Source organism: Falco punctatus (genome assembly GCF_963210335.1).
Source record: "Falco punctatus genome assembly, chromosome: 14".
In the NCBI taxonomy this organism is placed as follows: domain Eukaryota; kingdom Metazoa; phylum Chordata; class Aves; order Falconiformes; family Falconidae; genus Falco; species Falco punctatus.
Window position 1 is genome coordinate 11,290,104 of NC_137594.1, and position 1,029,704 is coordinate 12,319,807.

General features: G+C 41.1%; 12 protein-coding genes and 3 long non-coding RNA genes across 47 annotated transcripts; 7 read left to right on the forward strand and 8 right to left on the reverse strand.

Annotated features, from left to right (window-relative positions):
• Window positions 1–2,846: 2,846 nt before the first annotated feature.
• GPI (glucose-6-phosphate isomerase) lies at window positions 2,847–27,869 on the reverse strand. The gene is made up of 18 exons (XM_080365006.1): window positions 27,663–27,869; window positions 22,463–22,553; window positions 21,565–21,633; window positions 16,445–16,564; window positions 14,969–15,052; window positions 14,731–14,877; window positions 12,915–12,986; window positions 11,841–11,885; window positions 10,960–11,013; window positions 9,964–10,024; window positions 8,245–8,288; window positions 7,870–8,022; window positions 7,397–7,526; window positions 6,940–7,016; window positions 5,548–5,676; window positions 4,920–4,995; window positions 4,773–4,839; window positions 2,847–3,289 (listed from the first exon to the last, which is right to left on the reverse strand). The coding sequence occupies exons 1-18, from the start codon at window positions 27,779–27,781 to the stop codon at window positions 3,166–3,168; spliced, it is 1,662 nt and encodes a 553-aa protein (XP_080221132.1). The 5' UTR covers window positions 27,782–27,869; the 3' UTR covers window positions 2,847–3,165.
• A 21,261-nt stretch (window positions 27,870–49,130) lies between these two features.
• Window positions 49,131–112,457, forward strand: GARRE1 (granule associated Rac and RHOG effector 1). Of its 3 annotated transcripts, XM_080364989.1 has the most exons (15): window positions 49,180–49,230; window positions 50,695–50,789; window positions 80,079–81,425; window positions 90,739–90,945; window positions 93,397–93,537; window positions 93,828–93,923; window positions 94,059–94,220; window positions 95,185–95,343; window positions 99,861–99,958; window positions 101,438–101,563; window positions 102,062–103,053; window positions 105,583–105,748; window positions 106,652–106,786; window positions 109,102–109,177; window positions 109,748–112,457. In XM_080364989.1, exons 3-15 carry the CDS (start codon window positions 80,931–80,933, stop codon window positions 110,066–110,068), a joined length of 3,174 nt encoding a protein of 1,057 aa, XP_080221115.1. In that variant the 5' UTR covers window positions 49,180–49,230; window positions 50,695–50,789; window positions 80,079–80,930; the 3' UTR covers window positions 110,069–112,457. The 3 variants fall into 3 exon arrangements, with proteins under 3 accessions (XP_080221114.1, XP_080221115.1, XP_080221116.1); XM_080364988.1 differs by lacking the exon at window positions 50,695–50,789 and having other exon boundaries at window positions 49,131–49,230; XM_080364990.1 differs by lacking the exons at window positions 49,180–49,230; window positions 50,695–50,789 and adding an exon at window positions 50,005–50,144.
• A 367-nt stretch (window positions 112,458–112,824) lies between these two features.
• Window positions 112,825–114,361, reverse strand: SS18L2 (SS18 like 2). 2 transcript variants are annotated; one of them, XR_013923678.1, is made up of 4 exons: window positions 114,230–114,361; window positions 114,012–114,088; window positions 113,476–113,660; window positions 112,825–113,374 (listed from the first exon to the last, which is right to left on the reverse strand). XR_013923678.1 is itself a non-coding variant. In XM_080365037.1 (3 exons), the coding sequence occupies exons 1-3, from the start codon at window positions 114,296–114,298 to the stop codon at window positions 113,573–113,575; spliced, it is 234 nt and encodes a 77-aa protein (XP_080221163.1). In that variant the 5' UTR covers window positions 114,299–114,361; the 3' UTR covers window positions 112,825–113,572. The 2 variants fall into 2 exon arrangements, 1 of the variants encoding a protein (XP_080221163.1); XM_080365037.1 differs by having other exon boundaries at window positions 112,825–113,660.
• Window positions 114,362–114,835: 474 nt separating this feature from the next.
• Window positions 114,836–134,469, reverse strand: LSM14A (LSM14A mRNA processing body assembly factor). Of its 3 annotated transcripts, none has more exons than XM_080365015.1 (10): window positions 134,118–134,469; window positions 126,145–126,308; window positions 124,745–124,877; window positions 123,594–123,713; window positions 121,634–121,810; window positions 121,267–121,329; window positions 120,403–120,582; window positions 118,722–118,893; window positions 117,617–117,845; window positions 114,836–116,186 (listed from the first exon to the last, which is right to left on the reverse strand). In XM_080365015.1, the coding sequence occupies exons 1-10, from the start codon at window positions 134,236–134,238 to the stop codon at window positions 116,163–116,165; spliced, it is 1,383 nt and encodes a 460-aa protein (XP_080221141.1). In that variant the 5' UTR covers window positions 134,239–134,469; the 3' UTR covers window positions 114,836–116,162. The 3 variants fall into 3 exon arrangements, with proteins under 3 accessions (XP_080221141.1, XP_080221140.1, XP_080221142.1); XM_080365014.1 differs by having other exon boundaries at window positions 123,594–123,716; window positions 134,118–134,468; XM_080365016.1 differs by lacking the exon at window positions 121,267–121,329 and having other exon boundaries at window positions 123,594–123,716.
• Window positions 134,470–134,663: 194 nt separating this feature from the next.
• On the forward strand, window positions 134,664–287,077 carry LOC308053578 (transcription initiation factor TFIID subunit 4-like). Of its 6 annotated transcripts, none has more exons than XM_080364993.1 (15): window positions 134,664–141,249; window positions 145,011–145,183; window positions 158,675–158,812; window positions 160,469–160,696; window positions 161,599–161,721; window positions 163,384–163,473; window positions 165,340–165,597; window positions 174,213–174,318; window positions 178,536–178,650; window positions 185,873–186,042; window positions 204,421–204,551; window positions 206,486–206,611; window positions 216,617–216,673; window positions 241,211–241,333; window positions 284,499–287,077. In XM_080364993.1, exons 1-15 carry the CDS (start codon window positions 140,130–140,132, stop codon window positions 284,664–284,666), a joined length of 3,126 nt encoding a protein of 1,041 aa, XP_080221119.1. In that variant the 5' UTR covers window positions 134,664–140,129; the 3' UTR covers window positions 284,667–287,077. The 6 variants fall into 6 exon arrangements, 5 of the variants coding, with proteins under 5 accessions (XP_080221119.1, XP_080221120.1, XP_080221121.1 ...); XM_080364994.1 differs by having other exon boundaries at window positions 174,216–174,318; XM_080364995.1 differs by lacking the exons at window positions 241,211–241,333; window positions 284,499–287,077 and adding an exon at window positions 228,388–232,704.
• LOC308053600 lies at window positions 248,776–284,503 on the reverse strand. Its single transcript, XR_013923688.1, has 2 exons — window positions 279,609–284,503; window positions 248,776–278,304 (listed from the first exon to the last, which is right to left on the reverse strand). It is a non-coding gene; the product is annotated as an uncharacterized lncRNA (long non-coding RNA).
• Window positions 286,343–508,323, reverse strand: KCTD15 (potassium channel tetramerization domain containing 15). 4 transcript variants are annotated; one of them, XM_080365034.1, is made up of 6 exons: window positions 501,253–508,323; window positions 332,126–334,036; window positions 326,121–326,296; window positions 303,800–303,944; window positions 295,656–295,961; window positions 286,343–289,995 (listed from the first exon to the last, which is right to left on the reverse strand). In XM_080365034.1, exons 3-6 carry the CDS (start codon window positions 326,282–326,284, stop codon window positions 289,840–289,842), a joined length of 771 nt encoding a protein of 256 aa, XP_080221160.1. In that variant the 5' UTR covers window positions 326,285–326,296; window positions 332,126–334,036; window positions 501,253–508,323; the 3' UTR covers window positions 286,343–289,839. The 4 variants fall into 4 exon arrangements, with proteins under 4 accessions (XP_080221160.1, XP_080221159.1, XP_080221162.1 ...); XM_080365033.1 differs by lacking the exons at window positions 332,126–334,036; window positions 501,253–508,323 and adding an exon at window positions 331,626–332,119; XM_080365036.1 differs by lacking the exons at window positions 332,126–334,036; window positions 501,253–508,323 and adding an exon at window positions 315,594–315,820 and having other exon boundaries at window positions 326,121–326,254.
• On the forward strand, window positions 349,568–533,655 carry LOC308053602. The gene is made up of 3 exons (XR_013923690.1): window positions 349,568–362,697; window positions 364,126–364,184; window positions 508,267–533,655. It is a non-coding gene; the product is annotated as an uncharacterized lncRNA (long non-coding RNA).
• On the reverse strand, window positions 363,715–508,335 carry CHST8 (carbohydrate sulfotransferase 8; the record flags this gene model as incomplete). Of its 2 annotated transcripts, none has more annotated exons than XM_080365024.1 (3): window positions 363,715–366,744; window positions 369,172–369,209; window positions 508,227–508,335. In XM_080365024.1, 3 exons carry the CDS (start codon window positions 508,333–508,335, stop codon window positions 365,599–365,601), a joined length of 1,293 nt encoding a protein of 430 aa, XP_080221150.1. In that variant the 3' UTR covers window positions 363,715–365,598. The 2 variants fall into 2 exon arrangements, with proteins under 2 accessions (XP_080221150.1, XP_080221151.1); XM_080365025.1 differs by lacking the exon at window positions 508,227–508,335 and adding an exon at window positions 380,873–384,617.
• Window positions 533,656–607,053: 73,398 nt separating the features above from the next.
• Window positions 607,054–748,689, forward strand: PEPD (peptidase D). Its single transcript, XM_080365007.1, has 15 exons — window positions 607,054–607,153; window positions 612,328–612,511; window positions 613,801–613,928; window positions 629,870–629,933; window positions 631,976–632,023; window positions 633,693–633,754; window positions 640,391–640,435; window positions 647,289–647,364; window positions 648,789–648,835; window positions 686,246–686,314; window positions 693,054–693,131; window positions 710,218–710,366; window positions 728,230–728,414; window positions 739,587–739,778; window positions 748,008–748,689. The coding sequence occupies exons 1-15, from the start codon at window positions 607,110–607,112 to the stop codon at window positions 748,155–748,157; spliced, it is 1,521 nt and encodes a 506-aa protein (XP_080221133.1). The 5' UTR covers window positions 607,054–607,109; the 3' UTR covers window positions 748,158–748,689.
• Window positions 748,690–752,283: 3,594 nt separating this feature from the next.
• CEBPG (CCAAT enhancer binding protein gamma) lies at window positions 752,284–760,273 on the reverse strand (the record flags this gene model as incomplete). 3 transcript variants are annotated; one of them, XM_080365031.1, is made up of 3 exons in its annotated part: window positions 752,284–754,423; window positions 755,705–755,771; window positions 759,386–759,504. In XM_080365031.1, one exon carries the CDS (start codon window positions 754,311–754,313, stop codon window positions 753,861–753,863), a length of 453 nt encoding a protein of 150 aa, XP_080221157.1. In that variant the 3' UTR covers window positions 752,284–753,860. The 3 variants fall into 3 exon arrangements, with proteins under 3 accessions (XP_080221157.1, XP_080221156.1, XP_080221155.1); XM_080365029.1 differs by having other exon boundaries at window positions 754,312–754,423; window positions 759,386–760,273; XM_080365030.1 differs by lacking the exon at window positions 755,705–755,771 and having other exon boundaries at window positions 759,386–759,535.
• On the forward strand, window positions 760,209–927,275 carry LOC308053598 (uncharacterized protein; the record flags this gene model as incomplete). Of its 12 annotated transcripts, none has more annotated exons than XR_013923682.1 (7): window positions 780,727–782,824; window positions 785,113–785,243; window positions 796,353–802,696; window positions 803,817–807,285; window positions 808,122–808,271; window positions 808,381–808,575; window positions 810,552–842,781. XR_013923682.1 is itself a non-coding variant. In XM_080365043.1 (6 exons), 4 exons carry the CDS (start codon window positions 761,226–761,228, stop codon window positions 796,411–796,413), a joined length of 372 nt encoding a protein of 123 aa, XP_080221169.1. In that variant the 3' UTR covers window positions 796,414–802,696; window positions 803,817–804,458. The 12 variants fall into 12 exon arrangements, 4 of the variants coding, with proteins under 4 accessions (XP_080221169.1, XP_080221167.1, XP_080221166.1 ...); XR_013923683.1 differs by having other exon boundaries at window positions 803,817–804,083; window positions 804,488–808,271; XR_013923684.1 differs by having other exon boundaries at window positions 803,817–804,083; window positions 806,132–808,271.
• On the forward strand, window positions 777,383–779,409 carry CEBPA (CCAAT enhancer binding protein alpha). The gene has a single exon (XM_080365028.1). The coding sequence runs from the start codon at window positions 777,576–777,578 to the stop codon at window positions 778,551–778,553; it is 978 nt and encodes a 325-aa protein (XP_080221154.1). The 5' UTR covers window positions 777,383–777,575; the 3' UTR covers window positions 778,554–779,409.
• Window positions 808,414–966,685, reverse strand: LOC308053601. Its single transcript, XR_013923689.1, has 2 exons — window positions 963,135–966,685; window positions 808,414–820,795 (listed from the first exon to the last, which is right to left on the reverse strand). It is a non-coding gene; the product is annotated as an uncharacterized lncRNA (long non-coding RNA).
• A 9,549-nt stretch (window positions 966,686–976,234) lies between these two features.
• Window positions 976,235–1,018,976, forward strand: SLC7A10 (solute carrier family 7 member 10). Of its 6 annotated transcripts, none has more exons than XM_080365010.1 (12): window positions 976,706–976,811; window positions 990,049–990,127; window positions 1,001,874–1,002,078; window positions 1,008,811–1,008,962; window positions 1,009,713–1,009,838; window positions 1,010,837–1,010,990; window positions 1,012,674–1,012,797; window positions 1,012,893–1,012,996; window positions 1,014,089–1,014,185; window positions 1,017,187–1,017,336; window positions 1,017,699–1,017,876; window positions 1,018,741–1,018,976. In XM_080365010.1, the coding sequence occupies exons 2-12, from the start codon at window positions 990,067–990,069 to the stop codon at window positions 1,018,863–1,018,865; spliced, it is 1,476 nt and encodes a 491-aa protein (XP_080221136.1). In that variant the 5' UTR covers window positions 976,706–976,811; window positions 990,049–990,066; the 3' UTR covers window positions 1,018,866–1,018,976. The 6 variants fall into 6 exon arrangements, with proteins under 6 accessions (XP_080221137.1, XP_080221138.1, XP_080221136.1 ...); XM_080365008.1 differs by having other exon boundaries at window positions 976,713–976,811; window positions 981,895–990,127; XM_080365009.1 differs by having other exon boundaries at window positions 976,763–976,811; window positions 984,725–990,127.
• The last annotated feature ends 10,728 nt before the right edge of the window (window positions 1,018,977–1,029,704 follow it).

Genomic DNA, 1,029,704 nt, shown 5'->3' on the forward strand with positions numbered 1-1,029,704 from the left:
CTTCACCACAATCATAGCTCTGAGAGACAGTCTTTTTAGATCAATTATAATGCAAACATATTCCTTCTTTAATCTCATACCCATGAAGTCTATATTAAATACACATCCAATGGGAATGCAACAAGAATTTAACAGAATATGCTTTAAAAATATTAAAATTTTCCCTTGAATATAGTAATTACTTTCTCAAGAACTCTTAAAATATACAATTATATGAACTTTTACTTTGAAAAATTATGATTATATAGTCAAATCAGCATTGCAAGTGTAAAGATGGTAACTACTTACATTGACTGAAGCATCCCCACACTATTTCCTCAGAGGCCTTCAAAAGAAATGTATGCCTTGTGGCTAACACACTGGGCTGAGGATCATGGATCTTGCTCCAGCTCGTGGGTTTGATGGGTGCTTACTTTAGGGATGTTACTTTTTGTTCTCTCTTGTAGCGCAACAGTTCTTTTATCAGGGAGCTCAGCCATGCCCAGTACGCTTTCCCAATTAGAACTGGCTAGGTTGGACTTTCTTGTCACTAGAGCACTATTTGTGTTTCGTTCACGGGAATCAGCTAGTTTATTATACAGAAGGATCTAAACAGAGTCACTGGACCTCATGTACCAGAAACCGAATCAAAAACTTCCTGTATTTTTTACTCAACGGGATGCATGTCATGGCTGAGGATAAGCACAGCAGTACAGGGTCACTGCCCACCCCCAACACAACTCTAAGCGCATACCCAGGGAAGATCGAGGCCTGGGCAGGCAGGTCATTATTTTCTTGGCTTTTAGCCTCCAACTGAAAGTGACATCCTGAACCATACATGGTTTTTACACTACCTCATCTTCAGAATGTAGCCACAGTTGGTTCCTTTGCACATTATTTGTGAGCTCTACCACCGTGCCCTCTTCAACCACTGCAGGGGGCAGAAAAGTAATGTCCTTTTAAAGCTTCTTGACCACTTTTAACCTGTGTTTGACTATGGCCACGAGCCATTACGCTACTGAGCATCCCTGTAAACTCTGAGGTAATAAACCCGGCAGCCAGGCTGATGAAGCAGCAGGCTGCTTGGAGGTAGTGCTTCACTTACCCCTGCGATCCCACCATCGGTTCGCAGATAAGGCACACACAGGAGGGCCAGTCCCGGGAGCTCTCACAGGTACAAGAGCCGGCTGGGGCGAGGTCGAGCCCGTGAGGGGGCTCAGCGCCGAGGGCACCTCAGCCGGAGCTGGCAGCCGGCCGCTCCCTCACGGGCAGGCTGAGGCGCGGGCGGGGGGGAAGGGGCACGCGCTGAGAGCGCGGGCGGGCTGAGGGGGGGAATACGCGCCCCGCGCTTTTGCCGCCAGGGGGCGCCGCCGGGGCGGCACGAGCGCGCGGAGCCCGCCGGGCGCTGCTGGCGGCCATCAGGGAAAGGGGCGCTCGGGCTCATTAGCGTCCTCGGGAGGCCAACCGGCTTTGCAGAGCGACGATGAAGCGTTTCCAAAAACGAACATTTATTAGTTTTTTTTCTAAGCGGCAGTGCCACTGCGGGAGTGCTGTTCCCGCACGCACAAACAGCGCGCGGGGGTGGGGGTCGCTGTCCTGCCCTGTGGGGTGAGTTGCAGGGTGGCACCGCCTGTTACGCTATCATCAGGTGTGTTACATTTCACATCAGGGAACACCCTGAAAGAAAAAAACGAGGTTAGAAAATAACTGTAGAGTTACAAGACAGACATCTTCCTTTCTTCTCCAAGAGAGGTTCCCAGGGTCTAGTGTCCAGGAGAGGAACAGACCAAAGGTGAAACCAGAGCCCTGAGACAAAGCACCCGGCTTCACCACAGGCCTCAACACCACATCCCACCTCACCTCCACCGAACATGGACGAAGCTGTGCTTTAGCATGTGCTTTTACACAGGTGGATGAAAAGTTTAAAGACCCCATATGAAAATCTGCCTTTCTCCAGTGGGTTATCTTTGTGACCATTGTTTCATGTGGGAAAATTGCTTTATAAAGCTGATCAAAACCAAAGCGTCTAAGCCTAACTACTCAAATCCATGCAGCCAGATTTTCAAGCAGTATCAAGCTGTTAGTGTGCCGCTTTAGCAAGACCAAGCTTTTGATCCTGCCGATGCATATGTACAGCAAAGACATATGCATTAAGAGGTACAAGGTCAGACTTTGTAGCCACAGTAGCATTTGTCATGAAGAGGTCAGGGTATGAGAACCACAATCAACATCTTATTTCTCCTTTCAATGCTTGTGTCTTACCTTTATTAAAGGTGTTACAGAACAAACGCCATAGCATGCCAGTCTGCTAGCAAAGAGGGGTTAACAGTGGCAGAGAGCGAGAAAAGGATATAAGCAACTTGTTTACAAATAGTTTGCTGGGTTGTTTTTTTGTTGTTGGAACACTGATGCTGATTTAAACATGAGAGAAAGCACCTCTGGAAGACACCAAAAATACATTTCTTCTGCAAGCAATCCCAAGCTTTTGCTTTACAAATGCTTGAAAACTGTTCGGAACATTAAGATACTACCATCACTCCAGGAGCTTTCTTCCTTTTTTTGATAGCTGTCCACATAGGGTTTCCACAGCTTACAGAGACATCAGGAGGTATTTTACCAAACACTAGTAAGTTTTCCTTTTCACAGTAGCATTTGAAAAAATTCTGTATCTTGCTCAAATGCATCAAATTATTCAACCTGAACAATCTACAGCTAAAGACTTGATTCTTTGAACACATTCTAGTTTGTAGCTTACAGCAGAACCAGTCCAAAACAACATGTTAGTTCTTGGCTTCAGAGAACCTCAGATAGACAGTGAGGCAAGTGTTACTAGGTCTGCATTTTAAGAGATACAAAGTGAAGAAGTATTACTCATCCATCATACCTTTTATTTTCTAGTATCAATACATGATCACTTTTAAGGAAGTTGAGGGATAAGAACTGAGGAACATACCAGCTGCACTTCACAGATTAACAGCCACAAAAATAAAAAGCAACTATACAGCCTCTGGGTTTCACAAACCTAGTTTTCGTTTGTAACACTTGACGCAACAAGGTTAACTGCAACAAGTGAAGAAGCTACATCTGTAAAGTGCTATTTTTGTTAGAAGTGGCTAAAAAAGCACAACTACAACAGGTCTGGGTGTTCTGTGGTTAGGATTGTCGATGTCCTCCAAATCTTTTATTTCAGGCTCTGTGTTTTTTGATGAAATTGATGAGCCCATTTGTTGAGCTATCATGAGATGTCACTGGAGCATCTGACTCCAGTTCAGGCTCAATTTTCTTGGCAAGCTGCTTTCCAAGTTCAACTCTGTATTTAAAAAGTCAGAAGAAAGAAAAACATTAGTGCTAACAACTTACAGTATTTACTATTAGCTATTGACATTAAAAATAGGTGCCAGTTAACTTGGCAGCAAACACTATGATGAATGCTTTTCCCTTCAGAAATCACTGACAAAGTCAGTTATTATTCAGCTGGAGTTCTCACAGCTGCTTAGCCAAACAAACAGCTCTTAAATTACAGGACATCTAAAGAGAGGAAGTTTTGTTTTAAAAGTTAAGCAGAGTCATTTCCCTTTCTGTAGTCATTTGTGTTATGCAGAATGCATTCAGCTTGCTACTGTTCACTGTTGAACACGACATCCACTCAGAACACTGATTTGTAGCACCAAAACAGTAAACAACAGCCGAGCTGCAGGCCTGGTAGCCTTCCCCAACACTACAACACACTATGCAGGAGTTACAGCACACAGGGCAAGAACCTAGGATAATTCAACAGCTACAAGAAACTAGGTTGTTTCTACAGCATCCCCACATTCCCTAGTTTTAGATGCCATTCTAAATTCTAATGTGTTGCAGTAAAAGCTGTACTTATTTCTACCCCACCCCGACTTCAAAATTGGTAAGATGCATCAGCTTTTATCAGCCAGCTTCCATTTTCAATTTCTACCACAGTATTTTAGTTAAAGCACTTTCTCTGGTAGCATAGCTCCAAGAAAATCTTCACAAGGAATTATCCTTCAGCCTTTAAAAGAGCTTAGTGTAAACTGCTGTTCTAGGCCTGTAAAGCAAACTTGCTCTTCAAAATAACCCCTCACAGCTCAGGCAGGTTTCACCTGAAAAATCTTACTCATTTCCCAATTTTTGTCCTGGATAAGCCCTCATACAGCATGTTGTACAGTTAGTATTATTACAGATTAAAAAGAACCTGATTAGCTCCTTATTAAGTCTTCCATTTTTAAAAGTGATAAAGTGAAAAACTCATAAAGCTGCTGTTCTCCACATGGAGCTCTACCATGAACCTTGGTCACAGGTGCAGCCTGCATCAGACCTACGGCTCCTATATATAAACACATCTGCCAAGAATGTTCTTGTACAGGGAAATTAAGTGGTCAGTCTTTTGCTTCACAGATGCCATACAAACTGCCTAGTAAACATTTCTAGAGAGAAAATTTTCCCTTCTGTAAGGGAAATTATTTTCCCTTTCTAATTCTTAGAACGTGTTCAGCCTGCTTGACTATTTTTTTCAGTATTACTGCCTCTTTTCTGCATTCATAGTATTTTTTTAGTCTAATTAAACAAAGGTCCTTAGCTGAAGTTCTATCTACGAAGTCATTATGCATGGCTGAACAAGGATACATGGTGACTCACCCCCACAAAATCTGTTTTCATTTAAAACTATCCTATAATAATTTGCTCTAAGTTTAACACTTATTTTTTTTCTCTCTAAGTCATGACAGATTAAGCAATACCACAGTCAGCAAGTATGCAAGAAATTGATCAAGACTACTTACCCCCACTGGTCGTAACTGTTAATGTCCCAAACAATTCCTTGAACAAATATCTTGTGCTCATACATGGCTGTAATCAGAAAAGAAGATTTATCAGAAAGTATAAATAAAAGAAAGTCTCATTCACAGATGAGAGATCCATTTACTTACCAATGATGGCTCCCAGAGTAAAGGGGTTGAGTTTTGTAAACACAATGGAACTGGTTGGTCGATTTCCCTCAAAGACCTTTCAAAACAAGAGTTACGGTGTTATCTAATATGTTGTAAAACTTACATGAGAAACTTGCGGTTTGTATGTTCCTTGCAGCCCATACTGGACTATATCTACTAGCAACAAATACAAAATGCTGAAAGCTTTAAAGGCTAACAGCTTCAACCAGAAAATTGTATCCATTTTCATGGTTTATTATGAATACAATGGCAAAATGTTATCTCCAAGCACCATTACTGGCTACTATGGGCTAGAGAAAGTAACCAACAAGTCAGTATCCCAGGGGCAGTGATGAGGTAGCTCATCTTGCCTGAAATGCCTCAAAAAGGCTTCCAGCTCAGCAGCCTTTCAGCAAGAGTGCCATTCACAGACAGCACCATGAGACTGGACAAAGCAGAACCTGTATCTTAATCTTCGCAGCTATCGCGACAGTAGCTCTTCACAGCCACCGGAGGGCACTGCCCCATGAGCAAACTCCGTCCAGCAGCGCAGCAACACGACGCCTCCCTCCCCACCACAGCGTCCAACTAAACCGGGAAACGCTGTCGAGTGCCAGAGCCCGGTTACCTTATGGGGAAGGAGCTTCTCCAGGGCATCTCCACTCAGTCCTGCCGCTTGAAGTTCCTTACGAGCTTCATCAGCGGTCTTTCCTTTCATCAAGGCCTCAGTCTGAGCAAGGAAGTTGGCCAAAAGGATCTGGCAAGTAGAAATGTATGTATCAAACCAAGTACTGCTTCCAGCTGGAACAGCAATACCCAGTGCTTGAACGGAGACTGAGACCTAGGCTAAAGTTACTACATTCGTTTTTAAACACTACGGCAGTAATATGTGCAGTAGTTTCAGCTGCATAATGCCTGCTATCGCTTTTTACCTCAGAGTGCCAGGAGACTTGATTACTGTTTTAACAGTGCTGGTATCCCAAGACAACCAGGACTGTTTTTGCAGAATCCTGCCCTGCTGAAACTGACAGCAAGCCCCCCAACAAGAACAAAGAAGCCAGGATTTCACACACCCTTTTATCCAGTACAGTCTAAACTTCTATTCCACGCCACACCATATGCATGGAAAGCCAGGCACAGCGTTAATCAATGTAACAAACTAAGACATACTTACTCTTACTTGCAAATTCATACCCATTACACTGAAGTCATCTCTTACTGTATCTACAGTAGAATGAAACCTTTTCTTCCCTTCTTTTGCAAAGTCATGTCCTAAACTTTCACCTGTACTTAGCGTTACTTGACAAAAAGTTATTATTACACAATTCAAATAGCACTTGTAATCTGAAATAATGACAAGATTGAAATTTAGTGAGGAAACATGTTTTGGGGGTCTCTTCGGGTTTTTTTGTGGGTTTATTTTTTTGTTTTTAAGTATGCAGTAACAGTAGACCTGGACATGTTTCCACCTACGGAACTTAAAAAATGGTTAGACAGTTCACTGAAAATCCTTAGTTGGATAATCCAATTAAACTAGAAAAAATGGACAAATAAAAAAATATCTATGAGTGGAAGGCTATCACGCTAGCCACACTAGTATACATACTCACTTGTCCTAGAGCTTAAGACTCACAACAGCATCTCTGAGGAAGTTTTCATCAACTCTGAGAATTTGTTCCTTCCTACTCTGCAAGAACTACACTCCTAACAATTTCTACAAGGAATTTTCTCACCAATACTTAATTGTTCAACACTTTGCAACCTCAGTAAGCCAACAGGCCACACCACTGACCTGCCTCACGAACTGTGCCATTTCTTCATGAACAAAAATACCACTGTATCACATATATTAAACGTAACATGTAATTGTAACTTAGATATTCTCAAATCTATTGTGAATGTTGACAGCCCATGTGTACAGTTTCAAAGGGACATACAAAAAACCTCACATGCTGCAATACTGAAGAAGCTTCAATGCCTTCAGCCACAAGAAAATATGGGTGCACTGACAATTTATTACCTTGTGATGCAAGCCATTTCTGACTGGATGCTGGGTCTGGACTGGGATCAGGAAGTCACAGGGAATCATGCGAGTTCCTGTAAGAAAAGCCACGTTAATAACCCTGCAACAGGAAAGTCTTAGAAAAAAACTTCAATTCTCACCCCATTTTCAGAATTACTGGAAGACACAGCCACTTCAAAAATATTTTTAAAAAGCTTTTTTTTTTTTTATAAACAGCACGGGAAAGTGACAATACAGCTCAGTAGTTTCAGCTTTAGCTGACCTTCCTTGTTGTACAGTTAAAACCTGCATCTTGTTATCTTCCGAAGTCACTAATTAAGAGCACCATAGCAATGTGATGCTGCGTCAGATAAGAGCCCAACCTCTAAACCAGTATCAATTCTGAAGACTCTTGCAGCTTTACAGCCATTCAAAATTCAACTCCAAAACAAGGTATTGAGTAGTTTCAGTCTACCTTGATGAATAAGCTGGTAAAAAGCATGCTGCCCATTGGTGCCAGGCTCTCCCCACACAATAGGGCCAGTACTGTAGTCCACACGAGAACCTTTCTTGGTAATGTATTTGCCATTAGACTCCATATCACCCTAAAAGGGAAGGGCAATATTAGCTTTCTTGCAGAACCACACAGTATTAGTACAAGTTTCCATACAGACTTCAACTACAATGAGTTATAGCAATTTTGTAATTTCGTAAGACATACAGCTGCTTCATTTACAGACATCAAGATAACAGATGTTTGAGGGCAAAATGTTGCGAAATTATCTGAGCAGATAAGTTCGTATCTATCTTGGCACCAGTCTCTAAGTCCTTGATAACATGAATTTAAGCGATTGCAATTTTAACCTAGAAACATACATTCAGTTTCTAGAACTAGGACAGAAGCATATCTACATAATTCCTTCATGAAACCTTTACTCTGAGTCTTACCTGCTGGAAGTAAGCAGCGAAGCGGTGCATGTATTGGTCATAGGGCAGAAGGGCATGGGTTTCACATCCATAGCAGTTTATATACCAGATGCCCAGCATGGCCAACAGAACAGGCACATTCTTCTCCAGTGGGGCAGTGTGGAAGTGTTTATCCTATGTGACACATATGTTGTTACACTTTTGATGAAGCAATTGTCACCCCTCCCAACACTAAAACTGTTTTTATTGTTGTTTTGATCCAGGGAGACCTTCCCAAGCACAGTCATTTTGGAAGCACCGAGAGGGCACGGGGAGCTAAACTTTAGAAACCTGCCGCCAGTTATCATACTAAAACACTTAAGAGGAACAAATCTGAAATAGGGATCCCACACTCACCATCCAGTGGGCTCCTGCAAGCAGGCTCTCAAAGTTGTCAAAACCTAACAATGGAAAAAAGTCAGTTCATATTTACTATCACAACTCAAATTTGATTTTTCTTGCAGAGGCAATCTTAAAACGGTTGGGATTTCTGGTATGCAGCAAGGCTCCCAACTACTAATCAAGTTTAAAGCTGCACTTTGACTTCTCCTGAAATTTGCGTGCCATAAGCCAGATGTATTTAGTTACGATTAAAGCCTGGACTTCAGAGCAAGTTCAACTTAATGAAACATACTTCAAAAACCTTTGCCTAAAATCCCCATGCAGGCAAAATGAGCAACTAGAAGGCGAAGAGGCATTAAAACCAGGCTCTCTATTAAAGGCTACATAGTTTTCAGCAAGTTTGAACACTTAGTGACTTCACAGACACAGTAGGAGAGACATCCCCCAGAATAACAGGGCAAGGGTAGTACAGTAAGCATTTCTATGCTGGTCTGGCGAAACAACTGTAATAAGGTCTTCTCAAAGAAGACGGTTCCCCCCTCCCTTCCTTGTTCTCTTAATTCACCCCATTTTTCTCTGCTCTATAATTAAGGTATTTAAATCACCATTTCTTTTCACTAATGAGTATTTTATCTAACTCCATCCTTTCCTGCAAAACCAGAAATCCTGATTGTTATACGGAAAGAATGGAGGTGAAGTGTTTGACAAAGCAGCAGCTCTACCTATGGTCAGAAGCCAACTTTGGGAGATGATGGATGTAAAAGCAAGAAGCGCAGATATGGCATGTCAGCAGGCAGCACCAAATCTGTCTGACAGCAGAGATGAACAGTTTATTGCAGACAAAACACTAAGCGCCTGAAGTTTATTTTACTGTTCGCACTGGTATTTCTACATATGAAAACTCCTACTCATAATTCTAAAACCATCAAAACCAATGTTTCCTCTAACCTCAGTCTAAGAGAATTCTAGCTTTAATTTATTAAAATGACATTATGGTTTCAGACTTGAAATATCTGAAAGTAGTGATGAGGGAAGCAAGACTCCTGAACAGCCAGCTCAACAAGAAATAGCAGTTCTTCGAGCTCTTTCACATTAACTGTGTACTCTCCACCTGCATCAAAAATGCCAATGCTACCATAACAGTATAAAAGGTAGATGGGGATCAATTCTGAGGGTCTACATTTGTGCCACAATCGACTGAAGATAGAAGCAGCATTCCTGTATCATCAGGCCCTCTAGCCTAGAAGCACAGGTACTGGGGACAAAAGGAAGTAATGAGAGGAGACTGTTAACAATGCTAAACTGAGCTCAAATGCAGAACTGGAGACATAGGATTTTTAATGGTTAGTGTGTAAATACCTGCAGAAACTGAATACACTACTTTTAAGTAGCTTAGGAACATCAGTTGCAAGGTGTGATTTTCACTGACATGGCTTTAAGTGATCAGGCACTTTTGGCTATGCAAGTGAGAGAAACTAAGAGATGCAGTTTTACTATTCGTACCTAAGTACAGGTAATTTCCAAAACTGCATTTACAGTACTGAAAACTCTCAACATTTCTGATGCATTATAGGTTGTTTTTTAGCACAAACATCCAATCACTCAGAGTAGGTGGGTAAAAGAGTATCTGCCCCAAATCTGATCCATAACTCATTATTGTTAATGCATTCCACAGTTATATTCCTGAAGCAAACAGACTAGTTCTTGGCATTGTTACATCACAGGAACACTTACCAATATGCAGGGCAATGGAGAGACCAATGGCAGACCACAGAGAGTAGCGGCCACCAACCCACTGAAAGCAAAAGATTAATTTATACATTAGAAGTAACCACAGGGTTTTTAAACTCAAACTACTAGGAAATAGCAGCATATGTTTAGACTATTTTCAGCAAAATAGATATTGTTTCTGGAAATAATTCACAACACATTACATGGCATGGTCAAGGGAACCTGCACCTTACAGTAGACCCCTAACAAATCCTTAAGTATGCAATTATTTGAGACTTGAAATTTACCCTGCTAGTCCAAAAATTTGTAACATCTGTTGAAGCAGATTCTTTGATGATTCCAGTTCCCTTCCAAACACTAAGTTTGCAGCTTGTATTAACTGCTTGCCTAGTATCACTCCTCTATAGATAAAGCCTGCTGCAATGAGATTATGGAACTACCTAGGGAAAGGTAATGCTCTAGATAATTTCTAAACAGCAGCTTTATAAACTAGTTTGTCAGGCACATAGTCAATGAGGCAAACCAAGCTGTTTCTAGTTAAGTATAAGGGCAGTATACTTAAAATACATATCTGCTACAAAAATACCAAATTAGGCTCCTGGTTCTGATGTTTGACCTTTACAGGCCTAAATTATATACAGTGGACCCCAACCGTCAAATGTCACAGCTTATAATAACTACTTACACGAGGAATAAGCTAAGACTTCTATCTCCTGTTACCCAACAGCTGATTAGACAGCCAGGAATATAGAAGGCTCCTCTTCAGACCTTTGACTGCACCATTTTAATGGAATGGTCAAGAGACGTAACAGTTTTGCTTATCTGACATGTTCTGAATTTGCCTGGAATTACAAGTTTCCAGATGTTTCAGTACATAGAACACAACGAGTATAATTTAGGTGTTTTGGCAGTTTCCCAAGATCTAGTTAGCATTTTCTGAAGCAAGTTAGATTATCCTAACAGTTAACATCTACCACACAACATTAAACATTTACTTACATCCCAAAACTCAAACATGTTCTCTGGGTCAATTCCAAAGTCTTTAACTTTAGGCTAGAATAATAAAAAAAGCATGTAAGAACATCATAAGTAAAACTAACATTCTTAAAAAGCTTTAGGTCTAGAAAATCGAACACACAAGTTGGATACCTATAAAATGCACAATTCCCCAACTACATCCTCTATTTAAAAAATATACAGCATTCACCAGAAGAAGATAACATTAATTTCCACCTATCACTACGCAGCAGTCTCAGATAAAATCAATGACATACATTATTTTCTGATCAAAGTGGTAATATAGTTAGGAGTTGGACTGACATTCCATCTACATTTAGCAGAACCATAACATAAAAAAGGAACTTCACATCACAGTACCCAACAGCCTCTCAGCCACTGCAGTCTTTTTCTAATTGCTATCGGTCCTTCTACTTCATACTTTGCATGAACCACCGCATCAGGGAACATTATACTCATATGCTACAGATTATTCACACAAACTACTTGCATCACTTCAGCACTTACTTCAGAGGTCTAGGAAAATACTATTTATTTACATAACTGCATTCACACACAGTTCAATTAATTACAGGTAACACTCACTAATAACAGGACAGTCATTTCAAGTATGAGACCTGATAGCAGGTTTCAAACTCTAGCAGAAAAAGCAAAAAACTATAATGAAGGTCGTCAAATCCTGATACTGTTCATTACTCTAAAAGTGTTAGTTATTTTCAGTAGAAAAAAAATGCTTCCTTTCAAGAGGAAGAATAACTATTGGTATTCAAGTAACTGTCTTAAAAGATAGGCTTCCTTAATGGATTGTAAAATGAACACCTTAAAGATACACAGAAAAGATAAAATAGATTTGTTATACTTACACCATTGGTAGACAAGGCAACAAAATGCTTGGCCACAGCTGAAGGCTTAATAAAAATAAACACTGTTAGATCTAGAATGCTAATTATTTTTATTTCTTGTCATAAAGATGATCTGCTACCATTCACATTTAAACACTGTTGACTATCAGTTATTTTCACATTATCAACTTGAAATCACCTTATTCACATTCAGTGTGGGATTTGGCAGCATGCCTGTCTGAAGATAACATTCTGAGAATATTATCAGAATACATGAAACCCACTGGAAGCAGTCACTACTTAGAGTGGCACACGACTTCCATAAGAGTATGTTATCAGTTTGGAACATTACTACCACCAGTTTGGAGTAGGTAGAGTTTGTTGTACATATGCTACCCTTCCAGCTAGTTAGAAGATAAAGACAATTGGATTTACTGATAAATCTCCAGCTCTAAATATAGAGTTTGGTCTTTCAGTAAGTGTTCTGGTGAACAAAGTTGAGTTGTCTGCACCAGTAGGGTTAACAGGGTATTTCAAAGCCCAGCTTCCCAACCAAGTACAGCTACTCTGACTGGAACAGGTTCAAGACCACCTTAATTACCTGAGTAGGCAGTATCTGCTTTTTTCTTATAAAGGTTAGAGATAGAATGAGACAAATACAAGGTTTCTATTCATAGCACTGCCCTCTGACATAGAAATGTTAGTTATTCAATCATAGCTTCATTTTTAATGTATTTGCCAAGAATTGGAAGGTAATGCCACATATAACATGTTCCTGGATTTCTGTATCAGTGGTTCCACTAATTACCCAGTTCTAAGGCAAATGCTACGCTCTATTACTTAACAGGTAGTATTTCAGGGAACAACGTGTGACAATCATTTATAATCAAAAACTAGTGGTTTTGTCACTTTGATCAGATTTAACAGCCTGTCACTATCCATGAAATGAGATATATATACAGCATTCACTGAGCTATACCGCTTGAATTTGGGCAGCTATTCACTCTGCTCCAAAGTGCACAGAACAACCAGGGAGAAGCTGCACAATGAAAAGCTGTTGCATTCTGTTATGTAACCTAAACATGTTAGACTTACATCATTAGCGGCATGTAAGAACCACTCTTTGGCTGTTTCTGCATTCGTGATAGTTTCTTGGGTGGTGAAAGTCTGCACATCAGAAAATAAGGAAGTATGTGAAACACGATTTAAAACTGACACAAGTTCAGGCTGCTAAAACATCATTTGTTCCAGATAATCAGAGCAGAGTGAGTCTAGATGTTCGTAATAGACAATTGCTGCCAGATTTCAGCTAAAAAGCAGGTTTATCAATCCACTAAAGACTAGTGTTTCTAGATTTACCTAAATAAGCACATTATCTGGAATTGGAATAATTATTCCCCATTTCCTGCCTTCCCTCCCCCAAACTGTTATGCAAAACCTTGAGACCAAAATTTTCCACTTTACTCTTCCACTAAACATGAAGTTTTACCATCCAACTAAAAACAAACTAATTGGGCATCAAAACAACATAACCTAGTTGATTGTCCTCTTGTTCTTCCATTCCTACGTTTTCATGTAGGAACACTCATTTCTAAGACTCTTGCCATAATTTTGTTCTGCTGATTAGAGCAGAACATTTTCCTGCTTCATGAAGTGTGCACAGAAGTTCAGTCATGCAGTTTTGCAAAGATCTACAACCATTCTGATTTATTCAACCATCAAAATTTAGCTTTAAGGGTGAACATTAGATTCAACCTACTCTCATCCACCTCCAGAAATATTTCATTATGAAACACAAGCCTGTTATGGAAAACAAAAAAATGCCATTCATCCTCTTCCAAATATATCCAATTATCTAACTACTATCTGGCAAACAGAAATTGAAGTGTTACTCTTTCAATTTGGCAGTCTTCTAAGCCTTTGAACCGTGATCCCTGAACTCAATTATTCTAAGTGACCATTAGTATTACTTGTGAAGTTTCCTTATTACTCCATAAGTTGTTGCTCGGCTGCAGTATTGCCAAGATGAGATAATGAGCGTCACTGTCGAGCATGGCCAGCATTACACACATGTTCATTTGTTGCAGATAGTCTTCAACAGCAAAAAGGTTCCACTGTGCTTTACAAATGAAAGCAACCCAAGTTACATAACTATGAAGTTTGTCTTTACCAGTTGTTTCTGCCATGACAGAAGCATTCCTCAAAAGGAAGATGGCAGCTAACAGTTACGTTTACAGAGTAAGTTATTACCAAGGCAAGACCTTAAAAGGCAGCTATTAAGTCCATATTCAGAAATAAGTGTCATCTTACTAACTAGCAGCAGACTAACTACCTTTTCCTAAGTAAAGCAGCTTAAGTACATACTTATATATTAGTATATCCTTTATGCCCAAGGAACTCAGCATTTAAGTTATTTAGGTGAAGGTATTTTGTTACTACCCTAAAACGGAATGAAGGTTCCCACTACATGCAATTCATTAATGCAAAAAATACAACAACGTACTTAAGATAAAGGACCAAAAGTAACCTTAAAGAAATGAGACAAGATCTTGAATTTCAAATAAGTAACTACATCGGATCCTACATTGCACCCACAGAGAAGTACAGTAAAATCAACTTGTGAATAAAGCTTAAACTTTTACTGACTGAGAAATACATGCTAGACAACATGAAATTGCTCATGTGCCTCACTTGTTTAGGTTAAGCCATTTTCAGCACTTGACTTCTGGATCCGTAAGTATTTCAGTGGCAACACAAGCTTCTACTTCAAGTTTAGGGTGAATCACAGCAGGCCTGTTTAGAGCAGTCCACACTAGAAGTCCCTCATCTAGACCTTCTTGTGGACAAATCTCTACTTGGAATCTTTTACAGTCAGAGAAAAATCACACCCCAGTGCTTGTATTAGACAAACCTTTGATGCAATGATGAACAGCGTAGTGTCTGCTTTAAGCTCAGCCAGGGTTTTGGCTATATGAGTACCATCAATGTTGGATACAAACCAAACACGAGGGCCTCCCTTAGAATATGGTTTCAGGGCTTCAGTTACCATCAGAGGGCCCTGGATAGAAGCAACAATAAGATTTTATCTTCACTGCAAGCACATACACACACAAAGAGATGTGGAAAATGTATAGAAGTCAGGAGCTTACCAAGTCAGAGCCACCAATCCCAATATTGACCACATCAGTGATCGCCTTTCCAGTGTACCCTTTCCATTCACCACTGCGGACTCTCTGTGGCAAAAGAAAATTGCAATGACTATTTTATACTTACACTGAAGTTAGTGATTCTAACAGTAGAAATAGTTTGTGTTTTCAGGCACTGATGTAGAAAGCATCCAAAGACAACTTTCAAGCTTCTAGACTTTAAAGACTGCACTCAGAGCTAACTTCTTAGCTATACCTTTGGTTATGTCAAAGATGACACTTCACTAAGTACTAGAAATCTAACGCACATATTTAAAACACGCTGCAAGATCAAGCTCTCCTTCCACGCGGACAGCATTTACAGCAGTATTGGCAAAGGCAAGAGAAATTAAGCTAAAAGGAAAACAACTTGTGCATTAAAAACATGCTCTGATGATTGAAACCATCTAGCAATAAAGAAGGAGGCACCAGTGAAAGTCTGATTTTGCATTACCACCAAAATTTTAATCAGCTAAAAACTCTACAGCGGGAAAAAGACTGTTGTGTTTCTGTGGTCATTCAATTCTTACATTATCTGAAGAAACAACCAAGTTTGGACCAGTTAGTGTCAGTTATTGTGATTTTGTTGGCATTTATCCATTAGGAACCAGACATAACCTGGGCCCATTTTGTACGAGTTAAAAAGTATGAGGTGGCAGCAATACCAGCCACTACCACCTGGATGAGACTCACAATAGCAGCCAAGTAGGTCCAGTTCCTCATAGTCATATTTAAAATGCACCAGAACTATTCAGTGAGTTTTTACCCATTAGTTTTATCACACATAAATTTGACTTCATTAGTGCTCTATGAAGTTCATCAGAGCATTTCCTCAACTGATCTCACAGACGCCTACATTATCAAGATACACAGAATAAAAAAGCAATTAATGATATTTGAAGATAACAGTTCACTGCTGTACTTAACTAAGGAACAGAAAACTTTCATGCTGCCGAAGTTGCAAGCCAAATCATAAAGGTATCTGACCTAAAATAGTCTTAAAGAACTTCTCGTTTAGGTAAAGCATAATCAAATTGCAAGTGAGCTGGGAGCTTCTACCTCTCTCCTGGTTTTACACAAATTTTAAGAGGCAGTTTCTACCTGATACAGTTAAGTAGTTGAAAAAGTAGCAAGAAATAAGGCAGTATTTGAATGGTACTTAAGTGATTTGCGAGACTTTTGAAGTAAATGCAAGATTACTACTAAAAGAGCAAGACCTAGAGAACCCATTAAAGAAAAACCCAACTGGTAACAGAAAGAAGTGATCATACTAGAAACAGCTCCAACTCCCTGCTTGAGCCAGAATTATTATAAACCTCAAAAAAGGGCACAGTAATTCATGTGAACCAGCCTACAATCAATGTTTCACAATACACATGTAAGAACCTGGCTGGGTATAGAACAAACATATGAAAAATAAGCTATGGTGGTAGTTTATACCTGGCAGAAGTGTTTCATTTTGTCCAACACTTTGTTTACTTCTGGAACAACATCCTTCCCATCCACAAGTATTGGCACATTGGAACGATTTCTCAGAGCAATATGAAGCACAGCTCGGTTCTGAAACAATAAGGGAGAAAACCTGATGAAGCCATTTCCAAACTATACCCAGGGGCCTCAGGTGCCTCATCCAGCAGATAGTACAACCTTCGAGACTTAAAAATCCTTTAGAGTAACTGTAATTGGTAGGGCACTAGTTTATATACACACATTCATCACCAGCTATCTACATCACCCTCTCATTTCACATCATCAGTGCAGAGAGTTTACAAAAGCATATAATATGCAAAGTAAATAAATAGTTTCTCTGTTTACTTGGATAAGAAAGCTCAAAATCCCTTGGAAAGATTGAGGTTCAAAATTCAGCAATATTCAGTACTCTGAACTTGGCATGCTTCAGGTATACAAGGATGAAGTTGTTTCCTATTAAAGACAATACTGAGAATCAATTATAACAAGAAGCCAAGGTTATTTTCTCTTGACATTTTTTCCATTATCCTGAGCAGTCCATTGCCTATAGGAATATGAGACAAATACATAATTTCTCTAAACATTTGACAAAAAAGGAATATAATAGCCACATGATTTTAGCCACTGCCCACAATTAAATGTTCCCTGAATACTTGCATGCCAGAAATGTAGGTGCTAGCTGTGTTACGAGAAAAAAAAACCCAAGCTGTTAGCATGCAACATAATGTATTGATTCTCCACACTTCTACACAAGTCAAAGCACTGAGATCTGGCCTATGATTTGCCTGTTCAGGAGCTTAACAGCTTTAAGCTAGAATGAAGGAGTTAAGCCAATACTAATGAACAAATTAAAAAATTAGTCTGCTCCACCTCACTGTGCCTCACTATAGAGAGAGGCACTGTGAACAAAGACAACACAGACAATGTGAACTGCCAAGTTATGATTTAAATACCAAATGCCAATTCAATAATCATCGAGTCTGTGGTTACTGACTTGGAATACAAAAAAGCTCTTGCAGTTGCTAATTATCGAAGTGTACCCACTTAAATAATAGACACAATTTTTTTGCAACACCCAGCCACAGAATGGTATTATTTGGTACATACTGCTCACTACCAGGCTTGAAGGAAGTTAAATCTTTATCAAGAGAAGCAGTCATATTTGACCTGATTTCTACTGTAAAACAGAATTATCTTCTAAATATCAGGTGGGCTATGAAGACTGTCCACATGAGTGGTCAGATATGCACTACGTTGTAATGCACTGTCTTTGTGCCATAGCAAACTGCAAGTTTGAACTCATATGGGACAAACACCTGGCAATAACACACTTGAGTGCACTATGAAGAATTTCCACATAAGCACACACCATACAGCCAATGCCTGCAGAACCAAATACAGACAAATCTTAAGTATTAAGACAAATAGCTAAAAAATGTTCTAAATCAGAACAAGAGTAGCTGACAAGTCAGTTCTTGCCATTAAGCAGCTCCCTTCTGTCTTACTGCTTTAGGTTTATTTAGTCATGCTGTTTGACAGCATCCTGTTTAAGGTCTCATGACCATTTCACATTGTCCACATGCTCATACTTCAGAGCCAAACCAACTTGATCTGATATTCTATACAAGCAGGAAAAATTAAACACAAGAAATCTAATTCCAAGTCAACTTCCGACTGTAAACAAGGAAAAGCTGATAACGAAAAACATGTTCCTAAAGTCATCATGCAGCTAACTGCTACACCAAGTTGCCACATGAGGACAGTAGCAAGATAGAGAGCTAGCAGCAGAAGCTAAAGACATCACAGTTTAATATTGTGTTTAAGTGCTTTCTGGGAAAACTTCATCCTTCTGAGAAGGCTTCAGCTGCTGTATTTGCTCTCACGTAGACAACAAAGTGTAACTCCATAATACATGGTCTGAGATGGGCTAACCCTGTATAACTTGTGTTACAAGAGCCTAGTGAGAGGCAACACCAGACATAACAACATTCAAGTAGACTTAAGACTTAGGACCCTCTTTTCTCACTTCCTTCTTTCACTAACTAGAATTAACTCTATGAATTGAAGGCATTAATATAGAAGGAAGGTGAACTGTTTCTCCAGTGAAGCTGTACCTGTTTTTACCTGTGCATTCTTACAGATATAACATTCACAAACAATACAATGTCCAAATACTAGAGTTAGTTTAAGCAAACAGCTTGTGCAACAGTTAAGTCAGTCAATAACGAAGTCAAACGAAATACTGATTTCTGTGAATTTAACCCAAACATACTAAACAGCCTTTAAGGCAGACTAGTAAATCACATTTCACTGTCAAGTTCAGTTTTAAACCTATCTTTTAATTTCAGGAAAAAGGTACAATTCGTTTCCTGTATGTTTTAGTGAAGATTTAACCATGAAAGTTAACATTTGAACATAAAACATTTTTAAATATGGTGGGGTAATTTGCATAACTGGAGCGCTGCAGTGGGTGGCTACCAACCCTTCAGAAGGGGCAGGCAAGGAGGGTGCGGCAGTGGGGTAGCCCTGTATGTCGGGGAGTGATTTGGTTGTCGAGAGCTGAATGATGGTGGTGATGGGGTTGAGTGTTTACGGGCATCAGGGGGAGGGCCGGCAAGGCAGGTATCCTGGTGGGAGTCTGTTGTAGACCACCCAGCCAGGATGATGACACAGATGAAACATACTACAAGCAGCTGGCAGAAGTCTCAACATCACTAGCCCTTGCTCTCCTGGGGGACTTCAACCTACCAGATGTCTGTGGAAACATAATACAGGACAGAGGACACAGTCCAGGAGGTTCCTGGAGCGTGTGGGAGGTAACTGCCTGGCACAGCTGGTCACTGAGCCAGCCAGGGGAGATGCCCCGCTGGACCGGCTGCTTGTGAACAGGGAAGGTCTTGTGGGTGATGTAGTGGTCAGAGGCCATCTTGGGCACGGTGATCATGAAATGACAAGATTTTCTGATTCTCGGGGAAGTAAGGAAGGGAAGTCAGCAGAACCGCTACCTTGGCCCTCCGGAGGACAGACTTTGGCCTGTCCAGGAGCCCGGCTGACAGAGTCCCTTGGGAGGCAGCCCTGAAGGGCCAAGGGCTCCAGGCAGGCTGGACATCCTTCCAGAGGGAAGCCTTAAAGGCGCAGGAGCCGGCCGGCCCCATGTGCCCAAAGTCGAGCCGGTGGGGAAGGTCGGCCTGGCTGAACAGAGCTTTGGCTGGGACTTGGTGGGGGAAGAAGGAGAGTTTTGTGACCTTTGGCAGAAAGAGCAGGCAGCTCTGGAGGACTACAGCGATGTGGTGAGGTTAGGCAGGGCGAAGATTAGAAAGGCAAAAGCCCAGCTAGAACTTAATCTGGCCACTGCCATAAAAGATAACAAAAATTTTTTTTACAAATACATCAGCAACAAAGGTAGGGCCAAGAGGAATCTGCATCCTTCATTGGATGCAGCAGGGAACATTGCCACGGAGGATGAGGAAAAGGCTGAGGTACTTAATGCCTTCTTGGCCTCAGTCTTGAATAGTAAGATCAGTTGTTCCCTGGGTACCCAGCCCCCTGAGCTGGAGGATAGGGACGGGGAGCACAATGAAGTCCCCACAGTCCAGGAGGACACGGCCAGTGACCTGCTGCTCCATTTAGACACGCACAAGTCCATGGGGACGGATGGGATCCACCCGAGGGCACCGAGGGAGCTGGCGGAGGAGCTCGCCAAGCCTCTCTCCATCATTTATCAGCAGCCCTGGCTACCCAGGGGGGGCCCAGCTGACTGGACGTCAGCCCACGTGATGCCCATCTCACAAGAAGGGCAGGAAGAAGGATCTGGGGAACTACAGGCCTGTCAGCGTGACCTCGGTGCCGGGGAAGGTTACCCTGGGGGTGCTGGTTGATGGCCAGCTCAGCATGTGTGTGCCCAGGTGACCAAGAAGGCCAATAGCAGCCTGGCTTGTAGCCAAAACAGGGTGGCCAGCAGGACAAGGGAAGCAACTGTCCTCCTGTACTCAGCACTGGTGAGGCTGCACCTTGAGTACTGTGTTCAGTTTTGGGACCCTCACTCCAAGAGGGACACTGAGGGGCTGGAGTGTGTCCAGAGACTGGCAACGAGGCTGGTGAGGGGTCTGGAGCACAAGTCTGATGAGGAGCGTCTGAGGGAACTGGGGGTGTTTAGCCTGGAGAAAAGGAGACTCGGGGGGGACCTTATTGGTCTCTACAATTGCCTGAAAGGATGTTGTAAGCAGTCAGGGGTGGGTCTCTTCTCCCAGGTAACTAGCAACAGGACAAGAGCAAACAGACTCAAGCTGCACCAGGGAAGGTTTAGACTAGGCATTAGGAAAAGTTTCTTCACAGAAAGGGTGGTCAAGCATTGGAACAGGCTGCCCAGAGAGCTGATGGAATTGTCACCCCTGGAGGCATTTAAAAAAAATACATAGATGTGGTGCTTAAGAACATTGTTTAGTGATGGACTTGGCAGTCCCAGGTTAATGGTTGGACTTGCTGATCTCAAAGGTCTTTTCCAACCTAAATGATTCCATGATAATTACAACCTTCAGATCTACAAGAAGGAAGATACTCACCCTCTTACTGAAATAGGCAGCCAATTTCCCAAGATTGTTTATACTATCTGCTGTTAAACATACCCGAAGATAAGTAGTATCAATAACCCAAAGCAGGAAGTCTTACACAACCCTCACTACAACTTTGCAGGCAGTTTACTGAAGTTTACAAACACTGACATTAGGCAAAAGCATGTAACAGATACCTAGAATGCAATACTCTGCTCCATGCCCTTTGCAAGATCTGACTTGTTTTACACTCTATAAAAAACTAAAGAGAAAACAAGGAAAAATGTACCACCAAAATCCCTAAAAAAATAAAGATGTGTGTTGAAGGGAGGATTGAATAGCTTTATTCAAACACATTTTCTTCTTTGTCCGAGCTGTAAAAACTTCTCATGTAAGTAGTGCAGCAAAAATTACAACCACCCAGCATTTTAAACCAGCAATCAGAGTAAGCTTTTTCAAGATTCCTTACACAGATGCATGAATATCTGTAACACACAGGCACAACTGAGGGGACAGAACCATGGACAGAAATAGCCTTACCTCGGTGAAGTTTATCTTCTCTCCACTGAACATGCGCTCTCTGGCACTTTCCACACCCCTTGACTTAGCCTGAGAAATACAAAAATAGATACCTCTTAAAAATAGTAGGAAGTCAACATGTACTACAAAGGTCCAGCTACAATAAAGAGTGTGAACATTTACCACATAAGACAGTGAAATAAAGATCACATTAAGAGACTCACTAGATTTTAGCTTAAAAATCAGTTCTCTAATTTTAAGAACAAGTGTTTTTATGCAGGCTATTTATTTCCTTAAGAGATTACACAGTAACATGCTGAATTACCAAGATGCAATGAATCCATCTTACTCAGTTTCATCTTGTCATACTGCTACAGGACTCAATGATTCTTTGTACCAGCTTGGAATTTTTAATTTTTTTTTGAAACCAAAGCATAGCAAAAGTAATGTTGCTATGGCTGGTTTTGCAGAGAAGTCTGTCTTACCTGGTCTAAGCCTTTGGCTGAACCAGTAGTTAAGGAAGAGTTGTAAATATGGACACCAGGATAAACTAAAGTTAGTGACAAACTACTTAAAATGCACCCAACCGCAAATGCATCTTAAAACTAAGGCTGCATGACATATGAAGTATTGTTTCAATTGCAGGTACAGAAGACTCTTACAACTTCATATGTTATAACAGTTCAAGTTACAAATTCATCTGTCTTATTTTACTGCAGACTTCAGTAAACAGCACCATTTGCCAGCTGGTCTGTTACACATAATCCTTTCAGTGAGCACAAGAGACAGATCTGTGCATTGGAGAATGGCCTTGCACCTTTTAACTCTGATGGCCTCTCAAATTCAGAGCTATATGTATATAAGCAGTGCTAGAATATTAAAAATTTTGGTTTATTAATTCAACATTTTAAAGAGTTACCAGTTCCATCAGCATTTTCATCACTTCTTCTGTAATAAGGTTCTTTGAGTAATCCAGTAAGATATCCCCATGATCAGTATTCAGAGTCAAGCTGTCAAAACAAACAGGTGGTTTAATTACACATTCCTGAAGAGCGACTGTTTTAAGACAGTGATAACTCCTCTACACATTACAAGACGATTGGGATCCTAATTATACAAAGTTAGTAAAGATGACCTGAGGGACTGATTTGCCCCCCAAGTTTCACAGAATGACCTACTAGCGCATTATTTTAATTGAAGACCACAGTTTTCAACAAGCGAAGTTACCGTGTCGACTGTCTGCTTGTTGAAGTCCAAATATAACAAAGTCTATTTAATGCATAGTTGGAACAATCACATTCTGTTTTCAGAGCCACTAGTATTCTCTAGCAATAATTTGTTTTTTCCCCAATATATCATAGGAAAAAGCTTACATTCTTTTGCTGCTAAAAGTTAACTGTCTTCCTACAGGTCCTTTCAACAAATATAGTCATTCTTTTATTTATATGGAGACTTGAACAAACCTGATCTGTAAGTCCATGTAACTCCACATACGGAAACATTCTGTAAAATACTATGCAGAATTAAACCCCATTTGTGCATAGCAGTCTCACTGTCCTACTTGACTCCAGTGGAAGTCTCCAAATCAGTCAGCTAATCATAATCTGAAAGCTATAGCCTAACACTTGAAAACAGAAGCACCTTTTTGTTTACACCCGAAATGAAACACAGAAATGACAGTCTGATAAGAATAGAGTGAGCCCATTCGTATTTACTAGCCTTGTATCCATGCACAAAGTTCTACAGGCCCTCTAGTCCTTTACAGCACACTTTTCTACTCATTTCTTCTTTGCACTCATTTACAGCCAAACATACACAGAACACAAAGTTCTGTAAGTAATTCAGTAGGCCTTCTAAAAAGGCACAGAAGGCCTTTTATACCTTACTCTCAGTTTTGCTCCGCAGACACAAGCCACAGGAAATTGCATGCATCTAAATTCTCAATGTTTCCACATTCTTCATCATCTCCCCTGCTTGTTCTTTCCCAAGATTTGAGCACAAAAATACGCAGTTATTTTAGTGACCACACATGCCAGAGAATTCACAGGGACAAACCATGGCATAATTGCTATTCCAAACAGATAAAATATGACAGAGCAGGCAAGATTCTGTGAAAGAAGAATGGGGCTGAACTTGGAATAACAGCAATAATCAGCAAGGCCTAGACATTTGGGTGGTTTCATTAACTTGATTAGTGGTGGACTGGACAGTAATAGGTTAATGATCGACTCCATCTTAAAGGCCTTTTCCAATCTAACAATTCATGACTCTGTGTCCTTTCTCTGGTCTTAAAACACAAGACACTAAATAAGGAAGGAAGGAGTCTTCAAGTAGAGTCTCAGAAGAGTGTTTCTTGTACAGACAAGGCAGTGGCAAATCAGGAAAAACAGTATCAATACTGATAATCACCCTTCTCTTCAGTGGGCTGCAAACAGTAATCCTGAAACCCTGACCATCCAGCACAAGGACAGCTGGAATACAGCTAGCTAAGGGAAGGAGGACTGTTACCTTCCACCTGCCAGATTTGCTATTTATTGAAAAAATAAAGAAGAAAAGTAAGAACAAGTCCACCAAGTCTTTCATTTTCACGTGATGCAATTTTTTTAACAGACACGTCTCAGATTTGAACATATTTTACTAATGATATAGCAAAGTCATTAGTATACTAATACCTCCTCAGTTTAGAGAGGTAGAAGTCTTAAAATTCTCATCTACAGTTTAACATAGAACAACAGTCTTCCCCATTGTTCTACGCCATGAAGTCTTTACAATCTTTTCTTTGTTTACTTGACATATGCCTTACTTCTACAATTCATTGTTATTTTACATTTACAAATTAAAAAAAAAAAAATCAATCTCACTAGACCTAGAAGACAGAGTATCCCATGAAATTCTGGCTGGATTCAAATCACTACTTGTTTGAACAAACTGCAGGAAAGTGGCATCCCAAGACAGGCAAAAAATAAATAATAACAAAAAAAAGCAAGCAATGGCTACCAGATCTTAACTTCACACACACAAGGTGTAATACGCAGTATGCAATGCAATCTCATTTTAAACCCTTACACCAAGAAATCCACCTTTTATTTAAGCAGAAGCCCAAACCCCTGCAGCTCAGCAGCTTGCTGCTACACCACCCATTCTGCAATGCAGTAGTTAACAGTAGCACTACCCAGGTGGAACAAGAGCCTGGTCACGTAAGCCACATCCACATTTAAGTGATGCAGCCCTTAATCAGAAGATCACCTGTAGCACCTCAGAATGATTTTATCTCCCAACTAAACACAACCTAGAAAAGCTGTATACAACCCCTAAAAGTATTATTACGTATTGATTCCCTGGTGGTATGTTTTCCATCTAGATTTGAGGCTCTTTCCAATCCTTCATAATGGACAAGCCAACTAGGAGTATAATACTAGTGCTTCTTATCTTGCACTAGTTATTTGCATCAAGAATACTTTAATCAGCATCCAGTGTCCATTATCTGCTGAATTTTGTGATGGCTGCACCTTATCAGTTCTACTCCTTTCAAATCTATTAAGAGCTCTTCTAGTGAACAACCCACTTTGTCAAGACCCACTGTACCTACACTTGGGTACCAAAGAAAGCCGAAGGTATACCTTACAGGTTTAACTACACTCCCAGTCAAGAAATCAGGATATACAAATCCTGAGGGAGGGGGACGACACACACACACAAAAGTAAGAAAGTGTCTTTTATCTGCATTCTGCAGGACACAATCAGCAAGTGTAAGGTTCTTATAATAAAATTAAATAGATGCTTCTGCTGAGAGATAAAATATTCATATTTCAGTCTGACATTTCCCCAGAACGAGTACCAGGAAACACTTTTACATGGGTATAAGTTTCTCTTTTCCTTCTAAAGGAAGGGAGGTAGTCAATGATTTCCACGATAATACCTAGCAGACCTAACTGAAATTTATTCACAAAGATTCATTTCACATGAGGAGAGGTGTGCATTCAAACTAAGTCAGGTCCTTGTGGCAAAACCTCCAGACTGCTTAAGCTTTCAGCAGATGTTACCCACCATCATCCTGCTGATCTGACTCAAAGTGGCAATCAGTGAGAAGGATACAAGCAGATCTGTCGAACTAACCCAGCCTCTTAGTTCAGCAATTGTGTTTTGCTATGAGAAGGTTCTCCTGATAATCTAGAATGTGTTGGTTCATCGGGACACAGGGCTGAAATCATGAAAAGGGGCATGAGATCGATTAAGTAAACTATAAACACTTCAACTGTTTCCTATCCTTGGGGACTGCACGAAAGGACATTAAGTTGGGCAGCTATTTGAAACTAGCAGCTTTGGTAAAGGATGTTTCACAAGAGATCTGATGAACACATTCTGGGAGACACACTGACTACTTTCAGCATGGAGAAAACATCCTAGACACGAGTGTGTGGGCCTGAAACAACAATTGTCAAATATTGTCTCCTTTGTGAGCTGTACACAGTGACAGCACAACACTCAAAGTTTAAGTATATTACACATTCTCAAAAGCAATTAAATACAGAGTATTTCAGATTAAGAGAGTGTATTTTATGGTTAGATTAGCTTGGAGAATATTAAAGTGACAGCCAATGAGATTAAGATGCAGAGCTATCCCCAATAAGAGTACCTGCTTAAGCCGTTCAGGAAGGAACTTACGCGAGACCTGTTGATTACACCTTCTCATTCATTTAGCTAGCTTGCTTCAGCTTTCCTTTATTCCAAGGATGTTAGCAAATTCAGTCTCTTGGAATACACCAGAGATAAGGAAAATGTGCAAACAGAACTATATCTATTAGCTAAGAGCTAGTACATTTATATAACGTAATACTAATAAATCCCTTTAACAGTATAAAAAGTCCCTTCAGAAGATCCAGATGTATTCAATACTCCAAACATTTAGCACACCTTTTTCATCAATGTAAATGAGATTTTTAACTCCAGTATACTGGTACGCAGGACTTTGTATGCGGTGTTTAATTACAATTTAAGAACCATCTAACTTACTCCAAAGGCAAGAATAAAGTCACTTCACCTAGGGTGCTAATGAAAAGCCTGATACACGCAACAAGTCTTATCTCAACACTCGATAACACAAGCTCGCTGTATGACCCAGCCTCACTTTAAAACTCAATTCAGAGCTGTGTTACATGCTATTAAGACTTTTCAGATCGTATAGTCCAACAGCGTAACCACAAACGACTTCCCAGCACAGCCTCCGGTGTACGGAGGACGAGCCGCTGGGCGTTACCACCCTGCCACCACTTCTTTCTTCCTCCTCTAGCAAAACCGTGGTGCAATGGGCTTTCTGTAAGGCGGCCAGCAAGAGGCCAGTGCGGGCCGGGCCTCCCCGCCGCCCCCCTTCCCCGTTGCAGGGCAGGGGTAGGCACGGCCGCGCTGCTGACAGGTAGGGGCAGGCGGGGGGGATGGATGGCTCCTCGCGATTTTATCGCGGAGCTTATCATGACTAAGCACGCGGGTGCGAGCGGCTGAGGAGCGAAGGACCCACAATGCCGCTGTGCGAGCCGCGGCCCGGCGCTGTGCTTCCCGGCACGTACCCTGCTGCAAGGATGAGTCAAGGACAAGCGCGCACGGCCGCCCTCCTCGGGGGATGCCGAGGAGCGCCCCCCCCGGCCCGGCCCTGGCCCTCCGCGCTCCCGGCGGGACGCTCCGGGCCCCGGGCGCATGTGCCCGGCCTGCCAGCTGCCTCCGGCCGGCCGGCGCAGCTCCAGCCGCTCTCCCCGGGCCCGGCCCCCCCCCGCACGCCGGCGGGGGCGGCGGCGAGCAGAGCAGCCGCGTGTGTGCGCGGTGCGGCGTCTCCGCCCGCCCGCCGGGCCCAGCGCCCCCCCCGGGGCCACAGGGAGGGGAGCGGGGGGAGGGCGCAGGGCTCAGCCGGGCGGGCGCATCCCTCCCGCCCGCGGCCAGGCCGCGGCTCCCCGGCGGCGCCCACCTGAGGGAGCGGGCAGCCAGGCCCCGGGCCCCGTGTGTCGGGAAGCGCCCGTGTGTCGGCAGCCCGAGGGCCCGTCGGGCCGCCGCGGTGGCCGGGGAGGGCGGGGGCGGCCGCTGCCCCGCTCAGCCGCGGGGGAGGGCGGGTGGGGGCCGCCCAGCCTCACCTGAACTTCTGGAAGCGATCCTTGTCGGCCTCGAAAAGCTGCCGCAGGACGAGCTTGGAGGCGTTCGCCTTATGCCATTCCAGCAGCTTCTTGAAATGGGGGTCGCCGGAGAGCGCCATGTTAGCGGCCAGGGAGGGCTGACGCGGTCACAGCCGGCGCACACAGACGAGCACAGCGGGCAGAGCACTTGCCGCCGCCTCCGCTTTTATAGCGGCGAGCTCGGCCTCCTGCCGCCGGCTCCGCCCCGCCCCGGCCCCCTCCGCTTCACGGGCGGGGGGATTCCCCCGTTGCCGCGCCAGCGGGGCGGGAGGCGCCGTGACCCCGCTCGTGCGAGGGGGCAGGTGGCGGGGCCGCGGGCCTGGCCGCCCGGCCGCTGGGGTCCGCAGGTAGCAGCCCCTGTGGAGGGAACGCCGTGCTGCCGGTTGTGGATCCCGTGCTGAGGGACGAGCGGTTTCACTGCCAGCGGGCACCTGTGCGGGGCGGCGGGAGCTGGCTCGTCAGCCGCCGTGCTTGCCCCCCCGCCCGCGGGCAGCCGCCGCGGTTGTGTCCAGGTCGCTGCTCGCGCAGCTACGTAGGAAGTTTGACCAGGTTAAAAACGATGTCTCTTCTCGGGGGTTATGTTTACCCCGGCTCGGCCCCGCGGCCTGGCCCAGCGCAGCCCCGCGGAGGGGTGCCACGGGCCGGGGCAGCGCCGTGAGGGAAGTGCCAGGCCTCGGGGCGGGTGCACCCCGGCCTGGCATCAGCGCCGCCCTGACACCTGTGCCAGACCCCTGGCCCGCTCCCGCTGGCCGCCTCCATTGCCCGCTGCGGCAGATGGCCCCTGCGCCACACGTCAGCTGCTCTGGCTTGTGCGCCCCGAGCCCCGGCTCCCCCGGCCGTTACATAAGGAGCTCAGGCCCGGGCCGGTGGCGGGAGGCCTGTGCCGCCGGGGCCGCCCGCGGGCCCGGGCACGCTGGCTCCGAAGGCAAGCCGGGGCAGGCGGGTGAGCAGCTGCACTGTTCTTCGGCACATAAAGCAGAATGTTGCTTAACAACAGGCGTGTAAAGCAGTATGTCAAATTCCAGAGACTGCACTCAGTGGCTTAGGTGAATAAACCCCAGCCAAGTCATGTTTTAAGCACCTAAGCCCCTTTATGGATCCGGGCCTAAATCAGAGTCACAGAGGAAGAACTTGATTCACTAATATCACAGCCCAAGTCTTAAGCAGCAGAATCAGCATCTTTTCCTTGCTGTGAAACATAAAGCATTCCTAATTGATCCTTAATTACATTAGCAAATGTGCACCTCTAATATAGTGATAATAGACCATCTAAAAAAGGTTCCTCCTTACTTGCCTGTTTCTAAGGTTTGCTTTTTCAGACTTAAAATAAATTTAATAGGCAAAAACCTTTTTCTTCACCAAAATAAATATTGATTACTTGATAGATTTTTTTAAAGTTTCTGGAGGACACTCATCCCCGCTAGTCATAGGTATGGGCAATATCTCCAAGCCAAAGCTGCTTCTCTCACAGTGCCTGGATCTACCTGACCATCCATCGCTGCTGCGGTTCCCTGCATACCTGCAGGTAAGGGAGGAAAATGAAATGGCAGGTAACAACTGGACTATGGATTGATTCCACAAAGAAGCATGCAAGTGCTTAGCAAGTCTTTAAGAAGCCACTTAGGTCATCTTGCACACTGCCATGTAAACTTTACACATTTTCCTTCCTTTTCAAGGCCTTTAGGATAAAGCCCTCAATAATCCTAGGCTCCTGTTCACAGTCACACTATAACCCAGGATGTAAAGTTCTCTGGCTTAATAAACATTTCATATTAGTCACACGGAGAGAACAAATATCCTTTTTTAAAACGTTAACCTTACTGATAGCATTTGATAGCGATGAAATGCTCCTGACCCAACTGCCTGGTGTTTCTCAAATCAAGGCAAACAGGATTTCATTAAAGTGGTCTCACCACATCCCTACCAAATCCAGGGATCCCCTACATACATTCTTCCCGAGTTTCTCTCCTGCTATCCACAGTAATTGTTCTCAGAGCACTTTCACTTCTTTTCACCAATTAGCTTCAAGTCAAAGCGTCTGCCACGTACAAACTTAGATTCACTTATCTTGCAGGTCCTTCCAGCTATCCTGTTGTTTTCTTAAATGGTGATGATGTCTCAATTTTGCTTCTAATTTTCTGCTCTTATTATTTCAAAATCAGCGATTCCCCTGTCCTGCCTTTGTCCTGCCCACTGTAAAACTTGGGTGGTATCTGAGGTGTTACTCTCTTCACATTCAGGATTTCACTCTTGTTACATGACCTATGAAAATGTCTTTTGAGGATTCCTTTCTTAAATCCTCATTCATTACTATAGTTCTCTTTTCTGCCACCTCAGTTCTCCACTTTCTTTCCAAACTACTGAACCACATCTAGCTCTGTAGCTTTTTACTGCTCTGGTCACTTTGCAATTGTGAATCTTGTAATTACTCCTTTTCATATGAAATTTGAATCTCATGTCCTTATGCAGGACAACTGCCCAATTGTGCCTCAGTCCAAGTTTCAACACAGCTCTCTTCAATTCTGTTTCCCCTTCCTTGTCTTTTTTTATCATAGTTCTTGCACTATTTTGCATTGTCTCCAAATCCTCCAGATCTGAAACCTTGAAGATCTTCAAGTTTATCGGACCCAGAATCAAAGTCAGCAGGATTTTGTTGGCATCACATCCCAAATCTACAATTCTTCTCATACTTAATTGTATTTGTGCAAGAATGTATAGGCTCAGGTAATCAATAAAGTACTCAGTAAAGTATTAATTCTAGTTTACAGTACAGACAAACTGTGACTGTAACATCGCTGCCTTGCTACCAGTTCCACTTTCTAAAACACTGATTTTGTTACCTGTAACTAATGTGCTTGCTGTTCATATAATGTAAATTCCATTTACTTTCTTGTGTAACATTTAGTCTAAGATTCTGAGATGTTTCTCACATTTCATTAACCTTAAAGTTTATAAATTATCTGCCATTCATATTTTCTGTTCTTAGACCTCCTCCTCTGGTGGCACTTTCTCACTTCCTGTCTTTGTTCCCTAGGATACATACAGGGAATACACACCTTGGAGATTTCTAAAGTTCAAACTAGAACTACAGTTCAGGCTATGCAAATTTTATGACATATGAGAAAGACAGCCTGGCCAACATCCTAATTCTGATTTTTAAAGACCACAGGATAAAGTTTGTAGCTGTTCCAGGAGCTGCTTGTCTCTCCATAAGCTGTGTGACAGCTGACCACTACAGGGGACAGTAAGGCCTTGTCTACATTGAAAAGACCAATTGATTTCATTGCAGAGTGTAGAAGGAGGATTTTGACCTGGGAGGTTCAGCAGTTGAGACAGCTGTTTCTTTGACAGCTGATAGCTGTCATACCAATTTCCCTCAAGATTAATTTTAAGGCAGCTCTAATGTAAATGGAAGCGATAACATAGAGTCAAGGCAAAACCTTAAACTAATGGAAGACAGGTAGTGTGCACATAGTGGTGCTTCAGGTCTTGCAAAATAACCAGCTGAAACACATTCCCATTCCAAAAAGGCCAAAGGCTATCATAGCAAGGGATGACACTCTTTGGGGCTGAGAAAGGGCATTTTAGTAAAGGATATTCTGTAACTGATGGAGATCAATTTTGTGACCGATAGGGTACAATGGTGGATTTACCATTTTACAAATGCCAGCCTCTATTAACAACAGCTGCACAATGACCTACTTATAAAAAAGACAAGTGAAAATTCCATTTTGGAAGACAGCTGCATAGAAATTAATATTTCCAAATGAATGTGGAGAGCCTAAATACTACTGCCTCAGGCACTTATGCCAGAAAGGTTAAGTGGCACATTTAATAGATAATCTCTTATGATTAATTTATCAGAAAGAACCAAGTGGCTAATTTCCCCTAATTGAAATTTTCTGGCATGATAAAAAATTTTCATATATAATTCCACTTCCATTTAAATCCATTGTACTAACTTATTATATGAAAGCAAGCAAAACTACAGTCTTGAATCCTACTTTCATTTTCCACTAATGAAACAAAATACTTGAGTGGCTGCAGAGAAAGTAGTGGAATAGATTCTTCTGGAGACTGATAATAAGAAATGGGGTTAGACTTTCAAATCTAGTCCCAGGTTTCAAGTACAATAAAGGAGTCACATTTGCAGAGTGCTTAACATCCATCTGCATTTGGTTGCAGCAGTGAGAGAAACCCAAATGCACACTAACTTCAGTGAATTGGGTGGAATAGGGCTCACACAAATCAGCAAATAAATGTACTTTTTACAAGACTGGAGCAGGCTTCAGGGAAAAAGCACATAGCAATCTGTCAGGACTGACTGTATCAGTGCACTAATTCTGCAATATCTGAGCTGTCTATACCTGTATTTTAAAGTATTTCTAATAAATATAAGTGCTCTAAATTTTTAAGAAAGGAGTGGCTTCTTATTCAGACTGTGGTAGTCAGATACAAACTCTTCTTCAGGTCTGGCACAGAAAGAGCAAACTTTATGCTAAGGATAGACAGGAAGAAATTGCTTTGAATTTAACTTTGCTAAGTGAATCACTTCAGAATTTGAGGGAATGAAAGTGTACCTGGCATCTGCAACAGCGGAGGAAACTTGCAAGGGGAGAAGCAATACAGGTCATAAACAGAACAGAAAACAGCAGTTACCTGTTTCCTTTGGGCCATGAGGTAGTATGTGCATACAGTGTATTGTAAAATCAATGTCTCCATTATATCCATGGTTTTTCTGCCCTGCCATTTTTGTTCCTGGGCTTGTCTTTTCAGAATACTTTCTAAGTCTTTCTTGATGGTCAATTGCAGCATTCCCATGTGGTGATTACTTTGTTTAAGGCTCCCACCACTACTGGGAGTTTTGTCTCCCGCTTGCCTGTTGGAATTAGTTTCTGTATGTAGTAATTGTTTGATTGTAGTAATTGTATGGCTCATATAGACCTCATAAGGATTTTTGGTTCATTAATAACAAAAAATTTTGGAATGTGCATATTTAGGAAACATGGATATGGGTCTTGTGCAGAAGTATCAGATCTTGAATCCACTGTACAGATGCTTGGCACTCCTGAAAATTGCTGCAGAGCATCTCAGCTTGGCAGTGTTGAAAAAGTGAACCTCTACATGATTCTCTGAGGGTTTCCTAATAAGTCGCTGAAACTGGAACTCCACACGCCTGATTCCAGGTCTCGCGCCATATTTTTTGTAGTAAAAAGTATTGCCGTTGATTAGATTCATGATATGCAAACACTTCTTGGCTAGAAAGTAGAACTGTGTTTTTAATATGCTTTTTATCTGTCACAGGTTTTACAGGTTTTAAAACTCACACAGAGGAATTTTGCCGATTCCATTCCCTTCCCTTTCTCCCTCGGATGGGGGGGGGGGGATTCTTAAATATTCTTGCTATAGACTTGCCTGGTCTTCGCAGACTTTGCTCTGGGTAGTAGCTTCAGATGTGGAAGAGGGTCTGAACAATCTGGGCCAGAGCTGGGAGCCATAGGCCCCCTGTCTTGTCCAGTCAGTTCCCCAGCAATGCAGCAGTACAGGGCAAATGCCCTGCCAAGGAAACTCAGCCTTTTAGAAGCAGAAAACAGTAATAATATACAGCAAGTCGGTGTGGTGGTTCATCATCCAAGGCCTTGTAGCAGTTCTGCAGCTTTGCTAAGCAGTTACCAACAGATGGCAATACTGCACTGAGTATTCGGTATCTGTATGCGGTTCTACAGTCTTCCCCCTGTCCTTCACAAGGAATTGCAAAATGGTTACTACCTTGTTTTAAACTCCTTCCATAATGATGTCACATAAACGTAATCGTTCTGGAAAAAAATTATGAACAGAAATTGTTTTGATGATTACGCATAGGGGCAGTGCTTTTGAACGCTATCGGTGGTGGCCTGTCTCTTCACCCATTGAAGGTAAAGGGAAATTCTGTAGTTTCACCGGGGGGGCGGTCTGTTAATAATCTACATTTTTGAAAGATGTCACCCTTAAAATACTAGAGATTTGTCCAAAGCACCAAATTCTTTTTTATATAGATGTAAACCTCAAGTTTCAAATGTTTGAAATTATATTTTTTTAAATACGGCATCTTTCTCCTATTAAGAAATAATTGTGTGGGCCAAAACCCCCATAACACAGGCATCCGAAGAATATAAATTGTACTATGATCGGGAAAAAAAATTCCAGTTATGCCAGAGGTGAAATTATATTTTTTTAAATATGGCATCTTTCTCCTATTAAGAAATAATTGTGTGGGCCAAAACCCCCATAACACAGGCAACCGAAGAATATAAATTGTACTATGATAGGGAAGAAGAATTCCAATTATGCCAGAGGCATGGTCCATAATAGAGATATTTTCTGTAAGTTTCTTACTATTACAGATAGCTTTTCATCTATAGAAAAGGGAGCCAGAGTATAAATGAGCATTAAGACACCATATTTTAATTACTTGGCATTCTAAAATGGATAATGGCAATAAGAGTTTAAAACACAAGTAGGAAATGGGCTAACTTTCTCAGAGAAACAAAAATTGTCAAACTAGAGCTTTTTATATTACAATTAGCAATTTTACTAAGTAAAATAATAGTTCTCTATGATTTCATGTATTAATTACTGATCTGGAAAGAAAGCAAAGATCTGAAAAGGGAGCAGCAAAATCTGTAGGTGACAGGTTAAAGAGGACTAGAAAGAATTTCAAAAGAAAGACCCAATTAGATAGCATCATATGGGCAGACTGATAGCACGCAGAACTTAGTTTTGATAACTACAAAGTATTGTGCCATGGAAGGAAAGAAGAGATTCTGACCATTCTGAAAAAGTTCATCAGCTTAGAAAACAGACTGAGGTCATGTTTAGCTGTGGTCAAAGGAAGCAAACAAAATGTTGGGATGCATAAGAACAGTGATAATAAGATGAAGAATGTTAGAGAAATCAATATTGGTATCTTCATCTGGAAGGAAATGTAATGGTACAGGCTGCAAAGATCTCAAGAAAGGAAACTACAGGTGAAATTAAAAGAAGGATGAGAAGAATAACCTGGGCCAGGGAAAAGGCCAATGGAAGGATGTTTTGGTTTTACCCTTTAAATGAATCAGGCCTGAAAGGCCTGTGAATAAAAAAACCCCATAAACCCATAAAAATTACAGAATATTACAGAAAAGGTAGACTTTGAATTTCAGTTCTTGCTGTCCTGTAACAGGAAAACAAGAGGAATGTTGTGAAATGCAAAAATAACAATAATAATACAAGCATATCTAGTGGAAGGTGTCCCTGCCCATGGCAGGGGGGGGCTTGAACTAGATGATCTTTAAGGTCCCTTCCAACCTAAATCATTCTGTGGTTCTATGATTCTATGTAATTATATTACAGAACTTACTGTTAAGGGAAATCCTCAAGACCAACAATTTCACAAGATTCAAAAAGAGATTCAGCAGTTAAATTGTTACCAGTAATACTCAAAAGTAGTGATTTTGGAGAAAAAAATGTGGGAAGTATATGAAAGCTTCATGCTTCATGTTTTTAACTTTCAAAACAGATTTAAGATTAAGTTGAAATCTAATATGTACAACAGATTATTCCTTGCCTATGGGTCTTCTACACCTTCCTCCAAATCTTCTGCTGATGGCTTCTGTTGGAAACAAGACATTAGGCTAAATGTATATAGTTGAACTATTCCTATACCCACACTGTGCAAAAATCCTATTGTGAATCTTATTCCGTGGTGATCATATTCTTTAACTATACTGAAATCACAAATAGATTTTAGCAAGCCTGTGCAGAGATGCATTTCAATAGACCTAACAGTGGCTTCCTAATTTGCACATCATTTACCCTAGTTATAGCAGGCATCTTTTTTTTTTTTTTGGGGGGTGGGGGGTGGGGGGTGGGGGGAGGTGCAGGGATAAGAAAAAAAAATTAGTGATGCAAACTTTTACCTTCCTGCAGAACAGCCAACAGTGTCTCTGTTCCTTCCTTGAATCTGCAACTGCTTCAAACCCTTAAGAACACTGCTTGGCTTCTTAGCTGTCATATTTGGCCTCCCAAGTGTCCAACATAAAGCTTCAGGCCGCATTAACATCCTGCTTTGGGTATGACTGAAGTTGTTTGTAGTCTCTCCCAAAATTGTTCCAGCTCATTTTGGGCTAACTTGATGGAAGATCCATGGAGATCACTACTGCATAAGCAGCTCACATCTCTGTAAATACCTGATAGGGAATACACATGGAAGAGAACCGCAGTCTCATCTTTTCTGAAGAATCTAGTATTTCTGTGCTTCACTTATCAGCCCACAAAATGACTGTAATGCTAACACTTCACATGAATGGTAACTAGTTAATTAACATTTCTTAAAGTCCTGAAACCTCAGATTAATAGTGCTCTGGAGTATAAAGACATAATATTATTTCATTGAGCATTTGTCATTTAAAAAGCTCTATGCCTAAAGCTTTAATCAAACTGCATAAGATGAGAGCAATTTCTTTTTTTGTCACATTTGGGTCTCTTGTCTCCACTAAGATGCATGTGTAGTTAAACTGTGCATTTCTTTTGAGAGGTGCACAGGTACTACTGTTTATATGATCATGGAAGCCAAACTAAACAGCAGAATCCTACACTTGAGAGAGGTGTATAGTTGTTTTAACAGTTATTTGTAGAAGATATGTTTCCAGAATTTACAAATTGCGACACTATATCACTTATATCGGCACAGAAAAAATCTCTCCTGTTCAGTTAACTATTGTTTTGCTAAAGCTACCAAGTCACCATGTCTCTAAAAGGCTTTGTTTCTAACAAAGACTGCTATTTTTTGTTATATGAAACAATTACTGGCTACCAGATTTAAATCTGTTTTGGTAGCATAGGAACACTTTCTTCTTGGGTACAGTTCCTATATACGCAATGGATTTTAACAAGGCAGGAAATAAGTTTAAAATTTACCATTATGTTATATCAACTACTACAGAAGGCAAGGGTATTCTTTTGAATAATGAACAAAGAACTATGAATTTTCAGTAATGTTCACTAATACAGAAATCAGAGCTTTTAATGGTGGTCAAGAACACTTACTTGAATAGTACAAAATAACTTCATATATATATATGTCTCACCTGAGGCTAAAATTTCCTGGTCAATTGCCAATTGTGCCACAGATGTTAATATAGGAACGCAACTGAAAATGTTAAGACACCATTGACTTCAATGGCAATAAAATCAGGCCCCATGCAATAGTTGTTTTCAGGCTGCAGATGACAGTATGGAGCATCAGATTGCTTCCTTGGACTCCAGTTTAGTGTCCATGCGAAGATCTTCCTCTTTTCCAGAAGACCTCTGGCAAAAAACCATCATACACAGCAGAAGACTGTTATTCAAGCCACACCATCTGGCTTAGTATATAGCATCAAGAACAGTACCACATGTACAGAGCAAGCAGCAGTGATCTCTGAGGCTGAGGGCATGGTGGGGCTGCTCCTGTCAAAAGCAGCTGAGATTTCTGTGTGGTCAGGAAGACTGTATGATGATGGCTTGCAATTATCCAGGTTCCAGTGGGTACACAAAACCAGCTCTGAGCCCACGCATTCATTTTGTGTATTCTGGGAAGCCAACTGTATGCAGAAAGCTTTTTTTGCCTTTTTTTTTGTAATCAATACTGACAGGTAAATTCCTTCTCAAATATTTTTAGGCATTACATATAAATGTCACCCAGTCTCTTGCAATTAAGCATTTCTTTCCCTTTACAAGCAGAGAAACTGAAATTAGATTTTCACTCTGAATGGTGACTGGAAGAACAGCAATGATGCCTCCTCTGATTTTTATATTACATATACAATTTCAGTAATGACCTATTTATTTACTAGTTGTCAGCCTGGTCCATTTAATATTAAAAGTTTCTATTCCTAACTTCACTATGAAAATGCATAGAAATGCAGGAAGCACAATTAATAATTCTGCTAATGATGCAATGGCCAGGAAGCTCACCCTTTCATAACTGCTAATAAGACAAACTGGCAGGAAAAACACTTATCTAAAAAGAAAGCAAACAGGTTTCTTTTTCAGGTAAAAGGATAACAAAGTTGTTAAATTATGTCTGCTTTTTGACACAGTCACATCAAAAGCACTTGCCAAGTTCACAGAGGAAACTGTTGCACAAGCCTGGTTTGCAGGTCTGTGATCCAGCCATCATTGTCTCTTGTTTTTGTAAGATGAGCCAATCAGGTAATATAAGGTTCCGCTGAAAAAATGGAAAATTAATTTTGATGGTAGTGGAATTCTGTCAGTTACCATAACTATTACTTTTTCAGGTAATTATTGTATTTATTATTAATTATATTAGCATTAATTAAATATTATTATCTTAATTACATGTAATTATTATAGAAATATTGCCTATCATACTTATTTTGCATATATACTATAGAGAGGAAAGGTCTTAAAGCATACTATTTAGAGAAAATGCTATGTACTTACAGATTAAAAGTACTTTTCACAGTGGAAATGGTTTAATACAGACATTTAAGTTACTTTGGTTTCTAGAAAAATAAATTTTTTGCAGTCATAGGCTCTGATCTACTCCTGTTAAGTTTTACACAAAGATTGCTGCTCATCTTAAAAGCAGCGGAATCAAGCTCTCGGAATATATTCTTTAAAATATGCTTACTACTTTAAATGTTCATCATTGCTGCAGTGAATAGCATACACGTCTGAGGATTAGGAATTTGCAGTATCAAATAGGAGGTGACTTTAACTGTTTTGGTCATGTGCATATTAATTCAAAGCCCTAGCAAATTCCCTACGTACAATTTTTCAGTTGTAAGTCAAGTCCCCAGTGGGAAGCAAAGACAGCTTTAAAGTACCATTCACATGTAATTCTTGGCAGCTGACCCACTAAAGCAGAGTTTTGAGACTTGTACTTCGCACTGCTATCATTTCTGCAACTAGTTTCCTTCCTCCCCTCTCAGTGGGGCTCCTGCTGGGAATGTAACACACACCACTGGAGTAAGCAGTGATGTGCCAGTCTGCATCTGCTACAAAGATGCCTAAAAATAAAACTCAATTGGACAATGCCATTTGGTGTACAGCAGCACATCATCCAGTAATGTAAACCAGGCTGTCAGCAAAGAGAAAGGATTGTTCAGCTACATGCCAAACAGATCTTGGGGTGTTAAAAAAAACCAAAACCAATCCCTTGATATTAATTTATAAACTTAATCTCTCAAGATTTATTATCACTGCAGTTTAATGAATTTGCATCAGTGAAAGCAATATGAGAATATCTCATCAAAATTTACTATTAATATTTTAAGGAATCAGCCCATCTTGCAGCCTATTTCAGTTCAAGGAAGTTCTCTGGTAATGTAGACTTTGTTTTAGAAGGTGTCTACCCTTCGGGTTGACATTTTTTCCCGTGCGTATCAGATGAGCCTGATTCTTTTGCCAGTATCTTTAGAATCCAGTTCTGTAGACTGAATCTTCTAAAAAAGATCTACATGTGAATGTTGTTCTTTCTACAGGTTCTGTTTAAAATACCTGCCTGTATTTTTTTGCTTATGTGTATTATCAGGATCCTTGCATTTAAAAGGGTATGATCATACAGAGGGCACAAATGACTACAATGCAAATAATTGCAGGCTCTTAAATTACAGATACAACTTTGTACCTCATCCTTCATGCTACCATATGGTTTTGCAGGGAGAGAACTCTCTAGATCTTTGCATTTTTGAGGTTTTCAGATTCCTGTTGAATTTTATTTGGAGGATATTTACAAATATTACTCTTAACTCATAAATTGCTGACCTTGAAACAAATGCCCACGTTTATTTTTTGTAAAATGGCAGTGCAATTAGACACAGAATGGAAACATATTATTGGCAGGTCCTGGGCCTTCAGTAAGATCTATGTGTAAATGGATGTCACTGCAAGATCAGCACCATGATTTTTAAAATCATTAAGTAAAAACATGACCCAAAGCTATCAGGCTATAAATATCTTTTGTTACTGCTACTATCGTTATAGCTGGAAACCCCCAAATTATATGTATGCTGTTGTACAACTGGAGAAATTAGCTTTACAAAGATTTCTGTTTATGTATTTTCAGAAAAATGATTACACACTCTTAAAAACATGGTATACAACCACTACAGATTGGACTTCATTCTTATTATGTCCTGTGCTGGTTTGCCAATTCTACAGGCACAAAAACCATGACAGAGAGTGTCCCAAAGTATTATGAGTCTGGTTTTCTCTGGAAACCACCACTCCTAGAATTGTGAGACAAAGCAAAACATGAAGCTGCATGGAACTTGCAATCAGAAAGCCAAAATTAGCAACCCTAGAGAGTGTCAGTATGTTATTTTATCCATATGAAGAGAAAAATGCAACTCCTGTCAGGGACAAATGTGTCTAATCCCCAAATCCTAATTTTCTGAAACCATCACTGGGGTCACCCTGTGTACATAGTATAGAGTTTGTTAGCTGGCACAGGGGTCAAGCTCACATGCTTGTGGACAATTATTCCAGGAAATAGCAAATCATGTTACCTAAATAACTCTCCAGATTATTTGTTCTCTAAAAACAATATTGAGCAGATTGGGGGATAGATGTGTGTTGTACATTTTAATTTAAGAGCACAATAATAGAAGTTTTTTCACTACTTTTATGATTATTATCTGATATCTCTATGACAGGACATAATTGTCTCCAGATTTGTACAGAACAAAAAATATTTAATCTGCATTGTGTCCCCAACTTAGAATGCTATTTATAAGCCTTGATGCTACTGCAGTTTATTTACCGTCTTCTATTTGTCATTTTTGGTATAGCGAGAAACAAAGGTAAATATGACAAATCAACTCTGTGTATTTTTATCATATCAATCTTTGTAAAAACAGGTAATTCATTTATTCCTCACAATATCTGTTTTAACAATTAAAGTTAAGACAAATATGTGTGTGTACCTGTGCATGTACATATGCATTTCTTGGCATGTTTTAAGGTTGTCTTTGAGCTAGATATGAACTGATTACACCTAGAATTAGTTAAATATGAAAAATGATGGGTTTATCATTCTATATTACTTTTATTTCATATTAAGGCACAATGTATTTACGTTACTTAAAGGAAGCTAAGCATAAGCTACTTTATTGTGATAAATTTGCAATAGGTTCCATTACTAATTAGGTTTTTTATTTCCTATATAACTATGCATTTCAATCTCTTTTCTTCTCCTTTTTCTTTTATGCTAAACTGAGCATGTCAACTACATCACCATGTCTGAAATATTCTCCCATTAAAAAGGAAAAGGAGTATACTCTCTGTCCTACTGTTTATTGCTTCCTCATCTTCCAACTCTTGGAGTTACAAAGATCCTTGACATATATATATATATATATATATATACAGCATGTTGATGTTCAGTGCCACTAGCAAAGCTTTACTTTGAAAGATCTATATCGTATCATTTCCTCACTCTTAACTCTCGAGGTTCCAAAAGAAAACTAATACATGCAAAATCAAAGAACAGAAAACAACTGATATATAGAATTTGTGTGGCCTACAGACTGCATTACTTACTCCATTATCTTTTAGTAACTGTTGGCTTGACGTTGTGTGCCTAAAAGGATCTATGTGGGTTATAGTATCTTGATTCATCAGTGTGAAATAAAAGCAGTAACGCACCTGTAGGTACTGTTTATCTGACTCTTTGAATTATTTAGCAGTGCACACACAAACCGTGAAAATCTTTCTTCCCCTCAAACCTCAGTAGACAGTTGCTACCACAGGGCTGTTGTCTCATGGTCCCTCACGCTGACAGATATGACAACTCACACGAGTTGCACACTTGCACACTACGTATGTGCAATTCTTTGTGGGACTGTTTTGTTTCCTGCCTCTCACACCAGCGAGAACTGTGATTTGATAGTCTGATACAGACTAGGTAGCTTTTTATTCTTCCTTTTACGATAATGCAATTGATTAGATGTCATGCAAAAGAGCTGGGAACCACAACTATCAATGTCAACAAAGCTATACACAATTTATATTAATGACATATGAATCAGGACCTTTGGAGCCAAACAACAGTAAAGAGGTTCGCATGTGCCTCTTGAAACAAGGAGGATATAGAAATTGAGACAGGGGATGCAGAAAGCACCTTTAATGGGCTCGCTCAGACATAAAGGGCATCTATCTGCCTTAGATGCCCTAGCATATTTGGAAGACGGTGAAGGATCTAAAATTAGAGAAATAACTTCTGGTAGCCCTTAAACTCCAAGCAAATGAATACCAAGGAATTTCTGGGCTGTGAAAAATACAACAGTAAAGTGAACCATAAACACTGTGAAACCTGCTCCTGCATCCTTGGCATGTGTCCAGCTGTGCAGGATATTTGCACCTAATAACACAGCCAGTTGTATACCATTTTGGCTGAGGAAGTTTAAAAAGTAAGCAAACAAAGAAAGAATCACCAGGCACTGCACCATCAGCTTTAGTGATGAGGAGAGTGAGCTGCTCAAACCTGATGTCAGATTTTATCATGGAGAACCAGCCCCAGGTGGTGGACCACAATGCAAGCAAACCAAATACACTCTGGGCAGCAGTTACAAAGGAAGTATGAAAGCACTAGAAGCTGACTAAACAAATCAAGAACCTGAGACCAACCACTGAGGTCAGCTATGCTGGCTTTCCTGTTGGAGCCAGAGGAAAATGGTACTCAGCCAATCAAGCATTGCTAGCTGCACTGGTCCTTTGGAAAAACAGATGAGACTGGGCTGCCAAGTTTTAGTAGATACGTCCCACTCTTCTCTGTCAACATCCTGAATATCTTCTAAAGCACAGGACAGACAAGTGGCCAAATCTCCATCGTGGCCAAAGTCTAGTTCATAAACATCTCACGTTTCATGATGTCACCAGGAGACCTGGACTGGTTTGGATAGGACACCCAAAACAGGCTCTATATTGAGAGTTTTAGCAAGAGTCATTTACGAAGGAAGCTTTGTCAGTCTCATATTTTGTTGTTCCTGAGAAACGCCTTCCTGTAAGTGGATTACTTAAATCCCAATCCCAGTCGAGACCTTTGAATATTTCTGTAATTAATCAAGAAACTCTAGAGAAACAACTAGTTCATTCATGTGTCATGCCTGCATCAGATCGCAGCTTTATCTATTACACTTCTCCCTATGTTCCTAAGCAATTTATCAAAGTTTAAACCACGAGATATCGGCTTACATGTTTCTCTTATCCTTCTGTTCAACCTACTTTCATAATTCCATGTTCTCCATTACAAAATTACTTCTTATTTGGCAGTTTTCCACAATGCAAAATAATCTGTGTAGGCAAAAGGTAGTAACAGTACCACTAAGGCAGTTGAAATTAAGTCGCCTTTGTTACAGTGCCCTAATAGAAACTAAGGCAATGCAATAGCATTTGGTCCCCTGTGCAGTCCCACTCCAACAATCCTGTGTTGCAGGAACTATCATGTGGACATTTCATAAAACTACTGTTTCAGCTTCTTTCTAGACCGCTTCAAATATATATATATATTTATAAACATAGGTAAATTTTTGTATGTATATATATAAACATAGGTTAAAATAATTATCTAAAATTCACCATTCATATGGTAACATGTTTAGAATAGACTATTAAAAGAAGAATTATATGTCCACTGTAAGACACTTACTAAAAAAGTCAAATTCCGTTATCTGAAACAACATAACACCTTAATGCAACCAGTCGTACAAGTCAAAAAACCAAAACATAATTTGTCAGGTAGCCTCTAATTTCAAACATTTAGTAGAAGTATACCTGCTTATAAATGTTCCAGAATTAATTCTAGATTTTATTTCACTTCTTGAATAGTATTTAGACTTGATTATATTAGAAGCCCTAAATATCTTATTAATAAGTTAGGTTAATTACAGAACTACATTTTACTCTTAGTCACAACCTTAAAATGGACTATAATTAAATGCCATATTTATTTCTGAGTAAAAAAAAAAAATAAAAAATCAGTCTAGTTCTCATTCACACATTTACAGCACATCTGTTTCATAAAAATCTTCTAAGATCTAGTATTACAAAATGTCAACAACAATTCTTTGTCTCTCAAATATTCTCTCAACACCTCCATATTTGCTGCATACTTTGAACTGTTCTAAGCCAACTGCTCATGGCTGAATAATAACGAATTCATAATAATTTGCAACTCATCAGAATAAATGTTTTAAATATAAGAACTTCTCCCGTATTTGGATGGCCATGCAAACTATTTTACCACAGCTGGCTGAGTACATTTTTGTGGTTTTGCAAGCCGATTCCTTTTTGTCAAAGTTTTCAAGAAAACAAGCAAAATGAGATCCCAGACATCTGAATCACCAGACATTTAAAAAAAAATTATACATATGTTGAAGTAGTTGACTTCCTAAAGCAAAAATATGGAATGCCAATGACCATTTTGTGCATGCAATTGGGAGTACTCCATTCCTGTGCCCATCTAGCTGGTCGCAACAGGCAAAGAATTTATTTCAGTCTAGTCCTCCATTTCAGCACAACTGGAAGACATTTTTTTAAGCAGGACAGCAATTTAAAAACAAACACATCTTCTTCATCTCTGGACTAGGGACGCTGACCTTAGAAATATCTGAAATTTTTCCACTGTCTGTAAACAAAACTGGACTGCAGGCAGTCATGATCATATGTCACTCTTACAAAACATTCTAACTTGTTGGCTAATTTTTTGAAAGGTTATTTGCTGTCAATCAAGTGACCATTTCTGCTTATAATAATGGTGATGACATCAGACATGTAGAAGAGAAGATTAATATGGGGAGTCTAAATATATAAACTAGAAGGTCATGGGACACATCCAGCGTTAATTGAAGTCAATGGTCTCCATTCACTTCGATCAAAACTGGACTGATCCATGTAGGATTACGAGATTTATAAATAAATAAATTTAAATATTTTTTCCCCCTATAGCCACTATCATTGGCTTGCAGCCTAGGATTTTTTAAGGTGACCTGGATCTTTGATCTGTCTGACAAGAAAAAGTGATTGTCCCTATTTTTATTTTTAGGTGGCCATATATAGCCATGTTCACTCTTTCCAAAATGAGACTTGCCCTGTGGAGGTAACGGGCAAGAATTTTTCCAAACTGCAGGCTGGGGGCTCTAACCACACATTTATTTTGCCATTTGGTACTGTTTACCAAGAAACTGGGCAAAAGCCCAATTCTCATTTTAAGCCTCAGGTTGGACACAACCTGATTTACTGAGAGGTATAAAGCATAGGTCAGCAGTTTTCCTGTCAGGCAGCAAATAACTAAATTTCACTTGTCTGAAATAGAATTTTAGTTGTGCTAGGCTGCAGGACAAAAGGACTGTTCTCATCCTGACAGCTGGAATGGATGATTTGTGAAATGTATTTTTAGAAATCTTATTTGCCTATGTGTATGCCTGCATTGTCAAACATTCAGACAGCAAGAGCAAGTTAGGCTACAAGCCACGAGGACTGTGACATACTGTACAAACTGTATAACATATCTAGATCTAAACCTGCATTTTCATTCTTACCCTCCCACTGCAAATACACGGTCCAAATTTAATGCAACACCACTGCTGTTCCTCCTCTACTTCAACATATTATCACTACAATATTCACAGAAATTAGTAACCACAAAGGGAAAATCACTCCTGATACAATAGGACATTAGTGATCAAGTCTGTGTTCCAAAATCACCCTGGTTTTACCTGCATTTCCTTTTCCTAAACCTATCTCTACCTGATCAACAGAAACAACAACATCCTGTAAATTAGCTTTTTCCTTTAACAAGACAATGCACTCTCAAGGGATTTTATTACTAACATTCATCCTCCTAATCTTACCCCACACCTTGCTGATACGCACATCCTTATTAACATTTGCACAGGACTATTGTGCCAGTGCTGCTTTTTTCCCCGAGCTAATGATTTCTTCCTCTTACAGCCCACAACATCAAGTTGCACTCATAATAAATTTCAAAGCTGGTTCCTCTCTCTCTAAACAACATTGTTAAATATTTTGTTTAAACAGTGCACTGGTTTCCTTCCCTTCCTATTCAATGGAGGTCTTGGAAAGCACTTTTCACATAGAATCATAGAAACATTTAAGTTGAAAAGACCATTATGATCATTGACTCCAACCATAAAAGCATGCTGATCTCTAATTGCGAAGGACTAACTCCATGACATTTGAGGCCTCCTTATGTCTGAAGATTTACAAACCACTGGTCCAAGCCCACTCCTGCTACTTCTGAACAAATAACTCAAAGCAAAAGGTTTTTTTATTCCATCTTATACCTAAATAGATGATTCAGGAAGCATTTGAGTTAAGTTTAGCAGTGATTGCATTTTTATGCTGCCCGGTCCCCAATTCTTATTTGGAACCACTGGCAAGTAAGGTTTGCTATAGGTACCATTTACCACACATATGTAATATCAATAGAAAAATCATAAATATAACTGAATACATCTATTCTATGCTGATTTACATATGATTTTTCAGAATAGTTAATTACACTACCATCTTTCGAAGTATTTAGAATTCACAAAATAAAAACAGATATTCAGTAGAAATACATCACTGTAAGCATTCAGGAAAGTAATCTTACTGTACAATGTCAGAATCGATTTCTACACTACATATCTTCTAGTCCTTAAGAGTTTCCTCTTTATTATTCATTGGCTATTATGCACTTCTGCCGAATTGAACGTTTTCATACCCTGTTCATATTAAGAAGTGTGAACTCCCTATTTATTTCTCAGTCTGTCTTAAATTCCCACCATCTGGTTAAGACATATTAGCTTTAAGGCCAGGATTCTTACCAGTCCTCTGTGCCTTTATGCTCTTAATCTATAAACTTAATCTATAATAAATTTCAAATGAAGTGTCTGATCTTCAGAGACAGTTATGTGTTAAAAAAATATGCTTATTATGTGTAACTCAACCATCAGTGTTGACAGAACCAAATTCTGCACAGATCCACTGAATGCAATTAAATCACTAGGATAACAAAATATGGCGCAGATCTGGGCACCACCTGACAGTGTGAAGGAACATGGTCAATGCATTGTATCGAACTGTAAGACCAGGTCTGTAGAAAATAAAATCTGCCTGTGAATACAGCATGCTTTAGTCAGCATGGCTTCTGTAGTTTTGGGATCTGTTTTGGTAAAACTGCACGTTGGTAAAACACATAGCACTATTAGAAAAAGTTCTGGTGGATGGCCATCAGCTAGTGCAATATAATTTGCCAGCTTTTCATCAGAGCGGGAGATTGTTATGATGTAGCACCACATCATGCTCTTCTATGACCCAGAACTGCAAGGTATGTGGCTTTGAGAGCAGAGTGGTTTCCAGAGAGCAGAACAGTTTGCAGGTGAAAAAGGTCAACAGCTCACGAGGGATTCTAGATTTCTTTTTGGACAGGCCTGGGCTGCACATGCAACAAGACTCAAGTGTGAGTGGTAATGTTTGCCTTAGCAACTCCTGAATGGATTGCTTCTTCCTAAAACAGTCCTCAGCACTGCTCTGCGCTGGCTAAGAAACACAACCTCAGCACAAGAGCAACACTTGAGCTCCTGGAGGGCTGCTGGCAGCTGAAAAGCTCCAGAATCACCACCCTGCTTCCCAAAGATAGGAAGTACCAGTATCCTTAGAAATACATGTCTGTTTGTGCGTGTTAATATCTCTCTCTCTTCATTCATTAAAAATCCCCCAAACAACACAAAAACAAAAAAACAGAGGCATTTTGTGGGCTTTTTTGGATTACTTTTGAGGTGTAACCTCAGATTCTGGCCTGGGAGGAAGGAAAATCCATCCCACTATTTTAATTTCTCATTCCTCTCCTCTTCAGCTCCTTCTGACTTCCTTTACACTCAGTCTTTCCACTTCATACCTATACTTCCTTCCAATCAAAAACTTGAAAACTCATTAGTCTTTTTAATCTTTTTTAAAAATCAGCATTTCATTTAACATTTAGTTAAAAACAACAACAACGGTACCTTCTCCAGCCCTTAACTGCACTCTTCCAGTACAAAGAATACTCCAACACTCCTCTTTCTTGAAGGAGCCAAAATATGACAGCCTTCTGTTCCCTGGTGTTTTTCCAAGTATTTCCCAGGTATCTCTTAATTTGAGAACTAAATTTACTAGGAAGAGACATACTTAGTAAACATGCAAGAATCAGAAAAGTTCGGAGGAAATGCACTGATGAGAAGCCCTGTCTGCCAGCAACCATCTGTTATGGAGAAGGAAACAAAGCCACAGATTGCTCCTAGGCAGCTCCCCGCAGACGCTACTTGAGGACTATTTCTAGCTTGTGGCTAGAAGGTGTCCAATAAATTGACAATTTCACTTCTTCCCACAGAGTTTTCTGATTAGCAGCACTGAAACTGGTGGAAATTACTGTTATTTTCACTTTATTAGTATCATATCCAAGTGTGTGGGTTTGGGTTTTTTTCTCGGGGCAGGGGGAATTACAGCCAGATGATTGGATGCCTAGCCCTGTAGACAAAATTTTGCTTACATATATTCCAACAACTTTCAACTACTCTCCTAGTATTACACTTTACCTTGGTTTTTTGCCAGACATTTCTGCACATTATTAAATGCTTCTTCCATTTAAAATGTAAGATTCTAAATAAGCCTTGGAAATAAAATATAATCACCTTCTACTAAGAAAGACAGGATTTACAGAAGACTATTTCTGTGGAAACAGGATTTGAAAATACAATGTATTGCACAGCAAACTTTTCTCTACAAAACACGCATGAAGCCTGAGAAATAATAACCAACCCATTTAAACTCGCACAGCAAAGCCATCGTAGACCAGGCCTCTTTCCGAACAATTCCCAAAGCCAGCAGCACCATGACAATAAGGGATCAATTTGAGATAATTTTTATGCCGTTTACCTAATTCCCAAATAAATCCATTTAACAGCAGTGTTGACTTCTGCAGTTTCTCCAGTAGCAATCCTGAGCGGGAGAGGCACACAGTGCCTGGCAGGTGCCACGGGGACCTCCATCACACACCGCTCTGCCGCGGAAGGACACCGCACCTGACCGCAACACAACGTGATGCGAAACCTCATGATTTCGAGCACTTATAACATACTGGCCCATTGATTTTTTTTGCCTTCTCCCCTCTCCTTCTGCATGGCCCTCCCTCACCCCCGCTCCCCTCGCAGCCGGGGCCCGTCCCGGGCGGGCCCTGTCATCCCCTCGCCGGGACAAGCCCGCCGCCCCCCTCCTCACCTCACCTCACCCCGCCATAACCCCCGCCCCGGGGCACCCCCGGTGCCGCGCGGCCCGCCGCCCCCTGCCCTTCCCTCAGCCCTCCGCCGGCGGCCGCCCGCTCTCTCCCGCCTTCCCCTTCCCGCTGTCACTCGCGGCTCCGCCCGCCCCCTGGCCCGGCCCCTCCCCGGCGCCCGCGGAGCAGCCGCCGTTTCCGGAGTACACAGAGCGGGGCTGGCCGCGCGGCGGGGGCTGTCGCGGGCAGGTGAGTGAGCGCCGCCGCCGAGCCCCCGCTCCCGCCGGCCTCCTCCCGGCCCACGGCGCGGGCTGTCCCCGGCGGCTGCCCGCGGGCGGCTCGGCGGCAGCCCCGCAGCCCGGCCGGCGGGGCCCTGGCGGTGCGAGGCAGGCACCGGGCTGGCATGGACGGCGTTACCGCCGCTCCTCCCTCCCCGGGCGCCGAGGCGGGGGGGCGGACGGGGCGCGAGGGAGGGCAGCTCGGCGTCCGGCGGCCGCGCGGGGGAAGCCCCCTGGGCCGCGGCGGGGGGCGCTGGCAGGGGCCGGGGTTGGGAGGAGCCCCGGGCGGGGGGAAGGCGGCGGCGGTGCCCCGGGGCGCGGCCCGGGGGTTGTCGCCGCGCTCCCTCGGCGGGGCCGGGCCGCCCCTGTGGCGGCGGGGCAGCCTCGGCACGGCGCGGGCGCGCAGCCCGGGGCGGTGGCGAGGCTGCGGCCGCCCCTTCCCGCTGCCGTGACCCGTGTGCGGGCAGCCCGGGGAGCGCGGCGGGGGCTGGGACTGCGCCTGCGGGAATTCCTGCGCACCTTCCTGCTAAATAGTGAGCCAGGGCCGCCCGGGGCGCCAGCCTGCCCCGGCCCGGCAGCGAGACCCCGCCGCGGGGGCCTCGCCTCAGGGCGGGGCGGCCCGGCCGGGCGCCGCCAGCCCCCGGTGTCGGGCGGTCCCGCTGGCCGTGCGGGCCTGCCGGGCGGTGCCGGTGGGACCTGCCCCTCGGGAGGGCTGTAGCGTCGGCCTCAGGAGAGCGCACCTCGCCGCCGCGCCTGCCCCGGGCTTCCTTCGCGCCCCCGGCCCGCAGGCCTGCGGGCGGGAGCGCCTCGGGCTGGGCGGCCGCTGCGGTGAGCTGTGCTGGTGCGGATCCTTCACCTGGTGCTGGCTGGAAGTGCTGGTTGTTGGTACCGAGCGTTTTACTACATTGTTGTGCATATAGTAACCGTAAGCGGGAGGGGATAACTCGTTTTGGGCTGTAGCTTAAAACTTTACTAATATATCTCTGCTTCTCCTTGCTTGAGGGGGTTTTACGCTCTGGGTGGAAAGGGTATGGTGCAGGTATATATTTGTCAGGTGGATGTTGGCTTAGAAATTTGAAGGAAGTTGAGAGACCTTGTTTGTTTGTTTTACATGAGATCGTAAACCTTGTTGCAGGTATAAATCAGCCATGATGATGATTATTATTGGTTTTATAGAGGAACAGATGTCTCCGTGTCTTGCAGGGTGGCACACACTGGCTGTGTGTAGCCGCCATGAGCTGCGTGGCCTCTCAGAGTCCGCGGCTCCGGAGGCAAAAGGTGGAGGCTGGGCTCCCAAAATGGCACCTCGTTTTGTAACAGCCCCTGTGGCTGTTAGTCAGTCTCAAATCTGGAGCTTGGGGGAGAGGTTGCTGTGGATTTTAAGGCTGCTGTTGCGCTATGTTGTTGTATTTTCTCGGCCCTTGCTGTCTTGCAGAGGGGTGGTGGTGCTCTTGAAGAGCTCTTGTCTTCCATGGGCAACAGGGCAGCTGAAGCTCCTACAGTACACTCCGCTTCCCTCACCTTTCTGAGGTACGTGATACGTGTTGTGTAGCTCCCAGCCATATGAAGGTTTTGGTATGCAGCTCACAGGATCAGGAGCGTTGGCCAGTCCTGGTATGTGCACAGGTGCTCTTTGTGTATCATGGGTATCAGTGTGATTTTGCATTTGGCTGGAGTCTTCTACCGGGCAGCATTTCTACAGTAGATAAGCTGGACCCTTCTTCTGTGCTGTTTTTCCAAGTTGAAGACTTGTATAGGTTTCATTTTCTTGTTTTATTTTCGGTTCCGTACTTATCCTCCTAAAAAAGGAGGAGGACTTTCTAAGTACTTAATCGGTGGTTGTGAAGAAGGTGTATTTCAGGCCAACATATGCATTTCTGGTGCTTCATGGAACCTTTGGGGTGTGAGGAGCCGGGCTGGAAGCGGCATGGAACTTCTGCTTCCTATGCATCTTGCGGTGCTGCTTCCTAGGTCAGCGTAAGGCATAGATCCTTTGTTGGCGTTTTCTCATTCTAAATCAGGAGTTATTCAGGGGTGTTAGGAAACTACAAATAATGCATACAGGGAATATTTTTCTAGTGGAAGGTCTTTTCTGAGAGTGAAATTTGATCAGCAGGTAAGTAATCCTTCATACAAAGTAATATGAAAATATCTGCTACAGATGTTTAAAGCGAAGTCTAGGTTTCTTCCACTTCTTAGGCAGCAACTTGTATTTGATCACTTGAATCTTTTTCCACTTGAACCTTATTTTTCTGTGCGGTATTTTTCCCTGCTGTCTCCAATCTGAGAGCTTTTTTCCCCTACTTCTTCCCATTATTTATTATTTTTCAGTACCTCTTCTTCCCCAGCATACAAATGATAGCCAGTTTTTTCTTTGCAGCAAATCAGCTGTATTTTTGCTGTCTTAAAAGTTTTAAGTAAGCTTTCCTTTATACCCTGAATTGACTGTAGTTTTAAGTGCTGCCACTTGCCTCTCGTTGCTCAAACCAGGATTGTGTCAAGAGAAATTGTGCTGCTGCTTTTGTTTATATACTAGTACTGTAATAGGAAAAGACTTGTTCTTGGTACAATGAATGCTGGTACACCAGAAATCCTGCTAATGATAGTGATTAATGGGTGCTGCTCAAAATAGCTATCACTGCTGATATGACTAATTGTGCCGTATGAAAAGAGCTCCTTTATTTCCAGTAATTTCAAGGTGTTTCTACAGTTTGAGAGACATGCCTGATCTGTGCAGACAGATAATGCACAGTGAAATGCAGAACTTGCAGTGAAGTATGGCAATTCTTTAAGAGCTTGCTGCTGCACTGCAAAGCCACTTGGGGCTGCAAATGAAGAGTATCATCTTGTGGTTACTGTAGGTAGGTAGAATATTATTACTGGAGTTGGATGTTAGCCAGAGCAACACCCTGCATGTTGCAAACAATGCCAGGGTATTGTTAGTAACTATAGAAGGGGTTTTGTATCATACATGAAAGATGACATTTCCAGCAGCATGGGTAACCTCATCACAAAACATTGTGCTGGGGCTGGCTCAGAGGGCAACTGGCCCTGCTAGGTTTGGCAAAATCTGCATTATAATCGCACTGGTCCTCCTAGAGCTTGGTGATATGTCTGGATTAGTATTTCTTAACCTTTGTTGGCCTTTGGGTAACAACAATTTATTAGTAATGTGCCGTGAGCAATCTTGTGCTCTCCAGGCAGTATCGTATTCCAGGTTCTGTTTAGATTTTGTATGTTTGGTGTTTGAAAGAAGCGCTGGAAGCTTGTATGGGGACTGCAGATCTAAACCATAGAAGGTGCTGTTTCTTGATATCTGTGAAATCTGAAGTTCTGCCTGGTAGGATGAAAAAAATATTTTGGAAGTTAAGTAGAATTTGTTAAAGATGGACTCCAAACTCACTAAGAAAAAGCTACTAGTAGTTGTGTTTCGTTGTGCCTCTGGCTTTGTGTGGGTTTCTCTCTTCTGCTGTTTGTGTACCTCAAGATATTTTTATGGCAGGAGGCGTTTAGACGTTCACTCCTTCTGCCTCCAAAGAAACTGTTAGGGTGGGTGTGTGGGGAGTTGGAGGCATTTGTTTCATGAATACTGCTTTGCAGGTTAATTGCTGATTTGGTCTGATATGATCCCAGTCTTCCAGTGTTCTGTGAATAAACTGTTTTGGTCCAGTCCTTGAATTCTGCCAAAAAGAGTAATTAAAAAAAAAAAGAAATAATTTTTTCCTATAAAACTTCAAAAATATGATATTGGTGTTAATGAGGTGTGTTTCACTTTGAAGTGCTCTAATGTAGACAAGACATTATTTTGAGAACTGTCGTCTTGAATTCTGTTTTACTCTGCTGTAATTAATGAAGATTAATGCATTGATTATTTAAGATAAATTTCGGGGGATTTATCTGTGTGGTTCTACTAAGGCCATAAACTTGGCATAAGGCAAACCGTCTTCTAGGGACCTGGGTTGCAGCATCCTTAAAGTACAAGGAAAAGAGGGGTGGGTGTGTGGGAAATAGCAGAATAGAGGGTCTGGAAATGCTGGTTAAACTTAGAAGAATGAAAGAAAAGGGCTGAAGAGGGGAATGCGAAGTACTCCAGTGTGGCTGGGGGAATCCTGAGGTGTCTGTTAGCGCAGAGCAGAATGGATATTATTTGAGGTGGGAGTAACTGGGGCTTTGTGAGGCTTTCAGGCATCTTCAAGAGCCTTTATAGCAAGTCAGGCATTTTTCCAGCTGTGGTATTGCATACCATCGGTGGTACATTGGTTTCAGTCTACTGATAACGTATGGCAGTTTATCAGGGCAGGCACCTATTACAACTCTTCATTAAAACAGTCCAGGTTTCAAGTGGGATGTACTAGGGCTTTGCTTTGAAGAACTGTTGCATGAAGGAAGTACTCTCCCTTCTAAGGAAAGCCCTCACAGGAGAACATGGTAGCACTAGTAGATAGAATTGTTGCTGTATTAGCTAAAAAGCAAAACATAAATTTACAAAGTTTTTGCTGTAAAGTAGCTGTCCATGTTAAAATCATTTTTTACCTTGTGTGTTTTTACTGTTAGACTCACAGCAGAGAAAATAATTTCTGACAAAACATACAACACCTTCCTAAATAGTGACAAATTCCTGCCTATGTTTTTAGTAAAATTTTCTCCTTGAAATGACTAATGCATAATTTGTTATAGGCTAGTTAGATTTTCATTGTCCTGCAACATAGCTCTACTCCTTTGTGGTCTTTTGTTTCTTACTTTTCTAAGTGTTTTCTGCTTTTTCAAGTGGTTAGGGTTTTCTGGTCGGTGTGATTCTCTGTTTTGTTTTATCTGGTCACGTTTCAGTGGGGTACTTGTCAGATACTAATGTTTTGTGGTAAGCATTCTGTCCAATAGCATTGCAAAAGACGGATTATTTGGGAAATTTCAACAGGAGGATCTCTCCATCACCTTGTCAGCCTCCCCTTCTCAGGTTTAGGTGTTCTGTTTTTGTTCTTTACTCACACTACGTGTGTGTTGGTTAGAAAGTTATAACACGTCAACTGGTTGTTTAGTAACAGTGTTTTAGGCGTGATCAGTTGTGCACTCAAAGTTGACATTTAAGTGGTACTGTCCAGTTATGGAAAACTCCTTACAGGCTCTGTGCAGTGTACTGTGCAATCTGGGAACCGAACAAAACTCCTCAACTTAAAGTTTCTGAACATAAGGGAAAGTTTATTTCCCTTGGTAGAAATAATATTTAACTTTGATTCTTTAGAGTTTTTTTCTAACATGCTGTGTTTTGGGAACTGTAAAGCAATGTATGGAATGTTTTGTAGAGGAGAAAGTAGGAGAAGACTAGGAAGGAAGGACTGTGATGGACCTTTTGTCCAGTTGTTCTCAGGCATCCCTAGTGTGATTCATTTGTGTGAGAGTTAGCTAGCCACGAAATGTATCATTAATCCTCTCAGTAACTGAGTGTTTTTATTTTCCCAAGTAGATTGCCTCACTGTGATAACTTGGTATGTTTGTGAGTTTCTGGATGGTGTTGGGAATTCCTCTGGATTTACTGGGGTAAAACTAGATACTTTGAAGCATGTCCACATGATCTGTCTGATACTAGGATATTCAGAGCAATGTTTTTAGGTTGTGGGGTTTTTTTAATGACAGTTGAACTTATGGTCTTCTGTACAGGTTACAGAACTTGGCTGATTGTGTCTTAGAAGAGCAGTTTGAGTCCAAGCATGAGAGCTTCCTCAGAGAAAGATAAAGCACCTGAATGTCTACAGCTCACATTCCAGAAGAATCTGGAGATCTTTTAAGTGTTGCTTCCTAGGAGTCTGAAGTACCAAGTAATATTTTAAAAAGTTCCGTAAAAATACTGGAAGCTGGCAATCTCATCCTGAAGAAGCTAGACACTCTTTTTACGTGGCCTAGCATATGACAGAAATGCTGAAAACCAGTGAAAGCTGTAGTGACTAGGAAGGACAGACACAGAAACACTCTTCTTGTTGAAAGAATTTTTTTGTGTCTGCATTCTCACAGCTTGGGTAAAAGACTGAGTATCACAGGGGAAAGATCACTTCGGGTAAATGTAATTCTATGTCAGACTCCAGAAGATTTGAGGAACATAATCTTTCTGTTGAGTATTTCAAAATTTTTCTCAGAATGCTATTTGCAAGTCCTGCACCAGATGGTATTATGTAGAAGGAGGAAGAGGCTACCTAAAAATTTCATTCTTCCAGATCCGTATGTTCTTCTGCATGCATCTTGCAGTGTAAATTCAATGTAGAATGAGTTAGTCATCTCCAAATGCTCAGAAGAAACCACATTTGTCAAATGAAAGTAAAAATGAATGCAGGTTTTCATCATTTAAGGAACCTATGTTTAGTAAAAGATGGATAGATCTTGAGAACAGGAGATTTTTTTTGGCAGAAGGGAAGAATAGCTGTATGCCTGCTGTTGAGTGGTCTGCAGTTCTTTATCTAAGCAGGAATTGAAAGTCAGGTGATGTAGAATAGTGTTAAAATAAAACTGCAAATGCGTTGTTAGGAATCCAACTTCATTAGTATATGTTTCATAGCTCCAGAATAAACTTTATGTAGCCTCTTAGCAAAGACATAGTTAGGTATTTGTGGTTTTTTGGCTGAGCAACATAGTTCACAAATATTTAAATAATAAGGTAATAAGTTATACCCTGTTTACTACATGAGATGAACATTTACAAGCAGATGATGTAGTCAAGAACTTTAATATGGTGCTGAAAAATAGGTCTACTGCTAAATATGCATGTATCATTTAGAAAAGATAAAACCTTTCTTTTATTAAATAAAAAGCAAAAGAGAATGGGAAAAAAAGTGTAAGATTTGGTAGTGATTGGAATTTTGTTTTACTGAGTTTTATTCTGAGTAGTGCAAATGAAATAGTCGAGACTGCCAGGTTGCTGCTGTTGTCGGCAGGAAAGCAGAGGTTTGAGTGGATACTTGTACATTCTTCACTGTATGGAGAGCCAAGTGGGTGTACTTTAACTCAGTGGAGTACAAATAAATTGTCTAACAGTGTAGATACAACACTACCAAAACCTTACCCTTGCTTGTATCACAACTTGTGTAACTTGCGCTTCTGTTGTAGCTATTTTTGAAAAGAGGTTGCTGAAATTTGTGTATAGAAGAGCAGGATAGGTTAACGAAAAATTAAATTTCCTAAATTAATGCAAGTGTAAGTGGACTTTAATTCTGTGGCTTATTTTTCTTAGACTTCCATGCTGATTGAAACTGTATGGGGCGTGTAAGGAAATGCCAATTATTAGAAAAAAACCCTGAGTAAAAAGGAGCATCTATACTGTTACGGGGAATATTCTTGGTTCTGTATTAAAATGTTGGAAGAGCCCTTACTCAGAGCTTCCAGTCTTTCTGTCTGTCTTGTGTTGCTTTTGGGAAGAGAATGAAAATGTTTTCTCTCAAGCAATCCTATTAGATCTCATAATAAACTTCTTTGTTTAAAGATTGCAATGATTTCCAGGGCAACAGATTGTGATGTCGAATTCAGCCCTTTGACCTCATTTCAGGTCCAAAGAAGAGTGAGTATTTTAAAGTTTTAAACAAGTTATTTTGTAATAGCAAACTTCATATAAAATTTGGCCATGAATTTAATGTGAGTTTGTTCACAAGTTGACCTTAGCAAAGGTATTATGCAGATCCAAGTTATCCCTAATTTAAATGTGAGCTTTCATACACTATTTGGTCTTAACACTGAAAAAGTAATTTGGGTTGTGGGACAGCATATTAGTTTGGCAGTGTTTGGTCAAGTGTACTTACTGCTTTGTCTGTGTCGAAGAGTGGTACCTCTGACCTGTGCTATTTTGAAATTAATCTGTTGCTTGGGTTTGTGGTTAAAAAAAGATCCTGGGCTGGTTGAGTGAAATCTATTGCTCTGCAGATGTTGCTGGATATGAAATCTGTTGAAAACCACTAATGATACATTTTTTGTTTTTATATAGGAATGTTACATTTTTGTGGTGATGGATTGGTATGATAGAGTAAATCTGTAGTTGACACACAAGATTTAGGGAAATGTTTTTTGGGAGAAGTGCATTTTCTTCCTTTGAAGACACAGCAGGAAAGGAGTTTTTTTCTTTCCCTTTTTTTTTTCCATTATAGTTTCTAGAACAGTTGAGTTTTAGAAGGCTTGACTAGGATTGTCTGATACAGTTGGACAAATGAACTAGACCATGATTTGCCTCTTAATTATGTTTCCCCTGGACATGTATTAAAAGATTCTAGCTCCTCTCTCACTCTGCCTTCTCTTACCATATCACGGTGACCGTGCTGGCTGCAGAGCTCCCTTTCAAATCATAGATGCTGTCTTTCAAGCATCAGGAGGTGTTTGTCACTGAATCCCTAGCGCTATTTAATTTGTTGCTGGGCGGAGAGTTACTACTCTAAAACCTTCCGTGGTGTCTTTGATTCTGGACACTTTTCTGAGGAGTGTGCTTGAATCAGACATGTTGTTGGACTGAATACTGGGTTTGTGAATTGCTGTGGCTACAGGTACCAGAGTTCATGATTGAATATCTCCTCTGGCTTTAGAGATACAATATATTAAGTTTAATTTTTTCTTAAAGAGCTGCACAGAGCTTGTTGCTTGTTCGATACATTGCCACCTAGGGGTTTTGTGACAATTTAGTGTGTCTTTAAACTAAAACTTCAAGTCAATTTCTGAGGAAATATGTATAGATTAGCATGTTGCTGTTGGTCTCTTCAGAATTGCCTGCTTTTACCCTCTTATTCATTGTTCTGTGTTTAAACGCGTGCTTCTCCATCCTTTGAACTTTGGGAGGTATTCATGGAAGATGTCTGCCTAGCCTGCTTTCTCTTGTGTTTCAACACCTTTTGCTATGTGTTTGTTCCACTTGAAAGGCGTTCCTGATCCTCAACTTTGTACGTTGTGATAGATGAAGACTACTGCTAAAATGACTGACAAAACTTGCCATGATGCTAAGTTGTGGTTTGTTTGTGCTTTTTTCCTGAGACATTCACTTTTTTTGGCTTTTTCAGCTTCACAGTACAGCCAGTAGATGCTTTTCTCTGTCTGATACAGCATGTTGTTACTGATATTTTAAGTTGCATCCTGAAATAGGAGAAAATTATGTATTTCAGTCAGTGACTTTCTGCTAAAAGTTGTCTGTATTTTATTCTGAAATTGTTTTAACACTGATGAGGCTGTTTCTTTCAAAAAATTCTTGTGGTTTCAGGGAAATAATATATTGTCTTCCTTGCATATGCTATTTGATATATTCTGTTCCGGAGTGCAAGTTGCTCATCTCTGCTGTGTTGGGTTGTTTTTTACTGCACATTAAATCGTACATCAAGAAAAACAAGGGTAAGTATAGTTTATGAAATGTTCTACACTACATAATTAATACACTACATAGTTTTAACTTAAGGTTCTGTAAGTGATACAGTCCTCATAATTACAAGCATAGATAGGAAGGTATGCTGTATTATGATCCCATTGTTCAGTGTGTTGAGGAATAAATTATAATATGAATGCAAGGCATCTTGCATGCTATGTCTATGCTAAATATTTTTCTTTAAAATGAATCCTGATGTGAGCAAACTGAAGCTGGTGTAATTTGGAACAGTAGACTTGGGGCAAATATTGTGCAACTAGGTATGTGTGAATACTGATTATGGTGCTTGGTATCATGTGAAAAACATGACTGTGCCTCAAAGCGCTGTTGACTTTGAACTTCTTATCCCTTATTTAGCTGTCTCTAAAGGTTTGTATTGTGAGGGTGTTTGGTTTTTTTCTTCTTTTTACATCACACCATTGACTGAAAGACCTGTAATTCATTGGCTTTCACTTCCCATGCACTGTCACAGGCAGATAGCATTTTTGCCAAAAGACAGTGTTGTGGGGGACAGTATTCCATCTGAAATAGTCCAAACCTGGTGATCCCAGAAGACCCACTTAATATATTCTAAAAAAAGCAGGGAATAGTAATTGCAGCTATAGAATATCCCTCAGAGAGGGGAAGCATTTGACAAGTTGACTTACATACCAGTACAGGTCCTCAAATGCAAGATTTGTCTTAGAACAACAGTTGTGTATTCCAGCATAGATAAGACCACCTGTATCTTTTTGGTAAGAGCCAGCATTTTCATAAGTAATACTTTGAAAATGATGCTTTGTAGTTGATGTGAAGGGTTGCATTGTTTTTTGTTTTCACTGGTGAATTTTTTTTTTCTAAAACTGCTGCTTGTGTTTTTCCATATGGAAAGTATTGCCTCTGCTTGGGCTGGTGGTAAGCTGTAGGTTGTGTGGCAGGTACTTGTGGCTTACTCACTCACACTGGAATGACTTTCCTGCTTTCTTCTTTTCTTGTTTGTTTTCTCTGTTCAAAGATTTTGGTTTCTTTGTACATAACCTTCATATTGGAAGACTAGTAAGAAGCATAGCAAAGCAACTACTCATGGTCATGAACTCGATGAGTAATCATTGAGACTAAGTGTAATCTTCTGGAAATAACAAATAGTTAGGTAAAGACTTTTCATTCACTTATGAATAACAAAATTAAATTGGTATAAATGAGGATGAGGGGTATTTTTTTACAGCATTGACGTGTGGTAAAAACTTAGATGCCACAAGATTTTTTTCATTGGTGTTTTTTCATGAGTAGGTATGTTCTAGGGACTTACTCGTATAGATTGCTTAATATAACATCAAAATTGTTTTTATTAGTAGTAAGTGCCACTTCTGCGCAATAAAAATCCACTGTTTTGTCCAAAATCTGGACAAAGAAATGTCTGCATAAATTTGAAACATAGATTCCATTTAGAGGCAAAGAAATGCCAGCATAATCACCTGAAAAATATGAAAAGCAGCCTGTGGAATAATTATTATTCAATCTGGAATAGAAACATTAGCTATAAGAGGAGATAAGACTCCATTTTACAAGTGGCTACGCTGTTTAAAATGATTTGCTGATATCCATACAGCAACTCAAAAGGCAGCAGGATGCCTTACTAATAGTATTTGAGAGCCCTAAAATATAGTTTAATCTCAATTTTTAATATCATTAGATTGATACACTGTTAAGAAAACCATCAGTTTCATTGTCAAGCCCACAATCATTGAATTTTCTTATGCTGCTGAATCTCTCCTTTTCTCCCTGTGATGATTTTTGTTCCTACTGTTAATGCTTTTTTGCTGCTTTACACTTTAATTCACATTTAAAACTTTCCTGTTTGTGTGTATTACACAGTGAGGATTGGAATGTTACTGAAAGATGGGGAGAGAAATCTGCCATGCTGAAAATGTGAAAGATTTCCTGTTGTTCTAAACTCAGTTTGGTATGAGTGTTAGTGTCTGCGCAGCTGAAGCAGCACTTAAACTCTCCTGCAGCACAGAAATACGCAAGTGGTAGTTGAGGATAAAAAAATCCCTTGGTGTATCAAATAATACTCCGATTGTGGTTAGTCCCAGTTCTGACTTTAGAACACATTGTTCCTAATAAAATAATATGCGAAAAATGATGTGGTCTGCTGCAGCTGCATAACGTTACTGGACACTTTGAAGGAAGGTGATTATTTTATTTCTAGAATGGAAATGTTGAGAAAATGACTCATTGAAATTCACTCCCTTAATAAAGGAGATCATATGTTGTGTAATATGCATGTAACAGGTAGTTGTTAGGTGTATGGAGGAAATATCTATTTTGTTACTTGTAGATTAAAAAAAAATACATAAATACCTTAGTCTAAGGATGCTTGTCTAATACTGTGGTTTTTAAGCTTGCTGGAGTGAATCTAAAAGTAGGAACAAGAAATTGAGAATAGAACTGATGTTGAATTGAAAGCAAGACAGTAAGATATATTTTCAGTGTTCAAAATCTGCAGGTACCTACAGACTTGATATTATCATAGCTCTTTTGAAAAGAAGATGCAGAAAATAAATGTAGCATGCCTGTGTTTATTTGTTGTAGTGTTCCCTGAGAGATTTCTACAGATATATATTGTAGGCCTATGCAGAATATAGAAGTTGTAATTGCCTAATGGAGTAACTGTAGAAGTAGAGCAAGAGCCTCATGGAGCCTTGGAAAGAAGGAGTATTGTTAGTAGTAGGAACACCATTTTCTAGGCTTTTTCCATGTAATGCTTTGGAGAATAGGAATGGATGCAAAACCTTCCTGCAAAAGCATGTTAGCTGTTTTGTTTGATTGTGCAGTAGTGATTTGCACTTTCTGCTGCCATCAGTAATTCAGGAGCAGAATACACACAAGTTCAGGTTTTTGTCAGAGCTTGCCTAATGGGGAAAACATGAGGAAGAAGATGTATTGTCAGTAAATGGAGAACATAGTAAAGAACTGTAGTGGAAGTTTGAGCCTTGGGGTCTAGGAGCAGGGTTTTTTCCCAACAGTTAAAATTGTTCTGTGGCGATCTCTTAGTGAGTGGTTTATCTTAGAAGCAGATGTAAGATGAATTTTTTGCCTAAGTAATAATTTTGCTTACCTCTCCTAGAGACATGTGTGGAAGGAGTTGTTTCCATAGTATTGATTATGGAGTAGTAGTAGTGGATGTCTTGTCCAAAATCAGGCTGAGCCACAGTGTGAGTTCCACTGGGGCTGGAAGAACTTGAAAGGAGTGAATATATGGGAATGTCTTGGATGAGATTTGTGTCCAAGTAGAAGACCTCTGGCTGTGGTTCTTGAGAGGTGTTGATTACAGCAGCGTCTGGCTTCTTGGGGGAAGGTGGGTTTCATTGCAGGCTGCCCTGGCAGGGAAGCCACATGTGTGCTGGATGAGATGTGTTGTGGAAATTTGTTGCAGCTAGCAGACAGAAGGCACATGTTGTCTATTTTGGCCACTAATTTTATCTTAAATATAATGTTTACTAGATCATGTTAATATACTTAATATTTAAAATTGAATTGTTAAATTTAATTTTAAATTAATCTAGTAATTGCATTGTTAAATACCAAACAGAACAATTAACCATTATGATGATTAGTGTTCATTTCTTTGTACTCCAGTACTGACAATAGTAGTAACAGTATTGCTGTTAGCACTCTGATGACTTCACCTGGTGATGCTGGTGGGCTGTAGGTGAAAATAATTATTTTTCAGAAATCCTCAGATTTCCTTTCAGAAACTTTAAAAAAATTGCTACATTTTCAGTGAGCTTAATTTTTTTTCCCAGGTGCTCATTGAGAAATTTGAATGTTTCATATGATCTGTTGTATGTTAAAAGGGTGGTTTTGACTTGGTAGAATGTTTATTGCATACTTTATACAAAATTAAGGCACAAATTACCATGCATTTTCAGCCTGCATCAGTGATTGTACTGCAGGAGCCCTTTCCCTATGAAGTAAGGATTTTAAAATGGTGTCAAGTGTGGATTTGCTTTGCTACATACTTGGTTTTCAGTCTATATGACTAATGATGAATATTCTTACATAACAAACCACCTATACTGTGTTCTCAATTAAAGATGGGAGTGGAAACAGTTCTGGAAAAGTAAAGACCTTAATACTGTCCTCAGTGAGGACTTTAGAATTGCTGCTGTAACATTCATACTAAAGGCAGAAACTGTGGGGAAAACATCTTTGGAATTGTATTTACATCAACAAGCAATATTATAGTAGCTATTTATGTATTTTATGGATGCAGCAGTAATAAAATGCTTAATGGATTTAATAAATTGAAATGGTTGGTTTGTTGGACAGTGGTGGTGTGATACTTTTTCCGTTTGAATAACAATATCCTTTTGAAAACATATTTGTGAATATTTTCCTAGTGCTATGATGAATTTTTGTGGCTGTCATTCACTGACATGAGAATCTCAGTGAGGTTTCTTGAGATGTTTGTAGCCCTCATTTAGGGGTGGGGTGGAGAAGTTTTCAAATGTTGACCCTTAAGACTCAATGAAGTTACTATTCAAAATATCTTGTTATAGCATCCTTTTTTTGCTGAGGAAAAGGCAGTCCTGATTTGCAGTTATCATTTATGTTGACGGTGTAATTTTATTTATTTTTTTAAGTAAGGAAAAAGTATTATTACGCCCCCAGTAGCAGCCTAGGCATGTATCATGTTGGGCTACACCTGATTGCACTGCACCTGTTACTGTGCTAACTTTAGCTTCATAGTATAAATTGGTCTGATACCTATATTGATAACTCTGGGCTTTACAATGTCTGTTTATTGTTTTCCAGTCCGTTTCAAAATCCAGCTCTGTTACCTTAAGTTCTCACACTTGTTTTTCTCTAATCTGATTTATGCTCACTTACCTGCTTTTATTCTTAATTGCTAGAGGCTGTCCTCCCACTCACACTATTCAATTTCTGTAGAACTACCAATAAATTCAAATGATGGCCTGCTGAGCATGGGGAGAAAGCTGAAGGAGTGGGAGAAAGTAGAACAGACTAACAGTATCTACTAGAACTGCCTGCGTATACCAATGCCAAACAAGTTGTATTTATTTTAAAAAGCTGTATTTATTGTAAAACATGTTGATAATATATATACACACACATATATATATATATATAAAAAAACTTAACAAAACATGTGACACTGTCTTAGCTCAAGGATTATTCTCCCTTTCCTAACTTAGTTTGTGTGGTCAATTTGTCCCATAACAGATTATGTCTAAAACATAATTCAGAAAGTGATTTTGTGAAGTACTAGGGGCAATTTCTTTGGTATTGACCTCCTAGACTGACTAATTTTCTGATTAATCAACCGAAAGTTGTATCAATATAGTTGGCCTTATTTTGAAAGGCTAGCTGCTGACTTGGTATAAGCATTACAGTAAATATTTCAGGGATGTGGATGTATTAGAATTGGCCTGTTTAACTTTCACTGTGTGTAAGTGAAGATACGCACTAATGCACAGTGACTAAATCAGTTCTTCTCTGCAGGGTAAGCACACAGCCGGCTGAACAGTGGCAGGCGTTCCCTCCACGCTCTGTGGGGATGTGTTTTCTGGGACTGAAATAGCTTGTTTTGGGGTAGGCAGAAGAGTGTTGGCATGTGGCTGATGAAAATGCAGACGTGTACGTGTAACTGTGCAGCTCTGAGAGGGCATGGCTGTGTCAGACTGGGACGCGTCCTGGAAACTTCTTGTTTTTCAGCACTTTGGAGACAGAAAAATATTTTTTCGTTCTTCAGGGAGCTGTTCTGTATCAAAGTGCTTTTGTGGGAGAATTTGTGCATGGAGGAACATTTTGCCTTAGCAGCTGTACAAATTTGGTATAATTGATAAAAATATGCAAGAGGGTTATGGATAGTGCTAGTAATTAAAAGTATGAATTTTGACCACTGCCACTGTGGCCTAGATGGACATCTGATTCAGTAGACGACAGTTGTTTTGTGTAAGAAATGTTACAGAATTGATGACAAACAAATGTTGTTGCAAAAACCCAAAGAAGTTTAAGCAAAACCCTTCTCGTCTGATACCACCTATTTATGAGAAGACTTCCCTTTGAAATAAACCCCTGTAATATGTAAGACTTTAGCTTAATGTCCACAGATACTGTCCAAGTATCAGTAATTGCTGGAAGTTAATGCTTTGCTTTGCAAACTGCCCTGAAGTGCAGATCTGTTGTATTTTAAGGTCTTTATGTAAACCTTCTAACAAATAAAGTTGTTTCATTGCAATGCAATACTGGCAGTAGTATTGAAAACCTCTTTTTCAGGGGAGGTTTTTAAACCTATATTACCTAAATACTGTATGTTTCTAATGCTCTTAAAAGTAATGTAAAATTGTCCTAAACAAGAACCATATGGTTATAAATTCTGACGTACTCTGTGGGCTATCCTGACTATAGGAAGCGGAGTCTGCAGCATGGAGGATATTTAATTTAAAAAATTAGGATAAGGGTCGTGAATTGTATGCTAGAAATAGAAAATAAGATTAGAGGTTATGTTTCAGGCATGGAGCTGTCTCTTGGGGGGGGGGGGGGGGGGGGGGGGGAACAGAACAAGGTTACTTCAAGGTTTGGAGCCTGGTTGGGGGATGGGGAGAAGGAAGGAAATCCAACAGTGGCTAAAAATGGTGCCGGGGGTGGGGGGTTGTAGTAATACATTAAGTCGAAATTGCCAGGCGTTGCCTTGATGCTTATTGTTGTGTATTGTGGCCTTCTCCTGGTGCCAGATTAGTCATGGGCAGTGCTTGGTACTAGTGGGACAGTCCTGGCTGTCAGCATGCTCTCTGCACAGACAGTCCTGATGGCAAAAAGGTCGCGTGTTCTAAATCTAATACTTAAGAAATATATTTGAAAGGGGTCAGGCCAGATCTGTAATAGATGCATCAGCTGGTATTGAAATGTTGCATAAATGTATTTGGCATCTTTGCAGTGTCTTATGGCTGGCAGAACTTTATTGTGTCGCAATTTCTGCAGCAGAAAGCCCTTTCTCAACATGTTACTGGGAGGGAGTGTCAGCATGGCTTAAATCACCTAAACATCATTTAATGTAAGCCTAGTCTTTCATGTTGATAATAATTTTTAAAGTATACTTGACACATCAGAAGATACCACCTAAAATTTTAAATGTTTCTTTCCAGTCTTCATTAGTGAACAAAATTCAGCTCTGTTAATGAATATTGAGAGATACTGTTGCATGTACTTAATTGCTTATGAAGTTAGGATCTTCCACTGATTCATGTGTGTGGTATCTTGGACTGTTGGTACTAGGTGCTTGGGGGGGAACACATGTGAGTTTTCAGAAAGATCTAATAATAAAAGTTTAAACTTACGGTTTATGTATGGATTTTGATTTCTACTGAATATATCAATCACATCATGTTAATTTTATGGATTAGAACATTACATCTGTTTCACCTTCAAGATTTATTATACTAACATAAATATCCCACTGTATCCTCTGCTAGGCAAAAAAAATTCTTGCACAACTTAATGCAGAAATTTTGGCACATAGTCTGGTGACAGATCATGCCCATGATGGAAGGCTTAGTTGTTTATATAAAACTATCAGTACTTATACTTTCAGGACATGGTAAGGTGATCTGACTTCAGTTTATATGTTAATTTTCAATTAACAATTGATAATTTTGTTGGGGAGTATTTGGCGAGTTCTCCGGGGAACAATTTATAACCTAAAACCAATGTATTTTTTTAAAGGAAAAACCACATTACATCAATCAAATCACATCAGTATTAATTCGAACATCAATTTGACTGTTGTATGCCTTTGCGTGCTGTATACTTAATGTAGCAACTTAAAGCCGGAAGCTAGAAAAGCTATGCGTGCCGCTGAGACATGCCAGCAGAATTCCATGTATGCATTTGTTAGTAAGTAGCTCTTGTGTGAAGTTATTTATATTCCTTGGTAGTGTCTACACTAGATAGAAAAAATGAGATTTATTTTCCAGATGTGTAGATTTATTGGTATTGAAAGACTATTGAACTTCATTTTTAAGTATTAACTCTGTTTTTAAAGAAGCAGGAAAAGAATAGTCTTAAAATATTAAAGTGTTTGCTTTTCTTAATAAAAGGAAAATAACTTTAATCAAGCTAGTCTTCCTAGGAAGAACATGCGAAACCCAAGTAACTAATTTATTTGAAAACCAGAAATTTCTTGCAGCTGTGTCAGTGTAAGGAGTGGATGGAGGAGACCTAGGATTGCTCTTGCATTCCTCAGCCTTCAGTCTGCCCCTTTTGGATTTTAAGTTGACCTGTGAACTATTTTGGCGTTTACATTGTGTGGATAAAAGACAACAAATTATCCTGTGGACTGAAATAGAAAGCAGGATTACTGAAGCAGCTAATAGAAAGCACTAGATACTGGCGTCTCAAAGATGTAAGTTGTTTGTGTTGTGCTGAAAGTGGGGTGATATTTGCTCTATTACAGGGGCTTGTTGAAGAAAAGCAAAAGGAGAATCCTTTTGACTTCAGTGCTTAGCTTGTGTTTGAACCAGTTAATGGCATTTGCAGAATACTGAGGAACTTGAGCAAGGATATTTTTTTTAAGTTGTCTGCTGTGCAAAGCAGGCAGAACAACTAGATAAGTGCTAAGCTTTGGGTGTTCTTGAAGGGGAAAATGTTATAGTTGGCAAGATTTGGCTATATTTTTCCCTTTTCATTTGTATTAGAGATTTATAAACTGGAATGGTGCTACATTTGATCTTATAGCTAGTCATGTTTTGACCCCAACTATGCAGGATGAGTTAGTGGTGGTTTTAAAATATCACCTCTATTTAATTAATAAATTCTGGTCTTGACGAGGAGGGGAATGCTGTGCCCAAGTCGCAAAACCAGCTTTTTTGCTTAGAAAACATGAGGAAAAGTTACGAAGTATGCGTGCTACTGTTTCTACCTTTTTAATCTTTATGATCTCAAATTACTTGTCACCACTGTTCCTTCATCAGCTACAGAAATTAGTTCTACATAATCTAATACATCAAAACCCATAGATTTGTTAGAAATAGAGCATTTGGACAGTTCCACAGCTTTCCTGTTACAAAGACCTAGTTAAAGAATGATTTTTAGAATTAAGGTTAAAACTATTCAACTACTACTATTTGTGAAATTGCTGTTTACAGTAGTAGTATACAATGCATTTGGAGTATTATGTACACACTAGTCGTTGGTTTTGTTATAGGAAGGAGACAGTTATTCACACTGGGTTGCTCTGGTTTATTCATATCCTGTGACAGTGAATCAGATATTGCTGTCTGTATATAGTCTGAATTGCCAGCCAAATTTGAGCCCAAATATGGTAAACATAATTATGTTCATTTGCTGTAAAAATACATTCTCCTTAGTTTAACATTTTCATGATTACAGTTTTCTGATAATTCCATAATTTTCAACATGAGAGGGATATGAAAGGCCTAATCATCATGTCCCTCTCTTCAGTATAGAATATAGTTTGTTTTCCTGGGCAAAACTCCAGCTGTTCAGTGATGAATCTACTGCTACTCGAATACAGTAAGCCCATAAACCATTTGGAAAGTCTGTTCTGGGGAGTTGTGGTACAGAGACATGAATCTCTGTATTAGCTAGACGACAAAAAAGCTCGTGGCTGCAACTGTCATGAGACAGTAAGCGTATGTGCTGATGTCAGTTTTTCTGATATGTACTCCTGTTCCCTATTTTTAGAAATGAAATTAATATAATTTCAGAATACTTGGTACTTTTCAAGTAGGAGACTTCCAATGAATGAGTTGGGGAGAAGGCAAACATTAAGATACATAAAGCTTCTGCTGTGTACTGAAGAGAATAAACATTAGTAAGTATTGGATTAGGTATTAATTTACGTCACAAAGAAATAGTATGGCAATATACTTACTAGATGTGAATAGTTTACAAGTGGAAATACATGCTAACAGTAGCCTCTTCATTTACATGAGTGGGTTAGGATTAGTGTATTTAATGCAACTAAACCACATTTGCAGGGCTTTTTCTTTTTTTTTTCTTGTTAGCGTAGACAAGTTTTGAGTGAATGCTGTAGATGTATGCTCTGGCAAGTGTTGAGAATTCAGAAGAAGCATAGTAATTTGGGAAAGGAAAGATTGTTGGTGTTGAGTTACTGCAAATGTTTTGAAAGCTTTCATCATCCCTGCTGCAAACCGGCAATAAAGAAAAAAAAAATTCACATAAAGGCTTTACTGGATTTTCTGTACATAATCTGTCTTATGTTTCTAGTGCTCAAAACTTCCTTCTTCACAGAAGAGCTTTAAATGTGTAGATGATCTGTAATTTTCACCGCCTTGAAATACTACTGTCTAACACTACTAAAATAATTAAAATGTGTACTGAAGTTACTCTGAGTTTGGCTTTTCTTTTTCAAGTTGCATAGCATCACAGTTAAAACAGTCTAGAAATCTGGTTTAGGGATATTTATTTCAGTGGGAAAATTCAAATGTGTATATGCTAATAGTGTGAGTACTGTGGCATTTATGAAATGTAGTATCTATGTTTGCAAGAGCAGCAAAATGGCTGGAAGCCTTGTCTAAAAGTTAACAGCTGATTTATTGATGAGAAAATGCTTCTGTTTCCAGAGCAGTTGTAAACACTATGTCATTGTGATTGTACTGATTTCAGTGATCACTAAGTTGGAGTGACTAAGAAGGTATAAGTGGCCATGCTGATTCAGACTTCAAAATTGATCCAACTCAACCTCCATGGGATAAAGAAGGGTATAAACAGATACCTAGGAAAAGGCAAGAACAGGGTGAATTTGTGGGCTACGCTCATTTAAAACTGTCTTCAGCATTTTGCTACGTATAGGATTTCCTGAGCCTGTGGTTAGTCTATTTAGTAAGCCAAATGAGCCCCGCTGGAAGAAAGAGCGATAAGGAGACCAGAACTGCATGCTAAATTTGAAGTGTGGGTAAACCATGGATTTATGCAGTGGCATAATTATGTTGCTGGCTTTCCCAACGCTGCTGCTCGCTTCCAGATTTCATTGCTAATAATTTGTCACATCAGATTGACTCTTCTGACTGTGCCGTTCAGTATCAGGCTACATTTTAGCAAAAACAGTCAGTTGTAACACTAGATGATCTTCCTAAGCGGTAATGATCAGGCTAGAGCCCATCATTTTATATGTGAGACTACGTTGTTTTTCCATGTGTGAGTTGATAAATTTATCCGTAATGAATCTAGTCTCTTCTTTTAGCCCCTCAGTCCTGTACAGTTATGCCATTCTGTGTATGTGTGCGTGCGTGTATATATATATGTATACACACACACATATATAACTGCCGGTAGTATGACATGCCCAAATGCTTTGTACTGGTTTTGTGTGGAGGGCTGTGTTCGCGGGGGCACAGGGTGGCTTCTGTGGGAAGGTGCCAGCAGCTTCCCCCGTGCCCGATGGAGCCGATGCCAGCCGGCTCCCAGACGGACCCGCTGCTGGCCAAGGCCGAGCCCGGCAGCGACGCTGGCAGCGCCTCTGGGATAACGGGTTTCAAAAGGGGGAAAGTTCCTGCGCAAGAGCAGCTGCAGGGGGAGAGGGGAGGGAGCCCGTGGGAGAGCAACAGCCCTGCAGCCCCCCAGGCCAGGGCAGGAGGGGGCCGGGGGGGCTCCAGGCGCCGGAGCCCGTGGGGAAGCCCCCGGCAAGGCAGGCTGTGCCCCCAGCCCCGGGGGGTAACGGGGAGCAGACCCCCACCCGCAGCCCCTGGGACCCCAGGCCGGGGCCGGGGATGCCCGGAGGACGCTGTGACCCGTGGGCAGCTGGGCTGGAGCAGCTCCTGGTGGGACCTGTGGCCCCATGGAGGAGCCCAGGCTGGGGCAGGGCTGCGGGCAGTGCTGGGGACCGCGCTGGAGCCCACGCTGGAGCCGGCTGGGCCTGGGGGCTGCACCCCTAGGAGCGACCCAGGCCAGGGCAGGGTGTGAAGAACCACAGCTCATGGGAAGGACTCAGATTGCAAAAGTTTGTGCAGGACTGTCCCCCGTGGGAGGGACCCTGTAGATAAAACTAATTTCCCTGAGCTGAGTCAGTTTTGCCTGTGATGGTAATTACCAAATGATCTCTCAGTCTTTATTTTGACCCATGAAGCTTTCATGACACTTTCTCTCCCCTGTCTGGTTTAGGAGGGGGAGTGATAGAGTGACTTTGGGCACCTGGTGTCCAGCCAGGGTCAGCCCACCACAATGTTGTAGTATTTGACTTGGGTTCTTATTCTTGCTTGTCTTTTCGATTCTTGTTTAAGGCATGATGTGTTTGGGGCAATAAAAATTTCCTCAGAAACACCTAACTTTTGGAATATGGTGTATTGAAGGTAACATTTATAGAATGTATTTCAGTTATTTCTCTTAAGTATTTTGCCAAAGGGTGGGAGTTATTCCCATTTTGCTAGGTGCAGAAGCTTTTTATGCAGTATTTGGGTTCATGGACAAATAATTTTAAGCCAGTGGGAATAAAGCTCTGCATAGAGGCTTCTGATTCTTGATCTACACTGACTCAGCAGTAACTAAGCTCTTCAAGGCGATTTCCTAAACCTCTAAAAAATTTTGGTAGAAATTTTTAGCATGCATTTTAAAATGTGTATTAAAGATCTCTCTTCCTGGTGAATGATACTGAGAAATACATACAGCATTTGCTTCTGCTGGAGAGCTGTAATTCATGATTTAACAAGGAGATTTAACTCTCACTTGAGTATGCGAGAGATGCCACTGACTTTACTGGAACTAATCATATTGTTAAGTCCATTGCTGAAGTGAGCCGAAAGGTTCAAGATGTTCGCTATGAGATTATAGGATTGTAGTATTTTTATTTTGTTTGGTGGTTGTTGTCATACTGTGTTCCCCCTTGCCCTGTGAAAGCTGGTCTTACACAGAAGCATGGGAAATGTAGTTACTACAGAACTGAGAAACACTTTTTTAATGCTTGTTTTTTCTGTGAAGTTTTAACAAGGAAATACCATCCTAGACGCCGTGCTTACTGTATTTAGAAGTGAAGCTGTAAGTGTGAAAAATAATTGAACATAGGTGGCTTCCACTGTAGTTTAGGAGACTTCAAGTGCTGCATGTATGATGAGCTGAGTGGGTTTGCAAGGAAGACTTGGGAGGAGGGTGGGTGAGTGGGAATTATCTCAAATGTCTGTAACTGGACCGTGAGGCACATGCCTGACCAAGTAATATTCCTGTTCCACGTATGCTTTAATTAAATATATCTCTAGTTCAGCCTTCTCTTCCTGCCTTCCCTTCAGCAGGAAGTGAAGTCTGTGACTGAGAAAGGTTATTTATAGGAGTAGATGTTAACTTATTGTCAAGACTTTTCTAAAAATTGTCAGCTCTTCATTCCTGTCTTGAAAACATGGCCTTTAGTTCTTCACTCCGTTTTAAAGAAAAGTGTATTTTTTGCGATGGTTGGCTGCAAGTGCCTGGCTTTCAGTGTGTTCAGGCATCTTTTCCCAAGCAGTCCTGCAGGTAGTGCCCAGAATTAAAGAATTCTGTAGGCAACTTTTTCTGGGAGGCAGAGCTGTGCCTGTTCTACAGAAAGCTTGTGCTGTTCACGCTCGCCCTTGTTGTGTTCCTGTGAGCCTTTTCTTCATCTTAGCGCATTTTACAGCTCTGGGGAGAGAGCAGGAGAGAGTATGCTTGTGGCTGATGTTAAGTGCACCCTTTTGGGAGATGAGAGGTGGAATCTTGAGTCTCCTCTGGCTGACAATCACATTGCATGGGAATTTCTCATGCTGCGTGCAAATGCTTTGTTAGGCTACTGAACCAAAAGAAAATAGACGTTATTTTCTTTTCCTTTTTATCTGCACCCACAGTTCTCTGTCAGAAGGGAGCTGGTCCTGCTTTCAAAATAGATAACATAAGCACCTATTGCCAAGGGAGGATTGAAACAGTGATCCTGATCTGACACGGACATCTATTTTTGACGTTCAGGGAGGCACCCGTGTCTGAAAGGTCTGGTTTAACACATTCCTTTCACCGATGTTTCCTTTTGCTGTTATATCTTATTGCTGAGACTTGAGTTTGTGCTATTTGGTGTATTACGTGTTTTAGTTCAAACAAAAGGTAAGACGTGTCCTGACACACTGTAGGCTCTGCCCTGGAAAAATCCAGCTCAGTGGACTGACAACTCTAAATCTGATTCAGAGATACCTACCTTCCATGTGTGTTTCATAGGGAGTGTAAGCTATGGATTCTTTTCTGGAGGGTTAAGGGTTGGAAGCGAGGTGGTGTAGTGCTGACCAGGCAAGACTCTTAGCCCTTACGTAGCTCCAGAAATACAGCGTTCTTCAGCCTTTTCCAGTTCTCTCAGTTTCCGAGTGGTTTTCACAACAGAGTTGGTGGTGGTTTATTTTTGGGGAGGGCAGGGCATGGGGGTATTTTTGTCTTTGCTTGTCATTTAGGGCATCTAGCATAGCTGTGCCTCTAGAGGATTTTTTTTAGTCTAAGTGCAAAAGAAACAAAGGAGTTAATAGGTTTGTTTCAAGGAGGGTCATTTTGAAGGGAAGAAAACTCTAGACAGAGACATAATAAATTAGTTCAGAGACTGTCTGTGAGTATTAGATAAGTATTTCATCGGTGAAATCGGTCTTTGAGTTAATAAAACCAACTTGCTGAAGCCTTCGATTTAGGTTTAAAAAATCTCCATGTTTCTGTTTGTAATTGCTTCACTGGTAAATGAGATCAGTTTCTGTATTAATAAGTTGTTCTGTTTAGGTTTGCATACATTGAAATAGGACGATCAGGTTAAACTAACTACACAGTCCCCGTAGAGTATATCCTGTGAGCTATGGTCCCCAACTGGTGGGAGGGAAGGCACTGAACTGGTTTTAACACTGTGGCTGTTGACAACCATCTAATGCTGGAGTAAGTGGCCAGGAGAGCAGCTGGAGTGGTGAGTTGGTATTAGGAAGGGAAGACCCTTGAAGGTGGGTGTTTCCAACTGGAGCTTCATGGGATTGCTAACGGTTGGCTTGCTTATTTTTTGTTTTGGTTTGGTTTTTTCCTCCAACTGCTCTGGGCAAGCAGCCAAAAAGGAATCCCAATAAGCAATTCATGAGCTAACAAGAAGTAAAATGATGTTGGTATAATAGGCTATTTCTCTCTCTCCTCCTCTTTTTCCCCTTGTCATCCTCTAATAGGAGATTTTTACAACTTCAATGACAAAAAAACCAAGCAACCAAAAAATCATAGAGGGGGTGCCTGGGTCTTCTCGTGGCTGCAGCCCACCCTTTTAGAAAGGCTATCGGTCTTGAAAAGCGAGGTTGCCTTTCCTTTCTGGCTCTGTAGCCCAAGTCCGGGCCCCTGACCAAAAGCAATTGGGGTTTGGTGACGTGTGTTGCCTGACAATAGGCTGAGCTACCAGGACGCGTGTCCTTTCCCTGCTGGTGCTCGCGGGCTGCTGGGGATTTCATCGTGTGCCTGCATCCTGACAGCTGCGTGGAGTGAGGCCTGAGAAACTGTCAGCCTCGTTTGCCCTGCTGCTGAAGATAATGATACTTGTCAACCCCTATAAAAGCATTTGCATGCTTTAAGTATTTATGATGTGTTGGTAAGAAATTACAGGTGCAAAATAGTTGGTGTCAGAGATTAATGCATATTTTCTGCCAGTCAGCATTACTTGGAGATGGCTTTTCTTGTTGACTGAAAAGTTTTAACTTTCAAAACAGAGTTTCAGCTCTTGTATTACTCTGAAAAGTTTTATGTCCAAGACAGCATTTAAAATTTGAAAGAAATTTTTAAAGCCCCACCCCCGTTCTATGCATTTCCTCTTTATGGATGGCCTGAGTATATTACACAGTTGTCATTCTTATGGCAATTTTAATATTAATAGGTATGATGTATTAATTGAGAGTAATGGAGATGATGTAGTTGAAATCAGAATTTAATTTCTCATGTTATGAGACTTGTGACTGAAATTCTAATATTCTTTATATAGAATCTCTGGTATGTGGTTTCCAATTTCTTGTATTTTTGAATGGGTATGTTTTGTAAATGCTGAACACACTGTATAGCTGTAGGTGTAATCCATTTTTAGTTTGGGATAGTGTAAAATGAATCAACTCAAGAGTTAAAAATCTGTAGGATGCTATATTGATGTCTGTCTTAAAATCCTGCTCCAAAAGTACTTGGGACCGCTTGACTGTTTTGCTTAACCTGTTTGTTTAGGAGGATTCAGAAAAGTTTATTTGGAGGAAAGATTTTCCACCATCTGTTTTAGCTCACTGATGTTCTTACCTACAGTTAGTAGCCTGTCTAAAAGGAGAAGCCAGAACTAACCCCTTACACTGAACACAGCCTGTGGCTCTACCCTCTGGATGAGGGTCTGGTATGGTTCATTTGTGTCTTGGGCGTGCTGGTATGGTCTGCTTTACAAGGCCCCTATCCGGGACTGAATTTCAATTTTTCATGTTTAAGTACTGTGCCTGTGCTTTCATGTAGGCTACTGGTTTGAAGCCTTTTCATAGTTGGGACTCTCAGTGCTCCCTTCTCCAGAATCCCTTGCTGTTGTCTCTTCTGTCCTTGCTGTCACCTCCCTGCCTTCGCCCTCTCCAGTGTGCGCTGGGGGGGAGCAGAGCAGTGGAGCCCATCTTGCGATGTGCTGTGTGCTTGGCTTTGGGTCAGGGCTGGGTGTTGCTCTCTGCTGGGGGTCTCAGCCTGAGGCTGCTGCGTACCCTTGGTCAGGATGTTTGGAGGTGTGTTGTGAGGTGCTCATACACAAATTGACGTTCCTTGGGCCTTGGCAGGTGACGCTTTTCGTTCTGAGCCAGCCAGTGGAAGACTGGTGTTCAGGAAATAGGGTGTGGGCTTCCCCTACAGTTCTGCTCCCGGTTTGCTACTCGAGTGTTGAAGACCATTTGGGATATTTGAATTCTTTTCTAAGGTATCCCCATTTGGATGTTGGGTGGCCTGGCCAGCTGATGAATCTGATGTACACATCAGTGACAGCAGAACTTGAAGGTGGAATGATGCCTTCCATAGCGGAGTAACTTGTGGATTTGCACGGGCTTTGTGTGACTAAACGCGAGAGGGAATTGGTGTGTTCTGGACAGGAGGCCCTTGGCTCTAGCAGCTGGCTGGCCTTTTGGCCTTGCTGTAGGCTTTGTTTGTTCAGGCTTTTCCCTGGTAAGCAATCTCGCTGTTCTGGGTTGTTTCTTTTGGAGCTACTTTTTTTTGGAACAATAATTGAATTAGTTGCTTTCATATTTCATTGTTTCACATGAATGGTGCTTGTTCATCCTGAGATTTGGAATCTGTCTCATAAAACTAAACCGGATGTGCAATATCTGGAAGTGTTACTTTCAGAAAGTTTAGCTCAAGTATTTTGGGTTATCTTACTTGTATATGTTACATTGCACATTCACTGAAAGGACAGTAGAATTCATAAAGAACATCTTTGCAATCAGTTTTTAAAACTGAGATCGGAATTTTTTTAAAGCCTGAAAAAAAGTTTTTTTTTTTTTAAATCAGAAAGTTTTTAACCACTATGGCCCGCAAAGCATTCATGTGGATGGTAAATGAAGTTGTCTGAAAGGAAGTTGATAGTATGGGTAATTGTGTAACTAAACCAACTAGTGAAAGACTTGTACGTTTTACTTACTACTTCCTCTGCTCAATTTCCTGTGTTGATTCAGGGAAAAAGTTGCCGCCGTTTCTAGGAGGGCCATCCCAAACTGGATGGATGGGGGATTAGACTGCTTGTTGCTGGCCCAGAACAGAAACTGGGAGGTGCCAGATTCTGTTTGTTGAAAGTCTTCCCTGTTAATTTGTCTCTTACAGTCAGTGAATATGGAGGAAATACTTTTAAGTTTCTAGGAAGTATCTAAGCAAAAAATTGGGGATGTTGCGTTTAGAAAAAGAATAGTGAACTTGATTTGCATAAGCAGTCATTTTCATGCAATTTCTGTTTCCTCTATGCCATTTTTAGAGCAGCTCGTTTAGATATCTGCTTGATTCTCTGTGGAAGTTCAAATAGTTCAAACTAGTAGCAGTTCCTTAACTATAAACATGTATAAACGCATAAACAACGTGGTGAGCTTTTTCAGTAGTGTTTTACAGCTTTCAGCAGCATAGTGTTCAGTATGGAGCTTGGTTTTTATATTATATATTAGTTCTATTTATAATGTCTAATAGTATAGGAAGAACACTGTTTTGGTCTTGATTACATAAAGGAAGGAATGCAGTTTATTTATGGCGTGCTGACATTTTTTATATTTTCTACATTTGATTTCTGTGAATATTTTTGTTTTCTGCGAAGTAAAGTACAAGCTTAACATTTATATTTTTTGATTGATAGCATGCTGTTCTTGTATCACTAGAATGAGCCACTTTGGTTTATTTGGGTTTTTTTCCTGCTATTATGGCAAGATTTAGATTTGGTATAAAGTTCAGATAGTTACAATATGGAGCCACCAGTTTAGTCCATGCACCAAGAGCAGTGGGGGAACCATAGCACTGGGGAAGGGAGAGGAGAGTGTGGGAATGTTCTCCACTTCAGTTTTTCGGGAAAAGATGGAAAAGGAAGAATGTTTATTTTGTACGTAGCATGTTGGAGATCTCATTAGAGAAAGTGTAAGATACGTAGCATTTACCTGCATGCCTAGTGTTGAGAAGTGTTGAAAACTGTAGCTTTCCTCCCTCTAAATAAATACCTCTTTAGATGCTGAAGATATAAGCTCTTTAAGCTTTTGTGCTGATTTTATTACAAGGGAATGTTGAAGTTGTCAAGTAATCGTAAGTTGCATGTTGAATAAGTACATGCAGCTTTGACTATGAAATTGTCTAGAAGTAAACCACAATGATTTCTCATGTTTGTTTATAATCTGTAGAAGATATGAAAACACCTTTCCCCCTCCCCCTCCCCCATTGCATTTATGTTCTTTTAGGAGGTAGCAGTTTTATACATTGGCTAAATATCAGGCAGTTTCAGATGGTGAGTTCAGTGTCTTAACTTGATCCTGAAAGTGTAATAATAATCAGTGTGTAATCAGAACCACCAAATTGTAGTGCATCTCTAATTTGCTTATCCAACTCAGTATTGTATAGCTTGAAACCCCCTTCTTAGCTTTTTCTGCTTTTGGTGTTAATTAACATTTAGATGTTTCATAAGCATTTCTTAAGTTCCTCTGCAATGTGAAATTCATGTCTACTTAGGGAAAATAATCACCAATTTACTTATACAACGCATATAAATTAACCAACTCTTTTGTTCCATCTACATTTTTATGCAATCAGGAAAACCAATTTGATCATGCTTTCCACTGTAAGGCATCATAGCTTGTTAAAGCAAGACAAAACCATTTTCAGTTATATGTATAATATCAAGACCTCCCAGAAAATTCAATTTTTAATGGGTTTATTGCATTTTCATGCATTCAGTGTGAATATTGAGAGAAGTATAAAGTAGTTAGGAAAGAAAGAAATCGACTTAGAGTATTTTAAGGGGTACTGAAATGTGTATGGAAATTTCTGTTGTGTTTTATCTTTTTATCATGTTTTAAAAAGTTGGAATACCTAAGAATATTTGCGCTAGATCTCAGAAGCAGAACCCCCTGCAGCAATGGCTTCCTGAACAACTTGTGTGTTGTTTTAGTGGGTGTGAACTATCTGGTTCTATATATTGTTTTGTCCTGCTATGTCTTGCCTTTTTTTTTTATCTGTGAGGTTTTTGTATCATACATATGTGTCAAAACACATTGTGTGAATGAGTTGATATCCTGTTTGTTCAGACAGGTGGGAATAAGAAATTTTGACTGAAGATTAAATCTGTATTCCCCAACCATTTTGACAATATTAATACAGGTTTCATATCTCAAATCTAACAGCTAAAGGAACACTGTGTTGTTGAATTAAAGGGCTCCTTCCTGTTACATCTGGATTAGTCTTTCAAGTGCTTAGGGAAGAAAATCCTATTATGAATTATTGTTTGATATTAGCCTTGTACATTGCAATTGCTGCAGTAAAAAAAAAGAATGGCCTTATTTGATGAGATCAAGTTATGTGTCTGTGTAGGAGAGGGAGAGAGCAGCCTAAAGTGTGACTAATAGCTAGGACTAGATAAACTGAATGAACAAATTTTCTCCACATTGTGCTTTCCTTCTGATAATGTCCTGACATTGTTAATCGGTGTCTTCTGCAGTCTCAAGAAATAGAACATTTCTGTCTCAAAGCAGGGAACGCTGTAGAAAGTTACCTGTTCAGGACATTAGTGTGGGGTTGCTCACCCTAACCCCCCTGGTGGGGTAAGAGGTAATTAGGTCAATGCAGTCCTAACTCTGGCACAGAAGACAGGAAGATGATTGAGGTGGGATTAATTGGCAAGCTGTAAATTCATAGTGCATTAAAAAAATAAAAATATTGTCACGCACAGGTGTGTATAAATATATGTGTGTGTTTATATAAAATCTGTCTGTAAAGATAGGTAAATGAGTACCTAGGATAACTGACCATTGTATGGATATATGACTCCAACTTGCAAACATGATCACGAGATGCAAAGCCCTTTGCAGTTAAGAGCTGTGTTTGGGTAAGGGTAAGGGCTTAAAAATCTTCATGCCCTTTTCCAGATTCATAGAATCATTTAGGTTGGAAAAGACCTTTGAAACTCCAGTTTCTCCAGCCTGGCCATCAACGTGTCCTGCTGCAAACTGACCCTTTCTCACTGCTCACACTCTGTTCACCTTCCTACAAAGGCCTTCAAGAAAGCACTCTTGGCTCTCCAGTTGCACCAGTTTGCTAGCAGGACCAGGGCAGTGCTAGAAGCTGTATTTCCTCCTTACTTTCATGTCTGGTGAGAGCGTTATTTAGGCCAATCTGTTAGGCAGTTCTGCCTCATATAATTTCTTGTGTGTGAATAGATGCTGTCTGTCATCTGCAATGGGATGTGTATGCTGTATTTTTCAGCTAAACTCAGTTAGGATATAGACAGTTTTGTCTGCCATTGTACTGAAAAAAAGCTCGAGGACCTGTATCATTGATTTAGTAAATTATTAAAATGAATGGGTTTCTCAGATTTCTGCTATAAATTATAGTGTGTGAAAAAAGGTTTCATTGACTTAATTCTTAAATTATTTTAAAAGGATGAGGTTAGAAAATGGGATTAACTCCCCCTGAGCTCTGCATTAATAGCCTTCTGCTGTTGTTAACTGTGTAAGGGTTGCACTGGGGATTAACTACACTCTTTAAGTTTGACAGGCTAGAACAGGAGAAATAATAGGAAAATATTCAGCAGCGTTGCGTTTAGCAACAGGATGACACCAGCTTGTAACTGCCTTTTAAAATGCCAGTGCAACTCTCCCTTCCTTTCGATCTCGTGCGTTGTTGACAACATAGGCCTAGAAAGTATAACAGGACACTGCAGGAGTTAAAATCTTAAACCTTCTCAATGTTCCATAACATTTTAAACTTTTTTTTTTTCCCCTTCACAGGAAATGACCTAGAGGCCTTACAAATACATTTGTGCATTTTTGTTCTGAGTCTACAATTGAGGGCAAATGCAGTCTGGAAGCACCACTTCTTAATGTTACAACGGAAACAACTACCTCAACAAACAAGGAAAGGGGAAGAAGGCTTGCAATAATAAACACTCTAATTTTTAATAGCTTATATTTGCAAAGTCTTCTGTAAACAGAGTCCAGATTTCCCCCCCACCCCCCCCTCCCCTCCCCGTATTAAGAAGAGACACTACAAGTGAACTAATTTGGCAGACTGGATCTGTCAAGACATTTGAAGATACTTGATCTGCTGACGTAAGGATTTGCTTTTTCAAGAAAGGAGCCTCTGCACTGCTTTTACAATCGCTGTTGATCGGTGGTTTGCTCCACTTTTCCTGGTATTACTAATGGGAAAATTGTTTTAAGATATTGCTTCTAAAACTATTATTTGCATTGAAAAAAATAACTTTTGTAGACGTCACAGCAAGTGACAATAATATGCTCATGAAGAAATCGTAGACGATAACTTCTCTGCTCCAGTGTTGCTTTTCTGTGTGCAGAGTGGAATACCAAACGAGACAGAGCATTATTAAGATACTTCGGCTTGCTTTTTGAGTACAGTTTATAACTGCAGCAGGGCTGCACTGAACACTGAAATACGAAGTCAGCAAATCTGCTGCCTTTCTCACTGCTGATACAGATTATACAGACGCTTGCCTTTTTGAAATGCCTTTTGTGAAACCTATGTACACAGTACTCCACTGTTACTGTACATAACTATATATTTGAAGGAGGAGTTTGACAAGTGATTGTTAATTCAAGGAATCTTTGGACAAGCACTCACTTATGTATTGCTGTAGTGCACAAGAAAGCAAAATGGACTATAAGCGGCGCTTTTTGCTTGGCGGGTCCAAGCAGAAAGTGCAGCAACACCAGCAGTATCAAATGCCTGAGCTAGGCAGGACCCTGAGCGCACCGCTGGCATGTACAACCCCAGCATCCCCTTTGGTCTCCTCAGCTGCTGCGGGCAGTTGTAACCACCCTGTGTCCCATACTACTCCGATCGCAGACATCCAGCAGGGAATCTCCAAATACCTGGATGCACTCAATGTGTTTTGCCGTACAAGCACTTTCCTTACAGACCTTTTCAGCAGTGTATTTAGGAACTCACACTATTCTAAGGCAGCTATGCAACTGAAAGACGTGCAGGAACATGTCATGGAAGCAGCGAGTCGACTCACAGCAGCAATAAAACCAGAAATAGCAAAAATGCTGATGGAACTGAGTGCAGGAGCTGCAAACTTTAAAGATCAAAAAGAGTTCAGCCTACAAGACATTGAGGTAAGTTACCTTGAGGGGGATACTGTATTGCATGTGAATTTGTATAGTCCCTTAATTTGACTTCTCTTCAAAACTGCTTCTACACCAGGAGTTCTCTCTGCCTTGCTTTGTATTTGTGGGCAATGCTGGCAAAAAGAGAAACTCTTGATTTCTTATGTTTTCTTGTTGGAAAGTAGGAAGTCATTTGCCATGCCTGGCTTCCAGCTTCATTGAGTTAGATATTTAGTAGGTATTTCTGTTTACGAACTTGTACTCTATTTAAAGGTGAGTTACAATTAAGTTGTACTATGTATGTAATTCTAAATGGTGATCTATTTGGTTTAAACTTACAACTTTGTAATCCAACAACCTCTATCTTCTTTGGGGAAACTCTGCTTAGTTGGAAAATAACTGTGATGGTTTGACCTTGGCTGGATGCCAGGTGCCCACTGAAGCTGCTCTGATCACTGCCGCCCTCACCCAGACAGAGGAGAGAAAATAGAACAAAAAGCTTGTGGGTTGAGGTAAGGGCAGGGAGATCACTCACCAAATACTGGCACGGGCAATATGGACTCAACTCAGGGAGATTAGTTCAATTTACTACCATTCAAATCAGGAAAAAAATCCACCTTCCCCCCACCCCTGCCTTTTTCCTGTGCTTAACTTCACTCCTGATTTTTCTACCTTCTCCACCTGAGAGGCGCAGGGGGACAGGAATGGGGGCTACGGTCAGTTTACCACATGCTGTTTCTGCCGCTCCTTCCTCCTCACACTCTGCCCCTGCCCCAGCGTGGGTCCCTCCTGCGGGAGAGAGTCCTCCATGAATTTCTGAACTTGAGTCCTTCCCATGGGCTGTGGTTCTTCATGAGCTGCCCCTGCCTGGGTCCCTTCCACAGGGTCACAAGTCCTGCCAGCAAACCTGCTCCAGCCCGGCTGCCCACGGGTCACAGCCTCCTCCGGGCATCCCTGGCCCCGGCCTGGGGTCCCAGGGGCTGCGGGTGAGGGTCTGCTCCCCGTTACCCCCCGGGGCTGGGGGCACAGCCTGCCTTGCCGGGGGCTTCCCCACGGGCTCCGGCGCCTGGAGCCCCCCCGGCCCCCTCCTGCCCTGGCCTGGGGGGCTGCAGGGCTGTTGCTCTCCCACGGGCTCCCTCCCCTCTCCCCCTGCAGCTGCTCTTGCGCAGGAACTTTCCCCCTTTTGAAACCCGTTATCCCAGAGGCGCTGCCAGCGTCGCTGCCGGGCTCGGCCTTGGCCAGCAGCGGGTCCGTCTGGGAGCCGGCTGGCATCGGCTCCATCGGGCACGGGGGAAGCTGCTGGCACCCTCCCACAGAAGCCACCCTGTGCCCCCGCGAGCACAGCCCTCCACACAAACCCACTACAACAGCAATAATGCAAAACAACAAAAAAACCTAACCAAACCAACCAACACCACCTCCAAATCAACTAAATAAACAATTTCCTGGTTTGTTAGCTAATGATGTCTAATGATACTGAGCTGTCATATTCTAAATTAACCTATGCTTGCCTTAATATTATCCATTCTGAGAGGAAACCTGTGCACTTGGGAGTGGCACATTGTCATCAGTGTTAGTGTAAAACTTCATGTTAATTGACTAATAATCAGAATTTATGTAAAATTAGTGTTATCACTCTTCAAAGCATCTTTGTGGTTTCAGGCTGTTGTGATTAAAAGGAAAATACCATGCTAGCTTGGGAGATTTGTGCTGTAAAATTTTGTCATGACTTTGCTCTAATTTCCACGTGCTGGCAGCAAGTGCATAGCAGTCAGAATTCAGACGTGTTGAAGCTGAGAATCCCCAACTCCCATCTTGCCTGGCTCGGTATTTCTGGGTATTTCTCCTGTTGTAAATGTCTTAATTAGGTAACAGGCAGTGTTAAGTGATAGTCATATGTGAATCCCTGGTGTTTTAAGTAATTTCTCATGTTTTGACATAATTCTTTACACAATCCTTGCAAACTTATTCCTACAGAATTCCATCCTGTGTGTAAAACTTATTTTTGAGTTCTCTTATTTTTGATTTAGGTTTCAGGTAACTTTAAGGATGAAACACACACATGCTTATCAAGCATTATCTGCTTTCTGTAACCACACAGCTTAGAAAGAAAGCAGTTAAGTAGAATGCTATTTGTAGTACATAATTGTAATGAGAAATATGACTGAGAGTTTTCAGTGTTGTATACTTAATATAGAATGAAGTAAGGTTGGCTATATATTTATTATAAATGTCTTCTGTCAACTAGTATTTTTGAAAACAATCTAATAACATCACAATGTTTAGCTAAGGCTGTGGGGGAAAAAATGGTTTTGTAATTTAAGAATCACGAATTTATGCGATTAAAGACCTTGATTATACCTGTGCCAAAAGACTAATTTAAAAAGAACAAAAACATACAAAGCACTGCGTGTCTTCAAGGGTTCTTTGGTGGACTTTGAAACCTAGTCAAGCAATTCTAGATGGTAATTCATACCCGGCCCCACATAGTATGGGGAGAGTGCTTCTGCAGTGGTGAGTGGATTTCTTGAGCAAAAGCAACGCACTGTTTGCGTAAGTTGGCCGTGTGTCCTACCAGCTTAAAGCAAAGGTAGAGAAACTGGCTTTGGTCCCTGCTTGACCAGTATAGACTTAACCCTTGTTCCTGAGCTCCATGTGCAACTGCAGTGTTCTCTTCAGCAGGCAGCTCTATGGTAGGAACAAATGTAAAGAGAATGCAGGTGAAACAGCTGGATTGTTTGGTTTTCTTTATAGGCATATCTTGTGGAAATTGACTACTTGTCATTGTACTTTTCTTATATTTTTCCCTAATTAAAACTGCATCTTGCACATGGCTTTAAAAAGTAAATACACCAGATTTATGGGATCTTTTTACGTAATGTGGCAGGTATTGCATTTTGCTTCTGCTTAAGAATGAGCAAAAAATTAAGGATTTGACACTGACGCGCATGGTTGTGTTAGACGTCAGTGGGGAGCGTGGTTTAAATGACTTAAGTATATGGGCAAGCTAGCTGGGGGATTGTGCCCAGGAAACTGTTATCAGTTGCTCATTGTTGAAACGGACCTTGGCAGAGTTCGGTACAGAGAATATATTTGTTTGTAGGTGACTTGAAAGTACGTGATATAAGTAGGATGGAAGACCTGCTGATATAAAAATAATCTGAATTGAACAAATGAGTTTTCCAGTTGGGATTGAATTCAGAGGGGAAAATGGAATGTTACAATATTTCAATAGAAGTTTTCAGCCTCCCAAGTGGCAGCAATTGTGGAACAGTTCTTGGGCTTGTGGTAGATGTATATTGAGTAGGAGTCAGTGTTGTGCAGTTGCACATAATAAATCAGTGTTGTTGCTGTTGTGCAGAGAGGCAGTTGTCGTGTATTTAACGTGACTGTAACCTGCAAGAACCATGAATTAAGCATTCAACTCTTCACTGGTTATTATGGCCTTAATTACAACAGTGCACCCATGCACCACTGCTGTTGCTCTTAAGACAAATAGTGAACAACTGGAGAGACACCAGAGGTCAGTAGCAAGAGTAATCAGGTATGCAGGAAATAAGACTTCAGAGGACAAATTGAGAAGACTGACTCTACGGAAAAGAAGACCAAGAAGGAAAATCAGAATTGTCCAGGTATGTAAGAAGCTGTTGGAAGACATGGCAATGTTCTGTTTTTCGTGTCCATGCAAGGTGGAGCAAGAAGTAATGAACTTAAAATTTCAGAAAGGAAGATTCATATTAGATGCTGTGGAAATACTTTGTAATGTTAGTGAAGTGCTGACACAGACTGCTACAAAGGGTAGGGAGCCTCCATCATGCAGAACTTACAGAACAGGTTAAACCTGCATCTAGCAAAACTGACCCAGGTGAGATTACTCCTTGCTTGGGACAGGAGGATGACCTTTTGATACCCTCTCCTACTCTGCATTCCTGTGATTTGAAGACCAGGCTGTTTATTTTGAAACTTTAGTTAGTGTGGTTTGGGGTCGTGTCGTGTCCCCCTGTCCCCCCTCAGTCTATAGAAAATTTAACATTTAGTAAAACTACCAGCAGGATTAAAAAATTCCTAATGGAATCAGAAAAATATGAAGGGCTTGCCTGATTTCATCAGTTAGCTGACCAGGGAAACAAGGGGAAAAGAGTGTGAGAGACAGTGTAGTTGTTTCCTTGGAAAATATAAGGGGGGGAAAATATAGTAATATTTGAAGTTGCTTTTGCAGCTTCTCTAGTAGATGACTGAAAGAACTTTAAAACTCTGAGAAAGAATTGAGAGATGGTCGAATGTTTGAGAGGCAGCTCAGGAATATCCTATGAATAGGTACTCCAGAGCCTCTTATTTGAGGGATGAGCCTGGTATTAGGGAAGCAGTGGGAGGTGAGCTGTAATTCAAGGTGGGGTAAGAGGACGGAATCCCAAATTCGTGAGAAGGACATGAGAATGAGGCTTTTTTCTATGCACGAGCCCAGCTAAGGAAAACGTACTTTTCCTAAGACTTCCTCAGCAAAGGCTGTATGTTTTGAGGAAGAATGAGAAATTTAAGCAGAGCAGGTGGCTTTAGAAATTTAGCAGAGAGCTATAGCTTTTCTGTGGTGCCACACATTTTTCTCTATTGTGATGGGTGCTTAGCCCACAGGGAAGGCAGTATTGAGAAAGCATCAATACTTTCAATCAAGAACAATCAAGTTCTGATGAACATACGCAACATGCATGAAAAATGTTGTGCAACCCAAACTGGACTGTGACAGCAGTGGATGAGGCTTTTAATATTTTCTTTTTAGCCGAACAAAGCTTGCTAGTTCACAGTTGATGTCTGCCAGGATGTATAAGAAGGTTGATCAAAGTGTTGGTGACAGATGGAGTGTCCCAAGGTTTCTTAATTTCAGAAATGCAAATACTGATTTTTATTTTCTGCCTTTTCTTTTCCCCTTGTAAAAACCTTTGAATTCTCAGGTGTTACGTGCCTGTATGGGTGAGTAACAGCTTGGAAATCAGGGGGAACAAGAGTTTTTTATGTTAAATTTTCCAGATCTGTTGTTAAAGTTTTGTGAGCTGGAAGAATGCAGTAAAACTATACTTCTGTTAGTAAAACCATGAAAGGATATCCTCTGTGTTTGTGTGTGTGTGTGAAATTAAAAGTGGAAAAAAGTTTGTATATTTTCTCATTTTCTGTCAAGCTTTGCAGCAGCCTCGTTACTGCAAAATACAAATAGTGAATCTTGGTTTAGTTACACAGAACTGGTGTATTGTCTTTAAAGTGGGAGTAGTGACAAAGATGTATGTGTTGCCTTCCTAAACAAAAGGGAAGCATGAATGGGCACAGGATATTAACTTGGATGCCTCATTTTTTATTAAATGGAGATATTTTTTTGCTTTTATGTGTATAAAATAACTGAAGATTTTTGAACAAGAAGCTTGTGGAACAAAAATGTCTGAGTAAATATAAAATGTGGCCTTTCCTTAGCAAACATGGTAAAGCCCAATTTAAATATTTTTTCTAATTTTTCTTTCCTGTGATTTGTGGGGATTGGCTTGAGACTTTTCTGAGTTGAAGAACTGTTAGTAGCAAAAAGCTGCTTCAAATCAGTCGAAAATGCTACAGCTTGCTGGAATGCCATTGTGCTCTTCTCTTAGTCTATAATCTCATGGTCTGCTCTCAGATCTACTAGCATTGTCTTTAAAAATGTTTTGTATTATGTTTTAATAGCTGCTTTTTCATTTTTAAAATGCTTAACACTTAAATGCTTTTTTGCTAAATTATAGTTCCCATTTTAGTAGCTGTCAATATCAGATTATCGCTGCTGGGCTTTTAGGTTGACTGTTAGCCGAAACGAGTCTGTTAGGTTGCCCATGTCTCACAATACTGTAGAAGTAAAGGTGTGACTTTGCTGGCATCTGGTTTATCTTGTAGATAACTCTTTTTCCAGTAAGCAGGATGCTGTCTTCCCTTGGTGGTATTCTGGTCGTGAGATCACTCTTCTGAATTGCAGGGCATTGCTAAACAGTACAAATGAATAAAATTCTGCCCACTTTCAGTAATATGTGGGAAAGAATGTTATCTCAAAATCTGATACACCAGTTTAAGTCATACCTCATTGTTAACTTCATTATATTGCTATTTTAATCTGGTCTCTTCAGTGGGTAGACAGGTTGTGTACAGGGCTTATCGTTACCAAAGCCATTAAGAACTCTGTTAAGGGAAAAGGGGGAAACCACTGAATAAGTGTGTCGTGGTGCTTTGCTTTGTTTAGGAAAATAGACCGAAAAAAAAAGAGAAGAAAAAAAAAAGAGAGAATTTTAATACCTAAAATGCTACTTGGAACAGCAGGTCAGCATTTGTATCATTGGAAGACTGAAACTGGTTATTTCCTGACTTTAGTAGTAGTGTTCTGTTTTAAACAATCTGTTGAATAAGATTTGCTTGCCAGGGAATTGGCATGGCATCACTGTTTAGCAATGAAATCTGGAAATTTTGTGTGTGCCCTTTGTCCAGAAAAATATTCCAAAGCTGATCGTGTGCCTCTATTAGGAGGATAATATGGGACAGAGTAATGTAATGCTGCATCTTCCCCCTGACACTCCTGTTTGTATGCAACTAGTTTGATTAAACTCACCATCTGTTTCAGAGGCAAGGAGGTCTCAAGAGACCGCCCCAAAAAGTCCCATTGCTTCCAACTGCCTAAACAGGAAGACAGATTCCTTTAGGTAAGGTTATTTGGCTGCTGAGCTAGATAGCTGTCCAACCTGGTAATGGGTTAGGAAAGTCAAGGTGCTAGAGATGTATTTCTTGGGACAAAAAGTTTGCAAGCTGAAGACCTCATTGTATATGCAATCTAAATGATTCTAAGAAATGCTTTAAGAAAACACCACCACTACCAAGAAAAACTTACTAGTTGAGACTTGTGATGATTCCAGTTCATCTTTGATTACTACATAGTCTCTAGGTTTTAGCTCTTAGTATGGTCTAAACCAGGAGAGTCAAACACTTTTGCATGGGAAGGTAGGAAGAAAAAAGCTCAGAAAAGAGATGGTGGTGTCTTTAACTGTGAGAGGAAAACACACATCCATATGCTAATATTGTTCTGCAGATTTTGCAGCAGAGGTTCAGTATATTGCTTTACACACTTCAATAATTGCTGGCCAACCCTGGCTCTATATGTTAAACTAGTGGCGGTCGTATTTCTTTCCCACAGTTAAGACAAGAGTTTGAGCTCTTTGGAAGTGAACTTTAAAGCAAAGGGAGTTTGGCATCTGCAGTGAGTGTTTAACAGTGCAAAAATCCTCTACCACTTGGATTTTATTTAAGCAGCTAAAACCATCCTTACCCATTTCTGAGGAAGACTGAAATAGATTATTTTTCAAACAAAATAGACGTTCAGTAAAGCAGATGTTACTATTTATCTTTACTGTTTAACATTGTAAATTATACTAGGAATGTTGTGTGCTGCCACTTAAAACCTAAATCATTTGTTTATTTTGAGCACTATTCCCAGGCAGGGGAAACTTCAACCTCTGTACCTTAAATATTCTTTGAAACTTAATCGGCTTGAAATTCCTAATGAGTCCTAGTTTCTTACTCCCCTGAGAACTGTATTCTTCATACAAAGAAATATTCAGATCACCAGTTGCCATTTCCTGCAGTTATTTTATAAATCTTTCTAATCTTGTAGCCAGGAAAGTTGGAGTGTTACTCATTTTATCATTTGCTGACTTCTTTTTTAATAAGGCAAACTCCACTTTCAGAGGTCAGCTGAACTACCAAAAATGTTTAATTTTATGCCTTGTACAAAGAAGGGAAGTGATTGAACCAGAATGGAATGTCAAAAGGAGTCTGGATGCAATGGAAAAAAGCATTGCCACCACTGGTTCTTCTGAAGTAGATAGTTAATGCATATAACTGTTTGTGATACTATAGTCTTGCCAGTTAGATCACTGTGTCTGAATATTTTTATTCCAGAAGAATGTAGTTGAAAATAAGCCAGATGATTTATTTGCTCCAAGGCATGATGGCTTTGTACATTATCTGTGTATCTTATGAATTATTCCTAAAATGGAATTCAAGTTGAGTCTCTTTTAATAAATCAAAGTCAAATATACTTTTTAAACCCCTTTGTGTGACGAACTCCATAAAAGAAACAAAATGCTTTGAATATCTTTTAAATATTTTCTACAGTAATTCAGAAAATACTTGCTTCTTTGCTACGTTCTAGTTACGCTTTGTTGTAGCTTTTGTCTGCGTAGGAGAGCCTGACCCTGAAGGTAGACGGAGCACTCCTGTTTGTGCTGCTGTGCTCTCCAGGTTGTCCTTCTGGGTGGTTGCACTCCTGTCTGTTCTTCCACATGTGGTGGCTGCGCCTAAATCTGGAGTTTGCGTGACCTGTTTTGTTTTGCTTGTAGTAAGTGAGGCATATGTCTGTCTGTGGTCATGGTTCTCATTCTCATTCGCACTGCTGTGAGAGACGGAGGTGTATGGGGGATGCAAACATGCAGGGGACAGAGGTCCAGGACGTGGAGCCCAGCTCTGCCTGGCAGAGGTAGGCACCCTCTCCCCAGCTCGATGCTGGTGCTGCCCTCGGCCCAGTGAGTATGGGGAGGGACCAGCAGCCCTTTGCTTCCCTGCCTTCCCTCAGGCTTTCCGAGTGAGTATTACATGACCCATTTCAGTGAAATATTCTGAAGAGATTTGTGCCAGCGTTAGCAGTTCCTGTCAGACAATGCAAGTGACAGGGCTGCAACTTTGTGCATGCATTCTGCAGTCACTATTATATTCTAAAAATGGCACTGTGTTGCCGCTGTGTTATATGGCAAAATGTTTTTCATGCTTATTACCAGTTACTGCTCTGCTTGGAAGATAGACCGCTGGATTGAACTCTTCAGATTTTATGATAATATTTTAAAATTACTCAGATTTGTTTGTTTGGGGATTTTTAACATAAATTCAGCTAGGTCTACGTGCAAGTGGGTTTTGCTGTTTACTTTGTCCTTGTGAGAATGTGCTACTCCCATTTTTGTTTCATGTACTTAATATTGCTGAGTAACTTAACAAGGTTTTCATTCTTCAAATAATTGTAACTGGAGTGCAGAAGTAAAAATTACTTGGGATCAGTCTGATCTCCCCTTAATTCATAGAAACCAATGCTCACTCGCTGTTCACCTTCTATGTAAATTCTTAAATATCATGTGTTACTTAAGATCTGAAGCATTATTTTAATTACAAAAGATCTCTGTTTAACTTTGTTCACTGTTTGAGGTAAGAAACTAAAAGGAAGAAGGGAAACTTCCATGAAATCTATTTGCTTGAAACTGGTGTGTTTCTTCTCCCACAGGTACTTGGGCGATGTTTCTTGACGGTGATGCAGGTCCATTTCCAGTTCCTGTCACAAGCTTTGCAGAAAGTCCAGCCAGTGGCACACTCTTGCTTTGCTGAAGCTGTAGCTCAGGAGAGAAAGAATGTTAGTGGGGCTGGAGCCTCAAATTTAAGCCCCACAAATGAGCTAGAAGATGCAATAAGATCATGGAGAGGAGCAGCAGAGGTATGGAGGTCTTGCTGCAGTGACATTCTATTTAGTGAAAAGGCAGTTACATTTAGTGAAACCTAAATTCAGGCTGAATGCCTTAATAAAGGAAGAAAATCTCTGATTTTAAAGACATGTAGCATCTGAAGGGGGGGAACATGGTGAAGTTAGTTTTGGATGCTAAAACTTGTTTTACCTATATGGTGATTATACTATCTTTGCCCTGTGTAAAGTTTTCTTTGTGATATGGTTGTACATAAGGAGTGTGCAAACAAGTGGAAACAGCTTTTTGTCATTAGTAATAAATTAACAGTGTTCAAATGTGGTTTGGCAGAGAGAGGGCATTTAAAAAAAACGCCATACAAAAAGTCTTTGCACAAACAGAGCAAAATCTTGATGAAAAATAATTTAGATAATACCCATTTCTCTTAAATTTTGAGCATGGATTCTATTTTAGACTTTAAAATCTTTATGGTAACTTGTAATGCTTGTCTTCATGCTGTTAAACTTGATGTTGCTTGATCCATCAGTTGTTGGAATGTTAAATGTATTACTTGAATGTACCGCTCTCTGGACTTGTATTTTCACAAACACTAGCCATCTGTAGAATCCTTACTTTTCATGCTGAAAAAAAGTACTTGACAAAGAAAATTAGTTTTAAGAGCTTTTTTGCTTTCCCTTGCACTATTGAAGCCTGCAGACTGATAGATCAAAATGGATTCAGACACTGAGTGCACAGTTTCCTTAAATTCAGGTAACTTGGAGCATGTGCTTTTGAAGTCTTAATTTGGCAGCCCACACAGGTGCATTAATCATCTTGACTGGAAATCTTGTCAAGGTTTCCTTTTGTCAGCTAACATCTGTGAGGTATATGAAAGCAAACAAGTTTCCTTTAGACTATGAATGCAGAGGAATTATTTGTAACTTTTACTGCAGCGTAAATTTATTTCACTGGATACATTAAAGATTTGGGAGTGCTGTAGGTTTATTACAGACAATCCTAACAGGTCTAATTCTGGTATAGCTTTACTCCTTTTGCATTAAAATAGTTAATTTTATGTTTAATATATTTAGTCCCTTAAAACTATTACAATTCCTAGAAATGCCCTGCAATTGCTGTCAATTTTGTTTAAAATGTCGTTAAAATTAAACTTAGGTTTGCAGAATCTGGGACCTTAACTTTGTCTTTTACCTTCTTAACAGCCTACTTCAGCTGTTTCTGTTAATAAAACCTGTATTTTGAAATAGAGTTCAGTACAAGTATTACAGTAATCAAATCCCTTTTTAAATGTACATGGGGAGAACAGAAAAATATAGATTCTCCCTGCTTCTGGAATGACACTAGAAGAGCCTTCTCAATTTTTATGATTGACTAAAGTAACTAATCTGAAGGCTACGTGTGGGGTTTTAGGATAGCATAAGAAAAATCTGTGCTCTATAAATCGTTTATGTGCGTTCTGTCTCTGATAGACTAATATACAAGTCATTTTGATACAAGGGAGATTTGAAATACTGAGATCTTTCAAAAGTTTAACTTTGCAGAGTGAAAGTCAATCCATTATATTTCCATATAAAATCAGCCCCTTTGGCAGGAGAAGGCATTGCTCTTTCGGAGTAAAATTTAAGATGATCCTTTGTCAGTACCTCAAAACTATTTTTTCTTTTTAAGATACTCGGAAAATGCAGTAATTTTGTATGTGTTGATGAGGCGAGCAGTGTGTCTGACCATTGGCTGTAGTACCAAAAATCCCCAGTTTGGACATGCTGCTTTAAGCAGGACACCTTCCTAGACTAAAAAATAAGCCATATCTGAGGCCTTCGGTGCAGCTGAGAGTATATTTCTGTTTGGTTTACCCTGCTCAGTAGTGTAGTATTTTACAGTTAAAACTAGATACTTGGCTTTTTGTATTTCTTATTTTTCAAAATCATAATACGTAAAGCTATTCTCTTCCTGTGCTAAGATGATCTTCATCTTGTGTGGCTCTTCTTAAATTGCACCACAGTAATCACCCTCGATTTTATAAAATTTAGCTTCTCACGTACACAGGAGTGTTTGTACACATGATTAAATGTATCTTCTGTTTCCGTGGCAAGTAATACCCTCTGTGTGGAAGTTACAAGTCCCTCCTCTGGTAACCTCAGTCATCATGTGGCCTGTGTAACAGGATCCTTAGTCCTTAGAGGGACCTGAAATAGTAACAGCAAACAATGTCGAATTAAGTTGCTAGCCAACACCTGTGCACCGTACAAATTATGTGAGATTTGCACTTTCAGAGTAGCAGTGGAGGTTTAAGTTATAATAAATAACCTCCTCCAGATACTTTCTACCAGGTACTGCTTCTCATATCCTTTATAATGTTTTAAACTCTGTGGGTTCTTGGTTTTTTTTGCTCTTTTTTAAAATTTAATTAAGCTTGACCCAGTTTAATGTTGAACCTCTTTACCCTGGATTTTTATTTTGCATTGCAGGCCACATCTCGACTGCGAGAAAGAGGCTGTGATGGATGTTTGGCAGGAATTGAAGTTCAGCAACTTTTCTGCTCACAGAGTGTGGCAATCCCTGAACATCAGCTCAAAGAGCTAAACATGAAAATTGACAGTGCTTTGCAGGTGGTTTTTAAAGTCTGCTGCTTTCATGTGCATGTAGTACAGTCAGTGGGCCGAGGAATGAAATAGGGAAGGAGTATGTTGCTGCAGAAATATGTACCACAGGCAGCCATGAGGTATTTGAGAATTACAGTATTAGAATCTTATATAATAAATGTGTGTATGCCATAGAAGGGAGTAGGGTACATCCATGTAACAATTCTTATATATATATATATATCCAGACACAGTGACTGCGTGCTTGCTTACTTGCTGACATGCCTGTGCTGTCTCAACTTTTTGTTTAACGTCAGGCTTACAAAGTGGCTTTGGAGAGTTTAGGCCATTGTGAATATGCAATGAAAGCTGGCTTCCACTTGAACCCAAAAGCTATTGAAGCAAGTCTTCAGGTAGGATCTGCTAAACCTGTTCTCTCTTTCATCCCTTCTCACCTTGAAAATGACTATTGAAAAAAAAAATAAACACTGGACTTACATTAGGATTTTCTCATGTCTTTCTACTTGGTCTGTTCTTTTGTATTTCAGGGCTGTTGCAGTGAAGCTGAAGCCCAGCAAACAGGAAGGAGACAGACTCCACCTCAGCCAATTCAGTGTGAACTGCCCACTGTACCTGTTCAGATAGGATCACATTTTCTGAAAGGAATATCCTTTAATGAGTCTGCAGCAGAAAACCTGAAGCTGAAAACGGTAATAACCCTGAATCTGACCACAGGAGTGAAGGGGTGGGGTGGGGGGAGGAAAAAAAGAAAACAATAGTAGAACTCCTTAAAAATTCAAAAAAACTGCTGTAGAAGTTCAGTGCCAAACTTGATTTAAAAGTGCCTATTTTTAGCCTGACGTCCTGTGGAAACAAGATACTGATAACGCTGTAGGTCTGTGCCTGCTTCTGATAACATTTTAACCACCTGGGCAAATAATAGTCCATTCTGAGAGAAGCACAGAAGTCTAGAAGGTGATGAAGCTTCTGTGAACTGTGAAAATAGATGGGTTTAGGTATCAAGAAGTGCAGAGAGGAGTGAGCCCTTACAGATGCCCTAGCCAGGCACCTCAGAGCTTTTATATTCTTAGGTGTCAAAATAAGCTTGGCCCAGCCTAGTGCCAAGGGATGTACTTGAAAAAATATTCTGTAACACAGCACCTTTTAATGTCTTCTTACAAACTTTAATCAATTTTTTAAAAATAATTTAAAATCATGGAGAAGTTAATTGTGTTTCCAGTATAAAGGAATGGAAAAGATGTCCGTTCATAAGTAATTTGGGCAATTTTAATCAGCACTTTTACACTTTTTTTATTTTTTTTTTAAGATAAGCCCAGTTCCTTGCTCTTGAAAGAGTTGAAACAATCCACAGCTCAAAATGCTGCTGTTTGGTTGTCTTTGCAGTGCTTTTTGTAGTTTTGATTAAACCGTTTTGCAAGGATATAAGCAAAAAATACTGTTTGTGATTTTGGAGGAATGTTGTGTTCTAAAGAGCAGAGATATCTTCCATATTTTTGTTCTGCAGTTGAGCGCTTCTAGTTATACAAGACTGTTCAGAGGTAACAGACTATAGTTGGTTGAAAAATGTGTAGAACAATGATAAATACAAATGGAAGCCTCGGTGTTAACATTTTTGAATTGCGTGTTTAGTATGATGAATTTTTTTTTTTTCAGCACACAATGCTGCAATTGATTAAGGAAGCTGGATGCCATAATGGACTTACACCGCGGGATGACTCTCCTGTTACTGAAGTACTAAATCAGGTTTGCCCTTCCACGTGGCGAGGAGCCTGCAAAACTGCTGTACAATTGTTATTTGGCCAAGCTGGACTGGTAAGTCACTGTGAATAGACTTCGCAAAAAAAAGAGCTACTGAAACACCCTGAAGAGAAACTAGATATTTTTAAAGAGCTTGGGAATTAATTTCCAGTTTCTTACTTTGTCTTTCTCCACTTGTAACACTGTAGCCAATATGATTTATGAGCAAAATGTGTCCTTGTAGAATGCAAGGTCATACATGATATCTGTAGTTGATGGGAACAGAATATACTGTGTACTTTGTAGCCTCTGTTACTAGAGAGAACATAGAACTTGTAGTTCATACTGAAATAGAAAGGTTTCAAATCTAAAGATGATAGTGTTAAAAAGAAACACCCCTTCGTCTCCTCCTCTCAGATAAGCTTTAAAAACTGCCATTTTTTTCATTTCTTCTCTGCTTTGCATGGAAGGTGAGTTTCCCGCCCCAACATAAACCAGGAAGTCCCCTGCACCAACTAATGCTACCTGACATCTCCAACAGAGGACAGCGCCTTAAACACCTTGATATAGACACGTGTTCTTTTAGAAACAAATCCCATGAATTTTACAGTATCTAAAGAGTTGCTAAAAATATATGCTTGGAACCTATGCTGAAAAGAAAATGCATTTGTGCTCCCCTAACGTATTACTGCAATCTCTTCATTTGATAAAGTGGTCATTCATGACACTGGTTTTTTTGGACTACTGTGAATTTTCATTTGACTGGACAAACAAAATGGGGGCAAGAATGCAACAGGATAGGAGGGAAATGCATGTACAAAGGTACATTGTTGCCTATGATAATTTTTCAAGTATTCTTTGAATAATCTTTAACCTACAATGAGCTAAATGCTTCTTGCTAATTCATATACTCTTTCTTTGTTCAAGGTGGTGGCAGGCCATCAGGACTTTGTGACTAATTGTAATTTCTGATGAAAGAATCCATATTGCTACATACTTTGTAAATACTGCATTTTTCAAACAAATCACACAGCTGACTAAGTGACTTTGACCTTCTGTCCTAGTTCATGAAACCATGTGGGTTTTAGTATCGCTAGTAGGTTCTCCAGTAATGGTGACTGATAAATTGTAAATGATAAATTTGTCAGATATTTCTGCTTTGTTATTCCTTTGATACTAGATAGATATCAGATATCAGACATTAGATATTTCCTTAATATTAAATATCTACTAGAAGTGGGTTCACATCACACTAGAATTCAACTGACTTTTCATGTAAAGAAGACCTAAAATCTAAGGGACGGACCTTCCGTATCGTAACGGCAGTACATCTGCAGTCCACCCCTACTTCACTGTGGTAGATGGATTTAAGGATAGGAGACGGTGGTGCACTAACCGTTATGTACACTAACTATTATGTATAAGGAAGTTTTGCAAGGAGGCATAAGAAGGTGGTATCTTTGCAGGGGGAGAAAGAGCTGCGGAATAGTAGGATTGATCAAATTTCTACTGAGGTGTTTTCGAGAATTGTGTATTACATTATTAATAAATACAAGAAGAACTAGAAAAAAGGATATGATTAAGTGGGATTGTCTTCATTTGCTGTAGATCGTGGTAGGATGTTGGGAGTCAGCAGCAAGGTACAGGAAATGAGGCCAAGAAACAAACTGATTTTCAGCAGCCCTATGGGACTGTGCTGTAACTCAGGAGGAGTTCTTGGCTCCTGAGTGTCTAGGTGAGGAATGCCCTGGAGGATGCTGCACCTCCCACCATTTCCTTTCCAAGGGGTTTCAGTGTTGTGCACACCCGAGTCCTGCCCTGATGAGATTCGTTCAGGGAATGGCCTGAGGCACATTCGGACTCGGGAGCCTGGAAATTTGCTGGTGTCCCCCAGTCTAGACATAACTAGTTAGACCTGCTGGTAATTAAAGTGCTGATATTATTCAGGTTTATCATAACATTTGGCGAGTTGTCAGCATAATTTACACATTCGCACAAATGACAGTGCTGATACAAGGAATACTAGATGTGTTGAATCATGAATGTCTCCATAGATTTTTGCATGAACCTCAGGTTCTGAAAGTAGCAGGTTTCTGTCTTCAAAGACAAAGTAATGAGCTAAACACATGACAAAATACTTGCAAGCCTTCTATCCTTCATTAATTCTCACTTTGATTTGTTACAGTTTGGAAGGGTGTGAGGGTTGAGGTTTTTCTTTGTAAGCTATGTGCCATAATTCTTTACAAGATTCAATTATGCTTGTATGTAGTCTCATGCAACGACAAGAAATTGCAGTTTGCTGCTTAAAAGCATTCTTTGGGTGGAAGTGAGAGAGGAAACACCTGTAAAACAAGAACAATAGCTGTCTGATGCACAGGAAGCTATCCTCTAAGCACCCGCCAGGCGGGGAGGGAGAACATGTTTATTTTTTGTAGAACTTGGGTAAATGAATCATGGGACAATATTACATAGTCTTTGGATTACTACTTTTAGAAACTAAGCTGTCTGCATTAGTTCAGAATTGTGTGTCATTTAAATGCCAGATTTTGAAAAAGAACATTACTTGACAGTCTCACCATCTTCAGCCTGTCTTGCCATGTGCCTTTTAAGAAGAAACTTGCTAAGAGTGGAAAGCACAATGAGATATGACTTAGTTTGCTTGGTTATTTTAGGCTTCAGGTTTTTTAACATAAATAATTTTTTAAAGTGCAGTTTTTTACCTTAGCATGTATATTAAGAATTGTATATTTCAGATTTGGGTCAGCTGAAGAAATCTCAGTGTTTGAATTAAGTAATGTGTGTTAAAATAGTTGAATTCAGAGGATGAGTGGAAATTAAGCTTTGAATTGGCCTCATGCAGAGTCATGAGAAGAAGGTTTAACTGAGTCTCTAGCCATCCTTTTTTGTGCTAGTAGATCCCAATGTACATTGCAGAAGCACTGAATTTCCTAGTAATGTTTAAATCCCAGATGTCATAACTCTGACCAAATGTTGAGAAATGTAAAACCCTTTTTTAAAGGGAGAAAAGGAAGGTATGGGGAGAGAGGGCAGGGTTGGGATAGGACACAGCACCCACAACAAAGCCCAGACAATGAGCACTACGGTCCACCGCTACCACAAGCTGATGTAGGTCTGCACAAATCAGAATTTTAGTTCTAATTTACAGGTCCGAGATGCAGGCAGTATTTTTTGTGGGAGCTGAAAACAATGACTTCTAATTTCATTTCTTCTTATCCCAATTATATAAATGTAATATAGCTGAACTGCAGATTACCAAATTACATAAGATTAAAATGATACAACTACAAGGAAAAAAAGTAATGGAATTGCCCTGTTATGAAATGAGAGGTATTTTCGTGAGTGGATAATAGCATGGAGTTTTGTCACTGTGCTTAGACATGTTTTACAGGTTTGAATAAACTCTAGCAAATGCTTAGAGTCAATGGGAGAAAAAGTAAGGTCTTATGCTCAAGTACCTAAAAGGTGGGCAATAATTGTGTTCAGGTGTCACTGGGTGTTTTTTTAAAGCAAGATAAAGAAGGGACTCTCAGCATTATTCATATTTCACTTTTCTTCATAACTAGTAGCAGACAACCAGTCAGAAGTAGAACCAGTGTAGTATGACTGCAAAAAACCCAGGGATATCCCTTGAGGCTTATTTATACTGGAGGACTTTTTGCCATTTCAAGGATAAATGGTACAGCTAATCTGCTAGTCACTGAAGCAAGAACTGCTGACTGCTGCCAAAAAGCTGCTGGTTCAGCATGACCAAAATAGGAAATTATGGAAATGATCAAAAAGGCCAACCCATGCAGGCTGGACAACAACAGAAAGCACAAACCAAATATGGCACTTAATATCACTGGTATTAATGTTTAAATGAAGCTGAAGTGAATCCATTCCTCCTCGATTCCATAAAAAGAAAGGTTCATGACAGAAGGCTGGTTTTCAAGATTTTCATGATGTCTTACAGGAGGCTCAGAATTCAACAAATTGAACAGTCACTTTTCTTCTCTTTATGTAATAGGGAATTAGTAATAGTACAGTTCCATTGGGTAGAACGGAGAAAGGTTGGTGTGGGATTTTATAACCTTAAAAGGGGAGCGGGGGTGTTAAGACTTTTGAGCTGTGTGACGGGTTTCAGACTAAATACTACTTATCTATATAATACCATGCACTGCAGTTAAATTATTTTAAATATTTTGCTAAATAGATGTTTGGGAGCTATTAAAGTAGTAATAGTGCCACACCTCTCACAGAGGTAGGGGCTGTTACATGAAGCCATTGGTAACTACCAGCTGTTAGGTAAAGGAGTTGGTAACTACGTAGTGATACATAACTACAGTACGCAATTGAGAAGAATTAAGTCCTTGAAATACAGACTGCTTTATCAAACTGATTTTCTCTTTAGATGTTAAAACAGAAATCAACTTACAATGATTTTGTGACTTGATTTGGTTTTATCTGGTTATTTTTTTGTACCTGTAGTGTGGCAGGACGTTGAGACTATTGCATCTTAATGACAGGAGTGATAAAATAACTAGAAGTAATTCTTAAAATTATTTCCCTTTTATTTTAATTTTATTTGCTAGGTGGTTGTGGACACAGCACAGATTGAAAATAAAGAAGCCTATGCTCCTCAGATAAGTTTAGAAGGATCCAGAATTGTGGTGCAAGTTCCATCAACTTGGTAAATAAAAATACCGTATTGCAGATTATACTAATGGCTATGACTGAAATATAGGGAAAGATATTGCGGTACCTATGGAAGAGAGAATGCTATATAATTATGGCACGTCTCCCTAAGCTCCTTTCTCTGGAACTGTTTGGATACCACCATTCCTTACAGACCACGGCTGTACTTTAGCTGTCTCTGTACTAGTGCTGCCTCTGTTGGAGGCAATAGAAGAGTGGTGGCGTGGGGGGCACTAAGACATACTTTCAAAGAAAAAGTAAAAGCTTGATGATGAAAGAGAAGGAAAAAAATCCTACAGTATTCCTGGTATGCTCCTCCCCAGCAGGTCCTCACATCTGTTGCCCCAGGAAGGCCAGGAATTAGGTGAGATTAATGCGAGAGCTTTAGCTCTGTCTTCACTGAGCTGTTCTTTAAGCGCTGTCGTGAACCGCAGAACTCTGGTCCAAAAGACACTATGCCTGCCGGCTTACTTGGCTGCCTAGTAAACAATGGTAGGATTGACCTGCAGTTTAGGTGAGGATTTCTTCCCTTTTGAAACAACGATTTGGAACTAGAACACTTCATTCTCTCTGACTTGGTGTTAAGAATTTCAGTACAACGCCGTTCATTCATCCGAAGCCTTAGTGAGGTAGCCTGTTACAGGTGGTACCAGCGAGGTGTCCAGAAGGACGACAAGTCAATTGATCGTGTGGTTACCGAAATAACGTCTTGAATTCTTCTATAAACTGTCGCTCCTCCCTTCTCTTTATGTGAATTGCTCTGTTAGGAAAGACCGGCAGTCGCGCAGAGCTCTGCGCCAGGCTTGGTGCGCTCTGGGAGAGCTCCGCCTGCTGACATGCGGTGAGAGAGCCTCTGGGCTCGGCTCGGGGGCTCCTGAAGTCCTCCGCCAATGTCCTAACGCTGAGATTGAAGTTATTCTGGTTCCACCTCAGACTTAGTCCTAATTCTGTGCCGTTAATGAGGAAAATTCAGTAGTCTGTCCTGCATCTTCACAGCTCGGTAAAATTTTCCTGTTTGGAAAAAAAAACACCAAACAACCCTGTTGGATATGCTGAATGATTTCCCACGTGGAATCTGTCAGGCTGAGGGTTCTCAGCGCTGGACTCCGGGCTGCAGCCGTGCGCTGGTGTTCTGTCAGGCTTGTTGAGTTGCCATTTAGCAGAAATGGGCTTTGTGTATTTGTTCTTTCTTACCTCTGTGCCTGCTCAGCTAAAGAGCTAATCATTAATCATGATTTGAAAATAAATTATATAACTCTTAAGTTTATCGTTAGATTAGTCGTATATTCAACAGTAGAAAAACAGGCTGCAGGCAGTCTTTAGGAACCCTCAGGCATTCATACATTATGCTGCCTTTACTAGTTGCAGCTCTGTAAGAGTAGTAGTAATGCATTAATTGGCCTGTTGTTATCGGACTAGTATGGTGAAATTGTTTAATTAAAAAAAAATAATAATCTTAACTTAATGATTACAGGTGTCTGAAAGAAGATCCAGCAACAATGTCTTTGCTACAGAGGAGTCTGGATCCAGAGAAGACTTTGGGGCTAGTAGATGTGCTCTACACTGCTGTGTTTGACGTACACAGGTGGAAGGAAGGAAGGTACATCTCCTCTTGAGCCTCATGCTCTACTTTCCTACTTAAAACGAAGAAATCATTGTTGAAAGATCTGTACTGAGGAATTTGATAGTGCCATTTGCCAGAAGGAAAAACAGTAGACAAACTGAGAGTAAGAAATTGGAAATCTACATAGGTACCTTGTGGGTACATAGAGAGATACAGCACTCTTAATACCAAACCAGCAGCTTATCCAAGTGTACAAAAGTGTTTGTTTTGCTTTTACTAAAATAATTGATTTATATTAAATTAGTCTCTGTTTAGGTCTTGAGGTAAAATTAAAATTTCTTAAGGGATGGAAAGTTGCTAATGCTATTGCAAATAGCAGTAATAATTTGCATTGTTACCATAAGAAGTGGCTGATGAACTTGGTGATCTTTGCTTTTGTTTCTTTCAGTAGCTATTACTCTGATGCATTTTCCTCCAAAGTGCAAACTCAGTTGTGTATTAGGTAGTTTGATAGACATGTTTTTGTTGATGCAGGGAGCAAGCTTTGCCTTGTATTCAGATCCAGTTGCAGCGTGAAATCTCAGACTTTGGGAATCCAGTTGACGTGCCATCCGGAAATGGAAGCAAATCTTCAGGTGGTCTGCAAAAGACGTTCTCAAAACTGACTTCACGGTTTACAAAAAAAACTTCCTGCACCAGTGCAAGTAATACTGGAAGTTATTCAATCCCCAACACACCTTCCAAAAATGTCTTCATAAGTTCCAACTCGGAGGAGAAAGCTAAAATGCCCGCTAACATAGATGCACGGTTACAAAGCATTTTGAACATTGGTAATTTTCCTAGGACTGCAGATCCGCTGCAGTCAATGCAGAGCACAAATAATCAGCTAGTGAATGGGTTTCTAATTGAAAGACGGGACAACTTTTTCAAACTGGATGATGGCAAGGATGACAAAGGTATGAATTTACCAACTGACCAAGAAATGCAGGATGTTATAGATTTCTTGTCTGGCTTTAACATGGGCAAATCCCAGCAGACTTCTCCAATGGTGAAAAGAAGGAACTCTGTTGCATCCTCTGCAGCAACAGAACAAAAATCAGGAGCAGTACAACAGCAACCGCAATCTGTCTCTCATACACCACTGCATCCTTCTCAGCAAGGCTTGTCACAGCAACAACAGTCACAAAAGCAGCAGCAGCAGCAGATGCAGTATTACCAACACTTGCTTCAACCTATTGGACCACAGCAACGTGTACCTGCCAAATGGCTGACTAATTCTTCACAGCAGCCAGCTCAGGCTGTTGGAGCTGGATTGTCTCATATAAACCAGTGGAACAATCCTGGGTTTTCAGATTTAAGCTCTGATTTGTACAGCTTGGGTCTTGTGAGCAGCTATATGGACAATGTGGTGTCAGAGATGTTAGGACAGAAACCACAAGGACCTAGAAACAACACTTGGCCAAATCGTGACCAAACTGATGGAGTGTTTGGGATGTTGGGAGAAATCCTGCCTTTTGACCCTGCAGGTGTGTGTCTTTTCCTTTCTTACACTTTTTTTAAGGGTCCTTTTACAAAGAATACTGTTAAATATTGCTAGCAGTAACTGTCACTTCCAAGTGCTAGCGTGCTTACAAAGGCAAACATACTTATATGTATGCCTGCCTTCTTTTTCAACAGAAGGTGTACTAAAGTACAAGTAACTTCTGTTAAGTAAGAATCGGAACGAATTCCTTGTTTCTTGTCCCAGATGGTAGTAGTTCAGACCTTCTCTGTATGGACCACATCAAAATACTGAAGCAGATATTTACAGATGATGTATCTCCTATCGTTAATTTGTATAACTGTTTAAAACCAAACTCCTGAACGTACATATTCCATATCTTTCCCGAATAATCCCTCCAGCTCTTCCCCAGTCTTGCTGTCTGGAGATACAGCCAGATCGCCTCTTCCCCATGTCTCCCTGCATTTCCTCTCCATTACGGTGCAATTCCATGGGATTCATACTGGTTCCTATTCTACAGCTGTTAGTGAAGTGAAAAGCTTGGACGCTGAAAGATTAGGGACTAAAGAGCAAGTGCCACGTGGTTTGCCAGATGTATTTGAACCACCAATAAATTGTGAATGTAGAGGGATTATTGTCAAAGATGAAGTGAGCTAAAATTTTATAGCCATAAGCAAATAGCTAAAGATGATGAAATTGACTGTAGAGCCTAAAAGGAGATTAATGAATTCTTCTGATGATAGTACTAAAAACAACTGAAAAATCTATCATCTCATAAATATAATTTCTGTTGGCCTGGGATGTGGCTACAGAAACCTTTGTAGTACGCATTTATGAAAGCTGCCTGGAGAGAGGCAGCACTAGAACTAACAGGAAAACCTTTTATCAAACCATGAATATGTTTCCTGTGCTCATTTGCATGTGTGTGTTAGGACTGTGTAAGCGTCTCAGAAATCAGTTCGTTTTACTCATAGTTTTGATAGTTATTTTGTCAACTTGGTTGATAAATTACTGGAGTTCGTAAGGCAAAATTGGGCATCGTAGTTATCAAAAGCTTCTTAATAATTCTAAGTCTGAATTAGCTTCATCTTATTTAAACTTACCGATGGTATGTACTTAATAATTATCACAGCCTTTTACGGAAGGGTAAAATTATTTTCACTGAGCACCAAGTTACATGTATGTGTAGGGGGGAAAAAAAGAATGCATTGTTACAAGAGACTGCCATTTTCAGCATTGTGAATCCATTATATTTCTATAGTTTTTTCCTTTTGATCTACATAAGGCTACTTGTTTTGTTCCATTTGATATGGTTAATATTAAGGACTTTGAAAGCAATACTCTGAAAAGGTAGCTTAAGTTGATGCATGGCACTCTGTGGATTAAGATACATGTTTCTAGTTGAAGTGGTAAGTAAACAGTTTTTTCCACAAGTCTGGGGTTTAAAAAACCCAAATGAAACAAAAATCCCTTCCAATCAAATAGATTTTTCCATTGAAAAGATGACTTCCCTTGATATAACTTGCCAGGGTGAGCTGTGATACAGGAATTTTCAATTTGATCTCTAGTTGTAGTACAGAAAGCTTTAAACCACAAAACTTTCATTTCCAGACTGTACATTCATCATTTGAAACAAATGGCATTACTTTTTTGATAAATATTTTTAGAGCCTGAAAATGTCTCTTTTTCAGATGCAAATCCGCTAATTAAGACTTTAAAAAATCGAGGGCTTTTCATGTCAAAGGCTTAACTAGTTACCAAAAATGTATTTTGCAGTACTTTTATCATCTGTAAAAAGCTGATGAAGGAATGTAAAACGTTTTTGGATTAAGGCTTTTGCTGTGTCTGCTCAAGATGGTGCTTATCACTTATCAGGTCACTTACCAGATGCTTGGGAGACGTAAAGCACTTTAAAAATGGAAGGATTTTTATTTTTAAGAATTACTGCTTTTTTCTCTTAAATATCAAACTTATTTGGAAGTACCTTGCAGGTCAGGATCAGAATGTTTTTGAAATTGTCTAGTCTTTGTAAAGTGTAGGTGGCTTCTGGGTTGTATGTTCTAACATGATCAATCTGAGATTCTGATTTCTCAAAGCAAGCAGGATCACAGCCTAGCTGGAAATCCTGTTGCAATCTGGAATCAACTATAACAATTATGTTCTTTTTCTACGAGCTTGGATAAATGTTCAGGCTTTAATTCTGTCAGTGTCCACTGATGGGACATCGGACCTTTCAGTGTATAGACATGATCATAGTGACAAATACTATTTCCCTGACAGAATGCAAGGGGCAGGTGTACTTCCATGTGAGAATTACTATTCACCACACGTGGATGGTGCGTATCTACCTCTAAAAACATTTCCCATTCAGTGCTACTCAGTATTCTTCACTGCTCCATGAAAAGCTATCAACTGCTGTATGGCATTTATTATCAGTGAGGGAATTATTTTCTGTTGTTGGGGTATAGTCAAGCCCAAAGGATTAAATGAGGGGGATAATTGCAGTAGAAATAGCTGAATGTCAGCAACTGACTTCTTGGTTTCTTTTATTCAGTTGGCTCCGATCCAGAATTTGCCCGCTATGTTGCTGGGGTCAACCAGGCTATGCAACAAAAAAGGCAAGCACAGCACGTCCGTCGTCCAAGCAACACACGTAGCAACTGGCCTCTTCCTGATGATCCTCATAAAACCTGGCCTTTTCCTGAGTATTTCACAGAAGGGTAAGAGTCTGGGCAGGCTACATATTTTTATTGTGTTTATGAGCCCATTTTACACTCAAACTTGGCAGAATGTGGGAATACTGAGGGCGGTTGTTTTGGTTTTTTTTCCCCAATTGCCGCTGCATCTGTAGAAGCTGCCCTTCGTTACATCAAGAGTGAGAAATCTGAGCCCTCCCTGCTTTGCTGATACTGAAGCACTGCCGTTTGTTTGATGTCTTCTTTAGGGTGGCATATATACAGACTTTGACTCGAACAGAGAAAATAAGGAATTTATAGCAGATTCATTCAGAACGGTTTTCTTTCGGTATTTTGAAAACCTTTAAGACCTAGTTTTGATGAAAAGTGATGCTGTCAAAGTTGCAGCGCCTAACTCTGAATTCAGCTTTCCAGATTTTAGGCACTTAAAATGTTGGTGGTACTGTAAGGCAGGTACCTTACAGCAAGCATGTTAGTAGTTCTTAATCTCTTCCAAATCGTAACTATTTATTACAAGAGAAGTTTTTCAAGACCCTTGGTCCATTTGTCCATAATAGCTGTGACTCTCAAGCTAGCTCAAAACCAGTAGGACAAGTACATGTTCCAGCTCAGTTTTGCAAAGAGTCAAGTGCTTAGTGATTCCAAACCCAGCTATCACTTGTTATTCCTTCCTGACCAAGGGAAACGCTTTTAATTTGTATAATTATTTTAGTAAAATACATAAAGTGACTGTAACAGACACGGCAGTTGATGTGATCGCTCAGAAGTAAGCAAAAGTAGTTGTATTACTGGTACATTTTACAAAGTATTGAAATTTTTCTGCTCTGAGGTATCACCTGTAACAAAGATTCAGCGTGCCTAGCTAGGGCATACGGTCTGGACCAGGTGCTGTAAATACAAGGACTAATACAACGTTTTGTCTTGCAGTGATGTGACAAATAGCTGGTCTGGTACTCAAGGAGACTCTGCCAGCTCAAGTGATGAGACCTCCTCAGCTAATGGAGACAGTTTGTTCTCCATGTTCTCAGGGCCAGACCTTGTTGCTGCTGTAAAGCAGCGAAGGTGAGCAAAACAGAAATACATACCGCTTTGTACGATCCTTCTTTTTTTGATAATTTCATCTCAGTAGCCACACAAAGGAAATTCCTGCTGATAAGGTGAAGTTATACAAATGTCAGTTTGCATACTACACTGGATGATATGGATCACCCTATAGTATATCTTCAATGCTAAAGGTTCCCAGATTGAGTTATGTTAGTAGCTGTCTCCTTATACAAACTAGCACCTGTGCACGTAGCCAGTTGTTAGCTGATATTGAGCATCTCTAGAAAAGATCTCGCCCTTTTCCTCTTTCACAAGAAACTATTTTGGATGCCACTTCTTTCTAAACTACTGAGGCATCGGGGATGGTTTTTGAATTGGGTTTCTAAAACTTTGTGCTTCAGTGCAGCTTTGTCATGCCCCAAACATTGTGCATTTTGATGCTGGCAAGTTCCTATTTCCTGGTTTGTATTGCAACTTTGTGGCACTCAAGAAGTACAGCTGATATTGTTGTGTAGACTGTTGTCTTGCCTCGCCTGCCACCGCTGTTTCAGTAGTTGTAAATACATGCCTGTTTAGTCCTTTATTTCTGACTGTGAAGAGGAGGTTTAATTGCATTCAAGTATAAATTTTGTGACTTAAAAAATAACTCAGGATTTTCAACTGTGAACAATCCAGTTAAAAGTAGTATTATGAATTGTGACAGTTGCTTTCTGCTTTTCTAAAGGGCTGGAAGCCGGGTATCTTTGGAACCTCCATGATTCCATAGCAGAGGGTAGTTAAGACCATAATAAAAGGCACAAAAGGAAGCACGAATACCAACTCAATTCCAGTCTGGAATAATTTTCTCAAACTATTTTTCAGAGCCTTTTCTAAAAAAAATGAGCTAGTTCTGTAGCCAAATATTTTATTTTTGGTTAGGTCACAGAATAATTTGGGAGTTGATACATATAGATAAAAGATTGTCTGTCTGCTTTTTGGTGACAGAGGAAAGGCAGTGGGTGTACTGCCAGTTTCCTGCAGATCATACCCAGATCGCTGTCTTCATATGCACTGCCAGAGAGGAAGTATACTGGTGTTGAAAATACTGGGACTAAGGCAAGCAGGTTGAAAAGAATCAACGAAAAGAGCTGTTTTCCAGATCTTTACACTTACCAAGATTTTACATAGAGGGGACAGGGACTGAGCTTCAATAAATGCTAAATTGAAATTAATTGAAGAGATTCACCCAATAAGCAGTCACAGAAGAAGTAGTAGTTGTGTGTACAATAAACATCTAATGGGTGAATTAATCTGCCAAGCCACCAGATACCTAGAGGTCGATCATGGAGCAATTAACAAAGCAAGAACAAAAGCCTGTGCTTTATGTAGTGCTCTGAAGAGCAGAATGAAGTTTCCAAAGAGCGTGCTTCATTAAACAAAAACTTAAGCTGAAGTAACAGTACCTACTGCCTTATGTTACTTTCAAGAAAAAAAACATTCTACAGGCGAGGGCCTGACAAAATACCATAGTTAAAAAAAATATACAGTAAGAGAAGGCGCAAGGGTTGAGTGTTCTAAACTGACCTGCAAAGGACTGCTCACCTGTGGAGGCCTGATGATTGGAACATGGTGATATTTATTATTTTTTAAAGGATGAAAGGATAAAAGCTTCTGCTTTAATCTAAACCCATCCACCTCAAATCCCTTCCCCATTAAAAAACAAAACAAAAACACAAAAACCAACCAAACAAAATCAAGGACAAAACCTTCCAGAATGCACATGTGGTCAAGGAATTCTATTTGATACTAGGTATTATGTCACAAATTTAAACCAAAGGTGTAACATTTTTCCTCGGTGAAGTCACTGTGCTTCAGCAGATGTTTTACTTGCTCAACTGTTTCTGTGTCTTGTCTGTAAAGTTGTATCAGAAAAGGTACTTTAAAAAAAAAACAACAAAAAGGAGAGCAGATAATGGGAGAAAAAAGGCAATTTCTGGCAGATTTATTCCAAGTGGGCAAAAGACTAGCCCTTCTTCCTTTTGCCTCTATAAACAAGTGCATGTTGCTGAAGCTGTTGCTCAAAGAACTGCTGCACTGTCAAGCCTCTCAGAGTATTCAGCAGTGGATTTCTTTCTACATTGCTGCTTTTGCCTGTATTGAGCCAAACCACATGAAGCAAGACGAGACGTCAGTACACATTCTAGGCTGTCAAGTATGACAGACTGAAACTATGGAATGGTATATGCCAGCGGCAGATTGATGTGGGTGACTCATTTTAACAACAAAAAAGTAAATTTCACTCTTTTTTTTTTTTCTTTTTTTTTTTTTTTTTTTGGGGGGGTGTGTGTGTGCAGAAAACACAGTAGTGGTGAACAGGAACCTAGTATGCTGCCATCACCACCTCTTCCTGCAGCAGATGACCGTAATCAGGTAAGCTGAAAATGGCTTTGCTGAGTCATTTTTCCTGTGTGCATGTCGGGGTGGTTTACCAGCACAGCATCTGTATCTCCAGGTTGCTTACAGCAGCTAAAACACAAACTGTTTGCACTCAAGTAGTACTGGATGCTTTTATCAGTTTCCAATTTTAAATATTAAAATTAGAACTCACATTTTTCCCTTGTAGCAGAAATTACTGCAAAACCAAAGATTTCAAGTTAAGCTAAGAGGCAACACAGTCAATTTGAATTGTTTGTGCAGAGAAAGCGAAAGCTTCACCAGATTTATTACCTGTCTTGCTAGAAATTTTGACTTGGAGCAGGGCTACTGTATGTCAAGCAAATGTGCTGAAGTAGATAAAAAGGTTTTTCAGTAGGCAGATATTTTAAGAATTGAGAGTGCCATACACAGGCATCAGTTCTGCTTTCAAACGTAATAAATCTTTGAAAATGTGCTAAGGTGATGCATTAAGTATAATCTCAAAAAAATAAATGTTTTGCTATTAAAAAAAAAATAAAAATGCCCCCCCCCTAAGAAAAAAACAAACTAATTTTGTTTTCTCAGGATAATAAAACCAAAACCTGGCCTCCGAAGGCACCCTGGCAGCACACGTCCTCTGTCACAAACACGCTACCCAGTCAGAGTACGTCTCTGTATCCCATGAGCAGCCCGGTCAGCCAGTGGAGCGACACGATGCAGATCCTCCAGTCACCCATGTGGGCAGCAGCCAACGACTGTGCTCCAGCAGCAGGAATCTCCTCGAACTTTGCCTACGCGCAGCAGCAGCAATCACAACAGGCTTCCCAGCACAAACAGATGAATAAGGGCTTTAAATCTTTTCCAGTAAAGCACGAACGCAGACCATCTTACCTGCATCAGTACTAACTGCTTTTCGTATTGGAAAACGCAGCACAGGGCCAAACATAAATGACGTAAACTTTGTTTCACAATTGTGTATTGGCTGTATCCTGTTTCTCTCATTAAATACGGAATTGAGGGGGTTTGGGTGAGATACACAAACTCTTGGAATTCTGATTTACAGTGCTGAGCAAATATGGCCAATATGTTTGTTTGATGTACATGAAACAGCCCAAAACTGTGATGCAAAAATGCTTTTAAAAACGTGTCTATTGCCTTTACTTTCAGAACCTTTTTTTCAGAACTGTTGAAGGACTACCATGTGAGAAACACTGTATTTTATAGCTATTTTTCATATAGATTTATAGTTGAACATCTTACTGAAACACATTGAATATGTTGAAGCAAATACATAGTGGTCAGTTTGCTCAACACTGTGCAAATTTATAACGGGACAAGCTGTAAAGCCTTTGTATTCTCCGTGACTGGCCTGTGGGCAGCTTTTTTTACATGAAGTGCAACAGCAGCTTTTGGTGTGCCACACAAGTGAGTTCATGATGAAACCGTTGCAGAAGCGGTTGCGAAATAAGAGTTTTGTGGTAGGTTCCTTACGCTCGGTAAAGATCGGCAGAACCACTCAACCTTGTGTCACAAATGTTATCTGAGCTGCTTCAAGGAGGTGGCACCTGTGTGGATAATATGACACTGGTTTTCAAATAAATACACTGTTTCTTACTGCTTCATTTGGCCAAAGGCATTATCCACACAGTGCTCCTTAATTGTGTGAAAATATAGCCTAAAAGACTACTTGCGTGTATTTAAAGTCTTATTTCAGATGCTACAGTTGATTAAAAATTGTGAGCTGGCTCAGAAGATACTAAACTGAAATGTGGGGTAGCATTTAGTTAAAAGAACGTTATTTTTTTAAAAAGGATAAAGTAATTATTTGCAGTCAATATGTGCCATTAAGTGAACCTGTGGAATTAGGAATAATCTTCCAACCAAAGTGGATCCGGGAGAGTGACTGGTGCTTAAAAACTGAAGAACAATGGTAAATATATGTATAGCTATCCCACTGTATATTAATTGAGATTACAGAAGATTCTTTATATAGTTAGAGCTTATTTAAATTTTCATATTTCATCTTTGAAAGAGTCTAAAAACCACAATATTTTCTGGTATAAGAGTTTTGACAGTATTAATCTTATTTTTGTATTTTTCTTAAGTCATATCATTCTAATATGTTAACTACTAGTAAAATGGGTTATTAGTTCTAACTACATAATTTTTCAATGAAGATAAAGCACATTTGTTGTTTTTGTTTTTACAAGCTAAGTACATCTATATGTAAAGATACCAAAAAATAAATACGTTATATGTATATATAAATAAAAAAGTATACACAACACTAAAACTATTAAACATTTGGGTATTTAAAACCCATCCACCTTTTTTGTTTGTATGGTGACGGGCTATATTTGCAGGCCCAGATTGTTACCTTTTGTGCTGTTTGAGGATGCCAATGTTGCCTGTATTTATGATATTGTCACCATGTTTTCTGAAACTTCATACTTACCATGTTTACAAAGATTTGTTTGCTGTACATAGACTTTTTACAGTAATGTGCTTTGCACAATCAGTGTGGCTTCTGTCTGTAAATTGTTAATGGTCTGTACTACTATAATTTTGAAAACCCTCTGCTGAAAATGTTAGTGGTTATTTAACTTGATGAATGGTTTTGAGTTTCCTAAATCTTGTCATTTAGATCTAATATTAAATCCTAGATTTGGCTGTATTTACTGGTTATTCATACTAAGACCAAAATGGTAGTTAACGAAAACACTTAATTTCAAACTTTTTCTAACAAGTGCCAAAATTATCGCTATAGTTTTTGCAGTTTATTTGTAATTACAAATGCTGGCAAGTTTCTGGACCTACATAAGTGAATTGTGAAAACAAAGAAAGTTTGTCTGCATTTTGACCACGTAGGTGCTACTATGTCCTTTGCTTCCGATTGTTCTGAACACTGGTAATTTTAGGAATTGTTGCACTTGGCAAATGAGTCTTGCCATTAAACTTCACTTACACTGCCAAGTGCAAGGGTTTGGGTGCTTAGTTAACTTACCCTTATTGCAGTGCTTCTTGTGAATAGCTAATGCTTCTGAACTGGAACTGTACATTTTGTATTTTAAAGCTTCTGTAAAAGTAAACTATTTGCTTTATTAAAGATACACATTTAATAGGTCATACTTGTTTAAAATATGCACCTTGCTGAAAATGAGCAGCACCTTAAACTGTAATTTCGGTTTGTAAACAAAGATCTTATTTCATTAACGTGGGATTATTTAACAGTTTGAAAATTGTCAACTGCCTACTTACTGACTTAACCCTATAAAAATGAACTTTATGCACTGTACAGTTTCAAGCATCTTTAAGGCTACTTTTTCCAAGTAGATTGCACTGAAGAACATGCCGCAGATAATGCCTTCGCAGTGCCTTTGAACTACTTGTGCAGATGAATGTTGCCAAAACCAAGTTACTTGCATTTATAGTAATTGTGGAGTAAATAATTTTGCTGGCAGTGAGCAGAAAGTAACAGGCGTGCACCGCGCTGTGGCTGCCACCCACCTGCCCCTGAACTATTATCAAGGCTCTCCAGTTACAGTACGGTAATCGTGGGGCACCTCCGAGGTATGAGCAGGTGAGCTGTGCTCTTCCTAGCTCAGAGTACACAAGCATGTGGCTGGCTGGGGATGCTGATGAGTAGCCAGGAAGCACAGGAATCCATTTGGACGATGCAAGAATTTACTTGTTTACAGTAGTCTGCAGTACAGAGCTTTTCAAGCAAAAAGGGAAAGTGGACACAACTGGGGCAAATGCAGCCTTCTCCCACTGAAGTCCCTCGTGCTTAACTGCTCAAAGTTATGCAACGGCCCCATTTTCCTAGAAGAGTAAACACTTTATTTCACTAAATCACGGAGCTGTTCCTGTGTTGACACATTATTTAATTCAGAATATACTGTAATTTACAAAGAACATCCTTATTAAGCACCATTCCTACGATACAAGAGACATAACAGGCTAGTGCTTTTATCTATATGGCAACATATGACCGGATTTGTCATGTTGGAGGTAGGGCAATGACCTAGCTCGGCCCTTTCCCTGTTATTACAGTCTTCGTCACAAAACAGTCTCTGCTTTGATGAGGGCACAGGAGTCCTCCAAAGGCACCTCTGGTAGCGCTGTGCTGACAGCCAGGCTCCTTCCAGCAGTACAGCCGCATGGCGTTTCTCAGAGGGAACATGGGAGTATGATAACGATCACCCTTACGTTCTGCTTACAGTAACAGGGAAAAAGCCAGCCTGATGTTACATCAGAAGTTACATCAGAAACTACATCTGTGCCGTTAACGTGAAAGTATGGATGCTGTTTACCTGCCCCTCAAGACCACACCTCCTCAGCTCTCGCTCTAAACTTCAAGCGTTCCTACAGCTTCCTAAGGCGTCACGGCTCGCGTCCAGGTGCGCGCTGTCAGTCTACGGTATTCTGCGTGCCGGGGGGCGTCGCATCGGCAATTGTGGCTAAATAAATGAGGTTTCTGTGCAGAATGTGCTGGTACCTGGGGGAGGAAGAAACAGGGCATCAGGGAAACGCCTCGGAAAGAGCGACCGAGCTATGAGAATGACGCACAATCGGGGCAACCCCGGCGGCGGCCTGTTCTCCTTCCGAAGGCCGGTACGCTGCGCCGAGCGGCCCGCTAACCCGGCGGCAGCAGGCAGCACCGCGGGGCGGGAGCGGCAGCCCGCTCGGCGGGGCTGGTTGCCGCAGCGACACTCACCGAGGCCTCGGCACAACGCAGCCGGCACCGGGGGTGCCCCGCGCGGCAGCAGCGCCTGGGAACGGCGCGTCTGGGGGGGCGTTCGTAACGGCAGGGAAGCTGCGCAGGGCCCGCCCGCCGCGGGTCACTTACTGCACGCAGTCGGTGGCCCGGCCCTTGCTCTGGTACTCCACGATGCACCGGATCAGCTGGTCGTTCTCCTCCAGCAGCTGGGGCACAGGGGAGCGCCGTCACCGCCCGCCCGGGCCGCGCCCGGCACAGCCGGCCCCGCACCGCACCGCACGGCCCGGGCCGGGGGGGATGGGGATGGGGGTGCCCGTGCCGCCGCGGGCCCTCGCGCCCGCGCTCACCCGCTGCAGCGTCTCCTGGTTCACCTCCGCCTTCCCGCGCAGCCGCTCCGGCACGAACGCCACCGACATGCCTCCGGCGCCGCCCCGCGCAAGGGCTGACGGGCCCCGGCGGCTCCGCCCCCCGCGGGCTCCCATTGGCTCCCGGGGGCGGCTCGCGCACGCCACGCACCGCCAGCGGCCGCCGCGCGCCTCGGCACGTACACGGCGAGTGGGCGGGGCCCCCGCTCCCCCGGCCCGGGCACGAGAAGCGCGGCCCAGCGCCCCGCCGCGTCCGACCGTTTGCTTTAAACCGAACCGAGTACTGCAATGCCCAGCGCGCGCCCGCGCCCCGCCACGGCGGGGCAGGGTAGGGCACGCGGCAGGCCCGCCCCACCCCCCCGCCAGCGCCCCCTGCAGGCCGCAACGCACCCAACGCGAGCAGCGGCCGCCACCGGCCCTGCCCCGCATGCCCGGGGGAGCCGCAGGGGAAGCGCAGCCGCGCGGCCCAGGAACCGCGATTCCCCCCGCCCTGTCCCCTACCCCCCGTGCCCGCCCGTGCCCCTCCCCGCACCCTCATCCTCCCGACAACCAGCTGAAGCATGAGTAATAATAACACAAGGCAGCAAATTAGGTCAAAACGTTTTAATCTTTGGATCCCTTTATTCCTGTGGCCTTCATATACATACACAGACACAAATGACCGGGTTTCTATTTCAGCATATCAAAAAGTTGTAACGAGTCATTCAGAATTGGCAAAAAGTCCGTCCTCTGTCATTTGTGATCCCGCGCTCTCAGAACCAGCATCGTTAATGTCTCCGAGCTATGGTCTATCAAAATGCAAACAACTTCAAACACTAAGAATTCTTTAAATCGCTTATGTCTACAGGTATTACAACAAAGTTAACATTTCAAGAATTGACAACTGGAGACATACTTTCATCCCAGGCATTCCAGGAGAATCACAAACTCGCGTGCCTGGCTCCATTATTAAAAAAAGTTAATATTTATCACTAAGTAAAATTAATTGCAAATTTTGACATATGAAAATTTCCTTTCTCCTTATTTGAAAATATCTCCTTAATTTGGTCAAATCCTGTGATATGCCGGAAACTACAAAACCAAATTCTTGTGAGAGAAGTGAAAAGCGTATCCAGTTTCATGTAATGGAAGAACATTTTCAAATATTCATTGTAGTCCAAATATAAAATCAAACATTTAAGCCTGAAAAGCTGCTAAAAGAAAGAAACAAAAACACACCCAACTAATTCAGTGTTCTTCAGCATATCAACTTTTGCAATAACACAGTATGTTTGCCGACTTAAAAATGTTTATTCTTTAAAAAATTAGTTGCTTTTTATACAGCTATACAAAGTTTGTAATGTTTCTTTGGCAATGGGATATAATGGAATTTTACAACTATATAAAAAGTTTCCTTTGCCTAAGAAACAGTATTTACTGTGTGTACATATCTGACTGACAAAGCAAGTTTTCTACTGTCCAGCACCCTAGTTGATAAAAGTACAACTATCTCAAAAGGGCTATTACAGGATTTCCAAAAAACAACCTTCAGTGGATCAAAACTCTCACAGTATCGACGGCCTTCTGCATACAATTGTCCTTACAACTTGAAGCAATTATCAAATACAGTTTAGTAATAAGAAAAAATCCTTTCCATGATGAAAAAATACTTAAACTCCATCGAAGTACTGCTTTATAATTAACTATACATAAGAAATTACTTATCCTTCTGCTTCAAATATATTTAATGCTCACTGTTTTCAAAGATGGCCATTTTTCAAAAGTAACTGCATTATACCCCTTTGAAATTAAATAGTTAAATCCCAGTGCTGGTGACAAGTATACAGCAAATTAACTTCATTCTTTGCAGAGATTGAAACTAATTCTCTGGATCAAGAAGATCTAGACGTTCACCCGGTTTCAGCTTTCTTGTAGACTATGCAGCAACTTTGTTGTCTTTCTAGAGGGAACAACAGTAAAGTATTAAAATTAATTCTGCAAAACAAGAATCACAAATTAATCTGGGGAAAGATGCACTTTGGTGGCTACTTTCCACCTTCCGGGATCAGGAAGGAGACCTCCCTACGCCATCAGGCTGGTGCTTGGTCAGCACACCAGTGGGTGCCAGACCGAGGAAGCAGTGCGTCGCTGACTAGACATGTGCCACCAGTCCTCAGTCTTTACACCCCCTCCCTACTTATCAGGAAGCCTGTGAAATTCTTTCACTCAGGAATTCAAATCTTTAATCTTCAAGTCCTCAGTTCAATTCATGCTCAGCTACCAAAAGTTTCTTTAAAATCACAGGATGAATTTTTTCCAACTCAGGAAGGAATAACTGAGGGATAGTCAGAAAGCTCCTGTGATTAAAAAAAGCCCAACCCACCTCACCCCCCTTTTTTTTAACATATATAGAAATATTTAAATCTGGCAGCAGAAAACAAAGATTCGGAGTTCAAAAAAAACTCCTAACTACTCATGCAGTGAGCCACCAGGAAGAGTTCTTCTGCTCCAGTCAGAACTGTTAAAGCCTACATTTACTTGCACTGATCTGGTTAACTGTATTTGTTACTGGCATGCTGATTAGGATCAGTATTAGCTCTGTTCCTTGACAAGTAGACGTCCGAGTTGAATTTACACACTTCATGCCAAGAGAAATAGCTTGTACTGAAATTATTGAAAGATTCTGGTTTTGTAAGCAACAGAGCTCTGCTGATTTACATAAATCTGTATGATCAATGAGCTTTCATAAACAGAATTTACATTATTTTCAAGAAAAAGTTCATCTAAGATACCAGCTACTGGATATAATTATGTCAAGTTATAATGAAAAAGAAGTGTGTAACAGGACCTTACAGAACTCAAGTATTTTTAAGTCTTCCTTTTTGCAAAGGGTCATTGCTATGCTTCAGTAACTTCAATTACTGTATTTTAGGGGTTGTACAGGACCTTAGAGGTCTATAGGCTTTGTGCCAACTCAAAAATTCAAAAAAGCTCCAAAAATTCAAAAAAGTTGGTTGCACATGAGAAGCAAGTCAAATTACTCTCTCTCTGTATTTCCCATTTTATAATATTGCTTAGAAGAATGCAATTCACATTAACACTTGTATTAAATCTGCAAAACTTTGAGTATTAAAAAAACTTCCAGCTACAGAACAAGTATTTAGGGCACTTGAAGAAAGTAAGCTTTTAGTTTTGGTTGCTGCCGATAGTAAAATAATGTTATGTAAATAAAATTTCAGCATTATGGACTTTCAATTAAATAGCTCAGAGTACCTGCAAAATACTACTCAAGAAATTCTAGTTCAACATCAAACCTAAAAGCATGAGTTTTTCTACCACCGGTTTCCAAGAACAGTGGGTCAGGTCACAGTAACATTAAATGTATTTTACCCTATATTCAAAGTCAGCAAACTCCCTGCCTCCGCGACCTCCTCTGAATCCACCACGAAAACCTCGGGGGGCAGTGAAACCACCTCTTCCACCTCCTCGTCCTCTTCCTCCTCGGAAGCCGATCCCCCCCCTGCCTCTGTACCCTCCACGGCCACGATTGGGACGCAGCGGTATTCCGAAGGTCTCTGCATTTAGCCTTCTTTCTTCAGCCCAGGTGGGTCGCCGTTCTCTGCCACACAAAGGAACAAGGATTGGTTTAAAACACACGTCAGATCTAAGACTGCCTTGGCTTCGCAGGAATCGCCAGAAAGCCCGTGAAATTAAAAGTGATACACTACCCACATTGTAAATCTCCACATTACCTCTTCTGCAAGAGTCTAGGTGTCTGCCACAATTCACTTAACTCAACAAAAAGGGGTATGTTCCAGTATCATTAATCATATATCAATAGTGCTGTAAGAGTTCCCCATATAGAACTACAGCCTGTATCCTCTGCACACAGCAATATACATAAAATAAATAAAAGCTGTCAGCAATTTAAGACAAGAAACAGAAAGTAAGAGTTTGCAGTTACAGATGTTACTTTACCTGTCAGTACAAACCCCCACCCCCCCAATTCAAAAGGGGTCAGCAACCCACATCATCCTGTCTCATAAAAAGGCGACAGCAAAATAAGCTTTCATTTTCCTGAAATGCTATCTTCCCCTTCAATCAACACTACTGGCCAAGGCAGTTATGTCATCTACTTAGAAACAATTACCAAAATACAGTCATAATTGATTTAACTAAAGTGGTAATTTAGCAGCAAAACAAAACCAAACCCCTATTTTAATAAATCTGGAAAGGAGATTTTAGAGCACGTACATTAAGTTCTAAAAGCATAGTTCTAAAACATTTTAAAAAGTCTTCCTATTGATGTACTGCACCTCGCCCACAAAGAAATTCCATACTTTATATTCCTGTTTTGGTTTTGCCCACTGCATGCGGAAATAAGCTTTACTCACTTCCAATTCAAGAGTCGACTGTAGTAAGTACTGCTGACCGAGGACCTTATGACATAAACATGCATTAAGGAGACTAACAAGCTTCCCCTTGCAGGCCATACCTATTGTCATCACACGAGATGTTATCAAAGAAGGATTTGGTTTTGTCGTAGTAGCAGTTGGGTCCAAGTGGATCTTCCTCATCCGCATTCCCTTCGCTGTTTTGGGTATCAACACCTGAGTCACCTTTGTCTTCTCCATTTACAGGCTTCTCTGGTTTCTCAAGTTTATCTTCTGGATAATAAAAAAAAAACAGAAGCCTTCCAGACCATCATACTAAACAAAACAGCACTGTTAACTGATTCCCAGACAGACAGACATGAACTATACCGAATGCTCAAAAATACAAAAAACTCTGCCAAAATTTAATGTGGAAGTCAAATAATTTGACACAAATTAGGATGTTTTGCTGCTGCTGCCTGGAGGTTTGATATCCTCTATATTCTCTATGAGTTTAATTAACAAAACCACCTGTGGCAGAATGGATTTGACAGCCACCTATTTTCTAACCTCCTAGCTCCCTCCTTTCCAGTCTTAAAAGCCTCACTCAGTCATTCCTGAAAAATGTCATTCCGTGTTTTTGCATGTCTCCTTTGTCTTCTGGCTTCGCTGTCATCTCTGAGACACACAGCCAGCATTTAAGACATTATGCTGTGAACTGACTTTATGATATATTTCTTTCCTGATAATGCCACAAGTTCAACTTACTGTTTTGACTGGTACTGAAAAAGCAGCCGACCATTCAGCATAGCTAACTATTACGATCATAAACTCATTCCTAAATGCTTACAGCTTAACGTCTCATCATGCTGTGCATGAACCTCAGATAGCCAACTCAAGCTCTCCACAACACACACACACAAATTACCACTCTGTCTCATAAAATATTTCTGTAGCTTTTTAGGGTTGGCTTTCCCTTTCCTCTATTATTCTGAAAAATGAGTATCAACAGCAAACTGCCAACTCATTTAAAAATGATCCAGAAAAAGAGAAAAGCACCAGAGAACAAATCCAATGGGACTCAACTGGTGGTTTTTCCCTACACTGAAATCTGATCATTTGCTCCTACCTTTTGTTTCCCAGCTTTCAGCCAATCATTTACTCAAACAGGGAACTCCCTATTTTAACTTGTAACAATTTTGTCCAAAAATAGTAACAGTAGTAACAGCCATGTTAACAAACAGGTGGCTAGTCACAAGAGAATGAGGGAATTAAAAAGACAACCCTGCTGGAGAAACAGAAGTGTTGGCAATATGGATTCAAACTGCTCCTGTGTTTCTATGGAAAAGGAAAAAAGCAAAGAAATGCTGGAAATGTTCTCAAATTTAACCTCTTGTGCATCCTCCAGCAAAGTTCTGATCCCAAACTCCTGTTCTTGTGATTGCTTTTGGTCCATTAATAATTGAAAACATAAAGCATGGGTTGTCTTTTATTACATCTTTTCCAGAACTCAGAAGTAAACTCAACACTATTGGGACTTCTGCTCAAGTAATCTGCATTTTTAACCAACAGACTCGTTAGAATATGCTTGCTATTTAAAAATTCCTTCAAAACTCAAATCATGAACCAAGTATCTGATTACGTAGATGATCTCAGATTACTTGTTAATTTTACTTATTTCTTAATGACTGCAAGTGAGACTAAATGTGGTATGCCACCTTTTGAAAGTTGTTCTCCAAGGTAGGATATTAAAACAGCAAGACAGTTTTTCCACACTCAAATCTTAAGCAAAAATTGGTTTACCTTTCAGTTTAAGTTTATTATGAAATTCTCTATCAATTTCCTCCTTGTTGAATTGTGCATTTGCACTTTCAAAGTCAAAGTCCTTCTCAAACTTCATTGGACCATCCCTCCTAATGCCAAATCTTCCTCGGCCCCCTCTGTGACCTCCACGGCCCCTCCGTGCTGATGGTCCACCTGGAACTGAAAAGAGGGAAATTGTTCGGTTTGGTTTTGTAGACTGGATTTTCGTTGAGGGTGGGGCATGGTTGGTTTTTTGGGTGGGGTTTTTTATTTTGTTTTTTAATTCCTGGTTAACAGGTTGGGACTTTATGCATCCTCTTCCTGCACTTCTGTTGTTTAAAGTCCTGGTGGAGCAGCTTGTAATTTGTAAATTCACTTACAATAATCACAACAGTGACACAGAAAGCATAATGGTACTAAACGACTTTCTAGAACTCATTAAAAGCTTTCATAAGAAGAGTTAAAATGTTAATGACTTTTCAGTCAAGTATTTTTGTAGAAAGTTAACACTTTTTTTTCATGCTGTTGTGTTTATAAATCCATTAATAGCGCTTGGTTTTGCATTTTTATTCCAATTGCTTAATACAGAGCAAACAGAAGAGATTTTTCTCTTTAACGCTGACTTTTTGTGCTTGTATTATTCTGGCCCAGGGCAAAGTTATTGTTACCCATTAGAAACAATTATGTAAAAGCCTTTTAATAGATGAATTCTTTATTACTGTAATTTGAACTGCAAGATTTCTGGATGTTAGAAACAAAAGTCCTCGCAGTTTTGCAAAGTATACACAACACTGTACTTTAGCAGACTTGAAGACTTAATGAAGTCTGAAAACAATGATAGCTATTTCTCAAAACAAGATTTACCAATTTGTCGTTTGTTTTCATTTCTGAGTTCATTTTCTGATCTTGAAACCTTGTGTGCTTCAGCTAAAGTTGGAAATAAAAAAATTATTTGTTTATCCTATTAGGTATTTTTGATCATACTTTTGTATATAGTTATATGGTTCAGATTTTAAAAAAATCCAAACCTATAAAAGCAAACCACAAGTTTAATTCATTAAAGAAAAAAAATAACAATTTAGAATATATGCTTGACTTTAGAAAGCAATTTATGTAATCCAGGTCTCTGCTGACCAGTCTACCAGCAGGAAAATTCCTATATTACCCTTAAAAAGAGCACTTCATATGTGTATGGAAGAAAATAAACTGTATGAAAATTATCCAAAACTACCTCGTCTGTGCTCTTGATTCTCTAACGATTTTTGGCTAGCAGACACCAAAGGTCTGGCTGGTACAGGACTCCTCCTCCCAACTGGTGCTGGAGTAGGCAAGTGGGCTGAAGCTGTTTGTACTGCTTGTTCCATGGTGGGGCTCCTTCTCAAGTGATCTATCTGAGGGCTGGAACGACCTGGGAAAAAAAAAAAAAAAAAAGAAAACCAAAACCCAGAGTTATTTCTCATCTACAGATTTGAGTTACTGGTCTCAACCAATCTAGGCTGACAGATTTATCTGCCTTACCAGTCAAAGACAGCTGTGTCCAAAGAAGAAATAAATATTTCTGCACCCTCAGATCCACTAATCCAGAATGAAGGATATTTAGCAATTTCCCTTCCCCCAGTCTAAAAGAAAAAAATGGGTAGGACAATTAATCCCTACCAACCCATCCATGATGCGCATTTAGCTATGGAATGAAATTTTTTGATTGACAGGAGGTAAAAATACTCTGCTTCCCTAGAAAGCCAAGTGGCAAGTGACTGCTTCCAGAGGCAGAGAACCAGTTGCGATACTGAAATTTCATCTAGTGCACTCTGTTGTATAATTACCACAAAATAAATGAACAGTGATGGCTACTGCCAGCCATAACGCAGATGAAGGAGCTGTGAAAGCTTCCTCACGAAGTGCTGTTCATACATTTCAATTTGCAGCATGAGTGACTAGAGCCAGAAGCATGATTAGAATGGAGACATTTGATCTGGCCAGACAAGTTTATGACATCACATAGGTAAATCTACTAAGAAGTTAGAATAAGACTCCAGTCCCAGTTAAGAAAGTAAGACCGCATTCCATAAAAAAAGCTGAACAAAAAACCCCAATAACCCAACCCCAAAACCAATCACACCACACTTACAAACTACAAAGATGACAAAATATTTTTAAAAGCTAACACACAGAGGAAAAAGCTTTTTAGTGCCCCACAGTAAATTCTGTGGCAGAACGTATTTCATCTGGAGAATATGTCATATATTAGTCTGAGAATCATACAAGTTTTAATTTCACCTACAGAAAACCAAGCTACTCTTTCAATAGACAGCATAAATGCTCAGCATACTTTTTTCCCCCTACAACTAACGCAACACAGTAGAATCTATTTTTGGTAATCCACTCAATCCTAGAAAGCACAAACCTCAACTAGAATTTTGGAAAAAAAAAACTTGTTTGCTATGAAGCGTTCTGCCTTTTAACACGACTGCATAAACTTAAAAAAAGCATTAAGAATGTATCTTAGCACACACTGACTCACAGCAATAAAGAGTGGAAGAGCACGAAATAATGTCTTTCGGATTTTAAGGAGCAATCTTAAGAGACCTGCATGAAAAGTGAGGGTGAAGGTGCTCAGCATCTTTTTTTCTTTGCCACTCTGCATCAACCATTTCCTTTTTGCTTCTTTCTTTCTCCAATATTATACAAACTATCCATACAGTTTCTATCACTATTAAGCTGACTTAACTGCCATGTCACTATCTCTACAGGGAGCCAAGCCGGCTGTTAATGTTATTTACATAAATATGCATTAACAAAAAATATTGTTAGGAATAAAAATTTAAAAATTATAAGCAGGACTTCAATCAGCATGAAGTATCTTCAGTTTTGTCATGATATCAGTAAAACTATATATAGAATTTCCATATGTACCTATTTGCTAACATTATTCAACTGAAATAAGTCCTGCTCCTCAATACAGATGCTTTAAGGATAACAAATGTGTTGCTAACAGTTATGTATCCAGCATGCCAAGATGTAGGAAAACACATTTAAAGAGCAAGAACAAAACCTCTCAGTGCTTTCTGGTTTTAATACCAAGTGTTTTCATGACAGAATTCAGCTAGTTTTGTTAGCATTTCTGGAAACTACTTAAGTTATGGGGGCACAACTGGTCAAAAATGATCAAAGAGTTATTCAGTAAGATTTACCTTGAGACATCTGTGTTTTTAGAGATCTTGCATCTGTTGTAAATGCAGAACCCACTGCAGTGCTCTGGGACATGCTAGCGCTGGCTGAAGAGTCTGTTCCAAAAGATGTTAATGAACCTCCTGCTTTGAAAGAAATAATATAGTTGTAAAACCTGGTTTAGACCTTTTTTTTAAAATTAGTACTAAATGATTAGTGAAGCCATATTAGGTGTATTATAGAATGACCACCTAAGTCCGCCATTCCCATACACTTGGGAGTTTAATGAAATGTATTTCTTCATAGTAAGTTGGTAAAACTAACATCTTGATGCTTTTTATCTAAAAATAAGTAGAAAAGCACTGCTAACTGAATATCACAAGTATTAACATAGCATAGTCATAACAGCATCATACAGAATAATAAATAAACATTATTGGCATATATTTCACTTAACAGCTTTAACCAAAAATATGACTGTCACATCTTATTAACTGGTATCAAGTTATGGCCAATTCTACAGCCTTCTTTTCGCATGGCCAACATTTTCAGCACCAGGAGTAGCACTGATGCCCTAACAGTTACAAAAATATATGTAAAAAACAAAAAGGTGAAATAAAAACCTTTTGAGGGAGGAATCAAAGTTGGTTGGTGAGTCTAAGAGAGCACGTGCAGTATAAAAAAAATACTTCAAGCATGTACTTCATGCCAAGCTAACCTCTCATGAATAGCTGCAGGAGTGTGCTGGCACATGGACTACTGAATAATCCAACCCCTGGGTTAAGGCACACACCACCTGGTCGGTCAACCTGGGATACCAGATGTTGACAGCACAGCTATGGGGCTTTTGTGGAAGGGGTGCCCCTGCCACTTGGGAAATGTAAGGAATACACGATCAATGTAATGAATATGTATGAAATAAAAGGAATTCATAAATACAGGAACCTTTCCCCACTTCTCCCTCTGAAATAGGATGTTTAGTTCTCAATCATAATTGCTTTGATTTGACTACGAAGAACTACTTTTGAGCTGAACTGTGGGACTGATTACAGATAGAAGACTTGGGATCTGCCCTTAGGGTAAGACTGATGGAATAGTAACCACTGATTACTGTCTAGGCACAAGCCTGCAACTTCACTTATGGGAAAACACCAAATAATAAAAATGAACATACCAACTCCAACAGCACTGAACTGCTGTCCCACCAGTGGGCTTGGACTGAACTGACTGTATGCAGGCATTCTGCCAAAAGGACCATAGGACCCCACAGACTGGAATGAAGATGTAGTTGAAGATCCTAGTGAAGACTAAAGACAAAAAACAAAAAGCAGGAAATAGTTCTGCAAGGTAAGATGTGCAGAAACTCTAGAACCATTCATTAAATTTACCTTACCACCACCACTGTGGCCAATACATATAGAAGACCTAAACATTCATAAAGTTGCATTTTTTAATATCAAGAATTTAACTGCTTTAACACAGAAGCAAAGAAAACACAAGAAAAATAAATCACACACATTATTCTGCATGAAAACCCAAACCAGCCAACAGTTAGCAGAAAACATTTTCACAAGTACTTATACAGTTTAGAGAGCACTTTTACCCTTTCCAATATCACTAACTTGTGAAAACAGTACCATAAAACTTTGCACTCTTTTCCCTACAACCTCAGATACTGGACTCTTCTGTCAAACGGATGTGTAAGCTTCTGTTGGCAACTTGAAAAATGTCCTCTCTTTTCCCCTAAGTTTCAAAAGCCACACAAAGAATGAAAGACCCAAACATACTGGAGGAGGGTGGGGTTACTATTACTGGGGTTAGCAATTTCACAGATCACAGCTGCCACTTACAAAAGGAGCTGCACCGAATTTAGCAAAAGACTTTAAGAAGATTGCAAAGGTAATTTGTAAGGAAATATCAAGAATTTTATATTATGGAATTATCAAGTTCCATTTGAACCATCATCCATCTTGCTCTCAGGGATGATTTTAAGACATCCCACAAGCACAATCAACAAGCCAACAAATTTTAAAGATCCAAAGTAACTCTCTCTCAGTCCATTTACTATGAAGTAACAGATTAATTCACCCTCAAGGCTTCAAGCTGCAAGCTTCTCTCCCTTCAGCAACCAAGTATTCCCTTTGTAAATAGCTGCCCTTTAGTATAAAGCCTATATAGCTAGATAAAACACTTTAATCACTAATGATCTGAAGAAATTTCAGTATCTACTTCATTTGACTTATACCAAGTCCCATCTTTCCAGTAAGTCTTGCATACGTGCCCTCCTAAGCCAAGTAGCTTCAAAAAAAGGCATCAACGCCTACCGAAAGTCCTTACCTGTTTCTGAAAAACTGTCTGCTTTGGCATCCGGTACATTATGCTAGAGTTACATTTCAACCTTGAATTGCACAATTAAAGACACAATTCAAAAGAAGAAAATCTTTCCAGAGTTCTTAACCTTGGGTTGTGATCTTTACAGCAGTAAACATTTTAATTTTTAAACACTCACGTAGAGGGTACTTAAAGCTACCAGGTTTTAGCTTCAGCAACATCTAAAAATATTTTTTGGCTTACCTGAACAATAGCAGGATCCTGTGGCAAAGAACACTGAGGCTTTGGTGGCTCACAGACAGTTAGGTCTTTAATGTCACTGCCACGGAATATAATATACTCAAAGACTTCATCACGAGGTGGTATAGGTCTATCAGTTGGTCTATCTTCTGTGCCAAAGGAGCGAACTGCAAAATCGAGGAGAGAGAAGAAAATAAGAGCATCCTCCATTCACCAAAAAAGTTTTCAATTATACTGCAGAGATCAACAGCTTTAGAAAGAGTAATATTCTGTTGAGCAAAAAAGCTTATTAAATAGACAGCATACTCTTTGCCATTATCAACTGGTCAGACATAAGTAATTTGATCTTAAAAATTTCTGTTAAAAATCAAGCACAGACACCTCTTCTATTCCTTACTGAGACATCATTTATGCTGTCACTCACACATTGAGTATTTTGACCGGTTCGTGAGGATAAGGGGCAGCAGCAAAGCAGTTTTTGCTACGTTCACACTTTCTGGATATTATAGCAGCAGCAACACCAACAAAGGCTGGTATGTCAGCTCTGTGACTCAAGGACTAGATGAGTTTACATACTTCATATTCTGCACTTGTAAATTAGAAAAAAATGCGCTACTACTACTAGAAACTAGACTATTAAAAATTACCAAAACCAAAGCATTTCTCAATAGATTCAAGATCTGAATCAAGTTTTACATAAAAATTAGAAATTCTGTGGTATGTACATACAACTTTTACTAAGCAAAATGCATTCTTGCTGGTGTAAGGTTCATATGATCTCTGTCAAGTTAAACTCACTGGGGCACAACTGTCTTCCTCAGCAGGTCTGCATAGTGTGCAACATATCAAGACATTAAATTTATTTTTATGTACTGAACTGCAACAGCTTTCAGATTGTGTAGCGATGAAGCTTACCATGCTTTTCCCTTTGCACTACATATAATCACTACCACTGTACACAGATAGCATCACTTGCACTACCCTTTCCAAGGCTTCTCACCCTGAGACTGCCAACCCTAGGTGAACATAAAGTGAAACAAACAAGTGCATCTGATTAAGAGCTATGTCTCCAACAGCTGGAGTTTTGTAAGCAAAATTTAAACCATTAATTGAAACTAGAGTAGGGGGCAGGGGGGGAATCATGACAGTCACATTCTACTGAAAAACAACTTGCTGCAGCTTTAGCAATCCCTCCTGACTGTCTTTGTTCTAGCCTTTTAAAAGAGGTTTTTTGTTTGCTTTGTAAGGTACTACAGTTTATGCTGAGAAAACATCTGTATTTTGTTTTAATTTACCAGAATTAGTTTCCCCTCCATTTTCAGATGCATCAACAATTTGGAGACATCATTAGGCACTTATTTGCAGCCATAAAACCATTAGTCAAGAAAAGCAGAGTTTCCTGTAGAGGTGTACAAAGTGATACAGAGTCATTTCTCAGGCTGCACCAACCATCTTCCATCACTGCTGCTTCTTCTAATACTGCATAAACAGAGCTTATCAGTCAAGTATTACAAATATTTTTGAGAAGCATAATTCAGGGGTAAAGAGATCAACTCCACACTACAATGAAAAATAACATTAAGTGGTTACAATTATCTTGTTCATACTTACATCATCTACTGAGCTGAATTTAATCAACTTTTCTATTTCTGTTCATCTGAAAGTCTGCTCTGAATGGTACTATAAAATGTAAGCGCTGTAAAAAGGCATATACTGTTAAGTGAATTTCAATCTTTGTAAGATAAATGTCTTTTCTTTCTCTACAGAAAAAGATAATCTGAAGCTGAAGAATTTGCAGAAATTAACTCTAAGTAATACACAATAGCTTAACAACATTGTCAACTGGTCATATGCATTACCTTAGTTCATTCTGTTGTTTTCTATTCATCAGGCTTTTCTATCTCACTGACTTGACCGAGAGAGAATCCACCCTCACTTTCTGGCCATCCTATACTCTACTGGATAACTAATAAATTAACTTGGCTCTTCATTCCATCATTTGACCTACTGTCTTGGTAAGTAAAACTGAAGTTGATTTTGCATTGGTTCTTTCTGTCCCACGCTGAAATGGTTGCTCCAGTAGCCATTTTGTCTATGAAGGTGCACAATAATGGCCAGAGCACGATCAGTAAGTTACTGAAGTATTTTACTTTCTAGCGAAAGTGAAGGAACCAAGCAGCAGGAACACCACGAAAAAGGGTAGTAAGCTAGAGAATCACATCCCACCTTTACACAGAAATTAAAGTAAGATGAACTATGGAAGAAATCTGCTTTGAAAGTACTTCTAAGTCAGCACTACGCTGCATGGATAAGTATTTTACTATTAATACCAGCATCACATGACACATATAGCAATACTTAAACTCCTGGCAATTACCTTTCCCTGTTCTAAATCAATTGAAGAGAAAAGTGAACAACCTTACTTTCATCTAATGACACCTTAAAAGAGGTAAAGGTATTTTACTGTATGTCAAAAAGAATTTATCTTTCTCCCCATCATAAAGTTATGAAAACAGCAAAATAAAACATTTTAAATAGCAAAAAATTAACCTTTCAGAGATTCAGTTGTCTGTGCAACCAGACCAAGACACTAATAAGGTCCTCAATAGTTTTGCAACAAAACACATAAAGAACCGCTACTAAGAGTTTGGGGTTTTTTTCCCCTACCTCTTCCCTGCCCCAAACCAAACTGGTTTTAGTTTCTGCAAAATATAAAGACAATTTTGTCCAAAGAAGACAAGCTCTGCTGGGGAGGGATAAGCAAACTTGCTCTGACTGGGAGTTCAACCTTCCCCTCTCACCCCGCAACACAACAAAAACAACCATTCCCAAATCTCATTTCCTTCGAAAGCAAGGAACCAGAACTGCATGTGCAGTAATTTAAGAAAGCAGTTCAGCATAAGGGCTACTGAATGTTTTCACAGTATCTATCCCAACTAGGTTCTTCAGATAGCAGTACAACATAAAGAGTTGAATGTTACTTTTAATATTTCTCAAAGGGATAAATAGCTATCTTTCCAGTTTCTTCTGTCCTAGCCTGGATTAGGATATTACATAATCTGAGCTCACTCAAGACTAATGTAAAAGGTGGCCAGTGCAACAAGATTTCAAAAGAAATAGCTTTTACCATAGCTTTGCATAATCAGAAATACTAAGTTGCCAGAGCATCAAAACCACACCGTATGGAAGTGGCAGCAGTCGTAGAGCTCTATCAAGCGCTCTCTCTTGGGGTACTTCCCCAGACTACACCCCTCCTTCAGAACAAGGTGCAGTGGTTCATATATAGCAAAATACTGAAGAGTGAGAGGAAATGAAAATAAGCACGTGGAGGATAAGGTAATCTTACAGCACTTACCAGGACTATGGTAAGTCCATTTAATCTTACTTTGGTCAATTTAAGGTTTTTTGTGGGTTTTGGTTGGTTGGTTTGGGTTTTGTTGTTGGGGTGGGGGTTTTTTTGTTTGTTTATTTTTAATGAGTTAAACTGTCTTAGGGTCTTGCCCACTAAAGGCAACCATCACATGTTAAAAGCAAACTTATTTCTTGTCAGCATAAATACACACAATTAAGTACCTAGCTAGAAAGAAACCAACACTGTTGAGTCTAACAGGATTCATGCATGTGACTTTATGCCCAAGTAGTTCCACCAATTTCATATCAAAGCACTGCAAATATTTTTGTACAGATTTTGACTGACTTCATTCAATGTTACTACTACACTATATTTCAATGTATATTACTGTATTATACTACTATAGCATCCCAGGAAAACATCACAGCTTTCTCTATCAATTAACAGAAATGACTACCCATTGATTAACTCAGAAAAATACTGTGTTAATCAGAAGCAAACCTATATATTCTACTAGCAAAAGAGGACTGTTCCCACATAACGTGAATCACTGGCAAATAGGTGGTTCAGTCTCTGTATGCAGCACTGACACAATCTTATCAGCCTGACTTCATACATAGCGTACACACAGAGAAATCAGTCTCCCCCCATGCTTAAGGCACCCAATGAGAAGCATGACAACTATGAGACCACTTCAGCTCCCACCTCTCTGCAATACACCACAACCTTTTCCCTCTAAACATGCTCAGATGCCTGCACACCACAGTACAGGGAAAGTATTAATGTGAAGGAACCAGTTTGTGGCAGGCTCGTACCTTCTGAACAATTAATTCAGTCTGCATTCCCTTATTTGCAGGGGTGGTAAGTTAACAGGCAGACAGATATGAGAGAAGTAGCCAGGAGTGCGCTTTGACAAGAGGAATTTTTCTGCTGTGACACACTATGCACAGGACTGGTTTGGCACACATGCCCTAAACCTCAATACATCAAGGAAGCATGTCACTTAACTAAAAAAAACAATTTCATAAAAACTTGATACAGATTTAACACTTCCCTTCCCTGCTCCTACCCCTGAACTGTAAGAAATGCTTAAGTCTTCACCAGACTTTAACTTTCTTCTGTCTATGTCTCTGAGGCTTTCACTCAATTAATACTGCATAAAAGTCTAAAAGAAAGGGAAGTTTTCTTTTTCATGTGTCGTTAGGCTAGGGAAAGACTATCACAGATGGCTGAAAATGCCGCAAGTTTAACTACTATTCTGTTAACATACATTAATTATAACGGTTCCAAATGCAACTCTCAGTGGTCCAACAGCTGATAAGTGAAAACTGATGCATGATACCAGAGAGACAGCATGTAATTTCCTTGTTTCTTATACTCAAAATCCTAAGGATTCCCTTTTGTTGGCAGGGAACAGCCTTTTCTGACCCAATGTGACTGATCTTACACAGCTTAGCCAGATTAAAAATCTATCTCTTCAAATAGGTGCTTTGAAATAGGAAGACATTATGTATCACTAGCATGAAAGATCACATCTAGTTTTAATGCTGCAACACACAAGATCCACAATCTGTCATGATTATTCTGTAACTGCCCCAGGTAGGGCTTCAATCCGTTTACAGCAAGAAAATTTTACTCTTAACCATAGCTTGCTAACACTTTATTCTTAAATTGGTTGGAGTTAATGGTGTTTAAAAACCTAAGTATGAATTAGAAAGATGAACTGGAAAGACATGCCAAGTTAATTTAACTTGAAACTTGAGAATAAGAGTGGATGTTTTTTGGTTCCAAACAGCAGCTCTGAAAAGATGGCAATCCAAAGAAAAAATATGCGCCACTAACACATAAAACCCTAAAATACTTGTATAGCTTGCTTAATATTTGGAATCTGACATAGATGGAAGTCTTCCTCTAATGTGCGTGACAGAGGCCACAACTTTTGCTAGTGGCAGGATCACAGCTTTGTAAATAAAATGCTGATTAGAGAATTGTAGGAGATTGAACCTCAGTAAGTCAAGACTACAATCAGCAGTACCCTGTCAGCAAAAACTTATTTCTGTCTAAAATTGCAGATTTAAGAGAAATGAAGGTATTCCACACGTACAACTTCACAAGATTGATTTCAGACTTCAGTTTGCCCACAGAAGTCCTATCATTATGCAAATCCGTAGTTATTCAAGAACAGATTCTACCTTTACGTTTGCACTTTATGAAACAAACAATTTCAGTGATTTTAGTTAGGAAATTAATAAGCCACCCTGCGCTCGACCCAGGTTAACAGTCACGTGGAGCCAGCTACATAGCAGATCAACTGGAAGCATGAAATCACCTTTTGGGGCCTTTTTTGTCTCTTTTTGGCAGAAAATTTGACATTTGTGCCAAAGATCCATGGTCTGGTTTGACTTCTGTACTCGCCACAGGAGTAAGAGATAACAATTAACTGGTCAACGTATTTACAGCTACTGACAGTTCAGAAGGAAGATCTGCTTTTTTCACGTATGGACCCAACCACAATTAACCACACTTGCCACCTCACATATATGCTACCATGTCACATTCATATGACCTAAGTCTTCATTTATTCAGAAACTTCAATACTCTAGAGTTCAGCATTTTGTTCACAAGCACAGTGAACTGTTTTGGTCTAATACAGTTGTTATCAGCTTCCAGATTGATCTCAAGATTTTTGTTTCCAGGTGGCCTAGAAATACTGGTTTATTCTCTTCTGAATCATGACACTATTACAAAACACGCATTCTTCAGCTAACTCAGCCAAGTTTTATTAAAGCAAATTTAATGGTTTACATTTACATTTCTGATGAGAGCTATGGGAAAAAAGTAGATTAGATTTGTAACTGTAGTTTGATCTATCTTAAATACGTACACTTTGGCAGATATGCCATAACATGACTTAACCACACTTGAGAAGTCATGCAAAATTGGCTTGGTCAGCACTAAACCTGTCTAATTTAGGGCAAGACTATCACAAGCTCCTCAAGGTCGATATTCTTGTAAGTGCTTTTGTACAAACCTTAACAATCACAACATGCTACTGGAATTTCTAAACATCTATTCACAGTGCTCACCTTCTTCTCATATAAACAAATACTATCTGCCATTTTTAAACAGATAATGCAATTCCAGAAACAGTAATTTAACCTAAAGGCAACCTCAGAAGTGGAAAACACATCTTGAAAGCTACATGCCCCATAAATGAACTATGCAAACCTGGGACCTGGGACCAAACCTACTATAAGGCATTTCAAAGCATGCATACAGGAGTTCATAAACAAAGCAACCTATTTCTTAAATAATAATTGGAAGGGGGTGTGGGGGTGGGGTGGTCTTAAAGTGACAATGCACAAGAACAACAATTACCGCGAAGGCCAATGTGAGATGAAAGCAAAGAAACTGCTACGTGGTATCAACTCCACAGACTAATAAACAGCACCTATGTAAAATGTAACAGACTGTCGTTATGCTAGAAGGCTAAGCCTATCATAGCAAACAGGAACTGAGGTTTGGAATACTCTCAGTCCCAAACATTTAATTCGCATGAGGAGCAATTTTCCCCCTTACCTGATGGCCAGATAAACTCTCTGCTTTTACATATGCTTTAAATTATTTAGCAAGACTTTACAGAGTCAAGAAATGTAAAATACCACTGAGTTTTGCAGAATCTATTAAAAAGATGTTGTTAAAAATTCTATGTTTTACCTGAATATTACACACTCACTGCCACGACTAATACACCTGTATTGAGTGTGCATTATAATGTGCAAGAAACAGCAAAGTCCTTTGGACACCCAGTTTCAGAAATTCTCTATTTTACTCCCCAGCCTCTGACTACTCTTCTCAGTATACTTACCATCCTAACTTTCTTACACATACATCAGCCTTCTTTGTCGATAACCTAGCACTCACAGGACCCCCTTTAGACCCGAGCTGTCTCCTACCCCAGAATGAAGAGTTCCGGCCCTGTAACCTGTAGGTCTGGAATTCTTACGATGCAAAGAAATCCTCTTCCCAGCCTTCCTCTCCTGCACCGCTTCCGCCGCTTAGGGTTTCATACTTTTACTCTGTTCGGGACTCCCTGGAGCAGCCCCTAACGAAGCAGCGTCCCTAGCTCCTTTTAGCGACGGTCCCGCCGCGGCGCCTCGGCGCTCTCCCTACGCCCTCCCGCAGCCGGGGGCGCAGCCCGCGCGGCGGGAGCAGGGGCCTCCGCAGCGCCGTCGCGCCGCCGCTCTCCCAGCCCCTCACTCACTTCCACCTCCGCCGCGAAGCGCCGCGGGTCGCCACAGCCCCGCCGCAGCCGCTCCGCCGGGGAGAATGGCGGGAGGACGCGCCGCCGGCCGAAACTACGCGGGCTCTTCCCAAAGCACCGCCAAACCCCCCTCGCAGCTGCTGCTGGGCCCGCGTAGGCTGCAGGCCTCCCCCTCGCCGCCCGGGCCTCCTCATCGCCACGGACGACTCTGCCGCGGTTTCAGGTTCTTGCTCGATCCCCGACGGGCCCCCAACGGTCCCCACGCCACCGCACGCACCGCGGTCCCGCTCCCCACCCGCCCCCTCCCCGAGGCGTTGCCGGGCCGCCAGGGCCCAGTCCTCTGCTCCGCCAGGTCCTTACCCTTGGCCAGCGCCACAGTAGAGTTTTCGGTGTCAATGGTGTATAAGATCCCTTCATAGCGGATCTCGGCCTTGGAGATAAGGCTGATCTTGCTCCCGATGTAGGGCGTCCCCCCACTCATGGTGCTGGCTCCTCGGTCAGGGACACCCCCCCTCCTCCCCTGCCGAGCGCTCCTGAAGGCAGGCACACGCAACTAAACAAGCTCGACTCAAGAGTCGTAGTAGGCGCTCTACTCCTCCCGCTTCGAGCCCGACCTTCCGCCGATCCCCCAGCGACGGCTCTCCCTGCGCAGACTCCCTCAGCACACCCCGCACCAAAAGCACCCTGAAGCTCCCAACATGGCCGCCGCCTTCATCTTCCCTCAGAGCCGCCCCCCCTCACTCCAGCCGCGAAATGGATGCCGGGAGTGGAGCTGATCTCGCGAGAGCTGGCGGCCGGAGGCGGGGGGGGGAGCCGCTGAGGGGAGGGCGCGGCCATTTGGGCCTCATTAGGAAACGGAGCGGCCTTGAGTCCCAGGGCTTTACGGTGGCTCCGGCTCGGTGCGTGGAGCGCGGCTTCCCCAGTGGGCTCCGCTGGGTTGTGCCTCGTCGCGTTTTCCCGGCCTGGTCCGGCCCCGGAGTGGTGTGCGGTGCCGGAGTGGTGCTAAGTTGGGGCCGTGTGGGGCCTGTGGCTCCACGTCCCGGGTTCCTGACCGGCGCACCGGGGGTTGGGGCTCGCAGCTTGGAGCACCCCCTTGCTGTAGCCTGTCAGCACCGGGGGATGGGAAAGTAGATTTGGTGATTTGAGGGTTGGGTGGTTTTTTTGAGAGAGGCCTGAGCCACTTGTGACTGAATGCTAAATTGTGAGTCTTAATAAGCAATTTGGAATCCAGTCATGTGAAGAGCTGCAGAAGTTTAGGTGATGGTAACTAGTTTATATTTCAAGGGGGATTCCATTTTACTCAATTAGTAATGTGTTAGGGTAGTCAGACTTTGCCAAGCAACACTAAGCAGTGCAACTGTTGAAATCTTGACTAAAGTGCAAAATTAGGAAAAAATACCCTTTTAGTACAAGTAAACCCACATCAAAAATACCACTGTTTTGAGATTGCACTTAACTTGTCCACCGTAAGTAAAAATCACAAATGAGCTTCCTGTTAAGAGGCTTTGCCTGTGAAAACATGTAAATGCTTGGGCACCCCCTTGTTACATTTTCAGCCTAGAAAATTACATGCAACAAAAACTAACTTCTGGAAAGAGTACTTAATAGGTTTTGTTGCAGCATCTGGTTGCTAATGTGTTGTAAAGATTCAGCAAGTATTTTGTTCAGAATAGGGCTTTTAAACACAATAGCGAGCCAGATTTTTCTGGAAGGCCAGTGTGTTTCTAAATAGCAGCCATACTAGACTTCTGGAAACTATGCCCAAGTTTAACTGTGAAGACATGGAGGACTTGAGTTGCCCAGGGAGCTGTTCTGGTGGTGTGCTTCCAGAATGTCCTGTACTACTTGAAAGAATTTGTAACAAAGTTCTGCAGTTTAACGACTGGACATAGGTGGCCACATCAAGTCCATGGGAGATGACTGTTGAAAATCAGTGTTTGTAACTCAGCTCAAAGTAAAGCTCCTGTTTAGAGAAATAACAAAAAATACCTGTCTTCTGTTACAAGAAAGGAGACAGAGTCTTCCTGACTGCTAGAGGTTGTTGTGGCTGCTTCTCAACCATGACAAAATAACACCTGTTGGAGGAGGTGGGGAGCCCAATAACAATCTGAAGGATCAGCTGCAATCCCTATTATGTGGTTTTCCTGTTGCTGCCTCCTTACAGAAGAAGATGCATCAGCTTCAGATATGGATGGGGCTTGGAGCAGGAAAAAAACCCTTAGAGGAGATTGCAGGGACAATCAGGACCCTGGCTGACCAAGAGACAGGACACTATGAGGGGAAGGAAGAAAGGGTGTATCAGGGAGGCCTGCAACACTGACATTAAGAGTACAGAGAAGATGAAGATAAATACTTTGAAATACAACCAGTTGCCCCAAAGAGCCATGGGGCTTTGCTTCTAGCCAACATTTTCCTAAGTTTTCCCTCATCTGCTTCTCAAAATTGTAGTTGAAGACTCCCATTTATAGAATTAGGGTTCCAAGGTTGTATGGTGGAACAGGAAATATTAATGGACATTTTTTTCAGCTCAGAATGCAGTAGATGAACATTTCAGGAGAGAATTCAAGGGGAAAACTGTCAGTTTACTTAAAAACTTAAGAAAGAAAGAAAACTTAAGTTTACTTTTAAGTTTCTGAAAGAGAAAAGTTGTCCAGAATGAATGAATAAATAAAAATAGGGGAGAAAAGCTAGAACTAGAAAAATACACCTTTGAAAAACTTTCTAAGGGTTAAATTTGAACCTTGTTGATGCCAAATTTTCCCAAGCCTCTCCATTAAGTCCTGTCTAGATGAGTACAGACAAGTATTTACAATTATGATTAACTTCAAAACACAAGCTCCTAAATTTCTATAAGCCATATATAAAAAAGAAATTCCTTTGCAACTGACATACATGAAACTAAATTTAGACATATTTCTATAACAGTTGTTGATTACTGTAGCAATCTTTGTGCTCTCCAGTTTGTGGAATTTATAATTTCTAATTCATACTTAAAATCAGCAGTTGAAAAGATATTTTTATAGCATAAAATTAATTTCAAATACATATGTGAAAAGTTCTGTAAATTCATCTTAAAAAGTTAGCTCAAAATCTTATAGGTACCCTTTTAATGTTAAATTTAAACCTAAGATGGTTAAATTGTATATTTGAAGGTACTGAAAGTATGTATTGGAAAGAAACCCATGTCACATAACTAGGAAAACAGTGCTTCTTTCTAAGTGCTTTCATTTCTTTAGAAGACAAAAAGATACTTGTCTATGTGAATTTATTACTCTTCGCAACTTAATATGGCAGTGGTACTTCTATCATGTAATGAGTTATTAATGAAGAACTTAGTCTGGATACAGGGCACAGAGTTTAACAGTGTTGATAATTGAACAGCAACTTAAGTTTTGTGGTGGATTTCCTTTCCCAGGCAATTTTAAAACCATGGTTGGAAGCTAACTTTCCTAGCAGGCATTATCTATTCCAAACAAAAAAATAATTCAGGAAAGATTGTATTTTAAGAGATCAGAGGAGATGATCACAGTGGTCTTTCAGATTTTTTTGAATTTTTATTGTATTCGTATTTAATTCTGGGAAGTAAAAGAGCAACAAATATGTTCAGAAATATGTTTTCTATGATGAAAAGCATGTAATATTTGAAAAATATTTTTATAATAAAAGAATGAATACAAAAGTTCACAGAGATTCTATACTTCACTAAAAGTCTTGTTCCCTACATAAAAGTGTGAGCCCAGAGCCAGTTTCAGCAACGTTTATATACATCCTTATGTATGTCATCACTTCTTGACTTGAAAGGAGTCCAATTTAAATCAGTATGCATCATGTTTTATTAAATTTCTATTATACTTCCTTATTCTGTGTTTATATATATAAAATGGCTCAATTAAGAAGAGGTGAGTGGGAAGAAACATGAATTCATGTTTTACAGATTACCCACCCACAAATGTACTTTAAAGACTAAAACTGTAATTAGAAGTAGGTAATTTTTTAAGTTTTGAAACCTGTCATATAGATCATAGCTTGCCATTTTGTCCTTCCACTGGGAAGATTACTTTTTATCTTCTGAAGTTACAAAGCAATAAAGTTTCCTCAAGGTGGTTTTTATGGATGTGCCCAGTTTAATGCCATAGTGTTAGACAAATGTATACTAAAACTTTTTTCATAGTTGGGACTAGTTGCAGAAGCATATGTCTAACTTTCCATTCTTTTATAAAAACTGGAGATAGTGGTACGCAAATGAAGTTCAGGATCAGGACAAGTAAGTGAAGGAAGCAGGAATCTTCTCTGATAAAATTAAGAAAATGTGGGACTCTTAACAAAGTAATATTGGATAGATTCTGGTATTTCTCCAACTCAAATGAATATTCTTTATTTTTGTGCAATAGCAAATTGAGTCATACCCTGTTACATTTTAATTAAATTTCCTGGTAGAAACATTTGTTAAAAGCCCAGATTTAATTCAGCTGTAGCATGTCATAAAAGCAATACTCATTTGCTAAGCAAATTTGTGATGTATAGATCTCCTGCATATACTTAATACTGTTTTTCATAAGCACTACTGTGCTTTCACATGCACTTACTGCACCATCTCCTTTTTATACATCCTGACCACACCTTTGGGCCTTCATTATTTTTACTGGGCACTTTATTTAAGAAATATGCACTGGGTTATTTTCAGGAGACATTCAAACTTACCATAATTAAACTGGTGCAACTCATTTTTAATACATTTTAGAAGTGGTTTACTTTGATTCATCATAAACCTGCTCCTAAAGGTTATAAAGAGACACTCAGGAAAAACTGAATAAAAATGTAACCTACACTGAAAGGAAACTGATGGTAGCAAACCAATTAGCAGTTTAGTCTTATGACCCAAGCAAGTCATACAATATATGACTTAACAGATTGAGGCTGGGGATGGAGAAGAGCTGCACATACAGGTGCGCAGTGAGCCCTACGCTCATTTCCATCAGGGCACTGTGCAACTGAAGGTGGGTTATTCACTGATGCACCTTTTCTCATTTTGTGGGAAATCCTGAAAAATTGCAGAATGAAGAATGAGTCACCATTTCAGGGCACAGAGCAGCAGCTCAAGTACATCCAAGTTGCAGACATCCACGCTATTGCAGGCCAGCAGAGAGAGATAATGGAATCCAAGCTGCTTTCTGCTGGCAGCATCACAAATCCACAGTGGTTATCACTTGTGTGCAAGAACAGATGCGATGAACTGTGGGCAACAGTTATTCTTAGGGGGAAAATTATTTATTTTTAATGTCCCATCAAAGAAACTGCCCTGTCATTAGTCAAGGAAACGATGATTTAGGACCACTGTCTTCCCCTTAAGTGTTATTTCTGAATGCACGAGGCAAGCATCAATGGGAAAAGGGCATACAGGACTGCAACGGTGAAGGCGTTAGTGACAAAACTAACTACTATCAATTTCCTGTGGGGATGCTGAGGGAATACAGTACGCCAGAGCAGCTGCTGCCATGATGCAAAGAATCTTAGCTTTGGTTTACAAGTCTTCTGTTAACAGCATCCGCGTTAGGAAAGTGTATTACTGCAACCGTTCTTGTCTAGGTAAAGCTTTGGATGAAAATATCCAAAACTAAAGTAGACACAGCAGTGCAAACGTGAGTGCGGGTACTCTGTGCACATCTTAGGATTTCAAACAGCTTCAGCAGCGCTTCAAGTTCCCTCCTTTGAAGGCGTTAGTGCGTAGGGCCGCTGAGCCCCTGCCGGTGCTTTCGGCTCTCCCTGGGCGTGAAGAAATTTGCGCCGTTGCAGGCACCCTGACAGGGTACGAGCGAAGGCGCGGTTACGGCCGCTTCGCTACCAAACGATAACGTGTCTGCGTGACACTCAGCTCCCAGCCGGCAAGCTCACACCCCTCCGCACCAGGGCCGCAGGCCTGCGTGCCTCCAACCCCCGCCAGCAGTCCCCGCGGACACGGCCCTACGGTCGCCGCGCTCCCCGCCTGGCACCGCTGAGGCGCCCGCCTGGGCACACCGCCGCCCCTCGGCTTCCCGGCCTCCCGCTAACGACCACGGGCCCTCGTCCTCAGGCAGCCGGCCCCCGCCCGGGCCGCTCAGGCCGCCGGGACGTTCCCCGGCCCCGCAGGCGGGCTGCAGGTCTCAGCGGGCCCCCACTGACACGGCGAGGCCGGGCGCGGCGCCCAGGCCGGGCACAGCGGCGGGGCCCGCCAGCACGCAGCGACAGCAGCACGCAGCGACAGCAGCCGGCGGCGCGCCCCGCCCCCGCCCCGCTGGCGGGGCAGGAGGAAGCCGGCCCCTCCCAGAATGCCCCGCGCGCGGCAGAGGCCGGCGCGCTTGCGCGCTGCGCGCCCGGCTCCCAGCTCAGCGCAAGATGGCGGCGGGCGCCACGGACCCCCTGGAAGAGATGCTGCTCTTCTCCGAGGAGGTGGACGAGAAGGCGGTCAGCGACCTGGTGGGCTCCTTGGAATCGCAGCTGGCCGGCGGCCGGGGCTCCGCCGAGGCGCCCCAGCCCAGGACCTCCGCCCCGTCCCAGCAGCAGCAGCCGCAGCAGCAGCACCAGGGGAGCCTAGCGGGGGGCAGCAGCCCCGTCCGGCAGCAGCAAGGGCATCCCGCGCCTGCTCCCGCGCCTGGGGCAGAGGAGGCGGCGGGGTGTCCCGGAGCCGCGGAGAGCCGAGCCCCTGCTCAGGGGCCGCTCCCGTCCCCGTCCTCCCCGGCGGCGGCAGCGGCGGCGGCGGCAGCGGCGGCGGCAGGGAGGGGAGTGAGTGTAAACAGTAGTAGTGTGCAGCAATCACATGGAGCGGCTCTCCTCAGCGGCGGCGGCGGCAGCAGCCCCGGCGCGCCCGCCGCCCCTGCCCCGCCGCAGCCCGCCGCCCCCCCGCCCGCCGGCGCCCCTGCCCAGCCTGTCAACAACCATGTGGCCGCCGGCGCCGTCGCCCGGGACGCGGGGAGCCCCAGCCCCGGCGGCAGCCCGCCCGCCGCCGCCGGCCCTCCGCCGCAGCGCGCCGCGGGGGGAAACGGGACCCCGGCGGGGGGCGGGGGGCCGGCGGGAGCGGCGGAGGGCGCCACCGCCGCGACCGCGCCGCTCCCTGGCGAGGCGGCGCCCAACGGGGAGGGCGCCGGGGGCCGGCCGGCGGCAGTCCCACCAGTCAGCAGCCACGGCAGAGCCGACGCCGCCACAGCACAGACCAAGCCCGCGCACGGCCCGCTCCCCGCAGTAAACGCACTCAGTAACTCCGCCAGCCCCGCGCCCGCCGCCCCACCAGGACCGGGCTCGGTCGCCAACTGCGCCCCGCCGCCCCCCGCCGCGCCCAAGCCGGTGGCCAGCGGCTCCAAGGCGGGCGCTGCCCTCCCCGTCGCCCCCGCGGCACCCCAGGCCCTGTCGCCCAGGCCGGCGCTGGGCGCTGCCCCCCGGATCGTGGCGCCCCAGCTGATCGTCAGGCCGCCTCAGCAGACCACCATCCAGCTGCCCCCCGGCTTCACTATCCCGCCCGGTAAGTGGAATCGCCTCAGCCGCGGGCGCGCTGCTCTTCCTAACCTTTTCCCCCCTCCTCCCCCCTCCTCCCCCCCCCCCCCCCCCCTTTCGGTTGTGGGGTCTTTTCCCCAAAGTTGCCGTCTTCTCGCTGTTCGACGTGCTGGAAACAAAAGAAGAGCCACCTGTCTGCGGGCGACGTGTGACAAACGGGGCCGTCGCTGGTGGGGCTGGGGCCGGGGGCTGCCTGCCTGCCTGCCTGCCTGGCTGGGGGGGGGGGGGCGGCGGCAGCTGCCCTGTGCCGGGCGGGCACCCGGGGTGCTGGGCAGCCGTAACTGCGGGTGTGTGTCGAGGGGCTCCGTTTTCTGCTTTACTCGTGGTAGGCTTGAAAAGTTTCCCTTCAAAGAGCGTCCTCTGCCCTGAGTCAGGTGGCAAGATACAGGCTAACTTGTGTAATTTAACCTAAAAATTTTAACTTCAGCAAGCGTGATGCTGTCACTCTGCTGCGTCTTTACATCACCAGACTTTATTTCCAGTAGTCCTTATGCCCTGTTTGTTCTCCCCTTAGTTTCTTAACTTTCTTCACCAGAAATGTGAGTTCGGCAGTTTGCTAACTAACCAACATCACACTCCTTCATCCTAGAGATTCCTGCTTTAACCGTGCATCGTTTCATCTGAAACTTTCAAGGATTCTGTGGTCCCCTACTTAGATTTTAATGCTGCAAAAAGTTGGCAACTTTTGTGCCTTCTTGATTTAGGAGGTGATTGAACCTTTGAACTAATTTTTTACTGTTGGTATCAATAGCGCGCTAATATGTGGAGCTGTTGATGTAGTACAAAATAACTTCTTCCACTAGGTTTCTTAAAATATTTGATATTAATTAGCTAAGTGGAGCAAAAATGTGATGGCGTAGAAGCTTGCTTCTAAGTGAACTTTTAGTATAGTTGTGTATTTGGCCATGGTTTATGAAAGTCCTGCTCCAGATTCTAATGCTCCAGACCTATAAAACTCAGTGAAGCCACTGACCTAAGACCTAACTAACTTGAAACAGGTAAGAGGTTGCTTTTCAGGCTATATTAGTGCCTTTAGCCTTTGATTTCCTTTTGTTAATCTGTTTGATAATTGCTATACACATAAGATAAACTGTATCATGACTTTGCATACAGTTTCTGATGTTTCTTGTGTCAATACTTTCTTCTGTTACTTAATTTTCAAGTAGAAGATGGAAAGTAGAGCCTTTGAAAGAAATCTGGTCCAAGGTTTAGAAAATGTTACGGAAGTTATACTGTGGAAGGTTATCATTTGAACTTGATTTTATTACAAGGTACTTTGAAATCCATTAAATTTGTGTAAACATGAAGACAGTATGTTCTAAAATGAAGTTATCCAGAAAATACAATGCTATTTTTGAGTTTTTACTCTTTAAAGTGGTGGATCATTTATAATTAATTTTGAAACTCCTATATTGTAAACTGCTGTCTAAAGCAGAAATTTATAATATTTTTTTGAGAATAAGTTATTTTAGCATCTAATACTCAAGCTGTATATTTCATTTTTACATGACTGACAGTAAGGAAAAATTAATCTCATAGTTTAACCAGATTCTAATTTGTACATATTGCTCAGTAAAATAAATCTGAAGTCCTCCAAACTGAATTAAGACGTAACATTAATACATTAACATATATGCATCTATAGTAGTAATTACATCTGCAACTCTTATGGAAACTGTGGCATGTGTGTAATTAATTTGTCCTTCCCATGCAATTTTTTTATTCAGTTAGTTTTAGAAAACTGGAAGATAAGTTAACAACACACCTGTGAATCTGTGCAAATAGCACATGGATTTTTTTTTAATGCGTAGTAGGCATTATCCTATGAGGATTTTCATATAAGGTTCACAGCATAATCAGAGAAGTGTTACCTGTTTGGCCAGGTGTTAGCAACGTGCTAATATTAGTATGTCCAATTGATTTAGGAATGGCATATACCAAATATATCATTGGCTTACAGAATTTTCTGCAAATATGAACGCCAAGGTGTGGTGCTTAAATGGGTAATGGACCACAAAAGTTATCTTTTGGAAGAGTTTTTATGGGTTTGTTTCAACTTTTATTTTAAAAATTACTCTCTGGGCTTTGACAGAGTTACAATCATGGTTTTTGTATGTGGTCCTTGCTGTAGCGCTCTGCCTTTCACCGTAAAGCTTGATTTCCACAAATCTTTAGTTTGTAGTGGCAGAACTTTGCCTTCTATTTGTGCTTTCAGCAGTGAGGGTTGGCTGGGGCACCTAAAGCTACTTGTATGAGGGCTTTTAGTGGTGCTGCAGTTCACTCATGTTCATCCCAGGGCTGGGGTTTGTATTTCTGACTGAAAGGAAGAGTTTCTTGGTGTAGGGTCCTTTTGAAATTTGTTACTTGCTTGATGTAATAGCATTCAAATGTCTTTATCCTCTTTACGGTATGCTGCAAACCGTGCCACTTTACTGAGATGGGTTTTTTCTTGGAAGGCAATAATTAAAAGTTAATGTATGCTTTTACCTTCTTAATTTTCCCATGAAAAATTAAAAAATATATATGAAGCAATTTGCACATAGAGATAAATTGTACAAACAATGTCTAATGACCTTGTTATCAATAGAATAAAAGTGACTTCATAGATTCTTATTTTTTTGTTCTCTCGTAGTTGCAGGCAAGATGTTTTTCTGTTTATAGACCCATCGTATCCTGTCTAGGTTAAATTATTAAAATGTATTCTGGAACTAACTTGGAAATGCTTTTTAAATAATTTGGCTAGGAAACTGCTGCTTGGTTCTGAGTGAACTAGAGGAAGTGCATAACGTGCTTTGCAGTGATCTTGAGTAAGTGTGATGCTCCAGGTGATCCAGGGACCAACTTAGCCATTGTTTCCCCTTTTCTGACCTGCTGACTGTGGAAAACTTACTGCAAAACTTGATGGCATGGGCTGTGGTGTGTAGAAGAGCTCTATTTGTGATAACACATTACTAGAAAATAATCTGAAAAAATTACCATTTACTTCCAGGAAGCGTTAGAAAACATTTACAAAGTACTCTGTTAATTTTAAAACATGTCCTTTGGTGTTTTCCTGAAGCATCTGCGCTCGTGTCATTTTGTGCTGAGGAGCGGTTGACTTGATTCTCTGGGTTTGGCGATGTTTGTTCTTGATGTCTAAACCACAGGAAGCGCTTCCCAATATGGTGATGATGGGTACCAAATAAATTAATCCGTTAAGGCTCAATGAGTAGCTAAATCTCAACTACTGTATACTCAGAAATGTGTCTGGCCTAATGTTTGCATGTACACATCCCCTAAAGCTGTTGTTTTAGTGAAGCTCTAATGCCATTGTCCCTGCTATGTTCATACTGAATTCTGTTCTCAGCTACTGGATTGTCACTACAGTTTCCTTTTAGTGAATTATTTCTTTCTGATTTTATTCTGCTGACCGTAGCTGGGACGTTGAAAGTCGCTGTATGCCTATACACTCAAATGACTTTTTTTTTTTTTTCATCACTGTTATCCATAAACTGCAGCTATTTGGATTCCAAACTGAATTGGCTATTAGTTTTTGTCTGTTACTAGGTGCTCCTTTTCTTCTTCAAAATAAAAGAAAAATCATGTTACACCAGAATAAAAAGGAAAAGATAACAATATAAAGAAAAATATACAGTGCTATACATTGATTTTATTCTGTAGTTAGTTCTTTAGATATTGTTGTTCATGTCATTCTTTATTGTATAGTTACTGTTACTTTGTTCTCATTAGGTATGGTTTTGGTGCGCACAGATGCTGGACAGCTTGTGATGGTGCCTCAGCAGGCTCTAGCCCAGGCTCAAATGCAGGCTCAAGTACAAACGCAGGGACAGGCTCCTGCCAGCATTTCACCTAGACTTTCTGTGCCCACAACTGGCCCCGTTTTTCGCCTATCAACAACTCAGGTATGTCTGGCTTAATTTCACTTCTTTACTTTTGTGTATTACATTTTCCTCTGTCTCACGTGTTATTTGCTCCTATGTTTTTGCAGATGTGCTTTCCTCCCCTTTTTCATTGTGGGAATAGGAACTTGTTACTCAAGTACAGTTTGTTTTCTGAGGCCTAGGAATTTTTTTTTTGTATTTCAGAGAAAATCTACTTTATAGAGTCACTCAAGACTCTGTTGAGACTATGGGATCATTGGAGGCTAGAAGGCTTAGTCTTAGCCAGAACTTAGTTTGGACTGTATACCACTGGTTCAGTAAGTGCCCCTTGTTCCTCTGAATCAGAAGCATTGTGATATCCCAGCATGCTGAATGGATGCTCGGGATAGCTAGATTTCACTAGAAATTAGAAAAGAAAAAGCCAAGCATGTGCAATACAAGGATTTGTAATAATTAACTTTTCTAATATTTTATTTAAAAAAAAAGATTTGATTCACCTGTGGGTGTGATCTGCCTACACTGAAGTTTTCTCTGTATCATGACTACATTTCCTTTTTCATATGGATTGACAGGATAGCTTGCTTTCCTACCCCAGACTCTTCAGTGGAGTGTGTGTATTTCAACTCCAAACTAATTAATTTTCAAAGGTGAAGTTTATTGGTTTTATATTGGTTTACAATTTTTAGGGAGGCAGTTGAGCTTTGGACATTTTGGGCTAGAGCGGAGCTATCTTAGTAAAATGTAGAGGCCGACATCTTTGGGTGTCAGGACAGGGCAGCTGTGCCATAATAATAATAGATTAGCAGAGTTTAAGGTAGTTCTGTCTAAGGTCTGTGTTTGCAGAAGTGATAAGTAATTTTGTGTGGAAAGAGATGATTGTTGTATAGGGCAGTCAGAAAGAATATTGGGGAAAACAGCTCAATAATTTGGATAGTATCATAGGTCTTGAGGACCTTGGGTCAGTCTTTGAGGTAAAGCAAAGAAATAAAAAAGTTGCTTGAAATAACTTAAACATTTGTTTCTTGATGTTTAACATTTGATTGCTGTCCCCTGATACGCTTTGTTCATTACACCATACCTACAGTCTAAAAGTTTATTAAATTTCATTCAAAAACTGAAAACAACGATAAACTCTTCTGAAGAGAAGGAAGCCAGAGTAAAATTGGAGAATCAAATTGATAGCATGAGACAATCGAAACCCCATAGTAGCTAACTAGATTACAAGTTTTAGGAATGAGTGTCACTAGGAAGATTGTATCTCAGTGGAATGTATCTCAGGAAAGATATAAATAAAAGCCTGGAAACACCTGAAAAACTTTATGCTCTCAGAAGAGAGGTAAGTGCAGTATTGAATGGAATTTGTAAAAGAGCTCTTCACAGAAAAGGCAGCCATTTAATGTTTAAATTTGTGCTATCTGGAAGGGTAAGAAGACTTGTAGAAGCCTTCAAAGATAAATATGTATTGCAGGAAAAATAAACACAGAGATAAGCCTGTGTTAGTTTTGAGATTTTTATTTTTTTTTTAAACTAGTTTGATGACAACAAAAATCCATTCTTTTGAGTTTGTATGTATGGTTTTGGTTATTTGGGGCTTTCTTTGTGAGTAAGTACAGTCAGTTCTTCAGTAGTGACTACAAGGGACTGCACAGCACACATTCTAGCAATGTATCCTAAGACAAGTGCGTAGTGTAAATGTAAAACAGAAATTGTGGGGTGGGACTGTACCAAGAACATGATCTCAGTCTGTTAAAATGAGTTAGTTTTAGCTGTTTCTGTTTCATACTGTTAGTTTTCATGTAACTTTAATTGCTGTGGCCAGCATACAGAGTTAAAATTCAGACTGGAAATATTCATAACAAATTAAATATTAACAAATTGTCTGTAGTTGGAAAACGTTTGAGGAAATACAACTTTATTGTCCAGAGAACCTTTGGAAGCATACAGAAATGCAGACCAACTGCTTGGCCGTGTGTTCAGTCTGTATTAGAAGACTGAAGTTTGGATCCCAGAGTCAGCCTTAAGATGTGTGCACAGCAAATGTTGGGAGTTGATCATGTTAGCCTCAGGCAGCTGTTCTCTAGTTATATGAAGCAGCTAAGGTTGCAGAAGGAGTATAATCTGACTTGTTGGATTTATATAACAATAAAGTTGTGAGGATACTGCATGTTCTTATGTTGGTAGAGATACGTAAATCCTGAAGGAGCTCAGGTGCTAGAAAGATGTAGTTGTTTTTGTGCAGAGTTCTGCCCAGATAAATGCTATACTGTATTACAGATACTCCTTTACAATTGTCAGTGCTAATAAGCTGACTGAGACTAGAGAAAACCAGCAAGACCTTATGAATGATAAATGTCTTACAGGATGCAAAAGTGTGATTATTTTAGCATAGCATGATTAGAATCATGGTGTTGTAGCTTGTCAGGATTCATCTCCTTTGACAGACCTTTGTGGTAGCTACCCAAACTGTACTGCATCGTTTATTTGTTGTAATTAACAAGGATAAGAAATAATTAATACTGTCCTTGGGAAACTTGCAGGGTCATGGAAGTTCAATGTATGTGATCTGCAGACTCTTCTTTCATTTTGATAGTGCTTATGTTCTAGATATGTTTGGCCTTAGAGCGTTCTTTAAAAATGGTGGTTGACAGCCTTTTAAAACCAGATTGTAAAAGTTTAAATTCGAAAGATGTAGAATATCAGAACTATATACTAGACCTTTATTGTATTAGGTGGATGGTTTATAACCAAAGACTATTCATTGGTTTTCTGGAGGAAGTGTCCAATGGTGAATATTATGCTAAGGTTTTAGAAGTGTCAGTTACTTGTTTGAGTAGTTGTTATGATTAATCAAGAAAAGGGATTGAGTTCTAAAATACAGGAAATTGTGTGTATTGAAAAATAATTTCATCATTGAGTTTGTAATTAAGCTTTTTTTTCTTTCAGAATCAAATCCTCATGTCAGCTAAATTCTGGGAATTCAAATTTTCAGTAGAATTTTAAAATGTATGGAAAATATTGTCTTATATTTTTATGTCTATAAAGTATAATATTCAGGAGTCCTAGTCTCCACTGTGACTGAAACACAGAAAAATTGTGTGTGCTGTTAGCTCAACCCAGACAGAATATAAACATCAATTGCTTGAGTCCTGCAATATATTTTGCAAGATTGATGAACATTGCAGGCTACAATGTTTCAACCTCTAGATCATCAAACACCTATCTCTCAAATAAGTTAGTGGATGATTGTTATTTTACTATGCAGAGCTCAGATTTATAATTATGTTTTTATTCAGTTATTTTAAGATAGCTTTATTTGGCTTAAAATGCAGGGTGCTTTAAATGCGTAGAATTTAGTGATGTATTTCAGTTGCTGAGTTTGTGTTTTACTGTACTTCTCCCTATGTAGAAAGTCTATGCAGATAGAAATTCGCAGTCTGCTACAAGTATTCTAGGAAATAGTGTCTTATTATGAAGAACATGCCAGAAGAAGGAATAGCTTTCATGCTTCATAGGTATTATGGTTGCTTTTCTTCAGGTTGTCCTAATTTGTAGCCAGTGACATGTGTCATAAGTTACTCAGCTAAGTGATTGTTTTCAGTGTTAATTTGTATATGCACTTGAAGTAATTAATGTGTTAAGAAATTGTGTTATGAGCTACATAGCTTTAAAACACAGGTTATTAAACAAGCCCAAAAAAATTGCAAAAGCTGGCAGTTACTTTTGGCAGCTCCTTAGGAAGTGTTGAGAATGGTAACTGAGAATATAAAATTAATGATTAATTACTTTTTTAAAAATTACAAGAAAGATTGTCTGAAAAATTACCACAAAATTATCTAAATTTGAAAGCGCTTTGAATCTCGCTCCTCAACAGCTAATTCCTCCTCCACTCTCAAAAAAAGGAGGGGGAACGTAAGGCAATGTTTTAAATGTTCTTAAATGAGACTGTTGACCAATGCATACAGAGCTGTCTAGATTCTAAACTACTTCTGCAGCCCAGTGATACAAGATTTTCTTCCCATATCCCAGGGCCATCATTTGCTAGATCTTTTCCCAGCTGTTTGGGAGGAATACAAGTAAGATTTCTCATTAATATTTCTCTAGCTTCAGCAACGGGGCTTGTATCCAGGACAGTATGTGAGGAAGGAAGCCACCTTCTCTAGGAACAATGGGACCTACTGAAATAGAGAAAGGGTAGTCTTGCTTTCCCGTAGGATTTGGTATGTGGGCTTAGGAGAATGCTTTCCTTAAAGTCAGTGACTTTATCTGTACATATTGCATTGCAGAAGGTTCGGAAGTCAAATATCAGCATAGTATTATTTACCTTTGTAGGGAATTGATAGAGCCATCCCTCTTCCTTTCCCAAGTTTAAAAAAAGATATATTTTGATTGCAGTGCCAAACACAAATGTTCAGAAAGATTAAGATACATAACTTCCCGTTCATCCTACATTAATCTCTTCCGTACATGTGCAGTGAATTACAGTCTTTGCATGATAAATGCACAGAGATAAAAGCTTCAGCTGGGCAATCAAGGCACACAATTGATGTTGCACAGCGGACTTTAAATCTGGTGTTTCTTACATTTTGAGTGCTTGGCTTTGCTCTTTAAGTTATTGTTTGACTTTGTTGTTTGTAATACCTTCATCTGATTTTTTGCAGCTTTTAGGAGTAGAGGATGTAAGCAAACATAGTACAGCTTTGGGGACAATTTTGTGTTGGGTTCTTGGAAGAAGACAGGCAAGTCCATTTTGAAAGGAAGACATCTTGACTTGTAGGTGCGGTAATCTTTGATTAGACATTTAGTTATGCTTCTCTCAATTGCTGCTGTGTAAAATATGAATATAATCTGCTTGTTTCAGTTCCTAGAGGAATTCTGAAAAACTGGCTGTTCAGGATAAGCAAGTACCTTGTGGGAAGGGTCTCAATTCTGACCAGTTTAATGCCAAGCTCAAAGGCTCTGGAGCATGGGTGTGTGTCCCAAAAGGATGTATGTTGTCTGAAGCAGAGAGTCAGAAGTAGTGGAATGGATTCAGTCAGAAGAATCAGAATCTGAAAGTAACAGAATAGTACAGAGAAAGCAGTAATTAAGAGAAGTACCTGTAATAGGAAGATGTACTTGGTGTTTTACTGGTCTTTCACATTTACAGTCTTTCTGTTTTCTTTAATATATTCAAGAAAAACGTGAATAGGTACAATTATACCGTATAATAGTTTTAGTTTAGGTCCAACTGTAAAATCATATAGGATTGTAATGGGAGGGGTATTAACTACAGCTAACTACGCACTTTTTTTTAAGGGAAAAATTATTGCAAAATATTCAGGTATATATAAAACCAACACATTTTTCATGTTATATACATTCATCTTATCAGTGCAGCTGCAAGAGGCTTGCCTTTTTAAAATTGGTATGTCATGTTTTACATGAAAGTACTCAGTCTTCGATGAGTATTATATCATCATAATGTTTTGATACATTAAGAAGTATGTACTGTGAGTACTTTTTCAGTGATAACATGCTTGTTTGAAAAAACATTTAATGAAATAAAATATTTGGATGCTTAAAGCAAACATTGGTTTGAGTTAACTGCATAATTTAATTGAACAATTGTCTCTGTTGTTGTAGTTTCCTTTTAGATTTTGATAGACGTTAATTTTAGCTGAATATTAAAAAATTATTAATGTTGCCGAAATTTTATCTGCTATAGGATCTCAGTTAAGGTACAGGATTTTTAGGAAACAAGCTATAATTTGATGGAACTTTGGTTGATCTTAGAAAAATTTTGATCTGGATTCTTGTATTACAAGCAGGTGAAATAAGCGTGGGTTTGCTTGCATGACTGTATTCTTCAGAGATAATCAGTAAATTCAGAAGTATTTTAAAACATTATTTAGATTGCATTACATTTTTGCCTCTCTTGTTTTGAAGTTTTTACTTGTGAAATTATGAAAAATAGGTAGGTGCTGCCATCTAGTTTTTCTTTGCTGTGTTTCTTTTGTTTAACTACATTTTTCATTTGTACAGTTTATGGCTTTTAATGCTTTTGATGCAGATATTGTTTGGTGGTTTTCATGATCTTGATAACCAGTTGGTTTACATACATAACCAACCCCCCACCCCACCCCCCACCCCCCTGGAAAAGTTACTTATTTAAATTTTGAAAAAAGTAGAACTATTTTTTGTTGGTTACAAAATTGAAGTTCTGCTGTACACCAAGCAGATAAAGTGAATATCATACAGAAACATTAGCCTGGCCCATAATTTTCTATTACAGAATATCTGTTACTGGAGCTTACAAATCAGGTGAAATTGTGTAAATTGGAATTTTCATGAGAATGCTGCAGGAAATAAATTTGGTCTTAGAGTTTGCTAATGTTTTTGTTTCAAGTTTGATTCAAAATATGTTTTCCAGTATGAAGTTGCTTTGTATATTATTAGTGATCAGAAAAAGTAAAGTTACGTGTAAAGTTTGATGCTTTAGTCCAGATATTTAGGCACATAAGTGGGCTACTTAGCAGTTCTTCTGCTACAAGTATGATTACCTGTCACTTGATTTTTGTTTTCATTGCCTAAATTGTCCGTTCAATATATCAATAATATATATTGTTAAGAAAATGACGGTTCTAGCTTTGTTTTTTGTTGCTTTAGGCATTTTTCTAACTTCTGTGCTTCAGAATTTGAAGTTCATGATACAAATTTTACTGATTTGTTTTTTGTGTTTTGATACTCACTTTCTATTGTTTCACTTTACCATCCTTTTTTAAAAAGAAAAAAAAAAAAAGTCTTGAACTTGCGAAAAGTGCTGAATCACCTGCTCTGGAAGTGGCTATATTTTTGCTGTGAAATATGCTCAATGCAAGCAACAACAGCTTAGTCTTTGCTATCACATGTGATGTTGGGAGCAGTTCTAAACTTGGCTGATGTTTCACAGGCCTCCTGCTCTTGCTAAAGCAAATCTTTCAAATCTGAGATGGTTCTGATACTATGCTGTGTCTGTATTTTCAGCAGTGTTTATGTTGTCTTTTGGTAATTTTTTCCTCATTTATTGATCTTTTTCTTTTTTTCTGTCTCTTTCACACCCTTTCTGCTGTTTTGACAAATGCTCGTTTTACTTTTTGCTGAAGTTTGATGCAAATTGATAAATCTTTGTTGCTGCCTGAGGTTTGTTACCATTATTATCAAATAAGCTATTCTGTACTATTTCTTTTTTATAGACATTTTTTGGGCTTCTTGTACAATGTTCTGGAGAATACATTTGTGTTAGTAGGGCAGGTAGGCTGGAAGACCAGAGAAAGTAAAAAATTTATGGTCTCAACTGCGCTTTAACCACAAAATCACTTTCCTTCATGGCGAGTGAAACTTTTCTGTATAAGCAGATAAGTCCTCGCTACGTACAAATTCTACTGCTTACATTTTCATAGCATTAACGCATCTTTTAAAACTTCTTAGAAAACACTCAAATCATTAGTAAGGCTGTGAAATTAAACGTGCAAAGATTAGGAAATGCTGTAAAGAAGGTTCCTGAGCAATGTAATAGTGGCTCCCATGTGCATATGCATTATGTTGCATGACCACATACTGCTGTTATTTTTAATTTCTACAGTGTGTAGGCTGGACAGCCTTAATTAATTAATGAAGAATTATGTAATATTTTTTCTCCACTGTTCAGTGGGTTGCTTCAGGCTTATCTGCTGCATACTATCGAAGCCCCCCTCTGAAGTGGGAATTAATAACCAAGCAGGGTTTTTTGTGAAGCTTATCCCTATAACAACTTTCTCAATAATGCAGTTAAGGGGATTATTAGCTTCTTTTTATAAGTAGAAAACAGAGCTTAATTGTCTCTATTTTAAATAAATTAAAAATACAAGTTAATTTTTTGTGTTCAGTTTGACTTCCTTGTCTTCAGTTGCAGCCATAACCACTCCTCGTCACAAACTCCACATTTCAAGTTGGGCACTTGAAATATATGGCATAAGAATAGTTATTAGATTATCTGTATTTGCATGCAGCGCAAGCACTGAGCAATTGAGGCAAGGGTAGAATCTAATTTGTAGTGCCAGAATTCAGCTGCTTCTTATCCACCAGGTTCTTTGGATGAATTCTAGTGATTATAGATGGACCAGGCACTTAAAGAATGAGAAAGTACTTTGATAATGGATTATATGGATATTTGCTTACACCAACAGGATGCTGACCCTTCAGAGGTAGGGGTTTGGGACTTAGAACCCCAGATTACTCAAGGTCTCTTTGGTGGTCCCAGGCTCCTCTGCCTGTCTTGTCTAATTGCTCCCAGTTCTGTCCTGTGTCTTCCTTGCCTGTTATTCTCCTAGTTGGTGAACCCAAAAGGGGCATCACAAATGTGAGGAACACAGCAGCACCTCTCAGCTTTTTGGGTTCTGCTGCTTGACTCCAGTGATGCTGTGGTGTCTCAGAGCTGTGCTGGCAATGAAGGTTCTGCCTCTGCCGGCTGACATGTTAGAGGTTCTGCCTCCGGTCGTTTTCTGCAATTGTGCGCAAATGTCAAGTTTTTAAAGGGTTAGTACTTAGGCTCAATTTGGCTGTATTTTTACCAGAGTGAAAAAGTGAAATCACTGACATACAAATTACTCTGCATCTGACGTTTAAGTGCATGTTCCAGACAAACTATAACCAAAAGAACTGAGAGGCAGTCAATAAGTATATGAAGTTTTTCCATGAACTCTTTAGAAGTTTCACAGAATTGTAAGTATCAGAGAACAGAGTTTGGTAATGGGGAGTGTTATGGTACCTTCACAGTAGGGAGGGCTACAGCTGTGCGTATAAGAAAGGTTGTATAAATTAGGTGTTCTAAAATGATGAGGTGGGCTGAGCCTGGTGGGGGCCAGGTGCCCACCAGAGCGGCTCTGTCACCCCCCTCCTCATCCAGACAGGGGAGAGAAAATGCAAGGAAAGGCGAAAGGCTGGTGGGTCGAGCCAAGGGCAGGGAGATCACTCGCCACACAGCGGCACGGGCAGAACGGACTCGACTCGGGGAGATCAGCTGAATTTGTTACCAATCAACCGGGATTAGGGTAACGAGAACTAACCCGAGTGTTAAGAACAGCTTCCCCCCTCCCCAGGCTCAGCTTCGCTCCCGATGTCTCTCCCTCCTCCCCGCAGCGGGGCAGGGGGACGGGGAATGGGGCTGGGGTCAGTCCCGCACACGCTGTCGCTGCCGCTGCCGCCCCTCACACGCTGCCCCTGCCCCGGCCTGGGGTCCCAGGGGCTGCGGGTGGGGGTCTGCTCCCCGTTACCCCCCGGGGCTGGGGGCACAGCCTGCCTCGCCGGGGGCTTCCCCACGGGCTCCGGCGCCTGGAGCCCCCCCGGCCCCCTCCTGCCCTGGCCTGGGGGGCTGCAGGGCTGTTGCTCTCCCACGGGCTCCCTCCCCTCTCCCCCTGCAGCTGCTCTTGCGCAGGAACTTTCCCCCTTTTGAAACCCGTTATCCCAGAGGCGCTGCCAGCGTCGCTGCCGGGCTCGGCCTTGGCCAGCAGCGGGTCCGTCTGGGAGCCGGCTGGCATCGGCTCCATTGTGCACGGGGGAAGCTGCTGGCACCTTCCCACAGAAGCCACCCTGTGCCCCCACGAACACAGCCTTGCCATGCAAACCCAATATAGATAAGCTACCAGGTTTGACCTTTAGCCTTAAGCTCCTTCCAGTGTCTGTGATCCCACCTTGGTTTTCTCTTCATTAAGTTGTCTTGTATTGTTTGAGGCATCAGGGCACCTTAGGGTGGCCTGTTTTGTTCATAAGAAGTCTTCTGGATTAATGTTTAGAATTTAGTTTGATTTCAGATATTGCAAATTGAAATCTAAACTTAAAGGTCATATTCTGCTGAAATTGAGGTTTGCATAGTAGGTAGTGAAGCAATGTATGGGAAGACACAAAGAGGTGTCATGATGTGTATTGTGATAACTTGCCCCTGCTTTTGTGTTGATAACTTGCCCCTGCTTTTGTGTTAATGTTTGTTAAGATGCTGTTGGAGGATTTTCTTTCTTCCTTTTGTGGTTGATAGTGGCCAAGTTTGTTGACAGGACTGATCATGAAATGTATATGCAATATACTTGTCAAAATAAGCTCTCTGGCTTTGTAGTGCAGGGACTGTGTTGCTGGCACCCTATAGTACAAAATAAAAGTATACCACAAACCTGTTTCCGAGGATTTACATACATCAGTGGCTATTTAAATTGTCTTGATTTTATGAAGCTGGAATGCACTACGCAGTACCCAAAATTGGTCTAGGCCTGCCTTGGCAGTGACAAATAATCTTTGGTGTATTTTCTCGATATTCAAACGGCCTGCTTTTTCAAATGCAGCCTTGCATATTCCTTCAAATATAGAGGCGGCTTGTTAGTGCAAGACAGGCACAAGTGCAATTTGCTCCCATTCTTGCCTCAAGCTTTGCCTCTCTATTCATGTGTCCAGAGCTCTGGGGAGAAGGCCTACATAGGAAAGTGAAGATGAAGTTATTTAGAGACTGAATTTACAGGGGACAGAGTAATTCCACACTGTTTTCTTCCATGAACAATTCTAGTGTGTGCTTCCTGCCTTTGTGGAAGTGGCTTCTTGCATCCTGAAACTGGGATCGGCTGCCTTATCTGCATCACTTGTGCAGGCAGAAGGAAGCTTGGGACATCCCTTGTCTTAAGCTGGCCAGACGTGAGCCAGATTAGTTTTGAAATCCCAAAGTAACATCAATTTTGAAATTCCAAAGTAGCACTGTGTTGTGCTCCTCTGACAGTTTCTGATCTCTCTGTGTGGACAGAGCCAGCCCAAGTCTGTATGCAACAGGCTACTGTAAGCATTCTCCAGTGTTCCTACGGAGGTTGGTGGTGGGTTATGTACTGCATTCATGTTCTAGTTTCCTGCCTGCTAACGTCTGAGTACAGGGAAAAAGCCTCTTAAACATTACTTTCATGTATTTAGGATATGTAAAAATATGTGATGTGTTTAATCAAAAATAATACAGTTACATTTGAAAATGTATTCTTTTCTAAGCCTTTCTTGGTAGTTTTGGAGTTTAATAGCATACCAAACCTTAGCAGTTTTTCTTTGAAGAACATCATACATTCTTTTAGATTGTTCCAGTAGGAACTTGACACATTGGGTTAATTTTTTGTTTTTATATATTGTTGATAATTTTTTCCCTTTTGATGGATTTTTCATGAGATCTGTTTACGGCTTTCCTTTCATAGAAAACACAGCTATTTGTTTCTAAATAGTTTTTAGCAGTTCTTCTTGAAGCATTTGTGTTGGGGAGTCCTTAGAGTGTCTTCTAGCAACTTGTATCTGTCATTTGAAAATCATTTCCATGATACTTAATAATTTCTCTAGGCTAGTTCCTTGTTATGTTTCTCATACACTTGTTTCATACTTACCTTTTTTAACATTTATGAGTTTTGGAACAGCATTAGTAGACTATTGCGTTACTTTGTTTGCAGTTTTTTGGTAGTAAGGCTTTTTTTTTCATATCTAACATGTTAGTACACTTTACTGCCGTTTTGTATCAAAGGCTTTTGTCACTATTGATTTCTAAAACTGAGGGTGAATTTTAGTCTTCATGTTGCATAGTTTGCTCCTGTGGTCTGGCACAGTGGAGTACATACTTAGTTGAATAGTATGCTGTTATAACACTGAAATTTTGTATTTTGATTATATGCAGCGTTGTTTTCAAGTATGTTCCTGTGATGAATTGTGAGCACTTACTAGATGAGAAAAATTCTCTAGGTAGCAGTCTGAGCTATGTATTTGTGGATTTCTGGCCGCAGATCTTTCTCAGAACTGAGCAACTGCCAGAAGTTTGCCTGGTTATCTTGCTTGCTTTATAAATCCTCACCTCTGGAAGCTCTTACTGACAAGAAAGGGGCAGATATATCTCATGGGCATGTTGTATTTCTAGATTGGAAGCACTGATTATAAGCAAATGACCAAGATACACAGTATTTATGTTTTTAACTGCAAACATTCATTGAGTAAATATGGTTTCATTCAACCCATATTTTAAGGCAATTGGAGTAAGTGATCTTCTTTACAATGAAGAAAGTAAGTGTGGTATTTAACAACAGAAGAAGCTTCTTCCCAAAACCCCAGACAATTCTGCCTATTCACGGTGATGCTGTTTATTGTCTCTAGGATGTCTCAGTATATAAGACATCCCTAAGTCAAGATTTCAAAAATCTTGAATGCTATCCAAACAAAAAAAGAATGTTTTGTTTGGATGTCAGGTAGATTTTTTTATTTTATTTTTCCCCACCTTTTCCTTCCTGAGTATAGAAGGTTGATATACAGTAGACGATATTGTTGGACTGATCTGTAAGGAATGCTTGGGGTTTTGCATGCCTGCCTGGGCCTCTGTTCCTTTTGGAGATCTCTCAAGTGTACTGGGTGTACTTTGAAGACGTATTTTATGTAGGCTGAGTAGACAATGTAAGAATCTAAAATAAGCAGCTCTTTATAAAAATATTAGAGACATACATAATTTAAAATGTAAATCAAGGAATAACGGTTTTATCTTGTGAGAAACAGTATTGTCTATGATTTATTACTACAGCCACTTGGAAAATTTGTCTTTTCTAAGTATGTGTTTGAATATAAATCTTAACAAATATAAGTTGCAAGAGACCAGTGGAGCCTCTGATTTTAACGAGTGGTTCTCTTTTTGTCATAATTGCCATATTGTCTGAGGTATTTCTTCCATAATGGTATTTACATTCCTGTAGAATTAAATAACAACTTTCCTGGGTACATTTTTTAATTCCTAAATATTGTCCTTTTATATGATGGTAAGAGATGTCAACCTCTCAGGTAAAGTAAGTTACAAAACCACTATGTTTGCTGCATGAGAGATATACTGAGTTGTAGAGTATGCTACTGAGTGAGAGGCTATAAGCCAGTCATTTTCCTTTGTCTGCACTTAACATTCCAGTTGCTGTCCGGTTACAGAGTGTGCATTTATGACAAAGATTCCCCAAATGCTTAGACTTTATTTTTGTGCAAATTAATTTCCATATGTTTTAATCTGAAATTACATTTTCTGCTCTCTGAATTTTCTCTGCATGTTAATTTTCTTCAAGAAAAAGCAATAGAACAGGCCAGTAAATATCAAAAGGACCAATATGTGTTACTGGCAATTATAAACTCAAATCTTGATGAATACTGAAATGTAAATATTACAACTGAACTAATAGATCAATGTAACATCAATTTTTTGCAGGTCACATCCTATAGGATGTGACCTGCAAAAAATTGATGTTATATTCATTTCCACATATCTGTATGAAAAATAGCTTTTTAGGAGAAATACTGCAACCATACCATTGAACGTAAGAAAGCTCATTTTTGCATTATTTGTGAATATATATTTTAAAATGTATTACTAGTTTTGGGTTTTTTTTTTCAGCATTCATAATGATTATTCATGTAATCAGTATTATAAAAAAGTATTGGAAATCAAGTTTATAAGGAGGAAAAAATATAAAATGCTTATTTTTCCTTTATTAGCAACCAACTTCTGTAGCCACATCTACTGTCCGCCTAGGACTTCCAGTGCAAGCCAAAGTTGTTCCATCAACTGCTACTCCTGTCAGTGCTACAACTGCTGCGACTCTGCCTGGAGGCTCTATTCTTTCACATACCACAGTAAGTAGTAAGAATATAAAAAGCAAAAGATGGGTGAAGAAAATGATGTTTGTAATTACATAGTTTTTTCAAAAGTGAATTTTAATGTTCGTGTTTGTTTTTATTGCAAACGTAATACCAGGAATAATAATGAATGTATAGTCAGAATGTGCTATGCAGGTGCTGAGTGATAGCCTAGATCTTATTTTCTAATGTTTCATAGAATCACAGAATGGTTTGGATTGGAGAGACCTTAAAGATCACCTAGTTCCAGCCTCCCACATGGGCAGGGACACCTTCCACTGGAGCAGGTTGCTCAAAGCCCCATCCAGCCTGGCCTTGGACACTGCCAGGGATGGGGCATCCACAGCTCCTCCAGGCAGCCTCTTCCAGTGTCTCACCACCCTGACAGATTAGATATTAGGGAGAAATTCTCTACTAAGTCTGTGCTCTTTTTAAAACCGTTAGCCCTTGTCCTATTGCTACAGACCCTTGCAAAAGTCTGTCCCCATCTTTCTTATAATTCCCCTCCCTTTAAGTATTGAAAGGCAGCTATAAGGTTTTCCTGGAGTTGAGTTTTCTCCAGGTTGAGCAACCCCAATTCCATCAGCCTGTCTTTTTTGTACCCCCAATGTTTTTTGGGGTAGTGTAGATGCAGTTTTAAGCAAGCTTTATTTTAAAAGAGAAAACTTAAATCAGCTGGCCTCACAAATACTGTTTCGGTGGTGGACATGCGGCACTATGTTTGTTCCCCATCGAGAACTGTGGTATCTGCTGTATGGTCACCAGTGCTGCAGGACCCATGGCATCACCTGTGGCATTGCAGTGCCTGGGTCAGCTTGTTCTGCTGCTGCACCCAAGACAGAGCAAAGCTCTGCTGTCAGGCTGGATTGGGAGGTTCTGGTGGCTTCTGCTCAGTGTGTTAGGCTACTTGGCTGAGCTCTCTGTAGCTTCTGCAGTCTCATTTGGTGTGTCTGAGATTTTTTTGGCACTTGGAAGAGTGGCTTATTAGGTCAGATAAAGTGTGAGAGCTGAACTGGATGAGGGTGGGGGTGTGTGTACGTGGTGTTCTGTGCAGCCTGATAAGCTTTCCAGCCTGCTAAGGTTGAGGAGTGTGCCACATGGTATATGGCCCAGCTAGGTCCATCCAGGACAGTTTGATTCACTAGGTCTTTGCCCTGGTGCAAAAGCATATATGCTGCTACTGGGCTCACCACTATTTAGGAAACCACTAATGGTTAATACCAGATTCACTAGTGTTAGTGCATTTGTCATCTGGATCTGAGCTGTCATTGTAACTGTGGTATAGATAATTGTAAACCTGATGACATGAGCTCAGATCATTGGGAACTGAGTTGTTACATTAAGGGCCAAATTTACAGAAAGTTGAGTTTGAGAAGTCACATCATCATGGTGATCTTACATGGCTGGATAATAGCATCTTATTTTTTAGTGGCACACTTATTTTTGTAATAAAAAGAACTTTATATGAGGACTTCCACTGTTCAGTAAAGGGTGACAAAATTAGGGTTATAAGTAAGGTCAGTGGTTCTATTTGTCAGCATGGCTGTATTTGAAAGGAAACAAGTTTTTCTTGTCAGACTTTCAAGAACTTTATGATAGAGTAAAAGATTTTAAAGAAGATAATCAGCTTTTTTCAATATAAAATATTAATAGGTATCAGTAGCTACAACAAGTGCTCAAAATTTATTCAAGACAACAGTAGCAACTGGAACGTCGGCTTCTCAACAACCTGCAGTAATTACTGGTGGACAAACTCAAGCTTCAGCACAAAACCAGGGTCAGCCTCGGCTGCCACTTCCACCTCATACAACAGCACAAGTACCAGCACAGCCCCAGGTCATACCAAGCTCTCCTGTACCTGGAACTACAGTTGTATCACAGGTAAGTTTTAAAATACTAGATACTTGGTCTCCTTAGTATTTCCTGAACTTCTCAGGTCTATTCAGAAACAGAAAGAACTTTTCCTGCATGCAGGCACGCTTTCCATGATGGAACAAACACTTTCCAAAGAAGAAAACCTTCCCCTCTTTTCAAGTAAATTGGATACCAATTCTGAGAGGAAGAACACATGTGGTTGGCTCTCCCCATCCTGCCATGTACATGTCAGTAGTGAAAGAACCATTCTGTTTCTGTAGGCAGAAGAATCAGGCCTTCAGTCTATGAACTTTGTTAATTATCATGTTGCTGATCCTCAAAACTGTGGTTACACTGAAGTGTAATGTTTCTGTTTCTTGGAGTAATAACACCATATAAAAACAATGGCTTGAAAAATTGAAGCTTTTTTTACTACTGATGAAGAAAAGATTAGATATGGTGATGTTTGAAGAGTTTCTAATTTGATTTTACTGCTGTAGCTGCTTTGTACAAAAAAACGTTCTGAATCAATTTAACAAATTTAGATAGCTTGGGGAACATTGTACATTGTGTATTGAGCATCTCAAAGGAGATTGCATCTCACAACAAATTGTTGTGTTACTTCTCATATTTAAAGTTATTTTTATCAAAACAGACTGTAAAGTATTAAATATATTTCTTTCATTGTTTTGTGGTTTGGGGTTTTTTTTTGTTAGTATTTGTGAGGTATGATGTTCAGTTACATAAAGAAGTGAAGAAAATGTCAGCTAACTAGCAGCAACTGTAAAATAGCTGCAGATGTATGTCAAATATGTCCTGCCTGAATTGGGACAGTTTCATAATTTTCCCCTGTTATAGTGATCAGAGCACGCATTGATCCTAACGGAAAATAGCATGGATCTGATATTTGTTTTCTCTGGCTTTTGCAGGAAATGCAAGAGAATGTGAAAAAATGCAAAAACTTTTTAGCTACCCTTATAAAACTTGCTTCTCACAATTCACCATCTCCAGAAACATCCCGTAATGTGAAAGCTCTGGTTCAAGATTTGTTGGTAAATACTTAGTTATCTTCATTTTGTCAGTTACCGAGTAAGCTTGTTATTTACATGTGCTGAAAACTACTGCTTTGATCTTAACCATTTTTTTTTGTTGTAATAAAAGTGAAAGGAGTTGGGCTGCATCAAAGTGGTATGTTTCATGTCTTCAAAAATCTGTTAAAGGTAGGCTTTCTCTTAGTTTCTGGAAGGGGAAATGCAACAAAGTATGCATTTGTCAAAAGCACTTTTGTTTTGATGGATAATATTTTGGTCTTCTATTTAGAAAAATAGAGTAAAATACAGGATTTTTCCTTGAGGATGCGTGAAGTTTCTTTTTCTCCAAACCATGGTCTTCTCTGAAACAGTAAGAAGCTATTAAATGTGGTTTAGAGTTTCTTGGACTGAAGGAAAAGTATTTTGCTAAGCTGCTGAGTCCGAGCAGTTCTGCAGGCAGATGCTGCTGCATGGGGCCTTCACTGCAGGTGGATTTCAAGAGGCAAAGTTGTGTTTCTGCTAGACAGAGTCCTTGGGCTGAGAAGAAGTCTGACTTACTGTAGTCTGCAGTGCAACAGATTTTTCAGTGAATTTCATAAATGAGTTGCAAACAGATGTTACTGTGGAGCTGAACAAATGATCAAGCTTCTTAGAAGAAATAATTATAGTCTATGAAGAACTTGGATTTAAAAGTATTAAAATATGATATGTATTTCTTTGAGTTCATTGACAGAGAAGCCTGTCTATTTTAGACAAGCCTAAGACTTTCTTTAAGTATGACCCATTCAACAATAATACAATTCAACAATAATAAGTGGTTCCAATAAAACCTCATTTTAACTTTTGAAAACTAGGAAAGATTAACTAGGTGAAGGTAACTACTTTAAATATTTTAAACAAAGTAATGAGACACATGACATGATAAATGTACTTATTGAAGGTTGTTTTGGTTTGTTTGGCTTTGTTCTTGTTCTCTATCAGTGCAGGAAAGCTAATGAATGTTCTTATTACAACCTGAGATTGTACGTAATGGTACTGGAGTTTTCTGGTATTAACTACTGAATATGTGAAATATATATATTCATAAGTGTATATTTTGTGAGTATATACACATGTCTACCCATACACACATTTGTATAGGTGAAAATTCTGTATATATAATTACATGTACGCTTTTTATATATGCATATGCTTTACATCTCTTTTATATATAAATACACATACGTATATTCTACTAACTTAAACTGGACCTTCAAAATTGGTTTTGGAATGAAGTAAAGATACTTTCTTATTACAGGGGCTGACATATTTTATAATAGTTTGTAAGGTTAGTTCAACAACCTGTTTTTTTTAATTAATAATTTTTAAAAGAAATCCCTATGTAAATGTTAGTGGGAGAATGGAGTCCTAAAAAGGACTTAAGTGTTTGTGGGATCTTGTTGCTTCTTAAATTGTGCATCGCAAAGGGAGCTGTCTGAATTCTGAGTGGCATATTACATATATAAATTACCTCTTGACAGAAGGATTTTATAGAGAGGAGTTGAGGGACTTGAGCTTTGAAAGTTATTCTTGGTATGGTAGCCTGTTTAGCTAGAGATACATACATATATATTATCTGGAAAAAAAACAACCAGACAACTGAACTGAGTTTTTGATGATTTTCTTTTTTTCTTCCCCGTGAAGGATGCAAAGATTGATCCGGAAGAATTTACAGGCCGCCTTCAATCGGAACTCAAATCATCTCCTCAGCCATATCTTGTACCTTTCCTTAAGGTAATAAGAATATTGTTTAGATAAATTTATTTCAGTGCAAATGTCGGTACGTGAAATTTTAGCATATAGTTTTTAAGCGGAAATAGCTTCACCTGTCTAGAGCAGGACTACTCAGTTTTACTTCGTGCTGGCAATATCTTCTTGGCTGGAAGTCACGTGCAGGCTCCGTTGCTGCGGGGCCAGCCAGGTGCTGCTTTCTGCTTCCTTCCGCGGCTGGGAGCTGTGGCTGCTGCTGCAGCTGCCTGCGCCCTGACGGGCTGCAGGAATGGTAAGAAAGGGGATCCCTACAGGAGGGAGACCTCATGTGTTTGGGGCCTTGGTTTAGGTTTAAGAAAAATTTTATTTGTCATCCAGAGCTGATCTGGAGTTTACTGCTTGAGGAGCCCTGATCTAGAATATTGTAGTAATTAGATTCATATAAAAAAGCACTTACTCCCTAGCTTGGAATTCATCCATTATCTATTCTGTAGTGATCCTTTACTGTTATAATGTATATACTTTTCTGTGGTAGTAGGTAATGTTTTTTGTTAAGAAGTTCAGCTTTCACGTTTGGAAGAGTCAGAAGTTATTTCTATAGAATGCTTCAAGTAATTTGATAAGCTTTTTCCATATTGTTTTTTTAATCTACCTTTGAGTCATTGATAACTTTCAATGTATGTGTCATGGTCATTATGAAAAATGGATAATGCTGTTGAAATAACTGATTAGCTGATCCTGCTTGTAATCTGGAACTAATCTATAATAGAAGATCTAATGCGGTACCAAATGGATTTATTGTTGGGTCCTAAGTTGGTATAGGTGGGGGAAAATTTAACTTCTAATTGGGTCTTGTACCTTAGCTACAATAGTTTCCATATGCAAAATTATATACAGGCATACAAAGCGTGTTTAATTATGTCCCAACAAAACCACAACTATAATTTAAAAAGCATTTTTCTTCTAGTCCTTCTCAGTTTAGGGCAGATTTCCTTTCTTTCTTCTCTCACTTCAGCTTTTCTTCAGAACTCTCTCCGTCTGCTTCTGGTTTTTCAAGTTATCATTAACCCTTTTTTTGTGCCTTTTCCTGCTCTTATACCACAGTCACTTTAGCATCATGATAAGTTTTAACTTGCTTCCTTTCTTTGAAGTCTTTTCTTGGCAACCGGTATTAAGTTTTTAAATAAATATTAGAAGTTTAGTAAGAACTGTGGCTTGGGCTAAACACTGTTGCATTCTACAGCTGCCTGGGGGGAGCACTTCAAAGGAACACTACTACCACTTAAAAAGTAAAAAGTTTATGGGTGAAGGTACAATATAGCCTTTTAGAACTGTATTTTTTAGTTGAACTGGTCTGAACATGAAGCATACAATAGTACGCTTTCCTAATCCAGTCAGAATACATTACATCAGTAATAATACAGTAAACAGCTATTGCTGTAGGGCATCAGCAGTTAAATCATCTTGTTCTAGGTACTGGAGTCATGTCAGGAGAAGTAAATTGGTGCAGCTTACTACTTCTGGCATGCAGTGGGAATAGGGTTGTTCCTATGTTTCTGCCTTTTCTGTTTCCATTTTTTGCCCTTCCAAAGGCCTAAGCTACAAGTTCTAGGTAGTCTTGAGGAGGAGAGTGTGACGTTTTACTGCTGTGCTGGAATTAGGGCGCATGAAAATCAAAAGGGTTGATAAATCGAAATTGGAAGCTTATTAAAAATGTAAACCGAACTCTCCCTCTTACAAAGTATGTTCAGTCTTACTACTTTTTGACAAATAGGCAGGTAATAAAATTGGAAAGAAAGCTGCATTCTTTTTATTGTATTTACAGCAAATTTAAAAATATTTTTTTGTCAGCCTAAATTTGATGTTTCATAAACTTTCTTCTCTTTTTAGAAAAGTCTACCTGCATTGAGACAATCTTTACTGAATAGTCAACATTCAGTTTTGCAAGGACAGCCGTCTCAGCAGCCGCTTCAACAAACCAAGCTATCACAAGTTATACCTCAGCCTGCCTCGGGAAGCATTTCCTCTGTTGTCACAACACAGACAATAGGAATAAGGCAACCAAACAACATTTGCACAGTCTCTGTATCAAATACAGTGCAGCCTCCTCAGGTTAAGGTGGTACAGTCAAATCAGAGTTCTCAACTGGTAGGTACTGTAGTATCAAAGAGAATTTCTTGACAAACTGAATAGCAGTTTTCAATGTTATTTTTATTGCAGCTTGTTTGGGAAAATAATTTTTGGTTTGTCTGTATCATATTCTGTGATATGTAGTAGTACCTTATTTTATGGCAGTTAGTTCACAAGTGTGTTCAACCATTAGTTTAGATAGCATTGTTAACATAGCTTAAATCTACGAAAGTATGCTCTTGGCCTTTGTGTCTGGACTACAGTGATTGTTACGTGAGCACAGTGGAATTTGTTAATTACAAATGTAGAACAGAAAGCTTTTCAGGACTTACAGGCAAGAGTATGATTTTTAGTACGTCATTAAGTATGCTGCTTTGCTTAGATTAGTTTGCATTAAAATTAACTCTCATTTTAAACTCTTCTACATATAGTTGTAAAATCATGTAGACTAGCTGTACTGTTTTAGCATGTTTTGTTTAGAAATAGTGCCATACTTTATTTACTGAAATATGTCATTGTTGGGCATATTAGAGTATCACATGCTTAGATTCATTCATTTCAAAGGCACTATCATTAAGGCAACTGTACAGCCACTTTCTCAATGGGTGTGTGGGGAATTTATCCTGCTGTTACATAGGATCTTGCTTGTGTGTTTACAGTTGTAATTAAAATACATTTAGGATTTTTACAAGGCCTTGAATTTATACAGGCATTATCATCGTTCAAGCAAAGATGTAAGTTCCTTTGTCTGTGGTTTCTGTGTATGTATGAGTACAAGTACTTGACTTAAGTTTCAAAATCAAACTGTCAAGTTCCAGAAGGTATATAAAGTTGGTAGCAATTTATATTACCAAGATTCAGAAAAGCACATACAATAATGTAAAACTTTACACTTACCTATCCTTCTGTTCATAGGCTCTATAAACGATATAAATAATTTGTAGGGTGTGTGGAGAGAGAGTATTTCTTTTGCTTTAAAAATAGTTGTGCACACTGAAAATGTCTGAGCCATCTGAGCCATGTCTTTTGAACCTTACAAATACTTTCTAGTAGTTAAATTACTTTAAAATGAAATTATTATAATTTTACCATCCTTTAGTGAGCATAGTTTTAATTTGTAAGAACATATTAGATGCTAAGACTTCTGACTTGGGCTTTTGCAATACACACAAGATGCTTGGATATTTTGCACTTTAACTCACCTGCTTCCTGTTCAGCCGCTTGCATTCTGTTTTTTTCTACGATGGGTTCCCCCCACCTTTTCTGGACTGTTGTATTAATTAGAAATGTGTGCCTCAGACCTTTTGTGACTTCTTTTTGATTCATCCATGTTTCGTAAGACTGAATTGACAATAGTTTTGGTACTTGCAAGGTAGTGGAGTGGGAACTGGTTGCAATTACAGGCAATAAGTGTAGAAATTTCTCCTTGTCCTGGGGAGAGCAGATTTCTGACAGCGGCTGACAGGTTCTTTACGGGCCCTGAATGTTTATACTTATATGTCTAGCCTTATCTCACGCTACAGTCTTAAGAGGAACCTACTGCCAAGTAACACAGCTTTTTCCAATGTTTTGCAATTGACTTTAAACATTCCTGTGCCTACTAGGTATGTTGCACCCCACCTTTTGAGGAACACTGATGTGTCAGTAAGCCCACAGGAATTTTTACTCTTATGATTATAGCTCTTGTGGAATATTTTCTGAATGGGATAAAGTCAGATTTATGAGAGACACCTTCTGTGTCTCTCTCTCACATGTCAATGCATACTCAAAGCAAGCAATTGTGATGTTAACCTGAGCAGAGATTAACAGTGTGAAGAGTTGCTACGTCATCTTACTTAACATACCTACACAGTATGAGGGAGCTGAAAAGTGCTGAAGTGATATCTTGTAGAGATTGATCGGATGGGCAAAAGTTGTTTTTCTGTCTGTGTGGAGGTCATAGGCCTAGGTCTGAATTTTCACCTTACTTGAAATGACTGCTACATTTTCAAAAGGTAGCAAAATGTGCAGAGCAAAACTAAGCTTAATTACTATGCCTTGTCTAGAAAACATTTAGGGAGAAGTGAATACGTTAAAAATTATGGTTTGTTGGCTTTGTTGCAAAACTGCTTTCTGTATTTGTTTTCAATTTATCAGTAATTACTTCGTAGAACCAAACGTCACATTAACCAAGCACTTCTTAATGGCCCTCAAATTAGTTCTATACAGACAAAAGCAGCATCAGACAGTAAGAGTTTACTGCATTAAAAAAATCTCATATACCACAACAGCCATCAGCTCAGGTGCCAAGCAGACAACCCAGCAGCATCTCCATATCACACTAGTAATTGTTTTTAAGTATTGACTTTTTTTTTTTGTGGTGACAGTGATCACACTCCTCACTTCTTAGTGCTCCCCAAAATCAAAGCACAGCAAAGAGCTGCTGGCCATCTTGCCTGGGTCTTGTCCGGAAGAGGAAGATTACAGCTGGCTTGCCTAGGGGTGGCCAGCACTGATGGAGAAAACTGGCTGAGCTCCAGATTTTCCAAGCCTGAAGCTCACTGGAGAGAATTCCAGCTGGCTTTGCAAACTGTCCAGCTGCAGAAGGGCAAGCCTGTTTTGGACTATAGACCCTTTCATACCAGCCGGTTTACAGTAGCCTAGTTTTTTTAAAAATGTGGAGAATCCGTTAGCTGTTTTCTTTATTTTGACTTTTCCATTTTACACAAGGGTCAGATGTGGTGATACTTCTTCCAGTTATATTGAGTTATCTTGCAACATGGGAATTCTGTCAATGCTGTTCAGCATGCAGTGTAGATTGTGCAAAGGAGACTTCAGCATTACAATATATAGTGTTAGCAGAGATGAAAGAGGGAACTATTTTATTTATCTGTTCTGTACAATACTGGAGTCATGTTCCAAAACCATGAAAAAGCTATGCTCTAAAGAGCTAGATAGTGCTCATATAACTACTTCTAGCTAGGGAAAAGGGGAATAATCTTAGGCTAATATTTTATTGATGAGACACTAATGAGATAATCCAGCAATCAATTTTTTTTAATTGTTCTAAGTGCAATGTTCAGAGTTTCTCCAAATTGTCATTCTTAGGGTGCAGGAGCTCTGTATAGCCTTATATATGCAGACTGCCTGTCTTGTTCTGGGTGTTACAGGGGGTAACATTTCTATGAATAAGAGAGATGTTCTTTATTAAATGTGTTGAAGTTCTAATGGAGATCAGTTAGCACTTGATATTTTGTGTTGACACTGCATCATAAGGAGAAAGTACTCCTGGAGATTGAAGCCAATTATTAAATTTAAATAATAAAGAAACAGTAAGAAATTCAAAGTGATCCATCTTAATTAAAACAAATTCAATTATATGGAAAGCAACATAAAGATTTGTGCAGGTCTGTCTAGGGTTAGGAAAGATGTATAGAAATACATCTGGACTGTTGTTGCTGCATAAATTGTGCAGTGTCCAGAGGGGAGATTCTGCCATCTTCTAAGTTACGTTAGAATAGTATTTTCTAAAACATTTACTAACACTTTTCCAGAGACTGTCATAGTGGTTGGAGGGTCCCAAAAGGTGAGATGGAGTAATGGAAATTGGATACCAGATGCAACAGCAGTATAAGCGTTAAGCTATATGAGGGTGTTCTGCTTTCCTTTTTAATTTTCTGCTGAAGCTTCTTCTGGCATCATTTTTCTGTTGTTGAATGATTGTCATTTGTACACGTTTTAGTGACTCACAGGAAATAATTTTCTTTTTGTCCTGTGTGCAGAGCAGCTTAGAAATGAAAAAGATGGCTGTTTGGATAAAAGGAGTAGTTTCTATTAATGATCAAATAAAGATCTAGTCACTGACTTGGAATTCGGTGTACAATAAAATTTAAATAAAAATGGCTGTTGAGCAGTAGACATCTGGGATCCATTAACAGGAACAAAGCCTATACTTGACAAATTGTATGCCTATTTGAAGTACAGCCTGGTAGTTTTCCAGGTTGTTATCATGGAGTTTACTTGCAGAATTTTGTGCACCGTACCTTAATATAAGAAGGGTATTGGCAAGGAATGTTGTTTGGAAACCAGTAATAAAAGATGGCAATTAAAGGACAGGCTTGAAAGCCAAGACTAAAAGAAAAACTTAAAAGAATTAAATGCATGCAACTTTGTCAAACAGTGGCTAAAGGGGAGGATAAAAAATATTTACAAATATTTTAAGGGTTTAATCATCAAAGTATATTGATGAATGAATTAGAGCTGTCTAAGAGACTATAAATACGAATAATAGGATATAATTAAGCAAAGCTGGATTTAGGCAGGATATAAGGCAAAATATCCTTACAATAAGACAGATGATTAGATGGCAGATCAGGCTCCCAAATACAGCGGTGAAAAAGCCATCACTGAAAACATTCAGAATTAGACCAGGTGAAATACTGTAGGAAGAACTGTGTAATGAATTGGGGAGCGGGTAGGTCAAGTCATCCTGTGGCTTTTGACTTTATTTTTCTTCATTGCTTCTTTAAAAATATATACTCTGAAACAATGTAGTAACATTAAAAATGATGTGCCAAGTTTTTAAAAAGTCCTTTTTTATTATTATTTGGGAGGAAAAATAATTGTTTATGCAAATTTTGAGGCACTGTTGAAAAGTTGTAACTGCTACTGTTTCAGCATGGTAAACAATGGTAAATATGAATTCTAGGCCCATAAAAGCATGAACATTGTAAGTTAATGCTGCCAGATTACATGATAGCTGAGGTTTGATATGACATTTATCTTCAGGAGTGAGTAGACTGATAAATCACAAGTGGCATAGCCACAAGTGAGTTAGCAAGTGTTTACTCATGAGTGAAGATAAATGTCATATCAGACCATAGCCATTCTGAATTTTGTACATTTTACAAGTGGCTTGTTTCTTCCTTCCACAATACTACTTTTAACTTAATTGAGAGAAAAAATGCTTGGTAAAGGATATATTTTCCAAATTTATTTTGATTTTCCATTCTTTGCAGAAGCTTCTATTTCATATGCTTTTATTTTTATTGCTGTATTTATTTATGCTTAAGCTTTTGGATCAGATGCTTTTGTTGCAAAGTGTGATTTATGTAAATTGAGTCAAGCTGATTTTGCAGCCCTTACTAAGTAAGGGGAAGCGTATCATTGGGACCTCGTGTATCTGCATTGGTAAAGGAGTATCTGGATTGTTGACACTTGCAAAATCCTTGTCCTCCAAAACCTCAGCAGTGAGTTTTAATCTAATTGTCTTAAAGGACTTTTCTTTTTAATGGCTTGTAAATAGTCGATTTCATTTTTATTTCTTATCTCCTGTTTAGGTAAGAGAAAGAGAGCAGAAGTTACCAGTCTTTCTGCTTTTATACATTGTATGTGCTTTGCCTGAATTCTTTCTCAGTCTGTATTTGTTGGTCATTTGTGGTGTTAATTATTGAAACATAGAATCATTTAGGTTGGAAAAGACCTTTGAGACCAAGTCCAGCTGTTAACCCAGGACTGCCAAGTCCATCACTAACCACGTCCCTAAGCACCACATTGACACATTTTTTAAACACTCCCAGGGATGGTGATTCCACCATTTCCCTGGGCAGCCTGTTCCAGTGCTTGCCCACCCTCATGGTAAATTTTTGTTTTTCTTTATATTAAATTGAAATTTCCCATATTCTGACTTGTGCTTATTGTGTCACATCCTTCTGCTCTGCAGCCCTGAGAGAGTCTGGCTCTACCTTCTCTAGATCTTCTCATTAGGTGGTTGCAGACAGCAATAAGATCTCCCCTTTTCTGAAGGCTGAAGTCATGTCTCCGGTAACCTCAGTGCACTAAAACATCCAATTCTGTGTCTTCTGTATCAATCTGGGCTAGTAAATCAGTGCTTACGAACTGATAATTTCAGATTCAGCATCGATTCAGCATATGAATAGATAAAATTAGAAGGGGTACACTCATTGTGTGTATTTTTAGGTTGTGAGCAATATGAAATAATTTGGTTGTCAAATCATCTCACAGACTAGCTTGCTGGTACCTTGTTCATTGTCTGCACTTTTAAGGCCAAGTTAATGACATAATGATAATGTTAACGGTGTTGGAAAAATAGGCAACAGGATTATAGAACAGTTCTAGTTATTTTAGTTGATGAGGGATGGTTTAGATAGTTTATAAATTTTAATGCAGGGTCCGTTATCTCTGATTCATCAGTTTTTACTACGAGGTTATACATGCTCTTTCAGAAACGAAGTGCTAATGTTCATCCTTAATCACTTCTAGATCTGAAGATTACACCTGTGTTGAAATGTGTCTTAAAACTATAGAAACTGGAATTTAAGTTAGTGTAAAATGTTGCTCCAAGTTAGGTGCTGTTGTTTCTTTTAGAGAGTACGTGCTATTCAGTTTCTGCATAGGATTTTAAATGATGATTTTCATCTGTGCCCCTTGGAAAAGTTTATTTCTCAATCATTTTCTACACTTTCAGCACTTTTGCATATGTTGAAGTCCTAGTATAGTACTTGTTAAATGACATTTTTTGAATGTATTTGGTAGTAAAGAAAACATTGCCGTTTTTTATGTAATCTTAAATGGTTAAACACTGTCCTGTCTTTAATGGTGTTAGTGGCTCATTTTTTAGAGCATTCACATGAAAATAATCAGGTGAAACAGAACTTGATTCTGAATTGTAGATCTTGCTTGCTTCAGAGAGAGAAAAATCTAATCGCAGGTGATTACTGTAATAGCAGATAGTAGTTCTATCCACAGGTCACGCACATCATTTTTTTTTTTTTTGGCCTGGCTTCTGGCCAGTTCAGCTGTAGATGATTTTCTTCACTATTCTCCGAAAAGTCATCCCATAAATTACTGTACAAGTGGCAACATTCTCCTTTTTCATACCAATGTAGTCTTCTTTTTCTGTGGGCTGTTTTGTCTCCTTACTTAGTAAAATACACGTGTACGTGTTTCCTGTGCATCAAAACGCAGTGAACTACAACTTTTCCCCTGATTTTCACCTATCACCTCTATTTCTTTCCTGATTTTAAGCATGGTAGCTACTTTGTTCTTTCCCCTCTGAGTGTCACTATTTATTCACTGCCTGTGTTGACCAAGTAAATTGACATCCATGTGCTCCATTCCTGTGCTTGGTACAAATGCTCCATTTTCCTTCAGTGTCCATAGTTGAAGCTGAATCCTTAATCTCTTTTTTTCCCTCTTTTCTGTTTCTGCAAGGTAGCTATTACTAATGTCTCTACATCCACAGGTTTATTAGGAATTTTCAGCTTTTAATATTTTAGGATGTACAGCATGCAATACCATAACTTCAGAATGGGCCTGGTTTTTTTTTCTCCAGAATACATTACAGGTCTTGTTCCCTCATTACTCTCTCTTGTAGTTTTCACCTCTCTTCCTTCTGATTTGGGAGCCCTGGTTCCTGATGATGGAACAATTTCCTATTTCTTCCGTAGCCTCTCCATTCTGTACTTTTACATCTCATTTGAAAATACTGTTTCTCCTTCCCTTTTTTCCATAGCATACTTCGAAGTCAGAGATTTGGCCATTCATTACTCAGCTAAATAATATTGTTTTAGATACACCTTTTGTAAGAGTAATGCTGAGTGGTGCTGAATAAAGGTGCACTGGTTCCTGTTTGCTTCGTATAGCCGTGTGTAGTGTGGTGTGTTGTCTTCTGGGAGGGAATACTGCATCCTGGGGGTGTGAGACCGAGATGTCTAACTTGGAAGCAGCAGTCATGTTATGCAATGGGAGTAACATAGTTGTGACTGTGAAGAGCAAGCACATGACTTCTGAAGTTGTCATGCCTGAGTTGTGGTTGTAATCTTACTCGCAGTTATTTGTCTGTGTTTTGTTTTCAGAGTTTATTTATGGATTATTTTTTTTCCAGCTCCGCAGTATCCACACGTCTTTTTGAACCTTCTGTTCATCTGTGCCTACCTTGTATGTTCATGAAATCAGGGACATTTCACTGTTGCTTAGATATGACCCTTGCAGGTTTATTCTTTTTGATTTGTATGTGATTGAAATTCTAAATTTCTAACCCAGTTTCAGTATTGGGTAAGGACTTCAGAACTTGTCTTAGTAGTAAGTGAAACCTTGAGGATGTCCAGTTAACATTTAAAAGATGAATAGTATATGCTCACCACAAAACACTGTTTTCTTTCTTATGTATATCTGACTTTGGAATCCATGTATTTTAGAATTTACTTTTAGTGTATCTTTTCTTTAAAAAGCATAGATACATAGTGAAAAACCTAATGGTTGTAGGTGGACACCACTAAAATTATAGCAGCATTTTTTTCTACAGAAGTGCTTTTCTTCCTAGTAAAGTTTCTGAAAACAGAAGTCTAAACTTGAATATTTACCTTACTACTTTGAAACACATTTTTGATGAAGGTTGTGCCATATGACGTTTCTGTCGAATATTATTTGACTTTTTAAAAGCATAACAGCAAAATAGGTATATACACACACACACAACCACATGCATTACATGAATATGACTTTTGTCACTAGCTGGTTGTGCTTTTAGAGATCCACGTGCTTATATTAGTAATTACAGGTATTAGTGTATTTACGTTGTGTGTGTTTGTGTATAAAGAGTATAATATAAGTATACTTTTTTTTAATAATAGCAGATTATCCAGTCAACATCTGCTCAAACTGTGAAACGAAACCCTGCTTGCCAGACTACCCAGATTAGGATGCCAGTGGTAATAACTCAGACCATTAGACCACAAGGTATGGGTTTAAATGTTTTAGTGAGATTGTTACCTTTGTATGAATTTCATTGTAATTACAAACTCGTAGTATGGGAAAAGCTTACAGTGTTGACATTGGCAGGCTTGACATTTATTTTTTACTTCGTACTGGCTGAGGAATGCATGTTTTCACTATGCAGTTTCAAGGTACTTCCGACCAACACAATGAAATGTTTTGAAACAACTTTAGAACTAAACTCTCACATGCTTAGCTCCTTACTCAGCAGCTTTTCATGGGAAGTTCTGAAAGAAGTCAGGAACTTGACTTGTACTGTCCTAAACTCTAACTCTGGGCCAAGAAAGAAATATTTCATTTTTGTCCTGAAGCCTAGAGGATGCCTCAGTTTAATCGTCCTACTTTTAACTCTTACTCCTGAGGTGGAACTTGATAGCCACTGACTGCAGCTACAGAGGCCAAGGTAGGAGTTCTAGAGAAATTTCTCAACCCACATGCTCTTTTTTTTTTTTTTCTTTTTTTTTCTTTTCTTCTTTTCCCTGCCAGTATGTTTACTCTTTGGTGAGGTCAGAGACTAACTGCAGCAACCTGACTTGCTGTGTGTAGCCATAGGAGCAAGAGGTGTCATTTGTACACAACTTTCTCATCTGTCTGTGCACAGGTGGATTAATGTCTGATACATCACAGTTTTTAAGAGGGTTCTTGAAGCTGCCTTACTTTCTAATAAATATCCATTTGTTTCTTTCCACCACTAGCCCTGTTAGGCTCAGCTTTTGTTTTTTAATGTGTGTCTTTTTTGATGTGGGCATTTAGATGATCGAGGGTTTGTAATGGAATACAGAGCTTGTCATCTTTAGGTATTGAATCAGTAATCAAACTACTTTAAATGCACATAAAAGCTGTTGCTGGCTGTTTGACTTTATTGCTTGATCTTTTCTGTTCTCCTTGGGAAAAGAGCATCAAAGCCCCCAGTGATCACAGTTAATAGCAGCAGATATTATGCTTGCCCTGTTGTCTTCAGAGAATCCAAAGGTTGAATGGACATGGAGACCAAGCTGTCACTGTAATCCTGTAGGCTGATCTTCCAAGTTAGGAAGAAATGCTTTTACTTGTCATAAAAGGTGTATATTTGATAGCACTGATACTCATGTCCTGAGTTTATGAACAGGAAAGGTAATCAGCATCTTGTAGCATGAACTTTAAGTTCTGACTAATGTGTCTGAGACTGAAGGCTGATTTCATTTCTTTGCTTGTCCAGTATCTTAAGTTGTGAATGTCAACAGTGTGCTAAGAATTTGCATGATACTGGCATCTGTCTTCTACATAATGGATTCAGAATATGAATTTGTTCATGATAGCCATTGATCAGCCAATGAAATACAGTTTAACTCACAATTCAGCTTAAGACAGACAATGGTTCATAAAGGCCAATTCATGCAAAGCCCTGCTTTCAAGTGGGCTTATTCTTATTTACAGGCTTGTTTAAGCCCACCACTATATTGTTTTAATTACGCAGACAAAGCAAACGCCTGTGTGCTTGCAGCTGGAAGAAATGCCGCTATGGCATTCTGTCAGATACCAGTTTGTTTTGATCTTGATATATTGTTAAAACCTTCTGCTGTAAACCAGTGTAATGATATTTTTTACTGGCCTAGGTATTCCTGTAGAAGGTGGTAAGATACTGGCATAGGACATGGTCTATATAGAAAACTGCAGTAGTATACTTTTGAGGAGAGTGACTTTTTGAGGATAGTTACTCCAGAACTGAACTAATTTCCACAAATGGTCCATTTTCCTTCTTAGATAAGAGTGAATCTCCTACCGTAATGTGTCTTTACATTAATATTAATGCATCTGTGTGAACAGACTATAATACTTTTAAAAACAGAAGTACAGATAAGTTGGCAGGCTTTAAGGACTTTTATATTAATAAAATTATTTCCATACCAGGGAAAGTAACAGTATAGTTATTGCACAAAAAATTCGTACTTCTTTATCAAAGCACTTATCAGTATAATGATTAAGTGAATTGCATCTTATGGATGGGGGAATTGAGCCAAAGAATAAAATAATTAGGCAGAGTATTCGTTGCAACTATTTAACCTGTGCAGAAACACAGCTAGGAAACTATAAGCTCCTAAATCTGAGCTTCTCTAGATGATGCTACTTAAAATTTGAAACAAGGACCCAGTGGTGAAAGACTCTGTATGTCATTACCAATCCCATGAAATATCTAGGCCCACAGGTGATTTTAATTTTTAAAATATGCCCTACCTCATAATAGAAATTGATGTTTTAGCCTTATTTTGTGTCTAACTGCTTAACCATGCATAATTGTGTTTTAAACCAGAAAACTTGTATGTCACCCCAAAACTTCTATTTACTTTGCCAGATCCATTTGAGTAGAATTACATATACATGGGGTGAAAGAAAGTGAGACTTAATTTTTCTATATCCAGTGTAGACATACTGTTTTCCTTAGACCAAGAAGTTAACTTTTCTGTTGCTGTACCTTTTCGGTTTATTTTGGTTTTTTTTTTTTTTTGTGTTCTGGGTTTTTTTGTTTATGGGGTTTGGTTTTTTTTTTTGGTCCAAAGTTAACATCTGTAGGAAAAAACCCCCAATGATACTAGTTCTAAAGGAATATAATGTTAATTCTGAAAGAGTGCCACTGTTACCTTAATTTTGCCATTGTAGTGATTTTTAGTCTCCCAGATGTTAATTGTAGAAAACAGAGATCTGCTAATTTTTATTGTATTATTTTTTTCCTTTCAGTTCACTTAGTAGAAAACCTTTCAATTAGTTCATCTGAAATACATAAATTGTCTGGTCCATGAACTAATGCTATCTGTGACACCTCATGGACCTTGAATATTCTGATGACAAAAGTATTTTTGTTCCCCAGGCTTGGAGGCTGAAGTCCTAAATCTTGTTTTGTATTTGCTAATGTTGAGAGTCCACACAACAGTTTATTCATACAGATTAAAGAACTGAATGAACACTGTCAAATTAATTTAGCTTTAACTCATTCAAAGCTAAAGCTTTGTTTTATCCAAAAAGTGTTCTTAAAAGGATTTGTTGGGATAGTTGTGTTTCAGGTTTTTATAATTCATGAAAGAAAAATAATGTAACTCTGCTAAGGTTCATACCATGCCATTTATATGCAGTTGAGTCATAGATGTGCAGAAATAACTTTAATGTGCTTCTCAGTCTCAAACACTACATGTGTGTAATGGTCAATAAAATCGAGTGATGTGTAAGAAAAAGGTGAGATCTTTGAAGTCAAGTAGACCTACAAATTAATTATTTTCACATGCCAAAACACAGGTGGGATTTAAGGAAACACAAAATATAACCCAAGTAAATGTGTTTAAGCAGTAAAGGAGGTTTTACTCCAAAATTTTCATTTGTCAATGCTTTTTCAGTTGCATACTGATATGTTTTTAATAATAGTAATAATAATGATAATACAAGTCTGATGATTTACTAATTCGTAACATAAATTTGTAATTATTTTTGGTAAGATTTTTCCAAATGTCAGAGACTAATTAATAGCCATTTTTCAATTTACTGTCAGAAGAAGGTGGATGTCCACCACACTTAAGCTCATTTAGAAAGCCCTGTTTTACTTCCTCCTATAAACCTGTGAAGTCTAGATACAGGTACGAATTAAATCATCAATTTCAAAATAAGAAAATAAAAGGCAGTCTTTATGAGGGGAGTTTTGTCAAATTTTACAATAGTGTTTTTTCTTTTACATAAAATATAAAACATTTAGAAATATTCAGAATAATGTTTTAAACTCTAAAACTACACGTTTTTCACTGCAGCAAAGAACAACTATATAATGTGAAATGCATAGTTAATACCCTGAGTGACTGTGACTTAAAGCATCTGTATTAAGAACATTTCAAATTATTATTCTTTATTCTCTGCAGATTATTTAGAAGAGTGGTTTACTGGCAATTGCAAACACACTAATAGCCATTTGGTGTATTATAACCAGCTATGGCCAGTGGTTTTCAGTTTTGGAATCCTCAGAATTCTGTAAATATTGAACAAAATGTAATGTTAAAATAAATTTTGTATTTAAATTGCTCTTCTTCAGCAGTGTAATCTTTAAAAATAATAACTTCCTTTGTTTGCAATTTACAGACAGTTAAATTTAGTTCCTGGACAGAAGGTTCTTTGATGTAAATTGTCTAAGACAGCTCATAATAACATTGCTTGGTGTTTTTCAGGCACAGTAGGGAAGGCACCAACAATACAAGCCAGCAAAAGTCCTGGGGGCTTTGGTGTTCAGGTCTCTGCAAATCAGAAAAACAAGCTGAATGACCCTGGAGGTGGTTCTTTCAGGTAAAAAAATAAAAAATAATTTTAAAAAAAATGCAGGGGGGTGGTTGGGAGGGATCTTAAATATAAAATAGAATTTAGAATTGGCTTAACACCAGAGGGCACTGTTTTACAATAATTCCTGCCTTTTCTTACTGTGATTGGGTGACAATTTTCTTACTTCGTCCTATTTTAAAAAAAGGGAGGGGGTCATCACATGTCTTGAGGATTTTTCTCTAAATGCTCTTTTTAATGTTTAGTAAAGCCTTCAATTCTGTGGATTACAATAAAACTTACAGTAAATGGAATTATGTGTATGAGGTTTAAAAAACCGCATCGTTGGTTTTATGTATTGGATTCTAATATTCATATGGAATGTGTCTTGCTGAGAGGATACTAATTATGACAACAAGGCATCCTGTTGATAGGCTGCTGCAGCTGTCCCCTTATCAGCACAGAGAAAATACTGTATGGTTTTGGTAGTGGGTTTTGGGGTTTTTCTCTGTGTGTGTGTGTATGATTATTGTTCTTGGTTTTAAAGAGAAGACATTGCTGTATTTATTCTTCATGTGCTTACTTAGGTAGCAGAGGTTGAGGCATTCTGTGGGTCCCTGTAGTAATCAGGTGCTGCAAAGGTTCAACACAATAGCATTGATGCATTGAGCTGCTATACCAGTTCTTTTGTGCTACAAACTTTTATTCTATATGTATTTTAGATATTTTTACTGTTGGTAGTAACAAACTAATCCTATGATTTTTGCTTTCGTTACCATCGTTTTTATTTTTTTTCCACTGGTGAAAGCACATTTGTGTTTAAAGATTTTCTTTCTTTGTTAAATGACAAAATATTCATAGATTTTCATTTTCGTCTTCTGGAATTCTTATGTTGCTCTGACGTCATCAAACCAGTAATTAATTTTCAGGCTTATGCTTTTGCAGGTGAGGTAAAAAAGAATTTGCAGCTCTTTGCAATATCTCTGCTTTGAGGCATGTCAGTATTGCAACTAATAGTGGTAGTACTTAGTATTAATCTAAAAGCAAAATCATTCAATTTTTTATTTTCCAATGCTTTTGCCTCCTACTGAGTATTTAAATGATTTAAAACGTCTGTTGGGTTCAATTGTGCTGTCTTAATAAGTATTTTTTATGTTTGTAAGCAACATGAGCATTTATTCTTCGTTAGTATAGCTTTCAATTTTACATACACCAAAAGGGACAGCATTTTTTTAACTGGATGTTGTAAACTGTGCCAGGATTGATTCTTGCATTCACTTAGTTTATACACAGAATATATTAGGTTAGCTGGAATTGTTAATTTTCCCTTGGGGAGAAGCAAATGCTCAAGGCACTGATTGATAAATCAATAAATCTTTAGTGAGTTTGGTAAATAAGCTGTCAAGGGTGTATGTCATTTTTCCTCTAGAGAACAAATTTTAGTCAGAATGAATGTGTTTGTTTCCTTGCATTGTTTTCTTCTTCAAAATAGTAAGACACAAAGCTGCATTTAAATAAGTCCATAAAATTGCAAGGATTTATTAAACAGCAGCAAAGATCAAGCTTTTTCTTGATATCTTAACAAAGAATTCAGTTGTTTGCATATTTACATTTCAACCCCTAACCTCTCCTGAGGACAAATAGATGTCTGACTATTAAGCCTGAAGGCACAGCACTGGAAATCTGTATTAATCCTCTGAATGCTGACTAGTTTTCCTCAACATTCCCAGCGTGTGTGAAGAATGTGTTTATAGCCAGAAGGCAAACTGGCATCTAAAGCAAAGCAAGAATTTTGAAAAATAGTTGTGTTATGTATAAATTTATTTTGCCCTTAGTGTTTTATTATTGTATATTTGTTTCATTATTTTATATTCTGCTTTCTTTAAAATAACTTACTTGAGCTTTTCACTCTTGTGAGCAAAGTGTCGGTCACTAGAAATGGAAATGTGAACTTCGTTGTTTTCAGTTTCTTCTGTTCTGGACTGTGGGAGATACAGGAAGGAATTAACATAAAAGACATAGCAATTAGGAATTTTGCAAATTACAGCTTAGCCTTTAATGTCAGCATTTATTAATGAACTGTAAGAGTGCTTACATGAGTTCACTGGATGTTATAGTAGCTCTTCTATGATGCAGAGTTTTTGACCCAAGACTTCTGCAATGTGAAGTTGTTGTATTCATGAAATTTTATGCCACCTTTTTTGGTATTAAAATATATTGTTGCTAAATTTTTCAGAGGCAACTATAGACGACTGCATTTAGTTGACTTTCCAACTGTGTTAATACCTCAGAATGGAAATTTTAATTCCATTTTTTCTAATTTGTTTGTTTGTTTTACAGTAGAGATCCAGACTTAGATTTGTACCATAATAGTCAGGCTAGAGGTTTCTGTAGTTGGGAGAGATGGAGCAGAAGGCCCACTGAAGTGTGCTAGGGGTGTGTGTATTTGGCTACAGCTGCTGTGTACATCATCATCTAGTTTGGCAGTCTCAGAGCTCCCACTAACATAATCCACCACTGATGACTCTCAAAGTAGCAGACTCAAAGTGATGCCCATAGTTCAGATTGCGGCCAATATAAAGAACTAGTGGAAACATTTGTTCCCCCCCCGATACTGAGTCAGAATAATTGCAGTTGGAAGGGACCTTGGGAGCTTGATTAGTCCAACTTCTGACTCAGCGCTGCTTTGGTTAGATCAGGGACTTGTCCAGTTCTACATATGTAAAAGATAGAAGATACATGTTTTTACTCCTGTATTATCCTACCACTTCCTAACTGTATTGAGTAAGGTTCAGTGGCATTGCACGTAAAATGAAGCAAGAAGTAGATGGAACCATTCCCATAGTGTGTGTGTGATGATGATATGTTTGTGTACCAGTGTGACAGCTAGCCAGATGCTCCTTTCTTTTCATGGCAACCTTTCTTTTTCTGTAACAGTATTTCAAAGTTACATGTAACCTCTTGGAACCTGCAGTATCAGGTTTTATGCAGCCAATGTGATGGGTTTTTTTTTCAGAATCAGTTCGATGAAGTGATTGGAATCATTAGAAGCTTATCTTGGTATTCATATTCTATGCTGCTGACTGGCAAAATGCTGAAGTAGAGTTTACCTGGAAATAAAATTTGTTTTCAGACCTCTTTTGCCTTGCCAAAAGAATCTCTTCCCTATTATTTTTATTGTTTAAAATAAAAGTTTAATAACATAGTTAGAGCAATATGCCTCAAAATGAATGATGTTGTATCTAATAATGTGCAAAGTAGCCTGTCTTTAAGGAGAGAGAGGAGGTTAATGTAGGTGTTAAATGGATAGCTTCAAAGTTTTAATCTCAAAAGGATATGACATAAAACCTTAAGCTTTAAGGTTTTTTGTGTTCTTCCAAATAAATACTTAAAGCTATAAGATGATCATATATTTTTTTCCATATTTTTCAAAATAAAGTGCTGACCACAAATGTGATATGCTCTGTCATCCCTTTTGCTCATCAGTGGGAAGATCCAATGTAGACAGTGAAGGAATTGTATGACAAAGCAGTATAGGGAAAAATTTCAAATTAAAGCTTGAAGGTCAGAATAAGCATTATAATAAATCTGTGTGAATACAATTTCTGCTATTACAAAATGTAATATAATAGTGGCTGTTACTGTAATTTCAAGCCACCGTTTATATCTGGTGCGTTATTGTTGATCTCAGATCTTGTGGTCCATGGAATTTGTAGACTTGCTCAGTCTTGCATATGTGTAGGGACTTTGCCCTTATGTTTTAACTTTTGAGAGAGAGAAGGGAATCAATAGTATAATGTTGTCTCAGTTGCATTGTATATTCTTATAGCTTATTTGGAATAAGTTCAGTATTGCAGATTTGGACAACATTGGCTCAAATCTTGCTACATGCATGAGGAAAAAGCAGTATGCAATTGTGCAGTTAAGATTTATTACTAGATTTTTATAATGGCTTGTCTTAGTTAAAACAAAATCTCTGAAGCATGTTACAGGCAACTGCAAATACTTTGGGTTTTCTTTCTTATTTTCAAATAAGTTGGTTTGAGGTTTTATTTTTGTTTGTTTTCTGTAGTTGCACAAGTGTTTTTAATGAAGAGGAGAGAGACAGAGAGGTGTTACAAAAGGTTAAGTATAGGAGGAAGAATTGAACTTTTAGACTGCTTTAAGATGCAGATTGCATTTGGAAAGAGTTTGAGAACCCATGCTGTTCATCTTAAAAATAGCATGCATGTTGGAATGTTGGATTTATCCCATAAAACTCAACTCATTTCAGTAAAAAACTGAAATAATTACTGAAACAGTATAATTAGTATGAGCACAATAATATAGGCCAAGAAACATGAAATTGTTAAATACTCTGCTGGGATGAAAAGGGAAAGATAGACAGTAATCATCAATCTAGATGACCACTGGATGGCATCTTTGTTCCACAGAATGACTTCTGAAAATTCAATCATCTGGAATTAAAAGTTGACTTTTATAGGAAATTGTTTGGCAAGAATGCCAGCCCTCTTTATGTATAAACGTTTGTGTGTGTGTTTCAGTATCCAAATCCAAGCTCTTTTTTGTGATTAAGTTCCTCAAAGTCAAAACCAATATATTGATCGAGTTTTTCCCATTAGACTGGAAAAATTTTAGTCCCAACTATGGTTAAACATTTCCTACCAGTCTTCCATGTAACATTAAAAAAAAAAAGATGTACTCACAGGTAGTGGATTGCCAGTGTAAGACAGAAGGAAATGTTTCTGTCCTGGAGTTACAGTGTTCGTCTTTGTAAATGCTGTTGTATTGATGTTGATAATTTCATTAGAATCCTGGTTTGTGCCCAGATTAATTGTCTGTTTTCATTTAAAACTATTTTTTTAATTATAATGTGGTCACAGATCTTTACTCCAAATAGAAGTTGGAATAACTTAAGATGCTAAGCAGAAGGAAGGTAAAATATTGATTCTACTTTCTATTAAGCTATTAGCTATTAAGTAGAAGTGGAGGTTAGTATAAACTCTTAAAAAACATGTTTGTGAAGTCAAGAGTGCTCTCTTGATTTCTGTATGGATGATTGTTTGAGGGAGATGAAAGTACCTCAGTCCTGGCAACCTGATCTGGGAATACTGGGATTGAGACTGTATTACTGCTAGCCAGATTGTGTGTTACTGTGTGAGAAGTGCTTGCTAAAGCAGGCGAGATCATGGGGGCTGCATATAGAGAAAGCGTACGAGTATCTTGCTCAGTTAATATTTTAGCAAGACCCTTTAAGCCTGTGTGCTGGGCCCCTCAGGAGGCAGCAGCAGCCAGGCACTGCCCGACCCTGCAGGGCCTTCACACCCACAGTGGTGAAGTCTTTTTTTCCAGTACCTTCCGCCATCTTACATAGTTTTGAGTTTGTGTTAACGGTAACTACCTTTATATGAATTTGGTTTTGCTGTGGTTTAAAAGGCCTGCTGGATTTGGGCCTGGTGAGCCCTGGGTAGATTACGTTGGGTGGCGCTCATTCCATTTCAGGCGTTAAGGTTTTTAACTCCCTAAAATCTTAGGTTTTTCTCTTCTTGCTGCTTTCCATTTGTAGTTAGAATCTTTGGAACTCATCACTAAATATTGTAAGTCACTGTTAGTTGCTACGTGGCCGAGTATGTTTCCCAGTTGTGGTACTGGGGGCCAGTTTCACACTGGTTGGACAAGGCCAAGGACTAGTCGCTCAGCTGTGCGGTGAACGAGCCCAGCTTCTTCATGGCAGCTCCTGTCACCCTCCTGCCAGTATCACATATGTAATGTGAAATGTAAAAACAAAAGTCCTCTAGGCCCACTATGAAAACCATTAAGGCAGGAGATCAATTTTGTGACACTATCCTCTGGAACTTAATTCTAAGTGAAGAAATCAAGTGCTTAGCACTTGTGGAAAATAATAAAAGCTCATTTGTGTAGCATTTTTCTGACAATCAGTAAAATTTTCCATTTTCTTAAGTGTTGAGCATGTTTCTCCAGTTTTATACAAACAAAAATCCCTTCTTAGATTTCTTCCTGCAAAGAAGACAAAATCAGTATCTAACAAACCATAGAAGTTGTCCACCAAAATCGGCTGCTGTAGTGCAGATATCAAGGAGAGTATAGGAGGACAGGGAAAACCTAGATTATGGATTTCTAGATTTCTATCCTTTTCTTCTCAGACCTTACTTGTAGCTTTTGGTGTTTGCTGTAGGCCTTAAACTTCTTAAAAGTGACAAAGTATTCTAGGGGGCCTAGGATGACATCTATGTAATAATTAAATTAAAAAAAAGTCTTCTACATTAAGCTTTTGTTTGTTTGCTTTATGCAGTAGTAGGAATCCAGACTTAGATGTATGTGGATGTTTTCCATATATATATACACACTCAAAGGTTGTGTAATTGTTCCTAGAATATTCTGAAATACAGTGTTTGTGCCAGTAATGAATGTGCTAAAAACAGATGGTTGTTTCCACAGTTATGAGTCATACCTCATAGAGGTAGGAGGTAAAAAAAATGCTTGGGAGATACAGGTATGGAAATTCAAATTTTTTTAGTCAGTACTTGCTCGAGCTGTTGGGAAGGGTATTACAGGGCAAGCAGTGGCCTGGGAAGTGTTGCTGTCATCTTCCCAAATGCAGCTTATTTTTCTAAAACTGGTTGACATGTTCAACTTATTTTTGTGTGTTGCCAGAGAAAATACCAGCACATATTCAAACTACGTTTGGAACCAAGACTTACCTATGTACTCATCGTGGTCAAAGAATCTTTCCTGACTATTGCTGAAAATGCTTTGGTGCCCGTTTTGATAGGAACGTATGAAACTGTGCAGGATTCCAAATCCATGATTTTGCTTTTAATGTCTGTGGGGGTTTTATGTATTTAATCATTTTGCTCCTACTTTTCAGCATAAAGAGAATAGCCAAATGGTCTGCCTTTAGTGGGCGTTGTTGCTTTTAGTTCCCTGGCCATCCTGTTGTCATTGATATCACTGACTCGCAGATGAAGAAAAGACACTTTTGTCACACCACCTGTTACAGACAAGTTGTCCTGCTTCTAAAGTTTTCCTAGTGTGATCAAAGAAATACTTGGCTATTTCTGAATCTGGAATATATTCTATGAAAATGGAGACCCTAGTGGTTGTGCTTCAAGTTGGCCTAGCCACCAAGCATGTTGCATGCTGATTACTTTCAGAGAAGCAGATAATATACAAAATGAATATATCACAAGCAGAATTATTTTTATTTGGTTTGTTTTTTTTTTCACTGTAGAGATGATGATGACATCAATGATGTTGCCTCTATGGCTGGCGTTAATCTTAATGAAGAAAGTGCCCGAATTATGGCTACCAACTCTGACTTGGTTGGAACCCAGATACAGTCCTGTAAAGATGAACCCTTTCTTGCTGCTATACCTCTACATAAACGCATACTTGAAATGGGTGAGAAATGTGTCCTTTCCTTTTGATAGTGTTTCCTTTGGAGTTACGTGATTCTGTGTAACAGAATATTCTTAGCGCTTAAGATTGTTCTTTAAGTGTTTTATTACATAATCTTGTATTACTAAACTTTCAAGGTTTTTGTGATAAAAGTAACTTAGTTATCTCAAGTTGGGAAAAAATAGTATACTGGTACTTTTATACTTCATGCTTTCCCCCTGTTTTTTATATCCAAGGATCTCAAAGCTCTTTGCAAACATTAATTATTTCTCACAATTCTCCTTCATGTTTTACACATGAGAAGATTGAAACAGAGAGGTAAAGTAAGTAGTACAGGTCACAGAGGACACCTGTGAATAACATTTAACAGAATGTTGAAGTTATCTGTCAAGATTTTCTTTCCCCATACAAACCAGTTACACAGTTCTTATACCTGCATCTATTTAAGTTCATAGTGATTTTCTTACAGCATTTTTTTCAAAAAGGTGTATTTATTTATCCTGGCAAAAAGGTGTTTTTATTTATTATGCCATTTGAAAATAGAAGTTAAAAACTTTAGTAGACAAAGATAACTATTCAAGATTAGTGATATTTTAAGGTTAGTAACTATGCTCTGAGTGTATTTTCTATGACATACTTGATTAATATATGTGTTCTACTACCTAAATGTGTCTTTCTCAACATAATTTTGGTAAATTTTCAGAGCTATCAGTGTCTTAAGATACTAAGCTCAAATCGTTTAGGGGCATAAATCATCTGTTTCTTTTAGACCTATGCTTACATCACTGGTTAAAGTTGTAAAATTTTTAGGCATTTACTTCTCATAGTTGTAAAGAGAAGACCAAAATCTCCTTAGAAGTCGGTACAGTTAGGTTTTTAAGTCATGCGGTTACTTCTGAAATGCTATTTGTGTTTGTATTCATTGAATTAATGGAAGCCTTTTTATATTGCAATTGCAGGCAAAGTTCTTCATTGACTTATTGTCAAGCTTCACTCTTGTATTTTAATTAGTGCCCTTTTAAGTTCTCAGGGAAATGAATTATTTTGCATGTTATAGTTACCATGATGTGATGACGGCATTATGTGATGCAGTTGGGGAAAGCGTATGTGCAATGTTTTGTGAGACGGCTTACCACCACCTGAGATGGAAAGCCAGAAGATGTTATGAGGGATGCTCACGTAATAGTTTATACAGGTGTAAGAAAGCAAAAAGGAAGCAGACATAAAACTGTTAAAAAGAATGGGAAATCAGTAATGAACTTGCCATATAAGCCTTAATGAACTGTCTGGGTGTAACAATTGCTGCACAACATGAAGCTGTAATTACAAGTGCAGGACTTACAGGAATCTGTACATACTTTAAGAGCCACAGAACCCATCACACTATTCATCACTGCCTTTTGGGGTTTGCTCCTCTGAGGAACAAATCCCTATGGCTGTTTTTGAAGCTTTATTGGCTTTGATAATTGAAATGAAACTTTCAAAGCTTTTAAAAGCAGCTGCAGGGATTTACTTCTCAAAAGCAGTGAATCCAGAAGAGCGGCCACTCCTAGTGATCTCCTGCAGCCACTTTTAGAGCTTTATTTTGGCTTTACATGAAGCCTTTTATAGTTTTGAAAGTGGCTGTGGGGTTCACTAGTGGCTACTATCTGGGATCTATGGCTCTTGAGGAGAGAATTCCTTCAGCTGATTTTTGAAGTTTTAGAAGCTTGGTTTTCACTGTGTGTGGCCAGATTTGTTGTTTGCATAGGACCACACACAAATTTAGTAGTTTGTGCTACTGGGCACTTAAAATAACGACATTTTAAGTACACGACAAAACTCAGTCTTAGCATATGTTGCTGTGCCTAGACACACCAGGACTAAGCAAAGAAGGCTGTGACCTTCTCGAGCACGTTAGGAAAAAGAAAGTATGTTACGTGAGTCCTCACTCTTCTGTTTTCATTCTGCCTGTTGACAAATGAGATAAAATATTGTTTCTCCTTACTTTTACCTGAATGTGACTTAAACAGACCTCATTTTCTACCTTTAAATCTATTCATATTTGAACACTTTAGTTTTAGGGCACATTTTAAATGTTTTAGTAAGAGAGATATTTGTGGTATGTACAGTATTAGGAAACTGCTCTTCTCTCCTTTCTCAGAAGCTAGATCTTTCAAGTTTTCTGTAATATTAATCTCCTTCTCTTTTCTGAGGAAGAGCTCTGTCGAGCAACTCAGTAGTGTTCCCTAAAGGCTGTTCCAGAGATTGTGCTTCCATTCACCAGAGTCAGAATATAAACTGCTAAAGTGAGAGCAGATGCTATTCAGTCTTTGGCAGTAACCACCAGCCAGATGCCTCAAAGTTATAGTGAAGGAGGTTTCTTAATATATTGTACATTCTTATCTCTACTGTAAGTTGGCAGTGTTGTAATCCAAAGTTTATATTAAATCTAAATGACTAAATATTATTATTGATCCTTTTAAATGGAAGAAGTAACTGAAAGGTAATTCATGCAAAGATATTCATTCACTTCCCACATACTTCCTTATCCAATTTTGTATCTAGTCATCTTTGGCTGGTAATCATTGCCATTTGTTCATGTAGGAAGACAGGGCTGTGGCTGTTTCAGATTTTTCTTTGATGCAAAATCAAGAGTGGGTATTTCTTAGCAGATAATATATTTCTTTTGCTGTTCCATTCAGGATCATAAAATGTTGCATCCTGATCTTTCTACATGACAGCACAGCACAATTAAGCATATGCAAAGAGTTGTAAGGTTTTTGTTTCTGTGTTTGGGAAGTTGAGAGGCAGAGGTTGGCGTTCATGCACGTGCATGCTGATGTGCATACAAACTCGTAAAACTTTGAGGGTCTTTAACTTTAGTAAAACGAGTAGTATTTCTTTAAAGGGCAAGATAAGCCAATTAGACTCTCACAAATAATGCTGAAAAATCCTAACTTTTTCATGTGGTTTTGCGGGAAAGAAACAAGAACAATAACTTGAATAATTTGTAATTGTTTCACTTTTATTAATTCATAAGCTATTTTCTGGTGGGTAAGAATGCTGTATTAGTTAGGTTTTGGAAGCTAGTTTTTGACATTCTGAGTTTCCATTCTTTACCAAAAGGGGCATCACTTCAATAAATAAAACATTATGACTTAGCAGGTTGTTTTAAGTGTGGCAGTTTTCTCTGGTTTGTAACCATCTTGTGAAAATAGAAACTCCTTGACTCAGAAGTTACTTTTTATTACAGCATTGTTTCTGAGAGCAGGTAAGAATTAGGCTACACTGTATTTTATATTTAATATTAGTGAAAGGTAGCAGGATATAGTGAAGGATGGGATAAAAGGTGACCCTTTTTATATTGCCTGATAAATAAATCCATGGAAAAAGGGAACAGCTATGTTGTGTACTTTCTTGAGAAGTCTTTTGACTGAGAGTTGGTGTCTCTAGAACTTCCACTAGCACTTCCAAAAAAACTTTGCTTTATATTTTGGGGTCAGCAGAGCATGATATCCTCACAAGTTTAGAATCTGCAGCAGTTCGTTCATTCCCACAGCTTTTGTTTTAATTCTGACTTCTAGAATTCTGGTTCTTCTAGAACCAGATTATGCATTTTGCTTCTTTCTGACCATCTAGAATTTCAGAACTTGTGGAGAATCTTAACCATAAATTAACTGTCTTAATGCAATAATAATGAAACATGAGTCTGGCATAGTGTATTCTTTGACTTAGATTGTTTCTTTCTCTCTCTTCACTTTCAGTGTTCTTCATCCAATTTTTCTACTTCAGTTTTTATTATTACAGAGCACTGGCTGAAGAGAATAATTACAAATGTGACATTCTGAGAAATGCGGGACTGGTTTGGCCATGTTGAATACATTTTAAATGTCCATCTTGTATTTCCAAATTATTTTTACTTAAATATGTATGATGAAAATGGAGAATCATCAAATATATTTTTATTTTACATTCATTCAGAAATATTTTTACATCTGCATTAGGAAATAATTTTTTTCTATAGTATGATTTTATGAAATGCTGTATTTGTCTGTTGTCTAGCATTGTGACAAATTTCCTTTGGAAAAAGTCTTAGTACATTGACAACATAGTATGCACACCTGCAACATTTCCTGTCACAAAATCAGTACTGGATTCTGATTTTTAGGCTAGAGTACATATAGTGGTGTGGGCCAATTATTATGAAGCTTGAAAATGTGCTGATGAATCTACATTCTCCTAGTCCAGTAGTTAACAGGCCTACAGTCTTCCTTTAAAACAGCTTCAGGGACTTGATAGAATTAAGCCACTGTCTCTGTCAATGTAATGGTTGTAGGGTTAGGCTCAACAGAATTTATAGATGTAACTTTTTGTTATTTTACATGTAATATATTTTTTTAATTCTGTCTGATTAAATATTGATCATTTTTCTTCCTTGATTCTTTCTTTGTTCAGTCACGCTTGAGTTGCACGTCTGCTACAAGAATGCATGTTAAAACATAAGGAAATAGCTTATCTGTGTTTTCTGTATTCTGGAGTGCATTGAATCTACTATGTGGTATCACAGTGGCAGCCCAGTTGTATGCTTATGTATATATTTTAAATAAATAATTTGTATACTCCAGAGGGCATTTTATATTGTTAAACCTTCTTAAAACCGATAGGGATGTTCTTCATGGAAGCAGGCCTGTAGATTTCAGAGCCTCTATTTAAAGCATTTGTTACTAGTTTAATAAGAGAGTCATTCTGTCATCCCTGTTTCATCTGTTTGTTTGTCAACAGTTGTATTCATGTTTGAATGAGATGAAACTGTACTATTGATGATTGCTCTTTCATATACAGAGCTGTTCTAACATAAAAGTATACTTATTTCCCTGGTTGGTTTACTTTAGAGGGTTTTTATAGCTGCTTAGATTACAGTTGTTGTGGCTTCTGAAATTTCGAGCTATCAGATTGCCTGTGAACATAATTTTTTGTTTTCACTGTGCTTCTTGTTGATGTCACTTAGTCGTTTTCATTGCTGACTTAGGTTTTTATCCATGAGTTGATTTGTCTTCAAACTTAAATACTCCTTTTAATACCAGTTTTTCCACCAGCATCTTTCTGTCAAGATGACCTCCTTAAATACCTGTGGACATAACTCCTGATTGTGTTTGGAGATAGTTCTAACATATACTTGTTCTTAAACATAGCATTTTGAAGTTGTGCATTGTCCTAATGACATGCTTAGTCCACTTGAACTGTACCTGGAGTGGTGTTTTCTGTGGTTCTGGGCACCTTTTCTCAAGATAAAAATGTTGTTAGGTATTGTATAATCCAAATTCCAAGTTATTGTGCATGCCAAATACATTGGCTTTCTCTGATTCTTACTTAGATTACAAGGTGTGCATTGCTCCCTGTCTTCCTACCAATGTCCATAGGTGTGATAATTTAGTTTCTTACATTGAGACTGGAGTTTATTGTATGTTCAGTAGAGAATCTGGTTTTATATTCCAACCTAATCAATTGCTAATGTTTCAATATTAAAAAACAATTATATGTTGCTTACATTTATTATTTCTTTTTCAAAAAGGTGGGAATACATTCCCATCTTAGTATCAGCAGCAGTGTTGCCAAATAAACATAACCAGTAAGTATTTCAGCAGAATGTTAAACTATATTGTTGTTCTTTCTTTAATAGGTCCATGATTAGACTTCCTGTTTTACAAGATGTCCCAACATGTGTTGGAATGGTAACTTCAGTACCACCTGAGAGCTTGGATTTTGCCTTTCTGTGAAAGGTAGGGCAGCTTCTGTTCAATATTTTTTGTGTATTTCTAAGGTTTTCTTTTTATTAATCTTACTGGTTCTGCAACACTACAGAATCTGAGTTATGCTTTTAGCAGTATCACCTCTAAGTGCCAGAATTGATAATATTTCATCAAACAGTTATTTTTTAAAAATAAATGTAGATATGTTCAAACTATTTATGAAGAAAATGAAGCTGTTTCTTCAGGCATAATTTTCAGAGGTTTAACTCCAATTGAACCGAGAGCGTGACCATACTACTTGCTCTCAAAAATATTTGGAGAATTCAGGTTCTGTTTTCACCATAATACCTTGCTTCTGTTTCGTGAATGTAGCGGAAGAACCTTCTTTAAAAGGCCTTGCTGTTTCTGGAAGGCAGTTCTGGCCTTCAGGGCCTACCAAAATACATTGCCCAGCCTCAGAATAAGTTTGTGTCTGGGAATTGAATGACTTAAATTTCTGGTCTCTGCAAAGGAGAGTAAAATTAAGACCATCATTCTGTGGAGATGCATTATCTACCAGATTCATTTATAAAGTCCATCTCAATAAGAGATTTCTGGTAATAAATATTAGATGTAAAATAAGAACAATAAAAAGAAAACCTTAGAGAACCATTCAATATTGCAATAAAGCTGACTTACATTATCCCTGTAGGCAAACTCCATGCTCTAGAGGTGGTACTAATGTCCCCAACTCTCAACACATGTTGGAACATCTTTGTGGAGGAGGAAGTCATTGATCAGTGAGCAGCATCTTCAAGGATCATTTAAGGGGGAAAAAGCAAAAGGTAATATTTTCTGAAATATGTTGGAATGATTGTTCATTACGTTTATTTGGCAATCCTGCTGCTCATACTAAGGTTGTAGTGTTTTCATTTCTTAAAATTGCTGAAAAACCTCATAAGCTTCACTTTAGTCTTTCCTTTTCCCTTGAGTTTGAGTTGCATTTGTTAGCCTCCTTCATGTTGCTGAGTTGACTGCATACGAAGTCCAGATTCTCCTATTACTCATTGGCAATTTTGAAGCCTTTTTTCAGTGGTTATAATACGGAGAGTGTTAGTCTGTGGTTTAACCAGTTTTGCAGTGTCTGGTGTTAAATGAAGTAAGTCACAGCCAAATGTTGCAAATGGTTGAACTGGTACAAAGACATTCTTCTGGTAATGAAAGGGTATTTGTTTTCAAGGATGTAGCTGTAACCAGATGAGGCACCACTATCTGTTCTTGCATAGTAATGTAGGAGTGCAACTTTAGTATCAGCTATCACAAACTACAACTGTTTTGAAAAAATCAAATGACCATGTCTGATCTGAATACACTTTGTAGTGGTGGATGATCTAGTGATGCACAGGTTTGGTGTTAATGAATGTGGCACAATGTCCCGATCTTGACAACTTCTTTAATCCTGGACATACACAGATGAAGGTGCTGACATTTTGAAATTCAGGTTATGGTCTTCAGTCTACCTTTCTGGTATCCTTTATAATTTAAATTTCCTGTCGTCTTTGTGCATATCCTTTCCAGATGACATGCCCTTCCCACCTCCTTAAAATGAGGCCTTAAGTTGAGCTGGTCTGCCTGGTGTCAGGCTTGTAGTGGACAACTGTGATATCTGTTCAGATGTGTCACCAATAAGGCTTTTATAATGTCAGAGAGATGGTTTCTCCAGGATAAAAAAATATGCCAAAATGTCTGCATTGTTTACAGAAGTTGCTTTAAAAGAACCAAAGCATACAGGCAAATTCTTGTACTTGGTATTCATTTTAATCCTAGCATGGATGTGATTGAGAGTGTGGTCTGTTACTGTGAGGACTATGTTACAAGATGTTGGCATCTGTGCCTCCACATGTGTTTGTCATCTCTGACGTTCTTACAACAGTTCTTCTCCATCTCTCTCACCTGATGTACTCTCATAATAATATACTTCTTGTATTTAGGCCTGAGGTCCTGTAATAGGTTAGTATCTTTTGATCTTGAACTTTGCCTAAGAAGCACATTCTTCTAGCCTGCATGAAAACAGGTAGAGGATAAATCAACATCTCTGTTGTTTTCTTAAGGACTCTTATTGGTGTAATTGCCTTATTAGTTCTTTACCATCTGGTCCCTCTAACAATCTCTTGATTTGACTCTGTAGTGAGTAACCAAACACAGAAGTACATGGAGGCATGTACTGTTATTCATAAAAATAGTGAACATATTTTCCAGTTCTTTACGGTCAATTTGTGTTTATTCTTGAATGTTCCTGTGTCTTTGGATATGCTTATTATGTTGTATTTTTGTTTTGAGAAAACTGAGATTAAAAAAACCTATGTAAGTGTAATCTGTGTATTCTCATCTGACTTGTTGAGGCCTGTACCTATTTCAGTTCTCATCTCCTCCTCTGTCTTTTACATTTTCCTCAAACTGTTCAGTTGCAGCATGGATTATGGGGTAGGATCTGGTTGTAGTTCTCAAAAATTCTTTGACCTTCAGTGCCTCCCTTTTAATAACTTCAGCATCCTCCCTTCTTTTAAGATATACAAATGAAATTGCACAAAAGGAATCTTAAAGAGGAATTATTAAAAGAGAAGGAATTAAACATCAAAATTAAGGATAATGTGTTTCCTTAGTACATTTAGATTTTGATTTCTTCTAAAAGAAATGAAGTAATACACAGTTCGGTTACAGGAAAAAAAAAACACCAGAAAAGTTTAAAAGCAGTAGCTTCTGTTCCATCAGAGTTTACATTGTTTCTGTCCTCTCTGATCTAGCTGTTAATACCAAATATTTTCTTCTCCCAGATGCACTGCTTCCTTGATTTTTGGCAGCTCCTTCCATTTTCCAAGCCTCCACATACCTGTACATAATGTTTGGTGACTAGCTTGGTTCTGTTGGAGACAAACCACTAAGGATAATAAAAAGACTGTTTAGGGATGATTAATAGCTACCTTTCAACTGTTTAATTATCTAGCTTAGAGACAGAATTTTGGAAACTGGATTGTCTGGTTATATATATTTTAGGTTAGACCTCTTCTCAAATTAGTTCTTTCTTTTTGCCAAAAAGTATGAATTATGTGTGGGTTCCCAGACTTACCCACCTGGTTGAGAATTCTTAGAGAAGTGAAGGCTTCCCACCACCCCCACCCCCCGCCTCCATTCTTACATGACTTTCATCAAAAACACCAATTGTGTAAGTAGGGTTAAAAGTAGGATTCTTGAGAAATTATTTTTCTACTTGATGAATTTTTTCGTCCTGCCCCAAATCCCACCAACTTGCAGAAGAGCTTTGAATCAGCACAGAATCAGACATTTTGGCCTGGGTTACACATAGATTTTGTATGGATACAACTATTTCTTTGGCTCTGTTGTGTTAAAATAATTATACCAATATGACCCCCTGGAATGGAGATGTATTTCTGATTTTCCCTTTACAAGAATTAGGAATATCAAATGGAATCATAAGGTAAAAGTTCAAAACAAGCAAAAAGAGCTATTTTTTTTGCCAGGCGAGTAGTCAAGTTGTGGAACTCTTTGTTTTAAGATGTTGCAGGTTCAAAAAATTACTTGAAAAATGAATGGGAAAAAATTTCCATCCTGACCTAACAGAGAGGTAGATAAGATCCTCTAACTTAGGATGGTCCTGGGTTGTATTTTGTCGCATAGTTACCAGTGTGCTTTTTTTTTTTTTCCCCTAATAGTCTTCTAGCATCATCTCCCACTATTGCTGTTAGAGAAAGGATGCTAGACTGTATCAGCCAGTATAGTTTTTCTTAAACTTTTTATACAATTCTATAAATGTGTAATTATTTATTATAGTATAGTTTGTACAGAGTAAGTTAAATCCACTGTAGTACCTGAAAAAAGCTTTATGAGTGGTTTTGTACCAGTGCATTCACATTACAGATGTTAGGAGTCTTAGTTGAATCTTACTTTGCTAAAATTATTTGGTTGGCATTTACTTTGGAGGGAGTAGGAAGAGAAGAGAAAATTAAAATTGGTGTAATGTTTATTCGGAATTTTTTTTCCTTTAGGTTACGTTACAATTGTATGGCTGGTTATCTTTTTTTTTTTTTTTCCTGCTGTGTCTTGCACTGAAAATAGCTATGTATTTTGAGAATCTTAATCCGTAAATTTGGGATTTATTAATTTAATTTTAAAAAGTATCTGATGTTACACCAGTTTCTCAATTCACAAAATGCCTCTTGGGGAATCATCTCAAGGTGGATTGTTCTGAAGAAGTATAGAACAAGTACTACACCCAGCAAGTCTTGAGTTCTCAAGATGACTGTCCACTTTAATCCAGAAACTGGCTCATGAGATATTTTTAATCCTATGAGAGGATGAATGTTCTTTTACAAACAAGCTTACTGAAATAATCAATGTAGGGTCTTAGGCTACTTTGTAAATAACAATTACATGGTGATAAAAAGTCATTCTCTTTAGCAAAGGCAGTTTATAACATAGGAAGGTGAACTGGAAATATGGTGTTGGACAGTCAGTGGTCAGATACTGGTTTACAAAATCTTTCCCATTCCAGTTCAGGGCTGGTTTGGAGCTCTGGAACATACCTTGGCTGTCCGCCCCTCACAGGGGGGTGCTGGGTTTGTATCTGCTAGAGGGAATCATTTACCAAATCTCAAAGCACTTGGCGCTGATTCTCTCATTTGGCAGGATACACACCCTAGCCCATGGCTTCCCTAAATACACTCCAGGTTATGGGTTTGTCAGGGGCGCCTGCTCAAATGACTTCCTTTGCATTGGCTGTTTTTGTGAAGGTTAGCAACTGAAGTTTTTTTGGTTTCTCCTTTCTTCATCCTGTCTTCCAGCACCAGACAGGCTGTTGTACAGCACATCAACATTTATTATTTACGTGTTTAGTTAGTAAGACTTAGTGACGCTTTATTTAAAGGACTGAAAACAGAAAATTACAGCTAAAATTATCATACTGTTTCTTTTGCCTGGGATCACTAGGTTGTCTTCTACCCCTAGGAATCTGTAATCCTAATCATCAGAGCTAGTGATTTGTTGTTTGCACAATCACTCTGTTTAACAAGCTTTTCCTTCAGTTTTTAATACTTGAAATCTGTCTGGGGCTCTGGCAGCACCCCCAACACAACCCCAGGGTATTCTGTACCCAGACAACCTCCTCAGTGTTTTTCTTTGGTGTGTTCCATCCCCCATTCTCTAGCTTAATATTTAAGATTGGGGTTTCCCTTTGAAAGCAATATGAATGAAGTATTGATGGATTACTTTGAAGGCTGAGGACACTGTGATATGGGAGTTGTACCCTATTTTTAAGTCCCACTTGGTTAGGTTGGGACAAGTAAGTTCAATAATTGGCTACTCAGGATGCCAAAGGCCCTTACTGCATTCGAGTTTTCCCCTTTGTGTTTAGTCAGCCTGACAGCTAAATGTTACTGCTCCATGTAGAATTAATAATATAAATAGTATGAGACAAAGCACCTATTGCTTTCTGTTGATTTCATGACCTGCTTTCTGTAGAGATGGTGTGTTTTAGCACATACAATATTGCTTGTCTAGTTTTAGCAGGTGAAATGCTCTCCACTTTCCTCCAATTTTTTAAGCTGTTACTCTTCCAGAAGTTCCTATATAGCTTAAGTCTTGAACAGCGACCACTTAACTGATCATGTTGTATTTAATTACATGTAATTTTACAGAGATTAAGGAGTTCAAAATGTTTCACTGCTGACATCTACAGCAGAACTATAAAATCATCATTTTCCTTTATGCTGTTGAAATGGAAGAATGGAATTTATTAAGGAATAGTTTGGAAGGCTGCAGAAATTCAAGTGTTAGTTTTACCAATACCTTGCTTTTCCTGATGGGAAAGATTGCAGAGGGACTGAGGCATGTAAAGCTGTGGTGGTTCTGTTGAGATAAAAGAGGAAGGGGGCTTGAGCCTGCAATTGTAGATGCAATCCAAGGCACAGCCTAGTACTTACTGTGCTGTGGGGATGAGGTAGGTAGACACAACCAGATGCATCTTTGTTACGTTATTCTAGATCTGAAGTTCTGATGCTGTTGAATGAAGTTTAAAAGTTTAAACAAATTATGCCCCAGACTGAAAGGAGATGGACTTTTGTGATTTATTTCCATCTTTTAGTATGCAAGCCAGCTGTAACAGCAGAAGAGGCCTGGACCTAAGAAATCTGGTTCCAGTTGCATCTTGGGTCAGTATTTCATGCACAGAATTTAAAGTTTAAGAAGTTGCTCCTGGTTTTAAGATGATAGCAGAGAGTGCTTTCAGCATTTCTGACTGACCTGTGATTAGGGCAAATAGAAACTCATTATGCATGTTCTCCATGTTTCTGTTGAAGGACAAGACAAATTCAAGCCCTAAATACATGCTGTTTAACTGTTTAAAACCAGTTCTTCAAGGTTTTTCTGTTTTAAGTGTAAACGTAAAGAGATTTTATACAGGCACTCAATAATTTATCACATCAATAATCCAGAGTCAGACCTGATGTTTTACAAATAATTTTTTTATCTTTGATCTCAATCCTGTCAGTCCTCTTAAAGTATAAATTATTAAAGTAAGTTTTTGATTGTTTGAAAGCCTATCTGCAAAGATAGTATTTTTCTTCTGCTTCTCAAATAGGGCAGTACTCTTCTTACGATTTATTTCAGTTTGTTTGATCAATAAAATATAATTAAACTTTTAAAGTGCAGCAGAGCCAGTACCTTTCAGATAGCTAAGCAGATGATAGCACTCTTCAGAATTTTCACTTCTTGGGACCTGAAAATTTTCAATGACAAGGTTTAGGTGCTTTTATGTTTGTAAAAAACAATCTTGTGCTAGTGACACATATGCCAATATCAGAATAATATTGCTGAATGTTTTTTCCCCTCAAGGTTTTTGGAACTTGTATATAAGTTCTACCTTTATAGAACCTCTACTGCAGTATCTCAGAGTTGTAAATAGAATATAGTTTATTTGTAACAAAAATATTCTAACACTTATACTTCCTTTGCATACTGTTTTGTATACTGTAGATCTTTATTAAATGCCGATTGAACCATGGTTTGCTATTAAGGCTTCCAAACATGTAAATAAGAATTAATAAGCAGGCAGGCTTTATTGTGTTGTTCTATATATGCTTGGCAGATGAGAAATCTGCTTATTTGGGGGGGTATTAATTTGCTATCTTATACTTTTCATATAGGATGGTGTTACAGAACTGACTGCTCTCATAGCATTTGATGCCTCTGAGGATGTGTTGAAATTTGGTCTTGCCACCAAGAATTGAAGTGTTCATGCAACTGGTCATCAATTCCTGATGGCCTTGTACAGTTCTGATGTAGTATAGATATGGCAAGAAAATTTGCATGAAGAATGTGACCTTAGTTGTGTCTTCAAAAATACCAAAACTCAAATTCAAGTGGAGAGTTAAATGGTTATAATTACAGCTTGGAGCACTGCTTTGCTCCAGCACCATTTTTGTTGTTATCCTTGGTGACGTTTTTATCATAGCTCTAGGAAAAGTTCAGAATTACATTGCTGAAGTAATTTTAAAGACTTATAGCATGTACTTGTTATCAAAAATGTCTAAATTTAACAAATGTATTATTTAAAAGCAAGCAACTTTTTTCAAATTATATATGTCTTGATGTTTTACTTTTAAGTGTGTGGCTCCTTACTGCTTTAAATGCAGAATTTGGGTTGCAAAGCTGCAAGTTTACATGGCCACATTATCAAACTTAAAGCACATTAAGAAGATCACCTAAAAGTCAGAAACAAGTTCAACTTTTTTTAATAAAAAACAGATGATAGCAGTCTGTTGATATAAAACATTTTTTTTGTTTAATCTTATTTTTTTGTTTGGATTTTGTGTTTCTGTATGCATGTAAGTGTATATATTATGACTTATTGTTGCACTGATCAGGTGGTGCAATTAAGACCAGAATCCAGAATGCTAGGACCTAAATAAAAATATCTGTAGATGAAGCCACTGTCCAGTGACTTGGTTAGAAAGATGAATACTATATTGAGGATATTTGTGTTTTGGTGTTTTGTGATACGATTAAATATGTATAGTATTTTAAAATATATATGTGTGTATGTACACATTTCTTAAAATGATATATTTCTTTTCCCACAGCATCATCATCATCAGTCTGGGGAATCTTGTAAAGGGAAGAGAAGCCTTTCTGTATTAAAACTGGGGAAAGTAATTATGCAGACTAGGAAGAATATCTCAGGAATTTCCTTTTTAGAGTTCAGCATTATTTTCCTTTGATGGCAGACAGAATTCCAGTATGCTTTTTATAAATGCGAGTGGATGAAACTCAGGAGGAGATGTAGCAGCGAAGAAAAAAAAACAACCTAAGACTTTAGTATGGAAACATATGAAAATTAACAGTTTCCAGCCCTTTGCAAAGATTCAGTTTCTACTTGATTTTTTCTCTGAGTAACAGAAAGCAAAAAAAGATGATCTCCAAACAATAGTACTAGAGCTTCTTAGGTCAGCAGATCAGTAAGGTGGTATGCATGGCTGTTTATGAAAGTATAACTAGGCCAGCCTGTCCAAGTGTAGATGAGATTGGTAATTTTCCCATCCTTGCCCGAAATACAATCCCAGTATTTAAGTACCGTGCCAAATCTTGATGTAATATACAGCCCTGGAATGCACTCTGCTTGTGACATCCTATGCTAACAAGATTTTGACTAATGCCATTTAGAACAGGGAAGACGCGATGATGCTTCCACACATGATGAATGTTGTGCATGACAAGCTGACTTTTAAAAAATTTATCTTTTTGTCTCTTTGTAGTCTGGTTTCTTGGCACTAATTCATTTTTGGGGAAATTTGTTTTGTATTATTTCTTCCTTAGCCTGTTTCCAAAGAAAGCTAGCCTTAAGTGACTGAACAGTCTGTTTGCCTTCCTTCTTTCTCCCTTCAGGTAACTTTTGAGTCCATTGATAAATTGGCAGCTAGATAGCCCCTCCATGTTGAGGGGAAAATCAACTGTTTTTTTCTTTCCTTTGCTCTTCTGTCTTGGTTGGCTGCCGGTCAGCACTCTTGTACAAACTGGCCAGGCTATCCTCAGAGCAAGCTGGCTGTTCCCAGCTAGCAAGCTGGACAGATATGGACTAGGAGACATGCCAGGGGGTGGTTCTAGATGTATGAGGGAACTAAGGGTATTTTGCGATAATAAGGAATATGGGAGGAAGCTGGAGCTATGCAGGAGGACAGGGATCATTGAGTCACTCAGGCTGGAAGAGAACTTGAGTGGTCATCTACTCCAACCTCTTGCTCAGTGCCATGTCAACATTAAATTCAGACAGGGTTGCTTAGGGCGTCATCTGGCTGAGTCTTAAAAACCTGGAAAGTGGGAGAATCCACAATGTTTTCGTGCAAAGTGTTAAGTACTGGAGTACTTAATTATCTTCATAATGAAGAATTCTTTCCTACATCCAGTGAGAACCTCTGCTGTTCTGGTGTGTGATGCTTCTTCCAGGGATCCTCAATAGAGTCTGGCTCCATCCTCTCAATAACCTCTTCCCTAAGCCTTCTCTAGGATAAAGAACCCTGAGGTTCTCCTCATATAGGTCATATGCTTCAACCCCATAACCATCTCAGTGACTTTTCACTGGACTCTGGTTTTTCCAAGTCATTATTGTGCCGGGTACCCCAAAACTGATTGCAGTATTCTAGATGTGGGCTGAGTGAGGAGGACTAATTGCGTCCCTTGTTGTGTTGGTTACTCTTGATCTACCATTGTGCTGTCGATACAACCCACTATGCTGTGTCTTCATTGTTGCCAGGATGCGCTGCTGAATCCTAGTTAGCCTACTGACTCGTGTGCTTTCCATCAGCGATGCAACCCTGGTAGGCAGTCCCCAGCCCATATCGTTGCAGAGAGTTAGTCCATCCCAGGTGCAGTACTTTGCATTTGTCACTGAATGTCACAAAGGTCCTGTTGGCCCATTCATCGGGTCCTTCTGGCTGGCAGCCCTTCCCTTTGCACTACTCAGTGTGGTGCCATCTGCAAACATGATGGGGGTGATTCGTGCCTCCCCCTCCAGGTCACTGAGACAGGTGTTAAAAGGTGAGTCCCAGGACAGATTCCTGAGGGACTCAATTTATAACTGGCCTCCAGGTAGTTTTCTGGGCTTGGGAATACTGTGTTGAGGGTTTTCAGGAGCAGAAGGTTACTGGGATATTGCAGAGGCCAGTAAAAAGGATGTAGGACAAGAATTGTTAGGAACCAGGTAGCTCAGGGAATGGTCCTTCAATGATGGATGAATTTCTGAAGAGTTGAATAGGTGAAACAAGTCACGTAATGGTTGAATTTACTTAGAACAAAAGTCTTTGAAATTAGGAAAACCTTTATTGTGGAAAAAACCAAGATGGTGATAGTACTTCATTATGAAAGGATTGTGTGTGTGCACATGTGTTCAGGGAAGCTGGGTAGCTGCAGTTACACTGCTGAAATTCAAAGAATTATTATTTTAACAATTACTTATTCATACCCTTAACCTAGAATAGTTGGCAGAATTTTCCATCTCAAACCTCTTTTCTGGATACTAGTTAATTAAATTTCCCTTCTTACTTGTGTTTTATCTTTCAGACTAGTTTGGTTTTTTTTTTATTGATAGCTTTGCATACACATTTTTGCATAATAAAATGGTGCATGCCTAAATAGGTCTTGATATTGCATGTCCGACTTGCACAAATAGCTGCTACCAATATGAATAGTCCGACTGACTTCAAGGACTTAATTTGCATGAGTAACAGTTGCAGCACTGGGATCTTAATGCGTCTGTCGGCTTTCCATTACACGTTCAGCTTTCAGCAACTTCAGCAGAGTTCCATCTCTATTACAGAGGGCAAATTGGGCACCAAGAAAGATTTAATTTTTTCTCAGCGATAAAGCGAAGATCAGTTAACAAGCATATATACCTATTGCTGAAGTCCTTCAGGTAACGTGCACAATCCAGAGTCGGCAATGGCTTAAGTTTGTTTAAGAGATAACGACTTCAAAAGAATCGCTAAAAAAATTAATATCAGAAATAGATGACACGGAGAGCCGCGCTCTGGCAAGCGCGGGCGCGGCGCGTGCAGCGCGCATGTCCGTAGCCACCGCGGATCGGCGCGGGGGTGGGGGGTGGGGTTGGGGGGCGGGGCCTGGCAGCCGCAGTGCCCCCTGCCGGCGGGGGTGGCGCTCGCCCGCCCGCGCCGTGATTGAGCGGCCTCCGCCCGGCCCTGACAGAGGCCCAGGGTGATGCTGAACGCTGCCAGTTCGTCTCAGATCACATCATTAAAATAACAGAAGTATACATCCATGTAAGACCGCTGCTCACTTGTTCGTCTTCATTTTTTAGACGTGTGATGGTTTCTTGCTCTTGGATTTGGCCAGGAAAAGATAGGAATGCCTCACAAAACACACACTCCTTCTTAAGCCTCTCAGGTTTGTGTTTGCTCAGGGACTCCTCCCGCAAATGAAGACTACTTTTCTAATTAGCTGTTCGGGAAACACTTCCCAAAATATTATCAAACAGATGTCCCATACTGTTTTGCATACCAATTAATATATCACAAACTAAGATACTCGCAGATGTTTTTAAAAGTCCTGTGATCATTTAGTGGAAAACTGATTCAGTGTAATCAGAGTATTTACTCTTTTATGGTGGGTCAAATCCAGTAATCCATACAAAATGCATCTACTCATTTTTCACTATATAAAATACATGTCTATTTGTGTGTGCTCACAGAGTTTTCTAGCCAGAAAACTGACCGTCTGGCGCTGCTCATATATATGTCTTTGTAGGGACTGTACCTTAGATTAGTATGTATCTCTACAAATTTATATCTAATACTTAGTAATTATTTTGATCAGTTTAGGAATTCTTAAGTGTTACCCATTTGCTGTGCTTTTCTTTTTAATACAGCAGTACATTAGAGTGTTTCCTTTTTGTATAAACTCAGCACAAAGTATCAAAGGTCCAAAAAACTACAAATGTCTTTAAGCAGTGTTTGGGGGACAACTGATGTTTTTAAGTAATTTTTTTGGTTTGTTTTTGGTTTTTGGTTTGTTTTTTCTATGTTGTTTTTTTAAGATGTTGTTAATATGACGTTGTTTCTTCATATTCAATTAATAGGTTTTTTTTCTGAAGGATTTTTATTAGCAGTAGTGTGCCAACAGTGTAAGCTAAAGTAAGCAACAGTATGCTTTGGGTTGCAGCCTCATCTCATTGACAAATTAATCTGCACTAATGCTTCTGAAAATAAAGAAATTGCTTTTTCTTGTGTAGATCAACTGAGAGAACTCAAATTGTCTCATACCCTATTATGCTTTGTTTTAATATACTAAGATCAACTTCAGTAAAGTTCTTAAATGCTTTCTAAGTGGTAAAAAAAAAAGCTCTGATTTCATTTTCAAACTTTAAAGTGTAGTAACACCTCTTTTCATGGGGTCATAAATATATCACCAAAGCTAAATAAATGTTGTTATGGATTTTTCTGTTCAGGAAAATGAAGTTATGACTTTATGTTCTTTAGAGGTTTTGTTTGGTTTTTGGTTGTGTGTTGGTTTGGGGTTTTTTTGTTGGTGTGTTTTGTTTTTCTTTGTGGGAGGTAAGCTAATTCTGTTTTGTTTTGTTTTTTTGCTTTAGCTAAAAAACTAGGAATTACTGATGTGCCAGCTGAGGTGGTTACTTTTATTTCCCATGCAACACAAAACAGATTAAGAACAGTGATAGAAAAAGTAACAGTGATAACCCAGCACCGAATGGAATCATACAAAGTAAGTCTGCAAAGAAAGGTACTGTAACAGAACAATGCAGTGTGACGCCGTTTTTTCTTAGCATACGGTAGATGTTTTGTGTTCATTCTGTTGCAAAGCGTGTTTTTAATTGTGGCTTTATCTGCCCCAGCAAATGGAAAGTGGTGGGATGATAGTAGCACTTCTCAGATCTGTCTCCCTCCTCTGTGATAGAATTTGTGTGTAGAATTATATTTTCATCCTTCTGTGCTGAAGTGTCTAGCATGGAGCATCTGTTAAGCTGTTTCTGCTCATGGATTGCAACTAAGACTGTTGATTCTTGACGTCTCCTTTTTTGACCAAGGTATCTATTGACTGGATAAAAATTGCTTCAATATGTGAGAATCTATAGTAACTTTACATTTCCTTGGCTGTGAGAAATACTAATATTCTACAAAAGCTACCAATTTGTCTTAAACCATCAACTACAGAATTTATCTGTAAATTCTTCACTATAATTAGACAATTATGTTCTGTTTAAAAAGAACATTTCAGGATAAAATGATATTCTGATTCCGTTCTTAATGATTGTATTCTTGAAGAAAATTTAAACAATTTAGGTACTTAAACCAGGGAGAAATTTTAAATAAGAATCTGCAAACCAGTTTGAAATTCGAATAATTCCAACATCTTTATTGCTAAATTTGAAATACCTTCAAGAGTAAGATGATAATAGTTTTTAAACTCATGTAAAAGCAACATTGCAATAACCATAGTTGTGTGTAAGCTGTGTTTAGATTTAATAGCTCTGGTTTGGTTTTTTGGTTGGTTTTGGGGGGATTTTTGTTTTCCTTGAATGAAAGCCTGGTCAAACAGCTTCGGACTGTGTCTTTGCCCACCTGTTTCCCAAACCTGAGTCACAGTTGGATAACTGTATGTGGTGTTTGCAAGAAAATTATCTTTGGGATCTGTGACTAGAATCAACATTACTGTGATAGAAAAATTGATTTAAAAAAGGCCACTGCGCTGTGTTTACCTACACTTACATCTTTCCTTGCAATTGATGGATGTATTCTACTATATTTGACTAAAAGTAAAATCTCCTTGTTTTTTTCAAATATTCTTTCTCAGCTTCAGCAGTTTAAAATTCCTTCTTCTCCCTAGAACAGTGTCTGAGAAGAAGACACTTCATTCAGTCTGTGTTAAGCCAAAGATGCATTTAAAATAATATCTTAGCAGATTCTTAGAAAAAAATCAGTGTTGTCTCTGGCTGAACCATAGCATTTTCATTGTCTTCTGCATATTTCTTGGTTCATGGTTTTCTTTGATTTTGTAGCATTTAAGTAAAAATAATATTAAGCAGATAAATGAGGTGGAAGTAAGATGGATAACTTACTTTTTTGACTGACATTCTGAGTGTTCCTTGTGTGGCTTGTGTCATAAATTCTTACTGTTTGTTGGGTTCTCGGAAAGCTTGCATACTCTTAGCTGTCATAAAGTTCTATTTTACTTGTAATGAGAGGCTTATTTTCAACTTAATTTTTAGCTCTAATGCTTTTATAGTGCTGCATCTTAATCATGTCTGTTCCTAGTTGAAGATGAGTACAAATACAGGAACTGCAGTTTATAACCAGGCTTATATCCTATATCTATGATTGTTAAGTAATAAAGCTCAACATATTAGGAGTTTTTAATCAACAAGTCTGTTGGTTTTATTTTTTTTAACTCTTCAATGTCTCTGGTGCTGATAATCAATCCTTGGGTTTTTTCATTTGCTTAGATATTAAGTAATCAGATTCTAGCTGCATTATTAACCATGGGCTGGCTTCATTCCCCTGAGCTTAAAAAAAGAGAATTTATTTTTTAAATTGTTAGGACAAGGGAAAGATTTTAATGTATAACACCTATGGTTGTCTTTAAATGCATAGTCTTGATGAAAATGCATGTTTTTGTAGAACACTGTTCTTATTTTACAGGATGATGAATGGTATGAACAAGCTACAGATGTCCGATCACAGTTAAAGTTTTTTGAACAGTTGGAGCGTTTAGAAAAGCAAAGGAAAGATGAACAAGAGAGAGAAATCTTGCTAAAGGCTGCCAAGGTATCTGTTCTAATCCGTTGTTTTTAAACCACTTAACAAGTCATAGTCTTCAAACAATTACTGAATTTTGTGAAATCTATTTCATAAACACTTTTTTTTTTATATAACAAAAAGATACTGTTGTTGTGTCATCACACCTTTAATTCATTAAGTCATCCTATACTGTCTTTAATGACTCCAGACGTACCTGCTGGAATGCTCCTGCATTTTCAAGATACAGTGCTGAATTTGATGAGTTCTTGGGAATGTAGGAGACAATGGCTAACATTTTCAAAATAACTTGGTGAAATAACTTTCACAATTGCCTTTGAAATTTAATAGATGCCAGGGTTTCTGTGCCATTTGAAAATCATAGCCTACACTTCTGGTATTCAAGCACAATTCAGTAAATTGTTACAGATATTTTTGAGGCTTTTTACTCTACTTCCTGAGTTTTTTAAGGCTTTTTACTGCTTGAGTTTCTATACTATTTTTTTATTCTTTTTTTTTAAACAGTTTGGTTCACTTGTTTATTTTAACTTAAATACTGTGTGTCCCATTTGGTGTTCTGGTTACCTCTGTATAACTGCCATATTATTCAGTTAACTGTCAGTTCTTCTGGACAGGTTCCTTTGTAACTTCAGTTCCAAAGACTAAATTTTCATACATGCAATAGAACAAACTAACACAATATTGTTTCTAGAGCATATAAGTACAGATAAATCTCCTGGTTTTAATGGCAAATTTAATTGTATTATATATATATATCTCATATCTAACTGCAAATAAGTTTATGCTTTAGTTATCTCAATTTTCATTGCATTTTCATTTGTATTGAATTATTTATTGTATATTCTGAAGATAGTATATAAAATAACACAATGCTTAGTTGTAACACTCAGCCTCCTGGTTTTGTGCCATTAATGTTCACAAATTGAGAGAATTTTTTTTTTAAAAAAAACCTTGATTATTTCAGAAACTTGTTTCTCAACTTGGCTACTTTTATCTGTAATGTTTTCACTCTTAACTTATAGTTGTTCACATTGTTAAATACTCCACAAATTTCCACATAACAAATACTCTTTGAATGTTTATTTTTTTAATCAAAAAATATTTTTTTTTAATTCTGTTTTCTCCATTCAGTGGATACATCTTGATGAATCATGTCTTCTTTTCTGTGTATCCTGCTCCTTGTTTGTTATGTTTGTTGGGTTTTTTTTTTTAATGGACATTGAGAAAAATACAGTAGCTTGTAGTCATTAGTTCAAAAACATTTACCTGACTGCACAAACCCTTGTGCAGACTGGTCTGAGGTCGGGCTAGATGACCTCCTGTTGTCACTTCCAACCTAAATTACTTCGTGATTTGATATTCTGTGGTTTTGGGTGGGTTGTTTGGGGTTTTTTTGTTTTAGTCTTGGATAATACAAACTCCTGTGAAGTAAAAATTCAGGAAATAAATACATCAGCCACAAGTTTGATTCCTATAGATTACAGAAAGAACAAATTAAGAGAATTCTATAACAAACGAATATAATAAGAGAGTCCTCTACTTGATTTGAAGGAATGAACTTAATGAAAATAATGAATGCATGTATTAGCTTCATAACCAGAAAGTGATAAGAGACAGCTTGGCATAAATACATGGTCTACTAGAAGAATATATGTAGGCATTAAAAAATCAAACCCAAGCCATAAAGTAGCCATGGAAGAGCAATGCTGATTTATCAGTATTCATGTTTAGAAAGAGAAGTTGAAGATATTGTGAACCTTTTGGGAGGTGTTCATGCAATGTTGCGATTTAAGTGTAAATGCCTATTTGGAACTGAACTTAAAATGATAGCATCTTTTCTTTGTGGAGTGTTCAGCTGGCTGTCAGCCATTCTGTTCTGATGGATTGACGCCCTATTACAGACTTATGTAGGGCATAGTTTGGAAAAATGTGGTCAGATTACAACTTCTTATTGTAAATAATAGGTATGTCATGATTTCCTTAGCTTCTAGGTTGCTGCTCAAATGCAAGACCACCGTGTACATTAACAGTGATAACTGTTGAGGTTTTTATTCTGTATTCCTATGTACTAATACCTTACCCAGGATTTAGTTTTTCTTTTTTTTTCTTATGAACTTGCCTAGTTGTCTAAGGAGATCTAAGTCTTTGTGGAATGGAAGCAGTAATTGTAATGACACAGTTATTAAACGGACACAGTTAAAATCTGCCCCAGCTGCCCTGATAAATAGTGATAAAAATCGGTAACCATTTCATGTCTGTCTGTGGCCTGCTGCATGGATACTTGTCTGCAAAAGGGGGTAATGACTTAGCTGGCTCCTGAGACTGAAATATCTGCTTTGCAAAGACATTGTTTCCTGGATCATGGCATCCTTGTCACTCTGACAGTGTCTTTAAAGGTTAGAAAACTTGGGATTTTAAAATGAAATTTCTGTTTCTGCTTTTTTTCCTATAGATGCTTAAATCTAAAAATCAGAATATTTTTTTTATAATTGCAGCTTCTTAACGTGCCTTTTAGATTAACAGAGTGATCTCTTCTATGTGTTTTGTCATTTATTTTGCAACATGTTTTTAAGGTTACTCAGCTGAATAATTTTAAAGAAAGTTTCAAAATTGCCTGCTAGTCACGCCTCATCTACTGTCTAGTATGGAAGAGTTTGAACGGGTTTTACTGGCACAGTGAAAATTTTATTTTAAATATTTACGCTTTGGAGCCTTGTTAATAGCTAAAGTCCAAGTTTAGACCAAGAGTAAGATAATGACAGAAACATTCTGGGCACTGAAGTGGATGGTATTAAATAATCAAAACCAAAACAATCAGCTGAAAAGATGATGAAAAATGCAGGAATAGATTGAAATTAAAGGAGATTCAGCATGAGTCTTTGGGAAAGCCTTGAAACCAATTTGGTAATGTTGCATTAGAATTCAGTGAGAGGTAAGAAAGATATATAAATAATCATCAAAGAAACTCTTAGGTTTGCAGGTTTTTGTTTTTGGGTTTTGGGTAATGGGTTGGTTTCTTCAAAAGGAGAAAAGAAAATATTTGACACTAGTGATCCGATTGATCTGCAACCATAATTTCAGTTGTTAAAGTGACTGCAGAATTTGTAAGCACCCACATGGGGTTGGTTTTGCTTCAGGAAATGTTTTTGGGAAAAAAAGAGACAAAATCAGATGGGGAGATAGAAGGGAAAAAGTTAGGTTTCAAAAAATATTTTAAATTTCTGACATGCTAAAAAAAGTCACTATCCAAGTTAAAAATAATTGTGAAGCTACAAGAGTATCTTTAAAGCAAAATAGTACTATTATTTGACTTGTTAAATGGGAGAATGTTACAAAATCTTACGTCCCATGCCTGGGAAATACTGGAGAAATAGAAACTTCATACCACAAGCTTAGAAAAATAACAACTAACTGATGTTTGCATTCCAGTGAGGTGTTTTGGGGAAAGACAGACTTGACAGGAAAGGAAGAATCATAAGATATACTATAGTAGCAATGCAACATACAAATATTTTTTTAATTAAAAACCTAAAAATTAAAACCATGACTGTTTCAGGAGCTAGCACAATCTCTTGTACCTCAGGGATCTCTGCATCATATTCCACAATGTATGCATACCAACCTAGAACGTATGGCCCAAAGCATTTCTCTGATTTACTTCCTGGTAGTTATTTTTATAACAGAAGTGTTTAAAGACACATTGGTCCCCAAAACTGTGAGATCCAGTCACTTGCTGCTTTTGGAACATCAAGAAAACACAATGTCAAATACAGAAGCTGTACAGGGAGAGACTGCAGCTGCCTGATTGTTGTTACTTTTGGGTTATCTTCCTGATATGTGAATAATAGCGTAAAATAAAAATGGCACAAAGAGGGGCCATCTTGTATATAAACACATAACATAGAGCGCAGTCTCTTTAAAAGAAATATTTGGGAGAGTCAACTCTTCACCCTCGTTTGTTTTCCCAGTAAGAACCCACTGGCTGTTGTTTCCACGTGTGTGCAGAAGCAGAGATTTTTTTGAATTTGTCTTTGGTGACTGGTATGGGAAATTGCAAGAAGGGCTAAGGAAAGACTGCAGAAAGGTCAAAAGCCAGACTAAAATCACTTGAGGAATTTACCTTTACATTTGACATGGTGTGTGTTGTGTGGACTTTCTGGGGAAAAAAAAACAAACAACAAAAAACCCCCAACCAAAACAAAACAAAAAAACCCACAACCAAACCAAAGCACAGGTCTTGCTATAGTAAAAGATGTGTACCTTCCTGCTTTCATAGCTATTTCCAAAACCTGGAAAATGCAGGTTGTGTGTGTCAAATTGAATGAGGTTCTGGTTCTGGGCTGATAGTGGAAATATTTCTGGCAGCAGGAGGAATAGGAGTTTGTAGTTGATTTTTTTTGGGGGGGTGGGGTATATTTGTCCATTGTTTTTTGGAGAGTGGTGCTTTCTACAGTAAAGAGGTACAGCTTGGGGGTTTCCTTATTTTCAGAAAATCAGTGAATAATACTTCTATGATATAATCTATAATAAAGTGGATCATGTTAAAATTACCGTGGTAATTTCTCTGCTCAAACAGGCTATATGCCTGTTTATAATCAAATTAATTTTGAGAATTTATTTCCAATGTATGCATTCTATTAGTCTGTTATTTTGAGTGCTCTGTATTAGTAGCAGAAGCCTGTCAGGTTTTGGGGTCTTAAATGTGACTATCACAGGAGTAAGATCTGTTCTGTAAAAAGAATAATTATGCAAGTAAATGAAAAATTATCTTTAGTTTTGTTTGCAAAGTTAATTAGTATTTATAGATGACAGGGACTTTTATAGTACTATAGGCTGAAGGGCTTTTTTATTGGAGAGTGATCATTGAAATTTGGCAGTGCAGATTTCCTTGCAGACGTGTCTTGTGATTACTTGAAGGGGCTACCTCTTTGAGCCAGAGATGAGTTCAGTCGTCATGCCAAATTAATCCTTTCCCTCTCTTCTGAAAGTACAGTGGATGTAATGCAGCTTTTTGTGAGATGAAGCACTCTCTGAACGGAAACTTATAACTCACTTCAGATGAGAGGAGAGCAAAGAGGGAATTATTGTGTTGAGATAGTTTTCTGAATTTTCAGAAATTTGTTACTTCAATTTTAATGATTTTAAAATAAAATCTTTTTTTAGACCTGTACTCTTGCATTCCACCTCACTGTGGTCGTAGCTCTGAATAGGGTTTTACCCTCAGCTATGCTGCTTTTAACTTTCACTTTTTATTAACAAAGCTAATGTGAAAGCAAAGTGTTTCATGTTGCCAATTTAATTTCTTTAATTAAAAGTGAAAGTTATAAGCTGGTACAGCCGTGGGTGAAGTTCTAATGTCATCAATGGGGAAAAATAGGTTTAAAATTGAAACTGTTGGCACAGCGGTGGCTCTCAATAGTACAGCACCTGCAGTTGTGACTCCTAACTTTATTTAATGAAAAAAGATGAATTTGAAGCGTTAAAGACTCCCAGTGTATGTATTGGGAAAGGGGAGTAGAGCTCACAGAAGTTGTGTAAATGCCTTAACTGGGATCAGAAGTTGCTAAACGCAGGAGATGTATTTAGGAGGAGAGACCCTGTGAGACATTTTCTAACACAGATTTAACAAGCTGAGACTTCAATATTATTATAAATCTAACAGAAACCTTTTTTTGTTAGTGGGACGAAAATGTAGCAACAGTACATCTCAGACATTACAAATTACAACAAAATACTGAATCGTTATCATAATTATCATAATTAAATATGTCAGGAGGACTGTTAGTCTGCCCTTCTGCATAGTCACAGAATATTCTCCAATTTCAAAAATTTGTTGCATATAGTTAGGTATTACCTGAGTTACAGATATCCTTATTATTTTAAAAATACTGTTGCTTTCTAATGTAAGACAATTCTATGAAATACAAAATCCCCTTCTTAAAACTGCGCTGTTACATGTGTAATTAGATGCCCATTTTTGTGGTATTCTTCCTTAACACAAGCAAGGGGAAAAGCTAAGGTTTGGAACATTAGGGAGTTTGGTAACATGTTAACGAAACCCCGTATTTCTAATGTGTTTTGAATACACACATTTAACATATGCTACTTTTCATACTTTGATATTCTAATGTTTCCTTAGACGTAATGTGATTTATGCAGTTTTCAGATAAATAAGGTAGCAAGTTCTCTGACAGAAAGCACTTTTATTCTTAACAATTAAAATATCAGGCTGTCTGGTCTAATAATATCTTGTGTTTGGGAGAAATGTTAACAAACCTGGTTTGGTAAGGTCTCAGTAGGAGACAGCATTGAATGTATTTAAAAGTATGTTATCTGGTTAGGATCAGTCCTAGGTTTCTCTAAAATTACTATGGGAAGCTGGCTTGCTTCAAAAGGTGTTTATTCATCAACGTGGAAATATATTACGTAAACCCAGTTTTCTTTATTTACAGAAGAATAGAGAGGGGAAGGGAAAGGAGTTGTGATAAACTCCTTGCAAGTATTTGAGTTAGCATTCTGTGATCGGTAGGTGTTCCCAAAGCTTTAGAGGAAGGAGGCATTGGTGCATTCAAAGATTTTGGAAAAAAGTGTTCCACAGAACAGCTCTGAGATGCAGCATGTTAAGATTTGGATGTTAGAGGGAAAGGAGAAAGGAAGACAAAACCAAAAATGTGAGATGACTTCATAGAAAAAAAATTTAAACTGGAATTTAAATAAAACCCTAGGAATGATTAGTTAATAGCTTGATGAAAGTAAGTGTAAAATATTGGTACAATTGTGGAGTAAAAATGGTGACATATAGACAAGCACTAAAAGGGCTGAGCTGCAGTAGAATTGTTTAGACTCTTCAGAAGCCAGAGAAGGTGTTCATATGTGGAATGGAGTGTAAAGAGAAGCCAGTGACATTTTTAAAGCTTATCTAGGCACCTCTGTTAAGCTTGACATTTTCATTTGCTTATGTTTGCTTTAATCTGTGTTGTATCAGCATTGAAGAAGGTGGCTTTTATAATTTACATTAGATCATAAAGTGAAGGATTAATAAAGTTTTCTTTTCCTTTAATATGTTTTAGCCTCCATGTGCTGATGATTTTATTTCTGAAACTTACTGATTTGCAAACTGATATGGTAGTCAGCAGGAAGGTATTTTAGTTGTAATAATCTATTGCAGGTTTTTTTAAATTTATTAAATGTTATCTGAACACAAGAAGAAACAGAAAAAGACAGTTAAATTCTTTGACTTTTTTAGTGTTACTTACACCAGTAATGACATATCCAGTGTAATGTTGGAATTGCACTTGCTTGAAACAAGAGCTAGCCTGCGCTCTTTGGATAGGCTGTTGGGAGTGGGTTCAAGGAATAACCAGAAACTGATTGCTTCATTCTAAATGTAAAGCTAGTTCTACCTTCACCTTCAGTCTGGGGTTATGTAGCTGACATTAGCTGGTTATTTTAAATCTTCATTACTGAAAAAAAATCTTGTATTTAGTCTCAGTCAGGACTTGAGCACCTGTTTTCACCTCTGCAGTAATGTTTATTATTTATTTATCGTGAATGAGCTGGAGGGTTACACAGAGTAGATCATCTGCTTTTGGGATCTGCTTTTTCAGATTATTCTAAACTCTGGTTCTGCTTTTATTTGGTCAGTCTCAGGAGAAAAAACTGTCAACTTCTAAGAGTGTTTTTGTTTTGATCTGTAGCACTTTCAGTTTTTTCTTCACTTATGGACTCCAGGAAATTACAATGTTATTTTGCTTCTTTTGCTTTAATTTTTCGTACAGTGTCCCAAAACACAATGTAGATCTGGTGTGTTTTCCAGGATTCTATCACTTTCTTCTAGAAACTTGGTAACAATATTAGAAGTCTCGGCTTGATTCTCCCAGGACACTCTGCTTTCTCCTTAAGCTGAAGTGCTTTTAACTTGTACTTTGCATTTGGTAAATGATTGAGCTTCATACAGTAGTATAACAACACTTTGTATTTCTGTACTGCTTTCACTGTGAGACTCAAAAGGCAATAGAGGTTCGTTGTACATTCATAAATTTATCATCAAAACCCATGAAAGGGCTAAGTATGATTTTCCATATATCATACTGGAGAAACTGAGGCACACGATGATTGAACTGCCATCACAAAATGACAGAGCAAGGACCTAATTCAGTTCAGTTCATACTTATCTAAGTCCATCTTCTAGGGAAGCAACTCATTGAATGTTTTTGGGGGTTTTTTGTTTTCTTTATTTGGTTTTTAACCTAATAGGTATAAATACAATAAAAGTTTTAGTAATTGTTTTTCTGAATAGAGTCCCAGGTCTCCAGCAGATCCACGTATTTTGTGAAATGCCTTATTTTTCTTTAAACGTTAACTAGATCAGATTGTCTACATTTTTCTTTTTGCCTGGCCACAGCAGTTAGAAGGAATCTTAGTCTTTGTTAAGATGGAGTTTCTTTCATGGTTGGCACAACTACAACATGAAATTTGGTCATTAGCTATCTACAGATTTTAATTCCTCATTACTTTAGTCCAGACACTGTCATGTCAAACTGCATTTTAGGTTAACAGGCACAAAATCACTAGTAGGTGGTGTTGGAGGATGAAGCTCCATGTGAATGTGAAAGAATCAAGCACATCTTTTAAAAATCTCATTATTTTTTAATTTGGCCATCTGAAAAATAATCCCAGTTTAAAAACAAACAAACAAACAAAACAACCAGGATAAAGGATAGAGAATTCAGTGTCATTGGTGCCCCATCTGCCAAATCGTAGTCAAGGCTCTTTCCAGGTATATCAACAATATATTACATGTCCCCTTACCCTTAAAACCTATCTCCCTTTGGTTTTCTTCATGGATTTTTAACTTCTGAACAGAATTTGTTATGAAAAATTCAAACAATGGGAAAAAACCTGAGCATATATAAGTTTACAAACTAATACTCTTTCAAGTTTCAGGTCTGTCTTCAGTATAGAAAGAGGCAAAGAAAGATAGCAGAGGGGGGCATAGATACTCTTATTCCTTTAGGAGTTGCGTAAATTATACCACTTTAAATCTCAAAGAAATACCAAAATAAAATAATTCCATCTTTCAGGTATCAGAAACAACAGTTTTCCACGGATGTCACAAGTTTTATTGCAGCTTCTTACAACTTTTTATGCAACCTTTTCTGAATACTGACCAATCATGCAAATAAAGAATTATAATGCATATATTATCTGCCTCTCAAGTTATGAATTCCATCAATATGAGTATGCTTAGTGAGCATAAATAAGAATTTAATAGTTTTAACATATGGTTGTAAAACAGTCTGTATCTGAAGAAATGTACTGTTACGGCTTGTTATTGCAATTAAACAGTTATTCTTAATGGGGTTTTAGAGCTATTGTTCCTGGTTTTGAAGGAAAATATGAAAGTTCCCATCTGGCAATATTTCTCTAGTTTTAAAAATTACAACATTAATATTATTAGTAGTGCATGAATGAGTTTAACTTACGTATATTTCTATGCTGCGCTCAAAGTAATCTTACATGGATAGTAACATCTTTATTATGAAGATTTACTGTTTGGGAGGATGAATTCACAACCGTTTTCTCCACATTCTCTGCAAACAGCTAAGTAAAAGCTTAGCTGCAAACAGTAAATTATTTTAAAGAAATGACTGTAAGGAGGTTAAATTAAAAAGTTCAGATAATGGAAAGAGTGTCACTTCTGCTCTCGGATGCCTGAATTTCTTTGTATTAAATGATTGAAATCTAAACCTGTATGGAAACTTTGGCATTGACAATAACATGGTAGTTTTTTAAAATTTAAATCTAGGGTAGATCTTATTTACAACTGAATATTTAACAGTCTTTTGGGTGAGGCCTGTGGGTTTGAAATGGCACTTCTATGAATTTAAGCATCCTATCTTTAACACCCTGTGTCCTGTTCCCCTGTCTTTGCTATTTTTTAACTTACTGCAACAGATGAGGGGTTCTTAAACCATCTGTTAACCTTTTTTCCCCATTTTTTTAAACATGTAGAGTCGCTCAAGGCAAGAAGACCCAGAGCAAGCTAGACTGAAACAAAAAGCAAAGGAGGTAAGCAGAGCTAGAGATCATTACACTTGACATTTCAAGGCTTGAACATATTAATTTTTTATGCCTTGCTACTTGTATATCGTTAATAAAAATCTGACTAAAAACTTTTTAGGATGTATTTGTTGCTTTGCCTTTGATCTTAATGTTTGCAAACTAATACATTAATACATGTGAAGCCTAAGGAGATTTTATAAGAGAATATTTCCATACATTACATTTTCATTTCCATTTTAGGTAGCTGTAGCTTTTGTTGGGTTGTTGATGACAGCAGCACTAGATTTTGGTGGAAAATATATGCCTTTGTCTTTTTGTGAAATGTCACTTTCTTAGGAATGTGCTACTTAACAATTTTGTTCTGGTAACAGTCTTTCAAGTAATGTAATTGGCAGTCATTTTCTCTACAGTGTGGTTCAGTGGACTATTTACTCATCAGTCTAAATTACAATAATCTAAAAATTATTGAATAATTTCAGATGAAGTTTTGATATGTTTTTCTAAGAGTAACAATTTGTGAACTGCTGAGTACCTTAATTTGCTGTAAATGAGAGGGGCTGTCCTTTGCTTAAGGCATCTCATGGCTTAGGATCAAGTTGTAACTTAAATCAGTTAGACTAAAATACCTATCAGTTGAAAGTCATTCCTATTTTAAAAAATTAGCAACATCATGTGCAGCAAACTGGTGCTGCTTTTTTTAGCCAGCTTCTTTGGATATGTGTATCAGAAGGTAATAATTATACATTAGAAGGTAATATATACAGAAAAAAATGCATATAACAACTTCTTTTGTATTGACCTGTTCTTCCTGTTTTGTTTTCCCTGTTGCAGTATTCTGTAGTTCCGTTAGCTGTACAGTTTTTATATATATATATCTTGTCAAAAAAATCCAAGTACATCAGTTTTGTCTCTTTTTTTCATTATGCGATTATGTAGTAAGATTTGCTGAAATGAGTTCTTGTAAGCATTAGACCATGCCTTAGTGTTTCCAGATTTGGGTTTGTCGAGCAAGTATTCAAATGAAATAATCAAGCTATTTGGCAGGAAAAGACACAGGATTTTAATACTGCTTGAGTTTAGTATGTAGCCAGTGTATGCAAAGGAAGAATCAGATTTGTGATAATAATTGATGGCAGGCAAAACTTGCTGTTGAGCTGAGAACTAAAACTGCCAGCTGGAAGTGAAAGCGAGCTAGAAATAAATGCATTTCTTGCTGCCACAATATTTGCATTCACTGTAATTCTTTTTCAGCCATTGGAAAATTAAGGAAGCAAAAGTAAACAACAGGGCTAGTAAGAACACATTTTCTAGTAGTCAAGAGTGGACTAGTGGTTCTCTTTATAGCTGTGATAGAAGAGTTGCACTCTAGCCGGTGGTGTTGCTCTTGGTGTAGCTGCAGGAGTTCTCCCTTGTATGAAAATTTGGACTGTCCCATCAGCTGTTTTTCTTACCCACTAGAGGGAGTGACACTGTTCCGACATGTGAATAAAAGAAAGTGTATGGAATGTGTTCTGAGTAATGGTAATAGTGGTATTAGGAAAGAGCTAGCAAATATTTTGGTGCTAACCTAATTAAAAATGCTTAGATCAAACTGGTATGTGATTTTAAAGTAGTGGTGTTCCTGGGTATGATAACATGTTTGAGTAAATGCAGAATGAATACTAGGTTTTCTGTTTGAGTGCTGCACCCTATTCTTTTGTACAGTAGACCTGCCTTTTTTCCCACCCTTCTAATGAAAGTGTATATAATATGCTGGCACCGTGCCTCTCTCTGAAGTTGAATTTCATTCTACATTTTTGAAACCATAAGCAATATAAGCATGTCTCTGTTTTTAGTAATTAGGGTTCTAAAAGCTCTTTCTTCGACTAGTGGAGAGACTTGCACCTAAAATATTCAAATATATTTAATAAAAACACACTCTTTTGCATTAACTTTTGCAAAGGGGAATGGAGAAGTGGGACTAGCAAGATTCTGGTATAATATAGTTCATATTTTTTCTGCACTGGTTACTGAATATATGCTGATGTCTCAAATTGTATTGGACTGCCAAAAAAAAACCAAACCAATTTTATAGTATAAAATGTCAATTAGATCGTGTCTTTGGCATGGCTCTGTTATTTGAAATTAAAAGTTTTGAATCAACTTCTGCAAAAATGTAAAAATTCCAAAACTTCACTGCCAGCTGGGCTACTCTTAAATGTGCATATGACCCATCAGTGAGAGACAAATTGGGTTTATTCCAGGGTTTGTTTAAGCTGGTGAATATAATACTGTCAGCTTTGATAATTTGAAGCTGTGTTTCCATGTCTTGAGTATTGCCTGAAGACCTTTGTTGCTCAGATATTCTTCTGGCCAGTAGTACAGTGGCTACTAGGTAATGTTTTAAAAAGCACAAAGAGAGCATCCAAGAAATCTGCAGCATTCTTAGCTTACGTTACCTGTTTAATGATTCGACTGTCAGATAGTCTGGGGTTTTGTATCAGCAAAGCAGCTGATAATTTCATCATTATGTTCTGGGAATGGATAATGTTTCAGACTTTGCAGTGGGCCTGCATTTGAACAGTGACACTGCTGCATTCCTTGTGCTAACCGAGCAGTCTGGAACTGCCCTCTTCAAAATTGAGTGCCATCAATGCGATACCCTGGTTCCCTGCCAGGTAGAAAAGGATGAATATCTAAACCAAATGGAACTCTTATGTGAAGTCTGATAAAGAGAATATAGCCATAGAGAATAAGCCAAAGATACACAAGACAAAAATCAGAGGGAGAAAGTGAAATACCAAAAGAAGTAATTTAAAGTCTTTAAGAAAGTATTCTAAATCTTTAAGAAAAGTCTTCTTGCAACATCGGAAGAACTCTAGAAAGCACTGTCTTGGAATGCAGAATAGATGTACCATCACAAGAATAATGTGATGAAGAGGGGAGAAAGAAAACTAGCAAAGGATGTTTGTTCCAAAACATTCTTCTTTATGGATATTTTAGAGCCTTTCATTCCATAATGTTCTCTTTTTCTTCTTAATTTAAAAGAAAAACAGATCAGTCCAATTTCTTCACAGAACTTCTACCATTAAGAAGACCCCTTCTTGCTTGTTGGTGTCATCAAGAAAATGTACAGGGGGGGGTCACTATGTCCTTTAAACACATTTTTAAATTAATTTGATAAGGTGAAGATTATTTTATATTTTGTTCTGTAACTCTATCTTACTCCATTTATTAACTAGCCTTCAAACCACTCTGCATATTGTTTAAGCCAAACTGGCATAAATCAAGTTTAAATTCTTACCAAAACAAACAGAAGATCCATCTACATATGGTCTTATTGCAGAGACTAGACATAACAGTCAGATTTCATTCACACACAGACTAGCATTGTTTTAGTTAAGTCAGTGCAAACCCACTCTTATTTCAGTTTGATTGACTTATTTTGCTTTAGCATTAACCTGTTTCAAATGGACTTGAGTGAAAGCAGTAGGAGAATGTGCCTGTGGGGGTTTGTATTGCTTAAAACTCTCCGTTTACTTTCACACTTTTAAATTGGTGCAGCTTTTTGTCAGTGAACATTATATGATTGTTTTAATGGTAAACTTGTTTAATAAACTAGTGAAAAACATTTTCCATTGAAACTATTCCAGGGGAAAATGCTGCTCTTCAGCTGTTATTTGTTACATTGTTTTGTAACAAATTCTGAAATGTTTGACTCTCAGTACAACTTAATATAAGAAACAGCATAATTTGTGAGCAGTGTCTACTTCATATTGCATGATTAAAGCTTCTAACATCAAGTTTTAGAAAATAACACTGATTTATGTAGTCTGTTGGAAGCATGGAGAGCCACAAATGTAAGTTAAAGAAATTGTGAGTTCTCTAATTTCCATTAAAAGGGTTCATTAAATAGGACATCCAACAGGCAATATAACTGATAGCAGGAATAGATTGAGATGAGGAATAGAGTCAACACCTAGTAATTAATCATAGAAATTAGTTAAAAGAAAGGCAGGGGGTAGGTAAGATCCTAAACGGCCTTTCTGTCACTGATACTTTCCTACATATTCAAGTGTCTGTTGGCTAAAAAGCTTTTAATTTAAAAGTCAAGTAGCTGAGTTTGATCCTGAAAGATTAACTTGGTTAAAATCTTTGTGTCATCACCAACCAAGAATATTGCATAATAATAAAAACTTAAACCAGACACCATAAATGTCTGGGCATGTATCCAGGACCTAGATCAGTTTAGATAACACTCAATTGAGTCTGTTCTCAGATGTACTCATTAACCATGCAAGTGAAATCCCAGACCTGTTGATATTCATAATAGCATATTATTTCAAGGGAAGACAGAAGACAGCCTTACGTACCTTTGTCAGCACAGATAGCCCATCTTTCTAGGACTGGACAAAGTCTTTAAGAGTGGTGTGTATTGAAGCAGGTTGCTGCTGTGACAGTTACACTGGCTAGGAGCTTTGGGAGTACCCAGTTCTTGCATAAGCAGACCATGGGGAGGGTCTTTCTCATACGCCCAGAAGGAGCTGTATCCACTGCAGTGCTGTGGTGACCGCTCTGCTCGGGTACTGTTATTCCCCATGTCTGCAGTGTCTTCTGTAACAAAAGCCTTACTTGGCTAAGTTTTAGATTTTGAACTGTATCCTTTTCTGAGTTACAGGCACAAAAATATCTGGACTGTTAGCAGGTAGAGTTCTATAAGAAGCCATATGATCCTTCTCATACTTAAAAGTATGTACATCATATGATGTATATTTTACGTAGCTCTAACACTGTTTCAGAAATTTTAAAACCCACATAAAAAGGTAACTTGTCTTAGCAGTGTTACTGAAACTCCAGCATCATACATTTAATGATTAGATTATGAAAACAATTTTACTCCGAATAATTTATTGTCACCACATTAATATTTGTTTATCAATCAGTAAGAATGGTTTCTTTTGAAATATTTAAATAATAGTTTACAGCAGTTATCCCTGTTTTCATAAGGTGTCACTGAAAATGAAAAGGATTTTGTTTTGTTTGGTAAGTTAATTTATTCACCTTTTTAGCAAAACTAAAGTCCTTAAGGATGTACTAGTAATACGGTATCTCTTGTGACAAATCTGAAGAAGTTTTCTATTTTATCATGCCTGACGTAAAAATACTGATTCAAAAGCAACAATCTTCTCTTAAAACGGTTTCTAATAAAACATTCCATTGAGAAATGGAGCACTTGGACAGAAATAAGTTTAAATGAAATTTCCACTTAGCTCTAGCCCATCTGAGGGTCAGTGTAAAAAGAAGGAAAAGCTAGGAATACGATACCCGAAGTAATGATAGTGCAACATTTAGGCAGTAATGATTCCTCAAAACTGAGTTGTTTCATAAATAATTTTCTGCATCAGGTTACCAATGCTATAGCTGTGATGCAGAAGGAGTGCAAGCATTTTTGTCAATATGCGTAGAAGGTTAGATAAGAGTCACTTTGTTTACACTCTCCCTTTACCACAGGTCTATTGTTTGTACCCAGAAAAATGCTTTGACTATTCAGGTGCTGTCTAAGCCCATGCAACACTGCCATGGATTTGGCTGTGGAGTACAAGATACTCCTGAAATGAAAAATTTGTTGCAGTGACTTCAAATGTTAGTATTAAACATGCATCTCAGGGAAAAGTAGTCCTCTCTGTTATCAGTTGAAATACTTTAATGAAAATGCTGCTGTGTTATCAGGCTTATTGCTTTTGTTAACTGTATTTTTTTTCCTTTTTGAGTAGATATTACTTTAGATGTGCAGATATATTACGATAACAGTCACAAATTCTGATAAACCGGAGCTGATTATGAACCTGGGAAGGACAGGAGAGGAATGGTATTATACTGGCATATGAAATAACTGCTGCTGAAGAAACAAGATGATCTGTAACCAGTAATACATTTCTTGCATATGAATCTTGGTGTGTAGATCTTCAAAATTTCATATTAGTTTAAAGACAGTGAGTTTTGCCAGAAAAAAAAAAATCCGGGGTTTGCAAGGATAAGGTATTACCCTGCCATGGATTCTACAAGTCAGAAAGAACTTTCAGGCAGTAGTAGCCTTAGTATTCAGCAGAACTTTTTGTTTGCATATCTCTTTGCAACATTGAAGACCATGACTTCCAGCCTGTTTTCCTGCACTTAGAGCAGAAGTGATGGCAGATGTTTGGCTGAAGAGGAAGTATGGTGTTACCCTTGCTGTACAGACAGTCAGAAAAACTGGGTAATTGACAGAAAAATGCCAGGGGATCAAAGGAATGGCCATAATATTTTCCCACTGAGTCAAATTGTTTTATTCCTGCTTAGGTAAAATGTGTATTAATTGGAGTTGAGTCAAGGGCTAGATTTTTTTTTTTTTGGTCCTTTTTCTAACCCGAACTTGACCCAAGATTACCTCATTAGTCTAGCAGAAATCTAAATTAAATCCAATCCTGTCCAACATAATAATTTCCTTCTATGAAATTGTTAGTGGAATGCCATAGTGATGCATGATTTTAGTGTACATAAACTACCTAGCTCTTGTTTAGTTAACATGAATGCTTATTTTTTGTGACTGATTATCATTGTTGTTTTTAGCGTTGTAGAGTCAAATGTTTTACTGATATATGTGCTAAATACATGGCCTCTTCTAAGTAACAAACTATTTTTGTACTTGATACGTCTTTAAATGCTATAGAACACTCTTACGTTTGTTCATACTTGCTATCTAGAAAAAAAATCCTTGGAGCTTTGGTTACTCCCCCACTAGAGTTACATGCAAATTTGAATGCACTGAGTGAGAAGGATCATTAGTATCATATTGATGTGTTGTGCCACCTCATGAAGACCCGTGTCAGATTTGTGCATCTTTGTATGTGGGATGTTCATAAGCACAGATAAATAAGGTTGCATAACTTGGAGAATGCAGAACAAAATGGGACAGGTGAATATGCAAGAGAAAGGAACGAGAAGGCAAGCTGTCTAGTCAGGCATTGTTCATTGTTTAGCTGATGTCTTAGTGACTCTAGAAGAGGTATTTGAAAGACAGTAGCCTTCAAATTAACACAGCAGCAGTGTAATTTCCTTAGAATTTGTATGACACGTATTTGTACTGATGCAATCTGCTATTTGGCACATGAGCACCTGTGTACACAAATACAGTAATTGTCTTACCTGGCTACCAGAAGGTTCCCATGTGACGATCTAAGAATCTGGGGACATTTAAACAAGTAAAGAGTTGTATACATTCGTAAAAGTTGGCTTTTCTTTTTGGGATTCTTACTTGTTTTCCCAACAAAATTTTAAGTGTGTACTCTTAATTCTCAAATCAAACTCCTGTGGAAGACTGGAGACGCATTTTCAAATTAGAGTTTAGCTCTTTTGTGATATATATTTGGTTTGTGTTTGAATATTTTCAAAAGAGCAATACTTGTTACAAATTCTGCTCAACCTAATGGATTTCATGTTTTTTAAAAAGCTGAAAAGGAGACAAGGGAGGAGAAATCCATCCCTGTTGTTTATGTTGTCTTCCAGAGTGCATACACACCAGTGGAGTCCTGCCTAATAACAGATTGTTGTAACAAGTCGTCTCTCATTATAAAGCAACAGGACTACTTAAATATGAATTTCTAGAACTTGGGTTTGGAATGGTATAAGCTTTTTGTAAAGAAATTCTGAAGCTGAAGGTGACTTTGCTTTTCTGTATCTCACCAAAATACTCCAGCAGGAACTTCCTCTTGTAAAATGAATTCTCTGAAGGTGGTGTCAGACTTTTCCACTGTAGGAAAGTGACGGTAGAATTTTCAGCCCTTCAGATCCCCTGTAGTTTTCCTTCCATGTCTGTACGAATAACCAGTGCTGCTGCTTTTGGATTTTGAGGCACTGCTAAACAAGTGGAGGGTGGCAGCCCCCTTTTTCTAATCACTTCTTGGGGCCCAGACAACAGAGCTTGGTGAATGTTTTCTTCCACCTTTGTGGTGTGAGATTTCTGATAAGGATGGTTTGGCTTTGCCTCTCCTGAGTAGATGATTGCATACACAGGTTCCAGGAGAGGCACTGAGGAATGCAGGCAATGTTACTTCCTTTTCTAAAAGATTTTTTTTAAATTCTTCTTATGTATCTAAATATATACACGTAAAGGTATCAGATCGTTTTTTGCAAGGAAGACATCAAGACTGAGTTTCCAGTTCTCCTTCTGCCTCTGTGGTATTTTGTCTAAATATGGGTCTTGCTTGGGTAGAAACAACCTTGTGCTTAATTTCTCACTCTGGCACAGCCAGAAGAAAAAAAAAAAAGGGGGGGGGGGAGATATTTTCATATGGAGCAAGCCGTGAATGTGGAAAAAAAAAATCACGTAACTGTTTTATCTGAACACTGCAACAGATTTACTTCCCTGCTGATCTGGCAAAGTAATAGCACTTTAGAATATGATTGCCTATTTATTAAGTAGAGGGCAGCAAATGTCAGCTGTGTCTGCTTGTCAGAAACTGAGGAGGTTGCTTGGACAACAATCTAAATTATTATTTAGATGTTTTGGTCCCTTAGTCAAGCCTGCTTTACTATATAGAAGCTTGCAAGGAGAGGTCAAGGTGTACTTAGGCTTCAGCCTGCAGGGCAAGTTTTCCCCCATCCTCTGTATGCACGTTGGTTTCTTACTCCAAAATAAACCTGAATGAGGGCTTTAATTCTGCCGCTGAGCTAACATGTTTGTAAGCCCTGTTTGGCAGCCTCGGAGCGCCTGAGGCAGCACACAGCTGCCAGCTTTCATCTGCCCCCAGTTCCTCCGGGCGCTCCGTGTCACATGATATAACCTAAGGGGATCGAGACGCACCTACTAAATCTTCTGTTCCTCTGCCCACTCAGCCTGGGTGCTGCACATTGCACCGGCAGCAGGCAGCTGGCCATCAGCAATCAGCTGCATACCTCCTGCTGACAAATCTTCAGGCTCTTCTTTGTGCAAGACCCACATACAAAGATCAACCCCTGATCCCCACATCTACTTCCCGGCTGTAGTCTGGAAGGGTATTTGCATGTTCTGTCATTTTACAGTGGCAAGACCTTGTTTTGAAATGAATACACTTTGTAGAACACGCTGCATTTCATAAAATATGTGAGCTGTTTCTAGCCTGTTAGTGGGAGATGAAAGAGTTCATGGGAGCAGAGTTAAAGCTCAAGTTGGAACCATAGTAGTAAAATTTCAAAAAGAGTAATATAAAAGTTCCTTGCCAGCACATTTTTGAGAATTGAAATATGTGCATGCAATACTTCTGTGAATCTCCAAGTAGTTTATAAGATACACAGGACATTTATTTTCACAGATCTCTTGAAGAGTATTTTATTTAGCAGATCGTAAAATCAGATACAAAGAAATAATCTGATTCTGTAAATCTGCTTTGTAAAACTAAGCTGCAGTTTTCCTACAAGGTTTGTCAGCATCTCCTGTCTGTGCTGGGATGTGACAATTTATGGTTGTGTACTTACATATGTATGTATTTACTGTGGAGTAATGTGGACATCAGCTTTGTTGTCATTTTCAGGTAGTTTATTGTGGTAGAGTTTTAAGGAATATTTAATGCGGTTAGCAGTAGGGTAAAAAGTGTCAGTTTTGGCTGTAGTAAATACTAAATGTTTCTATCCATAGCTAGGTTATATGCACACTCTTCTCCTAAACTACAAGGCTAGTCAGTAACATGTAGAGGTCGTGAAAGGTGTGTTAGCATGTATTTCCTATTTTTAGTTTAGTCTTGTCATTAAAAAATATCTTTGTGTCAGCCTGTGAAAGTCTCACAATATTGCATCACCTTAGTTGAATAATGAGATATTGCCTAACATACCCTGGAAAAATAGTTCCCCTTTAGTAATAGTAATTTTTAAATAAATAAAATGTATTATTGCCATTCACAATGTAAACAGGATGATTGGTTTTCCCTCAAGAATGTGTTTACTAAAGGTAGATATGATTATCTCTAAAATGTAAACACATGAAAGGTATTACTATATTTTTAACGTTGTAAGGCAGTTGAGCAATGATGTGTAAGACTTGTGTTTTCAGTTAGTGTTGAAGATTGTTCCTGAATTGGTGGTTAGCTTCTAGTTTTCCGTGGAAATGGTCAGTAAGATGCAAAAGTATGTTACATGTTTGTGCTGAAGAGTGTACGCTGCAGTGTTACAGCTTCCTTAAAACTGGTATCTCTGTATCTGTAGGATTGAGCGAAGCGTATTGAACAACAGTATGATGCAGTTATAGGTGACAGGTTTATTGACTCTGCACAGCCATGTGAAAATGTAAATAAGCAATCTGAAGTACAGAGTAGGCTTCCTTACACTTTTGTGTCCTTTCCCTTCGCAACTAGTAAATCTATTTATATTCAGAACAGACATTTATATTCTTAGAACAGAAATAATGCCATGTAGATTTCTGAAGATGTCTCTTAATCTTGTGCTTTGACTTTCACCCTGTATGGCCAAAAGCTATATTCACATGTTAAGGTGCATGAAAATCTATTAATTTCCCCAAAAGTAAGAATAATTTTTTTAAGAAAAAGAATCTGTCCCGGAATAAGTGCTTGTATCTGGCAAACTTGTCAGACAAGTCAAGCTTTAGGAAGGTGTCAAATACACAAAATGGGAAATTAGACTGAACATAAAAACTGAACTGGGGTGCTAATTGTGTACAGGAAGACAGGAGAGAGGGAGAATGTTCACTTTACTGGAAACATAATAGAAGTGAGATTGGTGAGAATATAGCACATTTTTGTGGTCTGGAGAAGTGAGATGGGTTCCCCAGTATAGGGTACCTGTAGAATACATAGGGATATCTGCTGTGTCTTACTATGACAGGTAATAATTAAGGTGGTTATTGAATATACATTATTACTTCACTGTATGTGCTGCTGTTTAAGTAAAACACTTTCAGCATCCTATTTTGAGGAACAGCAAATTCAGTATTCAGCAAAATTGTTCTCTATTTTAATAATGGTCTGTCATTAGCAGCTGCCGTTTTTTCCTTCTTAAGCAATATGTTCAGGAAATCTGTTGTTTGCTAGGGTGTGTCACAAAACATAAATACAGGATGATTTTTTTCCCTCTCTAAGAATATAAATTGTTCGCATCTTTTAGCTATTTTACCTTTTTAATAATCTAGGTGACCACAAGATAAAGTGATACAGACCTCCAGCTTGCATGGAGAACATCTAAAGAACATGCAGCTATACTAGCTAACCCTGTAAACTTCTCTAATTGAGTCTCAGGTTCAAAACTTGTATGTTGTTTTAGGATGCAGAAGTCAAACAATGCTCTTGAGAATACTAGAGGTGCCTTCTCAGAGGAGAAAGGTAACTTAAGGTCATGAGAGTCTGGCAGAGTTTTCTGAGACCAGTCGTTAATCCCAGTTTTATCAAGGTTTGAGGTCAAGTATTTACATAGAGGCAAAATACACTTCACTATTGAGCTAAACTTCTGTGTGTGTTGCATGCAGTCGTGGTGCTCAGTAGAAGGTGCTGGATTTCAGTAGTACGTGATGCTGTTCTGCTCTGGGTTTTTTTATGTTTTAGATATAGAGCAATTATAATGCATATTTAAATATACATTATGTTATTTAAGACATTATGCATTTTTAGATTTGTCAACTGATGCTTCTCTGAACGTTGCAATATATGATGATTTCTGTGATCTGCTTAGCTATACAGAAGAAATAAATTCCTAAATGTACGTTTCATAAATATCCTCAGGTAATTTTAACCGAGGCATTAAAAATAATTCCTGAGTAAAAAATGCTCATCTGTCCATCTATCTATGTGGAGAGATTCTGGTAAGTACTGAAATCTGAAAATCGACCCCCCTAAATCTGATGGACAAGGAAATGTCTGCCTTAGCAGGCATGCCAACATTCGGGAATGCTGAGAAAATGTGGTAGATTATGTGGCAAATATGAGAATGGTCTGACTGTGTTGTCTGAGAGGTTTTTATTTTTGCCCTGTTTGCCTCTCAGTGTGCATTTTTGCTCCTGTCACTTCTTAAGTATATGCTTGTCATATTCAAAGTATTGCAAATTGAATTCTTCTCTGTCATACAATTGTAGCTCTGGAGTAACTCTATTGACATCAGTAGCAGTATTCAAAACAAACAGAATTTGTCCCTCTGGTATTAGATATAATCTCATATCAAAACATCTCCTGTGGACAATTAGGATTTATTGTTATCAGCTGCATTTAACATTTTTACTTAAATGCAAAATATTTTTAATTATACATATAAAATAATCTGTGTTTATCCTATTTATCTGAAAATCAACTACAAATTTTGTGATTTTGCATTAAATTTCTGGGTTTGTATATTCAGCATATATTTCAAGTCTCCTCGCTTTGATTTTGTTATTTAAGATGCAAGGAAGAATGTAAAGCTTTCTAATGCACTGAATCTGTTTTCACTTTGCAGTAGTTTCACATTTAATTACAGCTGTCTTTGATAATAAATTGTGTGCCACAGTTTGTAATATATTTTATAAAGTGAAGTCCTTTGGTGAGTTGCTTACTGAAACAATAAGCATTTGTGACAGGTTGTTTGCTGAATACTTCCTCTGTGCATATGGCAGATCATAGTTCAGTTGTTAGCAGATTATCCATTGTGCCTTGATGTTAAAAGAGGATACTTTTCAGCCTGTGTTTAAAGCTGTGCTGCACTGTCCTAAGAATGGTTATGTTGAGTGGGATCTAAGAGAAGATAGGGAAAGTTCACATGTACTAAAAGGAAAAAAAAATGAACACAGCAAATAGCTTGTAGTGGTTTTAGCATTCTGCTCGTGATCTCTGATAGTATTGTGAATTTTTCTACTGATTTTAAAACTGCTTTGAAACAGTCAGTTCTATAATAGAATATTCTTCAGATTTATAGCCAAAAAAGAATATTTAAAGGCATGTAGAACCACTATTACTTATGGGCCAGTATTTTAATCCCCTATTTTTAAAACTGGACTGGTCAGAAAAATGAGGGGTTTTTTAGACATCAGTATTTTGAACATCAGTCTTAGAATGTAAGGATATTTTACCCAATTAGAAGAGGAAAGTCAGAAATACTTGTTTTCATGATTATGAGGAAGAGGAACCTGTAATGGGGGGGCATAAGCTGTGGTTTTCCTCACTTACTCTAACGTGCCAAGGAATAGAGAGCAAAGAATATAGTGGAATTTTTCTGTGAAGAATTGTATTCTGCAGTTGGTGACACACATTTTAGACTTGTAATATATTGAAGGATTGTTAAGATCTAAATCAAAGGTTCAATTTGCCATAAATTGAAAGTGAATGAAACCTCCATGTGTTGTTTTGGAGATGGGGAGAATGTGTTTGGGAAAAGCAGAAGGAAGAGTGAAAGATTAAAAATCTTTCACTTGAAAAGATGAATGTAAGGAGGTATATTTTTAGATCATCTCATTTCCTTTTTAATGCAAATCGGCTTCTTTGATTATTCACTTTTATTATTTATTTATTTATCCTTATACAAAACTTAGAAAATATTACATATTGGGAATATAGGCATTTTTATAATGCAATAATAATAGTGCAACTATTGCACTCATTTCATGTGTTGGTGAGAAAGCATTTCAAGAAAAAATATTTTGAATAGAATTAATTTAGGGATTTTTAAAGTGCTAAGCTTAATGTAACTGCAGTTCTTTAAATCAGAAAAACAAGAGAGAAAACAAATAATGCCCCTTAAGCAGATGCTCATTCACGTAGGATAACCACTCTTTGATTTTGGAGAGGTGGTGTGACTTGCAGTTGGAAACCTTGATTTATTGTGTCTTTATTTATATCTGCAATAAATGAGGAATAAGCATAAAACATGAAAAGGAAAATTAGGTATTACTCTAGTTCTCTTACTTTTTGTATTTTATTTACATGAAATATAATTATTTTTTTTAATGGTGTGTTACTGTGCCTTTTGTTGACCATATCTGAACGCCAGGTCTGTCTGCTTGTTTCCATTGGCTTGTCATGTTCACTAATTAGGGAACTGCTGCATGATTCACCTTGTTAATTAGAGGGACTTGCACACAAAGGCCCTTCGGGCAGCGCGAGAGAAGAGCCTAGCACTAGTGCCCTGAGAAAGCTACAGCCTGTGAAGTAATTCTTCTCATCTACCTTCTATTTTTTATTTGAAATGAATAAATCATTGAGATTTTCCTTGTGGAGTGAGAATGCAAGAATTCACATCTTTGTAAGATGTAAATTATATGTGATCAATAGAAGGGGATGACTACTGTATTGTACTTACAAGATTCCCTAATATACTACTTGTCAGTGTATGAAAAATTGCTTGAAATATTTTGTCCCCACACTGTGGTATGTTGTTCCCTTGATCTGCAGGAGAAATGAGCAGTAGCGGGTTTGCTATAGTTAAATCTAAAATAAAAAAGATGTAGATTATTTAAATTTCAAGCTTGTTTTGCATCCCCAGTGGAACTTCCATTTTGCAAGTGAACCCCCAGTACTACCACCACAACTTTTAAGGGGGAGAAGAAGGTGGGTGTCTGGCTATTTTTGTTCCTGATATTGCTCTGCCTCAAATCTCACTTTTGAAAAGAGTAGCATACTCTCTATTTTGTGTATTCTTTAGTTGAATATAGTTTCAGAATAAATTAAAATTGTTTTTGTCATGTCACTTAGACTTGATCAAACCACAATCCAGACTGCAAAAAAGGATATTGCGGTGAAAGTGCACAACCAGTCTCTACACTCCACATTTCCCATCTGTTTATGACACTTCAGAAATTAACTTCAATGCCATTCTCTCTAACTATTTGATTAAAATTACTTATTACAGCCAAATGATTTTTAGTAGATTGCTACGTTTGCCTCATTTCCTCAAATGATGCTGGCAGTTTCAAGATGCAGATTTCCCGTAAGAATATTAGAGGACTGGTGTCAAAATCCGGGCATTTTCTTGTGGAATAATCTAGTTAATAAAGGCTCTTACCAGAATTTCTGATTAACTAGTATTTTAAATGCACTTAAGATTTCCGCTACTCTGAAATTTTGTGGTAGTGGCATATAGGCAGAGAAATTTTACCAAAAAGTAGAAATAATTATATGGGGAAAATGCTTCAGGCTGATTTGAGATTTTATGGTATGACGTACTGTCGCTCTTCACTTCCACAAAGCTGAGATTTTCCTACGTATATCACATCTTCAATTGACTCCATTGATATAGTCAACAAGAACGCACCTTCCCCATGGTTTTGGTACAGTTCTGGTGTACTGGTTCTTAATTACTTCAGCTTTCCTGTATGTACCAGAGGTGGGAATAGAAATAAAAATAACAAAGGGGCCATGCTATGCTATCAGAATTCGTGAGGCATGGAGAAGATAGTGCAGATAAAATTCTTGATCGGAGGCTCATGGTACCAACAAAAAGTTGTAGCAACCATGGAAAGTTTTCACTATCCAAGTAGCTGCTGTATTACTCAGGTACAATGTAAGATTCTTTAAAGGGTATTTTCAAAAATGTTTATTTCAGGGAAACTTCACCATCTGAAAAATAGCGCAGTTGATTCATGATCTAGTACAACCTTTAATACAGTGTTACAGTGGACAGCATAGCCTCTGGGAGTTACTACGTGCACTCCATCTGCAACTGTGGGGAACTGCTAGAAAGCTCAGTTGTGAGGTTCATCTGACCCTCATATTTTCCAGTGCATGATTTTAAAAAAGCAAAGCAAATTTTCTGACTTCTCATAGTTGAGTTAGCTCCCACTATACCAGTGTTTCTGTCAGACTTGCCTAACTAAAACCACGGCTCAACAAGTTTGCGTCCTTTTGTAACTAGTCTGTCACTCTAGACATAACTGTCATTTGTACAGGTTTTCACTGCATTTTATATTCCCTAATCTTCATTAAAGCATCTGTTTTGGGGCCTTCACATAGTGTCTCACATCAGGGGAGAAAGGAGAACATCCTAGAAATCTTGGGAGGATCGTAAACCCCACTTACATTGTCAGAGGGCCTGGGAAGAGATCTTATCCAGTCTTTCTCACCAGTGCCCCAAGAGTGAGGATAAAATAACAGATCTTAGGGAAATTTTTGCAGAACTTCTTCTGATCCTATGGCAAGTTACTGGCATCCAGAAAAGTTGCCAGGTCTAGTAATGCTGATCCTGACACATGTCTGTGCCTCAGAAACCATTTGCTCGAATGATCTGGATTTGGCTCGCAAATCTACCAAACACTATTATGGGACCTAAGAAATATAAAGGCTTAAAATAGGCATCTCTCCAGCTTAGAAGAGCCTGGAACTGGTGCGACTGGAGGGAAGTTGTTTGAGGAACAGTATAGCTAAAACCAGACAAAATATGCTGGAGCTCCAACAACAGATTTTGAGGATTGAAGAAATGTAATGATTATGGTTACTGAAAGGACAAAAAAATCCATTGTTACAGAATCTTCAGAGGAATTGGAGGGATATGTTTCTAAAAAAAGTTGTTATGCTTTGTATTACTACAGATAGGAATATGTGGCTTGAGATGATCGGGCAGTTGCAGAAATGAATGATTTTAAGTTAAACCAAAATAGTGCATTGTATTTGGAAAATCAGAAGGGCAACCAACCAAGAAAATACAGAATTAACGAAAAGAAGTTCATAGACACCCATACAGAGCGTTAGTTGATTAAGGGGACTAGTGGAGTAGGAACGTCAAACTGTTTGGGGAATAAAATAGTACTAGGGACAAAGTCTATTAAAAAAACCCCAAGATTTTAAAAAATCACTTTCAAAATTTGTCATTTTTCTGATTTTTTTGTAAGCTATGAGTAAGCTTTTGAAGAGACTTCCAAGAAAATTAAATCTCCAAGTGTGAATATATATATGAATCAGTTCAGACAGCATGTGGTCTTGAGTAGTAAGGAGATAAAATTGTAGGTTTGCTGATGATTATTTTAAAAATCACATTTAGCTAGGTAATGTACATGTCTGGAGAAAACTACAATTAAGGCTTTTTCTCAGGGAAAAAACAAAAATGAAAGGCAGGATGCACCTGGCATTCTCTATAACCAGAAGTTCAGTGTAGATTATGTTGAAAGTAATTGGGCGAATGTTAATGGAAAATTTGAGTAAACTTCAGAAACATAATGAAATTAGATGTAGTAAACACAAATGTCTATTGTAGGAAAGACACTTGGTCAAAAGTACCCTAGTTAGGGTTCCAGAACAGTATTGAGATGCTCATTATTTTGAGAAACATTCATCTTGGGGGGCTGAGATGTTCCCAGCTTAGTCTTTGCCCAGGGTGATTTTTTTCAAACACTGTGCAATAATTTTTGACTCTTGTTAAAAGCGTTTGAGAAAGAAAAAAGAAAAAGAGAAAGAGAGGGAAAAAAACCAACACACACCTTTTTCAGTAAAGTAAAATCTTGATCTACTTCAAATAGATGTACAGCCATTGCAAGTGAATGATTGCAGCTTGTACCAAGTTGTGGGAGAACACTTGCGGAGAAGCAGCATGCAGCTTCGTATTGAAGAAAACCAGATATAATTTGGCAGAGCAGTGCATGTTTAAAAGTCTAACAAAGTGTGTTCAGTGTGTGATTTCCTATTACACATGTAAAATTTCTCTGGTGGTGTACTGTTACAGTGACACCCCTAAACGTTAGCTACTTTGGCCCAGTTCCTTACCAGCCAGCGTGCTGCTGCTGTAGGAGTCCTGCTGACCTTTAGAGACTTCAGTAATGCAAAAGAGAGGTAGGAGCATGGCATGGGCGTTCTGCAGACATTATCAGTTTTTCAAGACTCTCTCTCTGAAGTTCAGTGATGTACCAATCCTTCTTGATCATTGTCCCTGGACTTGTTGAGGTTACTGCCAGCATTTTAAATGAGTTTCATTTTTTAATTGCACCTTCTGTTGTGGGCATCTTAGGACGTGTGTAATGGTGCCACATTTCAAGTTCTCCTCAGCAAAAAAGATGTTTTTCCAGGGGGTGTAATCACTGTCTGAGACTGATAGATCTATGTTGCAGAACCATCAATTAAGACAAGCTTTTCCCAGCATATGACCCTGTTATCAGGAATTAAGCCATCCATCGCAAACAGAATTAGGAGGGATCTCCATTGATGCCTATTGGCTAGAAATCAATGCTGAAATCATTGTTTATATGATCTTGCTTTCATCAAACGTTTCTGCCATTTAGCACTCTCCCTTGCCAATTTCCTGTTTGGTGCTCGTTCCCAGTCGTCTTCATTCCTGATTGCAGTTTACAGTCTTGTCGATATTTATCGCTTCTGTTGTGCTGTTAGCCTCTTCTCTGTCCTCTGTTCTTTTCTTAGGTGGTATTTCTGTACTATGTTGGGAGCTGTAAGTAGCCAAAATCTAGTTCTTTGTGTGCTGAGTTGGCTCTGTGACCACATAAACTTACAAGTCAACATCTATTCCCTTATCAAATCCTGTATTGACAGCATCTAAGCATACTCGATTACTTCCTCAAGCTCTTTCTTCTTCTTTATCTTTACAATCATCTCTGTGTCTCTGTCACTGAGTTATTTTCCTTTCAGGCCAAAAAATATTCCTCCTTTCTGCCTGTACATAGAAATCTCCTTGACCTTTCTCTCGTGGGATGCCACTCCCTTTTCTCCCTTTTATTTTTCAAGGTATTTATATGTAGTTTTGAATTGTTAAGTGTTCCACTTGTCAGCCTATTTTCTGTTCACATTGAAGGAAATTTCTCTTAGTCCAGTTCTTAGCTGCAGCTCAGGCCCATATTTCATCTGTATCTCTGCTTTAAACAAAGCTAATTTCAGTTCATTTAGGGTTTGCCCTCCATTTGGACCACATTTTGTCGCCTTTTCAAGATGCTTTTTCTCGTGCTTTTGAACAAGTCCTGTCTATCCGATGAGTAGTGCAGTGCCTCATTTGCTGCTTGACATTCCCGTTTCCTGTGGATTCAGGTGAGCAGGCAGGATTGGAATGTTGGCATAGCTGATGTTAACAGACTTTTATGCTCACTGAAGAGGAATAATCCTCAATTGACAGTACAGATCACAGCCACTGCTAGGCCATTTAATTTTCTGGGTTGGAGAAGGTGTTCAACTTGAGATCTGTAGTTGTTCATAACAGGCATCCAGCATTTATTTGTTGACAGTTGTCTTTCCAGACAAAATGCATAACTTGAACAAATCCATAGAATTTATTCCTCCAGCCTAACTTTCTTGAATTCACTCTTGGTTTAGTTGCTTTTGTTGAAAAGTGGGAAATAATCTTCACTGTTCTCTGTGGTTATTATGATACTAGTTAGAGTAATGGATGGGGGATTTAGTTCTTAAATCTTGAAAATGAAACCATACTCATTCATGAAACAGTCGGTATCTTCCAGTTGTGTGGACTGTCACAATGGCCAGTGGAAGTAGAAATCTAAAAAGAAAAAAAAAAATTCACTGAGCATATATTCACACTGTGTATTTATTTGTTAGTGTCTCAATGACTGTTTTCACAATGGCTGGTAGTGCAGAAAAGTCTTAAAGTGAAAAAGGCTTAAAGTGAATGCTTGGTTTCTTGGTTGCGAAATTATTTGCAAAGCATGTTTTGAATAAATACATTCTTGGTTTTCAGAAATTATTAAATCTAGATTTTAAGATCTAATGTTGATACACCAGATAGATGTATGGATGTCGTCTTTGTGGCATATGGCTTGTGGCACTTCCTTCTGAAATACCTAAATGTATCATAACAAATAATGATTTAAGGAAAACAAACTACTATTTTAGCACCTCTGTTAGCTTTACTTTATTAAAATAGTGAAGTAGTGTTCTTTCTGTGGTTTTAATATAATGCCACCATCACAAAGAAGAAAATTTAATTGTATGAAATAATATTGGTGCTTAATTCTTACACTGTACTTTTTCATCAAAGGGTTCTCTTTAACTTAAAGTTGTCATTAAGTAACCAAATACCTCTCCGTAAGTAAATGGCATGCTAAAAATAAATCGGGATCAGATAAGGAGCAAGGAATGGCATCTTATTTGTAAGCTTTTTCTTGTATAACACACTGGAATATTTGTGTGTGGTTTAGATAAATATTTTGACTTTCAAAAAAGTTAATTGTTGTTGATTAGTGTGGTTCTGAATGACGCAGTGCTTCCTTCCCAAAGAGCCAAAAGTTTAATATGCTTTTGATAAATATATTGGTATCAATTGTGATGAAGGCAAGTTAAAGAATGATATTGCGTCAACAGTCCAGTATGAAAATGAGAGTGTGAATGAATGCAGCTGTCAAACAATTGTGTCTTGTTGGTTGATGTAGTGAGTTAGATTTGTATCTGCTACATCATGTTAATAAACAGGAAATGTATTTGTTTTATCAGGATGTATAGATGTTAACAGGTGCGTCATTTGTTTAAATATCCAGAAATTATTAACTGCCTTGGTTAGAAGATAAACTGTATTGTAATACCAGGCTGTTCTGTTACTTTAAAATATAATTGAGTTTGTAAAGTAAGAGGCTTAAGTAGCTTTAGTTTCACAGGTACTTTTAAGAGTAATTTCAGAGCATTGAAGATAGCTACATTTAATTCACATTGTTCTTAATGCTGAGAATTCAGAGAGTGATTACTTTGGAACTATGTATGCAAAACTGGTTGTAAAGTCATTTCCACTTGACCTAGAGAATATGGTGCAAGAGTGTACTGGGGAGAAGAGCCTCCACTGGTCAGGGATGTGCATTTGGCAGCTGGTGGTACAAGAGGTATTTCTTGAAAGCAATCTCTGTTGACACCAAAGCAGAGTAATTAAACGTACATTAATTGCACAACTCCCACAAAACTGTTTGGCTATTCCTAATCTTCTTGCAAGATACCTGCAATAACCATATCAAGTTTTATGACTATTCAAAACAGCTTGTATCTCTGTGGCATTAATTTTTGAAAGCTCCTGTTCAATCAGATGTTAGCAGCCACATTGCAAGTGCAAATGTCTTTATGAAAGGTAGTGTCCCCTTCTTTTGAACCAAAGGCAAGACACTGCTGTGGTGAGTTTTTTTGGACAAAAATTATGATTGGGGATAGTACTTTTAATGAGTCAGATGATAAGGTAGGAAAGAGACTGGTACAGATAATCTGATGTAGTGTATGAAAAACCAGAAGTATGTGACTTGGAGATGGAAAGAAGAGGAAGTTGGAACAGGGGTATGAAGAAGCCAACAATGGTGGTTAGGCTGCTCCGGGATGTTAAATGACATCCAGGAATCTTGTCAAATGTCTTGATAGTTAAGTATTCATAACTACAAAGATGTTTTATTGTAAACAAATTGATAGTTAATAGTGTGTGTACAAAGATATTCCCTTAAGCCAACTGACATACACTAACCGCTGCAAGATGAAGGCGTCTCTTCGTAATCAGTATCAGGATTGTAATTTTTTTAATTATTTTAAAATATAATTTTATGGTGCTCTGCCTTCAGATGAGCTTTGGAAGAAAAAAAACACCAGTTATAATTAATTTCTAAAAGACTGATGAGAATTTGTGTAATTCAGTATCTGTCGAGTGTTTCAGCGCTTCAGCCCTTGTTTTATAACACGTCAGGATACTGTGGTCTTACTGGTGATGCATGTGTTTGATCTGTTTTGTATTTTTTGACCAACATTCATTAAGGTTTGCATACGAAGGTTGTTCTTTTCTGCTGTAGTGTCTCAAGGTGTGTACTGTAAAACCAGTGACAGAACCTATATTGTGTTTTTGTACCTGGCAGCACGTTCCTTATTTGTGTTACAGTAGTGTCTATTAGTCCCACAGGGGCTAGGCTGTAAGTAAGGCATGTAGTAGAGGAGGATCCATGTCTGGAGAGCTTATGGGCTAAACAGACAAGCTGCATGAAGCAGGGTGAGAGGCACAGGCAGGGAAGCGAAGGGAAAGGTCTTGCCAGTATTTGCCCGGTGTCAGTAGAGCAGCGCCCAGTGCCTTTGGCTCTGCCTGCCGAGCCAGGTGTCCTGTCACGCACCGAATTACAGGTAGTTGAAAATGTTGTGCATTTGTTTGGGCAGTCAGTGCTAGGCTACCAAAGAATATTAATTCTTGTGAAAAATTAATATGTGATATCAAGTACTATCTTGAGCTCTTCTCACTGAATAAAAAAAAAGGGCCAAGAACCTGAGGAAGAAACGAGTGCAAACCCTTCTGCAGAGTCCGGAATCTATTCCATGTGTTCTTGGTAAAACAGTATCAGACACTGTGCAGGTTTCGAAGGGAGAGCAGGATTTCTTCCATTATGTGGGGTTTAGAGAAATGACATGTTTTGCTTTATAATTTGCATTTTGCAATAATAAAAAAATACTGAATTATAGTTGTTAGAGCAACTTCTCAGAGGTACTGTGTGCTTCTATTACGTGTTGAAACAATCACTGTGTATTGCAGTACAGGTAGTACAAGGAGTCAAGTAAGTATTAGCTTACTGTTGGTTTGGAAATGGTGACTTTGGATAATAACCTTTGCGTGGTACCAGTTATCTATCAGACTGTATTTCTGACCTGCACCTCCCAGGAAACGAATACTTATTCCAGTGCAAAATTTTTTATTCTGTGAAGCTATCCACTTTACAACTTCGTCTGGGATCACTCTAAGCCAGTTGGCCCTTGCTTAAATATTCATCAGACTTCTGATAATTGTGATAACCCTTATAGGCTGGCAAGCATGGCAAATTAGCAAAAAGATGATTGATCTTTTTTTATATGCAGTTTTATCTTCAACCTTTCCTGGATATATGTTATACTATAGTAATAATTTCTTCTCTAAGGTATTTGCCAGTATCTGGATTTGCACATCTATTTACAGTTGCCTTGAAGCCTCATAATTACAATACAGCTGAAATGTCCATTTTCTTTCCCTGACTACAAATAGGGATCAATCGAATTTTAAATGACTGCTTACGGGCTAGCTTCCGATCATGACCTTTGTAAATGATTAGAGCTCACCACTGTTGCTATCTACCTTGAAAGGGTAAGCGGGCAGGTCTGTCTAACTGGCATTTAATCTGGAAGAGAGCCAAAGATATTTGAGCTAAAAACCTAATATGAGTTGGCAAAGAGAAGTATGTATAGACCTTTGCACTATTATTTGGATATTTTTCCACATTTCTTTTTTGTATTTAGGAGATTCTTGTATCCTGTAGAAAAATGAGATGTGTATTTGTAGATAATGTTATATTGAAGTTATGATAATAAGTAGAGTTACAAAACACATGCCATAAAAATATGAAAAATGGGGTTTCAAACTCTAACTGTACTGAATTTGCTTTTTCTGAAAAAATGAGAACATGTTGTGATGCTAAACGAATAAACCTGGAAAATGCACTAATTAGGATGCATGAAGCAGGCCTGCTTTTTCTAGGCAGAAGTGAATGGAGAAAAGATACCAATGGAGAAAAGATACCATACATCGGTACTTGTGTTGTTTAAACCTCCTTTCCTTTTAACATTGGCCTGGATAGTTCAGGCCCTGCTTGTAAGTGCAGCTCACGTAAGTAACGGCAGAGACACTTCTATCTAAACTCGTCAGTTTGGTTTTATTTTAATGAAGAATTCTGCCTGTATCATACAATGTTTTTATTAGCCCTACCGAATTTCTTGAGAAGTAGCATTGTGTGTGTTTCTGTTGAAGTGGAAACAAGTATGACATCAACGGGATTAGAAAACAACCACTTCCTCTGAATTTATTGAAGGATTTTGCAAACCCAAAGTTTTGAAATAAAAAAAAATTATTATTAAGAGCTATAAATACTTTTCTCTAATTAAAATCATATGCTGCATTACCTAATCAATTATTCTTGTGTAGAATTGATGATGAGAATGTGTATTAAAGTAGTATAGTATTGTTCATGGGAATATGTCTCTTATTAACTCTCTAAAAGGATTACAGTTTATAATGAATAGGCAGTCTTACCTCTTCATCATGTGGTGGCCAGAGTATTTTTCTTTATTTTCTGTAGTGTGGTACATAACGCAGCTGGCAGGTTTTTTTCTTAGCGTGAAACTAGTCCAATGTGTTGTTACTGAAAGACCAATGCCAGAAAGCAGTTATGAATTTGGTTTGTAGGGGGCTTTTGTCAGCATTAACTTCAGCTAACATTTAGGTAGTGATGTTTTATTAATTTAGATATGATTATTTTTGGAAGCAAATACCAAGTATATTTGAAATATTCAAAGTAAATGAAAGAAAGTGTTTGAGGTTTTTTGGGGATTTGAATTGGTATTTACACTCTTCATATCAGTCTTAAACTAGAGGTGTGTAGGGATAGTATAGTACTTATGGGCTAAGGCAGTTCTTAAGGGTAAGGGTAGTTTTCCAAAACAGTTACTTGGAAGCAGAAATCCTGTGGGAATTCAAGAGAACTTCTCTATCTTCATTATTACTCCACTGCAAGGCTGCATACTTGAGCTGCTAAAATGGTATTTCTAGGAACAGCGAAGTACTGTTGGGGATTGCTCATGTGTGACTTTCACCTCGTGCTTGCATGTCTGAGAACAACTTTTTGAAGTGACAACAGCTTAAAAACTAAATAGAGGTTTTTTCTCTCTCTAATAGATGCAACAACAAGAACTTGCACAAATGAGGCAGAGGGATGCCAATCTAACTGCATTGGCAGCTATCGGTCCCCGGAAGAAACGGAAGCTCGATTCGCCTGGACTGCTTACCGTAGGAGGAGAGGTACATGTCTATACACAGACTAAGAGAAATTATTATTTCAAAATCTGGTAGGAATAACTAGAGATGCTACATGCTGATAATTTCAGTGAACTGTGTAACTTGGAAAAGGTGATTTAAATGACTAAATTAGGATTGTGAGTCCAGTTTATCTTGCTGCAGTTAAAATGACATCTTCTCTTAGTTGTATTTGCAAGTGTGAACTTTCAGCAGATAACTAAAGAGTATTCTAAAAATAAGCTAATTGTGGTGTGGGTCTCTCCTTTGAACTGTTCACTGCTTTTATACTGGTTTTCTCCTCGACATAACCCAAAGAAAAACAGAAAAAACAGTAAGGCATGAAGGAATATCCAGAAAAACATAACTGTAGTCTTGCTTACAGTTTGGACCAAGAGCTTGTAGTAATACCAGTAAGTGTGGTTTTGTAACAAAAATGTGTTAAAGCTTTTTATGGAATGGCTGGTTGTCCACTGCAACTGCAAAGATGTGTTTGTAATCATGCTAAATTTTATGATAATTTCAATAAGAATACTGTGCTCTAGAAATAGAATTGGATTTGTTAGCATGATTCTCCTGTTATCTTAAGTGGAGAAGTAGCTATACTACACGGTGGAATGCAAAATCGTCAAAAGCATGAGATATATATATTAACCAAGGTGGAGAACCAGGGTAACATGGTTGTATTACCTTGCATAACTCTGTAAGAGTACTGTGGTGTTTAGTATGGATATAATAGTTGGGCTTCTTTTGTTTCTCCTAAATATGCCTACACTTTAGGAGTCAAAGTAATTCTCCCCATTATATGTGTGTTCTGAAGAAAATGCAAACATTTTGTTTTTACTAACTAACAGTTTTGGCTCAGAAATTTGACTGTCTAAATGCAGGGCATTTCCAAAGGCCTTTTTGTTTCCCATTTTGGATCGCTTTTATCTGACTTTTCTCTCTTTTCATGTGCTAAGATTAGTGCTAAGGAATTAGCTGAGCTAGGAACAGAAGTGGGTCTTGTTTATAGTCTAAAGTTGACTTATAACTTCGGATATGTCAGAGGTGTTGCCATTTTCTGGTCAAATTGGTTTCAGACCAAGGAAGCTTCCTGGGTTTTGTGTTTTCCTGTTACATTACCTTCCTTTCAGTCTCCCTCCTTGTCTTAAATACAGTAAAAAATCTGTTCTCCTTCATATGCGTCTGTAAGAAATCCTGCAGCAACAGGCCAAAAGAAGCTTTCATTAGAAGCTCAACTGTATAGCAATAGCTTTGGCTTTCACACCAAATTAATTTAAAAATACTTTGAACCTTCTAATAATGCATGGATCCCTTCAGATTTTAACAAATGTACATTCCCTGCTTGTCTTTTCTTGACCAAAGGAATATTTTCTTCTAAGTATCAGAATTTAATTTTCATTGTGTATTGCCGCTTTTAAAAAAAAGGATCCTTTTGTAAGCTTTTGTAGTTTGATGAACCGAACCATGGCCACCTTCAATGAAACATTTTATTCAGAGCTATATGTCTACCTGGATTATGGTGAACAGCTCCCCTTTCTCTCTCTCTCAGCTCCTTACTCTCCTGGTATAGTGCTTCAAGGAGACATGAAAGTCTGGGGCAAATTTCAAAGACTTCTGAAAATTTTTCCTTCCTTTTGTTGGTCCCCTAGCCCAAGTTTTGCTGAACTTGTATTATTCAGTTGACAAATTATCCTTGAAGTTTTTGCCGATATGTGCATTTCCTGGAGCCATGAATTGTGTGGCTCTTCTGCCAGTTCAGACTGAATTGCTCCCATCCCTCTCCTAGCTTCTAACCATCCTGGCCAACTCACATTGGTGCCTGGCTGCAAGCTGGTTTCAAGGACTTGGATACTGTATCTGGATTATTCAATGTCTGTTCTGGGGATAGGATCTAAGGTATTGTAGAAGCTGTGTCATGCAAGTTGGCTGCTAGAAACTCCCTCTGTTACTCTTCTGAGCTACTTATTAGGGCAGCTATACAGAAGTACACTAAGAAATGTTTCACTAAAAAGGTACTGGAAATTTGCATTGTTTGCCTGAGACATGTGATTTCTCTTCTTTGGATTTGTGGAGATTATAAACAACACAGAAAACTATTATAAGACTATGTCCTGTCTTGCAGACATCCCTTTAGCCCAATTCCACCTCCAGATGTTTGATTTCCACTATGGTCTATGACCCTCTGATTTCTCCAAGCAATTTCTAAGCTTCTTAAGTCCTTGCTGCTGATAATCTGTGTTTCCAAGGTCTGACTTGGCAAGAGCTTTCTTGGCCTGCCCTGTTTTTTTGGTGTTGGGTTTTTTGGTTTTTTTTGTCATGACATCCAGTTTTTGTCATTGAAGTTGCTGGTTTCCTCGTTAATCTTTTTGGCATATATGTCTGCTTTTGTTGCAGCTGGGACACTGCATGTTTGCTGATCCAAAGATACATCATTTACAAATCATCCCACCCCTGCATGTTGCTTTTTTTTTTTCCTTTCCTGAACTAACTCTTCTTGATACTTAGTTGCGTTGGCCATTTTTTCAATGAGAAGTGTTGGATTTCAATCCAACTTCTTGGTTCAACAGAAATACTAGCTCATAATTTCTCTTTGGAAATTGGATCTTTTTAATAATACCCTTTTGATCTGAGCAGGAGGTCAATTCAGGGAGTAGTGATGGTTATTTTCCTTAAGAGAAAAAGTTGATGGAAAAGCTTAGTGTTTCTGTGATCAAGTACTGTTTGTTGTATACAGAGAAACAGCTCTTATACAGCTTTCATAAATGTGAAAAAGCTTGTGCTTGTAATTGCAAATATTTTTCCGCCAGCACTTTGTTCAAGAGTGTTTTCTTTAAACTTGTTCTCTGTCTCACATTGCCAGGGCTTATTTGGACTTCTTTGCTTGTTTTCAAGCCATAGCTGAATCGACTTTTTTTCAGATGGCAGGATTAGCTTAAGTTATCAAGGCCAAGCCCACATTTGCCTCTTCTGTACTGGTATGGCTGGGGTTTTATATTACTTTTACTTTGGCAGAGGGAAAATGAGCAGTTTTGGAATTACGTTATTTTTGCATTGTATATGTTCTTTGATTTGCTCCTCCATGGAGCCATATAAAAAAATCCTTTCCAAAAAATTTGAAAACATATTTTATAGAAAAGTGGATGAGCAGGCACTAGACATCCTCAAATAATATTTCCACCAAATGTGTAGCTGATTTTCAGACTGAGATTACACAGTAGCCTGAGCTAATCTGACTGTGATCACTATGCCAATCCCTAGTAGTGCATTCCTGCCACTACCCTGTCGCTGGCTCTGGCTCTTGTTGTACCTGTTGTGCAGTACCCTGTGCTAACCATTCCATTTGACAGATTGGCAGACAACTAACCTAACAACAACAAAAAGTGAGTAGTTTCAGTTTAGCGTGTTGAAGTAGTTTGGCCTAGAGCCTGGTGAGCACTGGAAAAGGAACTTACAAGGAAGAGACAGCAAACTTGAGATCACCTGCTCTTCATTTGCTTTCCTTTTAGTACCTTTCTTGTCGTCTTGTATTTTAGATAATCTGCTAGAAACACAGCTTCCTCTGTAGCAGCCGACAGCTCATCAGTAATTCAGCCTGCTTATTATTATAATGTGGTTTAGATCAAGAGGGAAAGAGAAGGGGTAAAGAGAAATCAGATACCTTTGGAAGAATTCAGCTTCTCTGCCTTGCAGAGTTGAAAATACTGCCTTTGCAGAATTTTATAGGATTTTTTTTTCATTTATTTAATGATACTAGACAAAATTATTGGATATCTTTAAAAATTACTGCTTTTTGGAATTTAATACATGATTATCAAGTTCGGTGCTTAGTAATCCTGAACGATGTTGTGCATTTAGCAGCAGTACTGTCTAATTCTTATTGCTGTGTGGGTCTTGATAGTGCTTGTATCGGTACACAGCAGTAGATGACAAAGATAGGATGATGGATGACATATACAGGAAAGGGAAGACAGCAAACATTTAAGGTCTTTAGTCCATATCCTTAAGCACGTCTAATGTCAGATTAAAAGTAATAAATTCTGTGTTGCTTTTGTTTATCTTAAGGATTTTGAATCTATTCAGTTCACATTTTCAAACTTTTTTCTTGAATTGCAAGTCTTTTAAGAATTAGGATTAAAAATTGTTTTTGTTTGTGAAATAGATATTTTTATGTAACTTTAAGAGTTAAAGCTTTAAGAAAAACCATTCGACGCTACAAGACTTGGTCAGGTAGCTTTACAAGTTAAATATTTGTAGTGCTAAGGTGGCATGAATGCAGAATTTGCGTATTGCAAAGTCGCTCATTTTTTACTATGGAATTAAAGTGTAGAGGTTAAATGTAAGTATTTTTCTGTATTTGATAATAATAATAATTAAATAATTTGGCTTTCCATCAAGACCTATGGCTAGTATCCCAAAATACATAAATATAGAGTATATGTTTGAAATATCTGAGGGTATAATTTGTTTAAATATCAAGTGAAAGCCCTCTCCTGGTACTTGCTGGCACAGATGGTTTTTGAATACTGAGCTTCCAAAGGCAGCTTCAGGGCTAGTTCAGTGAATCACCGCTTATAGAAGACAGTCATTTTAGGGATAAGGAAAAAACCTCTTTCTCACATAGTGGAAGAGCAGTCATCTTAAGAATATTCAACAAATTATCCTAAACGCCATGGTCCAAAATTTGCAGAACCATATGTTAGGCCAGCGCTCAAGGGAGATCTGATACTTCGTGTCTTCTCTTATCCACTGTATTCCAGCCATTATATTAGTCAAGAAAGATAATATTCTGGCAGACCTGGAAAGTCCCAGAACTACTACAGTAAAAACAGGGATGTTTTGTGTAGAGAAAAGCTAATTACTAAAGTGATTGTGAAATGTATTTTGGGTACAAGGCAGCACATTCTTTAATTAAATTCATCTTTTAGATGGTATAATTTGAGCATTTTAAAGCTGTTTTCATGTTAAGGTTTTGTATAAAGCATGATTAAGATTCTGGTCTGAGACTTGGAAATCTGTGTTATACCAGAGAATTCCAAATGCAGACATAGAAAAGTTACTTAATATTCCTCTCTAGCAGATCTTTATGCTACTAGTAGTTCCTAATTTCTGTGTGGAAATGTAAGGATGAATTCATTATTATATGGGGAAGCACTTGGGTGCTGTGACATATTTGGAAAGAAGTACTTTTGGCTACAATATTTTTTAGTTATCCAGGACTGAATGTGAATAACTTGTTTGTACGCGTTACAGCTGCCATTCTCGCTTTCTGCTTGGGTTATTCATAGACATTTCAGCAACCCCTGCAATTATTCCTCAAATCCTTTGTTAATATTTTAACAATATTAAAAAGACATCAGGATACTAGGTAATTTTCTCTTTGGAATGTGTCAGACGTGATATAAAAGTATGATGGAGCTGTCTCCTTGGAAAACCTTGTTTCCTTCCTTTCTTGCACTTTTAGAACAAAAATAGATGTATAGTGTGTCTTGCAGAAGGCTTTGTTATGGAAGGGTGGTACACTGGGTTCTCTCCAAAGTGTCTACTCAAGGAATATCTTGCAGAGTTAGAAGTTCATGAATCAGCCAACATAACTGTGAGGCATAACGGCTTCTGACGGATCTGAAATAATTAGAACCAATGAATAGTCTTTTATTTTGGGGAAAACCAACAGTCAGTGGGATTGCCATGCTCTGAGCAAATCTCTAGGCTATTCCCTCACCTTTTTGGAACTAAAACAATTGTATTCCATCCACTTTCAAAGATCCTTGGAATGACTTGTTCTACAACTCAAGTCTCAGCTTGGTCTTCATACTGTATAGCTGGCTCTTGATACATTACTTTTTGTTTTAAGTGGTCAAGATATGTTTAGAAACCACTGGAATCTACAAATCCTTTACACTGGTTAAGCTTGAATTATATGAAAGCAGATACAATAGACCAGAACGGCTTTTGCAAGTGTTAATGGATCAAGAAGGTAAAGCTTGCTTTTTGTGCTTTTAAACCTGTAGATTAACAGCAGAACAGGAGGAATTTTTATGATTTATTCTATCATTGCCTTTTCAAGCACTCTTTGCTCCATGTGTTGCTGACATGATAGAATGCGGTGGTTGTCTCAGACGTGTTTTGGTGTATTGCTGCTGACAGTTATAATTTCATTTGAGGTATCCCAAAACGATCAGTTAAATATATGGGTTTGAATTTTCAAGGAGACAAAAATCAAGGAATCTGTCCTTATAATTTTTTAATGGAATTACATGGATATTACTTTATGAATCTTGGAAAATCTCAGATTTAGCTTCAGCTTCTCTGACTTGTTTTACTTCCTGTTTTCAAAAGTCAAATAAATACTAAAGTAGTTCAGAAGTTAATATCTATTTGAAAAATCAGTCTTATGGAAGATTGTATAGATGGCCTCCTAATTAACAATTGCACCTATTTTTCTTATTCTTAAATAAATAAGAATTCAATTTAAAAATAAATTGCCCCAATGATTAATTTATGTTTTTAATAATTCCGTTTCAAACTGTGTTAGCCCACGATGAACACGTTCTATTTTTTTGTAATTCTAGTTTTATTTTATGAAACAAGATTTGTGAACATTAATGCATTTTATAGACTTAGCAGTAGAAAGTAGGAAGGCATTAAAGATGATGTGTAATGCTATGTTTACGGTGATGATTAATAATTCTAACTTGGAGTGAATGTATAGAAATACATTTCTGTGCCTGTTGCAGACAAGCAGGAATACAGACAGTGAGTCAGGAGGCAGTAGAACAATTTTGCATGGATCTCAGTTGACAGGAGGAAAAAGCCAGGCAGCAATGCAAGAAAATAGAAAGTGGCTCTGTGCCAGCAAAAACATTCCTTTTTTCTAGTAGAACAGGTTTGCATACTGCATGTATTCCTTTGATCTATGTAACACAAAATATTCTGACAGAGGTTCAATGATATTAATCATTTTTTCCTCATTGGCCAAGACAAATTTGATTTTTACTTCATTTGGAGATGGAAACGGTAGTTGATCCCACCTGACTGCATGTTGATCTAGCACACAGAAGGAGACCATCAGAGCATTTCTTTTTCTGCTTTTCAAAGGTTTCTTACTGGAGTCTTAAGTAATGTTTTGTTTGTTTAAAAAGGAAGAAAAATTACTGCATTTTTAAAAAAGAAAATAATTCTATCAATGTGGTAATGTTAAATACAATCTTTTTATTTATGAGTACTTTATAAATATAGTGTGTGCAGCTTATTAACATGGAAAATGAGAACTTGGCAAAATTACTTCTGAGTAGTTAATAGTTCATCCATTATTTGTCAATCCCTATAGAGGTCTGCTGCTGTTACTGTGAAAGAGTATTGGTTTTCTTTTGCAAAAGGGAGCTACCTTGAGGATTTGTGGGGACAAAGAGGGTATGTGAGCTTGCTTTTTGGTTTTTCTTCGGGTTTGGGTTTGAGTTGGGTTTTTCTTAATTTTCAGTTATCTCCTCCATTTGTCATCCAGATTTTCAGACACTGAAGGATAAAATTTGTTTTGCAGCCTCTTTTTTCTGACACTTGCAATTCCAGAATTTTTATTTCTTCTGGCTAAATAAAACTGGTAAGACTAAGAGAAAGAAAGTCTGAAAGGGTTTTTCAAAATTGACTTGAGTCTCTCCATTGACTTCAGAAGATAAGGCCCAAGGTGCTATGACATTTTTAGATGTCAAGGAAAATAATTTTTAAAACCTGACTAGAAAATTTCCAAGGTGTAAGTTTTCAACACATACATGGATTTAGACTTGTATCTTAAAGTGGCAATGTTTCCCTTGTAATTGATACTCCTCTAGAAGAGTCAGATGAATCATCAAATAGATTAATTTCCTTCTCCCTTCCATCCCATTCAGTGCCAGATAAATTTTGTGGATTTTTTTTTCTTTTTGCCTGAAAAATATTTTACTGAAGCTAAGGGTTTGAAAAAGTCTAAAGAACTTAAAGTTTATTAGGATGCCTATTCTTGGATATTTCCAGCCTGATTCTTTACAGGAAGTCACGTTGGTCATACAGAGAGTGACAATTAGGGTAACCGTGAATTTAACATTTTAGTTTACCCTGAGCCTTTAGGCAATCAGGCTTGAACTTCAAGGGAATCCTATTGCCAGCTTCTAACGTAAACACCTTAACTAGAAGTACTGAACAGAACTTTTTGTTACTTTACCTGATGTAAATTGTAGAATCAAACCATCATCTGAGTCCTTCTCCACACACTCACCCACCCCAAACAACAGTATCCAAACTTTGCTTCTGTTAAGTCTTGACTATTTCAGAGAGCCACTTCCCATGGATAATTAAATGTGTCTGGGGATCTCTTTTACATTTCATAAATAAGATACAGAGAAAACAGTTTGGAATAATCAGACAAGCTCCTCTTTCTTGAAAATGTGAAGTTATCTGCACAAGCTTTCTGATGTCTTACAGTAGCTCTGTATTGATGCTCCTTAAATGGGTCTTGCCACCACTATGTATTATGCTACAGTTGAATGTTGCCTTACATTATTCTGTTGATAAGGGAGAGGTTCTTAAAAAAAAAAAAAAAAAAAGAAAAAAAAAGAAAAAAAGCCCAACACATAAACATTTCATTCAGGACTTGCTGTCTTTATGTGTAGTAAAAATTAGCCCTTCATTTTAACTAGTTTGAATTGGGAAAAAAAAGCTCATTGTGTGAGAGGAATGAAGACAGGCCTTTCATGGTTTTCTTTTACCATATACAAGTCTTCCGAGATTGTACTGTAAATCTGAATGGTTTCTTTATCAGTTTGGGAGTATTTCATGTGTACATATTATTCATATGTATATGTGCACAAATTTTGCAAGTCAGTTCTTTATTACGGGTTTCATAGCTGATGTCATTATGAAATGACACAGTATCAGCAGTTTGTGGTGCAGGAAAATTAATTGTGATGAACTTTGCTGTACAGTGAAGATGATGTATTTTTAGTCCCTATGATCTTTCTGTATTGTAAGAGTATTTTGACTAGTTTAATTTGGAAATTAATGTTCATACTTCTTCTGCATATGTGGACCAGTCTGCTACCATCCACATACCTCTTTCAGAATTTGGCTGAAATTTGCCAATGATAAAATTTAGAAGTGTTGTTCAAATAATTAAAGTTTGAACTGAAAGTAGCCTTTCAACTTTGTTAAAAGATTGTTTACAAGTTTACATGAACAGCCTTTCTTTGTAAGAGAGATAGCAAAATGGGTCCTGTTTGGCCACATTCACAACAAGTTAAGCGTTTCAGCTCCAAACCTGCAAGGACATGTGCACATGCTTAACTTTAAGCACAGCAGTTAGTTTGTTTGAAGTTAGTAACATGCCTTGTGTAGAACATTAATTACATGCAGTAAGCTTTTTTGGATCGCTATGTATGTCAGTGCTCTGTCAACCTTCTTGTATTTCCTACTGCGTGAACTTAGGCTTGTGAATTCTTAGCTGATTCTGGTGTAGGAAATGCTTTGCTTTTTTTTTTCCCCCCTTTTTTTCAACAAAAGCAGGGTTTTCTTTCTAGAAATTGGTATATTGCATGCTCATGTCTCATGTTCTTTGACCACAAAAGTCTTTGAGACTATCCCTGGGTGTTAAATGCAGGCTTATGAAGTTTCCCAACGTATCTTGAGTATTACAGGCTGGTATATGGCTTTCAAAGAAATAATATAGTAAAACTATCTGATAGTGGGATCTTCGTCTTGATGTTCCTTTTGTTACATACTCTGTTCTAGTGAGTGACTAGGAAAAAAGGGGTTTTTGTTTTTGTTTTGCCTGGAGTCAAACAGGAGCATGCTGGTTAAAGGGATTCTGTGGGGGAGTTGGGCTGGAGAGTGCCTGAGGGAACTCGGAGAGACATCTACCACCAGCAGCTTGTCTGTGCTAGCTAATTATAGCTAGGGTACTGTTTACTTTAGTGGTATACTCCTTATTTATTAGTTACTTAGTTACTGCTTGCCTTGAAGTTACAGGCTTGCAGCCAGTTCCTGCAGGGGAGGTGCAATAGGAAGGGAAGGGCATCATGCAGTACTGCAAATCGCAGTGCCCCAACCTTGGCATGTTTTTTTACAATGTTGTGGCTTTTTGTTGTTTTTGTTGTTGTTGTTGTTGTTTTAATATAGACAATAGGAGAGGTGGTCAAAAAGCAAAGCAGACAAGCTAAAAAATGGCAACAAGGAAATTTTTTACAGTCTAGAGGGACTGTGGTGATAACATTCTTGTGAGTATCTCCATGATCTATCAAACTAGGTTTTTTCCTTCATTTTTTTCCTATCTTTGGAGTAAAATCTTACTTTTTGTTCTATGTGAAGTTACATTGATTTGAATAAAATTATTCTTATACCTTTTTTGACTGATACCACTTTGCAGGAATCTGGAGTTAATTTTGTAGGCCAGTTTCGCCAACTGGTAAGTTAGTTTCATATTAGCACTTTTCCAAGCGTGAGTGAATCCAAACACATATTTCACATAGTTAACTAAAACTAAGTTAAACTATTATAAAGATTGTGCATGGAAATCCTTGGTCATTTTAAGAGTTCAAGTCCTTAAAAGTCAGACTTCTAGGCCATTGTATTGCTTTGGGAAATCTTACCCTAATTTACCCTCTCGGTTTAATGAGAGCTTTGAGCAGGGCCTGTGGATTAGCTATCTGAAGGAGATAGTGTAGTAGACCTATTTCCACTACAGGTTTTGCTGTTGCTTTTGTTACTCTGTTTGTAGTAATCTCAGTATAATAAGTATCTCAGCAAACAAAAGGGCAAAACAGTATTTTATGGGGAGGTGAATGAAGAGAATGATGAGGTTTTCTGCTGCAGCTGGTTTGAGAAAGTAGAAGGTATCATAAATAGTGATTTCCATGCTTTAGCAGCATGGAAATAGTATTGGCCCAAGCTGTAATTATCAATAAAAGAGATATTTCTCTAGTCTTTTTGAGCACGACAGTCTCTTGCAGAGCCAGGAGCATAACAAGAGCTGAACCTCTGTATGATGGACCAATTACTGAACAATTTAGAGGAAGCTCTGTTAGGAGAATGAGCATACTGTAAGATCCATAAAAAAGGCAAAGTTTCTATCTCTAAAGGAGAAGGCTGGGAATAAATGGAGCACAACAGGTTAAACAGCCTTGGCCAAAGAAGCGAGTACCCCTAGGCAGACCAGCATCTCTAATCAGTGGTAGTGGTACTAGCTCTGAGGGGAGGGAAATTCAGGCTGGTGCTCTCATGTAACATTAAAAAGGACAAGCAGTCTGTCAGGGGAAACAGTCATTGGTGTGGGATTTCTTCTCTTGATCAAAAAGACAGCAGCACTGCAGCCTGCTTCATCTATAGGGGAGGTGTTGGCAGAGGGCATTTTTTTCCCAGGCCATATCACTGGTCTGTGATACAGTTTTCCCAAGCCGTAAAGGAAGCCACCTACATTTCTCTCTCTAGCAAGTTTTCATTAATCTTTCTTTTTCTTCTTTTAATTTGTTTTCATTTTTATGGTATCACAATTTTAAAAAAAAGGTTTTAAGAAACATCTTTACAAAGCAGAAGTTGAGCTAAATCTGATGGACCTGGAAAATATGCCTGGTGCTTGTCTCCAAAACCAGAATTAATTTTCTCATCTCTATAAGCAATTCTTTATGAATAACATAAAATGCAACTTCAGTACATTGTTTCTTCTTCCATCCTTTAATTGAGCTTCAAATTACAATCTTCTCAACCTTTTTTTTTTTTTTTTTTTTTTTTTTCCCTGGACAACACTGACAGCCGTAAGTTTGTTGCCTTTTGGTAAAACTTACATTGCAGAAAATTCTTTTATCAAAAGTTATTATCCTCAACTGTAGCTACAGTGAGATGAGATGAATTTTATGCTGCTGTTGACTTAGCTTTGATCTTACTAAGTAACAGAACAAATCTCTAATGAAGAACCGCAGATATTGTTACTAGCATTGTTGTCAGCTATTCAGGTAGTCAAAGTAATAATAATTGCCAGTGATGATGAGGAGGAGGGAAAAATCAAGTATTCTTTTCATTTTATAGTATACCTTAAATAACTTAGAACCAATATGGAAGGGCTTCCAGAAGAAGAAAAATAAATAAAAAGTAGGTTTTCTCTGTTTGAAGAAAGTGTAAATAAAAATTGCATCTTTGGAAATATTTCATGCCAGTGTCTCATTTCTTGATTGAGAACCTAAAAGAATAATTATTTTATATACTTCAAGAAGTACTTTGAATCTGAGTCTTTAATTAATTAGTAGTGTGAGATGGTCACTCATTTGATGAGCTTACCTGTAATGGAATATGTTCTGTGGCTTTTCTTGGTTAAAAAAGAGAAGAATTACAACAGGTGATCTGATCTCATCCCAGATCACAATTTTCAGTTTCGAGCATTCGTCACTGTTCGGATCACTTAAGCAATAATACGTCATTTTAAAAACTTAATGAAGAGCATCCAGAGTAAAGTCTTGAAGGAATAGGCTAGAGTCAACTTTGTTTATGTTGACTCTGGTCTTTACATAACCAAATCTATAGATTGTGTACATTGTACATTTCAGTTTGACATCTGATCAGTTTTCAGCAATTAATTAAAATTCAGAGTGCTTAATGAACATTTTAATGCTTTTCAGTTGACATTCTTCATACGCGTTCCAGCATTCCAAGTGTCTTTAGAAGTCTCTACCTAGATCTAGTTTGTGGCCCATTAGTTGCTGTTATTCACAGTATTTATTTTAGCTATAGTGATTAATAAGTCAGTTTGACCTATTGGGATTTCTTTTCTACAGTGCCATATATTAAAAATGTAATGTAATCCATAATTCAGCTTGTTCAGCCTATGTTGAGCAGCAAATCCTGGTTGGTCTGAAGTCAAATGCATTTTTTACACAAGCGCTACTGAGATGCAAGGTTTCCTGGACTTCAGACAACTTTTAAAAGGTTATATATTGCCTTATAAGCCACTTATCCTGGTGACGATCAAGGCCAATTACTTTTTAACATAATTTTTTATATTTCTGCCTTTGCTATATAAGAATTGCATACTGCTGTGGTAAATTTATTAATTTGTACTAAGTGCATGCGTGGGAGTTAGCAAAGCTGTGTTTCTGCTTGTGAAAATGTCTCCTCAACTACAGATTCTATAAAATTGTATTTTTGCTTTTCTTATTTAAATTATTAATTTAACATAAGTCTTCCCATTTCAAAATAATTAACAAGGCTGTATCATCTCTAACTCACTTCTGATTAGACTATATATTGAGTCATTGCTTTCTAAATTAAACATGTAATCATGTAAACCTTAACAAAAGTTATACACTTTTTTAAGGCTTTCAGAGGTACGTTTTTATCTCCAGGATTCAATTGGTATATCTGAGTAGCTCTTTTCTGAAGAATTCTGGTTTGCCCTGAATTTCTGATACAATTTTCCTCCAGAAAAATAAAACAAAAAGCAACTCATTATAGCTTTTTCTACCCTCTCTGCTCTCTCCCTCTCAAGACAAAGCTACCTGACTTATGTCTGGTTAGAATGAGCATCACGTAAAACAGACAAATCAAGCTGTGTCAGTTTAATCCTCCTTAAGCGGCTTACACTCCAGTTGCATAGAAAGACACCATAACATGGAGAAGTTGTTCAGAATTGACACCAAACTAGAGATTGCGTATCAAAGAAAATGCTTTACCTACCTATTCTGAAGTCTACCCTTTGGTGTGAATTGTTCTTCTAGATCTGATAATAGAACACTTCTGGCTGGCTGTGCCGTATCATCTTGACATTTGGAATACAGATACATGAGAAGCATGTCATGTTAACAGAACACTACAACAGTCATACTTTGTCTCAATTGATGGGGGAATTGCAGCATACAGAGTAATTCATGTTGACAGTAAGAACTTGCAGATAGGCAGCCTAAAATGGTGAAATCATTATAGAAATTTATTTAACTGGTTGAATGGCCATAGCAGATTGCTTGAGCCAGCCAAATCGAAGAGTCTCTGAAGGAGGTATCTTCTCTACTACAAGATTAATTTGAGTTTGGCTTATATATTATTGGAATACATATATTTTTATCTTTTAATACATATGCTAATATCAAAGTTAATAGTAATTGATAAAATATTAAGTACATCTTTTCATGACTGTTGTTCAGACATATAAAGGTATTCTTTCCATGGTTAAATTTTGAGGAAAAATACTGAAAAGGTGGCAACTACATAACTGAAAATAAAACCATTTAATTCTTCTTTATATTTCATTCTCCTTGGAAGAATGTGTTAGCAATTTAATGAATAGTATAGTTTCACATCCTGTTTCAATTAATTCACAAAATGTTTTCCATTTGCTTGTTCTTCTGTGCTTTTAAATCTCTTATCCGTGACAAAAATCAGGTTTTTGTCTACAGAAATTGGATAAAGATGAGAGTTTACAGGAGGAGCTGCCTTAAGTATTTAAACAATACTTACTAAAGAATCTCTTTAAGTTTTATTTTCTGTTTATTTTTTTCTTTTGCCAGCTGGTTCTATACTTTTCCCATTTACACTTTAAGAGTATATATTATTTTTATGTGTATTAGCTGCATCGTTATTTTACTTAGTTAAAAGAATGATGTGGCAACCTGGGGTCATAAGTCTAATGCAGTGGCAACCCTAGGTGAAGAACAAGAGGGATGATTTTTTGTCACTGCATTTTTTTTGCAGGTGGAGCCAGCTCCTTCTGTCCAAGTGTGACAGTCTATCTTCCTGCAGGTTTTGTTCATACCAGGCAATGGTGGCCTTGAACAAGAGGGAAGACTGTTGGTCTGGCAGTATTTTTAATGCATTATTATTTTTTCTCTGAAGCGCCTGATTCCACAGTCAACCCAGTGTATTTATTATTAGAGGCAATTGACTATGAAAGGCTTAGGATTCTTGATTTAAACCAAACCTAACTGATCACCTACATTTATGTATTTTCTTAGAACTTAATTTCAACAAGTTTTAGTCATACCCTCTAGGATCTCTGTAATACAATTCTGTAGGTACAGCAAATTCTTTAAATCGCCGTTAGCAGCGGAGCACACAGGCATGTTACAGACTTAAGCACGAGAGACCTAAGTCTGTAGAGAGAAATATGCTTTGAGTATTATCCATATAAAAAAAAAAAAGATATCCCAAACTTTGCATTTAAAAATATTTCTCTAAAGTGTCTCTTTCAGTATAATGCTGATGTGCATTGGCATTAAACAATTGTAAAGGGAATGCTCTGTAGCCCAGTAGGATGGGAATTCTTCCATTGTCAGTCTGGCTCTGCTTCTGTCTGTGGCTTACTTAGTTGACTTTATCTTATGTGCTCTTATCTTCTTCATTGCTATTCATAACCCATACTTTTGTGAAGATGGGCCTTTATTCATAAGAAATATTTGCCAAGTTCCTTGTTCCTTTATGTAAAGGAACAATAAATACTATTTGAACATATTTACCTTTGATTTGTTTTCATTCTCAGTGTAATTATGTAATGTGTGTTTTAGACACCTATGTCTGATTCTTGTCTTGTATTAATTTGCCTTTGCATGTTAACAAGCATGAAAAGAAAGAAAGCAAAACCAGTACTGCTTTCTAGGTACAGGGATGTTTCAGGCTATCCATATGTTCTGGTGATAGGACTGCTTTAGAAGGTCATAGCCAGGTGGTTCTCAGTTTCTGGATAATTGAAGAAAGTCACCTTCAAAGAGACAGAAGATTAAAATTTTGCAAGTCCTCAGCTGTATATGACAAGAGGTCTCTGACATTTGACTCCACTTCTTCCCGTTTTTCCACAAACTCCTGCTGTGTTTAGTGTTTAGCAGGGGGAGAAAAAGGTTGATTGCACAGTGAAGTTAGGTTGTGATAAGCAAGTGGAGAGCATAAGGTACAGTTTTCAGTATCTTCTGGTAACTCACATAAATTCTGTTGAATAGGAACTAAAATGTTCTGAACCTCTTCCTTTAGTTAATTCAACCAGTTGCAGTTGAGCTGAGCTATGTGATAGGTAAGGGAGACGTAATTACTAAGAATTCACAAAGCAAACGAACAGTGCATGGATTTGGGATTGATATTCTGATACACTGCTGCACAGGTACTGTTTAAGGTTACCATTTCTGATTGAAGTCTCTTTCGCCTTTGTATGAAAGCAGCATAATTAATCAGGCTGTAATGAATTCAGGTACTGCCAGTTTGTCACCTCAAGAGAGAAGTTACCAGAGCAGGCTGAAATCCAATTGAAAAGATGGTCACAATTAGTATTTAGTATTTAAAGAACTGTTTTAACATGTGTAGTGTAACGGTAGACACCTTTTGAGAAGGTTGGGATATGTGTGTTGTATGGCTTGAAACAGACCTCCAAAAATAAATGGAAGATGATCCAAAATTCTCCTGCAAATTTAAAATGAAAAAAATATACTATTTTGCAATGTATTTTACAGATTGGAAAGAGAATATCTCATATCTAGATAAGGAGTCTGCAGCTGTAAATGTTTCCTGATTTCTTTTTGTCTTTATTAACAAAAATCTCACCTCATTTCACTGTGAAAGTTGAGTCAGGCATAATCTATTCACTCAAAATCAAGAATCACCAAACAAAACAATGTTTTGGCTTGTGGGTTTTTTTTTCTTAGTGATCTCTTAGAAGTGTTATTTGAACACCGTGATGTTTTTGGTGCTGTGCACAAGTTACAGGAGATCTGCATCATTATTTTTGGTGCTGTTTTCAAATGTCAGTGGTATTTTAAGTCCTATCTGTAGTTCAGCAGGAAAATTCCATGGGTGTTCTTGTTGAAAAAAACCCACTATCTTTTAGGCAATGATTTATTTGCTTAGGTGATTTTAAAAATACTTTAAAATATGTTATTGGGGAAGACAGTATTTTAGCAGTGACTCTTCTAGGGCTTCAAAAGGACAAATCACGGTGTAAGCAACTACACTAACTGCCATCTGTATGACTTCTTATGGAGGTCACCACCATGAAGTTCTGATGGTGGAATGGTTTGTGCAAGTGCACTCACTTTATACGAAATCAACTGGATTATTCTGAATAATGTAAATAGGCGGTATGGGTTTGATGGGCTGATATTGCCTGAAGTGAATTAGGGAGAACTCACACGAGCTACTGCGCTGGCAGATCTTCAGGATAATAACTTCAGCAGGGGGCAGTGAGGAGCAGCTGGGGGGCATAAAGCCTTTGATCAGCACAGCTGGATCCAAAGCTAACATCTGTCTATAGTCTTAGACCCAACACTTTTGTTAATACTGTGAGCTGTATTTGCATTTGTTAGATTATTTTGGTAACTACTTTCCTGTCTCTAGTGTTCCATTTCTTTCCATAATCCCCTCTCACAGCAAAATCAGTATTGGCAATTCAGAAGAAACAGAACGATTATCTTCATGTAACCCTTTAACAATTATTAACTTTCCTATACTTTTCTAGCAATGGTTATATGTGCAAGTCTCAGTAAAGAGCAGCTGTGAAATTAAAATACAGGAATTACAGAAAGAAGCTGTTTACTTGCACTGCAGTTGCCAGCAAAGAGCACATATGCAAACTCACTCTCTCTCAGAACTGATGAGGAGTCGTCCGTGTGCCCACATACTTGGGTATTTTGGGTTCCTGCAGACATAAAGCTCCTGTGTGCCTGTGAGGAAGTGAATGGCTGATGGGAGGACAGGAGGTACGAATTTACAGGCCAGTGCATGCTTGACCATAACTGAGTTGATTATTAACATCCTTGCAATAATTTAATGACAATTTAAAGAACACAAGGAGGACAAGTACAGATTAAAAAAGTCGTGTTGTAAGGTAGCAGTCTTGGTATCTGTTAAGCTTCCCTGCATACACTTAACCATGTCTTTCCCTTTCCTTACATGTTCTCTGTATGCTTGAGAGAAACAAATCTCGTAAAGATCTGCTTATTTTTGGCATGGAATAATAAAGCAGACAAGTGTCACATGAATGATTGTGACACTTGTACAAATGTCTGTGAGCTCAAACAGGACAGGCAAATTATGTTTTGACCCATTAACTATAGCTGTCTTAGGTAGGAAAAAAAATGCCAATTTATCTAAATAATTTATGCAAGCACTTCAGACTTAAATATTTGGCAGAATCATACCTTCTAAGATTAATAGTTTGCATTTAAAAAGCATGTTAAGGTCCCTTGTTCCATCCTTATTTTACTAAAAAATTACAGCTTTGAGCGGATGATGGAAGGAATATCAAGCTGGGTGTTTTGATTCATTTTCATACAGATACAGACCATTTTTCCATTTCTGTTTATCCATGTAACCACAATACTGTGAAAGAAGAGAATGGCGAAGGCTTTGGATGTCTCATTCTTTGGCATGACGAGCTTCTCAAATTTCCTTTCAGCTTCTCATAGTGCTGTGTTAGGATTCTGGGATGGTAGTATGAGGTTTTCTACAACGTAGTAAATATGGCTCTCTCTCCATAAATGAATGTGGGGTGTCTTGGTTGTGGGGCTCAGATGTGATGCTGCAAATAAATTATTTATTATTATTGATGTTGAAAAGCTTATAATTTGAAAGACACTTTTTAAAGAAACTGGACTATATAAATTCTGCCATGTCTCAAAATCATTCCAATTTATTGTTATTTCCTTTTTAGCGTAGGTGTGTATGTAGTTACATTACCATGTTGGAGTCTGATGCCATGTGAATTTTTCCAACCAGTTTCCAGTAGTCTTATGCTAGAAAGATCATTCGGTACCTCTGCGTTGCAGTAACTCAGGATCCCTACCTTTTGCCTTTGTTTCCTGTCTCCTTCCTTACATGTTCCTCACCTTAGCTTTCCTTACATCTTCTCTTTCTTCAAATACAGAAAAAAAATTAAATCAAGGCGAATTTTTTTTAATGCTGGAGCTCATTTCCCAGAATTGAGACCTCACTTGTGAAATAACTTTTTGAAAAATGTTTTGATGTTAATGAATTCTCTGTTGCTTGGTTTTGATTATATAGATGGTGATACAGCTCAAGAATTTAGGACAAAGAGTAAAAGTTCTGAGTAGTAATGTACTCTTAATTTGAGCATTCTAATGGGTCCTCAAAGTGTAACCTTTTATTAATGAGAATATTTTGGTACAAGGTTAGCAGTCTGTAGCAAGTAATAAACAGGCTGAATGTACATTTGTGTAGATCTCTTCAATATGAACAAGGAAATGAGGTTGGATCTGCTTCGCTAGGAGATAAAAAGGCCATCTGAGTTAAAAGGCATAATAGAAGTAAAAAAGTGAGGCACAGTTTTAGAATGAAATGAGAGTGAAGACTTGGCAGATTAGGTTTGCCTTAAGTCTATGATAGTTAAAATAACCCCGTTTAAAATTTTGAAACTGTAATTTACATGTTCCTTTATTATTATTCAGATTAATACTAAAAGGGCAGAAGTCATCCAAGGAACTTAGGCATTAATTTTCTTCCCTTTCACTACTCTGCAGATCTGTTTCAAAATATTTTTCTAGTACCTTGAATTTTGTTGTTATTTTTTTGTTTTTACAAGAAGTAACTTTTCTTTCTGACTGTGTATTAATGCTGCTGAGAAATAAAGATGCTTTACAAAATGCTTTCAAGCACAAAAGGAGATGGTTTTCAAGAGATTATTTTACATATTTACATATTTTACCTTAAGCATTTTGTAGTCACTGCCTACTGGTGAATGTATCAGATTTTTACACACACTTTCAAAATGAACCAGTTTTGCTTCTAAGCCATTGCAAAGGGAGGAAATGAATTCTAACTTTTTTCACTTCATTTTCACATCCTCACATTTCCTTATTTCACATGGTTTAAAACAAAATGCCTCCAGCATTATTTTTCCTTTCTCAAGAGCAAAGTGAATGTGACTTTTCTAAGGGGGTCACAGGATGCCTCTGAGGCCTGTGGGTGTTACTGGACTGCTGCCTGCTTTCAGCTTAACTGAAGGGCTTGTCATAGTTTTCATCTCCTAAGAAATTAGCCCTAGGTGCTGGCCAGAAGCAGGAGAAGGCAGCATTATGAGTCCCACGCTGGTTATTTCCCACTGACATCAAATCCTGAGGTTTTTAAATTAATCCTACACAAAGACAACCCTTCATTTTGGTGCCAGTTTGAAATTAGACTGCAATAATGACCTTTTAAAGATGTCTAGTTGTTAAGATAACCCCCTGTTGAAACTTGAAGGTAGCCATCGCACCCCACGTTGATAAGACGGTGCTGTGGCTTTAGCAGATTTTGTAAAGGTGACTGGAAGTCGTGGCCGGTGACTTGACCTATGCTGCCAACAGGAATGAAACTGATAGCTGACCAAGTCCCCCTGCCTTCTATCTCCCTAAATCTTGGTTCCAGAAGCAAACAAAGGGTCTTTATAGAGTTCCAGCAGGCAGATTAGTTACAAACTAGTAATAGAAGACTTGCACAAAAGGGGACTGACTTGGCCATCAGGAAAAGTTAATACTCTGCTCCGAGTTCGAATTGAAAGCATACCTTCTAATGCATTAACGCTGGCTGGCAACTGGAAAGGCTTGGAAAATGGAGTGGTAACAGCAACTGTTAATATAAACAAGTAAAAGAAAGTGATTTAATATATGCTACCCTCAAGTGTTACATCTGAAGTGAAAACTGGCCCAGTAGAAAATGGGAAACACAGAATAGATCTGCATAATGTACAGGAGATTTTTGTCTATTGCAATAAATAGAAATTTGTATTGGTCCTAAATTAAAAATCCTCACCTAATTGTTCCTGCCTTTTCACCTTGGGGTTTTGCATCATAAACCTGTATGAATTTACCATGTGCAAAATCGTCTTTCATTACTAGTAATAAATAGGTATGAAGCTGGAGATGGTATCTCTTTGTAGTCAAAATAGGTGTATGTAAACAAAGACGAGACACAGTGTATCTGTGAAAAAATATTTTCTTAAGCATTACTCTTAGCAATTGTTTTTCTACACTTAAATTATGAAAAAAACATTATCATCATACTGTATTTCTGTTAATGATCTCTGTGTCATTTTTTGTTTGCAAAAATTGACTGTGCTCAGTTTTTCAGTGTTTTTAAATTTCACAATGCTTAAAGCCAGTTACAATTGTATAGAATATAACTTTGATTGCTGAGGCAAATTTGATTATGATTTTAACTATATGTAATATATGAAAATTTCAGCTGTTTAGCCAGCATCAGTGGCATTTTTTCCTTAGAAAACTGTAGTAGGTCCTGTAGAATGAGCACTTTTCAGCTGTTTGGATACTCTAGCTTTAACTGTGTACAGTTATGTTAGTTCTGTTCATCAAAAATAGAAAATATGCATTAAACATTTTATTATTTGATGGTGTACTACACCATCTGCTGCCGTAATGCACACAACTCTTACTTGTTTTGAGAGATGTAGTGTGAAATCCTAGTTTGAATCTGTAGATTTTGAAAATGTGCAATATACAGACGTGCAAGCATTCCTTTTTTAACCCTTAGCACTGAGATTTCAAGAGCTTCTTTACAACATTTCACAAATTAAAGGCTTATCACAATACAGACATAAGAAAAATACCCCTTATATCTTGTATTTCTATTTTGGGTATTAAAATAGTGGGATTACTTGCTTTATCAGTTTAAGGAGGTGGTAGAAAATTGAATCTCTCATTTTGTGATCATTTCTCTTCTTTAATACATTTCACCTAGTTTAGAAGTATGGATCAGAAACTCGCAAGGAAAACTGATGCCCTTTCCTGCAGCTAAATTAACAGGAATCACGTGGAAAACAATCTGAGCCTTGTATGAAAAGGGGAGCCATTAAAATTAGCCCTAAGCTATGGACTGCACCCAATATCACTAGAACTGCACTCACTGCAGATGTGGAGGCTGGCTCTCAGGCAAACTGAGCTGTGTTGTATAGCTACAATTAAAATCAACTCCTCTGCCAAAAAATAAAAGGGAGGAGGGTAGAAGGAGAACATCAAAGACAGATTGAAATGTGTAGTTAGTAATAAGAGTGGTCTCCTCTTGAACCAAGCCCTGCAGCAATTCATGGCCCCCTTGTTAATGAGAAATTTTGACCTCTGGTTTGTAAGTTAAACTTGTAATCCCAGCTAATGAAGTAAATCAATCCCAACTTCAGTCTGTTGTTCCCATTTTTCTTTCCACAGTGTGTCTGGGAGTTAGTATCCAGGTCCACAAATACGATTTGAGGAAAAAAAATTATTCTGTTGCTGTGAAACTTCTCCTGTTTTGCAGATTCACTTAAACGTAGTTAAAGCAGACAGATTATTTTAATTTGTGCACTTGTAAAATGTTCTATTAGTTTGGGTGTTTTAGAAACATTTAAATAATATGCCTGAGTATACCCTTTTTTAAAGGAAAGCTGGATTTGTAACTACCCCAAAATATTTGTCTCAGAAACAGATTTATGCTTTAGATATGTAGATCTGTTTGAAATTATTTGAGGAGCCTTATTTTAATTCTTACTATATATTTAAGGGTATACCGATCATAGTTTTGTGGCAGAAAAAAAGGTCTCCTACTGCAATCTCAATTCTGAGAGAAAGGAGATTCGCTAACAATGAAATGAATGCAAAAGCCAAGATGCTAATTTTCATAATGGGTGGATCATCCTTTGAAATACATATTTCTGTGTCTTGTAAACCAGTGAGTGACAAAAAACCCAGCCCCAAATCCAGCCCAAAAGCCCTGGTAAAGCCTCTGAGCTGATTCCATGTCACACCACGTTATTAAAGTATCTGCAAGAGATCAGCAAATGGTTTAAAAGGAGGTGAAGTCTTTGTGGCAAAAATAAAGAGATGCCAGATTCATAATGCGATCCCTTAAACGAAAACATAACCAGCTAGAGAAAAAAACCCGCTTGCTTATAGCTGCTTCACTTGCCTTCTGTATTAGTAATTGGCATCACTGGTATCACTGTGGACCCTTCTAAATGGTACAGGCACTTTTTTGTTCTAATCTATGTTTCTCCAAAGAGAGTTTTAACATTATTTTACGGCTATTGAGTGCTACAGACACTGTTTTACAGGGGTAGAAGCTTCCTAACAAAAGATGCTGTTCTAAATGAAGGGGTGTTCAAGCCTGCTTCTAACTGCAGGCAACTTACTGCATCTCTGCATGCATCTCCACTCTCCCTGGCAGCTGCAGCAGGGAGCGGTGCAGTTTTGGTACTCAAGTTTTTGGCTCTTAATGTTAGTTTTTCATAGCCATACTCCTGCAATTCTGCTGCAAACCTTACAGCACACTACCGTCTTCTGTAGACATCACACATTTAGATTTCTGTCATGAAGAGGGAACAAATGAGCAAATGCTGCTGTATTTTATTAGATGTTATTATAGAAGAGAAAAAGTTTTTTACACCAGTGAAGTAGGAGTGTCCGGGGATTGACCCAGTTCAGCAGTTGTTTTTTCTGTGATGACCCCGGAGGTGCTGTATTTTGGTTACCTCGGGGACTGAGACTGGTCTGTTCTTTCTGGAAGTATAAGCCGTATTTTTTTAATGCCTTTAAAAAAAAGGTGATTCCTGACTGGATTTGATTACTTGCTGCCAGAAAGCTGACAGTGATTTCCTCAGGGCAGGCAATTGTCAGAAGGCTGTTGGTGTACCCAGAAGGGATGCATTCCCCCAGGGTAGGGACACAAAGGCTCCTGCAGAGCTTCAGTGAATGACCCCTCATCAGCAGGTGACACCTGGCCCTTGTCTGCTCTCTCTTAACTGATGGAGACTAGGGAGCACTGAGAATGGTGAGATTCAGCCAGACTTTGAGAAAAGGCCTCTTCGGAACTGACTATTTTGAAGCTGAGACTTGCAGTGATAGCCCCTGAGTAAGTTTCTTTCAGCCTTTCTGAGAAAAGCAAAGCAACTGAAGTGATGGGTCTGGAAAAAGAGGTTGCCGGACAGTAGCTTTTGCAGAGGACCCACAGGTTGTGGAGGGTGAGATGCAAGAGGCTGTGTCCCAAGGAAAGGGAGGAAGAACTTTTCTGTAGAGGAACAAAATATTAATGCAATCCAAATATAGAGATTATATCCCCTAATAAGTTTTAGCCTGTAATGTATATTTTTCCCAAGGATCAAATGTAGTCAAAATTTTTATTACTCAGAGTTTCTCTGTATCTGGAGGGGCTCCATTTGGTTTATAAGTAACACATTACGTATTACATATGATCTTCAAAGTATACATGAAGGGCTGGATTAAACTGTATACTATTTTTGTTGGTGATAATGCTGTACAATCATTAACTTTGCCTATATTATTCTTTGAAGATGCTCACAACCCTCATAATGATCTGAAGCTGGGTGCTTTATACTGCTGCAAATCATTAGTACATTAAAAGCAAGAGTTTATAATAACCTACTTTTTGTCTCACTAAATATAAAAGAAGCTTTGTTAATTTTGACAACAAGTGGAAAAACGCAGCAGTGAATCTGTTCTCAAGTGATATACCTTGGTATATGGAGGATCCTGTTGCGAAGAAGTTCGAAAATAATCATGGTTTATTAGCTGCACAGTCTTTCCCCCTTTGTTTCTATTCATTTAATTTAAAGTGAAACAACTCAGCATGCAAAACTAAAATTAGCTGCAAAAAAAGGTGTAAGTGAATAAACAGGCAAATCCATTAGAGTCGATGGGTTATTGGATCCCTTGCCATTCCTCAGATGGCGGCCTATTAAAAGTGGTAATGTCTGCCTCCAGCATGGCCTTAAGGCAAGAAAGAAGGCCAAGACAGGCATATTTCACATGCATCAGACACAAGAATTAAATAGACCAATGTTCCCTAAAAGACTGAAGTACATCTCTTTCTGACGTTCATCTCGGGCAAAAATTCATTGATCTCAGTATGTCCCTTGGCAATTATAAAATATTAAATCCAAGTCACACTTTTCTAGTTGGCTTAATTTTTTCTCTATTCACAGCTTTCTATTTGATCAATTTTAACAAGTTAGGAATAGCATCTAATAATAAAATAAAAACTGCAGAGTAAAAAGTTTGTTCATTTGACGTTCTTGTATTTTCGTATTTAGTCTTTAGACCTGCCTGTCATTTTATTTTATTTAAAATACATTTGCACACTAAATAGATGAAAAGAATATATATTTATACTCACAACACTCCCTTCCACTGTCTCCTTTGAATTAGCAGTTTCTTTTTAAAACTGAATACTTGTATGTGGCCATGATATTGCAGTGAAATTGTATTTTAAAGCTAAATCTGTGTAGTTAACCACCATCATTTTCCTAGTGTCAGACAGTAATTATTTCTGCTTTATATTTCTCTTATTTTGTCAGGCTGGAAAATGTAATATTGGTGGAACCTTATTTCCGAATGACTACTTACATGAGCTTTTGTTTTGTTTAAATTGAAATTAGGTTTTGTTTGTGTAAATACCGGTCAAGTAGCAAAATGAAAAATAACGTGTCAGGTGGGTGTATTTTAACATAAATGTGGAGATTGTAACATACAGTACCAACAGAACAAATGTCTTTGCTGATGAGAGACTTAATTTTGGGGAAAAGTTTTCCATATGGGCAGTCTACCTGTTGTGTTACCATGTTCCCTTCTTGTTCAGCATTCTCATCTGGCTGACACACTTACAACCTTCCATTCCTTAAATAAGCTCATTCAGTGGCCAACAGCTATAAGCAATCTTGGCTGAAAAGATGTCAAGAAGAATGCTCGGAGTCTTGGTTGGCTTTCAAAAAGTGACAAATTTGATTATTCTCTATCAGCAAAATTAACCCATGGAAAGGTGGGGAAGGCTAACCAGCAGGCCTTATATTTCCAGAAAAGTTTAAGATTTTGCTTTACATTTTTGGAAACAAGACCCTGTTGCCATGTCACTACCGCTTTATAAACTGCCTTTTTTTTTTTTTTTAATAGGAAAAGCTATCATAAGTATGAATTAGATAGAAAAAAAGAAAAGGGTATGTCTGCTAGTGTAGCTCCATTAGCACCAGTGGAGAGAAATCAGCTTGCCCTGGGTGCCCCGTTTTAAACATGGACAGATTAGATGTGTATGTCTGTGCTTTCTCATTTGAATTTTTAACCTGGAAAACATTTATATTAATATTCAACCCAGCGTGTGTAAGATTAGTTTTCCTATCTGTGTTTAGAGTCCTCCGCAGAGGTTTGGATCCCCTTGCCATGATTTGTCGCTTCCTGGGTGGTCCCGGGAAGTGGACCAGCTCGGTCGCTCCGATGGCTGCACTGAGATCCCTGGTTGTAAAACGAGGATATTAGTACAGCTTATCATCTATTCTTCTCTTTTTTTGTTGTTGTTGTGTTGCAGGGGTTTTTGTGAGATTGCTAACTGTGCCTGTCCCTTGCTGTGGCTTCATACAGCATATATTGCAAGAGAGCTCATCTTCAGATGGGGCTTAAAGGTGGATAGAGTTACTAATTGACCACCCCCCATCTATCCTGCCTGTGACTTACAAAGAGGTGTGGGTATATGCCGTGTTCAAGGAACACAGGAAAACTGTACTGGTGACCCAGACTCCCACTAGCTGTAGAGATTTTTTTCCCCCCTTTTCACAGAAATTGTGATCCAGGCATTTAAAAGTCACTTCAAGAATAATGTTATTCAAAAGCACGTTGAGCCTAGAAAAAAATGCAGATAATGATTTTCCCTTTCCAAAATTATTTTTTTATTCTTCTGGAAGAGCCACAATTTGAATAAGGTATACAGTATAACCCAGACTAAAATGCTTGTGTGTGTATCTCTCTATATATGCACGAATACAGACATATGTGGAATATGGAAGGGTATACATATAATATTTTCTAACTATGCATCTCGTTTACCGTCAGCCGTTTGATGTAGCGTCGCAAAACATGGCTCAGACATGGCTAAGTCTCAAACATGGCTGAGACTAATCTTAATGAAATCAGAACGGTTGTGTTCTGTGTTTGATGACTGTAAATTGACGGGGTAAATCAGATCTTTCCAAGTTGCAGCATACTACTTGTTAATATGTTCTTTGTAATGGTGGTTTTGTTGAATAGCCAGCACACCTTTATGACCAGCCAAAATTTCCATTTCTTACCTAATGGACTGACACATAATATATTATTTATTAAAACCATGATTCTAACTGAAGTTTTGTCTAAGTAGACGTTAGTACATCGGATTCAAGTGGTACTTTTGGTCAAAATACTGTTTTCTTCATTGAGTCCCTGCTGCCATCAACCATACACTCAATCTCATGCTATTCATCTGCCCTGAACATAACTTTGGCCTGTTTGTCTTTGAATTTATAAATTGTCAAACTGGGTTTGCTTTTGAAATTCACTTAAAGTTCTGTATTTCAACAAAAAGAGACAAAGAAAGATGGTTTTAACTAAACCTACTATGAATGTTTCCATGAATTCATGTGGTATGAAAAATTTCTCTTCTCTAGCTAGCAGTTTTATTTTATTCTGCGAAAATAAATATAGCAGTTCCTAATCTTTTTTAAATTCTTTAAGCATAAATTAATGATAGTTTAATCAGTTTTCTGGCTGTTTACATGTTTTTTCCTAGTCAGTTCTGCATCATGATACTTTTATATGTTACATTATGGTGCTGTGATACAAAAGTAAAATTAATAGCTGTAAAAAAGTGACAACATTCTGCTCTAAGAATGTGCAATATTGTTTATTAAAATTATCCTGTTTAGAGGATTTTACTGAACTTCATTTTTCTTGAACTGCATACTAATTTTAAAGGTCAGTGTGGTTAGTTACCATAGTAGTGACCTAAAAATAACCTTTCTAGTGTACCTGTATATTTCTGATCTGTAGTGTTAGCATTCAGAAATGTTCTTTCCCTTAGAGTTTCAGCAGCTAAATAAGTTGCAACCCCTTCAGCTATACTCATAAAAATTTGCTTCCAGACAACATGGTCTGTTTATTGTGTAATAATCGAAATGGCACTAAATTGCAATGATTGCTGAACACTTAGGAATTGCATTAACCACTTAACTGCTAAACTATTTTCCATTTTCTTCCTCACTGTGAAGTATTATATTGATTTTCCTCTTAGTTAGAGCTGCTTACTCAACCTCTGAGATGAACAGAATATTTTAGTAGCCTCACTGTCATATTTTGAGTCAATCAGCAGTGACCTTGGCTACGAATTTTCTAGAGGTTTTTAAAAAAGCTATCAAGCAAAATAGCTCACAGTGCATAGCCTTGAATCTTTACAGAAAATAGAGGGAAACAAAACATCTCTGCTAAGTGAGTTTAAAAAAATTTATGGAGGATTAAATCTTTCTCTTTCCCAATATATTAGATGGGTTATTTCCTATTACTTTTAATACACTGCTGCTAAGACAAATTGGTTAGTAGTTATGAGGCCTTATCCAGGGACTTAATTGTAGCCTGTAATGTGGTGCTTAGAGTGTAATTAAAAATCTAAATACAGCGATAGGTGAAGAATTTTAGTCATACCATTGTTGTCTATGGGGATGTTGATGATTTTTTATTTTCTAACTATTCTTTGTTAACAGAGGTAAAACAGACAAGCGCTTAAGAAATATCAAACTTCAAAGCTCCATGATGATTGCTAGCTAAACTAGTTTTGTTTCCAAATATTTTAGTTTAACATGGATTTCCTTTTCTCTCCAAGATTTATAGAGATAAATTCTGGCCCTGTTTGTTTCTGAGAAATCTTGTCAGAAAAAGCAGAGGGGGTTTTGGTTTGTGTTTCTGTGGCGTGTTTGGTTTGGATTTTTTTTAAGCAGAAGCTTTCAAAAAATCTTGCTGCAAAATAGGGGGGGAAAGGCTGATACAGGTAAGGAAGAGTTAAATAGAAATTGAGCGGGGATGCTGGGGGGCAGCAGTGCTGCAGAACATAGCAGTGTTCGTGCGAAGGCAAGTCATTTCCCGAAACACTGCAGACACATGGCCTGAGGCAGTCTAAAACCTTTGGAGACCAAAATGGCTCGCAGGAGTTAGAAGTAATAAGGTGTTTTTCCCTTCTTTCTCCTTCACTGAAATTCTGTAAGGTTGCTATGCATTACCAAGGAACAATGCCACTATTTTTGTGTTTTATATGGGTATTAAGATCCATTACAATTTGACATTTTTAAGATTGGTTATCCTGTAGTTTGGTGTTAAATTGAAGTTGTTTGTTTTGAATTTAATTCTTTCATTTTTCAAAGGAAAAAAGGCAGCACTGCTGTGCTGATAGCTTACTGAAGTATGCCAGGATTTGATGTTTGAATTGGATGTTTGCTATCCCAAAATACAGGCAAAATTATCTGTGAAGGAAGTCTTGGCTTCTATTTTTTTTAAAATCATTCTTTAAGTCTGAAAGATGCTTTCTGGCTAGCTTTTCACAATCAGATTGTGGAAGATATTGCACATGTAATATCTTTAAGGCATACTGTTTCTGGGATTATTTTTAACACTATGTTACACATCCAAGATGCATTGTGCTTAATGCAACCTGCTTATGATTATTATAACCCTTATATGTTTGCAGCAGCTAAATAAACTCCACATCAAATAAATTACTGCAGCAATGTTATTAGGCCAGCAGCAATGTTAAGGACATCTGTTAACTCTTTTTCCAATGCCCTGTCCTTACTCGTTTATTCTAAACATTTCTGTTGTTAATTACTACTTAAGTACATGAAGTAGTCATTCAGACATAGTTGTGAAGACCAGCCGAGGAGGATGAGGCAGGGTTAGGTCCCATTCGTAGCCTTGCTCTGAATGCCACAGTGAGGGGGGACCTGTAGCTTAGTGGTTTAGGGTAAACACAGATAAATCAAGACAGCGCAATGGCTAATGGACATACATTTCCATTACTGTAGTTACAGCAGTAGTCAGGGCTGTAGCCAGGGAGACCTCATCTCAGTCAGCAAGGCATCCTAGTCTGAACAACTTTCCCCACTTAGGCCCTAAAAGTCTAACTTCTTGTTATTAGACCTGGTGGAAAAAATTTGCGATGCAGCTTTCTCTGTCAAAAAATATTTTTGTCAAAGATAAAATGTTTAGCAAAAATACATCCGTTTCAAAAACGTATTTGTCAAGAAGGTTTCTCGGCTCCAAGATGACATTTCTATTGAGAAAGTGAGTCTGTTGCAGCCCAGATCTGGGAGATGAAAGATGAATGGTGCCTCCGCCACTGGGTTGACAAGTCTGCCACTCATGTTTGTTATAACGCAGAACGAAAACATTGCCGAGAATTGAAATGTTTTGCAGCTTAGTCTTTATTATGTGGCAAAACATTACACGTTAGAACCCAATTCATAGTTCTTTTAAAAAATAATTTCTTTCCATTTGGAATTCATGTGAGACCCACCATACAGTGTTTTGCTAGCTGGCACCAAGAGTGGCCCAGGTCTTGTCTTGCTTTGTAATTTAGTGAATTGCAGCTACTTGATCATGAAAACAAACAGGACGCTGTTTTTCAAAGGCTAGATGGAACTTAAGAGCAACTCTGGTAAATTAAATAAGTAATAATAAAAGGACCTGCAGAAATTCTCCATAGACAGTATCTAAAAGGTATCTGTTGCTGTTGGGAAGCTTGCCAGAATAGTGCAAATGTACGGAGCTTTTCATCAGCATTATAGGAAAAATAGATGCAAAGTAAGGAATACTCGATAAGTGCGTTTCATTTTTGTCATCTGAGCAGTGTCTGGTTTTCAAATTACAGTCTTGCCTCTCAGTACCACTGAAGCAAACCTGTAGTGTATACTTACAGTATTGCAAATTCAAGCATTTTCTCTTGCTCATTACTACTGCAGTTCAGCTAATCACAAAGTGCGCGTGGCTCATTGCAGCGTGCGAGGCTGTGGAGGATCACAGCTCAGATAGAAACCTCTCGTTAAGTGATTCACCTGCAAGCAGAGTGAGCAACTAAAGACAGGACTAACTGCCTGCAAGTGTACAAGTTCCAGGCTGCAGGATGGCACCCTCTCCTTTGCCCTTGTTCTCCCTGGCAGGACCAAGGCACCCAAGGGGAGCGCTCGGACCTCCTGTTGCAAAGCCCAGCGGCTGCCGCCAGCCCTGACCAGGGTTTCTCCCACAGCGAGATTCCCACCCTTGCTCCCTAGAGTCTGCCAGATAAGATCATGGGTTGGCCAACTTTTATTTATGGGCCAATGAATTATGCAGCTGGGGTAATTAGATGTTTTTGTTTTGTGAATCAGGATTATGCTCCTGGGGTGCCAGCCTAGGAAAGTCTGCAAAACTGCATGATAAAAGTCATTTTTATGCAGAGGTGGAAATATTTGAATACAAAAGAGAATTGGGGGGGGAGGCGGAGCTAATGTCCTCATATATTTGGAGAGGAAAGGCAAAGTGTAAACTACTTGTTACCCATTAAAGCTTTTATTTCTCTTGCATTGTATAGGGAAGGAAGAGGTTCTTTTAGCATAAAGTCCAAAAGAAAGCAAGTACTTCTGTCTTCCCCCATCTAGAGCTATAATATATATAATGCTTTTGTGTGGTAGGAAAACATGTATGGCATTATATATATTCAGGACCTCTGTATATTTATATGGTCACTGTGTGCTCTTTGTGTAATAGGACCCTGATTACAACTAAATTCAGTATTCTTTAATTAAACAATAATTTCCATTATATCCTTCAGTTGCATATTTTGAAAGACATTTGAGGTAGCAGACTAGTAAGTAGTTTTGTCTTCTCTAACCTACATGCCTTATGTTTGTGCCTCTAGAGAACATTGAATAACATATTTAAACTACTCATGTGTGAAAAAGCAAAATTATATCTCATGAACTGATTTCTTCACACATTCAAAAAATCGAATTCCCCTTTTGCTCAGATACTAAACAGAAATCAGAAGGGAAACAGTGTTTGTAGAAATGATACAGTATTTCAAAACGGAGAAGATATCAATACTTTTAGTGAGAAGGGATTATCGTAATTTCAAAAGTTGAATCATTTTACAAAGGTATTCTGTTATAAATGTAGTTTTCATTGTGTAGGCATTACGGTCTGGTTCAGTTGATAATGAGTCAGAGAAGTTTACTGAGCTGTTATGATTTAATATTTTGAGTTAAATCTAGATATTGTAAAACAGTAATTGGTGATCATCATCCATAAGAACTAGTACTGTCAAGTGCTAATGTTTTATTTACATATAATAAAAACTAGAGGTGCATATGTTCTTGTGGCTATCATTAGTATTTATTAAATATATATTTATGTTTTCCATATGTCTGTGTGTATGTAGTAGTTTTGTATGGGTATGTATAAATTACGCCAAAGCCACGGTCTTTCATGAATTTTAATTACTGTGTAGCTATTTGAGTTTTTGTAAACAAGGCAGACTAAATTTGAAAGCAGTCCACCAGATGAGCTGTTCTGGCAATCCCTTGAATCAAAGCTTAGACTTTCAAACTCCAACTTCTATATGAAATAGAACTTGATGACATGGGATGCAAGTCTTTAAAAAAAAAAAGCAAACCAAAAAAAACCACCCCACACTAAAAAATCCAACCCAAACAAAACAAAAACCCCAATAATAGTAGAAGTTTCAAATATTGTCTCTTGATTTATGGTATCTGTCCATTTTTCCAAACTTTGGGGAGAACTGATGTTTGTTGCCATAGAATTAACATTTTATTTTTTTAATATGATGCTGTTTAATTTTTATGGGTATGCAGAGTAGCAAGATGGTAAATTGTCCATAATAATGTTGCTTTTTATGCAAAAAACACATTAGACCCAGCCTGCTTCATAGTGTGAGTCGGTTAGACAGAGACGGAGTCGGGCACTGTGGGGAGCATTGCTAAAAACCTGAAGTTTGCTCCTGGAAAGCGTTGAGTCCAATGTAGTTCCCGCTGAAGGTGATGCACTTTTCTAAATAAGAGTGTAGTATGTAAAGAATACGGCAGGATCATCTTGAGCAATATTTTTAGAATACAGAATGTTCTAGTTGCTGATTTGTCTTACTGACTGGAAGAAACCAAACCAAAACAAAACCCTGTAGTTTTGAAAGAATTATTTTGTTCACCTGGGGAGCAGGGAAGGCTTCTGAAGAGCAGCATATAATCTGGCTGTGCGTTTTGCTGCAATTTAATTTTAAAAGGGTAAGTGAAAGCCAAGATCTAAGAACTGTGGCAGTTAGTGGGAAAAGCTGATATGGATGATCAAGGTTAGAGTTCAGATAGAACAGATGGTAAAATAGTTATAACCTACTGTACCATATGTTACTGCCGCACACGTCCAGGTAGCACATTATATGTACTGTGTGGAAAGATCAGTGATCCTAATTCAGGTTTTTAGAAAGAGCAAAAAAGCTTTTGAAAAACTGATTTCATAATTTCAGGCCAGGTTAATGACAAAGCCATAATTAGTTAAGCTGCACAACAGAGCTCACTGTTGTGGAGAGGGGTACAAAAAATTAGGAATAGCATGCAACTGTATCTTTTCCAATTCCCAAAAAGCTAAAATGAAGCTTTTATTTCAGGAAGTCTGTTTCAGGCTCGTTATACTTGAATTTCTGGGGAAAGTATTTAAAGAAAAAACAAATTCACAGCACTTGAATTCAGACCATTAAAAACAGGTTACGATTTGATTTATGATTTTTGCAACTTTTAATCAGGGGCCAGATTTTCAGAAGAGCACGCTGTCTTATTAAGGTGCCAGGGAAGTGATAAATTTCTTATTGGAAGGAACTGGAGTTTCCCTGGGTTAGAGTACCTCAGAAAACCTGACTTCTGATCCATAATCTCTGCTGTTATTACTCAGACACTCTTTTAAGAATATGATGTGACACCATGAAAATAGGAAGGTAAAAGGCAAGAAAGAGAAAAAAGGGTTAATAAAGTCAGAAGTACTGGGAGAAGAAGTGGAATGGTAGCAAAGAAGAAAAATGAAGGCAGGGAGTTGTGATTTGGAGTGGTGCTAAAGAGCCTCTGGGCTTGAGATTCATCTCGCATTTTATAATGCTCATGTTGTGTTGTATCATAATGCACTTGCTCCTACTAGAGCTAACTGTTCCTCCTCTCCTATTGCCAATGGTAAAAATAGGCCAGTAGCATCATTCCATACTATTGAGCGCATTCTGAATTCCATGTTGTTTTTTCACTTGCCTCTCTAATTAATTTAGTAATCCTTTTCCATGCGTGTGCGTGTGTACGTTGGTGTATGTCTGCTCGGTTGCCCTCTTCCGTCATCTGTTCGAGTTCTCACGTTGCTGATGATGGGTTGTGCCAGCTCCCTTCCAGAGACGGTGAATATATTACACCCCACTGCCTTTTGTTTAACTTTGCCAAAAAATAAAATCCCATCACGAGCCGCTGTTTTTGGCTAGTACTTTGAGAAGGGTTTGTCTTCTGTAGTTGCAACCCTCTTTTTTTTATATAATGTTCACGTTTATTTTATTTTGGGAGTCAATAGATAGGAGAAAGTTGTCTGTTGATACATCGATTGTTGTCAGCTGTCGGGACCTGTTAGTAATTGCTGTTCAATATGCACACATGTTTTATGGTATTAGGTGATTTTGCATGTCTTAAACTTATTCCCTATTATATATTTTAATATCAGTTTTAATTAGAGTTGTTCATAACAGAACATTCTATTTTGGCTATCTGATTTTTAATTTATTTTAAATAATAAGTATATATATTGTGGGTTTTTCTAATAAAGGAAAAGTGGTGATAATTGGGATATTTACTTGTTAATTCTTCTTTTCTTAAGGTAGTCTGAGTCATATTCAGACTTCCCAGGATAGTAAAGATGAGAAGTTAGGGACAACTAAGAGCAGAGCTTTCACATCTGAAATAAAGGACTTGAGGAAGATAAACAGCACATGGTGACCATGATGCGCAAGGGTCTGTCTTCGTACTGTAGAAGGGGAAATGAAAGAACATACTGAATGGGGGCTTTTATAAGCTTACTGATGACTGCAGGAAAGAAAGCCCACCTTGTTTCCTTCTTGGAGTCATTCTTCCAGGAGTTCTTTGTGCCAATCTGAATTAAGTTTTTCAAATATTTTCTGAACAAACAAGAGGGAGACTTAAATGTAAGAAACAGAAATGTTAAGAAATCAAGAAATGAGTGGCTAAATGATTCAGTGACTTCTCCCTGCTGAACTCTGTCATCTCTCCCCGATGTCTGAGATGCGCCAGGCCTTAATTATATTCCATGATATTTACAGTAATGGAAAGAGTGTTAGCCGTCTTCCACGTATTATTTACAGATGTTAACGTCTTATTTGCTGTACATGGGACTGTGTTCTGACAATGTGTTTATCCTGCAAGCTGAAGGTATTAGCATTTAGGGCTTAATTTTATTGCCACTCCATCCAGAGATAACCTCATTGCCTGCTTTGTTGTGTTTTATTTAATGAGCTGGGTGAACGAATTAGGGCCATATACTACCCTCAATCCACAGAGGAGCCTCTGGAAATTATAGGGAAAGGTGTATACCACTGTTCCTAGATAGTAACTAATCTGTGAGCAAATTTTTGCACGGGAATAAAGCGTGCCAAGACCTGGTAGATCTGTGGCTATTTTTGCCCTTTGTTTGGCAAGTGGTGCATAAAGTCACTTGATTGGCACTTGCACAATTGCTGGGAGTGCGCAGGGTGGCCAACAGTTGCAAACGTAATTATTTTAAAGTCTGGGTGTTATACATCATAATTAAGCTTAAGAATGGAAAGTCAGTTGAGATGAATGAGGGCAATTCATGCTCTCAAGACTTGAGAAAGTGATTTTGTGTTCAAGATTTAGATACTTTTCTCTCTGTCTCCCTCTCTTCCCCCCCTCCCACAGGAGGACTGGCAATATGTGAAACAGCTGTATAGTATCTGTGTCTCACCCTAAATAGGTAAGACGTAGCTAGCACGTGAAATGTCATGATGCACTTGTTAGTGCTGATTTTTTCTTCATCAAAACCAGCTATGAATGAATTTAGTCCCCCAGTTACCCTGCCCTCCCCTACAGTTGTTCTGCTCAGCACGTCTTCACTAACAGACAGACCAAAAAAGCAACCTTTACTGCACAGCAATTATGTATATTTTAATTAGATATTTAAACAATTAAATTTTACGGTTATATGTGTCTAGAGATTGATGAATGTCAAGAATATTTTAATTATTTTAAGTTTCTGATTAAATGGAAGTCACAATCATACGAGTTAGAAAAGAAAGGACCACCCACTATGTAAAACTGAGATGGTTTTGAACTAATATCAAGGATTACCACAAGAGAAAATTCAGATGGGAATCAAATACAATTCAAGGAAAATGTGAATACTGCAAGTTGAGCTGTAGGGCTTCTCTCAAAGTTGATTTGACATTTCTTGACTCCCAATGAGAAACAATATACAGATGTACAGCATGACTGGGCTGGAGTAAGATGGGCAAGTCCTTTCAAAAAAAAAAAATAAAGAAAGAAAGGCGCACACGCACACCCGCCATGCTAATATTGAAAGATGAGAAAGATGAGAAGGTAAAAGCACCACAATGCCTAAAAAATAACAATAAAAAAATTTGGCAGGATTAGTATTTCAAAGGGATCAACACTTGATTAAACATTTGGAAAGCATGGGAGGAGAAACATTCCAAGCAAAATGAAAATATATGTGTATGATGGAAACAGGATAAATAGAATATTCCACTTATAATTACCATGCCAAGAATGCAGCCCAAACTTAGAGTTCTTAATCAGGTAAAATTGTCATTGCTTTTAAGTCCAAGTAAGGCAGTGAATTGTGATAGGTATGAGATGTTTGTGGATAAAGATGTTGGCAAGATCTATAGTTGCAGTGAAGAGCAGGTCCGTGAACAAAGGAAATGAGAAGACATGGAGCCTGCACCACTAAGAAAATTGTGACTGTGTTGCAAGAAATCACAGAGAATACAAGGCATCTTTTTTTATCACCTACCAAGTGAAGAGTGAGGGATACTGAAGGATCTTAAAAAGGTTAAAAGTCTTCACAGAATGCAGAGCTGTCTCTGTACAGGAGAAAACTTGGGTTTTTCTTTGTGTGCTAACGCAGTGATTAATCAGAGATCTACATGGAGAAATTGATTACAAAGTTAGAACTAGTTGCAGTCTGGTTTCTTCCTCAAAATGACCGGTTGAGGATTGGGAATTGCACACCCATCTCCCTTGAGCAGGTAAATGTCATAGCCCGTAGCTGCCTTACACTTTGTTTGCATTATTTATTTCCACCGGGGCAGACTTCTTCCCAAATTGTTTCTCACTGAAATGCCATGTTGCCTGCTTTTTGCCCCTGCTCTCATTCAGTTTGTGGGGGGAACACTCTCTTAGAGGAAGGAACAGAGGAATAGGTGGTCTGGTTGGCAGTAGATGCCAGGTTCTCTCAGCTGGAAGTTTTTGGTGTGATGCTGTTTTACAGAGCAGGTTTTCAGTTACAACAGTGCTTGCCTATGTGACTTAGCTTACCATTGTAAAGGCAAAGGGCAGGTACATATAAAGCATTCTTCTTGTAATGGCAGCCCATTTCTTTGGGTTCAAATAACATCATGTAATTATAAACTAAAGTGATCCCATCTAAAGAAAAAATTTTCACTGTATCCACGTCTTTGTATGATTTACTTTCCTCTCATTATTTCTTAATATAAAAATTACTGCATGCTGTCTTTGAAATGTTGCAATTGTGTTGGTATTTGAAGTACTTGTAAATACTTGTGCAAATCAGTTTTTCTGATGTTTGTCTGCAGGGCGAGGTGTGTGTTTATGTGCCCAGGGGAAACGAGATGCATTTGCATCCAAGAGGGTGTAGCAAGCCAACGCGTGCCAAAACGGAGTCTGTAGGAACAGTTGCGCTAAAATAGTACAGGATAAAAATGTTTGCAAATGAAGATAACTAGCTTCCAAAGAAATAATGGTATCTAATCCTCCCCGTAAATGTTGCTGATCTGAAGGCCTAAATGATAGCTTTTGGTGATGAATAGTTCTAAAGACACTTGTAAAGCCACCGTATTGTGCATATGAAGATGCACAATCCTTTTGTGGATATAATTATATTTCATATAGTACTGTTAATCTTTGAGGTGTTGACAAACAGTTATTAATTACTTTTCTGTACTTTGGGGGAATACTGATTTAAGGATGTTTTGGCTCTTATTTAATTCAGTGAAATCATTAGTATTAGCCTCAGTAGGTGCTGAATTAAACCCTAAATTATGTGGGACAGCTAATCATACATAATACTATACCTGTTTTTCATGTACAAAGTGCCTCTCAGCCGAAGATCTACTTTATGCAAGTAAACATCATTGCTGCACAGTATCTCCTGAATATTTCTTATGATCCAAAACCTCCTATTCATAAGAGCAGTCTAATATATACCTTATCTTCCCACTCCTCTTCAGTGCACAGAGGTTGGAGAGACGAAATTCCTGGTGTTTTTTTTACTCCATAGATAGCTTGGCTTTGAATTGTTACTGTATGATTCCTACTTTCAGACTTTGGCTTGAAGTGCAAGTCTGCCACGAGGATGTGCCATGTAGCCTGGGAAGAAAACCAGAAGATCTTTTATCATTATTGCCTTGTCTGTCTGGGTCACAGAGAAGCAATAGCCGCAGATCAAGACTATGTTCAAAGGAGAGATGTCAGGACTGAATTGTTTTCTGGTGAAGGAAGGATGGATAAAATATTAAATGCAGTCTTATATTTGCCCTTATCTTTGTGTTTCCTGACAAGAATATCGTACTGTATTTCCGTGGTTCTGTAATTCAGAGCTGAAGGTATATGGGTTTGTGAAAAAATTGATGTAATTGTTCAACGGTAGAAATCATGATCATAAAAATAAGTGTAGATTTTGTATTACATGTGCTTTCTTACATGAAAGCACTTCTATCTCGAGCAAGGAACACAGTACACTTTTGAGAGTTACTAGGTTTAATTTTCATACACCTGCTGCTGTAATTATTGTAATGTAATGCATAAAGACATTTTTACTTTCTGAGCAGTAAGGAAGTTTGTCCATGAAAATTTCAGAAGAGGTGTATCTGTCTCAGCCCTCTTTTCCAGTAGCTTTTAAACCTTTCAGGAAATACTGATCAGACTGGGGGGGGTGGGGGTGGGCAGCAGAAGGGGGTACAGAGGTAGGAAGGAGCTCAAGATTTTAAGTCCCTACAACTTCCACGGAAACTGTTGGCTTAGGTACAGGAAAGAGAGACGTGCTGGTCTCGCCAGCAAGGAGAAGGCTGCAGGATGAGCTCGGCAAGCCCAGGTTTGGCTTGGGGGCCACGTGTCTGCTGGGTGGCTGATGAACACATGCAGCCTGGTGGGTCACCCACTGTGTGGGACACCCACCCCGTGGGACAGCACTTGCCTGGCTGGTGAGGGTGGGAGAAGAGCCGACCACGGAGTAGTTCTGAGACTGTTTTGAAGAAGGTGCAGGTTTGGGAGGTGGGGGGAGGTTGTGACGGGGGAGGGGGGTACAGCGGACTGAGAGTACTTCTGGAGGAGGTAGGAGGTGAGGAATGCTCCGTAGAGGAGCTGGGTTTATTGTGGTAAGCCGTACCAGGGAAACATGAGACATCTGTCAGAAATGAGGCTTCTTTGGCTTCTCTGTGCACAGGACTATTTGTTTTAATTTCTACCCTGTCAGTGTGAGAGTGTATTTCTTTGGCAGGTTGTGGTATATTTACCTAGTGATCTGCCAAGTCTTTGGTCAATATTTTATTTGGGACCGTTTTTACTCTCCTTTTCCAACAGCATGAGTTTCTTCATAGAGGGCCATCATGGAAATAGCAAAGAGGCTGAGATGGATGGCCCAGATCTTGTCACGTCTGGCATGAGTTCAGAAGTGCTTCAACATGTGCACATGGAACCGACAATTACTGTGATTCTTCTTCTTGAGCCATAATTTCAAACTAGGTAGCTTCCAACAGTTGAATTGAGCTTGACAGCTCAATACTTATTTAAAATACTGTAAGCTATATATACATCAGCTGTGCGTATCTGAAGCGCATTAAAAATGCCCATTAAAGTAAACGGACTCTGACTGTTTCAGCGGGTCTTGGATTACAGGTTAACAGAGAGCACAGCGCCATGGCGTTTCTGTAAATTCCTGCATTTGATTTTCTGTGGATTGATTTTTCTCTTCAGTCCCAGCTGGGAGCAGCACTTAGAGGAGGGGGGTGTCTCAGGTAAGCCCCGTTGTAGCCCATCCCTCTGTAGCCCCCCGAGGAACAGGTGTAGCACAGAATCACGCTGTCTGCTGGCTTCCTTGCTGTCCTGTTGGATTTGCAACTGCCGAGTTCAAGGCAGTCACCAGTCACCTGGGTGTGTTACAAGAAAGCAGGACTGAAGCAGCAAGGGAGGAGAGGCAGTGGGGAGGAGGAGAGGATGGGATGGAAGGGGTAAGAAGTCACTATAACTCATGTATGTAAGCAGTCTCAAAGAGGCAGAAAGGGTTCATATATAAATTACTTTTTTTTTTCTGGTCTGGACCATCTGAAATTATAAATAGAAGTTCACTGATACAAAAGCTAGAACTGATGTGTATCTGAGTGGGTGTGATTTGGTAATAGCTTCAGTGTGGCAGGCCAGGAAATAAAGGATGTAAACAATATACAACCATGTATTTTTTTATTAGAGCTTTTATCTTTGTAACTCTTATTAGTTGCCATAGATACAGACAACACCGGCGTTGTTTGGGTTAATGTAAAGTCTCTTATGCTGATCAAAAATGTGATTTTTCTTGAGAAAAATCTGCCTTACTTCAATTCCACTATTCTTGGCAGTTAATTTTAACTATGCTTGCCTCATGTATGTAATGAAAAAATCGTGGTATTTAGTAGTCTGTATTTTTTATGTAGCATCTGCAGAATAATTTTGAGTACAATGCAGCACCAAAAAAAATGGTCTTCAATTTAGAGATCATATTGACAGATATAAATTACTGTTCTGTCGGTTTACAGATGTACTTCTGCACTTTCTAAAATAATTGTTACAATTTTTTCCACCTTGTAAAACAATTACAGAATTTTCAGGTAACTGATGGGCTTACAAGTGCAGTCAGGAAGGTGCATAGCTTAATGCCATGTTATGATGTTGCATTAAGTATATATTCTTCCTACGTAAAAGTTCAGTATCTCAAGTGATAAATGCAGCGAATATGACTTACCACATCTTAATTCCAGCTACTTTGTCCAAATAGAAAGCAGTTATTTGCTGTAAATGTACCTCAACTGATTCAAGAAATGGTTTTGTGTGAAGAAAAATTTAAAAACTTAAGTAGCTTTTCTGTTAATATTTGGTAAGGAAGTGCAGGATGGTTCTAGTCCCGCATGCTGTGGACAGTATTTTTTAAATGTGTTTGAGGTGGCCGCATTTTGTACAAGTGTATTTGTCATTGTTCAGGAGCTGTAGTTAAGGTGAATCTGAAATGAATATTACTTGGGGCAAGGGGGAGAGATGTTTGGGGAACAGAGAAGATTCAAGAAAAATATTTTTGAGGCAGCTTGATTTAAAATAAACATATATACAGTAGTTTCTGGGAGAGTTGGAAACAGTGGCAGCAGCCGTGGCAAAGTGAGTGCATGAGCAGAGTGCAGGTGAGAGGCAGCTTAAGGTAGGGTATAGTTCCAGACCTGTAGAAGATAAAGAGTACGAGTTTAAACGCTGCTGCTGCTTTCAGGAATGCAAAGCGTTTTTGTGTAAAGGCTGAATTCAGAGCACTGCTAAATAAATGGACTGTGCACTGGGGATGTGTCTGGCTTCAGCATGGATGAGCAACCCTTGCAGCTGCAGCACATGCTTTTCCTATGAGCAGTGAGGTTAGGTGGTGAATCAATTAATCTATTAACAAAAACTACTCTGTACTGGAGAACAGAATCCCTCAGATCAATTACTCATGTGGCTCAAAGGTTGTGGGCTTCTCCCTCTCTTGCCTGCAAGCTTAGCCACATTCATTTCTCTACGTTAGGCCTTTTGTGTTTGCGGTTACAAGAGAATAGGATTTGCCCCACTAATGTAATTTAATGATCAGGTATAGGAGAAGTAACTTGAATGGTATAGTTCTGCAAGGAGTCTGACTGCTGCTACACGGGGAGAAAAGTAACAGAGAAGACTGCCATGTCTTACTTGCAATAAGCCATCTATGTTTCTCCTACGAACTTTCAGTAGTAAAATTACACTTAACTGTATTTTTAATGGCTAGAATCAAGATCCTACAATATGAATTTCCTGGGGAACGAGAGGTAGGTTATTAAGAGCAACAGTAAGTGATTTTGGGATTTTAAAAGTATTGACAGCTTTGCCAGATGTCTTAGAGGTTTGAAAGGTAATTTAAATCTTTTTAGAGGTTGGAACCTATTTTTCTAAGTTAGAACATTTTATTTTGCCAGAAATCAATTGGAATTAATCAAAACAATGGTCTCCTAAGGATGAAAAAGGGGTTAAATGTGTGTGTGTGTGTGTCAGGTTTCGGTTTTAAACTCAACAAGACTGCAGAGACCCTGTAATTACATCCTTTCAATTTCTAAATATTCAGATCACAGTGTTCTCGGGCCCGGGTTGTGAATTTTCTGTCTATATAGAAAGCCAGGATGAGGTATGTAGTAATTTAGTACCATTGAATCCATTTAAAGACTTTATCATCGCGTGGTCCGAGTCTTTGTGATTTTTCTATGTAATTTTCCATCTCTCAGCTGAGCATTGGTTGTGTACTTGAGCAAAATTGTTCAGTACCTTCCCACACTAAAGCCTTTCTCTTCAGCAGTTCCAGAGGAGAGAATCGGGTCCCCGTGGGACTTGCAGCTGCCGAGGTTATTGTAGTAGCAACATCCTGATACACCACTCACCTTTCTCCAGTCCTAGATCCAGGCTGTTGGAGTAGGACGGTGTGCATGTTTGATCCACTAAAGATGGCTTTATCTGCTGCATAGTATTGTCCTTAAAAGGCTCCTGAAATTAAACTGATCAAATAGGTCAACGGTTTACATGACCGTAGCAGGAGAATTGGTCAGACATATTTGTCTCGAGTTGTAAATGAACAAGGTCTGGCCTCACATGCGTTTTCACTTGAGTTCCTTTACTCAGGTTAACTTGGTGAGACTCAGAAGAATAGAGGGGGAAAAAATCTTATGTAATACTTTCAGAATTAGGCTCATAATAATCCATTTAAGAGGCTTAAAATTATCCAGCAGTTAGTACTTGTAAACCTGAGAGTACGAGGAAACTCCTTACTGTTGCAGGACTTTTGACTTTGCTGTGTTTTCTTTGCAGGGTCTCGGTATGTCTGGTGGCAGCCAGGCTGGCTTGGGGACCCCTTCATCCAGGCAGTATGCACGACAGAAAATAACTCGCGTAAACCTCAGGGACTTCATCTTCTACATGGAACAGGAAAGAGAAATGAGCCATTCTCTCCTGCTCTATCGAGCTTTGCTTAAATAAAGCCAAGAATTGTACTGATTTCTCCATACAGAAGCTCAACTTGCATTGAAAAGCTGTCATTTTAATGTGCCTTCTATTTTTTTCAGAAGTCAATGTTCCAGTAATTTTGTTTTGTAAAATTGTCACATGCAATAAATCCCCTTTATGTAAAAAAAAAAAAAAATACTATAAAAAACACAAAAAAAAATGTGCAAAAGGTTTTCAAATGTTAAATCCACAGATACAACCAATATCAAAGTCTTGCTCCACTTGGCCATTTTAGATAAGGCTGAAGTAGCTGTCGTTGAAGTGACGCAAATGGGAAGACTGCGGCAATGGCTCACCTAAACCATCCCACGGCAAGGAGGATTGGGACAGGTTCACAGGGTTGGGACCTAACCGTGGTGTCAACCTGTATGTTCACGTACGGTGCTGGTTTTGTTTTCTTCTTAGTTTTACTAGCACTCTTTCCACTCACTAGCCATGGCGATACCTGTTGTTATTTTAGATGAGTTGTAATTGCAATTTTTTGCACAGCGAAGAGAATAGCCACTGCACACACTCACAGATTTTACACATTTAGGATTTTTGCTTTTACTGCACAGCTCATTTCCTGAGTCAATTGCTGAACCAAATCCGAAGTGTATGAAATCTGTGTGTTTGGGTCCCAGCTTAGTTACCTTGACTAGCTTCCAGTTGTTTTCTAAATCTCTTCAACCTTTTGCACATTTGTAGCAACTGGTTAGTAACATGATTCAAAGTTGCGTTTTATTTTCTAAAAAATATGTTAATTTATTTATTGCAAAGAGTATGGTTTAATGGTGGTTTTAAAAGAGAGTATTGTTCAGTAAAGATTTTAGAGTATTCTATATGGATTTTTAAAGTCACTGTTAAGTTTTTTGGGGCCACTTCCACTCTTGGAGAATCCCAAGAGCAGGGGCGACCCCCGGCAGCCCGGTGCCGTGGGGCTGGCAGGGCAGCGCCACGTGGGACTGGCGATGCCTTTGCCTTGGACGATTGGACCCGAGGACTCCAGTCCAGAGAGGCTCATGAATAAGCGTGTGACTTTAAGCATAATGAGTAGTTTTAAGTACTTAAAGGTGGGATGAATGCTTTTTAAACACTTTGCTGAATTGGAATTTAAGAGGCCTGCACTAAAGCCAAGTGAAGTTTAGTGTGAGTCTTTTAAATGGCATGGGGATAGGAATATTGAGCAGGCAGGTGGGCACAAGTTGTACTTCAGACATAACAGTATTATCAGTAACCATGGAAGGGAGACATTTGCTTATTTATCTTTTCAATTTTTACTATGTTATGCTTGCCACTTTTTTGAGGCAATATTTTTTTTTTGATGGGAAACCATAGTGAAAGCACAAATAGAACTATTTGTCCAATAGTTTTAAAAACAAAAGTTTTAATTATTTTTTAAGGTTTATGAAAAGCAGAAGAAAATTTATACTGCTGCTATTTAGCCAAAAGATTATTCATAAGGTATTTAAGGCCAGGAAGTGTAAAATTATGTTTTAAATGTATTGATAATTTGTACATATTGTTTATAAAGGCCTTGTGTTTATTAGAATTACGTTATTTTGATGATTTCTGTACATACTCGTAAATACCCCCAATTTGTGTGAAAACATACTCCCTTATTTGTACTTATTTTGTAAAGAAATAAAACAATTTACTAAAGTAACACATCGAGTGACATACAGTATTAATTTATCAAACATGAATTTCACATTGTCTTGTAGTTCTTAAGCACTGTTCAGAAACATTTTGCATTAAAATATTAACAGAATACCCACAAAGAAATATTAAAACCAAATACTTCAATGTTTTGTTGTGCTGATTCTTATCCCTTGTCAAACATCTAATAAAATTGTCAACAAACCTCGATGTAATTAATACAGTGAATGAATGCACTCAACAGTTGCTTTCTCAAAAGCGATTAGTCCAATAAGCACAACATAACATTCTCTTTCGCTTTCTTTCCGAGACTTGGGAGCACAGTGGTGTAACAGGGTTGTACACAAAGTGCTAGTGAAAACTCATGTTCTTCAAGCCAGTTTCAGTGCTCAGCAACAGCGAATCGGAACAGTTTTGTTCAATCGAATTAGGTGAAAAACCGGGCTGCATTTACTTTTTGGCCTGCATAACAAAACCATTTGCTGGCTGCGCACCACAGCTTTGCTGGAGTTTCTATGGTAGTTTAAAACCTGTATTAGCGATGCTGAGCAATGTTCTTAATTAAGTTATGTTGCTACGGTTTAAGGCCAGAAGTAAAAATTCAAATCGGTTTTTGCTGATATTGCTGCCTAAAAATATAGGGAAATAAGTAAAAAAGATATAAATGAAACTGTAATAAACTTTAAATAAGTGACCTGAAGTTACTAACTAAAAGAACATGTCCTAGCTTAACTTTTTTTTTTTTTTTTTAAAGGCATATTTCTTCTAACGAAGTGATTGTTTCCACATGTCTTCCTTGCCTTAGCGCTATTTTGCAGTCAATGTTGTGATGTCATGGCTCAAACTTTCCATCTCAAGTTCACATTTAACTTGGCTGGCGCAGCCTGGAACCCTTTACGATGCCACTGTAGCAAGCTGCCCTAAGTACTGGAGCTGCTTTATTGAGCTATAAAAAAAAATACGGTAAACACCAAACTGAAGAAAAACAAACCAACCAACCACAAATAACTTGCAATGTTCTACGCCTATCTAAAAGCATCATCCTGCTTCCAAGGTGGCGGGGGCCGCCTGCCTGCACCTTCGGCGGGAGCTGGACGTGCTCAGCACTCGGCGGGGACTCGGCGCCTGCAGACAGCCCCAGCAGACCTGAGTACCAGTGGCAGAACTGGGCCCCTGTGAGTAAATGTAAACGTGAGGTGTTGGCCTTTCTCCCCTGGCTGAGAGGTAACGAACGGAGAGCGTGCGCCACCGACGAGCGCTCAGCCGCGCTCCTGCGGGCTCTCCCGGTGCGGGAGGGCAGGACAGAAGCGTATGTCGGCTAAATCAAGAAGCCGAACAGATTATTTAAGGATACTTTGAACTGAAAGTAAACTCAACGTCTGAAAGTAATAAATAAACCACTTTTTTTTTTTTTTTTTTTTTTTCCTTTTTGTAAGACATGGCTACATTAAGCTGAATGGATAAAGGCCAGAGGAGACGCAATCAAAAATTCTCACCTCTTTCAAACAACATGGGAGATACAGTGAGTGTTCCACCCTACTTGCTTATTTTTGATCATTTACTTTACAGAAATGTTTATGGCATGAAGTACTGTATAAGAAATGTGCATACACAAATACATGACAATTATACGTTAAGTTCTTTACAATATTAAATGTATAATATACAATTCTACAGATATCTTACATACAAAGGTGAATGTTGTGCCATATATTCAAATATGGCAATGCCTAGCAACTTTAGAATGTTGTACAAGTATAAAACCACAAAATAAAATAACTTTACAACTCTTTTAAAGTAGACAGATTTGCTCAACTGTTCTGCTAAGTTAGCAGGCCAACACGTATCGGCTAAGATTTCCAGAAGAGATCTTCGAGTTGGGTAACCAAGATAGAAAACACCTGCAGAGGTCCGATTTTCCACGGACAGGTATCCAGCCCTTTTCCAAAAATTAGACCCCTGCCTAGGCTGTACCTTGGATAGTCAGTACAGCTCATCACTTTTGAAAATAATAGTCTTAAACACGATTTTTGTTATTTTGCCCTATTGTAATCGTTTGGCATGAAAGAATCGTTGACCACTTAGTACTCTGTCCCTTGTTCCATACGGCTGTATTTATGCATCTAAAAAGAGTTTTAAAATTCAGCATCTACAACAGTATTCTATAAATTAACTTGGGCGAAACTGAATTGTGATTAACACATGAATTAGTTATTGAGGACCCAATCATGCTAAATAGCAATAAACAGGATTTAGCAGAATGCTATTTATAACCTTGCACCTGCAAGCACGGTGCCGTCTCCTGAGTTAGGAAGCCCTGCAAGTCAGAGTCGATGCCGATGCGGGGGGAGCAGTAACCCCCTGCAGACAGCGGGCTCGGTTACAGAGAAAACTGTGCAGATGGAGGGCGGCTACGGAATCGGTACTGTAATCATAGTTTAAAATAATAGAGGGAAAACAATCTAAACCAAAGGTGGACTGCTTTCATCGGACAATGGCAGTAGAGGGTTTTAACATCTTTTTGCAAAAATTCCAGACCCATAAAGAGTAGGCTCGTCCAAAATTCTTAATGTTTCCTCCTAAATGTGGGCTTGTAACATGGTTAGTAAGTAACAAGGGGTGACAGAGCTTGCTTGGCAGAACCACGCTTCTTGGCTGATGCAAAACATTTAACAGTTTCTGAGTCAAAACAAGACTGGCTTTAAGAGAACTATAGCTCCACGTGTAGGTATGTGACCCTCGTGTGATGGTGGATGGCATTTCATTTTGTGCTTCCAGATCCCTACTTTTGCAAATATTGCCTTAACTGGCCTTGCCAAATTTTTTGTCGCTTTTTTGTTTCGTCTGTTGTGGGGGTTTTTTTAGTACTGAGCACCAGTTGACTATAAATTGGTCCTTTTCTAGTTCTGGATTCTGTCCAGAGAGAGATATTTCAGTTGGAAATGTTGTATAAAAATAAGCCATTTGCTAGCATGAGTGAGTACAATCACAGAAGTGTAATGTAATGTATGGAGGTGTAAAGCACGTCTGATATGAAGGAGGTGCGGCAGTCAGGGAAGATACTCAGTGCAGTTTTTAGTGTACCATCTTCCTCGCCCAGGTGCCCACTTCCACGCGTCACAGCATCGGGGTATCGTTGGAAAGGCTGACAGAGCCGTTTCTCCTGCTGATCTATTCAAATTGCGTTAACTGGTCTTTCTGCAGAAGTCCGATCTAGGGTCAGGGGTTTGTGAAGCTTTGTCTTTTTCACCACCACAGCTGTTCAGCCCAAAGTACATTCCCAGCAGGCCTGGTACGCTGAGCATGCTCAGGAATTTCATCGTGAAAAACAGACAACTGGTTTTTCAAATGCATTTCATGGCTGGCTATGTGACAGGTAGTTTCAGAATACCACTAATTGGCAACATAAAGTCAAAATCTGTTTGCTAATACTGTTTTGCAAATCCTTAGTGTTTCACATAAGGGACTATTAAACGCTTCTACGGTTACAAAGGAGTACGGGTAGGGTCTAGTCCAGGGGCTCCTGTTTTATTCTGATTGTTGGGGTAGGTTGTGGTCGTCTGTCTTCGCGACACAGCACGTATTCACTGAACTGAGAGGAATCCACCCCACCACCGCATGAAGCTGCCACGTTAAATCCCTTCTGAAATAATCTTTCGAGCACCTGCAATGTGGGGGGAAAAAAATCAGATTATTATTTAGCAAATTTTAGTGATAAAAGCATTCAGAGGCACCGGATCCAAATGATGGATTTAGTCTTTCGAGTCTTTGTTGAATGAATATTATTCAGCTATAATTCTATAACTTATTCTTAAATGACTACACTGTGATTAAAGTCTCGCTCTCAGCAAACCTCTGTAGAAAACAAAAATTAATCAAACAAATAAGTACTCTGCAGAGCAGCTTAGTACACTATATAGTAAAAACTGGACTGCGGTTATATTGATGCTATCTCTTACTGCTTATAGAAAGCTACACAGGGTTTAGGTCGTAATAAGAAGTGCCCATTATTCATCAGTAATATGAACAGTCTTACAGAAAGTGGCTGAAAACATTTCTCAGCTCTTCTTTGGCAGATGAAAATGGATCAGGAGCCTGAGTGACACTTCTACCAGATCTTCACGGAAATCGCAGCTGTGATTTTCCCTTGCTGGAAGGGAGCGCTGCTTTTAGCAAAGCACGGCAGGGACGGGATGTGGAGCCAAGACATGGACAATAGGGAAATGTTCTGGCCCAGAAAGAGGTTAATTTGTATTGCCCAAATATGTATTTTCTCTTTCTCCTTCTAAAGAAAAGTTGGTGCAATTTAGATGCATAAATTTAAGGAGCCCAGAGGCAACTTTAATTTCTGAGACTGTCACACAGCACATTACCCTAGGATATACTGATCTTGGCAATATGATCGGGGCCGTGTTTTCACATGCGTGAGCGTGTTGATATACGGTTTCCCAGCAGAGCAGGATGCACACAGACTTTGCTCAGCATTGGGTGAGAGCCGATGCCAGATCCACCTTCGGCAGATCTGCAACGCACAACCCACCGGAGGAGATGCCATGCTGCCTCCCTCCCGCCGGCTGCTCTCCTGAGTCCAGGGCAGCAGCCTGGAAAGATGGTTCCTGTGTTTTCTCTACTGATAAATGCCACCAAGAGGAGCAGCCTGCACTGTTCTGGAACAGTCTCGCCAAGGTGCTGTATCTGTTGCTACAGCACACAGGCCCACCGCGCTGGGCAGTGAGCCTGATGACTGACTAACCCTGCTGAACCTGGGGACACCAGCATCCCATGGGGCAGCTGTCTGCCACCCGCAGCGCCAGGGACTAACCTAGCTAAAAACTTGTTCACTCAGCCTAGAGAAGTCTCTAAGCAATACGCCAGCCTTCGGACGGAGTCAACTCGTACACTTTCAGGGGGTTATGTCATAGAAAGAATTTTACGTTTTTCTCGGTTTTACTGGCCCTGCGAGCACTTCAGCAGTTCCCCCTGCTGCAGCAGTACTTGGAAGCCTGATGTTTCCAGATCCGCACTACAGATCTGCACACCAGCCTGCTGCCCTCGCACACAGACGCACGTGAGGCCACGGTGCACTTCTTAGTGCACCATTCCTTGTGCCTGAATGTTGGCTTTGCTTTCCCCAGAAGCACCAGCTTGGAGCCTTTATGAAGGGTAGCTGATCTCAAAGGGACAGCTGTGTCCCAGCTGGTGTCGCAGTGCAAGGCAAACCACGGCAGCAGCATGTGCTGGTCTTAATCCGTGGGAATCCCCCTTTGAGGTCACCTGTGCTACCCATCTGCATTTTAATCTGCGGTAACTAAAACCTTGTACTTGCTACCCTGGCTGCTGAGGAGAGGCGAAGGAGCGGAGCTGCTCTAGCACAGCTTTGCCTAAGCCGTGCTGAATCTGCGGGGAATCCGCTTGCCTGAGGAGCTCTGCCTGGCCCTGGGACACAGGGACTTAACGTCCTCAGAAAGTCTCATCTGCCAAATCTCACTGACTTTTGCCCTGATTTTCATATACTGTAAGTAAGTTGTAGAACTGAAAGACCAAAAAAGCACTCCAGTGTCTGGAGGAAAAACGAACCTGGAGAGATTAAAAGAAGGGGCGGGAGAGCGGTTATCAAAATACATTCAAAAGAGAGAGAGAGAAAGGTTACAACTCGTATTTGTCTGGGCTGTATGCAGCCTGTAGGACAGAAATGGGGTGCAGACCCTAACACTTGTGCCTGCTCAAATAAGAAGGCAGGAGTCTGGGAGGGAAGGAGGGATAAGATGTTGTCAGACTGCTGTTTCGCAGGCTAGAGTGTATTTTGACTGTATTACGTACCCCTGTTCCTAGACCCAGCAAGACAAAGACGAGAGGCAACCCAGCCACAGGAAAGGAGGCTTCTTCCATTTAACTGGACAGCAAAACAGCGGATCGACAGGTAAGATTTCAGAGAGAGACGTGACTTCAAAATCCTTGCTAAAAATTTTTTTTACAATCAATTTGCTTGTAAGACAAAACAAGCAGAGGGGTGCCCTTGGCTTGCCTCGGTCCAAAGCCGTGGAAGGCTGCACGCTCTGTACCGAGCCAGCTCTCTGCAGCCAGACAATCCAGGTAGACATTACACCTTAGAGCACCGCACGCAGAACAAAGCGATCAGTTTTTGCTACCTACGCGCTTGAAGGACTAGACTGCAGGCTATAATCTAGTGTTAAAAACCTTGGTATCATCAATTTTCTCAGCAAGAAACAAAACAGGCCAAATCCTGTAAACAATGCAGAGAATGTTTAAATACTGTCGAGTTTTAAGTGTAACTTGGATGAAGTTGAGCTCAGGTCTATGGAGAAAGGCTGCCGAAGGCTGCTTCCACGTGCGCTGAGCACTGTTTGTATGCGCCAGTGCGTACACAAGACTGAACGGCACGTGGAACATGCACAGATTTAAAGGCCATTTAGTGAATTCGGCTCTATGCACGTTACTTTTTCTGAAGGTAAGATACAGACAGAGGGAAACCAGCGAGTATCTCTGAATCGAATCAGAGCTACTTTCCTGTAAATCTCCAAAGAGAATATGCCAAGAAGGAAGTGAGTATCAGCTGTGATTCTCCTACGTACAGGGAGACTGACACACAATATTAAACACAGGATTTGTGCTAGGATTTAATATACCCTGTCTTCCAGTATTCCAAGCACATCTGACTTTGTTGGAAGGTTTTCCAAATGGAAACATGATACTTCACTTACTGCATTTCATTTAAATTTTGCAGAATACTAACAAATACATTTTTAATTATGAAGACTCGATGTTCAACATATACAAGCGTCACAGAATTTTCTCTAAGGTAAGCTCATGTATCTCAACCAGAACCTGTTGCAAGGAATTGAAAAAACTTGTCAGTTTTAAGAAAACTCTATACCTATATGTAATTACATATATATGGGTATTACATTCAGAGTTACTATATTTTTTTGGCTAGCACTACCTAATCAGTGTGGACATTCTTTGTTTTACATGCACAGTTTTTGACACAAAACATTTCATGAAAATATGTTCCAAAGATCCAGAGGATCTATAAATACTGCAATTGTGCTACCAAATACATTCAGCGGGGCACAGGGAGACAAAAGCGATGCACCTCAGCAAACAGCAGGCAGACTTACTGTGTCACTCTTTGAGATTCTTTGGAAATGATTCTGCTCTTCCAACCACCTCCCCTCCTAACCCGTCTCCCTTAAGTCTGTGCATTTGCTTCACTGTGCTTCCAACTTCTGACTTAATCTTGTTTTGCAAAAAAATCCTGGGAAGGGGAAGGGCAGCAGCTAAGCACTGACCAGAGTCCATCAGAGCCAATGATAATTAGCTGCTGATTTCATCAGCATTTGGTCTCAGCAACGCATCATTTTCCAGAAAGTGTTTGAAAACACTTTCTATTAATTATATAGTAAAATGATGTAATTTAGTAAAATGATGTAATTTAATAATATTATTTACACTGCAGACTCTTTGACAGAATTCTTTTTCACAACATGAACATGCGAAGAGACTCTTTGATTCTGTCTGAATTTTGACTGAATTCAAAACACATTCAAATAATCACAATAATTAGCATTAAACTTTTACTACAAGCACACATTTCCTGCCAGTACGCCACCTCGGATAAAACAGAGCCAAGTGCTCAGCCATGTGGGCATCCAGCACTTGGACTGGCGGCTTGCAGTGCTGAGCCCCTCAGCAGCTCGCAGTGACCCTCGTTTGTTTTAGTTTTTCTAATTTCTTGCATGCACCTATCACATGAACAGCATGGCTGAGACATGAACACGCTTCCCTGTCCACTCACCTTAGCTAAACTGCAGCTGCTCCCTTCTCCACCCAGCACAGTGATGAATTCCAGTGATGGCCTCCGACCCACCTCCAGCCGCCTATTTTTGGGGCAGCCCACTCTAAACCTTGCCAAACATGACATTGCTAAGGACTGTGCAAAATTAACCACAGGCATTGGACTGTTGAAAGTTCAACCAAATCAAACACTTGGAAGTCTTGAACCAAAAACTCCCCAAAAATAGCTAGATTTAGAATGGTTTCAGACAAAAGCATCTATTGGTGCACAATGCACCAGGGAACGCTGCCCAGAGGCATCAGTGTCAAATGCAGGTTGTTAAAACAGCTCCATCCACCTTTACGTGTTCTGGAAACTGAGGGTCTCCCAAAAACGTTGTCAGCTGGCAGCCTGGGGGATGGAGGGCGCCTCAGCATGCTGCACAGTAACACCACAGGTGAGCAAGGGCTCCAGGCTCCTGCCCTCCCCTGCTATTACGCCTCCCTCCCCAACCTGTCTGGCCAGCCTGTCCCACGGGCCAGTTCTTCTGCGGGTATTTGCCCACAGGGAGCTTTATCAGGACCACTATGGCATTTCCCACAGCCCAGTTAATGTCTGCAGCCACAGCCCATCTGCAGGGGACGGTAACTTTGGAAATATTCCCCTATAGGTTGATTTCACGTTCCATAATACAAGTGTCTGCAGCGTAATTTAAAGGCATATGTGCAAAAACCAAGAGCTCTGTTTTGCCCTTGTTAATTAAGGGACAAGTAAACAGCATCATCACCAGCGTTCCTTCTCCGCAGCCCAAGGATGGCTACACCACCAAAGCTTTGGCGCAGTGGCGGTCATCCCTTGTGAAATGGCATTTCTTGCCCATGAGGCTGCTGCCTAAACACAAGCCACCTATTTATTTCTGCTACCATCCACCTATCTGTCCAGTTATCTTCTTTTGTTTCAGATGTTTAATTTTAAACCTAATGTCAAAACTCTGAGTATAAAATGAAATACATTTTGTTTAAAATACTCTGGGCAATTTTTATAGAACATCCTTTTGAAAAAAAAAAAAAAAAAGTGCAGAGATCAATTTTTTTAAGTCCATCCCGCAGGCACCATCATTTAATTATGAGTGAGACATAAATTATGCATTTACACATTGTTGCATTTTCTATAAAATGGTGTGGAGATTTTTTTTTTGTAGTTTTTGGAACTCTCTCTTTCTTCCTGGGGGCACTTTGGAGGAAAAAAAAACTGCCGCAGGCTATACATTGATGAAAAAATTAGCATTTATCAGTATAACACCATTATGAGACCAGCATGGCACTAACATACACAAAATCTAAATCTAGTTTTCTGCTTAGACTTAGGAAAACCTGAAAGACTGTGATCTCACCAGGCAGAAAATGTCTCCTTGCAGTATAAGCACTGAAGGTAATTGGGCAGAAGCAAATAATTTGCATATAATTGAACAAGAAATAATAAAAAAAACACCCCAGCAAACAGATGAGCCAGCACCGAAAGGACATTACCTGCACTGAATTCAACCGGCAGTATCCATTCAAAGGAAACCTAATAACATGGGTAGGGTCCTGGTTCCAGCCTGCATTTACGGAGTTGCACATGACGTCCCCAGTCTCCGGGAAGATCTCTTCTATTAAAGCTTTCTCCCCGCTCAATGCAATTCTTTCCCCCAGATCTGGAGTCACTCTTACGACCAAGCAGTCACAAGGCTGGAAATGTTTCCTTTGTTCTTTCTCTTGTTTCCATCGCTCAAGTTCCTTAATCATTGGCTGCAGCTGGTAATACTTTGCTTCTTCATATAAAAGATTAAAGTCCTGGGAAAAAAAAAAAGAAGAGAGGGAGAGAGAGAAACTAGAAATGCTTATAGTTCTTTTCTAAAAATGAGTATTTTCCTGTTTGACCTACTTAGGCTTATGTATTGTCAGCAAGAGTGCAAAGGCAACAGGTATCCACATACTTTGTCTTCGTCTTACACCTACATAGAAAACCACACCGTGTTAGTGTTGAATCTATTTGAGCTGACCGTGAAGTTCCCATTGCACTGAATTATTCTTTCATTTATGATCCCACAAGCTCAATGCCAGAAGGCTTTACTTTTGGATTAAGAAATCAAAATCACTGGTTGCAATAAGCAAAGCCTGCTGATGTAAGAGATGATGTCCTGAGCCCCAATCTGCACTCTTGGCCTCAGATACTCACTTCTGATCTTACAACAGAGTGTCTGGGACTTCGCTGTCACCTCTCGCACACATGTTATAAGACAGAGATGTCGGTTCAGCTTCACTTTTCATCTGTCTGCTGAGTCTGAAATTCCGCTCAGCTTCTCCCTGCATTTCATGATTATTCATGTATTTAAAGCATACTTTGGAGCCTGGTAAATTATACAGAGGTAGTGACCATCCTGTTGGCTGGGAGCTCAGCTATGCATTCCAACAACTTAAAAGAAACAGCTCTCCCCAGCCATTTGTCCACCAGCTTGCTTGGGCTTTGGGCAATTCAAATTCCCAGTTTGATGCAATTCCACGTTTATTGACTGAGATGTCTTCTGCACATCCTGCTTAATAACTTTTCATCAGATTTCCAGCAGATCTTCCCACCTCAGCTTGAACACATGACAGTATGTTGAGGCAAAGGGTGTCAGCAGCCCCCCGACCCGAGGAAGCAGCCGTGCCCACCAGACCAAGCCAAAGAAAGGGGGAAGGCCCCAGCAGGCAGTTTGCTTACACTGGCTCACCAGCTCCTTCAGCCCCCCGAAGGGAAGAGGAGCAACAAGAGCACAGCACCAGCTCCTCTCTGCAAAGACCTGCCGTTTGCTTTCCTGGCTCCTACACCTGCTTACAGATGGAAATGCTGCACCGCAGGCACAGTGAATGCATTTTGAGGAGTATGCTGCAGGTCAGCACCTGGACAGAAAGGCCCATTCTCCACCACTGCAATGCAATGAAGTGAAAAAATCAAAAGAGTGAAATGACTTGGAATGATTTGGACTGGAAAGAAGGGCATGACAAGAAGTAACTGGGAAACGAGCACCAAAATTGCATGAAAAACAATGGCAGTGCTGCTGCTCCAGGACTCGGGGAAGAGGGGAAATCAAAGGCCAATGAACATGCAGCACAAAAAGGTGCAACTCTTCATAGAGCCTTGGAATTAACCTGCAAAATCTGCTGCTGCAGGATACTGTTGAACCAAAGCAGTTAGCTCTGTTCAAATTTGGCACCACAGACCCACCCCGGCAGTGGAGAGGTGCTCCTTCACCCCAGGGCTGCCTGCAGCCTGGAGATGTATGAATATTCACGGTGACACCGGCAAGGTTATCACATTACAAAAGGGACATCCAATCCTTTACATCTCTTTGATGTCTGGTAAGGCTGGGACAACACACACACACCACTAAGGGAGAAAAAAGGACTGGAGAAGGCGCAGAGAGGAAAAAGGGATAAGAGCAAGCCGGAAGAAATGGCACACTCCTGGGAAGTAGCTGGAAGATGAAAAACAACAGGAAGATTAAAGAAGAAATCATACAGAAAGCACGCTGCAAACAACTGGAGTTGGGAACAGGCCAGACAAAGAGGTGTGGAGACTGGCTGCATCACCTGGTCCTGGGTAGACAGCATCAGACCCGAAGCCTCGTCCCCGATGGAAGGTATTTCCCCCCCTCCCCAAAATCTGCACCCTCTGCTGAACCATTACTGCTTTTCTCCGCTCACCAGTGAATCCCCCGGGTTACTGAGTATGGGATTGGTTTAAATCTACAGAGATTAGTGGCCTAAATTAAAAAAACAACCCCTGTCCCAAACTTTCCAAAATCTTCCTGTGGGACACTGGAGCAACACAGTCCACCACCTAACTGCGCTCATTACAGAGGTGTGTGCAGGGGCCCATCAAACGTTCACTGGGCATCTGCTGGTCCCACGTATCTCTCTTTTGAGCAAAGGAAAACATGCAGTGGTAAGGGAAAATGTAATGCTGTAGAGCAGCGAACAGGAGCAGCTAGTGCTTCCTGAAGGCAATGGTAAGTCTCTCACTGTTTTCAGTAGGTCCTGAAAAATTAGTTGTAGAATATCTGTCTTCATTGTTACTACAAGGTATTGTTTGTAAGGTCAATCAAGTGAATATGTGCTAAGAAAAGTCAACAGTAAAACCCAGAAGAGTTGGTACGGTGATATAAAAACCAAGTCCTTCATTTCTGCAAGCAGAGAGGGGTACAGTGCTCCTGAGGCTGGAAGCCAAGCCCATGACATTCATGAGAGCCTTTTCGACTGACTTCACTGGGCTTTGGGCTAGGCTGGCAGTATCCTGAATCACAGGAGTTCAACGGTCCAGCACCCCCGGACCAGAACGGTAATGTCATACAGCAAGCAAAACCAGGATCGCACTGCCTCTGCCTCCCCACAGCCAGCCATGAGCCCACGGCATCAAATCCAGCTCTAGTGACTCCTGCCAGCCACCGTTTCTCCTAAAATAAACAAGATCAGGTTTACATTCTGATACAATTTCATGATAAGACTAGTTTTCAAATGAAACAGCTCTTCTGCTACCGTTCCCAGAACAATGCAGCCACGCTTCAGCTGCTGGCCGTGTGGAAATGGGGCTGTGCTGGGGCATCGCGTGCTCTGGGATGAGGTGTGCACCTGGCCACCACTGCCTGGGTTAAGCCAAGGTATTTGGGTAGGTGTCTAAAATAAGCCTCTCATCTCCATGTCCGTTCCACTCTCGGGTTGAGCACAAATATGCTGGAAAGGGTTCTGCAGCTGGAAGAAGGGGGTTGTAACAGGAGCTGGGAATCTGAGGTGTGCTGGTGCGAAGGGGCAACGTGCATGTGCGGCGTGGGGGAGTCTGGGCACTTATTATCAGGCAGTGGCAATGAGGGAAATGTGTAGCGCTGTACCAAGTAGAGGGGATAAAAAATTGTCTTCTGCTAGGTAAGAGGAAATTCATTGCTGTCGACTAGTGACAGCGCCGGGAAGGGACACCTTCCCACCGAGTCACTTGGGCACCACTAAGGAATGTCACAATGTATTTACGGAGGGAAGAGGATTTTGCAAAACCAGGAAGAACGAACAAACAGCTCACAGTCTGGGGGCCTGGTTCTCTAAAGGCTGCGCTCGCACAGGGTAACGGACTCAACACACCGTTAAGTACATCATCTTCTCAATTCAGGTTTGATACACTGTTTGGAGAACTGTGTATCTTGTGACCGGACTGGAAGCAATGCCCAGCCCTGGACTGTCTACCAAAAATGTCCAGGTAATACTGACACAGGAATTTCCACTCTGCACTGTAGATGTACAACTCTACCCTGACGATTTGCAAAAGTTTAACATGAAACATGAAGCAGAAGAATTCAGTCCACCAGGGACCTCGCCAGGGATGTGCCACAGGAGCTGCAAGAAAACATTTCCATGCTGCTCACTTTTGTAAGTTACCAAAGGCAGATGCAGACACGCATCTTTCTAGATCTATCCAGAAGAGGCACGTTTCACTGAAACGGGCACAGGAGTAGCTGCAGGGTGCTAACTGCCTAGCACAGTGGCAAAGTGCACGCAGTCTCACAGAAACAGCCCCAGAGCAGCCGGGTACAGCTTCTGTCCCAGGGGTACGCTGATAAACGCGTACAGCTGCTGCAGCACCCCCCTCACGGAGGGTCCAGCCCTGGCATCGGTGCGTGTTGCTGAGCGGCAGGCAGTATCCCACAGCAGATTCTGTACAGTATCCAGGTTCCTTGTGCTGCAGGACTAATGATGCATCTCTCATTTCTCCAAAGGATTATTTCCCTACCTTCCCAACCTCTTTAACAGCAGTGTACTTCATGGCAGCACAGCCCAGAGTCAAGCACTGTGTACGGGAGCTAATGGAGCTGACTGTGTTTAGCCAAGGAAAAACTGTTTTACTCCAAAGGTGATTCCCACCAGCCAAGGTCCTTGCTCACGAGCAGGGTGCTCCCTGCTACACTAAAGGGCAGGTAGACAGTCCAGCCTCTGATTTTGCTGTAAAGCACCATAAAATGCCTTCATGAGCTACCATGAGCCTTCAGCTTCTTGCGGCTGTTTTAAGAACTAGTGGAGAAGTTCTGTCAGGTCACCCGGAAAAGGGAGCAGATAGCCAGGTGGGATGCACACAGCCTGCTGGAGTGCACACAGCACTCCATCCACAACTTCTGGACAGCATTTAGATCTCATAGCAAAGGTAAACAGACCCTTCAAAGATGCACCATTTTGCCTTTCACAAAGTAATTTTCTCCTCATGATTCAGTAGAAAAGCTTTTTTTCTGGTGGGTTTCACATTGGCTAAATTCTGCAGTCCCCTCTGACAGGGGTGACATCTTCCTGAGGTGGAGATGGGAAGTGTGACTGCAAAGCCAGCTGTGCTGCTGCTTCAACGTCAGTGCCAGTGGGTCCGTAAAGATCTGCTAAGTACAGGCAGAGACAGCCAACAGAAACTGTAAAACCATGTCTCCCGTGAACCTGATGCTGTTCTCTCAGTACTAAAGAGGCCCTTTATTTTTGTATCTGATGTTGACTCCTGAACAGGCTGAAATGGCTCTTTCCACCCGTTTTTCACTTGTTATTCTTTGTTACACGAAACAACAAACTGTCATCCTGACTCAACATTTCTTTTATATTTTAGCGCTGTGAAGCTCTGACTCCTGGCTACGAGAGAAAGTTGCTCTCTTCTGCGACGACAACTGCGCCATTTGCGAAGGTCAGTTTGAGAGCACTTAAAATTAGATGCAAGGACACTGATTTTAAAACGATAGTAATGAATTAGTGTGTTAGCCTTGTGGTTCTAGTGCTCTGTAATCCATATGAAACTCAAATATCCTGTGCGTTTGTGCTCCTCCCCTCCTTAAGATGGAGCAGTAAGATATCCTTAAGATAAGCAGGGAGTGAGTCTCATGTAAGTAGGTACCATTCGTCCTGGTTTTGCATGAAATTATGTATTGGCAGTGAAGGGGACAGATGCTGCTCATAAATCTCCTCGGGAAGCACCTCTGATGGCAGGAGGAGATCAAGGCAGAGGATATTTGGGCTGCAGAGGAGGGGCAGCTCCTGTGCCAGCCACCCCTGACCCAGCAGTGGGCAGACTGGGGCATGCTGGCTCCATGCTCAAGGACGTTTGATGCTCAAGGTGTTGTGGAAGTGTAGGAACAGGGAGCTGTAAGCAGCTCCAGGCTGCTCGCCATCACCTCGCTCAGCACGGGCTGGCTGCAAGGGAGAGCTGAGCCAAAGAACGCACAGTAATTTCTCGGCGTACTTCATGTGGCTTAAAATCCCCCAAACCCAGGAAAATTATATGAACTATTAGAGTGTTGCTTTCAGCAGGGAGACCTGTCAGATACTAAACACTTTCAAGTTATGGCTTATTAGTAGTTGGAAGGGTAATTAATATTCACTGTAAACACACCAGTCAGACTTGATAATAAAGAACCACTAGCCTAGGAACACATACCCCACTTTCTCTGCATTTCAGTGTTAACTTAGTCTGAAAACAACACTTAAATAGCAAACACAATAATGCTAGTGCGGTACTAACATTCCAAACTTTCCAAAATAACCATCTGAGCAGCAATTCAAGTTGAAAAGCAACTTGGCTAAACCTTGAGGCTAATAAACTGCTTGATTAAATTAAGGGGTAAAAACTAATAAATATTCAAAACACTTGATAATGCTTTGTTTGACATAAAGAACATTTAATGCAAGTCTCACTGGAAAACCTGTCAGGTTTTATACCTTAAATAGAGTTTTGCATTTAGAAACACCAAGTGATTCCATTTGCTGCCTTTGATTATTGTCTTCTGTCACTTTAATCACGCTGGTAAAATTACACGATTTCTGTGAAGTCAAATCCGTTTACAATGCAGTTTTAATATAGCTTTGCAGCGCATTCTTCTATGCATTTTTATTTAGCTACTCCCTACCTAGCAATACTTTGCTTTGTTCTTGAGCCCTCATTAGCCTGGGGTTTGCTCTAAAGCTCTCCCAGGGAGGAACTAAATAAAATACAGTTAACCCTATGCAAAGAGATGGTCTGGAACAACGGACTGAGCCTGGGCACAGCGCCGGCTCTCCCGAGTCTCTCCCAGCCCTGCCAGCGGCTCGCTGTGCAGACAAGTCCTTGGCATCCACCAGCACTCTCACCTCCAGGCTCTTACCAAATCCTGCTGGTTTTGTTTCACAGCACCTCTGAAATCTGGATGCCAGCTGGGGCCATGATCAGCCCCAACTACATCTCTTCTGCCCTCTCTTCTCACACCTTCTTGTCCCACTAGACTGCCCCAAACACTGCTGCTAAGGCATCTCTCCGGCAGTTCACCGGCTTCTCCATCCTCTCCCCTTTACTTGATCCATCTTACAATCCACAGGGCTGGGCTGGGCTTCAGCCTCACTCCAACCTGCGCGTTTGCTCTCATTCTCTACAAAGAGCTTTTTCTCACATGCCCCACTGGGTGCTCTGGCTCTCACCCTGCCTGGTGCACCCCAACCGCAGGGCTGCCGCTCCCCAGAAAGGCCAGCGCTCGGGACAGCCCTTCTGGCCAGGTGCTCCAGCACTGCCCATGAACGCCAGCACTCCTCCCTGCCTGGGACTGGATGTGCACTCCCATCGCACACCGTCTCTGCTCAGCGTTAACTGGGAGCGCTCCCATGCTGGGGTCAAGTACTTGTCACTTAGGTAAGAGCGGCTGAGGAGGGGTTTGCAGCATGCGGATCAGCTGTACTCCAAAGCCGAAGCCACCACAGCAACCACACGTCTGGACTGATGCAGTCTTGCCTACCGAGTCCAACGTGCAAAGCGAAATCTCACTGCACAGCACGGGAACCTTCCTCCCCAGCAATGCTGCACATCCTCTAACTGAGCAGATCCCCATCGCCATCCCAATTTATTCATCATTTCATCCTGGAGTTAGTGCTTTTGTTGAAACTTGTCATCTACAGTTTGGGCACTTTTGTCTTCTAATTTTCATACATAAGGATGACAATGTTGCAAGTTTTGTAAGCGCAAAGTCAAATAAACAAGGCTAGGAGGAGAGCGTTTAAACAATCAGGACTTGCAAAGCCACAACCAGCGCCATTATTTCACAGAAAACATGTATTGCTCCTTAAAAAGCCCTCAGTAAATTGCGTCTTCCAAGAATATTTTGACATTCATAAACTGTGTAAAGATTGCTTCCTGAAATCAAAGTATCTGCATCGGTTACATCTAACACAAATCCTCGTGGGCTTGTTTAAGGGTGTTTCTTTTTTATACCAACAAGAAAAAGATTTATACAATTTAAGTCCTCTAAGTATCAAATTTAAAATATTTCTTCCAGATTCTGAGCATTAAACCCTGGTAAGTGCTAGTTGCTGATGTTGCTTCTTAATTGTTGTTATACCCTTATAAATAAGCTAAAAATGTGAGAAAATACAATTAGTTTAGAAAAACTGATTTAGCCATAAGCTTCATTGTTTAACTTTTTATGGTATCCATGACAACAATTGGTCCATTTATTAAATAATAGCATCCCTGGTGTAATACACAAGTACTAAAAATCCTAACAATAAACAGCAACATTTAGTTAAGTGTGTTTAGGTCAAGTACACAAACCAACCTGCACCAAAACAAATGACAGAATGGGAGGAAAAAACAGATTGCAGACTATAGCTTTCCTTACCTTAAAGTCATCTGGGAGCAGTAGCTTAGATGTCCTTAGGAAGCTTAATATATATCTGAAAATTTCACCATCTCGATCAATGAAATAATGTTGTTTTAAACTGTCCAAGACAATAGGCTCTGTGCCATTAAACAGACGACTTATTCTGAAAAAAAGAAAGAAAAAGAAATGGGCAAAAGAGACAAAATCTCATTATACCCTCAGGGCTTAAGAACATCCAGCCAATTTAGCTGCATCAATTCAATGTGCATAAGGTAACACAGTATCTTAATTTGGTGACAAACAAGTGCACAAAGACAGATGCCCCAGTCGTGTGCGTGCACCACACGCTCGCACACGCGGAGCACGCGTGCAGGCGCACACACCAGCAGCAAGAGCCCTGCAGCTGCCCTGGCACTAAGCTCGCGCTGCCCCAAACCAGGGCTGCGAATCAGGCCCACGAGCCCACCAAGAAAGTGCCTGTGAAACGCCCACCCGCAGCTGGCAGGGGAATCCTGGTGCGAAGGTGCACCGCCGGCTGTTACAGACCCCTGCCCGCCATCTCCTGCTCACGGCGAGCCGAATGGTTACTCGGAGACGGGATCCTGGCCACAAGCTTTTCCTCCAGCTGGGCTGTCGTTTTTGATCAAATGCCACCAAAGCCCTTCCGTGCTAGAGGAGAGGCTGCCCATACGCCGAGATGAGCCGTACGGACCCCTCGGTGGTGGGTAAGCGTCCACCCAACGCTGCATGCTTTGGCAAACCGGCAACCAATGGCCCGTGCAGCATCTGCAGCACTGCCTGCGGGACCAGTCCCACCACCAGCAGTCCTGGGGATCAGAGCTTGGCAGAAGAAAGCAACGTGGCCAGTCTTTTGTAAGCAAAGGAAAGGAAGCGGGACCTATGAGACTGGGGGATCAGCTGGTTACCGGACCAAAATACCGCATCAGCTACATCACTCCAGCTGTCTCCACGTCCTGAGGAGCACGCTCTGCAGAAAGCAAACCGGGCATCTGCCTGGCTGCTGTTCCTCCCGCCCTTCCCCTCCAAACGCCTGGCTTCTCTCAGAACGCTTTGTCTTCTCATGAGAAATAACCCAGCTGAATATATGTTCTTGAAAGGAAAATCGCAGGAGACAGACAGCAACGACCTATTAAGTAATTGAGTCCATCTCTCTGACAGTGCAGCATTGTTCCCAACTGCAGAGTGTCTCGTGTTTCAAAGTCAAGTCTTAAATAACCCTGCCAGTGAGGACTCCTCCATTTCCCAGAGAGACTATCCCGCAGCCTGCTGGATTTCACTGTCAGGCCGTCCCTCCGACTCGGCCGTGCAGTCCCCTGTGTGTCCCTTGCTGAGACCAGGACAGGGCTTTCCCCCGCCGTGGATAACAAGCTCACCAAACCCTGCCAAAGGCAACGTGGTGCTGCTGGCGAACGCCACGGCCTCGCCGCCTCCTTCCTTCCAGCATCACCACCGCACCCCAAGCCTTCTGGCCCGGCAGCGAGGGGAGCGGATGCGAGAGACCCGAGCCCATCCGGGGAAGGCAGGCGCCCACCCCGGCGATGGGAAGGGGCAGGTTCGCTGCCCCACGGCCGCCCGCGGTGCTGGTGCCACCGGCTGCACCCCACGCCGCTGGCTTTGCCTTGTGGGTTCATGCAACACGGTGAGATTTGCTCTCCACAGCTGCACCTCGGTCTGATCTTCTAACTTGCTAATTTAGTTGCAAATTTAATTAACATGCCGTTTATTTCTAAATTAACTGTGGAGATATTAAATAAAACTGGACTTAGCAAGTCCCCACTGAATTCAGCTAAAAATCTTTCTGCCCTCTTAAGCAAGCTCCAGGTTTTACTGCCTGCTCTCGTGTCTGTGTCAGCATTCAGCTAGTCCAAGATACTTAGGAGAATAATCAAATGCTCCCCTAAACCCTAAGTGTAATGTGTTTACTATTTTTCTTCATCCTCTAGCTTTTCCAATGGTATCAGAGAACACCATCCGGTTCATGCTGCAACATTTAATTTATATAATCCCAAGGTTCGGTAAGCCTCCAGTAATTTACTATTTTCTTTTTCATTGTTATTTTAGGGCCATTTGCCCGAGACAGTTATATATGTTGCTTTGTATAGTGTTAAATTTTATTCCAGGAATAATTTATTTCCTCAGACATGCACATGAGCCAGTGTGCTGTGCCAGGTTAGACTGAAAGCTGAGGAAACACTGAGAGAGCAACTTAAGGCTCAGTATGGTGCATTTATTGAGTAAATTTGCGTGGCTATTGAAGGTTTTGAGATCTTACACCCTAAGCACACCGGGCTGTATCTTAAACCTCCTCCCCTTCGCTGCCCTTTCCCTGTGAAGTCTGCAAAAGCAAGGCGACGGCTGCTGTTCGGCTCTGCCACGCGTATGGGGGAAGGTTTGCCAACAACGACAGGGTGCAGGGAAGACAGGGTACAAAATTTTAATGGGCCGCTCTTTAATGTAGTGAAGCATTTTTTTGGTAATGAAAACAAAACATGAATTTTTAGGCCTTTGTGGAGTGCCCTGAGCTGTATTTCTTCACCAGCAAAATTACTGCTGGGGAAAGAAACTTGCAGAGTGTTGAAAGACTTAACTGCCACCCCAAAAACAGAGTGATGAATAGTTCCAAGGATTTATTTGACATTTTAGGGGGCTGCTATTTTCCAAGAACCAACTTCACTGCAGCATGTTGTAACGCTGCATGCAGAAAGCGCTCCTGCTCCTCCCTTCTTGCCAGTATAAACTGTACCTGCACAAAGTCCATCAGAAAATGCAACACTGTGAGAGCACCAAGTGAACTCAAATGGCAGCTTCAAAAGGAAAGTTTGCCTGACAGGGTTACTCATCACATGTGAAGCCATGGAAAAGAGCACGGTGACCAGGGGCAGCTCCACAAGCCTCACCGGGACCCAGCGTGTTCAGCGGATGGGTCTCGGGTGGCCAGAATGAAATGCCGCACACAGAAGCACGGAAGCAAAATGCGCACAGGCTGTCAGAGAGCCGGCAAGTTAGCAAGTGCCAGGGGATAGGAATGGTTTTGCACTGTGCAAACTTGTTGATTTTCAATCAGAAATTATGTCCTAGTCTGGCTGGCGGCCTCAGTAAGCTGCTCCCTCCAGCACCCTGCCACGTGATGCGAGTTAAAGTCATGGGGAATGGCTGCAGCTCTCAGACTGGGCAGCAGTCACCCTGAAAATGGCTGGGTTTGTAAGTGGTCATGGTGCCCAGTACTGTACTGGTGGACAAATTGGGTACGGGTGTTTTCACTTGTTTATGGCATGTGGGAATGGCACTTCCAGTGATGCTTGTGAAGAGGTGGGAGGCACAGGAAAACAGGGGTGAGGCAAAGAGAACCGCACTTGGATCTTACAGCCATGGGTGAGTCTGTGCAATCAACCCCTCTTCAGCATTCCCACCTTTTGGAAGAGATTCATCACTTTCTAATTCAAGAACACTCTTAAAACTTCTGTCCAAGATTTAATTTCCAGACAGGGAGCACAGCAAGCCAGCATCAACCCAAGTAGGTGCAAGCCTAAGGATGGCAAGCTTGCCTTTCCATTGCTTCCACCTCCCTGGCCAGGTCCCCCTGTGCTCACACCACCTTCCCAGTGCACGGCTCTTCCCAGCTGTCTGTTCCTCCTGCCCTCGCGGCAATATGCTCTTCCCTGCTGCCTGGCCACGGCTCTGCAGCGCTGCCCACCCTGAGCCTCTCAGGGCCCCTGCTCCCGGCCACTGCCGCATCACGTCCCTGCGGAGCAGAGCCACAGCGGGGCTGGTGTCCAGCCCCCGGCTTAGTGGGTCTAGCTGGCACCTTGAGCCCCGGCTGGATGCTCTTCCCTGCTCCTCCCAACATCCAGAACACAACCTGTTGATCCTATTTCTACAATTTCTTTGTGCTTCTGTTGTTTCTGCTAAAGGCTTTTACATTTTCAATAATGTTTTGCCAAAACGCCAAGGGGCGAGTTTCTAGCTTTGTACCGATTTTACTATGATATTAAGATCTCCTTTTATTAGATTAAAAACAAACAACGCAGCCAGCCAACCCACAAGGACAAGAGCGCCAGTAAATTCTTTTCTTAGTTCCTTGGGCAGGGGAGGAAGCCGTGTGCAAGTACCTACAGCCAGCTGCTGCTACCTGCACCCCCCGTAACGCTGGCCACCGATTTTCTTTCCAGGCAAGCTCCCTGCAGCGTTTGTCGAGATGGGAGCACAGAGAGGGCCCGCAGGGCAGGACTCCAGCCCCCACAGCAGAGCTCATGGCACACCATCGCTTTCATAAACTCACCCAACTCCATCTTACAAGGAGCCAGGGCTTTTTGCACCCCCAGCTCCCTCGGGAGCACCCTCAGTCTTCCCAAGATCGTCACTGAGCGCAGCCACGGCTCTGCACATCACATACCGCTGTTGGGGGGTTTAACAGCGCCTTGGGACAGGAGAGTGGTTTTATGTGGGGAGGGGGGGTGCTGCTTTCTGGTTTGGGGCCAGTTTAGCCATTTTCTTGACAGATCTTTTTTTGAACAGAAAACAGAAGTTGTTAATAAATCTAGTTCCAGAGGCTTTAAGAGCAGCACCCAGTATTGTGGGATCAGTGGGACCAGCAGCAACCGGGGCTGTAGCAAGCAGCAGCGGAGCCCACCACCCCCGAGCCCCAACACTGGGGGGACCACTGGATCCCATCCCCCCCCGGCCACCCGCCCAGCCAGTGCAGCGACACCGCGTAAGTAAAACTCTCTATCACAACATTGCACTAAAAGTATTAATTTAAGTAATTACGAGATTAATATTTAACCATTCAGTGATATTTTTGTCATTCATAATTCAGTTGTTTACATTTATTAAAAATTGATTCTGTAGACACTTTTTCTGCCCAATGTCAAATCAGCAGGGAGTGCACATTTCAGCAAACTGTCATGAAAATGCGTCTCTTTCCTAATTTTATGGGAGGAGAGGAGAAGAAGAGAGACGCTGCTGTCTGTGCATCCTGCAAGCGCACGGGCCTGTGCTCTGCTCGGTGCCCTCCGCTGCGGCTGCTGCTCCTCCAAGCATCCCCCTGCTCCGCTGGGCACAAATGCACAGGGGAGCCGACAGGAGCTCTGCAGCTCTCCCTGCCATTTACACGGCAGCCGTCGGTTGTGCTTGGCTGTTGGGCCTCGCTGCGGAGCTGGAGGAGGCAGCGGTTGTGGGAAATGCCACAGAGAGGAGGAAGAAGGTTGTTTAGAGCCAGGACACCGAGCATGACCTGAAACTGCCCCGTAGGACATGCTAGCAAAGCGTCCCAGGTGTATGAGCAGAGTCCACTCGTTGCCGCTGAGCACAAACAGTGCTGCTTATCTCTTAAATATTTGCTCAGTGTGGGAAGGATAGATACTGTTATCTGCCTGAAGAGAAAAAATGCTGCAAACTGGAGCAGAGGTGCTTGACAGACCAGAGCACCTTATACTGTGTCTGGCACTGCTGCCCGCGTGGCTGTGTCCCTTAGGAGTCTGTCACTTGTCCCATCACAAGATAGTAACGCTGGGAAAGAACGGTGGGAAGCGTCGGAGTGGCTGTGCCCTACCCAGCCCTGGCGTGCCCGGAGCCAGCGCTCTGCTGGCACTGCTGCACCCCAGCCACAGCAGCACAGCCTGGGTGGGCAGTGGACAGTGCTGCCAGGTCTTTACAGTAGTCGTTTTTGTATTTCCCTTATTTTTACTGTAAAACTGAGAGGGTTTGTGCACAAGTTCCTAGCAAAGCAAACTGTAATGGAGAAAGCACCTGCAGCTGCTTTCCCCAGGGACGTATGTTAAAAACACCCAACCCACCCGAAACGCAGGCAGGGCTGGCCAGAAGAGGACAGGGGTAGCCCAGCTGAGCAGCAAACAGGTGTCTTCTGCCTTCTGGCCCGATGGTTGGTAGGAAGGAGGGATGTTAAAATACTCTCTCTGCCAGGACACATGCTCCCTCATGCCCCATACAGCAAGGAACGTGGCTAAAGGTTGCATCTGGCTGCAGTAAGTTTTCTGATCTGCCTCAATTTAAAACTTCAGCTATAATTAGTGTGAAAGTCCATAAACAAAGCTGTATTGTATGGTTATACTGTACCTTCACACCCTGCTACCTGACCGGTGATTTTAGGCCTTTCTCCAATTATGGGAAAGCAGTGCTAAGGAGAGGCACCGTCTGAGCGCAGGTCTGCGACCTGGCTGTGCTACGCTGCAGGAACTCAGCGCAGGCTTCGCCCTCACGGCTCTGCCACAGTTTCCATTTTAATCAAAGGTAACGTCTTGACCACCTCAGACTGCTTCGGGCGTACGCTTGGCTTGGAGGGTGTTTCAGCTGGGGAGAATTTTGTTTTAAGCATCTTTTAAATCTTTCATTTGTACGGTGATGGGAAGAAGTGAGGGTAGGGGGGAGAGTCTGAGTCTTAAACTGAGGGTATAAATCGTTGCTCTGCAAACTGAAATCCAAGCAGTCATGGGTGCTTTGGACTGGTTCATGTGCCTGCATAAGCAGAAAGGCGCCCCAGAGGGGGGTTCTGGCACAAGTAAGCCCAGATCAGGTCCCGGCTTCCAGTCCCAAATGGAGTGCAGGCATCGAGCCCGCGGTGGCAGGCAGGTCACCGCTCCGTGCACGCTCGAGCCACTCCAACCACTGGCTCCTTCCCCCACCACTCCTGCAAGACCAGGGTGAGCATCCTACATTTCAGCAGGGCAGCCTCAGCCACTAGCATCCTACAGGCACTGCCTGTCCCCATACAGGCATTGCCAGCTTCACACCCTTCAATCCTGATGGCACAAGTGAGTGACCCGACACTCAAGTACAAAACTGACCTGTGAGAACCAAATGGAGATAATAAAGCCTGTGACCCCAAAGCCCATCTCTCGATTTTTAACAAGAAAAGAGCATCAAGTAGTACAGTCTGATCTCAGCAGAGGGATGGAGGAGGTAACACAAGGTAACAGGTTTATCCATCTCCAGTTCCTGTAACCTCTTGTTCCTGCCTTCCAATGCTGATCCTGGAATGCCATCAGAGGTTTTTGAGCCATATGCTCACTTTTCAGTGCTTTCGAAGGATATTACGGTCATTAACTATTAAGTACCTGAATGAACGGCAGGATCGATTACCTAGATTTAATACTTCATATTTTGGTGTTCAGGCCAGAATATCTCTTTTTTCAGTAGATCAGAGCTAGTCTATATAGTACCAACATGTATTTTTAAAAGTCAATAATCCGTAAAGAACATTATCAGCTACCACGCAGAATCATTCTTTCAAAGTTTTGGAAGGATTTTTTTTCTTTTTACTCATCACTAAAAAGGAAAATTAGGTATGTCATGGATGTTGTAGTTACAACAAAGGCATGGACAATTATGTTTTCAGTTCTCTGTTACTATCAATTAAAGTCCACTGAAGCAACAGGTAATAAACCACTGAAGTGGAAATTGCCTATTACTTTCAAAATGCCACAAAGCATTCACAGTAAAGATAAGAGATCTTACAGCTCTTTCTCTTCCACCTGTTGTTAACAGCCTATCTCCGCACTTAAGACAAAGTGGTGCGTGACTCTGATATATAATTTCATGGAAATATATATGTATTTTTAGATTTTTACACATGACACTTATTTTTAATTTGTAGAGACAGCATTGCCTATACATAAGCTAGCAGTTAAGACAAGAAATTGGAAACACTAATCCCAGGTAGCGAAGCCAGTGTCTTTTCCTGCATTAAAAAATTCTCTTGGTAGCCAAGAGCCACCCTGGTCCTGCATCCATGTGGCCAAGCATCCCATCAGGTCTTGAGGGAGGAGAGGAGGAGTGATCAAACAATTGCAATGAGCAGAGCAGTGACTTAAGGGAACTGAGGCTCCCATGAGCTTTCCTTTCCAGGCTTTTCATTCACACCAGCTTTACAAGGGTATTAACCCTAAGCCCTTCACTTCATCGGGATACTGGGATTAGGCCCATCAGCACTGGCCGCTCATCCCAAATTTATCAGCAGCATGTTTGTTCGCCGGGGAACTGCTTCTGCCACCCATCTCGCGGGGAGCCAACAGCTCAGGAGCAAAGCGCTGCCCAGCCATAAGTAACAGTGGCAGGATCCAGCCCTTCGCCAGGATAATGATTTTGTTTTCCCTTATTAAAGTAGCGTTTGTATATTTGAGTGTGTTATTTTAACAGCTATAAAAAGACTTCACTAAACAAACAGTTTCTAGTATGTTAACTGCTGTATTACGAATTCTTTCACTGCATTTGGCGTATAACCACATTTATAGGCAGGGTAAGTAGACACATACAGGCAGAGCAGCACTCATTCGCTACACACATCAGCATCCCACCACGTTTATTTAAGTTGGCAGTCACGAAATGCATTTGCTGTGCTTAACAACAAAAAAAATGTAACTTTCAAATATAGGTACAATTTGCATTTCTCCATTAAAAGTTCCCTACACGCCACTGACATGGCTGGTTCATTCTTTGTAACAGAGACAGTGACAAACGGCCTCCCATTATTTTTTGATGCTTAACCATACCGTGTGCATTCATTTAGTCTGGCTGAGCTGCTCTGGAGCAACCAGGAGCAGAAGAGAGGCCTTGACCACAGCGGGTGTGCAGATGCATGGCAGCCCCGTGCAGGCGGAGAGGCTGCAGTTACTGCAGATCAAGATAGGCCAGTTCTGCCACCCCTGCTCCTAACAAGCAGCAACTACCTGGGGAGAGTGAGAAGGGCAGAGTCTGGCTGACTTGCATATTTTTAATAAAAGTAACCAAATCATATTACAATATAATACAAACCCTCAAAACACAGAACTTGGTAACAGTAGGAGCCAAACACATATTTTCTTTCAGTGAAATATGCCCAAGTCCAAGTAACTACACAAAAGTTCATACATTGTAGGGAATACCTATCGATTTGGGAATTCCTCTATTTTAAATTGTGAACCTACATTTGAAGTTAAAGCATATGTTAGCTGAAGACGCAGTACTATCATTTTTTCCAGTATAAAGTTCAGGTTACTTTTGCTCTTCTTGTGTCTTTTATTTCATTCTAGCTGAACTTTTGTCTAAGTAGCTGGTGAAGATTAAAAATATTAATACAAATTTATATTGCAAAACTAGCTTGGTTTTGTTACGTTATTGTTGTTGCTGCTGCTCTGATGTGAGTGCTGCGAGGGATCCTGGCCTTTCAAGTTTTCTCAACAGAGAATTTACACTAAATTTTGGCCGTGAAAAATCAATGCAGGAACAAAAATTCTTTAATATAAAACAAACTCCTAAACTAGCATCTTAGTTTCCCAAAGTGTTCCCTAGTTTCCCAAAGGTCCCAATCCTGCAAGAACTGCATTTCAGTTCAAACTCTGTGGGAGTTGCGGGCATTCAACAGAATTAAGTTGTTAATACATGAGAAGATGCACAATTCAAACAAAACATTCCTGCCTATACAAGCCTTTTCTTGCTATTCCTTTAAGCATCCCTTCCCCCTAAATCATGGTGCTATGAAGGCCCTGATGAGAACAGGGTTGCACTGAATGCCAGCTCTCTTGCTGCTCACCTACTTGCTCTAACTTCCAAGTGGAAGCTAGCTCAAAATTTTTATTAAGATTTTCAAATCTGACTAGATCTGGACATTACCTCCATTGCCATCACCCTTGTACAGCTAGGCATGCTGGGAGGCTGTAAAACATGCAGATACTAGTTATATTTTAATATAACTGGGCTAAATCCTCGCTCATTGAAGTCAAGAGCGAAACTCCCACTGGGACTCAGTGAAGGCAGGGAAAATTTCAAATGTAACTCATTCACCTTTCAGGGTGCAATCCTGGCCCTCCACATCCTTTGCATGTGTGGGTGCTGTGAAACCAGCACGTTTCAGTACACAGCAGGAGAAAGAGGGATGGATACTCCAGCACTGCACAACCTTTTATAAAGGGTAAACGGAGACAGCTAACACAGTCACTTTGGTACCTGCTGCTCATGTAAATAGCTAGAATATTTTATCTGCTGGAGCCACAGCCCTCTCCTTGATTCCAGACATACAAAAGCTGAGCAGCTTTTTCCTACAATTCTTTCATTTCCAGATCCACAGGAAAAAGTTCCCAGAGATGGGCTGCCGGGGACTGTGCAGCACTGCACTGTCTGGGATGAGCAGGAACACCAGGTGACCCTCGGTGCCCACACCAGCCTCCACTGGACTGGGATGCTCTCCACCGCTGTGAAGAGGAATGATACCAGCCTCTCTCAGCAGCGATAAATTAGCTTTCTGCTTAAAAGAAACTGCCCACACTGCTTGGGCATTTGGTTGGTATGCCTATCCATTAAACTGGTAAAGCACTCTGTTGCTGAGCATGACAATATGGGAAAAAAACAGCTTATCTTGCATTCTTCCTCTGTTTGCTTTTCCTGCAACCCATCCTTCTGTCCTCCAGTGAGTAAATGACACCAATTTTGCCCAGTCCCAGAATGTAACAGTGCTGCAATTACACTACTGTACACCTCCACTACCGCTCACATCACCACTCACTCTGGCATGAAGACACTGCAGGGAGTTACGGGCAGACTGCAATGGGTTAAAATTCCCTACAAGCACGTATGTGATTGGGAAGTTGCATCCAGTTCTCTCTATCTGCATTTTTGTTATGGCACTCAAAATGATGAATGAATGATGATGCTCCTGTTCTTACATTTGATTAAGCTGCACCCACCATATTTTTCCTGGCTGTTCACTTAAACTGAACACATCAAGAATGATTTGTTAAAAAGCTATTTTGAAGAGAAAACAACTACCAAAGCCTGTATATCCAGACCAAGTAGGAAGACTTGTGTAACAGTTTTTGCTGGTGAGCCCGAGCCATTGGCAGGTGAAAGGCAGAAGCGAAGAGGAATTCCCAGCAGGTTTTGTGTTACTAGAGCCAGAGAGCAGGGACAGAGAGGAAGTGACCCACTGACATGTCCACTGGGAAGAGCCTAGCTCCACAGCCACGTTCCCACAAAAAAGGGGAGCCCCTGCCTAGGGGCTATGGAGAGAGAACCTGCACCCTGGAAGGAGGCAGCAATATACCTGCTGCACAGAGGACACTTGCCCTCCTGAATGAAGCTTGGCAAAAGCTTTAAAATAAGAAAACTGTTAAACTGTTGGATTCCGATGAGATACTGAAAGCTGAACCTGGCTTTTTTATGTGACTGCGAGAGATTCATTCTTAAATACAATACTACGGTCATGGGTTTGATTCTGGTCCCAGTGAAGTCAAGGCCAAAACATCCTTTGATTTAATTGAAAGCAGAAGCAGGCCCCCGCTTTAACCCTCACATACGCAAATAGAATACAACTGGATGTGAACAGAGGAGGAAATATGTTTGGAACCGGTTACAAATCCATGTGTGATTTTTTTTCTCCCCCCTCTGTAACATTAAAAACCAGTCATTGAATGTCTTTCTTCATTCAGCAGCAGTGTTAAGTACTACTGGCCCAAATTCAGCCCTCGTTCCCTCCCAGATAACCCCAGCAGAAGCAGAGGACCAGGTTTCTCTGTTGTCATCTACCGGTCCCCGTGAAGTTCCACTAGCCAAATTTGTCCACGAAATAGTATGCAAATTTTGCAACAGCAGGATTTAGGCAGCAGTCTCCCAGAAGGCACACCACATTCCCCAAATGCCAAAGCTGCAGCCTTTGGTGTAAATCACACTGGTACAACTTGTTGGCGTAACACAGTATGACACCAAAGAGGTTAAAAAGAGTCCCTGACTTTCGTTGTTCACTTTCTCGAGAGAGAGAGAGGCTTGCTGCTGCAAAAGCATCTACCAGATCTAAACGGATTACCTGCAGCACTGGTAGCATCTGCACTCCATTAGGAGAGAGGCGTAACGGGAGCCTGCCTTTTGGACTGGGATTCCTTCAGCGTTTCAGCTTTACGGTGCAAATCTCAGTTTCCAATGCTTGCCAACTGATCCCTTCTGAGTCTGACCAAGAGCAACGGTGCAAATGCTGTATAATAGCTTCCCAGCATCCACGTGCAGGACTCCTTTCAGGTTTTGCTTTATGTGGTCCTCAGCAGATAAAAAAGTAATTTTAGCCTTTGACCATAGGATACCATACTGCAGTAGTGAAATCAACACAGTACAGGTGAACACCGGAATACCTCCGCTCAGCCTATCTGTCCTGGTGCCCAGCTCTGACAGGCAAGCAGTCATCAGGATGACTGCATCCATAAGGAATGCAATCATGCACACATGTGAAGCTAATAGCCATCCTGCCTGGCAGAGTTTCAAGTGAGAGCAGATCAGGTAAAAACAAAAAAACAAACCCTTGTAAAATGTTTACAGGTGTCATTTCTTTTTTAAGCATCAAAAGATTGAAGTACATGCTAATCACAGCAGATGAGGTGAAGGAGTAGGCCTTTTGGTGGACAGAGCATGGAAATAAGAGTTTATAACTCGTGTTTAATTCCAGCTCTGCAGCTTCTCCCAGCTATCAAATTCGGTTAGGAGAGCCACCAGCCTGCTGTAACTCTGTATCAATGGGAGTTATACCAGGGATGAGAGTGACTGACAATACTTACCTGTTTCAGTCACCGGATCATGCATTTAATGTCAGTACAGCACGAGGGAACAAGCTGATGTGCTACACTATATATATGCTGGATATACCCATCGATGTATTACACTTCTTCTAACACAGAAGCCTGGCGATGTCAGTGCAGCTAGCAGCAGCATGGGGCACAACCCGTGTCAGCTACGGCCTGGCACCCTCCACACCATCTTGTTACTCTGTGCTTAAGAGATCTAGCCTCCTTTTATACTTTCACATATGAATCCTGAGTTTACATGCCGGTGTATCTCTTCTATTTAAATATGCACTTTGTTCTTAAAGATTTTCTTAACCTATTAATAGATTAATTCTGATTTCAGTTATATAGGTACAAATTTCGGGTAACTCCTTCAAAACCAGCGGAGTTGTCTCTTTGGGAAGGCCATCTGACCAGGAAAGGTATGTGCACACACCTGTCAGTGCACGATGCTTTGTCTTCATTTGCCTATTGGTTTTACACCTTCAGATGTTTTTGGGACAAGAGTACCGTGGATACCTAGCAGAAGCATCTTACTACAACATTCAGGTTCTCTTACTTTCTCTCCACACATCACATCAGTATACATCCCTGATGTAACTCCACAGAGGCCAACAGGGTTACACTGGGATTATTCTGGCCAGGTTTATTATTAGGCCAGTTTTCTAAAAGAATAAGGCTTACTTTGTTTCCATCTAAGCTTACGGTAAAACTCTCATTGACTTCATTGGAAGAGAGATTTGGCCCAACATACCAATACCCAAACCACTTCCATTTATTTCAGTGAAAGTAGGCAAGGACTTAGTAAGGTCCAAAGTATTTTTAAATCTTGGATTTCATAAATGATCACAAGCATGTAGGTCACAATATATACACAGAAAGACACCTACGACAACCACCAGTGGGATCATTAAAATAAGTAAGTTAGGCCTAGAGACAAATTAATTTCATAACATGTTCCTTACAAAACAGACACCCCCTTGCTTCATGATCTAGGGAGTCTGTTTTATAAACTTCCTAAGTAGTTCATGAAATATCCCCCTAAGCAGACCAGCTGCCATTGCAGGGTCTTTACAAATCAAAAGACCAGTCATGTGTATTCAAAGACCAAATATGAAGAGGTAAGACCTCATCTGCTCCACTAGTATGGTGAGCTGTGACCTCAGGACATGATTTCCAGTACAAAGCTACTGAATCCACATCTTTACCTAACCCCTGTCCATGGGATGAGGGAGCTAGCCATGCAGCACGGGAAGAAGCAATCAGTGTAGGAGATTCCCCTTTGCTTCCAGTGTGAAGCTGCTACACCTGTGGACCCAAGCACAGGTGCAGTACTTTACACCACGCTCTTCGGCAGGTTAACAGCCTCCACCAGCAGCACATAAAAGAAGAAGACAGGCTGCTTCTGTGGTGTGTTGTGAGAGTGGTTTTGCAAGGTATGCTGCTTGTGCTTTTTGTGTTACTGCCCTGAAAATGACTGCTGAAAGAAAAGCTGAAGTGTACTGCTGGCCCTGCCAGGTGAGTGGTAAGCAAAAGTAGTAATGAAAGAAATGTCAGAAGTACTTGAGTAACTAACCTCAGAAACTGCTATAGGATGCTAAACCAAAAAAACCCTTGAAAAGTTGAACTTTTGCCTCCTTGTCTGCTGGCTTCTCTTTGTGAGTTTTAATAAACCAGTCTTCAGTCTGTTGTAAGCAGAAAGGGTGGGAATTGCTAATGTGCTAAGTGTGACCCAACTACAATTGTGTTATCATTGCAGAAGAAGAAAGTGAACAGCAGAAAATGAGATGAGGCCAGCTGTGTTATGTGTTGGAAGTACTGGAAACACTGTTCAAGGTTCATCTTCTAGGCTCCTCTGAGAGGCCCTAAATGACACCCCTCCTGACCACGGGCAGGCTGTGCAAGCTGTATGGAGATGTCTGTTCTTCCTTTCAACTAGCTGAGTTGAGTAAGCTAGTATCTGCATAGGAATGTACAATTTTCTCAAAGTCAGGGTTTTTTTCAACAGCCTGTGCCAGGCACAGCACCACACTGTAATTTTATTTCTTTAAGTCAGGTGAGTGTTGATTTGTTATCTTCTCCTCTCCATGACTAGCTTGGTCTGCCCCTTCATAGATGTCATGATACCCATTTATGTCTAGAACTCAGCACAACCCAGGCTGTAAATGTATACAGAGAAACAATAACTTCTGAAAAAGAGTTCATCAGAGACTAGGCTAGGCAGTATTTTCTGCCTAGTGTGTTTCACCAAGTATTCCAAGTAACCACACAAATAAGTCATTTATCGACAGGGCTTAAACTCAGCACCCAATTACAGTAAGATTTGTACTCCCAAAGGGTAAACTCTATTTTCCTCTCCAGAGCCTGCAGGCAGTCCCCGGGCAGCGGCTGTGCTGGGCAAGGCAGCAGCTATGAAGCCCACTAAGGAGTAAACACCTTTATCACAGCAGACAGCTCGGCTCTGTTGTGGCTCCCTACACACCAGTTAGTAGGAGAACCTGGAGAGGTGGAGACAGACAGGTCTGAAGAATCAGATTCCATATAAATTCCTTCCCTCCCATTTCCCCAAGTCACTGGGATGATGGGTTAAGGTTACAGGGACTATTCTCCTTTATCAGCAGATCTCCAGCTGGGCAACAACAGCCCTGGACAACATGGGGAAACTGCTATCACAGTGTGCTTCTGTGGGCTCTGCCAGACTAGCAAAAGCCTGAGACAGGGTATACAACATCATCATTCCCAGTTGTAATTGCATCCCTGCTACAGATTATTTTTATTTTCCACAGAGGCCAAGCCATGTGCCCCTCCTCTGGCACAGGTCATGCTCTGGTGCTCACGGAGCAGGGACTGGTGGACCACTGGAGCAGCTCTGGCCAGCCCGCAAGTTCCTTGCCTGTGCACTGCCTGGGAGCTGTGCTGGATCCCTCAGAGCAGCAACACACGTCTGCCCATAGGAACAAACATTTCACACCTTTTCCAGAGCTTATCAAAGTGCTGCATGGACTTGTGTGACCTCCGTCACGCGGCAGCCCATACAAAGCAGCAATACTTGGCTTCGCAGATGAGGAAAGACTGGTTCGTTTTACACTATCTGATTCAGCAGCCTGGCAGTAAGATTTCCTTCACTTTCTCCAGCTCTCACTCTGGTAAGTGCAACATCTGCAGGCAGATGGTGGAGGGGACAAGGGCTGCAAAGGAGAAAGCCCTTTTTAAGTTGTTTTTTCCCTAAGTGTTCTTCTGGTCAAAATTCTATTAGAAACCAAAGAGAGGTTTACCCAGTCAACAACCAAGTAAGAAAAATTCAAAAGATTTATCTCTAAATTACAGGTGCATGAAATAAAAAACAGAAATTATTTTAACCTCCATGAAAATTCTGATGTTAGCTCAGAAAAGGCACTGCATATAACCAAACCTCTGATTTTCAGCTCCTTTACTTGTTCCCATCTGCAGCATACACCTGATTGCCTTAAACAATGGCAGAGCCCAGGGGAGCCCTAGCAGGCTCACCCCTCTCTGCAGAGCTGCCACACTGGTGTGCCGTGTCGTTACATGTGCACGGTGCTCATGCACCATGCCCATAACCTGCATCTCTGAGCTTGCTCCTGCCTCTTCAGGTGTTTTGCTTTAAAGTCTGTGTATGGTTCAAGTTCACAATACCGATTAAAAATAATGAGCTTTCTGCTGCAGCTCGCATGCAGGTGCATTTTGTAGCACTTCGCCTGAATGTGGGCTGCTGGCACCTACTCAGCAGCTCTGCCTTTTGGGTAACAGACAACAGTTCGTAGCCCGTGAGTGTCTAAGTCGGGTATCACCCTGCAAACAGGGTGCTTCACAACTGGCCTTGGTGGGAAGAGTGGTACCTTACAAAGGGTGAAATGCACCGTGGCAGCATGCTTGCCTATGTCCTTCACTGTGCCTGAACCAGAGTAGTTTAGTGGGTGTGCAGGGATGAGAGAGGGACTGAAGAGGGACAAGAAACTATACAGTTGCTGGGTGGGTAAGCAGCACAGAGTAACAGTGGCACAGAGAGGTTTGGGAGACACCTATGTCAGGATGGATGCTACCAGTGCCACATGGCACAGGACTTCTGTGGCACAGGGCTGGCAGGAGGCTGTGCTGGCCCAAGAGAGCTGACGCTGCTGCTGCTGCAGACCGGGATCCTGCTCTCAAATGTGCTCTGCTTCTGTAGCCACCAACAATCTCTGGTTATGAACAAATCTGGTCTTCACTCCACTTAACCTGGCCTGAGTACAGGCCTTGTTGAAGGACTGATTTACACCCTAACTACCAGCATGGGGTAAGTGACAAAACTTGCTAACAGGGTATTTTTTTCAGGCTGTAATATTAGTAATACACAGATCTGATTGGAAATTAGCAAGTAAGTTAAGAGTGACACTGGACTGATGCTATATGAGCAAAAAATGTGAGATGTTCTCAGGTATGCTGAGTCTGGAGAATTATATGTCCTAAACATATCTAAATTAAGAATTTTCCTGCTCCCTCCCAAGAAGTGCAGATCCAGTACAGAGCCCTTTGTGTAACGGATGATGTGGAAAATCCATCTTGTAGGTCTCCGTAGCAGGTGTATTTGAGTTTACAAAGCCACTGTACCTGGCTGTACGGGGTCAGAAATCATGTTGTCAGGGTCAACACAGGGGACCTAAAACTTGGAGAAGCGCTTTCCCCTGAACTCAGCCCAGCCCACTGCGGCTGCAGAAAAGGGGGGAGAAGCAGAAGACCTCAGGTGTCAGTGCTGAGCTCCAGCAACCAGAGAGATGGAGGTGTAGAGGAAAAGGTTAAGGGAATTAAAACCCACAGATACCTACAGAGTAGCTAGAATCAAGAGGTCACACCTGGTAGGAGAAATTGTCTGAGGGTGCATCTATAAAAGGGTGACTGTTTTAACAAAAAAGTCAAGAGAAGACACGTGCTTTAGGGAAATCCTTTGTAAATGACAAAAAAAAAGTCCACAAGTTCAAAGGAGAGGCAGGGGGATATGCCTGGAGCGCTCTACTATGTCTTGTAACAGCTAAGGTCGTTAGTTTCTGAAACACTTAATAAAGCCTGGGCTGGTTTTCTTTGGAGGACATAGCGTCCAGAGTGGGCCCAGGTTCCCCAAAAGCTGAGATCAGGATGTGCACTATGTTAGCACTGGCTTGACATGCCTTGGGCCATGGGGCCAAAATTTTCCTGAAAAGGAAAGGCTGGGAGCAGAGAGGTCCCAAACATGGTGCACTACATGTGGTCTGTGCGCCCATGCTACTCCCACCTAGACAGTGCTATGTCAATTAAAATATTCTTGCTTGCTTCTGTCACATGATTAACACCATGGAAAGCATGAACTTCTATAAATAAAATTTGAACAAAAGAACATGCTTATCTTTAATAGAGGGTTTTTCAACAAATACTAATTAACCAGGAACGTAAGGTACATATATTTACCTTTTATAGCAGAACAATTCACAAAGGGCTCACAGCGATTCCTTGAGTTAAAAACATTATTTAGGGCTGCAACAAGGACAGGTTTCTGATGAAAACTTTTGTTCTGCTTTCTAACAGGAATTCAAAGTGGTATCAAAGTTTCCACTGAAATTGAGAAGCCGGGGCTTGCGGTGGTACTTGGGGATTTGGAACTTCCAGTTCTTTTCCACCTGAAGTCAATGAGCTGTCTGCCACTGAGTTCAGTGGGAGTAAGACTGGAGGATCTGGCAGTGTCTTTGGGTATTCCTGACTGCAGGTCAGGAGCTTGGACTTCTGGTGTGGGTTTGTTTTTTAAATGAAGAACCGTCTCACTCCCTTGGATAAATACAATTTGCAACTCCTTGTACAGATCTGCTAAAGGCTTTGCAGCCTTTACAGTCTGTCATATGAATCTATATTCAAGTGTCAATGTGTGAAGGAGCTGCTTCAGAGGTCCTCTGGGAGAAAACATGAATGGAATTTCTAGAGGAAATGCTCTCAAAGGTAAATAATTTGTCTACTTAGCCAGTTAGTTTAGAAAGAAGATGTTGGTGGTAAGGGTCATGAGACTGAATTCAACAGGTTTTTCTTCTTTCTTCCTGTAACTCACAATTACCAGAGTTGGGAGTTTTGGTGGGAGAACTTGCTGAAAATACACTCCTGAAATCCAGCCTCAGATCCAGGTAAGACAACATCAGCCTCCTTGTACCTCCAAAGCTTGTTACCTTTAACGGCAATTTTGGGTATGCACAGAAAGCAGCCCTAAGTGGCTATAGGAAGAGGGATTAATAATATTACTTCTGAGATAATTTCAGTGACCACCATCATTATGCTGTCGGTGGCCACAATTTCTCAGAGTTTGATGTTTCTTTAGTACGGTGTTTCATTCAAAAAGCCAATTGGAAAGGTGTGTAAGAGCAGTATGTAAGGTGAGTGTAAGTGGTTTAGAAACAATATTTGACAGTGGCTCTTCTCCTTTGTCACACCAGTTGTGTGCTGCTCAAGTTTTCTCCTTTTTAGCTGAGAGAATTTAAGCAGCCCATAAAAATTTACTGGAAAGGGAGCATCTATCTAGCCCTTTTAATGGCTAATCTGGCATCCTTTACTTATGCTAATTTAATCAATGGACAAATGCTCTTCCCACAGCAGCACTAACATAAACAATGTTAAAGACTTTTGTCAAAGTTGCTCTGAAACAACTCTGGGATCACTGAAATGCAAGATCTGCCCTCCAACTTCACATCACCAGCTAGCTGCTCCTATGACACAGACTTCGAGAATCGGGTACTTTACCTCCCCTAACTGGAGCCCACCAAGTGACTTGGGAAGAGCCAAGCAGAGCCAGCTAAGTGGGCTAAGCACAGTCAATCCTAACAAATTACAATATCATGCTGCCTGCTGTCAGGTGTAATTTATATCATACCAGAGGGGTGACGGGAGAGCAGGTATAGGCAGGAACTGGTCATACCTATACTTTCTCCTGCTGGGCCTGATCTAGCAAGCTGCTGGGAGCTCTTCCCTCCCATTGAAGTCAATGTGAATTGTGTTTGTTCAGGACCTAATAGGATTGGGCCTCCTCAAAATACTATGGAAGTATAAACATGATTTGCTGATTTTATTTTTTTCCTGTTTTCCATTAGCATGTGATGTCTCTGTGTAAGCGCACCTTGATTGTATTTCTACACATTCACAGTCTGTATGTGTCCTTAAACACACATGTACAGTATATATGACAAACTAAAAGCCTAGTTAGGATTTTGGAATGCAGAGGAAGAAACAAAGAGATTGTAACAGGAAAAAAAGAGGAAGTTTGTTCCCACAGCTTTCAATTTTAGTGAGCGCAAACTATTTTATGTACTGAAGCTAAGACTCAGCAAAATATTTCAGGGTATGCTTACATCTTTTGCTGAAAAACAATCTACAAGCCTTCGAACTCGTGCTCAAACCAAGAGTTTAATACAGTGCCCAAAAAAGAAAGCTCTGTGTATAGGTAAGTATGGCCATGCCTCTATATGTGGCCAATACATTTTTTTTTTTCTGAGTGTAAGCTAACAGTGCTCTGCCATTATTTCCAGATGTCTTGCTCAGAAAAGCTATCTCCTTCCTGCACCTGACAGACACAGACCACTGTGAAGACAGCCTGTGCCTTACGGAATATACACACCAGGGCAGCGAAGCACCGTCAGGAGCTCCAACCATCCCTGCTGAAATAACTGCAAGTACTTTCCCTTAACCAGGAATGAGAGCAGGCCAGACTCAGGAATGAGAGCAGGCCAGACTCAATGGGGGGGGTGACCAATCAAGTCTAGTATGCAGCACTGCAGAAAAAACAAATTTAAAAAAACTTTGAAAAACAATCATAAATTAAGGTGTACCCTTCATCCAGCTTCATAATGTACACAGCAATATGTCCTAGTTGGGATGCTGGTGAAGGGTGATCTTTTGCTATAAAAACGTCTCATCCTGTAAGCTCTTACTCCAGTGAGAACTGAAGTTTGAGCATGTGAAAAAGCACTGAAGCCTTATGAGATAACACAGTGCTACAAACAGAAGACAGTACATACTAAAACATCAGGCAGCACGTGAGCTCTTGGTCAGTTTTGTACTTACAGTTTAGACAAAGTAAAAAATCTGAAGAAATACGTTGTTGTTTATCAAACAGGGGAAAAAAAAGCTTTAGATCAGTAATCTATTATCTTTAAATAAAATCTGTGAATTTATGTATATTCTCCCAAAGCTTCTATAACTGAAGCTTTTATTAAGTAAGTCTGATATGGGGCACATTTTAAAAATAGTCAGCAGTGGTATTTTAAAATGTGGAAACAGATGTGCCACTCTGTTACAACTGCTGAATCTTCTCTGTATTTTTTATACTGTAAAGCATTTGTCTGCTTCTGTTATAAATCTCTCCCCACTGAACAGATTTCTTCTCTATGACTGAAGCAGTACCACACAGACATTAAACACACTGTCCAGAAAAATCATATTGTTTTGGTCTGACCATAAAATACAGGTATTTTAAGAACTGTTTCTTTTCCATAGAGAATTTCAGCAGCTCCCTTTCCTTCGAATGAAATCACAGCCATATGCTTCATGACATCAGAGGCATTTCAAGGTGTCTCCATAAATGTCATTTATTGCTTGGGAACCTGCCAAATCTGTGCAAAAATCCTTAGTTCTTGTAAAGGAAAAATCTTCAAATGAAACTAGAGCTTTATACTGATTGTCATACAAAAAAAAAATAATCATCTAAGCCCTAAGGGAAATACTAGCCTTGTAGGCAGCAAAACTTCTGGCAACAAAACTTGCTGACCTGGGCTCTGGTTTGCTTTTGAGTCCATAGTGCCTCCTTTAACCTGTCTGCTGGGCACCCTGACGCTGCACATCTATACCTTCTCCTGGTTACATATGAGGCACTTACCTGTCTGAAAAATAAGCACTCTGAATGACAAAACCTTGAATTGGTTTAGTGATTGTAACTGTAAATCAAAATCAGGTATGTCTTAATGTTGTGCTCCAATGAATGTGCTTTAACCCTTAACACAGTGGTCCTGTCCACACTACTGTCACAGGCCTGATGCTGCCCAGGATCCCCCATCTCTCACAGTGCTCAGCACCCAGTCCCACTGGGAAAATAATAAAGACTGCCACATACACAAATATACTCTCATATCACATCTGTTCATAATGTGGCATATCTAGAGTCTAGTCTCAGACAATACTGGCCAGATCTGAATAAATTTTGCCAGACATGTCACCAACCTGTCTAGCACAAATCAGCCACCTTTAAGCATGCAAAGGTTCAATCCAGCCTGCAGCTGCAAGTGGACAGAGCAGTCAGCTGGCCACTGCCCAAAGGGAATGACCACTGACACAGAGGCACACAGCTGCCACTGAGGTTAGTTTTTTTGGCTGGCCAACAGAAGCATCCATTAGTCCCAGTGTAAGAGAGCCATTCTGTTTTCCAAGGAAGAGAAAAAAAAAAAAAAGGAACTTTTCCTCCCCTAAATCTGAAAGTAGTTGCTTGGTACAGTTAGAAATTATCTAGGAAAGTACACCAACAGGTGCTTCAAATGTATCAGCAGAGTGCAGAAGATGTTGGGAGAGAAAATGAATAGACTCTAAAAAATATAAATTTTAAAGGCTTTTTTTTCTGTAGAACCCCAGTGAAGTTTCTGTATAAATCGGGAACTGAATTATTCATAAGTGGTGAATATATAATAAATTGTATTTTGCATTGAAATATTCCTCACAGGTACATGCCTCTTTCCATGCAACAAACAGAAATTTGGGCAGAGAGCCTGAAAATGCCAAGGTCTTACCTGGAGTCTGGGTACTTTGTCAAGGTAGCCAGGCTGCTGGTGTACATGTGTCCTCCTACATCGATGTGTACGGGAGCGTTTGACTTGGTGAGTTGAGCTGGGAGAGGAATTCCTTGAGCAGCCAGAGGAGAAACTGGGGACCGTGTTAGAGACAGACGGGACATGCTTCTTCCCTCCTGCAAAGGGAAGGCAAAAAAGAACAGTTTCTCTTAAATGTAGCAGTGTGTTACCTTTCTTTCCAGTGTGATCACAGATCTAATCAGATCATTTTTGCATCTGCCTGATCACATATTCAGCTAACAAATTATTGCCACCACTGTAATTAAGTGTATTTGCATCATTTTCTTCAAAGTACCAGAGGGGAAGAGAAAGATGCTTATTAGCAATAAGAAATCAAGAAAAAAATTTTTCAAGGTGTCAGCCTCAAGGGGCATAAAACAAACTGCAAAATTCTAATTAAAGGTCGCAGGCTTATGTGTTAGATGTGAAATATCCCCTGACAAACGAATAACCAATTTGTGAATTGGGATTCAGGGGTTTTTGCAAGTTTGTCTCAGTAACGAGACACCTCTAAATTAGTGACTTCCTCAGTACCTAAGGCATTTAGTTTATACATCTAGTAAATTTCACATCAAACTAAGATCAATTTTCAGGTTTATTTTCAATAATTGTGAAATAAATGCATAATTTTCAGTTAAGTCTTAGTATTAGACATAAAGAACTAATAAACTTTCAAATGGAAAGCAATTAATACCTGGAAGCAGTGAAACCAGTGTGATATATAAACTGGCCCATGACAAGACACCTTAGAAAGTACCATACAGTCTGGCATACAAAATTGCAAATTCAACAATCCACCTAATAAAATATTTGAAAATTAGTGAAATTTCTGAATTGAGTCCAAAAATCCTCAGCTGACATACAAAGCAAAAAATACTGAAATGTCTTTAAAAATGAACACGACAACCACAGCAAAAGAAAATTCCTCATTCTCTTCTGTAAGAAAAGCACAGCTTATTCTGCATGAAACGTGTCTCAAAGCTGATTTCAGTTAAATCGGTATAGACGGCATACATGTCAAATGGAAAAAAACCCTTTTATAAAGTTTAAAAAAATGTCCATCCATTCTCCCCCTTATGGGTAAAGCAACATATGCAAAACATTACAGTTGAAGACATTTCTGAATATAATCTAATTTTCTTGGTATTCTGTTCTGCAAGCATGCTACCAAGCACCCAGGCTCTTCCTTACATCTGACAAGCACTTTACATGCAGCTTTGCAAAGTGAATTCCCATTTCTCTCACATTACTTTGACAATGTTTCTTAGAAATCTAAAGCTGGTCTCGCCTTTCTCTCAGCAGTATTTTGCACAAGATGCCTGGCTACCCCACTCGATGAACATACAATTAGCAACATTCTTTGTAAAAACAAATTCTGAGCTATATAGAAAGGGACTGAAAAATCTTAATACATCTGGACAGCTTCACAAAGTCATCACATCTCCATTTACTGTATTTCATCTTGGTTAGCTCCTAAGAATTTCCTGCATCTACAGCACAGAAATACATCACCCCATTATGAATCCACATCCTTTTCTCTTCGGAGGCTGGACGGACATCTGCACTGAACACGAAGCAAATACCAACTCTGTCCTAGGACTCCTGTGTCAGCCGATGCGAAATTGGGCATTAACATTTTTACTACAGCACCACCTTCAAGGAAAGTGATTGAATCCTTTCATGACTGAAGACGCTGCTTTCTTGTTTCCCACAAGAGCCTGTTGTGGGCAATCTTCACTAAATATGTCATATAGCATAAATAAAAGAACTAACTTTTAAAAACAACTTACATACTAAGTACCTACAGTATTTCATCGACATGTTTACTACTCTGTGGGTGCCTCATCTGTCTGCCAACACAGACAAAGGGGTTTTTTTTCTTACCAAAGAGCACTGTAAACTCATGTTCACTCTCTACTCCTTCACTTAAATGAAAGGGTCAGAAGATCCAGGCTGAATGTCAACCCTGTCTTTGTTCAGACCCCAACTATTATCACTAATGATAAAGGTACAGACCTCACATGCTACAGAGCTGCCTTAGAAATAAATCTCATGCAGTTTCACAAAACAAGTGCCTAATTAGGGCTCATCTGCACCCCTTGTTACAATTTCCAAATGAAATCAAAGGACTTCCAGTCCTCTGTAAATGCGTCTTACATTTAACCATTTGTCTTGAAATACAGGCTTCAATTTTAAAATATGCACAGATAGCTAAAGATCAAGTGATCTGAATCTATTTGTGCATATTTAAACACGGCTGCTATCTTAGGATTTTGTTTAATGTTGGTATACCAGTAAATTCCTTGATCTGTAAAGAGTCTGAGATTCTCAGTGAGGCCATACTCACACAGTAGATATTTAATTTATACTATTCACTGGAGGGACCTTTTGAACAATCCTCTGCTTTTGGCATCTCTCAGCTAGAGCATGTGTTGAAAAAACACTTAATTATAGAAAATCACTGGAAAGCTAAAATAGTTCTCAAACTTTTATGGCTTTTCATACTTATTGAGGGTGCCACTGGCTTTTTGGGGGAGGGGAGGAGAAGGGGAATTAGAACACAGGCTTTTCCCCTGGTCGGAGAGGATTCCTATTAAAAAAATGAATCCTACATTTTTATTGAAGTTGTGGAATTCAATCATCTTCATATGAGCAAACTGTCAAGGGGCGTAATTGCTAAGCACTACATAAAGGGCACTGAAAACATTCCTATTGCTCCAAAAAAATAAATAGCCCCTATTTCTTAAGGTACCGTAACCCTATTTCTAATGACTCCTTCTTCTTGTTAATGTAAAACGCAGCTAAAATTCATCACACTGAGTAATGTAGTTATTTTATGCACAAAGCAAAAATCCTAAATTTATTTATCCGGTGAAAGTCTTTATGCACATATTTTCTAATACTGATGTGAAAATTAAAACCTTAAGGGTAAATATCGCAGAAACACTAACAAACTTCATTTATTAAACCATGTTAAAATAATCCTTGCTCTTTAGTTGCCTACAACAGGATACAGCATCCCAACTAGTGGCACAGGCAATAACCCTGCTCTAATAAGTAACACAGGAACCTGCTGAAGGCAAAATCAATAGAGCCTGATTCCCAAATTATGTGAATATTTAGTTTTTCAAACATTACACACCAAGATCTTTCAGAGCCAGCTTATCTTTTTCTGCCTTTCTAAGCTAACTGCATAAGTACTGCTTGTAAAAACTATTTGCCCATGCAAAGTGAAATAATCACAATGCCATGCTCATTTACACACAAAATGATTTTGTGTCCCATTGTGCTCACAGTTGTTCAGCTCTCTAGGGGTGATTAAACTAGCTATGCTGCTACAGCTTGAGATGATTTCACTGAATCGTTTCTCCATGAAGTTGCTTCTTTGCTAAGCTGTTATTTTAACCATAAAAGGTAAACAGAAGGCAGTTGTAAGAGCTCCATTCAGCTCCGTGCCCAGGGCTATAACCCTAGGGCAGAGAATGCTGAAAGACTGCAGAATTTTCCAGGGTGTTGCCTTTCTTGCTCTAAAGCCTTCAGGAATACTGTTCATTTAATACACACTCTAGATGATACATTTCAGATCCTACTAAAAGAAAGACTTCAAAAGTGTAAGAACTTTTGGGCGGATGAAGCTTTCCCACCTCTGCACATAGCTTGGGGCCATGGTAACCAATACTGGCTGTTGATGTTGGGAAAATACAGTAGAAATAAACTGCACAGAACAGAGCAGACAGATAGGGACAAGGGAGGTGAAAGGTTGCAGGAAAGAAACAGGCAGCGGTCTGGCAGGGGTAACGAGAAAAAAGGGAAAAGAATGAAAAAGGAGGCGGCTCTGAAGGAGGGACAAAGTTAAATCAAGGAGCAGGCACTTAAAAGACTACAGATGGGAAGCAAGACTAATTAAGGATGTAAAAGCGCTTTGTTTCTCAAGTTTATTGTTGCCAGGATAAAAATTAATTGAAACTAATGCTGTTATTCACTCGTGCAGTTTAATTCCTTCATGCACATTGAAGACGTGAAATGAAAACGGCAGGTTTAAGGACCTGCCATGAAGCAGCCCGCTCCCCCGGGGAGCCGGAGCGAGGGCAGGTCGCGGCCGCAGCCAGGGCCAGCGGGGTCCCGGCGGCTGCAGACCCCCGGCCCGGCCGCAGGACCCCGGCCCGGCTGCACCCGGCGCAGCGCCCGCAGCTGCTCCCACGCCGATCCCCTGACTGGGTTCCCGGGAAAGCTCCTCTCCCTCCCCGGAGACCTTGATTTCTTTACCGGCGGACCCAGGAGAGCATCAGGGGTAGATCGCCCGCCGCAGCCCCCGGGCGCCCCAGCCCCAGAGTGCTCTGTGGGGCAGGACCCGGCTGCAGGAGTTACCCGGCCCTCCCGTGACTTGACGGCAGCGCCTGCATTTCCCCAGCCGGCGTTTAGCGCAGCCAGAGGGGCACAGCTACAGACTTGGCAATTACCTTTGTCTCTATAAACAGGGACGGCGACCGCTCGGGTCTGCCTCCAGAGCCACTCCGAGACAACTGCTTACGCCGTGAACCCAGCCTAAAGACAAAGCAAGGAGGGGGGCACTGCAAACCTCGGGCTCGACGGCTCCAAAATTAAAAGTCCGTAAACATTTGCACACACCTCCGCGCGGCTTCACTGAGCACCGGACCGAGTGACAGATGAGATGGTGCCCAAAACTTTTACAGGGGAGGGGGGAGCTCCCTCTGGAGCTCTGATTACCGACGGGGGGGGCGGGGAGGAAAAAAGAACAAGGGGGAAAAAAAAGGTTGGGTCCCCCCCCCCCCCCCCCCCCGCACACACACACACCCCGCACCCCGCCTATCTCTGGCAGTCTCCAGTCTATTTAGTGCAAGTTTCACGTCACCCGAATGCCTTTCCCTACTGATGGTCAGGGAAATCACCAGCAGGCAACGCACCCGGTCACTCAACTTCTGCCTTTTTCTTCTAAACACCCTGTATGCCCGAAGATAAAATTCAACCAAAAAAAAAAAAAAAAAAAGCACAACATGGCGTCCTTTACTTATTCCCACATAACAAGAAAGGAGATGTCTTAGATGAATGCAAGAAAAAAAAAAAAAAAAAGCCAACCCCGAATCCCCGATCCTGTACATTTTCCGTGCAGCCAATGGTGGTGAGCATTAGCCAGGCTAATGTATTAATTTTGCAGAAGTGTGCCACATCGCATGCAGGAACAGAAATGCAAACTATAGCCTAGAGTGGTTTGAAGTCTACCCCAAACCAAGCCTTCCACTCTCACTGGCGCCAGAGTTTCATTCACAGCCCGCCCGTGTTTTCCATACGCGGCGCTCCCCATTGTCGCCCGCCTTCCCTTTGTGCCGAGCCGCCCCGCCGCCAGCCCCCGCGCCCCGGCCCGCGCACCCCCGCGCCGCGGCACCCCGCCCGCCGCCCGCCCGACCCCCGCGGCTCCGCGTGTACCATGCGGGAGCGCGGAGCGAGCCGCGCTGCCTCCGCCGCGCTGGGGCTGGGCCGTCTTCAGAGCCGAGGCCGGGGCGGCAGCGGGAGCGCGGGCACCCCGGGCCGCGGGGCTCCGCCGGCGCTGCCCATGCTGGAGCGGAGCAAAACAAAACATACACACGGGCGCGCACACACACACACACACACACACAGAGCCACACACACACACGCAGCGCTATCAAAGCGGGGCGGCTGCAAACGGGTCCTGTAGCTTTAAAAAAACACCCCTCCGCCGCTTCTCCTCCGGAGCCAAGCGCCGAGTTAGTTTGAAGAAGAGGCACTTTCCAAAAAAAAAAAAAAAAAAAAAAAAAAAAAAAGAGAGCGAGCGAAGGCGCGAGCGTGCCGCGCGGCGCGGCGCGGCGCGGCGCGATGCAATGCGATGCGATGCAATGCACGGCACGGCGCGCACTGCGCGCTCCGGCCCCGGCACGGGCAGCCGCGGGAGCCGCCGCGTTCCTTACCTTGAGCGCAGAAGAGATCTGCGAGCCCCCCTTTGGCTTTGGGCTCTGTTGGGTTTGTGTGTGGATGGGCTCAGCTTTTTTGCTTTTATTACTATCTTTGCTCCGCAGATCCTGCTGTGATTATTATTATTTTTAAAGCTGCTCTCTCTCTCCTCTCTCTCTCCCCGTTTTTGCTGCTTCTTTTTGTATTTATTTTGTGTGTGTGTGTGTGTGTGTGTGTGTGTGAGGGGAAAAAAAAAAAGCCTTTAAATGAAACTGCCGAGGCTGTTATGAGAAGAAAGGCAATAATCCCGTCTCTAAATAACAGAGGGAAGGGAGAAGAGGAGGAAAAAAAGCGAATTCTTGCTCAGGGCTTTGCAAACGCCTGCAGGGCAGAGGATTAGGCTACAATTAGCTCAGCCCTTTGCTCTCGCCCTAGCTAATTTTGCGATGAAAATTGGATATTTTTCCCTCCTTTTGGTGAAGGTCTCCAGATTTATTCCCCCCCCCCCCCGAATAAAATAAAATACAACCCCTGAAAATTAAATAAGGCTGGGAAGGCGGCCGGCTCCCCAGCCCGCGCCCCCGGCGCCGCTGCCCGCCGAGCCCCTCCGCGCCGCGCGGCTGGGGCGGGAGCCCCGCGCAGCCCGGCCCGGCCCGGCCCTGCCGGGGGATAACGGTTCGGTGTTGGGGAGGATCAGGCCACTGTCACGTCCTTCAACAGACTTACTGAAAAGAAGAAGGAGGAAAAGAGAGGGGGGGAATGGGGGGGAAAAAGCTGATTTTAATCATTGTCATTTGGTCTGATGTAATATTTCCCCAGGCATTTTCAACTAGGCATAAATTTTCAGCTCCCAAATAAGTAACACAGGGCACGTTTCTCACATCTCTTGACTCCTCTGTTACAATTAGGGTAGCACCCACTCTGCACTTGTTGATAAACTAGATCAAGTTCAAAAATAAATAATAAAAAAATAGCCCTGACACCCCCCCGCACACACACACCCCCCAGCACCCAGCGCCGCCGGGGTGCGGACGGGGGGTCTCGGAGGCGGGGGTGGGGGGGGCCTGCAATTATTCCCATCCATCCATCCATCCCGCCTCCCCCTCCCTTTCACCCTTTGCTAATGTCTCGCATTGTAAACGCCAAATTTCCTGTAGGCCATTAAAACCAAATGACGTCTATCGACATGCATTGTGCTATTGCGGAGCGCCCTGGCAGCCCGCCCCCGGCCAAAAGCGCCATTTCAATTAGAGCGCGCGGCGCGATGGCGCGGGGCTCCGCGGGCGGCTCTGCGGGCGCGCACCAGGCGCGGGGGAGGTGGTGCAGCAAGGAACAACCCCCTTCCCCCCCTCAAAAAAAAAAAGGGGGGGGGGAACAAAAAAAGAAAAAGCAAAGCCCTCCCTCAACTTTCAGCCAAAGACGCGGGTCTGCCGATGCCTGCGCGCGTTTGCCAGCCGCCGCGGGGGGTGCAACCCCCGCGCCCGGCTCCGCGCTGGTCCCCGCGGAAGTTTGGCGGCGGGTGCGGGGGGGCCGCTCCGCGCCCCGATCGCGCCGCAGCCGGCGGGCGGCCCCCTGGCGTGGCCGCGGCGCTCGGGGGACACCCGCCGCCTACCGCGCCCGCGGAGGGGCGCCGCGCTTCCCGGCGGCCGGTGGCCGCTGCGACTCGTCGGGCTGCAGCGCCTACTAGCGCCGAGCGCGGCCGCGCAGGGGAGTTATGCAACGCTGCGCGGCCCCGGGAAGGTCAGGCCGCCGTCGCGCAGGAGGGGCCGCGCTCCCCGCCGCACCCGCGCTCCCCAACGCGCCGCGGGGCCGCCCCGCCGGGGAGCAGGGCAGGAAGGCAGGCAGGACCCCTAAAACTAAGGTGTTTGGTTTTTTTAAAAGTTCTCTTCCGTGGCAGGAATAAACAGAAACTTTTCTCCTAAGGGTAGCTTTTTTTTTTTTTTTAGAGTACAAACTACAGGAGAAGAGGGAAATTTTCTCATTAAAGTTACATCCCTGCAGTTAGTTCAATTACTTGATATATGCAGAAGATGTTGTAAATTTAAAGATTTAAATAGCTTACAAAGATGCCGGAGGCTCCATCAGTTAATTTCCTTAATTTATGGATTTTTAGCTGAGCTTCTGAAATGAAAAGGAGAATGAGAACTAGGTCAGCAGAGAGATTTGCATCCAGAACAGACTAAAATTTGTTTTCCTTGACCATCCCATCAGCCCAGGTGTGATCCTTTGGCAGGGTCACCGTCCCACACCTGACCTCCAGGGTGGGACTCTGCCTCTGAGAGCACCGCACAAAAGGGTGGATTTTATTCTAAAACAAATTCTGAAGGCGAGCGTGTCCCCAGACGGCTGCTTCACCTGAGCACTGGGCAAGGCTGTAGCCTAAGTAGCCTCATCTCCCCAGTACTCTGGTCAACAAGTGGATACAGGGCGGACGAGATGCACTGAGACTCGGTGACCTGTCATGCAGCCCCAGTTTCACTCAGCTTTTCTGTAGGGGTGCAAGCGGACTATTTGGGATGGCTTGGCATCATAATTTTTACTTCCCCTGTGAATTACTAACTGCTAAATGAAAAATAAATAGGAGAATCTCAAACAGCAATCAAAGCATTGTAAAAATGGGATGCTTCTGCATGGAGGCACAGTAAAGAGGAAAGAGAAGATCTAAACATGCTGCACTGAACAAAAAGCAGAAATTGTTTTCTGACTCATCCCAACACATCTGTGAGAGGTACCATTTAATTGTGCTGCGTGGAAATGGGATGCATGGCTAATAAAGATTTGTTTTGTTTGTTTGTTTGCAGATCAAAGCAAAGACACGGTAGCACTTGGGATGAAAAGGCATGCGCATGGTATGTAACTTGTGCAGGATTGTTTTCACAGTATCTAAGAAAAGGACAATGTACTTGAGAGCTTTGAGTTTTTTCTTGCCTGTATTAATGTTGAGGGTAATAAAGGTACGCGTTATAGCTCTGTATGCACTCACTCATTTCTTTCTTCTCACTCAAGTGTGTGAAAGCCTTTCTGTTGTTGTGTTTCAATATGTATGAATATATACATATGAATTAATACTTAAAAGACTGATATAAACTAAACAGTTTTAGGAAGCAACATTGCAATATGATTAGTATTGGTGTTCATGATTTAACATTTCTTTTCCCACTAGATGAAGTTTCTAAGATTTGCAAGGTACGTGTCAAGGACGGGTATATAAATGGATTTTTATTTATTCACAACTCCAAGACTAATTGCTTCTCTTTGCCTGAAGGCCAAGAGATTGGTTTTAATATGACACTTCAAAAGTATTCATAGAACTACAGAGATACTAAGTGTCATTGTTTAAGAGAGAAATCTCGCTATGCTACTTGTGACCCTGAAAATAAAATCTTCCACTGTATTTTGAATCCTAATGTTGTTGTTCAGAGTTTCACTTAAAGCTCAACTATTAAGAAGTGTACAAAGGAAAATACTAAATAGTATGTAGTGAACAAAAAAGAAGAAATGCTGTTAGAACTGAACATAACTTATTTTCTCAACAACTCTATTATCCTCCCTATAAAGCAATCTGAAATGTATAACAGAAGATTCCTGAGCTCAGTTGCAGGATATTATGATTAAAAGTGGTAAGTTATAACTTATCATAGGTGTTTTAAAATTTCTTGGCCAAATGCCCAGCATCTGTTTATTAAGATACTAAATATTTCAAATTAAATACCTTGGATTTTTTTTGTACCAGCAGTTCTTTGTATTCTGTGCAGATGCCTAAAAATGGGGTTGGACAGAACCTTTCTGTAACCTGGATTTTTTATTTAATTATTCCATAGTTCACTTCCATTTTTTTCAATAAACTGTTAAAAAAATTACTGACATTCTTAAGGCAATGTGAAAGAGAAGCCCACCAAGAACCCCAGCTCATTTTTCTCCACTTTTTTTTGTGTTTTCCCAAAATAACAAATAGTGTATATTTCAGAGGACGGAAAATGACTAGAATGGGAAAAGATGCAGATTTGAAGGAATATAAATGTCCTATCAAAAAAGATGTTCAAAACATATTTTGAAATGACCAGATTTGAAATTTACTGACTGTGTGAAAGAAAGTATCACTAATTGAAAAATAACATCAACTTCTTCTGCATCATGCTATATGAATTAGAATAACAACTTCCAGTCGGTATTGTTCTTGAAGGCCTCGTATGAATCTATGGTAGCAGGCCTCATCCTGTCTTAGTCCTTACTCTTTTCCTTATTATGTGTCTTATCTGGAAATTTGAGTCTGACTTCAGGACTTCTTAGGTTATATATCTTAACCTGAGGCTTGATGCTGGCTTGCTGGCGTCCTGGCAATGATATTGATATTCCCACTAACTACAAGAAGCGCAGGAAGAAATCCACAGACTGCCTGTCCCTCCCGTCTAAAACACACCATGCTCTACAGGGCGTTTTAAGATAAAAAAAGAAAAGTTAAAAAAAGATAAAAAGAGAAAATGGATCATTTAATGAAGTGTTTAAAGCAGATAAATGAGAATTAGGAGTTTATTCCTTTAAAACAAAGGAATTGATGCCTATACATAGATTAATACTCTTCCTAGTCATAGTTAAGACACCACTGTAATCTAGATGGACTTTTATTTGGGGAGAGAGGATCAGAGTAAGAAATTGGTGCTTCCTAAGTAGTTGTTGGACTCTGGTGCATCTTCAGTAGGCACTTTGTTGCCTCCAGTGAGGTTTCATGGATGTGACTGCATTTAGCCCTGTCTCCTAGACTGCAGACCAGGGAGAAACACATCTGAATGTGGAGAGTAGGCAGCCCTGGATCCTGTGACTAGCACCGTCGCTTCCGTCACTGAAAATGAGATAGAAGCAGAAGGTGTGGAAGGCTGATGTTACAAATGCGTTGAGAGCTGCCGGAAAGGTTTGTTCTTGTGAGAAACCTGAAATATTAAGCACGTTGAAATTCCAACACTCGCTACAGTCAGTTGACATATAAGGAATAATAAAAAGGAAGAATTAAGGACATCTCTCAGTTGAAGCAAGTTTTCAAGCCAGTTGTAGTGCCAATCATTCTGGAACAGGAACTTGACCCAGGGTTTGCTAATTAAGTCAAATAATTTTTTGTCATTTGTAGGCAGATAAGGAGTTTCCTGGGAGCAGTAAGTATGACCGTACAAAGAACAAAATCTGATCATTAGGAAATCACCGAGTCTTGTCACTCTTTTCCCTTGAATGCTCTTCTATTCTTTTCAAGAAACAGCTTGCTGCTGAGTGAGTTTACAAACCATTACTTTATTGACTAAATACAGATTGACTGTTTTTAAAACTATCCATTATCCAGCGCCTAACTCATGACAACAGCATGATACAAAGAAATAATCTACACTGGAATGCCAAGATGAAATAGCTTGTCAGGCGATACAGTATAGGAGAGGTTTGCCTGTCTCTTCTGCTTCCAACTGTTATAAGCCAAAAGTAGTTACCAAAAGAAATGTACTTAATTGAGATGTCCCATGTTAGCGTTCAGCACAGTGTTCCTTGTTTTATACATTGCCATTTTGTTGTGTGTTCTCACTCCTTAGGCAGTTACAATACTGAGGAGTATTTTTAACCTAAGTAACATGCATGGCATTAGTTTTTAGCTACTTATTAAATAAAATAAAGCTTATCCATATTATATATGTCACAGAGAGGAAAAAACATAGCTGAATGTAATCCATTCATTGGTATCTTAGAGACACAAAGTACTCTGAAGAATGTCACAAATCCACATGGTGTCCCTGAGAGCTTGATTTTTGCATATGGATCGCTGACTTGGCTGAACGATGTATAAAATCCTGTGTAGCCAGGCAGCTCCCAACTGAATACACTTCTAAGAGGGGTTATATGCATTGCTTCTGCCAGCAAAGGTCTGGAATATGTTAAACTGCAAAAATATCACTTAACAGAATACAGAGAACGAAGAGAAGAGCCATAATGGCCCTTTTGTATCAAATAATTTACTGGTTTTAGGATCTTTGGGCACAGGCACATCTAGAATCATAGGTAAACTGCTTCTTATTTAGGTAGCAGCGTTTCAGCATGCTTTTTCTTTGGCAAATAACAGACTGAGGGGTTTGGATCATGCATGGCTGGGACAGAACCTGAGAGAGCAGCAGCCTGATGAAGCATCATGAAAATGGAAGAAAAAGAAAACAGAGCAAATTCTTCCAGGTATGGAGGCCCTCTCTGATTCCAGAAAGGGACAGGGTAGTCAGAAAAAGACCAGGGAAAGTCTAATGTCAGTGGTAGGAAAGGGAATATTGTCAATCACTCAGCTTTTCAAATCTGCTCTAAACAAAAGGTGGTACAAGCTGTTGTGACCCTCAGACAACAGGCTGAGTAGATAGATAAGTTCTAGGAGGCAAGGGAATGACTTCTTGGCTGATAAAACAGAACCTGAATTTAACAGTACGTGAAGATGGAATTAAGCACACTTCTATGTTGCAAAATATCTAAATAATAGAAAAAAACCCCACAACTGGAAGTTGGAAACTAAAAAATTAATTTGAGGTTGTCATGTTCATCTGTTGGATGAAATGAATAGCGAATTGGAGTTTGTGGAACTGCGACTAACTTGCAGATCAAGACATACCACAGAACAAAACTCAATGCTGCTAACAGTATGAAAAGGGAACAGTAACAGTGTTGTGGTCTAGGATTTCTGCATCCTAACCCCTTGATAGTTATCCCTGCCCACCTGTGATGCAGGCAGGCTCAGCTGGAGCGTTTCCACCACATGCTGTGGTGGGAACGTGCTCCTACCAAATGGGTGATGCACAGCAGTGCTGCTCTTCCTGGCCTGCCGGAGCGGAGCTGAGCTGCAGCCGCGGCGCCATTGTTTTAGCACAAAGAAGATGAGGGCTCTGAACCTGGCCAGCTGAGTGAGAGCCTATCCAAATCCTGCTATGCCAGAGACCCTTGGAAAGGAGGCAGTATGTCAGACATATGGTTGAAACATGCTGTGCTCCAGCCATCCTCGGCTAGCGTATGGTCTCCCGAGTACCACTGCCAGCTGGGCTCTAATTTACGCTGGGCCTGAGAATCAGGGACCTTAGCAGTCTCCCTGATGGTCTCTTCTCCTTTGCTTCACTGATTTCAGATACGCAGCTATGCAGAGCTTTTCATTTCCCCTGCCTGGCATCCTTTCAGGCAGACACAGGGGGATACACTTCTTTACTTAAACAGTGTGTTTGGTTGAAAAAGCAGAGGCCAATATTCTGTGAGAGTAAAATCTGAGAATCCTGCCTCTGTAAAATTTTTAATATCCATGGTATCACCTCAGATGTCGTGCAAGTATGTGAAGTTAATAAAACAAGCATCCTCAAAAGTCTGATATAGAAACAGCATTGTCAAGTAGCAGAAATTCTATTTACCTGTTCTAACCTGTATTTTTGAGCACATGTGTGTTGCAGCATCATTTTTCATGGATTTGTGCTCTTAACTTCTTAAGCATCAGATTATTCCACATTTTTGTCATGGATTTCTTCTCAGAAAGAGAAGAGGATGCCTTTTCTCTTGTTGGAATAAACTCCTTAAATAAGAGGCATATTTCTCATGATGAAGTATGTATTGAACGGTGCACAGAGGAGAGAAAACCCAAAGTCTTTGTCAAACCCTTGTTTAACTTTTAGTTCAGGAGTGTCATTACAATGCCAAGGGTTTTGCCACCTGTAGTCAGTCTTCAGTTTGAAAGGTTATTGAAGGCACTCAAATTTGTATTTTTATATCCAACTTTTAGTTTGCAATAGATGTAGAGATGCAATGAGATGTAGGACTTGTAAAAGGCATCTGTAAACAGATTAAGTAAATACAAATTGAAATAAAAATTATTTGATGCTTCTGGACCTGGAATAGTGGCCGCCTTGAAATAGTTTTAGCAGCAATTACATGGTTATGTTTTTGTCCATCTCTGGAACATTATACTTATTCTGCTTTAGGCAAAGGACCATTGCACATGTTTTTATTTTTGTGAATGTTACTCAGTCAAGCTTTCTGTTGTCAAGATACCCTCTTGGAAAAAAAGTGCAGGTAAATGTTGAGACATGATATTCTTTGGTGAGTAAAGGTATTCAAAAAGGCCTAGAATCAAACAGTTTCACATTAATCCCTTATTTCTGAACGCCCTGCATTACCTGTGACTGGAGACTGGCCTTGGCTGCTCATCGGCTTGCTCAGAAGTGGCTCTTCTTACAGAGCCTCACTAATTGGAGTTAGTTTTCTAGACCACCTCCTGTTCCTCGCAAGGTATCCCTGAGTTACAGTGTAACCAAGGGCCCTGCTGGCTAATGACTGCCGTTCCTTTGAGGAATTGGTGACTGAATAGTACAAGGCTAAATTAACTGTATGGGTAGAAATTATCTTCAGTCAACAAGACCATAAAGGTGTCCAAGGCCACATAACCCCATCTACATCACTGTGACCCTCCAGCCCCTTCCTTTTGCTACTTCTATGTTCAGTTCTTGCCTCTTATTTCAGGTGACGCTGGAGATTTTTGGAGCAGCAATGCCCAACACACTGGGAACCCGTTTCTCACCTGGTTACAAGAGTCGCGTCATCAGCTCTGCTGAGATGATTAAGTGATAAGGGATGAGTGAGAATTACGCTTGGGTCTGTGCAAGGATCCCATATTGCTTCTGCATTTGCTGCTTTCTGGAGTTTCACTCTTCAGTCACAGGCCTGGAATTCAAATGCAGACGTTCCCCCTGTGGGCCAGATACTTGCTTTTCACAAGCATCTACATTCATATTCCCAGAATGGCGGGGACACGAGAACTGACAGATGGGACACATTTTGACTGTGAAAAGGGCAGTTCTTCCAAAAGGATTAAAGGTTCTTCTTTCGGGTGCCTGGGGAATGATGCGGCAGGGTGGGTGGCTGCTGTGGGGGCTTCCCTGAGTGGCAGGAGAGGCAGGGAAGCCGCGCTCCTTTCTGCTCCCCTTTTCTCTCTCCGTTTGGTGGAACTGGTAGGAAATTGGTCTGGCTTCGGGAAGGAGGAGGACTAGAGGCCACTCTCAGAGGCCACCTCAGCCTCAGCGTTCCTCCTTCGGCCCACCACACGTGTGTAGCCCTTCAATTCCCAAGCGAAGGCCCCCATCCGTATTGTTCTGCCACTCAGCAGCTCTGCCACGGTAGAATAGCAAGTCCCCGTCTCTCTTGTTATGCTGCATGAAACTAAAAATATCAACCCCACCGGAGTTACTTCTGCATTAAAGATGTAAGTGAAATAAAAATCACTTTCTGAGCTTTTTATTTTTTATTTAATTTTTAATTAATCTTAATTAAGTTGAATCTCGAAGTGATCTGAAAAATAGTTTTAAATGAATATATCTCTCTATATTTCGGGTTCTGGTGGTGGTGGTTGGTTTTTTTTTTTCCCCCCTTTCCGTTGCCATTGCTGAGCGCATGAATAATGCAGGACAAATGCTGTGGCTCCCCATTCGTGTGGCGCGAGTCGGGACGGGACGTTGTGCAGGACAGGCGGGAGGCAGCCGGAGGGCCGGGAGCCCAGTGCCGGTGGCCTGTGCAGGCGCGCCGGCCCCGGGGCAGCCGCGGGCCCCTTCTCCCGTGGGTGCCCGGAGAGCCCCGGGCGGCGGGCAGGGCCGGGCCGGGGCGGCGGCGGGGAGGCCGCGCTGGGGTCCGGGGGAAGGCGCCCGCGGCCTCCCGCGTCCCGCCGTGGCGCCTCGCTCCCGCCTCAGCCCGCCACACGGCCTTCCCGCCACCCGCCGTTGCCGTGGAAACCGGCGGCTGCTCCCGGGGGGGCAGTGGGGGCTGGCAGGCAAGCGGCACCCCGGGGGCCTGAGGGGACGGGCCTGGGGGATGGGGCCTGGCGCTTTGAGGGGGGTCCCCGTGGAGCTGCGCCTGTGGGGCGAAGGGGGCCTGGAACTGCGGGGCAGCCCCTGGGGCTGGGGGCTGGTGTGGGGGCCGCTGTGGGGCGGGGGCCTAGCGCCGCCGATGGCCCAGCGGGGCAGGGCCTGGTGCTGCGGGGGCCGTGGGGCTGAGGGCCTGGCGGGAGGCAGGCGGGCCGTGCGGGGGCGCTCCCCAGGGCTGGCCGGCGGGGCGGGATCAGCTGTGCAGGGCAGGTGTGATGGGTGCGCTGGGTGTGCCGCCCAGTTTGAGGTAAAAACTCTTTGTGTGAGCAGGTGGAGGGTGCAGGTGGGGGCACTGGCGTTAGCCCCAACTCCCAGCGACCTGCAGGTGGGAGCGGCGTGAGGTGTCTGGGGAGCTGCTGGCAGAGGGTGGTCCTCTGAGAGGTAGGAAGTGTTGTTGTTTCTAATTAATGCCTGTGTGGTAGCCTAATCTGTGTTACGGGGCTCTCAGGAGTATTGTAGCAACAAAGGTATATTTTAGGGTTTGGTTAATTAAAAATTACTTATAAATCTGCCTAGGTGCTGTGTTGCACTTAACGCTGCTGTTGTGGCAGTACCACGGAAGAAATACACCATGGTGATGCGGTTACAGCTGTAGTTTGACTGACCTCCTGTAGAGCTCTTTCTCTGCTAATTTCAGTCATTCCTCATTGGATACTGAATGCTTGTTCTTCTCCTTCTGTCAGTTGAAGTAGTTGTAGTGGGGATGGTGGAACTGATACCTGCTTTTAGCCATCTCGGTAGAAGAGCACATCCCTAGATGTGTGCAAGGATTAACAGGTCTGATCTGTGCTGCAAGTTTTGCTCTCAGGGTGTGGGTTATGCCGGTCTTGTAACCGCACTCGGTTGTAGGGCAAAAGTTTGTAGCAGGCTTAAGGTTTTGCATATGCCTACATACTGGGATAAAGTTCTGTCTGGAGTCTTCAGGAGAAATGATAGGAACTAAATTCTGTTTTCATTTTATAATAAACTTCTTTTTTTTGGGGTGTGTGTGCTAATTTCAAGTACATACAGAAGTGTCTAATATGTGGTGTTTTTTTAGCTATATGGATATATACTTTATATAAAAAGGGTATCAGTAGGGCACTTAGATATTTGTAGCGAGGATGTGCCTGACTTGTTTGCAGTAGTGTGGTTCAAGCAAATAACTTGCTTTAAAAGGCCTGATTTTTATATACAAGCATGTGTGTATGTTTATTTTGGAGTTAATTCCTTTTTGAGAGTGATAATAAGGGAGAAGGTCTCTCTAAATAAGCTAAATTGAAAGGAAATAATTTAGGAGTTGGATTCAGTATGTATAGTGACTGAATAAATCTAATCATCTAGATACCTGTAAACTCTAGAGTTTCACACTGCATCGCAAGCTTTTCTCAGCTGTTGTTTTTTGTTTTTTCCTTTATTCCCTTCAAGGAATACTGTGCCAATGCTGCTGGCACTTGGCTTCCCAGAAATAGGTGTTTAATTCAAGTGTTTGAATGGTGAAATTATGTTACTGTTTCTTTGTGGTCTATACAAATTAACAGGGTAGTAACTAAAATTCTGTTTGAAGTACTGCATTCCTAGGATAGAAAATAGACAGTGTAGGAAATAGAGCCAGTTCTGAGAAAATACTGGAGTAAACTCCTGAAATAGGACAAACGCTTTAGTATTTAATTTTTTTTTTAAAAAAGCAATCTTGAGGTTTTGTACTTTTCTTCTATAAATTAAAAAAATATTATCTTTGCTGAAGAACATGGCAAAAAGTATCTGTTCTAAAGTACAGATATCTGGGGAAGCTTGCCAATATACGGTTCATGTTTCAAAGTAAAGCATGATCTTTATTGAGCATTTTTGAGAAAAACAGTTACTTAATCATGCAAGGTTACTTTCCATAATTTTGAGAACAGTTACTGATTGTCTTTAAAAAAACAACCGACCACTAAGAGTGCTTCTATCTCATTTCACAAATGGTTCTTATGAAGATTTTTCTCTGATTGTAGAAGTTGATTTGTAGTCTTAAGAACTGAATTTCTTGGCCATCTACTTGTGTAACTTAAAAAAAATCTCAGTCTGAGGAAAACATCAGAAGTACTTGTCTTGATACCTAGATCCTCAGTCTCTGTATGCTGCGTAGAATAGTTCTGTGAGAAAGGCCGACAGTATCAGGATAGAATAATCTTGTGAAAATGCTGATGTTTTCAGAGACAAGAGCTTGCCTCTGCATGGCTTACATGATGATTCTCTTACAGATTGGTAACACTTTTTAACATGGGCAAAAGGAGTAAACAAAAAGAACTCTGATGGTATTTAACAGTGCAGTTAGCAGAACAGTGCTTGTAGCATTGTCGGACTTATTATCTTGTTACTTGTGAAACATAGTATTGGTTCAAGAGTGTGTACAGAGCTGTAACCAACTATGTTTATTGGATAAACTGAGTTCTCACAAGCTGCATATAGGAGTATTTAATCCTTTGTGGGGCAACTGGGGAAGCAATAATTTTGAGACCAAAGCTTGCTGGCAGCCCTGCGCAGTGCAGAGCTACTGCAATTAAAGTATGGGAAGCTTTTAATAAGAATTAAGGGGGGGCAGGAAACAACAATTGCACATGCTCGTCTATTGGTGACAATTATAGCACACTCACTACATCCTATGCAAAGAGCAGTTTGTAGCTTTTTTGTTCACATGCTGTTATGAACCTATGTCCATCCTGTAAGTTAAAGCTCTTCTCTGTAATAGCTCCATTATGAAATCAAGAGAGGAATTACTTAGACAAGGAAGATCAAAGCCAATCTTACATAGGTATCTGGTGATCCAGTGGATTTTTTTTTTCTCTAATTCAGAACTGGTGTGAACCAAGTTCTGGCTTCTATTAATCTATGATAAACTTGGTCATGCAATTTAATGTGGTTTTTTTTTGTGGTGCCCAATGATTATGCTAATAGAGCGCTAACTTTGTGATATTTAATGCTTACAGCATTAATAGCAAAAGGCAATATCTGGGGCTTTATTGTGTCGAAGATTTTTAGTATGTTATTTATAGATCTGAAACCTACAAGATATGATATAAAAGCCTTCAATATGAAAAATGTTACATTTCTGAGCAGACAGTGAGAAAATTGCCTTTTAGAGGTCAAAACTCCCAATGCCTCTGGCAACATGGCCTTGATGTCATTTGACAGGGTGGAAACACAGCCCTTCATGGGAATAAACAGCCAATACCTGCATGATTCATTTCGTTAGGAGGGTTCTCCCATTGTTGCTAGGCAATATTTGCTAGGTGGCGTTAAAAAAAAAAAAAAAAAAAAAAAAACACAACAAAAACCCCCAAACAACAAAAACCCTAAAACCCAACTTCTGTCTCCTCAGAATAATACTTCTTGCAGGTTGTCTTGCTATTGATATTGATTCTCATTCTGTTGTTTGGGTGTGGATTTTTTTAAATTAGGTGGTAATTTCTTCTTTCTGCAGAATTAATAGAAGCATCAGCTTAATCCCAATAGATACTTTCCCTTCTGAGAGGCAGGGAGAGGAAGAGGCAGGAAAGGGTTGTCACCTGGTTAGCGAGAGGTTTCCTTTCTGTCTTCCTCCCTCTGTACCTTCTTAAGCTGTCTGTTTGGAAATGCTCAGCTGTATTGTGATGTGCAATTCTTAGAGAAGAAACATGGCAGAGACCAGCAGACATTCATTTGAAATGATTTTCATTCACTGTATTCTGGAATGGACTTGAAAGCAGGTCTCAGAGGCAACTTGTATGTACCAGTTTGTCTTACATATTTATTTATGACAGACTTGAATCTTCAGGATGGTATTCTATCAAGTGACATACCCACTCAGTGTGATGTGTGTCTAAAAATAGGTCATTGTCAAAGGACAGGAAAGGAATTGTATAAATCTATAAACTAAACCATTGCAATCTAGTATCATGGTACACTGAAGCTGTGTTCAAAATTATAGCTTTCCGTGAATTATTTTTGTAGAATAATGTATTAGCATAGTGTTTATCAAAACAGAGGAAGGCTGGCTGCAGACTCTAAAGATAGGTAATGCTAGTGGGTTACTCCTGACATAGCAGCTTGACCATAGTAAAGTAAACCAAACCAGAGGTCACGTCAGAAGATAGCAGGATTGGACCATGCTTTGCTCTCATGCTTAAATTAGTTATCTGAAATCAGTGATATTTTTCATGTGTAAATTCATAAAGCATTTAATGCTGGGATTTAGGTATTTGGTTTTGAAAATAATATTCCTGCTTTGTGCATTTGGCCAATGTGATTGGATTTTTTTTTTCCTTTAGAATAAGTATTGGCAGGCCTGAAAAATAAAACCACTAAGAAATGGCTCTGTTTAAAACAAGGCATCAAGAAAGAGACTTTAATCATCCTAAATAACCTGTTGATGCATACAAATGTGTGTGTGTTAGACTGTAACAGAGCAATGCATTTTTTTTTTCTGGTGATGACAGTATAAATGCTACTGTATAAGTAAGGCCTGAAACTTAGCTATGCAAGTAATGCATGTTTGTGTGTTTAACTGCAGTGTTGTTAATGCAAACCAAATAGAGGAACTAATATTTAATTAAGGATAGACTGTGGAAGTTGTCAGTAAAGAAACAAATACATCTGTGTGTACAGGTTTATATTAAGAGAGTTTGAAGTTAGCAGGTAAAGGGGTAGGCAAGAAATGAAGGGGAAGTATGACATCTGGTGGAAAGATGGTATCAGGAGTAAGAGATCCGTTAGTGATAAACGGTTTTATTTGACATGAAAATACGTTATGTGATTTTTGAAAACATGTATGCCACTGCTGGAGATTAAGCCAGGATGAGTGACATCTTGTGATTTCATAGTTCATAACTGTCCAAACCAGTAAACATGGCAAACTGATTATACTCTTAAGAAATAGTGATCTCTCAAAGATACCAAAGAAAGCTTATGTTGCTAAGTAGCTTCCCCAAACCCTTATTCTACACTAAAAAGAAATTAATAAGGTACAGGCTTAACTACCTTTGAAGATCCAAGTAATCTTTCAGAAAAATTCATCTTGGGTGACATATCCTAGCACTTTTTTGGAGCTTGAGTGCTTTATTGAGCCTTCTGTAGTACTACTTCCAGGTACAAGTTGCAAATTACCAGCACCATCTGCTGCTGCATAGCCCTGCTTGCTGGTCTGATACTGACTTGGAGAAGTGATTGCAGGAGCTCAGCATTAGAGCCTGTTTGGTTTCTTTTCCCTTAGAACAGGTTGGATACTGTGAGCATGCTCTTCTGCAGAATATTGCATGCATGAGGGAGGAGAAAAAGGGGAAGAACTCTGTAAAATAAGGGGTGTGTGTGTGGGGGGGGCAGGGGGCGTGGAGGTACCTTTTTCTTTGATGTCAAATTGCTAGACTTAGAACTTCTTGTCCTTCAGCCACTAGAACAAGTGCTGCTGAGATCTTGCTTCATTATATTTATTTCCAAAGTGTTACAGTATTTTGTGGGAAAACAGTCTGCAACTTTTTGGAAAAATCTTTGTATTAAGGATGTTCAGGAAGCTTCTAGCTTAGCTGAGAAGCACAGGGGAAATAAAATAAGAAAATTCATCTTAATCTTTCAGCTATGACTTAATGTCTGATTCTTCTGAGGTTTCATTCCATATGATATTGATTATCCCATGTCACTCTGAGATCTTTCTGGTTACGACTTCGCTACTGAAAGATTGCTCTATCCTAACCATTTTACAAGTTCATTAACAATTCTGCTTTGTAGTTCAGGCTCATCTCCTGTGCATAACTGCCCATCCCAATTGTGGGATTTTCCACTTCATCAAAAGGCAGAAGCTTCTCTTGTTCTTTGTGTTTTTGCTTTTATTTTTAACGTTAGCATATCACTTGCTAGAACAATATATTATAAAATAGTTCTGTATCACTATTGGCAGTGACTTTTTCTTGCTTTGGGGCAAACTCCATCTGCAAGTTCTTGCCTGCTTGCTCAGAAAGAATGCTTTTTGGGAATTGGCCAGTTCAAGCAGGGAAACTAGTTAGTAAATACCTAAACCCACAAAGCTAGCATTTCAGTCATTTAGCCCCGGCTAGAATGGAGCAACATTGAAATGGCATAGACCCCTCTGAGGTGGCTGGCTTCTTGGTCAGCCACACCAAGCATTTAACATCAGCATGAGTAACCTGTACCTCATTTTACCTGATTGTTAAGAGTCACAAATAGGTGATAGGGAATAACTGATGTTTCAGTACCACGATGAATAAAATACGTTGTTTACTCCAAAGAGTGAACTGTTCTGCTGTGCTAGCAGAACTGAAATGCAGCTTCCATTAGTCGGATTTTTGGTAATCTAAGTGGGTTTGAGTAGACAGAGGCTTACGGTAAAGAGTTTGCTGGCATGCTGTAGTGCAGTTTAGTTCAGTGTTGAACACTTACCAGTCTACCCCCTTCATCAGCGTGGCAGTGATTGCCCTTTTCTGTCGTCTTTTTGTCAGTGTTTGCTGAGATAGATTAGGCACTCTTATGCTTGTGGAACCGCATCAATTAAAATCAGTTAACTCCCCGTTACTGTGTTACCATACAAAAACTAGATGTAGGCCACAATGCAGTTTCTTCAGGAGATGCTTGGTTTTACATTTTATCAGGCTGGAGGGAAACAGGCCTGTGCTTTCCTTCAGAGAACCTAGTTATATCAGTCAGTAGCTTTCTGAAGATTATTGTGAAGTGTGGAAATAGAGAAAGGGCCCTATTAAGAGGGCAGATACTCTAGTTTAATTGTTTTGGAAATCTAAGTGAGAAACATAATTTTTAGAAGTTCTCTAGACTTAATCTAAAAAACCCAACAACCTCAAACCGTAAGTTTTGATTGACCTGAAAGCAGAACTGACAAGTTCTGGATCTCAGCTCTGTGTTGGTGAGGAGACAGTTTTGCTACTTAGTAAATTACAACTAGTGGTGGTACTTGTGCTAGTACAAGGTGCTTTCTTAACTGTAAGTGTGATCTCAATCTGAAAAATCTTAATAAATTAACTGAATTTACTTTTTTCTGTAGTATACTCTTGCAATTATAAGCTCTTCATTTTTGCTCAGAGTGTCTACTTAGATATCATAAAGTGAAAATAATCTTAATGTCACTAACGGAGAAAAAAATGAACATATTGTCTTGGAGGGGAACAGAACAGATAATATTTGCTGCACTCTTGTGGACACCAGGAGAAAAAATGTCCTTTGCTTTTCTGAGAATCATTTAAAAATGCGTTTGTGTGAACATTGCAGCTCCTTGCTAAACATTTTAAATATTTGACTGTGCAGATATGATATACAGCCTTTGAGAAAGCAGATCGCTTGCATTTGTGCATTTTGGTCTCCATGACTGGTATTGATGACTGTGGGTGTATGGTAGCTGTTCTGGTAGTGTACACTGGGGGAAGAGGGGAGGGGGAAGGGTTCCTTGAAAACCAGTTGCAAAAAAAAAAAAAAAAAAAATTCTGATGGAAGCCAAAAGTTAGTGAAAGTAGGATATGAAACTTGCTTATGGAAATATACCACTGGATGCCACTGTTGCTTCATGGAATGTCATACTAAAATAACATTGGCTCTGCTTTTCTTTCACTCTCATCTTCTTAGTTCCTTATTACTTTAATCTTTATTCATATCAAAGGAAAGGAGGACTCATGCCCCACTTATTCTCTCCAGCAACATGGTGACATGGTTCCCATATCTAGAAATGATAGCTTATAGGAAAGTAAAGGGAATGACACAAAGTTTTGTCCTGTCCAGGGTTGTCTACCCTCCCCCCACCCCGAGGGATTTGAAAATTTTGAAAAGAAGAAAGGTTCCTTGTAACTAAAATTTTCCTTGTAACTAAATTCCTTCTCTCTGGCTCTGATTTGGATACTGAGCCTTTATTCCTGTTTTAATGTCATCCTAGAGAGCAGGGCAGGAGGTCACTTTTGCAAATGCTTGTTTATTTCCTTTCCCAAGTGTTGGGTATTTTGTACTTGAAAGAATGTTTTTTGCTTGTTACAATTCTTTCCTCCTTGGGGGAAGTGGTGAGAGTTTAGGTCAGCAGGTGAATTTTTGATGTCTGTTGCTGGTTTTCACAGGCTCGTTTGTAATCACCTGGTTAGCAACTCAGGGACTTTCTCTAAGTCATACAGTTTGAGTTTTTTTTTTCCCCTGTGTTTTGGCTTTTTTGACTGAAGCAATACCCAAAATGTAATTAATTGAAAGAAACGAAAATCCGGAAATCTGAAGCCTAATTTTCAGGTGTTTTAGTTTTTGTATTCTGTGTACATCTAATTCCTGTGTTTTCCTCTGGGGAGAAAATATTGGAAAAAACCTGACAGGCAAGCTTTTTCTGGCGTCATGGTGGTGTATGCAGCCAGCTAGCCTGGCTTCTTAAGAGACGGGGACCACCTTCTGCTGTGCGCCTGCTTAATTGGGTAAGCCCTAAATATTGTTGGTTCCATAAAGCGCTAGTCTAATTAATGACAGTAGAAATGTGCAGCAAAGGCAAACACAATGGAAATGATCTGTTGAGAGGGTGCTGAAGGAAAAAGAAGCAATAACCATGTAGCCCTGAGAAAGCACGTTTATTCTCTTTCTGCAAGCTGGGCGGGAGAAGGCAGACAGCAGGGCTTCAGCCCGGAGGCCTCGGCAGTGCCATGGAAACGGCACAGGAGCACCACATCCCTCTGGCTCTCCAGGCCTTGTGGCTCTACTGCGGATTTATAGGCAGCAGCACCCACGCAACCTGTGTGGGACTGCAGGAGGGGGAAGGTTAAAATGCCTGCCTGTTCTGCTGCTTCACAACTGGTTTATAAGGCAAATTAAGGGAGAGGAGAAGAAACAGGTAAATGTAAGAAGTTTATTGTTGAAGATGGACTGGCAGCTGCAGCACAATCCCTGTGCTGGATGTCTGACAGCCGGAATGCAGTTTAGTTAGGCTACTGTTCACTGATAACTCTGCTCTCTCTTCTGGAACCTGGACTGAAGTTTTGCCTGGATTAGATGTTCAGATCTAAGTTTTTCAGTGATCGGGAATGAATGGTAATACTATGCTGTTGTAGGTACCAGAGGGAAGCCTGCCAGCAGAGCTGCTATTGCTGTTGATGCCGCATAAACTTGTAGTGGTGACCCAGATAACATTGTGACTGACACAGTAAGTTACAGTGTCAGGAGAAATAAATGTCTCCTGCAGCCCCTTGCGGAGCTCCAGCTGTGCCATGGTACCTGCCCTTAAGCCCCATCTATCCAAGGAACTGACCCACTGCTGATGGGCTGTGGGACTTACTGGGCTTTGCTCAGTTATGAGCTAGTTGTATGTGGAGGTTCAGAAAATACACAGTGCTTGCAATTATTTGGAAGTTATGGTAATTTAGTGTACTTATTAAAGGAGTTCTTCAGAATGGTTACTTGGGCTCTGATATGTCTGTTGAGAATTCCTGGCAGTCATCTAAGTGTGACAGCTCTCTGGAGAGCACTTTTGTGCTGTCTCCCCTTACCTACCACCCTCTGCTCTATTTGTACTTCTGGCCCAGACCTGGGAGAAGGCTAGTGTTTAAATTATCCCTCCTGTAGCTCTGCAGTTGTCTATGTTTTCATGTCATCTCTGTCCTGAGGTTGAAGTCACAAGTTATTATTTGTATTATGCCATGCAAAGAGAAGGTTCTCCCTGTTCTTACTGGCTTGCGGTAGGACTGGTTCATAGCTGGAGAATACCAAGTGGCTGTGCTGTGTCTTGATGTTGTGGGCTTGCTCAAACAATGAAATGTGAGGTACAGCAAAATGAAAGCAGCAGACATCTTGTTGGTATCTGCGGACAACAACCTAAATAGAATATTAATATATATTTATAGAATATAAATATATTTATGTAAACAGAATATTACTACCTGTAGTGGTTTGCAGCTGTTGGAGAAAAACAGCTAAATGAAGTTTGACTCCTGCACATGCAAGTCTGGACTTCTCAATACAGTAAACAGGTGAAAAGCGAGCAAGATGGAACAGAGCAGGATTCAAGCCTGTGCTCTTGAGAGGTTATGGTGAGGTTAGCTAGCTACCTCATGTAGAGGGCAAAGCCAGAGAGGGATTAAAAAAGCATGGCATACAAGTGAAATACTTAAGCTGCTGCTGCCTTTTTTCACACCCCCCCCTCCTGAGTTTATGCTTATTTCATCCCTTGTTCATTTTAGAATCAGTGGATGCAGAAGACAACTGCTGCACAGTGTCCCCAGGCTTCTACTTTACTGGCATATATGCAAAGATCAGGAATGATTCCACAATCTTGAGCTCTTTTTAAGTGTTTAAGTGTACAGAATTCAGTCCCTGCTGCATCAGGAGCCTCCTGAAGATAAAAATTACTCTCTTGTAGCTGTGATATCTTTTGTTAACTGAAAACCTTAATACATGTATACAGTAGACCCCACTGCTGGAAACGGCAAAGAAAGGCTCTGTATCTTTTTACAAGAAGTGATAGACAAAAAGCAAATGTGTTTTGGAGCAGAGCGCCACAGGCATTGTCAGGGTTGTGCACATGGCTCTGTATGTGTGTTTACAGCCATGAATCATTATGAAGCAGAAACCAATTGTTTTTACCCAAGTAAGCCTCTGCTTGCTTATCTGTTTGAAAGCAGCAAGTCGTTCTTTTTGCTTTATTTGTAACCTTCACAATTTAATGTTTATATAAATCTTCAAGGTGACAACTTCACAGTGTAGGTCTTCACTCTACAGTCCTTGTCTTTTGTCCTGCTGCAGTATGTTAAAAATATGAATGTAATTGTTTGTAGCCTTGTCTTCTATGGGAGTGATCTTTGTAAATTTATCTGGTCTCTTAAGGGATGTTGCAATCTCTGGCTGCTGGTATATGGAAAGTGCATTGGTACAAAATTATTTATAACTCTTTCAGTTGGTGCTGGATCTCTGTGGTTCTTCACTGCAAGTCTCTTCAAACTCTCGGGAGATTTTTCAACAGCTCCTAGCTCATAAACAACATCTTTCCTCATGATAACCTTGCAGCCACTCATTTTGTTCCTTCAAGCTTCTGTCTCCATGTTGCCAACCTGGTCATTAGACCTATTATTTAAGCTGATTGTGAATTCTGGTTTGGAATCGTTGGTTTTGTAGTGAGTAAGTAGAGAAGGTGTTTTTGCCATCGATTTGTGCTGTTCATGGAAGAAGATACAGAATGGGTGTTTGTAGGTTTGTGTGGGGTGGGTGGGATTTGTTGTTTTTTTTTTTTTTTTTTAAGTGGGTGAGTAAAAGTCCATGGGAAACGTGAGGCTCATAGCTAAGTACTAGATATTTAGGGATTTGGTGCTGAAATTTTACAACATGTTTATATTCCCCAAGGATGTGTTTGGTGCTTTTTTCTTTTTTTCTTTGCTGTCCTCCAATGTCATGAAGTGAAGCTCATGCTTTTTTTTTTTTTTTTAATTCTAGATAGGATGATATTTAAACAGTGCATGAAAATATTCCTAGATTATAAAATATTTTGAGACTAAAGTCTACCGATCAGTGTGTGAGATAAGGGCAGCAGATAGTGGCAAGACTGTCATCGTTAAGAAAGAATATTTTTTTATCTTTTAAAATGGAAGTATACATTTTAAAGCTCTCCAACAACATTAGTTTGATTAAAAGACACAAAAGATTAAATTCTTCATTCAGTAAGTGCGTAGGTTTTCCTGAACATTCATGAAGCTGGAGCAAAGGTAATAACTGGGGGTCAAATGGAGAAGACTGCCTGGCTGGTCATTAATTTTAGTTTGTCTGTGGAATATAGCTGTGAAGAAGTTATTTGTATGCCACACATCCCCCCCCTCTACCCCCGCCCTGAGAACTATGAAATTGTAGGTTTTGCTCAAATCTGACTTGAGTAATTGAGGAGAAATAAGGAATGTTAAAAATAGGGTATTTCAGCTGGTTTTTTCCGGGTTTTTTGTTTGTTTTTACAAGAAAACTTGGGAGGGGGAAAGGCTTGCTGTGATTCAAGCTAGTTCATTTTCAAAATAGTAAAGACAGTGAAACTGCCAGTCTTTATGCAGGTCTGAAAGCACGTGTACTGCAGAGAAGATTTGTGAGCAGGGACAGGTAGCCCTGTAACTTCCATGTAGCTACTGCAGGTTACAAGTATCTCTGAACATGGAAGTGTCTGGGTTTCAGCGGAAGAAGCCTAGGAATGCTCTGAAGTTTGTCACTAATTCTGTGCTAGTGCCTTGTTCTCCTCAGTTTTGTTGGCTGTACCCCAGCTAGTTTTCTTACAGTTGGAGTGGGAGCTATTGCAATTTTAAGTGAGAGTAGCACAAGAACTGTAAGTAGTGCTTAGAGAAAAGTAGGAAAGATTTACTATGTCCATTTCTACTGAATATTGTGTCGATCAGTCTTATTTATTAGGTAGGATGTTGAGTGCATGAAACATCCTATGGGTCTAGCTATGTTCATTTTGTCAGGTCTTTTACTTGCCAAAAATAAAGTAAGCTGCATAATTTCCTCCAAAATACTTAATCTGAGAGAATGGAAACAGGCCAAGTGTTGCCCTAAATAGAATCAGAACAGCAGTTCTGTGTAGAGAAGTACACATTTTGAATTGGTAAAAAGGAGTTGTATTAATGTCATGCCACACTACACGTGAACAGCATTAAAAAGTCAGCCTTTAAATCTTAAAACACTTCCTGTTCCTAATGTCCTCATTATTAACATCTATATTCTACATTAATGCTGCTGGCAAGAGGTGAAAGCCATCCAGGGTGAAAAGAAATTAGTTTCATTTTTCAGTAATTATGGGGAAAACTGTTCACTGGCTTTAGTCACCCTCTCAAGTTATTCTAGTGCTGCTGGTTAAAAAGATCCTGATCTATGGTGTATCGCTAATGATCAACAGTTTTAGAAATGACATATTCTAGCAGCACAGCCTCTATTATTGGGACAATTTTTCCCTCTTGGGCAGGCACCAGATCTTTCAAAACCGCTGGGAAAGCTCATGAAGAGTAAGGGTGTGTTTTCCTCTTTCTTTTTAAACTTGATACTACTGTTCTTGAAATACAAAACTAATGTTTCCAGTTTTCAAAGGAGAGGGCCATGTACTCCAAGCCAGACATTTAAACAATTCATTGCTGAGGGGAAACAAATAGTTGGTAGTATCATAACTAGGTAAAGGTAGACACTGGAGAGTATAGCAAGAAATAAGTGGAAATGTCAGGACAGCATGCTAAGGTAGTAGCTGTGTTAGTGTGGTAAGTTCTGTATGAATAAATACTTTCATTTGTCAGGTGCGCTTTGCTGTTCATATTTTGGATGGGCCTTGTGTTTCATAAGGTTGAATGACAGAAGAGTAAAAGGTTGCAGTAGAAAGATGGTAATCCATTTTGATAGATGCATCCTGGAGGACTGAGTAGGTACCTCCTCTGGAGAAATATGAAGATTTAGTTTGTTCATTCTCACTGTTCTGAACTGGATTTATGTGGTACTTGAAAACATCAGTGGTCAAACAGAGAGCAGACTACTAGGTGACTCTTTACCACACTGTACTGTGTTGCTGTTGTAGTTAATTGCAAGTACTTCTTATCTATCTCATATGAAGTGTTCATTCTCAAGTTATGAAAAGCTCCAACAGACTTCCCATGCATTACATTGTAGTGTCTTGCAAAGGATTAATGACAGTTCAATTTTGAGCAGTAGCTCAGATACCTGATTTGTGTGACCATTTTCTTATTTACAATAAATTCATTGTTAAATTGGCCTTGCACCATCTGTGGCCACTTGCAAAACTTCTGACATTGTCACTGACATTCTGTGTGAAATGCTGTGTGATGTACAGAAACTTGGGGGAGGGGGAAGCATGGCAGAGGACAGTGACACTTCTTTAGAGTGATATTTTGGCCACAGAGAAACAAATAGTTTTTTGCTGGGATGGCTTTTTGCCTTGGTGCCCCTAGGTAGGTTTGAGACTTGATCTCAGACAGGCTTCATTGTGACAATTTCTATCTTCGAAGAATTAATGGAACTGTTTACCTTTTTATTACATTCTCAGTTGTTCTTCAGATGATCCTGGCTGTAGTAATGTGATCTTTGAAGCAGTTCAGCATTCTGTGATTGAGAGTTGCTTAAGCTTCTTGTGCTTAGCGTTGTACTTTTAATTGAAAGTGACATCTTCTTTCTGAAAGTACAGACTGTATTTTTTTTAAAAAAATGCTTTTCTTAGATAATGGGTCTATTAAGTACCTGCAGCATGAAGTGTCATAGCTTAAATACTTTTGGTTAAGGGATTTAATTAGATCTTAAAGTCTTTCTTTTTCCACCCACATACCTTATTTTCCCCAAAACCAGAACATGAGAGTCTTCAGATACTAAAACTGCAGCAAGGTTTTATATGAATAGTTTATACCTTTCTGACACCAGATCACCTATGTAATAAAATGTTCTTTAAGGATACAGGCAGGCAGTAGGATACAAGGGGGGAGTACACTGGCACAAGCTACATAAGACTTCCCATCGAACATCAAGATTGTTCTCTTCTTGAGTAGGAAATCTTGCCTTTGGCACCAAGCTATAATAAATGCTTTAGAAGGGAATGGCTTTAAACTGAAAGAGGGTTGATGTGGATTAGATATTAGGAAGAAATTCTTTACTGTGTGTGTGGTGAGACACTGGAAGAGGTTGCCCAGAGGAGCTGTGGATGCCCCATCCCTGGCAGTGTCCAAGGCCAGGCTAGATGGGGCTTTGAGCATCCTAGCCTAGTGGAAGGTGTCTCTGCCCATGGCAGGAGATTGAAACTAGATGATCTTTAAGGTCCCTTCCAACCCAAACCTTCTACTACTAAACTATTCTCTAAGCAGGAAGGTAACTTTGAATGCAGAATGCATGGATTTCTATCTCTTCTCCATTTGGTGCTTTGATTTACTTTGTCTTGACTGGCTATGCTAAAATGCTGTTAGTTTTTTCAGTTCTTTTTGAGCAGGAAAAAAACCCTAACATGCAAACCTGATATTGGTGAACTCTGCAGCTGATCAAATGCTATATATACACTGTTGTTTCTGTTTTATGGTAGATATCATAAGATCACACACTGTTACGGTATGGTAAAAGCTAGTGTCCTTTTTATTCTGATGCTTGCTTGAGAGATGTCTTTGATCAAAGTTAATACTTGTATTTAAATGTTTGGTACAAGCTTTAAAAAAAAAAAAGGTAGCCATGCACTGAGTTGTTGTGCATATGTAAGGCAACAGCAGGACTTTCATTGCCTGCATCTGGGGATCCCTTTCTTGTTCAACAAAACAGCCTCTGGCTGGCACTGACTACCTATACCTCTGGATGGACTGTACAACCGTCTTTACCCATTAAGGTCTTTAACTGTATTAGACAAGACTGACCTCATGTATGTTGTGCATTTAAGGCTTTGACTATCCATTTAGCTTTTCAGTAGATCTTCCTTTCTTGTCTATGCTTTCGTTTGTGAGCTAGTCTTCTGGATTTGTGGAGAAAAACAAGTATTGGAAGAAGGTGTTTAAGTTGAGCTTTCTCAGGATGTATAAGCATAACTTGGAAGATGGCAAATGTGTGCTTATTTATAGATACACAAATACCTATGCTTAGTAACTACAAGTAAGTTGTAAGGGGGAGAAACTGAATGAAATAGGAAATGGAGGTATGTGACCTGGGTGATCTAATAGATGAGCAGTCCAGTCAGTAATAAAATATCACTGCCATGAAGGAGAGACTCTGAAAGCTTGAATTGGGTCTCACAGTCTGGCATGTTGATCGAGGGGAGGGAGAAAGACTAAGGGAGAGATTCTTACAGGAACTGTAAGGGTAACACAGAGGAGAAACTGAATGCCAGGATCAGAAGGTGACAAATAGATGAAGCCCCACTGAGAACACGTACGGTCATAGTTTGGAAAAGAAAATTTGGAAGTACTTTTGCCAGAGGCAGGAGGGATGTGGTGGCTTTTATCAAAGTAGGGACACTTGTGGAAGGACTACAAAGGTGTAAGGGGCACAGAAGCCATAAAAGCAGCAAGAATGCCCTTGTTACAGCTTCTGTAAGTGAAAGAAATGCATATAAAGCAGTTCCACTACAGAACCAGTCCTGGCCCAGCTGCGCAAGTGTGTAGGTACTGTGTTCTCTCCTGGGCAGATGCCGTAGTACTTCTCCCAGGCCAGTTCTTCCTCTGTCCAGGGGTTTTGCGTAGTCCTTCCTTTCCTTTTGCCCTGTAGCTGGCTTTCTGCTCTGCATGGGTTCTGTGCCCTCCCTGACTTTCACTGTACTGAACTTTATGCCCTAATCTTGAGGAACCACTGAATGAGGGAGGGTGTCTACAGTGAGCGTCAATGTACTTTGGCTACTTGACTTGAAATTGGCACCTATAACCACTGTAGTCTACCTTCTCTTTCAGTCAAGTCTGTGAAGTAACCTGTGTGGTGTTTCATGAGGGCATGGGGTCTTGCTGGCTCAGGGGAATGATGTGAAAAGTCTTTTAAATGTCAATGAGGAGCAAAATTCTTTAGGCTTTTAATCTTGGTGAGTTCTCGCTTGATTTAGTCAAAACCTTCCCAGATGCTAGTTACCAGTGAGACTTGAGTCTGAAAACATGAAGACTTGAGGGTCTGTCTGATTCACAGAGGGGATCACTATCAGCCTAATGGGACCTTGGTTGAAACTTTAATTACAAGAAGACAGTAAAAAGCACTGTTTAAGAAAAAAAATTTCCCTTATCAAATTTTGTTGCTAGTCTAGTCAGGCTAAAAACTCTGCTTAATCTTAATGATTAGTAAGAGTTCTTCATTTCTGTGAGATTTATAGCAGTGTTAAATAAATTACGAATTATTCGGAGGCAGTATATTAAAGGAGATCTAATCAAGATATCCAGAATATTGTGACACATTTAAATCCCATAATATTTAAAAAAACCATTTTTGAGGGAGTAAAGATACTTTATATACAATTAGAGGCAGTATGATTAATAACCTTGGGCTCCGATTCGATGGCTTCCTTTGGGATTTGAGGGTTCTTTTCTGTATCTCTGGAACCAAATATATGCCTTAATTACCAGTCTAACATTCAATGAAGGCAGAACTGAAGTGCAGATGTATATGCTTGAATTTGCATTAGCGTTTCTTCTACAGACACTCGGCCTCACTAATCCAGGTATCTGCGGATTTTAATAATGCTCAAGAAGAATGTCAATCCATGTTGTGAGCTTAGACTTTCAAAGCTAACAGACCTGTTTGTTTCGCATCATGACATTTATGCCACATGCTAGGCCTGGAGGGTAGGTGTTAGTCTAAACGCAGATGCATTTTAAAAAAGTGCTGAGAAGATTCAGACCATTTAAAACCAGGCCTGTAGTTGGGCAAGGCTGTTGTAGTTTTGCCCCAGTCCTACTTCTTTATCGATGTTTCAGGAGGGATGGGAGATTTTGATACAGGAGAAACAAACACATCTGGTTTGAAGCCATTCTGGTTGCAGGTAATTAGCAAGGCTACAACATAAAATCTGAGTCAAAGACAAGAGGAGTAAAATAGTTTTGGGATTTGAACAGTGAGTGGGCAACGCTCCTTAAATAGCAAGCCACGTCAGTACTTCCTTTTTACTGCAGAAACAGAACAGTCAATGCCTGCAAAGTCAGTGGGATTGGGAGCTCAAGACTTTGGAAGGTGTTACTCCGGAGAGCTTTGCTTGTAGGTATATCTGCAAGGAAACCGATTTCTGAGTTGAAGCTAGGGAATGGGAAAATGTGTTTGAAACTAGTCCGTGTTGTAATTCTGGGTATTACTTATTTCTTGTGGTTTAGAATGATGAATAGTGGGGGAGAAGTAGCTCCTTGTGAAAGAAGAAAAAACGGATAAATGGCCTATACTATCTGGGACCTCACTAGGCAATACAACCATACAGAAAGTAACTGAAAATGCATCTTCTTTGGGAGAGGGCAAGGATTCATTTAAACTCATTTGTCACTGAATTTAATTACATCAAGACAAAGCTCTTTAATCTGAATGCCCAGATACAATGAAAACCCATTTATTTGGAAATCTGTTTCATCAAAGTTACCACTTTCAAGTATGTAGCAGCTCTGGCCTGAGTGAAATTTGTCTTTGGTGTCTTGCTAATCAAAGATGAGAATGTGATTTGATTGGGTTTTTTTACTGTTATTTTTATTTTTACATAGACTTCGCTGGGCTGTTCTGTCCTATGCGGTCAGGGCTGTCTGCTGCCTCTTTAGCTTGACTGTGACTAGTGGACTCAGTTTGCTCTGGTTCTGGCATTGATCACAATATTTTGTTTCTTATAGTCTCCATCATTGTCTTGCTCAGGTACAGCTTTAGCAAGCTGCTTTTGTGCTCATGTTGTAGTTGCTCCAGAGCAGCTAGGTCGTGGTGTTCCACTTAGGATTAGGCAAAATGTTGAGGTGGGTGTCATGATGCTATTTTAGAACCAGTGGTGCAGAGATGAAATGAAAACATGTAGTGGTTGTCTTCTAATACAATTTACTGGAATTTAATTGTTCTCGTATTTATTTGCCTCTCTTTTTTTTCTTTCTTTAATCAGAAACAGATATTTCAGGATATAGATATCATCCCTTGATCTTCTGCATTTTTCTAAAATCGATCTTACTTCTGCACATGTTCATTCTTGAGCGTCTATAAGCTGTATATTTTGGTCAGATACGGCAGGCTTAGCTTTTTATTCTGAATAGTTAATTTTGACACTCCCTATGAAAGAACTCCGAGATAAAATGTTTTTGATTGTTACCAGTTGCTGTATGCTTTGTAGACTGTAATATAAATCTGATGGTCAATTTTGGTGGGATGATCTAATGAAGTTCTCGGATTTATTTTAGATAACAAACTTTTCTTTTTTTTTTTTTTTCCACAGACAAACATGGATAAATTGTCAGATTTGTAACCTATCTCATACAATGTCTGCCATATCTTCCACACTGCTTGAAATGGTCACCGTATGCCTGATTTATAAAGACAGTATTACCCTGATGAGTACACAGTGTGTCACTTGAGCAGGATTCATGTCTGTATGGATTTCAGTGGAGAAACATAATGTGAGTCTATATAAATATTTGTAGCCTTTTGCTCTATCACATTGTCTGTTTTATTGGTCGGATTACCTGTGCTGTGGGGACTATGGCTTTTTTTGGTGATACTTAAAAAAAAAAAAAATCTGATAAAAAGGGAGATCCTGGGGGGGCGGAAATCGGGCTAACCCCCTTTCTGTTATATAATTCACTTCTAGCAATATGTGAATTTGAGATTGGTAAATGAAAAGCACTAAAGATTATATAATTCTTGATTTATTTTTTTTTTCCACACCAGAGATGGGGAAAGGTTAAGTAGAGCAATTCTAGGGGAATCAAACCCAAACCAGTCAGATAGTGGATATATAGTAGGCCAAGCTCCCAGTTACCTGCACTAAGCATTAGCATACCTGACTGCTACTAGGTGTAGGAATGTTGTGAATGAATACTGTAGAAAAAGGTTAACTATTTGACATTTTGTAGAAACAGACAGCTAAAAACGTGCCTTGTGGTCTTCAGTGTGTGTATATATATATGTAGGCTGGCATCACCTTCATGTGACTTCTCTGTGGTTACATCGTGGTACCCAGAAAGGGATATACTGACAAGAAGCACACTTAAAGATAACATAACTATTGTGATCATAATGTACATTAGTCTGTATCTATGAATTTGAAGGTGAACTGTAGCCTGGAGCTTTCATTTCTTAGTAAAGAAGCCACCTCTACTAGTATTTAATGGATTGGGGCAAGCTCTTGATGCAGTTGCCTTAGGCCATTGCTTCCCATGCTGCTGCTCCCTCCGCTTGAGTATAATCTTAACATCTTCTGTGGCTGGTGACATTACTTATGTTTGGATAGGTTGAGAGGAAATTTCTTGTATTAAGTGAAAATAAATCTGGACAGGAATCCCAGATTGGGAAAATAACTGTGGAAAAGTTGGATTGTGAAAGCCTCTTCAATTTTTCATAACTTGACAGCATAATTTAAGCTCCAGGAAAAAATTATGATACCGCTGGAAAAGATCACTCATGGAGAGTCCTCTAAAGCTGGATGTGAAACACAAGGCCAGCACTAGTGTCACAGCTGGAAGAGAAGAATTCAAGTCTCATACAAGGTAGGTACATAATGAAAGACTTGACCTTTGCTGCAGTTCTGTTAAATGTGTGTCTTCAGTTAAAAAAAAACAAACAAAAAAACTTGGTGGCAAAAATGGCAATGGATGGCAGAAGTTGAAAGCGCTTACGCAACTGCGTAAAAATCTGTGGCATGAACTGCCTGGAAAATGATGCTTAAAAGGTTGGCCTACATAGGAGGTGTTATGTACATATGCTCCTTGCTACATGCAAGTTAGTTAATTGTCCACTGAGATATGTTTAGTCATAGGACTTCTCAAAGTATATTTTTTAAACTAAATATTGGAGTTCTTTATTAAACCAGACTAGGAAATACTTTTACAAGGATGAATGTTTCTATTCGAGCAGTCATAAAGCAAACATTATTCTTGTTCTCTAGCATGAGTCACAACTGTATCAATTGCTTCATAATACATTAACCAAATAGCTTGGTGGCAGTGAGCAAGGCTTAATCATATCCGTCTTCCCGTTCTGTGTCAGTGTGTGCTATACTGTCTTGCCCTTACTGCTCAAGTGATATGTTATATATAATGATTTCACGTATTTCAGGATTAAATTGAGGCGTGGAACAGGTGAGTGCCTGCCATTCTTAAAACTTGAATCCATTGTGAGTCTAATTGCATTATTTGATTCTAGATAACTATTTGAATGGATAGTTCTGAGAAATTTTGGCAAAACTGACTTACCAGTGTTAAGTATCAGTTGTTGCTGGTATAGCTAACATAAAACCCTCACTCTCTCTTGTACTTGACTCCAGTGCATTTTTACAGCAGTATCATGCTGGAGCCATTGCAAGCAAATGTTAGAGATGTTTGTTTATGTGCTTGTCTGCTAGGTTCCATTGAGGAAAGCCAAGAAAATTGCTGGTCCTTCTTAAACAATAGCTGGGTTTTTTTGGATGAAAACTAGTTAGGTGTGTCTTGCCACATGAAGCCTGGGACACTTACCAAGTCATGGTTCAAGAGTGTGCAGAGGTTTTGAAATCACCACAAATAGCAGTGCCAACCTGAAAGTGATTCCTTGAAGTAGTATCAGCTCAAACAGGCTGTGCTCTACATTGTCCCTCATGTTGTGCTCTGCAAACAAACTACTGCTGTATGCAGATGCTGTTCTGGTATCACTGAAATTAACAGATTAGACTGAGATTTGTAAGAGAAACATAACTGTACAAATGGTTGGCTGGACTGTGCCCAGCTACCTGTGTGATTTCCACCCCCCCCCCCCTTTTTTTTTTTTTTTTTCTTGGTGTAGAAGAATAATGTCTGTCAACTTGGTGATTTAAAGCAACTTGTGTTAATAATAAAGCAATCATAATTAAGCAAAACAACAAAAAATAAGAAACTTATTTTCAGTTTTGATATGGTAATTCCAGATAATGTGGTATTTGCATTTGAGTTGGCCTAATTAATTTGCATTATTGTACAAAGAAACCAAGCGTTAGTTAAAAAAACGATGCATATGTTTGATATTCCTTGTAATCATTCTACAGTTAATCTTTGTGGGCTTATATTTCCCCACCATTCATTTGTGAGTTGTTATATTAAAATATTTCTGTTAATGGATACCTTAGTATGTCTAATGCTATTTGCACAGATTTTTTCTATGTATTTCGTATGCATTTACTTAAGTCGGTAATTACACATGGCTTTGTGATAGGTGTGCTCTTTACTGTCAGCAATGGTGTTACCCAAATGGGAGAAAGAGCACAAAGAAACTGAGGATTAATGTGCTGTATAGTACATACGATTCTTGTATATGTATTGCTGCTACTCTGTGGATATCCATCTCTCTCAAAAAAATCCCAAACCTGTTTGATCTCCCAAAGACTGGACTTTCTCAGTAAGTAGCTCAAATGGAGCTGGGAGGGCAAGTAGAATGGGACCGCTATAATTCAGTACCTGTGTTTTAAAATTTCTAAAAACTACTTCAATCACCATGAAGTTAAGCTGTAAACCAAATTGTGTCCAACTTCCTAATGCAAACAATTTTTCTCTGAACAGAATATGAAAGTCTGATGTCAGACATGTGTGAAGTATTTCAGTAAAGCTTTCAATGCAAGGTACTGTAAAACATTTTTTTTTCCCTATTAAAATGTAAAAAAAAATACCAAGAAAGATATTGGATGTTTCTGGGGAAACAGTGCTGCCAATACTTGTGATGCATAAAACTATCTGTATGAGGATCTGAACCTGTAAATGTGAAACTGTTTGAAACAAGTGTTTCTTCTTAGGTGTTTGTACAGTGCCAGTTGTGGTGGAATTCTTGGTTGCGAAATACAAACTCTGGAAATACTGGGGAGTTAAAGTTTGGTAGTGTGGTAGAGTTTCAGACTTGTTCCAATATGGCCAATTTAAATGTCATTGTTTCAAGTGGTTAAATGGCATGTGAACAAGGATACTGTATATAGAATTAGTGCGAAGATTTACAAAACCAGTGGAAGGTTGAGTATTGGATTCTCACAAGAGATTTCTGCTAGAGATGAAAGAAAGCCTTCTCTTTAAGTACAGAAAATGAACAACTGAAGTAAAACACCTGGAATGTTATTTGTGTGTTAGGTCAGATGTAATTGCTACTGAAATAAACAAGTGCAAATTGTCTGCAGCAAGGAAAAGAACTATCCTGTTGGGCAGGAAGTTGCATTTATTATTCCTTGTTATTATGAAGGAAAGATTTTTTTTTTATATTCCTGGTGACTATGAAGATTAAACCAGAGATTTATGTTAATGCAAAGGATTAAAAGAATCTTAACAACATTTATAAAGATGCAAATGTTCGCCTGCATTTTATCTTTTTTCAGATGAATGTGCCATAAGGGAAATATTGAGGGGGGAGAACACATCCTCACTCTGAATTGCAACATCTGGTTTAATACTGCACTCACATGGTCACTATTAGTTGTTTTCATCAGTGTGGTTTTGAACAGTGTATGATAGACTTTTTCTCCCTAACTATTTTAAGACTCTCGGGGTATAGCCATCTATGACCAACTTCAAATATATAGTGCCTGTTTAGTGTATGGCTTCATGCATTGCAGATTTCAATGAACTGTAAATATTACTCAGTGTATTCTTTTTTTTCTTGCTACTTTGTCACTTTCAGATTTATTTTCTAAGCAGGACTGAGCTTGAAATACTGGCTCCACTGTAGAATGTCCCCAGTTTCAAACTGTTCTCTCAGTGCAAACACAGGCCACACCAGCATGGAAAATTATGTGATTTATTTGGGAGCCCTGACATATTATACATATATGTACATACATTTCATATGGAGAAACTATAGAAAAAAATATGCTTTGAAAAAGGAGGCAATTAAGGTGAAGGTGTAAACATCACTAGCCATTTATGTTCTGTTTTGGGTTTTTTCCTGTTCTTCGACCAATTGTTTACTAACAGATGAGTATTTATAAACAGAAGCCACCTGGATTTCTTAGGCAAGTCAACTGATATGATCGTGGAAATGTCACAGCTCTCAAATCAATATAAATCTTCAAAAGGTTTTGAGTAGTTAAACATCAAGTAATCCATATAGTAAAAGTCATAGCTTCGTTGCCGTTGAGAAGGAGAAAGCTGTGCAAAATACTGTTGTGTAATTTTAGTGGTAGTTCTTTCTTCATTGGAGTGTCTATCTTTAAACTTGGGGAAAGTTAAATTTTGTGGTGCACCAATTAAGTGCAAGAAAAAGTTTGCATCTTCTTCCATACTTTCAAATTTCCCAACGAAGTCATAGTCTATTAAACATGGGCTGCAAAGCCTATTGACATGATCCCAGTGGATATCCATACCCACTGGCCTATGTACATCCAGGAGATACTGAATGAACTCTTTAAATTTGACTCCAGAGCCTGTCCTTAATGCTTCTTTGGTGGCATTGACACGGTATCTGGAAATGATGGCTTTTCCAAAAACCGGGTGGTAGTAGTTATTTGGATGTTCAAACTTGTCCCGAAATGCAGATACCAGCTTTTCAAAGGGTTCACGAATAAAAAGCATCTTTGTGTAAGTGTTGAGCCTATGGTAAATTCCTTTGTGATCAAACCCATCCAGTCTTTTTAAATAGTTTCCGTAGTGCACTGTGTTGTGCTGTATATCTTTTGTGGAAGAAGCCAGCCCATTAAGAACCATAAGCACCCGTTTCCAGTTAGAGCAGCCAGCTTTTGGTACTTCACAGTATAAAACTCTGTATTTATCTTCTACAAATATTCTAGAAACATGATAAGGAGTGATTATTCTTCTATTATTACTCTTGTATTTAGAACATGTTTCCCTCATAATCCTCTTTCTTTCTCTTTGGATCTGATAGAGACTCTTCCACTTGTTGCTTCTGTCCTCAGATTTAAGCGTGGGCAGGTTGAGAATGGAGCTGTTTATGGAAATCAGGATTGGGCTCTTTTTAATTATAAATCTCCTCCTCCGTTTATGGAGCCCAATAGAATTAATTTCTTCACCTTTCTGTTGATCTTTCATTGCGAATGTTATGCTGCTTTGCTTTTTGTCTGTGCTTTGAAGCTTAGTGGGCACACTTTCAGATAGGTGTAATGAATCGCTCTGCTTTACTGTTGCTACTCTGTCTGCAGTATTTTTTCTTAATCTTCTATCCTGGTTATTGCTGGAAACACAGTCCTGATGGGGGAAAAAATAGATTAAAGGTGTTAGTAAATGAGAGAGTGTCAATCTTAACAGCTTGTACAATTTAGTGGGGATCTTTCATACGCTCTGAGTTCAGCAGATTTGTACAGCAAAATGCATTGCTCCAGGTCCTCAGCACTGTGCCTATGTTGGGGTACGGACTTTTCTCTTGTCATCTGGTTCTGTGCTTACATGAAATTCAAAGGCTGAGATGAGCCTGAACTGGTAAATTCCTGTTCAGATTTGGTTTTAACTGTATTTTAGGTGGTGACTGTACCCAGACTTTGATAGAATAACTTCGTCTGAGATATGTTGTCTTTGAAATTTCCCTAAAATGTATCTGAGTATTTTGAGGACTTCAATTATTCCAGGCTGCTTGTTGTCACATGAATCAGTTTGCCTCCCCCACCCCCACCCGCCAGTAACTTTATCTTTGCAGTGAGGGTAGTTGTGTGGAGAGTGAAGGCTGGCAGGGAAGGGAAGGTTATAATGTTTGCAAATTGGAGTGAGGGTGTAGAGGGAGCAAGAGTGGAAAGAGGGAAGCAGAAAGGACTGCAGTGAGAAAATGGAGGCTTTGCAGAGAAGTGGGTTTGGTGAGGGCTGTGTGAATGGAGACTCCAAAGGGAGGCTTGAGTGAGGTGAGCCTGGGACCAAAGTAACTGGGACTTGATGGGAAGCAGTAAGGGGTGGGAGTGAAGCAGTGGCAGGGGTTAGGCAAGTGAAAACAGAGTAAGCAAGGTGGGTCTATGGGTAAGGGGTGTCTGGGACCTGCTCTTTTTCATTAGGCAGATCTCACTGGTTAATACTTCTGGCACACAGCCCTGATGTGCTCCATTACTTCCTGCTGAATTAAATCCCAGTCCACATGTCTGTGCCTCTTGGACTACAATCAGGTTTTGAACACTGTTTAACTACAGGTCATCCCTGTTTTGGGAACTCACCTGGGAGCCAAGTGCCATATGAACCACAAGGGAGTATTTCAACAGAGGAGGCAGATGTAGATGCAGAGTGTTTATTGCTTACCCAAAATATTTAATGTTTGTTTAGAGGCTTTACAAATTGTGAGTTTCTGATTTTTCAGTCTTAATTTGCTCCCTACTAGTATTTAAAACTTATTTAAAAATAAGATAGTGGATGAATTTTAAGGTGTACAGTATGAGGATTAGTAGGGTCATGCTCTTTCAAGGTGGCAAATCAAATCTTAATTGTAATGGTGATTTTAAAAGCCTCTGTTGGCTGAAAAAAGTGATGCTCTAAGTAACTTGTTCTGTTATGGAGGTTATATCTTGCTACATCCTTTTAAGGGTGAGAGACTTAAAAAGCCTTAAAGAGACTCAGTAGTCATTATGAAAAGCATTGGTGATAAAAGAAGAAAAAAACCAAATTGTATTATTTTGTAGTTGACTTGCTTAAATTGTTAACTTCTACACAAAAGTCTGAACAGATCAGTATTAAGTAGGATTTTTAGAGTACTATGCAAGTTGTTGCAGAACTTACGCTTCTAAAATGTTTTGTTCGCTATAGTGGTAGTGGAGGTGGTATGTGATGTGCAGACTGCGAAAACAACTGATAATTTGTCATACAAGACAGTGTGTATTAAGTTGCTGGGAGTGATTGTTGTACTCTGCCCTTACCCAAAGAGGTTGTTTACAGTAGTCAAAGGTGTATTAAAGTTTTTGTCTATGTAAAATACTAGAAATACTTACCTATATTACCCTTTACAGAGTGGCTGAAATTCAATCGAATAAGAGTAACTAGACTCATGATGTGGCTGACATTTCAAGGTTATCAAACTCAAAACTTCCTAGATATGCACACATTTAGTGATAACGATGATAATGAACCTATAGTTTTTGGGAAACTCAAATGCCATGATTTCAATGTCTTCTGTCAGTCTAACTCTTCATCCAGAAGGTCAAGCTGGAGCTGTAGAGATGGAGTGATGTCAACTACATCGCACTGATTTCACCAGGCAATGGCATTTGGGTAACAGCTGTCAGCTGCACAGTTGTTCCTTTGTGTATCTTGCACTTGTCCTTTAACTATGAAAGCACTGCTATTTTGAGTGTGCTAACAGCCACTAGATGGAGGAATTTCACCAGTATTTTTCTTTTAGCCCATTTTTAAGTACCACCGAAGACATTTGTTTGATCGGTATGATTGCATACAGAATATTAATATATGCAAAGTTTACAGTATCTTTTAGCAATATCCAGTCTAGGAAAAAACTCATAAAACTAAAGTTGCATAGCTTATCAAATTCATATCTTAAAAGGAAAATTTGTACTTCATGGCAAAGCTTTGATGCATCTTTCCTTTTCAGTGCTTCGTTTCCAGTCTAGTGGCCTTATCTGAGCCATCTCTATCCATACTGCATACTCAGGATTTGGTACGTTTTCTTTATGTACTGCTGAAACTTACTTTTTTTGATTGCTGGAATCCCATGTTATATTTTATCCCTAAACAAAGAAAGAAATTAAAGTAATTATTTAGAAAAAATAAAAACATTAATTTTTGCTGGACTGGTAACAGTATGTCCTCTCGGTAACTAAAAAGAAAAGAGGAACAAGTTAATGCAATAAGTAGACCAATGATGAATCATACATAATTCATGTATATTTCATAGTTAACAATATCCTTGAAAGGCTTTGTTTAATTTATAGATGTCATAGCAGTTGTAGAATGGTGTGAATGTCTCTACATTCCTTTTACAGATGGGGAAACTGTGATGGAGAAAAGTGATTGCTTAACCTCCGGCCAAAAGGCCAGTAGCAGAATAAGAAGCGGCTGGAATTAGTGATCCTAGGTTAGAGCTCTCAAAAAAGGCTGTTCTTTGTGTACTTACCAAAAGCTGTGTCGTTTCTCCCCCCTGCAACTGTGGATAGTATGGTACTTAATCATAGTAATAGCTTGCATTAAGTACTGCTGTAAAATCACAGCAACACACAGTGGAGTTGCATGTAAGTGAGGTACAGTTTGCAGAGTTATAGAGAGACAGCACAGAATTGTGTTATGTCAGATCTTCTGGCTTCTACAGTGATTTCTGCTTGAAAACATAATAATAAAGATGTGACAATCCTAGAAGGCAGCTTTAGCACGTGTGTAGGATCTCATTACTGTTTCTAACCTCCGCTGAGTATAAGTTAATAATAGAGGAATGTATAATGGAAAACACTTCCTAATGATGAAATTAGTTTGGGGCTTTTCAACTTATAAAACTGCTATCTGTCATCACTGTCACTGTTGCTTGAGAACTTCAGTTGCCTAAGACTTCAGTTTAATAAGTCTGCATTGCATTACAAATCCACAGCCTTTTTGACAAGGACAATTACAGATAAAGGTATTGCAAAGCATTATAAGTGAAAGCGTCGCTGGGATAGCTCAGTCCCATCAGACTAATTTTCATGGTGCTCTGAAAGCTCTCAGAAGTACTGTGTGCACATAGTTCACATTGTAATTTATTGCAGTTAAAGTAGACTTAGAAGATCAATCATGTTTTGTTATGGTTTTTTTAAATCGGATCTACAAACTGGTGTTTATACTCGAATCTAGGTAAAATTGCTATGGTTATTTCTATGCTGTTAGAGCTCATCTAGCAGTGCTCATTACTCTTTTGGCTCATGTTTGAGCTTTAATTCCACTGCAGCAATTTGTAAGCAATAAAAAAACTTGAGTTAAGTTGGATGGGGATATTGTGATTCTGTGCCTATTAAAAGCAAAGGGCATATTATTTTTACTTCATCAGAAGTAAGTTCCAGACATCTCACGGAAGGACTCTTCAGCCTTTTCCTAGCAGCTTCTCAAAAATGCTTAGCTGTAAAATAAACTCTGAAGGTGTATTCTAAAGAGAAACAGAGCTAATCTATAGCATCCTTCTGTGAGTTCTGGAGGATTAAAAGTGATACTGTTGCACCAGGCTTTAGGAGATGTTAATTGAGCTGTTGTGCAGTTCTTGGTGGGATCAGTTAAAAAGAACCACGTTTATTCTACGGCTATGTAATATGTTACAGACCAATGAATGTATGGAAACTGCTGTCCATAAAGAACAGCAAAAACTGAGCACCAGCGCTTTGAAAGAATTGGTACTAGAGCATGGGTGATCTGTTTAAACCATGAAAATGTTCTGTTTGTCAGCAGACGTAACCTTCTTTTTTGCTAACCCTAAAGGCATAACTCTAAGCCACTTGAGCTAGATTTGTATTGGCTGCTTGGCCTTCGCTCTAAGGCATCGTTAATACAGCGAGTTGGAGTAGTTGCTTAACTTTCACTTTAGGCTTTCTTGTAGCAAAGCTTGAAATTGAATGTTATTTTCCTTATAAATTCAGAATATTGTTATACTCTTCTTTCTTACAGGCAGAAATCATGTGTGTCAGGTACAGCTTTGAGAAGTTAACACTGTTAAGAAATTTAGTCTGGTATTGTGGGTTGGTCAATTCTGCTCATTTTATATGGATAAGTTTTGGTTCTTGTGTATATGTAATGCAATGCACTTAATTCTTGTAATAATGTTATTACAGACATAGCCACTATTCTGTTCAGTACCAATTTATTATTCTAGAGTATTTTATTTTTGGTCAGTCTTTAAATTGTCTTTAAACTTTAAATTGAGCAGTTCAAGTCATACTTCATCCTCTGTCACAGATCTTGCAGGCTTACTTTGGCTGTCGATACTATCAACATGCATAGGTGAGAATTTATGTATTTGAGTATTGCTCCTACTGTGAGCTAGTTATGCCTACCAGTGTAAGATAGGAGAATGGTTGTGCAGTCCTCCCCAAAAGATATCATGTAATGTTGACAAATCCGCTGCCTTTCTGTGAAAGCATTTTGAGCTTTCCACAATTGAAAACATAAATAGGTGAGAAAAGACTTGGTCACCTATTGGAAAACTGAGCAAGTATTTTGGACAGAATCAGATGCAAATAGGCATTTGCTGTGTCCAAATTAGAATGTAAAAGTTAGGGTTAATTTTCTTTTTTTAGCTGTGGTCTCTTGTCCTGACTTCAATGGGAGCAGTGATAGCTTGTAGCAAAAACACACTCTTTGTGTAATTACCTGTTTAAGTTGCTATGTGTCTGCCAGGAGCAATAATTATTAAAAAAACCCACAAAATTGCAAAAAGCAGCTATGAAACCCGTCTTGTGGTTAATCATGACTAATCATGTTTTCGCAGTAGTGTTTCATAAAGGTAACTTACTTTAGAGATTAATACTTTGCACTGATATGCTGTGCTTTAAAAAAGATTTTAAATAAATGCTAGTAGGAGATGAGTAACTGTTTAAAAATTATTCTTAATTTACTGGCTTTAAGATGTAATCAGAACAACAAATCATGTTTAATGTAAATGTTTGGTGAAGCGCTTGCCAATCTCTTCAATGTTTTCTGAATTTGTGATTTCTAAAGTTGGCTTTTTAGCTGTCTTTCTCATGATACAGTCTGTCACTTGAGATTTAAAGCTACATAAAAAAAAAAACCCTCTTAAGTGCAATTAACTCAGCAAAGTTGTATTGCACAGATCTACTATACTAATCAAAATCTAATTGTAATGTCATGCTACATCTTTACTATCAGTGTTACTTACCAGTTCTCAGATGTTATTGCCAAAAAGTAATTTTTTTCCCCCATAAATAAACCACTAGTGTCTGCTGCACCGCGGTGAACTTAGTGATCATTAAACATTTGGTGCCAGACACAATGATGACCAACATCTCACTGCAGTTCAAACAGAGAGAATAGCTGCACGACAGAATCATTCTATCAATTGTACGTTATGTCAGTATTCATGTTCTTTTCTCTTCCCCTTGTACAACCATGATTTTTCCAGACCTGAGCTTGGCCTGTGTTTTAGGTCTGCTTTTGTTGTCTTTCATGAAATACTAGCCTTATGCTTCATCTAGTCCCACCATATACTTAAACCCATTGTGAGCTTTTTTTTTTAAGTGCTACTAGCAACACTATAAAATGACCTTAATCTTCTCTGTGTAATGCTATCTAGCTTTGCCCCTGCCATCTCCTCTGTCTCTGCTTCAAGACCTATTTGGTTTGCCTCTGGTGTTTTCCTCTGTTCTGAGACTACACTACAGCTGAATATTTTAAAATAGAAATGGTAACTTCAAGTCTGCATCTGTGACTCCACCCTTTAATGGGTTTTTCTGAATGGTGTATACTTGTTTGCATCACCCTAACTGATTTGTGAAATATACTCTGGAAGGGCTGTTGCTTTCATTGCGTGAACATCTGTGTCAAGTGTCCTATTTGTATGCACTCCAGTCTTAGGTCTTTACTCGATGACAACAACATGTACTTAATAGAGAATGAATAATAGACTAGTAATCAGAATTCTGGTTAGCATTAAACATTTTTAGTTTGAAAAGGATTTTCCCCACTGTACTGGGGTTAATGGTCTTTTTCTGGTGGGTTTTTTTTTATCATTTAAAATGAAGAACTGCCCATTTCTGATCAACTTACTCTGGTGTCTAATTGTTTATGTATTTGAATTATATTACTCATTAAAGAAATTTAATTGTTTTTAAGATTGCTACCATACCATTGTAAATAATTTTTTTTACACATATGAAAAATGTAGTGTATAAACCTTTTCTTAGAATGTGCTTTTATTTTGAAATTGCAGCCTAATTAATGGATTAAGCTTTTTATGTCTGTATGCTTATTGTATGCTATGTGTATATGCTGCTTGTATCTAAAATATATAGCTTATTTTATTATGGACCCCCCTCCTCAGAAGTCCCCACCTACCTCATTTTAGTACGTATGAAATTAATGAGGCAGAATAAAGAAGCCTTAGCAAGACTGTAGCACATCTTAAATTGTGCTTCAGGAAAGAAGCAAACCTATACAGTGACTACATAACCTAACCTCTTTGAGTCCCCAGTGAAGCTGCAAGTATGCAGTGTCATATCTCACAGATGAGTAAACTTTTACAGTGAATTTTTTGGTTAAATGATACACTGCTGAGCCCTTGTCAAAGCTAAATGCTCAGTGACAGGACACGCATCATAGTGTTTTACAGACTTGTGAAGTCATATATTTCTGAGACACAGAATGTCTATTTTCACATCTGTTTCACGCTAATTGTTGCAGTGGTAAAGACAGCACAAACAGTTTTTACTCTGTTCTCTGTGAATGAGGGGTTGCATGCAAGCAAACTATAGCCTCCTGCAATTTGACCAAAGAACTTGTCTGTCACTCTTGAAATGAAAGCAGTCAAACGCAGCTTCCATAGCACTTACCACTTTTGTGGCAGAATAATTATATATATAATGACAAGAATAAATTTATTTATGTATGAATTTTAAGAGTGAATTATTGGGGAACTCATTTGTAATGCAGCTTTTCTGGAAAAAAAAAAAAATAGCTGTTACTGCAAATATTTTATTCTCATCTCTATTGCTACAGTATGTACCATGTAGTGGGTACATTTTTCCACTTTACATGGCAAAGTGTAGCATGTTATTTGTTACTATTCCAGCTTTTTGCATGTCAGAAGCAGAGGCTGATAACTGCATTTGCCAAACTGACCTGTTTTTTAGGTTGTCACGTGTTGAATTACAAACTCAAATATTGATTGTCTGAAATGCCAATGTTACCCCTTATAGTGTGAAAAAATTAAATCCAGACTCATACAGTGAGTCTTTAATGTCTAGATTAGAATGTATGTATCCAATTTCTAATCGTGATGTTCAGCTCACCAGATTGCTCAAGTAGTGAGATGTGGTTTATCCGCTGAAGACTAAGGTTCTATGGCCCAGATTCTGCGTACATCTCTGGGTGTATTGGATTCTCACTTACATGCTATCTAGGTAGTTGTATGTGTGTACCCTTAACACACCATGTGTCAGTGGACTGTGGGCTGTAGAAACACTTCCAGCTGGTGTGAAGCTGTCCCAGCAGAGCCTGGGGGCTGAGCTGCTAAGAGAAGGATCCTCCAGCAGGCTTCATTGTAGGGCACATGGGCTGCATGCAATAAAGCTGCAACCCTTGAAGAACCTCACTGTGAGGGTGACATAATTTTGCCCCTGGTAGGTGGTGTGTGTTCCAGGGGAATCTTGATTTTTATAGCTATGATGGAGAATAAGGACTGTTAACTTGAGAGTAGTTCTTCTATGGTGCTACGTTAGTATTTCTCCAGATGCAATTATTGGCTCCTCTTCAGTGCTTTCTACAATCTCTATTTTTGGCTAACACTTCCAGCCTTTTTCTTTTGTGCTTTTCCTGCTCTTAATATTCATGCTTTGTTCTTTCCAATAACTTCTTTCCCTTGACTTTTCTTTCCCTGTATGAAGAATTCTCAGGCTCTGCTCTGACACTGTGATCCAGCACTTCTGAGGGTGTAACAAAAGTTAAGCTTGTAATATTTCCAGAAACAAGAATTTCTGCATTTGATTAACTCCATTTTAATTGATCCTTCTCAATTTGAAACTTACTTGTATTCTATTGCTTTACTGTTGTCTTGCCAGCAATGTTGATGCTGAAAAAAACAAACCACAAAACTCTCATAGGGAAAATCTAGCCGGGATATTTCATACCCTTCAGAGGGATGTTCATTAACAACATCATCTGACAGGATTGCATTTTTATTCTAATAAAAATATACTGCATTTAAAGCAAGATTTATAGAAAAAAAATTATGTATTTCCTCTTTTGAGTGCAGTTAAATAAAAAGATGTTTATTTGCTGTGTGAACATTAAACCTTCTTATGTTCTCATGCCTCCATGGTTCTGGTATCCAGCATCGATCTCCTATTACTCTTTGTCACAAAGAAAATGATTCTGAAGTCCATCTTGCTGATTTAAAGGAGATGGAAACTTAACAGACAGTTTTGATGGTTGTTTTCTTTGAACAGAGGGGGATGGATGGAATGTTTCTGTGACTGTTTCACAGTCTTCAGAGCAGCCCTTTGGAGCTCCAAGTAGTTAAGCATGGCTCTGAGCAAAGAGCTTCTTTTTTCCCTATTTTGGGAAGGCATAAGAAGTTTGCCAGCTACCAAGGGTTAGGGTTTTTAAAATCTCTTTGAGCCGCCTTTCATGTGTGAGTTCTTTTGTAAATCAGATAACTCTGATTTTTTTTAATTTTTTTTTTATTCTTGAGTGTTTAGCTTTTTTGTTTCAATCCTACCATTGCCAAGCATGCAGTTCTTAATAGTTTAAATGTAATCTATTCGAGAACTTTGAACTCTGACTTGTGGATTATTCTTAAGGAGTTGTGGTGAAGTAGAACACTTGCCAAAAGACAGCCATTCACTCTCCTTTTCTCCTCTCCTGTGCTAGTATTGTGCACAAAGTGAATTACTTCGTATTGCTCTTGAGCTTTTCAATCCGAGTCAGTTTCAGAGAGGTAGACATTGAGTCTTAGTGCAACCATTAGCTTCATATTTCTAAACCAGGCAAATCTACAGTTTCCCCATCCTGTAGGCAATGCAGTACTGTGCTGGATTTGTGTCATGGGGTACTTAAAATGGTAGCTGCCTGTGTGCTCTTCAGATGATTAAAACACTTACTCTGGCTTTTTGTGCCTGAAATGACTTTCCATCTTAATGAAGCAAGGGAGTCTCTGGACAGAAGTATTGTATATGGGGAAAGCAATGCAGTTCTGAAGGGCATACCCTGGAAATAATTAAAACCATTAGGTTCGTCCATCAGTTTGAACAAGAACAAAAAATAAAATTAAAATGGGGAACCGAAGTAGAGATCAGTACACACGTTAAGTGACTTGTAATTTTTGCCCCTTGAGGACTTTAATACTGTCAAAGAACTTGGTGTTCCTGGTCTGTTTGTGGTACTGGTAGCCAATACTGTACATCTAAATCGAGCAAAACTGCAAAAAGTCATCATTCAGAATCACAGCACTTGCTAAATTGTGGCTGCTGCTGTGTTGTCATTGCTTCCTTCTTGATTTCCTGATTAACTGCCTTGTATCCAATACTCTTGACATAATGTCCCTCCTAACATTTTAACTTAGGCCATCCTTCATGCACAGCTTTCTCTGCTTTTTTGGGTAAGGGATTCTTGGAATAAAAGATCACAGTATGGAGCCGGTACCCACCGTTTCTAAATGTGGGTGCCACCTGAGTACAGTGTTCATGTCTACACAGTGTTTCTCAGACAGAATACCCAGGCTATTCTCCTGCTGTTGTTTCCCCCCCACAAAAGCTTTATGCCTCTTGGACAACTTGCCTTACATCTGTTTTCGTGTATGTATTTGTGTGTTGTGTGCTAGTAAGAAATACTAGCTCTTGAAAATTTCATTTATTTTCCATTATCTGAAATGCAACTTCATGTGAGAAATAATTGGTTTTATATGGTTTGCTTTGCAAATTCTTTGATTCATTGGGGTCAAAGCAAGAGAGAAGCAGAAACAGAAATAGTAGCATTTTAGGGGAATAATTTTCTTTTGATTCAAAACCCAATTAAAGTGTTGCTGTGACTTCCTGGTAAGTCCCACCACCTGCGTATCTGCAGTGACTTTGTTTGCTAAGTATTGTTCAAAACTGTGGTGCTAGTCTTGTCCAGAAAGTTATTAATTTACATTCAGACTTTGTAATGAGGCTTTCTTTCATCTGTCCTCTACTCCATTGTTGAGATCATAAGTTGTTTGAAGAGAAGATTCTTGTATTATTTGGAATCTGGAAACGCTGATACTTCCCTGAATTGCAACATGCTAATAGAACAGGTATATGAACCTTTAAAGAAAGATCACATACTACAGTGTTTTTTCATATGTTCTTATGTTCCAAAATATACCAAATCAATCTCCTTGACTACATACATAATCATGTAACTTACACTTGGTCTGTTTCCTTGATAGCTAATAAAGGAAAGTGAAATGCATGGTACCTTTATCTTGCAAGCTGAATTAAATGAATACAAGAAGCTGTTTGTGAATTTGAGGAAGGTATCACTACTTGTTTGTTTTGTCTTCTCTTTGGTATTTAGCCATGTTAATTAGAGAGTGCCATTTTCTGTCTTAATTTGTATTCAATAAGAATTCTATGAGGAAAGCAGAAAAGTCAAGCTTGTGCTATTGCATTCACTATTCTTTTTGTGGATGTATCCCTAGGAATATTGTTAATTGACTTCATCAGCTTTCAGGCACTGTCAGCAGTTACTTGCAATTTCTACCTATTACCCTCAGTTATTCTCCATTCTTATATTTAATATTTGCATATTGCCTTCATAGCATGACTTTGACAAAGACATTACACTTTATTCAAGATTAAACCTTAACTTTTACTTTTTAATAAAATATAGCACTGCATTTATATTTAGTAGCCTGGAGAACCGTTCAGGTAACCAGAAGAGTTTGAATGAATCTTGGGCAAGCACTTCATGTAACTTGTGGCTGTAGTGGAGCATGGGATAGCTAGGCAGAATAGCTCACCTAGAACTCCAGAATGTTTCAAGAAATTGTGGAAGTGGGACACTAAAGCTTCAATGGTCTTTCTGTTGAAGCGAGGACAAAGTAATACAGGTGGAATTCTGGACTGCTTTTGTATCACTCTGTAGCAGCATTTCTTTGGGAGAGGAAGCACAAATGGAAAGAGAGAAGGCTGCAGGCAAAACTTGAAAGGCAGATCTATGGAGACATGCCTCTGAGTGATAAAGTTCAATTATGTGATAGATTGGCCATGTATCAAATGCCACAGATGTGCATCCAAGTGCTGTACATTATAATGTTACAATTGCCTGGAACTGATAGTTCTCATAGTTAATTACTGACAGGTCTTCCTAGTATAAGAGAAATATGTAGCATTAGAAAAAAAGGTTAACACCTGCAACTTAGCTACAAAAACATAGTGCAAAAAGGGTGATAATTGGACAAACTTTGATTCATGACCTGTAAGAAACAAGCAGGAGATAGCAGTTCTGGGAAAGGTGTGAGGAGTTGAGCTCTTTGCCAGGCCTTTTATTCCTGACTAATGAGCAACTGAAGGACAGTGGTGATTTTCTGTTAGTTGTTTCTCACTGGTCTTGTTCTTGTCCTTCGTGGAGGACTTCCTATTTCTTGTTAAGGAGCTCACTTACACTCTTCCGCCAGCCAGATTTTAGCGACTATTTGGTAGAACAATTTGCTTGCATAAGAATAGCGTCTTGGATTATTGACTTTCGTATCAGTAAGAATGAGGGGGAAATTATTCTTCTCAGGAAACCTAGTGATAACTGTTTCTGCTAGCCATGTAACACAGTGTGGTACCCAGGATTTGGCCTGAGCTGGAAACCCAGGTGGGAAGATTCAAGGTGCTAGTCTTGAGTTCTAGCAAGACTGAAACTTTTTAAGGGTTAGTGCAGGCTATTTTAAGATATTCTGAAACTTTTGGAAGTCACGAGTTAACTTTTGTGTAAAGCTAGGAAAAATCCATGTAAAGCTAAAAAAAATGGCCATTATGTTTTTTAAATTTATGACGTTTTTTGGAGAACTGACTTGACTAAATACAGTGAACCTAAGATGCTAGCCAGGAAGATAAATGATGGAATAATCACTGTTAATTCAAGAAATAGCCATGAAGTTGAAAGTGGCAAGAAAGTTATATATCCTGAAATGGCTTGGGAGTAGTACAGATATCTGCACTCTCAAGAGATCATGCTGTGTTACCTTATTTAGTGATCCAGACCTTTGTCTGTCTTTCCAAGTGAACGCTGAACTTGGTAACAGTCTTTATCTTGGTTCTTCCCAGTTGCTGTATAGTCAGTGGGAATACAGATATTTTTAGGGGTGGACTTGCAATCAAAAGTAAGGGGAAGACAGTCTTCAGTGGTATTTGGTTTGGGAGTTCTGCTGTACTCACGTCATACTTTGCATGGCTTGCATGTAACGAGTGTTCCAAAATAGTGCACTTCTCCTTTTCCAGGCAGAAAGGTTTTAATTTCCCTCCACCAAGCTACTACTGTTTTTTTCTACTTTGGACCCCATATTGAGGGTTTTGTCTTTAGCAGTGTGTTGCAGCAAGTGTGTTGTATGGCAGCTGCTCACCTTTACATCCTTGAAAATAGTAACGGTGCTGTTATTGGGTCTGGCCAAGCTCCCCAGCAGCACTCGCAGCACTGTGCTCGCATTGGTAGCTAGGCAGGGGGTGATAACACACCAGTGTTGTGGCTACTGCTGAGCACTGCCTGCACGGCACCAAGGCGGTCTCGCCAACCCCCCCCCACCACCACCTGCAGGCTGGGGGTGGGCAAGATCTTGGGAGGGGACACAGCCAGGACAGCTGACCCAGAGTGACCAAAGGCGTATTCCATACCATGCAACATCTGCTTAGATATAAAAACTCTAAGAAAGGAAGAGGGGGGCATTTATTGTCTATGATGATTGTCTTCAGGAGTAACCGCTATGTGTACTGAAGCCCTGCTTCCCAGGAAGTGGCTGAACATTACCTGCTGATGGGAAGTAGGTAATAACGTCTTTTGTTTTCCTTCACTTCCATGTGCCTGATTTGCTATTGCTTCATTAAGCTGATTTTACCTTGACCCAGAAGTGGTTTTTTTCCCCCCATCTTATTTTCTCTTCCCCTGTTCTGCTGAGGGAGGGAGTAATAGAGTGGCATGGTTGGGCACTTGGCATCCAGCCAAGGTCAACCCACGGCAAGTGCTTTCTCCAAGAAATTGGAGACATGCTCCAAGATGGCTCTAAAATGTACTTAAAACAGAGGGGAGTGAAGCAGACTTACCCCATCCAGAGGTCTCTAGTTTTAATACTGTGGGGTCTCCAGATGTTATAATGTTGTCTCAGGAAACTTAAGAAATAAAAGGTAACCAAGCCAAGTCACAAATTAAGTGAATTGTTCTCAACTCCAATTTGTAAAAAAACAACATACTGACATGTCAAGGCACTTCAAGGCTATGGTGGCAGATGATATGAAACTACATCAACAATCAGACATGGGGAGAGAGGTGCCTATGCCTGACAAGACAATGCCAGCAGGTCAAAGAGGCAGTCAGATTGTCCATGGAGGCCACCAGGTCAATAGGCAACCACTTCTCCATCAATAAAGTGGCAGTTTGGTGCTTGTGTTTTCTCCTTGGCTATGTAAATGGCCATGAAAAGTGGTAGTAAGACACCTGGAAAGCTGGACTTAATGTCTGTACAAGTTGTCAAATACCTCCTTACCTCAGTGGAAGGCACACTGCTTGAGGACAGCAGGGTTTTTTAAAATGGGAGAGAAGTTCTTTTGTTCCAGTAGAAGGGATGAAGAAACTTTGTTAAGGTAGAGTGATGTTTCTTGCTGCCTGAGAAATCTGACTCATTAACCCTAGGCAACAGGAGAAGAAATTCATAGTAACTTGACAAAAGAGTACTAAACAGGAAAAGAGACTGAAAGGTGTTAGACTTCTCCCAGGGAGATTTGAAATGAACAGAGAAACCTATTCAGGATGGAAATGGGAAGAACTCCACATAAACGTGCTTGTGTATCAGATAAGGACTGGTGGTTCTTTTAAGTTGCAGTAGGTCTAAACTGTTTTGTGCAAGACTGTGCTGAAATGGACATGCATTGCTGAGGGAACTAATGCTTCACATGATGTGTGAGTGTCTTGCAGGTTCAGGTGCTCATAGAACATGGTTAAGCTTTGGTGAAGCATTGTATCATGTGGGCATTATATGGCAATTTAGCAGGAGTGAGATTTAGAGGACATTTGCTCTGTTAACTACTGCTCACAACTCTTAACATTAGGAAGTGGGTATCTCAGGATCTGATCCATTTACAGCCTGGTATTGGCATTGGAGGGAGGCCTTTGGTGCCTCTCTCCCTACACATTTCCCAGAAGTACTCTACATTTCCATTCTAGCATTTTTTGTCTACCCAAAGTTGACTGCAAATGATTCAGATGGGATGCACAGAGAGCTGCTGCTGGGGTAAATGGCTTTCCCCTATCCACGTGGCTCTTGTGTTAACTTTAGTAGTCACTGCCTCTGCCAGGTCCCTGCATTTTCTTTCCTCTCCCCTGCACAACTTAGAAACATGGGAGCTGACACAGAAGTAAAAGAGAAGCTGCAGCAGTGGTGTGGTGGTATTCCTCAGGTATGTGAGCGAGAGAAAAATAGCTTTCTGTAGGAACTGGTGAATGTTCTCTTCATCTGCACACCTGGATAAGCTACACTGGTCTTCTAAAGGAGCCATTTCTGCTATGGCAGGGGGAAAAGGCAGGCATTCTCTGGTCACTCTTCCCTGTTTCCTATAGGTGCTACTACTTGCTGTGCATACCCACTGCCTGGGCTGCAAGAACAGAAAGTACTCTTAACATATTTGCCTGCCTCTGACACTCTGATCCATCGGTGGTACCTGAAGAACCCCTCTGCCACTGCTATTTTATGGCCACATCTGCATTTTTCATTCATGCATAATACTTTCTAGTATCCTAATGTAGAATGGTGCATCAGCCCAAGAAGGGGCCATATGAACTGAGAGACTGAATTGTTTGCATCTACCTTGACAACCCAAATTTGGGATACCGTTGCTATGACAATTGAATAATCTGATTTTGTAAGTCAGTGCATACAGTGAATAGGAAATTGGTTGCTGAATATGGTTAGCCAAGACTGTGACTCTTAGCTGATGAAAGTGTGTGAATGTGTCTGACTTTCATTGAAAGCTTTTCTACGATGATCATTGTTCAGAGCATTTCAATACATATTCGTGGTTCACTCAGTGCATTGCATACAATTATATACAATTCATTCTTTCCATTATGCATTGGCTAAAGGATCTCTGAAGTAATCTGCCACTCTGAATTCAGTCTTCTGAGACAATTATCTTGCATATGGAACTATTTTCTGACAATGAAACACATGACTGACTGGGTGTGTGGCTTACCGTAACACTTTTTTGATGATCTGCTCTAGTGCTGATTAAACCCCAGGATTATAGCAGGAAATTATACACGTACAGGACTTTATCTGGCTATTTGTTTCATCTGAAATGCAACTCTTTCACTTCAGATGGAGACATTTTACGGAGCTACTGAATATTTTGTTGTTGTTGAGTATGCATGTGGATTGTACTCTTGTGTGGGAACACTTAGGTAAGACCTACTTTTGAATCTTGTAGTAGTATATGCAACTCTGCTAGGTAGCCTCTAAGTCTCAATCTTTTGTGTGTTACCTCAGTTTTTTATTAATAAGTATTTTTACCTTTGACAAGTCATTTCCTTTCAGTCCTTATTTCCACTTTTCATGTTATGTTAAACACATTCAGAGTTGTGATTTCATTGTAACTGCTGGACACTGTTCATTTTAAATGTAACAATCACCATCAGAAACAGCCTTTCACTATTTATAAATCTGATTTGGTGGTCTTCTCAATGTCTTACAGTCAATCTATTGGAGGGGAAAAATAAAAAAATTTCTATTTTAAATCCAGTGGCTTAGTTCTCTACATCTTTATTGCTCATTGTTCAGAAATGAAACACCTAAAACCTCTGAACTCCACTGTCTGAAGATTTGCTAATCAGAGAATCTGAATTGGAAGCGTGGGTTTAAAAAAAACCCCCACAAACCCAACTTTGTTATAACAGCTCCTGTTTAAGCAATAGTTACTTATGACTGTATAGCACTGTCTTTTCAACTATGAAAAATCTGGCATTTACTTCAGTAGGTACAGGATGAGTTTCTCAGTGAGTGAGTAGTAATGCATTATTGATTTTTTTTTTTTTTGCATGTGACTGTAAACCACTCTCCTAATCTTTGTACTCATACTGTGTCTTCTTGCTGTTCTTGGTTCCTAAGAAGAACTGGGAAGTTAGTGCTTTTCCACTGAAACCATGTATTTTGGAAAACTACAGTGAGCTTGCAAAAACCCAAGTTTCTTCCTGTTAAATTTTGTTAAAGAAAAAAATATTGGATAAAATTGCCAGTGACATTTTTGGATTCCACAAGAACTTTAATGTAGGAGAATAAATAAGTGTTTAAATATACTCACAAAGTTTTGGTCACATTTTTCATCTCATTGTTAGTGTGCCTCAAAAAAAATGAAAACCACCAGGAAGATGTATAGAAAAGAACATCAGTATTTCACACACTCACTGTTTTCCAACCTTTTCTCCTTGCATAAGAAGGGACAGAATTTTTAAAACTGTCATAATGTCTTGTAGGAGAAGCTTTAATTATCCAAAAAGTGAAGATGTTAGAAATGGTAACACATAAGGACTAAGTCAGAAATAAAATTTTGCAGCATCATTTAGAATGGATTTAAATGTCTTATCTATGTTTCCTGATGCAAATCTAGCTTTGCCTTTTGTGGTATAGTTTTTTTTTTTGTTTGTTTGTGGGTTGTTCGGTTTTTTACTGCTTTTATATTTTTCATCTTAAAGTATCTAAGTCCTTCTGGCAGGAATCGGTTTTATGCTTTTCACGCAATCTCAGATTCTGTTTTCACAGATGCTCTAAACTTTCTTTGGTGGAGCTGAAATGAACCGAGACTTGCAAAGGCACAGCACATGCAATTTCAGATAGCTTTTCTAGACCTTCTGCTTATACAGGACATAAAGATTCTGTTTATTTTGAGAAAATGCATAGTAGCATGGCCTTGAGTCCCTTCCCATAACTGCTTGTGCATCTGGTTTGTTTGCACAAAAGTGCAGTTCTTCAGCGTATATTCCTTGGAGAATCTGCCATGCCCATTATGCAGAGGAACTTGACAAACCTGCTTTTTCATTTGTATGTGGTGCAGGCCTGATAATCTTATAAAAGAAGAGAATATTTTACACTAATAAAAAATCATTAAAATTATAGGAGGCTTGATCTGATTGCAGTTTAATACCTCTTAAATTTGAATCCATAGTTCTATTTTGCTTGTAAACAAATAAGACTCCAGACTATCAGCTGACATAACTGTCCTTCCCCCCTATTAAGGAAGGTGGTAATTGCTTCTTCTAGGACTTGCTGTCAACAGCTCGGTAATGCGAGTTATTTCCTTGGTGACTGTCAAACTCTTTCAGACAAGGCTTTCAAACTACATTCGTAATAACAGAAGTACACTGTGGGAAAGATAGGCAATGTGGTCTTTAGCAAGCTTGTTTCTTGCCGATATACTGAAACAAGCTACCAGCCATTCCAGCTCCATACTGGCATATTAGCTTGGGGAACTCGCTGAAAGACTAAGTGATTCATTGCAATCTTTATTTTTACAGAGAAGCAACAATATCCTTAAAGTTTAGATGCAGAACCTCCAGTATAAAGTCTGAACATATTTTTGCAACACTGTGTCCTCAAGAGATCTTTTCTGCGGTGACTGATTTTTGTATTTCATAATGCTGTGTTTCTTAAAAAGAAAACAGATACTGTCTTGAAGAGAATTAATAGAACAAAAATTAAGTAATCTGCTATGAGTAAATAAGCTAAGTACAGGTCAGGCATTTTCAGAGTTTGTTGCTGTGCTAGTTTTGGCTGGGATAGAGGTAATTTTCTCCGCAGTGGCTGGTAAGGGGCTGTGTTTTGGATTTGCGCTGGTAATATAGAGACGTCGTCGTGATTGCTGAGCAGTGCTTATGCAGAGCCAAGGCCTTTTCTGCTCCTCACCCCCAACCACCACCAGCGAGTGGGCTGGGGGTGAACGAGAAGCTGGGAGGGGACACAGCTGGGACGGCTGGCCCCAACTGACCCAAGGGGTGTCCCACACCGTATGACATTGTGCTGCTCAGCATATGAAGCTGGGGGAAGGAGGCGGCAGGGGGGAACATTTGGAGTGATGGAACCTTGTCTCACCAAGTAACTGTTAAGGTGTGATGGAGCCCTGCTTTGCTGGAGATGGCCGAGCATCTGCCTGCCTGCCTATTATGGGGAGGTAGTGAATGAATTCCTTGTTTGGCTTTGCTTGAGTGTGTGGCTTTTGCTTTACCTGTTAAACTGTCTTTATCTCAACCTGTGAGATTTCTGCCTTTTACTCTTCTGATTCTTTCTCCCATCCTGACGGGGGGGGGAGTGAGCAAGTGAGCGGCTGCATGGTGCTTAATATCGCTGGCTGGGGTTAAACCACTACAGTTACTTAATATACACAATACTAATTTTGTGTTTTGCTGATGACGTTTTAAACGGGCTCAATTTTCAACAGTTTGCAAGGTGGTAGGTTTCAAAGCTGAGGTTACATAAAATTATGAGTTTAGCATGTTTGACTTGGTCTGTAGGCTTGGATTCATCACTAAACTTCTCTGCCTCGGTCTCCACAGCTGTAAGATAGGAAGAATTTGCCTTCTTCAAGAGGAGTGCATTGCATATTAACTGACCAAATACAAGCAGTTGGTGCTCTGCAAACTTTATAGTGGTGATCTCCTCTAATTAAGGATTATATTGCTGATCACAAGCAGTGCTTTTCAACAAAGACTGACACTTTGTTTTTAAACTTCTGCCCAAAAGGTTTCCTTGTCCTATTCTATGCTACCTTCTTTGTCTTCGAATTTCTTCCAAGTTTGATCTGTGTTTATATGTTAATGTTGATGGACATAATCACTGTTGATGCAGACATTTTCCTAATGCTCTTACCATGTGTGCTCCTTTGGGATAGATTTTCAAATACCGTTCATTATCCAGTTGCTTGGCCTCACATCCTGTCTCACATAAATTGTGACAGTGGACTAACTGGTATAGAGAATAGAAATATCCCTTACAAAAGCTATTTGTGTATAAATGAACCACTTGTGTGATTTTTATTGTGGGAGCTTGTAAACTTTATTTTGTTCTATAGAATGTTTCAAACCAATTCAGATGTAGGTAAGATACGTAGCTATTAAATCAAAAGGTTTTAATGTTTAGGTTTTTTTAAATACTACTTTCTGGTCACATTCTGAAAATCTGTTTAACTAATACTGTTTAAAATAAGCCTGTTCTGTTAATTTTTAGGGAAGATTTCACCTTTGTCAATAAAGTAATGCAAATAAAGTCTTCCCTGTTAAGGCTACAGAGATCTAAAACTAGCTATGTTATCTTTGCTTAAACCATACTCCTCTGTGAGTCCTCCAAAAGGAATTAGTCTGTTTTATTGCTGTACACCAATTTTCCCCATAGAACTGCGCCGCCTCCTTGTTCTCTTTTTTCTCTTTCAACACCCTAAAGGCATCACAATAACCAAAATGAGTATACGCAAACATCTTGAGAGAAGAAGTGTCTATTAGGATTTCTGATGTTTTGAACGTTTTTCTGCCTTCCCTTATCTGCATGTGGCTTTGTTTAAGCAATAAACTTGCAAATAATTAGAAATCCATACAGGGATTTCTCTTGCCTTAAAACTACATAGAGACTGAGGAACCCTAATTCACTTGCTATTGAATTAGAGAATTACTGAATACTAAAGTAATACAGAAACCCAGAGTCAAGTGAAGAATCTCATTTGTTTCAATGGGATTTGATTATATTTATCTGTATTTAATGTTTCCTTCAACACAAATGAATGTCCAGCTATTTGTGACATGTAAAATACTGCTACTAGCTCAAAACTATTGAGTACCAATTCCCTTCTTCTATGCATCACTCCTATTGAAATTGAGACAGATAGTAATGAACACATCAAATCTTATATTTTTATAAGAATATTGCTGTTTTCATTTGAAGTAAAAGTTATTTTAAATAAAAATAATTGTGGTGTTTTAGACAGTAAGTTACAGCACTAGGAATGCAAATCTTGTTAAACACAATTTAATAAGATCAGAAAATATTTCTAGTTGATTTTCATTGTCCAAATTTGGTGAAAAAAAAATAGATAAGGTATACCTACTGCAAAAAGCACGATGTAGGAAATCTGTAATGATTTTCTTCTTTTTTTTAATAGCCAAAGCTGCTATTTGTAGTGTACATGAAAGCCTTTGTTTTTGCTATGTAGTGAAAGCTAAAAACATTTGTTTTATGTGGCTCACTTCCTAAAAGTAAGGTTGTACAGTACTACCACCATCTCTCATCAGATTAAGGTGAAACTGCATAACAGCATGGGCATGAAGATGTCAGGCTTGTATTATTTCTGCTCATGGTCCGTTATTTTTCCATTGATCTTTACAAGAATTGCAGAATCTTTTAGGTTGGAAAAGACCTTTAAGACCTGTTAACCCAGCAATGTCAAGTCCACCACTAAACAGTCTGCATAAATGCCACATCTACATGTCTTTTATATACTTTCTATACTTTTTCAAGCCTATAACTCTTCTAAAAAAGCATGTCATTAGATAGATATTGAAAAGAGAATGCTGATGATGGCTCTACAAAGCCAATAAAGCTACCTTTATTAGCTTTTATGAAAGTAGTTATTGCTCATAGGGTCTTAGTCTTGGCAGGCAGTGAACCACATTTAGATGTTTAAAATCTATTTCTCACAGGCATCTCCAGAAGCCTTCACCCCTGCACTTACAGTGCTCCACCATTGTGAACATACTACTACTTGAAGTTTCTGCCCAGTGAAGTCAAAATACAAAGTGTTAAACTTATTTACTTGTTAGGTGTTGCTAGCTAGTAGAAGAGGTCACTGGTAGCTCCTGGGAAAGGAACAAGTTTCTTTCCATTTCCAGTCTTAGAATAGCTAAGACAGTAAACATTAATTTTCATTAAGCACTTTGCTATAAATCTCAGTTTAATATCCATTTCAGATGTTCTAGATAAATCCTTAACCTTTCATTTGTTCCCTCTTGTAATCCTGTATCACTGATGAATCTTGGCAGTGACAAATGGCATTGTTAGACCCTGCAACTACTTCTGTTCATGTTCTTCCCCTGTGTGTTTTCTTTAGAGGGAGGAAGAGGGTAAAGGGACAGGCTGGGAAAGACTGTTGGAATACTAATGCCCATAAATGGCATCCGACTTTTCTTTCTTTTCCTCCTGTTCCTCAAACTCTGAGCCTGTCTGCAAAAACTAGAAGCTGCCCTCTTACTATTTTTTACTGTTTTTATTTTTAACTGGACTGATATAAATTATTTGGTTGTCTTGGTAGTAAATTAAGTAATGTTAGATGATCACTTAGAGATCCACAGCCTTCCAGATCATTTAGTTCCAACAATTATGCATATAAACATGAGAAGTAGGTTGTTTCCTCGGGTAGGAACTACCTTATGTCATTGAGATCACTTGCAACAAGTTTATAGTATTTCTGCAATAAATTGTCTGGTAGCCAGTGTGATTGAAAAAGTGACGCACACTTTGTTACAGTAACCAGAAAGTCCAAAAATATGCTCCTTTTTAAAGTTTCTAGACCTCTGTGGCAAAAAAAGCTACTAATTGTCCTACTGAAGAGAGAACTATTGTCCTACCACAAGTGAGATGTCACATAAATAGCTGATTTGTGTTGGACTAGAATGAACTTGAACTCTGAAACCTTTGGATCTGCCCCAACTTTAGCACCACCTGATGGGAAGACTGGCAGACAGGTACAGTAACAGCTCAGATTTATGAATAGTGTTATTCCAGGTGTCAAAGTGTGAAGATAGATGTAATTAAGCAATAACCCTGTCTTCCCAAGGACAAATTAAAAAAAACTTTCTGTACTGCTTTTTCCAGTTAAGATCAAGGTGAAAACAGGATTTTGACTCAAGGTTAGAATATAACTTCTAGTGAAATGAAGACACCAGATTAATTTAGGAAGCTTTCATTTTGGGGAACATTCAGTTTCTCTTATAATGGGATTTCCTGAAATACAAATTTTATGACTATCAGAAGTATTAATGTGTAATATGTTAAAAAAATCCCAAACCAACCAGGTCCCACCCACCCCAATCTACTGATGCGATATGAGGTGCTTTAATTTTCTTTGTGTATTTTCTGTTTTGAAGAAAACAGTACAGAAAATTTTAAGAAATGAAGTTAACTGTACACGTCAGCTTGTATGTAATATAACGACTTTGTAGTTAACGCTACTATTAAACGGTCATGAAACAGTGTAAAACTGTTTTAAAAAATATTTATCTGATAGGAAAACTTTTGTTTGGGATAATGGGAGATACATTTCAAACCCCGAGTTTCATATGGAAAATATGCTTTGTGGCTAGTGAGGATCTGTACTGGTAAGGTTTTCTGGACTGAGCAAGCTGAACACAGCTGTTGGGTTGCGCACTTGCTTGCTGTGTAGTACAACCGGTGGAGCTTAAGACATTGCATCAAACTGTCCTGTGCAGGCTACGGGGACTCCCAGCTGTTAACGCTTCTGCTGACCTGTAGTAGACCAGCACAGTGACCTTTTTGGTAGCTGTATAACCCCAAGTTAACCTGGGGGTTATGTTAACCCCGTAAGTTTTGAAATGAATGGGAAAGTTGCTCAAGAAAACGGCTGCGGTATCCCAGAACAGGGCAAAGAACAGGCTCAGTCTTCTGAAGAGATCCATGTCTACAGCTCCTGGCACATTGAAAAAAGCTAAGTACATTCAGTACCTTCTAAGACCTGGCTCAGACCCTATATTTTCATGATACTGCCAGCTCAATCTCGTTTCCTGTTATTGGTTTAGTGGGAATAATCTTTCTTAACAAGCTCTCAAGGGTGCCCCAAAACTTTATTAATATTAAGCAAAGAGCTTGGATTCTCCATCACTATGTGGAATGTAACAATAAGGATAATGCTTTAATTGCATGGTTTTGTTTGTCACAAGAAATAATTAATTCTGTCCTGTCTTTTTGAACAACTGCGAGGATTTTTGTGCTACTTGTTAATATATTTAGATTAGATGCTAAAGTGAAAGCCTAAACATGCTGTCATCTTCAGACGCACTCAGGCAATTAGGGTGCAGCTTGTGTTATTGTTTTATAATTCAAGCCTAGTGAAGTCATAAATTAAGAAGCTCGTTAAATTTTCAATTGCATTAATAGGAAAATTCAACTTACTAAATTCTTTGCTAAGGCCTAATAACAAAACATTGGAAATGCATCTTTATTTTTTTCTCTATCTTTGTTAATCCTTGTTGCCCAGACAGCCTTCTCTACTCTTAATATAGGAAAAATAAAGTAATAGGAACAGAAGTTGTAGAAAACAATGTTTCCTACATGGATTTTAACATTGATCCTCCTTGTCACATTTTAAAGCATTTTTTTAGAACTAGTTCTTATGGTTGACAGCCTGCCCCATAAATAGCTGCAGGAATCTCAAATAAAGACTGATAACACTATTTTTTACTTGGCAATGCATGACACAACTTGATGCTCTAAGTTGAGATATTTTTACTGTTTCCTTTTCTAAATAGCTCAGTTTACCCTGCAATTGGAAATTGTAAGTGTGTGTATTTAATGGAGCATGCAAATATGAAACTGCTCGATGAGCTAAGTCTGTACTGGTAGGAATGGCTTCATACCCATTAAAATAATAATGACTAGATTCACAGTTGTGATGAATTTCCTTATTTTTTTTTTATTTTGAGTACCAGCTAATGGTTCAAGCCCAAATTATTTGAAAATTAATGTAGTTAAACCCAGTTATGCTGCAGCTGTTTTTTATTATTATCATTATTCACTGTATGGTAGGATGCTCACTTTGTAACAGTACGAGTACTAGAGAAATTCTTCATTCATCTTGATAGGTGTTGTTTATTTAGTGGTTACCTCAATTACTGCCAAATTGTAGTGAGACAGAGCAATGAAATAACGATGAGGGGACATGAAATGATTTGCACATAGTACCAACTCACTCTACATAAGTATATACACAGAAAGAAAAATATTTGGCTCGATAATTTGAAGACTTCATTGTAAATGTGAGTTTTTTCCAAACAGTAGACTAATAAACTTTCTGGTGCCTGCTGTCATTCAAAAGATAATTTTTGAGTGAAAAAGCTATCTTCTAGATCTAGTCATACCTACCAAAATTGTATCTATTGCCTGTTTGCTCAATTAACTGTTCAATCTGGACAAACAAATGCCATAGGGCAAAAAGAATCTGCGTTTCATCAGGCAATTTTAGGGCATCTGTTCCTGAACTATGTTCCCTCAGGTGCACAGGTCCAGCCTAGTGCTCGTGAATCCAGTGAACTCCTGTGGACTGCAAGGTTTGAAATCACGGACCTATTCAAATTCTCCAGTTGCATCTTGCAGCAGGACATTCAGTAAATGATCTTTTGCCTCAAAAAGATATTTGGTATTTGAAATATTAGCTCTTTTTGCAAGACACCTATCTAACTGCAAGGTCAATTACATTTCATTTCTTACTTCTGTGAAACCTAGTACTTTCTTTTTGCAGGTGTCGGGGGTGGAAATTGGTACTGGAGCTAAGTGCAGTCTGGCTTGGATGCTGCTGCTCTTGTAAATTCCTTATAATAAGATTTCATGCTAATAATGGTGTAGGGCCAAGTCATAATCTGATGTGTTCCAGAACAGGGGAACGCAAAATATTGCAGGTTGTTGGGAGGGGTGGTACTTCTAGTCATGCTTTTATGAGGTGATTTTCCTCTGTTCTTATGTTACTGTCACTGTCAGTAATGAGGTGAGTTGCCAGGAAAGCAGGACCTAAATACCCTCTGAAAACATAGCAAAGTAAAATTAATCAGATTTTTGGGTTTGATACTTCAGGCCTTTAATTTATTAAGCTAAAACTAATGGTACTTTTGGGCCTGATTCATGATGTTTAATTGCTCAAGCTTGTCAATATAGGACACACAGCATTCCTCTTTTTTTATATATATATATATATATTTTTTTTCCTCTTTTTCTTCCCCCTGCCTCAACATCAAGTCTAGCAGGCTCAGGTCTGTGCCAGTGCGCTACAGTCATGCATTGCCTCTAGTCAGGGGTCATGACAGAACCAAAATGCTGGCTCGGGGGAGGCTACCATGTCTTCCTTACCCATTTCAAATATTTTATACAAAGTTAGAAAAACAAAACAAAAAACCTTCAAACCAAAAGCCAAACCACAAACAAAAAGAAACAGGCAACTCATAGCTCCAGTAACGTACGGCCTACTGGAGTACCCAGTTAGATTTCTTTTCCTTGTGTTCTTGTCCAGTTATAAAACCACGGGCCCACAATGTTGTGGATTGCTCTTTGACCTGTGACATTCCTTATTTTCCCTGTTCTTATTGCTGTTTACTTGTGACCTCATCTCTGCTGAGCTCAGCCAGAAGGTAGCTAATAACTCTTCCCTTTCTCTTGTCACCAGACGTTAATTAGTGAATGTGCTGGTTTTGGCTGGGATAGAGGTAATTTTCTCCGCAGTGGCTGGTAAGGGGCTGTGTTTTGGATTTGCACTGGTAATATAGAGACGTCGTCGTGATTGCTGAGCAGTGCTTACGCAGAGCCAAGGCCTTTTCTGCTCCTCACCCCCACCACTACCAGCGAGTGGGCTGGGGGTGCACGAGAAGCTGGGAGGGGACGCAGCTGGGACGGCTGGCCCCAACTGACCCAAGGGGTGTCCCACACCGTATGACATTGTGCTGCTCAGCATATGAAGCTGGGGGAAGGAGGCGGCAGGGGGGAACATTTGGAGTGATGGAACCTTGTCTCACCAAGTAACTGTTAAGGTGTGATGGAGCCCTGCTTTGCTGGAGATGGCCGAGCATCTGCCTGCCTGCCGATGATGGGGAGGTAGTGAATGAATTCCTTGTTTGGCTTTGCTTGAGTGTGCGGCTTTTGCTTTACCTGTTAAACTGTCTTTATCTCAACCTGTGAGATTTCTGCCTTTTACTCTTCTGATTCTTTCTCCCATCCTGACGGGGGGAAGTGAGCAAGTGAGCGGCTGCATGGTGCTTAATATCGCTGGCTGGGGTTAAACCACTTCAGTGAAGTTTCCGTTTACTGACTTCCTGATCTTCAGAGTGATGAGAAAGGACTTTTCAAATAGATTCTGACTGGGCTCTAAGGTATTTATTTCCATAGCTAAATGTTGCACCCTCAGTATAGAGAAGCATGTGAAATATTTAAAATTTACAGTCACGATAATGAAGATATTCACAGTAAGGAAATACCGGTTGGTGAAACTTCAGTAGTTATTCCCCTCTTCCTGAAATGTGGAAGTTTACAAGCAAGTTTCTATGTAAGGTGGTAATTTGTCGAGTAGATGATACCAGCAATGAAGGTGTTTTGTTTTGAACCAGTATAATTCAGTCTTAGGTGAATTGTCCTTCCTCTTGGCATCTACAATCCTGTTTGCAGTTCTAGGCTTACAAGTATCACTTATGTTCGCTGTATTTGGAGGTGTATAATAAAGAGCTGAGATACAATGAAGGGTGCCAGGCTCATGCTCACAGGAATAGGATTTCCTATAGAAATGTAAAATTTCTTGTAGAAATGTGATCTGCATTGAAGATTGTTTTCCCGAATCAGTGTCATGATGAAAACAGTTTGGTTTGGTTTAAGCATCTATCTTTAAAATTTATAGCTATAACTGAACAATTTGGTTGAACTACTGGCTCTGTGCAATGGTTTCTTAAAGACTGTTTGTTAGAGCAATGTGTTCTGGCTTTTTGGATTTTTCCTATTGTTAATCAGAATAATAAGTTTTAATGTACTTTTCCATTTATTTCTTTGAACAACACTGCTGCAATAACGCATATTAGATAATTTCATTAACCTTGGCTTTAGACTTGCACTAAGAATCTCCTTAATTGGGCAAGTGTAGCACAGATGTGAGGCCTATGATTACTGTAGCTATGCCAATCTACTGGCAATGTGTCATTTTTAATGTGACAGCTGTATTCCAGCAATCAAGGGTTACAGCTTCTGGCAGTGTGATGTTCTCATTATGCCATTTCTGCTCTGCAGTAAAATAATTATTTCAAAGCAATCTGCTTCCTTCTCATCCCTAACCTGAGATCAGAAGTCTTCCTGTTTATTGTTTTGTGACTTCTCATCTAACCATTATCTGCAGCAGCTGGGTTCGTGTTTAAAAGTTAGTGTTCTAAGACTGACCTAAAGGGTATTATTTAAAATAAAAAGTGTGTGTGTGTACTTATATGTGTGTGTATATATATATATAAATAAAACTAGCAAATCAAAATCTGTCCCAAAGTACATTTCTCCTTTGAGTAAATGAACTGGGAATACCTAAAAACTGTGGGAGGTTTTTTGTATACTTAATTATGTCATATGCACAAATTATTTTATGAAATTGTCTTTCAGTAATCTATGAAATACTAAAATGAATACTTTCTATAGTGACTTCATCTCAGGAATTTTAAAATAAAGGCCGTGCAGTGTCTATCTTGAGAAGTTGCCACAGCACAGGCTTGAACCAATTTGACTGATTTCACTTGAGATATTTTTAAGAGGGATATTTCCGTTGGGTTTTTTTTTTGTCCTGAAACAGTGAATGTTCTTTGAAGTCCAAGTGGCAAATAATGTGAAAGTGAGTTAAGAGGTGTTATGTTACCACAAAAAATAGGCTCACATTTGCAGAGAGGTCAAAGGCTATCCTTCTATCCCCTTTCCCCCCTTCCCATTTCTGAAATTGCTCTGGGCATCTGAGCAACTGGTAAAGGAGGATGGGTTTTTTTTAGTGTCATAGACCAAAGGATCAGCTAAATTAAATGGGAAAGTACCATTAAAGAAGCCTGAAACAATTCTGAATTATAACTGTGTGACCAAAAATAGAACCAGCTTTTCTGGGATCTAATGACTGCAGTGGTGATAGCAATTGCAATGGAAATTAGAAAAGCGTCTTGTAAAGAGAATCACTTTTCATCAGCACCTTATTTTTAATAAAACAGTGCTGAATTTTAATTTGTAATTCAATTTCCTTAATGCATTCACCTTGTGTAACTGAGAAATCAATATTATTGGATGGATGTATTGTTTTTTGTCTCTCTACTTTAAAGGTCACAACCTGATTCAAGCAAATATAAAAATTAACATTTTTTCAGTAATCTTAGAATAGATAAGATTTCTCTGTAGCCTTAAGAAAAGTATACTAAATGTGCTTTTGGCAGCAGAATAGTTTGATATGTTATTGCTACGTGACAAATCCAATACAGAATCCTTATTAATAATCCTGTTAATGTTTCATCTAATGTGAGGGAAATGGTAAATAAATTGTGGCTTCAACCCACTGCTGAGCTTCCAATTACTATTTTTCTCCCTATCTGCTTGCAATATGTCATTTTTTTAATATGACTGAAATGTTCTAACAATCAAGGGTTAGGATCCTAACAGCATGAAGTCCTCATTACGTGATTTCTGCACTACAGCAAAATAATGATCGTGAAGCAAGCTGTTCTCCATGTAACACTTATAGAATAACTCATAAGACTACCCATTTACCAACTTCTGGTTATGGATTCAATTACTTTATGCCTCGGGTTTGTGGATGTTGGAATCATGTCATGCATCTGTCTCGAGCTGTGCCATAAAAAGCATTCAAAGTGAATAAATTACAGGTGATGTTCCCCAGAAGCACTCTGAGGTTTTTGCTTTTTCCCATGCCACTGAAGGCCGTGTCTTCTAAAAGTTTAATGAAGGTTTCATAAACCATAAAAAAAGCCCACTAGAATGTCATGACCTTCTTTCATTTTCTGATACTGCGCAAAAATCTACGTTTTCCACAATTAAAAGGGAGAAGAGTATTACACTTGAGAGACAGCATTTAAATGATATGTTATAGTCCCAAATACATATTACACAGAACTGAAGAGGTAAATAAACAGTATTTCAGATGGCTATGCAGATCTTGTAAAGAGACATTTTATTTTTCCAAACAATACATCTTTGCCTCCTTCAGTATGCAGTATAAAACTGGCAATTAAGTATTTATGATTTCATCTTCTTATTAGCAAGTGACTCTAGGTACAGCTGCTGTATATAGTTTCTTATGTTAAGCATATATAGCAGGGGAAAGTTCAGGGTGGCTGACTGTACTGCATCTGATCTATAGCCAATTCTTTTTCTTTCTATTACTATACGATAAAATTAAGGCATAATGTAAGGCTGACCAAATGTTTTTTAGAAAAGCTTATTTTTTTAAGAGGAAGGGATCCTTCTGTGTTGACAGTAGAAGAGAACTTGTAAATGGTGAGCAATGGTTGATGGGTGATCTAAAATGATTACCAAGTTTGAAACTCAAACAGCGTACAAACCATACCGCAGTTATAGCTCAATTATTGATTGTGCTTTTATGAGAAATTCAGCATTAGCTATTGTTTGTTTGCTCTCTGGTGCCCTGGAGAATGCAGCGAGATGCTTGCTTGAAAATGGAAATAATGAATTCACTCGAAGCAGGGTCTTGCTCCCTTTCCTTTTTTTTTTTTTTTTTTTTTTTTTTTTTTTTTTTTGGTGTCATCCTCCCACCTCCACACACCCACCCCACCCCCCATCTTTCTCAGCTTTACCCAGTAGAATTCCACAGAGAACGAGGTAGTAAGGCTACCAATACTGTCCTAACTCTCCTTAATATCTGGTAGAGCCCTACATGCTGTGTAGCCATACGTTGTGCTCCCAGCTCACACTTTGCCTTGCAGTCCACAGAGCTGATCAACAGTGCTGAGGCAACTATGGTGTCAAATATTTTTCTCTCTCACAAGTACTCTGAAGCAACCTGAGGGAAAATTTTAAGATTATGCTGACATGATGAGGGAGGTTATACGTGGTAAATTCTTCACTGTTTCAGGAATTTGGCAGACTAGCAGGCTGGCAAGTGTTCCCTCATGACAGACAGGGAAGCCCTGTGATTCAGGACCGTGCTTGTTGCATGCAGACATGGAGTGCCAAGGTTAGACCACATACATGGACTGCCTTTTGCCCTATAAAATTAGGTTTCCGTACTTCAGAAAATGTTGGTTTTTGCCCAGAGGATGAAATGTATGAAAAATTTTTGGATGTAGATACACTGTTCTGATGCATTTGCTGTGTGTGAAATGCGTGCCTGGTGGGTATGAAGTGGGAAATACTACAACACCTGAGGAATTTGTAATCAATATACAGAGCTCTCTTGCTTTTAAGGTTGGCATGAAAAGAACTTGAGTAATGTTAATGGCTTGCTCAGCTCCAGATAGCAAACTACATCTAGGGAGACAGGTGCTCAGGTGTTACACTTGTGATTAGATATTTAGGTGTGGGGTTTTACTAAAGATATGATAGTGACATTTTTATGATTGTTTTGTTTTCCCTAACTGCTCTATTTTTGTAGTTTTTGAAGTGTTACTTTTCTGACCTTTGTTTGATATCCCTCATCTGCAGGATCACTCAGAGAGCAAAAAGATGCCATTTTATGTATCATTAATTCCTTATAAACATCTCATCCCTTGTTACTGTTCCTTTCAGTGTTTGATTAACAAAAGATTAAGGATTTCAAGTCACATTTCTCTTAAGCCTCCAAAACTTATGGGTGTTAAATAATTTTCTAGCCACGTGGCTAACATCATACATCAGCTGCATGGCTTCTGGCAGCTTTAGGGAGGAATATAACGATCATATTATCATTTCATTATGCTAACAATTAATAGACAAACATATATATATGTGTGAGCTAATGGGCAACCTACTCTAGAGGCAATGCCTGCAAAATCATTACCTTCCAATATACTGAAAGTGCCAGTTATCCACCATGTATTGGTCTAGAGAATGTTTATTACATTAAACATACTGGGTATTCCTCTTAATATAAGCTACTTGATTCAGTAGATATGACAGATATCTGGAAGAAGAATATTTAGTGGATGATGCACACGGAGAAACAAGAATCAAAGGGTTCTGAGTGCAAACACTACAGACTGGATGGAATGGGAGAGAAATAGAAGAGGCCGTGTATGAGGCAGTTGGATTTTTTGTGATTAAAGGAATTGGGAGGTACCAAGCTCAGCAGAATGAGTTAGAGAAAGTGTTTAACATCATTTTAACATAACTTATCATAGGAGAAAGGCTTTAATGTCATCTCTTTTCAAAAGCTTATGGTGTACCATTGTTATAGACAAATGCAAGATGTATGTTGGAGACTGGATCACTTCACTCCTTTCTTTACCTGCCAAGTCTATCAACTGAATTCTGAATTACTGCAGTGTCTGTACATATTTCTGAAAGCCCTGCAGTGGCAGGAGGCAAGATTCTTCTTGAGTCAGTGAGGAGTAATTTTCCAAGCAAGAAACTCAGATGGTTTCCCTGATAGATGATGGAGTGGCAACGAGTGTTGGCTGCCTGTAGATGCCTGGGGGACCTTGCAGTAGGAAAGGCTGAGATGTGTCTTCTGGCACAAGAATGAGGAATATGGGTGTATAGGTATACAGATGTGGAGAATGTGGCAGAAGTGGAAATTCTCTGAGGAGGTTTGCTGAGGCCTGAGGAACTTAAGGGCATGTTACAGTCGTGGTGACTGTGGAGAATTTTCAGCTAGATCCAATTTTGGGGGCAGAAATGCATGCATGGGATTGGCCATCCATAACCATCCCAAGAGATTACTTTCCCCTGCTTTTCCTATACTGCTTCCTTGTTGTTACTGCTAGAAACATGACAAAGCAGTTGCTCCCCTTCAACTATGTTTTGCCTTACTAAAGATCTCCTTTGTCTCCTAGGTTATTTAAATTCCATTATGAGAAAAAAAAAAAAAAAGGCAAACAAACCACCACCTACCACTGTTTGTCACTCTCCTGTCATTCCTGCCTATATACTTCTGCAAGAGCATTCTCCAGGCTCAATTGATCTGCACTGCAGATTTGAATCCTACCCTGGGGTGACACTGGCAATGGTGGGGCTTCTTAGTTACTGCTCTGCAACGTCTTTTTGGAGGCAGGCTGTTCTTTTGCATAGTGTAGCAGGTGTCTGTAGGAGACTTCCAAGTTGGCAGAGGGAGTTTAGGCTCTGCTTCCTTGACTGGATGGTCAAACACCATCTAACGCAGTGCTTTTGTCTTGTAGGGCAAGGGGTTATCAAGCTGAGTTGCTTTTCAGCTCTACCGTTAGGACTCAAGGGACTCATGGTGGGTTGCTGTGGCTTTTTTCCTTTGTCATTATTGAGGTTGATCTTTCCCCATCCTTTCGCTGTGGTAGCCCCTCACTACTGGAAGGTAAAAGCACAACTTATGCGATATGTTGGATAGTTGTGTAAATGAGTGCAGATGTTAATTTAATAAAGAAAAGTTACTATTTCAGTCGTGGTCCTCAGTCTCTCTTCTGTATCCAAGTCAGTGATTTCCTGTAGGTTTTTACAGTCATCCTATGAAGCTGATAGAGAAAAATAACCTTTGCTGTAGAAACCTACAAGCGGGTTTGGGAAAGGATAGCATTCCCTTAAAATTTGATAGGATAGCAATTAATTGCTTTTATTCTTCATTGAGATACTTTTAGTTTCTTTCTTACTACAGGAATACAGTTCCAAAATATAGGGTATAATATTTGTTTTACTGAAGCCATGATGCTTACTTCATTGGGACCAGATTTTTATATATAATGTTTAAAACTGGCTGATGTAATAGAACTGGCTATTGTTCTACTGACATACCTAAACGTGAAGAAGACTGACTATATGAGGTACGCCTTGTTGCTGAGCTGAGAATTACAGGTCAAACTACATCGTGCACCTAACTAATAAGTGGAAAAGAAACAAAAAGTTCAAATAAATGGGCCATTTATCGCAAGATGATCAAAATGCAGAATCGTGAAGCCTAACGTTTACAAAATCCCAGCTTGCTTTAGTAATTCTACATCTTCTAGAAAGAAACCTTGGGATTTCCATTCATACACTTCACTAGAGGTTGGCTGCTCTTATATGTGAAACAGGAAAGGCATTATTAGCAAATAAATCCTGGATGTACTTGAATGAGTGCTTCCTGGATTGACTGTTAAGGACTCTGTTATCTATCATACCCCTAAACTAAATTCTAGCTACCTATGTTACATATCTTTCATGTTGTTGTGTAACACCATGTAGTGTGAAGCATGTGAAGTTTCACAGTGAATATTTTATTTTTGTTGTCATATACTACTAGTTGTTCAACAGTCTCTTTGCATCTTGTAAGATTATTTTTTAAACAAAAATTACTGTGAATAAGTATTTACATTTGGATGCTCATAAGGCTTTAAATTGCATAAAGCTCAAGAGTACTTTGTAGAGCTGTTATCATAAATACGCAGAAACATTTTTTTGTCAGTAAAGAAATCCAGTGGGCATGTATAGATGTGAGTTTTCTAACTGCAGAAACATTACATGTACCTGCAGAGTAGAAAAGGACTGATCAAGACTTTTGAACTGTTGCCCTTGTGTGTTTTATTCTACAGCTGAACATGTTATTAAACCAATCCAGGCATACCAGGCAACAAGATTTGATGAGACCTATTGAATGCAGAATTTTCACAATGGAACTGCACAAATTTATCTGGCACAAGTATCTCTTTAACTATTAAACTCTGAATAAACGTGTGGCCTCTGTAACATTTGCACCTACATAATGTGATTGATAAACTCAGGAATATTAACCCGAATGCAAAATACAAGAGTAATGTCTCTGCCTGAATCCGGTCTTGGCTTCAGCTTTCATGAATGCTTTGGTGGCAGAATGCAGTTAGTTGCTTCTCAGTTAAGAAGGGTATGTTAATGCTGTACAGGGATCCTGGAGAAGGCGGCTGTCTTGGGTGTAAGCCACAGTTGAGTCACTTCGGGCTTACTGTTAGTTGTAGAAAGGGTTGATAAAGTTCTTACGAAACGGCTACAGCGGAGTAATCCTTTCTGTGATGTTTTGTTCAGAATGGCAAGGGGAAGAAAAAGCACCCCTATTTTTGGAACTTCCTGTTATATTGTCAGGGAGACTTTTAATTGTTTTTTGGCATATGGTGCCCTGAATGAAGGCAGAGGGTCAAGCAGTGTTGTGCTGCTTAGAGGATGGAGAAGTGAAGCCTTTGCCTGCTCCACAGATGGGGCAGGCATGTGTCCTAGCAGACAAATATATTTTCCAGGTGGTATTTCTGGTGGTGGCTGGGTTTGTTTTGCCCGTGGGGAAGGGGGACATGGGATTTTCCAGCTGCCTGCGGTTGATGCCTGCATGGAGATGCAGATGATAGCTGCAGCACCCCAAACAAGATGACAATCCAGCAGCAGTCAGATGCTCAGGCGGGATGAACGTCTCTTCTTTGTATGGTTCAAATAATCTTTAGATATGGAATAAATAAAGTAAATTGGGGCAGTGCCCTGGGATTTGGCTGCTGCCTTTTAAGACTGAGGAGTCGCTTTAGGTCTGTGGGTCCCTGAGCTCAGCCAGATCCTTATGGCATGTGGCTTCTTGAAAGGAGGAAGGCTTGGCAGGGGGGGAGTATTCATTAGGAATAAAATAACCGGGCAGCAGAGGATGCAAAATTGGCCTCAGCTTCCAAGAGGAAGCTTCCAAGAGACTTCTCTGGGTTATAAGCATGAAGCAATTTGTGTATCTATAAGCAAAGATGGTTACAGTTCCAATAAATGGGAGGTGATTCTGCCTGCCTGCTCTGAAGAGACCCCACCTGGAGTACCCAGTGCAGGAAAGATGTGGACCTGTTGGATTGGGTCCAGAGAGGGCCACAAAAGTGACTGGAGGGATGAAACACCTCTCCTATGAGGAAAGGCAGAGGGAGTTGGGGTGGTTCAACCTGGAGAAGAGAAGGCTGCAGGAAGACCTTATAGCAGCCTTTCAATACTTAAAGGGAAGTGGCTTATAAGGAAATGGGGACAGACTTTTTAGTAGGGCCTGTAGCAATAGGACAAGGGGTAATAGTTTTAAAGGGGGTAGATTCAGCCTAGATAGACTTTCTTCAGATAGAAGGAAGATTTTTTTTTTTTTTTTTTATGGTGAGGGTGGTGAAACACTGGAACAGGTTGCCCAGAGAAGTGGTAGATGCCCCATCCCTGGAAACATTCAAGGTCAGTTCGTATGGGGCTCTGAGCAACCTGACCTAGCTGAAGATGCCCCTGCTCATTGCAGGGGTGTTAGACTAGATGGCCTTTAAAGGGCCCTTCCAACCCAAGCCAGTCTGTGAAAAACAAAAACATCTAAGCCTGAGACAGGCAATGTGAACGTTGCAGCAAGTCACATAGGTCCTGAAGAGCCATCCAGTTATCACAGTTCCTGACTGTTCAGTACGAGCAGGCAGGTATATAGAAAGTCTCTTTCAGGTATATTGTAGACACAAATCTAATCACTAGTGGTGGTCTCTATGTTCTGATGTTAAAGTCGCTCTGTAGTAGCGTTTGCTAAAATTTCTCTTGAAATTTTATAGATTCCACCCACCCACCCCAGTTCTCTGGAAAATGTGAAGGTTTTAGTTAAAAATACTTTGTGTTTAATGTTTGAGCCAAATGCAATGTACATGAACAGTAGAAGGCTGTGGTTTGGACGTGTCACACTGTTAATTTTTCTACCTGGACACACTGCGATGGCTGGAGACACCAGGATGGCAGATACAGTCTGAGCTGCTATGGAATTGTGGGGGGAAGAGTGTGAGATGTCTGAGGTTTGGCTCTGGTTAGGTATCACAGCTGCACTTGTGACTGGGATTTGTAGCTTTATTTAGATACGCTTGTTTTATGGTTTTGTTTCCCTGAAAATTGTTGCAGATTTCCTCAGAAGAATTTTCTCCTTCCCTGGCCTTTGAAGATGCTGCAATGTTGCACCTCACAGTATTAGTGTAAATTACTTTTCAAGAAAAGTCAGTTTTAGAAGACTTCGATGTTCTGATCTGCAGCATGGGGAAAGGCAAAGAAAACTATTATAAGAGGCTAAATAAAACTAAAATAATGATAAAAATGGAAAAAACCCCAAGTCTTCAAGTTTATGATAAATTTTCTTGGTCAAAATAAGCATTACAGTACTTATTTCAGTGACTCCATTTTGTTTCTAGGAATGTAGAAAAATGCCAAAAGCTACCACATCACGGATGACTATGCAGCTCTGCTAATTGCAACAATACTTTTTCTGCTGTGAGTGCCTGTATGAATCTGAAGCCATTTAAATGATTTCTTTTAGGCCACTGAACCTCCATTTGGCGGTAATAACTTCTTGGTTGCTACAGCCCTGTGCTGGATTTGGAGCAGTGACCTGTAGATGAAAGGCTCTGTTTCCCATTTCCAGTCCCCTGAGTTAACCAGTCTTGGCCCGTTTTTCTTCCCTTCTGCAAGCAGCCACTTCTGCCTCTGGAGTTACTGACTGAAACAGGCAGCAAAGGAATCATTCGGTGGCTCATATTTCCACTTGGGTTCAGTGATCAGGATCACAACAGAATTAAGTGTGTCGAACTGAAAGGGTCTTTCGGCTTTTCTTAAATGTTCTCTGTAATATAAATGTAACAAAAGTAGCGTGTATTCCAATTAAACTTAAACAGCAGTTGTAGCAGGGAGCAACTGCTGTGCACTCACAGGATAAATCAGCTTTCCTACTGGGATCCACGGCACAGTTAAAAAAGGAAAATCTATTTCAGCAACCTCCCATAAAAAGCATATGCATTTTCTTTCTATCTTGCTTAGTTCTTATTATGTAGTTCTTATTTTTCATGGATACTGAATGCCTATGACTCCATGTGGGGTCAAAATCCTTATAATTTCAGAGAATCTTAAACAGTAACATCATGTCTGCACCACCTTTTGCAGGCAGACGATGTATAAGTTGGGCTTATCAGCTTTGTTTTAGTTCTATTCCAGATCTCCTGTGGGATGTTGTGTAAGTCATTCCTCCCTGCAAATGGGAATAATGATTCTTCTCCCGTTTGGCTCTTTTTCTGCCTTAGGTGGAAAATCTTTGGGCCAGAGATGGTTTTTTGAGCTGTTTGACCCGTACCTACCACACTGAGTCTTGAACTGGATTCTAGTTGGGAGGACTATCATGGAGCTGGACCAAATCCAGTTTGTTGTCACCATTTTTGTTTCTATTCAAGCCACAACTGCATCCGAGCCCATGGAATATGACTCATTTATGAGTAGAGAATGATCCATTTTGAGTATTTGAGTATATAGAAAAGTCTACAGAGATAAGCCCTCAGTGGAAGACTCACTGTCTACCCACTGGTGGTAGCTCTGTTAGCTGTGTTTTAAGACAAAAGATGTTTTTCACACTTGGCAGAGCAATCCATAGCTGCTATTTCTCCAGAGGTGCATCAACAAAATGCACTTTTCACTGGCCAGCTATGATTATGTGTTACCATTAATTATGTTTCTTTTTGCCTCTTGCTACTGTACTGTGGGTAGAAATGACCTTAGCAAGGCATATTAAAAACTGACACTGGCTTGTGCAAGGCTTTGACCATTAGTATTGTGGTAGCCAAAAGGCTCAGACAGCCAAATGTACCCTTCTGTGGACTCCAACCGGACCAAAAAGAGAACAGATTTAATTAAAGCTATTATGGAAGTAGCGCTGCATAATGATTTACCCGGAGTGAAAGCCAAAGTCACATTTGTTGGAGATTAATATAACTTCATATCTTTGAAAGGCTATAGTTCCCTATGTTAAATGTAATAACTGAAATTTCATATCTGCAAGCCTAGTTGTTCCAGGCATAAAATGAAAACCAACTTTGTATTTACTCAGGCCATTTCTGTTGTTTGAATCACTTTTATGGATACATGAAAGAAAGTCTGATGAAATGAATTATAGATATAAAAACCAGCAAGAGTAACATGCCTTTCAGATTTTTTATATTGTGTAAAGGTAGTCTTGGGAGTTCAGCTTGACAAAAAAAAAAAAAAAGTATTTTCTTCTTCTCCCTCCTCTTTTTTTCCTGCCTTTTTTTTTTTTTTTATTGCCTATTAAATTGAGATGAGGACGAAGAAAGATATTAAAAACTAGTTTTTCTGAATCGGAATAGGAAGGATTGTGAGGCAGCAGGAAGCCCTGTGCATTGCAGAAAGTGGATAGCAATCAATAATAATGAAATTGTAAAGGTACATCATTTTACAAAATACATCAGTGGGACGGTAACCTGGAGGATGTGTATGAAGCTTTGCAATAGGAAGAAAAGTTTTGAAGTATTCATTAGCTAACCCTAATTGCCAGATTATTTTTCCTGAGGCACATGAGTATCATAAGAAATCCACAGAGTTGCAACAGATTAAGAGGAAGCTGCTTAAGTGCCACCTGAGAGAGTGGAATAGTGTAACACACTTTGGAAATTGGACATCTGATATATATTTTTTTCAGATGTATCATATTTATTAGCTTTACAGGTGGTCTTGTTGGCTGTACCTGAGAAAATTCTGCCTTCCTGAGAAACGTAGGAAAATAAATGGACATAAAAGCTTTCTAAAGTCTATTTAGAGGAAGAGTCAGTATTATACAATGAAAAACATTTTCATTTGCTGTTGTTACATGTGATGAAGTAAGAAGCAGCAATATCTTTGAATTGTTGATTAAGTTTTGTGCATCTCAAGGTGATTTCTGTTAACTAAGTTTTTCCTCCAAATTTCACATTCTCTTGATAAAATGGGTCATTGTTTAAAAAAACGGATAATTTACATCATCCTTAAACAGAAGGAAAAGGTACCTGAAGATTTTGTATAAGTGTAATTAGGCAGTTATTCTTAATGGAGAATTACTTTATTGATATGTAGTTATGAGTCTCTGTGTTGTATTTTCTGGAAGTAACAGAGAAAAGGGAACAAAGCCAAGATGAGACAAAAAATCTGAAAGCAAACAAGCACTGTAGTATGATTAATGTTTAAAGGAGAGCTGTTGGATAATGGTGTTGAGCTTATTATAAGCACGTCTAAGGAAGTAATTTTTCTCTTTAAAGTATGTATCACCTTGGATTTGAAATTTAATTTGTTTTATTTTTCACTGATATCTTGCTTGTTAAACAGAGTGCCCTTTTCAAGGGGAGAAATGCTTGAAACAATATTTTAAGAGTTGATTTATTGAAATACATTTAAATACTGCTGAAAGATACTTATTCTTTTTATTAGAAATGTGTGAATGTTTAGTCAAAAATCCCAAGCTATGTTTCAGATTTAAATTCCAAAGTAAACTCTTCCTGGTTTGACTGGAAAGAATATAGCCTCCAAAACCAGCTGGTTCTGTCTTTCAGACATGTTGATGCTCATCTTTGAGCAGACATAAGGATTTCCTAGCAATTTGTCTCAAGTCTGATACTGAGTCCTTTCGTTCCCATAGTTCTTAGTAGTAGTTCTTCAGGTGGCTGTTTTAAAGACCTATTGGATATAGCTGCAGATGTGCTTTGTTATTTCTGGCATTTGAAGAGGTGAGCTGTTGTACAGAACTTTGTTATACTTGTTTTGACGTAAGCAATTCCTTTAAACACTGTCAGTTATTGATATTTCTAGAGTACTAGGACTTCAAGACCCAATCAGAATGGGAGGAGCCATTCTTTCAGATCTTACTCTCCAAGAGGAAACTTGGAGACAATGGAAACAACAAAAGTCTGGAAAACATTCACTGTATTACTTTTTGTTCCCAAACTAAAAGAGAAATTAATACATGATAAAGCTTGACAGTGTTTCCAAAGCTTACATTATTTTGTTTAAGGCTTATATTTTTCGTTGTCTTCTACCATAACATCTCCAGAAATATTCTGTGAAATAGGAACAGTCAGCTTGCAAATACGTTGTCAGTCCAGTTTCATGGATAGCTATCTGTATAGCGAGAGGTCACAATGGGGTGGAATCAAAAAAGACGTCCCAAGCTGGTTTCCTGTTTCCTTTGAAGTGTAACACATCCTGCAGCTGTCAAAATTACACAATACGTTTTCAGAAAGCAGAGATGATAAGACTGAAATGCTTCTGTTTTTGAGAATTAAAAAACTGTGGATGTCTGGTCACAGGTCACATATTACTGACTACCTATACTCTTGTTGGGTTCATTTATTAGTAGGAAAAAGTAAACATTTTTTTCAGGTTCAAGTATTAGATTATTTTCATTTGAGGAGTTCGTTGCATCTTTTCTAATTATGAATTAAAATGTGCTGGATGTAAAAATGGGATAAAATGCCTTTTGTAAAAGTAACAATACTAGTTTTAATTAACTAGTTTTATTTAATTAACTAACCAATTTAACATAAGATTTTCTTAGGGATTAGATAGTGTTTTTTTAATAATTTGAGTAATAACAATTGGTTTTACTAAATAAAGTATGATTATTGGTATGCCTTATCTTTCTTTAAACAAATGCTCTATTTCCCTGGTTTAGGAAAAATTACAAGAACAAGGATTACAAAGTCACAAAATTCAAGTGCAAAATTTGGATGCTTCTGGATGTTTGAAATAATTAGAGCTGAAGAGAGGCCTTCATTCTCAGCGAGTCTGTGATTTTTACAAAATTATGTAAATATTGTTTTGGTATAAGCAAGATATTGTTATAAATTCAGACTGTTTCCTTCCTTAAACTTTTGTACAATTCATCATTACAGGCTTTTGAAAAGAATAATTATTTTTATTGGGGAGAATCAGAATGTTTTGTTTAAGGCAGAGAAAAACATTTTGAGGTGTACTGATTTTATCTGGAATTTTTCTGGCAAAACAGTAGCAATTTTGCAAAGCATGTGATTTTTCACTAGGTATTATTTTTCCAATGCTTTAGTGAATAATTCATATTGAAATAGGGGGGATGAGCTAGAAAAAGTTTGTATGGCCAGTCTCTGTAGTAGTGACAGTAATTGTGGCTGAATAATTGATGAAATAGCATTTAAGTTTCATTCCCCTGCTTCTGCTGGTTGTAAATACATTGTGCTGTAGGCACCACATTCACACTTAATTAAACTGGTTAAAAACAAAAATCACTTTGCCTTTATCTTTTCTTTTTTTTAAAAAAAAAGAATTAAAATACAAACTATACACCTCAGTGTCTTAACATTAAAATAAACTAAAACGTCAGCATTAGCTGTTCGTTACACAGCTTACGACCTCAGCTCTGTTAAGCGTCTCACAAGCCATCAGTATTTACTGTTCAGTCACTGCTGACTTGCAGCGTTCAGAGTTATGGGTAATATTAACGATTACTAAATTGCAAATTACTTTTCATAGCTAAAACACTATGTTTTACCTATAAATGTGTAGCCTGTTGTAGAGATTCCAGAGCAGATGAAAGGTTTTCTTAACCTTGTAGCAGATGTGCAAGTGCTTCTAATAACTATTCACAGTGCAAAATAGCTTTGCATAAGATTTATCTTTTACTACCTTTCTTTGCCCATAGTATAGCAGACTGTATAACTGCATGGGATCATGTTAATGGGCTGGCTGCTGCATACCTGCTCTAAGTTTTGTTAGATTTTTAGGTGGAGCAACTTAGACATGAACTTCAATTGATGCCTTCCATTGAAGCTGCTAAGAACTTTAGTTCAGAGGTTATATTTAACCCCCTATCGGATAAGGCTATGCCCAGACAAATTCAGTGTATAAAAACAAAGTGCAGATTCAGCAATTCATTTAAGCTGTTAACTTCTAATTGGCTCTAGTTTTCTACTATTTTCTTACCTTTTGCAAGTTTTTGAATTTGTAGGGCTGTGTCAGTACCATCTACCAACAAGCATGCTGAGCTGCATAAAAGTTCAAGTAGTCAAAAGTCAAAAATAGTGGGACTTTCTGTGCAGTTGCCATGCACAGTGCTTGTTGTGACGGCTGAGTCTCGGGTTTCCTATGTTGAGACAACTCTTGAAGATAGGCTTTGTTTTTTTTGAATTTAAAAACTTTAGTTTTGATAACTGTAAAGCAGTATTTCTGTTCTCTCTTCCCAAGTTATTCCTTTCAAGGAATTTTCCATAGTTCTTTGACATTAAGTCATTTATAATTTTCCTGTTCACCAGAGCACTGTAATCTTTACTGTCTATTAACATATAGTCACTGCAAGACAACCCTAGCATATTAGGTCTCAAAAAAAAAAAAAAAAGCCTGCTATTAAATATCTATTACAAGGGTAGACGTCCTTATGTAAAGCACAGAGGAAAAAGTATTTTGCTAGTATTTAGAAAAATACTCATTATAGTTGACATGTTCTGGTTTTGGAGTCAACAAGAAATGAAAAGAGTCCTATTTATTCAAGGTTGCAGAAAAGAGCTTGTTAAAAATCACTGTGCCTCTGAAGTGCAATGCCAAACCGTTTATACTTTTTAAATGTGTGAAGTTTGAAAGGTAGAATGGGCTGATGTGTTTTGCAGTTCCTCATTAATATGCATTATCATTGAAAAAATAGTTTAGCTTATTCTCTTTTTTTATTAGTAAAGCTATAACTGGGTGATCCTTGGGAGGCTGAAAATACCACTTCTGAAACGAATGTCAGAAAATCATACAAATTTAAACTTTTGAGTGTATCTTCTGAGACTGTGTGCTAGTTCTTGCTTTTCTGACACTTAGGCCCCTGTCCCTGTAGTTAATCTTGCAGAAATGTTGGGAATTTTAACGTGTTATGGGTCACGTAAGATTCAAAGTCCATTAATGCAGTTAGAATACAGGCCAGCAGTTGGATTTGGAGACTTCTATTTTACATTTATATCTCTTGATTTGTATGGTTTCATGACTGAATCTTCAGACTTGTTAGATGCTAAAACAGCATAGGCAAAGTGTTAGTGCTGGACTAGCTTATCAGTGGATTTGACTGGGAATAATTAGTTCTGGAAGAAGACAATGGAATATCTTGGGAAGATAAAAGGCAAAGGGAGGAGAATTAATAAAGTTATTTTTGAAATTAAGCCTGCTAGATAAAGGCATAATTGTCAGCTAGATACTGCTGAGTAGTTTTGACTGGTGTGATGCTATTGGCATTGGTAGTTGCGTACGCTGGTATTACTGAGGGTTCTAAACGCCTGTAAATTAAAGGCAGCATATCACTGTGGCAGCTTTCCCCTTGCTAGGGCCTTGTTATTGTAATTGTCCCTGGGGGATGCAGCAGTGAGCCCAGTCTGTACTGGGGCATTTCTTTTGTAGTGCTGACCTGAGGTAGCTGGAGCCTGTGGTGTCAAGCAGGTGGCAGTGTCCACCGGCAGTGCTGCCTGCCCTTCCCATCCATGGCCCTGCCAGGGAGGAGGGCAAGGGACCAGGTCAGAGTATGCAAGGAGGGTGCTGTTGGATGCAGGGCAGAAGCAGAACCTTTGATCTCTGTAAGTATTTTCTATTAAGGATATTGCTGCCAGCTCTCTAGATTCGCATGGACTTGGGCAGCATCAAATACAGATGTGTTCTTTCTTGAAACTATCACTTCCTTGGCACTGACAGGAGACCAGCAAGCATCTCAACGATGGCTGTAGGGCTGTGAAGGAAATCCAATATGTGCTTTTATAACATTTTTATTATTCCGCAGTAGACAGCCACCGCCTTTTACATAAACAGTGGGTGGCAAATTCAGGAGCTGAAGTTCAGCAGTGATGAGATAGCTCATGTAAATTTATTTTGTGTAACTGTTTCCACATTTGTTTGGAAAAATAAGATGTATGTATATTTGAGGTACATGTATATTTTTTTATCCTTCACGCTGTTACTTTGTCATCTTTCATTCTATGTTGGGCAAGGATTTTGTGCTTTTACTTCTAATCAAAACTGCATTATAAATAACTCCACCTACTTAATCTGTCCAGGAGTGAATAAGCAGCATTCTGACATCATTAGACCAACATCATTTGGATTTTAGTGGGAAATACAGATTTGAAGGTCAGTGATAGAAAAATTAATGTTGGGTTATCTAAAAACTGACAGTACTTTGCAAGTCTGCTTAGAGATCAGAAGTGATGTAATTTCAGCAGGATGGATTAGTTGTCAAAGCTTTGAAAGTATGCAAAAATGTAATTCATCATCGGGTTTTTCAGCTCTGTATATTGCCAGTAGAATTTTGTGAGTGTGTGTGGTATGAATAATTTGCCACCATTCAAATGTATAGGAGGTAAAGAGAATCAAGATTTTGTGTCATGGTACTTCCTTCCATTGTGATCTGACCTACCTGGCCAGTTTCAGTTGCATGTTAGTCCTGTTCTGTCTTGAAAAACAATGTGATTTTTTTTTTTTTTTTTTATTTACCTACCCTATTCCAGGCCTTCCTCTTAAAATATATACTTGACAACTGTCCCATTTCTCATTGATTGGAAAGAAGGTGGTCATGACTTTCCAACCATACTCTGTCAATTTGGAAATGAAAGATACTGCTCTGTCAAATGTTGAGAGAAATTCTCCTTTTGAAAAAGAAGAAGAAATTGTCTAGCTAGCATTAAACAAAGGCAGGAAGTGAAGCGTTTGTTCGTTTTATGAAGTCTGGTGAATTCTGATAATGAATCCTTTTACATATATGATATTGAAGCTTTTCTAATTCCAGGCAGATAAGAAATAGAAGTTACATATTTCAGCTTCAAAGACAAAAGTAACCTTTTATCACCTAATTTAACAATCTTCTTAGTAAAATGTCTTAGAAGAATGCGAAATGTTATTAAAATAAGAAAAAAGCACCATCTTTGAATAGAAGGGTTTTTTTAATTGTCATAATCAAAGAAAAAACATTTCCTTGCTTGCTTTAAATAGGTCCTCTTAATGACAGGTTTTTCCTTAATGAGGAGGAGAACAAAGGAACAACTCTGTGCATGTTGGTGTGACTTCGGTATGACAAAAGTTCTGACTTTTGACAGCCTGCACTAGGAAAATAGGAAAACTGCAAGTGGTTTAGTTAATGCGTAACTATGAATAGCTAGTTTGCATTTTAAAACATAAACTTCTTTATATTAGCATTTGAAAATATGTTTTAAGTAGAAAAAAAGCCAAAGATATCTTACACTGCAGGTCGCATAGTGTCTTAATTCACACTTTTTTTTTGATAAATAATACCAAGTATCTTTTAAAATTGGTTATTCTTGTTTAGTAATCTTCTGTGAATTTTGTGAGTGATAAATAGCTTAGAATAATTATACAAGTCAAGGAGTTTTTGGAGAGAACTTGTTCTAATACTAAAACTAGAAGGGGAGACCTCTAACATACCGATTAGTAAATAACAGCAGTTAGTGCTACTTAAATTCATGTGGTCAAGTTAACTGATGTGTGATAATACCTAATAGCAAAGGAGAAGATAATCCTATACTTAATGGTGATCAGATTTTCTGCAGTTGACTAAACCTCAAAAGAATGTTCTACATGTGGTTCTTTGCAGAGAGCATTGTTGGTTTTAATAGAAGAGATTAATTTGGTTTTAACATCTAAGCAATAAGTCAGGTAAAATATGAAAATGTACAGGAGGGGTAGAAATCTGTTTTTAATATTGGATCTTAAAGCAACTTAGTGAGTCCCATTTATTTTCTAAGGAATCGTATTAGTTTTCAGAAATTGCTGGGTTCTGTAAAACTTAGGAGGAGTGAATCCTTCTGCTACGAAGAAAATTGCGGATGCCTTTCTGGTGTGATAATAGCAGCATAGTTACCCTGCTGCAGTGTCTCCCATACCTTCGTGGGGAGTTGCACCTCTGCCAGAGGTGGCTGCTGTGTGCTGGTGGGTGTCTTGGGCTTGAGCCATTGCCAGAACATCTGCCTGTGCCTGCAGATAGCCAGGAAGGGTAACAGGGTAACCCTGGGAGGTGCAGCGGTCTTTCCCAGCTTAATATCACTATTCCTGTTGTGTCTTTCCCCTGAATTTCTTAAATTTAGCCTAAAAGTACACAGATGTTGGATGAGACAAGAAAGGGCACCAAGGTGGAGCTGGCAATGACGGGGCAGCAAGAGGAACTGGAGGGCAAAGCTTGGCTGCTCTGCAGCAATGAATTCAGAAATTGTTGCCCTGCTGAGGAGGTGGGGCACTGGTGTTTTCAGGCAGGAGGGAATGTTTGCACCTCTATAAGCTTTTTGCTATTCTGTCAAATTGTACTTATTTTACAGCCACAGGCTGCTCCAAGAACAATTATAGTTTTTGATTGTGTACTAAGACTGATAATTGTTTGATACCAGTTTAATTGGAGAGGAAATGGCCACCAGCTTTTGAATGGCAGGAATGCATGTAGTTTCTTTTGCTGTCCGTAAAACTATGAATCGCAGAAACATATGGGTAGAATTATGGCTGTTATCTGAAACATATATGAGATACAGGGCTGGGGAACGTCTCCCTCCAGTCCACCCCTCCAGTGGCATCTGCTGGAAAGGTTACTGTACAGAAGCAGTTTTGTAAGAATTTCCTCCCTTCTGCTCACTTTTCTCTCAGAAGCATCTGGTGCAAAAATGAACTGGAATATGAAACTGGATTCATTATTAAAGTAAGAGATTATAATTTCCACGTCATTCTCTCTATTACCCACCCCTTACTGTTTGATAGTAATCTAGTCTCATAATGAAATTCATGAGGCTGCAACAACAAAGGAGCTCATAGAAGAGAATAGGAGCTTGTCAGATGGTATAGATTTGCATACTAATGAAGATTATGATGTTATTAATATTACAAAAAACAAAGTAGTATCCAAATGAGGAATGATAGATCACAATTAAACTCCAAAAATAAATTAAGGAATGTATTCTGCAATATAGCTACATCTTGCAACTGCTGAAGACAGAAGTAAACCCAGTTCTTGTAACTGAATTATTTTGATTTGTGTGTCATTTCAAGAAGGTTAATAAATGTAGACTTGTAATATGTTTTATGTTCTGTACTTTATTGGAAAAAAGGACTCAAAACTTCAATTATTTTCAAGCTGCAAAGGCTGTTCACAAAAAGTACAAGGGATGGGAGTTCATAGGACTGAGGTTCAGAAGAACATCATGCCTTTGACTTCCAAGTGTGAGGTTAAGACAGAAGGCTTATCCACCATTGGGTTTTTATTCCTGTCTTTGCTAAAGGATTCTTGACTTAACTTTGGACAACCTTATGACAGTTCCCTTTGCTTGTTTGTTCAGTAATACAGGTTCATAGACTGCACTGAGATCAGGAAAAGAAGGGCAAAGTGAAACTAAAGCTTCAACAACTCACATAGTAGGCTTTCCATCTTCCATGTCTTTTGAACAGTTAAAGGTCTTGGTTTGCTCCAAAAAGAGCACTTGGCGTTTGCTAAGTCTTATGTCAAATGACAATTTGAGCAGCAGTTTTCTGGGCTTGATTCCCCTTTATTTCTGCTTTGCATGATAATGATGCCTGTGCAGAGACACATGTGATGCTCTCAGAGCAAGGTGGTGGTGTTTTTAGATCTACTAGAAAGGAATCCTAAAGTGCAGGACAGTAGACACCCTCACTTCCAGTGGATTTGCTTTTCAGTTAAAATATGGAACGGTGAGGGTTACCTGTGTGCATGCAGCACTATGATTTTCCAGATTATTATTTGCTACAGTTCAGCAAATTGAATGTGTGTGTTTGTGAGGAAGATGAGGAGGGTCAGGTTCTCACAACATTTGGCTGCCATGAGAAGCTTATTCTGTAGCTCCAAAACCACAAGGAATTAATTCAGCCTAAGAGAAGCCTCTGTCAGTCAATGGGAGAATTATAAAAAAGCTGGAGTGTCTCATTGCATGGGTGTGATTGAAGATGGTGATGTGTTTGTGAAGATTTCAATGACTCTTAGGGATCATGATAGAGTTGAGTGAAATTTAGTGTTTGTCCGTGTTTGTGAGCCTAACAAAGCAATTCTTGCTTTTCTGTTACACTGTAACTTATCAGAGTAGTTTTGCTCAAGTTAAAGTAGTCCAAGCCTTAAATCTAAGTCGAGAATGATGCTTTGACAATGAAGCTTGATAAGGACAAATTGCACCCTGCAGACAGTCAGATTGGTGCAGTTTTGACGCAGTCATTGTGGGAGCAGGACTCAGTAGTGTGCACCTAGGAGGTCTGCAAATCACAGGTGCTAAAAAATCCCAGTGTCACACCTTTGCTGCTCTAAAGGGTTTCTGTATGTTTGTGATGTTTCTGAAGGAAAGGTGAGATACAGGCAGCCGTTTTGTACTCCAGTGCTGGTCAGCCTCTTGCAGAGCTGTAGAATGGAAATACAGGAGCCAAGGAGGGGAGGTGGCAGATGCTGAACATCAGCAGAGGACTCTGCCGTCCAGCTCCACAGCCTGGGGAAACACCCCAGCCCACAGCCAGCTTCCTCAGGCTCTGTGCAGGAAACAAGAATGGGTCCATTATGCAAATCTTTCTGTAAAGAGAGCCATGGATTCATGTTCAAATATTTTTAAGTGTCTTTGTTTATAAAATTTTGCCTTAGGCAGATATTTCTTTCACATTTAATTTTAAATAATGGGTTTAATGTGTTTCACATTAGAAGCAGCTTAATTCTTTTTAGGGATTGTGAAATAAGTGGTTTCATAATAGTGTCCTATGTTTAGTAGCCTCTTTAGAGCTTGATAGATTTCCAGTATCTCTTTCCTTTTTCTCATGATAACAAAAGGTTCTCACTTCACTGTTAATGTGGATTAATAAATCTACATTAAATAAAACATGTAGGAAAGTGACAGTTCTGACATCCAGAATTGTACTCATTTGTGATGTCTTCTTTCAGAGGCATTGATGAGTGAGCAACAGTTCCTCGTAGTACTGCTTTATCTGATCAAAAACATTTTAAATTTGAGAGAACTAATACAGTACAGTGGCCTGGGAAGAGTACTGCTTGTTTAGTCTCTTCCCTGTCAGTGCAGAAGTCTTCTCTAGTGGCTGTTTGTTGGTGTCTGCCTTGTCGCAGACAGCAAGATGGATGATGGTACCTGCAGGATAAGCTATGCATGGCAGACACTGGGATATGTACTTCCTGATGAACAACTGCAATTAGGAATTATGTGGATCTTTTAGCAGGGCCTCTGACAGACCCACTCTGCCCTCTTTGGTTGCAAGGAATGTGCATCTCTAAACCTCCTTTCTTTAGCTGTTCTCTTTCCTCAGGCTCCTAGTGTACTTCTCCTTCACAATTTTGCATTAGTGTCTTTCACTGATGAGAGGAACCCCTTGTGAGGTTGTCCCAACCTGCATGTTCGACTACTGTGTATCTGAGCACAGAGCTGTCAGCTTCTTCCCTAAGCCAGAGTTTACTGTGGAAGCCAGACTGAGCTGATCTGAGCTGGTGGAAGTGAGAAATTACTTCTTATCACAGGCTAAGGCAATTGGGTGGCTCAGTTGTACTGGCCTTGATAGATATTGCAGAGAGGCTGTGCTAACTCCTGGGTTAAGGCACAAAGACACAGGTCAGAGGACTGGGACTAGAACAACGAACTCTAATGGCAGAGGGACCAATCTGTGTAAAAACGTCGTTGCAAGTCTGAGATGGGTTTGTAATTTGTACTTCTCTATTAAACAGTGCTAATCCCTTGATGTGAAACAAATTCAGAGAAATTTTTGGGTTCCTCTTAGCAACCCTTAAAACCTAATTCTTCAGACTTACTCATAAAATACCACTTCGGACCGTCATATATTCTGACTATGAGGTAGAAGACTGTACTTCCATTTCTGACTTTTATTGCTTATGAAGACAATGATAAATAGAAGTTTAATACAGTTTTGACTAAGACTGTAGTTTTCTCTTTGCCTTCCTCAACATTGACAATGATCTAGTGCCTATTTTCCAGTATATGCATTAGTGGCCTTTAGACAAAGCACAGCGGTAGCCTGGTATTTAACAGTACAATAATTGCATGACAGCATCGTTTAATGGAAGTCTTTGTAAAACTGGAGGCAAAAGAGCTCTTACAGCTTTTACTGTGTTCAATAAGACTTATTTTTAACATCTTTCTCAAGGAACTAGGGACTGTTTTGCAAATGTTATACTTTATTGTTTGTTTTTCTTCAGTGGAGCACAGTGACTATTTAGTATGGGGAGCTAGGGTGTTTAGCAAAGCCACCGTGCTCCTTCCTTCCTTCCCTCCTTCAGGTATGGTAACAGCTGTCTGTGCTGTTTCTGTGAGTCTGGTGCTGGGCTGAAATGTTGCTTCGCAGTGTGTTGGTACGGCTCGCTAGTACATTCAGGTACCAAGGGCAGTCTTAGTTGTGGTTTGTGTAGCCCATTAACATTGCTGGGATTTTGATGGTACTGGGGCTGAAGCTTCCTTTCCTTCCCCTCTGTTCCTCCCCTGAAATCATGTTAGTTATGAGGATATTGCTTTATGCAACAGAAATGAATCCATTATCTGGCAGAGAATCAGTTTCTACAAAATATAACTGTTGAGGTCAGAAGCACTTCACTTTCTTCTTCCAAACAGAAATGTCAATACAATGCAATTTTCAGTTCTCTTGAACTGGTGCATAGCTCTGAATGAGTTCATAGCAGGAAGTGCTATAATAGCCTCCATTCACTGTTGTTGCAGCCCACACTGTTTTTCATCCAAGAGACATATGCCATTGACCAGATCAAGGCTCTTGCTTCATCCGTATGAAGTATCTACTCAGAATGAATGCATTTGCCCCGCTAACAGTGAAGTCTGATTTTTCTCTGATGTGTGAGCCTGCTTTGCAGAATTCAGAGACCATTGTTTCTGATTTGACAGAGACAATGAAGAAAACGGATTTCTAGAAATTTCTGCTTATCCTTAATTTTTGTGGTAATCTCTAATGAAGGTACTATAGGCCAGGGCAACCTCATTTAACTTGCAGCCTGCTCTACTTTGAGCAAGAGGTTGCACTGGAGACCTCCAGAGGTGCCCTACAACCTGAATTTTTCTGTGATTCTGTGACACTCTTGCATTTTAGCAGGTCATCGCATTTCTACTGTGTTCATATTTTGTACTGGTTAATGCTACCTTTCGCAGCTCCACATGTAAGAAACTTTCCTTTCCTTTGGAAACATTAAGGTCTCTGTTGCACTTTCAGTGATTCCCGTAAGAATTAGAAACAGATTGTATGAATTCTATTTATGAGTATTTTTGAACAGAGCTATGAGACACGGCTGGGCTTAGGGAGTTGGTGGGTCTTGGTAGGAGCAGGTGAATACAGGAGAGTGTTCTGAAGAAAAATGTAAGTTGAATCCTAGTACTTAAGAGGTGATTGCTCTGAAGCTGTGCTTCCTTACTCATTTCAGTGTGATCATGATTTAAATTACCTGTCTGCTGTTTCTTTTCTGCAAGAATTTTGCCTGTAAGTGGTGCCTAAAGCCATGTTCTGCAGAGCCAAAATTTTGCTATTTGAGGTTCAATTGATTTCCCCTTCAGTTTAAAGGGAAAGCTCCAGGACACCAAACATCAATACTGTGACATTGCAGATATGCTGGGCAGCTGATGTTAAATGCATTGCACGTTTGAATCTTTTCCTGTGGCTTTCCCTTTGCTCAGATGCCTTTTGCAATTTCTGAATTCTTTTTCCCATCACAGCCTCATTCCCCTTTTAGTTCTTCTTATTGTATAAAGTCTCTTTTAAAAGAGAGAAAAAAAATTTTTTTTCAAAGGATTTTCTGTACTCGGTATCATTATTGTGTGTCTGTTTTATGTCTCTCTTGCTTCCTAAAACAATTACCTCATCATTTCAGATCTACTTGTATATTAACAGCTAATCAGCTTTTTACCCTCTGGTCTTCGTGCCCTTCTTCACACAGTTTCTGACACTGTTATCAGCGCGCCTCCCCTATTTTGTTCACTATTTAATTTTTGTATCACTCTGTCCTCTTTCATCTCTCTGTGCCATGCATATTTCAGTGTAGCTTCTCTTCTACCCAATTAATTTTGTTCTATTTCCTCTGCCATTTGAAGAAGCTTCACTGGTGAAATAGTTCACATAATAGAATTCCCTTTCCATGCGCTCAGTCTGTAGCAGTATATAGGCCCGATCACCCACAGAAGTCACTGGCATAACTTAACTGGCAGCAGTGCTGCAGACATTAGCCCTAGATAAGGTACAGTGGTGCTGCTTTTGTGCCACTTTCAAACAAGCTCTTTGGGGTAATAACGAGCTGTGTCATCTATTGCCAGCATGGTTAGAGATGAGAAATGAACGGCGTACCCGCTAGCATTTCCTTAAACACCACAGACAGCCTCACAGGGGAAATCTTCAAAGCAGTAACAATATTAAGAAACTGAACCACGCAACTAACAATATTTTGATAAGAATTTTCCTTTAAAAAGCCTTTGCTTTACTTGTGGAAGACTTAATGTGTCTGAAGTATTTGGCTCCGTGAAAGAAAAAAGAAGTAACCTCAAGTTTACATGCAAGTTGGCAGAATTTTAACAAATGAGCCTTCAGGTTAGTGCTGGCAGGATAATGCTTTAGTGCTGATAGCCTTCCAACACTTTCTGCAATTTTTATCATCGGTCTGGAGAGGATGGGCAAGTTCTGCTATAATTTACTACAAAGAGATCATAAAACAGAGAAGTCCTGAAGAAAGATCCCCAGTGGTCTTTTAATGTCCTGTACAGCTAAATCCTCTTTTTGAACCTTAACTGAATTTGTCCCTTAACAAAAAGATGGCTAGTTAAAACAGATTAATATCTTCACTGTTTACATTGCTTTAACTCACAGTTTAAAATACAAACAGTGTAGGCAAGCACAAAAGCCCTGTTTCCGATTGTGATTTTTAAGAAGGTTCATTCACAATCAAAATAAGTCACAGGAGCCAATTTTTCTCTTGGGCCTCATGAAAACCAGTAATGAATGACACTAATTTCAGTAAGGGAGACATCGTATGTGGATGTTACTAGTAACATTTATCAGTGTTTTTCTGGTGTATGTTCAGTAGTGTAATTCCTGATTTACAGCAGCAGGCCTGCACACAATTCATCTAAAGGCATTTTGTAACTTTGTCATGCGGGGGTTTTTTGCAATAATTGTAAACCTTTTTCACCTGGGAAATAATCTTTATCCTTCTTGTGGTTAAGGCTTTGTGGTTGAGTGTAAACAGAATAATTACCAAAGTGATACATTTCCTTCCCTTAGAGTAGTAGACTCTAAATGGACTCAAAGGACATCAGGGAGTTACATACTGAGGAAAAAATGACCATGTAGCATACTGCAGTCAGTACGGAGATCTACATATTTTTAATTCATGTTAAACCTATGAAAGAAGGTGGTGTTTTCAAGTGGAGTTAAAAAACCAAAACCCCACAAAAAAGCCCCACTCATTTTGATCCTGTATATTAAGAAGAATTTTTGCTATCTAGATTATCGGATTTCATGTATGTATATTAGCAGTCAAAATGTTGAATTAAATTTTTAAAAGTGCTGAAACGACACTGTGAAACATGCCTTTATCTCCCCAAATCTGAAAAGTAACTGCAAACTTCATCTCCTCAGTCTGCAGAGCCCAAAGAGCTCACTAGGTATGTCTCAGCTGTGCTGGGGGGAGGCAATACTTGGCCAATAGTAGTGCAACAAAATAAACTTAATGACAAGACTCCTGTTGGCTTCCAAGGAGCAGAATTTAGCTTTGCACTTTCCAAAAATACTGGTGGTTTTGTAGGGTCTGATTTTGTATGAACAGTTGCTGAATATCTGGTTCTTGTGTACCATATATTGTGAGAGGGGGGGAAAAGGAGTTAGATGTCTTGGTAACGGATTTGCTCCAACCTCTAAATCATTAGGTATATAGCTGGGTTTTGTACTTGCATTTGGTGCCTCTTCTTGCAAATTTCTTCTCAGCAAATGTAGGCTAAGTTTAAAAAGTCAGTTCCATGATGTCCATATATAGCTGAAAAGATGATGTGAAATCTGAACTATATGTTAATCTTGCTGGGGTTCAATGCTGTGGCTCCAGAGGGCCTATGCACCAGGTACATGCACAAGAACACACCGAGGCTTAAAATGTGTACTTCCTAGGGAGCACTTGGAGGTTGCAAGTACTTGACTACGTTATGTTCCATTCTCATTAGAACTGTTAATTCTAACTAATGTAGGATTTTTTTTCAGATAAGAAGTTTTGGAACCTGGTTTCATCAGTAGTAGAATTCCAGATCTTTTAAGTGTGAGTCTGCAAAACACAATTTTAAGATGAATTTGATTTTTATTTACTTCCTGTTTCCAAGTCAATTCCTGGTCACATACAAGAACTTTATATGTTGCCTTCTGGCAGTCCTTGAAAGAATTTTTTTCATAGCAATTAGGCATGCACCACTTTAATTTACAGTTCTTTCTAAGAATAACTAGAAAGCACTTCAATCAAGGCATCTTTTGTGTGTAAATGACTTGCATGCATTGTGGTGCTTGAAGTTCTGAGAAAATTTGGTTTTGTGTGTCAGAATAGGCAATATAGTAGGATTTTATTGTGATCATAATTTAACATAGTATCCAGCAACAGAACCATAGTTAGGGTATTAGTTCAATGTTTGGACTGGTGCACAATTGGAAACATAGGAAGAAATATTATAGGATATATATAGGACCACAGGTGAAAAGACACTCAGTAAAATATTCCTCATTTATTGGTGGAATAGCAAAACCAGTTCACATGCTGTGTTCATGTGTTTTCCTCCTGCTTCAGACAGTATCAGGCTTCCTTTGAATATGATGCAACATCAAAGTGTTAGGAAGCTTATAAAAAGGAAAAAGAGAAGGGAATGTGATTCGAATGAACTCAATATGGGCTTTCTTAGTATACAGAGCAATATATTTTAGCATACAACTAGGCAGACTGTTTTGTACTGGGAATGTTTTTTGTAGTGCCTGTGACCCTATGAACAGCTAAACTGTGATTAGATGCCTTTGCCTATACATTTCCTGAAAGCAGGTCTTCTGAAGTGAGCAATGCATGCTGAGCTAGAAACTCATTTGAAATCCTGACTTGACCAGTTCAGATATGTGCTGAGGAATGATGAAATTATTTTTGTAAAGGCAGATCGGCCTTCCAGAACCCTAGGGAATGATGCCCTTCAGTTCCTGGCAGGATCGTGGCATCCAGTTTTTAAAAGGCACGTACAAAACGGTACTTCGAAGTCAGTATCTAAATGAGTCGTTGTCCTAGTAATTGGTTTGACTTGCATCTTTTTGAAGGCAAAAGCAAGAAGAGTGCTTTTTTTGGTTGGGACTAAACACAATTTATAATATTGCTATGTTATTAAAGATGGTAGGAGGAGAGTATAATATTAAATGAGAAAGGTGTGATGGGCTACTTTGGAGGCAGAGGCAAGAGTGTGTCAGTCGACTGTGGCACAAGGTGGGAGATAAGAGGAAAAACTGAAAGCTGAATACAAAAGAGCGCTCCTCTCTCCTGCGCACGTATGCAACAATTAGATCAAAGACCACGATAAGCATGAGCTTGATGAAATTTAAAGTTGGCAGCACTGCCTGTTTGGGTAATGAGGTGTCAGTAGAGTGAAGATCACAAAATGTAACTACAAAAGAAGCAAGCCTGCCAGGCATTGTTAAACCTTTGCTTTTGACTGCAGTCTGAAGATTCTCCTGAATCCTTTATGCAATGAAAATTTTAAACAATGTGATTAACCTTAACTATGTCATTAATATAACACTGGATTTGAAACATGCTGTGCAGTCTCGGTTGCACCCTCTCTGTTAATCTGGTATTTGTAATTGATTAGGGTGCATAATAGTAGGCAAAAAGATGCACTTCAATCAACTGGGTACCACCTGTACACACAAGAGCACAAGAGACTCCTGCTAGAGAAGCATTCATAACTTAAACGACACAAAGGAATAGGAGTGAATAGATACAGATTCTAGTTGTTACCTGTTATGCTAAAAATTGAGATTATTAAAATTGAGAAGCTTTGAATAGTTCACAATTCAAACTTTATGTACAATTTAAGCATCAATAGTACTACTATGTTATACATAATCAAGACTGTAACTATCCATAGAATTTAACCAAATGGGCCATTATTAATTCTACTGAAGTTAATGAGTGCTTTTCTACTGATTCAATTTGAATCAGCATTGGATACAAATACTGCTTTAATTTTATGATAACTTATTTAAAAAACCAGAATGCTTTTGTACCTGCTTCCGTTCAATAAATGCCTGAGCCATTCTGGGTCAGTAAGAATCTTACATACTTTATTTAATTCTGGATATTTGCCTGAAGTTACTACACATGGAATTCCTCAAAGCATTTCCTCGATGGCTATTTTCAACAATTCTTAACTGTTGCTTCGAATGAAAACCACTTATTTTTGTGTCTACTTTCATGTGTTTACCCTGGTAAATACCAGGGTAAATTTATTGCATTATATTTTATTTACTGTATTATAATACAATAAGCTCTGGAAAGATGCTAACACACTCTTGTGTTACACATCACCATTTGAGAAATCTCAGTGTCTTAGCGGAGGGATCTTCCCCAAATGGTATGGTTGGAAAACTGAGGTGTAAATATGTGGGCTTTACCTGAAATCACCAATTTGTAACTATGCTTAGCCAGTGGGAGAACCTGACAGTCCTGTCCCCCACTTCTGCAATATACCTCCTTAGGTAGTCCTATTCCAGTCTTATTTTACCATTTTATTGCCATAATTCCATTTGTTAGCCAATATACCTCAGATGTTTGAGAAACTTGGGTCTTAAGTCTTACATACTCTATAAAACATGCCGATTCTTACTGGATTGAATTATTTCACTAGAAATGTATCTCAAAATCTGGTTAAAAGCTGTGATTTTTATTTTGCATGGTTTCTGCAGTAGGGTGTTACGACTTCATGGAGCTGCATGATGCTACCAACTAGTGTGTTAGAAAAAAACCATGAGGCTGTGAAAGTTATGCAGATCTTGTGATGCAGAGGCTTTCTGCCTGCAAAGTAGGTGATTGTTCTGAGACAAACTGATCACACAGTTTGCCCCATATTTCCTACTATCCCATCTGCCAGTAAATATTATTCAGGCAAAATACTGAAGCTCCTTATTTTTATTTTATCTTTCAAATTTTGACACCTAGAAATTGAACTACTTATTTTAAAATATCCTTCATCATCTTTCACTGAGATTTTGATTAAGTGATGACTGGTTTATCTGAAGTGTTGCCCTTCACAGTAATCTTTGCATGTCAGCATGATGAGTGCAGCTTTATTTGGCTAATGTTATTTTTCAGGCTATCTTTGGTATATTTTTCTCAGGGATTGCTATGCATTTTTTTCTCCCCTTATTCTTCCTTGTAAGAATTATGCCTAACTTCTAACAGAGTGCTACAGATTTATATAAAACTCATGATAGTATGTGCAAGTTTGTGAAATTAATCTGATCCTCTGGTTTGTACTTTCAAATAGATACTTATCCTTTGCTAAGTAACAGGAGTTTTGTAGCATTTTAAATGACCCTTTGAAAGGCTTAATTAAGGGATTGAACTTTCATGGAGGGTAAATGATCATTCCTTAACATTGTGGCTTATTTGTCTTACAGCAGTTTTATCAATAACCTGATCACTTTTTCTTTGTCATCTATTTTTATTTTTCCTTTAGCCTACTGTATTGTGGGGAATTAACTAAATAATGAAGACAGAGTTATTTTAATTGTCTCCAGTCAGATTTTCAAATTGTCTCATGACCACTGTATCTGAGTGCCTGTTTGAAACAATTAATTAGTGACAAGTCAGGCAGGGAGGGTGGTGGCAAAACCCAAATTGCAGACATGTTTGTTTTTAATTTAAAGAATCACTTTGCTTCAATGGTCACATTCATCTGCTACCTTAATGTGCAACAAAATATGAACAAACTTAATTATCTAGTTGCAAAATGTTTCAGTACCTAGAAAATGCAGTACTTAACAAACCTGTGAGGAGGAGGCACTTAACTCCCTGATGTTAATGGTCTTTAGAGTATAGCCTGAAATAAAGTATTTACCTCAATATACTAATTGTTCATATATTTATTCTTAGTAATGTCTTGACTATTTTGAGCTATTGATAAAGATTTCATTCATATTTAGATTTTGGTGAAGAAGGATGTGATTGTTGATGAAGTTCCTTTACTACTGATTGCACAAAATCCTCCTTTTGCAGTTTTCTCTGCTAGTTGACTTTTCTGAATTAATTGATTTAAATGGATTTCTGGTTCCACGTACCCTCAGGTATCCTTATGATAAATCAAAGCTACCTTGAATTTATCTACCTTTTCATATTATACACTATCTACAGGAAAGCCTGTCAGTACCAAATGTTAAACTGTGTCTGTTTTATGATGTTCATGTAGAATTGTTAGTCCAAACTGCTGAAGAGTTCTCTTCAATTAATGGAGGGGAAAAAAAAAAAAAGAAAGAAAAGAGGGTGTCTTTAAAGAACAGATATGTTCTTAGAGAAATTAAATACTATCAGGAGCACTTTACATTCCTTGGCAGGTTTGCATGTTGTGCACTTGGGGAAGAAACATGTATTCAGAGTTCTGTGAGGTAAGCAGCCTATTTTAGCCTGGAAAAAGAATAGCAGAAAATAAACAATAATGAGCAAAGTCTGTCTAAACCTCTGCTTCATGCTAATAACCAGAAAAGTGCAGAACTTATACTGACAATTCAGTCAAAACAGCTAGGTCCTAGGTCATTTGGGGGAACAAAATGCTAGATTTCAATCACTGTTCAAGAGGCTGGATTGCTAAAACTGCTTTGAAGTTCTCTCTTGATGTTCTGTTGAGAGGTTGAGAATCAAAACTGCAGAGAAGTTAAGGAAAAGAAGCAATACCTGAAAAAAATAAGTTCATAGGCTTTGCGTTCAGGTGGTTTTTTTTCAGGTTTTGCTTTACAAGAATGTTTTAAAAAATAGTCTTCAGTGGTCAAAGAATTGCTGAAACCAGTCTAACTATCCCAAAATGAAAACACAGACTTAGAAGCTAAATTTTGGGCTGCTGATTCTGAATGTGTGTTCCTGATCTCTAGAGTCATGTTAGGAGATGCTATATTTAGAAAATGGCTTTGGTGATCTCATGTTACCCATAGTTCTTAACGCCTAAACCTTTTGTTTATTCTGAAGGTGTTGCAGTTTCTTGTCTGAGCTAGTCTGATTGTCCAATTAAAAGGTGATTTCTTGCTGTTCAATGTGTCTGTTGGTATAATTTTTTTCATCACAATCAGTCATTCACAATGGCAATCAGTTGATTTGAGTTTTATAGCACCGGCAGTGTCGTGGCTGTCTCTCTGAGACAAACTTCCCACTAATTCCTCTTCCAGCATGAGAACTCCTATTACCTCCGAATTGCATTGACTTTACTGCAGTATGCATAATACAATAAATCAGGAGCAACAGTTAATGAAATTGTACTGTAAGGTACATAACAATATAAAAAAAAAAAAAGGAGTATTTTTAGGTATATAAACTCATTACTGTAATTTCACTTTCCCTATGATATCTCTTCTTTCTAGCCAGGGTAATGATCTGTCTTATCACTAAAGTGCCTCTACTAAATCTTTTGAAATGTCAAAAGAAAGAACTAATATTTACATCAGAATAATAACTACAATTACTTACCCACTTTCCAATTCATTTGGAGTCAATTATTCTTTAGTACTAAGAGAAATAGAGCCTTATTGTAATACTGAAATGAGTTTAATTAATCCTTTTTCACATACAGCAGTCTGATAAATGAAGTTCAGCCCATAATTTAAGAGCTTGGGGAAATAGTATGATATTAAGGGTGCTTGGAGTGATTGACAGTGCAATTTATCATAAAGAGCAGTAGTCTGTCTTACCTTGGAGTTCATTCCAGTTTTGCAATTAATGATTTCAACTGGGGAGAAGATCGTAATTCCAGGAAGACTTTCCAAACAAAAATTTTACGAACTTCTTGGTTATCACCTGTCATTTACTACACAGGTGTAACCCTTTATTTTTAAAAAATGACTGATAAAGAATGCAGTGTGTAATACCAAAAGAGGTGCTGAAAATTTCATAGGAGCTGGAGAATATGATATATTTGTCTAGTAGAATTTCCCACAAGCTGGTATCATATTTTCATCAGGAAGGAGAAAGGGTAATTGGATTTAAATGTCAAGATGTTCCTTCTGTAGGTTTGAAGTCACACATCTATTTTCTCAGCTGCAGTTTTTGCTTGTGATTATGAAAACTGTACCCACTTGTCACTGAAGATGACAGTAAAGAATTCTCTAGGAGTGCAGTAAATGCTGAACCGTAACCTAAAGGTTTGACACAAGCAACACAACACCACTGGTACAGACAAGAAATAAATTATTCCATTGGATTTAGTAGATAGTAGGAGAAATAGTGATTTTACTAAGAAGCAACCCAGATAAAGCTAAGAAAGATTAATTCAGCAACAGATTTCTAATTCAGGAGAATACAGACTCAGGTGTCCAAGAGGCGAAGGCTGAGTCACCTGCAGGAGCACACTGGCAGATTTGTTTTCCTATACCCCACGTTTTTATAGATATTTAGAAGCAAATGCAATGAAACGTTCCTAGATCATCACTTATTTCCCTAGATTGGCGCTTGTGGTATGTTTAATATAGTAACAAAAAGTAACAAAAAAGGGGTTTTAATAAATTATATCAAAATGTGCGGATAGCTCCTACTACAATTTCCTCAGCAGCAGTTCTGTTCCATACGTTTGACCCTTACTGCTATACTGAGTAGGTGTGGGCTGACTCTGGCTGAACTAAAAAATAGCTTAAGGAGCACAGTTAATGCTAATAATCATTTGGTAAAATGGGGTAAGAAAGAACTGTCGTCATCTTCCTTCAGTGTCTGTATTCAGAAAGGGTGTCTGGGCTATGCCTTGTTTTTTCAAGAACCTCTGAACTGGAGGAGGACCTAGGGGGTTTCTCTCATGTTGCTGAGGTACGAGAACCCCCACAAAGGCCATTTTCTATGAGTGTTGGGTTCCTATTCCTGTTGTGTGTTGTGTTCAGCTGTAAGTGATTAGATGCGTAAAAATACTTTTTGTGAATAAGGACAGCATAATTTCTTATGCACCTGTATGTTCTATTTGTTATAGCTATGCTAAATATACTTAAAATAGACTTGTTTTACAAGAACTGTTCTGAGTATATTTGTTAATTTTTCCCTTTCAGAGATCAGAGAGAGGATGGTAGTAGTGCTTTAGGAAATGCACAGCTCACGGATACTATTTGATACTGAGGTAACTTTTGTGGATCTCTCCGTCTGTGCACTCTTATTTTGAATATGCAGTATCCTTGCTTTCTCTTATTCTGTTCTTTTTTCACTCCAGTTCTGGACTGGTATCTCAAAGATCCAGCAGCATTAAAGACTGGTTTACTTAAGAGTACCTCAGTATGTAAGGTTGTACCTTGGTTTAACAAGGGAAGAGTGCTGAGCATCAGGGAAAGAATTAGGGATCTGTGATTGCCTGTTGGATCAGATCAGGAGAATTCATAATAAGGAGGGATGGAGGCAGGGAAGCAAAATACCGGTGCAAGATGAGGGAGAAGTCTGATAAAATAAGGGAAAAGAAGCCCTGACCACCAGAATTCAGTATGGCCTTAGCTTGTGTTTTCTAATTGATTTCTAATAAATTTCTACTTATGCTTTATCTTAGAGCTGAAGAGCATTTAGAAGCCTGGTAATGGTGGTGGAGCTCAGAAACCTTGTTCCCCACTGACTGGCATGCTACATGGCATATTTGTGACAGCTCCCTGGCAGTCAGTTAAATCTCCAGAAGGTCTTGTGTGGACCTCAGTTGTCCACTGTCAGAAGAGCTGGGCTTAGAGACTGCATTCGAGCTAAAGACCTCAGCTTTTTTTTCAGACACTGGTGACCAGACCCACAGCATAGTGAGAAGAGACAAAAAACAGTGGTTACTGACACAGAGCAAGTTGATTCTGTGGGGCTTGCTCAGATTAGTGAAAACATAGTTCCTATATTGCTGTTCCTAAGTAGTTCCTTCAGCAAAGTACAGGCAAAACATTTATTCTCTCACTGGTTGAAAACTGCTTTTTCCTTAATGAGTGCAGTGCAGGCAATTTTGGTAAAGTTTTCCCACTTCCTGCATGCTTGACAAGTCAATGAAAACAAGACGGGAGAACGTGAACACCGCTTGCGGTGAGGGCTGATTTGCAAGGCTCCTTGTGGAGAAGAGGAGAGTAAAAGTTTTCATGTTCCACTAATCTTCAGTGCAGCGGGTGACTGACGGGCATCTGGAGAGCATCGCGCTCCTTCCTCCTCTGGCTTACTCTCTAGGTGCTGTGGTGCTCATGTACCAAAGCTGCTCTGTCAGAAAGTCCAATTTGACAGTTAAAATTTTCTAAGTAACTTCAAGTTTCCGAGTTACTTAAAGCAATTCACAAGAGGTGCTGGGGTTGGGATCAAATAACCTGCTGTTGTTGATACTGTTTATGATAGTGCTGTCTTATGCTTTTACAGTGCCTTCTTGTTCCAGCATCCTTGGTTATGAGATGCATCGCTAAAATTCAGTGGGTGGACAGTAATAATCAGATGATAGATTATGTGTGGCTGGGTAAGTGTGTGGCCATAATTATTACCAAAGACACAAGTGCAAATCCCAGTTCTTACAAATAGCTCTAAATGAGCTTTCTTATCTGTGCATCATAAGCATGGCCTCCTTCAGACAATGGATAATCAGTAAAGTAGATTTTAGTCATTTTTATCTAAGGATGAAAAACTACAATCCTTTTTTTATAGAGTTTTACCAGTATATGTGGATTGTCACAACTAAATCAAAAAATATGACTTTATTTTTTCATTTTATCATCACTGTGTCTCATCACATTACAGTCCCATGTATATCATTACTCCCTGGGCTGTTAATTAAATGCTTTTTTTCATACCTACCCTTGAATATCAAATTAAATTGTTGCTTTGATTTTTAATTCCTAGTTGGATGGGAGCTTCAGGGTGTGGTGTTGTATGTTTTTTGGGGTTTTTTTGTTTTGTTTTGTTTTTATTTTGTTTTGTTTTTTTAAATCTATGAATGCCAAGGAAATTAAACCTCTCCTTTTCTACCAGTTTGGACTGACTGGTGTACCTGGCAAGGCTGCTTCTGTACATTGCCAGGTTGTTCAGTACCACATATCTCATGTACTTCATCCAGTCTCAAGCTATTTTTTAAATTCCACTAGTTATATGCTAGCAATACAAATTTTTGCTGTGCTGTGACTCATCATTGGCCCTATGTAGTCTGATATTGGGACACCTGGTGATGCGATGGAGTTACAACTTCATCATTATTTCTGTGGTATTTGGTGAAGAGGGAATGTTAGGAGTTAAGGTTTTGAAGAACAGCCGGCCAGTTGAAATTGACTATCTTACACGTTAGGTTTCCTCTGCTGGAAGTGTGCAGTTTGAAGCTAGAGACCCTGGAGCCCTTCCACAGCCCTCACTTGCAGAGAGCTGGGCAGAACTGGAGGAAGCTGTGATCCACCCACCAGACACAGGCACAACCCCCCAGACTATGGATAAAGGATGAGGAAGCCAAAGACATCAGCAGAATTAATCGGACACTATTTTTAAAGCTGCAGGATCTTACTTTTTGTTCTCCTCCCCCCCCCCCCCCCCCCCCCTACATACACATTGCAAAAAGGGGCCTGCAGTGCTCAGTGAGGAGATCCATGAGGTCTCTTTGATGCTGCCTTAATTTCAAAATGTTTTATAAAGGGTCACATGGCAGGCACAGGGGCAAGATGAAACCTAGTATGTATAAAAAGTTTTCCTAGGCTTAAAAAGTTTAGGAACAGCAGTTCTTGAGAGGATGAGGTATACCTCCACAACGCCTGACAGATGTCTGCCTAACCTGTGCCTATAAAGAATGATAGGGTTTCCATAACCTCTCTTAGCCGCCTATTTCATTATGATTACCTTTTGATGTATAGAGATTTTCTCAATAGAAGTCCTTTTCACTGAGAATTAAGCCAATTATGGCTTGTCCTCTCCCCAGCAGATACAGAGAATAATTCATCAAACTCCCTCTCACTAAGAGCCTTTTACATTAAGACAATTCATCTCATGTCCTCTTCTGATCCTCTCTTTTACACATGGTGGGGGAAGAAAAAGCATTGGATCTTTGAATTTTCCTCTATTTTTTCCAAAGCATTTTTTAGCATTCTTACTAATTTGCTTGAAACCCCCTGTTCTGATCCATTTGCTCTGACAGGGTGTACCTAGAAGTCAAACAGATTAATTTCTCTTCAGACTCCAGATCTTTATGATGCCTGTTCCTGGCAATTAGTGACTAAAACAAGAGTCTTATGAGTGTTGTGTGTTTGGTCAGATCTGTGAACATATGATCTCCTTATAGCCACTGTTGAACACTTCCTTAGCTAAACATAAAAAAACCTGAATTAGGATGATCTTCACTTTTATAACTGATCTTTAAAACAATACCTTACCGTGAACACAGCCCCCCTTATGTTTTTTTCCAAGTTCATTCTCTCTGTTTTATAAAATGTTCAGAGGGAGCAAATGAAATAAGATGAGTACAAGAATAGTGTTGAGGAACAAAGGAAATTCCCCAAAAGTATGTTTATGTGCAGGATCAGTTAGAAAACATTCGCGTTTTCTCTCACAGCTTTTTTCTGCTCTCCACAACGTTCAAGTGCCAGTGGTAGGCTCTACGTCCCATATGGTATGTAGATGTTCGAAGTGATCAGTAATTTATGAAGTTGGTGATTCTTAAATGATTAAATTTTCAACAGTGATAGCAGGTTCCTTCTCTGCTCTTGTAGTTATTATTCCTCTGAATAGTTATATATCAACAAATGCTGAAATAAATATTTTAAAACATTTTTTGTAATTGTTATGGCTCACATTTTGACTGACAATCTTTTTATTAACACTGAGGCTGTATAAAGAGCATTCAATTTTTTGCATTTAGGATGTTAATCATCTTTAGTGATGATGGTTTGCTGTAATTCCCAAGCGACTGAACTATTCTTTGTACTCTGACATAATTTTTAAATTATGGATATAATGATTTACTTGAAGAGAATCACATTATGTAATGGGGCAGACTGTTACAGCTGTAAAATCCCACCAGATAAGGTGGAAAGTCAGTATGGTAATAAGGTCACTTGGGATTACTGTTTTCTAGAACCAATGTCATTCCCAAACCAAAGACAAGATTTGGCTTCGTCTTTACGCTTGGCCATAGTTGTAATGTTATGCTGGAAGTGTAGTTTTCAGAATCCTGAAGTGTCAGCATGACTGTGGTTTTGAAAGATGTCTCATAAATGATAAATGTGAAAAAAATAGAGAAGCTTTTGAAGACCTTTGACTTGAAGCCCCGAAAGTTAGAGGAAACATTTTTTTCTGGCGTTGTCCCAGTTCTAGTAAATATTTTAAATAAAAATCTCTAGCTTGCAGAGGCTATCCAGCTTCTAATTTCTGAAGAAATTATTTCAAATATAAATTTAATTGCTAAAGAAAAATGTTACCAATTATGTAAAGGAGAGGAAATTGAAATATACCCTATCTTTTATGCAGGAAGGAAATTTACCACGATATTGTGCAATAATTCAATCTGTAAGATCTGCTTTGAAGTAGTGCACAAATGAGTGGGGATAAAGCTGCGTCTAGTTCCAGGCACAGACCTCTGATGTGGACGATGTGCTGAGTCAGCAGTAAAGGTTTCTGTCCCTCTGAGCGCACTCTGAAGTAGAGCCAGTTTTCTGCAGTGGTGATCTTTCTATTTTCTCAAGCTTCCTATCCACGTTGAAATGATAAACAGAGAAGACAATGTCTTGTGTAAGGCTGTGCCTGAATAAGAGTGAAGTCCCACTCAGTGGCAAAACCTTGTTGTTGAATTTTTAGGCTGGATGTACAGCTGTCATTGGATTACTCTCATTTTTTTTGTTCCCAGTGAATCCAGGAAATTATGAGTTGGGTTTCTATTGATCAGCCTCTTCTGTCATATAGTCTTAAAACAAACCTTGATTTTTACAGTGCATATGGAGGATTCCTGCATGGCCTTTCTGTTCTTGTGCAAAGCTGTGCAGTAGTATTTCCCTTGGCTTTGCTCATCTGAGAATTCTTTTTGCAGAAACAGAATGAGCACTGAATTGGGACCAGGAACCAAGTGAATAGAGCTTTATTTTAACGATAACAAAATTAAGTGAATAGTACATTTAAATTTTTCAGCTACCTGGTTTAATTTTGAGTTTTAGGGTTGCTGTCTGAGTAGTTACGTTAGATTTGTGATTCTGTGTTCTTGCTCATTGCTCTCCTAGCACTGCTGCTTTGTTTGCAGTAGCATCAGCCCAGTTTCTCTAATTTGCTTTATTATATTGGCAGTGTCCTTAACCAGTGACAGCCAAGGCAGCATGTTTCTGTTACTGGTTTCTCTTTCTGTAAATTGTAAGAGTTACTACTTCCCCTTTCCTGTTAATGTATCTTTAGTTTATGATAGATGATATCTCTGGGAATACCTTAAGCAGCAGAGGAATCTGGCTTGCAGTGTGTAGCAAACCACAGTTTGTTTATTTATTGAGTTCATTTTAATCTCTGGATCTGTGATCATAAAGTGCAATGCAGTTATTCCTTTATCTCTAAATTAAGATAATTGTGGGGGTGGATTTATGGAGAGGTTTAGTTATATCAGATGGAATTCTTCTTTGTTTTGTTGGATGATTCTGAAAGCTGGAGAACTGTGGATAAAGAAATTAAAACACTTTATTGCTGCGTGTGAGGATCATTAGGATGCCTGATCTCTTCTAGGAAGCAGGATTTGGAAGTCTATGGATGAGTTTGCTCGTTGCAGAAATGTAAGATAATAAAGGTTGAGACTGAATTTTTTCTGAACTTTGTGAAAACATTATGGTTTACATCCAGCCTCCTTTAGCAATAGTAAATTTACCATTGTGAAACAAAGTATTATTGAGATAATATACCAAGATTTTCTTATCAGAGATTTGTATATACCAATTATATATTCTGTTTTCAGCTAAGTCTGTTGTCACCAACTAGATATAAAGCAGAAGATGGGTTGGGTAAGGGAAGATATTTTCCTTTAAAGTTCCATCTAGTATCGGGAGGATTTTGAAATATATTTCCCTCTGCTTCATAGCAAAGTCCCCTTCAGGAAGTGGGCTTGCACTTGCAAGGTTGTGGTGTTTTCCTATGTTCCCATTTTCAGCTGAGCTGCTGTCACTGCCTTTGGACACACTCCATGTCATGGCAATGGTGAATTGAAATTTATTTGCTGAAAGAATCCTTATTGAGGTTTACAGTGCACTAGAGCAGGCGAAAAGTCTGCACAGTCAGTTGCAGTGACCAAGATGAAAAGCAGTAACTTATAAAGCTTTTCTATTTCGATTGCACTTTAGTCGTGTATTTGTACACTTCTCTTCCCAAGTAATATATTTAACAGCCTCTGGAATTTACGATGCATCACAGTGGTGTATCACAGAATTTTGGAAAAGACATAGGTTAAAGCTATCCTTTATCCTGAAGTCGGTGTTACCTCCTTACCACTAGTGAATCTGTGCCATTTTGATTGCTGCTATATTATGTCTGCCAGGGATGACTTGTACCCCTAAGAACTTGTAGTTGGTTTTTTGGAAAGCATTGAGGTTCAGGATTTGTATCATATTTATATGCTAATGTTTTAATCAGATGAATTCTCCTTCCTGCATTTTACTTAATAAATGATGACCTTTCTTCTCTGTTCCCTATCTAGTAATATATATAGATGTTAAGTATAAATCTTAGAAAATGAATTGCTTATGTATGTTTGCCATATGATATAGCTCTCTTTTGGTATGAACGAATGTTTTGTTTAAACAGGAAAACAGATTCCCTAGCATCTTTCTTTTCCTTTTTTTATGTACAGAGTTAGGCAGTTCAGCATGGTTGTTACAATAATATATAGCTAGTATGCTGTATTATGAAGACTCTAAGTACACAATATAGTAGATCTATTATGTGAAAGCATACTTAACTAAAAAACCTCATCTGATGTGGGACTCAGTTTGCAGTCTGTTCAAATATATCCTTCTCTGGTCACTGTGAAAGAGGATGCTTGGTTGAACTAAGATGTGTTTGGTTTTAGTTTGTGTTCCTCCTCATGCTTCCCCGCCCCCCCCCCCCAACTTTCAGTAATCCAATAAAAGTTTTTCATGTAGGTGCAGAAGCCTGTGCATTGTAATGACCATGTGCATGGACTAAAAATTTAAGTCCACTCTGATTGTGTTATGACGTTTTCTGTTAACTCTATCTGCTGAATAAAATGACATACTAAATGTATAAATACTCATTCTTCAGGGCAAAAATTACTCCATTACCTTAGATGGATCAGTATGTAGCCCCAAGAGTAAATATTTAGCTCTTCATAGAGAGCCTTTTTAAATCAGGATGGCATTTGTCATGCAAGCCATGTGTTAAAGGACAGGATATTCCCAAGATTTTGCTTTAAGGCATTTGTTAAATATGACACAGGCTGAAGGAGAATTTTCGGTGTATACTGTACAGGTACCTGCGGGGCTGAATGTCCTGGCAGAAAGAAATCTTCATCATACCGATAGGCTGGTATAGAATTTGTATCTGATCATTAAGCCAACTATTGATCGCCTGTGTCATTGTAGAAGAAGGCATGTTTGAGATAGATGTAACATTTGCAATAAACACTTTAACGTTGTTACCTATACGCATGAATATTTTATATTTCAGATGTCTGGTGGTGAGGGTATTGATGTCAGGATTAAAAGACTTGACCCTACTGCTGCCTCCTGGAGAACCCCTACAGATGCTAAAAGTGGTTCTGACATGAAGTTCTGCAGTGAAATGCTTTGAAAATTATGCCAAAGAGGGAAAGAGAATCAGCACAAAGGAACAACATCAAAGCTGTGCATTTTGGATTTTAAGAGTAAAGTGGAGCAGCTGTGAGCAAAAGCTCCTTTAAACAAAGACAGACACAAACCTGTAAAATGACCTTTACCCAGAGCAGTGTGGATGTGATCAGTAAATTCAAGAAAAGCTGAGGTGCTGTATGGTAGCTTAATGAGCTTCATGGAAAGGGCAAGCATGAAATTAGTGACGAATTAGTTTGTTGTAACTTAGGTATTTGTCATCTTGTTCAGGAAGGATGTTTTCAATTTTATTCCAGCTTAAGAGTTGAGATTAATCAACAGTTTTAAAAATGAAATGCAAGGAGCAGTTTGGAAAAGAGGTAATATCTTTTGTATTCAGCTGAGGCTGTGATACTGGAGGGAGAGAGGTAATGAATGCATGAACAGTCTGAGTGGAAGCTCTGGATGTGTGAAGAAAGGGAAAAAAGTGAGATATATACCTACAGGAGATACTTTAAGGAGTGGCTAAATCACATCATATGCAGTTATATGGTGGTGGTTCAGCTTTTGAAAGGATGAAGTTAAAACTGTTTGATTCATATGGCATATTAGAGATCTCCTATTTATTTTAGCTTTTACTCATCAAAAAGAATCTGTAAAGAGATTCTGTCCAGGGTAAAAAGAAGAACAAGAAAGTAATGGTTTAACATTTTTGACTTTCCCATGAATGTCTTATAACTTCCAAGAAATCTCATTTTTTTATAATGTTGGCAGAAAAAAGCTACTGGTTCAAGGGACACTGTAACTAATAATTGTTTGACTGTGGGTGAGTGCACATCCATGCATGTGTAAAGGTAGCTCCTGACCTGAAGGCAGTTGTTTTTAATGGGATATGTTGACTAGGTTGGCACTAACAGAGTGGAGCTGTGTAAACATGTCTCTTGCCAAGCCAATTGTGATTAAAGCCCCCAGTAATAGGAATTTCAAATATGGGATTAGAGATTCCAGAATAACTTTAAATTAGAAATAAAGTTGGCAAAGTTGGTGGAAGCACTGTCAACAGCAGCCACCTTCAAAATTACGGGCAAAAAGATTATTTTGTAGAGTTTGCAAAACAAATAAGGAGTAGAATTTTTTTTTTTTAAATTTCCTGTAATTTTATGGGTAGCTAAAAAGCCTGCCTGCCAGTTTATAAATAAAACTAGAATGAGAGATAAGCAGCTATTTGGTGATAGTGTGATACCTACGCATGTGTTTTCTCCTTTTTGAAGACACAAAACAATCAATGCAAGGATTGTAATGGATGTGGGGAACTAACTAAAGAGAAGATTGCAACAGATCCTATTAAAAGGGATATTATCACATGGCAATTACTAATGATGTTCTTCAGAGATCAGTCCTGGCTTAAACCTGCTCATTGTATTGATTAATGATGTGTGTGGAAGAAGCAGACGTGTACTGAAACTTGTGGATGGCATGAGTGGAGTGAGGTGCTGCAAACACTGGAGACTGCAAAATCATGTACAAAATTAATAGCACAAATTTTCTTATTTCTGCCCTTTTAGGGGTCAAACATAATTGTGCGCTATGAGCATAAAACTTTTGGAAGTGTTGGAGGAGGAAGAGGTCTGGTGGGCTGCAGGACGGCTGGAAGTGGCAGCGGGCTGCAGTGTGAGATGGGCAGGTGTGGCTCTGGCAATGTCCAGCTGGGTGCTGTGTAACACCAGCGTAAGATGAACTGGCCTGACTTCCAAATGGGACAGTCATGGTGGAAGGGGAAAAATTGTTTTGAAGAGGGAGCTATGGAAAAGACTATATTCCAAATGAGGAGTTTTCTTTGAGATCAAAACCCAAGGGCTTGGTAGGAGTCCTTGGTTTCTGTGAGCACATATATATATAGATAGATAGATAGATATAAACGGGATTTGAAAGGAGACCGAATTGCAGTTTGTTTGCAGTAGTGTAAACTATATTAGTACCATACTGCAGAACTCCTGTTGATCATCTACAGAGCTGGAAGATTTCCCTTGACTGGTAATTCTGATTTTTCTCCTGCTAAATTAGTTGTTTAAGTGTTTTGAGCTCCACGGCTCTCTGTGTCTTTCAACCAGGGCATCCATTAAACACTTTCCTGAGCTTGGATGCCTTCATCAGGTGGCTGTACCCGTGCAACACTCCTCTTTGTGGGTTTACATTGCTGAATTACCAATACATTTCCTACTTGTTGAAACAGTGCTCCACATTTTTCAGCTCTGAGTCAATCCTGTTCCTTTTTCTTCTAAAGCTCACCCCCTGCCAAAGGTATTTGTTTCTTCTATGCTCATGTGTGCTGCGGCTAAGCTATGATACTCCTCGGTGGGTGTGAAAGTGAGGATTTTTTTATTTCTCACCAGGGTATCAGAGCTGGAAAATCTCACATATTACAGCAAGATATTTCTTTTGTCTGTGTGGTAGAAGGCGTATAATGCTCATTTTCAAAGTCTGTTCTGAGTCTACTTTATGTTAATTTGCCATTGAATTACTATGCCTTCAGCTAGGAGCTTTAGGAAGCACAGACTTCAGTATTAGATAAAAACCTATTCAGTCTACTTTGACATCAGCTCTCCATGCTGCACAATATTCATTTATTTTTAAGCTACAATTTCCTCTGTATTTGTATTAGAGAACAATAGTGTGAATGCACAAAGGAATGTCACAAGCGAGTTAGTGATCAAAGTGGCCACCTACCCCACCTTTAAGAAAATAGTAAAGGCTTGATTTGAAAGGTGCTAAAGTTAAAATGATGGAATTGGGCACTGTAGTCGGAAATGCACCTGCATCTGTAATTCCTTCTTTTTCCTTTCAGCCTCAAGTGGCTGAAAATTCTAATCAATTAATTTTATACTGTTACCTTAGGGTACCTATGGTATAACAGAAAGTCTCTAAGAAGTGTGGTATTCTTGTTAGCTTTGTGTGTGGTTGAAAAAAAAATCTCAGAAAGTAGGTAGTACATGGTGACTTGGTTAACCATTACCATGTTATAAGATTTTCTGGAGTTAATTTCCCATTATATGAATATTTTTCTCTTCTGTCCTTTTCTTCCACTCAGAAGCTATTAAAAACCCTAATGGAATGGCAATTAACACAGCATATTTGGATTTCCATTGGTTAAAATTTCACTGATGCCATGAAAAGTATTAATTAGGTTCCTGTGGTGGCAGCTTGAGCCATCCGCTGCCACTGTATTGCAGGGGCGTCCCTGGTGTGAGTGCTGCCGACAGGCCTGTCTCTGCTCTCTGGATCTAAGCAGTGAGAAGGACTCTGGCTATTTCTGTGCCCTTTGTCAAGGATGATACAGACTTCTGGTCTCTGCTGCAAGGGAAGCGCTGAAAAAAATAATCACTTGGCTTTTTTAAAACTTGCTTTTCCAAAAAATGCTGCCAAGAACAGCCCGGTGTTTTGAGGATGATAGCTTAGATAACCTTACAGGTCTTATCTTTCTTGAATTTCAGGACGTCTTTGATGTTGCGAAATTTCATTAACTGATGTGATAGACTATGCTTTTATATTACTGGTCACCGAATCAGCTTCTGGGCAGCAAAAGAAAACCCACTTTTAGAGCCAGTAGTTCAGGTTTATGCTGCATGCCAGGCTTCACCTGCTTAGGTGCAGGCTTCTAACAAGTCTGAAAATCTCGGGACTTGTTCTCTGGCAATAAAATTTATCAAAAAATGAATGATTAACAGGAAGGTCTCTGGATTGTGAATGTGAAATTTCAGAGGAAAAAAAGGCATAAGTGAAAACAAATAAACCTCTTTCAGCTTCATGTTCACGTTGACACGTCCAATATTTCCGTAACTGTGGATGCACGTAAGTTTCTACAGGCAGAGGTCAGAGTGTTAAAAGACTGTTCTGTAAACTGCAGCTTTGGTACCATCTGAACCACTTCTAGACCCTGTAGATCCCTGCAGCTGCTAAACGGTTGATGAATATACAAGGTGAAAAGTGCGCAAAATAGTCAAAATGAAATTAAATACAACAGCAAATCTTATTTATTTTCCTGAAGCTGATGAATTTGACAATGTCTGCCGCACATATTTTATTAATGTGTTCAAATACATAGACTGAAAAATAGGTCTGATGAAATGAGATGCATTGTAGATGCCTTTCTCAAATAAGGCTTTTGTACCCACATATGGTATATGCATTCCAACAAATCTAATGGCTCTTTGCTAAAATTGGGTGGTGGGGGAGCATGGCATTCTTTAGTCTCAAAACTGGAAGAAACTAAAAAATTGCAGTTAATGTCTTCTGAGCTCAGTTTAGCTTCTTCACAAGTAACAAAGATCCCATGCCCTCACTTCAGAACAACATTTGACTTGCTGAACACTCCAGCTAGATTTAATGGGCTTCCCCATAGCATGGTAGCTGGTGCATTAAGGGCATTACCATCTATAATGTGACTAGGAGGATGCAAATAAGGAAAGGAGAAATGTGAGATTCTGTTTTTTGCAAGATTATTTCTGGGAAAATTCTGTTTGCACCCAGCATTGCTTGCTTGTCTCCTAAGAAAGTGAAAGTCTTCAAAGACTAGTGTAGCCGTGGCATCTGCCTGGAGACAACTCTCAAGAGGTTTGCTTTGGTAAAGCCCCAAAAGAAATAGACTATTCCTAAAGATATATAAAATGGGAGATTTCATTATATTTTGGATTTTGGGAGCCAACTTTGGAGCAACATTTTTTTCAGCTGTTTTGAATCCACGAGTACTCTGACAAGATGTTATGAATGCCACAAGAAAACCTTCAATTAGCATTTGCACCCAGTCAGCCACCAGAGACTCCACACCTTACATTAGTTTTCCTGCATAGGGAACTACTTGTTGATTATTTTTTGTTTGTTTTAAAGGACAGAATATAATTTGAATGTATTTGCTGAATACTTTCTGCCTAAAAAACATAGGATAACAGTTTATAGATTCATAGATCTGTAAAGGGCTAAACCCCTTTACAATCTTACTTGTTTACCATAATAACTGACTTTTATATTCTGTACCATGGTGCTTGAAATATGTGGATGCTGCACTTTGTTACCTCCAGAAATGTCATTTTCTACTGAGGAATTTTCAGGTGATCTCATCTCTTTGCTGCAGGCTTGGCACATGATATTTTCTAATATTTTTTTAAGGTTAAATACAATTGATATTTCCTTGTATGTGCTCGGAAAGGGACCTTGTCAGATATGCAAAGGAAGGGAGCCCAGTAGGGTTGTGGCAAAGTTATGGGTTGGAGCTGGTTTGTATATGGTTATGGTTGTATCACTGCTATATCCTTAACTGGCTTACCCCAGCCAGCCTCCCTTTCCTCAAGCAGTTTGTGGCCAACACAGGATGCTCTTCATTTAGCAGCTGCTGTACCTGTTGTGGATATTTATTTCTGCAGCCATAGCCATGAACATTTTATTGGTTGCTGTCAGAAAGAGTCTACGCAGTATCCATCCTTGAATAACTTCAGATGTGAGAACGTTTCCCTAGCATAATACTTACAAGCTAGTGTTTGAGGATTTACGATGAACGGAAGTTTTGTGTGTTTTCTATGAGAACATGAAGCTTTTGGTGTAGAGCGGTCAATGTAGGAGGGAATGCCATCATGTGAGCCATGGTATTTTGATGATATCCACAGGCAGGCATACATGGCAAGTCTGTCCCTCTAGTGAAACAATGCACAATTACACTGTTGGCTTATTTCAAATAGAAATTGTAACACGTTTTAAAGCAACAGTCTCATAACAAAGTGAACAAAGTTTCGTACCAATGACAGCTGCTGAATATTGCGGTGTCAGCCTTAGGGCTGGGTGGCTCCAGGATCTTGCCTGGTTTATCAGTTTACTTGGAAGTGAGTTCATTACAGTAACAGAGACTCTCCCATTGCGGATTCAGGTTGTATGTGGAAGTTGTCATGCAGGGGGTCTAGGTCTACCACAAGAATATCTCATGCTCTCCTTAATATTTGCGTAACTCCCAACACCATGCGGCTTAATTAGTTATACTATCTTAAATGATTGAATGGGAATTGAATGCAAATAACATAAAAGGAGGACAGCTTGGTTGGTTTCAAGAGTCTCAACTCCCAGGATCTCTTCCTACCTTTTCCAGGAATTTCCTGTGTGATGCAGTTAAGTGTTCACTTCTGTTAACCTCCTTGAAAAGACGAGGTGCAATACTGCAGAAGTGTTGCCTGCCTTAGCATAGGTATCACCTAATATTTTTGTGAATTTTAGGTAGCCAGTGCAGCAGTTTTCCAAAGTCCATGCCAAGGCTCTGTATGTGGTTAACAGAAACCAGTAGATGCTTTCAAAGGCATTCAGAGGTTGTTCTGCTTGTTTTCTCTTGGGGACCAATGCAGCCAGAGAGGCAGCTGGGCTCCTACCCCATCAATGTTTTCCAAGGGCTTTGAACTGTATCAATAGAAACTACTTCAATGCACAAATGCAAGAAGCTAGTAGTAATAGTGCTAGCAGCTACCCTAACACTGTGGACTTGATTTTAGACGTTCACCAATTATTACTGAAGAAAACAGAAGTTTGTGCCTACCTAAAGTTCACATGCCAGTAGACAGACTTTGTTCAGCTGGTGTTTAAACTGTCAGTGCAATGCTAAGGTCTGTCAGACTTCATTTGGAAAGTGCCCGTGGTTTTTGATTAGAGCACAGAGTACTCAGGAAATATGTTGCAGAGTTATTAGAAGGGAGTTATGTTCAGTGTCAGCTCTTGAGCGTAAAGCCAAGTGACAGACTAAAAGCATTCAGAGCAGCTCGTGCTTAATTCCATCTGCCAGTAACAGCTTCTTCATTACAAGGAAAAGGAGGGAAGGAAATAAAAAGAAAGCCTCATATAACACACCTATGCATTTTCAAGCTCGTTTTCTGCCATATATAATTGCAGTTACCAGTTTCCATTTATAATCCAGTAATTCACTTAGTGAATGTAATACCTGTTTTGTTTGAAAGGAGCAGTTGGAATTCTGATGGAAGATTTAATCTTACATGCTTTGGCTCAGTTTTAAAGGGGCATTTTGAAGCCTGATTCTTGTAATGGATTTTGCACCTATTTTTCCAAATAGCTGCATGTGATTTAACCAGGCATACTTGGGTAAGAGTTGTGTGCAAGAGGAACTCTCAGGAAACACTCCAGGAATAGAGGGTAAGGCAGCAATGCAGTAGGCATTTATTTGGCACTTACTTAGTTGTTTTTCTTGGCAATCTCTGAACTTGTCTGAAATTCTCTCATCCTGCCAATTGCATTTAATGTCCAGTACTTCTGACTGACTGAAGCTGGTAAGAATTGCAAATCTTTGCTTTACTTCTCCATTACTTTTGACACTATAAAACACTATAAAAGTTCAAAGCATTGAATGAGTTCTGACTATACTTTTTTATTCCTCAGAAGTTCATGGAAAATATTGCATTGTTTTAACACAGAGATTGAAATTTGATGTGCTTCTTGCACAGCTTGTGTAGATTCCTGACCTCTGAGATGAGGAAGAGCAGTTTTGCTTCTAGTGTCTGGAGACCAACAGGGCTTTTTCAGCAGATGGGGACTGCCTGTGTGTAGGTTGCCTGCATCACGCTATTCTTGGCACAGTGGTCATTATACGCTGTGAGAAATTCTCTAGAGAAAGTAAATATTGAAGCTCCTGGGAAAGTTAAGTCTTGAGGCAAAGGCAACCTGAAGTCAGAAAAAATATGTTTCCAGTAGGAAAAAAATAGCTGTAAATGTGTTAGTTGCAAAGCCAAATAGAGAGGTGCAAATGAATGAAAGAGCTCTAAAAGCTGGCTCACCCACTGTCTGATGATATTGCCATTTTAGAAGTGCACAAAACTAAGTATTTTCGCCCAGATCAAGAAAAATATGATGGTGGAAGTGCAGGTGCACTGGATGAAACAAGTGTAACAGCAGATAAAAATATTCAGTTATTTGTCTACAGGGCAATGTGCAACTAGGGTCTTTGGAGTAATGCAACCAGCTGCCCATGCATTGCTCAGAATCCTTCTGAGGTGAAAAGGGTGATACCAACTAAAGCTGAACGAATATTTTTTCATCATTGGAATCATGTCGTGTATTGCTAAAGCCATGCTGGATGCTGGGGGAGCACTAGTTGCTGGGGTGGCATGCCACCAGTAAGGGACAAGAAGGGAGCATTGCCATGCTCCCACAGCAGTTCTGGCAGCTCTCGTCGTACATCACCTCTGCTCTGGCAGTGCAGGCGTTGCTACCTCCAGCAATGCAGTCACATATGAACAGAACGGTTTCTCTGCGTGGCTCTACTTTTGCTGGAGTTTGGCACAGGTAGCTCATTGGAACAGCAGAAAAGAAAGGCCAGATCAGATGTTTAAAAATTACATGGAAATACATGGTAAAGTTTCAAAAAACCCAGACCCACCATGCTCCAACAATGTATTTTCTGAACTATTTGCTCAAGCAAACAGATGCAGTCTGCTAAAGCAGCAGATAATACATGAAATTCCAATTCATAGCAAGGATGGGAATATTACTGTCTTTCCCAGTTAGTGATGGTTTTCCTCCTAACAAGGGAAGGCTAATATTTTGAACTGAAATGTACCAATTTAATCTTCTTTATTTCATGAAGAATTGTTTTTAATTTTTGTTTTTAGTAAGAACGTATAAAGTAGTCATATGTTATACTTGAAGCGTAAGTTCCAGAAGTTTTGAGTATTACAGGTTTGTTGACTCTGACAGTTTTCATTTTCTTTATGTGACCCAGGAGTATTTAAGAATAAAGAAACTAGTTGTGGTGCATGCTGATTCTGGGACTTGGGAGAAAACTTGAAAGTGCTGCCTCTTGGGCAGACTGGACAGAACAAATCTGATTTATAGACTTTTGTTGGATTTCTGAAAGCACTTAAGTAGTTTAAGACCACAAGTACCATTGACTTGAAAGTCAATAAGAGGTTTTTGAGAATCCAGTCCATAGTCAGTTATTTTTTAACATGTAAATCTTCTGCAGCAAAGGCAAGCCAAAACTGCAGTAACTGACTGCCCGCACCAGATTACATCCTAACCTTCAGCTGGATCTTCTTGCATTAGAATCACTGGAGGTCATGCCTTTAGCAGTCCCTTGGGGCACCAAGGAAAGGTCCATTCCAGCAGGTTTAAAATCTGAAAAGAAAAACTTAATATCTAGACCACAAAAGTTTCGGCACAGGCATGGAGATTTTGGGGAAAATCTATATTGTTTATTTATAGACAGGAGTCATGTTGCTTGTTTGCCTTTGGTTATTTATGTGCTTGCTGTACTACTCCCAAAGATGTAAGTTACCAATAGAACCCTTGAGTTATGATTTTTTAATTTTTTTTTTTTTTGTGAGGGCTTATTTTATCTGTCTTCAGGCAGCCAATTTAGGTATTCTCATTAGGAAACTAGGCCTTCTGTGCGTTCAAGGAAAAAAGAGCAGGCATATTAGAAGGTATGAATACCTTCCTTTGTATTCACAGCAAAACACCGGAGCGAAAAACGATAGTCATGGGCCATCTTTAGTAGTGGAATTACATAGCTCTGTGGGGTTTTTTTCTCCTGAGTAGAGGCTTAGTCAGGGCTAACAAAAACATATTCCTGGGCAATGAGAGTGTTAGAAGGCAAGCTATCCTTTGAATCTGTTGCAGCGGATACAAGGTTTATGATTACATGATGACGATAGAATTTGTACTCATTTCATGTTATACTGACATGGAGACAAAAGACATTTACTTTTCCTGGATGCTTAACTTTTTATTGTATTTAATTTTTATTGGAACTGTAGCTGGAGTAACTAGTGTGTTTTCTCTCCCTGTGCTGCTTTTCCTTCCCTGCTATCACACTTGAAAAATGAAGAAAGGTGTCACAGCAAGAAAGTGCACCTGCGTTGCAATGCTTTGACAGCTTCTCCATTTCTGCCCACGAATTCTTATACATGCATTGTAAACACAGACATTTTGGTTTGCATTTTTCTCTCTTTCATAATATTATTTATTTATAACATAAAATAAAAATTAATGTGTCAGGTTTCTCTAGCATACTTCCGGATTACCTGGTGGAATCAGTAGAAAACTCATTGAGGGAAGGCATTTTCCTCCAAACCCATTATAGCCTTTCCAGAAGGGGCTAAAGTTAAGATTGGAAACATGCCTCTTCATTCTCTTTCCTAACAGGAAACCTGATTTTGTTCCCAGTCTAACGAACCCATCTAATCTTCATAATCCTACCAGCTTTCATTTTTCTTTTTCTAGTCCTGTAGTGTTTTCTGCTCTTTGCTGAAATGATTATCCAGAGGAGGTAATGAGTTTTGTGGGAACAGGCCAGTCAGACATTCAGGAATGATGACACTTGTGGCAGTTGCAGAGGCACGTGGAGAGCACTGCAGAAATACGTGCTGCCATCTCTGAGGGCTCTCCTTAGCATCACATAGATGAGTAACTGCATTCAGTGGCACTGGAAAGATTAACAGACCTGTGAATGTGGATGCTTTGTTCTGTGGCTCACTAATACCAGATGTGGCAAATGCATATGGGTGTGTATATATCTATATAGGCTCAATATATGCGTGCACATGTTCTCCAGCAATAATATTCTGCGCTGCTCAAAGAACAAGGAGCACCCAAATGTAAGCGGTCAGTGACATTCTGTATAGGCCCCCATAAATCTGCCCAACTTGGGGAGAATAGTTGGGAGCTGAAGACATACATGACCGATTTTGAATCGGTGCCTATTTGTGCCTTAATACATTGGAGAGTTTGTTCAGGGACGGTTAGTTCACCCTTGTGAAAACATTAGCCTTCTGTTGCTGCCAAGGTCATTGTCAGCTTCGGTTATCTGGGGCCCTGGGACACATTTCCAAATCAGTGAAGCCCTTGGAAGGTTTGCTTCAGTGTGTGTCCTTGTCTCCTATATAGTCATATAATAAATACCTGTTACTATTCTTAACACAAAGCAGATGTATTATTTTGGGCAGTCCTTCAGCAACGTATGAAGTGTTAAGACCGTTATACTGAAGCGACAGCAAATGGATTACTTGGTTTTTCTCTTTTTCCTGAGTATGCTGCATTTCTTTGTAGTCTTTTGCCGCAGAATGATTCGTTGCTAGACTGATATGGCTGGGAAAGTGTGAGCTTTGCTGTGCCCCAAGTGCTGGGTCCGTGTAGGGGGTTATCACCCCTCCCTCTAGACCCCATCTCAAAGGGCTGAGAGTCCTGCTTTTACACCAGGTGCCCAGGGTTTCTATCTGTCAGAAAGGACTGGTTGTCACAGTGTTGCTGGAGCTGGGTTCAGTCTTCATAGTGAGTGAAGACGGTGTGAGTAAGTTTGGCAGGCGGCTCAGGACTGTCTCAGGAGAGTGTGCTGTACATCTGTACTACATCTGCCCTACCTGCAGCATAACTGCTGCTGGCAACTGCGCATCGGGGAGATGTTAAGGCTGCTTATGACCTAGAAGGCTGAATGTCTCCAGCCTTGGCGGTTCAGATTCTTTGCTATTTAATCCAAGTCCAGGCCAGCCTCCTAGAGCCATAATTGAGCCTTAATTATAAAGCATAAAATTAGTATGCGAGAATTCTCTTTAATTGAGACACCACAGTGGACCCCATTATCTCCCTTAAAGGGAAAGTAATTTGTTCTGTAGAGCTCTGAATATAGCGTGTTCGCATGTGGTAGGAAGAATTCATGGGCAGTTGATAGGCAAAATACAATATCAATTAAAGTAAATTCATAAAATATTCACTGCATTTCATTTTTTGTTTTTATTTTTTAGCCTTTTTAGGGCAGCTTATTTGATAAAAGATTAGAAATGAACAACATTTCATGCCTAATCAACACCTGGTAAAACACCACTTCACTTCTCAGTACTGACCAAATGTCGCCATTAAGCAGAATATTTGATAACGCTGTCATGCTCAAGCAGCAGCTATTGTCAGTTAGTATAATGAAACAGAATTGCTTTCCTTGAGGAAAACCCAATTAAGAGAATTCCAAATAGCAGTGAGTAGTCTGCTGCACTCCTAATGCTATTGATCATGCAACATGTCCCTTTGATGACTGTTCAAGGCCCTAAATCAGGCCAAAGATTTCTATGAAAATAGCTTCATTTTTCATGTATGTGAACACACATGAAAAACAAAATGTTTTTTAAATTTATTTTTATTGAAACATCATAGCTGTTCGTTCAGACTTTGTGTTCATGTTCCACATACGAAGACCTATAGTGCAAGCTAAAATACGAAGGATTGATATTCAAATACCTGTAACTAATATGAGAGTAATTAAATAGATGTGTACGAATGAGTGCTATACGGTAATTGAATGTGGAAAATATTTACTTTTTCATGTGAATTTTGACACATGAATTGGCATGCCTAAAAGTTTGAAATCAAAGATTATAATCTCTGCTGTAGATCTGAGTAACAGAAAGAATCAGTTGCACACAACCTTTTAACAACTTTCCTCACCTTCACTGTGGAAACCCCCAGGTTTTTATTACTTTCTAACCCACTTTCTTATTATTTCTAATGTGTTTTGATAGGAGAATGGGAGTGTTGATTATGAGTGGAAAACTGACCTTTTGTTCTGAATTTAAAACACATTTCCATCTTCTGCAAAATTCACAGTTTTCTTATTACCAAAATCAACATTATATGTCAACAATACAAAGGGTGAATGTGATTAACCACCCACTCACTTGGAACAAGTGGTATCTTGATTCATTTAATTTAGAACATCTAAAGCTGTCAGCAGCTTACCATCTGCTAAGGGTACCTGCTGTAGTCTGAAATGCCCTCTTAGCGATATGCAGGTTTGGTTGTATGAGAGAGATCAGGTTTCCTCATTTGGAGAATGTGTTTGTGTAGTTTTCGCTTACATAAAAACTGAGCAACATAAATTGCTTCAAAAGGTGTAAATTAATTGCTCCCCAAATCAAATTTGTAAAGCCTCTGATGTAATTTGTGTCGATACTATAGTAAAAACGGATCATATGGCATCAAAAATTGACTGTGTGTGCCCAAATAAAGATCTTTTCATTATGCAGATAGGTCTGGAAGATGTGTATCCCAGCTGCTTTTTCATTGTTTCTCAAAGTATTTCTGGATGGGCACCAACTTAAAATAATGCTAGAAGATGGAAGTCTAAATTTAATATTCTGATTTTTACTTACATATTTGAGTGTTAGCAAGTTTTGCTAACAAAGCATAGTCATTGCAGCTGGGGTGCAGTTCTGATAGAGCAGAAGAGACTTGAGCTGCTCACCTTCCCTAACCTCTGGAGTGGCTGGTTTGAATGGCAGGTGAGTCATGGAAGATGTTGAAGTTTATTTTCTCAGCTGCATCTTTTATGCAGATAAATACTGAATATTGGTTCCAGTTTTGGCAGCCTGGCACCTTTTGTGACTGTTGTCATGAAAGCTTTTGAGTTTGCTGTAGCCTAATAGCTATCCTAATTTGCATTCTACTTGAAATTAAAAGCAAGCCTTTCATAAAAGCAGTCTGAATTGGTAAAATCAGTGGCAGTAATATAACAAATTGTTGAATGCTCATTGGAATGAACTGTGGAGGAAAGGTAGAAATACATTACCCTTAAATTGGAAATAAAACGCCAGAGACCATGTTAAAATTAAAGTAAAACACGAAATATAACCAATAAAATTATGTAACACTGGGTAATGATTTCTAGCCCATCTATTATTTGGCACCAAATGCTGCAGACTAGAAAAGCTGGCAATAAACCCCACGAAAGCTAACAGAAGTCTTTGTGGCTTCAATTTGCTTTGCAGTAGAAGCTGAACGTTTTTGGGGTGTCGAGTATACAGCCACTTAACTTGTGTTTTATTTTTTAAAATACCCAGGAGTTTCTCGTCTTGCAGTGTTACAGATCTTGGCAGGTTTAAGATTCTGCTTTGTAAACATAGCCAGTGCAGATTCAAGGCATTTTTTCAGAGTAATTTTCAAAACTTGGCCTGTGTATGACCATGTAGCATCTTGGGAAAGAAGGAAAAAGATTTTGGAAATACTACAGAAAGTCTACGTGGTGTGCTTTCAAAATCGGCTCAGCTTTTTGGGAGTGTAGTGGAAAAGCCTCACATCTATGGCCCTTTAACCCCATTCCCCCAATTCCTCTTTAGCAGTATGTTGTCTGCATTTAGATTAAACGCACACCGATTGGCATTGTCAGTATGGAAAATGCATTTTTGTTTGTTTTCACATCTACCTTTTATTTTGTGTCAAGGGTCAGGAGCTATACTTGTCGTCTAATTCTTCCACTGCTTTGAGCTGTGCAGCTGTAAGGAGAGCAGGCGTCAGTGTTTGTGCCTGGTTCTGTAGGGCCAGGCATTTGGGCACGGTTCAGAGGGGTCTTGTGTTCAGAACAGTAACAACTTTTGCCCTGTTTTTCTAGCTTCCAAAATCCTTCCTAAAGGCTGCTTGTTTTCATCTTTCTTGTGGCTCTTCAGAGTTTTCCCCGCACTGTGAAGTGTCGGTGGCTGGAGAGGGTTGTTGGGAGTGCCCTGGGCGAGAGCCATCGGCAATGCTGGTGCCAGGCTTTTGCATAATGCCCTAGAAAATACTTCACTGGCTCATTAACAAAATACGCAGACGCTAGGTTTAGTTGATTGGAAATACTCTAGTGTGAAGGAAATGAAGTTATGTAGGGAAAAATACCTGTACCATCCAGGGGATTTGGAAAGAAACTTCTGCAGGTAAAGTCTGAAGTGGTAGGATTCAGTAGATTGGATTTCATGGCTCTGAGCACACTGCTTGGTTGAAGAACAAAAAGTTGTTTCATTTTCCTGTGGCCTGGTTCCCCTATGTAAAATGAGGGCAAATTCAGCTCCTTGGACACACTGTTTGGCTGCCTTGCTGGTTTAGTTTGTGAATTCTCATGTGCTCTGTGTCTGTGCAACAGCCAGCACAAACAGACACCACCCTGCAGCCCCAGGGACCCTGCTCTCTTTACTCTCTTCTTCCTTTTGTAAGAGAAAGAATGAGACATCCTGAAAGTATTATATTGGAAAACCACATATACTTGGGTTCTAAATCACATTTGAGTTGGTAAACAGATTGTACAAACGGAGTTTTCCAGGTGAACCCAGCGACTGTATGGTGTGTCACTCTTGGGTTTATGCTTATTTTAGCATATTGATTCCAGCTGAGGGTTGTCTTGCAGTAAAATCAGAGCAAAGCAGGGCTGGTGACTGCCCAGAGTTTTCTGTCTGGAGTGTAGTTCCTTTCATTTTCTGTGGTATCAAAGAGGCTTTTCCCCCTGCCTTTCTGTAGTTCTGCAGTTGCGCCCGTTCAGGTGTGTGTTAGCAGGGCTGTAACGCCGGGGGAGAGGGAGCTGTGGAAGCACAGGAGCTTCTCCCAAGGCTCATCACTCACCTGTGCCGGGCTGTCACTGCTAGTAGCTAACGCTCTTCAGTTCGCCCTCCCAGCACTCTCACTGCTTCTTTTCTCCTACCTTAACAAAGCATCGTGTTTGATTGACTGGTAAAAAATATTTCTCTCTTTCAGAGTGCTGTTTGCTTGCTTTAAAAAATATATATATATAAAAATTTGATAACAGGTCATAAAATAATTCCTTCAGTAGAAACATTTATCTTTATCCTTATCCTAATGGTAAAAATGTCTGGCTAGGAGATTGAAATCAGTCAAATGATTCATATTACAGGTAAATTTTATCGCTTCCAATGTAGGGAAGAAAGTAATTTCCATTTCTTTTTAGAGCACAGTGAGCCAATTTGCTCTGAGGTTGACCTGTAGGCTAAATTGTGGGGAGTCATGCTGCAGACTGTTTTGATAGAGAAGTGTGTGAGAGGAGAGAGTTAAATGCTTAGCCAAACGCTTAAATTCCTTGTTCTCTCATACCCTCAGTGCTGGATCTGACCCCTTTTTATTTAATCAGTTCTCTGTCTCTCCTGCACCATTTTTATGGCCTATCAAGTCATTAGAAATGGTTTAATCACCGTCTGATCATAGCTCTCCTCTCCAAGGTCTTTACCAAACTGGTACCCTCAGATATTTGTGTATATGGTGTTGTAGTTTGTATACTGCGCAGTGTTGCTGTTCATACACTTTGCAGTAAAGTGTAAGACGCTTAACATCAAATCAAGCTATTTAATGTGAAAAACTAGCTTTGCTTTTTAATAATTTTTTTTTGAAAATTGCTGTTTTCATTTCTGGAAGTGGCTGGCGTGCCAGGCCTCTACTTTAGTGTCTAATTTTTTTAGTTCAGGAGCAGTGGGGTACTGGGCTTTACTAAGTAGATCCCCTTTTTTTACAGGTACCTTCACAGCACTCTTTCTTCTGGCTCCTGCTGTCTGAAATTGCTCTTTCCATAACTAGTGCTTTTCACAGACTGTTTTCATTCCAGCTGGATGTGTTTGCTGACCGTGTCAATTTTTGTTTAAAATGGTCCATATGTGCTGCTTGCAAGGCAACAACTTTGCTTATAGGTCTTAAGTTAAAGTGATAATGTCAAGGCTGGTAAGGCTTAATATCTGACCCTCCTGAAAAAAATAAAAAAACCCCAAACCTCAGAATTCTATTTTGGGTTTTTGTTTGGGTTTTTTTTGTTGTTGCTGTTGTTGTGTTTTGTTTTGCTTTGGTTTTTATGCTTTCAATAAATTAAACTGCCCACTTTATTGGGGGGAAGAGTAGGATAGGGGGAACACAGGAAAATACTCATCAAGGGCACAAGTTACATCAAAGTTACAAAAAGGTCACCAAATTATATGCAAAATAAGAGCAGGATAACACGGCAATGCACAACTAAGGAAAAATAGTGGTTTTTAAAACAGTTAAAAAAATTACAAAGCTGTATGTACGTTATGATGTCTTTATGCTCTTACAACTGCACAAAGCTTTAATAGCAAAAACAAATTTTGTACAAAACAGATTATAGCTTTTTGTAGTATTCCCAAACTTGATTGGTTGAAATGTAAATTCTGTGCGGGCCAGATCATGGTAGAGAAGCTAGACAGTTTTGGAGAAGAATGTAACAAGGCAAGCCTGTTTGCATCAGCTACTTTTGGGGGCAGGAGAGGAGAGAATTTGACTAATACCAAAACCACTCACTGAATCCTTGTGAATAAAACAGAAATCTGTTGAGTCTGTAATAATCAAAATTGAAGCTCAACTGCTGGATTTTCCTTTTCTGTATGCTAATGAATGATGCTCATATGCAATATGTCAGCTGCTGTTATTTTCTAATGTGATTCCCCCTGAAAGAAACGGCAATATGCTATTGTTAAAATGCTTACCCAGCTGTTGAGACAACAAAAGGACACCTCACCTTTGGTAAGGTTAAGCAAGTTAAACCTTTTCATCGATTACTCATAAACTCCAGGAACAGGAGAGAATAACAATTTCAGAAATGGTTCTCATACCATATGACCACTTCTTTATATGTCTAAATCTTTACTGTGCAGTCTGTGCCAAGAATATCTATTTGCATTTAACTTATCAGTATTTTGTAACTAAATCCAGGAATGCTGCTTTTATTTCAGCATACTAGCAAGTTCCCGTACTAGTGATGATAAATGTAAAAAAAAAAAATATATATATATATATAACTACTAAAAATATTGTCCTTTATTTGAACAAATACCTAGTATTTTGTGGCTTGCTAAATGGAAGAAGTAACCTTTTTTTGAATGTTAGAAGCACAGACTTGTAAATGTTCCTCAAGTACCAGACTCTAACCTATATGTCCTTCTTAAGAACACATAAAACAGATTTCTTCAATTCTTGCATTTTTGCTGCCATTTCATTTATTATGTGGGAATCAATATTCTTCCAAGTATAACTTGCTAATATAAAAATGAATAACACAAGGTACATATTTTGTGTAGTAAATAATGACAGGAGCCAGAAATGTTCTGTGTGCCTGTGTTCCAAAATGTTATACTACTTATAATTCAGTACATGAACCTTTTAATTCCGTTTCAATAAATTGCTTATGAGCCCCTTGAAAGCCAGTCCAATTTAATAACATTAGATGACAAGAACTTTCATAAAAATTAACTCCATTATCTTTCCTTATTAGTGAAGGCATGTCAGATATGAAAAAGCCTACTGTTGCTCTGTAGGAATATTTTATATTTGTTTTTTTAATTAAGACATTTTTAAAATTAGTTCCTTGTGAAAGTTTACTGGTGACAGTTACTGAAAAGTTATTTAGGCCAGTTTTGTTATATTTCCTTCATTAGTGGAGTAATTTACTGAACTATGAAGACCCTCAACTCCATTCAGGTATTTGCAATTTAACAACTCTGTTTTTATTTGGGACATTTCAGACTCGTAGCAAGCTCTTTGATCATTTGGATTTTGTCAGTGATTGAAGATCTTTTTCCATCTAAGTGTCTACGTTAAAACTCTTAGTCATTTATTCTTTCCTTTCTTCCACCAAGGTGCACTAGTGTTGCCAATGGGGAAAACCCTAATGTTGTCTTTTTTTTAAATAATGTGAATAATTAACTTATCATGACAGCTACGTTTAAAGAGTCCTTTCTGTCAGTAAATAGGTTTTGTATTTTCACAGGAGACTGAAACAAATATAGGTACCTAATTTTGGAAATTTGCATGCCTTTGGAAGTTGGAGCTGTAGTCTTGGGAGATGAGTTTTCCTTGCCTGAACTCCCTTTTAGCAGCTCCTGTCTATCCTTTTCTTTTGGCCTGCTTTTGCTGGTTGCCATGTCATATCACTATGATAACTAAACATGATTTTGTCTAATATTACAAAAAAAACCCCAAAGCCAAACCACCACAAAACTTCTTTCTTGGGTAATACGCATGTCAAATTTCTCTTTTTCTCTAAATTCTTTTATTTCTTTTTCCCTTCTCTTGCTGTTGTCAGGGTTCTTCTTTGTCAGAGGGGCTCCACGCTAAGGTGCCATGAGGAAGGAATGAAGCCTGCTGGGAGTAGGCAATGGGAAGCAAGATGTGAGGGCGAGGAGAATGGAGGCTCTCATTCCCACCTAATAATAATAATGGGTTTTGTACCATTAAGCCACACTCTAGAGAAGTGAAAAGCCTTTGTTGTTTTAGATGAGTTTACAAACTCAATTCTTTTTATGACCTCTGCCTTTTTTCCTCCCTGAAAGATGTCCATCAGTCAAAAATTGCAGCCCAACAGATCTTTCAGTCTCTGCTGTCTCTGATTTTCTGAGTTACTATTTGCTTCTACCTCTCTGCTCCTTGAGGTATTGACTTAATACTTATGCATACATCCCTTCAAATACAAATTTGTACATATATAACTTAGCTGTATAATTTAAAAAAGAAATCTTGGACATTTTGGGGCTGTCTACTCCATTTAATCTCATTTTATTTCTAACCACTCCTGGTCCAGCCTTCACTGACATTTATAATAGCCTTTTATTTGTATTGAATACTTTTTCAGTTGACCCAACACAGATAAATATCACCCTATAGGGATCTAAGCAGATATGAATTTTCATGACTCCTTTCATATGTATAAGATTGACAGGGTTGCCTTTCCAAAGAGAAACTATGATTCAATTCCTGAAATTAAGCACCTGCTTTTTAAACTGATTTAAACCAAAGAATGGGTCAATAAGAAAAGAATGAAATTAGTGGACCTTGCTCTTCTGCACTGGAATTAACTTTCCTTCCTGACTGAGTAGAAGATGATCAGAAGTCAGGGTGCACCAGCAAAATGCTCAGTACTTTTTACTGACAGGCAAGGTACTTGTAAGGATTTAATGGAATACCTTAATGCATCATATTTTGTCAAACTGAATTACATATCATACTCTTGAATGGATTTTAGAATTTAATACCTTAGAAGGGACGTCAAATTGTTGGTAAATAAAAACGACATACTGTGCTTAAAATTAAAAAAATAAAAATAGTGATGTAGAGAAAGCTGAATACACACATTAAGTGAATTTAGGGTAGTGTTTTTTTACTTCCTTCAGGAAAAAGACAGCAATCTATAGTGTAATCTCAAACGATAAGTGCAGGCAATACTCAGCTTTTGTCTTTTTACAGAAATAGAGTATCATTAATACCGTCCACGCCAAAATTTGTCATCAACAGCTGTCCAACCATGTGGAAGAAGAAGCAGTCAGTCTTTCTAAGAATGGTTCCTACAGTTAAGGGACACATAGGACATTCTATAGTTCCTTTGTACTGGTTACAAGTAATTTTTTTTTTTTTTAATTATGACAGACCTTGAGCTGACTATCACTTATTTATAGGTACTGCTATGATGAAAATGAAGGACCTACTGCTTGTGCTTGATATAATCTTCACTTTTCCATTGTATTTCAAGGGGAGCTTGTCTGTGCCCTTGAACAGTTGCAAATTCTGTTGTAATGATTGTGTTTTGAAGTCTTCTGGACAATGTTTGGTATACTCAGACATCATGATGTATCATCTTACAAGCTCTTGGGGGAATGTAAGGAACAAATTGTGGGGATATGCTTGAGTCTTTATTGACTGATAGGCATCACTGAAGGAGGTATTTCCAGTTGGGTAGACCACAAGACTTTGAAGAGTGTCAAACATCCACTCTCCTCTACCTAAAATTAAAGTTTTTCTCTCTCTTGAACTGGGTTCTGTCATAATATGAAAAATCAGAACCAGGTAATCTGTGGAGCTCGAGAGGCTTGCCTGTCTGTTTTCCATAGAAGTTGCTCAGCTACAGTGGTGGTAGGGAAACGTAAGAGTGGGTAAATGAATGGTTGTGTACTAACTCTATTTGAAGAGAAAATAGAGAACAATAGGAAACACTCCTTGCATTTGCACATTTGTATCATTTTAAGAGCTGATTTGTAACCGAAGTACGTTTGAAACAAATGGAGTCAAAATATGATTAATTTAGTTCTCAGTAATATATTGCTCTTAACACATACCTGTTCAAGCTACTGGATGTTCTTTGTTTCTTGGGAAAAAGGCAAGTAATGAAGGAAGGAGCATCAAGAGGAAAGCTTTCAGTGGGACATACATGTGTACCTCACCTGCTGCCCTGTCGTTGCTTTCATGCTTAGCAACCCCACAGAGTTCAGTGGAGTTTGGGGAACTCCATTATGAAGCTGAAATCGGGGAATAAGGACATTGATCAAAGTATATGTTGAAGCCTAGGAGATGTGAATTGCTGCAGGAAATTTGGGCTAGTTATTTGAGTTCAGATATACTGGATTCCACTGTGGCTCCAAGCATGGAAAATAATACTCAAAAGCTAAATCTGAAATTCAGGACAGGAATTTTACCAAAGCATTGAACCTTTAGCAACAACCGTGGACTTAAGTGGAGCATTCAAACATGAGCATCTTGGAAGATCAGTTTGATTTTAAAGCAACATAAATAAGGATTAAGGTACATGACTTTCCTGTCTCTAAGCTGGGATTCTTGAGTGGCTTTATGAAGCTCAGAATATGTATAGGAATTCTTTTTTTATTTTTTTTTAATCATAAGCATATTTCCCTTACGGCATGTTTCCTGTATGATCTCTAGAAACAGTTCTATTTTTAGGTGTGTTATTTAAAATGTGATACTGATGGCACATCTAAACATTGCTAAAAACCTCTCAAAATGCTTTAATAAGACTGATTTTAAAGCATTTTTCTGGCTTAGTTGCAACTAGAAATAACTGAAATAAGAAGCCATTAAGAAGCTAGTCACACTTTAAAATTGATACTAAGCTGTTCATAACACATGGCGAACAAAATAACATTTTTTATTTGTTCATTAGAGAATGTGCCTTAAGGAGAATGGATTTTATTGCAGTAAACTAAAATAGTTATGCACTGAATAAATACATGACAAAACAAGGAGGTAGAAGAAGAATCATAAAGACCTACATATCGTAGAGCGTGAACTGTTGTTCGAACAGTATGACTGCTTAGTTGTTGTCCACATGAGAATCTGAGTAGGAACCTGTACTTACAAATATCTTGATGATGTGGGACTTTTAAGAGAAGAAATGGAAGGACTGGGTTACAAGAAAATGAATATTTGATATGCATTTCAAATTTATCTTCTGTAGTTGTCTTTCCATTCTTTCCTTACTGATGCTTGTTATCAGTAGTAATGCAGACATGACTGCTCAGCACTGACATGCTACTGAACACAAGGTGCATGTCTATTAAGACGGGATATACAAAACAAGACAAGAAGCTTTTTCTGCATGTCTCGGTGTCATTGCAGTGACAATATGACACCATTGTGCACTGCAAGTACTGTGAAGTTTTTAAAGCTGAAATTCAGCTATGTCAAGGTGCTTTACTGAATTCAGATGGCAGGTGCTACTCCCTAATAGCTCCTTCAGTGGACAGTAATCTCTGTGTTCATGTACTCTTCTTTCTCTTACTTGGTTAGCCTCTTGCGTTGCCTTTCTTTCCAGCCTCAGGCCCAGTATTTCTTCCAGTCGTGTCTTTGTGAAAGTAGGTGATGGCTCAGTCCAACCTGTATGTAGTGTATAAGTCTCTCCTCATCCTCTGATCTTAAGAACATTCAGTAATAGTGACTTACTGTTCACTTTTGTGTGGACATAGGATTATAACACACAAGCCTCAGAAATTTCCCAAAAATGATTTTTATATCCTAGCCAGAACAGGAATGTAAGACTACATTGGCCAAATTAACTGTGTGCTTTGTAGAAACCTTCTATCAGTAGGTAAGGATTTACTGTAGGAGTGTTCTCCATGACAAGTTTGGATGTTATAACATTGGTGACTGATCCTGAAGGTGTTCTCAGAAAGTGAACAGCGCAGTCCAGACCATCCACAGAGCAAAGAAGTTCTGAGCAACCTGCTCTAGTGGAAGATGTCCCTGCTCATGGCAGGGGCTTGGAACTAGATGATCTTTAAGGTCCCTGCCAACCCAACCCGTTCTATGATGTTAGCTCATTCTCCTAAGTGGGTAAAACACATTACATGAGGTACTGTTTGCTCTGCATGAGAATCCTAATCGCTACCCTAATCCTTGCTATGCAGTGGGGTGACCAAATGTAACGCCCCAGACTATGCTGATTTTTGCTTCTTTCCCCAGGGTCCAAAGGACTCTTACATTTAGATCTCATTACAGGTGTGCACCAAAATCTAGTAAGTTCTTCAAAAGTCTGTAATGTGGAAAGTTGTATTTTATCAGAAGCAATTGCAAAGCAGTAAGACACTTTCATTTCCCTTCCCAGACTCAGAGGTTACACTTTGCATTGACAAAGCATCTACTGCGGTATTTGGTTTCCTTTCAAATGCAGCATAAGTTTAGACCTAGAGCAGGTAGTGACAGCCATTCATACCATGCTGCATCATGTGGGACACGGTGCAGCAACCATCCTGCTGTTTCTTTGCTCTAATAAACGAGGAACCTGTGGGTAAATTACAGCTTGTGGTGCATGATCACGGACATTGTAAGTGGCTGCACTGCAGTTGTCTTAGCAACAGCCACATCCCACAAGCTAAAGAACAGCTTCTTAACTCACAAGCGGATAAAGAGACATTGATGCTTTGTCTCCACATGGAAAAATACATGCACATTGTATTAAGTGTTCTCCTCCCCATTAGAAATAATTTATAGGGAAAGCCTGTGATAAATAGACATTTTCTCTTTTACGTGACCGGCTTGCATTCTTCCATGTGCTATGGGACACTGTAACCAAGAGGACATGCACACAGTATACCTGCAAAAAGCAAAATGCCCTAATGTTATCTGTCTGAACAGGAACGTGTTCTGTACATATGAAAAAAATCTTCCCAGAAACCTGATGAATTGCCACAGAGAGGGCTTATCAGGATTGGCCTCAGCCATAGAAGCTGATACAAAGGGAAGACACCCCTAACTGTTGCTGGCTTTGAATCAGAGCTGTGTATATGAAATGAGCTTCTAGAATCCTGTGAGTGAGGACCGTTGAAATGAAATAATTGATATAGGCACCAAAACTTGAATTATTCAGTTGTTTTTCTAATGCATGTTTTGAAATATGTTGATTATGGGAGGCTGGTGGTATGAATTGGGCTTGGAGGCCGTGTAACTGTGCCCGATACAGCTTTGTGATACAGCAATGTCTGTTTGCTGTGCTTTTATCCTGCGCTGAAATGAGAGTGATTACTCTATCATGACTGGATAATTTTCAAAGATTTTACTGGGGATTATTAGTTTTACTGCTCTAATAAACATATAATTAAACAGTGCCTCTGTATTATTGGATCCTAGTCTGCTTTGTATACAGTGGATTTACAGCGTGTCAGTAAATATTGAAACTGATGCAGTAGTTAAGATTTACATAAACCTTCTCTGGGAGGAGGATGAGAGATTTCTACTGAGACTCATCTGACAGTGTGCAGTGGTAGGAAAGTATCTGAATGTGAGGAGAAAACACTGGCTAGTTCATACCTTTCTCCCCCAAGTTGCCTAGTTTTGTTTAAGCTTTCAGCCTTAAATATAGCATAGTCTGCGCTTTGAGGGAGCAGAAGTCATTCTCAAAGTCTACGACAGCATTCCCTGGCATAAGCCAAGGCAAATGAACATCTAATCTGCAATCTAAAAGATAACCTTGAAGCAGGAGAACATATTTGGGAGCTCTCTTTTTCTACTAGATTGTTATGGCTCTATTCAATTTGACATGCCCTGAATTGCCAAATGCATTCCACCAAAGGACTTGAGCTGAGATGTTCAAACCTGACATTTGATTAAAACCACAGCATACTTCATTTGGACTGGTGGGAGGGTTTTTTTTTTGTTTTTTTTTTTTTTTTTTTTTTTACAGGAGGGGAGGAAAAAAATGATCCTAAAAGATATGAAATTATCAATTAAACAAATTGCAGTTTAGGTACCATATTTTATGAATGTTTTGTGAAACTTGCTCATAAAAAAAACCCAGCTCTTGACAGACCTAATATGTTCAGGTTAGTTTGTTTTAAGTATTAATCAGCCTTGCACAGTGCATACCCTATCGACTTTCTTAACTGGGGAAGACCTCTTCAGTGGTACACTCAGTATGTGCATGTTGCAGTTTCATTTAGATTAGGTGATTATTTAACTTACCGCGATGAAAATTTCTTCTGAGAAACATTAGAAGAATGGGTCCCAGCAATATAGAATGAAGGCAAGCTTTATCAGTGCTTCATTTATCAAACTTGGAATGATTTTCCCATTTGAGACTACTTGGGGGGAATGGCTGAAATGTAGCATATTTTGGAGTGAGTAGGATTCAAAGGTGCCACATCGATTCCCACAGGGAACAGCCCTAACCAGGTTGAAGGATACGGAGTAATAGTATCCTTCTATTGATGATCTATCTAATGAGAAAGATAGGAGTAGGGTAGAAGGAAGCTGTTAGCTGTGTGTTTCCAGTGACAACGCTGACAGCAAGCAGCTGTACAATATTTACACCCACCGAATCAGACAGAGTACCCTATGCAGGCTTTCCCTGCTCCTGTGGCTGTAAGCATGGTCCATACCTCGTGCAGGTCCATTGTTTTAAAAACTTAGTTTTATGTGGAGAAAAGACTTACATAAGCATACTATATGTCTCTGTGTGTTTTCCTGCCTCTAATACCTGTTGAACTCACTAGCCAGCATCAAGTGAAAGGAGCAGAAGGGATTTTAGCAGTCTCAGTCCCACCAGCTTCATGGAAGTGGTGGGCAAGTGAGTAAAAAAGCTCTGTAAATGCCCCCACTAAGGGAAGGTGGTTGTGTGAGCTCTCATGCCAGATAATGTGCAAAAATATGCAAAGCAAAATGGCTTAATAAATGCCCCAGCTGAGCAGCTCGGTTCTTAGGTTGACACACAAATCTAGGAAATGAGGGTTTCTCTAATCCTGGTGCTTACAAAACTGCTTTTTATATGATCTCTGTTGTCAAAGGCCAATCTAAATGGACCACTACTGAGAGACTGATAGAAGCACCTATTGTGTATTCAAGGAAATTATATTGCTTTAATGAAAATATTCTCTTCAGAGATTTTTTTTTTTTTTTAAATAAGAGATAAGCACTAGGGATCTTTGAATTTACCTTTGGAATCAAATGCTGTCCAGAAAGATATCATTACGAATATGCAAGGTCTTAACTCTGTTGTCTTAATGATGCCTTAGTGCTGTCACGTGAGTAAGGTCACAACTATTTATCAGGCTTTCCAGAATCAAGGATCTAAAATTATATTTTTAATTGGTGGCTGCTAATTATTGCATACAGTTTAGTTATTTTCCTTTGGTTTATAGGCTGATAGCCTGTTCGTTTCAGACGTGATACATAAATGAGTCTGGTGGGAGGAAAATGAGAGTTAGAGTAAATATTAAGGAAAATTATACAGCATTTACATTCACGTAATTTTGATTTCTGAATTGTGCTGCAGTAACAACTACCCCAACTAACCAGGCTTTTTCCTAAGGTACTTTGCATTCTTCCTCAAATGTTAACATTAGCATTATAAGATAATTTAACTCTTATTTTTGTCAAATTAAGGTCCTTTAAAAATTATTTTATAGGTAGTGCTTTGCAAAGTCCATGGAACAAATTATGTAATTATTACATTATGCTAAAAATGTGAGTTTTATACTAATTATACTATAGATTCAGTCCCTGGAATTTTGCCATAGTTCCTTCTATAATACTGCTGTCCTGGGAACTGAATCATTTGGCACCTGATTGCACTAATTACTGTTGAACTTTAGAACCTTTAATGCAGTGAAAATTCAAATATTTAACATGCACTGATATTTGCAGGATGAAAAGGTGGAATTTGCACAGAAATATAATAACCAGTTTTTTCTGTAATAATGCCAATAACTTAGCGGTAACTCACATTAATATTTAGTACAGTAGTAAACATAAGGAGCTAGCATTATTATGTTATGATTACGGTCAATAATATCTTGGCCTTAGGTGAGTGTTTCAGCTCTTCATTCTTTGCGTAACTTGATATGGGAAGGAAGGAGAAGCAATCAGCTAATGAACCAGTTTATAAATATCCAGTACATGTGCTTGACCTATTTAAAGGATTGCGAAAGGGAGGTTTTTGTAATGTCTAAATACAGGCAACGGTTTCCATCCCTATCAATAGCATAGGGAATTATTTTCTACTCCCTAATTCCTAACAAAAATGAAAGAAAAGCTTCTGATGCTTAACGGCATGTAAAACTATGAACTTCCTAATCAGTGTGGTCTTTTCAAGCATAGTATTTATGTGGGAAATGTATTAGATGTCTTTACAGTAAGTCATTTTGTATTCAGCTGCCATCTCCCATTACACATTTACTTTTATATGTGTGGCTGGGAAGTGTTATTTTGCTTTATGGGCCTCATTTAGGAGAATATTTTGTTAGAGGCCAAAGCAGACACTTGCTATCAGGAAAAGAAGCAGAGGGGAATTTGGGTTCCTTGATCAGAAGCACAGTGAATGATGTTCCCAAGTATCTGGTCTGTAACTGGTGGTTTAGGTAAACTTCCTCCGACCCATTTTGTTACTCTTCCCCACATGTCACTGAAACTGCTTTTCTGCTCACGCTTCTGAGTGTCACTTGGTTGTCCAGATGCCCTAATTCTCACTGAAAACAGTCTAAATGCTTTTGTCTAACATGAGCACATCTTCGAATATTAATTCTCTCTAGCACGCATAAATGCCACCTTCCGTGTATTTTGAGTTCTTTGTGAAGTCTCTTAAGTATGTTACCAGGGAAGATATCTATCTAAATGGATTTCTGGTTTAATCATCTGGATTAGCTATTTGCAGGAGGCTCAACTGCTATGTTTTTTCCAAACTTTACTTCTGTTTGTACTTGGCATTGTCCTTGTCTTATTAAATAACTGGAATGGTCCCAGATCTTATCTGTATATTGCATGAATAATTTCAGCGGGTCATCATTTTCTGACAAAGCAGCCTGTGTAATTTGTGAAGATTTGCTTGTCACATAAACTCAAACTTGCCTTTTCCCAGAATTGCTGGCATCAGCGGTACCTCTAGGTAAACCCACAAAAACGTTATTTTTTCCTTGTAAAAAAAAATCATTTGGTGTATATATACTACCATTGTTGTTTCAAAGACATACCACTTTGAAGCTAGTTCAGGTATTCAGCATGTGTAATAGCTGATCTGTTCTAACGATCCAAGTCTTTGAAATGACTGTTTTGTAGAAAGAATTGCTGATCCCTAGAAATACAAAGGGAGGCCTCCTGAATCTGTGCACGGCTACTGTTCTGCAGCCTCTTTTACTATGGTTCTGTGACTGCTGCTTGACCAGCCAAACGTGGGCTGGATGTGCAGTAGCACACCGCTGTCACTGCGGATTTGGTGGGGGCAGGTAACCTTGCAGAACCTCAGTTGCCCGCTACCAAATGAGAATAATGGCTCTTTTTTACCTTATAGAGGTAAAGGTGGTATCTGGGGGCTTGTGAGGAACTTGGTCATTGTGCTGCAGTGATGAGGATCAGATAGGAAGCGAACTTTCCAGCAGGAATTAGGGAAAAATATTCTTTTATATCCATATGTGGGAAGATGTCCTAAATGTATTCCACTTAGTAATGCCTTCTGCCTCCCTGAACAAGCAATGGTGGGGATCAAAATAAAAACTGGGCACAAGGTGCCATCAGTCCTTAGCTTGAAACTCATGAATCTGAGAGTAAATGTGCCATAGCATCTGTGGGGGAGAGGGACGGGGCTGGACAGCATTTAAGGTTCCGAGTACAGCTAAATAAGACCTTACATTGAAGAAAGGTTCTTTACCCAGGCATGTACTGAATAAGTATTTACTTATTGCAACAATCCAAATACATATAAGTAATTGCTTATGCAGCATAGATGCTGCTGACATAGTGCTGCTTCTGGAATAAATCTTCAAGAGAAAAGTCAACAGAAAAAAGATGAGATTTAATGAGTGAGCTGTGCCAGATGCATACTGTAAAACTGTTTGCCTACTATGCATATATAGTTTTATCCTAATGACCTCTTCACCAAAAATATTCATAAATATTCTTTTCCCACATTACAAATAAATAGTATGTATTCACATAAAGACTAAGGAAATCAGGCATGAAGAGCCCTTCAGCTGCCAAGGACAGTTTTTTAAATCTTTTTAAAGCAATTCCTTAAGAAATACTTGTGCTGCTTCACAACAAAAGAAGAGTTAGTTGAAGGCGTAATCAAACAGGTCTCCTGCCCCAGCCTGTGTGTCAGTGAATGCTTCAGGTGAGCCAGGGACCATGGCCTGAAGGGAACCATGAGGCGCTTGCACTCTGACCAGGGGGATCACCACCACTCTACTTAGTGTTTCTTAATCTTGAATTTTTGCAGGGCTTCTGTTTTTAGCAGTAACGATAATGAGAAAAGTGTTAATTCTTAGGTATTTTTAAATGCATCTTAAGGTTCAGATTTAGTCTTTAAGCATGCTAATGACGTATTACTGACTTTCTGCCATTTCCTGACAAACTGGAGGGTCTGTCTGTAGTTACTCATATGCTTGATGCTCTGTCACTTTGTTCTTCTTTGGCTTTCCCGAGCTAGGCTAATTGGATGGCTCTGAAGAATGCAGGGAGTGTTTTGGCTTTTGAAAATGTTCTCCTTTTCAGGCTGCTTTCCAACCTTTTCTCCCCTGCTTAATGACCCATTCAAAAAATTTTTCCAATGAAATTCTTAGACTAGATTTACATAAGATCATTAGAGTATTCCAGCTTCTTTACTTTAAAATATTCATGGCAGTCTCACATTGCTGGCTTCACAGAACCAATTTCAGGCAACACTCCCATCAGCTTCACTGAATAAGGATGGCAGGGTAGAGCTTTAATTGTCAAAAGCTCAAAAGCTTCAGCTTTGGTAGCCGTACTCCATGTCAAATACCAATTCAGATAGTGCTTCATTGTGCATTCTGCGTGCTCTGTGGAGTTGGGGAGAGGCTGGTTAGATGCTTTTCATTGTCCCCTGTCTTTGAAAACAAATTGCAGGAACTTGTTACCTAAATCGCAGCCTATGAAGATTTTCTGTGTATCATCTGTGTGTAAAACTTCACTGCATTTGCAACTAGAAAAGTAAAGCAGTCTTCCATCGTTATATTAAAAATCCTGCAGATTTGTAACTTGCTGGTCTATTATAATGGTTGCTGGTCTATTATAATACTTGCTTTGCACAATTTTAAAATGCAAGAGATGCTGTCCTGTGACAGGGTGGCTTGATTTGTCCACAAAAATGGTAGGAAAACTTTATATATGAGGTGCCTCTTATCTTAAGTGGGGGAGTTGTTTTCAGTGTCAGTATAGTATAAACAGTTTCTTAGGGAAGCTGGAGTGGGGACATCATCTCAGTTGGCAGGCTGGCAGGGAGGAGAGCACGCTCGAGCCCTAGTGTTGGAAGGCTCACTCAAGGGTCACAGCAGAAGAGCAGCAGCAGGAGAATTTAAATTCTCTGCTTTTGGCAATAAACTTTGTGTTGAGCTACTGCACTCTACATGGAGAGTCACTGCAGCAGCTGCCTGTAGTAGTAAACATGCTGCAGGCATCCCTGTGGTATAGCACTTAACAACACTGGCCCTCGTTCTTGAAGTGTGTGCCAGCTCAACAACGCATGGGGCCTTCGATTCCCTCTTTCCTCTTCAACCTCTTCCAATGTCTGTGCCCAGTAAGTCCAGATCCAGAAATGATTTGCTCAGTATTGTCTAGTCCTTCCTATTCCGCTATTCCTGGCTTAATGAACAAACCAAGATGCAAAAAAAAAATAGTCTCTGGAGAGCAGTGTGATGTAAAATGTCCCACCATCTTAAAAATTTATTACTGAAGCGACTGTGCTTGGATATATTTTTAAAATGGAAATGAATAATTTAAGACTGTTTAAAATATATGAATGTAACTTTAAATTAATCAGGTTTTTGTGTACATTGCTTAGCAAATAAAATATGTCTCAAGGGTTTTTGTTTTGTTAGCAAAGCTCAGCTCCTCTTTCTTTTTTTTTTTTTTTTTTTTTTACCACAGAAGCAACTTTTGAAAAGGCTTTTATTAACATTTCCATAAAACTGAAGCGTGCCCTTCATCCTGCCTCCAAACCCATGCCTTGCAAAGCAAGCAGACACTGTTAGCCATACCAAAGGCAGATGAGAGAAGAAATCTTTCTCCGCAGTTAGCTGAGACAGAGGGGAGGGTGTTCAGTGAGGGCAACGGCAGCCAGCCCTGCTGCCTGCAAGCCGGGCTGTCTGCTGGGGCGACTGCGGAGCCACTCTGCAGGTAATGCAACTGGGAGAAGGAAGGGAGAGTGGGTAGGTGCCGGAATGGGTAGGTGTGGGCAGCAGCCAAAATGGTCAACTTGAGCTGCACATGTAAGGGAGCAACCAGCTGCAGGACAGGCAGATTTGGAAAAGAGCGCAATATTATTTGTGTATAGTGTTTGTGGCTTTTTCTGTGGAAGTGCGCCGTATGCTCTGCCCTTAGTTGACAAAACCTGTTTTAATGTCTGTGGTAATGGATGATACCTTGGTAAGAGATTGGTCGCTCAAAAGCACAGCTTCTCAAGTTTACTGCTGTCTGGTTTTTAACGTATGTGAATATTCAGGCCTAATTTGACTTCCAAGGTCCATCGACTGCAGGCTTCTGCTCTCAAACTCATCTGCTGCAACAGTCCCCCTTTTGAGGAAAGAATTAAATACCTGTGAGTCAGAAAGCATGTGGCTGACAGGGATGTGCAAAATTCAGTCTGAACCTCCTGTTGTGTTTAATTTGGTGTGAGGACAGGATTTTAGGTCACCTGTATCTAAAGCGAATGGCACACCTGTCAAGCCATAGTCTTCTCAGCCTTGTTTTCTCCTAGATTTGTCATTTGGGGTGGAACAAAACAAGTGTTTTTTCCAGTGTTTGTCTCTCAGAAGTGAAAGCAGAAGCTGACCTACTAACTCCTGTGGTCACAGAGATTAGAAGAAAACTTGGCCAAAACCTTAACATTGATGTATGATATAAAACCTTGTAACTGGTTTATCTTCACTGAAAACTTTTAGGAAGCCTATCTTTACCTCTTCATTTGCTTCATAAATCATTATGGGTTTAAGTGTGTTAACATTTACCGTGCTTATATTTCTGTGCAGAGCTTGCAAGCTCTGGAGCGTGCGAAGGGAGCCATCAGAGGGAAGGCAGGCAGGAGCTGGCAGGGAGGACTGGCACTGCAGGGAGCCTGAGGGAAGGACCTGAGCGATGGGAGTGCTGGTATGATGGGCCGCAGGTGCTGGTGGAGGTGTGGAGGGCACAGTCCAGTTTTGTGCCTGTCCCTGGAAATCCTGAGTGTATTGTATCTGTGGTTCCTCTAAACAACTCGTGGTTTTTCTGTGTGAGTGAAGAGCAGCAGGATGAATGTACAGTTTTATGCTTCTGATAAATTGGTCTGACTGTTTTCCCTCTCTTTGGATTAAGCAGTGAGATTGCAGTGAGTACAGCTGCTATCAAAGAGAGCCTCATACTGAGAGGTATCTGTTCTATTTTATTCCAGCAGCTCAAAGACTGGGGTATTCTAGTACAACCTTGAACTTCATTTTCCATCTGCCTGGTGTTCAGACTAATTCTCATCATGGTTTTAAGGACAGCATTCAAGAACCTCTATTTTTACACATTGCAACAGTTCTTGGAAACCAGATCAAACATGTAGGATAGGAAACTGCTCCGATTATGGGTACCACCAAGGATTTAAAAAGCTAGATTTTATGGTTTTGCCTATATTTGACAGTGATCATGTTTCTGCTCCTACAATTAATTAAAGGTAACAGGGCCTTTAGAAACTAGTTCTGGTAATTCTTGAAGTGCTCTTATTTAGCTGCATATTTTTGATAGCATCTGTTGAATGAGGCTATTGGATCAGATGAGTGCAAGAGCCACTATAAGTGACAATGTAGGAGAGGTATTTCTGATGCTATCTGCATAAATTCTGCTATTTAGATGAAAGCAAGAATAAACTAATCTGTAGATGTAGGAAATATTAATCATGTGACTTGGTTCATGCTGGGACACCCAATCTTCTCTTACTGTTTGCACAGAATCTGACATAATTACTGATTTATTTAGCATTTTATTGTTAGCAAATATGTATGTCTAAAAGAAGCTGTCCAAAACTAAAACACAGAATACAAAGGCTTCTATAGATACCATAAGTCAGGCAAATGTTCTTGGCTAACAGAGTGTGCTTGACTGACATTGCATATCTGAAAGGAAACCGTATGGTAGGATTGTGTTTGGTGGTTGGTTTTTTTTTGATATAAATAAATAAATAAAACCCTTTTAGAACAAATATTTTCTAGTATCAGGCCAGGAGGAACGTTTCCTTGTAAAGCTGGTTAGCTTACACAATGTGCCCTACACCCTGAAAAATGCACAATCAGTTCTTTGTATCAAACTGTGTTTGACAAGTGGAGCAGTAATATTTGGCATAATTTGGTAATTTATCCATTTTAATATTAGAAGTTGCAACTATTTATGGAATTTAAAGAGTTGAGCTATTAGAAGACAAACATCCATCTGGGAGCACAGTGGAAAAAACAAAACACATTTAAAATATTATTTAATATGAATTAATTCTAAGCCAAGTGTGACAAACAACAATTGCCAACATCTCATCCTGTCTTGCAGCACTGACTTGTAAACTATAATCACATCTGTTGTATTAGTATTTGTAATAACTACGCTTGTGATAAACGATCACATCAAATTTTAATAGCTTTCCTAATGTTCACAAGGATGATTGCATAATGAGGTTACCTTCTCTTAAATTTATTGTGTGAAAAATGTTGCATGCAGTATACTAACAAAAGTCAGCTTCCTATCAGAGCAACTTCCAGAACAACTACTTTGTAGCAACAACAGAATAGTGAAGCAGCAAGCAGGAGAAACAAAGCTTCCCAGAAATATCTCCTGTGTGAAGGAGGTAGGGACTGGGAGCATGATGTATTCTAGCATGCTTCAGAGGCAGTAGCTTATTTATTACTTTTTACTACAACTCAGCTTACATGGTATATGTCAATAGCAAAGTAAAAGACAATAAGAAAATCAAATCAGGAAAATAACAATAAAAGTAATGACTCCTGATCTTCTATATACTCAAATCACTGCTTCTTAAATTGTCAGAAACTTTTTTGCACTATATATATTGTCTCTATAATTAATGCCTGCATTTTGTAAATTAAATCATACCTAAAATGTATCATGGGACCAAAGTATCTGAAATAAGTTATTTGAATTTAGTGAATTCTTTCATGTATATTTAACAAAGATAGTAGGAGTTTCTTTCGTGTGAAGCAAGTTTCTACCTGCTCTAACACAGAGGTAGTCATTGTACATCACAGTGTACTGCTGGGTTAAGGGAACGTGGCTGTCACCATATGCTGTCCAGTCTGATGTTCTTATGAGTTTTACATCTGAATAGTGCAGGATTCACCTATTCTGTACGTTGTTTGATTTTCTGTAATGTATAAAATTTACAGCCACAATCCCTAAGCCTTTGAAATTTATTTATTTATTTGTGGGCAATTGTAGCCCTTGTCAGAGACTCTCTGATAATCTGGAAAAAGCGCCATTAGAAGTTGTTTTATAGCCAGGCTGGTGACTAGAATGAGAACTTAACTAGCACATTTCCCTACCTAGTACACATGCTGCTTCAGAGGACCTTGCATTACCCTTGGTGTAGAAAAAATGAACAAGGATAGCTGTGTGTACTCAGTGGATCAGATTCTGATCTCTGTTACAACAGTTTATATCTAGTTATTTATATTGGTCTGAAAGAGATCACATTCTGGTGGTTTGATCTATGCTATGCAGTATTAGGAGAAGCTGAATTACCCAGCAATTTGGGTCCTACTATTTTTGTCGCAGAGAATCTGTACAAAAGGTGTATTTATAGTCTAGCAATTCCGTTGTGTGTTATTTAGGGGCTGCAGTAATACTATAACAAAGTATAAGAGCCAAGATCAATAGCTGATGCTTGAACCCTGAGATATACCCACTTTGTAATCCTGGAAAGGCTTGCTTCTTTATAGTTTTACATACAGAAAAGCCAGCCAAACCAGCACTTGGATTGAAAAAGAATTGCTCAGGTAGAAAGAAAAGGAGATCACCCCGGGTTTCCTGGGCTTCTGAAGCATACTGTAAAATGCTGGGGAAAAGCCAGTGTTACATCTTGTAGTTCAAATATAATATCGAAACACAACATAAAAGATAAGATTGTATTTAGGATATGGATTCTTCAAACATATACCTAGTTCAAGACATTAAAATGGTGTGAAAACAGTTAAGGCAGGAATTAGAGGCTACACTGTGGCAAGGGGGCGTCCTGCAAGGAACAGAGGACCACACAGCGGGGAATTCAGGGCAGCAAATAACCAGTGCATGCCTGTTAGCTGCTTGTGGATAGGACCCGGCGTGCCATTTCCATGGCTGTGGGTCTGCCATTCATCCATTGTCCAGAGAACTGCCACACGCTGCACAAAATCTATGCCCTGGCAATTGAGTAAATTAGGCAGGCATATCATTTATCAACCTGCTGATTAAAGCCATTCAACTCTAATATGTTAGGAGACAAAAGACCCCTCACTCTTTCTTTAAAGTTTGATTTGTGAATGCGTGTGTGCACATGCAAATTGCAGAGACACACATGGCTTTCACGGTCATGTGTATAATATGTTATAGTAAATTGCGTAGCCCGCCAGAAAGTATGTTTATTGTCAATTTCCCTGAGGCCCCACTCATCTCTTAAGGACTTATTTTGACTTTCCAAACCACTGAACTGCTCTGACTAACCAATCTTATTTAAATTAACCTGACAGATGTGAAAATTTCCTCCTTTTTGCAGCCCCAAACCCAACTCAGTTCTGCAGCAGTGACTTCTTTATACATTTTAAATGCTAGGAAAAAGCCCTGACATCTTAGAATAGTGCAGGCTGGCAAACCTGATGTCCTCAGAGCGATCGGTTTGGCATGCCTGCACTGAGCCTAGTAAAGGACAGCCTTTGGCCAGGCTTGCTCTTTTACCTCTGCTCCAGACTGGCACATGGACAGCCAGGACAGGGGTATTCTCTGTAGACCGACACATCAGAAGGCAGCTGGGGCTGCCAGTTTTGGGACACAATAGAGTAATTTGCAGTTGCTGGTCCTGCTGCTGTAGCTGGTGGGGGGAATGCAGAGGTATCCCAAGGCTGGGATTGCTTTTCAGGTGGGGAGGTCAGATTCCCCTTATGCACTAAGGGGAATACTAGAGGTTTAAAAAAGAGGCTATTGCCATGGAAGCTCTGGGAAGGAGAGGAAGGCACATAGAAATTACCTGAAGGGGGGAAGCAATGGCCTGGTATCAATAGGTTGAAATCTTTGGTGGCTTACGCGCTCATTTGACGTGTGCGTCTCTGTGTCAGGGCTTGCCATAGAGAAAAGCAGCATTCCGTTCCTACCAGCCAAGGAAGCTCCTGCGTTTTTTTGTTTGTTTGTTTTTAGCTCAGTGATGCCAAAAATCCCAGAATTAAACTCCGTTGCATTACCTATCAACTGGCTTCTTATTTAAGTCTCGCATGCTGCCTGCAGGGTAGCTTGTGGAAGTCACCAGGGGAGTGGCCGTGCCCAGGGTGAGCCCAGCGCTCCAGCCTCTCGCTACGGGAGGGAGCTTGGGCACTGGTGGAGCCTCCCTGGCCGCGCTGGCAGTGGGCAGCGCCTGTGTTGTGCTGCCAGCTTTCCCTGCAGCGTCTGGGCTGGGGTATCTACAGGTGAGGTAATTATTCTGGTGACAGTTGGGAGTGCTGGCACTGTGCCAGGTGGCTCTGTTTTCTTTGGGAAGGGATGTGGAATGATCAATCAGCACTGAAAGCATTTGTGTATACTTCAGGATTGCTCATTACTTTGTTCTGTGTCTCGCATTTTTGGGAGGTTGGTCCTGTTAATTGAGCTACCTCATGCATGTTTATACATGAATCCAGAGTGCCTAAACAAAATACTTAATAGTTCTGCTTTGGCATCCTCCACAGATGGACTGAGGGAGGTTTGTGATGCACATGCATTAGGACTAAAATCAAGAAGACAAAACATGCTCTCAGCAGTATCATCAGTCATTGGATAAGGATTTTATATAATTGACTATCCTGTGAGTTGTCTGATCTGTGTCCTAAGCTTGGACTGACTCTCAGGTCTTCAACTTAGAAATGCAAAGAAATTGTCTTTTGGTGGAAGCAGAGTCTTTATTTTTTTTATGTGAATAGCTTTTAACAAGGACAACAAAAGGCAAATCTCTAACACCAGCACTATTCCTTTACTAGCAACAATGCCACTTGTTCAGCAGAATATACACCTGATTTCAGCTGTTTAAAAAGACACCAAAAAAGGAGATGTTCACTTGGCAAAATTGCCTCTTTCCCCACCTCCCCCCCCCCCCCCCCCCCCCCCCCAGCTAATTTTTAAAATCTGCTGGATCATTTATTTTTGGGGGGGAAAAAAATATAAAAAAATCAGTCCAGGTAGACGTTCCTGGCATGGAAAATTTTAAAGAATAGGTTCTAAGTTTAGCAGCTAAAGTACAAGACCTTAAAAGGGAGTGCTGGGTAACTGCAATGACATGCTGCTCATCTTCACTTATTCCTCAGTTTCAGAGAAGACTAGGTGCCAAAAGTTATCTTCATGCAAAATAATTTTGTTATCATAAATAACTGGTTCCAGATGGAGAATTTGTGAACCTAGTTGCTTTATCTACACATATGGTTCAAGAAAAATTTGTCTCAGTATAATCAGAAAATAGTTTTTTAAAAAAACTTTAAAACAAAAAAAAAAAAAGGAAAGAAAAAGATGGCTTTGTGGTAGTGGTGTAAAACTGGGATTGTGGGGTTCTTGATCCTATTTTTTTTTTTTCCCACAGATTTTCTGTACGTAGTGACCAAATGACTTGAGTATCGCTTCCTTCATTGGTAACATGGGGACACTCACAGCATGTTTGGAGGCTTAATTCATATTTGCAAAGTGCTTTGAGATTCTTAGATTGAAAGTGCTGTTAATACATAGTACTGATATTAATTATTAAATCATACTTGGGTTCTGTGGGTGTCTCACAGCTGGCACCTGCAAACCCAGGGATTTTGGATGGCTAGCCCCTCAAATAAAGCTTGCTTGACAGGACAGGAAGTATTAAAATTGGTTATTTGGCAAGGATGGCCTTCAGAGATGTGTTCATGGACTGAGAACAGATTTTGGCTTAGTGGATGTAGAATAAAACTTCCAAAAGATTCTAGAGATTCGAGATATCACTGCGTAACTGGGGTTGATACACATTAAATCCCTGAGTATACTGCAAAACCGTACTCATGTCGGAGATGTTTTCCTTTGTGTTAGTGCAGTACTGACCTGAGCTGATTTGTTGTAACAGGCATGTCTGTAACCATCATGTAGACAAATCTGTAAGATCTGTATTTCTTTGAAGCCAAATGAACTTAAATACATAATGCATTTTTAAAAAGCCTACTCCTTTTTGTAGATGATTTTTTTTTTTTTTTTTACAGAGAAGTGTTTGAGTTTTTCTACTCTCAAAAATGTTGGGAAATCTGAACGTGGGTTGTGCTTCTTGTATTAGGTATTGTTGTGTTGGTGTTACATAAGGAGGAAAATTATGTAATGGAGATACATTTTTAAAAGGAGGGTTTCATTTGGATGTATAAGAATATAATTCAGTGTTTCAATATGGCTCATGAGTTTTAATGCAATTGTTAAATTTGAAAAAATCAGTCTTTTTCAACTTTAATTTTTGTTTCTAGCTGCATATTGCAGTAAATGAGAGTAACTGATGAGTTCCAGCAGGTACCCTGTGCCTTAGGTTCTTCCTGTGCAAGCTGGAGAGAAGTATTTATTTCACATATACTGTAGAAGCTTAATTCATTTATTTTTGGAGGGTTTTTAAAGCTTTTTGAATAGAAGGGCAAATATTAATATTTTGAAATCATATGGAAGAAAGAACACTTCCAAAAATCTTTTTTCTCTGTAATTTGTGATCTGTTGAAAAACACCTTTCTCCTAAGCAGACAGACGGAAGGTAATGCATCTGTGCTGTTGCAGCCCATCAGTGGGAGCTGAGGCTGATCGGTAGCTCGTGTGATGAGAACCAACATTTTGCATCTGTAGCGCAGTAAGGATATTGAATAAATACTTTGTAGAGAGATATGAAATGTTAACAGTTGCTGCTCAAAGTCTGCTTTGTAGTTTGTATTGCTGGGAATATTTTGCAGTTCAATTTGGTGGAAGTACTGCTAATGGGCAGAAATGTAAACATTTGTGCAAGGAATTTACGCAGATTTCTTGCTTTTTTTTTTTTTTTTCCTTTTTGAAACTGCCCCCTGAGCGACTTTCTGACACCAGAGCCTTCTACCATCTCTAAATGTTGCTGACTGAGAAAACAAACAACACTGTCACATTTGGAAAGTCAAAGCAGAAAAGTGTCTCATTTGTAGAGCTATTCATTTCGATTTTCATCTTGCTGCTGTCACTGAGGATACATGAACAACAGCAGTTGGTATTATCAGGAGACCTAAGCAGACCTGTTTCGTTGGCTGACTTGACAGCTGTTCCGTGAAAGAGATTCATGCTCACAAAATCAAAAAAGTATGAAGACCAGATTTTCTTCTTAACCCTTTTTTGGCTCACTACCCGGGTTATGCTTTAATAAATAACCAAAGGGAAGGATTCAGTTGCTGTGGAAAACAGTAGAGGGATTTAGCTTAGCAAACTACCCCGTATGTGTTATGTAGCACTCCTTAAAGCAGTGTCCCTGACTTTGGATCCTCACAGCCATCTGGGGAAATTAAACTGGGGCCCAATTCCCTTGTTACCACAAGTAGCATATAGCAGGGAAGAGCTTTACATTATTCTCCTGAATGCTCCATTTCTCAGGCAACCCGAATCCTTTTGTTGGGCAGCTCCTTTTCCTTTAAATTAGCAAATATGCAAATACTTTTTTAAAATCTGTATTTCCTTTTAGTTTTCTGCTTGATCGTTTCGACAGAAATTTATTATTTTAACAGATACTATTGCCAGATAGTTGTGTTTTCTAAACAGTAAGGATCTCTTTTGATACTGGTTTTAACGTGGCTGTTTTGAGATTTAGTTCCTAATACAGCATCTATCTGTATGTTGACCCCTTGGTACCAATGTGTTTTATGCAGTAGAAGAGTTTGTCTCACAGTTATTTAGATGAGAAGAACTTCAATATCCGTTTGTTTAACACGAGTCAGTACTAATTGCACTGCACGAACATGCATTGGTGACACTGTTTCATTTAGCTCCTGCTGCAAAATTCTGCAAGTTTATCATATGTTACCATGAGGTGTTGTTACTGTGAATTGTTACAGTGAATGGGAAATGAAAGACTGTGGAAATTAAAGTCAAACCTGATGTAAAACTGCTCCATCACAAATGTATATGCCTCACCAATTACACTAGAAGGATGCCAGATTTCAGTAAGTTTTTAGTTAGGGCTGTGAAGTTTGGTTTAAACTACATTGAAGACAGAATGTAAAATAACTGCAATGTGTGAATGAAACTAGTGCAGTTCCTTCCAGTTAGCCCAGCCAGAGTTGCTGGGTGTATCTTTTTTCCAAGTCTTTTGAAAGGTGCTGTCCCCCTGCTCAGAGGCTGTGGGGCCATGGTTCTGGTCAGGCACAGGTGTGCTAAGGTAACTGCTTTGGTCTACAAACATTTCACCATGGTTGTGATTAGTCATTTTCAATGGATCACCCACCTATCTTGGACCCGGTGTCTTGGATTGCCTCTATATAAATCTAATTTAAATATTTAATTTATTATAGATACTCTGTTAAGGCTGTGACATTGAAATTCAGAAAAGCTCTCTGGAGATCATACCCAGAGATTTTGTTAGCTCTTTCGGATTTTCCTGCACTGGGACATGTGTTAACTGTGGCATTTGCCTTTGCAGTTGGATACGAAAACAGGCCTCAGTGTACTTTATCTACCAACACTGAATGTGAGCACAGGCTTTGATGTGTGCGATGAGATCCATCTGTACAGCACAGAAAAGCACAGAACCACTTTACTCACCACTAAAAGCCATGGATGGGACTGCTCTTGTTAATAAATGCTGTTTCCGTTAATATGTGTTTACAGGACAAGTCTATTTCAATTAAACACTTCTCTGGGCAATACATGGCATGTGGATATGTGTGTGGGAAGGTGCAGGTGACACTTGTTTGAAATGGTGCTCATCAGCCTTGATTCCATTGCTCATGAGCCACTGAAGCCATGTTAAATACTGCCCTTTTTTCACAGGACATTTTCTGTGTCTTGTATAGCTGCTCCCAAAAACGTACTGAAACAAGAGCTCAAACTGATTGAATTCTCTAGGTGTGTAATACAGTACTCGGCTGTGTCCTACTTACACTGTTGTCAGAAGAAAGAGTGGTAAGAAATGACAAAGACCTCTTCTCTCAGACAGGGCTCAGATGCTTTCTTACCCGTTCACAACAATGGAACCTGATTTCTGCAATTAGCTGAATTGCAGCTGAGAGTACTTTTACTCTATATGAGCAAGAGTCCTCATCTTTTATTGTTCATTACCGAGCAAGCACACACCGTACAAGTAGTTCCTTCTCATTACAAGCCTTATCCTGAAAAGTGTTGCTGAACACCTGAAACCTTTTGCTTATTAGGTTGTTTAGGACATGCAATGACTTTAAACAGTGAATGGGTGTGTTCGGATGTAGTGTTGTGTAAGACCTAACAATGAGGTTGGAATGGGGATGCAGAAAAGGTGGGAAACAAAACTGCTGGTTGCTTTTAGAAATCTTATCTTTTCAAAGTAAACCGCAGCTTAGTTTGCCTTACAGACTTACAGAAGTCATTCACCTAACTCTTTTTTAAGCGCATAAGCAAAACTAATTACTTCAAACTTAGCATGCATGGAAGCGCTTTGCTAGATTCAGACCTGCAGTCAGACATTATCAACTTTAATTACTAAATGCTATACTTTTTTAATCTAGGTTTAAACACTCATCCCAGTTTTTTCAGCCCAAAGGCTCTGGGACAGTTTATATATTCATACCTTAACTGACCAAGTATCCATAACAAGTTTTTCACAGCCTGGGAATTTCAGCAGACGGAGGGGACAGTCTGGCTGTACTTGTGCTGCAGCACATTCTTCGTTTTCCAGGCAGTGCTATCTTTTTTTGTCATTTAAAGGCAGGCAAGACTATTGGTTATAATTTCTTCTTTGTAAAGAGCCTGTGCATGCATACACCCCATCCAGGTGATACCAACAGTAATTGGCATAGTCCGTGGTTTACACACTGGGTAGAATGAAGCACTTGATTGTCTTACTGAGATTGTAATATTGGGTAGCAATGGAGTCTAGATGTTTTTAAACAAGGCTGTCTCCTCCAACTCCTGTTTTATGAATAAATTATGAGTTAATTAATTATGTGATTTTATCCCCTTTCCTCTTACAAGCAGTCCTGCTGAGGTTTTAACATGTGGTTACACAGTGAATTCTAGGTGTTTTAAACAAAGCCACCCCTTCCAACTCCTTACTTTTTCATTAATAAATTATGAGCCAGCTAATTATGTTTTTCATACCCTCCCTGAAAACTACTGTGCTAAGTCATTTGTTTAAATACTTGGTAATATGCTTCCTGATTCTGAATAGACAGTTTGATACCAAGCCTCAGAATTTTTGTAATCTACTATAGAATTATAGAATGATTATCAAATTATTATTAGGGAGTAGTACAGATCTATGTCTCTTTCCTTGAGAATATGATTTGCTCAGGAAGAGCTTTCATATTATTTGATTTGCATAGTATGAATTAAGATTTTTAATTCCTTTTATACCTGTTTTGTAGTATTTGTTGCATCACATAATGACTACAGACATAAGACATTTATTTTTTCTGCTAAAATACATTAATTTCAAAACTTTAGGCATCATATACCATGTGAGATGGTGAACATGAGTATGTATCTATAAGCAGAGGCTGAAGAAAGAAAAATAAAAACCTGCTGAAATTGGCTGGGAACAAATTGCAAAAGCTGAAGAAGCAATACTTCATTAGCATTTCTGTAAAATATTTACCTAACCTCTACTGTATATAACTATCTCTACAATATATAACACCTGTAGGATCCACCACTTTGGTTTTCCTCCAGTGAAATAAAACCGTTTTGTGAAATACATGAATTGGAAATTATTTATTTTCTGAATCTTGTTTTCTCATCCCTTGTCCTTTAGTACCTTGTAAACGCAATCAATTGAAATATGCACTGTAGTCTCTGGTTTAGTGGTGATGCAAATCTGCTCTGTATGAAGCAGAGAGTAGCTGGTGCAAGTATTTCTTGTTTCACTATTCTGGCAGTTGGTTGTCACTGGGGAGGGCTATCAGCTGGCCCTGACCCCCTGCCGAAGGACAAAAATTCCATCTATATTGCTTTGGCTGGTTTCTCAAGATTGGATGTTTCGACGCCAGGGGCTGTAGGAGCCAGGGATGAAATGACAGGAGGGAAGGGAAGATGGAGGTGAGGTAGTGTCCCCACAGCCCTGCTTGTGGGCAGGGATGCACAGTCTGGATGCTTCGGTGAAGGGGACAAGCAAGGAGCAGGTGTCCTGCGCCAGTGCTGTTGGCGAACGGGAGGGGTTGGCTCTGGCTTGGTGTTTGCCCTTTCTGGAAGGTTTCCTCTTCTCAGTGATGGCAACTGCAGAACAGTAGGGCTGGGCAGAAATTATGTTAGCAAAATCATGAAACAGCTCTCCACCATTCTTTTGTTTCAGTTTTGAAGGTGAATATGAGAATTTACCTTCTATATTCTGAGAAAATTGGAATCTTCTCCTTTTTTTTTTTTTTTGTGCGCAGAGAATGGCATGAGTGTAATGCAGTTAGTTGGGGAGGACAAGCTAGCTAAATGAATCAAGCCATAATTTCAGAAAGGTTGGTGCCTGAAGGTGAAGCCTGGGAGGTTGAGAGTCTGCAAGGCACCTCCAGTGACATTGTTATTTCCCTTGTTTTCTGAGAGAATGTCTAGTAAATTCAAAAGCTGTAACATTAATGCTTGCTGATGGTTTCACCTACTCATATTCTCAGTCTGTATTGAACAGGAAGGCGGAAAATAATAAAATTAATTTATACCTTAATACCTACATGCACTCTGCTAAATTTGCCAAAATGCAGAAGTTCTTTTCTTAAGGAGTAGGAAAATTAGATAGTTGATATGTTGGCAGGGGAGTATATGCAGCTAACACGTTATAGATCTTCCTGAGCCCTTTATTATATCATGAAAAAACAGCAAAGGTTTTGGTTGGGGACCAATGATCTTTTGAGCATATAAAATTTGTCATAAATCCATTTCCAAACTGCTATTCTAATACTTCAGTTCCTAAACAAAGCCTGTGCATTTTCAAAAGCTAGGACAAAGCAATAAAATCTAATACCCACTTAGTTTATTAAACGTGATTCCTATAAATCCAGAATATTGATATTTAATGATGTTTGATCATTATAAATTTCTCTGTCCTAATGGTAAGAATAGAAATGCATACTAAAAAGCTGAAAATGTGGTCTAGTAGCAACAACAACAACAACAAAATTTATCACCAAATACTCAGTGCTTTGTTATGTCTCAGTTCTAGGTGTTCATCAGCTGAAATGCAAGTTACTGTTAAAACTTGTAGGATAACAGGGTAATAAATAGAGAGCAGGTGGGAAAAGACATCCTGCGCCTGATGATTACATGTGTTACAGTAGCAATTCAGAGATTACTTTAATAATAGACAAGGCTGCAGCCTGCTGAGCAGATGTATGTCGATACGTCCTTGACCATGCACAGAACATGCCTAAGCATCTTGCTGCAGTTTTGAGCTTCACGCAAGGACAGCTGGCTGCTAAAAATATCTTGAGATAACAAACTAAAATATTAATATGTTGTGGGGTGCGATGATTCCGTGTACACTGAACAGCACTGCCTTGTAAATGATAAATTTCCAGAAGGAGAAGGGAGAATTAATTCTTATATTGCCACATGGAAATAGCTCAAATACGCACTGAAGCTATTTTCAGTGTCCAGACAATTGCATCCTGTATGGCTTTCTGAATGTGAACTGACAGCCTGCTACAGGGAAGTGCAAAGCAATCATTTTGGGGCTTGAGCCAGGCGTAGCAATGGAATCATGGCTCCTCCATAGCTGCTCAGTGAAAGAAATGCAGAACGAGCATGTCATTCTATATTGAACAGAAGGGTAAGAGTTTAATGACTGTTCAGGGACCTCAGGCAAGACTTCCATCAGCATAGTTAGCCACTGTTGTTTTCAAAGGAGCCATGAAGTAAACACTAAAGCTGTAAGAATTTACTGTGTGTCTCTTGGCCCATGTGAAGGCTGGCAGCATGCCTACATGTGCTGTTTGTTAAATATAGCAGAAAGCCTTTCTTTTATACCACTTGTGAAATCTATGAAAATCAGTGTCCCTAGTTAAATTAATTCTAGGTTTTTAGAAGGTCTCCTAATGATACTAACAGACCTGCTACATTACTGGTAGTTACATCTTCTACCCAAAGTCTTAAGTCAGAGTGACATTGCTGTCATGGGATAAAAAGTGTAAGGGAGTTCTTCCTTTGGCCTTGAGCACATAGGCCAGGAAACAGCTGAGCTTGTCTAGTGCTTCAAATTGCGTATGTGCAAGGATTTAACTGCTGAAACAAAACAAAAAAATAAATCTGTCGATATTATAATCTGTGTTGCATTTGGAATCGCTTGTTGATCAAGAGGTTCGGGTATCAAGGATTGCACTTCTGCAGTGAAAAAGCTTACGGCATCCTTGAGGTTCATGGTACCAGCTTAAACCAGCTCCTGAACTCTGCCAGGTGTGAACTCTGTAGACAGGCACAGGCGTGTTAACTTAGAGCAAGAACAAATAAAACCCACAAAGAGGATTGTTTTCATCCTATTTTCATCTGGGGGTGGGTGGGAGAGAAGTATATATTTAGTTGACAAAACAAGCTATCTTTGAGCTGATTTCCTGTATGATAGCAATGATTCCTCTTCTAAATAATTTACACTTTCTTTAACAGAGTACAAGCAGTACAAACATTTAATATAAACAGCTCTACTAGTTTATCACTCTTCCAGCATGTGTGCAATGCTGTCTGCAAAACAATCTTTTGAGTAGAAGACTTAATTAGCCAAAGCAATCAAGTAGGTAGCTAGCTCCTCAGCTTCCAGCAAGGACTTTAACAGATTTAGAGTGGCTGAAGATCTGATCTTACTATCTGTAATATGTCAGGTAAATTTAAAATTAATTCTTCCAAAGTACATTCAATGGGAATGTCTGTGGCACTAAACAGCAGCCCAAAATATGTTCTTGTGTGAACAGCTGTATGAAACAGGCAACTGACTGGCAGGGTGTGCGGCTGGATGAGGGTGGGGATGAACTTGTGCGAGGAGAGCGGTAGCTGCAGCGCTGTGTGCCTCACCAGCTGGGCAGGAGGAGTCTTGCATTTCTTAATGACAATTTTGTTCAATCCATTGCTTCCTATGATGTGTCCTCCCAGTGAAAAGTAAATAATTCCTGTTAGAGACGAGCATCAGCAGTACAACTTCAGACCTGAGTCGGCACTACTGTGCTGCTGAGGGGTTTCAGACTGTCCTTTTGCCTGTGCATTTAGCAGCCTGTACTTCCAATTCTGAACTTCAGATGAATTCCATCTTCCAGCTGATCTACCCAGCTATATTCAGGTGGTATTCAGTAGCAGCATAAACATTTTGAATTGATCTGCTTCAGATGTTTTATTTGTTATTTGGCCATTTAATAGCAGAACAAACATGATTATTCACTGTCTCTTTCACCAATAGCCTTTTCACAAAGCTTGAAGATAGGAAAGTCCTGAAACGTGTTTCTCTTGGATTGTTTAACAACTCTGGGCTTGATCCTGTAAGCTGTAGGTAGTGAAAAAGCACAGCTAAGCCACTGGTAGGATTAAGGAGCATGCTGTATTTATCTCAAAGAGCGGTAGTAGAAAGTTGACATTGAAGTCTGGTGTACTACTGGAGCCTGAGGATATTGCTGGCTGCCTAAGTCATTGTGAGCCACTGGGCTGTAGCTGGAGGCACAGTATTTCACCGCAGGTGCTACTGGCATTGTTGCAGTTGGCCCCCTGACAAGCTGGGTTCCCACTTGCCCTTGAAGTCCAATCCTTGTGCCTTGACAAACCGAGCTTTTTAGACAGCAACAGGAGAATCTCAAATCCATAAGGACTGGTTCAGTCTGTGCATCCTTCCAGCATCTGTGCTGCCCCTTCCCTGGGGTGCCCACTAATTCTGACGTTCTCGCTTGCCAGCCCACTGCCCTGTGAAGTGCCCGGCACTTTTATCTGTGCTCAAGGCCTGAGCGAGCTGTGCTCCGTGATAGAGCTCAAATTGGCCTCAGGGGAAGGCGGTTTTAATAACAATGATGATGATAATCATCATCACCATCCTAACTGTCGTATTTTAAACATGATTTTTAAAATTGGCTTAAAAGCATGAGGTTTTTTCAAATCCCTTGCTCCTGCATTCAGGTGATTACGTGATAGTTCTCATTTTATTTTTCATTAAATAAGTGTTCTGCCGTCATATTAGCAGAAAAATATTATAGATGACTATAGAAAAAAACTCTCTACTGTGTAAGATTAACAAAATAAATAAAAAGAATTTTAAAATCTTGTAAATTGATACGGTGAGTTCCAATAGCCTTCAAAATGTTGATGCTATAGGTTTTTTTATATCTTCAGCCAGCATTTTTAAATGAAAACACTGAATTAAAAAGAGCTTTGGAAGAGTAGAAGCTGAAATATACAGCAATACCACAAGAGAGAGGGAAGAAACTTTCACAGTGAGGGAGGAAGGGAGAAGTGTAAGTTTTGTTTCTTTGCTTCAGTTTCTCACAATCCTTAGTCTGTTTACACAGAGATGCTTTTCTGTCCTTGTTATATCACTCTCTAGTATATTAAGTATAAAGCAAATATTCACATTGTCTCACTGATTTGCACGGGAGTAGGCACGTGACTAAGGTTTAGCATGTATGACTGTGTTTGCAAAATCAATGCTTCAGGCAAAGTCTTTCAAAAAGACCCCTGCAATCTGGTGTTAGATAAACATAGATGTGCTGTGGATAAAGCATTTTAGAAGGTATGGAAATGGATTTTTAAACCATATGAAATACACCTCATGGATTCCCCGAAGTCAGGCCTTTGTTGGATAGGAAAATGCAGGAGGCTGACAGGCAATAACCTCCCAGGCAGCTCCTGGTGGGCTGATGCTTTAAGGGTGATGTTGGAATCGCTCATCTAGAGTATATGCAGCAGACTTGTCAGCGGTAGGTAGTGAGGAGCTCCCAGCCCCAGGTGCTTTTGGCAAAAGGTTAAGAAAAAAATGTTATGACAGTAACAGAGCATGTGTCAGAAACTACATTGCTCTTCTGTAAATGAAAGTGAGTGCTGCTGAAAATAGATGGTGCTCTCTGGTATCAGTGCAACGTAGTTTTCATGCACATTTAATCTGGCCATCTTTCATTAAAACCTAGTGCTGAACTGGGTTTGCGGAATACATCTGTTCGGGCTGTGAGCTGCTTGGAAATGAGGAAACCTTTGATGGGACAGGAAATCATGTGCAGTGATGGCTGGTTAGAGCGTCTGGGAGAGGCAGCGGACTAAATTATGTGCTAAGGTACAACAGTGTGGTCCCACTGGAGTCACAGTTTTAACGTATTTGCTACAATTTTCCTTTCTGTTATAATTTTTCGTTTGTTTAACTGTATAGATATTACAAACGTAAATGGGCTTGGGAACAAAACCTGAACAATATCGTAGAATAGTTATTATCAATCCAGAAATGCCATCGTGGAATTTGAAAGGACTGAGAATCCCATGTGAGGAGATCCCAGGCTTCATAAATGTAGGGAATGGCTTTTCAATCCTTCACATTTATGTATCCCTTCTACTGACTTTGTTAAATCCAGGAAAGTAGCAAAAATGTCTGTTCCTTAAATAAAACCTGTAAGTAGTGTGTGAAGATTCCAAGCTGTTTATGAGAAAAAATGACATTATGTGAGCCTTATTTTTGGTTACATTAACGCCCCTCTATACTTTCTAGCAATTTACATGGACTTTCCCAGGGTACAAATTACAGTGGAAAAGCATAAACGAAAATCAGACTCCATGACGTTAAGCAAACTACACTTGATAGCTGTGTTAACTGATATGGTTTTGTTATGCTTGAACGCCTCCGTTCTCTTTTCTTTTTATTCTGAAGAACACACTGAAGAGGGCACAGGTAGAGAGCATTTTATGCAACCTAGGTGGGATTTTCTTGCTTGCCTCTCCTCCAAAGGCATTTCTCTTCCTTGAGAAAATAACTACTACTTCACATACATTTTAATTTCATGGATATTCAGAAGCAGCACTTACATTACAAACTGTAATCTAAGGAACGAAAGCTGCTGCTCTGCCCTGTCGCTCATGTGGTTCCAGAAAATCAAGAGAAGTGGCAATAATATTAAAAAATCAATGTTCATTAAAACAAAATAGCTGTACATTGGCTGATGTAACTTCAAGCTTTGGAAACCTGAAAGCTGATAAAACCCAGTGTTTGTAAGTTTAATCTCTTTCTGGAAACTTGATGTCAGGTGTTTGCAATGAAAAAAATAATGTATTTTTAAGTAAATATTCTATTATAATGTACCAAAAGAGAAATAAATGAGGTAACTAGGATTAAAACAACTGGAAGCGTATTTTCAGTGCTAAACTTACGCTTGTAAAAAGTAAAGTTTTTAAAAGCTTTTAAAGCATAAGCTTTATAAAAAGCATGTATATAGCATGATATGTACTGTCTCAGATGCCATTTTCATTTTTTGATGCTTTTTCTATTAGATTAATAAAGCTGTGTAATTTGGGAGGTATAAGAGAACATACAGCTTGATTTCAGAACAGAATAATCCATGTAGTCAATGCAGTGGTTTATCTCTAAAACCTCTGGAAAGTGAGTTGCCAGATAATAAGTAGTAGAGACTGTGGCATTTTAAGATGCTGCTACCCTTTATCCATTTTGTTTTGTTTGATTGTGTCAGGCATTTCCATGTTAAATCAGTAATCTTGGCTCAAAGCACCTTTACTGGTGGTTTAAGTTAAGGCAAGTCTAAACTAACCCCTAGGCACGGCTGGGCTGAGTCCAGACTGCCATCGCCTTAGTTTTGTTGCATGATTCTTTTGCAGCCAGGAACTGGGCTGGTTCAAGCAGCTAACCTTGGTGAAAAAGTTGCATATCTAGGAGGGTGAAGCAGCTGGAGGAACTGGATTGGACTTGTTATAACCCAGGGGAAAAAAGTTATTTTTCATTTGTAACTGTTCTGGAAACAACTGTCTGACTGCATTGAAAATGAGAATTAATTAAATTTTTTTGGCCGGCCAAAATGTGGGAACAGTGATCCCTGGTAGAGAGGCAGAAGCGTGGATCTCATTGGGATTAACTTCCTAAGATGAACTCCAGTCTTGGCCTCAGATCTATTCTTGCAAAATACATTATTTTCACAGAAGTACATTGAAAATATTTGGTCACTAACAAGCAATCTTAGAATTGCAATGTAGGAACAAAGATTTCTAAAACTTTTTCTTATTTTTTAAATTGTAGTTGAGTACATACACATTCCCCCTCCATTTTTTCAAACGCATGGATATGTAAACCTTCCTCTATGGCATTTCTATAGTTAGAGTTCTTCAGAGTTATTAAGTTGTGAATGTCCGTATCTGTAAGCAGCTTTTCTTTTATACCCATGCAGTGTTACCTAAGTCCTTAATACTTGAAACAGCCCTACGCGCATGATTCCACAGTACTGTATGCCATTGGCATACATGGAATTTGCTAAATGAGAATTATTAGTATTAAAATGGCATTTTCCTAGAACGATTGCTGTGTGTAATTTACTTAAATTCAGAGAAATCTGAGGCTAACCATACTAGGCATGCTGTTACCCTTCTGGTGCCTCGTGAAAAAGTCCCATAGGGTTCCATCCAAGACACTCCTGGTAAAGTCATCCAGAAACATGGATCTGTAATCATGAGAAGTAGTTTAATCCAAGTTCATAAATGTCAGATCTTCCAAATTAATGTGCATGCTGTGGGTTCCACACATTCCCATATGCTTCACTTGTGTGTGCCAGTACCAGAAGGGAATCCATCCTGCATGTTCCTATACATAATGGGTGCCCTTTCCTGCGACATGCACACACAGACATGTGGCATAGAGGTACGTAATGATATTTTGCACGTTTAAATCAGCTTCATGCATTTTAAAAAACATGCTCAGAGTAGAGGCAGTATTTTTTAAAAAAAATTATAAGATAGTTCCTGTCCATAAATTGTGATTTTGCCCTTAAAAAGAAAAGACATACTGTAAAATCTTATGTGCAAAGTATTACTGCTGCTTGGCTGTGTCATCCAGCCAGTCTCCAGCACACCTCTCCATGTTAACCAGAGGGGAGTTCTGCTTATGAACTGGCACAGTGAAGCTCATAAATTTAAATATATGACTAAAGGCTCTGAAATTTACAACCAGATGGACTATAGTTGGACTCCTAAATCCATAATCCTTCACCTAAATAAGTGTGTGTTCTGGTTTAAAAAAGCGGTTTTGTTCAGTGGGGATTGTTCAGGAGGGGAAGTACTCCAAAAAGGTGTGTATTTATGTATGAAACTATGGTATTTGTATGTAGAAAAATAATGTTGTATTGAATTTTTTGTTGTGGGTTTTGTTGGAGGTTTCAGTGGGGAAAAAAAAAAAAGTGGCAAAACTTCTGAGGAACAAAATCTAGTATTTGGTTGTTGAAATCCAGTTACCTTAGAAATGAAATGCTTTTGTTTGTCCAAAAAAGTTTTTAACCACTGGTTTAGAGAATAAAATGGTTTATTTAAATGTTCAAGAATAAGTTTACGGAACGAAATTGGTACTTCAGTGTGCCTCAGGATCCTGTATAGCTCAGCAGACAATACTGCTAACTGAAATAGTTACCCTTCACTCTTCTGCTAATAACAGCCACAGTGATTTAAGCCACTGTATTTATACAAAATAATTACAATGTACATCTTCACAGAGAACCGTTGCATAGTTTCAGTATCAATTTGACAAATGTAATCAGTAAGAATGAAGCTTATCACTGAAACAGCAATAGAATTTTTCGGGTGTTGCTAAACAGCATTGTAATTATAGGGTTGGGATATAAATTGCTCTTGTGTGTGAGAGGAGGTAATGGCTCATGAAAATGCATTAACCTTTCACACCAGGGCATGAGACGATGTGTACTTGCCTCACTCCTGTAGGGTACCAACTTCTTTCTGCAAAGATTCACCTCAATTTCCATAGAAGGGGAAAAGATTGTAAAATCAATAAAATCATTATGGTTGTAGCTAATCTATTTTAAAGAAATACTTGTAAGCAATGTGCATTATTAACACAATGAGATAGGTCTGTGCTTACAGGCTTTGCTGCCAGTCAGCTTCCAGACACAAATATAACCACACAAACCCTCTGGTCTGCAAAGTGTCTGACAAGTGTTTACATTTTAACATTCATTAGAAGACTCGGTCAAGCAATTAATGCTTGATTAATTGATTATCCCATGGTGACAGTTCATTTTTTGAAATAGCTGCCAACCTGAGCAGGACAGTCAGACCAATGACAGAGACATTGATGGACAAACACTGGACTTACTGAATAGCTGCTAGAGTGACAGACCAGCACCTACGGAGTTTAATCAATGCCTCAAAGACATGGCAACACTATAAATGCAGTTTATTTCTTTTCTGTGCATTTATGAATTGTTAATGCAGTCAATACATATTAGCTTCATTTGCTGTTTGGTTAAAATGCAATTTGAATTTTCCAATTTAGGAGTTGCCTTAATATCAGGTTCTGTATAGTGAAATTTATGAGTCCTTACAGATTTATAAGGTTTTATTGATGGCTAGAAAGCCAAGTGTAATTTCTTATTTTGTTTATTCCAGCATTACAGAATTAGTAAGAGATGACATTGCAGGGCTTATTGAATAAATTCATTTCCTTGGCAGCATGTGGATTTTGAATTTTCTTGAGTTAAGCCAAAAAAAAAGTGGATGCATCAGCAGAAGCTAGTAAATAGCAACTGCACTGCAAGAGGATTTCAAGCTAGAGCAATGCAAGGGAGAAGCTCTAAACCAGAGCAAATTATCCACAGACAGTAAATGTGCTGGAACAGATCATCCCTTGCCTAATGGTACTGAAGTCCATTGAATTACCCAAGAGACAAGTTTGGCTCAATATTAATTTGTAGCAGATGTTTGACTAACTAATTATTTGAAAAAGCTTGAGTGTATTGCGATATAATAACCTAATATTGCAGCATTCCAGAGCCTGTTTTTGTCTTATCCTTGCAGTAGAAACAATAATGCAAAAGTCATGGTGTAAGTTTTCTTGAACGGTCACTTGGTTTTGTGAGTATAAAGCAACAAGAATCCCAAATCATTAAACGATTGCAGCTTACAAGCGAAGTCAGGAACTGACTGATCTGTGTCGTAGCCCATGGGCAGACATTATTTTGAGCCTTGATGAGACAAATATTCAGAGAACTGCTCTTCTTGCATCACCTGCCTCCATTGCTCTCCCTGCTCAGTATCCTCTTTCCTTGCACATTATATATGTAGGGTGACAGGGCAGGACCATGCTGATGCAGCAGAGATGGTTCTTTGTTCCTTCTGGATCCCTTGTTACTGGGAAGCTGCCCAGGGAAGCTGCTGTAGCTCACATCTTTCTTGACAGCCCTGCCTAAAGACTTGAGCTTGTTCTCCTAAAGTCAGTAAGAGTCGCCACTGAATTCAATTGTAATTTCCACTACCGTTGCTGTTGTCGTGTGAATTCCAAGATTGCTTGGACTGATCCCAGATGGTGATTTCAGAGACCCACTGTAGGGAAGAGTCTTCTCTACACACCTTACTTTTTGCACCACCATGTCACTCATTTCTGTTCTGTTTGCACCCATTGGTTTCTGGTCTGTGTCCTCCCTGAAGTTCTAACCATGCAACCATCATGAGCTGCTCTGGGCATGACCGTGGTGCCACAAACAAATGCAAATGAAGAACAAGGAGGGGCATCATGCTGTATGTCTTCTGAATCATGAGTTTGTTTGGGTGTCACAGAAAGAGATTTTTATGAAGAGAAAGTAAAAAGATTGGGCTGCTTTGCAGAGTAAAAGGAGCTTTGTAAGAAATACAAGTGGTCCTGGGTTAGGGAATAACCTGTCTTTTACTAATGAGAATATTGAAGAAACTACACCTGATAGCAATTTATTCCATAGCAGACTACCTTGAGTTTTCCTCTACATCATATTACACTGTCCATTGCTAAAGACAAGGTATTTCCATGGTTAGATGGGCTGCTGATCTGAGCCACCACGGCAGTTCCTATTCTCCTCTTAAGAGAGGCTGCTGTCATTTCAGTGACAATTAGCAGGCAAGTCCTATTACAGGAATAAGATCACCTAATCCTCAACTCTGGTACATGCTATTCACTATGATAGCTGTTTAATTAAAAGGCTTCTGCAGGCTAGAATATTTTGTGCAAAAAAATCCAGAAAATACAGAAATTGTGTTGTAAGATCTCACTTAAAAGTGACAGGTTAGACACCTCCTACTTCAAAATTATTACTCCAACCCTTTTAATTGGTATAACTACTTTTCTGTGCTTCTCAGAGTGACTTTTTACAACTTGTGGTAATGTAGGAAAGGTGGCAAGGTCTGAAGTGTCACTAGCAATTTTCCTCTCTGCTGCATTTTTAACTTGTTTACAAAGGTGGAAAGCAAGAAAAAGACACTTGGAGAGAGCCCACCAGATACATTATCCACTCGGTGGTTTGATCCTTTTAAACTTGTTCATTAGGTGTAGCAAAGAGAGAGAAACATTGCAGGAGCAATTGCGAGAGACCCTGGTTGCACTCTGAAGTGCATTCAGCCATTAAACAGTCCGCCACCGTGCTCCAAGCTCGGTGCACGCTGAAGAGTGTGGAAGTCACTTGGCAATGAAGAAGTCCTGGTTTTATTTAACGCTAGGTACTGTTTTTTGTCTTATTTTTTGGTTTTTCTAATTGTCTATTTTTCTAATAGGAAAAGGCCTAACTTCAAGAAATATGAAATCTAACCAAAGTAAGATAAGGGCAACCTGTACTTTGAGCTTAGTTGGAGCACAGAACAATTTCCATGAAGGATGATGATCTATATTAGAAGAATCCCTTCCACTCTTGCATCAGCTGTCTTTGGCCACATGTAGTTTGTAAAATAAATCTTGTTCTTGGCTCCCCTGTATATTTAATTAGCTGCTCTTTATATGGCTTTCTACTCTTCAGTGTTTGAAGTTTTCAAAGTATTTAGCACTAACACAAATCTGCTACCTGTAGAGTTACCGGTTGAAGTTTAATGGTGGGAGATTGAGATCACTTTTGTTGTTGTTGCTTTGGAAAATGCCACCTAACAGTCTACATATAAACCCTGACCATGCAAGCAGAATTTGGCTTTAAAGGCTGCACCATAATGTTGAGTTAGTGTAATGTTACTAAGAATTCTCAATATCAATGCATTTTAAAAATTGTTCATTATAATTTCTATTGCACAGAGCTAGAATAACTGCTGCGAACCTCCCATGATATACATGCTATTTCTGGTCTTTTATTGTACTTAATATTTCACTGGATTAACTTAATTATGAGTTAGGGGTTCAGATTCCTAAAGGTGTGCTCTCTTGGACTGATGCTCTTTCCAGTTACCACAATTAAATCTCAGTTACAACAATGAAACAAAACAATTAACAATCCTTAAAAAATGAGTGTTATCCTTTTTCACAAAAATCTATTTTTTTTGTAGCAGCCTACATTACTTATTTCTCTTATTCATCCCGAAGGCCCAGGATACACTTTCTCAGCAGCTCTTTCAATTACAAGTATCAGTATTATTATTCTTTGTCATGCTTTGTATTTTGTTATCCCAAGACTCTAAATCTGTTCCTTTTCTCTTCTGTGTTATCTTTAACATCTTCATAGCAAAAGCGCTGCGAAAGCTATTGGAGAAAGATCAGTCTGTCTGACAACATCATTCTTTGCAGCATGGTGGATTTTGAATAGAGGCTACCAGCTCTGTTATATGGAGTAGCATTCTCTTTAACAAAGGAGGATAAGCATCAGAAGCATCTGGGGAAAACCTCTGATTCAAAGTGCTGCACTGTGAATACAAATTGTAACGTCTACTAAGAAAAAAGCATAGTCTCATCTTTAGTAAGCTGAGTTCAAGTCTATTGAAGTACAGGTGCTGAAGAAACTGATAAATACTTGGGGCAAAATCCAAAGCAAGTCAATGGAAAAGTTCCTAGTGACTTCAATGGTCTTTGAATCAGGTTTTCTAAAGCTATTTTCAAAGCATTAAGTACGTGAGTCTTCACCTGCGTTAGAAGCTAACATAACCATTGAGCAAATTAGCTATTTATGTGTGTGAGTGGATAAAGCAATCCTAGAAAGATCCGTGAGCCCAATGTGCCAAAAGGTTGAAAGCAGAGGTGTCATTGGAACCCGCTGAGACTGACCACTGATGCTTTTGGGTGTTGAAGTGGGAAGGCTCTAACTTGCCTGTAGGATGGCTATATACTGCCCCTGTCCAGTCACGCTCACTTCCAGAAGGGCTTGCACACGGTGCCTGGGCAAAGGGACAGTGGCTGAGCCGAACTGCAGCTTAAAGGATGAGGTTGCCATCAGCTGTAGCAGAGGCTTTGTGCCTTACTTCTGCATCCTTCTTGGGGGAAGCTGAATTTTAAACCAAAGATGATTCTAAAGCTTTGGATATTTCCCCAGATATATACTTCCCTTTCTGTTGTTTCAGATAAATAAATAAATGTTAATTAGAAGAAGATATCTGAAAGATGTATGTTTGCAAGGAGGGTTAAATGTGGTAGCCATGAACAGCTGGGCTATATCTAATGTGCTGCTTCTCTGTGTCTGGCCCCTGTAGAATTGTACACAGCACTACCCACTCCTGGTGTGAGGGATAAGCAGGATGGGTAACCACAGTGGGGGAAGAGAAGAGCTACATGAAGAGTCATCCTTAAAAGTTCCCCAAATAAAGACGAAACAAATGTGTGGTTTCCAAAGACATGCTGCTGGATGTTTTTTCCCCTTCTAGCTGAGTGAGGCTGCAAAAAGGGCCATAAAGTGCAGGTGCGTTGGCTACTGACCCTGCTTCTGCGCTGGCCCAGTGAGCTAAGGCAACTTTTCAGCTGTGTGGTTATTTCTGTCTGGTGTGTAGCACTCCTGATATTACACACCCAGGAAGGACTGTGTTTTACTTCAATCTCCTTTTGGAGAGATTATTTCGGATTCGTAGTTCAAACCAAATGCATAGCTTTAGGTGCATTACTGATAATTATGCCCTTAAAACAGTAGTTTCAACCTTTTGTTAAGTCTGTGAGCCTCTAAAATTATTCTGTGGGCATATGAACCTCCTTATATTGAGGTCTGCTAAGTGTAAGCTTCCTTTTTTTACTTATACCTTTTTTTGGACCTTTTAGTTGGCTTAAAAGCAATCCATGGATTTCCAGGGGTTCGCAGACCTCACTGACTTATTGACAGCTACTGCACTGAAGTGATTGTGGAGAGGCAGAAATAGGGATGCCAGAGCTGTGCTCACAGATCAGCTCCACAGTGTTTCCAAGTGTCCAGCATCCGGGCTGTTTTTGCAGAAGTAGAGTTGACAAATGTGTCTGTGAGGGAGATGTACAAGACTGTTTATGCATTGCCTCTAGAATAAAATTTTTCTGGGGAGAAATCCCTGCGTTGCACCTTCAGACTGTAGGTATACAATATTACTAGCTAGAAGCTGTTGAATTTTAAGTGTAAGGTTTGATTCCTGTGGTTTGTACCCACTGTATGGTAACGTTTTGTTATGGGAAACAGTATCTACCAAACCTCTATGTAACATATATGGTGTATCATTTTATTTGCCACGTCCGGCAGAAAAGTGGCTAGAAAAGCAGCTGTCATGATTTTTAATTTTACTGCCTTCAAATAAGCTTTCCAAATGCTAATTTTCTTGTAATGCATTCTTCAGTGATTTTAAATAGGCCAACATAAACAGCATGTAATTTGCAGGTTTGCTTTCTTTTTTGAAGCACCTGAGCTAGACTCTTCATAGTAAAATTGGTATTTAATTTACCACCCATATTATTTTAATCACAGTAACAACTTTCAGTTTGCATACTGTGTAATATTGCTTTCACATTTTTCAAAACCAGTTTATATCTGGTGAACTTCTGAAAAATTTTGCTTTAGTTTCTGAGGGTTATGTAATTGTCTTGTTAACATGGATCATTTGATTTTATAGCAGATTAAACTGCAGTCTTGATGGTTCATTTTTGCAATATGCTGGGTTGTCAGAAAGGTACAGAGAATTTGAATGGCTATATATCTTATCAAATGCAAGTTTCATTAGCATGTCATGTTAATACTCTCTTCAGTTCAAGAAATTTGTGTGGCACTTAAAAAACTATCAGCTTCTCTATAAAGCTTTGGATAAACATTTTGGAGTTGTTTGTTGGAGTTCATTAGTTTTCCTATATGCAGGTATGCAGTGATTTGCTTTTGGCTTTTGAAAATAGACACCAATGGGAAGGTGGTTCCTCAAGGAGGGTGCTGCGGTGGTTGGGAGGTTATCCTACAACACAGTTTGTTGTTGGGCTTGGGTGTTTTTTTGGTATACATGTTTTATGAAAAAAAGACATTCTTTGGCAGTAATTATTTTGTAATTAGGACTAGAATGCTTGAGGGATTATATCTTTAACTTGATAAAATCCTCTGACTAAAACTAAGTCACATTTTTTACATCTCACACTTCATATCAGGTAGATCCCCAAAAGACACATTCATTTCTTTTGAACGAAAGCAGAGCTGAGAGCTCAACACAGCAGGAGAGCAAGTTCTATTTAATGCCCAGTCTAGAGGAGGGCGATGGTTTACTTTATAAATATTATGTTGCCTTTGAAATGCTGCTTAAGCAGACAATGTCAACATTTTGAATTGGTAGCTAAACTAAAAAAAAAAAAAAATAGGGAAAAGAATAAACTGAGATTTTTTTTTTTTTTTCTGCTGCGATGTTGCTTACCTTTCAGTGTGGGTCATTTTGTTTAATCCAGAAATTTTCATTCTGGTTTGGGATGTGTTTTAACCTTTACTCTTTTTTTCTTTTTCTTTTTTTTTCCCAAGAAATTAAATTTTGTAAAATTTACATTTCAGATATATTCATTTAGAAAGATAATTTTTGGTTGAAATCACACTTTCCAAGTTACCGATTTGAAGAATAGAGAGCATTCGCTGGATGTCTGGTGGAAACCGTGGGAAAGCTTCCCCTGGACTATGAAGAGCATTATCAGATGGCACTGGCCCAGGGTATTGACTGAATATAAGTAGTAGTACCTGTAGATAAGCTTGAATGGTATTTGTTTTAAACTCTGATTTATCTGGGTCGGCCAGTGACACAAGCTATTTGGCGTTTGCAGACACCAATCATGATACAGCCTCGCTGGGTAACATGCTAATGGCAAAATGTTTCATTAGCTTTTGTGCATTCATTAAAAAAAAAAAAAAAACCAACAACAAACTGCAGGGTATTAAGTCCAGGAAATGCAAAGAGTAAAACTAGAGAAGCGCTTTTTCCCCGTAGTAGGAATAACCTACAAGATAGATTTGATTTGAAGAAACATCTTGTGTTACCTTCGCCTCCTCTGAGAATCCTTCTGCTATCGGCTGGTCTCATCAAGTTATGTTTGACACTGACGCCACGGTGGCCCACTGTGAGGGTGGAGACACTGCCAGTCTGCTTTTATTGCTACTTTTACACTGAGGGATAAAACCCCTATCATCTTTAGGACCTGATCTTGCCCAGAGAAGTGTGCAATTATTAGACCTGTTGCAGAGAAAAGGAACCAGCTAAATCAATTGGCTTTCTTCAGTGAACTTATTAAGTAGCACCTAGACCTGCTGGTAAAGGAGAGGGGACATTTCAGCTCCATAAATTAAAATAGCATGGAGAGATAACAAAGCTTGAAAATGTAGTCTGGAACTGTTTCCATACATTTTGCACGCATTGTCTGTCTGACCTGGTCACTCTCTCTCAGTGGCTCGGAGCCACAGTGTGTGCTGCCCGGGGCAAAACGTCCTGGCAATGGGAACACTGTGCCGAATACCACTTTTTCTTTTCCTTGTGACAGGAACATTATCAGAGAAATGTCTCGTGGATTGTCCCGTTCTGAGTCTAAAAAACCTGCGTGGCCACCCACACCTGGGTTCCTGTTTCCCCATTTTACAGTGCCCTGCAGCTGAGCCCTAGCTGTGGAGGAGATGGACACAGCAACCCAAACGCAGCTATGCGTTCAGGAAATCTTTGATTCCTGCCCAAGAACATTTCAGCTTGCTAGATAAAAGAAACAAGGGACAGATTCATGCAACTAAGCTAAGAAAAAGCAGTAGTTACACGCAGCAGACCTAATGAGTGCTGTGTTTCAGGAGCAAAGTCAAAGCCAGGAAACAGAGCTGCCTTTTCCCAAGGTAAGCCTCTAACTCTGGGCACCTTCTCCGCTGAGGCAGGAGATGGTAAATATTTTGCCACTGTCAAGACCAGTGTTGCTGTGCTTGCTTCTGATTCCTGTAAATGACTACAAGAAGGTAGTTTGTCTTGCTAATTAGAGCTGCTCTTGTAGCAAATAGGCTTCTTTTTGAATATTAACAATTTGCCCTTCACTTGAATGTTTTTACAGCATCAGTGGTTGGTTGCTAAAAGGACAGTAACTCAGAAACGTGTAATTGATGAATATTAAAATATACGGAATTCTTGAAATGCTGTCTCAGCAGCATTTCTGAAACATCTTTCATTATAATCAAATGACTTTCTGTTTGTGGTGGCATGGAGGGCTCTGATCAAAGTGGCTAAATGCTGTAAAAACGCCGATAAATACACGCACCCTTCTGAACTCAATAGGAGCCAGTGTTTGACTCACTCCCTAATTTGAGTAATTTGAAATCTAATTATCATTAAATGGCAACAAAACCATATAAAGATCGAGGGACAGAAAGATGCCTTTGCTACTCAGGGTAGGGACAGGGCTGGAAGCAGCACGCTTGGATGAGGGAGGTGAAGAAGGATGGCAGTGTGCTGTGTCCCTGAGAGGCAGTCTGCAGGCGGCTCAGTCCTGCTCCCCAGGCTGTGGTATGCAAGACCTTTAAAAGTGGGAGATTTTTTTCCCCCTTCTCAACAATATAAGTAAATAACCAAACAGAACAGCGAGGCTGATGCTGCAGAAGTTTCTCCCCAAAGCCCCGAAGCAGAGGGGGCAGGAGGTGCCAAGATGACAGCTGTGTACGGTGGGAGTACTGTTGCTATCTGCTCAAAATCATTCAGGGCAAAAAGGAAAATTTTTGCACTTGGAAGGGGCTGTGGTGATGGCACATGCAAGACTAATGTGAAGGGTAAATCAAGTACAATTCAGCCTTTGAAGTTGAAGGGGAAAAAAAAGAGTAAAATGTACTCATCTGTGCTGCAGGTTTCCAATTTCTAATCTGTGATTTCATGGAGGAAAGAAAATGTGTCATTGGATTTCTTTTAGGAACTGTGTCCTTGGCTTATTAACAAGCTTTATGTCTTTATGTGTTGTCCAATTTCGGGGGGTGGGGAAGAGCTGCATTTGTGTGTAGGTGGTATTATTTTAGGATATGTCTTAGTTAATTATTATCTACTGAAACATCACCTAGGAGATACTCTTTCTCTGTCATGCAGCTTGGTACTTCATGCAGTAAAAGGTAACTCTTCCGTAGTTCATTAAATTATGTTGTGGTGAACTTGTCTCCACTGAGTCTCAATTAAGAAGTGAAGCCAGTGCCTTTAGAGGAAAAGGCAGAGAACAATCAGAATATATTGAATATATAATTTGATCTCTGGTAACAAGCAAGAGGAAAAATATGGTGTGCAAAAGTGTAGACTTTAAGAACATGTTCCGTCTCAAAGATTTGTATATGGAAGTATAATATAATTACATCATTATTTATTAGGAGTATTTAGTGCTTTTGAAAATGTAAGGTGTTCTAAGTTCTTTAACTATTGTAAATTTACTGTAGTAAATACTGATCTTCCTTACTGCTTCCCTTTTATGGATGTCTTCATTTTAACACCCCTGGGAACTTCAGTCATACTGATTCTGAGCCCATTGTCTATTAACATGTTTTATAAAAGTGCAGTAAATTTTCTGTTACATTCTAATTTAATTAAAAATTTTAGTTTGAATATTTTTTTTTAAAAAATCCTTTTTAAAAATGTTTAAAGTATCTAGCACAAGTAGTCTCTGGATGTTTTTCTACAAAAGCCCTGCAAAGCTCTTCAAATGTGAAGAACAGAAAAGGACGTTATCTCAACTTTTATTTCTTAGACCTCCTTTTCTACCATTCTTCTTTGTGTGCTGCACACATATATATATATTTTTTTAAATTTCTGTTTCTCTCCCATTGACATGCTTTTCTTTCCTGTTATAATGGTTTAAGGTTTGTTCGTTTTGATTTTCTCCAGCAAAGTATAAATCATCCCAAGAAGCGTTCTGCAGGTAGCGGTGAAATATGCTACTGGAACAGGCAGTGACATGGCTGGTTTAACATGCAGCACTGAACACATCATCAATATATAGGTGTTAAACAATACCTGACTTTGTACATTCTTGAGTAACTTAATTCCCTTCAATAGCATGAGAATGAGCACCTCATAAATGCAGAATAATTGGAATTTTAATTAGGTAGTGACTTAAGGATGCCTCAGGTTTACAAGGTAATAACATCTCTTGAGCTAAATGAATGGAGGGGCAGGTTTCAATTTAACAGCTTATAAAAAAACAGTTGATTGGTTTCCAGTATTAATTTTGGCTGTTCACAGTGTTTGTGAACTTGGTGGCTGAGGTGCTGATGTTTGTTTTGGGCAAATGAATGGTATCCCAGCCTTGCTTAAGTTCTCTCTAAAGTCTTCAGGATGAGTTTTAAAGAATTATAGTGAACTACATTAAAGTCTCAATGACTTCAGAATTGCTTTGCTGTGGCATAAAATTCATGGTATCTACCTGCAGGTTTATACATTTACTTTTGTGACTATTTGAATACATGTCTTCTCATTTGTTTACAGTGGAGTAGTGAGAGGAATTTGTTTTCTTGTACGAGATAAGCATCATCATGTTTTTCCTAGCAGCTGCATGCACAATTAGAAGGACCCAATTAAAGCTGCATTCAGTTCACACAGAGAGGCAGTGATTGCTGTCTGTAATTTCTCCTGTGGTCTGACTTATGGGCATTAAGCTGTGCAGAAGTTTATTAACAAATAAACTCAAGTCAAACAAGTGAAAAAAAATAATGCAACAGCTTGAGAAAAAGAGTCTCCCCTCCCACCCCTCTCAGGTAGCCACTGGGCAAATGACCAGTTTCCTCTGTTTAGGCTTGTGCTTTCTCTCCTCCTGGCCACAAGAGTAAGTATTTGTGTGTCTCCTCTGCTTCTGTGTCAGCCACTCTGCAGCAGATGCAGGCCAGCTGAAGACTCCTGTGAATTCAAGCCTAAAACAGTTCTAAAGCCAAATATACCTTTGTTTGTTGCAAGCATTAGCTGCGCTATCAGTACAGAAAGCTCAGCACTGCCAATCACTGTGCCAAATGGAAGGAGAAAGGTAAATGAATTAGAACAGGGAAGGAACAGGGCATTGGAGCACAGGCACCTTCTTGAAGGATGAGGAGTTTCATTCACAGCCAGCCCTTTTTCCCCTCCTGAGGCTGTTGAGTTCCAACTGCTTTGTAACGGGATTTGATGTCCCCTGATTTCCTCCCAGCCCGTGTGACTGTCCCTGTGTACGCCCATACGTACTCAGTGGCACAGCATGTTTCGCTTTCACCGTTCAGGGATAGCCGAAGACTGTTAAACACTGGTCTCTTGGCTAATGCACTACAAAGAGCATCAGACATCCAATCCCTGCAAAGAGTTTTATGAGAAAATGCGTGGTTTCCAACTAAAAAGCAGGAACAGAAGCCTCTGAAAAAGAGGGAAAGAACAATTGCACTGATGTGCAGAAGTGGCAACAAAGGAAGGGCCTGGCTGGAGCATTTCCTCCCTTAATCACCACATAGGTCTCCTAAAGTGGCTGAAACCAAGAAGGGACAAAGATGGGACTTAATTTTACAAGATGCAGAATATTCTGACCCTCAGGCAGCAGAGCACGTCAGGCATGGGAGCAGAGCTAACAGCTGAGCCACTTAGTTGGTATTGAAGTGCATTTCTGCACTGATGCAATGAGCTAGCATCTTGCAGGATAAGGCAAATAAGAATAAGATTAAAATCAGTTAATCACCCGCATATGTCAAGTGGTGACACATCCCAAACCAGTCACTTACTTTCAAAAATATATAGATTATTCATTTGAAGGAAATGATAAAGATGTCCACAAGAAGTTGCTGTTGTGTAGGGCCTATACGAGATCAGTTATTTGGCTTTTTATGCTCTCTTGACTGGTTGCTAAAGCAGTAAACTGGCAGTTTCGATGCTGATACACAAAGCAAGCCGTAATAGAGAAGAAAGCCACTTTTAATTTCAAGCTCCAATAGAATCATGAAAGGAAAATTAATGTTTACTAAATGAAAAAGGATAATATTGCTGGAGAGAGGAAGTTTTGGTTAAGCTTTTAGGGGAAGGTTAATAACTTTGAGAAATGGAAACATGTATTATAAAACATGTTTAAAATGACATAAACTTTAGAAAATGCAGAAAGTATTTTAAACTTGCCTAAGCTCCTAAACGTGGTATCAAGTTTTAAAAATCAAGCAAACTGGATGATAGCTGACATATGGAAGAAGGCTTTCTAGTACTGAGACTTTTCTGTGAAAATTTCAGTATAGCCTTATAATTAGAATAAATGTTTTGAGGTGAAATGAAAGCATGCTGATCAACTTTTGCACATTTCTGTAATGCCTCTGCAAATTTCCAGGGGAATCTGAGAAGCATCCAGGTTTGTTCCCTAGGAATATACTTTCATAAAGCTGCCACTCTGAGAGTCTTCTGACATATCACAGTGCGATTCAGTTTTGCCTCTGATATGTTGCCAAGCACCATAAACAAATGCAGCTCTGAGATGGCAGGTCACTTCTTATTTTCCCAGACACAACAAAGAAGTGTCAACCTCTGACAGTTTTTAAAAGTAGGCATTAAAAGAAATATCAAACCTTTTTTTTTTTTTTTTTTTTTTTTTTAACCAGTCAGTATCTGAGAATGCTTACAGAAAAAGAGAGGATAGGGAAATCTGTGGAAGTGGAAGCTGCGCTATGTGAGTGATTTAGAACTACATCACTGTGTTTTTGTGTGGATAAATAGATTTGGGGTTAGGCGACATGAACTTTTTACCATCAAATGAATGGACAGTGGCTCTGGTACAGTCATCTGGTGGGTGGGTATGAGCACCACTGCAGTGGGATTATAACTGCTGCTAGTCACGCATTGGATTTTGTGATAATTTCACAGTTAATATGGTTTGGTCTTGGATTTTTGTTGTAGGATCTAGCAGTCCTTAGGTACCTTGAATCCCCTGCAGAGAACCCCTTTATAATAGGAAATGGAGACATTTAGCAGGTGAATTGCCTGATTTAACACAATACAGCACAATCTGTGAGTAGGACAGGAACAAACCACAGCAGTTGTGGATCCCAGTTCTGCAGTCTAACACCAAAGTGCTCTGACTCCTGTGGAGCACTTGCTGATGGCTGACAGGAGATACTGGTCCTATAAATGCTGGCCTGCGATGCTATAGCTTGAGAGTTGTATTTGCTTTAATGGGCTTTAGGCTAAGAAACGATATAAAAAGGAAAAAAAAATGGCCTGCTCTCAATACTATTTTGTAAATAAATGCTGCATTTTTCATGACTGGCAAGGATATGGCAAAGTCGTGAAAGCAGGGAAAAAGCGTCGCATGAGACCATCTCTATATATTACTTGTGATAAAAAGCTTATACATGATTGCTTTGAGCACTAGACTGCATTTCTTTTGAACAGGTTTGCACTGGCAGTGTGCTGTAGGGTTTCCTTTGTAACCATCTGTGCAGTGTTTGATCCCCCTATAGCAGTAGACTGATGAAGTCATTGCCAGTGCTTCTTTCCAATGTGAAAAACAACCAGGTTCACATTCATGGTCAGTCTAAACCACACCCATTTCAAGCAACAGAAAAGAGAATATCATAATCGTAAGACCACATTTCCCTTATAAGTGCCTTGCCTCAGCGGACAAGGGAATAGATCTTTTTCTTTTCATCCCATTAACTGCAGACCATTGGGAACTCGTCTGCACACAGGGAAGTTCTTTGCTGGGAGAAGTTCAGCTAAAGAAGACTCAGAGGATGTGACTGCAGAAGGTTCAGCCACTCTTGAGTTGGTTGGTGGAAGCTACCCCTACACACATAACAGTATGCCGATTCTGCTTGGAGAGTGTCAGCAAGCCCGCTTGCCTCTGCTACAGTCACCAGATCCTTTGTTCATGATTTCTGCTGATGCTGTCAGTTGAGAAGCAGATTAAATGGCTTCCAGTTTATAAAGAGAAGTAAGTTGCAAATTGTAGGAAAATTACTTCTGAAATTATATAACAATGCTAGTTCATTTTTGGTCGTATTTATAAGAAGTTTCTAGTGCGACAAACAAGTGGAACGTTGTGCACTAGGACAGTATTATGGAAATGTACAGCAAACACGGAGATGTGCATAGGACTGTAATTTGTGAGTAACAAGGTGTATGTGCTCTGAATAAGTAATTAAGAAAATTTCAGTACGGCTATAATATTGGTATTTGCTCTAAGGCTGCTGCAATATGCAGTAAGATCTCTGCACTGTGGCTGCCTTGTGCCATCAGGTTTGCAATAGCATTGGCATGCCAGCCCTTCAGACTGCTGTGTCTCCTTCCTCCCTTTCCTCCCCATCACACCCTTAGCAAAGCAGAAAATAAAGAAGATGACAGTATTATGTTAGGAACTGGTAGATGAGGTAAGGACAGCAATAACTGCAGAATCTCAGTCAGATGAGTTTCAGCCTTGGTTATAGTCATTCTTGACTTTTGAATTCTGATACAGTCAGAGTGCAAAGACGGTTCTATTCCACTCCCTGTTTTTACCCATTTGGAGCTTTCACAACATGCATCCTTTGAGATGTATTTTCCACCTTTTCCCGGTTCCCAGAGGAGCGTGTGTCCATATATATTGATCTTAAAAGTTCTAACTGAAAACTCTTAATGATTTGTGAATTCAGTAACCATATGGCAAAACCCCAATAATTTTTCTTCATGGACTCATTCACCGTATAGAGAGGAATTTGCTACATGAATATAGATAGATGTAGAGGAATATTAATAATTCCCTTAGTTTTTATGTGGCAAAATCTCCTATTAGAAAAGTAGATACCAATTTAGAATATCCTTTCTGTTCTGAATAAAGTCCATAGACCACATGGTCTTAAGTACAGCTATAGGCAGAGTGGTACAGCTGCAGATACTATGCCCCTGGTGCAGCTTGGACACAGTGGTCCTGGTATTCATAACTTCACCTGACCACCTGCTTGCTGTTCATGACCACAGTCCTGTCTGCAGCCCAGGGGCTGGCTGGTCTGCAGCTCAGAATTTTGTGTGGCATTTGAAATCCACCTGAGAGCTGTCAGGACATCACTTGCTGATGTTTGTCCATGTTGCTCTCTCTTGTACCACCCAGATGCAGCTCTCACAAATCCAAGTTCTCCATGCTGCCAGTGATCTCATACATGGGATTGGCCCTGGCCAGGGCTGTAAGGGTGCTCGTTAGCCCTGTCACCTCTTCCACTGTAAAAACCGAGCAAGAGGGCACGTGCCATTATGCTGAAGAAACCTCTTGCTAACCACTGGGCTGGACAGACCCCTTCCCAGCTGCTTTTGTGGTACCAGGACAAACACAGCGGTGGAGTGTCTGCACATTTAGTTACTGTAAAGTTTTTGCGTGTTGAATATTCTATCACAGACAGGAGATTTATACATTAAAGACTCATTAGCAATAGGATGGGCATATGTGTATTAAATTCTTTTTGTGCACCATGTGTAAATGTGCTTCACTTATCCAAAACAAATCCTTTACTGTGTCTGTTTAAGAATAATGGTGTGGTTACTGCAGAAGCCAAGATTTGTATCATAGAATCACAGAATGGTTTGGGTTGGAAGGGACCTTAAAGACCATCTAGTTCCAGCCCCCCCACCACGGGCAGGGACACCTTCCACTGGAGCGGGTTGCTCAAAGCCCATCCAGCCTGGCCTTGGACACTGCCAGGGATGGGGCATCCACAGCTCCTCCGGGCAGCCTCTGCCAGTGTCCCACCACCCTCACAGTGAAGAATTTCTTCCTAATATCTAATCCAAATCTACACTCTTTCAGTTCAGAGCCATTCCCCCTTGTCCTAGCACTACGTGCTCTCGTAAAGTGCCCCTCTCCTGCTTTCTTGTCAGCCCCTTTAGGTGCTGGAAGCTGCTCTAAGGTCCCCCCGGAGCCTTCTCTTCCCCGGGCTGAACAACCCCAACTCTCTCAGCCTGTCTGCACAGGAGAGCTGCTCCAGCCCTCCGGTCATCTTTGTGGCCTCCTCTGGACTCGCTCCAACAGGCCCGTGTCCTTCTGATGTCGGGGGCCCCAGAGCTGAACCCAGCACTGCAGGTGGGGTCTCATCAGAGCAGAGGGGGACAATCAATCCCCTCCCTCGACCTGCTGACCACGCTTCTCTTGCTGCAGCCCAGGGTGCTGTTGGCTTTCTGGGCTGCAAGCGCACATTGTCAGGCCATGCTGAGCCTCTCCCCAGCCAGCACCCCCAAGCCTGTCTCCTCAGGGCTGCTCTCAGCCCATTCTCTGCCCAGCCTGTGTTGATGCTGGGGGTTGCCCCAACCCAGGTGCAGGGTTGTGTATGCATACCTATAATTGTATATATAAGGTATTTCTAATTATACAGGGAGAATGACTAGAAGAGCATTGTGTTTCTGTATGGCTTATAACTATCATTCATACCACTTCTCAACCCACACCCCTGCTTTATCCTGCATTCTCCATAGTAATAGCACTCTTCATAGGTGCTGAGAAAACGACTGTCGTAAGTGAAGTTATTGTCTCTTTAATGACCACAGGAATATCTACTGTATTGAATATATTGGCTTGGGAAATCTGTTTTGCCCACCCTAAATGGCTGTCTGTCTTAAATATATCTGCTCAGTGTGATGTGCGTTATATAAATAAAACTACACAGACAGCGTGTTTGTCAATCAGCAAAAAAGGCTCTACACCTGCTATCCCGGGCACATATACTTTGTAAGCATTGGTTTCCAACAGATAAATGTAATCAAGGTTTATATGCTCACAGAAGCCAACAGGATGGGATTTTTTCACTTGAAAGATCAGAAGAAAATTGTAACTAATGTTGTGGAAAATTACTTTGATATTGCTTTCTCAGTACAGCATCACAATTAGGTAGCAATGTGAAGCATAGGGAAAGAATAAATGAATAGTAACAAATCAACACAAACAGCTACTGTCAGGAGTACTTTGCTCAGTGAAAGTAATGTAAGCATTACTTAAAGTTTTATGGCTGTGGATTTTATACTGGTTTAAGTAGTACATCAAGGTCTCACCATCATGCTTGCTAGGACTAAAACAATCAAGAACAATTTCCGGAACAGACAGATAAAACTAAAGTACCAAAGTAGTTTTATTAATCTTGTTTCATAAGTTGTACTATCTTAAATTAAAGATGACTGGACATACTAACAATGAAAAATGGCCTTTTGGACAATGCCAAATTCTCCTACGCTGCTTTTCAGTGGAAAATAAACATTACCGACTTTTCTCCAGCCTTTCCGATGAGATTCTAGCATCTGGCAAATATGTTTTACTACATAGTAACTACACGAGAAATACAAAAGCAAAGGCTAATCCAATAAAACCTTGACATGCAGAGTCTGTTGTCCTAAGTAGCTTAATGATACATGTATTTGTTCAATTCTATTGAGGGGGCAATCAGACAAGCAAATTACAGCAATTTCTGCTCTCCATTAGAAACAGGATTTTTTAAGGAGGAACACTGGACAGACGAAGGGAAGGATCCTTCTCAGCATGCCAGAAATGTCGCTTGTGATTGACAGATTTTCACAGGAGACTGTCTAGAGATGAGACATGCCTACCTCTCTTTTTAATGAAACAAATGGATATTTTTTCCTGTGTCCTTTAAGCTGCCTAATATGTTTTAGTGATAACTGGTATCATTTTCGGAAGCAGTGGATGTGAGGAGTTTCTGAGTCCACTGAGAGTTGAAAGCACTTAACGCACATGAAAAATCAGCCAAACAGAAATAAGAGTAATTGTATTGAGCACCTTTTACTCAAGTGTACAGTCTGGTTCCTATTAACATAAATAGTAATTGAATGTGAGAATTGAGCAATTGATTACACAGCTTTGGCAGTAACAGTGTTGTTCGTGTTTGAGCTATGCAGAACCCTACCCACAGCAGTCAACTGTGTTATGGAGTGAGTTTTTCTGCTAGGGGTAGGAGCTCAGTTCAAACTCACTCACTTTCATTTAAATGTGCTTGGGCATCCCCTTCTACAGTTGCATCCATCTCAAAAATCACTTCACAGTGCACTACAATCAGCAGCTGGTGTTCAAAAGGTTTGTGGCAGAGAGAACAGAGGTACAACTGATCAAGAAGAGGGACCAATAATGAAAAAATGGAGAAGAAATGGCACTTTTTTTTGAGACACCACTAGAAATTCCTTCTCTTTCAGGAGCAAAGAATTAACTTTTCAATGTAAAGGTACACATTCGTAGATGTATTAGAGTACTGCCTGCATTTGCTGTCCATAGGCCTTTCCCCTCATGCCCAATCTACTGGCCAATTTCAGTTGAATGTGACCAGTACTGCCAGTTTTAATCTGTAAGCTCTTTTGCATCCAAGTATACAAAAATAAATTGCAAAAGCACTGAATAGACTGGTTAATTCTCTGCTTTGCACAACACTGATGATTCATTATTTCTCTAGTTTCAGCTGAGTGGCTGTTTTCAAAATTGGTGTGCAGTTGGACTAAATAATAAAATACAGATTGTTTAGTGACATGGAAATAAGCACTTAATAAACCTGGACACAGAAATTAGCACTTAATGTAATTATTTAAGAGGTCTTTGTGTTAGGGTTCAGCTCCTTTAAAAATGTTAGTAATACTTGAAAGTATACACAATTGTGTTCATTGTACAGTGAAGATGTCAATCAAATAGACTTTTTATGAAGCATGTATTTAGTCAAAGGAGAATTTCAGTGCCTGTAAGAGCAAACATAGTGACCAAACCTCGGCGCACAAGGGCATTATTACGAGCTGGAGTGACTGCACTGGCATTTGTCCAGGCTGTAAACCAGCCTTCATTACAGCCTTAGTCAAAGAAAAAGTGACTGTAAGTAAATCAAGAGATATCATGCTTTTTCATACTTCTTGTGTGCTCCCCCTTTAAAAGGAAACCACTGTTACAGCCCGCAGTTTTCTAGTTGTCACATTGATGTGGTCTTTGTGGCTCTTCACAGTTTAAAGTTAGTAGCGCAGGAAGACGGCATGTGTGTGAAAGAAAGTTATGAAAAGTTTCATGGAAGTTAAGCATGTTAAAGGAATGCATCCCAAAGTATTTTATATTTCTCACATGACTCATTTATGCATCCCTTATTTTGCATCTCCATGGCACGTTGAATACAATATATGGGCAAAGGTAGATTGAGAGGCATATACTTGCAGAAACTGAACTTTTGGGGAGAGTTCTTATTTTCATATTTATAGTGGTATAGCTGCTAGCAGAAGTTGGTCTCAACTTTAGCAGAGAATTAATTCCATGCACCTGGACCCTGTGCACCTTGGCAAAGATCCCTGCATAATCAGTTAATGGGTTCTTGGAACTGTTTTTTAAGCAAGCTCCTCTTTCCTCTTTCTTTCTTTCTTTCTTTTTTCCTTTTTTCTTCCTTTTTTTTTTTTTTTTTTTAAGAAATTGATAATTAATTTTAAAACAGCCTTCATTAAAAAAATCACATGCCTTTGTTGAGACAACCTCTTGAAGACGTAAAACATGTTAAGGGTATAAGTATAAAATGTTGAACATGAAAGAGCAAGTGAGTCAAATAGGAGTGCTAACCTGGTGTCTGCTGATGAACTATTTCTTCTGGATCCTGCAGGTGAATGAAGACAACGAGCCCAGCTGCTCCAAACAGCAAGATGAAGGAGAACATACATGTCAGCCTCATAATTATTGTTCTCAGATCAATCCGGTTCTGACCCAGGAAAAGAACTGCACACAATCTTCGGGATGCTCTTCACTCATAGTCTCACCCTCTCATCTGGAAGTCTGGCGTAATACATCTACGAGAGGTAAAAAACCAAACCTCTAAAACTTAACATACAGAGCATTTATTTTTTTCAATGCAGATTAGTAGGTTTAAGTCCTTGATTAGACCGAATAACTAATTTACAGTTAATTGCAGGCATGCAGTCAATTTCTGCCCCATCACTTTGTCTTTAATTATATGTCACTGTGTTTAACTTGTTGAAAAAGACAACGTAGAATATTGTTAAAAAGCGCAGTTTGGGAAAAATGGTCATGCCACAGCTACAATTTGCACAGAAACCCTTCTTAATATTTGCTTGCTTCAAGTGAAGCATGTGTCACTATTTTTCACCGGTTAAACAATATGAAAACCATAAAGTGAGATAATGCGGGGGAAATGATCTCAAGAGCTGCACCTTGCATGTCAAACATGGGGAGAAGAATGAACAACTGGCAGCTGCCTGCTTCACCCTTGATAAAAACAGTCGAACTAAAACTGTGCACCACTGGTCGTCATGCTGCCCACTGGAAAATTTCCGCAGGTGCATTGATTTCCAAGGCAAATCCTGGTCACACTGCTTGGACCTCCTGTTACTGGCTTGCAGAAAACATGAGGAAAGAGAACGTGGGCAGCAAGCCGGCTATCTCTGCAGGAATGATGGGCACGGCTGCCTCTCCATCCCTGGGATCTCCCAGCGAGTTTCCGGGGTCAGTTCTGTGAATTCTCACCGCTCACTCTAACACTTGCCATCATATGCAGTCCCAGTGGAAGGGCAGCAGCCCTAGTCCCAGTTGGGCACACTGTATGTCATTCTAAACCTCTTGCTGAGCGCAGCCCTGAGGCAAATACTTCACTTTAAGCCCATGAATAGTCGCCCTGGAACCAATGTTGGGTTTATTTTCTGTTAAAATTGTGCCAAGTATTAACTGTGTATTTTTATTATTTTTTCACCTTAAACATTTCTCACTCATTTAAAAGTAAAACTAAAAGAAAACGTCACAAAGTTTTTCAGCGCTAGAAAAGCCAAATCCTTATGGGGCTTTGCACAAGTCCATCTGTGCCTGTTGCGTGCATGTATATGTAGTATGGATGGACTTTTTGCACATATATTTATTTATATTTTCTTTAAGGTTCAAATACTAACTCTAAAGCCCTAGGTGAGTCAGATTAAAGAAGGACTATTAGCCTTCAAAGCAACTGTGTTATAGTTTGAAACACTGCTGCTATAAGCAAACAATTAGGGAATATGAACCACCCTCTCTCTGGTTCACTACAGAATTTGTTTGCATTACATAGTCAGTGGTTTGAAGAAATGGGTACTTTAACCAAATCCACCTGTGGTAAGGCTGGTACAACACCAAAATCACACCATTGTTTTGTAAAACTGTCCAGTCAGAGCTTTCTAAGAATTGCATTTGATTACCTAATGTAAGCATTTTCCTTTTTGTAACCTATTTACGCTCTCTGCATGCCCATGGGGAGGAGGATGCCTCTGCCCCAGTCTTACAGGACAGGTGTGAGGCAAGTGCCTTGCCCAAGATTGCACAGAAAAACTGTGATGCAGCAGAGCTGAAGGGTCTCCCAGCCCCTAGGCTGGCATCAGTGGCGCTGCCCTTCTCTGCTGGGGATGCCCTGGCAGCTGGCGGGATAGAGAGCTGGCAAGAAATGTGTAATCATAATTTGAGAGAAAGCAGCTTAAAAACATCCGCTCCCAAATAACAAAGGTTTTATATTTGGTTAACGCTGAGTTTTAAGGTCATTTTTTGCATGAATTATACTCTTGAGCACATAATGCGTTTCTAAAACAATTATTATTAGCTTAAAATGCTAAACCATTTTCCCTGGGTTTGATTTGTTGCAATGTTTTTGTTTGAAGTAGAGGCAGCATCAAGAAAGAAGATCCCTAGCTAGTTTTTAATTAGTGTGAGAAATGCTACAGTAGCAGTTTTTAACAGTTACAGTGTTTGCATTATTCCACATCCTATAGGACAACTGTGTTCAGGATCACATAACCTTTTAAGGTAGACATTACAGTGTCTTCGGGACACCTCAAGATGCAACAGTAATGAAAGCTAGATGAAAGCATGTATTGAAAGAAGAAAAGGCCACGTGTACTTGTATAACTCTAAAGAATGCTGCTCATTGCCTGTTGCCGTTACACGTTTTACAAGCAGTGAATGTAGAGGGAGTCCGAGAAGGAAAAAGAAAGAGAACCTTTCTTCTCAGCAAAATTATTACCTCTCAACAAAACACAAACTTCACAGATCTTTAAATTATGGGTCTAGGCTTTTTCCCTCCCTATTCTCCTGTAATTATTTTTTCAATCAGTTGACTTTAATTAACGTGTCCTAGGAGAACAAAGCTGGTGAATGGGAATGGTTGTTTTATACATGCTGAGCATGTGCTTCCTGAGCCCTCCCAGGCTGGTCGTTGAGTTACAGGAGCAGAGCAACTCTGAAAGCCTGATAAACATGAACCAAGTATCCTCATTAAGGAAACATTTGAAAATTGTTTACACTCAAATCATGTCATTTTAAAGATGGCTGAGATAAAATAGCTACAAAAAATTGTAGTGGAGCATCAGCTAAGAGTTTCTTCAGGCACTGCTTCCTCAGGTGTGTGGAGAGGGATGCTGTATCTGGGAGCTTTGGATTGATCCATGCTGAGCCCCAGAAGCTGGGAGGCAGAATTTGGATGAACCCATAGCCGTCAACTTACACTTTGGATTTATGGTTGCATACTTTAACTGTGCTCCTACAATGGGCAAGAACATATTTTTATAATTCTTATTAGTATTACTAAGAGTGCAAGAAGATAAGGCTGCAAGCAGCTTCCAATCTAAACTCCATTTTCAACTGCCCTGAACTTACTAAACAGATGGAAAGCGGTTCACTAGAATGTGCAATAATGAAATGAAACATCTAACTTTTAATTTATTCTTCCTTTATACATTCCTGTGGTGGATAAAACTCCTAAAAAACATATGAAAATATGTTTTTCTAAGCTTTCCCATTACCATGTTATGTGAATGCTCTGCCCTTGAAAGCAGCAGAAGTATGTGCATACACAGATAGTAATTAGCACTCAGATAGCACTTTCCAGTTCAAAGACATTCATTAATCACCATAGTACCCCTATGAGGCTGAGGTGAGGAAGTATTACCATCGGGTAGGAGAATAGGTGTTGCATCATTAAAACAAGCCCTTTAAGGAAAAAAGTGTACAGTTTTAGGTAAAACCCATCCAAATATGTTTGAGGAAAATATTAGAATATTATAGCAACATTTTCAGGTGCCAAATCTTTTATTTACAAACACAGAAACAGGACTAGTTTCCCCTGCTCCCAAGCAGTACTGAAAGACACTGCGAACCAATATGATGGGAAAGATTTATTTAAATCTTTTAACAAGAGTGGCACTGAAAGTAGTGCTTTCTAGGTCTGCAATCACCGCCTGGAAGCCTAATGACTGAATATTTTTACTGTGAGCAATTTGACATTATGATAATAGACCAGTCCAAGAAAGACAGAGAGTTTTCTACCAACATCTCTGTTTGATTCCTCATCTGAGATGGGTCAGCCAGGCTGCACTCAGGGTTGTATCTGATAGCACGTGGCTGCTTTGTTCATTCATGAGTTTTGAGGACCTGACATTCTCTCCCTTGTCTGCTAACAAGCCTGTGTGAACAATGGCACTGATAAGAACAATCTAAGGGCACGATGTAATTCTTGGGTAGAAACTCAGGGCATTGCCTTTGGTCCATCTAGAACTGGATCTTTACCTAATAGTAGCCACGTTGATGCTCCAAAGGAAAGTAAAAGACAAGCTTGCAGAGCAAGGCAGTAGGGTAACTTGGCCCCAGGAAAAGGTCTGTTGATCTTTAGTTGAGTTCACTTTCTTCTTATGTGGGTAGTGTATCTGAGGCTGGCTGCCTCAGGAAGACACGGTGCCAGGGTGTGCAGCTTTCACAGCACTACCAACAGTTGCTTTTCGAGAGCTTGGTCACTCGCAGAGAACCAGAGGGATGGGGGCACAATAGCTACAGCCTCTTGTTTCTCTCTGTTGGCTGCTCACAGACCCTGCAGAGCCCAAACAACCTGACCCTCTGTGCAATTGGGTGCTGGTGTGTTTTCACTCTCCTGGGTAGCTGGTGACCAGCCCAGCTAAATTAGCCTGAAGATGAAAGGAATTGTGCCAAGATGAGAACAGAAGAGGCTCTTTTCCTATGGAGCCAGAGGAGAGGAAAAGGACCAAGGAGGGCCAGAGACCCTGTAAGGCTCCTGCCCACTGTGGAGCACCTTTGTATTCTCACTTCTTGGGGCTTCCCTGCAAGGGGCTGATGCAGCTCCCAGTGAACGAAGGAACACAAACTATTGCCAGCGTCAGGTTTACATTACCATAGACATCAGCAAGTCAACAAAACACACAAGTTCTTTGCAAACATCCACTGATTGCTAAATTGGACAATTACAAATCACCTATGAATGAATGTAAATGCCTAGTTCACATGTATTTGGTAAGCGTCATTTCTCACGCTGTGCTGTGCGAGCTTTAGTTGATAGCAGGCTGCAGGTTCAGAGCGGAGTCAAAACCCACTGTTTATTCAAAGGAGGGCAGCGGTGTGTCGGTATCTGCCTTTTGAAAGCAGAGATTGATGCATTTCCACCAGGCGCTTTGTGTGCTGTTGCATAACCAAGTACTAAGCAGCAGAGATTAGCTTGGGCATGGGGGCTAAGCCATTCTTGGGACGCAAACTGGGATGTCTGCATGGTGCTGTGGAGCTCTCTGTGGAGGCAGGGGTCCGTGCAGCGCCGGCCGGGCTCTCTGTACCGAGAAACATGGCACTGCATGGGCACAGCCTCAGTGGTGTCTTTTATCTTTGATAAACTGTCCCCAGTTAACAGCATGCATTGATTGGTAGCATTGCCAGTTCAGAGAGAGATGTTTATAAATGAGAAATATTTTTGAGTCAGTCTTTACCTGATAGAAATGAAAACTACACGTCAAATTTCAGCACTCCTGTAGCTGATCTGGGGAAACTTTTGAACTGTTGGCCGCTGGGAGCTGTGATGGTTTTTTGTCTTCTACTGGTTTTGTTTAGTGCATTCTGAAAGGGTGCCATAACGGAGCACTTACTTTATGTGTTATTAAGGTAATTTTAGTTAGATTGTGTAATATAGAGACTGGTATAGCGGCAGCGGGCAATTAGCTGAATAGAAAAAAAAAAATGAATACTATTACTACAATAATATAAGGAAAAGATTTGCTATTATTACTGAAAAGATCACTTCTAGATACAGTAGCTGTGTTCCTGTGAGTTGTCTGAACAGGCTGCTTCTCATCTCTGAAGCTGAGCCAAGCATGCATTTCCTTGCTTCAAAGCACTCGAAGAGACAAAAGGCCTTCAAACACAGGGCACTAGCTTTTCCCATCACTCAAGTGTCCACTCTCTGCTTTACCCCTGACTTCTAGATCAGGCTTGTCCTGACATTTACAGAAGAAAAAAGGATTTATAAACGTTATTCATATTCACCAGCAAAACTATATTTTTATAGCAGTTTTACAAAGGCAGGCACTCTACTAGAGGTGGAGATATTAAAAGTCATATTATTCTGTAGCTGTCAGCACTTCTTGGAAATAGGAAATGCAAATGAATCCCAAGTATTATGCCCCAAATCCTCTAGCTTCTTTAGCATAGAAAGAAGTAGGAAACTGTTAATTCTGTAGTTGCTTCCGTTCACCAAACATTCATCTTTGGGAGCTGGATTTTCTGTCAGTATATTCTTGCTTGTGCATCAATAAAACAAAAACTTTGATTTTCCCTGAGATTTGGAAAGGGCAATTTGTTTCCAGCTGGTATTTCATATCAGAATATTTTGTCTGGCTTCCTTCAACTTCATATGTAATTATGATATTTTATTTAATAAAAAACTGTTTTGAAGAAGAGTGAAATAAGAATTTTTAAGTTGGATCTGTTCAAAATGCCTCGCCCCTGAAATCTCCCACAAATTCTTTCTGAAAATATCTGGATTTCTATATTTCCTTCGTGTGGGGAAAGGATTAAACCTGCTTTGATGAAATCACCAGTGAAGTTAAAGGTTCCTCTGACTCTTGACAAATCCTTGTAAATCAGAAGTGAAGTACCTGAGGGGAGGGAGGTGGCTCAGCCTTCCCACCTCTCTGTAATACCAGCCTATGTCTGACGGATGTTGAACCCTTGCCACCAGGTAGCTCCAGTGCATACGCCCTGCGCTGCGGATGCACAGACCAGTTTGGCAGATTGAATTCAAGAAGAGCACGCATACCTGCCTTGTGTGATTTTATGCAGCACTGCTTTGAAGCTCTCAGTTTTCCTAAGAACCACTTGCAGAGGCAGGAATTGGTGCTTGGGTGAATGGGACCTACTGACCTGCCTGATGAGCTGGCACTTCATCTTCCCTGCAACTTAACTAGTCTCTTCTGTGTCCCAGCGATCCTGAATGAAGCTGATCACCAGTGCATCCAGTGCACACCGTCGCTGTTGCAGGAATAAGCAGAACTTACTGCCTTTTAACAGCTCTGTTCTCCAGTCACTGATGTCAGTATGTGCCTTGGCTTTCAGCATCTCCTCCAATTATGCAAAATGGGGATTTCTCGTCATGAAAAGAATTGTGAAAATTACAGGAGCCTCTTTTGTTCACATATACACGATTCCATATACCACAAAGAGTGGGGAAAAGGGGGCTTAGAGGCTTTCTGTTATTCCGGTGGAAACTTGTTTTTGTCAGGTATCAGTGGGTCCAGTCTACTCTGTTATGTATACCAGTTTTGTCCTTTGGATCTGCACACTGCTAGAAGGTATATTAACCCATTTAATATGCCAAAACCTGAATTTTGGCATAACTGCAAAAAGCTATGATATTGTTTTATGTGGCTGAAGTCAGAGTGATAACGTATGACCCCTTTTCCTATTCCAAAGCCCCTGGCAAAGCTTCTAAAGCTGCTCCTTTCATTTCCATCACATGTTGCAATAGCAAGCGGGCACTTCTGGTTTCCACTTTCATCTAGAATTTAAGACCAAAAGGGACAGCACTCAGTAAACAACCAAAATAATCCTTTCAAAGTTGAGAAGATTTCTTTCCTATCTTTCTGGGTGCAAATTGTAGCAGGAGTCATGTGTTACTAATCTCCTCAGTACTGCAGCAGGTCCTTAGCAAGTTAATACACACACCTCTCCAAGATCCTCAGGGGTTATAATACTATTCCTAAGCTAAAATATAATCTCTAAAGCAGTTTGCATTTGAAATGAAAAAAAGTTTTCTTTACTTTGTTTCAAATTAACATCTCACAGGAGCTGTACAGTGACAGTGTAAAAATGGTGAATGTCAATAATGAACTTCTCCAGCTCTCTTCCGCACCACAGCAGAAGGCACAGAATTTGCACGGCAGATCTCACACGCAGGCTGCCTAGCCCTCCCAGGCTCTGCCTGGCAGCAGGATTTATAGGGATATTGCCCCGCCTACAATATTTCATACAGAAAACAGTGCTGAAGGCAATGAACTCTCTCGTAAAATACAGCAGAAAGGTTCTTAGTTTTTCAGGTGCCTACTTGGTTCTAGTTACAGCCTTGCTTGAAATGCTTCCTCCTCCCTCCACTTTTTCAGTCTCTTTTCTATTGAAAGTAACTATCACATTTTCAAAGGGATTTTTAGGTGATTGCACCATCACATGACAGTGGTGGTTGCATACCCCTGAAATAACTCTTCTTCAGTTGTCCTGGAGGTGCTTCATTTGGCTCTTCCACAAGTTTCCTGGCTATTCTGTATAAAACCACCTTTTTTCAGAAGATACTATACACATCTGGAATAAGCTGGATTTCCAGAGGTACCAAGCAAGTAATTACTCCAGACATACTCCCTCCTTAACGTCACTATGAGGCAAATGTATGCTGGAGTTTTCTTTTATAACTTAGTTTTTCTCTGCAGTTCTAGATGTGTTGTGGTAAGGCAAAAAAAGATGACAGAAGCTAAAGATTTTATAAGCTGCTTTTATATATATATATATATTATTTTATGTGTGTGTGTGTATATATATATAAACTTAAACAGTATGTTCCTAGCCATTGGGTAAAAGTTTTATTCACATGCCAAACCTCTTGACATCATGAGATTTTAAATAGTTTTTAGAACAACAATTTTGAGTGGCTTTATGTATGTGTGGGGCCCTGTCCTCCAACATTACAGCTTAACTTTGTGCCATATGTAACACGGTTCATGTAGTACAGTGCAGAGATTCACAATTCCTCAATGTTATTTCTTTTTCCTAAAAGATAAAAGTATCTGAAGTGGAGATTCTTTGCCTGGGAGTCATAAGCAAGCAAGAAAACCAGGAAAACTGTGAAATGGTCCCTGTAAGCTAGGTATTAGAAATCTTTGTCACAAGTGAGGGTGGTTTTAATTCTGCACTTGAGGAAAAAAAACAGCAACATTTCTGCTACAGCAGAAAGGAAACAAACTCCTGGCTCCCACTGTGTCTAGTTCCCTGTTGATGCTACTATGGTTACTTCAGGAAGAAGAAAATAGCCCTTGTAACCTTGAAATGGAACACTTGGCGGTGGTAGTGGAAAGGGTTCCTTTATTGACTGAGGCAACTTTTGTAATGATGTACATCTGACTGTTTTCACCTAATACCAACTCTCAATCCTTCTAGCCATGGTGACTAATTTGTTTCTTATTGAAATTTTACGAATGCTTTCTCCCTAATGAAAGATCACCATCTGCTTAGTCAAGGTACTTTTTTTACTTAGACTATGCCTGTATGTCAGAGCTAAGTTATCTCATCTTGTTCTTGATTTCAGCAGTTGAAACACAGCAACTAATTGAAAGGAGATATTCTATAAGTAGATCTGTTTGGAAAACTTTTTTTTTTCCTTCTCTAAAATGCCTCTTAAATTTTCTTTCCAGATGAAAATTTTCCCCCAGGATATATTGCAAAGCAAACTGAAACAAATATTTGCATTTTATGTTGAAATGTAATTGCTAAACAAAAGGAAATAGATTTTTTATTTTTAATTCAGTTATCATGTTACTGCAGTGTATAAAAGGAAGCTGCACAGAGTGCTGAAGGATTAGTCGGCTGGTTGTGCAGAGGCGTAGCAGTGACATTCCACCGCCTGCATAGGCTGGCAGGCCTGAAGCAGGGACTGAGCCCCTGCAGCTCACGAGCCATGTGGGACCAAGGGGAAGAAGATCATCTGCAAGCTGAGGGATCTCCTAGGTGTGTATTAGGGAAGAGAAATATCTGGGGGCTTTGCCATCACTTAAAGAGGAGTGAAACGGTTCTGTGTATGAGGGGAAATACCTGTGGAAGCTGGTGGAGTTGCAGAGAGGCAGAGCTGTGATGTCTCAGGAGTTTCCTGGGGATGCCAGCTGAGCATCTGGGGTAGGTGGTGCCTGTTCAAAGGCAGCATGAGGGTATGTTTATCAGCATTATACCAGGGCATTGCTTACACAGGGTAGTGAACATTGGCCCTACCCTTGCATTCCTTGGCTTCTGAAAGTTTTGCATTTTGGCAAGGTCAGCTTTGGGGAAGGGGTACGACACCGCCTGCAGCTTCAGCAGAGTCATACTTTGAAAGACAGGTGTGCACAGCTGCCAACAGAGCCATGGAGGAGACAGACATCGTCTGCGTTCAGCAATGTGTCTGTTTCGTTAGGTGGTGGTTGCAGTAACTGTAAGACTGGGTGAGAAAGGAGGTGCAAGGCTGTCTGGCAAATGACCCTAGGTAGGTCCCCATTTCCATGGGGGAGCAGGGACACCAATATGATGGTCACTGTATAAGGAACTGAGGTGCCTACATGCGATGCACTTCTAGTTCTTCCTTATCTGTATGCTGGCATGCACCAGAATTTCTGACGCTCCAAATTTCAGAGCAGTGAGAGGAAACATGTAGATTTCAAAGCAACTACTCAGCCTTTTAAACAGAAGGTGATTTTCAATGTTGAGCTGTAATGAGAATCCTGAATAGGCATGAACTGTCTTTAAAATCTGTTCTGTAATGCTGGTACAGTGGGAAATACTACTATTTGGTTTGCTGTTACTCTATTTTTAAGCACCTTTTGTCAGATTTGTAATAAGAGCAGATAAGGCAAATAGCTGCTAGGCGTGCGTGTGTGCTCTAAGTATCGGAGATCATTAAATGTCACTGAGAAAGTTCCTGTTGTTACATTGATACTCTATAGGAAGGGATATACTCTATTGACTCGCTGCGTTTGACATCAGACTCAGTTTGTAACTCCATCCCTTCTCAGCTTCTGCATTCAGTGAGGGGAGAGTAGGTGCAGCCTGAAAACTTCTGTCCTTTCCTCCCTCTTCTTGCTGTAATATGGACAGGCATAATGATGCCTGCTCCTGGAGGTGGAAAATTGTCAAAGTGTTTGTGACACAGAGGAATCCTTCTGGGGAAGAAAAAGGGTGTTCTGGTATTCTTCTCCCCAGCACCAATGGACTGCTGAGATGCTTCCCAGCACGTTGGTACTGCTGAGTTAACGTCTGGGTAACTGAACAGTGAAGATAATGTAAACCAGGGATCTTTTCCTGCGTGGTGTGTTTAGCCCTGTACCGCGCAGGGTTATTTGGACGCTGGGGCTGGCTCTCAGGGCTGGCATTATCATCTCATCCCAGTGCCTGTGCCATCGCATCCCTGTGCCTGTGCCGTCTCTCCTGTGGGTTGACACCAATCAAGTTCTGGCTGAGGGCTTGGAGGCTGTTACCGCAAACATGAATATTTGCATTCGTTACTGAAATTGAGGCATTTGCATGCAAAGAACGTGATTGAAGCTTGAAGAAATTATTGTTCGTTTTCTGAAGTCCCTCACATTTAATGGCTCTGTAAAAGGTGCAACAGCACTGGGTTTTGACTGTAGATAGTGTTGTGTGCGTCTAATCCCACTGTGAGCCGTCCCACCATTGAAAAAAATTGCTAAGCCCACGGTGCGTAAATATTTGTATTAAGCTATACAAATTTAAAATCAAGACCTTAAAAATAAAATAGTTACTGACCTTTTAGCTCATTTATAATTAAAACCCATTCTAATGTTGTGCATATAAATAATAGATAGTTGTTTTCACAGATCAATGCCTTCTGCTTTATAAGAAACATTTTTAAGTAAAATTACTGTGCCTTTAAGTTTAATAGGAAAATTTGATGCGTTAGCAACTATGTGTTGATCTCTGTACATTTTTCAATTGTAAATTGCACTTTAAAAATTCAAACAATTATTAATATTGATTTGGACTAAAACAAGATTGAATTTCAATATATTTCTGGCTCTTTTATGAATTACCCTGCACAGCCAGTGTGATTATGATGAAAGAGTATTTGCACGCTCAATTTCTTTTCAGCAAGAAACCTTGAAGAGTGCTAGTTGTGTTCAGGCTGATAATGATAAATCCATGCATTCAAGGAAAATAAGACTACCTTAAAAATCTCAACTGAAGCATAGTAAATTAACATTTCATCCTATACGTGCAGTTCTTATATCATGCTAGCTGAACTTCTGTTATTAACAAATATTCAGAATTTAGTTAGAATGCAGCTTGTTGCCTGAGCCCTCTGTTTTGGTTGTGCATCGCGTGCAATTATGAAATGATGTCAATCCATCACTGCAATTTCCTGCGACTAAGCAAAGAGACGAATATATTCATGTCCTAGAATGCTCTAAGACACCAATTTATTTAAGTGCCGTTAAACCCATGTGTCTATGCTGCGGCTGGAACAAACATTTCATAGCTCTGTCGGTAAAGGGTTTGGAGCTTTTCTTCTGATCTCAACTATAATCTCAAGGCCTGTTTGTTAATTGCTTACTCAGATTACCCCAGCATCTCCCTACATGCCTCGCCTCGGGGACAGCCCGTCCCTGGCTGTGGCCAGCAGGGTCACTCCAGAGGAGTGCCCTAATTATGGCACCAATGGGGGGTAGCAAGGGGTCTCCCGAGAGCCCTGCAATACGTGGACAGAATTGTCTGGAAAACAGAAACCCTTTCTCCTGGGGAAGAGAGGTGTATTGAGTCAGGTCAAAATGTCAAAGTGAGATTTTTGTAGAAACGGATTTTCAGAAAAATGTAATTTATTGGGCCCTTAAGTGGCGTTTTCATTGTGCTTAGCTGCTAACCGCTCGGACAGCTGTGCAGGAAACCTGACAACTGCCAAGGGTCTCCTAGGCACGCAGGGGGCTCTAATTCTCCCCACTTCACCCTCTTCCTCGCCCTTCACGCCATCCACGTGCCAGGAGGGCAGCTAGCTGGGGACTGCTCACTTCCAGCAGCCTGCCTGCAAAGCAGCTGTTAAACTCACTTTTTGCCGAAAGTGGAACTAAGGAGTGCGTAGCAGGCAGCAGCCAGGCGAGCCTTCATTTTGATTCTCCCAGGGAAGAATATATTTGTCTGAACTTTCTTTTTCCACATAGAAAACTTTGGTTCTGTGAAAAGGCCATTTTCTCACTGAAAATCCTTCTGCTGGAGAATTCCCCAACCAGCTCTTTTTTTGGAACTTACTCCTGCATAGACTGAAAATAACCCAAATTTGGTGACTTTCCAGTCATGTTACAAAAGCTAATCTTTCGCTAGAGGCCCTGGAGATGGCTGAGTTGTGCTACTTATACTAAGAAAGGGGTGGTACCCAGCTAGTGAGCATCTGCAGGACTGGGTTGAATGTTGCTGGCCCTTAATTCAATCACATGTAATGAATGATTAACAATATTAAGGCACTTAACCTTGAATAGCACTGTAATTATTTTGATTATGAAATAAAATCCAGAAAGCATTTATGACATTTACTATATTTAAACCTCATCATTTTGGAGAGCATCATTCAAGAATTTTCAACACTTGAAATCATTAAAACTGAAAAATGAAATGACGCATGTTTTTTTCTTTACCTGACACAGGTGCTCACTAGTGTAGTTGCTCCCTTCTATGGGTACAGAAGTAGGTGAGTAACAGCAAGCGCCCTTGTGTTCCTTCATTTCACACCTAATCTTGTTTCACCATTTTATGCTCAGATGCCCATAAATGTAGAGTCACTTCTCTGTTACTTCACATTGTAATAGCATTGTGGTTTTGATAACAGCAAGTCAATTTTCTTTGCCAAAATGGCTTTTTAACAAAACGCTACCTTTCAGAAAATGTATTCTTTGGTCATAATTCTGTGATATAAGAGGTGCTTTCCTTGACAAAGTTAAGTTCTGTGTCCTATATTGCCAAAACTAATACTGTGAATTTTACTGTAATTTAATAATATGTACATGTTGCATGATATATAGCATTTTGATAAAAAATAGTCTTAAGGACTCCAGCCTTCAGGAAAAAAGCTGAAGCGGTGTCAGTTCGGTGCAGTAAATTCAATCCATAACCCCCCTCAGCAGAGAGAAGTCCGTTTTCGAAGAAGGAGGGATATTCTTCCCATTAATTTTTCCTTAGGTTGATCCAGCTCCTGCCCAGTCACTACATATTCTTTAGCTAGACTAATTTTGGATACACAACAGCTTTTGTGCCTTTCCAATCTCAACAACCGTGGCCAACAGAGCTAACTGCGTTGCCTGAGAACACGTTCAGTGTACCAGCTACTGGGCATTCCCCACCCCGTGTCTGGTTAAACTGGAGAGAGCATGCCAGCGGTCAGGTGGTGGGGCTCTGCTGCACTGGAAGGATGCACTGCTAATAACGATACATCCTAGTTTTACTGTGTTGGATTTTGCAAGGAATTCCTTTCATTGTCCTGGTTTTAGGTAGTGAATTTCAGCATTCTTGGTGTCTCCTAGGGGATGTTGCCTGACACCCTAAGCTGGTATCAAAAGTCTCACTGGAAGCAGCTTCTGGGTCCTTAGTGCCTTTCCTTCCAGACTAATGCCTCTACTCATCCTAGCAAGAGAAATATTCAGAGCCTGAAATCTACCTTTTGGTCCTGGATGTTCTTCTGCCTCATCAGATGATAGCTCATGGTTGTGTGACCACAACAGAGGGAAAACAGTGCAGGATTTGAGGAAAATATATTTTCTTAAAGTCAAACCAGGCTGCACATTATTTCTATCCCACTCGCAATTAGCAGCGTGTGGGCTGATCACTAGCAATAAGTTTGTGGTTAGAACCAAAACGTAGCTGTGCTGCTCTGGGTGTCACTTGTTGCTGTGAAAGTTTAACAAAGCCATTAGAGGAGCTCCTGTGGTTCCAGATAGCAATGTCTGAGCTTTGCAGCCCTCTTCAGGGCTAACAATGACTGGAGTTTGTGTACATTCACCAGGGTCAGAATTACAGCTTTGCCTGTACACTGACTTGCTGTGTGTGCCTGAGAGTCGCTGCACCACAGTGTTAGATCCCCAGAATATCCAGGTATAGCGGAGGGGTTAAGTGCACCATTTTAGACTTCATTCTAGACTTTCCCAGCTTCCAGCCAGCCCCCTCTGTTACTTTTTTTTTTTTTTAATTGTTAATATTTTTCATTCTTTTTTTTTACAGATTAATTTTGCATCCCTTTTCAGTAGCATCATGGCTGTATTATTAAATGTTGCATTGCCACACCGGGGGGATTTGAGACCTCTTCAAACCATTAGCTCTGGTTTAAACACACTTCCAGCACACACTATGTGAAGAAAGCACTAAAGAGCTTCTTTCCCACATAAGTATATTGTAATTGCAATATCATAATTGTGTTCCAAATATTATTAGAGATCAGTAAAACAGTATGAATTAAGAACATCAAGACTGACATAAGTAAACTGTGCATCTGATGCTAATGGTTGTGATGTATCTGTGTTTTAGAGACCTACTGAAACATAAAAAAAAGCTATTTTGACTTGAATCATTAGTGGTAGCTTCTTTGCTGCCTCCATTTATCTCTCTCTCCTCCTTGCCTCACCCTTTTTTTCCTACACTGCCTATCTGTAATGAGCAACTTTGTGTTAAAGTGTTTTAATGTCAAAGACATTAAAGTGATAACCCAGGGGACTTGGGAGGCAATGCAGACAAACAGCAATGGTAGGCAGAGGGTAGCAGCTGTGTGGTGGAGGAATTTTCAAGCTGAGTGTATACGAGCTATTTCTAAACTGTTATGAAAAGCACCCTTATTGTCATACTTACTTCTCTGTAGAGGGATTCGGGCGTTCTTAAGAAAAGAATTAGGAGACTTATCAATCGGGAATATAAACAAACTCCCAAAGTGAAGACCTGTCTGAGTGAAAAGACCTGGTGAAATGGTTGAGCCACGTCGGCAGCATCACCTGACCCTCGCTCCCACAGCTCTTCCCCATGTAGCAGCAGGAAAGGGCAAAGCTGGGCAAACGGATCCCTTACTGTTAAATGTGGCTTGTATGATACCCTTGACCGACTGCTTACCACTGACTAAAACAGTAAGTCCTGACCTTCAGCACTCCCTCTTCCCTTCACACTGAAAACCACTGTGAGACTCAATCAATCTTATCAGAGAAGAAATACTCAAGATAGCAAATGAGGTGCTGAAGCAAACGGTAGCACAGTGTAAGTAGTGCATGATCCTTTCTGAATGGCTTCTTTTTGCTTGGCTGAGATGCCTGAGAGTTACTGGAGACAGCATCTTGCAGAATGAGAGAGGAAAAGAATTAGCAACTGTTTTCCTCCTACCTTGTGCTCCTGACTGTGGATTTGCTGCCCTTCAAAATGTTATGACTAATGCATAAAGCATTGCTCCTCTCCAGACACTCAACTTTTCACTAGCTTGGGACTTAAAAAAAAAGCCATGAATCTGTCTTTGCCTGTAGGTCTCCAGGCGTGTAACCTTTACGGTATATGCCATGCTGGCATTCGTTGCCTAGACTGCGCTGTGTTTATCAGCCTCACTTACTTGCTGTGAGTATTGCAGTCTCTAAGATCCTTCTGTATTTACTCTTTGCCAGCCTCCCCCATAACTACAAAACTAAATGGGAACTGGAGCTCTTGGAGAAACAGCCCAAAAGGGCCTAGGTGATATTTTGTGCTGAATTTCTCTCCTTGGACCTTCGTATATCATTGGTGTGTCTTTCAAGATACCTCTGGGGTTTCAAAACTAATTTTCCATCATCATTAGTGAGAAACTTATCCTCGTGCTTCCTTTCATTAACGTCTAATACATGAATGGAAGAAGTGCTGTATATGCACACTCTTTTTAACTTGATGCCATATGCAAATAATTAAATGAGGCACAGAAGCAATGGTTAAAAATTCTGCTAAACTTCCTCATTAAACTCAGCAATTATCTACAAGAAGAGAGACATCTCAGCCCTCTCCCTCCACACCCATGATAAAATCTCCACATCTTGCAGCTGTTCAATTTTTGCCTGGGAGGAGAAAAATCACATTTAATTGCCGTCAAGGGTGAGGACAGCATGGTGGGTGCATAGACGGTGACATTCAGTTTGTATCTGTCAGTGAGGTGGCTGTGACTTTGCATGTGATCTGTTTGGATATTGTATGCAAGGTCATGACTCTATGCAAAATCGGTGGAAACATTAATTGAGTTCCAGCTATGTCATGTGCTACTGTGCAAAAAAAATGATTCATGAAGCTCCGGGGCCATGATTTGCTGTTTGGTGGCAGTACCACTCAAGCAGTTAATACTGCTAGCCCTCTGGTCCTGCCTGCTGCATTACATTGGCATAATGTCTTTGGGCTGGGTAGTGAAGTGAACTGAGGAAACTGAGAAACAGTCCATCAAGAAAGAATGACACCGAAAGAAAGTCGTATTTCTGGAGATAAATATATTTTCAAAGCACTAAATCAGATTAAAACCCTCCGTGTTCTGTTCTTGCAGTACAGTTTATCTATTTAGTCACCTGCACCATCCCTGTCACTGTAATAGCGAGATTTTCACAATCTATAGGTGTGAAAACAGCGTTGTTGCTCACATTTTACAGATGAGACGCTGAGGCAGAGAAATCTGAAGAACTTGCCTTAGGGAAATGGGGAATCTGTGGACAAGAAGAGGCTGAGTTTGGACCTTCCACAGCTCAGGTTAATATCCCAGCTACTGAATCCTCCTCCTTTGCCTTAGTTACTGGAGAATAATGAAAAAGGTAAAATGTTTCTTTTTTATGTAAGAGGAAAATTGACTATGCAAATCTGAAAACGGGAATAGATTTTTTTAAACTTACAACCAGAAGGTGTGTAAATCTGCCAAGAACTTCAGTTAAGCAACTGTTTCACACTAGCTAGGATGTAGGTTAGTCGTTTCAGCAAACATACAGATAATTAACAGAAATTCCTTTTGTTCTAGCTGACAACATAAAAGCAATGAAAGAAAGGGAAGAAATCACTGGGGAGTAGCGTGGTGTCTTGCAAGGTTTCCAGTGCAATACACACAGGATTACACTGACGAGCTTTTCTAGTGCTAATGAAGGGGTGTCAGACTGGCAACACCAAAACCTGATGCATTTGCTGAAAAGGAATAATATGAAGAGTAGCTGAAATTCCTTTTTCCAGACACCACTGAATAGTTGTAAAGGGAAAGCCAGGTATATTTAGTCTGTCCTTCTCTTTCAGCAGTGGTACAGCCTGCTGCACGGGCAAGTGGTGACTGAGAGGTGGGCAAGCGAGCAGGTTCTTAGGTGTTGCCAAGGCTGTGGCACAGCAAAACAGTTTGCCTGTAGGGATAAGCTGGATATGTGCAAGGTATAGCATTATATTGTTATTACATATTTTGTGCAAATATAGCACATAATAATTACATATTATGTGCAATATATAGCAAGGATATCACTGTCACCCCTCTGCAGTGTCCCTGCAGGTCTGAATGTCTGCAGAGAGGGTCTCTGTTCAGTGACAACTGTAAGATGAAGGGATTTACCACCTTCCAAGCTCCTCTTTTCCTCACCCCCTCCAACAGCTGCTAACAGATCACTGAAGCACCATATTAATTTATTGCAATAGCGAATCCTGTGATTAGCAAGATATGAATTAATGAGGCATCTCCTAGAAAGTAGGAAGTACCTTAACCCAGCTTTGGCCATGGTCATGCTGCATTGCATTTTGTTCTTAGTAATTTTCCTTAAAAGCCAAAACTTACATAACAAGTTCTGTAACAGAACAAACAGTGACCAAGTTCCCCAGTCAGGCCTGTGAGGCGCTCAGCAACTTTTTAAAATGAGTTCCTGATAGGTGTTTCATGAAGAGCAAGGTTAGCGCCGCAGGATAAATGCAGTTCTGAAGTTTCTGGAGCGGGCTGGGAGGTAGACGCAAAGTGTGTTTAACAGGCACCAGCAACAATCAGAAAACCACCATTGGCAAAAGAACCTGCTGAGGTGTCTGTTGCTGCAGCCTTGTTTGCCAACCAAGTTGTCTGTAAACTCTGCCATCATTAAAATTCTCCACGGTGATAACAGCACTTTCCCTGGAACATTTTGTTGAAGCTTGCAAATGGAATTATCTGCTATGACTGCTCTTTTGAGCAGTGTAAATCTTCAACAACAGTCCTAAATAAACCTGTGATATACAGTGCATGGAACACCTATTTTTATAAATATCTCTGCAGAGGAACACTAGAGGTAGGAAGAACAAATTACAAGCAAAAAAATGGCATTTTAAAATGTGCTGTAACCCTGTTTGGTACTAGTCTCTCTTGGCACTGTTCTACATTAACTTAGCACCAGCCCCTGGAAAGGCAAACATCACAGCTTCTATTTACATAACAAAAAGTTTCTAAATAAAAAACATTAAAGAAGTGACAGGAAGCAAGGGGGGAGGGGAGCGGGGGGGCTGAAGTAGGAAAAAGTAGATGAACAAGAAATAATAGTTTAGCCTCTGTGGCCAGAAAGATATCAGCATTGGGAAGAATATGCCATTTTAACAGAGATACATAAACACTGTCACCTGAATATAGTACAAATACTGGACTCCCCGCTGGGGAAATCATATCTCATTTCAGTTGAGGGACACCAAGTTCCTCTCTGTTGCCTTGTAAGTGCTCGGTACCTCACCATGCACGGGACAACTGTGTTTTTGCTTTAGGCTATGACTGCTCCTCAGAGATCTGAAACGACTTCCCTGAATTTGGGTGTGATCCCAGTCATAAAGTACTTCTTTGTCTAATCCTGAACTACTATTGCATGTAAATGTCCATAGCTGAATTTAGTGCCTGGAAAGCGAAGGAAATGTTTAGCACTGGCCCTTTGAGTACCCTCTATCTTATAGTTTACAGCCCAGCCTCACATCAGTGAACTCTGGGCTGTTTAGAAAGGACCAGAAAGCTTTGCCATATCCCACCACTATAACTCAAAATTGAATCCACTTCATCTTGCAGCACATAGAGGAGCAGGGAGCCAGTGTTTCTGTCCCGCTTCACCCCAGCCCAGCCCTTCTCATCCTAACTCTGCTCCTTTTGGTAAGTTTTAGGATGGAAGAATCTATACTCAAAAGAAAAAGTAGGGTAATGATGGTCCAGGTGTCTTATTATACAGCAGGTAACAAATATAGTAGGTCTTATCTGGAAGGAACAGTCACACTGTACTGTCCAAAGGAGATCCATAACTATAGCCTGGTATAGAGGTTATGATGCTACTATACTGAGTTAGCCAATATGCCACGTTATGCTCTGCTGTTGTACCTTTAAATAACACTGAGCAGGTATGATAGATCCAGTCATGTGCTATGGAGCTGGTATAATTTTCTACCTGTCTGGAAGATGACTTTTGTCACCCTGGCAATATAACTCCTATGCAGCTGCTGTGACTGCTAGATGTGCTGCTGGCAAGGGAAAATGCAGCTTTTTAGGCATTGGCCATGGTGAAGAATGATGGGGAAGAAATACAGAATTCATTTTCAGGATCACCTTCTACTCACAGCAAATGAGAAGTACATATGGATGTTTTCATTTTTCACACTATACTGCTGTCCCATGTGGCCCAGGCTTTGTAACTACTGTCAACTCAACAGTCAGTTGGTATTCATTACACCAGAACCAGAGCAAGGAATTTCTAAAGACCTTAAGGAAAGCATATTTGGTTTCTCATGATCGAGAGAAACTTTGGAAAAATCCCAAGCGTGGAAAAAAAATGGGATAAGAATTTTTGACTTTCAATGAGCCATATCTGCACATACACATTTCCTGTGTTACCATATTTCAGATGGACTTTGGAAACTGATGAGAAGTGAACACCACCCACCCTTTCCCAGAGATGTAGTGGAGCCCTGCTTCTCTTTTCTAATTCAGGGCTATGGTAGTAATAATAATTGCAATATACACTCAGTTAAATTACCCTTCCCAGAGGCAGTGCTCCAGCCTGCTCCTGTGGGTACCGGGGAAAATGCTGCCTGTGAGAGAACAGGTGAAGCAGATTCTGGCCCACTCCATCCTTGCAAGCCCCAGCTGGTATAGATATCGCTCTTACCAAGACCATTCAAAGTCTTTGCAAGAAGCAGCGTGAAGTTGCTTTTTTGCTGTGGCTCCTCTGTTGCTAGTCCCTCTTGCTTGCTTGCTGAGGCTGTAAGGCAGAGACAGCGGCAGGGAGAGTGGGAAGAGGACATGCCTGGTGCTGCTGTCTGGCACCACAAAAGGGCCAGTTCATCCCAGAGGGGATGGGATGGGATGGGATGGGATAGGAAGGGAAGGGTGAGTAGGCTGCTGGCCGGTGGATGTATGATGCAGGAGTGTTATGGAGAAGAGCAGCTGGAGACCACGTTAACAGCAAAAGGATGGAAGTAGAAGGCTGAGATTGCAAAAGGGAAACTGAGCCCCAGGTAGGGTAGTAGTGCCTGGATAGCGAAGCTAGTGAGGGAGGAAACAAAGAGACGAGTGGGACTCGCAGAACGGAAGATACTCCAGTGGTGTAAAGGCAAGAGGAGGGAAAGTGTGGATTTTGTATCCTGACTGCATCCCACCTGGGTAAATCACATTCTGCCTCTTTTTTTTTTTTTTTTTCTTTTTTTTTTTTTTTTCTTCTCTCTGTGTTGTGTGTAATGACTGATATGACAGTCTCTGCTCCCTGCCTGTGCCGCTCCTGAGTGCTCTGCGTTGCCAGGCTATTGCCATACAATGCCTCAAAGGTCGTGCCTTCCTGGGATAGATGATGCGATCTCTGCTAGCAGGCACACTGCCCTCTTTGGTTTGGAAAACATTTTGGAATCTTTTGGGCTGAAAGATGCAACACCGATGTATTATCCTCTTGCTAAAAGGATATACCCGAGAAAGAATCAATAGCGTAGCCCAAACACATTGCTCCTCACATGGGAGGCTCTTGGATCCTGCCCAGTGTTTGTAAAGCATGTGTAAATTAATGAGCATATTCATTATTAATAATGACACAAGCATATGAAAACCTTTTAAATAAATACTTGAAAGAGTACTAAGCCTGCTACCAGAATGAAGTCTAAGGGTTCTCAGCAGCAAAATGCAGTAGAAGATTGTGGCTGAAAGGAACAGATGTTCAAAATGAATGCTTTGGTGTGTTGAACTAAAATATAATTCAAACACAAACAGAAGACATATAGACTGCCTTTCAGTAGCGCAACCCCCTGAAATACCTATACAAGTAACCTTGTTTTGGATCAGCAAGGCTTATTCTATTTATTAAATCAATAAGTGTAAAGCCTGTAGACCATTTTAGTTATCAACCTTTTCCAAATGAATATCCCAAGCATTTCTAATCACAACCATCCGATTTCCATTATTTTGACCTCCTCCTCCTTTGGCTGGATCAATAATGTCTGATGTAATAATTTATCAACATATACTGGGAAAATTATTGATTCTACTTGTACACATTAGCCAGGAGAAAAATATGTCAGGCTCCCCCTTCCGTCTAAATGCCTTTCTAGATTTAAATTAAGCTGCATTTGGTACTTGTGTGAAGGATATTAGCACTGTATGTAAACCAGATCACTGTAGCTGAAATGGATGTTTTACTTGCCCCAGTTCCCCTGATACTTTTATGGCACCCATCACTGCAATATCTGTTTTTCATACTCTAATTGCTTTGTGAAATCCCTCGCTCCTCTGTGCATTCGTGCAGCGTACTGCAACGCAGTCTGACACTTTTCATCCTGCCTCTTGGGGAGGCTGAACTTAAGGGCAGCTGGAGTTTTTATTTAGTTGAGACATGTACTATATAGGTAGAAAGCTTTCACGTAAATCCTGGATGTTCACAAAAGGATCAAAAGCTTACATGTGTAATATGTTATGGTATATGGGGTAGGATTAATATTTGGCCGTGATATGTTTTAGGTGTGAGGTTTATTGGTGAAAGTAATATTTGAAGAAAGACAGTGAAGAAAAGCTGTATGTTATGTATGTTACAGTACACTACATTTTCTAATGGTACTGTGCCTGAGAACTATCAATTGCAATTCATCTACAAAAATCGTGGAAATCTAGCTAATTTTATTCTTAATAGCTTTGTGCTAATACACCTTGGGGGGAATGAAGATCAAAATACTAAAACAAGGTGCTGAGTCATTAAGTGTAATGAAACCACTAGAATCATCCCTTCCTCCAGCAGCTATAATCTGTCATCAGATTAGTTACCTAATGCCTATGTTGTAATGGCCAACTGTAGTTTCTTTTTCATATCCTTTTGTTTCAGATGAAGTGACTTAAAAATTGCAAATGTTTCTCCCCTTAGATGCGAGAGCATAAATCATGAGTAATACTGAGCTCTCTGCCTCATATTGATTTTTGTGAACTAAGCCAGATGGGTTCAGATATGAGCATGATCTAATATTCCCCTTAGCTTGATTTATAGATTTCTTTGTGCATTACCTGACCATAAATGAGTCTTGCATTATTTCTTGTGTGCCTGTCAAATTAAAGAAAAATATTCTTGTTGACCTTTAAACCTGGGAGAAAAAAATGAGTCGGAGACATTTTACTGCATGTATTACAGTGATCTTAGTGCTTACATGCCAATTAAGAGTGTGTGATTATGAAAGAGGCCTAGTAATTTGTGTTGTGTGTAATGATTTCATTTTCTTGTAAAGCACACAGTAGATATGCAGACAGTAGCATAAGCTGCATTGAAAATAACCCTGGAAGACAGAAAAGGAGGAGAACAATTTGGCAGAATTCATTCTTTAATTTACAAAAACAAGCACTGATTGCAAGAACTGAAATATTTTGCTGGAAGAAAATAATGTCCTTTAAAACGTAGGCACAGGAAGCAAAAATGCAGAAATGACTCTCACGTAAGGTGTTAATGCTGTTAAAGGGAATGAGCATCACAATGCGTTTGCTGACCCCAGAGACCTCTTCTGGGAGCAAAATAAGTTTAATATGTATGAAAAATAACGAGCAATGTATCATGAACCTATTATTAAGGCACAACCCTGGGTTCAGGACTTTTAACCAGACTCTGGTGGGAGACACTAAGTTTTGTCTGAGGAAAAAGCTCATGCTTAAACTGAAGGGACCGACTTCAACAATCCAGTACCTACTCCCGCAGTTTTCAAAGTGTTTCTATAGCCTAATGAGCCTATTAGCTCCTCTGTGTTTATTTGTAATTAATGCTCAGAGCTATCAAATCTAGGTGTTAAAAAAGAAAATATTTCCATCTTGGCCATTCTTCAGTTTTTTGACCAGGTGAAGTATGGTAAACATGCTCTGAAACTGCTCAGCAGACCAAATCCCTGTCATACTGCCATTCAGGCTGTATCTCTGTTCTGTATCAGGAGATGACATTTTCAGGAAGAACAAGATTTCAGCTTCTGTCCTCTAAGAAAACACTCTTCTAATGAGTCTTTCCATGCTATGTGGGCATGCCACAAAACCTCGCTGGTAGCTCAAGGAACAGGCAGACCTGTTCGTGTTCTTGGCGCTCTCTCCCAGATACCGCTCCCCCCCTCCCTGCCCCAATGTGTCTGTATCACAAGAAAAATCCCTTCTTAGGTTTTTGTCCATCTCAGGAATGTTTAGACTCACCAACCTGTACCTACATTTGGAAACAGGGGTTCAGGAAGATTAATGTTCCTTTCCAGTCTCTTGTTAAGACCATTGAACTGTTGAGTACCCCATTTCCTAGCTTGTGATCTTTGTTATTTTATTCCTCAATGGCTCTGCTGTGGCAAGAAACCTCCTTTTTCTTAACACTTCCAATTGGCCAAAGCCTGAAGTGCAGCCAGTGTTTTACATCTGTCCAGGGATGCACCTAAACAGTGTATCTGTTTTGGGGGCTAGTATATTCATGAAAGAGGGTCATAACTATAGATTTTCTTTGGTTTGGATGCTTTATTTTAATTCCAGTGGTTGATTGCATTTGTTTATTTTTATTACAGTAAGCTTCCAGTCCCAGAGAATGGGATCGGCAGTGCTAAAGACACTTTTATTATATATGAGACTTCAAGAGATAGTCTTTGCCCTGAGGAGCTCACAATAAAAATAAGCAGGCAGATAGAGAGATAAAAGACATGATTCAGCATCGGATGTAATTTGCTGTATGAAGCTGATCCAATTGTATTTGAAGGATTTATTTTACAGATGAAGAAACTTAGGCGCAATGAAATGAAGTGACTTGCAGAAAATACCACTGCTATGGAAAAGGAGGAACTAAAACTCTGGATTGCCCCATAGCTCCCGGGACAGCCCTTCTCTTTGAAGCCGGGGGAACTACTTACGCGCTACATGAACACAACTACACATGCTGTACATCCCAATCTGTAGAAATTATACAGCCCTACACTGTTATGCCATGCAGCATATTTTTTTTAATCCTTCTGCTGTGCGTAAGCCTGGTACTCTCTCTTCTTTCTTCTGTGAGTAGTTCTTACTCAGAGATACTCTTTTTGACTTCTAGCACAAATAGTGCTCTGAAGAGATATGTTTACTGCATAAAGACATAGAAAATACACGTAAATTCCCTATTCTGGTCAGTATATTTATATGAAAAGTATTGTGGCAATATATCAAAATGCAGTGATTGCCATTCGCCTTCCCATGGTGATTTATAATTGTGGATTTACATCTGGCTAAAAGGCACTGTTCAGACTGTCTAGCTTGCATGGTAATAACAGCAAGCTCTCCTCTATTTCCTTTTAGCATGGCAGTAGAGACTGAGAGCCCCTTCACTGTAAACAATTCAATGAACACACAAAATGAGAGTTAAAACCTTCTGCAAAATACAAAAATAATAAAGCATGATCAGTGAGACCCTAAATCATAATGACAATATTATCCAGTGTCAGCTAGAGACACTCACTGACTACAATGGAGTTTTAAGTGAAGCATTTTTTGTGTCTGGTAAACAAAACCAAAAAAAAAAAAAAAAAGAGGCAAGGAAATAATATTCAAGATATTCTTCATAGAATTGAGGGGCTAACAGCAGAAAAAAACTATTCACTCATACCATGGAGTTTTATTTCACGGAAAAAAATAGAATGCTGTAGGATTGAGATGTCTGGTTCCCTTTAACAACATTTTTCCTTCTGGGCACTATAAACATCCACAAGTCACCTTCATATTTATAAACATAATTATCTTTGGTTCCCTTTGTTAAACCCACTCAGGCTTCTTTTTTCTTCAGACACCTAGAAAAGCATATATATGAGGCTGAGAGCTGGTAGCTTGCTGTTGGTAAGAGCTGGACAAGGGTATTCGCATTTAAAAAGTAAAACAGACTGACCTGTAAGACCTTTACCATGTCATGAACAGGATCTTAATAACAGACTGTTTGGTGGAGGAGTTTTTGGCTGGCACCAGTTCAGCTTTCTTCCTGTCCTGAGATGGGTAACGGGCAGCCTGGGAACATGCTTCAGGCTTGAGGCAGTCCCCAGGCTTCCAGGGAAGGGCAATGCTGTAACCCATGCATTTCCCCTGAACTCCCCTCCCTCCTCTTTAGCATTTCTAGAGCTGCATGGACAGTACACAAGTCCTAAGAATTTGCTCCAGATTGAAATACATCTCAGAAAGGCTGAAGTTAAGGAAAGAAAGCCGTAATTTACCTCTTAAGCTCATCCAGGTATTCAACACCTGAGCCATCTTTGCAATCTGCGATACCCTTCAGGTATCTATCTATGCTCTACAGATCGTCTGTACAGAAGAGAAATGCTGCTATTTTGCTGGACACACACTGCCCCTTATAAAAGCCAAGTTGAGCTCTTTGGTAGTATCCATCACTACAGTCAAAGTGTTAAATCCTTCTCCTTGTCCAGTGGTTTATTCCATAATAGAAACATAGATAGTAGTGACACAGAAAATCACTTGGGTCATCTAGTTTATCCTTTGCTGGGGGAAAGATTGTTTCTTGCATTTGTCGTCTTTGCAGATGATGCCTCACCCAAAATTACCACCTGACCTAAACTCTGTCAGAGAAGTGGAATATTACTAAGATCAACCATGCTCGGGTGCCTGGTTTATTGTTTGTGTAGCAGCAGAGAATGCGATCAGGGTACAGCTTACAAGATGAAAAGGGAGGAAGAACTGTAAACCTTCCTCTTGCCCAGGGATACCGGCTCAGGGAAAATGCTGAGGGAAGGAACAGGAGAGAACAGAGCATTATGTGACTGTGAACAGTGCTGTTGTAAGGGGGTGGTAATCTGTGAAGATCATTGGGAATGACTGGAAAAGGAATAAATGCAGTAGTGGTATCTAGGGGAATCCTAAAGGACTCCTCCCCTGTTCAAGGGTATTTGCTGCTAAAGGACTGTTTTCTTCCCTATCTCTTTTTCCTGTAAGATTCAGGAAAGAAGTCATACTACAGCGTTGATCTTTTTTCTTCCTAAAGTTGTAAAGAGGATTATGCCCCACAAGGCTCTGTACAACAGCTGGAAGTTACAGTTGCCCCTTAGCACCAGACCCTCTAAGACGTGATTTTGTGATGTCAGCAATGGTTTTTCAGGGCTTCATGTGTGCCTTTATACCAGAAGTTGCGATTTAATTTCCAGCAGGTGTTTGCTTTTGTAACGTTTGAGGTGACTTGAGGACAAGACCTAGGGCAGCGAGAGGGAAAAGCAAGGCTTTGCTATGCTTTGATCGATCCAGGGTCCTGGCTGCAGGAGCCTCATGAAATACCCCGTCCCTGCCACTGGGAATTGCTGCAAACTGTTCCCATCTTCCTTGGTCTCCTTGAAAGGAGACGGTCATGGCTGGGCAGCCTCCTGTTCTCCACGAATCCCTTGGGGTATGGATGGCAGGTCTCTTTTTAGCTCATCTGGCTCCTTCCCACACCTACACTGAAGTCTCAGCTCTTGCTCTCAAATTTACACCTTCCTCTTGCATGCTTTTCCCCCCTTTGCCTTACCAGAACCTCTGGACAACCCAGATCCCTCTTTCCTTGCCTTTAGCATTTGCACATTGTGCTGTAATTGCCTGATTTTATTTGCACATTGTGCTGTCATTGCCTGATTTTATTTTGTGTATTTTGGCAGTTATTGTGGTGTCTGGCAGGGTATACAGGACTGACTACGCTGAGAGCAAGGTCCAGTGACAGATCAGGGAAAGCAAAACCAATTAATGGATCAGCGTCTTACCATGGACCGGACCGTGTGTTCCTCAGACTCCCTCCGCCCTCCTTCACCCCCTGCCTTTCATGAGCTCGCCCCTCCTGCTCCGTAAGCAAAGAGCACAGTGTGCCCCCCGGGTCTGGGACTAAGTTTCACACTGGAGGTCCAGGCTGTGCTTCTGCTCCGCTTGCCCAGGCTAAGCCCGCCCTGTCATCCGCTGAAGGGTCAAAAGACCTTTGTGTTCCTACTGCATGAAGAACTGGGCTGGGCTGGCCAATCTTTTAAACAGTAAATTAAGAAAAAAGGTGGCATTTTGGTCCAAACAGGGTGAAGGTAGAGAGAAAAGGTTCTTGTTCTTGGGGACAGACAGGAAATACTGCTTCCCAAATTTGTTTATTTTACTTATGTTTCATCACAGGATTTTAACTTCCCTTTCTGAATGCTATCAGCGCACAGGGACAAAAAACATGGTATTTTGGTACACTGTTGTATTTAGAACAGCCACAAAAAATTAGAATCCAAATCTTATCCAACATATCATATGATTACGTGACAGACCTGCATAGCTGGAGATCCTCTGTGCCGTGCTCAGCCCTTGACAGAGCTCTCACAGGCAACGTGAGTGATGAGCACCTATTTAGGAACTGACAAATTTGTGTGGATCAATGATTATTAAAAAGAAAATGTCATTAAAGAGGACAGTTCAGTGCAGTATCATCCAGGACCTGTCAATGTCTCTGCTGGGAAAATGAAAATAAAGTCATCTTACAATGCATATTTCAAACATTTTGCATTTAGTAATGAACTACAAGAAGCAGCAGCAGCAGCCTATTTCCAGCGTGCATTTTGGTGTCAGTTAAAAACACTGATTCTCTGAAAGGCAGGAGATTATAATTTCTTGTAATTCTTCCTAAACCTTCCTGGGATCTTTTATTTACACAGTATTTGTAAATTGAACTGCATGTTCTTTTTTTAAAATGTGGGTAGCAACTGACTAAACATCTTTCAAATTACTCTAAACTTAAAAAACCCAACCACAAATGTTTTACTTTGATACTTGTAAGCAAAAAAAGATATATCAATTGGAACTATTTTTTATTTTGAAGATTTCTGTTTCAGTGATAATAATGAAACACTTGTATTTTGGACATACCTGAAGCAGTTCCTTCCCCCGCTAATTTTGGTTCAACCTCTGAACAGAAAAATGATTCAGAGTTTAATTCTCACAGATATGAGACCTGCAGATGTTGGTTGTCCACTTTGTATTGTGGACATATATGACATATATGAAGCCTGTCATGGCTCTGCCAAAACAGAGTGAGGTGAAGTGCTAGTAAGATGGGCGATATTGCTAAGAATAAATATTTATACAGTATGAAAATAGAAAATCTTTCAGAAGGTTTTTCACGTCCTTTATGACAGCAGTGCTCATAAGCATTGCTATTATTAGTTATTGGAGGTTTGGGTTTTTTTCAATAAACTGAGGTAGAACTAAGAATTGGTTATTTTAAACACAGTAATATTATTACAGGTAATTTTTTTCCTCATAATTTTTCAGAACTGAGATCCTAATTGTAAATCCAGTACAAGCCCAGGACAAGAAGAGACAGTTGTTTCAAACAATAAAGAACTTAGTAAAAACAAGGGATGGGTACAGAGTGACAGGGAAGCACAAGGAAGAAGCTGGAGAAGTACTGGTTAGTTTGATAGATTATTCTGTCTTACAAGGGACATCATTAGTGTCCAGTTCTAGACAGGCATCAGACTGAGCAGGAGATGTGCAGAAATCTAATCCTGGGCACATCCACAGAGCCACACATGCTACAGTGTAGGAAGTATTTTCCATCTTCCAGTACTTTGACTTTGCTTAATATGGCATATTTTTACAAATTTAGGTTCAAACTTCTCCCTTCATCTCAACCTTCCTGTTGCTCTGGGGGAGCTGTAATTCTTCCCTCTTACAAAGGTCTCACTCCCAGGCATGGTCTCCTTTTCCATGATGTGATACAACCTTTTCCTGAGGCTTTTTACATTTGTCATTTGTAGATTCGTTATAAACTTTAGAAAAAGCAGCAAGCAGAAGAGAGGCAGTGCTGCATGGTGGAGCCCAGCGGCGGGCTGAGCCGGGGGGTTTGCTGAGGACAGCTCAGGGCAGGGTGGGCTGGGACCTGCACTGCCTGTGGGGCACGCAGCTGATGAGCTGAGCCGAGAGCTTACTAGGGGAGACAGGTCAGTACAGCCAAATCACAGTACCTAGGTTAGATAAAAACTATCTACATGGAGCACTTCTACTTCCCCCAAACTGAATTTCCTTCCCCAGAATTTAGTATTTCATTACCAGTTCCGTAGGACAGAAATTACTGTTTGACTCGAAGCAGAGAAGACCATGCTAAATGGAGAAACTGCATGGCTGGGGGCAGACACCTGATTTTACTTTCCAGAATGGCAGAGAGGTCCTTACACAGGGTGCAGGCATCATCCTGAGGACAGCCCTTCCTCCCATGCGCGCAGCTGCCCTGTGCAGAAGGCTACTCCTAACGCTGGCAAGGTTTTTGCAGCAAACAAAAATTGACCTTAGGAGTCTTTACGGTCAGTTGTCTTCTTTAGCCTTGTCTTCTGTTGATACCTTGGCAGCAAAAGGGAGAGTTATGTGGTATATCTTCATTTGCAAAATTAAATTTGGAGAGGAGAGAGATAATTTCATACAGTAAACCAATATAAACAAAAATAGCCCCTCTGGGTAAGAAAGTACAGCTGAGTGGGGGAAGCCATGTGTATCAATATGAATAACAGCCATGTGAAACCACGATGCTGTGTATTTCTGGTAACCAACCTTCAAAAGAAGAAAATGAAAACAAAGGAGGGCAATGATACCTGGATTAGAGAACATAACGCGTGAAGAGGCTGAGAAAGCTAAATTCATAGAGTCCAGTGAAAGAGATGGCTCAGGGGGAACATGATCACAGTCTATAAATACCTTCAAGGTAACAATAGAAATGAAGGGAGGGAATTATTCACAGTCTCAGAAAATTGTAGGCCAGGGAGCAATGGCCTGAAGCTAAGAAAGAAAAAGTTTAGGTGAGATATTAAGAGGGGGGAAAAGAAGCCCTGACAAAAGAAAGCGAAAGGGCAGTTTAATAGCTGAACAGGGAAAGTGCCCAGCGTAGCATAACTGCCAGGTTTATGCAACTAGTGAGATGGCACATCACTGGAAGAAAGAGAGAGACGCTTTAATCAGACACACACAAGAGCCAGATCAGATTGAAAGAGTACTTCGTGGTCTCACAGGCTGTGCTCCAGGTAATGTCATCTAGCACTACATGAACTACAAGGCAGAGCTGTTTCTTTGAACTAGCCCAGCTGCTTCCTCTGTTGCTTGCTCTTACATATTTCCTTTATCCATCATGCACCCCCTGCTTCCCATCCAAACACAGATGAATTCCGTGTTGTCCCCTCTTACTGAGTCTGGCTTTCTATCCCGCTGGCAGAGGAGTCAGAAGAACAGCAGGAAGAAGGAGCGGTTGTAACTAAGGCAAGTCCAGCCAAGAGGGCTGCTGGTAATGATGGATTATAGAAGGAAATATCAAAGTCACTTAAGGATGAAGAGCTGGAGGTTTGCATGAACAACACCAATAATCATATAAAAAATTCTCCGCAAAACTGAAAAGTTGGAAGAAACCCCTGCCTCTGCTCGGAGCACCTCAAGCAAACTCTGATGGTCTCCATTAAAAGAATGGGGAGATTTCCAGGGCTGAGTGGGACTGTTTGAAGACAAGGCTTTTCCTGGAGGAATTGAGTGAGTAGGACCCTATGAGCTCTGGTGGTGGCTCCCCACTGCCCAAGCTCTCCCCGCTACTTCTCTTTGCCCTAGAATGCAAGGGAACGGGGTCAGCCAGGTCTGAGACAGGCTGATAATAATTCTCTAACACATGAGAGAAAGGTGTTTCCAACATGTGCCTAGCACACTTCGTAAGGTGTGCTAATAATAAATGACAGCAAGTTCACAGTCCAGAAGACACCCTGGAGGCAGGGTCCTGTCACTCGGAGGAGTGTGGGAGGAAGCAGGAGGGCTGCTGCTACCCGTGGGTGTGGGGTCCTGCTGCGAGATGATACACGGTTATCACAGAGCTGGCCGCTGGTTGGCATCTAGTCAAACTCCCAGGTACACAGCAACCGGTACCCAGGGTGGTTTACGGCACGCTGACAGAGCCACTGCCAGAATAAATACTCAGTGTATAGCACAGGAACCTCTTATATAGAAACCTTTCATAAATGCTGCCCGTTGCCCTTTCCCGTCAGGGAACCACAGCAAAGATATCTGTACACAGAGCACTGTGGCCGTCTAAGGGCCTTTCCACAAATCTCACTTGGCATTGCCCCTAACTTGCCAGAGAAGAGACGTCTTTTTGCATGACACCCCTGTCTTGGTGCTTTCTTTACAATGAAGCACACATGGAGCATCACTGCACGGCTGCTCGGTGGCTGCCACCCGTGCTTGCGGGACTGGGGGAAAACAAGAGGCGGCAGCACATCGTACAAAAGCAGACGGGTTACACTAAATGTGAGCCTGCTGCATCTTTACTGCGAGGCCAGAAGAAGCACTGGTGTAGTGACGTAGTATCTGAAACAATTTTGTACCATTTAAATAGTTTCATTTTAGTTGTGGTGTTAGTGAAACAGAAAAGCCTAACGAATCTCTGCTGAAGTTCTCCAGTTGAGGGCCACCACTTTTTAGATTGATCCAGAAAGATGATGAATGTTTTACCAGAGCTATCTTAGTGATGAGCATCTTGCAGAGGGAGTTTCTTGGTTTTGTTGGTTTCTTGTTTACAAAGAACTACTTAATGTAATAATTCTCAGATAATAGAAGAAGTGTTTTCAAAAGAGATCTATGTTAAGTCAGGGGTATGACCAGGTTACAGAGCAGGTTCATTTATGGTAAATGCCAATCACTAAAAAGATCAGACACAATACTCTGAAAATCAAAACCGATGAAGTTTCGGTTTTCTTTGGTTTTAAAGGTAAACCTGTATCATTTGCTGTACTGAAAATCCCTGACAATTACTGGTGAAATAACAGATCTAAAAGACTTTTCAAATCATGATTTTAAAAGTCACCCTTCTTTATTTTAAAAGAATTCCCCATCCTAAGAAATCCAGATATGTACATGCAAATAAGTATTTCCAGAAGGTATGTCCTTGGAAAGTCTGGAAAGAATAAAGGCACAAGAGAGCTGCGTGGGTCTGTCATACCTTCCTCAAAGTTGCTTTCCTTCAATAACTTTGTTGAAACAATCCACAGTTACATACATAAGCTCAAACGATCATATTTCTGAATAGCTATTTTAACTGAAGGGAACTACAGTCATTCTGAAGACATATCTCTGTTACAATTTATAATGAATGTAATCTTCAAGGGGTAATAACTTCTCTCAATTACACAATTTTTCTGTTAAAAATGGCATGTTAGAATCTGGGTTGTCAGCTCCTCTTGCTATGGACACACATTTCTCAGTAAAGCATCTTAGGCACCCCCAGTATGCTATCAATAAGATCAGTAATAATGTTAAAACTTTTTTTTTTTTTTTAATTGCATGTTAACATAATCTTTCAAGTTATTTTTCCAATATAAATACATAGGGACAACAGCTGTTTGGAGATCTCCAATTAGAGCTTTTTGTGGCTGTCTCTACAGAAAATGCCTTTGGCTAATATAATTTAAACCTCTTCTGTAAATGCGTTTCATGCTTTGAAGTTAGCTAATAATTTCTGTCATTTAAGAACAATGTTCCGTGATTTGCTCCTATTAGTAAAAGTGAGAAAATGAGCACTCCCCTTGGCTCCCTGCTCCCCACCTGCCTGTGTGCCGGAGCGCTGGTGATCTGCTGCCCTGGATTTACCGAGAGCTGCCCCGCTGCTGCCATGTCTTGGGTGGGAAGGTGCAGACGGCTCCGGGCCAGCATTTTTACAGAGTGCCGGCAGCTGGGGGAACTTCAGAGTTAGGTCCCAAGGTCACAGCCAGAATAGGGAAGGAGAACTATAAATTACGAAGCGCTGGACTGCAGCCAAGCCCATGGGAAGCTGCATTTAGCATATCATTCTCTAAGCAGCAGGATGAAACCTTAACTCCCTTTTCAGACAGAATTTGAATGGAATTTGTTATAAGAACACTGATTGAAATATCACCAACTGACTTTCCATGACAACTCAGAAATGGGTTGCAATCATGGGGGGATCCTCTTCCAACCGGCCCAAAATAACGATGAGGATGATGATAGAGCCCTATCTAATATTTATGAAAACCAGATGAATTTCTGTGCTAGCAACATGCTGATATTATAGCAGAGACCTCAGATAAACTCTTGACATTAACCTAAGCTCAAGTTTCTCCCAGTGTAAACCAAAGGTTGAAACAAGAAGCTGATTCTAGTATTCTGAAGTAAAAATGCTGCAGTGGAGGTTAATAGCAATGTAGTTAGAACAATACAGTGCAGGTAAGTGTGACGATTTATTACTCGCAGATACTACATACAGACTGCCATCGGTGCTGTAGACCTTCTGTGTAAGGTGCAGAACTAGAAGAGCTTTACGTGAGCTATAGGCACCTTGGGCAGTGGCCCCCATGTATGTTACGTGCATATGCAGTATCTAATGCTGTGGGGATAGGCTGAGTCCTCCAGAAGTTGTAGCATACACAATATGGGCAGTGCTATTCAAAAGCATTAAAACAATATAGCTTTTATGAGGAAAGGATGAATTAATTATTTTAAGGATGCAAAAGTTACTTTAGATTTTAAATGTTGAAAAAATAGAAAAAAGAAATGATCCATGTAAATTATTTGTATCGTAAACGTAAAATCTCTGCCTCTGGCTGTTGCACCGTTAACTCCGAGACCTATATTTAAAGATGTGAGATAATGTTATTGTCAGTCTCGGTGGGAAAAGGGGAAGCTTGAAAGCAAATCCCCTCCCCCCTTGTCTGCAAAGGAGGAATACTGGCATTAAGTGCTGAGACAGCTGCCATCCTTCCATCTTGGCACTAAGCTAGGTGATGGAAAGTGGTGAAGAGATGCTGGAGAGTCTGGGGCGGGCTTGGGGAGGCAGACGAGAGTCATAGTTGATTGGGCAGCAGCTTCGTCAGATGGACCATAGAGCCAGAACTAGGGTTTTTTGCTACTATTCTATAACTGATTCTTTAAAACACTCAGAGCTTTGCAGCCAGGGAAGGGACTATTAGCAAGAAACACTAACACTGTGATCTGAATAGCTGTTGTGAAGAAAAGTCAGAAAAGTAATAAATTGGCTTCCATAGCTGCAGAGTTGGGTTTTTTTGATGCGAATGTGATAAAGTATACTTTCAGGGAAAGCTAGAAAAAAAGTCTTGAGTATTTGTTAAAATCTTAGATGGCAGGGAAGGAACTTTCCCTCGAACTAGCAGATGTGGAAGTCTGTGTTGGATAGCCCAGGTTCTGGAGTGGAAGATGCAAGGATGAAATAACAGTTGGGCACGCTCCGCCTTACACCCCAGTGCTGTGATAACCTCCAGATGAACAAGTTTCAGTCAGGGCAGATTAGGACAGGATTATCTCTTCTTTTACTTGAGAAACCAGGCAAATACATTTCTGCTGCAAGAAAGGGCAGGCTGCATTCTGTAAGTACTGCTTTCTCTGAGCCTTTGGTATCTGCTAAAATGAAGAAAATAACTGCTTTTCTGAACTGCAGCACAAAGAGGAGATTCACGGCATCCTCCCGTGTATGTGCCTGCAGATTCATATGTTTTATCGACCAGGATGCTACTTTTACAATTTCTTCCTTTATTTCATAGATCTTTTCACAAATAGATTTTGTGATCCCTAAGAAATGAGATATCCAAAGGTTCACAAAGCAACAATCTGTGTGGTTTTTTTGCCAAGTGAAAGAGCGACATAGTTTTTATCCCTTCTTATGCACTAGTCTAACTTCTGATTCACCTGTTAGATTTCTGAATTTTACTAATTCAGCTCATACTGCTTTATATGCTTTAAGCAGATCAAGCAGCTCATGCAAGAAAGTTAAAGTATATTAAATAATTACTGATGTAACATCTTTCATTAAAGAACTTAAAAGCAACAGAAAAATTAATTGATCTTTGAGCTAAGTAGTATCCCCATTGCTGGGTACAAAAATGAAAGCATATTAAATCAAATATTCAAACATAGGTGCCTAAAGTTACTCATCTAAGTATACATGTCACCAGCTTCAAAACTACTGCTTTGAATCTCCCAGCTCAGAAGGGGGTAATTTTTGCATTTGAGGGTCATGCTGAACAGAATGAGAAACCAACATTTCTCAAACCATTTCTATGCAGGTATTAAAGGGACCCAGATTTAAAAACCAGGATCTTCTGCGGCTTTGGCTCAAAGTGGCAACTGTTAAAAAACAAAGCGACTTTCATTTAGCTCCTGGCTATAAGTGGATGTCAGATTGCAGGCATTCAGGTTCAAAAAACGCTCAGAAAGTTGATGTAACTGATCCCGCCACCTTTCCCAACATAGGTAATTACTGCTCTCTCAACGAGTGTCATTTACTGACATGAGCTGACTTTCATGAGGTTGGTTACTGTAAGAATGGAGGTTGGCAGGTCAGGCCCTAGGAGGTTTTGTCGTGGTCGTGCTGCTCTTTGGCAGCACTGAAGACAGAAGGCAGCCTCTCTGCCTGCCTTCTGCGCCGGCACAACCTCCAGCCCCTTCTCCAGGAGCCAGGACTTGCACCTCTGAGTGAGTGAGGCTTCTTTCTGATGAAAAGTGAAAGACGGTTTATGGGCGCTATGATACACATTTCAAATTAAGTATTTTAAGGGAGGCGCAATAATTGTCAGGTCTGCATATTTAATGGACCTTGAGCTGTAAACATGCTCCAAAAATACCTAGTTAATATCAGTTTGACAGTGAATTGGCACAGTACTGAGCTCCGATGCATCAAATTAACATCGATCCGCAAAATGTTACTGGAAGGTTTCTTAAATCTGCCAAGTTTTAAAATCAATTCAGAAGAGGGCCCCTCTCCCCACCCTCCCTTTTTTGAAGTCCTTTCTAGTTCCCTACTAGTAGTCTAAGGGCATTCCTTCAGAAATGCTTTAGAAATGTTAATTCTTTTCAAACTTTGTTTTCCCATTCAAGAGCGATCAATTCCTCTTAGGGTGTTTCTTTGGTATGCAATTTAAAATCCTCTCCCGCTCACTCTGGGTCAGAGGAGCAGAGCTGTGACCACGCAGTGCCCAGCCGAGGTTCAGCTGGGCTCTGTGCAAATGATGCGCAGTTGATATTCTGGGATGCAGGTGCTCCGCCGCCTCCAGCGGATGGCTAATAACTTCCAGGTGGGATCTGAAGGAACTGGCACTGCCCCATCACATTCCTCTATGGCTTCTGTCCTGGCAGCTTCAACAGCTTCCCCTCTCCCTGTGTGATGTTAATACAGCTGCGCTTAGTGGACCTGGCTATGCTGGAACACCCTCAATAAACAGAGGAAAGCTGGCAGGCTCTGCTCTCTGAAGGGTTCATGACTCCGCCGCAGTTTCAGCTCCGTCTGCCAGCACCGGGGTTTGTTAACCTTCCTGGCAGCCTGCAAAGCCACACTGCTCTGGGGCATGCTGCCGGGGGGCTGGGCAGCAGTCTGCCACGAAGGGGGAAGAGTTTGAAGGAGGCTTATGCTGCTGGAGGAGGAAATCTGCTGGGCAGCCTCGTCCTGGTTGGTATTATCTCACTTTGCTTCCATTTTGCTCTATGGATTTTCAATAACTATGATAGAAGAGCATACATTCAAACAAAATAATTAAGACATAATAGTGACATTTTTCTCCAGAATTTTTATCTTTGTCTAAGCAGGGGTACAAATGGTAGGGTAAGGTTCCAATATCTATTAACACAGCTTTCCTTGAAAACACACTGTAACAGCTATTGAAATGTTTTGCCAGCAAGAGTCATGTAACAGCACCTGTGAGAGAGGCTGTGACATTGGTTTTTATCCCCTGAAAGAATGGAAATTGGGTGGCTTTCAGAAGAAAGCCATTGAATGAGCTGCTTAATGTTCGGTTACTATTCGGGATGCGTGCTGTGGCATGGTTACCATGAGGCGGCACGTGCCAGCACCTAATGGCTCCAAAAGCAGTATTGCCAGCCCTGGAAGGTTGTCCCCAGCATGGCAGGGAGTGTGCTGCAACAGTGTCCCCACCTTGCTCCAACCTTTTTCAGGCGTCCTCCTGCTCTGCTTTTCACCCGTGGGCTCGTGCTGTGAGGAGGGGGCCCTGCCATCCCCTGAGTTGCTCTTCTCGCAGCATGTGCTCCACCGCTGAAGCCACAGCTCCGGGTTTCAGTGGTGGCACTGGGAGTAGAGACCGTGCCTGCAGAACGTCTCCCTGTGGAGTGGCTGCTCCAGTTCCTGTTGGACTGCTGTGGTTGCACCTCTCTGAGACGTAAAACTCCCGGAAACATCCATGGGACCTTGTTTGTTGTGGTTGTCCCCACCAACTCCCACTCTGCACCGTAAACAGGAGGCGGCTGAAGGTGTTGCTCCGGTGGCTCAGCTGAAGTCAAGGAGAAATGTTGGCTGCTGCGTGATGACTAAGGCTCACATGCTTATTACTTCTATCAGTTAGAGCTCTTAATCACTTTGTGCTGTTTCATCCTATAACATGAATTCACTTCAAGCTGTGAAATTCACCATTTTTGCCATGACTAATTTGCGAAATCTGCCACCTTCTTTCGTGGTTCGCTTTGTGCCCTAGTTAGGCATCATCTGTCTGATTAGGGAAATCTGCGATTTGTTCCTTGCAGTTGAGCCATGACAATTTCATTCCCCTCCTTTCTCCTCTTTGCACTCAACTGGGATTTCATCGTCACTTTTGCCTTCTGATGCAGTGGGGACAGAGTGGTGTGGAAACCGTCTTTGCCGAGGTTTGCACGCAGTGAGTCCTGGCTTTCCTCCTCTATGTGGTGTGTGGGTAGGGCTCAGTCTTGCATCGGTGGCCCTCAGCCTAAGGCTTTAACCCTGGCTTTCGATAAAGCCACTTAGGTCTAGTATATTATGTTTACCATCTCACTACGTTTCTCCCAGCCTGGTTGCTACAATATTTTGGAAATCATTTCCCACCTGCCTTGCCAGTGCCTTCTTTCATGATACATTCATCTGTTACTCTTTATATTGAACAGTGCTGGCATTACTAAATGCTATAAATGTACCCAGTATAACATAAAAATACACAAGCAGCTGACTGGTCTTGCCTACAAGAAATACTATTAATCTTTCATATTTTTCACACGCTCTGGGCAAGATCCAGAGGGTGCTCAAGGAACATCTTGTAACTGAATCAGGTCCTAAATTCTGATTTTCTCCCTGATTGGTTAATGTCTAAAAATATTTTCCCACACTCTTAATGTCTTAATTGTTTCTTGAAGATGTTGCCAGCTCATCCATCCTTTTACCCATAATTTACACCCTCTTACAAACCCAGTGAAATATTATTTTAGTGTTTCTGTCGCTGAAATACAGTGATAAATGGTTTTCTTTTAAGATCAGTGGGAACAGTGTAATGGATGCGCAGGACAGCTTATTGACTTGCTCTTGCCAAAATGGAGTCCTGCCATGAAGTTCAGAAGGATCACAAGCTGCCCTGGATACTCCTCATGCTTCAACTCATTCTTTTTAATGTTAAAGCTTATGGGTTTGTGCTACACAGAGTTTTACGAGATAATGATAGGAGAGCAAAGGAAACCTTCCCTCCTAGCTCTGCTCCTTTTCACCATAACTTTCCATCTCACTCTTTCTGTACTCTGCCTTTTTTTTTTAACCAGTTTCACTCAGTCTATGTTAATCACCTCCCTGTCTGAAGCACAATCGTGTAAATAAGATCAGCAGCACCATTTCAATTGACAGATAAATAAGCGGACAAATCTCTGAGAAACTCTGGCTGTAGTTAACCCTTCCTCAGAAGTCCAGAGGAGGAGGTTCATGAACGCCCTAAAGTGTACTTTGTCCAGCTATCGGGGATGATCCTGCTTCTGCTCATACAATTGACAAATTTATTTGAATGACTTGGAGCAGGATTGTGGTTGGTGCTCAGCACCCCACGCTCCTCTGAATCTGCTGCTTTCAGCACAGGAGTCTCGCAGCCGTACTAGCCCAAGCTATTTACTTAGCACCACTGTGGACTAATCAGATGGCAATAAAAGCTTTTACTGTGCCATCCTGTTTGTGATCAGCAGAAACATAAAAAGCATGTTAGCAAATTGATTTTTTGGCATTAATTGTGAGCAAAGAGCATTATACTGAGTACAGATAGGGTGGTTTTTTTCAGGCAGAAAAATTCTATTTTAGTATTTTAAAAGTGATTCTGGAAGATGCTGAGCTAAGCCCAATGGACATACTTTTCAAATGCCATAAGGCAAAGAGTAGTTACTGAATCTCCTCAGTCTTATTAGCTTACATAAACATAAAAATTTGAATAATGTTTAAAAAGCTAAATTCTCCAGATAATCCATAATCAGTAAGTGTTCATTACTGAGATGTAGCAAATATGCATGAGATTTCCCTGGTGACATTTTGGTTACATGATTTAAAAGGTGTAGAAAACTCTCCTCCGTGTGGGGCCCAGCAGAAACTTCCGCAGGCTCCAAAGGTCACTCGGTGGCAGCTTGGACCTTCCTGGTCCCCTTCAGGAACGAGCAGGAGGAAATCGGAATTCACTGTCTCGTTTTACAGCTCTGGTGATTTATAAATAAATCATCCCCACACGATGATTGATGTCTCCATATAAATAATTAAGTCTTGACCTTATGTTATGACACCTGCTAAATTTTTTGGCACTTGAAACCAACGCTGAGGAGAGATCCGTGACACCGGATAAATAAATGTGGGACAAGATTTGAGGGGGAGGGAGAAGCAGGTTTCTGTTTACTCTCATTTTGTTTTGTTTGATTCCATCAGTTAATTGGTGATGATGATTATTAATCTCCGTTGCCATCTACTCTATGGATTTAATTCCTGCCTGTGATTGCTGTCGGAAAGTTTGCTCCATTAGGAGCAGACTTTGATTAGATTTCCAGTAGACGCAGTTTCCCAGAGCTCCCCCAAATCGCGGTGTGACCTAGCCCAGGCACTTTATACCCATTTTTGTTTGCTGTTTACTTGGCTTGGTGGCAGAGCTCCAGCAGCCCGGGTGACACTGTCATTCTGCTCAACCAGGCTAGGTAGCAGGTGTCAGCAAAAGTTTAATTTGGAAGCTCATGAATTCAAAAGGAGAGCTTAACGGTTATCCCCAACACAGAGAGCTGCTCTGGCCTGCTCCTGGAAAAGAGAAAATCCCGGGGACATGAAAGGAATTGATGAGAAGCCAGGCACCTGACAAAATGAAATCTTCTCGGGCTAAACTGGTGATCGCTTTCTCATCAAATGATGAGCATCATTAATAAACAAAATGGACTTAGCGACTGCATTCACGATTTTCACTTCGGAGACCATTCAGGTTTACCATCCATCCTCCCTGGCTGGTACTGGTAGATACAGCCTATTCTCTGAGGAGCTGCAACTTTTAAATCTTGCAGTAAAGGACAAGCATTTCAGGGTAAGTGTCCAACGCAAAAAAAAAAAAAAAAAAAAAAAAAAAAAAAAGAGAAACTCTGGGTGTTTTTAAACCTCTTTGCCCGCACACAACGCAAGTCGGCTACAGAGGGAAAGCAGCGCTGTGATGCCGTGATAAGGAGGGGCTCGCCGAACCCCTCAGAAAGCTTAAAAACCCGACCAGGCAGCCAGGCGCGGGCCGGGGGGCACAGCACCCCGCGGGCAGGGGGGCACAGCACCCCGTGCAGACACCCCCGTACGGAGCTGCCCTTCGTTGTCTGTTGCCGCGGTCCGGGTACGTGCGCTCCTCGGGCCCGAGGTGCGGGGGCACTGCGAGGTCCGGGCTGGCCGTGCCACCGGGCAGGGCGGGGGGTGCGGGGCTTACCGCGGCCGGAGGCTACAGCGAGCCCCCGGCGCCCCGCGGACCGGCTCCAGCCACGGGAAAGTGCCTTAACACCGCGCAGCCCGAGCCCCCGGGAACGGGGTTTCCAGCCCGGGGAGGTGCCGGCATTTAGCAACTAGTTTGCTTCGGATCCCGGCACCGGCGTTACCGAAGCCCGGGGCAGAGCCGCACCCGCGCCTCCACCCCTCACCCGCACCGGGCCGCCGGCTCCGTCCCTCACTCGCACCGGGCCGCCGGCTCCGTCCCTCACCCGCACCGGGCCGCCGGCTCCATCCCTCACCCGCACCGGGCCGCCGGCTCCGTCCCTCACCCGCACCGGGCCGCCGGCTCCGTTCCTCACCCGCACCGGGACGCCGGCTCCGTCCCTCACCCGCAGCCGGGCCACCGGCGCCCCGCGGAGCCCCGTGTCCGAGGGGCCGGGCCGGCCCCGCCCGACGCGCCGCAGCCCCGGGCACCCCCGCGCCGCACCTGCCCCTCCAGCCCGCCGGTACCGGCGCCGCCGGCCGGGGGCAGCCCCGCGGGGAGGGGTCGCGCCGCCGCGGGGACGGACGCGGGACGAGGGGCCCCAGCGCGGCGCCGCCGCAAGTTTGGGCACTTTCCCGAAGTGGTGCGGGGAAAAGTTGGGGAGCGGCCGGGCGGGGCGGGGGGTACCGGCGGGGCGCGGCCCGGCCCGGGGACGGGGGACTCGCCACTGACCTGCGCCGCGGCCGCGCCGCCTCGCCGCGCTCAGCGCATCCTCCGCGCCGCGCCCGCCCGCCGCCGCTCTGCGCGCCGCAGCCGCGGCTCCGCGCCGGCGATCCTCGGCGGGGAGGGGGGAGCGGAGCGGGACAGCCCGCCCGGAGGAGGCAGAGGCCGCCGCCCCCTCCCCGCCTCCGCGCCCCCCCGCGCCGCCGCGCCCCGGCCGCCTCCGCGCCCCCGCCCCGCGCCCCGCTGCGCACCTCCGGGAGCAGGTGCGGCGGCCTCCGGCGGGGAGCGCGGCCCGGCCCTGCTGCGCCCTCGGCGCATCGTCCCTCGCCGCCGCACGGGGAGAGCGCGGGCGGTGCCGGTGCCGGTGGTGGTGGCGGTGCCGGTGCCGGTGCCGGTGCAGCCGCCGCCGCCTTTCCAGGGGTGCCGTTCGCTTCTCAAGTTTGACACGTTGTGGCGGCGCCGGCCGCCCCCCCGGCCGCCTTCAAGGCTGCTGAATTATGCATTGTCTGAAGGGCAAATGCCGGCGTGCGGAACGGGGGCTGCCGAGAGGAGCGTGGCTGTGTGTCGCCGTGTGTCGCCGTGTGTGTGTGCGCACAGGCGCGCACACGGCTCCTGCTGGGGAGCGGCGCCGGGAGCTTGTGCCTGGGCGTCTGCCCGAGGCATTGCAGCCCCCGGGGGGGCAGCGGCGGCGGGGGGGTCCCAGGCAGGGCGCTGGGGGAAGCCCTGCGGTCCTGCTGCCGGCTCTGTGGGGAGGAACGGGGCAGTGAGGTTCCTGTCATCCCCTCGGTGTAGGTACGAGCATCCCGCCGGGCATGTCCTCCTCCGGTCTGCAATTTAACAGCGGTGTGGGAAGTAGGTGTATTTTGAGACCAGCTGGGAAGATCGGTCGGTGTCGCGCACTTAGTTCCCAGAGAAGGTGGTTGTGAACACAGACCCCAAGGGGAGGAACAGTAGAAGTAGTTGGAGGAGAACTGAAGTGGTGATGGTGCTCTCAAACAATAAATCACAGCAGGTGTGCTGTGGCCGGGGCACAGCGGGGACCAAGGTGCCTTCTCAAGAGCCTGGGATGTGAACTGTGGAGTAACTGCACAGAAGGTGCCTCTTGCACTCTTTGCTGGCTATTTCCCACCCTAAAATACCGAGAGGACTTTCCCGCACAACTGTGCAGTGGAACAAACAGTCTACTAAGAGCAAAACCAGGTCATGTCAAGGGTCCCCAAGAATGGCCTCTGTGGCGTGCCTGGCTATTGCTAGGTGTAATGAAGTGGCCACTGGATGAAATTAAGGAACATCAGAGCTAGACAAAACAGTAGCCTCAGAGCCCGTGTATCAAGGGGGTACGCTGTGCTCTGCACCCCCTCCTCAGCTTGGGGAGCGGTGGGTCCCAGGAGCTGCCCATTCTGCCAGGGACTCGTGGAGCTGAGCGCTGGCAGCCTGGAGGGAGCGGCGGCGGGGCTTGCCGACAGACAGAGCCAGCCGTGTTACGTTGATGTACCCTCCATCCATCCTTAATAAGGCATTGTGAGCATGCAGTATTAAATGTGTGCCAAGATGGATCGTATCTACAACCCTCTGAATAGTTCCAGGTGTGTCTTATAAATAAACTATGACATTTATCCTTTGACTCGATTAACAGGAATACATTATACTTAGTCTGCTCCCTAGCAATCAATTGTTGCAACTAAGTAGGTGTTATTTATTAAAGTATTGATTAGGGACCCAATCCCGTGGTCTTTAGGCAAGCCAGTTCTTTGCTGATGAATGGAATATTTGATTGAGAGTTTTGAGATCAGACTGTATATAATTCTATTGTCACAGGGAAAAAAAGTGCATGTGGTACAGCTTTCCGGGGGAGATGCATTCATACCACTTGGAGTTCAAAAGAAGAATAACACACATTCCTTACATGAAAACTGCAATCATTGCTTTACTTGAGTGCCTTCTGTCATTTTCTTTGTGATGCAGTGTGCATAGGCTTTAACAGCAAAAATAAATAAGTCTAACTGGGGAAAGTGCATTGAGTTACATACTATAGATGTAAAACATTCCTTGATGTCTGTTGCTATGGCAGGTGACTGGGGACAATACTGTCCTCTGAGGGCCAACTCCTGTTCATGCGGCGTAAGGAAACTTTCCTGCTATATCATGGTGGCTGCTTTCGCGAGCAGGCTGAGCAGAGTGTGGCTCTGTGTTCTTTTTTCAGGTTGTGTTATGAAAAATGCTTTCAATGAATGACCTTGAAAACAAAGCCCAGATAAGGGCCCTGGCATTAGGTCCAGTTACAGTGAGTTCTCTGTCTCCCTCCCTGCAGGACTCACAATTACGTTTTTCTTCAATTTCGTCTCCATTACTTGCAAAACATTCTTGGAAATTTGAAAAATAAGGTATTTCAAAACAATGATTTCTGGGATTTATTTTTGTATTTGGGAGGATTTATTTTTACTTTTTCCCCTCTCTGTCTCCAATGGAACAGAAGGCAATGTGAATCCCTTTTGTTTACCTCTTTGTTTCTGCTCCCGACTGCTTAATAACATGAGCAGATATGCTTATGGCTCTGCCTGTAGTCTGGTGCTAGATAGTGACTATTGCAAAGTTAGGAGGAAGAGCAACAATCAAAAAGCTTTGGTTTTGAGAGGGTAGAATGAAATAAGAGGACAGAATGGGAAAAAAAAAAATATATATATATATATATGAAAAGAATATACTTGGTAAATGCGTATGCTTTAACAATAAGGAATTTTTATTTGGGTATTTGTATGAAATGAGATTTCTAATTATGTTGAGATTAAAACATGCTAAAGCAAATGCAATATTTACTGAAGGGGATCTTTTGCATTATTAGTTGTACGGACTCATACACTCAGAGTGCAAAGAAATATCCCAGCCTATAATCTAGTATTGTTGTTGTGATCTAGTGATACTAGTACCATGCTTGCAATCAGGATTGCTGGTTATGTACATTACAAATTGTCACTTAGAATACTAGATATAATCTCACTTCTTTCAAAATTGGAAGGAATTGTTTACCTTTGTTTAGTCATAAGCAAATGCAACTCATCTTTGCAGAATGTTTGCTATGGAAGGCTGGAAAACATTTGGGGGAGTACGAAATTAATTGTAAAGATGGTTTTGGTGCTTAGACACATGCAAAATATTTCTGGTGGAAAGGACTGGAAGTTATTTATCTCAGTGATCTGGAGCCTGATATTTATACCAATGCTATCTGAATCCTTTAGAAAAAAGGTTATTTCCCCCATCCTGCCAATTATTTGGAGGAAAAAAAGAAGTTAAAATTTTTAAAATTTTATATTATAGGAAAATTCATCTTGTATTCCGTCTTTATTCATCTCTCAGAAAATAGCACAGAGAAAAATGAAGAGAACATATGGTGTCTTCTATCAGTCAGTCATCATTACTGCTTCTTCACACTATGTCATCACCCCACAAATAGCAAATGAGTGTGAATTTCTCCCTGCTGAAAGAGAAAAGAGAAAACTGGTTAGTGCAGCCAAGTAAAAAAATAAATTAATAAATATCACAGTAGCATAAATGGGAAGATTATATAAAATATTAAAGACAAAGAATGCAGAGGGAAAACCCCCTAAACTGTCAAACAATAGTATCAAACCTGCAAACGTTGAGCTGGAGCAGAACTCATGTATTTCTCTTGATTTGATAACCAAGCTTGAAATATTGATGGGACACAGTCTCTCTTGCCCATTCTTTATGAATGATTCTGTGCTATTTGAGGTGCTCAAACAGACAGTACTCAAATAAGAACTGCGAGGAATGTAATGTAATAGTTTGTCTCTGGGGCATCCATAAAATCCTGAATTTCCTTTTTAAGCAGACATCTAGGAAAAATATAATTTTATTTAATTCCCCAATGTTCCTATTACACTTCTAGTGTAAAGGTTGCAATTCAAATCCTTATCTGCAAAGCCTCTCTGCCATTCTTAAACTCTCTTGCAAAGAAATATATGACAAAGCAGCCTTGGCAATAGCTGCCATAGGAACTTAATAAACCCCAACACTGGAAACATCCATCCCAGCTTTGGAAGGGATATTTCAAAATCAACCTCCTATAGAAGCAGCAAAAGCAGTTGAGGTTTATGGGAGGGGGCGGGGGGGGGAAGGATGTGTGTGTGTATACATTTGTCTGCAACCTGGTAGATTTCCTGAGATCAGGCAAAACCTCAGGCCAGAGTATTCATTTTTTCCTTCCACCTTTCTTCCCTCCCCTTCCCTCCAGTGTTGCTGAAATACCGCAGAGACCCAAAGGCAGACCCTGTGAATAAAGCTCCTGGAGTGGTACATCCAGAGTAGTGCAACAAAGCAGCAAATTAAGAGCCTCATAGGAAATTCTAAAGCAAATCTAGGCCAGATTGTCTCCCAGATCTCTAATCCTTCATTCCCTTTGGATCCTTCCATCAAAAAGCAGCTCATAACGGGATGCTAATGCACCTGGAATTGAGCCCCATATGTAAACTACAAGGGGAAGCAAGCTCATTTGTAAGCTCCTTTCGTTTTGATGCCCATCTGAACTGGGTATGTGAAGGATGCCTGGTAAAACTATGGTTCAGACAGCTGCCTGGAACCATGTAGACACTTGGACTTGAGTTAAATGTCTTCTATGACCAGTCCCAGGATCTGGTATTGTTTTACTGATGCTGCTGTAGAGTAGCCATACCTGACTGTGGAAGCAGAGCTTTCCTCTGAAGATCGTTTTCTAAAAATTGCTTACATTGCAGCCAGCCAGAGAGGGTGAGCTCAGCAGGCTGGGGAATGGGGCAGTGTCAGCTAGGGTCATGGAAAAGCACAATGGTGGGTAATGCTCGGGATAGAAGAAAGCAGAATAAAAGTGAATTTTCTGGGAGTTAACAAAGAATAAGAAAGTATGAAATGATTCTGTGCACCCTGCCCCTGGAGCGATGATTCTGCGTGGGTAGTATCTGGAAGGTAGAAGTGGCAAGGTTTGTATAGAGAAGCAGTATCTTTATCAGACCAAGGAATATCAACGGGGCAAATTGTTGGGTACACAAACCATTCTTTGGGAGAAAAATAAAAACCTCCAGAAAAATTATAGAAACCTCAAAAGACAGAGTTGGAAGAGATGTATTAGATCATATGGTTCATCCTTTGGTAGCAGTAGCAAATTGTCCCCTAGAGACAGAGGACATCAGTTATTTCATAAAATATAGCCAAAAGGCCCAGAAGGAACAATGTGGTTTAGACAGGGAAGCCTGAGAAGCGTTTGATTTAGTCTTAAGTGAGAACAGCGAGACCTACCAGGCTCAGACCCCAAAAACTGCCCTCGAAAGTACTCTTTGGAAACCCGGCTGATAATCTGGAGTAACCAGGAGCTGTAGTTTTTGTCCTCATTACACTGAGTAGGTGCTGGAAGAGATTCTTTCAGTAGGACATACCAAGATGTATGTTGAGATACTCCCCACACAACATACAAGGGCGCAGGTGTTTGGAGTATTTTACTGCTCCTGTTTTGTTCATCCTAGAGGAGTGGTGGTTGAGATGGAGTGATTGCCCATGGCCTTTTGAAGGATGGAACTTGGAGGGCTTGGTTCTGCCAGGTCATGTTGCTCTCTAAGATGTAATTTGTTGTGAGTAAAACAATGTGCTGTGCTAACTTTGGTTCTCCGCTAGAGATGTACTCAGGTCCCATCCAGTTCTGGCATTTGAGGCTTGGGGCTCTCTTGGAATGGTTTGGCTTTTTTGGCTTTCCTGGACAGATTCGCTTTGTCATTTCCAGAGACAGTAAAACTCAGGGACAGAATTCATATGCACCTCGTGTGCAGCTCCTTATTGTCCGGGTTTGGGCAAGAAATGGAACCTTGATCTATCAGTATAGAGATGGACTTCGCTGTGCAGCGTTTGGGATGACCCTGAGCCTGTTTTTCCAAGTGGATGAGTGGAATGAATCATACTGGAAAGATGAATTGGAGAAAAATATGCTTAATGCTGGCCAGCAAAACTGATCCTAGTGGGATCACTCCATCACTGAAGAAATGTGTCATAGCCCTTTCATAGGTGACATAAACAAGTTCCTTTTTAGGCTGCCAGGAACAGGGGCAGATCTCCTGACACTTGCATTCATTCTTCTGGAGTTTATGTGCTTTGTAAGTTGCTGGTATGACTCAGCAGAGAAGGAGCACAGTGCAGGCATGTAAGCCTGCTCCTGAGGAAGAACTGTTCTGAGGACCATCCAAAACAAAATAACTACAAAGTGTAACAAACAACGTTTTTCCTAGCCTCAGGTTAGACCTGGCTCCTGCTCCCCTACCATGGACCTCCTCTCCCTTCAGCCTCTCCTGCCTTCTGCTCCTTTACCCTAGGACGCACGCCTCTGCATCGTCCATCCCCCCCACACATTGCCCAAATAAACCCACTTCTGACCACATCTCCCTTCCACGTCTTTTTTTCCTTCACTGCTGCTGTCTTTTCCCTCTCATGTTACTACTACCAGTTCTACATTTCCCCCCCTCCCCAACATATAATGTAAAGAATAGATTTTGCGCATGGTTCTTGCGGAGGGGGGCTGAGCCTGCAGGCAAAGCTGGTGTTCCTTGTTCTTCCTTCTACTGTTCTTTTGCATCTGTCATGCTGTTTTCAATAAACAATTAAATTAAGTACATGTATTTAAGTCAACTGGGATTTCACCTAGTCTGCTTGCTTAAATATCGCTCCTGTGAAATGGGAATGCCTTGCTCTGGAACTGCTATGTTAGACATGGTTTCATTATATGATATTTTATCTTGTTTCTCCTGTACTTTCACTGACGGAAATACAGAGAGGAGAAAAAAAATGGGGTAAAGGGGATGCCGTAGGTTTAGGACTGGCTTTGCATAACCTCATTGGTTGGGTTTTGTTTGCAAACCCAAGGGTGCTTGAGATTCAGGTCACTTCTCTCAATCCCCCTGCAGTGGTAGGCGTGTGTGTGAATGCATCAGAGAGGAGAGATAAATGACTCACATTATGATCCATCTTTATTTCAAATAGTACTCCGTAAAAGGGAGAGGGTGGCTTTTGTGTTGCAAAAACCCTGTTGATTTAATTTTTATTTCGCAGAGCCGGGCGTGGCTTGGGCAGTGGTACTATCTATCTTAACACGCAGAAAGTGAGGGCAGCACAGATGTGTGATTTTTAGTTTGGCCAACTTCTCTGAGGAAAGCTAGCAGATCAGTTTAGAAAAAAAAAAAAAAGTAAACTATCTTTGGCCTGTAGATTTTTTCTTGTTTCTTCCCTCTCGGTTTTCATTTCTGAACAGGCATTGTCATCTCGTCTCATTAGAGGTAACAGAATCTGAAGGGTAAGACGGCAAAAATCCTGGCTATTGACACATGTGATGCAAACTAGCTCTTATTTCCTTTGTAAATCGGGGATTGTGGAATATTGTAGCAGATGTCAACTGGGGAACGTCTGCTGTTGTCCTTTAAAAATCAGCTGCTGCCTAGGTGCACTGGCTTTCTGTAGAGCTAAAGCAGTGATGCTTCCAGAATCAGGCTTCCAGTCTTCCTTGAATTTTGAATCACAAAAGCAACTCCAAGGTCACTTCCTGGAATACCTTTGGATTTTCATCACTTTGGGCCATCTGGACTAGACGAGCAAGGTGATATCAGTGAACTCCTTTGTGAACAACTATCCATATGACAAAGGGAAGGATGCCTTTACACAGCACAAAAAGGGGAGGCAAAAGCTCAGGGTGGAATCAGGATTTCAGTTTTATTTTGAACCAAGCAACGTAACCTTTAAATTCACAAAGCATCGTCAGCTCTTATAATCCTTTATTAGTCTGCTTGGTTTTGATTTCTGTTTGTATTTTTAATATCTAGGGAAAGACAGATTTTGGCACCCTTTAGTCTGAACACTGTCAACTGTCACTGTAGCAATAAGGTGAGTAAGAATTACTTGTGTGAGCAAGATATAATTGACTGGGCACTTACGGAGAAGAAAAAAGGAGGAAAAAGAAAAAGGAGTACCTTTAGCTTGATTCAAGCATTCTGTCCATTCTGGAAATAAAGGAAGACAGAACACAAGCTGCTGCATTTGTGTGATTGCACTAAAACAGCAGCTTGTGTTTACATTTTAACTTTCCATGACGAGGCTGCTGGCTGCATGGCTGGAAGCACAGATTTGGGATGTGGCGAGTACATGTTTTGTGGGCCCTGTTATGGTGCCCCAACCAACCTTTTTACACTTCTGCTCTTTTACACATGAGGCTTATGGCACTGGGGATTTCATTTTGTCTTTGTAAGTCTCTCCAGAAAAGGAGAACATGCAGAAATAAAAGAGACACAAAGGTTTGCTCTGGTGCTCTTGAGCTGATTTTCCTCGTACAGTGAAAGTGTTCAGCAACTCTGTGCTTCTGTTAATTCAGTGCTGCATTGAAATTCTCCTTAATATCATCTAGGGCCGGACTCTGCCCTCACATTCACTTTGGATGGTTTCTTAGTATGTCAAACATCTCGTTAGCCTCCCAGTGTGATATGGTAAAGCACAAAGCAATATTTTATGGCGTGGCAGACCTGAAGCACCAATTGCAATGTAAATGCTCTTCCTCTTGTATCTAATTCATTCGCACTGGTCCCTAATACAAGTGATCCTCTGGATCGCTTCCCCAAATACTGATGGCAAAACCACATCTGTATGCTGGAGATGCCGATGGCTTTTCTTTTCTAGTAATTCCTTTTCTAGTTACGAAGCTCCCCTCCTTCCCCTCCCCGCTCCCTAGATTTTTGAAAAGACTGAATGAAGACTTGACTCTAGGTTGTCACTCTGCAAATCAAGCTGTTTTCTAATCAACCAAACACTCAATTATTTGCCCTTCTGTACCTTAAAAAGCAATGATAGAGATTACTGATAGGAACTCCATGATAATATGTCAGCCCTTTTTCATTAAGCATGCCAGCTTGCGTTGTAACCTTGCTGCTGCTGCCAGAATACAGTAAACTTTTTGTTTGATCCCACAGGGTCCTTGAAGTTTATTTCATTACAGAGTATAATATGTCCTAATGGAAGCTAGGTAATAGACATACCAAGAACTAGCAAACAGGAGATTTTGTGTCAAAAGAGAATTCAATTTTAATTAATCTTTTCAGAGTAATTCAATTGAGTCTTCAGAAGGAATCTATTTCTGCTTTTCCCCACAGTTTCCTGCACCGATTCTGCATATTTTAAATCTGTAATTCAGTAGTCAGAGAGTACATCTAAGTAGAAAGCAGAAGATACATGTTAGACCACATCTTGGGAGATTTGCTTGTATGCAAGGACTGGATCTTTTCCTCTTAACTACCGTGTTTTGGAGGCAGCAGGAAGATCTTAATGTTTTTTCCCGTGTCTCATTCTCCCTCCTACCCTCCTGCAGTGTGTGTACAGGTATATGTGTAGCTATGTATATGTACGTATATGAACACATATATAAATATTCCATTATTTTTCATTGGCAAGAAGACTTTACTTTTCTGGCTTTTAATTTAAATGTGAGAGGCCCATTTCTTTGTTACTTCCTCTGTATCCATTTAGCAGTGCAAGAAAGAGTTATGTGTCAGCATGTATAGGTGCAGTATACGTGTGTTTAGTCTCTCTCTGTGTCTACAACCTCCCAAGCCTGATGTAATAATTCATACATGGGTGACAGGCAGTTTAGAAATTATTCTCTGTAAAATGGAAAGAAAATAACACAGAATGTATAAACTTGTAGTATTATCTCCTTCTAGCTAGTTCTCCACCCTCTGAACAAATACTTTTTACATTTTTATTCTTATCATCTTTAGGGCTGAAAAAATCATCTCTTGGCATCACTCTCGATTTTTCTGACATGGCTTTCAATTAAAGCACTTTTATTTCACTGATGACGTTGTATTGATTATGATGGGAATGCATGTCAGCCAGATGCGCTCTGCTAGGGAAGGTCTGTCCTAAAAGGATATTCGTAGAAGGTAGGTTAGGATTCACTTGCTTGAGGTGTAAAAAGCACAAAGTCATATGATGTCAGAGTAGTAGCTATTTACTGACACCCACTTTGTGCAGAAGTATCTAAGGTTTACCATGAAAGCGAGGGACCGGTCGGCCAGGTGTGTGCAGGAAGGCAGATTCTGTCTGTGGGGCGACACGTGGCTCTAAGCAGAAAGCCAAGAGCTGAACCACTCCCGCTCCCTCTCTCATTCGCGCCGTAGCCTGTAATAGAAAATAAATTAACATACTCATTTTAATCTTAGGCAAGGAAGAGTGGAATATTGCTTATCTGGCAATACAGGGTGTCCATATCATCTCTGGAAGAATGGGGAACATGCAGGTGAATAGAGACACCTCCGCAGAGCCGGAGCCTGGTGAAGGGTGTGTGGTAGAGCTGTTGAAGTGAGAGGAGCTGCGTGCTCTGGAATCAGGCAATAAATTCCCAATTTATTTTCTATTTAATTTTCTCCTTGGATTTATTTAAAACTGTTTTGATAATGGGAGGCTTCTGGATCTGGGAATTTAGCACAGGGAGGGGAGAACGCTAGGATTACATATTGCTGTTTCTGTAGGTATATATAGTATTGCTTTTGTGGTGTAGCGCAACTTGAATTCAGATGCACTGCTTCCCCTCGCCACAGTAGGTAATACATCTAGCCAGAAAGCTTCAGTGGGGTAGGGCAGGAAGAAAAAAGAGAAGCAAAGAGGTGAAGGAAATAGGGAGAAAAGAAAAATGGATCCATAGAAAAATGAGAAAAAAGCAGTAAAGAGGGTAAGAGTGGTGAGCAAGAACAAAGGGATAGAGCATATGTTAGAAAAAGGAAGGGAAAACATGAAGTGGCTTGAGGATGCTGAGAAAACTCATCCTTCCAAAAAATGAGACTCTTTGGGAACCAGAGCAAGACATGGTGCTAGAGCGTTGCCTCATGGGCTGAGCAACGGCAGGAGTGAGAAGGAAAGCCTAAAAGGAAATTGAAGGGGGAAAAGAGAGTGCTTTTGAAAGCAGGTACAGCTGGTATCAAAAGGGAGGTGGTGCTGCTTTCTGCTGGGGTGCAAAGGTGCTCGTCGTTCTTTTGCTGAAGGTTGTGGCTGATACAAATGCGAGGCTGGATCTACCACAAGAACTCCCCATTTTCAAAGAAATACGTTAAAAGAACTTGACTACTTTGTACTTATGGGCTATTTATTTGACATGCTGTAGAAACTTGCTTTTCATTAAGTGAAAAGAGAAAGTGAATCTGAGCTAATAGCCTAATTTATAAAAGAAAGCATCTTTTCCTCAGCATGCTTAATGAGGGAGTCGAGCTAAAGCAGAGAAGGCGGCAGAAGGCAGCCCCACATGTCTGGCACGGGAAAGCAGTGGCCACTGGGCCAGCAAATAGTTAGACCCAGCAGCTATTAGCATTTATTTAGGGGCACTTTTGAAATCTGTTTGAAATCACGTGCCTGCAGAAACAGGGGCTGCTGGCACTGAAACGCCAGAACGTGGTTAGCTGTCCTCCCAGCGGCAATGGGTTTTGGGAAGACCCTCCCTGCAGCCCCTGCACGGGCAAGAAGACATGATACTAACACATAGTACACTGTAACTCTAACAAAGAGCCTCCTTGTGTGGGTCTTCTCACCAGCAGGTGTCTGTAATTCGATTTATCGAGGACTCTGACTTCCTCACCTAGGGCTCCTCTTAGCCCAGGTGAACCAGACTGCCCTGCCCACGTCGTCCAGTATCCACGCTGCCATGCGGTGTGGTAGGCTTACCCGGGGAGTGGGTAACGGATGAGCAGAGCTAACGACTACACAGAGTGAGAAGGATGTGTGTGGTGTAGAGCAAATGGCTGGAGTTGTCGTTTTTGTCTGCACTAAGAGCTGTGTCTCTTCAAAAACAAAACAAGATCAACAAGGGCGAGGATTCTGTGTTCAGCTGGTTTAATTCCTGTGGGAATACTGGGACTGAGAAAAACTGGGGTAAAAATACTAAAACCTAGAAATGTTCATGGCTGATTCTTGAGAAATGTGCTTAGAAAATACGATAAATAACAAGGAACCCAAAGGAAAAACCCAGCAGTGTTCAGAGCTCTCCATGCCAGGCTGCAAATAGAAGCCCTCTTTTTCTTGAATCAAAGTGCAGGAGAAATATGAGGAAAATCTGTTTAGGTTTTGTGCCATTGTATGGTATGGCTGGCATCTCATCAGCTACCTGTTAAGGAACAATGTCAGTTACAGCATCCTATTTACTGCCATCCTTTTTTATTTGAGCATGTGTAATTTAAAGTAATTTGAAGAACTAGCAGTGAAACAAACTGTCTGAAATGCACAAGGTTATTTCCTTAAAATTTGGGCTTTAATGACGTGCAAAAAGGGACTTGCTTAATTTTCCCCAGGCAGTCTTTGATTTTGCATAGTTCCTTTGAGCCCAGCCTCATATAAAGTTGACTTGGGAAGGCAATGGGCATCACATTTCCGAAGGGGGAGAGGGGCCAAGTCTACTTCTGCATACAGCAGGGACGGTGGGGTGGCAGCAGCACTGCCTTTGGCCCTGTAAGTGAAGGAACCTGTTTCTGAAGATGCTGTGTTTACCAAGCAGGGCCAAAATGAAGAGCCATGTCAGCCCTTTAATTTCTGCAGAATAAACTGTGGAGAGTTTTCCCTTCTCCCCCCTCCCCATCTCACAAGCACTTGGCTTAAAATTAGCTCTGACTCACTTGCCAGATTGCTGGTAGGTAGTTCAGAGCTAACATCTCTGCTGGGGGGAGAGGCTGGCGCTGTTTGACAAGCCTTTCTCCGAGTGCAGTGCACGCAGCCTGGCACAGAGTTGGGACGTAGATGCGCTGGGATCTTCCCTCTCTCTGCCATGGACTTTGCCTGGGGTGTCATGCCTGTTTTAAAAACCTCTGGGTGGTTTTCTTGTGTTTCTTGTCAGTGTGAGTCACCAGCCTCATGCCTTGGGTTGCCTGCCTAAGCTGTGAACTGCAACAATTAAACCAAATTGCTGATTTGTGCAAAATGCCCTGGTCTCTCCATCTGACGCGAGGTTTAGTGACACACAGCTGTCCCAGGTGGACTTTCCGAGAAGATGAGCAATCTCCTAATGCACTTCCCATCCAGCATCCTGCTCTGCAGCTGCGCGGGTCGTATGGCCAAGAGGCATCTGAATGTCACCGGTAGAGGAAATGTGTCAGGTGCAATCATCTGTACTGCCTTTAGCAAATGCAATGGTAAGATCAAAGGTCTAAAGCTCCAGTGAATAGAACAAAACAACAGATAAAAGGTCTAAAATAAAATGTTCTAACTCAGAGCTCGCAGATGGGCTCATCCTTGTCCCTACTTCAAGACTAGCTCTTGCTAGCACTTGCTCCCTTTATTTCCTTCATTCTTCAGCTGGCTTTGCTGTGGGGTTTCAGTAACGTTCCTTATGTTTAGGGGGTATGAAATCAATAATTAAAATCCTCACCTCTGTAATTTGCCCTGTATTGACACAGCCTGATAGCTTCCCTGCTGAAGGCACTGCCGGCTCTCCAGTGCAGACATGGCTGGCAGAGATGGGGCTCTTGGCTGGGAATGTAAAGCTACTCATTCTGGTGAACCTAAAACTTTGAGTTAACTCTTCTAAAATTGAACCCAGACCTCCCTGAAGACATCCCAGCAGCCCCAAGGGTGCCATTAGGCTGTAAGTTCTCCAGGGCATGGGCCGTCTCATCCCGTGGAGCTGTGTCTTGCCCAATAACCCGGACCCGACACACAGCTCTAGGAGATGTTGCAGCATGTGCAGTAGCAGTATGTAACCGCAATAAGTGACATGATAACGTCATTCAGGCAATCGTATCACTGAAAGCTATTCCCACGCCGACCACCTCAGCCATTTTGCTGTAAAGATCTTCCAAAAATGACAGTGGGAAATAGGAAAAGGTTTTTATTTTTGTTGGGTTTTGCTTTTGATAGTCTTCAGAACAATGAAAGTTATTTTTACTCAAGCTGTCAGGGGAAAAATATCACACTGAGGCAGAGGCTGAGCTCAAGACAACTCAGGTGGAGCAGGAGCTGAAAGAGCGGTTCCCCACGTGCAAGCGCCTGCTGGGGCTCTTGCCTCCACCGGCTGGCTGCTCCGGCCAGGTTTTGTCCGGGAGCTGGGGATGCCTGACCAGAAGAGGGCTGGGATACCTGGACATCAGGAGGCAGGGGGAACAGACAAGAGGAACCTGGACGAAGCGGTGCTCCATCAGAGTCTAGTCCGTGGCACCTGGGAGCAGAAGGTGAGCATTTCTTCTTTCATGCCTCTGTACAAGGAGGAGCAGAGTGGCACCATTGAAAGCTGTGGCCTTGCTAAGGAGCAGCGTGTTCTGCTATTGCTGCCCCAGCCAACAGATAGTGAATAAGGTTCAGCTGAGGCTGAGCCTCTGGGGATTAATCCCACTGCAGGAACGAGAAGAGCCAAAACTTCTGTTATAAAAGCAAAAGGAAAGAAAATGATGTGAGAACAGATACTTGCATGATCTTGCATTTTGGAAAGTCCAAAGGGATGGTAAAGCTGCTGAGAAAAAAGCTTTGGCCTGGTTCTGCGTCTTTCTTCTAGGCAACCAGGCAGCGTGCATGGAAGCCTGCTTTGAAGCACATTTCAAATGGAATTGTCATCGCTAATATTCGGTAATTGCCGTATCTTGTCCCTGTATTATACTGCATTCACAGGCAGTCAGTATTTTACTGAAAGCATAGCAAAATGCAGCCCTGATTCAATGCAGCCTCACGTGTGTTATGGATGGGGAAGAGAGGGATGGCGAGTGGCAGTGTGGCACCCCGTGAGCCAGCCAGAGCGGGGCCGTGTCCTCAGGGCTCCCTGTGCCACCCGCGGCCACGCGGTGACTCCTCGCCCCGCTCACAGGCTCGTGTTTGGTGGCTCCTGCTTGGAGTCAGGTGTTCTCTGCCCGACATGTGAAATAATTGAATCAAGTACACCTGGCGTGCTAACAGCTCACCTGGGTCTCGAGAGAAAGTACAGCCTTTTGCACTAATATAGCAGGCGGTGTGGGGAGGAGGGTGACGTGCTGGAAGGTGGTTGTAGCTGTTGGTAGCGATGGGGGTTGCCCAGGATCTGAGAGCTTCATTAAAAGCTGATGTGTTTTATGTTTTGTCCACCCGTATCTATATTTTACTAAAAACATGACATGTGAAATGTAGATTAGGATACTTCAAAACCACCTGGTTCCAGGATCATTGACTTAGATGTGAACACCTGAATTTCATCAGGTTTGAGGATACATTCCTGAGCAAAGACAGGCTGCCCAGCCACTGAAGGAAGTTAAACACAAGGGAGAAATAATTTCTGTGTTCAACTGCTGCTAAATGACAGATACTTAACAAAGCACATTTCTAAACAAACATCTTCAATATTTTTCTAGCCGTATTTTACAGCTATGGCTCTTGAGACTGGTTCTAGTCTGAGGGACAGGCATGACAAAATTCCTTGGTAAAAAAACACAAGAAACTTTGGGGTTTGAAATAATTCTGTGAATGTCTGCCCACGCCCCTCTCCATCTCCCCCGTCCTGTGCCATTCCCCCACCTGTACCCTTATCCATCATTGCTCTGGCCAGCCAGAGGGAAGCAGCATCTTGGAGAGCAAAGATGTGTCTTCCCCAGTGCCTGCAGACTGTGCATTAGTGCTCTGTGTAGGAACAGGCAGATTGAGACCTTGATGGGGAAGGATAAATACACCCGAACAGTCAGCAGTGCAAAAGGTACCCTATAAATGGCATGCCTTAGATGAAGGTAGCTACAGCGTGCCAGCAGAGATGCAGTGGCCATATCCTGCTCCGAGTGGGACCCAGCAAGCCAGGATTAACTTCATGGAAGTTAACAGATGCTCCAGAATTGCATCAGCAAAGCCACAGATGGAACTGGGTTTTCTGAAATGTTTGAAGGAGAGTACACGTCTCCTGGCAGAGCAAGCACGGTCGGATGTAGCCCAGGAGCGGCAGGGCTGGGTGCCATTTTACTCTTTTTTGTTTTTTAATAACTCCAGGTTTTAGCACTTCCACTTATTATTGCAGTGGCTGACAGGGGACCTACGGGAAAATCCAGTTTTATTGAAACTGAAAAGGTCAGTTTTGTTGAGCGTTTCCATGGTGATAATAATAAATTAAATATATTCAGAGTTTTCAAGCTACTCAGATCCATGGGTTGGGCTGACCAGCTGGAAGATTTTCCCACAAGCTATTTTAATAGTGTCTTGTTGCACAGCTTTTATGTGTGGGGTTGGCTTGAGGTTTTTTTCTCTTTGTTAAGCCAGATTCTTCAGTCTTTATAGTGCTGTCCATGGACAGACCCCTGTCAGGAAGCCTCAGGAACAGGTTTGAAGCCCACTGGGAAGGCAGCTTTTCAGTATCGCCATTTCGGTGTTGATTGTCCCGCTAATAGGTGCTTTGAGCAAATATTCCTCCGTTTGCCTCTGGCAAATGCCACCTGGGACTCAGCGATTTCCCCACTGACATCAGTGAGGTCTTTGCTTTGTGTTCAGTGCGGGTTGGGTTAGTCCATAACAGGATACATTTTATTAGGGCTTAGATTGATTTTGGTCAATTGGTCAGGCAAATACAATCTCTCTTTCGTGCCCGGAGCATTGGATGGTATTTGCAGCTACTGTCAATTTGGTAAGGAGAGGTACAGTCACCCTTCTCTGGGGTGCTACACATTGAAACGTCCCCTTTTTTGTCTGCAGACCTGCAGGAAATCCCTGCCCCAGCAAAGGCATGCTGGAGCCCAGGAGGCTTCTCTCTGTGCAGTGACTCCTAGGATGGAGCAGCTGACACATTTCTTGCTCAGTGCTTGTAACTAAATGCCCAGTCCTGCTCTATGAATTTTCAAATGATTTCTCATCAGTCTCACGTACTTTCTATATTTCTTTTCCCTTCTGCTTGTTACTAAGGTGCCATAGGCATAAAACTAAGGTCTTCCCTTTTAAAAAGTTCATCTGCTCCTACCACTCGCTGCTAATTAGTTCTTTCTTCCCATAACTTTGATAAAGTGCTCTCAGTAACCAGGTATGGTGGCATCTCCTACAGGGTTTCTTAACTTCTGCACTGTGCAGCGCTGTTGATGTGGAAGCCCTTTGCATGATCGCATAGATGGGGGTCCTGTCACCTCCCCTGGCTATTCTGTAGACATCATCGTATGTGTGAATTATTGAAAAGGTGTAGAGCAGAGATGGCACTGAGGTGGCACTGAGGAGAGCTCTGCTTCACAGTTAGGTTGTCACCTTTATCCCAACCTCTGATGTCAGGGAAGTCAGGGCTGTGATTCCCATGTGGTACTACCAAAGTTCTGTGTATCTCATGCTGGATTTCAGCCTAGAGACTGCCTGAGTGCACGATGGCTGGGCTGGCTACGGCCTGGTGGGCTGCTGTCACTGGTGGCTCGTCCCCATGGGCAACCTTGGACAGCAGTGGAGCAGTGTGAGATGGCTGCCAGCCATCCTGCTAGCCAGCTCCAGTGGATGTGGGGCGCAGAGAGCAGGGGAGAGCGTGTCAGTGGGTGATGCCCTGCAAAGACCAAAACCGAACTGATTTTGGTTTATAATTACTTTGCATGGATGTTTGTACCTTGAGAGAATCTCTGAGTAGGTGAGCCAGTGCCAAGGAATCAGACATGAGCTACGCGACTGCGCCCTGACACGGTGCTCATTGCTCATGTATTTTGGGTGCTGCCCACACTGGCCCCGTGGGCGTGGGGAAGCTGTGAGCTACAGACCCCTCTCGTCCCAGCACCGGCGGCTGAGCCCAGCCAGTTTATACAGGCAGCAGGCCCTTGCGGAGGCAATTGTCATGTTAATACAAGATCTGCCTGGGTTTTATAATCAGTGCCCTTTGCTCCCTCCTACCCCAGACTCCTCTTTTAATCGTGGCTTCTCCTGCTCTGGTTGCTGCTTACCCCTGTGCAACCTTTTTACCACTCAAGCAGCTTTTCTCTTGGAATCAAGAAGCTGGGAATGGCTGAACCTTGTATTTTACTTGCAAGACACAACTGTATGTAAATTAAGGGCATTAGCTTTGGCTGGGTTTTTTCTTTCTTTCTCTCCCCCTGCCCACCACCCCACCACCCCCCAGTAACAATATGTATAACATGGTAATCTTTGTGTAATATCCTCACAGTTTTTATAGCTCCCTGTTTCCCTATATCCTTATACCTGCCAGTTTCTCTATGCATACACCATATGGCAGTGTGTAGTTGGTGGGAGGTTGGGTAATGCTCCTCACCTTACCTACCTTTCCACTCTCCACCACAGCTGCCGGTTCATGCAGAGTGCTCTCTCCGGTGGGTATTTCCCACATTGCACATGCATTAAAAATTCCTGACCTAATAGCTTTTAGCTATTATAGCTGACTTCAGAGGCGTTCTTCATTCTATACAGCTAAGAGCTGTTTCATTTTGCATTCAACGTGACATAAATTGAAGACTGAAGACCTGGAAAACAAGTAGATTGCAAACGTTGGTTACCCACTGCCACTTTGAGTTTGTGTTCACGCTGTGCTGCACTCACATGTACACGTACTTGCTTACTTACTCACTAGGTTTTGTTTTTTATTTCTTAGGGCAGACAGTTTTGCTATTAAAATCTGCAGAAGTTCTTGTTTTCAAAAGCAGGTGAGCACCGCAAGTTACTGTGTGTGACTGTTCTTCTCCATTTCCCAGTGACAGAAGTTTAAATGCAGCCAGCAAACTCAGAAGAGACCAAACATCTTTGTGATCAAAATGACGACCTAGCAAAGGAGCTGGTTTAGTCTTGGTTTCTTCGGGAATATGGTGAACTCCATAGAATTACTCATTTACTACACAAATGAACTAAAATGGGTCCTTGCCCCTTTCTCCCACCACATAAATCCCATCCTCTGTGAGAATATTACTATGATGTATGGTATTGTAGGAAGCAATTACTGAGATGGAAAGAAGAAGAAATACTCAAAATTATTACTACCAGTCATTATTGACTTTACAGCTGAACTGGAGGGCCTGCTTTTACTTGGGAACTGCCCATGCTAATGGAAAGACAACACAGCACAATCTGGGGAGGGAAGGAGAGGAATTATCCCCATTGCGAGGGTAAAGATGTGAGTAACAGGGACCTTGAGGAAGTTACTCAGGATGAAGCAAGGAATTTGTGGCAGAGCTGGAGCTCACTGCAGAGTCCCAGCGCAGCAGTGCCTTATCTGAAAGATCATCTTTCCTCTTATTAATAATGAATATGATCTTTCAAATAAGGTTTTATGTATGTTTAAATTTAATAGCTCATCCTTCAGGAAAGGCTCAATCCTGCTAGGTACTACATCCAATTTGGGCTGGTTTAGATCTGTTGGGAGCTGAGGATGCTCCTCTCTTCCTGAACCAAGCCCTTAGTGAAGCTGATGCTATTGACGGATTACCATTTATAGCTCTTTATTGCTTACTGTAGGTTTATTGCAAACTCCTTTCCTGCTTAGTTCTCCTTCCCTCTCTCAGAGCAAACATAATGTACAGCCCATGTAAATATAAAACATTAAGCAATTACTGGGTTATTTCAGATGCAGGGCTAATAATACATCATTTCTGAAAACGACAGCTTCAGATGTAGGGCATGTTGTACCAGTCGTCTCGTATGATACTCACTGGAAAGTGAGCTCAAGCCATTACTGTTGTATCCCTGAGTTATTACTCACTCACCCCAGGAAACAAAGGGGAGTCCCGGAGGTTAATGTGGTTAGTAAAGCAATTTGAGAAAGCTGAGCTTGTATCTGCTTACACAGTGTACAGAAGATATTTAAACAGCAGACTTCCATCTCCTGCTCCTGTCTGCCGACTCCTACATCACTGTCTTGCTTTTGTAATGATTGCCAGTCTTCTGCTGAAATAAGAAACGGTGGATGTGAGAATTTGCTGTGTATGAGGTCCCTCAGGCAAATTGCCTGGCACCAATTTTAAGAGGCTAGATGGGGATCTTGCTGAAAATGAAGACTTCTGAAGTCGTGTGGCTTTTGTGCCCCTTCTGTCATGCTCTGCCCTGGGATACAGCCTGGAAGCAGCCTGAGCAGTGCGAGGAGGGAGGAGGGCTGCAGTCTGGGCAGCACTGCATTTCTGAAGGGGACGAGGGGCAGGGATGTGGCCGTGCACTCGCTCCCCCAGCCCTGGGAGGCCACATCCCACCGCTTCTCCCCTGCCACCTTGGTGCTCTGTGTCTGGGCAAATGGGGAAGAAATGCCATTGCCTCTCCTCCCGGGGGCAGGAATATTGCCCTGGCCTTGTCTGTGGGGAGAGAGGGGCTTGCAGTCCTCTTAGTCTGATGCAGAGAGCCGCTCCAGAACCCTCCCTGGGGCTCGGTGGTGCGTTGGCACGAACACACCAGCAATACCAAGCAGTAGCATATCTGCGTCTCTCCCGCTGCCTGCGAGCTCACGTGAAAACGCTGGGGCACTGGAGGCCCGTGCAGTGTCAGTCTGTGTGTGATTAGCGCTGCCATAAAGTGGGTCGCTGCTGCCAGCTGAGGCACGGGGTGCTCTAGCTGGCTTCCCTTGGCAATGCATACAATGTGTTTGAGGGTGTTAAATTTTTTAATAAGTGCCAAAGGCACGCTGGTAGGGCAGGCTCTGCGAAGTTTGTGCTGCCCGCGTTACGCCTGTTCAGTGGGTAAACAGCAGAATGAATCTGTCAGTCCAGTGCCTCCACCAGCACTGAAGTCCCTAAAAAAGATGTTTTTAAAGAAAAGTACAGATGCATCATGTTTCCTTGGAGTACACCGTTGGGGGAAAAAAAAAAAAAAAAAAGCTAGGATGTGCTCAGAAAACCCACTTGCTACTATTTATAGGCTTCTTTGCTCCACCAAATAATCTGTCTCCCGAATTTCTGAAGTTCATTTGGTAAAATCTTAGAATCAATGCACTGCGGGTCCTCACTGTGTAGCAGGCTCAGAGTGACTCAGCGACAGCACGCTAACCTCTGAGCTTTGCAAATTACTATGCTCTGCACTATTATTTCTGCTTTAATAGATTTTGTTTTGAATAGACACATGGCTGTTTCCAATCAGGAGCAGCTCCTTGACGAGCCCCGAAGGCTCGCTCTGTGGCGCGGAGCCGTGGTCTGGTGCCTGGCCTTTGCAGGGGGGGGCTGGCCGGCTCCACGGATGCCGGCCTCGGATGGCAGCGCTGGTTTTTCCTTTAGCAGTGATAAATGAGTTTTTACTGATGGATTTTTGGCTGGCCTTTTCCAGGCATTTGGCTTGCAGCTGAGCTAGTTGTCATAGCAGTAATGGGACTGCCTATGATCCCAATAAGGGGTCAGTGTGCTGACGGATTATCTTGCCCTTTCCTTTTTTACTTGAAATGTGAAAAATGTGCTGCTTATATTTTCTTGAAAAATACCTGATCCACAGTTCTGGTGTGGGACCCTTGGTATATGGGGGTGCTTAGGTGGGAAGGGTTGGTATGGCTGAAAGGCAAACCATAGGAGTGGGCTGTGATTTTAATCTTTGAACCTTGTTAAATTTGGAGTACTGGAAGGCGCATCGTCGGTGCAGTGTCCATATTTAATTTCTGTTTGTGTAGGAGTAAGCAGCGCTCACTTATCTCTATCATTTACCAATTACATAAACAGCATTTATAATTATGATTCATTTATTTAGATTTTCTCTTGTGGGACTTCCATGAGCACAGAGATTTAGAGAGAATTAAAAGAGTATGGCTAGGTTACTAGCAAGGCATTCTTTCAGGCTTGCTCTGGCTGTATATCATTCCCATTTGATTCAGCGTGCAAGTGCAGTGGCCACAATCTAATTCTTTATGGACATAATAAAAATCTTCCAAGCTGAACATTAATAGACAGCCTGTTTGGATGGCTCTGATTATAACCTGCAACAGGACCAGGGCAGGTTTGTTTCTGGGGAAAATAACTAAACTTGGGGCACCCTGAGCAAGTCTCCACACACCGTGCTTACAATGCGCTTGTCTTGGGAACATACAGAAGTTTCCAGTTTCAGGCCTGTGCTCTTGTTAAATTCAGAATTTCAGTGCATTTAAGCAGCAGTGATCAATAGCTCTTCACATCTTTCTGTCTTTCTGGTTTGCAGAATGTGCTGAGCAGGGCTGAGCTGTGACTGAGATGCAGCTGTGAGTAACAGGCTGCTATTCATTCCTCTGGGAGACACTGGCCTGCTTTGGTAGAATTACTATTTTTTGGAAGAAAAATTTTGATTTCTCATAGAAGCCTTAAGAAGCTGCAGAAATTAATATTTTTAGTTCAGAACTGGAGAAAATAAAAACGTTTTCAGCTTTCCCATTAAAAGCAGACTGGTTCAGGAAGAAAAAACCTAAACATTTCTGCCGTCCCCTGTTCTGTAACCCGAACATCCCAGACAGCTTGGACCTTTCTCACCAAAATTCCCCAGTGCACTCATGAAAGAAAATTAGAAGGAAAAAAAAATCAAGCAACCTTGATATTTACAAAAGGAATTTTTATCAGCTCTCAGTTTGCAGAAGAAAATCTCATTCCTGCAGAAGAAGCAACCCAGACATATCTCTTTTAATGAATTTCAACCACAAGCATCAGTTTGTGATGTATTGGCCAAAGTCTAGTCATGAGAGTGGGATATTGATAGCGCTGCAAGCAGGGGAGAGATTGGCAGATCGCCTTTCTCACATTTTGCAGAAGAAATGACAAATCTGTATTATTTACTATCCTTAAATAACTTGCCGTAGTCCAAAGTTCCCCTCTGTACTTAGCCAAAGCTCGTGGTGACTTACAATAATGTCACTGAGTTAGCAATTCAAACTGAGAACATTGGGACTCAGCCACATACCAGTACACCAGTATTAAGCACCCAGTCCCAATGGTTTATAATTAAAGCAGGAGGGGAGACAACCTTCTAATTTGCTGCTCCCCCAAGAGTGGCAGAACTGCTGGGCTGCCCCCCTAGGCTCTTGGGGCCACTAAATGGTTAATTATTAAATAAGCCTGGGAGGGCTGTGGGCCAGGAGGGTCCCATCCTGGTGTCCCAGCACCTCCTGGTCCAATTGCTGCTGGGAGTCAGGCGGGAAAGGAGCCCGCTTCATCCATGCTGGCACCCAGGCTCTTCTCAGGGATCGTTTCAATGAAATAGATACATTCTCCTTTTTTTTTTTTTCTTTTTTTCTTTTTTTTTGGGGGGGGGGGATGTGCACGGGGGGAGGGAGATGGGAGGAAGGTGATTAATTGATGTTTTCTGACAAAACATGTTTTTGCCAGAAAATCCCTACCCTACCTACTGATAATTAGAGGGTTGTTTCTGGCCCCCATGTTTCAGGCTTGTAATTCTGTTTGGAGATCAGATGGTGAATTTTTACCACTGAGAGCAATTTCCTAAAAATCTGTTTAGTATTCTGGCAGTTTGCAGGATGGGGAAAAAAAAAATAAAAAACCCAAACCGCTTAGGGGCAAATTTTCTGCTTGATGCACAGGGAGTTTTAACACATAATAACTGCAGCTGGGTGGGTGACTTGCTATGCTGGAAATTTACTTCTTCATATCTTGAGATTATAAGGCACGGTAGTTTTCTATGTAAACTGTGGGGCGTTTGCCTTTTTAGATCTCAACTTTCTAACTAAGAGGAACCAGGTTAAGTTTGTAATGCATAGAGAAGGGAAACATGAACTACTGCTTTAATCAAAACCAGCTGAACCAGCTCAGGTAGACTTCTGCTAGTGAACAACATTACCGTTTCTTAAAAATCATATGGTAATTGAATCTAATGTTTGTGCTGGAAGCTGAATGCATTTCCAATGTGAATTAGACCTATGTAATGCAGAGCAGTGGTGCATAATTAAGGCGCTTCATAACTAAGATTGTTACATTTGCATGATACCCCCATTTTCAAGGCATCTGCAACATTCCTCCCAAGATGAACCTAATTACCTTAAGAAACTTACCCACGATTTGGGACAGAGGAGAAGTGAGGAATGTAGGAATTTAACACGGTGGTGTAGATAGGGGCAGTGGCGTGCTGCGAGGTGAGCCATCGGATGGTCTCTAGTATTTAATGGGACACTGGGACTGAACTGTGCCGTGGACCATAAGATTATTTTAGAGCGTACCTAATGCTTTTTCTCTTCAGAAGCTTTGATCCCCTGAGCAAGGGGAGGATTTGTTCTAGGTGATCAAGCTAAATCTAATCCAAATTAAACCCATGATCCACTCATGCTGGAGATGTAAAGGGTCTTGGCACCTGCTGCTTTGGTCTCCTGAACCCACTCCAGCTGAATCAAATTACCTGCTAATGGAGACACGGCTGAAACAACCCACATGGCTGCCCAATTTTCTGCTTCTTTAGCACTGGGTAGGTCTCTCAGTGGGAGTAAAAACAGTTTGAAGGCTGCTCTGAATGTCTCTGGCGAAAGCCAGCCTCCAGAAGAGTACCACAAAGAACAGCAGGGCCTGGGAACCGTAAATCTGGTAGGTGAAATGGCAAAGTCTGATGTCTAAAGAAAAGCTAAAAGAGAACGCAGGTTCTGTGCGAGCAAGATTAGGAGGAATTAAATTCTGTCTCTAAAATACTTTTAATTAAAGCTGACTGGAAAATCTGATATACTTTAGAGGTTTTGACAGAGGGTGAGACGTGGATAACTTGGGGTGAGAGGTTTTTGTTAACTTTGACTTTGAGGTCACTCTTGGCAATGGTACCAAGTATGTTGGATGAGTTATTAATTTTAGTTTTAAAAGTTCTCAGATTTCCATAAGCTTTTACCACATTTTGAAGTTTCCTTACGTTCATCGTATGTTACTAAGAATATAGAAGCTGTAACAATTTTAAAATTTAGTTTGCTTTTACAAGTTTCTTAAATCATCTTAATCTGGCAAAACAAATAATTACCCATTATTGCATTCAACATGTAAGAAAAACGCAAAGAACCCCATTAGCTTTTCTCGGTCACTGCTAAGTTGACATGGGAGGGATGAAGATCATACTGAAAAAAAAATAAATCTTAGTTTTAAAAAGCTTATATGAGTGACAAGTTGTTCCTTGCTAGCACTCAGAATACACACAGAATACAATGCCAATGTCAAAATGGTCTCTTTGCACAGAGAATTGTGGAAGAACAGAGAAGCAGAACAAAACGCTACCAACAGAGCTCCGTGAAACGCGTGCTTCACTTCATAATGGCTGCTGCAGTAACCTTCTTCTGATTTTGACCTTTAACAATGCTGTGGCTGGAGTTGTGGATTCAGGTGGAGACAAAAAACCTAAAAATAAACCTAATTTGTTCTAAGACAGAAAACTGAGGTCTCTGTAACTTTAACATGCAATGTTAACTGGTGTGCTCAGGTTAACTCAACTAGTTCCTACAGCGAATCACTTGAGAAGCTTGCGGTGTTAATTTAAAGCTAGGAGCAGAACCTGCCAAAAGACAAATCAGGCAGGTTTCCCGCAGCTTTATATTGCTCCAGAAGCCTTCTTCCGAATGAGTAGTTTTCTCCTACTGCTAATTCATTAATGTTACTGTATGTTACTATCAGAGTAAGATGTGGGAGTTTCTCAGGGTGAATATTGTCGTTACAGCCACAAGCAGCAAAAACCAAGGTGGCTGTGAATCAGGCTCTGCGGGGGGTTGCTGTAAGCGAGTTTGACTCGTTATGGTTGTGTCTACACGATTCAATGCAGCACCAGGCTGGTGATGCCTGTGCTGGCTCTGAGCAGGGTGCTGCACTTTGCTGGATCTGGAGATGGGTCCTGGTGGCTGCGGTAGTGTGCTGGTGTGCTTCAGCTAAAGAGCCACGGCTATCAAAGCGCTTGACCCTTTGGTTGGTTTGCAGGACTTTGAGGGTTTGGGGGTGGCGATGAAGGGCTCCTTGCTGGTGCCTGCATTTTAAGAAGCTGTCTTCTGTAGCCCTTGGAGTAGGCTCTGTGCAGCTAATGCAAAAGCAGTCCCTAAGAAACAAGGCTAGAGAATAAGAGCTGAGGTTGAACAGGGTAGATATCCAGCAAGGGAGCATTTTAAGTGTGGTTACACAAGCTTGTCTGATCCTAAAATTTGATTAAGAACAAATAAAATTATATTGCTGGGCAGTCAGAGACTTCTCTGACCACTTTAAGCCCTTGCCTAGGGCAGTCTATGAATATTCAGTGTGATGACCTCTCTGATAATATTGCAATCACCTGAACATACAAATCATGGCACTTCTTAAATCCTTGAAGTAGGATGTGGTTTCCATTAATTTTTCTCCTTGATTGACTGGCACACCTTGAACTCAACTACTCAGTAGTTAACACTCCCTGATCACTGTACCCTGATCTTGGCTATGCCTTTCTCATCACAGGGTTGATTATTTCAAGTTTGAAGTAGTTGTGTGAGCACCTGCTAAACTGGCTTCAGATTATCTGAGTGGTGGGTTTGGATTTTTTTTGGTGTTTCATGGGGTTTTTTTGTTTTGTTTTGTTTTTCTTTCATCTTGTAAGAAAAGCCCCCCTCCGCAGTGTCTGGATTAACCAGCTCTGCTGCCTCTCTGTGCGGGCTGAGGATGCTGGGCTCCCACTGCTTCCTATTCTGTCAGCTGTGGACAAAGAAAGCATTTGATTCCTTGTGTCTTTGCACCAGGACAGTAGCCTAAACAAAAATATTCATTCACAGTTTCCATGTAGGCCCATTTCCTGGACCTTGACCTTTCCCACTGCTCTCCTTCAGACTCTTATCAAGCGGTCCAGGTCTCTCCTGAGGGGGAATGCCCCACGCTGGCTAAACTTTCCCAGCAAAAGCCCTGTTACCCTGCGCAACCTGCAGACTATCCCCTTATTTATGCATGCATGTTTGTTTCTTTCAGAATTGTGGTGTTCTTGATTCCCACTCAGTATAATTTACTGTAATTGCTAGATCCTTTTCTAAAGAACTTCCAACTAATCAATTTTCCTCTCTCCTGTATTTCTGCAGTGGAGTATTTTTGCCTGCTCTAATTGAAATGCACCTATTGTTTGGGCTAGTTCCCCAGCTTGCTGGGACCATTTGCAATTCTGATCCTGTCCTCCCACACATTTGCAGTCCCTTCTGGCTGAGGGTCACTTGCAAATGTACTGAGAATACTCTATACCCTACCTTCCAGGTCACTATACTATGGCATTGAACAGAGCTGGCTCAGGAAAAAATCCCCAAAGAATACCTTTGTTTTGTGCATCCTTCCATTTTGACAGTAAACAATCAATAACTCCTCCCTGGCTTAAGTCACCATGTCTTTCTTGCATCCACCTACGGTAGTTTAATCTACGTTCTGTGTCCATAGCTTATATAAAAATATCATGTGGAAACAGTGTCAGAGACTTACTAGGTGAAGTATGACATTTACCCTTCTCCCTTCACCACAAGGTCTGCTACCTTGCTGCAAAATTAAATGATATTGTTTTGACATTATTTTTATGTGACAGATTCATGTGCAGTGCTGTACATCTCCTTCATGTCCTCCATGGCCTTACAAATCACTTGTTTATTTGTTCCAGCATTTCTGACTGCCCTTTCATTCCTCACTCCACCATCCTCCCCTGTGTGCAGCACGGGCACCGCTATTTTCCAGTTGTCCTGTGCCACCTCCATGATATCTGGAAGGTGAACTTCTAACGATGTCCCTGACTGGTAGGTGCTAATTGGCTGAAGTGATCAGAAAAACCTAACTTATTCAGGCATCTCTAAGTCTGGGTTGAGGTTGTTTGTTTGTTTTTTTTAATTTCCCTTAATGTAGAATGTCATAGTTACTTCCATCTTAGGCCTTAACTGTTAACCATCTACGTGGTGTTGACCTTTCAATAGCGGTTATTGCTCGAAAGAAAGCCTCAGTCATCAGCATTCGCCTCTGCTACACGGCAGCGTGACGCTCCTGGTTTTCCTCCGATAATTCAGTTGCTTATCAATTTTTTTAGTTGTACCGTGGTTTATGATTTTACTGACCTTGTTCCAGCCTACTTTGCAATTTGTTAATGCCTGCCCTGGTAGGGTCAGGCACTTTGTAAAGCCACATCAGGCAGATGGGCAGGGAGAGCAGCAGCAAGACCCTGTGGTGGGCCTTGCCAGGGTTTGCGCTGCCCTTCCCTCCAGCTCGCCCAGAGCTGCTCAGCAATCACACCGAAATAAGCGTGCCTTAAAGTCGCTTCCATCTCTTGTTCTAGGTCTATGCTAAGTCAGTGTCGACTAATTAGATGATCTGGCCCTCATTTTACCATTTAGGAGGCAGAAGGCAACTGGTAAATATCACAGACAGCCCTTGTCCTCATGCCGAGCCGCTCTATTGCGTTTGTGTCGCGCGCGGCTGTGTGCGGTGCAGCCAAAGGACCGCAGCTGGGAGGAAATTGCAGACAATGAAAGTCCTCTGGCCTAACCGGTCATTGTGATATATGGAAGAATTGTGTTAATTTATATAAAGTGGCTTTTGCTAAGGCTGCTTCTACTTAAATTTGATTTTGAAAAGAAGAAATTATTCTCCCTCCTTCCTGCAGACATCATAACGGGGTTTTTGTATTCAGTCAGGTCACTCGATACCTGAAGCATCCCACTGCTTTTCTGCCGCAGATAAAATAGTGCCTTTTGTTTCCCCTTGTGCAGGCCTGACCTCTCCTCTTACCCTGCCATCCACATCTCTCTGACGTTTCCATTTTTGTGGGCTCAGCTGGTGCATGAGGAAGCCTTTGTGGAGGATTTAAAGGAGACAATCTCGCAGGTCCTGACACCCCCCTCCTTGTTTCAGCCCTTGGCCTTTCACGACTGCAGCAGGAGCCTTCTTCCAGTGTTTCAATTCAGTCTGATTCATCTTCCTTCCAGCAAATCTGCCGTGAGAGCCCTCTCGCCATCTGTGTGGGGAAATTGCATTCCCCAGAGGGCACGCGTGCTAATGACGGCCCAGTCCCCAGCTTCCCCAGCTGACTGCTGCTTCTCGGGGAAGTTCAGCTTGGACGATATTTGAGTCATCCTCAGCTTTGCAGCAAATTCCCACAGGAGTCAGTCCTTTTATATCCCAAGATTGCAATGATCCTGTGACCCATGAGGGGTTATAGGCATAGAATGGGAAGTAATGGGGGGATTTTTATTTGCACTACTCTTCTTACATGTACCAAAATTCCGTGGGCCTTGTTGGGTGCACTGGAATAGCTCTGCTTGCATGTGCTGCCTGCGTTAGGCCATTTGGTCAAGATGCATTGACAGCAGAAGTTCAGTATATTCATGATGAAGTTGCAACAAGAAGTCTGAAGACAACGGAGAGAAACATCGGGGCCTTGGGATGACTGGTTAAGGGATCAGGAGCACAAGCAGCGTTCTCCTCTACCCTTCCAGCTGAAAGAAATGATGAGGGAAGAAACCAGAGGAGCCAGCAGATCAATCTGGCTCTGAGCCCGGTGTCACCAGCTGAATTTTGGGGGTTTTGATCATGGGCTGGCTTGCATGACACCAGGCCTGCTGGTGACAGGTGGGGTACACCTGCCTCAGAGGGGGGAAAGGATCTTTGCACAGGAGTTAGCAGGTCTGACTGAAAGGGCTTTAAACTAATGTGAGAGGGGAAAGGGATAAAACCAGGCTCACCAGAGATAAGCCTGGGGGCAGCACGCCAGTATTTGAGGGATGGTGTGCTAGCAAGGTCCTTTGGTCTTGTGGAGGCAGGGAGCAGAGACCCATGCAGCAGCAAAGATACAAGGGTTATTGATGTGTTAGAAAGCATGGAACCACCTGAGAATGGTCATGTAGGGATTAGGTCTTCTCCTCCCAAAAAGGTGTGGGATCAACAGCCCCGCTGAAGTGCATCTGCACCGATGCACGTAGCATGGGCAACAAACAGGAGGAGCTGGAAGCCATCGTGCAGCAGCAAAACTGTGACAAAGTTGCCATCATGGAGACACGGTGGGAGGCTCGCACCACTGGAGCGCTGCAGTGGGTGGCTACAAACCCTTCAGAAGGGGCAGGCAAGGAGGGTGCGGCAGTGGGGTAGCCCTGTATGTCGGGGAGTGATTTGGTTGTCGAGAGCTGAATGATGGTGGTGATGGGGTTGAGTGTTTACGGGCATCAGGGGGAGGGCCGGCAAGGCAGGTATCCTGGTGGGAGTCTGTTGTAGACCACCCAGCCAGGATGATGACACAGATGAAACATTCTACAAGCAGCTGGCAGAACAAGGGAAGCCCTTGTTCCCCTGTGCTTGGCACTGCTGAGGCTGCACCTCGAATACTGTGTTAGGTTTTGGGACATAGAGGTGCTGGAGCGTGTCCAGAGACGGGCAACGAGGCTGGTGAGGGGTCTGGAGCACAAGTCTGATGAGGAGCGTCTGAGGGAACTGGGGGTGTTTAGCCTGGAGAAAAGGAGACTCGGGGGGGACCTTATTGCTCTCTACAATTGCCTGAAAGGGGCTGCAGGCAGGTGGGGGTCGGTCTCTTCTCCCAGGTATCTTGCGATAGGACGAGAGGAAATGGCCTCAAGTTGCATCAGGGGAGCTTTAAATTGGATAGTAGGAAAAATTTCTTCACAGAAAGGGTGGTCAAGCATTGGAACAGGCTGCCCAGGGAGGTGGTGGAATCACCATCCCTCGAGGTTTTTAAAAGATGTGTAGATGCAGTGCTTAGGGACATGGTTTAGTGATGGACTTGATGGTCCTGGGTTAACAGTTGGACTTGATGATCTTATAGGTCTTTTCCAGCTTAAATGACCCTATGATCTTATATAGGAGCGCTTCTCTTCATGGGATAACAGGGCTCAACATTAGGCCACAGGTGACCCTTGATGTATGAGCTGAAGAGAGGGGAGGTGGTTTGAACGTTGCCTTTGACAAAGGCAGCATCCTCGGGGAGTGCTTGCCTGCAGTGGCAATGTCCTTGGTAGGACCTTAGTCTGCCTTGCTGGACAGGAGCCTTCCCTGGGGTACAATATATTCTCCTCTCTTTAGGAAATATTGTTCTCTTCCCCTCTGGACTTCCCAGCTCTTCTGACCAGGATCCATTCCCAAATCTTGGGTTTTATTTTACTTTCATTGCCTCCTTTCTGCTACTCGATACCCGAGCTGGAAAAAACTAATAAAACCTTTACAAGTAACAAAGCACTGCTACTCTGACCCTGTGGTTTTTTTCCCTGTGTCTCTGTTGTATCTTTCTTTACTCATAACCCCTCCACTTCATTTTCTTTCTTATTACTCCTCTCCTGCTTGTCACTTGCCCATTTTAAGATTTTTCTGCACTTGATAGATCTGGTAATGAGAATTGGATTGCTAATAATTAAATAAGTTTCTGTGTGAAGACAGGGTTAGAAGGTCAAGACTAGCTGGTTCTGAAGAAAGCTAGTAGGAGTTAATGTATATATCGGAATTTGAAGTCAAATTTCTTCCTACTTGCTGTTTTTAAAAATAAAAGGCCATGGAAATACTAAACTGCATTGAAAGACAACAGTGTAAAACCTAGTAATTTTTTAACACATTAAATTGTGAGTGCATGGAACTCGCTATTTTTGGTATCGATGTATAAGTGATGCTCCTGGGGAAAAGGGGTTATTTATATTGTTAATGAGAATTCATACCATTAGGGAAGATTTAATAGAAGAAATTTCTAAGATGTATGCTTAAGGTATACTTATAAAAGTGCATGTGTCCCTTTAGAAATAAACACTTGGGCATGAAGCAGCCACTGACAGGAGAGAGTTTTGTTACGGAATATGTAGCTGGACGTTGTGTGGTAGCAGGCACTGCCTGGGGGCCACCACTCTGCCTGCAGCAGCTCCCAGCACGCGAGACGCCCAGTGGAGCATCTCCTGGCTGGTGAAAGCATAGGGCACTTTAGGCAGCCTAGCTGGACGTGCTTGTTAGCTTTTTTTCAGGACAGTAAAACTGGCATCTCTGTTTCAGAGAAGCTTCAAGAGATCTTTTAATGACAACACGCAGCTAGATGGGTTTTACTTTTATACCACTTTCACTATTAAACACACAGAATGAGGCTTTGAAGGAGTTTGTGCTTTGTCTTCCCAGCACACACCACAACGTGCTGTCTGGCAGAGTTGTTACCTGGAAGATTCTTTACCAACCATACACCTTGAAACATCTCTCTGCCCCCACGTGTGTGCACGTATATAAATATACATGCACCCGAAGAAGCATTTTCTCCTGTTACCTTTTTTGAATATTCAACATTGTTATTTTTCTTACTATTTTGCTTTTCATTCCCTCTGTAAAGATGAGGTTAACTGACAAATTAGACCCAAAACCAACCACAAAAAACCTGCTGCTGACTGATGCAGAACAACGTGGTATTTGATTGGAAATAACCACAATATTGCAGCAATAGTATTGGCAATAGAGTAATAAAACTAAACACATCTTTAGAAGGCTCTACATACTGAATGATCTAAGCCTTGTAAATCTTCTGTCATGCAGCAAAATACCAGAATAACTCATTTACGCTAGACAACAAGGTAGAGAGTGTGAGTCAGTCTCCAAAAGTCAAAGCATACTCTCATCAGCTGCGGAACACGGCTGATGGTGGGTGTATGCTTGTTGCCTTGCTAATCTGGTACACAAGCGTGGTGGGGCATCTCCCTGTGCTCGCTGTTACACACAGCAAACCAGAGACGTTTTGCCTGAGGCATGTGTGTACAAACTGAGAAGGTGGAGGTGGGAAGTGCGTGAGGTTACTCTGTGGGATTGTTGGTCCGGGTGCCACCGCTCCGCAGCCCACACTTTGTCAGCATTGCAGCAGTATGGCCAGCCCGTGACGAAGCCTAGGTTTTGACCATGGAGGCATCCACATCAATAATGTTAAAAGAATAGGTATTATTGTAAGTCTTTGATAAATAGCTACATTAAATAAGGGGCAGATAAGATGCTGTGATAAAAAGACAAATAGGTTACGTGAGATACGCTAGGAAGAAAACAAGTTAGATAGCTTTATAAATCACACCAAGGAGTTCTGTGACGCACGAGTTTGCTCTTTGCTATAGAGGCTAATGGGGAAGTATGGGCAGTACCTACGAGCGGGAGAGCTGGACAATGGTAAATGAGAGAAGTGAGATGTAAGGAGAGCCTCCAGGATTACAGGAAATTATTACTGTTTTATCATTACACCATTTAGACCTGGCAGCTATCCTTTCACTTCTGTCAATGACTTCAGTTTAAAGAACAACAAAAACGTTCACAAAGGATTTGAGGTCCCCGCAGAAACTCCAGGTGATGTTAGTGGTCCTTGGAGCAGACCCTGTGTTTTGCTTCCCTTTGGTGTTTAAGTACCATGTGCTTCTTGGTCCCTCTTGGTCTGCGACCACACTTCACACCCTCAGGGAAAGCGAAGTCAGGGATTTCATCCGCTGCCAAGCAAAAGGGTGCATTGCACAGCTCCATCCGTGTGGCAGCAGAATAGAAATCTTGGTGGGATCATTTTTTTGCAGGGGTGTGGGAGCCAGCAAGCCACAAGCCAAGTGGGGGTGTTGTCAGGATTTCTGAAAGTCCCTCTGGAGCTGGTGTGTTTCATCCCTTTTTATAATCTTCTTGAGCTAAATGGCACATTGATAAACTGTCTAGGATAAATAGTGTTTTCCAGACATTACCAGACAGTGGGGACTTTTTCAATGATCCTTTGTCACTGTTTAAGATCAAAAAGGTTTGTAACCAGTAAAATGAGAGGAAGAAAAAGCTTCTTGATATTGCAGCGAGTGTTTAAGTATCCCATTGTTTAGTTAACATGTTTTGACAGAGGAGGTTTCAAGATGCATAAAAGTCTGGAAAAAAAAACCCAAAACCTATATAAACCTCATCAGTTGAGAACTGGAATTTAGATTTACTTCTTACTGAATAGAGCTATTGTGTTGTACCATGGAGCTAGTGAAAATGCATAGCCGTAACAGCGCTTGGATTTAAAACACTATATACCAGGTGGACTTGCATGGAGTGATCAGAATACTAAGTGTCACTGGTGGTTTACAATGAGACTGAGAGATTATTTGTTTTAGGAAGAAAGATGAGTAGGCCTGCTGTAAAAGTATGAAGAATCTCTGATTGGGGGACACATGGTAGACAGGCCAAACATCTTTCATTATGATTAAGCAATATCAGACGCTGAAGTTGGATTGCTTGTTCTGGTGATGCTGTTGCTCCCTGCGTGTCTTAGCAAGTTAATCTGCGCCTCTGGCTCAGCAGTAGCTGGGGGATGAAATTTGGCATTTAGAGTATGTTTTATCACTTGTTCCCCTTCTCTGATTTCTCTATTTGAAGTAGGGTCTATGTGTGAGAACAGTCACTCAGAGCTTTGATCTGCTTCAGGATTTGACCCAATGTCACTGTAATCTCCACCATGCAGAACAGAAGGCTTTAAAAAAGAGCATGGCGTGATCTCCACCAATTTTGAACTGGGCTTTGATAAGGTTTGTGCTGCTGTTTGGTTTTTCCACATCCTGCAAGCTTCCATGTGTAGTACCTGCTGTGCTAGGGCTTCAGAGGGGAATCTTGGGGACCTTGCCCACTACTGAAGTTCCAGCTTCTGATCTGGTCCTTGCCTCGCTCCCTGCAGAGGAAAGGTGACGTGCAAGCATGCCATGAAAACATGTCACTTGCATAGGAATTCACCATTTTGAGCCTTGCCTAAGCCATACAGCGCTCCTAGCCCACAACAGAACAGAAGCAATAACTGTACTGCTAAACAATAACGTTTGTAAAATGGCAGGTTTTGGCTAACCAAGCTTCCCAGCGCTGTCCCTCCTTGTTGGCCAGCAGGGCCTTCTGGAAGTCTGGCCAGCCTTGGCTGCAGGGACTTGCTGCTGGTACATGCATTTGGCAGAAAACCATGCTGGGAAAAGCAGGCGCAGTTACTGATCTGGATGTAGTCACACTCGCTTACACTTGAACTGAGTTTGATCCCCAGCTCAGCAGCAGTATTTAGATTTCTGGTGCTCTGCTGTGTCTGCCATTTGCTCAGGCCACCTACATGCAGAGGCAATTCTGCAGCTCCTCAGGACTTATAGTAGTCCTGTTAGTTAGGGTTTTGTAGGGGGTTTGCTTTTTTCCCCAAAAAATATATTTAAACAACTAGTAGCATGATGCTCTGCTTTACTAAGCCAGTAGCAAAGGAACTGAATGCAACAAGAACAGCAGGGAAAATATAGGAAATATGTGTGGGATTAAACAACAGGCATCTTCTCATTTTACCAGCAAAGCTTCTACTGAAATATCTTTACAGTAAGAATGTGAATGGTTCTGATTTTACACAGAGTAACAGTAAAGATAAATGCAAAGTGGTAAGCATCCTAAAATTTCAATCACGGGAATACTTCAGGTTCTGGTGGTATGCAAATATACTTTCTTTTGTTCATAAGACTATTGCAGTGGCTTGGGTATTCCTAGGGTAAAAGGGGAATGGTCTTGATGGATGGAGCCATGATTGCCACTGGTGTGTTGTAAGTCCTCTTCTATGTACCAGCAAAGAGGTGCTTGCTGCTGTTGCTTGTAACCAAGAAGACTGAGGGCTCCCCAAGGCTCTGATTCCTGTGCTCCTGGCCATCCGTAACTCTGTGTAGTGGCATTACATGAGCAAGAAAACGAAAAGGAGAAACCATTGGATGTCTATAAGCATTTTTGAAAAATCAATCCAACAAAATGTTCGATGAATACATTTGCTAGTCATTTATGCAGCTCTATAAGCTGCAAATAAAGATGGGAAGGAGGAAGGTGCATCGTTATATACCTTATTCCAAATAAATAAAAAATTTTGTCAGATCATCTACTTGTAAAGTATGAATTGAACAATTTTTTGGTCCTCTGTAATAGTGTGTCAGAGAACTACACTTAATTAGTGTCAGCTTGGCTCACCAGTGCATGTTGTCTTGACCTTGAAATTCTGTAGGCCAAATTATTAAGCTGCTCAGATTCTTCATGGATTTGCTTGCTCGTTTTGGCTAGGTATTGCAAGACATCCAAACAGATGTATCTCATTGTTGGATTTACTCCTGAAGTGTTCAATTTTACCTTATGCCCTTGGCAGATCCTTCATAGCAAACTGTTTGCTGAAAAATAATTTCTGTGAATGTATTCCCATTTGCTTCCATTTAATGTAGCTGATGCCTTGAAGATTTCTGTTCCTTCATCTCCTTGTTACCCAACTTAATCTAGTTATTAGCCTGTAAACGTCCCTGAGACCTTAAAAATCTTGTCCACATGGACTGATGGCTCATTATTACTAGAAATAGCTTTTCAGAACTCATTTGTATGTTTTGCTGGTATGTTCTGCCCTATTCTTAAGAGTTCATGTCTGCTCTAATTTGAGAAAAGACTTTGATTCTTAATTTTGTACCCAAATACTGGGATGCTAACTGACAGCATCTCCTTGCTTTTCTTTCCGTTTTAATATATACAGCATTTAAGAACAAATCAGGCAAAATCACTCATTGACTCCTTAACCGTTAACTCCAGCGAAAGCTTTGCTGAATAAAGATAGAAGGTTTTGCTATTTACCAGTTTTGATGCTGCAGAAATATTGGAAGGCCATACACTTTATCTCCCGCGCCTTAGACAAGCATGATGGAGGACACAAGATCACCAAAAGGAAGAGTTGTCAGGGAGCAGAGGTGGCAGAGAGGCTGCAGGGTATGAAAAGGGAGGATATACATTTTGGGGGAAGATATGAGTACAGAAGTAGAAAGGAGACTTTGAACAACTGGAAAAATCTCTCTGATACCCAGCACCCACAGTATCATCTTCAGAGGCAACTTCTCATTTCATTTGGCTTTCTCAGAACTTAGACTCATGTACATGTAATATTTGATGACTTAGGCAGAAATAAGTCTATTTTCAAAGCTAATCTTTGCATTACATATTGAATCCATTATAGATTCTCTTCTACTTTAATGAAAAGCCTGCATGAATGGCTTAAAAAAAGAAAGAGCTTGCATCATAAATCAGACTGAGGCAGTTGCCTGAAAATTAGCATGAATATGTTGCAGTGAATACTGCCCCAATCAAATAAAAGGTAATAGTGAAACTGTTCAAAGATCTAAGCATGAGTAAAAGAGATATAAGTGTATTTTGCATTCTGTGGCATTTTGTGCATCTTTGCAAGGGGCAATATTTCCATAGCATTTAAAGGACACATTCTGTCTTTTTATGTTGTGATGCAGTCTTCGACATGAAAGCAAGTCCCACTTAAGCATATTGCTTGGATCAAGAATTTATGGCTCATATTTAAAAAAGAAAAGAAAAAAAAAAAAAGTGGTCCTTCCTTCTATGGAAGAGATGTGGAACTAAGATATAAATTAAGTCCTCTGAGACTTGTAAGCAAGTGCATGGAAGTACGCAGTTCCATGTACTGTGTCCTCATAACAACATGTCCAAAGGATGATCATGACAGTTCTGGTGGTTGCATGTACAGGAAAAGGGAAAAAATCAAAAGGGAGGGGGACATAATGTAGGCTGTCCTAATGTAGGTGTTTTGCTCCAAAGTACTGTTTTACATTGCAGTCCTCACCTATGGAAGGGAATGGTTGCCAAGCAGAGTGAAATAATTAATTAGGACTGTGATTATAGTGTAGTTTTGCTTTGTTAGTTGTCAGTGTTTTACCCCTAAAGATTCAGGAATGTTGGATTTGTAACAGAAACGAACAGACAGAATAAGGACAGCAACCAAAGTAAACTTGGAGCCACTCTGTATCATTTTTCTGTTTTCTTTCCCAGGGTTTGCCGGGCTGTACAAATGCTGCCCTGTTGGCATTCCTATAGGCAGCATGTTTTTCTGGCTTGGTAAGGAAAAAACCTTTTCCACTTACCTGCGAGAACAGTATACTCAAAGTAAAACTATTATTTATTTATAGGACAAATGGGAAAGTTCTTAGAGGAATCAAGTATGTAGGGTGAAATGGCAAGGTTTTCTTTTACATCATAGATGGAAGTGATTTGCTGTCATCCCTCATTTGGAAGATCCTCCTCATTGTGGATGTCCTAACCCATCCATCCCCACGCAGGCCTCTGTGCGCTGCGTTGTCATGGGTACCTGTGCTTATCCATGAACTCCATTCAGAGGGAGCCTAAACAACCACATACACACACAGAGAAAAATTCTCTTTTCATTAAGAGATGAATTTGTGCTCACGCTTCTCTCCATCTCTCTGTAGAAGCTTGTTTGCTCAAACACAGTAATATGGAGCCAGATATGAGCACAGCTGCAACTTGGGGGGTGGGGGGAGGATGCTTTCGTGGCCTTCTGTGACAGGGTTACAGTGTTGGTGGATAAGCGAAAAGTAACTGACGTTGTCTACCTGGACATGTGCAAAGCATGTGATGCTGTCCTGTGTGACATTCTTGTCTCTAAATTGGAGAAACATGGATCTGATGGATGGACCACTCAGTGGATAAGGAATTGGCTGCATGGTTGCAGCTTGATGTCCCCATGGAAACTGGTGGTGATGGGTGTCATTCCTCAGGGGTCAGTATTGGGTCTAGCACCCTTTACCACCTTTGTTGGTGACGTGGACAGTGGGATCAAGCACACCCTTGTTTGATGACAGCACCAAGCTGCCTGGTGCAGTCGACATGCTGGAGGGCAGGGATGCTGTCCAGAGGGACCTTGACAGGCTGGAGAGGCAGGGCTGTGCACACCTCATGATGTTCAACAAGGCCAAGGGCAAGGTCCTGCACCTGGGTTGGGACAACCCCCAGCATCAACACAGGCTGGGCGGAGAATGGGCTGAGAGCAGCCCTGAGGAGACAGGCTTGGGGGTGCTGGCTGGGGAGAGGCTCAGCATGGCCTGACAATGTGCGCTTGCAGCCCAGAAAGCCAACAGCACCCTGGGCTGCAGCAAGAGAAGCGTGGTCAGCAGGTCGAGGGAGGGGATTGATTGTCCCCCTCTGCTCTGATGAGACCCCACCTGCAGTGCTGGGTTCAGCTCTGGGGCCCCCGACATCAGAAGGACACGGGCCTGTTGGAGCGAGTCCAGAGGAGGCCACAAAGATGACCGGAGGGCTGGAGCAGCTCTCCTGTGCAGACAGGCTGAGAGAGTTGGGGTTGTTCAGCCTGGGGAAGAGAAGGCTCCGGGGGGACCTTAGAGCAGCTTCCAGTACCTAAAGGGGCTGACAAGAAAGCAGGAGAGGGGCACTTTACGAGAGCACGTAGTGCTAGGACAAGGGGGAATGGCTCTGAACTGAAAGAGTGTAGATTTGGATTAGATATTAGGAAGAAATTCTTCACTGTGAGGGTGGTGGGACACTGGCAGAGGCTGCCCGGAGGAGCTGTGGATGCCCCATCCCTGGCAGTGTCCAAGGCCAGGCTGGATGGGCTTTGAGCAACCCGCTCCAGTGGAAGGTGTCCCTGCCCGTGGTGGGGGGGCTGGAACTAGGTGATCTTTAAGGTCCCTTCCAATCCAAATCATTCTGTGATTTTCCCCAGAGGAGAGGTCTTCTGTAATAGACTGACTGTATTGGTCTCATGACCTTGGAAAAATGAAGGACCCTTGGGATATTTCCAGGTTTGGTCCTGCCTCCGAACTACTCCAGGATTCACAGTTGTAGCCGAAGGACCAGCTGACTGCCTACCCACCGACTGCCGGCTCCTCTCTCTCTCCCAGGAGAAGTTGAAGCAGCAGATTGGAAGTAAAACAACACAAAATAAAGTATCAAGTAAAGATTCAAGCTTCCTGCCCCCTCCCCCCTTCCACCTACTCTGTAGATATTTCCCAGCCTGTGGCCTATGGGTTCCCAATTTCTGATGGAAAATACAGGCTGATCTTGAAATGTGACAGCAATTCAGAGGGAGGAAGGAGAGACTGCCAGATGGCTCTGCTTTGCACCTTCTTCAGTTTGCAGGATAAGGCTTCATGATTTGCCATAAATTTATCATTTCCCCCCACCTCTGCCATGGAATGAAGCTAAACTTTTGGCCTCTTGGCTCCGTCTTTCCACATAAGTAGCAAAATGATGTGGTGTTGTGGAGGGGGGGATGAAGCGAGTTTGTCGTCTTGTATGCATATGTGCAAGGGAGGAGAGAAAATGGGGGCGGGGGGTGCTGTGGAAGGAAGAAGAAGCAGCTCATGAAGAATATAACTAGCAGAGCTGGTTACACCCCCTCGCTGCCCACAGCGAGCATCTCATTCCTCTGAGAGTCTGACTGGAGGTAGCTTAAATCCGCAAGAGACGAGAAGGAACTGTTTATTTACATGATCATAATCTAAGGCAGAATTACAGCCTGAATTCATGAACTTTTTGAGGTATGTTATTTGCTGCTATACAAATTGAAATGTCACTTTCTTTCCTAATTTTCTTTGCTCTCTTCCTGCTAGTGCAGCATAAAGCTGTGAAGCAATTCTGCTGGGGCATGGTGGGCCACTAATCTTCACGCAGGGAGACAGCGGGATGGGATGTGCTTCAGATCTGTGTTTCATCCTCCTCCTCCTCCTCCTCTGTCCTTCTTCTGGCCCCTCTTCAGAGCTTCCACAGAAAAAAATTTAACCATGTTGTTATTCACTTTCTACACTGTAACTAGTAGCAGTGTGAGAGTGTCACATTATGTGATTATTTTTGGTGGTGCTTACACCGTGTTATTTACCAGGGACTAAAGAGTAATATAACTATAAATATCCATTGCATGACCTTAATACAGTCTTTCTGGTTTATGAAAATGTTATTTTTCTTTTATGATAATCTGCACAAATACGGTATGTGTAGCAGAATGGAAGTCAGAAACTTGTAGTTGGGAACTCTAATTTTTCCAAGTTCCAGAGAGAATTCAGCACAGAAAACATGTCAATAGGAGGCTTTTTGAGCATGTGGTCACTTTTGCAGATAATTTCCATATTTTGATAGAATTCTCGACCAGGCTTTTAAAACTGTAGTCCTAAAATCCAAAGTGGTGTTTCAGCACTTCCAAGTTCCAGTCAAGTTCTGTGCATGCACTGGGTTGTTTAGCAGGACGGTGTGGCTGAATCACCCGCACACAGACAAAGTGGCCCTCTGCAGCTTAGCTCCCTAGTGTTTTGTGCATGTTTTGAACAGAAGTCTTCTTGTGTCACTGATGGAAGGAGGAGTTCAGCCCAGGAGATGCTCCGGGTTGGTCATCTGCTCCAATGCTGTCCTGCTGCAGCCGAGGAAGGGGTTATGGCCCTACACAGCCCCAAGCAACCGCCCCAGTTTCACTTCAAAGCAGTCATCCCCAAACCCCACGGGTCATTTTCTCTCCCTTATTTGTGCCTTTTCCATTGTTTTGGTACCTGTGCAGCAGTACCACATACAACGTGAAGCAAACTGTCCCCAGGGATGATAAATTTTTTGCAGAGCCCAGTTTTTTGTCCAGCTCGCAAAATAAATCATGAGCTGATCTGCGGGCAGGGCTGCTTCAGCTGTCCCATTCAGGCAGCTCCCACAGCTATGGCAGGATACCAGAGGCTTCGTATTAGTAATTGTATGAGCAGTTAGCTATGCTTAATATTTTGGATGTAGTCTAGATGCATTTTATAAATAAGTCACAGTGTAAATATCTATTGGTTTTACACTGAAATCTACGCAGCTTTTCAGTACGATGTTATGTTAAATGGCTTCTTACTGAGCAGAGTCCCGTAACAACTAGCCCTCTGATACGGCCTAAGTGCACATAACCTAATATTTGCTATCATTTCAGATACAGGTGTCTCAAATGTCCTGCTTTGTTCAGAGACATCCAAACTTAGGTTTGGCTGTAAATTTACTGTAAATATGCAAGGAAATTAGCTCAGAAATATATCAAAGCATTAGTTTGCAAACAACTCTGTGCAGAATTTTTGTGTTCTCAAGAGAGAAATGTGTGAATGTGCAGCCAAGGTAAGAATAATTACATCCTTTATGTCTGCTCCTGTTTTAAAAGTTCTTCAATGCCACTGCAGTGCCTAGAAGGACAAAGCTGCTTTTGCTACAGAATATGTCTAAATGGAAATAAAGATAGCTACAAGTATATGTACTGTGCCGCGTATGTGAGCTCTGGTCAGAATAATAGCTTTAATATAAGAATGCATACTTTCTTGAGGGCTTTTGCTATATTTTTGTTACCCCGACAGGGTTTCCAGACACCGAGAACAAATCCCTTTCTTTATCCAAAAATACTATTCAAATGAAAATTGTAATTTAGACACAAAGGCATGGTTTAATATAATCTGTGCAGGTTGTAACAGGAGTCTGTCCTTAATAAAACATTGATCTTAGTCTTATTTGTCACTGTTAACATGTTTTTTTCTTGCAAAGAACTGTCTCCAGAAGGTCTGGTTTAAGCAATAAAGCAGGATGAGGAGATTGCCTATTTTCCAGACTGTGAGTTTGTTTTAGAGGGGAAAATTGTATTAAGCCTACATTTAAGCAGAAACTCAGCAGGAAAACAGACTGAAAATAAGCATGTTTCAATAATCTAAGATTTTTTTGGGGTGGTTTTTTTTTGCTTTTTATCATAAGACCTCGGTGGTAAATCTGCTGGAACTAAAAATGTGCAGTTTTTGTAAAAATAAGTTACATTTTTTCAACTCTATCTCCAAAGTGTTGTCAGGCCCTAAAGTGAATTGAGAAAGTTAATTTCAAGCAGGAGGTCTTCTGATTGCTTTTTTCATAGTCCTGAGTGGTATGTCATGACCGTCGTCACGAGAGGTGGTCTCAGCACTGGGTGGATTAGGTGTTCCCCAGGAGGCTTCTGTGGTGCCAGCTGCGCAGGGATGATCCAGAGCTCTCTTCTGATGAGGGCCTCACAGAGCTCCAGCTACTGGACCTTGGAAATAAATAAAGTAATGCTGCGTGTACACATGCCTCTGTTAGCTAGTGTGAAGAAATTTGTGGTGTTAGTGTGATCTGGCAGTCTTGACATGGTTACATTAGCAGAAAGTTTCCCTGATGAATGCCTACAGCTTAGTCTTTAACACAGGTGTGTCATCTTGGTGCTTAGAAAACAACACAATAAATCATTTCCAGTTGAGATACTGCTAAAATATTTTAGGAGATTGGAGTGATTTCAGGAGAGACGGGCATTTAGGATTTTCAGGCAGATTTTCTCACCCTCAGGCCTGGTTTCTTACTGCAGGGATAGGCAAGGCACAGAGCAGGAGGTGAGGTCTGCATGGGTCTCATCTGCTACCACAGGTTGTCCCCAGGAAAATGCTGTCTACTTGAATTTTCTTCTTAGGAAGTGGTGTTGGCCAGGAGGCAAGGGATTTCTTCATCCCAAAAAGGGTTTGAACCCTCATCTCCCATGTTCAAGGGGTTTGCCTGAGGCACACAAGATTAGGATCTTATTTTAAGCTGGTTTTTTCCAGTTAGCTTTCTCTTAGCAGGTTCCACGTTTGTCCACACGTGAACAAATAAATACCACACTTGAATTCAAACTCCTGAAGTTTGTATGTGGGAGAGAAGCTGCGCTTACTTCTACACGAGCCCTTGGTATGTGCTCCTGCACCACTGTGCTACCAGTTTGTCAGGAGGATTCCCAGTATAAGTGGAAACTGTTGAAGAGCGGGATCATTTCCTCTCTTGCAAATGCCAGGGCTGGGGAGGGTTTGGGAAATCACATAGCATCTTTGTGACAGACAAGGTTTAATACTTCTTAATCATTGCTGTATGTGAACAAAAGTACACTATTTTGTAGATTAAAAATACCTGGTGAGTGGCATCTGTTTCTCGTGGGCTCTGAGAACTGATCCAACATTGCCTTTCTTTAAGCTTTCACAGCGTAGGTCTGTCACAGTAACACTGGATCATACTATGACCGATGTTGATTGTCCCAGGACTACACAAGGTAGTAGCTGTCGCAAATACTTTGATCATTTCACTTCTCCACAGCACACACGCTGCTTTTATGAAGATTTCATAAAATCCCAAATAAATAAGTTTAAGTAAGGAACATGGGTGAGAGAGAGTCAACTATGGTTATGGATGTGTAGGCGAGAACAGAAATCTTGCACCTGATATGGGGAGGCTTGTGCGTTCGTATCACCCAGCCCATCTGTTTATCAATATTATGATCACTCAAGAAAAACTCTAGTTTTAAACGCTTAGCTTTGATTTTCGTAGTTTTGTCAGCAATTTATATATGATTGACAGAACTTTGGACATAAAAGCCTATTTCAAGCACAGAAGCATTAGACCGATCATGAGATTTTATAGCTACTGCATTTGGAACCTTTTCACTTGCCACGTAATGCTGAAACGCTGGGGATTCCCATTTGCAATTCCTCTAAAAAAACTTAGCAAAAGTTACACAGTATTTGCATACTTTGCTGTATGTTTTGTGCTACCTGATACCATGTGTGGTCACGTGTGGTCTTTATGAAAACGAACACTGCAAGATGCATAGCCATGAATCCTGTATTTGCAACGTGGATGCAAACACCTGAGTTACTACTCCTCGGTGAGTTGTGCAGTGACTGGTTGCGCATGCTCTTTGAGCTGGCTGTACGTGGGGTGTCATACACCTTAATCTCAATACCCTGTGTGGAACAGCCTGATTTAGTGTTGGTGCTTCCAAGTGATAGCAGAGGTTTGACACTGCATGTCTGAGTACACCCTTAATTACATTACTCTTTCTCTGCTCGCTATTGGTATAGTGAGAATATTTTTCCATTTCGGTGATTGAAGTCTCTCTGACATCTAACCAGTGCCTCACACAATAAAACTGTCAGTCCTTTTATCTCTCCATTATTCCTTAAGCAATCTGATTCTCTATTTTTCATTTCATATGTACATTGGCTGAAAACCTTAACAATATTAGACTGTAAGTTTTATCTGTTTTATGAGGTAGATTGCTGCAGTGCCTTTCCAAATAATAGCTATTTCTTCCGCAGGTTCTTAGCTCGAAGACTTAAAAGTCTTTGTGTATCTGCAATTACCATCTGTTAATCCAAAATTATAATCAAACTAACACCTCCATTGTATTAGAAATGGTTTGGATGTTTTCTCTAATTTAATCTCATCTGCAAAATTTGAAATGTAGCTTTCAAGCCCATCAGTCATGTATTTTTATATAAATAGTACAGTGGAAAGATTGGGTTCAAAAGGTCAGGTGTGTAACTTGCTTCTAAGCTCATCTTTGGGTTACATGTTATATGTACTTTCTGCTTAGTCTTTCTCTTTAAAACCCTGTTAGTTCCATTTGATGCTTTGACATTCTATTATGCTGTTTTTTTCTCTTCTGGTAGCTTTTTTTAAGAATAAATCTCTTTTTTTCTATCCTGGTAATAGAAGAAATTAGGGTACAAGAGTCAACCGAAGCTTTGGGTCAGTTGGAGTCTTTCAGTGAGTTTTGGATCAGGTCTTGAAAAGGGAGGATAGAAGTAACTAAGGTGGCAGCTCATAACCTTTGGCATGCCTGTTTGGACAGCAAGCCAGGACTGAAGAAAACAAGTTAAAATTGGCTAGCTGCGTTCCTTCCAGTGTTGTGCGGATAGGTAGATGTATAGATGTGTAGTACTTGATTTGAAGTGTTTCTGTAGTGTTTGGGGCACTTGGTGTTCCTATATTCTACCATTCTGCCTCCAAAATATTGACCTTCATGCTAGTGAGCCTAACGATGTTCATTTGGAGATTTTAATAACTGGATGTTGGTGAAGTATTCAACACATCAAAATAGTGTCAATTGTCCCTCTTTTATTTTTCTAATCTGTATTTAAGTTTCTTATTTTGAGGCCAAATCACTGCTGCCCTTACAGTCTACGTGTGTTTGAGAGGAAAAGTCTGTTCACATGTTTGGATCAATCCTGTCTTTCTGTGGAATGTCCCTGAGCCCTTTTCATCCCTTGGTACGGCAGCGCTGTCACACCAGGTGCCCGCCTGTGGGCAGCCACACATGGCTTGCTACATCTTCCCTGGCTTTTTAAGGAAAGATCTATCGGTCAGATTGAAGCTTGGCTAAGATCATGTAGCTTCAGCCAGAAAAGCAATGATATTCATGTTCTGTGCCTCGGGAGCAGCTGGGAATGCCTGTTTGAACAGAAAATACTGTTTGTTCAAAAGTTGCCTCCTGCATGCGGTTGGCGGGAGCTATTGCTGCTATCAAATTCTGACAAAAAGAGGGGAGGGTGGGAAGGAAAGATGACATCGCCTGCTTGTGGGTGACTGGAAGCGTGTCTTTGCTGACAAAGGGAAGAGAGAGAGGTCTGGGGAGAAGGAAGGGGAGAAAGGAGATGCTTAAGCCACTGAAGAGTTGAGCCTGCATTTTATAGTGTAGAGACTGAAGATTATGTGTCTCTACATTCCCACAGATTTTCCTGAAGTCACTGGAACCTCTCAAGGACTCAGCTGGCACAACTAATGGCAGGATTTAACCCAGCTGATTATATTTGAAATAGTCTTTAAAATGGTAAATACGTTTTCTGAAGGTCCATCATGTTAGTAGAAATCTAGTACCTTTACTGAATCTATTTCTTGTGTGATCCTGGATTCAGACAAAAGCTTGTTAAACTTCTGTTTGTACAGTTCATCCCATCAAGGTTGCTTATCATTGTTGCACAAGAAAAGGAAACATATCAAATGAAAAAAATCCGTTTTATAGTTGGCAAATGCCTGTATTTTGTCTTTATATGATGTGTTGTCATTCATCATCTAACCTTGGGGAAATCACGGGCACTCTAACAATGTAAGAGGCCAATAAAAAAGAAAATTATTTCAGTAAAAGTGTAGCTAGGGATATGTAAAAGAGAAATGCCCCTGGGTAATAAAAATTACCCATGCATAATGGCTGTGAATGTATCAGGCAGACGTACTGTATACAGCGTGCTGCAGCAGCTCAGCTATAGGATGTCCCTGCTCACCGGGCTCAGGCTTACAAAGACGATGGGGGGGAGAGAGTCGGGAGAACATGAGGTCAAGCCCAAAGCAAAGGACTGAGAAGTTAAGTACTTGGTAAGCGCTCGTGTGTCTCTACCTATCTCTTTCACCTCTTTGTTAGAGCTGTCTCCTTTGATCTTGCCTTTCTCATTATTACTCTCTGCTACAGAATTTGGGCTCAGTTCCAAGGTCGAGGCCTGCTCCTGCTGAACATCTCCCATCCTTCCCCCGTTACTCAGCCTGTCTCATTAGAGCCTGGCAGACTTGCACTGTGCCGTAGCAATGACATTCCTCACTCTTTCTTCAGTGCACTGTAGGGACTGTTCTCTCCAGATAACAGTTGGGTATGTTTTCTACTGTCATCCCCTCTGGGCTCGGCTGGCGTAGCTTTAGGAGGCTTCTTAATGTGCAGCTCTTTAGCCTTCACTTTAGTTTTCTGAGGACCTCGCCCCAACCCATGCCTTAGCCGTGGCACTAAATATTCTAAACAAGAAGGCAATCTTCTACAAGGAACTGCTTTTCTCAGCAAGTCCTGTCCTGACAGATTGTGATCTCAGCAAGCGGTGCGGCTTGTGGTGAAGGTTTTAAGTTTACTGGGTGTTTTATATTTTACATTTTTCTTTATTGCATTTTTTAATTTTACTGACTCTCAAGCTAGTGAGAAGAATAAATCTAAGATTAGGGATAGGTCAATAGGTTATTAGGTAACTGGGACTACGTCCTTCCTCTTAGCCAGAAGTTATTACACAGTGAGCATTTTACTGCCTTGGGCAATTGCCTGTCCTTCTTGTCCGACCAGCCCCTAATGAGCCAGTGACATGCATAGAGCAAGTCACTGTTGATAAGAAATTATTACAAAGGGGTAGTTATGCCAGCTAGTACTGGGGATGTGGGAAAGGTCCCTGAACTTTGACACTGACGTTAGAAACGTCTTCCAGAAGCAATAAGTCAGAGCTGTCGTAGCATGTAAAGCTCTTTGCGGATAAACAAGTCCAGACACAATCCCTCCTCCTCTTCTACTGCACATTACCCCAGTGACTCTTTATTAATAGGAGTCTCCTTCTTTTCCATGTGACATTTTCCATTTGCAATGACATAAAGGATTCACAGTGAAGGCCAGACCCTTCCCCACAGCAGCCACTGTGTTTACTGGCTCCCTGCCTCCCCGTTGTCTACTACAGCAAATTTAAGCTTCTTGTCTTCATCTGTGTAGCCTGTCACAGCTCCTAGTGTGAGGAACTGAGTTTACTCTTTGAATCAGACTGTTGCTGAATCAAGTCCTTTGTATCTCCTTTTTCTGATTTTAAAAGGGTTTAGCTAATCCTGTTGGCACTAATATTTGAGCCAAAAAGCTGGGTAAATGAATCCATGATGAGCTCTATGCTGCTGTAGCTGGCTTCCTCCGGTACCAAGCTAGGTGTTTTAAAAATAGCTGGGGTACCAGTATGCTGCAGCACAGTCATTTCTGTGCCTGGAGCGGAGACATGCCCAAAGAGTCTAAATTAGTAACAACTTTGTGGATTTTCTTCCAGCTGCGCCAGTGGTTTGTTTATGTAGATAGCCAAACAGCAAACACCCACAGAGTTGTTAACTCTGCAAATCATCAGTAAGTATTTCCTAAACTACTGCTGACAAATTTCTGATGAGACCTTAATGTCTGTAAAAATCTATTGGATGTTGTCAAAGCACCATTAGTCAGCCTGTCATCGGGCCCGCTTTGCGGTGTGACTCAGAGATTTGCTTTCCCATACTTACTGCAGAAAAGTGAAACTGAGAAAACCTCACACTGCGAGGGAGCTGCGTGCAGCCCAGAGCCACTGATGAGCTGGTGGACGGTACCAAAATGCCTGAAGATGTGATTTCAGAAAGAAGCTTGAGCCTAAAGAGGTTTCTCCTCTGTTCTTTGTATCTCTGGAAACAAGTGGATATTACCTCTTTTCAGTCTTGGGAAAGCAGCAAATGTTACTGCTTTTCTGCTCCTACTCCATACAATGGAAAATGGGAAGGGCGGTATCACGAAAGGGGTGCTGCACATGTAATTAGTAGGAAAACAACACGCGAAGTCAGGTCCAAATGAGCATGGCTGTGTCATGCTTAATACTGGAACTGTTCTGGTTTATACCTATTTTATACCTCCTGATACTCAGTATAACCCCCTAAATATTTCCATTGAAAAGGAAGCTGGGGCTGGAGGAGAGCAGGCTGCCTGCTACAACTTGACGGCATCCCAGGGTGAAGCCTGCACTTTGCTGTTGCTTGGCATCTCCCCAGTTCTGGAACTCAGTAAGAGCCCACATTATTTTCTGAAGCTGAATTCTTTATCTCTGGCTGTCATGTGATGCCAGGCTAGACTAGAAGAGTTGTTGCTGTCAACAGTAATAGCAAAAAAGTTACCACATCTTCTGAAAATAAAAACAAAACAATCACCTCTCCTGCCAGCATACAAAGCAAGGACACCAGGCAACAGCTCAAACAGAGCCCCTGCATACAAACAAACAAAGACGCCTGTCAGGGCTTAAGGGGGAAAAATGGCACAGCTGTAGCACCACATTAGTGGAATTGTATGAGCCTTTTTATTTTCAAGGATGCAGACAGATGCCACCTGAAACACAGGATGCTTGGAAATACCACACACACACAGAGATTAAACCACACAGGTTCTTTGAGGTTCTTTTCTGTATCTCGTTAGCACGAATTATATTAACACTGCTAATGCTGATGGAAACCAAGTGAAGCTGTCCTCACAATAGTTTAAACTTGTACAGAACCAAAGGGTAGTTTAGCAAAACAGTTTTTTGAGATGACAGATAACAATTTCTTAGAAATCGTGTCTACATTCTTGACTGTAAAGCTAAAACCAGACAATGATACTTCAATTTAGAGGCTAGGCAGTAGAGGATAGTGATCGTGGATATTACTTTTGTTGCCCAAGTTGAATGTCATTGTGCCTAATTTTCATGGATGCATCCCAGTCACTCTGCAGAACCCGTGCTCAGCATAACTTCTGCAGGGGGGCTGCCAGCACAAGGCAGCTGTGCACAGGGCAGACAGGTACACGCTCTGGAAACGAGCTCTGAGTGTCTCTGCAATAAAACGAGTCTCGCTCTTACCAAACTGGTAGTCTTCCAAAAATACCTGTAAATATGACCCATTTTAAAAATGAATGTTTGATTCATTAAAAGATGAAGAGGCGTATAACATCCTTAGTGCACTTTGTAATTTTGGCACAGTTTCCACCACCTGGGAGAAAGGCTGCATTTTGTCTTAAGGGGAGAGTGCAGTTGTGTGAAATAGCCAATTTTTACAGTTCAAAAGATAATTGAATTCCCCGATTCACAAGCTCTTGGTTTTTATCTTCTCTGTCCTCTTCTAGCATGTTATTGCACAATCCCCTCTGTTCCTTCCTAAGCTCCCAGATCAGAGCTTGCTTGTGGGGGTGGGCTTTGGGCACTGGGTAGTGTAAGTGGCCTGACCAAACTGAAACGGTGCTACAGTCACAGGACATAAACTGCAATTAGATAATCTGATGGCCAGTTGCTTATCACTGTCCTTTGAAAATTGAAGCCAGGAGCCGGCTGAGTTAAATTTCCAGTCAGATGCAAAGGAGATTAGATGAGTGGTTTGTACAAATAGGAAGTTATGTATCTCATCTTCTGCAGTTGGTGCTGAGGGCTAACCCTGGGAGTCGCTTTGGGTCAGGAACATTGATGACTTTTGGCCAGGCACAGCCACACCACTGATTTCACAGCAGTGACAGACATGGCTCCATGGCAACCTTGCTGTCACTGGGCCCTCTTAGACTGACTGTTGCCACACAACAGAGTGGCGTAAGAAAGCAAAAGCTGAAGAAGCAGTGGTTTCTATCATTAGAGGGCAGCATCAGAAGCAGCAGACCTTTCTTTCCTGGCAAGGAGGGTAGGGCAGTTTCAGGCAGAAAAAGGAAACGTTGCTCATGCAAACCCCGAAAGAACTAATTTCAAGTAACTCTAATATGTCTGTGTTAAGAGAAAGCAATCTTTTCATCATCAACAAAATTCAGATCTTGATAAACCAGTGGCTTAAAATTTTAATACTAGATCTCGGAGTGGAAAACACTTTCCATATAAACAGTAAATAATTAAAGAGGATTTTCCTACCAAAAAAGTGGAAATCTGATTTTAAATTGGTGTGAAGGTATGAATCATAATCTGCAAAAACCTGAGGACATTAATCTTTTGAGAAAATTTTTACATAAGCATATTATAAGCTTGTTTGGGGATTTGTTATGCACTGGGTGGAGAGTATATTATGCAGACAGTAATGAAAGAAAAATTAAGATTTGTAAACATGTTCTGCATTATAACTGTACAGTATATTGAAAGGGTTCAAGCACATTTCTAGTACAACAGGGAACTTGCATGTGAAGTGATGCTTTCTCATTGTACTATTGGTCATATGTTCATACATGCAGGCAAGACAAAATTTTCTCTGACATGGTACAGGAACTTCATGTGCTTCTTCCCACGCTTCTGCTCTAGAACGTGGTGTAAAGCACCTTTGGTTTTGCCCTTCAAAATATAGCCAGTGTGCCACCACTCTGTGTAGAAAAAGGCTGTGCATTTGAAGATGAGAAATGCTGAGGAAATAAATCATGAGTAATGCAAAGGAGTTTTGTTCTCAGATGTGCCCACAGTAACATTGGTAATGCTGTTCAGGTAAAGGCTGAAGTGATACTTACTGCATTCGTGTCATAAACCCAGTGTTGTAAAAATTCACTACAGCATTTTCCATAAAACTTACTTAGAATAAACAAAAGCATCCATCTATCATACTAACTAGTAACAGTTATAAAAGAAAATACAGGATAGTGGCTTATCTCTTATGCCTGGCAGTTAGCCATGACTGAACTACACTCACATCATGCAGCATGGTTGTTTTTTTAGGTAGCACACAACTCTTAGAGAAACAAAAAAGGAGTCACGGTGCTGGACGCTATGCAAAGGACACACAGACAAGTGTAAACTGCTTTCATGGCCATGGGTTAGCGAAGAAACCAATACATACGATCAAACAGAGCGATAATCATTGAGAAGTCTCCTTTTATTGAAGCAAAACAATATGTTGCAATATAAAAAATTGATTCTTTCAAGCTGCCAGAGACATTAGAGAAACATTACAGAGATCATCACATCGGCCACTAATTCTTTAAAAAAACTAACAAACCCAAACCTCCACTAAAAAGAAGTCTTCCAAGCAGTTTTAATAGTGCTATAGTGCTGTTTAAATACATTTTTATGAGATAATAGTTCCTGTGGCTGCAACTTATAAATACAGATGGGGAGATTGATTTAATTGAAACGATGACAGTCAATGCTAAGGAACTGCAAAACCCCCCCCCACACCCCCAAAAATTATAATAATTTGTAAAGATCAATCAATAGCTAGAGAAGCTACCTTAGACTGTCCGATCCTTGATGGGCACATTCTGGCTGTACTAGATTTTCTTACTCTGAAGTGAAAGTCAATGGGGAGAGTAATGAGGCAATGTAATGCTTTACCTTTCTTGCCTTTTATAATAATTTAGTTCAAACAGGCTTTGGGAAAATCACACTTTTATTTCAAGACCAAAAGATCAATACAGCAGTATACATTTAGTGCTTGAGGGAAAATTTACTCAAAATTGTTTCATGATGAAAATGCCAAAGGCAGATTCTTTTGTTCAATCTGTTACTTTGAAGGGACCTTGTAATCTTAATTCCAAGTTAAAGACTTGTGGCCATTGTATCAAAGGCTGCACATATATCTTTCAGTGATGAAAAGCTAAGGATCTATATATAGTAATTCAATGAACACCTCCCCACCCCACCCCCAGTATTAACGCATTTTAACATAGGAAACTATAATTATTTTGGGCTAACAGCTGATTACACCACCCCCCCAGCATTAACGCATTTTAACATAGGAAACTTTAATTACTTTGGGGTAACAGCTGATTCTACAATGTGTGTAATACTCTCACTCATATAACTTCAAACTCTGTTTCTTGTTATTTGCCCAGCCAGTGCTCTCCCATCCAAGTGAAGATGGTCACAGAACGTCTCAGACAGCAATGTTCTAGCTTCCAGAAATTTGGGGGAATAATCAGCAGGACAACAGGTCAAGCTGAACTTAGAAAAATTTCTGTGCTGATAAACATGCTGATGAACAGCATTTCCTGTTTTTCCTGTTTTTCTGATGGCATGTGTAATACGGAAGCTTTCTAGATATTTAGGAAATCAGCTGAAACTTGTAGTGAAAAACGTATACCCAGGTAAGATTTACTAAGGAGGACCCATGGTAACCTAGTCACACAGCATTAGACCCTGTTCCCCACTTTATGTCATGATGCTGGCAGCTCAGGATTTCTTAGTGGGGTACCATGTTATTGGTGTGGCTCTATGACCCCTCATGGCCACCCCCGATGATCAGGTCTCTCACCAACCGCATTTTCCCAAAGCAGGAGAGAAGCTCAAGCACTATGCAGCAGTCAGAGAGTATTTAGCTCTTCTTTTGACACCTAGCCTGGGCTGGTGGGCAGAAGAGAGGTGATGTTCCCCTAGCACGTGCTGCCATCACAGCTGCAGTGCCCTTCCTTTTCCCCCAGTTCATATTTGGCCTGCATCTGCTCCTGCTAACTTTGGATTTTCATCTGTTGTACTGTGAAACCAGGGGAAAATATCTTGAAAATATCTTTACCTGTATTCAGGTAATTTTCATATAATAAAAGGAAGGTTTATTAACCTAACTATTGCTTTTCAGCTAGGATAACAGAAGCTGTAAATGCTCTCACTGACAGTGTGGAACTCTAAGATCCTGCCTGGACAGCAGTATAACCACTTAAAATATGGAGGGACAAACAGCAATAGGAAAGTACTGGTACCAATTTATCAGTGCTGGTTTCTTGTCTGGGTATAAAGTGACCAATTGTTACAGTAGCTGTTCTGTAAATCCTTCCAAAGTATTTTACTGCCAGGTGAATTAATGTCTATGTGAGAAAATATGAGTTGTTTTAAATCTTTATAATAAGAACAAAAAAAACCTCTTGTGCAATTTAGTTACTTTTAGCTAACTAGTACAGTCTGAGGAGAGACAGAAGGTCCTACAAGGAGCAGGAGTACAAACTGTGTAGGAGCTAGGCAGAGATGCACAGCTGAATCTCACAGGTGAAGGAAAGGAAATTTTCCTAGGGACCCTCGGGGACTGTCTACAGCTGGATGTAATTCAGAAAGACACTGGCTGGATTCAGAACAACTGCAGGACTGCAGTTTCTCCTTCCTCTCCAATGCAAGGACACAACAGGACAGGGGATTCTTGTGTTCAAGTGCTTTTTTGTTTTGCTTTGACTCATTCTGCAGATTTGATTTTTCCCTGTTTAAGCAGCATGTTCTTCTACTTGGTGTTTGAATAACGGTCACAGATTGAGAGCCCTTACCATGCTTCTGGTGTGCTCACACAGCAGATTTAAACCAGATTTTTGACCAAGAATCTGGCCGGTCCAGAATCCCATCACATGTTGCAGTGTTGTATCTCTTGTGCACCCAGACGGCTACAGTGAGGATTTTGAAGTTGCCAACATTGCAAAATCAGGCCTTCAACATGACAGTGAATGTTCTTGACCACAGAGAGAAGAAGTCCTGCTGAGAGATAAGTGACAGTAACAGTCAGTCGAACGTTGGTTTAGAGGGAAATGCTGTAACCTAGTCTCTCAGATATTAAGGTCTGCCCCTGCATTATCTCGGTTGCAGAATAAAATGCAGTGCAGAGAGAATCAGAATTATCTGTGTGTGCAATAAAGCTGGTCTTGCTCCCAGTCTGGCTGCCAGTATCATTCCTGTGGCTGGCATTTCAACTGGCTACCAGCACAGCCACCTTGCAAATCAGTTTAATTTGTGCATCTTGCAGAAGTTTCATTCTTTCAAATCCTGAGGCAGTGGAACAGGATATTTTAGGTAATAAAACATAAAAATTGTTTGGTTTGGTGTTTTTTTTTCCCTAAGGAACAGCATCTTATTTTCTCCTGAGATTTAATACAATGCAGGTAACTCTTCTAAATCTCAGTGACTGTTTTTGTAAGGCAGGTAAATACTACAATGCAGGAGACCTTTTCTCTAAGGAGGGCAAGTATATGGGTTGCCGGAGAGGAGCTGGGAAAGACTAATGCCTGAAGCCACTAATGACAGTATTTGGGAGAGTGCCTTGAAGGTTTTGTTCTTTTCTCTCTACTCCTGACAGGAGAAGGAAAGGCAAAGTGAGCTTCCCTGCCGCTTCCTAAATTTTGCTGGATTCTAAGCAAAAGGAGCACCACTAGGGGACTGAACGTGGTAAAATATCTTGCTCCAGTTTACAAGAAAAAACTTTTTCAGGCTGCATAAACTGAAGAAAGTTCCTTGCAATTCAATAGCTTACCAATGATAATGTCTAAAAATGGGATTTTATCCATTAATCTGGAGCCCCAAATAAGTATGGTTCCTTGTCAAATGGGTAGTTTGTAAAAGAAGCTTCTGATTCTTTATGTATTTTGTGGTAAAGGACTGTGACCCTTGTGCATAAAAACAAAAAATGAGAGGATGACTACTTGACTTTTCTAGTTTTCTCAATTTATACACTCCTTTCCAGACTTTGTGAAATCAGTCTTTCTCTGTGATTGCCCTGCAGCTTTCACAACACCACTTCGGAGCCAGCTATGCATAAGTAGCCACAGTTTTCTTCCAACTTCTAGTGGACAATTTGGCCAACCAAAAAAGGGGTTTAATCACACACGTTTCTTAATAACAGGGCGCTGGTTTGCTCTAACAAACATGAACTTGAAGCTCCATGTATTTTATGACTCTCCTCCTGCTCGCTCTTCTCACTGCCCTGCATCCGTCCCTTTCCCAAGCGCTTGTGGTGGAAGCAGACCCTCCAGGTGCATTAGCCAGATATTGTGTGGTATCACGGCACTTTTGAGATCAGTGCCAGAACAGCAGAGAAGTGGCATTGCTCAGCAGCAGCAGAGCACCCACTTGCGCTTTCCTTCCTGCAAGGGAGGACGGCGGTACCTGCACCAAGCTGCCAGCTCACAGCAGTATTTATCACTGCTTTTTTGAGGCACAGAGCAGCAAAACAATGTTACTCAGGTCACAGAGCAGAGCTCCTCTCGTTCTTTGCCCAGTATGTCATGCTTCTGGGTATTTCCTTTTGCTGCTGCATGGCAGTTACTGGCCACGTGAACCCTGGCCTGTGAATTGGTTTCTTCAGGTAGCTTGTAACTTCAGGGCAAGAACGAGCCAAGTCAGGTTCTGAAGAAAACTGTGCAAATGGGAGCAAAATATGGCAGGGTAGGGTGAGTCCAAGAACTGGTGCTGGCTGCTGCACCCCATGCCTGAAGGCTGTGGGGGGACACCTCCATTTCAACGTGCAGGTGGAAGGCAGCTCCCACAGGGATCGCAGCAGCACAGCATGTTAAACGGATTTTTTGAGGAACTATAGAGCGGAGCTGTGTTGTAAAAGGCAGCGACCTCTATAAAAGGTTTATTTCCATTATACAACTTTTAGCTTCGAGGCCTCTAGGACTGTGCAGGAAGCCCACGCGTGGGGCGAGGGTCACAAAGGCACCTTCCCTGCGGCGGGGGCAGCCGCAGAGCGCCCCCAGCCAGCGCCACCCCTCAGGTGACAAGGGGTCAAGTCCCGGCCCCACCGGCGCCTCTCCCCGGCCAGCGCTAGGGCTGAGCCTGAGCAGGGCCCGCGGCGCCTCGCCTGTGCCCGCCAGCCCCGAGCGGAGCCCCCGCCGCCGGCCCGTCCCCTCAGAGCCCGCCAACAGCCCGTCCCTCCGAGGGGCAGCCGGGCGCGCCTTCCCTTGGCCCCGCCCCCCCCGGCGCCCGCGATAAGGCGCCGCCACCGCCCCCTGCCGCGGCCCCGTTGTCACATGACAGGCGAAGTCCGAGGAGGTAACATGGCCGCGGCGGCGGGGTAAGCATCGCTGCTCGGCCGCGGTACCGCCGGCGCCTCCCGCTCCTCACAGGCTCGCCGGGCCCTGCGCTCCGGCCCGGGGCTGCGTGTCCCCCCGGCTCCTCCCCGCTCCCCCCGCGAGGCGCTAGGCGGCGGCCCGGCGGGGTCTCGGTCGCGGGTGCCGGTGGGCGGCGGTCGCCCCGAGCCGGCTGCGCAGGGCCGGGCTGCCCGCGCCGGAGCGCCCTGAAGTGAGAGCAGGTCTGGGGGGCGGCGAGGGAGCTGTGGAGGGTCCCGCGGGCGCCCTGCCCGCCAGGTGGGCTCGGCAGTGCCTCCCCGAGCCCTGCGCAGATCGCGTTACGTGTGTGAAGTCATGCTTGAAGGTGGCTGTGGGTTACTTGGCGCAAAGCGCCTGACACATTGCATAGCTAAGTTCAGCCGTTTCTTCAAGTGTTTTAAGAAGGCGCCATTAAAATGCAGCAAAAGTTTTCATAGGTGCCGTAGGAACTTTTCATAGATGCCAGAATCAGGTGACGCTGGGGCTTGGCTGTGATGGTTTCACCTTTGGTGGCGGTTGGGCCCGGTGAGGCCCTGCCCGGCCCCTGCCCCCCCCCAGCGCTGGGTGCTCCCTGTGCAGAGGTGCTGTGCTGGCCAGGAGCCGGCCCCCAAGGGCCACGCTGGGCTGGGGTGGGTAGCTGGGGTGTCGCATGGGGCCGGGACTGCAGGCTGTTGGCTTATTTACAAGGAGCACTGAGTTCACTGTGGAGAAAACATCCAGTTTACACCTTAAACAGTGCTGGCTGCTTTTGCTCTTTCGCTTGTATTGCGTGCTTGTTTGTGCCGTGGTTTGTGTAGGCCTCTTGTACTTCATATATTTGATGTGGAAACAGCATTAAAAATTGGCTAGCCTTCAGGCTGATGCTGATGACTCTTGCTCAAAACAAACAAATGATAACTTCTTGAAAAGTAGTTTCAGTGGTTTCTCGTCTTCGTTGAAAACTGGATCCTGTCTGCATGACCTAAGTAGAACAGAAATGGCAGTCCATTAATTTTCTTCTGAAAAAAAACAGAAGTACAAAAGGTTAATTAAAAAATCGTGGGAAAACCAGAAATAAAATAGGATTTTGGTTACCAGTGGTTGCATCAAAACAAATCCAAAATGTTAGGTGGATCATACACTAACAAAACGTAAGCTTTCTGAAAAGATAAAACTTCTGAAATAAGCACTGAAAATCAGCAGTTCTAGGCAAAAGAGAAAGAACCTTTAAAGAAACAAACGTAGTTTAATGTTCTTAGCTCCATGTCACTTCCAGTATAATAAAAGAGCTCTTGTGTGGGCATGGGCCTAATTGATCATAAAAATTGTGGGTGACAGCCAGCAGGGAAACTGTCAGTTGCTGTGGTAGGCCTTTACCAGGCAGAGCAGTGGCTGATTTCTGGTACCAGACTAGACAAAATGTGGGTAGCTGCATCACTTGTCCTGTCCTGGTCTTGCAAGTAGCCATTTCTGACACTGATGCTTATCTGCAGAAGCTTCAAAGAGGCATGCACCACAAAGCAGTGCTTGAATCAAATTTGTTTTACTATCAGATGTAAGAGTTTTGAGTTGAGTTTGTGGCTGGAGATGCCAGAGTCCTTGTACTAACAGAAGAAACAGACCTTGAAGGACCAGCCAATGTATTGTATTAATTACATTCTGATATTTGTGTTTCTTATGTGGCATAAACTGAGCAATTGGAGATCATGGATCAAAATTGAAAGCTTGTAATTCCCTCTTTAGAAAGAAGTTTGTGGTATCAGTATTAGGTGACAAGAGTTTTACGTTGATTACACTGCAATTGCATGTGTATTTGCAGGGTTGATACACGTATGAGGCAGTTATATACATGTACCCACTCAACTTACTACAAGTGGTGTAGTGATGACTTCTTATATTTGAAACTGGAAAAGTGCTACATAATAGTCATGGCGTAGACAGTACTTTGTAATCATAGGGGGTTGTAACAGCTGGGCTGAAGAGAGTATGGAAGAAAGACCAGGCCAGTCACAGCCCCCTTACCTGCCACGTATTCCTTAGTAACAGAGTGATGGTTACACAGCCAGCCCTCTGCGTGAAGACTTCTTGGGGTCTTGAGTACTGTGAGAGCTCTCTTCCTGAGTCATTATTTGCAATAGAAAGCCAGGTATACAGCCATACTCCTTTTTGTAAGACTTAAATCCCTCTGTCACTGCCAGTCTCTGAAAAGAGCATTCTGTGTAAGTTATGGAAAGTGGGCACTGGGATCGTGTGTGCAGAGTGACCCAATCCCTGCAGGCAAGGCACTGTCTGTGGGTGTCTTGCTGTGTTGCTAGTTCATCTGTGCAGCTGCTGTCAGTTTGGTATCTGAGTGCTTGGGAGGAAAGGGAGAACAAAGTCTGTGGAGGAAGCAAACTTTTTAAAGTTGCATCCTCTCTGAAACCTGGCTGATTTTCTCCGCAGAATTTCAGTTGTGACAGTGTCTGTTGCCTGGCAAGCTGGTACTGTCCAAGGCATGCATTAACATGAGCGCTCAGCAGAGAACCTGAGGAACAGAGCAATATTTGCAACAGCACTCAGCCCAGCCCTCTTGTGTCCTGCAGCTCTTGCTCTGGGGTCCAGCATGCTCAGCTGCTGTGACTGTTAAAGCAGCCTTAAAATAGAGACTAGAGCCTTGCCTATGAGAAAACCATGTAACTTGAAAACAACTGTACAGGGCCATATTCTTCTTTTGATGAATATTGTGGCATCAAATTCAAGCAGGGAAAGTGGGATCTGTTATGTATCAGGAAGAACACAGTTTTGCCATGGGCTTAGATAAAATGTGCAGAACTGTCATTTTGCACCAGAATGCATTTCAACTTGAGTGGTAAGGTTCCAGTAAGATACTCTTAAAGCGGCTTAGTGAGACTACCAGTGGGAATTGCTGCCAGACTTCATTATTTCTCCTTGAGTCTCATTTTGATTGTCAAAGGTTTTAAGTACAATAAAAGCATTAATAGTAAACATAATGGAGGTGAAAATGTGCCTTTGTAGGAGCTTCATACGCACTTCAGGGTATAGGAATAGTAGGGATAGGCCTGGAGAAGGAGGGAGGTCAGTCCCCACCCTTTTTTTTTTTTTTTTTTAATGGCAGTAAAAAAAATCCCAAAAGTTTTGAAGAGGGTAAAATTACAGTGAAGGTGACTTTTTTTTTTTTTCCTCCTTCCTTTGAAGCAAAACATAAGACGGGTTGTGCTACAAGCTCTGCCTTTTTTTGGTTTTGGGTTTTTTTATCAGCAGATACCCTTATGCCATAGGTTGCTCTCAGATGTATCTGATGATGTTCTCTCTTCCCTCTTATACTTGCAATAAGGTGAGTGTATGATTTCCAGGCCCCTCCATGGAGTTACTCCACGGGGTGATCTTGCTTGGATGACAGCTTTTCCAACCTCTTGTGCATTGCTGAGTGGCTGAGCCACATCTTTGCACCCAAAAAGTCTTGCCACTATTTAGTGTAAGGTTCGCTGTCTGATTTAAAACTTCCAGTAGCTTTTGCTAGGATTGTATGAACTTGCTTCATTCTTCCTGCAGACATGGGTACCCCAAAATGAAAGCTTAAGCTGTGCTTCCAGGCTATGCTGATGTGCTGCCCTAGGTAATCTGCAGTCCCTGTAATGATCACCTGCCATGGTGCTGGGTTATCAGGTGTGCATGGGAAGTAATAAAAATAAACACATTTGGGTTTTGCGCACTGTCAGCTCAACTGCTAGGCAGATAGTTTAAAAATTGGATTACCAAGAGCAGTCTTTCACCTTCTAAAATTACACTGTTACATCAAGTAGTTATAAACAAGTAAAATAAAATATTTTATTAGCTCTTTTATGCTGTGTCTGCACTAAGAAATTATAGGGTTTACATTTCTGATGCTGATAAAGTCTTCCAGGAGGTTATTTTATGCAGCTATAAATCAAAGGTTACCTTTCAGGTTGCCTATGAAAACTATATAATAATTAAGATGTGGAGCTCTCCTTCTCTAAGGTTAAGTCTCTTGGTGGTTCATTTCTTGTCATCTTAACACTGTAACAATTTATCTTTCTGTCATCTCTTCTAGAAGTTTATCTAATAGAAAATGACCATCTAAACAGCCAGTCTTCAGTAAGCTGAGGTGGAGGGACAAACTGGACTTCAATCATAGAATTTTATTGACAAGACAGTATTCATCTGTAATACTGAAGCTGCTATATTAAACACTTTTTAAAGAAGAAAGCTCTTAGATTCTTCTCATCTGATTAAAAAAAAAAAATACTACAACAAGCTACTGTGCTTTTACTGGTAAAGCTCCAAAAAGCACAGGTATGGACTTACAACAAATGTGAATGAATCAGCAATATATTCTTGTAGAACATCTTAAATTATTTAGTAACCAGTTTATTTTAAGCAAGTACTCCCTACTTTTAAACTGTATTCTTCCAGTTGCATTTCTGTTGAGTACAATCTTGCAGAAACTTTCTGGGCTATCTCAGCATGTTTGTGCTGCCCCAGGGACAGGTGGTAATATATAGCAGGAGGTCACTGGTACTGAGGACATGCTCTTGTGGCCGCATGTGTTGAGTTCAGTCACTTGCCGAAGCTGCTTGTATGAATGCAAGAATAAACATACATACATAGAAAAGAAATTTGCAGGTACTGTGCGAGTATGGGAAATGCTGTTGTCCTGTGTCTGCTATTCATCATCGTCTCTGTCTAGTCCCTGTTTCAGATAATGAATGTTTCCCAGAAGGACTTGCTGAAGTCTGCCAGACTTCATGTAACCTTCCACTTCTGTTTTCCATAACTCAAACTCATTTTATTTTCTCCTGTTTTGCCTTTGCTCAGCAGGCCTAGGCTGTTGTTACATTCCTTCAGGTAAAGCAACACAAAAAGTAGATGCAGAAAGCAACAAGTGACATGCTGTGGGCCATAGCTGCAGCCAGCCCTGTTTCCTTTGCCATTTTTTCCTTTGGCACTCATATGAGCAATGTTTGGAGAGCGATGCTTGCATACAGCATCTCTTCCCCTTGAGTGATTAGCATTTTGTTTGTAGAGTTGAACTAAACTTCCTTTTCTGTTCTACACTAATGTAACAGACACTGTGCATCTGAATTGTGCTAACCATTGTCTTTGTCTTCAGTTAATTGTCAATTAAAAAAATCTTTCCTAGATCCTCCTTTTGGCTGGGGAATGAGACATTGAAAGTGCCTGTAGCGCTCTTTGCCTTGAATAGAAGACGACTGTGTGATCGCCTGAGACAGAATAAGGATGTCCAGAAGAATTCGGTTGTTCTGCTGCAAGGTGGAGAAGAAACCCAGAGATACTGTACTGATACTGGTATTGTGTTTCGCCAGGTAAGAGCTGAATCAAAACTTCAGATCAAATTAAGAAACGCTCTTCAATTGCATGAATTTTTAAACAATTTTTGATTATTTTCCCTTTATTTCTCATGTGTGCCTTGCCTTGTTTCACCGAAATAAATTGGCTTCTTTATAATATTGCCTCTTCAGCTCCAAGTTACTCTCTCTTTCAGTGCTTTAGTGTACAGACTCATTATCTGGTTTAAAGGGCCTAAACCTGTGCAAGCCCCTACTGCCTGTTGGTGTTTAATGTAATATTAAAGACAGCAATGGAATGTTTCTTAGTTTTTTCAGTCTTGTCTATGACCCCAAAAATAACCTTGTTTCTGTAGGGAAACATATAATGGTGGACCTAAACTGAATTAATTCATAGAAAAGCATATTTCAAGCTTTCAGAAATAGTATATTCTACAAAGCAGGATGTATCTTAGAATTTACAACATGTGTCTTCTCAAATTAGATTATTCCTTAAGTACCCATGTGTTCTTCTGCCACAAATAGGACTTAGCAACTTGTTAATGTCATGCCAAATGCATTCTCAGTCTTTGGGGAAGTTGGCATAACAGAAATCTAATTATGCATACCCCATACTTTGCATGGCTGCTGCAGTACTTTGTTTTCTGAATTTAATTGAGCTGTTGTATGTTACAAAGAAACAAAACCAAAAAATTCTAATCTAGATAGTGCATATCTTAATATAGTTATTGGTCTGTTTTTAGAGGAGATGCACCTTTCAGGGTATCAGTACATATGTCTGTCCTTACCAAAATTCATCTCTGTTAGCCATTTTGTTCTTTGCTTGCTTGTTCTTAAAAAAAATCTTGGCTAAAGGCTGTTCCTAGTGCAGCTTCCTCTTCTCTGGGGGTGGTTGGGTCATCCTTAGCACTCTGCCATCACAACCCAATGAATCTGCACTCTGCTGTTGCCTTGTCTCATGTGACATGATTGTTTCTTCCTGATTCTACATTCCCTAATTCTAGATCGGAGGAATGTATTTTACTGTGTGGTGTATGTATGTTCTGCTGAGTTGACCTGTTTTTTTCTTATGGTAGTTTATTAATCTCTGATCCTGTCCAGTTGTCAACAGAGGGATTTGTATTATTGTAACCTAAAATTAGTAAGTCTGAAAAGCTTTAGACCTAAACCACTCCCCCATCCCCCCTCCAAAAGCAAGAGAGATCTTTTTCAGGTATGTGGAAGTAAGAATTAGTATGTGCTGTAGTGTTTTTAGAGCTGGTAGAAGTGAAGGTTTTCTTCTAAGAATATATTTTGTCTTAACCTAGGAATCATACTTTCATTGGACTTTTGGAGTAACTGAAGCAGGCTGCTTTGGAGCAGTAGATGTTGATACTGGAAGATCCATGCTTTTTGTTCCACAACTCCCTGAAAGCTATGCGGTTTGGATGGGAAAGTAAGATGTATCTTTTAACTGTGCTCCCATGTATCTGAGTACTTCATATAACGTAACTGTCTGTAGAGCTGAAATGCTATTTGATTATAATCAGATTCCACCAAATGATTTGTTGTGAATTGTAGTGTTATGTACATACAGTGATACAAAAATGTGATCAATTGGTATTGATCATATGATAGTAAATGATCCACCAGCATTTGTTAGAGGATACCTTTAGAATTGAGATGAACCCATGGATCTCATGGTATTCATGAAGGGAAGCTGAACCATAAGGAAAAGTAGAAGTCTTGTCTTAAGACCAAACCAGCTAAATAGTAAAGCAGGTTTTTTAAGTTTCTTTACCAGTTTGCAGCTGCCTTAGCTAATGAAGCTCTTTGAATGGCAGAAGGTAGTATAGCCTCTTTGAACTGGCAGACTGGGGAATGTGATTTTAATTCTATTCTGTGAGTATGCCATAAACATCTCTCTTTTATCCACATTGGAAGTAAATATTGCTCAGTGCCATAGTGGAGGAATTGATTTATTTATGCATTCATTTCTTTTCTCAGTCTTAATTCTATTTATATTCTCTAACAAACTGTAATTTTTTTTGTTGTCTCCATTGTCTCAGAACATTGGACTACTTCCAATTTAATATTTTGAGCTCAGGTTGCTTCGCTTCTAATTGAAGCTATCACTTATATTTTAATGCTAATTTTGGGAAAAGGAAAACAATCGCAACCAATCCCATATGCTGAACTGTGCCAGACCATATGGTAGGGCATGGCTGCTGTCTTCTCAGAGAGTTTATATGAATATCACTGTCTTAGACCTGCCTGGGAACTGAAATTGTTTTTGATGGCATAAAAATATGAATGCTGCTGTTTGAAATATTTCAGCTGAGAGCTGCACCTGTCTGGGAGGGTAGGTTCTGTTTAAACACCCCCCCTTCCCCCATGTACTCTCTAAAGTTGTTCCCTGGTGGTGCTTGTTCCCATTTATAGACAAAGCTTTTTCCTCCCCCAAAGTTCTCTTCTGTTAGTTCAGATCAGCTGGTTCATACCCATGCTGATGGTGCCTAATCTTAAGAGGTGTAAAAATATTATGGAAATTCTACTGTCTCATCTTTTATTTTCAAACAAAATATTGTGTTTATAAATGGTGGCCTTTTTTGAATTGTCTGTGCAGCACTTGTTACTGGTTCATTTACAGAACTACAAGACTGGTTAAAAGTGGTTTATTGTCATTGTGTCATCTTGCAAGAATATAAGAAATTGTCATCTTCACAGCATCCTTGTTTTCTAAATTGTCCTCCTTACCCTCCCTGAATCCCTCTGTTTGAATCTTTGTTTTCTGTTCTGTCAGCCATGGCCATGTACTTTTTCAGCTTGTCAGAAGGACGATGGATGGATAACTCATTTGTGAGTCAGTAGCAGTTCTGCTTCGTAAGTTGGTTGGCAGGGGGTGCTGCACATAACTAGGTATTGTGTTCCTTCCTAGAAGACTCAATTTTAAGTCAAAATTAGCACTGAAAGAAAAACATAAATGTTTGCCTTCCATCTGCTGCTGTTTATCTACTATAGTTTGCCTTGGAAATATTTGTTTCGGTGCACGTGGAAGGCACTATCTACCCACTGAAGAAACATTAATTTAACATCAATGAAGAACCATCAGTTCAATGCCTTGTATGATACTTGTGAGGTTGCTATGTTATACTGTCTACAGCTGGTCTTCTAGTTCATCACATAGGGTGCAGTTGCTTTGCTTGATGTTTGTGGTTTTATTTTTTATTTAAGACAGATGTGGAAACTATGTGAGTTTAGTCGGAAATGCATAGATTCTCTTAATGAAGAAGGCTCTTTACTGCTACTGTACGTTGATGTACTGTTGTGCTGTCTCTTCTGAAGACACATTTCTGAGTTGTTTTTGAAACATAGGTAATGTGGCAGTCAGAAAAGTTTACCTTTTTGCCTTGAAGTAGTGCAAAAGGGGGGCTTCTTGCCTTCTTTAAAATTGCTGTCAATTTGGCCAATGCCAATGAAGTGTCTGAGAGCATTTGCTTGGAGATGAACAATTAGTTTACAAATGAGACCATCAACACTGTAAATACTTTAGTCTCACCAGTTGCACTTGTTTTTATGAACAGTTTTGCATGGTGAGATGGTGCCTGGGGACTCTGCAGAACATGTGAACATGGAGATGATGATGAGTGCACCACCCTGGGCTGTCAGTCTGCCAAGGACCCAGCACTGTGTAGTACCAGTGTTGAGGGTGACTACCACTTCTTTGGAAGTGTTACTCATCTTATAGGACTTCTTGCTGAATGTGTACGCTCTTAAGATCTGTAAATAGCTGGAAGGCTAACTTTCAGAAGTCCTTCCAGCCAAAATAAAACCTCTTCAGTTTCAAAAGGGAGGAGAGATGTAATTTAACTCACAGACTATGGTCATCCTCCAAAAAATCCACAACCTCTTAAGTTGGCAATGGCAGAATTTTTATGAGTGTAATTGTAGGACTGGTGGTCCTACTTTCATGTTAGTAAGCGATTTCAATAACAGACGCTCTGTTTGTAAATGATGAGTGTGGGCATTTCTCCAAATGCTGGGCAAGCCCATTTCTTAGTTGTTGGCTGGGAAAATCTTTTCAACTCAGAGAACAACTTTGCCTGTCTTGATCTGTACCTCTGCACCTTGCCCCTCCTGTTGTTTGTAAGGCAGAAACAAAGACTCACAGGATGGCTTAGTGGGTAGGCTTTTGCACTCCTGAAGTATTTTTCTGTTCTGACTTTTGGTGGAAGAGTTTAATAAATGAATCTGGTAATATAAGATTGTAAAGGCTTCAGAAGTGTAGCTGTGTTGTACATGCCCTGCTTTCTTGGCATGGTCTTCCCTAGTCAAGTTTGTGGTGCAAAGCTGTTAGCAATCATTTCTATTCCTAGGAGGCATTAAGTTGATATGACTGCATGTCTTGCACAGAGACTTCAATTTCACTAATTAATGCTGCACCTGCCATTTACCTCCTTAATTATAAATGACAGAACTAGTCAGTGTGCTGATTAAAGATATTTTATAAAGTAAAACATACTGTACAGCAGCTGCCTTATGTGGAGCGGATGCCAAACTAACTGAATTGCCTTGCCATGTAAAGAATGTTTTTAATAGAAAACAAAAATATTTAACGCTTTCATGCTCTAACTTTGGAAATACATGTTAAATGGGACAGAGCAATATTTATGTGCAATTTCCTGTGTTTTCTTTGAAATCCTGCTGGCTGATTGGGAAGTATAATACCATTAATCTAGCGTTGCATCCACTCTAATTTTCCATGAATTTGCTTGGAAGCTATCTGTATTTGCAAAGTTGAACCTTGGTGTGGCACTTTGGAGTTGTAATAAAGCACAATGTAATATTTTGTGAATGTTAATAATTTCTCAGTGATCTAATGAGGAAGCTTTTTAGACATTGTGATCATTTAAGTAGGCTACAACCAAAATCAACCTTTGGTTGTGGTGATTAAACTTGGCTGACTTCAGCAAAACTGAGGAGTTTTACAGCCTTTGGAAGAAAGTGCAGAAGTATGTTGTTGGTGGGGTTTTTTTGTTTACTTTTTTCCCACACACACTTTTGTGAAAAAAGAGCTTTTCAGGCTATTTAGGCTTTTACACACACCACCACCACCACCCCCCCGACTGTATGTGATCATAGAATTCAGAAGCTAATAAATTGCTTTCTTGATCTCTTTTTCTTAGTGGAGATTGGTCATATTTTGTGGCATTTGTATTTTGAATAATTCTGAGTATTAAACTGTGTGCGGCATGGGATGTTTGCCAGAGTATATGATGGTGGCTGAGACTATATCATTAGTGAGCCCCAGGCTTGGCTACAAGAAAGCAAGGTCTGTAGTAAGGCCGTTCTATGCAACCTGAGAATTGGAGACAACTCTTTAGAAAGGTACTGGAGTGTATGTGGGTGCTGTAGGGAGCTCCACCTAAGTTGCTGCTCTTGGTGTAGATTATGTAGGAATGAAGGACATTTTCTAGATGAATTTTCCTGATGTGGTACATATAGGTCCTCTTCTCTGTAGGATGCTCTGGAGCTCCAAGTATATCTGTATAGTATATATACTCCAGAAGAGTTTTTGGTTTTACCTTCTGAACTCATCTGTGATATCATCCCGTGGTATTTTTTCTCTTAGTATTTTCTCTAAAATGAAATATGCTTAGTGTTTTCATTTTCCATGTCTGTCAATTTGATCTCTTCCTGCCATTTGTCCCTTCCCTCTATCCCCTGAACCTTTATTTTGCTGTTTGTTTTTTTTTTTTTTTTTTTAAAAGCCAGCTTTTAATCACTTTAGGTCATCTTACTACTGTTTTGTACCAACCGGCAATTGCAGTTTATCTGCAAAGTTTGTTACCACCTGCAAATCTCATGAACATACTCAGTTTTGCTTCTGTTCCTGAACAGCATCAGAACTAATTTCAGTCTTTGCAGTATCCCGCTAATCAAGACTTTCAGTCCATTGCTGTTTATCACTTTAACTTCTGGGAACATAGGTCTAAATTGATACGCCACTTTTCAGTGTGGTTGGAGGATTTCCCAGCCCTTGAAAATCTCATCTTTTAATCTATTTATTTTTATTTTCTGCTTTAGGATTTTCACTTTTTTATTGGGACTAGTCATTGGGTTTCAGGTCACATCATAGTCCTGTCCAAGCCAATTTGAGTTGACTTTGGAGAGTGACAGTCTTGAGAGAGATTTTTACCAAGTATTTCACTAATATTCAGATAGTACATCTATTGCTTTACCCTTCATCCAAGCCTTTAAAAACAGTGCAATAAAGCTGATTGCTTTTGATTGAAGAGACCTACTTGTGCAATTCCCCATGCTGCTTATTTTCCATGATTCCAGTTCTCTCCATAGTACAGTGATTTCCATTTCTTGTCTCCCATTCATTTGTTAAGTTATTTCTTTGTGGATAAAAACTACTTTTACAGAATAATTATTGTCTGGATTGCTCTTGCCACTTTGCTGATGATTGTTTTTCTTTAAACAGTGCTGCTCGAATGCTCTGGCTTCTCAAGTCATCAGTTTAGTCAATGTCCCAGTATTCTAATTGTCCACGAGCCTTGCTAGTCCAGGATGAATGTGTGTTGTTTCTATGACTTCAGTAATTATTTTTATAAATCTTTGTTTTCTAGCTGCTTAAGTTTCCTTGTATTTCCCATGGAGAAACAATTTGTTTTAATACTGTTTTAAACAGTAGTGGTAATTTATATCAGTCCATTGATTTGCAATCTCTGCCAGCGTAGACGTTTAACTGGATGTAAGTACTGAAGCGCTTCTTTTTTCTTTCCTCTTTTTGATTTGGGTGTACTGAAAAATAGAACCAGCACTAAGTAAATCTGCCTAACAGTGCTGCACCAGCGTGTTTTTAATATCCTGATACGGCTACAAACCACAGCAGAGAAAGTTAAGACTTGCCTATGCACGTCTCATTCCTCTGGTATGAAAGGGAATGTTGATAACCCCCACCAAGCATTTCTTATTTTATACTTTATTTAATGTTCTAGCAGGAGTATAGAGTTCAGTGATACAAACTCCCGATAACATTTTGAAATATCAGAGGATCCAAGTGTTCTTTCGATCAGGTGTGCCATGGTTTTAGCTCCAAGGACTCAGCTGCTCCTGATAGGAAGGTACGTTGCAGCAAAAGAAAGGCCCATGGGGATTTTCCAGCAGGGCTCTGACAAGGCTCCGCACCTCCACGTTGCCTTCTGCTGTGCAGCTGCCTGGTTTGAGCGTAAAGCTTAGCTTCTTGTCAGCTTGGATCTGAGAAGGCACTTCACTCAAGTGAAATACCTGTGGTGATGTCTCTATTCTTGCACTTCTAAAATTCCATGTTCCCAGCTCTCGATGTTAATTGTTTTCTTTAGGTTTTCTATTCCCTGGGACCTGTGCTGTATGCTCAGGAAGGACTTTCTGAAAGAGCATTACCTCCACTGGGAAACATAGAAAGAAAAAAACAACCCAAACTGTTTTGCTAAAATAGGATAAGGAAAGTATAATCAATATTAATGCTTCTTAAAAGCTACATGTGCTACAAAACACAATCCAGGGAGATTGTGTTTTGCTTGCTGTGTACCCCTTTACCTGTATACTTGGTGGAGCTCTGGGTGTTGGAGTATGTGGCCTCTACCCTAGTCCTGAGGGATGCCAGATACTTCTTTGTCTTATACAGGCAATGTGGCATAGTGGATCAAGCACTGTTTGCATGGGTAGGTTCTGCCTTTTCTTTGTGTCTGTGGTGGGTTGGCCCTGGTTGGACACCAGGTGCCCACCAAAGCTACTCTATCACTCCCCTCTCAGCTGGACAGGGGAGAGAAGATACAATGAAAGGCTCAATGGTTGAGATAAGGACAGGGGGAGATCATTTACCAATTACTGTCACAGGCAAAACAGACTCGACTCGGGGAAGTTAGTTTGATTTATTGCCAATCAAATTGGATTAGGTTAATGAGAAATAAAACCAAATCTTAAAAACACCTTCCCCTACCCCTCTCTTCTTCCCAGGCGTAACAGTTTACTCTACCTCCTCCCCCACAGTGGTGCAGGGGAACGGGGGCTCTGGTCAATTCATTGCACATTGTCTCTGCTGCTGTGTCCTCCTCAGAGGGAGAACTCCTCACAGTCTTCCCCTGCTCTAGCACGGGATCCTTCCCACAGGGGACAGTCTTCTATGAACTTCTCCAGTGTGAATCCTTTCTACGGGGTGCAGTCCCTTTGGGAACACAATGCTCCAGCGCGGTCCCCAGCACTGCCCGCAGCCCTGCCCCAGCCTGGGCTCCTCCATGGGGCCACAGGTCCCGCCAGGAGCTGCTCCAGCCCAGCTGCCCACGGGTCACAGCCTCCTCCGGGCATCCCCGGCCCCGGCATGGGGTCCCAGGGGCTGCGGGTGGGGGTCTGCTCCCCGTTACCCCCCGGGGCTGGGGGCACAGCCTGCCTCGCCGGGGGCTTCCCCACGGGCTCCGGCGCCTGGAGCCCCCCCGGCCCCCTCCTGCCCTGGCCTGGGGGGCTGCAGGGCTGTTGCTCTCCCACGGGCTCCCTCCCCTCTCCCCCTGCAGCTGCTCTTGCGCAGGAACTTTCCCCCTTTTGAAACCCGTTATCCCAGAGGCGCTGCCAGCGTCGCTGCCGGGCTCGGCCTTGGCCAGCAGCGGGTCCGTCTGGGAGCCGGCTGGCATCGGCTCCATCGGGCACGGGGGAAGCTGCTGGCACCCTCCCACAGAAGCCACCCTGTGCCCCCGCGAACACAGCCTTGCCATGCAAACCCAGTACAGTGCCCGTTGAGCTGTTGCAGCAAGTTCCTTTAATTTATTTCTGGTTTAGTTTTCTTTAGAAGTTGTAAGATTGGGAGCATTATCATCCCCTTCTTAAAGCTGTTCAGGTCATCTTAATGCTGCTGTAAGCATCAGTACTACTTTCTTTCATGCTATTACTGATTAGTATGGGAGCTGTGAGACATGCTACGCACATTCCAGAGCTTGCTAGCATGCTTTTATGTGTTGGACATAAAATATTGTTCCTATTGCCCCCAATATAGGTGTTTTTCCAAAGTAAAAGCAGAATATCTGCTGTTGACAGGTTCAGTATGTAACTTAGTTAAGAAGCATGAATTGAGTGTTTGAGTGGAATGCTGTTATTACATAGTGACCTAGAAATTATACTTACCCTCTTAACCATTGTAAATTTTTTTGTGCTCCTTTTTGGGGAAGAGCACTTTCAAATGAGTATTTGTTAGCAGTCTTACACTACAAGAAGTCTTGCAGGGATTTCGGTGTATAAACATTTCCTTTGTTACAGTTTTTTTCTGTACTTGTATAGAGCCCTGCTCTCCAAGGAAGAATTTTATTTGCAGAGAGAAATAAAGCAAAGGTTACCAGTTGAAAGGTTTCTGTGTTTTTGGGGGGTTTTGGGTAGCTCTTGATAGTATCTCTTAAATGTCTAATTGAGGCACTGCCTCTTGAGGTGGAATTTATAGAAAGCCTGAAGAACTTTTAATCTTTTGGGAATGCCTGTGGTGGGAACAGCTAAGCAGGAGCAGGGAGACTGTATGTTTAAAGTACATGAAATGGGTAGCTCAGAGTTTGGCTTTTATTAGGAGTAACCATGAGAGTCTCCTCAGTACTTCATTTCTGATTTCATAAGTCCAGTGGTCTGTATGTTGCTCATGGTTATTCTGCTTCCGCATAATTTGTATGTAGTACTTGGAGGTCCAGGATCATATACCCAGCATCCTGTGTCCAGCATTATGCACGTGGACTCTGCTGTTCTGTCGCTCTGCTAGACCTGGCTTCAGTTACAGCCCTGGTTACCTTTTCCAGTCAAATCAGCTGGAGTCTTCATTTCAGTTAATTTTCTTTTAAATTCTGTTATTTTCTCAAAATTCATTTTACTCTGGACTGTATCAAAAGGAGCAAGGAGTCTGAGTTTACCTATATGCAGGTACCTCTGTCTTTCAAAGGATAAAACAGAAGTCTAGAGAAGTGTGGAAAGGGAGTAACATTAAGGTAATCAAAACATTGCTGGAGGCTGCCTGTGAGTACCAGAGAGCCCATTAGTACTGTTTTGTTTTAAAACTAGCTTGATGCCTTTTAATCATGTTCGAGAAAGTGAAATTCCTTTTGGATATGTAGGTGATTGCATTTTATTTTTTTTTGGACAAAGTCAGGAACATCTGCTGGTATCTTGTAAAGCCTCCTGTGTTGTTCTTCTTAGCAGTTCTCGACACCCTCTTGTTTGGTTAATGCTTTGCCATCTGTTAACTTGATGATACTGGAATGAGGAGGGAGTTTATTGGTGAACCTCTGACAGCGTTAAAACATGGCTTTTGTATCCCTTTTCCTCCTTCAGCTCTACGTGCTTTGCTGATGTATTTCTATATTCATCTGCTTTAATTTTTGCCAAGATTCTTATTCTTTGTATGCGGTCTCACTGAAACTTTTACTCTGCTTTAAGCTCATTCTACCAAGGCCTGAGAAATGAGTTGTTGGCTGTGTAAACTTCAGTTGCTGAAGCAATTTACTCCTTGTGCATGTGTTTCACCTCAAGTAAGTGAGGAAAAATGTGATGTAACTCATGCAATGACTTGTTGGCAGTAAATGTGTGTATGCTGCAGTGCCGTGTATACAGGCTAATGTAGGCATTTAGTTTAGGTAGTAGAGACTATTTGCTCAAGACAAAGTGAATTTGCTATAAAGGGGTGTTTTGTATCTGTTACTCTGAATCTGAAAGTTAGGGCAAAAGGGAGGAAGCAATACTGTTGTGTCCCTGTAAATTATAGAATGATTTGGATTGGAAGGGACCTTAAAGATCACCTAGTTCCAGCCCCCCCACCACGGGCAGGGACGCCTTCCACTGGAGCGGGTTGCTCAAAGCCCATCCAGCCTGGCCTTGGACACTGCCAGGGATGGGGCATCCACAGCTCCTCTGGGCAGCCTCTGCCAGTGTCCCACCACCCTCACAGTGAAGAATTTCTTCCTAATATCTAATCCAAATCTACCCTCTTTCAGTTCAGAGCCATTTGCCCTTGTCCTAGCACTACGTGCTCTCGTAAAGTGCCCCTCTCCTGCTTTCTTGTCAGCCCCTTTAGGTGCTGGAAGCTGCTCTAAGGTCCCCCCGGAGCCTTCTCTTCCCCAGGCTGAACAACCCCAACTCTCTCAGCCTGTCTGCACAGGAGAGCTGCTCCAGCCCTCCGGTCATCTTTGTGGCCTCCTCTGGACTCGCTCCAACAGGCCCGTGTCCTTCTGATGTTGGGGGCCCCAGAGCTGAACCCAGCACTGCAGGTGGGGTCTCATGAGAGCAGAGCAGAGGGGGACAATCAATCCCCTCCCTCGACCTGCTGACCACGCTTCTCTTGCTGCAGCCCAGGGTGCTGTTGGCTTTCTGGGCTGCAAGCGCACATTGTCAGGCCATGCTGAGCCTCTCCCCAGCCAGCACCCCCAAGCCTGTCTCCTCAGGGCTGCTCTCAGCCCATTCTCCGCCCAGCCTCTGTTGATGCTGGGGGTTGCCCCAACCCAGGTGCAGGACTTTGCCCTTGGCCTTGTTGAACTTCATGAGGTGTGCACAGCCCTGCCTCTCCAGCCTGTCAAGGTCCCTCTGGACAGCATCCCTGCCCTCCAGCATGTCGACTGCACCAGGCAGCTTGGCGTCATCAGCAAACCTGCCGAGGATGCACTTGATCCCACTGTCCATGTCATCAACAAAGATGTTGAACAGCACCAGTCCCAGTACAGACCCCTGAGGAATGACACTCGTCAGTGGTCTGCACTTGGATATTGAGCCATGACTGCAACTGCTTTGAGTGTGACCATCCAGCTAATTCCTTATCCGCTGAGTAGTCCACCCATTAAATCCATGTCTCTCCAGTTTAGAGGCGAGGATGCAGTCAACTTGCCACACATCAGGAAGCTCGGGACATGCTGCTGTTGACTTGATACCTATTTGAGTGTCTCTGTAATCATTTAGTAATAAAATGTAGAATGTGTAGAAAATGTTTTGAAATTAGTTCCAAGTAGAATTACTCAAATTTTTGTAATGAACATACACTTATGAAATTTTTTTCCAACAGCAATAGTTTTACATTTTGATTACACAGTAAGATAAGTAATCTTGAATTAGGAAATCTAACTGAAATGCTGAAGAAAAGTTAAATTGGACTACTTCAGGAAAAGCTGAATTTCGTTTTAGAGCTGATCCACTGTAAAAACTAAAACCTGAAAATCTGTCCTAGAAGGATTAAAAAAATGCAAATACAAAGCAACTGGTAGGAAAAAGTTGTTATATATATTGAAGATTGTCTGGAAGAACATTTAGATGCAAATGAAAACATATACATATGAATGTATATCAGCAATTAGGTTGCAAATATATTAGCAGTTGGCTTAGAAGTGTTTCTTTCAGGAATAGCAATCAGCTGTTACAAATTCTGTTCACAGTTTTTCTTTGGCATTTGTGATTTACATCCAGCTCGTTTGTACCTCTCTTCTGAATGCAGTTCTGAAAACTAGAACACTCTTTTATCATGTTGATACTACGAGGCTATTGCTCCAGAGTCCTTTAGAATACAAAGAAATGTTTTGTAATGGAATTCTTACAGTAATGTCAAATTTGTACAAATCTCTTAAGATCTGCTGTTATGAATTCTTTGCAGTGTTATGAACAACGGGTTTAAAATGTTTTTAGACAACGAGACCAAGTCTTTATTGGGTTTGAAGTGGAAACACAATGTGGTTAATAAAATATTGAAAAAAAAAAATTAGGTTTGAATTTTGTCCAACTATATAAAAGCTTCAAAATATTTTTTGGGGGTGTATTTATAGAGAGGCTGTCACAGCTGTTCGTCTTACTGATGGATAAACAGAGGAGTCAGTAGTATTGCCTTCCTGTTTGAAAGATCGCATCAGAATGGAACCAGTCATAATACTGTGGTCTGTCAAAATCTGCACTGGCCTGATTAGGTTGTGATTCAGTGAAGCATCATGGGTTTTAAATATACTGTCATCTGTCACTGTGAATTTAGTTAAATCGGATGGGAAGGTTTGTTCTAAACTTGGAAGTTTTCACTAAGCTGATTGACTGACTGGTATTCCTGGTTACTAGTTTTTAATTGTATACTCCCTTACTTTTTTGCTGGTGGTTATCATGTTTGATTGATGTATAAGAAAAATGAGGTATAGCTAATGTGGGGTATTATTTTACCATCTGACTTAATGTCTCACACTGTATTTTTATAGTGAAAATATTGCTGCTGTTGCTGTTCCTCTTTTTCCCATTGCTACCTCAGTAGAATTTTGTTTATAATAAAGTTGTCATTTGTTATGCTTGAAAGGTGAATCTTCAATATTTGGTGCTTTAATCAAACCTTAGCTGCTAAAATGAGACACTGCATTAGAATTCAGATCTTCTCTTTAAAATGTAGCATCGTATTTTTAGGCCATCTTCAATGTTTCCCCCAATTGCTCTGAAAACTGTAAGAAAGCAAGTAGGTGAACTGGATTGGGTAGAAGAACATGGAAGGCGGAAGAGTTACGTAGGAAGCATCAGCAGGATGTGAATGTAAACAGCTTTGATGTTTAACACAAAATAACTTGAGGTTTTTCCGCTGGACTAGAAATTGTGATGTATTTTAAGTGGTGAAGTAGAGACAGTCTCTCTTGTCTAAGAGATTCTTTGGTGACAAAAAATGAGGACTGTATTCTTATAAATAAAAGTGTTGGACTCTTATATTTTGTTTCTAATGGCTGTAAACTATGAGGTGCCAGATTTTTGCCTAGCTGCTTGAGCATGTGTACATGATGCTTTTCCAGGAGTTTGGAGTTGCTTATTTCCAGTATAAGATAAAATGATGACTCCCACTATTCTGGAAGCTAACTATTGACATTTCTAATGAACACTCATATTTGCTTGGCTGGAGTTATAAAACTACAGGGAAAGTATATTGAGCCTTTTTTAGGGCTGAAGTACATTATTCTCTGTAGGTTATAGCTAATTTATGTTGCCAGGGAATCTAGAAACTTTTGCATGTATTTTTCCCCTGCAAAAGCCTGTAAAAATTAGGCCATTGCTTCTGTTCATATTTGTTTACAAAAGTAGTTTGTTTTTTTGATAGGTAAGGAGAAACATGATTCAATAATATCGGGGATCATATCTTCCACTTGGGTAATCCTTCTAATTAATTTATGACTTGCTGTGGGGATATTTGCATGTAGTCTTTGCAGTGATTAATCAGAATTTTGAAACTGGCAGCCCATAGCAGCATTACAAAAGACAAAGCCAAACCTAAAAATTGTAACCAATTAACTTATTCTACCTCCCTGAGAGTCATTTGCAGAGAGAAGTTTTCCTCATCTCTGTGAAGTATCAGATGTACTTGAAATTATCATAACTGAATGTAACTTCTGATTGTCATGATGCCAGTGAGCATTCAGTGGAAGGTACTGTTCCTTGTGACAGTAATGGTCAGTGCTAGAATTTAGCCTGTTTTACATTTAAATTTAATAAAAATGAATACTGAGCCCTGTATCTGCTAAGGAACTCTGCACTGGTACTTTTTTACAGTAACTATGATGTATGTTGGTGCGTAGTAGTCTTTCATAGAACCTAACTAAACTGGTTAAAAAACTGAAGAGACTGGAGGGAGTATGGAGAGGTGTCAGTGAGGATCATCTTTGCTACTTTTTCTCCCTGAGCTTTTGTTTTGCCTTCTACACTGCTTTTCTATATGTGACAGCACAGAATTTTTCCGCTCTTAATGTAGACTTCCATGTCTGCTTTTCCCTTCCACCTGTATGGTTCTGCAATAGAGCAGGTCTTTGCAGAATTCTCCCCGTTGGGATTAGTGGTTTCATCACTGAAGCATTGTGGCACCCGTGGGGTGGGTAAGGGCTGGTAGTTTGTGGGAAGCGTAGGTGAATTTATTTTACCATCTAGCCAGAGCTGCTAAATAGCTGAAGTGAGGCAGAGCTTTGAGTGCTTCAGAGAAGAGCTGAGAAGTCTGGCTTTCTTCTTTGTCTTAGAAGTCTTGTTGACTTCTGAGCAAGGTAGCAAGAACAAGATCAGCGAAGAGGTACACATCTGGGAAACGTGGCAGCTTGTCTTTAGGTGTGATGGGGTTGAAAGTATCTGGAAGATGACCTAGTTTAATAACTGAGAGAGAGGATGGAGTATTGTGGGAAGCTTCTATTTTCTTTTTCTCAAAGTAGAGGAAAAATTCTCAGCCTTGAAAGGATGATGAGCTACTTTTGTTCATCAAAAAGAGTGATAATGTACATAAGAGATGTTGGAGGGATTACAGCTGGCTTTCAATCAATAATGGATTAATATTAACCATAACCAAAGAATTAAATTAGTAGCAGTGTGCTGTAGACCACACAATTATAGAGGCAACAACAACAACAAAAGCTGAAAAACAGCTTGTGAAAAAACAGAAGTTTTCTTACTGGCATGTTGGAAAGTGAGACCTGCTTTTACTTATACTGCATTAAATGAAGTGAATAAAATCCAGCACACTTGTGAGCATACTTTTTAAGAAATGTTTAGAATAAACAGTTCTTCGATTCAAACAATGCAGCTAATTGTAAATGGTGCTTTGGAGGTATTGCTCTGAAGAGCATATATTACCATAAATTGCCATTGGCCATAAATTTGCTGGTTGTACAGTTGGGATTCTTCCGATACCAGATGAATTGGTTGAAACTGTAAAAGAGAACAAAACCGGAAAGTGCTAAATCTGTTTATGATGTTTTGGAATAGTAAAGTACCTCAGTGTGTGAGGAATGAAGGACAGGGAAAGGGGATGCCTGTAGGAGAAACAGAGTATGCAAAAGTTGGAGGTAAGGGAACTATAAAGATTTAAGAGGATGTAGTGATATTTTTTTTAATGGTATGCGAAATTAGCCAGGGAGAGAAGATAAGTGATAACTGCTTTCAAATCCCCAACAGTTGACAGAGAGTCCACAAAAGGAGCATTGCAAAAGGAAATGCATAATGAGATATTTTTATGTTACTTTGACTAGTACTTTCACAGATAAATAAACTTTTAAAAATCTGTGATTTAATGCTTGAGAACACCATAAACGATTTCATGTTGTCATTCATGTCTCAGTCTAGTACTGTTTGGAGCACAATGGAATGTAAAGTGAAAAATGAGTGCACAGATTGAAAAAGTGATGTAACTTAGACCTTTAGCCACCTGGTACTGCAGGCAGCTATGGCACATGCCTTTGTTATGGAGCACCTCCTAAAGATGCTGAGCTCTTTGTCCCACCACTTCTGCTTTTTCGTACTGCAAGGATTAGAAAGTTCTTTGGTCTCCAGCCTAATTTATTCTTTCCCCTGTTGGTCTTGTGCTCTTGTAGTCTTAATGTTTAAACAGCTGAAGGTTCTGTCCTGCACACACCTCTTACTCTCCTGCTGTCTCTGAGGAAGCAAAATGCACAGAATCCTCCAAACTCTGGTGCTTCCAACCATGTTTCTTGTCTCCTGTTTTCTTTACTCTGTAGAAGGATGTAAGCTGAGTCAGCTTTTTTCTTTCCTTTTTCCTTTTTTTTTTTTTTTCTTTTGAGATTACATTTTCAGAATTACACTGGTTATATTTATTTATTTGGCAGGGCTAGAGATTGTAATCAGAGACTAAAGTCTTATGAATAACTGGCTGCTACCATAAAGTGAAGGAATAAGCAATGGTACAGCTGCTGGTATGGGGATCGATGGGGGAGCCCTGGAGCACTGATCCATGCTTGTGGCTGCCCCGACTGACTGCAAGTAGATATTTCACATTATTCCTGTATTTAGTTAAAGTGTCTGGTTGGGTATTGGGAGAAAACAGCAGAAGTTACTTAGTTTTGGACATGGACATAGAAAGTTGTGCACCCTTTTGGGTTAGAAGGGTGAATCTCTGGTGTCCTGAATAATAGAGGTGGCAGAGCCCGTGTCTTAATAACCCTCACTCTGCTTTGTGTTCACATCAGAGGGGTTACCAGGGTAGAAAATGAATGTTTTATGCCTTTTTTTGAGTATGACACAGGGCAGGCTGGTCTTTTGCTATTTCCACATCCTTCCAATATCTGGTGAGTTGGAAGGTTGTATACAAATGGCATGGCAAAAATCTTCAATGGAACTGTCTGGTGTAGAGTGAATGGGGAAAAAAAACCTTTAATTCAGGAGGAGACCATGAAATCTAAGTGTCGGGTATGGACTGGATTAAAGCACACTGATTTTTGTAGCTGTGGCAACTTTCTGTGTAATCTCTTATTTTGAGAAAGGGAGTCAAGGATAAAATTATTAAAAGATTCCTCATATCTGATTCTGTTGTTGTGATAGTAGAGGACATTATTATTTTTGTCTGTGGCCTTATTAAATATAACAATAAAGCTAACCCAAGCGTTTTTCTGTTGTTTTCCAAAGGATTCATCCTCCTGAATTCTTCAAGAAAAAATACGCTGTGGATGAAGTCCACTATGTGAACGAGGTGAGTTGTCTGTGTGTCTAAATATTTTTATGGGAACACAAAACCAGTATATGTGGCAGTGTTTTTGCTTTAATTTTAGTCCTCTGCTTACTGGATGTCTCCTGACCTGGTGGGACACCCCCCCCCCCCCCAAGTTACTGGAAAGCATATTTCATGCTTATAAAGTGCTTGTAATTTGTTATTATATCTTTTTAAAGGCTGCCATTTTGAGCTGAACACTAAGGTCTTAATCCAAAGACAGTCTCATAAACATGTTCTGTGCATCATGAGATCTTTCAGTCTGTGTTATTATCCAGCGAAAGTATGTTGCTAAGTACAGTGTTTGCAGTGCCTTGGAGATTTGAGGGGATTGCTTTCAGGGAGATGGCACGTCCTAGCTCTGACTTGGGAGCTCACGTTTATTTTATGCCTCTAAAGAGCTGTGAGGAAAGACTGCCTGCCTTACTCTTCATTTATGTTGAATCATTCTAATATTTGAAAAGCAAATGTATTCATATTTTTAAATGCAAGTGTGACTTGCTTAGTTAGGTTTCTCATTTCATTTCTGAGCAGATGTTTGTGTACTTATGCACCTGGGCAGTTATCTTTTCTTTGGTAGGAAGGCTCAGCAGGGTGAGGGCAGTATTCCTGCCAAGCTCTGTGGGTGATTTTGCATGGAGAGCAGCTTGAAAAGGAAGGTTCCAGTACTTTTGTCCCAGCAGAGCACTGACTTGGACTCACTAGACCAAAACTTTTACTCTCATTGGCTGTGAGGGTGTTTTATTTCATTTTCATAATGAGTCCAGCTATGAAGTGAAGTTTGATCCTGTATTTCAGTAGCTGGGGGTGGAGGGAAGCTGTAGAGAGGTTGTTTTTTTGACATGTGTGAATTGGAGTTCTGTGGAGTGCCGGTGCTCCAGTGCTCATCTGTCAGATGGTGAAAATTGCAAGTGGAAAGTATGTGTTTTATTTTTTAAAATCACATTTACTTTGGTCACTTTCCATAAACAAATGCCTTTATTGCAGTTCTGTTCTCTGCTTCCTTACTGTGTAAAAAACATATCGATAGGGATATGATAGCTCTTTATATGGACCGGTAAATTGTCCACACATAAAGGTTGTTTTCCACCTGGACTACATGTATTGAAGTTAGAAGCTGTTGAAGCTTGCAATGAAACTGTTCAACTTTCAGAGATTCTTTCTATAATTTTTACTTATTTTAGCAAGAAATTGGTTTTCCACCATCAGGACACAAGGGGCCTTATTTACAGCATAGTTTTATGTCAACAAATGACCAACTTGTGTAAGTGTTTAATCCTGCTATATCATGGGGAGAAGGAAAAAAAGAAAGCGTAGAGTTGGTATTTTTAAACCTCACTGCCATATGTTTTCTTTTGTTACTATTATTAATGTGCTGTTAAGCTGATTTAAAGTTGGTAGAACTGTGCTCTATGGAATTAGGTCATTTGTTCATTTCAAGAAATGTGTAATTCAGCGCCCACCTTTCTGCAGCTGCTGTGAAAGTCCAGTTCTCTACAAGCCCAATGATTTTGTTCTCAGTTTGTAATTTTTTGAAAGATAATGAAGGAGCCTAATGGAAATCTTAGTAAAAGATGACCCAGTGAGGATAGTAGTAAGTATTCATTAGCAATTATTCAGCACATTATAACATAATAATAGTAACGCCTGTGTGTTTTATATGCAGTAGTGTGTTGAGGATAGAGTACCCTGTTCCTTATTTCTATGTGACATCACAGGTTTTTGGCTCACATTTCCTCTGTCTTCCAAATTATGGTAATAGACTAATCTTAAATTGTAGTTGCTATATATGTCTTTAAAGCACACCATCAACTTAAGCGCTATATTTCTGTCTAAATATTTTATCTACTGACTCTTGTTGCATGTTTCAGGTAATACTACAGTATCTGAAAGATATTAGGGGAGCATTTTTTTCTGTGCAGTTAGTTTACTTTATGTACAGCAATTTTTGATTAAATTGGTTTCAATGTAATTTTGAGGAAGAAAAAAGAAAAATAATAGCATTCAAAAACTTTTTTTTTTAGATAGCCAATGTCTTGGCTTCGAAGAAACCTGCTGTGCTGCTTACTTTGGTGAGTCATATTCTGAAGAATAACTACTAATTTCCTTCAATAAGGAGATCAGTTTATTCAGCATTCCTTTGCACTGTCATTCCTAATCTTTTTCTCTCTATCTTGGTCAAATTCGAGGCCATCTGTGTACAGTTACCTGGTCTCCTGGCCCCTCCATGATTTCAAGATCTGTAACCTCTGGCCTTCCAGTCTGTATTCTCTCTGACAAAAGCTTTGTCTGTTTTCTAGTAAAACATGACAAGCGTATCTAACATTGACTGTGCTATCCTTCAGCCTATGTACAGTGACTCCTTTCTTTTCTTATGCTGCTCTAGTCGTGTCATGAGCATGTTTGGGCCTTTCTGTGGGAATCCCACAGGCATTCAGGGAATACTTTTTCTGCATGGAATGGGTTGGTAAAACAGCTTCTGGGAGGAGGTAGTGATGTCAAATGCCTGCCAAGTGTTTTCAACGGTGCTTGATGATTTCTCTGGAAGAAGGATGAATGAGTGGAGGTAAAGCCTGCAAGTTTCTTCTTCCCTGTCACTTCTCCCCCAGCTGCTTTCCTTGACAGATGTTTTTAAGCCTCCCACTATTAAGAATATCTGATTTCATGTCTCCAATCTGTAGAAGATATGATTTGCTGACTCTGAGCTTTCCCTTACAGCAAGTGCAGTGGCAGCTTCTGGATTTGTTTTCCCATGATAGTTGCCAGACGGAAGTCTTAACAAAAAAGTCCCTCCTTAAGCAGTCACATAGCCTGAGATCTGATTTCTTTATCCATTAAGAACAGAGGCCCTACATAATTTTCAGTCTTTCTTCCACTTATATTTGTATAATACACACACACATACAAAAGATGACCCTGTACCTTTCTTCCACGTTCTTTAAGAGAAAGGAGTGGGAAAGGGAATATTTGACCATCTTGAATCACAGTGCACTTCTTTCTGCACATCAAGTTGTTGAGTAGTTCCCATTCTGTGAGCATCCGGTTGTAATCAGGAATTTTCACCTAATTTTTGGCTGGGAGGACGAAACTGTGATGTGCTTTCACATTCCTACCACTGCTATGATGAAGTATAGAGCAGAGCACTTCTCTTTCCACTGGCTGAATGGAAACTCCTTCCAGACACAGAACTGTAACACTGCTCCACAGGGTTTCCCAGGCACATGTCACAAGTGTTCATCAGCTGTGTAGCAGCCAAAACACTCTTGCTTATGCTTCTTGCTTGAATGGAAAGCTGTAGGGGAGCAGCGTGGAAATTTAAATAGTAAGCATTGCCAAGGCAGTGCATAATAATTTATTTTAAAATGAAATTACTTTAGAAGAAACCTTGCTCGTTTGTTACTCTCTTGCCCTTTATTATTACATAGGTCTCCTAGCTCCCTTTCAGGGCATAAGGGAATTAGAAGTCAAAGCTTGCCATTTTCCTAAGCAGCACATCCTAACCTGAGTTCTATTCTGGTCTCCTATGGAACCAATGATTTCTTAATACTGGTCTGCATTTGAGTCTCTGGGGTTTTTTTATTTATATTATAAATTATTTATTTATATTATATTTATTATTCAAGTAAACGTATGTGTAAGTTTTCCTAAAGACTTACTGCAATCAGGTTCTTTCCATGATTTAAATTTTAAATACTTGTGTTTGGCTCAGAATCATGGTCCTTTTAATGTTTTCCTTGCTAGCGCGGTGTTAATACTGATAGTGGAAATGTCTCCAAAGAAGCTTCGTTTGAGGGGATCAGCCAGTAAGTGACAAGGCTTTTTTATACATTAATTTTTGCATGGTTGTGTTGAATTTGGTTTATATTTCACATTAAATGATATTTTTTCCTAATACCAGGATGCTGAATGGCAGATCAAATGTATTGGTATTTCTTTCTAAATAAAATGTTTGATATATTTCTAATTACTTGAAATACAGTGGTGGGTTTTTAGAAATCTCTTCTGCATCTAAGATCATCCAATGTTTCTCTTTCTCTGTGTTTGCTTTAAGTAGCTAAAACCAAATAGACCCATCCTCTTACCTCCATTTCCACTTTTGGGATTGGAATATTTGGATTTCAGATTTTAGAAAAAGTAATCTTTAAGAGTAGCTCCTTTCTCTTACTCACTTCCTTGTACAGCATTAAGGTAGATATTAGGGATTCTGATAAGCATAATTTTCTGAAGAGATGTCACATTACAGGTGTAAAATAAAAATCACTTTTCTGCCTAGATGTGATCTTTTAGTGTCCCTGATGTCATCTTTTAATGAAATTTGGCTGCTAGTGGGGTGAAAATATCTTCCTACATACAGTATTTTAAAAAGGCAATAAAATAAAAATACTTCACAGCCTGCTGTGGGATGTAAGGATGATGGCCTCAATTTTGAATGAAATACAACGATCTGTTCTGTTATGATATCCTAAAATGAGATAATTTTCTATTTTAGCTCAAGTGTATGGCAAATGAGAAATATACACCCTACCCCCTTGTTAAAAAGTCGTTAAAATAAACATCCATACTGAGATGTTGAGTGGGTGGCCTCTTTTTTATGATCCTTCACTCCCAGCCACCCTGCAGTATTTTTCTCCATCCGCCTTTGTTGACAGCATATTAATTCTGCTGTTGTAATGCACAGAATTTGCTGCAAGTCTGGACACTCGTTTGTGTAGTCTTGAGAATATGCTTCTTGCTGGGATCATCTTTGTGTCACGTAAACTGAAATCTGGAATCTGGTTCCATAATTACTTTGTTCTTCCCTCCACAACCTAAATGAAAACATAATGATTCAGTCAGGGATATTGGGGACCAAGGTGGTGGTCTTTAAACCTTTTAGGCGCCTTTTGCTGCCTAAATAGTTTAGTTAAACTAAACTATTCCAGAATGCAAGCGAGCCATTTGAATGAATATTGGGTGTCCTTTCTGCTGTTACAGCATTATGATGATCTTGCTTTCACCAAGTAGATGCTTGGTTATCTTATGCTTTTCAGGTACAGTGGACTCCGAAATCTGTGTGGAGTGATAACTCCAATTTTGTCTGAGACCACCTCCCCACGGAACGTAAACAAGTACTAACTCCAGTAGTAATTCTTTATGGGAATGATGTACAAAGGTCTGTTTGAAGTACCAAAACCCCCTTTTTTTCCCTGAATTTCATTAAACACTAGAATTTAATTAGTAACACATTCTATTACTAGTCAACATTACATTAGGAAGCCACTCCATTTAGCACTTGATTTGAGATTTTAATAGCGTGTCTCTTGCAACACTTAAAGGTATTAATGACATTTTATCACTGGCTTCCCAAGTTTGTAGTAAACATGCTCTGTGTGCGCTCTGGGAGGTGTGCTTCTCCATTCTTCAGGATCGATTTCCAGCTGTTTAGCAGATACGTCTCTTTTGAGACCCAGGGTATGCTCATACCTCTCCACCCTTAGGCACCAAGTTGTTGATTTTGTCACCTTTGACGGATCTGGTTGGTGTCTTCCCCTCCTGTGCTGTCAGTGTGGAAGAACACGCACTGATTTTGCTGTGGGATGTGCTGAAGATCCACTCCCCTCCTCTGACACATACCATGCCTCATACCACTTCTTAGTCCAGCCTTCCCTTGATATCCCCAACTCCTGCTTCTGTCTTCTCCGGGGCTGTCATGTCCCTCGTGAGAGCGTGCTTGGTCTGTGTGCTGGCAGCAGGCACGTGGAAAGTGAACGCTGCTCACAGGGTGGGGAGGAGGGGGTGAGCATCCTTATAAACTCTGCGCTCCTCAGAGTTTTGTTACTGTGTATATAAACCAGTCCATTTTATATTTGCTTTCAGAGCAGACCCAAACCCAGTATCAGCATTCCTGTTTTCCCCACTTCTCTGCCTCTCCTGTATCAAATGTTTCCTTTATGGAAATGCATACATTTTGGATGTATTGATTTCTCCTGAGAGGACTAATACCATGGAGCTTATACCAAGCAATGTGTTCCTTCTAACTGTGCTCCCTCCTGCCAGCCCATGACTGCAGCTTGCTGGCATTCTCTGGCCTCCACTCAGGCAGGCTCTACCCTAGCTATAATGCTGTATTTTCTTCCTGGGTTCTTGGTTTTTTTCCATTTTTTGGCTACCTGGCCAAGATGTATTTGCTTGCTGGGGCCCTTTACTGTCCCTCCTGCTCCCATTTGTCTTTTTTCTCATAGACTGACTTGCCCCAGTGTGGATTTTTGTTGTTGTTATGTTTTGGTTTTGTTGGTGGTTTTTTGTCATTCTTTTGTTCTGTTGTGTTTGTTTTTTTTTTTTCCTATGGATAATAATAGAAATAGCATATCATTTTGTGAAAAAGTTGAATCTTGCCCTCTTTGCAGGCTGTTCATGTGCTCCTCCTGTCAGAGGCTGCTTTTTTCGTGCCTAAATGATGTTGCTTCCCTGCCTTACTTCTTGAAGCTTTTGAACTTCCTCTAAAACATAATTACCTAAAACATTTGATTAATTTTTCTAGTGTAATAAATAGTCATTTGAGACAAAATGACTACTGTGGCTATGGGTTATTTCTACTTTCACCCTGAAGGTCACCCCCGAGTTATTTTAGTCCTGCTAGCAATGATCAAACTTGATTTTGTGCTGATAACAGGGCACATAATAGTGAATAGTTTCCATTAGTTTATGTATAGCGCTCTCATATAGCTAAGTATGTTGTACTAAAAAAAAGCTTTTATGTTGCTGCAATCTGTAAAAATAGAGAATGGCAGTACTTGGAAGTTGCCCTGCTCAGTGAGGGGTGGTACTGTGGCTCGGTGGAGGGGGGAGCCGCCTGGGACAGGGACTTAAGACAAGAGACCTGGACCGTTTGCTGATGATGTTCCTGATAACTCCTCTCAGGTCAGCTTTGTTCAGCTTTTGTTCATGGCTGTTACAAATCCTACAGAAGTGACTTGCTTTCACACGACTTAAGTGTAGAAGGCAGATTTCTAAATCTAGTTCTAGTTCACTAAGTTCTAGTGCATTGTTTTCTAGAAACGTGTATTATGTTTGCTGATAAAGGTTAGTTCTATTTGTTATGGTTTGGTTTTTTTTCCTAATTCATGGATCAATTTTTCAGACTGGAGAATGTGCAGGAATTTTTTAGATCAAATCAGGTGGGTAGTTATGTACCACTTGTAAAAATGCTTTGAGATGATGTCACTCACTATACGGAAAATGGATTTTGAACCAGTATGGTTAAAAAGTAACGTGCCATATACTTCAAAACACTGGTGAATAAATCTTTGCTTGGTAGGTTGGGTGTAAATGATGGGCAGTTCAAGCAGTTCTACCTAATGTTTAAAGTTTTTCAGTGAATACCTTTCCCTCAGAACTGCATATAGTGTTGGGTCTGATAGTGAAGACCATCTAAATGGCCTCTTCCCTATTGCATAGTGAAGTCAGTCGTTTGGAGAGTCTCCACATTGAAGAATTGTAGAAAATCTACACTGTGTATGAATATTTTTTTAGATTTTTATCACCGTATACACACTAAGTGTATTTGTTAAACTGACAAAAAAGGGTCTCACCCTACGGTGTTACTGTACAGGAGGTGTAGATTTCTAGCTTTTTGTTTTAAAGTAATGAAATTGTCTCACATGTTAGGGGACAACTAAGTATGAAATCAATTTGGAGATGCCTTTCAGTGTAGTATTTCTTAGTTCTGTGTCGATTAAATGGGAGCATTAATAAGTTACAGATTGCAACTGTAGCAAAATGTCAATTCGTTTTCTTCCTCAAGACCACATTATCTCATCATCTAAGTGTTGTCAATTTGCAAATTGCAGAAAAATGCAGAATTGGATTGCTCTACATGATCCTCTTAGTGTTAGGGCAGTACATGTTTTTTAAGAGTAAGTTTTTTATTGTCTAGCAGGATCAAAACTTTGCTGGGAGGACAAGGAGGGTGATTTTATGTAGGACTTTGTGCACAAATTATGGGAATTAAATACCATTGGTATACTCCTGTTGGTGAGGACAAGCCCTTCCCATTGAGCTTTTTATTTAACCACTGACCTTATGGATGTGGTTTGTTTAGCTGCCTTGTTGGTAACTAAAGTGAGTCATCAGCTTTAAAAGTCTAGCAGTTGTAAACAGGTGGCCCTGCAGCCACTCGCGCAGGACCCACAGCTATCGCAAACTAAGTGGAGTTGAGACCGTTCAATCCTTAATCATTTCGCAAACTAAGTGGAGTTGAGACCGTTCAATCCTTAATCATTGGCTTCCTTGAAAAACCTACATGAAATAGATCAGATTCTCTTCCAAATCTGAATTGATGCTGTGTGCTGGAGGTCTAAGATCTTGTTTTATACTTCACATTGTATCAGAAAGTACATCTTTTGGCTCAAATTGCTTTTCTTAAGGAGCATTATTTGAGCTATTATAAAACGATGCTGGAGTACAAACCCACATGTCTCACACACACCCACCCTTTTTTTTTTTTTTTTAAATGCTCAGATGAGAGACATTCTTCTATTGTGGGTTTCATGTTTGGCTTGTTTGATTTGCTTTTGGTTCCATCCATTTGTGCTTGTGGTTAAAGTGAGCGTGTCAGGTTCTTGAGAGAAGAGATCTGAATTTTCAGAGTGTTACGTCATCTGCCTTCTGTACCTGCCCTTCCTTGCCCTTAATTTTCTTTTGTTACTTCGTAATAACCATAGTTTATACTTGTCTTATTTGCATAGAGCTGGTGCTGGAGCTTTCTGCAGTGCTGCAGTGTCTCCTTACACTTGCCTTCATTGATCTGTTTTCTGTCTGACATACTGATGACAATTATTGAAAGTCCTCATGTCTGTTTTGCAGGTGCAGCTTAATTCTTGTGTCTTGGTTTTCTGTGGTGGTGTCAGTTGGTATGCTTTCCAGCCAAACAGGGAGCTCAGGCTTTGGGGTTTTTAGAATATTTATAGATTGATTTTACTATATCATTTGTGTATTTTCTTCTGTATAAATTTGTTTAACTGTCTCTTCCGTTAAATTATTTCTGCATTGGTGTACGTAGGTAACAGTTATTGAGATGGTGGTGATTAAATTGAAAAAGTGCCCTTTTTCTCTGGTTTTACAAGACTATCTTGCTTCCAAGTGGCCAACTTTATTCTATAATGATGCATTGTTCTGTGACTTGTGGATTTTTGAATTGTGTTGCTTTCCTGGTGGTTTCTAATTAATACCCATTATACTGAATACTGTACAGTTTGTCCGTGTTGAATGTTGTGATAAGTTTTTGTGTTCCTACTCCAAAACAGAAAACAAAGCTATTAACCTTCACCTTGTTAGGATTTTATGAGTTTATAAACATATGTTTTTGCAAAAGAGAAACATACTTTTTTTTTCTTCTGCTATCTGAGGATGCAGAAAGACCGTGGTACAATTAGAAGTGACTTCTAAATAATTTTTTTAATTGGATTTGTTCTTTAGTTGGTCCCTTCTGAGGTATAAAGAATGGTTAATAACCTGGAATAGATTTAATTTTTCCTTCAAAAATGTGGGAAAATTAATTGTTGCCTTCTGAAGATCTGTTGGGAGCCTTGGAGCATTGTAATTCTCTTAAATGCCCTAACTGAAGAGCCAGCAGTCCTGAGTCACACAGAAATATCTTTGATGCAGAACACTCCTTAGGCATTTAAATTGTAAGCAAAAAACACCTTCAACAATGCTTGAAAACCCGTTTGTGTTCCGCTTAATTACTCAGCTTCTTACTCTGTTGGCCACTGAAATGTTATTGTTTAGAGAGCCTCAAAATAGTTCCAAGAACACATGAATTGCTAATGTAGAAAATAAACAGAAGAATAGTTAAGTGGTTGAGGCCAAGGTGAGATAGAAGCTTTTGCTTTGCCTCTGCTGTAGATCAGAAAAGACAAGGAGAGCTTCTTTACCTTTTCACAGTTCTCTAAGCAAGCTTGTTTATCACATCGTGTTCTGTGCATACAAAAATGGGAAGGCATAAAACACAAGGATGAAATTAGCAATTCACTGTGTTTAATTTCATTGAAGGGTGTTTGAGGAGCAAAGTTAAAATTGTAGAACAATTTGGAAGGGACATCTTGTGGTGGATCTGGTCCAACCCACACTCGTAGCACTGAATTGATAACTTTTGTCATTGTCAGAAGTTTAATAAACATGTCTTGGACATACCATTACTCTGACTTCTGCACATTCTTAAAAATATTTATCTGGTTTAGTCTTACGGATTTCAAAATTAAATATTTGTGTAGTGAAGATGAGCATGCACATTCTCCTCACTGGGATTAATACCGATCTGTACTGATTTCCAATACAGTATTTGCTTTCAGAAATTTTGACATCCTCAGAGAAGACACACTTAAAAAGTAAATGGGTAGTCTCTGCTATTGTGTGTCTGGCTGTTTTTTAATATTTGTATTTTTTGCATTTGTTTGTAGATTTAATGTGAACAACAAAATTCTTCATCCTGAAATTGCAGAATGGTGAGTAGCATAAAATCTTTCTCTTTGGGCACTGTTGAACATGCTTGTATTTTGTGCCAGTGCTTCAGAGATCTTTCTCAGGAGAAGCCTCCTACTTTACTGTATGAGTTTTAATTTTAAGCTGTTTTCAGGTTATGGTGTGGAAATAACATACAAAGGTAAAAACAGGGTTAGGTAACAGCATTGAAAAGTGAAGAACTTACATAACATTTCTAAAGCATTGTGTCTGGATATACACTTCTATAGAATGTGTTAGGATTTAAGGGACATTCATATAAATGTGAATCTGTATGAATAGGAAAAGAACTGAAGATAATTCATATCTAGCAATGAAAATCAAAGGTAGATCAAAACTGTGTCTGAACTGGGAAATATTTAATGAGGTGTTATTACTTCTCTAGGATTTATTTTAACAGCATTAATTCCTTTGAATTATTAGTCATGTAACTGTACTTTGTAATTCCAGGGGAATTCTGCTGTAGCCTATCTAGAATAGACAAAATTGGAGTGTGACTAAGTGTATTAGTAGCTTGCAAAGCTGCTGCGTTTTACCAGTTTTCCTCTTCTGGTCAGCATTGCCGACTTTGTCCTCAGGATAGCTGCATAACTAGTTTTCTAGTTTTCCATTTTGTAAATTAACTGAAGAAACAACAGCGGATTTTTGTTAATGAATTAGCTTTTTATCTAAGCTTTTTCAGTGTATTAATCTAGAAATGAAGGAAGCAAATCCTTAGTTAAGACAGATAAGCTCAAAACCTTAAAATACAATCAGAAAAGTGTACACTGACTACCACTGTCACAGCTTATTGTATTGTATGCTACTATGTATTATTGTTTTTATTGTTTATTGTTAGTCATATGATAAGAACATTTTTCTAGTATCTGCATCTAATTGCCAGCTGGAAAACTGTGGAGATGTTTTTTTGAACATAGTGTGATTTCAGAACGTGTAGAATTTTTAATAGGTCACATTTCTGTTACAGCCATTTTTCATTGCTTGGCATGACAAAAATGTTGTAAAAGGAAAGTGGGAAGCAGGGAAACTTTGCTTAGACATTGTTGCATCACTGAGTCGTGGGTGGACCTGGAGATGTTTGGGACTCATTGCTTGCAAATCCTGCTGATGAGCATAAGTGCTTTGTAACACACAAAACTCACGGTACCAATTTTATAAATCTTGCCTGTTCTGTCCTAGAATTTCGACCCTTCCTTTTCCAAAACAAAGAAGTTATAAAATTGATTTCTGGATTGAAGAGCTGGTGCAGCCTTTGAGGTGCAGATTTCTGAGTAATGTAGACAGAATACAAGCTTGGAAATTGATGTGTGGGGATGAGCTTTTCAGATGCAAAAAATTGTCACAATTAGGTAAAGCAGCAGCTTAGGAAAATCTGGGTATTTTTGAAAATATCATTAGTTTCTACTTAGTCAAGCTGCTGTCATTACAGATATTGATAAGAAAAGTCTAGAAATGTTCACACATGTTCTGAGACCCCTGATGTGATGCTACATTGCTTACAAAAATAATTGAAAGGGTGAGTGAAGTTAGAAGTTCTTCATAAAATCTTATTTTCCTGCAGAGCTGGCTGCTCCTGAGTTCTAGTTGGTTGGTTTGGTTTTTTTGTTGTGTAAGACTTTGGGACCTTTTAGCCTCTGGCACTTCATTATCATGTATGTGCCCACCAGCCAGAGGGGGATTCTCCAAGTGACCTACCAGGCTGAGGAGTGGAGGAGGGAGCTGCATCTTTAACCTGACAATGTCAGAGAAAGACAAGGGGCAAGAAAGGGGACCCGAAGAGGGCCTGGTCTAACTTTCAAGCTTTGATCTGTAGATACAGCACCACTACAGGGAGAGAGATGATAATTTTAGCAGCAGAAGACTTTGGATTAGGGCTACCGGCTTGTTCCCAAGTTAGCTTTCATTCTGGTTCCATCCACCTTACCAAGGTGTTGCCTGATAAGCTTTTCTCCTCTGTGGTTTGGGTTAAGGCAGGGTTAAATCTTCATCAGGAAGCTCAGGGATGGACAAACATGAAGTCCATGCCCTGAGGTTGTACAGAGATAGACAAAGAATTGAAACAGCAGAAAGGCAGCACTTGGAGCTGGTTTAGGTCTCTTCTGTGAATTGTGAGTGGCAGCCTGGAATTCTGATTTTGTCTTCCCTGTGATCTCATGGGGGAGAGAGATACTTGGTATGCATTTATCTTCCACCTGGCTTTCAAGGAAAGGGAATTCTAAGTGAAACCGAAGTTCAAATTTGCATTCCAAAGTGTTTTAAAAGGTTTTATTGAGTTTGGTGGCTTTCATTTTTTCCATTTTAAGTCAGAACTATGTTAGAGACCATTGTTAGGACTTAAGCATCTGGTGAAATCAATATGTGAATGACAGGCTACATGTATTAAAACTTCCTAAAGTAGATATTTCCTTGGAATGTCAAGTTATTGCCCAAGAAACTTTCCTTGGAAAGCAATAATATTTTTAGAATTAAGAATATTTTTATTTTAGGAAGATTAATTTTTTTGCGGGTTATATTCTAGTGTAGGAAATTGCTTCATTTGAATCACGTGTTTGCATGGTTCCATATCATATCAAATTCAGCAAGCTCCGAACTACTGCTTTACATGATACTTGTCAGAAAAACTCCGATCTATACTACGCTGTCAAAACTGCCAGCAAGAGGTGAAATGGCTGAGCTTTCTGAACCAGCCAGGGAGAACTGTGAGCTACAAAAGGCAGCTCTAGTATTATACAGTCCTCTAATAAAATACAGAGAAAATGGTTCAATACTAACAAGGGAAAGCATTAGTGATTAAGGATCTTGCCTCCCTTGCTTACTCATCTTTTTCAAGATCTCAGCATTTTCTGACTTGCTATGGAACTTAAGGGTAAAACAGAAAAGAATTTGACCTTTGTCTGGATTTCAGTAGTTTGCAGAGGGTATATTTTCACTTTTTCTCTTTGAGTGAATGTGTTTCCAAACAGATTTAAACACTTAAATTTTAAATTTCAGGGTTCCCATTTTAAATTTGATATTGCATGTGTATGCTAAGTATTGATCTCGCTGTTTTGAAAAGAAAATGTCATCTAATTGAAGACAAACGCTAAACTGGTCCAAATTATCTCCCTAGTAACCAGAAGAAAATTTTTCTACACTAGCACTTAGCAATATGGCCTTTTGTTACTTTAGTATAGCAGTGTCTACCAACCATAATTGTGGTGGTGCTAGAATATAAATATTTAGGAATGCATGGCTTGTTTTGTGCCTGTATATACTGTATTATTCTGTTACCTCAATGAAAATGGAATTTGATAGTTGTGTGGAAGATTTCATATGGTCTGTATTTTGGATTACTTTGGAAAACTGTAATTGTTTCTTTGGTGAAAGTGTTAACAGTACGTTAACGTCTTAAAGCTGGGCATATGCTCTTTGTATTTTCAGAGGTTTTTTTATTTATGTTGTAAACCTCTTAACATCTTTTTGAACTGTTTCAAGATGAACTCCCATGTTTGATGTTCATGCAACTATCTTTCAGAATTGTAGTGTAATGTGCATTACTGTGTTTACTGCCTTTGGTGCTAGTTCAGTTAACAAGTTTTTATGCGAAAGCTTGCAGAAGAGCATAAATGTATCAGCTATGGTACAGACAGTTCTATAAATAAAATGTGGAAAGGTAACAGCAAAGGTCAGAAAGGGTGGAGACAAGGTAGGTCTGTGGAGCCTTTCTACATGGGGAGCATCTGTACTTACTAGGTGGTCTGTAAATGTAAAGTTTCCAGAAGGACGAAGAGGAGTGGACATAGCCAGATGTTTTCTACATGTGTCACAGAAAGCAGCCGTTAAGGTTGCACACATGTACTAAAACCAACAAAACAAGACAGCTGATAAACACTGAGCTGACAACTGGGAACAAATACTTCTGGCAGTGCGATCAGGACTGCTGAATGTGCATAGAGAAGGAGACATTTGTGTATCTTTGAGGAGAGCACTGGTTCAGGAGAATGGAGTTGAGTTATGCAAGTTTCAGCCTCGTAACTGCCTTGGGTTCTGTATGCTCTCAATGACTTATAAATGGAAAACATCTTGTGCATGAAATCTGGTATCCAGCCACTTAAAATGGCCAAACTTAATTTCAGGACTGAAATGATGCTTGTTTGTATTAAAGCTTCTCTCAGATGACTGACGTGTGAAAAGACCACCTGCTCATATGGCCAAGTGCAAATAAAAGCTCAGAATAGGAAGAAGAAATGGGTTTTATACTGTTAAAATGAATAAAGGAAAAAAAAAAAGTTACAGGTCAACCCTGACAGTAGGAGACTTGTGCTTCTATTTTAACTTGATTGCATTGAATGGCTTGCCTGTTAGTCTGAGAGCTGCATTACATGCTGAATCTGAACATTTTTGCAATTGCATTAGCCAGAGCCTGGAAATTACTTATTCCCATTAAAATATTAATGCATGTGTGCAGAGCATGTAACTGGTACAAGAGCTGTTTTTAATAGAACATTGACGTTCACAATCATGACAAAGGTGGGACTTCCTTCCAAACTTTATCTTGGAACTGGGGGGAAAAACATCATGAAAACTGTGGAGCACTTATCACCTGCGAGATTGCCCTACGTGCTAACAGTGCTTTAAACCTGGCTTGAGAATGTTGCCATCAAAGCACTGAGAAGGTGGTGAAATACTTGCCTTTCTGCTACCCGGTATGCTGGTGGGAATTCCATCAACAGCGCTACTGCAGGCAACATGGGAGCCCAGTGACTTTTTCTTTTCAGTATCTAGTGGAGGGTGAAGTTCATAGTGTTCCCTGCATGACTGTGCATTCTTCCCTCTTCCCTACTAAAGGCTGGGTAATGGTTTTTGTTGGTCTCAATGACTAAACGTTTCTTGTAAAATGTTTCAGTGCTTGACCTTGTGTAAATGAAGGTGATGCATTGCATTAAAAAGTCTGTCTGAGGCTTAGCATGAATTTGTCTATGCAAAAAGATACCTGAGAAGTTATGATCTAAAATAAATACCTTGACCCTGAAGCTTTATGACCTGGTCAAGGAAAACTGGTTCTAATACTGTTTACATTTGCTGTTGAACAGTTACTAACTTGTATTACTAAGCAGATCCCAATAAAGAGATTAGACAACTGAATTATGAAGCAACATATTTTTCAGGCACTTGTAGATCAGGGATATGTACTGTATATTGAAAGTAATATAAAGGCACATCAAACAAGTATTAAATTATCCTGCTAGTACATGCAGTCTTCCGAAGAACAGGATTAAAAAAAAAAAGTCTGTAAGCCTTTGCTACCTCATTTTGACATGAATATATTTGAGTTACTGTTCTTTATGTCTTGCATGAAAGGCAGAAGCAGAAGTTTGTTTCCTCACCCACGGTGAGCAGATTGTTATCATCCCAGTGTAATTTTTTCACCTCTGTACATTTTAAAACCTTCTACTTCTCATTCTCGGTGTGCATAATGATTATTTTGTGTTGTATTCCAGTTGACTAAGAATGTCAATCCATTCCCCTCTACTGTGTTTTTGTTGTAAGAGCATTTTGGTTGATGGCAGCATTTTGTTTACTCTTGCCAGAAAAGTTATATTTGAAGGGGGGTGGCTGTGCTGCATAGCGATGCAATCACTGTCTGTGGGAAATGCTCTTATCACACATCAGAGGCACTGATGGCTGAGAAACCTGTTTCTGGACTCATTGAAACAAACTACAGGAGCACAAATACAGTAAATAGTTTTCTACAGCAGTATTAGGAGCATGTTATAATAAAAAAGGGGGTGTTTTGGTGGCAGTTTCAAAATATAAAACAGTTATGGTACTTTGTAACTGCTGCAAGCTCTGGAGTGGAGCTGGAAAATAAAATTTAAATACTTTCAAGCAATTCTATAGATGTAGTTTTGGGTTTTATAAGCAGTATGTACTTCATGGCTGCCTTTGAGATAGGCATGAGAAATATTATGAAATCAGTAGGTGTAGCTGTGGAAAGAGTAGGTGATTTTTAATAGAAGGTATTGGAATTACCTCTGCTTCCCTATTCACGCTACGCTAAATAGCTGCTTTTATTTGAAATACGTGGTAGAAAGTAGTGTAAGTAAGAGTTTAATGGTAATTTTTTTAGATGTGTTCAGAACAGAGCATCAGAGCTCATGAATAGACACAAATTCAGTATCTCATAAAGCATGAAGAACAGGACGTTTTTGGGAGGGGGTTGTTTGTTTTGGTTTTTTTCCTGCAGAAGCATGTGAAAGAGAATGGACATCATGGCTGTAATTACTGCTGCTGTGGTTTCTCAGTTTCATGTTTGGGGTTTTTTAATACCAAACAAATATCTTTTCTTCACAGCCCCCTCCTCCCTGCCTTGTGAGGTATTGCATATAGGTGGGAGTTGGGATTGTGCTGAATAGAAATTCTGGAGCTCTGGGGATTTCATTATGTAAACTAGTTTCAAATTGTATTTAAAAAGTAGATCATGTGTGCTTGTAGAAATGTTCTGTTTGAAGTAGTGTTTGAGCCATGACAAATGCAGAAATACATTGCTTTTGTTCCTAATGTATTGTAGAATGAGTTGAAAAAATGTTGGTTGGACCACTTGTTTATTAGTATTAATATAATGCAGGCAGGTATTTGAAATGCTTGTGACTTCCCTTTATATGATTGTTTTGCTAATGCTGAATCAATGCCAACAAAACTTTACTGTCATGAATACTGTAATAGCTCTTTGCTCTTGAGGTGTACTTCATCTAATTTTACCATAGGTGATGCACGTTATTTTCAGGCTTTTTTATTTCATATTGTTAAGCTGTGAAGTTGCAACCTAATCTGATATCTGTTCTACTTTTCTTTAAGTCGTGTGATTAAGACAGACATGGAGTTGGAAGTTCTGCGCTACACCAATAAAATCTCCAGTGAAGCTCATAAAGAGGTAATGGATCCTTTACTGTTAATAATTTTTGCTCTTAGTGTAGCAGTGGTACTCGGAAAATGTTCCCAGCAACCCTGAATTGCTTAGTAATAAAATAATGGAAAGGCTGAATAGAAATGGGAGGATAATATCGCTCCTATTACAGCCCAGTAATATACCTTGCATTGTCCTTGAACTCACTGGTGCATTTGTGATGTGTGAGAAATGAAGTGTGGTTTTGGGTAAGAGCTGGAGCCTCAGCAGAAGGTGACCTGCCTGCAATCTTATTTGTCCTGTATGCACAAATACCTGTATAGCGATGGAGAAGGAAGAGATCAAGATCGCTCTTCTGGCTCATGTCAGCATGTGCAGCTCTGAAGAGTTTAACTAGCAGGTTGCTCTCTCCAGATTCTTACAAACTGAAGGAGTATTTCCTTGCACAGTGTAGGGTAGTACAAGTATTCCTTAGGTTGCTCCTCAGAGATGGGTATGTCACCCAGTACAATGCCTCATGATGTTACTTGGTTGATACAGCAGTATGGCGAAGACAAATCCAGGCTCTCGGCAAGGCTGCTCAGGTTAGACCTAGCACTGTACCAGTGGAGTCATGTTCCTCTACTGGTACTGATGACAAAATCAACTTGGGTGTCAATCCTGTGCTCCATATAGTGATGCAGAGATGCCATCAGTTCTGAGTGATGACCAGAGGGAGCTTAGGTAAAAGTAGCTGATGAGGTTACTGACTGAACTGTTGTCTTTGCTCCTGCTCCTCAGATTTCTGAACTGTGAAGCGTAAAAATATTTTAAAGTGAATATTGTAAAATTGCAAAGTCTAGAGATAGTCATATACACATATTCTCCTTGGTCCTTCATCATCCTTGAATAATGTTATCACTTCTGAGAGAATTTCTTCCATAGAGCAGCTGCCTAGAACTTGAAGCAAAGGAATAAAGCTGGTTCACATTCTTAGCAAATCTGCGAACAAATATCAGACTTACAGGTTGTAAAACAGTGTTAACTCTAGTAGTTTCCTGTTGATTCAGATTGCAAAGTATAAAAGAGAATCTCCTGCTGTAGTATATTCCAGTTCGCAGTTTTGTTTTGCTGGTGTTTCGTAAAAGTAAAACAAAGAGTCTTGCTGCCAAGTTCACCAGAGCTTTCAGAATTAAGCATTGGTATTTTGATGAGCTGCACTTCATTAGGGTATCGTAGTTTGGCAATTAAACTTGCTTTATTGCTGGAAACTGCAGGCATTTATAAAGACTAAAATGAGTTTGATTTCTAATGTAGTTTTAAAATGCATCTATGGATGTAAATTTAAATGAAGTACAGATGATATTTTTGTAATATAGGTTCCTCTGGAGATACTCAGTCATAAGGCATAAATTTATAAATATGAGATTCCCTCCTGCTATGAATGTCCCATGTTAATATGTATCTTACAGGTAATGAAGGCAGTAAAAGCAGGTATGAAAGAATACGAGATGGAGAGGTAAGACTTCTTTCAATAATTGTAATAAAAAATAGAAAGTCTCTGTGTGGTGGGGGTAGAAGCAATAGTTGAGGCAAAGCAGTGGTATTGATTCAGTTGAGACTGAGAGCTCACTGCTGTTTGAAGGCTGTTGTAAGCATTATTTTATTATTTTGAGGTGGTACTTCATCAGTTTCAAACCTGTGTTAGATGATGGTTGATTATTTTTTGGTGATGGTTTAGTATAGCATAATTCTGTTCCTGGAGTTTTAGTAATTTAACAGAAGCTTTACAAAGTAGCTGCTGTTAGTGTTTGAAGCCATTCAATAGAACGATGTTTATGGGTAAACATTGCCCTTATACTTAGAAAACTGCATGTGTGAATGTTTAAGAACCGTATAAAAGGCTGTGTTCAATTACATTTTGCTGGCAATTACAAGTCAGCATTACCTGTACTCGGCCTGTATATGGAGCTCATATCACAAATATAATAGATGTTACTACAGTAGTTAAGAAGTCAGGAAGAGTACAGCATATATCTCTTACGTTGAGGAAAAATACTGTTCAGCCATATAAAGGAAGGATTAGCTGCTCCTAACTGATACCGCAGTGATGTGTCTAGATACAAGGAAAACATTGCTGCCTCTTTTAAATCAATATTTACATTAGATCATCAAGCAGCTTATCTTACAAAGCATGGTTTTGATCACCAAGTCCATTTATTTTTAGCTCACATACAGTATTTTCAATTTTCAAAATATTTGCATAATGAAGAAATAAAAAATAGCAGTCATATCTCAGTTACTCTTGTTTCCTGACAGTAATTTTTCAAACATTAGTAAGCAGGCTAATTTGGTGCCCAGTGAAGGGAAAATAAAGTGACCTCAGTATTTGTCATCAGGATTTCAGGGGGGCTCCAGAAACAAATAATGGCCTTAGAACATATGCAATATGGGAAGACTAATGTTACATTTAAGCAGTTTAGATTTCTTCAGTTGCTATAGACTCATGCCTATAATTTGAAGATGCTTCAGATTGCAGCTATTGTGCTTCAAATTATATATGCCACTAGGTAACGGGGGGGGGGGGGGGGGGGAGAAACGTGTACGTTATCCCCATTAACTTTATTAATGAACCATGTGTTTGTGTTTATTTTACTCATTGCTCATGCTGTACATGCTGATAGTGAAATTTTGGCTCAAAGTCAATAGTAATCAAAAATTTCCATAGAGCAGAGTTTATTCTCAAGTGCTTTTAAATGTCACGACCCTGGCGGTTTGGTTTAAATGTCATGCAACAAATGCATACATATGCACTCTTCTGCAAAATCTGTGAGGTATATTGCATTTTCACTCTAGAACTTTCATTCTTCTCTAGCTAGCTTCTTCCATACGCATCAACATTTTTAAAAGTTTATTTGTGGTGTTCAGTTGAAAAAATAAATAAATTGGGCAACTTACTATTAAACCTATTTAAAATTGCCTTCTGTTCTTCCATATGTCTTGGTAGATTATACTTCTTGAAAGAGTTTGAGGTTATTTCACTAATGAAAGAGGTTTTGGCAGACTACCTCTGTAGTGTCTGCCTTGGAGACTGTAATTAAAGCTTCTGTTTCTGTTGCTGGTAGAATTCATCCCTGCCCCGGTTTCTGTTCCCTTATTGCTTAAGGGAAAAGGGTCTCAAAAATGTAAACCTGTCATTTCCATACCTTCTTGGCAAGAAATACATAGTTGAAATGTTTATAAATGAAGTTAGGAAACAGTCTAGGAAGTCTCTACTCTGTATGCAGATAAAACCATTAACGTAGTCTAAGGAGGGAACTTTCAAAGATCTAAAAGTAACATCCCAAAATAGACAATTTTAAAAAGTCTTCTATTCCAATGCAATATTTATTTTATTATTTTTTTCTTGTCAACATGCTAGATAGCTTGCATTAGGCAGCTTTGGTACCTGTGAAATCTAAGGATGCAGAGAACCAAAATTCTTAGTCTGTATAGAATTATCAAAAGTATTCACATTTGTATTTAAGAGATCAATTAGAAGTTAATGAAGTTTTTAATTTTCTGATGTTTCTAGAGCTTCCACTTCCTTTGTGAAAGCTTTCTGAATTTGTGACCCTCTTCCCCAGGTGCTTTTGCAGTTCCTATTGATGGCTATGAAATTGTGAATTTTTGAAATTAATATAAATATCTCTTGAAATGTGGCCAATAAGACCCTTTTTATATTGCTTCATTCTTTGACATTGTGGCATATAATATATGTGGGTTTGGGTACAAAGGTGGTCCGACCCTGTCTTCTGGGAAGAATAGTGTCAGAGATCCCAAAAGCAATTAAAATTTTCCATTACTACATGTAGGACCTAAGTGTTGCCTTTTCTTTGTTCATTCGGTTAAGCAGTCTTCCTACAAAAAAATGAGTCATTTCACTTCTACTGTATCATACAGCAAGATCATGGTAAAATATTCAAGGACATATATCTAAGAGTCAACAAAATATAAAGCTAGTTATATTTATAGTATTGGAATTATTCTCTGAGAAGTAATTTGAAAGAAATTAAGTTATGGAGAACTCTCTAGATAAGGTAGTATCTTTTCTTTTGGGGGTAGAAAAGCTAGCTTCAGAAATATGCTGGAAGTATTCTTTATGATTAAGGTCTACTGGTAAATGAATTTGAAACAGTAATGCATTAATGCTGAGATATATAAAAATCGAATGCATTTAACTGCAAGTCCAGTCAGCGCTGACTTCTTTTTTTGGTTTGATGTTATTTAACTTCAATATGTGGTCGGTTGACTTTAAGGAGACAGCCAAGGCAATTATCTACAAACAGTAATTCACAGCATGTGTAATTGCATATAAAGTTATTTTGGTAGGTCAGATTCTGAATTTTCTCTGGAGCAGTTTGTTTAGTATTTGTGCCTATCTCATGTTTAATTAATCTTCTTTTAATTAAAGGCTTTTAATTATGAAACTGCTCTGTAGCAAATATATTGTTAAAATACAGAAAAATGATAAAAATCACTGCAGCTGGAGAAGTATGTTTAAGAAAACCTGATTTCAGCTAAGTTGGTTTAAGTGTGTATATATAAAAAGAAATATTTTGAGTCTATTTAGATACATGCGTATACACTGAAAGTACTAATTAGGACCTACAGTCATCTATTTCAGGATGCTCAAAGCACTGGAGATACCTTCACTAGAGCATCGTTTATCAGTTTCTAGAGTGTTGCCTAGTACATACCAAAGTTGTGAGTCTTTTGTGCATTTTCTCATTTGTTCCCTTTTTTATGAAGAGAGCAATTTTAAGGTCAGGGTGGCTACTTGTAATTGTTGATTTGATTGGGGAATGACGTGGAAGTGCATACTACAGCAACAGAGGAGTAACGTTCTACATAAAGAGTATTGGATGTGTAGCTGTTGTGTGCATTGCATGGTTTTGTGTGTTTTATCCTGTTCTTAATAGCAGTGAAGGCCCTGTGATAGGAGCACGTGCACAGTCCAGAGATCATTAAATGATAATGTAGTTGTCATTGCCTTGATGATGCTGGGCAGCAGTAAGCCAGGCCTAAATGCTCATTCCCTTGTCCCTAGATTATTTGGCTATCTCTGAACACTCTGCAGCTGCTGAACACAGGAGCATCTTAGTCTTACTGTGCAAATAACTATGATTCCAGTACCTAGGATCCAAAACTTGAATCCTGGCCCCATAGAGTGGGCTCTTTTGAAACAAGGAAGCAGTTAAGTAGTGTAAAGGGCAGGTAGGGTGATGTGTGGTGTCAGAGGTGGGTAGCAGTACTTTGCATGTTGTTTCGATCAGTAAAAGCAGCAAAGAAGAATCTGACCATATCTGCTCAGCGGATGCACAATCGCATAGCTCTTGGCACTGCTTAGGCACTCCTGGGTTTTCTGATCAGCTTGCTAGGGGAAACCACTTCATCTCTGCCTGTCTGCTTTCCTCTCTGTAAGGTTTGCCTGCATCTCCTTCTTGTGACTTTTAAATGTTTCAGTGCGAAGGCTGGTATAAGTGATGGAGGGCAATGTAAGTTCCATGTGATCTCTCATTAGCGGGTTACCACCGGTCAGCTGGAGATGTTCCTGGGTGTGACACTGGCTCTCCAGCTGCGGTTATAGGAGGGGAAGTTGGAGTTGGGAGTTTATTTAGAGTATGTGCCAACCAGATCAGGAGCTTGTTGCACAGCTGTACAGATGTCCCCTCTGTATGTAGTGCAGTGTATCTTTTAGGTCAGTACAACCATACAAATAATTGTGGGGATTTTGTAGTTAAAATTCTGCTGTAACAGCAACAATTTAAAGAATAAAATGGCAAGAAGGCAGTTGCAGAGCTTTTCCCTTCTTGGTTTACAATGCTTGCAGGCTATTTTTACACCTTGCTTCTCTTACTAGCTGAGGCTGATAGGAGTTCTTTATCCCTATTCTTTTTAGTGCTGTCGCTGAGTCCAAAGCAGAGCTTAAGAGTTTGAGTTGAGTTGCTGTCATACCTGTCAATGTTAAATTTCACTATCTGTGGAAGTCTGAGAGAGCTCTCATGGATTATGGCTCTCATCTTTCATTTATCTCTCTTTCCTCTGCTCCAGTGGAACAAACTGAAAATAAAACATCCATGTTATTTCACTAGAAAAGAGAAAATAGCCAGAATAATTTTATTTTCATTTGGGTCTTTCCTTTTAGTGAAATGCTGATTATTTTAGCTAATCAGGATTTGCCACTTCCCATCTCGTGATAGATTTTGCGCTTTGAATGTTCTTGAGAAAGTTGCTGACTATTGCAGCTATTTGCCTAAAAATCTTTTAAAATATTGCTATTTTTTTTTATGATCCAGTTTTTGTATTTAGAATTTCAGCTTGAGCATAGCCTCTGTAAGTAAGTGTGTGTGGATACTAAACAAGCTGCAATGCCCATTGCAGCTGACAAAAATACACTGGTGAATTCTTCACCGTTGCTTTTTGACATGGAATGGCGTTGAATTGTGCCATGACCCTCACTGGTATTTGTGTACAGTATTTATTTTTTATTAAACACAAGACCAGCACTCCATTAATCTCAAGCAGCATGTCAGTCTGCTCAGTTACTGAAATGTGATTTTCTTTTCCTTTGTTGTTTTTTTTTTTAATCAGTTGTTAGCATTGCATAGCCTGAAAATGGCTTGACCACCTTGTTTCCCAAAGCTGCCTCACAATTAGAGGTGATAGGTTTTTAAATGTAGGTCACTGCTGTTAAAAGGCTGGATTTAAAACTTTAAAATACATGAAAAACATCTGAAAGTGAGGAGGAAGGTAGTCTTTCTCCACATAAATAAATAAATAAATCCACTTGTTTTTCCTTTGTTTCTGCACACCTGTGTGGTAGGAGTGGTGTACGTGTCTGCCTGCTGTGTGGGCGATGTTTTGGTACTAAAACAATCCTGTACCCAGTATTAATTATTTGCCTTTATATCTAGTTCCAGTAGAATGGTCAAAGGAAGAAATGAATCGGCAATTTGTTTTTAGCACAATGTCTGCACTGCACAGCAGCCCAGGAGCTTCTGTTCAATAGGGATCGTACTGGGGCTGGTGGGGAAGCTGGTGGGGCTTTGTGAGTGGTTTTGTACCGGTGCTGGTGGAGCAGCTGGTGGCAGACAGCAGCTTGGGGTCACCCAGAACTTCCTAAAAACAGTGGTACAAAATGACCTATAGCAATCCAGGGCCAGGTAGGCCGCTTAGCGCGGTTCTGACAGCATGTCGGGTAGCTGCTAATTGTTTAGGCTGAGCAGCTCTCAGGTGTCCAGTGCCCAGAGGGAAGTCAGATGCAATATCTGTGCTGGGAAGAGCAACTGGATTCAGAGAGATGCTTCCTGCAGCCTAGGTACAGCTGGTCCTTTGATGTTTTGAATTAGGTTGTCTCTGCTGATTTCCAAACCCAGCTGAATTAAGGTTGTAAATAGTCTTAAAATAAACCTGAATTTAAAAATTGGATTATAAAACCCCTGAGCATTATTCCTCTTTTGTGACACAGAGGCATAAATGTATATGTACACGACTCGGCTCAGCAGAAGTGGGGGTGAGGATTACCTCCTGAACACGGACACCTCCTGTTTCAGCAACTCATCTGCTCTAGAAGTGCTTCTCTGTGGTAAATCCACTTCGAGAGGTTCCAGCTGCCCCAGCCCTAGCACACAAGTACCTGTTTCCAGTCACCCTGCTCTCCCCAGCTGAGAGGAGAAATGCTGGGGGGCAGAAACCTGCTGGGGAGGGGAGCGTGGGGGCACTGGAACCTCTGAGACCAAATTTGCTTGAACTGCGTGTCTGTTTGGTCATTGCGGTTGGTGGTGGACTCCATTAACTGCTGGGAGGGAGCAGAGCCATCCCAGTATATTCCCAGTAAACTTTCAGCATTTTCTCTTTGCTGGAGGTCCTGTGGCAAGCTCGTATGTTCTCTTTTTCAGTAGAGGACAGCTTGGTTCGCCTCCTGGATGTCACTTTAATTAGCTCATTGTGTAGAAGAGTGCTGTTTAATTGCACAGGTCTCTTTTGTGACTTGTGATTGAAGTTCCACATAATTGGGTTTTATCTTCTACAAAAAATTGTGGAATCCACTGTGTGAGAGCTTTAAAATAGAACCCGCTGTCAGCCCACAGATACCGGTTACCATGCTTGCACTAGAAAATAGTTCCCTTGAGAGAGCTGTGAAAGTGTGTGTGCAACGTGCATGCGTACAGAACTTGGCTTGCTTGTATAGCAGATATAACCCAACTCTAAGTGCAGTGTCGTTGTATGTCCTTACAGGGTTGTTAATATAGTTAGTAGTGTGATAATTCATAATAATTACCCTTTTATTTCCTTTTTGGAAATCAAAAGGTAGTTGCAATTTTTATTTAAATTTTGAATCTGAAAATTACAAGCAGTATTAATTTCTATGGGTGTAGTCACTATTATTTATATTAAGGAAAGAGCAAGCTTTCTTCTCAAATTAGCAATGATCTCTGTTTTTACTGAATCTAGTGTGGCATTGAGATAGTGAACTAATTAGCATTACTAATGACAAGCTAAGATTGGAGATATATGAAATGGAACTCAAAAGCAGGCTGAACTGATCATTATTTGCTGTGAATTTTGTTCATGCTTGTTCAGACAAAATAAAGATTCTACCATATGTGAGGCTTTGTCTGCATTGTGAGCTTTAGCTTAATAATTTTTGCTAATTATTGTCAAAGCAGAGAGATCAGAATTTTGTGTTTGTTGGCCCTCATCTTTTGATAACCAGAATTGCTACGTGATCATGCTCAGAGACTAGAAGCCCAACTTGAAGGAAATGGGTAGAATACCAAGAATGTCCATTAATAACATTGTGTCACACACTGACCTTCTGAACATCAAAACCATTTCACACAGATGAAAAGAAAATGAGCAGATTCTCTTCCTTGCTGCTGGCATGCCCTCTGCATAAACTCTTCCAGATTGGTTCTTAGAGCAACCTCATCACCATAGCGTGCAAGTGCCGCCTTCCAGCTTATTAAGTAGCGTTTCTAACTTCTATCCTGATGGTTCTTTTTTTGTATGTTTGGTTTTTGTGTGGTTTTCTGTTGTTGCACCATCCTTCTAGAGGAAGAACTTTACAGAACTGTGTACTGTTTTGACAGATGGTAGTTTTTTTAGCATACCCGTTATCAGCAGTATTGAAAAAAACAAGGTCAGGATTATAATTACAGGATGATATGTGATAGTCATTTTTAGTTTGGTTCTGTGTGCAGATGAGCTTGGTCTGATTTGCAGAATGTTGTGTTGCTCTCAAGTGTTGTACTTTTTTTTGACCCAAGTCTTGGTTATGGGGTGTTAAGTCTTCTTCAGATTTGGAAGGCCTAGGTCGCTTGATGCTTATTAAGGTCTGAGATTACAAACACTAATTTAAAAAAATCTATGTATGGGAAGTCAATAAAGGCAGCAAAGGGAAAAGCTGCGGGTGGTTGCCTGTAGTGAGAGATGCAAGAGTACTGGAGTTTGCTTAGCGCTGATGTCTTCATGCCTAGCTGCTGCCTTTCTGCTGTCCTAGCAGCACTGAAGACAGCACATGTAACTAAGGTTGAGTCATACAGCAGGGCAGAATAAAGTTGAATTGCCAGGCAGAAGTGATGGAAAATGAACTCTTAAGGGAAAGTTAGAATTGGGGAGGAACCTGAATCGTATTAGACAGTATAGGTGATGTTTCTGCTAAAAGCAAATTGAGCCTTGAGGCGGTCTTGGGAAGTGAGGGATACGAAGAGCTTTGCTGACAGGTGACTTTGTGTCTTCTGATTCATCTACTGAAAACTGTATATTTAAAAGAGCCTATGAGATAAGTAATATTTGAAGACTCCACAAGTTAATCCGTTAGTGTAAGGTACAGTTACCATCACTTCTCATTTGGTACAATCCTCCTGTAAAATGTCGTCTCTTTCAGGAATATTAGACTGGATTTCTGCTTGCTCTTATTTCAGAATGAACCTGCTACGTCCTCTTGGTCAGCACCAAATGGCGGAGGTGGGCAGGCGTTCTTAAGTCTGGTTAGCAGGTGATTTGTGTAAATTGTGTGAAGTTGTTTGGGTGCAAAGTATCCATGTAAGTTGCAATTGTTAGGGTTGTGTGAAGTTTAGGTTGTTAGATGTGATTCATTAGTAGCCTTTTGCCTGTCTAATCTCTAGATTTGCTCTGTAATGGAAGGTTTGACACTGGGTGTAATGCATTAGATTGGGTCAGCTCTCCAGGATGATATTTTTTTTATTTATTATTGTGTGTTTGAAGGAGGAGAACAACAACATGTCTGTGACTAATGTGGTGTTTGGGTTGGAAATGGCAACAGCATTCAGGAGTTGGTTTCCCAATCCTGTAAGATTTGGGGAGACTTCAGAGATACTGGTGTTGAGGAGTCACCTGGTTTTCATCAGAAATTCTGTGTTTGTGAGAAGGAAGTTGGTCTTGTGTGACAATAAGCCATTTAACTGAGGAAGGTCCTGGCCAACTCTGGTTCTGTTGTTGTTGTTGCAGATTCAAGAGTCTTTTGTCCATCAGACCTTCCTAGGGGATCTAGACTTTGTCAGGTGATCTTGTTGGTTATTTGGGACTGGTGAGGCAAGGAGGTCTCTGTTACTTTAAAGGGTTCCTGAATGGGTGTTGTAACTTCTTTCTGGGGGTTTTCTGTATTGCTTTGTGTTTCATTTTCATATTGGTTCTAGCACTCAAGATCAGTAATAGTGATTTTACCACCTGTGATAGGCCCTTGGCGCTAGATTAAGCAGATTGCTGAACTGCTGTTCCCAGGGTCCCAGTGCAGTTTAGAATAAGCATCGAGAATTAATCTGTTCTTACACTTCAGCCCATTGGTCTGCATTAACCTCTGATTTCCACTGGTGGTGTGTGGTCTTCTCTTCAGCCAGCTCAGGTGCTGGAAAACAGCCTGAGCTCTGGGGCCGTGCTTGCAGGGGTGGTGTGTGGCTTGAGGCCAGTGAGTGGATCAGCAGGACCCTGTGAATAGGGTGCAGCTTGGTTGTGGATGTGCTTGGGGACATGCAGATTTTGTGACCTGCCTACAGAGCACCTGTGTGGTCATTTGTTTGGCCCTTGCATTAAGAAAGGAGGGTTGCAATGTTCCCAGGAACTGGAGGTGTCATGTGCCTGTGTCTTCCTGAACCAGATGGAGTTCTGCTTCCTCAGCTTCCCTTCCCAGAAAAATACTGACTTTTGCAGCTGACTAAATCTGGTTCAGACATTGTCATCATAAACTGAGTGTCGTAATCTTTTATTAGCCTTAAGGTAGAAGGTTTACATATCCCATATGACAAATTGCTGCATTGTTCTCTAAGAATAGTTCAAGTATTCAAAAAAGTATTGATGGCAAATTAAGCTCTATATTGGGACTTCCAACCTCCTTCTAACCTAAGCCCTTATTGCGCTTCTGCTTACTCTGTGGTGTTGAACAGAAGTTCAGACTTCAAGTGCTCAATTTGAAACTGAAAGGAAGATTATGAAATGTTGGTGATTATGTTGGTATTCTGTGTCACTGAATAGCACTTTTGTGTTACATGCTATGTGGGTGGCTGTGTATTTGCTAAGAAGCATAACTGAAGATGAAAGTTTAATTATTTCTTCAAGGCAAATCCTTTCTCCCATGGACTTAAACTTGCATAAGAAAAATGAAAATTCATAAGGAGTGTAAAAATTGGCTAAAATTAAAAACCATTTATTTTTACCCTATTTATTCTTCTGAATAATAAAATTTCCCCATGGGTTTTTGGAACATATGTGGAATAATTACACTGAAGAAGTGGTGCTTTTGTTCAGCTTCTAGAGCTAGGGCAAACATTGTGATTATGCTGCAAGCTTAAGTCTAGGTTTTATAGAAGATCTCATTCAAGGCTCTGTTGCCATCAAGTGCAAAAAACTGTGACCCACGGATTGGTCCCTGTGGGAGCAATTATACTTTGCAGAGATTTTTTTTCCAGCACTGAATATTATAAATGTCAGATAAAAGTTTAACCCTCAGTACCTCTAAAAGGATGTTTCCATACCTGCTGGCAAGAATATAAATTTTTAGCTTGTATTTGTAAGCATTTTATTGTTTAAGCCAGGATTTTTTAGAAAACTTGTCTTAATAAACAACTCAAAGGTAACAATGCTGTCTTAGTTATAGACTGCATGCCTTGGTGAAGATGAAGCAGGGGCTGAAGCTGCCTGATGCTGCTTAATGCAGTGCTGTGCCCAAGCCTCTGGTGATGGGAAAATTGGGTGCAATGTGAATTGATGATTAAAACTTGTGTACTGTTTGCAGAAGGGAGAGGATGTGGAGTGAGTGCGAGGTTGCTTAGGAACATGGCTTAGCATCCAATATTCAGTATGTGTGAGTGAAATGTTTTGGTGAACAAGAGCAGTATGTTCGTCTTCCAGCCATTGGTCTGTGGAAAGCAGTGGGTAGCAGGAGCTGACGCTTGCCTTCAGGGGAATCTGCTTCCTTTTGAACAGATGCAGTGTGTGCACTTTCACTTCCTTAATTCTGGTGTTTGTTTGTTTAAGTCTTACCAAGCAAAGCATGTGCATTGTTCCTAGCAGAAATTAAAATAATATTTTTCTATTACTTAAAATAGCAAATCCAAGCCCAGCAGATTTCCTGCCCCCATCCCTCTCTGTTTTCTCACGTACCTTCTTTGCTTCCAAGTACATTTTTGTCATTAACTGTGATAAAAACTGATGAAATGGATAGAAATTGCATCATATCTTCAAAGGCTTTTGCAAAGTGAAAGTAGTTGTGGGATGCTATGAGGGATGTTATGCTACCTGTCTGTGAAGTTCAAGTCTGAGATGAGCAGAAGCACCTTTCACTCGCCATATACTGCATATACCATAATACTGAGGCATAAAGACAAATCGGTCCCAAATATACCAACCCTAGGACAGCAAGGGTCGCCTTCATTTGTACTTTTTTTTTTCCCCTCAGTGATGTGTATTTATCCATTGTTTGGTACTTTTTAAAATTTAAAATGTTGATGATGCTGAAAACAGTCTCAGGCAACAGCAAGTGGAGGGCTTCTCTTTTTGAGAAATGAAGAGAGGACCTTTCAAGTAAAAATGAGTAAGTTTTTTCTGTTGGGCCTCATGCTAAGGGATGCAGATTCGTTTGTGTGGGCAGATACAAGTGATATCTTTTAGATATTATGTAGAACTTAAGAGTAAAATTTTTTTGCAGGAAAGTTATGTTAGGTTTTGGTTTGGTTGTACTTAGTGTGGGTAATTGCATGAAGCAGTAATTTCAGCAGATTTTGTGAGGCTTTTGAGCAGTTCAAAACTTTATTCCAGAATATTGTGACAAACATTGCAAAGCTTATTCCAAAATACTATGGCGAAATGCACTGCCCTGAGATTATATACCATGTTGTGGAGCACAGGTGAGGGGGCCACATCTTATGTGGAGCTTTGTTAACCTCCTGCACGATATCCCACTTGCTATACACAAAACATACTGCTTCTCTGCAGGCTGTACCTTCATCTGTGGGGACGGTCCCTGTGTGCTCATTTTAGCTACATTACTTTGCTGTTTGCCCGATGTATTCGTTCCTTCAGGGTTCAGTCTATACATTTTATCTTGCTCCACTTTCCCCTCCTGTTTGGTGAGGTGACACAGACAGGAAGGGTAGGGTTGTGGCTTTTGCCACTGCTTTGGTTCTTTAACCAAAGGTTGGAAAAAAACAATGGGTATAAGCATGTGAAGGTCAAGACTATTCAGATATTTCATTTTTGAATGTGTGTGGCAAAGGTTCCTGTGCTAGGTTGCTTGGCCATGGTCAGTGGGGTGATTGGGGAGCGTGTAGGGTGCTGATGGGCTCAGTTCAAGTACGGGGTCCTGCTCCTCCATGCCAGCAGTGCTCTGCACCAGTTTCACCTTGACAGTCCACTGGTGACCTTGCACTGATCCTCAAGACCTGAACGGGGTGTGGGGCTCCAGGCTTCCAATTACAGCTACAGTCATGGCAAATCACGGCTGTCACCATTGTCACTTGAGATAAATGCCAGATGATTACAAGGTGTCATTCATCTTCCTTCACTGCTTCCACACCTGCTAGTTGGCTCTCTGCCAGCATCCAGTGCCCCTCACAGCACAGGGACCCCAGGGATGTGCTCAGGCTCATACAGGTACTGTCCCTTGCATCCAGCCAGGGCTGCTGCTGCCCAGCCCAAGCCACAGCTGCTGGGTTTTGTGCAGCACTGGGCTGGGCTGTCATTCATAGCTATGTGCATGGTTTGTAGTAAAACGAGGCACAGGGCTTCTCAAAGCTGCCTTTGAGAAACTTGGAAACATGGAAACTTGGCTCAAGGTATTTGCCTTTATCCAGAAAGAACCTGAGATGAAGGACTGAGTGCTGTTAACAGCCTGCTGAAGGACTGGAAAAAGAGAAGCAGATTGTTTGAGCAGTGCCCTCCAGCAACACTGGAAAGAAGAGAGAGGCTCGGTCTTTCCTGGTATTTCAGAGATTGAAAAGACCCAGAAAATACATCTTCCCATGCCATCTTTCACGCATCAGGAAGCAATTTAGGAGCTGATAGGGATGAGCAGGAAGCATGGGTCTTTTTATATATTTTTCCTTGCTGGGAGAGAACTTTTACAGTGGGAAAAGTAGTTTTAATTTTCTGAAAAGAAGAAAAAAAAAAAGCTTTACTTCCTTTATTTTTCTGTTAGAGCGTAGGCAATCACAGCTGGGCATGTTGGTCTACACCAGTAGACCATGTGCTTAATTTTCTTTAACTCTGAGTCACTCCTAGCTGATTTTACGTATGTTTTTCTTTTTTTTCAACCTGAACAAGTATTTTGAATCCATGAATCATTTATTTTGATGGTTCTCTTTAGAACTGGAAGCAGGTGGAAATTCATCAAGCTGATGAAAAGGGATCTGGGAAAAAAATGTCTATCAGCTGCCATGATAGGTAGTGCGCTTGTAGACATTGCCAGTGGCCTTGAGATCAAACAGCAGAGTAAGAGCCCAAGAAAATCTAACTAGGTAATGAGTAGTGGCTTTCTTTTGATTTACAGCATGGCTTTACAATCAATCTATAAAGCTTTGAAGAGAAAAAAATAAAGCTCTAAGGGAAAAGGAAGGGCCATACAATTAGTTGTTACACTCTCCTTACTTGTCTTCTATAATTCCAAAAGTGTGTGCTGAAAATGGATGATAGCGTGCAAAAATCTCAGCTCTTGGCCAGTTCCTTTGTAGATTCAAGCTGAGATATGGTTCATATCATGCTGGTTCTTGGTCAATATTCAGTTTCATCTTAGCTATAGATTATATGTAGATGGTTATAGTGGAAGGAATTTGACAAGGGTTGCATGTGTGATGTAACTTGCAGCTCTTGTATATCAAATTCCTGCTCTGATCTCCTTTTCTTTCATCTCCAGTGTCTTTCATTAAAGAATTGGATGGTGAAATGGATGTGATAGCTTGGAGAATATTTCAGAACCACATACGGCAGTATATTTTTACTCAAGTAAATCACTACAGTTCAGAAAACTAACTCAGGAATATTGTGCTGGAATATGGATTTAGAAATGCAGTTTGTAATTGTCAGGACACCATTTGGTTGAGACTGCTCAGTCATTAATTTGTTTGAAGTTGACACTTGAGCTGAAAGACTAATAGCTGCCTTGGTGCATTGCTCAATTTTAAATCTAATCTGTTACAGAGTTTGGGTGTACTGTAACTGTGGATGTAGTTTGTCATTTTTATAGCCGGGGGGGCAATACTATTGTTTGGGGACCTGGGGGTTTACTGTTCACATGCACAGGCTTTTTTTGGTATATTAGTAGAAGTTGGGCGTAATGAAGAGCTGATCTTTCCGATCTTAAAGTTTTAATATGTGTATTATAGCAGTTGTTTCCACTACTTGGAACAATTTATTTACTGTTAAAATCCAGAAAATATGTGTTTTCATCATCTGAAAAAAGGAAAGAATTGTTCAAAACTACAGGTTTAACTCATGTGCACAGAGTGCTGTCAATGTCATTTTTCCTATATCAGTGTGCACATAATGTCAGGGGGGTTTAGTGCATGTGACAGACTCTTCTGATGTGACTTTTTAAAAAGGATTTGTGGGAAATTTTTTTGAAAAGTTACTACTAACTTGCATGTATGATTACTAATTTTGGAAATGACAATTTGCAAACTGAGGCAAGGCTTACATTCATAGTAACAATCTGTCTAGCATTATTTCCTCTTCATATTTCGAATCAGTTATGTTTTAGTCATAATAACATAATGTTTCTCAGTTCACATAGGAATAGTAATTTCAGTGTAAATGATGGTATAGGCACAAATGAAAATATTTCCCCACCCCGATACTACAACGTTGCTACTTCATTGGAAGACAATTTTTTGAGGGTATCTCAGCTTTTAATGTTTCCCCAGTCTGGCTCCTGCTTTACCCTATAATGATTTAAGCTGGCAATAGTCAGCAGACAATTCTTTTTGTTGTTGGGGTTTTGTTCCCCCCACCTCCCAGTGCTTTCTTGGCTGCACTCGTTCATTATTTCAGTATCGGGAATGTTTGAAACTTGGAGCGTAAACCGTGAAATATTTGCTGCACTGTCTTTTACATAGTTAATAGATGTACTGGATCCCCAAAGTATAAATCAAATTATGTAGCCTATTATGCTTTACATAGGAAAAACAAAATATGAAATATTTTACAATGCAGAAAGTGCATGTGAATCAAACTTTTGTTGTTCCTAAGGGATACCATTTTGACAATTTTATGAGGTTGCGATTTATTTGTAGGGCAAGTTGGCACGTGATTTTGATAAAAGTGATGTTCACACAGCATACTGCTAACAAGAATACTTTTTTAAAGCCACTAGTCTTGCTGATTTGTATTATTATAATACAGTATCTGTTAAACTCCCTAGAAATGTGCCTCTCTGAGATATACTTATAAACCCTGCATGGTAATGCTGGTCAGAGTGTGAACAACATAGGCTTTCAGTGTGTGCTGAGGAACGTTTTTAAGGAATAATAAAAAAAGAAAGCTGTTAAGAATTGGGAGGAGGGGGGGAAAGCTGTATTTTTTTTTCCAATACAGACTTGATTTTATGCAAAAGACTCAGCAAAAAACGTATGTTCTTGAAACTCTCATGCTACCTCTTGCTGTGAAAGAATGGTCTGACATGAGTGTCCAAAAAACAGGACTGTTTTAGGAATGACATTTCATTGAACAAATACTTCAAACTGTTGTCTTGCAAGATATTCCTCTAAAACTATGTGTTAAATTGTATTACACATTGGCTGACTGTATATTGCACAGAATTAAAAATGCAGCTTTTATGTACATGCTACGTGCTGCTTTTTTTCTGGATGGGATGTTAGAACAGCTAACGTGGAAATTCTGTACCAGCCGCATTTGTGTTTCCAACTGCGGCCGTGGAGTTTGAAGCAGAACGGACAGCCTCTGGTGAGGCTCCCATACATGTGTATCAGCGAAGAATCATGGCTGAAACCATAGCTTCTCTTGCTTTCCAGACCTACAATGACATTAGACATCAGATCTAATTTCCAGCTTAATTTTTAACATCTGTTTTCATACCTTATTTCTTTGAAATTGCTTAAAAATACTTGGCTGGCAGCCACTTCTGAAATGTCTATGAAGACATGCTATTTCAGAAGCAGCAGCCTAATAAGTGGTATTTATTCTTTCTAATTTTATTTTTACTTTTCTTTCCCTTTTTGCTATTTAAATTGCACGAGAGAGCAAGTCTGCAAACATCTTTATTTCCTTCTCCTTCCCCCCCTCTTCACTTGTATCTTTTCAGTCTTTTTTTAGCCTCTCTTCAACCACATGCAATGTACTAAAACAAGGAAAGGTATTTGGCAGTATCTGTCCCACTATTTGGGACATGTGGGATGTATGTTTCATAGAAATGTTCTGGACAGATTATAATAGGCAGTAATGAACATCAGAGACGATAGTTCAGAAAATAGTGGTGAAAGGGGTTTGGTAAAAAAGTGATTTATGAAGTAGAGAAGCTGGAAAAAAATGAGATTAGAGTAGAAATTAACTGATTTCTATAAATCATATCTATATGTATATATTAGTATATACATATATATTATAATGTAAGCATAGTAAATATATATTATGATCTATATAGAGATCATAAATCTACTTTAAAAAATATGTATATATTAGTATATACATATATATTATAATGTAAGCATAGTAAATATATATTATGATCTATATAGAGATCATAAATCTACTTTAAAAAAAATAATAACCTGAGCTCAGAATTTTGCCTGTTATCAGCCTGATCTTTTGTTTCTTCCTATTCAACATTTTGTCTTTCTGAAAGTGTAAAGTAATGACAATCTGTTATTGCAGAGAGAATTGAAGACCTCTTAAGAGCTGAAAAACAGTGATTTTTTTGAATGGTTGAATTCTGAAAGAAATGAAGTTAGCAGGAGTTTTCATGATCTGGTACTTGGCACAGAGCTTGCTCTGTTCAATATTGCAAAGGGGAGAAAGATTCAGGAGGGCTTTCTGCAGATACATGGGCTGTCAAAACCTTTGTTAATGAGGGTTTATACCATTTAGGTGGAAAGAGACCAAAAGCAGTACTGTTATTTTTTAAATAGCACTGGTCAGCCTCCAAAATGCATTTTCATTGCTGCTGAAGTTATTAGAAATATTGATCATGGGAAGTCTGAAAGGTGTGATAGTGAAACAGTCTGCATGGGTGAGAGAAGAAAGTTCAAGCACTTTAACCAGGTTCTATGTATGTTTAAAATATTATTTGTATGTATTTCAGTTTATAGGGGATGTATGCACACACACATGCATCTTACCTATATAATATTTAAAATTGCTTTAAATAAGTCCTGATGGAGCACAATGTTTCAGAGGCTTTAGCAGCTTCAGGAGTTGTCATTACATGTATGAAACATATCTCTGTCAAAAAGCCATTGGAATGCAGTGCCCTGTGGGGTTATTAGTAGCTCCCGAAGGTTATTGCAGTTCCAGTCCTACACAGTTTTGGGGTGAGAAGACACATGAACTTTGCCAGATTTTTCTTGGCAAGATCAGTTATTCCCATTTATCCCTCCTGATCTACATGTAAGAGGCTGGCAGAGGACTGTCAAACAAACTCTTAAACATCTGTTATCTGCAGAGGTGAAAGGGAAAATGCCAGTCGGTCTGGCCATTGCCATGATACTTCACTCCTACACAAGGGTTTATTACAGAGTTCCATAGTCTGCAAGAAACGTTTCTGTGCCATATAAAGGCTGTGAATGCTGGGTTGTTTCTTGCAGCCCAGTGGTGAGGACCACTGAAATGAGAAGAACCAGGCAGCACACCCCAGCTTTCAGTGTAAGTAGATACAAGCGGGAACAGTAAATTGCAGGAAGACGCCTCAGCAGCACACAAAGATTTAGTGAGATTCGGTGTGTAGTTCTGATCTCTTGTCATAGAAGTCGAGGCAATATAAAAACCAGTACCTGTAATCACATTCAAAGGTCTTGATTTTCAGAGAGATTAGAGAAGGCAAATGCTGCTTTAAGTCAGAGTGCAGGATTGCAAAGAGACTTTGTGGGAAGATACAGAGGTCCAAAGGGATTACGGAAGAGGAATGCTCATAAAGCTACTAAACCTAATAGCAAGTACAAGAAAATATAGATATAATCTTTAGCCGACAAAGAATCTACACAGATAAATTTTATGTGAACTCACTGTTATTGGAAAAGTTCAATGGAGAGTAAATCAAGATCTTGTAAAAACAAAACCAGATCCCTCATGTTAACAAGGTTTTTAGAAAATGAGAGTAGGAAATGGGAAGGAAAAAGATAGCATTTTACTTTTGAGAGTGTGAGAAGCCATTAGGATTTAATCACATTGGTAAGATGTTATTTGTTGATTGGAGGTGTGTGTGTGTTTATTCCTTCTTTTTATTTAAAGAAGATTTCATAGAGAGGCCATAGTTTGGTAGTTGTAGATGGCAAACTCAGAAGCTGTATATGGCTTCTATAATTATCTTTATTCTGAATAAAAATAGGTAGTTCATAGTGTGTTGTATACTTTATCTTTTTTCAGCTAGGAGACTATCAGATTATTTTTCTGCGAAGTCTAGGTATTCCCTATTTAAGGATTTACTGCACATGAGAATCCTTGGTAAATGAATTACATATTCACTTGAACGTCTGATTTTCTCTGAGGCTAAAGATTATTGTTGTCTGGGTGTGAGTGCAGCAAAGCATCACTAAGTGGCAGTGTGACAATGCATAGCTTATACATCCTGCAGTATGAAAATATTTTGGGTTTTAATACTCTTAATATGTGTAATTCATTAATGGGGTAGATGAACTTGCCTTGCACAACAGTTGTATGAGAACAGAATAGAAAACTAGAATACATGCTCATCTAATAACAGAAGTCAAGAAAGCTGCCAGCTGAAACACTGCCAACTTGACCAGCTGGGACAAGGATCAGCGTATCCAGGGGCTAAGGCTTGGACCAGAAGTTGAAAATGTGTTTCCATACAGAGTTCTGCCAGGAGATGCTAAACAAGTCTCTTTGATCACCTTACATTTTTCCTTTCGTTATTTCTCTTTTCTCTGGAAACAGAGCAGAAGCTCCAATTCTCTGTAAGGTACCTATAACAGCAAATGGCCAGCCTCAGCTGGATCTCTTGCTCCTCTCTGATAATACTTAAAACGTGCCCCAAAAACCACCCTTAAGGCCCATTTCCCTTTCAAATGCAATATACAGCTTCTGCAGTTATGCTCATTCAGTATATTAAGGTTGAATTCCAGTTTTCTGTTAAGCTAATCAGATTTGCTTGTATTACAAGGTGGGGTTTTTTGTTCTTTGTCATTAAGAGGTGAAATAAAAGCAGAATACAACTCAGGAAATTACTAATTAAAGAAGCGGTAGACTTGTTTTTAAAGATTCTTAACACAGTTAGAGAATATAAGGAGAACAAAATTAAACTGCTGGTAAATGATGGAGTAGGAACATGAGTCTGCGTAGTCTCTAAATTGCTGTTCGCGCTAGTGTGGTAATTGCTGCAAGTACTGGAAGCAGTTGGAATGAATAGGTGAAACTTATTCTCAAAAAGCTTGGAGTATTTATAAAGGAGTTTTTCAAGACAATGTAGAAAACTCACTCAAGAAATATGGTAAAAGGTATTATAAAAACAGTAGTACAAAGGAAAAAATTTCACTTTTTCTTTTAGCTGCAGGTGAGCTTTGTACATCTTGGTCTTGTTTTGACTAGCTGTGATCAAGAAGATGAAAATCTGAATGATTGTACACTTGGGAAAGATGACTTGTAGCAATTTAAAGAGCTTTTATTGCATTGATTATTTTAAAGGAAAGTAAACAAAATAGATTGGAGAACTGTAGTTTATTTCCATATTGTATGCATTTTAAAAAAGGTGTCCGTTTTCAGTTGCGATTATTAGAATTTCAAAAAGAGAAATTAAACATCTGTATTCTTCCCACAGAGCCACTGCAATTGTTAAACGTTATCCCTAAGCCTCTCCTTTCCCATCTGTTCTAATGAAGACTGGTAGAAATAATCCAATTCGCTTGCCGGAGGAGCTGTGCTTTCCCAAAGGCAGGCTTGGGCTGTGTTGGGGGCTGGCAAGCTCACCTGGTACACAAGAAGCTGCAAGTGAAATGGATTCATCTGTTTTCGCTACCCAAGCTAACAGAGAATTAAAAGTAAGGCTAGAGAGTGAAAAATATATTGGATTCCTTTCAGCTTAGATTATCAAAGGAGCTGCTGCTAATGTAAGGAAAAACCTTGGTTTCAATTTTGAAAAGTGCTGTAGTCCCACTTCTATAGTGCCTTTTCAGTAGAATTTAAGCTTTTAAAGGCAACTATATGTTTTTGCATAGAGTATGATCAGTGCTTTAGTATTCGGCAGATGCAGGCTTCAATTTCCAAAATATTTAGATGCTTTCTGCAATGTTCTCAGCTAGCCATGATCTAAAAGCCTTACTAATAACCCAGGCGGGGCACAAAGAGATGCTCCTGTTGAAAAGGAGTGGCAGGAGTTTGTGCAGTCTGCTTGCTGTCCTCTTCCCTAGTATCATGTTAAAGAAACCGGCAAGCAACAGCATAGGTTCACCACACAGGTCACCAATTTGGTGGGGTGAGCGTGGGGAGACTCAGGGGCAAAGGCAGGTCCTCAGGAAGAACCGCTCCTGCCTTTTGGCCCAGGCAGGATTCTGGCACTAGGAGAACACTGCATAAAGTTTGCTGCTTCAAGTCTCTCTTGAAGTTTGTAGAGGTGATTATCATAAAAAAGCACAAAATACTTGAGTAAAAGTGATTTGCCCATCGTTTCTTCTGTTACGAATGCTGCAGTGCTACAGAGTAGAAACGTGGAGCTTCAGAGAGCAATAAGGGGGACTTAGAACATATTAATAACAAAGAAGAAACGGCAGCATTTCGGTGATCACTTGAGCCCTTCTCCAATGGCTGTTCTGGGTTAAACTTATTTGGGTTTGGAGTCCTTTTTGAGTTTTACATTATTCTATACCTCATGGAATTGAGTTTGGTTTGGTTTGGTGGGTTTTTTTTGAGGTGGATGGTGGCAGATATGTCAGAAACAAAATGAAACAAGTGTGAAAGGAAAAGGGAAGTGCTATCATGATTATGCATTTTGTTAAACAGTGTAACACTGTGTAACATCTTAGTTGCAAAGGTTTGCTTTGATTCCTTTCTTAATATGAATAATACCAATGTCCTTGGCTCATGAAAACTGGGTATTTACCCATGATGCTTTATCTGTCATGAAACTTCAGCATCTGCCCAGCTAAAAATTATTTCTATTCAAATAGTCTATTTTAAGTACTGATGGCATAAAACCAAAGAACGATTTGATAGCGCAGGGGAGAAGCTGAAAATGTTATTTAAAAGCCAGGGATACCTCTAGCGAAGCTGCTCTATTTTCTTCTTTCCTATAGTGATTTTCTGATTAGTTCTATGTCAAACAGTCTCCTTTACCTCACACATTCTTGTAGACCTTTGCTCAAGTACCTGTGTTAAGTAATTTTAATTTATTATGATAAGCCATATGCAGTTTGCCATTCAGCGAAGTGCTTGTCACTTTGCTGTAAACTATCTCATATGATGTGACCTAACCAATTCTGACAGCAGGGAGAGTTCAACCACAATATAGAGTTTAAAAGTTATTTACAGTGCTTGAAGGTCTGTCTGCGTACAGTATCCGCTTAATCCAGCCTAAATCCAGAGAGCTGTCTTCTGGTCCTGCCACTCTCTCTAATGGTCGTTAATAATAGCTGTTCTAGTCACCCTGTCTTCTGACTGAAAAATCTATCTGGAGTTGTTGCATCTCACGAGGCAGATCAAAATTGACATTTTTTTATTGATGTAACTGGTTTCTGCTGAATACTTGGGGACAAATAAAAGTAACTGAGCTCCAAAAGGAAGGGGAAAAGTCATTCATTTGGTGGAATTACCAGCCAACTGATATCTCTAGTTACATAAGTAGTCCTTTAAAAAATTCAGCTTAAAATGTACTTGAAAAATGAAGAATTAAAGTTAGCTTTTTAGCTATCAATTGCTTTAATATGTCACATTTATTTTCTTCAATATAAAAATCATTTCATTATTAAATGAATTCATGATGTCAATTATCTCATTTAACGCTTCTATTTTGTAGACTAATCTCATTTAACATTTCCATTTCTTCTCCAGTGGATGTAGTATTAAAAGTGAGAAACTGTATGCTCATTTCATGAGAAAATGAATGATCTTTGTTTGCTGTTACTGTTTCGTAACTATTTTAATATCAATATATGTGTGCAACAACATAGAAGATCTAAAAAGTGATTTAAATTTTAGCAGATTATCTAGTTCTGCTTTACGCTTGGGGCAGGAAGAAAGGGAACAACCAGTAGGTGCAGCCTGGGTTCCATGGGAGATGCCAGGTTGGGTTCCATGGGAGATGCCAGGTTGGGTTCCATGGGAGATGCCAGGTTGGGTTCCATGGGAGATGCCAGGTTGGGTTCCATGGGAGATGCCAGGTTGGGTTCCATGGGAGATGCCAGGTTGGGTTCCATGGGAGATGCCAGGTTGGGTTCCATGGGAGATGCCAGGTTGGGTTCCATGGGAGATGCCAGGTTGGGTTCCATGGGAGATGCCAGGTTGGCAACTACGACTGTGCTGATACGAGGCTCCAGTAGTGGAGGACAAGTATTTAATCAGAGTTAATATGGTGTTATGAAGGTTGTCTTATTAAAGAAACCTGGATTTAATTTTTTATATTGGATTGTTTGGCTGATAAAGTTAACTCCATGGCTGTAATATATTTAGCCTTCAGTAATGCATTTGATTTCTTATCACACAACATTCTGATTAGTTGTGTACAGTATTAATAGGGTACACTACACATTAAATGGGTTAAAACCTGGCTAACTGACAGAAGTATTTGTCAGAAACAAATCATCTTCTAACACTTCTTCTTTTTTACAAGTGGGGTTAAAAAGGAGGTGATATTAAATCTGATGGTATTTGACCTCTTGGAAGCAATTTCTAGATTCCAATAAATCATATAGATGTAGAACTTTAAGCATTAGTAGGCCATCAAAATGATGGGAAGGTTGAGCTTTAAGATCTGGATCATTTGATCAGCTGAGCTTATTAATTTTATTTTATTCTTTAATACAGACAAGAGGAGGTCGTAAGCTTAGGAAGAAGGAATTTAGGTGAAAGCTGGAGAATACAGGACTTGTGATCTGGAAATAATTTAGCCAAGAGAGTTCACAAACAACTGAACATGTCCTCTGTGTAGTGAAACTCTCAGAAACAGTTAATGAGATTTTTATATATACATGAGAGCAAAGGCTTAATTACCTCAAGGGGATTGAATCCAGTCCAAGGTAATGTTTTTTAAATCTCTCTCTATGGCACTTCTGTGTCTTTGTAGAAAATCACAGCTGAGGTCTTCTAATGTCAGCTCCGTTTGGGAAGAGATGGCAAGGAGCAGTTTTTCCTTGAGAAATAAGCATGGATACACACTGAATTATCCAAGAATAGCCTTTTTGGTAAATACAGGCAATCCTTTAAAGCAGGGTCCTCAATCCGGCCCCCGGTATTTACAGACACCCCTGCCGCGCACACACCCCCACACACACACCCCTGCCAGGGGTTGGGAGGGGGGAACCAAGCAGCCGCAGATGACCTCCTGCCACTTCATCTGCATGCTGGCCCTTGTTTAAAAAGTTTGAGGACCCCTGCTTTAAAGAGTGTAGAGGTACTGTTGGGGGCTACTTGGGCGCTTAAAGGAAAAGCCCCCACATGTTTAGTGGCTGTATGGTGAAGCCAAACTTGAATAGAAACTGAGATACATAGGTAAGATATAAACCACAAACAAGGGAAATGGTGAATTCTGCCTGTTTACAAAATCAGCTTTTATAAATGGAAAACCAGCTTATTTTGATAAAGACTTTTTTAAGTAAGGACTTGGGTAAGTTAAGTGTAAAAACCACATGTGTCTGAGTGAACCAGTGGTCAGTGTTTCCTGAACTTTACCCTGAATTCAGAGAATTCAGCAGCCCTCACTGATCCCTGATGTGCCGTGTCTTCTAACATCCCACAAGGTCTTGGTCCTCTGGCTGGCACTTGGGGCATGAGCCACATCTTTTTGCCTTGTGTTTGTGGAGACCTGTCAAATCTGATGGTAAGAGTGGCTGCTCCTATAGCCTGCTTATGGAGTTTCAGCACCAATATCGCTTGATACTTGCTTTGTCAGTGAGGAATGGCAAATAAAGCCCATGTTTCTGTTTATATCTCACAAGTTTACTGAATCCAGTGGAAGTGGCATCTCCAGAGGGAGATGAAAGGTATAACGTACTAGTGAAAAGGTACGTGCCAGCTGAATACAGAAGTATTTTAAACACTTTCTATATTCATGGTAGAACTAGTGCCTGGGTCTTCTAGGCATCCTGGACTGTCTGTTGGAACTACTCAGATCCCTGTTGCAGAGATTTTTGAAGGCAAGAAATGTGTTGAGAATTCCTGTAGATCTGTCCACTGCTGCTTGGATGTGGCATTAGACTCTGATTTAAGGCAGTGTGACTATGTATATCTCTATCCACTGTCTTCAGGGATGTGTTTGCTTGTTCATCTACATCAGCAGGAAGCACAGAAGACCTTTTGTTAGTCTGGGAGCTGTTGGTCCTGCAAGTGATGCCTCTGCATATTGTCCTGTTTTTCTGTATGCCTTCATCTTCCTGTAGGGAGAAGGAGGCATGGTTGGTGGGTAACAGATCTTATGTATAGAGAGAACAGATGATGTCATTTTGGTGCAAGAGCATTACTGTGCCTCCTGACAGACAGGGCTTTGCTGAGCAGTTTCATATCTTGACATGAGCAGTTTCAAGCCGTAAGTATATATATGCAGCATCAGGACAAAACTTTTCCTTTAATTTTTTTGACAGATGTAAAATTTATATTGTTGGCCAACTACTGGAATTCTTTTATTTGCAGCTAGTGGAGGCTCAGCAGTGCCAGGAGCAGAGTAACCAAAACATCCTCACAATTTTAAGCATGCAGTGAAATGTTAGGCTCATTTATAGTTCTTTGATATCATCTTTCTAATCCTTATGGTTTTAATTCTTTCTAATAAAAGCAGTAGAACTACAGAAACTGATGAGCACAGAGCTGGACAATTTTCTTTGTCAGTTATGAGCAGGCAAGTGGATTTGTCAAGCCATGCATGACAGCTTGAATTGTTGAAAGTTCTGTTGAGGGTGTATTTTCGCCTTCCATTTCACCTGAATGATGATTTGTACCGTGCAGTGTAGACTGCAGAAGAACCACAATCAGTGTTACGGATTTCTTCTTGAGCCTGCAAGAGCTTGAGAGCTGTTGGAATCATCTCTGCTGAACGCATTTCATTTTGTAACCCGTGTCTTGCAATGATATTTGTTTTGAAAGTTGCATATTGTCATCTTGGGAGATGAAGCTAGTTAACATGTTTTATTTTCACGAGTTCACCTTTGCAAAACTTGCCCTGCATGAGCAGAAAATCGCACACGTTGGAGTTTTCAGGACTGTGTGCAGGGGAGCATAGCCTCCTCTGTCTCTTGAAAATGCTTTCTGGTTCTGTTGTGTTAGGTTGTCTTGAATTTAGCTTTCTGGTCTGTTGGGACAGAGGATTGTTGGAGACTCAACCAATTAATATGGACACTTTTAGCCATATGATGTTAAAGTGTTGATACATGTTTTCTTTACTTGGAGTCTTTTTCAAAGACTTATAAGTCCTCTCTAGATTTTTATAACAGATAGTTCCTAGCCCCAAGAGTAGATCTTTGGAGTCATCTATCTCTGGCTTGGCTCTCAAAAGAGTAATTCCATTGGATTGAAGAGGCAAGTGTTTGAAATTCGGGAGACTGTAAAATTGATTCTTCCATAAAGAAGTAATTTGTGGTAAATGGTGTAGTCCTCTGGGCAGCTATTCACTCGTTTTATATGAGCAGAACTCTTGAAACATGGTCAGAAAGATTAGAGAAGGACATCTCTGATCTGTCACTTATTTGCACAAGCCAGGAAAATTTTCTTTCCTTTTGATGATACAGTATGTTGGAGCAGACCCAGGCAAACACACCATCTTACTCTAGGCTTCTGGGGGCAGGGAAAATGCAATTTTAAGAAAAGTTTCATAGTGTTCTGGAACTGACTAGATGATTCTGAAATACTTCAGCAGGTTTTCTATATGTAGTTTAGTGTTCTCCACCAGGGAAGCAGAAATGCACTGCATTACTTAAGAAAGCATGTGGGAGATCCAGGTGAGGTTGCAGGGTTCTGCCTTCTGGGGTGTAAAATTGTCTGCCATGAGCTCTTCCAAAAAAAGTATCTCCCCAAGAAAATGTTATCCCTTTCCACATTACTGTGGTGTACTGGACTCGTACATGAAAACAGGTAGGCAGCTGGCATTTGTGTGCTGTGTCCTTGCTTTGGTAGAAAGTCTCTGTGGACAGAGAAGGATATCATAGCATTTATTGGCCATAGTGCCATCTTAAAACAAAAGCAGTAACTATAGTTAGCATTTAAATAAACCAGTAAATTAAATTGAAAGTAGGACAAGCCGTCAGTACATGTCTGATTAGCTTCTATCATAATGTTATTCCTGGTACTGGCCTTATTACTGTCCTTCCCCAGCACTTCTAACAGCTAAAATGTTTCTTCTTCTGGAATATTTCTTTTCATTTAATATTAATGGGTATGCAGTCCTTAAACATATTTGTCCTTGGCCTCATATGAAGAGACACAATAAGAGACAGTAAAAACAGTAAGCTGGTTGGGGGGACGGGTGATGCAAGGAGATACATTCTCATTTGACTGCTTGTCACTTGCGTTGGCACTACAGGATTCCTGACATGGTGGAATAGCAATTGGGTGCCATACATAATAAATTTAAGAGTGGGGTTTTTTTTTCAACCAGGTAGATCTACTGTAATCTTTTAAAAAGTAATGTTCTCGATAAACCTTGATAAAGCATCTTGCCACATCAGCATTTGTTCTTGACGTCTGTTAAGTATGAATACCTAAATATTCACAATGACCTTTCAGATACACTCTCTTGAGGAGATACAGTTCGTATACTCTTCATAATAAGCTGCTGTTCTTGTTATTGAATCAGAATATAAATGGACAGTGCACGTTATAAGGTAGTAAAATATATTTCCTGCCCCCAAGAGCTTGCTCTATAAGCAGGAGTAGATGAAAAGGGAAATGAGAGGAGAGTATGTAAATCAAACTTTGCAGCAGTTTAAGTCTTGTTGTGTGGATGTTCTGGTATCCATGTGTGTGTTCGGTGACTTCATCATAGGTGCCAGTGATGTGAAAGCATCTTAACTATCAGTGTGTGTTAAGTGCTAAATATGTTTTAGAGAAGACTTGATGTAAACTGAAATACCAGCAGTTTCATACCCAATATATCCAAAAAGTAGAAATCAGATAATGAAAATTAAATTTAACATATAGGAGTCAGTAGAAATAGCGTAATACACCTTTTTGAATATTTGTAAAATACAGTTTAATGGGTAAATTAAACAGGCTTCTTCTATAACCTTATTAGTTTCCTCATGTCAGATTCAGATCACTGAAAGCAGTGAAACCCTAAGACTGAATTTACTGTGTTGTGTAATGAATGGGAACATGCAGAGTTTAGAAACATATTTAATAACTGTAATTTATCACATTTTAGGTTGTCTCAGCAAAAAAATCTATTGTAATAACATGCAGTTTTAAAGGTTGAATTGCTACAGGATATCGAGTGTTCACAACCAGCTATCTATACTCCCTGTGATTCAGATAGAAACAATTTGTTCCATGTTTGCATTGAAAACTGACTTAACCGTAGTAAAGAACAGTTAAACTTCCATCACTTCCATATTTGCGTCAGCCTCCTTTTAATGTAGATAATGGGTTGGCCGCAATCATCACATTTGTTCATCTACCACCCTCCCCTCCCAGACGAAGGCAAAGGGTATCCTAAATAAATGAAAATGGATGGCTTCTGCAATAATTAAAGCATCTCTGGGCTCATGTTGTTTCCTAAAAAAGGAAGAAGTAGGAAAAACTGTACAGATGTCACCTTTTATTTTTTTTCCCTTAACTAGCAAGTTTTTTAGGAGCCTTGTGGTTTGAGCTGAAGAAACTAAAAGATATCCAAGTGTAATAATAAGAATAAAGCATTTCTCTTTATTATGGTCAGTTACCGCTGATCTCCTTTTAGAGTTTTAACAGGGATTTATAGGGATTCGTTTGTGGTTTAGGTTTGGAGATAATTAAGCACCTTTCTGCTGCAAAGAAGAAATGGAGAGAGAATTGGCTCAAAGCTAAAACAAGATTCCTGTACTAGCGCATACATTAAACCTTTTATTTGGTTGTCACCCCAATAGGAATGATTAGTGAGTTGTAAAGAAAGAAAATGTATTGCATTACATCTATTAAAGCATGTTTTATATGTAATGGCAATTAAAATATAATTGAAATCATGAGTTCTTCTAATTATTGGCTTTACATAATGCATAGTTAAAGAGTGAGCATCTATAAATGTGTCCTTTTTACACATCCAGAAATGGTTTGCTGGCAGCATTTTAATTAAAGATGGATTAGTTAAAATGCAGTTTAATCATTCTGTCATCAAAGGATTTAGACCTCATTAATTAGCTGTTGATAAATAGGTTTAAACTACAAAAAATTTAATTTAAAATATGCCAGTTGAGATCTGGAATTATTAGAGCTGGAAATGGAGCAGTGAGTCTAAGAAAAAAATCGTGCCATCTCTTTCCGTAATATTAGATTAAGTATGAAATTTAGACCAGAGCAGACCTTAATTCTGCCTTCTTAGTAATGGACGTTACTCCAAGTGGACTTTAGAATTGGTGAAGAAATAAAACGGAGACTTCTTAATGATCGTTGTTTTGTAGTGTGGCAGTGGGATCTGTTTGTTGTTTATGTATTTGGTGAAGATTAGAAAATAGCTTAAAAATCCTTCAGCTGTAGAAAGTGGATGAAAACAAATCCTGGATTCGAGGTTTTATAGCTTTCATATTGCTGTGCAGGAGGACATCCCACTGCTCTGTTAGCTACCTAAATACAACAGGTGGGAAGTGCCAGAGTGGCAGGCAGGGAGGAACATGAAGCAACATGCAGAAGGTGATGTTATCACAGTGCAGAAGACGAACAAGTTCCCTCCTTTAACACGCATGCTGTAGGACTGCGTTATCCCTGACGCCAGGATGGAACCACCCAGCTGGAGGGCAGCTGAAGGCTGACTGCTGGACTTGCTGTAGACTCCAGGATTACACACAGGGGCTGTTACCTCTGTCAGCTGCAGGGACAGTTATTCAAATCAATGACATCTAATTATTTGTAGTGGTCTAATCATTGCTGGAATCTGTGATGGCAATCTTTTGTACTATTTGTGCTTTTTCTGTCTGTTACTTAATAGTGGTTCTTTGACTGCTGGAGCTCCGATGCAATCCCTTGGGTAAACCTTGTTTGTAATCTCTGTATCAGCCCCTTGGCAGCCGTAGCAGCTCTGGACGGGGCATGTTCCTCTGCTGGCAGAGCACGTGCTCCCTGCCGGTTGAGCTTCTGCATACGAAAAAAAAACAGAAAGTGAGGTAGACCTTGACTTGCAAGTTTGTCAGAATTAACATTAAAATCTTTGCAGGTTTGCACTATGAATATCTTAATCAGCTTAATTGCTATGAAACAGTAACTGTAATGAGGATTTCAATAGTTCAGTAGTCATAATATTTGAATCCATAAGTCAGCCGGGGTTTATGCAGATGAATCAAACAACTCTTGACAAACGATAGCTGAATTTTCTGAGTAGAGCTAAAAGTTTCAGGCAAATAATAATTTGACAACCATACTTGAAGGCTTTCTTAAAAGGCTTCTTGAGTTTTAATTTAAAGATTAACTTATTGAAAAGGTGTATTTACAGAGCATTCTGGCAACTGTTCTATCTCTAGGGTACCTGTTCAGTTGTCTTGCTAAGCTTCTGGAACAGCTGAGTATAAGGCTATAGACTCACATAATCATTGTTTGCATTTGAACGTTGGTAATTAAATGGGTTAGCCGAACTTCAGTGAAAATGCTAATTTCATGAATTTTCAGAGTGAGGTAGAGAAATGTTGCACCAGCATAGAATTAGATGAAAGATGAATCAAGTGAGAGCGGGTATATGCGCTTTAAAACTGCATCTGTTAAAACTCTTGCCCTTCCCTCATACTGGAGGGAAAAAGAAGGGATTTAAACTCAAACCAAGCTGTTAGAAGAAACTTAGATCAATCTATCTAGGTGGGAGAAGGGGAGGTAATTCTACAGGCATTCTTAAACTACTGCGGTATCTTAGAGTCACGTCGGTTTTTGTTCTGTCCCAAAAATTATTCACAAATTTTAGGTTTGCAAAATGATGGGGGAGAACTTACTTTATGTGGAATTGTTACCTGTGGTTATGCAAGGACAGCCATGAAATTAAAAAAACAAAAAGAAAATATATTTATGTGTGTGAGGAAAATGTAGTTCCAGATTCTCTAAATTCACCGACCTGTGTAGCTTAGCCAAAAAGATGCAATAGGTAATGTCATATAACCTCTTCAGTTCTTTTTTACATAAGACAGGTAATTTATAGATCCCAATTATGCAATTAAAATGCTAATTACCCCTCACCTAAACTCCCTTTTTTGAACTGAGATTATCAATTGCCTTTAATCATTGCAAATGATGTGTGACATGTGACAGTACTGAGTTTTGTATTATTTACGGACTTTGTTTAAACGTGTCTCTGGTTTCCAGGTAGCGTTAATGGCTGGTGAAATGGCTTTGCCTTGGTGGACTTTGTTTCCTGAAGGAATGGCATTCCTTCTGATCTCATCATCCTGTGTTTTTAAAATATATCTGCATTTTGGGGTAATCTTAACCGCTGTTCCTGCCCTGGGCTCTGGCTTGTCATCCATTTTAGGACATAAAAGTAGCACATTTAGAAATACCAACATGAATTTTTGATTACAAAGGTGGGACCACTCACTTCTATGTTGCTTCTACACAGCTTTTCCTTATTTCATAATAGATGTTCTGCACTGTAGCCACGTTAATATGCTGCCAGTTCCATATGTCATGCTTGCTAAAGTTACAGCCCTTTTATCCCTGCTGAACTCAAATAACATTCTTCTCTTCTAGGAACCTATTATTAACTAGAATTTGCTGCATATAAATAAAATTAACTTAGTTAAAGAAAACACACCAAAAATGACAGCAGAATCTAGATGTTGGAATTCAGAAGGATCAACATTTTTCAGAAAACAACAGAGCATTTCTGCTTATGTGTGATACAAATTAGGACAATTTTAAACGGAGATGCTTCAAAGTGTAGCTGCTTTCAGTACTTCTGCTTGATATGGAGCAGAGCTGCTGAAGCTTACTGAGCATGCAGAATAACCCAGCCAGTGGTTTGAATCTCTAAAATTTTCATTAGAAGTAGTGTAAACAATTAGGTTTAAGAAGTCAATGCATAGAAGTAGATTTTTCCCCTGTTTTTCATGGAGCACTAACTTCTGTTCTAAACAATTTCCAGTCATGTAGGCCGCTTAAATAATAACATTGCTTTGTAAATCTTTAATAATATTGTCTCTGAGGTGTAGAAAGACCTTTGCTCATCTGCTCATAGTGCTAATTTTCTTGTTCTGGTGCAAGTTTGTTATCCACTGTTTCTTCATTAATAGTAAACTGGATTATTTCTCCTACTCACCTCCACTCCTTTTCTTTCTTCACTCTTTTGCAATGAAGTACTGACTTTTTTTGTATTAAAACAACCTCAGACGTGTTTGGCAATACTGCAGTGTTGTGTTATGAACTAAATGAAAACAGGATTAGATAAACTAAGCCTTAAAGCATCTGGTTGCCCATGGAAAATAAATGACATTACCAAAGTAAATTCATTAACAAAGAAAAATGCTCTGTATTTAAGAACTCACACTGTCTAGTGTGGGATTAAAGGGAGCATTGCTCACCTTGCTTGCATATCCACTGATGGGTTGTTACTGACACCTCCTCTGTGACAGCATGGGTTGTTACTGACACCTCCACTTTCCTGTGTGCATGGTTCTTCCAGCCTAGTTTGATGCTAAGTATGGATACTTCAGATAACATGGACAAATGATATTTACTGTGGCTTAACAATTCTGTTATTTGAGTTTTATAGCTTTCTCAAGTGAAGGTATTTATATGTCTAAATGATCAAAACCATGGCTTTCAGTCCTGGTATAGAGGGATCAGCTTTAGAAAATTTGGCTTTTCATGGATTCTTTAAAAAAAGTTTTGGGTTTTAGCCTCTCTTGTGGCTATGCTTGATATTTAGACCATAGAAAAGCGTAAGGGCACATTCTAGTTTTTCAATTCAAAAGTAATTCAGTGCACAGAGAACTAACAGATACTCACCTATGTCTTCCAACTGTAGTAGTTAAAAAAAAAAAAAAAAAAAAAAAAAAAAAAAAAAAAAAAAAAAAAAAAAACCACCAAACCCAAACCTACAGAAAATTCTCCAAGTTCTATACAGAACTCCCTTAAGCTGCTGTGGTTTCCAATTTATAGTTCAAAACCACCTGCTTGCATTTCAAGGCAAGTCTCAAGGAATGCGTTCAAAGAATACTATTTTTGAAGTGTATGAAAGTTCCTTTTTATCAGGAGGCAACTTTGTCAAAGGTGCATGAGGACATTATTGTGGGTCTAAAACATCCTCAAACCTGTGAGTGATCCATTGTGGGGAAAAAAAAAATAAAATATTTTCAATATAAGTACCTAATGAAATATTGACCCATGGGTGTCCTCAACTGTTCTGAACATTGGATACTTCACAAAGCAAGTTGCATTTCTGACAGCAGATCTGCCTGATAACGTGGTCTAAAAATCTGGTTCCCAAACCACTGGTATCCAGGGGATTTTGTTCTTGACATGTCTCCAGTGTCTGGGAATAATGTACAGGGTTATTTGGTGGTTTTGGTTTTGCTTCATCAGAAACCTTGGCATGAGTTACTGTTCCTGCATCCCAAAGTGATGTGCATGTCTCATTCTGCAGTGCTTCACTGTACTCGCTAAGGCTGCGGGACTGGGGTAGAGGGACTGTCAGAAGATGCCAAGGAGGAATGTGTAGGCAGTGTTATAGAAACTTTGGCTTAAGTTTTTAATAGCATTTTTTCTCAGATATTCTTGCCCCTTTTTGTTCCCTCTCTCTCTTTCATTTCTTCATACTTCTGCATTTTATGTAATTACAGTTTTTACCTGCTTTGTTAGATACAGGCCAAGATACTCGATTGGATTTTTATTTAGAAATTGAACCTTTTTGATCTGGAAGTGTCTTGGTTTTGGGAATGAATAGCTGAGAAATAAAAAATGTGGGTGTCTTATAAGTACTTGTTATAACTCAAGAAGAGCTGATGACAAGGATTCAAATTAAGAGATTACTTTTTTACTTCTATTCACAAATGAAAATCACACTCTGCTGAATGTGTATGGATACATTGTATTCTGCTGATGAGGAAGACCTGAAAAGAACCAAGAAGTGTGAGGGAAGTCATTACAGATAGTTTCTATCCCACCTGCTTTAAGTGCCTTTATTCCATAAATCCACTTAAATTAGGAAAACTGTTGAAATTAAACCACTTTATTTGATTCAATTTAGATTCATAGCACAGATCTGATTGTAATTATTAGTGTGCATTAGATAACAGTAGAAACTGGACCAAAGATGATCGTAAGACACAACTACCATTGTCAGAGTGGTTCTTAGAGTTTGTCAGAGAGACTATCTATAGCTTTTTAATGGCTTTTTAGGCTGTTTCGAAGTTGAGGCTTTTTAAAAATTCTGGGATTTTTGTTTGGATGTATGCAGTACTCCATAAGATCTCAAAAATAGCAAGTATATACTTTTTCTGTTATTTCTAATTATGATTAACCTGATATTTCTGAAAGCGGAGTTTTCTTCTCTCTCAAGTAAGTATAGTGAATAAGCTAGTCAAGACCCAACAGAGCTGTGGGGATAACACTTGTGCAGCAGCACATTTGCAAGGGTGGGTGCATGTGCACACGTCAGGTCTACTTGAGTTGATGGTGGCTAATGCTTGCTTACTTAAGTTAATGGAAAAAGCAGTGAGGTTTTTGAAACTACCCTCAATCTTCACATACTGTCAGTCAGTTAAACAAGCTGATGTTTTTGGCAAAAAGAAAAAGCACCAAACCCAGGATGTACCTCCACACTTTAAAAAAAAATCCAACAACCAACCAGAGTTGTCAAAAGCAAGGCAAAACACATGCCAGCTCTAACAAAGTTGTATGCATTTAAAAGGTAACATCTACATGCATATATACCAATGGCTGCATGATAAGTAATACATACATCCTCCAGGGAAATATTGCATAAAACATGACAGGCAGCTTTGAAACCCGTGAAGCAAGAAGAAAAAGAGGTGCTTAACTTTCATATCTGTGTTGGTTGCATTAAAAACCCACAGCAAAGCATCAAGCACCAATGTAAAACTGCCTGAACACACGTGTCCTCCAGTGAAAAAGACCAGGCAAAGTTCAAGATGCGATATTTGCAATATATGTGGAGTGCCAGATTAAATGATATTCCATCCAACTATTTCAGACTTTATACTTTTGTATTGCACTTTTGGATAAAGATTCTTGCAGTGTGTAGACAGTGAAATCCTGGTTGTGAAGAAGTCTAGTGGCAGAATCTGCATTAACTCCAGTGGAACCAGGATTTTAACTACAAAGTACTGATAGCTTCTGTAATTCTACACATACATTTTTCAGTTGTGAAAAGCCAACATTTGCCATTAAAGGGATATGCAATCCTTCACTTACCTGTGACATGTTATACCAGGATGTTGGCTGTCTCTGATAGAAATGTTGGACTTTTTTTTTTTTTTTCCAACTGCACGAACACATTTCCAATGAGTCATAGCCCAAAAAAGTGAAATCAAAAAAGTGATGTGAGTAGTTTTACTAGTGGAAAACTCATTACCTGGCAAAGTTGTACTATCTTCAGCTCAGTCACATAAAAACTCACTTCTTGCTCTTAAAACAAAGTCCATAACGTTTGATGAAACAATCGGGTTCCTTTTTCAGAAAACAGAAACAAAGTTCAGGCAACAGCTGGATTATATGAAGCACGTCTTAATTTATTTACGTCTTTTTACTGCTAATCAGGGAGTACTGCAAAAGGTGAATACTATTACTCGGCTGCACAGTTTCATATGAATTGCAACCATGAATATGTGATCAGTTGTCATATGGAAAAATAAACCCTGCTATCCCTGCATTGCTGATGATGGAAAGACATTTACAACATTCATTATTTCATTTTTAAAGCTCTTTAGAAGGTTACTGAAAGTTGCTGTCTAGCGGAGATAGTTTATATAATCATTTAAGGATAAAATACACTGAGAGAGTTACTTCCCAAAATGTAACTATACATACGTAACAGTGTAATATGTTATTCTGCAAAATGTTTGTACATAGTGTCGTATCTTACAGGCATGCCTGCAAGCATTCTAGGGAAGAGCAAGTCTGTAACTTTGTTTCCATACAGAATGTCCATTTGGTGAAAAAGATGTCTGTGCCGGAGCAAATAAAATTTATCACCTACATGTCATTAGCTAAATTTAGTGATACCTCTGCTGTGCTCTCACCATGTCAGTTTCTCCTTAGCTTCTCTGTCATTTGACCTACTCTTTGCCATTGCTGTTTTGTGGAGGAGTACAAAATTAGTATTTCTACCTTGTAAAACTATAGCATTTTGAGCAGAAAAGAGGTCTTGTTAACTGGGTCTCCCTACTAAGTCTCTAAATGTAAGCTTTTATTTTTCCTTGTGTGATTAATTTGTATGTTATGTTTTGTTCCTCTTTAAATATTGTAATTTTGTGTAATTTTAAAATCTGGTTTGTATTTACAAGCATGTAATGTCTTTAATATCCTTCAAAGGATTTGAATTGTGTTTTGTGGATTGCTGCTGCAGAAGGACAAAATCACATCTCTATTCTTTGAATAGCACCATTATCACTCTGTTAATGAAATGATTTCAGTATTACAAGAAATGAGTTTTTGAAATTCATTCAGTATTAAAGGGAATTGGATTGTAATTAGAGCATATTTCAGAAAGAATAAAAGGATCCATGACATGTGCTTAGCTCTTAAAGCGCCTAATCCTATATTAATTGTGCTTTGGGCACATCTGCCCTCATGTGAAAGGACCTTTGACAGCAAAGATGAAAATGTTTTAGTGCTTTTAAGACCAAACAGCTCCTCCAGCAGGATGGCTGTGCAAGAGGGGTACTGTTGGGAGAGCAGGGGCCTGCTCTCCCCTTCCCTTCCTTTGCCTGTCCCTCACACACACAAAAGCAGACAATATCGTGTAGTAATGTTCTTTATAGGTTGTTGAGGACTTGGCCTAGTGTTATCACGTTATCTTCTTTCTTGTTCTTGGGATTGAGTGTGTTAATTTATTTTTTTTTCCATGTTTGGGCAGGGGAAGGTCATAGAGGTATTTAGGTACCATGATCTGGAATTGAATAGTCTCATGTTTTCTCTGTGTTGTGCTACAGGCAAGGAAACAGGAGACCATCCATTCCAGCATGGACTGTGATGCTAGCAGAAGGCACCTGGCCTGATGTAATGGGAGAGCTCTGCTGGCTTCTCTGGGGAAGGGGGTGTACAGCGTGGTCAGATGCAATTCAGGCTTCACACATACACAGGGATATTTAGTGCAGCTTTCAGCAGAGGATATCAGTGAGGTAGTAAAAATGAGATAACTTCTGCTGAAATTGTTCTGAAGAGCTTTGCCCTGCTTGGCAGGCTCTGGCTGGACTTCACTTTTGCTGAGTCTACGTGCCATAGACTGAAGGCAGCAGGGTTGAAAATAAAGGTCATGGATGTGGTTGTGTACCTGAAATACAGCAAGAAATGGTTTTCTCAACTCCACTTCGGAGAGTTTGGCCAGCTTTCAGCATTTAACTGTTACCATCCCTTTTTTGTTCTATGGTCAGATGAATGACCTTTTGCCAGCAATAATTTCCCTTTCTGTGTTGAGTTGTTAAGGAAAGCAATTTGCCATTTGAAGTTACTGAGCTGCACTTGAGCCCCTTGTCTCTGCTGCGGAGTTGCTTAATGGGCTTTGTGGAAATCTGTGATGCTCTGCAGGGCTGCTGAGCTCTGGATGTGGCTGAATTTGAGTGTTCAGCTGAGCAGAAATGGGCAGAGTGCCTCGTCGCAGAGCTGAGGATTTGCACCAACACAGCAGCACTCAAGCAAGACTTGCTTTTCTCCCTGTCTTCTGGTGGTTTTGAATGTATTATTAATTACCACCTTTCTTTTTTTGCAGCTTGTTCCAGCACTACTGCTATGCTCGAGGTGGCATGCGCCACACTTCCTACACTTGCATCTGTGGCAGGTAAGTTGATGGTTTACACTGAACTGTTGCAGTCTTTATGGTCAGTTTCCCACTAGATATCTGTAAAATTGTTCCTTTCAGGCACATGATGTGTTTGCAAGTACCACCAGAGTGAGTTTTGACCTGTTTCCTCTGGAAAAGCCAAAGAAAGGTGGCTAGTACTGTGTCTTAAGAAATAACTCGATTACAAATTCTGCTGCGCACAGGAGATCCCCCAATGACTACTGCTGCTGCTAAGATTGTGTTTATGCTCACATCTGTGCTGCAATTGGCTTTTTTATTAAATAGTGTTATGGAGAAGGGCTTTTAGAGGTATTCTCTGTTGTTCAAAAATACTCTCTTTGAAATACACTTGAAGTATTTAATATCATTCTCAAAATTTTTTTGCCTCAAAAGGTAGGATGTGATTAAAGTAGTCTTTTATAAATTCAGAATTTTTTTGCTCTCTCTTTCTTGCTGAACAGCTGGCGTTGAAGGTATTGTATTTGGGAAAGTATTATAAAAATTCTCCCTGCAGTTGTAGAAATGTGCATTTTTAATTTGCAGAATTTCAAGAGACTAGTGTAGGATACATGTTGAAGGACAGCTGTGTCCTTTGTGCACATTAATCTTATTTAGTCAGTGGCATGAATCTAATCAGAGACATATGACAGATGAGGCATATATGTTGGTATATACGTTCCACTTGTAGCTCTGCTGCTGCTCACAAACATTTGCTCTACACTGAAGTCACATACACTTACAAAAAATAATTCTAATGTTAATGATGATAATGTTATATTGCTTTGGAGGTAATAAGGACAATTAGCATATCTGCTTCTTTCTGATGTTTACTCAATTGCTTATTTGTAAATGCAATTTTCCAATTTATATGCAAAATTGCAGTAGGAGCATGAGCAGTTTTATGGCAAATTGTGCAACTAAATTGTCTGAGAAGTTTCCTGTTTTAAGTACAATTGTATAACTTGAGAATTAACATCCCATTGAAAGGAGATTCCATCTCTATGCTATTGTCACAGGCTGTGATGGTAAAATCAGGTTGTCTCTGTGTATGATTTTTCACAGCCATACAGACTTACATATTCACTTACAGTGAAACAGAACTTCTGCAGGATCTGGCTTGAGTGCTAGAGAACAACCTATAGAAACATCTCCTGTATGTTTGTGTAGTGGGTCCTTGTGCCCCTGTGGGGACAGATTAAACTCTCCATGAGACTGAAAAACCCAGGACTTGGGGAACCCAGGAGGAGGAAAGCCCCGACAGGACTTCAGAAGTGGGTGATGACAGGAGTTTCCTGGGTGTCCTGTCCCCCTTGCTGGAGGGGCTTAGCAGGGCGTGGGGGTGGTGTTCGAGCTGCCTCTGAACCGTTGGAGGATTTAATACATGGAGAAGGGCTGCCCTTGAAATGCAGGATCCAAACAATACTGTGACTCACTGTTGCAGCTGGGAGCTGGCATTATATTCTACCACTACAGTTACAAGTGCAGACAAACTTGATTAAAAAAATAAATTAAAAAAAATTACCTAAGATAGAATACAAAGGCCTCTGTCTGTAATTTGCTATATTAGTAAGAATAAGTAATATTAACAGTTTTAAGCTAGGTCCTAATAAAATGAATGTAAGTAGACCTATTTGATGAATTCAATTAACATAATAATGGAAGAATAATAGGCATTTGTTTTATTACTGTGAAAATGTCATGCATTGTAAATATTGCACTTAACTACATTTGTCATTAAAAATAGCTTTTGTAGTTAGGGTTTTTGAATAGTTATGTTTTATTCTGTTCATGCTGAGTTTTGTTGTTTTCCTGACTGTTAAAACTGTAGTATTTTGACAGGATCTTTCTTTTTTAGATTACAGGCCTGATGCTAATTTCCACAGAAGAGAATCATGCTTTTAAATAAAAAAGTTTGTTATTCAGATTTTGTAAATTTTTCTCACTAAGGTGGAAATCAAGAGTAATCAAAACTATATTTCAGTACAGAAATAAATCAGTTGGCACACATTGAGTGCCCGCATTTGTTCCTGTCCAATGTTAAACTCTTGAGGAGACGGTAAATGAACATTTGGTGTGAGCAGGTATGCTTTATCTGTTCACTTGCATGTATTCACTCTCCAGTCAGTTGAGGATAGTAACACACGTTACGTGTTACAACTGGTCACATATCTCTAATATAGGACTAAGCTTGCTAACTTTCAAAGACTGTCAACTCTGTAAGTGGTCTGAAGCACAAATAGATGTAATGTAGGTGCAATTAAATGAGAATAGTAGTATTTGATAAACATACTTGGATATATTTAGCACTAATCTACAAAGTGTTGACTTCTGAGCGGTGTGAAAATGCTAATGAATTATTCATTGCAGCGTCTTAGTGTACCAAGTAACCATTTCTACAAAGGGGAAAACAAAGGTAAAGTTACGTGCACAGTGTGTCCTGGTGACCCTATGATGGATGACATCCACTGGTAACCAGGCACGGAGTTTCCAGCTGGAGTTAGGTGGAGGTAGAGGTACCAGTATCTCTGCTACCACCACAGAAGCCATGGTCAGCTGCTTTGTAGTACTGTGGCATCTTAGACTTAGGTTCAAATCTTCTTGATAAATGTCTCCAGGAAGATGACAGCTCTCAGCAGATGATACCAGAGATTAAGAATAACGTACTACAGTAAAATGCCTTCCTCTGTCTGAGGATCATAAGTAACGCTTTTTGGATAAGATTAGGATACTTATTAAATCTGTTTTTCTTTCTTTTCAATCAACTTTTTAAGATTTCATCTCATAGATGAAAAAGTGGAGAGAAGGCTGTTAGCGCTTCCTTCTGGATTGATTTTATTTAAATCATGGTGGAGATAGTTTGCCTTTTTAGTTAATGGTCTGTTGGTTTTTCTTTAGATGTTCTTAATGTAGAGCTAATAGCTGCTTTTTGTAATGCTTGATGCTCAGCTTTGTCCTGTTCTTAAAATATTGCTGACATCCCCCCCTCTTTCTCTTTCTTCTAGTCATTTGTTTTCAGGGTGTTTCCAGATCTAAAATGTATTTGGGCGACTTTTCTTCCTTTCCTAGTAATCTGAATCTCTTCCTACTGTGTGCATTCTCAGTGGTGTTAATTTGCAGCTTTTCCGCCGCTTCACGCAATTCTTTCTGTAACAAACACATCTTTGGCACCAGTTCAAGGCGAATTATTAAAGGAATAAAAATAGATACACAGAAATTTCTTGGAGAATTTTTCAGGTTGGCTGCCTGAAGGCAGACATCAGCATTCCCAGATGTGGTGGTTTTCAAAGGTGCTGACCTCCAGGAAGGCAGCGGAGCTGCCAGAGATCCGCACCTCCCCACAGCACTTCATTTTAAGCCCTGACTTTGGCACTGTAATGCCAGACCTTTCAACTCTTGCTCCTTGGGAAGCAAAGAAGTAGCTTCTACAGGAAGGCTCATTTGCTTTGCCAGTGGCTGGGGTTTTGTTTAAATTGTTTTGACACCACCTTGAAAATTAATCATTATGAACGATTTCTGGCTAGCTGCAGCATTTGCCTTGTTGGGTACACATCACTACTAAAGCATTGCTCCTGAAGCATCTTTCTTGCCTTCATCTTGGGACGGTGCTAAAGGTGCTTCCTGTGAGGAAGACTGGAGTTGCACCTCGTGGCAGGAATGTGCTGGAGGTGTGACCACATCAGTGTTTTCATTTGGGTCAGTAGTGCATTTCTGAAGCGAGGTCTCCCACTCACCTCCAGCTGCAGGGCTTTGCTTAGAGCCAGGAACCCATCCTGGAGTGCACGTGCTGGATTTCTTTTGGGTGAGAAACAGCTGGGACTGCTTTCAGGAGCAGGTCTGCTGTGCCTTGGTTGCTAATGGGTGTTAGCCAAAGTGAGCAGACCTCCCCACCCCGATCACTTCAAACAAAAAACTTGAAATGCATATGGTGTGCATATCTGGTCTTCAGCACCAACTGTGCTCTCCTGTGGTGTGATCCCATTTACGTGACAGAGCCAAGATGTGCGTGACAGATAAGGAGTCTCAAATGCCAAGAAAGATTGTATGCTGCTCAACACTTTCCTAACAGTGCTGAAAAACAGATTTTTCACGCATCTTCCATCACAGTTGGTGCCAAACCTTATAGAAATATTTTGTAAACTAAAACCTTTACATTAAAATGTGCAAAAGAAATCCCCCATCTTTCTATTTGCAGTGTCTATTGTTGAAAGCATTTGCACAGTGCTCATATTTGAATGTATGGCTTGTTTATGCAGATGGTATGGTGTATGACACGAGGGTGCCAGCATATGATGATAAGTAAACAAGCTATCTGCAAATACATTAGCGTGGAGTCATGCCCTTAAGCTTCTTGATAATTTTTTAAAAGTTGATCATAAATATATGCATGTGCTATTTGCTTCTCCTGCGTTATCCCCATTTTTAGCTAAAACCCTGACAAACTGTTGTGGAGCATGTGTGTGCATGAGTATGTGTATGCATGCCAGGTGTTGGGAGTTTTTTATTATTTTTGTGTTTTTCCTTAAATATGAGCATTTCAGCTGCTTCCAAGTGCCGCCCCTCCCCAATAGGGAATTCCCTCCACCTGGGAAACAGTTCTTCACACAGGAAATTTTGCTGCCTCCTCTGATGCTGATAGTCCAATGCAGAGGTAGGAGCAGTCTCTGCTGCTGTCACCTGCATGCAAAAGGAGACAGCTGAGACGGGAAGCACAGTTCCCACTGTAGACATTGCCTGGAACAGAAAACTTTTTTTGTTTGTTTTTTGGTTTTTTGATTGCAGTCCATTGCCGTATTATAGATAGTTTTTCAGACTGGGCAAACTAGGTTTGAAAGTGTCCTGATGTGGAAAGCTGGAATTTTGGCTAGAAGGAAGGAACTATTCCACCAGTGCCCAGGAGACAGGACATTTCAGAAGGAAGCTCACATCTTTCTTCATCTTGTGTGCCAGCTTTATGCAGCACAACAGCATAGGTTCTCAAGTCAGGAGTCCAGGAAGTAAAAAGCAGCCAGCTAGTAGCTGGTTGTAAAACTGGACTTAAGCCATTGGACCAGTATCACAAAATGAATTTGTTGCAGCCTTAATTCTGTGGCGGTTTTAAAGTCTTGATTTAACATCTTAAATTTTTCCCTTTGGAGCTTGTATAATTTTGAGAAATGCACTTTGTATCAGAAGATCATTCCCATGATTCTGAAACATTGTCCTTCACTGCCTTGCTGCATAGTAGTTCTTACATGCTAAACCCCACTTTTTTAAAGTTCTAAAAAAGAACAAAAACTTACTGCTTTCAAAATAATAACACGATCCAGCCCTTTAGATTTAAGAGCCTTCAGAAACTTAAGGCAGCATCTACTTTCTCCTCCGTAATCATGACGGAGTTGTTATATCTGAATTACCAGTGATCAATTAAATACCTAACTGATCACAAGGACTTAATGTATCTGGAAGGTCATTTCTTTTTGGCTACAGTGCATGTTTAGTCTTTTCATAATTGCACATATCTGAAGCCTAATATGAAAAATAAGTCAGGTGGCACATTTACTCCAGATACAGCAAAAACATCATTGAAATCGAGCCTCAGATTCCTTTCACCTAAGATAGGAAGCTGTTCCACCATCACAACTTGAAAGACTCGAATCTGAGCAGGATGACCAATATGGTTTTGACGAAAGGTGAGACACAGACTGGCAAGTCAGCTGGAGGGGTCAGAGAGTTGGTGCAGCACCCCTGTCCCAACACATGTATTTTTGGATACGGTGTAATTCTAGCCTTTTGAAGAGAAAAAAGAGAACGAGCATCTATCTGAGGAGAATAGTAAAAGAAAAATAAGTAGAGCTCAAGATCTTTACCGTCTTTTAACTGATGTTTGATGGGCCTGGGGGAATATCAGTAGACAAGAGAGGATGCCAGGGCCAAATAAAGGTCACCGAATGGATCGTGGACCTTCAGAAGTGCAGAACAAGGGTCCGTCCTTCTCTGGAGTTGTTTTATTCCTGTGAATCAGCAGTTTAGTCTGAAAGATTTCCAGGAATAAAAATCTTTTCTTTGTAATGTGATTTTTAATAACAGGTAAGAATAGAGTGTCTGTTCTCATGCTGTTACTGCGACTGACGTTGCCAGCTGTGGATGCTGCCCAAGCATCACGCAGCGTATCTGCTCCAGCAGAGGTCACGCATAGCCATGCCAGGGGTGAACCGGAGCTGTTCACTTGGACAGCTGAATTTTTCCAGCCACATTGACTCCTAGAGGTTTCAAACATGTCAAATGTTACTCCAGTGGAAGTTAGGGTTTTATGCCTCAGAATATTTAGCCTCAAATAGGGAAACATCACTTAGTAATTAAAAAAAAATCCAGAAAGTAGTAAATCAGTGTAAGTTGAATAATTACTCGTGCATAATTGCATCCTTTACACTGTCATGGACGTAGACAGTATTTGTCTGAACTGTAGGAAGTTCCTTCTGCAGAAAGTTCCTAGCTTGCAGCCAGAGTAGCAAAAATGCCCATTCCGTACCCATTTCTGCTGGGTGAGCTGCAGGGTATCTATGCTATTACAACCCATGCTAGGGCTGGACCTGTGGCAGCTCTTACAAACTGCAAAATGTTGTGCCTAATATATGAATACACTGACACTTACAATGTCACATCTTTACAGTGTTCCTTCTCATGTCATACGTGTTAATGTTTCTTCGGCAGTTAATTGCTGCAGTTAATTGTGCTGAATTTTCTTTTTGCCTGTCAGTGGGGAGAACTCATCTGTTTTGCACTATGGCCATGCTGGAGCCCCAAATGATAAGACTATTGAAGACGGAGACTTGTGGTAAGTAAAGGATTAGAGTTAATTTGATTATTTATTTTTTTATATACTACTGCTGTTTCCATACATGCACTATAGGTACTCTTGGAGTTAATTAGTAAAATGATGGCAGCATAATGATGAAAGTCAAAATCTTTAAAGCAACATGTAATTTTGTGTACCACACTAGTCTGGTTTCTTCCAAAGGTCCTGTATACCTGCGTCTCCAGTTGAAAGGGAAAAGAGAGATTGTTTTCAAACACTTCTGTGCTGAAGGCACTTTGAATTTAGTTTAAGAAATGGCTGTATTCTAAGTACAAGTGCATTTGCAAAAAACAGCATCTGAGTTTGCCCTTGAACCTCAAATCCAAACCTCAGCTCTGATGGTGGGGTGTGTTATGAAATTGCTTGAAGCAGGGAAATTAACATACCCTGTAACACAACAGGGTGGAGGGTCGAGAGTGTTTTGGTTAATTTTAAAGGAGTACATCAAATTGCAATATTGATTAGATCTTCCAAATGCTTATGCAGAGCCAGACACCCCAGCCTGAAAGTAGACTTTCAAATGTGTGAGGTGAAACTCATCTCAATTCAGGTTAGGGCAGGGTGTTTCTAGTTCTGTATTGTGCCAAAAATTTCTAAAAATATTTTGCTTGGAGTTTAGCATTCCCATTATGCAGTTGCAAATACCATAAATTTTTTCTGCTTGCATTACATGTCCACATGCTTTGCAGTATCACTGCAGGTGAAAGCAGGGTGGATGAAAGCACCACATACATTGCTGTAAATTAAAAAACAAGCCCAGTTGTGTGGTGTGTAACATAGCTGGTCACAGCTTTTATGCTTCAGCTCCTAAGACTTTGGTCAAAAAGCCTGCGTTTATAAAAGTGCAGAACTAGTTTTGGAGGAGTTAATCACTGACATGCAGGGGAAAATATGTATTAGATTACTTTTGTAGCACATGTGAAAAGGGTACAGGTATGTGTTTTCACAGTTGAATGTAAAGGTGTGGAGGAAAGCAAATTAGTATTATTATAGATAAGCTCAAAAATGCTTTTGTGAAAAAAGCTATTATGGAAAACAAATTGAATCTCAGAAGTAAAAAAAAAAATCTCAGAAGTAAAAAAAATGCTTTGTTGGGTAATTTTCTGGGCACATCTACAGGTGCTGCAGAATGAACTTACTGCATTACAGATAGGTAAATTTTTAATATTGTCCAAATGTTCTGAAAGCTTCTTGTACAGTAGTTTTATGTATCATCTTAATCTGTGGTGAATAGCTTACTAAACCCATCAAATACTAATGTTAATTTATTACAGGACAATAGTTTTGACTTATGATTACATTGTATTTGCGTAGATAATATGCTGCGAGGTTTTTTTGATCAGGCAGGACACACCAATGTGATGCTGTATTGGCTGTGGTGTTTGATTAAATTTTCAAAAAAAGTGTGTAGTCTACAGGAAATCTCAGTATATGTTATTGAGAGAAGATACACCACAATGCATTATGATATCCTGTATTTAAAATTAAGGCCTTTGAATGGTGAGGGGAATAGTGTTACTGGGAGACCTCAGGGTGAAGGGTTTTGGACCCTTTCACTTAACAGTCTCTGCGGACAGTTTAGTGGATGGCTGAAGTCATTCCTAAACTCTGAGAGCACATCCTAAGACTCTCTACAAACTCAGATTTCCTGCTGTTTGGCAAAATCTTTTGAAAAGGTTTGGGTTTTATTAGCCTCAGGTATCTGAATGTTAGAAAATCATAATCTACCAAGTACGTTAATCACTCAAGCATTTCAAAACTAGCGTACTGCAACCCCACTTTGTAACCATCTCAACAAAGAGAAGTCTGGTTTGAAATCCTGTCTTGCTGAAACAGGCCAGTTGCATCTTTGTCTTGCCGAGGTGAAGCTTGTGAGGTGTAGGCTGGCTTTAACAAGCAAGTGCTCCATGTGCACGAGCACCCACCTGGGCTTCAGCCCCTGCCCTTGCCTCTCCCAGTGGCTGATACTCACGGAGCAGGCAGACTTTGCCCCACAATTTTCTTAGTATTTTTCTCAAATGAGAGTAAAGAAATTAGAAGAAAATGTAATTTCATTTGTGTAAAGGCGATTTAAAAATACACTTATTTTCCACAGTTAAAAATAACATTTGGGAAAGAATCTTGAGCTGGTGGTGCTTTAGCAGCATACAAATGATGACAGGGCTCTACCTGGGTGGTTTTACTGTATGCTTTTACAAATTTCTAAATTGGGTGTAGGTATGCGTGTACGTGCATACAGAACAGGTCATTAAAATGACAGTATGCTGATTTGTATGTATATGGTAATGTTAGTGTTCGTGTATTTGGCTCTCAATTAAGTTTTTTAATAGCTATGGGGAGCCCTCTGTTGGATAATGTTGGGAAGCCCTGAATATAGGGGGAAAATGGCTTTACTTTTGGTGAAACAGAAGTAGAAGTGTATGAAGGTTTACTTGGCTTCTGCCAATATTTTGGTATAAATCTAATTTAATGATTCCTATACGTTTATGTAATAGAACCAGAAGATTGGGTACTTGGTGTGATTTTTATTAAATTATTCAGTAGTATTTCATGTCTTTTTCTGAACATTATTTAGTGGATATGAATAACATCCACGAGTTTGGCAGAAATGTGCTGCTCAGGTTTCTTACATGCGAAGTGGTGCAGTGCAGTAGGTGCCAGTAAATAAGTGACCAAAGCACCTGAATATTAGAAAAAATACATTTAGAAGACTAATGCTTTGCTTCTCTGAAACACTCAAGTGCATGCATTGTTTGCTCTTTTAAAAATAGAAGTTACAAGGATTTGGTGGTATCAGCAGGAGATCATAGACAAAAAATACTTGTGCTATTGCATTTTTAATTTGTTTTTAAGACTTTTATTCTGACTTCTTCAAAAACTCATGCAGGTTTAGAACAGCCTGGGTTTACGATGTTCATTTTTGAAAATTAGTCTACATCAAATGCATTTAGTGCTTCTGTAAGAAACTGGTACAGAATTACACCTGTGATATTGCATCGTAATCCACGTTTTTTTACAGGTACAGCTTCTGAGCTAAAAGATCTTAGTGCAAGACAAAGACTATACAGAGAAATTCTGACGCTTCTGGTTAATATGGGCTGTCTTGCTAAGCAGGGCTGTTGTTTTCAGTCTATTAAATGTTAAAAGCCAAATAGCTAACTAACACAAAGTATTATGATTGACATAGAAAGAAATCAATAGTTTTAGGGAAGTTTAGGTACTTAATACAAACATGCACTTAACTGATCCTGATATTAAAACAACAAGTAGGTGTTTTATATAAAGAATTCATGTACTGTAACATTTGTGTGGTGAACATTTTAAATTGTCTGATCAGTATGGTCTAAACCAAACACTTTTCCTAAGCAAGTGTAAGTTGTGTGCATGGTCAGCAAGGTCATGCAGATAAATGGGTAGGCTGACCACCCTTGTTAATTGCAGTTCCAAGCGCTTCACCCTTTCACTTGGTATTACCTTTAAATAAAGTCTTCTACTTAGAATGTTGCAAATTGCAGCCTGCAGTGATGACGTATGACCAGGCTAATGTACAAATACTAGTTTTCTTCTGTCATTTTAAACTTGCGACAGCTTGGATAGAAACTGAGCCCTAGACTGAGGTTTACTGCATCGTCTCAAGGTATTGCATTACTCATTGTATGCCAAGGCACCTGCTGTTTCTGTAGTGAGGCTGTAACTACGTTTTGTAATATGGAAAGTGGAGTCATAAGCCAGAGTGCTTGTTGTAGTATGCAATCTCCTGCCCTGTACACAAGAGGCCTCCATCCAAGGCCAGAGCCAGAAAGAAACCAAACCAAATTATCCAGGGGTTTTTGAGCCATTCTCCCACCCACCCCAATTCAGTTTGGATAACCAGAGGTCTTTTGTATTTTGGTGGGGGATAGAATAAAATTAAATGTTGCTGCTCAAGAAGAAAAAAACCCAAGCAAATGAATTCAAGGAGCAGAGATCTGACTCCCCACTATGCATAAACCAAGAGCAAATGAGCACTTGGGGCTCCTGGTCGTCGAATGCCATCCCCTGCATTACTCATTGTTCTTGGGCAAGTGTCTCATGATCTCTTCTTTTGTAGCTATTTTGCTTTTGAGATTAGTTCAGTGACTAGAAAGCCCTTGTGGGAGATGGAAACCTCTGGTTTCAGCTCTCCTCAAGTTGATCTCTGACTTTGGCTGGAAGTTATGACTTGACCCTGGGAAACAGCATCCATGGAAAGTTCAGTCAAAGCCAGTGTGTTTCTGCAAAAAGCATTGGTCTCAACAAATCAGCATCTGCCTTCTGAAAAATAAAAGCACCAGCTTTCTTAAAAATGAAGGAAGCAAATCGCCTTGCATTCTCCCTTCTGTCTTTTGCCCCTGCCCCACCAGTGCTGCAGCGTGGAGCCAGACTGTGGCTGTCAGAGAAGGAGAAAACTGGCTGTCAAAATAGGGTGCAGCAGAGGGGGAAGGCGAACATCTTTTCTCACCTTTGTGGTTCGGTGGCTTGTTGTAGGAACCATCAGAGGTGCTGAACCTGAAGTGTGCACTTTGTTTTATTTGAGAAGGTATTCATAAAAATGATAGTTTTAAGTTTATTACATTCAATCTGCAGCTTAGCAGTTCATGCAGCCTGTCTTTGTGGATTCTTGGCATTGCTGTGTGCCAAAGGCACTTTGGGAGTTGCTTGTTTTATTGCAGTTCATCAGCAGGGCTCCTGCAACATTTGACAAATAGAAAATGCTTCTATGATCTTAAAATAAAGATTGATTCTTCATGATGAGGCTCATGCTTAAATAATAGAAATGTGAGAAAATAAGCCTGAGCCCAGATGTCACTGAAATAGATGTGGCTATTACCTGAGATGGTTTTCTGCAGGTGTCACGAGTTGCAGGTCTTGGTCATTTTATGGCATCTGGCAAATGTGTCTCAGTGAAAATTCGGCACTTAGTAAGCAACTTTTGTTAGCAAGTTCACTGATCTTCAAGCACTAGGTGACGTTTTGGGGGGTTAGTTGGTCCATTCTGGCTTTGCAAAATACTGAAAATAATTGTCTAGTCTGCTGAAACAGTCAGTATTTTCGCATTTTGAAATATCCTCCTTAGTCACAGTGTTAATGAAGGTCTCTGGGGTGTGTGGTGTGCTCTCCTTTCACGGCACATGGGCAGGTCCCCGCTTGGAGCACCCTCGCCAGCGGAGCCCCGTGGCGGTGCTGTGCCTGCTCTGCACACCCCGAGGACAACAGGCGCTTTGGTACGTCCACCTGTGGCTCCAGGACCTGGCACAGCACAGGCAGTTAGTAGAAGATACTAGTTTTCCCTGGAGTGAGGGCCAGAGTGTAAATTCTTAAGAGGGCTTGGGTGAAAGCATTAAGGGAAGTACAGCATCAACTGCTTGTGAAGTGTGGCAGACCTGCAGGAGAGAGACCATTAACCTTGTTTTCACAGTGGGACTATCTATTCTTTATAAAATAAAACTAACTTTAGAAGTTTAGATGGAAGCAGGTTGTACCATCAGATGATGTCTTTCATTTTATTTGACTTTATTTTAAGGCTTTCAGATTTAAGCTTACTGGTTTCAGTGAAAAGACTGGGAAGAGTACAGTATCCTTGGTGAAGCAGGATGTTTCCCACTGCAAAAGCTCAGTGCTGTTTCCATGACCTGCTGGTGATGGCAGCAAAACAAGTTTATTTAACAAAACAGGTTTTTTGCACTCGGGTACGAGAATTGAAGCACTAGAGAAGTTTTGTTAATGTCACAAAATCAAGCACATCCGGTCATAAAAGTGTAATTTTAGCATAATGTGTCTGTGTTAAATGTTTTAAATATGTCTTGGCTATATTAACATGTATTACTTCCGTAGCCAAATGAAGTTGGGGATATGGAAAGCAGTCTAGTGTTGCAAAACGACTTTATCAGTATAATTTAACTCTGAGGAATATTTTTATTTCCATTTCTTAATTTCCTAACGCAAATGTAAAGCATTGGAGTAGTGTTGACACCAGGGGGCACTAAAATAAGTGCTGTCTGGAAGGTGGCTGTCCTGTGTTTTGATGTTGGTAACATGTGCTGGCACAGCAGCCTTCCAGGAGCACTGCCTTTATGTGTATAATGTGCATTCTACTCGGGTTATGTTAAACTTGGGTTTGTTTCCTCCCGTTTGGTACTTGTGTGTTATTGTAACTTCTGGTGCCATCAAAAGATCCTGTTTAACTTCCAACGCTCCTCCTTTTGTCGTTTCAAAAGCTTTGTTCATCATAGTACTTCATTTGACTGCAAGTACAGGGAGTTGCAAAAGGTTGTTCTGGGTGAAACAGAGAGGGAAGATGCTAAGTGTTCAGGGCTGTTTATTTTGTAATTACTCAGGAGAGACAGAGAACAGTGTTCAGGCTTCCTGGAGCTGTTGGGTCACTTGAAGGTATGTGAAGAATACTGCAAAAACAAATATGATTACTGCAAGAGCTGGTCAGATTCAGTTGTTTATGGTTGTTCATGAAGTCTAAGCCTTCTATTAGGTAAAATAGAAGTTACTTCGCTAATTTGAATTTTTTGATCTAAAGCAATAATATATGGTTTTCTACAATCAAGATTTTTCATTTTCTGTTTAAGCTATGTGCATTTATCTTTTATATATGCACACGATATGCATATGCAGTGCACATATTGCATTGAAACTATATCAGCATGTTTATCTTAATATTATACAGTAGTATTTGTAGAAAATCACTATTCTCTTTGTTGCAAGAATGAGTAAGTATCTAATCAGAAAAGACTTTTTATGAGTACTGAGTGGCTATCATTTATTTCAGGAAGACACTGAGAAGACTTTAAGTCAACTAAAAGACTTAGGTGAGCTTGAAAAATGTATACTACAAAAAATGATAAAAGTTTGCTGTAACTCTTTTCCAAACTATGCTGGAATTTACATTGTTCTATCAAGTTTCATGATACTAATGCCAACTTATAAACCAAAATTCATTTGTCCAGGTGGGGGCAATGTTGCATTAAAAAGCAGGAAGTGACCACTTTCTGCATCAGATAATAAAGTCCTCCCTTTTCTACCCCAAGTACTTCATTGTCTGCGATTAAAACAATTTATCCTACGGAACAGAATATTGTATTTATTACTTCTTGAAAGCACTGCTTTTAAGATCCCAGGATATTAATGTGTCAGATGTAAATGCTCAACTATTTTATGTGGGTGAGACTGGTATTTTCATTTGGCCTCGTGCGTTTTTTATGCATTTTGAAGTTTGGTGCTGTAATAATATGCAAAAATTATGGTTAGCTTTAACCTTTCAGTCTGCAGTTTTGAAATAACTTGTTGTTAGTTATGGTTTTGTTTCTAATAATAATACCAAGTACATTGCTACTACTTACTGGTTGATTGCAAAATCTACTGGCTATCCATTTCTGAAATAATTCCTTTGGCTTGATTCCTCTGGTTTGATTAATATTTACTATTTTCATCAAGTGTAGGTATTTTTCCTTTTGTTGTACCTATAGACTATATTAGTTTTATGCTAATCTATAAAAAATGAATTTGATTAAAAATGGAAAATATTTGCTAGAATTAACAATAATTTTGCTCTAATTGAATGTGTTCTATTAGTACTGGCTAATTCAGGCTGTGAGGTTGCCTACTGTCAGAAACGTCGTTAAGTATTAATGGTGTGTTTGCTGTAACAAATTTTAGCTTTCCTTTAAGCGCAGTGTTATGGTCTGCCTCTTAATTTCATGCTCTTTATAGTGTACATGAAATATATTTTCAATTGTTACCTGTAAATGAATTTTATCTGTCATAGTTTTAGCTTGGCATCCCCAGCATAGCCTGAAAAAAACTGAGTGTGAAGTTGCTTTGACAGCTGTTGGACTGATTTGACTAAGGTGTTCATCTCTTTAAGGAAAACAAGCAGGGGTAAAACCTAGGATTTTTTTCATAGCTTTTGATTTAATATTGATCATTTATAAATGCCGTTTAGTGTAATCCATTTGTTATGGTGGTCTTTCTTAATACAGGTACATATAAAGTATGATAGAAGTGTACTCTTGATGGATGTTGCATCTTCGATGGATTTCAGTAGCAAAATCTTTCTCCTTGTTCTTGGTGTGGGGAACTCAATTGTATAGGTCAAAATACAATTTTAAAGGAAGGCTGTGTGGCATTTGAACCACTGCATGGCTCAGAGGAAAGGTACAGTTAGTCTCCAACACACCCTTTGTGTGTGTCCCCTGAACCAGACGTAATTCCTACCTAGTCCCTGTCTTCTGAGCAGCGTTGGGTCTTCTCTTGTCTGTTCAGACACCACTTGTTACCCCATCTTAGAGGCACAGTCTTGTGGAGCTGGGACCTCAGGAAGAGTCAGTTCTTCTAGTGTAATACTGCTCCACATCAAGGCTGAGCTAATTTATTAAGGCAAGAATGTTTCTGATTTCAGTTGTACTTTGCTGTAGTATACTTTTGACTTGAGCTGCAATGAAGGGTAAGTATCTCTTCATAGGAAAAAAATAGTCTTACTGGCAAAATAGCATGCTTGGCTAGGGAAAGGGCAGACTCTTCTTACGAGTGCTAGTTGCTGCCTTCGTTACTGTGCACTTGGCTTGAACGTTCAGACCAGTCCATGGAAAGGCTAGCAGCTGTCTTGTCTGGGTTTTTTTGCATTCAGTTGTCATCTTCTGTAGAGTACTCTGAAACCCCTGTCTGGTGGATTCCATTTGAGAACTGATAATTTGAGGTTGCTTGAACAACTCCAAGAACAGCTATAGGATGTTTAAAAAAAACTAAACAAACCTGTACGATTGGACATTGGCCCATTTTTCACCATGGAAAAAAATGTGAAGTGTTAGCCTTTTACTTACACGTCTTGTCTGTGTGCGTGTGCATGAGCGTGCACATACACACATAAGAAAACTTGGCAGTATTTACAATAAAAATCAGTAAGTAAGGTCTGACACTTCAGCTGTTGCTGTGATCTCCAGCGGTTGGTTGTCCAAGCTGGGGAACACAGGTCAGAGTGTCCAAAACCAGCTGCTTGAAAGCTAAGGCTCTTAAGTCTGAATGTCAGCACCTAAGAATGGTGGCCCATGTGAGAAGTATCAAACTTCAACAGTTCACTTTCAGCAAGTATCTTCTGCTTCTCAGTAGAGTTCTAGAAATGGACTGGTTTAGTTAACTGCAGAATTTCAGTAACCTGAAAATGTAGCTGTGGTGGTGTTACCCTGTGCTGGTATCTCACGTTCTGGTGAGAAGCTAATGAGGTTTGCTGTCCTCGGTTTGATTGGGAAGTACTCAGCTGCCAATACAGGTTTCTCCTTGCACGCTCTCTTCTTTTCCCTGCAGCTCTGACATCCTTGCTCCTTGTTCGAGCAAGTCAGCCAGAGCCATGAATGCCCCAGATACCGCCTTTCCAATGGGGAGGCTCCTCACGGATGGAAACTGGCCAAAACTTGGGGTTTGCTGCCATCTCTGTTAGGCTGATTATTCATCAAAGAATTGTCTCTGCTAAAGAAAGTACTGTTGCTTATTAAATATGCCAATTAAAATTGGATAATAATTAGGATAATAAAACCAGGCAAAATTACCCATTCGGGAAAAAGACAAGTCGAGCAGGTAACCCTTTTGTCAGAACTTCACCGGAGAGTTTTCCTGATCTCTGGTGTATTGCCTGCGTGGGTCTAGCAGAGGTGCTCAGTAGGCATTGCTGGCACTTTACCTTCTGCATCTTGTGAAGCCTTCATTGCTGCCACCTCCTTCTGCGAACCAGCAATACTCGCTTGGTGTTCCCAATTCTTTATTGGTATGCAGCACTTCTGTGTTAGAGACATCCCCTTGCTTAGCAGAAACACTGGGAGACGGTGCTCAGGGACAAATTTAGCCGTGAACAAGCCAATCAAAAGTGTTTTGGCTCTTTGCTCTGGAGTACTTAACATTTTTTAATAAGGCATTAAAGTGAACTGCATGGGGGTGGAAGAGGGGTTATACTTCATTATGGAAATTGGTTTATTTAGTGCAGAAGCTTAAGGCTGTTGTCTTAGATTTCTTCAAGAGATAAATACTGTAAGCAAGGGACTCCTTAACCTGTATGTGAAAGCAGCACATAAAATCTTACTAGAATACGTGGGTGTTTACTGAACCAGCCCTTACGTGCAGCTTATTTGGTAAATTCAGTGAGGCTGAGATTTCATATCCTGTGAGATAAATGGATCTCAAGTTCTTCTGCTTGGCTCAAATCATTCTGAGAGAGGACAATCCCACACAGTGTTGTTGGGTTGGGGAGCGCATTTTCTCTCAGCAGTAGGGATAGAGCAGCGGAGCAGAGGCGCACCTTCCCTGTGACAGCACACCCACCGCTGTTCGTCTGCATCGCGCTGCTGCCCTGCTGCTGGGAGCCAGCGTCTGTGTTCGTGGCAGTGAGAGGAAGTCCTGGGCAGTGCAGGGCACAAACACCTGGGGAAGGTGGGTTTTTTTGTTTGGTTGTAATCTCTTGTTGTTGATGTTTTTTGTTTTGTTTTTTTAACTACCTCAAACTTTTGTGTATTCTAGTTACAACCACTTGAAGTCTCTGTAGTTGGCATTGTAGAGTTACAGGCATGCACCCCTCTCCCTTTCAAAATTTAATGTAGAAGGTACTACTTTTCTTCACACTCTTCCTATCTGAGCTAAGCTTGGTGTTGTATTTTGTCATCCTCTGTGAGGCAAGATTGAGACAAGGCTCCCATTAGTCTGGGAAAGCTTTAAGTGAGACAGTGTTACAAAAGGAGCAAAGATGGGAAAGTCATGGAGAAGGTAGACAAGATGAAAAGACACGGCTGAGGACAAACAAGAAGTATGGGGCCACATGGCTACATTAATCTTGGTTAGATGAAGAATAGTCATGTAGCTGTTTTGTATCTCTGTAAGTTGCATTACCTGCATGAGCTACAGGATATTCTGAACAGGAGCTTTTAAACAATAACTTGATACCATTTCCTACACAGAAATCATTCTCTAGCATTTTTCTAAGATTACTCTTGACTCCAGGGGTGCTGACAACAAAAATCTGCCCTTAAATTACTGAGCCAAGCCTGGCTTCAAGACAGCCACTATAAGCTCCCTCTCTGTCATGTCAGGTGGAAGCTGGTCGCAGCAGGGCACCTCTTAGAAAAACCCACCTCCCTGAGCATGGTAGAACTTGACACTATACTGTTCAGTTCTCTTGCTGGGATCTGCAATTTTATCTTACCTGGTGTTGCTTTTTTAATTGATAACTCTTGGCTAATCAGGATGCAAGTGGATGAAAAAGTGTGTGTCACTTAACTCTCCATTTTCTTACTTGTGATATCATTTACTATAACTCATCCTCGTGGTCTGCTATTAAACCACCCTGTTTCCAAATCACTCGGCATGTTTCCAAAGACGCATCTCATAGAAATGCTGATAACTAGTTCCCTTAAGCCTGAAATTGCCTTAGAAGTGTTTAACCAAACAAATGGTCAGATTTTGTTAGTGCATGAATACATAAAGGTTTAATTGCTTCATGGAATGTAAAGCACAGAGCGCTCTCATGAACTCGGAGCAGAGTAAGGCAAGATCACACAGAATAAATCTCCAGCTGGGGATGACTTGCTTTATTGCAATGAGAGGAGGAAAAGTTTGTGTGTACTTTTTTTCCTGCTGTTCTAGGACTGAGCTGGCACAAGTTCACCTGTGTGGCTGCTTCTAGGTGTGTTGGTTAATAATGGCTCAAAACCCTAAAACCTCAGTAAATGTTGCTAAGTAAAGTGCATCAGTATTCGTACCTGTTCACTTTAACCTGAGGTGCAAGGAGGGCACAGTAAGGTAGGGCAATATCAGTTTTCTAATTGCTAGTCTTGCAGATGCAGTTGGGGGAAGGAAAGGTTTTGTCCTTGAGAACAGAAGCTGGGAAGGACGTGGGTTGCAGGCAGGTGACACTCAGCATAACCCCATGTCGGAGTGTGTTGCACCGGGAGGAGATCCACTTGGGTCTCAGTGCAGCCATCACTCTGCGGTGTTAACGACTGCAAAAGAATAACTGGTTTTTTTAAGGGCCATGAAGAGATCCAGTTCTGAGTGTACAGATGAAGCAGATCTGAAGAGCAAGAAGATGACAGCTTTAAGGTGTTAGCTTGCAGGAGTAGCTGTAGGCTTCCCAAGAAATGCCTGTGAGACCTCGTCTTTGGGTTGGGTTGGTGGTTGGACCATAACAATGCATACACATGGCTCAGATATCCCAGATAAGTGTTGCTTCCCATTGTGATATTGGCCATAATTTGCTTCATTGCCTGGCAGTTTCAAATTATTTGACAATAAAAGTGTCAGCAAGCCTATAAAACTAAAACACATGCTTAGAGGAAGATTATGCTTTATTTTTAAAACAAATGGTATACAGTGACTTTATGAAGAAAAGAGCCACGGCTGTTTATAGTCCAGAGTTTTCAAATCTAACATATTATGCAAAGTGTTTTGTGATGCTTCACAGTCAGAGGTTAAGAAAGCTAAAATCAGTATCAAAATGCCTATTATTTTTCTGGGCTTGAAAGCCAAAAACATAACTATAAATTTGCATTTTGTGGTGCCAATATTCTGTGAAAGTAACACAGCCACGTCTTACTCATCCATACCATTTCAGAGGGATGGGAGGGGAAAGAGCTTTTGCACATCATGTCATGTAGCATTCTAGTTACAGTACTGACTTAGAAGCCTGAATTCACTTCAAAATCAACAGGACTTGAAATAGTTTCTCTAAACTCCCCTCCTGGGTTCCTGCACAGGGAGCAGAACCCCAGTTTGGTTGGACATGGAAGGGCTGGCTGCCAGCGGCACTGGGGACCTGCTGGGGAAGGTCTGAGAAGCTCCTGTAAGGAGAGGCACATCCAGCCAATCCTTTCTGCGAGGCTGTGGCACAACACATGTTTCTGCTTCTTTTCAACTTGATGCTAGTTTATGTGCAAAATGATTTTAAGTTGTGATGTCAGACCTTTTCACTTTGAAAGGAATGAAATGCTCTTAGCCGTTTTTGAAAGGTGACTTCTAAAAAGATGCAGAAGGCAACTATTTTTTTTGATGTTGTTGGCTAACATTAATTATATGTAAGGAAGTCATTATGTCAGTAGAGAAACTGACAGGTTATCTGATTTTTCTCATACTTTGCATTGTTCAGTTTTAGTTATTAATGTTCACAGTATTTTGTAATGTGTTTGGGAGGAAAGTTTATATATATCTATACACAGAACTGAAGCCTCCCTTAGGAGAACTATGCCCATGCTTCCAAGAAGGACTTTGGAATATTTTTGCTATGTGTCTTGCAGTATAGCTTCTTACTCAATCTAGAAAACAAATTGAAACAGTAACATGGAATTTTCAGAGAGTGCACGGGTCTTCTGACTGTTAAATCTGCTTTACACATCATGTACTTTTTACTCTGAAATTAAGCCAGGTAGATTTTTGTTGCTTTTGCTCCAAACAAAGTGATGTAAACCCAGATTAGCTTCGCTCTCAGAAAGCTTTGAAAGAGATTGAGCTGGGCAATAAAAGGCTTCATCAGCTTCAAGCTACATCAGAGAGAACTTTGGCATACTACCACGCACCTCTCCGATCAGCAGCACTCCTTCTCGATCTGCCTTCCCATTCAAGATATCTTGGAAACATGACAACCTCAGGCACATCATTTCTGCATTCACTGAAATCAGCGATTAACAATTGCGTCCTTGCTGAAAAAGGAGTGGGGAAAGGGTTGTTCTGGAATTAAATTTTTCTTCATTCAAAAGAAAACTGCATTCACAATTAAGTTTTGTAATAGACAGCTTACACAGTCTGCTAGATGTGTAGTGCTTAATTTATCTGAAAGGGAAATATAATAGAGTTCGGAGATACTTTTTGTATTATTGCATATGTTACTCTGCATTGAACAGTTTTTAAAAGGTAAGCTATAGATCAAGATGTCTGTAAGGCCTATTTTCATTTGTGCATTTAATTTGTTTAGATTGCTGCTACATTTGATAACAGTCCAAATAACATTAAGTAGTTGTTTCCATACATGACCCTTGTAAGACTGTATTATCAGGCAGGTAATTTTGTACATGCAATTGAGAAAGTTATAAAATACATTAATAATATCTCTCTTACTAGGAGTTTATTAGCTGTTACCATCTGATTTCAGGGTAAAATAAATGTATTTTTTCTAAGGAACCTGCTTTTAGAAACTTTTTTCCAGTTAGTTAACAGAAGAAGATGGTAGCTCACATACATTTTATTCAATTTAAATGTGCTTCACCACTTAGTTTGCCTGACAAGCAAAGATGTGAAACTGGGATCTTCTCAGGCTCCCATTATTTCCTCAAGATAACTACAGTATTTGGGCTATTTCCATGTCTTGGGCAACATTTTAACTAATGGATATATTCCCAACTGAAGTTAAATGGAAGAGAATTCCCAATAAGAGCCAAAATATTCCCAAACGTACAGTTTGGTTTGGATGCTTTTTTCACTGAAGCATACAAGCTGGATGGTATGTTCTGCTCTGAGGTGGAATTTGAAAGATCATCTTCCCTCATGTCTCCTCTTGTCTGGAAGCCAAGAAACCTGAACAAATGGTGCTTCCTAGCTTGTGAGCCTTGTTTTGGTGTACCATCAGTTTTGTGATATTTTTTTTCCATTACTCAGTGCTCCAGTAACTCAAAAACTATTTAACAACCACAGAGTGATGAATGGGTTTGAGAAAATGCTGATAATTGTAGGGTTAAAGACATAGCTAAAATTTTGCCTGTGGTAATTTCAGAATAACTATTCTCCACGTAAAATATAGAAAACATAGCAACTTCTAGTAGATGTGGACAAGGAGTTTGCAAGTTGTTGGTCACAGCTGTCACCATGCTGAATAGGCATTTAAACTTGTAAATGCAACAGAGAGGGCACAAAACTGCTGCAAATACCACAAAGCACCATGAAACTTGATTTGTGATTTTGAAAGGATTCAGTGTGGGATAGGTTGAAAGATTTGTTGGCACATTAGAGAACATAACAGCTTCTTACATGATTCTTAGTTGCTGCAACTAGTCTTCTGTATCCTTAGATTTTCTGTGTGTATCGTTAGTTATTTTTAGAAGTGAGTCTAACCATAAAATCAAAACTTAGGCAGTGTTGATGGGGTTTCTGATTTTGATGTTTGGCTAGTCTGGTTTACAGTTGCTATGTTGGTGTCAAATTGTGGGGTTTATATCCTGTGGGTCTGAGACTTGCTGTCTATTGTGTGTCTTTTCAATTAGCAACTTTCTGTTTTAACATACCATATTTCGTATTTAAGTAGATACGTGTAGTGTTTGTATTAGCTTTGCATGTATGTACGTAACTTTGTAGTTGTCTCTGTAGCATTCTCCTCTCCTTAGGAGTTTGCTTCTGTAGCTTTAATCCTTGTGCAGTTCCACATCTGTAAACCATTGGGTTTGTTCCTGAAGTTCCAGTCCTGCAAGTCTCGCTGCAGGTGAACCTTGCCCAGTTTGGGGAGCCTGGTGATGACTTCAGCAGGACTTGCACTTGTAAAGATTTGTTCACAGGGGAATTTGTAGGGTGGATTTTAAAATTTCTTGGAGTAAATCTTCATGAGTATGTGTCTTGTGTATGCAGTGCAGCAAGAATAGTCCCAAGCCTGCTGAAATATTGTTCAGCTCTATCATGATTGCCTTCGTTTACTTGCTGTCCATTGCTTTCGGCGGCAGTTATGTTGGAAATGGTGAACACTGACAGCTGAGTGCTCTAGCTCTTTTTGTGGTAGCTTGTGCTTACCTTTGCCTTGTCATGTATGCTGGTTGGGGACAGAGCTACACTGCATGGTTTTCCTAATTACTCCTGTAATTGGGATTTGATGGCTGAGAGGGTGCCCCAGTGAAGTGTCCTCCTGCTTCTGTTGTCTGACTGACCCTGCTGCAAAGCAGACAAAAGAGAAAGAAAACTCCAAGGTTTTCAGACAAAATGAAGGAAAATTGTATTTCTTAGGATGACAAGAGTCTCATATAGTTGTTTGAAGTAGATGCAAGAAAACTTAAATTAGCAGATTTCAGCTCTGATTCATTACTTAAGAAATGAGGAGGTCACACAAATACTGTGTCAAGACCAAAGTCTTACATGTAAAATGTGCCATCCTGTAATGGATGGATGATGAACTGGGGGGGGGGGGCGGTATTTGCTCGAGTATTGTTTGGTCCAAATGGTTATTTTGTTATTTGCTGATTTTTGAGTCTGCTGAAACTAGTGCAGTGTCTTATCAGGTAGGCTCAAGAAACATTGCACTGCAAATGTCTAACCTGGTTCTCACAAGGGTGTAGAGATCCAGTTGCTGTTCTTGTAGATCGATTTCCAGCAACTGAGCAATGAGTGGTGAATCATTGATTAATGTATAGAATAAATATGCTTCTCAAGGGGTAAACAAGGGGGTTTTGTCCCCATAAAATAAAGCACATAATTATTTTTTTCTTCTATCTCTGATGCAGAAAACTTCTAAATGTTCCTTTCTGGTTGGATCTTCCCATAATCCCTGTTTCTTTAATCCCTGTAAAGCAAGTTTGTCTTAAAGGAGAGTTATATTGGGAGCAGTGGCAGTCCACCTTTATTGGGGACATTTTATTTAAACAGTCAGATGTGTTTTGACACTTAGATACAAAAGGCCATAATTTAATTAATATTTCTCTATTTAGTTTTGAGGTTAGACTCTTCATGTGGTGGTAGCAGCATTTCCCGGGAAGGAAAAAAGGACATGTTTTTTCTTCTGGAACTGAAGATCTTGATGTGGATTCCTTATGTACTTTTTATCTTCCTTCATGCGTGTTCTCAGTGTTTCCAAGCAGGACCAGCACAGTCTGTAAGGGTGTCCATTTAAGCCATATGTAATGCATATACTGTTCTGCTAGGAGATTCCAATGGACTGTTGTCACATTTTACTTAGGAGCAGCATTCAAGTGGTGATTATATGGCCAGCTAGCAAAATGCAGATGACTTTTAAGTGCACAGCAAGATAAATGTCTTCTGTTGACTATTTCTTTGGAATTAAATTTTCATTTCTTTCCCCCTGTTTCCTTTTTAGCCTGTTCGATATGGGAGGAGAGTATTACTGCTACGGCTCTGACATCACTTGCACCTTCCCGGCAAATGGAAAGTTCACTCCGGACCAGAGGGCTATCTATGAGGCAGTGCTGAAGTCATCACGGGCTGTAATGAAAGCAGTCAGACCAGGTAAAAGATAGGTATATGTCAGCAGGAATTGACAAGGTTGATGGCAGCATTCAGGCTGTCAAGACAGTTGTTTGGATTTTAGAAAGCACTGAAAAGCAACAAGATGACAAAACTAATTTCCATACTTTAATAGCTCCTAGTGGAGGATAAAGGTAGGGCACACAACATTTTCCATAGAACACTTTTAAAGAAATAACCCATAAACAATTATTAGTGAGATTGAAAAGGTGTTTTAATCTTCCACTTTTTTTTTTTAATTCCTTTAATCTAGTGGTGACAGTTGTTACTCTGCTGTGTGTTTACACTGGCAGCCATCTTTTCAGGAAGCTTATGCCAAAGGCTGAAGTCAGAGTTTGAACATGTTTGTCGTGCTTCATTTTGTTTCAAGCATTTTCTGTATTTTTACCTGTAAGCTCAATAGAAATCTTCTGTTGAAAAAGAGGATGGAGTATGTTTCTTTGGGAAGGATACTCCATTAGCCTTAAAAAGCTTTAGAAAGCACTGGCTATTGGGTACTTCACTGTATGCCTTTGAATTGCAGGCAAGCTAATTCATCAAGTATGCATTCTCATAGTTGAAACAACTGCCTGGATTGATGAAAATCTTATTTTTCACCAATTCTGCTTTCAGGGCAGCAAATAAATGCTTTTAGAGCTAACTGCTGCTGTCATTTTGAGTATTTCACCGGCAAAGGTACTAGAGCATTTCTCAGTATTACTAATAGAACAGCTTTGATAAAAATGTACTTAATGCACAAAGCACACTTATTGTTTAAATTTACTGTATTAGCTTTCAATCATCAGGCCTTCAGTGCATGGGCTTTCTGGATTGCCAGTCAGAACATACATAATTTTCCTGTTACACAAGCTGGCAGTGGCACTGTTCATTTGAGCAGCTTGGGAGGGAGCAGTAACACTTGAAGCTTATCTGCAAAATGAGCCTAGATATTTTGCCACTTTAATAACAATGCGCGTTCTCCATCATCTGCTGTTTCTCCCCTGAAGAATCTTCCTGTTGCTCTTCATAGTTTGCTTTGCATTTCAGTACCGCCTTTAATTTCATGTAACATTTTTGGCAGTATTTCATGCTAATAAGTTGTGAACAATCTTCAGAACTTGAGAGGTAAAATGATGCTCTACTCAAGATGGTGTAAAGAATTCCTCGGTTTACTTCACGCTTTGTTTACAGGGTCAGAAAATAAGGCCATAGGTTAAGTGTTTCTGAAAAGTAGTTGCAAGGATCCTTGAGTAGCTTGGGGAGTTTGAGATTCACAGACAGAGAAATCATTCTTGATGTCTGGCAGAAGATGGGACTGAAATTTCTGTTCTCCCCGTGCTTTAGTTGCCTTTCCTATTTAGAAGAACAGTGCAAATGTGTTTATACAGTGTATGAGACTAGTAATCATGATTTTTTTTGCTACAGAAAGCAGGTTAAACACATGTTCTGTGGACTGGTTCATTGGTTTGGTTCATTTGGTACCTCTGTGTGGTGACGTGCAACCTGCACCTTTTGCACTCTGTTGAATTACAGATCTCTAATACTGTCAGATCCTGCAACGTGCAAAAATTTTCGCCATCTGGAAAAGTCTGCTTTTCAGGTCCATATGGCTTGTACCCTAGTTCTTTTGCAGCTTTTAACCCATTTGTCCATTGATGCAAAAAGTCTGACAGCATTGTTGTATTTTCCTCTGAATTCTCAAAAACACACCAAAGGCCAAAGACTCTTCAGTGCTGAAATTGGTAGGAAACACTCAGAACAGGTAGTTGGCAGAAAAGTATTTCCTGTGTCTGAAGTGAATTTACAATGTTCTAAAGACATTCGAAACTGAAACAATGAGTTGGATTAGAGAGACATCCTCTTTTATATACAAATTTAAGTAATTTTAAAAAATCAGATATTATTCAAATAGTTACTTCGTTTTCAGTCATCCCCCTTTTCTTACTAAAGGGACGTAGGAGATAAGACGTTTCTGTAAAAGGCTTTCATAAATCCTTTTAAAGAAATGTGTCTGCTTTGTGCCTTCCACCAAATTCCTTTAAAATGTTTTGGCAAGCTGTTTTAATTGAACACTGAGACAGACAGAAAAACTGCAGTGTCATGCATTGTTGGACTGCTAGTTGAAAGTGGCATTGGATCTCCTGGAAGGCTAGTACTCCGCTGTAGAAAAAGAAATAGAAACACTGACCTTTATAGCATGGTTAGTGTCACATACTTCTCAGACTGCTGAGAAACCCCAGAGCCCCTCAAAGGGGTGGGTGCAAAATGAATGTATTGTTACTGCTGCCCAGAGAAAGCCGCTTCTGTGGGAGAGGCTGCAGCATCCTTCGTCTCATTGAACAAATCTAATTTGTTAGCTTATTGACTAAAGCACCCGGATCTGCTCCTGGGGGAGCCGGGTACTGTCACAGAGGGGAGCAAGAAGGGATGATGTGAATTCAGCTCTCAAGTGTCTCTTCCCCATATCGGATGGAAAGTTAATGCTGTAGGTCTCTGAAAAAGGAGGCAGAAAAGCTTGCGGGCTTAGAGGCACTAAATGTAAAACCCAGCCCCATCATGGTTTAATCAGATTTTCTGAATTATGGAGCCCTTGTTCATTTTGCTGTTATTTGTGTTTGTCTTCGTTTCCCAGGGTTCCAAAGATCAAAGACAGTCAAGTGACTTGGCTGACATGGCAGTGACCATTCGCAGGGCAGGCTGTGCAGAGTTAGTCCATGCACCAGTCAGCAACTGTGGGAAATGGCATTGCTCTCCAGCTGCAGGACTGGGGCCTTAATTACACCTTGTGGCAAAGGGTCGCAGGGGACATCTAGTTGTTGTCTTCACAAGGTTAATGATTCCTGGAGTCTTTCTCATTGCAAGATAGGGAGCGAGTGCTTTAGGGAGAGTCACTAACCAAATAGTGCGTTACATAACTGTGTTTGTGGAAGGACACACATTTGCTAGTAATCCTGGACATTTTGTGTAGATGTGTGTAGTTCAGAGATTTGCATTTCTTCTTTTAATTTGGCTCTCATATGAGCCTGATTGCCTTTCGAGTGAAGTTACTTTCTGAGAGATAATAGACCTCCTAATACTTTTTGTTTATACTTCTATATACAGTTGTCATAATTTTAAAAATACTTCAAAACATTTTATTGTAGAGCAGCATACATCTGACTGCATCCTGTACCTGGTCCGAACATGCAAACAGCTCAAATCACGTGTCTGGGTCTCCCTACCTTCCAACTGAAAGAACAGAATTCCTTCTGTGAGCCAAACAATATATTCTGAAAGTTAAGAAATGTTCTCTGTGGGATCATAGCCCAAGTGCAGTGCAGTCATCACAACTCCTGCCACAAACCAAATCTGTTTAAAATAAAAAGGGAGAAAGACACGTTCAGTCTTGCATAAGCAGCTATTTGGAAACTACTGAACATGGATCTTGTATGAAGACAGCGATGCGTGTTGCTGAAGTGAAAGAGTCAAAAAGGCGTGCTTGTGTGGCAGTGGGATAATTGTCTCCTTCCTACAAAGTCAGGCTCATGATCCAAGATGTCAGAGAGGAATGCTGCATTTCTGCTTAGGGGATATTCTTAATACATCAAGTCCATCTGCATTAAATTTACTCTTCCACGGAACTAAAATACAGGGTGAATGTGGAGGATATTGACACCTCCATTCACTTTGGTGGCTGAGGCATCATCTACTTCTTGCTCAGAACAGTGATTTGAGAAACGATTTGTCTTCACATAGATATTGCACATACAAAGAACTGCTAAAAAAGAGTGAAATTGTAAAGCCAAGTATCCCAGACTTAGAGTATTCCAGAAGTTAGTGTCCTAAGTTGTCTTACTTCTGCTTTGTTTTTTAATTTCATTATATTTACTGGATTGGTTGAGGCACATTAGGTGCACTCCTGGAGCACATCTCCCTGTTTGCTTTCATCTGAAATGAATTCAGCTCATGCACTCCAGAACACCACTGTGTAAACCAAAACACAGCAAGTGGGGACAACCAAGAGATTTCACCTCCAAGGATGATTGGAATTAAAATCTCCTTGTAGATACATCCATTGCTTCTCCCTCCTCTGTCTTCATGCAGTGCATGTAACAGGAAGAGCTGAGCTAATGAGCAGCTATTCAGTAATTTGTTTTAACCTTTTGTTCCATATATGGCCCAGAGCTGTTTATTGCCTACTGTTCAAAACCTGCTCTGAATCCAGAATTATTAATGTCCTCACCAGTTTTCCTCAGTGCTCATCATAACAGTATGCAGGTGCTTGGCAGGCAGCAGGGTCACTTTCACATCTTATTGATGTGGAAGTGTGCAGCAGTTCCTCTTCTGCAGGCAGTGGCAGACAGGCTGGAAAAGCTAGTGTACAAGCTGTCGACTCATTTGGAATTCCAAGATTGAAATTCATCAAACTCAAAATTACATATTTTTTTTAAGGGAGTTGAACATTGCTTTTGCTCAAACCCCAGTTGTTTTGACCTCTGTTAACAGCTGTGAGTGCTCAGCCTTTCTGCAAATCAGACTCCAGATTGTCAAACCAGACACTGATAAAATGAAAGAAAATTATTAATGAGCAAATGTAACATAAATAAAAATAAAAAATAGTGTTTGAAGCAAGTTGCCTAGCATCCTTCTGGGAGTCTGAGTCTGAGGGAAGAACGGTTGCTAATTCCCGGTGGCAGCATTCAGGTGCGTTTGCCATGCTTGCTTTTTTGTTAAGCCTCTTGTTTCTTTTCCTGGACACTTTCAGCTTTTGCCAAGAGATGGAAGAGAAGCAGGTATCTTCAGTGGTTTAGCAGGAGCTGTACTTGTCTTGGAGTTAGAGTCTTCGGGAAATAAGGTAGCCCTAAAACTAAATGGACTTGGGGCTTCCTGTGGACTTGCATCTTGTGGTTGGTAGGAAGCTTTGTTTGGTCTGATTGAAGCTTTTCCACTGGGCTGAGGTACTTCTGAGGCTTTCCTCCATGTGAATTCTGTAGTAACACCTGAATGGATGTGGCAGATCTGCTTGCATAAGGTCTTCTGTCTTTTAGTCAGTTGCCTACATTATAAAATGTAGCCATGGGGTCTATTCCTCTGGTGTCACTGAGAATCTCCATACGGTTTTAAAAGTGTTATTGCAGGACTGAAAAAAAGGCAGCAGCATCAAAAAGGCCTTGCTACTATTGAAATCCCACCTAAAGGAGTAGATGGTCACAGAACCGAAGGGCTGGACTGTAACACGTCAGCACCAAGGGTCCAAGCAAAGCTCGCACAGACAGCATCAGTTGATATTGCCTAACTCTGGAGTCCTCGATGCTGTAACCATAAAAATACTGCTTTTAGTGTAGCTCTCCCCCACCCCTGTAATTGCCCAGGCTTAAAAAAGCAAACTGTGGTGGAAAAAAAAGTATTGTGTAGCACAACGTCAGTAGGTATGAGGCTATATAGTGTAATGGTTAATGGCAGAGATTGAGGTCTCGACTCTAATGTCTGCAGTACCTCCAGCGGACAGCTGTCGTGGTGAGGGTTGAAAGCCTGAACTGCAGGGCTAGATTAGACCTTTTTCTGAGCAAGTTTGACATGTCTGTTGATAGTGAAAGGATCTAAAGAACTTGAAAGGGCACACGTGCATTGTTCCCAAATCCTGTTCTTTATCCCAGTGGCATAAGTTAGATCCAGTGTCAATGTAATAGCTTTATTAACCGTCAGTTGTCGTAAGTCACACCTGGGGGACCAGGATTGTTTGCTCTTTGTCGTTAATATAAGTCAGTTCGAAGAAATATGTAAAATAATTGGGTTTGCTGGAAGTCCTTCTACAAAACTTGTAGAAAGCAACCTGTTGAGAAAACATGAGCTAGCTTTGAAGTTAGCCCTACTCTGAGCCATAGTTAGGACCAAATACCCTCCTGGTGTCCCTCCTAACCTAAATCACTCCATGACTCTTCTGAAACATGCAAATGAAAATGTCAGTGATGTAAGAAAAAGAGATGTTGACAACAGTCAGTTGTGCTCAACTGGCTCTTAGCAGCGGAGGTAGTACTTCCCAAGCCAGCAGATAGTGATGTGCTTCAGTTTCTGTGTATGAACCACATTCATACTTAACCCAGCTTTGAGTATCACTTTGTTCTCATATGGATGCTTTACTGTTAGTGATAATACGAGTCCAATAGCGATTGGGAAGTCACTGTGAAGTGGTTTCTTTTTTATTCTGTAGCAAGTGACTGTGTATTTATACCATGCCCAACCTTTGAAGTGATTTCTGCTATTTATTATGTGGATTATTATCTTAAGCGTTTAGATAATATTAATAATTAGAATTCTATAAATTTAATCCCTATGTTGAAAAGGACAGTATGGTTTCTACATACAGAAAGTTTCTATATACAATTTCTATTTATAGAAACTTCGAAGTTTCTCGAATATATTAAAACTGCCACTGAGTTGAGAGGATATAAAAAGGAAGTATGCTTATCTTTAAGCTTTGCAATTAAAGCTACTTTTGGATTAAAGCACTAGATCATAAACAGAGTCTTTAAGATTAATGAGCTAAATACTGGAGCAATCACATACTTTCTCTTTTCATCCCTTTGCAGTTGCACGCTGGGACCTCTGCACATTCCTCCCTTTCTTCTCTGTAGAGTAACAGAAAGTCACAGGAGAAGGGGAAGGAAAGGAGCTTGTTGTACTTAGCATTCCTGGTACTACTGCAAAACTTGTGTATATTTAAAAAAACAAACAGAAAAAACTTTTTGCGGTCTAAGTTGTACACGTTAGTATTTGGGGAGAGAGGGAGAGAGAATCAAAACACCTCAGTCGGTAAGGTCTATTGTCCTAAATTCCAGTTTTAAAAAAAGATCTTTGTCTAGCAAAATGCTCCCAAGGAGCAGTTGAGTAAGGCCAGGCTGGCAGCCACTCAATTCCCTATCTCTACATTTATATGATTTAAAAACTTGTATATCCAAAGTCCCCATTGAACCAAAATTGCATTCAGACATCAGCTGCGCAGCTGGGAATATTTGCTGATTGATGTTTGTTTGTTTGTTTCAATAAAATGAAAAATAAAAAATAGTTCCAAATATGCACAGAAGTTGTTGTTCATCAAGACAGTTTATGTGCAGTGTGAAAGCTTTCCTCCTCAGGATGCTGACATTACTATAGAGTCTCCCTGTAGGATTTGTTATCTCTGCGTTTTTTTCAAGTTGGAGCTCATGCTCAGAGGTATATGCATATCCCCAAGACCTGCATTTTACTATCTAAGAGAGTGAGTATTGTCTTGCCTCTGGCTCTCTGGCTTTGCTTTTCTGATAAATGTTGTTGAGGAACATCTTGAAAGAAATCTGTCTCAGGACTGACATCTCTGATAATGGAAGATGGAGGTTTCTCCGTACTGGGGCTGGAAGATTCCTTGTTTGTTTATAGCTTTCCCAGAACTCAGGTTTCACTTAAAGGCATGGTGTCTTTAAGTTCTTAAATCCTTTCTTCCAGGATCAAAAATCAGCCGTTGCAGATTTCAGTGATGCCAGGATTGTCATATAGTCTTTGAGCAAGAAAGTACAATCCAGTGCACTTCAAACCACTCAAAACCAAGTACAGTCAAAACCATTTCAGGCAAAGAAGTAAACCCTTGTGTCGAGCAAATAAAACATCCTTTTATTAATTATGTAGATAGGAGCTGATCTTTAGAGCCTACCGGGAATGGGTACCCTTTTGCAGTAGGTGCAAAGCAGTAAGTAGTTCCCGAAAGACTAAGGTCTTCTGAGGTAAAGAGGCTGAGGGGGGAAGATTGGACCAAACAGCCGGTGAGCGCAGGCCAGCAGCTTTCTGGCTTGGACTACAGAAAGTTCTCTGTAGCTGATGGTCCCTCCTCTGGCCCAGCTTCAGCTGCCTCACCAGGTTGAGTCTTGCATTTTGCAGCTGGGAGTAGGTGTCTGAAGGTGTTTCTCCCAAGTTAGCAGTAACCCTTCCACTCTGACATTTCTTTCTTGTGTTTAGTAGATTTAGGGCCAAACTCCGTGAGATGCAGAATGATTCAGAGAAAGGCATTACACCCTTCTGTAGGTCTGAGGGCTTCCTTTAAAGATCAGGAGAAAAGGTCCTTGGGAGTTCACTAGGGTGAAACATTACCGCTCCATGGTGTGCCACCTGCCATACGCAACCTTAAAGCCAAGGTCAGCATATTAGTATTTAGGTTGCTGCTGCAGTCGTGCCTGGAGTTTGAGTATTGGCCACTCTTCTTTCTGGTTTCCCCTTGGTGGCAGAGGACCAAAGAAAGCCTCGTGTGTTTCTAAGTGCAGGATGCTAAAGAAAGTTAATCCCACCTGATCTTGATCTTTATCTTCTGGGCAGCTGTAACTGCACAAGTGTTGAGCTGCTGTGTGAAACCCTATGCTTACTTTTTGTGCCTTTCTGGTATCTTCGATTTTTGTTCATTGGTGTAGCTTCCTAACCATTTGCAATGAAGGGGTCCACCCTAACTAGTTTCCCCTTGTACATCCTTCCAAGGAATGTTGTCTATTAGAATCACAAACCAAAGCAGCTGCTTTATTTTCCAGTGGTTTGCTTCCTCCCTGTTTGCGTGCTGCTGAAAGATTTGAGTAGTAAAGCTCACGGAGGAAGACACAAGTGCAGGGACTTCAGAGGGTGAACCAGGTGTGGGTTTGTGCAGCAGAATGTAAACTTTGGATGGTGCATACTCCTGAAAACTGTGCCTAAATATTGTGGCACAGTTCTTTCAGTGAGACTGTCAGGAGGAGCTAGATTCAGTGAACAAGTTTCATATTATGAACATATTTCATAAATAACCTACTTTATATAACAGAAAATGCTGTGATTTGAATTCAAAGTAGCAGGGTGATTCCCTGTTCTGTATGTCTCTAACAAAAACAGAATAGTGGAGAATTTAGCTCGGGTAGGATAGTACTAAGGCCAGGGATTAGAGTAACCCAAATAATTAACTGTTTAATTGGAAACTAATAGCTAGGGTATTTGACATAACAGATCATATTCTTGGCAGTTGTTTCTGTTATGAAGTTGAACAAAGTTGTGCTTAGAACCATATGCAAATTCAAAATTCGCAACTTTACAGATTACTGCTTCTTTTTGTCCATCACAGTTCTGTAAATTCATCAGAATTCAGATTTGGTTTTGTTTGCTACTAGTTTGAGTACTGCTTGAGGGTAATCGTCCCTGTATTCAACTAGGATTAAAATTTATTATGTCTCAAGAAAATAATCATAATATTTATTCCTTCCAAGTTAAGTACAAGGTTCTCGTTCACATGCAGTGGGTGTTTTTTGCATGCAAGTCATTTGAGTTTTATGTAGTCCAGAGTTGTACTTAGTAGAACACCATATAGGCACACTTGTCTGTTGTGCGGTATAAAAACAGTAGTTAATTTTGATGAATTTTTAGAAAGAAATCAGGCTGTAAACCAGACCTTTTGACAACAGTGCAACAGGGAACACCATCTGTTTTACAGTTTGTATAATTTCAAAATGCCCATATGAATTACTCCCATTCAGGTTGTCATATTTTAGGCAGAGTGCTGCTGATCATTATTAACCTGCTGTAATACCTGAAGCAAAAATATTTTTCTCAGAAATAAAACATTAATGGCAGAAGTTGAAGATCTTATACCAATTCCTCTGAAGAACAAATGCTTTCAGGGCATGTTGTAACCAGTACTTGATATTAACAAATCCTTCTGAATGACACTACAATATGATTTCCCCACCCCCACCACCCCCCGCAGTTAAGAATGTGTTATTGTGTTAAAGACAGATAGGAAAGTAAATCTTGTCAATATATGTTTTAAAAAGCTATTTGTAGTCTGCTCTCTCTCATCTCAATTGAATGGAATTGGCTGTATTTTTCTTCCTAGCTATAATGTTCGTAAATAAGTCTCCCTTTGAATACTAGCTCTCTGAGATTGACCCAGAAAAGGTAGTATAGCTTTCTGTGGTAAGTTAATTCTGGTTTTGTCAGTAGACATGGTTAAAGCATCAGCCACCACTTAGGAAGGAAACTGAAGGATGCACAGACAATACTGACAAGTTGCAATCCTTGATTCTTGCAAGATATTATTAAATAAAAATGGTGTCACTGATTACTGGAGCTCTCATTGTTGGACTTGGAACCTAATCTTGCCCAGAATAGCAGTAACCTATGGCATGAGGTGAAAAAAAAAGGCAGTATTTTCTGTCGAATTCAGCAGATCCTCTAGTCCCTCTGTGCAAGCAGCAATCTGTTGAAATGCAAGATTTCAGACTGCGAGTCTGACTGCAAACCTTCAGGGAGCTGCTCTTCCTCACTTGTGACTAACGCACAGGAGCTGACCCATGCATACAGTGACCACTGCGGCGTTAGGAGGACGAAAATAACGCTGAGTTATTTCCAAGTGTATAACACCAGGCACTTTAAAACAGTTGGGTCTTTCTGCCCTGAGGTCCCTCTGGCGTGGAGGTCCCTGGGCAGCTCTTCTGGGGGCAGCGTCTGCAGGAGCGCCATGGTGCCGGGACAAACCCGCAGCTTTCCAGCTCAGCTGAACACAGGGATTTTTCCACTACTTTCAGTGGTTCTTCAATGCTGCCTGTACAAAGCAAATCCATTTAGAAATCTTTGCAGGCTTAGAGCCTAAACTGGCTGTAGGATTTTTAGCCTTTCTCTAGTGAATGAGTTTAGGTTTAAGGCTATTTTTTTTTTTTAAAATCCTTTTATCCTAATTGTAACAGGTTGTAACATACAATTCTGATTTTAACAGTGAATCTGGGGGGAATCAGCTGCTTTTACGTTGTCTGATGTGCACTGCTTTTCTTCCAGTTGAGTATTCAGGAAATGCACTCGTTATACATTGTAATTTGAATTGAAGTACAAAGTTCGCGAGTCCGTTGATCTTGACACTGCATCAGCTGTAGCTGTCAAGAGTGCAAACTTGCTAGACATAGATTATACTGTTTGCCCTGAATCTTATCTAAACAGAGTCTTTTCTAAGCTTCAAAGATTGTAAGTTTCCACACCACAGTCGCTCCCTCCAAGCACTTCCCTCCTTCCCCCAGTCTTATTCCTCCTCTTTTCAATGTACACCTATTTGAGGGGAACACGCAGTAAAATCCATAGTGCCTGTCAGCACTGCTCAATCCCAGTGTGCTGCATTTTTCCAGACAGGGAAAAAAAAGGTTTTCTTGCTCCATCTATTCAAACTGCTTTTCTTAAGGTTTCAGCACTGTTATCTTGATGTTGCCTCTGATGTGTTATAGATCATAATGTTTATAATGGGGAGGATGAGTTTACCCTTTAAAACTTCCATTGTACTGATACAAAAGAACTATATCGGTTCAACCAAACAGCACAAAGCTATTCAGCCTGTTGGAGAAGAGGTCTGAATTTTGGAGGTGGCGGGGAGTCATCTCTTTCCCTTGGGTAACTCCCACACCTGTCAGGCAGGTGCTGAGGGCTGGGTTTTGGAGCAGTCTGTCCTGGCTGGGAGTTGTGTCACTGGGACTCATGGCACAGAGCAGGCTGAAGTCTCGTAATCCCTGCAAGTCAGTACTGCAGGTACCTGCAGGTGTGACACAGCAGCAAATTCAGTATAGTTCCCATCACCTTTTTAGGATGGGAGAGTTAACAGGCTCTTATCGTAGGGCAGCCAGCTGCAGCCATGCCACTGCTGTAAAATAGCCTAAAATTGCCTCCCCGAATTAGACACCCACATAGCCATCTAACGCTGACTCTGTGAGGCTTACAGGTGGTTATCTACACGGGATATAAAGCTTTGAACAGCTCCACTGTTGCTCAGACGTTGTCAGCGTTCGAGTACAGCGTTTTGGTTTCTTACTCTGATTCCTCACCCCGCTGAAGAGTTGTCTTACCTGGTGCTGTGAGAAACCAAGCTCGAAAACTGAGTAACTACTCAGTATTTCACCTGGCGGGCCAAAAGGAAAGCATGATAATCAGGAATCCAACAAATTCTTCTCTAGCACCCAAGTGAAAAGGAAAGAAATAATTGTTTTTAGTATTCATATGATGTTTTGGTTTGTTTTTTAAACTGGGTTTGATTGGAATTTTTAAGGACCTATTGTTTTATGTCTGATATGGTCACTGCGTGTTGGCAGATTGTCATCTGTTCCAGTGCTGGCTCAGCAGGGATTGCGTGTTATGTCTGCATTTCAGTGGCACTGCCAGGGGACGTTGGGCCTTTTGCCCTTCTCTGTGGACACTCTAGAAATTAAATGTAACTTAACCTTAGCACAATTTGGGGAGAAGTTACTACAACCTTGCCATACTCATTTTTTGAGTAAGATTGTGACATCTGTGCTGGCAAAAAAACCCCACCCTACAACAACAAAAAAACCCCTGCTAAATCATTTGTGGTTTAATCATTGTCACATTACAACCACAAAGTACCCTAAGTAGCAGCCAAAAAAATCCTGTTAGGCCTTTTCAGAGCACTTCCCGACCAAAGTGACTAAATATCACGCAGTAATTCTGAATTGCTTTTTTATGCTTTTTCTACTTTATGTTCTCGAATAGCTTCTAATAAAACATCAGCAAATAGTTACTGGAATGAGAGTATCAGTGAGTTAACAACAACTGAAGAACAGTTTATAGTGTGATGTGTTAGAACAACTCATCTTTGTAATTGTACTGTTTAAAAAGTTATGGTGTGTTCATTAAAAGATAGGGAAGATTTTTGTCCAAAAAAAAAAGAAAAGAATGAAATGTTTCTAGTAAAACAAGAAATCAAAAGCTTCCCTATCAGGGGTGTGACCAAGTAGGTCACAGATTATTGCAGGGATCTTTTATGATGTTTCTGAGTCCCTAAAACATGGGACTCAGAAATTTCATTTTAGCTGAAATTTGGTGGGTTTGGCAAACAGATAATTAGAGAGGAAATATTTTCAAGGAAGTAAAACAATACTCATTTTATCTTTTTTTTTTTTCTGTCAAAGTAGTATCTAAGAATATCAGATAACATTTAGGTTGATGGGAATAAATTTAGAAAGACCCTTTAATAAACTTAATACATTAAGTTTGCTATTTTTAAATACGGTGCCTCACACATCTGCAAACCTCTGCCATACTGTTTGCGTGCTATCAGAAAGCTAATAACCTCTGTAGTTCAATTCAATACGTTGTTCAATTAATCCATGAACTGTCACATTTCATTATCGGACATATCCACTGTCTGGTCGTTCCTGCGTAGTTCATTCACTCTGTATCTCAAGGGATCTCAGATGCTCTGGTTGCTGTTAAAGGTGCTTTTTGTCCAGGCCTCTCGCCCAAGCACAAGCTGCGTGGTAGGTAACATTGCAACCTAACGAGCCTTGGTGACTGAGCTTTCCTGGGGAGCCAGTCACTGGTTCAGTGACCTGTGTTACCTAGTATCTCGTTTGGCAGGGAATTAAGAATGGAGCAGACACATCATCAGCAGATTTTCCTGAGTGCAGACTCTTTTTGGTACAAGCTGTCAAAGTCCAAGGACCCTCCAATCTAGCTTTCTAAACCTCATCTGTCAGTGGACTATAATTGGTTTATAAATTGGCTTAAAGATAATAACGGAACTAACTTTTTTACACAAAAAGTATGTCTGCAACTATGATAAACCTTTTTGCACAAAAAGCATGTCTGCAGCTATGATAAACTTCACCGAAGCTTAAAAATAGTAGTCCTGAATAACATACGAGTAAAACATCCTAGTGGGTGAGTGGTGGTGGGAGGTTAGTGCAGGCTGGTGTTGCAAAACCATCAGCCGTTGCAGTAACTCACATAACTGATGTTAGAGCCACTTGTGTGGAAGTTCTTTTGTTGTGGTTTTTAGTTGTGTTTTAACTGCTTTTTAACTCACTACAAGAATGCTAATATGGTGTTTGACTTGTGCTGCGTCAGCTTGCAACGAGTGACAGAGCTCTCCACCAGACCACCATTAATCCAAAATCTAAAGTGCCTGAACATCAAGTAACCTCCATGAATTAAGGATTCTTTTTGCAAAATGTTGTTCATTCAGCATTGTCTAGTGTTTTGTTTCTTCACATCTGCAACTGCTGTCCTGTTGGGCAGATTGTTCCCTGGCTGCCTGCACAGATACTTGTTTATTATCGCTTTATTTGTTTGAACATGTTAAAGCTATCTACGTGTAGATGTGTGCACAGGCATCTGAACAGAATGTAGATTTCTCTGTGGTTTAACACAGGGATTCACATATCCTCACTACAAGTCCTTCTGGCATGCCCAGATGGTGGAATTGCCCATTGTGTGAGAGCACCAAAAAAGTCTGTTCATGGCTCTGTTAGTCAAGTTAGCTGTGATACTTAATTTTTCCCCCCTTCTCTGCTTTTTGCAATTATTGAAAGTTCAGTTTGTATGTATGAAAATTATATGCAGAATTTGAGGACTTTTGATCTTTGGATATACTTAGCTGTCATTTAAGTTAACTAGTGAGTGCAGACATGCCAGCCAGAGATAGCTGGGTTTGCACAGACCATTGTATTATAAATATTCCAATTGCCAGATAAAACTAATACAATTTTAGGTTTAAAATAAATTTGAAGAGTTCTATATTTCTGTTTACTATATATTAAATGTGTACAACGTATGAATATACATATAAAATGGACTAAGATCTTTCTTGAATTATGATGGCTTCCTTTCTTCAGTAGATTGTGTTCTGTACTTTCAAGTAATTGCCTTATTATTGTGAAGTATTTCTTTCTCTTACTAAAGTTAATGTTTTTAAGATTATAAGGGTACTAGGAAATGTTTGAAGATTTGCGTTTAGACCCTCTTTCTTCATCAGCTTGCCTGTTTTAAAAAAAAGAGGGGGAAAGCTGCTTGTACCTTAGTATTAAAGTTTATTCCTAGCATGATGGGAATCAGCTCATATTGAACAAGGATATCATCATCTTTTTTTAGTGAAGACCAGTAAGGTCACTCCACTTAGTTCACTGTCTCTAGTCAGCTCAAATATATCCTCATATTTTGTCTTAGCACACTAGTAGTAGTCTGTGTTTGTATGGCTATATTATACAATGCTTGCCATTGAAGTGGTTTGGAGGGGAGTGCCCTAATAGTGCAAATTATCACCACACTGTAGTCATAATAGAATAAAACGTGAAGCCAGACAATAGAATACAAAATGCAACTTATCTATAAACACTTTTTTTAAAATTAAGACTATTTGAACACCTATTTACTTGTAAAACAAGATGTGTACTATTTAGTAGGGCGCCTCCAGCAATAGCTTCATTTCCCTCCAGCCAGAGCTGTCCCAGTGCTATCTGCAACTTCTGAAGTGTGCATGAGAGAGCTGGAGCTGAAGTACTTCCCATCTCTAACAAAACTGGTGGCACTGGCTAGATGATAAGAATGTGATCCAGAGCCGTTTCGCTGGGCTCTGTCCGAAGCGCTGCCCTTGTTCCAAGAGAAAACCCAAAGCTACGGATTTTCATCCAGCCTCATTATTTATTTCACAGTGGAGTTTTTTGTTGTCCTCAGTCTCTAATGAAATAGATAAGATGAATAAAAACCAAAACAGATGGAAAACAGAGATCTTTGGGCGGGAGGAGGAGAGGGGAAATAGTCATGCTTTTTCTCAATGAGGAAAAAAAGGAAAAAGTAAGAGGCAAGGGAAGAAGGGCCTCTAATGGATTTGCTCTGTGCCCAGAAATACTCAGGATTTACAATCACAGCAATCTTTTCAGTTAGGGCAGTGGTGTCATTCATTTGCTTTGTTAAACTTCTGCTGACAAATGGATATGTGGTTTTGGTGTTTTTTATTTCTGATCTGTTTAATCTTTGTATGTCTTCCTCAGTTTGATAAAGGTCACTCTGTCTCTTTAAGTGGAGCCTGTGGGTTTGGATGGAGAGGAATGGTACCAGCACAGCTGTAGGGGGAAGCTGGACTGCAAACAGCAGGCAACTCATCTTCACTTCTCTCAGGCACCTCGTCTTAAGCTGATTCAGAGCATCTGGGATGCTTGTGTTGTGTGTTACAGCAACAGAGTTCTGGCCTTCGTTTATATCAAGAGGGGATGAGACTTCAAATCGTTGACGAGGGTTCGATGTTACGTGTGGCTTTGCAGTCATAGGGAAGAAAATAGCAGGAATGCTTAGCTAAGAAATCATGGGAGAGATCTGCAGAGAACATCTAGTGTCCCCAGAAAGAGTAGGCTTTTAGAGCAGTTAGAGCTGACTGCAAAGTGCAGAAGCTGAACTGGGAGTTACACGCAGAAATTCTGGATTCCCACAATGACAAAATAAACAGGAAAGCAACTGTGATTCAGGAGTACTTCCAGTTTGATATCCATAATGTCAACGTGATAGATTGTAATGGTTTCAATATATCATGCAACAGACTGGAGCCTGTTGTGAGATAGCTGTGAAACATAGATGAATCTAGAGAAGTGAAAATTGCAATACAATCAATGTTCAAAAAGAAAAATTCTTGTAAAATATAATTACGTTGAACACAGTTGTCAAAAGAACAACTGGTTATAGTTGTATTCTTACTGAAGGAAAAATCTAAATTCCTTTTTAAAGCAGGGAAACCACTAAGACAGCACGTTAACAGTAAGACAGCACGTTTTGTGGGTGAACGTCACTCACTCGGGCACTGTTAGCTTTTGTGAGGAAACAGCAACTGAGGGTGTCCAACGTATTCTGCTGCACACCCTTGCTTGGGCAAGGAAGGTGCTTCTTCAGCTGCATGCATGCATGCACCAGGCTAAGAAGTTTGATCGCTGAGTAATCTGATGGGGAAAAGGAGGCAGCCTGGAAACGCACGTACGTGCTGAGCTGTTTCCCAGCCAGTGTTAACGGGAGCCTAAAGGTGCATCGGTTTCTGTGCAGACGACGTGCAAGACAGAGCAGCTCTTCAGTTTGGTTCCAATCTTTATATTGGAGCCATATAAGACAATTGAATTTTATTTAAGTACTCCTATAGGGTGATTTTATTTCAGCCTTTGAAGCCTCAGTACTTTCAGCAAAAAGTGCTAATGTAATTGTGATATGACATTCATGTTCACAAGACCCTAGAGCTGCGTGTTTAACTGGATTAAAGCGAATGGGGTTTTGGCCTTAAAAATTGCTCGTTTTTTATTTGTTTAATCATGCCAAAATTGAACAAGGAAAATATTCTTCTACTGTACCTTAGCCCTAGTTGTCTTGACTCTGCAACCGCTCTGTTGATGATGACTCAAAGCCATGGTGAACTAATTAAGACAGTACTGTGTTACTAACAAAAGAGCTGCTTTCTTCCTCCCTCCTCCCCCCAGCAGTTTGTCAAAAAAAAATTGTATCCTATACCAAAATAATAGAAATCTAATGTATCCTGGCACTGTCTCTAGTCAACCAACAGTATTTTGTAATGCTGTTTTAGTACGTGTGTTAGAGGACTTGTGTTTTACACAGCCCATTAACACAAGGGAGTCATTAATTTCTGGAGAGTCTCTTTGCCAGAAAGATGTGGGCTTTAAATCCACGTACGTAGAAAAGTACTGTTCATCTCAAATGTTCTAAATGGGTATGATCATTACTGAAAATGATAGGATAATAATATTTCGTACTCTGCATTTTAAATAACTGCATTTTACAGTTGACATTCCTTTAGAAAACTCACTGATAACATTTGGATCTGCGTTGACATGCTTAGATACAGTGTCTTAACATTTTTTCATGTGGATCTGGATTATAAGGTGCTGTTTGTAGATTTCTGTGCTTCACATGCATGTTAAGATAATTTTCTCTTGTTTAAAGTATTTTTGGGCTAATGTGGTTGCTCTTTCCACCTTTGTTTTTTATATAAACAAAGGGCATATGTGTTACATCTGCTTTTTGAAAGTCATCTTTAAAAACTTTTAGCAATAGTTAACTCAGCTGCTTGTTTCTGCTCTCTAAGGGGTCGCCTGGCCTGATATGCACCGTCTGGCTGACAGAGTCCATCTGGAGGAGTTGACTAAAATTGGCATTCTGAAAGGCAATGTCGATGACATGGTGAAGGTTCATCTGGGTGCAATATTTATGCCACACGGACTTGGACATCTACTTGGAATCGATGTGCATGACGTTGGAGGCTACCCAGAGGTTAGTGTTAGTCCATTCTCAATTGCCTTGCAGATTAACCCCTCTCAATTCAATTAGCATTTCTCTTAGTTTATTCATGATTAGCTGGTTGCATCTTCTCAGAGGTGGAACAGATGTGCGTTTAAGTGAATCTTTTTCTGAATGTGATATTTTATGCAGTTTACTTTAAGGGAATCTATTAGTTCATTAAAACATAAATTGCTGATGGGGAGAAGTCAGCTGATGGCACCCTTCAGGCCTTCTTAATCTGTTCAGTTTCTACATACATTGTGGTGTTTCTTCATGAGTCACTGCTGTAACATGTATCACTCAAGCATACCCTGTGCTGTGGCAGAGAGCATCTCGGTCTACCTGAGACCTGTAGTGGGAAGACTCACTTGCTCTCTTCCAGATGTGAAACAGCTGTGGGAGCCCACTGATGCACCTGGGCTAGTAAATCGCGTTGGTTCTGTCATATGGAAACAATCTGGCTCATATTCCTGTCTTGAACTTCAGTCTCCAGTGTCAACACGGGCACCGATGTAGATGTGCTGTCTGGGGAATGAAAATGGAAAGAAAAAAAATCCATCAAGTCTTCCGGTCTTTGCAAATGTGAAAGCGTAACCTCTTGTATTGAGTTCTGCAGAAAATACAGAATGGTTTACCTTTTCCCTTGAATTAACATGATGGTTCATGGCTGTGGTCTGAAAAGAGAATGGGTAAAATTCAGTAACCAATGAATGGTAAGATGTTTGCAATGATACTAAAAATTCTCTAAGGGGAATTGAACTTAAGGTTTGAATAAAAAAAGAACATTACAGCAGCTTCAGAAGGATTTTCTGTGTGTTATGTTTTGGTTATTTGAGGCTAACTGTGTAAGGGTTTTCAATAATACATGATGAAAATGGATCACGTCTTCTCTCTTATTTAAGATGTTCTTTTACAAGAACCTGAAAAAGAAGCTAAGAACTTTTTAGGTAAGGTTTAAGCATATTTTGGAGCTTGTTCATGTTGGGTGAACAGGCTACATAACAGCTGCTGTTGCTGGGTTTACTTTTGCAGGCAGGGAAGAAACAGCATGTAATGTTTGAGGGCTGTCATGTTCGCCATATAGTTATTGCTGAGACACAGTACTGTGATGGCTATGTATTAGCATCAGCTAATAAACTTACATGTAATAAAAATAAAACAAAAATCAAAAGCACCCCTATTCTGATTTTAAGGTTTCTTCACTAGCTAATACAGAAGGGATGGATGTTTGCCCCTCTCTCTCCCCCAAGTGCATTATGTCTGTGTACAAATAGAGGCATTCAGCAACGTACAAGGGATGTGATTACTTGGAGAGTTCATGGATTTAACAATCCAGGACCCTGATATTGCATGCCTTTGCTTAGATTGTTTTCACTTGTGTTGTGAAGCAACCTTTCTGAATTTTGTGGATTTAAGTAAACTGGAGCACATGTTTAAGACCTGGTAGGGTAAAGAGAGAACTAAATTTTAGGAACAAGTGAGAACTGTGGGAGTGAAAAGTACTGTGCTTGGTTTTTACTTAGAAACTGTCTGCTTTGAAGATTAGAGCAAGTGCCTTAATTTTAAGGGAGATTTCTACACCTGGTTTGGGGGGAGTATAGAGCAATGGACCCTATGTATCTTCTGTCTTCTCCACAGGTTTCAGTAGTGTGGCATATGAGCTACAGAAGCAGGTTTTTAAATTAATTTGTATGTACAGAGGACCACGTTTATAACTGTTAATTATCTGCTATATTATATAATTTAGGGATCATTTTCCTGAAAGCAGACCAACGTGTCCGCAATTTTGAAAGAGCAACCTACTAATAGATAAAAATGGATATACAGGGACTATGTTGTCAAATGAGTTAGGTTCTTCTATTTCGTACTTCATGTGTGTAAAAATACCAGAGGTCTATGCAAATAGAGGATTTTATACCTGCATATTAAAATTATTTGTGTAGACATGCAACTGCATTCTTACGTTAAGAAAGTTTGCATGGCTAATTTACTTCCAAAATCCAATCCTAAATAATTTTTTTTCTGAATAGGGGGCAGCGTGTATGTGAGCTCATAAACAGATATCTGAAGTTCTCTATTTGCATGTAGATGTGCACATAAATGGATGTGTGGCATCTGCTTAGTTTGAAAAATAATGAATTTGGGGTTCTGCAGAAGAGCAGCCCCTTTAAACTCTCTCTGCAGCATTAATTCCACCTCTGTTAGACCCATCACTTCTCTCTGACCCAAGCATGAGGCTTTTTCTAATGGGTCATTTGACGAAGGTGAGGTACCTGAGTGTCGGAGCACCTGATGGTGGAAAACCCACATCAAAGCCTGCCAGTGGGGTGAACTTCATTAGGCTTCTCTGGGCTTGAAGCTCTAATGAGAGGCACGGTCCCTGCCCGCGGCAGGAGGGAGCCACAGGGCTGCAGAGCCAGGGCGGCAGTGGAAGGCTTCAGGGGACGTGGTTTTCCCCGGGTAAATCTAAACGTGAGCAATGGGGCACCTCTTGTGAGTGTGGTACACTGTGTATTAAATGGGAGAAGGCTTTTTATCTATGCCTCATTGTTCCGTGAGAAAATGCATTTTGAAAACATTTAGTACACTGTGGAGTGATTTTTGGTGTGTTTTAAATGTTTACCAGCTAGTGAGATTTTCACAAGGAATTTCATAAAGCCATTTTTATGATTATTGTACATGAGCCCATGCCTGTAGTATCATGCTCTTTTTTCTAGCTGGTTAAGAAGCAACTTATTTGCTTTTGGCTGAGTGAATTTCTGGGAGTATTACAAAGGATTTTTTAAAAATAAAAACTTTCCAAGTGGATATTATTCCATTATTTTTCATCAAGTGTAAACAGTTACATTTGGAATAATACAATAAGCTTTAATTTCCTAATTTTTATCCGTCACAAAGTTTTGTATGTTCCAAAAAAACTATTTCCAGACATTGTTAGCTTAGATTAGTTATTCATTGGTAGCCAAAGATTTCTTTTTTCAAAATTGGCAATAATAAGTTTTCATCTTTTCCAGTAAGCTGCTTTCACATGCAGCATTAAACAAGCACTTTCTTCCTCTTTGACAAACACTGTTAAAAAGCTTGCAGATTTTCTGCAAAGGATACTCTGGGATATTAGAAAATACAACATTTTCCTTCCTCTTGTTGCTGTGATAAAGAATAATTAGCTTTGGCCAGCAATAAATGCATCTTAGTAACCTCATTTTAGGACAACGTTTAAAAGAGTGGAACCACCGGTGTTTTCCGGTGAAGCACATAAGTAAATGTCCTGATTTTCAGACGTACTCAGCACTCAAGAGCTCCTTCGGGAATCAGGTCTCCAGCAGCGTACCATGGTATTCCTCATGGGGAAACCGAGCATCGAACACTTCTTTGAAAATGTGTCTGCTTCTTTTGAGGGTCTAGCTACAACTTGAGCAGTTCTGAAAATTCAGCCCCAGTGGTACTAATCACTTCAGAAAATCTGGCCCTTAGTCAGACAGAGCTAGCTTCAAAGGGTGAAAACTCCACTGGGCTTAGCTTCAGCTGTAAAATTTAATCATGGAGATGTTTTTCCCACACTCTCTCATTCGTTTCTGGGTAAATTCGATATGGGATATAAATGAGGGTTTGTGCCTGTTGCAGTGGAGAAAACGTGGTAGGTGATCCCAAATTTTCAGACCCTGAGGTAGATGGAGCTGAAGTTTTCATTTAAATCTAGGTTCTGTGTCTCTAGATGCTTAAGTTGATTCAATTTCATGTTATGTTAATTGACTGTAAGGCTCTAAAGAATGCTAAGTACATTTGATGACTTTCTATAATAATAAGCCAGTTAATTTAAGTTAGGTTAATAACTACTGTGATTTTAACATCTTACGAATTAAGAGTTTCATTTGGTTTTGTCTTTTAAAATTACTAGATTTACCTTAGTTTAAAGTTTTAATTCAATTCTCTAGTCTCATGAAAAGCTGATCCTTTCATTGCTCTTCTGCATCAACAAATTAAGGTTAGAGGTTTGTTTTGATCCTGATCCTGGAGTTATCCATGTCCTTCCATTACTGTGCATGCTTGAGGAACATCTCTGCTGCTCAGAGAGGTGTACAGGCTGCATCTGGCTCTAACAGAAAGCTTGCTCCCAGATCCCAGATGACTGTCTAGGGATTTAGGTCACCAAACCTACTACAGAATACAGGAATAATCTTGTTCCCTTTCTTGTTCTGGCAAAAATTATTTTCCTTATGTATCCTACTTTATGCTGAAGCAGAAGATTTCGTTTTTTTGTGGTTAGCATTGCAAATGATGCATTAATGTTTTTTCCTTTAAGAAGCAGAGGATGAGTTGAATTTACCAAGAAGCCTAAAGCTGTTATGTAGAGCCCCAGTGATGCAAATTGCTTCACATGGTCATACTTTGCAGAGCTTGCTCTAGCTTTGCGTACCCAGGGCCTGCAAACATGAAACAACCTGTACGGTAGGTGCTTATATGAGCAAAGAGTAAAAGGGCCTTTCGCCAGTTTTAGCTCTAGGTTTTGTTCTTGTAAGCGATTGTACACCTTGAGAAAAGATGAGGAGAAAAGACCTTCTGCCTCATGGGGTCCCCTTGAATCACTTCCCTTTCGATTCTTTGAATTCCTGCATAGCAGAGACATATGGTTGTGTGGGCCACTGAGCAGGCAGAGTGTAAGCAAGAAACAAACTGGTGAAGACTTTGAATTCTACAGCATTTCCATGCAGAACAGCACTGCAATCCGTAGTGCTTATTGTTCTCTGTTGGGTTGAACAGCAGCCAGGAGAGTTTCCTGCAGCCTAAGATTCTTCCGTGGGATTTAAGCCCCTCCCAGAGTTAGGCTTGTACCCTGATGTGGCACCTTACATGTCATCAGTTCCCAGCAGCTTTTCCCTGTGAACACAGATGCTGGAGTTTGGGTGTTCATGGAACCTTAAGACTTGAGCAAAGGCAGAAGAGGAGCGGAGGGCTCAGGTGCTGTGTCAGTGCAGTGCCATGGTGCAGCCCATGCCCTGCTGTACCACAGGGTTTCCCTCCTCCTCTGAGAAAGAAAGCGTTGTGGACCTGGGGTTTTTGTTGCTTTGTTTGGATTTCATTAGTTCTGGTTAATTTTTTCTTGATGGAGATACTTGCTTATGTTTCTTTTACTTGGTGAAGTTTGTTGCAAAAGACTTTGTGTGCTAAGAGAGTTTTTATCTGGAGATATTAAGTCCAAATCTTTCAGAAATTTTAGCAGAGACTTAACAGAGCTTGTGTGTGGTTTTGAACAATTCATTCTAGGTGCAGTAGGAGAGAAAGACCAAGACAGTACAGTTCTGCTTTCAATTACATGTAAAAGTAAGGTATAAAAGGTTTCATAGGTATACTTTAGGGGTTTTGTTGTGCAATTTCCACTAATATTACTTTCTAAAGATCACAGAAGACCTTTTATTTAAGGCCCCCGCCTATATATGCTTTCTGTGTGTCACAACAAAACCCGTCCATTAGATTTTAAACGGTGCTTGTCATTGATCTCATTTTAAAACAGTGTTGCTGGTAGCTTTTGCAATTCTTTCTCATTTCTTAGGAATTCTCCAGCTAAATATTCCTCTCATCTTCCAGGTTTATGTTGTAGTTGCCAACCTGGTGATTTTTACTCTTTGACATCTCTTTTTTTTTTTTTTTTTTTAATCACACTAAGGTTTTAAGAAAAAAGAAAATCCGTGTGGGTTTTTTATTTCCATTATTATAGCAGTGGAGCTTGGTGACATCTGAGAATCAGGAAGCAAAAATGACATGGGAAGTTACTTTCAGAACCGTGCTGTAGTGATGGATTGAAATTCAGCTCAATCTGACTCGGCAAGCACTGGTGCCTCGAATAAGTGCAGGTGATTTTTCCTCATTCCCTGCAGTAACAGGAAACTTACTATGCAGCTTAAACCTGATACCACAGTTAATACCTAGGAAAAGACAAAAATGTTTCAAATAAAATAGCCAGTTAAACATCATGTGCCCTCCATTCCCCAATATTAACTTTGAGCTGTGTCCCAAAAGCTCCAGCTAGTAATTAGATTCTCCTGCAGAAGTGGAAGCGTTGACTTGCAAATGCCACAAGTGGTATGTGATGCTTGGGGCATGTTCTGTAACCTGCTGCTGATTTCAAAGGCAGAACTGACAGCAGTTCCTTCAGGTGACTATAGGCAGCTCAGGCTGCTGGGAAAAAGCAGGATAGATTGAATAAACTGATCTTCATTAGTAACATTCAGCAAGAGAAACAAGGGCTTAGAGAGGAGGGACCAGGAGACAAGTGAAACGGAATTCAAGACTTTTATTAGCTGCACAGGCCTCCGTTCTTTTTACAATAAATGAGCTAATTAGAAGTTGGGTATACACAGTGGGAGAATAGGGAAGAGTGAAAGAGCTGAGATTTCACTTCGGTGTTCATTTCATAGAATCTAAATATAATGTTAGTATTCTGACTAATTTAAGTACTTGATTGCACTTAGCTTGATAAAATGGTTAGGACTTCACTGTATTGGATGTGGTCCAACTGGGACTAGTCTCTTTGTCAGGCTCAAAAAAGTTCTGTGATGATTTAGCTGGAAAGAAGTACCAGAAATTCATCTGTGCTGCTACGCGAGTCTTTAGAGTTCACAGTTATGAGCAGCTTTGGTGATTGTTGCTGTGGCCATGTTTTACTGCCATTGCTGGCTTGAGGAAACTTTTAGGTGATGCCAACTAAGTGTTGAAGCCCCTGGTTTTAGGGGCGAGGGTGTCCTTGCATCTCTGTGCTCTCATGCATCCCAAGCTAGTGTCCGTGGCCCTGTGGGTGATGACCAGCCAGCACAGAGACATCACCTGTGGTTTTCTTCTGTCCTGATCCAAAGACAGACCCAAGATCAGGCTCACCTGAATGGGCCTGGAGCTACTTCTGCTTCTGATGGCTTTTCCTGGTGGCTGGTGTCTGTGGGACAAGACCAGCACGATACACGTTGCAGTTCTTCCATGGAAAGAGCAGCATATATCCCCATTAACCATTGAGTTGCTTAGGAGCAGGCTGTAATTCATCCTTATACTGAAGTGTATTCTGGGCATATTGCAACTTCTAGTCTTTCACAGCCACTTTTCTAGGGAATAGGCAGATTTGCATACTTCCTAATTCCCTGCTTATTCCAAAAATAGATATATATTTTATATTACTGCACACTTAACTTAATTTGAACTTTTATTTTGCTTACATAGTAATGAAATCAGTTTACATAATAATTCTCTTGTTCCCTTGACAGTCCTTATTGCCTAGACATGCTGGGTTTTGTTACCTTACATGAACCATTAATTGGAATCTGATGTTCTTGGCAGGAGTACAGTCACAAATGACAGTGTCGTACATCTGTGCTTACTGTGGGGGGAGTGTCTTAATTTTAAAATGTGAGCAGAACCTCCAAATAAAACCAGTCTTAGAAAACAATTTTGAATGTAGTCTGTTGTTGCAGTATACATACAAAATACTTCTTCAAAAAGTAATTTTCCCAGAATATCACTGGGAGTCTGTGTTTAGATGCCTAGGTGTTAATATTTTCTAGATTATTCTCTACGCTTTTTGAGGAAAATTACCAACTTATGCTTTACAGTTGTACAGCACTGAGTGCATCAGTGTCCTGCTCCGTGGCCAGGCCTCCAGGTTATAATGGTAATAGAAGCAGATATCCACACAGCTGCTGTGCCAGCATTCAGATTTTTACTATTCATTTCATCCCTCTACAAAACAACTTCATGATGGTTGTTGAAAACAAGGCTTTCATGTTCAGCTGCAAAATGTAGGGTCCCTCCTCACAAAGGAGAAAACCCAGTAATGGCAGAAGATTCACACTGATGGATGACAGTGTGAGGTTTCCCCATCAGGCTTCGCTCCCAGCAGGGTTTGACTTGATGGAAAATGTCAGCGTCCTTGTTTCAGACCTGTCGTCTTCTATTTGGGGGTGGTAGTGTTTGGGGGTAGACTAAAAAGTCATTAAAAAAAAGCCTCAGTTTGTCCTAGTTTTCATAAACAACTGCAGCAGACTGAAAGCTGAGAACTCTGAGCCCCTGGACCTGATGGCCATGGTGGCTAGCAAGGTGGTCACAAGTGCCCAGAGAGCTGATGTCATTTGGGATGCTGAAGCCACAGTCCAATGTATGTTTTAATCCAGCACTGTTCTCAAAAGAAGGAGTGTTGTCATCTCCCCAGCTTGGTCACCTTCCCCCTCCCACACTCTGCTCGTTCCCTGTCCCAGCTCACATTTTCCTTCACCCTTGCAGCAAGCTGGACTGGGGCTGTCCTCCGCTCAGGGTGTGCATGGCCATGTACCTGCGATAGCCAGGACCTGTCTGTCTCTTCATCCATTTCGTGCATCTCTTGGTGAACGTCTTGCTAGCCTCTATTAAAAGGGACCGTAGGTCTTCCTTGCCTCAAGCCTGCCCACTGCTGTCCTGCTTACTGTCTTTGAAAAGCTGAGCTGTGTAACCCCTTCTCCAAAGGCCTGCTAGAGCTGCTTTCATGGAAGAGGTGTAGCTGCTGCCATTTACGCGTTGACTTAAGTGCCTGCAAAATCCGAAATCTGGAGGTGAAGCCAAGAGCTGACACAACCTAGAGCTGAGCTAGGACGGGGGGGGGGAATATCAAAAAGAGTTTGTGAAATCCTTCAAAAAGAGTTTGTGAAATCCTTCTAGAGAAGTTAAAATTTTACTTTTGGGGGAGCAGCAGTATTCTGGTGCTTGAGGGGCCCTCCCTGCTTGGTTAACGGCCTGGGGAGCCTGCGCAACTGAAGGATGTTTCCAAATGTGAATCCCTGGGTCTTGCTCCTGAGTTGTAACCATGCTGTTAGCTTCTTGGAGGAAGTACTAAAAGCAGAATTGGGCTGCAAGGAGTCCAGACAAAATACCTACACGTTGCTTTAACAGCTACACAGACATAAATGAAGTGGGCATCGAGGATTTATTGTCACACCTGGTGCTAAACCTCATTTGTTTTTAGAAAAGGCAAAAAAAATGCGGAGGCTGTGCCAGGGCTGCCTGCAGAGGATGTTTGCCATTGTTTGCCTTGCTGCGCATTCATCTTTCTAGCATCTGTCTTGGATCGACTGTCTCAGAAAAGGCATTTGCAAGCAGCGTTGAAGAGAAGTGTACTTAAAAGCCAAATACGGTTTGGTTGTTGTAAAGCAGCCGATAGATAGTTGGCAAGACACCAAAAGGTCCAGACGCTAATCTAATTGTTTACAGCTCATGGAGAGATTAATCCACAAGATCGGATGCCCTCATTTCCTTTATGCGTTACAATGAATTTGTGAGATGCCAAACCCCATGGGGCAAAAGCAGAAAGAAAAATGGCTCCGTGTCAGTGCAGCTATTGTTTAAAGTTTGGAAATATATTGATTCTCTTTGGGTTTTGATAAGAATATAAATGCAAAGTGCCTTGCTTAATATTGGAATATTCTTGTTTCCTAGCCTCAGTATAACAAATGTGTGCTTTCTTACTTTAGTGTAATATAATGCTCTGCAAAATTCAAATCAAACATAAGAAAAAAATGTATCGAATACACAGTGAAAATGGTCAGGATACACTCGCTGGCTTGCAAGGGCACTGAGAACTGTAAATGCTCTCCATCTCGGAAAAATGGGCAGACCTACCCACAAATGTCCAGGCTGGTTAGCTGTGAAGATCTTGGTGGCTGTGAGATGCTGTGCATTGGAACAGAATAAGCTCTGCAAAGGGAAAAAAAGTGACCCCAGTATTGCTTGGGTGACCAGTGAGAATAAAACAAACACTGCTGAGTGGCTGTTGCAAGCAGGATTTCTGTGAAATAGGCTTTCTCTGAACTGAAAGCGAAGCTCAAGAGCAAACAGTGCTGTGGAGCTCTATCCACTGTGGAGAGGGAATGATTCAGTAAGAGAAAAACGTGGCTAATCTGCAGGGTATGCTCCAGCACCACCACCCCACCCCACCCCCCCACCCCGCATCGGTGTGACAGGAACGCGGAGCACAGCTGTGCCCAGACATGCTGCCCTGGCACGCAGGGTGGCACCGGGCAGCATGTTTTGTCCTGGAGAAAGGAGGTGTTTCATCCTTGGGATACAGGTCACACTGCTGGTGATGCTGAAAGGAGGCACCCCTTCTGCCAGCAAGGAAAAGTACCGTGACTGGCCAGAAGCAAGATTGGGGAAAGCTTGGTGGAGACCAGATCAATAACACCGTCATCTTGCAGACCTGTTAACCTCTGACTTAAGGGCTTAAAGCGGAAAAGTTTTTGTGAGCAAAGTGTGTGCGCGTTTTTGTAAGCTGTTGGGCCTGTGAGCTGTTTATTGGCCATCATGATATTTTGTTGATGAAATTTTGCTACAGTTGCAAAGAATTTTTGAAAAACTAATGGGATTGAGATATATTTATTCCAATGTTGCAATACCTGGCACATTTTGGGGAAGAAAATTAATATCCCAAACTAGTCTTTGCAGTGTTTCTAATTCCTTGACTAAGCACGTCCTCATATATCATTTTGCTTTACCAGCTTTTGGGAAGAAGAGAATGTTTTTCTAGTCAGGACTTGTTTTGACTTAGTTTTTAATAATATCAGTCAGCATCATGTTGCCTGAAAGTCTGAATCTGACAGAAGTTTAGTTTTAAACGGGCTGCTTTTATGAGGTCATGTGTAGACTCATTGCTCCTGAATCAAGATCGTAAATGTGTAATTTTAATAACATTCAGTGAGAATAAGCATTTGCATATCCTTGGAGAAATTGTTCTCTACTGCATAGTTCAGCTGTTTCAGCCATGACGTGGAGGGGGCATTTCAAGATTTGCACGTTGTTTAAAATACCGTACTTTGCACGGGAGGGTATAGGAATAGTGCAAGTAATTATTTTTTTCCGTAGAGCAGTACCTCTCTCAAGGTAGAGAGTACAGTACCAAGCATATCCAGAGCCGGGATTTCTGTGGTACAAAGAACAGTTCAGGTGTTGAATTGAAAGCTGGTCACCACTGTGCGAGAGCTAAATGGGGGGCTGATGAGAGAGAGGTAATTGCATAGCGCAGTTTTTCAGTCCTCTGCTTCCCAAATATTTCTTGCGGTTTGGGTGTCTTATGGAGCAGTCCGCGTAGGAGGGCCTTGCTAAAAGGTCAGCCATGCAATGCCGCTCCATCCATCACAGCCAGTCTTGCTTCTGCAGGGAGTGGAGCGCATTGACCTGCCGGGGCTGAGGAGCCTGCGCACTGCCCGCAACCTGGAGCAGGGCATGGTGCTGACCATCGAGCCAGGCATCTACTTCATCGACCACCTCCTGGACCAAGCCCTCCGTGATCCTGCACAGTCCTGTTTCATCAACAACGATGTCCTGCAACGCTTTAGAGGATTTGGCGGGGTGAGTAATTCTTCACCAGATGTTTTTCTGAAATTGGTTTTGTATGTTTGCCTTTACTGTGTACTTGAGAAATTTTGTTGAAGTTTTAATGTTTAGGGCTGTTCCTGATGCAGCACCTTGGGCCATTTGACCCTGCAGACAAACTGGGGTTTTTTTGTTATTTTTAAATTTGGTTTTTGTACTTGTGATACCTGATAAACGATAGTTCCGTATTTTTCCATTGGTTGAAATATGCTCTGTCAGCACTGTACAGTGACTTGCCAGGTAGGTCTTTTGTCTATTGTGTGAAATATGCATGTTATGAAACATGAGACCAAGATCCATAGTCCAGAGTTAGCTTCCCTGACAGGGGCACAGTCTGCTGCTCCCTCCCAGGGCAGAAGAGCCCGATGCTGTTTAAGTCAGGGAGGCAACGGAGAAAAACAGCAATAATTGCTCTTACTGGATTATTGCCAGAAGGCTGTGAAACTTGTGCATGTAAAGCCTTCCCTGTCTTCCAGAAGAATGGCCGATGGGCTTCACGAGCACTGGTGCTCAGGCAGCAGTGTGCGCGCTGGAGGGTCGGCTGGCTTGGGAGGTCGCTGTGGTCTGGGCGATCATTCCCCTGCCCTGCAAGCAGCTGCTGTGCAAGCAGAGGGGCCTTGTTTCTCCATGCTGTCCCGGGCACAATGCCCATTCAAAGCCACTGCCCTCACAGAGCGTTTAGCAGTTGCAGTGGTTTCCAGTGGGTTTTCATTTTAGTGGGGCGAGCATTTGGAGGGTGTCGCATTGTTCTCTGAGCTTCCGTATTCATGCACAGAGAAGATAGAGCCGGCAGCTGCAGTGCCCCGTCCTCCTCGTGGCTCTTCTGCAAAGTCTCAACAAAGCTAACAATCACTGGCACCGATGGTGATTTTCTGGTATGAAAAGTCACTCATTAGGAATTGTCTGCTGCTGCCATTCACTAATTTATCATCATACACCAGCCGTGAGAGGGTAGTTACTGTAACACTCTTGGTCCAAGCTGGCTTTGAACCACCAGCCCTGACAGAATGTGTGTGCCATTCCCAGCCATGTGAGCCAGCCAGGCTCCTGGGCAGCCACCTGTGAACGCTCCCCCTATGATGTGTGTGTGCCTTATCAAGAGACATGGGACTTCACCCTTGCTGGTATTTAATTAGCTGCTGAGGTCTGAGACGTTATGTGTCTCCGTGTTGTTTCTTTTATCAACACTTGCCAGCCAGCCAAGGAGATACTGGTGAAAAGGCAGCTAACTCTGCATTTTCTTGCTGTGAGCACGTTAGATACGGCACCATGTGCTGAAGCGTGTTTTAAAGGAGCATTGCAATGCACTTGTGTAGCGTGACACCACAATAAAAACAGGTTGAACTGTCTTCACTTTCCATGTAAACAGTCTGTGGGAGTTTTTCGGCAGTTGCGTTGATTCCTGTTTTTTCTGGAAATGCTTAGCAAAGCCCACATTTTTCTATGACTTGCTGTGAATGCCCACTCCAGCTCTGCAGCTTGAGGCTTACCCGCTGTCTGCATTTGTGTGGAATAGGAGTGACAGCACAGGATCTCTACCTTAGTAATAAGTTGCTGGATCAGGCAGTCTTGTTCCAGAGATTTCAAGCAAAGTCTAACTTTCTCCCCTGTTTTTTGCTTAGCTTCCTGTAATGATGACTTGTAAGGAGAGCTAGCCAACAAACTTTGCTAAAAGGGGGAGTTGCCCCAAAACGATTGAGCAAAAATCTAAATCTCTGATCCCCCTGTGAACAATACATTTTACTTAGAGAGAAAAAAATAATAATACACACATACCCTGAGCCAGATGTTGTTACTTGATTTTGTCCAGGAGAAGAATGGAAATAAAATCTGAGACTGAAGTACATCGGAATATTTCTGAATTCTAGAGAAAAGCTGAATTATAACACAATCAAAATTAATTTTTCCATCTTTACAATTCTGATTTGATTCTACATAAGTAGAAGATGCAGTTTGTGCTGTGTAGCATGATTAGTTATCTACATGCTGGTTCATTCTAGTTTATCCAGAGTGAGTGAAGTTTTCTCTCAAAAGCATGTCAGAAGACTTTCTCTCTACGTGATTAAAAAAGATCTTGTGAAGCACAGTGGTTTTACTGACAAATATTAAGTATGGGGGTTGGTATTGGTGTCAGTTCTAGCTAAAGAACTCACCAGTCAGTCTTCCTTTAAAAGAAAAATACATTCTGCAAAAGGAAATAAGTAGTCCATTTCCCTCTGCAGAGCTCAGCACTAATTAAAGTGTTCTTCATTTGGTTTAGTTTAATTCACTTCCAAAATGAACTTACGTTAACCAAAGTAACACCATTGTTATACTGAGTTAGGCTGTCTGCACAGGGGATTTGTGAACTTTAATGAATTCACCTTGAGTTCATGTCTTTTGGGGGCTTTGGGTAGTTTTCTTGACTGTGACAAGTCTCTGCATTGAGAAGAGATGCTCTTCTGTTGTGCCAAAAAGGGCGAGACTGTAGCCATTTATTGTAATTTGTGCTGCCTGGATTTAGCTGTAAAGAGATTGTAAAAGCTGCAAGAGCAGAAAGGAACGAGAGAGAAGGCGAGGTTTCCCTTCGCCCACTTTGCTGCCGGTGTGCGGGGCATGTGCTGGCGGCACCAGTGCTGCTCCTGCGCACGCTCCGAGCTGATCCACCAGCAGCCCACGCATCCTGTGTCCCTGTAACACAGACACTCAGGCTTTGTGGCTGTAACTGCTTCCCAGGGACCCTGTCGTGGGCTTTTACCAAACAACAGCTGTTCTGGGTCCAATACAGATCTCTCTGGAGGAGGCAAGAAGTTTTGCTAGGGGATCTGCTGCTGAGAGCACAGGCTGCCCTGTCTGAAGCCCTAACCTCTTTACTTGACAGCTGTGGAGTTCAGTCCTTCACAAGCTTCCCCAGCCCTTTTCAGGAAGTCGCTCAATCACGTGTACTTCAGTTCTCCATCTGCAAAACGAAGGTCCAGTTTACTGAGGTCATAAATTTTGTGGGGCAAGGGCTGCCATCAGGCGCTGGCACAGTGCCCATCCCAGGGCACCTCTGCTCTGCCTGGACTCTGCCTTTGCTGCGTTCGTAAATAAACATGTGCAAATAGAGGTATGTCCATACAGTTGAATATGTTGCTCAGGAAAAGCAACCGATTCCTCAGGGAAAGGGAAATACTAACTCCAGACGCTGCCCTTTAAGGTCTGACATTTCCGTTCTTCGTAAGCTGATTACTGATTCATGCAGTTCATATGATGTTTTCTCAAAGACCCAGTAAAACCGTTCAATCTTTTTTTGGCCTTAAATGTTCAGGCTTTGTTTTTCCCTAGGATCTGCAGAACTAGGACTAGACTTAATATGTGAAAACTCTATGCAGCTTGGAGAAAATGCTGAAAGACAGCTAATGTTAAATACATTACCTTTTTTTCATTTGCAGATTTTTCTCATTTAAAAGCTAAATAAATTTACAAAGCCCAGGACCTTGAAGATCTGCTAATATTACAATATTTTTCAAAACAACAGTACTTCTCTTACTCAGAAACAAATGTTAAACCAAATGAAAAGCAGGATATTTAATTGCTTCTACCTTTGGTTCACAGAGTCATGCAATTGCCTCTGTCCTGATTTTTATTTTTCAGAAGGTTGAGCTCTGTTTCTGGGTTTATGGTGAATGTGTGTTTTGGAATGAAATGGTTTACTAGGCAATAAACATTTTGCTCATCTGTTTTTTAACATTTCATATTATGCAGCAGTAATAATGCTACATAGCATTTTTGAAACAAAATTTTGTAGAAAGCAATTGTCATAATGAAATATATAGCTTTCTTTAAAGTTCTTGTAAGAGAAGCGATATTCATAGGCGACTCAAAACCAGCAGCTAATTGCTTGTAAACCTTCTTTAACCCTTTTCTCTTAAGTTGTCTTAATTAACTAACTAGGTTAAAGTAAGAGCAGTTTCTAACCTGTATTTAGCTTACAGCTTATTGCTTCTTTTTGAGCCTGGATGAAGGAACCGTGTGCCTGTTTTCCAGGTGTTATCAGTTGATCTTAAAATACATGGCCTCAGCCTACTGATCATGATCTCATTTTATAAAATGTTTGTATGTGGACCTTTAAAATAAGTGTGCCAGACATGAGGACTTGCTTGTGCATAAGAAGACGGAAGACTGGCAGCATGGGATGAGTAAGTCATTGTGTAGCACAGAGCCTGTTAGTCAATATAGAAAACAGCCTGGTGCTGCCACTTTGTGTAATGTGGTGACAGGAAGGTGCCTTCCTCAACTCTGCAATGTACCCGCCTGTTCCTGGGTCTGATGCTCGGCCCCTCTATTTCCTAACCAGTCCCCCTAAAATACAGAAGTCAAACCCTGCTCATGGTAAGTTTGCTTTATTAAAAATTACTGGTGAGTCAGTGGCTGAGTCGAAATAAGTCCTCTTAGCTTCATGCATCTGCCTCTGTAGGATACCAGCTATAAAAACAGACACGTGGATCCTTCAGCCAGACAGAAGCACATGTGCTAATTTACTTTGCAGGGTAGCATGTGTGGCCCACGTCCTGTCATCGTTTCCCAGGCAAGTCTCCCACTGTAAGACCTTGCAGTGATAGTACTGCTGCTTTCCATAGCCATAATCAAACAAATGCTCAATAGATTATAAAAAAGCAGGAGACATGTCACCAGTGGTCTTTTTTAATCACATCTGGGATCTGTCATTGTGCAAATCTGGACTATTTAATTGGCCAAAATTGTTTCTTGATTCTCAGAAGCCTTTTATATATATATCATCATCCAAAAGAAATGAATGAGTGCTACAACCCCCTTCCTTTGGAAGATAACACAGGAGGCTCTGGGGAGCATGACTGTAACAGTAAGTCAGGACAAAGTGCGAGGCTGTATATATAGCTGACTGCCGCCTTGGCATTTTAACTCCTATGCTGTCCTTGGCTATGCCCACACAGCCCTGCTTTGGGACACAGTTGGGTCCATTGAGTCAAGCCACATGATGATCTGTTGCTGGCGTTGGGCAGTTGTGCAATCAGCTCTATCTAGACAGATCGTGCCACTACCCTTGGTAAGAAAAATGCATGCTAGGGACAGTCCTGGCATTCCTGGACACTTCACCCTTACCAGAGTGCTTTTTGAAGCACGCCATTTCACACTAAAAAAGCAAAGCCTCTCCTGGGGTGTTTGCAGAGCACCCTGAAAGCTGCTGGTGCAGCAAACCTCACACCTCAGTTTGCTGTTCCTTTAAGCTGTCTCCGATTCCAAACCACTCTGTAGTCCTGAAACAAGCAGCGCTGTTGAACAAAGAGCCTGCAAACAGGGATAGCTCTGAGAGCAAGTTTCATAACCACTGTCCCCCACTGGGAAAGGCAGTCCCAAGCCAGAGAGCCTTGCCAGACAGATCCAGCATCTTTTGTCCATTTGGACAGAAGACAAGACCAAATGCTGAGCTCTCCTGTAGGGTAGGTTTTGCAGGTCCTCTGAAGCTGCTTCTTGCTGCTGCTGAGTTTAAGCTCAGGGTGAAGCATGATGGAGGGTGTGAAGGAAAAAAAAAACAAACCAAAAAATTCCTCCTGCTTGAGAACCTGTGTTCCTCTGCGTTTGCATTGCTTTTGGAGAAAGGGAAAATGTGCACTGGAAGTGAGAAGTCTGTCTTCTCTGTTACAGCAAGCAGTTTCAGGTGAGGTGCATCCAGGCAGAGAAAGGGTTAGATCCTGGAGGAGGAGCTGGAGCTTTCCTAGGAGTGATGGGTGAGGGCCCCACGGGAGAGGTGGGTCTGTGCACTTCCAGCTACAGCCCAAAGACTGTTTGGAATTGCTGATGGTGAGCAGGCTGGTGCGATGGGGCTGGCTCTGCCGCTTTCCACACCAATCCACAGCTGTGCATTGATTATATGATCTCCTAAGAGTGTTTCTCCTATACAGTGAGCTGCTCTGTGTAGCACCCCAGACTGGGGGGTTTCCCCGTTTGGTAATGCTCGGTTCCCTGCCTTAGGTGGCTGCAGCACCCCCCTGCGCTCCCCTCTTTCAGGGCATCTGACTTCTCACTTCCTGGGCTCCTTAGCCAGCCCCATCTCTCTGTCTGTTACTTGTCAGTCCTGTCCTGCCTCATTGTATCTTCCTTCCCCTGGTTCCTTTCATCACTCTAACTCCATTTTCCAGCTCCTTCCCCATCCTGATTTTCTCTTGTGGCCTAGATAGGGCACAGCACTGACAGACACCTTGTCGCTTTTGTTCTTCCCCTCTCCCTCTTAGACTGGCTTTCATCTGCTCTGCTTTGAAGCCAGTCCATCTTCTCAAAAGAGTGCCGAGGAATTGATGAAGGCATGAAACACTGAACTGGAAAACACCAACAATTTATTTTATTTTAATATTATTTTTTTTTTGCTAATCTCACTGGTTAAGTGCATGGATTGTGGCAGATATTTCTCTGTAGCAGATAACTGGGGGATTTCAGTTCAAGCAGGTGAACGTTTGTGAAACTAGGGTACTCAGAAAGGGGCCCTCTGCATAGGCAGAGCCACGTCCAGCTTTGGCTGCACCCACCACCCCACCACCCCGACTTACTTTTGCACTAACATTTTTACTTTCCACATCAATGCTGTGCCCAGCTCTATTTACACTGTTACAGGTGCGCTTGCCGACATGATGCTCTGGCTTTTACCAAGTCACCAGATCTGTTCCCTGGATTCTGGCACTTCTGCAGGGCTCGGCTGGCAGCAGCAGGTTTTTGCCAGGGGCTGGTCTACCCAGGCAGGCTGTGCCCGGGTCCAAATCGTGGATGGACAGATGCTGGGGGCTGCTGTAAGGCAGAGGGCATGATTCAACTTAAGATGCAATGTGACTGTTGCTGAATCCTTGGGTTATTTTTTGCTCAGCTGGCCGAATTGAAGCAATGAATCAACCCACCCTGGTAAAATCTGTTTCAAGTGCGTAGCGTCATCAAACGTGTTGCTGATTTCCTCTTCTGCAGCAAGGCACTGGCCTTTCAGGCACACCAAGCGTAAAGAGCTTCGCAGCTTTCAAATTTACAGCTGTCCAAATCGAATGTGTGAACTCAATGGAGTTTGTTTATTTAATTCTGCTTTATAATACACTTAACTTGATACCAAGTAAAAGAAATAATCTGGCAAAGACATCATTAAACATTTTAATAAGGACTGGATGACTCATTTAGTTTGAACAAATGGATTATTTTGCAATCAGAAGTACAAATGTTAACCAGCTTTATTTTTAGCTGAAAATGTCAAGAGGTCAGAAACAATTAAAGCAATTGTAAGGTGGGAGTACCCAGTGCTTGTGTTCTCTTGGATTTACACCTTACTAAATTTGCTTTTATTGCAGCTTAGCGACTTACTAACATTTTTCTGATAAGATAACGGGAAACGTCTGTGTAGGCATATTTACTGGTAGGAAGAGATTAGAGTCAAACAGAAGTGGAGCATACTTTTCATTTTTAACAGAACAAGAGGTGGAAAACTGAGGGATCTGCTTTTTTCCTTGCATGATCTGAAATGCAGTGATTGCATTTTAAAAGGAATGTCTGACCTGCTTAGGAGTTTCTCATCAGCTCAAAATGCAACATTTCAAATATCAGCTACAAGCTATTTTGTGTTGAAGTTCCTCTTTGAAAGTTTATTGTGTTTAGAGGAAAGAGAATCTGATGTTTAAGTGCAAAGAGCAGCTAACTGCAGCCCAGCAACAGGACGGCTTTGAGAACAGGCACTTCGGGCATCAGGAGGCACTGCTGTTGTACCTGTCCCTAGCAAGCCATGTGCTAACAAGGCTGGAGGCCAGTTCAGGGGAGAATGTTCCTTTTGCTGCTCCTCGTATTGGGGGGGTGAGATTTATTTGCCCCACATAATTACGCAGCGTGAGCTCACTGATGCAGCATCTCGTTGAGCCTGTCCTTGGCGTACCTGACGTAGCAGAGGCACCACCTGAGTCACCTGCAGGGCCACCACCTCCTGCGGGGCTGCTCTGCCGGTGGTCACCATGAAGCTTGTGTGATCCCAGGAGGGTGGCAGGGGCCAGTGGACCCTTCAGGGCTCAGCGCCACGCTGCCAGTAGTGATGGGCAATTCTGGTGCTTGCAGTACATTGCTCTGCCTGGTGTTGCACCAGCACCACAGACCAGAACGTGCCTTGTGCTTTCGCTGCTGTCGCTGCCACATGTGCTTCTCATCCCCATCTGGAATACCTTGGTAACCGCATGTTCTCTGTGACAGGTCCGGATCGAGGATGACATCGCGGTGACAGCCAGTGGAATGGAGCTGCTAACATGCGTCCCACGTACTGTTGAAGAAATAGAGGCTTTCATGGCCGAAGGCCAAAGCAGTGCCAAGTCATTTGACAGCCTCTCCAGCCAAAAGCAGTAAACTTCAAGATGATACTTACTGTCTCACACTAATCGGTCATCGTTCTGATTATAATGCTGCAGCACATAAAATAAAATACATCCAATTGTTAATAGCAATGGAGGCAGGCAGGCTATTAGATGGAGTGATTCATTTATTAAAAATGAAGGTAGAAGGCTTCAGCACTTGATACCCAGGTAACTCAAATGCTCCTGCTTGCTATCAGCAGTTTACATTACCAAGTGCCACCTGAACAACCCTGCTGCATAATCAGTGGGGCTTATACTTCTATCAGATCTCAGCTCAGTCATATCTTGCAATTAAAGCTGAATTTTGATGATTGGGACTCTTTAAAATACCAAATGGATTATCTGAATGCTGTCAGCAATTGTAACAATCTAAGTCCTTTTTTAAACTTTGTCATAAGTACTGCGAAAAAACACAGAAGAAAAAATCTGCAGCTCTCAGTGGACACATTTTTCTTACAGATCTTATTTCAGTGTTAACGGAGTAAGCAGAATCAAATTTGTATTAAAATTCATCCTTGGCATCATTTATGCTCACAACTTTGTGATCATTGCGCTCTCCTGCTCGTGTTCCTGCTTCTTTATCTGACCTTTCTACCAGTTCGTGTTCTGGAAACTTTGACCCTTCATTAGCCAGATTTTTCTGCTCTGAGTAGTGGGTGTACTGATCCTTCACACACAGCCTGATGCTTATTAGATTTGTCCATCTGTTTGTTCCTTAAAAACATAGATTGCTGTGGTGTTCACAAGCCTTAGAAATCACAAGAAGGGAGTATCTTTGCTGCAGGGCTTAGGGTCATTCAGCAGCATATGCTGTGCAGAACGAGAGTTGTTTTTAACTGTCTAGTGTTAGCCAGTTCAGAATGAAATCATGTAAATTTTATTTGGATACACCACAGACATATTAAGAATGATCATAAAATGATTGTACATCCATGCAAGATTTGAATTGCCAAGAGAAGCCTTTCTTTACTATAGGTGTTCATCGGCCTGCGGGAAAATACATTCCTTGCAATATAAAATAGCACTAGTTGCTGTAACTACATAAAACCAATCTTGCTTACTTCATGAACACATCAAAACTCCTGTTTGGTCTTCAGGCTCCATTGCACAGTTTGACTGCAAAGCCACTTCAGACCATCCCTCTGCCGTGTCAGGGGAACTGAAGTCACACAGAATGTCAGGGCCTTGCTGGGTCTTACCGCTTAGTAGATGAGGATTTTCCCACTGTGAAGGGATCGGCTGACTTGATCCTCTCAGCACCTCATTTCTGTTGCTCACATCCTGGAGCTGGCACACAGGCAGTGGGACCAACTGTGAGCTTCTGGGTGCCTGCAAGCGCCTGTCTTACGTGGGGCATGCCACACAGCGTGGGCACGGGTGGCGTCAACAACTACTGTGTGGCTGTCTTTGTGCCCCCAACCTGGGACTGGATTTAGGTCTGAAATAAATGTCCTAAAAAATGGTCAAACCTGTTGCTCTACAGAGAGCTCTTTTTGCTAATTGCGTTGATGTCTGTGACAAGAGCCTGCCCTTTATTCCTAACAGCTTGGTGACCCATTGCTAAATAGGAAGCTGCATGTTGGAGACAAAAGAAACACATTGCGAAATAATCTAGGGGACTTCAGTCCTTATGTTTAACGTCACTTTATTAACAAATGAATCTATTTACTTTTTTTTTTTTTTAAAGGTGGCTCAGCATTGGCTTGTAAGAGGTAAGTGCAGGAGGTTTTGTGAAGGGGAAGGGGTGAGGAGGGGCGGGCGTGAGATCAGCACCTTGTTGGTGCAGCTGCAGTAATGCCTCCTTGCGTGGTGGTGCCTCTGAAATGCAGTACTCGTGCAGAGGACCTCAGGCCTTGCTTTGGTGGCTTTGCAAACAGAAGCATACAGAAACGATATTGGTGCTGCTCTGGACTTGTCTCCCCCTAAAATTCAGGGAGTTTTTTCAGTGCAAGACAGTGCTCGTGGCCTCAGCCTTGTTCCCTCTGCGGGCAAATGCTTCCCTGTGGCATGCTCTGCACGCACCCATGGGATCGTTCACTGCCTTGAGACCTGCTGCTGCTTCGGTTCAATACCAGTTACTATTTTAAAGTAACACTTCACAGATAAAAAAAAAAAAAAAAAAGTTTTGGAATTGTTTCATCTGAGCCATAACCCCAGTCTAGTTAATAGGCCTTTCCCTGCCCGTGATTAATCTTGGCAAATACTGGGCTCTGCTGCTGCAGAACAGGTCGAGCAATCTGGTGTGTGCTGCAGGAGGCAGAACTGGTTCTGCTTCGACATGTACCAGCAAACGAACCCTACCACGGGTTCTGGGGGGAAAGCACTCGCTCACGTAACCGGCTACTCTGTTGTTCTGCTTACCTGAGACGTGGATCCATTTCAGTCGGGGATGGTGCCCCATCTCCCATTTTCCTCCGTGATCAGGTGGTGAATATAAATTTCATTCTTCCTTCCAGAAGTCTGTTCTGTAATTATAATTTTTATCCACTTAAGCAAAAAGTGATGTAGAACTTTTTTCTAAATTAGCATGGGGGGAGGCAGGGAAGTAAGCCTTTAAACAAAGGCAAAGTTATGTTTGAAAGTGATATTTAATTTAACACTTAAAGTGTGTTAGTAGGGGGGAAATACAGGTGACAGCAAACTTTCTTTTTGACTACGTTAGGGTCTTTAGCTATAATGTTTTCCCAAATGCCCTTTCCCCTAGGTGCAGTCTTAGAGTGGCACCAAAATAACAGAAAGACTATGTTACATTGAGCAAGTTTGTGTATTTAGAAAGGTGCGAGCACTTCTGAACTGATGTATTATATTGCTTCAGCTGCCGGGCGTTGGAAGCACTCTGGATTTATCTGCCACCCCAGTTTCGCTGCTACAGTGTGTAGCTAAAGTGGTAGAGCCTCCTAGTGCTCATGGAGGCTTGAGCAGACCCGTTCTCTCAGTGGTACAGTGAGAAGATGGAAGCAGGGTTCCCTGGTGAAACATACAGTGCTGTAATGCTCCTTCTTATAGTGGCAGGCACTGCATGCTGTCACAAACTAAAGTTTTTAAGAAAAACGTGTCAAAAGGAAAACTTTAACTTCTGTAGGCCTATGCTGAAATTTTCCTGCATCGATGTGGGTTTATTCCAGCCTTTCTTCAGGAAGAAGAGAGAATTGTCTGAGTCACTAGGTATGGGTGCCCCGTGCCTTGCAGTGGAGGGCAAGTTGGGGGCATTTTGCTGTCACACAGCCTGGGCTGCTCCATCCTGGGGCAAAGAGAAGGGAAGCCTCACCTCTGCCTTTGCTCCTCAGAGGTCTGACATAGCTATTTTGGCAGAAGGGGGCTTAGAATAATAGACTAACACCTTTCTTGCAACCAGACTCTCACTGAGGGTAGATTATTTTTTTTTTTTTATGACGCTGGGTTCATGGCTTCACATGTTAAAGTGATGTGCTGCACACAGCCTACACGCTTCCCTAGGCAAACAAAGCAAGTGTGGAGACTGCTACGCCAGAATTGTCATTGTACAAACAAGTGACTTTTCATAATTCAGTGGGTTTGTTTTAAACAAGTGGAATCGGAGTTGGCAGGAGTAACGAGAAGTCACCATCCAGAGCATCAGAAAGAGTATTACTTCCGTTCAAAGAGATTTAAGAAACCATTTTCATCAAAATCAGAAACAAATGCCAGAGGTTCGGAGCCCCCTGTTCCGATTATCAGGGGAGGACCCCACATCATCCTGCCAAACCAACTGCAGGACAACAGGGCCACAGAGTCCCAATTCACAGAGCAGACCACCAGGGAAGAAACTAGCTGGTGCCTTTTGCACCAGTTAGCTGCACAGTTAACAAAGGAGATCTTTTCACGTCACCTTTTTTCTTGTAGTTTTTGGTGGTTTGTTCCCCCCACTTTAATTGCAGTATGCTTTCAGTCTCAAATGTCTTTTTTTTTTTTTTCCCTCCTTGTTAAATAGGAATTCAGCCAAAACTCTCATGAGTTTCTGATTCTTTCCATTGAGTGGAACCTAAGTGGAAGATACAAATGGAGACTGATGTAGATTTCTCAAACATAGTAGCTGCTTGCAGTGGGCACCTCTACATTCGAGGGAAACAGAAAAGGGATAGGAAAAATGAGGCCAGCACTAGAAGCAAAAGGTTTTTATTAGCTTCTGATATTTCAACCCTACCTACTTAAGCTGCAGCTAGAACCAAAAAACATATCTTTGTAAAAAGACTACCATAATCCAAAACAATCCATAGAAGTTTTCCGCATGTATTAAAAGTTTAAATTCAAAAAGAACTTTTCAAGGTTTCATTTTCTAACTGCATCTTCATAGAGATACTATCCAGGTTCTCTTCCTAAGTACAGATACAAGGCAAACAAGCATCCTACAAAATAATCTATGGAAAAAGGTAGTGTAGGAAGGAAACCAAGTGTACTAATCCACTAGCCAGACACACAAGTTAAATGTAACAAAACCATACCATCAATGAAATACTTAAAAATGAAAATAAATTAAGGTTACATCAAAGGTCCTGCTTCACTTTTATTGTTTAAATCCTCAATATAGTACATACCACTGCATTATGGATCGTGGCAAAGACTTAGCACTAGCATTAAAAAAGTTGCTATAGAAAACTTTTATGAAAATAAAACAAGACCGAAGATACTCCTTCACACAACTGTATGGTGGCTATAGAAATTCCACTGAATCAGTTATTCAAACTAGGGCCATTTATTTTTTTAATGACTGTCAATTTCTGTAAGATCTTCGTGGCAAATCTGAACAGCCATCAAAACAAATGTCAGTGACCAGTGATCCATACATTCTGGCTGAACAGATGCTGTCTTACCCCTTTGACTGCCTAGCCAAGCTGCACATTTTGTTCTCCCTGATACCTGCACCCCAGCAAGAATGCAATCTTGCAGAGCAGAGTTTTTTGGTAGCATTTTGACATCTACTGAAAACCAAAATCTTGTTCTCATAAGGCCCCAGTCACCATGTGAGCAATGTGAACACAGGCTTACAAGGCTTTGTCAGTGTACTGCTTTACCTCTTGTAACTGATGCTTCAGACTGATTTTCCATTTGGAAGCCAACTGCCTGTATGTATCATCATAGTATATTGCTATTTTTCTAGAAAACACTAGTAAGCATCCCAGCTCACTATTACTAAACCTTCCCCATTAACTAACTGGACAGGAAAGACCTAAGTGGTACTTTGTAGGACCTGCTCTACATATTTAAAGTAGTCCACCAAAGAGGAAAGCAAACACCCTCCACAGCCTTTGCAGTTTTGTAGTATGTAATGAAGAAAACAAAGGGTTTAAATACAGTAAAAGGTATTTTGAAAACGTTGTATCCAATTACAAGGTTCTGATACTACAGTGAACCATCCTGCTGGATTCCTTCTGTTATGCAAACTGTAAGAAGGTAAGCGAACATTTCTGTGAAAATGCTATTTCCCTAATACTAAGTTCCTTGTTGACAATGAATTTAGATCTGCATTTATTAGATAAATCTTCTAGAGGAGAAAAATATTTTAAACAAATACCCTAAGCAGTTTCTGGTTTAATTGTATCAAATCTTCAGTGTTAAACCTAAAAAGAAGAAAATTTCCATGAAATGATAGTTAGAACAGAGTTTTTGCTTGGTTACTGCATGGGCATCACAGACAAGCTGCACCTCAAGAGTTCATTTCGTAAGGCTGCAACAGTGTCTACTGTCCATTGTTTTCTGGATCTGTTGTGGTGGTTTCAGTGCCAACAGGTTGCACATTGTCTGCAAGATTGTGCGCGTGCTCAAGGAACAAGTCTTTCAGTACGCTCAACTCCTTGGTCAGGAGCTTAATTTTTGCTTCTAAACGTTCATTTTCTTCTTTGAGCTGGTTGACCCTTTGCAATGTATCTTGTGCTTTCTGCTTGCTTTTTAGCCGACTCTTTTTCACTGCCATGTTGTTTCGCTCTCTGCGCTGACGATATTCATCACTGTTTCTATCCACAAAGGAATTTTTCTTTCCCTGTTTGCTTGGAGGCACAGCTTTGCCTCCACCACCAGGACTAACGGGCACCAGCTGGGGAACCTGCTGCAAACCACTGGTGTGTGCTTGGGTGTGAATCACGCTTACTCCGTTCGCATCTGTAGCAGTGTTCTGTTGGGATGTCTTGCTCATTTGGACAGGCTCTTCTTGGACACAAAAGAATTTATTAGGAGACTGAAAACTGTTACGTTTCTTGAAGGCGATTCCAACAGGTCTTCACATGGATTAAGGGCAAGGTGAACCTAGTAGGAAAAAAACATGGCATTAAAGGTGCTGGCTTCAGCTACAACCTTATACATCACTGGCTTCAGCATAAGGTACTGATGGTACATCTGGCAACAACACATCACAACTGTGCTGGAAGCAGACAAGCTGCCAACTACATTTCAGACGCCTCTCAAACGTATTTGGATTGGAAGGGACTGTTACTGGGTCATCTAGTCAAGCTGTCTGCATTGTTCGCTGGCTTTACTGAGTTATTCCAAAGCCATCCCTGATGGATGGGTGTCTAGCCTAGCCTCTAATATCTCCAGTTTCACAACCTCTGTCTTGGCAACAGGTTCCACCGTCTAACTTTTCCTCCAGTTATATAATTTTCTTAATTTTCAGACTGGAGTTTTCCTTCTGCAGCTTAAACCTATTAACAGCCTGACTCTTGACCAACAGGAGTACTTGATCCTTGTCCTCTTCAGACCATCTCTCTGGGTGTATGCACAGACAGATTCCCCCCTGGTCTGTTTTTTTTTTTTTTTCCTCTGGAGTGAAGGTGCTCCAACTGTCCACCTTTCCTTAGATCATCTTGCAGCACTTGCTTTTCAAGATGATGCCCAAATTGAGGACTGTTTTAAGGTCTCACTGGTACTGAGTGGAGAAAACTAATTTATGGAAAAAGGTAGTGTGCTGCAAAGGCTGTGACTGAGTGACATTAAAGGAACTCATTCAACAACAAGCAAGGTAAGACAAGCTAAGCCTGTAATGGTATTGTAACAAGCAGGTGGGACAGGAATGCAGGGTGATGACAATGTGAAAATCACTACACAGCAGAGAGGATTGTTGCCATTCATAGGAAGACAGCAGCCACAGCTGATTCATCACCTGCTGTAGCTCCTGCACTGGTCATTGTCCACTCTGCAGCAGATAAAACAGGTCTGACAAGCAGGACACCCTCTCACCTGACTGGCATTCTCCCACTGCTGAGGTCAGCCTGTTCCTAACCCTACCCATAGCACACAAAGGACTCTACCACAGCTGTTGCAGGGACATGGCCCTAGCAAGGCTAACAGCAGATTCCTTCTCTTCCCATCTCACAGGATGACCTCCTAAATGTCTGGGAGAGAAGAGGGGAAGGGCAGCAGGGTTGTTCTAAGTTCCTGAAACACCTACCTATGGCTCCAATGAAAAGTACTCAGCGATCAGTCAAACAAGTGGTGATTTCTTGTCTTGTTAAAGAAAAGCATCTAACTGGTGTAAATCCTACTCCCGAGATCTGACTGCACTGCAGCGGTGCAGCCCTATGCTCTTACCGCACATACATGCAGTATCACACAGGCAGTCTTTAATGTCCTCCTTGCTCATCCTCAAGAGGACCCGCTGGGAAAACAAGCGGTTGAAGTCGGTGGGCAATGCTCATCAGCAGCGTCCAACCCACAGATTACGGCTTCCATCAGCAAGAGCACAAGACAGGAATGACTGTACTCCTGTGTCTAGCTGATGAATGGATGTAGTGAGATGTTTGTAAACAAGCTGCTGCGTGTAACTGGGCATTCTAAACTCATGGGTTCATCAGCTGTTACTGTTCTTGTTTTTCTTAGCAGTCTGAGTTGCTGTTGTACCTTCTCCTAGGGTATCATTAAAAAGGTTAAAATTCTACGGTCTAGATCAATTGCAAATTTTCTTCCATGAGGAAGCCAGAACAATATGCAGCTGCAGAGTGCGGTTCAGTAAAAGTCACAGAAAAGCCTGGTAAGTTTGGCTTAAACGTTATTAAAAATCAACTTTCTCTGTCACCAAGAAATCTTCTCACTTAAAACAAGTGGAGAAGATGTGTGAGTACACCCACACCTCTCCTATCAAGAAATATCTTCATTTGCGTATTTCAGGGTAGAGGGAGACCAACCATCGACTCTTTCTGGCATTTGTATAACTAAAATCTATATATATACATGCCTAACCTTTGCATTTAGTACTTTCTCGATTTCAACTCCTAAAGCAACTTTGCAAACCACATTTAAGTTTCAGATTCTGACTGAAAAAGCAAGTTGGTTCAGCAGTTAAACTGAATATACAGCTGACAAGGTGTCACTGTGCACAGATACCAGACTGGCAGGGCCAGTTGTAGCCATGCCTGTGTGATTGCACAGACATTTTTAGTAAAGATGCAACCGTATGCTCCTCTTGGGAGCATATACTGGCTTTGTTTCAGATTTATTTTTAAATACAAGATTTCTGCAGCCTTCAGAGTATATACGTCTGTTAGACCTGCTTTTTGTGCTTCCTGAGATACTACACATCCTGCCCCCAACGTGTAACAAGTTTCTTCACAGCACTAGGTTCCACGTGCTGCTTCTCTCTGTGCTATCAAAACTACTTAACATTGCTTTAACAGTTCCCTTCAGATCTCTCAGATTCCCGTGTACCTGAAAGGAAAAATTATTTGTTCCATTAAACTGAATTTTAATGGAAAATTTTAGTTAGGCAGTACGCAGATACAAGCAGAGAAGATAAGCCAGTGTCACGCCTCTCAAGCAAGCATTCCAGCCTGCTAGAACAGATCTCCCTCAATTCCCTCCCACTGCAACTGATCAGTTTTACGTCAAATAACCATCTCTTGAGTGAGATGTGCTCTTATCTGGCCTGATGGTCAGAACTCTTACGTGGGAGAGATGACACCTGGATTCCTGTCCTGCTCCAACTAATATTTATGCAAAGCAAGTAGCACTAACTGTACCGCATCACAGATAACCCAGGAGTATTAACAGCTGAGGCTTGAAAATAATTTTTCCCCCATTTATTTGGAGGCTGGATCCCTATTTCCAATTGTCAGTTCTTCAACAGAACAACAAGAGGGGAGGATATCCTGGATAGTGACAGGTGCTGTGAGGCATCCTTCAGGGAATACTGCAAGATTTAAAGGTAGCAGGTGAGAGACGTGCAGAAGGGGCTCTCAAGAAGGGTGAGGTAAAGGACACGGTAATTGGGAGAGGCTATGAGAGTAGGAAGGCAGATGGGTTTCAGACTTCATTTCTCAGACACCATGCCACACAAACGCAGCTGCTCTGCTCCTCTCCACAAACAGGTTGGTTTCCTGTGAATGGATGAGAGTGCCCGTGCAGCAAGAGGCAGCTCCTTGGAAAGCCTGCTGAGTTTCCAAGCATCTTGTTCCCATAAAGCTGCTCATTAGCTTGAGCTCAGCGACAGCCCTAGGCTGGTTCCACCCAGCACATGGTAGTGTTTCCAGTGGCCAGTTAGAACTGCCTTGTTCTCTCCTTGGGCCACCAACTGGCCACCCACTACAGCATAATAACTGGTAACTCAGAGGTGTCTTCTCAGGCAAAGAGATGTTTCTTACAATCTGACTGCTCCTCAGGGACCACAGAGACTCCCAAGTAAATCGAGACCTTCATTATCTTTGCTTTCACACAAAAAAAAAGTTTAAAAAAATTAAACTTCCAAATGTTTGTTTTGGCAAAAAACAAAAGATGCATTTTGTTAAAATCAGCATTTTTTTTTTTTTTTTACTTAGCAGCAAAAACACACAAAGTGCTTCTCTCTGCTCCCTTTTTGGAGATGTGACTGTGTTGATTCTGATCATTACTCAGAATTACTTAATTGCACAAATTCACTCAGCTGTCTTGTCTAATGCAAAATCAGTCCCAACCTGAACAGCAGTAGGTGGCCTCACTTCTCTTTTAATTTCAGTAGGAATACCCCAAGTAGGATCTGGCTCTAAATCCAGATGACCTTGTACAAAGAAAGACAGCATAAGCCTCCAGGCATCCCTTTGCTGAACATGGGGAAGGCCCACTCCTGCATGGCTTCCTGCACACTCTCACAGGCCAGTGAGTAAGTCAATGACAATTCTCACGTACCAACTTTTTTGAGGCTAGGTAGCTCAAACTTACCAGCTGTTGCCACAGCTGACAACATCACTCTCCTGTATTTTTCTCAGAATCTCCATTTTTTCCCTGTACGCCTTACAAGAAAAATGCACTCCAGCATCCTTAAATAAATGTGCTTGGAACATCTGAAGTCTGTATTTTAATTGCAGGCTGGCAGTGTTGATGACAGAACTGCAAACAATCCCAGATGCCAGGTGGCACAGAGGTACCGATTTGACTCCGTATTTTTAATTATAACGAAGGTGGCTATTTAGTCTAAAGATGAACTAATTCCTTAGAGCCTAAAGGTTTTTCTAATTATGAACGTTTATACTTTCTTAAGAGGCATTATAACCCGCCCGGCACCACTGACTGAGGGGGGCACCGACTGGGGTATGGTGACCGCTAACTCCCACCCGAAGCCGATGCCGGAGCTCCAGCCCACGTCGGGCTGTCCGGGACAGCGCTGTTTTGGGAGCTGCTCGGGAGCTGTCAGAACTGCCTGGGAACCAGAGCGAACTGCCAAAGGGTTCAGACCCCACCGGGCAGCGGGAAGCGAGCGCGGGGGCTGCAGCGCGGCCTGCCGCGCTCCCGGCCGCGGTGAGCGGCACCGCCGAGGTCCCGTCCCGCTGGCCGGCCCTGCCCGGCGCCGGGTGCGATCGTCAACGGCCGCGGCGCCGGAGGACGGGCCGTAACGCCCGACCGGCCCCGCTGTCCCGGCGGCGGGGAGGGGAGGCCCGGCGGGGCCCGGAGCCACCGCGGGGCCCGGGCCCGGCCCGCCCCTCCCCAACGGGCCCGCGGCATCGCCGCCGCCGCCCTCCCCGTGGACCGCGACCCGGGGGCCGCCCGTCGGCTGCCGCGCTGCTCCTCCTCCCCCGCCCGAGCGGGGCGCGGGGGTGCCCGGCGCTGCCAAGCCGTGACTTCACCGGGGGAGGGAAGGGGAGGGGAGCCAGGGCCGCCCGCCGATTGCATCATGCGCTCCCATGCGCGGCGCCCGCCTCGGCACCCGCTGCGACACGGCGGGAGGGAGGCGGGCGAGGGCCGGCCCGGCCCGGCGCGGCCCCGCGGCCCCCCCCCCGCCGCCGCCCCCCGCCCGGCCGCGCTTACCTGTGGCGGCGCGCGCGGGCGGTAGTGGTGGCGGCGGCGGGAGGGGCCGGGCCGGGCCCGAGCCTCTTTCTTTAAAGTGTGGCGTGCGGGCGAGCGGCGATTGCGACACCAGCCGCTCCGCCCGCCCCCTCGCCAATCGCCGCCCCGCCGGCCGCCGGGGTGATGCAATGGCCGCCCGGATTGGCAGCCGTCGCGGCCAATCGGGCCGCCGGCACTCTTACTGGGCGAGGCCGTGCGGGGGGCTGTCGCTCCCCTCCGCCGCGGGGCGGGTGCGTGTCCCGTGGGGCTGTGCCCTGCCCGCGCGGGGCGGCGCCGGCCCCGCCCGCCCCCTCGGGAGCCCGGCGGCCCGAGGCCCGTCACGGCTTCTCCCAGGCTCAGCGCCACCGTCGCGCTGCTGCGGCCGGGGCGGAGGGAAACGCCGTTGCACGGCTGGCCGCGCCCGGGCCCAGCCGGCGGCGCCATCTTCCCCTGTGCAGCGGGGCGGGGGCTGCGCAGGTGTGAGGGGCCGCCTTTCCCGCCGCGCGGTTTGGCGGGAAGGGCAGCGGGGCGGCCGTGTCCCCTGCGGCCTGAGGGGAGCCGAGTGGGCCCTCTGCCCCCTGCGGGCCGGGGAGCCCCGCGGCACCTCCAGGTGGGCCCAAGGCCTTCCCCCGGAGGCGGCCGAGCCCCTGTTCCCCCGGTAAGCCCCCTCAGGCAGCGGGGGGAGCTCGCTCCCGGCCCCCGTGAGAGAGGAGCAGCCCCGGGCCCGCCTGGGAGCTTTCCCGGGGGCGGCTGGCACGGAACCGGCCGGGCCCCGCGGGCAGCGGAGTAGGTCATGTTTCGTTTCTGTGCTGATTGGCATCTCCTAATTGTTCCTGGGCTGTTAATTAACACCTGGTGGTGTATTTCCATCTCTGTCTAGCTGCTGTGTGGTTTGCCTCTGTAGGATGCTGTGAGATACAGGTGGAAGCAATACCGAAGGTGACAAATAAAGATTTTAACTGTTCTCTTGAAAACAGAAATCATGGCAAATTCCATAGATTATTAGTTAATTTTCCTTTGCAAATGTACTAAAAAAAAAAATCAAAAAAATACTGGCAAATAAGGGCATATGTAGATCATAGAGTTAAATGCCATAGGAAGATTATGCATCGATTCACAGGTATATGTTTGTTGTTATAAAATACTTCCCTTGTAGAAAAGAAAATTTTTGGTCCTTAGCATTTTCCAGGCAGTTTGGTTCACATCACATTAGTTCTGCCTAAACAAGCACAGTGTAGAAATGGATGTGCATGCAGTTGAAGTTGTATGTGCACAGGATGCCTTTATATCCCTTCAAATGGGAAATACACGCTTCAGTACAAAGGTGTGTGTATTTGCACTGGGCAGTTGTGAAAATCATTGGTTGGCAGCGTTAGCAAGTTTTGAACAAGTTTAGGTGTGCAGGCAGTGAAAAAAGCAATGTGGGAAAAGAACCAATCTGTATGCCACTCCAGTTTAGCATGTAGACCTGCTTGGGAAATGTTTTGTGTCTGCAAAAGAAGTGAAAAAAAATACTTGTAAACATTAATTTTTTTGGTTAAAAAAAGTTTGTAAGCAGAGTTGCAGAGCTCAGTAACGTAGATAGAATTATTTGTATTTGCTATTTTTATGGCTGTTGGGTGGGTGGGGGGGTGTTGTTTTTGTAAAGCCCTGTGGAAAATAAACCACATTTGCAGAAGAATTCTGAGGATTAGTCTGGGCAAACAGTTTTACTCAGCTCATTACCATGAAGACACTTTTCCTTGTCAGTCATCAAGTATTTGCTTTAACATCTCTAATGTTTTTCTGCCTCTTAGTTGAAACTGTTACATTTTCTGTGACAATGACTCATCCATCTACAGCTAGAGCGAAATTCCAGGTAAGCACTAAACATTATCCTTTGCTCACAATAGTTAAGTAAATGTGTGCTCTTAGAGTGCTTTCCTAGGGTTTTAGAGCACTTTATGACTATTCATTCGTTAATCCTCATCAAAGAAAGCTGAAGAAAATAAAATGTAGACCAACTTATTCTCATAGAGTCTGATTATTTAAACATTAAAGCTCACACATAATTCCATGCATGTAAGGCGCTCCAGCACCTGGTTGGCATTGTACCCTATTACAGGAAAACCATCACACAGCGTACTTCAGTGTTTGGAGGATATTGGGGTTTTTTCCCCACAGTGTTATAGTAAAAATAGAATATGATAGAAGTGATGTAAAAAGTAATCACAGAAATATATGGCCAAGTGCTCTTGAGATGTGGCATTGAAATACATAGTCTACCTGCTTATTTACAAGTTACAAGCTGTACAGTAGCTCTGGAGTCGGGTGCCACAACCAGGCTGGTCCCTGCTGGGGTGGAGTCCTTTTCATTCTGATTCTGGATGTGTTCCTATAGCAGCAGTCTACCTATACAACTATACATAATATTGTAATAGTATCTTATTTTCATGTGCATAATCCAGTCTCATAGTTCTTTAAAGGCTTTAGTCCCTGGGAAAAAAAATTACACAGATATTCAGCATCTTCAGGTAATATATAGCAAATCTCAGTTAGAGGCAGAAAGGCTATCGAGGGAATAGAAACTGTGGGAATTGGAGGCAGAAGTGTTCCCTTAACACTTACATAAAAACATTTAAGAGGTTCTCCACAGCCTTCCACTTACAGTGTGAAAATTATTTTGTCACTGAATCAGTTCTGTTGTCTGATTCCACTGTTTATGTGTGTTACCCCTGTCTTCATGGGCAATTATTTCTTTGTCCTAAAATAAAACCTATACAAACACCCTGGACTACAACCTACATTTAAAAAAAAAATATTTTCCTGTAAGCATTCAGTTCTTTGCCTTTATTTCCCTCATGGGTAAACCTTCACTGGATTTTTTTACTTCAGACTTGCACATTTCTGTTAATTTACTTTTCTCACATGATGCTACTGTGTAGTTTTTACCTTTGGTCTGACTGACATCCTTTGAATGAAATGAGCCTTTGAATTCTTCTAGATGAGCAGTCAGTCATTTCCTTTCCAGTGATTCAGAAGAGAGAAAAATTAATGTATTTGTATATATATTTTACAACTAGAAATAAATAGGCCCCTTAGGTAAAACCACACCATTCCAGGCTGTGATGTATAGTGTGTTATTGTGTTTGAAGGCAAATGCACTGAATTATGACAAAATTAAAACCTTTTCTTGGTGACTGCTACCACTATTCTCTCAACCCAGATTTGTTCAAAACTGGATAGAAAGACTGTCTGAACATGATTACATTCCTTATGATCACCAAGCAAATCACATTCATTCAGGAATATCCCAGAAATACAAAGTCTGTAATAGAGATTTCCCCTAATCTTATTATTGCAAACCTCCTTTCCCTTAATAACCCTTACATTTTGGTATTACAAGAATTACTTTTTGCATTCAGGACTGACCTGCACCAAGACCAAAATCCTACTGTTAGAAATCAAAGTTTTGCAGAGCTGAGGTTACAAAAGCTCCAGAAAGCAGAAGGATTGCTGGGTTTCATTTATCAGGAATCTGGCTGTATTTGGAAAAAAATAAAATTCAGAAAGGAAAAGCATTATGGATACCTCCATCTGTTTGAAAAAGATGATGTATGTTAAACACAGAATTTCTGAGTGTTTTTTTCAATCTGATTTAGTAATTCAGATGATAGAAATTTGTCTATTAATAGGTGATTTGTCAGAGGTAGCCTTTTTGAATAGGTGAAGAGAAAGGAGGGGAAACATTGCTTAGCGGTGACTGCTATTTCAGGATCGTACTTCTAATTCTAGCACTGACTCACTATACGCTTGGAAAGTTACAGCGCTTTTGTTCTAGAAAATGCTAAGTAAAGAAAGGAGCCATTCTGCTCTAATAGCTAACATCCATTTTATTGTAACACTGCCTGGAGTTCATTTACAGGAAAAATCCAATGCCTTTGTTCTTTCTCTCTGTGCAGCTAATAAGTCTCACAACTAAGTATTTCCCATTTCTAGTTCTGCACCTTCCAGTACTACTTCCCTTATTTGCAGTTACCAAAATATTAAAGTTATTCAGATATCTAGAGTTACTCATACTGGCTTCTGAAAAAAGATTAACTCAATTACATGGGCAGAATAAAGGGGATGTTTCTCAAATGGAGGAGGACAAAGGAAAAGCAGACAACTGTTCCCTCCCCCCATCTTCAGCAAGCTATTGGGTGATAGCAAAATGAATCAGGCTGACACAGAAATCTTACAGTATCTGAGAAAACTAATGTATCGATGATCACTTTTACTAGAAATACAAGCTGTCACTTCTATAGGTGTTGCATAGAACAATTCTCTCCGGCTAAGGCTGTTCCCATTTCCTGTACAGTTTTAAGTGAGGGATTGGTACTTCGTTCCTGATGGACTGGTTTCATCTAGGTAGAGGCTGCATTAGTTTTGCCCTGAGACTTAATTCCTTAATTGCCATTTTTTTGCTCCATGCCATTATTGGGAAGTTAAACTTTTTAATCAGAAACGTCAAGCTAGCACTTCTAGAATTAGCTAGCTGTGTAGGCGAAGGCATGCCCATTTTTGCAAGTGTCACGTTTTTGTATGTTATCCTCGTTAGTAGGCTGGGTTCTTTGACAGTCACGTATTAGGGGCTTCTCTTTCATAACTACAAAATACTTGTCAATTAAAAAACTGCTTTTTAGTGAAACTCTTACCCAGCCTATGCTTATCCCTCATGCTGTCAGGAATTTGTGCTTCAAGCCAAACCAGCTCAGGTTCTCCAGTACCAGTGTTTTATTTCACAAGATGGTACTTTGATCTGAGAAACATACCACAACATTTTTGTAGTACCTCTTGAGGGATCTGCAGGTAGAAGGCCATCTCATTACCCTGAGTAATCCTTTGCCGTCTTGTGATGATTCTCTGCACCTAAAAACACTGTCACAAAAATGTGTGCTTTTTCAAAATTTAACATATATCATCCTCTCTTCATGGTATTCCAGAGGACTGCTTAGAAGATGACCAATGGATTTTAAGTAAATAAAGATGACCAGATATACATTAGTGCTCAGTAGCCACAAGTCCCTTCAAAGTGAGCAAAGGTTACTATCTATGACCTTCTATAGAAATATCATAATATGGAATCAGAAGCCTTCCTGAGGTATTTGAAAATAGCAAGTGTGTCCCTGAAGAATGCCTGGTCTGGGAGGAGGCTCTAGGTGTGTCACATTACCCCAAAGTGTTCAGATTTCTGGAAGAGCATCTAACAAAAAGGAGTGCCACGTTCCTTTACAGTTTTTACAGGATTTTACTGGTTTTATCAACCTATGTTTGTGCTGAGCATTGCTCTGACGTCTAGTGATGCAATTAAAATTGGTATAGCCATTGTTGTGAGTTTAACTTGGGCTTGGCTTGAGTTTTACCTGAACTTCTTCAATAATTGCACTAAACAATGCAAACTGCAGGTCTTCTGGTATCTACAGAGTCTGACAGGGATTTGTACGCTGCCACTGATCAATACTGAGGTTTGCTGCCATGTGTATCTAAAATGTTAGGTAAGGTGAGGCTGCATAGCTGAAGATGAGTAAAAACAAAGTAGATAAATGGATTGAAAGGAAAATGCTATGTATTGTGTGTGTATATGTGCACATATGAAATCTGGTTCAAAAGAGACTTGTTAGAACTGAACAAGTCTGAGCGAGAATTAATGGCCCACACCTGGGAATAAGAGGTGAATTCTCAAGTATCCAGGTTTAGTAACTGCCACACCTGTCCTATATTCCCAAAAGCATAAATGAGGTCTGCAAGGATTTAGATAGCTTAGCTTCTGAATGCACAGTGCCATGGCTCTTTTCCAAGGCATCATCAGTCACTGCATGAAAATCCCCACCCATAATTACTAGGGCATTATTTGTCATGGGCTATACTCTAGTGCAGAACTTTACCTTACTCACATGATATCAAGAAGAATAAATAGTTTTAGGCATGAATTTTATCCAGACTTCAAAATGGCTCTTCAGAACAGAACTAAAATAAATATCCTTCCAGAAAAGCAATTAAATTGGAGAGGCATAGCTCTGTTCCTTCTTCAGTCTCATGGTGCTGGCAGAATGAGGACACAAACGTCTTTCTTATCAACAGCTTCATTCCCTGCAACCTATGTGACCTCTGAAGTACCATAAAAAGCTCAATGAACAGCCACTTGAAAAGAAAAAAGAAACTGAGCGCTTGTCACCTGTCAGGGGATAGTCCATCTGATTGTTTACTCTGCCTCACCTCTGTTCATAGAAGTGAATAGAAAATGAGTTAGTTATGCCTGGGTCGTACAAGATGCGTGGGAGGACAGTTTGAGAAAGTGTTTTGGCAATCACAGCCTGTCTGTCATTGATCTCCTGCTACTAACATCTAGGAGAATTTTGTGCTAGATAATCAGTGACCATGATACTTTGGTCAGGCAAGTAGAGTCTCTCTCTTGTCCACAACAGAAAAGAAGTACTTACCTCAACAGTGCCATCCTCCTTCAAGAAAGCTTATTCTCTGCATTTAGTGAGTTAACTGTTTTTTCTTTTTCTGCCTCCTGAAATGGAAGCAAATTCCAAATTAACAGTGGGACACAGCTCTCTGCTTTGGCTCTGCATACCTTCTAATATATTACAGGCTTCCAGAAGAACAAAGCAATTACGCTTACACTTACAGGCACCTGAGTATCTCTGTCATAGTGAACTTACTAGACACAACCTAGTGCTAGGTTTCTATTGAATATAAACACTGCAGCCACATTTGTAGAAAAAGCCATGTCCCAGGGCCAGCAGTGTCACTGGAGAAGGACTCATCTGGTTTTCTCTCCTCACAGCAGTAACTAGATCACATTTCCCCTGGACAATTAGGAGAAGCTTTATGCTCCCTTCATTGCCAGCATGTCCTTTGAGGGCATGTTTCTGCACCTCACTGGCCTTAAAAACCAACTCGGCAAATCTTTGTACAGAGGAAACTCCTTGTTCTGAGATCTTTAGCCATCACGTGGGGTTTTTCTGCATCAGGCATGATTTATTTGGTCAGAAGTTCTTATGCAATTAAGACACCAACTGAAATTATTGGGAATTTTACTCGAGGAGAGAATTCAGGATCAGCAATATTACAACAAAGTTGATGTTGGTGACTTAGAAGGGAACAGCCTGTGAAAATATGGGACAAAAAAGAGTAACATGCAAAGGAAAAGTTGATGGGAACACAGAACACTTCAACATATACTGAACTTGGTCTTGTAGACTCCCAGTGCTGTGTGTGCACTGGCCACAGCGTAATACCAGCAGCCACTTGGCAGAGACTTACTCTACTAAAACACAGTGGCTTCTCTGGAGACTGTTTTCTCTGCATACCCAATATTTGCTGAACACGCACATTCCAAAGAGGACTTTACCAAGGTGTACACAATTGTAGAAACCTTCAAAGCACACAGCGAATGTGGTAAAAGTCACAATCATTTGTCCAGGTTTTTGAGGCCCTCCTCCAGGGAGTACAGCCATTGCTTTGAAGTCACCTACAGTCCTGGTGGAAATGTGGTTTGTCAGTTGGGGAAGAGGACTTTGCTTACCAGCAAATGAAATTCTTTGAGGTACATTGTTTATGTGTACTTTCACCTCACATCCTCTTTTTCCTGTTGTGTAAAGTCCTTTGACATTAAGGGACTCAGCAGGTGGGATAAAACTGAGGGGTGTAATGCATGTGCTGGTCTTTTCCTTCCTATGAACAGAATGAGGACGGGATGAGTGCCCACAGGTGTATGTACTCCTAGCAGGAATATGCACGTAGGCAGCCAGTCCCAGAGAACTCCAGCTATGACAGACTACCTTTCTGCTAACAGGCTAACGTGGGATGTTACATTTTTCTGGTGCTATAAATAACTGGAAAACCTCAAGCACAGATGCCAGTGCCTTAAGTATAAAAAAGTTTATAACAAAGTATTTCATTTGTGTGAACACTGTCTTAATGTGGGGACATTTATTCAACCCTAGTGTATGGCATCAGGAGACAATACTGCAGCATATTCTGAAACGGTCTATATGTCTTTGGCTTTCATCACGTGAAGCTACGCTACCTGTGACTGTAGGTGTAGTGAGAGTTCACAGACACCTCTGGGATACTTCATGCTATAGCAGCATTGGTAGCTGAGCTATGGGAAAACTGAAGAGCATGCTGCTTTTTCTTTCTTTCTGAGTGTTTTAAAATAGGTTTCTGGAAAGGTTTTGAGTAGGCTTACAATTTGATAAATGCCACAGGTTCTGATACTCTACGACCAGATGAATTTTTTTAGCCCTGACTAAAATATGTAGATCTAAGGACTTAGAAGTATTGCAGTGCTGCAAGGGAAATTTGACTGAATAGCTGTCAGCCCACTGAAACAAATCAGCAAAGGGCACCGGGGCAAAGTCTGGCTTCCTGAAGACTCAGTTTGTAGCTGATGTGTCAGGAGATCTGAGCTCTACCTGCAGGATTTCCCGCAGTTTAAACATTTAGCCTTTTCTCATAATAGGGACATACATATTTAAGGTCTTAATATCTTCCATAAAATACAGGCACCAATTTTTGCATGTCCAAAGCAATCAGCAGCTGAGCCTGCACAGCTATGTGCAAGGGGCAGCTATAGTTAGGAGGCCCACAGTGTCTGGCACTTCCATAAAAGAGAAGGAAATGGGAGCCTCAGACTTTTGTCAATGACATCCTGAGCTGGGTAAGTGATGTTTATTCCAGTTTATTAATAAAGGAGAAAAGTAATTCTCATGTGGTCTAGACCCTACCATAGATGCGAATGATACCTTAATGACTTAAGTTAAATCTAAATGATCCATAAACCCTGCACGTAGTTATATAAATTCCATCTACTAAGCCTTTCTCAAAGGCCCCAGAACATGCTGGTGTGGAATAGCCCCTTTTTAAATGGAAAATACTGACCCACTATCAGCTGTACTGTCTTGTCCAACCTAAATACCAGCTGTGTCGGCTGTGGTAACTGTCAGCAATTGTTTCTCTGACAGGGAGCAACAGGGTTCTGTGCCGAGTTACACTTTTCTGTCCTTCTCTTTTGACAGCTAAGTGTCAGATTGCAGGCAAATTCATCCTCCCCATGCTATGGGTTCTGTGGCATGTGGGGTTTTAAATCTTCATTTTCCTTCTCAAATCATATATTTTAGTAAAAAAAAGTCCAGTACTGTAGCACCCAACACTAAAACATGTTGCATGAATTCTTTTTAGAACCATGCAACTCATATAATTAAAACTCTGGAGATTTTCCCTGCCTTTAAAGAATATATAGGAGTTATTTTTCTAAAATTAAATTTTACTTTGCCATATTCAATTTCACTTTATGTTTACTACATTTATGTCATAAATGTGAGCAGTTTGTACTGCTCATATTTCCCATTAATAGAATGTTGGGGTTTGTTAAGGAACGTAGGCTTTATGCTTGTATTAATTATTATATGCAATTTGCATAATATTAGCATCTAGTTTAATTGTTTAGGCCTGTAAGAATTATTCAAAGTGAGCAATTTAAACTCCAAAAACTTACTCCCATTTCCTATCTTTAATTACAGGAGTAGAAGGAAAAAAATAGACATTTTTGCAGTATGGGAACCCAATTAATAGCTGGTTGATTTTTCACTTAGGAAGACATGTAGTTTGCAAGGACTTTTTGTTTGGAATTAGAAACCTCCCAGTCCCGGCTCTTGCTGAATGATTAGCTTTGATTATACTTTGCTCTGGTATTAACTATATGGCCATGTAAGTCACATGATGTTGTTGCTACCTCCTAGCTGAAGGGCAGTACCTTTTCAGCATTGCTTTATGAGGATGTAGATACCAAAACATCTTGCAAACAGCCTAGCACTTTAACTGGCTTTTCACTTTCTGAAATGTTACTGCAAGCAAAATATAATTTTTATGCTTCCATTAAATGAATAAAAAAGATTATGACTGCCATCAAAAGAGGTCTTCTGATTTTTTTCATATGAATTCTGATGTTTATTTAAAGCACTCTGTAGCTCATCTGTCAGCTGCCTTTAAAAACGAAGCAGAAGGAACGTTTGTTCCACGCATCATAATTTGAGGTAGCCAGTCCTGTTTTCCTCCAAAACTTTGAAATGTCCTTATAACCTCCTAACAGTTTCTGGATTTTTATGGGACTGTGATCCCTTCAGGAAAAACCTACTGATCGTTAGACTCACCTGGTTTGTGATTAACTCTTATTGCACGTATGACTTGTTTTACCTAAAGTGTAAGATTCCAGTTTGAACAGAAAAATGTAAATATGAAGGTCTTGTGGAACTCAGGCAGCGATGAATAATGTCTCCTTACTTTTATGAGCAGGACTGGGATGCTGAATGTTACTGTGTGCAAATTCTCTTTCTATGAAGGCTTAGAAGGCAGAATAGGTGTTACCTCAGCAGGCAGGAGTGCTGGGTCCTTTCCCTGATGTTTTCAAGTGACTTTTGGAATCCCTGCAGGGAATGAAGGGCCATATCATGTCACCTGCCAGTGGCTGCAGGAGACCTGGTGCCCCATCAGCCTGCCACATGGTCAGTCTTGAGGTGCAATCACTGTGGCAGGGTGATCACGCTGCAGATGGGGACTTCAGCACTGTATGTATGCCAGCTCCCAAGTGTAAGTTGCCTCTAAAGTCGCATCTTTGTGCAGTGGTTATTCTTAGGAGTGTCAGGGAAATTCTGATGCCAGAAGTATCAGTCTTATTAGCTTGAAACTGATAACAAAACTGCAATCATTTCCGAGCTAAGATTGCCTCTGACTTGCTTCCTTTGTGCATCTGTTGTTCCGTGGTGCTGGTGGTTGCTTTGATCATGGTTTGGATTCATTGGTGATGTCACCAAGTGACTGTAAGAACTTTGCAGAGCTTCCTTGTGACTCTCTTCCTTCTCCCTGCATCCACACTAAGCAGTAAAAGTGCTTTCTATAATATAGAGTCAATACTTATCAAACCTGACATTTTAAAATAAGAGTTGAGTGTGACCCCAGACCTTTCTGCCACAGAAGCCAAATGCTTTATGACATTAATAAAAGAAGGGTTGCACCAAAGGTGTATTGCCTTCATATTTCCAGGTCTTAGTCCTTAATTCCCTAGATACTTTGAGCATCAAATATTTGCAGGCTGGGAATCAAAAACTATGAGCTACTAGATAGTGAGACTATCCTGTTGTCTGACCTGTGAATCACACAATAATTTCAGTGTTAGGAGGCGTGTAAAAAGCCCACCAGATCCTTGAGCTCTCTGAGAGGCCTCATGCAGTTCTCATCCCACCAGTCTGCCATGGATTCAGCAATGTGTTATCTGTGGAACAACAGCATGCACTTTTCATATCCATACTATACTACAGGATGTAACATTTTACCATGTTTTTACTCTGTAGATTAATTTTGATCCTTGTAACAGTCTCCTGTAAAGGGGAGTAAAGTTGGTTAAGAGAGGATGAGAACATAGAACTTAGTCCATATCAGGGACTAAATTTTGTGACAGGATGTGCCACATGCTAAAATACATAATTAAGAAATGGGACTTAATTTTTATAAGCTGGCCTTCCTCTTCCTTTCCAGTCCCATCGTTCTTACTTTTCCTATCTTGTTCTGATTGTAAATTCTTTGTGTAGCAAAGAGATGTCCTTCTATACTTCTGGAAGGTGCCTAATATATTTTGGTATTTCCATAATATAATTTTTTTTGTTTGTTTTTGCAATTACTCCCAGAATAATGTCCACAGTGCATACAAGAACTATCTAGAAAGTGTGATGAAGCCTGAGCCATGCTGTACCATCTCCTTTTTGAAAGTCTCAAAGAGGTCAGCAAAAAGTAACATTTAAGTCAGTAGTAAGGTCTCTCATTGCTTAAGTCGCCTTCTCAAAATGTATTAGCCCATCTTTGTTAATATACCTTCTGAAAACCAGATGATTTGGGATTACTATACATGGTCTCCTTAAACATTGCCAAAGTTATGCTTAGCCCAGTAAACTACCTTTTGCATTGGAAGAACAATGTTACAGGATGACTACATGGATATTTTCAACGGATTAATGCAAAGTCAGAACACATGTATGTGTAATAGAAAAACAAGGGTATTTTCTTCCTGTGTGATTCAGTGTTGCATTGCGGTGTTCACATAGGTGTGTTCCGGAACAATTACCAATATATGTATTCAGCCTTAGCTGCTACTTCAGTTAGTATTGCAAATTAGATTTTTAGGAAGAGCTGATAATCATAATATGCTTTGGGTATCAGAGTGAATTAATCATACAAGTGAGGAGATGCTATTGCTCTAACTGGCATGGCTTTGTTAAATAGTGATGCTAACCCAGGTGTGCAGTCCAGCTGACTTCATGCATGACAAGACTATCGAGATGCTGTTATTTTGGTATCTAGTTTTAGGTGCAGTTGAGGACACTGAGATTTGTGAGCCTAAGTTCCCTGCATAGCTCAAGCAGGCACTCTGAGAGCATCTAAATTAAATGGCCAAAGTTGGTGTCACCTCTGTGCAAACACAGGTACAAGTTGTGTTCCAGTTTTCTGGATTTACAAGGAGGTTAGATCTCTGGTTTTGGATCCCCATCTTGGATGTTGCCATGAAAAGTAGCTATCCATATTCTAAGAGTTACAGTCTTCAGAGAGTATTTTGAGAACTCTCTGCCCCTAAAAGCTGTATTTTGTATATGCTCCTTTAAGGATACAATGGCAAAAAAAAAAAAAAAAAAAAAAAAAAAACCAAAAAAGAAAAGAACGACGTATTCAGAAATAAATATATATTAAGATAAAAACTAATTTAACTTTTCCATTTAAAAGAATTAAAAAAGCAAGGAAGTGTATGAAAAATATAAAGTTTTTCATTTGTAGGGAAGCAGTAGTCAAACTTTTGCTTGCTCGTTGGTTGTGATATTAGCTCAGGACATAGCAGCGATCAAATTCTTAGCTTTGCTACTTATTTCTTGTGTGGCCTTGACAAGTCATTCCACCTCCCAGTTTTCTAGCTGTGAAATAGAGAGTAATAACACTGCTCCACCTCCCATGGAGATGTAAACGTGAATGAATTAACAATTATGGACTGCTCATGATGAGAGAAACCACTGAAGTTTGTAAGGTAGACAGAAGACTGGAAAGTAAATTCAAGTGTGAAAAAGGAAGATAATTGTTTAGTCTAAGCTAAAAGAATAGAGAGAGAATGGATGATTTGTGGATAGGCCAAATATTGAGCAAAGGAGTAATTTATGTATACTGTAGGAGAACTGTAAACATCATCCAGGGAAGTCTTAAGGCAAAAGTGATGGCCTAATGCTGCAAAAGAAAACAGTATGGTGAGAGGTGAGGAGCAATACTATCATGTGCTTTTTTTTTCTTTCTTTCTTTTTTTGGTGATATTTCAACTGTCTGTTCTTTGGAACAGAACTTAATCCTATATCTGAAAAGCATTTGGAATATTCTGGGCACCATGAATATGGTCAGTGAAATATGGTCCTAACTGTAAGAGAGGAACTATGTATGTAATGGCTCATTAACTATGCAAAAATTGTAAACAGATAAACCACTTAGAACTTCACAGACTGATTGCACATGATTACAGGTGACAAGCTGGAAACAGTTTGGGTTATGAGCACCATTTGAATGGAAGTGAGCAGTAATCAGGCAAATGGAAGTGAAAAGTTGCTCCCTGTCAGCTAGCTTGGTAATTGCAAAGCAGAGGGGCCAGAAGTCAGCAGAGCACAAGGACAGCAAGGGTTGAGGACATGGTCAGAGAGATCCTGAAGACAAGGAGAATAATGTGAAAAGGGAAGAGGAAGATAGCATGGATTTGGGTTAGTTCACCTTGGAGCTGTAAACAAGTGTTTCTCCAAAGGAGGGAGGCTGTAATGTTAAGTAAATCATCTGTCATTGGACCAAACTGCAATTCAAAAATGGTAATCGGTCACCAGTTGCCTTTCCCAGCTGAAGGCAAGGTCCTTCTTGTCATACCACCCTGCATACTGGTATGCTGGTCTGCAGGGCTTTGACATGTGAAGCGTTTTCCTCTGAAAATTATCGTGTGTGGCAGCCTTTATGTGCAGTATTATGTTTCCCCTCCCTGGGGCAGAAAACACAGGAGAGGGGACAAGATTTCGTTTTGTCACACCACAACAATTAAAACATTAGATTGCCAGATCTTTATTTGCATAGGAAACTACTGCTGCTCCATCCCTGCCTACTCCCCAGGTGCACTCGGGGCACAGCACTACACCCAGCCTGAGGGTAATGTCCCCTTGTCACTCCCAGGACATGTCCTTTCTGCTCCAGAGTGCCCATCCCTGCCCTAGCCAAATCTGTCTCCTTTCCCCCCACCCCTTCTGCAGGTGGGAGAGAGGAGCAGCTGGGACGTGCTGGCATTCACCCCAAGAAGTTTTACATGCCAACAGGACACTCTGGAGCTTTGTCAGTAGCAATGAAATGTTCTAGTTTAACGAGGTAGTAAAATAAACGTGTAATAGCACTCTGATTCTTAACAGGGCTGCCACATGCCATGTTCTGTACATAATTCTGAGCTGCTGGATCAGGGAGCAGAGCACCGTACTGCCCACGCAGCCTATAAAGCCAGCCTGGATCCTGTAGCCAGGTAACCTGTTTTGCAGCCCATGGGAGTCAAAGGCCTGAAAACAGCACAGGAGCCAAGTTCAGGTACAATGAACAGACTTCAGTGTTCTGGTGCAATTAAAAGCTCTTCATAGTCACAAAAATCACTTATTTAAAGCAGATAGATGCTCACGTTCCTCCACGATTCTGTTTTTCTATTCGGTTTCCTTCCCTACTAGCAGCAACCAGTGCAGCTGACTTCGTATAAATGACTTTTGGTGCTGTTTTGAATTGTGGAGTGCTTCCCCCCCCCCCCCCCCCGTCCTCCCCTAGCTCCCAGACAGCGAGATCTGCTTTGAGATGGAAGAATAGCACCCTCAAGAGTTGACAGCGCTGCTTCAGGGATCCATAGTATGCAACACACATCCTTCCTCTTGTAGTTAAATTAACTCCCTGACACATGTAACCGAAGCAATAGGAACAAAAGTGTTCTGTTGACATAAAATTTGAAATATTTGGTATCAGTCACAGTTGTTGTCAAGGTGCAAATACACACTTGGGCTCGTCTAAGGGAAGATCAGGTTCTGAACATTTTATTTGCCTTCAAAGAAGGCAGGACAATAAAAAGACAAAGAATTGTTGTATTTGTCCTAGTCTGGGGACCTCATTTTATACAATATTAAAACAATTTGAACAGGAATTTCTGTTTTTGTGTAAAAAGAGATTATTTAAAAGTTCTTAACTTAGATAAAAGTGGTCTATGTAAAAAAAAAAAAATACTGAGCAAACCAGTCCTTAAATTGTGGGGACTTGTTCGTTAATTACAGTAATTAGGAATGGAATCTGATCCTAAACTTTCTGATTTACTTTGAATTTCTTTTAATATGTGGTTAGGCCTTAATGTCAGAATGATTATAAAATGTGAGAGCATTTTAAGAGTACAGAGGCGTAGGTATTGTTATTAAATGACAAAGTTATACGCTTCTGCTGTTTCATGCAGCACTGACCTTTTATTTTAAATGTCCATGGCCTATTCCTGTTTCTGCTGACTTCAGAGTCGGATAAAGCCTTTCAGAAGCTCCAAGTATAAACTGCTTACCAGCTACTATTCCAGATGATATTTCTCCCAGCAGGCAAAAAGTCCGTCTCTGGGTTTGTCCTTTTTCTGGGAGTTGGTTCACTTGAACAAGCAGAATTTGGGCAGTTGGGTGGAGCTGGGGACATTTTACTCTCCACTCTGAAGCATCCAAAACTTGCTCCTGTCACAGACTTGAGGCTTTTCCTCTGTATCGTGACTTTGTTCAGAGTTCTTCTTACTAGTGTTTTGGTTGTTTAGACAGTGCTACAGCTCCCCACGGGCCGCTGAAGCACCCCAGTGAGGCACTGCTGCTACTGTGAAGGCAACACATACTTTCAGAAAATACTGACTGTATATAAAAAGAATTTAGGAATGATTTTTTTTTCTGTTGATAGTGAAAAGTGTATTCTGTAGCCTGTAAATTAGCCTGTAAATTAGTGTGTTTCTGTGCTGTAATCACAGAATCTGTTCTCCTGAGGGGATACTAGAGGGCAAAAGCCAACTGACTCTGTTGGCCTTGCTTTTTGGTGGCGGAACAGAGGTTCAGATGTGCAGTATGTGGTACAAAAACATGGGTTCCTGGTACGTGGTAATTTTGTTTCCTGTTTGACTTTGTCAGTTACTTTTAATTGCAAGGAATCTGTCAGACCCTTTCTGAGCAAGGATTTTACTGTCACAAGCTTGTGTTTTACTGGAACATCCAGAACTAAGAATTGTAGCAGGTTGCGTTTGCGTTTTGGTGGGGGTTTGGGGTTTTTTTTGTCTTTTTTTTTTTTTTTCTCCAGTCATCACTAGGATTGAATAATTTTCTCTGCAACTCTCCTCATAGCAGTTGTAAGCCCGCACCTGCTCCAGCGGCCTTGAGTTGTCCTTCCTCTGTGCCCAAGGGACCTTCTGGACCAGCAGAGCTGAATGCCCGCGGGGCTTCCCGAGGTGCACCCGGGAGGTGTGCAGGGGAGGACAGGCACATCTGCCCTGCAGCCTGCCGGGGGTGGCGGCAGGAGGAAACCGCGTCCTCGCCCCTGCGGAGCCGCAGCTGAGACCGGGGCTCCCGCGGCGGCGGGGGCTGCGGCAGGACGGGGCCGGCTGCCCCGGGGGGGGCAGACATGCGGCTCCTCTGCCCCGGCCCCGGGGCGGGAGCACCCACCGCCTTCCCCAGGCCGCCAGGACACGGGGCCGGGAAGGCGACCGGCGTCTCCAGGGGCGCGGCACACGCCCGGGCTTCCCGGCTCCGGCGGGGAGCGGGACCCGGCTCACCCGGGTTTATCTCGGGTAAACGCCGGGAGTCGGTCCGCGCTCGACACGGGCCGAGCTTGCTGCGTGTGCGTTTTGGGAAATCCGTAATTACATCTACCTGCTTGAGTGGTGCGGGGCAGACCGCGCGGTTACCCCACCCTCCCGGCAAGCGGTGACCGCCGCGGGGCCGCTGGCCCGCAGGTGGCCCGGCCCGGGCTGTCCCGACGCGGAGGGCAGCCCCCCGGGCCTGAGGGGCCGCCGCTCGCCGCGGAAGCTGGCAGGGAGGCCCCGACCGACCGCGCCGAGCCCAGCGGAGCCGGGGAGCCGCCGCTGCCCCCCCGAGCTCCCCGCCCCTGCCCGCCGGGCGCCATCCGCGGCCGGGTCCTAGCGCCGCCCGGGGCCGGCGCCGCGGGCCCCGCTGTGACCGGGCGGGCCCCGCCGGTGAAGCCGGGCTGCGGTGGGGCGCGGCGCAGCCCACCCCCCGAGCCCGCTCCGAGCCCGCTCGGCGACAGGGCGCTGCCGGCAGGTAAGCGCCGCCGAGGCAGCAGCGCCTTGGGTCCCGCAGGCGAACACGGCGGGGCGAGTGTTCCCGAGCGGCCAAGCGCTCGCAAGAACGCGCGGGCGACGGTGAACTTTGAGCCGTTCCCCGCGGCGCGGCCGAGGAGTCGCCGGGTCGGAGCGCTCGGCGCAGGGGCGGGTGGTGGAAATGTACCGGCCGCCTTTGGCCGCTCTGCCCCGCCGAGCGGCCCCGGGCAGGGAGGGCGCAAAGTCCCCGCGCTGTTTCGCCGGGCCTCTTATCAGCGCGGAGCCCCCGCGGCGGGCGAAGCCCAGCGCCCTGCGCCCGCCGAGCCCGGGGCGGCGGCGGGGGCCGGGCCGTGCGGGCCGCTGGCCCGGCGGCGGCTCCCGGGGGCGGGCGGTTCTGCCCTACCGGGGCGCTAAGACCCGGCTGCGCGGTGGTCAAAGGTTCCCAGCAGGAGGTTGGACACTAGAGGGCGATCCCCGGCCCTGCTGCGGGGGTGTATATATACGGCTCGCAGGACCGAGGCAACCCACTAGCAACAGGGCAGGCAGGCAGGCGGCGAGCGGGGCTCGGGCGGGCTGGGGCGGGGGACGGGCTCCGGGCGCGCCGTGCCGTGCCGTGCCGTGCCGTGCCGTGCCTGCAGCACCGTGCCGCGGTGCCGTTCGCCGCCGAGGGCCGTGGTGCCGCAGGCTTGGTAGAATCGCCGCCGCCGCTGCCGCCGCACCGTCCGAAACCTGGATTGCAGGAGCCCTTCACCATGTCCGGCAGACTGTAGGTGCTTCATGGAGCAAACCAACTTCTACGAGGTCGATTCCCGGCCCCCGATGAGCAGCAGCCAGCACCACCAGCTCCAGACTCCCCTGCCCGGCAGCGCCTACAGCTACAGAGAGGCTCCCTCGGCGGCGGCACCTGCTGCGGGCGGCGCGGAGCTCGGCGACATCTGCGAGAACGAGAACTCCATCGACATCAGCGCCTACATCGACCCCGCCGCCTTCAACGACGAGTTCCTGGCCGACCTCTTCCAGCACAGCAAGCAGCAGGAGAAAGCCAAGGCCATCCTGGCCGGGGATTTCGACTTCCACAGCATGCATGGGGCCGGCGCCGCCGCCTCGGCGCCGGGGCACCAGCAGCAGCACCACCAGCAGCCGCTCTTCGGCTGCGTAGCCGGCTACATGGACGGCAAGCTCGACCCCCTCTATGAGCGCATCGCCGCGCCCGGCTTGCGGCCGCTGGTGATTAAGCAGGAGCCCCGCGAGGAGGAGGAGGTCAAGTCGGCGGCCTTGTCGGCCCTCTACCCCCACCACGCTCCGCAGCAGCACCCGTCCCACCTGCAGTACCAGATCGCCCACTGCGCCCAGACCACCATGCACCTCCAGCCCGGGCACCCCACGCCTCCCCCCACGCCCGTGCCCAGCCCGCACCACCCGCACCACCCGCACCCCCCCGGCGGCCTGCCCGCCCCGGGCACCCTCAAGATGATGCCCGCGGACCACCGGAGCAAATCGAAAAAGACAGTGGACAAGAACAGCAACGAGTACCGGGTGCGCCGGGAGCGCAACAACATCGCGGTGCGCAAGAGCCGGGACAAGGCCAAGCAGCGCAACGTGGAGACGCAGCAGAAGGTGCTGGAGCTCACCACCGACAACGAGCGGCTGCGCAAGCGGGTGGAGCAGCTCACCCGGGAGTTGGAGACTCTGCGGGGCATCTTCAGGCAGCTGCCCGAGAGCTCGCTGGTGAAGGCCATGGGCAGCTGCGCCTAGCGCCGCGCCGGGACTGGCGGCGCCGCCCTCGCTCACCTATAGATACTATACGTACCGGAGCGCAGCGATCTCAGATTGTTTCGGGGGAGCGGGAGGGAGGGGGTTGGGGGTTTTGTTTTGTTTGGTTTTTTTTTAACGATTAACGACCAATACCAGAAGCCAGGCAGCTGTAATATTAAAAGGTTTGTGCCTTAGGGATGACACGCGAAATAAGCTGAAACATGGTGGGTTTTATAAGGTGAAAGGCGAGGGGAAAGAAGAAATTAAAAAGCCCACGTGTCTACACAGGGTAAATAACAATAATAATGACAGTAACGAAGCATGCATAGCAATCCAGATGTGCCTTAAAAACTGGCTGCAGGAGCTGTGGGGCTTTCTGTGCCCCCCAGCCTGGCAGGGTTTGAGGGAGAAGGGTGAGGGCAGGGGTGCCTGGGGGTGCCGGCCAGCCCCCCCCCTCCCCCCCCCCCGGCCCCAGCTGGCCTGCGGTGCAGTAGGCAGGGGCAGCAGTGGCGAGGCCGGTGAGGAGCAGAGGGCTGAGGCCGAAAGACGCACAGCACCAGACGCCTAGTTTGGAGCGCTGAGGTGCGGGACAGCTGCCGGACTGCTACCAGGACTGTCCCAGCCTGGCTGCGCTGCCTCTGCCAAGCCCTGTCCCCTGCGTCGGCTGGGAGTGGGGCAGAGGCCGCCGCTGCTGCGTGGCCAATGGACAGCCTGGGACTGGTGGAACAGCAGCTTGCAGGGGAGCACGGTGAGCTCCCTCCATCAAAAGGAAGAGCAGCAGTGTCTTGTACTGTATGTCACAACGTGGCGAAGCACAAGTGAATAAATACCTATTGATGCGGGTATTTACTATGAACTTTCAGTGTATTTTGCTTTATTCCAGGACATTTAGCTCCTCTCCAAGTCTCTGTCTGTCCAAGCTGTGCCTCATGTAATGTGAAAGCCTTTCCGTGTATACTAGCTACACTTTATTTTTATTGTATTACTTAGATCTTTGCCATCACACGACTTTCTTACCTGGTGACAGAGACTATGCCCTTGTGCTGCAATGTTATTTTATTATTTGAATGGGTGGGTGAGTGTGAGTGTGTGTTGCCACCTTCATGTTGTCCTGGGCCGGCTGCTGCCTCCCGACCCCCAGGCAGGGGTGCCTGGAGGGGAGTGCGGGGCTGCAGGACGCCTGCGGTAGAGCGAGGAGGCTCGTTCCTGGTGCTGCAGCACCTTTGGACTCTGGAGCTTCTCCCAGGGTGAGAGAGAAAAATAAACAAACAAACAGGCCCCCCTTCCAGGGAGCGCTGGTAGCCGTGCAGAATGTTTCTTCCTCATGTCGTAGCTGCACAAGAATTTGTCCGGTTAGAAATAGTCACGACGGGAGAAAACAAGGCGGAGACATGAAGCTGTCCGAAAGCGTGACAGTGGGAGCACAGTGCTGGGGGCGTGTGTATGCATGTGCTGTGTGCGTATGCAGGGTGTGTGTATGGGTATGTATACATGTATGTATATGCACACATTGGTGGGTTTTTTTGAATTTTGGGGCGGGGGGGAAAGACTGCATATAAAGTTTGTCAGAAGTCCTGGTTATGTTCATAAATAAACAGCATATATTCTACCATAACCATCGGCCTCTCTGTGCATTTCCAGTTCTTGTTCTGTAGCAGGAGCACACAAGCCCTCGTCTTCCTCGGGACACTTGTCCTGCTCCCCGCCAGCGCCCGTGTCCCCGGCCAGCACCGGGGACCAAAACACCTTCGTGCAGCGCAAGTCCCTCGCTTTCGCCCCACAGAAATAAATACACGGTTGCCTTTAAGAGCACGGCAATTTCCTAAATACTTGTGGTGTCAGATGTGGGCCGGTGAGTCACGCTCTGCTTGCCCTTGCACCGCCACGGCTGAGCCGGGGGCTCCTCCTGCCGCCCCCCACCCCCGCCAGGGAAGGCGCCGGGCGGGACGAGGACACGCAGCCCACCGTACGCGGGCCCCTCCGGCCCCGCCAGCCCGCCGGGGGTCTCCCGCGGGGCGCAGGGGACGCGCCGCCACCCGGGGCACGGCGGGGGGGGGGGGGGAGTGCGAGGGGCGGCCGCGGGCAGGGCCAGGCCCCGCTGGCTCGTCAGCGCCGCCGCTGCCCGGCCCTTCCCGGCGAGGCACGCCCCGGGCCCCTCCCGCCCCCGCCCCCGCCCCCGCCCCCGCCCCCGCCCGGCCGGGAGGCGTCGCCCCGGAGCGCTCCGGTGTCGGCGGGACGAGGGGCACGGGCGGGTTCCGGGGGCACCGCCGGCGGCTCCGGCCGGGCTCCCCGCGGGGACAGCGGCCGTTGCAGCTCCCAGCGCTGCGCCCAGCAGCTGCCGCCGGCCCCGCCGCGGGCTCGCGCCCCGCCCCGCCCCGCTCGAGGCCGCGGGCGCGCGGGGGGCGCCAGCGCGGGAAGGAGCGGCCGTGAGGGGCGGGGGGCGGCTCCGGCCGGGCCGTCACCTCCCAGAGCTGCCCCGTGGCGGCGGCCGGCCCTGAGGTGAAATAACGACCGGCCCGGCCTGCGGGGCTGCTCCCGGGGGCTGTGAGGTCCGCGGGGCCCCCCGGTCGCCGCCCGTCCGCTCCTCCCCGGGGCTTCGGCCTCGGGCGCTGCCTGCCGGCGGGTCGGCGGCGGCTCTGGGCCGCGCCTCAGGCGAGTGAGGGGAGGCCGCGCCGGGTCCAGTCCCCTTCAGCAGCCACCTGCGTCCCGTTCCCCGGGGAGGGCGATCCACCCGGGATAACCGAGCTCCCCAGCGCTCGCTGCCACCGTGGCATGTCCAGTGTGGCACATCGACGGCAGGGACTGAACGCCCCGGTAGGGTGAACATCTGACACCCAGGCCCACAGCCGGGCCGTACCCCTGCATGGCGGCCCAAGGCGCCTCAGCCCTGGCAGGTGCAGCCCGGCCGCCCCACTCGGCCTTTGGGCCGGCCCCTGCCCCGCTGCAGGCCGCTGGGTGCTGGGCGGTGCCGGGGGGGCCTGCCACTACCTGGTGGAGTTCGTGTGGCTCTGCTGGGCGGGGGAAGGGTAAGACTGCTCCTCCAAAACCCACCGCCATACTCGGCTTGCGAGCGCTCGCTGCTCGGATGGGTAGTAGATGAGCGCAGGTCAGGATTAAGTCTTTAATTCTTCGGTTAGGTGTAAATCGGGGGATTCAGAGCTGGTAATTTTCCAAGGGAAGAGTTAAATTGTGGTGTCCAGTTAAAATAATGACTTTTACTTGTGCTTCCTTCCTCCCCCAGCCCTGCAGAGCTGTACTCCTGTCGGGTATGATGTGCCTTACTGAGTAATGCCGTCCAACGTGTAAAGTGGGGAAACGCTGTTATCATTTGAGCAAAGATTATTGCAGGGTATATGTGGGAGGGACTGTAATCTAGTGGTTAGAGCATGGGAATACAATCCTGGTCGTTTGAGTTATGTTCTGAACCGTGACTCACCGTGTGTGTTTGTGGTTTCAGCAAATCATTTATGGCCTCAGACAAAGCAGATTTTTCCATTAATTTAAATGAATTGTAGATTAAACAGGTCTTCGGTGGCAGAAGAATCAACCGTTCTGTGATTCAAAATTAAGATCACCTATCTACCACATAGGTGTTTCAATAGTTATATAAACACAGCGTGCCCTGGAATATTACAAAGGATAAATTATTGATAGCAGGAAAGTGTTTAGAGACACTTGCCTTAAACACAGTGCCAAAGCGAGCTGTGTTCCCTAATCCTAACCTTAACTGTAGGCTGAGCCTTCGACAAGGCCCCCAACCGCGGCCTAGACAAAAAAGTTCTCACAGCACGGTGCTCTTTGCAGCCAGTGTTTTGCTCTGGCAGTCCCCCTCCCAGCCCCCTGCAGCTGCAGTTCTGTGTTTTCTCTTCCTCTCAACCCAAACCCTTACCCTGGCACACCGGCTGAGCCTTTAGCAAGTCCCTAAGTCATTGCCCAGGTGAAAAGTTCTCACAGCAGCATGTTCAGGGATGTTTGCCTGAACACCAGGGTCAAAGCGAGCAGTACCGCAATGCTCCAGTCTCATGTGTGATCCCGTGCCTTGCCTGTTTCAGCAGCATTTAGGCATGCATTGTAAACGCTGGGTGGTGGAAAGGATTTTTATGCACTGTCTGCTCCAAATATCACAGGACAGCTGGAGCTGGAAGGGACTTCTGGGGATCATCCGTCTAGTCCATCACACTCATGTGAAAACAGCTGCCGCGGTCCACGCTGCTGCAGAAGAAGATGGCAGGCGGAGGCTGTGCTGCTGCAGCGTGCCGCGGGCGCAGCAGGTAAGTGTGGCAGGACTGTGGGCAGGGGTTGGCCTCACATGTGGCATTCCCACTCATCTCACCGCACACACGCACCCTGCACCAAGACTATTTATCCTGGCTTGGGCAAGGGCTTGAGCAGCTCCAGCGCCGGGCGGGGTGCTGTGGGTGTGTATATACTCAGCGGCATTTGTCTTCACGACCGCGGGGTGGCTTTTTGAAAGTTTCCCACCAAGCCTGTTCCTTTTATATGCAGTGTTGCTGTGATGCTGCCAGCCTCTGCCCATCCTGCCACACAAATGTGGCTGTGCAGGCCTTCCTTCTCCACCCCTCACCCTCACCAGTCCCAGACGTGGGGCTGGGGACACGGAGAGGGTGAGACGTGGGGGTGGGCAGTGACTGAGAGGCCAAGCGAGTAGTCACATGTCGGGGAGGAAGGGAGTAGTTGTCTGCTAGCACTGTGTACAGAGTTGAGAGATTGCTCACCACCATAGCAAAGTCCTGCAGCAGGTTGGGGGTGGCGGAGGAATTTCTCAAGTGATTTCCACCCCTACCCCCCACCCCGACGGGCAAATTACCCCTGAGGAACTTGCCTCATCTACCTGCTTCAGGGGGTCGGAGGATAGAAATGGTTTTTGGAGTGCTCCACACAGATTTCCGCACTAAAGGGGGGGGAGTGGAAGATGCTTTGTGGTTAGGAGAAAGCAGGTGCTTCTCAGTGCTTTGCACTTACTGGTTTGAAATTACTGGTTGAATTGGGTTTGACCCAATTCAGTGGTGAAAAGAATGGCAAATGTGTAACTGAGTAAAGGGTGAAGGAACAGGCCAGGCCCACTGCCCTCTCTTGGTGTAATGGCTTAAGTAAAAATTAATGGTTTATACATGGACGTGTCTGGTTCTAGGCATCTCTTTCTTCCCTTGTAATGAAATCTGTGTTTATACAAGTGAAATCACATACGAACACAAACCTTGCATGGAAATGTCTATGCTTCAGAGTGATTTGCTCTGTCACATCTGAAGTGACTGCGTTTTAAAGCCGAGACAACACTTAGTAGTAATAAGCATATCACAAGGAACTTTGGAAGAATGAAAAAATCCATTCAGGTAATTCTTTTCAGCCCATATTATATATATATATATATATATATTTTTTTTTTTTTTATGGTAGCACTTAGGATCTTGGAGTTAGGCTATGGATCCAAAGAGAGAAAGTGTGTTCATAGTTTATCAACCACCTGTATATCCAGAGTAACCCAGTTCTGTGTAGGTAGCCTGAAACAAAGTTCAACCATTTGGAATACAGATTTTTTTTATGTCATTTCCATTATCAGGTTTCTCCTCAAGCCATTCTGGCGGGCTAAAGGCAGTGGTAGTTACACTGCCTTGCCTGCCAAGTACTTTGCTAGAGACTTCCACAAGCTCACTTTCTGTACAGGAGCAATGGGCTCATGTCTTAAAGGCTGTAAGTGGGAAGGAATCCTCACCAAAGGGAATCCAATTCATTTACTCTAAATATTTAAGTGCAATTTTCTTAGTTTAACACCATCCTGTTTTACTTCAGTATTGCAACTTGCTTCTGAAATTAATAGTTAACCATGGGGAAAGACAGGTCTGGCAGAATGAAAATCAGGCATTATATTATCCCATGACTCACATACATGCAGAGAACCAAACAAGTGTCAGCCAATGGCTTTGAGCCCAAAATATGTCAAAGAGGAGATGTGTATCTTCATTTATATTAAGTAGATAGAAAGCTTATTGCCGTTCCCATTAAGCACGTTGGAGTTCTGCCACTGACTTTGGTGGGAACCGGACTGGGCCCATGTGGTGGAAGCTGGCTATGGTTACCTGCACTGACTCTATTTTCTGTGCAGCAGGGCAACTTATATTTTAACAATAGTTCCTAGTCAACAGAGAGATTCCAGACCTCCCCTATTTTACGCATTACTCCTTCCTTTATTACTTTGCTGACTTGACTTCTCCTTTGACGTGTGAGGATGCTCAGTAGCAGGCAGCAATGGGCGCTTTTCTGAGTGCAGCTTCACCGAGAGACGGTAGCAAGTGACTGTAGAGAGGGATTAGCACAGCACCTTCTGTGAGCAGGGTTTTGTGATTTTGAATTATTTACATTTAAAAGAACCACATTTAGGTATTAACCCCACTTTAGGCATTCAAACCACTTTCGCAAAATCCCATTGGAGTCAGGAAAGTCTTGGCTGAATTAATGCCTCAAAATGTTTCAGAACTTTCTTGAATGCTGTGGAACTTTTTTTACCTTGGTTTTCTCACTCTGCGTATTCCCTCCACAGCTTCTAATGCATCTGGCTGTAGACCTGCCTCAAGAACTAAATAAATCTTGGGCTGGTGATATGTACTGGATCCATCACGTGATTTGTACTGAAATCCCTCAGGGAGAGGAGAACGATGCGAACGAATACCAGTAAGTACCCCCAAATCAGCAACTGTGAGATCAGGGCTGAATGCCAAACCTGCTGTTGGTCACTAAGTGTCACGTATTCTAGCTTTTATTTACAAGCTTATAGTCATCTCTGTCACATATACATTTTACTTTCATTATGTTGTCATTTATGTCATTTATTAGGGTCTAATTTGCTTTGGTGGAACCAAGTTCAGTTTGGTGGACTGGGAATGTATATTCATTAACTTTTTAGAAGTTATTTTCACATTTTTATTGACATGCCAGTTCAGTTAAAACCCTGATGACAGAGTCAGGCTGAAATGAGTGTCTGTTGTTGATTCATAATTGTGCAAATTAGCATTTAGACTTCTCATAAAATAATATAAAATGTGGAAGGCTATGTGCCAGTGCTGCTTGCTTCATTCCAGTCAGCAACCCTCCTGTGTTTACTGGAACTCATGTTAAATATCAAAAGAATGGGATTGCCAGAGTTTTCATACCAAAAATTTCTTGACCTATCTTATTATTGGTTACAGAATTGGCTTATTCCAATTGTTTCTGGAGGCGAGGGGGGTTGCTATTGACTGCAAAAGTAGGATTTAATTCCCTAGACTGCAGTTTTAAGAATAGTACTGTATTACTTAGCTTGCTAAGTGAGGAGTGTATATAATAGCTCTTATTGGCAACATTTATTTGAAAAAGTCAGTATATGATTACCACATGAAAGCATCAAGTTCTGATTTTAAGTGAACATGTAGGTAATGTAAATAAATAAAGCTCTAGGTATACTGCTTTGTTTGCATTGTGAGCAATAACATCCGCAAATATCACATCAAGAATTCTGAGTTGATAAAACTAATTTAAAGGCATCCTTTGCTAAGGCAAATTCCAAGTGGATATTTCATGAGACCCATAACAATATAATGGGTCATCATATAATATGTGAAGAATGTCATTCACATTTTAAATTTAGCCCACATAATTTATTTTGTACTTTGGTTACCAAGTGGTGCGGGAAATCTGATTTTTTTAGCTGTCAGTAATGTAACTGTAACTTTTATTAGCTGATTTGTGTATGGATGAGTTCCTTAGAATTTTAAACACTGACAGATGTTTCTTGACGTGACTGGTGTTGGTCATGACTTTTGTTCAGTAGCTGGATATATTTCTCAGTGTTAGGTCAGTGACCTGGATTATCCCTGCAAGAGTGCATGAGCAACCCGCTGAGAGAGTTTTCATGTATTCATTTAATCACGTGAAATTGTCTCTTTTCCTTTCAGTAGCCAATAGGAGAAAAATTCAGGGCTCAGCTGAACTGTCTATATTTTTGAATTTGTATTTCATGCTTGTAACTGAGCAAACTTCTGTGCAAGATGCCTGCTCCGTGCCCAGTATGAATTACAGGTGTCTTTTTATTGGTTTCACTGGGCATTACTGGTTGACTCGGAGGGAGCTTCCTGGAAGGACACCAAGCGGTCTCTACTTTTCCTTTCTTGAATAAGCTGCTGATAGAAAGTTTACATATTGATGCAGCTGCTCATCCCTTTGCAAACCATGCTGCTGATGGTGATAGAAGCTCAGCTAGTGTCCTAGCTCTGCTTGTTTGTGCTGCCGTGGCCAGTGTGCTCTGGACTAACTGAGGGAACAGGCCGGAGCCAATGAGCACAGCAGCCCTCTAATATGAGTCTAGCAATGCCGTCTCCAGGGCTGCCATGCGTGTAAAACATATCTGAACAAGAACAGGTTTACCTTTGTCAGCATGGTGCTGTAGCACAGGTGATTGCAGGCCAGCTACGGGCATCCACCAGTGAGCAGGAGCATAAACAAGGTCATCGGAGGCAAGCAGGGACATATTTGGAAGAAAATGCGATACTGAGGGAAAGTTAAAGAGAGAAGAACAAAGGCTGCAGTTAGGATGTAGAAGTGAAGATATTTTGAAGTTTTATTCTGCCAGTGGCAAAATTTGCATTGAGTTTAACTGAACTGAGAGCAAATGTTCAAGGAGAGGAATCCAGGAAAAGGAGAGGGCCTGAGAGAGAACAAGCTGTCTGACATCTGCTCTTGGAGGGCCTAGCGCTTGAAATGGTATCCAGCCACAGCTTGGGCATGTGTGTATGCTTGGCCATGCAGGCAGGGTGTAGGTGTGCTGTGGCTACTTTATTTTTTTTTAGCTTTCATGCTATATAACATAATCTGTTTATTTAGAAAAGCATATTTTTTTCCCCAGTCAGAGTCATTTCCCATGAAAAGCAAAGTGCTCTTGCTGGAGGACTGCTGGGTTTTGTGAAATATGAGAACAATGAGGAAAGTTTCAGAAAATTTTCAAGCGTAGGGGAATCCTTCCCTGCGTTTCGTCCATCACAAGTGCCCCACCCGTAACTCCAGTGTGATGGGAGAGCAGGGTAAAGGAACAATTCAAGTTTGGGGTGTGTGTATAACCTGGACACCCGTTGATAATGTACAATATGAAATATATCCTCCCACTGGAGGAGGAAACACAAGAATGCAAGTTAAATTGGCTAGTGGCTATCATATTAGCGTGTAACACAAAACTGGGAAATAAGCTTTTATGGAAGATTTGTCAGAGTGTGCTGGTCGTCGTAGGGCTTAAAATGCAAAAGTTACTGTCTGATATTTCCATTTGACAGTGGCAAACGTGCCCCATAAGCAACTGTGAATCCCAGTGACAGCATTTGCGTGGCTGTGTGTGTATGGTACAGCTACTTGGTATCTATTGTTGCTGCAGTTCATACAAAATTTTTTCTTAAATGCTGAACATCTGGCACATGGTTAAATCTCGCACATAGAAATTAAATTGTTGTTTACATATGCGTACTTCCAAGTTTTCAGGGAAATTTTGCATTCTGATTAAAATGCAGGTCAAAGGATCAAAAGATTTTCAAGCCAAATTATGTTTTCTGGGGATCAAAATGTATAGGCTGTACTAGAGTTCCTTTTAAAATGAGCTTTATAGATTTCATATGTGACTGCTTTAGTAGAGTCTATAATCTGTTGGCAGTTATGACTTTGGGACCTTTGCAATTTCACTAATTTTATGTGCTAATAAATGGCTCTTAGGCAGCTCCCTCTTCCCAGCCAAAACAATAATGCCGACTGAAGAATCAGGAGACTTAAAAGGGGGCGGGGAGGGGGGGGAGCTAAAAAAGCATTAGTTCTTAGGAGGTCAGGGAAACATTGTTTGACTTGAGAACTGCAATCAAATCGTACATTGGGCATACTGCTGAGTATCGTCTTGCATACCAGAACAGAGCTGATGTACATGAATTGGCCACTGCAAATCTACCTGCATTGCTGTACATACTTACCCAAGGGCGTTGAGCCTCCAGGATGGATGGGCAGCATTCATTCAGTTCGTGTATGTGGATGACAAGATACACTTGTGTGAGGGAAGTCAGTCTGATACTTCCAAGGCAGTTCTCGTTTAGAGATGTACTGGAGTCACTGGCAGTCAAGGATGGGTGTGTGTGCCAGACACCATCCAGAGGCATAGAAGAGGGTAACAAGCCCAGACTACCTTAACTGCGAAAGAGTGACTCAGCTATTTCTGCAGAGTTTTGAGTTTCAGCAGAATATTTTTTCCACTATGCTGACAGCTTTTCCACCCACGTATTGCATATGTGGCTTTGTGCCACAGAGGTATTTTAGGATTATAAAGCCTAGTGTAAATTTTTAAAATTACGTATGAAAAACGGTGCCTTCTGGATTTTAAAATGTATAGATTGTGGGTAGAGTGTAGGGAGTAGGGGTTGTCTTTGAAAAAGCCAGGGCTCGGGGGAAATAGATCTCCATCTATCATTTACCTGGTTTCATTTGTTCCACCAGAACCTAGTCAATGATGTTTTCAGACAACTTGTATCAACAGAAATGGAATTACTCTGAAATCCCTGTGATGTTTCGGCATTGTATTTATCATGGGGCAGAGTCAGTTGTTCTCATACCTGGTATATACTATTCTTTCCTTGATCCTGTTTCTGTAAGGCATTCCCAAACAATCCTGCAGGGAAAATAAAGAGAGATATGCAGGGAATTAAACCTAATAAAATAAAAAGGTTTCTTAATCTGTCAAGTGTATTGCAATATTCAGTGAGTTACTATACTCAGCTGAAGATTAAATTGGATGGAGTGTGCTTGTAATATTATTCCTGCACATTGAGCCATTACATGTGAATACCTCCAGTCTGCTTTGAGCAAGTCATTTGTCAGTCCTTTATGCAAGACTGTAACCCTTGCTGTCACTCTGTGACTGCTGCATGAATCAGGAATGGGAGGACGGATCGAGGAGGACAGTTAGGCACTGGGGTTGTGCTTGGTCATTTATGTCTTTAAGCAACCCGGCTGTGGAATCCAAAGGTTTGCTCTATTGCCACTTTTCTTTCAATGCCACAAATGCTGATACAGCAGCAAAAGCCTCTGTCAAGGGCCTCACCACATCATGGGACTGGAGAAGAAAAAAAAAGCAGAAATCCAGGGAAGTAATGTTAGTGACCAGTAACCACCACTCTATGGCAGATGACTTTTGTAAAGCAGGCAGGGCTATGGCTTCTTTTGACTCTGTCAGCTGAAGGAGCAGTAATTCATTTGTGATGTCCGCAGCACTCCTCAGCTTTTTTTGTTGTTTGGATTTTGGGGTTTGAGATTGTGTTTTGTTTTGGTCATTTATAAAGTTACTTCCAAAGAAAAGATATAATACAAAATGACAGCATATATTAAGCATAAAAGCATCAGTGTCCTCTGGGAGCTGTTGGAGAAGAAAGCACAGAGCCACTGAAATGCAACCCCATCAGCTGTCAGAAGTGTCCACCGGCAGGTCAGCAAATCTTTGTGATCATTGCTGGACAGATTTGAGAGAACCAAAAGGACAAGTGACTTTTGTCCCTGGCTAGCAGGAAGACACCAACCCGGGAAACAAGCTCACCCTTTGTTTCACCCTCAGGCTGCAAACGGACCAGGAAATAAGTCCTCCCAACACATTGCGCTGGATGCTGATCATATTTTTCCTGTGTCACAGAACTTGGTTCCTCCCTTGTTTCATACAGTAGTGTTAAAAGAAAGGGGAACAGTCCTGCTCCATAGCTCGAGCCCAAGCTTGGCACAGTTTATCACTCTAGGCTGAGTTTGGAGATTTGTGAGGCTGAATTTCAAAGTGAAACTCAGTGGATGTGAGTGCCATGGGAACCAGAGCAAGCAGGAGGTTTGCATGGATCCCCTTAGGGTTGGAGCTGTCGAGTTTCATATGGTGCTAAAAAAAAAATAATACAGCGTCTCTGGAAAAAAAATCTGTCTGTGACTTGAGGCAACTGTGGGCACCTTCAGCCAGCACCTGATTCACTAGCAAACAGTTACCTACAAGGCATTTCAGCTGGCAGACACTTGTCCTAGGCGCCGTAGGCCGTAAGGGCTGTTTTCAGTTTAATCTATTTTTAATGTGGCGCCTTATTCTAAACTGCTGAGTTCTCACATTCCCGAGCTGTCATGGTAATAGGATTGTGCAGTCTTACGGGCTAAAGTTTTCCACCCCAAGTGCCAAAAGTTAGGCTCCTAAATCCATATTCAGATTCCTTAATGTGACTGATGAACCCCACAGGAGTTGGTAGGAACTGGACATGGTCTGCACCTTGGAAAACAAGCCAGGCCATTAAATGGATCAACAAAGCCTGGCTGCAGGCACCCAGATTTTCAGATGTGGGCCACCATATGAATGGATTGAGCCCAGACTACAAACATGTATCCCCAAAGGTCAGAAAGGTTCAAGTGCAGGCTTCTTTGTTCAGCCCCACTCTACCTGTTTGAGATGAAACTTCATAGTGTGGTGACCATGTGAACTATTATGCAATGCACAGGGCGGCTTTGAAGGGCAGGTTTAAAAGCAGCCATTCTCCTTCCTAGTGTGGCTGCCTTTTTATCCGGAATGGCTACTACCAATGTCAGTATGAAGGAGGGAGGCAAGGCTAATGAAAGTGTGAATTGTGTTGGGGATTTGGAAAGGGAGCGCATTCAAAATCATAGCAAGTGGCAGAGAGCAACAGCGTGCCCATCTTTTTCATTGACTTCCTGTCTGTGCTACTTCTCTATCCGTGATCTAACACTGCATATTTTTACTTCACTACCTTCTTCTGCTATTTCTATTTGTAGCACCCTGCTAGACTTGTATCCAAGCCAATCCAAAATTCTTCTGAAACTCCCTGTGCTAGCAGCAACATGAAAGCAGAACTCTGCAGTGGCTGCAGCAGCTATGGTAGGGTTTAACTAGAGTTAAGAGTAGTGTCAGTCACTTCAGCCTTTTGAGTTATACTGAAAATGGAAATGCCATCTGCCAAGAGAAACAGCTTGCAAAAAATTGTGTTGTTGCCTTTTTTCATCGCAGGCCTAACAATGCTGTATGTGGAGTTATCAGCCAACACTTGAAACTGATGCACTTTTATTAGTTTATTTTATATAGAAGGTTTTTATTATTATTATTATTATTATTATTATTGCAAGATAACACATAAGGCCATGACAGCACAATGCATTTTCACCCAGATGAGGCAGAATTAACTTAGTACACTTTAAAGAGTGTTTTACTGCAGTATGAAAGTGTAGAGTTGTTTTTTTCTCTCCTATTTCCTGCAAAGGCGGGGAAAGCGATTTTCAAAGTGTCCTGTCCTACCAGAAGACAAAAACATAGAAAAGCCAAAGCAAATTCCCATAGAACATGCCCATTCACTAGCCAAAAGACCTATAAAGCTTCAGTGAACTACATACTTTCATCCAAAGAGTGCGGATGAAATGAAAGACCCTTGTGCTAATAGTGCTGCCCAGGCACCCCGGTCCTCTTAAGCCGTAAGAGAAGCGCTGCCTGTGGGCCGGGCTGTGCGAGGCTCGGTACAGGGCACAGCTACCGGAACAGGGGGTGCTGCTGTCTCTCAAGAGAGCCTCATGGGCCAGACCTGGAGCCAAAAGCAGTGTGGACAGGGAGGAGTCAGCAGGCCAGGCTGCTGGGATGGACTGAGGAGGCTGTAGCCCAGGTGAGCGTGTGCTGCCAGGGACTGCAGCAGAAGTGCTGCACAATGGCACAGCCCTTCCTTCCCCCTCAGTCTCCCTGCTCGCAACAGGGCTATGTCCAGACCTAACGCAGACATGTGAGACATCTCTCTCCCAACCAGAGGGCATGTTTGATGTCTAGAGGACAGTCTGAAAGTACAGGCGTTGCAGAAATCTTCTTCCACCCTTACATCCCTGCCATCCCATCAGAGCACAGAAACCTCACTCAGGAGTTCTTGCTTCAGTCCTGTAAGGATTCTGATGGCATACTCCTCCCCAAGGACGGTGCCAGCAACACCTTGGAAGTAAGAGAGTAGTGCTCCTTCCTTCTGGCTGGTGTCTGTCTTCTAAGTCACTGTCTTTTATTTTAGAGCATTCACTGAGGAAGTGGGAGACCTGGGTTCAAGGCGTTCCTCAATCTGAGAGTGCTTGTCTCTCACTTCCCATGAGACTGTCTAACTGCTGGCTGATCAGCTATTCCGGGTAAAGCTCTTCAGAGTGAAACCGTGCTTTCCACTAATGGGATGTTTGCTCTCCCCGGCCCACTGTCAGTGAGCAGCTTCTGTTTTAGAGTGAAGTGATCAGTAATTCATGGTGTGAAGAGCCTCAGGCTGCATTTGGTGTTCTCAGAGCTGGTTTGCAAGACCCCATGCCTTAAGGCATCCAGAGAAGGGGTGCCTCGTCTCTGGATGCCTGTGGAGGATAAAGTGCATCTCCAAGGAGATGCTATTCTGGTCAGGTGTGGAAGCAGAAAACTTGAATGTGAACCAAGGAGAGACCACAGAGTGCAGGTGGCTGAGAGTGATGTCTGTGACTCTGGAATTCAGTACCCGAGTTCAGTTAAAGTCTAGTTATATGCACTCAAGTCCTTTATTGGCAGTAACTCGTTAAAACCCAGCTCTGCATCTGGCTTCTTCATGTGGACAGATCCTGACGGATCTTTACTGCTGCTTTGATAAACATTTCCAAGGTTTATTAAATGTGCTCTGTGACGTGCTTTTGTGGAGATGGTAATTTGACAGTCATCACGTGAGAAACAAAGAGTTTGCCATCTGACCTGGCAAGACTTTTTTTTTCTCCTTACTATTAATTAAATTGAGGTTATTGCAAAATTTTATTATGATGGTTGTGATTTGTCCTGTGATAACGCTGGGGCTAATACTGAGGCATGCAAAGCACCTTCCATGCTGGTGACGTTAGTGGGAGGTGCAGCTGAGCAGCACCTCTGGTGTCAGCTCTCATAACAAAGTTTCAGGGCCAATTCCTGCTAGCCCTATTCAGGCACCTTACCCCGGAGCGGGTTCTTCTAGTTCTGAGGGGATGGTTTCACAAGTAGGAAGACGTAGCTGGGGGGGAGGAAGGGGGCAACTGCTTGGCCACAATAGTGTCATATAACATGCCCTGGCAGGAGATCTTAACTGACCACAGCTTTGCCCTGCTTGGTGAGACTGTGACCGTTCGTGGGAAAGTAGATCGGCAATAATAGATTGTTAGAGCACAGTGAGAAAAGATAGGAGGGAAAGGCAGCAGGGCTGAAGCTGAAATCATCTGCAAAACCCAGGTGCTGGTCATGGCTGAGATGAGGAAGAAGGAAACGAAGCTTTTCTGGTGATGGGACAGGAGGTGGCTGTAGCCTGTCTGGGATGGATGTGTGCGGTTTTTGGCACTGTTTCCAGTCCACGGTCAGACCCAGCCCAGAGCCCTTGAGTATCAGAGGCTCTCACTTATTCTTCAGCGCTCTCTAAAATGTGACTTTGCACATATACTGATAGGAGTAGTTTGAGGAGGATGGCTGGGTATGAGATTGGTTAGAAGTCATCCCCTGGCACTAACTCTTGACATCTTCCCCTTCTCTGTCAGAGACTTGAATGCTTCACCGCTCGGAGTTAACAGCTTCACAAGAGATTCAATAATATTTATTTTTACCCGAATCCTTCAAAGTCTGAGGGACTGGAGACAGCATCAGTTTGAGATGAGCAGCCAAGAAAAGTAAATCATCCTTGGGTCAGGGTGAACTCTCATTTGAAGAGGCCACAGATGGCAGAGATGTTCATGAATCAGCAGTTTCACAGACCTCTGCCCATTCAGAGAGCAATGTGTGTAAACAGGCATGAAAACAGCACAGAGCCACAGAGCTTTCCAGATCCTTCCTGTTCCCTTTGTGCTGCTGAGGGGGGCCTCCATGGAGGAGCCACAGAGAAGGAGAGGGCTGAGGTGCTGGGCACTGAGCTAGTCCCAAGAATGGTCATCTGACACCCTCTGCTGCAGCTGTGCAAGAGCCAGAGAACAGTGTGATGGTGAGACACTGTTCCCTATGTCCCTGTTCACCTGACAGCACACCCAGGTGTGCTCTTCAGTAAAGGAGACAGCTGCCGACAAGCCTGGTGTCTGAGATAAAGGTAAGGAAGGAAGGGTTAGGTGAGGGCACGAGCTGTTGCACCATTGCGCTGCTGCAGGTGCAGAACAGCTCATGTACATCTGGGTTACATGGAGCAGGCCTGCCCCACCAGGCAGCTGCTCTCGGCAGCTGGTGGGTGCGTGGAGGTGAGGAAGAGGGATGCAGCAAGCTGTGCTGACATGATCCTGCTCTTTGATACGTGCATTGGATCCGTGTGCATATGAGTCTGGGACATCAGCAACCCATCAGGGTGCTGATTTCCTTACTGTAGTCCTGCCCTGTGGTCTGGTTCCCTGCTTGTAGGATTGTCCTTCCCTGCTGTGTGAGGGAAATGGGACCAGCAGCAGAGACAGCAATATCTGTAGAGCATTGGGTGAGGTGGAGCTAGGAGAAAGGGGTGTCTGCACAAATCCGGAGTGGCCGTGCCCGTAGCAAGCGGAGGTTACATACAGCTGTCCCCAGTTCTCCAGTGCAAAGGTATCCTCTCAGGCTCTCAGCAGACTCAAGCATCCTTCCCTTGATTTTTTTATTTTATTTTATTTTTTTTCTATCACAGTTAAAAGAGCTCTTCAGAAGTCACTGTATAATTCCATGGCTTTGTGAATGTCTGCAGGCCCAGGGTGTGTTCCTGGATAGAGTGTGCCTTAGCCTGCAGAAACCCCCAGAACTCCTGCCGAGCTGGCATGGGGGGATTCTTCCTGCCCTCTTTGATGTTTGCCAAACGTTATGCCTGCAGAGTGCAACACCAGAGTGCTGTGCGGAGGACCCCTGCCTTGTTTCGCTTGTGTTGTGCATTCTAGGATCTGCTGGCTAGGAGGGCTCCCAAAAAGATGTGGCATCACTTCCCTTCCTGCCTGAATGTAAGCCTGGGGGCTGCTTCTGCTGTAGGATGACATGTCTGTGGGGAGAGCTGGCCAAGCCAGAGACTGTGCCTGGATTGTTTGTGAGACTTTTATAGACTGTCTATCTGGGATGAAACACAGAGCCCAGATCTTCAAAACACTGTGTGGGATGGCAGCTATGGGACTCCCATTAAAGTTACTAGGGGCATCACATGACTGAAAACTGTGACACTAGTGTGTTTCTGCAGAGGAATAGCTGGTGCTGGGGTTACCGAGGCAAAGGGAGGTAGAGGGAAATGAATTCTGCCGTGCCTGCAGAAGCAACACATCACACAAAATGTCAGCTGTGGGGCTTGTGTCTTTTTTATAAGGAGCAATTATAGGGGGTATCACAGGAGTTGTTCAAGGAACACATGAGACACTGGGATTTATTGTCAGCAAATGAGGTGCTTCAAATTCATTGCGAAGCTGGAGAACATTTCACCTAACTCTGTAAAGAAGTTGAGGGAGTTAAGTGGAGTAAATTGGATGAATATGGCTGTGGAGTTAGAGCATCTGGTTGCCTTCCACCTTTCCAGAGAAGAGAAAAGTTTCTCAGAGCATGTCTTCACAAGACATAGAGCATCGGGAGTGAGCACCGTCACAGAGTGGAAAGTTGCCCACCAGGCAAAGACCAGTGATTGTATCATAGACAGGGAAATGGAGTCAGTCTGGTCACGGTGCTTTCTGTAGCTCTTGAAGACAGTGATGGATGAAGACTCAGTGTAGACAGACTGCTTTTTTCTTACTCTTTTGATATCTTTCAGACTTTAACATGAACTATCTACTATTATCCTAATTTTACAGCTGGGGACAGACAGGTTACGTGACATGCTCAAGATCACGTGAGCAGTGTGTGTCAGAGTGAGAAACTGCACCTGGATCTCTCCATTGTGAGGCTGTTGCTCTTGGCACTGCATCCTCCTGACTGTAAACAACACATCCAGATTGACTTTGCCTGTGTCCTTTCTATGCCTACAAATGGTAAGTTTTCTAAACAAATCAAAGAAACAAAAAAGTCACTCCTCCAATATGTATGTCCAATCCTTCTGCACACTGTGGCATGATGTACCTTAGAGGAGTCTGCAATTAACACAAGTAATTACCCCTTGCTGCAGAGACTCTTAGACATCACTGGCTAAGAATCTAGATGAAACTTTCGCCTTGTTTACTGAGTGCCCGATGTGCAATTCAGAATGGATTTGGGTGGTATCTGCAGGATAAATTAACTTACAACCAAGATGAATACTGCATACTCCTTGGTGCCATTGTCACGATTTGGCCACCACTGGGGGTTTAATACCAGTAGAGAGAAGTCAGGGAAATAATTAGGTAGGAAAAGTAGTCATCAGCTATTGCAGAGGGGTTCCTTGTGGTTGTCAGAGTTTGCCTCTTACACTCAAAAAAGGTTTAATATAAAGGCTGACAAAGGAGTGGGTATCCATAGTTTGTTGGGACACGCGCAGGTTCTAGGTGTGTTCTTGGTCTTCAGCTTCATTGAAGATCAGCAGGAGTGGGATTTTCCAAAGTGCCCAGGGAACCGTTGGTCATGGATCCCAAGGCACAAGAGACTCGGGGCATGCCTGACAGTCCCGTTCAAAGCAGCGCAGGTACTGAAGGCCCGGCTTTCAGTGGAGGAGCCTATCCCTTTGACTCCAGTTCGCAAACCTACCACTGACTTCTGCTGCTCCAGATGTGTGCTGTGGGCTGCTGCTTTTAACCTGGCAGTGTTGCCAGAGGCACTGGTCACCTGGCGCTTTGTGACACAAAGAACAGCCATTAATTGAAACTCATCAAGCAAACAGCCACTTCTGGTTGCTGTGGCTCTGTTTTCAGCTCTTCAGCTCTAAAGTGAGGCTGACAATTTTTTGCTGATTTCTCAGACCTCCAATTGAGTTTTGTTAATTAATATTTGTGAAGTACTTAGGTGTTTTCAGGTTTATGGTGATCCAGAGTAGTATTATTACTGTTGGTATTATTAAGACTAATAATACTGCTAATAACCTTAGTGAGCCTGGCAAAATTCAATTTGACTAAAATCCTTGCCACAGATGAAAAAAAATAACTCCAGTGATGTGAGGGGGTACGTGACTCAGTTACCAGTAACTGCTGTTTACAAGGGGCAGGAAGAGTGTATTTGCTCAAATGAAAAAAGGTCAAGGCAGAGGCCCATTTGCTGTTTGTTAATAAGTAATCTAAAGTGCAACACAGCTTTACTGTAACAAATCAGCCTGGCTTAGTTTTGCTTCCATCACCATTATTTTCAATCCAGTTCTGGACTAAAATACCAATTCAAAAATAGTACACATTCTCATAGATTTTCAACATCTCCAAATCTATGCAGAGGATTTGTAACCAGGGAACAACAGCAACAACAACAAAAAAATCTCCTTTCCATATTTTTGCCAGTGTTTGTCTCGGGACACTGTAGGCAACCAACGCTGAAATATCAGATAGGGCATTATTTATCTCCTGGGAAATTCTCCTTTAGGCTCAGACCTGTGTGTCTTCCGTGTGGAATTGTGCCAGTCAAGAGCTGTGGTGTAGCCGGCTTGCTTACAGCCACCCCACCAAGTTACTGATGTAACTTACAAAACCACCTACGTCATCTCCGAATCTGGCTCAGATTCAACAGTTAAAATTCAAACGTGGGTGCTAGAGAACATCCTTCTTCCAAGTGACTGAGCATATGTGCACTTTATGCATTGCAACCCCTGCCCTATCACTGTCTTTTGCAAAAAAAAATAAAAAAAGAAAAAGAAAAAGAAAAAAAAAGTCATTTTCTAAGCAGCACTTGTCTTTAGCCACCGAGCAGTATTCTGGAAAAGGGCTGGAGTCTGTCCTTTGTGGTTCATCTACTGGCTGCAGGTAGGATTCACTAGAAAAAATTTTGCCATTAATAAGCCACTTAAAGTACTTATCAAAAAATCAATAGTTGTGCCAGCTGCCAGCTCACCACAGCTTCTCATTTGTAACCCTTGGTATTCATGTCCTTCAACTGTACTGGCCCGAGGCACACATCTAGCCCTCAAAACAGGGAATGTGATGTGCACAGTGCTAGAGCAGGCATAGCCAAAGCGCAGACACATGGCACTGTTGGTGTGCACCCAGTGCCGGTTTGTTGGGGGGTAGCAGAGACACACACACACACACACAGAGTCACCTTTGGAAACAGAAACCATGCAGATTGCAAACTTGAATTCCTAGCTTCCTGAAATGCAATTTTGAAAGGCAATGATCCTTTAACAAACCAACCACCCCTGCTCTGGCGGTCCCAACTGCCTGTTAACCCAGGGGGAGGGAAGGAGGTTGGTGAGAAAGGTATTGCTTGCTGGAGCAGGTCATGTTTGGCTGCGGGCTCAGAGCATCTTTCCAGTGCCTGGGCCTTAACAAAGAGTCTTCTTGAGCCCTGTAGTCCTAGAGGGCACCGGGGCCTGCCTCTATCCAAGGCAGGGCCACGCGAGCAGGGAAGGGGAGGAATGGCCTTCTACAGAGCTGCCCCTCTGGCACCGGGTAGGAGACAGTGACCGCAGCAGATGCTGATGTGAGGAAACAGTAGAGTATACAGGGAAGAACACACATAGGAGCTGTTGTAGGGTCTTGGTAGTGGCATGGAAAGAGGATTCATGCAACTGAGTGCTCACCATGTCAGGAGGCAGCACCAGTGGCTGCGAGCTGCCAGGAAAGGGGTCTCTTGGATGCCCCAGAGCCCTCATGTTTACCTTGCTGTTCTGTGTTATTGACACAAGAAAGGGAGGAGGGGAGTGGAGGACACATGGTGTCCTGGGGAAGCAGGCATGGCTGGTGCTGCCCTGTGTGTCTGTACCTGCATGGTGGGCTGCAGCTGGGTGGCTGGCCAGCGGTGCTGTTCAGAGATCCCTGAACTGATCTGGTGTGTGCGGGATATTCATCCCAGAGCGCCTGGTGTGGGCAGCAGGGAGTACTGCGGAATTGACGCTCACTTTTAGGAAATCTGTCTGAGCTGGGGATGTCTTGAAGCATAAGCAAGGTTAAGAGGATGGTAGCATGAAGTCCTACATCCCATGGGTCCATGCTGCTCTGAAGGAGGACCTGGCCATTGCCTACATCACACATTGTGGCAGGGAGAGCAGTAGGTGTTACTACCTGGCAGCCTTTGTGAAATGGTGATGCCACATGAAAATGCACATGTTCGTTACTCATGAGATACACGTTCGCTGCCCATCCCTGCCTTTCTGCAGTAGTATACACCCAGGGTGGTGGAGCTTTCTGCTCCTGTCCCTGGATGTTGTGCTATTTCCTCTCATTGTGCTTTGTGCTGGGTAACATCTATTGTTTCTGAATTGCCTAGTGAGTTGCAGGAGTCTTTAACAACACTGGTACACTCTTCCTCTAAAGACCAGTGAGGATTTACTTCTCCCCTTACAGCAGTGGGAAAACTGGGGTAATAGGATGTCAGGTGACTCTCTTGAAGCAGTGGAATTAGCTAGAAAGTGTTAAGTATTCCCTGAACATTAGTCATCACCGCCGTGTCACCCCTCAGTGCCATCATGACAGTGAACTTCTGGACTGTACAGTCTTCTGCACACAAAGGAGAGGCGTTTAATGAAAAGCAAGCCCAGTGCTGCAAACGCCACTGTGGAGACATACATTCTGTTCTAACTGGTAGCCAGGATGCCTGGGAAAATATGCAGGTGGTTTCAGAAAATCCTAATTAGCCTATTATCACAGAGGAGAGGGGGAAAAACACCCCTCCGGAGTTTCTCCCCCATGACCACCTGTTAGTTTTCCCCCTCAAGCTATTACCGGTTTGCATGGGGTGGCATACTAAAGCCCTGCAAACAGTGCTGTGAATCAGAGCTCTGCACTGCTGTTGCTGGACCAAGCAAGCTTCACTGATGGGAATAGCATGGTGACATGCTTCCTCAGCTTGTACCTTGAAGCTTCATGCACCTGGCATTCATCAGCCTCAGAGGAAGTTCTTGTTTTTGCCGAATCACTGCGCTTTGCTGCACCTCAGTTTGTGGCAGAGGTGAGCCCCTCTTGTTTATCCACTGGCTTCCTTCTGTATAGTTTGTGTAGCCCGTAGCCCTTCTACTAAAGAGAGGTTTTGCTCACAAACTGCCAATTTGCGTACATCTAGAGATACTCAGGTATCTAGCTGTGCTTCAGGAGTAGCCCAAGGTAACCACACAAAGGCTATACTATGTTAGGGGTCGAGTGCCAAGCCTGCTCCTTGTCTGCTGTCCCCTTTGGCCCTTACAGTTTGACCAGCGTGTACACATGCAACACAGTAAAAATGCCAGCCAACCTTCATGGCGCCGCGTGTCGGCCTTTTGTGTGCGCCCTGCGGTACCCATAGCCCTCTGTAGCTAACGGTGGTCTTGGGGTTGGACCCACCAGTGGCTGTGTTTCTGCTTCTGCTTTGTGCTGAGCTGTGGAGGAGACAAGTCTCTTGAGAGCAGCAGCTGTAATGCCCTACAGCTCGGTTGATAGCTGCCCCTGCTTTTAGCTGGAGAGTCCCTGATATTGCCTGCAATGGCGAGCGCAATGGCAATCCAAAGATGAGCTGTGGCATTAGTGATAGAAACATGGTGGGGCTCTTTTTGGCTGAAGCTCACAGTTCAGAAGCATTTTCTTTTTTCATTCTGAGGTATAAGGAGGTATTGGCTCCGAATAGTGGCATGGGGGCAATGTGAAAAGCTTTGCTCTTTATCCTGGCATCTCAGAAGGAAGCCTGAGAGTGTTTATTAGAAGCGACTTGGCCTGTGGCTCTCTCCTGGTGTCTTCTGTGTGTGTACTGGGTGTGCTGAGTGGTTTCCAAAGGAACTTTATGAGTGCTGCAGCAAATGGGGAAATTCACTGTGGAACAGTTGCCGCAGTAAGTGAAACTTAGAAACAACTTTTGCATTTGTGAGCAAAGTGTGACATTTTCCAAAGCATTTTTCTGCATTTGGTCCAGGACAGAATCACTTTCTACCACTGCAAATATAATTTGTGTAGTAAAAACGGAAAACAACCAGAGCAAGCTGCACACTGTCATTAATTTGGTCTCGATGGAAGCTTGTCCAGTTGGACGTTTCCTCTGAGAAATGTCATCATTTGCACATTTTTATTGTAAAATAATTCTTATGCTCATGAAAAAGGTTTCTAATATTTATGAGCAATGCAAACAGATACAGAAAGCATTTTGCTGTTTCATAGAATCATAGAATCATTTAAGTTGGAAAAGACCTGTAAGATCATACAGGTCTTGGTCCATAAATGGTCCAACCATTAACCTAGCAAGTTCACTAAACCATGTCCCCAGGTGCCACATCCACACGTCTTTTAAATACCTCCAGGGATGGTGACTCCACCACTTCCTTGGGCAGCCTGTTCCAGTACTTGACAACCCTTTTGGTGAAGACATTTTTTCCTAATATCCAATCTAAACTTTCCCTGGTGCAACTTGAGGCTGTTTCCTCTCACCCTGTCACTTGGGAAAAGAGACTGACCCCCACCTTGCTACAGCCTTACAGCTAGAGAGCGGTAAGGTCCCCCCTGAGCCTCCTCTTCTCCAGGCTAAAGAAACACCCGCAGTTCCCTCAGCTGCTCCTCATAAGGCTTGTGCTCCAGACACACAACTTCACCAGCTTCATTGTACAGTTCTCCCCCTTTTTTAGAAGGAACAAAGCTGCTTCCCCCAGATGGTCCTGGATGAGACAAATGCACCGATGTGTGTTACGGAGAGAGCATTATCAGGGAGGGAGTTGGTGTGCTGCTGGGGTAGGGAAAGGCTGTTTCTCTGTAGCGATAGCAGCAGTACAGATTTTCCCCAAGGCTTTCTCCCTTAGCATGTGCTAATTCATGAGACTCCTCATGTTATGCACCAAGACCTGGGTGCTGAGGCTGAGTAAGTATCTGGTGTAGCCACTTGCAGATGCAATTACAAATTTTTTAAGTTATACCCAAGAATATTTTGATGTTTCGGTATTAAGATCTGTGTTTCTTGATTGCTGGTGCCCAGCTTTGACTTTAGAGCCAGCAATCCCTGCAGTGCGCATGAGGCAAGCCTGGCACTTCCACATGAGGACCAAAACATTCAGCGTGGTGGCCAGAGAGGCTGATAGGGAAATTTAAAGTCTTAAATGCTACTGCTGCAACAACCCAGCCGACAGCTTCTCTGGAAGGTGAGTACAGACAGCCTTTCTGTCCCAGCAAAGATGCCTAATCCGAAACACAGATTACCAGCAGCCAGGAAGTGGCAAACAGGGTCACTGTTCTCCTCAGGCTGTTTGTTCCCATCTCCCTCTAGCAGAACACCCGACCACAAGGCAGGGAGCTGGACACTCCTAGTCCGCTCTCTGCTGAGGATCTGCTGCTCTACAGCAATGCGCTGTTGAATCATAGTGCCAGAAAGCAAGCGTGCGTGGGGAGCATGGCTGTCCTACCGACTGGTTCGAGCATTCACATGGGAGTTTGAGATTCTGGACTCTGCTCCCAGGACTGTTTACGCATTTTACATGATACAGTCACCAGGTAACATATAATCCCCGATCAAAGCCCTCAGGGGATTTAGGCAAAGCAACGCCCAGTTTCTTGATCCTGATCAGACTTAGGTGTGAATTGGGCTGAGCTGCTTGGCCCTGTCAGGACTGGGGCAGTTCTGGGCATGCACAAAGGTGGAACTCTAGATAGCTGATGAGCTTGAAAATATTAAAAAAAGTTGGGAGATTGAAGGGACCAGATAGTGGGAAGGACCTGGGAGCTGCAGTGGGATGCATATGCCAGCATTTCAGCCTGAAGTGCAGATATAGGGTAAAACACCAGGCACTCCAGTAACAAAGTCCTCTTACAGGGAAACTTGTTCTCACAGATTCCTGAAGTAGAAACTTATTTACATAACCATTTTATGTGCTTTTTAAAAAAAGAAGTCCCATCCTAGCCAGTGCGTTTGCTTGGTTTTGTTTCTACTGGGCTGCATGTGCTGAGCTGCACAATGGTAGCTGCCATATGACTAGCTTGTTATTCTTACCAAGCGTGACAACTGCTGTAGCGAAATCAAGAGCAACCTGCTCTAATGTAAACTGATTTCAGATTGCCCCCGGCAGTCCCAGCTACCTCATCTAACCTCTTTTTTTGCCAGTCTTTTTTCTTTTTTTTTCTTTTCTCCCCCCCCCCCCCCATCTTCTTTTTTTTTTTTTTTTTTTTTTTTTTTACTGAGGACGCACCCTATGCTTTCTCATAAGGTGTTTTATCACGCTGGCTGTTGTGCGACCTACAAATGAGCCTCTCTGGTATTATCCTTAGTGTATCCCAAAGCCACGGACCCTCCAGCAAATGCAGACTCCAGCTGCCTGTCCGCTCCAGGGATGAGCTCTGCAGTGGCTGATGACTGCACCCAAGAACACCTAGCTACAAAGCACCAAAAGATGTTTGTCTGGCCCTTGACGGGCTGTTGTATCCTTGGTACTCCACCTGCATGTTCCGAGAGTGCTGCGGCGCTGGATAAATGCAGACAAAGAGAGGCTCAGGCTCATTCAGAGCGACACTGCTGTCACGCTGAATATGTGCCAGGTACCAAGTGGGAAGAGGTTGTGTTGGTAAGGGAGCTGGGGGCATCGGGGAGTGGATTTGGGGCAGGGAGCGCTGTGGGAGAAGCAGTCCAATTTGCCGATTGTAGCTGCCAGATTGGTGTGTATGATGGGTGTGATATAAATTACTATCTATAAATAAATACCACAACAGCATTTTAATGAGGTGTTTTCTAGTAGCACTTGTCCAGGCTGGTAGTGTTATGTTAAGGCTGGAGAAGTATCTCCAAGCAAACTTCTTGGCTAAACCTTCATAAACATGGTCTCACCCAAGATCTAACTATGATTTGTTTGGATAAGAGGTTTTGCTTGTTTGTTTCTGAACATACTTTCAAATACATTTGGGTTTTTACTTTTATTTATTTATTTTTTTCCTTCTTGGCCCAGGTTTTATGTCGGTGTCACAGAACCTAACATGCTGAGATAGGGGACGAAATCTGGTGCCTTTTCTGAGCATTTGTTGTTGCTCGGACAACAAGAAGCTTGCAGAAGGGCTGGGTCATCTGGGGCTTTGGCGGTGGGGGGCACTTGGGCCTGTGACTCGTGGGAGTGACCTGCGTCTCTGCAGAGACTGGCAGGTAAAAATATCCCGGCGCGTCTCAGGGAGTGCCGTGTTCTTTGCTTTTCCTGCGGCGCTGAGATGCCTGGCATTGCAGCCAGTGCTGTTTGGAGGCATGGTCTCGAGGACCCTTGCCCCACATTTGCAGTGTGGTTCTGCTGGGACTCAGCAGCCAGCTCTGATTATGATTTTTTCCATGGCAGCTAGCTAGTTTGCTGAACTTTTGGCAGCCTGGGCTGCTGGACAAGTGGCTGCACATAAACAGTGCACAGCACAGCGTGCCGGGTGGGACTTGGCCGCGTGCACTGTAGCAGCCCACGCGCGCTGTGGGGTTGCACTGCACATACACACTCGGTATTTGTCCTGGTCTCGAGTCCCCCCCGGTGCTGTGTCTGATCCTGGAAGGCTGTCCCCAGCACACCCCAGTGCACAGGCTGCTGCGTACCTCTACGCCGGGGTAGGTCCAGGGCTAGACATGGGCTGTGGTTTTTGATCTGCACCAAAGAGATCATGGTGGCAGGTAAATCCTGAGGCAGGGGTTGGGTTTGGAGGCTGGATCTCAGGCGTTACGTTCATATTTCAGGCCAGAGCAATGGTTTCATCAGAAGGCCTCTCAACGTGTTACGTTGCCACCACAAGAATGTGTGAGTTGCATATATCCAAAACAGAGCTGAGAAATAGTCTTTCTTATGCTAGCTCTGAACTGAGGAGGCTTTTGCAGATTTGACTCCAGTGTATTAACAGCAGGACTTTTTCTGCTTAATTTGAAGATCTGGGAGAGAAAGTTCAGTTCTTTTATCCTTAAATATAAAACCTCTGAAGTCTCTTGACTGTCTGGACTTGTGATGCAGACTCAGAATTCATTCTTGTTATAAATAAATAATTGGCAGGTGATGCTGTAGAGATAACAGCTTCCATTATTTTGAGGAATCATTAACACCAGCGAGGTCTCCCTGATCAACAGCTATTTAAAAAAAAAAAAATCAAACGCCACTACAAAACCACCCACAAAATAATATCAGTTGGAAGGCATATTTGGAGGGCTGCACTCCAACCTCCTCAAAGCGGGGCTAACTTCAACGTTAGCTCAGGTAGCTCAGGGCTTCGTCCATTAAAATTCTGAAATCTCCAAGGATTGGGATTTCACAAACCTCTCTGGGCACCTGCTCCAGTTTAGCCACTCTTATTTTGAAAAAAATCTTTTATGATGTCCAGTGGAATTTCTGCTGCTGCAACTCACGGTCATTGCTGTTGTGCTGTGAGCCTCTGGAGAGCCTGGCTCTGTTCTCGCTCGGGGTGCGATGAGGTGCCTCCCCGCAGAGGCGTGCTGCCAGCGCCTCTTCGGCCTTTTGTCCATCAGGGCCCCAGGGCCTTATTGTAGCAAAGCTGCTTTCTCTAGCCGCTCGCTTCCCAGCCTGTGCTGTCACACCCCTGTGCTGTGTCAGGTGCAGACTTTACGTTTGTCCTTGCAGAATTTCAGAGGATTTTTTTCAGACTCATCTTCCAGATTGCTGAAGACCACCTGAATGGCTGCCTTGTCCTGCAGCATAATAACCTACAGCCCCTATTCAGTGTCACGCACAAACTTGCGGAGGGACCGTTCTGCTCTGTCGTGCAGGTCACTGGTGGAGACTGGCCCTAGCATTGCCACTCGAGGCATGCCATCTGTTAATGCCAATGAAACATCTAGTTGTTGACCATTATTATCCTTTGAGCTTCGTGGCCCAGCTCTGAGCTTTTTTCAGCTGGGTTGTGGTCTGTCTGTTCAGGCAATACCACCCCAGTTTGGCCTATATGGGAGACAATGTCAAATGCCATGCTAAAACCAGTGACATCCGCTGCTTCCCCCACCTTCACCTTGTCCATCCAGCCTGTCACTCCAGCACAGATGACAAGCACGCTGGGCCCGTACAATTTGTCTGTAGTAGATCCATGCTGACTGTTCCTGGCTAACTTCTTGTACCTGAACATGGCTTCTGTGTGGACTTGCTCCGTGATACTCCCAGGAAAAATGAACTGATATCTTATGTGAGACATCTTCATCTTTGCTAATGTTTTGGCTAACCCCTTTCAGCAGAAGCCTGTTGATTACGTGTTGAGTTTGTGAGACCTTCAGCTTGAGCCTGCAGTGTTGGTTGAGAGTTTTTTGGTAGGGAGTGGTTGAGCAGGTCAAATTCAGAAGTAACCTAACCAAGACACACCTATTTCTCCTCTGTTGGGAATCCTTTTCCTCCCAGCCTTGCCACCAAGGATGATCTTCGTGCCGTTGTTGCCATGGCCTTTGCGTTACCTGAGGGCAGGAGCCCTAAGGGGAGGAAACGGGAAAAGAGAAGGAATGAGGCTGCCAGGCCAAGAGACAGTGGAGTGTGGCCCCTGGCAAGGATTCAGCAAGTTTCAGTAAAAGGAAGAAATCAGGAAGAAGAAAGGGTAAAGTCACCTGCATGGAGTGCTAGGGATAGGCATGGTTGTTTCTAGAAAGCATGAGTAGTTCAGTCAACTGGAAGGGCCGGGCACTTGCCAAAATACACATTTGCACAATGGCCTGTAGTAGTTTGAATTCACAGAAGACCGTTGAGTTTCACTGGATGGAACTTTGGCTCGCTGGGATGTGGAGCACAATGCTGGGGCGAGTTCTGCTACAGAAAGTAAGAAACAAAATGTCTGGAAATCTGCTCAGTCTGACTGCGGAGCCAGAGCAGGGTGCACACTGCTTTGCTAAGCGGCCGTGCCCTTGGACGGCTGGAGGCTCACTGCTGCCACCGGGGCCTGGCTGCAGCCATGGTGCCAGCTCCCAGCCAGGGGGGCGTCTGTGGCATCCCCTGCCTCGCCGGGGGCTTCCCCATGGGCTCCGGCGCCTGGAGCCCCCCCCGGCCCCCTCCTGCCCTGGCCTGGGGGGCTGCAGGGCTGTTGCTCTCCCACGGGCTCCCTCCCCTCTCCCCCTGCAGCTGCTCTTGCGCAGGAACTTTCCCCCTTTTGAAACCCGTTATCCCAGAGGCGCTGCCAGCGTCGCTGCCGGGCTCGGCCTTGGCCAGCAGCGGGTCCGTCTGGGAGCCGGCTGGCATCGGCTCCATCGGGCACGGGGGAAGCTGCTGGCACCTTCCCACAGAAGCCACCCTGTGCCCCTGCGAACACAGCCCTCCACACAAACCCACTGCACATGGAAGCGCTGTGCAGGCGCTGGGCCCGCCTCACAGGGGGCCTTGGGGGATTCCCTGCAGCCTTCATGGCTGGAAAGATGGGCAGAGCCGGCACATCCCTTGTGACTGCAGTGGGACCGTGTACTTGCTACTGAGGCACGAGGGAGGTGCAGCGGTGGGAGGTAGTGACCGTGTAGGAACACTTGGGCATCCAGCATCGGGCATGTCTGGCTGATTGGAAGAACATGCGTAACGCTGTCATCTTCTGTTGTACCCATGTGATTGTATTTCTGGGGTGGGCTTACATTTGTAATCTCCTTACTAGCACATTAGAAGACCTGTAACAGTGACGGACAGAAAAGGAACTAGGACGTTCGTGTAGTGACAGCGCTGCTGTGGAGCCATGTCTCACGAAGGAGACAGTCTCAGGGTTTAGATTCCTCCGCACGGCAGGCTGAGGTTTCCCGGTCCCAAGGTAAGCGTGCGTACCAGCGCACTGCAGTCCCTCGTGCCCTAATGAAACCTGACTTGCTGGGTCACCCTCCTGCAATGACACATCATTTGAAGTTGTTTGCTTATTACAGAGATACTATCACAAGGTGTGGTGCCCTGTTCAGAGTCTAGCAAGAAAGTAACACTTATTCACCCACTCGCCCACCTTTGGCAGATGGTCTGAGGGTCTCCCCTTGGCTTTGTGACAGACAGTGGTTGATTCACCTCTGCCCAGTGGTAATTATGCGTTGCTGCCAATTGGAAGTTCCCATGCTGGCATCGGAGTGGTAAGTCTAGTTCTCACTGCTGAGAATTGCAAAGTAAAAGCATGATTTCTCGATGTCTCTTTTATATTCAGCCAAGTAAAAGTTACTTAATACACTGTATCATTTACTTGTGGGGTTTTTTTAATGATCATTAAAATGCTTCTAATTGCTGTTACCCTGCTACCTCCTATTTCTCAGCAGCTCATGCAGCCTTCCCGTCAAACTAGAAAGCGGTTCTGGTAGCAAAAATGTTATGGCATTTTTGGTTTTTCCTTTCCTTTTGGAAGAGTCCCCTTTTTAATGTTTTTATTCTAATCCTCCTGTGTAAAGGACAGCTCCTTCTGGAGGGGCTTTGCCCTCCCGAAAGCTCATTGTTTTATCCACTCAACTTTAGGACAGGATTATTCCCTTGTCAGTCTTTCTGAACCAGGCTGGCTTTGCAGGCCTCCACTCCTTCTTTAAGTTTATTTATTTTTATATCTGAAAGGTAATAAAATTGACAAAAGAGGTTTATTCAGACTTTAACTGTATGGTGTACCACACAAGCGAGATAAAACGTCCAACACACTTCCTTCTATTTATAGCATCACTGTTGAGCCATTATAGTACCAGCGGTAGGTAACTTCTCCCTTCACTTTTTGAAACCTCTTTTTTGCACCTGTGTCCCACGTGGAACTTTCTGTTTGCTCAGTATCCTCCATCTTCGCAGAAGGCTCTTGGTACAAAGTGGAAAACTTCTAAGAGAAGTGAGGCCAAGCCTGTAGGGCCCCAGCCCCCAGTGTGCAGGGGGAGGAAGGGCAGGAGGAACAAGGCAAGGGGCTCTACTGCTGCTCAGCCATAACACAGCCTGCAGGAAGGCCCACGGCAGCCCTTCTGGGTGGCCTCAGGGGTCCTCAGGGGAGTTCAGCATCTCGTTCAGGTTGCGTGGAGCCCATCCCTGCAGGGGGATGTTCCCTAACAGCTCATCAGGACTGGCTGTAGCTTCCACTTGGCTCGGTCCTGAGGTTGTTCTGGAGCACCTCAGAGCTGCGGTGCTGAGTGTTGCGATGAGTAACCTGTTCCACGGTGTGAGCGCTAAACCCCAGAGTCCTTCCCAACCAGTAGGCTCCCATTTATGGATCAGATGTAGTACCCAAATGATCCTATAAACGCAGCTACGGAACGGGAGCTGCAATCTGTTTAGCAATGTGTGTGTTCATCAGTGAGTCGGGATCAGAGTGGGTGTAGGTCCCGGGGGTGGTTGACTGGAATTAGCAAAGAAGAGAGAGGTGTGGGAGGATGGAGTAACATTTCAAAAGAGAAGGTGCGTTCACGTCCACTGTTTCTAGCCAGTGGACAAGAATTCTCCTGGTACAATGATACATGAGGTCTGGACAGGGGAATAAATTGTCTTTTAATGCCTAGATCAGTGGAGGCAATAGAGCAAAGACAGCAATGCAGGAAGGTGAAATCAATTACCTCAGTATTATTTGCTAGTATACCAGCTTCACCACCTTTGTCAACACCGTAATATCAGTGTTATCTGATACAGGCATGCAACATGTCAGCTAATGGAGAGATTGCTGCCGCGGTTAGCAACAGCCCACGCCATACACTGGGACACTTACTGCGGCAGCAGTTTTGTTTCTGGCCCCGGCAGCAGGACTATGCAGCCTCCAGACCCGTGTGTGTTTGGGGCCAGCGTTCCTCTTCTGAGACTCTGCTCCCCACTGAGACCATATGCAGGCCAGTGTGCGGGGCTGCAGAAGGGAACTGGGGAAGCTGCTGTGCTCTGCTGACAGGCGTTACGGCATACCAGCTGCTCCGAGCGCGGTGCAGGTTATGTACCCGTTAACCAGCCTTTCAGCTTAGCGGGGGGCTGTAACCTGCATCAGGTGACGGGCTGGGTTTCACAGGGTTCTCCAAGGGCTTGTCTGGGTCAGTGCTACTGAGAGCCAGTGAGCTGGGGCACCCAGATCCCTCTGGTGTTGTCAGCATCCCCGTTTTGCTCCCTTCAGGCATGTATGGAAGGTGTCGACCACCAGCACCTCTGCATGTCGATGCCCATGTACTCCGAAGTGCCTGCCTTCAGAAACAATGGAAGGGCACTGCCCCCCGCCCTTGAAAGGAAACACGGGGCCTGTGTGCTTCAACTCGCCGACGGCTGCTGCTGTGACACAGGCTTTGGGAGCTCCGTCTGGCTCAGCTTTGGCTGCCACTGCCTGACTGCCTGCGCCTTGCCCTTGGGAGCCCAGTGCTGCCGCCGAGGTGAGGTGACCCTGGTTTGGCTGCTGTCGAGCCATGCCTCACCTTTGTGCTGCTTTGAGCTGAACAGAGGGGACTTTACCTCCCCTTCTTGTATCAGGAAGGTCAGTCTCCTCACAGACTGCCTTTTCTTTTGAATCTATGCATTAAAAGGCATCATAAAATGCTGTAATAGGGGTGCAATTAATGACTCTTTGGAAGCACTGTGATTACTGGCTCTCGGTGCCGTAAATAGAAAGCAGTGAGGTTCTGGAGTTCATTTCCAAACAAGTGAGTGGGAACTCTCAAACCAGGAGGCGATCAGCATGTCTGCAGGTCTGGTTTCTCCTTTCCCTGAAGTGGAGGTGGGCGTTAGGCTCTGTGCAACATCCACATCATGCCTCATCCAATATTTGCCAATATTCACTTGTTGCTTTCTGCTCTTTAGCAATCAAACAGAAACTTTTCAGCTGGTACCTTCTGGGTGACAAGGTTTGAGAAATAACCTTTTGGTCATTATTGCAGCATTGTGAAAATGTTCTTAGGTGATATAATAGCTGCATCACATGAGCAGAGTACGTTATCTCAGAGCTACCTGTATTCTCCAGCATGGTTCAGAGAGTTTGTTACAAAAATGTGCGTTAATACTCTGAGCAATAACATACACGCTGCAAGGGAAATGCTCCTGATGGGGCTGCTCAGGCTTACATGAACATATTTGCCCATTACAGAAATCTCTAAACTTACTACTGCTTAAACACCACCAGTGGCCAAAGCTGCCTTGGCTGCTGTGGGAGCGGGACTGGGTCAGTAATGCCACGTTACTGTAAACAGGCCAGGTTGTATCACCAATACTGTGACTGCTCAGGAGGCAGCTCGTCCTCTAGTTAGTTCTGGGAAATAGATTTAAATTTCAAAATTTGTATTGTCATATTAAACCACTCTAAAAAAATGTAGGTAATGATACGTAACAGACAAAGGTATCTCTTCCCAGTGAAGCCATGTTGAGTCATTTTATATTACCATCAAAGGAACAAACCAAGTTTTTACAACAATAGTTGGCAGTATTTCTATTCAATGGCATTAGCCAATAATTTCTAAAACTTCCTGTTAATTATGGCATTCAACCCTTGCAGGCTGTTCTATTTTACATAAGTGCAATCCAGTTTCCAGCCATCAACTGAAGACTATAGCCTTTTGTCGTAGCCAAACAAGACCATGCGTTACCAAACTCCTTTCTGAGGTAAATCCATTGTCATTGGATTTTTGTTTTGTTGGTGGTGTTGGTTTGTTTGTTTGTTTTTAATCCTGACACTGCCAGGTAACATTCAGAAGAGAGAGTTTATGTGCCACCACCTCTGGGCAGCTTGTCTGGCCTGCGCACGAAGGCCTGCCAGCTCAGGTCCAGGGCAGCTGCCTAGCTCAAAGATGGCGCTTTGCGGGTGCCGCTGGCTCCGGGGCCCAGGTAGCCCGTTGTCCACACCACGGCAGCAGCAAACTGCTGGTCCAGAGGAGTAGCCCTCGCACAGTGCCACGTCTGTGCTGCAGCTGCCAGCCCAGGCTGGGGACTGCTGGCAGGCGTGGTGCAGAAAGCGCTGAGCTGGCTCTGCGGGAGCCAGGGTGGACTGAAAGGCAGGAGGCCGCCTGCTATTTGGGGTGCCCAGCTCCACCAGCTCAGACAGCCGAGCTGTGTTGTGCATCCCTTGAATGCTGAACCCCCCCCCGGCACATTCGGCAAGAGGGCTGGCACAGTGTGTGCTGCTGCATCCGTCTGTCGCTGGTCCTCAGCTGCTCTCTGGAGGGTCCTGCTGGGTTTGCAGCATGTCTGGAGGACATCATGTCACGCTGTGAAGCTTCATCTTCTAGCTGCACAAAACCATCCTAGAACACAGAGCAGCAGCAGGTAAGGATAAATCTCTTGCAGGTAACTGTAACAGTGGCTGGGAAAAAAAAGTGACATTTGTTTTGTACTTATCAGTTTGACTAGCTGTAATTATTATTGCTATTGTTAGCGCTACTATTGCAATATTACCTGAGGGTGCCCAGTCAGCACTGAGCTCCATTGTATTCAGCACAAATGTACTCAAGCCCCTCAAAAACATTTACAGTTCAGAATGCAAGTGACTTACAATGGTGAAGAGGAGGGATAAAACCAAATGGATACAATTAGCTTGGGCACAACTTAGTCATCCTCTTCTTGGTATAATTATAAAATGGACAAAGGTAGCACCAGCTAACCTCAATTGCCCTTCTAGCCATAATTAACTATATTGCATAATAATGGTGTCAGTTTAAACATTGTTTAAGACCGATGCTTTGCTCGAAATTACTGTACAGCCACACATATCTTGCACAACAGACTAACACATAGCAGTGTCTTACTTCCATTTTCTATTTCGTTGTGTCATCTGTGCATAGGAAAAGCTCTTGACCAAAGAGGAGTCAGTGGTACAGTGGTAAATAAAAGTGGGTAGATTCATCTGTCTGTGGTATATAAGTAGCAGGTAAATACTAGAAGTGCCCAGAGTAGAAGTGGGTACAAAGGGAGTGCCCTTTGCCTGCATTTACCCTTGACTACACCACTTAGAAGAGTTGCATAATTGATACAATTGAACCACATCAGTCCTTTATTTATAGAACATAATGAAATGGTTTTCAACATCCTGGATCACGCTCCATGGGTGATTGCCATATATGCACCCACGGAGAATAAATAAAAACATTTCCCTAAGGTATTATGTCTCTTCACCTTCTCTAGTTTCATCCAGGATTTTTTTTGAGAAGTTCTGTAAGGAGTGCAGCATGTAACCCTGCCCTGCTGGTGCACACACTTCGTTCAGGGGAAGGCTACGGTGATGCTGCTCCACAGTGTTGAGGTCTCACATTTCCCGTGTAGTACATAAAGCATTGTCACAGTTTGGTGGAGCTCAGGGTGTGCGCATACCTAAATATACCACAGACTATTAAGCACAGTCCCCTGTGTGGTACTTAAGTTAGTCCTTGTTCAAGTCCCTAGCCTGCATTTGACATAAATCTGGTTTACCTAGAAAGCATACGGGCTGGAGCTCAAAAAAAAACCAATAAAACCAACCCAAAAACCAGAGCTGTGGCATTTGATCGCTGCTTTCAGCAATGGAAATGGAAGTGAGTCATGAAGTGGTCCCCTGATAAAGACAAATGACATAGACAATCCGAGCCTGCTGTTTGAGCCACAGGAGCCCACACCAGTTTGTGCTTGTGACAGTCTCTCATTACTGTGTCCAGCACCGTGACTGAACACCATGCAAGGAAGATGCCTTTCTACAACAGAAGCACGAGCATCGAGTGGCACTGAGACAGGGTTATGGTAAAAGTTACATAAAATGAAGCACTGCTATTATTTTATCTTTTTGTTGTTGTTGCTATTTTTGGGAAAATGTAGATAATTTAGAAATATTTCTCTTGCTGGATTGTTTGTCCATCTTCATATGATGTTCTGCTCTCTATTGCATCACTTGAATTTGGCCTTTATTTATGATGCTACATCGTTTTATGTATGCACTTTATAATTAGAACTACTAATTGCAAGCTTGCTTACTGCCCTTAGTTGGCTTTTCCAGAGCATTACTTGCAAAACGATCACAATTAGGTCTTTTCAATTGCTCAGTGAGTATTTTCATAAATTGAAAAGAAACCAGGAGCAGTTTTTTAACTTATCCTGTTTCTAAGCCTTACATGGTGACCATCTGGTGCATAGAAATGAACTGCATCAAAAATTGCATCTTTTCAGAATCTAAGCTCTCTTCTCAAAAATCCTTTTCTTCTGAATAAAAAAAAGTAATCACCACATCGACATGCTGAGAGTCCCACGCTAGCTGTTATATTAGATTTTAATTGTTCTTTTGACATGCAAAACTTTAGCCTAGACACTGCCATATTCTTGATACATTCTGAACTGAAAAAAATCTCTATAGGTTAATGGTTCTACAAGAAGGAGCTAGTCATTTCCATATGCACACTGCAAACTTAGGCACAATACTCCCATTTTATCATTTGTTATTTCAACCTTGCTGATGATTCAGTGGTGTTATTCCGCTGAAAAACTGGAGTAACACAGCAGTGAATCAGGCTCATTGGCTCTGCATCTCACTATCTAAAATGAGGATCCACCTACAGGTAAAATACTATCACATTGCAAGTATCTCACAGACTGCAATCTGTTCTGGCTTGCCAGATCTTCATCAGAAAAGGATTGCATAGGTGCAAAGTTAAAGCGCATGCTGACTGCCTTTTAGTCAATGGGAATACGCATACGAACAAGATGAGCTGGTTTGGGCTTTTCTAATTACAAATTGCCTAAATCAAAAATAGCAGAGCATAAAGTTACTTTTTTGGGTGGCTGATGTTTTTATTACCTGGCTGCCACGGCTGGAGGAAGCAGCAGCCCTGCCGCTTGCCCAGGAGGGCTGTGAGGCACAGGCGGGCACCCCGAGAGAAGCTGGCACCACGTAGCCTTGGGGCCGTGCAGAGGGACGGCCGGGTGTGCAGTGAGCTCAGGTCGCTCTCGCCAGTCACCATGCGCTGAGGCTGGTGACAGCTCCAAAGAGACATCTCTGAGTGTGTTCTTACAGCAGTGGGAATTGCATCAGGCACTACAGCTATTTTATTGGCAGCCATGAGCTCAGCTTCACCATTTTACACTTTGGTAAACACTCGGTGACAAGCCATGCTAGAAAGTGTATTGTAGGTGTAATCTGTTTACTGGGTTTTCTTCCTTCAGCGTGATCATCTCATGATTTATTGTATAGTCTCTATTCAAACTGCCAAATAACTTACCCTTTCCCTTACATGCTATTCTTGCTTTTTTCCCTTCCCGAAGTCAGTCTTAAAGGGCATCTCACAGAAATGTGCATTCATGCAGTTCCTGCAGACGTAGCCCTTTCCCCTGTGCACAGGCACCGTACATTCACCTCATGCACCCAGTGCTTAAACTGATGGATAAAAAAATGGATCCCAGTTATATGATGGTCTGGACACCCTCAGCAGGGAACGCAGCCAAATGGCTGTTGATTTGAGGAACCACCATCACAGAGGACCTGAGCAGTTAACTGAGTGTATAGTTTTATTTGGGGGGTGGAGGGGATGACTAAGGTGAGCTGCCTTTAGCATGCTAACGGGCTGCGAGGGGCCCCAGCTCATGCCCAGCAATTGCACAGGGAACACAGCTGGGAAAGCTCTTGCGTTTCTGCCAGCTGCTAAGAGCATCACCTTGGGCAGCACCTCTGCTGCTGCAGGCACTGAGCGAGGCCTTGGGCATGTTGCTGTGCCTGGCGTGGCTCAGACCTCCACCCCCAAACTGCCTGGGCACTGCTCGCCCAGGTCACCAGGGGACAAGTGTGCCAGTCGTGAGCCGCGTCACACAGGCTGCACATTGCACTGAGATGTGGCTGCTGGGTTTCGCTGCCTTAGCCCAAGCTTTTTGACCCCATTAAGGGTTTTTAGGTCTTTAACCTGAACTCAACACAGGCATTAGCAGGTAAAGGTTGGCACTGTCTGCTGGTGTTCAGCTGGAAGGAGCTGATGGCATCAGGCTGCGGTGACACCTGGGTGACACCATGAGAAGAGTGCCAGTTTGCTGGTGATCCCAGCGGAGGGGAAGGGGGGCCGTGACCTGCCACTCCCCTGCTAAAGGCACAGGCTCGGTGGCAAGGTTTGGCTGCAGCAGATGGGAGATAAGCACCATGTCTAATTGCACTGCCAGGCTTTCAGGAGCAGAGTGCAATTCCTTCTGCAGCGATGCCCAGCCTCGACCAGCACCGAGAAATTGTCACTGTCAAAAAGACACCAGCTGAACCCAGGAAAAGTGAAAAGTCATGAGATAAAGTAAGAAATAAGACAAAAAGGCAGGATCTCACAATAACACTAATGCAAACACCGATCGGTTAAGAAATGTCAGCCTAGTTTTTATCTTGTAGCAGGGAGATTGTTTTTGAGAAGCCATGCAGAGTCAAATGAATTCATAAACCTCCGTACCAGGTGCAATCATTAGTCAGTAAATGAATTACACATAATTATCTGCTTTGTATTTAATTCACTTGGCTTCCAGTTTCTTACTCTTCATACAGTGAAACTCTCTATCTCTCTCACACAAACACACTCTCCATGGGCAAGGAGGTTTTGGAGGGCTGCCACCGGCCTGACTCATGAATCAGACTCCATGATTTGAATGATATTTATCTAAGCCTGCAAACAAAGAAGATGGCTATGTGTCCAATGAGAGGATAATTATTGTTATTATGTTTATAGAGCAACAAAGTCGGGAGTTAGGACCCCGAGGGAAAGGCGGCAGGAAGGGCGAGCTGGGCAGAGGCAGGAGGCTGTAGGCAGTGTTTCAGTGCAGGCATGTGCCAGTGCCCTTGCAGGGCTCCCTGCCTGTGAGTCACCTCTGCCAGCGGCCAAGGCGGGTGGCCAGGTGAGGCCTGCCTCAGCGGAGACGCTCGCTGGGAGCCACAAGACCACCTTCCCGGCGTCTCTTGCCATGATACCAGGACAACACCGGGCCTACAAGGGTTTTGGCAGCAGCTGAAGGGAGTTGGGGTTGGCACAGGTCACCCCAGATGGCTCTGCCACTGCGAGGCTGAGGATGGGGACGTGCCAGTCTGTGGGCAAGGCGGCCCCGGCTGCACTGGGCAGCAGCGCTGACAGGGCCACCTCCTGCCTGCAGCAGATAGCGGGGGGGTTCGATACAGAAGCCAGCTGAACACTTCCATCTACAAGTACTTTAACTAAACTACAAAGAAAGGAGAAAAGAAATCTGTCACAGAAAAATCTTTCTTTGCAAGTAACAGCTGCTGCCGCAGCAGGTCTCAGAAATAAAGCATGTCCCTTGAAATGGCATTTGGGCTCACCCTGCTCCACAACTTCAGTGCAAGCTCAGGCAGGGGAGCCTTGCTCCACTGCCTGGGAGAGCTTTGGACGCTGTGACAGTGGCAGTGCCGTGTGTGACCCAGGCTTGCTCCTGTCAAGTTAATGCTCTGTACTCAGACAGGGCAGTGACAGAGGAGGCGCTACCTATCCTTTAGGACTGTCCCTAGCAAGCAATAAATTTGGGATAACCTATAATTTGAACCGTAATTAAAACCATAGTTCTAAAATACACTTGCCACTCTAAAGCGTCATCTTGGCTGTGATTGCAAGAGTCCCCCATATGCAAAGGTCACCCCGTGCTCTGCTGGGCAGGGGGCCGCAGACCTCTGACGTGGGGCTGTTGCGGAGGTATGCACTGGCACAAACCTCACGTTTCTTGTTGGGTTCATGGAGGCAGTCACCCATGTTCCCAGACAACTTCTGGTGCGTCTGCACAGCGAGATAACAACTGGCAGCTTTTCACCAGTTTGGTACCACCAAGCAACCACTCAGGCCATCACATCCCTGTCTCTGGAGACCTTGGAGAAGGATGCCAGGCTCTGGAAATGTTTTGGTTTGCAATTTAAGGACATAGCCATGGTAATGGCAAGTGGTACCCCTGTTGAGAGAGCTGGGAAAAATGTCATTTACTTCTGTTAATTTATGTGTAGGATGGTAAAGTTTGAGCCACCTTTCAGCTACCTGTAATGATCTTTAGGTTAACAATACACAGCCAGGGAGACAGCAGGACAAACAGCCAGAAGGAGAGGTTACCTGGAAATAACAAGGAATGTAGAATGAATCCTACACAGGGAACAAGACATCCTGTTCTTGTTCTCCCAACACCTGTGCGAAACACTTCCAAATTTTGTCCTTGTTATGGGAGGGGAAGCAAAACCAATAACCTGCATAATTATCAATGCTCAAAAAAACACCATGAAAAATGCAAGCTAAATAACTTGATGTCCCTTCTACTCAACCCAGTTTTAGAAGCAAATTTTATCTCGCTAGATGTTTTAACTGATGATTTAAATCCATGTTAATATCCTAGGAAGAAACATGGCAGGGCTTTGGCTAAGGAAGAATTGCCAATACAGTGATACTTTAGATCACAGAACATTCCTTTGGGGATGTGTGATGAAGTGCTGCCTTTTTTAAACTGTAGTAAATCTTCCTTACTTAATTCCCTTTTCAGAACAACATAAATTTTCTGGAGAAGTTTGATAGAAAACACCTATATGCCAACATTAACATCCCGGGGGGGGAAAGGGCTTTATATGAGAGCAATCAAAAATACTGCTGAGCCACAAGAGAAGATTTCATTTTACGGGCTTAGTGAGACTGGGAGTCCTGGATCAGGACTTTCTCGATCTCCCAAAGCTAGCACATAGCCTTGAGAAAGCCAGCCCCCCTCTCAGTGCTTCAGCCCACCGCGCTGTAGCAGCAGTGAGACACTGGTTGCTGCCCCGGCTGCCTGGGAGAACCAAAGGGCAGCGCACCAGCCACCTGAACTCACAGCGCTTCTTAGCCTCTATCTACCATGGAAAATTGCTGCTTCCGTTGAAGATTACTTTAAAATGGAAACAGGCCTTTGTGCCCTGAAACATGTTTGTTTATTTATCAGTTTATCAGTTGATCTATAATAATATTACTGCTCCCCACCAATTTGGTCTACAAGGTTTTTTAAGATCTTTGAATGGAGGAAGCAAACAAAACCATGGTATTACCAGGTGGGTAGGTAAACAGCTAAGAACAAGAGTTCACAGATATTATTGTGCATACAGCAGTTTCTGCATCTTCCTCTCTCCCTCCCTAATACACAGAGGTTTTATATTATTACTATAGGGAAAAAAAACCCACCTAGATAGTAGCCAAACTTATATGAAAAGCACCCCCCTGTTTACAGTCCCTGAGAAATAATGCCATGAACTATGGGCTCAATAAGAATGCCACAAATACTTCTCTCTGAGCTAGCTGACAGAAAACACTCAAAAGAACAGGGCTATAAATTGCTGCTTCATTCTAAATCACTGTGTTTGGCACACCTGTTCCAGCACACCTTGGGGCTGTTGCTGGACATAATGTGCCTTTAATTTTTTAAATTTTTTTAATATTGCAACCCAGATGACAGCTGGCTTTGCACACATGAGCATGGTCTTATTGTCACACGTACCACAAGACCACAGAGCGGTCATGCTCTTCACTGTCAGAATCAAGGAGGTTTCTGAAAAATGTTCTCCAGTTGCCTGGTCTTACTGAGAGCACATGGCAAGGCGCAGGCTCTGCGCTGTGTAACACGGCTGTAGAGCCGGCACGCATCCAAACATCACAGAGCGTGAGCAAAGCAAGTTCAGGGCTGTCTGCACCTGTCTGGAGAGATGTATTTTTTCAGCACAGCACAAGAACTTAGAATCAGGTCCTTTTCCAGTGTGAACACTGCCTATTTTCGTGCAAGATCCGTATGGGAAAATATATTTCAGCTTTGGAGAGAGGAATTTTTCCCAGTTTACAAACTGTTCATGTTTACAAAGCTTTAAATTGGAGTCAGTGACAAAAGAACACAGGCTTGGATAAGCTTTAGAATTGCTGGGCTTCTTGAGTTATACCAGTGAAGCTAGCCTAGTATTTTGCAGAATGATTAACAGCCTGTGCTTGTGGGGATTTTGCTAATTTTTGGTGAAGTTACTCAAGTAATTTAGAATGTTTACCAGCCCTGGGAAGATTACATTGCTGGGCCACGTTCACATGTGCCATGGAAGGTTTAGAAGGGGAAAGGGAGAATGAATGGAAAGAGCCACATCCTCCTCTGGATCACAAATCATGCCTGTTTGTACCTGAAAGACCATAAATCTATCTGTTTGCAGAGTACTGGCATGTTGCCTGGGAACTTTCATTAAAAGATGTAGTTCTACTGCACTGCACCTCTCAGTGTCAAAGGTGGCATCTTTAGCATGCAAAGCAAAGCTTTAAGGTCATGTCTGTGGTAAGAAGAAAAATACCTGATTAATCTGACAGCAGATTCAGCATCTCCTTCTTGTGGGGCTGTTGGGGTATTTTCTCCAGTGACGTTGCAGCGCGCTCTGGCTCCCAGCTTTTATGTTATTCCATTTTGTCTTGTTGCACAAGCTTTGCTCTAGGATGAACGCATGAATTCGTATTTTTGTGATGTGAAGCAATCCAGCCCTGACCTTGCTGTGGTTCCTTACATGCACATAAAGTGCCCTCTGAAGCCAGGGAGAGTTTGGCTCTACAAGCTCATGGCAGGACAGGTCATACCCTTTACGCCCCGGGCAGGGAAGACCTGCTGGCATGCTCATGACTCCCAGACCTTCCTAGCGTCTTCTGTCTGATTGGCAGACCCATAACCTGGGCTTCCATGTACAGCTTTATGGTGTGACCAGGCTCTGTAAATTCATGAAAATGAGTCCCCCCAGCACAACTAATGGGCACAGCTGTGAAATACAACCTTTTCTGAAGAACCCATTCCTGGCCCTGCCTCCTGCCACCCCATGCCGAAGTAATGAACTAACTCCATTTACAATTGTTTTGCTCAACATATGGGTCCCAGATAGGGAGAAATAGCCAAAAGAAGGCAAATTTAACTCAATGTGGGAAAGCTCCTACTGCACTGGGCATGAGTATATACTGGTGAGCTTGGCTTTATGACAAGGAAAGGACAAAAAGCCAAAGAGAGGAGGAAAGCTGAGCTGGAAGGGAGGGGCAGAAGATTTTTGTGTGTGCCTGGGAAGGAAACAATGGGACAAGGGGAAGGAATTAAAAGAACCACATCCTTCTCTGCATCATAGCCCTGCAGTTCAAGTTACTCCCTCATGCTGGACCAACCCAGAGTGCCCTACTTCTAACATTGCTCCCCTGTGACTGCTGTGGCAAAGCTCCATCCCATGAGATGTGTCTTGACCAGGGACCATTAGGGCAGCAATGCTCTCAGTGTGTTAGATCAAGCCTCCCTCCTTCTTTCTGATGACATTTTGATGTGTCTCCCACCCTTGCCGGCCTATCCCAAGTCCCTACAATTGAGCTCCAGCCCCATAGCCTCTGCTGAACATAAGCCTCCACCTCTGACCTCACAGCCAAGCCAATCCCTGCTCCAGGCAGACTAGCTCTCTCCAAAGCCTGGCACAAGCCTTCACTGGGGAGGTCCTTCCCACCCACCCCACTTCCCTGCAACCTCTTGGGGAAGAGCTACACAAGGAACGGACAAAGGCAAGATGGTATTTCCTTGCACCGTCTTGTACCTACATCCTCTCCTCTCTGCCTCCACTAAGTTTCTCAAGCTTATTATCTTGAACTGCTGCATGTCTCATTAATGACAGTATTGGTGCTTTTCCATTATTGCCGTATTCCACAACATTTGTACTACTCATAATATTCACCCTTGTACACTCCTTGTATGTTCAAAGCATTTGCAACTATTTACTGCTTATTTCTCCCAAAAGCAGTGCAAAGTGGGGATGTCAGCAATGGCAGCCTCGCTTAGCAGATGGAGCACTCAACAGAGAGAGGGTAAGACTTAGCGGCAGCAGCCCCAGCATTTGAGTGCCCAAGCATGATGTCGTTTGGTTTGAACAACCCAGGAATAGGTCTCCTCAACATACTGCTGCCTTCAGATTAAAAAAAACAGTCTGCAAGTGCCCATTCAGGGGGTCACCTTAAGAGCTCCCAGCCATGTACAATGAGCATATATGTATACATACATGTATACAAATATGTATATACGTATGCAGGTATATATGTTTATAGGCACATGTATATATGGATACACGTGCCTATATATGGCTATACATACATATATACCCATGCAATGTATAATATAGCTCTAAGGTAAAACTGCAAATATATAACAACAGAATGTATATTATATTATAGATATTATATATGTGTTTTTTATATATATATAATATACCTTATAACATATATACAACCCTATGACATATGATCAGGTTTCATTTTACTTTAATAAACCTTTGACTATGATCAAGGTATCTACCTGAACATTTGAGGTTCCCTGTTTGACGACTGAACTTCCTGTCTCCAGAGAGCAGAGGAGCTTTATCCCTTCCTTGTAGCACCTGTGAGAGTGCTGGATTGACAGTAATCAGGAGAAGCCTAAAACCACCATCCTCTCAGCTCTCTAAGTCCTACAGTTCTCAGGTCACAACATAGTAAGTAGTGCTACTACCCGGAGAGCTTCTGTTGCTGAGATCAAGGCGAGTATGAGGGAACAGGTTACACACTTGGAAGTGTACAGAGTCCTTCAGGATTTATTTGTTCACTCCAGAGAGAAAGTGAGTCATGAGAAACCTTAAGGTGGAGCACTCAAAACAAGGAGTGTATAAATGATTAGCAAGGGAAGGTCAGCACTAGTCCTTCAAGTCTGAGCATGTCCCGTTGCTGATGGTACATAAATAATACTAGTTGGATGCCTGTGGTTGCAGGGAAACAGCTATCACACTTCTAGTCTCTGACAGGTCTCTGACTCATATAATATCATCAATGAGGCTGATCTCAGTTTTCTTTAAAAAGATAGTTAAGGTTATAGGCGTAAAGTAATGGCAAAAATGGAACTTGATCAACAGACCCAGTCTCAAGTCAAAGCTGCACACTTGAGAAAAGCCAAGCTTTTTTAAAAAACACTAACCAAACCCCCTTTACTACATGGAAAGACAAATGCAGGGCTGGGAGATGGACCTGAATTCCACTTGCACTTGTGCAGCAATGCAATTAATCATCTTGTCAGATAAAATCCGATTGCAGAATCTTTATTAGTACACTGATGGAAATGCAAGAAAGTACACTGCCTGTTTTCTTCAGATCACAGGTTGAGTTTAGAGCATTTGCAGATAAGAAAAAAATCAGGTGACTTCTTCAGTGAGAAGGAATAGTGATTCTCTTGGAGGTATCTAAGAAGAACTTGAACAAAACAAAATTGAACTGAACTGCACAAAACTGAGATATTTTTTTTTCTAAGATAAGCTCTTCCACACTACTGTTTTTAAAGACAACGTTCCGTACACACCTAAGTCCACTAAATTACACTAAATATGTTATCCTTAAGTCCACTGGTACTTGTGGCATTGCATGAAGTAACATCTAACCACTGAGTACAGCTGTCCAAAGGCTCTAAGTTCTGGTATTTTCACCAATATCAGCTGTATCAGCTATGGGGGAATCCAGGCCATTGTTGTAGTTTATTACCCAGCTGTGACTGCTCTTAGACATCTCTGACACCACATCTCTTGTAGAGCTACTGAGTACTTTTTGCACTGGTACTAAGCTTTTCTTCAAATACTCTCCAGTAAATTTCTTATCATGGACTGAAGTTGGACAGGTGAGCTGCATCATAGAGATGGGGCAAATCCTGAATGGTGCAGAGCAACAGAAGCTTCTGTGGAGTGGGAAAGTATACAATAAATACAATAATATATCTTTATCTGGTCTTATGCTAAAACATCTATAAGTCATTTCACAGACATCTGCATCAGAAAGGACAGGCTGCACAGCACTGGGTAAAAAAGCAATTTTTCAGCATATTTCTATTTAGAAATTCAAGAGCACAATCCTACCACAACCCAGCAGTTAGAAGGAATGCCAGGAAAAGATATATATATATATATGTATGTATCCATACAACAGACAACGTAGTCATCAGCCTGCCTTTTCTCAGGAAGCTTCCCTTGTGCATTTTTCTTTCCCCTACAGTCAAAGACACTTTGATCCTTACATCCAAGCAGACACCTGGGTGAAAGAAAAGGAGCCAAAAGACCACAGAGATGCAAAGCCAAGGCCAAGCATTCTCAGTGAGCTGTTGGGGATGAGGTGGATGGGGCACCCTGGGCTGCTGGATGGAGTGGGCCAGCTAGAACAGGGGTATGCTGAGCATGAAAGTCCTTGTGGTTCAATGCTCCTGTCCCAGCTGGAATAGGGCAAGTGACAACTGGGTGATGCCACTGCAAAACCTGAATGATGATGACTGGTGCCATCCTTGCCCATCCTTGCTCTCAGGCAGTGAGTGGCAGGAATGGTGATGCTCCTGCCCTCTAACTCTTGAGGCAGGAGGCAAGAAGGATGTAGTTCGCATGTGTTTGGGTAAGGATCTTATTTGGGTCCATTTTCATACATGCACATTTTCCAGTCTCAGTGCCATCTGACTTACCAGCACTTCCTTTGCAGCCACCACTCTCTGTCTGAGATAATTCTTAGCTCCGCTGGTGACACTACAGTGCTGGCAGAGTGTGCCTTGCGGGTGATTTACTGAGCTGTAGAACTGACATGCAATTTTGAATTTTAAAGAGGTTTATCACTGTGCAGAGCTGTACAAAGTTCAATTAAATAATTTTGCATTTTTTTCCTGTCCACATATATCTATAGCTAAGTGTCTTGTCTTAATATAATATATTTGCGGATGTGGTCCATACATCCCTTTCATCTGAGAATCTTAAAACATTTTACAAACAAACATTATCTGTAGAGTATAGAATCCTTACTCTGAACCACTCCTACCCTTCAGGATAGCTGACATACACGGGAGACATATCTTTTCTGCACAGCAGTTATATTTTTCAGACTCCAAAAAATCTGACACTGAACTGTCCAAGAAAAGAGATGAGTCTCTTGCTTTGATAATTGCCTGTCTACTTCCCACCTGTCAGACAGCTTCAATTAACACTTGACCTTGTCTGGTTTGCAGATTTATTCATTGTTTTCCTTTCTGATCAACAGAAATAATAGAAAAGAACTTTGAAATATAATAGAAAAGATAACTGAAAAATGCCAATCACTGTACACACAACAATGGTTGAAATCAGGAGATAGAATTTGCTTTGTTTGCATATACGGGGAGTGGCAGAAGGAAGCAGCACCGCTGAATGGCCACGATATCATCTTCAAGTTACAAGATCCCTTTCTAAACCATGTCAATAAATGTTATATGCTGGGCTTGCCTCATCCTTCCCTACCTTCTGCAATCATGGGGGTACTCAACTGGTGCAGCAATAGTTAGGAGAAGGAGCCAAAACATAATTGCCTTGTTTAGATAGCTGAACTTCTGCAAAGCATAAAACCTAACCTGATTTGCAAGTGCTGCTCGTGAACTAGGCCCACATATGTACATTTTGCCTCGAACAGTATTTTCCTTGTGCATTTCTACAGGCACAGTGAGTACTGAGAATCATGGGCATGCAGTTTACTCATGCAGAAATAAAGTACTGAAGTGCAGTCAGTCTCTTGCCTGTTTTCTTCTTTGGGAGGTGCTACAGAGGGCTGCTTTCAAAGCAACTGTCAGTGAAATTGTGTCTGCACCCTTTCGTGTGAAACAAAAGAATGAGCCAGGACACAGCAAGTTACAAACTAATCAGAAGTTTGGCAGCCACTTTAGATCACAGTTTAAATGAATAAATAACCAACTTAAGCAGTTAAGCAGCGCTATCATTCTTTGTCAGGGTGATTCTCATGCTCATGCAAAGTGTATGAACGCTTCTATGGAGAGCAGACCAGCATGTGAGAGAGAAGATCAGTGACACACAGTTCCTTGCAATGAACTATACTGGAAAAGGATGTTTAAACCTGTAAGCTCAGAATTGCTCTGCCTTCAGCACACAGGCACATTGCTATGACATGGCTGACTGGGAGCACAAACAACTTCTCAGAGAAATTCATAACAAAACCCATATATTTATTTATTTTAAGAGACAGGAGGAATAACCTCCAAAGCTGACCAAGCTATTTCTTTCTGTCCCCTTTATTATTTTCTAGTGTCTCTGGGCTTGAGTCAAAACCACAGCTCTCCACCCAAGCCTTCCCACTGACTTCTGTGGGGCTCGGATGGAGCTTGCTTGTTATCAGGCTTTGGTGCTGACCTTAGCCTGCCATCTCATCTCCCAGGCTCCCAGGAGAGAATAGCAGACCCCAAACAACGTGAAGAAAGAATTCAGGTTAAAGCTCCCTGGGCAGGTTTCAATATGTGTTTTGAGAAAAGTGGTAGTGAGGCATGGCTTCAAAATCCAAATAAAGGAGTGACATCTTGGCATGATGTCCCAGCACAAGTTTGAAGAGCACCAAACACCATAAAACCGAAGGCTTTGGGCAGTGCCACTGATATAATAATAATAATAATTAAAATTAAAAGAAAAGAACTGTGATTGAATTTGAAATTTGACCATGGTTCTTGTTCTCTCAACTTGCTGATATACATTACTGCTCCTTTTTTTCCTGGAAAAATAGGAAATAAGGACAAACCTTGAAGCTGTAACTTTCTGCCTGGATCTGCAGTTCTTTAGGCAGCTGTCTGCAAGTGGCCCAGGCATAAATCTTCTGTCATCCAGAAGAGCACAGAGGGCATCACAGTCATTCCCAGGCTTGCTAGCAGAGCCTCAGCAAACTATTGCCACTCATTTGGGTCCTGGCCCAAGACGCATTCTCTAAATATTGCTCCTTGCAGACCAGCAGCCTTCTAGTCTCCTGTCATCTGTGTTCCCTACTATTCTGCACAAAAACCATGAAGCACAAGGAAGAAGTAGTCAATGATTCTTCCATTTACCCAGAAAGACCTTGTATATGAGATGGAATAGCACATGGCACCCAGGACAACTTCAAAACACAGCTCTGCTTAAATACGGTGGGTTTTGACTAAAGAAGTAAAACCAGGAACTAGTAAAAATTAGAGGAATAAGGTACAGTTCAATAACCACAATAAACAGCTACTAACCGTGTGGTAATGCAGAGGTTTCCATAAACCCCTGAACTCTGTGAGCCTGCTGGCAAAATCCAGTGCTACCTTCTCAAGTGAGGGAGCAGGAGGAAAGAAGGTGTACTCCTTAATTCATCTCTTTTGTCACAGCTAGGAAGGAAATGTATTCTGCTGACAATAAATCACAGCAAACGGAAGAAGCCACCCCTCTGTCACCATGCACAAATCTGCAGTCATGAAGTAGGGTGCTCCCAGCATAGAGCACCCCAAACTTCTGCATTTTAAGAGGATCAACCATTCGCTTTGTGGACATCCTCTGCGTCTGGGATCTCTCTGCTGTTCCTGAAGGGCTATGGCTGCTTCAGGAAAAGAGGAGAATTTTAAAAAAAATTACACTTTTAGGCTAGTGCGTTATTATGGGTGCCAGTTTTCATCATCCTTTTTTGAGGGGTGGTTCAGTGGCCCTTTGAAGAGTTGAGCGTATTTTATTTTTGCTGTTTGGATGAGACAGACTACAACTATGGATTTGAAAAATAAAATTTGTCAATACCCCACTGGCTTTAAAAAATATTTGGCATACACATCTTCCCTTTGGGATTTTGACTGCTCAGATCTGACCTGCATGCAGCTGGGAACCATCATTTGGCAGCAATGCAAAGTGTGGCACAGTGACATTTTTGTTCACACAAATCCCTGCACACACAGAATTTTGCTGAAATGCAGGTAAATGTTTAATGAAACTGTAGCTGGATAAACTAAGACTCTGAGAAACAGTCACTTGAAAGCATGGCTCCATGAATGAAAAACTGATATCAACATCCTATTGCCATAAGCGAACAAGTATCGCTGCAGGCCAGGATAATGAACCCTGAGAGCTCAGCAGTAACAGCAGTACAGATATACTGGATGAGTTTTTAGTTTAAAGAGCAATAAACCTTTTGCCAATCCGCCCCAAAATACACTAACCACTGATTCCTCTCCCCTGCATATTGATAACTGACTTGCTGTGTTTCTTATCCTCATCACATTCCTGTTTTGGCTGTTTTCTGTTTTGTTTAGTAAACTCACATGTGCTAAACAATACTATAGAACTTTTCCTCTCCAATCTCAGTATCATTTTGTACTACAACGCTTCAGTGCCACTTAATACCGTGATGAGAAATAATGCATTGACTGCAATGCATATTGCTTGTGTTCTTCTTCACTGCAACAATGAGTCATTATTCAGAGTATGTTTATGTAATATCATAAATACCAATCTCTGGTATTTATGCAGCATAGTATTTACTTGGGCAAGTTGCCACATGCACTAAAGAAGTAAACAAAGAGCCATTCTTTAGAGAGTTAAAAAAGTCTTAAAATGAATCCAATTTTCCTTCATAAGGCACTCCTTGTTATTTTACCTAAAGTGGCTCTTTAAGATACACAGTATGATAAAACACACAATTCCTGGGAGACGTAATTATGGTTCCTAAGAGACTGGTGAATAAACAATCAGGAATAGAGTGTTTGTTTTCCCTAGGTTTTTCTTAACTGTTAATGGAAAGCATTAAAAAAAATGGGGAGGAAGGTGTTGGGTTGATAAATGGTAAGAAAAGTTGAGGAGCGCACTTCACTGAACACACCGGGTTTCTGCTTAAAAGCAGCATGACTTTATTGGATTGCAAATAATCCTATTTTGCAAATGCATTTGCAGTGAGTGTAAATACCACAGTGGACTCTTTGTTATATTTACTGTACTGTGTACATCAATGGCACAACGTGTGTTCTAAAGTAAAGCGCTTGCCTTGTCTCACGTTACCTTTAAGCAATAACACAAACAACTTCCTTTGAATCAAGGTGACAAAAACTTCTGCATTGTACGAAATGTTCTGTCTCACACAGATTCCTAAGGAGCAGCAGAGGGGCCCCATCCAGTACAGCACTGAGCCACTGCAGATACTTTTCTCGCAACTCAGGGACACTGCAGTCAACCCTACACACACGTGGCCACTGAAAACCTAGAATAAAGCTAAGCTGAATAGACAGCTGAAGAAAACCTTTTTGCATCCTGTGTATATCAGAATGCAATTGAATTGGGGGCAGTGCCCACTAACAGTGGTCCCTATAAAGTCATTCAAGTGATCTACTGCCTAAAACCAGAGGTTCCCAAAGTCACTGGTCACCTCTTTACATTAGTTACCCTTTCCATAAATCCAACGGCTGAAACCAAGCTATTCATTCTATTTGATGGTGTGAATCTTTAACTTGCTGTTATCAGCAATATTTAAGCAAATGCTGGACTTTGTAGGACCCTCACAGAAACACAGCTTTACACTGCAGGCCCTGGCCATGCACCAGCACCTGTCACTGCAGGTTTTTAACCTCATGAATATATGATCAGGTCTTATTAGGTTAGCAGAAACAAACGTAGACCTCACATTCCTCCTGTGGCAAGTAGGTGTCAGAGCAATAGATCACACTGCTGTAGTTAATATGCATTTATGATCTACTCATTTCCTTTAAAAAAAAAAAAAAAGACAAGACAGCAAAAGTTGTGATAAAGACTATTATGTACCAGATCTGAAGTAAATGCTGATGCTATCACAGGCAGCAAGGCACACAACTCATGAGTTATTGCCTAAGTGATGGGAGATATTTTGTCTCTTTCTATCCTCCACATAAGATTTGCAAAAATGGCTACAAGAAAAATATATGCACAGGATGAATCTGGTCAAGCTAGTACTTGTTCCTGTCTTAAGGATTTATTAGAGAAGTGAATAAACATGCTTGTTGTGGCAATTAACCCCATGTAAATCACAAATCCTGCCTTTATAGGGTTTTGTTTGTGCTCCTGTCACCAAGGGCCATTCAATGTTTCCAAACTGGAGGCAGGCCGAGGTTAAACCTCAGCAAACGAAGAGGGAAGATGCAGAAAATGGGGGACAAGGGGGCACTGGCAGGGGAACCCCATCAGCAAACCAGCCCCCTTGTCACTGGTTTGCTTCTTTGAGAGTCCAGACAAATGAAAGACAGCAGCAATAAAAACCATCAAATCCTACAATCTTTGGGCAGCCTCAGCTAGGTAACTACATTTCTGTAATCTAAAAAGAAGATTTACTTCCAACCTTTCCACTCCTGGGCTCTGTTTGTGTGAGGCCCATTTCCCTTGCCCAGGCAAATAAGGGTTTGGTCAGCCCTGCACTGCCCTGGCATATGTGGCACGTGTGTGGTGTATGTGGGCCGTAGGGTATGGCTATCGTCCCACACTGCAGGCTGATGAAGCGCTAACTGTTTGTGCACTGCTGGGTTAGCTGCTCCTCAGCCTCTGGATAGTCCCTTCCACAGTCTACTGAAATCTGCAGGATTTTTTGCACTGACTCCAACGGGCATTGGATCAGATTTAATGTTTCCAAACCAGATGCTGGAACAGATGTATGGTGGCAGGGCTGGTTCAGCTCCCAGGAACAGCCCCTTACCTTCTTTGGTTTGTAGGGCCCATCCTGCCCTGGTTTTTCTAGTGCTTAACACCACTAGTAATAGAAGTCTATGTTTAATAGGAAATGCCTTCTCTCCTGTAACAAAGCTCTCAGATTAATTAGCAGCAGTGTGATGCTTTCGAAGAAAAACTGAATTGATGCTGTAACACTGACTGAGCGGACACTTTGGTAACTTGCTAGACCTCTTGCTAGCATCTGCTATATACAGCATGCAAATGATTAAGGTTAAGTAATAACAACAAGAACAAGATCATTTCTACACTCACACTTCTGATGATTTTCATAAGGAGTGATCCATCAAAGATGCCTTTTAGCCAGCTACAGGAAGTTTAATCAGTGAATAACCTGCAGCCACCCAGTTAGGACCACGCTGGAAAATCAAAAATACAAGCTCTTCATTGGCCAATACTGCGTGTGAGACAACTACACTTCTCCTCTCTTGCTATGAACCCATCTTGTCTTCTGGCTACATTGAAGAAAAAATGATCAACCAACAAAGACAGCACAACACAGTAAAACTGAAAACACATTTAGCAATTTGCATACCTTGCATGCCATAGAACACCCCCAAATCCTGGTGGAAATGTGCATAATGTGCCAGACATCTTGAACCCAGGAACTCCCCTCCCCATAATCCCTTGGGACCAAAAAGTTTCTGATTGTACTCCAGCTTCCCCATAAAAGCTTCATTGTTACTGCAGCCCAGCCTTTACCAGGAGTCATGGCATTGGGCCACAGCCTCCAGGGACACTCTCAAGCTGCACAAAACAAGTTTTTCCAAACAGTTTAAGTATTTCCCAGCCCAGACTCTCACATTCTAGTTGTTTGTGCAAGGACAGTAACCCACCAAGCCCTGCCTAAAATACTGGTTGTTTAAACTCCGCAGAGACATTTTTTACTAACATTCCTTACTGCTGTAACCTCTTGACCATTTAAGACTACTATTAATGGGCAGACTCCATAGGCCTAATGTCAAGGAATCATCTCTGCTGCAAAAAAGCAGCAATCAGACAATAGATACATAATTGCTTCCTCTGGACCACTACTTCAGCTAGCAATTTCTTAGTTTAACTGGACTTTGCAGCAGTCCACAAGAGACATGCAGCATCAACTGAACAGCTCTTCGTTGTGATAATATTTTGTGATGAGAACGGGAAAATTCGCTCAGGGGAAGCTGGTGTGGTTCAGTGGCACTGGAGGAGCTGGATCTCTTGGAGTGGCCTGGGCCACCCTACAGGCAGCAGTACCAGGGTGCCAGCTCAGCGCTCAGCTCCCTTGCTTGGTGGCCTGAGCACCCCAGCTGCAGAGGCAGGTTTCCATTGCCAAATTTTGGAGCAGATGTATCCAAACTCCTATGCAGACATTTCACCCTCTTTTCTACTCAGGCAGCACCACGTGGAAAGACACCATTGCAAAATTACTTATTGTACTTAAATCTCTACCCTGGGAGTTAGAGGGAATCCTGGGGATCATGTCAAGGGCACAGTCAGGCTGGGTGCAGGGATTTTGATGGCAGCCGGTAAGAAGCTGGGGGTGAGGAATGCTGCTGGGACACTCCACAGCTGCCATAACAGTCTCTGAAGATGTCTTTCTTGCACACTACTTGTTTGCAAGGGGACACCACAATCAAAAGCTCCATGATAGTGGCTCAGGCTCCCCTAGCCCCACCATAAAATGCAAGAGTCTCTTCCTCTCCAAAAGGTTTCTGACAGACTCTTCAACATGCTCTATACAAACACCAATCCATCATGACCTCCCTGCTTGCAGCAAAGGGCTGGCAGCCTGAAATACGGTGCCTTTGGGGGTTTGATGAGAGCGGCTACTTTCTGCAGAGACTGCAGCAGCCTGCCCACCTGTCCCGGCCAGCCCCAATGGGAGCCACTGAGCTGCATCCTCCTTCCCTGCAGGACAGCAGCTCCTCAGCTCTGCTTAAACTGGAACAGACCCCTCAATATTCCACACCTTCCCCTCCATTCTAGTCTTAATCAAGCTAATCACGGCACTAATTTGCTAAACTAGTACTAATTAATGAAATGCTAATTTAAAAAAGAGCTGACAAATTCATGGCTTCTGTTCATAATGGGCTTTTCAGCACTTCAGAGGCATTGGCATCTCTGCGCGGTGCTGAGAAGGTTGAAACAAGTCACAAGCACAGGTCACAGGAACACTCCAGCCACACTGCCTCGGCTTCCCCAAGTGTCTCATGGGGGAAAAATAACACTGGCTTGAGTCACCACTTAGCACCGTGGAGTGTTTGGTGCTTTTTAATATGGGGCCCTTCAGAAGGCAGCTTTTATATGGCTTGCTCTGCAAAGATGATAAAACAAACAGAATTGGAGCTAGACAGTAATTTCTGAAGTGTTTGGCACCAGTCCTGGCCTCTGCCAGGAGTCCAGGCAGGCCCTTAAAGAGCCGCAGCAGGCTAGCAAGTGCTGAGTGGCCATATCCCTTTTACAGGTGTCTAAATACACGGTGTTATTTGAGGGAATAAAAGGCTTTAAATCTGCTCATGAATTTAGTCAGGGGTGCTTGTGTTTAAACAACCTTAGTCCATCCAACCTTTATCTCCCTGGACCTCAAGGGGCTTTGGGCAGGGATGTAGACCCTGCAACGAGCCAGCTGCACTCCCTGCACGCTGCCAAGCTTTTCACTTTGTGGCAGTGTCCTCTCCAACCAAGCAGCTGCAGAGAACAAGCATGCAACACAGCGTCATCTAATACCTTGGTAAGGCCCTTTGGCTCAGTTTGGTCTAATTTGCTAACACACGCACCATAATTACAGGGCTTGTGTTTAGGCATATCTCAAGAATTCCTTGTACATGTCATAGGAGAGGATAATTCATCCAGAGCCCATCAGGGAAGACCAGCCCTAAACTGTCCAGGGCCAGGCACAAGGCCCTTTGTCCAGATGGAAAGAGCCCCAAAAGCCTTTAGAAATCTGGTACAGATCAAACCTGATGTCTGGCAAGATTCTGCTTTTGCACCTTGCCCTTGCCTCCTTGCAGCATTGCTGGTGACAGATGATGAGGTGGGAGTAGAGACGCAGACAAGCTCCCTCACAAGAGTGCCCAGTGCCACTCCAGTTTTCAGTGGGGCCCCTCTTCCTTGCCTGGCCCCAGCTAGGGATACCCTGGCAAACTTGAAGGTGCAAACCTGGAAAAGACAGGCTCAGCCAGCCATGCTGGAGAGGGCTCCTGTGTGACCATCCCCAGTCTGCTAGTGTGGCACACAACACAAAGAAGGAGACTTGGCTATTTACACAAGGCTTCTTGCCAGCAGAGCTACGTTGCTTAGAGGTGCACTATGTTTCTCTTTCCTGACCATTGTAGCTATGGCAGCAAAAATTTAAATGCAGACCAAGGCCAAGTGTGAGGGTGGATCCTTTGCCTTGTGTATGCCTAATGGCAACCTCTTGTGTTGTGGAATAAACTCTGTCTTGCATCTTTCATCGCACAGACTGAACCTCTTATTGGATCTTGTATAATAAGCCCTTGGCCGGGTAATGTGCAGCCCTGAAGAGAGGGCAGCTTCTCCTGGCTGTGCCCCCAGCAGGGGCCGAGGTTTTAATCTTCCTTCATGATTGCTGAAGTTCTGCACTGAAACCCTGAAACCATCCTTGTTGCAGACTGAGCGACACTCCCTGCTTTTGAACACCAAATAGAGCTGTTTTACATGCTTTGAGATAGCAACAAAGCAACATAGAACAGCTGATACAGTTATCTGATGGAAAAATAAGTTCATGGCATTTTTTTGGCCTATTTCACATTAATGTAAATATTCTATCAGGGTTCTACTGAGTCTGTTCCTCAAACAGATCTACACCTGATGGAGCAGCACTGTGGAGCCGCACCATGCAGTTACATGCTAGTAGACTCCAAAGGTCTCCAAAGACCTCCAAAGTGAGGATCCTCTGCAGGGCCCCAAGGGCTCTGCTCTGGGGGCTTGTTTTTGAACTATAATGGCTTCTCTTTGCAATACAGTGAATTCCTGGCCTTCAAGTGGGGCTGTTGTTTGTGGGCACAAAGTGATGGTAACAGCTCTGCAGTAGTTACAGTCTTTGGGGAAATGGGAGGGTGGCAGTGTTACCAGGGAGATTGATGCCTCTTTCCTGATGCTTCTATGGAGTTTCTGACAACTGTTTAAGACATTTGATTTTTAAATTTCTCAGGAGGACTGAAACATTTTGAGCTCTTTACACAGAACTATTGACTCCAGTGAAGATGAAGCCATGCAGCTGGGTGGACTATAATGTTTCCATGAGAGGGTGGACGTGGCTGTCAAGTGCGGGCCCTGTCGAGGCCTGGCTCCATGCACCCCACAAAAGATTACAGCCACAGCTCAGAGCTGGCAGAAGCCCTTCCACTAAAGTGCTGCATTCACAATTGCTCTCACTAAAGCTACATCTGGCCTTTTATCTGACCTTCTTTGATCTTTGCAAAACCTCTGGCAGGTCTTCAGTGCATTGAGTTCTTTATATTAAAGCAATCAATCCCACATGCAATCAATTAGGTTTAGACATAGTTTGGTGACCATAATACTGTGCAGACGTTTTACCAAGTTTTCAACAAGAGAGGGTGGCTCCTACATGTCACTTTCTAGTGGGGAGCACGCTGACTGCAGTTCAGAAATATCCCAAGGAGAAAAACATATTCCAGAATTACACTCCAAGCCCAAACATCCCACTTGCAGACAACACACTGGCTTTGTGTACATACAATAGGGACCCAAATGCTGCCTCTCCTCCTTGAGCACAGCATGCAGGGCAAGAATCTCACTAGACCTGTGTGACCAGGTTTGTCATCCCATAACCTCATCACCTGCCACCGTCTTTGCCATGACACACACCAAATATATTTTGCTTATCAGAAGCAAAGAGGCATCGGTAGCTGTAAAGTCTTTTAGCTCCATCCATTTTGTCCAGGCTCCTAAGGAAGAATGGGAGAGCAGTCAGTACAGGTGGGTATTTGCCTTCACTGTGTTTGCACTCAATACAGTGCAATCCTCATTGCTTCTCTCTGCCTTGCTGCTGCACTGATGCAATACAGTATGGCCAATGTATTGTGTTATCTAAAGCTCCTCTTTGGGTCATCTTCAGTTAGAGATACATCCTCCATCTGTTCATGGTGTCAAATAGTTCATACTTGGACATGGATGAAAAATGAATGTACAGAACGTTATTCTGTTCAGATAACCCTGGAACAGCACAAGTCTTCCAAAATTCAGCACAGACATTGAAAGCACGTCACCACTGTCTCTTTTGAGCTCTGGGATACAGGCTGTTGACACTGCTATTTGTTGAAGTGTCCTAGACTCTGTTCACCAAGGACTTTGCCCTGTTAGTGACAGAGAAGGAGCACATTTCCTCACGTGGATCATTTCCTTTCAATGGAAGGAGTCAGTGTTGATGCCAATTGCTGGTTTGTTTGCTTGCTCCCCTGCGAGGGAGAGGACTTCTTGTGTCAGGGAGCTTGGTGGCAGCAAGAGCAACTTCAAGCCAATTCTCTTACACCATGAAAGCTCTCTTCAGGGAGTGCTCTTTTCTTCCTGTTCACACCTTGCCAAGGAGAGAGAGACATCTGTGTGGCCCTTCTAGGTCTTGCCATAGCACCACCATGCAATAAGAAGCCCACAAGCAGCAGCATTATAGACCATGGTTCTGGTGCTAGACTATTTGTAGAGGGTTTGCATTAAAGTAAAAGGTCTGGATAACATGGCAATAGGAACTCTAATGAACTTCAGATGGAAAATTATTTAATGGAGTAGCTTTCCTTCAAAAATGTCATTCTGTCACAATCAAAATACTTTGCAAAACTATTATTTTTACCAACTTTTTTTGAGGAAAAAATGCCAACAATTTTTTGATTAACATTCAATTTTTTATTTTATATAGTATATGCATTTTTAAAAATTATAATGATCTAAAGAAGCCAAAACTATTTATTTTTGTGGAATTTTCCTTTGTGGAGAATTTCAACATTTTGAGGTTTTGTTCTGAATTGGAATGAAAACAAATTTCAAAATCTCAAGATCGCCTGTGAAACACAGTTTCCATTCTCTGGCCAGCTCAAGTTTCAGGCTAGAACATGTATAATAGCTCCCCTGCAGGGAATCCCTTTAGGAAAAATGTTTCTGAATTAATTTACTGGTGCAAACATATAGTTTCAAAGATTTGTCTATTTGTCCAAGCAGACATCTATCTCACCGCTGAAAGCTCCTCCGAGTCACAAGAAGCTTCCACAAGTTCCTGAAAGGCTTATTTCTGAAAGGCATTGCTAACTTTGTACAGCTGATGGTGGTCATTTCGTGGTATTGCTATTAGTCACTCAGTTACAGTTGCCACTTATTTGCCATAGACCACAGAATTGATACCATAACTATCTTCTTGTCCAACTTCAGTTCAACTGCTTTAATAGTATAAACTAGAGATTATAAGCTTTATATTACATTTTCAATGTAGGCGTCTGTTCAGATTAAAATATTCACTAGGGCAGAATTTATATTCTAGAATATTTAGATGGATTTATGTACCTACAGCCTTAGCAAATAATGCCACCTCAAAAAAATCACGTTACAAACAAGATGACTTGCACTTTCATGTGTAAAGAACAAAAACCTACCGTAGGACAAATTAATTATTAGGATGCTGATGGAAACCTCTGCAAGTGCTGTTTGTTGTGCAAAGTGAGTTACACTGGATTTACAGTGACATAAATGAGATCATAGGCCAATCTGTTCACAGCAGCTTTATATACCATAAAGGTATGAAGAAGCCTAATACTGAAATGAATTAACATAAATAGATTGTAAGTTAATCACACACTCTATTAAAAAAAAAAAAAAAAAAAAAAAAAGTCCTGCATGCCATAGGGTTTTTTTCTGCCTGTTTCTAGTTGTGTTTTACTGGAAGGGACTTGTGCACTGTGCTGAGGCACTATGGAGAGTGTCTCTGCTCCTCCAGAAAGCAAAGGCTTTGTGTCAAGGTGAAAGCTAAACTAAACACACACTCTGCAGTCAAAGTTTGTTTATAACTCCTGACTCTGCTGGGTCAGTTATGTGGCAGTTTCACTAAACAAACAAGTAAAAAGCAGGTCAATGTCCAAATACCGGAGTGCAGCTTATTTAAGCTGCTTCAATAGCTGTTGGAGGAGTAAAGCTCTAAGCGAAACAAACAGCCTCCACAGTAAATAAAATTGTATAAAACAGTGGATCAAACTCACATCCAGGTATGACTCCAAGCTGTCCTTGTCTTTCACTAAGATGCCTTTGACCAACTATCTCAGCATAATACAGCAAATTACTGAAAGCACATTTGGCACTTGATGCATTTGTTGCAGAATCAGCAACATAAATCTTTCAATCCACTGTCTTGGTTGCTATATTGTAAGGTGTGTGTTAAATCATCACAACAGGAATCACTCTCTGAAGGACTGGAGAGGAAAAACCAAAACTGCATGGTAAATCTATCAAGGAATGACAGAGGAGCACAGACAGTTGAATCAGTACTGTATGTGTCCCTTTCCTATGTCTCAGTTCAGAAAGATGTTTTCTGGAATCATTATCCTATTGATTTAGCTGTTTACCACATATATACAAACCACTTCCTTTACTAGCCTGCCTGTGCATCTCACACCCCTTAATGTAGTTCTCTTTAGAAACCCTGTGAGGTACAGAAATGCCATTATGCCCCATTTTATATAGGCAACTGAGGCCTAAAGTTAGGAAGCTGCCAAAATACAGGCAGCTAAATACCAGCCCTGTCTCCAGCTGAGCCTTCCCCCTTGTATTTCATTCTTGAACGACTCAAAGCTTGTCCGGGTCTGGAGAAGAACATTCCTATCCACTGGTCTTTCGATCTGCGTACCCCTTACTGAATATATGAATGTAAAAATGAGCAGTCAGTCATCTGATGCATATCAACATGTATCCATTGGTTCATAAATTTGACAGCAGCCCGTATGATGTAATCACAGCCTTTTGACTTAGTATCCCATCTTTCCTTCTATGCTAGAATGCATGCAAAAAAAAAGCCCATCTGATGAGATACCTAATTTTAATATTAAACAGTCCCTATTCAAATTTACTCCCTCCTTGCCTTGTATTGTCCAAGAAACATGTTAGCCTGCTTCCCGCTCAGAGGTTGACTATGCAAAGGCACTGCCAAGGCACCCTGTCACACTGCCACCAGGTAGCCACACCAAAGCCACAGCAGCTCAGATTAACAGCAACTCCTTCTCTTTTGGAAGGGGAGCTGCTACTGTTGGAAGTGGAGAGGAAAGGGTCTAGTGGTGTCTCAGCTCCCTGCTGGGAAGGACCCATTGGTAGTTCACATGTGCTTGACAGTAATTCACTTGTTTGATATCAGCAAATTCATCAACTGGAGTCTTGATCATTTTCCTCAGTGTGAAATTTCAGTACAGCCATTTTAGCATAATCCATTAATTTTTACTTTTATATTAAGGCTCTTCTCTTCCCAGTATGCTGCTTCTCCTGTGTTTGGAAAAGTTCCCTTAGGATGCTATGGTTGTTCTCTGTCCTGGTCGTGGTTGGGATAGAATTATTTTTCTTCTTAGTAGCTGGGTCAGTGCTGTGTTTTGGATTTAGTATGAGAATAATGTTGATAACACACTGACGTTTTAGGTGTTGCTAAGTAGCGCTTACTCTAAATTAAGGACTTTTTCAAGTTTCCCATGCTCTACTGGTAAGCAAGTGCACAAGAAGCCGGGAGGGAGCAGAGCCAGGACAGCTGACCCAAACTAGCCAAGGGGATATTCCATACCATAGAACATCGTGCTCAGGTTATAAACTGGGGGGAGTTGGCTGGGTGCGGCCGATGGCTGCTCAGGGACTGTCTGGACATTGGTCAGTGGGTAGTGAGCAATTATATCGTGCAACACTTGGGTTTTTTTCCCTTGGGTTTCATTCCTCTCTCTCCCTCTCCTCTTCATTACAATTGTTATTGTTACTATTATTATTACTTCATTTAAATTATTAAACTGTTCTTATCTCAACCTGCGGGTTTTACCTTTTCCTGATTCTCCTCCCCAGCCCACCGGGAAGGGAGGGGAGTGAGTGAGTGGCTGCATGGTACTAGGTTGCTGGCTAGGGTTAAACCATGACACTCTTACGTTTCTGCTCTCTGCCAGCATTTCTGAAGGGGACTGTCAGATGCACTCCACGCTCGTCTCACTGTGCTCTGCCCATAGCATGGGCTGCCTTTGACAACAGCAAATGTAAACCAGGGTTGTCTGCCTTTGAGCACTCTGAACTGAAACCAAAATAAAGTTCTGCAAAATTAAAGCAACCTTACTCATGCAGATTTATTCTAAGGGAAGTGGGCAGAGAATTGGTCCCAGGAAGATTGCAATACAGGAATCTCTAGACTCCTAGACAAAACCTGTCTAAATGAGTTTGTGGTCAACACTTGAAACAAGCAATTGGCCCTCCCATCAGCTCTTACAACAGACTGATTATGGCAGAGCTCCATGTGGCTGGCACGGAGAGCTCCTCCGTGGCTTCTGCTGGCAGTCTGACATGTGAAGGTGCGGTAATATATTAACTGCACCACAAGACTGAAACCACTGCTTCTTTTGATTCTACCTAGAATACTTCTTTTTCTACTCAGCCTGTAAACATGTGAGCAAATAAGAAGAATGGTTCAAAAACCAGCAAGCATAATTAAAATCCTTAAAGGAGAAGAAGATATTGTTCAACTGAGCAGAAGTGAGAGGGAGGCAACTATCCAACTTGGAGGGACAAGGGACTTGCTCAGGGAGCCACAGAAATATTTGTCTGGAAGCCATGGGAGAAAATGAAGAAAAGTATGCTTTATAATAAATATCAAGACAATCTTGTATCACTAAGATCTAGCAGGCTGGGAAATATTTCCTTCAGGGAAGCTCTGGACTTTAAAGTCTAACAAGAGATTTTCTAATAGCTAAAGAATAAATACATGTGTAGCGTAATTAAAATAGAATTAGATTCCCATGCAGAATATATAAATGAAATAGGAATAGCACCTTTAGAGCAGCAAGTATTATACAGGACTAAAAATCTAGTGAGACAAATCTAAACTGCTGTTCCATAGTCAGTCAGCTACAGTCTCTGATCTGTGACCATATCAGCAGGAAATAATGGGAGAAATTAAATGGGTCAGTATAAAACCAATAAGGAAGTAGAAACCCCACAAAATCTGTGAGACAAAATCAGTACATTGATCACTTTTTGTTGTCTAGCTCCGTTACAATGTGGAAATAGCTCATTTGCAGTGCCACGGTGCAAGAAAAGCCTACTGCAGACTTTCTTGCACCTTTCTAAGCCGATGATCACAATTACAAATTCTACTTAACAATTAATGATTGTATTTTATTATTAGTAGTAGCAGCATCAGCAGCAGTAATGGTTGTTGTGTTACAGTAGTCTTGAGAGTCACGAACTGTATGCCCTGGCCTGCTGCACATTGCACTCTACAAACACAGAGTAACAGATGGAAGAGTTTAAAACCCTGATCATATTTGTTTGTAAAGTTTTGATTTGATTTAAAATTTGCTCTGTTCCAGCAAAGATTTATTTGTGTGCTTTTCTTTACCACTGTGAGGAACGTGACTACTCACAATGTGGAAAGCAAAGCACATGCAGGACAAAAATCAGAAACAAGCAAGAAAAAGAGGGGAGATGGAGAATATTAGCATCCTTGAAGACTTTATTTGCCTTTGCCTCTTTGTAATGTGAAGCTTTACTCACTGCCAAGCCCCTCCACACTCAGAAAACATGGGTGAAGACCCAGAGCATGCTTAGATTGCCTTAAAACTTCAGAGATTTAAAAATGGCAACATGGTTTGGCTTCTTGTTGTTTGGCATCTGGTTTCTGAGCCTTGCAGTGCATTTGGAACACATTTTCCCTGCAACTGGGAGAATTAAAAATTTATTGTTAAAAAAAATGAAAAGTGAGAGAGTCATGTGATCATGTGCTTCCAGGAGCTGAGACTTGAAGAAAAAGCCCACCCCAGACTCACAATAAAATCATGAGAATTGAAAACACCAGACTTAAGAAGCTCATCCAAGCTTTCTGCCGTGCATATGGAAAACCAGGGTGTTGTCAGGACTAGTTAGCTAATGTCATAAAGCACTCAGAAGAATAACGTTAGTTATTATTTAGAAGGAAACCAAAGTGTAAAGTGTTTTACATATAAATCTGCCCTTTAGAAGAGCAACATTAAAAATGCAAGATTGAGCTCTGGATTACTGAAGGGTAATAAAGAGATTTTAAACACAGCCATAACTCATTCTGCATGAAAATGACTCAGCAGTGCCCTGACCAAGCTGGAAACAGGACCTCTGGAAGCGATTAGGAGTGGACTGTCTCCCATCATGCCTTCCCCCACTAAACTGCTTCGGACAGTAGATGTGCGGAGCAACCCAGTGAAAGGACCTAACCCCAAAGCCAAGCAGGGAGACAATGGTTCTGCACCTTTGCATTCAGCCTGCCTTTTGACTCAGAAGCAGAGCGATGGATAATGGCAGTGGGTCTGCTGGCACTGACAGGTAATGACAGATTGTGCTGTGAAATATATGGTGTGGTCATCCCTGTCTCTGTATCACAGTGATTCCAGGGGTTTCAGACTAGCTGCTGCCTGGGTATGTGGACTGAACACCCCCACTAGCAGTTGAAGCCCATTTGGTGCACTCCTGCCTCTGTCCGTTTTCTTTCAGACAGCAATTGAGTTTGCACAGCTGAGACCATGCTGCAGTGCAAGCAGAATCGCGTGAGTGGGGACAATAGGGAGGTTACCTTCAAAAGTGACTGCTGAGCTGAACCAACCCACTTCCACAGACTCACCCGCTGCTGTGCGTGGTGGATGTGAGGAACATAGGCTCTGAGAGCAGAATTGAGCCTTCTGAAAAAAAAATTTGGGGCCAAGTGTTTTTCAACTTTGTCCACTTGTGGGTTCATAAAAATATTGCCGATGGGGGTGAGGTCTCAGTGATAGCAAATGCAAGCCTGCTGACAATAGGTTCACTTTTCCTTTGCACTGTTTGCAGATTCTTCAGAAGTCCCTCCCTTCCCCAGACACCCCCAGTTAAGAATCACTGGTTTCAGTCTTTTGGACCAGATCTGCGAGTAGCAGAGCTCTGTTCGGTTTGGTGGCAGTAGAATAATTCACACATGTTGAAACATTCGTTTCCTGACTTTAGCTGCTCTAGAGCTGGACCTGTCTTACACGCTACATAACTGCTTGGAACTCCTCTGTTCCTCCTTCAGATGCAACACGAAGGGAGTGCTGTTACTTTGTTAAGAGAGAACGTAAAACAAACAAGCCGCCACCAACTGCAGTTCATGTATACGGTTATGATTTTAAATTGCAAACAGGAGGCTACTTGGCTTTGCATGGTAAGCATTGTCTGGCAGCGGATGGGCTCCTCTGATCTCCCTGAGCCTTGGATTGCTGCTGTGAGATTGTGTCACAACTAGTCATTAATTATTTCATCAAAAGCTTATTTTTCTCATTTCCTCATCATTATTTCCACCTAGTTTCTTATAAATTGAATCCAGTTATTGGCAAGGCTTGTTTCTCCCTTAAGTGGGGTCTGGGCTTTGTAGAGAAAAACACTGACCTTAGAAAAAATGTACTGTTGATACACATGCATATGTATACATACACCAAGCGAGAAAATACTGTATATGCATATGTGTATAAACACTGTTCTGACCCTCCTCATCCTCCCATTTACTCTGGAAGCAGATTCCCCTTCTTCCTAACTGTTAATAGATAGAAATATTGTCATTCTCACCATGGGAATGAATAAACAAGGAAAAACAGAAATAAAGGAAGGTGAGTGGTGCTATCAGGAGATTCTAACGGTACCTTCCCCTCCTTGGGAGACACTTACTTTTTAAAAGTGCCACAGTATTCTTGGAAAAATGGAGACCCCTCCTGGTAATGTCATCCCTGATAGACAAAACAGTACTATTCATGGGAGATAATTACAACCTCCAGAGAGTTGGGAGTACCAAGCCAAAGAAGTGGGGGAGGAGTGAGGCAGCCAAAGGGTCCAGAGGAGAGGCTCAGAAAGCTCTCCTGTCACCAGCTGCTGAGATACTAGCAAAGAGATAGGAATGCCGGAATCTACCAACGCCTCCATCCCCTCAGAGAACAAAAGCAACCTCACAATCACTTTGTGGATGACGGCGAAGCATGGAGGCTACTGGGCCACAGTGGGCCAGAGGTGAGGGGAATGCCCAAGGAGAGGCTCCCCAGGCAGCCCCAGCAACTAAACCAAAACAGACAGAAAGCTGCTGCTGCCACCCTTCCGTACCCTGGAGCTCGGGTAGCCCAGCTGCAGGAGACAGGAACACTAGCAGCAATTTGCCGTACCTATGTAAGAGTCACCTTGGTGATGAGCCCAGTTGTTTTTGGGAAACAGAGTCTTCTCCTCACAGTATGTTCAGCATGTCATGCACAAAAGCAATGAAGAATGTCAGCAAGATCCCTTCTGTGCCTGACTCAGCAATGGCGCTGTGATAAGCGCAGTTTGTCCTGCAGCCTGTGCTAAAGAACGCAAGACTTACCACAAGGACTCCAAGTCTTTCACAACACGAGAGCACAAGAACACAAGAGCAGCCACACTGGGCCAGGCCAAAGGTCCATCTAGCTCTCATCTCCAACAGTGGGCAAAAGCAAAATGCCTGGGGAAAAGTATGAGCACAGGGTAAGCACATACAATATTTCCCCTGAGTGCTCTCCCAGCCGCCAACCATCTCCAAATTAGAAATTTCTGGAGCCAAGTATGTTTTTATGTACTTAGAGCCCTGTAAGCTGCCCTGGGTTGCATCCTTCAACAGTCCTTGTGCTTCCCCTAATCCTTGTGCTCTCTCAAGAGTTATTCTTTCCGATCTCTTATTCATTTGCCCTCCAGATACTCTTCACCCTCTTCATGCCCATTCATTTCAATGTTTCACCCTTAGTCTTACATGCTCCTCCTTTCTTTCCCATCCTTCAAACTTCACCACAACTGATGAAGAAGATGCCTAAAGCTCAAAGTCACCTACTGGGACTGTCCACCACTTGAAAGTTGACTCTTCCATGCCACAAACTCTCAAAACGTTTTGGTCCCAGGATACACATATTGTTCCATCTTTCCCACCCTCACTGGTTCTTTCTGACCATCCATTTTTGTGGTTCTCTGCTCAGGGCTGATGCCCATTTCTGAGGTTCACTTGTGCTCCCCCCAAAAAAATCTCAGTGAATCATCAGAATTTCTCCAAAATTTTTGATTTTGTAGCAGAACTGTTGATGAGAAGTGATGGATCAATTTTCTGATGCTGTTAGCCTGTGTAACCAAAGTTAGGCCATAGAGTGCATGACACTCCTGAACTAGGTGGATTAAATGTACATCGTATTTCCGTGAAATGTGAAAAAGACAAAAGCCCTAGGTCTTTCCAGAAATGCCCATGCAATCTTTTTTTGGCTTCTGAGAAAGACCCATTAAACTGTCTGCAAGCCCCTATTGGCAGAGACCCCATTCTGAGGGGACACTACATGTAGCAGCCCAGTCTTAGTAATTCAGAACTGACAGTGAGGAGATGAGTCCCTGAGATCTGCACCACGTAGCTCATTCCCAGAAGCAGCAAGTCATTTTCAGTACTACGACAGTCAGGGGAGGAGTCCATGTAAGAGATCACAGCTGTCCCTTTTGGGAAGGCGGTGTCCATACTTCAACCTGGACTTCCCCAGCGATGAATCACCTCTCCAAGAAAGCTGTTCCCATGAGTGCAGTGGGTTCAAAGAACAGCTCTTGCACCCATGGTGATGAGTCAAGCCTCTGCTCTCTATGCTTTCTGTTGAATTGTCATCAGTGTTGACACACAGAGCCCACTGCTGCTCTGCCTGTGGAAGAAACTACCAGAGCTTTCAAATGGCACTTTCCTTCTTCTGGAGAAGATGAACTAATCTGGTGAATCAAAGGGAGGCTGTTATTCCTCTCATCCCTTATTCCTGGTGGAAAGGGAGGAGGTCAGGGAAGGTCATATGATTTTTCTCACTCTCTTCTCACCAGTAATCAGAGTGAAGGATTAAGCATCATAGGCTCTGGGAAAATTTTTTTTCCCATCCACATGCTCCACAGATACTCATTATAAAGAGTTAATTTCTTGTCTGGCCTCTAATTCCAAAGGTTAAAATCTGTTGCTCATAGAAATGGTACAGTCTGGGCAGGGTTCTTGTAAGCACCTCCACGTTCCTTTGTGCTGCTATTGAGGTGTGGAGATCATGTCCACATATCTGCAGGGCGCACGTTTTAATGCCCATCAGTCTTTGGCTTCTCACAGCCAGTAACTGTGTATCATTTCAAGTGGTGTTCTTGCAAGCTCCTGAGTTGTGCCCTGCCAGAAGGTATCTTTAATTTAGAAAATCAAATAGTGAGGCAAGCTTCATCTTGCTGCACACACAAAGAAAAGAGAGGATATAGCAAACCGTGTAGCTTAACCCTTGGATGCTCATCACAAGGACTTGGCACAGGAGCTATCACAGCACTTCTGGAGTGCTGAACCTCTCTCTGCCAAGCCAGCTATTGCTCATGTCTGCAAATGGCACTGGGAGAATCCATACATATTCTAAGCCTGTGGCACACCATGACTTTGAAGCCAACCCGAGTGGATGATCAGCTGCAAACTGGTCCAAAGCTGGAATTAGCTCCTCTGCCAGAAGAAGCACACAAAGCACAGAGGAAAGCTATTATCAACATAAACAGAGTCTTATTTTGGCTTTGCCAGTTGTTGCCCATTTGTGTCTGGTGTGAAGTCATTGTCCTGCAACTAATAGCAGGCACATGCATGCATGACATTATCAAAGCAGAAGATGTTGTCATGCTCCATTGGAATTAGAAATATTGCCAGGAAGAGAAAATAATATTTTTAAATACGATGTTGCTACATCCCCATGTCTCCATACAGCAGGAAAGTGTTTTAAGAATTCTTACTTAACATGTTTATCAGTATGTAAGCAAAATAAGATTATTTGATAGCTAAGGTTTGTTTGTGTTAAAAGTTGGAATAAGAGAGGATACTTAAAATCCCACTAATATAAATATGTAAATCAGCCACTGGTTGGAAATGCTTCACTCTGTTTAGGAGAAAAATGTTATTACAGTATTACCCTCCACACACACTTTTTTCTACTTATTCCTTTAAATAATTCATGTGTTTAAAATGGTATTAAATATTTTTAATAGTTGCCATACAGAGACTGTGTGTCTTTAGGGGCAGGGACCACTTAGACACGCCCTCCCCCCCAACATCTAACACAACAAGGTTGTGCCCTGGCTAATAGCCAAGACATCTGTTCCAAAATAAATATTAATGCTACACCTCAGCATGCACCCTCTGATAGCTGTCAGGGCTGTAATTCACAACATACATCTCACCAAGAGATTTTCCTGCACAGCACTCCAAAGCCCTAACAAGCTTTGAGCAGATGACGAAACAGTCTGGCAAGCTGGCAGTGACAGCAAAAATGGACATTTTTGCAGCAAACCCAGAGATTTATTCAATGTCTTCTAGAACAGCAATACGTTATGGAAACACTACACATCTGCATAATTGCACTCTACATGATACCATCTACTCTGTACAGCCCACTGTGCTGGAATATGTGCACTGATCACCTAAGGTACACTGGGCTCCATTTAAAACACATTAGTACTAATCATAGCATCTTCTCACGCTTCCTATGCAAGAATAAACACCAGGAGGAATGCATTGCTCTGCCCTCCCCCCTGCCATGCACATGTGGAGACTATACGGCAGCATCGTGTCCCATTCACAGCAGACCTGAGACTCAGCATGACATAGGTTATCTCCGTATGGAGGTAACATCACTATACACAGCACATGGATTTAATTTTCAACAATTTGGCTGGTTTAATGGTAATTAGTCCCTTTAAGAGCTTTATACTGAAACATTCACACCCCTAGACCAGCCTAGCTCATACAAGCTGTCATTACAGTGTCAATGCCAGCAGCCTGTCTCAGAAATCCCTTTGGTCACAGACCCTTGTCTCTGGTTCCTCACCCTCCTGCTATTTCCATCAAATGTGCTTTGGCCATTTCTGAGCTCCAGCTTGGAGCTGTCAAGTGCCACCAAAGAACAAACGTGACAGCAGTGGCAGAGCCCCTGACACATTTCCAATCCCAAACCTCAACCATAGCAGGGGTATGAGCTGCTGGAGCTCACAGATGCCGCGCACCCACAGCATGCACCAACCTATGAGGCTGAGCCATAGGCATCCCTGCAGCTTCTCTCAGTGTTGGCACCACTCACTGAACTGAGCTCTGAGTTTTTCACTTTAAAAAGCAACTTCCTTCCCTCTTGCATGTGTGACTTGTGGACTCCAGCAGCAGCTGCACATGTGATGGTGGGGAGTGGAAGGGAGGTATAAATTAGTAAAAAGTTAGAGCTCCACTAGGAAAGACACACAGAAATCAGAAAGCTAAAGGGACCTCCCAGAGCCAGTGCTGTTTCTGAGGTAACTAATTTGAAAGCAAAAGGGGAATAATATATTTATACTGAGGCAGAATTACACAATTAGGAGGGGCTGGGATACTACCCAGTTGACAGAGTCAGCAATAGAAGAGAACCTTAGCCATGCATCAAGAGAGGAACTGGACACATTTTTGGAAGCAGAGCAAACTGAGGCATAAAGCCATTGGCCAAGGTCAAATAAGCTGGAAAAGAAGCTGATTTATATGTCCTGGGCTGATAAGGGCAGGTCTTGCTGGACTTTCAGGGCAGACTTTCTCCATTTGTTAGTGTTCCTATATTGCTTGCATGTTCAGTTCATATTGATGAGATTAAATGTAATGGCTTTGGAAGTGTGAAGCCATGACTGCCTGAAACTCCCAATCAATGGGATAAATCCAGATTGCCTTCCCTGAAGCCAGCAGACAAAAAATGGACATAAACCAGTTTGGCAAAAATCAGTATTCAGCCTTTGATAACATTAACATAACATTACATAATGTACTGTTTAGTTTAAGCAAAGGTAGCAGATCTGAGCTCTTGAGAATACATTGCTCATATCACAGAAAGGGTATTCTATTTCTGCCTATCATTAAATATTTTTTGACGCAATATTCAGTGGCAACCAAAGTGTACATGGGCTGAAATGCAAGCTGAGGTTTTACAGCTCCCATTGGTTCAGCATCTCTGAAAAGTCGGAGCTGTGCGTATGCACAATCTCAACATGAAAATAAGGATGAGGCATCCTGGCGAGGAGACCAGCTCTTCCCTGGCTCACATCTAAACTTGTCCATTCAAGCATGTGTATCATGTCTACCACCACCACCTACTACGTGGAAATTTAAATCCTTGAACCGAAGGAAGGGAGGAGGTATATGGGGGGTGTCTTCCCTCTAGACTTGGTAATGAGAATGAAAAGTTACATCAGGCTTTCTCAGAAGCTAATCTGTGGCTTTCAGGCCAACATGGGTTGTTGCCAATGACAACTTGATTACTGCATCAGCAGGTCACAGAGATCAGGTGGGTGCAGAGGGAGTGCATGTATCCACCCAATGAGACAAGGCTGAGCTCTGTCCACTGTCTCCTTCCCCTTTGGTGGGTGTCTCCCTGTCCTGAGTTTGGGGGTGTGGGTCGGAAGTAACCCTTTGAAAAACAAACCCCAGATGTACTCAAAAGGCAGCTGCTGGCCATTCCTGGCTGGCAGCTGTGGTGCATCCTGGACAGTCAGGGGATGAAATGACTGTGTAACATGCAGGGTGTTACTAAAGGCTAGACAGATGAGATAATGGTGGTGATACCCATGCTAACAATACCGCATTGATATCTTCGCTGCTATTGCAGGGCACAGCAGCTCAGGCACTGGCCTCCTGGGTTACTGTCCTGATGGGCAGACTCTACAAAAGGTCTAAGGACAGAAGCCACCACAGTAAAGGCCACTCGGCAGCCTGCCAGGGAGGTGGATGCCACTGTGGAGCAGTGTACTGGAGCAGCTGACCTTGCTTTGGGTGAGTGGTATGGGCTCACCACACACACTGGCCTGGCTGAGAGTCCTCCCTACTGGGTGAGCTGCTCTGCAAAACCAGCTGAAATGGATGCTGGAGCTGTTTTGTCAGAAGACATCAGACAAGAGGCACCTACTGATGCAAAATGTGGTGTAGGATGTAAAATCTGAATCCTGGCTGTTGGAGTCACAGAAGGTAGGTGAGAGCTGCACAAGGATGAATCTCATATCCTCAACCTGGGAGCCTGGCTATGCTGAGAGCACGCTGGGGCAGAGTAGGTCCAGCTGTAGCTGCCAGTTAGCTCTAGGGCAATCTGAGGACATTTGGGCCATCAGACTTGCACAGCATAATCTTTCCCAGCCTCTCATCAAAGCCTGAGAGACTTTGGCCTCATTTGTCCTGACTGGATTTTGAATCAAGCCCATAAGGTATGAGGGTTTCAACAGAAGATGGTTGGGACTAAAGCTGCTCAAACAACCCTAAAGCCAAGCTGATAAAGGAACTTTTACGACACAGTCCCCATTTTATAAATGAAGCAAGAGATAAAAGGAGATAACAGATTAGAGAAGATAAACCCTCTACCATCCTCCACCAGTCCATGATACTGATCATACCAACTGGCTTTAGCCCAAGGCACTCAGACCCTGCAAGGTTGAGGCCTAAGGTAAAATGTCTAGGGAAACAGCATGAACTGAATATAGATCTCCTGCTTGTGGCCACAATTCCCAAGTGATAAACACAACTTCCCTCCCAATGAAACACTGAGCAGATAATAACATTCTTAAGTAAAACTATTACAATAAAACACTTAAGTAAACAACTTGCAATCTGGGATTGTGACTGGAGTGCGGAAAGCAAGAACTTGCAGTGTCTTGAAGGTACACCAATAGGTAATGGTTGAAATTTCAGAAGCAAAAATTGCTACCACCACCCCAGGTTTAGACCCCAATGCTAATGATATAGAATTATAATTGCATTAGCAGAATTGCATGACTGTAACATAAAAATCAGTTCAAGAAACAGCTTGTAATAGTGCATATTAACAGCAAAGTGATCAATTCCTCTTATCTTTGTGATCTTGACACATGCAGACGCTCCAGCTATGCAAGTTGTAGATTGGCTGTACTCCCAGCTGGGGAGGTCTGTAGCACCTGACTGAAGAAATTCTGCATTTCCAGACTTGTTCTTACTTTTCATACATCTTGGAAGAAACACCTATATATAAAAAGGTACATTTCCCTCTCTAACTTAAAACAAAACCAACCAGAAACAGACACAAAGTGGCTTCTGGCCAGGATTTTCTTCAAAACATCTGCTCTGCAGCTCAGTCAGGCTCTGTGCCCTGTGAAACCAGATTTTAATGAAGAAGGAAAGGAAGAGGAAGCAAAATCACCTGTGGCTTTGCTTCTGAAGAACTGGATGGTTACATTAGGCTTGGTTTAGCCTGGCTTTGAGCACAGGTGCTAACTAAAGAAAATGTGTTGTTTTTTTAATCTGCAGCCTATAGAGGAATGCATGGTCTGATAGGAAGGAGTCTATTGCAAGCAAGTCAATGCAGTATAAAATTCCTTTTAAGTTGATGCATTTTGAATTTATATAGTATGCAGCATAAATGTGTTACTGGTTATTGCTGTTCCTACAGATACAGCTGACTCAAATCGTAACCAATGTGAATTTGAAAATGTCACGAATTTGCCCATTTAAGATATTAACTGCCAAACATTTCAGAAATTACTCTAAGTTTCACTAAATCTTAGCACTAAATCCTTTTATATAACCTAAAGAACAGATCTCTTTTTGTTTTTAAAATGTACTCACTCTTGTCTGCTTGACTACCAGCTGCTGCTATCTGCCTGCTGTGGTTGGTAACTGTAAATGTGGGGGGCCATTTTGAAACCAAAAGAGATTAAAGACAAGAAGAGGAAGTCCAGCAACCTGAAGATGTTATCATCAATCCACAGCTGGCCGGGAACAGGAAGCAAGCGGAGATGACATCCATAACATACAGCCTCTATGGCAGAAAGACAAACAAAAATGAAAGGCTGTAGGAATGGTAGAGATTATTCCTCTATGGGCATGGCTATTGCTTTAGGCTGGTCATCTGTGAATGACAAGCACACACTTAGAGTGTGGGCTCTCTCCCAGTGCAGACAAGGCACAGTTTGTCTTACAGCATAAATGCTTCTAAAATGGTTTAGAAAAGGAGCAGGGCGAAGCGCAGAATGAAGAATAATGATCTGCAAGGAAACTTGAGGATCAGACTTCATTCCCATGAATGTCAGAGCTTTGTATTGACCACAGTGGAAGGGTATTCAGGTCCTGAATGGTTTCATCACCAGTTTAATTATAGCAGATGAAATGCAAAACAAGACACGGCTTCTCGTACACAGCTTGCAGAGAAACAACATTATCATCACCTCAGGAGCCTGCATGCAATGGAAAAGCTGCCATTAAGAGAAAGGCCATTTCAGGCCAAACATGAAAAAGCCAGATGTGGGAAGTCACAGCAGTCCTTGAGAACAAGCCTGGAAAGGCGGGTATGCTGGATATACTGAACCACAAGAGCAGCAGTTTCAGCAGAGCTGCTTTGCTCCCTCCCAGCACTGGGTCCTAGGTGAGGCCTCTGCTTAGGACTCACAGGAGCACTTTTGCTGGTGGGTTGTGTCCACGCGGGGTGGCAGACGCATGTGCTTTGGCTGTGGCATCCCCTGCACCTGGACCACAGCGCAGTGGCAGTTAGCAGTATGCCACACCATCTCTGCTGCAGCTGCTTGGAGAAAAAGGACCTACAAAGAATCTACAACATTTTTCAACTCATTGTGACCCCTGAAGGCCAGTGTAAATGAGAAGAACTCTCCAGCCTGGGAGGAGCAGAGCATTCAGACTAGTGCCAGGCACAGGACAGGGAAAGGAAAGCATTACGCCCTGACTTGCCGCCTGTGGAGTTCAGCCAGCTCCAAGGATCTGACCCACAGCTCATTAAACACTTCACAGTGCAGTCCGAATCTCTTTTTATGTTTTGGTAATGCCGTGAAGTAAATTGTACCTGTAATACATTTGCATGTGTAGCTTGCATCAGGTTGGATTAAGGTATAGAAAGCTTCTTAAGCACAAAAGTGCCCATTGTAAGAGTGCTGTCATTAATGACACTGTACTCATTTAGAGCAGAGTTCAGCCACAGCCTACCTAGCGTCACTGTAGAGAAATCAAAGTGGGCACATTCAGCCTAAGCGCTAATACTCAATATCTGCACCAGTGAGGTAATTATGATAATCCCTTAATTACTGGCACCAGGAGAGTTTGAGGAAAACCTGCCCGGCAAACAAGCTCACCCTTTAAAAACAAAAGTTCACAGGCCTGAGAAAAGTTGAAAATATTCAAGTGAATGGTTATATCATCACAAGTAAAAGATAACCAAAATGGGAGACAAGTGAGAAGAAAAAGTAGAATCCACATTTTTACAGATGACTTTCTCATCTTTGCTGCTTGCTTCCCATAGCCCTTTCTGGCAAAAAACACAGGATCCATTTCCTAGACTTCATTGAAGTCTCCCAGTACCCCAGCTCTTCTTCACCCGCAGCACCACACCTCCTAGCAGAGCAAGAACATAGGGGTGATGCATTAAAACTTGTGCTAGCTGAATCTCAGCCCCTTGCTGTAACCACTAGCTCCTAGTGGTTTCTGCACAGCAAACTCACAGCAGGCAGCAGGCACTGTGCTGTCCCGACTGGCACTAGGTGCTAACAGGAAGCCCACAAAGACTAGATAAAAACTGAAAGGAAACAACAGCACCAGATGCAATGAATTTCACTGAGGACTAGCCTGTGCCTGACCAGCCTGCCCCTAGTGAGGGGCTGTGCTTGGCTCTGCTGCCTCAAAAGCAAAGTGGGGAGACTGCGGACTGTGAGTCACCGCTTGTTTCCTGTTCTCTTCCCTATCTGTGATGGAGCAACTTGTGCTGGCTATGCCAGCTACCCTCGCCATGGCACTCAGTGTCTCAGCCTGGCACCCCTGCTCTGGGCTGCAAAGGGGAAGGGAGTCGCGTGGTGCTGGCGTACCGCCCTGTCATAGTGTGGGGGAGCTGCTCTGTGAGACTCCTGTCACCCCTGCTTGGCTTGGGGAAGTCAGGGGTGCCCCGGGTGTCACGTACAGCAAGCGGTGACGCTGGCCTGGAAGCACATGAGTCGCAGCCCCAGCAAACTCCCAGGAACTGGCTTGGTCAGAGGAGAGGAAGGGTCTCAGATCCATCCTCAAGACATGAATCTGCCATGAAAGATTTTTAAAATGAGGATTCTCCAACAATTTTGTGTCTCAGGACACTGGAGTGCTTTGCTTGCATTAAAGTTCCCCTCTTTGATTCACAAAACAGATGGCTGCAGACTTTAACTCCAAGAGGACTTGGGTCTGTGTTCTCTTCATCAGAGCTCTAAATGTGACAATGGAGAACATACCATGCTGAACTGCATGGAAAACGAACGCTTGTCTCAGGCTCTGTGAATAGTGCATTCAGGACTGCTTAATAATAACAAATCACAAATATAGCATAGCACACACTGTACTCAAACTAAAAACCACTGAAAAATTACTAATACAGATTTGTTAAAATAGAATAAAATAGGTCAAGCAAAGCACCGAACAAACTGCCATACCAATCTTTCCTCGACAGGATGGCACTCATCCTTCATTTTCACAGTCTTTGTCTCTTTTCAGTTGCATGTACAACTTTTATCCTGGTTAGTATTAACTCACCCAAAAATTCACAGGCAGTTTTGCCCTTTGTTTAATCGCAAGAGGCATAGGCAAGACTGCATTGGGGTCCAGGCATGTGTTTGATTGGTTAGCTGAGAATTACACTACACTAATTGGGACACCTGTGCAGTAATACCAAGCAGTATGATAAAGTTTTAAGGGAATATGAGTTTTACAAAGCAAAACCTAAGTATATACCACTACCACCATGGTACATACCATCAGTACAGATTTCCCACTTCAAATGCCCAGACCAGTTATAGTATCCACAGAGTTTGTTTCTCAGAGAGGAGGTACTGGGGGAGAGAGAAATAACTGGTAGAAACTTCTTGTAGTAATTAAACCAAAAGCTGAGTCTGGCATCCTTTGTGACTTATGCTCTGATGCGCAGAGTTGCATGCAACATTTTGCTGCAAATTGCCTTGTTCTGTGATTGTAAAAATGAAAATAAACACTTGAAGAATTGTTCTTGTATTCGCCCTTCCAACAGCAAATATCAGGCCAAGTTTATCAGCTGTACTGACTTCAGTAAAGATACCCCCAGACTAAATTTGGCTTGCTGACCTTTGCACCTCTTTAAATTTGGAGTAAATGTTATTAGTTGTGAAGACGACAGACTGAGCCAGACAGCAGGCACGTGCTGCGCAAGTTTCCCCACAAAAGTTATGCTGATACAACACAATCCTGACCTGCAAAACCTCTGCTAGTCTTACAGTCTGCCTTTCTTAAAGAGAAACTGTTACTAATGTGACACTAGATCCAATTGTTCTGTGACAATGAGCACATCTCTCCTAGGAATTAGACCAAACATACTCCATGGGCGATCCAAAGCAGCCTTGAATTCTGCTGTGGGTCTAAAAGAAAATAAAATCTAATTAAATCTGCAGGGTAAAAAGCGCCGTCCCCGTCCCGTCCCCGTTCCCCCCCCCCCCCCCCTCTTCCCACCAGAAGCCTGACTTTCAAGCTTCAACAAAGACCTCTCCAAATCTAGGTAAACCTACAAAAAACTGAGCAAGCCACACCTGGCTAACAGTTTTCTGGAATGCTCCAGTAAGTTGGTAAAGGAGGTAAAAGTGAAATATTTTCATGAAGGCTCATTAAAAGTGTGCCTGTTATGAAGGATGTGTGTATCTTGCAGTGCAGAAAGACACCAACAAAATTGTTGGAATAGATTCTGCCACTTTTTGTGTCCTTGCTGTATTTTTGGTCTTTGACTTGCCCTCAAGCTTAATAATGAAGTGATTCTATATAATGGGTGGACTAGAGAATTGCATATATGTGCTTTGCTTAATTGCCTGTTGCATGCTGTGGTCGGTCATGCAATAACAATGAATCCATTATAATTAAATCTGAGAATTATTAATTGATTCCATTTACACATACTGTCATCTTCCATAGGAGCTGCAGGAATCTGTTGTCTTTAATGAAATTGTATTAGAAATTTTGGGGACTGTTTAAAGTCATTTAAGATGGAGATTTACCTGTGGTAGGTATTCCTAGTGAAGATTAGGTAATTAATTTTGTGTATAAATAAAGGCTTAAATGCACATTGTAATCATTAGGTTTGTTTGGCTTTTTTAATGTCAAAAATTAAGGACTTAACTTGTTTACTGCCTAACTATAGATCGGTTCGTGTGGAGATGTTTATAATGAAATTCAGCAGCAAGGGAGCAATATAAAAACCAAGGAACTGGAACCGATCTCAGGAATAGAAGTTTAGTATTGTCCTAATAATTATGCTGGCAGCTGTATTTGCATGAAACCATGCTTTTTCTGTAGTACTCAATTAAGGTTATTCAGCTGCCTTGATGTGTTTAGAAACAAAACCACTGGCATCCAAATAAGGCTAATAACAAAAATGCAATATGATGTTTCCCATTTCCAGCAAAGGGTAGGAGAACAGATGTTCCTTATGTTGCCATGTTTCACCAGCACAGGGGGGAGCTGAGAAAGTTTGCAATTCATACTGACAGTGCCATTAAACTAATGTAGTGCAGAATGTGTGCAATGGAAGCATGCAGCTCTGAACAATCTGTTTGGGCACAGAGGAAAGGATGGGGAGAACTAGAATTGACCTTGCAGGTTAAAAAAGAAAAACAAACCCACAAAAATTCTTCTGGCCTCTCTTCCCATATTGCACAGAACAATCAGCTTTCAGGTGGGACTTCTGACAGTATTCCAGGCTCCTTGTGTTGTCTGGACATCCAGCCTGGGCAATGGACTTTCAGGATCCAAAGGGAAACAGTTGCTTTGCCCCGTTGCCCTTGGCTCACGTGTGGGAGTGTTGTTGCACAGTGCTGCACAAGCAGGCTCTGCTCCTGCAGCTATGAGAGCAACGCCACTAAAGAGGACAGTCAGCAGTGTCAAACAGCTACCCCAGGCCATGAAACAATCTCTTGATCTCGCACAGACAGCGCTGCTGGTCCATGCCAGGACACGGCACTACTACAGTGCGGGATGGACTGACACAAGGTGGCAGTGCTCTCAGAAAGTTGCCGCAGCTTCTCCTCTGGGATCTTGCAGGGCCAGGGTGACTGCTGGTGCTTGCCACCTTGGCATAGCGCAGCCGTGCCGTGGCCATGGCATGAGCAGGCCCCTGCACCCACATGTCCCCCTTGGTGTGCGGGTGTGCCACAAGGCCAGCTGGCAAGGATGGTGGCTGGCACAAGGATACGACAAATCTTTACTGGGATGCGACTGTTCCCTGGCCCTATGGCTGCATAGATGCCTGTGGAGACCTGGCCAGTGGGGCAGGGGCTGGGTGACTGCACAGGATGGGGAAGCACCCTTCACTTTTCAAAACTGTTTATTCCTCTGTAGAGACCTCCTGGTGGTGGATATTTGCAACATGTCTGCCCCACACGGGGACACAAACAGAAGCTGCAGAGAGAAGCACCCCTGATTTGGACCTTGCTCGCAAGGGCCCCTGCCTCAGCATGACAAAGCACAGCCTGCATGGGGAGGGCTCTTGGCGGGGTCTACTGGTGGGACAGACATTTGGCTCTCTGAGGTGCTGGGACCTCAGCACTGCTGTGGACAAGCTGGGGAGAAGCACAGTGGGACAACTAACCCTGAGCCCCAGGGCTGCCTGTGCTCCCCAAGGAACACCTAAGTCCTTTTGGAACCATCCTCCAGCCCTGGCTGGGCAGCTGCCCCAGTGACAGCTGAGCAGGGGAGCCTCTCCTGCTAGAAATCCCCAGAATGAGCTGAGCAAACCATTAAGCAAACATATTCCCCCAGGGAGATCTCCCCTCCGGAACCGAGTCATCCTAATACCCCAGAGACCTAAACCCAAGAGCAAAATATTGTATGACACGTTAACACATTTTGGGGAGGGGGGAACAAGGAACAACAGACTGCATCCACTCCTGTCGAAGTCTCTACCACTGCTTGGTTAATAGTTCAGGCATCGCCACTGGGGCAGAGTGGGCATTGGGGTGGGAAGGCCGCTGGAAGACACACAATATCAAGCAAAGGGTAGATCTCCAGCGAGGCAGATGAGATCAGGGCCACCAGCAGAGAAGGAGACACACAGAAACCAGTGGCCGCCAAAGTAAAGCATCAAATGGATCCAATATTGATTTTACTTTCGGTGCAAATTCCTCGGGAAGACTGCTGGTGCCCGAGCTGCCTGAGCAAGCAGGTTGTGCTCCAGCTACTCCTGAGCCAGCACCATCACCTTGGAGGGGTGCTGAACACCTCCCCAGTGACAACAGGTCCTCAGCACTTTGCAGGATCAGACCCTTTGACAGTTCTGGAGTATTTTCACTGACCTTCCTCCAAATGTGTCTTGTCTTGGCTCACAATGCCAAAGTAAATAAATAAATAGACTAACAAGCAGAAATGCCTTTACCGGACATTATTCTGGGCTGATTGGTTGTGAAACTACTCAAAACCCCAAAACCACAAAAACTGCCAGTTTTCCAAGCCCTGTGTTTTTCATAGCTCTCATAGCATTCTGAATAGTTTGCATTACTTCAAACATAGAATAAATATACATTTAAACTGGTTCGATTATTGACACAGGGTAAAAAAAAAGGCAGTTAACTCCTTGTTCTGTTTCTTTTTCCCATGAAGTGAAATAAGAATTAACACTAGTGAATTATGCCTTGGATTTTCACATTTACAGATGCAAATGCTGACAACAGCCAGAGTGCCTGCAAATGCATTTGTACAAAAATCATTGAATAGGTGTACTTTAAAAACAGATCTAAATTCACCACTTAAGTCTCTCTGCCATTTACTCAGAGAAAGCCTATTGTAATGACCCCAGGCACTTACACAGTATTTTTCATTGCATTATACGCCATGTTCTCTAATGTTAGCACATCACTATACTTCAGCTGAACTCGGTAAAACACTTTGGAATGCAGTTACTCCTGTTTTATAAGTGGAGTGATATAAAGACAGGTAACTTGGCCAGAACCATGCCTAAGTCAAAGGCAGTGTTGAATTCTCAACCATCAGCTCTCTGCTCTTATGCTGTCATGAATGGTATTTGGTGGCTATGGACTTGACTTCTAAGGTCAGAGGTCTGTGGTAACATCCAGACGGGGAACAGCTTTGTGTGAAGCATGAAGTGCTGGTGCCCACGCCATGCCCTGGCACAACTACTTGCCTGAGCCCATCCGGGCTGTGCACTCAACCCCTGCCCAGGGTCACTCACAGCCACAATGCCTTAGAGAAAAAAAGGCATGTTGGTCCCCTATTGGAAAATCAGGCACAGAAGGCAATTTCTCCATTATTCCTTCAGAAATGCTGTTGTATTTCATATGGTCATAATCCCATAAATTCAACACGCTGCCGAACAATCACAAAAGGCTACTCAAGGACAGGAGGACAGACGTCTGGGAAGGAAAACCAGTCTGTTATATTTGGAGATCCTGCTCTAATGAGTAACCTTATACAGTTATTCAAATACAAATGTCTGGGTAGCTGAAGTGTCATATGTGATTAAATCTCTGCAACAAATTATGTTAATATTGTTACTTCAAGAAGACAAATTAATTAAAAAGTTACAAAATGTAGGCATGGAAATCACGTTCTCTAGAACCTGTATAGACAGTTTCCCTTTTCATGCAATGGCTGGATTCATTACTGAAGTTGGAAGAAAATGAGAACCCTTGTCAAGTAAGGTATTAGAGACCTCAATAGCCTTCATTGAATAACTCACTCAGTACTAAATGCTATATCACACAAGTGTGATATAAGGAGACATTTATAAAGGAACATGAACAGTATCACATCTGTACTTCTTATACTAATTGTAACTTTGAGATTATTTAAATTGAAGAGTTTTGCTGAAAAAGAGATCAGTTTAACTTTCAGCACTTGCGCTCTTCCTTTGTATTCTTGCTGTCCTCTGGTTATAGGCAATGTAAATTGTTTTACTTTCTTCAGCTTCATATTTATTTCTAACCTGTTTCATCCACTTACCTAAACAATTCTCTTAAGAGATAGAAAGTCAACAGCATTTGGGTGGTTGTTTAAAATCAGGAATTTACTTTAGTGCTATCTGGATAGGGAAGTGCTTTCCTGAAATGGGGTCTTGGTCCGAGTTTCACTTCTAGTAAAAAAATGCTTTCTTTAAAGCAGTAATAATTGAACTGCGGAAAGAAAGTAGAGCAAACAACTTCAGTTAAGCTTCAGTTGCTGCTTTTTAAACAGCAACAAAAGAAAATTCCTTTCAACTTCAGTTATACACTGGGCCTAGAACTGTCCAAGTCTTCACACAAACACCCATCCTTTCTCTGGGACAAGAGGGGTGGATGCAAAGGGTCAGACACGATGCTGGCACACATTCACTTCTGTGGGGAACAGGTCCCAGGGGTCCCAAGCAGACTCCCCAAAGCTACCAGCATTCTGCACAGGTGCCTCCTTCTAACTGTGTGGGAGAAGGGCCTTAAACAGTCTTCTAAATCAAGTGAAACTGCAACAGATGGAGGAGCCAGGGCTGCTTTCCACTGAAGAGTCAAATGCCTTCAGGACTGCCTGGGTTTAATACAGAGCATGCAACCAAAAGTCTTTTATTTATTTCTTTGTTCTTCTGAGCTGAGGGAGGGATGCCATTTTTCTTTTCATGCTGCTGCAACATAGTCACCTATTAAAGTTATGGTTGTGCTCATTCCTGGAATTTGTAATGGACGGTAATTGTGCCTGTAATAGTAAAATTGCTCTCAGCTAGGCTTTAGCTTTGCTGTGATGCATTCCCTACTGTCACCCAAATCCTGGGATAATAATGAGGCTGAGCTGCTTTTATCACAGACAATAAAAACTGAATACACAGTATTGCTGAGAAACAAAGTAGAACACTTCTCATTGGACTATCAAAAAGTAATACATAGGGGTTAATGAAAAAACAAAGTGCTTGGTGATTGATTTGAACATTAATTAAACCCTGTATTAAGATTCATCTTGGAATGAAGCTTGGAATTAATGCTACATCCCTGCATCTCTCTGACTTAATTGAGACATTGCAGCAGCTCAACAGCTTTGGAAAACATCACATGCCTTAAAAGAGATCTGCATTGCATTAGTGAGTGTCATGATACTTTAAGTAAATCAATTGCTCTGGACCATCCCTGATTAACAGTCTGGTAGCCCAGTGTTCACCAAATATGTAGAAGGCATAGAGGCATTGTTCCTAAATATGTTGCAGTTCTTATTTCTAGAGATGAGTTTATTAACTTCTGCATCTTTACAGCAACTTTACTGACACTAGTCTGCATTTTAGCTGCAAAGTTTTTGGAACCAGAATTTGAGATGACCACAAAATGGAAGTCTGGCAAAGTCTAGGCTGCAAATTTGAGCTCTTATATCTTTCTTGATATGAACTAAGGGTATTTAATTGGGCTTTTGCACTAAGTGAAATAAGAGTGTGGGTGAGCTAGAAGTTAACTGCATATTTAAAACATTTTGACATCTTCATCAAAGGCTGGGTGCAACCATCAACACATGGTACTACAACCTACAAACAGTAGAAAGCAGGAGTCCCCAAGTGCTAACACATGTAAGCAGTATGGGCTGCTCAAAAGATGAAATGCTGCCTACTTCAGTAGGACACTAACTCTAGTAATCATCCTCCCAGAAAGAATCACTAAAAAATAATATTTGACACTGCTTCTACCTTGTCTGGCTTAGTAATTGCAAGAGGAATCCATGCAGTCCTCCACCTCACCTGGAGTTCATAGCATTCCTTATACTCTCACTGTAGTATGTCAATGCTCTTCTTTCCCTAGGTCATTTTAAAAATGAATATGCCATACATAATTCTCATCTAAGCCTATTACAATGGGCTATAATAGAAACAATGGTGAAATGGCTTTGAAATAATGATGAATTGGGCATGTGGCACACGAATGTGTGCTTCATCAGTGAGTGCCTTGTGGACACTGTGTGTCTCTGAGGCGAATCTTACTCATAGTCCATTATTATTCTTTTCAGCAGGAAGACCTCTTCTACTAAGCCATGGTCCTTCTCACCCCAGGCCCCTGTTAGTCTGTACTTTATGGCAATTCTGTTTCCCAGCTCTGTTCTCAGCCACTTTTACCCCACATTCAAAAATAGGAAGGACCCTGATACAGGTCTGCTGCTGTTACTTGGTGGCTATGTCAGAGCTTCCTGTCATGGCGTGTCTCAACAGCAGAAAATACACATTGCAACAGCACAGAGCTGTGGCTTACGGCCAATCAACTGTTACGATTACACTACCATGCTGAGCTACTTTTGCGTTTCTCTGTGAGGGAACCTTTCAGAGGCCCTAAACTATGTTTCATAACCTTTTCTGGTTTTACATGTTAGACTCATATTACTCCCTTGCACCTTCCACTGCACAAGTTCCCCCTGCAAGTCTCTGGGAGATGCTGATGTAGGCATCAGAAAATGGGCCCTTCGTTAATACGGGCTGTTCACTGAGTGTACGTTAAGGGGACAGTGTTCAGGGCACCAACGGGACCTGGATGCCCAGTTTCTTTTCAACAGGGAATCAGTTCAAAGCCCTGTGAGAATGCCTGCCCAGCCACCCAGATTACTTTATAGAAACTGTACAGCCAGAACACAGAAACCAACTTGGGTTATATCAACAGCAGGCTCCTTTTGAAAGCTAGTGCTTGAGAGCTAAGGTCCTGCCTTTGGCTTCTCAGGAACCCTAAAATAAGACAATCTATGTACAGTACTGAAAAATTAATTTTAAAAGTGTGTGTGAAACTGCTTATAAACAATTGAATCCTAATAGAATTATTTGCAAATACATCAATACTCTATTGGCAAAAATCCAGTAGTAACAGACTTCTAAAATGGAAAAAAGCTGAGAAAAGAAATCAGCCTTTGTAAAGCAAGAAGAAATTGAAAAACTGTCTTCACATAGGCCATATCTATTTACTATCTGGATATATTAAAACCCCCTTATCTTCTTCATTCACTCTTGCTATATACCAGTGAGAAATTTGGTAACAGGATCTAAAATACCATGTCATGTAATTGATAGCACATTACTACGGTACATACTGATGTAACGTGAACACACCTATGTTTTATAGCTGAAAAAACTGGGAGACAAACGTGGCCATCACTTCTGCCCAAGTTCAGCACAGCGCTCGTCGTCACCAGCCTCACATCAACCAGGCATTGAGCAGGTATTCAAAAGTCCTCATTTGCAGTGCATGCTGTAGCCTATAATCATAGTAATCCTGTAAGGCAGTGCTCCATGGATGCCAAAGACCGATTAAAAAACTGGAAATATTACTTTTTTTTTCCCTCCACAAATCAAGCCCGAGGCAAAATGCATTTCTTTGCCAGATACTTTCAGTTCTCCATGGATTACCTTCCCAGACAGGGGTAACCAGATGCTTCATACGTTTCTAAACTGGCATTAAAGGTGTGTCCTGTGGTTTTCAGTTTTTCAACCTGTCAAATATCTTCCAAATTTTGGAGGCTACACACTGTTGACCACCGCCAAGCAGCAAGAGAAAAGCCTTGTTAACAGGCTAACACAGCACCAGGACAAGAACTGGGCCATGCTTCGGTGCTCCCTGGTACAGTGCTGGTGAAAAAAGCCTTTGAGCTGAAGTGACTTTCAGACCCAAAAGACAGACAAATTGAACACCTCCGTGCAAAGACTATTGTCATAGTCATCTTCATAGTGCCACACTCTGCTCTGAAATGCATTTTGCTACAAAACAGTAAGGGAAATTCAGTGCCCTGAAATGAAATATAGGTTAAGCTGTAAATGCTTCCTCTCTGCATCACACAACAACAGTAAAATGAAACAGTAAAATATTTAGGAGCCACTGAGGCATATATGTTATTTATACAAAGGGATGCCCTCAGCAACACTGGGAGTTCCCTGCAAGCTAGGGACAAGGTAGAAGGTGAAAGAGGTTGAAGTCTTATGAAAGAAAGTTCAAGGAGATAAGATCACCTGAAATGTTTGGGCCAAAGCTATGGGTAGGAAGTGGGGGCACACAGTGCGGTGTGGCAGCTGCTTTGAGCAATGGTCTGATCCTGCTTTGAGCCAGTGTTGCTGAGCATGAACCACGCAGCAGTATGGCGTGCTTTGATGTGTCCAGCGACAGAGCCCTGCAGATAACTCTGGCCTTTTGGACTTGCAGCTGGGGCTCTCTCCTGGTCTACCAGGACTTCGCTGCTGCCTCCATTAGGACATAGAAGGAGTTCATCCTCCGGCTTTAGACTCCAGGTTGCTTATTTGTTATTTATTATTGTTTTTATTATGGTAGCCTCAAATGGCCCAAACATACAAGGGTACCACAGGGTTCAGACTTGATGAAAAGCAGATGAGGAGCCAGACCCTGCCTCCAGTAATAAAATGCAAAAAGTTGATGTAGCAATGCAACAAGGCTTTTGTGTGGTTTCCTCCTTACTACCCCTGTCTCTTGCTTCCTAGGGGATGTAGGAGACAGAGTCCTGGTACTACTTTGCAGTATTACTATTAGGGGGGACCTATTCTCAAGGCAAGCAAAAACCGAAGGCAGCTCCTGCCTCCTTTGACAAGAGCAAGGTCCTAATAGCCCTGTTCAGCAGTACCCTGTGTTACCAATGGGTCCTGTGATGTCCACAGGGTTGCTGCTGATCTGCATACAAAATGAGAGGTGTAAAGATCAGGCTTTAATCATCATTAGACAAAATTGTCTTGTTTGTGCCGGGTTTTAAAATTCATACATCAGCCATTTTGGGGAAGGGAGATTTTATCAGAGATCTGTTCACAGCAAGGTGGCTCAATTTATGCTGGGGAATGTGTAAAAAGTTTCTCTGACACACAGAAGTGGCTGAAGAGATCTTGTTCAACCATAGGACAGTGTGCTCTGTACCTCAATGGCACAACAGAAGCTGAACTCAGAAGTTACAGCAAACACAACTACTCAGTTCAGGAAATTAGGAGCCTGCTAAAAGCAAGGATTGTAATGGAAAATATTTTGCAACCCTAACTCTTGCTGTTTCTAGAGAGATAAGCAGAGGATAGCCAAAACTGAAATCCAGCTAAAATATCTGGGCAAATTCTTCTGCAAAATGTCCCACAGAATTTTTATTAAAAACACAGTCAGTGCCCTCAACAGCCCAATGCAATGTAAAAGCAGTGCGGGGCTATTGACTCAAGCCAGCTACAGAACCAGTAATACTGCTTCCCCCAGCGTTTACATTACACCAAGACGTTTCCCATTCAAATTCAGATAAGAGCCAGCCCTATTTAGCTGGTTAATTCTGGCAAGATTATATCAGAGGAGATCTGACTTAATGCCGATTTTAATAACATATCAACCCCTCATTGGTTGTGGGTTGGTTGTTTTTTTTTGACAGAGGCAGAGACTGTCCTAAGTAATACATCTTTCTTAAACTACCAGTGTTAATAACATAAATACAGAAGTGACAAATACATTTGTAATTGCACAGCTAGTTTGTGGTATTGGCATAGCAGAAAGCGTTTCAAGCCTATAATACTGTCAGTAAGAATTACTTTAGGTAACAACTTGGGATCAGTTGCTTCCTCTAAAATTGGAAATTGCTGAAATTACTCCAATTACCAGAGCTCTCTGGGAACAGCATATACACATACCACTTGTCCTCTGTGCTATCTGGGAATATTTTAACTAATAGCAAATTATGGATTATCCATAACTGGCTGTCATTATTTCGGAGAGAGCTTTTAATCTAAATCTGATTAAAAGACCATTTTTTGTTTCCCACGTTTAAAGAATACAGCAGATGTGGATCTGAATGCTGTTATGTTTGCTAATAGATGCAGGACACATGGTAGTGTGGTATTAATAAAGGTTTGGGCCAAGATTTTCAAAAATAGGAGCCTAATTTTAAGATTCCACCATCCATATTTAGTGTTGGAAATGAACAACCTTTTTTCACAGAGCTCCAGCAGCTCCTATTGAAATCAGTGGGTGTCAGAGCTTTTGGAAGTTGAACCACCAATTCAAGAATCCCAAGGGGGGATTAAGAGCCAAATTTTCATATCCTCATGTTTGAAAATCTGGGGATAAGATTCTGTGTGTGTAGCAAAATTCCCATTCACTTCAATGGAGCCAGGATTTTTCTCTGATCTGGAGCTGGTTTTGAGAAAACCAGGTTACCCTAAGAGACACAACCAGGAGGGAGTGATGCAGGTCATTCCAGCACAACAAGAGCATGAGATCATCCCAGAGATGCTAGGAATTTTGTAGAATAACTATTGCTATTTTAGCTTTTTCCCCACCCCCCACCCCCTTCCTAACTTGGCTTGTTAGTATATTTATTGCTTTTAATTTTCCTATGTTCTGAGCATTCTTATACACATGGAAGTAAAAGACAATTTTGAACTGTGGGAGGACATGTTCAGAATCAATACTGTGTGTATGATAAAATGGGAAAACGCAGTACACTGCAGAGACTTCTCACAGCTCATCAGCTTCAAAGACTGTTGTATCATGGGCAATTTCGGGGATTGGGAATGCAGTTCATGTGGTCTCAGAGCATAACCAATTTTTCTCTAATTACTATTACTGAATGTCCCCCAAAATACCTTTCTAGAAAGCATTTCTGCAGCTACCACACACATGAAGAGGGGCTTCCTCAACAGCAGAAGAGTGGGGCGGGAGAGAGATGCAAGACCCAGAGTTGGTCTCTTCCCTTTGCTCGGCCCCTCCTATTTGTGCCCACAGCACAACTCCGAGATTCAGGTCTGCTTCCAGAGCTGCTGCTGGCAGCCGAGAGTGTGCTGTGATCAGGACATATCTTATACACATTATGTCCTTATGGATGTGAAACTCTGGAAGACGGAGGCAGATTCACTCATTGCCTATGTCATTAAAAATAGTTACACCCTGTCAGGCCAGCAGCAAGCCCTTTGGCTCCAGCTGGGGTGAATCATGCCGGTGTGGAACCTGATTCTTCAGGGGAGATAACATTGTAGCTCAGATTTTTAATAAACAAGGCTGGGCTTGAGCTTCCTCTGGGTAAAACAGGAGGTAAGAACCAAAATGATACTCTGCCTCCAAACAAAAGCCCGCTTTTATCGATTTCCAGGATTTTCCTAATGCCAATGTTGTGGTTCTCATTTTTCCACAAAAACATTGCTAATAATGGAGCCATCTCTTGAAAAGTTCCAGGATTTATAGCAACTGGCATGTTCAATACATAATTGTTTTTTGGAACAATCATAGTCTTACCAGTTGCCAGTCTCCTCCACCAAGATAAATTTAAAAGAAATCAGTCTGCTGACACTTCCCTGATAATTCTGGCGATTCTAACCTTTAAATTTAGCAGTTGCACTGAGTGTGTACCTTAAGGGTGTGAAACCCTAAGGCTTCCAGTTAGGAATTAAACAGTTAATTACCAGCAGTGAACAAAGACCATTCACTAGCCTAAGCCCTGACTTTGTCCAATTAGTATTAGAGGAAGATATTGAAGCAACTTTGTCAACAAGTTCAAGCAAAGATTTCATGGAATTATCTGGATGGGTAACAAACATCAGAACGTCATCAGCAGAGAGAGTCATTTTATACTGCTTCTAATAAGAAATATGTTGCATCCCTTGAACTTGTTCCCTGGGTCTTGTGGTGATAGCATAAGGCTTCAAATCATAAATTATCTGCACTTTGGGACTGGTCAAGGTTTTGAGTTATCTGGCTAAGTTTACAAAGTATCCCTGCTTAGTGTTAGCTGAATTTATTTCTTTTAGTGAAAATTCAACTGGTCTGGCTGGATATCAAATGCTGAATAATTATTTCTATTCTTGAAATTCTAATCTTTGCGAGAATAAAAATCTTGTAATCAAAACTCCTGTTTACCCAATAATGTTACTAATGATACTGGCAGCAATTGCTAATGGTGACAAACTATCATTTTGGCAGTGCAGTCATACACTTCCAAATGCAGATCTGATATAAGCACCACAACAATTTGCCCGTTATTTACAAAATTTGGCCCACTGAATACATACATGAATACATGAATTGAAAATACAAATATCAAGGTTAGATGTGACCAGGACACTTGGAGGAGTTTGTTCTGCAGAACTAGTCATGCCCAAAGCTCATACCTTTACATGCCATGCAACGCATGCTCAGTGCACCACAGACGCTCATGTGCTGCACAGGTTCTGTGCCAGCCATGGGCAGTTGAGTAAATAGGCGTGGAGCCTATGCAGCTAACCTGGAGAGTCAAGCTATGTCTCGCAGGGCCATACTCTGCAGATCACTTCAGAGATTTACAGGTGAGTCAAAATGAGGGTTAACCTCTCCCAAATGTCTAAACCCACAGCGCTGAATGGCTATGTCCAACCTGGTCTGCAGAGATTTCACAGAACACTTTCCTGCGGTTACTGCTTAGTGCTATCTGGCCACTTTGTAACCTCTTTTCAGCTGTGCAATTATACAATGAATACAAAACATCTGGTTTCTGTTAGGTTTGAAACACGCCTCATCAGTGTTTGAATGAGAGGATATGCTGGTGAACAGCTCTGGAAGGATGGCTGATGCAGCAGTGGAGCGCATTGCCTGTCCACTGATAGCTCTGGCAGCACGTGATGCATTCTAGCTGAAGTGATTGCGGTCATAATGGTATGCGGTTGGCATTTTCTGGTTGGAATTTACTGATATAACTTGCTAAAGAGAAGACTATGTGAGAGTGCCCCCTCCTTACACTGGAATGTTTCACAAGCAGGAAATATCACCTCCTTAGCCAACCTGGATCCCCACTACTGCTGGAGAGCACGAGATGATGCAGCCAGCAGAGCTGACAGCACTTTGCAAAATGAATGAGGCTTGGTGGTGAGGAGGAGAAAATGGCCTGATTTTGAATTATAGTCTCTTTTCCGAGCAGAGTTTGCCTCTTTTTTTCCCCCTACAGCTAAATTAAAGCTACTGTAGGAACTCTGGGGGGACATACTAAATCTGTTGAAACTAAAAAACAACTAAAGAAAAACAGGTATAAAATAATCATTAATATATTTGGGCTAGAAACTGAAGGAAAGCTTCTCGCCATGAGAGGATGAGAGCCAGAACAGGATTCTACTAAATCAAGAAAAATCTCATATCAGATACAAGTAGGATTAGAAGATATGGTTGCCTGCAGAAGCTGGAAACTAGACTTGAAGAGTTTCCTATCCATATATCCCACAGGAGGCAGAAAATAGAGACATTGCACAGACACGGCTCAGAGGATGGTTCTAGTGCTCTGGCTGCCTGATTACAACTGCAGCTCTGAATCCCAGATCTGTGATTTGAGGGTGACAATCTGGAGTCTGAACTGGGCATTTATACATGTTCTTCACAGGCCGGGAATCAGAAGCCTTTATTAAGGTATTTGACTCTGGAAATACGGCTCCCTGCACTGGTACAATACAATTCCACATATCATCCACTACTCATGGTGATGTTACCAAGCTGTTCACTTCCCAGAGCTGCTCAGTCTTCAACCCATATACATGAGCACATCCTTTAGCCCAAATTCATATTATGAGTAGTAATATTGAAAATTACTTTTATCATCCTTAGACAAAGTAGTTAGTTTTCGTTTATAGATTTTCTCTTTTTCCCCAGTAAGAAATACCTTTTCTACAAAGACAGAAATTTTCCCACAACAGTTTAACTGAACAGCAGTTTCCCACCCAAAAACCAGCTCTGAAGAACTGTTCCCAAATGACAGAAGGAATTCAACATGGTTTTCTTACCTTGCTAAAAGAATCGTGAACCCATCTTTTATTTACACAATTCAGCAATAGAACCTGGATTTTGAACACTTGAAAACTTAATTGAGTTTCCTCAGCAGAGACAAAATCACTGAAACACTCTGTTCATTGTATAAATAACACTGGAGCAAATCAATGCTGAACTAAGCACCAGCAACTACTGTTAAGATTTAGGTAGATCATTTACAAAGTGTCACACTTCAGGAATTAGTAGTTAAAAACACTGTTTATATTTCAAGACAAAATACAGAGCAGGAATTAATCTCTATCCATATTCTTATCCATTTAAGTGAGTGATGACAGGTACTATATAAACATCAACATGTGTGATAAACTGAGTTGGTTTTAATTCAGTGATCTGACTGAAGCACTAATTGTGCTGAAAGGTATTTTGAGAATCAGACAAATGCAGTCAGTTGCCTGACTGGAGTTAAGTCTCACTTACCACTTGCTGACCACAGTTTGCTCCTGACAGACCATGCCTGCTATTTAGCAATGAGCACAAGCAGCTGTCTGAGCCATGCCACTCCATGTCCAGGTATCTGCTGCCCTAAGATACTGTAAACTATGACTTGTTACTCAAAGGAGCTTTGTTTCAGCATATTGCATCGGTATGACAGCTAAATCCCACTTGTGAATGAAAACATTCACTAAGTTCCTCTTGTGTCAGGTATTTTTCCCTCTGTTACATGTCCCATGCTAATTATAGAATTATCTGAAGGGCTAAGTGATAATGACTGTAAAACACAGTTCAGCATTGCAATAACATTTCCTCTTTCTATCCTGTGAAGCTAAAGACTAACCGATTTCATCCTAACATGCCCATTTCTTGACAACTTCATAATGTTTCCTAATCTCTAGCTTCCAACTGATGAGTTAGCTACTGTAAAACAGGTAACACAAAATCATCTTGATGAATTTATTTTCCACAAAAGCAGTGAGAAAGACATGGAAACAGCATATAGAAACAACTCAGTTTTACTCTGATTCATACGGATACTGGCCTAGAGTCCTGGACTAGTTTTGATTATAGGAATACTTTACATAATGTTTCATAACTCCTAACGTATTTCGATTTTTAGCATTTCAAAACTTCTATGCTAACATTTTTTGAATTAAACGTTTCATTTTCATTTGAAAGCATTTGAGCAAAGGGTAAAAAGTTATATAAGAAATATTTTACAATATACAAGGTCAATATCTAAACGAAACCCAAATGCTTTTTTCTTTGATAATTTGCAAAATATATCCACATTTATATTGTCTCAGATTTGGGAAACTTGCTTTCAGCATTTTGACATCTTCAGAAGGAGAATATTGATGTCTGGGCAGGAATTTGGCATCTGGATTTTAGGAGCCAACGATGCACACAAGCCAACTCACTTCATTACTAAATTCTGTCTTTCAGAACCTTCTCAGTACCACTGAGCAGGCAGTATCCAATAAAAAGCATTTACTTCCATTTTTCCTTCTTGGAACTGTTGAGTATTCAAGGAGGAAAACAGCTCTGCTACCTTCCCCTGGCTGCTGCAGGACCATTGATGGAGGAGCTCTGAGGCAGCTCCCTGTGCTGGGCTGCTCTACCAGTCTGCTGCTCTCCCAAAGAATCAGACCGACTGCATGTTGTAGACACTCTTCCAGGCAAATTAGACAGCCCCACTGTGCTTGCATTGATTACCCCATTGTTCCGCACAGCGGCAGTCAGTCTGATGCCTCAGGGAAACGTTACAAATATGGTGTGAGCCCTGTAAGCTGTTCAGAGCACGAAAAGTAAATCTGACCTGTCCCAAAAGAATTGGACTTAGTGCAAAGTAGCTGGTGCATGTGCATATATTTTTGTCCTTGGATTATTTGGGTCTGTCCTTTGATGTATGATATGTAGAGCACGGATGCAGACCAAACACAAAGAGAGGGGAATTCTAGAGGATGCAGCTGAAAAGATATGTGGATTCAATGAATTAATTCAGGCAACTATGGATGGTGGTGGTGAATTAAGTGAAAGGGAGGGCAGAAAACACGATCTCAAGCCCTGTACTGAGAAGGAACCTGTATTCTCAGTGGACTAACAGCAGCATTGCCTTGCACTGCAGCATCCTTGTTACTTCTGTCAGCCTGTCCCTGATAAAATGGGACCCAACACCTGAGAGTTACTTGTGCCTGTGTTATGCAGTATTGACTGAACTGGCTTTGACAAACATTCATTAATCCCGTAACTGCCTTCCGTGACAGATCAGAGCACGCCCTGATTTGACTTACATTTGCTGTTGAAGATCACACACTGAGTCAGACACAAGTGGAATCCAGGAATCCTGCCTCTGTCTCCTGCGTTACCCACCCAGGACTCTAGCTGGCAACTGATTTCATCAATCATTTCAGTGTTTAGGGGGCGCCAGTTACCAGACTGCAGGATCCAGGAGGCATAGTTACCTCAGTGCTTAAGAAAACGGGAAGAACTGCATTCCCTGTGCATGGCTGTGGGTAACTATGCACACACGTAGGCTTTTTTAAAGAAACTCCTCCTCGCCAAACCACAACTTCAGTCCTAAACAAAGGAGAAAGCCATCTCTCTACTGGACTGGGCATGGCTGGTTTCCTTGGTAAAATCTGTAGAGGTGTTTCAGTAAGTCTATTTAGAAAGCACTCTGCATTTTTCAGACTTGCTGAATACTGCTTAGCCTAGGTAGGAGCCATCACAGATAAAATGTACAGGGTGCAATTAAAGACTAATTTTATTCAGATACACTGGGGACTTGAAACAAGGTTGTGCAGGTAATCTTAATTATGGCATTTGACATCTGCTCTGTGTTTGACCTTGTAACCTATATAATTTTCTCTTAATATAATTTTGTGTGTATATGGTAGCACTGCATGCATTCCTGAAAGGCTGTATAACCTTCTTCATCTGCCACAGAGCTTCTGTAAGTAACTGGCAAATATTTGTATACAGCTAAATGAAGTCCATCCAGTAGTCTGGATGAGGAATGTGTACTCTCAGGCCTGCAGATATTCTCAGTGTTAGTCAATGCACTAACCTTTGGCCTCAAATGTCAAAACTTCTGCCAGTGGCTTGCTGGCATTTGTGTCTGTGTTTGATGGAAGGCCTGAAGTCTGGCTGACTGTCTTTCTGTCCATACTCTGCTTTTATAAAGCTGCCTACCATAGAGTCTCCAAGCACCTTCAAGGATAATTGAAATAGACAGAAATCGAGATAATACACTACCCGAACATGCAAAATTCCCAAGTTCATTAGTGATTTTGCCTGTGTCAGGGTTGCAAGAATTAGTCATACATGTTGATTATTAACAAGGGTCTTAATTTCTAGATTGCTTTAAATAGTCATGTTGATTTTCTAAACCCCAAGATTTAGCTATTTTGCACAAATACTTGATGACCTCCTGCAAGCAGAGATTTTATTAGCTGCCTACTCTCTGTGTTTGCAGAGTCTTAAGGATAAATTCCATCTTGCAGAACATGTAAAACTGCTTTCTGTCACCTTAAAATAGACAGCGGTTCTGCCAGACAGATGTGAGAAACAGATTATCAATTGGACATTGTGGAGTTATTATCAATACATCATTGGTTTTAATTGATTAATCAGATAAGGAAGATTAAGGGTAGTTTTATAATAAATGGTAATTTTTTTCCTCTCTTATATGGGTATGCTATAGGAAGCAATAGACCACAGAAAATGGCTACCCCTTTGATTTTACTGCAGATCTGGCCACAGGAAATGTTGCACATTTGGATCAAGCAGGATAAACAGCAAGGGCTTCCTCTTTTGTGAAATCATCTTTAAGCAGCACCCCTCCCCAGGAAAATAGGTTTTCCACTTTACATAATGTTGCAGCAGCAGTGGTTTGTTCCTAAGTTTTTTCTGGGTAGGTTATGAACTTTACGGCTCTGACCACAGATCAGTTATTTATCATAACAGGAAAGATGAGACCAAAGATATTTCCTAACCTTCTTCTTTGCAGATCAGAGAGAAGCAAGCCAACAAACACTAACGCTTCATATTCAACTGACAAAGATTATACAGAAATATTTGCTCCTCTCCTTTAATCATATTTGGTTGAATTCATCTGTAATTTTGAACAGTGAGGAGCAAATAAATATACAGTTTCACTCAGATCTCTTCTCCAGTGCAGTATGATCAGTCTCTCAAAAGTAGAAGTGCAGATACAAAAAGAATATTTTTGTCTAGAGACAAACTAAAGAAGGTGGTGAAGAAAAATCTCATTTCTAGCGAAGACCTCTTCATTTGGTAACTGTTACACATGTTCCTATGTAACCTGGCAGCATGTTAAATATATGAAAAACATCTCTGAAATATTGCTGGAAACAAAAAGCTGTTCCCCATCTAATGCATTTGCCCTTCAAGAATTGCCCCTCAGCGTCAGGGAGCCTGAAAACACTGAACTCTAGTGGCAGATCTAGAATATTTTTGATGTTGCAGGAGAAAATTAATAACTGTAGGAAAGTGTGTTCCTACTTTAGTGCCGTATGACAAGGCACACATAGCTGGGATTGCTCAAGTTGCTGCACCGCAAACCTAAAGAGTAGAGTATTTCATACAGAACCAGATTGCAGCACTTAACCACAGGCCTGCAGCATGCCGGTACACAGCTGCACTGTTGGAGGGGGAGGTGGGACACATACTCACCTCTCCCAAACTAACCTACCAGAAGTGAATTCAGAGCAGTCACCAACAAGCATGCTTACAAGTAAAAGCTTTAAGAAATGAGGGATTAGTCCCAAGTACCTAAACCTTTATTCCTACTACCTTGGAACAGTATTAAACTCCTCTTCAAACACTTCTCCATGCTGTCACACACATCGGTTGCCCCAGTTCATGATGAATAGCTTGAGCCAGCACCTTCACTCTGCACTTGTCAGTGAAAGTGACAGTTCCTGTTAGGTTTGCCCTCTGTCTAGGTAGCATTTTGCTACCAGTCCAGGAGACTTTGGGGTCTTGCTCTCAACTTGCTCTTTCAGCTAGCACTGGGTTCAGGTGCCCTCAGCCTGTGTTTTAATAGGTTGTTTCTAGCATGTTCCCCTAGGATGCTGGTCACTAAAAAATTAATAGAAAAAGGAACCTCTGCTGCAGTCCTTCACACCTCAGAAGATTGCGTTGGGAAGATCTTTCCTACTCATCTTAGGTGAGGGAAATGCATTCAGACAGGCACACAGGGGAGGTGAACGTCATTGGTTACATTACAGGAGACACGTCTGGCCAAAAGGCTGTTTGAAGTCATGAGGCTCTAGCACTGGCTTCAGTAAACTTTGGATCAGATTCCAAATGAATTATTTGTTTCCTTTTGACATCAGTCGGACACTTCCTAGTTCACATGAGCCTGAACACCCAAATAGGACCCAGCAGGTTGGAACTGCAAACCATACAAAGAAATCCTGCAAGCCTGAATTTGCTGAGGCTTGCCTCAAACAGAAACGTGGGTGATCTACAGCTTATGGGGCGTAAACCACAGACTGCTGGCTGTAAAGCACATACTGTCGTTTCTCCATCCCTGTGCGTTAGCCAACACATGTAAGAACAGAGATACTGAAACACTATCTTTGACTTCAACTCAATTCAACACAATGCCCAACTCAACAAAAGATTTCCAACTTTTTCCTTGCTGGAAACAACATCAAGAGAATATACGCAATTAGCACTTTTAAAAAAACTTCCAAGTAGCTCCCAGCAGACTCACCAGTATACCTCAAGTAAGATTAACACTTCCAGACTGAGAAGTATGGTCTTTATGAATTTGCCACTAAAATCTGTGCCTTGTTCCTGTAGCCAAAGCTAGTCATAAAGGCTCTGGCCATCCTGCTGTGTTTATAAAAACCTTTGTAATTAAAATAGACAGATAGATAGATAGATGAGCAGCAATTAAATTTAAACTCATTTGTTACTGAAATTATTGAATTTCTCCTAAATGCAAGTCTGGCTGTTACGCAAATACCTGAGTCTACTCAGTCTAATTCTTTAAAAGGAGTTCTACTTTGTCTGGTAAAAAAAACTTGACTCTTGCCCCTTTTTAATCAAGACCCTTCTATTTAAGCAGAAATGTCATTTATAATAAATACAGTATTGGTGGAAGAAAGACAAATCTATTGTCTGAGAAGAACAAGCTATTTAAATTCCACAATGATGGAGAAATTGAAGGAAAGAGGTGGCTGAGGGGTTTTGTGAGTCGTACAATGCCTCAAGCACTGTAACGAGTCTAGAAAATAATAGTGGTCTGCTTAGGGGTTGTGTCTGTTTCAAACAATGATGACAACTCTTCCAGTCTCATTTTAGTACTGTTGCTGTTATGGAAACTTTCCCTGTCCTCATCAGCTCAATTATGTGTCTTTACGACACTAATGAATCACAGCTGACACTTCCGGGGCTCAGCCTCTTTTGAAGGCATTTGATTTCGCTGTAAACTCTTTGGTCAAGTTTAAAATCTTATTTTCGGAGGCTGAATGAACAGTATGAAGGGAGTTTTGAAGATTAATTGAGAAACGTGTAAAAACAGCAACAACTGCTACAGTACTGGTAGTTCTATCACTGATACCTTTCTAAAATAACACACTTAAATTTTTGAGAGGCACTCAGATACATAAGAAAAGAAAATAAATAAAACAAAACCAGATTCCCCTCTCTGATTTCTTGAGTACCTGTTGTCTGCTTTGCTGGGACTAAGCTCTCCAGCACAGGCAATACTCTTACCACTCCTGATGAAAATTTGCTATAGGTACTCATAAGGGCTCAGGGCAAAAAGTATTTCTTCTGGTGGTTTGGAGCACTCTTAGGCACTTGATCATTTAAATTACTTTTGCAAACAAGACACACTCCCAAGGATTAGATTCACAAAAGACCATTGTAACGCTGACTTTTAAGAGCTCAACCATCCAGCAGAACCTGCAACCCTGAGTACAGCTCCCACTACAATGCCTCTAGAGATGCAGAGACCAAGGAAAGACAAGTGTGCAGGGAAATCATCCAACTAAATTAGCCTACAGTAAATGCCAAGACAACAGACATATCATTGACCCTAATCATGTTGCATGCTTTCCTCCGGACTGCAAAGACAGTGCTCACTGCCCACATCCTTGCCTGCAGGTTGGTACTGTAAGACCAGCCCTTTCTCCCAAACTTGGCAGGGGCAGCATCTGTTTTTCCCTTCACTAGCTCAGAGGTTACAGCACCTGTCTGAGATGTGGGAGGCTGGAGTCACTTCCTTTGCCTGAAGGGAGTTGTCCCTGTGGGTGCACACATCACCCACTTCTTAGGTAACTGAGGGAGCCCCAGAGAGCCTGCTGTGAGCTCAGGAGCAAAGGTGGTGGTCTTGAGCGTGGGGTGTTGTACGTGCACCAGAAGAGACGAAGAGACGCTGCCAGAACCAGTACAGCCAGCTTGCTCTCCTCCTTTTAGCTGAGAGCTTCATAAGAAACAGCAGCATGCCTGTGCCAGGTAACAGCAATACTGGGGAACTCACTACAGCTCTCCCTCTGCTAACTTAAAGAAGGTTACTTACAGCTCTCAACACACCCTCCTGGGTGAAACAGCAGTGAGATGGTGGTGCCAAGAGTGGATCATGCACTACAGAGGGATGCAAGGCAAGCAGTAAGCACAGCAGAGGGGCAGCTCTGTGCAGTTCAAGCGTGTGTATGTAGTTTGACTGTAGCCCACTGATATACAACCTGTTTCTGACTCTTAATGAGGGTGAAAATTCTCTTTCAGCATTTTTACAATTATTAGGCCTCAAGGAGTTTTTACTGGAAATCACTGACAAGCTCCTGTCACAAGTATAGGTAACTCAGTATTCAATGGCAGAGTTTGCCTGACAGTTTTATTACACTCTTGAGTCAAACAATCAACCGCATTTAAGGCCAGATGACTCTCCTGTTGTACATCCATATATGCTTTACAGTACAGCTGTAAACAATAGTGAAAGCCTCTACAGGAAATTAGATTTGCAGATTTCAGCTTTTAGAGGTTGGGCAAATTAATTTGATTATTTAGTGCTGATCTATCACTGATGCATTTTGCCTTATACATTCGCAGGGACCTATCCAAACTGAGATACAGAATATGAGATTCAAAGTCTCATTGTCACACTAATTTTAATTTTACTTACTTTGAAACCTACTTCTAGCAAATCACCAAATATTTAGTTATGGTTTTCATGAGCTCTAATGCCAAGACAATACACTTATTTACTAGTCTAATAATACAACGCAATGACAGAAAGGGCACAAACAAGAACATGAACTTCCTCCCAGTAGAACTGTGAGCATTTTTATTGGTAGCACCAGATGAAGCTGTCCCTGTAACTAGTCTAAATAACTCTTTCCTTCTCAGCATTTTGGAATTTCTATTTCAATTCATTTCTTCTTATTTGAACTCTAATGAGCTATGGGGTGCAACTCAGTGCCTTCTCAAAGGCATGCTGGCTGTCCAGCGTTGTTACTTCACGCAAAGGCCTTTTATTTTTTTCTTAAGGTTATTAGCTTGGATGGGTATGAAAAGAGGAAAAGTAATATATATGAGGATTGAAAGTAAAAATCAGACGTGCTTTCTAAAACCAGTTCTCACGTAATCTAAACTACCGGTGATGGTATGTATATAGCAGTAGTAGACATCCCATCTTTTACTTTTACTTCATACTCATCTACACACAAACTTGTACCAGGTCAGTCAAACCAGTAAAAGCCTCAATTAAAAAGTGGAATTTGTGCCATAGCTAAGGATCATTCTGATTAGGTCAATTAGCTGATTTAGTCTAGCCCCAGAAGACTCTGCTTCAAAAGATACTGCAGGCAGCATTTTATACAAAATTAACAATAAAGTTATTTCATTTCCAAATCAGTTTAAACTCTGAACTCCTTATTTTCCACTTACTTTCCACAAAATCTCAGGAATCTGTCTCCTTGCCTCTCTAAAAGTTGAATTGTAAATTTGCCATATGGCTTTCACCACTCTCGAAAAATGACAGTGAAGATTTGAAGATGTCTTGGGGGGCCAAAGAAGTCATCTGCTAGATAGACTTGGCTTTATGCTGTCCTTCTCTGACCACCTGCATCCTCAGGACATTACATAAGAAAAGCAAAAGAGCAAATAAGACCCAATGGGGTTTTAGTTAGTTAACAGCAATAGAAGACCACTAGGCAGCAGGGACAGACCAGTGGGTGAATACTGATCTCAAAGTAGTTAAATTGCATATTATTCTTATAGATTTTAATCAAGTACATTTACAGCATGAGTGAGGTACTAATTGCTTCACAACAAAGAAATAAGACAAACAAATAAGACATCGAATTTAATTCCATATTCTAAAACTGTGATTCAGATTTATCCCAAAGTGAGAGCCAGTCTAGAGATCAGACTAAGAAACAAAGAGAACAAAGCCACCCTACAAAGGCATTATTAACAACCTACAGTACACAGGAAGAGATGTCACATAGCGTTTATGCACTTATGAAATAGTTTTCTAGCCTTAATAGTGAATAACAGCAGTTTAACAAGCAAGTTCAGACCACACACACACACAAAAAAAAAAAAAAAAAAAAAGAAAAAAAAAGCAAAATGCTGCTGGTGAACTGTTTCCCTAACTGAAGTGTCTAAAAGTTATCTTCTTTCCTCATATAACCACGGCCTTAAGTTTTTGAAAAACAGCTCCAGGAGAATAAATATTTCCATTAAAAAAAAAAATTACAAATCAGAGTTTGCCTGAAAATGGATTGTCCATGGATCTTGAATGATCTGTGGCATCTTGGATGCAACCTTAAGAGATCAATGTTGAATTCCTTCCTATCTAGGGAAAAAGGAGGACAAGGGCACTGGGAAAGATACAGCAAAAAGAAAGGAAAATAAAACTTAGTAAACTTTGAAACTCCCTACAAGTGTAACTACTCTGTGCTAGAAAGGCTATTCTGCAGGACAGATGTTAACTGCACACTTTTTCAGAGACAAAGCGAAGTTTTTAAATAAAAGATTTAGAAGTTTGCATCACTTTTCAGGTAGCAATGTAACAGTGCTGTTACTTTGGTGCTCCCCATACTACTAATTCAGCCAGTCTTGTAAGCTGGTCCCCCATCAACTGTTGCTGGCATGATCACAGCGCTATTTTTAGTGCAGCAGGCGGAAGGAAGACAGGCATGTAGCCAGCAGAATAGGTCTGATGGAAGGATTTAAATTTTAAAATAAAGCAGTACATGCTGTTTTAAAAGCTGAAAGGGAGAACAGAGAAGATTCAAGAATGGTGGGAAAAGGAGAGAAAGAAAATTACTGCCCTTCTGTTGGTGTTCTTGGGAATATTTCATTTGTTCTATGTAACTAACGTACAACCCAAGGTGTGGACTGAAGGAAAAGCTGTTCTCACTCCATCACTAAGATTGCATCATCGCCTTGAAAACAGACCAGAATTCCTTCCCAGGAAACATGCACTGGGATTTATTAATTCTCTCCCAAACTCAGATTATGATGAAGTTTACATGGGTTAAACTGGCAAGAACATAATTTCTCATCTTTGAGAGCACAGGAGAGCTGTAAAGTGGGGATTTGTATAGAAAATTCAGCTGTGGTGGAGCATGTGAAATTGTGCATATCCACTATCCCTGCGAGGACTGAAAACAGCCAAAGAATGGCAGGCAGTGAGGACTAAGTAGAGCAAATTCACACCTTGTGTCATCCTGAGAACTCCAGCATCACACAGAGTAGCCTGTGAAAATGGCTGTATGGGAAGTTCGGCTTCAACAAAGTGATGCCAGTACAAAGAAATGACACATCCTTGGAGCTGTGTCAGGCTGCAGGTGCACTCCTAGTCATCCTGCCTCCTCCCCTCCTGGGCCAGAGACAGTCCCATTGCCTGTTCTCCTGGCTTCGGACCTACACATGCACGTGCTTTGCCGCAGCCCTTCACAGGCTGTGTGGGCCACAAGGATCTGCAGAACCAGGGAGGCACTTGGTGCAGCACCCTGTTACTGATGGGAAGAAAAATCCTCCATGTTTGTGCAGCGTTGCAGGTATGCATGTCATTTCAGACAGGAGCTGAGACAGTTGTCCTACTGCTTCACAGTGTCATATATAGGGTTCTTATTTTCTTCTCTTTAGCTCAGTTGGGCCAGGGTCAGCCAAAGTACAGCCTGCAGCTGCTCCCTTCTTTAATTATTGATGAGGATTAGGATGTATTTTTTATATACAGCTCTGTAGGTGTGCAAGACATTTCACACAAATATACAAGGACAAGGCTCTGAAGAGTTTATACAGCCCAAACAAGTCGTAGCACAGCTAGTGAAGACATACATACGATTAAAGGCTTATTGATGTAAGCTCCATGTGTATCTTATTGGGTGGACAAAACGTAGGTTGCTTTGTGTGGCCTTTTTCTGAAAGCAAAGGGGCATTTTTATGCATGACACTTTAACCTTTTGTTATAGCAATCTGCTGCTTCAAAGCCTAGCTCACAGGACTCCCATATCCAAGCTTGGTGAGGTGATTTGCTTCAAAAATAGCTTGTGAAAAGTTTTAATTCAGATTAGCACTCGGGAAATAAACATTACTGGTTAAAGGGCAGAAGATGGCCCTTTGCTCTTGCTCCAGAACAAAGCCTGCATTTCTCCAGCTTTGCCTGCAGGATTTAGTAGCTAGCTGCAAGGATGTGGGACTACTTTGCCAAGCTTTCTAAGCCCTTTATTCTCCCAGGAGCAGTCCCAGGGTTTGGGCAAAAGGAATGAAAGGATTTGCCCCAAAACACAGACAAATAGTGCCCTTGTACTTAAGAAAAAAACCCCAAACAAACACTGCAGTATGCTTTGTTCTGTTTTGTTACCGCTCGGCTGCGAGCACCTCATTTACATCCCAGCACCTTTCTGTGGCTCACAGTGGGTATCCACAGTCACTCCATTTCTCACTGTGTTTCTTCCCTTCCGCTCCCAGTGATTACAGTCTACAGCCAGCAGCAGCCTCAGACTGTGCATCCTCACAGCATCCTCCAGACACCTGAACATGGGAAAACCTTCTGTAAACTTTTACTTAAATTGCTGAGCTGGTTTCCTAACATCCACTTGTCTATTTTACTGCCTGTGCCTCACTGTGACAGTGTGTTTGAACAAAAATGTGAATAAAGGGTTCATTCTCTTCATGCTTTAACAATGTGAATGCATTTTAAATGGCAATGTTTTGTCTCGTTCTTATGTAAGCCAGTTGCAACGTTCTTTGAATAGGTAGGTGTTGAAATGGGATAACATCAGCATGTTATATAGCTATTCAGACACATACTCCGACAGATGTCCTTAAGAGGGATGTCAGAGGCACCACAGTTCTGCTTTCAGCTGCACCACATCAGTGCTGCATGGCAAGTAACAAAGGCTCATACTTACAAATCTCCCCAGGCTTAGAGGCCCAGGCTAAGAGATATAAAGCCCTGTTTTTAGAGTTGGTAGGCAATGCTAGCTGGGAACAAAGCTCTGGAAAACAAGCTTAACATGTCCTGTGTGTCCTCACAGACACTAATAAGAAGTTATTCACTTTCTAACACTCTACCTCGAACTGTCCCCAGTATGTATCAGAACATAACCCAGTATGTAAAAGGAGAACGGTAAGTTTATGCCTCTTATGTGTGTTTCAAAAGAGATTTTAAGGGGCTTTGGGGATGACCCTGCATTCAAAGCAAAATTTATGTTGAAGATAAAAACCAAAACATGTAAGGTTCAATAATGACCACATCTGCTGATCACTGGAGCATGACTGCAGCTGACTGCAAGAAGACTTGAATGATGGAGACTAACACAAAACCTCATTGAGACAAGCCTCAGGACTCCAAGTGAGATGTACCAAGACCAGTGGCTAACAATAAGCAGAAGAATCAACACAGGAATATTGAGAATTAACTTGACATACTTGAGACCCATTGAACAAGCAATGCTTATCATCAAAGACCTCTAACATTACTGAAGAAATCTGTTTGGAACCAGTTATCCATGGGGTCCCAGATTTGACAATACAGCACCACAATATTTTAAGCCAACACGAAGCAGTAAGTATCCAAGAGCTGTATCTAAAGACTACAGCTGGCAAGACTGGACTTACGGCCTTTCACAGAGCTATCACTGCAAGATACGCAGTGCTGTCTGCACTGTTTCAGCAAAACACTTCCTGACTCCTACAGCCTTCGAGTCAGCAATATTTACTGGAAAAGATGCAAAAACGGATGCTTTGAGTAGAAGCAAATCTACAAACCAGCCTTTCAGCTAGTGAAAAAGGGCACTGATTAATGAGCTGGCATACACAGGCAATTTTTTTATTCCATCAACTTTACAGGTTGGCTAAAAGCCCCCAAAATTTTGGAAATCACGATTGCTCCTAAGGGACTATCTCTGTCTGGTTAGTTTATTTGTTTGTATGTACATTCGGTAACTAAGGTCAAAAGTTTTATAGCAGCAACTGTCTCTGAACTGTTACTTGGCTTTGATTTTTCAGCTATGGCATCGAGACTTTTATGCAACATTGTTAATAATAGAAATGCACTTTGTTTTAGTTTTAACTAATTATAGATTTGCCTGATTCAGTATTTCATGTGCATGGGTAAAAGGTAGTTATTATAGCCTTATAAAATCTTTTATCACATATATTTCACTGGTGCTGCAGAAGATTCAATTACGCCAGAATTAATCTACAATAATGATTTAGCCATGAGATTAGGCAAAATACCTATTACTTGATGTGAAATCATGGTGGTGCAAACATAGTCTACAACCTTTAGAAATGACTGCCTAGACCCGAGCTAAATAAGCGTTACAGTACCACAGCACAGTTTGCACAAAGATGACTGTTCCAAGCTGCAAAATTCACATTGCTAAATTTGATCAGTGCATGTAGTGTGCAACCTAGCATTCACCCCTGTTCTTACAAGTTCAAAGCCATTCTTATTCCACCCAATTTTAACCCCCCTATATGGCGTTTGAGACACAAAAGAGTTTGCACAAAAGAGTTCACGTAAGTTTTAAAGAAATATCTGATCATGATATTTCAGCCTCCTTTGATTTTCTAAAGCAAGTGTTTATACGCTAATAAAATTATTTGATATTATCATTCCCTTTAGACTTAGTATGCATACATGGGGAAAATAATGTCCATGAAATCTGGGAACAGAGATTATGCTATTGATTTAGGTGACCCTTCCTTTACAAATACTTAACAGAAGCTGCAAAAATCTGACGACTGTCCACTTGGTCTTTTGTGACAAACGTTCACAAATAACCACAAGAAATAACGTCTGCAGAAAATGGGAGTTTGCTGAACAGAAAAATAGCTAAACTCACTGCACAAGTGATGTGCAGTTAACAATACTGCAGCCTTACTGATGTGTAGTTTTATTTAAAATTTCCATCAGTAAGCTGAGAAGCAGGAAAGTAGTCCTAAACACTGAAGAACACAGACATTTTCACCTTTCATATACACTGCAAAAAAAAGCAACACCACAAGCATCTACAACAAAGGGCCCCTCTGGGCATGATGCCATCATCACCACTGCTTTCCATTATCAGTATACATTTGCAAGAATTATGATGTTCAGGTTCCATTTTGAACTCCCGTTCATCAGAGTGTATAAACTTGTCCTTTTTCATTTTCTTCAAACTGAAATTTGGCAGGGGAGTGCTGGTGGGTGGGGAGTTTTGGAAAGATTATTATTTTTAAAATTTAGTCTTTTCAAACTGTTCTAAATACAGCAGTGGGGAATATGCCCTGAGGAGCAATGCTGTTGCATGTCTCTCAAGGGAGGGGTATTGACAATTAGATATTGTCAGTCTCTTATTCAGTGCAAGAGGAAAACAAGCATTTGCGTTTCAGGCTGACTTATGGAAGGCCTCTGGCCCAGCAGAAATGATGAGTTCAGGGTGATGCTGTGGGGCCAGGAGGCCAGGAAGCTGTCCATCAAGGGTTCCCAAGGGTGGCTTGTAGTCCTCTTGCAACACATAGAGCTTTTGTATGTGGACTGAACAGGATCTGGGGGTTGTGGCTGTTCTCCACAGAGCCAGCTGATTTTAAAGGCTGTAGCAACCATAGGGTCTCCTCCAGCAGCTCTGAGATGGGGTGAATGTCTGGGCACTCAGGATCCGTCAGCCATTGAAAGCCTGGACTAGCCTGCCCCTCCGGAGTAGTCAGGTATTTTGGCAAGTGGATTTCAGACCCCTGGCTATTCCTCCAACCCTTCCCATTACTCCACATGACAGCAAAAACCCTCTGGAAGAGCTGGCCCAGGAGTGCAGTATTTCCAGAATCAAGATGAATTTCTGCTTTCAAAAGCAGCAGCAGCAGTGCACAGCTCGATTCAGGGTGTTAAGAGTTGAGCACAGATGGGGACAGCACATTCCCACTCCAACCAGGGGCCAAAGCGATGGACAGACTGTCTCTAGATATGCTCCTGAGAGAATACCAGGAGTTAGATCTGAGAGAGGAAGAGGGGAATGAGTGATAACCACAACAGAGTTGAGGCAGCCTAAACACCAATTTGCAGCACTAATACTCTTAGAATTTTTCTGAGCACGTTATAATGCCCACAGCTATCTGTCCTCAAATACCAGCACATCACCTGTCTCATTCACCACAGAAACACAGAAACCCTAAATAAAGCCTTCTTAGGAGGAGTTCAGGAATGTGGTTTAGAAACAAGGACCTTCCCATTCACTTGCATGAATCACAATTCATTTGCAAATCGTGTTTCTTTGCTTTCTCTTGTTTTATGACCACCTGTGACATAGTCCCCAGAAAGATGCTATAGATAATAACAAAAGCAGTGAAAATGTTTGCCAGGGGTCTAATGCAGGGCAAAATGTGCTGTTGTAAAGGGCTGAAGCATTTAGTTAAATGCTGCAAGATCTCAGCATTGCCTGGACATTGCAGGGTGGTACAATGGCCTCAATTACTTTGGCCTAATGGAAATGTTCCAGGCCAACTGGAAAAAATGGCCTTTGGATCAGGCCCTTATCCCTTAATTTCCACACTTGCCTGCTCACAAAACCCTAAAGTATTCATTCAGCTCCAGCCTGTAAAGATGCCAAAGACCTACAGCTAACAACAAAAGAGAGGAGCTTGAAATTCAGGACAGAAATTTGGAAAAACTTCTTGATTTCCAATTATTTTAAATAATACTGGAAAAACAGATATTTCTGTACATTTATGCTGATTTGGGTTGGATTATGGGGGAATTCCTAATGCACGCTAATTGTTATATACCATAAGGTACCTCACATCTCTCCTGTTCTAAAAAAAGATTCAAATAATGCACAAATAGAAATGTTGGCAGCTGATCTTTTCAGCCCTGAGAAAAAATGACCATCTTCACACCTGCTAGTATTTCACACAATTCAGTGGGTTTGCTCATTCACATCTGCAGGACTGATTTATTTGTGTATCATTTCATAGTACATTTAATTTATCAGCTACACAGTAAATATGGCACAATTATCTAACAAGAATATGTAAAAAAATAGGCTATGACATGCAGCTGTATCTATATTTCCTCCTGTGCTTCTTAGAAACTAATGCAATTAAAGCCATTTTGATGAAGACACTTTTACTGACTCCTTCACATAAGAGAAGTTACTGGCAGGCTCTTATCTGCTCCATCAGAAGAGTGTTCCTGGAAACAGGACAGTCCATGGCTAGACATAGCACATTGTGGAATCTTCTGGGCTGCAGTATCTGCCTTCTTGGTCCCATGGAAGTTATGGTGATAAGAGACAGTAATTTCTGTCCCTGTGCAGACTGACATGCTCCATCCCACAGAGCAAAAGTGGTAGCAGTGGCCGTTTCCATCTGTTCAAACAGCGTGAAACCCTTTAAAAGCCTGCCTTGGAGCCAGATGCTTTTCAGTCACTTGCCTTGGAAACATGTTCATATCAACTCCACAAGGAGGAGGTAGCTTGTCCATTTCTGGAAGTGTACCTCCAATATGCAAACCAAACAGTACCTACAGCGTGCAGCTGTTATCTTGAAGAGACAGATTCTATGCTGGGGCCAGGAGCTAATTAGCTACAATAATTTCTATTTCAAATTACTGACAACCATTCACTGTATTACATTCTTATTGGGAACCAGCACTAGACATGATTTATTTTATGATACCCAAAGAGGAGCTGTTTTAATCCTGGGAAAAATGTACCTTTTATGTCCCTTGCTGCCGGCCATCTCTCCTTTCCTATTTCCAGCACACAGATGGCAGAAGCCATTTGCAGCAACTGCTTGGATCACCAAACTTTAGCTGAAGAAATCAGTGCTTTTAGTATAAAATTGTCCAGGATGTTAACCGTCACAAAGCGTGCCATAATACAGATAAAGACATGGTTCATCATCAGTTGCCCTTAACCACCCTACTTCACTTGAATGACAATGAACTTAGTACCCCTGTCCTGAAAGAACTTGCAGATCAAGGCCAAGGATACATTCCCACGGTAAGCTCAGCTTCCAACCTGACCGAAAGTTAGGTGGTAAACAGGAGAGGAGCTAAGCAGATACAGTTTTGCATAGCTGCTTCCTAGTCACATGTCAGCATCCAACATGACACTCAGAACAGGCCTAATTTTAAAATTAATTTTAAAAAGATAGGGAAATTGTGTGATTTCTTTAAATCTGGGCAAGAAGATATCGCTCCCTGAATTATACTTTTGTTTGGCTCCAAGGGCTGTCACCCTGCTGTTTCAGCTATGTGGAAAGTCAGGGCGCTCCTTCTGTTCTAACATTTATTTTCTGCATCCTTGTTTTATTTTTAACAGCTTACAACAGAAAGAAATGCGTTATCGCATGACTGTCTAAAGCAAATAGCACATTGTGGTTTTGGGCTTGGACACTTGAACATGTAACTTCCCAGCAACAAGTACTGTTCTCTCTGTAGGGCACTTCTGGTAACTCGTCTCTCCTAGAGAGAAGTAAGGAAAACTGTCACCTAGTGAGGGAAACAGCTATTTCTTCCAGCCCTCCCAGCTGAGAAAAAGCAGAAAAATGACAACAGACTGCAATTATTATACAAGACATAATGCTGCACAGAAAGCAGTAGGCCTTGCTGATTAACACCAGCACTGGGCCTTGAACAACTGGGATATGGTCCTGACCTGCTAGAGGCTACTGTGCTTCCCCGGCCAAGTCATTTCACTTTTCTGCACTTCGATTTCCCAGTCTGTGAAAACGAGTGTGCTGTGGTTTATTTTTAAGCATTTCAGCAACTGACATACTGTACCTCAAACTCCTTAAATGGTTACATCATTTTCACTGCTATGAAAAGTTCACTAAAACGGCATTTCAAAATCCCTCTCTATGTATTGTACTTTCTGTTCTCAAGTCTGACTGTGGTTAGACTTCTGGCATCTGAAGTTCGGGCTACTGTGGTGGTTTGACTTCAGACAGCAATTGCTAATGAACGCAGATCTTCTGTAGATTTGAATGGGTTGCATAATCAATGGAAACATAACCAGTGCAGCTATACTTCATTTGTGTAGGTCCTACTTACCAGTGGCTACTCCTTTGAGAATATTTATTAAGACCTTGTAAAAGTTAACAAGTGCCTTTTTCAGATGCACGATTCATTTGGACCTCTTAAGACAGACTTGTGGACCCAGACTGGTGAGCAAAATGTATATAGAATGTTAAAAACAAAATAAACCCTTTTTTTATAAAAACTATACTTTCCATCCTTGTGAAAGACACCAGATAGCCATGTTCAGTCCTCGTGTTATTTGTTGATTATTGCCAGTTTAGTCAGAAGCCAACAGACCTGATTTTGTTAGCAAAAATGACCAGAACCTGGCAAATTATTTTGGTGAAAACAGCATCTTCTGCATGGATTGACCTGACAATAGCTTGGGTTTTCTTAACTATATTTTGTCTTAAATAAATTAAAGTTATAAACTCATCAAATAAACCTGGTTTCTCTCTTCTGAGTTTTGCCATATTTTCTCAGTCTGCTGCTGCACCCAGCCTGTCAGTGAGTTGCAAAACTGCAATAAACAGGCTCTAGAGCAGCTGAGGCCAGCGATCGCAGGCTGCAAGGAGACATTAACAGGCAAAGGGAGGCGGAAGAGATTATTACAACACATACAGAGAGGAATATGGCCAGGATTCGGTTTAGCTCAACTCTAGTGAAGTTAGCCCAGAATTACCAGAAGCTGAGAAACGTCACAACTACCATGCACATACTTTAACAAGCAGAAGTCAATGGGATGTTCAATAGGCACAATACTGAGACAGGCCCTGTAGGCAGGTATGCTCACCATGCATGGGAAGAACGATTCATAGCATTCTGAGAGCTGATAAAGGCATTATAAAACCACTTTGCCATGCTAATAAGGAATCTTTATACTGCCAGAGCAAAAAAAATCTAATCCTTCAACATCTGTTCACATGATTAACATCATTGATTATTCATGCGGTCTTCTGAGGAAAGACCAGATGGTTTAATCACTGGGTTTGAATCCCTGATTTTTAGCTTAAAAAATCTGGCCCTCTAGTAAATTAACTGAAGGAGTCAGGCTATTAACAACACAGTAATGCTACTAGAGCTTCTAGGCAGTAGATCTGATCTTCTGCAACTGGATGCCACTGGGAAGTCCAACACTTTGCAAAGATGTAACATACTGTCCCTTAAATAAAGCATTATGTTAATACAGCTGAATTCACCAGAATCCAAGTCAACCATTGGTCATTTTTAATGACCTCATGTCACCTTCTCCTGCCTGGAAACTTTGACTTTAAATGAAGGGTCATTGGCCTGTATCCTAAAGGTAGGGCACAATCCATCCTGTGCAAAAGCATGGCACATGTGGGGATCTATGACTTTAGCTCTAAAATCACATAGGCAGTGAGGCAGATTCAATCCCTGAAAACATCTTTCCTAACCATTGTTTTCAACTGATCTATAACCGAGCTGTTGTCTTGATGTAGCAGCTGTGGTGCAGCTTATCTTTCAGCACTATTTCCTACCTTACCCCTCATCACTGCGTCTAGAGTCATGATTTTCCCTACTAAAATTGAAGCAATCCTACCATTGTCTAACATACTGATTTCAAATTCAATTGTATCAGAGCTATAGCATCAAATTTGCAGTGAAATGTGAAAATTAAGGAACTGCAAAGGATTACTTGAAAGTATTGTGTGAAAGTAATAGCAAAAAATTAATCCTGCTGCTAATTAAATTAAAAAGCGAACCTTGCAAATTTGTATTATTTCCATTATTTGCATACTTCTGTTACTGAAATCAGAATAGTATTTTCCAGTAAAATCTGGTCAACTAAATGACTCATATGACTTCAGAAAGTGACCATGGATTGCTTCTGAGTTGCATGTGCTCGCAGGAGTTTGCGTGTCCAAGGACAGATCAGAAAAAAAGGGGAACTGAAAATGGCTGACTGTAAAGGTGGCTGTGCACTGCACTTCCTTATTTATGCCAAAATAAAATAGAAAACATTATTAACCATTTTAAACTTTAAATGACGCGATCCCTGGGACTAGGAGCACCCGTAGACATGCACAGAAGTGCCCACACTTCATTGATGCCCATGCTGCACGCTAACCAGACATTGCACATGCATGCAAAAGGACTTTTGCATTCAGTTCTTCAACACACATGTGCCTCCCACAGCTGGCACAGACAGGCTGGGTGCCCTTTGCATGGACAGTCTGAGGCTTCCCACTATCCTGTTTGCATTCAGTTACTCTCTGCCATATTTTTCCAGTTCCAAGCCTAGGAAAAATGGAAGCTAATAGAAAAATATACCTACACACTGAAAAATCCAGGTCAACATTTTCAAGTGATTTGATATGGCTCCAGTGCTGGTGCTCAGCCTTTAACACCTGACCTAAGCCTGCTTTTGGGGCACAAGTGAGCTTGCTCATTGCAAGGTCTGGCAGGAGAGCACACAGGAGTCACCCCAATCACCCTCCACTTCCAAAGATCTTGGAGCTCACTGTTTCTTAGCAATGGTCACTACTCAGAGCCATTAGTCATTTTCTGACCTCACCTCCCCTTCTCCTTCCTGGACCTTTGACTTCAAATGAAGGGTCACTGGTCTGTATCCTAAAGGCAGGTTGCTCTTCAGTATCAACAGTATAGGATTAAATTCCAGCTCCAAAAATAGAAGAATATAAGAATAGCACTGATTGAGCAATGCATGAGTGAAACTATTTTTACAGACACACAGTGAGTGACTGAGAGAAATGGTGAGCTTAGAAATGGTTGTTTTCACAGAGGAAAACCTAGAGAAATTGCAGCAGAGAAGGAAAACTTAGAACTACCGGTACCTACTAGCCTTCAAGAGGAAGAACATTTGCTTTAGGAGAGTAGGTATTTGAAAGGTGATGTGCACTGCTCCTGGCTTTGACATGGAGACAAATCACTGTGGTGCCCAAAGCAAAAACTCCAGAGGACCAAATTCTGTGCAAATCCTGAATCTCTGTGCGTTTTATCCTGTAGGGTAAAATCTACTGACTTCATTGGAACTGCTAGGTTATGAATGAAAGTAGATCTAAACCCACAGATGAAAAATGCTGTGTTCAGAATTTTAGTCTCTGATTTTTCAATACAGATTTATGTCCTCACTCTTTTGAATGCCAATGAATGTAACAAGGAGGAGCTTTAAAGAGCATGAGTTTGCTTGTTCATGGTACACGGACGAAATTTGCTTCCTGCAGAGACTGAGTAATTAATACGATTAGCCCAATCCTCTGTGGGAGGTGAGGGCCAACATGAAACATCTAATTTCCTGAAAAACAATGTTCCCCCTTTATAAAATTCTGGAAGAAAAAAATCTAAAAAGAAATCTAGGCCACGCCATGAATCCTGCACAGGAAGAATGGCCCAAAGACTAGTTTGCCTTTCTTCTAAGAGATACCCTGTAGTCTCAAGACTTCTTACACATGCAACCCAGGGAACTGAGCTGTGAGAGAATAGTACCACCATGAACAGAGCTAGCAATGCAGATCTACTTCTACTGCATCCCTCAGTCCTGTCCTACAGTTACAGATTTTTTCATGCCATTGTACACTTAAAAGAGGGAGAAACTAGCAGCTAAAAATAATGCATACACTGAGGCAGAGAATAGAAGAAAATATAAACCAATAATAATAGAAATAATGAAGAGTTTTAAGACAGGGGAAAAACAGAATTGAATTCTTTGTGTCTTCCAGAGGAGGAAAAAGGTACTCAAAATTCACCTGTTAAGCACACTTAAGGCCACGTGGGCTTTCTCTTCCTGACCTTACTTACCCTCAACGTTTTCATCATCTTGCTCAACCCTGCAGTCATCTATTGTAATAAGGGGCAAAACAAACTCCTCTTCAGAGCTAAAGTCATGCAGAGGAAAATTATAGCTTCATTCCTTTGGAAAAACACTAACAGATTGTTATCTTGACACAGATTATGAACAACACCGTAAGCATGAAGGATAGGACTGAACTCTTTCCTCTACGACCTTACCATAAGCCATGCTGCACTACACAAAGTCCTACATCTAGAGGAGTCTTTAAAAAGGGACAGACAAGCATGGCTAGGGCAAGGTCAGGGCTGAAGCACAGAACCATGTTACAGCAGCGATCAGAATGCATCAACCACTCACAAAGACACACTGATCTAATTAAAATGAGTTTAAAGCTGATTCAGTGTGTGCTTTTAAAGCTACTTAAAATTCACCTAACACAATCTACTGTGGCACCCAACTAGATTAAGATTCACTGATATGGGCTGCTTTAAACTGAGTGAAGAGTATCTAGGCTGGGAGAGAGAAAAGAGAAGGGTTTTACATCCATCCAACAAACTGGACTTTTGAGTTTGAATAGGAACAAATCATACTGAATGAGGGTCTCGCACACTCAAAGAGCTTTTGTTTCCCTTCTCAGCCAGCTTCCTCTGCCTCACCTACTACAACAACTCCATGCACAACTCAGGGCAGCCAAAGGCAGACTGGGATTTAAGAGCACAGCGTCTTCTCCCACGCAACCAGGTAGATACTGATATATTCCTTTGGAGGTGGTGGAGAAAGGAAATGTATACAGTACTCTAAATTAGCCTCAGATTATAAACTTCCATTCAACTTTCTCAACCTGTCTGGAAGGAGCATCTGGGGCTGCACTGCATTTGGACATGCCAAAACTGATGGGGAGTGGGTATGCGGGGATGATGGAGGCTGCTGACAGAGGGCCTGAAAATGTTGACACAGGTTGGAGGACATGGGAAGTGGCACACTACCTGTGTGTGCCTATGTCCTGACAGTGCAGGACAAGGGAGATGAGTTCTGCATGGCAGGTACTGTGTGTCCTGAGCACTCAAGGGGAATTAGGATGTTTGGAGGGTATAAGGGAATGAGCCACTATTCAGCTGCTGGGTGGTCTGGGCAGCACCATCTAGTCAAAGGCCAGAGGGCAAGAAAACATCACAGCTGAGAGATGTGAAATCTTGGACCTGTATCCAAGAGGGTGGTGTTCTCTTGGGTGTTGGAAAGAAAGCAGCCCAAGTTCAGCTTGCCACGAGCCTCTGGGCTCTGTGGTATAATGTGGTGCTTAAAGACACAGCAATGGTAGCCCTGAAACAGTTGCACACTCCAGGCTCAAGCTGAACAGTGCTCACAAAGCACAGCAGCCATGTACTTAAGGCAGCTGTGCGGAGGAGGAAAACAGTGAGTTCAAAACATTTCTCTGTTTGCCCTCTCTTTCCCCTCTGTCCCCAGAAATTATGCCACTTTTCCCATGCTAGATGTAGCAAGACAGCAGCTGGCAGTGCTGTCCCCAGGCTTGTCCACTGCTACAGGGAATCTGCTTCTGAAAGCAGTCAGGACTGGAACCTTTCGGGGGTGCTCAGAGCATGCAAAGCTCTGCAGCAGCATCAGACCATGTGTGACAGAGCAGCAGAGTCAATCTCCTACCCTGCACCCCTAACACCATTGTCAGACCCAGCTAGCCCCATTAGCAAAGCAGAAACACTGTGCAGATCTAAATTTGTCAAAATAGATTAAGCTCTCATTCCTCACAATACAGAATGAAAGCAGCAGTAAGTCCTGCTTTGTCAAGAGATCAGTTGAAGTCAATGTTAGCAGCATAAAAGCATCCGTAGCTGGCTTGTACTGCCCTTCTCTAGGAGCTCTGGCCTCCTTTAAAAGGTGTCTGTAGAAGGCTACTAGCAGAGCTGAGCGACTCACCTCTCTCCTGGCTCCCACTGTAAGGGCATTGAGAACCTACCCCTTTAATTCCACACCTCCCTACCAATCTCCTTTTAAGGATTAAGCTCTTTCCCAACCATTGGAAAATCCAGCTCCAGATGCCTGACCTACACACACAGGCCCAGTCAATAGGGAGTGGAGGGAGCTATCGCATTTGTTTCTCAATTGATCGAAAGACCAAATGAAGCTGAGTCAGACAAATCCCTTGGTTTCCTCACACTCCACTCCCTTTGCTTTGGGGAGCTCCAACATGCTGGGAGGGGAGATAACATTTGGCAACAGCAAAGAGGCGCGTGCATGAGAAGAAATAGGGTAGTCCACCTCCCCAAAATTACTATAAAATCTGACTCTGAAAGATAGGCTGGTGAGACTGGGAGGAAGTGGAAAATCATCATGCCAGGAAGGCTCCATTTGTTAGTCAGAGAGCAGAAAAGCTGGTCACTACCAGCGGATGTCTCCTGTCTTGTTATCTCTTCCTGCTGAGCTGCCCAATGGGAGGATGAAGATTTAGTCAGCCCATGGCCTCCCACTTCCGTATGCTGCCTCCTTTGAAAGAACTCACTCGTTTTCAGCCCGAGTATTTTATCCTGCCAGAAAGTTGGTGCAACCGGTTCCTGCAGCCCCCTGCAAGGCCACAGCAAGGGCACAGAGCGGTGTAGCCCAGCACAAGCCATGCTCTGGCAAGCCCTGGTGGCAACCAGCAGCTCGTCCTGATTAGAGCAGCCCCAAGATGCTGTAATCTCTTCTCTAATATTACTCTAATCAGTGATGGGGCCAGCTTGTAACCTGTCCTCAGGTCAGGGAGCTATAATTAATTGGCTATGGCTCCCTGTAGGATCTGGGCACAGCTCAGATCCTGGCCTTTGCAGTTTAACTTGAGGGTAACACTGATTCGAGTCTATCATTGCTGTAATTAGTTTTCCCCAGTACAAACCAGGACTGTTAGTGCTGCATGTTAAATAGAAAATGTATGAGGACAAAAGTATGTGAATTACTGTAAGTTTTGACTACTGTTCAGGCAAGTTTCAGATGCCCGTTTACTTCGCTACAGTATGAAGGCCCTGCCTCAGTGAAGAACCTATAGAACTGCAGCCATACATAAATCAAACCTGAGCAATGCAGAAAAAGTACAGTACGCATTTCTTCCATAAAGGTAACAGTAAATCATCTACTAAGTTAATGGTTCACTGATGCAACTCAGTTTCTAAGAGGTGGAAACAAACCTAGGGATGTTTTATCTATGACCCTTGGCTTAGGTCTGAGATACAGCTTTAACTGAAGAGCAAAGGTTAACTGTAATAGAAAATGTCTGCATTACTTTACAAGCCACATTCTGATTTTTTTTTTTTTGGGGGGAGGGGGGTGTCAAAATTAAGACAACTTCTTTAATTACGGTAACACAGCCATAAAAAGTTGATTGCAGAGAACTATTTGTCAATGTTTCTTCAGAATACCACAGAAGATGATGACAGGAGTAGGTGCAAAGAGAAGACTTGGGGAAGGAGGAAGGCTTCATATTTACTTGAAAACCATGAAGAGAAGCAATGGTCAAGGAGAGCTCTCATTGATGGGAGAAACATGCTTTCAGACAGAGCTAACTAAACACAGCAAAATTCATATCTCAGGAGTTGTGCCCAGGCACAGCTTTCACTGTGGGCTCAGTATTATCCTACCAGGCAGAGCATAACCAAAGAAGCAAGATGCAAAAAATGAGGCATATTTAGTAGGAGCTGCTCAGACAAATGTTGCACTTGGGTAGCACATAAATGTAAAGGAAAGCAGAACATAGTGCCTCAGCCCAGGGCCCAGCTTTTCAAAATGCAGCCACAGGGAAATACATATATTTTCCAGATGAAAATCTAACAAACACAGTGTAAGACTGTGGTCTGCCATCGCTTTGTTTGGCTGACAACCGCTAATACCTTGGGGCATGGTGAGCGGAGGGAAATTCACTCCTGGCAACTACAAACAAGTCCCTGCTCTTGACTGGTATTACAACGCACCAACACTGAACTGGTCAGCTTGCACAGAAATAGTGTGAAATAAAATGACATTGAGGGCAGCACGAGACACTGACAAGCACCAAAAAAAAAAAAAAAAAAAAAAAAAAAAAATTGAAAGCAGTCACTCTCCACTGAGAGGAATTTTCATGTGGTTTTTCTGGCATTGTCTTTTGGAAAACACTGGGGGTTTGCTACCCTTTCAACTTTTAGAGTTCTCACAAAACCTCTAAACCAGGTCTTTATTTATAATAGGAATTTGAAACTATTTTTTGCATTCTTTTAGACTCATTCAATTCTTGACCCCAATTGCATTGAATAATGTGGTTACAACTAACATAAATATAGTTCCGTTATAAATCAGGACACGTTTGCCTGGAGACAGCCTTTTTTCATCCCCTTGCCCATGTTCTGCAGCTGTCCAAATACATCCCCACACTCCCTGGAACCTGCAGCACAGTCTCACTGCCACAGCTGGTGGGGGCAGAGGTAGTGGGGCTGCAGGCTTTCCTCCCTTCCTGCCCAGCCAGCAAGCCAATTCATGTTCCAGTTTGCACTGTGATGCTGCAAGGCTGACAGAATATTGTGCTCCTGTGAGGGGTATTCGATCTCCCTACCAGGGATGAGGGCTGTCTGTGTCAGTTTGATAAAGATTCAGTAGCTGGCTGGTTGACTCCCTGGGGCACAGTTCAGTCTTGGCTTAACTGGAGCAAACATCTTACTGCATCACTATGCAGAGAATAAACAATTCCAGGAATGCAACTATAACTGAGTATTCAAGGCTTTCCACAGTGGGAATTATTAAAAAGACAGCAATTGTCATCAGATATCAGCAATACCACATTGGTTAGAATAGGAAATAAAATATTTACTGGTATTATATGCTGGTGAATGCTGATCTGAACTGTCATGCTGCTCTGGTACATCAGGTGTCATATCAACACCAGGACAGCTAGGCGAACTAGGAACCCAGCAAAGCACTTCAATGATCCTGTCTTCCCTACCAAACACAAGACTTTTCAGGAAGATTTTGCATTAAATGATACAAATAGCAAGGGCAGCAAACTGATGGAGAGAAAAGGGCTCACCCAGCTTTAGAGAACTAATTTCTCACCATGTCCCTTGTAATTCCTTTTTCACCTTCACCTTCTACTGCCAGTTCACCAAAACAAACCCCTGAGTTGTCCCAAGACAAGAGGATCAGCTCTGCTTCTAACATTTTCAGACTCTACTGGAATCTAAAAGGCCTGAAGTGCTTCTGGGAAAACCCATTCTTGGGAGGTTCTCACCCCAGTTCACAGGAGGTCACACTGGATAAGCATTTACAAGCTTAGTGAAACAGTGCGGTTCAACATCTACCTGCAAATACATGCCAGCTCAGGATCTGGTCCTTCAAAAGTGTATACACTTATAAATTGCTGCTCAAATCAGTGACATGGTAGAACATCCCCAGAAGACAGTCTTTGACATCTCATGTAAAGTTTCAAAAATACAAATGAATTTTCAAGTTATACTGAAACACCACCAAGCCTCTAAACTGTCATTAACAAACATCAATCAGGTCAAAAAGAAGAGATTTTAGCCTTCTGCCTACAAGGGGATCTAGAACTTATATTCTGCCATTTGTACCAGTTTCTCAGATGTCCACAAGGTTTTGCCACTATCAGAGATACACATTTGCACAGTAAGTTGGTGGTAAATCTATTTGATTAGGAACTGAATCAGGACTGAATTTAACATGGTTTTATTGTTTTCATTTTTATTAGGATCAGGAAATTCTGTGATCTGACAGATGCTACTCTAATGTTATGTTTGACGGAACTCACTGCCTAGAGTCACAAACGGCCATAAGCACCAAAATCCCAGCTGCTTTTGGTCTAAACACCCCATGCTAACATGTCTGGTGCAGGCACAGGCAAGACCCAGCTCCATGCAGCAGACTGACAGGAACTGCCTGCATCTTCCTACACTATTCAAGCAAGTAAAAAACCTGAGCGCTTCCTGCAGAGAGGTCTCCCCACACAGCGTGGTTACCTTCCTCTTACAAGACCATTGCCTTCATCCCCCACCTTCACCAACAGCTCAGTGGCTAGAGAATTCACCCAAAATGGCAGTGTGGAAGGGAAATAGGTTTAATTTCTTTCTGTAATTGAGGGACATACCTGCTACCCCACAGGCAATGAAGGAAGGGCTTTCTCAGCTCTGTTGGGAGCCATTGTTCAACTCTGCATTATATCATTAAACAGTGACTGAACCAGAAAGAGGAGATGGGACAGGGAAAGAGCTATTTCTCAGTCTAAAGCTAGGAAATGAGGTGGCCTACAGAATATATGAACCCCTGCCTCAGCTACATCCACAAGCTTAGGACTTTAGCTACAGGTCAATAACGATGAAGTGCACCACAAAATGTCCACTTGCCTTGACCTATGACTATGCAATATTTATGGCTCTTTTCTGTATATTCCCTGTTTGCGGATGTTGAACTTAGAGATTATTTACTCAGGGGCAGATTCTGATTCATTAACACAGAAAAGGAGCTATTCCATGAATAGTCCCACCGAGACTAACCGGACTTCAGCTTTACTGCCCAACTCTATACCCTCTCTCATCAAAAGGTTAACTGGGAGTAAAATACTGGAGGATTATTGTTATCCACTGGGGTTTTATTTCAAAATAGCTCCATGCCTTCAGAACATTGAGTTTAGAAAGTTCACCCATTAGAGTGCAGTATATTGGCATGAAGTGAAAGTTTGCAGCTACACGTGATCCCGGAAACTGCAATACATGCTGAAGTGCAGTATCATGGTTTTGCAATTAGATTCACATTCTAAAAAAGAACTGAGATAAACTAAGAAATAGTTTATACATATACAATATGGCAAAGAACTATGAGAATTTATATGAAGTTTGCATACAGTTGCTTCCCAGCCTCTTGGTCATTTCCCTGGGCTTAGTAATGGGGAAAAGTTAGGGTGGAACGAGAAAGCTATCATGTCCTCTTTGGATGCTTTGCAGTTAAGTTACACTGATTAAGTTCTTATTATTAGAGTGGAAACTACGTCTTGGTACCTTGGGAAGCCTGCATGCACTCACAGTGCAAAAACTAAGTTCCACGCATTGCATTGAAGTGTTACCTGCACTGACACTGAGACAACATCATGGTAGCTTCAAGCTGCTTAAGTAAAAGCTGCTGCTGCAAAGGGTAGGTCTGATCACATCACCTCTTCCCTTCTGCAAGCACTAACCCTTCTGTGACTGCACAGGGAGCCAGATCTGGGAAGCAATCCACATGAAATTCAGCCCAATGTATGAGCTAGCCTGTGTTCTCCACACCACTCCATAAGCACCGGTGCTAAATACAGTACAGGCAGCAAGACACCTATTTTAGGAGGAACCCACTCCTGGATCAGCACAAGGCAGTCATGATGCTGCAGGCTAAAAGGCTCTGCTGTAACGCTAAGCTTGTGAAGCAGCAGTCAGTGGGAATGAGATGACAGGGCAGGTGCTGAGTGGATATCCACACCATGTATATCTGATGTACAAGGGTTCAAATGGAAAATTAGGTTGCTCTTATATGCTGTTGTGAAATTCTCCTGGGTGTTTCATAAACAAACATTTGCATCTTGGACACCTTTTAACATTTCTTCAGACACCCATGTTGAGCAAACTGGATACATATGTTTTCTTTGTAAAGTTTCCAAACAGAGTTGCCTCAACTCTTATTTCAATGTCAGTGGGAATCTAAGCTAGGTAAAAGTGCTCAAGACAGGGCCCTTTGGGTAAAGGAATATTGCAGATTATTTATCCAAAAGACAATGCAATTTAATGTTTTGCAATGGCAGGCATTTCACATGTATCAATACTTCTGTATTGATCGTGCAAACCCATCACAGCACACACAAGGGAAGAGCACAGCCTATGCAACCTGCTGCCACCAAACTCAGAAGAGTTGCTGTGCCCTGATACTGGCCCTGTAACATGTGCACACCACACTGTGGGTGACATGGGGGAGTAGCACCTGCTAGTTGCCCGTCTAAGCACCCCAGAGGTTCACTCATACACAAACTCATCTGAAGAGGAGCTTGCAAATGGCTGCACTTCCACTGATACCCTCCATGCAAGCATCACTGGAACCACCAGACTTTTCAGTTAGCAGAGGTGGCTTCAGCTCAGTGCAGGACTGCATTCAAGACAGAGTTTCTATAGTGCCTTTTACTAGAAATGGGTGGGACCCTGTATAGTTCACTCTGCAAGGGCCACAGAATTGTCTTGTTCCTGACTCTTACATTTAGTTCCTCATCTTTTGACTCAAGGAGCCTTTGAGGAGGGGCCAGAGCAGCAGTTGTGTGATCCTAGGTCACTGCCATCTATATATGTGTTTTGACTCAAGTTATCCAAAGCAATATGCATCTGATAACGTTAGCTCAAGTAATGGCAAACTGGTGCATAACTCCATGCTGGAAAATAACGAGGAGATTGCTCAGGACTTGGTGGTTGGAACGCAAGACTTGGATCAGCTAGAGAGGTGTAAATCTTGCTTCAGTAGGCTTGAAGAGATTCACATAGGAAGAAGACTTATGCCCAAGATTGTCTCTTGCAGGACTTGCCTTGCAAAAGCAGATTAAATCTGCAAGCAGAAACAGTACATTGCTTTTTTCCCCCATCTCCATAGAATAATTTTATTGATATAGCAGTATGATTCTGTAACTTTTCTGTATACAGCAGTATGATTCTGTAACTACTCATTTAGAATCGTCAGTTAGCTATGGCTTTACACCCACCTAACAAAGCAGGATTTGCTCTGTTGTCTTTTTGTTGAAATGTGACTACCCTTCCTTCTCTCGTGCAGATGCTGACCACAAGTAAAACCACAATGATAAAGCTGTTTTCTCTTATTAGTCCATTTTTGTAAACAGTTCTGAATGCATAAGCATAGCTCCTTGGTGTGTGTATTAAGGAATGGAAATCTCCACTCTGAGTTGAAATCCTAATGAATAAACTTATTTTTCTTTAGCTTGAAAGGAGAATGTTACCTATGTTAAGCTGTATCTAGAAAAATCTTGGCAAATTAAAGGGGAACTTAGGTGCAAAAATAATGCAGAATCAGCTCCTAATTGTTCCCATACTTAGGCTATTCTGATTTTTTTCTGCTCCCCTGGAGCTTTTTTTGTTTTCATTCCCCTTTATTTTATTGAGTTATTGACAGTCAGATAAAATATTACAATATACCCAATGTATCTAAAAAATAGCCTGACTCATCAGGCTGAGTCAATCTAACACATTTTCCAAATTATACTCATATAGTCTAATTTTAAACCATTTTAATTTAATTTAAAAATGTTTCAGATTTTGGCAGAAAAAAAAGGCAGCTAGCAATGGCAGAATAAAGATCCAGCTGGCAAGAAGATAGAAAGGAGAAAACAATTTTGAGAAATACATTGTAAATGGCAAGGAACTAAATATCTCCTATAATGAAAGCAAATGGATTTTAAATAACCCAACTAAATTGTTTATGTGTTTTTAAATAAAAATAATTAACCATCTCACAAAACAAAAACCTTCTTAAATACAATGTACTTACAGAGGCTTTTGAGTGGAAAAGCTTTCTACTGCTCTGGCTTACACATGAAGCACACACAAAACAAATTCTTCCCTCTAAAACCACATACTAACAAATGTTGTGTTTTGTTCTCATATTGCTCTGCAAAAGTTGTTAGCTAATAGCTTTCTTAGATTCAGATCATTAATTAGTAGCTTAAAAACAGACATGCAAAGAAAGAAAAGCAACAATACAGCTATCCTTTACCTGCCATTGTCACTGGCAGTATTTCGGATGGATTATCAGATGAGCTGTCCTTACTGAAAAGGGAAGCATGGATGCTTCCAGAGACATCTAGCAGAAGAAATAATAAGTAATCCTCAGAAAATGGCTTTTTCTTTTTTCTTTTTTTTGTCCTGAAAAGACTATATTAAGAACAGGTATGATCTCTCTAATTGGACTTTCCATAGAAAAGTACAGTAACTGAGACAAAAAGAAGAAAGGTTGAAAAGCAAGATATGTTCAACTGAAAGTGAGAAACTTGATCTGGAAACTGCTTAAAACATGTCTTAAATGCAGGCAAATGTCCTGGATAGGCTACACCTCCCATCATCTATCTCTGTCTGTCCTCCCAGCACAGATGAAAGTTTTGTCACAAGAAACCCTTCTGCAGTATAACCCATGTGAAATACCCAGGTGGGGACATTGTCCTCTTGAGGCAAACAGGCTCGCAAGAGCCTGTTTCTCAATTCCTGCTGTTAAAACACTCAGGCTTGATTTGGGTCTTCAGCAGGTTTGGGGGTTTAGAAGGCAAAAATCCTACTTGCTTTTCAGATGGATATAGAACAGGGTAGCTTTGGGGGGAAAAAAAAAAAGCCTCTCTGGATATTAGGGCATGAATCTACCTACAGCCAGAGGAAAACTCTATGAAAGAAAACTGACACATATAAGGCAACCAAACCTTAAGCATTTAAATGTCTTCTGGCCCACAGCAACAGGACTTGCTGTGTTAAGACATGAGTCAAGACAGAATCTTGCAGGTGCCCACCCTCCAGGGACCCCATCCCCAGCTGCAGTACAGTGCAGTGGCCATGTTCACCGCTGCCACTTGGTAGCTCAGGTGCATCTGGCGGCTGGCTTGCAGTGCAGTCCACGTGCTGCATCCTGCACATAAGCCAATGGATTGAGATCACTGTGATGAGTGGGAGACAGGCCTACTGCAGAGTGGCAACTCAATGCACCTTTTTTGCCACGTGAGACACCTCTCTGGTCTGAATTAACCAGTAACAGACAGTCAATGCAGACAATTGAGGTGGCAGGTACTTCGGTTAAAATCAGCAACAAAACTGGTAGCAACTGAAGAGAGTGTGATCCCTATCAATGCTGTGCTAGAACGCTGTCCTCCCAAACCCACAGAGTCAGTAACAGCTGTTTTGGGTAGTTGTGCCCACCAGGATCAGCTAGGATGCCAGTCCTACAAGGAGATCTGCAATGACTTAATTGCCACTGAAGTCAGTGAAAGAAACAGTCTCAGCAAGATCAGGGCCAGAGAGTTTAAATGCATAGAGCAGCGACTTCTCCCTTGCCTCCTTTCAACTGTGTAAATAGGTGAGATGAAGAAAATGACCTAGTTGCATCACCTTGCAAAACCTCACTGTTGGAGCTTTCAGGAGTCAGTCTGCTGGCCATTTGAGGTGAAGCCATAGCCTCATGCCCACCATCAGTCTTCCCTCTCTATTCGTGTCTAAGTATCTCATCAGACAGGTAAACTCATAGCCTCTCTGCTACCAATGAAGGGGCTGAACAGCCACAGATGTGTTCAGAGGCTTCATGATCATGTGATGCTAATGAGGTGGTGTGGAACCGGTCTGGGAGGTGCCTCTCACCAGAGACTCCTTAGGTTAGTTGCTGCTAACAAGTGTCTGTCTCTCCCTTTCTTTCCTCAAGGCTGTTTGCTCCAGCCATCAAGAGGCTCAGTGCCAGCGCTTTCAGCAAGGAAGGTCAGCAAAGCTGTCCAGCCAGACTCACATCCTGCCACAAACGTTTTGCACAATCTCTGCCCAGTGCCGGGCACAGTGGGGTTTCAGGTGCTGCCTCCAATACTGCCAATGACAACCAGCTTCTGGCATGAGCACAGACTCAACCTCAGCAGCACAAAATAGTACCAGGAGATGGTTTTAGCTATTCAAATTTGCTCCAATTTCAATATGTCGCTCAGAAAATTACTGTGGTGTGCACAATAAAAAAAAAAAAAACCAAACCAAAACCAAACAGCAAAAAACTAATCAAAGGGTTAAAGAGATACAGCATTATAATTGACAACATATTTATATTGTTTGGTGGGGTTTTTTTCTTCATGATTCTGCCAAAACCAACCTATAACCACAGCATTCAAATTTTCAAGTGTATTTGCCCAAGGCAAGGCAAATTTTTGCACCTACACACGTGGGCTTTTTCCAGGCATGTATGTGGCTGTTGCGAGTGCTATTATCCTTCATTAAAAGTGATAGATCTTCAAGATAAATAGGCATGGATTACCATTCCCCAGCTGAGTCTGGATCTATTACGTAAGTAGTTACTCAGTTTCTATAGTTCAGCTTTACAAACATAAAAAGTTATATGTGCTTTCTCAATGTCTCTCATCACATTATAATTTCTTTTCTCTTTACCTGGAATCTCTTATAATTTTTCAGAAACCAAAACAGTTTCTCTTACTAAGTATTGAAAATACATACATTAAACTGTGGAATGTTAGCTCAGCAAAATCTAACAGTTCCAAAACAGAAAGGTTTTCCTTAGAAAATACTCCAGGTGTAATGACAGGCTCATGCAAGTTTGTTTTTCAGTAAAGGTAATGTAGAATTTTCCTTCATTGTGAAAAAAAATCAGTAGTCACTTGTAAGAAAACTTGTCTGAAGTCGTGATAGGTTGCCTAGATATACCAAAATGCCTGGATACACCAGAATGAAACAGGATTACTTTTTTTTTTTAAAAAAAAAAAAAGAATGAAACACATTGTTGAACATTAAACAGGCTTAGTCAAAGATCAAATTTTCACAGAAGTGGTAGTATCTATATTTGTTCAATGAGCTTGCTTTTAGCTTCCATACACAGCTAACCTTTCAATCAGCTGCTTACATTATTTGTTGGCTAGCCTGAAAACAAAAAGAAATGCTACTTAAATGGCCATTTAAGTATGCTTGTGTCTCAAAGAACTGCAGATAGTTTCCATCTCTATGAATTAAATCAACGCAGAGCAAGAGGACAGGGGCAGGAAGCCACAAGAAATAGTATCTCAATATTATTTACAGTATAGAAAAACTGCCGTAGTTGGTACATTTATCCACACACTAAGTGCTCTGGGGGCAACCTCTGGTTCATGAACATTTGGCATTTGATTGGAGTGATGTCCATGTGCAGTAGACAAGCAGCTGACTGCTTTTGCTTGCACACCCATCCACACGGTCCAAAGTACATTCTTCTAATGTACGATGGCTCAATTATAGCTCTGCCTCCAGATGTTCATTTCCAAAGCTGTGGCAAAAGTCTGCTTCTCAGACAACTGGCTGAGTTTGCCATGTAGGGAAGTAGGGTTGGCTAGAAAAGAGCTATTCCATTTAATGCAAAATAATTTCAGTGTTTGAAATTTGTCTTCAACACAACAAAATAAAACAAACCCAAAAACTTTCAAGTATCCTGGGAGACCAAGCCCTGCATCCCCAACTCAACAGTGAGCAGTAAGAGCATTGACTGATCTTTGGAAGACTCAGGTTCAAGTCCCCACTCTGAACCAGGAAAACACCGACTTAAATCTGGATCTCCCACATCTCAGATGAGTGTCCTAACCACTAAGCTTGGGTGGAGCTCTTCCTCTTGTTTTACCCCACCCTGGATCTGATGACATTTTTACTGGAACAGATACATTTGTGTGAAGGAAAAAAAAAAAAAGCGCACCCAAAACTCAGGAACAACTCTGATATGAAAAATCACTTCCTGAAATTTAGAACATGCCAGAATCTGGATTTATTCACCCATTTTGAAAACTGGTAAAAACATGATGCTTACCGTCTCTAAAGGACCCCATTAGCAAATACAAGACAGGCTTGTTCTGCAGTAGGGAAGCGGGATTTGTCAAATGAAACAGAGGGAAATGCAGCCATTGCACATTTCAGAGTGCTCTGCAGGACTTAGTGAGCTGCAGCCAGAGCAGGAGGACAAAGAAAGAGATGGTGCCAAAGGTTTCAACAGAATATAGACTGTCCCAACACTCTTCTAGTCATGGAAAAGACATTGTAGGAGCAAGGAGGATACATATGGAGATTCCCTTGAGCATCCCTGAGGCATGGAGAGCAGTGTAAAGGGTAAACTGTATCTCCTCCCTTTTCTGTCAACTCCTTGAAGGGCAGTACCAACTAGACACTGGGAGGTAGGCGGAGGGCCTTTTCAGATGAGGATGCCAAACACTTCAGCTCATGAATTAACCTAAGAGCCCTCATGCCCTGGACCACAGCTAGATCATATTATCATCAGGGCAGAGCTTGAGCCTGCTGAGCATGGTCCCACTCCTATTTTTGTAGCATGAAAACTCACTGAGAAGGCTGCTGTAAAAAACAGCATCAGTTCCAACAAAGCTGCCTGCCTTTCTGTTTAGCAAGTGTGAAACATAACTGAGTTGTATCAGTTCTGTGGGGGAGGGAATTACAAAACTGCCTGACAAACTGCCATGGATTTCACTGGGGGCCAGCCCAGCCTTCCCTCAGTGAAGTCCCCACTGAACTGCCTTGCTTAGGGCTCAGCCACACAGCATACTCTGTTGCATTATTCTGTTCATTATTTCCTTTTCCTGATGGGTCTCTTAACTGTTCTGTAGATTTTTATACATATGGAATCTAAAGCTCATTTTTTTATGTACTTATAGGTCAAAGAAAAAGATGCATTAGTTTTCCCAGAAGTTCTCTCTACTTTTATTTCTTCTTCTTTTTTTTTTTCTTCCCTTTTTTTTTTTTTAATACAGAAGCCTTTTGCTATGAAATATGGGATTCTCTTCAATTATTAACTGCTATCTGGTAACTTATTATACAAGATAAAATTAAATGACTGTTTAACCTTGGGCCAAACAGCAGCAGTAGTCATTCTGTGTGACACCATTTCACGCTGAATTCCCTTGTACCAGGAGAAATCCTTGGGGTTTAATTTTTTAATTTTTTTACAGTTGCATTGTGTTTATACTCAGGAAAAAGATGGTCATATGCAAAATACGTTTCTCTGGCTCTAGTAAAGCTTGAACTTGATACTAATAGTACTGAAGCTCTCAAGCACTATACCAGTTCTGTGAATGTCAAGAAACACAGCAGGTCTGCATTAGTAATTATTTAGGGGATAACTATTTTCAATTTTTATCCACTCAAAACAGTAGATATAATGGGAGATAAAAGAATTAAGAGCTCTGTCTTTCCAGAAACCTGATTTCTTTTAACACCATGCAAATGAACAGCCTCATTGAAGAGGCCAAACAACGTAGACAAAGTTATGTTGAAAGAAAAAAAAAGTTACATTGTAACACAAAGATATCTGGAGAAATTCATACAACTGATTATCCACAAATACTGAGGAATACAGACAAGCCTATCAGTCAAGTGCTCTCAGGCAACGTATCAACTTGCGCTGACTAAGTCATCTACCTGTTTGGCTGCAACATTTTTTCTTTCTTTTTTTCTTTTTTTCTTTTTTTTTTTTTAATATATCAAATCAACACCTGAAACTTGCTCTTGAAAAATGCATCTCCAGTCAGCTCATCTCCACCGTCAGCAAACTAATACTATTTTTTCATAATATTGCAGCAAAGACTATAGTCTATCAGATGACAACAAGAGTGTTCACTTTCTATGGGATTTTTTCAAAACGGTAACTCCTTCCACCCAGCTTAGATATCAATACAGTCTCATTAATGCTCCCCATTTGTGCAGTACCATTGGCTGGTTCAGGATCAACAAATTGGAGGCAGATATGGAACCAGTCGTTTCATTAGAGACATAAGAAAAACATTACTGGATCAAGCCAAGGTCTTGTATCCAGACTCCAGCAGTGGTGAGTAACACACAGTGATATTTCCCCAGTACAGCCTCCCAGCCTACAATATTTTCTCCAGCTTCCTAACCATAAGCAGTACCCTTCTGCTTAATAGTCTTTGATGAATTTTCCCTCCATAAATTCCTCTCATACTTTTTTTACACCTGTTAGCTTTTAGCATCCACCCCAATTAATATCAAATGGTTTCATATTGTGCTAAACCCCTTTCTGTTTGTTTTCAACATGCCCCTTGATAATTAATTTGATGTCACATTCTGCAACACTGACTGATATCCCCTAATCACCTCTACTGACCACTGGGGACATCAACTGCCTCTTACTCAACACCAGGCTGTTAATTTCTAGCCACTTCAGTCCTCCTGTGTATGCAAACCATTCTCTGCCTTCAGTTGCTTGCAGCTGTTCTGTCCTTCCTGAAATGAGAGTGAACACTGAACAGTGTTCAAAATGTGGATGTATAAAGGATTTACACAGACATAACAGTATATTCTGATGTGTTCCCTATTCCTTTCCACTAAATTTGAATATTTCGTTCACTTTTTTAACTGCTACTGAACCCTAAAGCCAGCGTTGTTACAGAATTAGTTAATAAAACCTCCAAATCTCTACCCTAGTGCTAGTAACTAGTTCAGAACCAATTAAGGTGATGTCTTTTTCCTATGCATATCACTACATACTGAGGTCAAAAAGGCTCTGCTAGTATACTGTAGTACAGTATGCATCACGAAGATCTGGCAACAGATACTGTAATTCAAAGTCTCTGTGTGATCCAGTTTGGTTTGTTAATCTGAAATTTCAATTCAAGTCTTCTCTCAGCTTCTAGGGTTCTTCCCAGAGGGCTGTTCAATCATTACACTAGATTGTCCCATGTACTTTATAAAAGGCTGGGGAGTCTAGATTAATATTCAAGCTGTTGGAACAGGCAACAGGTCTCAGCTCTTTAAGTGAAGCATCTATCCATCTCCCAAAAGATACTTAACTGCTAACACATCTGCATTTCACAGTGGTCTTGAGAGAACCCAGCACATAACAGATTTGACATTAGTTTGTATATTTAATATTGAGGTAACACCATTTAAAAATAGCTGGTTTTTCTTACTGCAATACTAGATCTTTTACATACTTTCCCACTCAGTCACTTCACAGAAGACAGGTATGCTTAATTTCTAAAAATTTGTGGTAGATGGCAACCTCAGGAGAAGAAAAATTGACAGAAATAAACGACAGAGATCATATAGTGTGTAATGCTTCATTTTGCCCACCTCTAAGCAAAACATTTAATTGTGAGGATATAATTAGATTCACCATGTCAAAACCTTCTCTCTCAACTATATTCCCAATACAGAGCATTGTCCTTTACCCTACATTTAACACAGGTGATGGAAAAGGATTCTAGTCAGTTCTATTCCCTAAACCACAGAAGCTGTCCTTCCACAATAATCTCTTTATCAAACCACCAGATTGTTTTCTTGCTTAATATGACAGACATAATAAAACACTGGGGGCTTTGAGTTTCTTTCCAAAGTTCACAAGGTATGTTGGCTTGTACATACATGCTTTAATGACAAGAGCGAAAACACACTGAAAAAGTATGCAGCAGCATTGAAAGTGATCCAGGATGAGCAATACGATATTCAGCTTTACTAATTAGCGCAGAACATAGTTACTAAATTACCAATATCATTAACACATTGCATGCAACTTTGCATAATAGACTGTAAACTAACCACATTGTAATTCCTAAGAACAGATAAGCACATTTGGTAGATGAAGCTTGTGAAGAAAATTTCCTTAGTCATAACAGGATCCAACTTTTCTATTTTCCCTCCCCTATCACATAATTTTTTTAAGCAGATGAACTATTGGACATAGATTTTTAAGGGAGGTGGGGGGTGTCCAAACAATTAGAGAATCTGATATGAATCTGTGCAAAGCTGAGTGAATTTTCTGGATAAAGCATTAAAATTCAGGTCACACTCGGTCACTAATCATCTTTGTATATGCAGAACTCCACATCACATAGATAAGAGAAGATAAAAGCCTGACAAACTTCCAGTTACTTATCTTTTGTATCACATTACTTATTTCAACCAAATTTGACAAGAAAGCTTATATAACCAAAAGAAAGAGAATACTGTAAACAAGAGAAAGCTTTACATATTTTAAAAATTCAGGAATATAAAGAGTTCTTTGGCTCAGCAAAACAAAACCTCTGCCTGGGTTAGGCTCTTCTGTAGTGTCTGCACCATCAAAGTTGACACAGTAACTCTTAACCTGTAAGTAGCCAAGAATCTCCCCCAAGCTTCCATGGCTGACCTACCCAGGTATTTATGTGAACAACACTACTTAGCCCAGATGTGAGCCCCTCCTTTCCAAAACCATACGCGCTTCACCTGTGGATTTCAGTTACCTGTGTCTGAGATTGTCTCAGCCCAAAGTGCTGTAAGACACACTTTAGGACTCCTTTCCAAACAGCAGGCCCAGATGCAGGAGAACTTGCCTGTCTTCCAAGAACACTATGGAAAAAGCATTGCAGGACTAACAGCCCCTGAAGGATTTAGTCTCACTATAAGGTGCACAAGCTTCAGTCCACATTGCAGGCATATCTGGGCTATGACAGGCAAAATTTGTGCTTAAACCACCTTAATACCCAAATCAAGAAACTCTAACAGGGATACCAAAGGGACTAAGCTAAGCTAAGATCGTCGTTGAGGTACTCTGACTAAAATGCACCTTGTAGGAAGTGAGCCCTCCTTCTTGAATTTGGCAAACACGGTGCATCTAGAACACTTTTCACAACAGCCTATACAACCCGAGGCAAAAGCTGGGAGTCACCCACTTTCTCAGTTCTAATCAGATGCCAGAAAGCACTGTCTGCAAGCATTCTTTGTCTCTTCCTACCTCCTTTCTCTCTCCCTCCCCCCTGCAATTTGCTTAGGACAGTACTTTGTCCTTTGCCTGCAGCAAGGTCTATTCCTGACCAGTCTAAGACATGGAGACTCTTCAGCGTGGTGCCCTTTTCCAAATCCTCTTGCACATAATTAGCTGATATTTAAATACAGTTAGTTGGAGTTGGGTATGTTGTCTGTAAACAATGTGAAGGGAGTGAAAGAGAGAGACAGTCAAGCCAAACAACTTGACATTCTGCCAGCCCAGCAGGCATCTGAAAGGAGTTTTCAATTTCACATCAACGTTTTTGTTCCAAGAAAAAAAGAGAACTTGCACTCTATTTAAAAGCTGTTATAATTCTATAAGCTGCCTGAAAAGGAGTGTACTTCACCTAAACTCCTCACATTTTATAAAAGCAGCAACCTATTGACACAAATTAGGAGCCATTATGGTCTCCCATCTCTACTCATCAACTCTTTCTGTCAAAAGGCTTTAGTCAAATCCAACACCTTTATTCAAAACCTGGTGTGAAATGTGCTAAGTGTGTAAGTTTCAGGATTTAGTATCATGCCACTCTTGTCACTTTTTATCCTGGACCACATGCTTTCATCTCTGTAAATGATGCCCATAAAAGTTGGATTCATTTGCCAAATTCAATAACTATCCAAGGGTGATTTTTGTCTATACTAATAAATTGAAAACATACATGTTCTTAAGAAGTAATTATATAACAATTTTATTTCCACCACTGAAAGTTTTCAAGTCTGTGCCAAGCTAGGTAAAGCTACTGGGTTCCTGAAGATACTTATGCAAGACAATTACATAGTTGTTTTCAAAATTTAAAATTTACAAACATCTGGCAAACCTTTGTTATTATGTCTTCCTCTTCTGCATGTTTTTCTTTTTCATCAGTTCTGAACAACTGATTCAGTCCAGTTGATCAAATATCCTAAAACATATTCTCATACTTTAACTAAAATAATTGAGAGTTTAAACACAAAAGGCACACACACACCCCTCCCCAATATTGTCTCAGTAAGACTACTCCAGTCTCCTAATATGTTTTACCCACAGGAGATGTCTTCATAAATTAACAGGCATGAGAATTTTCTGTTGGTTCTCCATGCTGGCCAGACGTTATCTGAACTTTAGAAGCCACTTAGACTTCAGCACAGTCCTGAGTCTGAGTTTATAAGCCTTGCTAATGAGGCAGGTATATTAGCTTGGGCTTAGTACTGTGCTAATAATGTGTTCGTACTTGATCCAGTGGCTCAGCATACAAGCAGAAGAGCATGTGAGCCTTTCTTCTCTGGTAGACATATCCATTGCATTCTACAAAAACAGTACCTGTAACCTGCAGGCAACTATGCAATGAGATAGAAGCAATACTTGTCAAAACACAGACTGAACATTCAGCATCCACAAATACTCCTATTGAAATAAGACGGGCTATGAGCATGTACGATTGGCTCATCCTCAAGAGTACAGTTAATCCAGGTACACACACTACGTGCAATGCTATTCCAAAGTCCCTATAGAGTTCACATAAAGCATTTTCTTAGATGGCTTTCATGGACTTTGAAAGTGCTCCAGGTACTCCACTCAGCAGCTTAGAAATTTTATGATCTGATCAGTGTGGCATACACCATATTAAAAGCAGCTAGGTTTTCAGAAAGGTTCTCCTCATCTTTCACACTCTCCCTTTTTAAGCCTTCTTTCCCACAAACTGACAAATACTTCATAACTGAGTCTTCCCCATCTCAGGCAGCCACATATACCACCTTTAAAGGAAATACACTTTACATAGTCTATAGATTATAGTATTTGCAGAGTCTGTCCCAAATCATCTTCTACACCAAAAATGCAGTTTCTCAGGAACCATGAAATACGGTAAACTGCTTGGCATTCACATGTGTAATAGGATAAATTAAGATGCTAGAGAATCTGGAACCTGTGTGATTCATGCTTTAAGGTTTTGGCTAGATTAAGTCACCAAAGCAGGCCTACAGACACACAGAGATAATCTACTAGTATTTGATAATCTCAAGAATGAGTCTACAAATGCCATCCCAGCATGTATCAAATACTTCCCTTAAAAACAAAAAAAAATAATGGGGAAAACACACTTGCTTGAAAAAACTGCTCACATGGGGAAAGCTGAGCAGCAGCAATGTACTGCTACCATTGGTTAACAGTGATGTGAAGAGTGCCATCCTTCTGGCCATCAGGCCACAGCAATTAGATGAGCTGCAGCTGCTGGTTATAACACATTGTGCACTAAGCTGCTGTCAAAGAATAGGGTATGCTCAAATGTTTTTCATAAAAGGTAACAGGCTCCCCAGGGATGTGGAATCTCCATCCCTGGAGGTATTCAGAGGATGTCTGGCCATGGTCCTAGGAAATCTATTCTAGATGACCCTGTTCGAGCAGAGGTTTTTTATAAGGTGACCACCACAGCTTCCTTCCTACTGCAACCATTCTGTGATTCTGGAATGACATGGCTCCTTTCCAGAGACATGAAGACAATATCCACTGCTCCACACTGACACTACTTCTAAGCATAAAGTGACAAATAATAAGAATGAACACGTAGTGCAGATTTTATCACGTTTTAGAAGTGGCACTTAGGAAATCAGCATGCTGCTCCCTCATCAGTGTTTTATCAGTTCCCTTTAGCCATCAGTCAGTGCTGATCCTTGATGACTCAAGCTGCCTACCTGGCCCATTCCTATGATGCCACTAACAGGTGATCTCTGCCAAACAAGACTCAGCGCAGAGCATAGTCCCTTACAGAATGCCACCTCCTCTTCCTCTTGTCCTGCCAGGACAGCAGGAGCAGCAGAACAGATATATAGGTTGATCTGTCCAAAGATCTACCTTGTACCAAGGGACAGTTGGTAGTTCCCAGCCAGATTAGCCTGAACTGCACTATTTGAATCTCACAAAGGAGCCACAGCCAAACTAAAACTCAGGTATCTTTCATTTGTTTATTTGGGTTTTTTTGTTTGTTTGTTTGAAAAATATGGGCAAAACTGACAGGTTGAGGAAAGAATTTGTGGGGAAACAGAAGGGAGAGCCAGACCTTTCCAGGTGTAGGCCAAGGTGTAACTGGACCTCGCTCTCTGGGCAGACTTTCTGCACTGTTTTTTCCTTCTGTTCTTCTTTTTGCCAAAGAGCTAAAAGGCCTGAAGAGCATCATCTGCATCATTCCCCAAAACATGCGCTAAAACAGCATCAGTACAGCAACATATTCTCAGCTCTAGTTCATCTGCCTCAGATGTCCTACATTTTGCAGGGCATCATCAGTCATGTTAAAGCCAGAATATAGTTCATGCAAACATAAAGTCCTTTCCTTTTATTGACTCAAGTTTTTTTACCAATTATTTACCAAAAATAATCACTAATCTGAGATTACAGAGAGTTATTTCTATGGATGAGGTTTACAGCATTTTAAGATTTTGTCTCTCTCTGACCTGGAGCTAGTCTCCACAGGAATGCATTCCCAGTCACATGGTACAATTACACTGGTGTAGTTAAACGTCTGTAGTTAGGATTGCTTCTTCCTCCCTGTGGTCACTCGTATTCCAGAATAAGGATGGGGGTTTATGTTTTATTTTAACTGCTTCCAACTACTACATTGGATAAATGAACAAACAGACAAACAAACAAAAAGGCATTCTTGTAAGAGAGTCCCCAGACTTGAGGCAAGATCCACATTGCTCCCTTAGTTTCTTTGCACCCTAGGCTTGACGTGAACATGCTTCCCTTGCAGATGAGTTCCTCGCTGCTTTTGCATTGCACAGCTTTTCCCCAGCTGCTGGAGAAAAATCCCCACAGGAGTTAAGGCGTGCACAGCAGGGCCCTGTGCTCACTTTGGAGGGCCTTTTCATCCTCTCAGCAGCCCTCTTCACATCACAAAATGCCTTTCTCCAGAAGCTGCCCTGTCAGAGTTACAATAAAGGGAACATTTTCTATTAAGACCAAATATATGCCAGTTCTCAAGATGGAGCTACTGTTGGACTCTACCTGTCCAGACCTAGACTGGAGCTAATCTGCATTTGCCTGAGGTATGCTGGGGTTTCAGTATGTCCTAGTCAGAGACAGACAGCCCAAGCAGCCTGCTCACTGCCTGCCAGACAGGGAGCCACAGAGAGGCACTGCCTGCACTGGAGTGACAGCAGTAGCAATCACAGAATGGTCAGGGTTGGAAGGGACCTCTGGAGACCATCTAATCCAACCTCCTGGTAAAGCAGGTTCACTTACAGCAGACTACACAGAGCCACATCCAGCTGAGTTTTGAATGTATCCAGAGGAGGAGTCTGCACAGCCTCTCTGGGCAGCCTGTTCCAGTGTTTCGTCACCCTCCAGGTGAAGAAGTTTTTCTTCGTATTCAGATGAAACTTCCTGTGTTTCAGTTTGTGCCTGTTGCCCCCTGTCCTGTCACTGGGCATCACTGAAAAGAGCCTGGTCCCATCCTCTTGACACTCGCCCTTAAGATATTTGTAGATATTGATAAGATCCCCTCTCAGTCTTCTCCAGACTAGGCAGGCCCAGCTCTGTCAGCCTCTCCTCATAAGGGAGATGCTCCAGTCCCCTAATCACCTTTGTAGCCCTCTGCTGTACCCTCTCCAGTAGTTCCCTGTCTCTCTTGAACTGGGGAGCCCAGAATTGGACACAGGCCTCACCAAGGCAGAGTAGAGGGGGAAGATAACAGTGCAATGGTGTACATCTTCAGACCTTGTCCTGTCATGCTAACAGGACAGTAATGCAGAGACAGTTATATGGATACAACATCTTATGGAGCAAATCCACAAGTATATTCCCACATCATTGTGACTGTCCACATCAAGGGGAGGCTGTAGCCCGCTATAGAGGTGTCCATGTAATACTCAACCTAAGTCAGTTTCACCCAGTTGCCTCCAAACCCATTTTATAAACTGTTTTCCAAAGGCACTGCCATCCACCACTGCATTGGGGTCACAGTCACTCTAGGAAAGCAGGAGCAGCTTCAATCAAACCTGAATTGAAATGACTGAGCCACAGCTTCCCTTCACAATACCATGGGGAAGATGAAGGTCCAAAAGGTGGCTCAGATGCCTTGCCATAACCTGGGAGGGGCTGGGATAGTTGCAGAGGTGGTGCACTCAGCTCCCTGGAGGGAAGGTGCGCCTGGAATCACTCATCAAGAGGTTCCAAACCAATTAAGAAGAGACGCTCACAGGCTACGTTGTACTTTCCTTTTTTTTTTCTCTCAAAGGAAATTACTGGGCCACAGTATCAATGAACTTGTACCTCTTTTTCCAGAATCACATGCAGAAGATTATATTGAAAAAAAAATTAAAAACACCCCAACAGTTTTTCCATGAACCTTTATGGCTGGCAAGAGCCCATCCCACAGTTCATGTTCACAGATGACTCCACAATTATCAGATCTGAGTAAAACTTCCCAAGCAAAACCATTTTCCCAGTACAAAACTTCATTTCACTGAAAACAATCCTTTTCTCCAGCAGCATACTGTGTTTGCTAACATTTAGAGATGGGAACTCTCAAAGAGAATTTTTGTGCATAAATCTTAAAAATTCACTGCAAACAAGATTTCTTATACAGAAATTCCCTGGCTTCTTTTTTTTTTTTTTTTTTTAACCAGGAAGGACAACCAAAACCCCTCAACTTTCTAATAGTTAAAAGTATTGGTTGCATGTTTGAACTCGTTAGAGGAAAAACACTAGGAAAAAGACAACACTGTGACTGTGTTTGGTTTATGTTACAAGTTAATATGCTATTAAAATGTTTAGGTCTTATTATGCACTTTAAAAATGCTAGCGCTTAATATGCTCTGATTAGGGCTTAACAAGGCCTTTAAAATGTTACAATGTTAAACCACCAAATCACATTGTCTCTAAGGAGTAAGAGGCTTAAAAAAATTTTCTATTCTTCACAACCTAACCCTTACATTAATAAAAACAAAATCCAGTCATAATGAGTTTATATCATATATCAGAATGTTTTGACATCCTTAATGACTGGGAGTTAAAAAGTTGGCTTAACTCTGTGTGCTAGTGTGTGCTTGTTTGAGTGTAGGAGTTAAGGTTAGTGGTTTTCTGAAAGCCTTAAATAACAGAGATAATGGAGATGAACATTGTGCGTTTTTGCCATAACTGGTGATTGGAATCCTATTGCCTAATTTAAAGGGCCAGTTATGTGACCGTGAATAATTGAGAAAATACCCATTTAGCCTCATAGCTGTGATGCAGTGAGAAGAATACCAAGGTAGTGACACTACCCGTGAAATCGGGTAAATTCCAGTTAGCACCCGCTGCGAAGCACTAAGGTGCAGATTTCAAAACAGGTACGAAAGTATACCCACAGTGTCACGTGGGGGATGACGGCAGAGGCTAACAAACCTGGGCCAGACTCTGCTACCTTGCCCAAACCATCACTATTACACGCCAGTGGCAGTCTTGCAATGGCACAGGTGGTCATGGATTTCCAGTATTAGACAGTTCCTACAGACACACTCTCATAATAAATAGTTTTCGTTACTGTTCCTCACTTGGAAAAAAGATTGACAGCGAAGGACACCTATCACAAACTCCAACATAATGTGACAAGCAATTAACAGAGTAACAATGTTGGCTTTACAAAACAGACACATGTGATAAAATAATTGCAAAGTACAACATTCTAATTGGGGAAGGAATTGTTCTGGTCTGTATAACAAAGGATACCTGCAATGGCGGTCAGCAGACGTCCCCTATCTATAGCTGTGCACAAAACATTATGACAGTAAACATGATAGCCTTGTTTCTTTGTTCTGCTCTCCTAATTTAAATGTGTTACTCTCTGGAATCTGAATGATAACTCAGGCAAAATGTCTTCAGTATAAGACCAGCTTTCTTGAAAACTATAAATCTGGGAGATGTCCAATCACAGCAAAACAAACCCACATGACTTATTAGCTAATTGCAGTGTGAACAGTGAATTCTAAAATAATTTCCATGGCTGAGAGTTCTCAAGGTTAAAATACATTTGCACGCCCTATTCATCAAATAATTCCAAATAAATAATTCAGCAAAATGCTCAATCTTCATGGATAATTAACAGAAAAAGTGGACTAATTAGCTCAATAAACTGTTTGCTGCAATTAACTCCACTAAGCTTTAAAGGGCCCATTCTTCATGGATACAGTTTTCAAGAGCACTATTAAAGTATTACTGAGCATTTTCCAGGGACATGGGATGTGTTTTTGAGCTGGCTACTGTCACAAATCAGACCATTTCAAGACTCTGAGAGCACTGATGGCTTCCCATATTTTCTCACCACAAACAGCTCAAGGTTGTTATCAATTTAACTTACACCTCTGTGCTAATATACCACCCTGCCATATTCAACTCCACAGTGTTTACTTACTCCTTGTTAAACTGGATCAAAATTTCTCGCTAGATAACACAACATGGAGAATTTCTCTTGCCTTTGGTTTTACTTGTTTACTAACATCAGCCTGTTGTGAAACAAACATGAAAAATGTTCAAAGGCTTAAAAAGTTCTTTCCCTTTCTCTTGAACTTTCATGTTCTGTTCATTTTAAATATGTGGTAAATTGATTTTTTATTTTCCATATTAATTTCCCCATGTTCCTTTGTATTAAAATAACTAACACAGAAAAATGATTCCATCTGCTCTGCACTCAGTTGTTTACGCCTTTAGAGATGCTGGACTCTTTGCAGAGCAAATAAGAGTGCTTCAGAGCTGTACTTCCCAGGCTAAATTTCCTCCAAACTCAAGCACCCAAAATCACAAGAATAGATTAAAACTGATTATTATTAATCAAACTCATCACATAATCCAGACAGAAAAAAGACCAGTGCTTTAGTTTTCTTTCCATTTTCTTTCTAGGGTCTGAACTTTTCTGTTATACACATGGCAGGTTTTCAAAGTCTTCCACTTAACAATCACAGCTTCAAACTTGTGTAAGAGAGAGAGAAGACACAGAGAGGGAGAAAAAGAGGGACAGAGCAATAGGGGAGAAAGAGGCAGGGTGGGGTGGGGTGGGGTGGGGGAAGAGAGCAAGCCATGGGTTTGCTGACTTGGCAAGGATTCCTTGCCCAGGAGGGGTCTGGGGTACCAAGGCCAGAGATGGGTGGGTACCTGGGCCAGCACCTGGCAGAGTGCCTCAATGTGCCCAGGAAGCAAGGTCAGCGCCATGCTTTCCCATTTTTGGGGGAGATGCGGTTGTGGGAGGCACACAAGCACAAGGCCCATGCCTGGGGCCAACAACTCCCCAGGAAAGCCCATGGGCAGATGTTCTGCACAATTGCCTGTACATTTCCACTCTGTGGGCCCATAAAACACCCCATCCCATCTCCCTTCTTTCTTTTGTGCTCCTCTCTAACTCATTAATTTATTTCAGCAAATAGGGATTTTTTTGGGGTCCTGTGTCAGCCCAATCTGGGTGCTGCAGTGACAGCTGACCAAGGCAGAAGCTTCACAGGGAGTAGCTTACAAAGAGGTGCAGGGCAGGAGGGCCTAGCAGCATGGACACACTATTTTAGCTGGACTCCACAAGTTGCTTTCCAGATTCCTTCACTGGAAAGGGCCTGGCATAAGCGTGCTTTGCATCACACACATTACACCCTGTGCCTAGGACACTAACCAAGGCTGGCAGCAAGCTACAAGTGCTGGAGCTTGCAAACACACCCACTGCCACGCTGCAGAGCATTACAGCCCTGCTGCAGAGCATTACTGCCCCGCTTTCCCACAGTGCAACAGGGAGCAGCATTTACTGCAGTGGAGCAACTATGACATTCAGATCTTGTTAATATTCCTTAATAGGCAAAAGGCAGAAGACTGGGGGAAGAGAACAAACAATATGTAGCAGTGTTTAAATTATAGTAAAGTACATTAACAATAAATACTCCCCTGTCAAGAATATGTCATGTAATTGTATTTACTGCACTGAACAGAGGTAACCAATGTTTTGAGAGGGTGGTTTTGCACTCCCAAGATGACTCTCCTTTGGGGACAGCATATGTGAATAATCACTCAGACATGGGACATCAGCTGTGAAAAACCTCCTCCAGCACAGCCCGCCAGTTGTGATGGCTAGAAAGTTAGCTCCCTCTCCTGGACTAGACCAGAAAATTAATGTACATTGCACTGATCTAAGCCAGGGTTTAAGGCATTCTTCAGCATTTTTATTCTTTTTCTCCCTGGTTCTAGAGAACCTCAGTTAGAGGAAGTCTATGCTTCCTGAAGAATGGGGGTGTGCAGAGATATACAGCATATCACCTAAGCAATGACAACAATCTCACTGAAACTTACTGCAACTTTTCTTAAATTGCTGTACAACTGTAGGATGCAGAATACACATCCACAGAGCCCAAGCAGTGTGACCTGCTGTCACAAAGTCCCAGCATCCATAAAAACGTCATTGCAAACCAGACCTCTCTCATGGCTTTGACACTTTGTCCCTCAGCTCTTCTGCAAGCAAAAGGACCATTGCTCTGAATAGGAATTTGGCCTGGGCAGAGTGCACATAAGGACAGCAGCACTTAGCCTTAGACAAGAATTCAAGAACTAAGGCTGAGGTGGAGACAGCAGATCATAAGAAGAAATTTTACTAGGGTTTCAAATGTTTTTACTAAGTGTCTTTGCAAAAAGACTGAAATATTGCACAGTGTTCACGCAGCTTTCAGACCACATGGGAACAAAAAGCACTTCTATTTAGAGAATTATAGCTTCAGTTTGAAGATCACAGAAGCTTAGAAAACTGAGATGCAACTAGCAAAAGAATGAAAATGTAGGTGTTTGTAGCTCACTTACCATTTGGGATTTGACCAGGTTCAGATAAAAATCAATGGCAAACTAAGAAGCCCCCTTTGTTTTAGATGTAGAGCTTACAATAGCTACATGAAACTGCACATACTAAATAAAGTTATTTTTCTGTCTAACTGTAGACTTTGTTAACTAATAAATACAATCCTTTAAGAGTATATAGGATCTTTCATCTGAGAAACTGAATTTTTTTCACACTTTGAACAGTACCCTTCAGAGATAAACATGCAGTACTTATACATAAGAAAACAAGGCAGAAAACCAAAAAGCAAAATTAATGCGCACAGGACAAGTGATGTGTCCAAACAGGAAACCATTAGGATTAAAGCCCAGATTTTTCAACTACTCTATCTCTACTTTCACTACAAAAAAAGCCATTCTATAATGGAGACATTTTAAAAAACAGTGACAAGAAAGACATTTACAGACAATTCCACTTCTTCTAAGTTGGAAGCACCTCCTGCAAGAGGCTTGCTCTTTCTACTGAGGAGTCAACTGCCTTCCAGCCCAGACACCCCAGGTAGGCAGTCAGAGCCTTTTAAGAGCAGTATTGCCAAAGAGTTTTAGAGCAAGCATGGGAATCCATGCCATAATAGGACACACTATCCACTACTGTATCTCACTAGCTGGGTAAGAAAAACAGTCTTGTTATCCAAACTCAAAAGCTTTGGACTTTATATTGCTATTATAAGTAGATATTCATAGATACACGCAGAGTTGTCTCCAGGGGTGTTGGTGCTGTATAAACACTGAGTGAGCTGAGGTTACTTTAGTTCAATTGCTCAGATAGGATGAGCTCCTTAAAAAAAACCAACAACTATGAACCTCTGTCACTGAGCTTGGATCCTCCTGAACATCTCTCTCACAAAGCCACTATTCAGTTGCAGACTTTGTGGCCAGTCTGAATAAACTCCATTACTCTGAGGTTTCAATGGGTGCAAGAGTCCCTTACTGACTTTCCCAACATGGGTGAGGTACAAATGGGATGGGTAGTGTCACGGACAATGCCTGCATTGCCCTACTCTCCAGATCTGTCAGTCTGGAAGGCTTTCCCAAGAGCCCAGACATATCCAAGCGGTTTTAATAAAAATAAATAAAAATTCTGTTTTAAACCAGGGTATCCATCCAAAGAATTCCATTGGCAAAATTGTATTTTCCTATGGTAGTTAAAAAAAAAAGGGGGGGGGGGGGGGACACGACACGACACTGACATGGACACAACCCCTTTCTTCTACAATAAGCCCACAAGAACATAAAATTTCACTAACAATAAAATACACAATACATTTCAGATATTGTTTTCAGGACACTGTATTGAAAGACTAATTAAACAGTCTACCCTACTGTCACACAAATTACTAGTTAGGTTAGGGTTATTTGGCCAATACTAGCATTAGATGAGATAGGTTACAAAAACATGTCTTGCTGTTTCAAAGAGAGTATATCACACACAGAACAGCCATCTCACCCAGAAAAAAAAATGCAGAATTTTCTGCTTCCTGAGAAGATTAACAACTGTTGATATTCACTCCTGGGATCTGAATGAATTGGCTGTAGCAGGAGACAAACTAAGTCACTAGAATGCTTCCCACCTTTCAACTCAAATTGGACAGGACTCACTAGCTTTGATAAACACTGAGAAGGAAAAGGGACTGTAAGGGCTAGTAGCAGCCCTGATCATTATGTCAGAATTCAGTCAAGAAAGAATAATACCTGGATAATGAAGCACAGAGATACAGAAAAGATACACACATACTGGAAACTTTCAAAAGGGTCCCGCACATAACTTTTTGCATTCAAATTCTTGATTAACATCTGTGACATGTATGTATATCCCCAGAGACACACATATTTCGAGGCAAAAGGCAGACTCAATTTGTTGTAAACTGTTTTCCTGGCTCTCCACACAACTGGTATCTGTAAAGGAATCTCAGGAATAGTAGAGCATGGAGTACAGAACCTCTCCCAGGACTCAAACTAATGACATCATTTCTATGTCAGGATGAATCTAAGTTGCCAGAAATTATTTTGGCCCCTTCAGCTTCTACAGAACTCCTGGAGAACTAAATATTCCCAAATCTCAGTTTTGTAAAAGCTGTACCTTAAATTTGGCCCTATTTATCATGAATACTGTACAATATCACAAATCACAATACTGTACAATCTGGCAGCATTTAAACACAGGTAGTTTGTGCTGAATGCACAGTAGCAACTGTCAAAACAACTCTTCTTCTATTCTGACTATCGGTAAAAGAATTTACAAGCTTGTGTAATGTTCCAGGGTTGTAATATTACATCTTGGAGATTTACTGTAATTCCTATTGATACGAACAAAAAAAATTCTTCCTGAATGAAATGTTGCAAATTAGTGAAGACTTTTATTCTCTGCTGCATAATCTGATTCATGTTTACCCTCAACATTAATATTAGCTGTGACAGATATATTAAGAAATGCCTACAAAAAGTAGCAGCTTTGACTGTTGAACTCTTTTTACTCAAATAACGTAACTTAAAATAAATGCAAACTGTTTCTTTTATTTTTCACTCATGAGATGTGTATTTTTATGCTTGGCTTTTGCAATTATTTAAAAAAAAAAAAAAAAAGAAAAGAAGTCATGTCCATTATACCAAGTGATTCCCAAAAACTCCCCCGATAGGTTCATTGCCAATATTATTGTTGCTAGTACCCATAGAAACCAATACAATGGCTTTCAAATTTGTTTCTTAGAAAGGACTATTCCAGTCCATCTTTCAGTCTCTGTAGATTTTCAGTAATTCTGAGATGTTCTGATGTTCAATGATGCTATCCAAATAGGTGTCATATTTGATAATAGTGATATGTTAAAATAATCCTTATAAAATACTATATGCACACTAGGAATAATTGTCAAAAAATTACCCCAAAAAATCAATTAATTTACATAATCTAAATACAGTATTTTACTTAAAGTTACAAGAGAATTATTTAAAATTTAAATATTTAAAGACAACCAATCATTTTTGTATTCTTAGCTTTTCTGTTGCTTAATTTCTGAGCCCTTCTACACCCTTTTGATTCCATATCTCTGCAGTCATGGTATAATGGGAAAAGAAAACAGAAAATAAGAGGTGAAAAAGTTCATATTCTATAAGACTGGTTCTCACATGAAGAAGTTGTAATTTTTAACCCATTTCAACTAATTCACAATTACCTTAAAAAAAAGCAACAGCAGAGGCATATATACACACTTGCGAACAAAGATCTTAATGGATAGGTCACAGTCAGTATTTCTTTAGCATCCACGCAGATAGCTAGCATGTGCAATGAGGTGTAAGTCAAGCCCCACTGCACATGGGGCTATTTAAAAGCTAACAGCTACAGAAAAAGTAGAGTAGTAAACTATAAATCATGACTTTTTCAGAATAATGATGAGGTAGATGAACAAGTACTTAAGACTTTTTCTGATTTACTTGATAATTCGAATAAAACAAGAAAAACTGTCAAAAACTGTGTCTTTTGAGAACTTGAGTTTCCAGTAAGGAATGAGCAGTCCAAGCTGGTTTTTAATGATTACTGCCATGATCCATTTGTGAAAATAGCCCTAACTTCCAGTGAAAAGTAGTGAACCATTAAGCTAAAGCTGGAATATTAATGACAGCCAGTAATCATTTTGAAGCTTTATGCATTTGGCTTGTTTGGATGTAAGCCTAGTTTTTCTGGTCTTTTCAATTGGAAGCAGATTCCCCTAAAGTTATCCTGAGCATTACAGTCAGAGTCCGTCCTGCCACTCTTCTTCCCATGTTCCCACTGTACTGAGAGAAAGCCAAATGCACCTGTCCTACTGTAGAAGCACGTAAGAGACAGAGAGGACACATCTAGGGACAGGATCAAGGTCTGTGGCCATTCTCACTTCACAAAAAAGTCAAAGGACTATGTGGTGAATCAGAAAACATCACTATGCCATTATCCTAGGCCCTATTTATGAGACCTGTACAAATTAATAGCCATTATTATGAGCATATGCTTTGTCATCTATGGAAGGGTGGCTAAACTCCTACTTAAATAAGTGTGCAAAACACGGGAGATGATCAAGAAAGTGTCTATACAAGAAAAGAGCTTCTTTCTTACTCAGAGGAAATCCAAGAGGTACTTTACCCTACTTGGAGACAACCACCATTACTGAAGTAACTCAGTTGCTCCTCCAGAGTTCTTTTCAGACTCTTGCCATTTCTGGCAAACAGAACATACAGTACACATTTCTGTTCTGTCTTGTTTCTCAGTACTGCACCAGTCATAGCAGGAGCTGAGCAAGCGCTTCATTCAAACTAAATAAAAGTGCCCCACAGAGCAAATAGGATTTTTACTTTTGATTTCAGTGAAGGCAAATCTCAATGTATGTGATTGCATTTTCTTTCAAACTATGCACATTAAATCCTAAGTGGTCAATCAATGTTACTTAAAAGCTTATATATCACCTCAGTTCCTTTAGAGAGGTCAGATGTATTTGAAATTTTTTTCTCATCTTCTTCAATATTATGAAACTGGGCAGCGAAAATGTCTGAAGTTCCTCTTTTATGGAGGGTATATCTGGTACAGAAAGTGCTGCTTTCGTTACAACTTGAACTCTTTTCTTTGTGACCTGTCTCCTTAGGTTAAAAGGGCAAGGGTTGGCCAGCAGTTGCTTTTATTAAGGACCCAAGAGCTAATTTATAAAGGCCGTAACATCCCTCTGTTTGTTCACAGTGGCAGTGTTCAATTTACCCAGCTAATAGGTTATTTCAGTTAAACATTCATATCCTGCACAGGGTGAATTTCTGAACTATGAATGGTATCCATGCTATTGTTGATACACCCTTTCAGAATCTGTGGTGCATTAGTAAACACTTTTTTCTACCCAAGCATCCTTGAATAACACCAGGGTATTTGCATAAAGTATATGGCAGGAAGGGAAGCTAAAAACAGAAACCTAGGATGAAATTTGAAGAGATAATTATAGTTAAAGAATTTGTGTTTGATTATTGGGCCTTACATCTGGGAGTGTCTTATTGCACTCTCATATTAACATAATCTTAGCAATCTAGAAGACAACTGGGCAAAAGAGAAAAACCTATCATTCTGCACAGATGTGAATCAGCAGATTATGTTTTCTCAACTGGGAAGTGGTTTAAACTTCCTCTTTCATCTCCTATTGTTTTTAGAAAACTGTCTTGTGATTGTTCTTCAGCTACACAAACTAAGCCACTCCCTGGATAGGCCCAGGATATGCTTTGATTTCATTAACAATTTGAAACAAAAACCAAGGGACCTAGCAGTACAATTAGATATGTACTAGGAGATATGACACCATCTCCTTGGCTTGAAGGGTTTTTTTCCACTTCAAGCAATGATGAATTTAGATAAAATGCAGATAGCCGGGACATAATCTCTTGGCTTAAAAAAAAAAGAGATGCTTGTCCTGCATTCTTCCCTTGGCAGCACATGCTTTGTACAAAACGGGACTAAGCCACCCTTCTGCTACTTCTCTTGCAAATCCCACAGCAGTGAACAGATCGTATCTGCAAGTTACAATTCCCTGTGCAGATTCGGGGCTTCAGATCAATATACACTGGCAGTTACAGGGGCTTAAAATCTGCATGTAACAAAGACAGTTTTACAAAGAGCTCCTCTCCCTGATGCGCCTTTTGCCCAGACTGCAACTCCCACTCTGAAGAATCACACACATAGGCTGACTGTCTTCCTACTGCAGCAAGGCCTATGATGCACCTATTGGAATACCCACTGCCCCCATTCCCCATTTTCGTTCATTGACAAGTGGAACTAACAAAGAGAAGGAGGGAAAACAAGGTAGAGGAAGATGACTCTCATACGGTCTGCTGCCAGCACTGGCTTACAGAAATACCCTGCCTGAAATGTGTTTGCCTGTATCACAAGCAAATGCTTGCAGGGAATAGTTATATTTTCACTTTCCTTCAGTAGTAGAATTGAGATGGTGATCACCTAGTGAGCTTTACCGTGCCTAGTAAGTCTGTCCATGTGTCAAATTCTCCTCTTAGCAGTGACCAGATTATATCGGGACACTAGAAACATCCTAGGAGTAATTCCATGACTGCTAACCAGACCAAGCTCATTAAAATTACACTTATCTCATTTGGGGTCACTAATATGTGGAAACTGCCTAATTATGGCTTTTAATTTATATATATCAGAATTCGTAGGTGACTGATTTTTGAAGGAGAAAGACAGAGATTGCAATGTGTGGCATTAATTCTGCAAAAGAGCTCCCAAGGGGAGAATGGTGGAAGCTGCTGCACTGCAAACAGCTAGAGGCAGGAAGGGATCTGTGGGGTAATACCTGCGTTTGCTTGCATTTTCTCTCTTCCCTCAGCATCTGCCTCTGGCTGTCGACAGAGTGGGGCACAGGGAAGAGGGAGCTGAGGCAGAATCTTCAGGAACAGCAGCAATCACTAAAAAAATCATACAAGTGACTTCTGTATTTTTTGTTCCTGTTGAATTAAAAACTATTAACTGGTCATAAATTTTATCAGAGAGATTTATGATTTTTGATCTGGGAAAATAAGCTGAAATTTTAAAGTAGAAGAATTTCCCTTAGTCAGTAAATGATTTGAACAGACTAAGGGAGAAGTGAATTCATGGTTATTAACATCAGAGTAGTCAGCTGCATAGCATTCACATTTCATTGTAGAAACAAGCAGATAAACAATCTCCTCCCATTGTTTGTAGTAATCACAGACTGCTAAATAATTTCATGCCATTATTTTAGTTGTGCAACAAATAAAGGAAATGGCAAATGAAGCCTAAAGCTCCTGTGCATTTTGGTTTTTGTATTCAAAATCTCTCCTTTTTTTACCCGTTTAAGACAAATCTATGACTTACACATGGTGTATGTGAAAAGAGGACAGGCATAATTTTGCCAGAACAGAAGTGCATCCCAAACATGCTTTCCCCAGAAATTGTGCTCATTTATATATTAATTTTTAAGATTCCAGTCCTCTCAGTACCATATGGAAGTGAAGCTGTGCAAAATGTGTTAAATTTAATGGTATTCTGCTAGCCAGTACAACTTTAACTTTCAAATCTGTAAGACTGAGAAAGTCTGGATGTTTAACATCAAGGGAAAAAAGGAAGCCTGCCTTATTCAATAAAATTCGCACCTCAAGCTTGGTAATCTCCTTTAAAATAGATTCGTGGTTAGGGTACCTAAAAAGCTAAGAAATTCAAACAAATGCTTCATTCTGTTCATTCATGTTTGTATTCTGATAGCATGCATTATGAAATAGACCCTATCATTTTGGGTTCTGTTCAAATACGAAAGAAAAATAATCCCACCCTACAGGATTTGATTAATGGAATGGAATCATTCTAGCAGACTTGAGCTCTGCTTGAGCATGCGCTGTAGATGGGAGTGTATTGCTACAAGATCAGTTTATACATCAATAGCAATATATTTGTTCTTTTTGCTTGGTGCAACTTGGTATTGATCCCTTACTTCTGGCACAGCTTAAAGGAGAACATTTTCAAACAGATCCTTTGTTTCTGTTTTGTTTTCCAAAACAACATAGTAACTGTGAGCTTAAAATAGATATGTCTTATCCTTGATCTCCGAAGCCCAAATCTAGAACCAATTTTAAAACAACACTTTAGAGACAATTCAGAAAAGATTTGGAAAGTCCCAGATCATTTTTATGCCAACTTTGTATTGCCAACTGGTGTTAAGTATCTGATTGTTCATGAGTGCAGCACCTGAACACACCGAAATGCAGTGACTGCTGAGCTGCACGTTTCTCTGTGTGTAGGCAATGAGTAGGGAGAAGAGGGAACCTATCTTAAAACTACTTTAGGCCCCATACACGCATCCTTCATTCACTGCAATAGCACAACATACTCTGTGTACCCCAGCATGACCTTAGATAACCCAGGGGCTGCAACAGCTCAGCACCAGAGTAAACTCAGGCTACAGTGTTAGCTTGCTCAAGCTAAACCTAAGAATTAGTTACTGAAGAGGAGTGTATTCATATCAGTTGCTTTCACAGCACGAGGATCACTTTATAACACACCTGCAGCAGAGATAGGTCTGGGCAACCTGAACACCCAGTGTTGAAAGGGAAGAAGACTTTGTGGTAGCATTGTTTGTTCTTATTAATAAACTGAAAATGTTTGAGAGTATTCCTCATGAACCACTCCGGAGAAGACAATGGAAGGAACTACATGTCAAGCTGCATTTTCCCCACAGAATCTATGTGTAAGTACCACACTGCAGAGCCACTGAGAGTACTATTACTACACATTCATCATAGAGCCAGGCAAATGTGATGTTAGCTAAATAAACCAGCTCAGTCATGACAGGAAAATGCTCTTCCCAGATGAATTTAACTGCAAAGCAGCCTACACAATGTTTTCTATCGCTACAGGGATTCATTTGGAGCTCTCAGGTATTACGGCCGAACTGGAGAGCTGTGTGTCCTACTGACTTCGGCCATGGAAGTGGGAACTTCGAAGAAAAGAGCAGTCACATTGGAAAGCAGGGGTGGACAGGCAACTCAAAAAAACACACAAATGGGGAAGAATGTAGCCATGAAAAAGGAATATAAGGAGGAGGAAGAAAGAATGGAGAAACATGCTAAAGAAACAAGAATGCCACAAAGGAGCAAGGTCAGCAGTAGAGTGGAGGAGGGTGAGTTTACTGGGAAATGCTGCTTTAGTCATCCCGAAACTGTTAAGTGGTCAGCTGGTTTCATCTGGAGAGAATTAACAGGGACAGAGGGGGAGCAGATTCACAAAACTGCCTGAGGAAATAGTAGTGTTAGCCCCCTATTGCCAAAATCTTGGCTGTCAGCACACTCACTCAGGTTGTGTGGGATCAGTTGCCTTCTGTGGTTGATGGCATCTGAACCAACATTTCTGGAAGTGCCTTGCCCTAGGGCATTCAGAGGGGTGTACTGAGCAGGGAGGGAGGGAGGGAGCAGTCTCTTACGTTAATGCTATTTCATTCTGTATGAAATACTTTTATTCGGCATGTGTGATGGATGAGGGAGCAAGGAGAAAATTACTCCATTACCTGGTTGTTGACAAGATGGATGAAAACACTGAAGTTGCTGAATAGTGGGTATTTAAGAATTTCTGCAAAGTGGAACAGTGACCGAAGGACTGAGAACAATCAAGAGTTCAGACTACATCCCTGTGAGGGCAGCTGCATGCTCTCTTAGAGGATGTTGCTTCCAATTACCTCAGGCAGAATGGGAATGAAACTCTGTAATCCAGAGCAACTTCTTTAACTGCTGGGCAACTGAATAAAAAAGGTTTACCAAAAAACTATTTGAAATCTTTAGAACAAAAGGAGAATTACACCTGACAAACAACGATTCATGTAGTTTTCAATTTGGTGAACAGAAACTGTAATTTAATGGTTTGCAGGAATTAACAAGTCTTATGAGGAGTGGCTGAGAGCACTGGGGGTGTTTAGCCTGGAGAGGAGGAGGCTCAGGGAGGATCTTGCGGCTCTCTACAGCTACCTGAAAGGAGGCTGCAGGCAGGTGGGGGTTGGTCTTTTCTCCCAGGTAATAAGCAACAGGACAAGAGGAAAAGGCTTCAAGTTGCACCAGGGGAGCTTTAGATTGGATATCAGGAAAAATTTATTCACAGAAAGGGTGGTCAAGCATTGGAACAGGCTGCCCAGGGACGTGGTGGAATCACCATCCCTGGAGGTGTTTAAAAAACGTGTAGATGCAGTGCTTAGGGACATGGTTTAGTGATGGACTTAGCAGTCCTGGGTTAACAGTTGTACTCTATGATCTCAAAGATCTTTTCCAACCTAAATGATTCTATGATTCTATTATTCTAACTTTTTATTATTATTATTATCGTCAAGCTTGGTGACCAAGCCAAAAACTGATTTCTTGTACAGATCCAAAAAAAAGTCACTAATAGAAACAGTGGTCTTTTGGCTGTGAGACACAGGAAGTTTCAGGAGAATTCAGGCATCAGCAGTGGGGAAGCTGCAAAGAGCAGCCAAAATCAAAGGCAAGAAAGCTGAAAACGGAAAAATAAGATACAAAGAGGAAGAGCTAACCCCACCCTATTCTTTCTGGCACCACAGGCATCCAGAGTACATGACACATGATTTCTTCCACTGTATTACAGGAGTGGGAGGACTCACTTGATTTCTACCACGCCTTCCTCTTATCTACCATCTTCCACCTACATTTAAGATTCAGAATTGCCAGAATTCAGATTTTCTCTTTTGGCAACGTTCTCTTGTCCCTCCCTCATTTCAGTCTGAATATGCTAGGGTTACCAGGGTTTGCTTTCATCCTGAACCAGATCTGAAGATATCTGAATAAGCCCTGTTCAAGCTGTAAGCACATCAATATGTTAAGCAGGTTCTTCAGCGCTTCTCAGTTATTCCCTCACAACCATGTATAAAAATATGTAGTTCTCTTTTACAAAAAGAAAACAAAACTAGTTAGGTAGATGCAAGCACATTTTCATTCATCCACCTCCTTATTCATCCATATATAAGTTCAAAATCATTCAGTCTAAGCAATTGTTAACAGTAAAACCATTCAGACTTTGCTATGAAATACTACACAGAAGATATTTTAGTTGCTTAACTTCAGGATTTTCTTTTTTTGGCCTACTTTTTCAGTTCCTAATATGGATAAAAACAACCCACCTAACATCATTCAATCCTTAACCACACTGACTTATAGGATTTCTTTTGGGTTTTTTTTGTTTTGTTTTGTTTTTAAATACACTTTACCTGAAAAGTATTCAAAGGTTACATTGAGCCAGTTATGACTCTCAGCATGAAAGTAGTTCTCGATCAAATAATCAAGAACACTTCAACTAAGGGACAGAGGAACACACTAAGGACCCAGCCCCATTCAGCCTTATGCACATGAGCAGTCCAGTCAAGACGACCAGTTGTGTGTGAGTGTGGATCTTTAGAAGCAGAGCTTCTGTGTGCAAAGTAAACCCAGTAATGTCTTCAGGTCTTCAAGTCAACTGTGTTACAGAATATAGCAAATAGAAAATAAATAGCACATATATTGCTTGAAACCATCCCTTGCTTCTTTTACACCACCAGCAGAAAAAATGGGATTTTTCTAGTTATTTATCTTTAATTTGTTATAATGTTGTCTCTTGAAACACAACACAGAATGGTCTAACAGTACATTATTAGCATGATAGTAACCACGACACAGCTGAGGAATGGTTTGAGCCCTTTGCAGTATACTATATTCACATTACTTCTGTGGTGGCCCATGGAAGTACAAACTTATGAAACACAAGATTTGCATTGAGTTTTCATGATAGGTTAAATAAGCCAAAAGTAATTGTGATTTATTAAATCAGTTTTATGCATGTCAATAGGATTGCCTATACTGTGATAATTGCACAGTTACGGTTATGAATCTCATACTTAATCTGTATCTTTAAAAAGAAGATAGACCAGTCAGACAGCCCAAAAGAGGGATTCCTGTGGTGCACAGCATTATGCACAATTACTACACATTAACACAATCTTAATTATTAATCTTTTGTATTTGCATAGTACTTTTCATCCAAAAGCACTTTGAAAGCTGTATACAAAGAATACCAAAGAAATGCTGAAAGCTCTAGGATCCTGGGGCAAGAGCTCCCTGTCCCAAGAAGAATTCAGCAGGTGGGGATAAAACTTCTTGGCTACTCACACCAAGGCAAACCCTGCCACAGAGTGAAAGTACCACAGGGCTTTTGAAAATCTTATAAAAACCAGAGACGAGCTCTATTTTAACACTGAGCAAGGTGAAATTTTTGCATTTGTCTTACTTGGAAGAATGTAACCTCAAGATATATGACAAGTATTTTAATACAGAATACCAAACACCACATTTCATGGTTCAGTTCTGTTTAAGAACACACAAACTTCTTAACTGAATAAATGAGTTGCACACCTTTCCCAGCCTTTGCTTTGCCACTTCCATGCTGCCCCCTTACGCTAAGAACAGCTTTATTTTCCCTTTTCTTGCTTATCTGTGCTGCTCTGCCATCTTCTGCTCATTCAAATTCTTCCTCACAAAGGCTTGAGCAACACAACTCAAAGAGGAAGTTAATTTAAAAAACAATAGCTAAAACACACGGCTCACTATCTAATTATGAATAAGATCTCTCTCACTTACCCAGATAATAAACTCTGTAGAACAAGTATTGTTCCTTCCTGCCCCTCCCCGTTCCCCCTGCTGTTATAGGCCGAGTAGTTTATCTTCTTATATATGTATTGTTAGGCTTACATAAAAGCTAAAATATTCTTACCTATTTGGTATTCAGAAAACACCAGCTATTACTCAATTAGAACAAAGTAACCTTAAAGTGTTCAACTTGATAGGAACTCACAGTCATTTACAAAACATCATTCAGCCTCTCCATTGTCATAACTTCTTTAAAATACCACAACGAATACCATAAGAATAGAATGGTTCTAATTTTAACACAGATATATATCATAACCAGAAAACAAGTTCTATTCAAGCAGATGCTGTGATGTGTAACATCACATCTCTACACCGATGTATCACTGAATCAGAGATGTTACACGCTGCTGGCATTCAACTCCTTTCAAAGGGTCAGCAGAAAAGCTTCTGCCCAAAACAACTCCCACTTTCATGCCATAGCCATGGGATTGTTGTATAACCAGACAATAGCAAAAATAGATAAATATATAAATAATGTCCGTCCTGTCTCCTCACTCCTGTTTACATTTTAATGAACTCTTCTAGTAATAAACTTCCAGTTTCCTCCATTTCCAGAAAGCCAGCACTCCATAAATATTGAGTTGTACTATTATCTGCTGATGTACCAGTTTTCTATAAACAGAGAAAATCCAAACTTATCACTGGGCCTAGCTGTTGAAAAAGGTTAGTATAACTAAATAAAAAAACAGGAATGTTGTTTACTTGTTAATGTTCTACTAATGAAAAAAAGCTGTTATGGCTTTGATTAATCTAGACCATACCGGACAATTCTGGCATAGCTTTCCTTGAAGAGTGACTATTGATTTCCTTTTCATTCTACACTTTGATACAACGTATCTGGAATCTAGCCCAGGTTTCATAACTGCTACTATCTCCACATTAACAGCCTGTGCAAGATTAGAAATAGCTTTTGAAGATATATGCAAGGGTGAGGCAATCCAAGAATTTTCTCCGTTTCCACAGGTTGAGCTTTTACATCTGTCTGTATAACAGCTTTTAAGGAATTAAAGGTGTTTGTAGGCATGATCAAATTCATCAATCGCAACCAATTAATTAAACCATTGTTTAATCTTTTAGCACTGCATTGTTTCTTCTCTGTCTGTATTTATAATATCTGGTGTAGACACAGTAATTACCTATGTAAAAAAAAAAATTCTATGGGATGGTGACTGCTTTATCAGCATGAGCTTGGGAGACCCACACAGTCCTGTAAACGATGAAGACTGAATAATACCAGTGGTCTCAAGTAGATGCCAGTAAACATCTTCATTCTACTCCCTTCCATCTCTTATTCTTTCTAATGATACTCTGTATATAAATCTGTATTCTATATGGATCTCTCCTACTGATTTATATACATACAAGGTAGCTTGTCCAGAACTTACAGGTTAGATAAGTAGCTTTTACCTACGAAGAACAACATATTCAAAAAGCCCACAGTAATTTGCGAACAAACAGAAAAATTACTTGTAAAGAAAAGGTTTTAAAATATTCTGCGTAATGTAGCATATTAGTTGCCTGGCATATGTAAGACAATATCATCATAATGTATTCGGGTCATTTCTAGAAACACAGCGCATAATGAATGACATGGTATGCATGCCTCAGATAAGTCTCCTTTGAAAGTTGGTATACTCTATTTTTCCATTTTACTTCAAGTCACAGAATAGCTACTCTAAAAATCTTGCGTCCGGAAGTCATGAAAAGCCCAGCCATGCACTACTGAGTTAATAACTGAAGAACTGCAATAAATTAGGACTTCATCCGTTTGCAACAACAAAGAATAGGACCTGGCCCACGGAATGATTATGAAGCAATGACACAATGCCAAGATTAAAAAGGCAACAGTACTTCCAAAATGGATCAGAAAAGGCTCTTCCAGCCGTAAGGAAAACATCAGTACCATGTAAAAAACTCTGAAGTTTCCAGCTCCTCTTGTTCAATATGTTATTTAAAACTGGGACATGTGTGCAGAGAAGGTCACAGGGACAAAAGGGGCAAAGAGAAAGACACACAGAAAGGAAACCAAAATAGCTGGCTGGGTTGGCAAAAGCCAAGAGGGGACAAAATCATTGTTTATGAGTACAGCCACAGGAATAAGCACTAAAGGAAAACCCATTGAAACACATAAACAGTGTTTGTGCATTGACAAATATTCATAAACTGGCCTGGAATAATGTCAGCTGGTACTTAAAGATCATTTCTAATTATTAGATCAATCAGACTTTGGAAAAGCCTTGAAACTGGAGCAGGCAAAAAAAGGTAACTGATTTGATGATTTTCAGTATCTCTATGAAGAAGAGCATACACTGAGATGTCTGCATAGAAGGGTCTCAGTGGTCCTAAAGGTTCATTAGTCTTGAGTATGTACACATGACACATAATGAAGGACACATTTGATAAACCTGGTAAGCATTGACAGAGGCCTATTTGATACTAATCATAAACCATTTCTCAATTAATCTCTCTTAAAGATCTCTTTGGTGGGCCAAAGAGTGAATAGGAGTTGGGTAAGGAACAACTGGGCAATGGAAGCCCACCTTCAGTGCGGTAGGGATTTAAGAGAATGCAGATAAAGCAAGTCTGCTGCAGCCCCCACACTTTATATCTGGAGCTGATATAGTGACCACAGTAGGCACACGGACTCCTTTGACTGTCGGCTGCAATCCATTTAGACAATTTGAAAGTGGCATTTCAGCAGTATTGAATCAGTGTTGTTTTCTTCCAATGGAACTTTACCCTTAATTGAGCTTGAAAAATATGAAACAGCTTTATTCCATCTCTTCTTTCAATAAACAAGTTTTTGTGACAATATTATAAAAATCTTTATCAAAACCTAAGGTTTTTTAATCCCATTGATACTAATGAATTTTTTGCTTTTGCTATGTTTTCATTTTAATTGAATTAACTTAAGCTTTTGTCAAATGAGACAAATTAATAACACTTCATTAAGTTTTCCTCTTTCCAGCTCAAACTACACTAGGTAGTATTAAAATTATTTAGCATAAGAGTTATTTTTAAGATAAATTCATAGTGTAAACTACAAAAATCAACCCATACTAAATGAATAATTCAGCCACTATTAATTTTAGCGCTTCTCTCTAATGCAGTATGTCCATGACAGGGGTAGTCCTTTATGCATCTATTTCCTGGGAATATACATTTACTGTGAACTCCCAAGCAAACTGGTAATACAAATTTATCAATGGAAGAAAAATAAAACCATATCTTTTCTGTCAATTATCAGCAACTGGCATAGTCAAAGGCAATGAGATGGCAATTTTTCAGAAAATCTAGTTTATGGATTCCCTTTTTATAAAAATATCACAGTTAAAATTGCTATTCTAAACTCTGAATAAAAGTGGAGGTCAAATGACCCAATACAGTAATAATAAATTGCTTCAGACAAAAAAAATGCTGTGTAAATTTAAGACACTTATACCTCTTGCTGCCACAGTCTGCCAAGCACTCACTACCACAAGAAATTTTTTCTATCTAGGTTTGTGTTGGACAAAAACATTAGAAAATGAAGCTGTTATTTTAAAGAGAGGCTTACTGTTACATAGCATCTTCAATTAATACTTTGCAATTGTAATGAACTCCAGAAGGACAAGGTAGGTGACATGTGACAATGACTGTTAGACACAGAAGAGAAAGCCTGGTTAATGGCAGGCTAAAGGGGAGTCTGAACGGTGCTCTGCTATTGTAAAGAGAGCAATCATCAGGTCGAGAAGTGGGAAGGAGCATTATGCATAGGAGACAAGGTTACTTCCTCCCCCGATCTACTGGTAGCCTTAGCTAGAGCTCTCTGCTCAGATGTGGAGCAAGCCAGGAATTCAGCAACTGTGACACTCGGGGAGCTAGAAATTGTGATTCATGCAGACAAGATGAAAGAATCAAAGCTGTCTCCAAATAAAAGAAAAATCAAGTATTAGGTAAGGAGTTTTCAGGTATGTAAAAGGTTTCTGCTTGGACAAGTATCAAGTAAGGTTGCAGCTCACTATTACATAGTGCTCTCCTAACACAGAGTAGCAGGGGAACAGAGTGACTGGGGGGGGAACTGGAGCTCCTTTGAGATCATTTATAGAAGTCTCTGTCTGAAAGTTTTAGGTACATCTAATTCTCTCTTGGAGGAGGAATAGCAACAAAAGGACCTTTCCTGCCCCATCATTTTTATATTTTTTAAATACTTTTAGACAGTGTGTACAGGTTTTCTATTTTTGTTGGTCAAACCACAGAAAAAAGTAAGAGAGAAAGGGAAGCAAGTGCCCGCTCTCAGCTTCCAGTGACACCAGACAAAACAAGTAGCAGTATTTGCTTCATAGCCCTGAAAACACCAAGCCAAACTCAAGCTTTGGCAGAAACTAAATCCAATTTCAGAAAAGCTATAGGCCTAATGGGAGCATAGACTGGGCTTTTCTATCCATAGTCTAGTTTCCTGAAAAGCCAAAAAAACATGCTGAACTGAGCTACTGAGAAGTTCTCTGCTGTGGAGATCAAGGGTCATGGGAATGGGCTGTATTACAATGAATATGCTCCCTGTTCTTAGAAATGAGATCCAATCTCATATGCACAAAGTAGATTATAACCCCCTTGATGACCAGTTGCATTCACATGGGGACCCACTTAAAAAATTGGAAAATTTGCTTCTTATATTTTAACTGGATACAACACACACAACAGGACACAAAGGAAGCAGAAGTTTTAGACAGACAAAATACATGCCATGCATTTTTAATTGTACAGGTAATTAACAAAGTTGTTAGGGATGTCATATCGAAGTCTCTACATCAAGGTCAGATGTCTTGGTACCTAACTAGAAGATATTGGTTTCCTGCAGGTATTGCTTGATGAAAATCTATGGCCTTTGCCATACAGGTCAAAGCATTCCCTTCCAGCCCAAAGTATGTGATTAATAAGGGCAGTAACACAGTAGGTAAAGGACGGAACAAAGAAGGCCACAGGCAAAAGCAACAATTAATAAATAATAGTCTGCAACACTCTAATATAGCACTTCACATGTCCAATGTGATAACTAATTAATCATAGCAACAACTTTGTACTCTATGCTGCCTTTCATCCAGCACCTCAAAGTGCTTTACAAATGTTAATTAATATGTAGGCTGTACTTTGAGGAAAGATATTATGGCATTGGCCCCAGTCAATGTTAATTTGTTCTTCAACAGCATGGCTTGTGAAATCTGGTCGACTTTCCCAATGAAACACAAAATGTGCAAATCTTCTTGGCAACAAACCTGAAAATGTGTTTCTCCATTCAAATATAAGTTATTCCATTGTATTGCTGACAATATGGCATGCTCCATCCCTTCACATTGTACTCCAGTATAACCTCACATAACACAGCATGGTTTAAATGTAAGAAGAGATTAACTTTTCACAAGAAAATTGGATAACTGGTATTTTAGTCTGAACATCTGGCACATTTTTAGCTAAACTGTTTCTTTAAAAAGCTATTTTTTTCTGTGCATTCACATACTACAAGTGTTTGACTAACTTTAGCTCAATAGCTGAGACTGAGAGCTAATTCCTTTGCTGCAATGACCAGACTAGGGCTACCCAGCTTGACTGGATGTCTGCATATTTTACAATTATTCTAATTCCTCTATTTAGCACTGTTAATTTACATGACATTTTGTATACATTCAACCAATTTCTGCTCATACAATCAATCTCTTGACTTCAAAGGAGAGTGGTGCATGAATGAGACACAGAGGATTTATCCAACATGCCCATTAAAAAATCGTAATAGATTGCTCTTTAAATTCTTTGAGTGTGTTTGCACATCCCCAACTACAGAGTTGCTGAAGCAAAACTTTTGAGGCCCCTATGATCAGAGCTTGAAGAAGTCAGCTAGTTCCCCTCTGTTACACAGGTTAAGTAGAAAATGGTTAATAGTTGGAAAGCTATTACCAACTGTTGCAACTTCTCTTTTCTTGTCTTCTTAAGATCTCATATTAGCACATACAGACAACCTCAAATTTACACTGTTAGAAAGCTCTATTTATTCTCCAGAATAATAAACTAAGGATACCTTCTTATGTCATTCAGGCTTTGTATCAAAAACATCTTTGCAAGCATATATTTTAAAAACATACGTACACACACACGTATTTAAGTTTTGGAAGAAAATGCTAAGGAGAAGCAATCCCAAACTAATCTAATCAGTAAAGCATTAACATCATAGAAAGGACTGCCTAATACTCTGCAATAAACATTTACCATTTATTTTGGGAACCACTTCCCATCTTCAGGCCCTAGAAAAACACCAGCAGTGCAGGATAAAAACAGAACTAGCAATTCTTAACTTTTGAAATGAAAAGAGTTCACAGCAGAGCCAAGTTTTACCTTAAGGGTTGGAGAAGGGAAGGAAGGAGAAGAAAAAAAAGGGGAGAGAGAAGACTGCAAGAACTATCATTGAACAGGTGTCTGCATAATAACAACATGAGTAGAACTAATAAGCTTAATTTCAGTGAGCTTTGAAGTCAGGTGCAGGCTATTAAGAGAAACAGTGGGTTAGCATTCCTGGGAGCAGGTTTACTAATGGTATTACACAAATAAGAAGTCATTTCTTTATGACTTGGATGGTCATAACTAGCTAGGGCTTACAGCTTTCTTTTATCACTAAACTGATTAAGACAATTCAAATCACAATGTAAACTGACACACTTTGTGTGTGGCTTTGTGTATGTGTGTGTACATGTGTAGCAACTGCCTGTAGATTATGCAAAGCATCTACCTGTGTTACATTTACCCTAATTGGTTTAGAACTTAAAAATGTGGGTGATGTAAAATGGAAAAAGATTAGAAACCTCTGCCTAGTGACTAGTATCATGTTTTGATAAATCTGGAGTATTCAGGGGGTACACTCAGCAATAAGGAAAAGGAAACAAAACTGTTGCTTGGATCATGAAGCATGCAGACTTCTGCTGCTCTTTAATCAAGACTTACTTCAATTTCTCATCCTTTCTCCCATCCAGGGACCTGACAAGCAACTCCCTAGCTGCCACTTGTCTTAAAAGAGAAAGACAGCATGTCCCAGTGGCACAGAGAACCTTCTGACACTGTTCTTTTGGGGGATTTTACATGTGCTTTTTAATAAAAGGAAGAAAAATCCTCTTCTCTTTGAGACAATAAGGTACTTAAGAGTGAATGCAACTGCCATCTAAATACAGTTTGTGTGTTGATACAGTATTTCTTTGAATTCTTAAGGATACACCAACAGCAACCTCCTGACTTCAGTAAAACACTGCCATCACTTCATTGTATCCAGTATCTTCTTCCATGATTACGTCATTTAAATCCTTTTAGACTAAACATAAAAACTGTACTCTCAAAACTTAGCATATACAGCATAACTGAGATAGCATATATCTCTATTAAAACAACCTATTCTTCCACATATCTTTTATTTCACTAGAAATGCTGAAACATAAAAAACCATGATTAAATCAGCTTGTGACCCACTGTATTGCTGGTTAGAGTTCTTTCTTTTAAACCCATACTAGATGCCCATTGTCAAGGTCAGGGATATCAGAAGTGATTTGTTAGATGTAAAATACTGTTTATTACAGTCTAAAGAGCAAGCCAGCTTGAAATAATAAATTAGTGCCAGATGAAAAACTGCCAGAATTCTCTATTATACATGCCTTTCCCTGGAAAGCATCCCAGATTTTTTTTCTTGATAGGCTTTTGCTAAAGGCTCCCTGACTTATGAAGTGTGAGCAAAAGTTATAGCTTATAAAAGGGTCAGTGAGGAGCATTAAGGGGCTCTGAAAACAACAACAACAAACAAAACTTGCATATAAACTGAGCTGTGGCTACAGCCTAAATGGTACAAACTGATGAACTGCAACAAATGCTAAGAAAAACTTGTGGTGTTCACCCACATAATTGCACTGGGTCAGATACTTGTAGCATCATCAGAAATCTGAAAACCACATGAAGAAACCTGAATTATTCTCCTCTTTCCCACTGCTCTGCATCATTCTGTGTCATTTTACCGACAACAATGCAGCTTAAAGAAATGAGAAACTTGTTTGAATTATGCATTTAATTCTTATCATGAATTTAAGTGATTTGGGAAGAACATATCTTGATACCATGAAAAGCACTACTGATACCAGCAGGAAGGTTGGACTGTAATGAAAGATCATTTCCAGGCCCAAGGTAAATGTCACCAGGTGTACTGCAAGTTGTTAATTGTTGCTATCCTTCAATGAAAAATAACATACTTAGAATTTCTATCCTTTTTTGAAACCGTGAGACTAAGGAGAAATGGAAAAGTCAGCCTCTTTCTCTCATGCATGATGATTATTGATTTCACTACTATATGCTGAGAAAGCAGGGTGGGACCATCGGTCACTGCAAGTCAGCATTAACAGCAGGGGCATAAGGAAGTGCTTAAACCCAAGCAGCTGCCTGTGGCTGGGAACCTGGAGAGAGAAAGGGATGACTAGAAGTTTTCATTGTACATGTTGCAAATATCATGTAGTTCCAGGTCTGTTGGCTTGCTGCATCCTCACAAATAAGCCAAAAAGTGCCATCAAAAGCAGTCTGCCAGCAATAAAGCAACAAAGAGGCCCCCACTGGAATGGTCAATGCTGAAAATAAAAGTCATGTTATAAATGTTTACATGATGTAAGTTTGGAGCATAGAGGCCAATAATTCTCACTGGCTCTTCTCTCTCACTTCCGTTCTTGGCAGCTAGATAACAAGTTCAGCCAAGCAACTTACTTAAAATGTACTGACATGAATCCCCATAGTGTAAATAACATACCTTACCTAGGAAGGGCGATTATGTTCCCTTTATTCTTGAAAATAACATCTTCCTAGGCTATTCATGAAAATCAACTGTTTGCATTCTTCATACAGTTTATAGTATAGTCTATAAACACAATACTGAGTATTGCTGTTAATAACTAGAAGTTTGACATGGGCCCAAATCTAAACCATGGAGCTGACACCCAAGAGCATAAAGGAAGTTTGAATCTGAACATTGCATCTCCAGTCTGTCTCTGTGGGAAATGAATTCACAAAGCAATAATAATATCATAAACAGCACTTAACGTGTTAGGGCTTATCCTGCCAACCCGTACTCCTCCAGTGCAAAAACTCTTGGCAGGTCTTACACACTGCTGAAGTCTCACTGAAACTCTCTAAATGGACCTTATGCGGGATTTAAGAATAATACCATTGCCAAAGGGTGACATTAACCCTTCTTACCTGTACCACTGAAATCAGTCATCATGCTGGTGTAAGCAACACATGATATACAATTACATCAGGCCATAGACCACCTTTACAAGAACACCAGTCAACTGATTTTTGTCATCCTTCCTTTCAGGATTTTATCACTAGTGATTTTTAAATAAGGGCAGATAAATCTCATGATCACAGAAGTCATGAAACACATTTGGGTCACCTTCTGCAACATCACAACTGCTGTTGTCTGCTATGCAGAATCAGATACCTTTTGTTGATGCTTTCTGCAGCTGACAGTCCAGTTCAGTCTGGCTGTACGTCTGTCAGGGACTGGCCTGGAGGGTATCATACAAACTGAGAAGGAAGCCAGCAAAGGCAAGTGCTGTGTTACTGGAGGAGGTGCAGACACGCTGAACATGTTGGAACAGTACAGCTCTGCTAGCTGAGATCTGTCCCCTGTCCTCACACTACTGGCACTGGCTACAGTTTCATTCTCCAGCTGGCTAGATGTGTATCTTCCACAAAAAACAGCATTATCCTCCTGCATACGCATGCTTCTTGCCTTCAGACTTCCACAGTCGAGATCTTTTCTCCTAACACATCCACAAAAATTCAAGTTTTGTCTGTAACTTAATGCATTTTCTGAATATGAATTCCTGAAGCAATTTTTTACCTTTCACTCTTCTACAATCTTCAATGAAAGCATTAAAAGTGAGAGTACAATTTGCAAAAAAATTCCAGACAGTAAAGAATGCTTTCTGTGCAGAAAACAAATTGGCATATGCAAATACTGCATATGGATAAGATATCTTGCAGGGACAGGTACAATAAAGCTACTTGCATAGACAGGTATGCAAAGATACACACAGGATCCAATTCGTATACTGTCACACAATGTTTGCATAAGAAATTCAGAGGTATATCTGCTTTAATTTCTTTATTGCATGTACTATTAAACTACTGAATTTTTAATGTGTTTCTTCGCTCTATCGTCAAACCAAACTTCCAGGGATTTACCATGACAGAGGAAAATGAGTATTTAAGATAATGGAAATTGCCGTAGCAACACACAGTTATTATCACCTTTCAATCTAGGCAAACCTCAAAAGCTTAAAAAAAATATTTAAAAATAGCTAAACACTGAAACATAGTCTTTTCAACTTAAGAGGTTAAGGATGCCAAGAAGTAATACTAAACTGCAGCTGCCCTAGGTAACCTAGTTCAAGACAAGCCATGCTAATTTGGTGTGGATTCTTTTCACTGTGGCAAAAGAAAATCAGCAGTACAGGTTGAGATCTACAGAGATCTAGTAGCATGGTTCTCAGAGGATGTTTGCCTCACATTGGCCCTCAACTGGAACTTCAACAGGTTCATGCCCTGTCACAAGTGATGGAAAAATCTTCAGAGAGAGAAAGATAAAATAGTGCTCAAATGGTATGGGACGTGCTAGCACCAGAGCTCAAGAACCTCCTTCTTGACACCAGCAGTCACAGGAGTAATGTGACACAGCGTCTGCCAGCTGTGGAGAAAGAATTGCCTGTCATACTTAGCCCTTTATCTGCTCCAGGATACCAACCAGAAAATCCTTAACTGGAAGACAACAAAATTAACAGGAAAGAGACACGACTTGTTAGAATGCTCATGTACAAACACTCATGGCTGATCTCTTTCCTCCTGACACACTCCCACCTGGGATTTGGACGATGCATCACAGAATTCATAGCATTTGGGATGTATTTACTTGCTGTCTTTAGGCTTTCCTTAAGGTAACTTAAACATAAAATAATTTAAAGCTAAACAATGAAACCCCCAAACACCTCAAATGGGATAACCCATGTCAGCAAAGATAGCTAACAGCTGACTGTCTAGCAAAAGTAACCCATATCTTTGTGGTTAAATAAACAGAAGATGAGCTTATTGAATTATATAAAAAATATATATATATATATATAATTTTAGCAGAGTTGAAACCCTTTCGTAGCAGAACTATAGCAGTTATCCATTAAAACTGCTGCTGGAACACAGCAATACAGCAGACCAGCTTGGAATTCACCTCTTGCACTTTGGGTGTTGTATGTGGCTTTTGCTTCCATTATCACACAAAACCCTCAGAAAAGCACCTTTCTAACTAGCTGCTGAGCCATTACAACTTCCCTTACCACCCCTCAGCAAAAAAGACACAACTTAGGATAAATATGTAAGCACTAGTTGTACAGTAATATTGCCCATTACTTTTAATAATGTTACCTCCATTAATTGTAATAAAGTTTTCATTTGTTTCTGCTGTCTGGCAACCCCTGGCAGTTTTCAAAATTAAGTCCTCTCTTCATACAATGATTGAGGAACTGAAACACTACAGCACTGTAATATTGTTATAGCTTCACTGCATCTGAAATCCTGCACTCATTCCCAAATAATTTCACCTGAACAATGAAGATTTTTTTTTTATGGACTTTCCAAGCTTATATCTGTGAGATGGTCCCACAATATATAAAGCAATTTATAACATTTGCCTAGCAGTTACATAGACCTTTTCATCCACAAACATCAAATACTCCAAAGCAGAGGCAAAACTTTTAGCTTAATTTCACAGAGAAGCAAAAAGACAGACAGCAAACAGATACCAACTCTGCAGAAGAGGTGGTAGTAGAACTCAGGTCTTCTCACATTCCCTGTTCCGTGACTTATTCACTGGGACTACATTCCTTCCATTCTCTGGGCATCTTTCCACCTTTTAATTAACCTCCAGTAGCAACCATTAACTTGCCTGGAATTACTAAAGAAAGGGGAACCAAAGGTCATGTGTTTTTGAGGAGATGGGATAGAAGCCCACCAGCAATGCAATATCAGGCTCACTCCTGGCAGGGAACATTGCCACATGGCTCTTCAAACCTTCTCTGGCAGCATAAAAGATACTGCAATGTAAAATACAGCCAGGAGTCATGAAGTCTAATGAAGAGCCAGCATGAATTCCTAGACTTTTTCCACCTCAGTTCCACTGATACAATGAAGTGCTTCCCAACAAACAGCACAATCGCTCCAAGTGCCAGAGCATGAATCAGCACATTGGTCCTCTTTGACCAAGGATTCTCCAGTGGTTATCACACTATTCTGTAAGGCCTTTGCTCTGCTCAGATCTCCCGTTGCCAGCAAAATGAAACCTTCCGTGTTTTATTTGTAGGATATGTCATAGCACCTCATTCAGGGTAAAGAACTCTCATACTAACTTATTCTGCACATTTCAGTTCTGTAGAGTCTCAAATCAGTTCAGACACTACAAGAAATCCTATAAAATTTATCCTTAAGCACCAGTGGAACAATGTTAACATGCTGTCAGGTACAGTAATTGAACATAGGCTTCTCTCAGGATTCTGACAGCCAGTGTTCAGGGATGACTGCATTGTCATCATCTTGTATTTTTTCACACTCCATGTCAAAACATGGGACAACTCTACCTGTCACACAAGGCTTTCAATAACTAAGCTGAAAGTATAAGGTATTTTGTGTCCTGTGCACATTCTAATGCAGCTGAAGTAAATCAAAGCAGGAGATGCAAGCGTTCTGAACAAGAGGCCACTTTAATTTACAAAAACGTGTAGGGATACAAGAATTAACTCTCATGAAAGATGCAGGCATTTTACAGTATCATTTAGGAGGAAGGTAGGTACCTTAGTATAAAACTGTGATACAAACACTGATACCTCATCTGGATATACCCTAATTCCAGAGGAACCCTTAATTTTTACCGTACCACCTTGTTCCTTGAGGTCTGCTCAGCACCTATACGACCACTAACCTAGCTCAGGATGCAAGAATTCAGTGCCTGCCCATCAAAGCCCCTTGACTTACCAGATAGTCTCAGCCATGCCTGACAGCAACCAGAAGACCCCACTCTTTCAAAATGCAGTCAGAGAGCAATGCACACTCCGTTGAAGTGCTCATGTGCAAAAAGGAATTTAGAATTTGCTAGACCAGAAAAGAGAGAGAAGCCAACACGAACCTGCCTCCCTAGCCAGATGCTCAGAGAGCTCACCTGGGAATGGTTTTGAACTGGGACTGGACTTTGATTTTTGGTGACTTCTTTAGTCACTGATAGATTCACTCCCTCGTTTGCACTCAGTCTCCCTCATACAGTCTCGTATTCCTTCTTACAGGCAGCTGACAACTCTCCTGGAAGGAGGAAGACAAAGGCTGGAGAATCTCCTGCAGAGTCTGTGAACATCAGCTTCCTCATTATAATAGTCCAGCAGCTTATACAAAAGTGGGTTATTTCTACTTAATTTGTTGAAACAACAGGAGTCAGCACCTATGCTCAGGGAGGTGGTTTGAGCTATGAATCCACAGCTCCTACTCTATATGGGCCCACTGATCCACCTGACTACATATCCCTGATGGAGAGTCTTCCACATGGATCCAATACAGGGCTCTGCTCTCTCCACAGGACACATAATGGAGGACAGCCCTGAAAGATAGGGTGCAAAGCCACCTGGAGAAACAGAAACAAGCTCTCAGTGACTGAGCTCAGGTACCAGACATGGCACGATAACTTCATGCTCTGCCTAGGCTGGTTTAGCCTTATCAGAAGAACGGCAGGCTGTGCCACAGGAACAATGCACCAACAAAATTATACTGGTTCCCATATCCAAACTAGCTTGTTCAGCAGTTGTCTTGGTATCACCGTAGAGCCCTGCGCTGCTCCACATAGGACATTAAGCCATCGCTGCCTAAGAACAACATTCCTACCTGAATCTACCCTCCAAGTCTGAAAACGCTCACCAAAGGACTCAAATCAACAGTTTCCACTATCTCATTAAGCACCCACATGAAAACCAAGTCTTGCATTTCCCTCCCAAATTAATCCAGCTATGATCCCTTGCAAATTGATCAATTCCTTAATCCTGTTCACTATGCTGAAAGAGGTAGCATGGCAGAAGTCCAACCAGAGGATGAGAGAACTGAAAGGGTAAGGGGGGAACCCAAGCCTAGAATATGAAAGTGTCTACCTGGAATATATCAAGAGCTGGCTGAGAGGAGATGGGGACAAACTCATCTGTCTTCATGGTAAGAGACAGCTACATCACCCATCCATAGAAACAGGGAACTTCTTTGATTCCTTAGAGTTGCAACACAACATCCTGTAGAAATAAACTGAGCCTTTCAGGGAGGCAACATCAACTCAGCTGAACTGAAAAACATGAAAACCTTTCTCTGTGTACAATGTGTAGCAGTCACTGTCAGCCATTAGGAAACCAGAGTCCTTTTGCAATTACAAATGCCTCAATTCTGTACAAAACCTAGCATAAAGCTATCCGAATCCAGCTGTGACTTATCAATATGAAAATCCTGAAAGTGCTATTCTTCCAATTTTTATATGCTGTGCTTCCATCATGAAAAGATTAAGTGTATCTTTTAAAATAAGTATAAAATTTACACTAACATTGTGTGAATAGGGAGAATAAACTTTGACAGACAAAACCAGAATTCTGCAAGAATATCTGACAGACGTTTTACTGCTTTACAGTGGTTATAGCCAGCACTTCTACAACAAAGGGGAGTTTCAATTACTCTGGGGCACCAGGCACAGATTGAAACTCATATTTCCTTATCTATTTAAAGTTGCTCAAATAAGCATAAAGTAGTGGTGTAATCAGAGAAGCTATTTCCATTAATCTTTATTTAGATTTTTTTTAAAAAAAATATCAGGCCATAAAGTTAGTTTATAGGGATGATCTTTCTTTGCATGCAATCTCACAATGCACACAATACCTGTGGGTTTACCCAGGCAGAATTCCCACTGAATCTATGGGGAATTTTTTCCTGATTAGAGAGAAGAGAGTCATTTCCAGTATTTTACATTAGTTATCTCTGACATGAGTGTTGTCAGTACTGGATCAACTTTAAACAGAGAAGCAGGACTAACTCTGTAGTAGCTTTTGCCTGAATTCTGCTAGCTATGACATATTGCAAGTCCAGAACCAGCTGTTATTAAGGTCCCTACGTGTATGCTAGGGCAGCCCAAATGTGATATTCTGCATTTAATTAGAACTTTAACTGAAATATATTAAGACAAAAGTCAGGAATAAAGGTGCTCCTCCCCTTCATTCAAAAGAAATTATACTCTCCAACACATGTGAGAAAATTTTATTGTTTCAAACTCTAATTAGGAAAAAAATAGAAAAATAATTCAATTACCTCACATGTATTTCTGTAAGTTATTCATACAGAGCACATGAATGCTGTATCTTCATTACAAATAATACAGACATGCATTTATACCTAGTATGCTAGCAACCGCAGTAGGTGATACAATGCATATAAAAGCAGAATGATGAAGAGGACAGACTCATCTTGTAGATTTACCTTGAAACAGGAAAAAATGAACAAACCCAAGATACTCCCATTAACTTCAGCAGGCTTTGGATCGGGCTCTACTTGCCTGCCTAATTAGGGCTTTTCTGGCTTCCTGGCAGTGAATTTCCAAGAGGCCACCCCGCCAAGAGCTCTCCTACTTGCTGCTGACTCTACTACTCCCCCTCCCCAAGGAGGTGGGGGTTCTACAACACAGAAACCAAATACATCCTTTCCAAAACTGCCAAGACATGTTTGAATCCAAACGTGCAATCCAAAATTCGTTCAGTTTTAACAATATTTCCTTTGTCATATGGAAATTATTGCATGCTCTACTCCAAGGAAAATACAGATATACTAAAGTCTTACTCAAAAGCCCAGCTTTTAACACTTTGAAGTAAGTTACAAGAGTCGAAAGCTTTGGCAAGCGTTACTAGCCGGGTTTATCCGATGTGTTTTAATTGCCATCTAGCGGGAATAACCTGCAACTCTGTCTCTCAACGTTTCTCACGTTAGAGCCGTTCATAGAGAAACCCTGTTCTTTCCATCCCAGACAAACTTGTAAATTTGTAGGACATAACTGCCCCAAAGGTATTTGTTCTGGCTCAACTCACCTGGACACAGTGACTCATTTTGTCTGGGGCAGGGGATGTCTACCAAAACCAAGTGGTGGCGATGCCTTTTCATCCTCAAAAACAAAGCTATACCTAATCAGAATAAGCCCCACACTTTTCTAAGGTCTGGGAAACAAACAATTTCTGTATACCATTCCTAATGTGAGGTTTTCAAAACTCTGCAAAGACTTAAACTAAAATGCAAACAGCCTAGACTATACTTAAAGCAATGCTTAGGCATTGGTAATGAAGAGATACTGCAATGCATTGGAATCATCATTCAAATCCCATATATTTATAGGGAAAGAAAAAATGCAATTCTTCACTTACAGGTTATTAAATCTTTAGGGCTACCTCAATATGTAGGCTAGCCCTAATTTACAAACATATAATCAAAAATCTTTTCTTATTTTCCAAGTGTAAAGTGCTGAGCCTACCAGCAAACTCATTAAGCAAAAGCAATTTCCATTTTTAAGAGTTTAGATTCAGCTTTCCAAATACCTCATTTCTATCCCTCCGATTAGCATGCCACATATGGAAGATATTATACCAGATACTCTTCACCTTTTGTCCTCAAAGCTATGAGAGGGACCAAGTGTTCCTTATTTCCTGATGAATCCTTAATTACCTGCAATGTGACATATTCCTCCTTCTTTCTTTTTGATCCTAAAATCTAAAAGACAAAGCCAGCAAGGCACACTGTCTTTCTCTGACCCTTTCATTCTATATATTTCCCAGTTACAGACTTAAATAATAAACACTTGCAAATGTGTAGTACCCATCTGCATTCCCTTTCAGTCTGTCAGTCTCTTCATAGACCTGGTAGTCTCTTTGTTAATGGCTCAGCTAAATTCGTATCCGTGGCCAGTTATTTCTCAAAGGGCAACAGAGACGTACCAGACAGCAAACTGCTGTCTGCCCAGCACGGTGCCAGAACCATCAGACCCCAGGCATCCAAGTGCTCATCAGACATCACAGCACAATCAACATTTGTGACATGACTTCAGATCTCAAATCCTGTGTGTTAATGTAGGCATCACAGGCTGACACAGAAAGCAAGTGAGAAACAAGCAACTGCTGGGTCATCAAATGCAACTGTGCCTGTTCCCTACTCTGAGAACATTCCACTACACCACCCCTCCTGATAATAGCAAAGTCAAATAACATTTTAACATTTTTTAGCTAACAAGCTTTACAAAATGTGTGCACCCTTTTATTTGGCATCCTATTGTACAAATATACAAGCTGCCCGGTAAGCCAAAGACAAGATGCCTACTTGCAAAAGAACAGCCAACTAGCACGCGGCACCTTGCTATCAGCCTGGAGTTCCCATGTTAATGGACCTTAATCAGGGCTGGATTAGCATTTAAGAAACACTTTTTGTGTAAGTTTGGAATCTTTAAGTTAATATCTGGTCCATGCTAGTGAAGAAGTATATTGCATAAAATTGACAAAACTTACATTGGCCAACCCTATCCTATATCTGTCAGGATCATCAAATGGTACTTAATACTTCGGACAATAGACAGTGGAGACAACTATACCAGTAAGACTGCCAGCCTTAAGGACTTTGCTCAAGAGTGGTTTTACTAGAGCAGGACAAAAATGCAGCTTTGGTGGATGAGCTGGGTCTGTGTTTTGCTTAGGTAGCATTGTGGTACACCTACAATCATCTGCATGCTGTACCTATAAAGTGTAAGAAGGGCATAAACCCATTCATCTCTTATTTTTATGCTCTAACCTACTTTAGAATAGAAGGGCACGAAAGCAGCTCAAGCCGTTTGCCAGACAGTCAGCTTCATTACATCTGTGGCCTTGACTGGAAGAAACTGACTCTCCGGACACACTTATCTCATTGCAATTAACACGGGAGTCCTGTGTGTTAGAATAATTCTACACTCGCACTTCATAATACAAGGCAAGTGAGGACAGAAAAAGTGTGACCTGCCTATAAAACAATAACCTTATTGAAAGAAGTTCATTACCCCAAAATGATCTGATCTTATTTGTTAATACTGCCTTTTTATTTAGGGCTCCTGAACACTCAGCTACAAGAAAAGCCCAATCACATGCTCAAATCCATGTTAAAGTACAAACACAGTTTATAACTCAACACTTTCTGAATTATTATGTCCTTGGGACATGAAGTTTCTGCTATAATCAGTTATTTTTCTTTCTCGTGTAGCAGCGATTCCATCTGGAAACAGCACAGTTATCTCCTATCCAACAAGACAGTGTGCTTCCATGTGCTACGTGTCATCTCCTGGTATCTCAGCTTTCCCTACTTCAGTGTTTCAGTTGAAAAAAAAATGGAGAGACAGGCAGTGGCCCGTTGCATAAGGTATGCTCAGCTCCTGACAAGACTGGCAAACAGTTAAGGAGGCACCAGGCACTGATTGCTAGGACAATTTTCTGAACAATTGCTCCACAATGCCGTCTGGGTCAAGCCTGACCAGCTACAAGGAAGCTATCAACTTTGCAGGCTGTTATTGCTTGGCTACTTCACTACATTTAAAAGCAGTATGACCCATCTTACACTTAAGTGCATGATTCAAAGTGCTCAAAGTATCAAAACAGCCAGATATTTTGTGACAATCTACTAATAGCCATTAACATTCTCAAATTAAAACCCCCACATTTCAATGCCAATATTAGTTTAATTACTTACCGTGCTCATAGGGACTAACTTTAAACCATACAAACAAACCTGAAAACCAGTAAGTACCGTGGGGTTTTTTTCAAAACATGGTTAATAAAAGAATAGTAATAATGTATCAGAAAAACACAGACGCAACATAATAATTATCCTTCACACTTGCACAGCACGTTTCATCTGAGAAACACAAAGTACTTGAAAGACTAAAATTAATTCTAATTAAACCTCTCAGCATCCTATGTAGTTAAATGACATTTACAGAGCCGTAAGTGAGACTCAGAGGTTTGGTAAGTTGCAGAGGATGATACAGCTTGTCAGGCGGAGTCAGACCAAAATTCAAGATCCTGGCTTCTAGTTCTGTTTTAACTGCTAGGCTACCCTGCCTATTTTGTTTAGCACCAGGTTTTGTGCTATAATAAAATGACAGATGAGGCAAAGGGAAGAGCAACCTATTTATATTCAAAAATGATGAGATTTAATGGCGAGCTAAATTGTTTTAATAACTGACTATTTTCTTCAGGCTCTACATATGCTTCTCCATTCTCCAGTTTTCCATCTCATACATAGTCTAAGCATGTTGAATCAAGCACGTCAGGATAGAAATTACTTCTGGAAGGGAAGGTTTTGTCTGTCCACACAAGATGCATTTTCCAAATCTAGAATGATTTCAAAATACATATAATAGTAGCAGCCATCACAAGTAGAGTTTTCCATTAGAAATAATTGTTAAAACATACATATTTAACTAACTGTATTTTAATGAGACTTTTTCTTTTAATTATTACTCAGTTCTCAGGAAAGAAGGAGAGAAACTGAAGAAGCCAGAAAAGAAAAGATGTGGGGGACGAAAAAGAAGGTGCCGATCAGATAATTGCTTAGACCAAATATAAACACTTTCTAAAGTATTTGAATAACATTTCACATTACAAGAAATGTAACATCTGCAAAAGAGCAGATTTTTTTCAGTCTTTTTTCTTCGCTTATTAAATAACTATAATGTAGGAAAAAGCCTTTTTCAACCAGTAAAACTTGTTAAATGTGCCTCAGATCTATTATTTCAAAATTACTAACAAACATTATAATCACAGCAGTTATCTGCAGGTTACTAAGGAAAAGACATCATCTACAAGAACCAACCATTCTGAATGCTTATACCTTGCTTTCAACGATGTCATTCAAAATGCAATTGATTTTTATAAATAATTTGTTACATAGATGCGGACATTTGGGGAAATAGGGAGAAAACTACTACTAATCCACAAAGAAACTTAAAAGTTGCATAGTCCTATACCACACACAATTCCCACAGGCAAAATGACTGAAACTGACAGTGTTTGAATACAGTTTAACACTGACGGTCCTTCCTATACAAAGGGAAACAGGACAGAAAATTATAAATCTGATTGCAACCATACATAAAAGAACAAGATCAAAGGAATGACAATAGACAGGACAAATCATTACGCTTAAAATACTTGAAATAACACACACAGGACTGAATCTATTGAAAAATACATACGCTAAGTTTACCCATTTTACCATAGACAAATTACTTATAGTGAGTAGAAAACACATCTTATTTTTGTGTTGCAGTATTGAAAAATCTGGCTTATAAGTCATTTACGGCTAAGATACACAGAACCACATACAGATCACAGAATAGCTGAGGCTGGAAGGGACCTTTAGAAGCCCCTAGTCCAACTCCCATGCTCAGCCCAGGGCCAACTAGAGCAAGATGATCAAGGCTCAGCATCCCCAAGAGTGGAGACTCTACAATCTCTTTGGGCAACTTGTTCCAGTGTTGGACCACACTCCTGGTGAAAATTCTTTTCCTCTTATCTAGTCAAAATGTTTCTTGCTACAACATGTGACCATTGACCTTGTCCTTTTGTTGCATGCCTCTGAGAAGAAAGAATGGAAAAGTATTAAATAATTCCTTGCTGAGCCTCCTTTTCCACAAAGAAATGTCTTTTAGCATTTGCTATCTGACTTCCTGCGTCTTTCCCATATAACCCACAAGCATAAGGATGTTTGGTTTTTTTCTTTCTTCCTAAGTTTTTTGGGGTTGGAGACCAGCTATTTCATGTGGCTTTTGAGCAAACTGTAATTAATTAAACCAACTAGCTGGAATCATCAACAGAAAAACCTTAGCATGCATTCTGGAATGAACAAGTAAACTAATGCACAAAAAAACAGATGACAAACTACTGTAACAATAAGCCATTAAGCTTTATGATAACTATGTTAAGTCCTGGTTTGGGGAAACATGCTTTAATAACTCTAAGTCACATCGTGAAATGATAAAGAAAAATGAGAAATTATATGATTTCATACCATTGTTGTTTACACCTAAAATGTACCCAAAAATCTTTTTGAATGAACACGGATATATTAATAATGAATTATTATCTGCATAGAATACACCTTCACTGCAAGATGTGATACACATTCCTGTATATTATTACTGGTCCCTTGAGAGAGAAAGGGAAAACCAAAAAAACATAGAGGTAAAAAAGAGCTGATAATCCTTAGCTGTCACTAATATCAAATACATTGCTGCTGCAGAATCCTCACTTAATACCCAGACCATCATGTAGAACCTCATTCTTTGCTGTTGGTGTTTGTGTACATCATGTACCTGGTACCCAGATAAAAAGTGATACTGGAAGAACTCTGTTAGAAAGAAAGAGTGCACACAAGAGAGAGCTGAGCTGCTATATTGCAACAGCAGATCACCTTGCTTCACATTTACCCATCTTTTCCTGGGGAAAATGTCTTTCATATGAACTTCCACTTCCTAATTTAGCAATAAAACCTTCCTCTTTTTTTTTTTTTTTTTTTGTTACTCTAGCAAGCAGCTTTTCCTGTGTAAAATATTTTGCAATTTTGTTCAGTCTCTACATGGCTGGGGGTGCGGGGGATGGGGCAGGGGTGAGGTGTTTTTTTTATTTTTAAGTGTAGAGCTGTTAACTGAAACTGTAATGTTATGCTGGTACAGGACACCATAAGGAACAGGACAGAATACCATCCTCTAAATGTGAGAAAATGGCTTGTTTTCTGCTTGTGCTTGCTACACCTGAACACTTGCATGACAGAGCTAATCCTGTTTAAGCAGACACTCATTTTATGAGAGTCCTGCTTTTACAGTCCTGGTTTTCTCAGAGCCTGTAATGTAATTTTTATTCACTTCCACCTACAGAGTAATTCAAACTTCCACACACCAATTCTTTTTTAAAAAATGAACAGACAAGGAAAAAGGAAAAGCAACAAAAAAATTGGAATCATTCCACTGGAAAAATCCTAGGTTCATTGACCAATGTCATCGAAAGAAACCAAGACACAAAAAGCCTTTATCTTCTTTTCTTTTCCACAACAGTTGTCAAAACTGAGGGGATCAGAAAGGAAATAGTGTGATAGGGTTTCTGCTTTGCCACAAGGCCCTGCTATATTACTTTCCATGTAGCCATTAACCTCTGAAGTAATGGATTGACATGTCAACCATTTCATTAGAGCAACACAAGAAGAAGAATGACTCTGTGGTTAACACAGAGGACTGAACAACAATGAGAAAAGGTCCTGTTGCTACTGATACATCAACAGTCTGTAAGAATCAGGGCTAAATTTGATGAATGTGAGGCTAAGATCCACAGAAGTGTTAGTTCACAGTATCCTGCCTGAAACATCTAACCTCTCAATCTTTCAGAGTTACTGAGCACCAACAGTTCCTGTGAAGAAGACCATCAGCATCCAGAGCTAGGCATCCAAATGTAAAGGCCTCAGTCTCTAGGATTCAAAAGTTGTGTTCAAAGTGTTTACATGCCTCTTGAAATGATTTAGTGTTTCTGTGACGCTAGGATGCAAAATTTGTGATTGGATCAGAGGCCATTGGCTAAGTAATCCCCTAATACAGGTAAACATGCTTCCTTTAAAAAGCTGCTCAGCTCTTAGACATTCTCAGATGAATACTACTGAAAAAAAAATGAACAAGTTATTGTTATGAAATAAAAATAACCAAAGGCTCAATACAGTAAGCATTTACAGGTTCTATTTATGAAATGATACAGCGTAAGGTCCAAGAAACACACATAAGAGAGCAATGTATTTATTTTCTATGTATCTCACATACGTATACAACATACAGTCTTGTGCAACAAAAGGGTGTATGTGGTTCTGACCTTCTCTTTTTCCTCATAGCATTTTGTGTACAGCTTCACTACTATATTTGGTCTAATGCAGACAACTACACTACCACAGATTATCTGTTACTTCTGTATCAGTTTTCACTTTCCTATTGTGTAAAGCACTGTTTATTTAGTGTAGTTCTTACAGAGATCCCAACCTTATTTCAGCAAGGTCTCAAACACCCTTGTAATATCAAACATTGAATTGTTGGGCCAGCCCTTCACACAGCTACACATCCTGCTGTGTGGTTGAGTGTGCTCTAGGAATGGAGCAGGTGGGCAGAGTAGGATAGTTACTGGAAGAGCCTAGTTAAGATCTTTTCCCAAGCTGCCAGAGTGTTTAAAGGTAACAGTGCTGCTTTGAGGAAAAAGAGCAAAAGCAGGTACAGAAGCAGGCAAAGATAGGCCTCCACTAACAAAATGCTCAGGTTTTGGAAAAAAAAAAAAAAGTCATGCTGTCCAGGCTGCTGGAGTAGAAATTCTCCTTTTCCTTACAGGCCCAGTTAGTGTTAATTCTTTAATTCAGTGACAATGTAAATGGACTTTTTGGGGAAGTTTGGGTTGGGTTAGGTGTTGGATTTAAGGTTTTTTAACATGCAGTCCATTTGTTGCCCATAAAGATATCCAACAGCTTACATATCACTTTCTTTTTTGGCTTTTTCTTAAAACCAGATTTTACAACATAATAGGATATCTCAGAATCATAAAAGGTGACCCTTAGTGCACTGCTCAGGCACCCAGACACTACAGCAATGACATAGCTCACCATTGCAAAACCTCTATTAGATTCCAAGAATTAGCTCTCCAATAAACATTTTGTATTCAAATGGTTGGTCTCATAGATCTGCACTCCATACTTCACAAGACAGCAACAGTTTTCTTCCAAAAGTTCAAGTTCTGACAACTTATTTCTTTTCCCTTGCCACAAGTTTGACCATCTCTCCAGTCTCCTCAGAATTTCAGCTGAATAATTGCACCAGACTGTTACCACTCTAGAACTATTTATTTCAACTGTCAAGTTCAGAACACACTAGAACCATGGCCCACATGCGGCTTTTTAGACTGCAGTCATTGCTCACATCCTCTCCACTAGAACAGAAAAACACGATATGCAATTTCCACACAAGATCTTAGATGCTTGCCTAACACATCAGGTGACTGGCCCAAAATTTATTAGCATATATTTGTTATTAGTACTTTGTTCCTCACTACTGCTACTGACTCATGAATATTATCAGGTGGTAAAATAACATCTCATTTGCAAGAGCACTAAGCATTAGGCTTAGTCTCACATCTAAGATACGCTTGGGATCACAAACTCAGCATCCTCTTGATCTTATTCAGAACGCTGAGTTCGCAGTGCTGTACAGTGCACATTGCATGCTGGGCTCCCTGCACCATGCACTGTAGCAGCCCTTCATGAATGCAATAAATCACAGCCACTGCACAGAACACATGGAGCATAACTGCAGCGTATCATGTGCAACAGTCCCCAATTACAGGTAAAAGGGACAGAGTAACTTTTGTGGACCTCATTCCCAGATTATGAATATAGTCAATTAGGTTCAATCTACATGAGCCAAAATGACTCCTGGATCTGAACTTTTTTTCCAGAAGCATTCAAACTCTGCCTATTTCGCCTGTGTAACACATATTTACCAGTCATGCCACGCTACCCAAAAGTGCCTGATGATTAAATATCTAGGATCTAGATTATCAGACCAGATTCTGTCCTCCCAAAACATTGCCACTTGTCCTTTTAGTCTCTGTTCTGCTAGCTGCTTTTTGCCCCAGAATAGAAGAGAACAGAAATTGAAAAAACAGATCATTCACAAATTTTCAGGAAGAAACCAGTCCTGTGTGCAGTATACATGTGTTTATAGGCACCAGAGTGACCTTCATTACCCTTGGAGGCATAGAAGAAAATGAGTTGGTATTCTCTTCAGTGCCTGCCTCCCTGATTCATGTTACCTTTTCACCCCAGTTCACATTCTTGCAAGGAGCATGCAAAAAGCAAAGAAACAACCATGTACAACTAGGGGCAGTGCCCTGTTTTACAACACAAGAAGAGGGCTGCAGGCATTCTTCAGAAATTGAAGAGCTAGCAAAAAAAGGGTGTGTTGGAGTAGATGAATTTTAGCTTCATAATTATCCTGTTATTTAAAGCTAATGAATAATTACTACAGCAACCTTGTTGTCATACAGTGTACACCTACTCACCCACAGCTCAAGATGAAACCAGAGAACCACATTTGGGGCCTAGCCCTCCAAATACATCTTACCAAGTTTAATGCTTACTTTGCCAACATCTCGTGGCATTAAGCACCATTTACTGGATTAGATCCTTCACTGGCATTAATTGGTCTCAAAACAGTTTCAAGTTAATCACTTCTGGGATTTTTTTTATACTTCAAAATTCTTGGCAATAACTCTTCCATTCACATTTACATTCACCTACTGATTATTTACTGGAATTTTTTCTAGCATTTAAATTATTTTGCATGCAGAACTTTCCTTCAGAGGTGCTGCTGACAAGGAAAAAACAAAGCCAGAAACTTTCATTAGTACATGTGATGCAAAATGACTGAGAAATCCCCAAAGTGAAAGCAAATTGAAGCAAACCAAGTGAGCTGAAAATTTTTGCAACCTTTACAACACTGAAGTTTTGAAAAATTAAGACACTGAAGATCTACATTCTCCTCTGTAAATCTTACATTACAGCCAGTACTAGAAGAGTTAAAATGGCTCTCCTATAAGCAAACTTTATCTGCATTTGCCTTTTAAGCAAAGCAGATTTTCTGACTACCATGTGCTCTTTATGAGAATCAGATTAAAAACAATGTTTGAAGAAAAAAAAGGATAGACCATACTAACCTTGAATGTGCTTTCCACATATTATCCCCTCTCCAATGGAATTACAGGAGAGAGGTTGACTCTGCTAAGCATGGTGCAAGAGCAGATGAAATCCCACTAGGATTCTGAGTTACGAGGAAGGAATAATTTTATTAATCTAATGGAAAGCAGGTAGACTTTATTCAGCTGCATTATCAACAATGAAAACGCTGTTCCATGCACAAAGAAAACAGAAATAGGCCTACTTAGGCAAATTGAAGGGGGGAAACATTTTTTGTTTGTTTTAAAGACATTTTTGGAAGAGTGTAAGAAAAGAATGCAAGCTGTCTCACAGAGCAAAGCACTGACCTTAGCTCACTCCTGAGTAGAGGGAAAAGAATGTGTGCAATGTCTCTTTTGCCTCCCCTTCTAATTTTCTCCCCAGTCTGTGGTACAGGCAGCCAGAAGAGAGGAATAGGCCAACCCTTCTCTCACCATCCCAGGAGGAGATGCACAGAAACATCGTAAGGCTCAGAACCCAGCACACAGACTCAAATTCACTCCATCTACAAAGAGACTTCGATGGTTCCTGTCATCACAGTTCCATAGTTCTGGCAAAACATGCCTATTTGTGCAATCACTCAAGATAATCAGGGTGATCTATTTGTTATTATCACTGAAACTGACATGCAGTTATTAATTAGGACTACCTATACTGTAGAAGAATTTAAGACTAATTTCTAATGCCCATTACTTAAAATCAGAACTCATCCCTCTTCTCTGTATTAAAACTGTTTTGATGATACTTCCCAGCCAGTTGCAACCTGATGATACAGTGTACAAAGCAAGATAATCAGCTATATAAACACTGCAGCAATGTAAAGCAGAAACAGTCAAAAGGTATGAGATTATATTGTCTTCTCTGTCAATATCAGAAGTATTTTGTTTGATATTCTCTAATGTAACAAGCTCTTACAGTGCAGATGCACAAAATAGCCGTTACTGACATCACATCAGCCTGCATCACCTGCAGGTGATAATTTCCAAGGTGGTTTGCTCATTTTCAGCTTATCTTTCCAGAACCACCTTGGCACAGACATCATATTCCCCACAACTAAAGAATGGCATAATACGATCCCCACTTTAATGCTGAGAAAGAGGGCTGAGCAGATTTCCAGTGACCAGAAAGATAACAGAAATTGGGCAAACTTCTGGACCCTACTGCTACCATTAAAGAGATTCCCTTTAATAGCCAGCCATGTGTAGATTCAAACCTCCTCAGTTCTATTTCTCTTACAAGTAAAGTACAGGCTACATGCATGCAAACATTCACCATCTTTGGAACTAAAACACTGAGCATGATTTGCTTCGGACATAGAATTTATTTGATTCTCATACAACCTCAGTCTTACAAAAACTGTACCTTGGAAGGCATTTCCTACCTGAAATGTAAACTTAATATTATTTTAAGCACCAGAAGTATGTTTGACAATAAACAGAGTACATGAAGACAGGATATATATACACAAAATGTTAAGTCAACTGTCTGTTGGAACCTGTATTTTCTTAACCTCTACATCAGGGAGTCTGAGTTCTCCATGATAACTTTAGCTTTCAATACTTTGCAGGTCTGAGCCCCACGTGAGGATCAGGCAGCATCAGCTGGACAGACACAAGCCCAAACCACTAAGGAAAGATACAGACATAGATACATATATGGTATTTCCAGAATGTACAGCAAGAACTCTACCTGGAAACACTCCTTATAGCTGTCTTCCCTGGACTTCTATTCCTTCATAAAGAACATGAGCTGTATCTGGTTATCGGTTTTCAGTTATATAGACTAAAATAAACCAATCCCATTTTTTGCTGATGTCAACCAAGCAACTGAAAATTCAGGGAAAAATTGAGGCCCCACCCTGGAACCCCCACTCATTCAAGTGATAACTCTTGTGATACACTGAGGATGGCAGACAGATGCTAGCATGGAGACAGGCAAGAAGTCAGCCTAAGCTGAGCAACTTCACATGAAATCAGCACAAAACCAAGGAAGCTGCCAAGTAGGCACTGGACACTGGTCTAGTCAGGCTTTCTGGGTCACAGAATAGATCTTCTTTCTTCTGACCACAGCAGAACACACATGCCACCAAAAAACCACACAGTAGGAGAGGTCAGGGTGCTTTCTCAGGGGAGCACCATGGGTGAAGTTTATCACTCAAAGCTGTTCAACCTTTCAGACAGCAAGTACAGTAGAATAAGTCACTATTAGGGTGGGTGCTGTTCTGCTCTGGGCACCCCTTTTGAGTTGCTTTTCCCTCTAGTCTAGGCATCATGCAGATGGGCAACAGGTCCAAGTAAAAGCCTGCCACACCACAGGGCTTCTCTGCTGAATTCTGAGCTACCTCTTCCCTGGGAAGTGTTGCAAAAAAATGCTTGTTTCTCTACAAGGTGATAGCAAAGTAAGACAAGAAAGGCCCCACAGTCATCCTACTGTGGCTGTTAGGAGGGGAAAAGCTATGCATCCCTTCACACTGAACATGAGTTTATCATGGCTTCAGTCCCCTCAGGGTTTTTGCACCTCCTCATCAGGAAGAGGATAGAAAGTATGAAGAAACAAATAATGAATGTAAGTCATGAAGTCAACAAGAGTCCCTTCCATTAAAAAGGATGGAGGAGGAGGAGGAGGAGGAGGAAGGAAAAGATAGCCTGGGGGTGGAAGGAGCAGTCCAAGAGCTTGTTTGCAGGGAACAAAGGCAAACTAAACAGAAGAGTCAGAGCACAGACATCAAACTGTCAAATGCCTCTTGGAGCGCTGCCTCAGGAGTAAAGCAGCACTGGTGTTTGTCACCTTACAATATACCCCTGGCCACCTCACTCCCATTTGCTGTGGGGATTGACACAGTTTTGCATGTGTGCTTCTAAGTGTTAGCTGACTTTTACTAGCTCTCCTGAGAGACCCTGTGGAGACATGGGAAAAGAGAGACAAAGAAAAGCCAAGCAATTGAAGCTAGTGATTGTACATCTCAAGCTCCCATTTCTCAATTCACTTACAAGGGAAAAAAAGAAATAGATGGATAGGACAAACATTGCTCAGTATTTGCTATTAAATGAAACCAACTCCCATTATTTCTGCACCTGCCTTGTAATTGTGACAAGCAGGGTAAATGCAAATGCACTCTAGTTAATTTTCATTTTCTGAAACCACATAAAAATGAAGCAAAATTTTGATTTGGAATATTATCCATGTTGAAACAAAGCTTTATAACACCTTCTGAGACAGCCATAAAACTGTTGCTGCATATCAAAACAATGAAAAGACAGCCCAGTGCGTGTTAATGTGGCAGCTTTACAGTACATTACACCTCTTAGCTATTTTTATAGATTTATAAGAAGTCAATTTCCCAGTTGTTCTACCTACCCGCAGGCACGACTGCCATGGATATAAGTCATTCACCCTCTCACTGTATGCAAAATGTTAGATACTGAGTGCCCAGAACCAGGCTGATTACTCACAAAACCAAAAGGACCATGAACAGCTACCCTGTGGGGAAACACCCAGGTTCAAAGCTATCATTTTCTTCCCTTTCTTTCTTTTCAGAAATGCAGAAGCTCTGACAAACCACAGAAACAGAAAGAGTGAAGCAGCCAGTTTGTGTTCTGTAACAGTATTTCAGTTTGGTAATATATTCTAGTACAATAAATCAGCACCAAAAAGGGTGGACATTAGAGCTTGGATGAACAGTTTCAGAACACCACAGTTAGTGAAAGGTGCCCGTAACGAGCTTTATATTTGTACAGTAAGCAAATCCATTATTCAATATCCTCAATAGTATATGCTAGATCTCACAAATTAGGAGCTTTTGTGAGGTCTTTGTGACATGCTTCTCCCACCTTTACTTCTACCTATCATTAGTTATCATTTCCATGGGAGCTCTCCAGGCGTTAGCCTCACAAAAGTCACCTATATTACTGAGGAACAGGGAATAAAATACCTGCAGGGATTTCACAGCTGTGCCCAGAGGCTTCAACTGTTGTATACATTAGATATGTTTTCAGATGATTCCCAGTTCCCAGGCATTTGGTCCACACGGGGCTATCCTGTTGATCTGTTGTGTCTTTCAAGAGCCAGTTTCTTGGTCTGTTGGTTTTTTGATTACCTGACAGGAACATCTATTTATTTCCCAGCACTGAAGCAGGAAATGTCTCATGATTTAATGAGTCTACAGGTAAAAATCATTTCAAAATACATGCCATCCACAGAGATCAAGTGGACTTGCCACAATTTTAGATCCTGTATGGTTTATTAAGCAGAGAATAATACATGTCACAAAAAACATTCAATAAAGCAGAAGAATGCTATTTAAGTGATTTGTGGATGGTCAGTCATGGAACATTTAACACATTTCTGATGATGGGGAACTATTTAATACACGTCCAGAAACAGACAAAAGTAGATATATAAGACAACTACTGGGAAGTCGTTCACCACCACAAGTCCTCAACACCAGACAGTTGCTGGGTGCCCCATGAACTCTAAGTTCAGTGGCAGCAGAATTTTAGATAATCAAAAGCCTACATCATAAAAAAATTAACACCTTTTCGAGTAATGCCTCTATAAGCAGGTTCAGAAAAAAGCTACAGCAAATCTGTAATGAAGACTTTAGCACCCTCTCCCCATAGAGTAAGTTGGAAGCCAACTTCTGACTCACCTGCTCCATCAGAGCTTCAGGCTGTAGTCCCAGAAGCACCTGCTCTTCTAAAAGCCAAAAGAAATTTGGATGACCTAGATAAGCATGTGACAGGGATGGCAGAAAGTAGCATGCCCTGCAATAGAGGAGTATCAGACTACTCCCAGAGCACAGGCTAAGGCTTGTGCTACTATCTGAGAAAACACACACACAAAAGGAGAAAAGAAAAAAAGGGCTTGGAAACTGTAGCCCAAGGTGCACAAAGGAATTATTTTGGCATCATGCCAGACTCCCGTGGAACATTGGTCCAGGACTCAACTTCTGGACATTCACCTACTTTTTAGGGCAAGAGAGAAAATGGCATGGATGATGTGCTGTTTTTTAAGCAAAGAGTCCTAGTACTGGTGTGGTCAACAAGTATGATCTAAAAGTGAAGGTGAAAAGGAATCTCCCAAGCTTCAGTCAAGATACAAACACTTAAATTTACAAAGCCTTAGGAAGAAAAGGGCTCCACCCATTCCCCAATCTACAGAGCCTAAATATTTAAACAAAAACATGGTCTTACTGATTATAGCAATCTACTTTTCTCATTAGCTAATATAAACAAACTTCCATGTCCTACTTTCTTTCCCTTCTCCAACCTCCCTCCAATCTCATCTTCTAACTCTTTGTGACTGAGAAAGACTTCTCACACTGCCAGGGATAAAGCAGACATGACATCAGTGAAGCTGAAAAATGTTTCATATTTGCCTGACAAAGGACAGGAGGTCATATCGGGAGTACCTGGCACAATAAAGGCCATGAGCTACAGTGCTAGGTATGAGACAAAGAGAACTCGGTCTGACCCCCTCTTCTGAGTCGCCTTCTGCAAACTTGCCTGGTCAACCTTCCCTGTAACACCACCTACCCCAGAGGGCTCTTGTAGAGCAGCTGTGGTAAAGACTGTGAGGCATGCTGAGGACAAGGGAATGGATGCCAGCAAGGAACTCCTCTTCTCCCTGTGCACTGCGTTCCTTTCCCTTCAAGTTAACAGGGATTGGAGCAAAGCCTTTTGTAATGAACATAACAAAAGATGATGAGTTGGCCTCAAAGCAGTAATAAAAAAAAATTTAAGAACTCTTATAATAAAAAACACATTCATATAACTGTGTTTTATTATTTCCCACAGTTTTATTTTAATATATGACTCAGGGTGTGGAGACGAAGGTGTGATTCAGAGTAATAATGGGACTTTAAAAGCTTGTGCCACAGGGGTGGGCTAGGCCCTCTGGTTGCCATTTACAGGAAGCCCCTAGTCAAACAAAACTACAGCCCAGGTCCACATATGCTTTGCCCACATAAGGTAAAATGTGCCTGAGAAGTGGTGGTACACTGGGAGGAACAGACAGGAGATGTGTATATGAAGATAGGCAATACTGTGACTAGAGACCAGCAGAAGTGAAAGTGCTAACCTTAAGATGTTGTTAAGCATGGGCAGTACTTAACATCAGAGACCATAAAGAACACCTACATACGTGTTGCTTCTTAGTCCTTGCAGAGTATTTAACAATGCCCTTTAGACTTTAGGAGGCTGTGCACACTGAAATCCATGTACAACATGGTGCCACCAGCAATCAGTGCTGGGTAAATAAAGAGAAATAGGTAAAGCAGGTTTATTCAGCCATGGCAGCATGCAGGTGTTCATCCAGGACACTTGGATTTGGCCTTGGCCTTCTGTACACACCTGCAATTGCTCCACTGAGAATCACCAGTATTTCAGAAAATTATGCTTGCTCCTTTTCCTTCAACAGGTCATCTTAGGAATTGTCAGCGAAGAGAAGCAGATGTTGTTTGTGAATCAGAGGAGTATACCGAGCCTCACAAGGAAGTGCAGCATTCAGCCATAGCCAAGTTAAACAAGATTCTTTGATTTGTCACTGACTTCCCCACAGCACCAAAGATTTGCTTTGAGCTCAGCTTGAATGGCCAACAACTCAGGTAGAAAAACACCAATTTGTCTGAGCTGTCAGCAGCTCCCTGAGCTATTCCTGAAACACTACAGGACTTGACTCAACAATTTGAGACTTTTCAGCTGAAAATACTCGATGTGCCACAGGCTGACTGTGGTTCCAGTTCAACAAAGCACTTAAGCACATGTCATTAAGAGCACTTGCTGAACAGTCTGTTCTGTAGCTCCACAGGTGATACAAAGTCTAGCAGATCACCATTTTCAGCACTATGCACCATGTAGTGCTGGACGTCTGCGCCTCAGTACTGTAGAGATGGCTGCAGTTGGCCATTTTGCTCTTCTGAGCAAGATTTTCCAAGAAAATGGGGGTTTGCAGTCATGCTATGTCTGTCTGTCCACATCTTCCAAGTTTGAAGAGAGGATGAAGATGGTCAGGAGACATGTAAGCACATATGTGGAGGGTCAAGAAAGGCCATTGGACAGAGTACCGAAGGGAGGCAGAAAGAAGCCATTGAAGTTACGGTGAGCTGTGAGACACAAAGGCATCCTGCAGCAACATTTGTTGTGTGAACATACAAAATACTACTGGAAGAGAGATCAGTGAGGTTTCAAGTAAAGAATGAGCTCTAGATTCTGGTCCTCCTCTCTGTTAGAGACACAACCTTTCACTAGCTTACAATTTCCCCTTGCATTTCCTTATTGTGATGTGCAGACAGCAAGTGAATACCAACACCTGGCTTGAACTGCATCTTTCCAAGAGGTCAATGTGTTCACATGAAGGATGATTGGCCAAATCCACACACACAGCAACAGCCCAGCTGCTTTCCAACATAATCTCCTTCTCTATTGGCAAATTGCTCCAGAAAGAAGAAACATGCTGCCTTGGAGAAACTTCTGCTTCTACTTGCATTTGTGCAGGCTGCTCCCTGTTTGGATTGAGGGCCCTCTGCACTCTCTGTAACCCTACAGAGAGGTGCAGCCAGAAAGTCTCACTGCACCCACCCACCTCCTGAATTTTGTCAGGCAACACCCAAAGAGACTAACTCCTTTCTAGGGAAAAGGGCAAGTAGGAGAAAAATCTGATGCTATCATCAAAAAATGTTAGGGATGACGCACTGTGCAGCAAACCCCCTACCCCTGTCAAAACTTAACATAAAGAAAAGGCATCCTGTTCCTCCTCCACTTGAAAAAGCCCACCAGTGATAATACCAAAGGATAATACAATACATAAGACTACAAGTCTCCAGGCACATTGCAATGGGAAGGAAACATCTGTTTTAGAGATAGGCAAGAAAGTGCAGAGAGGTAAGGAATTTGTCCAAGATCACTATAAGTGCCAGTGTCTGAGCATCATTCACTGTTTCCTGGGCTGGCGCACATAGCAGATGTGACTGAATGGGCTCACTGGCAATCCTGCCTAGCCATGTAGCATCCCTGCTCCCATGCAGCTTTTCTTCAAACACAAATTGTTTTGACTGGGAACCATCCAAGGCTGGCAGATTGTAAATGGCCACCCAGTACTGAAGGAAAACCACCGTTAGTGCTGCAGTACTCTTACAGTCCCTATTTTTCAAGCAGTGCGGGAAACAAATGGATTGGTGGTGCTGGTCTAGTGCACTTGAGTGGGGCCAATGTATAGCACTACCCACACCTCCGTCTTGCTCTGCCTTCTGTGCAAGCAAAGCTGAAAAGCAACCCAGTCCTTTCTGTCTGAATGCACCTGTACCCTGCAGCAACCAGAAAGGAGGGGTGGGTGGATGACCCGATGTACTTGCGAGAGCCTGTCATCTCTGTCTCAGCAAATTTTGGGGCCTGAGTTTGTCATTAGTGGGGAAGCCAAGCCCAGATTTTAACCTCCTTGCAGCTCTGTTTTCCCTGTTTACCAGAGAAAATTATTTAATAAAAATTATTCCAGCGGGTTTACAGTGTAGTTTCTCTGAACTTTTAATAAGTAAGCACTGGAGGGGATGTGTATGAACTCTAAGTACAATGCACTTAAACAAAATATACATTTCTGTCTGTAAGACAGCTTTTCATCTCGCACATAGATGAGCTCCTGGATAACAGAATAATCTCTTTTATTTCTGGTTCTCTGTGCAAATATTCACCAATACATAAGTGAAGAGCATGATGCATGTTCCAACTTTGTTATTCTTCTCAAAAAATATAATATTGTATGGATAAGAAGTGTTATCATTTCTTTACTGTTCCATGACACAATAGATATGCCAGGTTACTAATAGGAAAGAGGAAAAAAAGCTTTTTTGTATTTCAAAGACTGTTAGACAACCTAGAGTACCAAACTGGCTTCCCCATTTTCCAAAGTACACAACAAAATAAGGTTGTGCAACAGAGTCTTCACCCTGAGCTACTCACAGTACCCCTATGAAGCACATTGTGTAGCTTCATTGGAGACTTTCAGGCACATCAATCCCATCTGTGCTGCACAGGCAGGGAACACACCTTTGCAGGGAATACACTAGCTAGCAGCTGAGATGTGACAGCTTCTTACAGCATCCCTCCACTGGAAGAGGCCATAGGAGCACACCTTGTCTCTTCCAGGGAAAGCCAACAGGCTAACGTAAAGCCTCTCACCCAGGGCATACAGTTCACAGGCCATTTACAAAGCTGTTCCTTTCTGTTTCTCAGCTGTTGGTTAACACCTTCCAGCTGAGATCTAGTAACTGGCTGTGTAAGCACTTCTAGTCAGTTCTAGGGCAAAGTCAAACAAGTCAGTTCAAACCACTGCCAGGTGGCTCAGCTAACTTGTTTTATTTTGTCCTGGAAGACTCAGGAGTGCTCACAGGTCAGGAAGAGTTGAGAGGGAGCTCCAAAATCCCGGATTAATGGAGCTAACTGGCATCCTAAGAATTAGTCCCTTTGAAGGCAAAGCCAAGAAAGATTAGGTTAAACACCACTAGATTTTGCCTTGACACAATCGATTATCAAGAAGAGAGTATTCAAAAAGGCAAGAGGCAGCAGTCTGCTCCATTGTGTCTCAGTGGTAAATCTTTGGACTAGCAGCCTGGAGATTTCCTCTGGCAGCTGACTTACCCCCTACAAGCAGGGAGCTGCTCTACCCTAGCGTCTTGAGTGCAGGCCCATAGAACACTGACACAGCCACACAGCCATGTCTTGGGCCCCCAGGGAAAACAGGGTCCAGGCTCCATTCCCCAACCATTGCAGGAGCTTACAGAGCACTCAGCAAGAGTATAGACAGCTGATGCCAACTGCAGCCACATGATGTTCTCAAAATGAAGCAGTAGGTACAGTTTCAGACAACTTAAAATCAGAAATAGAATTCCAGAGCTAATGACATTAGCAGAACTAACGTTACTTGGAGTCTTTAAAATAGACTGTACATCTTCTATGACCATGGTGACAAAGACCAGCCTGATCTGAGAACGACCTCCATCCCTTTATCTAAACTACAATTCAGCCATGCTCAGACTGGGAGAACACAAAGCAGAACGATCCCTGGTCCAGTGTTCTTCCTATTGTGCTTCTTCATGCATCAGGCATGGATACAGAAGTGTATTGCACAACCAACACTGGAATATGTTCCAGCCACCCTCACAGAGGTGGCTCACTCCCTTGACAGCATACTATATAAAATTGTGCTGTGCAAATATATGCTGAAAGATTAACAGATTTTTTTTTAATGACAACGTGAACCCAAAGCCACCTCAAAAATACTTTTCCTACTATGGTAACTTCAATCTTAAGATTAGAAGCCAAACTTTGAGAAATAAGTACTTAAAATAATCGGCACAGGAGACAATTGTGATGGCGTTACTTTAAATACTGAGCTACAGGTACAGAGTGCCACCTACCGAGCTTTTCGGAGGATGACAAGTGGTCACAGAAACGAGGGATGATTCCAGTCGTGGTTTTCGTGTCCGATAGGGAACTTGTTTCAGTAGAAAAAAAAGGAAGTGGTAGATTTGAACTAATTTTCTTTAAACTAGAGCTTTTAACTCTGACCAAAGTGTCATGATATTAAGCAAGATAACACGAAATAAGACCCAAGTAACAACTGTAATGTTACCTGTGTAACTGTCTCAAAAAACCCCAAACAAAACAACTGTTCCTTTTGAGGTAATTATTCACAATGCACTGACAAAACGGAAAGAAATCTCAGGATGGGTCCCCTGGAATCTATCCAGGGATCAATATTATTCATTTTGAGTGACCAGAGACTAAGGATTCATGGGTACACCAAGCTGAAAGCAATTGCAAATGCAAAACTGAGGAATAAAATTCAGGATGATCTCAGCTGACTGGTAAAGTCAGAACGCTGATATTCAGCTGAACAAGTGGTGCAAGAAGAAAGAAGGGATCTAGCACAGAGATGCAGAATAGGGAAGGATGGGGTAGGCAGCAATGCAGAGGGATTCTGAAAAGGATGTGAAACAGGTTATGGTGAACCTCAAGCTAAAAGCCTAGGTCAACAGCACAACAGTGTCACACACAAAAAAAAATCCCAAGCTGGGAGAAATGTCCCTTGTAAGAAATAGAGGTGCTATTCTAAACCAGTTAGCACTTGTAACGCATTAACTTCAATATTATGTCCAACATAAGTCACCATCTGCAGAAGTTGAATACAGTCCTGATGACAGCAATAAGAACAGGGTTTTGAAAGCCCGTCCTTTGAGGAGAAAAAATTTAATAAAACAGGGGTGTTCGTAATCTATAAGCAAGGAAAGTAAAATAAGTGTTCTAGCAAACTGATAAACCAAAGCATAGTATAGAAAAAATAAGAGACAGTTTCCCAGTGAGCACTGAAGAAGAAAAGATAGAATTATGTTAATCACAACAAAGGTTTAGAGTGGTGATTTAAGAAAAGCTTTTTAGTTGTTACAGTGGTGATAACACACCAATTGTTCCAGTGATTAACTGAAACTAGGTTCTTTTAATAACCCTGGCTCCAGAAACCTCACTCATCAACAACCTGCAGATAGCTCTTTACATAATCGACTTAACACTCATCTACTTATGAGCTGTCATGAAACATCTTTGAAGAGGTGATACAATTTGAACATACAATGGCCCACTTCTTATAAGGGGAAATTTACCTATCTGTAAAAACTCTGTTTCTATGTCCAACAGTTCATACCTGATGAATAATTTATCTAAAAGACAGCTAAAATTCTGGTGACCAGAACCTACAGATAAAAGCCTGCTGCTTAAAGGGAGCTGTAAGTGCAGTGAAGTATCTGGCCCTGACTTCTCTGTACATTGGCAAAATACCGTCCTTTATAGAGGCTGTGGAGGGAGTTACTGACACTAGGCAAGCTTCTGCTGTGTACAAGACCCACATTCCTTCTAGAGGAGCTCAAAACACAGTGATGCTGCCTGAAGCATCTCCTGACCTTCCTAAATCATGGGATTAAAGTTCCCAGATCTTGCAGAGGGCCATGAAAGAGTGGCATCAGTCAGCCCAAACAGTCAGCCTTACCTACTAAGGCTCTTCCCAATGCCTAATGAATGCAACACATTACAGAATTCAGAAGACAGACTTCATTGTCTGAAATAACTTAGGTCAGAAAGCTTCGCAGAAGACTGGTTCTCAGCCTGCTTTTCCAATAGTCTCATCCAGGTCCCCACTCAGCAAGCATGGAACATACTCTTAAAGTGCAGCCCACTCAGAAGCCAATGTTGTAAGCCTGAAGATCTACTAACTCCAGCTCTTGGTTACATTCCCGCCCCTTAATGACATGAAAGCGAGTCTTCCCAAAAACTTGAAGTAAGAGGAAGAGACAATCGAATGTTTTATTGTATTCCCACTGCTTTACTGCATGTCACAGAACGTTTTTGGTTAAAGATGGTTGCTGCATTTCTGTGTATAGCCTTGTGTTCCCAGCACCCACACTACCTCTTATGGATCAGTGAGGAACAACTCCACTTACCCCTTGGCACACCATGTTTAAATTGTTCTGGAGAGCAGTGCTTTGCTAAGGCAAGGCAGTGGAGGCCGTGAAGGATTTTCATACCTGTTGCTAGACTCTGGCTCACACATTCAGCTCTCACATTACCATTTGGCAAGGTACAAACATTAAAGAACATTGTTTATAAATTATATTTGTGTGAATAAGATTTTTAAATAATGAAGGAGGATGATAGAAACATAAATTAAGTTATTGGTGTAATATCTAATCAGAAATTACTTTTACCTGGTTCAGATGTTTAGCTAGTTTGCACAAGCTAATTACCTTCTTTGACCTATTCTAGAACTGCTCCACACTTGGAAGAATCTCTTCCCTGTTGCCATTATTGCAGAGAAGAGTAGCTAGCCAAAAAAAGCCACTCTGGACTATTTCCTCCTTTATTGGACTAAAGGAATAGATTCTGCCTTCCCTTTTCAAATGTATGTCCCCCATTCTCTTGTTTAGGTACTGGGGAGTCACATACTAATGCAGCTTCCTCTACTACAGCTTTCTGAAAACACAGAGGTGCAATATCATATTACCAGAAATGAAAAGAACACCATGGTTTTTCCACCTTAATCATATAGAGGCTGAACGTGATAGAGGTTGAACGTGCTAGAGCAAGGTGATGGAGAATGGGATGCTTTCAACAAGTAACTGATCCACCTGCACCTGGCTACATCTAGGGTTGCCTGTTGGGACGCATTCACATAAAGTAGAAAGGCATCATATGGTTCCCTCCCACTGATGTCACCTCCCAGTAAATGGGCCTTCTTCCTGCTTGTATTCTTGCTCTTAACCCTAATGCCCTGCAAGTTTCTGTCCTACTACAGAAAGATGACAAAGCATAGGGTAACAGTAGTCCCACAGTCCCAAGTCTGCTGGCTAAATCGGTCAAGCATGGACTTGGCGCAGGGCACATCCAGAAGGACATTTCAGACCAGAGTCTCCCATATTTTGTATAGATATAACAGGCTTTCCACAGACACTAATCAACATGGCAAAACCTTACTCTCAAGTTTATTAGCAGTTAAGAATTACTTTACAATCTTATTACTCCCAAATTTCCTTTTGCTAAACCAGTCAGCCTACTCTTTTATTTAAAGATACACTACAAAATAGTTTATCCTTCCAAGTAACTATTTCCCAGTTGTTGTTTGTGGTAACCCCATTACATTCAAAGTTGAATTATGCTTTAACAACTATAGTATGTTTTGGGTTCGTAGGGTTGGTTATTTTTTAAGATGATAGAAATTTTTTAGATGAATACAAAAATGGAGTAAGACTAGAAAAAACATCTACTTTCATAGAGAGTCTTTATATTTCTTTATCCTTGCTCTGTTCCTGTAGACTTCACACACATTAAAGACCATATTAATTTGAAAACTCAGTCACAGCATCCCTTCATAAATGGCATATTAAATTCCCTTTATTATTTCTTCCCAAATAGAAACTCCAAACTGCACTGCTTGTTTTTTGTGGGTTTTTTTTTTTTAGAGCATAAGTAGCCATGAATGAAATAACTGGCTCTAACAACTTCAGTAATTTCTGTACATTTCAGAACACGGAGAAAATGAGGACAAAAATAGCAACAGAAGAGAACCCATGCAAGCTTCATTGCATCCTCTCTGTGCAGTTGCTATGCAGCAATTGCCTTCCTACAAAGAACTTTGGCTTTTTTGCTTACTAACATTTCGTCATTCAAGTAGATACAGTATGTTCAGATCCAAAACAACCTAAAAGAAGTCTTTGCTCTGAAAGCTGTCTCAGATAACTACTAATTAGAATGTACATGCCCTCTGACTTGCTCATTTTGGAACTATATTAACAATAGGACAGAATATACAACTTAAATAAGCAACCACCACTACCACAGAAAGACAAAAGTCCTCTTTTCACCCTCATGCAAAAAACACAGTGAAGCAGGCAGGCACTCAGCCTAAAAAGAAAAAAGGGTGGGGGGGTGGAAAGCAGCATTTTTGGCAGTTAATGTGGGCAACCTTTGTCACTGCTGTCTTTTCCAACAGGTTTCTGGCCCACTGCTATTTTACACTCCTGTGTTTTGCTATGGATGTGAGCATATCAAAAGCTCATGTAAACAGCCACCTGCTTACTCCTTCAGCAACAGTAAAACACTTAAAACTTTGAAAGGCAAAGTCATTTATTATGTACACACTGTGAAATGAATCAATAAATCAATGTTCTTTATATGGATTTACGAGAAGAATTTACCCTCTTTCCAAGGACAAATGAAAAAAAAGAATTACTCTACCGGGGTCCACAAGTACAGTCCTAAACCAAGTTACCAGCACAGATTTCCTGGCTGTATCCCCTTGCCCATGACCATTATCCCTTACACCATGTACTCAGTCTCATGCGGCAGTGAGAGAATGCACTGCTGCTATACAGTCACCATCCTCCTCCATCACCAACACAGCTGCACCCAACCCTATTTTCCCACCCTGTTTATCACCCACACTACCTGGTAACTAGGCTAAACTGCTTACAAGCTTATTGCCTGCCTACAAAGTACATTCTGGCAGAGATACCACAGATAAGCACCTACCAAAATAATGCTATACATCTTAAGAAAAAGGCAATCACGTACCCGTATCTTCATCTCCCAGTGCAAGGGTACAGGTCCTTTCAAATGAACATTTGTAAAATGCCTAACTTGGGTGAGCAGCCAACAGTTGTGTCTCCCCTATCAGATGCGTTTATCGTGGCCCAGGGAAGCACAGCTGCCCAGGAAAGCACAGCTGCCCAGCTGCAAAGGCTGTCTATTCCTTCGGGGAACAGCCCCACACAAAGGCAAAGGCACAGATGCTGCCCCTCAAGGATGAAACTTACAAAACAGGATCAGGTGCTGAAACTCTAAGGTGTAATAGACAACATCCTGGCCTTGCTGAGACAAAATCAGATGTGCCAGTTCATTAACTTCTCTGCTGCAAAAGGTTTTGTTAGGACAAGGCTGAGATTTCACCCCGTTTTTCTCCTGTTCCAGCTCTGTTCTTTCAGCCTTGTTCAAAATGCACCTGACATGGAACTGGATAGAAAGACTGAATGCTCTTAAAGGTTCTTCTGCCACTCTTAGTTTTAATGGTTTGTTGGCTCCCTTTCCTAAGGAGAGTTTTCTGGTGCTTTTCTGTTGAGTTTTTCCTTTCTTATTACCAGCAAAATACTTGAAAACATATTGGTAAAGTCACCCAGTTGTGCCTCATGGCTTTCAGCAAGGAGGAACAATTAGAGAACAAAGTATTTATATCAGCAGGCAGTGCACAGATGTATGGATACTTTGCATTTGCCCTGGCAAAGCCTCCTAAACTGGCCAGAATGTTAAAAAAAAATAAACAAAATTCCTGCAGCTACTGCACAGTTGAGTTGAACCAGCTTATTAGAGTTACCTGAATTCTAGTATTCTTTTTCCTCATCCCACAGTCAGCATGCACTGTTCCTCACTAATCAGCATAAGAGGGCTGACTGGGATTTTTATCTTCCACACAATGCCACAAAGATTACACACATATTCCAGAGCAAACCAACATTCCTACCACAGCGAAAGAAACCAAGTGCAGCATTACCCTTCTAAGTGGTCATTCATTTAACAGAGTGTGTGGTTGTTCTGTAAGGCTTAATTGATCTTAAACTTCATTAGGTTCTTAGAACTCAGCAATACAGTTAGTAACACAGTTAGCAACACCATTTGTTCCCATATTTCTTGATTTTTTGTACTTTTTTGATGAAATTCAATCTATTTTTCAGCTTTTACAAAAGAAATAGGCTGTCACAGACAACTTTCACAGAGTAAATCATAATGCCCATGTAAGACTAGCATGCAGAGACTTTCAGAGCTACTAGAAATTACTTGAGTTGCTACCAGTGGAAAACATAGCTCTGAAGCAATCATTTAAACCATGTAGAAGAAACACCCAAAGCATCAGGTTACTTTTGAACATCTCAAACTTAATTTCTAGCCTTCACATTTCCCCGTCTTTAAAAGCAGAATAATAGTACAGTTTACATAGTTCAGAAAGTGACTCTTCTTGTAAAATGCTTTCTTATAAAAAGTACTTAGTAATTCAACAAAAGGACATTTTAGAAGTAGTGAGGCAGCTCATTTAGAAACAACAATTCCACAGAGTGATAGATCAGTTTAGGAAACAAGTCTCAGCCTCTGAAAATCAATAAGCCTTTCTATAACAGCAGCAATATAAAGCAGCTTTATAAAGTAAAATCACTTACAATTACCAGCTTTGTAAGAACAGTCCACTGATTTCTTCAAATGACGTTCCAGTTTTCAGGCCATACTTTTCACTCTAAAGCCAAACAATATGAGACTGACATCACCACAGAAACTTCTCACCTTCCCTCACTGAGGTGAAGAACCAGACCTTCCTTCTCCCATTGTTACCACCACACCACATCCAAGTACCATTACCGTGCTGGTTGCCCCACTGATGCACACCATCTCCTCTTCCTACACCTCCCAGATACCATGTAATCTTCCTATGAAAAGTTTCTGACCTATGCACTTTCAGAATAGGTCACCCACATGGGGGAACCTCTCTGCAGAACTGCTCTCAGGAAGGTGTTCATCTTGACTTGTGAACAAGGAATGAACCAGGGATTTCCATCAATAAACCCTTGGCTGTTACAGCTTGAGGGAAGAGCTCAGGTTCCCAAGCTATGACTTAACTTTCTGATTTCACCCGAGAGTAAAGGACACATCATCCCTTGCCACTCTTACAAAGGCAGTTTGTTCAGAGCAAAAGTTCTGTGAGTTACTATGACGTTATTTCCTTATATTTACCTTGTTATTCTTATGTTCTTGCTGCAATGCAGAATCCCAATATTTGTGCTCCATCCCCTGTGTGAGGAAAGGAAATATTTATTATTTCCTTAACCTTGACAACAGATGACTCCAGCTGCAGCAAGGCGCTGGGAGGGCTGGGGGGCAGGGGAGGGGGGCTGGGGGATGCCCTCAGCCGCAAGCACCTCAGCACCAACTGGTGCAGACTGGGGGGTTTCCACTCCTTTCAGAGAGGTTCGAAACAAAGGGGGAAGGAGGAGAAATTTACAAGAAAAGTTAAGGCAGAAACCAAGCAGTCAGTACTTGGGCATCACCTTGTTGATTTTAACTACACTTGGCTGGCTGCATATTGTGAATACCGATTACAAGCAATAAAATGTTTTTTTCCTATAAATTACTGCACTACCATAAGTTATAAAGCACAATAGGCGGGCCACCACTGAAAAGATTTACGGGGGGGGGGGGGGGCAGGAGTTAGGTTGGTTGGTCACCAAAGTCATCCCAGAGGAGCTGTGGGCACGCCGGGCTACCTGGGTGCAGGGGCGAACCCCACTGTCCCACAAGCCAAATAACCAAAGCGGTGGTTTGACCTTGGCACTTACCAAGCCAAACGCCGGCGTTACTGCGGCAGTTTCCCCCCGCACTTCGGGGGACACGTTTGCAGGTTTCTCAGAGGTGACTGTCGCAGCCCCCTCGGGCGCTGCCACCCTGCGAGGGACCCCGGAGCGGGGGCCGGGAGACCGTCCAGCCCGCTGCCCGCAGGTGCCTCGCCTCAGAGAGACGGCGACATCCCTCCGCGCCTTCCCGCCGCCGGCGCGCGCCCACCGCGCGGACGCGCGCCCCCCCTCCACGTCCCCGGCCGGGGGCGGCGCATGCGCGCGGTGGCGTGCGGCGGGGCAGAGCGGCGCGGGCAGCGATGGCCGGCGGGGAGCAGCGCGGCGCGCCCGGCGGCCCCGAGCGGGTGGCGCTGAAGAAGGAGATCGGGCTGGTCAGCGCCTGTGCCATCATCATCGGTAAGGGCCGCCGCCCGGTGCCCCCGCGGGACAGCGCGTCTCGCCGCTGCTCGCCCACGGGCAGCGCTGCCAGCCCGTCCCGCTCGGCTCAGCCCCGCGCTGAGGCGGGGGCTCGGGGCCCGCCGGCGCGGCGAGGAGCGGCGGTGTGGCGAGGCACGGCACCCGCGGGCAGGTGTACCGGGGCGCCAGCCCATCGTCCGGTACCGCTACCGGGAGATGTGGCACGGGACGACGCGTCCCGGCTGGCGGGGCGCGGGGGGCGGTGGTCGGGACGTGCCTGTGGGGCACGGTGCTGCTTGGGGGGGCAACAAAACACGGGTAAAGCCCCCCCGCGCAGCCGCTGGGCTGAACGCAGCATCGGGAGATTTGCTAAAGCGGTCCCCTGATGGCCTTTCGCGCTGTTCGGGCTCGTGCCCTTTTATTGCTAAGGCTAAAACAAAAGTTGATTCTTTTAGCTGAGATTGGCTTGCAGCTTGGCAGCTTGGGCTTGCAGAAAGCCACCGAACGGCCCGGGGCGGCGGGAGCTGGCAGCAGGGCACCGGCAGCCACGCAACAGGGCACCAACAGCAGGGCAGCAGGGCACCGGCAGCAAGGCAACACAGCAGCACGGCAGCACGGATGCTGGCAGCCGGGCACCGGCAGCGGGGCACCACAGCAGCGCGGGAACCGGTAGCAGGGCACCGGCAGCACACGCACCAGCAGCAGGGCACTGTCCCGCTTCCCGCACCTGCCGGGAGCTGGCAGAGCTGCTGCCGGTCGGTGCCTTTTCCAGCAGACCCTCTGGTTTGCGTTTCTGAGCTGCCAGCCAGCGGGGCTGAGCCTGCTTATCCCGTAACAGTCAAAACTGAGAAATGAGGGCAAGGCTGTGCTCAGCAGCTTCCCGCAGCGGGCTCTGGCCCAGTGCGGTGTTCGGTCTAGGGGAGCTGGGGCAAGTCCAGGGAGGGAGATGTGTCCTAGCCAAATACAAGCAGCCTGTACAAACTCAGTGAGTCTCAGAACCCCGGGGGGAGGCCCAGCCCCCACCTTCCCCACCGTGAGGTGCTGGAATGGCTCGCAGTGACAGCTGGGGCCAGGCCTGGAGCACGGGGAGGTGGCAGTGGGCACAGTGGGCACGGCAGGAGCAGCGGCAGCAGCATGCTGTGTGGTAGCAGAGTTGGCGGGGACAGCCCGTTGCGTCTGCATGAGTGATGTCCCCATGCTTGAGGAAGCAGACTTTACTGCATACTTCCTATAGGTTATCATACTATCCTACTACAATCTTACGCTGTTAGCCCTGTATTCCTTTATGCCCCATTTAAGTGGATAGGATCTTGCAAAAAAACCCCACAAAACCAAAAACACAAGAGAGAAATTTAAGTGCCATTGAACAGGATCTCTTGCATCGTGAGCAAGGCTGTTATACAAAAGGAAGATATTTCATTCCGTTCCCATACTGAAATACTAAATGTAAGGGGCAGCTATAACTGCAGTTGAATCCTTTTGGCGTATTTAAGGGGGAAAATCTGGTTCGTGGATCTCGGTGGAGCACAGATGACCTTGCATGAGAGCGGGGTACTTGTGAGTATTTGGCAACATACTGTGCTGTAAGGCACCTCCAGGGTTAGGTATCACCTGGGTTGCTGCTGGCCATAGGGAAAATTTATGGCATCTATGTCATTTGCTAGTGCTGGTATTAGATAATTGGGTAATTGTATCTCAAGACTGCTCGGCTCTGCTCTCCCAGATCCCTTCTCAGTCAACCTTTCATCAACCTGACTCATTTGCAACATGTTGCAAGCACAATACCTGTATAATAACGCTTACACAAAATCTTGTGAAACAGCCTCATCTACCAAAGACATTTGAGTAGGGAAAAATATTGATATTTATGATTAAGTCTAGTACTGTCAAGAGGTTTAAGTATTAGAGAAGGTTATCTGCATTGCCAAATAAAGCCTAAAATTTCTGCTGCAAATTCCCCTGTATTTTGATAAAAGAAGTTGGAAAAACAACCCTAGGATCCTATTTTGGGGTCTGATTTGTGTGTAGGTGTGTGAAATTACATTATATATCACAGAGTCCCCAGTGACAAAGAGATAGTAAGAGCATAGTATAGCTTTGTACATGTCACTACATAAAACTTGACAGCCTAGAATCGGAGGACACTGTAAATTACATTACACCAGATTGGCTTGCAAACCATTACTGGAGTTAAATAAGAGGAATCTGTTCTAGCAAAAAACCTAAACTGCTTGATCTGAATTCGTATTAGACAACCAGTTAGCTCACAAATTTTCTATATGATAAAATTTAACACTGGGAAGACTTTCCAAATTCTTGGATGTCGGGGAAAAATGGGTGCAGCCAGTGTCATAGCCTTTTGAACTGATGACAGACCAGGACTTTCATGTTAGCCATCATAACAGTTTTCCTATTTCTGAGTGGGGAAGGGAAACGCTTTTCTCTTCAAGGGTTTAGACATCAGACTCTGATGCATCCCATGGCAAAGTCATATTGCTTGAGAACACCAAGAAAAAAGAAAATGCCTTTGAAAAAAAACCTTTCTTGCGCTGCATGGAGCTAAAAAAAGATTATGCACTTTATTTTTCTTTAAATGTTTTTGTAGGTTATCTTTATTCAAATAGCGTATAAAAGTGCTGCAGGTACAGAAAATGCAAGAGGATATTTTTTGCATTATCAAATAGAAGTTTGATGCAGTGATACACCAAATGCTCTGTTTTAGCTGACCTGCTCTACAATAATCAGCTGCAGGATGGATATAGACAATTATAATCTTATAGTAATTAGTAACAGAAAGAGGATGTTTCCTACTCGACAGAGTATTTGGAAAATACTGTAAATATGAGCCTATAAATATGTGATTAATAAGTTCACGGTTGCCTTCTATACACTAATTCTGCTTGGTTAAAATAAAGCATTTTATGATTTGCAGCTGGGGGGGTGGAATCAGGTTGTTTTCTGAGTGCTCCTTAGCACAATGAAATGAGGTGAAAGAGAAGGCTTGGAGGTGGGGCACCATGATCCGGTATATTTGACAAGTATTCCAATAATGTCAGGGTCTCTCAGTATTTCATAGTCCCTGAAATTTCACAGTTGCATCTGAGGAAACAAAAATGACCTCTAGATGCAGATGTACGACTTCATCCAGCTTGAACTTTACAGGCTTCTGGCTGTTAGAGCTAAGGAGGTGCTCAGCCTGCCCGGTGAACGCAAGGCGCTCACTAGTTTGGGGCGCAGTGACTGGTACAGGAGGGGGAGGCAGCCCTCATCCCACCAGCCACCCTGCAGCTCCCGTAGCCTGTGCTAATTCCCTGTAAAGCAAGTGTTCCTTTCCCATCTTCTTTCCATGTTCTGAATTACAGGACTATTTTCTTACTAATTTTACAACCGAGATACTTGTCAACATAATAAATTGCTATGCCATCTTAATATGATCACAAAACTCATCCTTTCAAATTTTTATCCTCTCTTGGTAGAGGCTTGAAAGGCTTTGCCCTAAGAAATAGCAGTTCATCAAATAAAAAACAGCAGAAAAAATAGCAGAACAAAGTACATCAAATTAGCAATCTAATATACCTGTCCAATATCCACCCCATAGGACAGTTTCCTGATTTCTCCCGGCAACCTAGCTTTCACAACACATAAGCCTATCCCTCATTACTTCATTATTTAACTTTTTTAAATTTGCGTACAAACAAGCCTAGTCAGAGAAGAAAGCCGTTTCCAAAGGTTGTTTCATGAAGAGGCAGAAGACACCTCTTTGGAGTATCCTAATGTAAATACAAAAAAAAATTTGATGCTAAAAAGGGACTGCTACTTAATGACTGTGAAACTGAAGACAGTGTTCAGTAGCAGTAATAAATCTTCCTGGCAATTCATCTCTGCCACAGAATTTTGGGAAGTGCCAGAGACTTGCTGTAGGAGTACCCAAACCACTCTGTCTCAAATGTGGTTATGTACAGCAAAAACAAATCTCTCACGGGCTCCAGCTATCAATAATCTTCTAATGTACTCAATACACTGCAAATTAAGCTTGCCAATACTCAGATGAAGTGATACAGCTTAAAAAGTAGCAACATATGTGCTTTATTATCTAGTAGGTAATAACTTACAGATACAATATGATTGCTTTAAACCCGATTAAGAATTTATTTTGCAGACACCAAAATCTATGCTGTATTTAATTTGACAGTTATTTTATGCACTTTCTACATAGCTGGCTTTGTATCTCATTTGTAGAGCTACACATATAATTAAGATTATTGCACGTGTTTCTTTTCTATGAGCAAAGGCATATAAGCCATATAGAGAAACTCTTATTCAGTGCCTTCAATGAGAGTTGTACCTGTGTAGATGAAAAACTGAGTAAGAAGCTCCATGACTTGGCTCTGTGTAGTTTCTACCACATTCCAGTGTTCTTTAGAAAAGTACAAGAATTCGAAACAGCAGCCTGATTAACGTCTGGTGCCAGCCTGGTTCTTTTGATCTGAGGAACAAAATTCACTATTCTTACATTAGAAGTATACATTTACCTGTATACATAAAATGCATGTATGAGACATTTGGCAAGAGATGTTTAACTGTTTAATACAGCTCAAGTAGCTTTATATAAAAGAAACAGTTAAACACCTCTTAAAATATTTGTTTATGTGGCTTGTAAAACTGCATGAAAGTAGCCATAGAGTCTTACTCACATCGTGGTAAAATCTGTTGTATACACTGAATGATTTTATGTCAGGCTATGTAATACCCATTACAAGACCTACAAATTGAGCCACAATGAAATATGTCAGCTAGAAGTAAATACGACTTATCTTATTTAGCACAGGTGGTCAAATTATCTGCATCATCTGACTTGGCATTGCTTAAAAAATGCTTGGAGTGCTTATTCTACTCACAGACAAGCTGTGTCTGAGATCCCTTATAAATTGGTTCCCAGTTCAAGTCCAGTGATAATACCAAAACTCTGTTCAGCAGACCAACGAGCAGTATGTTCAGTTATTGCTATTTCTGAAAGTAGCTTTCTGGAATTTATCTTCTCCATATCGCCCAGAAAACAGCACATACTTGCTTTCTTCCATAGCTGATGTCAGTCAGACACCTTATGGATGGTCTCAGCGGAATGCGTAGAAGCTGAAAAGCCCCATTACATTGGAGACACTTCCTTATGTCAGGGTTTTCATGGTATGTAGTGCAAATTGCTGTCTACATCATGATAAACCATCAAGGGAATAACCAAATAAGTTTCCTTGGTTGTCATTATATCTGCCTGGCGTTGTACTTATTTACTAAAAATTGCATATGCATCTACAGGGAAATTCTCATTTCCATAAATATCATTTCCAGGGCAGCGCTCTGAGATAGCACTGAGTTCAGAAGTATAATCGCACTGGATGCGATTTTTCCTCCTTGCCATTAACAGAAAACTATTTACCAGCCTTCCTGCGTGTCCGTTTGCTCTCTCCTTGCTGTTATGCTTCTTGCCATTCTAACACGCCCTAAATCCCACAGACAGTCTTTAAAGACAGAAACCTCTTACAGGATTCGGCAAGCTGCTAGTATAACACTGGGGAAGGAAAACAGATGGAACTGAGAATAGTGTTCGTACTCATATTTTCCACAACATACAAGAACTTAAGTGGAAATAGCTAGGTAGAAATAGCTAGGTATTAATGCCAGCTGCTTGATGAATCCTGTCTGATTTCATATGACACTGTTGCTTAAGGAGACTGGTTATTGGTCATGGAATCACCTGGCACCGATCAGATCCATCTCTTTATCAAGTAATGTATCAAATCATGAGGAGATCATGTCTAGTCAGGCCCAATGGACTTCACTTGTGTAGTACCCAAGTTACGAGACTGCAGCAGAAAGATATATGAGGAAGATGGAAAGAAAACACCCGCATCTCTAGGTGATTTCTTCTGATTTCTGTGATCCTGGCCAGGGTCACAGAAAACAGTGGTGTTGCAGCAAGAATCTTCTCCCTCTCTGAATCTGTGTGAGAGCATTTCACTGTTATAGCTAGCTGAAGTTTCAGGACACACTTTTGTTCACTGACTTGTGAGAGTAATACAGATTACTTCAGCAGCTCGCTCGCTCTCTCAAAAAAAAAGTGTTTCTAAAAAGAGTCTTCCCTATCTCTGTTACCCTCCTTGTTAACTAATATTTTGAGCATTCAGTTCCATATGGCACTTGCTGTCATAACACACAAAAGTATTTACACATGCGTGATCGGGGTTTTTTCAGGGCAATAGTTCAGGATCTAGCTCTGGACTGTAGAGAAATGTAATTCAACATTTTGTCTTCTTATAAATGCAAATGATGGTTAAATAAAGGCAGCAGTCAACTTTTGTTCAAGATAAATGGCACATCTTCCTTACTAGTGGGAAACCACAAAGACACCTTTGAGGCACTTTTGAAGATTTTTTTTCCCCGTAGGGTCTAGAGGCTTAGGCTCAGATTCAAAACTACTGAAAGTTACATGTCCAGGTTCCGTATGTACATTAAAAACTGATAGGTGTCCATAATTTGGCATGATACCTAGTATGAAAAAGAGGCACATAACTGCTGAGGAAGATCAGACCCTACATTTTGAAGGGGAGAAACCTAGGGGTGCCCATTCAAAATGCATCGTGCAAGTTACATTTATGGTGTGATGTTTTAGGGGTGATGCCATGTTCTCATGTTCTTCAAGGCTGTTCCAACATACAATTGTCTATCAGAATTGTTTGGGGTAGCCTTTCATCTGAGTTTAGGCAGCTGAAAATAACACTTGCAAGTAAAAACCATGGCAAAGTTCAAATTAAGCTTGGTAAAAATCCAGGGAGTTCCTGCAGCTTCTCTGGGCTAGCAGCTTACCTCTGAGGCTGAATTTACAGAGGGCAGCAAAAAGGAACTCTAATTAGAAATTCCTGGCAGGGAAAAAAAAAAAAAAAAAAAAAAAGGGCCTTAATGTCATATTTTTCTTAATTGAGTCTTTCTGGACATAGAAAATGGTTTTGTTTGTCCACAGATGTGCCTTTCTGCTGCAGTCTGTATCCAGGCGAATTCAGCATGTGAAGTCCCTCATGTACAAGAACAAAAGCCAAAACAGCAGCAAAAAAAAACCAAAGTAAAAAATGTCAACATGAACAAATTGTTCCCATATGATCTTCAGAAACAGTAATAGGGCATAAAGAAGATCTTTGCAAAAAACCTCAATTTGTACTTTATAAAGTCAGTGATACTTAGCAAAACTATCAACATTTGTAACATAATTCTGTTTCCAGGTTATTAACTACCAGGTATTTGTTGACCAGTGGTTTTGGTTTGGGTGGGTTTTGCTAATTGGTGGGGTTTTTTTTCCTTCTTACCTTCTGAAAAAGTAGAAAATTCTGATTGGGATGCAATGACTGATCAGAAGGCTGAAGTGATGGGCTTTCTGCAATGCATGCCAGTAGTTTAGATACCCTGCAACAGAAACTCTTCTTCCTTGATAGATGAAAAAACAAAGGTAGCATCCTTTGGTAGTGTCTTACTCCTCATCTGGCAGTACAGTGCCTGCTTTCAGCAGTGCCATAAATCTCCACTCGCGTTCCCTTTTCCTGTGCCTTGCAGCTCATTTCCTTCTAGCATAATGTAGCCTTTTCTGTTGAGAAAGTCTGTTCTGCTTTGGCAGGCTCACAACAAGCAGAAATGGTTTGGTAGAGATTTAGCTTTTTTGTGTTGAGAGCTTTTTGTGTGCCAAACTTTTCCTTTCAAGACCCCGTTTTTTGTTGGGCTGTGGGGGGGAGTTTCTAATAGCTGCCACACTTTTTTTGTCATCTTGGTTGCAGCATGATGAAATGAGAAGGCATTTGTCAGTACCAAAGTGCCCCAAATATAAAATATCCTAACAGTATTGTTTTTTCTGCTGGTCCTGAAAAACCCAGAAGTCTCCCAACAAGTTCTTTAGCAGATGTTCCACAGCGAAGAGCAGGGAGCCAGCAATCCAGCACGGACCGAGCATCTCAGCATCCTAATTCCTTTTTAAATGCCTGTATCCTTCCCTGTATTGTGAGGAAGCATAGGAAATATGCAAGCCCTGTTCTCCTGGAGGGGAAAGCCATATATAATGGTAAATACATTTCTTCACGTGCCAGCCTCCACAAAATCTCCTTATGCAGTATTAGTTTATTCTCCTGATGTGTTCTTCTGGCACTGGCCTCTGCAAGTCAGGGCTAAAAAGCAAGATTTAGAGGAGTGGTTTTCTACAAATTGTTCCCATCTTCAGGAACTTGTAGATAGTTTTTCTGATTTCAGGGTAATGAATGGCCCAGTCTATTGGGGTTGAGCCAATTAAATTCTTGCTTCTGGACATGGTTCATCATCTCTTTCAGACAAGAGAGACAAATTCCACTGGATCTCAGAGAAAGAAAGGTGGAGGGGAATATATTGGTGATGTTTAAGCTTGAGGAATTTCTGTATCATTGAGTAATGGAATAACCCCCACAGCTGAATTGCTCCGATTCATTTACCACTTTCTTTAGCACAGTACCAAAACTTACAGAAAAATAAAATCTTTCTGTATCTGAAAATTAAGTTGAAATTTTTTATCGGTTCCTTGAATACTGTTGTAATCACACTTCGAACATGGGCTTCAGGGTCAATAGTGTAAAACATAGCATTAAAAATCAGTGCAACTTCAGAGAGGTTACTTCTAACGCCAAGAAACAGGTCAGTGATCTGGATGAGTAGCAGTTTTTCTGTGAATAAAACAATAGCTCTTTCATCAGCTACATGAAGCCACATAATCTAGATCTGGCCAAACATCTTAATTTAATATACGGCAGAAATTATGTTTGAACAATATAAAGACCTTATGTGGAGTCACAAAAGCCTGGAAAAATCAAATTAAGGAAGAATCTCATTCTACGGAATACACTGGGCCAGAGAACTACAATCCACAATATTATTTGATCTATGACAATGAATGTCACAAGGCTGCCCATCACAAAACCTCTACTTCACCTGTGACACTGGACAACTCATGTTAATTATGATATAATTACTGGACAACAATCACTGACAATCATCACTGGACAACAAGACTTGTTAATTATGTTACATTAACTCTGGGTCAGATAATCACACAGGGGCGAGCAGTCAGGCTAGAAAAAGTTGCTCTCTGAGTATAGAGTTGCATTCAGACAGTGGAGGACAGAAGTTGAGCTCTGATTACTGCAACGCCTTCTCTAGAACTTAAACAGTTTTGCGAAAAGGTCATTGCACTTGAATACATGTGCATGATGTAATAAGCTGTAGGTCTGACAAGAAAAAGCATCGTTAGTTGGCTAGTCTGTTCTAGTTCCTAAGTGTCTTCCATCTTTTTGCTGTTACTTTGTGCAACCACCATGAGACAAGGAGAAAAAAAACTATTAGTGTGTGTCACATACAATGGGTTTTTAACAGCCTCATATTGTGCTGTGAGATTGCTTCTGCTCAGGTCCCACGAGGAAGGCTGATGAATCCAGAGTGAGTGTGCCTTGCCTCCCTGCCAACCCATGCGTTGGAAAGGATCAATATGTGCTTCTCCGTAAACCTGAAGATAATGACTGCCAAGGAATATGAGGACTTCCAGCTTTAAGCTATGTGCTTTTATATCATAAAAATTCATCCCTTTGTACAAAACACCCAAGGGATCAGTTTTTCTTAGGGAGTTGCAAGGAATGGACCGAGAAGAATGAAAATGAGGGGTTGAGTTCCTTCCCTGGATTATTTCAAAATTCTTTAGCAGCTCTCCTGAGAGCTTGATAGAACAGGGTTTGCTTGCTTGTTTTTAGGGAAGTAATCTCAGACTATATTTCATTTCCATTTCCCCATGACTTTTTTTTTTTTCTCTGCCCAGATTTTGTCCTGTTTTGATAGCAGGCTTATTTCTTTGCTAATTTCAAGCCTTGTTTTATCATTCATTTAAAACAATGCAGACAGTTCTGATGTCCATGAAAGGGAGATGAAACCATATCAGAAATGGCAGTTTAGGACTCCATAAACACAAACATTTCACCATTTCTGAGGCTCTTAAATACGGTCTGAAAACCTGAAAAGACATACACTTTGGAAACACAAATAATCAGCTCTTTCTGTGTCTTTAAAATAGTAATAGCATTAGTTAGTACAAGAGAGCAGAAAGTATCCAAGCGTGTTAAGCTTCCAAACACTGTACTTAGACTCAAGTAAATTAAAAAATAGCTGAATCAATATTTTAAAGAATAAGGGGGGAAAGTATTTGATTCTGGGTGGTGTCCTCACATGCCTAGCCTTCGGCTTGGAAGGGATTTCTATTTGTATGATAGAATTAAAATATTTGTAATTAAAAAAAAAGCTGACGAACTGCTTTTCTGTACTACTGCTAGTAGATCTTGTTGCAATAAAGCCATTTCTTACGGTAAACTCTGCCAGAGACCAGTAGGACACAACGTCTACATGTTTCTTGGTCGTGGACACAGCCAGTTCCCTAGCAACGCATTAAGATTTAAGCAGGCTATTACAAAAGCTACCCAAATCCTGTACATTTTACAAGTGTGTGCAGAAGGAATAGCTCCCCTTCGTGCACTGAGGCTCCAATGGAAGATTAAAGACACTTTTCTTAACAGGTCCCTAGTCCCCCCACTCCCTGCTGAGGTCCAGGAGAGTAGAGGACTTCATTGCCTCATAGGATCAGGACCTAAATTAAATTAAATCAGCTAGGTACAAAGCACATTAATCCTTTATTACCCACATACCTGAGCGAGGCTGGCAGTCATACTGCAGTGAAGTTGGGTCAGAACGGACCATACTATGTTCAGGTTGCACCGCACAGCAGAGAGCAATGGTGACAAGTGTTAATTTGTTCCCATTAATTAAAGTTATAGGGCCAGTCTCGTGCACTCCTTTTACCACAAATCTAACAATGAAAACATTTGTTGACCAAACATGGTCAGGATACAGGAGCTGCTCCAGCAACCCAGCTGCCCTTTGCAGCAGGTAGGGATTGTCCTCTCACTTTTAGAGATGGGGAAAGTGGCACACAAGGGCCAAAAGGACCAAATTCACTTCCAGCCACCAACTCGCAGAACTTCCCTGAAGTCTCTGAATGAATACACCATCTATTGAAATCCCTACATTTCCCTTTGTGGCCTTCTGAAATGGTCTGAGGACTTCTTGGCTGAGATTTAGCTACTCAAAAGCACCAGAACTAAAAAAAACAAAACCAATTACAAAATTTCTGGAAAGCGGCAATTCTAGAGGACCTACTTCAAGCAGAGGTCTATCTCTTTAGGAAACTAGGAAGGAAGAGACACAAGACAAATCAAACATCTCCAATCTGTGCCAGAACTATAACAGCACATTTTAACCAGGGTCCTACACATTGTGATGGCAGGGTTGTTAAGGTCTCTATTAATCTGTATTTTGCAGGATTAGCTAATTTAATGCCATGTTTCTGCATACTCAAAACATTCTGTAAATAAGTTTTTCCATCCAGAGGGAAGGAGTGACTTTTTCTGACTAAGTTTTTCTACAGCTGGTCAACTGCTTAGACAGACCCGATATATCAAGACATCAGTGAGTAACATGAAGTATACTAATTCTGAAGATACTTAATTTCAAGACCTAGTTGTGGTATTTGGTAATACAGGACTCATATGCACAAAAGAAAACTACACCGTAATACTGCTAACTCTTGAGATCGTGTAACAACAGGTCTGGCATTTTCCTTAAATTCCCAGATCATAGATATTTAAGAGCTTCAAGAAAAGCTGCCATTTGTTTTGGAAATCAAGAATTTTCTAGTTCTTGTTGGTAAAATTATCAAAATGTATTATTAAAAAATAAATAAAATATTTCAAAGTCAAGATATAAGTCAGCACTGGTATTCTAACTGGAACACAACACAGAATTTTAAGCAGCATATACTAAGCTCATAGGTATTTGTAAATCTCATTTAAACTCAGGCTGAGCTAGTTACCAAAGCGCACTTAAAATTAAGTGCAAGCTTTAAATAAAATATTGTTATGTAATAGTTGTGCACAGCCCAGGAAGCATAAATACCTTTTTTTTTTTTTTTGCTTTAAAATTCCACTTGTTCATTGACCATAGTGAAACATAAGCCTATCTTTGTATTCTTTGCTAAAACAAGACAGAAAGCTATTTGGAGATGTAATGATACCATACTGATAGAGGTAAAATTAACTACACCAGAATTTGCTAACAGAGATTTACAACCGAAAGAATGTAAGCTTGAGAGCTGGAATGATTTCTGATCAAGGAGGTATGAAACCTGCAAGAACAACAAACTTTACTGAAGAGCTCGTATCTTGTTTACATCTGCATCCAAACTAAGGTTTGTGTAAGATCCCAGGCAATTCTTTATCAGTCTTTCTTCCAATCATGTAACCTGAGCTGTAACACAACAGTTAGTGTATTTGGTTAGCTTGTTACTGCTATTTTCATATTGCTTTGTTTTAAATATTTATTGCCTGGAATTTCAATTCAGGAAGGCACTGTGTTTAACGCCTTTACTGTTCAGAACAATATTGAAGACAGAGCTTTACCTTAAAAGTTTAACATACTTAAATTCCCATTATACCCCTTCAGGTTATAATGTCACAGGTTTGCAGAATCTACAGAAGCATGGTCCAAAAATCCACCAACTGACCTAAGTTTGAGCACATTTTTGCAGGACCCATCTTTGTGGGGTCAGAGCAGAAGGCATAAACCCCAATAATCTGAGAGAAGATTAGAGGCAAGAGCAGGAATTAATGCTCCTTAATTAAGAAATTAATTTCACCTTATTTACAGTCAAGCAGATCAGTTCAAGCTGTGTCTTTTCTCCAGACCTGCTCACTCCTGTAATGCTGCCCCATGAGTCTTTGTCCCCGTGTCCCTTTGCTGTTGCACAGCCCTGGGGCAAACATGGCACACACATGGGTTCTTGGTAGTCACAGCTGAGGGTTGAAAGGTCACCAACGCATCCAAACGAAGCTTTTAGTTTGCAAGGAGGAACATTTTTCCCAGCAAAAAACTGCAGAGTGATGCTGTGCGAGGGAAGCAGGGAGGTGCCGTGGTGGCTGCGGAACAGGGTGGGGGTCAGAGAGGTGACGCCAGCTTCCAGGCTGGGTTCTTCTGCTAAAGCCTAGACTCAGCTAACAAAAAAGATCTTTCTGTGCACCCGTAGTAGCGTACTGCATAACTTCTGGAATTGCATACTGCTATTTTATTTCATCTTTCTAATTAGGCAAGTGGTGATACTACCATGAGGACTGACAGCTTTCAGGAACGGACAGGAAGAGGCTTTCCCACTGGGCAAGTTGCTGGTAAATTTTCCAGACTCTTCAAGTAATGTTTGCTGTGCTCAGTCACAGGAAGCAAGAATAGAGCTAGGGGGAGAAAAAAAAAGAAAACAACAAAAAAAAAACACCACAGCATTTTCCACAAAACAAATTATGCTTCAAAGATGGTGCGAGGGTCCCTGCCATTGGCATGAGTACGGCTGAAGAGCCTGGGCTGGCAAAAAGCTGCGTCTGTCGTCCTGTCCTTGTCTGACCCACAGCACTCCCCAACACAGCTGAACTCCTTGGCTGTTGCTAAAGCTCAGTTGGTGAGCTTGACAGCAGCATTTTGTAATTGCTTTCCTTCTTGATAAATAATGAAAATCATTGTAGGTGCAGAGGGCACCATGAGAGCCATCCCAGAGGCACAGCTGTCACCTGTGGGATTTCTCAGCCAAGGGACAAACACTAAATCAGCTGCATGGGCTGGCATCTGCCTCTTAAACCACTACAGGGGGGACCTTGCTCTGCTATCAGTTGCTTTCCTTAAAATCAGGATTTGTCTGGCCGTAATCAGTCATGCAGTGTCTTAGAGAAGACCCTCACCTCCTCCTGCGTGCATGCAGAGCAGGGCATTAGGAACTGCCAATTTCTCCATCAGGGGATTTAATGACACATTTCTGCTGTTCAGAGGTAAAATTCCAAGTCAGGATATTACGGTCCAGAGAGCACAAAAAACAGATGTTGGACAGATAACAAGGGCTAATACAGCATAAAGTTGCACTATTTATAGAGAGCAATGTGCAGTGCTGCACTAACCAGGGCAGCCTAGGCATTTTAGGAGCATTAGAGGGGTCTCCTCCATGTCCCTCTGGCAGTAGCAAGGTAGGCTGGGATTTCAGTTTCTCTCTGAAAACTAGTGGAAAGGTTGAAGCCTTCTCTACCACCACAGGAGTGCTGTGCTTCGAGGGTCACAGCAGCCCCTTTATATGCCAAAGGGCCACAGCCAAGGGGGTGGTTGGAGTCCCTGTTCCACACAGCCTCCTGAACCGCTGCCACTGGTGATGCAGTGGGAACCACCAGAAAGGACTGCTTCACACCTCTCTGTTGGGACCCTTTCATCTTCACCTGACAGCACTGCCCTGCCGTAAACCCTGCTCGAGGTCCCTGATGTCAGGGAAGGCAGGAAAAGGAAGGTGCAATGTGAAGCTCAGCAAAGGTGGCTGGTAGCAATCCCTGCCCGAACACAGCCCTACTGCCGCACTGGCTGCTTTCAGTGTGGCATTGTGCTGGAGCTCGCTCAGTGTTACTCTTTTGAGAATATTCCAAGGAAAATGCCACCTAGGCCCTAGGAGAAGGCTTTTCCGAATATTTCTGCCTTATAGTTGCAGCGTATAGTGAAAGGCACGGAAGGCTGAGGTTTGCACTCCATGCTAATGAAATGCAGCCCACATATCCCAACACTGGCAAGAGAAGAGGAGAACAAGTCAGAAGTTAAGGAAGTAGAGAAATCAGACCAAGTACAAGAGTCAGAACAGAGGAGCAGGAAATAAAGCAGTGGACTGTGTGCCTGAAAAGAGCAGACAGAGCCTGCAGCCGGTGAAAGGATTAGCAGAATAAAAGGAGTTCTCAATTTAGAACAACAACAAAAATCCTATCATACAGGCTTTAACTTCTCCTTTGATATAAACACATTGCAGCAGCATTACGCAAATAAAACAGAATAAAACCACGCACCAGCAGACATCCGTCTTCTCCTTTATTATTTACATGTTCCTAAAAGGCCTGATCCCCAGCATCTCCTGGACATTTATTGACCTTAGTGCCAGTCTGGCCTCTGCAGACATCATCTAAATGTTTGGCCTCTAGCGTGGGGAGGCATTCCACAGGTGGGGACCAGCAATGACGGGTGGGGACAGCCATGTCTCCTTCCAGGTGCCCAGCTGGGCTCTGCAATTCCAAACACGCAGATTTGTCAATTAATCTGTCGTACCCAGTGTATGCCCACATGTGTGCTCAGGAGAGCGTGATGCTTGCAAGCCACAGAATGGGATCAGAGTTCACAGTGCTGGTTTTGGTTAAGGGAGCGTTTGCATTTGACTCTAAGCACTATGGTGATAATATCCCACAGCCTAGAGGTCTTTACCATACCAGTGTGCTCTTCCTACAAGTACAGTCAGCACCTGCTATCTTAACCTCCTTTGAATGCTATTCAACCAGCGGGTTATTTTGTGATGATCATGTTAGCAAACCAGAGGCTTAAAAGTTTTCTTGATGAAATTTCTCTTGGTGAGCCTTCTGCTCGAGAAGAAAAGCAATTGACATATTATTACTAATTTTACAAAAAAGAAGGTAAAAGAGCATCCCCTTTCAGAAAGGCAGGAATTTTAAACGGGCACATTCTCTGGTTTTAAGCTGTTGGGTGCCTTAGTGGAGGCTGGGCTCCCAATGGTCTGAGCATGTTCAGCCTTGTATTTGCCACAGCAGGCTTCAGCCGAACAGCAGGGTACTGCAGCCCCGTAAATGCACCGTGCAGGTTTTGCAGCGCTGCTTTCCGCTGCTGGTGGAAAGTGATTCCAAACCAACAGTTTACGCCTTAAGCCAGAGCTAAAAGTGCAGCTTACTACTTTTAAAGAGCTATTCAAATAGCTCCAGGTATATTAAAGGCCCGGGGAAGACTGAGGATAGCAGTTCTCACAAATTTGGTTTGATTGCTCTTCTCCAGATGGTGAATTTTTCATTAATTGCAGCCCAGATGCAATTAAATTCATTTAATTGCAGCCCAGCTGTCTAGCATCCCCGAAAGCAGCCGTCACTTACAAGTAGTATCGGTTTGCTAGTTCCGCTCATCGGTGCCCTTTGCAGGGTAATCGGTCTTACACTTTCTTAAAACACCGAAGACAAGAAAGCAGAGGTGCTTGTCTGTCAGGGAAAGCTACACGCCATCGTCTTGCCAACAGGCGGATGCCGGTGGCACCGGGGAAAGGGGCAAAGCCCCCAGGGGCAGGGGCAGAGCAGACTGCGCCCTGCAGCTCCCGCTCAGCCGCGGCCGAGGCGCGTTGGGTCCCCGGCGGGTCCCAGCGGGCGGCGCTGCTCGGCTCCGACTGGCCCGGCCACTGAGCCGGGGCCGAGCCGCGCCGTGCCGTGCCCTGCCGTGCCCCGCAGGGGGCGCCACCCCGCGGGCCCGGCAGGGGCTGCCCGCCCCCGGCTCCTGCCGGTCCGTAACGCCGTTGGGTTTGTTTTGCTCGAGTGAGGCAGTTGCGCCTGGCTTGGTAACTATTCCACCCGGGAAAAGGCAATACGATAAACGGCAAGCCTCCTTCTGGGGATGCTGCGGCTCATTGTAATGTGTAGGTACTACATTTTACTATATAAATATTGAAATATAAATATAAAAATATTAAAATGACTGGCAAATCTCCATAGCACCGCGTGCAATAGCAAAACCGAACCCTGGTACTAAAACTATCACACCCTCCGTGCTACCACAGCAGGTAGCATCGGTGAGGTTACACCTGAAATATTTCCTTTACTCAGTTTTCTGTTCTGCCCAAACCTTGTTAGAAAAACTTGGTTCTTCAAGTCCTCATGAACTACACCTGTGTTTTAGTGCTCAAAAGGCAAATATCTTCTTTATAAATCTATGACAAGTTACAGAAATTACTTTTGTCAGTATCTAAAGATTTTTAAAATCAGGCTACGTAAAAGCTGGGTGTAGCGTAATCAGATTATAAATTCTTAACCCAGCAAAATCCACTTGGAATGCTGGAACTGCAGTTTATAATGACTGGTCATGTTCTTACTTGCTAGGAATTTTAACATAAATATTTGAACTGAAGTCAGATTTTAAGAATTTTGTTAAACACCAATCCCCATAGACATTAAATTATCACTGTTACTTTTATAGCCATTTCTCAGTTTTACTTTTGCAAGCTTATTAGCCAAAGAGCCATAATTCATTTTCCACTGGTACAGTACTTTCATTTTTTACTCACATATGAAGTTAAATGGCTATTATTTTAATGCCAAGCTCTATAGATTCTTTTATTCCTCATCCTTTCTTCATTAAAAGTTTTCTGAATGCTATTTAAAAGCAAAGAAATTCAAGGCCATTGCATGAAATATCTAAAACACTGCCACACAGCCTAAATTCATGCTTGACTAGAACTTAAGAAAACTCACTTAGAGTGTTTGCTGGTTTTAATTCAGCAGAGTCCCTATAGTTTAGTAATTTTTTGGCCTGACTGCTTTGTCGATTCAGAACATCATTTTCCCTTTGTATTTGGGTGTGTGTGTGCACTTATAATCTGTTGTATTAAATGCTACACTTCTGTTAATAAGCTGGAGAGGAGCCGGGCAAAGGCTGAGCAGCACTTTGTGCCCATCCGTCCCGTTAAGTGCACAGCATTGCTTTTGTGCAAGCAGCCGTCACGTTGCCGGCGCTGCGGGTGCATTGCTCAGGGCAGAGCCGGAGGTCAGCTAGGGCAGAGGGTGACAAGTTTATTTATTGTAAATAACTAGAGCCCTTGGGACTGCCTGTGCTGCCACAAGTTTTCTGGTTAGCACCGAAGCGATGAGCTATGCACGGGACTTCTTGGCTGGTTTTGTAGGTGTGTCATGCCCTGGGCTCACCAACAGGCAGTGGCAATCAAAATCAGTCACTAATTTCCTCAATTAGGAGTGCTTAACTCCTGAGAGCAAATTAGTAACTGACAATTAGCTGGACTGGAGGCCCCTCAGTTTAGCAGTTTTCTGCTAAATAAATTTATAAATAAATATCCACAATGAGTTACATCATCGCCATTTAATGGTTGGACTTGATGGTCTCAAACATCTTTTCCAACCTATATGATTCAGATTATTGATGCAATCCACCTGATATTTAATTTAGATGTAAACAAATTGTAAAGCACGGTTCCTTTTGACTAAGCTTTTTTGTTGTTGCTAAACAGTAATCTCAAATCTTTCATTTTTGAGATTTTTGAGATATTTCACACTCAATTAAGATTTATTTATTTATTTATCAATTCCCAGGCAGTATGCAAAACTCCAGCATTTGTTTATAAGAGAGCTGTTTTGAGCAGTGACACGAACTGTCATCCTGTTGGCCTGAACAATGTCTACTGACATGTGGGAGTCCTGAGAGGATGGGTAGACTTTTGATTATTCTTCTGTTCACAGCTATCAGTGAAAACTGTCTGTTATCTGCTGTTGAGGATACAGTATACCAGTATAGCAAAAGAAAGCTGTAACAAACCAAGCTGGTATCCCCAACACATCATTTAAAAAAAACAAAACAAAACAAAACAAAACCACCAACAATCTCGTTTCCTACGGCTTCATAAAAAAGCGGCAAGTAATGGCTTACATTCCCCACATCGGCACTAAGAAAGGATGCTGGACTTGCCTTTCGTAGCCGAGATTCTCAGAGACATACTCAGACCATCTGTTACGACTGTAGCAGCGAACAGCCAATATACAGTTAGGGATACAATCCTTGACGATACAGACTACTGCGTTTGACTTCTGTCTTACTATTCCTACTCTGATTCAATAAACGTGGGACGCACCTCTGCAATGGTGCTGAAGGAAGCAGGACACCCAGGTAACACAGGCTTTCCCTCTGCCAGCGCTGCCTGCCTTCAAACATCTCATCTCCCCCCATCTTTACCTGCAACGTGTCACCCCGTGCTACGTGACCCGCTTTGAGCTTCGGAGTACCATCTTCTGAGGATAATAAACAGCACTTAATGAAAGCAAGAGCCTGGCAGGATTTTTGCTCACCAACCATACTCATGAACCACCAACAGTTCTTTAGGAATGTTGCCCGCTGTAATCCTTCACTGAACATCTAGTCACAAAGTGATTTACCTGACTGTGGTCAAAACAAAAACAACAAAAAAAAAGGTGCAGAATTTCTTTGTTGTTAATATTTCACTTTGTAAAGCTAAGAGCTGCTTAGACAAATTTCTAGTTCATATTACAGACCCATTCAGAATTTCAGACGTGCAACAGATCTTTAAAGAAATGCACAAGCAGTAAAAAGGCATGAGTGATATTTTTCTTTGCTAACCACACAGGAAATTGCTTAGTTTTATCAGAGATATGGTCTCTTAAATACAGTCAGTAAGGCCATTCCTGAAGAACTAAATACTTTCAGCAGGCGGCAAGATCCATTATTTTTACAGTCCGTGTGGATTTTGTGCTGCAGATAAATAAAAGATGCCCTAAGGATTTTGCACGCTAAGTGAATACGCAAATTATTACCAGGTCACTTTATTTTCTCACAAGCGCGGTGATATTTAGTGTTTTCCTTCAAAGTGCAATTCATAGGGTTTTGTAATGAGAATTCAGCTTTTGTTTAAAATATGAGCTTCAGCTCCCCTAGTTACATTGAAAAATGTCAAAACCTGACCCCAAACGCCCTCTCACAGTTCAAAAGCCAGAGACGAACTGGAAACCCTGGATTTCTGGGCAAAGCTTCATGCCCTGACCGGCGGGTCGGTACCGCGCTGCCCGAATGGTTTAGCTCTACACGAGGCGCTGACCTATGCACAAAACCGCACACCGTGTGTGAGCGACTGCTCTGGGAAACCCATCCCAGGGCCAGGTCTGAGCGCCAAAAACTACAAACACGAAAGATCCCAAACATAATTAGGAGAAGGACTGGAAATTGGAAAGGGCAGGGGTTCTGGCATCCTCTTAGGCAAAACCCTGCTGTGGGACCCGCTGCCGCAGAGTCCGTGGGGATGGAGCGTGGCTGATAGGAGAGGCTGGACTCGCTTCACACCCCGTTTGCTGCCGTGTTACAAGAGCTGTTGTGGGTTTGTCCAACCTCCAGCGGGTCGGTGGCACCGCAAGCGCGCTGGGTCACAGCTGCCCCGGCCGTTTGGGCTGTAAGCATTGGGAAACCAGGGCAGGCTCCCAGAGGACAGCACAGCTCGTCTTGGATAAAACTCCCCAGCAGCAGGTTATAGCACTGCATGCAGAGTACAGCTGGGAAAAGATTCGTTCAGTGTTTAAATTTTAAAAAAAAAAAACGTGAATTCCTATATTACAGGATTTTTTTCTTTTATTACCTGCATCCTATTGTCTCACCATAGTCAGTTGCCGCAGTATGCACTTTCCCATATACAGCATGTTATTTTGTCATCTTATATATCTAGGTGTTTGTTGCCTTTTTTCCCCCTTTCACAATAACTCTTGAAGTGGTATTACTCCATTACATTTAACAAAAGGCTGCCTCAGCTTTTGTTAAAAAATTATGTTCCTAACCCTCGTGAGTTATTTTAGAAAATTCTCAAAATCTAAGCCATAAAGCCTTAAAAAAAAATAATTGCAAAACACAGAAGGCAGGTAAAATAGCCTGCAATATATAACTTCTAACATCTCATTCAGTGTCGTCGTATTTTATTTTTTTTTAAAATTTATTGAGAGTGATTTCTACATCCTAGAAAAACAGGGGTGGGTGAGGAGAAAAGAATTTGAAAAAAAAAAAAGAAAGAAATGGCTGTGTCTTTTCACCTCTCCGGTCAAGTAACACATCCAGCAGCGCTGTGCAGCTCAGCGGGAGCACCCGGGGTCTTAGGGAGTGTGGGAGCAGATCGCCCAAGGTCTTGCTGGCTCTGGCAGTCCTTGCCAGGGTCACCTTTCCACACCAACGAGCAGCTCTTGAACAATTTTATGAGCCAGTTTCTCCAAGTTAAGAACAAAAATGTTTTTCTCTAACATTAAGCGGGCGTAGCTATGAAGTCTACCTTTCCCCTTGCCCCATCGCAGGCCATTCTTATTGTGAATAAGCAAAAAAATAAATTCACAGAATTTGTCAAATTCTAGTCTCTCAAATATGTCTTTCACAAACTCTCAACTGACTGGAGTGGAAAGAGAATTTTGTTCCAGAGGTAGGTATTTTTGCAGGTTATCTTTCCAAGGCTCATTGGTGTGCTGAGAAACATTTTTTAATTTTTTTTTTTTTAATTACTAGCAGAAACATTTTAATATGCCAAGGGAGCAGGCTTGGGCCAGCAGACAGACAAAATCAGGCTCATCATCCCACTCTCCCCTGCTTGGACCACTTCACTTGCCTTGTTTCCTGTGTCTCCACCTCTCTCTGTCCTCCACTTTTGTGGCTGGCATAAGGCATCGAGCATTTGTGGTGGGCTTGGGGCGCACGGCACCACAACACAAGTGTGTATCTGCCTTACCCAAGCCACTGTGCTGTGCGACTGCATCAGTACTTCCTTAGGCTTGATCTGGAGGAAGCTTCAAATTTCGCATTTTTAGATGAGGTGTCTTTTACTGTGACCACTTAGTACTGGTTTGTTGTTTACAGCTTCCAGTAGCTGGCTCATACCTGCCAGGCAGGGGTAAGGCTGCAATATTACCAACAGGAATACATACATATATATATATATATCTCTAGACAGCCTATTCTGTATTATAGTCCTAAGAGATGTCTGTGGCATGTACATACAAAATGCAAACATTAGTCTCCTTTTGGTTCAAAGGGGTAATTTTGTAGCAAGAAACTGTAGTAGAGGCCACAGAGGAGCACAGAAGTGGCCGATTTACAAGAATTCATTAGTTTTCTCCAGCTCTTCACATCTTAAAAGAAAAAATAAGTGCAGTGAGTGTCAGGAGTAGCAGCAGTAGTAAAGCTGAAATTATCCTCGAGACAGCAAGCACAGGAATGACAGTCTCCCTGAACTGCACAGCCAATTCCTTTCTTGCCCCAGAGCTGCTCACCAAATTCCCTCTAGTTCCTGCTGACAGAGGCTTGCTTTGAAATACTTATTTGTAGGTGAAGTGCCTGCCTTACTGCTAAGACTTCTGGCCTAAGAACTTTCACTAAGGAACATGAGACCTCCTGAAAACTCTGCTTCTCGTCAGGCAGTTTCTGACATCTCATTCTCCTGGATCATTTCAGCATCTCCACCATATCTATTTTTAAACACACCCTACGCCAAGTGAAGCAAAGGCACTTCCCAGACACATTTACCACATTCATGGCAGGTTTCCATCAGAACATTTTGTTGTCGGAAGGGGTGTAGCACTTCCACTCTTGCTGGGAGGGCTTTTGCACATGTTGCAAGAGCAAAATAATAGGAAATCCATAATGAGTTTGGAAGAGAATTTTGTGTTGTCGTATATTCGTTCATGAAGGACATTAGATTTTTGAAAATATGATTAACTACTTAATTTAACAAAAATAATCTGTGAATGTTTGTGTGAAATAACCATCCAGAAGGCTGCTGGTTCCTTCTTGTCCTGCTCTGTCAGGTAGCTGCACCCAGAAAGCATTCCCCTTAAACAAAGTAAGTACTGGCTCTTTCCAGCTCAGCGCACACTGGCACGTATGGCAGCCTTGCCGTAACAGGAGGGCATCGCCCCAAGCCGTGCAGCGCCACGGACACCTCCTCCCTACAGCAGTTCGGGTCTGAGTAAGTCCCGCTGCCCCTTGCTGCCCATCACCCGGGCGGCTGGGGATGAGCAATGCCCTTTCCTACAGGCAGAAACCCGAAGCACAGAGATTCGGGGCTTTGACGCTGCCAAGTGCAAGCATTTACAAAACACACCATCAACTACCTGTCTGTGCATTTAGACTGCACTTTATCACTGCCGCGCCAGACGGCCACCACCACCTTATCTCTGCAGTTATGCCTCACCGGGACTCGTCTCTCTCTTCCTCGGGTCCATCACAGCATGGCCCCATCACACTGCTTCCCACGGTGCTGCTGCTGCTTATCTCCCCATTTCGCCACCCTTTCCAGCCCGCCGGCGGTTCTGCCCATCACAGCGAAGCGGCTGTGCAGGTGCAGGAAGCCCGGTGCAGGCAGCTCACCCCCTCGTCACTGCAAAAGCCGCAGCGGTGCTCGGGGGTCACCCTATCAGCCCCACACAGCCTACCTCTGCAGAGGCACCACCCCGTGATGTTGCACATCAGCTTGGAGATCTGCTACATTGCTCATCTGTTACCAGTTCAGGGGATGCCATGCTGTGTTCGGATTTTATCCTTTCTCCATGTACTCACGGAATGAAAAGGTGACACAAAGCACGGGGGTGGAAGCTCTTGCCGAGAGCTTGCTAAAGGATGGGTAACGCATCTGCTGTTTGCTGCCAAAAACAGCAAACCTGAGCTAAGGTGCAAGAGAGCACTGAGCAGGAGAAGACGGCATGAGGGGAGCCAGGAGATGCATGTACATGTTATTCTGTCTTCAGGTGATTCCTGTTTGTTCAGTACTGGGGTTGCTGAAGAGGAATATTGTCCCATCCCAAAGAGGCAATTAAACCCTACAGTTCTATTGTGGTGAGAAGCAGTATGTCCGAAGTTCAGCATGCTCCCCAAAATACCACTGGCTAATACCTCCTCCCAAAATTGCAGTATTTTGAGGTATATTGATCTGCAAAAAATAGAGATACACAGGTATCTATGCTGGCAGGTAGTGGATCATTTTTAAGGGTCCTTTCTAACTTAAGGCCATCTTCCATATGCATGAGCATAACTGTTCCAACTGCAGCGCACAGCAGTACCAAAGACTGTCAAGACAGTTTTTAAACTCCTAAGGCAGGTATTTTCTTTTCAGCTCAAGTTCAAGATTTGTTACAGTTCTTGAACAGGACACAAGCAGTCTTCCAGAAAAGCTTGTTTGTTTTAAATATGTTGAACACTTCAGCCAGCAGGAGAAACCGTGATCAAAAAGCCCCATAAATTTTATCAAGTATTAAGTATGCTTTAGCAATATGTTAACTCCTCATCTATCTTCTTGAAGGATTTCACCACTCCACTCCAGCCATGTAGCTTCCCAGTAGGGAAGACCCGGAACAAATCTATTAGCGCTGTGAATGATACTGTGCCACTCAGCGGCATCAAAGCCTGTTCCTTCAGCGCAAGCTGCCGTGATTGATGCTGTAGCAGTGCTTAGGGCTCCCTGTGCGAGTTCAGCTAAGAGATAGTTATATTTAATTTTACTGTTATTCTGGTACGATCTAGTTCTGATAACATCTACATCCCTCATTGGATTTTTTTTTTTTTTTTTAATCCATAGAAAGTGCTTTTGGTCCTGGTGGCTGTCCATCCCAGCTGCACCCTTTCTACACCCAGAACTGCCTTGGCTCACGTGCTAAACAAACAAAATTAGCAGGACAAAGTCCTCATTGTCCAATATTTCAGTCACCCCACAATCTCCCTTTAAAATCTGTGGGTGATGACTAAGTGGCACAGTTATTGCAAATATAAAATGTTAATGGGTTTCTATATTTCAGACTTTGAGATGATTTTTTGAAGCACAATCTATGATCTCCCCTGGTGGCAAGAGTACCCCTTGGCCCCCACATTACAGCTAATTCTACATCATCTTTTTTGACCTCCCAGCCCCCTTGAAGATGGGCCTTAACTTGTTTAGATTCCTCGCAGGAGGAGATGAAAAATCTTCATTACAAAGTTTCTTCTGAGAAGTCCTTTTGATGAAATACTTGGGCACGGCAGGTCACAGGAGATAGTCATGCAAGCTGTGTGAGCTCACACCACAAAACCACTAGCTGCGAACGCAGATGCTTTCCTGAGTCTCACCGTGTCTCAGCAGAGCTGAGCATGGGCTTACCATCCTGGGCTGCAGGAAAGTGGCAAGGCTTTGCCCAGGGCATGATCAGATAAAACACAATCATGCAAAACCTGGAAGAGAGGGGTTGGGTGGGGTCTGTGGGTGAGTTTGCCTAGGTCTTTTAATTAAAAAAGAAAAGAAAAAGTATGTTTCCCACTTTTACCTCACTGCAAACCTCTTGTCCTTTCCAGGTAATATCATCGGTTCTGGGATCTTTATTTCGCCAAAAGGAGTTTTGGAGCACGCCGGCTCGGTGGGACTCGCTCTCATTATTTGGGTGCTTGGCGGCGGGGTGGCTGCCCTTGGCTCGCTATGTTACGCTGAACTGGGAGTCACTATCCCCAAATCGGGAGGGGATTATTCCTACGTCACAGAGATTTTTGGTGGGTTAGCTGGGTAAGTACCCTATCTCTATAAAGTAATTTGAAAACACATTCACATGAAGTATTTTGTGTAAAAAAGATACCCGACTTGGAAGAGACAGGGAACATTTGTCAATAAAATGCTTTTGCAAAATCATTCTTTCTGTTCTCATTAGAAATACCAAATCGCCCCTACGCAGAGCTCCCGGTGCTGCCTTCCGAGAGAAGGCGACGGCTGCTTTCCCTTCCCCCCCTGACTCAGTGGGGTCTGTGGCAGGAAAGAAAGATGCTGCAAACGATGCTGTGTCCAAGTAACATTCCCGTGTGCCAGCCCTGATCAGTACCTTGCACTGAGGAGCTTCACGCGTCAGGGCAGCCGGGCTGGAGCTACTTACTGTAAACCAAAGCTGCTTGCAGCACTACTTCGTTTACTGCAACTGCACAGAGTAACGAGCATTGTAAATACAAGGAGGGGGAAACGCTAGCTCTGGGAGTGATTTCTCTTTGCAAATACCACTAACAGAGTAGTGTGGCTAGGGGAGGAAGGGACAAGTGAGAAGAGGTCATAATTTCTATTTGACTATGTACTTTTTTTGTGTATTCTACAAGAAAAATTAAACCGTCAGTCTGTACTCACAGCTTACTAGAGAAGCAATGAGACTTTCTGGCCAGCTCACTCATTTGCAAGTAAAGAGGCCATGCCACATGTTGCTGTTTTATTTGTGAAAAATAGGCACCATAACTACAAACTAGAACAAGAAGGAGGAAAAAAAAAAAAAAGAAAAGCATATTCCTTCTCATTTGAGGTGGAAAAGGAGCTCATAGCAGTTGAGCTGGCTGCTGAGCTAGAGTCAACCAGCACAGGTGTAACATGGACAGGCTGTCACCCTGTCCCATGGGCTGTCCTCTTGCTCCTGCCTGCCTCAGCTTCGTGCCACCCAGGCACAGGGCACAGCCAGCATCTGAATGCACACTAGGTGACAAGGTCGTTTTCTGATGCTTGTCAGAATTAAGCCGCTGCTTATACTAGTTCTCATGGAAGTCCCTGTTTCTTCAGTCAGAGGAACTGCTCCTCTGAACACTGTCCCACTTTGCATAAAGAATTACACTGGCGTGGTAGCACGGATTGAGGTGACAACAGCATTGGCTTGGTTAACCAAAATCTCCACTCGTCTTCACCGAGGTTTGCTCTCTTACGGGGGCAGGAGCCGCACAGCAAAGCCCCTGCCCTCCTGGGGTGCTGCGGCAGGCAGGCAGCAGCTTCCCCCATCGCCTAGTCCTGGGAAGGGGGTCTGCAAGCACAGACCATGAAAATGAAAAAGCATAAAACTGCACAAGCAGTCACAAGTGCTATCTCAGGAATATCACTGTGAGGGAGGCCAGAAACCGCCAGTTTCACAAAACCAAGAGAATTATGCTTTCTAGGGGAGAGAAAGAAAGTAATTAGAAATCAAGTACAACTAAACCCGGCTTTAGCTGTTCCTCAGCTCACTCTGCTGTGTTCAGGGAATTCGCATGGCACCAGCAGCACCGGGCTACGCGGTCGCTGCAGCAAACCATGCGCCCATTGACTGATCGCTGCCCACCACTTACGGGGCACACACAGCGCTCCCACCCCCCAGGCAGGGAGCTCCCTGCGCTGGCAGCAGCTTGCTTGGTGTCCGGGCTTGCGATGTACAGGCAATATCAAAAAAGCAACCTTGTCACCTAAAGGGAAGCACTGCTCCTATTCTTGCTTTGCAAAGAGACTTCACATTTTCTCACAAGGAAATAAACAGTGTTCTAAGTATGACAAAGGGTTGCCTTAGGCAAAAAGTCTCTGGGTAGGTTTTGGTGTAAAAAGGGGGGCTCACTCATGTTTTCCAGTAAATCCAGGCTGGGAATGCACCCTGCTGCACTTCACTGAGCCACCACCTAAAGCCTGCAGCTTTAGGGAACTCTCGCAAGCACCTTCAGTTTTCCCCTTTGGAAGTTCCCATTCCCCCGCTGGCCCCTGGCACGTGGGGCTCTGAGCTGAAAGGGGCCTGGCAGGAGCTGGCACTGCGCCTCCCCCGAGGAAAAGAACGCTGCTCCTCCAAAAATTCAGTTTTCTCTTCTGATTTAATCCTTCTACAGCAAAGAACATCAAATTCAGCAGACAAGGCTTTAGCGCACCTGCCAAAGAATTTTCCCGATGGCAAATCTGGATGCTTTGGTCTGTTCATATGAAGAGGTTTATTACAGGAGCACGTGCTGTACCCATCCAGGCCATGAGATCTCCTCTTCACTTCTGTTACCTTTTCCCTAGCCCCCAAATCCTCCCTGTTTATTATGTTTTCCTGCATAGGAACAGAGGAGTACTATTTGATCATAACAGCCGTTGGAGCACTACGTGCCCCAGCTTCTGTGTCTAGCAGTATTGGTAGTTGGTTGCGTAAATAAATAAAAAATAATAAATTCTAACACTGCTAGGTGTGCTGTAAGAAGGTGGATGGAATAAAAGAGAGAGGCAGGACAGGGCTGTGTCCTGAGCTGGCAGAAGCTCTGGCTGCAGAGCAGCGGCCCCGCTCCAAGGCTGAGGACAGCTGCAGGGCAGTGCATGCGATGCTGCTGAGGGCAGTGGTGATGGCAAAACTCAGCAGATGACCCTGCAGAAGGGACACTGCCCGGCAGCTCCAGCCAGGCAGGGCTCCTGTGGCACTGCACACTGGTCTGGTACTAAGAGAGCAGACCTCCTGCTTTCATCCTCATTTAGAACTCAGCTTGGTTTTAAATAGCATTTGTATAGAGTACACTAACTGCTGGAATGCATCACATCCCATGCTGCTGGAGCCGTCCGAGCACAGCTCATCTCACACACATATGGGCTTGCATGTCTGTACAGGTCATAAAAACAACATTGGCCAAAATAATAAATAATAGGCTTAATACTTATTCTTGCAGAAGGCAATACATTCAGCCCACTAGTTTATTTCTGATAAATACAACTTCTTTTGGAATGTTCAGCAATAATGTTGCAACACAGCTGCTTCACCAGCAGTGGCTGATGACCGGACATACATCCTTACTAAAAATCTATAGTATTGAAATCAGCAGAGAGCATGAAGCCAAAGCTTTGATAAGTGTCACTCCAAACTGCAAGTAAAACATGCTTCAAATGTACTTGAATGTTTCCTTTTTGTTGTTGCTACAATAATCTGAGGTTCCAAAGGCAGCAATTGTTTCAGCAAGGTAGGATAACATTAACAATATTCAAACTAGCTCCAACTTTCTTAAACCAGCTCAGCTTTTCCTGGGATAAGGTGATCTGTACTGCAGCATCTATTTCAAACTGTTTTCTTTTGTTAATGACAAAAGTAGGGTACACTCTAATTTTCTATTTTCACAGGCTGCTTTGACTCCATGATATTTTATATCCAACGTGAGAGCCTCTTGGGAGTACAGGCACACCCCAAATACATGTTTGAGAACCAATTTCACCAAGACCATTAGACTATTAGAGACCCAGATCAAACCATGCTGTTCATTTCTTTCCACAGGTGAGGAAATTAGTATGCAAAGGTATCCGCAAAAAACTCAGTTTTGGCCCCAGGATGACCAGCACTTCCACATGAATGCCACACCTTCCCAAAAGCAGCATGTGCCACCACAGACTGTCACTTATTCCAGCATGTTTCTAACATGAAGGCGGGCGGGGGGGGGAGGGGGGATGTGGAATCTAATGCATGTGCACATCAATGGGAGGACAGACATTAACTTCAATGGACTTTGGATCAGACTCAGCAACAGAAAAACCCCACCAGCAGAGGCCATCCAGCTAGCAGCTATTGACACCTGTTACACACCAGCATGGTTTGCTCAGAATACAGGTGGGGAGGTTATTTTACCAGCCTCTTCACCATCAGCATATGCAGGAGCTCAGATCTCCCATGCAAACTCCAGTGTTCAGAAAAGAAGAAAAGACATAACCTAGGGGAGGGGGGGAATCACAAGAGCAGGTAGATCTTCCTTTTTTATCTACATTCAGCTGTCTCAAGCCTGTTTCTAAAGGTCTGATGGATTCTTAGTCAGCAACAAGAGAAGATTTAACTTCTCAGGCTCTTGCAGCACTGTAAATTACTGAGTAACTGTGAAAGATGATCAAATAGGGTTCAGCTCCTGGCACCCTCAGTGCCACAGCTCAGCCCTCGGGGCAGTAATTCCCCTGCTGTCCATTTGAAGAGCAGGGCAAAGTAACTCCAGGGGTGCCACAATGGCATCTCCCTGCTTCAGGCTGGACGTTGGGCTCCCAGCGCTGGTGACATTCCCTCCACTGCTCGGGGCAGCCAGCGCACCCCCAGCCCTCCTGCTCCACTGCGACTTGTCAAACTGTGCGCTGCCATAGCGAGGGCATCTAACTACGTGATGTCTGCAGGAGATTTCAGCCCTGTGTCGTCTAAATTAATTATAGCTGATCTGGAACGGTTGTTCTTTGCTAAGGAAATTGTGCTCTTAACTCTTCCTACACAACAGATGATAAAAGGAGGTGCTTTAAAAGCAAAGACTTCCTAGAAGACTCAGAGCATTGGGTAATCACGTTAGAATTAATTCCTGCCTGCCAGCCACAGCAAACACCACTTCCCCATGAGAAACTGAGCTCCAGAACAGCCATCCTTGTTCACCCTCTGGCTCCCGATCCTGCCCCAGCAGCTGCCGGCAGCACTGCGAGAGCAAAGCAAGTGCTCAACAGTGCAGCCCCGACCCCAGCAGTTCAGGGACATGAATGTGATCCGAGTGACCAGCATGGACATCTTTTTCTCAGAACCAGGCTTTGGTTAAAACTTACCTGGAAAAGCAAGATAAAAGTGGGTCTACATCTTAGCAAGCTTCCTTCTTCTTTTAATGCCTCTTGTTTGAACTTACCATTTGACAGTGCAACTTTGTCACCCTCTGCGAAAATTTTGCATTTACTTTAATTGGCGTTATCAGTCCTGCGTGTATTTCAATCCAGCGTGAAACAAATTGACTGTCAGAAATCTATTAAATTATTCACATTCTCATTAAACTGCATCCTACCCAACACCGACTGTAACATGCTCCACACAACAACATAGAAGCAAGGGCCAGTTTTGCCAGAAATACTGTTTTCAGAGTCATTCTCCCCACTGAACGTTTTTACCTGAGCACAGTGGTCAGCCTCCATAAATCGTACCGGCTAAGATAAATGTGACCGGGAAGGGCTGGTGGGCTCTGCACCAAACCCCATGGCCCCGCTGAGCCCTGCCACCTGGCAGCAGCACTGCTGGCCGACACAGCTGGGGCTCCCACAGGGGCAATGGGCATTGAACTTGACCTCACTGTGCACCCCCAGCCTCCTAACCCTGTCAGAAAATCATCTCATCGTTGCAGTCTGTAAGTCAGATTTAGTCTTCAGCGGGGACCGGCTGGGTTAACTCACCCAGCAGGCAGAGTCTGCACAGCTGCCCCAAACTGGGTGTGCCACCCACAGCACCAAATAGCACAAAGCGATTACTGGGGGAAACTGCTGTGGACCACAACAAAAAGCGTTAGAAATCAGGGAAAAAAGGCACACAACAAAATAAAGAGAAGGGGAGAAAATGCCCGAGTCAAAAACAACAGCGCTATTTGGGAACCAGCTCTTGCATCATGCCAATTTACCAAATTAACTCTCTGGTTGTTAATAAGAAAAAGGAAGTGTCAGGTTGCCCCATACTTCTCAGAAACAAGGCGTGGAGGAGAGGACTGAGAGACACTCACCACCTGGTCCCAAGGAGCACCCAGCAAGCAGCACTCCCTCCCTCCTGGTTACCAGCACCGGGAGGGGCTTCCCCAGCTGGTGCTGGATTTAAGGGGCTGGCAGCAGGCAGCATGGTGGGGGAGAGCAGCTTTTAAGAGAGCAACCCACACAATCTAGAAATTATACGGTCTTACTTGGAAACATCCATTTCCAATCCTCATTTGTGCTGTGCATCCCTGCATGTTACATTTGTGCATGTATATGAATGAATGAATGCGTGTGCATGTATCTGTGCGTGCATGCACATGGCAAGAAGGATTTTGCTTTCTTACGATGACTACTTCTTGCTACGAAAGTAATGCTTCAAGTATTTTACAACACTAACCAGATCCACTGCGGCTTTTGTAAGATAAGTATTTTTTTTCCCTTTTCCCAGAGCGAGAAATCAAAACATCTCGCAGTTTGTATTTGCAAAGGTACCTCATTTGTGGCAATCACCTCCAGTGGCAGCTGGAGGCAGGCAGCCAGCTGAGCCATCACAGAAGGCTGCAGCACTGAGCTGCCCTGGCCCCGGGTGCAGAGCCAACCCAAAAGGTGACAAGAAACCCCCCAGTGACCAGCAGGGAGCCAGCAGCAGCCCCAAGAGTGCAGCTGGCCCAGAGCTGGCTGCCCTGCTGAAACCCCTCAGAGATGCCTTCAACGTAGGGACTGCTGTCTGCTGTGGTAAGGCACCAGCCCAGGAGCAACAGAGATGCTTTCACTGTGACATACAGAGCTAAATCAAAGCATGCCCACCGGGCATAATCCTCACTCTTCCATATGTCCCTAAACTGTGCTTTGCTTAAAAATGTTTAATTTAAAATCCAGACTGTGCTGGGAACATGGGAAAAGGGATGAGGAGAGGCACAAGTAGGTGACTGTCAGGTGTGACCAGGACAGAGGTGCTCAATGCCTTGGGAGCCATCCCAGAGCACGGCACAGCTGAGCGTGCGGTACGTCCTCCAGCACACCCCCAGCGCTGCTTTCTTGTGCTTTTTCTTGGCTTTTCAGGTTTCTACTGCTGTGGAGCGCAGTGCTTATCATGTACCCAACCAGTCTGGCCGTCATTGCACTGACCTTCTCAAACTATGTCCTGCAGCCTGTCTTCCCTAACTGTATCCCCCCCTATAATGCCTCCAGGATCCTCTCCATGGTGTGTTTACGTGAGTATTTGCTCCTTGTGCGCACACAAAGCTTGCCTCGGTTTTACATGGGACCACTTGAGGGGCTACTCCAGCCAGACTTGGCTCATGGCCACAACCCAAAAGGCAAGCGGGGAGGTCTCAGGACAGGCACTGTGTCTGTGAGGGATACTCGGTCCCTTCCCGCTTGCCTGCAGCCGGCAGAGTGGGCTGGAGCGGGGCGCAGCACCCAAATCCCTGCAGGTCCCAGGGAAAGTGGCGGCAGGTGAACTGGTGGGATGGGGCGGCGCTGCGCTCCCTGCAGAGCCACAGGCACACGACACGGGCGACCCACCAGCACGTTACCCACCACCACCACAGACCTTTCCAGTCTTTTACATTCACAAATGCGAGCGTGTAGGAAGCGCAGCATGCCACCGGCTCTGCATTAATAATTTACAGAGCCAGCAAAAGCAAACGAGAGCTATGGGGACTGAAGGCATTCGGGACGTCCTCGAGGAAGCAGCAATCCCCACACATGTAGCACTACTGCGACACAGTTATTATTGCTGGGGGAGCCCCGACCAGCAGTGCCCGAGGGGGGAAGGCTGTTGGCTCCCTGCAGCTGGTAGTCTCCTAGGGAAAGGCAACAGTCCTCCTCACCCTCGCTCCCAGCCATGCTAGAGTTCCCTGCAGGAATGTGCACGTCGGTCTGTGTTTTTCAATGCTTTGACTGTGTGTTCTGCAAAACGCGTGATTTCATTTCACTGAATTCAGTCTTTTGCTCTCCAGTCCTCCTGACCTGGGTGAACAGCTCCAGCGTTCGATGGGCAACGCGCATTCAGGATATATTTACAGCAGGAAAACTCTTAGCTCTGACCCTTATCATTATTGTGGGCTTCATACAGATCTTTAAAGGTACTCTGTGAGACAGCTCTAACAAGGGTATGGTACTGCTGATAGTCTTGATTTTTCCCACTGATAGCACTGTTTCCTCCTTACAAACAAGCATGAAGGAGTGCTGGGTTTAGCCGAGCTGTGGGGCTGTGTATTCACACAGCTGTGGAAAAGAGGGCACAGCGGAGAAATCAGCTGCATCCCCTTAAACAAGTTCCTCTCCGGCCTGCCTTGTCGGTTTTGATAGAATAAAGGAGGGCAGCTGAGGATGTTTCAGAATAGTAACTGAAATTTCTTAATCTGCTTGAAATTTTTTAATCTGTTGTATGTACCTTAAATTTGATGTGCTCTGGGTGTGAAATGAGTAAGTGATGCCTTGCCCAGGGCAGGAAGACACCTGCTTCATTTTAGGCACTAGTCCAATTGCCTACAAGAAGTCCCTTATACGATTAAAAATAGGCCAAAAAAAGTCTCATTAATTCACCAACTTGATGGAAAGCATAAAACACAAAAGGCTCACAATGCTTTTATTGTGTATATGATAAGTCAGGTAAAGGAAGATGAAATACGACATTTACTGAGAGCAGAAATTTTCTCAGTGGTAACAGTCCCACAATTCTGACAAATCTTCCAGCTTCACAGACATTTTATTTTTCAGTATTTCTACTAACCACCACCAAACTCTTGTAAAAGAAAACTGCATTAAGAAGAGGTAGGAATTTACCCTGCCAACGAGTCACCCTCAGACAGTTCAGGTTTGGGAGGGTCCTCCAGGTCCCAGCAGTGACACCGGTGCCACAGCACAGACGGCAGTGAGGGATGCCCGTGCATACAGCCCGAGCTGCCTCTCCGGGACACCACCCTGCAGAAAGCACTGCAAGCGCAATGCCAGCCCATGGTGACATGAAGAGCATGAAGTCCCAAATCCAATAAGGAATAAAGAATAAAAAAAGTTTACCTATTTTCCTGCGTCTGTTAGGTAGGGGTGGCTTAACCTCTTGCTTGCACTCTCTGTGCAGGAAACTACAAAGAGCTGACACCAAGCAACGCATTCAATTTTTGGATGACTCCATCCGTGGGGCATTTAGCGTTAGCTTTTCTTCAAGGGTCATTTGCGTTCAGTGGCTGGAACTTCTTGAACTATGTAACAGAAGAACTGGTTGATCCCTGCAGGCAAGTATCCATTTCCATGCCATCCGCATTTTCTTGAAGTGCTGAGACATTGGAGCCATCTGGTAATATTACTCATTTAAGAAGCTGCAGCAATGTATTTCCATGTCTGTGGGGCCAGTCTTCCTAAAGGAGAGAGAGGTTGTTTGTTTAGAACAGATAACAGGCAAGTTAAAGGAACACTGACATTAAAAACATATTGCACAAGGCATTAAGTGAATCAAACCAGCCTATAGACGAATTAGTCTCTTCATGGCACTACTCAGTCATACAGTGCTTCTATAGCAGAAAGTTAACAATTGATGAGATGCCACACAAGTATCTATAGGGACAATCAATTCTATAGGAGAAGCATTGAATTATGCTGGAAGTTGTTTTGCTTTTTCACCCAAAGGGGGTCTTCCACAGACACCTGAAAGAGAAGATGAGGAAGTTGTTGCATGATGAAGGCAGCGCTCCCTGCCCCTGCCGGCCAGGGCAACCAGCGTCGGGTCGCTGCTGGTCCTGGGTACGGGAAGGGACTTGGAAGTGATTTGTTGTGAGCAGGCTGGGAAAACTGGAGGGAAAGCGAATTTTAGTTTAGCAAATCAAAGGTCAAATGTTTCAACATTTCTGAGCTGATGAAGTGGAATGGCAAATGCCAAGAGGAGCTCTTGGAGCATTAGTTATTTCTGTGCATCCAATGCACACAGCAATTAAACAAGGAGACATTTAAGCTATTACACAGCCTGAATGGGAATGAATTAAAGCTGCAGCCCTACGAGAGGCTCTGCACATGCCTTCACACTAATGAGTGGCAAAGTGCATGCCCAGAGATCTTGGCAGGATGAAAGAAACTTGTTCCCTTAATAAAGCACTAATATTTTAATGGACCACCATAATCTCAAAGCTGAACAATGCAAAGTTAGGACTTAAGTAAGGCAAACATGGCCTTAGTTGAGAAATAAAGAAAAAAAATTAGTGAATGGCCTTTTTGATTATTACTATTTTTGCAATCTCTGAGGGGAAACTAAAATATAAAAAAATAATTGGATAATCAGAAACACTTCCCATTTTTGCTAAACCTTTTCAAAATCACAAAGGTTAAATAAATTTTTTTTTCAGAACTTTTTTCCAAATCTGACTCACAGAGAAAAATGCATGATTGCGTTAGCTAGAGAACAGTTCTGGTGTCCACCACTAAGAGGATCTCTGGATGGAAGTCAAGTCCATCTGTACTGCTGTAAGTTGCCACGGTGTTTTATGACCAGAGCAGGTTTACAGCATGGGACGGGCCAAGGCAGCCACCTGAATGACAAGACCCCATTCCTTTTCAGAGCAGGTGAAGGTAAAGCAAAACAAGGCATTTTATTCCACCACTGGTGCCTGTACGTAGGGCTTTTGAGAAACGGCTATTTTGGTTTTTAGCAACACACTGCCTCAATCCCAATCAACAGCCCACAGGGAGCACGTGGCGTTTGTGTCCCAGGGACTCCCCTGCAGATGTGGCATCTTGTAGCACTTTTAGCCTTCTCCAACCTGCAGCTGGCCAGAGGGCCAGTGGAAGCGCTGGTCCCCTCCACAGAAACTGCTGCTGAGCCCACCCAGCTGGGTGACACCCCACCCCACCCCGGGCCGTACACGGTTGTTGTGGTCTCGCTGTGCATGACTGTAATTTCTTATCTACCCTCCTAATTCTTTTATTAGGAACCTACCTCGTGCCATATTCATATCCATCCCATTGGTGACATTTGTGTATACGTTCACCAACATTGCATATTTCACTGCCATGTCACCCCAAGAGCTCTTGTCCTCCAACGCTGTGGCGGTAGTAAGTAAACCATTCCCTGGATGTCTAAAATACTCTTTGATTTCGGTTCTGTGCTTTGCAGTGTATTTCAGTTTCTCTGCCTTCTGTTGCTTTAGACATTTGGTGAAAAGTTACTGGGCTATTTTTCCTGGGTTATGCCAGTCTCAGTGGCCCTATCTACATTTGGAGGAATAAATGGATACCTTTTTACCTCATCAAGGTTAGATGGAGTACAATTTTATGAACGTTATCTAATTTGGGGAGGGGCTGTTTTAATTTAATTTGCTAAAGAAATGCTGGCTAGACGTTTTGGATGTTGTAGAGCATGAGGTCGTTTTGTTGGGTGTGTTGGATACATTCGGTTATGAATTGCTCTGTTTTGAATCAGCAAATGTAATACGGAGTCGTGGAATATCTTGCAAAACACCGAAAGTGTCTGCAGATGTGGAATAACTCACAGTAAGAGCCAAACACGACTTTACAGCAATAAAGTTCCAGTAGCTACAAGCTAAACTGCCTCACTCAAAGAAGAGTTTTAGGGCCTGGTGCTGTTCCCAGTTACAGACATTTCCATTCCCCTGCTGGAATAACTCTTTTCAGGCAAGATGCTTTGCATGCATACTGCTGACAGTGGGGCCAGGATCTGTAAAGTCCATTATATTGTAGTCTATAAAGTCTATTTCTATGAATTGACCTCTCTGAACTTAATTAAAAAGTTATAAATTTTTTTGAGGGAATTACTCAAGTCTTAAGTACCTTGGGAAAGTTATTTATCTCAGCACTTTCATGAGAATAATGAGACGCAACAAATCTGAGTGCATATGTAACAGGTTATGCACTTAAAAGCGAAATCTTCAGGCACGTTAAACCTCATCCAACCCCCTTTTGACACTGGAAATATTATCTGTGAGGGGGGTTATGTCTTGGCTGTGTACGGCTGAGCACCACAATACCTCCACAGCATTTGTCCCACCCTGGGTAAGGAGGGAATGCTGGCCAGCAGACAGGGACTGGACAGATTCTGGTCCTCCTCCTCCACCGAGGTAATTCAGCATCTCAGAGCAGGTCATTTCACAGATGACTCCAGCCATTAAAGGCCTCGTATACCGAAGGGTCTGGTTTAAATAACTCGCACCAGGTCACGCAGGTAGCCTCTAGCCAACCCCTCAGTGGCAGCCCAGCACCCATAGGCTACAGCTCCCTTCCACAGCAAGTCCGATGAGGGCAATTGAGATTAGAGATGTTATATGGCTAGATATTGAAGAGGCTGTTGTACACCCAGCGGATTCAGCCTTACTATTCTTATTTCCAGGTTATGTTTCTCCGGTGCCCGAGAAGGCCATTTGCCGAGCTTGCTTGCCATGATCCACGTCAAGCACTGCACACCCATCCCTGCCCTGCTTGTCTGTGTAAGTTTTACCGTCTCTGCTCAGTCACCCTGTAACCTGCTTTTAGAAATACTAAATCACAGAGAGAAGAGCTGGAAAAGTCCTTGAGAGGCCATTTTACCCCAGAGGAGGAGAAGCGAGTCAGCCTGGAACGCTGCTGGTGGGTGCTGGCTGAGCAGCTCCAACAGCCCTGGAGAGGAGCAGCCTTCGGCCTCGGAAATAACCGCTCCTGCTCCCCACCACCCTTGATGCCTGGAGGGTTTCCCTTGTACCTAACTTGAGCTGCAATTTAAACCCATAACCTCTTGTCCTACTCACAGCAGAGACAGAGACTGGCTTTTGAAACAGGGATACTTCATTCAAGAAAAAACAAGCTCTTTTGACTGATTTTGCCTGCTTCCCACAAGCATTTGGAAATTCCCATGGTCACTGCTAATCCCACTCGGGCAGGGCTGGTTTAGATCCCACCACCAAAGCCAGAGACACGGCAGGTCCCAGGGAGAGGACAAAGTGCTCCTAACATTACTGCAAAGGTCAGAAGTCAACGGGCCAAGTGTCGGGAGGGTTTGGGACTGGCCAGGTGGCTGATGTGCTCCCGCAGAAAGATTTCTCTCACTTATACAGCATAAATTTCCACGATACTAATGAGTTACAGAAGGTATTACTTGAAACAGAGAGCTCCATACGCTTTTACCAGTAGTGAAGCTGGAATAGGTGATGGGTTTTATGGGAGCATAGAACATGTTGAAGAGGAAAATTACTCCTGGAGCTGCCATCCCCAGCTGCTTGGCCTGAGCAAGGGAAATCCCCAAAGGGCACTTGCTTGAAATCTCAGCTTGAAAGCTGCAGATTTGCCATTGATATCAAAACAGCATCGGTCTGACCCCAGATGCGCTGGGACGGTGCGCACTTAAACACCTCTCCCAGCCTGAACAGCAATGCTGGCACAACACACCCAGACTAGATTTCACCAAATAAGCCTCCTGTGCATTCCATTTTTATGACAAAACACACATCTAGCTGAGGCTTTACAGCATCCCCAGGGCTTCGTGCCCCATCACAGACATCCCACATGTTGCTGGTGCAGGGTTTGGGGGTGCACTGGCCTCAGCCTACCCTGCCGTGGGCAGCTGGACCGTGCTGGCTCCCTCTGGGCAGCTGTGCTCTGCTCGTGCCATAGCAGCAGAACTCCTTTGCCCTTAAAAATACATCGGCTGAAATAACACGCTGAGTTCGGGGCTGTTCCACTGTGAAACAGCCCTGACACGAGTGGGTTGCCTGACCCAAGCTGGCCGGTCCATCAGGCGTACGCCAGCCCCTCAGCTCCATTCAAACCATTCCCCTGGATTTACAGTGCAAAGCACAGAACCAACGCCGCATATCAATTCATCATTTGAAGGTGTTTTAATGCAGCTCAGGGTATAGCAAATGCTGCTAGGAAATATTAATTTCTTAACAAATAGAAATATAAAAATAATACAGTGCAGGCAGCTACAATAGCAAACTGGGTCAGACCTTTCAGCAAAGCTAATTAATACATCAGGTCCCTTTTTCTCTTCCAATGAATCACACCTAGCTCTTTGCACAGAGAAAGCTTTCTTTGTACATGGAGAAAGGCCTTTTTAACATCACCAGCAAGACCTGTATTTTTACTGATCCTTTCAAAAAATCAAGGGGCCAAGCTAAATGTAAAATAAACAGACCGGGGTGCTTTAGCAAGACCGTGGGGAGCGGCTGGCTCTCCCACCTGCCCTGTGACCATGGCCAGGCAACCGGGGGGAGCAACGTGTCCCTCTGCAGCCTCCTACCACTCGGGGATCACACCCACAGCATGAGCACATCTGACACATCAATGTCACCTACGAACGAAGCCTCACCATTCCAAGCAGCGTCACTGCAAACCCGCTGGTGGCTGCAAACCCGCTGGTGGCAAGAGAGGGTCGTCGCCTCGTGTGCCACACCGTGTGCCTGTCAGTGCAAAGCAGGGAGCATCTTATACGGCACTGATGTAAAACACTGTCCTATTTTAAATCCGTTTTGTGGTGAGACTGCTAAAGGTGTTGAAATCCCCCTGCCAAGCCTGTGAGGCTCTGGACAGGGGCATGGAGGGACCAAAGGGTCAGTTGATTGCAGTGGTGCTTAATTCCTGGCACAGAGGCCCTCCCTCCCAAGAAAGCTTTGCTACTGAAACAGCTAATTAAGGAAAAAGGACACAGGCAAAAAGAGAGCCTGGAGCAACACGGACCAAAGTGCTGAGTGCCCTCTGGGCGGTTGCAGATGTTTAATTTCCCTCAGGCTCTGGCCACCGGCAGACAAGGTTCACAGGACCAGTACGTGGTGCAGGCAGGGCTCAGCTCAGCTCCTGGGGACAGGCAGGGGTGGGGGACCCAAGGAGCAGCCCCCGGCCCCCAAGCTAGCTCTCCTATATTTACAGAGTTAGGCAGAAATACAGTATAAACGAGCAGGCATGAGCATGGAAATTTCCACCATCCATCTGCCAGTTTCCAAACGCAAGTAATGCTCAAAAGATTGATGATGCCAGTCATCTGCAGATGAGCCACGGGCCGGCACGAGGAAAGGGCAAAGCTCTTATTCTTTATAATAGACAGGGCACTTGCACCAACACAGTGCACTGACCACAATGTTAAGTCTGCGAGAAAGCCTTTCCCCACAAATCCCCACGGTCGGGTTCAATAGCTCCTAAGGCATGAGGCAGAAGCAGGTGGAGCGGGGTGATGGGGAGCTCTGCCAGTCCTCCTGGCCCTGCCTGCACCGGCCGCAGCCAGCAGAGCCACCCCTGCCCGCACCTGGTGTATTTATAAACACCCTCCAGCTTCAGCATGTCCCAAATATCCCTAAATCCCCATCCAGCCCCAGCCCCGGTGGGAGGCAGCAGACACCTGTTAGGGGCCATAAACAAAAGGAGTTTAACTGCTTTATTGTTTTTTTTTCTTGCTTTTGTTGGTTTTAAGCTACCTTTTCTAGCAATGACTCAAGTGAGGCTATGCTTCTCTCTTTGCAGTGTTTGGCCACTCTTATCATCATGCTTGTTGGAGACACATACACGCTGATCAACTACGTGTCATTTATTAACTACCTCTGCTACGGAGTGACAATTATAGGCCTGATTGTGTTACGCTGGAAGAAACCTAAAATCTTCAGACCTATCAAGGTGACAATGTTAAAGCTAAATCTCGTGGTTGCAATGGCGTGCGAAGGGTGGGATGGGCACACCAAGCCTTCCATCCTCCCGTTTTGAATAACGGTTTATTTTTTTATGTCGTGGCAATGTTTTAAGGTCCCAAACCGTATCCCAAAGTGCTATTAGTGTAAAAATGGGCTACACAGGCAGACACCTTGTGAACTGGCTGGGATGAAGCAGAGAGGTCAATAGTGGTAGAGGGAAGGGGGGAATGACCCACAGGGGGTCCCTGAAGCCGCAGTGCTGCCTGCAGCCCCCCACAGCCCCCTGCCATCACTCAGCCACTGCTGTAGCTCTGCACAGTCATGCTCTGCTCTGCTCTCTCCTGGTAGGTGAACCTCCTCATCCCCATCACTTACCTGGCGTTTTGGGCATTTCTGCTGATCTTCAGCTTATACTCCGAGCCTGTCGTCTGTGGAGTTGGACTCATTATCATTTTAACTGGAGTGCCAGTGTTTTTCCTTGGAGTCTACTGGAGAAATAAACCAAAGTGTGTAAATAGGCTAATAGGTAAGCCAGCGCCGCGGTGCCTCGCTGTGCTCCCAGGGCCACTGGTTGTGCTGGGGCTGTGGGGATCTGCTTAACCTCTGGCACTTTGGCACTGCAACAGCCAGGGAACTGCCCACGTGAGCCCGAGCACCACTCGGCCACAGGCAGCCGCGGGCCAAGGCAGCCAGACAGCGCTTGCCCTGGGACAACTGCTTTGCTCACCCCTGGGCACGCTTGCCTCCTTTTGTGCTCCTGTGCAGCTCCCCATCCACTCAGCTCGCTCACGGCAGCCTGTCCCGGAGCAGATACACAGGGGTGTAACTTTAAACACATGAAGGCTAAATGAGCTATCACAAATGGGAAGGGCTAATAAATGGCCGCGAGCTTTGCCTCCTCCCGGCCTCGCTTTCCTCCTGCTGTGCCACCGGCAGCTCCTGCCGCACAAGCCCTGCACGGCACAGTGAAAGCCTTACATTACCACTCACGGAAAATTAAAACTGCACATAAGTCTTTTATGTTTGGGTTGCATTTGGCTTTTAATTCTTGTGTTCCGAGCGAGTCCTTCCAAACAAGCACAGTGCAGCCCTTTGCTCTGACCAGCAGGTCTTGGCCGGCTGCGGGGAGCCTGCCAGGGGCAGGGGAACGGCTGTGGATGGCCATCCCTAAAGCTACCCCATCTGAGCCGGCCCCTGCTTCACCAGCACTATTTTATCACGGAGCTGGAGATGAACAGGGCTGGAGGGGGCAGCTGGCTGTGAGCAGGGTCGAGCAGCCCCAGCCGGGAAGGCACACATCCATCCACACATCGCATCGCCCTGGCCTGGCATCGCGTGCTTGTCTAGAAGGAGCATCCCCATTAACCACCCGCACGTTTGCTCTTCGCAGAGTCCATGACATGCTGGGGCCAGAAGCTGTGTTTTGTGGTCTACCCTCAGGGGGAGGTTGTGGAGGAGGAGGTACCCTCGGCCCACTCCCCACGGCCGGCGAGTGAGACAGTCACGAGGAAATAACGACGCAGCCGCTGAGGCTGAAGTGGCTTCTTGTTTACATGCTGATTTTTGCAAAAAGTTTTTCTGGAAAAAAAAACAAAACACACACACAAAGTTCTTAGAGCTCCAATAGTGAAGCCCATAAAATGAGCTATACACTTTATGGCATCTGTAGCTTTTAGGTTTTCCCTAAAAAAAATACTTAAAAAAATAAATAAAAAAAAAAGGAAAAAAGAGGAAAAAATAAAGAAAATAAATAAAATATAAAATAAGGTGCTGGTTGTTTTTTTCTGGCAGCATACTTGCTCAGCAGCAGAAAGCAGCACAGAGACAGCTCTGGAATACTGATTTTAGCCAGCCTGAGGGTCCATCAGAGACATACAAATTTAGGCATTTCAAAAGTAGGGCAGCTCCTGAGGCAAAATCAAAGTGGAGAAATCAAGAGAAAGCACGGAGACCTTGGGACACTCATTCCTGTGGCTGTCCCTGGGTGGGGTGAACCCCCACGTGACATGTGAGGTGTCAAAGTCACGCTGCAAAGGCTCACCCCTCCGCTCACCCGCAGGAGCACGCTGCGTGCGCCCGAGCCCCAGCATCGCCCCGAGCAGAAACCGGCCTGGGCTGACCTCAGAGTAAAAGGCACAAAACCAACGGTCTGCTTGACCCTTCAGGCATCGTTTGGTGTCACAGAAAAAACCCAAACCCAAGAAGTATTGATGAAAATCTCAAGTATCTCGGTTTTGAAGTATCCTGGCCAAGGTGGGGCCGGGTTCCTGTGCCCTGGATGGGGACAGAGCCCATTGCACCGCCCAGGAACTCCTGCATGGAGCTGGGCACAATCCCAGTGCCAACGGTGGGAGGACGGAGACGTGGAGGGGTTTGCCGCAGGCTCAGCAGTGGGAACTCAAGGGAAACATGGGAACAAAGCCCGGCATGTCTCCTTTTTGCTGAAGCGTCAGGTGCTGTCACATGGCTTCCGAGACAAATTCCCCATTTCAACCGTGCTCAGCCAAGCAACAGGCCTAAATCATTATCACATCAGATGCTCTTCAGAAAGTGTTTTGCATATTTTATTTGTGGCAACCACTAGGAAAAAAAAAATCTAGTTCATGTATTTAATTAATATATAGAGATTTGCTGCTGCAGCAATATGGCCACTTTCACACCAAAGAATCTTTTGGAAATGCAAAATGCGAGAACAGCTCTGAGCAATAATTTAAATCACTGCTATTCTTTTGGAACTTTTGAAAACAAAAACTATCATGTTCAGTAGCCTTGCTAACAGCCATGTGAATTTGATTTTTGAAGTATCTTTCTATGTCTTGCAGGCCCTGGTACAAAACTTAAGGATTCATTACCTCATAGTTTATCAAGTACCACACGGTCAACAAAGATTTAAGAATAGACTCAAAATCAAGAGCGAGTTCAAGGAACATGTCTTTCCAACACAATTAATTATTCAGAAGTATTTTTAAATATCTAGCCATCTCCCTCCAAACTTTCAGATGGTAGACACTAAAAAGAAACACAACTTACACTCTTCTTTTTGTATAAAGCTATTAATCATAAAAGATAAAAATATATACTTAGCTAAAGAAAAAGGTGTGGGTTTGTGTGTACATATGCACACATGTAAAGAGAGATTCCACATTTTAAAAGATTCCACATTTTAAATAATGTTATGAATATAGAGAGTTTTCTAATTAAAATAATGTATATTCAGCTCGCTTTTTTTTTTTTTTTTTTTTTTTTTTCAAAATTCACAGCACACCTCCCCTATTTATACTGGCTAAGAAGCAACTGAACACTTACCCAAAGTCAAAGGCTCTCATGGCTGAGTCTTATTTTTCATAGTTCAAAATCTACCTTCTGTAGTATAATTTCTAACAGATTCATTTTTTCAATAACTTTATTATCTAGTGGGAAAAATAAATGTATTCTAGCACCAGCAATAATGATTGCTTTCAGAACTGCTAAGTTTTGGTGTGGTTTTATTTCTGTTTGTTTAAATAGTTAAGGCATGGAAATCAGCCAGCATGGAAACTTTGCAGCTCTTGAGACAAGTCTGTATGGTAATGAGAAAGGTAGCAATAATAATAGTAGTAGTAGTAATAATAATAATAATAATAATAATATCCTGTAACTGCTACCAAGGCTTTCCTTGTCTATTGTTTAAGGAAATCAAAAGCAAAATTAAAAGGACCAATTGCCTCATAGTTTTTAACTGGGTTTAGCTCAGATTTTCCCTGATTACACTGCCATGTTTTAAGACAACCAACATTTGGCCTTAAATCAGAAGGCTGAATTTAGAACAGAATCATTTAGTAGAGCTCATCTTTGAATTACATACCAGTCCCTCAAACGTGTTCTGCAACGTCTTACTTCATTTTTAGGAACAGCTTCATCTGTGCTCCCCACATCACATATATTATTTTTAAAGGCTTTACATTAGTTGCTAACATGCACGATTTCTAACCATAGAAATCAATGTACAGAACTAGAAAGATAAATTCATATGCTAAATGAGATTTAGCAGTGCGCTCAACCCTGTTAAGTGCAATTTTTCCAAAAGATGAAGCAACAGGCCCAAAGGGGACATAATTGCAGTATTTTAAAGCCCAATGAACAAAAGAAAAACCTTGAGACAGCTGACAACACAAGCATGCCAAGAATACTGATTCTCGATACGGAAAAGCAAGTTGTTTCCAAAAGAAAGGAGTTCAAACAAAGCTTTAAAAGCAGTGCAATACTATATATGACTATGTATTATATGCTATTATATTTATGTAACATAAAATGTTAGAGGCTGTAATGCGGAAAAATACTCTGTGCTGTCAATTCTTTTAGTGCCAGCAATAATACAGCATCCAGAGAATTTCAGGGGGGAAACAAGATAATGCAAGTATTAACAAGAGTATCACCTGTAAGTCAGCTTAATGTGAAGTCAATAAAAGATGTATTGGATTATTCTTACCTGCGTTATCACCGCATTGAGACATGTAGCAAAGAGATCATCACGTCAGTGTGCCACGTGCTGCGCAGAATGGAGGCTGGGAAGATAGTCCCTCTCCCAGATGATCCCAGACAATGCTCAGTAGGAAAGAGGAGCTGGGGGGGCACCGACGGGAAGCACAAGGAGAATGAGGCAGAGGTGCTGCTGCTGGCCTGGCTGCTCTTTCATAAACTTGATAAAGGAGTGGGTTGTTTTCAGTTTGCATTAGTACATAAATCAGGAGAGTTTGATCTCAGCATGGTCAGGGAAAGAGACTCACATCGGTTCAGAGCTTTCATCCAACCCGAGAAGGACCGATGAGTCACTGGGTATTTAATAATACATTTGAGTTGGAAGCATCTTTACAAAAAATGTATCCAAAAATATGCAGACAAGATTTCATTAGCCACGCTCAATCGCTGCTGAAAGCGCAGGTCTGACTCAGCCTTCGACCACGGGGCTGGAGCTGGTGGCTCGCGAAGAGCACTACCACCGCCCGGGCAGGGGCTGCGGTGCACGGGGCAGCCCAGGACAGAGCCGTTGCCGTTGCCTTTCTGTGAACAAGCTAATGCTGTGAAAGCAAATGTGCCTCTCCAAGCCGAAGAGCTGAATCTAAATAAAATTACTCATCTTTGAGAGGAAAGCAAACAAATGAACAAACAAACAGCAAACATGCTGTCCCATGCTTCATCTTCAGAGGCTTTTATCAAAGTATTTCTCGTAACACGTGTGCTTTCCAGCCCCTTTGTACCAAGCACGGAATGACAAGCAGTTACTGATGTAAAATAAAAAAATGAAGGGTGAACCTTGTTTGGAATTTGTCTTCTCCTAAAGCATTAGAGTTCAGGTGGCTATACACAGTCTCCAGCTCCAGCTCCAGCTGCGAGTACAGGCAAAGCCTCTTTGGTTTTTAAATCTCCCCTCCTTGGTCCTTGATGCTTCTCAACCATGCTCTACTTTCAATGAGACACTTCTGCACTCGGATAAAGGAAAAAGGAAAATCCAAGGACAAGGATTAGTAAGTTACCAAGAGGTGCTGAAAGGCCAAAAAGAAATTTGACCTAGAGTCCTAAGGTAAGAGGTGGCATCAGAAGGGAGTGAGACCTAGAAGGCACCATAGGGCAGGAAACACACGGAACGCAGAGGGAACAGAATGTGACCCTGCACCACTCACACCAGCCTTGCTCACCGTTTAAGCCCTGTGGCCAGGCACACAGGAGCTGGAGTGTGAGAAGGGCAGGATGGCCCGCTGAACGGTTTGCTGGGGTAAGAGGCTGACGGGAGGCGGGAGGTGAGGTCTGCTGCCCGCGAGGTTCAGGTCATGGGCAGAGAGCCGCTGGTACTGGATTTTAAACCCCAACACCTGCCCAGGAAAGCAAAACTCAGCTTGCTGCAAAGACCAAAAATCTTAAAAAAGCAAAAGCAGCTCTTCTCCCTCCCAGAGAAAGATCCGATTAAAAAATACGTAATTCCCTCAAGGCTTGTTGAGTTAGCTCCCTGGTTTGTCATAAGACATACCTATTGCACTGCTGTCAACTGCCGCAAACGCACAGGTGTCATCTATCACTCCATTTCCACTTGATGGGCTAGATTCATTTCGGCCTCACTCACGTCAGGATACAGTTTGTAGTATTACTGCTTGTGCCATTGCCGCTGAACCAGCACTTCACGACAACACAAAGCAAACACTTTCTACTAGGTAAGGAGGGATTATCCCTCTGCACCAAGACGTGTCCTCCCATCCCTCATGGCTACGGATAAATCTGGATGACCATAAAGTCCGTCCAATTCTTTTCAATACAGATAAAGATTTCCGAGTCTGTAGAGTAAATCTGTCAACACAAAGTAACTCAGCTCCTATCTTCTAGAGGAAAACAGCAGGACAGAGCCAGCTGTACCCTCCAAAGCACAAGGAAGGGGAATTATCATCAAAACAAGCATTGCCCTCAGCAACAGGAATGAGAGACTGTACTTCAGAAATTATTACTATTTTTTTTAACCACCTAACAGTCTTATATTTCAGGGCTTCTTTTTGTTATTTGGAGTATACACATACACGCATTTTAAAAGCAGTTGCATACAACAGTGAATTGCTAGTGCTAAGATTTCAAATGTGCTACTTGAAAAAGTGATGCATTTCCACAGCTTCAGCTACCAGAAAAAGCAGGTAATAAAAAAAACCTCAAAACCACCCAGACAAAACAAAAAAAAAAAACCCACCCTTCATATTCATGCCACACATTGAGCCATGGGTTGGCACATGCAGAGTCAAGAGTCAAAGGCTGCGGGAGCACAATTTAGGCACCCTTCATCTTTGGTGTTGAGTAACAGTCAGAAACCCACAGTCTCTGGGCGTGTGAAATTTTATTAAAAATTAAGAGATCCAAAAGCAAGAGCAAAGTATGATGATGCCCAGCATCTTACTTGCTTAGCATCATTGTCCAGGAACCAGCAGACACTGGCAACCATGATGCCATACCTGAACCATATACCTGTACATATGTTATGGTAAAACATTGTATCTAAATGAATATATACAACATTTAAATAAAACGCAAACCAAACCAAAACAAAAACCCAACCACCACAGCAGAGAACAAAGAAAACAAGTACATTCACAGAGTAATACACAAAGTGGAAGGTGCCAGAATTTCAAACAGAAATATTCCCTATGTTTTAATAACAGTAAGAGAAAATGTAAGGGGAGCACTTTTCCCTTAATGCTGCCTATGAGCTTCCATTCTTCTTAAAACAGTGTAGGTATTCTTCTCTGTTTGGAGAATATCTTAGGGAGGGGTTTTCTGGCTGCTTGGACAGGTGACTTTTGTATCTTTAAAAAAAAAAAACAGTTATCTTAAAAACTTTGTTTCCCTTCTGTCTACAAAAATTTTTAAAGAATGCAGAAAAGCAGTATTAAAATGACAAAAAATGTTAACAAGTTTATTAGCTGATTAACTTCAGGTTTTATAGTCATTAAAGTGTGATACTTTCCACTGAGCAAAGAAATGCAACAAAGAGATAATCTTGATCATATGCCTGGCAGAGCAGCAGCTTCCCAATTATTTTTTTTTTCTTTAAGAAGTTCTGAATACAAGGAGGCAGCTTACATGAAACAGAACTTCGGTGTCTTCAAGGATGGTTGATTCACTGCTCAGTGCTTACAAGAGCTGGAGGAAGGGCAGCACACACTAAGGCAGGCTTTGCAGTTTCTTCGGTATTGACATTCCAAGACAATGCAACGCATTGTTTGTGCTCACAGCACAGACAGAGATTTCTTCTGCAAAATTAACAGTAAATTGTGACTCTTCCCTCCAAGGAATGAACTAGGGGAGCTGGGAGAGAACACTGTCTTGCAGAATACAGGAGTTAGGTGCTTACAAAGAGCACCAGGGCTTGTAGCTCTCATTGATGCAAGGCTATATATTCCAGCAGTGAGGGCCCTGGACATCTCTGTATGGTACAAGCATCAAATTTTCATTAACCTGGACTTTAAGTTCTAAAAGTAAAACCTTCTCAATGAAATTTCCACCGAGTTATCAAATGGATCAGTACACAAAATATGTTAAGATATATAAGAAATTATGTGAAGTTATACATCTTAAAATAAAAGTGTTAGCTGTTCAGTGTTGTTCCCAAAATACAGTAGTATTCTGAAGTACATATTGCAACTTTAAGAGCCTTACAGCGGTGATAGTTTAAGGTATAGTATGATCAACATTATTTTATTATATAAATACATTTCTCTTAACAGAATAAAATATACACTTATTTCTAAAGGTCCTTCATATCTGCACAATATTACCCTTGAAATATAGTCTTCCTCCCAATTTTAATTACCTGCTTCACACATACGATTTTATGTATTTCCAATTACCTCTACATTAAAAAAAATAAAAATAAAAGACACTAAAACCTGTGGCCTTAGATGCAAACACCAGCCCTGACAGTGTAATGACTACAGTACATGGCCTTGCAAAGGTGGAATGTACCCGGAATGTTTACATGCGCTACAAAAGCATGTTGTCTTTCAAAACTACATTTCCTTTCATGAATTCTGATCACAAAAGCACTTGGAAAAAATGAGTGAGCAATATTTATTTAATGTAACTACGACTCTTACTTGTTATGCATTTTGCCACAAACCTTTCCTGCTATTAATGCCCTTAAGGAATTTGAATCTTCTGCCTCTGGAATGCATAGTAGGAATTCAATTTGCAACCCAAGAGAAAAATAATTATATCAATTCTTCCATGTTACATTTCAGTCACGCCAAAGTCCTATTCCTTGTTCTTTTTAAGGCACTCCCCCAAAGGCAGTCCTAGTAAAAGATCCAGGGCAACATATAGCCCATTTAAAGAAAACAAATATTTTGACACTTTGATGTAAACTTAACTGTTTACTGCACAAGCCTGTTTGCCTTTACAGCCAGGAGGGTCCTGCAGACAGCAGAGCCCAGGTCCACAGATGCCAAATTCCACCTCAGTTTTACAAGTTCAGTTAATAACTCTGGGTAACTTGAATTCCAACAGCAAGAAACAGGCATCAGAGCACTCGGGTATTTACAGAGGAGCATCAGTTTCCTTGTTAATTCCTATATAAAGCACTTGAGTTTGTCACTGCATCACGAGAACTGAAGCAGAGCTCTTGTTAGAGCGTGGGGGAGCTCGGCCAAGCCCCAACCATCGCAACAGGGACAAGCTATCACACGGTCATGTTCTGTCATTCTGCACTGAGTCACTCCTGGTTAAGCAATGTCACCCTTCTTCCAGGTAACTCACTCACTTGCTTTTAATTACACTCTAAAAAACAAAAAGGCACCAGTTTACATTTAAGTGTTGTACAATCCACACAGCATCAGCTTTGAAAATGGCACTGATCTGTTTCAATTTTTAAAAGAAAAAAAGCAAAACAAAACAGCATCCTCTAAAAATAAAAAAACCTGATTTACACATCTGCACCCAGGTAGCAGTTTTTATTTCAAACTAAAATAAAGTCTGATCCTGACAGTTACCAAGTGCTCGGTACTTCCTACTGCAGCCAATGGGAGCTGTGAAGCCTCAGTATCCTTCAGGGCTCACCCAAAGTGGCATCATCATAGAAGTGCCTGAAAACAAAAGGGAGGAGGGAAAAAGACAGTAGGGAGAAAGCAAACAATTCTTCAACCTTCACAACATCACAATGAAGAGAATGTAACATGACAACATAAAAAAGAAATATTGCTGCAACTGGGATTCAATGCACTCCGCTTAAACCAAACACTGCTGATCTTTTATTACAAAGCTTTAGCAGGTAAGACACCTGGTACCATTCCGGGCACTCTATGCAGAAACTTTGGTTTTAGTGAATGCTTCAAGGTACATAGGATCATTTACATTGGAAAAGACCTTTGAGATCACCAAGTGCAACCCAGGACCCCCAAGTAACCCAGCACTGCCAAGTCCATCACTGAACCGTATCCCTAAGCACCGCATCTACAAGTTTTTTAAACACCTCCAGGGATGGTGACTCCCTGGGCAGCCTGTTCCAATGCTTGACCACACTTTCCGTGAAGAAATTTTTCCTGATATCCAATCTAAAGCTCCCCTGGTGCAATTGAGGCCATTTCCTGTTGTCCTGTTGCTTATTACCTGGGAGAAGAAACCGACCCCCACCTGCCTGCAGCCCCTTTCAGGTAGCTGTAGAGAGACCAATAAGGTCCCCCCTGAGTCTCCTCTTCTCCAGGCTAAACACCCCCAGTTCCCTCAGACGCTCCTCATCAGACTTGTGCTCCAGACCCCTCACCAGCCTCGTTGCCCGTCTCTGGACACGCTCCAGCACCTCTATGTCCCAAAACCTAACACAGTATTCGAGGTGCAGCCTCACCAGTGCCAAGCACAGGGGAACAAGGGCTTCCCTTGTCCTGCTGGCCACCCTGTTTTGGCTACAAGCCAGGCTGCTATTGGCCTTCTTGGCCACCTGGGCACACTGCTGGCTCATGCTGAGCTGGCCATCAACCAGCACCCCCAGGTCCCTTTCCACCAGGCAGCTTCCCAGCCACCCTTCCCCAGCCTGTAGCGCTGCGTGGGGTTGTTGTGGCCAAGCGCAGGACCCGGCACTGAGCCCTGTCAAACCCCACACAGCTGGCCTCGGCCCATCAGCCCAGCCTGCCCAGATCCCCCTGCAGAGCCTTCCCATGCTCAAGCAGATCAACGGCCCTGGCCAGCTTGGTGTCATCTGCAAACCGACTGAGGGTGCACATCCAGACCATTGATAAAGACATTAAACTGGACTGGCCCTAATACTGAGCCCTGATACTTGTGACCAGCCACCAGCCGGATTATCTCCATTCACCACCGCTCTTTGGGCTCAGCTGTCCAGCCAGCTTTTTACCCAGCAGAAGAGTGCACCCATCCAAGGCATGGGCAGCCAGTTTCTCCAGGAGGATGCTGTGGGAGACTGTGTCAGAAGCTTTGCCAAGGTCTAGATAGACAACATCCACAGCCTTTCCCCCATCCACTGGGTGGGCCATCTTGCCATAGGAGATCAGGTTCATCAAGCAGGACCTGCCTTTCACAAACCCACGCTGGCTGGGCCTGACCCCCTGGTTGCCCTGCACGTGCTGTGTGAAGGCGCTCAGGATGAGCTGCTCCATGACCTTCCCTGGCACCGAGGTCAGGCTGACAGGCCTGTAGTTCCCCAGATCCTCCTTCCTGCCCTTCTTGTGAGATGGGCATCACGTGGGCTGACGTCCAGTCAGCTGGGCCCCCCCTGGGTAGCCAGGGCTGCTGATAAATGATGGAGAGAGGCTTGGCGAGCTCCTCCGCCAGCTCCCTCGGTGCCCTCGGGTGGATCCCATCCGTCCCCATGGACTTGTGCGTGTCTAAATGGAGCAGCAGGTCACTGGCCGTGTCCTCCTGGACTGTGGGGACTTCATTGTGCTCCCCGTCCCTATCCTCCAGCTCAGGGGGCTGGGTACCCTGAGGGAAGCTGGTCTTGCTGCTAAAGACTGAGGCCAAGAAGGCATTAAGTACCTCAGCCTTTTCCTCATCCTCCGTGGCAATGTTCCCCCCAACACCCAACGAAGGATGCACATTCCCTTTGGCCCTTCTTTTGTTGCTTTTGTTTATAAAAACATTTTTTATCTTTTACAGCAGTGGTCAGCCAGAGTTCTAACTGGGATCTCACCTCCTTAATCTTTGCCCTGCATAATCTCAACACATCCTTGTAGTCTTCCAAATTGCCTGCTCTTTCTGCCAAAGGTCACAAAACTCTCCTTCCCCTCCCCACCCCCCCCACCCCCCCCCAAGTCCCAGCCAAAGCTCTGTTCAGCCAGGCCGACCTTCCCCACCGGCTCGACTTTGGGCACATGGGGCCGGCCGGCTCCTGCGCCTTTAAGGCTTCCCTCTGGAAGGATGTCCAGCCTGCCTGGAGCCCTTGGCCCTTCAGGGCTGCCTCCCAAGGGACTCTGTCAGCCGGGCTCCTAAACAAAGTCTGTCCTCTGGAGGTCCAAGGTAGCAGTTTTGCTGACCCCCTCTTTCCTTACTTCACCAAGAACTGAAAACTAACATCTCATGATCACTGTGCCCAAAGCATCCTCCAACCACCACATCACTCATCAGTCCTTCTCTGTTCACAAGCAGCCGGTCCAGTGGGGCATCTCCCCTGGCTGGCTCACTGACCAGCTGTGCCAGGATCACATAGTTATTACATCAAATTATTACACATGGCCATCAAAACATTTCTGAAGGGAGCAAGAGAAGTGAGCAATTTCTATAAAGAGGAAGCTACAGAGGATTTATTTCCTTCTAAGTATTTGTAATTAAAATTATTACATTTTAATTAAACTTTGATGTCTAAAAAGACAACAGTGTTATTTCTCGTTCAGTACT

Coding starts and splice junctions, on each gene's coding strand:
- KCTD15 (XM_080365033.1), bottom strand. Junction 303,945..326,120: donor ACAAAGTACCCAGACTCCAG/GTAAGACCTTGG, acceptor TCTTTTTTTCAG/AATAAGTCGTCTGTTTAATG. Junction 295,962..303,799: donor TGCTCCCAGATGACTTTAAG/GTAAGGAAAGCT, acceptor TTTTTTTCCCAG/GACTTTAATCTTTTATATGA.
- CEBPA (XM_080365028.1), top strand. CDS start 777,576: ATGGAGCAAACCAACTTCTACGAGGTCGATTCCCGGCCCCCGATGAGC.
- SLC7A10 (XM_080365011.1), top strand. CDS start 976,715: ATGGCCGGCGGGGAGCAGCGCGGCGCGCCCGGCGGCCCCGAGCGGGTG. Junction 976,812..1,001,873: donor CGCCTGTGCCATCATCATCG/GTAAGGGCCGCC, acceptor TGTCCTTTCCAG/GTAATATCATCGGTTCTGGG. Junction 1,012,997..1,014,088: donor TACCTTTTTACCTCATCAAG/GTTAGATGGAGT, acceptor TCTTATTTCCAG/GTTATGTTTCTCCGGTGCCC.
- LSM14A (XM_080365014.1), bottom strand. CDS start 134,238: ATGAGTGGGGGGACGCCCTACATCGGGAGCAAGATCAGCCTTATCTCC. Junction 126,309..134,117: donor TACTGTGGCGCTGGCCAAGG/GTAAGGACCTGG, acceptor TCGATTTTGCAG/TTCGCTCCTTTGGCACAGAA. Junction 123,717..124,744: donor GTTCAGTGCTGTTGGAGTTG/GTATGTTCATTT, acceptor TTTCTTTCAAAG/CAGGAGGTTCATTAACATCT.
- LOC308053578 (XM_080364993.1), top strand. CDS start 140,130: ATGGCGGCGGGCGCCACGGACCCCCTGGAAGAGATGCTGCTCTTCTCC. Junction 206,612..216,616: donor TCTTGCTAAAGGCTGCCAAG/GTATCTGTTCTA, acceptor TTAAACATGTAG/AGTCGCTCAAGGCAAGAAGA. Junction 216,674..241,210: donor TGAAACAAAAAGCAAAGGAG/GTAAGCAGAGCT, acceptor TCTCTCTAATAG/ATGCAACAACAAGAACTTGC.
- SS18L2 (XM_080365037.1), bottom strand. CDS start 114,298: ATGTCGGTGGCGTTCGTGCCGGAGCGGCTGCGCGGGAAGGCGGAGGTG. Junction 114,089..114,229: donor ACCAGGAGACGCTGCAGCGG/GTGAGCGCGGGC, acceptor CCTGTGCCCCAG/CTGCTGGAGGAGAACGACCA. Junction 113,661..114,011: donor CGGGCCACCGACTGCGTGCA/GTAAGTGACCCG, acceptor TTCCTCCCCCAG/GTACCAGCACATTCTGCACA.
- GPI (XM_080365006.1), bottom strand. CDS start 27,781: ATGGCGCTCTCCGGCGACCCCCATTTCAAGAAGCTGCTGGAATGGCAT. Junction 10,025..10,959: donor ACATGTTTGAGTTTTGGGAT/GTAAGTAAATGT, acceptor TTTTGCTTTCAG/TGGGTTGGTGGCCGCTACTC. Junction 8,289..9,963: donor CTCCATTGCCCTGCATATTG/GTAAGTGTTCCT, acceptor TTCCATTGTTAG/GTTTTGACAACTTTGAGAGC.
- PEPD (XM_080365007.1), top strand. CDS start 607,110: ATGACAGGCGAAGTCCGAGGAGGTAACATGGCCGCGGCGGCGGG. Junction 647,365..648,788: donor CCAGTGAAGCTCATAAAGAG/GTAATGGATCCT, acceptor TGTATCTTACAG/GTAATGAAGGCAGTAAAAGC. Junction 728,415..739,586: donor ACGTTGGAGGCTACCCAGAG/GTTAGTGTTAGT, acceptor TTGCTTCTGCAG/GGAGTGGAGCGCATTGACCT.
- GARRE1 (XM_080364988.1), top strand. CDS start 80,931: ATGTATTGCTGTAGTGCACAAGAAAGCAAAATGGACTATAAGCGGCGC. Junction 93,538..93,827: donor AAATTGACAGTGCTTTGCAG/GTGGTTTTTAAA, acceptor GTTTAACGTCAG/GCTTACAAAGTGGCTTTGGA. Junction 93,924..94,058: donor CTATTGAAGCAAGTCTTCAG/GTAGGATCTGCT, acceptor TTTGTATTTCAG/GGCTGTTGCAGTGAAGCTGA.